Source organism: Perognathus longimembris, chromosome 7 (assembly GCF_023159225.1).
Source record: "Perognathus longimembris pacificus isolate PPM17 chromosome 7, ASM2315922v1, whole genome shotgun sequence".
NCBI lineage: Eukaryota > Metazoa > Chordata > Mammalia > Rodentia > Heteromyidae > Perognathus > Perognathus longimembris.
The window spans coordinates 20,513,553-21,666,985 of record NC_063167.1 but is presented as its reverse complement, the minus strand read 5'-3'; the positions used below and the strand labels follow the sequence as shown (position 1 = coordinate 21,666,985).

Below are 1,153,433 nucleotides of genomic sequence, written 5' to 3'. Positions count from 1 at the left end.
GTTCTCAGAGCCCTGAAGGAAGCCCAGTATGTAACTGATGGTAGTAGCCCCTGTTGAACTTAGCAAGGAGCTGCAACCTGGACAAGCAGGGAGACTTCTTGGCTCCGGTTAGGTTGAGGCTACAGGCAGTGGGAGACAGGGAGTCCATTGCAGTGACTAGAGCAGTGAGCATTTGCTGAGCACCTCATTGAGGGCCTGGAAGCCAGCCAGAGCATCCTGTGCACTTACATCTTCCCTTTACTTACAGGTGAGGAAACTTAAGGCCCAGAGAGGTAGATGCAGGTAAGTGCATGGATTTTCCTATTTCCCACGTCCTCTCCCATAGCAAGAACAGAAATTAATATCCTGACTTGAGAAGATGGAATCCCTGCATTTGAATGCCAAACATGATTCACAGTAGGAAGGGGCAGCTTTGGTGCAGAGCAGGTGGGCCATGACTCACTGTGAGAAGTTTCCAGCAATGCAAGTAGCTCTGCATGAAAACCAAAGGATATTGCTGAGTAACTTTTATTTATTCATTCGTGTGTGTGTGTGTGTGTGTGTGTGTGCGTGCGTGCACATGCACGCGTGCGCGCATGTGCTGGGACTGAAGCTTGAACTCAGGGCCTGGACTCTATGCCTTAGCTCTTTGTGCACAAAGTAGGTGCTCTACCACTCGAGCCATAGCTCTACTTCTGCCTTTTGGGTGGAGATAAGGGTCTCACATACTTTTCTGCCCAGCCTGGGTTCAAATATTGATCTTTAGATCTCATCCTCTTGGGTACCTAGGATTACAGCTAGAGCCACCATTGTCTGGGTAAGTAACTTTGTTAAATTTTTTTTCTAGTCACTTCTAGATCTAGTATATCCTTAGAAAGGATTGTGTGTGTGTGAGAGGAGGGGAAGAGAATTCTGATGTTAAATATATATTTGGGGCAGTTGCATCTATATGGCTTCCTAATGCTCCTCCACAATACCCGGTCTTATATACTCAGAGACGTCCAGAAGGAAACTTGTTTGACTTTCTTAAACCCAGGGGTTTACCACATTTATGTGATTGGCTAACAGTCTTTTCAAGTGACATCTTTCCTAAGCATCCCCATGCCTGTGTGTGATTCCACAGCGTAGGGGCAAGGTGCAGACATCATCCATATTCTTGCTCTGAGAGTGTGCCAGAGAGAGCAGTGACAAGAAAGTCCCACTTAGCCCTCTTGTAATGGTTTTTCTAAATCAGGCAAATAACCTCATCCAAAGGGCTGAGGCGATAAGCACGCAGGAGGGAGACGCCAGAGCTGTGCGGTGCCTGTGCCCGGCTTCACGTGGCCACTGCTTGGCCGCTTCCCCTCCCAGCAAGCCGGTGCTGATACTGCTGTTTTCCTTGGGTGTCTGAATGAATTTTATTTCCATCTCACAATTATGTTTTAAGCCACAGATAAAATTCACATCCACGTTTCACTCGAGATAAACCTAACATCATAAAAGATTAATTCATAGGGGAAAAAAATAGAGGGGGAAAAAAGGCCTTGGCTTAAAGAGACATCAACACTCAAGATGTGTAGAAGAGGATTATTACCGTCATCTGCTCTGCCTTCGACATTAACATGTGGACATTCCCAGAGTGCTCTTTGACTTATAAATGTCTGTGTAGGTGCCACAGCAATGCTCCCAAGGGTATAGCTACAATGTGACCCACAGAGGTCCCTAACCTCTAAGTTCCACCCACCCATTTGGGACCCAATGTGGACTTTTTCCCACAAGGTCTTCCATGACTACTCATACATCACTAAAAGGTTTCTTTTTTTTTTAATGTACAAAAGTCCATTTTATTTCAACAGGATTAGCTTATTTTAAAACTTAGCCAATCAGGGTCAATTGATTATGGGTGTAAAGTTCTGTGGCATCTTTTTTAGTTTAGTAGATTTTACCCAAATCAGCCAATGCCTTCTAAAAATTTTCCTAGAACATGTGCACTAAGAGCAGAAGAAGGTTTATAAAGAAATAAAAATATGCATTAACGTTCTTCTAAGTGGAAATGGGCAGTGCATTTTCATTGGGAAAGGTCAAATTCTATCTCAGTTTTTTTTTTTTAATTTTTATTGTCAAACTGATGTACAGAGAGGTTACAGTTTCGTATGTTAGGCATTGGATACATTTCTTGTACTGTTTGTTACCCCCTCCCTCATTCGCTCCTCTTCCCTCCCCCTTTCCCTTTCCCCCCCATGAGTTGTTCAGTTCATTTACACCAAACAGTTTTGCAAGTATTGCTTTTGTAGTCGTTTGTCTTTTTTTTACCCTGTGTCTCTCGATTTTGGTATTCCCTTTCAGTTTCCTAGTTCTAATACCAGTATACACGGTTTCCAATGTACTCAGATAAGATACAGAGATAGTGTAGGTACACCACAGGAAGGGGATACAAGAAGATCATCAATAATAGAAGCTACAGTTACACATAGCACCTTGAAAGTAGTTACAACAGTGATATAACAATTGTTTCTATAACATGGAGTTCATTTCACTTAGCATCATCTTATGTGTTCATAAAGGTATAGCTGTTGGGCTCTTGTGATCCTCTGTTATGAATTGCCTAAACCTGTGCTAATTATTCCCTATGAGGGATACCATAGAGTCCATGTTTCTTTGGGTCTGGCTTACTTCAATTAGTATAATTTTTTCCAAGTCCTTCCATTTCCTTACAAATGGGGCAATGCCATTCTTTCTGATAGAGACATAAAATTCCATTGTGTATATGTACCACATTTTCCTGATCCATTCGTCTACTGAGGGGCATCTGGGTTGGTTCCATATTCTAGCTTTGACAAATTGTGCTGCGCTGAACATTGTTGTGCTGGTGGCTTTAGTGTGTTCTTGTTTGTAGTCTTTTGGGTAGATGACCAAAAGTGGGGCTGCTGGGTCATAGGGGAGCTCTATGTTTAGCCTTCTGAGGAATCTCCATACCGCTTGCCAGAGTGGCTGAACCAGATTACATTCTCACCAACAATGAAGTAGGGTTCCCTTTTGGCCACATCCCCTCCAACATTGGTTATTTCTTTTGTGGTTGTGTCAGCTAGCTACTCTCACAGTTGTGCTGCATAACAAAACTTGCAAATAAAAACACAACAGCAAATAACAATACACATTTATTTTGGGCTCTTACATCTATGGATCAGTTGAGGGTGGCTGATCTAGGGCTGGAGTTGTTCTAGGTCATGAGTTTGGTCAGGTCTCCTGGTCATGTCTCCTTTTTTCCTGGTGCCAGGAGCCTACCAGGACATGTTCTCTAGGATAAGCATGCCTCTAAAGGTCTAAACTTTGACTTACACACTCTTCCTTCTATCCATGTTCCATTGGCCAAAGCAAGTCTCATGATTCTTGGGATGGAGAAGGCATTTCTCACATGGATGTTGAGGGGAGGGAGTCCATATCTGATGAGCAGTATTGGATAAGCCTCAGAATCTTCACAGTCATGTCTCTGAGGCACACATTTCTTGTATGTCATCCTTAGGAGTTATGTCCCTGATCTGTCAGAGGTGACGACTTTGGAGCTGAGCCTTGCAGCATGTTTCCTCAGATGCCTGTAATAAAATGTAAGGTGCATAGGCAGATGGCTCCACATCATCATGTAGTCTAGCTCTGCTGTGGGTGTCCCTGGCAAACCCCTTATTGCCTCTCAGTGTTGGAGTTTGAGAGAGGAAATTATCCTCCTCTGAGCTAGTTTTAGTTTATGTACTGGAGTTTGGTGGTGAGGAGAATATTGACCTTATAACTTGGTTAATCTGAGAAGAGCTTGGACTGAAAGAAGTTTTCTTCTGCTCCTTTTTCTCTTCTTCTTCCTATCTCTTCTCCCTTCCCCTCCTCTCTGCTCTCTTCTCCTCCCCTCTTCTTCCCAGTTCCTTTCCCTTCCCTCTCTTTCTTCTTTCCCTACCTAACTCATTTCCTTCCTCCCTGCCTCCTTCCCTCCTTCCCTCTTTTCTTTCCTTCCTCTCTTTCCTTCTTTCTCCCTCTTGCTGCCAGTCCAGGTAAAGACCATCCTAAATCTACTCTCCTTCATTCCAAATCCTAATCCTGGTTTTCACTCATTTTTAATGGAGCAAAGCCCCTGGTGTATGGGGTTTCCTCAGCACATGCTCACTGCCTCATAAAGGTGGAGCCTGAAATGGAAGGACTTGGAAACAATTATACTAAGTGAAGTGAGCCAGACCCAAAGAAACATGGACTCTATGGTCTCCCTCATAGGGAATAATTAGCATAGGGTTAGGCAAGTCACAGCAGAGGATCACAAGAGCCCAATAGCTATACCCTTATGAACACCTAAGATGATGCTAATGAACTCCATGTTATGGAAATGATTGTTATATCACTGTTGTAACTACTTTCAACATGCTATGTGTAACCATAGTTTCTATTATTGATGATCTTCTTGTATCCCCTTCCTGTGGTGTACCTGAACTATCTCTGTATCTTATCTGAGTACATTGGAAACCATGTATACTGGTATTAGAACTAGGAAACTGAAAGGGAATAGCAAAATCGAGAGACACAGGATAAAAAGACAAACAACTACAAAAGCAATACTTGCAAAACTGTTTGGTGTAAATGAACTGAACAACTCATGGGGGGGATGAGGGAGGGGGTAACAAACAGTACAAGAAATGTATCCAATGCCTAACGTATAAAACTGTAACCTCTCTGTACATCAGTTTGACAATAAATTTTTTTTTAAAAAGGTGGAGCCTGCCATGTCAGTGGACTTCCATTCATTGTTCAGAGGAATCAGATGACCCCATGCTGCTCTCCCCTCTTCCCTCCAGAGCCAATTTGTTCTGCCTACAGATGGAAGTTACCACAAAGCATGGTGACCAATCAGAGATGACAGATGTGGGTAGACTGAAGTCACTTTTCAGAGTTTGGCAGAAGCTATACAATCAGCTGGGGAAGACACCATTCCTCAAGGTCAAGTTGCTGAATGAGGTAGGGCTGGGGATAGGGACACTGGGGAAAGGAGCTTGCATTTGTTGAGCCACAGTGTCATTATTTACAATGCTACCTCTGATCCTCCAGCAACTAGAGTTCAGTGGTCAGGAGCACAGGCTGAGGGGCCAGCTTCTAGGCTTCTTTCTGTACCAGGCATGTGACTTGGCCTCCGTTTCTTCATCTGTAAGCTGGTGATTATAGAGGATATTAGAACCCAGCACCTTGTATTGTTCTGAGGTTGAAGAGGCCAGTGCAGTGGGCAGCCTCTGAGATAGCTTCCCTTCCTGGAGGTGTCTGAGACTATGTGGAGCACTCTTGAGTGTGGGAGGGCTCATTTCTCATGAAGACAATGTGACAGAACAGTAGGGTGTCACTCCTGAGATTGGCTTACAAGAGACTGGTTTCTATCTTGTTTATCTTCTCCTGCTCTCTTACTTTTTCTGATGGAGGCCAAAAGCACACTGGAATCGCCCAATGGCCCTCTCAGGGAGGAATAAAGGATGGCTTTTGGTCAACAGTCTGTTGGGACCAAGGCCATGGAGCACCAAAATCCTGCCAAAACCCAGTGAGTGAGCTTGGAAGCACATTTCCCTCCAGTATAGCCTTGAAATGACTATAGCCCCCCTGAACTCCCATTCTCCAGCCCCCAGCCCTGAGGGCTCCCAGTCCTGGAGGCTACCTCTGCCTGCCACTGTGCAGCAGAAGACCTTGCTAGTCTTGCTCACATTCCTGACCCATAGAGATTGTGAGGTAATAAGTGCTTATGATTTAGGGGCCCCTAAATTTTAGAGTAATTTTTGAAAGACAGCAGTAGACAAGTAATACAATACGTGCACAAGTCTGAGAGCAGCATGGTAAATCTTCATCAAATATTGGCTATCTTTACTGTTAATAGGATCTTACATTGCTTAATGCTCAGGATATTGTCCTGGAAGTGCAGTGTTAGCTGTTTTTTGTTTGTTTGTTTTTTTACATAGCTCACTGTATAAACATCAAAGTATACTTCCACAAACCTAGATGGTAGGGCCACTATACACCTTGGCTAAGTGATATAGCCTATTGTTATTAGGTTACAAACACAAGCAGCATGTGATGGAATAGCAGTTATACTGCACTGATTCAGTAGTGCACATTTGTGTATCTAGACAGGTCCAAGCAGGTTTGTTTACACAAGTATCCTCCCAAACATGAGATAATACATTGTGCTATGATGTTATGACAGCTCTGATGGCCACGCATGGTTAGTAGGTGACAGAAATCTTCTCACTCTGTTATCATCTTATTGGGACCACTAGCCTATGGTCCACTGTTGAGCCAAATGTTCTTATGTAATATGGTTCTATTTCCCAGATTAGAGGAATGAGGCTTAAAGAGTGGTTCCACAATGCATAGCAGTGTAGGGCCTCTCCCTTTGCTCTAGTGACTCCATAGTCAGTGCTCTCCACCCTCAATGTTGGAAGACTCAGATGCTAGGGAGCAGGAACTTCTGGGAAAGGGAAGGAAAGGTTTACAAGGGAAGCCTTGGAGAGGAGAGTGTTGCTCCCTTCCCCACAAAGTGCAGAGGGCTAGGCCCTGCCTGGGCTGAAGAGAGCCACCCAATCATGGTACTCTACATGGGGGAAGGGTACCAACTCTTGCACCCAGACATAGCTAGGGCCTGGATCTTTCAGCACATAGGAGAACTAACACATGGCTCTCAGTCCCAGGCATCTGTAAGATGATGTGGACCAAAAGATGGAACTCTGGTCTCTTCTTGCCCTCTCTCATTAACTCTAATTGCTCATTAACCAAGACCCTGGGAAAATAGCCACCCAGAGAAGGCCCTGCTGGGCAAAGATAATTTACATTGTTGTCTTATCATGGTGTGAACAGTGATTATGAATCATCTTATCAATGTAGAGGGTGGTCATCACCACTCAGAACAGCATGTCCTGTGAGGGTAGTAACTGCCCAGAACATCCACATTAGGAGCTTTGAGCAACACACAACAGGAAGCCTGTGGAGAGGCATAGGGCATCGCTGCTGAGCTAGGAGGAGCCAGGCAGGTCCAGATGCAGGCTTCACCACACTGACCCCCAGAGAATCAGATGTGTATAAAGAGTCATAGAGATGCCTATAGAAATAGAGATAGGCTCCCAGACAGGCAGCCACACTCAATCATAACTATAGAAACACACCCTCTCTGATGTTCAGTGGAGTGGCTGGGATTGTAGCTCAGAGGCAGAACACCTGCTTGGCATGCATATGATCCTGGTTTTGATCCCAGCACTGATTTAAACAATGCTAAATCACTGTAAAGACAAACATGCTCAAACATAAGGGAGGAACTTTGGTACCTCGCAACTCAAGTTTCCAGGGAGGGGGAAGATTTGCTCTTGCACCACTCAGGATGAAAAAGGGTAGATGGAGTTTTTGTTTTTGTGTCTTCTCACCCATTTCTCCCCAGACAAATGACTCATGTGGCTGGTGAGTTTGGGAGAGCATCTGAACTCAGCCCCTCCTATGGCTTCTTTCTTCTACCCAGTTGCCTGCAGAGGAAAAAAAATAAACATTCTTGTCAGTTCTTTGGTTCTGGGTAACCTCCCAGAGTTGGCTCTGGCTCGTGCCTGGTGTAAATAGTGCCAAATGGCTACATCCATCTAAATCATTGGGGAAGAATCTGCAGACCCATTTGGTTACAGGTCTGAAACCATATCATGTATTTGACTGAGCCTAGTTTAATAGAGCTAACTTTCTGATCTCCATCTTTGTCTCTTGGGATTTATTTCTCTGTTGGCTTCAAACTCAAGATTTTAAAAAAAAGTCTTTGTCCATTTATTTTTTAATTTAATTGTATTGTCAAGGTGATATACAGAGGGGTTACAGTTATATACCTAAGGTAGTGAGTACATTTCTTGTCAAACTTGTTACTTCCTCCTACCTTCCCACCTCCCCAATCCCCCCACCCCAAATTATACAGTTAATTTCCAACATATTGTCTTGTGTGTACCTCTGTTGAATTTTTTCACCTTTTATCCTTTGTCTCACCATTTTGATGTTCCTCTTTCCTTCCCTAATTCAGATAAATTTATATACAATACCCAGGATACCAAAATCAAATACAGTGACAAAAGGAGCTAACCATATGGAAGAAAAACAAAAGAAAAAAAATAATTTCACATAGTACATTAAAAATAACAACAATGAAAAACCTCTTATTTCCATATCTTGGAGTTCATTTCACTTAGCATCATCTTATATGATCATATGTACATAGCAACTGAGCTATTGTGATTTTTCTGCTAGGACTATTCTAAACATATACTAATTATTACCAATGAGGGAGTCTATGTTTTTTTGGATCTGGTTTACTTCACTTCGTATGATTTTTTTCCAAGTCTTTCTATTTCCTTACAAATGGGGCAATGTCATTCTTTCTGATGGAAACCTAGAATTCCATGTGTATATATACCACATTTCTTTGATCCATTCATCTATGGAGAGACTTCTGGGTAGGTTCCCTATTTTAGCTATGGTAAATAATGCTGCAATGAACATGGTTGTGCTGGTTGCCTTAGTATGGCCTTGTTTGTGATCCTTTGGGTAAATGCTCAGAAGTGGGGTTGCTGGATCATAGGTGAGCTCTATGTTTAGCCTTTTGAGTTCCCAGAGTGGTTTAACAAGTTTATACTTCCACTAACAGAGTAGTAGGTTTCCCTTTTGGCCACATCCCTGCCAGCATTTGTTGTTGTTAGTTTTCCTTATAATGGCCATTCTTACTGAAGTGAGATGGAATCTCAATGTTGTTTTGATTTGCATTTCTTTTATGGCCAGAGATGTTGAGCATTTCTTCATGTGTCTATTGGCCATTCTCATTTCCTCTTCAGAGAAGTCTCTTTTTAAGTCTTCAGCCCACTTATTATTGGAGCAGTTGTCTCTTTGAGGATTTGCTTTGGGGAACTTAATTTTTTGAATTCTAAGTATATTTTCAATATGAAGCCCTTGTCTGTTGTATAGGTAGGGAAGATCTTCTCCTAATCTGTGGGCTTTCTGTTTATCTTGCTATCTATTCCTTTGCTATGCAGAAGCTCTGCAGTTCATTGCAATCCCATTTGCCCAACCTTTCTTTGATTTCTTGTGTTTCTGGGTCTTTATTAAGAAAGTTTCAACCTGTGCCATGGAGTTCTAGTGTCAAACTTAAAATTTTTGAATGCCAATAGCAGACATTCCCACAGATAGAAACAGAAACACGGACAGACGTCCATAGATGCAGTACCTAGACACAAACACAGAAAAGATGGTGCATTTGCTCTTCTGAGTTGGGGGGAAATAGTCAAAGAACCATCTTCAGCCCTCACTGAGCATTTGGATCACCTGGGAAGCTTCACAGACAGATACACAGAATCGGGATCTATAGGGTTAAAGCCCAAGCAATGTGGATTGTAACAGGCAGCTTCTCTTTCTCCAACACTCAAAGGTTCACGTCTGCTTTTGCCTCCATGGGGAGCCTAGTGGTCCCCCTGGCCTAACCTATCTACCACAGACCACTCTCTGCCATCACTTGCCTCCCGGTTCAGCTTCACACATCTCTCCATGGGCATTCTGAGCATTCAGCTAGTAGATGCTGGCAGCTGACTAACCAGGCAATTGAAATTGCCTGTGGCTGCTGGTATTTCAATTCATCTAACTCTTCTGATGGACCAGGGAGCTTTATTATAGCTCTTCAAACACTGATCTTGCCGTGCCATGGGCTCCCCAACACACACCGGTGCCTAGGGTATCTTGGTCCCATGTGTTCTGCCTCTTTTTTTCAGTCCTGCCTCCCATGGCATCTCTGTCCAGCCAGCCCCTGGCAGTGCAGGTGCACAGATGCTGAGCAGAGAAGCAGCCCAGCAGATTCTGTTCTTCTCATCGCTCAAGGCACTCTCTTTGTAATGGATGGAGGCCAAATGTCTCCGCTAGCAGCAGAGCTGGCAAGGCCAGCCTGATGGCTGTAAAATAGGGAGGTTCTCTGGCATGGGACCTGGAGCTCTCAGGATCCTTCTCTGCCTTTTGCTTTGCTTTGGAGAAGGCCACTAGCATTCAGACCAGAACTCTTGCTTTCCTGATCTACCCCTTGTCTCTGCCCAGAATTTTCTACTTGTATGCCATAGGACCATCTACCTGGAAGGCTTATCAAGCTGCCCAGGGCTGGACTCTACTTCTACCAGTTTCTGACTGAGTAAAGACAAGGGTGGGGGCTGAGAACTTGCAACAAGTTCCTGGGTGATGCTGCTGCTGCGGGTCCAGGGACCACACCTTGAGAACCATTGCATTTGGATTCTGCTTCTCCTACTCTGAGCCTGGTTGGAACATGTGTGTGTTTCCTGCTGGCATCTGAAGATCCAGGACCCAAGAAGAGGAATTCAGGCGAGTTCAAGAACTAGGACCAAAATTAAGTTTCTTTTGACTTACCTACTTACCCCAGATACTACGCAGAATGCTTGGCTTTCATTATTTTTTTTTGTTAGTCATAGGGCTTGAACTCAGGGCCTGGGTGCTGTCCCAAGGTTGTTCTCTACCACTTTGAGTGATAGCTCTACTTCTAGTTTTCTGGTAGTTCATTAGAGATGAGAGTCTCATGGGCTTTTCTGACTAGGCTGGCTTAGGTCTCAGTCTTCTGAGTAGCTAGGATTACAGGTGTGAGCCACCAGCATCTGGTGGCTTTCATGATCTTAGGGAATCTCCTCAACTGCTCTAGAAAAAATTTACTGTTACTTTCCCCATTATGAAGATGAGGAAACTGAAATAAATACATGACCCAAGCTAGCAGTGTTCTACATAGAACAGAGTTCATACGTAGTCGCTTGGGTCTAGAATCCAAGCCAGTCACGCATTCATACAAACATGTTTAGCACAGTATCAGGCATGGCCTATGTTCCCGACATTTTTTCAGGACCTCCTAATGTGGCAGTGCAGGAGATAGAGCAGGTGGCTGTTCTCACAGAGCTTCAATTCCAGAGGAGGAAAGAGATTCTAGCTAGTATAGGTTCAGAGCCTGTGATTTTAGCCAACTCTTTCCATGTGGCACACAAGGAAGGAAGACTTGACTCTTAATGCAGAGAGAATTTTGGAAAGCGCCTTTGGTGGTGGTGGGGAGTGCAGTGAGTCTGGTCCTCCATGCTGGGCCACACGCATGGGTGGGGCACATGGCTGGAATCATGAAGAGGCAGGGCAGAGCCCCGGGCAAGCCTAGAATTGGAGTGGATACTTGTCAGTCTCCACCTCAAAAGCACTCCACCCCTCAGAGAACTGCTCAGCTCCCTCCACAGGAAAGGGATGTGTTTTCCTTGGGTGTGTTGCCATCTAGTCATGGTAGTTTGGCTCCATCTGAGTAAAGATCTTTTGATCCTCATTACACAGAGAGAAATGGTTTATTGAGCTGGTTCCTCAGATTCATTCACAGGGTGAACAAGCGAAGTAGCTTATTTTAGAGAGCTGCCGTAGCCTGATCTTATACTACTAGTATGGAACTCCTGTGTACACATGGCATGCTAAGCCATCTTCTATTGGTTTCCAGGACCCTCATCATTGCTATCTCCCAACTCTCTCCATCATGTATCAATACAAATCCTCAAGCTCACTGAGCATTGTCAAGTTAGCTCAGTGTCAAGAGTCTTGTGCTTGCAGGCTTCATAAATGTACTGAATTAATCATAAAAATCTTAATTTCTGCACTACCCAGCAAAGTGTCTGACATTTGGGTTTCTGCAAATGACGGATGGATGGATAAATGGATGGATGGATAGATGGATAGGTGGGTGGATGGATGGATAGGTGGGAGGGTGGATTGATGAATGGCTAGATGGATGGATAAGATAGTGCCTGCCCCTTCCCTGCCCCTGCTACCCTCATGCTGCCTCAGCTGCAGACACTAACAGGCTGTCACACATAGGCTCAGGCTCATGACCAGGCCTGGCTGTCTGTGAGCAGCCCGTCACCACCCCGCGACTCTCATTGAGGTATCTGAAGTGACTGTCCTAAGTCACTGCGAGGCCTGAACAATGTTCCCCTCATTATCCATGCAACTTCCTTTTCCCAGCTGTCTGTCAGTCCCCTGAATGGACTGGAGCCTGATTCAAATCCCTGCTTGCTTTTCCAGGACCCTGCCAGTCTGCCCAGATCTTCCCAGCCTCCTGTCACAGGGGCTGCTCCTCCCCCCTAGGGTTCCAGCTGCTGGATGGGTGGAACATCTAGAATCACAATGCCCAAGGTGACTACCACTTTCCTTGATGCACCTATTACATTTATGATATTTTTACCCTCCAGCTCTAGGATGCCACATTCACTTCAGATGCTGGTGTTACAATTGGTGGCCACCCTTTACCTGCCAAGTTAGATCCTTAAGATACCGCTCCGATGAGCCCAACGTCTCTCCTTTCCTCAGAGGCCCACTGAGCTGTGGCTTTCTTTGGTATGGATGTACACAGGTCAAGCTGCCTCTGTTCTTATTTTTAGTTTCTTTCAAGAGGCATTGGAGAGTCTGTTGAGTATCTCAGTTTCTCCTTTGCTCACTTCAAGACCTTGTTGGCCTGCCCATCCGACTCTGTCAGCAGCCTCCTCCCTCTCTGTCTCCTGCTCCTTTCTCCACGTTCCCACTGGGTGCCAGTGGCCTCACTGGGACAATAAGCCATTTCCAACAAAAATCCAATCTTGTCAGCATTGAGTATATTCTAACTAATCTGCTCACAGGTGCCTTTGGCAATCCCGCTGAGAAAGCTTGCTTTAAATATTTTAAGAAGTAGTTAATGTGTTAGCTAACTGCCCAACCATTGGTGTCAAAGTGCCAGGGTTCAAATCCTGGCTCTGCCATTTGCTAGTTGTATATCCTAAGGCAAGGTATTGAACCTCTCTGAGAATTGACTTTCCCTTGAGTAAAGGAGGGATAATAGCAGTACTTGTTCTTAGGGCTTTTGTGAGAGTAAAAGCCAATACACGGAAAAGGCTACACAGAAGATTTAACACATAATGAATGTCTTATAAATGTTCAGTATAATAGTGTGCATGCTAATGGTGACCCAAGACATCGTTACTGAGAACCTACTCTGTACCAGGTCCTGTAGACCAAGGATAGATGAATGGGGTGGTCTTATGAAATGCTGGTGCAAAGGAAGCAAGGCACCACTGTGCACCTTTCCAAGAGAGGATGGGGGAGGGGCACGTGTGTAAATGCAGTACACCGGGGACACAAGGGACCAGGATGGTGTAAACCCACCTGGAGGGTCGCACATAGGGACACTGCCTGCAGTGTGCTGGGACTTGTCAGGTATTGCCTGTCTTCAAGGACTCTCTTAAGTACAAAGTCCCTTGGATTTTGGAGATCAGACAAGAAAGGAAGATGCATCTCTGTTGGAGAGATACTATCTTCCAGGGCTCATGGAGTCATGACCCCAACGTGCCATGGTGCCTCAGGTAGCAGGGCATCCTGACTGGCAGGTCAGGATGGTGATAACCCATGTAGGATTGAGTACACTGAAACTTCTGGGTCAGAGGCCATCTGGTATGTGAGGCTTTGCCACTCCCAGCCTGGGTCCCTTCCTGCAACCAGGTTTTCCTTCAAGGGACACGCATACATCCTTTGCCCTGCTCTGGGATTCCTGACTTCTCTCCCTCTTCTAGACAGATCATTGAAAAGGGCTTTCTTTGGTAACTCTTTGTCTTTTTTCTTGAAGTTTTGGGGATTAGAAGATTTTCTCCTCAGCTGGGAATATGGCCTAATGGCAAGAGTGCTTGCCTCATATACATGAAGCCCTGGGTTCGATTCTCCAGCACCACATATATAGAAAACGGCCAGAAGTGGCTCTGTGACTCAAGTGGCAGAGTGCTAGCCTTGAGCAAAAAGAAGCCAGGGACAGTGCTCAGGCCCTGAGTTCATGGCCCAGGACTGGCCAACAAACAAACAAACAAACAAACAAACAAAAACCAATATTTTCTCCTCAGAATTCAATGGGAAAGTAATAGCTACTGCTTGCCTCTCCATTTTGCTCATACTTTATCCCTTGTCAGGATATGCCTGTTTCTGCCTATTTCCTTTGCCTTCTTTGTGTGTGTGTGTGTGTGTGTGTGTGTGTGTGTGTGTGTGTGTGTGCGCGCACGCATGCGTGCTATTGTGTGGGCTTGAACTCAGGGTCTGGGGGCTGTCCCTTAGTTTTGTTGCTCAAGATTGATGCTCTACCACTTTAGCCACGGCTCCACTTCAAATTCTCTACCTTCTTCAGGCCCCTTCTGTCAACTCTATTGCCACCATACTTCTTGAGTCCTTCAATGGGCTGGCTGCTTTACAAAGAGATATAGAAAGTTCACCATCTTGAAGGTGATTCTAGCCACCCAACAAAGCAATCACAACTATACTGATACTGCTACATCTACTTACACAGAAGGCATAGAATGTTCCACCATCCAAATTAGCTCAGTGCACACAAAGCAAACGTCTCCACAACTAGTCACAAACACTTGAGGACTTCATTATCTCAAAAAATCCCAAAGAGATTCCAAACATCTGGCGGGGATGAGTAAAAGCCTGTAATGGCTCCCTTGTCAGCAAATGAAGCCTGCAGTCTAGAGTATACCACCCTTTCCAGAAGTTCCCTAGTGGAAAGAGGAAGAGAAGAGGGAGGTAGTTTAGAAAGATTGAAAGAGGATTCATTTTGTGAGTGCATGGAGATGAGATCTGTGAGGAGGAGTAAATCAAGAAGGATTGAGATATTGGAGATACTCAAGTGTGTGTTTGTGTGTGTGTGTGTGAGAGAGAGAATCTATCTATATATCTCTATATATGCAGAGCCATGCATCTATCCATCTATCCATCTGTCTGTCTAATCTCTGTATATACAGAGATATCTATCTATCTATCTATCTATCTATCTATCTATCTATCTATCTATCTATCTATCTATTGTCTATCTAAAGGAGCTTTCTCAGCATGGGTAGAGATCAGCTGTGAAGATGGGAAGGGAAGGAAGGCTGCCAGTCTAATAAGCCTCACACATGGTGGGCTCACTGTATCTCAGATACCCTGTCTACAATTCTCCCAGATTGTATCCTTTCATGCCTCAGACCACTACTACCATAGCCTATTTTCCAGGTGAATACTTTGCAGATCGAGGAGGGTAAGTGGCTTCCTCAGGTCTCAGAGCTGAAATGTAACAGGACTTCAGGGCTTACATGTTGTTCTTGTATCCGAAGAGTCATTGCTACTCACATCATTCAGTTCATGCTCATGTCATGCTAGACGCTGTGGTTTGCATGTGCCCACTTATTTGCTCCTTGGTGGCTCTATGAGGGTAAAGATTCAACTGGCACCCCTATTTTGGGTATGATGAGACTTCCCTATGTGATCACATAGCTGGTCAAGAAACGGAACTTGCCCTGGACTCAATGGATGGCCTCTCAAGTCCAACACTTAATCTGGGCTGCTCTACCCTTTCCCTGCACAAAGAGGACATGCTGTTAAAAATGGGATCCAAGGGTGGAGAGATCTCTTCTCCATCCAGGTGGAGGTGATGGAAATGGTGTGGGAGAGGTAGGGAAGGGGCACTGGAGTGGCAAGACTTTGGGGGAGCAGAAGAGTTAAGAAGCACCCACCCTAACCCAAAGCTAAGGGACAAAACAGGGTGGAGAGTGAGGCAGACACAACTGGAATTCATCTAACCATCCCTGCTTTGGGTTTCCTTCAAAGCCCTCAGCAGAGCTCTGAGCAGAAATGACATCCTGGGGCCTGAGCGGGGTGCCCAGCATAGAGCTCTGTGGTCCTGAGTCTCAGATACAGAGCTGGTGAACAGACCAAGGACTCCACATTAGCCTGAGACCCAACTATCATCTAATGTGACACTTAAGAGACTGATAATTCAGAAGAGAGGCTTCTCAAGATATGCCCTTGGAGACAAGGGAATATAGGCAGTGTCACCAAGAGGGAATTTATCTTGTGAACTGGCCACTTACTATCTCAGGGAGTCAGTAGGTATAGGCTCCCCAGTGAGAAGAGGCCCAAGCATTGTGAGACTGAAGTTTAGGGGAACAGAATATTCATGGTCTGTAAAGTTTCTCTCCTCCCTCCCTCCTTTCTGGCAGCCCTAGGGTTTGAACTCAGGGCCTTGTGCGCTCTTGACATGTTTGCTGAGCTGGTAGTCTACCACTTGAGCCATGCTTCGAGTCCAACTTTAGAAGATGATGTCTCATAGACTTTTCTGCCTGGACTGGCTTTGAACCCTGATCCTCTGGATCTCAGCCTCCAGAATATGTTGGGATGAACTGAAGGCAGAACTAACCCTTCAAGAGAAACTCTAATAAGAAAGGTGCCAAATTAGTCAGATAACTACAGAACCTCCTCCCTGGGTCTCACTCTTGTGTCTTGGCTCTTTCTCTAGGGGTGACTCATGACTTGGCTGAATACTCTATAGTCTCTATCACTGGTGACTTTTTTCCCTGGCTTTAGTGTCTCTATGACTCCTGTTCTGGAATCATAAACTAACTCTGGTTCAGAACTGACCTCTTCTTGGCCAGATCTGACCCACCTGTGCTGGGGTCTCAGCGCAACCTTTACACTAGTTACTACACCTTGGACCTTGCTTAGCATCAGTGTCCAGTATCCACAAAGAGCCAGTAAGCTGTGGGGCTTGCAAAGAGGCTTGGGTGAAGTTTGAGCCTGTGAAAGTGTAGGCTGTGTTTTCCTCTCAGTGGTTCCCTGGGTTAGAGCCTCTGTGGTTGGGTGGGGAGGCTGCTCAGCTCTTGTCAGAGGACTTCAGAACTCATCCACACAGCCTTGAAAAGCATCTGTGAGGCGATGGCCAGGGGAAGCCACGCACAGGGTGTCTGAGAGTCTGAGGACTCATTAGAGCATCTTCTTGCTCCGATAAGCTGTTCGTTAAAAGTTCACCTGGAGGGACATTTTTTTATCACACCCATGGAGAATTCCTGTCTCCTGCCAGGAGCGCACACTCTAAAATAAGAATTTTATGGATGGTGTAAATGGCCAACCCATTCCGAGTGTTAGTTATTCCCACCTTACGTAACTGTGCTCTGTGGACCTATAGAAACCCAACCCTTTGTCGACTGCCTGGCAGCCTCAGGAATAATGTTTGGGCAGCAGCAGAGGTTAAACACTGTAATGCCAATAAGAGTAAGAGAACAAGAGGAACGAACACAGCATTTAGAAACACCTGCAATAGTCTAAATTATGAGCCCCCTCCAAAGATTCTGGTCTTGAATGCTGGCACTTAGGAATGTTGCCTTACATGGCAAATGAGACTTTGTAGGTGGGGTTGAGTTAAGGATCCTGAAATGAGGAGATGGTCCTGGATTCTGTGTGGGGGCTAAGTGTAATCATCACAAATGTCCTTACAGAAGGTAGGCAGAGGGAGGCTAGGAGGGAAGAAGATAAGGAGGAGGGATATGGCCACAGGCCAAGGAAGGCTGCCGCCATAAGAAGCTGGGAGAGGAAACTAGCTACATCTCCCCCAGAGCCTCCAGGAAACTAGTCTTCTGACACCTTGATTTTAATCCTACAAGACTGATTTCTGGTCCTCAAGGATTATAAGGGGAAAGAATTCTGCTGTCTTTAAGCTACTGCTTGAGGGTAATCAGTCAAAGCAGGAATAGGGAATGAATGTGTCACCTTATAGACTGGTTCATGCTTTCCCCATCATCCCAGGAGCCAGGTACTATCTGCAGATGGGGACACTGTGAGAGGAGCTGAGTGACTTGCTAACAAGTGTGTACGATAGGGTCTGGCTGTGTCTGGAGCTTGTAGTCTTTACCATGAGCCATGTGCCTGGCAAGTACAGCTCAATAGAGGTGTTAAGGAAAATCAGGTGGAAATGGTAGAAAATGGTACCCCTTCATGGAGGAGCCTCAGGCATGAATGCTGGCTTTATGGAGTCCCCAGAAGGGAAAGTAGAGGCATAGGCGTAATTGCCATAGCTCAGATCTTTCAGGTTAGGAGTTTTAAAGTAGGGGCTATATTGTGGAGTGGATGTAGGAGGAGTTCAGCTTCAAGGGAGGAGAGGAAGTTGATGTGCCAGGAGGATGAGACTGGGGGTAGAGAGACCCTGACTGGAACTTGTCATCCCTCAGAAAGGGAGCAAGCATCAGATTCTCAATGAGTACCTCTGTGTTGACTGAGCCTGTGTTGAAGAGGCTGTTTGTCCTTGGGTGTAGGCTGTATAGGACTTCGTCCTTGAATTCAGATGGGCAGGGTACTTATCATTTAGAGGGGGATTGCTTAGCTGCTGCCTGGGGGGAGAAGAAGGCAGGATCCAGGTCCAAGACCATGGTACAGGAAGAGTTGTCAAGGACTGGGTGGAGTGTTAGGGGGTGGGATGGAAAGTGGTGTTTCTGGTCCTAAAGAAACTGAGGTGCTAGGCCTGGAAACTGAGGGGGAACCCAGCTCAGGCTGAAACCAACCTGCAGGATCTGGGAAAGCCTGTGACTCCTGGGGTTTGCAGATGCTCTGAACTCATCCGATGCCACTAGATGTGCTCAGTGCTGGGCTGACCTCAGCAGCAAGTCTCGCTGCACGTGAGGGTCTAGAGCTGAGGTTGCACGCCAGTCCCCAGCGGTGCTCAGCACCAGCTCTGAGGAGGATGCTGCGGCTGAATGGGTCAGGAGGAAGGGTGGGAGGTGGACGGGCAGGCAGGAGGCCGCTGAGAATGAACACTCAGGGGTCAGCACTCAGGCGAATCCAGAGTGACATTTCTCAGAGCTGCCACATTCTCATCCCTGGGAGATTGGACCCAAACACAAATTTCTCAGACCTCACTCTCTCTACCTGCAGAATTAGAAACTCTAGGGTCCAGGATCCTGAGTCCAGTGTTTGGCCAACTCTGCAGGTAATTGTGCTACTTGCTAAAGTCTAAGACCCACTGGCCCAGCCTTACCAAGTGGGATCACTGACCTACCCTGGAAAGATGGAGGGCTATAACCCAATCCTTAGCACTGCTTTCTTCCTGGCCACACAATGGCAGATTCTCCAAACAAATTCACAGCTAGCTGCACAGCCATGATAGAGCCTCAGCCTAGATGGAGGCTCCTTATTCCTATCAGGGGTGAGAATTCCTATCCGCAGAAACACATCTTCTTCCACTGGGGCTTCTGAATTACACAGGATCATGAGAGGAGTTCAGAGAATCAGATACTAACTAGACCTTGAAATATGTAATTCTCTCCCCTCCCCCCCACTCCCCAGTGAAGGCCTAGTCTTTATTTAAAGAGAAAGCATTTCTGGCTACATTTGGTGGCTCATTTGTAGGAAAACCGGCTAGACCCTGACTTCTGAGAGTCTCGATGATTTAAGACATGTTAATATTAGCTGCTAGTTGAATAACAGGGAGAAAATCTTGACAGATTCATTCTCTTGGGGCCAGGGAGGGGAGGGAGCTCCCAGCTGAGCCAAGAATCTGCAAGTGCTGTGCCTGGCTGATTAATGGCATCAGACCTGTGTGGCTTCTTTAGTGTCCTGCCAGTGGCCTCTAGGAGCCCCACAGCATGGAGCTTGTTTATGTGTAGCGGCTCCTGAGGGTTGAAGACAGGATTCTAGGCACAAGGGAGGAGACAGAAGCAAAAGAACCCATCTTCATCTTCCATCCCCAGCCAAGCTGCAGGCCTGCAGATTCCTGTGCCATGAAAAAATGATGACTTGACTTCATTAAGGCCTTGTCATCTTTCCCCTACTGACAGCTTAGAAAGCACAGCCTTGCCTGAGCAGAACGGGATTCCAGAGGCTACTGGGGGCACAGAAATCACAGAGGGAACTTTCAGGGAGCACAAAATCCTTCTCCTTGTGTTAAGAGCATGCATGTAGCTGAGGCAAATGAAGAGGAGGTGGGGTGGGGAGGAATTCCCTCCCAGTGTCTGTGGGTCCTGGGCACGCACAGCTTCCAAGATGGATTTGGACATGCCCAGCCCAAGAGAAGGCTCCACCTCAGGCCTCTCCCTCCCCCCTGATCTGGGTAGCACCCCGGCTTTCTAAGATGTGACCTGGTCTTACCTGTTTTGACCTGGTTTCTCTGCAGCTCAGGTGGTTCAAGACATCACTAGCCACTGGGTCTCTAGAAGGCTCTTTGGTGGCCACAGCCGTGTACATGATCCCCTTGAGCCCCTCCACCCCCACTACCCCCATGGAAGATGGCCTCAATCTCCCATTTTGTAGAAGCAGAGGCTGGGGTGGAGAAGTTAGAAAATTTGTTCCAGGTGACCCAAAGGCAGGACCACATCTGGGATTTAGGCCTGTGAGGCTCCTGTGGCCTTTAGGTCAAAGAGGTACAGGAGTTCCCAGAGGATCTGAGAGCTTTGGCCTTGAAGGGAGCCCAAGAGAGAACCAGCAGCTGGCCACTGAGCTGGTGAGAGAACGCAGATTTCTGATTCATGGCCTTGGTGATCTCATTCATTTATCCCGAGACATTAAAAAAATAACTATTTTAAAAAATCCCACCTGCTAAAGAGGGCTATTTTAAAACAATGCATACAGTTAAAAATAAATCAAATGCCAAAAGGCTTATTTCAATGAATAAGAGCAGTCCTTGACCTGGTGGTTTTAAACTCTTTTAGGTACTTTTTTCCCCTGGCATTTAGTTTCATTCTTTATCTCCACATTTATGACTGGAAAGTTCTGATTCTTGACTCGTGTGAGGAGAAATTCTCTTCTGGCAGCAAATCCCCCACCTATCCCCAACCCCCACGGTTCCGATGCAAGCCGAACATTGCTTTTAACTCCAGTGAGGGGTCCGAGTTTACTCTGTTTCCTCTGCTTTTATATTTTCTGATTTTCCTTAGAGTTTATAGTTTTCCAGATATTTCATGTGCATGTTGTTTTTCTTATGTGTATCTCTTTGAAGCTTTCAAAATCAGTTAGGTGTATCATCTCCCTGTTTGTCATTTTTACAAACATTCATCGTTCCCTATTTTATTATTTCCTCCTTTTTAATTCCTAGAGAACTTCATCATAAAAAATTATTTCCTCTTTCATTTGAATGGATTATTCTGTAGCCATGTTGTATAGCTCTTCTCCAAAGACTTCATTTGTCCCTGTTTTGGGCTGCATTCACCATTTTAATCTTTAGTCTTTTTTTTTCTTCTTGGATTACCACCACAATTTTGCTGGAGTACATTCTCTAGATATTTTTTCAAAGAAAGGATATATGGAGAGTAATTATTTCCTTTCTATGTGCAAATATTTGTATTGAATCTTGATACAATTTCTAATTTTAATATAAAATTCAAGGAGGAAAATAGTATTTTATTAAAATTGATAGTATTGGGGCTTGGAATATGGCCTAGTGGTAAAGTGCTCGCCTTGTATACATGAAGCCCTGGGTTCGATTCCTCAGCACCACATATATAGAAAAAGCCAGAAGTGGCACTGTGGCTCAAGTGGTAGAGTGCTAGCCTTGAGCAAAAAGAAGCCAGGGACAGTGCTCAGGCCCTGAGTTCAAGCCCCAGAACTGGCCAATAAATAAATAAATAAAATAAAATTGATACTATTGCTTCCTTCTTTCTTTCTGTTCTGGAGAAGTTGAATGTCATTGTGATTATTATTTTTTGCATATCGTCTTTTCTTCTCTTTGAAAGATTTTAAGACCTATTCTTTTCTCCTGGTATTCTGAACACTTATATAAGACCAGAAGAAGATGAAGTCTAGATCCAGGAAATACTTTTGGATCTATTTTTTGATCATGTCTTATTTTCCTTTTCTTCTCTGGTTTTTCTTTGGATTTTTTTTTCTCGGATAGATTTTTGAGCTCTGGGCTGATAATTGGGAGCACGAACCTCTTCTGCCTCACCATCCATCTTTGTGTTTTCCATTTGCTTCCTAATAGATTTTACATTTTTTTGGTGTGTCGGTACTAGGACTTGAAATCAAGACCTGGGTACTGTCCCTTAGCTTTTTTGTCCAGGGATGGTGCTCTACCACTTGAGCCACACCTCCACTTCATTTTTTGTTGGTTAATTGGAGTTAAGAGACTCATGGGCTTTCTTGCCTGGGCTGGCTTTGAACTGTGATCCTTAGAGTACAGCCTCCTGAGTAGCTAGATTACAGGCATGAGCTACCTGATAATAGATTTCATCTTTATCCTCCAGACCTTGCATTAAGTTGTATTTTGCCTCCAATTCCTAATTTCTTATGGCTCTTTCTGGTTCTCTATTGTTTCTTTTTTGTAAGTCTTATTTTTCTTTAATGGATCAATATCTTCTCCAAAGCTCTGAAAGTGATACTCTGGCATTACTTTTTTTTCTTCTGAATTCTACATTATCACTATTTTCTTTTTGTGATTCTTTTCTTGTTTTGACATTGATGATGGATAATGATGATTTATTTTATTCTTCCTACTTTATGCTATTCTTCCTCCTTTTCCCCTCCTTTTCGAGAGTGTCTAGCAATCTTTTGTTGTTCATTCACAAAATAGGTACTCACTATAGAGCTGAAGCCTCTGTGTATGGAGTTGGGACAGGAAGAATTACCATTATCAGCTGATGGCTGCCTGTTGAAATCGATTGTGGGTATACCTGAGTCAAGAGGAATATGATTAATGCATTGAAGTGACAATGTCCACAGCTACTGATGCAGAAAGATGCATACAGTATATTGTTGAGAAGAGGAGGAGCAGATCTCAAAACAGCAGGGGGAGTTAATTCCTACTTTTGTCAGATAGCTGGGTGTAAGTTCCAACCAGCCTAGGAGAACACATTCCCACAAACACCATAGATTAGTTATCAAGGCTGTCAAGCCAGAGGCAGAGACTCCTTCAAAGGGCCATTTGGTCATTTCTGAGAGTCCCTCAGGGCACTGCTGACCTACTCAGCAGAAGGAGGTCCAACTCAGCCAATCTCTTTACCACAGTGACCTGGGGAGACCTGGATGTCTCAGTACTGTTGAGATCAGGGGGAGGAAGGCAGCTGTGTTCCTGAAACTCCTTCCAAAGCTTGCTTACCCCAACCTGGCTTGCTTTCTTGGGGTCTTTTTCTGCTGGCAGTGGCTGATGGTACAAATGCTCATTTCTTCTTCAGTGAGCTGGGCAGACTCTTCCTAATGGCCTCCTAGCAGACAGAGGCATCCAGGACAATAGCTTAGCAGCCATCCATGCCTCCAGCGCAGAGAGAGAGAGAGAGAGAAAGAGAGAGAGAGAGAGAGTCATTTGCTTAACGTTTTGTGACCAAGAGCCCATTCAAACAGTTTTCCCCAAAATAAATAAGCTACTCCTAAGGCCATGTCTGTCTCTATTCCTATCAGGCCAAAAAATATTTTATATCAAGGTTAAAGAACAAAAGCCTACTGAATGTACGAAATGGTAGCTAGACATTTATACACACACGTGCATACATTCATATATGAAATAGCTGACCCCATGTTAAAACAAAAGAGTAGCTATTTCAAAGTAGTGGGACAAAGAGTAATATTTTTCCCCTTGATTTTCTTTTGCCTTATCAGCTTGTCCTATAAGAAACATGTGTTATTTGTAAGAACAAAGATTGAAAGAAAGCATGATAAGCCTGTGTTCCTTTAACCAGATCTTGAGCACAGATGCTTTGTGTGACTATGTAGCCTGCCTCTTGCTGACCTCATGACCGGAGGGCATCTGCTGCCCCTCCATCCCCCAGCAACCTTCTTCGCTGGGGATTTCTGTCCCTTATCCCATCCCAGCAAATGTGAATGCAATCTCAAAGTGGACCCATATCAGCAGCTATTCTCATAACTAGGGAGGCAAAGGCTTGCCAAGAAGGCAGTGGCATTTTCTGGCAGCACCATAGATTTGCCTCCCTTCCTACCTGCACCCCTTCTGAGGACTAAGGAGAAGACCCCAGAGGGGATCAAGGCTGGGGGTTATGAAGAAAGTTGCAGTAGAGGTGGTTGATGTGCTGGGTAGTGACTCAGGTGTGACTTGAGAGGGACTGGAGGCAAAGCCAGATGTGAGAGGATGGCAGGACCTGGGGCATCAGAGTCAGGCAGATCCCACGTGGCTTCTGTTGAGAGGTTGAAAACTCAAGAGGAGGTGAGGTCCAAGGATGAAGCTGGAAAGGTTGCGATCCTTGTGCTGGCCTCATCTCTGAGACCCTTTGCGGTAGCTCAGGAAGGTGCAGCCTAGCCCGATCACTTGGTGCCTTGGGGCCTTGAACACTGTGATCTCAGCCCTGCAAAGTGTAGTTGAGGGCAGCTGGTTTCTAGAGTGGTCTTGATCTTGGCTTTCTGTGAGGTGGGCAGAGCTTAGCTCCAGGGATCTGGTGGACTGTGGCCACCAGTGGTCTTGTGTTGGACTCATAGGCAGGTCCACCTTGACTTCACAATGCCTGGGCCATCTGGGGTCTCTCTTCTACCTGGCAATGGGTATGTGGTTTGGGAACTGAAGTGCAGGATCTTTGTGGATCCAATCAACTGTCTGCTTTAAATTCAGTTCATCTGTTGCTCCATACCTTTTGGGTCATACATGAGAGGTGTTGGGGTGGTAGGAACAGATGAAATATCTAGCTGTAGGGAATTATCTTAGTCCCAGTTCTATAGAGAATATTCTGGAGATGCACAAAGAATAGAAGGCTTGAGTTTATTTGGCTAACAGTTCTGTAGGCTGGGACTGGGGGAGCCCATGGAGTCCCTGAGCATGGTGCTGTCACAGGTGGAGTCCTTCTTGCTGACCCACAGCATACAACAGGGCATCACACATAAGGCCAGAAAAAATGTGCCTGCTCAGATCAACTTTCCTCTACTTATAAAGCCACTGGTGTTATCCTGGGGTGTGTGTGGGGGGTCTAACTGGTGACCTCATCTAATTCTACTTCCTTTCAGAGGGTGCCTTCTCAAAAGCCCTTACTATATCCACTGGGGAATGAGGTTTCTGACGTACGAATTTGGAAGGACACATTCAAACCATACAGGGATCCTGAAAGCTGGTTGGGATTGGTTCCTTGAGGCAGAACCTCATTATAATCTGGGGTGTTGATTCAATGTCCATCACCCAAGACAGAGTAAGGTTAGGGTTCTGGGACTTGGGCCACAAGGCAGGGGTTCCGGGAATAGCACCTGTTCAGTAGAATTCCAAGGCAGTGCTGGTCCTACCGACAGCTTGAAGGGGCAGAATGATCTAGAAGGAGATGCCCGTCTGAGGGCTTGGATCTGATTTAGTGAGGCAGGAGTCTCCCAGGCTTCCTGTGTCTCAAGATTAAGGCATTAAGAGTGATTCCAAGCTGGGTGTTGTGGCACATACCTGCTATCCCAGCACTTGGAAGGTAGAGGCAGAGGTCAACCTAAGCTACATCATGATCTCCAGACCAGCCTGAGCTACAGAACAAGACTCTGTCTCAAGTAAAACAAAGGAGAAGGGAGCAGAATTCCATTTCTATGGACCAGGCAGAATGGAGCCACTTATTGAGTACTTTACCACATGCCAGGCACGGTTGGGGGGTGGTGGGGCTTGTGCACATTAACTCAAGCAGTACCACACTGGCCTCCTGGGAGAGGGAGTGCCAAGGTCTTGCTTAACAAGTGAGGAAATGGCTTAGAGATGCCAAATAAAATGATTTCAGAGTCACTAGCAATGAATAGTCAGCCAATCATGGTTCTCAAAGAACCTCCTCCCATCTTTCCCTCTCCCTCTCTCCTTTATTTTTGCTCCCTTTTACTACCTCAGGACTGAGGAAGCTGATATGGAGCCACTTTGTGGTAGTAAACACCATTGGTGTTCCAACTGAACTCCCCCTGCATGTATTTTCCCATTTTCTTCTCTAAGTGCTGACTGTACCTACCAGAATTCTCTACCTGAAGTCTGCCAGGCCTGAGGGTTAACACCCCTAGCCCACAGGAACAGCTCTCACTCAGTTGCTGGAAGGAAATGAGCAGGTGAATCCCCACTTCTTGCCCTCAGGTGTGACAACTCTGTGTTTTCTGTAAGTCTCCTAGAGGCTCCCTGTGGCCAATCACCCACATCACTGGCTTCCTTTCCTCACCTAATTTTCTCCCTACTTTTTCGCTTGGAATTAAGTCACTTCTGCAGAAATCCATCCCTCTGTCCGGGTCTGGTTTGGGGTGGGAGCGGGGAGCCCAACCCCACTGTCTTCTCTTCACTCAGCTCCACATCAGGACTTCTGGGGCCACACCTGCCACAGTTGGCCTCTTTCTTTTCAGGATCACTTTCTGGTGGTGTGGAAAGGTGGAGGAGACAGTTTTCTGGGGGACCTGTCAGCTCTAATTCTGAGCTGAAAGGAACAAGGGAACATTATGCTGTCAGAGAGAGCGGCTGCTTTTACTCCTCACAAGCAGCTCAGCAGCCCCTTCTTGGCTATCTCTGGGGAGTCCCAGGGGTGGGGGTGGGGTCCATGAGAGATGCGCCAAGATGGAGGTGCAAATGGTTTGTTCTGCCATTGTCATTGGGGAACCACAGGCTGTCTCTCTAATTTGATGGAGAGCCTGGGTTGACAAAGCCCAGAAGGAACGGAGTCTGCCTTCCTCTTCTGATTTTAACTAGCACTGTGGAATAGTAAAGAAAGGGATAGACTGCAAATTGGATTTGCTTAATTACTCGGAGACTCAGTTTTCTCATCTTAAATGTGGGGAGAACAGCCCACCTGAGGGCATTGTGTGAATGCCTGGAACTATCCTGTACACAGAGCACTTGGTGGCTTGGGAGATGGTTAAACAAGGTTATCGGCGTATCTGGTAGACACCAGTATATCTTCTGGGTCAGCTGGCTTGGGATAGGTATGAGGAGCATGAGAGGAAGCCTGTGGAATTAAGATCACTGCTCTTTTGAAGTGCTATAATTTCTCTGCATTTCAAAGTAGCACCTAGATCCCTCATGCTTCCATGTGATCTTTGCTAGCAAGACCAAAACAAAAGGGTGATGTTGCATTGTGAACTCTTGGCATGATTAGCCAACTAGTAGGAGCTTTAGGTCATTGTGGATGTGCTACAGACATTGTGGTGGGACTCCATAGTTTCCTTTCTCTTTCTTTATTGCCTTGTTCTACACATGGACTCCTACCATGATGTGCTGTCTCACCACAGGGCCCAAAGCAATGGGACCACCTGACCATCAGCTGAAGCCCCTAAAACTGCATGAAATGTTCAGTAAGTCAGAACTCTCAAGTATTTACCTGGATGAATCCATGTGATCCTCAGGCCCCTCTGCTCATCTCCTCCAGCTGATGGAGGAAAGCTCGTCCTGTTCCCAGGGGTGGAGACAGAGGACTCTTACAACCCTCAGCTTCCTGGAAACCCGTTCTGGTCCAGCATTCCCATTGAACTTGGACTCGTGGGACCAGATGGGCCCTCTTCTTTGCAGTCTTGGGGATAACCATCTAGCTTGAGTTTTAAAACAGATGGTGTGACACTCCACCAGTCCCAAAGCACTTTCTGACTCCCTTCTCCAAATCCAGCCAGAAACAGCTACATTTCTAATGGTTTCTGTTAATAAAGACTGTGCATCTATGTGGATATACAGGTGACCTCCCACTTAAAATGGCCAACTTGGGACTTTGGGGGCATTACAATAGTGAAAGTGTGATGTTCATTCTGAGGAAACAGTGCCTTGAATTTTCTTTTCCTGAGCTAGGAATGTGTGTTCTTCTTTCATGGCATGCTGGGCAGCAGCTGTGAGCCACAGCTCCTGGCCAGCCATGCAGTTATGAGATTAAACAAGCAGTACTCTACAGAGTGCTGTGTGGCTAAGCTAGGATGCTCAGCAGGTTGGGGGCATTCAATGCCTTTTCAACATACTATATTTTGTGTGTAGGATGAACTTGCAGAGACAGCCTCATCATGCAGCCAGGAATATCTGTGCACATCTCTAGGTCAACTCAATAGTCTGGATCCCTGAATGTTTGCATAAAACAAAGCCCCAGTGAATAGAGGGATACTGTGTTCAAGACTACCCAAGACATACGGAAAGGCAGGCAGACAGACAGACGGACAGATGGGGTGAGAGAGAGATAGATAGATAGAGAGAGAGAGAGAGAGGCTGAGAAGGTAGGGAGGTTCTTTGAGGCCCATGGCAGGCTGACTGTTGATTTGTAGTAGCTTTGAAATTATTTTGTTTGGCATCTCTACACTGCTTTCCTATTGTTAAATGAGGCCCTGACATTGCTTCTCTGGGCAGCTGGTATGGGATTGCCTGAGTTTATGTACATCAAACTCTCCCAGCTCTGAGCCTGGAAGGCTGACTGGTATAGATAATAAGAGGTTTTGCATTCTCAGTTCCATTTGGGCCTGTACAAGAAGAAAAACCAGTAGGAGATGGCGGGAAGTTGGAGAGTGAGGGCAGGTACTAGTTCCTACCTCTCTCCTATGGGACCATTGCAGTTGGCTGATGCCCTTGATAGAAAACCATAGCTCTTTCTGCCTCTCAATTTCTGAATCTGTCTCCCTTCCCTTTTCCCTACAGGCTAAGGGTCCTTCAGCATCCTTTGTGGCCTCCCTATAGCTTTCCTGTCTCTTTTTGAACAATGCCTTGCTAAACTCCTCTTTACCTAAGTTGAATGTGCTACCTGTTTCCCACTGGGACCCTGACTGGTACATGTAACCCCGGTATTCTGACTGTTGGAGAATCTTAGCTACAAGACTAAACTTTGAAACCCCATGAGGATATTGTTTCTTCTAGAATATTCTTCACAAAGAGATCACAATTCCTGGACCCCAGCATGTAAGATGGTATAGAAATTAGAGCCTAACTACATACTTGATAAGATTACATCTTTGCCATTCCTTAACTATTCAAAGCCTTCATAAAAGGGCATTGATTTTTCTCCCCTCTGTATTCATATTTTCTTCGTGTAGATGTCAGTTTTCAGAAACAGACACTACTGGAGCTCTAGAACGTGGAAACAGGATACTCTTCCTGGCATTTTTATGATACTTAACAAAATGAATGGTTCTCTGTGAGAATTTTTAATCGATTTTATTTACTTTCTTGCATGACCATATGAAAAGCCCCCCTTTCAAGGTTTTTCTTCTTCTTCTTCTTCTCCCTTTTTAAACCAGAATTGCTGGGAGCTATCCCGAGGGCCTGAAATCCAGCCGGAGGATGCTTCTGAAATTGCTATCTTTCTTTTTTAAAATGTAACTTTTCTTTTTTTAAAAAAAATCAATAAGCCCATTGTGATATCTTCGCTGGAGATTATAGATCAGTTTTTCTTTAATAAATATTAGCGTTTGCTTCGGAATACCTCCGAAGGCTGTTTTGATGTTGGGATGACATGAGCCTTGATGGGTTCTGATCCTGGGCTTCTGCGAAGCGCTGGCAGACATGGGTTGGAAGCCCGGGGCAGGGCATTCAGGGTGGATTTGTGGCGTGGTGGCTCCCTGCCCCTCTCCCCCTTGCACATAGACACATCCTACCACGGGCGGCAATGGCCCCAGTGCCTCAAACCAGGGATGGTGTGGCCAAGACTGTGGCATTTTTTTGCTGCCATGATGGCTCATGGTGGCTCACACATATTACTTTGTGGTCACCTCTGTCCTTTCCCTCAGTGTTTCTCTCCTGTGAAACTGCAGGAGCACTTGAGGACTTACTGGCAGGTGGATTCCAAGAATTCTGGTGTCTGGCTGGGACACAGTCTTGCACAGCAACGTCTGTCCTTCCCTGCCTTATTCCTGAGTGTTTTTGCGTTGGCTGATCCTGGCTCCAGGGGGCACTATTCAAGGCTGTGGAACTAAAGGGCCTCTTCCTGCACTCCTTACTAGGTAGTCTCCACCAGGCCTCGATTTCCCCATTTGTATCCTGAGGGGCAGGATGTCACAATTCCATCCCTTGAGGTGTGCTTTTAGAAGGTTAAGGCTGGGGAGTTGTAGAGCTCATGGGACACAGGGTGGACTCAGTGAGTGCTTCCCACCTCTATTGTTGGCACTCATTTCCCATATAGATCTTTGTTTCTGAATGTGCTGGTACTACATAGAGCTTGAACTCAGGGCCTGGGCACTGTTCCTCAGTAGTTTCCACTCAAGGCTGGTGCTCTACCACCTGAGCCACAGCTTTACTTCCAGCTTTGTGCTAGCTAACTGGAGAGAAGTGTTTCATAGACTTTTTTTTTACCTTGGCTGGTTTCAACCTAGGGTTCTTCAGATCTTAACCTTCTGAATAGCTAGGATTAGTGCCATATTTTTAATAAAAAAAATACCTAACGTGTAAGCACTTAAGATTCTGTGTCTTTCTACACTAAAAAAATGTAAAGCCCAGTCTTTTTTTGGTGATGTATTCATCTGTTTGCCAGCTCATTGTTCTTGGAAAGGACTATCCCTTATTCAAATAGTATGTCCTGCTTTCTGCTGTTAAAATGATGCTTCCTTCATGAAATCATACTTTTAAAAAAATCCTTACTTGACAAAAAAAAAAAAAAAGTTAGCTTCCCTGTTTCTCAACTCTCATTTGAAGGGCTAAGAGCTTTGGCCTGGAAAATTTCACAGGAAGTGTGATGGGATTGGACAGGATAGGGGTGACCCCAGATTGTTGCATGCAATGGCTGTTCTTACTGGAATCCAGCAGCCCCATGCAGCCTTGGCTGGACTGCTGACTTGGGCATCTGGGGATATGGTCAACAGTTGTAGAATGTGCCATTCGCAGCGCAAGGGAGAAAGGGAAGCAGCCAGCCTCTCTGCATCCAGCATTCCACCTGTATTTATTGAGCAGTGACTCTTTGTTGAATCCCTGTTCTGGAGCCCCCCCCCCCCGACCGCCCTCATGAACACAACAGACAAATTCTCTGCTCCATGAAGTTCACCTGCAAGGTTTAGAGTCTGAACCTCCAACGGCCCTGGTGAGGTTGGTATGAAGCCTCCATTTTTTGATGTGAGGCCTGGAACAGGGAGATGGTCACCAGCAGCAGCTCAGGCTTAAGGGCCTGATCTGCTTCCAAAGTTTTGCTCTTCCCAGTGAGCCAGGTTCTTCCCAGCCAGCATGCCATCAGGACTCACTGCCTCTCATTGAGTGAGGACAGGTTGGTTTTGGAGCTGACCTGTGTTGTGCAATTTACCCTCCCAAGCTGTTGTAAGAGTGGAACCTGGGCCCTGACAGGTGGCTCATCCTCCATCATTTAAACCAGGAACATCTGGGCCCCTACCACGGTGTACCTCTGACAGCAGAGTGACCTTGAGACCATCTCTTTCCTCCTTGTCTTCACTATGGTGCCAACAACCTGGTAGAGCTGAGCTCATTGCCTGGCCAATATAGTTGCTCAATAAATGTTAGTTGAATTGGAATCTGAAAAATTGAGGCACAGGCAGTGAGCCTAATTCCTGAGACTGCAGACTTCATTTGGCTCATCGATTTGCCTTTAAGCAATTGATTTTATATGCCAGGGCACACATCAGGATGGAGCTGGAACCCAATTTAGCAAGCCTGTTTTATGGGATGTGGATGTGATCTGTGATTGAAATCAGGAGTGTTTCCTCTTGGGGTGGCAGAAGAGCTCTCTATATGCGCAGCTCTGCACACACACACACACACACACACACACACACACCTGTGGGTTGTAGCTCAGTGCCAACCACATTGGCACTTTGGTGCCAGGCAGCCCCTCCCACCTCTTCTTTGAGGCCAGCAAAGTCTTGGAAGCACAGGGGATGGCTTGAGAAAGCTGGAGGCACCAAGCACCTCCTTATTTCTGCAATTCTTCCACAGCCTGATTCTCTCTGAGAGCTGGGTACCTGCAATGACCAAGGGGCAGCAGTATGGGACAGAGCAACTTTTCTGACCCCCAAATTCTTGTGCATGGCCATGTGCATGGCAGTGGTGGTGCTAATGAAAGGGAAGACTGCCTTCCTTCCTAGTGGGGAAGAAGAGGAAAAGCAGGACAGAAGAGAGGAGACCTAAAGGCACTCTGCAGGACTGTGTCTGTCCCTCAGGGAAGGGGCCAAGGCAAGGTGTAAGTGTCTCGAATGAACTATCAAGCCAGTGAGGTGGAGGGGGGTTGTCAGAAGTAGTGGTCAGAAGCTGAGATTAAGAGGAGTAGGCTAAAGGGGTAACATTGTCCAAAAAGTAGTGTACTTATTACCTGACTTATGTAACTGTAACCGCTCTGTTCATCTCCTTTATAATAATTTTTTTAAAAAAAGGAAGAGACTAGGCTAGATCATGAGGGAGTCAGGCTCTTCTGAGTCCTGGTTCCTCTCTGTCCCTGATCAGAAAGCAGGACAAAGGTCCAGACACTACTTGGGCACAGGTCAGACTGTGCACGGAGGCCATGCAGGCGTGGGAGGAGGCTCTGAGCCCCAGGGCCAAGGCCTCTTGCAGCCCTGTGCAAGTGGAGTTGTCTTTGGATACCAATGCACAAAGCCTACCGTGCCTCACGCTGGCTGGGCGCAGGAGGTGCACTGTGACAGTCCCTGACACCCACACTGCGGGAGGGTTCAGCAGGCCCAGGGGCTGGTAGACTTCTCTTTATCTCCTGATAGTGGCCATGACAAGATAAGAATCTGGTCTTTGGGGGGCCCAGCAGGAGGGCCCCCTCCTCATTGAGCTTGAACACGGCAGCCATTACCCAGATTATTCAGGCAGAAGCCCCACAAAGGAGCTGCTGAGATGTGGACAATGTGAGCGGAGGCTTCTTTGTAAAGAAGCTTCTCTTCTCCACTGCAGAGCCTATTGTGTTGAAATGACTTCAGCCAGGCTCAACTAGTACTTTGCTGTAACCCCAGGACTCACAGGTGCCCCAGCCTTCCCGATCCTCCCACTGTGGGACTGTAGAACTGAGTTAAAACTGAGCAGATTAATAAATAGATCGCCATCTTTGTGCTATACAATAAAGAGCATTCCAGAGCAATCCACTCTCCTCGTGACAAAGCACCAACATCTGGGGGGAGAGGATCAGCTAGAACCACAGGAGGTGCTGGGCACCTTGAACTCACTTCTCCAGGATAGGCTCATTTTGCCAGTCCCCGCCCTCCCTTTGCTGACCATCAGCCACCTCTATGACCTGACCCTGAAACAGAGACAGCCAGTTTGTGCTGACCAGCCAGGATCCTGTGAGTTCCACCAGCTGTGAGGCCTGAACGTGCTCTGTCTGTGTCTTCCTGGACATGAATGCAACATGTACACCTCTATCTGTGCCACTGAACTGCACTGGCCCTTCTCCTGCCCCTGGCAGTATCTTTGCATGCCCAATGCACCTGGACACATCTAGAATTATGTCAGCTCAAAGCACTTTTCTCTTTTGGGTGGTGAAGGGGGCAGCTGCAGGTGACTCCTCTCTGCCCCTGTCAAACCTTCCTTATGGTTATAATCATTACATTGGAGCAGGAAGCAGGGCTCTGGGCTTTGAAATCACAGGTTCCAAGCATGGAATCTTGGGCTGATGACAGTGGGGCTAATCCTGCATCCACCTGCATGTGGGGGTGTCACTCAGGTAGGGATGGGGCTCAGGCCTCTGTGGGCAGAGTCTACCAGAGGCAGCTCTCTGAGTCCAAAGATAACTGAAATCCATGTACCTGTAATTCTAGCTACTCAGGAGGTGGAGAACTGAGGATCACAGTTTGAAGCCAGCCTGAGTAGGACAATCCATCAGACTCTTATCTCTAATTAACCAGTCCAAAAAAAAGGGCCAGAAGTGGAGCTGTGGCTCAAATGGTAGAGTACCAGCCTTGAGCAAAAAAACCTTAAGAATAGTGTCCAGGCCTTGAGTTTAAGCCTCAGTACCAACACACACACACACACACATGCACACACACACACACACACACACACACACACACACACACATCAAACAGACCAACAATGATGGTGGTGGGAGAAATCTGACAGCATGCTTTGTCTCGTGATTATGAAAGTATAAGGCTGAGGACCATACTCAGGATTTCAGCAACCCAATGCTGACCTCATGGCACAGCCCCACGACGCAGAAGTGTCAGTCATCTCACACTCTCCCTCCTGCTTATAACTCGACAGACTGCGTTGGTTGGGTTTTTCTCCAGTCCTCCTCTTGCTTGCTAATTCTGGAGGTGTCCATTTTCTAGCACCAAAATACAAATCCCTTTACCAGCATGATCAAATTTAACTCAATATGACAATCACTAGCTCAATGCAGGCGTTTCATCTCCAAACCATGAGTTCTCCTAAGAAATTGATTTGAAAGCAGGTTGTGTCTTCGGAGCTGGATGCTCAGCTTGCACATAGGCGTGTCACTCCCGTGTGACCTCCCTCTGTGGCACAGCCAGCAGAATACAAAAACAGGACAGGGCGTGCAGCTGCGGGAGGACATGTTCCAAGGGGTCAGCTCTTCCAGTCTTTGGGTCACCTGAATCTCTGTCCCTGCTGCTTTCTACCTTCTGATTTCCATCCCAGATTCTGGTCTCCCAGGCCTGCATTTACATCTGTGCTGGCCCCGCAGAGGTTTCTCCCAATCCTCATTTTTCTCTCTCTCTCGGTCTCTCGGTCTCTCGGTCTCTCTCTCTCTCTCTCTCTCTCTCTCTCAGAATTCAGCTTTTCTCTATTCTTGGCTTTGTACACTCTTGGTTTTGGGGTATTCTCTCAGGTCACCGGTGAGAAGCTCCAAATTCATTGTGCATTTACTATCAGGACAGAACTGCTCAGATGCTCCCCAACAAGAGCTGCTGACAACCCTTTGCTTACCTCTCTAGTGGCTCTTTTGAGCCACGGTGGCAGTGCATAGGTTTGGAAGGTAAGTCTGACTTTCAACACAGGCCACACCTTCTTGTTGCCTTGGTTGAGCACTTAGAACTTTATCCTTCCTTCTGAGGGCCCTTGAGAAATTCCGTGCCTAACAGATGGCCTATTCCTCGCTATTAGCTCTGGAATCCCTTTGGTTTTTTACACCAGGTGTTATGGACAGCTTACTGGTTTTGTCTACGCAGCATTCCTTTCACCCCTGCTCATGGCTATCTTGAGAGAACCATATCCTCAGCGATCGACACATAACTGAAATGAACATAGACGCTTAAAACAATCATTTAAAAATAACCGATGATGCTACAGATTTGTTGGACTCAGCAAAGTTGTTCTTCTTGAGGCTTAGGTGGGAAGAGACGGTCCAGGGCCTCACTCACACAGATGGGAATTGGTTCTAGCTGTCAGCTGGGAGCTCAGCTATGGCTCTATCCACCACCCTTGCCCATGTGACCCCTCTGTGTGGCTTGGGCTTCTCAGAGCCTAGTGTTTGGGTTCCAGAAGGGCACATTCCAAGTATATGAAGCAGAAACTATAGATTTCTCAAACACAGCTTTGGTAGTAGGAATGCACTCATCGGTGCAGTCTAATAGTGAAAATGAGTCATCAACCAGCCAGGTTCAAAGGGAGGAACATTTCAATGGTGAGCTTCTGATATATTCTACCTTGCTTAATGGAAGGCTTACCAAAGAATTTCAGGGCCCTTTATGAGGCTGCTGCTGTCTTAGTCCATTTTATGTTGCAATAGCGGACTTCTTGAAGAAGAATAACTTATAAAGAGCAAGGATTTATTTCTTACAGTTCTGAAATCTAGGAAGGCCAAAGTCAAGGGATGTGTAGCTGTCCACGCTCTTCTCGCTATGTCATCTCACAGTGCGATGTGGACTGGCATGAGAGAATGTGTGAGTCCATGGTCTTCTTGCTATGTCATTCCAGAGATGTAGACTGGCATGAGAGAATGTGTGGGTCCATGGTCTTCTCACTGTGATCCCACAGTGTGATGTGGACTGGCATGAGAGAATGTGTGAGTCCTCGGTGTTCTCGCTGTGTCATCCCACAGATGTGTACTGCCATGAGAGAACGTGTGAGTCCACGGTCATCTGGCTATGTCACCCACAGTGCAATATGGACTGGCATGAGAGAACCTGTGAGACAGTGAGAAGGGAAGGTGGTGAACTCGCCTGCTTTTTAGGACTCCATTCCCACAGTAACCAGCCCACTTCTGATGTAGCGGCCTTTAATCCATCCCCCAGGGCAAAGTCCTGCTGACCTAATTACCTCTCAACACTATGGATTAAGTGTCTAGCATATGCAATTTGAGGGATGCATTCAAACCACTAGCATTGAACACCCCAACTATGGAAAACTTCCTGGGAAGCCACCAAACAGAACTCGAGCCCCCTGATCTCAGATATGGCTAACTGGACAATCAAATTTTCTGTCCCAATTCTTGCCTCCACAGGCTCCCCCACCCCAACCCCACCACTGGCAATAGGCCCAAGAGTAAGCTCCATGACCCAAGGTTCATTTATTACTCAGCCCCTCAACAAATAAACATATGGATTCCAACTAGGAGTCGGGGCTACAACCTGAGCAAGTCCAATAAGTTCCTGGCCTGATTGGAGCATATTGACTGGTCCTGTCCATTTATAAAAGCATCACGCTTGTGACTGCTTGGAGAATCGATAGAGGGGGCTTCCTTGGAGACAAGGAGGCCAGTGAAGAGGCCTTGGTCATGGTCTGAAGGAAAGATGTTGGCTTGGACTATGGTCTGAGCATGGAAAGCAGGGAGAAGTGGGATAGACTTGATGACTGTGTGATGGAAGGGACAAGGTAAGATGAGGAAGATGGACAGGGGGTTCAGACTGGCTTCTGGTCCACAAAAGATCACACTTCTCACGGGAACATATGCCAGGAACTAGGGGCTCCCTGCCTGGAGAGCATATGTGAGTGTGTATTTCAGGCTTTGCTGTCCAATTCCTACAGGACTACTGCCAGGCTATCAATTCTGGTCAGAGGCACACAGTTGCTGTCCCATGAGAGGCCCCTGGATCTGCTAATCCCAAGCCTCTCCCAACAGAAAGTAGCTGACCAAGAAAATGAAAATTAAGTTACTTTTTTTTGTCAGCCAGGGGCTTGAACTAGGTGCAGTCCCTGAGTTCTTTTGCTCAAGGATACTGTTGTACCATTTTGAGCTGTAGCTCCCCTTCCGGGTTTTGAGTGGCTAATTGGAGATAAGATTCTCGCAGGGACTTTTCTGCCTGGGCTGGCTTCTCAGATATCAGCCTCCTAGGTAGCTAGGATTACAGGTATGAGCCACCAGCACCTGGCAGGAGTTACATATTAGAGTCTAAGAATCACAGAGGTTTTAGAAGAGGGAGTGCAAAAATACAGCCACTATAACAGGAGTTGCCACTTATGAAGCCAACCATAAGTCACTTTATTTGATTTCTACTGTTCCCCCTTAGTGTTACTCTCTCCATTTCACGGATAAGGAATGGAGGTTTGAAGAGTTAAGTGACTTGTCCACAGTCATAAAATTTGCCCAAGATTATAGACAAGAACATGCCAATATCCAGAAAACACCTGGGTCTTTTTGATGTGTAAAGCTTGAGCCGATGGCCTGTCCATTCCCTGTCTGCCAGCGCTGACCACAGAGGCTCCACAGGGACTTCTGTTATACCATCTTCCCCTTGGCCCCATCAGCCACAGGTAGAATGGCCCCAAACCAAATCAACTCTACATCTTGGCTTCTTTGAGATTTATCAAACAGAGAAAGATCACAGATATGGAAATTATGTTAACCACAGTCCTAGCATCATAGCTCATTATCATTAAAAAGTCTGCACAGGGTCCTCCTTTGTTTTATGAGCTGTCCTACTTTATCCAGGGCTCTCATTCCTTCTCTCCTAGGTACCCACTCCAGTGTGGGTGATCTATGGTTCTGTATCCTCATGGATCCTTGTTAAAATCTAATGTTGTTTTGTGGTGCGTATGTGTTTTTAATTTACATGAATGCTATTGTGCTATAAATCTTGTTCTGCTTATTTTTTTCTTTCTCTGCACCAGGTTTTTAGGATCTATTTCTGTTGTTCTTTACAAGCTAGTTCGTAACTTTAAATGCACCCTCCTCCTATCTTCTTCCTATCTTTTCCCCTAGTCTTCAGTTAATGAGCAACCGCATTCAGCTGATCATTCTAGTCCGTGTCCCTAATGAATCTGCTTAGGATCATCGGCTCTGGGCTCTGTATCCAGGAGAGACTTGGATTTCCCAGATCATAGACTTTATGCAAACATAATTTTACTACAGATTTCCCTAACATTTCCCAGAATGCCAATTTATTTTGTCATTACCAAAGGATTCCCACCTCTCTCTCTCCCTCTCTCTCTTTCTCTTTAACAATTGAAGATTATGCAATACTTGAAGATCCATTGGCATACAAAATATGAGGTTGAAAGGTTACAGGGCTGGACCAGTCACCTGACCCCAGACAATAGTTTCTTGGTTACTGGCAGCAAAATCGTGTATAAACCTATCTGCCCTATGGCATCTGTGAATCTCCCTCTGTCTTGACTTACCCAACTCTGTTTAGTCAGAGCCTTCCTCAGTACTGGGTGGTGGCAATTAGGACTAGTTGAGCTGTTTTTGCTGTTCTTATGTGTAGCATGGGTTTATCCAGTGTTTCTTCCAGGCCTTGCAAAGTTGGCAGCTGGTGTAGCTGGGCTTCTTCCTTGCTTCTAGTGCCAATCTTTGGAGTCACCAACTATCCTAGTCCTCTCCATCTCAGCTCCTTACTCCTCCCTACCCCTTATGTACCATCTAAGCTAGGTGGAAATTCCAGCATGCTCTCTTCTCTGAGATATGTCCTTATTTGCAGGAGTAGGGGAGTTGATGAGATGAGACTTGGTTTACGTTCCTCACTCAAGTAGAAAGGTGTTTCCCTATTTGGAGACGATGGTACTCCCTTACCTTCTGCCTTCCCACAATGGAAAGTATAAACATTCCTTGGCTTCCCAACATTGGCTTTCCTCCACCCTATTGATGAGCAAGCTCCAATGGGTAATAGAAAGGTGGAATAAATCCCTTGTGTTTCAGAATTAGACAAAAGATCTGACCTGAGGTCGACAGGAGATCCTTGAGAAGTAACTCAGTTCTGATGGATGTTTCTCCATCTGAGGGCAACATATCACCAACTCTCAGCATCGTGTGGCAAGTATTATTGAGCCTCTGTTGCGTTTGGTCATCTGGGATTGGCAGGTGTAGGATGGACTTAGGTCTTAGGCTCACATATACATCTGTGGCTTGCTAGGGTTTGGCTGATGTTGGCTAGGCTCTGCTGGTGGTAGTTAGCTTCCCCCACCTCCCAATCTCCTCCTGGTGCTAATGGACCAGCCCAGGCAGGTTGTCCCATGGTAATGGCAAGGTACTAGACAACCAGCCCAAGCATGCACATGCATGCTTTCCAGAGCTTGGGAGTTACATAGCTTGGAATGAATTCCAAACCCTCACATAGTTGGCTATGTGAATGATGAGTATTTTGCAGTGATAAGAACTTGGAGCCTTCTCACTTTCCCCTGGAGACTGTGAAAGTAAACTTTCCTCCCCCTTTGGAAGGGTACATCACATCTTGTCAGATCTCACATGTGAGTTTCTGACCTACAACTACTGGCCTTTAAAACACACATTACATCTGTGTTTGAAAGATGCTTGGAGAGCTGGGGTTGTGACAAGCGATACTCAGTGGCTTCTCCAAAGACCATCAGTGCAAGCAGCAATAGGACCACACCTTGTGGGCTCAGAGCTGATCCCTGGAGGCTCAGGTACCCATAGCCTCCATCAAGGGACCTGATGGTTATGGTGGACATCCCCTCTGCTGGAGTCATTGCTACAAAAGGCACACCTCCATCTCAAGGAGGCTTTCTGTCCTGCTGGATGTGCACTTCCATCCTAAGCAGGCAATTAGACTTTACTAACTTTGTGGTTTGCTCACTATGCAGCTAGCATACCTCATTCATCAAGTGTGTTCCTGTGAACTTTGCTCTCTTTATCCTCCCCATCTTCAAGCATTGTGAATCTAAGAAAAAAGTGAAATCATACTCTGATTATCTACTTTTTTTGGTAACTATACAGACAGTGGTCACATGGTATTTATCATGATTTCACTGGTCTAACAAGTCACACAGTGAAAGGAATGGAGATAGACAGTGGAGGGGGAAGAAATAGGGACGATCAATGTGTTCTACTTGGAAAATGGAGGCCTACTTGTACTCCCTTTACCATGAGTGACTTTTCTTTTCCCTTACTAAAGAATTTCCAGCCAAGGAAACAACACCAACAAACATATGATTCTTCTCATAATTTGCCTTGAGGCATCAATATATAAGCCAGGTGATCAGCTTGACTTCTTTGCATCTTATGGAAGACAGCCAGAAGACATACTAGACACTTGACAAGGAAAGGCTGAAGAATTCCACAATCTGGGAGAAATGACCAACAAAAGGATGATTGTCTGTGGAAACCTGCCCAAATCACTCCTCCAAGGCAGCCTGGTGGGCTCTTCTCCCAGCCAGGGAGGGCTGCTGTCAGTCAATGGATTGTCTGCAAAGGTGGGGAGTGTGGCACAGTGTCAGGTCCTCAGGAGTATTACTTTTCAGCATCACCTGAGTGCCAGCCACAGAGGTGTACATAGGCCAATGAAACGGATGCCATAAGGATTCCTGTTTCAAGGACAAAGCAACAACTCCATGCAATAGATTGGGGGATCAGAATCCAGCTCATCAAGTTGGAAATCAGCTTTAGCCCTAAGTCCAATAGAAAGCAAAAGTGGCTGCAGGTCCATGACAAAGGACAGTGAGAAAGGCTGAAGTTTGTGACCCCGTGCATACCTGCAGCTTTGCCTCCCCAGGTGTAAGGAATAGAGCAGCAATGACTCCCAGATTCGGGGTGACTCTGAGCATTTATCCAGACTTAGCTCCCACTAGCTGAGGAGAGAATTTTGTTCTTCGGTGGCGGGGGGCGGGGGGCAGATAAATACTACAGAAGAATGCAGCCGGAATCCTGCACACCTGAGTGAGCGCCTCCTCTTCCTTCTTCCCTTTCTGGGTTGGGGTGGGAGTGGGAACAATGTGGGCAGTCCTCAGGCCTGCTAAGGCCAGTGTAGTTTATCCATGGTCCCAGTGGCCCTATCCCTCACCCATAACAACTGCTCAGGAGCCAGCTCCTTGGAAATTTTACGGGTGATAAGGACATATGAACCAGAACAAGTTTGACTCTTTGACCCTCCATTGAACTGGCAACAGGAGAAGTGAAATCAATTCCGGTAGCCTGAGCAGCAGGAATAAGGCAGGCTAGAGTAACGGGAAGCTGTCAAGGCCACTTTCTCACCTGCACAACGGGGAAGAGGAAGAAAAACAAGCCAATAACAACACAATGATTGTATATTGATGCCTGCTACCAGGCAGTCCCTGGGCCGAATAATTGGATGCAGGGCTCCATAAGATTGTTGAAGCTGGGGCACACGTGTAGACATATACATACAGTACCCATGATGAGAGAAAAGTACTGTCTGAGCCCAAAGAAGGCAAGACAAGCCAGCTGGATCTGGAAGTCCATACCCACCAGAATGAGCCAGGTTATGCTGCAGTAACAAGCAGTCCCCAAATCTTCATGATGGAAAGATTGCCTTCACCATTGTGGGATGGCAGAAGGAGATGCTCTGCATTATGATTTCTACTGTGAGAATTTCCACTGCCATCTGGATTGTTGCTGTCTTCCATGCCAGAAGCAAAGATAATTCTAGAAAGCCCTGCATGGGCAAGCCAGACGCTCAGGCTCGGAACTGCTAAGTATCACTCCTCCCTACGATTCATTAGCCAGATCTTTCTACACGATTCTAACACAGCAGCCCTGGCAATGCCATCCCACTGTGTCCTGGCATGTGGGGAAAATGAAAAGTCAGGTGACCAGCACGCAAGACTGCCTCAGAAGGGAGAGGCTTCCTAAGGAGGAGAAACTTGGAGTGGGATTTGCAGAGACATAGGCAGTGAAACAGAGAAAAGGAAAGGACCGCCCAGATACAGAGGCTTCATGGTACATGTCAGGTGCCATCCCAAAGCCCTGTGAACAACTTCAGAGTCCAGGGTGGTGGTGGTGGGGGATATGGCGGCTGCAGTGGGAAACTTTCTGTGGCTCTGGCTTGGGATCTTGGTGTCTGCCCTCCAGCAAGATGCAGGTAGCAAGCAGCTCTGAGCAAGTGCAGTGCTGGGAATGCTTAAAAGGGAAATACCCGGAGGATTTGGGGAGAGCTATATTGGGCACTAGGCTTTCCCAGGCAGAGGCCTGTAGTCAGCTGGCCTCAGCCTTCATTGTCTTTTGCTTCTCTGGATAATGCTTTTTATAACTCTGTAATACCCAGTGCTCACTTTTAGTTTAAAGATTCAAGAAACCCGCTGTTGTGATGAGGGTACCGTTTGGGATGGTTGAGGTGAATGAAGTCATGACTTTTGTGGTGCCTTGGGTGCATCATACATGAAAGACATCACCTGTGCCAAGAATTCAGGAGCTCCTAGGTATCCCAGAGGCCTTTCTTGGGTCCTGGTTAGAACTGTGCCTCCTGGGTAGCTGAACAACCGAAAGAGGACAATAATAGGATGTTGTGATGAGATTTCTGAGGACAGATGTCTCTGGAGTAACGAACAGCTGGATTCTCAGGTTCCCAGCTTGCTAGATAATTCCTTTTTGTTCAAGTAAAAGGTGGAGGCTAAGTGGAGAGGAACTGTGGAGTTGCCATATGGGAAGGGCTCTGCCTAAAATATCTTTGTCCAAGTTGAGTCTTTGGTGCAATGTTGGAAGGAAAAGACCCAGGGGCTTCACAGACGATGCCTTCTGTGAGGGAGAACTCCCCACCACCTCTCTTCTGATCACTCAGATAGAAGAGGACCTTAGCTCCCCTTCCAATAAGGGTGAGTGTTGGAGCAAGCACTCTTAGTTTCCTTCTTTCCTGCATCTGTGTGCTCACCCGCTCTGGGAACAGGAATGTCGATGACCTTGACATTCAGCTGCCATGTTCCTGGGGAGCAGGCTTTCATATCTGTAGCCTCTCTTTCATTCCACAGTCCCTCATACAGACACAGCTTGTGTCAAAGAGGCAGACCCCTCTTGCGTCTCCAGGCTACAGTCATGACTGCAGTATTGCCCCTCAAGGGATGCTATCTTTGCTCCGGAATCCAATGGAGAAGTAAAGTTTGACTGGTGATGTGATTCTGGCTATCTTCATTTCATGAGGCCCAGAATAGGACACTCTACTTTGGCCTCAGGTCCAAGCTACCTTCTCCAATGTTCCTACTGTGAGGGCACCCTCAATGAAGTGAATCCACTGGCTCCCTGTTTATGTCCCTCTTCTAGGATTCAGAGGGAGGAAGAACAAGTGCTTTTGACTACCAGCATGTAGCACTAATATCTCTTGAGACCTGCAGGTGATAGACTTTCTTTCTTTTCTCTTTTGGCCTCATGAACCCTGCCCATGATTATGGAAAGAGAATCCCAGGATTGGGGACAAGAAACATCAGATTTTCATTTTAGAGTAAATTGTTTCTGGCAGAGCATGATGGATGAATTGGGGGAGAAGCATTCAAAATGGGGGCCCAGTAAGAAGACTGTGGTAAGAAGTGAAGTCAGAGTTGATATCTGGGGTCCATCAAGGCACAAAGAAGAAAACAGGATGAGCAGGAGAAGGATTTAAATGCTTTTGTTTGGCAGGAATTGGCCTCCAGGGTTGTGGACCTGCCTGCAGGGCAGACTCTCAGGAAGGACCGGCTTGCACGATGGGGTATGGATGAATCTGCTGTCCACAGGTCCATGTTTATCTTCCAGGAGGCAAGCCTCAGTTCTGCCCTGAAGACCTGTGAACTAGTCGAATTGAGCCTTCCCCGGGTGATCTCAGGTGGTCCCTCTTACTCAGAGTCAACTGATTATGGACTGGAATCACATCCACAGAATATTTCACAGTAACCCCATAGAAGCATCTGACTAATGCTGAGTTGACTCCTAAGGTTTCTTCTTCATGTTCCAGAGCACCTGATATTTCATGGTGGGACTCCCTGGAAAGGCTCTTAGCACTGCCTGTGGTAGCCATGTGACAATTGCAAGTGCCAGCTGGCTGGGTCTCCATCTCTGCCCAGGGGAACGAGGAGCCTGAATGGCAAAGTGTGACCTTCTCAGTACAGTCCTACCTGGAGGACCACGGGAGAACTTTGATGGCTTCCAGGTAGATACCCAAAGACTTCAGCCCCCTTTATGTCTCTGGTATAACAGGGGATGTCCTGTATGTATTAGGACTCAATGACTTACCCATCAGTGTCAGCACAGGTGTAAAACATTAACAGCCGTAATAGGTGTACTGGAGTACCCCTATTTCTGATAGCTTGTAGGTCTAAATAACTTCACTGATGTGACTGGCATTCCTCATTGTTTGATCAGCTAATAGGCTAGGTCCTAGCAACATAAGAACCAAAGACAACTTTCAAATGCACCAGCTCTAGAAAGTTATGTGCAGCTATTTCAAGAGTGTGGTAGAAATGACATTTATGCGACTTGTTTCCTACATAATCTCAGAAAACGCCCACTTGTCTTCTCACATCGAACTGAAATGTTCTTTCCTTGGTGAAGGCTGCCCTAATGTCCCCAGGCCTGGTGTATTATCTTTATCCTGGGATGACCACTGATGACAGACGCTCAAACACAGACTCAGCCATTTGCTGCCTGGCTCTGTCACCCACCATGCATCCCTCATTTGCATCTGTCTCCCCCAGGATTCTCCTGGCATCCATGCTCCTGTATCTCCATGAATTTGGGGCCTCATTCCCTTTGGTGAGTGGGGTGAAGGGAGTCTGGAAACTTGCACCCTTCATTGCCTTCTGTGTCCTGTCTCTGAGGATGGAGCCCCTGGGCCACCTCAGGTATTTTTTTTTATTACAATATTAACAGTAACTTACATTTATAGATCCACTGCCTTCTATGTTGAATTCCCTTTCCTGAGAACTTGGCATATATTAACTTACACAACCAGCCCTCATAACTCATAGACACCATTGTTGCTCCCATTGTACAGATGGTAAAATTTAGACTGAAGGACTAACTCAAAGTCATATGGGTTGGTAAGTGACTGAGTAGTTTATATATTTAGGTTCACCCAACTCAGAGCCATTGTCTTTAAGTGTTACCCTCTATTGCCTTGCCTTGATAAAATAGCCTATTTCACTCTACGCTTTGTCTCCCGGGCACACACATACACATACACACACACACACATACACACACACACACACACACTCACACACACAAGAACTATAGAGGGAAGGAAAGGGAGCACACATGCATAGAGAGAGAACAAGAGAGAGCTATGTTATTATTATTGGTTGGGATTTGTGTAACCTGAGCTTTGTGATCTGGGCTCCAAAGTCCTCTCAAATGACCAGTCCAGCCCAGATAATTCTGCAATTGGTCCCTTATCGCCTGTTCTCCTGTCTCTCCATCCATCAGTCTCCCAAGGAGTTAGTGAATTGGATAAGTATGGAAGCCAAGTTCGCAATGACCTATGACATTTGGTCCAGCCTGCTCTTCTCTTTTATCTCTCTGTCCTGTCTTGGCCCGTGTTTCTGTGTCCTTGCTGGTCTGTGGACTCCTGGTCTGTGAAACTGCATCTTATTCATCTTCCTTTCCTTAGATCCTGATTCATAGGGAGGAATGAAAGAGTTCACGAATCTGTGGCATTAGTGGAAGCCCTTCTGAGGAACGGGAAGGAAATGGGGCCAGTGGGAAAACTTAAGGGGATTTGCCAGAGCTGGCTGAGAATAGATTGGAGAGTAGTTTAAAAAAATCTTTTGTTTCACTGAAAACCAGGACTTACCAAGCTGAGGAACTGATGTCAGGGGTGTGGTTCTGCCTGGAGTCCATGGAGCTATGTGACACCTGCCTCTGCCCAAGGCTATATACCAGGTTTCTCTGACATTGACACCTACTAAAATTCACTGTTATGAATGACAGAGATACAAACAGTAGCACCTTCAATGGTTGGAGGAAGAAAAAGGGAGAAGAAGACTGAGGGTAAGAAGGAAGAAAAGAGGCAAAAAGAAGAGAAAAAAACAAAACCATGAAAGGGAGAGAATATTTCTTAGAGGGACTTAACAGGCTCCCTGGCTGGGATGTTGCAACCAACAGCCATAGGTTAGCATGTTCTAATCACATCTCCATCATCTGTCTCTACCATCTCTGCTTTGCCTCCTGTACAGTGGGCCTGTACTGTTAGCTCTGCCTTGGAAAAGGTCTGAGGTATGAGCTCAAGAGCATAATGATTCCATTCCCAAAAATGTTATGAATCTTGTCGTTTTGCCAAATTTGAGAAAGCTTTGCAACTGAGATGGAGAAAGAGTTATTCACAGACCTCCAGGGGCCTGCAGAAGACAAGGGGGTGGCATACATCTCGTGGTTTTAGAAGCCATTGAGAGAGGGACCCCAACTGAACCCCAACTCCTAGGGACCTGCATACAAGGATGAACATCATCTCTCATCAGAAGCAGAGCTTTGAAAGAAAGCACAACTTGAAGAGAAACGAGTATATTTGTGGGTCTGATAAATTATTGTGTATCCCAAAAGAACTATTGTTTAGCTTTTCAATATCTATTTTTTGGATCCTATTGGAAAATCAAACAGAGTGTTTGAAAACACCAGAGTACACAGCACATGCTCCATGAATCCTCAAGAATTGACACTGTCAGACAGCATGCAGAAGTTGGAGGATGTCATTGTGTGGGGGGTAGGGGTAGGAGGTGGGGGATGGCGGGCGAACATGGAGCGAGAAAGGAAGGTCACCTGGGCGATTAGCCGAGTTTTGGTCTCTCAGATACCAGGATGCTCTCTGGAGCACATGATGAGAACCTGTGGCCTGGAGGCAGGATGCTACCCTGATGAAACTCCTGCTGTAGTTCCTCAAGACCTCAGCTGAGACAAGGACCTCGTACAGTCATGGATGCAGGTGGATTTCCTTACACCTGTGCATGGCTGGATAAGCACTAAGACACAACGGTCCAGCCAGCCATTAGGGGCAAATCAGAAAGGACCCAGGAAGAAGGGCAGCCAGGGATGTTTTTGGAAATCACAAAGAGGTGTCCATGTGAGCTGTGACATTTGAAGATCCAGATGTCATTTGTCCAAATCCACCTGAAGCAGAAAGACTCTGTGTATCCTCTAGATTCAAAACAATGCTTGTGAGGTGAGGACTAGCACTCTCCACACAGGCCTGCAATGCTGGGGGCCACCACCCACTCACCCCCTGCAAGGTCAGTGTTACTCCAGCTCCCCTCTTCTTTCCCAGTGCAGGAGGAAACACAATGAAAATGAAATGAAATGTCAAATTAAAAAAACAAAAAACCAACAACACAAAAAATCTTAGGAATCACTGCAATTTGCCAAGGAGCCAGAATGCAATTAGCATCCACTTAACAGAAAAGGAGTCAGCTCTGTGGGCCTGGCGTGGCCTCTCTTTGATGAAGCCGAGGACTCCATTTCTGCAGTTCTGTTTGCTTTCTGCTCCTCCCCATAATGGCCAGACCACAGTGGCACACGGGAAGCCAGTGAGGTCGGTTTATGATTGACATGGCCGGGTCTATGAGGGTCTTCATGGAGGAGAGGCAGAAGCTGAGAGCCTGTATGTGAATTTATATTTAAAAAGGGGAGTGGGGGATGAGAGCCCTGGCCTGGGGTCTTCTGGCCTGCTAACCAAACAGCACTTTTCTTAACCTCAGCATTCTAGGTCACAGAGCTTGGGGGGTGGGGGGAGAGGCAAGCAATCAATCAGTGCTGATGGTAAATAATAATGGAGTTAACTTGGTTTCTGGATGAGGCCCTCAGGGAAGAGGGAAAATTATAGTTTCGTAGGCAGGTTCCCAGTGGCCTTTAAATTGTTTTTTTTCCATAGCATCGGCTCTGTGACATTTGTCTGTAGCTGCTGTTGCATGCTGTGCCTCTCCCCCTGCCTTTCCTTGATCTCGGGGTCTGCACTGGGGGCTATCCCTGGAGCCCCCATACCTTCTCTGATTGCTTCTGAGAGAAGTTTGGCAGCCCCCAGTGTGACCTCTGATCTGCGGTGTAGGGGGAGGTATGCCAATGGGCCTGTTGCAGCTGCCTTTTCTAAGCTCACTAAAAGACACAAAACTGCTTCTTGAAACTGGATGACCTGAGGACAAGACCCAAACACAGTTTTTTCTTGGCGCCCTTTCTTCCTTTAAAATGTACATGGCGAGGGTCCTTTTTCTGTTGCCAGCAGGCAGATGAGATCTCTGTCTCAGGCAGGACCCATCATTTTTCTCCAGGCTTTTTGGGAATAAGAAAGAGCTCTGGTCACTTTAAACTATAAATGTGGTCTCAATTGAGTAATTGAAATGTTCTTGTGGTAGTTAAGAATACTCTCAACTTGTTTTGCCACCAGCTGAAAGAGATCTTTTACTGGTGATGATGAGGAAGCCTTTGTCTCAGTTCTGACCCTGGGATCTCTCCTTTTCCAGCTGTGCTGGAAATTTCTGAGGCTTCTAATTCTTGTCAGAGCCTGTGGCCCAGGAGGAGAGGGTGGGCAGGGGCTGTAGGGGTCTCTGGGATGCTGATATGGGTTGGTGGGCTGACACTTTGGAGCTGGCCTTTATTTGGCCCGGTACAGACTCACTTGCCTCATGTTTGCCTTCGTTTCTGGCACACCACAGAAACATCTTGCTGGAGTCCTTCTGCTCAGGTCTGGTTGGTCCCCTGGCAAGATGGAAATGGCTGCAAGATAGCGTGTCCACCTAGCAAGGAAGAGAGAGGCCTTCTGGAATCTGTCTCATCAGAGTGGTGGCTTCCATCTCAGCCACTCCTTTGAGCTTGTTGACACAATCTTGTCTGAGAAATTACGTGGTGTGTGTGTGTGTGTGTTTGTGAAGTCAGTTTGACTTTAGTTCTTTGCTTTGTGACTTGTAATCAAAAGACTCAATGGCACCTTCCATTCCCTAGGCTTTCTCTGGGCCCGACAATCAAATCCCCCTTGGGTCATCATTCTTGACGTGATTACTTCTTCTGCTGCCATGTCCAATGTTTTAGGAGTAGTATCCTCTCCCCGCCAACCCTCCTTGCTAAGTCCCCATCAACAATTCCATCTTCCAAGGTCTTAAGGTACTAGGATACAATTTTGTTGAAAGCTTTCATGATCATACTGGGCATGGTGGCACACACCTGTCATCCCAGCACTTGGGAAGTAGATATAGGATTGCAAGTTCCAGACCAGCCTGAGGTACATGGTAAGTCTTTGTCACAAAAATAACCGAACAAATATTTCAAGGTCACCATTTGAACTTTTTTTACTGGAAGCTATTTTAGACTTACAAAATGAGATAGAACAGATCCTTCTCCTGGCCCCCCACCCCTTCCAGTGTAATGACTATATTTGTTCTGTGGTAGAACTTTCTTCTCTCTCCCTCAGGGAAATGAGTCCTCTTAATTTGTTGGCTTCTTCTGGGCATCATTTTTTGTCTTGTCACCTCTTTTTTTTTTTTGCTTCTAAACAACATGTGACATTGCCTTGAGTCTGTTATATAAATGGCATCATATTGTATTTTGTCTAACTTGTTTTCTTTGCTGCTTCTCAGAACCTTCCAGACTACCTAAGGTGGCTTTGGGTTTATGCGGTGTTGCGATGTATAAATTTCTGTCTTCCTCTATGGTATAGCACAGGCCTTTTTTTGGAAGAACAACGGCTGCTGGTCTGAAGATTAATGAAATAATATCATAAAGCACACATATAAGAACTTTCAGTACATTCTCCTGGAAGTGGAATTGTTGAGTTGTAGGGCATGGGTGCCATTAGCTCCATGAGAAGTTGGCAAATTGTTCTCAAAAGTCAATGGGGGTTTGCTTATGTCGTGAGTGTCATTTAGATGTGCTACAGGACACAAATACTACTCTTGGCTTTCATCTGTCTTAACTGCTCCTGGTATTTATAGAGTCGACACAAAGACTATGTGGGTAAGTATGGAATAAAACACCAATTATCTCTCAAAGTGTCCACTTCAAATCTCAGGCACCTATTATACATTTCACCTTACATTGGTCAAAGGACTTTGTAGATCTGATTAAGGACCTTGAGATGAGAATTATCTTGGATTATCTGGATGAGCTCAATGTCATCACTAGGGTCTTTCTAAGAGAGAGGAGGCAGAGAAGGCCTGCGTGGCCACAGAAATAGAGGCAGAAGAGATGTCAGGAGACAACGGAAGAATGGAAGAGGGTTTTACAAGTAAGAAAAGGCAGAGAAATAGATTCTCTCCCAGAGCTTCCAGCAGTAACAGGGCCCTCCTAATCCATTTTTAGGCTTCTGATCTCTAGTGTAAGAAAATGAATCTGTGCTGTTGTAAGCCGCTAGGTTTGTGCTTATCTGTAATGGTGACAGTAGGAAACCAAGAACAATATAGCAAGTAAGGCCACCTTGGAACAAAAGGATGGTGGTAAAGCTTGTCTCTGGTGACCCTGCACACCCACGATGGGGCCTGACATTACAGACTCTTTTAGTTTAATCAGACTGGGAACAAAACTGGCCATCTTTTTTTGTGTCTATGTGTGTGCCCATTCTGGGGCTTGAACTCAGGACCTGGGAGCTAGCCCTTAGCCTTTTCCACTCCAGGTTAGAGCACTACTACTTCTGGGTTTTTGGTAGGTGGGTAATTGGAGATAAGAGTCTCATGGACTCTCCTGCCTAGGCTGGTGTCAAACCATAATCCTCAGATCTCAGCCTCCTGAATAGCTAGGATGACAGGCGTGAGCCATTGGTGCCTGGCCCAAACTGGCCATCTTATCCACAGCAAAAGTTGCTTTCCCACAGCACTGTAGGTTGGGGATCTAAGGTCAAGGTCCAGCAGACATAGTGTTCACTGGAGGCCCACTCTCTCAGATGGTGTGATGGCCTCTCATGGTAGAAAGACCAAGGCAGATTTCTGTGACTCTGTCCCTTATAGACAAGGAGGTCCACTGCTCCTCCTTCCTGACTTGATCCCCTCTCAGAATCACCTCCTGTCGTCAGGCTAGGGACCAGGATTGCCACATATAACTTGGGGGGGACATAAACATTCATGCCTTAGAATAGACATTTAGCAAATGCTTAGTCCTTTCAGATTCTTCCACCTTAATCCACCCCTAGTGCTGCCCTCTCAGCCTACCCTACAGAGATCATCAAAGGGGAAGCCTCCTGATACAAGTTTTAATTTAGAGCATCTAGAAGGTTTCTTAAGTGCTGTAATGAAACAAAATCACTTTTAGCATGTTTCAGGACTGCTTGAGGGGCCTTTATATGCATCTCATTTAAGACTCCCAATAATCCAAGGAGATGATGATAATTATAATATCAACAATGATCTTCATATCAATTGCATGGAGCAATCAATATTAATTATAAGTGATTAATTATTTGTGTGATTGATAAAATTAATATAAATTATATTACTACCAATTATGTTAATATAATCACTATAGTTAGTATCACATTAATTATTGCTTATCTGATATAACTGATATCAACACTAATACAATATCAATTGATATAATTGATATCAACAGTATTATCAATGGTCATAACAATTCTTTTTTTTTTTTTGGCCAGTCCTGGGGCTTGGACTCAGGGCCTGAGCACTGTCCCTGGCTTCTTCTTGCTCAAGGCTAGCACTCTGCCACTTGAGCCACAGCGCCACTTCTGGCCATTTTCTGTATATGTGGTGCTGGGGAATCGAACCTAGGGCCTCATGTATACAAGGCAAGCACTCTTGCCACTAGGCCATATCCCCAGCCCCCTGGTCATAACAATTCTTTATGGCAGAGACCCTATTGTTCATTCCAGGTTTCTTTGGAAGGATAGTTTACACAGGTATATAGTTGTATCCTTTTTATTGATAAGGACATCAAGGAAGCATAAGTGACTCATCCAAACCTACAGAGCCACACATCATAGTACAAAGTTTGTAACCCAAGCTGGGTGCTGATGACTCACGCCTGTCATCCTCGCTACTGAGAAGGCTGAGAGCTGAGAATCAAGGTTTGAAGTCAGCCAGGGAAGCAAAGTTCATGAGACTCTTATCTCCTATAAACTACCAAAAAGCCAAAAAATGGGGCTGTGGTTCAAGTGGTTAAATGCTAGCCTTGAGCAAAAGAAGCTCAGGGACAATGCCCAGGCCCTGAGTTAAAGCCTCAGTACCAGCATAAACATAAAAAAAAATGTAACCCAGACACACGTGGTCTTAGTTTATTTTTTTCTAGACACAGTGTTCTAAGAGAATGGCTATACCTGGAGTTCCAGCTATTTTTCTTCCCTTTGTAGCCCACAGCCCTAGTCCTCTTTTTCCTGGCGATGCCAGGAAATGCCAGGCAATGTCTGTGAGTGCCGTCCCTGATCCCAAAGGTGCTCATGCTCTGTGTTCACCTGATACATTTGCTGAGAGAGTAACATTCACCCATAGTTAATATCACATGCTGACAGGACACTCCAGACCATGGAGGACCCTTCCCCAGCCCCCACTCTCCCACATATATTCTCCCTTCCATCTGCCAATGACAACCTTTGGCTTAGAAGCAACTGTCAGAAGATGTGTAAGGGAACTGTTGTGGGTTGCTACCAGCATGTTCTTAAGTGTGTGTGTGTGTGTGTGTGTGTGTGTGTGTGTGCACGCATGCATGTGTGCAGGAATACATGTGCATGTGTGCATGTGCTATGTGAAAATGTCAGAGTTTGGCTGCTATGTGAATCCCTTCACAGTAGCTGGCTTAGATCAAACATCTAAGCATGGAGACCTCTGCAGTCTCTGATTCACTGATGCACCCTGGAGCCAGAAGTTTTGTGTTTTTTTTCTTCAAATTTTTATTATCAAACTGATGTACAGAGAGGTTATAGTTTCATACGTTAGGCATTGAATACATTTCTTGTACTGTTTGTTACCTTGTCCCTCATACCCCCCTCCCTCCTCCCCCTTTCCCTTTCCCCCCCTGAGGTGTTCAGTTCACTTACACCAAACAGTTTTGCAAGTATTGCTTTTGTAGTTGTTTGTCTTTTTTTACCCTGTGTCTCTCAATTTTGGTATTCCCTTTCAATTTCCTAGTTCCAATACCAGTATACACGGTTCCAATATACTCAGATAAGATTACAGAGATAGTGTAGGTACAACCACAGGGAGGTGATACAAGAACATCATCAATAATAGAAGCTACAGATACACATGGGACATTGAAAGTAGTTACAACTGTGATATAACAATTGTTTCCATAACATGGAGCTCATTTCACTTAGCATCATCTTATGTGTTCATAAGGGTAGAGCTATTGGGCCTTGTGATGCTCTGCTATGACGTGCCTAAACCTGTACTAATTATTCCCAATAAGGGAGACCATAGAGTCCATGTTTCTTTGGGTTGGAGCCAGAAGTTTGTGCATGTGTGAAGAGACTCTGCTGCCCATTTTCCCAGCAAGGACAGTTTTGTGGGCCATAAAAACTTCCTATCTCTGCTTCGCAAGTTGTGGCAGTGGTAACTCCATTTGCCTACTTGCCATTAAAGGGGATCACATAACTAAGCACAGGGCGATGGAAGATGGGCAGAAGTAAAAATGAATGACTTCAAGGTCAACTCTAGTGGAAGATGAACTGTCTTTCTTGGATGTGACTCTGTTTTTCTCTTCCTGAAATCTGAGCTTGGCTTCATGCTCATTAGCCTTAACTGTCTTCATTACCCAAGTGGGAAATAAACTTCTACTTTGCTTAAGCCACTTCCTCGTGAGGTGTTTTTGTGATAGCAACTACAAGTTTTACTGTAATTAATACAGCTACATGCAACACTGCACCAGGACCAAGTATTAAGGCAGTAAGAATGAAAATTATTTGTGAAACATACACTTTGGTTTTTATTTTTGACCCCTTAGATCACAAATTGGAACATATCCTCCATCTTCACCAATGGGGTTTAAACTTAAAGTCTTACACTCAGGCTTTCACTCATGATTGTCATTCTACCACTTGAGCCATGCCTCCAGTTCAGCACTTTGCCATTTAATTGGAGTCTCAAGGGCTGGAGACTCCAGCCTGGGCTGGCTTCGAACCATGATTCTCCAGGTTTTAAACCCCTGAGTAGATAGGAGTATAGGGTTCACGTGAATGCCTACTTCCCACCTTCCCTTTTGACCCTGTAGTAAAATTTCATCCTTATTTGGTCTTAATTGGTCTTCATTTCTAGAGTTAGATCATGAGATAGGAATGATTAACATTGAAGGACACCTTAATGCTATCAGAAAATCCAGCGTGACCAGAGTTTTCTCTTCCCACATCAAAAGGTGCTGCCGACATGATGCTGCTCTTGATGAAGATTGACATTCAGGGACTTTATGATATGAAAAAAAGAAAGTCTTATAATATACAAGTTTTTCTGCCTGCCTCTTAGATAGAATTAGATTTACCTGCGTGTAGTGTCTATATGAAACAATTCAGCATCAACAGCAGTAGCGGGTAGCCAATAGCTCAGCTGCTGGGAAGGAAGTACACTCTGAATGCAGTAGGCCAGGGAGCTCCCAACCCATCTGGTTCTCTTCAGGTGCTATCTTGCCTTGGGGCAGGGAGCTGGACACAGAGATTTAATGAGATTGCTTTGAACAAAGAGATAGGTGTCCCCAGAGAGACAGAAGTAGTTCCTTGCATGTAATTATTTTATCTCCTCTTATTCTCTCCAAAAATTTCTCAAAGTATGTATTATTTTATTCCTTAAAAAATCTTTTTACTTAGACTTAATGCCTTAATAGGTATTTTACCACAAATCCTTGCAGTGAAGATTTCCCATTATTCATCATTTATATATTATCTTCGGAAACTCATTTATTAAATGTTCATTGTGCACATTTGGCATAGAAAAAGTCATTCATATTCCATCATTCTGCCTCAACAACTACCTTTATTCCAGCACAATTCCTTTCACCTTTGTTCAAATGGATATGTTTTTCCTTCTTCGTAATTCTGTTAAACATACTAGTTGATATCTAACCATTTTTTACTTAAAGTTTTTATTACTGAAATCTTTCCAGAGAGCTATGTATTTGCAACGATAGTATTTTACTTCACAGTAATGTATTTTACTCTCTGTAATGGGGAGAATAAAGTCTGCATCTCAGAGTCTTTGAGCTGTTTGCGTAGACATGTGGTGCTTAGGCCGAGGGCTGACAGAGCACAGGATTGGCTGGTAGGGTGGTTACGGACCTCAAATTCCTGCCGCACGGGGTTCACCTTCCTTTCTTCCTAGTTATATGTACTTGGGAGGAGTTACTGAACTTCTTAGGGCCAATGCCCTCAGCTAGACAGTGAGGATAGTAGCAATTTCTACCTGGCACAGGTGTGCTGTAAGAATGAAGCAAATATCTCCTATGCTAATTGCTTTCCCCTGTATTTTTTTTTTAAATTCTTCTCCAAACCACTTGGTATTTGTCAAAGTCTGAGAACCAGTCTTTTCAAGTGATTAAGTTTTGTGTCTTATTGGATTATCTAACAAATAATGATGAATGGACAAAAAGATCATCTAGTTGATCGTTTATTTGCTCATTTGAAAAGTGATGTATTGTTTAGAATGGTCATTAAGACTACAGTTAGGGTTTTCTGTGCAATGGATAATATTTTTGGTAGAAAAATGGATATTTCTGTTCCCTTCTTAAACATTATTAACATAAGGAGTAGGTTGCATTGTTTATTTCCCTGTTGACACGCTTGTGTTGTTTCTCACTTAACTATTGAAGCAATATGTATTTGTTCTGAATTAAGTTGACTAACTTAGATTTCTGTAATGTTTCTATTTTTGAACTAGCATACATTAATAATATAAAAGAGTTGGCAGTGGCCATGTAGGTTTATTTCTAGATTTTCTGTGTCACCCGTCTTTGAATTTAATTTTTTTCCCTCCAGTACCATGTGATCTTTCCATGGTTACTGTTTTTGATCAGGATTGTCTTTGATATTCAGGATCTTCTATGCTTCCATATGAATATGGGAATTAAGTTTTCTATTCCTATAACGAATGACATTGAGATTTTGGTAGCTGGTGCACTGAATCTGTAGATTTCCCTTAGTAGTAGGGCTATTTTCACAATATTAATTCTGCTGATCCATGAACATGGGAGGGCTTTCCATCTTCTGATGGCTTCTGCAATTTCTTTCCTCAAGGTTTCCTAGTTTTCATTATAAAGGTATACCTAGTTACTTTTTAACATCTACTGTAAATGTAGATGCTTCCCTAATTTGTTCTCAGTGAATTCATTTTTGGTGTATAGAAAAGCTGTTGATTTTTTTTTCTGTGTTGATTTTGTAGCCTGCTGCATTGCTAAAAGTGTTTAGCAGATCGAGGAGGATTTTCTTTTGATGGAATCTTTAGTGTTTTAACTGTAGGACCCTATCATCTGTAAACAGGAATAATTTGACTTCTTTCTCTGTTGGAATTCATTTTATTTCATTATCTTGTCTTTTGCTCTGGCTGGGAATTCCAGTACTATGAAGAATAAGAGCTGAGAGAATGGACACATTTGTTTTATTCCTGATTTCAGAGGAAGTAGTTTCAGTTCCTCCTTCTCCCCCGCACGCACACCCTCCTGCTACCTACTTTATATAATGTGGCTTGGCACAATCTTTCTATTCCTAGTTTCTTCTGAGCTTTTATTATGAAAGGATGTTTAGCATTGTCAAAAGCTTTATCTGTACCAATTGAGATGGTCATGTCCTTGATTCGATTCATGCGCTATGCCATTATTTATTGATTTGTTTCTGAACTCTGTGGCACAAGAGTCTGTGTATTATCATTCATTTGGTATTCTTTTCCTTTTCATTTCCTGTGGCTCTTTGTTCCAGTTGTCTTTTTCGAGAGTCCACCTGAAATCTCTGCACATACATTAAAGGGCAGGTATATCCATCAGGATTCCCCACAGAGAAAGAACCAGTGGGACATAATATAGTTGGATAGATGGATGGATGGACAGATGGACAGACAGACAAATAGATATAGATAGGCAGACAGACAGACAGATATAGAGTAGGAGATTTAGCATAAAATTTGCTTGATTAAGGAGATTAAACAAGTCCCCAATCTGCCAGTGTGCAACTGGAAAACCATGAAAGCCAAAGGTATAGTTTCAATCCAAGCCCAAATGCCTCAGAGCCTGGGAAGCAAGTGATATAAGTTCCTACCTGAGCACAAAGGTTGCAGAGCCAGCTGTGTTGATGTATCAGAGTTGGAGACACTGGAGGTCCCAGCTCAGCTGATGCACAGAGAGTAAATTCTCCCTTTTCTCCACATTCTTTACTATGGTATTTTGTGAGTCAGGCTCTTATTACGTTGTCCAAGCTGGCCTGAAACTTGCAATCCTCCTTTCATAGCCTGTCATGCAGCTGGGACTACAGATGTATAGGGCCTTTCTCCACCTATTTTGCTCTATGGGGGCCTTCAGTGGATTGGGGAATGCCCACCATAATAGTGAGAGTGTATCTGCCTTACTCAGACCACAGATTCATAGGCTGATCTGTTCCAGAACACCCTTCCAGACATGCTCAGGAATAAAGTTTTATCAGCCTTGGAGTATCCCTCACCCCCGTCAAGTTGACACATAAAATTAACAGCCATGGTAGGAAAGTCTAGATATGATTCTAGGGCACAAAGTTGTATGAACATTCCAGTCAGCAAATGGACAAGCACCAGATGGCGAAGTGAGAACCATGTCTACTAACTCCCAGGCAAGTCTAGCAGCAAGTTCTAGTTTAAAGAATTGAGTGCCCTAGAGGCAAGGGCTGGGCTATAGACCTGGACCTACAGGACCTATAACCATGACAAACATATAAATCCTAGGGTTTTTCCTGCAGTAGGGAATTGATGGGGGGATGCTGAGATTAAGTAGCTTTCCAAGTACTCTGAACTCAGGAGACTTTTTGAACTCTTGAGTTCCCTGTGACTCTGCCCCTGACCATGACCCCCTTTAGGCCCCTGATCACCTCAGCCTCCATTGGGCCATGCCTTCAGTCTCCTGACTCTCCTTAGCTCACCATGGCGTCCCTCTTCAACTCTCCATTAGAGTTGATCTGGTTTGTTGAGATGGTTTTTCTGCTCTTTCTTTACTCTACTACCCTCATGGCTCAGTTTCCTAACAGTATTAAGTGTATTTGAAGCTGCAAGGGTTTTTTTTGAGACATGTATCCTGTCGTAGTTGCTGGCTTTCTAATAAAGATTCCCGATTCAACCTCTCAAAAACAAAACAAAACAAAAAACAGAATTGAATGTATCTTGAACATTTTACTGCTTATTTGCTTACTTTTTGAAAGTTAGTCTTAGCATTTCTACCAGGAGTATTATTTTGCTAATCTTCTGCTTAAAAAGAGCTCTTTAAGATTTTTATTAGCTGACATTGATTGTACAAGGGGACTTTCATTTTGATACTCCCACAAAAGCATACAACGCATCCCCTACATCAACCTTCCCCCTCCATCACACATTCTTCCCCTCACTCTCCCATCTTGGAACAGTTTTTAACAGATTTCATTGTTTTATATTTGCATACAAAGTGCATCGACCCTATCCAACCTTATTCACTCTCTTGGTTTGCTCACTGGTATTCATCTCCCCAACAGTAGAACTCAGAACTCACTGTCTTCTTCCTTCCTTCCTTCCTTCCTTCCTTCCTTCCTTCCTTCCTTCCTTCCTTCCTTCCTTCCTTCCTTCCTTCCCCTTCCTCCTTCCCTCCTTTTCTTCTTTCATTTCTTCCTTTCCTTCTCTCTCTCTCTCTGCCCCCTCTCTTTTCTTTCTCTCTCTCCTTTTCCTTCTTCTCCCTTCTCTTTTGTTTTTGCTATATACTAAATTTGTACCAAGGGGTTCCACCACAGTATCTATATTATATTTTAATCAGAATAACCCTCTTTATTACAAGGAGCTCTTAACTGTGATTCTGTGGCAAGGACAGCCTTTAGATGGATCTGCTCACACACTAACAACTCTGTGTCTAGTCCCAGGCCACAATGTAGGGCTCTGTCAAGTATTCCACTTCACCCCACAAACTTAGTAACTGTTAGCTCAGTTAGGAATTTGATTGTTATTGGTGTATAAATAAGTAAAATAAGCAGCATTAACAACTGTTAAGATCTCTCAGAATGGCATGTGTTACACCAATTGTGCCTGATACAAATATGTTCAAACCTCCTTTATTTTGCTAAAAAAAAAAATCAAACTGCTCCTGGTGTATTCCTTTTTTTCTCTAAACACAAGGCTGATTTTGTTAACTGATAATGTATTTTAATACTTTCTACCTGCATTCAAGTGTGATGGTGGCATAGACTTTGCAGGTTTTTGTTGTTTTTTTTTAAATCATATGTTAGGCTATGTATTATACTTGTAGACTAATATGGACACCCAGAAATTCCTTGCTTTGAAACAATTTATAGCACAGGGGAATCTTATTTGTATCTGGAATAATTAGCAGCATGTTTTGGTAGACATTGTAAGTACTGAATTTAATACTCTTTTTTATTTTATTTTCTTTTGCATGCGCCAAATTCCAGATACCATTTTCTTTCTTTTAGTTTTGTTTTGTATTATGTGGAACTGGGGTTTAGAGCAAAAAGCCTCCTGCTTACTAGACCAATGCTCTACCACTTGAGTTACATACTCTGTTTTTTTGCTTTAGTTATTGTTCAGATAAGGTCTCATGTTTTTTTCCCAGGGCCAGCCTTAGACCATAGTCTTCCTACTTCCTGCATAGCTGGGATTATATTCATGTACCACCATGTCCTGCTTGTTTTTTGAAATAGAGTAGAGTTAACCTCTTCTGACTGTGTTGAACTTAAGCTGTGATTCTTGTATCCCCACTTCCCAAGTAGTTGAAGTTGCCAGCGTGAACCACTACTCTGGGTTCTAGTATGCCATGTTTTCAAAAGACTCTTTCCCGATTTATTGAGGTTTCAGTCTATCTGACATAATATACCTTGATAACCTAAAATTATTTTCTAGTAGTGGTAATAACTGATTTTTAAGTTGATTAATTTTTTTTCCTTACGATGCCAGGGATTGGACCTTGTGCATGCTAGGCAAATGCTCTATCATTTAGCTGCATCCACACCTCTGAATTTTATTTTATTATTACCTTTACTAACTCAGGATTCTGAGTTTGAATCTTGATTTTCTTCCCCCAAGGCCCATGTGTTATAGGTGTACTGCTGTGGTGGCACTTAGGGAGGTGATAGAGCCCCTGGAAGGAGATAGAGGCCTTGGAAAATGGGACATTAAAGGAGGTTCTGGAGTCACTTGAAGATATTTCTGAAAGAGGACTGTGGAAACCCAGCCCTTCCTCTCTTTCCTTCCCTTCCTGGCCATGAGGCTGAGCCACATGCTCTTGCTCGTGGCATGTTACCTTGGTTGTTTGACCTCTGATACAATGGCGTCTGCTGATTACCTCTGTAACTATGTGTAAATCAATTATCTCAAAACATTTTGTTACCACAATAGACCAACACTGTTTTTGTATTTTGTCATGTACTTATTTTTTCTTCCTTTCTTTCTTATTTCCTTGTGTTTTTTGATTGCCATCATCCTTGCTAATGATTTCCTTTTGCCCATGTGACATGACCTATTTTTCCTTAGCCACAGCTTTTGGCTGACACAAGCATAGCTCTTCCAAAAGGTAGGATTAACCATTAGATTCTTGCTGGAAAATGCAACTCAAAGACCCGATGTGTGTAATTGTTAACTGTGGGGAGCCAAGCTGTAAGGGTAGAGTGCATGAGGACCAAGTTGATTATCATCAGCAAGTCCTTAGGTCAGTAGAAATTAAGAAGGAGCTGCCCAAGAGAAGGGTGGGGAAAGCCAAGAATGTGCAGAGACAAGGGACCACGGATCCCAGAAATGGAGACAGAGATATGGCTACCTTTTGTTCTTCCAGTTCCTAGGAGGTCTGACTACACTTCTACTTGTGTATTCCCATGGAGGATTCCATCTATTTTTATGTCACTCCTATTTCCTCCTTAACCCAGAGCTTCTGTTTCAGGTGACTAAGGATATTTTAAAGCATGATACTTATTTGACTTATTTTAATAGAAGAAATTAAAATCACTAAGAGGCCAAATGGATATAGACCCATTGTTTCTCCTGTTAATTACTCAGAAGGACTCTTGAGTTCCTGATAATTGTTGCTTTGCCTGTTTTCTGCTTTTCTTGGCAACTAAGACGGAAACAGTTTATGTTTTGTTGGTTTTGGTAGGTTTTCCTGGTGGTACTCAGGTTTGAACTCAAGCACTAAGGTCCTAGGTAGACCTTAGTTACTGGGCAGGCATTCTAACACTTGATTCATATCCCATTCCTTTACCTTTCATTCTCTTTGAATATGATCTTGCTTTTTATCCACAGATGGCCTCCAGATTTGATATTCTCCTACCTAAAGCCTTCTTGTAGCAGGAATAACAGGAACCCTTTTTTTGCCAATCATTTTCTGTTGAAATAAGGCTTATTAACTTTTTGCTCAGGTTGACTTCAAACCACAATCCTCTAGATTCCAGACTCCTAAGTAGTTAGGATTCTAGGAATGAGCCATGGATACTGAGGTAGGGCAAGTTTATTGAATGGTGTCTTAAATATTTCCTAAATAGTTAAACTTCTTCTTCTCTTCTTCAATCTTACTTCATTCTCTGAATTATAAATCCAGATTAGGTAAAAATAAAATCTCTCTATGAATATATATCTACCTAGGGAAAGAAAAATTGGAGGAAAGTAGGCAAAAATCTTCTGTTTATGGTTCTAATTTTCTTATTTGTGCTTCCATTTCCTGTAAATGGTGAGAGTACATTAGCCTCAGATAAATGCAGTTAGATGATACTAAAATATAACAATTAATCTCTGAGTCTGACTTTGCTATAGAACAGTTATTTTTAACATATAGTAGTTTTGTTTCCATTGATTTCCACATTTGCAGAAAACAATTACTCATTTATAAGCTGTAGGATGCTTTTTCTTCTAAGCTTACATTACTAATAGAGCATTACTCATCTGCCCTCCAAACTTGGGGGAAATTGGGTCATCCTACTTGCCACTGTCCACTCTACACCTGCTGCCCTGGCTTGTTCTGGCCCGTCTAGTCCAGGCACAGGGTTGGTAGTTGAATTGACATGGGTACATTTGTTCACTCATTGCTTCCCATATGAGCTGGGAAGTTTGCCTGGAGAAGTCTTAGGATCTGATGATAAAACACAGAACAGGATGCCACAGGTGTGCCCGAGCTGGCCTGGAGTCGATATTTGGATGGGGAGACATGGAAACAGGACATGGTGTAATGGGTAAGAATAACATCTACCCAGAAACAATGGTAAGTGATGTTGACAAAGATGAGGCTTTTGGAAGAGCATTTTTGCAGTGGCCATGTTTACAACGAGGCCTGAAACTATAGAGATTTTCCCCACAGTAGAATGTGGGTATGCAGATCATAATGCAGAAACAAGCCTAAGTATCTGAAAGACACAGACAGTCAGTGTGGTTGGGGCTGAGTGATAAGTGGAGGCACAGTGAGAGGTGAGTGTAGAGAGGTTGGGGGAAGGGCTGCTAATAAGCTGCAAGCAGGAGGCAGATGTGTGGATATTCTTAATGGTTTGAGAGAGAGCTATGAGAGAATTTTAAACAGGGAGGTGATGTAATTTGTTTTTGTGTATTTGAAAGATAGCCCAAACTGGGTGCCAGTGGTTCACACCTGTAATCCTTCCTACTCAGGAGGCTGAGATGTAGAGGATTGAGGTTCACTAGCCTGGTTAGAAAAGTACAAGGGACTTCATTTCCAACTAACCAGCAATAATCCAGACTTGCAATATGTCTCAAAAGTGGTAGAGCACAGCTGAGCAAGAAAGCCAAGCAAGCATGAGGCCTTGAGTTCAAGCTCTAGTACTGAAAGAATAAAAAAGACCCAAAGACTACTGCTCTGGGTAGAGCAGTTGTACTTTTTTCCCCCCATTCCTTCTGCTCAATACAACTACTCCTGGTGTACTATGTGTAAAACATGCCTTTCTACTCTGAAAGGTAGAGAGGCAGGCTGGCAGGGGCCTTGGCACCTGAGGCACAATACACCCACGAGTCCTGTATTATTTTGTGTATTTTTAATTTATAACCTCATATATTCCAAATGTGGCTTCGAAGCTGGCAGAAACTTAGAAACAAGTTATGAACTTTTCTACCACCACTATAACGACAAAAACACAAAATAAGAGCTAATTAAAGTTTACCCTCTCTAGCCAAAAGACCAGAAAGTGGGCAAGATAACAAAATGGAAAGCTTATAGACAATAGCCAGGCACAGTGACTCAAGCCCATAATCCCAGCCACGTAAGAGGTAGAGATCAGGAGAGCTGTGGTGAGAGGCTAGCCTAGGAAAACAGCAAGATCTCATCTCAATAAATAAGCTGAGTGTGGTGGTCCATACCAGTTATCCTAGATAAGAGGTTATTCCAATTATATCTAGGTATATTCAACTATATACCTGTTATCTCATCTATGGAGAGGATGAGGAATATATACATATATATATATATACACATACATACATATATACACACATATATATCTTAAGTAGTTGTGCAAAGGGATTACAATTCAACATGTCAGTTTATAAGTACAATGCATCTTGATTCATATCCTCTCTTTCATCAATCCCCCTGATCCATCACTCTCAATCTAATCCCTTCCTTCAATTTTCCTAGTTTCATAGGCTATGCACTGAATATTATGACTGTATTCTGCCCTCCCTACACCCCTGGTCCCTTCCTCTGTTCTTTTGAGAGCAAGGCCATGGATCTTCATTGAGCCCTGGCAACAAAGCAAGACCCTACTTGGAAAATAACTAAAGCAAAAACAAAAAGTGGTAGAGGCATAGCTTGAGTGGTGGAGAACCTGCCTAACAAGCATGAGGATCTACAACTTCAGGACTTGAAAAAATAAAGGAAGAAAGAAAAATTACCACCCACCTCAGAAATGTCACAGAAAAGGCCATGGATCCCCTCCCCCCACCAATGGCAGCAAGCCTTCCACCATTGCCAGTCTGGGATAGGTGTCCTAATTTTCCCTGTCTGCTGTCAGGAAAGGCAATGTCTGGAATGAGGTAGGGACTCGTCCTTGAGTCCCTGTGTGGAAATGATTTGAGGAACCAGGACATCCACCTCCATCTGGTGGTAAGCAGACCCCATACTTGTCCCCACTGAGGCCTGCTGAGACCCAGGATCTTACCACCTCTCAGAATTCAGTGGGGCAGCATCTTTCTGGACATGTTGGTGGAGCTCACAGTGAAGCAGTAAGAACACATTGCTACCCCTCTCTAACCAGACTCCCAATGTTCCTGGTAATAAGCAGGAGCCAATAGAGGACTTCAAGTTTTATACTCCCACCTGGAAACAAGATTGCTCCAACCCACTTTCTCTGGCAAACTAGTTTCAGGGGAAGCTAACTAAGAGATTTAAATAAATTCCCTAGCATCATATCCCAAATGTTTGGGTTTTTATACAAAATTTCTTGTCATCTCACAAACCAGGAAACATTCCAAATGAATACAGAAAAAACAATGAGTAAATGCTAACACTGGAAGGACAGAAAGAGTAGAATAATCGGGCTAAAATTTAAAAGATGCTATCTTAAAAAATACTTCAGGAAGTGATTATGAACATACTTTAAACAAACAAAAAATAGAAATCCTCAGCAAAGAAACAGAAGGTATGAAGTAGAACCAGATGGAAAATTTAGAAGTAAAACATGCAATAAACAGAATTGGGAGAAATCAGTGACCTGACAGGCAGAACAATAGAAATTCCCACTCTGAATGGCAGAAGGTAGATTAAAAATAAACAGGCAGAGCCTTGGAGACCTATGGGTTGACAACATTTATGTCACTAGGGAAGAAGAGAAAGGACAGCAATGGAAAGTTCAAAGAAATAAATGACTAAAAATGTCCAAATTTGGAAAAGACATAAATGTTCAGATTCAAGAGACTGAAAACAAAACCCCAAACCAGATAAACTCAGAGAAACTCACACGAAGACATTATGCTCAAAGTTCTGAAAACAGAAAAACATGGGAAGCAGTGAGAGAAAAATGACACCTTTGATGGATGGGAAGGACAATTCATATAACGGGATTTTTTTCAGCAGAAACCAGAGAGACTAGAAGGAAGACGCATAGTGTTTTTCAGGTGTTAAAAGCATAGAACTGTCAGTCCAGATTCTAAGTGAACTGCCTTCAGAAATGAATAGGAAATCAAGAAATAGTCTGATAAAGAAAACATTGGAGAACTTACCACCAACCATTGCATCCTAAAAGAACTGGGTAAGGGGTTCTCGAAACAGAAAGGAAATCATAAAAAGAGGGGAAATGGAAACATCCAAAAGAAAAAAAATAGTGTAGTAGAAAATAAGAGTAAATACAAAGGACTTTCTGTCTCCTTCTGACTTTCCCAAGCTAACAGATGAAGCAAAAACATATAACACCCTTGAATATGGTTCCAAATGTACATAGAAGAAATGCTTAAAGAGATAATTTAAATGATAAGATAGATTGTAAAGTGCCATAAAGAGAGATTAGTCTTCGACATGACATTTAACTTACACTGATGAAATGAAGATATCAATACAGTACATTATATGCAGCCATAATGTAGATCTATACTGATTTGTAGAATTCCTACAAAGCTTTACAAAGAGATATATTCAGCAACACAAATATGTCAAAAATAATTCTAAACAACCTTCAAGTAATTAATAGACAAGAAACAGACAACAAAAATGAAAATGAAATATTACAAACAAATACAAAATGGCTGTATCTAAGTCCTCAAAGATAATCAACTACATTAAATGTAAATGGTTTAAATATCCCAATTAAAAGAGAAGGACTTAGCAGAATGAATCCAAAATTATGGTTCAACCATTTGCTTTCTATACAAAAAAAATTTCCATAACAACATGGGAAAGTTGAATAAAAGAAAGATGTTTACAAAAGGGTCTATCATTCAAACATTAAGCAAAGCAAAACAGGGTGTTGGTGATGTTAATATCAAATAGAGTAGGCTCAGAGTAAAGGGAATTAACAAAGATATGAGCATCATATAGTGATTATGTCCCTTGCCAGGAAATAGCACACATGAAATATATATGCACAAAATAAAAGAGCTAAAAGAAGTGTATGAAGGAAAAGTAACATAACCAAAACAAGAAACAGAAAAATCTGTAATTATGATTGGACCTTCAACAATCTTCTCAATAAGAGATAGAATCATCAGATGGGAATATCAATACGAACATAGAAAACTCAACAGAACTATCAAACAATGGGATCAAATTGACATAGAACACTCCATCTAAGAATGGCAGAGTGTTCATAAATAACATTAAGTGTTCATCATTAACAAGATATGCAATATCCTGGGTACTGAAACAAACTTCATCAAAGTTCAAAAAACGGAAACCACACAGGATGTGTTCTTTGACAACAGTGGGCTCAAACTATATAAATCATTAACAGAGAGACAGAAGTCTCCAAAAGAGAAAAGCTTGAAGTCAATAATCTTGGCTCTTTTTTCTCATCAATCTAAACAAAGAATAGCAGAATGGACTCAAAGCAAGCAGAAGGAGGAAGGAATGAAGATCAGAAATCAATGAACTTGAGAAGAGAAAAGGAGTATAGAAAGTCAACGAGAAAAAAAAATCCTTAAAAATCAACAGACCAGTAGCAAGATTGACATTGTCTACCATGACACAGAATATTTATATTGAGAATGAAACAAAGGTTATCACGACCAACCCTATAGTTATCAAAGGGAGCCAAACACTTTGAGCTGTTCTGTGTTACTTCCCAGTCACAACAACTTGACAGTTTACACAAAATGGCTCAATTCTTTGAAAAACACAAGGTCCCATAACTCACTCAAGATTAAGCATATAATTTGAAAAGACCTATGGATATAAGAGAATTGAATTACTTCCACAAAACAATATTAATAATTTTGATAGTATTGATAAGTAACTTCTAAAGAAATCTTGAGGTTTAGATGATATTATTGGACAATCCTACCAGACACTTAAAGAAAGTATATCAATTCTGCCAAATCTCTTCCAGAAAACAGAAGAGGGAACACTTCTCAATTCATTTTAGGAAGCTTTTATTAACCTGATACTAAAACTAGACAAAGAGATTTTTTAAAAAAACAACACTACAGATGAATATTCCCCATGAATAGAGGCACAAAAATCCTTAACAAAACATTAACAAATAGAATCCAGTAATGTTAGATTTTTCCTCATAATGATTATGTGTTATTTTTGTTAGATTTATTATTAAGCACTTCATTTGGGGGGACTGCTAATATAATTTTATTGTGCTTTAAATACAATATTCTAATTTTTCAGTGCTAGTATGTAGTCAACTTATATTATTCTTTTAACCTGCAATCTTACCATAGTTGAAGAGTTTTTGTTTTGTTCCTTTGGAATTTTGTCTGCAAACAAAGACAGTTTAATTTTTTCCTTCCTAAATCTTCATGTATTTTATTTCCTTTCAGTGTCTGATCCCACAAGCTAAGACTTACTTACAATGAGTAAGGGTGCTGAAGAAGAAATGCTTCACTTGTTATAAACCATTTAGTTTCTCATACGTAAGAGTAATTTTAACTACAGACTTTTCATAGATGTTCCTTATCAAGTTGAGGAAGTTTCTCTTTATTCCTAGTATGCTGAGCTTTCTGGATGACTGAGTGTTGATTTTTGTCAAATACTTCTGCATTTATTGACTTGATCATTATTTTTCTAGTGTTGGATTGGCTCATATACATAAAAGATTGTTATGTGTATTTGAAGAATGGACCTCTCTATCTTGAAGTAATATCTCTGATATTTTTTTCTTCTGAAGTCTTTTATATGAAATAATTGAGGTTCTTTCAGTGTTTATGTGATTTATGTTAGTATGACATCCGCTCCCCCCAAATTTCTTTCTTTTTTGTTCTCTGGCTTCTCTCCAGACTTTCTTTCTGTCTTCGATGTTCTGCAGTTTGACTATGACATGTCTTGATGGATTTTGTGATATTTGCTCTGCTTGCTGTTCTCACAACTCCCCGTATCTGTGAGTTGTCATTGTTTAGATCTTTCAAACAGCTGCTATTAATTTTTTTAAACTCTTAGTCCATACTTCAGTATTCATTGCGTTCTCCTCTTTTCTCACTGATATTTTCATTGCCTGCGTTTTATATCTCTGTAATTGCTTCAGCTCTTGATACTTCAGTTTGTCTAATTCTTATTTTTCTTTTTTGCATTTTGATTTGAAGAGCTTTTGTTGTCTCTCCGCAAGCTCATGGATTCTGTTCACCTGTGTCTAGAGGTCCTGGGGACTTTGCTCTATGACTTCAGGCCTTGGGGATACATATGAGCCTGCCGGATAGCTTGGGAGGGCTTGGGACACACGGAAGCCCTAACATAAATGCATATGAAGAGCAGAGAAGCAGCAGCAGAAGACTAGGTAGAGACCATGTACTTGCCAAGCTAGATCAACCTGGCAGCCACCAGAATGGTGGGTGGGGGATCAGTGCATGATGATTTAGAAAGTGGGAAAGAAGTACAAAGGAAGGAGCATTCTAAAATGCTTCCTTCAGAATGAGAATGCAATCCTTAGTTTGTATGCTTTGTGATTTTCTCTTTCATCCATACAGTCATGTGCTGCTGAGTGATAGAGGTTTGAGCGAGGAAATTCATCATCAAGTGACTGTGACAGGGGGCCAACAGCATAATGTGCTTACACAAAACAAGACGGCCACCAGGTCCCTAGGCAACATCTTCCTGTGGGACAGGTAGTCGGTACCTGTTGAGCAAAACGCCCTTGTGTGTTCTGGGACTGCTTTCTTACACACTACACATTTCCACATTTCCATCTGAACTTTTTTTTTTTTTTTAATTTTCCCAGTCCTAAGACTTGAACTCAAGGCCTGGCTGCTGTCCCTAAGCCTCTTTGTGCTCAAGACTAGCGCTCTACTTGAGCCACAGGGGCCACTTCTGGCTTTTTTTTTCTTAGTAATTTAATGGAGATAAGAGTCTCATGGAATTAGGAAATTCAAAGGGAATACCAAAATTGAGAGACAAAGGGTAAAATAAGAGAAACAACAACAAAAGCAATACTTGCAAAACTGTTTGGTGTAAGTGAACTGAACACCGCAGGGGGAGAAAGGGGGAGGGAGGAGGGGGGTATGAGGGACAAGGTAACAAACAGTACAAGAAAAGTATCCAATGCCTAACGTATGAAACTGTAACCTCTCTGTACATCAGTTTTATAATAAAAACTTTAAAAAAAAAAAAGAGTCTCATGGACTTTCCTGCCTGGGCTGGCTTTGAACTACAATCCTCAGACCTCAACTTCCCAAGTGGCTAGGATGACAGGAATGAGCCACCAGCACCCAACCTGAGTCAATTTTATTCTCAAATATGAAGTTAATACAGGATGATTGATAAAAGATATATAAAAAATCTACATAATCCATCTGGTACTGTTAGATATTTATTTTTCACCTTTCACTGTTAGTATTTTTTTATTTTAATTAATACGTTTTATGCTAGTACTGGTACTTGAACACAGGGTCTAGGCTCAGTGCCTTAGGTTTTTTTACTCAAAGTTGGTATTCTACCACTTGAGCCATAGCTTCATTTCAGGAGTTTTGCTGGTTAACTGGAGATAAGAATCTCATGAGCTATTCTGCCCAGTCTGGCTTTGAACCATGATCCTCAGATCTCAATCACCTTGAGTAGCTAGGCTTTTAGGGTGTGAGCCACCAGCTTTTCACTGGTATATAAACACTTACTGCAATGTTTAATTCTTTTTAACTGAATGCACACATCCTTACTAATTTCTTTGAGACGCTTTCCGAGATGCACATAAAGGGTTTGCATGGCCTGGAGGATTCTCATATGCGTTTATAAATCACTTTCCAAATTATTCTCCTAGCAGCAGTTTATAAATACCCTGTCCACAGTACCCTCACTTAAGTTTTATCTACTCACCACAGAGTATAATCTTGGTGTTGAATCTTTTCCAGGTTGATAGGAAGACAATGTTATCTCATTGTTTTAATTTGGTATTCTTTGACTATAAGTGGAGGTTGAACATTTCCTTGACAGTATTGATCGACTCTTCCCAAGTCATTACTCAAGTCACAGTTCACCCGGGCTGGCATGGAGGCACTGCTAGTAGAGGGGCAAGGTTGTGGGTTGTTGCAAGTAACCAACCCCCCACCCCCACAACAACACATTATTGAAAGGACTGGGAATAGAAAAGCCATGCTCAGGTATAATTGGATTCAAAGGATCTCACCAGGACTTTGGTTCTTGCTGTTGTCCCCAGTTCACCTTTACTTTCCACTGTAGGTTTTGTTTTTGTGTTGCCTCCATGGTGACAGACACGCCAGAGGTACTCCTGCCCTGTCCCAGGATTCATAGCGAGTGGGTCAGGGGATCCTTTTGGTCCTGAGGCTAAACAGCCAGCCCAAAACCAAGCACAGTACCTAGAGAGTGTGGGTTCTCCTGGGCTTAGGCTATGCAGTATAGTCCTGGGCCTAAGAGGTAGAGTCAGCCACATCTGAAACAGATGACCTAAGACAAGAGGTGCAGGTGAGCTCAGCTGAACACAGAGAGGTTATTGTCACTGAGGCACAAATATGCAAAAATATCCACCAAAGAAACAAATAACCCTTCTCTCTCTCCACCCATTCATCAAAGACCTTTTCTAATACGGATAGCCCTTGGGTGATGTGGGCAGAGAGTCACAGACTAGCTTTATCTTCAGTGTAACGCTGTGTTGTACGTATTGGCTGAATTCTGCACACAGCAATACAGAATGAGCAAGAAACCGTGGTGGCGCTGGATCAGGGGGAGGGGGATGCTGTCCAGATGTTTTTAGCCATAGGCTCACTCATCAATGAGTTCCTAGTTTCTAAAGGAGGCAGAAACAAGCCATTATCATTCTAGGTAGAGGTGAGATCCAAATACAGGTCAAGTGAACTGTGGATATGAGACCCAAGCAGAGTGGAGGAAGGGCACTGGAGGGAGGTTCTATAGGGGCAGCTCTGGGCCTGAACTCCACACTCTGGGCTTGTTTTCCATCGGTAGGGAGGGTGGTAATGAAATAAATCCCCCAGGCCACAACCCTCAGCACACAGTCTCCAAACCCTTTCGCACACAGCTCTGTGCAAATGATGACTTGTAAATTATAGGCAATTAATTGCATCATTTATATTCCCTGCAGATTCAAGCCGGCTCTGCTCTCAGCCTCTTAAAAGCAACCATCCCCGGCCACATTCCTTCCCCGATGGCAGATGCCACTTCTTTCAGTTAGTTAAGCTCCTTTGGCCAGGATGCCAGGGCCTAACTGCCCTGCAGGCCCATGCCTCACCATGTTCACCAGGAGTGGCAGAAAGGTGCATCAGGCTGGCCCCAGCTGTGTTTGGTCTGATTCCAATTGGGAGAGACTTGTTAGTAAACAGCCTTCCTAATAGTTACCATTTTTAATTTCTCCAGAAATATTGGCAGGGGAAGTCCCTGAAGAAGAAAAATGAGCCTGGAGAGATGGTTTGCTGACACAAGGTACACTCATGCTCAGAGCCAAGCCAGATTGCCGGAGCAAGGGCTGCTCTATTCATTCCATCCCCCCAAACCCCATCAATAACCCACTAACAATAACAAATTGCTACATGACACCCTCACCGTGTGGTTGGGAATAAGCACCTGATGAGGTTTTGCAATAAATTCAGCACCATGTCTTTCTCTTCCTATTTCAGCATGTGCTAATATTTATAGTTTCCACCTTGTGCCAGGCACCTAGCGAAGAGAACAGGAAAGTCCCTTCTCATGTCGTAGTGAATTCCATGGAGAGTAGGGACAGAAGAGCCAAAGCAGCTCTCCAGTTTGGAGCCTGGGAGGATTCAGGAAGGAAGGGAAACAGGGTAATGGGAAAGAAGGGGGTTGGCAGGGGCTCTAGCCTAGTGAATGTTTGCCTTAGTCCTTTTTCCTGTTGCTATACCAAAATATCCTAGGTTGGGTACTTTATAATGAAAAAAGAGGTTTATTTTGGATGGTGGTTTTGGAGCATAGTGCCAGCATCTCTTTGGTCTCAGGAGGGGCTGTGTGCTGCTCTGTGCATGGCAGGGACGTAGGGGGGCATCAGGTTCATGGAGAAGGAACATGTGTACCAAATGGTGGGTAAGAGGAGGCCAGCCCCCTTTGAAATCACACCCACCCTCTCTTAGCTCACCCATTTCTCTGGAGAAAGATGTTAATCCATTCAGGAGTGTGGAGTCCCCAAGGCCCCTTCGAGCTGCCACCACCTCTCCACATGTTGGTGCCTTTGCCTTTATGTGGGTCTGGGAGGGGACAAACCATGTTCACACCACAGCATCAATTGAAGATGACCTCTTTGGGGGTACTGGCAATGGAGTCTGACTCTTGAATGGTCAAGATGAATCCATCAGAAGAAATGCTAGGAGAGAATATTCTAGAAAGTGGAGGCAAGACAGGGGTGATGGAGGGGAAGAGGGGCCCATGGAGCTGAATTATGGTGAACTGGGGGGAAGGGTGGGGAGGTATCTGTGTGTTTCCTTAGCCCCCCTCTCCTGCCTCAAGCTCCCGTGCTTAGCCCTGACCCCAACCTGGTCCAATTCTCCTGACTTCTCTCTGTTGCTGCCTCATTTGTAACTCCCAAATTCACAGACTTCCGGGAGTCCAAGATATTGTGGGATTTTTTTTTTTTTTTTTTTTTTTTTTTTTTTAGTTTGGCTCTTGGCGAAGAGCCAGTGCTATTTCCATCTTGTGTGGAAAATATAGAATTACCGTGAATTATATTGAAAAATTAGATTCATTCACTGCTGTGATAATTTATCTCCCAATCTGTCTCAGAGAGTTAGCAGCTGGTGAGAAAATAAAATGTAATTTAGGCAAAAAAAAATCACTTTTAATCTCTGTCTGGCAGGGAGAGCGGCTATTAAGTGAGCTTACTCTGTGCCAATCAGGTGGTTTTCTTTAGTGCACCCTCAAATGAAAATGGAGACTAATGGGTAGCTTGCTGTCCTAGGATGGTCCTGGACAACCATTGAGTGAGGAGTCAGCTTCACTTATGGGTCTGGGCTCCTGAGCTCTTGTTCTACTTGCTCCTGTGAAAACTTAGAGTGCTGGGGCTTCCGTGGGGGTCGCTGCCTTGAGGAAGGAGAAACAGACCCCTGTTGGAGCCTCATGGCTGGTAGGTGTTTAAAATAGTCCCTCCCATTGGTAATGAGGGCCATTTCCCTCTCCAGAGTGCCTGAAATTGTCCTGACATCACTGGATGAGTCACAACACTGAGCTAATCTGTTGGGCCCAGAGTCAGGTCCACAGCTCCCTGCAGGGGTGAGTCAGCCTCTCACATCAGCAGGCTCCATGGGGAGACCATGTAGGAGCAGCAGGTTTTAGGTGTGGACCTGTGGTGTCCCAAAGTAGGAATGCAGGCTTCTCCTCTCCTCCCCACAAGGGGAGCACAGGGGTTAAGGTGGCCACCTGTGTCCTGCCGAATGAATGCTCTGGGGTTGGGGGGGGGGTGGGAACAAGGTGGAGGGGACATGTGGATCTCTTTCTGTCATTTCTGGCTTAGAGTCCTGCCTCTCTGGGAGAACTCAAGCATGGTCCAGGGAGACTATCCAGACTGGAATCAGGAGGCTAAAGAGGAGTATTTTGTCCTGCTATGCCATAGGACTACAGACTACATAATTTAAAAGGAAAAAATATACTTATTACACATCAGTCTGGAGACTTCGTAGGTCCAGGTCAAAGGACTGCATCTTACTAGGGAAGATCTTGATGAATCTTAGCATTCTGGAGGAGGGGTGGGGGGCTTAGAACCCACTCCTTCTGCTCACAACTGACCAAACCCCTCCACCACAGCCTTGATCCACGCAAGAGGGAATGTGGGGAACTCACAGGGTCTCGACTTGTAATTCCATGACAAGGGCAATTGGGTTTTGACATGGGTGTCCACCACAGCTGGAGCTTCTCCATTTGCTCACGGTGCCACCTTGGAGAATTCTCTTCCCCTCTGTTCACTACAGCTGTCCCCTCTACAAAGCCAGGAGGAGCGTGGGCAAAACCGGCAGGGTCCCTTCAACTCACAGTCCATTACTATGTGAATGTGTGACTGCACCCATGTGTGCTCAGCCCCATTCTGAGTGTACCATGTAGAGCAGAGGCCCCACATCTAAGTCTGATCCTTCCTGTAACCCTGGCTCAAAGGACTATGTCTCAGGTGACTCAGGGGATGAACACTAGGGTTTCAGATTGGGGAGTATGCAGAACAGAGGGGAGTGTGATTCTCTATTGGTGGCCCCCTCATGGGACATCTGACAGAATGGCATTCAGGGTTGGCAGTTTCTCACAGCAAACTGTGGGTTCCCTCGGAACAGCTAGTTGAAGAGCATTCACAGTGATGCCCCCTGGGGGAGAAATCACCTGGCCCACCATGTGTCACTTGAGGATGAAGGCCTCATCTAGTCCCCTGAAGATCTCATTGAGTTCTCAAACATGACCTCTCAGGTCAGGAAATAAGAAGGTAGTGCTTGATGTAAGTTTGGTTTGAACTTCCTGGAAAAGCCAGAGCTCTCATTAAAAATTCTAACTGCCTTACTTCCACCTCGGGTCAGGTTAAAATTCCCAATGGTACCGAGCAGACTCTGCTGCAATACTGGAAGAAAAGCTGGTAGAAATGTAAGAGGAATTTTGAAAGATGGAGGCAGATTGGTCCAAAGAGATAGGCTGACCATAGGCTAAAGAATGAGGGTATCTATTCCCTCCCTCAACATCCCTTTGCTGAGCAATTTCTCTGTGCCGTGCTCTGCCCTCTGTATCTGGGAACACAAAGGAGAGCAGGGGAAGGACCTGATCTCTATTTTCATGAAGATGATATTCCAGACAAAGACAGAAAACCAACAAATACACACATAAGACATTCTCCAGTAAGAAAAGCTGTGAGATACAAAGAAGAGATGGACTGGGCAGCCTGAGTGCCTCTTTGGGTGCTTAGCAAAGTTTTTGAGGGGGAGGTGAGCTTTGAGCTATTGCCTGGGCAGCAACAAGGAGCCACCTTTATGAAGAGGACTAACAGGAGGACTTTGAAGAAAGGTTCTGTACAGGAGCAGCCTGGCCTGCACCCAGCGTATGGTGTGGAGTTTGGGGGCCCTCTGAAAGGCACTGGTAAAACCCCATGATAGTCACAATTACCCCCAACCCCTCTAAAGGAAGGCCTAAGATGTCGGTGGGCTGTAGGCATGTCAGGAACACACAGGATGAGGAAACTGGCTGGGGCTCAGAGCCCCAGGGATATGTTCCTAGCTGGGTGAGAGGAAGCAAGAGCCACCTTCCCAGCAGGTCATCTCTCTTAGGCATAGGGTGCTCTGAAGTACCTCTCCTCCTCTAGCTGTCTTCTTCTAAACTTCTAGGTCATTAGATCGCCCAGTATACCGACAATAAACCCAGTATTTCCTCTTCTTCCTTAGGCATAAACCCAACACATTTCAACTGGGGGAAGGGAGTGGGGAGGGCTCCTCTGACCATCTAGTTCAGCCAGACTGATGTCAGCTCTCAATGTGGAGTAAAATCAAAATTTTCTCCTAGGAAGGTGAATGAACCTTTCAAACAGTTTTCATCATAGGCATCGATTAACACCTTCCCAAATCACCAAATGACCGAAAGAAGCAGGAGATTATTTTAGACAATCTGTAAGTGTCCTCATAAGTTTGAGTCATTGCATCCATGAACATGAAGTAGCTCACCATCCACGAAGGCATAGAGGAAGGGCAACTTAGGGCTAGGAGACCATAGGCTGGTGACTGTGGGAGCCGGGGTGGTAGGTTGTCTCCACGCTTGAGGGCACTGTAGTCCAGATAAAGTCTGAGAGTCCATCAATATCCTATCAATAGGGGATTAAAATAGTACCTCCTTCAGAGTATTGCAAAACATAAAAAAGAGATAACAACGTGTGAACAACACTTAGCACAATGTCAGGCACACAAGGAACAGTGCAGACTAGACTCCTGAGAAAGGAAGAAATGGGCACAAGGCACACAGCTGCCTAATGGAGAGATTAGGATGCATGCAGAGCTAGCCAGGCTTCAAAAAGAGAAAATCGAAAGCACATTTGGGAAATTCTCCTTCATTTCAAAGGAGAAAGAGGAGATGAAAATAATAAGGAATAAAAGAGAGAAGAGGCATAAATCACAAGGCCACTAAATGCAAGACAGATACCGAAAGTCGAAGAGTTGAAAGTAGAATAAATGAAATTGAATGCACTGTTTTTAACTGGACAACCTATTCTCCAACACATGTTCCTTTTTCTGTGAGTTGAGAAGAAAGAGGAGAAACAGGAAAGCAGACTAGCTGAGCTAAGTCTGGTGGTGGGTGGCTATCCACCCTGCCAGCAGGAGGCAGAGGCCATCTTGGATACATAGTGAGACCTTGTCTTGAAACAAACAACCAAAAACAGACCAACAAATGTAAACATCAGGTTTTTTTTTTTTTTTTTTTTAGTATTTTAGTGATAAGACAACAGGTTTACCAAAAGTAATGAGAAAATAGAAGAGCTTAATTACAAAGGAAGAAAATCAGATCTCTCCACAAAACCATACAGCAGAGGAACAAGGAGCCAAGGGAAAGGGAAGGTATGATGGGGAATTTTGCTTGTCATTCCTGATCTGCCTTCTGGGACTGGCAGGAGAGAGGTTTGCTGTTCTTGGGAGGACGCTGGGAGGCAGGGGCTCTTTCCCAGGGGCTGTGATGAAACAGTTCACTTGAAGGTAGAGCCCAGTGCTTAAAGAATGGATTATACATAGAGTTCAAGGGTACCGATGCCACAAACATAAAGAACTGTAAAATAAACTCTGAGAAGACGGTAAAGATAAAGGATTATTGCTAATGCAGTTTCATAAAGTGGAACTACTTTCTTTTGGTAAAAAAAACAACAACCTTAAAATAAGTTAATAGAAACTCAAAACTAATAACCTATATTCCTTTTTTCAAACTGCGAAAAATAGGAATAATGAAAGAAGCAAAAGTTTACAAGATATCTCCTGCTTGGCAAGGTAGTGTTGGTTAAGGTTTCTTTGCTGACAGGGAAGGGGGAAGATGTGGCTCTTTTTATAAATTATTATTATCATACATCAGTTGTATAGGGAAGGGTTTTATTGTGAATAATTCTACACATGCATACAGTATGCCCTGTTCAAGATCAAACTCTTCTCCCCTGTGACTGTCCCTCATCCCTACTCCATTTCCTAAAACAAATTCAGCAAGTTCAACAGTTCTATTTTTATATATGCAGATAAACTACTCCAACTATATTCTTCCTCTATGACTTTTTTTTTTTTTTTTTTTTTTTTTGGCCAGTCGTGGGCCTTGGACTCAGGGCCTGAGCACTGTCCCTGGCTTCTTCCCGCTCAAGGCTAGCACTCTGCCACTTGAGCCACAGCGCTGCTTCTGGCCGTTTTCTGTATATGTGGTGCTGGGGAATCGAACCTAGGGCCCCGTGTATCCGAGGCAGGCACTCTTGCCACTAGGCTATATCCCCAGCCCCCTCTATGACTTTTGTTTTCTCTCCTTCTGCTAAGGCCTATCCCCAATACAGCCTCTTACTTTCCTATCATTCATTTTTTAGTGCGTATTAATTATACCAAGAGATTTCAACTTGGTATTTCACACATGTGTATATTATCTGTATATTTGTGTGTGTGTGTGTGTGTGTGTGACACAGAACTAGGCCTAGAACTCAGCATCTGAGCACTGTCCCTTAGTTTTTTGTGCTCAAGGCTGGTGCTGTACCATTTGAGTTATATCACTACTTCTGGCTTTTTGGTGGTTAATCTTATAGGCTTTCCTGCCTACGCAGGTTTCAAGCCTGGGATCTTCAGAACTCAGCAAGCATCCCAAGTAGCTAGAATTACGGATGTGAGCTATTAGTTTCTGGTATGTATATAACTATATATAGGCTTAGATATAGTTGTATATCTTATATCTATAACTATATTATATATATATATATTGCCAGAATAACCTTCTGTATTGCTTTCTCTTTCCCTGCCCCTAATCCCCTGTTGGCCAATAGTTTTCACTGAGATTTCTTATGTTATCTTCATACATAGTTGAATGGAATTTGAATTTTTTTATTTGAAAACAATTCTCTAGACAAAAACAGGACGCAGACTTCAAATTCTTCCAGCAAAAAGAAAAGAGAAAATGTATTTCCATAGAGCAAAAACAAGTAGAACAATGTAAATATACTAGGTAAGCACAAAAACAAAAGCCTAATAGAATAACAAGACCGCTAGTTTTCCACAGTGACCCCAGGTGTGAATGAGCCAAGCTTTCTCGCTACAATTCAATGACTCTCAATTAAATGATGAATTCTAATTCATCCAGATCTATATCGTAGAAAAGTCCAACTCTTGCTTTAGAACATAAAGTGCATTAATGTTAAAATATACCATGCTCTCTACAGGAAAGTCTCAACACTCTAAAAGAGTCAATGTAGTTCTAATTAATTCATAAATAAAACATAATTCTAATAAGAATTCAAATAGATTTTTTTAGAAACTAGGCAAAATCATTTTTTAAGTTTTCATAGAAGAATAAAGCATGGGAGAAATCAAAATGAGAGTTAAGGCATAGCATAGAGGAAGCACATTTTAATATCAAAATATTTTAAAGGTGTGTTCTAAGGGAGAATAGTATGGATGAAAAAGGAAGGTATGATTTTGCTTTTCTAGAAACTTCCAGAACATGCCACATATAGAAGGTAGTATCTATTGCTAGTGGGTGAAGTACACGTTACTGATTTATGAAAATAACTTGCCAATGTTAGGACTAATAAGATTGAATCACTATGTCATAGTCATATCTAAATCATCATAGGGTGGGTTCAAATGCAAAATGTAAAATGCAAAATTATTAAAGCAGCTAAATTCAAATAAAGGTCAAAGAAGAATAAAGTCTTGCTTTATCTCTGGGTGTAGAGAAAAGATCCCCCTCCCCCTGCACAAACAAAAGCAAAACAGAAAAAAAATGTAGGATTTGACCGTGCTACATACTAGAAAAGTGAACATTTCTTTCCATAATTCAAGTTTCAAGCAGAACATTATTATTATTAGCATACCCTTGTTGTATGGGCGGGATGGGGTAGGGGGGGAGTATCACATACATACACTGGAATCAGATTCACACACAAGGCTGATGATTGTCTGTGTAGAAACTAATACCAAATCAGGAGAAAAGTAAACAGTCAAGAGGAAAATCTGGGCAAAAACACACAAACTCCACAGGTTTCTATTTGACCTTTGCACTTACTATTATGAATTATAAACAAAGAAACACAAACCAGTTGACATATAAAAACATTTAGCCTTATTAGTAGACAAATATATTCCCACTCAAACAATATATCCCTCAAATAAAAATATCCTATAACCTATACCATTACCCAGAGGCTCCATGAACCAAGCCCTTCTACTTCAGTCTCTTAAAAATGATCAGTCTTGAGTGTAGGGATCCCATCTTTAGCAATTCATTATAGGCAATGCTGAGGGATTTCTACTAAGATTTAGCTGCCAAGATGATCTTTCTACCATTTTAATAACAGGTCAAAAATCGATGGTAATAAGTAAATCTAAAGTTTATTTATTGAGCACATAAAACGGCCAGGCTCCCTGCCCAACCTTGTGCATGCATTAGCTCAATTTATCCTCAAATAGCCATGTGAGACACATCTCATCATAATCTTTATTTTACAGATGCCGAGATAGAGGACAAACAACTCAGAGGCCCAGCAGAGGAGCGCGGTAGTATCTCCTATGCAGCTAGAACAACATGAATGTTAGAAAGCCAGGCAGAGCCTTTCTCAGAGAATGTAGAAACATCCCTGGTGGTTCTTAGCACATGTGCAAGAGTGAGTGACAGCACAGGGTACCAAATATGTGGGACTGAGAGAGAAACAAATATGGTACATAAATATTTCCCTAGGGGAAAAAGTGTGGGGGTGGGGTAGGGGGGAGAGATTGAGAAATAGACAGAGACGGAAATAGAGAGAAATAGACATAGATAGAGCATCAGAAAGAGAAATAGAGAAATAAAAACAGAGAAAGAGAAATATATCCCAAGAAGAGAGAGAATGTTGTTAGGGCTGTTAATAGTGTTTTTTCTCTTTCTAGGTAATAGAATGATGGTAATCTTAATTTTCTTCTATCTATCATCCTTTGTTTTCAAGTTTTCTTCAGTGAATATTGCACTTTTAGAAGGAAACAGATAATAACAAATATAAGAGATAAAATGAAAGAGGAGAAATAACTGTTGTCACATTCAAATAAAGAAGGATTGTTCACCTACTTATAGTTGAGCCTTAATGGCTTATCTAGGAGTCATTGCTAGAGTTGTTAAGGTTCTCAAAGCTACCCGATCCTAGAAAAATTTAGAAAACAACAATAACACACACACACACACACACACACACACACACACACACTCAGGATAACTTATTTACCTGGGAATAATTCCACTTTTTGCTCTAGCGAGACTCCAACCTAAAGCACTTTTCTTTGCATCACTAAGTCCTCCCTCTGATGAAGGATATTGTTTGGTGGTCAAAGCCTCCTGGCACTCTTCACTAAATACATACACCCCGGAGCGCCTGCTTGTATATAGACTTGTTGGGGAGCCTCCCTACTCCACAGTGTCTAGATAAAAGTGAACAATCCCCACTTCATTGTTTCCTGAATGTCTACCAATGACTAATTTTGCTAGTAGGAAAAAAAACCCCTCTCTGCTCCTGTTCCTGATCTGTTCATTGCAGTAAGATGATTTGGGCTGCAGAGACAGGCCCAAGTATAAAAAGTGTCATGGTGTCTGTCTGCTCTGGCTTTGGGGAATGCAGCCATGACCACAGGTGGAACTGTCACAGCTACTTCCAAGGCCAAGGGCACAATAGGAAAGGGGAATTCCAAAAGGGCAGAACCTTGAGAATTCCACAGCAAGGGGAGAAGGGAGCTCCATGTGAGAGAACTAGGAGGCCAAGCAATGGAGCAGAGCAAAGAACCCGACCGGTGGTCGTACACCTGCATAGATTTCTGTTTGACCTTTGTACTTATTCATTCAAACATTCCAAAATGTCCATTGAACCCTTGAAATGTGCCTGGTGTTGAGAATACAAGAATAAGCAATAACAGCTTAGGTCCCTACTTGGATGCAGGTGGACAGTGTGATGGAATAAGATATGTAATAAACATGTAAACTAACATGCCAATAAGCAAATAAAATGAGACCATTTTCAGAGAGGAAGGGACCAGTGCTGGGAGAGAATAACTCAGTACTAAGATGGGAAATAGCTTGTAGATGAGTTTTCTAGGGGGGTCAGGGAAGTCCACACCAGGAAACAATGGAGAATGAAATGCTCAGCTCCCAAGGTAAATGGCACATGACTTCCTTGTTTTCCTGAGCCTGGACACACCAATCCACAAAGCCCACTTCCTCCATGAAGTCTCCCCTGGTGTTCTCAACTCATGCCACTGTCCCTTATACAGCGACTCTACATATGCTGTCAACTGATCCTCTCAATTACGCGTGCGCACATGTGCGTGACACCACTCACTATACATGCATGTCCTACTTCCCATGGGACTCCAGAGGAAAGCTAGGGGTGCATCCTGCAGTCCATCTACCACTCAGGGATCTGAGTGTTTTTCTTCCTCCTTTCTTGGCCTTGCTTACCTAATGGATTTACCCAGCTCTCCCACACATGCCTTGTGCTTTTCCCTTCCCAAGCCCTCTCCTCTTCCTCCATTCCTTGTTCTCACAACATCTCAGCACTTGTTTCTGTCAGGGTCACCATGTGTACTGAGCAGTGTGTGCTCAGCACAGAGCTCAGGATGAATGGAAGCTGAGCCATGCTGTCAGTACTCAGATCATCTGCACAGAGGTGGCTTCCCCCAGGGAAGGAATGCCTTTGCTTTAGTCATGTGCCCATCCCTGGACCATTGGCGGTGTGCCCAGATTTGCATGGATGGTGTGATCTTTCCAAGGGCGTCTTAGGTTCCAACTCAGCCAGTATTTTCCCCAACCACCTTCTTCCAGAAAGAGCCACAGGGACCACAAACCCACAGTCACCTCTCTTCTGAATCCCAGCACAGTTCATCTGCATAGCTCACCTCCCCTTACCTGCACTACCCAGGGTGACTACCTCCCAAAAGTGAGTTTGGCCACCCCACATGCACCTCGAGTGTGCCATGCCCAAGACTATGTGTCAGGCCTTAGTGCATTGCATGGAGAAACAATCACACAGACCACAGAGACCTTAAACCTGCTGCGTGTGTCTGTGGATGAAGTTTTCCCTATGGCTCTGCCCCTCAAGGTGGTTTCTGTGAACTGGGCTGCAATCCTCTGGACCTGCCCCTACATGGATGGTGTCCGGAGCGCTGGGGAATGAGTGCACCCCTGCCTTGAGTGGGAGCAGTGAGGAAGCTCACGAGTGGTTCTCATGTACATCCGTGCTTCAAAGGGACAACTGTCTTAACCCCAGGGGAAAAAGCACTATAATGCTGGGCCTACAACTGGGTCCCCAGAGGTCATGGGGACAGTGAGTCCTTGTATCTCCCAGCACACACCTGCAGTCTTCAGTCCTTGCAAAGAACCAAGAGTGGTCTGAAGGCCATTTCCAAGCTATATCCCAACTTAAATAAAAGCTCAGTCCAGAAAGCCAAACAGCATGGAGAATGATCATGTGACAAATGAGGGGTAGATCATAAATACATAACAAGGAGATGATAGGTGGACGAGCTCGCTGGCTATTGAGCTGGACAGATGGAGAGATGATGTGACACACGTATGTTTGCAACTGTATAAAATTACCTTTCAACTAGTCACAGAGATTGTCCCTAGGGAAAAGAGCTTTTAGGTTAGGGTAGAGGGGAGAAAGGTTTCCCCACAGGCCCTGTATAATTTTTAACAATGTGCAAGTATCATGTTTAAGTAAAAATAATAATTTAAGTAAAAAATAATTCCTATTTATCCCATATTATTCCTTATATGAAAAGAACTGTGTGTCCAGTACTTTTTTATGTAGCCTTTCTCTGTGTTCACAATCTTAAGAGAGATGTTAAAGATCCTTACATCTTATTATTAAGAAAACAAAATGGAGCTAAGCAAAGCAGTTGGCCTAAGTTCACTCCAGTAATGAGAGAGGAGGGGACCAAACACGGGCAGCCCAACTTCAGTGGCCACACTCCTGACCAGCAGGCCACACTGGCCCACAGGCCTCTAACAATCCTAGATTCGCCTTTGTACATCTGTACCTTGACCCTGGCTAGATGCATGGAATTCCTGATGCAAAGGTTGCCGTCTCTCGCCTTAGCCGTGGCTCCATCACCATTCATAGCGCAACCCAGTGTGGAGTATATCAATGAATGAAGCAGCCAGTCACTTGGTGAAGCAGTTCTTTGGAAAGATCATCAAAATGGACAAATCTGACAGCTGAGACGAGTTGGGTGAGGGCAGTAGTGGGGTTTACCTTCTGTTAAAATGCTGATCTTGAAGAGTCTTAGGAAATGAAGGAATGAAGAGGTCAGTGTGACTAGAGACTTGGATGAGATGGTCAGAGATGTGGCTGGAGGAGGAGGAGGTGGGCCCCAGCTCATACAAGACTTTACAAATGTGTCCAGAGAGCCAGCAGCAGCGATGGTGGAATGTTTGCAGGGTAGTGACCTTCCTCTCTGGGCAGCAGTGGTGTGAGTTGTTGCCACAGGGACGCCATCTTGCTGGAAGGCGACTTCCAGTACTGAGCCAGGGAACAACTCTATCCCTACAGGCAAGTGAGGAGCCTGAGACAGTGGCCCTGTGCCTGCAGAGGGTCCTGGGGTGGAACACCCTCAGATTTCCCCATTGTACACTTAGCAGTAGCCCCCAGCCTCTGTCCCCTCCTCCTTCCTGGTGGGTCTTGGCTGGGGATGTGCCTCCTGCTGGCGTGTTAGCCTTTCAGTCCTGGGGATTCTGAGTGATGGAAGCAGCAGTGCTAGGAGCCCAGGTGACATTAGCAGCCAGCCCAGATGGCTCAGTGACCAACAGTCTCCTGAGCCACTCCTGAGCCACTGGGCCAGCCAGACTGAGGCCAAGGTCATGAAGACAAAGCTAACGGAGGCACACAGCCTCCCAGGGAGGAGACAGACTCGATGAAACACATCAGCTTCCTGTGGCAAGTTGCATTAAACACTGTGCTGGCCTCAGCTCTCAGCCCAAACACTGAGCAATTCTCAAGGTCACCTGGCCATGCCAGAGGTCAGAGTCCAGCCCAACAACTGACTATTTTCAATGACCTGGAGGGGATCAAGGACAGATGGGAGACATAGAGGACTCAATTCAGTTCCTCACCAGATCTGCAAAAATGTCCCAGGCTTAGAAGGACATGGTCTCTGCTTCTGGGAGTGAAATTCATATGAATCAACAGATCTGAGAGTGAACATTAGCAGTGCAAGGTGAGCTCCTAACACAGATGGGTCACAGGTGCAATGACAATGCAGGCAGGCAGTGCTCCTGGTGGGGGGTGGGGAAGGGGGCATGTGAGGGGAGTCATCAACAGATTAAGAGGGCAAAACACAGAAGAAAGCGTTTCATCTGGACCTTGAAGGATGAGTAGGGCTTGGAGGAGACAATGGGAAGGGAAAGAATATTCTAGAAGCAAAGACAGACAGGAGCACAGGATCTGAGTACAGGAACTCAGGAGCCAGAGTACCTAACTTGGAACCCTAGCCACTTGCTACCTACATGAGCCTGGATTCATTACTTATTCTTTATATGCCCATTTCTGCATCTGTAAGTAAAATAGTAACTGCTTGACCTCTATAGGTCGATGGAGATTTTCAAACCAGACACACAATGTTCTCAGGAGAAGGTCTGGCCATTGCAGCACACTGGAAGCATTAGCCATTGTTCTGTTACTAGCATTGTTGTCTGTGTCCAGCTGCCCAGTGTAGACCAGGTGAGGCTGCAGTGAGTGAGAGGGAAGGAGGAGCCAGAGCCAGAGACCAAGTGGTGGGCCACTGAGATCCCAGCCCTTCTCTTCCATGGGCAATCTTCACAAGCAGAAGACCAGAGGCACAGTTGAGGTGGGGTTACATGTGGCCATGTTCAAGACCCATGGAAGCCTCCGATGCTGGGCCCCAGCTTCAATCCATGCTCTGGCCATTTGTCAGGCCCAGTCTGTTCTCTGCCTTGGTGGCTAGGGCCCGAGAGAGACAGCAGATGGAGTTCTTCCAATGGGACAAGCTATAAGGGCAAGTCAGACAGTTTGGGGACCTGGAGTACAAAGGAGGAGACTGGATGGGGTGAAGACTTGCCTCCAATTGACAGCTGGTCAATAAAGGAAATCTGGACCCCAAAGGGAAGGATGGATTTGGGATCCAACTGGCAAGTAGAGCATCACAGGGAACTAGTGTCACTGAAGTGGAAGTCTGGGATGTGGAACTAGAACCTTTGGAGGAGACACTAGCAAATAATTGATTGGACACCCGGACTCCAGTCAGTTGTCAGAAGTCCGGCATGTGCTTCTGACTAATATTATAAAAGCAGAAGACAACGCCTTTCTTCCCACATTCTGTCCTTTTAATCTCCACTTTCTCACTTCTTGAGGAGAATCTTTAAGGGAGAGTTCATAGTTTGAGTTGGTAATACTTTTTTTTTTCTGGTAGTAGGGATTGAACTTAGGACTTTATGTTTACTAGAATCGCAGGCATTCTACCACTTGAACTACTTGCACACAGTCTTTTTGCTGGTAGTATTTTCCACATAAGATCTTGAGTTTTTCTCATAGACATTGGACCTTCATCCTCCTCCTAAGGCCTCCAGTATAGCTAGGGCCACAGATGCATGCCACCATGCCTGGCTTATTGATTGAGATGAGGTCTTATCTTTCTTTGTCCACACTGGTCTCATTCAAACAGTGATCTTCCTTGATCTCTGCCTAATTGGGATTATAGTTGTTAATTGCCATGCCTGGCCTGGCTACTCCTTTCTACCAAAGTCCTCTCTGGTCACTTCCAGGCTTCCAAATTTTGTCATTTTTGCTAGCATAATAAGGACAGTGTAATTGTTAAAGCTCAAAGCTACATTAAAGGGAACTTTTGCTTTTTCCAGTGGGGCCCTGTGTCAGGGTGGTTGGGGCAGGAAGTTATGGAATTGCTTCTTTCCTTCTTTCTTCTATCTGCCCCATTCCTATCAGGTTACCCTTGACCCCTCTGAGGGGGAGGGAGAGATAGAGAGAGGGAGGAAGAGAGAGGGGGAGAGGGGGAGAGAGGGAGAAATGGAGAGAGAGAGAGATCATAAGAGAGAGACTGCGAGAGAGAGAGACCACAAGAGAGAGCATGAGGCCTGACTGGACTGAGTTCTCTCAGGCTTGAGTGATGTTCAATGCTAACTCAAGGACCTTTCTTGAGAAAATTTATATTGAAGATGGTTCCAGGCCAGTTTCCTCCTGGGTCCATTTGATTTGTGGGGAACCTGCCACCCACTGCAGTCTACTCTATTGCCAGAGAAGAGCAGACTGGCCTCTCTCTTCTTTACCCCACAGCTGAACCTTCACTTCTTGCTCCAGGTGAAAAACAGACCCCAATGTATTGTCACTCCAATTTCCTAGGCACACAGATCAAGCTCTCTGGAGGTCCTCTCAAGGTTCCCTCCCTGTGGTTGGGGGCCACATGGAATACTGACAGCTTTCTCCAAACAAATCACCCCAGTCCTTCACCCTCTAACTGTTCTGACCCTTTGTGATGGGTGTTGAGCTGAAACTCTCAAAATTGATTTGGTCCACTCCTTTCCATGCAAGTCTTGCTTAGATGGGCAAATATGCCACCGCTCTCCCTTATAGACTGAAAGTTCCTCGGACTAAGGATCATCTGGCGTTCTCAGATACTGAACTGCATTAGCCATTTAGTTGCTAAATAACTCCGGTAGGCACAATAATGGCCCATGAAATGTTCATGACTACAGGACCTATGAAAAAGTTAGGTTCCGGCTGATCTATTGATTTTGGAAAGTGGGGTGGTGGTATTATCCTGGGTTTTCTGATATAATCACAGGGACCCTTAGAAGTGGAAGAAGGATGCAGAAGATGAGAGTCAGAGAAATTTTGATGATGTTATAATGTTAGCTTTGGAGATGGGAAGTGGCCACAAGCCAAGGAAATGCAGCCTCTAGAGCTAGAAAATGCAAGGAAATGGGATTCTCCCCTACAGCCTGCAGAAAGAAACAACCCTGTTGACAGTTCACTCTATTCTAATGGGACTACTTAGGATTCTACAGAGAACTGATGTAATCAGTGCTCCATATGCATTGCTTGGCTGATGAAATTATCTTGATTCGGCTGGCTGCTTGCTGACTATGGAATCCAAGTGAAGGAAAGGTCACAATACCATATTGGGCTGTGAAATGCTGGACGTTCTCTTTTCCCATCCTGTAGTGACAGGATATTCAAGCCAGTTGTACTCTTAGGTTTCTCCCCAGACAGCAATGGATTAACAGTGCCTCTTCCTGGATTACAAACTCTTCTCTTCCTGTAGACCACTCCCTTCTGAAGTTTTGTAACTTTTCCAAAGTATAAAGGTAATACATATCTGGTACTGGTGGCTCATACCTGTAGTTTTTAGCTACTCAAGAGGTTGAGATCTGAGGATCACAGTTTGAAGGCAGCTCAAGTAGCTCAGTCCATGAGATTCTTCTCTCCAATTAATCAGAAAAAGCAGGAAGTGGAGCTGTGACTACAGTGATACAATGTCAGCCTTGAGTGGAAAATCTAAAGGACAGCATCCAGGCCCTGAGTTCCAGCCCAGTACACCCCACTATGCACACACAGAAGTAATACACCTGCTCATTATTTTCCCCTTGCAAAACCCGATGAATATTTTAACATGAAAATGGAAATTTCCTTTCACTTCACCCTGTACTTCTCATCTTCAGAGGGAAAATGACTGCTCTTCCTATGGGTTCTTTCACAACGGTCCCTAGATATCCAACAGCACACATTTCAATATTAACTTGTACACACACATACACACAAACTATTTTGACACACAAAAAAACCATTCTGCAGGAATAGTTTTACAATGGCTTTGGTCAGGTAATAATGAACCCTGGGTAAGTCTTCTCAGACATATACTTTGCTACTTTAAATTGTTGTGTAATAGTCCACTGTAACCCAAGGTTTATATAACCCCTGCCATAGTGGTGTTTAGAGGGTTCTGTGTACAAGCTAATAAACTCTTTAGTACTTAGTTTAACAGGTATTTTACAACTTCTAAAGATCCTGAGTACTCATTTTTGGACTTTCTACCCCATATCACATAAAACATGTAAATACACCCACATTTCACATCAAAGATAAGTTTTGCTATAAAAATTGAAAGGGTTTTTTTTTATGATTTTGCTTTTGAAATAATTTGGCTCTAGGTAACTTATTTAATTCACAATTGACTACAATTTCTCAGTAATCATCTTGCAAGCGTGGGAATTCTCTCAGAGAGAGAGAGACACTTTAACCAGCACATTATTGTGAAGTGTACTAAATTTGTGGACACTAAACTTAACAACTAATGAATGTGACAGAATGCTACGCTTTGTAGACATTTAACTAAACACTTAACTAAATTTGGATTGTGTTGCTTTTTCTCCTCTCTCTTTATCTTGGAGTCAATAGTTTTCGTTTTCCATTCTTGGGTTTTTCTTTGTAATCCCTAGAGACAATGACTAGAGTACCCAAGAAGTGAGAAGTTTCTGCCCACTGCCCTTGCTGGACACCTGGAATCCCTCCCTCTTGAGGTAGGTGAGTGGGAGAGAGGAGTGTGTCCAGCACTGGCCTGGACAGGAAGCTCACTGGGATACCAGGCTGGGTGTTTCCCAAGGCAATCTGAGGAGCAGACCAGGGTGAGACCATGAAGACTGCCCAGAGTCACAACTAAGGATCATTTCCCAAGGTGGAGCTTTCATGAAGCATAGGAGTGAGGTGCCCCACTCCCAATGCCTCCTCTGCACCTTCCAAGACCATCTCTCAGGGCTGTTACATTGTTTGGTGTTGTACAGAGGGTTTCTCTTGTTTCTTTCCAAGGGCAGCCATGTCTGAAAGGTTTGGAGCTCTTGACAGCTACACACACACACACACACACACACACACACACACACACACACACACACAGAGCTGACTGTAAAATCAGAGCAGGCAAGAGAGACTGGTGCAGAACTGACTCTGGGGTGTCACCACCAGGAGATAAATTTTCCCCATCTGCATTGCTACATGTGAAATGTCGGGCTGATCAGAGCTGCAAGTGCTCAGGAGGGAAGGGTGATGTAATGACAGAGACAATTTAGCATCTCATTTAATTTTCTTACCCAAAAAAATGAACATTTTTTAGAAGATTGACTTTCTCCACGGAAATTCTTCTGTAATGTAAGCACTTGCTCAGTGATGGGCTATTATAAATGCTTATGATCATGAGGATGCGATTTCTATAACATCAGATGCTGTTATTACTTTGAATGAAGCCACTGTGAGGACAATTTCAGGTCCCACAAGCATCTCTTAGCTTTAAGAAGTCTCCGTGGAGCAGAGCACAATTGTTTCCATAGCTCAGCAACACAAACAGTCAAAAAGCTTGGGGCAGAGTCCTCAGGTGGAGGCTGGGATTGGAGGCTGGGGAGAACTGAGGATGCTCTGTGGCCCAGGAAATGCTACAAAGAGGTCTCACCTTGACTTTTGTACCACACCACCTGGGATAGGATGGAACTCCTCATTTGAGGCCCACACAGTATTCTCCAAGCTCAGTTCTTACAGAATGGACCAGCGTGCTCTCAATTATTATCTTATTGCTCTCGACATCCCCCAATGTCTGTCATCTACACTGTCCTCTCTTACAGGAGAGAATATGATGGCCCTTGGTTTCTATTATAGTCTTTCTTCTCAGTAAAAGCACTCTGACTTTTAGAAGATATTACCGTCCCATGAAAAGACTGCTTTTCCCAGCCTACCTCATAGCAATGAACAGCTGTAAAAGTTAAGTTCTAGTCAGAAGATGGATGCAAAAATGTTGTGTAAGACTTCAGAGATACGTCCTTTAAATGATGAAGATAACACCCTTTCCCTTTTTCCTACCTTCCTGCTTCACCCAGAATGCAGCAGATGTGAAAGCTGGAGCTCCGGCAGCCATCTTGGGCTGCAAGATGACCTTGACAATGGAAGTCATGTGGTAAAGCCAATGGAAGTTGTGTGGTAAAGCCAATGGAGTCTTTCTCCTCTCGTGACATGGGGGAACCTCCATCTCAGCTTTTTAAAGCCACTTTCATTTTTGGAGTCTGTTTGTTAAATATAGTTGAACATTGTGCCAAGATACACCTGTTGGTGAAGGTCCTCCTCCAGAAGCATCTAGAAGTTACGTAGCACCAGCTCTCCATGGAAAGTGCTTTCTTCCTGTTACTAGACAGAATTTTGTGGGAACCAAGGAACATTGACTACTAGATAAGGCACTCTGCTAGGACCTTTCCCTTCCCACAGCTCCCAAAGACCATCCCTTTTTCATACACCTCCACCCATTCTTTCCTCAGGGTGACACATTTCTCTGTGGGCTTCTTAGCTTTCTTTCCAAATAGATCCCTGGTGAGCCAGCCCCAATCCTGTCCCTGATCAGCCCTAGACTTCTACTGCACTCTCACCTCTGTGTAATACATACAGTACCTGCCTGGTTCCTGGTTCCTGATCAAGGAATGCCTTGTTGAAAAGGCTAAGAGAAGGCTAGATTGCTGGTGGACAGGATGGTCTTTTCATCCACTGGGCTCTCCAGGTAGAGTCCTTGTGGCTTAGTGTAAAGTGTGGCTGTGTGTGGTGTTCTCTCTTCTATAGGTATGCACTGCCACTCTTTAGTCCTCCATACTTTTTTTTTTTTTTTTTTTTTTTGCCAGTCCTGGGCCTTGGACTCAGGGCCTGAGCACTGTCCCTGGCTTCTTCCCGCTCAAGGCTAGCACTCTGCCACTTGAGCCACAGCGCCGCTTCTGGCCGTTTTTCTGTATATGTGGTGCCGGGGAATCGAACCTAGGGCCTCGTGTATCCGAGGCAGGCACTCTTGCCGCTAGGCTATATCCCCAGCCCCTCTCCATACTTTTTAGTTGTGACTGTGGTAATTATTTCTTCAACAGGTGGCTCCTCCTTGCCCCCACCACCTTCATGAGAGGAGCACAGCCTTCTACCCTACTTGCTTTGACTCATAGAACATGGTTACCAACATCCACATTTTGAGATCAGATGCCTGAAGAACCACAGCACATTTCTGCTTCCCCTTCTGGAAGCATCCAGCCTGCAGTGACAGCAGAATTAAGCTTGTGGAGTTGTTTCTCCAGTTGACTTGGAGATGGATGTGCTGTCTAGATCTGAAGGACCTGTAGGTCCCCAGTGGAGTGGACCTACAGTTGTGGACATGAATGCTCACTGTTTCAAATGAGTAACATTTTGAGGTGATTTGGGGTAGTGTTACTTCAGTATATAAAAAAAGCAAACAACATTTCCTATAGCATCCTATAGCATCTCTAAGACCTAGGGTGAGACTCAGCAATCCACAAGGTAATAAATTTGGACCAGTGGATGTGGGCAGATGGGGCTCCAGCCCATCCTTTGGTATCCTCTGACTCCTGATTTTTTTTGCCATCTGACTCATTGCTGGATCCATCTAAGACCCACAGTGGTCACAGTCTCACTAGTGGTAGATTCTTTACAATGCATCCCCCAGTAGATGGCCAGGGATGTTTTCCCAGTTGTTCTTCACTGAACATTTTCTGATGATTTCAGCCTCATGTTAGCATCCCCTATGTCTCTCTCTGAGACTGTGTCCATTTCTTAACGTTCAACACCCTCTACAAGCTAATCCCTGCTAGGCTCTGCAGGTCCCAGGACTCTTCAGTTCCCAGAAGGTCCCATGCTCTGCCCTTCCCTGTCTCCACACCAGTGAACAAAATGGGCATCGCTTTCCCTGCCCCTCCCCCTCTACCTCCCAGTTGAATCATCCATGGGCCTTGGTCCTATTGGTGGTTGTTAGTTCTCTCTTTCTATTTCTTCATGGCTTGGATGTCCTTCTGCTCTTTCCTGATGTGTGACTGGCTCAAGGTGACAGTGACATGATTGATGAAAAGATACCAACAGCCACAAAGAGAAGGAAATGAGCTCTTTTAATAAAAAGCAAAAGGACCCAGCTACATGCAGACAGCCTCTCAAGACAAAAGTGTAGCAGCAGGCTAGGTGTTAATTAGGATAGGGTTTTGCTGCTATAATAGAGACACCTAAATTCCTCATGCATCCTCCAGAAACCAGCTCAAGCCTTACCTCCTCTATCCTTCCTTGTTCTTCTTCCATGACTGAGGTCTAACTGTTACCCAGGCTCCCAAGGGGCCCATACAGCATACCATCTTTTCCAGGTTCAAGAGCCATCCTGGGATCATAGGGAGTGGGGAGCAGATAACCTGTCACATGCTTTTTAAACTTTCCTGGCACATAGTGCCTGGCCTCTTGCTGGTGTTCAGCACTTCTTGATGAGCATGGGGTTGCCTGAGCTGGACACAGAAATGGTAGCAACACACACACACACACACACACACACACACACACACACACACACACACACACACACCCCTGGTTGAGGTATGCCAAATGGATGTCTGGTGCTTGCCATGGGTTTAGAATTTTTCCCTCAAAGCATCTCCCTGTCTCTAGGCTTCTCGTCATAATACAGCCAGAGCAATTGTCAGCAGCAGAGCTGGCCTAGAATCCCCCAAGAGCCCTGTTGCCCCAAGGCTGAGGACTGGGCCCTCCTGTGTGCTTTACAAGGATGGCTGCCATACTTAGCAAATCAAAGTAGAGTACACTCAATTAAATTTGTAAGTGTCGGTAAAGGTCAAATAATTCTTCAACATAAATATATCCCCACACGGTGTATGGAATGTACTCAGAAAAACTAACAGAGGTTTAACTGAAATTCAAACTAGGTCTTTGGAATTTTTTTGTACTTCCTATCTGCATTTCGAAATTCTTATTAGCTTTAAGTAGTTGTACAAAGGAGTTGCCATTCATCACAGCCATTGATGAATACAGTGCATCTGGATCCGTGTCACCTTTTTCAACATCCTCAACCCACAGTTCTTTATTCCCTTCACCTTTCTTAATTTTGTAGGATATATATTGAAACATCTTTTGCCATTTAACAAAAGTTTATGTATATACTGCATCTTGATGTGCATTCAACATTTTCATCCCTGTTCAACCCATTCCCTTCCCTTATTTTTCTTAACTTTGTGGTATAAACAACGAATCCTTGACAAAAATATGGTGCACTTCACAGATTTGTGTGTCATCCTTGTGCAGGGATCATGCTAATCTCTGTATTGTTCCTTTTTCGTATATGTGCAGCCAAAGTGAGCACTGTTTTTTTTTAAAAATATCTTTTGTGCATCAAACAATCATAATCTTTTTTAAATTGTCTTATATTAATTGTCTTATTCATACATAGAATAAGGAAATCACACCATTTCCAGGAAAACGGATGGAACTGAAGATCCTCCCTGTAAGTGAAATAAGCCAGACTCAGAAAGACAAATGAGCACATGGTCCTTTTCATCAAGAGAAGGTTGATTTTTCACAAAGACATGGAGGTATTTTGAATTGTGTGTGTTCCCAAAGACCTTTTACCTCTGCCCTGCTTTCCTCCACAGCCTCTCTGTTGCCATGCCTCCACCTCTTTCCTTTTCCTCCTCCCTGCAGACTCGGTTGTGGGGCTTCCATGAGGGGTGGATGAACTGACTCAGGCCTAGCGCCGAGCACAGTCGTGATTCTCAGGGAGACATGGAAGGTGAGGTGCACTGGTATTGTTCCTGCTGGCCCTTACTGCCCTACCTTGCAATCTGAGTGCCCCTCCAGAGTCCATTGTAACCAAAGGCTTATTTGGCACCATGGTGTCTGCTTTCATCAGGCCTGTATGCCCATGCAAGTGACTTTTCTGGCTCCCAAAGTCCTCCTTGGATCTGTGGAGTGTCAGTAAGATGCGACTGGGCAGAACTGGGAGAAAATTACCTACATGGTACTTCCTGTGCTTACCAGAGGGTACTGTGCATAGCTGGAGCGCAGCAGGTGTGACTTTTCTTCCTCTCTACCCCCCAGTGGGGTAACTAGCTCCTTCAGAGGCAATGAGAAAAGGTTGGCAGCCTGTAACCAGGATACCTGGTCAGTGTGCATAAAGCAATGTATTTCCGTTTCAGAGCAGAATCAGGAAGTCCCCCACTTTAAAAGATGAGAAGGGAAAAAATGTAGAAGCAAGTAAGGCCATGTCTAGAGACTTGAGAGAGAGGAAAAAAAGGGGCTGGAAGCAGTGGATCAATCATCAAGGTGAGAACTTAAAAGACGATTGATTTCCCCACCTTGATGTCTGCCTTTCAAGGGCCTTGTTGGGTTCCTCCCGGGAAATCAAACCTTGAAGCTTGTCTGCCACCGGCTCTGTTTCCAGAGCTTTGAGCAGGTAGCAAATATCTGTGTCCTTGGAGATCAGCACTGTGACCTTGGGGCCACCCCTTGCCCTTTCCCCCTGTAGTCCAGAGGGTGTCCAGAGTGTTAGAGGCATCACACCCAACTCCAACCCAGCTGTGCTGTGTGTGGCTTTAGTTGAGCCAGTTCACATGCTTGCACGACAATTGCCAAGGACCAAACCAGGAGAGTGTATCAAGGATCAGGTGGATGGGTTCAGAATGAGCTGGATGACCAGATAAGATTTGTTTGGAGAACATGTTATGTCAGAACAGGAGAGACAATGTTTTCCAGCATGGAGCTCAATGATAAGCAAGGGAAGAGAGATGGGGCCAGGAACAAAGTGGAGAGGAGTTGAGCAGGTGGGATGGCTCAGTGTGTCTGCTGAGTCTGGATTGCCTATGTGGGAAAATCTGGTTCACAGGGCTGGGGTCAAGGTCAAGCACTATAACTCTAACACAGGCAGATAGAAAGCTCCATCCCATAGGATTTAACAAATAGACCGGGATGGACAAGGAACATAAACGAGGCAAAGGGAAAAATAATCAAGTTGAAATTTCTCTTCCCTGGCAAGCACATCACTGCCTCCATCTTCCATTTTGCACCTGTCCCTGTTTCTTATCTGAGGGTCCTGTCTTGGGTAGGGGTGGGGGTGGGGCATCTCCTGACACCAGCTGTAGGGAACTGCCTCATAACCATGGGGTCTTAATCAGGGTCTACCACCACAGTCTACAGAATGACTGGTCATGATCCACACAGGACTCCCTCTGATTTAACTGTGTGTGTGTGTGTGTGTGTGTGTGTGTGTGTGTGTGTGCCTTGCTTTTCCATCCCCCACTGTAGGTATCCACAATGAATTGTATAGAAAAGCCTCGAGTGGGTCTGTATCGTTGGAAATAATAAGGATCGTTCTAATCTACATAAGGAAGACCATGTGAAGACACCTGGACATCTTTCTTGTCTTTCCACTGATGGTTCATGCTGTTGTGTGGACACCTAGTGTCCTGGCTTCCTTTGCCTGATGGGGTCACCTCCATCACCTCGCACAAGTTGTGTGGTGACCCGTATGTTGTGGTGCTTGCCTCGGTGGAAAGGTACACCCATTTCTTTGAGGGACTGGAGGGTTCTTGAGACACTTCTTAGGCTGGCTTTGTAGTGTGACTGTCACAACCTTTATTCCACCAGTCCATGTCTCAGTACCATTCGATCCTTGGAGCCCCATCCCCTGCTGCCACCCCCATCCTGGGCACTCCCTAATTCAAGAAAGATAAATGTTCCTTAAAAAACACCTAACCCAACTCTACATTTTACAGACTAGGACATTGGGGCTAAGAGAAAGTGGCTCACGTTCACAGAGCTTACACTGCCTTCAGTAGGGGAGCCTGGGTTTCTGGATTATTATTTGTAGTATTATTAGTGCTGGTACTGGGGCTTGAACTCAGGGCTTCCCACTCTTGCATGGCTTCTTCACTGATGTTTGGTGCTCTACCACTTAAGTCGCAGCTTCACCTCACTTTCAAGCTTTTGGGTTGTTAATTGGGGAATAGATTCTTATGGTCTTGTCTACACAGTTTGTGTTGTGAGCCTCAGATCTCTGCCTTTTGAGTAGCAAGGATTACAGGTGTGTGCCACCAGCGCTGGGTCCATGTCTGAGTCTCTTGATAAATCAAATCTTTTCACTCTCATCTGAGGTTAGAGTTTCCTCCCATTTTACAGAAGTGGGAAAGAGAGATTCAGAGATATGAAGTAATAAACATGGGGCTACAATGAAGAATGAGAAAAGGGGGGATTTGTTACTCTTTTGTTCCTGAAATTGCCTTCCTCCTGAACATGGATTTTATCTATGGAGTGAGTGAGGGGGCTGGAGGTGCAGCCCTGTAGTAGAATGCTTGCCCAGCATATGCGAGGTCCTGGGTTTTATCTTGCCATATTGAGAGGAAAAAAAAACATATAGACTTGATCAAGATTCATTTAACACCTAACTGCACAGGTTTAACCAATACCCCCTTGTACAACTATTTGAAGATAAAAATCATAGAGCATTAACAATAGAGTAAGAGAGAGGTGGACACTAACACCAGAGACCATGGGGTGGAGGCTAGGCTCCCCACATCACTGCATGGCGCAAAGCAGCTTGGGCTGGGAGGGTCCATACCCCTGTGTACCCGTGCTCCCCAGTTGTCTCCCACCACCTCTGAGCTCAGAGGGATCTCATGAGCCTTTCAACAGCCTGATTTTTCTGAGGCTTCAGCTCTGCCATAGTGCATTTAGAACCAAGGTTGTTTCCATGTAATTGTCAATTATTCCGATGGATCAAAGTTGTTTTCAGGAAACCCGAGGCTAAATGTTAAGTCAGCTTAAAGCTTATAAAATTGTTTGGGGACAATTATAATGTAAACAAGCTGGCTCTTTAATCCATTGAAAATGAAGCCATTGCATTTTTCATGGGGTTTTCATCTCCTGCTTCCCTCTTTCTCTCCCTCCTCTCCTCCAGGACATCATGCCCACACTGAAAAGACATAGTGATGTTGAGATAGCATCTCTGGGGTCCTCCAGAGTCCTCTTCCATCAGGCCAGTCCTTGAGGCACACCCTGAGGGGTCCCCAGTATTACATAAAGAAAGGGACTCTCCATTTGGACCTAGGCTACTAGATGCTCACGTTTCTGCATACTTAGACTGAATCTCTTTCAAGTTTTTCCAGCAAAAGCCACCAGGAAACTGGTCTCCTTCATAGGCTGTCTGTTGCCCTGCTCTGTGTGCTCTTGCATAAAGAACAGCCACTCCTCACCTCTACACCTCCATCTCTAGCAGCTCTGCCTTCTACCCTGACATTACAGGCAAGTGGGCGGTTCTAACCTCATTAAGTTCCCAAAGCCATCCGATGGATGTGGCTTCATGCTGCTTTCCTTTGCCGGCCTCTTCCTCCTCCTCTTCCTCCTCCTTTCCTCCTTTCCTCCCTTTCCATCATAGCCACCCACTCCTCCTTTTCCTTCTCATCCCTCTTCTTCCTCCTTCTTTCTTTGCCTTTCTCCTCTATCTCTTCTTTTCAAGCTATACCACAGCAAAGACTTGTTAAAAGGAATCAGAGATTCTCTCTGGATCAGCTTTGGCTCTTTCTATTAGAATTCACAATAAAGAAATGAAAACTCCCCATCCAGCATTTCTGAGAAAAATGTAGAGTCTAATGATTAAGAGCATGGGCCCTCCTCAAAACCATGAAAACCTTGATACGTGTATGAAGTTGGATAAGTTACTTAATTGCTCTATGCTGGGGTTGTCCAGCCAACTAAATGGGGGTCCTAATATTAACCCCCCAATAGGCATATTTGCAGGACTTCCATGTGTGAGATGCCAAGACAATGCGTGGCTCATGGAAGGTGGGAGAGAGGTATTTGCAATGATGAGTGGAAGATGAAGAGGAGGAGGATACGTGCAAATTGGCTGGCTGGGTGGTTGTTTTTGTATCATCTTTTCCTCTTCATCCCTCAGAGATCTGTTCATGTGCTCCCCCTCCCCAACACACAAAGAAAGCCAACACTAAATAATTTCTTAGAAAGTAGCTGTCTTACAATTCACAATAGCCAAAATTTGGAAACAACCCAGATGCCCCTCCACAGATGAATGGATCCAAAAAATATGGTACTTATACACAATGGAATACTACATAGCGATTAGGAATGGTGAAATATTGTTATTCGCAGGGAAATGGTCAGATCTCGAACAAATAATGTTGAGTGAGACAAGCCTAGAACACAGAAAACAAAGGGGCATGATCTCCCTGATATATGACTGTTAACAAAGGGAGATGGAGAGACAGTAGAGACCAAGTCTGTGAACACTGTATATGTGCTTGATACATTGTATATTGCATATGGGTCTACCTGACCTAGACAAGGGATGGAAAAACAGGTTGTAAGATATCACAAGAAATGTACACACTGCCCTACTATGTAACTGCACCCTCTTTGCACAACACCTTGTAAAAAAAATTTTATCTTCAATTAATAATAATAAAAATTAAAAAAAAAAAAGAAAGTAGCTGTCTTTCCAATGAGGTCAGTGATGGACAGATATTCTGGAGCCCACTAGCAGACATCTGATAGAGGGCTGTTGCGAAGTTGATTGGGGCTTTGCCTTGTTAGGAGAAAGAATTAGCATCCTTACCACCCCAGAGGTTCTAGTCTCTCGCTCCTCAAAATATGGCCCCAGGATAACAACAGGAGCGTCCCCTGGAAGTTTCTTCAGTGTGTTAGAATCTGAAGGTTTCCCCAAGCCCACCTAATGAGAATCTGCATTTTGAAAGGCTCCCTGGGAGATTCCAGTGCACAGTTTAGGCTGCAAAGCAATCTTCTAGTCCAGGGGCAGGATGCTGTATTCAACAGACCCATTTTTCTGGCCCACTGGACTGTCCATACTCTGTAGACCAGAACTATGTTTGCTGTATCTCTCCTGGGTCCTTAGTATTTAGCCTCATTCCTGTCACATCACAAGTACATGTACAAGCCGTGCAGTAGATTGAAGAAAATAAGGGGAAAGATGACCACAGGACTCAGAAGCTCACACTGCCTGCCTTGGGGTCTCCAGTAAATAATGCTGAAATGTCCCAGCAGGATACAAAATGGGCCAAAGAGACAAATACCTACCGGGCACCTAATTTGCTATCAAGATTGAACAGGACTGGTTTGAAAGTCCTGAACTTCTAGTTTTGTGCAGGGGCTGACCCTGTGTCCCCTGGCGGACCCTGCTGTCATCCTCAAGGAGAGCAGACCAGTGTGCTATGACTGCTGTAATGGGCCTATGTGAGTCTTGCTCCCCTTCTGGGCACTTAACGTCCTGCCCTTGCAGGCATTAGGCATCCATTTCTGGCTGGAGACAATGGCTTAGAGAACTTACTCTCTTGAAGCTTTGAAACTATGAGTGACAGTTGCCTGTTCCCAGACAAATCATGGCCACACAATCACTTTTGCAAGGTTTTTTTGGTTTGTTTTGTGTTTTTGTTTAAAGATATCCTGTGTGTCATTCATCTGAGGCAAGGGATGTCAAACATGCAGAGTTTGCTTGCCTGTGTTCTTCCTCCTCTTGCAGTCATACCTGTTTCCCTCTCAGTGTTTACATTAACCTTTCCAGTCAAAAGATGATGCTGAAAGAGTTCAGGCAATTTGTGACAGTGCCAAGCCTTTTTCAGATCTATGCGCAGCTCAGAGAGACCCTGCTTACCAGGGCTGTCTGTATTTCTTTCCTTGCCTGTCCCTCCTTTGTGATTACACAACTACAGAGGATCCTTTAAGAATGGCAGAGGGGGTAAGGTGTCCATAATTTCATGTCAAACAGACCAGAACTTTGGTCCCAGTGAGTGAGAGGCAGACTGGCAAGGGAGCGTTGTTGTGGGCATGAGAAAATCCAGTTCCCCCATGCTTGGGAGATGCCCCGTGAATCTTCTCCCCCTTACTTTTTACATTCTACCTTCAGGCCTATCCATATTGCCTCAACCTAAAGGGTTACTATTGTATCTTTGCCTATATAGATGGTAAGTAGGGCAGACCTGGCAGTTGACTACTCTTGGTATCTGTTCCCACTGCTTTCTTCTTCACAGTGGACCCATGCTTCATGGGCCTCCCCAGCCTGGCAGGGTGCCTTGGGGAAAGCAAGCGCAGCCTTGTTATGGGTGTGTCCTGAATCTCGAATAATTGTGGTCATCCCCATTCCCCATCCTCGTGACTGGGATCCTTGCCAGCCAGCAAGCTGCAGGGGATGTCTGCAAGGTTGTTTCTGGGAGAGATTTACTTGCTCTTAAAAGGAGACCCAGAGAAGAGAAGGTATTATCTTTTGTCAATGTCAACAGGTCTGGGTATGATGCCTGGAAATGGCTATGGCTCCAGGGAGAACTGAACTGAAGACAAAGCCAAGACATTCTGGATGGCAGAGAGGAAATATAAAAAGATCCTAGGTCCTCGATGACATCTATGGCCTCTGAATTAATCAACCTTGGAGCTGTCCTGCCTCTTGACTGGTTATAATATGAGATAATAAATCTTCTTATTGTCTGGGGCTGTCGAGTCGAGTTTGCCGCAGCTGAAAGCAAAAGAGCAAAATGTGTGATTAGATATAGACATCTGGGGAGGAGAGATGCTGTGCCCATCTCTATATGATTGTTCTGAAGAGGAGCCCAACCCTCGGAGTCAAGCTTTATGATACACACACACACACACACACACACACACACACACACACACACACTCTTCAGGAACACATACATACACATACACATATATATCCAATAAAGCTTAAATGATAAGGACCCAGTTTTGTTCAGATCTGGGAAATGAAACAATACCAGGTGGGATTGGGTGAGAACAAACCAATTAAGCTGTGGTGTTTATTAGTATGTGGTCCCTGAGCATAGAGCCTAATTGGTGCACATTTGTCTAGGAGAGGACTTCTGAAGCCATAATTCTGTTGTTAAAGCGAAAACTCATCATTTTGGTGCTAAATGGTCCTTCTGTTCAGAGCTCATTATGTAATACAAGAGCTAGGCCATGCCTGATATATAAAGCTCATGGGAGGAAGAGAAAGAAGATAGCATCAAGCCTGTTGGGTTGAGCCTTGTCCATGCCAGCCTACGGTGTCCTCAGAGGTCACCCTCATACCCACTCCTCTTCTCTAACCAAACAGAAGCCAAGACCTTAAATCTCATCCCAGGTGGAGCTACCCTAGAAACAGACTTCAGGAGGGACATTTGCATACAAGGCATTTATTGGGCAGAGGTAGAGGCATGGGGGCGGGACTCTAGGATGGAAATTTGCTTACAGGGAGTTTATTGGGCAGAGGTAGAGGCATGAAGGAGGGTGTGGTCCAAAAATAAAAGAAAAAGCAAGGAAGTGGGGATTGAGTAGGGGCAGGAGACTGAAGCATGATTATAGTAGTTTTGACTGAGACCACAGCAGATCCTACAGGCAGCTCTGGAGCTGGAATGACCCTTCAATGCTGTCCTGAATTACAATAAGAGGGCTGAGCCTTTGGCTCTATTCAGAGACCAGTGTGTGTGTGTGTGTGTGTGTGTGTGTGTGTGTGTGTGTGTGTGTGTGTGTGTGTGTGTGTAGATTGTCTGTGGAGTGGCTTCTTGATTCTTGCCTGGAGGAAGGCAAATGCCAGAGGACACAGAGAGCCATTAATAGTTAACAGCTGACCATGGAGGGCATATGAACCTAGTCTGAAGGGGGCTCTGCATTTCTCGCTCCAGCATCCATGCTGCATCTGATGGAACTTTTAGGAAATGTTGAGCAGAAATGCTCCCTTATGCCCTCTCTGTGCCCAGCACCTCCCAGCGCCAGAGCACTCGCTGTAAATACTGTTGGATAAACAGGAATTGAAGATAGTGATACCACCCACGCAAAGGTGAAAGTGTCAGCTCCTGCTGTCTCCAGCCCACCATCCCATCCAGACAAAGCCCTGCCACCTCCAGAGCCAGCCACACATGGTTTAAAACACACAGACCTGCTTCAGATAAGGGTAGATGGAGGGACATGGAGCTGGAAGGGCTTGTTAGCTGGGAGAAGTGGACTGGTTACCTCACTTATGTAACTGTAACCCCTCTGTACACCACCTTTACAACACAAAAAAAAAATAAGTGGTAGCTGTTACAGTATGGCTTTCTAGCAAAAGTAAATAAAATGTTATGTATTGATTGGTTGATTGTGGTTAAAGTATCAAAATTATTTTAAAAAGGTCATCATAAATAATTCAAACAGATTAGAGGATGTTCACATAAACTAAGGATGGTTAATTAATCCTTCTTTCCTTTTCTTCCTTTTTATTTTGTATCCATCCCAGGGCTTGAACTCAGAGCCTGGGCACTGTCTGAGTTTTTTGTTCAAGGTTAATGCCCTACCATTTGAGCCACAGCTCTACTTCTGACTTTTTTTGTGGTTAATCAGAGATAAGAGTCTGGAAGACTTCCCTGCCTGTGCTAGCTTTGAATCAAGTTTCTCCAATCCCAGCCTCCTGAGTAGCTAGGATTACAGTCACGAGCCACTGGCTTCCAGCGTGGGTAAGCCTTTCTAAATGTTCCTAAGTATCTAAGCATTTCTAAGCAAAAACAATAAAGGAAAAGATTGATGAATTTGATTACTTAAAAATAAAATCTTCACTGGGTCAAAAGAAAAAACCCATAAGCAAAATTAAGAGGCAAATGATGCACTGGGGAAAAAATACTAAACATATATTATAGACAAAAGCTTGATACATATGGTGAGCTCTCAGAAGTCAAAAAAGGAGAGATAAGTACCCCCATAAAAATGGCAATTGACATAAATAGGCAATTCACTAAAGAAAAATTACAAATGGACAATAACCATAGGAAGAAACATTCAGTCTTACTAGAAACAAAGGATATGCAAATTAAATCAGCCCTGGTGTGAGGACTTGGGTTTCTTGAGCCTGCTGGGGGAATCGCAGATTGGTGACACCCTTATTCAGAGGGCAATCTGCTCATATCTCTCAAAGGCCTTAAAAATGTCTGCTCTTGACTCAGCAATTTCCCTATGAGGGACTTATCTCAGTGATTAAAGCCAATCCATGGGCAAAATACTTATGCACAAGTGGATTCAGTGCAGCATTTATTAATATTAATGGAAATTGGAAATAATCTGCATATCCAACCATAGGTAGTTGGTAAAACAGATTATGGAACATCCATAATATGAGATGCAATAGCACTATTAAGTTGAAATTATTGGAGAATATTTACTAACATATAGAAATGTGTGCAATATTGCTGGGTGAAAAAATAAAAGCAGGCCAGGAAACAATATAGCTAGCATTCTTTGTGTGTAGTATGTATGTGCATTATGTATATGTGTGTATGCATACATACTATAAACATGAGTTTTCTAAACCTTCATTTTATTTTCTACTTAGGAGTAGATTTCTAAGTCCTTTGTGAGTTTTGTTTCGTGTACTCTCCACATTCTCTAAATTAAACAAGAATTATTTTTTATATTTAGAAACGTCATGAACAAAATAATTAGATTAGGGGGCTGGGGATATAGCCTAGCGGCAAGAGTGCCTGCCTCGGATACACGAGGCCCTAGGTTCGATTCCCCAGCACCACATATACAGAAAACGGCCAGAAGCGGCGCTGTGGCTCAAGTGGCAGAGTGCTAGCCTTGAGCGGGAAGAAGCCAGGGACAGTGCTCAGGCCCTGAGTCCAAGGCCCACGACTGGCAAAAAAAATAAAAAAATAAAAAAATAATTAGATTTGGTAGAATAGATAATAATAGGTATACAGGTTAGTATTAAAGTAGTGGGACTTGGCTCCCAGCTCCAAGGTGACTCACGCCCTTGGAAGTGGAGGACTGAGAGATAAGCTCACTGAACACCACTGAGAACAGGCTGGGTGAAATGATTGCTAGGATGAGGTCAGCTGTTGTGTGAGGCAGGATGTCTCCCAGTACCTCCATGACTAGGTAAGGACTGACAATGAGCTGACCAAAGGTATGAATGAGCAGCATAATTAATAATCCTGCCTCTACTCTCTCCCCTCCTAGACAGCATTCACTGCACATGGGCTGGGGCCAGCAGGATGCTCTTGTCACCCAGGCAACCTCATTCTGAGCAGGGGTTGTAGCACCATGGAGGCCAACTTCTACCTCGGTTTCTTTCCCATTGCCCATCCTTCCCTCTGGCACTTGCATAAATTTTTTTCTCCAGAGAATTTATGTCCATGTTGAGGTAGAACGAGATTTGGAAGTACTGTTTGAAGATATTTCATACTAACCTTAGTTCCCAGGCACAGTTTCATGGTTTTCCTAAGGGTCCCAAACATAGGCTGAATTGATTTAGCCTTACTGCTGGTGACACTGCAATTAAGTTTGAGTGGGTAAGTGGATAGATGGACAGATGGAGAGGTGGAGGATGGGTGTATAGTCTCATGGGTGGGTGAAGGGATGGAAGCAGGAAAGACAGATGAAAGAATGAATGGGTTGTGGGTGGAAGGCAGGGAGGAAGATGGATGGAAAGATGAATGATGGATGGTGGATAGAGGGATGATGTAAGAATGATGGATGGAAGGATAGATGATAGGTAAATGGATGATGGGTGAATGGATAGGTGGAAGGAAAAATGGATGGATGAAAGGAAGGACAAATGGATGGAAAGATGGATGGGTGGATGAAAGGGAAGATGAATGAACAAATGGATGAGTGGGTAGAAGGAAAGATGGATGAATATTAAGTCTTGTCTAAAAGCAGTTAGTGAGACAGATGCTAGATGGTCTACAAATTGCAAAGTAACATTGACAGTAAAGACAGAAATGGTCTCTATCTACACTCACTCACCTTCCCAACTTCCCATGTATCTTTATCCTTTTCTTCAAGACTGAGGAACTCTCCTCACCCCTCCACCCCCACCCCCAGCTCTAGGAGGGCCCATGCTCTGTCTCTCTCTATGGAGAAACCATGGAAATGGGAACACATGTGAATTTACTTGTTTTTATTCCCATGTAAATAGAAGACCCCCAAAGGCAAGATTCTATCTTAACATCTTCCATTGCAGGTTAAAGAAAGCCCACAATAAACTTTAGTAAAAGGCGATTTGTGGCTCTAGTAACAATGAAAATCTAGGTGCGATTTGATGTGAGCGCTCAAGCCATTTCACTATGAGTGAAATTATTTTTCTTTCTGTCTCATATTTTTTCCTCCAGGTTTTCTCCATTTTCAGACAGGTATTTTCCTTAGGTAGCAGGAGGATTGCAGCAGCTCCAGCAATAACACTCTTTCTACTTCAAGCCCAGCCAAGGAAGCATCCCAGATCCACACCACCACACCAAGAAAAGTTGCCTTATTACATCTACAAGTTCTGATAGACCTCATGTTCACCCCTAATCCAGTCACTGTGGATAAATGAAGACTTGGTCCCCTGATAGGCTGAATTTTGGACTAGGCAAGGGAATGGTTTCTCAGAGAGCAGTGTAACCATACATCTGCTGATAGTCATTCCATGCTTAGGGACACTCTGGCCCTCTGACAGGCTTCCAGCCCAACCTGGAGCCTTCCTTTAGGCCCTTTAGTCCCAAACCCCTTGCAGCTTTGCTGGCCAGGGCCTCACTTCCTATCCCATCATCCCCCAAGCCTCTCTCCAGGTTGGCTTTGGTTTCCTGTGTCTTGGTGTTCTGGACTGAGATCACCAAGGGCCTCTGTGGCTCTTCCCCACCCCTTGCTTTTTCGGATCAGCTTTTCAGATGTCAACTCTGGGCTTGACTCTGGGCTTGATCTAAGTTCACTGTGCCTCTCTCTGGCACCAAGTTGGACCACTGGCTCGGGTAGAATCTCTGTCCTAAATCCCACCCTGGCAGCACCCTCACAGCAGAAGGCGATGGAATTGGTGTTAAGCAGGGATTGAGAATATCTGATACAAAGCACACACAGGACCTCCACAGAGCTACAGGCCCAGCTCTGTAGACCAGAGGCCCCACTGGGCACGAGAATGAATACCAGGCTACAGTATGGCCTGCAAGATCACTACACAAGAGTCAGATTGGTTTCACCAATGTGCACCTCTGCGTACCATTGTGCTTTCTACCAGAGGTGTTGCCATTGCTCGATGAATGATAAGCCTATGTGTATTATGCCAGGCCTACATTCACTTATTTACACAGTTAGTCCATGTCACACCTTATGAGAGAAGTTCTGCTGTGGTCCTCATTTTCTCCGAAAGAAATGAAGTCACAAGGAGACTGAGTTACGTGGCCAAGACCCTACAGCCGACAAGAAGTGGGACTGGGGGGCTGGGGATATAGCCTAGTGGCAAGAGTGCCTGCCTCGGATACACGAGGCCCTAGGTTCGATTCCCCAGCACCACATATACAGAAAACGGCCAGAAGCGGCGCTGTGGCTCAAGTGGCAGAGTGCTAGCCTTGAGCGGGAAGAAGCCAGGGACAGTGCTCAGGCCCTGAGTCCAAGGCCCAGGACTGGCCAAAAAAAAAAAAAAACAAGAAGTGGGACTGGTATTTCAACTGGATCTCAGGTGAGTAAGCATATACACTTTCCATTTCCCAAAGCATGGATGAGCCAACAAAGGATCAGACAAGTTGGACAAGAGCATGATTAGGTGAGGGTGCAGAGAAAGGAAATGCTGAAGAAATCTATATCTTTTGCAGCAACTGTCTGCTACCTGGACTTTGAGAGAGTTCTTTCACTTCCTTGTGAGCACCGACTGGATGTCCATTTCACAGGCCAGTTACGGTGCAGCTCAGAGAAACTCAGTCAGCTGACTGCAGTAGCACACAGGCTTTGGCCATCATGGTTAGGCCCATGAAAATCTAGGCCTGTGGCTGCTGCTGCTGCTGGTTCAGGGATTCAACTTGCCTAACCATGGGGTTACCTCCAGTGAACCAGGGTGGTTCAGAAGAGGAGGCACCCTCTGCTCTTCTCCACCCAGCCCTGCATTTCCTTCCCACCACACCTACTGGCCCTCACTTGCTGGGAATTACGTTAGGAAAATAAAAATGAAATGAGCACTGCTTTGCTAGCCCATCCCTGGGGACGCTGACTTACACGGGCCTGATGCTGTTGATGATGTTCTATTGATTTCCCCTCTAATTGCTGCAACTGGATCTATATTCATTTTCTGTCTCAAACTTCTCTTTTGTTGGTTCAATCAGCTAAATGAAGGGCCCATTTTTCCTCCCCTCCTGTCCTGAAAAGCCAAAGAAGCTTCAGATGAAGAGCTCTTGTCACAAGCCAGTGAGGTCAGTAGACAGGGGATGGAGAGGATTAGAATTTGATGATCTCCTCTTAACACTTGGCAAAGAATGCAGCTGGTTAAGAAAGTCCTGGGAGATAGGTTCAGCTGACAAGAAGGGGAAAGAGGCCACTTGGAATCCCCAAATCAGCAGTATGTTCATGTATTCAGCACCTTTATCAAGCGTTGTCCATAGACCAGACTCCATAGTAGAGTCTAGATATATTATTCAGCGTGATCCACCTACAAGTCCTATTCTCTCAGAATTAAGTGGACACAAATTAATCAAATGAGCTCATAGATAAAGATATAATCTGTTTGATGCAAATGCCAAGGTCAACTTCAGGAACTATAGAAAGGAACTTCAGGTTGGAAAACAGAATCACACAAAAGTCACTTTTATTTTCTTATTCCCGTGAAGTTTCTTTTGCAGTTCCATGCAACTGAAGATGTTCAATGAAGAGAACCAAGTAAGAAGGGAAATTTCCCATCTGTACAACACTTCATGCCTTTCTTCCAGGCACACCCTGGATGGAGGAGACAGAACGAGGCATGTGGAACTCTTGAGGTCAGCTAGGCAGGAGGTGTTATTTTTTTTAAATACAAATTAAAATAGTGTAGCCTGTATGCTTTCAGAGATGGGAAAGACAGAGGCAAAATCTAGCAAGGAGTGGGGAGGGATAAGAAGACTTAACAGAAGCATGACAGCTCTTCTGTATCTTCTTGGGACTCTGCCTTTCAACAAACCCTGTGCAGTATAAAGCAGGAGACACTGGCAGTTCATTGGCAATGAGTCTGATTCCACAAGGGCCCAACTTGTGGGGGCCATGTTGGGAAGCTAAATGCAGCAGTCAGTGTACCTACTTGCACAGGTCCTGGGAGCAGGGCCAACTGTGTACACAATTAAGCCTCTTCCTTTTTGATCTGCTTCTAATCTTTGGCCCTCAATATTCAAGAGCCATTGGATATTGTTCAGTTTATACTCTTGGAATCCATTTTCTCTTTCCAGCTCAGCCCACTGCCAGTAATTACCTTTTTTTCCCTCCCTCTACTGATCCCTCCAGGTGAGTGTGAGGTAGACCCAGGCATTGTTCAAGATAGACAAAACTGTACTGTAATCATAAATCATCTCTAAAGCGTACATGGAGGTAGCTGGGCACCAGTGGCTCATACTTGTAATCCTAGCAACTCAGGAGGCTAAGATCTAAGGATCCCATTTTGAAGCCAACCCTGACAGAAAAATCCCTGAGACTCTTGTATCCAATTAATCAGCAAAAAGCCAGAAGTATAAGTACCCACACACATGTGTATATGTGTGCCTGCATGCACACAGCAAGCACACACACACACACACACACACACACACACTTGTTTCTTACCCATGCAAAACTGTAAGAAGTTCAGTGGCACTCAAGACTAATTTATTTTTATCAGTACCTTAGGGTCCTGTTGGTATTCCTTGGGGAATCTGACATTCTACTACATGGTTTGCCATGCTGGGGAAAAATATTTGAACAGTGACTCAGGAGCTTTGGCCTGTACCCTTCCCAAAGTGGCATGCATTGTGTCTGCTCTTGACCTTGACTAGACTTGGTAACATAGTTCTACCAAACTCTGAAGTTCCTCAGGAAGAAGAGAAGAACAAGATATTTATAAGTCCTCATCGTGTCTACACAGTGTATGCAGCCTCTGAATGGGTCTGTTTATAGGCATTCTTTTCTGGGGCCCGAAACTTTCAACCCACTATATCTAGCTGCTCATTTTTCACCCCTATTCCCATGTTGCAAACATAGTTCACTGCTGATGACACCATCTCTACTTCTCAGCCAGCATCTGGTAAGCTGTGATTCAAGATTATGACTATCTTCCACTGGAACACTTCCACCTCGTCTCCTACATTGGGCCACCTCAGTCAGAAAATCCATTGTCCTCAAAACATTGTTTTTCTTGTTCAGATGATGTTAAGACATACAATAAAGGCAGAATGGTTCCTGTGCATTGGTTAAGGGTATAGTATTTGCTGTGATGCATGTATAGGTCTAACCCTCAACTCTTGATACTTAATCTTTGATAACCTTGGACAAATGGCTTTGACTTTCACCTTGCACATCTGTGAAATGGGAAATGCAATAATACTCAAGTGAAGTAGTTGTACTTCCAAATGAGCTAATGCAGTTAGTAAGGGCTCAATAAGAAGTTGCTGCTATTAGTATTATTATTGATTCCTAGGAGTCAATATATCTAATCACGGGCCTGGTAGCATGTTTCAGACTCAATGCTAAAGATGTTGAAAGAAGAGAGAGGGAAAGGGACAGCAACAAGAGAGCTGAGTTTTCTGCAGGCTCTGAATGAGATGCTGGGTGATTAAGTTGCCAAGAAAAGTGAGAATGGCACAGCTATTGAAGGCATGCATCTCAAGAGCTGGGTTGGAGAGTCCTTGGATATAAAGAAGAGGATATAGAGATGTAGGTAGAACCTCTTTTCCTTACTCTACATCCTTAAAATTAGGCTCATTCCCCAACAGTGTCTGAATTAAATATTTCCATGCCTGGAAAATACGCAGTAAAGACCTAGGCTGAATGCTTATGTTCAGTAGATAATAATAATCAGTATTATGATCATATGATAATTATGATGATCATTCTACTCCAACAATTGGCGCATTGATGTAGAAAACCATAACAAGGCAGTTATCTCTGAAGGTTCTTATTCTATGAATTGTCTATACATCTGGAGAATGCTAGGACACTGTTCACAAGCAAAACCTCCCTGCAAGAGTATGGGTATCAAACTAAGAAATAGATTGCTCCAGACCTTGAGAAAATGCTTGCACAGAAAGGGGGCTGGGTAAGAACATAGTGACAGTGACAAGGTGTATTGAATGTCTTGTCCTGTCCCATGCTTATCATTAACAATCTCCAGACCTCACAGCTGTCGAACAAAGGAGGATCTTATTCTCTCCATGTTGCAGAGGAAGAGAATTAAACCTGAAAGAATAAACTTGAAAAGGATACAAGAAACCTGACCCACTTACTGTGAGGATTAGAAGCACCTATCAAGAGCACAAAGTAATTCTAGGCACAACAATGACAGAGAAGGCTCCAGGAAACAACAAGCATGCATCTGTCTCAGGAAGGTGTGTAAGGGTGAATGTGACACAGGAGTCTGTCAGCTGGAGTTGAAGATAGAAGAGTTGTGTGCAGTACTCTCACAGGTACAGGAAGAGGGTGGAAAAACAAAGACGGGAACAGGCAGAAGAGAGGTAGCATGAAACACACCACCTCTTTTCCAAAGAGAGGAATCTCAGACCCTTCTATGATGCCGACTGAAGCTGCTGTACCCCAGCTCCATCACTGCCAGTTAGGTCTATGCAAGCTTTTGGCCTGAGATCTAAAGATTGCCTAGATCTTTGACTTCCTGTTTTCCCTAAGCTTCTTTGGCAGCCAACCAATTCCAGAAGTCCGTGTGGATAAGCCATGGTGGGATGGCTCCCATCTCCTCAGAACCTATCAAGCCATCCTCGTGTGTCCTTCCAGGGCCCAGGGCTGAGATCCTGTCTATCACTCATAGGCACTGCCCTCTATTCTTGCCCAAGTGAATGAGTTCAGTGGGTGGGGCCCTGGCACTAGCTCATAACATAGGCTCTACAGTGTGCGGTGCCATCTCCTTCCTCTCAGACTCTGAGCATTTGACTTCTAGTGACATATTCATGGGACCACAAGGAAGACCTTTGCGAGAATATCAGGTGCACTAACACACACACACACACACACACACACACACACACACACACACACAGAGCTCAAGGTTTGCTGGAAATAGCCACCTGTCAGATAGACTTTCTGGAAGTCTCCTCATAAAAAATACTTTGTCTTGTCTCTGAAAGGTCAGTCAAGTGTATTTTATTTTAATTTGGATTAAATTTCCTTAAAACACAAATCTTTTTTTTTGAAGGCTGGCCATTATTAGCATTCAGGCGAAGTCTGTGAAAGGTGAGGGAACCTTCTGGAGCCAAACAAGCGAAGTAGCAAAGCCAATGATAAGAGTTTGAAGTTGGACAGCGCAAAGCTGGTTTGGGATGGGTGGGGGGGTGGGTCGGGGGGAGTATGTCCATCACACGGTCAGGACCGTGGAGAGTTCCTCTCCTGGTGTTCAGTAATTTCAGAGCAATTGCTAGTTCTGCTCCATCCCCACAGGCACCTTGCCTGAGCCCTTCAGTTCTCTCATGTCCCTCATTAGATAATGAAACTTTTGTCCCTGAGGGCAAGGGAAGGCCTTGCTTCTGGACCTTAAGGACAGCACCCAGGCCCTAAGTTAAGGCCCAGGACTGGCAAAAAATAAAAAGAAATATAGGACTTACTTTACAAGCAAATTTCAGCAGCACAAAAGCATTCAATATGACTTCAAAGTCTGTGTCTCCTGCAAGTTCATATTGTCCACTATGGATCTCTGTTCTACACATTTCTACTGGCCTCCTACTGACGAAAGTGTAAGCTTATAGATGTCCTCTCCTCTGTGGGAACTTGGCCTTGTCGGTCCTGCTGTCAATAAACTTTGCTCTACGTGACTTTGTCTATGGTCTGTGGTTCTTCTGGAACAATTTTCCTTTCAGAAAGTAGGCGGAACGGTGTTGGTGCTAGATTGAGTCTCACTGTTTGAAAAAGGGGACTGCTATAGGAAGACAAGGCAGGAGAGTTGGACTGTAGAAACTGTTGACATACAAGGCAGACATCAGCTTGCATCTCTCCTGTCTAAAGATGCTATGAGGACTCTGATATACACACAACCTCAGGAGTATACGTAATAGAGCTCTCTGAGAAAGGATTTCAGAGATCTTGAATCTTACTTCAACCCATTAGATTCTTGCCAGAGGACGGGCATCAGATGGCTTCTCTTCTCCTTTCTTTTCGTGTGTGTGTGTGTGTGTGTGTGTGTGTGTGTGTGTGTGTGTGTGTGTGTCCTGGAGCTTGAACTCAGGATCCTGAGCATTGTCCTTGAGCCATTTTGCTAAAGGCTTTACCCATTTAAGCTACAGCTCCACTTCTGGCCTTTCGGTGGCTAGTTGGAGATAAGAGTCTCACAGACCTTCTGGCCCTGGCTGGCTTTGAACTATGATCCTCAGATCTCAGCCTCTTGAGTAGCTAGGATTACAGATGTGTACAATTGGCAGCTGGCAGCTTTTCCTTTCTATGCACACAAAAGATCATGTGGTGCCCCGGACATTGCTAAACAAGGTTACCTCATCCTAGGACAAACTTCCTCATTTTATGTACATATGAATGCCATTCCTTTGTTCCCTTTACCAAAAGGAGACCATCCCCTATTTGTCTACAGGTTTTTTTTTTTTTTTTTTTTTTGGCCAGTCCTGGGCCTTGGACTCAGGGCCTAAGCACTGTCCCTGGCTTCTTCCCGCTCAAGGCTAGCACTCTGCCACTTGAGCCACAGCGCCGCTTCTGGCCGTTTTCTGTATATGTGGTGCTGGGGAATCGAACCTAGGGCCTCGGGTATACCGAGGCAGGCACTCTTGCCCCTAGGCTATATCCCCAGGCCTGTCTACAGGTTTTCTTTCTGCTCTATTCATGGTTACATAGCACACATGTCTCCTCATGTCAGTGCGAAAGACCTAGCACTTTTTCTAATAGGGGAATGGTGATCTACTCACTTACTGCCCTATAATTTTTTTGTCAGCTTCCTGTTGATAGATATTTACATTATCCCCCATTTCTTTCTTTCTCTCCCTTTACTCTTACAAGCAATACCATTACAAATGTCCTCATATATCGCTTCTCACTTTGCACTAATATTTTTGTACAAAGGGGAATTGCTGTGTCAACAGACATGTAATCAGTCAGTATTAATGATCTAGCCAGATGGCATGTGAAGCAGAAGAGATTCATTTTAAGATGAGGGTGGGGGCATAATGGCTGGCAAGTGGTCCTGAGGGGTGAGAACAATGCTGACCCGAGAATCTGTACCTCAGCAGGATAAGCAGTCTCAGCCTGAGAGGATGTGGGGGTGGCAGTACCCTCTGGGGAGATCTCATTATCAGTTAAGGTGGGAGGTAGGAGGAGGTTTCTGGGTACAGGCTGAGCAGGTAGACGGGTCAGTCTGCCATAGAATGGGAAGGGGTTGGGAGTGAGAGGAGCTCTGAGGCTGGATCAAGGCTCAGACTGCAATATGGGAGAACAAGGGCAGGAGAAGACTGAGGCTGGTGAAGTGGGAGGAGCTTTCAAGATGAATGGCAGGGGTGTGAGGCTGGAGAATCTTTTGTCCTTGAAGGTCCCCTGAAACGTAATGACACTTGCCAAATATGGCTGTCATGTGAGGTTTGTTTTAGGTTTGTGTCCCTGAGAACAGAGCCTGAGGGATTTGCATGTGTGTGCTTTGCTAAGAAGGGCTTTCAGGAACACCTGCAAGGGATAGAAGGGAGTCAGAAATGGAAGAAGAGAGAACCAAGCAAGCCTGACCTGACCCAAGGGAGTACTCTGGGAAGTAAATCACACAGCAGAGCGAGGGGTTCAGTAAGACCAAAAAGCCAGGTATGAATACACTGATTCCTGTTGTTATTGAGTACAACCTACTATGTCAAGGGTTACTGCCCAAGGGAGAAATCTTGAGAAGATCACAGTCATAGGCTACCAGCTATAGTATCTGCTGTCATAGCAGCTCAGAGGCAGGTGCCTTGCCAGGCAAAGGATCCCAGAAAAGCCCCAGTGGTGACCATAACATGGTTCAAAGAGAAACTTAGGAGCCTGTAAGTAAGGACACCTCTACTGTTGTGCAAATAAGACATGGGATGAGGTCGGGACTATGGGGTCCAAGAAACTTTGCTCCTCAGAAGAACAGCAAGAGTGTCAGTGTGTGGGAAGACTCCAGATCTTTCAGGTGAATCAGTTTCCAAGACCTGAGTTGACACCGGGAAGGAACAGTAATTTTTTTGAAGGAGAGGATGTTCTGAGAACCAATAGGATCGGATAGAGGATGCTGGGAATCACCACTGCTTCAAGGTTAGTGGGAAATGAGTCCAAGGACTTCCTGGTACCTAGGAAGTGTCGTGTGAAGTGCAGCAAAGCCAGGGCTGTGCATGTTCCTCTTCACCTTTCTCCCTATTCCACCTCCAACTACAGGCACACCCCCACCTCTGCTGGCGTCCTGGAAAAGCTTGGACAACCTCACATGTCTACTTTGACACAGTGCTCCTGCTGCCAGCTTCACTACCAAGGTTGACTTCTGGCGGGGGTAGAGGGGTCTCACACTTACACTTGGCTTTTTCACTCAAGACTGGCACTCTACTACTTGACTCACACCTCCACTTCTGGCTTTTTTTTTCTGGAGATAAGAGTCCCATGGACTTTTCTGCCTGGGCTGGATTAGAACCACAATCCTCATCATATTGCATACTCCTGAGTAACTAGATTACAAGTGTGAGCAACCATCTCTTGGCCCAAGATTGACTTCTTGGATATAAATGTTGGCTGGTTCTATTTATTGCTCAGCAAATACCCATTCCCACTTTTTTCTCTGTCCACTGAACCTTTGTTTGGTTCAGAGAAACAGTATTGCTCAAGCCTTGTAGATAAAACATGCCAATTCAGGTAAAGCGGGCCTTTGAACATTGTAAACCAAATGTACCCACTGTTTCTGGAAAAGTTTCTACTTCCTTGACAAAAGGGGGAATGAAGGATTGGGTTGACTCTACCTCCTTTTCTTTTCCTTTCTTGTCCTGCTTGGAGCTTGAGAACCATGTCCAGAGTTGTAACCATCATACTGTGGTCGTGAAACCAAATGAAGGGTAAGATCCCAGAGGATATTCAAGTGGTAGATGCCATCTCTGACTTCATCCAGTTGCTGAGCCAGACATCTCGACCTCTGGGTACCTTGTGTGGTGCCTCGTATTTGTTTAAACCATTTTAAAATTAATTCATTTATTGTCAAAGTGATATATAGAGGGGTTACAGTTTCATACATAATGCAGTGAGTACATTTCTTATCAAACTTGTTACCTCCTCCCTCATTCTTCTCCCTCCTTCCTTTTCCCTCATTTCTCTCCCCTCCCCCGAGTTGTACAATTGGACTACAAAATATAGTTCTGTAAGTATTACTGTTGCATTGTTTCACATTTTGCCCTTTGCCTCTCCATTTTGATGTTCCTCTTAGTTCCAACAAACATATATACAATATCCAGGGTACCAAAATCAGCAACAATGACATCAGGGATAAAACCCTGGGGAAGAAAGACAAAAGAAAATAGCATAATTTCACATGGTGCATTGAAAATAACAACAAAAGTGGTACCAAGCATTCTGTTACTTACAGCTGAATGTATTCCTAAGCAACATGGGATTCTGTGGGGGTCCAGCCTGAGCTCTCCATGCCTCTATGAACACGGCTGTGACAACCTGAGAGAGGCCTATGCCACCTGCTCCATCCTGGTCCCATGGTCCTGTCCACATTCTCATCCGGGGGGCGGAGGGGGGGGACGAGAAAGGCAAATCTTTTGCCATCAGTCATAAATAAGGAACAGGTATGGCAGACCGGCAGACCAGCAGACTCAGGAAGCAAATGTGTGGAAAGATTCTGAGAGCGAGAGAGCAAGAGAAACCTTTTAATGGATTGTGTTTAGGTCCATAGGCAAAAGCCAGCATAGACATTTGTAAACCCATGATAATAATGACAATGATTTTAATATATGACTTACAACTGCCATTTATTGAGCACTCACTATACATTCTGTGATTCCTACTCATTATTTCATTTGCACAGCCACTTAACAGCATGAGGAGAACTGTAATCATATTTCACATGAAAATACGGTGGCTCCATGGACTCCCTAAGATCACACCAGTCACGAAGGGATGGGACTAGGAGACATGCCCAACCTGTCTGGACTCAGGTGGTTTTTAACATCAGTAGGGCAGGGAATCAATATGGTACAGGGGACATCCTGGGAGATAAAATTCAAATAGAGACAAGAAAAGGATGTGTATAGCCCTGCCTTTGTACATTTCACCTGCACATTCTCCAGAGGCCATGGACAAGCCTTCCATGGGTCCTGGAGCAATGACTGAGTCTCAATTCCTGACATGAGCACCAGTCTTTCATCTTGGTTCTCACAACAGCCGTTTCTCCACAAAGCAACCATTCCTCTTGTGTGCCCACATTAGGCCTTGGCAAGCTGGTTACATGAAGGAGCCTAAATCCACCCCTGTGCTGGCATTCTTATTGTTCATGGGAACCAGTAGTCTTGTCCCCACCCTATGGCTTGCACAAGAGATCCTCCCACACATGGCTCAAGTCCATTTGGTTCCAGCTAGGGATGACCAGAGGAAGACAGAAAGATGTCTACCACCAAGATTTCCCAGCAATCTTCCTCTCCTGCCAATGACAAGAGGGATTTTTTTTTCCGTTTTTTTTTTTTTTTTTTTTTTAGTTTTGTGATACCCTCCCACATGTTCCTGATAAATACCCCTTTTGCTTACATTAGTCAACAAACCTTAACTAAAATGACTCTAAACAATAAGTTCCCTTCATGCATACAAAACATGACATGATTGATGAGTGTTCGTTTTGCATGTAATGTTATAGAGATTGCACAAAGGAAGTCAGTCAGAATTGTTCTTCTGCTGCCATCCCAGTCATGTCCCTTTCTTCTCTCTGTGCCTCGAGGCACTGGCTCACACTATCACCAGAATGCCCTTCTTGTGGCAGCCATCTTGGGGTAGATGGCACGTTCTCATGACACTCATGTCTGAGAACCACATGGGATTCAGTGGCTGAATCTAAGCTGCTTGAGTTGGATTTTTCTAGTCCAGTTCAATAAGTCAGGGATCAGTCTCTGAGTCAAGCAGGATCTTCTATGTATCTGGAATTCTGGACCAGAAAGACACCCTTCCTTGGATTTCCTTCAAAGAACCAGGATGCTCCCAGTGTTCTCTTTTATTTAAACTAGGCAGTGAATTTCTGCTACTGACAGCCCATAAGCTTGTTTCACATATTCCCATGTCTCTGCTGCTTCTTTGGGAGAGCTGTGCTCCATTTTCTGGAACCCATCTCTGACTCACTATCCCCTGTCAGGCATCTTGTATGTTTAGATTTTTCTCAAGGAAAGAAACAGCCTTGTGTACTCTGGTGTTCCCAACAGTAATCTTAGTGCCTGAAACATAATAACTGTTTATTAAATCCTTCTTGATTGACTGATTAAGCAAATGAATGAATGAACAATTAGAGATAAATTGGAGATAGACTTGTAAAGGGTTAAATCTATTGTGAGCTCTTTTCTCTCTCTCTCTTTCTCTGTCTGTGTGTGTATACACTGCAGGAGACTCTCAGTAGCATGCCAGCTCAGCTGGGCTCACACCTTCAACACAACGAACTCCACAAGCTCTCAGAAACCCTTTGTCCCAGAGAAACACAGCTTCACTGCCTGTTGCTTGGAATGAAAGATCCTGAGATGTGGACTAGAGAATCCCTTGATTGTACAAAGATTTCCTGTTTCCAGAGGCTTCATGTGGCAGATGCCTGGCATCCTCTTGACCCCTGGCTGTCTGGAGCAAGTCCCTGGAGAAGAGGAGGACAGCCTCTGCCTGGACAAGAAAACCCACAGAGATCACCAGATAGCGTATCCCAGCTGGTCTCCTGGCCACAAGAATTTCATCCTGACAGGCTCTAAGTATCTCCTGGCTCCAGCTCAGCACTGAAATTTAAAGACTCTTTGCAAGCCAGTGGCTCACACCTGTAATCCTAGCTATTCATATCTGAGATCTGAGAATCACAGTTCGAAGCCAGACTCAGAAGAAAAGTGTATGAGACTCTGATCTCCAATTGACTAGCAAAAAGCCAGAAGTAGAAGTATGGCTCAAGTGGTAGAGTACTAGCCTAGAATGGAAAAGCTAGGTACTGATTCAAGCCTCAGTATCAGCACACACACACACACACACACACACACACACACACACACACACACACGCACACACACACACACACAGAGAAAGAGAGAGAGACAGACAGACAGAGACAGAGACAGAGAGACACTATGGTCATGTAGGCCAATATGGAACTCCTAGCAGAGTAAGGATTTCCAGAATGACTACTACACAAGGACTGTAACTCAGACATACATTGCTGCTGTGAAGCTGAGCAAAGCCATACACTAGAAAACATACCATCTGAGAAGCTGAGCCACAAAGCCAGCAGGTAGATTTTAGAGGAGTTTGCAGCACCTACAACAAAAGTTCAATCTGAGACTTGGGTGTGGTGGCACATACCTGCAATCCTAGCACTCAGGAGGCAGATAGGAGAATCATTAGTTTGAGGTCAGCCTGGGGCACATAGCTTTTCTTTCTGTCTCCAAAAACAAACAGTGCAATCTGCCCCAGTGGTTATGTCATTTGGACAATGGATTAGGAAGGCAGACTGCCTAGAAGGAAAACTTCTCTGAACCAAGAACTCAGGCAAAAGATGGCTGATAATTTATGGCACCATTATGGTGATAGACTTAACAATAATCACAGCTAAATGCCAGACTCAGTTTCAAGTACCCCAGATGTGTTATCTCATTCAATCCCCATAATGAACTTACGAGATCGATGCATCTATTATCCCTAGATTCCAGAAATAAAAACAATCTTGGATGTTACTTAACTTGTCTATATTCACCCAGTTAGCAGTTGGGATTCCAGGTGCCTGACATCAAGGCTTTCATGCCAAGCCTCCAGGCCACAGATACTTCTCTGACACCCTGGGTCCTTTCCTGACTCTAATCCTTTGCCTATGTGGTTGTCTCTGCCTGGGACACTCTCACTAATGAATAATAACAGTGCAGTAACACAAAGGTCTTTACCAAGCTTCTGGTGCCACAGAGCTCAGATCTCAGTATGAACTAGGATGTAGACCTATCAGTACAACTCAGAAGAATGAAAAAATAGACAAAGCTTGGGTAAATGGATCTTACTTTCACCCTCATGGAGCTACTTAGTGGAATTAAGGAAGAGGATTTGGGGAGAGAGGAAAAGAAGACATGGCCATTTTAAGTTATCCAAAGTTACACAAGAAATAGAAAATGTTATTTTTGTGGTCCAGGGCAAGTGGAAGTCGATCTGTAGTTGCTATGTGGCCAGGACTCAATTTCTAGTTATCAAAACGATTTCCTTTTCCTGCTCAGCATATGGCTGGATGACATGTCCCAGCTTCCCTTGTAGCTAGGTGTGATCATGTGATAAAATTTTGGCCAATGGCATAAAGGTAGGCAAGCTGGCCACTCCTACACCTGGCTCGATGATCCTCTTATGTATGATGCAGTGGTTCTCCTTTTGTATCTTTTAACAGTGAACTCCAAGGAAGGCTTGGGTTGAAACCATGAAAAGAATAGCCTGGAGTTCCAATATTCCTTTATGGGAAGGCCACTCTCCAGACACCTGTGTTGGACTTCACATAACACTTTCATTTTTTTAAGCCACTAAAACATGGAGGGGGACGGGGTTATAGCCTCAATTATCTAATAGCTTTGCAGGGAAAAGAACACAGACAAGCAAGCCCACTGTAAATGCAGAGAGGAGCCCATGAGTGAAATTGCTAATTCAAGTCAGATGGTAATAAATCCCACTTTTAGATATTCTCCTACATTCTGGAGTAGCCAATCTAGCAATAAACCTTCCTCCATGTGCTGAACTCCTATGACAAGCAGAAGAGTCTGGGAGGTGCTAGACAATGAAAGACCACTACTTGCCTCCAGAAGCTTTTAAGGGGCAACAGATGTTTCCATGGAATGAGATTCTGGACCATAATGGTCCAGAACCACACATTTCATTAACCCCCTCATATCTTAGCAGTAGTAGTTCTGGAGTTACACAGATAAGGACAGAACTTCAGAACTATATAGAACTTAAAAGACTTGGTTGTTCTCATGTCTTCCCAAGTCAAATCATAGCAAGAGAGGGTCCCATGAATAACTTATATTATAAAACTCTATCTACCTCCAAAGTTCTTCTCCTGGCCAGCCCAACACTGTCAGCCATGACAAAGGACTGGGGAAAGGTAGGTTCCTTTATCTGTTTGTCAAGCAAAAGCTCATTGAGAACTCTTTAAGTGTGCCAGTCCTCAACTAGAGCAGTGGAGAAAACAGATGTGTAGAGGTCAGAGATTTCTCTGCAGAAATAATACTTGAGCAAGTATGTGAATGGAATGAATTATGTGGGCATTGAGTAAAAGACTTCTAGGGAGAGAGAATGGCAAATGCTTGCTTATATACTCAAGGACCAACAAGAAAGTGACATGGCTAGAACAGAGTCAGTGCTAGTGCTGAGCTCCAGGGCTAGTGGGAACCTTTGGAGACCATTGCTAAGCCTTTGGCTCCTTATTGGAATATTGAGATGAAGTGGGAGATGAAGGGAGGATGGTTTGTAGTAGAAGACTGACATGACCCAGAGTATATTTTTAAAGGATCAAAGTCCCACCGAGCTGCTGTGTTAAGCTTCAAAGTAGGAGTGGAAACAGAAGACCAATTAGATGGCTACAAAAATAAACTAGGCAAGAGAAGACATCCTTGGCTAGTGCACCAGTGTCTGTGGTTGTAAGTAGTCCTATTCTAGCCCAATTTTGGAGAAGAGCCAACAGGATTTGCTGGCAGATTGAATATGGAGAGCTAAAGAAGGGTTGAGATAATTCCAAGATTTGGGGCTTGAGCAGCTGGAAGAATAAATCTGTCATGTTCTGAGGTAGATAGGAGCTAGGGTAGGGTTAACTCTCAGGAGTCCAATTGTGGATACTCTAGGTTAGAGATGCCTGCTAGATAGCCTAAAAGAAATGTTCAATAAAAGTTGAACTTTAAAGCCGTGCAACTCTGCCTTTGTGTTCAGTTTCACTAAGTGCTTGTAACAATTCCCTCTTAAATCTCATTGGATGCAATTTAGGCATCCCTATCAAAATTTGAAATGTGTTCCCCATCTTTGCTTAGTAAACATTTGTGTTGCCACACACACACAACAAGAAATGTTCAATAAGCCATCAGATGTGTGGCTGCTCAGGGGAAACATCTGGGTTGAAGACATACACATGGGAGCCATTAGCCCAGACATGTCATTTAAAGCTGTAAGACCACCTAAGACAGCCTAGTTCAGACAGAAAAGAAGAAGAAAAAAAAGGATGAAAATGAGTAGAGTCGCAATTCAACATCGGGAGCCAAGAAATCCAAGAAGGAACCCCAAGAGAGGAGGTAAAGAAGTGCCCACACAGCATGGAGAGGACCAGAAGCTAGGAGAAGAAGGGGCTTCAGGAAAGAGGGACAAGGAATGTGTCAACTGCTGTGGACAGGCTGAGGGCATGGCATGAGAACTGACCACTGCTGACCCTGGCAGGAGCTGTTTCATGAAGCAGGAGGAACGGAAGCTGATTGAGGGGGTTCAAGGGAATGGAGGTGAAGATGGAGACAGAACAACACTTCTGAGAGTCTTTGCTGTGGCGGGGAGTGGAAGGATGGAACAGGAAGGGGAAGGAGTGTGACTAAGAGACTGGACTGTTTTCATGATGATATTTGGGTGCTTATGGAATGGTCCTGTGGAGAAGAGAGCTGTCCTAGTGGAAATAGAGGAGGTGATTTCAAAATGAAGGATGTTCTTGTGGGGTGAGAAAGGAGGAGATCTAGGGTATAATTTGAGGGGCAGGACATTGCAGGACACATGCAGAACACCCAGGCAGCTCTATAGACTGTTAGCCTTGGTAGCCTATGAAAGAAGGAAGAAGGAGCTATGAAATCGTGATTGGACATATGCATAGAGAATATGAGGCAGGGGTATGCAGGTTAATTATCAGGCTTCACTAAAGGTTGGGAGACATAATGGAAAAGTTTTCTTCCAGCTGCATGTCATTGTCATTGAACAGGGAGCTGGGTTAAAACACATAATCATGACCCCGGAGGCCAACTTGTCTGAAAACAGAGCTCCCCCATGCCATATTTACCTGGGGTTGTTCCCAATGAACAGCCTCTGTGCCTTTGCAATCTTGTGAACTTTAATCACAGCAGCAGTGGCCATCATTGTTTACCAAGTTCCTCTCTAACCAAAGATCTTATTAAACTTCATGTTGACCTTGTAAGGCACATGCTCTTAATCTCCCTGTTTTTCTGATGAAAATGCCAAGACAAGAGAGATTGAGGTTATGTGTCCAAGACCACAGGTAACCAGCGACAAAGCCATCGCGGCATGAAAACAGCCCAGAAGCTCCACTATGAAGTTTTATTTTCCAATATCAATCCCAGAGGGTCCACTGTCACTGTCTACACTACCCGGACAGCCAGACTGCCTTCATGCTTGGCAAACGGGAGTGGGAGACCGAACACCTCCATTCCTAAACATCCTCATGATTAGCAGTGTTATCACTCAACATAGTATCCACATATACCCTCAAATATGTGCATTTTAACCTGGCCCTGGTGAATCACGCCTGTCATCCTAGCTACTCAGGAGGCTGAGATCCGAGGACTGAGGCTGAAAAACAACCTGTGAAGGAAAGTCTGTGAGAGCCATCAGGGAAGCTGTGGCTTAAGCGGTAGAGCACCAGCTTTGAGTATAAAAAGCTAAGGGATGGTGCCCAGCCATGAGTTAATGCCCTAGTAGTGGCATTATAAAAACTGCATCTTGGTATGTCAGAGGTAGGCGTCTCACCTACTACTTTTCTCTATGAGGATCCAGGGAAACAGTCTTGTTGATCTAAGCAGAAACAGGAGAGAAGAGCTCCGGCTAAGCAACTTAAGAATCAATGTATGGGGCTGGGGATATAGCCTAGTGGCAAGAGTGGCTGCCTCGGATACACGAGGCCCTAGGTTCGATTCCCCAGCACCACATATACAGAAAACAGCCAGAAGCGGCGCTGTGGCTCAAGTGGCAGAGTGCTAGCCTTGAGCGGGAAGAAGCCAGGGACAGTGCTCAGGCCCTGAGTCCAAGGCCCAGGACTGGCCAAAAAAAAAAAAAGAATAAATGTATGACACCCCCCACCCCCAAGTTGCCTTTGGTTATCTCAGTCCCTGTGCTGGGTAAACCCTCATCCACTGAGCAACACCCGCAACCACTGTTCTACCAGTGGCTTGAGTCCAGCTGAAGCTATGCCATCACAGCTACGTACCATGATGGGGTTGATTCCATCCACTATGACAAAGCACCAAATGTGTCCATTTTGCTTTTGGCTTACTATTGAGGAGACATTGACCCACAAGGCCCTATAGGGGGCACTAGTCAACCCGTGAGGGAGATCTTCATGGCAATGCCCTGGGTAGGCAACGTTCACAGACCCCAGAACTAAGGTAACCATGCAGTTGGATGAGTCAGGGAGAAATGTTGCTGCCCAGAATGGACTGTTCATTCCCTGAGGGCTTGAGGGGTCTCCTGGGGGAAGACGACAGTGGACATTCTTGATGTTCAAATAGCTGTCTGTTCTCCACCATCCCCAGGAGGTCTCTGTCCCTAGCAGTGCTGCTCTTGGACCCTAGTCAATGAGAACAGGGCAGGGAGTCCTGCCCTTGGTGTTCTAGGCCCTCCACCCATCCACTACTGCTGTGGCCCAAGATGCAAGCCTGGGCACTCGCCTTCCATCTTCCAGCTGCTATGTAGGAGGAGGGGAGGCAACCCCCGAGATGGATTCCCACTCTCCCGCAACTCTGGCTTCATGGGACCAGAGAATTGTAAGAAGCAGAGACACGAAGAAGAAATTGTTGGGGCTCACAGGGAACAAAGGCCTCATTTGGTGGTGGGATAGGGGGTAGGGGAGCATCAAGAGCAGTTGTTATAATTTTGGGGGCTCTCTGGGAAGCACGGAGGGGGAGCCTCAGTGACACCAGCCTAGAGCCCGACATGAACAGGCGCAGAAGCTCTCAGGGCTAAATTTAAGGTCTGGCACACAGTAGTGTGCCTCATACTCCTTTATGAGGGCCCAGTACAAATAAACTGAGTCTATCAGGATCAAGAAAGGGCTAAGTGCAAACTCAACAGGCCAACAGACTTTTATTTCGGGGATCAAAGCCTGCGAGGGAGGACGAGGTCTTCCAGCCAAACTGAAGAGACAATGGCACCACAATGGAGGTCTCCTTTAATTAGGCAGCAAGTGAAGTTAGGCGGGGCAGGGGTCAGGGTAGTAAGTCATGGGAGGGGGCAGGGTGGGAACAGGGGAAGGGGCTCTTTGTGCAGAGATCGAATCTTATCTTGGGTTATAGAAAAGAGGGTTTTTGTTGTTGTTTCTTTACAGGAAAGGGGGTTTTGACTGCAACTATTTTTAGCAGACATGTAGTTTGACTCTCAGTTACCAGGTTGTCTCTTTTACAGTTGTAGGGTATGTCTAGTAGGGGAAGGGGACAGGAGATGATTCAGCAAGGTCTGCAGCCAGGGCTGGATAGGGGGAAGGCAAATATCTTTAGTTTCGGTCATTCTTCCATCACTTAGAGTGGATGCCTTTTAAAAACACTGTTGTATGTTTGTGTGCCAGTATTGGGGCTTGAACTCAGGCCCTGGGGTTCCCCCTTAGCTTATTTTTTTGCACACAGGCTGGTACTCTACCACTTGAGTCACATCTCCAATTGTGGCCTTTTAGTGGTTAACTGGAGGTAAGAGTCCTGTGGACTTTTCTTCTTGGGCTGGCTTCCAACTTGGATCCTCAGATCTCAGCCTCCTGAGTAGCTAGGATTGCAGGTGTGAGTCATGGGCGCCCAGCTAAATAGCAAACTTCACCATGGAGACATTAGAAAAGCCAGGAAGACAGGAGGAAATGTCTTGTAATATCACTCCCTGAAAATAAAGCTTGTCCCACTTTGCCTCTCTCCACACAGAAACACCGTTTCCACAGATGGCTGTGTGGGAACCTCCCTTTCTACCTGACAATGCATCATGCACAGCCTTCAGTGTTGGCACACAGAGTGCTCTATCATTCTTAATGACTTCATCACAATCCTTTGGGTCGATATTCTAAAATTCATTTAAACAATCCCCTACTGTTGTATATTTATGCAGCTTTCAATTTTTCCTATTAGACACCAGGCCACAGAGCATATTTCTGAACCTATGGTTTGTGCCCTGGAGGAACTTACAGTATAAATATGTGAGAGGGGAAAATTCTGTAGCTTTCGTATATGACAGGTAAAAATAATAGTTGTTCTTTTTAAAAATAACAATAAAAGCCACTTTTATTAAGAATTATATTTGGGCCAGGTACTGTGCTCAGGGTTTGAAGTTTATTTATCGTTTGATCCTTTTCAACAATGTTTGCAAGGTTGGTGGTATGATTCCTATTTCAATGTTGCAAAAGAGGAATTGGAAGCCTAGACCAAGGAAATGATTTGCCCAAGATCACATGACAAATAGGTGAAAGAGTCACAAATCAACTAGATCTGAGGACTTCAACGTTCACTCTGGAAAGCCAGACTCTATTTTCTCCTCATAGTTACATGGAACTTGGAATTCCAGGAGTTTAGCCACAGATCTAACCTGTGTCAGGTACAGGCTTAAGTCATAAAACAGCACTTCCACTTCTGGGTGGAAATTGATGAATTCTTTCTCCTCCTATAAGTACAATTTTTTTTTCAGGTCCTGGGGCTCGAACTCTGGGTGCTGCCCCTTGGGTCCTTTGCTCAGGGCTATTGCTCTATCACTTGAGCCACAGCACCATTTCCAGCTTTTTCTGAGGAGTTTATTGGAGATAAGAGTCTCACAGGCTTTTCTGCCCAGGCTGGCTTTGAACTGTGCTCCTCAGATGTCAGCCTCCTGAGTAGCTAGGATTATAGGTGTGTGCCACCAGCATCCAGCAAGTACAGTTCTTTGCAAGATGAAAGCCTGGCTTCCTAACTGCACAACTAATGCTGGATGGCCCCTGGGACTTGCTTTACCCATGCAGTGGGGCAGATGGGATGTTGTGCCAGTCCTGAACTTAGGCCTCTACAGGCCCCTCAGCCTCTGCCCTCTGTCTGGGACAGGTACTACGTGAGGACAAGGCCAGGACAATTTTCCAGAGGATGAATGATGTGTGGTCAGTCCTACAGAGGTTGACTGACTGACGGGCGTCTGAAGAGAGGGCAAGGGGCTTTGGTATGGCAGGAAAGGCTATGTATTGGAGCTGAACAAGTTGAAGTTTGCCAGTGACGAAGTGGATGTCAATCAGAGACCAGCCAGGACCATCCACTGAATTGCAGAAAGCTATTTGTTTTCAGTGTTTTTTGTCTTAAGCCTGCAAGTCGTGGTGTGGTCCATGTCATGGGAGTCCTGTGCCTGGGTGGGTTGTAGGTGAGTGATGCAGTTGGATGCTAAGAGGCTCTGGAAGTGGGGATTGGGAGCCACAATCTGGGAAGGCGTCATCAAAGAGGCGGCAGCTTGTGTGGCTACAGGGTGAGCAATAAATAGCCAAGTTTCCTGAAGCAGAACGGGAACGTGGATCTGCATGCACAATTAGATGAACCGCACAGCCAGTGCAGAGTGTCTCTCAAGTCTGAATTAAGCAGAAGCCTCCCTCTGGCCAGAGCGACAGCTAGATGTCATTTACACACCAATGCAAAAATAAAAAATAAAATAAAATAAAACACCTGGCAGATTCCTTGTCAGCTTCTCTTAGGTCTGCCCCGAGGGCTGCTGCAGAGATAAGCAGGTGATGGTCTCCCTTTCAAGTGGAGAATTAGAATTCAAGTCTTGGGCCATAGGAAGCTGTGGCTCCTTCTCCCTCCTCCCTTCCCCCTGATTGAGGCTCAGCTCTGAGGTGTTCTACTGGTGACAATATCCTAAAGGAACAATGATTTCTGAATCCTGCCCCCAACATGTTTTGCAAGGTGTGCAGTGTTTTCCAGCAACTCTTTGCAGGTTACTAGTAGAAGTGCCCTTAGCACTGATGAAAGAATTTAGTGCAACCTGGGCCAGTGCATCTTTTACTCCTTCCTTCTCTCATTCATTAATTCCCCATCATCTCCAGGCCCACTGCTTGTCTAAGATGCACTTGAGCAGCTAGCTCACGGCCCTGCCAGGAAGGAAGGCAGACACACGCAAAGGCTTGAAATCCATAAAATCCCATGTTGCTACTCCCTTTTTCTTTGCTTCTTTCCCTATTTGCTCAAAAATGGATCTCTGGCTGGGTGCAAGTGGCTCTTGCCTGTAATCCTAGCTACTTAGGGGGATGAGATCTGAGGATTGCAGTTCTTAGCCAGGCAAGGCAGGAAAATCCATGAGGCTCTTACCTCCAATGAACTATCAAAAAGCCAGAAGTGGAGCTGTGGTTCAAGTGGTAGAGCACCTGCTAAGCAAAAAAGTAAGAGACAGTGCTCAAGCCCTCATACTTGAAATCTATGCCTAGTCTGAGCTTAAGCTGAGTGATAAAGCTGCATGGAAAGTGAGCAGAGTTCGGAGGGAGGAAGGCAGACAGGAGGAAGGTGGGAGCTGCATTGTTGGAGGATTTACAGATCAGTTAGAGGAGCCTAGTCTTCATTCTGAGGAAAATGTAGACTCCTTGAAAACCTTTAACCAAGCGTGACTCAATCAAGGCTGTCTTTTCGAAAGAGCCAACTGGTGGTCTCCACTTCAGCAAGGTAATTCTGCAGGAATCCAGCAAGAGGCTGGGGGTGCAGTGTCTCACTGGCACAGGGAAGAGCCATAGTGAAGTGGTTTAACGCAGGAGCTTGAAAGTCAACCTCTAGGGCTCCGAGCCTGCCTGGCTCACTTACCCAGTGGACAACCTCACACAATCTACTTAACCTCCCTGCACCTGGTTTTCTTCATCAGTAAACTTGGGCCATCACAGCAACTACCTGGTAGTAGTCCAGTGAATGAAATGCAATGATTCGTGTAAAGCACTTAGAACCTGGTACATGGAAAATACGCTGTAATTACCCATTATTTGTATTAAATCCATCAGATCTGTTGGTGATTGGATATGGACAGTCAATTAGAGGCTGAGTCTAGAGTTGGCTTCTACAGGGCTGGCTGGGAGGATGTCTGAAGCAAGAAAAATGAGGGTATTGAAAAAAAAAGTTGCCACTTGTCCAGAATGGAGGGGGTGCTTGCTAGGCACACAGGACTGAGTTCCACCACTGGCGTCTCCAAGGACTTCAGCTAATGCTATCTTTGTTTTGCGTTAGCAGACTGGATTCTTGCCCAAGACTAACAATAACAAAGGGGACCAGTGGAGACTCAGTCAGACCCATTTATTCTCTTTGAAACTCACCATAAGTTTGCAAGACAGATATATAACAGTCTCTGTTTTCTGAAGATGCCTGTGGCTCAGGACATTGGTCAGGAGAGATGGAGCCAAAGGGGGAAATAGCTGGCCCTCAAGTCCAGTCCTCTTCCCTTGACCCCAAGTTACTACCATTGTTTGAATCTTCTTGGGCTTTCCAAAGTCTAGGTGATGGCTCAGAGCCCTAGAGCCTCAGGGAAGCTACCAGATCAGATCCTCCAGTCTTCCAGGAGTAGGAAGGGTGGAGAAGGATGGATAGAATGCTGGTGTTCTAGCTTTGCTGGAGTTTGCATAGGAGGAAGTCAATGCCTTGGAAAGCCCTTTGCTGCAGCGCAGGTCTCTCTGCCTACAGGTAGGGGAGAAAGGGAGAGATCTAAGTAGGCAATCATTGTTTGTAGAGTGACCCAAAGCAGATAAAAGAGGAAGCACCACTGTATATCAGATGCCATGTTAATCTTCTCATCAAGGTAATCAATATCATTTTTCCTTTCTTGAGCCACAGCTCCACTTGTGGCTTTCTGCTGGGCTCATTGGAGATAAATCTCATGGACTTTCCTGCCCGGGCTGGTTTCAACATATGATCCTCAGATCTCAGACCCTGGAGTAGCTAGGATTATAGGCAAAAACTGCCCCATTCCTGGCTCATTTCCATTTTTTTTTTCTATGAGAACACAGAGAGAGAAGTCAAGTACTGGGATTCTTAATTGCTCTGTGGAGGCAATCTTGTCTGCCAGGGAGGAAAGAAGGAGCCGGAATAAGGAGTTAGGAAAGCCTCTGCTTACTCAGCATGTGTTTTCTTACTCACCCAAGTAAGTGTCTACATTTAATTAGTGCTTTTGCGAGGATGACTGGGTAAATTAAGTACTCTTAAAGGGGCTCCATGGAGCAGTAGGAGGGGGAAGGAGCTTGCTTCTTCCTCAGACTTAATGTGTATCTGTCCCTAGCCTGTAATAGGTATAGTAACTAATAAAGAAGGAATGTTTAAACAGGACATTCTGACTACCAGGAAATGTGGTCAGTACCTTGTATATGATTTCATTTCACAACCAAGACGACCCTCTGAGTTAGGCTTATTTAACACCATCCTATTCTCTGTCTGAGAAACCTGAGTCTCAGACAAGTTGAGTGACTCCCTTCTCCAAACTCACACATCTGTTTGGTGCAGAATCCATTCCACGATTTCTTAGCTTGCCAATTCATATGATTTTATTTTGGAGGAAAATTTGTTACCAGTTAGACAACTATGGAGTGGCCATGGCTCTGGGTCCATGAAAGAGGCCAAAGGGTGGGCCCTAAGGCTGATTTCCAATAGAAGCCTGGAACATTCCTGATTGGACATCAGAAAAGCCCATGGTCTCAGAACCTTACATCACACCCAGAGTCAGATGGAGAGTGATAGGACAAGCCTTGTGCTGGGAAAGACCTAAGAGTCTCATTGTACCACATCAGAGCCCTTAGACTTTATAGTTTAAAAAAATTTACTTGGTTTGAGCTCGGATTCCCAATCTGTCAAACACAATCAACAATAGTAAGGATTATTCTGATCACTATTGCTTGGTACCAAACATCCCCAAACTCAATACAATGCAGCTTAATACAACTTGGTAGATCAGACACGTGGAAAAAGCTAGGCGGGGCAGATCCAATGTGGGAGGTTCCTGTGATTGTCATCTGAGGCTGCTCCCATCTGAGGGGTCCACTGAGTAGAGATCCTGGATGGACAGCCATAGAGTCAGCTGGTACCATGGCGCCCAGAGAGCTGCTCTACGGAAGAGCTTGCCCATGGCTTCTTAGCCGAGAAGTCTTGAGGTCTGACCTCTAACTCGGATCTCCAAAAGAGAACTTCCTGTCTAACAAGGGGACACTGCACGCTTGTTGAGAGAGCCTCAGCAATCAGCCAATCACTTCCTTTGTGCTCTGTTGATTAGACTGAGTCCCAAGACAGCCAGGTTCAGGGGGAAGATGATTAAACTGTGCTTCTAAACAGGGGGTGAAGCTAGCTGTAGGAGACCATGTTGGGCAATGACAGTGTGGTGGTCACCATTAGAAATGCACTTCACTAGCCCTGTCTTATCATCTTATTCACAGACTGGAAAGCGTCCTGTGCCTGGTCAAGGTTAGCTATTGTTATAGGATGTGACTTGTCTGGGAGATAGATGTCTTTCCAAAAAAAATCAGATTGGTGGAAAAGGTTGAGGAAAGAGTAAAGAGTGTTATTGGTAATGGAAGGCTGGTAGTATTGGCTCACTGGCAATAACAAAGAAAGTAAGATTTCCCCAAAGAGCAGAACCACTTGGCCGTTTAACTAGTGAATGTTCATTAGTGGATGGACCCTGAGAAGTAGAGGGCAGGGAGTAAGGGGTCAGACTTCTGGAAAAGGAGAAAAGTGGCTTCCCAGGTTGGTGCTACTGAAGGGCCCAAAGTCTTATTAACCAAAGGGAGCTATGATCGTAGGGCCAGGGATGTGGAGATAACAGCAAGGATGAGGCTGGATGAGGCTGAAGGAGAGGAAGGAAGCATCCTGTACTTCCGTGGTACGAGAAGAGAAGCCTAAAAGGACACGGAACTATTGTGCAACTCAAGTATGGAGCACAGTGCATGAAGGTTGGATGGCCTTGGTGCCCCATCTGGACTGGTCTCCCCCAAAGCAAAGAAGTTGGCCAAGCAAAATTCACAGTTTCTGAAGACAGAGAATAAATCTGTAGGCGTTTCCCTTTCCATTCCCCAGAACTTTTCCTAATTCAGGGCTGCTCAAGAGGAGGTGAAGTATATCTGAGCAACAGCTTCCCCATTCTTAAAGGATGTAATCAGGGACTGAAGGGGGTTTGCTCCTGAGGGTCAGGTTCCCACAAAGGTGACTGCCTGAAGCTGGTTTCCCCTAGTGTCAACCCTTTGAGATGATTTTTCCAGGCACTATTTCTTCTGTGAAGATACATGTTTGTGTTTACCAATGTCAGAACATAAAAATGTCGTTATCTAATGTCCTGTTGCTACCAAGAAAGAGTGTGATTTATTGTCTTCCCCTTGAGGTGAGCTCTGCTGAGGCCAGACATCACCAGACTTATAGGTCAGGCTGCTCCCACTGAGCGGTCCTGTCTTCCCATCACACTCTTACAAACTTAAGAGAACACAGTCCACATGTATCACACACACACACACACACACACACACACACACACACACACAGGCAAACACACACACACCTGAACGAATCCTCAGAGGGTACATGCATCCACACATGCTCTCATGGGTGGTGATGTGGTAAAACACACTGGCATCTAAGCATGAAACTCCTGCCAAGAAATGGCTCAGACCCTCTTCAGAAACAAAAGGGAAACCTACCTACCTCTTGGGGTAAGTGGCTTACAAAAATATTAACTGTCATTGCTGTCCTTGTCCATGCCTTCTGCAATGTGATACTGTATCTCCTCTCATCCAGCAGTGGGCTCAAACTTCTCATGCCTCGAATCCCAGCTGGGTATTGTGACTTGTTCTGGCCGATAGACAGTGACAGAGATGTCAGTACATCAATCCACAGCTGAACTCTTCACGAGACCTTAAGCCTTCTCCTTCCATCTCCAGGAAATATGCTCCATGGTCATGTGAATAGGTCCAGGCTATCTGATTGAAGGATGAAAAAAAAAAAATCACATGGTCAGTGATTAACCAGACTGGCTGAGCCCTTCCTAGACCAGCAGTCCTCGCCAAACAGAAGAACTATGAATGAATCCATCTGTAAGCACTCTAGCCCCACCCAGACCTAAAGAGCTGCCTAGCCAATCCATGGATTCAGGAACAATAGTCAATGGTTGTTATTTAATGTCACTATGTGTAAGAAACCTTATTACCTTAGAAGTACTACTGGATACTCTTCCTTATGTGAAGAGTTAAATCTGGCTCTTTACTAAGGAGTAATGTGTCCACAAAAGTCAGTCATCTGTGGCACATGCCTGTAATCCTAGCTAGTCAGGAGGAAGACATGGGAGGATCATGATACAAGATCAAAACCTGGCAAAGCTAGTGTGAGTTCTATCTGAAAAACAAACTGAAATGGGTCTCTAGATGTATCTCAGTATCTAGATGTATCTCAGTACAGTGCTTATCTAGTAAACAAGAGGCTTTGAGTTCAAACCCCGAGAGCGCTGCTGTGGAAGCAAAAAGGACTAGCTTGTTATCCTGACTCCATGTGACCTTGGACAGGTCACATGACATCCCTGGCCCTTGGATCCTTTTTGTGGCATTTGAAAGAACAACTTAAGCTACTTTCGGACTTTTCAGCTCCTGCTGCACATTCTGAGGTCCTGTGATTCTTAGTCTTTGCTACTTTGATTTATAAAGCAGAAAGGTAATCCATGACTCACTCTGTCAGGCAGGATTATCGAGAAGGGTGAAGTACTATTTCCTCGATGACACCTTTGCCATCACAGGCTCTTTCAAGAACACAAGTGTCTATGTTCAGGGAACAAAAACCATGGGAGCCTTGGCTGGTTTTCAGCCACACATGTGAATGCACAGATCTTCAGCTAATATTAGAAGCTGGGATGGAATGGGTGACACAGCTGCTTTGAGGTCTTTCCTTGTTCTGAACACACAAAGGTAAGTATAGTTGTGGAACGGGAAGAAGTTCTTCCTGTTTCCTGTAGATGATTTAAATTGAGTTCTATTAACTAGTTTAAAACTTAAAGATAGAATCTCAGGAGTGCCCAGCCAGGCATTTGGCTGACGATGGCTGTCAGAGACTGAGAAGATAACATTGGTGCATCAGGAGAAGTGCTTCCATGAGAAGTCCCCCATACCATGTCCAGCAGATCAAAGTCAACCCAAAGCCAGGGAAAGTCAAGGGCAAAGGCCATGTACCACAGTTAGTACTATGCTAGCATACAACAGGATGGAGAAAGGAAGGAAATTTTTTTTGCCAGTTGTGGGGCTTGAACTCTGGACCTGGCCACTGTCCCTGAACTCTTCAGCTCAACACTAGCACTACCGCTTAAGCCACAGCACCACTTCCAGTTTTCTGGTAGTTTATTGGAGATAAGGGTCTCATGGATTTTCCTGCATGGGCTGGCTTTAATCTGCTATCCTCAGATCTCAGCCTCCTGAGTAGCTAGGATTACTGGTGTGAGCCACCAGCGCCAGGCCAGGAAGGAAGCTTTTTAAATAGAAAGATTTTAGAAAATAAATGAAATACTCTCAGGATTTGGGGGGGGGGGGGTAAGGAAGGCTGAAAATCACAGGAAACATCCAATTAATAATTAAAGAGGATTCATTGGATCACAGAACTGAGAAATGCCCTGGATAAGACTGTTTCAGGCATGGCTTGAAGCAGGACTGGAAACAATACCAGCAGGGCTATTTTGTCTATCTCTGATGTCCCCAGTGTGCTGGCTTTAGCAAATTCTGCCTTGTGGGTCGGGGGGGGGGGGTCAAAGAACAAGTCACAAGGCTATTGGTAGGTTTTCCATCCTGGTTCATCTAGCAGAATGAGGACTTCTCACAACTGTTTTCTAGAAGGTCTGGATCTGACTCTTTGGGGTTCAATGTGGTCATGTGATCATCCTTAAACTAATCCCAGCTCCTAAAGTTCTGCTAGAAACTGGTTTGCTTTGGCTAATTAAGCCTATACAAGAACTAACCCCATTCAAGTTTAGGGTAGGGAAAAGAGAGCTCTCCAAAGGGAACTCAAGACTCTTGTCTTAAAATACCAGAGAGTGGGTCCAATATGTGTTGGAGTTGTGGGAGTGCCCACAGGATCTCAATTCACTATAGGCAGCGATGGATAGAAATATGGCATATGCATACAGAGACTTCTATACGAAAGTCTGAGAATTTTCTGAAAGCAAAACGGACAAATATCTAGGAAAGAAATGTGAACTAAAATCAGGCAAATCATGGGCAGTGATGAAGAAAGCAGGCTTCTTGAAAAGCTCTTCTACTGGAGTCCTATGGTTTAGGGTATCTGGAAAGATCCACCAGCCCAACTTTGGGCTACAGTTTGGGTATAGTTAGGGAGTATAACTAAAACTGTAAAACCAGTCAACTGAAACCAGTGTTGCCCTGGACTAAGACTCAGATTAGAGATAAAAAAAATCTTGGAAAAGTTGGTCTGGGAATATGGCCTAGTAGCAAGAGTGCTTGCCTCGTATGCATGAAGTCCTAAGTTCGATTCCTCAGCACCACATATATAGAAAAGGCCAGAAGTGGCGCTGTAGCTCAAGTTGGCAGAGTGCTAGCCTTGAGCAAAAAGAAGCCAGGGACAGTGCTCAGGCCCTGAGTCCAAGCCCGAGGACTGGCAAAAAGAAAAAAGAAAAAAATTCTTGGAAAAGAAACTGGTTGGCTTTTTAGGATATCAAAACATTTTGAGACACATCAAGCTCTAATTCTTTTATATATTACAAATACTTCAAATGTAGCCTGCAAAGAAAGTCATATTTAACGCTCAAATTACTGTAGCTCCAAGCTCCTACCTGCAGTGTTTATAAAACAAGATCACAGTCTTCTCTACAACTCTGTCACACTGTCACCTAAGCCCAAAGCAGTAGGCTGTCCCTCAATCCCAAGGTATCTCTCCATAAAACAATTCAATCATCTGACTTTAAGCCTCTCACCAGTGAGGCTCAAACCTGCCATCTGAAACTAGGCAGAAGTAGATTATCAGGGCATCTCTTAGAACAATCTCTTCTATCTCTCCCTTGTAGCTAGACTCCAATGAAGAGCCACCCTCCTCCCATAGCTCCTCAATAGATACAAACAGATATATGTGAGGGATAATGTATTCATTTGATTAACATTTATGAATGTGTGATATACATGTGGAAATTACAGCTCACAAAGATGAGAGAAAAATTAAAGATAATGTATGCATACATGTGTATAAATGCACACACAGTTTTAAACTATCTAGATGAAAATTAATCAATGTGATTAATCACATCAGCAGCTACATAAGAAAAGGCATTGGTCAATAGATACAAAACAGCCTTTGACAAACTCCAATGTCCATTCAAAATAAAAATTCTCAGTAAATGACAAAAAGTGATGAGTTTCCTCAACTTGATGAAAATATCAATTGAAAAACTTACAACTACATACTTCATGGTGAGAAATGAGGTGCTCTGCTAATATCAGAAATAACTCAAGGATGCGCTTCCCTTAATATTTTTCCTGAATGTCCCATACGGTGAAATGAGACATGTATCTATATTTCCCACAGTTCTTGGAGTTGGGGGTTCAAGAGCCAGGCAGATATGGTAAGATCCTGAGCTACTCTTATTTTATTCCAGTTATGATAGTTACTTGCATATCTCTAACATGCTTTAATAAAATAAAATTCAATCTCTGTCTATATTACTTTTAAAAACTCCTCTTCCTTTTTCCTCCTTTTAAGATTTTTTTTTTTCTTGAACTCTGGGCCTGGGCCCTGTCCTGAGCTCTTCAGCTCTACTATTTGAGCCACAGTGCCACTTCCAGATTTCTGGTAGTTAATTGGAGATAAAAGTCTTACAGACTTTCCTGCCTGGGCTGGCTTTGAATCACAGTCCTCAGATCTCAGTCTCCTGAGTAGCTAGGATTACAGGAATGAGCCACTGGTACCCAGCTCTTCTGAGGATTTTGGTTTTTTCTTAATTGTTATTGTAAAGGTGATTTACAGAGGTGTTATATAAGTAAGGTATTGAGTACATTTCTTTTTTTTTTTTCTTTTGCCAGTCCTGGGCCTTGGACTCAGGGCCTGAGTACTGTCCCTGGCTTCTTTTTGCTCAAGGCTAGCACTCTACCACTTGAGCCACAGCACTACTTCTGGCCTTTTCTATATATGTGGTGCTGGGGAATCGAACCCAGGGCTTCATGTATACAAGGCAAACACTCTTGCCACTAAGCCATATTCCCAGTATCACCTCTTCCCTCATCTTTCCCCCCAGCATTTCCTTCCTGACCTTCCCCCAAGCTGTATAATTCATGTCTTGTGAGTACCACTGCTGTCTTTGTTCACCCTTGGTCTCACCATTTCTGTGCTTTCCCTCCCCTTCCCCTAAACAGATTAACTTACATACAAGACAAGGTATATAAAGCAAAGGTGCAGAAAGCAAAACTAGAGATAAAAAATGGGGGGGGGGGGCAAAATACCATGAAACCTCTTGTTTCTATTTCTTGGAGTTCAATTCAGTAAACATTGTTTTATATGATCATATGCCTATAACTACTAAGCCTTTGTGATCCTCTCCTAAGAATATCCTCCTTGGTCTCATTGTATGATTGTCTAGAGTCCTGAATAATTTATCATGTCCAATGTATTTTATTTACTTGTAGATTTATAGGTACTTTCTACTTAAAACAAATGAAGGAAACCATGCAATTTGTGTTTCTTTGGGTATGGCTTACTTTGCTTAAGATAATTCTTCTTCTGAGAAGTATCTCTTTAAGTCTTTAGCTCATTTATTAATTGGTAGTTGTTTCCTTGAGGGTTTATTTTGGGGGATTTAATTTTTTGACTGAGCTACATTTCTAAGATGATTCTTTATTTCTATCTTCCAGAAGAAAAGAATGTTGTATCACTGCTCAGTAGAAAGAATGAAAGAAACAAAGGGGAAGATCTCTATCTCTCTATCTTTCTCCTATCTCTCTCTTCTGTCTCTTCTATCTCTCCTCTCTCTCCAAAGCTTTTTTTTTTTTTTTTTTTTGGCCAGTCCTGGGCCTTGGACTCCGGGCCTGAGCACTGTCCCTGGCTTCTTCCCGCTCAAGGCTAGCACTCCGCCACTTGAGCCACAGCGCCGCTTCTGGCCGTTTTCTGTATATGTGGTGCTGGGGAATCGAACCTAGGGCCTCGTGTATCCGAGGCAGGCACTCTTGCCACTAGGCTATATCCCCAGCCCCTCTCCAAAGCTTTTTAAAGGGCCTAATCCATCTGCCATCACCATTTCATTTCACTGGCTATTAAGTCTCAGCACATGGATTTTAGAAGATACATACTCAAAACATAGCAAAATGAGATACAAATAAAATCTATACAGATTGTAAAAGAACGTATAAAATTTTATTTGCAGATGACATGATTGGTGATATAGGAAATCCAAAAGAATTAACAATAACAAAAATAATAATCCCCCAAATCTTTTAGAATAAATAGCAAGGGTAGGGTACAAGGCTAACATATAAAAGACAATTGATTTTTTATATACCAAAATTAAAAAAATTGTAATTTGAAATGAGAAATTACCATTTGAATCAATATCTCTAGAAGGAGACATTAAGGCATAAATGGACAAAATATATATAAGATCTATATTATGGAAACTACAGGTCTCCAAAAAGAAAACAAACACAATGAAATCTGTGTTTATACAGAAAGGCCTAGAGTAGCTCACATAATGTTGAGAGAAGAATAAAGTTAGGAGAATCACACTGCCCAGCTTCAACACTGATTACAAGCTACAATAATCAAGACAATGTAGTATTTATGAAATAATAGACAAACAGATCACTGGAACAGAATAGAGAGACTAGAAGTTGACCCACACAAAATCAACTGATCTTGGACAATGGGAAAAAGACAATTCAATGGAGAAAAGACAAATAGAGCAGGAACAATTGGACATTCACATGCCAAAACATTAATCTAGATGGAGGCTTTACATCTTCCACAAAAATAGTAACTCAAAATGAATTAAAGACTTAAATGTGAAGTTCAAAACTATGAAATTCCTGGAATATAACATAGGAGATTGAGACAAGTAAAATACATGTATTAGAATCTCCAAGGTAACCAGTATAAAAAGAATATATTAAAAAGCCAAAGAAGTAATCAAAATAGAATGCTAAAAGTACTCAATTAATTAAGACAGACAAAAAAGAACCTAATAGAAGAACAAAAAAAAAAAACACACAACAACAACGTGAAAGGGTGTCAGGTGCTAGCGGCACATATAGGTAATTCTAGCTACTTTGGAGGCTGAGATCTGAGGATCACAGTTGATAGAATGATAGGGAGCCTTATGGTGGGTGTTCTAGAAGGCAGAAAGAAAGAAGTAGTATTGTTAAAGTATTTGGACAAATATTGGTTGAAAAGTCCCCAAGTTTAGCTAAAGACAACAACCTATATCCCAACCAGGATAAGAAAAAAAAAGCCATGCTGGGTGCACAGCCAAATTAAACTTTCGTAAACTTCAGTGAGTCTTGCATACAGCCAGAGAGGAAAGTACACATTTCCTAAGAGGGACCACCAGTTTGGACCACCACAGACTCCTCATCGGCAACTATGGAGTCCACAAGGAAGTAGTACAGTACAGTAGTACATGAGGTGAAAGAAAGAATTATCAAAGAGTTCACACTTTCTGGCAAGATTATGCCTCAGGTTTCAAGGGGAAAATAAACACATGATTGGATTCAATAAAACTAGTCACTATGTTTATAAATGTTTATAAATTGGAAAAATGAAATTCTTCAAACAGAGAGGAAATAAAGCAAAAGGAATCTTGAGTTGGGCCTGGTGGTTTATGACTGTGGGCCAGATTGACTCTGTAGGCTGAGGTCAGGAGGTTTGTGGTTGAAAAGCTTGTTGCAGTGGCATGCATTGTCATCCCAGCTACACAGGAAACATAAATTCAAGGATTATAGTTCAGGGCAGACTGGGAAAAAAAAAGAAAAAAAGCCAACAAGACCTTATTCCAAAATTAAAAGGAGTGGGGCATTGCTCAAGCAATAGAGCACCTGCCTAAAGGCACAAAGCACACACACACGAAGGAAGGAAGGAAGGAAGGAAGGAAGGAAGGAAGGAAGGAAGGAAGGAAGGAAGGAAGGAAGGAAGGAAGGAAGGAAGGAAAGAAGGAAGGAAGGAAGGAAGGAAGGAAAGAAGGAAATCTTGGAAGTAAAGAACATGGAAGGAAAGAATTATGGATACATAAGACAATATATACTTTTCATCCCCTGTTTTATAAGCCATATTTTATTATTGAAGCAAAAATTGCAATGCCATCTGATACTGAAGATAACGATGAAAACCAAGAAAGTAAGCCGAGCATTATAGCTCAGGCCTATAATCCCAGATACTCAACAGGCTGACAGCAGAAGGATCATGGTTCAAGGTCTGCCTCAGCAAAAAGTTAGACCCCAACCCAGTTTACAAAAGTTGGGCGTGGTGGCACACATCTATCATCGTAGCTACATGGGAGGCATAAATAGAAAGGTTACAGTCCAGGCTCTTCCAGGAAGAAGAAGAAGGAGGAGAAAGAAGAGGAGAAGGAGGAAGAAGAAGAGGAGGAGAAGAGGAAGAGGAGGAGGAGGAGGAGGAGGAGGAGGAGGAGGAGGAGAAGGAGGAGGAAGAGGAGGAGGAGGCTCAAAGTGGTGGGGTGTAACCCTTGAGAAAAAGCTCAGGAACAGCACCCAGGCCCTGAGTTCAAGCCCCAGACCGACAAAAAAAATGTTCTATGTCTCACAGTATCAAACAAATAATATCTCAAAAAATAACTGGAGAAAAGCAAAACACACACACACACACACACACACACACACACACACACACACACAGAACTAGAGGTATTGCTCAAGTGGTAGAGTACCTGACTACCAAGAGCAAGGACTTGAGTTCAAACTCCAGAACTTCCCCCCAAATATGTAGGGTACTGGTGGCTCACACCTGTAATCCTAGCTACATAGGAGGCTGAAATCTGAGGATTGCCATTCGAAGCCAGCCCAGGCAGGAAAGTTCATGAGACTCTTATCTTTAGCCACTAGAAAACTGAATGTTGTGTTGTGGTTCAAAGTGGCAGAGTGTAAGCCTTGAGAGAAAAACAAAAGAGCTCAGGGGCAGCACTCAGACCCCAAGTTCAAGCCCTACCACGGGAAACAAAAAATAAGAGGATCAAGGGATCTAAGCAGAATCTATGTTTGCACATTTCACTCCAAGTGGTCAAATGTTGATAGCAATATGCTAAATTACATAGATATGTTATAGTACCCCCAACAAATAACTAAGAAATTTCTGTAAAGGGATACATCTAAATGTACAACAGGGAATCCTAAAAACCAATATGTAAGAAAACAAACAAACAAACTTTCAGCAGAAAAGATAGCTTTGCTGGGAAATCTGGCTATCCACATGCCAAAAGAAAACAAAACAAAACAAAAGCCCAAAACAATAGAATAATACAGACACAGATATTACACCTTTCACAAAAATTAACTCAAGATGGATCATAAACCTCATTGTAAAATGTCAAACTACAAAACTCCTAGGAGATAAGAGGAAATTTAGACAACCTAGCATTTGGCAATGTTTTGTTGTTGTTGTTTTAGATACAGTGTAAAAACAGCAGCCACGCAAGAAATAATTGATAAGCCAGAATGTATTGAATTTAGTTTTTTTTTCTATTCTGTGAACAATACTGTCAAGAGAATAAAAAGAGAAGCCACCAACAGAGAAAATATTTGCAAAAGACATATCTGATAAAAGGCTATTATTCAAAATACACAGAGCACTTGTAATCCTCAACAATAAGCAAACCAACAACCCAATTAAAAGATAGGGCAAAGGTTTGAATAGACACCTTACCAAATGTAGATGGAAAAATAAGCATATAAAAAGATGTTCTAAGCTGGGTGCTGATGGCTCTTGCCTGGAATCCTAGCTACACAGGAGACTGAGATCTGAGGATCACAGTTTGGAGCCAGCCCAGGCTGAAAAGTCCCTGTGAGACTCTTAACCTCCAATTAACCAGCAGAAAACCGGAAGTGATGATGTGGTTCAAAGTGGTGTGCTACCCTTGAGCAAAAGAGCTCAGGGACAGCACCCATGCCCTGAGTTCAAGCCCCAGACAGACCAAAAAAAAAAAAAATTCTACATCTCTATGTATCAAACAAAATGCAAAGTAAAACAACCATGGAGTCTTGTCATGGTGGCTTAAACAGGAGGATCCAGAGTTCCAGGCCAGCTTGAGTTAGGCACTATTAGCCCAGCCTGAGCCTCATAATGAAACCCTGTCTTGGAAAACCAAATAGCAGCAATAACAAGAAGGGACACCAGTATGCATGTATCCAGATGGCCAGCACTCAAACACTGACACCACTAAATTCTGGTGGAGTTATGGAGCAACAGGAACTCTTGCTCATTGCTGGAAGGAATGCATTATACCATTGCCTTTTTTGGAAGATGACTCAGCATATTCTTACAAAATAAACCATACTATTACTGTCAGCTTCCTTAGTATTTACCCAGTAAAGGTAAACACATGTACCCATGAGCTGGGTGCTGCCGGCTCATGCATATAATCCTAGCTACTTAGGAGGCTGAGATCTGAGGATTGCAGCTCAAAGCCAGCTTGGGTAGGAAAGTCTGTGAAATTCTTATCTCCAATTAGCCAGCAGAAATACCAGAAGTGGAGGTGTGGCTCAAGCAGTAAAGTGCCAGCCTTGAGCAAAAATGCAAAGGGACGGAACCAAGGCCCCAAGTTCATGCCCCAGTATAGGCAAAAAGGCTAAACATAGAGCACCCCTATGACCCAGAAGCCCCACTCTTGGGCATCTACCCAAAATATTACAAACAAAAACACACTAAAGCCACCAGCACAGCAATGTTCATGGCAGCACAATTTGTCGTTGCCAAAATATGGAATCAACCCAGATGCCCCTCAGTAGACCAATGGATCAGGAAAATGTGGTACATATACACAATGGAATTTTATGCCTCTATTAGAAAGAATGACCTTGCCCCATTTGTAAGGAAATGGAAGGACCTGGAAAAAATTATACTAAGTGAAGTGAGCCAGACCCAAAGAAACTTATTCCTCATAGGGAAGAATTAGCACAGGTTTAGGCTAGTCACAGCAGAGGATCACAAGAGCCCAATAGCTATGTCCTTATGGACACATAAGATGACGTTAAGTGAAATGAACTCCATGTTATGGAAACGAGTGTTACATCACTGTTGTAATTACTTTCAACATGCCATGTGAAATGGTAGTTTTTTGTTGGTGTTGATCCTCTTGTATCCCCTTCCTGTGGTTGTCCCCATGCTATCACTATATCTCATCTGAGTACCCTGAATACTGTATATACTAGTATTAGAACTAGAGAAGGAAAAGAGAATATCAAAATCGAGAGATAAAGGATAAAAAGACAAATGACTCCAAAAGCAATACTTGCAAAACCATTTGGTGTAAACCAATGAACAATTTGTGGGGAAGAGGGGAAGGGGGAGGGGGAAGCGGGAAATGAGGGAGGAGGTAATAAATTGTACAATAAATGTACCCACTGCCTTATGTATGAAACTGTAACCCCTCTGTATATCACTTTGACAATAAATAAGTAATTATTTTAAAAAGTCTATTATCTTACTTATGTAACGGCAACCCTCTGTACCTCACCTTTGTAACAAAATTAAATAAATAAATAAATAAATAAAGCATATGCTCAATGAAAAAAGTTTGTCACCACATTATCATTATTATTATCTGCCAAAATATTATGTGCCAAAATGAAGAAGTAACAGGATGTCCATCTGAGTAGACTGGATAAGTCATCTGTGGCCCATGGCAATGGAATATTATTCAGGGCTACAAAGAAATGAGCTATCAAGCCATGAAGAGGAATGGGAATAAATGCATGTGACTAAGCAAAAGAAGCCAATCTGAAAGACTCCATACTGTATGATTCCAATGATTCTGGGGGTTCTGGGAAAAGCAAAACCAGGTGAACAATACAAGGCCTGGCAGCACATTCCGAGAATCCTAATACTCAAGAAGCTGAAGCAGGAGGATAGAACACTTGAGGCCAGCCTAAGTTAGATAGAGATTGTGCCTCAATAGAAAGAAGAAAGAAAAAGGAAGGAGGGGAGGAAGGAGGGAGGAAAAGAGGAAGAGAAAACAGAAAGAGCCTTGGTTTCAAAGAGTTTTGTCAGGGGAGGTGGATGCATCAGTAGAGCACTGGGAATTTTCGGGGCAATGAATCCTGGGATAGGACTGCCATGATGGAAACATGTCTGACATCTGTCTGGGCTTTTAGGATGTACTACAACTGAGAGCGAGGCCTAAAGAACACTGTGGAATCTGAATGACTATCACATGTCAGTGTGGGTCCCTCAAGTAGAGCAGGTGCATCACTCTGGCAGGAGATAGTGGAGAAGCCATGGAAACAAGAGAAGTGGATGGAAAGCGTGCAGTTTTTCAGGTTTGCCATGAGTCTACAATTGCTCTCAAAACCAACTCTATGTTTTCAGGATAACAGAGGAGCACTACGTGCTGTGTGAGTAGAGGTGATTTTATGCACGTGAATTGACAACTTTAAGAGAAACGAGTCAAGGCTTCCAAAATAACACACCACCAAAACTCAACCAAGATGAAACAGATGATCTGAATAGTCTAGAAACCATCAAGGAAATGGAATCCATAAAACCCGAAAAAGGCAATAGCCAAGCCCAGATGGTTTCACTAGAGAATTGAAGCAACATTTAAAGAAAAAATTGAAAACCAGCTTTCTGCAATCTCATCCATCCAGAGAAAAAGAGGAGAATAGTCAGAATGGCGGCCCTGGGACCTGTGAAGGTGTTGTTTCACATGGTAAAATTATTTTTATTAAGAAGGTGGAAATAGGGACATTCTCTTGGATTATACAAGTGTTTTCAGCATGATTGCAAGAAGATTGGGGTTTGGGAAATGTGTAGATTCCACAGGTTTATGTCTTTAGCACATTTAAGGAGTTTTAAGCCACTATCTCAACAGTATTCTTCTGGTAAGACTTCCTCCTCTCTTTCAGGGACATTAATGACATAGATGTTAGACAGTTCCCTATTTCTCCACAGGTGCCTAGGGCTCTGTTTAGTTTTCTTCCAATCTATTCTCCTTTTGTTGTTCAGACTGGATACATTTTATTATTCTTTCCTTATAAATGAAAGAGAAGAGCTGCAGGGTCATATTCAGATGCCAAGAGGATGGCTTTAAACGTGGAGGATGGAGCCAAAAAATGCAGGTGGGCTACTAGAAGCTCCTACAATGATGTCCAGAAGGAACATAGCTCTGGCGAAAGCCTGATTTGAGTTCAGTGAATCCCACTGTAGACTTCTGACCACTCCTCCACCGTGAAATGTAAATATTTGTTGCTTTCTCGTTCCCTTTTTTTTTTTTTTAGCTACTAAATTTGTGGTCATCTGTTATACTAGTAATGGAAAGCTAATGGCAATGAGAGCTATATAACAGAACACACTTCTCTATTAATTTTGGAGGACCAGTATTATTCTGATCTAAAAAACTAGACAAAATGGTACAAGCCATCTTAGACTAATGCCTTTCATAAATTTAAACACAATTTGAAATCCAGTATTGTAATATCTCCCATGTTGCTCTTTTTTGCACAGGATTACATTTGCTATATGGTGTTCTTTTTCCTTCCATATTAATGTTTGGATTGATTTTTCTATTTTTTGAAAAATAACATTGAGGTTTTGATGGGCATTGCATTGCACTGAATCTGTAGAAAACTTTCAGTAGTATGACCATTTTCATGATCTTAAATTTGCTTGTCTGTGAGCAGGGGAGGCCTTTCCATCTTCTGGTGTCTTCTTCAATTGCTCTCATGAGGATTTTCTAGTTTTCATTGTGGGGGGGGGGAGTCTTTCACACTTTTAGTTAAGTTTTTAGGTAGGTATTCTATTTTGTTTTTCAAGGCTTTTCTGAGTGGAATTCGTTTCCTGATTTCTGTATCAGACTGATTGCTGGGATATAGAAAAGCTACTAATTTTTTTTCTTGATTGTTTATTTTATACCCTCCTACATTGCTGAAAGCAGTTATCAGATCTAAGAGTTTTTGGTGTTACAAAAAAGAGCATGGTCCTAGCACAAAAAAAAATATGTAAAAACCAATGAAATAGAAGACTCAAAGGTAAAAATCATACAACTCTACTTAAAAACTTCTTAAAAATCACACAGCTAGTCATTTGATTTTGACAAAGAAGTCAAGCAACACTGGAGAGAAGACAACCCTTTCAATGACTGATGCTCAGAAAACTGGCTATTCCCATGAAGAAAATAAAACTGGACCCCCTTCTCTCACTCTGTACAAAAGTCAACTCCAAATGGGTCAAAAATGTAAAGGTAAGATCTGAAACTACTGCAAAGAAACATAAAGAAAACTGTGATTCCATTCCACCGAAGCCAGAATGGCTATTACAGAGAAAACAAACAATAATAAATGCTGGTGAGGATGTAGAGGAAAAGAAACCCTCATCCACTGATGGCAGGAATGTGAACAAATGCACCTGCTCTGAAAACCAGTGCAAAGATTCCTCTGGAAAAAAAAAATAGATCTAACTTATGACCCTACAGTGCTTGGACATATATATGAAGGAGTGTAAATCAATGTATAAAGAGATAGCTGTGTTCATAATACACAAGTGTTAGAATCCATTAAAAAGTGGTCTATAACTAATGAATTGATACACAAATTAAGGTGCACATACCTACTGGAATATTACTATGAAGTATTACTCAGCCATGAAGAAAAATGTAAGTATTTTATTTGTAGGAAAATGGGTAGATCATCAAGTTGAGTAAGATAAGCCATACTCAAAATGCCAAATATTACCTTTTGCTCATGATTAATATATATATAATATGTATACCATATACACGTATATAACATATATGTATGTATGTATGTATATTACTGTGGCATTGTTTGGAGGATAAAGTGAGGGAAGAGGAGAAAGGAGAATTATGGAGGATGAATTAAATCAAAACACAGTGTCTATATATGAAGATGGCTTTAAAGAAACCTCACCAAAAGCTATGAACAATAGGGAGTTGGGGGGATGGGGAAGGAGAGAGCACTAAGATGAGGTTAATTTGACTAAATTAAGAATAAATAAATGAATTTCAACATGAAAATACACAAGAGACATTAGCAAGCTAACCATCACAATGTGTAAATATAATTACATTTGAATTATATTAACACAATGTTCTATAACCAAATGAGACTAGTTTCAGGTACATCCAAGTGGCTTGAAATTCAAAACCCCACCAGCATAACTCAGTATCTCTCACAAACTAAAAGACAAAAATAAAAAATCAGAGGGTCATATCAATTGATGCAGACAAAATGAGGGAAATCTCTAGAAATGAAGAAATGGGGAAATGACTTCAACTTGATGAAAGCACTATCAGTCCACAGATAACATCATATTTAATAGTGAAAGATCCCAACTCTCACTACTCTTAGTAAACAAAATCAGAAGTTCTAGTGATAGCAACAAGGCAAGAAAAAAGAAATTGCAAGCATGCAAACTGGAAAGGAAGCAATGTAGCAGATCTTTTTAAAGATGATATGAAGGAACACTTTATGTGAAAATCTACCCCCAAACCCTTCTAGAGTTAATAAATGAGTTCAACCAAGTTTGAGGATACAAGATCAAAGAGCAATTGCATTTATATATACTAATGTATACACAGAGGAACATATGTGTAGTCATAAAAATTAAAAACTAAATATCTTTCATAAGAACTCCAAAGTAAACACTAAGATAGAAAGCCAAACAAGCATATACAGAAACGGTATGATAAAAATTAAGAAGAAACATACTATGTTCATGAAATAGCTTCTCACCTTGTTCCGTAGGTTTAATGGAATGCCTATAAAATTCCTGAAAGATTGTTTTTAAAGAAATACAGTCTTGTTTAAAGTGATAGGGCCCTAAAACAGTAAAAACACTGGATAAAAGTATAGTAGAAAAAATTACTGAGTATTAAATGATTACGTAATCTGAAGGAAAAAAGTGAAAGAATAGAGAAATAGGTATTTAAAAATGAAAACTGAACTCAATAGTAGATCCTTGCAAATATGTCAATGACTTCTTTCTTTCTTTCTCTCACTTTTTTTACAAAGGTGAAAGTACCTTTGACAGAAGGAAACAGGCTTTGCAGGAAATAGTGCTGGATTTTCTAGTTCTTCATAGTCAAGAAAATTAATTGCAACCTATGACTTACATCTTAAATAAAAAGTGACTCAAGGTGGAATGAAGAACTGTAGAAAAAACCTTTGGGGTCTAGGGCTAGGGAAATAGTTCTCATAGTTAATACCCAAAACATGATCCATAAAAGAAAAGATTTGATCCTTTGAATCTCTTTTATCTTTGAAATAAAAATTTTAAACTTTCACTCTGTGGGAGACAGTGTGGAAAAGATGAAAATACAAGAAAAGGGAATATTTGCCAATCACCACCTACCCTGCATGGAGACTATTATTGTCTGGAATGTAGAAAGAATTTTAAAAATACAACAGTAAAAAATATATATATTAAAATAAAATCCAGGTGGATGGAGGAAGGAAAAAGGATGAACAGAAGGATTAGAAAAAGGGAACAGAGGAATAAATATAATCAAGGCACATTATATGCATGTGTGGACATGCCATAATGACATCCTTTACTCTTTACAATTCAGTATATACATGTCAATAAAGACCCAGTAAGAAAGTGAGAAAAGACATGATTAGGTAGTTCATCATTGAGGAGATCCTGATGGGAAATGACAGGTGACAAGATCTTGAACATGGCAGATGCAAATCAAAACCGCATGAGATATCACTGAACAACTATCAGAATGGCTAATGTTTTTCTTTTTTCTTCTGTCATCCATTTCTGTTTTATTATTGCAAAGATGATGTACAGAGGGGTTACAGTTACATAAGGAAATGAGTACAATTCTTGTTGAACATTGTTACCTTCTCCCTCATTTTCTCCCGCTACCCATTCCCCCAGAGTCCCCTCCCCCCACCCAAAGTTGTGAAGTTCATTTTAATATTTTTAAAACAGAGAGAACAAAGTGCTGGCAAATATGCAAAGAAACTGGGTCGCCCATACATTGCCATGGAGAAGGTAAAACAGTGCTGGCACTCTGGAAAATAGAGACAGCTTCTCCAAAAATGAGACACTCAATTACCATAAATCCAGTAATAGCACTCTTGGGCATTTATCCCAGAGAAATGAAAATTTATGATCACACAAAAGCCTCTACATGAGTGTTCCTAGCACTTTTATTTGTCATAGTAAAAACTGAAGTCAGCTTAGATGTCCTTCAGTAGATGACTGGTGAAAGAATTGTGATACTATGTTGGGGTCCAGCCTTTGGACTTGACGGGGGATGGGCATTGGGAGAGCTCCCGAGACGCTGCCCTTCCCCCAGCCCTGGGGAATGCGGAAGCAGGCCACAATTCTCTGGGTCCGGAACCAGAAGAACCGGCTTTGCGAACAGCCCATGCGCCCCCAGTCTTCCCCTGGCCTGGAGCTTTCTGAGTGACGTTAGCTCATGAGGGGGTCATATGACAAGCTGGTAGCCTATCATCAGAGTCCTGGCCGATCGCTTTCTCTCATCCCCTCCTACCATATTAGTCCTTGCCCCCTGCCTTAATAAATCAGATTCGCTCTCGAAGCATCTCTGAGGTCTGCATACGCCTGGCTTTCTTCACGGGTAAGGAGGGAGACAAAGAGATCTCCTTCGGCTGCTTGCACCTGTGGTCTTTCCTGGGCCCCCCCATTCCACCCTGGCCTTACCTGCGGGTCGGGTGACCAGGGGAGAGGGTGAGAAAGGGAGCTGTTAGAAGCATAGCTGAGCCTTGATCTCCACGCCAGGGGAGGCGACCCGAGCCCGACAATACCCAGGCCTGTGGAAGGCGCATGCCCAGAAAACTAGAAAAAAACAAGTAGTACAGGCATCAACTTGGATGAGTCTGGAGGGAAATATGATGAGAGAAGAAAGCAAATCATAGAAACTACACGTTGTATGATCCCATAATGTGACATTTCGGTCATGGCAAAGTTTTAGAAATGGAAAACAGATCAGTGTTGGTCAGCATTTTGAAAGGGAAGGTGAGGGGCCTGGGAGAGAAGGAAGGAGAGGTGTTGCCTGGGCTGTGATGGCAGATACACAAACCAATCTGGGAGTGGGTGGGGGGCATGTGGAATGCTCATACATGCATATACACGTGGGTACAAAGGAACAGAAAAGCTGAATATGACTAGTGAATGGCATCAGGCTCACTGTCCTAGCTGTGAGGTTTATGTTATAATTTTGCAAAATGTTACCATTAGGGAAAGCTAGTTTAAAAAATAGGAGGGAGTTAGTTCTCTTATCCTTTTTGTCTTCTTTCTTTTAATTTTCTTAAAGCCACTTTACCTAGGTATACCTGACATAGAAAAATCTGTTACATATTTTATGTTTACAAGTTGGAAAGTTTAGAGGTAAATACACACTTAAGAGTACTGTGTACCACCGCCATTGAGCTCATAAACAGATCTACAATCTCCTCTAGATTCCTCCTGCTCCTTTGTTACTGTTCTTGTTATTTTGGTGGTCAGAAGATTAAACAGAATATCTACCCTCTTGGCCAACTGACAGTACACAATAAAGGCTGTTAGCTAGAGGCATGCTGTATATTAGATCTCCAGAATTTATTTTACACCTGTAAACTCTTGTATTCCTTAACGTTATTATAGTTGCATTCAAATCTGTTTCAATTAAAATTTTTATTAAAAGTGAATATATAAAAGCACACAAGCCCATATTCATAAAAATACTAAGTACATATGAATGTTGGGAAAGCCTCATCTCCCCTCCCCTCTATTTTTAGAAAGGAATAAAAAATAATGCTCTAGCTAGCTTCTGTCTGTAAGATATAAATTTATACAAAGACATAAATTGTTTTAAAGTATTTTTTAAAAAGGGAACAATTTTCCCTGCATTAAAAACATTTTTGAAAGGTGAAATGACAATATAAATATCAGACAAAACAGACTTGAAAAGGAGTTATTACCAGAGACTTTTTTAAAAAATCAAAGGATTAAAGTGTCACTACTTTCTCAAACATAATGAACACAAATTGCTATGGTTTGAGCAGGTCCCCCAAAAGTGTATGTGTTAGAAATGTAATCTCTAATGTTAACGTGGATTGAGAAGCAGACTGTAGAAGAGCTAAAACAGGTCTTGAGGTCCCTGGCTACATGAATGGGTACATGTCATCATCAAGTGAATGGGTCAGTGATCTTGAGAGTGGGTTTATTATGAAGGTGAACTCCCCTGCTCTCTCTGTCTCTCCTGGGGGGCGTCACTTCTTATTTATGTCATTTTCTGGTACTATTTGAAGTCCTTGTCAAATGCCAGGACAACGCTTTCAAAGTATTCGTCCTCTAGAACTATGAGCCAAAAAACAAACAAACAAAAAACTAGCATTGTTTGTAAATTGCCAAGTCTATGGCATTTTATCATTGCAGCAGAAAATGGACTAAGAGACAAATACACGGGCACCTAATAACTGAGTTTCAAAATACAAGAAGGTGAAATCGATGCCATTAAAGGAAGAAATAGAATACACATGTATATATAATTACAGTTGTCTCTCAGTATTTGATAGACTCACTACTTTTTTTAAATTATTACAATTTTAAAGGATCTGAATTATACTGCCAACTTCATTTACTTCATATGACAGAAAAAACCCAGGCTTTTATGGAAGGGGCCACATGGAATGTTCATGCAGACCGATAATGCATTGGACCAAATAATAGGTCTCTGTAAAATTTTCAAATATTTAATTGTTACCAAGTTATAGTAATATTCCAGTGGAACAGAATACAACACCAGGAAATGAACCCATAGACTGATACCCATCTAATATTTGATAGGGAAGCCAAAACCTAGGCTGGAAGAAAGATAGCCTCTTCAACAAATGATGCTGGCAAATCTGGATATCCATGTACAGAAAACTAAAACTAGATTCTCATATATCATCTTGCCAGCAGCATCAATTCAAAAGGGATCAAAGGATCAAAGACCTCAATGTATGACTGGAAACCATGAAATTATTACAAGAAGAGGTAGGGAAAACATTAGGGCTCCTAAGCACAGACTGAAATTTTCTAAGGAAAAATCCAGAATCACAACAAATCAAAGAAAGACTTGATAAATGGAATTGCATCAAACTTAAAATTTTCTGCACAGCAGTGGACATAGCTAATAAGCTAAACAGAAAGCCCACAGAATGGGAGATTTTTACCAGCTATGTGTCAGACAAGAGCCTAATAACCAGAATGTACTTGAGCTAAAAAAAAAAACAACAAAAAACCATCAAAATATAAACTCCCAAAGAAACAACCCACTTAATAAATGGGCAAATGACTTAAAGAAAAGACTTCTTAGGAGAAAAAATGGCCAATAGACACATGAAGAAATGCTCAAAATCTCTGGCCATAAGGAAATGCAAATTAAAACAACACTAAGAGGACTCGCGGCAGGCCCGCTTATGCTGTCCCCCCGCCCCCCACCGCCGTTGTCTTGCCGAGTGGCTAACCCATCATCATGGGGAAGAGGGACAACCGCGTGGCCTGCATGAATCCAATAGCAATGGCCAGATCAAGGGGGCCAATCCAGTCTTCGGGGCCCACGATCCAGGATTATCTAAATCGACCAAGACCTACCTGGGAGGAAGTAAAAGAACAACTAGAAAAGAAAAAGAAAGGCTCCAAGGCTTTGGCTGAATTTGAAGAAAAAATGAATGAGAACTGGAAGAAAGAGCTAGAAAAACACAGGGAGAAATTATTAAGTGGAAATGAGAGCTCATCTAAAAAAAGACAAAGAAAGAAAAAAGAAAAGAAGAAAGCTGGTAGGTGTTCATCTTCTTCTTCATCAAGCTCTGATTCTTCCAGCAGTTCTTCAGACTCTGTAGATGAGGATAAGAAACAAGCAAAAAGGAGAAAGAAAAAGAAGAACCGTTCACATAAATCTTCTGAAAGCTCTATGTCAGAAACTGAGTCAGACAGTAAGGATAGTTTTAAAAAGAAAAAGAAATCAAAGGATGTGACTGAGAAAGAAAAGGACACTAAAGGACTTGGCAGGAAAAGAAAGATGTATCCTGAAGATAAACCCTTATCATCTGGGTCCTTGTCAGAATCAGATTATGCTGAGGAGGTACGAGCAAAAAAGAAGAAAAGCAGCGAAGAACGAGAAAGAACAACAGAAAAGGCAAAAAAAGAAAAAGAAGCATAAGAAACACAGCAAGAAGAAGAAAAAGAAGCTGCTAGTTCAAGTCCTGATTCGTCATAACGTTTAGAAAAACCAAGATTCCCTTAAAGAAAGTGCAATGTCTAAGAAAATCTCAACTGTGAAAATTATGATATATTTACTAAAATGCATGAAATTTCTTGTTTCTAAAATTATTTCTGGACTCTACAGTAGCCATTCAGATGCTGCTGTATGGAAGGCCATGATTGCTGCCTGCTTTTTGAGCATCTACTTTCTCCTCTGTGCTTGATAACTCTGGGAGATACTACACTGCAGTCATGCTAGTGGTTAAGACATTTGGGGATTAAAGCTAATACTTTTGACTAGATGTATCTATGGATAAATAGAAACTGAATCTAGATGCATCTTTAAGATGCAATCAGAAATGACCAGATGATTCTAGTTAAAATTTTTGAAGTAGGAATTACATTAGTTCAGAAATCCTTACTGTGTAGACAAGTGTATTTTAATTTTTTTCTCCCTGTATACTTTTATTTACCTAGGAAGGAACTTTTAAGGCGGGAGGGTGGTTTGCTAACTAGCTAGCAGAATAGCATGCCTTTGATCCTCACACATCCTGTTTTTGTGGACACAGCAGCCATGCTTCCTGGGGAGTTTAGAGCTGGGTACCAGCAGTCTTGTCCTTTACTGAGCTTAGTGACATCCTTGGATTTTGTGTGCTGCATTGAGTGAGCCAGAGATATGAAGCCCTTTGCAGCATGAGAAAACCCCTAAAGCTCGGGAAATTACCTCCACCTCAATAATAACTGAATGTTTTTTAGCATTAGAATGTGTTATGTTGTTTGAATTTTGACTACACTTTGACTTTGGAGAGGAATAGTTTCAAATAGACACTGGTACTTTTGGAAATTGGTAGTTGAAGATCTAAAATGCATGTTTTATACTGTTAAGTTTTAACCAGTCAAGAAAATTTTATGTAACCAGTGATTGTTAACTTTATTTTTTGTATGAACTTTGTTTAGGTTGCAATGTTTAGCTTTAGTTAACTCCTTACTCTTGCTGTCTTACATTCATAACTATTTTAATGGCACATTTGCCAAGATATTTAGCATGTAAAAAGCAGGGATTTGATTTTTTTTTAACAGCTTCATATTGAAGCTGAGACCATACACAAGTTGAGTGCAGGCTTGATATGCTGTATCTTGTTATATAAAACTGTTGCCAGAATCTTAGTAAATACATTTTAAAAGTTAAAAAAAAACCACTAAGATCCCACCTCAACCCAGTTAGAAAGGCCACTATCAAGAAAACCAACAACAATAGGGGCTGGTGAGGATATGGCCCTAGGGGAACTCTATTACACTGTTGAGGGGCGGGGAGTAAACTTATTCAGCCACTCTGGGAAGGTCCTCAAAAATCTAAACATAAAAATACCCTATGACCTAGCAATTCTACTCCTGGGAATTTACTAAATAGAACACAAACAGCTTACAGTAAAGCCGTCAGCACAACCATGTTCATTGCAGCCCTACTTGCCATAGACATCATATGGAATCAGCCCAGATGCCCCTCAATGGATGGACGGGTCAAGAAAATATAGTATATGTACACATGATATTGTATCATTCTTGGGGAAAAAAATTTATACCAAGTGAAGTAAGCCAGACCCAGAGAAACAAGCAAAGGTTTCATGTTTTCCCTCATTTGTGGTAGATAGAATGTACCTATGAATCTGTAAGTAAACACTCTGAATGCTTTGTGGTTACAAATGAAGTAGCTGACCTATAATAGACTCTATGGAAAGCTCAACTGAATCTTTTAGAAAGACTAGGTCAAAGCCCAACAAAATCAGCACCTGGAAATGGGTACATGCAAAAAGAGGAGTGAAACTAAAGGGAGAGGGGTACACGATGAAGGGGGGGAAGGAGGGCAGAGAACGCAGTCAAGAGTCCATTGTATATACCACAAAATTAAGAAAAGTGAGGGGAGGGTGGGTGGAAGTAAGGTGCAAATGTTTAAGAGAGTGACATATATCAATATACATTGTATTCATAAACTGTTAGACATTGTTATACAATATACATTGTATTCATAAACTGTTAATTAGTATCTCCTTTGTACAACGAAAACAGTTTTATAAAAATACAACTAAAATTTTTAAATACAATAAAGACATAGCAATATTAAGATATTCAGAAAATCCATAAATATTCCAAACTAATGCAGCCTCAATGTATCCATAGGTCCATGATGAAATCACAAAGGAAACTTAGAAAACCAGTTCACGATGGATGACAATAAAAACATGATGCTGTGCTTTGCCACTTAAGCAGTGCTTCAAGGGACAGTTCTGTTTTAAGTGCTTATATTTCAAAAGATAGAGGGGGAAAGTCACTTACCAATGTCCCTGAAGAAGATATAAAAGCAGTGCCACGTTGGAGTAAGCTAGAGTGAGCACACCCCATGCTGCCTGCTCTCCTTGAACGTTGCTGGTTGAGGGCCCAGCAACAAGCAGACTGGAGTAGGAGGAGGACACACAAGACCACCAGATCGGCAATGAACTCACCAGATCCTTTTCTCTTTCATCATTCTGAGATCCAATCTAAACCCAAAACCTACAAGTGAGCCCTGTGGTGAAAATAAAATAAGAGCTCCAAAAAAAAGTCTCTTAGTTCTAACTAAAAGAGGGGAGGAGGGAAACTTCTAGTTGTCAGAGAGTACTCAGAGAGCACTGATTTAGTCTGAAGAAGGTAGAGGAAAATTCCACTGCTTCCCTTCTCCTCCATTCCATCTTTCCTTGGTTCAGGTCAGCCCGGATGCTGGGGCAATCACAGTCACATGTAACAGAATGGTCTAATTAAAGCGCAGACTGGCTGGCCAGAGGATGGAAAAGGCCTGCTCCAGAGGACCAGGAAGGATTTGAGAGAGAGAGAGAGAGAGAGAGAGAGAGAGAGAGAGAGAGAGAGAGAGAGAGAGAGAGAGAGAGAGAGAGAGAGAGAGAGAACAGAGCTAAATAAAGAAATCTCATAAAACAGTTTTTAACTCTTGGGTTTACCAACGAGTTATACTCAGATGAATATAATCCTACTCTACTGATTCACAACTGAGAAATGAAGACCTAGACCAATTCCTGATCCAACACTATCCCCTAGGGGATCATAGGTAGAGGAGTGAGTCAATAACATTGCAAAAGGAAGCAGAACTAACATTTAACAACCCACAGAAAGTCACAGTGAGGCGGAAGTTTGGTTGCCCGCTAAAACAATATGGCAGCTGCAGTGGGAGTAAAGAAGACTCCACATTACATAACACGGTGTCCAAAATGGCCAGAGGGCAACCCAAAACTTTCTCATGATAAAACTCAACTCCTTTGGTGAAAGGCAACTGGCAGATGCCAGCAATGAGATGACACCATATGGGAATTGCCTGACAAAGATGCAAAAAAGCAACATACAGGTGCTCCATCAGACCATGTAAGCATCCTTGAAACAAGTGGAAAAAAATTTAAGCCACAGACAACCATGCTTGAAAATGTCCAAATTTGACAAAAGCCCTACATATAGATTCAATAAATTCAGTGAATCACAACTACAATAAAATTACTACATCCACGATTCTAATACCTTCTGGCCAAACAAGTGAAAAAAACTACAGTGGGGCACAGGTGGCTCATGTCTATAATCCCCATTACTTGGGATGTGAGGGGAAGGATTGTTGTTCTGAGCCAGAACAGGTTAAAAAAAATAGTTTGCAAAGTTCCATCTCAACACTAAAAGTTGAGCATGGTAGTGAACACCTATCATCCCAGCTATGGTGTAAATAGAGTATTGTGCTCCAGGATAGGCAAAAAATGAGACTCTGTCTCAAAAATAATAAAGCTGAAAGGGCTGGAGGTGTGGTTCAAGCCTAGCAAGCATTAAGGCCTGTGTTCAAATCCCACTACCAGAAAGGAAGGAAGGAGGGAAGAAGGAAGGAAGAGAGGGAAGGAGGGATGGAGGGAAAAGAGAAGAGAAATAAGAAGAAAAGTCAAAGACAGAACTCTTGGCAGCACCCAGTGGAGAATGCTACGTTATTATAAAGCAACATGGTTTGGATGGCTATGGATCTATCTTAACAAAAACCATGGAGCCATTTTTAGGTATCAGAATGATAAGAAAATTTGTTGCCAATAACCTTCTCTAAAAACATTGCTGAAAGACATTTTTAAGAAGCATGGAAACAATGCCTGATGGAAACATGGTACATCCAAAGTGAAGGCAGAGCAACAGGAATGACAAATATGTCCTTTCTTCTTAGGTTCTTGTCTTTATATTTGACAACTAAAAGACAAAAATTACAACACTGCACAGTGGGATTTTGTATGTAAATAAAACACATAAAATCATTATAGGCCCTCAAGTGAGTGGTAGCCTTGAGCAAAAAATGTTCAGGGACAGCATCCAGGCCCTGAGTTCAAGCCCCATGAACCACCAAAAGAAGGAAAGAAAGATCATTATAAAATAAAAGGAGAAGAATTCAAAGGTTGCTCCCCTAAAGCAAGAATAGTCTCTAAAAAATAATTAAATTGAATGGCTTACACTACATGGCTTAAGGATTTTCTATGAAGTGATAGTAAACAAGCCAAGTATGGTGTTAGAAGAAGAAAAGACAAAATAATTATTTGGATCTAAAGTCCAGAAAATAACTTCTACCTTATGGTTGTTAATTTTTCAATAAAAGGTCCCAAAGAAAGTGTTGTTTTATAGCAGTGACATAAACAAAATGACAGAGTAAAGGGTTCCAAGCTTTCCTCTCCCCCACCCTCTGAGAACAGCAGAGCAGATTCCTGAGTACTCTGAGAAACAGCATCGAAAGGGCTCCTCAGTGGATAGGAGAGGGCAGGAGGGGAGAAAGATGAACGTAAAGGCGGTATATTGGAATTCTAGTTTAGAGAGCAGAAGGAGGAAAGAATGAACATTGGACAGATGCACGGGACATGTGGGATGACATCAGGCAACCAATATACTCATTGTAAGTGTTCCAGAAGGAGAGAAAGAGAGAGAGAAAGGGAGAAAGGGTATTTGAAGAACGAGTTCCAAACTCGCCAAATTGGATGGAAGATGCAATGCTACCAATCCAGGAGGTCAACAGACTCCATGCAGGAAAGAAGTAAGGAAGCTCTGCAAGGAGACACGCTGTGGCCACATCATCAGCACAGAGATCTTGGACCAACCTCGAGTGGTTCTGCAGACAATCCATTTATCACCAGGAAGTACAAAGGCCAGTGGCAAGGGATAGCATATTGAAAGCGTTGAAAGAAAAATATCAAAGAAGAAAGGGTTTTTGCTTTGGGTTTTTATTGGGGGTGTGGGTTGTTTTGTTTCATTTTTTGGTAGGTACCAAGACTTTTAACTCAGGGCCTTGTGCTCTTGTGGGGCCACTTGTTCAGCTGGTGTTCTCCTCAACTTCCAATGTGCCTGTCTTTTGCTGTTTTTGTTGTTGTTTGGAGGATTTCAATGGAGCTGGATCAAAGAACAATGATCATCCAGATCTCAGCCTCTGAGTAGCTAGGGTTATGAAGTATGAGCCACTGGTGCCCAGATTAAGGAAGAATTCTGTATCTGACCAAACTGTCCTTCAAAAACGAAGGAGAAATTTGGTTTCAGTAACAGATGACATCAAGGAAGGGGATAAAAATAAGGCTATAGAGGATTTAAACAACATTGTAAACTCATTAGACTGCACACACACACACACACACACACACACACACACACACAATGGAGCATGCATATATATGGAGATACATACAGAAACACACACATAAACATGAGCATATACACACACGAGCATGTGTGCTCATCAACGCACATGTGCGTTCGCACGCACGCGCGCGCACACACACGTGCATACATTAACTACCAAAAGGCCGAAAGTGGAGCTGTGGCTCAGTAGAGTGCTGTCCTTAGGCAAAGAAACTCATGGATGGTACCCAGGTCCTAAGTTCAAATCCTAGGACCAGTAGCCCCCTAAAAAGGGGGGAAGGCAACAATAAGTAAAAACAAATGCAGAAGAGAACAAATAGAATCACTGAAAACATGTTACATGTTTTTAAAAGATCAGCAAAGCAGACAAACCTTTAGCTGGACCAACAAAGAAAAAAAAAAAAGAAAGACATTAACAAACTCCTGAAAGAAGAAATGAGAATAGAGCTAATGATGCCAACCTTCTATATAGAAGAAAATGACAAAACAGATGTTCTATGTCAATGTTCAGCACAGAATGGACAAAATATGGAATATGCATACATGCATATGCAATGGAATATTATTCACTCATAAAAAGGAATGGAATTCTGGTTGATGCTGCATTAGGGATGAGCCATGATAATAAAATAAGAGGGAAACATATGAAATGTCCATTATGAAACATCACAGAGGAATAAAATCTATCAAAGGTTACCAGGCCTGAGTCAAGAGGTATCAGGATGGGGACTTATGTCTTAATGTTTGAATAATTTCTGCTATAAAAATGATAAAAATGTTTTAGAACTAGACACTAATAATTGTTGATCCAGATAGTCAATGTAATTAATTCTACTGAGCTGGATAGTTAAAAGTCACTGGGCTGGGAATGTGGCTTAGTGGTAGAGGGCTTACCTAGCATGCATGAAGCCGGGGGTTTGATTCCTCAACACCACATACACAGAAAAGGCCAGAAGTGGCATTGTGGCTCAAGAGGCCAGAGACAGTGCTCAGGTCCTGAGTCTCAAGCCTCAAGACTGGCAAAAAAAGTCACCAATGGGGGTAACATGGTCCAAGAAATGTACTCATTACCTGATTTATGTAACTGTGGCCCCCTCTGTACATCACCTGTACAATAACAATAGAATGTATTTATTTAAAAAGTCAATAATGTGGCAAATTTAATGTTACAGATAGTAGATGATAGACAGACAGACAGATTTTCCATGGTAAGAAAGGAACATCATCCAAAAATTTATGCTAGGAAAATTAGATGACCACAAGGAAGAAATGAAGTTCAAATCCTAATTCACACTGTATATAAAAATCAATTCAGGATGTGCAGACAGACATAAAAGTAACCTGAAACAGTAAAGCTTCATAGGGGGGAAAATTGCATAAAATGTTGTAATCTTGGGTCATCAAAGTCCTTTCAGGGCTGGCATAGAAAGCAATAGCTATAAAATCGAAAATTGATAAATTAGATTTCATCAAAATTTAAATCTCCTGCTCATGAAGAGACAATCATCAAGAAAATGAATGGGCAATCCAAAGTATGAGAGAAAACATTCTCCCACCATACATCTTACAAAGACTTGTATCCAGGACATAGAAAGAACTACAACTCTCAAATAAACCAGACAAACAACCCAATAAATATCTAGTGTAAGCACTTGAGAAGAGGCCTGGGCGTATCAGAGAGAGACAAAGGAACAGATATGAATGGTCAGAAAGCAGGTGAAAAAGTTTTCAACCTTATTAGTTGTCAGGAAATGCAAATCAAAACCACCAGAAGTAGCATTATGACCCATTAGAACAGAAAAAAAAAAACCAACAAGATTGAAAACAGTATTATTAAAAGTGTGAACAACCAGAATGGTCATCTGATGTTAGTGGCTGTAAAATGACACATTACTTTAGGAAGTGTGTGGCAGTTTCTTTTAAAGTTAAGTCTGGAACTTTCCCGAGACTTGGTAATTCTAGTTCTAAACACTTGCTCATGAAAAACACGAAAGCAAATATCTATTCAAAAAGTTGTTGTCATGGGGGTGGGAGGGAACAACTGGGACAGAGCGAGGGAAGGGGTCACATTGTCCAAAAAGAAATGTACTCATTGCCTGAAGTATGTAACTGTAACCCCTCTGTACATCACCTTTGTGATCACAACTAGAATTATTTTTTTTTAAGTTGTATTCCAAGAAAAATAAAAACAAATACCTACTCAAAAATTGTTGTGGCACATTGAGATTCCATCTCACCCAAGTAAGAATGTCATATATCAAGAAAATTAATAATAACAATTGTTGGAGGGGATGTGGCCAAAAGGGAACCCTACTTCATTGTTGGTGGGAATGTAAACTGGTTCAGCCACTCTGGCAAGCAGTATGGAGATTCCTCAGAAGCTAAATATAGAACTCCCCTATGACCCAGCAGCCCCACTTTTGGGTATCTATCCAAAAGACCACAAACAAAATCACAGTAATGCCACCAGCACAACAATGTTCATCGCAGCACAATTTGTCATAGCTAGAATCTGGAACCAACCCAGATGCCCCTCAGTAGACGAATGGATCAGGAAAATGTGGTACATATACACAATGGAATTTTATGCCTCTATCAGAAAGAATGACATTGTTCCATTTGTAAGGAAATGGAAGGACTTGGAAAAAGTTATACTAAGTGAAGTGAGCCAGACCCAAAGAAACATGGACTCTATGGTCTCCCTTATTGAGAGTAATTAGTACAGGTTTAGGCAAGTCACAGCAGAGCATTACAAGGCCCAATAGCTATACCCTTATGAACACATAAGATGATGCTAAGTGAAATGAACTCCATGTTATGGAAACAATTGTTATATCACAGTTGTAACTACTTTCAACGTCCTATGTGTATCTGTAGCTTCTATTATTGATGATGTTCTTGTATCACATTCCTGTGGTTGTACCTACACTATCTCTGTAATCTTATCTGAGTATATTGGAAACCGTATTTACTGGTATTGGAAGTAGGAAATTCAAAGAGAATACCAAATTTGAGAGACACAGGGTAAAAAAGAGAAACAACTACAAAAGCAATACTTGCAAAACTGTTTGGTGTAAGTGAACTGAACACCTGGGGGGGGGAGGGAAAAGGGGGGAGGGAGGGGGGTATGAGGGACAAGGTAACAAACAGTACAAGAAATGTATCCAATGCCTAACGTATGAAACTGTAACCTCTCTGTACATCAGTTTGATAATAAAAATTTGAAAAAAATTGTTGTGGCAAATTTAATCCTAACAAACATACAAAAAAGTGACCCAACCCAGGGGTGCATTAGTATGCAAATGGTTTAAAATGTGAGATCCATTCATACAGTGGGATACTAGTCCATGATAAGAAAGATTCTTAAAGAGATATGCAAAAACATGGATACACATCATAGCTACTGAGAGATACAAGATTTGATACCACAGTCAACCCATGTATAGTGAAGTTCTACGTAGAAATGGCAACACACATCAGGTTTGCCTTCAGTTGTGGGCAGGGCTCTGAAAGGGCACATAAGGGAACACACCCAATGGGAATGTGGCCTGGGTTATATCTAAACATTTGTCCAAACTATATACCTTATAGGTGTGTGTTTTAATATGCATAAGTTATATTTTAAATGAGGAACTATTTAAATACATGCAAATGATATAAAATAAGAAGAAGCCAGTCTCTGTATAGTGAAGAAAATTGAGACACAGAGCAGGGTCAATGCAACCTGATTTCAGCAGAATTCTCATTCTGATTTGAGGAGGTTATAGGACCGTGGGCACAGAGTAGAAGGAGGCAGAGTGAGAAAAACATTGAGGAGGTCAGAGCCAGGCCACACAGGCCAACTTAAGCCAGGGTAAGGAATGGTCACTTACAAACAACAACAACAACAACAACAACAACAAAAGGATAGTGAGAATAAAGGATTTTAAGCTGGAAAACTCCACAATCAGTTGTGGCTTTTAGAAGATGACTATAGTAGCAGCTGTGTAGGAAATAAATTGAGAAAGCCAAGAGCCAAATCGGACAAACTAGAAAAAGGCCAGGGCAGTTTTCTTATGAAAAGACAACTGGGACAGTCTGTAGTGGAAGGAAGAAGGCCATCATTTGAAGACGTTTAAGAGATGGAGAGTTGAGTTGAACTTGCTACCTGACAAGTGTGGGAAATGGATTCGGGGTGGGGGGGGAGGAAGAGACAGAGAGAGAGAGAGAGAGATGCTGACATGGTAGCCAGAGTTCTGACTTGAGAAATGGAGGGAAGGGTGGTACCATTTGGGAAAAGGTGAGAAAACTGGGAGAAGTCAGGATGTTGGGGGAGAGAGGAGCCTGGGACAAGGTCAGTTGAGAATTGATGGAGAGGCCACTGAGGCAGGTGGATTTTAATAAGTGCAAGGACAGTTGGGTGGGTGGGGGTATAAATTAGGGATCATCCGCCTCTGGTGGCATTTAGAGCTCTGGAAAAGGATGCAAGGACAATGCTGAGAGATCAGATGTGCCAAGCTGAGTCCTGGAATGGCACAGGAGATGACAGAAAGGGTGGGTAGAAAGGGGGCCCTGTAAGGGGACAGAGGTGGTTAGAGCCCAGGGAAATTTGACGGTGTTGTCATGGAGACTGTTGGAGGATGGAATTATGGGTTCTGTGAAATAAAGCTGAAAGTCAAGGAGGGATAAAATGAGGCAGAAATGCGTCCACAGGATTTAGTAACAAGGCAGTTGCTGGTAACTTGATAAATCAGTCGCTGTTGGAGAAGGGCAGCTGAGGTACAGATTGCTCCGAGTGAAGGAATAGCCGCAAGTGACAGCATGGCGTCTCTTTTTAGACACTTTGCTATGAAAAGACCCAAGGAAATGGATGCATGGGAGATTGGCAAGAAAGAGGGCACTTGAAGCAGGCCTCTTCCAGAGTGGGGAATAAGCGTTTGAACAACTGGGCCTCCAAGTGGTGCGTTCTCGGGGAGCTAGACTGATACCCCCTCGGGCAGTCTCCATGAAGACAAGGATCCACTTCAAGGCAGAACAAGAACACCTTTGATATGTGATGTGGGCCAAGGGCTGGGATTCAGGCCAGAAGACAATGGTTGAGCTCATCCATCATTGGAGGTGATCACAAGAGGTGCCTGAGACAAGATCCAGCCCCAAAGAACATATCCCAGATGACTCACTTCTCCCAGCTAAGCTCCACCACCTGGTGTTCAGGACTTCCCAAAGGAGCACCGCCAGCCAGCTGAGGACCAAAGCCTTCAACCCACGAGCCAGGGGGGAGACATTTCATATCCAAACCATAACACTGCCTGTTCTCTGCCTCCCTCCCAATCCGAATTGCATCCATAACAGAAAACATAGGATACTTGTCTTTGTGGGACTGGTTTATCTTTCTTAACACAGTGATCTCATTCCTTCCATTTCCAGGCAAGTGATGTGATTTTCTTCTTCCTGTGACTGGATAAAATTCCATTATGGCTAGGTGCCAGTGGCTCACACTTACAATCCTCACTGCTCAGAAGGCTGAGCCTTGAGGATTGAACTTCAACATCAGGCCAGGCAGGAAAGGCTAAGACTCTTATCTCCAAGGAAGCAGCAAAAAGCTGCAAAAGGCTATGGCTCAAGTGATAGATTACCAGTTTAATGTGAAAAAGCTAAGAGAGAGAGAGAGAGCTCCCAGGCCCTGAGTTCAAGCTCCCCAGTACCAGTACAAATAAAAACTCTTCAGTATGTATCTATATTGCATTTTCTTTCTCCATTTACCCATTGATAGGCATCCAGACTGATGGCTTTTAAAAAGGATAGAGGTGGTGCAAAAGCTGTCAGACTTGAAGAATTGGGAAATACAATAAAAAAATACAGACTTTGGGTTTTTTTTTTCCCCTCTTAAATTGACTTTGCTTTCTGCAACTGCATTCATTGCATTTTTTTGTTATGTCTAACTTTTTTCTTCCTGTAAAATTTAGTGTTTTCTGTAAGTAAGATCTTGTCATCACCAAATAGCAACCACTGAACTTTTTTTTCTGTTCTATTTGGTCTCCTTTTATTTCTTTTTCTGCTCTGATTGCGACGGGAACAATGCTGTAGTGAATAGAAGTGGAAAAGCTAGATGTGCGTGCCTCGTCTGCAGCTTAGAGGAGAGAGTCTTCATTTCCACCACTGAGTATAATGTGGGCTTATCTCTATGGCCCTTCATGCTTTCTATCCCTAACTTGTTGAATTTATTTTTAAAATGGAAGGTTGTTGGATTTTGTCTAATGGTTTTTCTGTATCTCATCAGACAATCAGGTGAGTTTTTGTCCTTCATTGTATTTATGTAAAGTATTACATGTATTGATTTGCATATGTTAAAGCATCCTTGTATCCCAGGGATAAATCCCACTTGATGGCAGTCAGTAATCCTTTTCATCAGTGGTTGAATTAGCATTTTGAATTTTCCCATGTGCCTGATTGGCTACTATCTTATTGAAGATTTATTTATTTATTTAGCATCACTGGAAACTGGACTCAGGTCTCTCTACCACTGGAACCATGCCCTTGGCCTCATTTTCTGCCTTGGTTATTTTCAACAGAGTCTCTCTTTCTGCATAGCAGGCCTGGGCTGTTTTTCTCCTAATTGTTCTTCTCTGTGTTGTAATGACAGGCACACACTACTGCATCCAGGATTCTCAAGAACTTCTTTTGGTCCTGGAGGCTTTGAACTCCTATCCTCCAATCTCTGCCTCTCAAGAAATTAGGAATATAGATTTAAGCCAACAGACCTTTCTCTTGATGAATTTCTTTCTGTTTCCATTTCCTTGAATTCATCTCATTAGGTATTATTTAAATGATTAGAGGCACACAGGCATTGAGCCTTTGTGTACCTGCCCTAAGAATATCCTCCTTTGGTCTTGCTGTCTGTGAATGCCTGGATTGATGAAGATTTTTGGATCCATATTCATCAAGGATATTGGTCCTTAAGTTTTATTTCTTGAGATGTCCTAATGTGGCTTTGTATCCAGTATTGTCGGTCTCATATAAAGACTTCAAAAGTATTTCTTCTTTTTCAACTGTTTGGAGGAGCTTGTAAAGGATTTGTTGAAATGTGTGGTAGAATTCAGAGGTGGTAGAGCTGGATGCTTAAGTGGTAGAGTGCCCATATAGCAAACCCTGCGTTCAAACCACAGTATTGCCAAATAACAACAACAACAACAACAATATAAAGTATAAGGCCATAGCTTCTTGGCTATTTCTTTTATGGTAGATTTTTTTTATTACTGATTCAGTCTCCTTGTTCATAATTGGTTCACTCAGACTTCATGATTCTACCTAAATTCCTTACTTCAGTCTAGGCATTTATCCATTTCTTCTAGGTTATCTAATTTTGGCCACTTAGTGGTTTATAATATTCCCTTATGATCCTTTTATGGTTTGGGCTGTCATGTCTTTTCTTTCATTTCTGATTTTATGTATTTGAGTCTTATCTTAGACAAGCTAAGGATTCTATCTACTTATCTTTTCAAGAAATCACCTCATTTTTGTTGATTCATTTGTTTTGCTTTCAGTCTCTTTCATTTGGTTTTGCTCAGATCTTTATTATTTCATTACTTCTGTTGACATTGAGCTTAGTTTGTTCTTTTTTCCCTTTCTTTCCTTGAAGCATAACATTAAGCTATTTATTTGAAAACTTTGATGTAGGCATTCATTTTTCTAAACGTTTTTCTTAGAGCAGTTTTTTCCACATCCCATAAGTTCTATTGTGTTGTGTATTCATTTTAAGCCATCTCAAGATATTTTTTAATTTCTTCAAATTTCCAAAAAAGAAATCAAAAGAATAAGTCCATGTACCATAGCTATAAATAATGTAAAATGCTTAGGAATAAATTTAAACAAGGAGGTATGCCAAAAAACATAAACTGTTAATAAAAGAAACTGAAGACACAAATAAATGCAAAGATATTTTGTGTTAATGAATTGGAAGAATTAATGCTGTTAATATATCCATACTACCTAAAGCAATCTGTAGATTTATTGCAATACGTATCAAAATTCCAATGTCATTTTTGCTTTAGAAGTAGACAAGGCAATCATAAATTCATAGGAGCCACAAGAAACAACAACAAAAAATTGCCAAGGCAATTATGAGCCAAAAAGAATGAAGCTAGGTGTATCACACTGCCTAATTGAAAACTACACAACAAGGCAATGGTAATTAAAACATCATTATGGTGATATAAAAGTAAATTTATCAACTAATGGAACAGAATAGAGAGCCCAGACATGTACACATGGCTGATCGAGCTTTGACTAAGTCAGAAAGTTCACACACTAGAAATAAGGCATCTCTTCAAGAAAGGCTGCTGGGGAAACCAGAAATCTATGTGTTACAGAAAAGTAGAAATGAACCAATACCTCATGCTCTATACAAAAATAACTCAGAATAGATAAAAGAGTCAACGACATAAAACTGCAAAACTACTAGAAGAAAATATACAGAGCAGTCTACACTGCACTGGCATAGGCACTGATTTTTTTTTTTTTTTAGATTTGATCCCAAAGAACAAAAGCAAAAGTAGGTAAATGAGATTAAATCCAAATAGCTTCTTTATAATAAAGGAAATATCAGAGTGAAGAGATAACCTATGAATCTGGAGAAAATATTTGCAGACCGCAGACCTAGTAAAGAGTTAATATTGAGAATATGTAAAGAATTCATCTCTCTAGAAAGAAAACAAATGTTCTCATGTTAAAATGGGCAGGAACTTAAATAGTCTTCTTTCTTGAAAGAAGACATACAAATGGCCAAAATTCATGTGAAATTCTGTGCATAGCAACACTGTTCATTAGGGAAATGCAAATTCAAGCCACACTGAGACTTCATCTCTCACTTGGCAGAATGGCTATGATTTTAAAAAATAGTGGAAGATAACAAGTGTTGGTAAAGATGTGGAGCAAGTCAACCCTCAAACACCATTGGTAGAAATCAACCATTCACGTTACATACAATATATGATCATTTACTGATGCACCACTGTATCAAAAACAGCATTACCATAGGATCCAGCAATCCCACTTCTGGACCTACCGGAGTGATTATGTTAAAGAGATCCACTTTCCCATACCCTCACATTACTATTCGTGAGATATAGACTGAACTTATCAACAGATAAAGAAAAACTGTTACACATATATCATAGGATACAATTTGGTCCTTAAAAGGCCAGAAAATCTGTCATTTATGACAACATAGTTGGAATTTGAAAATTGAAGTAGGCAGAGAAAGATCAATGTATACATGCTCGCATTTATACTTAGAATCTGAAACAATCAAACTCAAAGAACCAGAGGATAGATGGTAATTACAGAGGCATGGCTGGAGGGAGTACAGCATTACTAGGCACAGGTTTTAATGACTCCGTATGACAAGAGGAATAAGATCTCTTTACTTCAAGATCTATTATGCAGCATAAACATAATAAATATAATAAATGTGCATTTAAAAATCACCACATATTTAAAATGTTCTCACCATAAAAAAAGTATTTTAGGTGCTGGGTATATCATTTTCTTTATTTATTTGTTCTACATTATATTCATTATAGCATAGTTTCTTTTTTTATCTCACAAATACATATCAGTTTACAACTTCTTTATGGTACTGGGGATTGAACTCAAGGTCTTCTGCTTGCTAGGCAAGCTCTACCACTTGAGTTATGCACTAAGTCCTAATTTTTTAATTTATAATTTAAAAATAAAAATATTCAAAAGTAAAAAGAAAGCTGGGTGCCAGTGGCTCACACCTGTAATCCTAGCAACTCAAGAGGTTGAGATCTGAGAAGCATGGTTTGAAATCAACCTGAGTAGGAAAGTCTGTGAGACTCTTCTCTCCAATTAACCACCAACAAGCTGACAATAGAGCTATGACTCAAATGGTAGAGGTGCCAGCCCTGAGCAAAAAAGTTAAAGGACAGCACCCAGATTCTGAGTTCAAGCCCTGGGACAAGCAAAACAAACTTAATTTTAAAATAAACTAAATATAGATTGCAACTGGGAAGGCTCCCCAATTATGATATTCCTATCCACATTGAATTTAAGTGAGATATTGTGGGATGAAGCTAAGGTTGGAAAGAAGTTGGCCAAGAGCAGGAATCTACACCGGTTGTCTGGATCCCAGCCTTACAGAATCGTGTGTGTGTGTGTGTGTGTATGTGTGTGTGTGTGTGTTCCATCTATTTTAAGATGGCGTTCAGTCTGTCCCTTCTCCAAAATGGTAACTCTCTCATTGTCTACTGCCCATGTGGGACATTTTCACCACATTAAATGAGCGGCTAGACGAACCACATTTACCCAGTGGTACGATGGGGCTGCCTGCAAAATGACAGCTGACTCTGCAATTGAACTTTCCAATCCATTTGTCAATTTGTTCCTGGTGAGCGGTGCCCCCAAGAGCTCCCTGCCAGCTTCCTGTCCATTTTCCCAAGGACGGCTTGAAGTGGAAGGATCACATTGTGGTGTCTGGTACCTCTATGGGTCTCACCCACCCAAAGGATCCAATTAAACTGCCCGGGGTTGAGATGGCCCCTTATTTCATTCACATAAAGGCCAGGTGATTCCTCCCTTCAGATATGCACACAAATTGCTTAAAATGGAAAGTCAGCTGTGTGCAGTGGCTTAAACAAATCCTACATGATACATTTAACCAAAATAAGCATGTGCAAATGCAGAAATCTGCGTTTGGAGCTGGAACATCTGAAGGACAGGATGTGCCTGCACATTTAGTACATTATACTCTGTGGAATGAGCCAGGCACTTTACTAAGATGATGCATTGCTAAAAACTGTCTAGAAACAGAAATCTGAACCTGAGCCAAGGACAGGCTCCCTCGGCAGCCACGAACACACACCTTAAAGCAAATGGGTTGAATTGGAATGAGCTTAATCATTCAGACTCCACGAGGAAATTCATTTCTAGGAGGAAAGAAAAATTGGGATTTTCTTTTTTTAGAAACTGCATATGTGAAACTATCTGGACATCTCAAGTTAAATAATGGTAAAAAAAAAAAAGATAGTGTAAATCATCCTATTTTCATTCATTCAAGCAGAAATGGTATAAACCTATCTTATCTCCTGTCCTATGCTGGGTACGGAGGTGTAGAAACAACAGGACTCTATTTCCTAACAATCTCCAAGTCTAGGAGAAGACAGCCAGCCACAGACTTCATCAAATTTGTGAGAAGATGGCCCAGATTAGATCCTGATTCCTGATCTGTAGAGTCAGGAGCAGAAGGCAGACTGCACCCAGCTTTGCAAAGTTTTACTGCACAAAGCACTTCAGGGTGGGAGGGGGGTGTTGGAGAAGGATTATTTCACACATAGATTCGCTATTTTTAAGGAGTGGATAAAGTTCTGATTAACACAAAGGAATTTCATTTAAAAGCCTTCCTGATTCAGAGAGATCAGTCATGATGCATTTTTCTCAATCAATAGATATTACACTATGCATTTGAGGGCCCAGGAGTGCTGCCACCCATTTTTTCTAATATGGGTGTGAGACCAGTATTCCCAAGGGTAATCTCCATCCCTCCTGAGCATGCATGACCAGAGATTTTTTCTTTTCTTTTCTTTTCTTTTTCAAATTTTTATTATCAAACTGATGTACAGAGAGGTTACAGCTTCATATGTTAGGCATTGGATACATTTCTTGTACTGTTTGTTACCTTGTCCCTTCCCCCCTCCCTTCTCCCACTTTCCCTTTCCCCCCTGAGGTGTTCAGTTCACTTACACCAAATAGTTTTGCAAGTATTGCTTTTGTAGTTGTTTGTCTTTTTTACCCTGTGTCTCTCAATTTTGGTATTCCCTTTCAATTTCCTACTGCTAATACCAGTATACATGGTTTCCAGTATACTCAGATAAGATTACAGAGATAGTGTAGGTACAACCACAAGAAGGTGATTCAAGAACATCATCAATAATAGAAGCTACAGATACAGATGGGATGTTGAAAGTAGTTACAACTGTGATATAACAATCGTTTCCATAACATCGAGTTCATTTCACTTAACATCATCTTATGTGATCATAAGGGTATAGCTTTTGGGCCCTTGTGATGCTCTGCTATGACTTGCCTAAACGTGTACTAATTATTCCCAATAAGGGAGACCATAGAGTCCATGTTTCTTTGGGTCTGGCTCACTTCACTTAGTATAATTTTTTCCAAGTCCTTCCATTTCCTTACAAATGGGGCAATGTCATTCTTTCTGATAGAGGCATAAAATTCCATTGTGTATATGTACCACATTTTCCTGATCCATTCGTCTACTGAGGGGCATCTGGGTTGGTTCCAGATTCTAGCTATGACAAATTGTGCTGCGATGAACATTGTTGTGCTGGTGGCATTACTGTGATTTTGTTTGTGGTCTTTTGGATAGATACCCAAAAGTGGGGCTGCTGGGTCATAGGGGAGTTCTATATTTAGCCTTCTGAGGAACGGAGATTTTTTCTTATCCAAGGTCTGCCTGCCCACCCGTCATTCCTCCCTGTACCCATGAAATAACTTCTTCCTTTTCAATTAAGACTTTTGTTAGCATGCATTCATTTTACAAGAGGAATTTCATTGTGATGTATCCACACATGTGTTCAATATATGCCCTTCACACCAGTCTTTCTTATTTACCCTTCTTAAAACAATTTCAACAGGTTTCATTGTATTGTTTTCGTCTAATCATATTCACTACCATGCAATCTCTTCATTGACCTTCCTCCTGCTGATACCCTTTTCCCAGCAGAGCCTGTTTTACTGGCCCATCATTTATTTTTAGCGCATAATAATTGGATTAGAGCATTTCACCATGGTATATTACATGTGCATATGTTATATTTTATTTAACCAGAATGTTGATCTCTAGTTCTTTCTTCTTCCCCATCTCTTAGTCTCTACTCATTAACCTCCTTCTTTGAGATTCCCAGGGCCATCTTCATATATAGATGCAATGAAATTCAATGTTATTCATTTTCTATCTCTATCTTTCTCTCCTCATAGATCTAAGCAGTCCTATACTTACAACTGAGTTTTATGTGTGTATATGTATATGCTTGTCTTTAGATTCCAGAAATGAGTGAAAACATGGTATCTGGTATTTTGAGTTTGGCTCATCTCATTCAATATAATAATCTCCAGTCCCATCCACTTGCCTGAAAAATGACATAATTTCATATTCCTTGATAGATATGAGTATATATACATATATGTGTATGTATGTTAGTGTGTGTATGTATGTATATGTGTGACTGTATCCATATATAGTCATCAGTGTTGAGCACATTGACTGATTCCACCATCTGGCTACTGTGAACAGAGCTGTGATTAGCAAGGCTACACAGGTGTCTTATGTTACCTTTTTGATATTTTCAACTCTCCCTCTATGGTGACTTCCCTGGTTATCATATGAAGAGAGTCTTTGGAGACAAAGGAAGATGCAAAGATAAGTCTGGGGTGAGACATGATGAAGGCTTGGACTCCCTATAGAGGTGCAAGTGGAGGGGGAAAGATTGATTCAGGATATATTGGAAATTGGAACTGATAGAATTTGGTGGTAAATTTCATGGAGAAGAATGAGAAAAATGGGACAATCAAGAATATTCTTCAAAATGTGGCTTGAGTGATTGAGTAGGTGTCGGTTTCACTTACTGAGCAGTGATGATGAGCACGGATGGGGCCTTACCGCCCTGCCTCTACTGACCATGGGCCTGCCTCTACTGACCACCTCTCTGCCTCTACTGACCTTGGGCCTGCCTCTGCTGACCACCTTGCATCTACTGCTCTTTATGAGTCACGATTTGTTAGAAGAATAAGAGTTTGGAGGGCTTGATAGGAAGTAAAGGGAGAAAAGTATCCACATACAGCAAAGAACAAGGAGCCCGGCCTATAAAAAGCATTGGAAAAGTTATCTCCTTATAGATGAGCTTGAAAATTTACCTTGCTGATCCATGACACCAACCTTTATTTTTCTGTGTCTATCACCTCTTCTTCCTTTATTCCTTTCCCTATTCAGCCCCAAAACCACTTCATATCACCTCAACCGCTCTGTCTTACCTGTACCCCTGCCTCAATATTCCCCCAGTACAGCTTCTGGCAAAATGTCAAATTTGGATAAATCAAATTATCACTCATCTCTGGCTGCTAAGCCCTGCTGGAAATCCACACAGGTTGGTGTCAGTATCAATCACTGGTGTCACTCTGAATTTATGGTCTCTGATTTCAAATGTACCCCACGACTGCCTGATAATCCGTCTCCATTTCCCTTGTCAGCTCTCTCTCATTCTTTACAGTGACTCCTGTAGGATTTTACCCTCTTTTAATTCCTACTTTTCTTCTTTCTAAGGTGGTGAATTCACTGTATCCACAGACACAACAGAAGATACCAGAAAGGGAAGCTTCCTCGCAGTACCTCCTATAACCCCAATCTCTTAAACTGCCCTTTTGTACCTCTCTCCAGTTCCATGTCTCTTCTGTTCACAAGTCAAACTTCAGCCTAGAGCCTATTCCTTCCTACTTGCATAGAATATTCTAGTTCTTCTCTCTCTTCCTTATATTGCTCAGCCACTCCTCTCTCAGCAGCTTTCACAATGGCATTGAAACTTGCTTAGATTTCCCTGTTCTAAACCAAACCAGACAACACTCAAAGCAAACGTATTCTCTCCACTCCTCCTAAAACATATCTCTTCTGTCTTCTCTGGCAGGTATTCTGACAATCACCATGTTTTGTCTCCAGTGCTCAGCGGCCTCCTCTTCACAAGCCACCATTGTCTTGCTCTCATCATGATCCTGCTTTCACTCGGATCACCACTACCTTCCCTGTGGAGCTCAGTACTTATCCTTCCGTCACCACGTCCCCTAGTGCTCAGAAACCCAGGTGCTGTTAACCACGTCACCCTCGAGAAACTCTTAGATTGGCTTCTGTGATATCCTATATTTGTGATTTTTCCCATACTTCTTAGTCTCCTATTTTTAGACTTCTGCTTGACCTTGAATGGCAGAGTTGTAAATGTGCTGGGCTCTTTGCTCCCTTCCTTCTATAACCTGATCTTAGACAGGTTTTATGGTAGACTATTTCTCAAAAATGGCCCCAAGACTATGTTACTCTTCCTTCTATCTGTACTTCTAGAATGTAACTTTGCAATTCCTCCTTTTGGGAGGTGAGGCACATTTATCCACATCTTGCATCTGGACTACACTGGACTTGCTTTGGGAAGTAGAATAGAGCAAAGCAACTTGGTACCTATTCCTAGTCAGAGCCTCTCCACTGTAGAAGAAAACCCAGCCTAGCTTCCTTAATATTGAAAGTACTGCCATCCAGTCCCCTACCCTAGCCCACAGGCAACCAAACAATGGGTGAGTGAGACCATCAGAGACCTCCCAGTCTCAGTGAGTCCACCAGCTGACCACTTGGACACGTGAAGAAAACGATCTGAGCCATCTGGCCCAGTTCAGAGAACCTATAAACATATGAGCAGTAATATACAGCTGCTTTAAGCCACTAATTTTAGGATGATTTGCTTTGCTGCAAAGGCTATTACACTTTTACTCCATCTTAGGCTCTTAGTGGCTGTCTTTACATTGCTGGTTTCCTAGACTACATGTCTAGCATAGATTTGATTTCTTAAAGCTAATATCACATTGATATTTACCTACTTGGAAGTAGCACCTATTCTTCAGAGGTGGTTTAAAAGCAGTGCTACATGTGTATCTCTTCACTTCTCAACCATCTTGTGTTGATTTTTTTTTTAATCACCCTCTTTTTTGTGTGCCAGTACTGAGGTGTGAATTCAGGGCCTGGGTGTTGTCCCTGAGCTTTTTTGCTCAAGGGCGGCACCCTACCATGTAAGCCACAGTTCCACTTCTAGCTTTTTGATAGTTAATTGGAGAGAAGAGTTTCATGGATTTTCTTGCCTGGGTTGGCTTCAAACTACAATTCTCAGATCTCAGCCTTCCGAATAACTAGGATTACAGGCGTGAACCACTGGTGGTGCCCCGCTCATTTTCCTTTTTTTTTACAGAGGAAAAGAACTGTGGCAAAGAAAAAGTAATGCCAGAACCATAACTGCCCAGAAGAAATGGGGGAATCTGGGTTTGAACCCAGCTTTTTCAGACTCCACATCCTGTTTAGTCACCCTGATAACGACTCCCACCCCATGACTTGCAGTTCCGAGTAAATACTATGTTTTCACATCTCTAATTTTACTCATGTGACTTTTCTTCGTGATATGTACTATCCTTCTGCTCGCCCTAGCTAACTCCTACTCACCCTTTGCAGTTTGGCTTGGGTATTACTGCCTTGAGAAGTTCCTCTTATGTCCCTCCCTTCCTTCATGGGAAGGATCTCTCTGATACCCCTAACATCTTCTACAGACTTCTACCCCCCCCAACCCTGTGACCACACACTGTAATGAGGTCTCCCTCCCTAGACTGTGAACCAAGGGCTCTGGTACTGTGTTCATTTCACCCTGACAAGCACTATAGTCCAACATAATCTAAAAAAGAGTATTTGCTGAAATATCACCGTAGCATAGCCCAAGGTCAGATAAATAGAACCCGAGTACCCAAATGGGCTCAAATCACCAGCTACCCATGTAGAAATGAAATTTTCAGTGTATTTGGCAATTTCCAAGGCAGTGAGTCTTCAAATGAACTTTTCACAGACAGTTTGCAAAGCCATTCGCCCTATACTCCAATACATAGGCTGACTGCACTCCCAGGTCTGGGGAGAGACCATTCGAGGTCACAGGGGTTCAGCTCTCCTTCATTGCATCTGTGCACATTTTTCTAGTGAACACAGACTTTAAAACATGCTAGAAATGAGAAATGGAAGGATGGAACTGCTTGCCTTGGCCATAACTCAGGCTGTGTAAGATTCAAGTGGTTTCAAAAGGTGCCTGCCTTTGGGAATGCAAGGCAGCCCTGTGTGGGATGCAAGGGGCTTTCCCAGGACTCCCATCTCAGAATCGGCTACCATTCCACTGGAGAGAGAAGGCCAACACAGAGTCCTGGGCCACTGGCTTCAGGTCAGCCACCTTTGGTGTGGTGAGATATTGATGAAGAAGGCCGCCTTAGGGGAAGGAATGTCTTTGGAGAATACAATCTAAGGTTCCAGAAAATGTCCCAAGAACTTTTTTTTAATGACAAAGTATGCTGGGGAGCAAACACTAATACAACATCTAACCTGTCCTGAAAATATTTTGAAAGGCTTCTTAGAAAAACATCAGGGAATCTTTATCCATCTTTTTTTTTTTAAAAAGAAATGTCTCTAAGATCTTGAATATAAAATGAAGAGCACCAAGTAAGAGGTGTTAGTTTGACTGTGAGTGGAGGTGTTTGCATTGTAGAATGACTTAATATTAATTTTGAAATGTAAATACAGTTGGATGTAAATATGACAAGAATTAATAGATGCTCGACAAAAATTCCCAATTCCTCTTCTTGGGTGCCTAACCATACTACATCTCCCAGCCTCCCTTGCAGTTCTAGGCTGCGGAACTAGATTGTAACCATTGCAAGTAAAAGGAAGCAAGTGAATTGCTTCCAGGCTCATCCCTTTAAAAGTCTCTTAGATAGACTTGCAGAATGAGACAAGTTCTGAAGGTGGGTGGCAGTAGCAGGTGCACACCAGTATGAATGTGCTTGATGCCCTTGAATTGTGCCACTTGAATGTTAAGTATATTTCATCATTTATATAAATCCCATATATGCTTCTCTTTCCTTCCAGAGGGCTGAAATGAAGATAATACCAAATCTATCTTGGAAGCTCTGGAAATGTTGACCATGGCATTCTCTACGAACATAGTTACAATGACAGGAAGTACATCTCGGTTGTATCTAAGCCATTATACTTACTAGAGTTTACATCCATTATCTATTACTTAGTGGAATCTGTATTAATTATCTATTATTGCATAATACATTGCCCTAAGTCTTAGTGTCTTCAACCTGCATTTATCATCTCACGGATTGTATGGGTCAGGAACCCAGGTGTGGCTTAACTTGGTCCTTTACTTCAAGGTCTTTGTCAAGTAGCAATTAAGGTGTTAGTCAGGACTACAATTATCCAAGGCTTGATTGAGGAAGGAAGTAACTACTTCCAATGCTCAAGAGATTATTGGCAAGAGTAGTTTCTCATAGGCTATCTGCCACAGCAGTCCTTAGTTTCCAGCTACACAGGCCTCTCCATAGAGGAACTCACACATGGCAGCCAGCTTCATCACAGCAAGCTAGCAGAAGTCCGGGTGCCTGCAGGGGCAGGATGGAGCTCACGCTCTTGATAACTGAACCTCAGACCTTCCTTCTTTTTTTGGCACATTCAATTAATTAGGAACAAGTCACTCACTGGGTCTCATCTACACTCAAAGTCTAATATGCATGTTAAAAGAGAGAGAGAGAGAGAGAGAATAAATTACATGAGTAGGAAAGCTAGGAGATAGGATCCTTGGAAGCTCCAAAGTCAATTTGTTACAGCAGCTATCCTTCCTTAACCATTTTGATAAGCTGAATGAAGCAGCTTTCGGCTTTGGTGCTGGTAAAGTTTGGTGTTTTTGTTTATTTGTTTTGTAGATTGTGGGGCTTGAACTCCAAGCCTAGGTGCTGTCCCTGAGCTCTTTTGCTCAAGGCTGGCACCCTATCACTTTGAGCCATAGTTCTACTTCTGGTTTTCTGATGGCTAATTGGACTTAACAGCCTCATGGACTTTCCTGCCCAGGCTGGCTTTGAACCACTATCTTCAGATCTCAGCCTCCTGAGCAGCTAGGATTACAAGCATGAGCCACCAGTGTCAAACAGTAAACACTTTCTTTAACCTTGCCTTATGAATCCTGTCTGTGGCTGGTAACCAAGGCAGGAATCCCCAGTCTTGGGTTATTTGTAACTGAAAATTTAGAGATGATATTCCAAAGAGTATCCCACACCTGCATCTTGATGGCAACTGATCAATTCCAAGACGAAGTAGAGAACTCATTTCCCTTTAGCAACAAATGTGTTCACCTGTTTCCCCAGTGACTAAAAGCCACAGCAGCAAGATGGGTCCCCCACAGTGGTTGCTTTGCTATCCTGTTCCTTAAGGGCTCTGACCACTTCCTGGTACTTCTGAAGGTGAAAGAAGAATACAAAGCCTGAACTGGAAAGGGCTGTCCTGACAGCTGTCAGATGCAGCGATTGCTATGTATGTAACTCAACTCAATTGCTCATCTGGCAAAGCCCCATTCCTCTCCAGATGTTGCGTCGAAGCACTGCTGGAATTACTGCTTTCAGCCCCTTCTCATCACCCTAATTAAGCCAAAATAATAAGGCAACATGTTAGACACGACGATCAAGTTTTAATTAGACTTTGATAAACCCAATGTGAGTTTGGTCTCCTCAGGTGCATCCTTTCTGATGAGCAATGAGGCTGGTGAATCACAAGATGGTTTTGGTATAAATAGCAAGTGTGGTCTCAAGTTTACTTGTGTGAGGAGGCCAGGGCCTGGGGATCTGTGTAACCCCAAGAATCTTTTACATGTCGGGAGCACCTTAAAGCTTGCAAAGTCTTTTCAGGCCGTGGCTGCATGGAGTGTGTGAGCTGGGGCTGATTTGGCAGCAAGCATGCAAGCCCAGATGGTGCGAAGAGGGAGAAGCTAACATTTAGTCAGTTCCTAAGACATGCCAGGCACGGTGCTAGAAGCATCATCTTCAGGATAGATGTCAAATGCCTCATCAAAAGTCTCAGTACTTAAAAGGTGTCAGAACGAAAACTCCCACCTAGGTCTGTTCACTTCCTTTATAGGGTTCTCTTCAGCACTTCGTGGGGGTGATCTCCCAAAGCCACCCTGAAAGACGACTGCCACAGTACCACAGAACGGAAGCTGAGAGTTCCTCTCCAAGTAGACTCCACCTCCTCACTATACCAATGGGGAGTTGGAGGCACAGAAAGGTGAAGGGGTGCGTCCGGATCATACTGATTTGGTGATAGAACAAGGAAAATAAACTTAATCTCAAATTGACTTACTGGCTTAGTGGGTTTCCATGCATTAAGAAAGGACATGAGGTGGAGGGAGAGAGAGAGAGAGAGGGAGAGAGAGAGAGAGAGAGAGAGAGAGAGGACATCAAAACCATAGAGAACAGGAGAGACAGATGAAAGAGCAAGGGACAGAAAAGATAGGACAAAGAGAGAACATATAAGACATGGGAGATTGGGAGTGGCAGAGCTTAAAGTTGAAATGGTGGGATTAAAATTTAAACAGTATATCATGTAAGACTTTACATGACAAAGAAAACTTCCAGGAGGTCAAGGTTGTCATTCATCCACTTCTCGATTCTTTGAGATTTTAGTGAACACACCCTGGATCCAATCTTTTGCTGGAGGTAGGAAGTTAGGTCAATTTAACCCAGCCACCATCTCTGCTGAGTTCCCAGAACACTGCTGTGGTATGAGCTACTTCTCCCTAACACAAGACATTCCTTGAGTTCACAGCTAGCCACCTGGCTCCAAAGCTACTGGTCATTTCTACATCATACAAAACATCTGGATATTAAAGGGAAAAATGCTGTAGCTACATAGTGGCTATCTGGCCAGAGGTGAGAAGGTAGAAAATCCTTCTCGCATTGGACAACAGCTGTCTTAACTGCAGGAACCTTCCTGTCCTCTCACTCTTGGTACGCAAATCCTCCTAGAAAATGCTCTACCTAACCCTTACCCCTTCATAATTCTCATCGAACCCCATCATCGAAGCCCTGCTTTGAAACCCACAGGTGTCAAGTAGCTACACTGTAAGCTAAAGAGTCTGTGGCCTCCTGCATCTATTCCAGTCTCCTAAGTGGAATCTATAGACCCCAGAACATTTATTCTCTCCCTCCTCTAATTGGTTGAGGTAGCATTCTAGAGATGAGTGCTTTCTGTCAGGGGGGGTCCTCATATTAAGCTTTGTGGAAACAAAAATCCTTTGCAGTTGGAAAGAATTTTACAATTGACAAGGCACTTTTATACCCATCAGATCATTTATTTGAATTCTACAAAATGCTAGGTCATTGCAAAATTTTGTTTGTCTAGCCTCCACTCTTAGGAGTGAAAGATTTATCTAACATTGCACAGTTATTGAAGCATAACTCAATGTCCAGTATTCTTTCTAGAACCCCAAGCTGGCTGGAACTTGGTTCCAAGCCATATGGATAAAACAGAGGTGACCCCAAGTTGCATACAAGTTATCAGCATGAAACCTGGGGAGGAATGGAGTGGAGCATTTTTCCAACTTCAATGTGTACCGTTACCACCTGAGCAACTGGTCAAAAATGCATATTCTGAGTCCATGACTGAGTCCTAATACAGACACCAAAGTTCTGAATTCGGAAGTTCTTTGAGGCAGTGTGGATACAGCCAACCTCAGATTGCAAATTGAACAATGAAGGGAGAGTGCAAATTTATGTTTTGTGATGTCAGATCTGACAGAGCTCAGATTTCAGCACTAGCTGGGCTCTGGTGGCTCGCACCTGTAATCTTAGCTACTCAGGAGTCCGAGATCCAAGGATCTTGGTTTAAAGCCAGTCCAAGTAGAAAAGTATGTGATAGTCCAGTTAGCCAGCAAAATGTCGGAGGTGGAACTGTAGATCAAGCAGTAGAGCACCAGCCTTGAGGGAAAAAGCCAAATGAGAGAATGAGGCCCTGAGTTCAAGCCCCAGTACTGCACACACCATACATACATAAGAAGACTGTCTCGTAGGTTCTGCAAGGTGCAGTCTGCACCAAGACAGACGGGTACCAACAGGAGTCAGCCTCCATCCACACAGTGACCCTCCATAAAGCTACCACCACCAAGGACAAAGGGCACTATTTTTCTCATTTATACAAAGGTACCATATGGACCAGTGGGGGCCTTTACACTACCCATCATCCTTCACTACCGCCTGTGGTCTAATGTTGATCATCCTCTGGACAGCTTAAGATGATCACCAAGCTCCTGTCTCTGCTTGTCTCTCCCATTGCTCTTGTTCTTGAGGCTGTTCTGATGCAGACCTGACTTCCTCAGACCACAGTGGCGCACCCCCATTCACAGACTCGTGATGGGGTTCTCATTCATTGCATTCAGTCAAGAGCAAATACTTATGGGTGGCTTCTGTGTACTGGGCACAGTTCCAAGCACTGCTGTGGCAAACAAACAAACAAATAAACAAAAACAGCCCTTGACCTGGGCAGCTGATATTCAAAAGAGGATGTGATATTGTATAAATAGGATAAAGACAGAGAATGCATGGAAGGAGAGGGGAAGGGAGAGGGGGGAAGATTAGAGGGAGGGAGGGCAAAAGAGAGAAAAGGCAGAGGAGGAGGAGGAATAGTAGGAGGAGGAGGAATAGTTGGAAGAGGAGGGAGAAGGGGGAAGGGAGAAAGGAGAAAGAAGACAAAGGAGAAGGAGAAAGAGAGAGAAAGAAAGAGAGGGAGGGAAGGAAGGAAGGAAGGAAGGAAGAAAGAGAGAGAAAGGTACCAAGAGTTATGAGAGAGAGAGAGAAAGAGAGAGAGAGAGAGAGAGAGAGAGAGAGAGAGAGAGAGAGAGAGAGAGAGAGAGAGAGAAATACCAAGAGTTATTTTGGCTAACATTAACTGTTTAGGATTTAGAAGCTGATATTCCCAGTTATCTTTAACAAGCCCACTCAGTTCAATGCAATATGAAATAGCTCTTTTGAAAACTCAAACCTAGAGGAATCCAGCTAATGGCATGCGACATGGACAGGTGAGTGAGTGGGGCAGGAGGTGGAGAACCACAACTGGGCAGAGGAAGAGCCTTTGTAACCGTGTTGGAACAACAACTGCATGGTTCATGGCTCAGGGGAACCACTGCCACCTGAGCAGCAAGGGATAGAGAGAAGCTGGGGGAAGCTCTCTGGGTTCTGCTCCAAGCATGGGAGATAAGGCAGCAGCCCTGCACTGTGGCTCTTGCTGCTGCTGTACCTATACCCCACATCCTTGGCCCCAGTTTGAAAGGGTTGGTGTATTATTTAACTTATTCAACAAAGTCAGCAAATATTTCTTGAGCCTCTACCATGTGGAAGACACCATTTTGTGCTCCATTCCTGGGCCTGTAACTGTGAGCAACATTCTCTAGCCTTGTGGGACTTACACTCCCTGTGGTAAAAGATGTAGCTACACATTGCTCTGAGACCCACATGGAGCTAGAAATATGATAGGGACACCGCTCAGTGGAGCCTCTTTCTTTTTAGATATGCAAGATGGCAAGGAAGGAGGGATTCATTCTGACAGTCCAGAGAGACGGGCAGTGACTTACACACAAATGATTCTTCAAGTTGATGAATACTCTGGTTTACCAGATGTCAGTCCACTGAAGGCACTAGAAGTTTGGTCCCCAGGGTGGTGGTGGGGAGCAAGAAGGAATCTTTAAGAGCTGAAGTCTAGGGAAAGGTGGTTGGGTTATGGGGCATGGGGCATCATCCTTCAAAGGGACCAATAGGTACCCATCTCTCTGGTGTACATGCTGGCTTTCCTCAGAGATCTGTTTCCTGCTTCCCCACCAGGTTGTGATCTAGCAGGGGCATGGGTGGGCCTACACAAGAGGCTGAACAACGGAACCACCTGATCTTGAATGATTTGTCTTTATGAAGTACCCTGTGTCAGATGCTGTGTTAAGGCCACCCAAAAATGGACTAATACTGAGACCCTTTAAAAAAAATCAAGAACATGAAGCTGGTTGGTCATAAGCCAATGTAAAGCAGAGAGAAGAGACAGCCCTAGGAGGGAAAAATTTGTGAGACTGAGCTCCTGAGGGAGCCAGAATTGACCTTGCCCTGAAATACGCATAAATTCTGGAGAGGAAAAGGGAATGGGATGGGGGACTTGGCCCTGCTTATATTTCACATGTATAAAAGAAAAGCATTCTGCCCAAATTGTACTTGCCCTTCAAGACCCAGATTAGCAAAGAGCACCTGCTTTTACAAGATCACCCTGGAAAAATGTAATAGCCATGTCCTCCTTCCTTCCAATTACTGGCTTTCCAGCACCCAGCTTAGGGTTTCCTGTGCCCATCACAGAGCCTGGGTCACGGCAAGTGCTCAATAAGTACGTGCTGAGTGACAGGGTGTATGTAGGTATGTATGATAGGATAATGCCCACCTGGGTATGGTTTTATCTCGGATCAGCTCATTGGTTCCCAGGGCCAGGCATTTGGGTGTGGGTAGCCAACAGGAAAGGGCTGAGACTGATTAATTAGTCTCTCTTTTCTCTTGATGGCATCCAGGCTGTGGTCTTGTACATAATAAAAGTTCAATAAATGTATGCTGAATGAAAGAAGATAAGCTTTGACCAGAAATATGAGTCCAAGGGTTCAGTTTTTCCCATGAAACTTTAATGCCAGAAAGGATTTCTGCATATGAAATTCACCCTTCTCTGCTCACCTTTACATAATTCAAGCAGCATGGGGTCCTTGGGGGATTTCTTTGGACATTAAGTTCTCTCTCAACAGTCTGAGAATTGAACAGCTGCACTTAAGCAATTACGATCGATTTGTCATTACGACGGGGATATGGGAAGTGGAGGGAGGAAAGGCCTGGAGATAAGAGATGGAGATGCAGAAGACCCCAGAGACAGAGGGACCCAGGAGCCAAGAGTCACAGAGATGGGGAAGGGTGGAGGTCTGAGGCACAGGAAGTTTGGAGAAATCATATTGCAGGACAAACCCATGAATAAACCCAGAGACACGGGGAGGGCTTCTAAGCTGATGCCTGATTTACCTATTCCCTCCTCCAACACTATCTCATTTGTGCCCCTCAACATGAGTTTTGACAAGCGCATCTCAACAAGGAGAGTGGGAAGGAGAATAGGTCAGAGAGGCTGTCTTTGTTTTGCAGTGAAAACCCAGGAGATGAGGAGGGAAGGCATCAAGGAGTTCTTTGAAGACAGGAGCCCCCCAGGGAGTTGTCAGGAGAATAAGAGATGACTCAGGAAAGGTTTATAGACTCCCCCACCCTCAGCTTCCAGAAACATCTGCATTGATCACTTGGAGGTCTAGGGTGAGATACTTCAGGGGAAGCATAGAGGGAGAAGAAACCCTTCACACAGGCCCACTTCATAGTGAGTTAGTGGTGTTGATTCCTCTTGAGAATAAAGACACCTGGGGCTGGAGATGTGGAGGAGCAGAGCAACATTTTACTTTCACCCCACTGTGACCTGGGCAACATCCCACCCCTGATTTCTCAAAACTATAGAACAGCCACTCTCAAAAACAAGTTCCAGGGTTCTCATTTAGGTAGAGTGAATTGCTACCACTCTCAAAGATATGACTTGGAACTTGCCAATGCAGACATAATTGAGAGAAGCATGTTAAGACTAAGAGTAAAATGTGAGGATTTCCCAAAGATCTTTCTGTAGGAATGGGCCCAAAAGGCCAACAGCACAGCACAGTACCCAAGCCAGGTGGTTTGGGAAGTACTGTGCCTTGAAGGTCTCCAAGGGCAGTTTCCCAACATACACGTCTTCCTCCCGTAGCAAAGGACAAGGGCTCAGCCAGTGACCCTTCCTCCTTATACCTTTGTTGGACTCCTCACCTTGGCAGCTAAAGTCACTAAAGTTAGGGAAACATGGCTAAAGCCCACGTAAATACATATATAGTTGATATATCTTCCTGACTAGACTGTGAATCCCCTGAGACCCAGAACAGCATCTGATTTCTTTCTCAAGTATTCCTGGTGTGGCATAACAGACTCAGTACATAGCTATCTGTTCATTTCTGTGGGTTTTCTTTATAACCTAAGGGTTTCCAAGTGTAGGTAAGCACTGAATCCTTTCAACTAAGACACCAGAGAAAATCCCAAGCTGGGCATTCTCTGTCAAGAAGTTGGTTGTGAGCACCCTGCTTTTCAAACTTGAATGAAGACCTCTGTCTAGACACTCTTTTCTCTCCCTGGGAAACTCAGGCAAATTGTGGGGGCAATTCAATCGCCATATCTGCAGGATTTAGGAAGGAGGGGAAACAAAAGAACTGGTTTAAAGTCTACTGGGGAAAATGAACATGGGATATTAGCTAGGGGAAAAATGTATTAAGACAAAGTTTAAAAGAAAGGATAAAGAAAAATAATGAGACTTGCCAGACACAATAAGAATCTATAATATTTATAACTGTTTGGAACTGAGAGACATCAGACAAATAAATAAAAATAGATTCCAGATAGAAATCCCAGAACCCACTGGAATTTCGCATAGAATGAATGTGACATTTCAAATCAGTTAGACAAAAAGGATTACTCAGTAAATTGTGTTGAGACAAGATACTAGCCCTCTGGAAAAAGCAAGACTGGACTTTTGTCTTCTCATCTCACACTAAAGCCAATTCCAGGTGGAGTGAGGATTTCGACACACACACACACACACACACACACACACACACACACACAAAGTCGTGAAAGTGCTGGAAAGAAATACAAAGTATTTGAGTGTGTGTGTGATGATCACGAAGGAGAGACAGCCTTTCTAAGCAAGACACAAAACCAGACTGGGAAAGGAAAGAATTGAGTCACTGGAGTAGAAAAATTAACTTTTCTCCACTTCAAAGGGTACTATAAATAAACTCAAAAGTCAACAAAGACAGTGGGAAAAGGTATCTGTAACACATATGACAAAGGCCTAGTTTACTTAGTATGTGAAAAGCTTTTATAGATCGATAAGAAAATGGCAAATAACACAACAGGAGGGGTGGAAAAGCAAACCCGCCAAACAGAACCAACACACAGACAACTCAAAGAAAGACTTGCAGAGGACTATTTCTATTTTTTTAAAATATTTAAATCACCTTCTTTTGTGTGATGAAGGAGGTGTGCATTTTAAACAAGCTTGATTTCACCTAGGAGACTGACAACACTCAGAGCTTTGACAGGACTCCATGGAAGCAGAGGGCAGGAAATTGGAGCCCTAGTGCGATTTCATGGACACCCCTAGCTACAGGCCTTTTGCTGGAGCACTTGGCAACATCTGTCAGATGCCAAGGGGAGAGCAGATGCTCAGTGAGTGAAATCTGTGCTCCTACAGTGCTTGAGCAGAGCCAGCGCTCTCCCCCAGTCCCTCAGGCACCAAGTTCACCCATCCTCAGCCACCTGCCAGTGTCCTGAGTACCTCTTGGACTCCCATGATCCCTGATTTCCTTCCATGCCACATCAGCCTGGACCTCTGCCTCCTCATTCGTTACCTTAATCCTTACCCTTTGGATGACAAATAATGTGGCTGTGAATAGCTTTACTAAGTGTTTTCTTGGTTAAGAGAGGGAATAAGCTGAGAAACCAGACTGTAGCTGGCCAGTCTTCCCTCTGAACATGGAGAATGCAGCCCATGGCCCAGAAGAGGTTTGAAGGAAGCAAGGCAGGTATTACATGAGTGTAAATGGATCATGGCAGCCATCGCACAAACTAGTGACTCATATAACTAGCCACCACGTTGTGGATTCTCCAGCCTCATACCTAAGGAAATGGATGTAGCCCACCAGAAGGTAGAGGCACAATGGAGTCACTCCATCATGGAAACCAATGTCTGAAAGGTAAGGAGCCAGGAGGACAGTCTGATGGATGGTCTATTTTGCTTTTGTGCTAGTTCTGTGGCTTGAACTCAGGGTCTGGGTGCTATCTTGAAGGTTTTTTGCTTTTATGGCTAGCACTCTACCACTTGAGCCACAGCTCTACTTTTGGCTGTTTGCTGGTTACTTGGAGCTAAGAATCTCATGGATTTTTCCCTGCCTGGGCTGGCTCTGCACAGCAATCCTCAGATCTCAGCCTCAGATCTCAGCTGGGATTACAGGTGTGAGCCACCAGTGCCCAGCTGGTAGGTCTTTTGATGAGCATGCCGCAGGAGAGTGACCATGAGGGTTAAGCCCTGGACTGGTTTCCTCATGACTGCAGGAGTAGATTTTTGGGGCAGTATGTGTATCCTTGGGTAGCCTCTATCCTTCACACAAGCTCTGCATAAATAGTCACTACATTTCCTTTGTATCTGTCTGCCATTCCTTCCACAAAGGAACCTTGTACTCCTTCTCCCCAAAGAAATACTAAAACGGCATATACATTTTCACTCCACAATCTGTCTTCTGGGAACTTAGCTTTCAGATATGCTCACGTACATGCAGAAGCCGTGTAAGATTACAGGATTGGTAGTAATCGTGAAAGACGGGAAAATAATTTAAATGTCAATCAACAGAGAGCTCGTTAGATAAATTACAGAACATCCTGCAATGGAAAATTAGGCAGCCATGAAAAGAAGTACGACAGCTGATACAGCCTCATCAAAGAGATATTAATTTTTTAAAAAGCAAGGTACCAAGTGTTTCAACATTGATGCCTAAAAAGGATAATGTATGCATGGACTATTTCCAGAAGAAAAAAAGAAAAGAAAACTGGCAATACAAAAGGTATATAGTCGTTAGGATCTCTCTCTCTCTCTCCCTCTCTCTCTCTCTTTCTCTCTCTCCTGCTGTAGAGTTCCAACCTAAGTCTAAAGGAGGGAAGTTCCATTCCCTGAAGTGTGAGGCTGTTCCCATGCGCACCTCCTTCCAACCCAATGGTCCACAGAACAGAGCCGGGCTCTTGTTGAGGTTTGCCTTTCGAAATAGGCTTGGCCATCCTGGCCCTCAGCAAAGATGTGAGGTGAGGCTGCTCTTTCCTGGCTGGGCCACCAACAGCCGCCTGCCACTTTGCACACAGAAGGCCAGAACCCATCCCCAGAATGGATGCCCCCATCACCAGTTGCTCTCAACGTGGGGAAACTTATCCTTACCTGGAACCTGAGGTGTGCCTCCTAGGGGAGCACTGGCTTTCAGAGTCCTCAGAACTGTGCCTGGATGATGAGCTCTGCTGGGGGCCGGGAGAGGGAGGGACCACACACTATCCCTTGCGCCATAAACTCTGACTCTGGATGCCTTCGAGCTGCCCCCTCGAGTCCTGTGTGCTGCTTGCCTGGACTTCAGAACACTCAATCCCCAGCACTTGTGGCCTGCTGGACCACCTCAGGGCTCCACACACAAGGGCTGCAGGGTTGAGTGTGTGCAGAGCTTGGAGCACTGTCCCCTGGGGTAGGGTCGTATGCCTGGTGTCACGGGAGGGACTGTCTTCTGGCCCCTGCTACCACCAGTGCTGCTCATTTGTAGATCACAGATTGCTGACTACTGTCTCAGACAGGGTGCTCTTTCTTCCTTCCCATCTGGCCTCCTGCTCAGCATCTTCACAAGAGCACTCACCCCTACAACTAGCAGGAGTAACACCTACTGTGTGCTAGACACAGAGGTAGCTTTGATTTCTACTGTGTGCTGGGCACTGTAGTTTCCTTGACTACTACTGTAGGTTGGACTGGTAATGTTTGGATAATATTTTTATAACATTTTACTATATATTGGACAGATAATATTTTGATAACTACTTACACTGGGGGCCGTGGTGACTTTGATACCTACTGTGTGTTGGGCACAGTGGCAGCCTTGACACCAACTGTGTGTTGTACCTGTTGATAACTTTGATACCTACTGTGTGCTTGGCATGGTGGTAACCTTGATCCCTACTGTGTGCTGGCAGGTGCCTTGCCACGTCTTTGTGTTGAGTACAGAGGTATTCCAGTCCATTGGTAGTACTGTTGCATGCAGGGTGGTCTGGTAGTTTTCCGAATTTCTCAGAGTGAATTTAGTAGTTAGCATATAGATCTCGGTTGGCAAAACTCCCAGAGAGCTGAGGGCTAGAAAGATAGATTGACTTCATTTCAGGAGAGGCCAAGAGATCTGAGATTGCATGTGAATGCTGATAGACTAGGTGCCAAGATATAGCCCGTGAGTCCTAAGTGGGATTTGGGTGCTCCACATGTATACTGTGGGTCAGAGGCGGGACCAAGAAGCCCAGGTGTTACCATGGCATCCAAGAACCTGTCTCTCTCCTGTCCTGAACTCTGCCCTGTTCACTTCTTCCCACTCAACCCTAGCTTAGACCACGATTATAATTTTTTAAAATCCCTCAGAATCTCTAGGGCAGATTCCTTTGGTCAGATACTCCGTAGTAATGGTGCCAGTAGTTGCTGTGCCCCTGGGACGAGAGCCTGGGCATGTCGTCAGTGATTACTGGGCAGTGCATTTAGCAGAACATCTCTTGCCAGGGGTCACCTTCTCCCCTTTCTCTCCTATGCTAATCTATACTGCCAGCGCTGATCCAGGCTTCCTGGGAAAAGATGGCTCCACACAGTCCCTTGCCTGCACAAGATACATGGCAAATTCTAATACAGTTCAACAGCTCCTATCCCGTGAGACCCCCTGTGGTGTGAATAAACGCATGAGCCTCTGGCTGCAAATCTTAGTCCCAAGCCAGTCACTTTTAACTTCTCCATGGCTTAGTTTTCACTGGTCCAAGAAGAGGGAGAGGGAGGGCTGTGTCTATTTTACAGGGTTGTTGTGAAGATTAACTGAATTAATATATCTCAAAGTGCTTGAGACAGTGCCTGGAATAGCCTAGGTATTCATCAACTATTAGCTAGCATCACTACAGCTAACAGTGATAGACTGTAGACTTAGCCCCAGCCTTTTCCTCTGCTGTCTTAATTCTCTCTCATTGCTCCAAGAAGGTGCTATCATCTTGCTGATACGGAAACCGGGTCTTGCAAAGGCAAAGATACTTGATGTCTAAGGAATGCTACAGTCGAGATATGGAGCCAGGAATTCAGGCCCAGAAATCACAATGACTCTAACCATTGGATTAAACTGCCTCTCTGAAGCAGCCTCCTTGGATGAGTTTGCTAGAAGCTTCCTTGGACAGACATTTCCTCAGAAAGAAGGAATCTTGCTGAGCATCCCCTTCAGAAATGCAAATGATCCATTTATTATGCCTAGAAGGCTACCTGGGCCCAGGTGCCTGCAAGGGTGGCCCATGGCTCAGATGAGTGGGCTCTATGTGTGTAGGAAAGTCAGGATGGAAGGAATAATAGTCAACACTGACCTAGCACTGAGTTACACACTTTACTCTCATTTAAGCTTCAAACAGCTCTATGATCTTATTTCGTAGATTATGCGACACTGGGATATGGACAAGTAATTTGCCTAGGATCACACAGCTAGGAAGTAGCCAAAGCAGGATTTGAACCCCAGATGGTTTAGCTCCAGGGACGGTGTTCTGGCCTAAATTGCAGAAGCTGGCTGGCCTGGCACATTTCTGCAAAGCGCATGCTCACTGAGGGCTGAGGAATGGCTCCCAGGATTGCCTGCCCTTCAACAAAGAACCTCAGCATCCAAAGGGGACATGTACTTGGAGCTTCTCAGGAGGTACAGCATGCAGGTCAGCCCACACATCAGGCTGGAAGCTGCAGGGAAGAGGCTGCCCCAGCCAGGTAAGAGCAGCATGCCTAGAAGCCAGGGAGACTGCGCTATGGATTCAGATTTAGGGCCTGCAGAGCAGCAGTTCCCTCCCCAGGCATTGGCCTGCTTGTCTGTCAGTTAAGGTGATCAGTTTGGGTGAAGTCAACTCTAAAGTTCTTTTGTTCCTATCTTCTCTGTTCTGTCAAGAGTATTATGGTCCATTCTGGGACAAGGGACCTTGTAATGAGCTGATCTGAGACTGACACATCACAGAGGGTCAGGACTAGTATTTTCTCTCAGGAGGGCCCTTGCTCAGCTTGCTCGGCACAGAAAACGTGACTGACATGGGCAGATGTGAAGAGGAGCTTCTTGAACCAAGAGGCAGAATGAACCCTATGCACCCTCCCCGCCCAGAGCTTGAGCCAGTGGCTGGAAAAAGGCCAGAGCTTAGCTGTACTTGAGAGACTGAGTAAAATAAGTTGTTATAAGAAAGAGGGCCCTTCTCATCTTCCCCCTGAGCTCAGAGTGAACACAGCTTAGTCCATCCATTCATTGATGAGTCAATGAATATTTACTAAGCACCTACAATGAATCTGACATGGGGCTAGAAACAATTAAGTCAAAGATGGATAAGACACCATTCTGGTCCTGTAGCTCTGTGGTAGAGCATTTGTATGGCATATGTGAGGCCCTAGGTTCAACTACCAGTACAATAAATAATCCATGCCAGAGGTGGTGGCTCATACCTATAATCTTAGCTACTCAGGAGGCTGAGATCTGAGGATCGTGGTTCAAAGGCAGCTGGGCAGGAAAGTCTATGAGAATCTTATCTCCAGCTAACTAATTTTAAAAAAAAGCCAGAAGTGAAGCTATGACTCAAATGGCAGCTCATTAGTCTTGAGCACAAAAGCTCAGGGATAGTGCCCAGGCCCTGAATTCAAACCCCAAGACTAGCACAAAAGGGAAAGAAAGAAAGAAAGAAGAAAGAAAGAAAGAAAGAAAGAAAGAAAGAAAGAAAGAAAGAAAGAAAGAAAGAAAGAAAGAAGAAGAAAGAAGAAGAAAGAAAGAAAGAAAGAAAGAAAAGAAAGAAAGAAAGGAAGGAAGGAAGGAAGGAAGGAGGAAGGAAGGAAGGAAGGAAGGAAGGAAAGAAAGAAAGAAAGAAAGAAAGGAGAAAGAGGGTAAATAAAGGTAATCAATCTACTTTGTTGTGGCATTTTGGCAGATCATGGACTACTTAAAGCTTCTTAATCTTTGAAGGCTTCAGAGAAGTGAGAATGTCTGTCTTGACCTCCATACATCCATCCTATTGGCCCCACACTCACGGACCTGAGCAGGGGCTGGTAGGTAGAGATGGAGAGATGGTGGATAAATCCAGGGACACAGAGAGGAGACACAGCTAGTAAGGATGTAGAGAGACCGCAGACAGAGCTAGTGTCAAGTGAAGCCAGTCATGTGATAGAATCCGAGGGCTAAGAGAGTATCCACAGACCTTCCCCATCCCTTCAAGCTCCAATGACAGAATGACTGTAGAAAACTATAACTGAAATGCAGGGTGGGAAGTGGGAGAGAGCAAGACCCAAAGTCAGGTCTTGCATGGAATTCCAAGAGAAAATGAAGACAGAGCACATGCGTGGCCACGGCGGCCGGTGGGAGGTGGGCTGGGGACACCGGCAACACGTGGAACACTCACAGTCCCTTGGGAATTACAAGGAATTAGGGAGGACAGAATAGGCAGGGAAACAAAACAAGCCAGGCAGAAATCTCATCTCCAGCAAAGATCTCTGCCTGTGACCTGCCAAGCCCAGCCAAGCCTAGCCAAGCAGAGTTGTAATCCACTTTGTCGTTGTTGCTTGATGCTTCCAGAATAAACCTCTTGCTCTTGTTGGTGTAAAGTCCTCTGGACGAGAGGTGCCCCATCTCCATCCACTCTTCCATTAATGTGAGGACAGAGCATAGGGCCTTCTTCTCACTACAGTCAAGGGCCCTTGGAACATGTTGCAGGCGTATCACCCAAACACTCCAACGGTCGCCGTCTTCGTTAGCCAGGAGGACAAGAAAGGGCATTTTGGAGAGTTTGCATCAACTTCCAAAGTCAAAAGTTAACTAGTGGCTGGAATTCAGACCCTAGCACATCTAGAATTTGAATCACTTGAACAATGTCACTCCTTGGATGCTTGTGCTAGCTTGGCATCGGCTGTAACCCCACAGAGGCTTCTTGTTTTATGGCCTTTTATGTGGCATTTCCGTAACCACAACAACCACACTTCTTGGTGCTTGGTGGGATCAGTTCTGATGTCTATGTCTCTCTCTCTCTCCTCTCTCTTTCTCCCTCCCTCCCTCCCTCCTTTTATCCCTCCCTCCCTCTCTGGATCATGAGCTCCAGGAAGCTGAAATGCATTTCCACCTTCACTCTGGCTTTCTCCATATGGCAACTGGTACCCTAAGGCATTGATTCTTAATGCCAATCTCCTCCTCTGGTATGACTTTCTCCCAAGCTTTGCAATGTCCTCACTCACGTTTCAGCCCACCCACAGCTCTGCCAACTAACCACCCCAGAAGCAGGCTGGCCGGATCTGCTACCACGTGGACTGCCTGCCCTTGCCAGGATCTATCCCTAAGTATCTGGTGATGATGTCACAGACCTCGTCCACATTTAGTACAGCTTTCCCCCGCCACAGAAAATCATCTTTCTCCAAAACAGGTTCTGCCAGCTGAGATTTTCTGTCCTCAAATGGTCTAGCCAGCGATGTCTGAAAACCTGCCTCTAAGTTAACTGGAAGCGGCTGCTATGCGCGCTATGTCTGGCTCACAGATCTGGAAGTTCAGCAGACTGGTCACCATAATCCACAAGAGAAGCCAAAACCTCCCCCCACCCCCCAAATTGGGCACATCCCCCAAGGAGCCCAGGCATTTGGGCCTTTAGCAAATGTCACTGCAAGCCCTGGCTTAACCATTTCTTGTCTTTTCTTCATAACTTGACGGCAGCTTCTTAAAGTGAAGCTCATATGATGTGTCCAGAATAGCTAATTGAACCCATAATTGGAGGAAAGGAGAAGGGAACTCTCATTTATCAAACGCCTACTTTGAAAAGGGCACTTGAGGGCTACTGTGGCTGAATTGAGGACTCCACCTCACCCCAATTCATATGTCAAAGCCCCAAGCCCTAATAGGATGGTGTGAAGCCAAAGCCTTTGAAGTTATTTGAAGTTAATTAGGGTTATGTGAGGTCATGGAGGTGGGCCCTGAGGGTAGGATTAGTGTCTTTACTAGAGGAATCGCTAGAGAGCACTCTTGTGCTTGTGCTCAATCTCACTTTCTCTCATACACACATACATACATGCACACGTGTATGTGTGTATGCGCGCACACACACACGCACACACACACACACGATTGTATGAGGTAGTGGCCACCTACAGGCCAAGAGAACAAACAGAAGTCAGTCTAAATGAAGTTTATCTTGATCTCAGACTTCTCACCCTGCAGAACTATGAGAAGTAAATGCTATCTATGTCACCCAGTCGTTTGCATTTTGTCGCCCAGACTAAGACAGGGCATTCTGTCTTTGAACTTTCCAAGGACATCATGAGCTATTGGGGAGAACAGCTCTGGTACTTGCACCACACCAATTGCCCTTGTTTCTCAGTTTAGTTTGGGGTCTCCCTTCAGGTTGGGTGAGTCTCTTCTAATGATAGGACCTAAGCTCTATAGTTGAGCTATCTGGGTTCAAATCTCAGTACTATTACCTTTTGAGTAGCTTTTGAAAAGTTGCTTTAACCTGTCTGTAGCCTAGAAATGGCACCTGTTACTAGAGATTTCTGTATCGTGCTAAGCTGTGTTAAGTATGTGGAAAGGCATCCGTCATCAATAAGGGTTACTTTTACTGTTGTTGTTGTTGCTATGAGCTATAAAAGGGGACTCTCCTTGTTGCTTCTTGAAAGGCAAAAGTACACTCCTTGATAGACATATGAGGGCAGAGCTGGTGACAAGGAAATCGGCCTCATTTCTTCTACCTTAAAGTTGACCGTAATGTGATTTGATGTCTGCAGCTGCCATGTTGGGGTTTTGAGACAATACCCTAAGGACAACACAAACATGCTTGTGTGGCAAAGATAAAGCTTGGAGCAAGCCTACCTCAGAATTTTTCCTTATGTGAGGTGCGGCCAGCCACTTTATGCTATGATTTGCTCCATTGTAACAATGAGGAAACTGAGACGGGGCAGCGCAAGGGGTGGAGTGGGGAGAGAAGACTAGATGGCAGACCTAGGATTCAACCCTACAGAAGGTAGACACCGAGGATTCAAACCCACAGCCCAGATTCTTCCCGTGGAACCATCAGAGCTGGAGAGTTCTGAGACAAGAGCATGTGGCTTGAAGAGGAGGTGAATGAGGGGTGCACTGTGCCCGACTCCGCACTTCCTCGGGAAGAGGTGTGCAGAGCAGGTGCCTGCCTGCCTCCAGCTCCTCAGCTGTCAATAAAAAAACCCCAGCCTGGCTGGAGCAAGCTGCAGATTCATGCAAATTCAGGGCCTATATTTAGCAGTAATTTAGCTGTCATCAGTCAGAGAAAGAAGAAAAAGCCCTCCCCAGTGTAATGCTTATTCATATCGACTACCTACTCCTCGGGTGCCTTCTAAATCCAAAGGGATGTGGCTCCAAGTGATGGTGGCACCCAGCAGGCTTGGCTGGCTTGGATTATTCAAACCCCCCCCCCCAGGGCAGAGATAATGGGACAATGGTCTGAGTACACAGGAAAGGAGGGCTCATTTTTCACTGATGATAAAGGAGAGAAATGGAGAAAGATGAGTCAACAGAGGAGATCTAATAAAATCCTGAGGTAAGACAAATGCCAATGAGTCAGAGGATGTCAGAGCTGGAAGGGTCTCAGAAATCAAGCATCCCCCTCTCTAGGGAAACTGAGGCCAGGGAAGGACGTCATCAGAATAACAGCTCTCATCATGATCATTAACTGGCTCTCACTCTCTGTGCCAGGCACAGGCTTGTGGTGATCGGATCCTGCCAGTACTGGCACAAGAGCCGAATGACTGTCCCCATGTTATGGGTCAAACACTGCAGACATAAGAGATTCAGTTGCTCACCCCCAAAGTGATGGAGCCAGGAAGTGAGCCGTCTATCCCACCCCACGCCAGCTGCCCAAAGCCATTATTAACACTATGGGCTTACCAACAATATCACCATTTAATACGCGTCAGAGTTGAACTGGACCTTGGCCGGACCAATTCCTGGTGCATTCTTTTTTCTCTTGTATCTCCCCATCCTTCAAGGTGGACACAGGTGATATCTGTTGAGAAAGGAAAGGAGTGATGGGAGAAGGGGGAGGGAGGGAGTTTGTGCTAGAGATGGCTGGAGCCCTTTGTTAAAGAATGGTTACTAGGATGCCTCTGAGGCTAGGAAGTGGGACTGCTGGGAAGGGGAGGGATACAAATCTAGGCATGATGGGAGAGGGGGGGGATCTTCAGCCACCATGAGGACATTCAGGAGGTGGAGACCCCTGGATGTAGAAAGGATGAGGTTAATTCTGTCTACTCCCGCAAAAAAAAAAAAAAAAAAAAAAAAAATCTGCTCTTTTGCCTAAAGTGGACCACACATCTCTACTCAAGGACCTGTCCACCCTCATCCCAGGAGAAAGGAACAATCCAAGAAGGAAGTGATATTCAGTCAACTGTCACCTAACAACGGCTAGTCCAGAAGTCGCTGGGGCCTGCCCTTAGCCCACCTAACCACAGACCTGGACAACACTCAGGCTCCATCTGAGTTGGTATTACGCTCATTCCGTTCAGACCCTCACCAAGTGAGAAACCTTCTCTCTGAGAAGGGGCTGTTGGATATTTATATCATTCATGAGTCTTACAAAATCATCAATACTGCAGATGAAAGAGAGAGAGAGCAAGGAAGGAAGGAAGGAAGGAAGGAAGGAAGGAAGGAAGGAAGGAAGGAAGGAAGGAAGGAAGGAAGGAAGGAAGGAAGGAAGGAAAGAAAGAAGGAAGGAAAGAAGGAAGGAGACAGCAATATAAAACAAGTCTGTCACTGTGAGTGAAGGCCCTAGTGGGAAGGGGAATGGAGAGGATGAAGGAAGGTGAATGTGGTTAAAATACTTGATATACAGGTAAAACTGAAACAATGAAATGGTTGAAATAGTTTTGGAAGAGGGGAGGGGGAATAGGTAAAGGAAGGGAGAGGTGAGTCTGATCCAGGTACATCGTGCACATATGTACATTGTTGCTAATAAATAAATAAATAAATAAATAAATAAATAAATAAATAAATGTGAGTTGGGCCCCTGTGGCTCATGCCTGCAATCCTAGCTACTCAGCAAGCTGGGATCTGAGGTCACAGTTCAAAACAAGCCCAGGGAAGGAAAGCCCATGAGGTTCTTATCTCCAATAAACTGTACTCAGAAAAAGCCAGAAGTGGTGCTGTGGCTCAAGTGGTAGAGCATTAGCCTTGAGAAAGAGAAGCTCAGGGACCATCCCCAGGCCCTGAGTCAAACCCCAGGACCAGCATTAGTGATGATGATGGTGACAATGACAACGATGGTGATGATGTCTCTCCCTCACGGCCTTGGTGTAAGAATAAAGAGTCAGTGTATGTACAGTGTTCAGTATTGGTGCCTGATCCCATCAGAGCTCTGCCTTAGCTATTGTGATTACTTTTGTTAGTGCTTCTGAGATGCTCTTATCTGCCAGAGCAAATCTGTGGAACCCTCCCCTCTGTAAACCCACAGAAGTTATACCACCTCCAGCAGGCTACAGACCCAGCTGGCCAGTGACTCAGTCGATGGCTAAACCATACCCCCCAAACCTCTCGATAACTGCATTTATCTGAATGATAATAGAGAAAAGATCTCCTGCTTTGTCCTTAGACTGCTCAGGCATCTGAAAACCAGCTGGCTTCACTTGGGATATTTGGGCTCAGGGTGACTCTGCCTGTTCCTCTTCCACTGGCACCCCCTTCTCCCATCCCCCCAGGCTGTTACCACATCTTATTACCCACCCCTTGTCTCCTGCTTCTCACCTGGCCAGCAACTGTCCCATCCCTCCCCTGTCCCAGAAGTTTCAACCATCTCATGCAGCTTCACAGTCAGCACTTTGTATCTCAAGCAGCCAGGAAGAGAAATTGCCACAAATAACTGCACTAATGGAGGAAATGGAAAGAGGGAGACGGATGTCCCCAGCTCGAGAGCAAGCTGGTAGCACAGGCTCGCTGAAGGCTCCTGGATAGCTGTTGGTGTGAGAGTCTGCCTGTAATGTCAGTCTCAGGAAAAGTATCTCTGTTCCCAGAGCTGCCTGAGAGGACATCCTGTCCATTCTCTGGCCCTTAAAAAATAAAAAAGCCAGCTTCACTTTCCTCTTTTCCAAGCCCTTCACCTGGGCACCGGGGCTCAGAAAGCATGGTGTCGCTCCTTGGTGGTTTGCAGCCTGGGGATGCTGGGGATGGCAGCATCAGCGTGGGAAAATGTGTAAGATGGCCAGCTCTCAGCACCCCACATCTACCTTGAGCTCCCAAAGAAGATTCCGCAAGTTGGTTGTCATATCTGGCAGGGAATTGGGCAGCAAGTTGAGGCCTGGGGCCCTCCAGACTCATCAATACTTCCCCAATTTTCCTCACTATGGGAACCACTAGGGAGCTTCCCACAATCCCGGTGGCCAGCCCCAAGTCCAGCTCAATTAAATCAGAGTCCCTCAGGGTGGGAATCAGAATTTCAATGTTTCCCTGGGTAATTCTTGACATACATTGAGAGCTGCAGATCATTAACCTAAATATTTAATAGGCAAATCCACAAACACCCACTTTCCAATAGGACTGCACTTAGCAAAAGCCATAAAGACGTTTCACCTCAGCGCAGCAGAAGGGATGTGAGGTTGATGCTGTACTGAGGAGATGGCTTCCTGGGTCTGTTTTACTAAGGAACCAATAAAGGTATGGAGTTGTTAAGGAGCCTGATCGAAGTCAGAAGCAACGCTGCCAGAAGGCCACCTGTATAAGTTCTAACCTAGGGTCTCAGGCTAGACCCTGAGTCTGGAGCTACATCACAACACCACAGTTCACATAAAACATGGGGACCAGGTCTGTCTCAACAAAAGCAGTTATTTTAAGTCGACTTCAGCTCTTGCGGGTGACATCATCAGGTGACAGACCTCGAGCACAGAAATCAAGATGAGAAATCAAGGCCAAGTTCACACTCCAGCCAGACACAAAAGAGGCATTGGTCTACTCTAGCAAGGGGAGAAAGGACAGTGCAGCCACAGGGCGTGGCATAGTATACTTGCTCTAAGGAACATCAAAATCCATCACCTCTGGTGAGTACCTAGAAAGTCAAACCTTTGTTTGTTTCTTTCTTTCTTTTTAATGACTACAAGTGTACCTTCTGACCCTGGTTCCTCATTCACTGAGTTTCTTTTTAACAATAGTCTTGACTCTCCTCTGTCTGACCCTAAAGCTGAGACACGCAGCTCCACTCTTGAAGATTAAGGATTAGGAAAAAATAGAAAGAAGCAAAGGGCTTCTGCATAAGGATATTCAGCCAAGCATCAGTACTGAATTTAAACTCCTTTAAATACAACTACTTAAATTTTTGAAACCACAATAAAATACAATAAAAAGCACCACTTAAACAATAGAAAGGAACAAGGTGGCAAAATAGTAATTACAATGACATGTCTACCCTCTCTTGGGTGTTTCCTGTGTCCTTGAAACAGGATGCCATGCTAAGCACTTTATAGGTCCCCTTCCTTCCTTCATTCCTTTGTTCGTTCCTTCGTTCCTCCCTCTCTCCCTCCCTCCCTCTCTCCGTCCCTCTCTCCCTCTCTCCCTTCCTTCCTTCCTTCCTTCTTTACTCCCTCCCTCCCTCATTCCTTCCCTCCTTCCCTCTCTGAGAAGGAGCTTTTGGATATTTATATCATTTGTGAGTCTTACAAAATCATTAATGTGGCAGAAAGAAAGGAAGAGAGGAAGGAAGGAAGGAAGGAAGGAAGGAAGGAAGGAAGGAAGGAAGGAAAAAGAAAGAAAAGAAACGAAGGAGGTTAATGAAGCACATGGAAGACAGAGCTCAAGGGGCTCATAAAGTTGAGATTAGCCTAGAGAAGTCATGCCTTGTTATTACAGCTACAGGAGAAACTAAAGTAGGAACATCAGAGCCCAGTCTGTGAGATAGTACCTCAAAAATAAGGCAAAAGGGGCTGGAGGCACGGCTTTGGTGATGAATGTCTGCCTAGTAAATGTGAGGCCCTGACTTTAAGCCTCAGTCACAGACACACACACACACACACACACACACACACACACAGGTCAATGCAGTTCCCATGGGACCAGATCAGGTGCCAAGAAGGTGGATTGTTAGAAATCAAGTTTGCCCTTGATGCCCACACTTGTGTTTGCTTTTCTGCCATGTTAGGAAGTAGCACAAGACCCTCAGCAGAAGCCAAACAGCTGTCAATGTTCTGCTCTGGCATTTTCTCAGTCTCTTGAAATGTAAGCCCAAATAAACCCACTTTCTTCATAAACTACCCAGTCTTCGGCAGTTTTATAGCAACAGAAAATAGACTGACAAGTGCCTATGATGAATTAAAGCAGGAAAGAAATATGCAAAAGTAGAAATGACGGCAGTGCTCTAATGCTGGGATCATGTGAGACGATCGTCAAGTTTCTCCAGTGTTATTTCGTGACTTTTTCATTAATAAAACAAATCAATCTTCTTCTCCAAATGCCTACATCCGCACAATGTCAAGCACGTGGGCGGAAGGTAAAAATGCGCCATCCGTCAGCATCGTGCGTCTCCTCGCTCAGCATCGACATCTGGGAAATCTAAATGAGCCACACAACTGAATTTTTCATGCTTCACTGAGGGCTGGGGAGTGGGGGGGGGGGGGACAGATCTCTCAGAATAGCTGGTGAACTTCGTGGAAAAGCCATGCTCGGTGGCGATGCTGTGCAAAGCAGGGCTCTGGGAGAAAAATTTGGAGAGGGCGCTGCTAGTCTCCCAAACAAAGCAGGTCTCAGACACTTCCTTGGGTGGCCATAGCTGCCTCACATCCTGAGGAGTAGATATTTCACTGATGACATGTTGGGGTTGTGTGATAGGTGCCTACAGCCATGCCTACCAGGCCCCAGTTCTGAAGACATGGGAACCCTGAGACCCGTTTCTACCCCTCTGAAGAAACAGCGATCGTATTGATGTTCTTCAAGAGCCTCGGCAGGTACAGCCTCAGAACTCCCAGCATTCCCCCTGCCCCCTTACCCTGAAGTCCTTCCTCAGAGGTTGACACAGTAGCACAATGTGACTACCCCACCAAGACCTCTGCTTGGTCTAGGCAGAAAGTTCTACACACTGAAGAAACAACCAGAATTCCTAATGAGAGTGTAAACCTGAGGGGAGAGAAGAAAGAGAGAAGGAGAAGGAGCAAGAAGAGGGGAGGGGAGAGGAGAGTAAGGCGGGGGAGTAAGGACAGTGGGTCAAATGGAAGCGCGAAGATAATCTGAGAAAAAACTGTGTTCCTGCAGGCACCATGTCAGAGTACTGGACATCCTTTGCATCTGGAGGTGGTTGAGTCGCCCTACATGGACTCAGACCTTAGACAGTTCCAAGCTATCCTCTAGGCTTGAGTCCCACAGTGAAGCTATTCTGGGGTACTTTATTTTGAGTCATTTCTATGCCCCAGCATCCGGTAGAAGGATGAGAAGGTCTTCCCAGGGAGCTGATGTCACAGACCAAAGCCACAAACGAAGAAGGCGAAGGTGACCATGGGTTCTGCAGGCACTCTTCCAGGATGAATTGGTTGGACCAGCAGTTGATAATTGATAATTGGTAGTGGTGACTCTGGTCTACTGTTGTGACTAGAGAGAGAAGCCCCCAAGGATGGGGGCAGTGGGCTGTGCAATACAATTCCACCTTCAGAAGCAGGAAGCAGCTGGGCTCGGCCCTTGGGCTGTAGTCCGTGGCTTGCTGGCTCTAAACTGCGCAAGCTGCTTGTAACGGATCCACATGTACCTCAAGAAAGTTGTAGCCACTGCTAGTTCACGTGGGTCGTGGCACTGGAAGCTTTTGCTGGGGAAGCAATGGCAGTCGTCCTTGTTTTCATCAATTAGCTACTGTCCCATGCTTTGGCCCAAACATCTGAAAGCTCCTGAATTTCAGGGACATGCTCATGATGAGGTGATAGGGGGGTGATGGAGGACCGGCTCCAGAGTCCTGACTGTTCTCATCACTTCTCTGCCTGCTGGGGAGAAACGGCTTTCCTAAGGTGTGGGAAGACCTTTCAGCCACTATTTCAAGAAAACAAAACACCATCTGTGAAAGCAAGAACTTATTTTCTGACTCCACTCGTCCTTAAACAAAGCTGGCTCACAACAAAGCCGATTTTCTTATAATGCCGTCACTTCTGCATGGTACCCACACTTTGTCTCAGGCTTCCTGACAAATCTCTGGGTCCCGGTAGACAAGAATCCCCACTTGAGTATCCTAGGTTTCCATGGACCATGGGCCACACACTTGTTCTTCCCTCAGCCTTTCCCATTGTCACCTGCAAGCCCAAGTCCAAGGGATCACCACCCACCCAGACCTCACACAAGCAGTCCATCACCAAGTCTGACCAGTCCAATCTCAGATTTGTGTTGCCTATACCTCCATGGCTCATTCTAAAGCATCAGCATGGTCAGCCCTTCTCTCCCAGCAGCTTCCCCCGTGATCTCTCTGCTCCTCTTATCTTCCTCCATTGTCTCTGCATCCATCATCTGGAGTGATCTGTGTGTATGTGATGTGGTATGTGTGTGCGTGTGCATGCGTGTGTTTGTGCACACACGCTACTTGAACTAAGGGCCTACGATCTGTCTCTAAACCTTTTCACTCAAGGCTAGTGCTCTACCACTTAAGCTGCGGCACTTAAGCTGGCTTCTTGGGGGTTAATTGGAGATAAGAGTCTTAAGGACTTTCCTGCCTTGACTGACCTGAACCGCAATTCTCAGATTTCAGCCTCCTGATTGGAGCTAGGATTATAGGCAAAAGCCTTCAACACCTGGCTGAGGTGATCCTGTTTTAAAACAGAAATGGGCGGGTAGGCTCAACCTCTGCATAAGATCCTCCCTTAGCTCCCCATCGCTTGAAGAACATAGCTAGTATACTGTGTGGCTTCCATGAGATCTGGAACAGGTTGATCTTCTCTTCTCCAGCCCCATCCTGCAGCACCCTCCTTAGTCATGTGAATATAGCAAGGCTGCCCCAACCTCCTGGTCTCTCTGCTTGCAGTCCTCTCTGTGTGAAGTGACCCCCACCCTCAGTACTTTGTGTAGTCAAGTTACTTAACCTGACTGGGGTCTCAGTTCAAGTGCAACCATCTCCTAGAGTCACTGTGTCTTAAACACACCCTACACTATTCCTGTGCCCTCCAGGCACTTTTCTTAGTCTGAAGTGTGCTTCTCTTCCATTTGTTTGGATGTTCTTATATTTGTTATTGCCTCTCTCCTCTCCTGCCCTTCCACCCCAGAACCCAACAAATGTATCTGCTCTACTATGACTTCTCCACTATCTAAAAAGATACATGACACAAAATCTGAGTTGAATAAGTGATTGTAAATGGAATGAGCACCCTCACCCCACAATTCATGGGGGAAAGCCACAGATCCTTTTGTGCTCCTCCTTGCCCAGGACACGTGGCCCACACTTCCAGCTCACAGGAGAAAAGGAACACTTGCTTATAGGAGTCAGGGTAGGACTGTGGAAACACAATGAGATTGGATCTCTTAGCAAATCATTATGTAGAAACCCTGCAGCCTAGCGCTGCTCCATCTGAGCACAGTGTCATACTACTGATGCCCACAACTTCTGCATCTCATGGAACTGAAACTTTCACCCGCTGAGCAGCAGCTCCTCTCTCCCCACCCCTCTCTTCTCCCCTTCCTCCAGCTCTGGGCAACTACCACTCTCCTTTCTGTCTCTATACATTTGAGTATGTTAGGCGGTTCATGTCAGTGGAGTTATGCAACACGTGTGCTTCTGTGACTGGCTGATTTCACTCAACATAATGTCCTTAGAACTCATCTGTGTTGTCTCAAATGGCAGGGTTTAAGAAGGGAATCCTTCTGAACTATGTGGGGAGCCCACACTGACTGTGGCTCCCAGATTAGCTCAGGAGGCAGATGAGTGAGAACGTGGGAAACACAAGGGCCAGGACAGCAGTGATTACCATTGGCCTCATGACCCCTGACTCTGGGTCTCTCAAAGGCCTGCTCTGAGAGACAATCAGCAACAGCCACTTTATGGTTATTGTCAAAACCCAATGTGAGAAGCCAGGCACTGGTAGCTCACATCTATTACTAGCTACTCAGGAGGATGAGCTCTGAGGATTGCAGTTCAAAGTCAACCCAGGCAAGAAAGTCCCTGGCACTCTTATCCCCAATTAACCACCAGAAAACCAGAAGTGATTCTATGGCTCAAAGCACTTGAGCAAAAGAGTTTAGGGCCAGCACCCAGGCCCTGAGTTCAAGCCCCATGACCCTCCCTCTGCCCCCCAACAAAAAGTCTAGTGTCAGGACACCCATAAAGGTAATTTGTTACAGAGGAAACCCAGAAACTTTGGGTGGTAATGGCTGTGAGGGGTGCTTCCTTTTTGAGCATGTTGACCAATGCCACTTAAAAGGAAGACCGCTAAAGATTCTAGAACAGACACTCTGTGAAACAGAGACTGCTTTACCACTGCTTAGTCCCCAGAGTCTAAAACAGTGACTGAGACACAGCAGACCCCCAGCACTCCCGAGTATTTAACCACAGAAAGTCCCAGGTTCTTATCCCTTATTAGTCAAGTATGACAGAGATAGAAATCAGGAAAATTAGCCTGGATTAACACTCTGAAATCCTCTGGCTTAGTTTCAACTACACAAATAAACCAACAGAAGAGCAGAAAAATCAACATGTGACTTGAGTATGGGATGGTGAGGTATCTTGGAACTGTTTGGGAATTAACTACAGGATTTAGCGCCTAGGAACTTTGTTCTTCTGAACTGTTATTTTACCCCTTTCTCATCTCTTTCCTATTTGGATTAAATATATTTCCCAGTGGCAAGCCTTCCACAGTACTTTTCTCCCATGCTTCACTTACCCCAGACAGACTCTGGGATTAGCTTGGGCAATCCGTTCTGTTCCAGTGAGGGAGCTCTTCATTTGGTCTGATGAACGTGGAAACACAAGTAAATTACTTGCTCTGAGTCTGTCATTCTCTGCCAATTGTGATGGGGATCAGCCTCCAGCCTCGCCACCTCCCAGCCCTGGTGCCCACGACTGATGGGAGCAAGGCCTCTCCAAATTGGTTCAGTTCCAAAAGCCGCCGATCTTTTGCTAGATCGGTCCTCAAAGCAGAGTAATCAGTTATCATGTGAGTATCTAGACAGAGTCCAAAGTACACATGAATGGCTACCACTGGCTAGCAGTGAATCTGGGCTTTTGTGTGTGTGTGAGAGATTCAATAGATAAATAGACTTAAGAAGGAGGATCTTAGAAGCCACTGGTCCCAGCCTTGTCTTAAGCAGCCCTCAGTTTGAATGTCATCTAAGGTATTTCTCCTGAAAGGAAAACTTGTCTCACCCCACCTTTTTATTTTTTCTTCATCAATGGTGGGGCTTGAACTCAGTCAGGGCCTAGGTGGTGTTGTCGCCAAGCTCTTTTTGCTCAAGGCTAGTGCTCTGCCACTTTGAGCTGCAGAGCCACTTCTGGTTTTCTGGTCATTTATTGGATATCAGAGTCTCACAGACTTTTCTGCCTGGGCTGACTTTGAACCATGAACCTCAGATCTCAGCCTCCTGTGTTGCTAGTATTAGAGGTGGGAACCACTGGCACCAAGCACCCAGCACCCCACTGTTTTGAGGGTCTTGGCTTCTTTGTCCTTCAAGATTTCACATGCTTACTTCCTGGAAGTACCTGCTCTGAAAAAGACTGATGCTGGATGTGGTACCTGACTGTCAAGTGCACCTGACAAGATGTGGCTTCACTCATCCATGGTGTCATCTGGCCACATTTCTACTGCTTATTTACTAAATGTTTATTATGTTCTCGATGTTTCCATTTGTCCTTATGCAAAAACTTCCCTCCAGAACAATGTAGAAGATATTCCTTTTTTCCAGACTCAGCTACCCAAGGGCTTTGGGAGCCAGATTGATGAGTACCCCCAAAGACCCTGGGAATGGTCTTGTGTGGGTCTCTGACATCATTCACCTCTTGAACATTCCCTAATGGCGTGCATCCTTGTTAGCACTCATTGTTCGTGTTTAAGATGGTGATAGAGGAAAAGAAAGGGATTCTTGGACAAACTGGACCTGGACTTCAGTTCTAGCTCCAAATAAGGTTAATTCCGTAAATGTCAGCTTCCTTATTGGTAAAGTTAGTGTATGAATTCAATATTGCTGTGTTGCCTTACAGAGGTAATAAACAAGGTCATATGTGTAGCCACACATTGTAAACTCCTCGATAAATACCAGCTCTCTTTAAGAATCCCCACACAGACTCACAATACACATATAATTATGCAGCAAGAAAGCTAGCAGAGGTACAAGCATGCAAGAGGAGGTTAGCAGTCTCTCTAGAGGATACTGGAAAAGCAGGACTTGTTTTAGGAAAGAAATATGCATGTGCCCAGGATCACCAAGTCCTGTGACATGGCTTTCTGTGGACAGGATAGTTCTAGTTGGAAATAGGAAGGTATTTTCTTTGTTGCATCTTCATATTTCAGTTTCTTACCATTTCTAGGAGTTTTGTTATCAGACATCCATCTCACAGACACAGAAAACAAGACCTAATCATTCTAGTTTCATTCTTGCTTGCTGAAGCTCCAAGGGATAGAAAATGGCGAGCTGTGAACTCATGCTGCATTTTCTTGCAACAGCTTTCTGTCTCTCTCATCTGTTGTCTCAGATTATTTGGCTTGTGATTAGCCTAACATGATCAAGAGCCTGACTCTACCCCTATGCACTTTTTAACTTAGAAGTGACCATTAATTATCAGTATTGCACAGCCCAGACTTGGGGTTCTGTGCTGGAATAAGAGGTTCTTGTTTGCTGCTAGGAACATGATGAGAAGTAGAAGATATGAGATTAGACACTGTGGTTGTTTCTGTGAGATTTTTCTTGCCTTCTGGCAATTCTTCATAATAAAATAGAAGAGAGGCAGTATTTTCCAATGTTGAAACAGGAATATATTAACATGTGGGCAAGTCCAAATAAATATCAGCTGTACAAATAATAATATCTAATTTGAGATATTGAAGAAAACAACTAAGTCTTTAGTCAGGAAGAAAATATTTGTAGTTGTCTTCTGTGAATTGCTTGGGTGAAAAGCATACACTTTTATTTATTCTGTTAAACATGGATAGTAAAAATCCCTGAGGTAACATTAATATAACAAGAGTAAAATGTGTTATTTCCATATTACTTGAAGGATAATAAATAAGTTTAAGGAGAAAAACCAATCAATCTAAAGAAGGCAAAAATATGGTCTTTGAGCAGAGGAAAGGACAATGCCAACATGAAGCACAAAAAATAAAATGGTAGAATGAAGTCCAACTCTGCAAGCAATCCCAATAAATATAAAGTGAATAAATTTCCCAATTAAAATAAAAGGGTTGTAAAAGCAGGTCATTTCTATTATAAATATGGCAGGAAGTAATAGAAGGAAGCAAGCAGACTGAAGTATGAGATTGGAAAAGATATGTCAATCAGATACCAACAAAGGTTGACATGTCCTTATTAGTATTATCTGATCAAGAGGACTTTAAGGCACAAAGCCTTATCAGAGATAAGAACAATCACTACAAATTGATAAGTTTTGTTCCCTACAAAGATTTAACAGTTCTAAAGTTGCATGCGTGTAATGATATTACTTCAAAATAAATCAGACATGAACAGATAAAATCACAAGGAGAAACTGATAAATCTATGTTCATAACGGGAGGTTTAAAATATTCTCTGAGTGAATAATGTATTTGATGTAGAAACACATTAGATGAAAATATTCTACAAAATTAAGAGAATGGAAGGAAGGGGTGGGGTTGAGAGAGATGGAGGAGAATGATGGAAGGGATGACATTGATCAACAGACACTGTATTCATAAACTGCTTTGTTGAATGGCAACTCCCCATACAACTACTTATAATCATCATCATCATCTTCACTTCAAAGGGAATATATTTACACGTGTGTGTGTGTGTGTGTGTGACATAGTAGGCATTGAAACCAGGCCCTTGCACACTGAATATAAAATTTAAAGGATTGAGCTAGTCAGGTGTAATGCCCATGTCTGTAATCCCAGCTACTTGAAAGATAGAGATTGGGAGGATCATGAATTCCATAGGAAAAAAGCTGCAACTAATACCTCACCACAATCAATAAGACAGTGGAGATAGCACGTACTTGTAATCCAATCTATGTAGTAGACCATAGGCAAGAGGATCGCTATTCAAGGTGGACTCCCAGCAAAAATTCAAGACCTCATCTGAAAAAGAACTAAAGCAAAAAAGGACATGTCTTAAGTGGTAGATGACCTGCCTAGCAAGCATGAGGCCCTGAGTTCAAACCTAAATATCACCCTAAGAAAACCAAGTATGATCTAATTGAACTACTAAACAGCAGTAACTAAAGGATAGCAGTTGTTCTCATGTTAATGTAGAATATGAAGTAAAGTCTGAACAAATTTCCAATAATTTATTATGTAGACTACATGTAATTTAGATAGCAATAACATATGAGTAACTATAAAAAAAACTATTTGAAAATTAAAAATCAGCCTTACACGTAGTTTGTATGTTAGGAAAAAAGAATGTAATGGGAAATAGAAAATGCTTAAAATTAAACAATATCAAAACACAACACTGAGCCCAAGAAGAGGTAACATTGTCCAAAAAGAAGTGTATTCATTACCTGATTTATGAAATGGCAACTCCTCTGTATATCACCTTTGTAATAACATTTTTTAAAGAAATATTTATAAAAAAACACAAAAACTACTGGGCACTGGTGGCTCATACCCGTAATCCTAGCTACTCAGGAGGCTGAGATTTGAGGATCATGGTTCAAAGCCAGCCCAGGCAGAAAAGTCCATGTGACTCTTCTCTCCAATTAACAAGGAAACTGCAAGTAGAGCTGTGGCTCAAAGTGGTAGAGCACTAGTCTTGAGCAAAAGAGCTCAGAGACAGTGCCCAGGCTCAGAGGTCAAGCCCCAGGACCAACAAAAACAACAACTACAACAACAACAACAAAAAAACTCCAGAAAAACACAAAAACTGAGATTCAGCTAAAATGATAATATGGGTAAATGTTTAGACTCAACTACCCATACTTGCAAAGAAAATTTCAACTTAATGAGCTAATTTTGTGCCAAACTAGAAGTAGGAAACAATGGAATAAACCCAATGACAGTAAAGGAAGGAACTAAGAAAAAGAACAAAGTTGTTAAAATTAGAAATATGGCCAGTAGGAGATCCCACACAACCATCTGTAAATACAAAAAGACAAAACTAATTGTCAAATGTCTGATAAGAGTTTTAGACAAATACTAAAATATTGGCTACATGAAATGGGACACGGTAAAACTATACAATAAAAAGATGGTAATTTCCAGCCGGGTGCCAGTGGCTCACAGCTGTAAACCTAGCTACTCAGAAGACTGAGTTCTCAGGATGGCTGTTCAAAACCAGCCCAGGCAAGAAAGTTTATGTGACTGTTATCTCCAATTAACCACCAGAAAACCAGAAGTGGTGCTTTGGCTCAAGTGGTAGAGCACTGGCCTTGAGCTGAAGCACTCAGAGACAGTGCCAAGGCCCAAAGTTCAAGCCCCGTGACTGACCATAAAAAACAAAAAATATGATAATTTTCAGTAAACGTTTAGTAAAATTGAAAACTTTCTCTTGTGTGTGTGCTAGCTCTGGGGATTGACTGCAGGGCCTGGATGCTGTTCATGAGCCTTGTGTTCATGGAGAATGTTCTACCACTTGAGCCACAGCTCCACTTCGGGTTTATTTTTGGTGTTTAATTGGAGATAAGAGTCTCACAGACTTTGCTGCCTGAACTGGCTTTGAGCCACGATCCTCAAATCTAGCCTCCTGAGTAGCTAGGATTACAGGTGTGAGTCACCAGCACCTGGCTGAGAACATTCTAAATGTAAGAGGTCCTTTAGAAATGCTGAGGCCTATCAAAAACAAAATAGAACATATAGATAATTTTATAACAATGAAAGAAACAGAGTCACAATTGCATAGGAAATTTTTAATATTAAGAGTATTTTAATGGGATAGAAAATATTTAAAATTATATAGAAAATACAGAGTTCCTGACATGTTACAGCAAAGATATAATAGACAAGGCATTTCAAGATGACACAAATTTTAACTGAGTACCAATGGCTCATGCTTGTAATTCTGGGTACTCAGAAAACTGAGAGCTAGGATATGAGGATTGAGGTTCACAGTCAGCCTGAAAAGAGAAAAAAAATCCTCAAGATTCTTATCACCAGTTCATCAAATGGAAGAGATGTGACTCAAGTGGTAGATCACCAGCCTTGAGTGAAAAAGTCAAGTTAAAGCACACAGTCCTGAGTTTAAACCCCAGTACCAGCACACACAAACACACCTGCATGCACACATACAGGCACACACACACACACAGAAAAGGTGTGTTCACAGTGTCAGGAGCTGAGAGGAAGGTTTGTAAGAAGTAGTGCTTCACCCTAGACTTGGAAGGATGGTAAGACAGGAGAAAGGTGGGGGAGGGGTACATCTAACCTGAACATGGGCAGCACTGGCTCTTACTGTTTAAGTATTTCCATGAGTCAATTTAAAAAAACAAAACAGAAAAATCCACTAGAATAAAAGTAGACAAAAGATGTGAAAAGTCAGATATAACAAAGATGTAGAAATAAAAGGAAGAGTGGATAAAAAATATGGTATATATACAGAATGAAATTTTACTCATCCATTAGAAAGAGTGATATTGCATCATTTGCAAAGAAATTGAAGATCTGGAAGAAAATATGTAAAATGAAGTAAGTCAGGCCCAGAGAGACCGAGATTATATGATTTCCCTCATATGTAGGGCTGGAATTGGCTTATAAATATATAAGTAAATACCACAGGTGGTATGTAAATATGCATACATGTATTCATTGCAATACAGTAGATGTAGGGGGAAACTCAAACAATGTAATTCCTTTGAAAGGCAAATTCATGGTTCAACAAAATGAGCACCAGGAAACTGGTTCTTGAAAGTGATGGGATGAGACTAGGGGGAGGGAAGTAGACAAATGAAGAGAAAAAGGGGGGAAGGCAGTCAAAAATTCAATATATATCCTACAATGTTTAAGGAAAGTGAGGGAAGGGGGTGAGTTGGAAGGTATGGGTAAGAATGTTGAAAGGGGTGACATCCATCAAGACTCATTGTATTCATAAACTGCTTTGTCGAATGTCAACTCTTTTGTACAATGACTCAAAGATAAGAAAAATATTTTTAAAACTTAAAATTTAAAAAGACTAGTGTAAAAGAGAAATGCTTAGTTTCAAAAGAATTAGGTAAAAAATCTATTTAGACTCACAATGAGGTGAATCATCAGGTTATTTGTTTGACATCTCTCTGATTTTCATTGTAGGCACTCATGGCTAGGAACTTCCCCTTTAGCACCAGTTTGGACATGCCCAGAGATTCTAGTACACGACATAGAGACCAACATATAGAAAACCCAGAAATAAACCCAGGCAGATACAGTCATCTGATTTTCAACAACGATGTCAAAGCATAGATTAAAAGAGAGCCTCTCCACAAGCATTAATGGGCAAACTGGGTAGCCACATGTAGAGTAAAAATGGAGTCACTATGTCTCATCTTATACAAGAAGACCTTTATATAAGACCTGAAGCTATGAGACTACTGGATGAAAATATAGGAGAAACAGTTTAAGGCCTAGGTATAGACCATGGCTTTCTTAATCTGACTTTAAAAAGTTAGGAAATAATAAGAACTGACAGGAATTGCATCAAATTTTAAAGTTCCACTCCAGGAGGTACTACATTGGCTCGTGCCTGTAATCCTTACTACTTAGGATGCTGAGACCTGGAAAATTGTGGCTCAAAGTTAACTTAAATAGAAAAATCTGAGACTCCAATTCACCAGCAAAACACCAGACTAGAGGTGTGGCTCAAGTGGTACCAGCCATGAGCACCAGCCATGAGCAAGAAAGCCCAGCAAATGCAATATATATGTGCACATACATATATATGTGCACATACATACATACATAAAGATAATAATAATTACCAGAGAGTGAGTGAAGACACAGCCTATAGAATGGGAGAAAAATCTTTGCCAACTATTCATCCAACAAGATTACTAACCAGAATGTAGAAAGAACATCAAAAGAACAAACAATCCAATCGATAAATGGGCAAATGAACTGAACAGACTGTTCTTAAACGAAGAAATACAAAAGATCAATAAAGACATGGAAAAAAGGTATTCAGCATCTTCAGTCATCAGGGAAATGCAAATCACCATTATATTGAAATCGTACCTCCTCTCAGAACGGCTGTCAGCAAGAAAGAAACAATGCTGATGCAGATATGGAGAACAGGGAATATTTACTCATCGTGAGCGGGAACAGAAATTAATCCAGCCACAATAGCAATCAGTGCGGAGGTTCCCCAAAAATCTAATTCATCTGGGCACAGGTGGCTCACACCTGTAATTCTAACTATTCAGGAGACTGAGGTCTGAAACTAGAGGTTTGAAGCCAGCCTGGGCAGGAAGGTCCATGAGATTCTTACCTCCAATTAACCACCAAAAGCCATAAGTGGAGCTGTGACTCAAGTGGTAGAGCACTAATCTTGAGCACAGAAGATCAGGAACAGCTCCCAGGCCCTGAGTTCAAGCCCCAGGACCAGTGCACATGTGCACATGCACACACACACACACACACACACACACACACACACACACACACATTAATTCACTTATCCCACTTTTGCATATAAACCTGAGGGAATCAAAGTCAGCATCCAATAAAGACACCTGCACTTGTGTGTATTGCAGCACTATTAACAATAGTCAAGTCATAGAATGAGTCTCTGTGTCCATCAACAGAATGCATAAAGAAAATGTAGTCTCTATACACACTGGACATTGTTTGACCATGAAGAAGAAAGAAATCACTTTGCAGGAAAATGGATGAGACTAGAGATCATTAAGCCAAAAAAGCTGAAGAAATTCTTCATCCACCCTCCAGTGACAGACATTGGTGAGCCTGCAGCAGGAGTTGAATCTTACCAACTAAAAGAATAACTTGCTGTCTCGGGCCTGATCACTTTCTGGTACTGATCCTGGAAGCGTGTCAACCAGATTTCCTGCCAACTGACTTTCCCAGGCTTTCTCCTAAATGAGATAGGTTCCGTTTTTCCAGGCGAGTCCAAAAGTCCAGTCTCAGCATGAAACAGCTATAGAAGATATATACCACTGTGCTGGACCGAAGTGCTTTAAGTGGGAAAAGAAGAATGACAGGTGATTATCAGAAATTATTATTTTTTGAACAAATATTGCTGTTAAGGAATTGGAAGACTTGGGGAAAATTATGTTGAGTGAAGTAAACCAGACCCAGAAAAACAAAGATTGCATGTTTTCTCTCATTTGTGGTAGATAGAATGTACCTATAAATCTATAAACACTTTGGGTGGTATGTAAGTGGTTACAAATGAATTAACTGTAATATAATAGACTCTAATAAGAGCTCAAATAGTATAATTGATTTCTTTTCTTTTTAGAATGTCAAAACCCAACAAAATCAGCAAGAGAGGGTAGAGCCAAAAGGTGAGGGGTAGACAAATGCAAGAGGGAAGGAGGGGGGAGAATGCAGTCAAGAACTCATTATATAAGCAACCAAATCAAGGAAAGGAAGGGAAGGGGTATGTTGAAGGGGGGTGAAAGTGTTGAAGGGGTGACACAGACCAAGGTGAACTGTATTCATAAGCTGTTTTGTTAAATGGCACCTGTTTTGTACAACTACTTATAGATAATACAAAAATTCTAAAGAAAAACAAATATCAAAACACCAGACCCAAAAGTTAAAACCAGGATGTAAAAACTGAAAAAGCAGATAAGAACATAGCTCCTTTTAAATGTAAATAGTAAGACCAGGAGTCTCTAGAGAGGCTATCTAAATCTGCCTTCTGAGAACTCTTCATGAATGAGTAGAGACCCAAAGGATGGAAGGACTTGTTTGGCAAAAGAAAGTCCTGCAGGTTACCTGGGCTTGGGGTAGGCCTTACTCATTTTTACCCACCCCAAACCACAGTCAAAGAATCAGACTAGAGTAACATAACCAGGTGTATTCACTCGCATTAGAAAGTGTAACCACTACAGATAAGAACCACTGTTTTGAGTCTTTACCTTCCCTTTCGTACAGAGGGGGCCAAAACTGTTTCTCCCTTGTCTAACTCTGTTTTACTAAAAAACATTGAAAAACTTGAAAATCATTTTAAAAAGTAAGTGTTGGAAAAGGCACTTGCACGAGGGCAGTTCAAAGGGAAACGGAGCTAAGTCCTAAACAAAACCAAAACCTAATAGGAGAGAATTCTATTCAATTTTGTGACTTCAGAAGTCACAATGTCCTTGATTAGCAATCTGACTTCTAGGACCTCTGGGAAGAGATCCAGTCCCTTTGGTTCTGTCTGCATTTGTCCTCCGTATTACTTGTTAATTTTCACTTGTTAGCTATGTAGGGAAGAGCATTGTTTTTCTAAGACAGTTTTATTTCTCAGTATAACTACAACAACAAAAAGAACAGAAATCCTGTGTATTCAGTAGTAAATAGGTCACTTGAAGAGTCACATTTTGTATAAAAGTATACAAATAATGGCTTTAAATTCTGATTTTTTTTTCAGAATAAAAACAGTTGCCTTGGTGAAACTTGATGGTGTCATGTGACCTAGCTGTAGGACAGTTCCATGTCAGCACTGGTGCCCAATGTCTGGCCACTGTCTAGGACTTCATGTCAGCACTGGTGCCCAATGTCTGGCCACTGTCTAGGACTTCATGTCAGCACCAATGCCCAATGTCTGGCCGCTGACTAGAGAGCAAGTGTCCACCAGCATGGAGTCTGTATTTTGGTGCCTTGTACACTGCAACTAGTGGGCCAAGGAGTTGACACAAAGGAAGTGTGGTACTGTTTCTAAAAGTCACCAATGGAGAAGGACAGATATCAGTATAGCTTAAGATCTTACTACACTCTTGTTTTGTAGACAGACAAATGGCAAACCTTATAAATTTAGTATTTAGTAGAATTTAGAATGTCCTCATTTGTGATTAGGAGGAGGGGGGCGGAGGAGGAAGAGGAGGAGGAGGAGGAAGAGGAGACAGATGGTGTACGTTATAAATTCTTTAGTATTTAGTAGAATTTAGAATGTCCTCAATCATTTGTGATGAGGAGGAAGAGGAGGAGGAGGAGGGGAGGAGGAGGAGGGGGAGGAGGAGGGGAGGAGGAGGAGGGGGGAGGAGGGGGAGGAGGAGAAGGAGGACGGTGTCAGATGCCGGCTGCTCATACCTACAATCCTAGTTGCTCAGGAAGCTGGGATCCAGAGAAATCTGTTTCCAAGGCAAAAAAATACCATAACAGCCAGAAAGAAAGCACAATGGGGAGTATGGCCCAAGTGATAAAGCACCAGCTAAGCATGCAAGCCAAGAAAGCATGAGGTCCTGAGGTCAAGCCCATGTACCAGAAAAATAAATAATAACAACAACAATAATAATGAAGATGATAAATGTAAATGGGGGGTCTATTTGAAGGGAATTCAGTGATACAGAAGAGAGGGAAAGGAAAGAATATTGAAAGGTAAAGAGGATTAAAGTTATGTATGTATCTAATTTATATATTACGCTATATCTATAGATACATAGAGATATCTATAGATATAAATATAGATAGATGTCTGTGGGGCACACCTGCCTGGACGCCTTGCATCATTAGGACGCAGTTCTAGCTGGCGCTGCCTCTTCTCCAGCCCTGGGGCCGCGTGGCTGCTAGTCCTGCCTCCTGCCTCAGACCACATGTGCACCAAGATGGCTGCAGGTGATGAACCAAGAGGCGTCCTGAGGCCGTGATGTAGATGTAGGCTGCCCCTTAGGGAGGTTCCTTGGAGCTCCACCCTGATAGACAGGTCAGGCATCAAATCCCAGCCCCTAGGTAGGTGCACGTACCCCTCCCCTTCCGCCGCCCCCCAACCCGTGTAAAAGAACAGATCATTTCCTGAATAAACTAGTTGGCTCCACCTGCTCCCAGGCTGCCTGTCTGTCCTCTGTGGAGAGGGGGGCTGGGTGGTGGTCTGTCAGCCCCCTTATCCTCTTCCTGGACCCGTCTGCATGGGGTGTGCTTTCCCGTCTCTCCTGCAGGACAGGGGAGCATGGGAGGCTAAAAACCCCCGACAGATATCTATATCTATACATAGATAGATAGATAGGTAGATAGATAGACAGACAGACAGACAGACAGACAGATAGATAGATAGATAGATAGAGCACATAGGAAGCCCGTCAAACACTATCCAGAAAAGGAGAGGAAGATGAGAGAAAAATAAAGGAGATAAAGTTGTTCAGAATATCCTGTGCTCGTGTATAGAATTATCTTAATGAACCTCCATATCATTAATGGATGCAAATTCAAAAGTTTAAAATAAAACATACATTTTATGCAAAAAGGGCCTTTAATGTAAGACAACCAAAGTGTTGCTGATCTCCATAAAGAGAATTATAACAGTTTTTACTTTTCTGCTGTTAAACGTTCCCTGAGAACAACTTCTTCCTATTTTTTTTTTAAGAAAGGAAAGCATCTCCCCAGCTAAACATCTGCACTCACAAATTACTGGGCCCACCTTCCCTCCAGCAGAAAATGATCGCGCTGAGTCCTGGGCTACCTTGCCACAGGGATGGCAGCGAAGGCTTCTTTCATTTCTGTCTGAAACAACACCGGCAGCATGGTTCACATCCACACTTCCAGCAACGTTCTGTTCATGGAGATGTATATGTTCTCAAAGACTACGAGGGCATCTCTCTAACAAGCTCCGTCCTTTCTGAGGCCTTGTCACAAACAGTCCTTCACATTCAGATCCCCACCGTCCATGTAGAAGGCCAGCCCGCACCATCGCTGGAATGCCATAGACCATGAATTATTTAAAACCATCTTAAGAACTCACAAGAGCATGTTGTGTATCCCAAGGCAAACACTTAAAAAGTAAACAAAGAGAGAAGGACAGTAATACAGTGTGAAATAAAGTGAGTTATTAAAAACAAGAACATGTGGAGGAGTAGGAGAAAAAAAGAAAGAGGAATGGAAAGGAGGAGGACAAAAATAAGAAAAAGAAAAGGGGGTCTGGGGATATGGGCCTAGTGGCAAGAGTGCTTGCCTCATATACATGAGGCCCTGGGTTCGATTCCCCAGCACCACATATACAGAAAATGGCCAGAAGTGGCGCTGAGTGCTAGCCTTGAGCAAGAAGAAGCCAGGGACAGTGCTCAGGCCCTGAGGCCAAGCCCCAGGACTGGCCAAAAAAAAAAAAGAAAAAGAAAAGGAAGAAGTGGAGGAAGAAGAGGAAATGACAATGAGGAGGGAAGGAAAAGAAGGAGGAGGAGGAAGTGGAAGAGATGGGAGGTGGGAAAGATAAAGAACAGAGGGGATAAGTAGAAAGCAAATGATAAGGTTGTAAATTTAAACTCCACCCTACTGATGATTATATTATGCATGAATACTCTAAGCACTCTAATTAAGACAGAGATTGTCAGTACGTGTTTACAAATCCAGCTCAACATATTCTGTCTAGAAGAAAAAAACATATATTTTAGCTGGTCATGGAGGCACATGCTTATAATCCCAGCACGTAGGAGGCAGAGGAAGGAGGGTCATGAGTTTGAGGCCAGAACGGACTACATAGTGAAGGCTTAACTCAAACAAAACAGAACAACAAAATGAAAAACACATTTTAAATATAATGTCATAGATACGTTAAAGAACAATGGGAAGACAGGTGGTAGGTGGTGACTGCAATCCTAGATACATGGGAGGCTAAAATGGGAGAATCGTGGACTGATCCTATCTCAAGCATACATGGGAGACCCCTTCTCAACCAACACTTGAGCACCTGTGACAGGGGCTTCTCATATCCACTATATGGGAGGCTGAGGTCAGGATGATCTCAGTTCCAAGCTGGCTCAGGCACAAAAGTCTAACCAGACTCCATCTCAGTGGAAGAAGCTGAGCATGGTGTTGTGTGCCTGTCACCCCAGCTATGATAGAAAGCCTGAAATAGATGGGGTGAGAAGGTGCAGGCCCAGGTCAGGTGTCAAAAATAAACCGTCCGGGCTGGGGATATGGCCTAGTGGCAAGAGTGCCTGCCTCATATACATGAGGCCCTGGGTTTGATTCCCCAGCACCACATATACAGAAAATGGCCAGAAGTGGTGCTATGGCTTAAGTGGCAGAGTGCTGGCCTTGAGCAAAAAGAAGCCAGGGACAGTGCTCAGGCCCTGAGTTCAAGCCCCAGGACTGGCCAAAAAATAAATAAATAAATAAATAAATAAATAAATAAATAAATAAATAAACTGTCCTGAAAGCTTGGCTGGAGGAGTGGCTGCTAGAGGGCCAGCCTCACAAGCACAGACTCTGAACTCTAGTCATTAGAAAAGAAACCTTGGGACCGTCCAATTAAATTCAACTAATGTAGGTTTGGCATAATAAAACATGTGATGTGTATTAAAAAAAAGGGGGAGGAGGAGACAGAGAAACACACCCAAGCACTGTTCATTAGGAAGCCTGATGAAATTCTTATGTTGACATGAGACAATGTCAGCCACAGTACAAAAGAAACGAAAGAGAATCATTTCATAGAAGTGAAAGTTTCGTTAGTCAGAAACAGGGAGCACTCAAGTAAGTGTGTGCATCCCCAGTAACAGAATTTCAGAATACTAAATGTGACAGGGGAGAAGAGAGACCACAGTTATCATCATCACCATCATCATTAATTTAATAACGAATGAAATTAATAACAGAAAATGGACTGAATATTAAGAAAATTACTATCTTTTTAAAAGTCACACAATACTAGTAATGGCAATAGGCCATGAATGTAAAAGGGGAATTTTCTAGAAAGGATGAGTGGAAGGGGGGAAGAGGACTAAGGAAGTGACATAAATCCATAGGTATATGTATAACCTATATAAATGTGGGTTTCAGCGTAATGAAAACCACCAAATGCTGTTTGAAAAAGGTGAAGGGGAGTGATGGGGACATTTTGTAGGGGCTGAGTTTGTTCCTGTATGCTTATATGGACTCATCACAATAAAGACTCCCCCCCCCACACACACACACTATAAATGTATGTTAACTCGAGTAAAATAAGATAGGAATGTCAATAAGAACAAAATCATCTCAATTTTGCAAATCACACACAACTTAGCTCAAAGATTCTGTAGTGAGGAAGTGTGATGGAAAAATAGAGAAGCACAACTAACCAGCGTCAAGGAGTCTAGAGGGGTCATCAGTACTTCCTCCACAGTGGGACTAGGGATGACTGTGTTCAACAGACACTCATCTTAGACAAAACGGGTGAAATCGTTGTAAGACAAAAGCTACTAAGAGCTCATTCAGAAAGAAACAAGGAATGTGTATGGTCCTCTACCTATTAAGGAAATTGAATTCTTTTTTCTATAATTGAGATCTCCAAGTTGAATGAGAAAAGTCAAGCTCAGAAAGACAACTCTCTCATGTGGTTGCTCATATGTAGAATCTAGATTTCAAATAATAATGACATGACAGTAAAGGAGGTCTGACTGGGAGGTACTAGAGAGAAAGTGGAGGAAGGTGTAGGGTAAGGAGGTAAACACGAATGAAGTGCATTACACATGCATATGAAAATTAAATAATGAAACCCCAAACCACCGTTTTTTAAAAGGAGGAAGGGAGACTAAGAAGAGTAATAGAGGGGTGAATTTGATCAAAGTACATTCTATGAATTATATGATACTACCACAGCAAAGCCCCTTGCTACAATTAATTGATACTAATATAAACAGATAAACCTTCTTCATGAAGAAACACATGGTCCAGAAAGCTATGCTTAGTGAAGTCTGTAAAATATTTAAAAGAAAAGAAAAATATTGGTTTCATAAAACATCTTTCAAAAGATAGAATAGGAGGGAACATCCCCCCCCAAATTTTATGAGAGCAGAATTACTATGATATTAAAGCCAGACAAAGCCATGACAAGAAAAGCCATCCACAGGCTAAATATCCTTTGTGAATACAGGCACAAAATCCTTAACAGAATATTAGCAAATGGAATATGGTAGTATTTAAAAAAAAGAAAGAAAAGATAATGCATCTTTACTAATTGGGAAAGAAATATTAGTTTAACCTTCGGAAATCAATCAATGTAATTCAGTATAGTAGCAGAACAAAAGAGAAGTCTATAATTGCGTCAATAGAGACTGGAAAAGTATTCAAAACCTATTCATGGTATAATCTCTCAGCAAAGTAGGAATAAAAGAGAACTTTTGCAACATGATAATGGATATCTAAAAAAAAAAAAAGAAAGAAAGAAGGCCCGACTAAGGCTAGCATTACATTTAGTGATAAAAGGATAAATGCTCTGCCCTGAAATTCAGAACAGGACAAAGATGTCCACAACACAACACATCAGCTCCTCTGTTCCACATTGTACTCTGTGTCCCTGGCAGTACAGAACGACAAGACAAAGCTATAAAAGGTATAAGCTGACATGATCTCTATGGAGAAAACCTGAAACCATGGACAAAGGAAAAGAAACTGGTACTAATAAGCGAGTTGAGGAAGGTCAGTATACAGAATAGATTGCACTCTACAAACTGCTTGTATTTAACCGAGATAAGACAACCATGCCATTTACAATCCATCACCAACATGAAATACTTTTGGATACATTTAATGAAGCATGTAACAATCCTGTATAACAAAAACTACAAAAATAGAAGAAGAACTAATAAACAAAGAGAGGCATGGTGCTTAGAAACCGGGATGCCATACTTTGCTTAACTCGTCTGGAGAGATTCAAGGCCTCACAGTCAATAGCACTGGAGCACTTTTATGTAGAAATTGAAAAGATGATTCTAAAATTTACACAGAAGTGCAAAGAAACTGGAGTTGTAGAGAATATTTTCTAAACAAGAGAACAGTCCTGGTGCTGGTGGCTCACACCTGTAATTCTCAGGAGGCTGAGATCTGAGGATCATGGTTCGAAGCCAGCCAGGGCAGGGAAGTCCAAGAGCCAATTACCTCGAATTAAACACCAAATATAGGCAGAAGTTGAGCTATGGCTCAGGTGGTAGAACACCAACCTTGAAAAAAACAGCTCAGAGACCTGAGTTCTAGCCTCAGGACCAGCACACACACACACACACACACACACACACACACACACACACCTCAAAATCTACAATAGTGCCAAGTGTTCAAGTGAAAAGAAGAATTGCACTTCTCACTTTAAATCAAAGGCCAAAAATAATTTAGACTTAGGAAGGAAGACCTGTCAAAAAAAAAAAAGCCAAGACAAGCCAAAAGCGAGGTCCCATGACCTTCTGAATTGCTGCTATGGAGAAAGTTTTAGAGATCTGGAGAGATGGTTAAACCAGCCACACCATCCCCTTAAGCAAGCTGCTCCAGAGCAAATCCCTCACTCTCTTTAATTCTAGAATGGCTGGGAGATGAGAATGTGGCCATTTGAATGTGCTAGGGCAGTGGCCCCAGCATATTGCACCCATCTTCCCAAGACAGCCGGTACAGAGGTTACAGGACTCGAGATTCTCAGTGTAGGCAAATGGCCTTGTAGTATAAAAGTGTGACATGTCATACTTTTGTAGCAACAGGCAAGAACTGACAGCCTGTCTTTAAGGCTTCAGAGTCTCTCTCTCCTTAGGGACTAATGCAACTGGTATCTTGGAACTGGAGTCAGGGCCCTCTTACCTCCTACCCTTAGGGATGAGACACAGTCTGCACTACTTGTGCTGTGAAAGTAGGAGAACCAATCCTGAAGGTTGAGTGTATCTCTGGATAGTGTGGTTACTGGAGACCTAATCCTTAGGAAGAGAATACTGGAAAACATCACTGCTCACTGACCATGCCTGTGGGTCACCCAAGAGCTCTGGTGGAGACAGGCAGTGAAATGAATGAGGTTTTCATGCTGCAAGCACATGGTCCATCTTGTGCCTCATAGATAAAGGAGTAATGTTGACTTTCATGTCTTCTTATTGAATAAATCCATTTTGTAAGGCTACAGTGGTCGTGCACAGTCCTTTGTCCACGACATGAATGGAAATCCTTCTGGAAAGACCTTGTCATTCTCGGTGCATGATAAGCATGTGTCATGGGATGGACATCAAAATATCAACATGAATAAGCAATCTGGAGCAAGGCACAGTGGTTGAAGCCTGTAGCCCCAATCCATTTGGGAGGTAGAGATAGGGGAATGGCAGTTTGAAGCCAGCCTGTGCATAAAAGTTCATGAGACTCCATCGCAATGGCTAGGGGAAGCACAATGGCTGAGCATAGTAGTTCACGCCTGTCATCTCAGTTACAAAAGGAAGCACAAGTAGGAAAATCAAAGCACAGGCCAGCTAAGCACAAAGTGAGGCCCTGCCTTAAAAATAAGTGGGGTGAACAGAGGCTGGAGCAATGGGTCAAATGGTAAAGTGCCTACTTAGCAAGTGTGAGGCTCTGACTTCAATCCCCAATGTTGCCAAAACCAAAAAAATCCCACAAAAACCCAACAGATTTGGAAGAAGTTGATTCCGACTTCTGCAGAAGGGCTTCAGAACTTGAGAGGAGGAAGTAACTTTAGGTATGGTGGAAACAGCAAGAGAGTGGATAGAGGTAGAGACAGATGGTGTGGCTGACTTACCGTGACCGTGGAATGAAGTTTGGACAGGTAAGCTCCATATGAATGACTTGCGAAAGTGATTTCCTGATCTAGGATCTCCCCTTGATGGGGATGTTGTGAGCATTGTCGACATAGTGAGGCATGGCATGGGATAGAATTGACTTCAATTCTGAAGTCTGTCCTGAGAGGAAGGGTCCCTCCCTGTGGCAAACTTTATTGCTGTCTTATTTAAGAGCTAGCCAAAGCCACACCAATATTCACCTGTCAGCAGCCATGAACACAGAGGCGAGACTCTCCCCAGCAGAAGGAATCTGACTGCCTTCCAAAACACACAAACACATCCTTTTACCAGTCCGGTAAGTGAGCAGTCCAACTCAGGTCTCACTGGGCTGAAGTTCAAGTACCAGCCTCCCTTTAGAGGGTCTCGGGGAGGATCTGTTTTCTGTGCCTTTTCCAACACCTAGGGCTTACCCACCATCCTTGGCTTGGTGGATCCTCCTTCCATCTCCAAGTTCATCACATCCTTCTCACATTGCTCGGCACTAACTTCTACTCTGCCCAACTCTTCTATTTTTAAGGATGCCATGACTACGTGGGTTCTCCCTATACAATTTAGGGTAACCCCCCTGTTCAAAGATCAGGACGGACCAAGAGGATAGTATCTACTTATAATCCCAGCAACTGGGGAAATGGAGAATGCAAAACGTGGAGATGGGCAAAATGTTATCAAACCTTCCTCTGCCCCTATCTTTACAAACAGGCCAGGAGTGATGGCATACACCTGTAATCCTAGCTACACAGGAGACATAGGTAGAAGGCTCATAGTCAGAAGGTAACCCCAAGGAAAAAGTATAAGACCAAAACCAAAAGAAGTCTAAGAGTGTGCATTCAGTGATGGAGCACCTGCCTAGCAAGCACGAAAGAAACCCTGAATTCAAGCCCTAGTACCACTAAAACAAACAAAAAACACCAAACAAACCCAAAGATCAAAGATATCAGCATGCAGAATTCCATCTACTTCCCCTTTCCTGTGCTGTCTGCTATACTCCCCTATGTGGTGGCATCAAGGTAGTCCCATGAGAAAATGATACTTTTTTCAATAAATTGTGCTTGTACAACTGAGGAAACATATGGAAAAATGAATCTTCATCATAACCTTTCCCTACCCACAAAAATTATCTTGCAGAGAATTGTCTATCTAAATATGTAACCTTAAACTACAAAACACGTAGAAAATAGTTATGACCTAAAGAAAGACAAAGATATCTCAGAAACACACACACACCAAAAAACCATAAAAGAATATAGTAAATTGCTCTCATTTTCTCTCTCTCATTCTCTCTCTTTCTCTCTCTCTCCATACATACACACACACACACACACACTATATATGTGTGTGTGTGTGTGTGTGTGTGTATAAACATGAAAGTGCTTTTCTCTTTGAAAGATGCTATTTTTAAAAATAGAAAGACCAGTCTCAGACTAGGAGAAAGTGTTCAGATTCATGTGCCCAATAAAAGATTTATTTCCAAAATGTAGAAATATTTTTTATAATTCTAGAACAAAGAAATTTTTAAAGCCAAGTGAAAAGTGAGCAATCAAAATAGTTGAACAGATACTTTGCGAAAAGATGTTACATGAACAAAATATAAATACACCCATGAGAAAAGACTTTGTTCCCTAAATCCTCAGGAAGAGGGAGATGAATGTAACAAGGAGATACCTGTATGCCTGTAATACTAAGTGGAATGGCTCAAATTACCAGTTGATAATAGAAAGCATTGGCAACGATATGAAACAACAGGAGTTCTCATTGATTGTGAAGAGAATTTAAAAATGGTACAAGCACATTGGGCAATACCTTGGAAATTTCTCATAGTGCTAAACTTCACTTCCCTTACAAACCAGGAATTCTATTTCCAGCTACCTACTTAAGAGACATGAACAAACTTGTCCACACAGAGGTTGGCACTTATATACTCATTGCTGCCCTTAGCTAAAAGCAAAACCATAATTCCATTTCAAGAAAACTGCAGCCTATTTATATAATAGAATATTACCCAGTGGTGAAAAGGAATGATTACTAAGCACATTGGCATGAATGAATCTGATTTCAAAAACAAGTCACAGACTGAACACCTCCGTGGGGGGGGGGGGAGGGGGGAGGGAAAGGGGGAGGAGGGAGGGGGGTATGAGGGACAAGGTAACAAACTGTACAAGAAATGTACCCAGTGCCTAACGTATGAAACTGTAACCTTTCTGTACATCAGTTTGATAATAAAAATTTGGAAAAGGAAAAAACAAGTCACAGACAGACCAAAGCCAATATGTAAAATGTACAATCATTTGTGTTTGTAGATGTGGAGAAACTAAAAGGAGAACTAAGACAATGGCAAACATATATGCAAGATCATGGGGCTGGGGGAGGAGTTACTGGGAGTGTTAAGAAAGAATATGAGGCTGGCAGGATATGGTGGTTCTCACTGATAATCCCAGCTACCCAAGAGGGGGATCAGGAGGATCAAGGTTCAAAACCAGCCTAGGCAAAAGATCTTGAGATTCTATTTCAACCAATAAAAGTTGAGTATATGTCATGTGTCCTGTGCCTATCATCCCCAGCTACCTGGAAACTGTAACTAAGATGATCGCAGTTCAGGCTAGCCTGGGCATAAATACAAGACTGAACTCCCCAAACGAATAGGAGTATGATTAAAGTGGTAGAGCACCTGCCTAGCAAGCACAAGGCCCTGAGTACAAACCCCTGTCACATTTTTTAAGAGAAATATGGCTCTGCTGTACAAAACACAGGAGGCATCAAAGGCGTAAACAGAGGTTGGAGGTGTAGCTCAAGTGGTAGAATGCTTGCCTAGAAAACAGGAGGTCCTGAGTTCAAACTCTAGTACTGCCAAGAAAACAAACAAAGACAAGGGCATTCACAATACTCTATTTCTTGGGCTGTATCATGATAGGTATACATGTTTATCTTCCTTTTTATAAGCACTCAGCATGATTATTTCATATGAATATAATATTTAGACATTTTTAACCCCACAGCATTTCAAAATGGAACCAGGATTCGAACCTAGACCTCTTGATCTCTGAGACACTCTATTTTCATGACTATGAACAAGAAGGGGCAAGCAAGTTTTTCCCCCTGGCTGAAGCTGAACGTTCAGGGACATGGATGGTACCATGGCTGACAGGGACACAGCCTTCGCCATAATTGACTCCATCTTTCTCTTCTTCACTCTACCACATAGTACTTCTCTTATGGGGATATTGGGCTGCAGATTAGCCCACATATAGGTTGATTTAGGTCACCGGAGGGGATTTCTCTTTCCTGGTAATGGTGGTAGGCAGCAAGTGCTGGCTGCCAGCATCTGTTCATTGTATCCTGGGCAGGCGGGACCTCAGGGTTAAGGACTCCACTAGAGGAGGAATGACTTTTGGGCTCCCTTTCCTAACCATTGCAAGGTAGAAAGCTGCTTGATACAAAAGGAGGGGGATGCCAGGCTCCAGTGGCTCACATCTGTAATCCTAATTCCTCAGGAGACTGAGAGCTGAGGATCTCAATTCCAAACCAGCCCAGGCAGGAAAATCCATGAGACACTGATCTCCAATAAATAACTCAGAAAAAGGCCAAAAGTGGTACTGTGGATCAAGTGGTAGAGTGTTAGCCATGAATAAAAACAAGCCCAGAGACAGTGCCCAGGCCCTGAGTTCAATCCCTAGGACCAGTATGAAGAAAGAAAGAAGGAAAGAAAGGAAGGAAGGAAGAAAAAAGGAAGGAAGGAAGGAAAAGGCTCTTAAGATTCCCTGGAAAGACGGCCTCTGAATCACCCACCCTCCTCATTGATGTGGAAAGCCTACCCTTAGTTCCTCCCCAAGGACTATATCAAGACGCACACTCTTTACTTTCCACAACCTGCAGGTCCTCTCCTCAGTAGCACATAAAATCTGTTTAGAGACTCTTCCTTCATTCACTTGCAACCGCTCAACATTTAGTAAGTGCCTACCAATCACACTGTCTTACTGGTTGCTGTGTAAGGATGATTAATCAATCAGGGTAGTTTTGCATAAGATGCTTTTAGAGAGAGAACAATACATACACAGACATAGACATACACAGGCAATGTAGACAGTGCCATTGCCATTGCCATTGACATCTTACTGCAACCCATTAGCTTCTTGCCCTGTGAGTATTACAGAGAAGCATCAGAAAGAGGCAGGGCTACAGAAAAGAGATAAAGATCTACACTCCCAGAAGGTGTGGCAGGCCCAGGTATTCTCTGAAGAAACAAAAGGAGAGTGGCATGGCTGGAGCTTGGATCTAGATGCAAAGTGATGTTCTGAGCATTTCTTTTTTTTTTTTTTTTTGCCAGTCCTGGGCCTTGGACTCCGGGCCTGAGCACTGTCCCTGGCTTCTTCCCGCTCAAGGCTACCACTCCGCCACTTGAGCCACAGCACCGCTTCTGGCCGTTTTCTGTATATGTGGTGCTGGGGAATCGAACCTAGGGCCTCGTGTATCCGAGGCAGGCACTCTTGCCACTAGGCTATATCCCCAGCCCTGTTCTGAGCATTTCTGTAGGTGTGCTGGGGGCATGGCACACAAGAAGTGCCAAGTTGATATTCTAGGTCAATTATTCTCAGCCTCTAAATTCCCAAAGACCTTCCTGGGTTCATGAAGTCATTAAAAAAAAAAAAAGTCCTCAAATACTTATGTGCATTGAGCATTTCCCACTGAATGAATAACTATTGCATAGATAGCCTACTATTATTTTTAGTGTAAATAAATATTTAAATGGTTTTTAAAATTCAGAGGCATTTCACAACCATAGTAAGTGTGTGTGTGTGTGTGTGTGTGTGTGTGTGTGTGTGTGGTATCATGCATTTTTCCCAGCTGACAGTTAACTGAATGCCTGGCTGATATCATGGTAAGGTTCAGGTTCAGCATCTGGAAATGGTTGGAATGTTAAAGTCAAGGGAAGTGAGCGTCCTCGCAATTGAAGTCTGGACATTCATGTGGGTGGTGAGAAAATGGGGTAATTATGAGTAGGATCAGGACAGTCATGTTTCTGTTCAGCAAAGGTCACATTGGCCACGAGGGGCCAGGATGAATTACAGGAGGAAGAGCCACCAGCCTGGAGACTCCTGTGGTGATGGGACAGAAGAGAGAGTCAGGCTGAACTGACAGGTGGCAGTTTCCATAGGAAGAACAGGCAGCACAGTCAGGAGGCTGGGCATGTGTGTAGCTCAGTGGTAGATCACTTGCCTGGCGCACACAAGGCCCTGGGCCCCACTCCCAGCAGCATAAGAAAACTTAAAAAAGTAAAGCTGATGAAAGCTTGTAGCCAATTATTTATAGGAGATGAAGAAGACAAGGGGACGGAAATTGGTGACTCTGGGCCTCTTGCTGTGACGGGTGCTGAGAGGTTTTGTGAAGGCTATCTGCAGTCAGCTCCTGCCATCACACTGCCATGCTGGCTGCCACTTCTGGAGATGGCCTGGACTCTTGCATTCACCCAAGGGAGGAATAGGAGGTAAAAGGAATAAAGTCAAAGATATAGCTCCTGATGGCACAAGTGACTCAGTACAAGTTATAGGCTTATCTATCGACTGTTATGTGCTCCTGGCAGCCATTACTGCTGTACTGGGACTAGGAGGGTAGTTTTGATACCAGAGCTTTGGTAAAACCACATGCACAAGGTCTCACAGCTGGGAAACGGTAGGGAAAGGATTCTAGTAATGATAACCTCTAACACTTAGGGAGCACTCGCTAGATGTCAGTTCATAACATACAAATTCACCTCTGACACCTCTGAGAAAGGCGGGTAGTTAACATGCCTAATGAGAAAAGTGGGGTCTGTGGTACCTAAATAACCTTACCTTAATGTAAGGAATGAGATCCCAGCCACCTAGCACCAAAGGCTGTCCTCCTAGCTGCCATCCAGTACCCCATGTCTACCCCATCCAGCTCCAGAGACTGTGTGGATACTAAGCCACACCTCCCTGACACCGGAGGGAGTGAAGGGAGATGGCAAAGACAGCCCAAGCCTGAGCAGAGGAAGGCCAGGTGCCATGGGTGGCTTGCATGGGGCTTCTTTGCTCAACAAGGTAGACCTGTGTAGGCCTCTGGGTCCAGAAGGCCTGGGCTGATGATAAGCAGCAGCAGAACTGGTGACTCCACTTTTCTCTGGACCAGAGGCAAGTGAGGGACTGAGGGGATACAGAATCCCACTTGGGCTGAGGCGGAGGCAGGGAGGAGTCAGGAAACCCTGGTGAAGCTCGTTGGGATTCCACAGAGGCCCTTTTACAAGAAGAGTCAGGCTTTCTGGGCCTTGTGAAATTGATTTTATTCTCATGTCTTAAGTTTGTGCCAGGATGTTATTTCTCAGTTGAATTCCTTTGACTACTTCTATTTTCAAATTACACTCTCATCTTCCTCCTGTAGCTGTGCATTCATTCCCACTTGCAAACAGGCTCTGCAAGCAGACAAGCCTTGTTTCCTGTAGGCTAAACATGCTGTCGGCCTCTTGGCCAAGACCCAGAAAAAGAAAACTCTTCCGTCTCCGGCAACCTGTGTTAAGTCAGACCTCTTTCCCTTAACCAGTCAAACCAAGCTTTGTTTTCCTTAATTTTCTTTCACCTCATTAGTTCTTCACCCCAGAGTCCTGACTTCTTTCTTTTCTAGGTACTGTTGGAATTCAAAGATACCAAACTTTAATTATTCCAAGAGCTCTTAGCTTTGCTTCTTACCTTTGCCCTCAGCTACCAGGTGCTATCTAAACTTCAATGCCCCTGGACAAGGCTCTGACCTACTTTGGACTACTCCTCACTTCCCCCCAGGCTCTGAGCAAGTTCCTTCTGATAAAGGTTGCCTCTGGAACAAGGAGAAGGAAAGAAAGGGGAATTCACATTTACTGAGGCCCAATTCTGTATCCTGTAAAATGCTGTGAATTTTCCAATTTAATACTCATATTTTCTAGGTGCCCAACATCCATGCGAAGTGCTTTTTGGAAGCAATATTAAACTAGATCTATCCTGGTTCAAAAACAACTAAAAAAATTCAGAAGCCAAGTGTTGGCGGCTGGAGTCAGTAACTCTACTCAGGAGGCTGAGATCTGAGGATCAAGGTTTGAAGCCAGCCCAGGCAAGAAACTGTGAGACTCTTATTTCCAGTTAACCACCAAAAAGCTGGAAGTGGAGCTGTGACTCAAATAGCATTTTTTTCAAAGCTCCTTTTCTGTAGAGCTTCATTGTTAAATACATTTATTTCTAACACAGCCATAAATGAAAAGCTTATAATACTTGCCATAAATAGGAGGGAGTCTTCTTTTTTTCTTAAACAGAGAAAACAAAACCATGTTATTAAAATCATGCTAGAGACTATAGCCTGTTAACACAAACAAAAACAAAAAACAAAACAAAACAAAAAAACACCCTGAGGTTATGGCCCTGTTCTCTTTGTTAAAAAGAGAAATTATCAAGCCTTAGGGAGGTGTAAAGACATCCTAACACCAAATGCAGCCTTTCTACCTGATGTAATCAGAAGGCCTAAGAAAGAATTGAAAAGGAAATTGCTTTCTCACTGTGTGATTCAATGTGATGTGATATCATATTCATAAAGCATAGAGAAGTCATTGTCCAGGCCACTCACAGCTCACTGGCCTACCACTGGTGCTACCTGGTCAACACTTCAAAGAACGCTCTTTCAGAGTGTTTGAACTTGGTCAAAGTTGTTGAACAAATGGCCAAAGACAAGGAAACCGAGGACTAGTTGGTTATGAAAGAGGATGGAGCCAAACAGCTAGCACATTTTATCAAGAGATGTTTTTTCTTTGTCCAATACACCTTTCAAGTGAAAGCTGAAATCATCTAGATTATCTCTTTATCTCCCCACTGGTCTGCACTCCTTTGTGTCAGTCAGCTCTAGTGCTTCTCAGCTGCTGTCAGACTTTGCCTTGCCACCAAAACTTTGTCATCAAGAATGACCCCCCACCTTCAACCCAGCTTGATCTCTATCCTGACTGCTCCTTGTTCGTCCATCCCCTTCACTGGGATGATTTCCCTAGCATGCAGTTGTTTCTACCTCTTAACTGGGTTCCTGTTCACTGCAATCAGCATCGCATCCTTCATCTCAGCTACCTCTCTTTTAGACCACCACAACCTCCTCCTAGCATCATCCTGCTTTCCCTATGTTCTGATTTCCCAGTCCGTGGATAGAATTGTGTGTGTGTGTGTGTCTGTCTGTCTATCTGTATCTATGCATTTTTGCTTATATCATTCTTTCCAATCAGATTAAAAGCTCCTTGGGAGGAGGTAAAGGGCCTCTGTTATTCACTGATATAGCCTCAATGGATAGCCCGGGACTGGCACTCCTTGATGTCTGTTAAAAAGCATAAATGAATATTTTCATAAAGTGAATAATGTCCTTAATGTCTAAATTTGGCTAAGAGGAAAATGTGTTGCCTTAGAAGTAGAGAAATTGTAAGTTAAGCATTAAGTGTGTTTGGTAAGAGGTTTGGTAGTGGATAAGGTTTAATTATGTGGCTAAAATATGTTTAGGGATGATTGGTGTTTTATGCTCAGCTGGTGGAAATAAAAAAATTTTAAGCTAGGCAATTCAAGAAAACATGAAGAGTTTGTTAAGTCATGGAAGAAAGAGGTGAGATAATTCAAGGGCACTCCTTCTGGAGACCACAAGGGAAGGTGAGCAATGGATCTTGAATTCCAAATACAACACAATAGGATTCCACAAAGACTGAATCATGTGGCCACAGTTCCCTTGCCCTGTTGCTCCTGCTAATTATGTCAGATATGGACACCCACCTGTAAGCAGGGCCAATATAAAACTGACTAAGCTACCTCAACTCAGACAGGAACTGAGTGGAACAAGGAAAGGTCCTAGAAGAGGTGAAAATGAGAGTCCCATGGAAATGACACTCGGGGGAGACTGGTGAAACAGCACGCTGAGCCTTGTGCTTGAGAATATCTTGAACAAGTAGACCTTGTTGCATGCTTCTCCAGCAAACACGTGGCAGCCTATGACGATCAAGTAAGGATTTGTGATTCTACATTTCCTCCCCTGTTCTGCTCACCACCATGGCTGCCTGAGGGAGAACACTCACAGAGAGAAGGCAAGAGAAATGTCCGTAGTCTCCATGAGATTTTCTTCCCATTACATTAACAAGGCCAATGGGATCAGACATGTAGATACGTTAAGCTCTCACAGCATTGGTGTGTGTGTGTGTGTGTGTGTGTGTGTGTGTGTGTGTGCGTGCGATCAGTACATAATCCCAAAACTTCCAAGTTAGATAACTCTTTGATAGTGGGTCTGTCAAAAAATGTCAACCAGAGAGTAAGTCTAAACATTAGCACAAAAACAGTGCCTAACCAAGTAAGCCAGAGTAATGCCAGAACCAATTTATAACAGCGTACAAAAGTCAAACTGTTGCCAGGCACTGGTGGCTTAAGCCTGTAATCCTAGCTACTCCAGAGACTGAGATCTAAGGATGTGACTCAAAGCCAGCCTGGTCAGGAAAGTCCATGAGACTATCATCTCTAATTAACCATCAAAAAGTCAGAAGTGGAGCTATGGCTCAAATGGTAGAACACTAGCCTTAAGGGGGAATTTAAAAAAAACTCAGGAACAGCACCCATGCCCTGAGTTCAAGCCCCAGGATGGACACAGATACACACACACACACACACACACACACACACACACACACAATCAATCAATCAATCAATTGTTACATCTTCCAGGATTTTGTGTACTGGTTATTATTGCTGAGAATGAACTCATCACATCCTAATGGTTCTAAAACTGACTATCTTCTGTGGCCGTGAGGTGATTTCCACCTGTCTCTCTATGGGAAGAGGCCACACAGCTTTTCCCTGTGGCCCTGAGGTGATTTCCACCTACATATCTCTATGGGAAGAGGCCACACAGATCTTCCCACTCAGTGTCCAATGATGCCAGACTTGTCACACTGGTATCAAGAAGCCAGCCAAGGTGGCATTTGTATCATGGAAATCCAAAAACACCAGAAATGAAGACCTGATTTATTGTTTTGTTGATTGTCTAGACTTCAGAAAGGGTTGGAGAAAAGGTTAATAATGCAGATTAAAATTAGCAGCTTGTCATGACCATGAATGTTATCTGGTGAATGGCACAAAAATAGAGGAAATAGTCTTTCAGCATCAGTCATCTAGAATGTTTGGACTGCCTATTTTCCCCATCGGCTTCCATACACTGGCGACAGATACAAGACAATGGCAAAAATATCAATGACAGTTCTCAGGATAATCACTTGAATACAATAATGTGTCAATGCACTGTGATGTGTATTTCATAATTTACCAGCTGTATGCACAATATCCTTTTTACCAGTGACATTTTAACACATGTAGATACAAATGTACAGTATAGGTCTGTTTTTGAGAGTTTTGGTAAACATTGACCAGCACTCTCTACCTGATTTCCTCTCATACAAAAAGCAGGGTCTGAGCATAAGAGGTTACTGGGCTCTCATCAAACACATGAATAATTTTATTTTTAAAAATGTATCAGTAAAAGGAAGCTGTATTTCATGATGCTCTAAGATGATCAAGAAGAGGGGAATTTCACTGTTTAACCCTGGACCTTTAGGAGACACTGAGAATGGGAATAATAAGCATCTTAGTTTTGTTAGGCCCTGGTAGCTCACACCTGTAATCCTAGCTACTCGGGAGGGTAAAAGGTCTAGAGGATCACAGTTTGAAACCAGTCTGGTCAGAGAAGTCTCTGAAACTCCATCTCCAAAAGAACCAGCAAAAAGGAGCCTGGAGGTCTGACCCAAGTAGTGGAGTGCCAGCCAAAAACATGCATGCAAAGTTAGCTTGAGCCCTGATTTCAAACACAAAGCAAGAATTGATTTTTTTAATTTTTCTGTGAGGAAAACAAGGGTTTCAGCATTACCTGTTGTTCCTCAACCTTAGAAATATTTGAACTAGATAACTCTTCATTGTGAGGCACTGCCCTGCCTATTGCAGGCTACTTAACAGCATTCCTGACCTCTTCCCAGTAGATGCCAGTAGCACCTGCCAGTTGTGGCAACCAAATGTACATGAAGACATTACCTCAAGAGATCAAAATTATCCCTACTTAAAAATTACTGGGTCAAACTGCTAATATCATATTAAATGGAGAGAAACTTAAGTCATTCCCCCTAAAATCAGGAACAAGACAAGGATGCCCACTCTCCCCACTTCTGTTCAACATAGTGCTGGAATCCCTAGCCATAGCAATAAGGCAAGAGGAGGACATCAAAGGGATCCACATCGGCAAGGAAGAAATCAAGTTATCCCTATTCGCAGACGACATGATCTTGTATCTGAAGGACCCAAAAAACTCAGTACCCAAACTCCTACACCTAATAAACCAATTTGGCAAAGTAGCAGGATACAAAATCAACCCACAAAAGTCAGCAGCTTTTCTGTACACCAGCAATAGACAAACAGAAAAGGAAATTATGGAAACAATTCCATTTACAGTAGCCAAAAAAAGAATAAAGTACCTAGGGATCAACTTAACCAAGGACGTGACGGACCTATTCAATGAAAACTACAAAAATCTAATAAGGGAAATCAAAGAAGATACAAGGAGATGGAAAGACCTCCCATGCTCATGGGTAGGCAGAATCAATATAGTGAAAATGGCCATATTGCCCAAATTGTTATACAAATTCAATGCAATACCTATCAAAATCCCAGCCACATTCTTCACTGAAATAGAGAAACCAATCCATAAATTCATATGGAACAGCAAAAAACCTAGAATAGCCAAAGCAATTCTAGGCAAAAAAAGCAATGCAGGAGGTATCACAATACCTGACTTCAAGATCTACTACAAGGCCATCATAACAAAAACAGCATGGTATTGGTATAAAAACAGATCGGAAGACCAATGGATTAGAACTGAAGACCCAGAAATAAAACCGCACTCTTACAGCCAACTGATATTCGACAAAGGAGCTAAAGATATACAATGGAATAAACATAGCCTCTTCAACTACTGGTGCTGGGAGAACTGGGCAGCCATATGCAGAAAACTCAAAGTAGACCCAAGCCTATCACCATGCACCAAGATCAACTCAAAATGGATCAAGGACCTCAACATCAGACCTGAATCCTTGAAACTACTGAAGGACAGAGTAGGAAAGACACTAGAACTTATAGGCACAGGAAGGAACTTCCTGAATAGAGTCCCAGGGGCACAACAAATAGGAGAAAGACTCGACAAATGGGACTACTACAAATTAAAAAGTTTCTGCACAGCTAAGGACATAGCCACCAAAATAGAAAGACAGCCAACGATATGGGAAAGGATATTTACCAGCACAGCAACAGACAAAGGCCTGATATCGGTCATCTACAGAGAACTCAAAAAACTAAGCCCCTCCAAGCCCAATAAACCTATTAGGAAATGGGCAAAAGAGCTAAAGAGAGACTTCACAAGAGAAGATATAAAAATGGCAAAGAAACATATGAGGAAATGCTCAACATCCCTGCTAGTAAAGGAAATGCAAATAAAAACAACCCTGAGATACCACCTCACCCCAGTTAGAATGGCCTATACTCTGAACTCAGGAAACAACAAATGCTGGAGGGGCTGTGGGGAAAGAGGAACCCTTCTCCATTGTTGGTGGGAGTGCAAATTAGTACAACCACTTTGGAGAACAGTATGGAGGTTTCTCAAAAAGCTCAATATAGACCTACCCTATGACCCAGCCATACCACTCCTAGGCATCTATCCTAAACAGCAAAATCCAAGATATCAAAAAGGCATTTGTACTACCATGTTTATCGCGGCACAATTCACAATAGCTAAAATATGGAAACAACCCAGATGCCCCTCCACAGACGAATGGATCCAAAAAATATGGTACTTATACAGAATGGAATACTACATAGCGATTAGGAATGGTGAAATATTGTTATTTGCAGGGAAATGGTCAGAACTCGAACAAATAATGTTGAGTGAGACAAGCCTAGAACACAGAAAACAAAGGGACATGATCTCCCTGATATATGACTGTTAACAAAGGGAGACGGAGAGACAGTAGAGACCAAGTCTGTGAATACTGTATATGTTCTTGATACATTGTATATTGCATATATGTCAACCTGACCTAGACAAGGGATAGAAAAACAGGTTGTAAGATATCATAAGAAATGTACACACTGCCCTACTATGTAACTGCACCCTCTTTGCACAACACCTTGTAAAAAAATTTATGTCCAATTAATAAAAATAAATAAATAAATAAAAATTAAAAAAAAATTACTGGGTCAGATGAACCATTGCTTCAGTTCTGGTCAACCCAGCTGTCTGTAGAGGTGCTGTTCCAAGCAGCCTGACCACTAAGTCAACAGAGCAAGAGGCCTCCTCTCAGAGCTGCCATTCTCCTGCCTTGATGACCCACTTTGCAAATGTCTTCCACCAGAGTGTGAGCTCAGTGAGAATAGAAATGGAGTCTTATTTATCTGTGAGATGCCAGCTCATTAGGGCAAGGTCCTCTGACTGGTACAAAGGTTCTCAGTAAATAGGTTCTACTCACTTCACTCTACCACACCACCATACAGGTTGAGCACACTGCCTGCCCATCCTCCCTGTCCCAGGTCCCCTGCACCTCAGCCAGCCTGAACATCCTTGTGTCTCTTTCACTTTGAGGCCTTTCTTAATGTTGCTCCTTGAGTGCATTCATTTATGAAAAGACACTAGAAATTCTGCAGCCTAAAATGGCACCAATCTATTATCTGACAACCTGTAGACCTATGCTTTCCAATCTGCAGATTGGAAATTCAGGAATCCTGTAGCAGGATTCTGTGCTCAGGGTCTTTCCAATCAAACCTCAAGGAGGTGACTGACCCTGGTCTCATCTGTAGCTCAAGGTCATCTTCACAGCTCATTTAGGATGTTGGAAGGATCCAGATCTTTGTGACTGTTGAATTGGATCATGCTTGGCTCAGGGAGAAGCCTTGTAATGGGAAATCCATGTTCAAAGCCAGAGATAAAGAATTTCCCACACATCAAATACTTCCCATGCTTTTAATCTGTTTTGAGTTTCTTTCTGCATGGAAGCCCTTGTCTCTCTGAAGGATGCATGTGATTTTGCCATAGGGTGTTTCATGTAATACAGTCAAATTAGAGGAGTGATATACCACTATACCTATAGATTCCTCCTCTACCTTAAGAGGGAGGGATCCTTAGGGATCATGTTAGAATTTTATCTACTGCTCTTCTACTCTTACAATCCACATTTAATTTCATTATCCTAGCTTTCCTGTCTTTTAGATAGCAGGTGTTACAACTTCAAAATGGTATAGTTTACTCTTATTGTTTCTGGAAGCAGTACATCATGCTTTATGTATAGTCATGCATCTATTTATGTGTGTATGTGTGTGTGTGTGTGTGTGTCTTTACTAATATCAGGGCTCGAACTCAGGGCCTGGGCACTGTTCCTGAGCTTTTTTGTTCAATGCTAATACTCTACCACTTGAGCCATAGCTCCATTTCCAGCTTTTTTGGTGCCTATTTGGAGATAAGAATCCCACAAACTTTCCTGTGGGAGTTAGCTTCGAACCAGGATCCTCAGATCTCAGCTTCTCTAGTAGGTAGAGTTATAGGCATGCGCCACTGGGGCCTGACATGTATTTCCTTTTCATAACAGCCTTATGAAGTTAGTTGTTACACTTAAAGAGTTTTCTCTGCCTAGCACTCTTCCCTCAGATAATCTTCATGATCATTCCTTAACTGTTTTCTGGTCTCCATTCAAATGTCCCCTTCACAGAGAAGCCTTCCCTGATGGCCCTATCTAAGCATGGCTCACAGTGGAATGTTAACTAATGAATTCAGAAGGGATAAAGATGCAATCTCAAAATTACCACTTAGCAATCATTGTATTAGTAATTTTTTGAGATGAGAATCACCAACAGATGCTAAAATTGTCAGGTGAGTTTGTTGAGTAATGAAAGAATTATTTGGGCTCAAAGCATTCTCCCTTCCCTCCACCCCCAGTAGTACTTACTCACTATAAATGAGAAAAACAGTGGCTTTATGCTAGAAAAAGCCAGAAAACATCACCTTAAATAAATGGTCAGAGTTAATATCACCAGTAATAGTTCAAAGCCCCTTCTTGGGCTTGCTAATACCATGTTCTGATAAGGACCTATCTTTTCACCCATTTCCCTGTCACATCAGATAGGACACATTGAGAGGTCACTCTACAAAATAACTAGTCTGCGCTTTTCAAAAACTCAAGGTTATGAAAGCCAGAAAGCTGAGCAACTATTCCAGATTAGAGATTAAAGAGACATGAAAACAGAATGGAACGTGTGATCCCAGATAGATCTTGGACCAGGGGCAAAAAGGCTTCTCTTGTACTTTCTTTTCACTTTTGAATAAAGGACTTTATTGCTAGAATAGTTAACATTTCAGTAAGGTTTGTAGGTTGGCCAATAATAGTAACACTAATTTTCTGATTGGTAGAACATCAAATATGCAAGTGTGTATTAATTGTACAAAATAATTTTATATTAGGATTCATATCCAGGATACATAAAAATTTAAAAAGAATTGAACAATAAAATAATCTAATAAATAAATGGGCAAATGAATACTTTTCAAATGATGATATTCAAATGGCAATACACTTATGAAAAAAATGTTTAAAATCTTTAGCCTGTCTGGAAAATGTGATTTGAAACTTCATTAAGATTTCACTCAGGTCAGAATGGCTGGATCAGGAAAACAGGACTAGGCAAATCCAAAGAGTAGAAGCATTCTCTGTCTGACTCTGTGAATGAGAAGAGCCAAGGTATCAAAGGAAAGACTATGTTCATAAAGGCAAAACTGAGGAAGAACACCCAGATGCACCAGAAAAACAGGACAGTTGAGATGCATGGTGAAACAGAAAGGGGACAGAGTGAATCAGTAAATCATTTGCAGCTCCAGCCCCAGTGACTCTGAGGGGGAAGAGAACCTGAAGCCTTCGGGGCTTAGATGTGGGCAAACTGAGAATTCAAAGTAGCAATCAGCACTCTGGCAGTGAAGCTCCTGGAAGTTGGCAACCATGCCTTCCTTGGCTACAGTAAGACCTAGTGCCTAAGGATTGCTACAGAAACAACACTGAGTGCTCAACATCTAGGAACTACATGGTGGCTTTGCCAGCCAGGGCTGAAAGCTCCAAGCATAAGACCCAGGGCTGAAACCATACCCTCCAGGGTCAGCCTCCCTCAGGGTGACAAACTGCTAGGCAGAGTCTGAAAGAACTGAGTCCTGCCAATAGAATATCTGAGTCCCTCAGCTCCACGACCATGCAGAATTCAGTTACTTGTCCCTCCCACTATCAGGCACATAAGAAGGATACTGTAATAACCCATGCGCTGTCCCCAAGGGGCATAAATAAAGGGACCTGTGCTGCGAGTGGATAAGCTCATGGGTTAAGTGTGTTGGGTGGCCAGCAATGGCTTCTAGAATACAAAGGAAGGGAGCTTCCAGGATAGAAGCAGCACAGAAAAGGATGACTGACCCTTGACCAGCCCCCATCCTCAATTTACGTAGAATACCTGAACATGCGAAAAATCTTGGCTCCTAAACTATCCCTCAGTCTAGTGAGGAGTATCTACAATGCAAATCTCAGACTATACAATCCTGCCTAAAGATTGTGAACACCAACTGCAAGACTATTGGTGAGCCATGCATCCAGCCAACAAACTGGCTTCCGATGTGTAAATCTCAACACAGGAGCATAAGAAGTAGAAAAGGGGGAACAGCATGACCATTCCAAAGGTCAGCAACCTCACCATAATATGCACTAAGGCTATGAAGAAGAAAGCCCAGACATAGAGCTCTAAAGTATGATTGTATAAAATAATTGATGAAATGAAAGAGGGCATGTATGAAAAGCTGAATAAATTCAAAGAGAATATAAATAAATAGCCAAACAAAGTGAGGAAGACAATGAAGGGTATAAAAGGAGAATTCAATAAAGATACAAATATCCTGACAAGGAATCAAATCGAGGCCAGAATATCAAGGCTTGAGGGCAAGGCAGATGTATGAAAGCAGCCAAATGAAAAAATAAGAAAATTACGAAGTATGAATGTGCAGTGCAATACCTCTGCAACACTGTTAAAAGACCAAACTTAAAATCATGGGCAGAGAAGAAGAAGAAGAGGCACAGTGAAAGGGACAGACAACATAGTCAATAAAATGACCAGCAAGACTATGAACAAAAATTATATATTCACCTCAGTTGTGATGGTGGGGGTGAATTTGTTCAAAGTCAAATTTGTGGGAATATCACAATGAAAACCACTCCTATTATAAATGTATGCTACCTCAAAAAAAAGTAACAGAAGGGGTAATTTGACCAAGGATATTATATGTAAGTATGGAAATATCACGAAAGCCTCTTGTACAAGTAAGATATGCTAATAAAAATAAAGAAGGGATGTTGATTAATTTTTAAAAAGGAAAATAAACAACAAAAAATGCTAGGGAGGGCGAAAGGGAAAAAGATTCTTATACTCTTGATGAGAATGTAAATAAGTGTAGCTGTCACCTAATGCAAGTGAAGGCTTGTAAAGTGTCCCTCTGAAAGTAGGAACTCTTCACTTAGGGTCCTTGACTTTAATCACAGAGTAAGAATCTCTGCACAAGTCACAAACTAGGCAGAGCTTTATTGAGTAAATAAGCACGCAGGCAAGCAGACAAAGAACAGAGACACCCGCTAGCACAGAGTGTGGGTGCTCTAGAAGAGACAGAGAGAGACACACAGCTCTTTGGCCTCAGAGGTAAAGGCAGGGAGTCTGACTTCAAAGTTATGCAAAGATAGGTGTTCTATCTTTGCTCTAATTACTCTTAGTGCTACGGTCTCTGAGTTCCTGAAAGTTTTGGACATTTCTTTCCAGGTAAGAATGCATCTTGCTATAAGGTGTTTATCCTTGAGATAAGAAAGCTTCCCATTGTCTGCATTTTAGGTAGGAGGTTGCTTAAGTTTGAGGGGAGCATTTTTCTCAGGAAGGCATACATCTTGACAGACAAATGTGAATTCTTGGGGTGAGAAATGCATCTCTCATGAAGGAATGCATCCTGTTGTCTCTCTTTAAAGCAAATATAGTGCTCCTGTGTTTCTAAATACCATGTTTCTGAGTTGTCTTCACCAGGCCCCATTTTCCTCAATTTATCCTGCCTCATTTCCCCCTAAACGACTTTGATCCATTAATCTTAAGAGAAGTAGATGAATGAATATCTCCTGTGTTTGCTGTAAGCTTACCATACCTCATTTTTCCTGGTCTATCCGACCTCATTTTCCCCTAAAATGACTTTGTTCCCTTAACCTTGAGGGATGTAGATGGATGAATATTTCCTATATTAGCCTTTAAGCTTGAGTTTTTAAATTCCTGGCAGTTGTTTACCATGCCTCACTTTCCCTAGTTTATCCTGCCTCACAGCCACTATGGAAATCAGTATGGAGGCTCCTCAAAAGCCTATAACATTGCTGGTTATATACCCAAAGAAATAAGAGGTTGCATACAATAAAGTTACTCAACCTGTATCTTTATTATAGTATCATTCACAATAGTCAGTAAAGGGAGTCAGCATAGGTGCTCATCAATGAATGAATGAAGAAATATGGCATATCCACATAATGGAGTATTAATCAGCCACTAAGAAGAATAAAACCATGTCATCTGTAGGAATGGGGATGGAATAGGAAGTCATCCTGCTATGTGAAATAAGTTCACAAAGACCAATATCATGAGGTTTCTCTCCTACACAAAATCTAAAACTTTCTGATTTTCATAATCACATTGATTGTGCTAAGAAAATGTGTTTGCTCTTAGGAAATACATACTGAAGTATTTAGAGGTGAAGAAGAAGTATCTCAGCAACTTGCTGGCAACTGGCTCAGAAAATAATAATGCAAAAGAAATAACGATAAATAGAGGGGAAAAAAGATAAATTGGGGTATCTGAGACAAAGCTATAGGGAAGCTCTTTATCTGAAGGTTAATTCCTCACACTTTCTGATCTCAACTCAAACATCATTCATTCATTATCACAGTATTCATTTCCTTAATGAAGTTAGGAACTTGGTTCATCGCTGATGCCTCACAGTGTCTTCCATACTACCTGTCACGTAGAAGATGCTCAAGAAATATGTGCTAAGAAAAATACCTCCACTTCAGAAAAGAGACCAAGGAAATATTTTAGGTGGTAGAATCAAGCTTTGAATAGCCAGGTTTTAGATCAGTACTTGGTATGTTCTACTGGCTCAGTTTTCCCATTGAACTCCATAGATTGCACCCATTCATCAAGAGGCAACTGTGTTTAACGCTTCTGATGTGACTCTGAGCAACTTCCAGCCCTGGGATTTATGCTTTGGGTGCTTGTCTTCCCTTGAATGGGTGCTAGACCTTGTATCTCCTCACATCTAACATGTAGAATACAGTAAAGGTGATATGATACCACTCAGGTTAGTTACAAAAGACCGTCACTTGTATTTTACTAGTAGACTCTTGCTGGCACTTTTGCTTGCTTGCTTTCTTGCTCATTACCATGTGTGTGAGTTGTTCTATGGAGAGACCCACATGATAAGGAATCAAGCGAGGCCTAGAGTCAATGACACGTAAAGAACTGAATCCTACCAACAAGCATGAGAAGTTCTTTTGGAAGCTGATCTTCCCAAGTCAGCTTTCTGACAAGACTGTAACCCCAGTGGACACTTGGATTGCAGCCTGTTGAGGCCCAAGATTGGAGGACCCAGCTAAGCCATACCCACATTCCTAACCTACAGAAACTAGGATAATAAATGCTCTTGTCTTAGTTCACTATATCTGGGAGCAACTTGTTATGCAGTAATGGTTAATTAATACTACAATTCTCTATCTGCACAGCACCTATGGTGTCCTGCAGCAGGAGAAAGAAACACTGTGTGTGTGTGTGTGTGTGTGTGTGTGTGTGTGTGTGTGTGTGAGAGAGAGAGAGAGAGAGAGAGAGTATGTGTGTATTTGTGTGTCCTACTCTCCCCACCACCCATACCACAAACTTACTGGGCACAGACTGATTTGCCTGCCTTTCTTAAATTATTATCATGAAACAGTGACTATCTCATACATGAAGGTCAGTTATTGTTTGTTAAAAAATGTTTGAGGAATCTCTTATTAGAAGCCAATTGTGATCTTGGACAGCAATAGTTCATGCCTACAATCCTAGCTACTCAGGAGGCTGAGATCTATGGTCACGGGTTGAAGCCAGCTCAGGCGTCACCAACAAAAAGTCAAGTGGAGGTGTGGTTCAAGTGGTAGAATACCAACCTTGAGTGAAAAGCTAAGGGACAGTATTCAGGCTTGAACCCATCAAGCCCCAGTAGCAGCACACACAAAAAAGTCAATTATGATCAGGATTATACAATCACCTATGAATTTAGTCAGTCCTATGGACTTAGTACAGTTGTTGAATTTGCAAAGCTCAGAAGCAAAACTTAAACTGTGAATATTTTACCATGGTGCTGTTCCACCATGAGTTCCTATTTAGGTAGCCATCTAGTCTCCTGGAAAATATTCCTAGCCTAGCATCCTCAGCATTGTAATTTCTGGCGATAGTATTTATAACTCTAAACAACACAAGAGGATGACTCGACCTGCCCATCCACCTGTTCTAATTAATATACTTTTAAACCTTTCAAGGAAAACCAATTCTCCTCCTTCCTTTACACCATACAAAGATTTAGCCATAAAATTTCAGCTTAGAGTAATCACATCTTGAATCAATGGCTTCCTTTTTTGAGGTGCTTTTTTAAAAAATCCCTCTAACATGTTCATTTTAATTTTAAAAATGCTATTTTAAATGGTAGGGAGCCTTTTAATTCTCCTCTCTGGGTTATAAAAAAATAATAGATAGGCAAAAATGTGTTATTAAAGCTATTTTTCTTGGCGTTCTGGTAATTTAATAAACTGCTGAAGCTAAACCTTAAGATTTTATGATGCAGCAAGAAGAAGACTTGTCTGTTGATTAATAGCTTCTGATAGTCCCTCACCCAATCCACCTCCCTCCTGGGGTGATTTCTGAAGGACATGGGCCATTTCTGAAGAATGAAGATCACTGGGGCAAATATTGCATGAAGATATCTTGTTCAAGGGATTTCTAACTTCAGGAACACATATACAGTGAATTCACTAATATGGGGTGGGGGGTTGGTCACTAATACTTTTGACATCTTCAAAGCATTTCACCAATCTTAAAATGTTTCCCTATCAGACTGGGGGTATGACTCAAGCAGTAGAGTGCCTGTCTCCCAAGTGTGAGGCCCTGAAACCCCAGTATCATTTTAAAAAAATAAGTAAAAAATAAATAAATAAAAACACAGTTTCCACATCAAGCTCATTGAAGGGCACCTTACTCTGTTCAGCCTACGATAACAAAAGAGAGTACACTCCATAGTTTAAAAAGAAACAGAAATCCATTTCACACAGTTCTGAAGATTGGGAAAACCAAGGCTCAAGTGTGGGTCAGTAGGCTTCATTCCACTTCCTGGACCTCTTCTCTTGGCTTGTAGGCTCCCTCCATCTTGCTTTATGCCCACAAGACCTTTTCTATGGGAAAGAGAGCATGCTGTCCAGGGTCCCTTCTTATGAAGACACTAATCGTGTCATGACAACCCCACTGCCATGACTTTACCCAGCCATAATCACCTCTCAAAGGCCCATCTCCAAATGCTCGGTATAGCTGTCTACTTAGGCATATTGGGAGACCACTAATATTCAGTCCATACCAGAGGGTGTTCTGGGTACTCAGCTGTTCCTTGGCTTCACATCTCCCCCTAGTGATCCTGGAATTCTACAAACCATGTCTGCTTCACCTGCTGGTTTCTACTTCGCTTCTGGTAACAAGGGGCTCAGAGCTGATGACAGAAGAGGGATCGTTTATTCTTCTTTGGCTCCAATTCTGATCAAAACCACCTAGCAATGACATTTTCTTCTAACAGCTGCCATGATATCCAGTTTGCTATTTTCCAAACACTTTCCAGAACAGCCACACCAGAGTTTCCTTTGCTTATCAGTCCTAGGAGGCCAAAGCTGTGGATTACTACTGCATAAAGCCGAACAGCCCTCCTCCCCAGATCCAGACATCTGAGGTTCGGCTCTCTCTAACTTCTTGCTCTGGCCTTCTAAATGGTGCTTCAGCCCCCTTTCTTTGAGTGGTAGCTGCTGCCTGTAGTTTCTATTACCCCTGCCTTTTCAGTTTTTCTAATATAATGTTAACAATTATTTATATTAAATTCTTTCTGCTAAAATAACTAAAGTCACTTCTGTCTCGTGCCTTGAACCCTGACTGATTGTGGGAACTGGGCCCTATTCATTTCCCAGAAAAAATTAATCCTGGAAAATACAGAGAGACCATGGTGTATTCTCTGGGACTGTTTCTCTCTTTGAAAAGTGAAGTAATGGTAACTGTGTTTCCTTTATGAGACTCACTTTACTAAGCCAATTTCCCACCTCTTTGGCAGCATCTGGGAGGTACCATTTCAACAAAGAAAACCTTTCCTATTAAGTCTTTCTTCTTTCAGCTAGTTAGCTCTGTAAAGGCAGAAGATATGATTGTCCATCTGCGCAATTCAGTACTTCAGTCTGATGAAAGGAGGGAGGGATATTCAATACATGAATACTACACAATCCAATGAATAAATACAAAAATGGATGGATGGATAGAAGCATGGATGAGTAGGTGGATGAGTGGATGCAGGGAGGGTAAGAGGGAGAGATAGATGGATAGATGGATGGATGGATGGATGGATGGATGTTACCTGTTCTTGACAGAACAACTGGTAGTGAGAGGAAGAAGGCTTTTTTGAAAAATGTAATTTCTTCGTTTTCTAAAATGTCATTAGTGTTAGGTCAGCTATGTGTAAAAGAAATCCGCAGTAACTGTGACTTTTAGTAGGAATCCATGTTCTTCTCATATAAACAAAGTCCAGACGCTCCAGGGCTTATCTATCACCTCCCAAACCAAGGGGGTTCTAAAAGGCTCATCTTCAATCCCATTACTCCACTAACCTCACGGTGAAACTTCCACCTGCATAAATCTCATGCAGCGCACTGCCCACATTCCATTTGGCCAGAAGTCAGTCACATATTTTGGTCGGCCATGTGTCAAGCTGAAAGTGGGATTCTATTACCAAGGAGAAAATGGAAAATGCATATTTCACACCAGCAAGCAAACCCTGTCATACCAAGGAAAAACTAACAGAGAACTGGAGTGCTCTCCCCAGAAAGCGAGCTTTGGAAAAGTCCTGAGGGAGGAGCTCAAAGGCTGAGAGTCAACTTCCTTGCTTCAGGCAACCATCCTTTCTCCCTGGAAGGGTCCACTGACAATTCCCCCAGTCCCCAGCCTCTGCCTTCTACTTCCCACAACTACAGCTTAACACTGGAAGTAAGAATTTTCAGTCTTACTCATCTAAAGACGCAAGAACCATTAACTGCGTGACGCTCCAACAGATCTCCCTCATTAGAGACTGGGTTACTAGAAACAGGGGAAAATACGAGTGAGAATATTGAGCTTGAGTCACTCACCCTAGAAGTTAAATAAGATGCTGCACCCTGGTTTGTGCCTCTGAACCAAATATACATCTCTACAGGGCTAGATAATAACGGTGATGGATGCTCCATGGTGGCTGATGCTTAGTAGCTCTTACCATTTTATGAAGAATTGCGAGAACCCACAAAAAACACACTGTTCCTCCACTTTGTTGCTTAAAACACATCCAGGCTATCACATCATTTTAATGTTTGCACACAAAGTTTTCCTGAGAAAGGAGATTGAAGGCACTGATGAGGGGGGCTTACACCTCAAAAATCAGTAGTGGGAGGATTTGATGCAGAATCCATGATGGTTAAAAAAAAAATGTTTAGGGGCTGGGGATATAGCCTAGTGGCAAGAGTGCCTGCCTCGGATACACGAGGCCCTAGGTTCGATTCCCCAGCACCACATATACAGAAAACGGCCAGAAGCGGCGCTGTGGCTCAAGTGGCAGAGTGCTAGCCTTGAGCGGGAAGAAGCCAGGGACAGTGCTCAGGCCCTGAGTCCAAGGCCCAGGACTGGCCAAAAAAAAAAAAAAAAAAAAAAATGTTTAAAGGCCAGATGCTGGTGGCTCACACTATTGAGGAAGCTTAGATCTGTGGATTGTGGTTCAAAGTCAGTCCAGGCAGGAAAATCTGTGCGACTCTTATTCTAATTAACTACCAAAAAGTCGGAAGTAGAGCTGCAGTTGAAGTGGTAAAGCACTAACTCTGAGGAAAAAAGGCTCAAGGACAGTACCCAGACGCTGAGTTCAAGTCCCAGTACCAGCACACACACACAAAAGAGGACTGTGAAGTTCCACTTTGCTGCCCCTCTGAACTGTGATTTGGGTGACGCTAGTACTTATTCTCATGGCTCTCAGCGTGTCCCTTCATTGACCTCAGTACCTTCCATCCTAACAATGACTTCCTGACTGTGCTTTAAAATTCTTGGGGCAGGCACTTTGCTCACTGCTTATCTCAAAGAAAAAGTTTTCAGCAAATCCGGGCTGAATTTTCTGAAGAGGGGTGGGGTTGATTGGAAGGAACCCAGACAGGAGGTGCGGTAGGCAATCCCTCTTAGACTTTACCACCCTGAATCAGGAACAGCACACGGTGCTTCTTTCCATGACTCCTGTTTCTGTGCTTTTCCTGGAGAGAGGTAGGGAGAGCAATGTATTCGAAAGGTGTTGACTAATCCAAACCAGACCCTTCTTTAGGTGAAATTTCCACTCAAGAACTTTTATTTTCCCCTCAATTTTTTTTATTAGCATCCACCCATTGCAGAGATCAATTCATTGTCCATATGTGAATTGCAGTACCTAGATAGGTCTCCAAAATTCATAATGGTTTTTAGAATTGGATTCTCACGTTGTCCTCAAGAATCCGATTCTCCCTTATTCTTTTTTTTTTTTTTTTTGGCCAGTCCTGGGCCTTGGACTCAGGGCCTGAGCACTGTCCCTGGCTTCTTCCCGCTCAAGGCTAGCACTCTGCCACTTGAGCCACAGCGCCGCTTCTGGCCGTTTTCTGTATATGTGGTGCTGGGGAATCGAACTTAGGGCCTCGTGTATCCGAGGCAGGCACTCTTGCCACTAGGCTATATCCCCAGCCCCCCGATTCTCCCTTATTCTTGGCACAAGGGCTTGGGCACTTGAAGCCTGGGCTCTGTTCAGCAAATTATTTTGACTGTATGCCAAGCATCCTACTAGCTGGTGTCCTTACATGCAATTTCTTTCTTTAAACACATTTTTATTAAAGCACTGCACACATGTAGTGCATGTAAGTTGAATAGTGCTAAATAGTGCTAAAAGTCTCAACGGTGAGGCAGCAATCCCAGTGCCTCTCTCCTCCGCCAGCCCCTCATGCCTCCCATGGTGACCCCTGGAAGCCCACTCCCCTCTTTATGCTGGCATTAACTGCAGACTTCTGATGATGTGAGCTGCACTGTCTATTTTAGATATTACTTCAGCTCTATTCATCTTCTCCTTCCACCCCCATCCTCCTTCCCATTAGAGTGAATATCACTATTTCTGCTTAAATCCATATTTGGATCTCTTACTATTATGACCACTTAATATTGTTCACTGCCAGGTTAATAATGATTGTTTTAATTTTTATTTGAAGTTATAGCTGAATCTCCCTACTTCATCACCAAACACCATGAAGCAATTTTCCAGAATCAACTCTGAATTTTTTTAACTCTTTTTCTTTCCTCCTGCACCATCCAGACACACACACCCCTCCCCAGACACACATCTTTCTAGAAGTCACTAAGCTGAACTGGTTGCAAAGCCTCTCTGTGGAGGATGTGCTGTGCGACTTTGAGATAAGACCTTCTTTTCCCCTCAACCCAGGGACTCTAAGCCTCCTAAGCCTCCCTTCATGCACCGGGTTCTTCTTATGTCTTGAGTAGACTTTTGTCTTAATGGGGCATAGACACCCTCCCTTAGCTATTGTAGAGTTGATATACAGAAGGGTTACAGTTACATGAATCAGATGAGTAATGAGTACAGTTCTTTTTGAACCATGGTTCCCCTTACATTGCTCTCCCCTGGTTTTTCTTCCTGTCCCCACCCACAAGATGTACAGTTTATGTTCCACATAGTGTCAAGTGAGTATCACAGTTGTATTTGTTCATCTTTGTTCCACCTTTTATGTATCCTCCCTTATCCTACCAAATACAAACAAAAGGAAAGCAAACACAACAATGGCAACTAAAAATATCTCCTTTCCTTTTCTTGGAATTCATTTCATAGAATATTATTTTATATTATCATTTGTACATAGCTTATGTGTATCCTCTGGCTTCAGTATGTGAATGACTAGAGTCATACAATTTATCAACGTTTGATTCTTTTATCTTCTATAATATGTTCTATGTCCTTTTGTCTCCTTTTCATGAGCTCTCTCTGATGTTAGCTTCCAACTCATCCACTAAAAAAAAAAGTATATCAATCATCACTGATTGGGTTTAATATCCCAAACTCTTTTCTTGTTTTTATAGGAGTCTTCACAATTTTTTGGTCAGTTGTGGGGCTTGAACTCGGGGCCTGGGCACTGTCCCTGAGCCTCACTGTGCTCAGGCTAGCACTCTACCACTTGAGCCACAGCTCCACTTCTGGTTTTTGAGTGATTAGTTGGAGATAAGTCTCGCGAAGACTTTTCTGCCCAGATTGGCTTTGAACCACAATCTTCAGCTCTCAGCCTCCTGAGTAGCTAGGTTTACAGGTGTGAGCCACTGGTGCCCACCTGATCTTTACTTCTTAAATGTCATATCGTCTCCTATCTTGGAGTGTCACTTGGTCTTTATTCTTCTACTTTTTCTTCCTTGTTGGAGACTTCCCATTCCTACTATCAGCAGCTTCTAAATGTTGGTAGGAAACTCGTTGCAATGATTCCTACTCCCTGTAGACTGACCAAGCCTCCTGACTTTATGAACCCATGATAGGAGCTACCTACTACATCGGTTCTTACTTGTCTCTCTTCAGCTCACCTTCCATATTATCCAACACCTGGAACCTCCCACTTCTTGAGCTCTTTGGGGCTCTGCAGAGAAACAGGACTTGCTCCTTTTTTTAAAAAAGGAAACAATCAGCCTTAGACTTCCCCCTCCCTCATTTCCTGGAGTTCGTTTTGATAAATGTTATTTTATATGATCAGATGCACATAAGCCTTGCTAAGAGGATCCTCCTTTGGTTTCACTGTATGTGAATGTCTAGATGACTTACTTCTTGTGTCTCTTTCAACCTGGTCTGTTCCGTTCTTTCATGCATTTCTGCCTAGTGTACATGATGGGATGGCTGACCCAGCCTACTTTCCTTGAGGATGGAATTTGTATAGGTTTTCTCATTCTCCTTCTTATTTGGGAGCAAGTTTCAAGAGAGAAAGGACAGAAACATCTTTATTTCACAATCTTAAAACCTCAAGTCTAGTAGACACTAAGCCTATATTGTTACCTTATCTTTTAATTCTCACAACTCTCACCACGAGCTTTAGTAAAACTCGGGTTCTAAGAGGTTAGGTTCTCTGCCAAGGTCAAGACTAGAAAGTGAGTAAGAAGCCAGATCTGGCAAAGGGTACACCCATTCTTGATTTTTACTCTGCCTCCACACAGAGATCAGAGGAGAATGGAAATCTACAGTCAAGCTTGGGTCAGTACCAAGAAATAAAAATTGAGGATAACAAAGCCTATCAAGGAGAAACAAGGAAACCTAGAAGTAAAGGTGAATAAATGACACAGAGAACTCCAAAGAGATCATGGAGATGGGGAAATGGCATTAGTTCTCGGGAATTTGGGATAGATACTGGTTTTCAGAGATCCAGGAAGAACAACTGGGAGACCAATGATGTCATACCTTGAGGTGAAGGCAAATGCTCTTATGGGCACCAGGCTTAACCCCAGTGTCTTCTTGGACAAGGGCTACTCAAGTTTCCCAGGCCTGGTTCTCTCTACTAGAGTCAGCTTCAAGGTGACCACAGTATTGGTAAAAATAGAAGATTAGAACTGACAGCATTGGCCCATTCAAGACGGGCATCATTCATCATTTTAGGCCCAAGAATACATCTTTACATTTTAAAATCTGTGAAGGATTTTATTAGAGTATGTTAAAGGAGAGCATGTGACATTCACTTCAAAGACTAGCTCTGGTCAGTAATAGATACCTAAAGCAACCCAGAGAGAATGACTCTGTGGCTTTATCTAGGCTCAGAGAAATAGAATGTTCAGTGATCAGCAATGCCTGGCTATAAGAATAGACTAAGAGAGTTAAAAAGCATGGGCTGTCACATTATTTTTCTGTCATAAAGAAGATTGAATTTATGTCATCTCCAGGAAAAGGTATGGAACTAGAGATTATTGAGTTAAGAAAAAAAAAACAGGCTCAATAAAACAAGTTTCCTCATATTTCATCTTGTAGGTAGAATCTAGATTTTTTTTTAATGGCATGAACTTAATAGGAGTCTTATGGGGAGGGGACCAGCAGAAGAGGGAAAGCAGGAAAAGAGTGTTGAACATGATCAAAGTGTAAAATGTCAAGTATAAAACTCATTTTTTAAACTTTTTATATAATTTTTTAAAGAGAACATGTACTATCCACGGATTCCTATAGTCTTGTCTTCCCAGATGTGGTCTCCATGAATGTGACCAGGATGCTCTCAATTGGGTCAGAACTGGACAAGAGAGATCTGAGGGAGCGTTCTTAGGTGCAGTGCTGAGACTAACCTCCAGGAGGGCATTGGGATTCCATAGTGGATAGAGCCTGTCACCATCAAGATTTACTTTGAAACTGTGTTCTAGGTCAATATTTCCCCAGCTTGTGGTTCAAGAGACTCTCTCCATAAAATACTCCCACTTGGGAAGAACATAGTGGGGTGCACATGCCTGAGTGGGATTTTGAGAAAAGAGGAGATGACCCCAGGTGAATGAGATAAGCCCTCACATGTAGGAAACCTCACACTTCGGTTCCCTCTAGGAACCATAGCAGCATTCTGAAGGCTCCACACTACACTCTTCTCATGGCGTGAGGCAGCATCGAATCTCCTGGGGAAGATATTTGGTAAAGATTATACAGATCATGCTGGATGCTAGTGGCTCACCCCTGTAATCTGCACTACTCAGTAGGCTGAGATCTGAGGGTTGCCAGCCTGGGCAGGAAAGTCCCCTTGAGACTCTTATCTCCAATTAACCACCAAAAAACCGAAAGTGGTGATGAGGCTCATAGTGGTAAAGTGCTAGCCTTGAGTGAAAGAGCTCAGGGATAGCACCCAGGCCCTTGAATTCAAGCTTCACAACTGACAAAATACAAATTATACAGATCGTACCCAAAATAAACAGGCACACACACCATTTCAAGCAGCTCATAGTTTTATCATAAAATACAAACTTTCTAAAATTGTCTTACTTCTATTTTACCAACAACAACAAAAATAAAAATCACTCATGCTAGCTAAATACAGGTGCACATGTGGTCCAAAAGTATGACTAAGAAGGTGTGCTTTTGGTTTGTGCTATGTGTTGAGGGGGTTGTGCGTGAGTGTTGGTCAATAGATGATTCTGGTCTTGCTGTTTTCTGTCTTGGACTTTGGTTGGAACCTTGGCTTTCCAAACTTCATACCAAGTGGTTTCAGAATCCAGAATTCCAGTGCCCTTTGCCCTGCTCCAAAGGCTTTAGAGGTGGGGAGGGAAAAAGAGAAGGAAATCTAAAAATTGATGCCATTCCCGCTGGAGGAAAAATAGGGGCTGTTCATCAGGGGCCCGCCGGATGTCGAGCCAAACCTAGAAAAGAAAGAATATAAATGCTGTGATGAAATTGCAGATGTTATTGGAGAGATTTGAAGAGAGTAATATATTAATTTTGTGGCTGTCAGAGACTGTGAGGACCATGATAAGCTTGGAGGCTAGAAGCATCAGTGTAATAAGGAAGATTCAGCTCTGGGAAAATAATATTAGAAAATGACACAATTAGAGAACAATAAAGAGCTGCTTCTGTCATTAACTGGGATCAGGAAGAGTTTCTCCCCCACTTTCCACTGTACCCCACTCGGAGCTTGTAAGGATTATTTCTACAGAGCTCATGCAAGCTCTATGCCTAAAAACAGGAAGTTTCTAGACCTGAGCATCTTTCCTGTATGCCCGTGACCTCCCTACCTGCATGACACAACCAAGTATGCTCCCACAAAGTCCCTCAACATCAGAGAATAAAGGGGCAGGTCCTAGGATTTGATTTTTAGAGTCCAGACAATCCCAGAGCAACATCTTCACTTATCAGCATCCCCCTATATCAGGTCCTTCGTTTCAAAGCATCTGAGATGTGACCTCATGCCTGGGGCTTTGTTAGACGTTCAGGAAAGGCTGAGCCATCTGGATGTGAGCCTCTGCTTCCAAGAGCAGAAATACATACCACCACCTCCCTGCTCTTTCTCTTGGCACACTCCTATTCATGCTTCAAAACAGAGCCCCCTCCCAGACCATCTCCTCTTTGAAGCCTTCCCTGGTCTCTCCAGACAGACAGTGGACTCGCACTTCTGGGATCTGATTGGAATTCCTTTGCCCATCTGCTAGGAAACTTTGAATGGAGCAAAGCTCAATATAAATCACAACAGCGCAAACAGCTAAATTTAGTCTAATCCACAGATTCTCAACTTCTTTGCAGTTGGGAAGATTCACATGCAAGTCCTTCTCTTATAAATGAACAAAATAAACACTTAGAGGTGGTGGTGGCAGGCACTGGTGGCTCCTGCCTGTGATCCTAACTACTCAGCAGAATGAGAACTGAGATTGTAAATCCAAGCCAGCTGGACAGTCCACGAGATTCTTAACTCCAACTAGCCACCAAAAAGCTAGAAACGGAATTATGGCTCAAGTGGTAGAGTGCTAGTCCTGAGCAAGAATAGCTAAAGGAGCTGGCTGGGAGGGAGAGAACAAGGAAGGGGAAAGAAAGGCACAAGAAACAGACTACTGCATTAACTTGATCCTCAACTGGTAACTGTAGCTGTGGCTCGCTGCTAGCCCTTTCCCGCAACTGATAGCCTCTGCTGACTCTTCATCCTCCTCTCTGGCTCACCTCAGACTCCTTCCTCCAAGCTTCAGTCTCCAGGCCACGCCCACTTTCCTCTCAAGAGACCAGGCCTCCAGCCTCCACTCAGGTGCTTCTTAGCACCTGACTGATGAGAGCTCAGGTCTGCTCTTCCTCCCAAGGCTGGAGGGGCAGCATGGGATGGGGCCTTGCTGCCTGTGGGTGGCTCCTCTAGGTCTCTCTGCAGCCTCATTTAGTGACACCTCTAGGAAGGTAATAAGCTCTTATGCAGAACTCCTCTACCCCCAGGCCCCAGGCTCACCTCCAGACTATACCTTCTCTCCTGTTTCTCTCTCCTCTGCCCAGCACACCAATTGTTGGGTCCCCAGGCTTAGCACCCAGAAGCTTTGCATAATCCAACTCCACCTTTCCCTTTCCAATCCTATGTTCCACCTTTCTCAGGCACAAATCTAATATTCCAACCCAAGCCTCCAGCTGCCCTGCACCCTCACACCTGGGGGAAGGGGGCTTCCTCCCAGACTACTCCTTCATCCTGCTCACTTTGTGAGCGCGCGCGCACACACACACAGGTGCACATCCATATGCATGCCTGTAGATGCACAGGCACACACATGTGCACACATACCACCTGTAAGGCTCTGCCTCTGGCCTTGGGCCACCTTGATGGCCCTCTATTTTGCCTGGACACTAATATCATTGTGTTTGTGTCTCCTTTGTTCATGGTCTCTGAAGGGAGAGTGAAGGGGGCAGGGTGTCCTAGTCATCTCAACATCCCCTGGGGGCTGAATTCAAATTAATTCCATGGATTAACAAAGCACTTTCCAGGGTACTGGGTGTATCACACCTCCCTGTGATCTATAAAATGTAGACAGATAGGGAGAGAGGGAAGGGTGGGAAGAAGGAAAGAGTAGGGGGGAGCCATAAAAGGATTTGTGGATATTATGTTCAAATAACACTATCGACCACCTTCCGGAACATTCCCCATGCACCCTAGGAAATTAAATGATCTGAGAATTCCAACAGTTAAGAAATCTGTTTGTCTTTTGTGTCTCACAGTTTCTCCCAAACCAATCTAACTACAGAAACCTCTTCCTCACGTTGTTTGCCCAGTTTTAAGTAGGTGTTCAGGAACAGGCTGGATGATTCTGGGGACATGGGGTGGGTGTCACCTTGAAGGATCTGAAGGGATCTCCAAAAGGGGCCTCCCAGACCCCAGGCCCTGTTCACCTCTTCACCAGGTGATGAGATGGGCAGGTGGGCAGGACAAGAAGCAATGTCAGGTTGGGGGGGAGGGGGAGTTGCTTCTAGTTCTAGAAACTGAACTTCTCAACCTGGTGCACACATTGGGCCTGGCAGCCTCCGATCCATGGAGCTGACATAGCATTATCAAAATTAGTTGAGGATTTGCTGGGTGGCAGTAAGTGGCTACTTATTGTATTAAAGTAAACACAAATTCGGTACTCAACAGCAGACAAAATTTGAGCAGAATTTTCAGCTGAAATATTGAGTTTCTGTTGCCTTTTTTTCCTGCTAAGCCTTCAGAGGGTACCAGGAAATGAGTCAGTCTCTCTCTCTCTCTCTCTCTCTCTCTCTCTCTCTGTCTCTCTGTCTCTCTCTCTCTCTCTCTCTCTCTCTCTCTCTCTCTCTCTCTCTCTCTCTCTTTTGCTGTTGGAGGGGGAGCTTTGGTGGAAAAGCGTGCTCTGATAAGCACTGGAATGCTATTGGAAGATCAAGCTTAGCCAGAACTCAGGAGGTAGCCAGTGGCCTTGGGAGCCAGAAGACTGCCTGGCCATGTCTTGTAGTACAGCAAGCAAGTAGGTAATGTGTCTGCCATGCTCTATACTTGCCACTGCCCATGGAGTGGGTTATCCCTTGCTTCTGATTGGATACTTGGTGGTCTACTGTCAAGACTATGGGACTGCAGCCTCAACAGACTTTCAAATGGGGTCTCCCGGTCCCTGGGAGCCACATAGCCTCTGGCCACAGGGACAAGACCTCCCCGCATCACAGCCATGGGATACACATACCAAGAGAGGCTCTGCAAGGCACCCCACCTCCAACACCTCCCTGCCCTCCCTGACTGTAAATTAGGCTTTCCGGGGTGGGCTGAGGACTTACCCATATCCCTGGGGGAAGAGGTACTGTGGTCCATCTCCTGCCAAAGGGTTAGGGTCTCGGGGATTGGTGGACAGCTTCTGTGGTGTCCTCTGAGGATAGGGATAATTGGGCTGCACAAAGGGGATATAGCTCAGCAGAGGGGTGTACGAAGAGCGGAAAATCTGCTGGCCCATCTGTTGTGGGTTGTATGGCGTCATCTGAAAGTCAAGAGAGGAGGTGGGCGGGGGGAGAGGTCATTGTTCCCCAGCCTTGATCCCAGCCCCTGCTACCACTTCTATGCCCCTGTGTCCCAAGCCACCCCGAGGTACACAGAAGATAATCTGTTCATATTGAAAAGGTCCAGGAAATAACTTGGGTAGTGGTAAGCCTGACGAGTTAAAATAATTGACCCGAGCCTCAGTTTCCCCACTTGTAAAATGGGAAGACAGAGCAGAGAATATGTGTGTGTGTGTGTGTGTGTGTGTGTGTATGCTGAGTCAGTTGATAGAGACAAAGACAGCAATAGAGACAAGAGAGACCAAAAAAAGCAATTAAATATAATTTCCCTTCCCTGACTCCCCATCTTTGGGTCAATAACTCTACTCAAAGCTGCTTGATCATTTTTAAGGCTTTTAGTATCCTCTTCCCTTCCCTCCCCCAAAGTGTGGCTGCAGTTTATACAACTCTGGCTTCCATCTCAGTATCTTAACAGAGTCCAAGTCTAAGACAGCTCTGCCCAGTGGAGATTCCAGAAGTGGCTAGAAGTGTTCTGTATCTGAGCTACTTAATACAGCGTACATGACTACTGGATACTTGAAATCTGCGTGGATGAGTGACTGAATTACAAACTTTATTGTAATTTATTTAAATTTAAGTAGCCACACGTAGTTAGTGGCTAGAATGTTGGACCATAGAGGGGCTAAGACAGGACTGAGTTGGGTTTCTGAAACCATCTGGAGCAAACTCACACAAAGAATTATTCCAGCCAGCGCCCTCTGGAATCTAGGCCCTCTTCAGGTGCGTGCCTTTATCTACACAGAGAGGATGCAGGGCTTGGCCAAACTGGACACAAAACACCAAAAACCCCAGAGAATGGGCCTGCCTGGAGCCCGTGGAAGGGACATGAGTGGGAGATCACCTCCCAGGACAGACCCTGTATGTGGCCTGTGGTGAAAAATATCCCTGCTCTCACTTGGCAGAGTGGCTCATGCCTATAATCCTAACTACTCAGAAGGCTGAGATCTAAGGATCAATGTTCAAAGCCAGCCTAACTCAGGAAAGTCTGTGAGACTGTTATCTCCAATTAAACACCAAAAAGCCAGAAGTAGAGCTGTGACTCAAGTGGTAGAGCACTAGCCTTGAGCAATAAAGGTCAGGGACAGTGCCCAGGGCCCTAAGTTCAAGCCGCAGGACCAACACACACAATAATAATAATAATACCCTTGGTCTCCTTGGTGGGAGGAAGTATCTGGCCCTAGTTGAACCTGGATCCGAAGAAGCCAGTCTTAGAGCTCATACAAGCTGTGTTAGAAATGTCGCCATGATTCCATGACAGTGATTAAAGCCCTCAAACAGATCTTTGTGGACTGTTCTGGAATCATCTCCAGATATGCTCTCCTCTCACTAGGCAGCACAACACTGTGCCTGGAATTCTGACTTTACACAGATAAGTTTACACACGTAGATACCACTGGAAGAATATATGAAATCCAGTAAACAGTAATGGCCTCTGAGTTATCTTTTTATTGTTGTGTTCTTATACAACTTATTCTGAAATATACATCCATGCACCCATACATGCACATGCACACACACACACATGCACACACCTGCATAATTGCCTAAAGCTCCTGCATCTTCAGCCCAGGCTCAAAGGGAGGCACATGAGGAACAGACATGAGCCTGATGCTCAACCTATCTCTGCCAACCCATAGAGCCATGTGCCAGAACTAAAGCTATGCCATTCTAAGTCCCTTCAATATTCAGGCTCATTGTTGCCACAGCAAACCCTAACTTGCCCACGAATCTCCTGACTGAGCAAGTTGATCTCTCTGAGTCTCAGTTACCTCATCTATGACCCGCCTCATAGGAGTAGGTAGATAATTCAAGGTCTGGCACACTGTGAGGACTCCGTTAAGTGCCAGCTGTTGCCATGAGGTGGGTAGGGACATGGGTTTGTGTTTCTGCACCGTGTTGACGTGGAAGAGGGAGGGAAGCACGTGTGCACTAGAGCCAACCATGATAGGCCATGATAGGCCAGCGGTTGACCAGTTGCCCAGGAACAGAGACAGAGGAAGAGAAGATGTGTTACCTACTCACCTGTCGGGAGTAGCACCCCAGCTGGGGATGCATGGCTTGCTGGTAAGGCAATCTTGCCGGCAGCTGTGGGTACAGGCCCTGAGGAGGAAGGGAGAGAGGTTTGGCACTGCAGGGCAAGGGCTCCCAGTTGGAGAGCAGCTGCCAGGCAGCTCGGCCTCCAGCTCACACATTTGAATCTGCACGTGGGCTTGAGTTCCTTGTCACATCCCCTGGATGGCTGGCCAGAGACATGAGATGCCTGAGGCTGGGTCAGGTGGCTGCAGCTCAACTCAGCCCACATGGAGAAGAGCTCTTCAGTAGCCTTTTGGGTCTTTAGGGGAAACTTTTGGAGCTTATCTCAGTGATAACCAGATCAACCTGTGACTGGGTACCAAGCAAAACTTGGGCAAATCACTTCGCCTCTCTGTGCCTTGTTTTTCCTCCTCCACCCAAGTGTGTGGAGAGCACCATGTTTTCCCTATTGCCATCTACACATCTTTTCTAAATGACTTTCTCTGGAGGCCTCCCGGTGTGCGTGCTTTCTGCCATGCCTGAGTATACGTGCACGTGTGCTGACATCTGTCTGTGCAGCTGCGTGTGTGTCTGTGTACAGATGTGCAGCTGTGCTGACACGTGTGTTTACCCGTGTCTCTGCTGCTGCGCTGGGGTGAGGAGAAGTGACTGGATACATCTGAAGAGCTGGGAATGGTACAGCACACAGTAAGGTCTCTGTAAATGTTACATCTGTCCATCATCACCTCCCACTAGCACCACCTTGAAAAGGCTCTCTGACAGCTTGGGCCTCACTCTGTCTTCGGGGGGCAGGAGCAACCTTGAGTCCATACACGGACATAAGATGCACATATAGAGGAACTGCCACAGTGAGTAGGCTAGCCTGGGACAAATCCAGCCTCAGGTTCCATCACCTCCTGCCAATCCAGGGTCCCTCCAGGTGAGATTCAAGTCCCAAAGCCACCCTCTTAACCCAGGACCTCTTCCCAGTCTGCACCCCAAAGGCTGCTGCTGCGAAGGGCCCTGCGTGTGCCCATTATCAAGGCCCTGAGGTTGACATTGTGCTCATGATGACTGTCTCCGCTGTGGGGGGATCCTCATGAAAGACTCAGCCCCCTCCCCACCCAGCTTTCCCAGTGTCTCCTTTCCATGTCCCCCAGAGAGTACATCCTCCAGGGCCACTCCTGCTTTCTGCTTCTCTGCCCCTCCCACCATCAACCCTTGCCTGAAACCAGCCTCTGGCCTCCAAATCCAGAGCCCAAGGCAGCCGCACTCACCACCATGGCCCAGTGGGTCCCTGTGACCCTACCTGGCCCTGAACTGGGTGGAGACATCCTGCAGAGGGTGTGACTTAACCCTTTTTTAGCCCCTAGGGAGCTCCAAGGCCGCTGGGCAGGTTGCCAAGGGCCTCGTCCTCGGGTGGCTCCTTTGGGCCCTACTAGCACTCAACCTGCCCCCTTCTCCAGGAGATGGAAGGGTGGGCAGGCCTCCACCCTACCTGGAGCCTGTGGAGAAGCAGCTGGGTTCATTGGTACGAGCAACACTGGCCAACAAAGGCATGTTTCTAGGTGTTCAAACTTCATTGTGGAAAATCATGAGCACAGATAAATAAAACACCAGCAAGTCTCTGCTGGAGGTCACGGCCTTTTCCTACAAGCCTCCCCTTAATCGGGACTGTCTTTATGCCACGCAGCCTAAAAGCTACAGCCAAGGTGTTGGGGGCTTGGCCTTCTCCTTCTCTGAGTCCCTGTGGTCTGTCCAGGGCTCTGAGAAAGTCGAATTTGGGACCTCATCTTTATTCCTGTGGCCAAGTAGAGAAGAGATTAGGATAGATGAGCCCCTGCTGCTCCTTTCTGCCTCCCACCCCTCAAGGTCTCCTGAGTTCCCCAGTCCCTTTTCCTTTGGAAGACCAGGGATGCATTGTTATTATTATTTTTAATCTGTATCACATTTTAGAGTTTAGAGCAACCTTTCCCCACCACAAGCTCAGTTAATCTTTACAACAAATCAATCTATGCTGCTCTTGCTGGTGCTGCTGCTGTAGTTATGATGAGTCCACCTCACAAACAGAGCAGTTAATTCACTTGCCCAAGGCCACACAGCTTGAAGGAAGCAGAGTCCCAGTGTATTGATCCCCAAATCTGTCTTTCTCACATTATCTCAGGGCCCTTGATTAGCTCCCATGAAGCCAGGGAAAACTTTGTGAGGAATGAGAGACTCTAAGAAGGTGAACTTTGCTGCCTTTCTTATTGCCTGGAAGAGTTAACCCTTTTCAGTTGGCTTTGTTTGAGTCAGTTCAGTGCCTCAACTGGCTAGCAGAAAAACAGCGAGGACTCACCGCCAGGGCCCTTTCGCCAGTCCTGCCAGCAAAACTGTGGCCCATCATCATAACCAGCCCCGTGATGCAAACCCTGCCAGCCCCGAAAGCCGGGGACCACCCTCAGGCTGTGGTAGGTGCAGAGCTAAGGTTTTAAGCTACTTACATGAACAAGTAAATGAGTAAGAAGAAATAACTGAGCCCATGAGGAGGTGAGTAAGTGGAGGGTAAGCAAGTGCAGAATTGCAAGGGTATCTGCATATCAGCAGGGTCCAAGAATCAATGAGGGGGACACTTTTCTCAAGGTACCATTACTAATAGGAAACTTTTTCCACTTCACTTTCACCTTAGGTCACCTTTCACTGCTGTCTCTCATCTAGGTTATGGGGTGTGTATGGTAACTGAGGAGAGTAGGTACCACTTCTCTTTAGTAAATAAGCTCCTGAACTGTTGCTAAGCTCCTTCAAGATTCAATATCAAAGCCTGAAGCTCAGTGTTTGTTTGTTTATGCCAGTGATGGTGCTTGATCCCAGGGCCTGGGTGCTGTGCCTGAGCTCTTTTGCTGAAGGCTAGCACCCTACCACTTTGAGCCACAGCTCCACTTTTGGTTTATGAGTGGTTAATTGGAGATAACAGTCTCATGGGGACTTTTCTGTCCCAACTGGCTTCAAATGACAATCCTCATATCTCAGTAGTTAGTACTGAGTAGTTAGGATTACACGCCTAAGCCTCTGGTGCCCAGCTTTTTACTTTTTATTTTGTTGTTGTTCTAGGATTTGAACTCAGAGCTTCATGTTTACTAGGCAAGTGCTGTAGTGCTGAGCCTTGCCTCCAACCCCTGAGCTTCTTTGCCACAGCACCACTTCTGGCTTTTTTCTGAGTAATTTGTTGGAGATAAAAGTCTCATGGATTTCTGCCCAGGCTGGCTTCAAACCATGATCCTCAGATCTCAGCTTCCTGAGTAGCTAGGATTACAGAGGTGAGCCCCCGGCACCCAGCTTTATTGTAGGCTTTTTGCTGTAGCTAGGATGACAGATGTGCACCATTGCACCTAGTTATGAGTTTACCAGAGGGGTCTTTCAAACTGTCTACCCTGGCTGGCCGTAACTGTTGCCAAGTACTTGGGATTATAGATATGAGCCGTCAGTGCCCAATTTGGAATCTTTATACTGAGGACAGAGGATCCCCTTCTGTGGACTACATCTAAGCCATAAAGTTGTCACTGCGTCGTAAAGAAATAAATGACACAGGCCACCGAGGGGAAGTGCAAAGGAAAGAGACAAGAAGGAAGACAGATTGAATACTGAGCATATTTCCTTCCATTTTCTCTTCCCAGGATTTGCAGGTTCTGGCTGGGACAACAGAAGCCAAAGTCTTGGATGGATAGGTCCAGCCACATTCTTAGGTGACTAGGTTTGTTTTTTTTTTGCCAGTCCTGGGGCTTGAACTCAGGGCCTGAGCACTGTCCCTGGCTTCTTTTTGCTCAAGGCTAGCACTCTACCACTTAAGCCACAGGGCCACTACCAGCCACATTCTTACACCTCCCCATACAACTTCCTGATGCTCCAGAGAAGAGCAGGGAGGGGAGCCCAGTACTGAGAAATCTTAGAATTCTGAGCTCTACCTAAAGGGACCAGATACGTTATTGGATTGGACAAGGGCTTCAACTAGAGTGGACATTGATTTGATTGCCCCCTCCTACTACAGAGTGGGCCGCAGCTCTTAAGGGATATTAAGCTAAATGGACAAAATAAAGAAACTACATTTTCCCTGCATAAGTAAGTTCTGTCAGGAAAGTATCAAACGCTGTTACAAGTCCTGCGCCTCTGTTTGTGTCTGACCGCTAATTCCCCTTCAGCTAGGAGCTCAAGTCCAAGACAATATGAAAAAAAACAACACCAAAACCCATTAGCAGATAGAAGGTAAGAGAGCCTGGCCTGGCACTGGTGACTTGCATCTGCCATTTTAGCACCTGTAATCTTAGCTTCTCTTATCAGCAGGCTGAGATCGGAGGTTCATGGTTCAAAGCCAGCCCTGGCAGAAAAGTCTATGAGACTCTTCATCTCCAATTCACAAGCAAAAAGCCAGAAGTGAAGGTGTAGCTCAAGTGGTAGAACACTCCCTTGAGCAAAGAAGCCAAACAAGAGCACGAGGACCCTAGGTCAAGCCCAGCACTGGTACAAAAAAATAATAATAATTATGGCAGTAATAATAGGAGGCAGCCTGGCTATAGTTTAAAGGTGGAATATGGTCATCACTTGTCATGCAAATGAAGTCCCTAGGGAGTGGAAGAGGGTGCCATTAATAGGGACAAAAGACCTGGGCTGGGACTGGCCCATCGAGTTTCAAAGCACATTGCAGCAAACAGGTGGGAAGCAAGGACTGGGCCATCTTCCTCATCTGGGAGCCTGAAGCTGGAGCACTGGACCAGCCAAGGCTCTCAAAAGAGCTGTGTAATCACCAGCCTGGTGTGAACTGGAGTTCAGGTAGTATGTATGCTTGAGGGTGGGCCTACCAAAGGGTTGGATCTGGTGGGATCGCAATGAAAGCCTAATGGACACACTCACAAGTTGATAGTGCTCGACTGTCATTCCCATGATGCCTCTGGACTTAGGACTGGAGTTCAGTTCAAGCAGAGTCCAAAGGCTCCTGCCAGCCACACCTCCTCCTGCTCCTTTTCCTCTAGTAGAACCCCCAAGATGGCCACAAGGGGAGCCAGAGCCTGCTCGGCTCACTCACCTGGTACTGCGGGAAGGTGGAGTGGTTTGTGAACATCGGTGCAGGTGGGCAATTCAGGTTGAGCCAGAGTGGCTGGTTCAATGTTGTTGAGGTCAAGGCTGTGGCAAAGCGTGGGGTGAACACATTCCCTGTGTATTTCAGGTTGTTCTTGTCAGCAACTGGTACAGGTGGGTTCACTGCAAGCCACAGGAGAGGGACGGTGACTCAGTGACAGGGGCAGCAAGATGCCACACCAGCCCAGGAAGTCATATTCTCAAGGGGTCAGGTCTTTTAGGCTCCAAGAGGACCTTCAAAGTCCAGGTGAACTAATGGCTACAGAAAACTATCATTAGTTCACACCTTGCCATCATTAATTCACACCTTCCAAAGAGCTGGACATTCCAGCCTGGTCTGCTCAGATACTCTCCTGGAATGAGATCATTCCACCGGGGATACAATTAACTCAATGCTAGGGCTGCATCCCCCCCTGAGTAACAAAACCAAGTTCCTCCAAGGGTTTTAGAAAAATCTACCTTTATGCCAATAAGAGCTATCTATGCCATTGGAGTTCACTCTTATCAAATGTTCCCACCAGGGCTATTCACTTGACAGTATTGGGAAACCTGCCATCATATTCTTTCAGTATGGGAATGATTTTCTTTTATATTTTTGAGACAGGTCTTGCTCTGTAACACAGCTGACCTCTGCAATGACTGGCCTCAAACTCATGACCCTCAGGTCTCTACCCTCCGAGTGCCAGCATGGCAGGTGTGAACCACACCATGCTTAGCGATCATTTTCTTTTGTTGTTGGTGGTTTTTTTTTAAGTATTTTTATTATTTTTAACTAGTTGTACAAAGGAGTTGCCATTCAACAAAGAAGTTTATGAATACAGTGTGTCTTGATCAATATCACCCTTTTCAAACATACATTGTAGGATATATGCATTGATTTTTTTCCACCACTTAACAAAGTAGTTTAAGAACACAATGTATCTTGATCTGGAAGGGAGGGAGAAAATGTTGAAGGGGACACACAGATCAAGAGACAGTCATTTTCTTAAACCTTTTAAAACATGAAATTGTTTAGTGTGGAGTAGCTCAAAATTAGTCTAAAAGTAATAGTAGGTCAAGTTGTTTGTGGAAATGAATCTTGAGTTCTCTTCCTTTATTGGATGTTTATACATTCATGGAATCAGAGATAGGTCCTCAGCTTCCTCCATATTTGCATATTTCACCTTTTGGGAGGGGTTGTTTATGGAACTGAGTTTTGAGCATTGCACAAGTGCCAGAGAGAAAATAGGGACATGAATAATGTCAATGTAATAATATTCTAAGGCATAGGCTTTTCTTTGGTTTGTTTGGACAACCTGAGAAATAATCATATATTCTGAGTCAGGGTGTGTGCCATATTGACCGCTGACAACAAATGACTCCTGAACATCAGCTACTTTCCCAATAAAAGACACAGAGAAGAAATCATTTGTCCCCATATCAGGGATTTAAAACTCCTGACAGCCAAGGAAAGGCAGTGACTTCCCCCATGAAGAAGACAGTGTCACCTCTGGGCCAGTGAGGAAGCTTGGGGTCCCTTTCCTTCCCTACAGCCCCTTCCTGGGTGGGGTCCACTTACATTTCAGCTCCAGTCCGTCCACCTCTACTTTGCTTGAGTTCTTAGTGGCCCCAAAGAACTCATAGAGCAGGTTCTTCTCAGCTGGCCACGCAGGCTTCTTGGTGGGCAGGAGCATGGGTGTGGTGCCCACCGGGTCACTGCGACTTTCCTCACTGCCATTATCCTTCCGGCTGTGAGGCCACTGGCTGAGAAAGAGGTTCTCTTGACCCTTGGTTGGCTCCTTGGTTGTAGGGTTCCATTCTAGAGCAGGAGAGAAACTGAGTCAATGACTCTGGAAGCCGACATGTTGGAATGCAAGGAGCCCTTTGAATGCTGCTCTGTGGCTAAGGCGCAGACCAGACCAGGGAGAACTCAAACTCAGCTAGATGCAACCCCTCTCTGCAAGGCCCTTCTCCTCATCACTGACCACACTAGCCTTCCTGTCTCATGCTTCCATTCATCCATCTTCATCTTCTTTCCTCCCTCCATTCATCCACAGCCCTGGCTGGGGACATCAGGATGACTTGAACCTAGTTTTTGACATCACAGAGCACATGGCTTAGTAGGGAGACCCATGTCCCTCACAGTCTCTACCTCTGTGGTGTTGTTCATGGGCAATTCAACTCTCCCGTGAGTGCCAGGCCATGCCCTGAGAGTTGGAGACACAGCAATGAGTCAGAGCCAGACACTGCCCTGCAGGGGCTCACAACAAGGAAGAAGAGAGAGACAGGCCCAGAAATAGCTCCAGGATAAGGCAGATGGGCACTGAGAGGTGACAGAAGGGATGAAATGGGAGAAGGCACTGGCTGAGATGACTTCTTGTGTTACCACTTCATCCTGGAGGAAGTAGGGTTCTAGCAAGGCCTGGCACACAGGAGTGTTAGGGGGAAGGCACCACAAGCCTGGGCAACTACAGACAGCATCAAAGAGACAAGTTGTGTCACGAAAAATGACTGCAGTATACCCAAGGGACACAATGGTGCCAGACTCAGGCCTTACTCTAAATAGACTTGAATGTTCCACCCACCTGCACAAGGACACTGCACTGCTGTGGGCCACCTTAGCAAACTTTCACCACAGAACCTCCTAGCATGGGAGCTTTTATCTTAAAACTCTACATGTGTAACCAAAAGGCACAGTGCCTTTGTGCATCTGATCATATGAAATAATATTTATCAAAATGAGCTCCAGAGAATGAAATCAAGAAGCTTTTTTTTGTCTTGTTTGCTGTTTTTGTTTTCTTTCCTCTTTGTTCTGTTTGTTCATTTATCTGTCTTTGGGAGTGTAAGGGGAGGCACGGAAATGGAGGGACAAATGGTGAACAAATGCAGCAGTGGTACTGACTAGACACTATGTTGAAAATGAACTACACAACTTATGAGTGGAGTTGGGAAGGAAAAATCTGGGAGAGAGTGAAGGAATGTGTGACATTGTCCAAAAGGAAGTGTACTCTTTACCTGACTTATGTAACTATAAGCCCTCTGCACATTACTTTTATTATAACAATTTTTTAAAAACTAAAAAAAATCCCTCTGCATACGTGTGTGCACCTGCATGAAAGTAGATGTGTGTGCGTGCATGTGTGTGCACGTATGCATGCATGCAACAATAGATGGAAAACAGTCTGAGAAAATAATTACATCTGTAGTACTCTAATCGACTCCTGTCATTATTTTCAAAGCAATACAGAACAACAACTATTTACATAACATTTACATCAAATGAGGAATCATAAATAATTTGGAGATGAGGGGAGAGTTATATGCTACTTTTTAAATAAGAGATTTGAGCTTCTTTGGGTTTTGGTGTCAGGGAGAGGGGATCCCATAACTAGGATATGAAGAGACAACTATCTATGTATGTGTGTGCATGTGCGTGTGTGTGTGTGTGTGTGTGTGTGTGTGTGTGTGTGAACCAGGGAAGGGGGTCTTGCCCTCTCAGCCTCCTCCTCTCCTTCCCTAGCCTGCTGGTCTCTGAAGGTTTCCACAGAGCTTGGCTGGAAACCCACCTTCTTCCTCCTGGACTAATTGCATCTGTGTAGCTGATGGCTGCATGGTAAGGCTGCACCAGAGGACTCGTGTGTCAGTGTCACATGGGGAGCAGACATGATCCCCTTAGCTCTTGGACCCCCAACCCAGTAATCTTGAGGCTTTACTGTGCCAGACTAGACCTGCTCTCCTAGTACCAGCCCAGCAAAGGGAAGAGCCCCTCCAGCCTGGGCCAGTTTAGAAGACAATGACATTTTTAGCAAAACTTCTCCCTGGAGTCTCTTCCAAGAGTTTCTCTGTTGCTGAGTTTAGCCCCCAGCTAAGTGTGCTGAATTAACATACCCACTAATAATAGACTTTCCCCAGAGACCGATATACCTGTAGCCTCACACACATACCTACAACCCCTTAAAACATCTACACACCACACACACACACACACACACACACACACACTCCTCCTTGTATTACCTATGCCTTACACCTTCACAGCCTTACACATGACAGACACATGCACCCACATACACAGACACCTATGTAAGGAAACTCCTGTCCTTTCTTTTAAATTTTGCATACTTTGCTTCTGTTTGTTTGTAGAAAATTCATTTAGACCCTAAAGCTGACCCTTCCCTAACTCTAATGCTAACCTGAAATAGAAAACTAAGCCTAACCCTAACCCTCATGACCCATGAATGCTCTCTGGACAACAAATATAGCTATTTTCTTTCATCCTATCCTGGATCCAACGGATTCTTCTTGAAATACATTGGGATTTTAAGGATTATCTGATGCATTTTGTAACCTTAAGCATAAACAGCCCTAAAGGCAATCAGAAACCAAACCCCCAAAATGCCAAAGAGTAAAAGTAAGGAAACTCCAGTATGCTCTTCTTTTTTTTATTTCATGTGTGTTTTGCTTCTACTTATTAGTAGAACATTCATTTTGTCCCTAAATCTGACCCTTCCCTAAACCTAACCCTAACCTGAACTTGAAAACTAATACTAACCCTAACCCTCATGACCCATGAATTCTGTCAAGAAAACAAATATACCTGTTTTCTTTCATCCTACCCTGAATACAAATGATTCTTGTTCAAATAGCTTGTGATTTTAGGGAATATCTGATCCATTTCGTAACCCTAAGCGTAAACGGTCCTAAACACAATCAGAAATCAAGCTCCCCTTGGCACACCTTTGCCCACATATTCGTACATAAAGACACCCAAAAAATGATGGGCAGCATGAGTGAACAGTATAACACCAATCACCATAGCCATCAGCAAAGAGCATGAGCAGTTCCTCCAGGAGGAGGGGGCAGGAGGAGGGGGGGTGGGGGAAGAGAAGGGTAAAGGTCCTGGGGAGGGGCTCAGCCCCCTCCTACCTACAGTCCCATATCCTAAGGCTCTTTGTGCCCCTCCAGCACTGCTCAACCCTGAGTCCAGCCTGCTGGCCTAGCCTTGGTTGCAATTCCCTGAGCTTGCTTCAATGCTCCAGAATTCAGATGGTCTCCAGGATGACCTTGCTCTTGTGCTCTCCAGGCACCCATGATGCCTACAGCCCTGGAGTGATTCTTCCTTTGATTCACATGAAGATGATTTATTCATCTAGGGACTGCCAGCTATGAGAAGATGTCACTGCTGTCAGTCTGCCTTCTTGGGGGCCACCTGGGCTGGCTAGATCAGAGCAAAATACAGAATCTCTTGGAGAGGGTATGTGTGTACACAGTTGGAGGAGATGCCTAGATTTCCAGGAGGTTGTGCCCCTCCACTAGAGAGTGGAAAGGCAATTTTCTACATCCCTGACATCCCAGAGAACAAATCTAAGGACCAATAAGTATTGAACCAATGCCTGGGTAACTTCCACATCCACGTCTTTGCCCCAGAGAGAGAAAAGACCTTGTTGTTAGGGCAGGCACCTCCAATGGAAGCCAGATGGCCCCAGCTTCCAACCCAGTTTGTCTCCTGAACATCTTGAGAGCCCATCCCCTCTCCTGCCTGGTCCCCCCGGCCCCACTCACCCATTAAATGGTGGCCTTCCCCAGCAGGGTCAGTCTTGGAGCAGATCTTGGCAAACACAGGAAGCTGCCTCTTCTGAGAAGGAAGCTCAGAGAGCTTGTCAGGGGATGCTGGAGGGGGTGGGGGCGGCAGCAGCAGAAATGGGCCCAGTCCTGCAGCCTCCCGGGGTCCCGAGCTACTGAACATGTTGTTCTTTAGGAAGTCCTTGATGACCTTTGTCTCCTCCAGTACCATCTTGTTGTCTGGGGTTTTGGACACTGCAGTGGACTTCAGTGGGAATTGGGCCAGGAGCTTGCTGATCTCGGTGTTGGTGGCACTCAGGCTGTGGCTCTGGTCTTTGGTCCCCTTGGTACTACTCTTGACCTTGGTGGCACGCAGGATGCCGGTGACGGTAGACATAGCAGAATCCTGCCGGCTGCCAATGACAGCCACGGCCACCTTCTGTTCCTGATGCTTGTCACCTCCTGTAGTCACGGAGGCTGCTGGGCGCTGGCTGCTGCTGCTGCTGCTGCTGCCGCTGTTTCCACTGCTACTGGCTACCAGAGGAGGGGCAAAAAGGCTGGGGGCCGGCTCTCTGGTCCCCTGGGGGGTGCCACTGCATGCTTCTCGCTCCCTGGAGCTCTCCTGGAGCAGGATGAGGTGTTCTTTGGTGAGACTCAGGAACTCCTGTTCCACCAGCAGGGAGATTTCATCCTTGCCACTGCCCAGTTCCAGAGCTCTGCAAACAGGTCAAAGACAAAGCAGCCTAAGTGCTAGCTCTGCCCTGGGACATAGGGCCCCAGGAAGGCATGGATTTGCACCACCTGAAGAAAATATATTTATTTCCTGGTGTGTGTGAGAGAGACCTGTTGCTCTCTCAAGAAAGGAAACAGACACTAAATGTGCCCCAAGGGTGCAATGCCACCTGAGGGGCCCGGGAGTGTGGGGGAGGGGAGAGAAGGGCATGGAGAATGTTCCTCCCTTCCTGTTACTCAGGCTTGGGATCTGAAGCAGGAAAAGACTAGAGAGGTGGCTCACTGGGGAAGTTTCAATTCAGAACTAAGGGATCCAAATTGAATCAACAGCTCAATGCATAGAATCCAGGGTACCAGCCTGGGGCTGAGCCCCAGCTAGGCCCTGGGAGCTGGTACAGCACAGCACCCCCTTGCACATTGGTGGGGTGGACAGCTAAGCTCCCATGCTAGCTGTGTCTCTTACTCTCTCTGGCACTGTGTGCCCTTGGACAAGTTGCTCAATATCCCATGCCACCTGGTATAACCCTGGAAACACAAAGTCTTTCAGATAGTATCTGCCATAGAGCCAGGGTAATGTAAGGGTTAACTCTTATGCTGTAGACAGCCTGACTGGACCCCTGAACCCCTCGATTCCACAGTGGGGATGCAGTGGGTCCTGGTACAGCCTGTGACCTGTAGCTTTTGGCTTCAGAGCACAGGTAGAAATGGTAGCTGAGTGGTCCCTGCACTAGTTCCTAAGATATTCCCTCAGCTAACCACTACCCTGTGCTGCCCATCAGAGCCTGGACTTCCAGTGGGACCTTGCTGGCCAGCAGCAGATGAAACCCCTGCCATCCCGCCTAACTGCCAACATTCCAGCAAGGGTCACCATCTTCCTTGGCATTCCCAGGGAATGAGGGCCACTCCACTTCTAACTTTCAACTAGCCCTCCTCAGCTGTGGGAGTTAAAGTGGTCTCCACCTGCAGCATTCAGAAAACTTGCTGGCCTGCTCCAGTGAACATTCTAGGAGGTGAAGCAGTGAAAAAGATGATTGGGGGGGTGGGGGTCGGGGAGGACTTGAGTGGAGCTTGGCTACTCCAGAGCAGGCTCTGCAATGGGGAAGACCAGGCCAGGACAACCCTCTCAGAGGGCACAAGGGGCCCCCAAAACAGTGCCCACGGGGCCCTTTCTTTCAAGCATTGCTGGTTATATATAAGCACGCATGTGCATGCATGCACACAGTCATACACACATGTGCTTGATACACTCATGTCAAGAACCAGGTGGGCACATGGCCTGTGTCATCACATACAGAATTGGGCCCAGGCTCTAGTCTCGAGGCCTGGATCCTTTAGTTTCTGCATCCTGCTGAGATCCACAGGTCCTGGGGCAAGAACTGAGGGAAGAGCTGTGCACCCAAAGACACATGAGGTGTGTGATTCCCTGTAACTCTTAAAGCTCAGCTCTGCAAATGCCCTCCCAAGACTTGAGACAGAGAGCAATGGTAGAAGCAACACAGGCTCCAGTCACACAGACCTGGCTTCAGACACAGGTTCCTCATAGTCCTGTGCTGTACGGTGTGAGTATGATGCCCGTCAGCCCACCTCCTGGGAGGGCCAGGAGAATGTGGTGAGGGGCCTGGTCGACAACAGCGCTGAGTGCTTGCAGTGTGGGCTGAGCCTGCCAAGCTCCTGTGAGGCCAGCAGGGCTGTGTGCAAGGCCAGGCCACCTCTTCTCTCGCCTTCCCCTCGCTTTCTTCTCTCCCTCGTCCCTGCCCATCCCTCTCTCCTTTCCCCTCTTCTCCCTCTCCTCTTCTCTCTCACTTTATTCCCTTCCTTCTGCCTCTTTTTCCATGTCTAGACTTAAGACTATAAATAGGCCCACTCTTGTGGCTGTGCCCTTGGGAACAATCAGAATAAAGAGGTTGCCAATCCGTGGCCCCCAATTTCTGATCTTCTTCACCTCCTTCTCCTCCTGCACAAAGGAGACAGGTGAGTCTCAAGTCTCAGGCATGGGACATTCGAAAGACTTGTTTTCTGCCTCCCCTCTTCACCCTCAATGCCTTACAAAGCAAGCTGTTATGTCAGGAGCTTTTCTGAATCCTAAAGACTCTCTAGAATGATGTTAATTTTCAAAATCTTGATGATGATATTGTGATTCCATTTAAACAACAACAGCAACAGAAAAAGGGAGTCCTTATCTTTCAGAGCCCCATGCTAGAGTATTTACAGATCAAATTATATCTGGAGTTTCCTTTTAAATTAATCCAGCAGGAGGAGGAAAAAGAAAGGGGCCTGACAGAAGGAATAAAGGTAGGGCTACATGAGATCCACTCTTCTTGTGTTGGCTTAGTTTCTGTCAGTGCTGTCACTGTTGTGTGTGTGTTTAGATAAAAACATTGCACACATACTTACAAAAAGCTCATCACAGAATCCATTAAAGGAGCACAAGCCTGGCACACAGCAAGCGGGAAAATGTTCATGGTGTAGCTCCCTCCTAGAATGCTATTATCAGGAGTAAGATCTGTAATGGTGTACCCCTAGAGGCCTTGGCATGAGCTCCACCCCACCCCCACCCCCACCTGCCTGCTATTGGCACCTGGCAAAATGCAGAAGACACCTTTTCTATTTCTACCCACAGCCCTGTAGTATCTGAGGAAACACCCATGTTGCTCCTGGTTGCTACCTCCCCAACTCACGAGGAATCTTGGGGAACCAACTTCCAGACCTTGTGCCCTCCCAATCATTATCCTCTGCACGTGCTACAGGGGCCCTTGAGGATCTTAGGAAGTTGGCATTTCTAGACAGTTCAGCACCTGTGCCAGCAGCAGAGCCGCCCAGCTGGCTCTGAGCCCTACACAACCTCTCAAGGGCCATACTGGACAACCTCTGTGTTGATTCCACCACCAAGTCAGAGGGTGGAGCCAGGCATCCACACTCTCCATATCTGATCCTCTCCATGCCCTTGGGCATTGCAGAGAGTCAACACAAATGGGAAGAGTGACCCAGACAGGCCTCCAGTCTTGTCACCACGCTGACAAGGAAGAGGCTGTTGTGGGGATGGGGCTGGCCCTGCTGCCTTACTCACTCTTCTCACCTGCCCCAGCCCAAGCATCCTTTCTGGGAGTTATCCAGTGACGTCCCCTGGCGCCTCCACTAGGCTTCATTCCTCCATCTAAATGCAATCAGGGACATTTCTGCTCCCATCCTGTGCCTCCAACCCTGTGAAGATCATCACGGTGGATCCTGAGCCTGTCCTGTCATCCATGGCATTAGCTGTCCCTGACAGCTTTGTGTCAGCTGCATGTCTGATGAGCTTGTCTGCCGAGGCTTTTGCCAATTTGCAGATAGAAATGTTGAACAGGAAAGAGTCTGAGGCAGGACCATGGGGACTCTGCTGGAGACTCCCCCCGCCCTCACCAGCCTGATCATAATCCTGGATCAACACTTGGTGGGGAATAAATCAGCCCAGTGCTACCACTCCTTCTCCTCCACTATGCACGTGAGAGCCGGGAGTCACGCACCTTGCCGCAATCAAGATTCACGCATTCACGCTTGGTTTAGAAGCCCCTGACCTTACATCTACCCACCTCACTCACCCCTCCCTTCCACCCCCAAGAAAGTCAGATTTGCTCATTCTTATTTGTTCTAGAAAACTACGTGCCCACAGAGCTAAGACACGCTCAGAACTCAGATCCTACTTAAAACCCTCTCGTAGAATCTCATTACACATGGGATAAAAATCCAAACTCCTGATGATCCCCCAAAGACTTCACACATTGGCCCTGTCTCCCTCTTCTTCCAGAGACAACCTGTCTTTTATTATCTACCCCTTGAAAAGCCAAGTTCATTCCAGCCTCAGGGCCTTTGCATTTTCCATTGAATGTCCTTCTAGTCCCCTACTCCTTCCATATATAGCCGATTATTCTTGGACTATCTCCTTCCCCTCCTCCTTCCTGCCTCAGGTCAGGCGTTCTATTCTCAATGCACCCTTTGCAGCTGCATTTTTAATACACCCCCCCTCCACTTACTAGGCACACTCCACCCCATCAACCTGTGTATTTCCTTCCTAGTGCTTACCACTATCGTATTCCTCCTCTCTCCATCTTTATACCCCCACAACATCCACTCCACAAAGGGAGACTCTTGCCTGGTTCACTCCAGAGGTCTCTAAGCCTAAGGCAGTGTTTGGCTCATAACTCTAGCTCAATAAGTACTTGTTGAATAAAAGAGTGAGTGAGCTTGTTTGCTTTTGCCCTCATCCATCTCTCAAAGTTCTTTGTTCCTTTGTACACATTCCTATTCCTTATTTGGAAGAATGCCCTAGCTTTTTCCACTGCTTTCTGCCTGCCTGGCCACGGTACCACCTCTGACCGGGCATCTGATTGGATGACCTTAACCATCCTGTTTGGTCTGGTCCTAAGAACTCTCAAGCTCTACAAGGTGGTACCCGGTCAGACCCAAGGCAGAATGCACACTAACTCTGACTGGCCCCGTGATTCACACCAAGATCTCTCATGCCCCCCTACAACTTTGCTGAGTTCCATGTTCCCCCTGTATTTTCTGGAACCCACCTTTTATTTATTTTTTCCTAGAGAAGTTTTGCTAGGTCTGACACTTCTCTTGTGCTTTCTGCTTTCTCCTTTGGGTTTATTTTTAAAAATAAAAATCTATCAGACTCTATCCAGTCCAGTAAATCATTCAGTCAGGGCAACCAAACTCTTGATTCCTCACCAAGGAAGCAAGTCAGAATGTGTGCCCACAGAATGCGTGGCTCCACTTCTTTGGCCTTGCCTACCCCCAAAAATGATAGATGTCTGATTGTGGCTCTGTACTCAGATACATGGCATTATTTCTGCATTTGTAGTGTACTGAGTTGTGTGAAAATAAAGGCTATTGACTGGCTGGCACCCCTTCCCAGAATAATGACTAAGCAAGCATGTTGTTCGTTCCCCCAGCAGCAGTTCTGTGTACATGATAACACAGAGAAAAGATGAAAACTGCTATTCATCTGAGCCAAACAACAGGGGGAAAAAAATGCAAGCAGAAAAATTGTGAGTGCTAGAGGAGAGCACTGACACAAAGCATTTTCTTCCAGCGATGGCGTCTTTACACCAGCCACAAACACAGTATCCAGATCGGGTGCTCAGGATAGAAGCAGGTAGAAAGCACTAGAGTCACACAGAGTTGGGTTCTGATGGTGGCCCGCCTGTCTGCAGGTGAGATTTTTGACTTCTTTATGCCTCCACTGGGGCAGGACGACAAAGCAGCGTTGTGGAGAGGTCAGTGCCCCAAGAGAAGCAGAACCTAGAATCAAATCCCTACTGTTTCACGCAGGCCAGGCCTTTAGCAAGCAGTCTAAGTCTCAAGTCCCATTTCACAAAAATAATAAATTCATCACTTATTATTGGCTAACTAAGAAGCCAGCCACTATGCTAAGCACTTCTCCTAGGAAGCCCTCATTAATCCCCAGGCATCCCCAATGGGGTCCTGTGATAAACTCATTAAAGATCCTCCACTTTATCATGCTTTCCAGTACCTGCACCCTTTCATAGTTGCCTCCATTCTTGGTTCAGTAAGACATCAGATGGTTCCAATGTGCTTAGGCACCAGGGCTTAATCTCTTTATTTCTCTTGGGACTAAGAACCTGTAGGTGAACAGGCCCAGCTAGCCTGCTACATGATGACATACCAGGTAGAGGAAGAGGGAGCCACAGTTGGCTACAGTTGGCAAACCTACCAGCTAAAGGCAGACCCACAATTAAGAGCGCCAGCCCAGGTCAGCCAAGCACAGTTTACCTCAGAAGAAGCACCCAGCTGAACCCAGTCTGAATTACTTCACTGTAGGCACGAGGGCTAGGGACACAGCTGTAGTTTTCAGCCATGAAGTTTCGTGGCATTTTGTTATAAGTCAAACACTCACTGACACAAATGAAGAGACAATCATCCCAGTTTTAAACATGAAGAAGCCATGGACAGAGAAGTTAGGTGATTTTTTTCCCAAGGCCACAGAATGAAGAAGGGATGAAAAACAATGAACTGATGACTCAGGATGCTCCTGACTTGGAAACCAAGAGCAAAATGCTGTGCGGGACAGTACCAAGGACATAGACCTAAATGAGGACAAGAGGAGCCTCATTGAAGCCTAACTGGTCATAAGCATTACACCAGGTGAAGGATTCTAGAGGGTTCTGGACACAGGGAACAGCATGAACAAAGATTATGGATGAGAAAGAGAGCTAAATGGAAGTGGGGGTAGCATGCCAAAGGAAAGTGGCATGGCACAAGGTAAGATAAGACATAAAGGTAGTGTCAGAATCTTCCAGGCCTTAGAGGTGATGCTAAACAAATTTATTCCAAAGGCCTAGTTGAGATCCAAGTAAGGAGGTTATCAAGCTCTGGTTTTCATGCATGTGGAGCTACGGGTGGCGGCGGGGGGCGGGGGGGGATGATGGGAGGGGAGGAGAAAGAGCCACCACAACCTGTGATGACATTGCTAGGTGCCAGGGATTACACCTGCCACGTGTCCTCACTACAACCACTAGAGGTGAGGAAGATCAGGAAAGTTAAAAGCACTTTTCAAGTTCACTGGAGAGAACCAGGATTGGGGCCCAGGTTCATGTGGCTCTCAGTCCTCTCAACCCTAAATCTGAGGGAGGACAAGCCAGTGACTGGACATGCTGCTGTGGAGGGCGGAGGAGGGGCAGACAAGGAGAGCCCCTTCTAGAGGGGGCAGAGACTCTGGTGTCCAGCTGCATCATCCTCAGGGGCGTGCTACACTGGCCTCTGGCAGAGGCTGGTGTGTGATTCTGGGTCTTTCACCCAGGGTGGTGGAAAGGGAGGCAGCCTCTGTTGTTTTGTCAAGGATGCCTTGTGTCTCCTTCTACCTTCCCTGAGCTCCAGATCCAGGAATTACTATACTTCCCCATACAGTATATCCCACAGCAAAAATTCACACACATACATACACCATACATACATACATACACACACACACCAATACATACACCACATACATATACACACCACATGCATACAAACACACACACACACACCCCACATTCACTCCATGCATTCATGTACACATAACATACCACAGCAATCTACATTCACCATAGCTATGAACACACATGCCATGATTGCACACACCCCTGCACACTCATGTGCACATACCAGTGCACGTACAGGCCCATGCACTTACACAATCCACCATAGCCTTCTTGCTAGAAAAGCCACCAGGAAGGAATGCAAACAGGGAGAGCAGGTCAACTCCATCTGTCTCTCTCTCATCGCTTCCAGGCCTGGACCACTTCTCTCAGTCTGGGGATTCCGGGGGAGGGGGGCAGGGAGCATGTCAGTTGAGAAAGGGGGCACATTCAGCAGTCACTTAAGTAGCCTGTGTCCAAAAGATGCTCAGACTGGCATCTGTGGGTTGGGACATCTTTGGTCAGGGGGAGGGGCTTAGAAAAACATCAGCCTCCCCACCCCCAGCCCTCCTCTACTTTCCTGGTCTCAGTGAGGATTAAGTAAGAAGATGAATGTAAAAGCGCTTGGTAAATTGTAAGGCGCCCTATGCAAATGTTAGAGGCTCTGACTAGGAAAGCCAGAGAACCAGGCCTAGCTGCAGGCTTTGGAGTCCTGCTGACCCAGTTCACAGCCTGGAGGAGCCCCATTCACTAAGGTGTGAAGTCAGGGAAGGTCTCTGAGGTCTTGGCCTCTTCATCTGCTAAATGAGGATGAAATGTTGACACCCTCCCCAGCTCAAAGAAGACAACCTTGAGAAACCTTCCCACTCCCAGAACACCAGGCCTATTCATCTCACTTCCCAGCAAAGGCCATCACACAGAGCAGACTCTGTGTCTCTGGTATACACTTGGAGCTCAGTAAAGGTCAGGCTCCTCCCTCCTTCCCTCCCTCTCTCTCTTCCTCCTTCCTCTCCCTCCTTCCCTCCCTCCCTTCCTCCCTTCCTTTCCTTCCTTCCCTGCTTTACTTTGCAAACACTTCTTTGGCAGAGCTGGAGCCTATCCTTGCCTTATAAGCCTAGGGTTCCTCTTCTTTGACCACTCTCTAAAGTAGGGAATTTGTATCCATGTGCATCAAGAGTGGGTCTGGGTGCTTATTGCAAATACAGATTCCCGGGGCTTCCTTGGAGAAAAGGCAATTTTGTGTTTAGAATGAGGAATCCGACAGGTAATCCGACAGGTATCCTTTCTCCACCTGCCTGCCCTCCCCCAGCTCCCACACCTCCTGGTTGTGCACTCAGGACACACCGTGGTACCTGGGGATCTCCCTCCCGCTGCTTTGCAGCAATTCTCTGCCAGTCAGTGAGACAGCCAGGGAGGGTACAGCAGCCTTAGAGAGCACAGTGGTGCGTAGACACCTTGCCTATTCCTACAGCATCTCCCTGAGCCTCCCTCCAGGGAGGGGAGCAGACCCGTGAGATGGGCCATGGACGGTGTGTGTGGTGAGGGGCGGGGGGGGGGGGGGCGGAGGGAAATGAAGGATTCAGTGAGCTGGGGAATGAGACAGGAAATACTGGGGAATAAATACAGCAATAAAGGAGCTTCAGCTGGGAGATACAGAGTGATTCTTATTGTTCAAATTATCTTTAAAACTTTTCATTTGAATCTGTTTAATAAGGGAAGGCTTACCCTAAGGAAGAGGTATTTTTTTTTAATGTGACTTGGGAGCTGAATTGGAAAGAACGTTGCAACAAAGATATTAAAACGGGGATTAAACCAAACCACTGGTGGCCCATCTCTGTGGACTCCCACAACCTGCGACACAGCTCCTGAAACTATAAAATTAAATTACAAAGGGGGACACGGGAAGTGGGATGTTAATCACGGTTCATCTTCCTGGCCGGGCTCATGGCTCTTGATGCTAAGCAGAATATACTGAAGGGCTCCTGGTGTCCAGGAGAACTCAGGCCTTGAAGTGCCGAAGAGTTCCCATTCCAGCTCTGCGCCCTCTCAGCTGAATAACCCCAGGCAAGTCATTTAACCTCTCTGAGCCTTACCTTACTATCTACAGAATGGGAGTACTACTGGACAACTACTAGAAAGGATTGCAAAGACCATGAAACAAGGCAAAAAATTGAAATACAGAACTTAGTACATCAAGTTGCTCAAGTTGTACTAAGGTAGAAGGAGACACAAACCCTGCCACATCTTGGTTTATTGATATTCTACCTCCACATCCCTCACTGTTTCCTCTGATTACTGTGGTCCTTTGCTCTGGGCCTCACTTGGGGTGGCATTATAATGGCTCATCCAGCATTTGTGTCCTCACACACTTGTACACACACACACACACACACACATATACATACACACGACAGTCATGGAGTTCTGGGAACTTGAATGGATACAGGGGAGACAAAGTTGAGTGAGATTTAGGCTTGGGCCTTGGGGAGCTCATGGTGACGTGGAAGAGGAGGTGTTATTGCCACAAGATGGAATGTAGTATGAGCCATGTGACCACCATCCCATCAGAAGTTCCATGTCAGAACTATGTGGACAGCTGTGTTTGGGGGGACTGTGGACAATGGACAGCATAACCACAGCTTTCAACCTGACTCTTCTACTTCATCATGCTGTACAAAGAACCACTGTGAGACCCTCAGAGCCAGGCAAGTGTTTGTCTCATGATGTCTTCTGCTTTCTCTCATGGGAGAATATGAGCAATGAAAACAAACCATTATAGTCTCTCTTGGCACCCAAGAGACTTAAAGCAAAATGTTGTCCTCACTTGAGTTATGTGTCCCTCAGCTTGATACATAATGTCTCCTCTCCCCACAGCATTCTTGTCCTGCCATTTTTATCCTTCAGAATAACAATGATGATGGTAATTATGATGGTGGTGGTAGTGGTGATGATGGTGGTGACCAAGATGATGTTACTGATGGGGATTTGATGATGATAGTGACAGTAACTATGGTAATGCTGTTGTTGTTGGTGGTGGTGGTAATAGTGATGATAGCAATGGCAGTAATGGTAAAAATTATGACTGTGGAGTCTTTATCTACTCCAGGTGCTGTGTAAACATAATATACATTATTTCATTAATAAAGAAACCTTTTAAGATAGTCAAGTTATATTAGATACCTTAAAACTCCCAGGAAAAGAGCTATCACTTTACTTCTATTAAAAAGAGGATAGTAGTAGGCACCTATAGTCTTTTTTTTTTCACCTATAGTCTTAATACTCAGGAGGACAAGGAGGGACGATCACTTGAGTCCATGAGTTTGACACCAGCCTGGGTAGCCAGACCCTCCATTAGAAGGAAGGCAGGCAGGCAGGAAGGCAGGAAGGAAGGAAGGAAAGAAAGAAGGAAGGAAGGAAGAATGGAGAATAAAGGAGAAAAAGAAAAGGGGTGAAGGAAGAGAAGAAGAAGAAAAAGGAAGAAAAGGACTTGGGACATAGTAGTTCAGTTGTACTTATCTACCATGAACAAGTTCCTGGGCTTGATCTCTAACACTGGAAGGAGGAGGAGGAAGAGGAAAAGGGGGCATAGGAAAAGAGGAGGAGGAGGAGGAAGTAGAAAGAAATGTTGAGTGTGACAAGCAGTGAAGACTCCAAAGGACAAGAACGTATTCTAGGTCTTTAAGGGTGGGTAAGAGCTTGATTGTCAGAGGGATGATGAGAGGGATATTCCTTCTGAAGTGAGGTAATCTGAACGGAGGCAAGGCCATGCACTCTTGCTAACAGAGTATGCAGCACAGCAAGATGTGCATCTAAAGGTCAAGTTGGGGCCACCATGGAGAGACCCTGGAGGGTCTGGCCACCCAGTCTGAGCAGCATTATTGTTGTGCCTCAGAGGATGGAGCTGGTGAAAGGTGGGAAACACCCTAGACCCAAATGCACAGGATGAGATGGGAAAAGGGAAGGAAAAGGAGGAGGAGGCAAGGGATCGAAGGGTGATGTTTAGGGGCACTGGAGGAGGGAAGGACGAACATCCATGAGCTTCTGCCTGGCAGTACTATGCCTACTTCACTTTCAATTCACTTGAGAACTAAAGACAAGGATGCCTTGCTGTCAGGATGATGGGACACTAAATCCCACACCAGGGACTCAAGGGAAGGGGGTATTTGTTTAAGCTCAAGGTCTCAGAGCAAAGGATTTGAATCTGCAGCCTAAGGGAATCTCTGCAATTGTTTTCAAAAGATGGAGACATGCGGAAGAAAGGGGGTACCTCTGGCTCTCAAAGAGGTATCTGACTCTCCCAAGGGGAGAAGACGCTGTCCTGGAGAATATATATATTCAGTACTAGTTTCTGCTCTGGAACATTGGCCCAAGTTTCCATGTATGGGTCTTGCTCCTTTCACTTATGCTTTGAAAATAATGATAAAAAAGAAGATGTGTATCTTAAGCAAGTCTTCCAGAAAAGCAAGCTTCATCCCGTTGTTTCATGGCTTGAGAGAGCAATTCATGCAAAGCAGCACCTTGGGGTCCGGAGTCTCATTGGCTTCACCTGTGGGTGAAGTGGCTCGCAGGCCTGTGGGATGGGAGCCAGCCACAAGGATCCACCAAAGTAAGTGAAATGCCACGTAGCACACACTTCTTCCTTCCCCAAAGCTGCCCATCAAGAAATCCTTTCTGGGGCTGGGGATATAGCCTAGCGGCAAGAGTGCCTGCCTCGGATACACGAGGCCCTAGGTTCGATTCCCCAGCACCACATATACAGAAAACGGCCAGAAGCGGCACTGTGGCTCAAGTGGCAGAGTGCTAGCCTTGAGCGGGAAGAAGCCAGGGACAGTGCTCAGGCCCTGAGTCCAAGGCCCAGGACTGGCCAAAAAAAAAAAAAAAAAAAAAAAGAAATCCTTTCTGCATTTGCTTTTTTCTTTGTTTGGCCTTTCTGAAGATGTACTCCTGCTACTAAGTCTTGGATTGGAAAGATGGTCACCAAAGTCTTTTGACTCTGCAAACCACAAAAAACACTTTGTCTGATACAAGTAGATTGGATGGTACCAATTACTCCACAAGGACCTGGAAGCAGTTACACAAGCTGACCACACCCAGCTAGACTAGCCGCCATCCCTCCTACTTGACCTTTCCTGGGGCTGTTGGACTCGTTCCATAGGCACCTCTTCTCTTTTCTTAAGAGCTAGCTCAGGGGAAACTTTCACCTCAAGAAGTCTTCAGAACTATTAGGAATCCTGGCACCCTCTGCTCCCAAGGGACTGTGCCTACCTCTTCCTTCACACTCACAGTGCAAGGCGGGGGGGGGGGGGGGGAGCGGATCTTAGCTTTAGCCTCTAGCTTTCTTCCCTGCCCATTTTGAGATAAATTCCTAAGTCTCGATCTCAAGCAAGGCACGACCCACAGGATGATTCCGCAGCAACTGCTTTTTATTCTATTATTATCTTGTGCGGCTGGCTGCCTGAAGCTCCTCGAAGGAAGACAGAGGCTGTCTCCATCTTTCCATCACACTATTTTATTTTCCAAATATTGTTGGGCAAATAGCAGGTGCAAATAAATGTTATAAATGTTGGTTTCATGTCCTGTTTTTGGATGAATCTCTGTTGCGCCCCACTCAGTAATTGGGAGTCCTTAGAAGAAAAAGCTTCAGTCTTATCCATCTCTGTGATACTGGAACTCAGTACCTTCTGCACTCCAGAGGGTAACCCTAAGTATTTGTTGAAGGAATCCAAAAATGGAAGAATTAACAAATGCCCCTCCTTAATCTGAGCACTGGAGCTAACAGACAATCCCCAACCCCCCCTTCTGACACTGTGAAGCCTTAGTGATGAAGGAGATGAATGACTATGGAGTCCTTGAAATGAGCCTGCAAAATATCTTTGCCACAGTTCTCCAATCCCAAATTTCAGACTGATTAAGAAATAACTGAGCAAAATTCTGGACTTTCATTGGCTCTCAAAAGAACCACCCACATTTTACCAAGATGTTTTTCTCCTACTTCTTCCTCTCCTCTATAAATGGGCACCAGCATTCACTCAGGAGCTGAAAAACCTGGGTTCTACCTGGATGTCTGTTTGTGTGTCCCAAGCCATTGTGGGTCCTCGGGCTCCTCTCTGACTGTCTCCATTTTTGCTGAGCCACAGCTCAGCCCCCACCACCTAAAGGCCTCCGCCAAAAGTTCCTAACATCCACCCATGAGCCATCTCGGCACAGAGGCTTGCTGCATCTCTACAAAAGAGTAGACTTAGCAGTGTTATGCTCCCTTCTGCAAAATCTCTGCAGGTATACTACTACTTGTCCAATAAAGTACAGAAGTGCCCCACATCCCTAACACTTTGCCTGCTACCCTCTGATGTCACCTTACACCGTACATCCATCTCTTAGTTCCTCCAGGCTGCCCTTTCAAAGCTCATTTTTTCCTCAAGGTCTTTGCCTTGCTCTCCATCTTGCCTGGGTGTCCTTCCTAGGCTCTGAACCTGACCATCTCACCATCTCTTTCTTAGCATCCAAGACTCCCACAAAGTATCTGAAATGGCCCTCCAAGAGAACTCTCACAATTATGTTATTGTGTTTTATTTCCAGCATTGCTATCTGAAATTATGTCATTTATTTTTATGTGTTTATCCTTATTGTTTCCAACAAAAATACTAGTTATTGCATTCTGAAGTTATCAGTCTTTATATATTATGTATATTATTTATATTATGATTATTAACTTATTTTCTCTTGCCTTATCTGATTCACAGATCTCTTCTCCTAATTTCTTTCTCTTTCCCTTTTTCGTTCTTTCTTTCTCCCTTCCTTCCTTTCCTTCTTTTCTTCCTTCCTTCCTTCCTTCCTTCCTTCTTCCTTCCTTCTTTCTTTCTTTCTTTCTTTCTTTCTTTCTTTCTTTCTTTCTTTCTTTCTTTCTTTCTTTCTTTCTTTCTTTCTTTCGTTGTTGTTCGTAGGCTTGAACTCAGGGCCTGGATGCGCTCCACTTTTGATCAAGGCCAGCACCCTACCACTTTTGAGCCACAACACCACTTCCTGTTTTCTGGTGGTTAATTGGAGATAAAAAGTCTCACAGACTTTCCTGCCCAGGCTGGCTTTGAACAGCAATCCTTAGATCTTAGCCTCCTGAGTAGCTAGAATTACAGGTATGAGCCACTGGCACCTCCTGACCCTCCTAACTTTTGGTACAGTGTCACGCACATGATAGAGGCTTAGTGAATATTTCAATCAATGAACTCCAAATGTGTCCATAGAGCAAAGTCAGCATGAAAGGAAAAGTGAATGTGGTATTAAAGGCCACTAACAGGAACTCAGGATGTAGGCAGCGAGGATCTAGTTGGCACATACTGGATGGTGCCTGGATTACTGAACTTGGTTCTGGGAACCCTGATGTCACAAAGACGAGCAACACAGGCAGGAAAACAACCAAGTTGGCATGTGAAGGGTAACTCAGAAAAACAGGCATTTAGCTTGTAGAGACAAGAAATCCTAGGATGTGATTGCCATCTCTTACCACCTAAAGAGCTATTGAGAGGAGAGGATAGATTTGTTTTGGAGCCCCGAAGGGCAGAATCCGATCAATGAGTATTAGTTTGATAGAGACAGACTTCAGTTACGGGAAGAAAATGACCTTATGAGAGAGTTCAGAATGAGGGTCAGTGCTACCTTGGGAGATGATATCTCCTTATCTAAGAACACATGTGGGGGCTGGGCATGTGGCTTAGTGGTAGAGTGTTTGCCTAGAATGCATGAAGCCCTGGGTTCAATTCCTTGGCACCACTTAAACCAAAAATAGATAAAATTAATAACTTTTTTTTTTTTTTTTTTTTGGACAGTCCTGGGCCTTGGACTCAGGGCCTGAGCACCATCCCTGGCTTCTTCCCACTCAAAGCCAGCACACTGCTACCTGAGCCACAGCGCCCCTTCTGGCCGTTTTCCATATACGTGGTGCTGAGGAATCGAACCCGAGAGCTTCATGTGTAGGAGGCAAGCACTCTTGCCACTAGGCCACATTCCCAGCCCAATAACATTTTTAAAACTATATAAAAAAAGAATCTATGCATGTAACACCCACTTGGCAAGGATCCAAGTGGCAGAAAATGGCTTAAGAGACTGCTATCAAATGAGATGTCTGGGGTTTTATGACATATAGTGATATGGTCAAGAAAAAAATCTGGATAGCAAGAATTCTAGAACTTACGTGGCTACCCCATTAGAAGAAGACATAACCAAAACCAAGTCTATCAATTAAATAGCAGAAAGACTTGTGGGCCCAGAAACATCACACGCTTATGTGTACACATGTATATACACACACATACACGCACACAACCACACACACACACACACACACACACACACACGCATACACTGTGGACAGCTCCCTGGACTGAAATCTACATCTGATCACAGTGAACAGGGAACTACCAAATGGTATGACTCTCCCAAAACACCAGTATCACATCATGGCTAAGATTGTCCTGGGTTTCATTTCTGAAACTTGACTACCTCCCTAAAGGATTTCAGACAAAGAAAGAAAGAAAAGAACCCCTCCCCCTCTCCCCGGGGGGGGGGGGACCCTTAGTTGCCTCTTCTGTTAAAAAAAGAGAGAGAGAGAGTTTTATTTAACAATTGGGGAAGGGAGCCACTGAAACCAGAACAGTACAACTGAATAATTATTAAAATGTAGTGCTAGGCACACAGATGGTCACTGTATTTGATAGGCTGTAAGTCTTATGTCACAAAAAGTTTAAAAAGCAGAAATAAAGGATAAGGAGTTTAAAATAGTTCCTATCTCATGTGAAAATTAGAAAATTATACAGCTGAAAGAAATGATTATAAGGAATTTTGACAAATCCTAATTGCTACCAGCACTGTTTATCACATTTAGTGACCAACAACCCTGTGAAATGCGGTTACCATTTCCATTTGGCAGACAAGACACAGGCTCAGATAAACAGCTACAGCCTATTCAGCTGGCACAGGGCTGCAGAAGCCAGAGTTCTCTAACTTTACCTGCCCAGACTTTTTTTTTTTATTCCAGTAGCTCATTGCGTTCTACATGTTGATGTTTACACCATAACAATGCCTCCCCCGCCCCCATGTAAGTTCATAACTTCCAGCTCTTTTCTCAGTAGCACAATTCTTTACAAACATTGCCTTACTTAGAACTCCAGTTAGTAAAATGGATAAAAAGCTGAACAGCTCTGGCTGAAGTGGGGATCAAGGCCTAGCACTCAGCCTACTTGACTCCAATGGAGCAGCTTCTGAAGCACCCTAGGGTCTATGGAGCATGGGTGAGCCCCAAGATCCAAGCCAACAGCAGTGAGGATGACAATGACAACAATGCCTGAAGTCTATGTGCGGCATAGCAAGGGTGGCCTCTTCTATCTAATACATCTTTCACTTCCTTGTCTCCCATCACATTTGATCCTCATTATCAACTCTGAGGTGGCGGAGGCCAAGCACATCATCCTCAATTTGCAGATGAGGAAATCAAGGCCAAATGGAGTGAATCAACTGGCCAGAGGTGCGCCAGTTCAACTTTCGGCCAAGTGCAGACTGGAAGTAGACTCTGTCTCCATTAATTCAGTGTGACCTGGCAGACAGGGTACCATCTACTGGAAATGGCTACTGACCTTTGGTCCACAAAGTGGACAATCAGCTTTTTGGCCAATGAGAGCTGAGTCCAGCACCAAGGTCCCTTTGCCAAGGCCCTTGTCCCAGAGCAGATGGCAATGGGCGGGGGAGAAGAGCTCAGTGCCACCAAAAGGCCTGACAGCAGGGATTTGGCTGTAGGCAGATCATTCTTGTCTGGGCTATGTCATGCTGAGTACAGGGCCAGGGAGAAAGGGATAGCCATAGTGCTTTTTTCCTTTACCTATACCAAGTGAAAAGGCTTGCAAAGGGATAGCAGGGAGTATAAGACAGGAGTGAGCAGGTGTACTTTGCTTCTCTTCTTAGCTGTTTGCCTAGGTATCCTGGAAGCAGAGGCAAGTTGATAAATGCTGCTGTTCAGAGAATCTCTGAACTGAGCTGGAGCATGTGTTGGAGTCGACAAGACTTAATTATCACTTAGCCTCTAATGAACACTTAATTATTAACACTTAATCCATCTGTAAAATGGGGACAGTAATACCTGCTTCATGGCGACTCCAGGAAGACTAGTTAACATGTGCAGGCCACTCTGAAGAGAAAGGCTCAACAGTGGCACTCATAACCCAAGCTGATTTCTTTCCCTTTCCTAACATGGTTGATCCTTTCTTCCTCCCTGTTCCTTCCTCTCTTTGCAAATATCCAACCCCAAGAATATCTCTGAAACTTTTACCCTAGTGGAGAAACACTTTGCTCTCCGTTTCCCAGACAGGGGAATTTCCCATCCAGGAAAGTGGCTATTTACAACCCTCTTCCCGCACTTTAATTTTCTATTATGTCCTCTGAATATGTCAATGCCTTCCCAGTAAATATTTTGATGTGCGCTCTTGCAGTCGCTTCTGTGGAGGCTGAATGGGACAGCTGGCTCCCTGTATTAGGAAATTCCAGATGTGGTTTAAAACCAGCAGGCTCATCTGTGCGGATGCCTGACTGCTGCGTGGGAGAGAGGAAGGATCTTCTAGTTGCCTCTGGGGAGAGTTATGAGCCATCTAGCTCTCAGCTTTGACTAGGATGTCTTATCCAGAACTTCAGCATCACTTCTGGGGGTTGCCTATGCATTTAGCTCCCTCAGTGAGCCAACGCAGGGACGGTCTGTTATGCCACCCTGGCAGGGACCTTCATTTGGGGGACCTTCAGGAACTTGGTCAGCCCTATAAAGACTTAGCCACAGGACTATAGGAGTGGAGGGAATGTATTCAACATTTAGAGTTGAACCAGGTTGAACATTCCCCCAGAAGGTCAGAGTTCAACTCCTCCCCTCCTCCCTTGCTGCCAACCCGATGGAGGGGGTACTTACTCTTCTTGGAAGCTGAGCTCATGGTCTCTTGGAGTTCCAACAACCATGGGAGCAGAGAGCTGCTCCATGGCAGTCCTGGGCTGTAGGGTCTCAGGCAAGCCCTGAACCCTCTTCCAGATTTCATGGCAAGTCTTGTCTAGGCTGTCTTGGGGTGTGTCCTGGTGGATCCAGACATATCTGGGGAATGGGCCCAGGGCCGAAGGGCGCTTGGACACCAGGGCCGAAGAAGAAGGGAGTCCATTCCCACTGGCCATCCTTCTTTCTTTCTGGAAGCCCCTCTGTCCACCCAGGACTGGAAGACAGAGGGACCATCCACCACCCCTCATTCACCAGGAAGGGAGGTGAGGATGGGGCCCCGGGAAGAGCGGATCAGTTCTGTCTGGCCGTTCCTCCAGCCAGGCCGTTCTGTTCAGAGGCCTTTGGTTTGTGTGGGGGTGGTGGACGGAGGGTAGCCTTCTTTGGGGCTTGTTTTGCTGGGTTTGGATTTGCTCTTCCCTAACTTTTGCCCTCCTCCCCTTCCCCCTTAGAAGATATTTAAAAGTCAACAAAAACCAGTAGCTTAGTAACCGTGGAACCCCTCGGAGCTCAGGAACCAGGTGCCTGGGCGGGCAGAATGACATCTGGGAACAGCTGGAGGGGGAGGATGGGCTCTCCCCACAGAAGCTGGCGGGCCCCCCTTGCGACACCCCGTGATCGACTGTGGTGCCCGGGGCTCAGCCCATTCTTGCCCAGCAAGCCATACAGAGGGCAGGGTGGAGGGCCTGGCACCATGCTAGGCTCCGTGGGAGCGGGAGCCTGCCATGAAGGTTCTCCAGCTCGGACTTTCCTGGGACCCCCACCCCCACCTTCCTGAGCACACCGAGAGCTAAGGGCTCCCTACAACCCCTAGGTCCTGGCTTTTGTTTCCCCTCGCTGCCCACTTCTATCTCTTTCTCCTAAGGCTGCTTGGCTGCTCAGCCTTCCGGGGAGACAGTCTCCAACCTGCCACGGGGTGGGCCACCCTGGGCCACCCTACTGGCCTGAGGCCCCCCCTCTACCCAGAAGACACCCGCCCCTCCCCCCCGCGGGGCTGCGATGGGCACCCCTGTGGGTCCCAACCCTTAAAAGGGCTCTGGAGGGCCAGGCAAGGCAGTTCGTAGGCCAATGGCTCCCAGCCCCTTGCGGTCCGTCGAGCTCTGGAGTTCTTTCTGTAGGTTCAAACGCAACGGCTCCGTGTGCGTGCGCTGCGCGGGCCGGCGCAGGGCCTGTGGGGGTGGGGTGGGGTCGGGCTCCGCACGCAGGGCCCCCAGGGGCTCTCCACCGCAAGATGGACATTGACTGAGACGTCACCCTGCCCTCTACACCGGCCTCGGGGCCTGCCAGGGTGGAGGGGCCCCAAACCCTGGGTCTGTCAGCTTTTATTACTAACTGCTCTTCTGGAAGGAGCTCTGGACTTGGTGCCAAGAACTGGGCCCATATTCAGTCCTATTCAAGCTCTTGAAATTAAGACCAGCTTCTCAAACCGTCCTACACGATGGGCGGAAACTGAGTTTCAAAGTCACAAAGGGTTATCCCAAGGCCCACCAGGAAGTGGGAGCGTGAGATTCAAACCCCAGGGCTCTAGGCACTAGACCTCTGCCCTTGGCCACTAGGCTGACCCTGGCTCTGGGCCTCACTTGGTCCTGGGGTAGGGACAGGGAGGTAGAAGTGCTGAGAGGGAGAAAAGCTCCTTCAGGCCTTTTTTTTTTTTAATGTGATAGTACTGAAGCTTGAACTCAGGGTCTTACACTCTTGCTTTGCTTATTTTGCTCAAGGCTGGCACTATCACATGAGCCACAGCCTCGACTTCCTGCTTTTTGCTGGTTAATTAGAGATAAGAATCTTCAGCTTCAAACCCTGATCCTTAAACCTCCACTTCCTGAGTAGCTAGGAATTACAAGCATGAGCCACAATGCCCCACCTGCTCAGCGGCTCCATTAGTTCTTTACCTGTTCTCCATCAGTTCTTTACCTGTTCTCCTGAAGTTGCTCCTTTGAATTGAGAGCTGCCACAAAAACCTCTGCCCCAGCTGCCTGACTTCTAAGCCAGCGGTTGTTCTTCCCCACCTGGGAAGAGCCTCCAAAAGGCAGAGCAAGATGAGAGAAGAGTGAAGGCTGATAGGAGAAGATGGCAGTCTGGAGAAGTCTGCAGGGTTGATCCTGCATTGAATTCTAGCGGTGTGAACCTGACATCTGCTTTTCCATCCCCCAAGACCCATGGGGCCCTGCTTGTGTGCTGGGTGAGTTACTTTCTGGACACTGGAGAAGCAAGAAGGGTGAACAAAATGGGCACAGTCATATTCCAATGGAGGAGGGTCAATTGCTAACTAGTAAGGCAAGAAGCTATAATGATGGATGAAATAAAGGCTCTGGTAGAAAATACCTAACAAAGCTAAGCAATGGAGAGGGGAGGGCAGGCACCATTAGATGGTGTTCTAGGAAGGACTCGAGATGGATTGGATGGATGAGAGAAAACTCTCTTCTGAAAAATGATGATAACATTACTGGCACCCCGTCGGTACTCAATAAATATTTGTTGGATGAATGGATGGTATACGGTATATACTGTGTCTGGCATACAGTAGGTGCCTAATACATAGCCTTGCTCTTTACAGACTAGGTGAGTTCCTGGAAATGTTGACTCTGAGTTTTGAAATCTGAGCTTCATTCTTTCATTTTCATTATAACATTGAAGATGTGCTCCTTTGGGGAAAATTCTGAGGACCTAGACTGAATAAAATTATAGTTAAGAATGTAGAAAAACCTTTTAAGATAGTGTATTTAAAGGAAAAGTGATCATTTCTGATGAAATATTAATAGTTCTGAAAATGTCACTCTGTGTTTGTGCTGCTTGGCATTTGGTTGGCTAACACCCATGCTTAATGCAGAGCACCAACAACCCTGCATTGCCCAGGCCACAGGATACAGGAAAGCCAGCCAGCTCTCTCTCTCTCTCTCTCTCTCTCTCTCTCTCTCTCTCTCTCCCTCGCTCTCGCTCTCGCTCTCTCTCCCCCCACCCCCGCTCTCTCTCAGGAAACTACCAAGCAGGGGCTAAATCAAAAAGGATTGAAAAAAAAGGGAAATATAGCAGGGACAGGGGAAAAGGATAGAGATAATGTTTTAATATGCAAAAAGAAATGATTCTGCATAAACATTACTGCTTAGAAACTGTACAGAGTTATATCCAATATGGTAACCACTAGCCACATAGTGTTGTTTGAATTTTACTTGTGTGTATGTGTGTGTGTGTGTGTGTGTTTGTGTGTGTGTGTGTGTGCCAGTACTGGGGCTTGAACTTAGGGGTCTAAGCTCTGTCCCTTAGCTCTTCTGCTCAAGGCTGGGGCTCTCCTAGAGCTCCATTTCCAGCCTTTTGGTTGTTAACTGGAGATAAGAATCTCATGGACATTCCTAACCAGACTGGCTTTGACCTTCAGATCTCAGCCTCCTGAGTAGCTAGGGTTATAGATGTGAGCCACCAGCACCTGGTATTTAACCTGTATTTTAACATTAGGAATCCAAGTCTTCACCTATACCAGCCTCATGGTGCTTTAGAGTCAAGTGTGCCTCATGGTTATCATTTTGGACAGCATAGAGAACATTTCTATTATTGCAAAACACATGAACTCTAGAATCAGGCAATCTGAGTTCAAAGTCAGAGTTCAGTAGTTATTATGTACCTTGTATTTCCCCCCTTAGGTCTGTCAAAACAAAGTACCACAGATCATGGGTTAAAACATAGATGGATATTTCCTCACATGTCTAGAAGCTATAAGATCAGGGTGCTGGCAGGATGGGTTTCATTCTGAGGACCTGATGTATAGGTGATTCTCTTATCCCTTTGTCCTCACAGTGTCTCTCAGTGAATGTCCTTGTTCTAATCTCATCTCCAAAGAAAACCTTAATTCCAAATGCCGCTGCGTTCTGAGGGCCAGAGTGAGGACTTTAACCTATGAATTCTGGGAGGGTTCAATCCAATGCATAAAATGCTTGGTTTCTTCATCAGTAAAATAAGATGATGATAAAGAATACTGACTTTGTAGTACTGTCCTAGTTATATTACTAAGTAATTGCTTAACACATAGTAGTTGGTAGAATAACACCTGGCCCAGCAGAAGCACATAACCCTGCAGTATATTGGTTTGCTTGTTGATTGCATTGAAATGTATGCCCTTAGAATTTCTAAGCCAGAACTTTTGTTGGCAGGGGAGAGGAGGGGAGAAAACTTTAGCTATACTGGGGAAATTGTTCCTTTGCAGACTACTTTTGTGTGTGTGTGTGTGTGTGTGTGTGTGTTGGTCTTGGTATGAGGCTTGAACTCAGGGCCTGGGCACTGTCCCTGAGCTCTTTTGCTCAAGGCGCTAGCATTTTGAGCCACAGGTCCACTTCTTGTTTTTGAGTGGTTAGTTGGAAATACGAGTCTCACAGAGACCTTTCTGCTCAGGCTAGATTGGAACTCTGATTCTCAGATCTCAGCATCCTGAGTAGCTAGGATTACAGGAATGAGCCACCAGTACCCAGCATCTGTTTTGAGCATCTCTTGGGCAAAGCAAAGGGACTAGAGATGAGTAAGTCCACTAGCCTAGACAGAGATACAACCTCATGAAGATTTTGCATAAACCTTACTACTTAGGAACTATGAAGTTACTTTTAATATGGTAGCCACAAGCCAGCACATGATGTTGTTTTAATTTTAATTTGAACTGAACAGGTGTAGCACAGACTGAGTTTATTCCAGTCTCCTTTCACCATGCATGAGGTTACATTCATGTTGCGCAGATATCTATGCACTCAGAACTACTGGATAGAGCTACAAAGAAGACAGGCTTGGTCTTTGCTTTTTTTTTTTTTTCTTTTGGAGCCTGAAGTGAGGTGGTTAATAGCCACAGATGCTATTTTATCTAAGAATTATTTTTAGCTTGAAAGGGTTCTTAAATTCCCCCTTACTACCCACCCATATAACCCTGGGCGGGTTTTTCAACCTCTTTATGCTTCAGTTAGCTCCTCTACAAAACAGAGATAATAAAAATACTGACCTCAGAGAGTTGTTTTGTGACAATTGAGATAATGCATGTAAAGAGCTTAGAAGGTAGTCTGGCACATACTATGTCACCTATCATTTTGGAGGATTCTAAGGTTTGGTTTTTTGTTGTGTTTTTTTTTCTTCTCCATTTCTGTGTGGAACCAGGAAAGCCTCAGAGGAAGTGACATTCCCTACCAATCTTACAGCCAAAGACTATCATCTGCCTCCTATCCTTGCCACAATAAGGACAAGTTGAAAAACCTAGGGAAGTGGGCACACCCTGGACTCTAAGAATCTTAATTAGACTGAGTGTGATATTGGTGCATGCATGTAATCCCAGCACTGGAGAGGTGAAGGCTGGATGATCATGAGTTTGAGGCCAGCCTGAGCAACACAATGAGTTTTAGACCATCCTGGGCCCACAGAGGGCTCCTATCTCAACTGCCCTCTCCCTTCAAGAACAAATCTTAATAGGGGGGGGGGGGTGAGGGGGTGTAACAGGGTAGAGTTCTTTGCTAGCATAAGCAAGGTCTTGGGTTGGATTCCTAGCCCTGAAGATGAAGAATCCAGAGAAAAAGCTTACAGGAAGCTTGGTAGGAGACTGAGACTTTGAGGTCACTCTGGGTTACACAGTGAAACCCTGTCTCAATAATAAATAAACAAGCCAAGTGCTGGTGGCTCACACCTGTAATCTTAGCCACACAGGAGGCTGAGAACTGAGAATTGTGGTTCAAAGCCAGCCTGGGCAGGAAAGGCCATGAGACTCTTATCTCCAATTAATGATAGGAAAAAGCCAGAAGTGGTGCTGTAACTCAAGTGGCAGAGTGCTGGCTTTGAGTGGAAGAAGCTCAGGGACAGCACCCAGACCCAGAGTTCAAGCCCCAGGACCAGCAAAATTATAAATTAAAATATAAATAAATAATAAATACAAACATCAAAATCATTATAGGCCTCAAACTGGCTTACTCTATAGGCTTTATTTCTCAACTGGATGTATTTTGTTAAAGACACCCATCTCTCACAATAAATATAACTTTCCAGCTAGACAACAAAATTACAAGGATTTTAGCTGTTTTGTTTTGAAAGCTTTTGGCTATAATTTATTTAACTTATGATCAGTTATGATTGCTCACCAAACTTGGTGCCTACTAGGGAAATCTTATTCAATGAGAAAATTCCAACCTACAAATCGTGATCAAATGTAATGAAATTTTTATGACTACTAAATTCCACAGTTAATGAAGTTGACATAATGTTACACTTTGCATTTAATTAAATATTTACTGATTTCAATGTTACAGTTTTCTTTCTTTGTATGGCAGGGCTACTAATGAAAATGTTCAGACTGCAACATTTTTGTAGGCCCAGAAAAACTACAGAGAAGATTCTCGCTTTTATTTCTAAGAAGAAGAGCTTGCCTAATGGGTCAGGCTGCCCAGAGGTGAGGTCTCCATATTAGATTAACTCTCAGACACATTCTTCTTTTCTTTCCTCCTTCTTCTTTTCCATTTTTCTTTTCTTTCCTCCTCCTCTTCCTCTCTTTCCTCTTCTCTTCCTCTCCTTCTCCTTTTGGCCTTATGCTCTCCCTTGGCTTTTACACTCAAAGCTGGTGCCCTGCCACTTGAGCCATGCTTCCACTTCCTGCTTTTTTGCTGGAGATAAAACAAACTTTCCTGCTGGGGCTAGCTTTAAGCCATGACCTCAGCCTCTTGAGTAGCTAGGACTATAGGAGTGAGCCACCCAGCACCTGGCTCAGGAAAATTTAAGGAACAATGAGAGCTGGAGAAGGAGGAAGTTACTCCATGTTTCATGGGAATGGCTTCTCCAGATGTTGTCTTAGCAACAGGGCTGCAAAGAAGCCAGCTATCTCCAAGGCTTTGAAAAGGAGCTTCCAGTGCTATAGAAGCAATGGTGTGACTCAGTGGTATCTCTCTCCTGGCAATATCATCAACAATGTCTTGTCATTTCTGGGGGTGGAGGTTAGCTCTTGTTATTATCTCTTTGCTTGCTCACACAGGAAGGAGCTCTCAATCCAGTGCCCAGCTCGTGTTGTTCTCTCAGTGAAAGAAACATTATCAGCTGTTATTATTATAGCAACCTTGTAGTGTAAAAATGGCTGCCTAAGAGTTCCCCACCTAAAGCTGGGGTACAGGGAGGCCAAAGTTAACAGAGGAAAAGAAGATGGCTTGCAGAGGTAGCTCAAGAAGGCAGTAATAAAGCCAGAATTTAGTTGGCCTGCCCCCTCCTGCTTTGGTCTTTCTGTCAGATCCCAGTTATGATACGTATTTCAGGGATTCCTGAAAAGGCCTTTTATGGGATCCTTGTCAACTAGAAGCTTGGTATTTTGTCCTTCTTTACTTGACTTTCATGTTGAGCCACCGGTCATCAAGATGCATGTACTTAAGACCTCTACTAGCTTACTGCTGAGTTGATTTGAGGCAGCTTTCAGATTAAAACGTACAAAATATGGCACTGAAGAATAAAGCTAGAATAGACTGCCTCTTAAAAAGGCAGAAAGAGTTGCTACTTTCAGGTACCTGAATTGGTCAGATCACATAGAGGTAATAAGGTAATAAAACTGGGTATCCTTATTTGTCAGCTAAAGCAAAAATGGAAACACGTCGGGTGGCAGAGTTTTTATTTTCTGACAGCAGAAAATACACATCTTCATCTGCAGAGACAAAATGTTTCCTGGAAATAACCCCAAGCATGAATTTATCATGAGTCCTTGTACAAAGGACACTGAGTGACATAGTGGGCAATATATTTAATTCTGTTTTCATAAAAGACAGAAATGCCATTAAGTTGGTCAGTTTCTCACATCGGGGTTCTCTGAAGACAGGGAGCATAACGTTAAATCATAACTCAGTGAGGGCATTTCTTCAAAGAACTCAGATAATGAAGTTGAGAGGAGAGATACCTTTGGGTCCATTCCACAAGCATTACTGAGAAACTACTGAAGCATCCATTCACTCAGTCACCCATTCATTTCTCCACTCATCCATCCATCCATCCATCCACCTATTCATCCATCCACCCATTCATCCATCTGTCCACCCGTTCATCCATCCATCTATCCACCATTCACTCACCTACCTAATCCATCTGTCCATCTGTCCATCAGGTCCATCTATCTGACAGAGATTACTTGTAAGAACTGATACTGTGTTGACTTTTGAAGGAAAAATTAGTAAAAGCTCAGACACAGGAAGAGAACAAGAGCATTCCAGGCAGAGAAAATCACAACTTTGAGGAAAGGGTGAGAGAAAGCAGACTCCTTGCAGGAGCGCGAGAGCCTCAGATATTCAGGAGGAGACAAACTTGAGCCTGACCAGAAAGCAAAGCAACAATGGAGGTTCTTGTAGGGAGGGTCAAGTAGGAGCTCTGGATTTCACTCTGTAGGCCATGCAGACAGACCTAGGAAGGCAGAGGAGCACTGTGAAGTCAGACTGGTGTTTTAAAAAAGGGTGTCAAAGAGGAAGATATATTGGAAGAACAGAGGTGGTACATGTTGCTCAGCTGTTTAAGTGACCTGGGGTTAGTGCTTAGGATCTGAGAGTGTTTAGGGTCTGAGAACTGAGTGGGAAGGGAGCACTGGATGTACCCCCAAGGTTTCTGGCTCAATAACCTGGGTAGATATGGAAATATTTTCCTGGTGAGATGAGGAAAGGAACAGAGACTAGATGGGATGGATTGCTCCATTCTGAACAGGCTAGAAGGGAGGGAGGGCTTTGTAGGTCAGCCAGAAATAGAGACTGCTGGGCACAGTGGAGACAGTGGGGACTCAGGCAAGTTTTTGGCTTCCTTAAGAGCTGTCAGTCTACTAGATAGGAGAGCATGAGAAAGCTGACAACTACAGAGCCCAGAGAGCCATAGAACAGAAGTTGGTTGCTCCCTTGTGTCCTTCCTCTTTGCCCTGGGCTCCTGCAGATTCCTCCCTCACCCATCAGCCTGCTCTGTGCTTTCTTTCTGGAAAGTGCTACTTCTCACCTGCTTCTCTCTATCCTGAGCTGCTTGTTTCCATCACACCCTTCTAATATAATTGTGCTTTGCCATTTAAATCTTCTCAATAAGCCATTGACATCCTCCAAGGACCACTAGTAATGTCTTATTTTTTATATTACTCTTCTCAGCATCCATGTTTGTGGCATGAATGAATGAATGAACAAAGAGTTAATGAATGACTGCACAGAGTACCATGGGGAAAATGAGGAAAGATGCATAAGGGCATTGCTAGCTGCTACAACAACCTTCCAATGTCTCAAAGGTAGCATTGCCAATGGGAATTTCTCCTGTACTGGTCTTGTGCTGGTGTTTCTGATTGGTGGGTGACTTTCCTGCCTATGGGGACTTGGAGACTTAGGCTTCTTCCATCTGGTGGCTCTGCTATCCCTAATTTCTTGGTATCCAGTCCTCTCTTGTTTCCATTCCTGGCTAGACCCTTGTCTCAGACTATACTCAACTGCAAAGGTGGTTGGGAGAGGTAGCCCTGATAAGGCACTCACTTCTCAATGACAGCTCATCACTATTGAATAGTTCTTTGAGGTGGAGGGAACTTCCCTATGCAATGGGGACTGTATAGCAGTAATCCTAGCCTCTGTTTCCAGTTGTCCCTGGGGAGGCAAAAATCATCCTCAGTTGAGAATATCTGGTCTCTCACATGGAAAGGACATTGGTATTTGTGATATCCATTATGGGCTTTCAGGCTGAAAGGCCCACCTAACTCTGGAGGGAGTGTGTGTGGTGGTGGGGGGGGGGGATTTAGGGAAGGCTACCTGAGGGAGGTGTGACTCTGAGAGATGGGGTGGGAAGTATTATTGTAGGCAGAGGAAGTAGTAGGAAAGTACATACCATAACCACCTGGGGAAACTTCCAGGAGAGATAATGTTCTGGGATGATCTCTTTCTTGTGGTTTACGGTCTTGGCACACAGAAGAAAAGATGGTCCTGTCTGGTTACTGGTGTGAGCTCTGTCCCTTTCCTTGTTTCTCTTGCAAGATTTTTGCACTGGAAGAGTGGTGCTGGCTGTGGCCCTGTCCACTTTCATTTCTGATTGTAGAGGTCTACAGGCTTACCTTGGTGACTCCTGGTTTGTTCCTCTATGAACTGCTCTGTCATCTGTCCTTGGGAAGAAAATCACTGTCATCACTTCAGTGATAACTTCCTTGGAGACCCCGAGCTTGGGCTGATCATACTCCCAATTAGAAATCCTCACTCCCAGCTCAGATTCCAGGCTTTCCTTCTAAGCCCCACTTGGGGGCTCTAGCCCTTCTCTGCAGTCCAGTTTGCCCCCAGCATCCATCTTTGCCATCACAGGGCTGAAGAAACCCATTTGTGCTCTCTCTCTCTCTCTCTCTCTCTCTCTCTCTCTCTCTCTCTCTCTCTCTTTCTCTCTGCTTCAGAGGGTTCTTGGTTCTTTGATTTTCTTCCTGGGTCAGAATGAAAATTTTAGGGCATTGAATCTACAGTCCTTACTTGAATCAGGCTGAATTCTCCAGAGCATCAGGCTTTATTTTCTTTCTAAAACAAACTCTGATCTTATCTAGATATTAGGCTTATCTTGGCAAGTCACTACACTGCATTGGGCTTTTTTTTTTTTTTTTGCAATGTGATCTTGTGAAGAGACCTCAACCCATGGTTGCCTATTATTGCTCATCTAGAGAAGGGAAGAAGAAGGGAGCTGGCTCTGGGGGCTAGGCTGAGAGTCACAGTCTCCTAGGCTGTACTGGGGGAGCATGACAGGGGGCTTAGACCTCTCTAACTCTTGCTTCTCGATTGGCCTGCAGCCATTCCCAGGGTCACAGCTCTGCCTTTGCCCACATCACTGAAACTGTTGGAGTTTAGACTACTAAAGTAGCCTCCCAGTGGCTATCATTTTTTTTCCTTTTGCTATTCCTTATCTTCCTTTCCATTCTCCATAAAGAAGCCAGAGAACATGCCACACGTATCACTTGGCTCCATTGCCTAGGAAAGAAAATACACTTTTAAAAATTGCTTTTGTGCTTGGTACAGGGGCTTGAACTCAGGGCTTGGGAGCTATCCCTTAGCTTTTTTCACTCAAGGCTTACATTCTACCTCTGGCTTTTTGATGATTAATTGGAGGTAAAAGTCTTAGGGACTTTCTTGTCCAGGCTGGCTTCAAGCCTGGATCCCCAGATCTCAGCCTCCTGAGATGATAGGCATCAACCACTGGTGCCTGGCAAAAATACACTTCTTAGACCAGTGCTATGTCCCTCTTCCCAGAGTATCTGCTGCTAAGGCAGTCTTGCTATCCACAGCCCTGACAGGGCCTTATGCATACACTTACTACAAATGACCACTAAGATATCTTGGGCCCCAACAGATAGTTTTCTACTTTGTATATTCTGTCTTACATCTGCTCATTTTTCTCTTTCTTTCCAATTAAGAGCTGAGTTGTACCTCTCCCCCAAATTCATATATTGAAGTCCTAATCCTCTGTGCCCTTAGTCTGAGACTGTATTTAGAGAGATAATCTTTAAAGAAGTCATTAAGTTAAAATGAGACCATTAGGAGGGACCCTAGTCCAAAATGATTGGTATCCTTTAAGAAGAGGACATTAGGAAACGGATCTGTGTATAAATTACATGAAGATAGCTAACTCTAAGCTTAAGGAAACAATGGGTGTGTATTGCGCGTACATGCATACACACACACATACACAAATACTAGGGCTTCAACTCAGCGCCTCTAGTTCTTGCTTCTTTTAACTAATCTCTGCCATTTGAGCCGTATCTCCACCTTCTGTTTTTTGTTGGTTAAGTGGAGAGAAGACTTTCAAAGATTTGTCTGCCCAGGCTGGCTTCAAATCATGATCCTTAGCTCTCAACCTCCTGAGGAGTTAGGATTACAGGTGTGAGCCATGGATACCAGACAGGAACCAACTTTATGGACACCTTAGTTGGGAACTTCTAAAACTGTGGAGGAATATATGTCCGTCATGTAAGCCACCAGGTCCGTGGCACTTGGTTGTGGCAGTCCTAACAAACTAACCCATTCTCCATTTCCCACTGTCTCAGAATAAAAACCCCACCCTCCTCCCCATCCCCCATGAGACTCTAACAGCTGGAACACTGGCCTCAGCCCCTCCATTATCTCCTAAGCATTTCTCCCTTGCTCACCTTGATTTGGCACCACTACTCTTTTCCACCCCAAGCCCTTCCCCGTTTAAGGCCTTGTTCTCTGTATCTACCAAGGCCTTTTTAAATAATCTTGCAGGGCCGTCCTGCTTCATTTTAGATCCCACCTTCAAGGTCACCTCATCAAAGGTCTTCCCAGAATATCCTGTTAAGTCAGTCTCATACCCTCTCATTGCATATGAACTTTTCCTTCATTAACATCCTTAATTAGATATTTATGCATTTTTTTACTTAATGCCTGCCTTCATGAAGTCAAGGACTGTTCACTACACTGTACTACTTATCTAGCAAAGCACCTGGACACATAATGATGCTCAATAAATATTTATTGAATACATGAATCTTCACCTGGTTTAAGTCTTAATCTGGGGTGTCAGGGTCCAGCTCAAATCCTACTTGTCTCCTTAAATTGGCCTTCTGATCCCCTTAAGTGCAAAAAAAAAAAAAAGGCTTAGTGTCTTGCTATATGGCTCTATGTAGAATGCTATGGTGTTTATGGTTGTTTTGGGGAGGTGGGTTTCATCTCTGCCCAACCTCCTTTCTTCCTGAATCAGGCCTGCACACTGCTTCTCTGTATGGCTCACGACACAGCTCAGCTGAGCTCAGCGCCTAGAGCACAGGAGGGGGTCAGAAACCGTGCGTGGACCCAAATAGATCAGAGGGAGAACCAGTGGTGGAGAATGTGAGGAACTGGGTCGTTTGCAGGTATGAAAAGGGCGCCCCTGCCCTCCACATCCCCTAGGAAGAAGGATGACAAACACTCCTTTTTGCCAAGGAGGGTATTAGGGTAAACCTCATCTGCCACTTGTACTCACAGAGCAGATTTCTGGGTAGGGGAAGATCCACTGGCTTCCAGCCGTAGAATTATAGATTCTCTTCTGCCCAGCTGTGTGCTGCATAGAGGGCCTGGGCATCACTGCTAGTTCCCGGAGGGAGAACCCGACCCTCAAGAGAGGGGGGAGGTCCAAGGTTAGGAGCCTGGAGCCCACCCCCACCAAGCAGGCAGGCCCAAGCAACAGCCCCTTAGGCCAACACCCACTCTTGGCTGCACTCCCTCCCCTCCAGGGCTGGTGGGCAGGCCTGGCCGGTGGCAGGGGGCTGAGCTGTCTTTCAGGGCCTGGGGCTGGACAATGGGAAGAAAAAGCCCCCTCCCCACTGCCCCAGCAATATAAAGCGGGCCTTTCACCGAGGCTTTCTGGCTGCTTGGGTAGGTTCTTGGCACCCAGCTAGGCGGTGTTGGGAGGGGCGTGAAAGCAAATGTGTTGGGGGTGGGGATGGGGCCTGCATTTCTAAGGAGTCTCGCCTGCCCGGGGGCCACCGGGGCTAGCGGCCTCCCCCAGCTGTGAGATGAGCTCATGCTGGGAAACCGGAACATCTTGGGGTGGGGAGGAGGGAGCCAGACCCGCAGCGCAGCCTAGCACGCGGCCAAAGTGAGGGCCTGGAGAGCAAGTTTGGAGTAGAGGATGGAGACGGGGTCCACTCCTCTGGCCCTGCCCCCACCCCTCCAAGCTATGTCGCCACCCTTAAACCCCAGTGCCACCCTTGCCCCTCAGCGCGTCCCTCCGGATAAATTCCCAAGGACCTCCGGCCCACCTGGGTCTCCCTTCCCCCCACCAACCCAGGTTCGCCACCCCCAAAGTCTCTCTTCGCCCTTCCAATGGGGAAATATCCCGGTCCCGTCGCCCCGCTTCAGTCCGTGGAGCATTTTGAAGATGCCCGAGCTCGGATTCTGGCCAAGTCGCGAGGCGGCTCTCCGGGTCCCCAAAGCACCTTTTCTGGGTGCCCCTGGAGAAGGGGGTGCGAGCGCCCCTGCGCAGGTGCCGTTCCGCCGCGCGCTCCAGCCGGCAGCCGGGGCCTCCTCCGCGGGCCTGGCAGCTCGCAGTCCCTCCCGCGTCCCCCTCTTCCCCCAGCGTCTCTCCGCGCTGCCCGAGAGTTTGGCGTAGACAGCGCAGGAGCCATCGTGACTGGCGGAGGAGCCGAGCGAGGGAAGAGACCAGACAGAGACAGCAGTCGAGTCGGGGTGGGGGATGGGGTGGGGACCTGGGCCGAGCCCTTGGGGCCTGGAAGCAGTGGCTGCCAGGGAGGTGGGGGGGGGGGCGGGGGGAAAGGCTCAGATCTTCGGGGGAAACTCGCATGATTTTGGAGCCTAGGGTGGGAGAGGATGGAGGAGAGAGGATCAGAGGGTCTGGTTATTTAATTTGAGGATAAATTGTACAAGTAACTCACGCACAGCCCTCCCACCAACCTCATTCCTCACCCCCCAGCCCCGCGCACAGCGTCTCTTCTCCATCCAGTGAAATTTGTCTTAAGCTGGGTTAGGACCCCCAGGGTTCAAGGAACAGGTGCCCTCCCCTCCCCGCCCCCCCAGATTCTTGACCTCTCCAGGAATGAGGTAAGAGGGGCTATGATGTATGGGGGCTCTTAGGCGCCACCCCCAGCCCAAGGTTGCAAGTTCAAAGCCACCACTACCACCACACCACCACCACCACCTATAATCAGTTCCGAAAAGCCACGACTTGGAGAGGAAATCTCTCTCTCTCTCGTTCTCTCTCTCTCTCTCTCCAGTATTTCGTTTTCCAAACGTGGAAGAGGCATGTGTGTATGTGTGCGAGTGTATATGAGTGCGTGCGCATGTGTGTGTCAACTGTGCGTGTGTTTGTGTGTGCATGGGGTGGGGTGAGGGTTGTATTATTCATGGTGATCTTATAAGAAAACCCGAGGACTGAACTTAAGAGAAGAAACCGGTCAATTGTAAAACAAACAGGAATAAACAACCCTTTAGATGTAATTTGTGGTTTATCTGGAGGTGGAGGTGGCGCTGAAGAGGAGCCCCCCCTCACCCCAATATTTTTTCCCTTGGCTTACACCTCCACCCCCAGCATTTGGAGCGGCGGAGAAGCGGCTCCGGAGTGATTAATCCGGGGATAATTCACCCCCCCCCGCCCCCCGGCGCGAACCCCGCGAAGCGGGATTGGAGCGAGTCATTTCCGAGCGCGCAGCGCGCCTCTCCCCGGCCGGGCGGACACTTGGTTCATTCCAGCCGCAGAAGCTCAGGGCTCCCGCGTACCGGGATTTTTTTTCCGAGCAAGGAAAAAAAAAAAAAAAAAAAAGCACCAGAGCTCTCCTGACCTCCTTTCTCCTCGGCGGCGAGCGGAGCCTCTCCCTCGGGCTGCCGGCCGCGCCATGCCGCGCTCGCGGGGACGGGAGCTGGGGCGCTGCGGCTGCCCCGCGGGGAGGGCTCTCGGCGAAGCCGGGATTTCGGCACTCGTGCCGGGCGCGGGGACCCGCCGGGGCCGCCCTACACCGCCGCCGCCGCCGCCGCCGCTGCTGCTGCTACTGGGCTGGGGGCTGCTGAGCGCTTCGGTCGCCGCGGGTAAGTCCGGCCGTGCCGGGGAGCCGGGGAGCCGGCGGCCGCCGCGCGCCCCACCCGAGCCCCGAGCCCACCCAGCTCCGACGCGGTCCCAGTCCCTTCCCCCGCCCCCACCCCCTAGTTGCCAACCCTCCTCATCCTCGCTCGTGTCTGCCTGGATCTGCCACCCCAGCCCCCGCCTCCACCACGTCCTCGCCCCCCACCCTCCTGGCTCTCCCCAACCCCAGCCGCAACTTGGCCGGATCTGGCCGGTGTGAGGGGCCTGGGAGGCTGACATCCTCGCCCGGGGTTGCGGGGCGTCTGGACCCGGGCTTCAGTTCCTCCTGCCTCCGAGCCCCCAAGGTGCCCGGCTTTTTCCCCGATAAACTTTCCGGGAGCCCTACTCCCCCAGCTCCCCATTCTGGTTGGCATGCCCGTCCTGGGGGCTGGCGCGGAGCGGCGCGCCCCCTCGGCGTATCCGCGTCTGCGGGGGTCTGTCCTCCCCTGCCCCCGCCCATTTTCTCCCTCGGAAGCCCTGGCCCCCCTCCGGAGCTGCCGGGAGACTGCGGCCGTCACCCTCCTCCTCAAGTGTTCCCCCGCCCTCCGCGCTCCGAACTGGGGGCGGGAGGGGCGGGAGGAGGCGCAGGTGGGCGCGCGCGCCCAGGTCTGGGGTCCGGAGCAATCTTTGCAGGAGGGCACAGGTGGGGCTGGAGAGGGTGGGAGGACTGGGGGCCAGGGTTGTGCCCTGGGGCGGAGGAGGGAGTGTCGCCGCCAGGCTCTCAAGCCGCCACCTTCCTCTCGGTTCCCACTCCGCGCCAAAGTGCCCTTTCCCGCGCCCTGCTGCAGCCGAGCGCCCGGGCTGCGGCAGCGGTGGCGCGGGTGGCGGGACCCGCTCCGGGCAATCGAGGCCAGGAGGACGGCAGACATGGTGGGCTCGGAGAGTCCCGGAACTTCCCGTCGTGTGGCTGCAGAGTACAGATCGCGAGGAAGGCTACTGGCCTCAACTGGTTCCCTAACCAGTTTAATGACAGCACCCTTCGTGCCTTAGCTCTAGCCACAGCCTAGAAAGTTCCGTGTGCCCAGGTGCAGACGGATCCAAACCGGTGTCCAGAGCCGCATTTTCGTTTAGCCAAAGGCTGACACTCACTAGGGAAGAAAATTCCAAACTCCTGCTGCCCTAGCCTGGACCCGGCCTTAGCACAGTGCTGGCTGTGTTGTTGATTGATTCATTTTTTTAGAAGGCTTGGCCTCGGCCACCCCAAGAGCCCCAATGGCCCTTCTTGGAAAGTGTACCCCTTCTCTGGCTAGACAGTGAGTGGTGAGCTTTCGGGCCCACTGTGGGTTGTAGCATCTTGTGAGCTGGTCACCCCAGAGTGTGCAGCATCCTCGTTAGGCGCGGAATGTTGGGGTTCCAGATCAGGAAGGGCGCCCCACGCCAGCTCTTGTCTCTCTCATCCCTTACTTGACCGGACTTTCTCAGGTTCTCCTAGGAGTCATAGCCACTGACACCCAGAGAGGGGCGCCCTTGGAGCGCTCGCTCGCCAGGCAGCTCCAGCCTCCCGCACACCCACACCCACCCAGAGGCTGCCTGAGCCATGCTCAATGCTGCTGGGAACCCAGACTTGCCACATGGTGGGTGGGGAGCCCCTCCTCCCCCACTGTTCACTATAAAGTCAGGCCTTGTGGAGGGTTAACTAGGTGAGGGCCCTTTTTCCTGCCTTAGCTAGCTGAAGAACTGGTCTAGATGTAATTTTTTTTTTGGGGTGGTGGGGGGGCTAGGATTTGTCCCTGCTCCCTGAGTAGGTAGCATGTCCCTAGGGAGAGAAAAGGCCATCTCACTGCCTGCCTGCTCAATGGTGCCTGAATCCTGCCTTGTAGAGAGAGCCACAGGCCTATAGCTCTTCGGTGGGTAGTGTGTGTGTGTGTGTGTGTGTGAGAAAGAGAGAGAGAGAGAGAGAGCGAGAGAGAGAGAGAGAGAGAGCACTGAGAAGGGGTGGTGGCTCCCCAACAGGTCCTGCTCAACCTTCCAGTACCTTCATTTCTTTGAAAATCTTTACTGCATTTAGATTTGCTATCTGGCCTTACAGACAGAGGGATGTAGAAAGGTGACAAGAGATCCTCAGGACAGTACTTGAGGGTATATGTGCATGGGGGAAGGGAGCACATTTATTCTGTACTCGCTTCATGAGCTGTCTGGCTTCCTTGCTTAGGTGCCCACTGGCTAGGATGAATATGAGGATTTGGTAGGGGAACCTCCTCGCTCACCTTTGCCTGCTGTCTTCAACTCCTTCCTGCCATGCCTCACACATTTCCTTGTAACAGGTTTCTCCTTGGCCTGTAAGTAGGAACATCTTACTGTGAAAAGAGCCAAAGGAGACTTCTTGGCTTTCCTGACCTCTTGTGGCCACCAGCCCATCCCTGATAGTGTCAGCTCTCCTCAAAGGGGTCTTCTCCCACCTTTCTACTGCCAGTCACTCCTGCAGTCTGGCTTCTGTTCTCAGGACTGTGCTGAAACCTTCTAGAAGATATTACAAGTGACCATCTTCCTTGCTAAATCCATTGTGCTTTCCTTGTTCTTTTCTTCTTCTTCCTTTCTATAGCTTTGGACACTTTGGACCACTCCTTGTATGATTTCCCTTCCTTACTCTTTGGGGACACTCTATTTCACAGATGTCCCCTCATCTCTAGAGTGAGCTTCCTCAGCCTCTACATCCAGCACTTACTTGCTCTACTGAAGCAGGGTGTCTTCAGCATTCTTTTCCCTGCCCTTCTCTCTACTCTCTGGGTGAGCTCATCCCTGCCCATCCTTCGACTCTCTGAAGTTCCCTGAGAGATCTGTCCTGCCAAGATGTCACCTAATAAACGTCTCTTGGCTTCCTAGTCTATGGAAACTCTGGATCCAGACAGCGCATATATCTGGCTGGCTCTGGACATCTTACCTCCCTTTCAAAGCAAACGTATTGGCTTCTCCCCTCCAGGGTTCTCCAGTTCCCCAGCCCAGAACCTCAGGAGAAAACCTCAGGTCTTTCCTCATCAGGTAGCCACCAAGGTCTGAAGTTTTCTACCTTCAGTTATTCTCAAGCAGAGCTACTTTTGTTTGAATCAAGAGGCTCTGAGCATTGAACAACATCCCATTAATAAGTTATTTCAAATAGAAGCAATTAACCTGTGAGAATAAGGAATTCCAACGAAGTTCTGATTTTTTTTCTCCCCATGCAACCACCCACCTTCATGGCTTACAAAATAAAATCAAGCATCTCATTAATGCTTACAGAAATGTCTCTTGTCAGCTGAGGGCATGCTTGTAGACTGGCTCTTGGAGATGGAGAACCACCTGTGCCCATGATCTAGTATAGCACAAATGGAATGGCATGGGAGGTATTTTGTTCATCTACCTCATCTATTCAACATTTAGCTCCCTGAAGGCAGGGTCAAGGCTTGATTTCTCTTGTATCTCCTGAGGACCTCTCATGGAGTTGGTGTTTGATGAACAGCTATTAGTTTGTTCATGGATATTTGTCCAGGGACTAATAAAACTAAATCGCCAGCTGGTTTGCAGCGGTAACATGATAATAGGGATATCAGTGCCCAGTTAACCTCCTTCCCACCATGGAATGGCACAGATAGGTAAGACAGCTCTCTAGGTTCTAGAACCAATGCAACAGGTCCTTGGCACTTTTGCTTCTCAACACGGACATGCCAAGGAAAGGCATTTAATTGCTCTTATTGTCTTATTGAAGGGAGGCTGGACTTGGACTCCTGGGCAGAGGGACTGGGGTCTTAGACACTACCACGCTTATGTTTGTCCAGATGAGTCCAGCAAGTGGCTTCATCAGCACCACTGTGATTAGTGGTGTCTGTCCTGCTAACTCCATCCTCACTGCAACACCCACAGGGGCAGGCAATCTGTTCAGCAGAGTCCCAGGCTCCTTATTGGAGCCCTAGCTGACATAGTGACCTCTCTAAGTCACAGGCTCCCCATCTGCACAGGGACAGTAATCCCTGTCTTTGGGGAGGATTCTAAGTCCTAAGTACAGCAGCCCTGTGCCATTCCTGCCTTGTGGAATGTGTCCATTCAATAGAGGATGGGGGCTGAACCACATCCCTGGGGACAGAGGAGTCCACCCGTGCTCAGAAGGCTGTCTGAGCACCCAGGGGAGTGGCACTCATAGCTATAGCTCACTGAGAGCTCACTGGTGAGGTCTTCAGCTCTTGTATGGATTGTCCTGGTCCTCACTGCCACCCAAGGTGGCTGGTAGTGTTGTTCCCATGTGACAGACTAGGAAATAGGTCTGGAGGGGCATCTAGCTCTGGATCTAGATCTACTTGACTTCAGAGCCCTTCCTTGTGACCACCCTGCTATGGACTTCTCAGGGGACTCAGCATGTGTCACCTCCTTAGAATTCTGCCCTGTGCCCATTTGCTCTGTGAAGTCTGGAGTTTGAACTTCTAATCCTCAAGCAGCTATTGCCCATTTGCCTTTCCCTGTGGGATCTCTTGACTCACTGTGTTACATTATTGTAGCACTTTGCCTTCCTTCCCAGGACTCCTGAACTTTTGGATGGTTTTCTTCTCACCTGAGCTGTGAGATTTCCAGAAGATAGAAAGGCGTTGCCTGGTGCTGGTGGCTCACGCCTGTCATCTTACCTACTCAGGAGGCTGAGAGCTGAGGATATCAGGTCAAAGCCAGCTCAAGCAGGAAAGTCCTTGAGACTTCTTTTCAATTATCCAGGAAAAAAAAGCTGCAAGTAGAGCTGTGGTTGAAGTAGTAGAGCACCAGCCTTGAGCAGATAAAAGCTTAAGGATGGTGCCTAGGCCCTGATAAGTACTGGTGTATGTGTACACACACACACACACACACACACACACACACACACACACACACACACGTCCTCATCAGCCTTTCGTTACACATGGCATGGACCTTAACATGCTGAGCCTCCCCCCTTTAATAGCATTGGGTCATTTCCTCGTGGAGAGGCTGGCACAAGCCACCACTACCACAGTGGCTCCAGTTCATGTCCAAAGTTAGCACCAGGCACTGGTCCTACTGTAGAGCTAGTGCAGTGGCCACACCAATCAGAACCTAATAAATGGGAACTCCCCCTTTCAGAGAGCCTCCTCTGTTGGATTGCTGCCTTTTCCTGTTCTACCTGTTTGTTTTGGAATCGTTGGAAAATTTCAAACTGAATTGATCTTCAAGGGGATGGATAACTCTATCCTTGAAAAATATCAACCTGATAAGAAACTTTCATGATACTGAAAATAATGTATGGTGTAGTTAAATTACTGAGCACACCAAATAACTTGTAGAAATTTATCTGAGACTCTCCTGTGTGGTCTAGAGCAGCAAATAAGAGCTCAGATTGCTGCTCAAATAGCTTTTCCCCTCAGCTACTGTCTCGTTTATACTCAATTAAGTGCAATTATAATCTAGAAACTTCCCAAAAGAAATTGTGTCCGGCTTCTAGGTTTCCAAATAGAAAATAGAGTAAGCCCCATTATTAAGTAGCTACATCTATGTATTGATTGGAAAGTAAGCAAGTGTGACGGTTGTAACTTTAAAGGGAGAAAGCAGAGACTCTTAAATTTTGACCACTGGAAATACAAGTGTATCATCAGCACATGTGAAGGCATTTGATTGATGGCCCTTTCTGAGATGAGCCAGTGTGGTAGAGTTGACTCAGGTCTCGGGAGGTTTGTTCTTGGGTTGTTGCCTGCTTCCCACCCTCCCCCACCCACTTACTGCCTACTTATTGCTTCCTTCCTGCCACACTCTTTCAGGAGTGGGTGCAGGTTGGTGGCAATGTAGCGTCTGACACATTGCTTGACAATAAGGGAGTTCAGTGGTTTCTTCTTAACCCATATTAAATATTTCCTAGCATGAAAATAACTATTTCTATGGATAACACCTTCCCTCCCCTCTCAAGGATCTTGTTGTCTCATCTTCCTGGCGCTTGTTGTTTGCAATATAGGAAGACTAACCCCTGGAGTGGCCAGGATGAAGGCAAACTTCCATATGGCCCAAGAGTCAGGAAGTCAAGTCTTCCAGCCTTCATCTGACCTGTCACAACCTATGTGACCCCTAGTGAATCATCTCTTCTCTCTTCCTGGCTCTCCAGTTCCAAATATAAAATGGGAAAATAATACCTCTCTTGTCCATATCTCAAGGGACATGGAAACCCTTTCATCAATAAAACAGAAAAAAAAGCTAAGAGTTATTAGAATAGGGCCTCAAAGGTTACTAGTAGGAGATTCTGCCCTGTGGCCAGGCTGACATGGCTTTTCAAAGAACAGGGAGCCCACACCTCTGCCCACAACCTGCCTGCCCAGGGTTCAGGGCTCAGGGGAGCAGATGAGAGAGGGTGGACTTGTGGTCATCCACCCCTGATCCATCTTTAGCCACTAGTGGCCTGTGTGACAGATTATCAAAAGAGGAAAGAGAAGAGAAAGCAGTCTCCATCCACAGCTTATCAGAGATCTTGCTGTATCACAACACTACAAGTTCAGTCTGCGTAGGTCACTCTTTGAGCTTCTCTCTCTCTCTCTCTCTGTCTCTCTGTGTCGTACACACACACACACACACACACACACACACACACACACACACACACACACACACACCTGTCCTGGGGACAAGATCTAAACTGAGGGGTTTAACAGGATGAAATTCCCCTCACACTCCAAGACCACAGGGCTTTGCTCCAGAAACATGGTCAGAGGAAAACATTACATATATCATTTTCTCCAGTCATGTGGGATGCACAGTTAATATTTTGTGTTTTCTCTAACCTTCCCCCTTCCCTGTGCCCCACCCCCAATCTCAGTAGCATAACACTAAGTGACTCTTACTGTTACTATATCACCCTTTATGATTACCTATCTGTGAAAAATCTTTGTTGTTGTTGTTGGTTGTTTGTGAGGCTTGAAGTGAGGGCCTGAGTGCTGTCCCTGTGCTGTTTGGCTCAAGTCTAGTGCTCTACCACTTTGAGCCACAGCTCCACTTCCAGTTTTCTGGTAGTTCATTGGAGATAAGAGTCTCATGGGCTTTCTTGCCCAGGGTGGCTTCAAACCCTGATCTTCAGATCTCAGCTTCCAGAGTAGCTAGGATTACAGGCGTGAGTTACCAGCATCTGGCGAGGAGCCTGTCTTATTTCACACTTTTCCTCCTTCTATCCGTAGTCCAAAAGCTAGTGTCATCCTTCTCCACTCTGATATCTTTGATGGACGTCTTTTTTATTTTTTCTGTGCCAGGACTTGGGCTTGAACTTTAACCTCACACCCTTACTTGGCTTTTTCGACTCAAAGCTGGTGCTCTACACTTGAGTCACACTTCCACTCTGGCTTTTTTTTTTCTCACTAATTGTAGATCAGATCCTCTCAGATTTGTCTTCCCAGGCTGGCTTTGAACCTTGATTCTCAGATTTCAGCCTTTTGAGTAGATATTATTACATGTGTGAGCCACCAGCACCTGGCTGTGTCTTGATATATTTGTTGATTCTTATAAAGTATGATGGGTCTTTTTTATTGCGTGTGTCTTTTTAATAGCTGTCAATGACATTGTCATTAGTTTCCTACTTTATTTAGTCATCTCCATATTTTAAAGGTTCAGTTATGTTCCTTGAATTTATCCAGCCTGGGGTTTCTCATTACTGTTCTGCATTAAGAGTTAGACATCTGTCATCTTTTATGCATTGAAGTTCCCCTGGGAACAGACCCCTGACTTGTTGGCTCAGTCTTGTTACAAGTTCTGAAGTATATTCTGGCACCTTTTCCTAGGACCCTGTCTGGCCTATACAAAGGGAGAACTGGGATCCCTGAGTTAATCAGTTAGTTTTCTATATTTTGCCATGTAGCTTTCTAGAACACTAGACCCATTCTTAGTTCCACTTAGTACTCACACTGTCTTTCCATAGCCTCATACCTAATATTACCCGTCTTTCTAATTTGTCCATTCTTACCAGTTTAAAGTGATTTCTTATTGTTTAAATGCGCATTGCTCTGATGACTTATAAGATTATACACTCATTCATTGTGTTTCTCTTCATGTGAATTGCTTATCCCATGTTCTTTGCTCCTTTTTAGACTGGGTTCTTAATTTTAAAACCTTTGGCTTGGCCAGCCACCAAGGGCTCACACCTATAATCGTAGCTACTCATAAGCCCAGGCTTATTTTCCAGATATTGCCCTTTGCCTGTTTGAGAGGATACAAATAACATCTCTTCGTCTTTCATGTGTCTGTTTTGATTATAGTGTCTTTCTCTGGGTAGTTTTGATGTAGTCAGACAGAACCATCAGTACTTTACAGAAGGCAGAAGCTGAGAACTATGAGGGTGCTGATAAGTCAGTTGGCAGGCGAGTTTCCTGGCCCATCGGAGACCACTCTGTTGCAGGGCTACTGTCCATATGTAAGCCTTGGAAGAGTCTATTGCCTTCCTGCCCACCCCAGGAAAAATCCTAATTCCTATAGAAGGTCTCTCTTCTGCCTCAAGCTCTTAAGTTTGACTGAAGGCCCCAGTTAAAGCACAAAAAAGTGAACCAATGGATCTTACCCTTAGAGAATGTGAGGGACTTCTCAACCTTCAGTGGATATTTATTGAGGACCTGTGTTGTACCTGAGCTCTCAGAGGCATTGGGAACAGAGATGAGTTTCAGTGATGCATGGACAGCAGAGTGCCAACCTACACACGTTCTTAGCATTGTTAATCACAGGTCCAACAGGTAAAGTCAGGCAGCAGGAAATATCCCCACACTGGGAGCTCAAGTTCGAGTGCTGCCACATGGAATGTGGAAACATTTGAGCAGTGGGGTGGTAGGTAGGTTGGCTTGGTGGCGACTTCTGTCTGAGAAGGAACAGGAACGAGGAGGGAAGGTGAGCCTTGGTGTGAGAACTTGGAGCTTCATGGGGAGAGGTAAGCTAGGAGGTGTTCAGGGGGTCTTATTCCTTTCATATTTTTCTGGCTCATCCTCCAGCTTTGTGGACTGGATGGAACTATCCGTACAACTCGTGGATCTGAGATCACAGAGCAGCGCAGCCTTGGTTTGAGCATGACAAGGCTTTCATCGTGAGAGAGAATGGAAGTTGAGAGCCTCCTCTGTGGAGCTTGGTGGCATGCATGGGTGGTTCCAGCATATTCAGGAGGCCAGGGAAGAGGCACCCTGAGTTTGAAGGCAGTTTGGGTGACATAGCATGCCCCTGTGTCAACAACAACAAACAATTAGAGAAGCAATCTGCTAGGTTGACTCAATAGGTCATTTCATCATCCATCTGTGGCGAGACCTGTGGTAGTCTACCTTGTCTCAGGCAGGGGCGCCTACCTACAGTTTGGCCTTTTAGCCTGTCTCCTTTCTCCTTCCTTCTCTGCAAGCTCTTCTTATTCCTTTCTGGTCTTTCCTCTTCCCTTAGACACCAAGATTCCTCACTGCCCATTCCTCATTCCTCTTCCCCACTCTGCCTCTTCCCTTACAGCCTCTTCCCAAATTTGACATTGCTGCCTCCATCCCACCTTACCCATGACCCTCTCTTCCATTGGGCTTTCCTTTAACCCAGTCGCTCTGCCACCTAGAAGCGTTTTAAGGCCTTTGCCTGTTTGCATCTATGTAGGATCAGAGGGCTGGTTCACCAGGACCTGAACTGACAACTTAGGACAGCAGCCCTGAACAAATACCATTTAAATACCATTTAAAGTCGTCTTCCCTCTGCCCAAGGTGGTTGTCAGCAACCAAAGGCCTGGGAACTCTAAGCAAAGATGGTGGTGGGGCTTCATTCAGCAGGTTCACAACCTGGGTAGGAAGACTTAGAGGGAACACGGCAGCAAGCGTGTGTGTGTGTGTGTGTGTGTGTGTGTGTGTGTGTGTGTGTGTTTTGTGTTTTCTTCCCCCTGGCATTGTTACCTTCACTTTGGACACTGCCATTTATGGAACACCCCTGTCTATGCTAAGAGCTTCCCATCCTTCTACACCTTACAATCCTCCAATGAATTCTTCATTTGTGGTTCATGTTGCCCTTAGGGAAACAAGGGCTTAAGTCACACGGCTTGGGAGGGGAAGGTCTGGACTCAAACCTCCTCTGATTCCAAAGCTCACAGGTGTAGTCATCCAGGCTTTTAGTTAAAGTAACCATGTCTGGGCCCTCCACTAACCTTCTGAGCTGGAGGGTCCAGGAGCAGGGGCGGGACCTGTGTCTTCTAAGTCCTCCCTGCTCTTGCCCACCTCCCATCAGTGTAGGAACCTCTCAGGCACATAATTTCCCAGCACCAAAGGTGAAGCTCACTGGAAATGATTCCCCCCTCCATCCACTGTTTACTTTCTGATGACCCTATCCCGGGTGCATAGAGGAAGGAAGTGAGTCCTGAGTGGCTTTGGGGCTAAGGTTGTTCCTCTACCTGTCAGCTCACATCTGGCTGCTATTTGGAGCACCCTTCCTCACTTCCCCTTTCCATTATTATCAGCCTTCAGGACCTGTCCTGCCTCCCCCTTCCCCCCCAGGCTGTGCCTCAGAAGTGGCTACTAGGGTGACAATTTGTGTTGTGACAATAGACAGACCTCCCCAGAGAAGACTGGGCAAGCAGGATCATTCCTAAACTGCTTCACACACTTCACAAAAGGCCTGGGAATGAGGGTCTTCCCACAGAGACATCTTGGAGCTACTGAAGTACCAAGTCTCTCTTCCAGTCTGGATTTGTTATGTGATAACTCAGGACACTTCTGTATACCGATTCCCATGATTTGAGATTTAATACTCACTGAAGAGCAGACACAAAGCACCAACATGCCATTTTGCCATTTTCCTTTGGCCTGCTGGTGGTTAAGAATGCAAGAGGCAAACAGGCAGAGGCATGTCAGCCAGCCTGGGGGCCACAGGCCTCCAAGAGGAAGCTGGGGGTGGGGGGTGGGGAGTAGCTAAATACCCAGGCTCTAGCTTTTCTCTTGTTCTTGGCTAGGACAGGACCCAGACCCAGAAAAGGGAGCCACCAGGGTAGCAGGGCCCCGGCCCAGTGACAGTCATTTAGAATCTATAGTCCTAGTGAGGAGCCAGGGACTCAGCAGGGAAACTGAGGCAAATGGCCAGTTATGCAAATAGGGATACTAAAGCAGGAAGCACAGAGACAGTAGGAGGTCCAGGGTGGCATCTATTCATCCATTCATCCATCTATCCATCCATCCATTGGCTTAATTCTTCAGAAAGTGAAGTAAGGAGGACTAATAAATAGTACTTGGGGACAAGGGTTTCATGGACAGATGAGTTTTGGAAATACTGGCTGGACCCTGGTTTTCAGTCTGGCCCAGGGTGTCTCCAAAAAGCTTCTTAGAAATGCAGCTTCCCAAGCCTTGGCCCTCTCTGTATGGAATTAGATCTGTATTTTAACAAGGCCTGCCTACCATGATTTAGATGGCTGAGAGAGTAGGTGAGCATGAGCCTGCATGCTCTTTGAGCACAAATGTGGAGAAAAGGCCAGGTGGGGGCAAATCTTGGCTCTAGCTTATTCCCAGCCTCGGTTGCTATGTCCATGAAATAGAGCCATGCCCTATCCTTGCAGCCAGGCCCAGACATGCAAAGCTGCCAGGGCTCACCAGCCCCTTTGTCCCCATGAAGTGTTTGTGCCTCAGTGAAGGAGGCAGTGTGGCCTTGGTGTCTAAGAGCCGTCCCTGGAACCTACAACAGGCAATCCTTTAGCCATCTCTTTTAGCCCATGAACAGGTTTACTTGATCTTAAAAATAGACCACCAACACCCCTTCCCTAACTCTGCACCCTGTTCTGGCTCTCACCCTGTCTCTCTCCTTCCTATCCCAGCCCTGCTTCCTGTGAGGGTGTCTGCCAAGTCATTTCTCAGTGCCTGTCATCTGCCTTCCACCCTCCCCACCCCAGGGGAAGTGCTGTAGCCTAGGGCACCACATGACTTCCTATTTACCAACTCCCAGCGGCTCTCTTGGCTTCTGGACCTTCTCAGGTCTGGCCACAGCCTGCCTCTTGACCTTCTGCCTGTCCTTCCTCTTGCCTGCCCCAAGAGGCCTCTGAAGCAGCTTACGGCTCCTTCCCACTTAAACTTTCCTCGCATAATGGTTCTGCTTCATCTCTTGCTGCAGCCACCCCCTTCTCATTTTTTATTTATTTATTTTTAGCCCTCTCCTTTTATTCTCCACTCATTCCTGTGACTTTCATACCACTGTCCAAGTGCTGATAGTGTCTATATTAGGTGTCCAAGGAAAATGAGGACCCTTGAGCCCCAAGACCTAAGTACCCCACAGATGGTTCACATTCTAGCATGCCCCGCAGCTTCCCAAGCAGGACTTGAGACTCATCCTTGACTTCCTCCCTCCTCGTTCCCCTTCCATCCACCGCACCTGTGGATGTGACCTCCCCAGTAGCCCCCCAGGTTTTGCTGCTTTGCTGGTGCAACCAGGGGGTGGAATTCCTCCTCCACCCTCTCTCCTAGAAAGCCATAGCACTGTGAGATCCCATGTCTGTCGTCTTCTAGTTGCTCTCTGTGACATCAGGAAGGTATAGGGGAGGCACTTTGGGTTGGAAAACTTGGGGGCACCACAAGAGCAATGAGAAGCTGGTGCCTCTTGAAGAAATGGCAAAGAAACAGAAGGTCTTAGGTTAAGAGTAGCCTTGGAAGACAGGCTACGAACACTCCCTGTTGTAGAAGGCTCTGAGTGGCTGGGGGGGGGGGGTAAGTATGAAGAGTGATATAGCCAGATGGATTTATTTAATAATAGCTGGTCACATGCTCCATGCCCCCCCCCAAAAGGTCTGTTGGTGCATTGTGTTGGAGAACAGGGTTCCCTAAGAAATGGATGCTGCTGCTGCCTCTTCCTCCTCCTCCTCCTCCTCCTCCCTCCATCCCATTCCATCTCCTAAATCTTAGGAACTGTGCACTTGGAACTTCTGCAGACTTGGGATAGGATTGGTCTCCAGTGTATTCCCAGTATGTGCTTTTCCAGGCAGCCCTCAGCATGAGAAGGACAGACTTCTCCCTCCCTCCCCTAGCAGGTACAGGTAGAATGGAACTGAGGGAATCTACCCTCCTGAGCATGTGCAGAAGGAAAGGCGGCCCCTGTCTGTGAGCTGAGGTTGACATGAGCTTGAGGGCCCCTCCTGCTCCTGACACGACCAAGTTGTTCATGGCTATGGTTCTCCTGTGTCCACATACTACACCCCCCCCCCACAAGAGTACTCTGCTTCAAGCACTCTTTCCTGCAGACTGCATTTATTATGGTTTACATGGATGAATCAAGATTCTTATGAATCTCTCCCCTCCATTCTTGTCCCTGTGTTTTCATACCCATCAGCACAGAGCAGCTTTCTTCCCCAATCCCACCTACCTTGCAACATTACAGGGGGAGTCTCTGCCGAAGGGTGGGCATGAGGTTCATCAGAACTCCCAGAGGGTCACCAGGTTTGTTAGAGGCAGCTGGCGGGCCAAGGTAGGTCCAGGCAAGGAAGAGCTGCATAGACAGTCAGTCAGGAGGCTGTCCTTTCATTCTTTCCACATCCCTGCTGTCCCCATACTGAGTCCAGCACCCTCCCACTGCCTCTGTGGTCTCTGCCTCTATCCCTTGTACATCTTCTGACTTGAGGCAGTGAATCTCTCCCTTCCCTCCCATGGATGGTTCTGTTCTTTGGCCCTGGAAAAGGTACCTTCTTGGCAGAGGTGAGGTGAGGGGCTGTGGAGAAGTGCTATCCCCTTTATCTAAGATGAGGCTACCCCATTCATCCTGCCCAATGGACTTCAATTCCTCTTTTAAGCAGCAAGCATTCTTGCCAAGGGGCTAAAGTTTCTCATGCAGTCAAGCAGAGGGGTGGGGGAAACCAACATCCCGTAATTGTCTTCCTCCTGGGGTCCCCAGAGGGACATGGCTCAGTCCCACCAATCAGAATGGACAGAGGGCAGTGTGACCTCACTGCTTGGGATTTGTTCCAGCCCAAAGCAGACACTTGGCATTTATTTGTCCTGTGCATTTTGATCGTGGGTAAATGCAGGTTCTGTGAGGCTCTTTGCAACATTGAAAATAGTTCCCAAACTCTCATTACTGCCTTAGAAGACCCACAGGGGTCTGGGAACACCAATCTTGTTTAATTTCTCTTCACCTTCCTCTCAACCAGGCCTTTCTTCCCCCTCTTAAGTTTGGGACTGAGTGAGTAAAAACACAAGAAGAGTCAAATGAAAAGATGGAAACATCAGCTTTCTCACTGATAAAGTTGATTAGACATGTGGTTACCTTATCTTCTTAATGCGTTATTCTTGCCCAGTGCTTGTTGCTCACACTTGTAAGAGGCTGAGAAGGAAGGATTGTGATTCAAAGCCAGCATGGACAGAAAAGTCCTTGAGATTCTTATCTCAAATTTAACCAGCAAAAAAGCTGGAAGTAGAGGTGTATGTAGTTCAAGTGGTAGAACATCATTCTTCAGTGAAAAAGCCAGTCGAGGTCCTGAGTTCAAGCCCTAGTATCAGTGGGCAGACACAAACACACACACAAGCACAGACACAGACACAGACACACACACAGACACACACACACACACAAGCACAGACACAGACAGACACACAGACAGACACACACACAGACACACACACAGACACATGCAAGCTCGCACCTCTTGTTCCCCAGTGAAGATGATCTCCTCAGGCTTTGCTTCTGGGACAAGGGCTGCTAGGTGAGTCCCAGGAAGGGAGAAGCAGACTGGGCCTGAGTTTCACCCAGATTTCTGGCTCCCAAACTCTGTTAGGGCAAGTCAGTCTTCCTCCAGGCTGGGGAGAAAGTAGAGGATGTGTGTGCAACTAGGACTCTGTCCTCTGGGACTGCAGTGGAAATCTCTGATATTACAGATGGGTATGAATCCAAGCACACAAGTAGCCACAGGGTATCTGGGGAGGGAGGAGAGGGAGAGGGCCCCCATTCACCTCCCAGTCTGGAGGGTCCTCACAGCCCGTATCTAGACTAAGAGGCGATGTTGACTAAGACGTTGATCATCTGGCTCACTTATCTCTGTGACATGTTGAAATAAGAAAATAAATTGATCATTTTTCTTCTTCCCTTCATTGTCCCCGGAAGAGTAGCTGGAGTGGGTGCTTCATCCAGGTGAATTGTGAGAGAACAGGACCACTGTTTCACAGGCGCTAGTGTTGGAGTCAGACCTGATTCGCCTTGGTTAGCTCCTTGATAGAAACTGATGTTGGATTCGAGCCAGGCACCATACATTTGCTTTGCAGATGAAGGGCCGAAATTGAGTGGAGTCACAGGTCCAATGCAAAAAGAGCCAGCAGGGGGAGGACAGGGAAAGTGACTAGCATAAGACAGAGCCATGCCAAGGCTTTTCCTTCCTTCCTGGCCTCCCTCCCTCCCTTCTTTCCCTTTTTCTCCTTTCTGTGCATTCAGCCGTCCATGCCCCCACTTAGCCAGGTTTTATGGAGCTCATACTTTGTGCCAGGGACTGTGCTGAGTTCTGGGCTCTATAGACAGTGGATGGTTTATGGTTATCTGTTCTCCACCCCTAAGTTTTTGTTCATTTCAGTATATCACCTCTGGGTGGACAGACAATAAAACAGGTAATTAAATTCAGTGCAATGAGCATTGCAATGCAGCCTAATACGAGACTAGGAGGGGGGTTGTGGGAGCAGAGAGAAAAAGCAAGAAGCTGGACTGGGATCAGGAATGACTTCCTGAGGGTGGCTGCGTTCCTGAGACCTGGAATCCTGGCAGAGAAGTTAGTTGGGCCAAGAAGAGCATGACCAAGGCTTCTTTCTCTGGCAGCTGTTGTTGCTCATGACTCTGAAAGCTGCTGCTTTGGGATGAGCATGTGCTGGGACCTGTGGGGTGCCTATTCCATTTTAACTGCTGCCATGCCAAATGTCTACTCTCCAGTATCCCGTGAAAGGATCTCCAGACCTTGCTGGGGGAGGAGGCTGTGGAGTCACTCCCACATTATAGACATAGGGAAGAGAGATAGCACTGGGATGGTTGCTACTACCCATGCAGAGCCTCTGAATGGTGTCTCTACAGTTTTTTCCACCACAGCACACAGCTGGGGCACCCAGCTTTGGGGCGGGTCACACACTGTTTCTGTAAGAATGCCACCGTGTGTCGTTTTCTTCATGGACAGAGTTCCTTCTGTACATGCTCTGTTCAGCATTTTGTATACACCACTGAATGTGAGGGTTACAGCAGGACTTCAGGATAGGTTTCATGATCATCCCCACTTGGCAGATAGGTGAGTTGAGGCTCAGTGATGCTCAATAATGGCTGAAAGTCCCACTGGCTAGATGGGTGTTGTAATAACACCCACAGCAGCCTGCTTCTGGGCAGAGACCCATTCTCTTCTTCCTAATGAAGTGTTACCCAAGGCAAATGGAGAGATATGGTCATACTACCCTATGAATGTTCCTGTCATTTCTCAGGCTTACTTTCTTCACCTGTTATTGCTGGGTTCATTCATATTCTGGTGCTGAGCCCTGTGTACACTAGGCATTAAGTGCTCTAGGCAATAAGCCCTCAGTCTCCCTCATCGTAGGGAAGGGAGAGACATTCTTGCCTGCCTTGAGCAGAGATGGTGGTAGGTTCACAGGACCTCGCAAAGACCAATTCTACTGGACTTGTGTTGTGCTGGCAGCTCAACACTTGAGGGCTGCCATCTCCCAAAGGGCCGGAAGCTGTCTTGAAGGAGACTGAGGGGGACCCCAAGAACAATCACTTCTGGGCCTCAGCTTCAAGGACAAGCTGACTAAGCCACTTGTGCAAATCCTTGGTCTATCGGATGTGTCATGACATCGGCTCACAGCCCCCAGATGGGGAAAGACAAGTCTGAGGGACTGTGAGAACAGGATGACCCCTTGTCTCTTCCCTGAAGGCCACAGCAGCAAAGGGAAGGCTCAGAGACACTGCTCATGGGCTTCATGACTCAGGCACTTAGCAAACATCACCGGCATGGCTCTGTGCAAGTGACTGAGGTGAACAGAATGGTTTGTGCCTGGAGGAACTCATCTCCTGAGGTGGGGTGGTGGTGGTGGTGGTGGTGGTGGTGGTGGTGGTGGTGGTGTGTGTGTGATGCACATGGAGGTGGTCATTGTATAGTGCAGGGCCCAGAACCCAGGCACTGCCCTACCCCCACCTCTTTCTCTCTGTCCTCTCTTCACATGAGCAAATCCCCCTAGCTCTGCTGCTTTCAGAATAAATCTGGATTCCCCCAACCCCTGACTCTCCCTGTACCATGTGCCATATCTCTGGAGTCTTTGGCACCATTGCTTACCTAAATCCCCACAGGAGTCCTCCCCCATGGTCCTCTTTTGCCTCTTGCCATTTTTGTTCCATCCTTGGGGCTGGAGAGCTTCCAACACCTTCAGGCAGATACCCTTCCTCGGCTCCAAAGTGGCTCCTGTCACCTTTGAGTAAGCCAGAGTCCCCCCTTGTTCTCAACCCTGGCTTTCTTCCTGACCTCACCCCCTATGACTTGTCCCAGCTCCCTTGGCATTCTCCAAGTGATTCCCTGCCATTGCTGTCTCATAGAATTAGGGTTCGTTGTCCCCAAGTAACCACAGGACTCAGCCATTGCTCTCCTCTCCTCTGTTTCTCTGCGGAAGTTACCTCCTCTGGCAGGCTTGCCACGTGCCTTATCAGCAGTAACTCCCTCCTTCACTATTTCTCGGTGGAGTCAGGGTCTAGTTATATAGCCCAGGCCAGCCTTGAACTCACCATCCTCTTGCCTCTATCTTCAGAGTACTGAGATTACAGGGGTGAGTCACCACCTTTGCTTCTCCTTTTAACTTTTAGAAAATCATATATACATTTCTTTCTCATTTACCGTCTTTCCCTTCAAGTCAGTCCCACAAGATCAATGGAACTTGTCTGTGTTATTCTCTGGTGGGCCCAACTTCTCTCATAGTGTCTTTCACATAGTAGTAGAATATTTATGGGATGTTGAATGAAGGAAGAAAGAGAACCAAGATTCCTGGAAGTACTGATGATAGAACAGCAAGCCCGTGTGTGTGTGTGTGTGTGTGTGTGTGTGTGTGTGTGTGTGTGTGTGTGTGACAAAGAGAGACAGAGACAGAGAGAGACAGAGAGTCATTGTTGAAGGCAGAACTTTAGAAATGGAACTTCAGAGTGTAGGGGGTTAAAGGAGTGGAAGGTTCCCCAAGAGCCTGCTGTTTACAAGAATAGATAAAGAGTCTCATTGGCTCAAACTGTACCTGTGTGTGTTGTGCTGGAGCCCAGGATATGAGGGGGACAGTGAGGAGAAGGAAGAGGAAGAGGAAAAGAAGGAGGACGAGGAGGAGGAGGAGGAAGAGGAGGAGGAGGAGGGGAAGAATATGGGCACTTATTGGGAAGTGATATTCAGGACCCAGCCGCAACAAAACCTTGTGAGTCACCACTGGAGGTGGCTGATACATCCTCACCAAGGGCTTCAGGAATCATGTGGGGTGTCCTCAGAAGCTGGGGTAACAGACTAGGCTCGCATCCCAGCCCTGCCCAGTACTAGCCTGTGTGAGAGACCTCATGTCTCTTTAGGCCTCCATTCCTTGACTCTAATCCCTAATTCACGAAGTCTTTGTACTGATGCAGCTAGATGATGTGCACAAAGCACTTACCTAGCTCTGGCCTGGTCCTTGCTGACGGTTGCCAAGGTGACGGGGCCTGCTGAATTCAGTGGGATCAGTGACATTGGGAGGAAACTTGTTTCCTGAGCTCTTGGTGCAGCAGCAGTTGGTCTCCACCCTCGCCTTCAGAGGGCCCTGGCACTGCTCAGGGACATGCACTCAGCCTCCTGCCTTCCTCCAGGCTCTCCAGCAGCCACACTTCTTCCTGCTTGCTTCTGGGCTTTTGCATGTACTGATTCTTCTGTCTGGAGGATTCTTGTCCCTTTTTACTTCATTCACCATGGCTCATCCTCTCCTTAGACAAGCCCTGTAGGACCACCCTGGCCCCCCTCCACAAGTCTAGATCATCCTTGTTGGCTTGAGACCCTTGCCATATGTCAGTTGATGATTACACTTGGATCAAGGTCCTCAGTCTACTATTGTAGATGTCCCTCCCTAGACTATAAGCTTCAGGAGGGCATGGGCCATGTCTGGCTTTGCTCAATCATCCTATCTCTGGGCAACAGACAGTCCTTGCCAAATAATAGGTGCTTAGTCAATATGAAGAGTGACTCAGGGCTGCGTGACCTTGCCACTTCCTGTCCCTTCCAGACAAGACTGGCAGGACAAGAGGGGCCACCTTGGCCATGAACCTTGCAGCAGTGGGAGCGATGCCAACTCACTCGTGCTTTAGAACAACAACAGTGATAAATAACAGGTACTTAGAGCTCCAGTCACTATGCTAAGTACTCCGTAGACATGACTTCATTTAGCTGAACTGTCATTATTATTGAGTGGGGAAAAGCAAGATGCTGAGAGGTGTATGTAATATGATCTAATTTTAAAAAGATAAACAACACAGAAGGCCCTACTAGATATGTAAATGTGGAGTATGGAAATTTATGTTTGCATACGGTTTTATGAGCGAGAATAAAAATACGGAAAACTGCAAAGTAGACTTTAATTTGGGCACCTAGGAGTGTGTGTATTGGTTAGTGGGAAGTGTGGGTGAAGGAGGTAGGAGAGATAGAAAGCCAAATGTAAAGAGGAAAAATCAACAGCAAAATTGCATGGAAGTCCTCATTTGCATGAGGTCATGCTTAGGCTTTCATATAAGAGTATATATATATGAGTGTGCATGTAGAGAGACATATAGAAATTGTTCCAGAATAAATAGACTCCTGCTGAGATGAGCACTCTCATACATTGCCTGTAGGAGTCTAAATTGTTACAAACTTTCCAGAAAGTAACTTGGCAATGTGTTATCAACAGCCCTTGAAATCATCTCTTTGGATCCAATATTTCATTTCAAAGAATTTACCCTAAAGAAATAAACCAGAGGTACAGTTAACCATTTATATATAAGTCACAGAGCATCTTTTATGTAGAGGGAAAAATAAAAAAAATTAAATAGCCACCTGTGAGAAGAAGACCAATTAAACAAACTGTGACATCAAAAAATAAGGTCCAGGTATGGCGACTCACATCTGTAATCCCAACAGTTTGGGAGGTAGAGATAGGAGGATTGTGGTTTGAGACCAGAATGGACAAAAGATTAGACAGGTAGAGATTGAAAGGTTGCTGTCTAAGGCTGGCCCCAGGAAAAGCATCAGACCCTATCGGATAAACTAAAAGCAAAGGGCTAGAGATGTGGCTCAAATGGTAGAGCACTGGCCTAGCAAGCATGAAGTCCTGAGTTCAAACCCCAGGTACTTCTAATGAATGAATCAATGAATGAAGGAATGAAGTCTGTGACTGTCCTGTTGCTGGAGGTGTTCTTACTGGGCAGGAAAGGTAAGTTGGCCACAAACACCAGCAAATAAGGGAAGCAGGAATTTACCCTCTTTATTGTTCGCCAAGACTTAAGGATCCTGTCTCACCACTAAGCTTGTGGTCAAGGTACATCTGTGGTCCAGTTCCATCTTAGAGGAAAACTTATCAGTCCAGAGCACAAGGACCAAGAGGCCCCAAACTCCTGAATTCTTGAGTGGGGATCTGCTCCCTCTGCTGTATAGAAGGACAACCTGAGGCTGGAGTCCCCTCTTTTTAATAAAATAACATGTAGAGAACCTTCAACCAGCACCTCACACCCAAATAGCACTTAGTAAATAATTTATAATCCACATGATCTCTTTTTTTCTTGGTCAGCAAATTAGGAAAATGGAGTGCTTCCTTGCTTCCATTTTTATTTTCATCTCCCTGGAAGTTATCTTCCTTATAACAGTTTGTTGGAGTCAGATCTGGGTTTAGAGTCTGGAACTTTCTCAGTTGCTATGTGATGACAGATCAATTACTTAACCTCTCTGTTTTCCCCTCTGTGCTTTCCCTCTGAGCCTTTTGTTTTGCCTAAGGGAAAGAATTAAGAGTGAAGATGGAATTGGATGTCTGGTGGAAACGACTCACTATGGCCCCTCCCTAGTTGCATGTGTGACACGTTAGGTCTCATGTTAGTCTTCCCAATTGGAAGGAGCATTCTTTGGTTGACGTTGTGCTGAGTGGTATTGATTGTGAGTGGTTACAGGACTGGTGGTGCCAACATAGACTAGGGAGACAACTGTGCCAGAGGCGTAGGCATCGGGGACAGGACTTCACTCTAAGCTCGGAAGAAGAGACTGTCTACCTCAGTTGAGGATGGACACTGGAGGTTACAGACTGCTTTTGAGTCTGATGCCTCCCCCCACCCCACTCCCAAGCCTTATTGGTACCTAGAGGTCTCCGCTGCTCAGGTGAGAGTCTGTGTGCAAAGAAGAGGAATGTGGAGTTATAAAAATTATTTTAAGTAGTTGTACATAGGAGTTGCTACTCAACAATGCAGTTTATGGATACAATGCATCTTGATCAATGTCACGCCTTTGATTATTCTCCTCCATCCCTTCCAACCCCACCCCTTCCCATATTTTTATTGTTACAGGATATGCATTGAATCTTATGACCGCATTCTCCCCACTCCACCCCTTTCTTTGCTCTTCATTTGATAGAGTGCTCAGATAGGTTTTATGTGAAAAGAGCCCAGTGGGCCTTGAAGAACTGACAGTATTTCAACCACTTTCCTTTGTTTTTGTTTTGGTACTGGTACTGGGGCTTGAACGCAGGGTCTAAGCATTGTGCCTTTTGCTTATGGATGGCACTCTACCACTTGAGCTCCATTGCTAACTTTTTGGTGGTTGGAGAGAAGAGTTCCATGGACTTCTCTGCCATGGGCTGGCTTTGAACTATGATTCTCAGATCTTAGCCTTCTGAGTAGCTAGGATTATAGGATGAGCCACTGGCACCCAGAGTATTTTTATATAGTCATTAGACCTTGGTGTTTCTGGTCTGACCACCCTCAGTGGCATAATCAAGTTTGAGTTATAAAGTAGGATGAAGAGATGTGATTGCTGAATGGATGGCTGGGCAGGTTGGTGGGTAGATGGATGGTAGGGAGGGTGGTGGATAAGCAGACAACCAGATGGGATCGATAGAGTTGGGGCAGATGAGTACTGTAGATGGATGGCTGTGATATAGGGGATAGTTTAATGCCTGGACAACTGGAATGAGAGGATGTGGCTGGCTGAGGGGTTAGGAAAATGGAAGGTTAGATGGGATAGGCTGGGGGTGGGGGGGTGCATGGAATCGATTTATAAATGGAAACACAAGTGAAGGGTGAATGGACAGATGGCAGAGAAGCTTGAGGAGATGAAATGTGATGGTCATTAATGGAGAGATGAATGCAGTGGACAATGAATAGATTCATGGGGAAGACACACAGGTGTTGGAACAAATAGGATAGGACCCATGAATAGGAGGATGAAAGGATGATTGGATAATAGATGGGTCAGGCTTTTTTTTTTTTTAATACATTGCTCAAGCAAACCTATTCGAAGACTGGCTAGTCTAAAGTGGTAAGGCTGAAGTAGAGGGAAATCATTACCTCTTTAAAGGGACTTCCTAGGGCTAGGAGCCCGGATTCATGTGTATCATTCTCTTAGCAATTCCCATGATAGTAGTGGAAATTTGGTACACCAGTTGGAGAACAGCAACCCAGCCCATGTGCACATCTGCACATCGCTCAGTGAAAACAGACTTGTTTATTCCAATGCACAAGCTCAGTCTGCTGGCCCTGAGAGGTAAGTACAGGATGTGACCACACTGGGCGCATGCATGAGGTATGTTGTAATTCATGGAGACCACCTCTGGAACCAAGTGAGACACCACAGTGGCCAAGTCCTGTACCACTTACTTTCTATTGTAGTAACAGAACATTACTTTGGCCCAGGATTACAGAGATTTCATTCCATGCTCCCATTGCTGTGGCCCTCTATGTGGCAGAGCAGCATGCTGGGGAGGATTTGTGGAGCAGAGCTGCACACTTCCTAGCGGCCAGGAAATGGGAGAGAAGAGAGAGAGAGAGAGAGAGAGAGAGAGAGAGAGAGAGAGAGAGAGAGAGAGAGAGAGAGAGCACATTCAGTTATGAATCCATCAATATATCTCATGCATGGTCCAGTCACCTCTCAAGACTTCACATCTGAACACCGATGTGATGGGAACAAAGACCTCAACACATGGCTTTTGGGGGTACATTTCAGATCCAAACCATATCAGGTCCACAGCACACTCGACGGGGTGGGCTAAGTGAACACTGAATTAAACTGGGGGACTCGGGGGCTCTGGCCTTGTTAGATGAGTTTTGTGTATGTGAGGAAGATTTTCCTCTGTGAAATGATGAACTTCTTTTGGAAGCCACCAATTTGGTGGGATGGCATTTTGTTTTCCTTCACCAAAGTCACATGGGTGTCTGGAGATGGCACATGAAGGTCTCCAAGGAACCCCTTGGGCTGAACAGCTTCCAGGTTGAGTTGCCCAAATGGCCTGAATTTCCTCCCCTCCCAGCCATGTGTCAATCTCTTACTTGCTCTTTCTCTTTCCTGTAAGTTTAATTAGTTATAACTACTTTTTAATTACTATAAAAGTGATACATGCTCAGGGCAAAAATTCAGATAGCAAAGAAGAGCAGATGGTGAAAAAAGAAATCCTGTCTTTCCCCCACCCCCGCTGATCCCCAGTCCTACTTATTAATAGCTCCTTCTGGATTACTCCAGAAGATTTCAGAATGTGCATGAAAGTAGAATTATAACAGTCTTCCCATGTCACCAAATAGGATCATTTTAGATATGTCATGCATACTGTTCTGTAACATGATTTTTGTCTCAGTACAGTGTCTCATATATCTGGATTATATATATACACACACATATACATATATATATAGATACATATATGTTTTCTCTGCTGTCCCCCTCCTCCTGCTCTCCTCCCTCTTTGCATCTTCTTTTATTTCTTCCTTTCTTTCTCTCTTTTTCTTTGTTTTCTTCTCCTCCCTTCCCTTCCTGCTTTTTGTTCATTCATTCATTCGTTTGTTCATTCCTCCCTCCCTCTCTGTCTCTCCCTGCTTTTTTCCTTCCTTCCTTCCTTCCTTCCTTCCTTCCTTCCTTCCTTCCTTCCTTCCTCCCTCCCTCCCTCCCTCCCTCCCTCCCTCCCTTCCTCTCTCCCTCCCTCCCTCCCTCCCTCCCTCCCTCCCTCTCTGTCTCTGTCTCTGTCTCTCTCTTCTTTCTTTTTCTGCTTATTTCTTTCAGGGCTAGCATTCTGGGCACTTCCAGCTTTTGGTAGCTAATTGGACATAAGAGTCTCACAGACCTTCCTGCCTGGGCTGGTTTTGAACTGCAATCCTCTGATCTTAACCTCCCAAGTAGCTAGGATTACAGGCATGAGCCATCCGCATCTGGCTTACTTTTCTTTTTTAAGAAGGGTTTTGTTGTATAACCAGATTTGTCTCTTGTCTCAAACTTATGGTTCTCCTTCCTCAGCTTCCCAAGTGCTGGGATTACAGACATGTACAACTATACCCAGCTTCAATTCATCTCATTCTTTCTAATGGCTACACAGTATTCATAAACTACCATAAACTAGGCAATCTGTTCTTTATTATTTATTTTCTAGTTTCTGGCTACCCCCAAACAAATAATCGTGTATGTACCCATGCAGTTGCAAGATAGGGAACATGGCTATACAATGGATTTGTTGCCTCAGAGGTGTGTGCATTTATGCTGATGAGCAGGCCACAGTGCATTAATTTGTACACTGACTGTTGTAATTGAGAGTGTACAGCAGAGCCTCCACCAAGAGCTTCAGGTTCAGTAGATCTGGGATTGGGTAGATCTTCAGTGGACTAGGGGTTGGATCTGAAAATCTCTCTTCTCTCTTTCCCTCCCCTTCTCTTCCTTCCCTTTGAATTTGCATTTCTAACCCCTTCTAAGGGGATCTGACTTGTGAGCTTAAGAAGCAGTGTTTTAGATTTTTTAAGCAATGTTTTAGAAGCTTGCCAATCAGATAAGCATCAGAAAGGCGATTGCATTGTTGTGTTTCTTTAATTATAATGGATTCTGAGCATCTACTTGCCATGAAGTAGCTCTACAGCTTGAGCCATTTTGCTCGCATTATCTTTTCAACTGGGTCTGGAATTTATGCCAAGGCCAGGTTGGACTGTAATTCTCCTACTTGTGCTTCCTGTATAGCTGGGATGACAGGCACAAACCACCACATCCACCTTTTTTATTGGTTGAAATGAGGGCTTGGGAACTTTTGCCTGGGCTGGCTTTGAACTAGAATCTTCTCAGTCTTCTGCATAGCCAGGACTATAGGCATGAGCTACTGTATCTAACGTGTGTGTGTGTGTGTGTGTGTGTGTGTGTGTGTGTGTGTGTTTTAATTGGTGTCCCTTTTCCTGAAAAATTGCTCGAGTATCTTGATTTTTTCATGTTTATTTATAAGAATTTTTTGCATCTGAAAGACATACTATCTGTAGTAGTTTGGGAAACCTTTTTCTCACTTTAGTTGTTGCCTCTAGACACTGTGGCATCTATTTTACTATATATATGTATATGTATATAGATAAAGATAGAGATAGAGATATTTACACAATCACTTTTTTCATTGCTTGGCTTTCCAGTTTTGTGTCATACAAAAAGATCTTTATTTACTTTAAGATTACATAAGAGTCAATAATGACAGTGTCTTGATATTTTTTGTTTTCTTTGTGTCAGTATTGTGGCTTGAAGTCAGGACCCTGGGTAGTGTCCCTTAGCATTTTTGTTTAAGGCTAGTGTTCTATTACTTGAGCAAAGGCTATACTTCCAGCCTTTTGCTGGTTAACTGGAGACTCTTACAGATTTTTCTGCCCAGGCTGGCTTTGAATTGTGATCCTCAGCTCTGTTTCCTGAGTAGCTAGGATTATGGGCATGAGCCACTGGCACCTTGCTTGATACTGTGTGTGTGTGTGTGTGTGTGTGTGTGTGTGTGTGTGTGTGTGTGTGTGTTGAAATAGAGTGGCACATGTTACTATGGCAATAGAGTAATTACTTAATTTAAGATGAAAATATGAAGTTTTCACGTTTCTAAATTAACCCGAAGGAATCTCTGCAGCCTCTTTATCCCTTGGGCCTATAAAAGAGAAAAATAAATTTCCATTTGACATTTCCTCCTCTTCAGGCTATGGCTGTGAGGAGTGGAGATTTTACAAAGAAGAGCTTGAAGTTTGAGGGCAGAGTATGTCAAAGTATAGAGGCTGATGAGACCCATGGATGCCTGGGCAGGGTGGATGCCAGGGAGGAATGGTGGAGGCCCCAGGCCTGAGGCAGCCTGACCAGCAGAGGTTCTCTGGACCCTTCATGCAAAGTCTGGCTGTTCAGCTACTCAGAATTTCTTTGTCACAGTCTTTGTTTCCTAGCCTGTGATCTCTGAGCTGCAAGGCTTCCCTTTGAGCAGGAGACCTGGCCAGGCCTAGGAATGGTGTGGAACAAGTTCTTCAACATGCACCAAGACTGTAGACTGTGAGAATCCATGAGCAAGCAGACCTTGCTTGCCCATCGCTCACACCATGTCAGTTTCAGATCAGATCTTATTGAGGTCTCACTTGGTACTTCTGTTGGCCAGCTCTCCACCTGGGCAGGTTATTTAAGCTCTCTGCCCCTCCCGTTTCCTCATTTGGAAAGCAGAGATATAGTGGACCTTGTCTCCCAGGGTAACTGGAAAGGTAAAATGAGGACAGATGCCTGAAAGGACCTGGCAGAGGGCAGGTACTTAGTAACGAACAGAAGTGGGCCTTGAGGCCCAGGGAAGTGGGAGAAGTAAGGGTAGGTGAATATTTTCAACCTTCTCCTTCCTTTGGCCTGGGCCTTCCTGCTTCCCCTGGTCTCACTTGCTGGGCAGTCATCTGACTCATGCATTCCTCACTCCGAACACACAGGTTAAGAACATCTGATTCTAATCTCACCTTAACACCACCCTCCTTCATTTCATCTCCCACTTTCCTCCTCCCTCTTCTCCAGAGGGCTCGACCTTGCTGTGACCCTGAGCACCAGATCAGCTCCCCTCTCCAGACACAGCTGTCTGCCATTGTCTCTGCCCGGAATACTCTCCCTCTAGATCTTCCCAATGCTCACTCTTGGTCTGTGGGGCTCCACCCAATGAGGTCATCGCCACACCTCCTCTATAGCACTGGTCACAGGGCTTATTCTATTTGCCTATTATTTACTTGTTTATGTCTGTCCCCCTCATTAGAAAATAAGCTGCCAGAGGAGGACAAGGACGGGAGTTGCACCACCTAGGACAGCCTTGATACACACTTTGCACCCCATAAATATTTATCACTTGTGTGAAGGAAAGGCACAGGGGTTGGTAGAAAGAGAATGGGTGGTAATTAGTGTTTATTGAGCTCCCTAGAGCCTGGAGTTTCGCATCATAATCTTCTTTAATCTTCCCAGCATGCCTGTGAGGGAGGGTGTGTCATGCTTTCCTTAAAGAGGGGGGCACCACAGCTCAGAGATGGTGGCTTGGCTGCCCAAGGTCACACAGCCAGCAAGTGGGGCTGAGTGGGGCTGTGAATTCAGGTATGTGGGACTCTGTAGACCTATCTTGATCTTCTACCCTGCTGTGCTGGGGCATGCTCTTAAGAGGGTGTGTGTGTGTGTGTGTGTGTGTGTGTGTGTGTGTGTGTGTGTGTGTGTGTCTGCATGCCAATCCTTTGCTTTCAGGAACATCTTACTAGCCTAGATCTCAGCCCCATTTCTCTGGCCCTAGAGGTCAGTCTTGCTGTTGTCTGAACTGATAGAATTTGGGGTCTTGACCCCTCCCAGACTGCACTCCAGGTTCTCTATAGGGTCCAAGATGGGTCTAGGCTTTCCTGGGAACAAAAGCTAGATTTACCCCCTCTTCCCTGCTCCTTACCCCAGGGCTGCTTGTTCTGGTCTTCAAGTGGCTTTCAGAGGACCCAGAATTAGAGCCTGAGTCTATGCATGGAAACGAGGCCTGGTCACAGCTGGGAATTGACAAAGCTGGCAGCTGGTCGACCCTGCTGGAGGAGGTAGGGGCTGGATGGCTATGCTGTGTACATAGGGCAGACATGGAGTCGGGGAGCAGTGGAGGCCCATGGCTGAGGAGGAGGAAGGGGCCACTTCTTACCAGTAACTACAGCCAAGGGCAGGCTGAGATGCAGGGAAATCCAGGGCAGAAGGCACAAGACCAGAGTGGGATGGACATGGCAGGGCCCAGTCATGAAGGGTCTTTTCCCTTCCCTTCCCTTCCCTTCCCTTCCCTTCCCTTCCCTTCCCTTCCCTTCCCTTCCCTTCCCTTCCCTTCCCTTCCCTTCCCTTCCCTTCCCCCCCTTTCCTTTCCCTTCCCTTCCTCTTTCTTTTTCCCCTTCATCAGTCCTGTCCCCGCCCCTCCCCTCCCTTTCTCCTCTCTACCTACCTACCAGGGAAGCTGTCTTGCTGGCAGGGATGCCTCTGACAGCTGGATGGAGTCCCATGTTCTTCCCCCTCCCTGCAGTAGAATGGGTCTTTCCACTTTCCCTCTCTCTCTCTTGCCTCAGTGTCCAGCTGTTGTTGCCAGGGAGTGAGCGCCCAAGACTCTCATGATGGTAAATGCTGACCCGGGGCAGGAGCCTCCGCCTGCCCTGTGTCCCCGGGATCCTGGGTGAACAGTGAACGGGCAGGTGTCATGCTGGGCGCTCTATGAGTCAAGACTTTTCGTCACTGATAAGTGGAACATTAAGGAGGAGAAATTTTGTTTTGGCCCATGGTTCCAGAGATTTCAGCCCAAGGGGCAGCTGGCTCCATTGCACTGGGCCTGGGCTGTGGCAGAACACCAGGATGGGAGGAGTGTGTGGCCCCGCTCCTGGGAAGCAGAGAATACTAGGCAGGGCTGAGGCACCTTTCCTGTAACCTGCTCCCTCCAGCTAGGACCTCATCCTGCTTTCTGCTGTTTCCCAAACACAGTCATGATCTGAATCATACAACAATGTGCAACTCCATTGATGATGGCAAAGCCGCATGGCCAGTCATTCACGATGCTTGGATCTAATAGCTGGGACCAAGTTTTCCAGCACATGAACCTCTTTGGGGAAGCACTTCATATCCACATCACAATAGTTCCCCATGACCTTGAATGCCACAGCTGTGACCCTCCTATAACCTTGGCCCTAGGGAGTCTCAGTGGATTTCCTGGGTTCCACCTCACCTGGGGGAAGGGCAGATGGTCTAGGCCTGAGAAAAGGACTTGGGTTAAATTTGGAGGTAGGCCTGGAAACACCAGTTGAGGAGTAAGGGCAGCAAGAGCTTCAGGAAAGGTTTGTTCGAAGCAGGTTATGATTGTGGACAACTTGAGGGGATGTGGACCAGAGCCTGGGGTAGGGTGGACTCGTGGCCTTCCTGTGTCTGTAGTGATGTGTGTGGGGATTTATGTGGAGCTAGAAAAGAGTGCCAACCCCCTCCACCCTCTGAAAGTCACAGGGTGGTGGGCCATGCATGGGATTAGTCAGGAGCCCTCCCAGGGGTCCCTGAAAATCCCTTGAACAACCTCTCCTGGAGCCTGGACAGAAACACCACGATGTGGCTATTCCAGGGCCAAGTGTGGCGGTCCAACCTTAGGAGATGTCCTTCCGGTAGGAGTAGGGTGGGGAAAGAATTTGTCTCTGGTTGGATCCATGGAGGTGTGTAGGCAGCAGGGGCCTGGAGTGCCTCCGGTTAGTATAATTAGGTTCCCCCTGCTGACAGTTCCCACCATGCTCTCAATTGGATGTGACATTCTTATTAAATAACCTCACCAGTAACTAGTAATAATAACACAGCCTTTATTCTTGACCTAAATTATTGGATGCTATTTTAGTGAGCAGCAATGGTGCCACAGGCTTCTACCGAAAGGCCCACCAGATCATACACTCATACCCACACCCACACACGTACACATACATGCTCACACATGCCTCGCTGAGGCTGATGGGACCTGTGTGTACCACAGAACATACATGAAGGTGGCACTTAAATCTTCAGAGTGGGAGCCTTGGGTGCTGGATGGTTGGGCAAGGTTATATGGCTGGGCCTAGCCTTTTCAGTCTGGGTGTTGCCCAAATTAAGGATTGACTCCTAAGTATCTCTCTGTCCCTTTCTCTCCCTGCCTCAATTTTCTGTGCATTGGTACCTGCCTTCTTCTGTCACTTTTGTTTCTTTCCCGTCCATTCCTATGGTGAAATTTTATTTCCCTTCCAACACCCAATGCAGTATCAACTCTGTAAGAAGCCATCCCTGCTTCCGCCTTTCTGGGGTTAGCCACTCTGAGTTGTCTCTTGCTGTTTTGGGTCAGGTCTGGCTCTGTATTCTAATTGTGTTGGCTGATACAAGGTGGTCAAGGGCCAGGACTGGGTTCTGATCATTTTTGAGAACATACCTACTCATGGGCTGGGGATAAGGCCTAATGGCAAGAGTGCCTGCCTCATATACATGAGGCCCTGGGTTCGATTCCCCAGCACCACATATACAGAAAACAGCCAGAAGTGGTGCTGTGGCTTAAGTGGCAGAGTGCTAGCTAGCTTTGAGCAAAAAGAAGCCAGGGACAGTGCTCAGGCCCTGAGTCCAAGGCCCAGGACTGGCCAAAAAACAAACAAACAAGGCCTAATGGCAAGAGAACATACCTACTCATTCCCATTGTAATGCTCCCTGGGTGTTTTCTGCTTGGAATTAGATATGGGTTTGTGGGAAGGGGCCATTGCTAGCAATGAGTCTTGAGGTAGGTGGTGGTGGACTTTTTCACTGAAATGAAATGCTTCCAAGTCCCTTACTTTGTTTTTGTTTTTATTTTTCATTGTGACACACACACACACACACACACACACACACACACATACACACAAAATGTGAGACACTCTCTCTTACAGAACAAATAGAACTGTGACTTTGGTTTCACAATTTACCTGGCTGATTCTGTCTGCTTTTGACAGTTCTGTCGTGTTCCTGACAGTTACAATTTGGTTTCTCTCTGGGACCTTGGGATGATAAGTTGGAATGCCAACCTTGCATTGATCCATGGGGGAGCACATGGCCCCAGATTGTTTCTCCCCAAGCTATGCCTAGGAATCAGGAGTTCTGAACAAGCCAGGGAGAGGAGAGTGGGAAGAAAATCTTCCCCATGCGAGAGTTTGCGTGCGTGAGTGCCAGGGCCATCTGACCCAGGTGATGAGCGATGGTATGAGCAGTGCTTGATTGGGGTCCCCAGGCCCCGCATCTACTCAGTTCCCCAGAGCAAAAGTAGACAGGAGCCTTTGTCTTCCTGTGCCTTCTGTCCTCTTCTTCTTCCTCAGTCCATGCACAACCCCAAACATGCTGCTTCCGACCAATATAACTTCCAAAGCACAGGGGACATGGCTGATTTCTTTCAAGATACTCAACATTCAGGCCTGGTACACAGGACTGGGCATACGTGTGTATGTGTGTGTCTGTGTGTGTGAGTCTGTGTGTGTGAATATGTATGTGTATTGCCTGTATGGTGAATGAATGGATAGATAATTTGATGGAGAATGGGTGAAAGGATGGACAGATGGGGGATGGAGGAATAGGTTGAATGGATGAGTAGATGAAAGGATGGATGAATGGATGATAGATGAATGGATAAAGATGAACAGATGGGTGAATGAATAAAGGATGAACAGATGGATAGATGGATGATAGAGGAGAAAGAGGAAGAGTCAAAGGGAGACAGAGGAGAGGGGAAAGGAAGGGAAGATAGGGGAAGGGAAGAGAAGGAAAGGGAAGATAAGCTTGGTAGTGACAGAAACTATGCTCCTAGCTTTCAACTTTAGCACCCTACCCTCAACCCTTCTGCCATTTGGGCTGGACCCTTGTGGAGCTTTGGCTGTGCATGTGGAATGTTTAGCAGAATCTACCTACCAGTTACTGGCAGTGTGCCCCCCCCCCTCGCCATGCCACTCCAAGTTGTGACAATCAAAAATATCAGCAGACACTGCCAAATGTTCCCTGGGAGCAAATTCACTTCCCCAGTTGAGAAGAGTGGTTGTACTAGACTGGAAGGGGGTGATAACTCTCTACCAGATGGAAAGGAAAGTGAGAAGTGGAAGGCAGGAAGCAGAAAAGACAGCAGAGTTCCTTCCAGCTGCCCAAATCTTAACTGTCTTACATCCTGGGATCAGGGTGGGCTCCCAGTATCCCTCAGTAGCCGTAGTGACATCTGGGCAGTGCAAGGGACGTTGAGGAAGGACACAGTAACTGGGCGAGGACTGCCAGGCCCCCACACAATGACTTTTCTTGCATGTGAGTTAGCATGCACCGGGGGACCCTCTTCATGTTGGCACTGGGCATTGGCCATGCTGTTGCTGAGATCGCATTGCCAGCTTCCCAGGTGCCACCGTGTTGAGAAGCAGCCCCCATGGGCAAGGCTTGCTGGCAGGATCACCTGGAAGTGTTTAAATCCACTGAACCTCTGGTGAGAAGCTCTGACCTAGGATATTTCTAAAAACTGGGAAAATCCGAAGACCTTTCGGCCCAACAGGAGTGTTTATTGGTCTCAGTACGCTTAAGGAAAAGCAGTTACATCAGCCTGGCATCCTCCATATCCTTTTGCTCAGCCAAAAGGGAGCAGGGATAGTGACAGCATAGGGGCTATGCCTTCTTTGTCCCTGAGCTTCAGAAGTTGGTCTAGCTACTCTCACCAGCTCAATGAGAAGACGTCTGCCAGGCTGGGCCTGGTGAGTCATGCATGTAATTCCAGCTGCTTGGAAGGCAGAATTAGGAGGATCACAGTCTGAGGCTGGCCTGGGCAAGGTGCATGCGAATCTTTCTGAAAAAAAAAAAAAAAAAAACTAAAAATGAAAAGGGCTGGGGACATGGCTCAAATGGTAGAGCACTTGCCTAGTAGGTACAACCAGGTTCAAACTCTAATACTCTCCTCTTTTTTTATTTTTTATTGTAATTTATTTATTAATTAAACAAATTTTTTTTGACAAAGTGTTGTGCAAAAAGGGTATAGTTACATAGTAGGGCAGTGTGTAATTTCTTGTGATATCTTACACCCTGTTTTTCTTTCCCTTCCCTAGGTCAGGTAGACATATATACAATACACAATATACCAAGAACATATACAGTAGCCACGTGGCCTACGCCAAAGAAAATTCGCCTAGGGCTTTAAATGTAATGTCGACATTAGACAATATGTCGACAGTAGTCTTATATGAACGTACATACATAGCTTTTGAGCTATTGTATTCCACTGAGAGGTCAATTTTTGACCTTTATATGTTGAGTAGTTGTTTGATTTTAGTTACATAATGTTGGGTCGCTGACCCAATCCTGTGGGAAATACCATTTGACAAGCAGTTTTTGGTTTCACAGACCTGGTCTCTACTGTCTCTCCGTCACCCCATCTTAACAGTCATATATCAGGGAGATCATGCCCCTTTGTTTTCTGTGTTCTAGGCTTGTCTCGCTCAACATTATTTGTTCAAGTTCTGACCATTTCCCTGTGAATAACAATATTTCACCATTCCTAATCACTATGTAGTATTCCATTGTGTATAGGTACCATATTTTTTGGGTCCATTCATCTGTGGAGGGGCATCTGGGTTGATTCCATATTTTGGCTATTGTGAATTGTGCAGCGATAAACATAGAAGTACAAATGTCTTTTTGATATCTTGGGACCTGCTGTTCAGGATAGATGCCTAGGAGTGATATGGCTGGGTCATAGGGAAGGTCTATGTTGAGCTTTTTGAGAAACCTCCATAATGTTCCCCAAAGTACTCCCACCAACAATGGAGAAGGGTTCCTCTTTCCTCACACCCCCTCCAGCATTTGTTGTTGCCTGAATACTCTCCTCTTAATCTTCTTACAGTACTGCTCCTCTTAGTCTGCTATCTTCCTCCTTCTCTTCTTTTCTGTCTGTACCAAGAAGGCTTAAAGAATGCAGAAAAGAAGCCCAGACACCCCCTCCCATCATCACATTTACCCATCCACCCAGCAATATTCCTCTATAGGCCACTCTCAACAACTAGGCAGAAATCAAACAGATTCCTGTCCTCAGGGAGTCTGCAGACAATGAGTGGATAAACAAGTAAACATATAATGCAGTGGTGGGTTGTAATAATTGCTTGGGTAAACAAATGCAGAGAGAGAGAGAGAGAGAGAGAGAGAAGAGAGGGAGGGAGAAAGAGTGTGCTTGGAAAAGCTTCCCTGAGTGAATGAAAAGAGGAAACAAGTGCCCCCTCCCCAACTGCTAGTTGGAAGAAGTAAAATTAAAACCACTAGCTGACTCTTTTCCTTTACACTACTCATCTTGCCCTCTGTCTATATCTTACTCAAAATCCCAAGCTCTTCTCTCGCTTATGGTGGCATATATAAAAAAAATGTACTGTTCTAACTATGAAATATGCTGGACAGTTTTGTCAAATTTGTTGTCCACAGATCTCAAGAACATCTTTATCTTCAGGACTGAGACACAACTCATGTGGACCACCTCCCCTGTCTGTCATTCCAGTGCCCCTTGACCACCACATTACTTCTCTAATTCCTCAAGTCTATTTGAGATAGCTCCTGTCAGGGGAACCATGCAGTATTGTCTTCTGTGACTGGTCTGTGGCACTTAGCATAATGTTCTCAAGGCTTATGCATGCAGTAGCTATGAAAGGATCCCTTTGTTTTTAAAAGAGAGAGAAAGCATGCCATTGTGTGTACACACCACATTTTCTCTCCAGTCACACAACAGTGGACATTAATGATCCCTTCACTTCTTACCCATTGTGAATAATACTGCAGCAAACATTGGTATGCAGATAATCTCCTCTAGATCTTCTTTTCAATATATAACCAGAATTAGGTTTGCAATTCTAGCTAAAAAAAATTAAAGAAACCACCATACCATTCTTCAGAGCAGCTGTGTCTTGTTATATCCTAACTGGTACGCCAGGATCCCGATTTCTCCACTTCCCCATCAACATTCGTTGTTGTCTGTGTTTTGGATAATGGCCATCCTGAATAGTTACCAGAGGACATCTCATCGTAGTTTTGATTTGAGTTTCCTTGATGATTACTAATAAGAAGTACCAATTCATTTGCATGTTGGTCATTTGTACATCTTCTTTGGAAAAATGTCTATTCAATAAGCAGGAGGATGAAGGATGGTGCGTTGGGTGGGGTCTGGGGGATCAAAGGGACTTGGGGCAGATGAATGGCAAAAGGAAAGGTGGATGAATACAGTCATTATAGTCAGTGTACAATTGTGAAAATGTAGCCATGTAACTTAGGTGTATGGATGGGGCTGGGAGGGATGGTGGAGAATGATGGAAGGGGTGATATTGATCAAGATGCAGTGTACTCAAATTGATCCGTTGAATTGAAACCTCTTTGTACAGCTACTTAAAGATAATTCTTACAATATCTATTCAAGTCCTTTGCTCATTTTTAAAATCTATTGTAAAAGTATTTTTGTTATTGAGTTGTAGATCTTTATATATTCTGGACACCAATTCTTTATCAGACCTTCGCTCTTTTCTTTGGATGTGCAGGTTTTAAGCTTGATGTAGTTCCTTCTGCCTAGTGTGCCTCTGTTGTCTGTTCTTACAGTTTTTATATCCAAGAACTTATTGCCAGACAGAATGTCAGGAAGCTTTTCTGGTGATTTCTTCCAGGAGTTTTAAAATTATATGTTCTACCTTTGAATTTTTAATCCATTTGGAGTTAAATTTTTTTGTATATGTCAGGGCAAGGGTCCAACTAAGTTATTTTGTATGTGAATATCCAGGTTTGCCAATATCATTTGCTGGAGAAATGACACCTTCTCTATTGTGTGACATTGATGTCCTTGTCAAAGGCCATTAGAACATGCATATATATATATATATATATATATATATATATGAGTTCATTCCTAGGCGCTGTTCTGTTCAGTGGTCTCTATTCCATGTCCTCCTCAATTTCAGTATTATAGCATTTTGATAATTGTAACTTGGCCATTCATTCTGAAATCAATAAGTGTGAGGTTTGGTTTTGTTTTGCGCCCCCCCCCCATTGTTTTGGTTATTCAAGATCATTCCATATAAATATGGGATTAGTTTTTTCCTATTTCTGGTAACTATGCCATTGAGATTTGGATATAGATTGCTTTGAATCTATAGATTGCTTTCGGTGATCTATAACATTAAGTCTTTTTTTTTTTCTTGATGATCCTGCGCTTGAATTCAAGGCCTGGGCACAGTCTCTGAACTATTTTGCTCAAGCCCAGTGCTCTACCACTTGAGTTACAGCTTTACTTGTGATTTTTTTGGTGGTTAATTGGAGAGAAGAGTCTTATGGACTTTCCTGTTTAGGCTAATTTTGAACCTCCATACTCAGTTTTCTGAGTACCTAGGATTATAGTCACGAGCCACCAACTCCGAGTTTTATAGTATGGGTCTTAACATTAAGACTTAACATTCAGTCTTCCCATTTATGAAGATAGGTTCCTTTCCATCTACTATTTTAATTTACCTTAGCAATATTTTATAGTTTCCAGTGTTCAAGCTTCTTGCTTTCTTCATTATGTTTATTTATCAGTATTTCATTCTTTTGATGCTAATGTAAGGTTTTCTTAATTCTCTTTTCAGCTTGTCCATATACAAAAACAACTGATTTTGTTTGTTGATATTTGTGTCCAGCAATCTTGCTAGGTTTGTTTAGGTCTAACTGTGTGTGTGTGTGTGTGTGTGTGTGTGTGTGTGTGTGTGTGTGTGTGTGTGTGTGTGTGTGTGTGTGATCTGTAGGGCTTTCTACATAGGTCATGTTATCTGCAAATAGAATTACTGTTATTTTTCTTGCTTTTCTGATTTGGATGACTTTTATTTCTTTCCTTGTCATCTGGGTAGGACTTCCAAGCTGATAATCAATGAGGTGGTGGGAGAGGACATAGATGGCTCATTCCTGGTCTTAACAGGTCAGTTTTCTCCACTGAATGTGATGTTAGGTGTGGTCTTTCCACATGCAGTTTTATATTGATTGATATGTTATATTGAGATTGAGTTTCATATGGTGAACCGTCTTTGCATTCCAAGAGTAAATCCTATTTGGTGGTGGTAATTAATCCTTTCAATGTATTGTGGAAGTTGAGTCACTAGAATTCTGTTTAGGAAGATTAGCCTGTAGTTTTCTTTCCTTACAGTGTCTTTGCCTAATTTGGGTACCAGACTAATGCTATCTTCATAAGATGACTTTGGAAGTGTTCCTTCCAGTTTTTTTTGGAGGAGTTTGAAAAGGATTACGGTTAATTCTTCTTTAAATGTTTGGTAGAATTCTCTGGTGAAGCCATCTGGTCGTGAGCTTTTCCTTTTTTTGGGGTTTTTGATTAGTGATTCAATCTCTTTACCAGTTGTAAACCTATTCCAACTTTTTATTTCTTCATAAGTTGGTCTTGATTGTGTGTTTCTGGCAACATCCATTTCTTCTACGTTATCCAATTTGGGGCTTGTAACTATTCATAGTAGTTTCCTGTGATCCTTTTAATTTATAAAGCAACCTGCTGTAACATTTTGTCTTTTACTGATGATTTTTACTTGAGTCTTCTCTCAGCAAATCTAGTTAACAGCTTGTTATTTGTGTTGATCTTTTATAAAACAATTCTTAGTTTTGTTGATGCTATTATTTTTCTGTCTCTGTCACCTTGGTTCCTGCTTTAATCTTTATCTTGTTTCTTTCCTTTTAATTCTGGAGTTATTTCATGCTTCTTTTTCTATGTCTTTGAAATGAAAGGTTAATTTGTAGATTGTTAGTTGAGATCTTAAAAAAAATACGCACAAAACTGTCTTAGGCTTCTTTCCTAAAAAAGCTTTTGCTGTATTCTATACATTTTTATGTGTTGTGTTTCATTTCACTTGTCTCAAGATATTTTTAAATTTCCCTTGGACTTTCATCTTTGAACTTTTTTTTCTCCCAGGAGTATGGTGTTCACTTGTAAATGTGTGAATTTTCCAGTTTTTTTGTATTAATTTCTAGTTTCATTCTATTGTCATTGGAAATGATTTCAGTATTCTTGAACTATTTGAGACTTGTTTTGTGGTCTAACGTGTGATCTGGCCCAAAAATGTTGTGCTCATGCTTGAGGAGAAAAAATATGTGTGCTGAGGTTGTTGGATGAAGTGTTCCATATATGTCTACTAGGTCTATTTGGTCTTTAGTGTTGTTTAGATCCTCTTTTTCCTTATTGATCTCCTGTCCACTTGATCTATCCATTATTGAAAGGGCAGTATTGAAGTCTCTTCTCGTTGTGCTAGTGTCTGTTTTTCCTCTCAGTTCCTCTAAGTGGTTGCTTCATGTATTTGGAGGCACTGATGGGAGGCTCTCTCTCTCTCTCTCATATAAAATGTTCTAACATTCTAGTTGAATTGACCCTCATCATATTATATTAAATCTTTCTTTGTCTCTCACCACAGTTTTTTTTTTTTTTTTTTTTTTTTTTTTTTTTTTTTTTTTTTTTGCCAGTCCTGGGCCTTGGACTCAGGGCCTGAGCACTGTCCCTGGCTTCTTCCCGCTCAAGGCTAGCACTCTGCCACTTGAGCCACAGTGCCGCTTCTGGCCGTTTTTCTGTATATGTGGTGCTGGGGAATCGAACCTAGGGCCTCATGTATCCGAGGCAGGCACTCTTGCCACTAGGCTATCTCCCCAGCCCATCACCACAGTTTTTGATGTAACATCTAGTTATAAATACAGTCACCTGACTCTCCTCCATTCCATTGCAATGGATTATCTTTGTGTGTCCTTTCACTTTCAGCTCATGTATGTTCTTGTATCTAACATGAGTCTCTTACAGAGGACATGTAATTTGATCTTGTATTTCAATCTAGCTAGCCATTCTACATTGATTCTTGAGTCAATCCATTGGTATTGAAAGCAATTATTGGTGAAAAGTATTTATTACTATCCTTTTGGTAAATGTTTTCTACATATGTCTTACAGGTATTTCTCCTTCTGTTCCTCTCTTGCTGCCTTCTTTGTGTTTTGCTGTGACAGGCTTTGATTCCCTTTTTTACATTTTCTTTTGTGTATCTTCTATAGGTGTTTTCTTTACAATTAATTAAAGCATCTTGTAACAGTCTTTTCAGCAGAGAACAATTGTCCACCATATACAAAAACACTACTTCTTTGTACTTTCTGTTATTGATGGCACATATGTTGTACCAGTGAGCATCATTTCACATGATTAAACACTATACCAGAATGAAAAGATAATTATTACAATTTACAGAATGAAAACCTATTATTACCGTCTTACAAGATTCCATGTTTACTTATTTATCTTTACAGAGAGCTCTGTGCTTTTTCTGTGTGCCATGTTGCTGGCATGTGTCCTTTCAACTTGAAGGACTGTCTTTAGTGGTTCTTCATGTAGCTCTCCCTCAGTATTGGGTTATCTGGGAAGGTCTATTCTTCTTCACTTTTGAAGGACAGTTTTACCTGATAAAATATTTTTCCTTGAAAAAAATTTCCCCTTCAGTACTTTGAACATATCATTTCACTTTCCCAGGGTCTATAATGTTTCTGCCTAGAAATTTGCTGTTAATATTATGGAATCTCCCTAGTCCATGACAAATCACTTTTACTTGGCTTTAAAGATCCTTGATTTTGTATCTGTTTCCCTCTTTAGGTGTGGGAATTTTTCCTCCCTTATTTCCTCAACTAAGATCTCTGTTCATCTCTGTGTCTATCTGTCTGTCTATGGATTCCTATGATGTATATTTGACTGTTGAATGGTTTCCTTAAAGTCTCTTAGGCTTTATTGACTCTTAGGCCCATTTTCCATGTGTTGTCTCTGGCTTGATAATTTCACAGATCTACCTCTGAGTTAATAGATTCTCCTCTTTGATCCAGTCTGATGCTGAATCCCTCTCATGAATTTTTAAACTTAGTTACCATGTTTTTCAGCTCCAGAATTTCTGTGGGTTGCTTTTTATAGTTTCTGTCTTTTCATTGGTCTTTATTGTGTTCATGTATCATCTTTCTGATTGCGTTTCCTTCTCTGTCTATGTGCTCTTGTAGAATATGAGTTCCCTTAAGGTGATTATTTTGCATTCTTTGATAATTCATGGATCTCTTAGAGTTTCTTTAAGGTTAGTTTCTGGAGAACTATTAAGTTCCTTTAATTGAACCATTCTCTCTCTCTCTCTCTCTCTCTCTCTCTCTCACACACACACACACACATACACACACACAGAATATAACTTTAAAAGAAAATCTCTTCTGTGCTGAGTTGTATCATCTTCCCCTGTCCTTCTTCTGGGGATGGAAAGAAGACAGGGCTGTAATACAGTCATGTCCAGCTAAAGAAACATTTTTAGTTCCTTTCAATACATGTAGCATTTGGCTAGCCTTGTCATTCCCTCCTCCCTCTCTTTCTTTCTCCCTTCCCTCTCATCCTCCTTTGCTTGCTTCCTCCTTTCCTTCTTCCTTTCTTTTCTCTCTTCCTTCCTTCTGCCCTTTTTCCTTCCTTTCTTCCTTCCTCCCTTCTTCCCTTCTACTCCCTTCTCTTCCTTCTTCTCTTCCTTTCCCCATCCTTCATCCCAGTACAGTGGTAGAGCATGTATGTTAAGATTCCAGTCTCAGCTGGGCACTGGTGGCTCACACCTGGAATCCTAGCTGCTCTAGAAGCTAAGTTCTGAGGATCACAGTTTGAAACCAGCCCAGGCAGGAAAGTCCATGAAACTCTTATTTACAAATAATCACAGAAAAAGCCAAAAGTGGAGCTGTGGCTCAAGTGGTAGAGCACTAGCCTTGCACAAAAGGAGCTCAGGGTCAGCACACAGGCCCAGAGTTCAAGCCTCAGGGCTGGCATAAACAAACAAACAAACAAACAAAAAACTAAAACAACAGAAAACTCAATCTCAAGATTTAGACAAGACCTATGTTTGAACCTCAGCTTTGTCAACTGTTGGTATATGTGTGGATTTTGGTGTTATTTATCTTATCTCAAACTTCATTGATTAAATAGAGTCAACCATAATATCTTCTTCTTTGTGACAGCACAATGTTTAGAGGAAATGATGTGAGGCACAGGATTCAGCATTATGTGGAGCACACAGTCAGGGCTTGACAAATAATGTCTGAGATTTCTTCACTTCCTGATTACTAGCCTGTGTGTCCTCTATTGGGCCTTGAGGATGGAGTGGCAGAAGAGGCAGGCTGTGCTGGGGTACATCAAGGATGTACCCCAGTGGACGATAGATGGCTGTGGGAGCCATGGGCAGGTATACCCACGTTTCCTCCCTTCTCAGTCATAATTCCACTGTGTGCTGGGCGGGGCCTTTCTATTCTAAACTGTTTTCAGATAAAGCCACACCAAGTGGGTTGGCTATCTATGTTTTTAGGGAGTTGGCTTCCTATGCGTTGTGCTTTATGTCTGTACACTGGATTGCGGATTATGCACTGGATTTGTTTATTCATCCAACAGTTGCTTACTGAATGCCTCCAAGTGCCAGGCACTGTTCTAGGGGTTGGGGATGCATCCGTGAATGTAATGAAAACATTGATCTTGTAAAGGGCAATGTATGGATGGAGGATGGACAGGATAGATAGCAGAAGGAAGCAAACGCAATATGTAAGCAAATCACCCAGGGCACCATAGGGAGATGTAGGATATTGAATAAAGAAAAACTAGAGTGGGAAGAGGGCATTGGAGGGTCCAGGGATGGGTTGGGGCTGGTTGGATATTTTATGGAGGGTAGTCAGGTGGACCTCACAGATAGCAATGCTGAGCAAGGCTTGAAAGGAAGAAGAATCTTCCATATGTAGGAGAAAGAACTTGTAGGAAGAAGAGAAAACACACCCAAAGGCCTTAGGGAGAGAGCACTACCAACCTGTTGGGGCAGAGTCAAGAGGCACATGTGGCTGGGGGGAGCAGTGAGTAAGACAGGGGAGCTCTGGGAGGACAGAGTCTATGTCCTTCCTGTGGCTAACATGTGGCAGAAGCACAGCACATGTCCACACTGGATGATGCATCTTTGTTGGCGTCTACAGTGGTCTGAGCTGAGTCAGGGCAGGACTGACCCCGTAGCTAATTAGCTTGAGCTCTCCCTTTTGATAGGGGCAATTTTCAGATCAGGGACAGAGCTCATATGAAATTCAAATGAGCAGTTGGGGGCACAGAGACACAAAGCTCTTCCCTTGGCTTGCGGAAAAAAGAGCAACACATCTGCTAAAGCCAGGGAAAAACAGAGTGAAATTTCAGATGACCTTTGAATGCTTTCATTTAAAGGAATGTCTAGGCTGAGCTTGAGCCCCGTGGATGCTGCGAATGCCTCTGTGAGTAGACCTTTTGGATTCCCAACAGATGTTCAGTCCGAAGCTGCTGGAAGAATGGGGCTGGACCTTCATGGAGGTGGATGAGGCTGTGCCCAGCTGCTGGTGACCACATGTCATGTCCTCCTTGACTCTGGCCATCACATGTTTGATTTGAGACCCCTTATCCTTCATCCCCAGAAAGCTAGCCTCCTCCTGCCCGCCTCTCTGCCATTGACTTCTGTGGTTTCAGGAGCAGATACATCTTATGAATGCACCTCTGAGGGACTGCCATCTTCTCTCACTCCTATCCCACAGGCTTCCTGAGCCAGACCACTGCAGTGGCTCAGTCAGGAGGAACACTGCCTTCTGGACTTTGGTGGTTCAGTACCATGGACAGGGCCCCAGTTCTAAGTAGGCTCCCACCAGTCACTGCAATCAGCTAGCCACTTAGAAGAGCTCTGTGGAAGTGGCTTTGAGAGCTCCATTTTATAGATGGAAAGGTGGGGACCTTAGGTAACCGAAGGGCATGTTACATAACAAAGAACTCAGGTACCATGTTAGGGTTTTTACCATTTTAAAATTAACTTTCAGATGTGTCTTGCATGAGGGCATAGGCCTTGGAATGGCTTATTTCTTCAGGGATGAGGCCACTTCCTCTAAATGTGTGTACCAGCCAAAAGAGTATCTACGAGTTTTTAGTGGATATAAAGAAACAAATGAGAAATCCAAAATAAATAAATAAAGTTGCAGGTGACATCTGCACATGTAAACATATTTATTCAACAAATATAAACTGAGCATCCATGAAATGCCAACCCCTGTACTGGGATTTAGTAGTGAATCAAGTGTGCTTTCACATACTTTGTATAATTCATGTCTGTTTGCCAAGTCATTATTAGGTTTTGTTTCATTTCTGCCTCCAGGAAATCCAATGGACACAGCTTCCCCATATGCTTTCCCTCTGGATGCTACACCACATCCTGCCACGGTGAGCTCGAGCCCCAGACGGCAGGCCATAGGAACAAAGCCTAGGAGTTCAAGCTGAGATCACTGATACTTGAGGAAAGGGATGCCTGAGAAAGTTCTTGGCTGTATGAGAGGGCTCTAGAAGGAGCCTCAGCTTCCTATGCTGCACAGCACAAGCCATCTATTCACCCCTCACCCATTCCTCCCTCCATCCCTTGTTCCTTCTGTCTATTCCTCCATTCACTTTCCCTTCCCTCCCTCTATTTGCCTCCCACCTATCCATCTCCCTCTATATCCATTCATTTCTTCTTTCCATCCATCTCTCCATCCATTCCTCCTTTCCTTAATCCTTCCATCTCTCTATCTTTCCATCCATCTATGTATCTATTCCTCCTTCCTTTACCATCCATCCATCCTTCCTTCCCTCCATCCACACTTAGACATTCATTTCTTCCTCCCTTCTTCTGCCCTTCTCTCTCTCCTTCCATCACTCTTCCCCATTCCTTTCCTACCTTCATTCATCTCATTTTTCTACCTGGAAAATAGGAAGAATAATAGTACCTGTCTAATACAATTATGGGAGTGAAGTGGATTCATTATATACAGAGTACACAGGAAAACAGCTTTGGGCACAGAAAAAAAAGGTTTTTATCTGATATTAGTTTGTAAGTCTATGAGGGCACTTAGTACCTAGGACTCAGTGGGTGACCAGTAATATGTGTGTGTGTGTGTGTGTGTGTGTGTGTGTGTGTGTGTGTGTACTGAGGCTTGAACTCAAGGCCTAGGCTAGCTCTATTACTTGAAACAAAGATGCATTTTTTGGTGGTTAATTGAAGATAAGAGTCTGATGGACTGTCTTATCTGGCCTGGCTTCAAAACATGATCCTCAGATCTCAACATCCTGAAAAGCTAGGAGTACAAGCATGAATTACTGGCACCCAGCTAACCAGTACTATTTTTTAATTGACTAACTAAATGAGCCAAACATTTTCTCAGCCTTGAACTTTCAAATATCATCCCTTCTACTCAGCCACTCTCCTATGAACCAAAGTCACAGCTCTGACATCTTCTCATATAGGGAAAATTCAATCATATTTCCGTTTTCATTCTGTAAAACCTAGCTAGGAACAGGCCTACCAGTTTGGCGGAAATAAGCTCTTCATGTTCTTCATTTATACCTGGACCCCTTCTCTTGATTTCAGTCCAGCACTGTAGCACAACTTGACAGCATCTGCCACCAGCAAAGCAAAGATGCCTGTGCTGGTCTAGGACTCCCTATCAACACAATGAACCACCCCTGGCTGTTGTTGACTCGAGATGATGAAAAATGAGCTGCATTGGTATTGCCAGGCAGGGAAAATCATATTTGGTCCACGGTGGTGGTTTCTGTGTTAAGCATGTCCAAGAGAATCTGAGAGCCTGAAGGTAGAATTAGGAAGCAGAGCAGCATGAGTTTATTCCCACAGAGCAATTGGCTGTGGTACTGGGACAGGCTTACTATCTTGCCATGCATTGTTTTCTGCCTTTGTCTCCTGCATGGGAAGCTTGGGAAGAAGGAGAACCTGTTTAGTTTCTGCGTCCCTGCGGCACCGTAACTGTGCTAAGCTCTTTTCAGTAAATCCAAGGCTGAGTGACTTGTGGCGCTGGGTGCAGTGTGAACCCAGGGCCGGGGCTTTGAGACTGTCTCCTCAGCTGGATCGTGAAGTCCTTGCTTCCAGGCAGAGGGAGGGGTGGCCGGATTGGGAAACCTCAGTTTTGCTTTCTGAGAGAAGTGGATTTGGACCCTGGCTCTCCCACTGCTATTTGGTTAACCTTGTGATACTATACTTCAAGCTCTAGTGTCTTTACTTGTACGTTGATGGGGTATGGAAGCATGGCCTTATCCAAGCTATTACAACTGTCCAAGGGATGATGCCAATGAAGCACCTGGAGAAATGTTGCTCTTTTCTTTTTCAGGCCACCATCAAAACATCCATGTTTCTAGATTGGTTGGTTTATGTTCTGTTGGCCTAAGATCTCTCAATGTTGTTGTCTGCTTGAGCCATTTGTCAAGAGAAGATGGTAAGATGGTCTGGGATTGGGTGTCTTTGATACTTCACTGTCAACTTTTTATTTTTTGGTAGTGCTTGGATTTGAACTCAGGACCTTATATTTGTTGGGCAAGTGTTTTATTTCCTGGGCCACTCTTCTAACTTTTTTCCTCTAGTCATTTTTCAGATAGAGTCTCACTTTTTTTTTTGGTCACAGGCCAACATTGAACCACAATCCTACCTAGGCCTCCCCAAGTATCTGGGGTTACAGACTTGTGCCACCATTCACAGCCCCTCCACTCTGAACTTCTTGAGGATGCAGCCATATTCTACCCAATTCACGTCTTCCTATCTCCCCAACCCCGACTCTAGTATTTCCATCCCCAATATACACACAAAACCTTGAACTCCACATCCCTTCCCTCAGACTTGCTGAATGGTAGATTGCATTTAGTTCAGATCTCTGGGATTTTCTTTGGATTCAAGGGAGAGCCTAACATGGCTGGGGAATATCACACCTTTATTTGAAACTTAGTATTTCTATCAATCATGAATTTAGGCCACAAAGCACATTAATATTAGGAACCTGTGCATTTGATGCTGAGAAGATCACAGATTTACATAGGTTATTATCGATGTTATAACCATCTCTACATAGCACTTATGTTTCCAACTCTGCTATTTAGATGACCTGTTGGTAGATCTTGGTAATAGTACATGGATGGAGGAAAACCTATATTACTCTTTATGGTGAATATTCAAAATATTTTGAAAACAGTATTTCATTGTACTTGGTTTCCTTTGTAATTCGATGTATTTTGTTCTATACATTTAATGACATTATTTGCCTGGAATCACCAGGCTGCCAGCAGGGCTATGTACCACAAAGGTGAAGAAACTTTGGCTTGTAAATCCTCTGACATAAGTGAAAAAAGTGGGAGGTTAGGTTCTTATGGATGTTATTCTAGAGTGTTTCTTACTTCCTATGAACTAAACCAATGGTTCCATCTGGGGTGATGCTACTGGCATCCAGTGATAAAGGCCAGGGGCACAGGTAACTGTCCTACCTGCACAGTGCAGGCCCACTACAAAGACTTGCTGTTATTAAAATGTCCATCATGCTGAGTGCTGGTGGCTTACACCAGTAATTCTAGCACCTCAGAAGGCTGAGATATAAGGATTCTGGTTCAAAACCAGCCCAGGCAGACAAATCTGTAAGGCTCATATGGGAGAGAGTCAGTCAGCCTTGAGCAAAAAGCCAAGCAAGAACATGAAGCTTTGAGTTCAAGCTCCAGTACTGGTATATGTGCGCAGATTTGGCTATTGGGGAGTCATGCACCATATTTAGAACTTGCAGCTTTAGGCTCTATTGAAGAATTAAGCAAGAGGAACACATTGCCTTTGTTTCCTTGAAAGGTGCCAGTTGGGAGAAAAGAGGCCTGAAATTTGGTGCATGGCTCCTGGCCATGGGGAGATGAGGGCGGGGAGAGAATTGAAGGGGAAGAAGGAGTGGCATAATGCATCCATCTGCCTGGGGCACCAAGAGACATGCAGGTGAGGTGCTGTGTAGACTATGAATTTGGAGCAGTGAGTTAAGACTCTCCAGGTAGAGATAGAGAAGGACATTCCAGGCAAAGGGCCCAGCACTTACGAAGACGTGGGCCTGGAGCATTCATGTGTGAGGTACAGAGGGGGGCATTAAGTGGAGGCTCAGGGCCAGCATCTCTCAGAACAGAGTTCTTGGTCCTTTTTTAAGGGCATTGTAGACATTGGTGGTACTTTTTGAGCCTGCCCCTGCCATCTGCAGACAGATGTGCCACCTGGTGGCTTGTGTAGCAGTGGGCCAGAGGCTAGTCACAGACTAGCCAGGGATGCCCCTCGTGGCAGGTAATACACCTCCAACATCTGTTGCTCTCCTCTGTGTTTCTTCTTCTTCAGGAAGTCTCATTACTTGCATGGCTTTGACAAATCTATCTCTCCAAATACCAGGGCTCCCAAATACCAGTCAACAGCCTTAATTGCCTTCTGGCCATCTTCATCTGAATGGCCCACTGGCATTGCCAACTAAATTTATCCAAAATTGACCTTATCAATCAATAAATATTTGCAGAATTGAATTGAATTTTCCTGCCAAATTTCTCAAAAAGAGTTATCTCCTCGCAAATGATCATTATTTGTAGACAACATGACTGTGTACCTAAAGCGCTCAAGGGAATCAACTTGAGAAATCTTCAGAATTAATAAGAGTTCAGAAACCTGGTTGGATGTGAGATGAATATATAAAAATCAATAGGGTGTTCTGTACATCAGCAATAACCAGTTTGGAAAAAGTAACGGGAAAGATGTACCAGGGCAACAACAACAACAAAAATGCATGAAGTATCTGGAAATAATAACTTTAACAAAGATGAGATGAAAACCTGTATAAGGAATGGCATAAATCTTTACCTAACGATTAGCTGGTATGTATTGATCACTTATAACATGTCAAGTATAATGTGTGGAACAGTTAGCAGACACTACCATGTTAATCCATACAGCATCCTAGAAGTGGACATTCGTTTAAAGACATTGAAACTAAGGTTTAAAATGTTTAAATACATAGGGTAGGGGGTGTGACTCAAATGGTAGAGCAATCATCTGGCACATGTGAGATCTTGGGTTTAATTCCCCAGTATCACCACCACTACCACCAACAAAAAAGTATCGAAATGAATAGCTGGCAAAGTATCAAGTGGCAAACTTGAAATTTGAGCCCAAGACTTTTGCTTTCAAGACAGTTTGCTTCTGAAGCCATTTCTCAAACAAGCCATTAAACATACAAACAAATGATGGTGATGGGTGTTTTCTGAATGTTAAGATTGTTTTGTTTTACTTAGCTATTAATTTTTTTAAAGTACCAAATGTTTCCTAAGGGCAAGACTTGTGCTAGGTACTGGAGAGAAAAAAAATCTAGAGAAAGTATTAAGGGCTCTCCTTGTGTGCATATGCCATTGTACAATGTCACTAGTGGTAATATTCACAAGCAATGATGAGCTAACAATGAGAGATACTTAAGCTTGTCTTGGGAAATCTGGGAGGGCTTTCTGGAGGTACCAATGACTCTTTAGTACAAAATGAGCTTGGTGAAGGAGCAATCCCACACAGAGTGCTAGTGGACATGAAATATGCATGTGTTTATTCCACCTTCTCCTGTATATGTCTATACAGGGCTAGGGGCAGGGTTGAGAGGGTAAAGACACAACAAATCATATCCTTGATCTTATAAAGTGTTTGTGAGCACCTGTGCTATGGCCAAAGATAAGGCTGGTGCTTGGACCATAGAGAGGTTTCACCTAGGGTGATGTGGGTAGAAATGTGATACTGCCTCAGCCCTTAGAAGTGAGGGAGCAAGTCACAGAGCTATTGGAGGAAGAGTTTTCTGGATTGAAGGGCCAGCAAGTGCTGGGTTGCCAGGGTAGGTAAATGATGGGCTTAAGGAACATGCAGGACACAGAATAGCTGGATCTCAGGGATGAGGGTTGGAGGCAAGAGAGGAGACAGACAGACAGTGCTGGTACACCCACTTAGGAGTCTGGGGTCACAGGAAGGAATTTGACTTCCCGTTTGTAAGATGAGAAGCCAAGCGATCTTTGTTTGAAGGGATTTTCCTAATGGAAATAAAGGGAAAATAGTGCCCAAGAAAAGAGAGATAAATGTGGCTGCCTGTGAAAGCCAAACATTTTAATCTACATGTAGAATTTAAACCACACTAAAAGCATACAACCAGGCAGAAAACAATATCAGCAACAACTATGATAAATGATTTTTTTAAAAAAACAGTTGATTCTATAAAGACTGAGTACACATCAACAATAAACCAGTAAGACCTGAGAGGAGATTTGAATACACAAAATTTAGAGACTCCTGCACATCAAACTTAGTAAAATTAAAAGTCTCAACCAACCACAAAACATACATGTAGCACAAGGATGTACATGAGGATTTGCATATAGCATGCATAATAGATGAGTATGTAAATCACCAAGACAAAAATACCACCATGAAAAATGAGCCAGAGATTTCATCAGATAGATAGTTCCCAAAAGGAAGGATTAAAATTATTGAGAAAAGTTGAAAGATGTGGAATCTGAGTCCCAAAGAAATGCCAGCTGAAATATGATAGCAGTTATTTTGCACCTATTGGGCAGGAAAAGGTTTCTTAATAACATAATTCAAAATGCTGGTGAAACTGAGTTGAGGTAGATGTTTCAGACCTGGCTATTAAGAGAGGAATTGGCCCATGTTTTCTAGCAAGTATTTTGGTGACTTAGAACCAGTCACAGAGGTGGTTCATACCTGTTGATTTTATAGCCTGCACATTGGACAGTCTGTCCTAAGGAAGTCACTCAAGAAACAAATGAAAAACCACCCCAAAGAGTCTCATTTGTTGGGGTTGTTCTTGAGCTTTGGCCTTGGTCTTGCTTGGCAGCCCCATTGACCAGAGGCCAAAGACAGAGCAGACTCTTCTAGGTGATGGGAGAGAAAGGCCAGATGCCCCTTTGACAGAAGTCAGCAGTAGCATTTCCATGCATGAGGCAGATCACTAGTGACTAGAAATGAGAGACAGGCAGCAATTTTCTTCTTTTTTTTTGCAGAAGGAAAAATGGACAAGTTTTTATTTATTCAGAGGCTCATTTCCAAGAGGCAGCAATTTTCTTGAAAGAAGTACCTTTTTCATAGACACGAAAGTATGTCTGGACATTTCAGAATGAGTACTCATATTTCATTCCGGAGGAGCTGTGCTGGGTTGTAACTCTCACCTCACTAGTATCATTGACTGTAGGGAGATTTCCAAACCATCGCCAATGAAGGCCTACCACAGAAGTCAAGCCAGACTAATACAGCACTAGCCATGAGGAAGCAAAGCAGGACATGGCTACTGCATAAGTGAACATTGGTTCCAGTCTCTGGCCACAGAAATATGTTTACCACCAGCCAGCATCCTGTCACAGTCCTCGCTACAGATCCAGATCTTATTTACAGCAGAGTAATAAAAAATAAATAAAAAAGAACCCAGAAACAATTTAACTGTTTGACAATAGGAAAATGGTTGAATAAATTCCAGTGTAACCATACATTGGGATGTCATACATTCTTCCAAAAGGCTGCTTATGAACAGATTTGCTATCTTGGGGGAAAACTCTTATTACACTGTTTACTGAATTGTTGCAAAAAGAAAACCAAGAAATGACCTGAATAGCCGTCCACAGAGGAGTGGTAGAATAGATTGAGATACATTCATGGCAGGGAATACCACACATTTATAGAAAAAGTAGTTAAATCACTGTCCACTGACCTGGAAGGTATCATCTCCAATGCATTGTTCAGTAGGAAAACAAGTTGAAGAGAAATAAGCTAAACTGCAATCTCATTTTTAAAACAAAATAATGAAAATCCACCCAGATTGTGTCCATATGTTTGCATGAGAGGCGAGAATATAGAGGAGGGGATTACAAGCCTGGACATTCACTTCAATAACTTCGTATTGAGTGTCAAAAACAGAGATGAAAATAAACTTATCTTCATATGAGCATTGCATATGTGAATATCTATGTGTATGCCAGTGCATACTGCCTTTTAAATAATTTACCGCCAAAAGAACACCCCCCCATTACATATGCAGTATTTTCTGAATATTGTGAAATATGCATGGAAACATAAAAAGAAAGAGAAGATATTAATAGTAGTTACCTCTGGAAGGAAAAGATTACAGTCATTTTCTTCTTTTTAAAAATCTTGCCTATATTTTCCAAATTTTCTACAATGAACAAAATATATGCAATGTTTTTTTTAAAGATATAAATGGGCTTGCATCATCTCACAACTCAATTCTGTCTCTTCCTCTTACAATCTGTCCACTGTCCACCTTGTTATCCTCCTTTGCTAAAACTGATGTATCTATCTTCTCAGCAAGTATTTACTGGATTGAGGATATGGGGGATGCAATGGGCCAGGACAGAGCTATTATTCTCTATGCTGCTTCTTCCAGAGGGACCATTTAGATATCAGACCAAGCTATCTCTTTTAAGACTTTCATCGTAAGTCTCTCATTGTTCACCACCTTGAGCTACCTTCTCCTGTATGAACTGCCCTCTGGGTCTCTTCATCTATTCTGTCTGGCCTCTATTATGTCCCCTTCCCTGTCCCCTTCCCTGGGAAATATTCCCAGGAGTTGTATATTGAGCCCTTTTGCCTCTTTATCTATAGCAGGAAGATTCCAAATGTGAATCTCCAGGGCTGGGCATGTCTGAGTTGAGGCGGCTATCCAGGGGTGCTGGGGATATTCATCTCAACCATGTCCACAGAATGAAAGAGTATGGCCCTGAAGTGGCAGCTTCTATGGGGTCCATACTGCAGAATCACTGTGGACCCCCTTAGCATAGGGTTGCCCCGTGAGTGGATCAACTAGTCTGTAGTCCAGGCTCCTGGTTTTCCAAAGAGTCTGACCTACAGAAATTAATAGATGAATGAATGAGTGACAAGATATAATGACATCACCAAGCAGCCTTTTAGGTCGAGGAGCCCAGTAGATCTAGTGCCTGTGCTGGTGAAGAGGAGTTCAGGAAACTACCTGAGACTCTCAAGAAAGTTGTAGAAATGAAAGTTTTAATTCACTATTATTGTGGTTGATTAGTTTTCTGGTTCCTGGTCACTTATAATATCTACTGTGAACTCACTTGCTCAGGCCCTCCCTGTTCAGGTTTGCTGCTATAGGCTCTGTTCTGTTTCTTATTGCTAGAAACATTTTTTTCTATATTCAGGATGTCACATTTCTGCCTAACGTTTGTATATGCCTTTTGATTTGGTGTCTTGTTTTTGTATAAAACCATCATCATCATCATTATATTATTATTATTATTATTATTATTATTATTATTATTATTATACCAGTCCTGGGGCTTGAACTCAGAGCCTGGGCTCTGTCCCTGAGCCTCTCTGTGCTCAAGACTAGTGCTCTATCACTTGAGCCACAGCACCACTTCTGGCTTTTTCTGTCTATGTGGTACTAAGGAATTGAATCATGCATGCTAAGCAAGCACTCTACCACTGAGCCACTTTCCCAGTCCTCAAACCATGAATCTTATAATATCTTCCACACAAAAAGAAAACCAGAGCTGGTTGCCAGGCTCATGCCTGTAATCATAGCCATTCAGGAGGCTGAGATCTGAGGACTGAGATTCAAAGCCATCTAGGAAGGAAAGTTTATGAGACTCTTATCTCCAGTTAACTACCAGAAAACCAGAAGTGGCACTGCAGCTCAAAGTGATAGAATGCTAGCTTTAAGCAAAAAATAAAATAAAAAAGGCTCAGGGACAGCACCTAGGTCCTGAGTTCAAGCCCTACAACTGACCAAAAAGAAAGAGAGAAAGAAAGAAAGAAAGAAAGAAAGAAAGAAAGAAAGAAAGAAAGAAAGAAAGAAAGGAAGGAAGGAAGGAAGGAAGGAAGGAAGGAAGGAAGGAAGGAAGGAAGGAAGGAAGGAAGGGAGAGAGAAAGAAAGAAAGGAAATCAGAAAACCACAGTCAGATAAATTTTTCACCTGTATTGTTTTCTAATTATTTTTTTACAACTTTTAAGAAACATGTAGCATCCAGGTGTCAGTGGCTCGTGCCTGTAATCCTAGCAACTCAGGAGGCTGAGATCTGAAGATTGTGGTTCAAAGCCAGCCAGGGCAGGAAAGTCTGTGAGAAGTAGAACTGTGGCTCAAGTGGTCAAGCCCCAGGACTGGCAAAAAAAAAAAAAGAAAATCTAGCTCCTGATTCCATCTGGAATGTATTTTGGAATATACATTTCCCTAAACAGTTAATTCAGTAACCCTGCAAAAAATCTTGATAAAAAATACCATGTTCTATGTATTTCATATTTTCTGTATATTAGTTCCATTTCCCCTCTGGGGCTAACCCCCACACCATTTTAATTTCTTATTAATGATGCTTTTTCGTATCTGCTAGGATGCAAATACTAAATTTATTACCTTAAAAATGTATTGTCCATGGTAACCTATTTTTCCAGTATCATCTTACCAAATTTAAAACAAATCATTGAGCTTTTGATTAGAATTTCATAAGCTTATAAATTAACTTTTCAATAACTTTCCAAGAGGTTAATATTATAAATTAACCTTCCAGTAGTTAGGCCTTTCTACTCAAGATTACACTGCATTTCTTCAATTACTCAGATTAAAAAAATCTCTTGGTAAAAGTTATTTTCATGCAGGGCCTGCAAATGTCTTTCTTTGTTTCCCTCCCTCCCTCCCTACATTTTTCCTTCCCTCTCTCCCTCCCTCCCTTCCTCTCCTTTCCTTCTGGTGCTGGGGATGGACTTCAGGACCTTGTGCATGCTAGGCATGTGCTCTATCACTTAATTACATCCATAGCCTGACTACATACTTCTTATCAAGTTTATTTTCTATGTATTCTATACATATGCATTAACCATAACAAGAACTTGATTCCTAAACTTTTATCAGTTGTGAGCATGTAGTAAAGTTACTATTTTTGTATATCCCTTTGTTTTACTGAAATCTCTTGTTCTATTAGATTTATAATGGATTCTTCTGTGGTCTCTATGGGTATATTAATGTATAATCTGCAAACCATATTTTTTGCTGCTTCTTTTCTCATTTCTTCTTCTTGTACCTCATAGATTATCTCATGATGAAGACACAGAGTCCTAGTTAGGGTGGGGACATTTGGCGGTATCTTTTGTCTTATTCCTGATCTTAACCTGATGTTTCACAGAAACAACCATGTGTGGTGTTTTGTTTCAAAATGGATGCTTTGCTGGGGATGTAGTTCAGTGCTGGGCACTAGTCCAGCATGCACAAGGTTCTAGGTTCAACCTTCAGTATCACAAGATGTGTGTGTGTGTGTGTGTGTGTGTGTGTGTGTGTGTGTGTATGTGTGTCACTGTAGCTTGAACCCAGGGCCTGGGCACTGTCCTGAGCTTTTGCTACTCAAGGCTCATGCTCTACCACTTGAGCCACAGCTCCATTTTTAACTTATTGGTGGCTAATTGGAGATAAGACTCTCATAGACATTTCTGCTTTGTTGGGCTTTGAACCTCAGTCCTTAGATTTCAGACTCCCAAGTAGCCAAGATCACAAGTGTGAGCCACCAGTGCCTGGCACATTAAAAAAAAAAAAAAAAGAATAGAATAGATAGCTTAGCATGGAAAGGAAATCGTCTTTTCCTTAGTCCTTGGATGCTTATTTTAATCAGAGTTACATGACTAATTTTATTAAAATGTCTCTTTAACATTTATTCAGAAGCCCTTAACTTTTTTCCTCCTTTAATGGGACACTTTGTATTAAGAGATTTCTTCATAGTAAAGTCATTTGGAGATTAAGTGTCCTTTGTCAGTTAATCTCTAAAGTGGCTTTAAAAAAAATTAGTGTTGAGTTAATTTATCAGCATGACGATGAGGACAGTGGGCTGCTTATGTTAAATCTCCCCTCTGAGTCCCAGTGACTTGGGTCTCTCGTTCCTTCATTTCGCTCTGCCTTTCTTCTGTGTCTATTAATGGAGAGGTTATTAATTGTATCTACCATATATGGCTGTTGTGAGCATTAAACCAACAGAGAACTGTTTCCTGATTCTCATTTTGTATTATCAGGAAACTGGCACTCGAATGATGGAGGGAGGAGGTTAAGGGGAAGGGGGGTAGACAAATGAGGAGAGGAAGTGAGGGGGAAGGCAGTCATCATAGTCAATGCGTATTCTATAAAATTAAGAAAATCAAGGGGAGGGTTTGGCTTGGGAGGGATGGGGGAGAGTGATGAGAGGGGCAACATCAATCAAGATGCGTTTTACTCATAAACTGATCTGTTGAATGTAACTTCTTGCATGCCTATGTAAAGATTAAAAAAATAATAATACAACTTAAAAAGACCCAGCAGGGGCGAAGGTCTAAGTAGACACAGGGTGACATTAAATGGTCACAAACTTACTATGTGCCAGCTACAGATTTTTGGGACAGATTCAAAGATGGTGAACTGGCCTGGGCCCTGTGCTAATACAGCTTGCAGACTGGAGAGAAGATGCTTCTCAGGCCATTCTTGGGGCACGGAAGCATACTTCTATGCTATATGCTACCATAGAGGGCCAGACTAGAATGATAGCATGTAACAGGAGCCTCCCAAGGAGGTAGGGAAGTGTGTTCTTGCAGCAGAAACAGCACATGCAAAGGCCCCATGGCTATGTAGTAAGTCTGAAGCAGGTACCAAGGAGTGAGAAAACCAATGCTGGAGTATATGTAGGGAGAGATCACTAAGGGACCAAGCATGTGGAGATTCTCAAAGTCTGGAAGCTTTTGTTTTTGTTTGTTTCCTTGTTGAGACATCAGTTACCGTTGAAAGGCTGGGGCAGATGGTACCATGGAGAGGGCCTGATCTGATATCTGGTTTGGAAAGATAATCTCTGAATGCATTGTGATGAAGGGGGAGGCAAGGCTGAGTTGGCAGTTGTGATGGGAGTCCTGGGAAGAGTGTGCTGTGGGCTAGGGGAGGTGAGACGGAGACAGGCTGACCTTAGCCATGGGCCTATGAAGGAGAGGAAGGCATCACTTCTGGTGAGTGGTATTACCCACTAAATGGGAGCTTCTGCCTAGGGCAATGCAGTGCAAGCAGATTCCATTTTCTGAGAGAGGAAGCCACAGAAGAGGACAGAGTAGTTGGGGACATCACCAGCCTGGTCATCCCAAAGGCAGGTTTGGGCCTGGAGCACAGGGTGGGGGTGCAGGGGATGGGGAGGTGGCATCTGGCCTGGCCCGCTCAGTAATGTTGGCAACCCACAGTGTGAGGTCCTCTCAATAGAGAGAGGCAGTAAGGTCCTGCCTCAGAGCCCAGGGGGGAAAGCAGCCGGAAGGGAGAAGGATATGGAGGAAGGAAAACAGCCTGGCTGCTCCAAGTGTGATGCCCAGGCCCATGGGTCATCGCGTCACTAGGTGGAAGCGCAGGCTCATTGGCCCTTCCCACTTGCCTGCAACTCAAATCTCCACTGGTGCCGGATCTGCAGGTGGCTTGCATAGTATAGCTGGGAAGCAGTTGAGCAACAGTATCAGCAGCAGCGGAAGGCCAGTACCATGAAGTAAAGCTGGGTGCTGGTGGCTCATGCCTATAATCTTAGCTACTCGGGAGACTGAGAGGATGGTGACCTGAAACCAGCCAGAGCAGGGAAGTTTGTGAGACATTTATCTCCAATTAACCACTAAAAAAGCCAAAAGTAGAGCTGTGGCTACACACACACACATCCATATACACACACGTGTGCATATGTGTATGTGTGTGTGTACATTATCCACTTTGCCTGTGGATAAGCTCACCAGTTCTTCAGAGGCAGGGCAACCAGCACAGTTAGCAAATAGATGGGAAGTGAGGGCATGGAGACAGAAAGTATAGACAGATTGTGTTGTCTATAAATCTGGCTATGGAGGAGAGAGAGAGACAGGCTGGAGGGAGAGGAGGAGTAGAGTGGGGATTTGTTTTCTGAATGATAAAATCTGGAGCACAAAATGAGAAAGTCCCTGGATGGCAGAGAGAAGAGATGATAGAGTCTGGTGTTGTTTTTTGTGGGTTTGTGTTTTGTTTTTTTTTTTGTTGTTTTGGATAGACAAGAACTCTGTCTGCCACTTGATCTTAGCCCCTCACCCCTTTGCTTCTATCTTGTTTGTGAGCTTGAGTCTCACTGCTATCTTTGCTGAATTGGCCTTGAATCTTAAGTCTTCTGCTTGTGTACTTCCTGAGTAGCAGAAATGACAGGCACACACCACCATGCCTTTCTAAGAGATATGGGCAGTCAGGGGTTTCGCTTAGATGGAGTAGGTGGCTACTGGGTAGAAGGAACTGGATGGCATGGGACAGGCTAGAAGGATTTGTGGTTGGGAAGAGAAGGGAAGCCCCACTGATGGCTGGGTGGGAGGCAAGGACGTGACTGAGGGTCAGTGGGGCATGGATGGGGAAGGCTTGAACTGATCCTCTGGCACTTAGTGCAGTATCTGTGTGCAACCTGGTGGTTGCTTCTTTGTTAAGCTCTCTGAGCTTCGACTTTCCATCTTTCAGAGTTGTTGTGACACAGTTTGCTACGTGGGCACAGGCCATGCGAGTTGCCTGTCTTTCCTCCTTTGGTGCCTACTACAGAGAATCCCCCTAAGGGATCCATTGGGGAGAGTGTGTTACCAATTCCCTAACACATTTTTCCCTTATCCAGGAGCTTCTAAAACTCCTCCAACCCCTTCTGAACTGCCTCCTTTCTGTCTTACAGGCCAGAACTGCACGTTTCAACTACAAGGCCCCAATGGGACGGTGGAGAGCCCTGGGTTCCCATATGGTTACCCCAATTACGCCAACTGCACGTGGACCATTACTGCCGAGGACCAGCACAGGGTCCAGCTCGTGTTCCAGTCCTTCGCCCTAGAAGAGGACTTTGATGTCCTGTCAGTGTTTGATGGCCCACCCCAGCCAGAGAACCTGCGAACAAGGTACTGCACCCTCCCCACCCTCCTCCTGGAAACATTTGGGCCCTGAGACAAGTTGCCTGAGAGCCAGAACTCAGCACTGATTTCTGTTTCATGAGACCCCCACTTCAACTCTTCTGCTTGCTCTTGGTTTCTCTCTCTCTCTCTCTCTCTCCCCCCCCCCCCTCTCTCTCTCTCTCTCTCTCTCTCTCCTCTCATTCTTATTCTCTTTTTCCTCTTGATATAGAGTCTCTCTATATATTCCAGGGTAGCTGGATCTTGCTATATAGCTCAAGCTGGCCTGGGGCTGGCAGTCTTCTTGTCACAGTCTTCCAAGGGTTGGGATTACAGGTGTGTGCCACCATGTCCAGCTGCTCTGCGTTCTTTTTTTTTCTTCTTTTTTCTTTTTTTTAAATTTTTTATTATAAAACTGATGTACAGAGAGGTTACAGTTTCATACGTTAGGCATTGGATACATTTCTTGTACTGTTTGTTACCTTGTCCCTCATACCTCCCTCCCTCCTCCCCCTTTCCCCCCCTGAGGTGTTCAGTTCGCTTACACCATACAGTTTTGCAAGTATTGCTTTTGTTGTTTTTTCTCTTAATTTACCCTTTGTCTCTCAATTTTGGTATTCCCTCTCAATTTCCTAATTCTAATACCAGTATACACGGTTTCCAATATACTCAGATAAGATTACAGAGATAGTGTAGATACAACCCAAGAAGGTGATACAAGAACATCATCAACAGTATAAACTACAGATACACATGGGATGTTGAAAGTAGTTACAACTGTGATACAACAATCATTTCCATAAAATGGAGTTCATTTCACTTAGCATCATCTTATGTGATCATAAGGGTATAGCTATTGGGCTCTTGTGATCCTCTGCTGTGGCTTGCCTAATCCTGTGCTTATTATTCCCAATAAGGGAGACCATAGAGTCCATGTTTCTTTGGGTCTGGCTCACTTCACTTAGTATAATTTTTTCCAAGTCCTTCCATTTCCTTATGCTCTGCGTTCTTTCAGGTTCTTCTTGGAAGAATCCCATAGGCAGGATTTGGGAAGTTTAAGTGGAGAACGTAAAGGGGTTAGAGAGTGGTCCTAGGTTTTCTACTGAAACTGATCTTGAATGCACAGATATGTCAGTGCATCGGTTGGTGTATATTCTGAGCATGTGCAGAAATATTTATTTATCTCCCCCACCCCTTGCATTCAACAGGCATGGGAGTTGTTGGAAGTCTGATAGGGGTGGTAGCGGAACTGTCTTGCACCATCTATCTAGAAGTATGGGCACTTCATTGGAATATTTTTACATTTGAGTCTCTTTGGCTGTGCTATGCAAGTGGGAGTTTGGGAAACCCCCCATCAAACCTGATCACAGTTTCTGGAAGAGAAAGCTCTAGAGGGGTGCAGTTCAGTACCCCTCAGCTATTTCTCAAAACTGGAAATTCACAGTCAGTGAGGACTGAGGTGGGAAGTTCAGCCTTTGTAGGAAAGGCAAAGGTGAAGCCCCATCAGGGTATCTCTCCTGGAGGCCTGTCATGCTCCGCGAGGAGCTTTGCCCCTCTCCTGCCAGCAGGGCTCTTTGAGAAGCCAGTTGGCAAACAGCTTACCAGCCAGGTCCTGGGGAGTCTGAGGTATTAACTGCACCCAAAGGCGGGCTGCATTCATGAATCCTCTCCACCAAGCTTTGTTTAAGGTGCTTCGGTGCCCCAGGCTCCTGGAGCAGGTTCATACCATGTGTACAGGAGAGCGCCAGCCCTCTTCTCTCCCTCCCAGCCCTCTTGTGCCAGTGCAGGGGGAAGGCCAGTAGCAGAGTGAGTAGTTCCTCCTGACACAAGATTGCTTACCCAGCTGCCATTGGCATTTGGGGGAGCGTGGGACAAGTAGATGTTCAATGAAACCTGGTGAAGGGGACTAGCATCTTATTCCCTCCTTCACTGAGCACCTGTTGTATCCTGATGCTGGCCTGAGTGCTAGAACATGACACAAACTCTGTTCCCATGGAGTTTTCGTGGGAATGTCACACAGGTCAGAGCATCAGAGAGTGGTTCACAGAGTTGGGTTTTGCAGGATGGTCAGGGGATGGTTCTTATGGCATGGTATTAGGACACATAGCTGAATCTCTAATATGATAGTCTGTCTGCTGGCATCTGAGGAAAGATCTCAGGCTGCACCTACAGGAGATGTAATGGCCTCTGAGAGAGTGGTCCAGCCACAGCACAGAAGAGGAGGCTTGTGCCTAGACTCTGGGCTGTGCCTGCCTAGGTTGTCCTGACTGAGATCTTTATGAAGTAGTAAAAGGCATGGCCAGTCAGTCAAGAGGCTGGGCTGGAAAGTGAGCCTCCTGTCTCTTCACACCCACAGATGGGGAGGATAGGCCAAGAATCATTGGGGCATGCTGTCCCAGGAGGTATGGGGTACTGTTCCTTTGGGATCTGGATCCCTTGGGTGTTTGTAAATGTTTTCCATGTCCTGAGATAACTCAAGTTTTCTCCTGAGCCATGAGTCAGTGTGTGCCTGCATGCCTGTCAGAAAATCACTCATGGTGCCGAGACCATCCTGTGTTAAGAACCTAGGTCACTGTGACTTTCTTTACATTATCTGGGCTGGCTTCTGTGCCTTGTGGGTTTCTTTTCTTTTCTCTTCATTTGTCTTGCCAGAATTTCACCTATTTTATTGGTCTTTTAAAAGTTCCAGTGTCCCGGTTATCAATTTTATTCCTTTTCCATTATCTAATGTATTGATTTTTTTTTTTTTGCTTTTTATCTGTCTCCATTTTTCCCCTCCCACTTACCTTAAGCTGAGGTTACTTTTCTGTGGATTTTGTGAATTGAATTAGTTCCATTATTTCTTGTTTGATATTAAAAACACAAAGAGCCATTTTCCCCTAAGTACAAACTTTGATCATATCCCATAAATGTTGATGGATAGCTGTTATTTCAAAAAGAGCTTCTAATTTGCAATTTTGTTCTTTCGTTTTACTCTGGGATATTTTTTCCCTTCACATTTTCAAGTAAAATTTGTTTATACTTAAGAAATTATTACATATCTAATTTTATTGTATTATGATCAGAATATGATTTCTACTTAGGAGAAGGGATTGGCTTCCCTCCCTTTGTGTAAGATAAGTTTTTGGAAAAGGTTCTGTGAGGATTTAGTAAAGAACACAGTGTATGGCTGAAGGGTGAGAAATTCACATCTCTAGGAGCATGCAAGTTTTCCAAATTTCTTCTCTAAAATATTTGTTGGATAAGCTCTATAGAGAATCTCACATTTTCACTGAAGTTTCAGTCCATTTCATCTATTAGCTCTAAGTTTTAATTTTATGTATTTGGATGCTGGAGATTTAGCATATGAATATTTTTTAAAACTTAAATCTTCACAGGGTGTCTTATATTTTTCCAAAGTGGAAAGTCTCTAGGCTGCCATGATTATTGCTTTAAATTAGATGTTAATATTGATTTTTAAAAAAATTTCTTTTAGGTTTGTATTCATTGGGACTATCTGCCAATTTTTCTATTTTTAATGTATCTATGTTATTGTTTTAGGAGTAGCTTCTATTACAATGTATATGCATTGTATATCCTAGTGGAATCCTTACTCTTTCTTTATTTTTTATTTGCTTAATTTTTGGTGGTCCTGGGGTTTGAATTCAGGGCCTTCTGCTTGTTAGGCAGGTGCTCTACCACTTGAGCCATACCTCTTAGCACTTTTTTGGTACCAACACTGGGGCTTACACTTAGGGCCTCCTGCTCTCATTTTTACTTATAGCTAGCCTCTGCCACTTGAGCCATACTTCTGCCTCCAGGCTTTTGCTGGTTAATGGGAGATAAGAATCTCTCAGATTTGTCTGTCTGGGCTGGCTCTGAACCATAATCTTCAGACCTCAGCCTCTTGGGTAGCTGTCGTATAGGGGTGAGCCTCTGATTCCTTCCAGCACTATTTGGCACTGTTTTTTTTTTGTTGTTGTTGTTGGTGGTGGTGGTGGTGGTGGTCATGGGGCTTGAACCCTGGGCCTGAGCACTGTCCCTGAGCTCTTCAGCTCAATGTTAGCACTCTACCACTTGAGCCTCAGTGCCACTTCCAGTTTCCTGGTGGTTAATTGGAGATAAGAATCTCACGAACTTTCCTGCCTGGGCTGGCTTTGAACCTCAATCCTCCGATTTCAGCCTCCTGAGTATATAGGATTATAGGCATGAGCCACCGGTGCCCAGCTGGTTATTTTTAAAAAAAATAATTTTATTGTTATTATTAAGGTAATGAGCGTATGTCCTCTTTTGGACAATGTCACCCCTTCCTTTACTTTCCCTCTCCTATCCCTGTCCACAAGTTACTTTTGAGATAGTATCTTGCTTCTTGCACCATTCATGACCCACTGGGTACTTGCCACAAAGCTAGGATGACAGACTTGGGCCACTACTTCCAGCTCTTGGTAGAAAATTAATCTCCAGAACTTTTTGTTGTTGTTGTTGCTGCCCAAGCTGGCCTCTAGCATTACAGCCTTCCCTATCTCAGACACCCAAATAGCTAGGATTACAGGGATGAGCCACCAGCGCCCAGCCAGAATCTTTGTTCTTTAACAGGGAAGAATAGCCCACTCACCTTTCTCCAGTGATAACTGATAGGTTTGCTCTTCTGTGATATTTAATGCTTTCTATTTTTAAGTTTCCACACTGTTACTTGCTTTTCTCCTATCTTCAAATGCAATTTTTCTTTGCCTTTTCCCCTCATGGTTTTTGTTCTACTCGTGGTTAAAGTAACTGCTGTAGGACATATTTTAAGCTCTATTTGTCTGTCAGCATCCTGCTTAACAAACATTTTTCTTATTTGAGCCTTATAGGATCTGTGTTTTGTGCCAATTCTTATGTGTTTTGTAGCATGTAGGGTGGGTTTCTAAAGTTGATGTAAATATCCCATCTCTGCACACATTGGGTCATTTAATGAGAATCTTCAGGCAAGGTGGAGAAGGAGTACTATGTCTTGGCTTTCTAACCAGAGCTGGAAATTTCTCTCATGAAGCTTTTTTTTTTTCGTATTCATTTTTATGACATTGGGAATAGAATTATTGTTTAAATTTTAGCTCTTGGCTGTCATTGCTAATAGGTATAAGTGCAACTGATTTCTGTGCATTGACCTTGTATCTCCTATCCTATGACCTTGATGGATTCATTCTCAGGTCAGATACTTTGCTTATATCTGTTAACAGAAACAGTTGTCATTCTTCCTTTTCAGTGTGGATCCCTTGTATTTCCCCTCTGCCTGATTTTCACTGTCCAGCACCTCTGGTACAATATTGGATTGAAATGGTTGCTGGTGAACATGAAATTTTTGTGTCACTCCAGATTGTAAGAGGGGCATAGTTACTTTTTTCCCCCCAATATAAAGTGTGATATTGGCTGTAGGTGTTTTGTAGCCACTCTTCTAATAAAGCTCTTGTAAACAGAGGGTGTGGCATGATTTGCAGCAATCTGGAAAAAGCATTGGAGTAGGGACTGGACAGATGACCAGCAGGCTAGTCACAAGACAGTGGTAGCTTAGACCAGAACAAGGAAAAACAGAGAAGGTGTAGTTTCATATCCTGTTAGTGGAAAGAGCAGCCTCCAGAGTCAGGTTGGGATTTATGGGGACTGTAAAAAGGAATAGGAGAAAGGAAGAGTGAAGGAATTACCGACCTCACAGTGTCTAGCTGAGAAACAGAAAGAAGACCAGATTAGCCTGCAGTGAATTCTAGTCTCTAGTAAAGTGTGTCTTGCCAGCTGAGCAGGAATTGATGGCCCTGAATTTTTACTTTTTCCACCTAGTAGGTCACCTCATACAATATCATTTTGTGAGACAGTAGGATGCAATGAAGACAGACCTAGATTTATACCTAGTGTGGAAGGTTCTATATCCATCCATCTATCTATCCATCCATCATCATCATCGTCACCGTCATTATTACTAGTTGTGCTGTTGGGGATCAAACCCAAGACCTTGAACATGCTAGACAAACATTCGACCAGTGAGTTTCCTCATCTTTAGATATGTGGCTTTGCAATGTGTACAGTGAATTCCATGCATGTCTATAACGTGTGTGTGAAATGTATATGTGTGTGCTGTAGGTGTGTGCGATGTATCACCTGTGTGTGTAATATGTATGCATCCAATGTACCAGTGCATTTGTGATCCCATGATGGTCCTCTTCCCCTGCTTCTCCCAGGCAGTGAAGAAGGACCACCAAGAGGCCGACTGCAGGCTTCACTCTGCCTGCCTCACCTGGGGACTTTCTGTATTTACTGTCTGAAACTTACCAGGCTGTGCGCTCACTGTATTCCTAATGTACCTCTCTTTACTCCCCTTCCTTTCAACGCTGGTCTTCTCTTTATTCAGGGATGCTGATGAGTTGCCTCCAACCCTTTAACACCCTCTCTGCTTTTCCAGCAGCTCACTCCTGGGTTTCACTCACTAGAGAGCTTCTCCCTATCTTAGGCCTACATTCTTAGGCCGAGAGGCAGAGTCCATCTTGCTACTACATGTTTACCAGAGGAGAACCATGTGGTGAGGTACACATAATCCTGCAAGTGCAAGTTCCAGCCCCTTTCCTGCTGGGGGCCACTTCCTTCTTGTCCTTAGTGTCCTGGGAATGGAGTGGCTCTGTCAATATCTACCTTATTGGTTGGTAGGGGAGGGTGCAATTAAACAATATTCATACACTGACTTGAATTTTGGTAGGAACCAAAGGAATATGTATGTTAGAAAAGAAGTAGAAAACACGCATAAGCAAAAAGACAAAGGCATTTGGTGTTTCCTAAGTCATGAAGCAATGCAGTGTTTCTCAGCTGAAGGCAGTCTTGTGTCTTGTCCTGTGCCCTGGGACATTCAGCAATGTGGGGGGACACCTTTGGGTGAACTCTGCATCACATGTTGCAGGTTGAGGTCAAGGATACTTTGCAGCTACCTACGTCTGCCAGGAGCAAAGATCGACCTCTGAAGGCAGTCATGCTGGTTCTGGGGAATCCTGAGGAGGTGGGTTGCAAGGGCCAAGGCTGTGACCTCCGAACATACTGGGGTTCTTGTTCTCCTTCTGTGTAAGCAACCCTGGGAAAGTGAGCCCACACATCCGAGTCTCTGTGTCCTCCTCTAAAGAATGGGTGCATCCCAGGGAATCTGTACATTAACAGCCACACCTGGCGTCCCTGATGAAGAGGTGCTAGGAAGCACCCTTGTGCACAGCTTGTGCTATCCGCAGATGCCATTCATCTCCCGAAGCCTCCCTCGCTCCACCAGAAGTTCATAGCCATCTCCTTGAAAGCATCTCCCATTTCATCTAGAGCTATTCACAGGCAGCCACATCCCGAGGTGCCAGAAGGCAGCGTCTGGCTGCTTGAAATTAAATTTACAATAGAGGCTGATCCGATTCTCCTTGTAATGGATCAGGGTGGGAAACAGGGGGTAGAAGCTGGTCCTAAAGGCTGGGGAGAGGCTGTAGGAGTTTAGAAATTAGCAGGAAAAGAACAAAGCGCCTTCCAGATAATGCAATGTCAGCCCTGCCTGGATGAATTACTGAAATAATCCTTGCATCCCTGCCTTTTTTTTTTTTCGGGGTGGGGGGGCTACAATTAGATGGCCTTCCTGAGCTGGCAAACCTCCCATTACATTGCAGTTTAATGTGGAATGACGTTTTCAAATAGAGCACGAGCAAACACAATCTGTGGAGATGCTGCTAATAAACTGCCTCACTCTGAAGTCAGAGGGTTTATAGCATGCTGGTGATGACTGCCCCAGTTAAGCATAGCTAAACATCCCTTCATTTCGACATTTGGTCTCTGGTATGGAAGGCACTATGACTCGTTTGCTCTGTTACTGACAATGCGTTCCACCATCAGCCTGAGGTAGAATGGAACTTCAGTCCTTCAGAGCTGGTTATAGATTTTACTCAACTGGCATTAGGCACCTGTTTGGAAGTTGTAAAGGTCTGCAAATTTGCCAGATTTACTGTCTCCTTATGAATATGTATCACAGACAAGGCCCCCAAAGGACCTGCTGATGGATGGATTTCTTTAAAAGAAAGAAAAAAAAAAAAAACCACAAACGTGTGCTTTGCACATCAGTATGGTTGTCCTTGGTGAGTCTTTTTCCCAGAGTCCTTTGGGAATGAGGTGGGCAAGAGGTGGCTGGGGATGAGGAAGAAGTCTTTGTTTAGGACTGAACAGAGAGGACGTTGGAGAGACGTGAAGACATCATGAGATCCCACCTGTTGTGGGCTGGTCACATTTGTTGAGTCACTCAATGTAGCACTTTGACATTTCTTGAATGTGTACCAAGCGTGCCAGGAGTTGGAGATACACCACTTAGCAATGGAGCATCTGCCTTCAAGGAACTTGCAGTGTCTTGGGGGAGGAAGATGAATAATCAGGCAGACGGAGGAAGATGCTAAATGCTGCAATGAGGGAAGCTGGTCTGGTCTGAGGGTGCAGGTGTTTGTGGATGCTCATCTGTGGGTTAGGGGTGCCTCCTTCCGGCCATCCCTTGGCTTGGTTACATCTTTCTCATTCTTCACATCTCAACTCGTTTGTCATGTCCTCAACCCAGGGAATCCTGCTGGGACACCCTTCTCCCACTTTGTCTAATTACCCACCCCCTACCAGTTCCAATGGCCATGCATCTATTGTTTGAGGTTTTAGGTGTGTGTGTGAATATTTAATGTATGTCTGTCTCCCTCACAAGACTCTGACCTCTGTAACTACAGGCATTCTTTTCCTTTCCTTCTCCTTTGTGGGTCCTAACATGGTGCCTGGCACATAATAGGTGCGCTTAGCAAATATTTATAGAGTGAATGGATGAATACTTTCCTCTACCTTTTTCTTTTTCCCTTTCCCTTTCCTTGTGCCAGTACTATGAACTCAAGGCCTGGGCACTATCCCTTACCTTTTTATTCTCAAGGCTGACAGACTACCACTTAAACAGCAGCTTTACTTTGGGTTTTTTTGGTAGTTAATTGGAGATCAGTGTCTCAAGATCTTTCCTGCCTAGGCTGGCTTTGAACCAGTCTTCAGATCTCAGCCTGAGTAGCTAGATTTCAGGCAAGCTACAGGTGCCCAGCTGGATGAATGCTCTCTGGAGGAAGGACTCCTCAGCAGACATGGAGGGAGGAGGGAGGAGAGTGTTTCAAGCTAAGAAGATAGTATATACACAGATCCAGGCAAAAGCTAGAGAGAGGTGAGGTGGAACTGAACCCTGAATTTCCCAGGGACCTGACTCCCACCACCCCTCCCAGGATACCTTAGATGATTTGTTTGCATTGCATACATTCCTTCAAAACTAATTCATCCTAGCCAGGTGCTGGTGGCTCCTGCCTGTAATTCTAGCTACTCAGAAGGCTGAGATCTGAGGATCGAGGTTTAAAGCCAGCCCTGGAAGGAAAGTCCATGGGACTCTATTTTTTTTTTTGCATTTATTTTTTTTCCTTTATTGTCAAAGTGAAGTACAGAGGGGTTACAGTTTCATATGTAAAGCAGTGAGTACATTTCTTGTTCAACTTGTTACCTCCTCCCTCATTTCCCCTGCCTACCCCCCCCCATAAGTTGCACAGTTGGTTTACAAGCAAGTATTGCTTTTGGAATCATTTGTCTTTTTATCCTTTGTCTCTTGATTTTGATATTACCTTTTCCTTCCCTAGTTCTAATACATGTATATCAGTATCCAGGGTACTCAGATGAGATGCAGTGATAGCGGAGGGACAACCACAGGAAGGGAATACAAGAGAAACAAAAATAAGCTACAGTTTCACATGGCATGTTGAAAATAATTACAACAATGGTATAACACTTGTTTCCATAACATGGAGTTCATTTCACTTAGCATCATCTTATGTGTTCATAAGGGCATAGCTACTGGGCTATTGTGATCTTCTGCTATGACTAGCCTAAACCTGTACTAATTATTTCCAATTAACCACCAAAAACCTGGACATGGAGCTGTGGCTCAAGTGGTAGGGAGGTAGCCTTGAGCAAAAAAAGAAACAAGAGAGCACCCAGACCCTGACTTCAAGCCCCAGGACCAGAACACACAGACACACAGACACAGACACACAGACACACAGACACACAGACACACAGACACACAGACACACACACACACACACACACACACACACACACACTATTTCTAAGCACTCTCTCCCAAATAGTAAAAGTACTAGGGTCTCCTGAAGTGCAGCAGTGTTTAGAGCCAGCCTCCCAGGCCTCCTTCGCCAGGCCTTGCCCCTGGTCCCAGCCACTCCCTGGAGGTAACTACTGCTGACAGTTTGGTGGGTGTCCAATTTCTTCTTAAATAAAGATTTATTAAACTGCCCATGAGGCTTATTGGGACATCCATCAGGCCTTTAAAAATTGTTCTGATGAATTAAGTGTAAACTAATTAGAAACATGGATTCAATTACCCTTGGAACACACAAGGGTTTAATAATTAATAGGAAGAGGGCTTGAGGCCAAAGACATTATGGATTTTATCAAGCCCCTAACATCGGTAAAGTAAATATGTTTGATTCACCTAAATGCTGGAAAATTTGCATGTAGAGGCAAACCTGTTGGTGGGCTGTGTCAATGACCAGGGTGCTTTGTGTTCTGTGTGTGTGTGTGTGTGTGTGCGTGTGTGTGTGTGTTGGTATTTGGGCTTGAACTCAGGGCTTCATACTCTTACTTGGCTTTTTCCACTCAAGGCTGAGGCTCTACCACTTGAGCCATCCCTCCGCTTCTGGCTTTTTGCTAATTATTTGGAGAGAAGTCTGTGGATTTTGCTGCCCGGAGCTAGCTTTGACCGTGATCCTCCAATCTCAGCTACGTGCCTAGGTAACCAGGGAAATTGTTGAATAAAGAGGCAGATATGGGGCTGAGAGTCTAAAATCTGTCAGATGATGCTCAATAGAGCTTCCCAGGATGGGGGTGAGAGCCACCAGTCACAGTGAGCTTTCTTCCTGTTCGTTCACCTGGTGAACCTTGGAGGGTGTCCTCAGAGAGGTTACTAGTCCACGTTGTAGACCCAGAGCATCTGGGAAGCCAAGGAGACATTGTAGAACTTCTGGGAGGAATGCTCAGTTTATCCCTTAAACTGTGAACTCTGGCCTTTGTGGTGGTGGTTGTAGTTATTGATCCTAAGATATAAGCTCAGGGACCTATGCCTGTTAGAGAGAAATGTCCTACCACTTGAGTACTCCTGCAGCCATGCTTTCCACTAGTTATTTGAGAATAAAGTCTTGCTTTCTTGCCTAGGTGAATGTCTGAGATGTGATCCTGCTACTTTAGACTTCTTGTCATTGGTGAGATGACAGGTATAAGCCACTGTGTCCAGCTTCCTGCCAGGGAGTAAGGACTGTTCTGCCAAAGCTTGTCCAGCACTGTAATTCTCCCAGCCTCAGCTTCCCAAGTAGCTATAGCTCAGATTACAGGTATCAGTCACCAGCACAGGGCTAACTCTGTCCATTTAGATGGACTTAAAGTCTTGGGATTAGACTAACTGCTTACCTGTGCTGTGCCATATGCTTTATGTACTATAACTCACTTAATACTTAGCAGTTTTTCCTGGAAGTAAGAATTACCACCTCTATTTTTACCTCCAAGACTCAAAAAAGGCTGCATACCTTGTGGCACCTTCCTTCAAACTCCCAGATCTGCTCAACACCTAAGTTCTTGCAGGCTGACTGACGAGGGTTGATGAGGAGGAAATGGGGTCTGTCAGGGTTAGGGCTCTGGAAACCAACTGCCGAAATCTGGGGGAGCACCATGTGTTCCATCACCCACTGCCAAGGGTGTGTCTGGGTGGACATGGTGGGGGAGGGGGTAGCAGCAGGCAATTTACACAGCCAGGTGGGCAGCCATGTCGGGGGCCTGGGCAGTCTCTCCATTCCACAGTAGGGTCCTTGTAGTTCAAGGTCAAAGGCAATTTTGATGGCAAAGTCACACCTTGATCATTAGCCAAGTTTGTTACTTAATAGCGGCCAGATTTTAAGGGCATGTGGAGCCTAAAGTACAGGCCAAAAAAAACCCTGTGCTGCCCACGTCCTGCCTCTCTCTCAGTTGGCCCTGTGCATGTCATCAAGTTGGTCACAAATTCACCATCACTCCAGGATGGAGTTGGCCACCCCTTTGTGTTCATCTGCCCCTTTTTCCGCAAATAGCTCTCCATTGCACCTTGTCCGAGATAGGATGGTGGGCCCTTATTCCCAACTCTTATTTTCTGACTGTATCAGCAACTGGTGTGCAAATTGGTGTAACCTTAGGAAGCCAAGGAAATTCTCAGGATAAAAGCAGGTTTGGACCTGTAATTGATTCTAGCCTTCCCTCTGTTTCTTTGTTAGCAGATATGGTACCCAAGTAAACACCTTCCTCAAGTACTAAGGTCTTCATTCTCTTAAAATAAATGGAAGAGGCTGGGCACTGGAGGCTCATGCCTGCAATCCTAACTACTCAGGAGGCTGATCTGAGGATAGTGGTTCAAAGCCAGCCTGGGCAGGAAGGTCTGTGAAACTCTTATCTCCAATTAACCACCAGAAAACTGGAAGTGGCACTGTGGCTCAAGTGGTAGAGTGAAGAGCTCAGGGACAGTGCCCAGGCCCAGAGTTCAAGCCCTAAGACTGATAAGATAAATTAACAGATAAATAAATGGAAGAGAAAATCACATTTCAATGTTTAAGTGGATAAAGAACCCAATTAGTTACACTCTCAGACAGATCTGAGCTACTATAAGATGAAGTATGGGACCAAAGGTCAGGATGGGGACCAGAACACCTGGGTTTCATTTTGTAGTCTTCATCCAGTGTTGCTTGTTCTCAGGGCTGAATACTCATGACTTAGAAAATGAAGACTGCAATCTAGAGGAACCCCATGGCTTCTTCCAGTCCTGAAATTGTGGGACTGAATAATGACAGAGGTGTGTGAAGAGGGAATATAAAGTACCTTTGACCTGGGATTATTTCTGCCCTATCTAGGTGCTGCTCTGGGCTCCCTGAACAATAATACTGTTTGTCTTTGGCACAAGCCTTCGATTTCCCTTGGCACAAACAATGTAGCAGAGAAAGAGAACTGTTCACCATCCATCTGCTTCCTCCTCCTCAGTGTAGACTTGTCAGTTGGAAACAGCCGCCCAGCCTGGGACCCAGATTTTCCAGCCCTGCTTGCATCTAGGTGGGTCTGAGGAAGTTAGTGGTCAGTAGGAAGCAGGCAGAGATGATGTGCACCCCTTCTGAACCCAGCACAGGCCAGGCTTCCTCCCACTGCCAGGAGCAGCCTGGATGCTGGGATGACAGTAGCATGGAGCCCACTTTGCCCAACCGTTGGGGATTGGTTGAGATTTCCATAAAGTAGAAATATGCTCATCTACCAACTAAGACCTTTAGGAGCCCAACATTTGTACATCGCTGTAGGTAGTAATTCCTTAGTCATGGATGCTCTGGGCCTTAGCATTTATACTCTCATTTCAGAGCTCAGAGGAAAGTAAGGTTTCTGGACAGCAGAGGCCATTAGCTTAACAGAACTAACACTTGGCCTTGTTCATTTTAGGGGAAACAAAGCTCCAAAGTGTCTAGCCATTTTGCCTAAACTGTAGCTCATTAAACTGTAAGGTGTGATCTCATTGATTTATTTGTTCTTGATGATACTGGGCCTTGAACTCAGGACCTCACACTTGCTAGGCAAGTGTTCTACCACTTGATCTATGCCTCCAGTAACCTTTTGCTTTTAGATTTTTTTTTTTTTAAGATAGCTTCTCATACTTTTGCCTTGTCTGGCCTTAGATTGAGATCCTCTGATTTCTGCCTCTCAAGCAACTGGGACTTACGGGTCAGTGCCATCTTATCTGACCTGGCTTTTATATATACATAATATATATATAATATATATGTATATATATACATAGTATATATCATATATTATATATATTATATATATTTTTAACTTTTGAGATAGGAGCTCACAATGTAGCCTAGGTTAGCTTCAAACTCCTTATCCCCTCTCCTTGGCCTCCTGCATACTTGGGCTTACAGGCATACAGCATCACACCTGGCTTAGGTGTGATTTTTCTTTTTTTTTGCTGGGACCAGGTTATGTCTAGTTGCCACGACATTTATCATGGTTCTTTATTCTCCTCTTCTGTGGCATTTTCTCGGGCTTGCTGCCAATGACCTTGACTGTCCTAAGTTATACTTGTTGGGAATCTTGTAGAACCACTTTTACTTACAATTTTCTGATGTTTTCACCATGGTTTATCTTGGGTAATACTTTTTGAGGACAGTAAGTGAGAGAGAGACAGACCATATTTTTATCACACGAAGGGCACCTAGTGTCAGCCTGCCTTGTCCCTGTTGATGCTGACCTTGGTTATCTGGCTTCTTTCTCCAGCAAAGCCATCCCCCCTGGGCCCATACTGTGCTCTTGGGAAGGAAACACTGTGTTCTGATTGGCTCACACTTAAGAAACGAGGAGTTAGGTTTCATCTCCCTGGGGACAGAGTCTTCACATGAATTATTTGGGATGCTTCTGCCTGAGAGATTTGTCTGTGCTCCTCCATTTATTAATTTATTCAATCATTTATTGATGTCAGTGTAGGCTTATGATATTTATTTTATCCTTTGGATGGGTAGCAGTGCCACCACGTTTATTTTGTGGCTCACATTGTCAGAAGCCATTTCAGCTGGGTCCAGGGACTTCTGTACTGCCCCATTGTTGTCCTTTGTGTTATTCATGCCATCATTTTTGTTGTGATGACCACTTCATCATTCCTTGGCACTACAAGATACTACAGGTATGTCTTCTGTATCTATAGTGCCAGGCCTCAAATTAGCCGTTGTTGAGAGAGCTGTGGTTTCTTTTGTTGAAGAATGGGGTGAGAAACCAAGAAATGGGTGTCAGATGTGCTTGTTGTGGTTGAGATGTCATTGCGGAGAAATACATACAAGCATAGTAACCAATATATCAAAGCATATCTATGTATGTTTCTCTGTGTGTCAACTTGTGCCCTCAAGAAGACAAATATGACTTCAGACAGGTTGAAGTTTTCAACACTACTTCAGTACCACTCAGGCCATTCTTCTATTTCTGTAGGTCTGCAACCTATTCTAACCATAGGAGTGGCTCCCACTGCTCACCAACCATGACCAGTGTGCACATGGTTAGTTAGATAACTGTAAGTCCATGCTCATGTGGGAAAGCACTGTACAGCCTGGACTCCAGAACTCACATAGGGTTTCCTTATCTTGTGATCTTTTACAGCCCATGGCTTTTCACTACTCTCTCCACTTCTTTCAGTGAGGTGTAATACAGCTGTAGTACACATAGGTTTTTGCTAGTCTGCATTTCATCTCAGGATCCCAAGGTATCCTTAATGATTTTTTTTAAAGCATTACAAACATAAAGATTCAATTTATGTACTTTAAGGTGCCACCAGTTGTGTGGGTGTATATATGGGGGTGGGGTGCAGGACTTAAGCTCAGGACCTCATACTTACCAGAAGATTATCTACTGCTTGAGCCATACCTCCAGCCCATTTTGCTCTGGTTATTTTTTAGATAGTCTCACTTTTTGCCTGGTCTACACAACAATCTTTCTACTTATACCATGACTGGGATGATAGGTTTGAGCTCAGGACCTCATATTTTTGAGACAGGTGGTCTACCATGTGAGCCACACCCCTATCCCTCTTCTTTTTTATTTTATTTTTCAGATAGGGTCTTGTGTTTTTGCCTAGGGCTAGCCTCAGACCATAATCTTCCTACCTATGTCTCTCTCTCTTTCTCTCTCTCTCTCTCTCTCTCTCTCTCTCTCTCTATATATATATATATATATATATATATATGGCTTATTGATTGAGATGAGGGTCTTAATAATTCTATTTCTGGGCTGACCTTGTGATCCAGAACTCATAAGTCTTGAACTTTGTCAAGGTCATTGGCAGGTGCGATAGTGAAGAAACAGAGTGCTTGCTGACCAGATTTCATATGTGCAAGGATGGTTTGACACTTGGCACAGAGACAGATAAAGATAGATAGAGATTGAGATGAGAGGAAAGAAAACCACTACTGACTTCTCAGACTCCACCTTTATGTGTCTACTACTGAGTACACTCCTCTCAGCTCTCCTAGACACCATAGTTTCTTTCTTGCAACAATGCAAGAAAGTAAATTATCTCGTATATATGTCCAGTTTTGTAGAGGGGGGAAACAGGTTCTGAATGGCTCCATAGACCAGTGCTAATAAACAATAAGTTAGACTAAGTTCTCAGCATTGGAACCTGGCTGAGTCAGTGTCCTGTTGTGGTAGACAAGAGAAATGCCCTTGGTATGAATGAGTGTCCATCTCCTTTAGTGGGCAGCAGTGTAGGGAGAGAGAGAGAGGGGGAGAGTTTGTCAGAGATAGGATTCCTCCCCTACAGCTTCCCTCCATCTTGGAAGTAACTTGAACTTGGGCAGGAAAGAAGACTAGAATAGCCATCTCTCTCTGCTGTGCTTTTTCTCAAATGTAAGCTAGGTGAAGGCCTTAAATTATTTGTAAAGCCCCAAAGGAGTGGGCTCCTTCTATTTTAGAGTATGTAGAAGAGTAAAGATTTTCTTTAATTAGATAGTGCCGGATAGATTTAATTAAAGCTTCAAACCTGCAATTTTCTTTGTTTGATTGATCATTTGTGCTGATTGCCTGGAGTAATTATGAAGGGAGTAGATGGGGTTGTCAAAGTCTGAGTGAGATAAGCAGCAGATTGAGTTGACTCTTGGGTACTCAGTTGTCAGAGTGGTCCTGAAAAGGTTTAAATTGTACCAATGTTTGTTGGCTGGTCAAATGACAAGTAAGGTGTCTAAATTACCCTAGCAGTGTCTAAATCATGATTCTAGCTGAGGTGCCTCTGTAGAAAAGTTCCCTTTCTCCGCCTTTCTCCAAATGTAATCAAGACGCCCCTGAGACCAGGCAGTGTCTAGTTATTTTTGTCTTTCTTTTATGAAATAATTGAAGCACATTGTTGAGAACGTCTCCTGTGTCTGAGATTTTCTAGCCTTTCTGCTGGAAGGTGCAGGAGAGAAAGACAGCCTTTCCTAATCTCAGTGAGGACGGAGGGGATAGGGGAAGAGCTTTGCAAAAAGACAGTCCTGGGTTTGAATCTTACCCCTGCCAGCTCTCAGCATGTGTGTAAGTGCCCCTGAACTACACTTCTAGGTTTGCCAAAGAGGAGGAGGAGATGCTGCGAATGGTGTGCATTCTGCATGGCCTGTGGTATGTTCTTGCTGAGCATTGGTCCCTTCTCCCTCCTGTGCTTTGCTGCCTTGATGGTCACCACCACCAGGAAAATGACTACTGTCATGATCCCAAACCTTAACCCACTGCTTAGTAAACAGTGGCTCTCCACATTCTTGTTCAGAGAATGAATGAATGAATGAATCAATGAATGAATGTGTTCTGTATATTTAAGTCCTTACAAACAGATGTCACCAGCACAGGGTAGAAGACAAAGCTGGGAAGGGTGGCCACATGCTCAAAGCCCCATGGGACACAGTCTGAGCAGTGTCCCATGGGTCGTTGGAAAGCATGGCTGAGAACCTGATCCCTTGCATCAGAGCATCTCAATGTCTTCTGCAACCCAGAGAAAACATGTTTAGGAAAGAAAACAAGTTGAGAATGGTGTGTGCATGATGTAGGTGGTACAGGAGCATACCACAGGTGAACAAGACAAGGAAGAAATACAGCTGCATGCTAAGTAACACAGGAATGAGGGTGGCTTCTATCCTTTAACCTTCTGTATTTGAATTTTTTGGGGGGTAACTTGGTGTTGCTGTTTTTACAATAAGAGTACATTTTCAACCAATTCAAAGTGAAATGTAAAGAAAGGGACAGCCAAGAATGGCCAGGATGAAACTGGACTTAGTTGAGATTGCAAGGTGGATGTGGAAGGTCTTCGGAGGATGTCCTTGGAGGAAGAAAACTCAGGGAAAATGAGGCTTGCTGTCCTAGGCCTGGAGAGAGGCCATAGAAGCTGCCATGGGATAGAGGTTGTGAAATGGGCCTACCATGGTATCTAACTTCAAGTCCTTTCACATGTTTGTGTTTCTCCCTGCCTGGAGAGGCATTGTCTTCCTGCCTCTGGGGTGGTCCCCCTCTGGGTCACATCTCCATCCACCTGAGGGTGGGGTTGTATCTGAACATCAGCAATCCTTTTGAAAAAAAAGAAAGTCTTCTGAATGACTAGTCATTTGGTCTTTATTTTTCATTTAAATTTTCAATTGTTATTATAAAGGTGATGAACATGGGGGTTTAAACATAGTGTCTAGTGAATGAAACTGCTGCATTTGCTCACCCTTTGTCCCTCCATTTGGTTTCTAAATTCACTTTATTCTGAAACTTTAAACCTTATTGAAGGACGTAGTTTGTTGTTGTTTTTTTTAAATTAATTTATGGCCTTACTGGGGCCTGAAGTTAGGACCTCTGTTCTTGCTTGGCTTTTCCACTCGACTGGTGGGGCTGGGGATATGGCCTAGTGGCAAGAGTGCTTGCCTCGTATACATGAGGCCCTGGGTTCGATTCCTCAGCACCACGCATACAGAAAATGGCCAGAAGTGGCGCTGTGGCTCAAGTGGCAGAGTGCTAGCCTTGAGCATAAAAGAAGCCAGGGACAGTGCTCAGGCCCTGAGTTCACGGCCTAGGACTGGCCAAAAAAAAAGACTGGTATTCCACTACTGGTCCACATTTCCATTTCTAGCTTTTTGCTGATGAATTGGAGATAAGTTTCTCATGGACTTTCATGCCTAGACTGGCTTTGAACCAAGATCCTCAGACATCAGCCTCCTGAGTAACTAGGATTACTGGCTTACTGGCGTGAGCCATCGGCGCCTGACAGAGGTGATTCCTTTGTGTTGAGTATAAGGCACATTGGGTTTTCTAAGGCTGGCAGACTGGTCTAGGTGGTTCTTCTCATCCTTAGGCACACAGGAAAACCATCTGTGAACCTGGGAACATCCACTTGGACTCTGTAGACCCAAGGGAGCCTAAGGGTCTACATTTCCAGTGTGGTCCCTAGTGATTCCAAGGCTTCAGGTTTGTGGCCCTCTCAGGCTGTTCTCTGACATACTTCTAGCAGCCTCTGGGGTCTCTGGCTCCCCAGAATGACAGGATATTGTCAGCTGCTGTTCAAGCTCTTAGCATATCCTTCAGCAGTCTGTGACGTGGAAAGGAGCCAGATCAGGATGCAAACCTACCACTACCACCTTCGGGCAAGACCAAAGAAGCATGTTCTGAAATGCTAGAGCTAAGCATTCATGGCTCAGTGTATATTTGTACCCATGTCTGTTTATCATTTGCAAATAATGCTCTGTTGTCTTAATCCTACTTTGATGGCTAATGATGTGTGTTTCATTCCGATCAAGCATGAGATTGGAGTAAACATGTATTTCCCAACATCTCCTCCTGTGTTCAGCATTCAGGGCCGTGAGTCACTGCAAGCAATCACGTGGGAGCGAGCAAGGCTGTTCCTGGAGCCCATCTCCCCATGCTAGCCTTCCCTTTTCCATTGCTCCTGGTGTGGGCGAACAAGTTCATCCTCCCAGAGTGTGACTTTTCCTCTGTGAATCAGTGAGGGTGTGACGGCCCCGCCAATACCATTGATCTCCATCCCTCTCCCAGCAGAGCTGTCTCACTATCATTTCCAGGAATTTGTGATGTTTCTCATGTGATTGTGAAGTATTTGTCTTGACCATGCCATTTCTGCTCAGCCAATGACAGCTGCATCACTCCTGGAGACCTCAAGCCCATCCTGTTAGGAAGACCCAGGCTTACCAGACAGTGGTCTAGAGATTGGCATCGGGGGCCCAACATCCAGGCTCTGCAGAGATGTCAGCCATGCCCAGCTACCTAGGCAGATCTAAGCCCCAGTGAGAGAAAGGGAGTTATGTCGGGGAATGGTTTCTAACAGATGGTTCTGGACTCTTTCACTACCCAAGCCCTTGGAAATGTGCACCCAGCCCAAGCCTGAAAGAGCCTGCTACTTGGCATTGTGGTTACTGTGTGTATCCAGCATTAAACTGTTCCTTGACAGCAGCAAAAGATAGAGAAGGAGAGAGTTGTGGGATCTGATTGCCAGAACTGGGTGCAGGAAGGAAAAGGAGAGGAGGGAGAGGGACATGGCAGGAGCATCCTCTTATGAAAAAGTCTTAGGTGTGCATTTCTCTAGCCAGATTTGTAGGCTTGATCTATGGACTTGATGGTGGTTTTCAGACAGAGCCTAAAGACCAATGGAAGCAGGGCAGAGCTGAAAACTTCCAGCCAGGTCAAAATGGAGTTCCTACAGGTTGCACCTGGCTGTCCTCCTGGGATGGCACTCACACCAGGGCCTCAGGCTTAATTATCCTGCCCTGGTGCCCCACTGCTGCTCCCTGTGCCCTCTCCACCTTCCTTGCTCCAGGTGCCCCCGAGTCTTCAATACTTCCAGCTCCCATGTGTGCCCTCACATATGGCTGCAGAGGGACTTCCTGGCTTGGACCATTCACATTGGAGCTGCTGTCAGGAGGTACATGGTAGTCTTATTCTTAGGTGTGTGTATGCTACCTACACCTCTGGATGTCAAGGACCTGCATTCCATGGAGATAATCATAGCTGAAGGGTTGAGGGTTTATTTTTAGGCTTGGTCCAAATGCTGCTTCCTAAACTGCCACTGCAGAGCCAAGGGCCTGGTGGGTGCTTGCTTGGTCTTGTTCTGAGCTGACATCAGCTTTCTGGTCAAGGGCTCTCTTAGGATATTCTCTGTCTGGCTGGATTTAGATTTGACAAGGTCAAGAAGTGAAGGGTATGAAAAGCCATAATAATTTTGCTTGACTTGCGACCCACGAGGAGGCCAGCATGGTACCTATATGGGGGGGGGTGTCTCCTCCTACCTGGTATCCTGTGATGGGGGACCCCATCCACAGATCTCATACTCAGATGTGGGAGTCGTAAAGCAAGACCCCTCAGGCAGCCATGACCAGTTGGAAAGCGAGGACGAAGCTGGGGTCATGCACATGGATGGCGTCATGCACATGGATGGCGGCGACAGTCACTGGCTACTCTGTGTCAGAATGCCTGTGTGTGGCAGAGATGCTGCAGTTCTAGTCACTTAGAGTGCTGGGTGCTCCCTTTCGCTCTGTAGTGATGGTTTAGTTACCAGGCACTGTTCCAACCATCACCCATATGTTTACCCTTTAAGTCTAAAGAACCCCATGGAAGATGTGTTTCCATAGTACAGATGGGGGAAGCTGAGGTGCAAGGAGATGAAACACCCTGTAAAAGGTGGTGCTGGGATTTGAATTCAGGCAGGGGAAGCCCTAGGTTTCCTCTTAACACCAAGGTGGCAGGTACAGAAGCCCCACCAAGTATATTCATGAGCCTCCAGTGTCTCTGCTGGAGTGAGTGGAGGCCTGCCATCAGGCCTTTGCATGTCGCTTGGCCACTGCTGGCTTCTGGGCCTTTGCGCAGCTTTTGTGTCAGGGATGGGGGGATGTTTTCCACATAGTAGGACCCTAGTAATATCCTCCATCCACTGCAGGAATCTAGATATTTTCAGACATTGGGTGTGAGGCACCAAGGCTTGTAAGAGTCAGGAAAACAGGAATCAGGGGGTCTCTCCCACACCTATGGGATCATGGCCTCTTATGCAATGATGCTGGTGGGTGGAGCCTTGTGCATCCCAGCTTCCTGGCAGAGCGAGGGTAAGGGTGGAAGATATACACAGGAACCTCAATGCCACAGAGCAGCCCAGTCTGGGAACCATGAATGCAGGGGCCCTACAGAGAGAGGACAGGACAGTGACTGCTGTCCAGGCCTTCCCAGCCTTTTCATCTTTTTCTATGTATTAAAAAAAAAAAGGATTCAGGGCACTTCTGTTACTCCATTTTCACCAAGAATCAATTGAAAAGATGAAAAATATGGCATCTGGAGGGTTTAAAATTAGATTTTTTAACAAAATACAAAGTGGAAGAGGGAAGGGGAAAAAAATAGAAACAGGGAGCCCCATGACTTGCACAAATCCTAGAGTTGTTGCTGGGGAGCTGAGCAGTGTGGTTGCGGATGAGAAGGAGTTCTGGGATGAGTGGTGGGGGGGGGCGGTCAGCAGGAGCAGGGAGCAGCCTCCTCAGAGCTGACTCCTCTACCAGGTTCCCACTTCCTCCTCCTTCTCTTCCTCCTCCTCCACATCCTTGGCTTCCCAGGCTTCTTCCTTCCCTTCCTTTTGACATGTTCCTGTTATATAAATATGTTCTAATTATAGAAAACTTGGAAAATGCAGACTATTATAATGGAGAATTTAAAAGAAATCAGCTGTAATGTTGCCACCCAGAGAGAATCTCAGTTACCCCACCCCCACCCCCTGCACACTTAGACATGGATCTTACTTACGTTGGATCTTAATATATATATATAAAGTCCCTTGGTCCTTGGATCCTGGCTGTAGAGTCCCTTCTTCTGCAGATCCTCTTCCCAGCATGCTCATGCTCAGGTTACACTCCCTCTCCTTCCCTCTGTGACCTCCCTCCCAGATCCATTGTTGTGGCTTTCCTGCCCTCCTCTTCCCTCCTACATCTCATCAGTGTGGTCAGACCCACCCCTGCCATGGCTTTAGCAAGCCCAGTGGTGGTCAGGGAAGATGACCAGGTGAGGTCCCTAAGGGGTGGGCACTGCAGTAAGCTCAGGTGAGATGAACCAGTAAGATGGTCCAGGGGAATTTAAAAGCAGGAGCTGCCAGTTAGGATCTGGGATGAGTGGCAGTAACTGCAGTGTAAGCTTCTATTGCTTGTCTTCATTCATTCATTCATTTATTCATTCATTCCCTACACATGCATGAACCGGGCCAGATGTTGAGGACTAGCTTATAATGTACTAAGTATATGGAGCCATGATCACTCTACAGGGGTGAACAAGGCCCTGGGAAACAGGGGAATCAAAATACACAAATTCCCAGCTTTCCCAAGCTCAGCTTATAGAAGCTGATGTGCATAAGCCAACAATGAGGCAAGCCAAATGATTCCTGCATTTGATAAGCTGCCTACAGGAAATAAACAGAAAAGAGTAGTGCTGGTCTGAACACTCAGGTTGTCTGTGTGTTTATGGACAGACTGCAAGAATTAAAGGGGGAGAGCTGAGAGGAGAAGAGGGGCCCGGGAAGAAGCACATGACAGGGACATGGTGGCTTATTCTAGGCATGCAAAGGTACCATGGAAGGTCCCATGAGTCCCTACCCCATCTGTCCCAGCCATCAGGATAAAGCCACTGTGTGTACCCCAAAGCTCCTTGTCTTCTCATGACATCTTTGATGATGGTGTCCTTTTCCACATGTAGCCATGATCTGATAGCTGTAGTGGTACTGAGCACTTGAGCCAGGACTTGAGGGAGACTTGAATCTGGCAAGGTAGAGTCAGGCACAGGGCTGTGGCTACCAGCTATTTCTCTGTGTCCTTCCAAGCCTCCTCCTTGCTTCTGTCCCTGGGGATGTAGTGGCTAACTCAGTCTCCAGATTGGCAGGGACTTCAGATAGGGAGGGGTGGGACTAGGGCTAGGTTCTATGGAATGTTCATCAACCAGTACCCAAGGGGCCCAAGACTCTAAAGGCTGATTAGGCTGGAGCCTCTCCCAGTGCCAGAGGCATGTTGAGACCTGTGAGCACAGCATCCAGGGCTTCCAGCTGGTTCAAATGCTGCATGTCTGGCAGGGAGAGGAAGGAACAGAATGCAATTCAGGGCCCGGGTACAGGGAGATGACTGGAGCCTCAGACAAGGCAAGATGAGCTACACTAAAGTCTAGTTGAGTGCTAGGAGCCAGGGCTGGCCAGTACTTGTGACCTCCCAGATGACAGGCACTGAGAAAGTTCTAGCTGGGAGCCTGGCTCCCCCTCACCCAGCCACCTCAATAGACAGTGAGCCCTTTACACCTTTTCAGTCTGATGTCACAGCCTTGAGCATGGCAGCCTGACAACTTTCCTTGCCTTGACTGCAGGCCTCAGCTTCATTTTTCTTTGTAAGTTTTGTTTGTTTATGGAAATACAGAGAATTTGTTTACTGTTTATTATCATGGTGTCCATTTCTTGCTCTTGGGCCCACAGCCTGCTATGCACTTTCCCTACATACTGTGTCACACCGCTCTGACCGTATGCCCATTGTGCAGATGAGAAGACAGGGATCAGAGAGAGCATGTGACCTGTCCAATGTCACACAGTGTGAAGGGCCTGGCCAAGGGTCTGCTTGATTGAAGTGTGTGTGCTCTCAGCTCCAATCAGCTCCTGTGTGACCCAGGAGACTGGGGAGGGGCCCCTCTGCTCCCCTCTCCAGAACTGTCCTATGTAAAATGACATCTTGAAGGTAGTGCCTTCTCTTCTCTCCTAGCCCACCTGGCTTTACTTCTGCCCATGCCCTCCCTGGTCCCTTCTCTGCTTCCAGAACTGGGAGTGCAAGTCTCCTGGACACTCTGGGTTCAAGGCAGAAGTCAGAAGCTACTTTAGCCAATGTCATTGCCAGCCCAGAGCATGGCGCACTCCCGGCCCCCCTCCCTGCCATCCCCAGCTTGCCTGCCAGCGCTCAGATGTGTGGTGCTATAAAAAGCCAAATAGTAATATGCAAATCGCCCTGATTATTTATGGCCAAGTTAGTAAATAAGCCAGGGAGACAAGGTGGGTTGCTGTTTTTACCAGCTCTGCACTGCTGGCAGGAAGATCGACTGTAAGCAGAGTCAGGGAGTGAATGGCACTGGATCCCAGGGTTTAATAAACACAGCCTAATTGTCAGGCACAGGAGACAAGCAAGCCACGGAGGTGGTGGCAGGGAGTAATGAGAAGCAGCCACCAGGAGGAAGGGTGCAGGGGCTGGGGGTGGGGCAGAGTTGTTAGTTGAGCCTTGTTTCTGCCCACCCCTCTGGGCCCCACCTCTGAGCTGCTGGTTGGGAGGGGGCGGGGCCCCATCACAAATCAATAGAATGGCCTGTAGTGTTGCCATGGATCCTGCCAATGTGCCCGGCATCCATCGCTCAGTCTGAAGCTGCTCACGAGCAAAGGACAGAAAGCAGTGTGTCAGAAGGGAACAATGGGAGGCTCGGCTTTGCTTTTGGATGTAGAAGGGAGATGGGAAGCTTCCTGACAGCCATTGGACCTGGAACTGGCCTCAGCCCTTGAGAGTCCAGTGGAGAGTTCAGGACCGTGGGCCCCTGGTACAAGAGCTGGAAGAGAGCAAGGCAGCAAGCCCAGTGGGGCACAATTAGTAAAGCCCTGCTAAGCATTTGTCTTCCCCTCCCAACCCATTCTCTCACCTGCTCAGCTATTTATGGAAGCACAGAGGAGACCCATGAACCCCAGAGCACTGGGAACTCGCAAAGGAAGCACAAAGGAAGGGAGATTGTGGATGAATAGCACAGCCCAGAGCTCTCCACCAGCAGAACTCTGAGGTGTTCATTCTTCAGGACTGCCAGCATTCCCCAGTGGGACCCGGTCCCTTTCTTCTCAGTGGCATCTCCAGGGACCAGGGCCCTGCTCCGGCCGCCTCTTCTCTGTCTCACATCCCCTCTTCTCACCATGCTTCTTGAATTCAGCTCCCCTATAACATCTCCTGTACTCAAATCCTCCACCAAGGTCATGTTGTACACCCAGCCCAGGTGACTGTAGCTACCAACGGATTAACACTTTGATAGAAATAATTGTAACTACCATGTGAGCATTTATTATGTGTTAGGATTAAGTCATTGGATTGTAGATAGATATATTTCTCTCTTATTCCCATTCTCCTCCTTCTCATCTTCCTCCCTCTCCTCCTCCTTTTCTTCCTCTTCCCCCTCCTCCTTCCTCTTCTCCTCCTCCTTTGCCTCCTCTTTCCTTCTTCTTTTATCTTATTGTCATTCATAGAGCTTGAACTCAGGGCCTGGGTGCTGACCCTGAGCTCTTTGGCTTAAGGCTAGTGTTCTACCACTTTCAGCCACAGCATTACTTCCTTTTTCATGGTGGTTAATTGGAAATAAGAGTGTCATGGACTTTGCTGCCCAGGCTGGCTTTGAAACACAAACCTTAGATCTCAGCCTCCTGAGTAGCTAAGTTTATAGGTGTAAGCCACTAGCACCTGGCTCTTTCTTTTTCTTTTATCTTCCATTTTGTGTTGATCCTGGGGCTTGAACTTAAGGCCTTGTGTTCTTGATTAGCTTTGTTTCTGCTCAAGGCTGGTGTTCTATCATTTGAGCCATACCTCTACTTCTAGCTTTTTGCTTTTAATTGTAGATAAGAGTTTCACTGGACTCTTCTGCCCAGGCTGGCTTCTAACCTCAGTCCTCCTCAGACCAGAGCCTCCAGAGTAGGTAGGATTATAGGTGTGAGCCACTAGTGCCTAAGATTTGTAGTTAAAAAAAATGATTTTGAAAAAATAAAAACATCAAGGAGTTCCCTCAGCCATGAAGAGAGACTAGGGACATTGGAACCCCAGGAAGTTGTCCCAAGTGGTTTCAGTACTTTCTCAAACAAACCACACAGAGCCAACCATGAGCTCTCAGGTTTGGGAGCTTCTTCCTGTTTGAATTTAGGCTGTAAGGACCAGAAACTTGCTTTCATCTTTAAAGCAAGTCCTCTTGGTTATTATTGAAGAGAGCTTGTAGATTTGGCTCTGGGCCATCGAAGGGACCCTCCTGGATGGAGTGTCACCATTATTTCCAGGTAAGTGATGAGAAACTGTAACCCTCAGTGCAGTGTGGTATCCTGGCTCAGACCCTGGACCAAAAACAAAAACAAAAGGCTATTTGTACAAGAAATAGGAAAGGTGGCATCTAGATAAAGTTTAGATTTTAGTTAACAGTAAAATATAGGCACTAATGTCTTAGTTTTGACAAACACACCATAATAAATGCAGGGTGTTAATAACCTCAGGAGAAATTGGGTGAAGAAAGTATAGGGAATTCTTTTCTGGTAGCTTTCCTATCAATCTAAAATTATTCCAGCATTAGGGGTTTATTTAAAAACGAGGAGGCAGGACTTAGCTCAGTTGTAGGTCGCTGTAGCCTTCTTCCCAGGTGACACCTATGCATGGTCATTGAGCCATAATAAATAGGTCTGTGACGATATCCACCTCTCCTGCCCTTTTCGTGTGTTTATGGATGCCCTATGGCCCCCTCTTCCTGCGTTTCCCACAGGGTAACTCTTTAATCACCACACCCATAGACTTAATCTAGAGGACTTATTTTAAAGACTGATAAGAGCAAACTTTTGACCCATAGGTCTTAGACCCAAACTGGCAAAGTAGCTTCCAAACAGTGTATCATTAGATGTTCTTGTGTTTCGAACTGTCCACACTCTACTCCATTAATATGTATAGTTACAATGTGTAAAGTGAAATGAAAAGGAGCTCTACCACATGCCACTCCGTAGTTATACAATTTTAAAAAAAGGAGTAAGATGCTAATGTATGTTGTAGAGATCCACTTGATCAAAAGATTCATCACAAGCTGTCCTGAGATACTATGGCTTACTCCATTTTAAAAGTTTATGTACAGGCGGGTACTGGTCACTTAAGCCTGTAATCCTGGCTACTCAGGAGACTGAGATCTGAGGATCATGGTTCAAAGCCAGCCTAGGCAGCAAAGTCTGTGAGACTCTTATCTCCAATTTAACTACCAAAGTGGAGGTGTGGGTCAAGTGGTAGAGTGCCGGCTTGAGCAAAAAAGCTAAAGAACAGCGCCTATGATCTGAGTTAAAGCCTCAGTACCAACACACACACACACACACACACACACACACACACACACACACACACACACAGACCCCCGTCCACCCCCAAACACGCACGCGTTCAAGTACTGAAGTTGTATTTTTATTGGCTTTCTCAGAAATCTCTGGAGCAAGGTGGACATAGTTGTTCCAGGAACAAGGGCAGAAAGAGGGCTTCCTGGGCAGCCAAGCTCTGTGAAAAATGGCCTGTGTTAACTCTCTGTATTCCGTCCTTCCTGGGAACTTCCTTGAAGGAAGTGGCCCATCTGATTCAGAGTTATGGTGACCTTCCTTCCTTCCTTCCTTCCTTCCTTCCTTCCTTCCTTCCTTCCTTCCTTCCTTCCTTCCTTCCTTTCTTCCTTTCTTCCTTCCTTCCCTCTTCCCTCCCTCCCTCCCTCCCTCCCTCCCTCCCTCCCTCCCTTCCTTCCTTCCTTCCTTCCTTCCTTCCTTCCTTCCTTCCTTCCTTCCTTCCTTCTTTGCTTCCTTTCTTTTCCTCAGACAAGCTACCTAGCAAATTGTCCTTCACTTATATCCTTATAATTGTTCTTGCTGATTAATGATGTCACTTAAGGTATCAATTATTATCCTGCCAAGAGAATGAATATTGGGCTGAAACAAACACCCATGAACTTGCTTATTCTATTAAAAAATAAAATAACGAGAGGTGATTAATGGTGTGTGCCCTGAGAGAAGCTGCAGGAAGGGATGGGCAGAAGAGAAAGGCAAATAGGAGTGTATTCCAATTAGGAGATACAAAAAGCATTTGTTTAAAAGTAGCTCTCCATTTGACCCTCAAAGCCACTTCTTGAGAGATCCGTCTGACCTTAGTGTCTCCATTTGTTCCTTAACCCTGGTACCCAGTTTCAGTCTACTTTACTGCTATGGAATGAGTTACCATGTTCCTCTAATTACCAAAACCAACACACTCTTGGTCCTCTCACTTGTCCCCTCCAAAGTGTCTTCTGCCTTTGGCCATATTCCTGAAGCATTGTTTTTTATCTTCTTTGGCACTCAACTCCTCATTCATTCATTCATTTTCGAGTATAATTGTTGAACAACTGTTATGTGTCAGGCACTATGTGAGACAATGCATGTGCTAAGGAGAAGGACAATATCCTCATTTCAATGTAGCTTACACTCAAGCAAGGTAAGATAAATACAGATAAGTACATACTAATAAGTTGTATTCACCAGGGTTCTCCAGAGAAACAGAACCAGTAGGAAGTTTGTTGGAAGGTTATTATCTCTTGTGGTCATGAACATAGAGCAGTGCCAGATCTGCAACAGGTAAGCTACAGACCCAGAAGGGCTGATGGTGTCACATTCCAGTCTGAGCATGCACAGGAAGGCCAGAGGGAAGACCAGCATCTTCAGCAGAAGATGGGCAGACAGTGAATTCTCCCTGACTCAGCCTTTTGTTCTTGTTAGGCCTTTAGTGATTAGATGAGGCCCACCCACACGAGACGTGCAATTTGCTTTACTCTGTCTACTGGTTCAGATAGCATTCTCACAGACACCAATGTCTGGGTACCTCATGCCATGTCAGGTTGGCACATAAAATTAATCATCACAAGCCCATCCTTTGTTAACTTGGCGCACATACACATCTCCTTAATATATACCTTAACTTCTAATCAATGACAATAACAGATTTTCAATTATATAGGACATGATGGAAGTATCCTGTGTACAATCAAAGATGAACCCACTCCTTCCACCCAGAAGGAGATGAGGACTTGAGTGGTGCTGACTATTCTCTTCACTGTCCCCCAGTTGAAATGCGGTGATGGAGAACTAACTGGACTTATATACTAAAGCATAAAGCCCTTTCATCTTATGTTCCATGGCAAGAGAGATAAAGGGACAAGAAAAAAAAATAAACAGATACATTGGTGTAATGGATGTATATATGTCTCATTCAACATCTATGTACATGAATGCAAACATTTATTCGAGAACACGTGATAATCACAATCTTCATTTGTGGAACTAATTAGATGGTCATAGCTGGTATTTGTACCTAACTCTTCTCCACCCTGTATGACCTTGCCTTCTGCTGGTTCTTTACTGGTAGGGCAACCCATTACTATTCCTGTAGGTTCTGGGCCATGAGTGGCCCTGCTTGGATTGGATTGCTGTGCATTTTTTAGTGGTCTCAATCACAGAGCATGGTGAAACCAAGAGATATCGGAGGAATCTCCTTTCTTCCAGAATCACTCTTCTCACCTCTGCTGTGCAGCAGTCCACGTTCCCCTGAGTGGTTAGGATCATCCATCATGGCTAACACAGTCCCTCCATTTTTTGTCTGCTGATTCAAGGGTATTAGAGGACAAAGTGGCAGGGTAACAGCCTTTCCTTCAGGTCAGGGGAATAGCTCATGGTGGAAACAGTCTTCCTTTTTGGAACTGAGAGCTATAGGCCCACTGAGCCTAACGCCCTGAGGAACAGGAAGCAAAAATGTTGTCCCTGGGTCTCTAGAGGTTGTGATGAATTAAATCATTCCTATTTCCACTCTTTGAATCTTGGCTACAGGAGACACAACACTACATCCTGCACTGATGGTCAGCATGTTCATTCCGTCTTCTGGAGAGCCCTGCCCAAGCCCTGAGAGGTTGAATCTCATTGTCACTGAGATTTCAGAGGTCATTTCATTATCTTTACAAGGCAGCTCCTTTAGATGGCAGGAAACATAGTAAGACTATAAACTCCAATAACAGAGGACCCCCCCCTTGCTCCTCCTAGCAAGTTCTTTGATCAGAAGCAGTGTTGTGTGGAATACCCTCACAATAGACAAGGCATTCTGTAAGTCGTTCTGTAAGGGGCAGGGGTAGTTTTGGAAGAAGAGTTTCATGCAAGGAAGGCAAATCAGTGTGTCTATTTCAGTAACAACCATACATTTTCCTTGCCGTGATGGAATTGGTCCAATAGAATCCATCCGACCACCCCAGGTTGTGGTGCACTGCTATTAGGGACCCCACTTCTGGTACCAGAATCTGTCTTCTACTGATGTCTTGCTACTGAAATAAAAGGCCATAAACAGAGTGACTTAAATAATGGAAGCTTACTTTCTCATGGTTCTGGGAGCTGGAAGTCCAAGAGAATAGGGAAGTCTCTTATTACCACAAGAACCCCACCCTGGTGATTTCACCTGACTCAAGTTGCTTCCCAAAGGCCCACCTCCAAATACTGTTAATATGTGAGTAAAACCTCAACCTATGAACCTGTGGGCAAGACTGGGAGGCATGGCCAGGGAAGCTTGCTGTGGTATTGGAGTCTCCATCATGTTCACATGGCCATCCTTAAATCTTGCCACTTCCTGTGTAGGGTTTTGTGCCTTTGTCTGTGTCATCTCACGCTGCAGAACTGGGGTAGGATCTTGGGGGCTAGGTAAGTCCCTGCTTTGCAGGGTATGACGCTGGAAGTAATCCAAAAGATGGAACCTCAGGGAGCCAAACTCTGCTAAATCCTAGCTGACCTATCTCTTTCTAATCCTGAGGGTCCTCCGGCAGAAAGGCAGAATTAAGCCCTGGGATGCAAAGCAGAGTTATAGGTTCAGGAACAGATTCAGGAGGTAGAGTCGGAGTGCCCTCGAGTCACCTGAGATGGTCACCTCCAGTGACCATCTGTCTCAGTGCCCCATGGCTCTGCCTTCTGTGGCTACAAGAGAAGCCCATAGGCAAAGCCTCTTCTGTGTTAACTGTGGATGGTTGTCTGTTGTTTGAATACAGCTCAAGCTGAACCTCTGTTGATGCCATGGCCTGGAGTGGCAAGCTGTGTCCACACTGTATAGCTATGGACTCAGGATGCCCTGGAAACCCAGACAGAACAGATATGGGGAGCCCCTCTTGTTCACAGGAAGGCTTCACAGTCATTCCCCAAGGCCAAAGTTCAGCAGGCTCCAGTTTGTCTGATTCCTGGAGAATGGAGAGTTGGGAGACTGGTGCCTGGCTATGCTGGGGGCCCAGTTCTGCTTGCAAAAATGCATCCAAGAAGCATTTCTGCTCCATCATAAAACCAGGACCTGAGCCTCCTCCACTTCATCCCCTGCACCTGTGGTGGCTGTCTAGCAGTGGATGGTCGGTCATGATGGCTGTCATTGAGCCGGGCACAGCTGCTGCTTGTAGCGTGGCATTAAGTGCCATCTTGAACACAGAGAGCCCATCATTTCAGACCAAATGCAAGGGTCAGATTGGGCCAGATGGGAGAGCATCAGGATACAGGAGCAGGTAAGGGGTGGACCAGCGCACTCTCTCTGCACAGCCCCCTTACCCTCTCGCAGATATTTTTATCGTCTTACACATCCCTAAGATGCCACGTGCTTCCTTTCCAGGTGGCTAAGAACAAACATTTCCTGGAATGGAGGACCCCAAGGAAGATGTTACTAGCAGTTCTTTAGTGTTTGGACTATTTGTGACCCTCTCCCTCTACCCCACCCGCCGCCCCCCCACCCCCAGCAATGTGTGCCCAGTACATAAGGGAGAAAATGTCAACACTCCACTAGACACTTTCACTCCCTAGCCTAGTAGTTCTCTGTAGTTCTCAGCTGTACCATGAGGCCTTCTGAGTTGGGACAAGCTTTCTGATAGCAAACAATGCACTTCTGTTCCCAGGTGAGTGATTTCTGGGGGCCTGACTGGGAGGAGGTAGGTTGGAAGTGCCAGGCTGTGTGAAGATCATGGCAGCCCCTCCTGCTCCATGGAACTCGGTGCTCCCATCTCTGTCATGGGCAACCAAACCATCCTCCGTTCTTGACACTCTTATGAAGGAAGAATAACATCTGCATCTGCTCAAAAGCTGATCACCCCCTTCCCCCCCTGCAAAAAACCCCAAACTCCATCCTCTCTCTTGGGGAGGCCAGTAATTAAGCAGTCATGGCAAATAAGCGGAGGACGAGCAGCTGGTTGTAGCCATTTGTTCTCCTGTCATTGGTTGGGGAAATAATTCCATAAATTACATGGGAAACTGGGTCTGCTCTTCCCTCCCCCCGTGCCTTCCCATTGAATTGAAATGACCTTCCAATCCTAGCATGCCCCCCGCCCTTGAGTGATCACCCCCTAGCATCTGTCCTTTGAGATCAGCTCAGCCTCGCGAGGTCATATTTCCCAAGCACTTCTCTGTGGCTGCACTTTCTGTGTGAGTTATAGTTGTGTCTTCAGCAATATTAACATTAATTGTGAACTCCTAGGTGTGCTTAGGCCCATTGCCAATGTCAGGGTTAGGTCAGTGAATCCAATAGAGAAAAAATCCTGCGTTTATGGAGTTCACTTTCTAGGGAGTGCAGGAAGGTGGACTTAGTAAGTGCAGATGAATCATACAGAATTATCAGATGGTGAGGATATCATGGAGAAAATACAGGGCAGGAGCAGGAAGTGGGATGAGAAGAAAAGAAAGTTGCAGAAGTAAATACAGCGATCATCAAAAACCTGGAGAGGATGAAGGAACAAGCCATACCCACTTAGGTGAGAGAAGAAATTGCTAGAGAAAGCTAGAGAGGCACATTTATGAAGACTTTGGCTTTCATCCCAAATCAAGTGGTTTCCCTTTAGAAGGCTTCTTGCATCAAGAAATGATGACAGGCCTCTGTATTGAGAATGGAGATGGATGAGTGGAGGGGAGAAGTAGGGATGTAGGGAGTAAGGCTTTTGCCATAACAGGCAGGGGGTAGAAGTAGCCCAGTTGAGTATGGCAGGAATGGAGGGGCTGAGAAATGTCTGCATTTCTGGGTACTCTTATGTAAATGCCTCCTTTATGAGGACTGAACTTTCTGAAGGGAAAGTCTATGTCTTGTAAATTTCTCTCCTCAGAACCAAGCATTGTTACGTGCCATTTCATAGGGTGCACAATTAATATTTGTTGCATGGTTGATCATGTGCAAGGATCTCTAAATGTTTCCAGTGGGAATGAGTCAGTCCTGAGTCTCATTTTTGAACTTCTTATATCCTGGAGCAATCATGGGTAGCATTAAACTTCCCAAGTGGAAATCATAAGGAAGTGTGTTTGTGTTAATGTAGTTTTGAACTTGATGTCACCAACTGTGGTCATTCCCCTTACTGTAGGATTTCTCAGGGCTTTTAATACATTAATGCAAAAATGCTCCGAATTACTTAGTTCAGGGAGCTGCTGTAATATTTCCAAAGTGTTCAGTGGGTAAGGGAAGACCCTACGTATTGACTCCATTTACTCGTTAGAGTCAAATAGTTGAAAAGGTATTGATACCCTCACAACAGTGTAGTGGTGGAAATATAAAACACAAATGAAAATAAATCAAACAGGAAAATCCTCCCAATTTCTTTCTGAACCACAGCCACTTGCTCGTGGCTGGGCACTGATGAACCACCAGCCTTGGCATCAGATCCTACACAGCTCCCCTCCTGCTCTGATCCAGGCCCCAAGTCCCCAGCTCGGGAGGGAGAGGATGTGAGCTGATGGAACGTGGCCCCTGCTTGGAACTGTGAACTCCCTCAAATCAAGTAGTTCAATGTTTCTAAGAGAAAGGGTAATGACTCAAGGTCAGTTGGACACACCCATGTCCCACCTTATCAGTGCATGGTGACACCCTGAAACATGGGAACCATGGTGCTATTCCTTATGGAGCATTCCCCCAAATAACCCATCTGTTTTCTCTGGCAAATCTTCTCACCCCACACAGTGTGGTGTGCAGTGCGGCCTGGAAGCTGCTGGGTAGAGTAAGGCAGGGTTGAGGCAGGCTCTGAGGAAGAAGGGAGGACTTCTCCTATTGCAGAGCCAGAAGCTGCAGTTCCATGGGAAGCACCTCTGGGTCCTGACCGCAAAGTGTGTACGCTTTTTTAGAACATTTGCATTCTGCACATGCTCACTGCTGCCCTATTTTTAGACCTCGGCAGGTGGGCCTGCTCCATCTCTAGATCTTGCTTCTGAAGCTAGCACACGTCCTAGAAGGTGTATGTGGAGATTCAGGTGCTAGCGCTGCTCCCGCTCCCGACCAACCATATTTGGATTAGTTATGGCTGCTTCTGAAGGAAAAAAAAAGGTGTATTGGTACAGGTAAGAGAGGATTTTACAGAGCTGCTAGTAGCTACTAGCTTCTTGGGGATAGGCTGGGGCATGTGAGAGAAGAATTCTGGATGTCAGTTTTGTTTTTCTTCCAGCAAGTATTCAGGGTAATGCCAAATTATCCTCAGAAATGGAAATTATTACAAGGATCTTCAGTTCTTTCCACATGAGACCTTCCCCCCACCCCACTCTCCCTCCCTCTTCCCCTTCTTTTCCCCCTTCTGCCACTGGAGCCATACCTTCATTTTTTAAATTCTCTTTATCACAGTAACTTTATCTAGGACAACCTTGGCCCACCACCCTCCTACTTCCACCTCCTGAATAGCTGACACTACAAGCATACACCACCACACCCAGCTTGAAAGAACCATCTCTTCAGACTTGGGGGTCACTTGAGATTTCAGAGGTTCCAAATTCAACAGTAGCAACAATCTGATGGACAACGTAGCAGATGAGCCTGAGCTCTGGGACCTGCTTTCTGAAGGCATACCGTTTCCCTAACCAGGGTTCCACAGAACCCCCATCCTCAGGCTGCTATGAGAATAAGACATTTTAGTCCCAGAAAGATGCAAACCTCCCAGTTTTAGAAGCTCTTGATGGCATGCAAATTGCCAGAGAGGACGTGCATCTCTAGGGGTGTATGTGTACGTCTGTGCATTGTGTGTGATTATGACTAATGTCCATCAATTACCTGCAAATTACTACATGATGCCTGTAATGATAGTTCTGTTTTTAGCTTAATGGTTTATGCATCTAACTAGTAGCTGCTGTCTGGAAAGGGGCTGCCTGCAAATCAAAACACTATTTCCCAAGCCTGTCAAGGGTGACAAATGTTGCTTACATTTGCTCTTTTATTCCCAAGGTCAATTGACATGCATATATATATATATATATATATAATGCATATAATATATATATCATCACTGTTTGGTGTGCTACGAGCCTTAAATAAGAATCATTTAATAAAGACCCAATTTGCTGTATTACTGTTTATTCCTGGATACTTCTGTGTCAGCAGGGCCCATTAAGGTCCAAGAGTGAAGATATATGTGGGCCACTCTCCCACCTAGACCTTTGTGGCATATCTCTAGGTCTCCACAAAGGAGGAGAGGCATCTGTGGGTGAGTCTGGTTTTCAGGACATCCCCAACCTCAGTGATCCCCCTCTGTGTCTCCTTGTCGCTATCCCCGAGTAACAGAACACAGACAGTGGAAAACACCGCTCCACACTCTGTGCCTTGACTCACCGTATTCTTCACCAGCACCACAGGCTCGGAAGGGCTTTGCAGGTTCTCCGCTTAGAGGAGTTGTGATGGATGATGGTGGTGACTCAGGACTGCTGTGGCAAGAGGAAGGAAGGATTCAAGCAAAGATGCTCAGGCTGCTGAGTCTCCCTTCCAGAAGCAGCACCCTTCCCAGCCTCCCAGCCACCTTCCCCATCCTTTTAGCCAAAGCCAGGTCACTGCCTGAGCTCTTCAGGAAAGGGAAGTCGCTTCACTTCCTAGTCTGGAAGGAAAGCTTGGAAATGCATGGGCTCGTGCTCAGCACTGTTATACACGGCAGCCTCTGAAATCAGGGCAGGCTATGGAGTCAGTACCGCATAGCTCTAGAAATCATGTTGAGGCATGGTGATAAGATTGGAATGACGAGAGAGCGTTCATAGACAACTCCTAAGATTTGTGGAGGGGACGTGGAAAAAAAAAATAAATCAGTCTGAAAAGGGAACAGCATGTGCAAAGACCCTGGGGCCAGGGCAGGACAATTTGAAGGAGCTGAAGGCAGTAGTTTTAAAAGAAGGAACAGACAAAGAGGCAGGAAAGAATATTGTCTTGCTGATACTATTTAATGCACGGACACATCACAATACAAAGGGGACTTTTAAAGTCAGTTTTCTTGTTTTCAATTCACAATAGGAAATGCTGCCCCATACTGTCCATACTAAGGAGTGGTCATTCTTCTTGTTCTTGAGATGCCCACAGATGCCCACAGAAGATGCTGGGGAGGGGGGAGAGAACCAGGCAGGAGGTGGGTGGGAAGTGAAAGAGCTGTCATGCAGGTTGTGTTGGGGATTCCGGCCTTGAGACTTGGAACTGTGGTCAAGCTGGACATGGATTCTGAACAGTGAGAGTCCTAGACACCTCCATTCTCAGTTTTCTGGATTAATCTGGGCCAGAGGTCAGAAGCAAAGAAGTCTCTTGAGGAAGTGGGAGAGAAAATAAGCCTGGAAAAGCAGATAAGTGCTGGTGTCCAGGTGTGGTCATGCTACCGATGTGCAGAATGCTCTTACGCACACTGCAGTGATTGGGGCGTTCACACCACCATTGTTTTATCCCATTCTGCAGCTGTTACAAAACCCCTGACCCCTTTCAGTGGGTGGGTAGTTCGACTTGTCAGATAAAGTAAGGGGAAGTCTGGAAGTCATACTTGCTTATTTCAATGCTCCACACGCTAGCTCCCCTGTCTGCATGGTCAGCAGCCTGTGCCTAAAACCGATCTGAGATGTGATGAGTGGGAAGTGGAAGAAGGGGAAAGATGCTTTAAGTATCCAGATGTGAGTTTCAAATTCCCCACCCCCAGCTTTAGCACCTCTGAGGACTCTTCATGGAGGAATTGTCTCCCAAGCCTAGGAAGCAGGGGAACAGTGGCAAGTGTATCTGCTTAGAGAAAATGCATAGCAAGCTGCAATTCTGTATATTGCAAGTGATAAAACAGTAATTGTTTGTTGACAGTGTACATTAGCTATTCACAGCTAGTGTCAATAAATAGCACAAGAAGCTAGGGTTAAGGAATCTGTAATGTTAGGGTTTAAATTTCGTGCAACTATGGTTGGAGGAATAAAGCTCCGTGGGAGGAATCCATTCCCAGAGTTGCTGTTGAAGGCTCTTCCCAGACTGAGTCTAGATATGGCAACCTGACTCCCTTACCCCAGGCCATCTGAAAGATCAGGGCCCAATAGAGAGGCTGGTCCCATTTAGGATAAATTTCTCTGTCCTTGGAGGGTCCATTGAGGTGCCACATGCAGATTTAGGGGTGAAAGAAGTGGGTACTTGGGTCAATTGACAAGAATCCACAGGACAGGCGAGTAGAGCACTGAGCCCCGTGTGAAGGTTCTTGTGGTCAGTACTGGTGGTCCGTGCTGTGGATGGGAAATGACAGGGAGCAGTGTGGGAGGCACTTGGAGCAAGGGGCCTGGTAACAGCCAGCTTTGAGCTCAAAGCACAGGCCACGGAAAGAGACTGACTTCAGGTCAGATGGAATGAAGGGTGGGATGCTGTTCAGTAGATAGGTCATATGAACCACCTGTATAATGTTTTTAACTTTTAATTTTGACATAATTATAGATTCACAGGAAATTGCAAAGATAGTATAGAAAGGTCCTGTCTGTCTACTGTTCACCCTCTCCTCTGCTGGTTTCACTTCAGCCTAACTCTAGTACAATAGGAAAACCAGGATGTAGACACTGAGTGTGTGTATATGTCTTTCTCTGTGTGTATGTGTGCATACACACCTCTGTGTCATTTTGTCACATGTAGACCTACTGCAATTGGTACTACAGAGCTGTTCTTCATTACAAGGCATAAGCCTTATTACCACCCTCCCCTTCATTAAACTGTCATCCACTTCTCCTCACTCTACCCTAAACCCCTGGCAACCACAAAGCTGTTTTCCACCTTACTCTTCTGTCATTTCAGAAACTAGTCCCCCCCACCCCTTCTTTCAGAATAATGCCCTTGTCATGTACCCAAGTTGTTGTGTATTATCAATCACTCATTCCTTCTCATGTCTGAGTAACCTTCTGTGCTGGGCTGTGTTCTTTTTTCTTTCTTTTTGTTTTTTCATCCACCTGTTGTAGGACATTTGGATTGTTTCTGGATTTGGGTTAGATTTTGGCACCTATGTATGTTTTTGTATATGTAGGATACTTTCGAGTGTGCATGAATATAATAATTTCTAAGCTATAGAATTATTGTCTTTGATTTAAAAAATATGGAATGGCTAAGCAGTTTTCAGAGTGACTGTATGGTTTTTCCATTCTTTCCATTGGGTTTTGAGAGGCCCAGTTGTTCTAAACCATCAAAAATGATTGCTCTTGTCACCATTTTATTGTAGTTCCTCAGATGGGGATGACTCAATACTTCACAGGGGTCTTCATCTTGCATTTCCATAGTGACTGGTAATACTAGGCATCTCTCCCTGAGAAAATTTTATTTCTATTCTTAGTACTTGAAATGTGCTTTTCTTTTTCTTGGCATGGATAGGTACTTTTTTTTTTCATCAACTTGATTACTCTCAGCCTTTGTTTAAACAGTTAAACTGGCTAATTTTCAACTATTGAACCAGCCTTGCATTCTTAAACTGAACTCCACTTGATCATGATGAATAGTCATTCTTACATGCTGCAGGATTCTCTTTGTTCAGGATTTTTGTGTTTATGTTCATGTAGGATGTCAACCTTGGTTTTCTTTATTTGCACTATCTTTGACTTAGATATATGGGTGTTTGGGGCCTCATGATATTATTTTAGGAGCAGTTTTTTCAAGAGCTGGGTCAAGGAGAATGGGTGATAATTCTTTATACATTTGGTAGAATTCTCTACTAAAACCTTCTGGCTATGGATATTTTTCTTTTTCAAAACATCTGTTTTAGTTAGCATATATTAACAGTACAAGGGGATTTTATTGCACTAATTCCATAGACATGTACTTTGAACAAATTTACCCCCTCTATTGTATAATTTCTGAATGCTCCTCTCTTCTCCAGTTTACACTTTCCTCTATCTTTTTACAGCTTCTTTTTGTCACCCATACATACCTTTAATTTCCATATAGTTAAATCAGTCAGTATTTAAGGCTTCTGGGGTATCTTGCTATATCAAGTCTTTTGTGATAAATTTCAAAAGATAGAAACCTAACTCAAACTAGCTTGGGAACAAACAAAAGGGGGAAAAAAAAGAAGAGAAATTCAAGAATGTTCACTTATGTCACTGGGATTTAAAGAGATACATTTCTGTGCATGGCTGGATCAAAGATCTCAGAAATCTATCATCCCTATCCCAGTGCTCAGCTTTTGTTTATATCTATGTTGCTATCTTGTGTTCTAAGGCAGCTAGGCTCTGTGGGGCAGTAAAGAGATTGTTTCTGGTCCAAGCTTCCACTTTAATGATTAAATTCCCCAAATGAAAGACTTTCAATATCAGATCCCATGGAAGGATACAGAAGGATGACCCTGCTTGGGTTGTGTGCCCTCTCACCTCTTCTTATTCCTGGATCTGATCCAGAAAAATGAGGGATAATGTTCTCTGATCCATCATGTATGTCTTTTGTGGCTGATAGGCATGGGACTTAACAGAATTATATCATGGACAGCTCCCTAGAGGAATGGCAGGCAGGAAGGAGCAAAAGAAGTCCTGAACAGGTCACACTTAGAAAAGCTTTCCCTGCAGGATCTAGCTATACCATGCCAAGACATGTATCCAAAGGAATGCAAGAAGACATTCAGTCAAGATACAAGCACGGCTATGTGTATAGAGCACTATGGACAGTAGCCAGAATATGGAATTGACCTTGGTGTCCATCAGCTGATGAGTGGATTAAAGACAATTTGATACACACACATACACACACACACACACACACACACACACAAACACACATAGTATGGAGTATTATTATTCAGTCATAAAGATCCTCCTACCTCAGCCTCTTAAGTGCAGGGATTATAGATATGTAGCACAAACCTGGCCAGTGTTATATTTTAACCCTAAAAGAACCTAGAGAAATGAGTGAGTCTAAAATCATAGCATAGACTTCACAATCCCTGTTTGTGTTTCTCATATAAATTCCAGAAAGGAAACACAAACTTTTTTTTTCAGTTCCGGAGTTTGGACTCGGGGCCTGAGCACTGTCCCTGGCTTCTTTTTCGCTCAAGGCTAGCACTCTGCCATTTGAGCCACAGTGCCAGTTCCTGCCTTTTCTGTTTATGTGGTGCTGAGAAATGGAACCCAGGGCTTCATGCATGCTAGGCAAGCACTCTGCCACTAAGCCATATTCCCAGCTGGAAACACAAACATTTTAATTTTAAAAGCATGAGCAGCACAATCCCGTGTGTATGAAATTATTTCATTGAGAATGATTCCATGCACTGATCTGTCTGTCTCACCTTGTATGTCAACTGCCAGGAGTGATTATTTCTAGATAGTGTTGCATTTTTTGCTTTCTTCTTCTTAAGCTAATAAACACTTATTATTTTTTTTAAAAGCCTGCAGTCTTTCTTTGCACAGAATAAATTCTGTAGTTGGAAGCATGTACATTTTGCTTCTCAGAGTTGGATAAATTTCCCTCAGTCTGTGAACAAATACTGCTTTGTGGTAGTTAGCAATTGTAAATGCATGGTGAATTCTACCCAGAGCCTCAGAGGACCTCAGACAGAAAGGGAGAGGACAGGAAAAGAAATCAGAAGAGGAGAAAAGAGAAGAGATGCAAGCAAACCCACCAGACAGGACTGAATCTCAGGGAAAAGACCATGGCCTTGGGGAGTCACCCCTTCATATGTCTGTGTCAGAAGGCTGCTTGTGTCTGTCACATCTGCTGAGTGTCACGTTGCCTTTGAAGCCCCAGCCTGTGCTGCTGCCATTTGGCTTTGTTTCTATTCCTCCCTGTGTTAGTCAGCTTGCCATTATTATAACATAATGCTTGAGCTAATCAATTTAAAGAGAAAAAAGGTTTATTTGGGGCTCATAGTTTTGTACATTTCAGTCTGAAATCTATTGTTGCTGGTGTGTGTGTGTGTGTGCTCACACTGGGCTTGAACTCAGTACCTCGTGTTCTCACTTGGCTTTTTTTCTTCAAGGCTGGTTCTTTACCATTCAATCCATATCTTTGCTTCTGGCTTTTTGGTGGTTACTTGGAGATAAGAGTCTCCAGGATTGGTCTGCTTGCACTGGCTGGCTTGATCCTCAATCCCAGGCTCCTGAGTAGCTATGATTATAGGTGTGAGCTGCTGATGCCTGGCAAATGTTTGTTGCCATTGCTTTGGAGCTGGTGGCAAGGCAGCACATCATGACTGAGAATGCACAGTGTAGCAAGCTGCTCCCAGTATAGCAGCCAGGAAGCAAACTGGGAGAGAGTGGGGATGGGGTGGGAGGAGGCGAGTCACAGTGGTGCCTAGCTTGTGTGAGGCCCTGACTTCGACCCCATGTATCACAAAGAGCAAGAGAGAGAAGCTAGGTTCCCAGTGCCTATTCCAAGTGTCCCACCAATGACCTCAACTTCCTCACACTAAGCCACACACTGCAAGGTCCTACAGCTTCCTAATGGCATCACCCTGAGGACCAAGCCCTCAACAGACACTGAGCTTTTGGGGGATATCCAAATGGTAACACTCCTTGTTCTTAGATCAGCCCTGCACATCCAGAAGATGCTCAATGAGTGCAGAGGGATGTGCAGTTTCCTGACTGGTGCCTCTTTCTGTTTCAGGCTCACTGGCTTTCAGCTGCCAGCCACCATCGTCAGTGCCGCCACCATCCTGTCCCTGCGCCTCATCAGCGACTACGCAGTCAGCGCCCAGGGCTTTCACGCCAGCTATGAAGGTAGGTGCCTCTCACCTCAGCCACATGGGTCTGTGTGTGATGTGTCACTGCCACGGGCAGGGTTCTGCAGACTCTGAAGCTCCCACCTGTCCCTCACAAAGCTGCTTAGGAACCAAAATATCAGTCCCATGGTGCCCTGGCAGCCTTCCCACAGACAGAGAATTAAAAGAGGGAGCTCAGGATCACCCGGGAACATCTGCTTCTCTATCTCCTCTCACTGGACTTCATTGTGCTTTTTATTTACTAATTTTAAAATTCTTTTTAAAGTCTTACATTGAACTTTGCTGTATGAGGTAGCCTAAGTCAAAGAAATAAAACTGGCGGCTGGAACTCCAAGAAATATGGAGACGTCAGATAGTCAGTTTTAGATCGTTGAGAGGAAGACCAGGCAATTTTTCCTTAATAGCATGGATTAAGGTTCTTGTGGTTTGATCCAGGAAGCTAATTTCCACTTCCCTCAGTCTGTTTAAATATGGTGCTAGAATTCAAATGAACACTAATATCTTCAGATTATACACTCCTATTATTATTAACTTTATTAAGTTAGTTCATAAGGTGGTACTTCTAGATCTCTGTCATTTCCCTGGGAGAAATTTACATCTCATTAATAGGTAATTATGCTGCTCTTGGCTAAGACCTACACTGCTATTTTGTGTTGAGATTGTTAATAGGCATATTTTAAGACTGTTAATGATAATTAATAACAGTAATGACATAACACCCTGGTGAAGCCATGCCAATTAAATGAAAGCATTCTTTGCTGTGCCTTTGTTTAAGAACTTGAAAGAGTAAGTGATGTTTTCTTTAATGATGCTGTAGCAACACAGAAATAGACACTCCCTGCGTCTTGGCCAGAGAATCTCACACAGATTAGTGAATCCTACCTTTTTGTTGTCCTGGGGCTTGAACTCAGGGCCTTGTGCTTGCTCAACTGACCCTCTATCACTTGAGACACACTTCCAGTCTGGCATTTTGATGATTCTTTTGGAGAAGGAATCTTGTGGGATTTTCTGTCTGAACTGGTTTCAGACTATGATCTTGTAGATCTTAGACCCCTTGAACAGTGAGGATTATAGCACAAACCACTGGTTGTCTGATTTCCGCTATTTTTTTTTTAACCTAAGATTCCTTTACCTGAAGGCTCCTGACAAAAGCCTTTTGCCTTCCAAGTGAGGATTCCTGAATTGGACTGATTTTGTTTTATAAAATGATCCACCAGCCCCAGAACAAGTATGTGACCCTGGTCATTCTGGCTAAATGTCTCCAGGTAGGAGCTACGGGCTCCTTCAGAAGCTTCTTCAAATCTCCACTGGACATAGCTCTGAGGACACAGTGTTTGGGGTAGTGGGGATCAAGTCAGCAACACTAGAGGAAGTACCTGCAGAGACCCTGGGAGCAATGGATCTAGGGATCTCTGCTGGGCCCTAGATCCTTGTGATACCATGTTTAGCACTTGTAGATTTTTTTTTTTTTTTTTGCCAGTCCTGGGCCTTGGACTCAGGGCCTGAGCACTGTTCCTGGCTTCTTCCCGCTCAAGGCTAGCACTCTGCCACCTGAGCCACAGCGCCCCTTCTGGCTGTTTTCCATATATGTGGTGCTGGGGAATCAAACTGAGAGCTTCATGTGTAGGAGGCAAGCACTCTTGCCACTAGGCCATATTCCCAGCCCCAGCACTTGTAGATCTTTATCTGAGGCCCAGACTATCATGAGACATCAGGAAACCACCTGTGCCATTTATCCAGACTACACTGCCCCCAGCCTATAGGTCAACAATGCCAAGCCCTTCCACCCAGAGCAGACATGACAGCACATTCACACCTCCTTTTGGAGGTTCTATCTGTAATTGGTGAACAGGTTCTCTGGGCATCTGGAGATCCATAAGCTTCCTACTTAGAGACCAAATTCCCCAAATCTGTGTTATCTTGTTACACAGAGGCCAGCTAACTTGGGTCCCCTGGCCAGATTTCATCAGTAGCTTGTTGTTGTCAATAAAGTTTTATTGAAATACAGTCATGTCATTTTGCTTATATGGAGTCTGTGGGAGTTGTGCACAGGGTTGACTGTGTGGCCTGTCAATCTGAAACCTATGTACCTTCCAGCCTCTTACTAAGCCCTGATCTATAGCATTCTTTCCAGTATAATAACCATTAAGTCATTATCCCCCAAAAGACTGCTTGCATTTAAATTAATTAAAATGAAATAAAAATCTAAACCCAGGTTTTATTTTTGTCACAGTAGAGTCCCAGCAGGTGTCTGATGGCCTCATGTAGCTCAAGGAGACTGTGTTGGCCAGCAGAAGTCTATCCCTGCAGAAGATGTGTGGGATAGAACTGAGCTGGAAGCCTCCATCAGAGTCGCATTAGGGCCTGTGGGGTAAAAATGTCACAAAACATTAGAGGCAAACTAGAGTCCTACCCACTTCTGGGCCACTTTGAAGTAGAGGAAGAAAGGAAGAGAGGGAAGGAGGGAAGGAAGGAGGGAAGGAAAGAAAGAAGATGGGGTTTGCTGTGAATATGTCCATAGGATATGTCTCCAGCTCACTCTATCACAGAGCCTTTGAACTAGAGATCAAGTCACTACAACTTTGATGCTGGATTGGTACACAGGAGTTTCCAGGGCCTGTAGCTGACTGTGTGTCTGAAGGGAGATGCCTACCCTCTCTGGAGAACAGATGAAATCCCATAGTCAAAAATACTCTGATAACTTGGCTTAAGGGAGGAAGGCCAGCCACTGCGTCCACTGTGCAGTCCGCCATAGACTTCCGTGCTGATGGCAAGCAGGCAGACAGAAAGACAGGATTCAGAGGAGAAGGACCCCACTGCCAGCTAGCTTGTATAGTCTATTTGCTATATCCCCAGCTCCGTTTCAAAATGGCATCAGGGCACAGCTCCTGGTTGCTCTCATTGGCTGGCATCCCTGAATGTCTGCCATCAAAGTAAGCTTGATCCTCCTCCACCTTCATCCAGAATGTGAAAAGTGCAGATAAGGAACTGAACTGAATGGCTGTAAGGACTTAGGAGAAAGGTGAAAGCAGGCGGAGAGTGTCAGCTCAGGGCTGCTGCTTAAGCAAAGATCAAAAGGCCAGTTGTCAAACCCTGAGTTGCAAGAAGATGCTGGATTTGTAATCCCCGGGGGCTCTGAATGAGTGTGGGCTGCAGCTGCTGGACCTGAGGGAAGGGGATCAACGTATATTAAGCACTGAGTGTATGCCAGGCGCTTTACATACATTATCACCCCTAATCCCTCATGACAACCCTGAGGACGGATCTTGCTATCTCATCTTACAGATGTACTGGCCCAGCCTCTGGAGAGGCTTGGGCCCAGCTTAAGGTGACTTGATGGCCAGGAATTTGAACAAGGCTTTTCTGGCACACAAGGGTCTCCTCTGCTCTGTACTTTGATCCCACAAAGCTCCTTGGGGGAGGCAAGGCCAGAGACTCCATTTTGCAGACTAGAGCAAAGTCAGAGAGGACACGGAAAGTGTGCTGTGGACTCTGGGTCCCTCCAGACACGACTCCAGAGCTTCTCAGCCTGCGGAACCAGACAAGAGACAGCACGCCCACTTCATTTAACTTTGAGATGTTAAAAATTGGAGTAGGTTTTAGGATAAGTATGTCCCAAATACTACTACTGACTGAAACATACATATATATATATATATATATGTTCTGAAATTCAAATTTAACTGAACATACTGTATTTTTATTAGTGAGATCTAGCAATCTCTCTGTCTCTCTCTTTTGTGCTAGTACTTGGGTTTGAACTCAGGGCCTGGGTGCTGCTACTCCCGAGCTTTTTACTCCTCAAGGCTAGCATTCGAATGTTTGAGTCACAACTTCACCTCCATCCTTTTGTTGATTCATTGGAAATAAGAGTCTCATGGACTTTCCTGCCCAGGTTGGGTTTGTACCTCCATCCTCAGATCTCAGCCTCCTGAGTAGCTGGATTACAGGTGTGAGCCACCAGTGCCTAACTTGCAGTATCATTTTTAGCAGAGTCTAAAAGTAGGTTCCAGGAGCATTCCCTCCTCTTCCTCCTCCTGACTCCCAGGTCTGCCTGCATCTTCCCTTACCCCTACTCTACCCTGCCCTGATCTGCCCTTTCTGCCCAGAGGGCTGTCTGTCCAGCCTCCCATCTGCCCCTGCAGTGGCTATACATATCAACACTTCTGCACACCCACCCACACATACATACAGACACAGGTGCACAGGTACTTGAGATTATTCAATACATGAATTTTTATAATCTGTTTAATGAGGTCAGTGTTTCCTCATGTTATTAAAAGTAGCCCTGGTTTTTGTCCTTTCTAGTGAATACCAGTGAAGGACCCATTGTGGTTAGAACATACCATAATTACTTAAGCAGTCACCTTCTGTGGACATTTAGATAAAGAACACCCTTGTTCCTCCATTTTAAGCCCTCATCTAATTACCTTCTTAAAATAAATTCTTGGAAGTGCAATTGCTGGGTCAAAGAGTGTACAGATTTTTACATTCTGATATGGAATTCCAGAGTGCCTTCAGAAAGGTTATACGAATTCACACTTTCAGCCACAATGCAAGAAGAACTCAGGCCTTTCTCCCCTCCCACTTGCCTACCTTACAGGTTGGGAGAGTTTTAAATCAGCTTCATTGATGGAAATAGGTGGAAAATGAAATCTCATTTGTAGTTACAATTTGCATCTCTTTGATTCCAGCAAAGGTGGAGCGCCTGTCACCATTTACTGGCCATTTGTAGATCATTTTGTAAATTGCCTGCCTCAATTTTCTGCCTGCTTTTTATTTTTTCTATCAGGCTGTTAGTTATTTTTCTTACCGTCTCTGTAAATGGGGTTTTGCATATTCAAAATATTAATGTGATGGGTTTCTGTTTGATGTGCTGGTAGTTTTCATTTTTATGCCACTAATTGTAAATTTTAATTTAAAAATGCCTTTTTTTTCTTTTATGACATCTACTTTTAGGGCCATGCCAAGATCAGACAAAATATTCACAGAGATGTCCATCTTCTTATTTTTCATTTCATTTTTAGTTCATTTTAGTTCATGTGTTCAGTCTCTCTGGAGTCGGGTTGCTGTGTTTGTCTTGGCATCTAGGACTCTCCTTCAGTCCAGAACGCCTATGTTGGTTAAGGCCCACTGTATCATTGTCTTCCCTAGCTTGACTCTGAGTGTCTCCCTGAGTGTCTTCCCCCTCAGTGCAGGTTGGGCATTATCTTTCCACCTTCCAACTCCCCAAGGTTGGATGAGATTGTTTGTGTTTATCCTAAGATGATCCTCGTGTAAACAACAATGCTAGCACAGCAGAAATATCAATTAGGTAAAAAAAAAAATCTCTGCAGAGTTAAGTCCTAATCTTGGTGGCAACTTTGCATTTCAGTAGCACAAATCTCCTGTCATTTGCTCCTGAGAAGGCAAACCCATTTTAGAGGGCTGATTCTTAGTCATGTAGATCCATTTTATAGTCTAGATTAACCCCAGTCCTTACACCAAAAATAATTTCATTGCTTATATAAGTCACACCATGGACTTGGTAACTCACTATCTAAATATAGAAGGCTTTCTTAACAAATTGGATCTATCACTTATTATTTATAAGTAGAATCTAGAAGACTGATAGATGCTCAGTTTTGCAAAATCTCTGCTAGCCTAAGGAGAGAGGTGGCACAACACAGCTTTATGAGCTCAGGCACTGAGTAAAGACACCCGAAAGGACATCCTATCTTGTCTCATAGTGGGGTGGCTTTGGGCAAGTCATTCCATGTATCCATGTCCTTACCTAGTACTTGTAAAATCCCAAGAAATAGAATCTGGGTGGAGTGTCTCTAATCTGAGAATCTAGAATGCTTGCAAATGGGAAGCCTTTTGAACACTAACTTGATCCAAGCCATAATTATCTTCATGGAAAAACTCAGACACATTAAGGGGTTTGCATCAAATTATCAACAGGTTTTATGTATAAATGTATAGGAAATAGAAGTGGATTTTGTGTTTAGATTTGTATCCCATCCTTGAGATCCCTCTAGGTCAATGCAGATATCTCAAACTGGGGGTTAGAGGGAACTCAGGAGTCTGAAACAGTTCTGATCTCAAGCATTTGAGAGATGGGACACTCAGCCTGGAATCACTTCCTAGGGCTGTGATGGAGATTGAGGGAGGGAAACACACAAGTCATGTGACAAAGCTTTGCTCAGGACCTAGAAAATTGTCAGTGCTTGACAAATGTCAGCTAATTAATTAAGTCTCTCTCATCCTAACCTTTCTTCCCTGGGATTCTTGCAGGTGATGAAAAAAAATATGTCAACTCCATAGGTCACAGTCCCAACTCCGTCTGAGCTTGCACAAACTCTCCATCCAGCTGTTCATGGCATGTTTGGTCTTAGAGATTGTGTGTGTGTGTGTGTGTGTGTGTGTGTGAGCTTGGGGGAAAAGGAGCAGGTGTCTGCCTCTGGGACCTCCAGCTCTGCCCAGAGTGTGCCTACTATCTAGGAATGGAGTCAGAATCTGCTATCTGGAGCCACAAAGAGAAAAACCAGGAACTTGTGAGCTGAAGCACACACACATGCATGCATGCATGCATGCACACACATATACCTTTTGCATATAATTAGAGAGTTCACAGACTCCCTGTAGACCCCTGCTCCACTCCATGAACCCCAGTGCACCCAAAAACCTGAGCCCAAAGAGGCCAACAGCACACATACAGCTGGTGATGGACACTGTTGTTCATTCATTGAGCTAGTATTAATTGAGTGCCTGGTACATACAGTTCTTAAGTTTTCATTCAAGCCTCAATTTCTATTTTTTTTTGTAATTTATTTATTAATTAAACAAAAATTTTTTGACAAGGTGTTGTGCCAAAAGGGTATAGTTACATAGTAGGGCAGTGTGTACATTTCTTATGATATCTTACACCCTGTTTTTCTTTCCCTTCCCTAGGTCAGGTAGACATATATACAATATACAATATACCAAGAACATATACAGTAGCCACGTGGCCTACGCCAAAGAAAATTCGCCTAGGGCTTTAAATGTAATGTCGACATTAGACAATATGTCGACAGTAGTCTTATATGAACGTACATACATAGCTTTTGAGCTATTGTATTCCACTGAGAGGTCAATTTTTGACCTATGTATGTTGAGTAGTTGTTTGGTTTTAGTTATATAATGTTGGGTCACTGACCCAATCCTGTGGGAAATACCATTTGACAAGCAGTTTTTGGTTTCACAGACCTGGTCTCTACTGTCTCTCCGTCACCCCATCTTAACAGTCATATATCAGGGAGATCATGCCCCTTTGTTTTCTGTGTTCTAGGCTTGTCTCGCTCAACATTATTTGTTCAAGTTCTGACCATTTCCCTGTGAATAACAATATTTCACCATTCCTAATCGCTATGTAGTATTCCATTGTGTATAGGTACCATATTTTTTGGGTCCATTCATCTGTGGACGGGCATCTGGGCTGATTCCATATTTTGGCTATTGTGAATTGTGCAGCGATAAACATGGAAGTGCAAATGTCTTTTTGATATCTTGGGACCTGCTGTTCAGGATAGATGCCTAGGAGTGGTATGGCTGGGTCATAGGGTAGGTCTATATTGAGCTTTTTGAGAAACCTCCATACTGTTCTCCAACGTGGTTGTACTAATTTGTTCTCCCACCAACAATGGAGAAGGGTTCCTCTTTCCCCGCACCCCCTCCAGCATTTGTTGTTTCAAGCCTCAATTTCATAGTCATAGTTTCCACCCTCTGTCTCTCTCCATCTCCCTGTGCAAAGAGGAACAGGGAGGAAGCTGAGGGCAGTGACAAGAGGTCTGATCACTGCCTACCTGGGAAAAGGGGACAGAGTTGAAAGTGGCACCCAACACATTAGAGCCCTGAGCTACTCCTGGTCCGCCTATAATTAGAACGCTCATTCTCCTCTCCAGGCCTCAGCCTCTCAGATAATTTCCTCATTCGGAATAAGTCCCCCAATTCCAGGGACATTATACCAGCATCTCAAAATTGGGCTAATGGAAGCACTTTTTGGTAATCCATGTATATACGTTCTGCATATGCAATCCAGACCACTCAGGGCCAGAACAGTGCATCTGCTGAGGCCTCCTGTATTAGGGCACGAGGTGATGAATGTCCATTTCCTCTGCCCAGGGTGCTTCCTGAGAGAACGTGCTCTGTTTCCCATGGCTCTGCCTCGTGAGTTGGTGAACATTCATTTTAATCAGGACCGTGGAGTAGCAAATTAATACATCGAGATGTGACATTTGAGACAAATTGGGTAGCACTTCTCAATAAGTGGGGAACCGGGATGATTTTCATATCACGTCCTCAATAATCCTACAAATAGTTCATCACCCATGCTGTTAGTTTCCCTCAGGAGGCAGGGTGCCTCAGTTCTAAGAGGACGGATTGCCAAACTCCCATGTCCCCATCCCATGCCATGTGTCAGAAGTGGTGCCAGGAAGGGGAGACATTTTCACATGGTTGGCTTTAGCATATAACTTTAGTCTTTTGCCGCATTCACTCATTCATTCATTTATTCTATAAGTTCCTGAATGCCTGCCCCAGCTGGCCCCCATGGTGGGCCTTAGACCTCTCCTTCTAGGAGCCCTGGGCATGCTGGGGAGGATTGAGAACAACAGCATACAACTCAGATATGTGACTCTGACATGTAGCTCTCCACAGTGGCATGACTTTCCCTTGCACTAGCCGTGAGACCAGGGGCAAGTCTCACCACCTCTTAGCACTGAGCTATGTAAGACAGAAATAGGTAAGTTGTGATAGGGTTGCAAGAATGGTTTCGTTAACACCAGTTCTGTGGAGCCTCCCAGGGAGAAGACTGGGCTCATACCTGGGTGGTGTCTGGAGATCAAGTTCAAGGCCTCCTCTGTCCCTGCTGTGGGACCATGGGCAAAGCACAGTACCTCTCGGTTCCTCCTGTGGGAAATGAGATGACTCCCGCTTCCCTTCCTGTGATTGTGAGCATCCGTGCTCAGCTGTAGAAAGTATCTGCCATGATGATAAGACACAGGGTAGGCATTTGGTAAGAGGGAGCTATGATACCAGGACTGGGGTGTTATGTAGGGATACAAAAAATCCCTTTCCATGGCCCATACCTTTGAACAAGGCCTATGGCTCTTCAACAGCAAGACTGTCACTTGCGTTTTGTTTCCTTTGCCACTGTGTTACCCTAATCCAGAGATTAGCATTCAGGGACTTGGCTGCAAGTATAACCCATCTTTGCCTCTCCTACCTGGATCCTGATGAGTCTACCCACAGTCAGTCATTGTGCAAATTAGCCCACGTGGCCCTCCTGAGGGGACGCTGCCCCCATGAGTCCTTGGCTCGGTGGATGGAATAGGTTGGGTGTTATTCCTTGTCTCCTCTCTGCTTGGGCACACATTTACAGCATTCAACCTGAGCTGTTGTCCCTGGTGACTTTGCTCCAGAGCTTTCTCTGGGGTCTGGAGTCTTTCTGAAAATTTGGGACAATCAGGGTAGAAGGACTTCAGAGAACTTCCATTTAAAACCTCCTAATTGCTTCTGAATGGAGCCCAAACTCCTCACATGGGTCTTAGCAAGAGCCCTCGGTTCTAGCTTCTCCTGCACCTCTTCTTGCCTAGCCACACCGGACTGGTCCTGGAATATACCACATCCTGTATCACCACATGTTCTTCAGACACACCGAGTCCAGTTCATAACCAGCCCCCACCCCTAACTCTTCTAATCTCTTAGCAAGCTGATCCAGAAAGTTGTCCTGCTGCACAGCTCCCCACCTCCCCATCACCCTATCACATTCTCTCTCTATTCCCAGATCTCCTCTCTCTACCCTGGGGCTTCTAGACAGTGGGGTTCTCTGTAGCGCACTCTGAGTCTGGGGAAGAATTGACTCCTCCCAACTTAGCGAGTTAGCAGCAAGTCTGACTTTGAACAAGTCATCCTGCCTCTTCTAACCCCCTTGTCACAAAGAACAGCAACAATAATAAGCCCTGCCTCAGGAATAGTTATCAGGAAAAGACAGGCAACAGGTGTGGGTGCACCTCATAGCATCCTGACATGGACATAAAATAGCGACCGTGTGAATTACTAGGATGTGCCAGCCCAGGGTCTTCCATACAGTTGATATTTTTTTTCAAATTTTTATTATCAAACTGATGTACAGAGAGGTTACATTTTCATATGTTAGGCTTTGGATACATGTGGGCTCTCTCTCTCGACTTCCCCTCGCTTGTGGGGGGAAGGGGCTTGTCCACCCCTTCCTGGGTGGTCCATTATCGCTCACGCAGGAGCGATGGCCAGGGGTAGCCTCGGTGGCATGTGGTCGCAGGGTGCCCCAAAGCCGCCAAGAATGACACGGACGCGTGGGTCCCTGGAGAAAACCTCTAGGGCTTCTGTTTATTCAAATGAGGAGCCTCCCAGATATACTCCAAAGGCGGGCACAAGAGAGAGGCCCCTGATTGGTCCCAAGGGGCTGTCCCTCAAGTGATGTCAGACTTCCTTCTCTTCCTGTTAAAGACAGGAAGGGGAGGGACAGGCTGAGGTCAGCTGTGGCCCCTTAAAGGTGCAGCTGACCCCAACAGATACATTTCTTGTACTGTTTGTTACCTTGCCCCTCATACCCCCCTCCCTCTACCCTTTTCCCTCCCCCCCCCCCGTGAGGTGTTCAGTTCACTTTCACCAAACAGTTTTGCAAGTATTGCTTTTGTAGTTATTTGTCTTTTTTTACCCTGTGTCTCTCAATTTTGGTATTCCCTTTCAATTTCCTACTTCTAATACCAGTATACACGGTTTCCAATATACTCAGATAAGATTACAGAGATAGTGTAGGTACAACCACTAGAAGGTGATACAAGAACATCATCAATAATAGAAGCTACAGATACACATGGGACGTTGAAAGTAGTTACACATACAGTTGATATTTAATGATGGTTTCCTCAGCCAGTGCTAGTGGCTCATGCTTGTAATCCTAACTACTCAGGAGGAGGAGACCTGAGGACTGCCAGCTCAGACAGGAAAGTCTGTGAGACTCTTACATCCAATTAACCATCAAAAAAAAAAAGTAGAACTGAGACTTGAGTGCTAGAGTGTTAACCTTGAGCAAAACAAGAAAAAAAAAACAAAAAAGAATGAGAGAGCCCTGAATTATAAAGACACAAGGGGACTGGGGGAGAAAGAAAAGAAAGAAAGGAGCAAAGAAAGAAGGAAAGAAATGAATTACTGCTTCAGGATACAAATGGACACATGCTTATCTCACCCAACCTAAAGATCCAGACAGGAGAGAGCTCTGCCAACGAACCTGGCACCATCTCCCACCTGTAGTTGATGTGCCACTAAGGCAGAACAAATTCGCTAGTTGGTAGACATATCCCAAATTCAGAGAGATTAAACGTGGAAAGGCTTGCACCCTGGAGCCAAGGGATTATAACAAGTGCATAACTGCTCTTGGTCCCCTCCCCAGTGTCCATATGGGGGGGGGGGCTCAGTATCCTGATCTTTTCCTAGGGCTGGAGCACTGGTAGTCAGGCCACCTCCTGTTCAGCATTCAGGTGGCAGCTCTGGGCCGTGCGATCGCCTCTAATTTATCCTCCCAGCTCCCAGTCTCATTACTTCTCAATTTCCTGCATTGAACTCTCTTTAACACCTATTAGCAGAGGTCTTTTCTGATAAACGCCCTTTACAGGGGATGCAGCAGGGGGATCCTCTCTCCCATTCCTGTGCCCAAGACAGGGGACTAGAGAACCCCAAACGTAGCTCGCTCTGTCACCACTACCAGCCCTGCCCATAATGGCCCCGCTGAGTGGGGACCCAGATATGATTTTTTCCAGGAGGGGAGGAAGTCAGCCTTCTACCAATGTTCTGGTAGGGGCGGTGGCAGGTGATACTCTTCTGTCTCCTTTTCCTGTGATGGGCTTGGACCAGGTGACCCCATCAGAGCATCCTTCACGGACCCAGCCCTAGAGGTCGAGGGGACCTGTGTCTTTCTATCACCTCCTCCTTAGGGTGACATCTCCCAGCTTATGAGCACAGAGCCCTGCACCACAAAGGCGTGTGACCATCACATGCTGGTTTTTCAGTCCCTCTCTTTGTCAATGCTGATTGGCTACTGTTCTAGATTATTATTTTTTTTCACCAGACTTCCCCTTCATTAGTGTGGAAAATTGAAGGTTGAACTTGCTGACATTGCGTTTTTAACAGCAGGAGAGAAAAATCTCCCTGTGATTTAGCAGTGGACGGATCCCAACTCTATACCTACATATGATCCTCCCAGGAGCTGGGCCTTGGTTCCTCACTGTAAAGACAAGGCAGCTGAGGCCCAAAGAAAGGAGTCATCTTGCTTGAGGACATCCTATACACTTGGAAAATGGGTTTGGTTCCATGGTTCCCAATCACTCCACCATCTCTGGTCTGACCCACTGATTCAGCCATCTCACCCATACCACCCCACAGAACGGTCCCAGTAGCGCAAGGCTGGCACACTTCTCAGGGCTTGTGGTCCTCACTCTTGGTCTTGCTGTGGTGGTGTTGCTGTCCCGGGGTCCCTGTGCAGGATGATTCTCCAGCTCTGTGTCCCTCCCTTCCTCCCTCCCTCCCTCCCTCCCTCCCTCCCTCCCTCCCTCCCTCCCTCCCTCCCTCCCTTCCCTCCCTCCCTCCCTCCCTTTCCTCCTTCCTTCCTTCCTTCCTTCCTTCCTTCCTTCCTTCCTTCCTTCCTTCCTTCCTCCCTTCCTCCCTTCCTCCATCCCTCCTTCCCTCCCTCCCTCCTTCCTTTCCTTCCTCCCTTCCTTCCTCCCTCCCTCTTTCCTTCCTTCTTTCTGCTTCCTATTTATCCCTCCTTCCCACCAGATCTTTATCCAGCCTTTTTTTGGGAGTACTGATTAGGCTTTATAAGGGAGAGTTCATCTTGTGAGGTGGGGAGGAAATGGCAGGGGAGAGAAAAATGTTAAGACAGGCCACATTCCAGCCTTGAGGCCTCCTTAGATTCAGTGTCCCTTGTGTGTGCACCGGTTTTCCCAATATCCCCACAGCTCTGCCCCTCCTCTCATCCAAGTCTCTAACGGTCTCTAATCAGGAAGCTTATTTCCAACCACATCGTGGGCCTCCCTGTCAATCGACCTCCCTTCCCCCCTCTGATCACACATCTCACACGGCCTGAGCATGAGCTTCCTGTGGTCATGGCCCCATCTTTTGTGAGCTCTCTGCTGCTTCCCCAGCTCTTTCTGCCGGGTCTGGACCACATTTGAAGATCAGTCAATAGTTGGTGAATGAAGGAAGGGGAAGAACCCCCACAAAGTGGTAAGCGAGATGCTCAGAGGTTTTGAACTAGAGGAAATAGAGTTAGCACATCAAGACACAGGAAAGCCACTTGGTCTCTTGAGTTAACCAAGTCATTCAAACAAACCAAAAGGCTCTTTATCCTCATTAAATTCACCCCCCAACTTGAGAGATTGTGGACAGTTGCAGAGCAGTGGCTACATTTGCCACTGCTGGTGACACTATAAATGAGTCCCTGGGGAATCTAACTTGACAATATATATCAAGATTCATAAAATGCTCCTGTCGTTTGACCCAGTAATTCCCCTCCTGGGAATGGATCCTACAGAAATAATTCAACAGAAGAAGAAAGTTATATGCATGAGAGTGTTGATTTCAGCATTATTTATAATGATGAAAAATTGGGAACTGTAAAAATGTCCAACAATAGGGGAATGATGGGGAAAATGATGGTGCATCTACCTAATGGATTTATGTAGCCATTTAAAATGATAATGGCATTATTTAGTAATACAGAAAAGATGTTTATGATATTATTTTCAGTGGAGAAAAAAGCAGAATGTAAAGTTGTTGCCCTTATTACCAGCATGCAAAGTGGGTCTTGTATGGGATAGAGACTGGTGGAAATAAAAATGGGAAGTAGTTGACCCGGGAGAGTGGGTGAATTTTTGAGTTCCTCTTTGGGGTGGTTGTCATGGAACTGGTGTGATGAATATTAAGAAGGAGAAAACGCAAAATCAAAGTCTAAAGCCAATATCAATGACGTCCTAACTTGGACAAAAATTACATGAATGTTTCATCTGTCTGTGCTCAGAGCACCGGAAGTCACAGGGCTCCATAAACAAAAGCGTAGACTCCAGTTGTGAGAAGGGGAAGGCATTCAGAGGAAGGAAACCCATATCATAATCCCTAAGAAGCCCCTAATCGGTAGCTTGGTGTTTTCTGAGGGCCCTGAATTATGTTTCCAGCACAAGATCCAAAGTCAAGGATAATGGGGAACAGTGGGGAGAGTGAGGGGGCTGAATAAGGGATGAATAAGAGAAGTCATGACCACATCAGATACAGTCGAAGAACCTGTAAGTGACTGAGGTTCATCACATGGAAACTGAACACTGCCCAATGGAATGATGTTAGAGACAAGGGAATTTCAAACAAGAATCTGGAGTGTTACCTAACTTAGTGATCATCCCTGGGAGTAGGCTGCCTTGTAATGATTTCCCTGTCTCTGGAGGCAACCAAGTCAGGTGTGGATTGGTCAAGTCTAACAGAGATGCTGTTGGCTTCTATCTTACACCAGTTTTGTGTCCTGGATTTCATCAAAGTTATTCCATCTCAAAGTTATAACATGGTTTTAAGATGTGCTATAACTTTTATGCACTACTAAGAAAGAGAAAACTCTTCCAATTAAATGATAGCATAGTCTCAGATGTCAGACTCATGCTGGTTTCTGAGCGGTGTGAGGTGAAGGCATCAGTGAATACTGTAATCCTACAGCCCTGGGGTGGGGTGGGTATGTGGAGTGGGGCCCAGTCTATAGGCTACACAAGGCACAGCTTCCAGCCTTCCCACAAAGCAGAAAAAGAAAACAAAGACAGATGCGATCTATTTCTGCACATTTGTAAATCAGAGAGCAAACAAATCTGTATTTTAACTACATGCAAATTAAATATATATAATTATAATCTAGTGTTTTTTTTTTTTTGTGTGTGTGTGTATTTGTAAGTATGCACACATGATGGGAAGGAGGCAGGGTAAGGAGTCAAATGCAGTGAACTTCTGAAAGACAGAGTGGAACTCCAAGGACCAGTGTGTATGTAGGTCGTGGGCGCCATTAGCTCAAGCCTGGGATCCCAGTATAGGCACATGGTTCCTTTCCTTTGGAGGGGTTCTCTGGATAAAGCTGGGATGAGCTGCAAGTCTTTGGCCCCTGAGGCCTCCCACAGTCCACAACAAGGTCTTGGAGCCATTGGTTAGAAGGACCTGTGGTACCATGCTTTTTGTCCATAGCTTCTGTTCTTTCCACTGACTTCGATTCCAGAGTTCTTGCTCATCTCTAGCATCAGCCCAGGCTCTGCCCATCAGGCCCTAGGAACCAGCAGACCACTGGGACCCAGGCTGAGCCTGGCTCCCTCCTACCCTCCTGTTCTGTGTTCCTAGCATCCTTGGAAACTACAGCCACCTTTGGGAATCAGGAAGCTGTAGACGCCTAGGAAGGCACAGCGGCCTTGCTTGAGAACCTACTTTCATTGGGCCCCAGACCAGAGCCCTTCACCTGGCCAGTGTCCCCCATCCTCCTGGAGGCAGGGGCATCAGGAGCAGCCTGGGCCATGAGAGGAGCTCTATTTTGGAACCACATAGATCTCTGATGACTGTGCTCTTCTCTGTGTTCCCTGGGGAGTGCCCTGTGGTAGCACAAAGCCTCTGTGTCTCAGCTGTGACACAGGCCATGACAGGGCTGTGGGCAGCTTTCTCCCTGAGCTCCCCATCCCTCCTTTCTGTGGCACACAGATTCCTCACATTACCCCACCCCATGTCAAAAAGAGGATGACTGGGGAAGCTGACTTCTCTCCCTGAGGGGTGTCTGGGTAGAAAAGACACTTGCCTGCTGCACTGCAGGGCCCTGCTCAGACGCACACATGACAGGGGGTATTGCCTTTTGGAAGAGGTTTCCTGGGACAGAGTCTCTTTCACAGCTTCTCATACCATCCAATCAAGCACACATTAGACGAAGGGTCCCCCAACACTATGAAGGTTGTGCAAACCTCGTTTTTCTTGTCAATGTGCCCATCCATCCATCAGCCTTGATCCCAACAGGGACTTGGTTCAGAACAGGGGCTGGGATCCCCCAGAGAGATGGGGGGCTTGGACAAGAGCAGAAGCTGAGGAGGGAGAGAAGTGGCAAGTCCCAGGTGGATTTGAAGATAGAGCTCTGGGAAGTAGCTGGCAGATGGAATGGGGTGGTGGGGAGAAGTCAAGGAGAGCTCTGTGGATGTGGGCAGGAGCTGCCTGTGGGCAGGGAAGCTGGGGTGGAGACAGCCTAGTCCACACGGTGAGGTGCCAGAGGGGCTGGGGTAGAGGTGGTGGAAGGGGAAAGTGATACTCTTTAAGTCAGAGCATCCAGACAAGTGGATTGTAGTTTTGCAGCAGTGGTATTGGTGTCTTTTTTTTTTTCTTTTTGCCAGTCCTGTGGCTTGAACTCAGGGCCTGAACACTGTCTCTGAGCTTCTTTTTGCTCAGGGCTAGCACTCTACCACTGGAGGGACAGCACCACTTCTGCCCTTTTCTGTTTATATGGTGGGGAGGAATTGAACCTAGCTAGGCAAGCACTCTATCCCACTAAGCCACATTCCCAGCCTGACATTGGTGTCTTGATCCCAAGAGATAGAAAAGAAAGTTTGTCCCTGTGTCCCAGGCTTTGACATTCAGACAGGGCCCTTCACCTGCCACACCTCTGTTATTCCAGAGGTCCAAGAGGGGCAGGGTATCCACAGAGCTAAGGGTCAAAGACATCTTCCCGGAGCAAGTGCTAGCTGAGCTGGAATGCAGTGAATGCCAGCCAATTGGGGATGCCAGGTCTCAGGGTCCCTGAGTTCTTGCACGTGGCCCTGGGAGAAGCATGGAAGGCCCAGGGAGCTGGGGCACAGCCTCGGCGCTCTGCTTGTGGCAGCTGGGGAGCAGCACAGAGGTTCACTGTTGCTTGCTCAGGAGTAGAGCATATTTCTGCCTGGTGGACCACTATTTCTCCATGGCAGAGAACTCTGGGCTTAAAAATGTGTAACAGGTGTGACCGTGAAATCACATATCTGCTTTTAAAGCAGCGTTTCCCCTAAAGCTGGAGTCCCCTCCTTGTGGCTTTGCACAGAGCCCCAACCCTAAGCCAGCTTGCTAGTGAATAATGAGCAAACGGGTCACTTCCCTTTGGCATTCGGCTTCTTTGTAAAGGGTAGTTGTTGGTTGAGGTCTTGGGGACACTTTATAAATGGGGCAAGTGGGAAAGCATGGGCCAGGCCGGGGTACAGATAACTGCAGACAAGCTCAGGGAAAGGAACCCCATCTCATTTGTCCCAGTTCCCTAGTATATGTAATGAAAGGACCTGTTTTGCATTAGGAGATAGGGCAGCAGCTTTGTTTATCTAATTGTGTGTCTTTAAAGGAGAATCATTCATGTATTCATTCAACAAATATTTACTGAGTACAGTTTGAAATGCTAGGTTTAAAGATTAGTACATAAAACAGTGATATAAAATAATCTAGCCTTTGGGATAGGCTTGGTGGCTCATACCTGTAATCCTAGCTACTCAGGAGTCTTGAGGTGCAAGACTAGCAGCTGGGGCAAAAAGTTATCAAGACCTTTTCTCAAGGAATGTACAGACTACATTTGGAGGTAGGCTCAACAAAATCATAAGAACTTATTGAAAAAATAAATAAAACCAAAAGGGCTGGAGGCATAGCTCAAGTCCTAGAGTCATCTAGCAAGCAAGAGGCCTTGAGTTCAAAATCCCAGACACACACACACACACACACACACACACACACACACACACACACACGGAGCCTACATTGATTGCTGGGAGCAATATCAGGTGAGCTGAGGGAGTACAGTGTGCCCAGTACAGATACTGATGCATAGAAAGCAAGCCAGAAACTGAGGAGGCTGATCAGGTGCATCTGGGTTGGGGACATTGCAACTTTAGATTCTATAGTTGGACATCACCCTGAAAGAATGAGAAATTTCTGTGAGGTGAAGTACTGAGTAAGCCACGAAGATGTGTCGAAGAGCAGTATTCCAGACAAGTGACTGGCATTGTACAAAGGCCCTGCAGTATGTAAGCCCCACGTGCTTGGCCAACCAGATGTCAGGGTGTCAGGAGGGGATGGGTGGAGGTGCCATACTCAGATGTCATTCCCAGAGGCCACAGGGTCAGGTAAGCTGGCCCTGATAGACCATTTTACAGTTGAAAGTAAACCTCAGCCCATACGGCCCTAATTCTCACTTTGTTCAAATGGGGAAACTGACCCCAAGCAGGGCAATTATTCTGTCTGTGGTCTCGATCCAGGGGGAAGGAAGCATGAACCTGGTGCCACTCTTTTCCCATCCCACTGGGCTGATAGCTCTGATGCCAGACCTGGTGATGCCACTATTAGGTCTAGAAGTTACCAGTGTTAACTTCGTGTGTGTGTGTGTGTGTGTGTGTGTGTGTGTGTGTATGTGGCCAGTACTGGAGCTTGAGCTCAGGGCCTGAGTGCTATCCTTTAAAGGCTTTTACACTCAAGGCTAGCCCTCTACCACTTACACCACAGCTCTGCTCATGGCTTTCTTAGGCTTTCTTATTGGCTCACAGGTGCTAAGAGTCTCACAGATGGTCCTGTTTAGGCTGGCTTTGAATCGTGATCGTCTAAGCAGTGTGTCCAACTGCTTAGATCTTCTGTTGAATAGGATAGGACAATAATAAAGGCCTGTGCCAGACCCCTCCAGACTGCCTTCAGAGGTTCAGATGTCCTTCTACTTGACCTGGGTCCGTTTCTTAGCACTCAAGCCTAGCACGGTTCTCCATGTTGATGAAGGGCAACAAGGCATGGCTAAAGAGTTGGGATGTGGGGTGGGGAAAGTTTGGTTCAAGTCCTAGGCAAGCCTCTCACTAGGTGGAGGGACATGGAGGCTGCTGCCAGTACCCGCTGTGCCCTCTTCCATGGTGGAGAGGTTAAAGGAGAGGTCTTGTGAGACGACAGGTACTAAAATGCAAAGTTCTGAGCACAGAGGTGCCTGCCTACGCCCACTAGAGCTGGAACCAGCAGCAAATTTTAGAATCCAGATTTGCTTTAGGTGCTTTATAAAGCTGTCATTTGTTAGTCTAAGATCTCCAACTTTTTCAAAGAATCATACAATTGATACTCACCTATAGCTTAACAAGCAGACTTGAGTATGCCTGTGTGTGTGTGTGTGTGTGTGTGTGTGTGTGTGTGTGTGTGTCTGTCTGTCTGTCTGTGTGTCTGTACTCTATCCTGGGGCTTAAACTCAGGGCCCAGGTGCTCTATTACTTGAGCCACAGCCCCACAACTGGCTTTTTGGTGATTACTTGGAAATACAAATCTCATGAACTTTCCTGCCCAGGTTGGTTTCAAACTGTGATCCTCAGATCCCAGCCTCTTGAGTAGCTAGGTGCTTGTCTCATTTCAAGACCATGTCTTGATTACATTCTACTGATTACTGATTCATTACTGATTACATTCTATAGTCATGGAGGAACAAGGGAAGAGAAAATTAGAAAGGAGAAAATTAGAGTCATCTGTTATCTGACCCCCTAATATATGACCACAATTAATGTATTCTTCCAGGCATATATGTGTATATGTAAAATGAGAAATACACATAACACTTTGGTACACATATATATACTATTTATATTGCTCTAATTATTTACATAATCCCTTGTGATTAAAAGTTAGTTTGTTTCTACTTTTTTCCTGCTGATAAATAATGCAGGAATGAAAAACTCTAATCCATAAATCACTGGTTTGCATCTGATTATTTCCTCAGAATAAGCCTACAAGAGCAGAATGGTTTCTAACACGCTTAGTGTGTGGTTCCAAGTTGCTCTCCAGAAAGATTTATGTTTTTACCAGCAGTGTATGCCATTTCCTCACACTCTGCCTGGCACTGAATTTGAGGGGTAAATGGCTCATGGATGGGTCAAGGAAGTGGGGCTTGAGGGGTTGGATGCTTCCCAGGCTCTTTGGCAATGTCTACCACAGTCTTGTCTTGCTGAAGATGTTGCCGGTTGGCAGAGGGGATGGTACCAGGAAGGGGTACATGATTTGTATTTGCCCTCGGGAGGAGGGCTGCATAGGCCTGCATAGATCCCGGTAGATTAGAGATCTTAGCACCTGCATAGATCCCACCAGATTACAGATCTTGGCTCCCAGAGGGGTAGGGGCCATGCATAGGACTCATTCATCAGAGCTTGGCATGAAAGCTTGCATTGGCCACAGGCCCCAGATGGGCCAAATAGAGGAAGCAAGAGAATTCCTGAAAGATGAGGTTGCTAGGAATGTTTTGAATTCCTCTTTCTCCCCCTACCAAGCCTCCATCTTACAGCTTGATGCTGCCTGTTTCCACTTCAGAGGTGACCCCATAAAACATCTACTTCAAAAGTGGGCACCTGACCGCCACTCTCCAGGAAGTAGATCTGCCATCCTCCCTCAGCCCTTGGGCCTAGGGAGAGAAGGTCTCCCTGGGTGGATGGCATGGGCTTCGGCCTGAGCATGTTCTGTTTCTCTAGACTCAGAGATTTCTCTATCTCAAGTCTAATTAGCCTCCCTATTGAGAGATCATTTTTTCTAAATGGGAACTCGGCTTCTGGTTTCTCGTGTCAGTATGGAGAGCCATTGATGGAAAGCTGAGGGGGACAGAGTCTCTGCAGCCTTGCTGTGTCCACTGTCTGCAGCGGTAATTGGCAAAATGACCACAGAATGGCAGCAGGCCCTGGATTGCCCCACTCAGCTCGGAGAGGTCGCTGCTGAGGAGGAGGCGGGGGAGAGAGCAGGGAGGACTGTTGAGTCCAGAGCTTGTTACAGACCCTGGCTCAGAATAACATCAAGTTCCCAGGTAGGGGAGACAGTTGGAAATAATCCATGGGGTGGGCCAGGGAGAGCTGGAACAGGAAGGCCTGGACACTACCTTAGACGACCTCTTCCTACAAAGGGCCCTGGGGAAACCCCATTTCTCCTTGATCCCAAAATGTGCTTCCTGCCCTCCTGCATTCCACCTACTGGTTTAACCCTTCTGAAGTCAAAACACATCTGACAGTCCGCAAACCAAGCTCTCGAGCTGTGTTTTCCTGTTTTTTCTCCTTCCAAAAAGGCTCTAATTAAATTGACAGTGTGTGTCATTATCGATGGCAGGCTTGAATCAAAGAAATATGGTAGACATTCAAAGAAAGAGGCTGGCAAAGAAACCCTTGATTACTAGATAACGCCATGGCTCCGTGTGCTGGAGAGGGAGCTGGCTGGGGCCCAGAGGAAATGCCTTTAGGCTGCTCCCATGGTGATGTTGGTGGTGCCCTGGAGAACTTGGGCAGAAGGGGGAATCTGTTGGCTTAGTTCCAGGGGAGTTCAAAAGATAGATGGTGTTAAGAACAGTTGAATCCAGTGTTGCTGGGACCTCGTTCATCACTTGGCCTTGCCTTTTCTCCTTCACGTGCCAACAAGATGGTCTGGAGAGTTCTAGGGTGATCGATCCTGGGGAAAGAATGCTGGGAGTGTATTCTGCCAACATCATGTCAGAAAGCATGCTAAAAGTCATATTGGTTACATTTGGATCTTATGTCCCACCTCACTTGTCACCACAGTGGGTGGGGGGTGGATGTCATGTGATCAAAAGTCAGGGAAGTTCTGGTGCCAGTGGGTGGCTCACACCTATAATCCTGGCTCCTCAGGATGCTGAGATCTGAAGATCATGGCTGGAAGCCAGCCCAGGCAGGAAAGTCCATGAGACTCTTATCTTCAGTACATTATTTAGAAAGAGCAGGAAGTGGTGCTGTGGCTCAAGTGGTAGAGCTCTAGCCTTGAGCAAAAGAAACTCAGGGACAGAGCCCAGGCCCTGAGTTCAAGCCCCACAACCAACAAGTAAAAACAACAACAACAACAAAAACAGTCAGGGAAGATCTTGGGATTTGATTGACATATTATGGAGAACCAAACCCCAGAGGGTAGAGAAGCATTGAGAAGACAAATGTTGGGCAGATAAATGCAAGAGCTCTCTACTCTTGGATGCCTCTGACGGGCCAAAAGCCAGAGTTCTTCCATGGAAAGCTCAGTCAGAGGTTTGATTCTTACCATTTCTGCTCTGAGGATCAAGAGAGCTGACCTGGAATAGGGAACTGGAGTGACTCAGGAGAGGTACACCCTGCTCTGGAGTCTGTTTCTGGGCATTTTCCCACAGGCGGCACATAAGGGTCTACAGAGGAGATCCAAACGCAAGGGATGTAGGACAGATGGCATCCACCTGTGAAGATAACATGAGGGGCCAGGCACCCCACTGCCCAACCAATAAATGATAGCTGTCATTACCCATTTGGGATTAACACCTGCGGTTCTGGCACAATGTGGGTGCAGGCCGGGTTTGTGCTGTGGGGATTATTTATTCCTTACCTTGTAAAACAAGTGACCAAACTAAGTTACCGTGGAGGAGAAATCTTATCTCATGGAAATCAAAAGCTGCCAGTTTGCTACCATGAAGCAAGAGCTTCATGTTTGGGGAGAGGAGTCAGATTCTGTGGGTAAGACCCCAAAGGGGTGTGGGGGATACAATTCCCACACATCTTAGCTTTGCCTTTAGAGCAGTTTTTCAGTCCCTTAAGTACCTGGGACTTGGGCAACTCAGGAGAAAGAGAGGAGGAAGATGGAGGTGGAGAAGGAAAGGGGGTGTTGGTGTGGAAAGCCAGGGGAATCCTCTTTGACTCTGATTTCTCTACCTTTTCTGGCTCCAGAAAGAGCCCTAAGAGGCAACATTTCTACACAGTGGTTTCGGTTGCATTGGGAAGGCTAATCTACCTGGCTAGTCCCTCCAGACAAAGGGCGGCCCATTTCCCGCTGGCCTTCCACTTATGGGTCACTGATTTACACACTGAAAATAACTTCCCTTTTCATTTTCTGAGTTAGGAAATGTAACAAGAACTCATTTATGTGGAGATGCTCTCTTAGCAGTTTGGAACGGCTACTAAAAAAAAATCAGCATGCATGTGCATCTGCAGATTAAGCCCTTGGTTAATTATTTGTTTAATAACAGCTCAGCCTCCCAACAGTTGAAGACCTAAAGACAACAATCAGTAGCTCTTCCCCAAAGAACGGGGCTGGGGGTGGGGGGATTTAAATTCATGCACTGTGTAGAAGGCAGCATGCAAATCACTTGTAATTAGCATGCAATGAGACTTGGTGTCCACTCTGAATATTAACAGGAATTAAACTCTGGCATTGTCCTGGCACTTTACTATCATTATTTCATTTGTTCCTCACAGCTATATTCTTTAAAGCAGGTACTGTAAATTATTATTATCCATGTTTGGGGAAACTGAGGCACAGGGTGGTTAACTGATGGTAATATGGAGCTCAAATTTTCAGAGCTGATGTTGAATACATAAGCTAGAGCCTTCTGGTAGAGAGCTACCTCATCAGCATGTTAAAAGGAAATGGTGGTTTTCAGTCTTTTAAAAATAATTCATGTCCATTATAAAGCAATACAGTAAAAAATATGTAAATACAAAACGCTTTACAATCATAAAACACTCAAACAACCCAAGAATGATGCCTGCCTAACATTTTGAGAAAGCAACCTATATCTCAGGAAGAAAACTTGCCAAGGAGATGGCTGAAAAGACTTTAGCCAGGTGCAGTGGCTCACACCTGTAATCCTAGCTACTCAGAGGCTGAGATCTGAAGATCACAGTTAGAAACCACCCAGAGCAGAAAAGCCTCCTGGAGACTCTTATCTCCAGTAAACTACTCAAGAAAGCCAGAAGTGGTGCTGAGACTCAAGTGGTAAAACAATAGCCTTGAGCACAAAGAGTTTTCTGCTCAGGGGTAGCAGCCAGGACTGGCCAAAAAAACCCAACAAGACTTTTACAGAAAAATGGCTTTGGGCCTGGCTTCCCTTTTGTATTTCCTTTTGAAAGATTTATTTAATTTTAATAGAGGAAAATTAAAAGTATCGTTGCCAGGCGCCAGTAGCTCACATCTAATATACTAGCTACTCAAGAGGCTTAGATCTCAGAATCAAGGTTCGAAGCCTGACCTGGCAAGAAAGTCTATAGAGTCTTATTTCCAATTAGCCATCAAAAAGCTGGAAATAGAGCTGTGGCTCAAGTGGTAGAATGGTAGCCTTGTTCACAATAGCTCAGGGACATCACCCAGGCTCCAGAGTTCAAGCCCCAGGACCAGCGTGCATGCACACACACACACACATTTTAGGAACTAATGTCTGTTTATGCAAAGCTTAATGACACTTTATCTTTTTTATGCTGGTCCTGGTTCTTGAACTAAGGACCTCATGTTCTCTCTTGGGTTTTATTGCTGAAGACTGGTGCTCTACTACTAAACCCTATCTCTGCTTCTACTTTTTACTGGCTAATTGGAGATAAGAGTCTCTCGAATTTGAATGCTCAGGATGGCTTTGACTTTGATCCTCAGAACTCAGCCTCCTTTATGGCACCTGACACCTGGCTCCTAAAATGTACTCCTAAAGTGAAGTGCAAAGTTTTAAGAACACATTTACAGGTCACAGTAATCATCAGCATCATTGTAAAATTTATTAGTACCCTGAAAGATACATTCATATTGTTTACATTTCTTTAATCTGCTTTTCCTGGTTTAAATTAAGATTTTTTTTTAAATTTTGCAAGATCTGTAACTTTATTCTGCTCCATGCAGACAACTTCTCAGCTGCATAATCTGTTTCATATTTAATGGGATTTAACACTCGCCACCCATCTTCTCACCACCTATTTTGCATTCTGGAGTTTGTATTCTCATTGATCTCTTCTTTCACTGAAGTTTACTGTCAAGTGCTTTTTACAAGAAAGGCTCATGGGTGTTGTATTCCTTGAATTCCTACATGCTCAAGAGTGTCTGCCTATTGTCTAGATACTGATGTGACAACTTCATGGAGTGTACATTTCTAAAGCTGTGATTTTCTTCAGAGCTTGAATGAATTGATCTGTGTAAGGCCAACTACAATCATCTCTCTTGTTTCTCTTCTTTTTTTTTTCTTTTGCCTGTTTGGATTTCTCTAAGCTTCATTCTTTTTTCCCTGAAGTTTAATAACTTCATGAGACTGTATTATAAAAATAACCTGCTATGTATACGTGTTTTCAGAGACCTTCTGTGTGATCTTGAGATTCAGCTTTCTGTACTTCATGGGTATTTTCCTTGATTATAACTTTCTATATTTCTGTTTCTCTGTGGATGTGTTGGATCTCTTTGGTCAACATTCCATACCTCTGATTTTGCCACTATCATGTTTAATATATATCTGTTCTTTACTACTATTTATTTTTCTCAAGCTTCCCTGCCAAGTTCTCGATCTGAGTTTTCAGATTTGTTTCACTGCTTCTCTTCTTCCTCCTCCTCTTTTCCTTCTGCCCTGAACTCCTCCACTCCCTCCTTTCCTCCTTTCCCTCTTCCTTCTCCTCCCTAAGATGACCTTTTTTACTTTCCCCTATTCTATCTGCTCATTTTTCATTTGTTTTGTTTATCTTTCTCTTTTTAAGTCCTCAGCATTCTCCTTTGAATTACTTTTTTTTTCATTTTAAACGATCATTTCTGAGACTAGAGAACTGATTTTTAAAATTCATCTTTTTTTAATTCTTCCTTCTGAGGTCTAAGTTTTTTTTTTGTTTTGTTTTGTTTTTTGGCCAGTCGTGGGCCTTGGACTCAGGGCCTGAGCACTGTCCCTGGCTTCTTCCCGCTCAAGGCTAGCACTCTGCCACTTGAGCCACAGCGCCGCTTCTGGCCGTTTTCTGTATATGTGGTGCTGGGGAATCGAACCTAGGGCCTCGTGTATCCGAGGCAGGCACTCTTGCCACTAGGCTATATCCCCAGCCCATTCTGAGGTCTAAGTTTTCCATGGCCTTTTACTTTATCCATTCTTCTTTTCCTATTTTGCTTATTTGTTTTGTCATTTTTCTACTGGCTTGTTCCCTGTTAATTTTCTGTCTCACCCTCCCCCGTCCCCCAGATTGAATTATTTGCTAACGAATAGAGAGTGCCAAACTCTGGAGCCAGAGAGGATTAGGAACTGAACTGTTCAATGGTGCATATCAGGGTCTGTGGTCCAGACATCCCGCCACTGAACCCAGTGCTATTTTCCCTGTGCTAAAGCTGCTCTGTGTGGTGGTTTGATGGCCTCTCTCTACAGCTTTCCCAGGCAGGGCCCAAGGTAGTCAGGAGAAGGCAGTGTGGTCTGTCTTGTAGCCTCAGCGTTTTTGGTTGTGCTGAAGAGGCCTCTCCTGGATATTCCAGTGTTTCCATAGCTGGTCTGTGTTTCCAAGTCTTGTCACCCATTCACGGAAGTTCGCGGAAGGTCTTGCAGAGGCAGAGATGCTTCATTTAGAGACATCTGCATCTGCTATGTAGGCATCAGTGTATCTTTGCACTGTCAACACCTCTCCTCGTTTAGGCCCACTTTGCATCATTTTGACAAATAGACCTGATGGCTTGTGGTTGGGACCATGCCCTGGTTCCACTGAAGCTTCAGCTGGCACTCCTTTGCATTTCTATTCTTATGGTTTTGGTCTTTGAATATTAGAAATGAGAAATGTAAATGCCTTTACATGACATCGTTAAAAAGAAATATTTTCCCTGTCATTATTGGGTAATGGCTACATAGAATTCTAGGATGAAAATCTAATGACATTTAATTTATTAACATTCTCTCTTGAAAGATATTTGTCTTGTTTCCTCCTCCTCCTCCTCCTCCTCCTCCTCCTCCTCCTCCTCCTCCTCCTCCTCCTCCTCCTCATCCTCCTCCTCCTCCTCCTCCTCCTCCTCCTCTGTCCTAGCCAGTTGCAGGTGGCTCACACCTATTATTCTAGCTTCTCAGGAGACTGAGCGCTGACGATCACGCTTTGAAACTAGCCTGGGCACACAGATCCCTGAGAGTTATTTTCAATTACCCATCAAAAAGCTGGAAGTGGAGGTGTGGCTCAAGTAGTAGAGCACCAGCCTCAAGTTTTAAAAAGGCTAAGGAACAGGGCCCAGGTCCTGAGTTCAAGCCCCAGCATTGGCATAAAAGGAAAACAAAAAGAATCTCATTTTTAGCAGACCTGGGAATGCATAATTGGCCTCCAGATGCCTGCAGTGAAGCCGTGTAGCTGCCAGAGGCCTGCATTTCTGTTCATCTCTGGAAGACCTTTCCTGCTGTCCATCTCCAATTTGCTGCCTCCCCCTCTGCCTCCACATTCTTGGAGCTTTAGCCCCATCTCAGAGGGATTAGTTGTAAGAGGATTTCGGCACAGCTTTTCTCTTGGATTCACACAAAAGGACTGAGATAAGTCTTGGCTTATGGGGCCTTAATGGGCCATTAGGGGAAACTGGAACATCTGGGGCCAGCTGTAGCCAGAGGGCAGCATTGAGGATGCTGGTTGTGCTCAGGAGGGCCTTCCAAAGCCTTTCTTCAATGTCCTCATTAAGACAGACTCCAGGAGTCTGGGCTGTTTATGCCACTCAGATATTTGGACTTCCTGAAACAGTGGATCAGTTCTTTGGTGAGGGGGGGCAATCTACACATAAATAATTAAGTACCGAGTATGTACAAGGAGCCAGATTGATGGGCCTGTGACCAGTGTAATTGTATAGGACTTGTGCCTGGGAGAACCTGAGCCTGGCTGAATACTCCCTTGGTTGGTTTCTTGAAATTCTTGGGCAAATGGGATGGCACACACCTCGTGCGTTACAGCACTCCACAGGCTCAGGCAGACAGATCATGAATTCAAAGCCAGCCTCATCTAAGACAGTTTTCAGCTACACTGAGACCGCGCCTCCATAAAATGAAATCCAACGCAAACCGTTCTTCACTATGTTTGAACAAGGGGCTTGCGTTTTTCATTTAGGGCTGGATGCGTGTGATACAACTTGGTCCTCCTTGAGCCCGACATAGCCCTGAGATCGTTCACCTGCAGCCAGCAGAGACCAACATAGGAAGAAGCAGAGAAACAGAGCTAGGCTGGCTGACAGGTTGGAAGTCAGCAAACCCACAGCCGGAAGTGGGTAGCTTGGCTATCCTCTGGGCCTGAAGTCACTTCTGCAAACTGGCCATTCTGCAGGCTAATGGTCTGGGAGGTGGTGTGTGTGAGGAGGGTGTTGTCCCAGGGCTACATGCCCCTCTTACCTTCTGGACTGCAGCCAGATAACAGATGCTTCTAGAAAAGAGAATGTCCATTAGGGTTGCACTCCATTTTCCTTCCACAACCAGTCCTATTGTGGAGGTCAAGGAGTTCAAATGACTATGCAGAGAGGGTTCTTCCCCCCTTCCCCAAGTTCCCTCCTAGCTTAGGCTGGAAGGCAGCCCCTTTCCCTCTCCACACCTCTCTCTAGCTTTTCTTTCTCTGTTTTATTAGCTACACACACACAAAAAGATTTTTATTACTCAAATGAGCTCTCAGCACGTCTGCTAATACATTCTTAATGGGTTTTAAGACTTAAAAGCAGCAGCTCGGATCACCATTTGCCTGCTCAGCAAGAATTTGCCTGGCAGGAGGCAGGACCAGAGAGGGAGGAAGGCAGGGGACAGAAGCTACCTCTGTTGGCCAGACCTACCATGCAAATGAGCTGGGATGCAGTCCCAACATATTAAATGGATCAGAGCAGTTTCTCATTCACATGTGCAAATTAGATTAATCAGCCTAGACTCAGAAAGAGGAGAATAATAACGCAGTTACTAAGGATACACAGGCACCCACAGGGACATGCAAGAGCCTTACCTGTACTGGGATCATCTTGGGGCTATGGGTCATGACCTGGCTTCTCCCACTAGGTCCAAACCTGCCAGGTGATTTCTGCCTCCCTAGCCTTCTGAGCCCTTCCTGTGGAGCACAGCCAGCTCAGGTTATTTCCAGAGCACCAAGGAGAAAGGAAACCAGCTCTCAGGGTTCCTCCTCGGTCCTCTGTTGCCTAGGTCTGAGCCTGCCTGACCCACAGGCCAGGCTTCAAGGAGGAGCTGTATGGGCTAAGGGTTGGGAGCATAGCACCTGGCTCTGATGAATTGCCAGGGCCATTCCACTGTGCATGACCTTGGGGGAAGTGACTCGACCTTCTACAAATCCTAATCAAGACTCTTAAAAAGGTTGTTTTTCTTGAGGCTGGTGGCCCACTGGAGAGGCTGGGATCTGAGGAACGTGGTTCTAAGCCAGGCCAGGCAGTAAAGTCTATAAGACTCTTATCTCCAGTTACCCAGCTAAAAGCTAGCAATGGAGCTATGGATTCAAATGGCACAGCGCTAGTTTTAAGCAAAAAAAAACCTCAGGGACTGTGCCCAGTCCTGGTACCCCCCCCCCCCAGGTTATTTTGTGGAGTGAATGAGGTAATAGATGTAGTGCTGAATACAGTGAATGTGTTTCTCTTCCCGTGCATGGAATCAGTTGCAGTTTTCTTTCCATCAATTTGAAGAGCTGATTCCACAACTTCTGTCATTGGATCAGCCCTTCCCAGCCTCCCAAGGAGCTGCCTTCCCTTCCAGCCTTTGCAAGCTCCTCCCTCTCCCTCCTGGGGCTTGGCTTCTCCCTCTCTTTTGCCCACCTCTCTGTAGCCCCAGGTTTATTCAGCCCTCCCTGCTGCCAAAACATTCTGCTTGCACCCTGCATGTTGTACCCTGACAGCTGATAAACACAGAGTCTGCACACCTGTGCCAGGACCTGGAGGCAAAGAGGGCTTCCTGGAGCAGCCAGGGCAGAGAGGCTGAAAGCTCCACAGGGTGAGGCTCTTTCATCTTCCTTCTCCTCCAGTACTTCAGAGTTGTTGTGAGCTCCATTTCAGCAGGCACCAGATGTCCTGGACTGGGAGAGCAGGTAGAGCCAGAGGGCAGGGCCATGATGAGGAGAGGTGGAGTTTTATATCTTCCCGTGTTTATCAGTCATTTGTATTTCTGTTCCTATGGATTTCCTGTTTGTATCCTTTGCCTGAGTCATTCATTTTAAATTTCTTTTCCCTTTTTCAGTCATTGCAGGAGCTGCATCTACTATTAGGGAACCATCCATTGTTTGCCTTTTCTTTCAGTTAGCTGCTCGTCTTTCCTCTGTCAATTGCATCCCCCCCCCCACCACCATAATTGTCCAGTTGACCTCAGTGAGGTTAGCACCTGCTCAGAGATGTTGGGGTCCCACCTGAGCTAACACTTGTTGGATGATCAACAGCTAAATCTCTGGGAGCCTCTTCACTGAAGGTTCTCAAATATGAACATGACTGGACTTGCAGTTGGTGGAGTATTGCAAGAAATCGTTTCCTTCCCCAAATGAGGAGAGAACAGAGACAGTATGAATACCCATAACTTCACTGTAGCTGGGAACTGAGTCTGAGCAAAGTTGTTACCAAATTATCCTGGTGTGCATGTAGGGGGTTGGAGGGTCATTTCTATATTTTCCTTCCTTCCTTTCTTCCTTCCTTCCTTCCTTCCTTCCTTCCTTCCTTCCTTCCTTCCTTCCTTCCTTCCCTCCTTCCTTCCTTCTTTCCTCCCTTCCTTCTTCCCTCCCTCCCTCCTTCCTTCCCTCCCTCCCTTCCTTCCTTCCTTCCTTCCTTCCTCCCCTCCCTCCCTCCTTCCTTTCCTCCCTTTCTTCCTTCCTTCCTTTCTTCCTCCCTCCCTCCCTCCTTTCCTTTTTTCCCTTCCCTCCCTCCCTCTCTCCCTCGAGTGCTTCCTTCCTTCCTTCCTTCCTTCCTTCCTTCCTTCCTTCCTTCCTTCCTTCCTTCCCTCCCTCTCTCCCTCCCTCCCTCCTGCCTACCCACCCTCCCTCTCTCCCTTCTTTCCTTCCTTCCTTCCTTAGTCCAGTATTGGGGCTTGAACTCAGGGCCTCACACTCTTGGTTAGTGTTTTCACTCAAGGCTGGTGCTCCACCATTTGAGCCGCCACAGGACCTACAGCTCCATTTCTGGCTTTTTGGTGATTAACTGGCAATAAGAGTCTCATGGACTTTTCTGCCCAGACTAACTTCCAACCTTGATCCTCAGATATCAAAGTAGCTAGGATTACAGACATAACCTACCAGACCCTGGCTTTTCCATTTCTTGAAAGCCAAGCTGGACTTGAGCGCTCTTTAGGACTCTACATACACCACTTATAGATAGGAGGCCAAGCAGTGTTTTGGTTCTAAGTTGTTGGGAGGGAGTGAAGTCCTTCGGGAGTAGATCTGGTGCCCCAGAGCAAAGCTCAGGAACCACCAGGCTCTGTCTGAATATGAGGGGCAGCTTTGGAGAGTGGGGACATGTAGTGCTCCTGCAGCGGTGGGTTGAAGTGGATGATTCACCCTAGAAACAGCAGTACCCTTACATGCTGAGAATATGGGGCAGCCATTGTGTGAGAGACAAAGAGCACGGAAGTCCAAGGATGAACCTTGTGGGACTCACTGTGCCTGGACCTGCATCACTGAGAAACTTATTTACTGGACACCTGATGGAAACCCTGAAAACCAGCTGGTCTATGGATAAGGCCAATTAGATGAGATTCCCGGGCCCATCTAGGTTGGAAAAGTGGAAAATGACTTCAGGGAACTGATTCCACAATGACAGGCATCTTAACTAACAACTAACCAAAGTTCTTCCTTTGGGCGAGTGTTTATAGAACGTCTCCCATATGTCAGGTACTGTGTTAGGCTATAGGAATACAATGTAAAGCATAAGCAGGTACAATCCTTCCCTTTCTGGATCTTAAGGAAATGAGACTCAGATATTCATCAAGAACTAATAAGCCCATGTAAAGTTCAGCTGTGGCAAGGGCGACCTACAAGCAGCCTGTGGTGCTGTGCACCTGAGATTGGGGAGGCTGTGCTCACTGAGCTGACCCTAGAGGGAAGGGCCTCACCAGGAGAGCAGGGCAGCCATCCCACTCAGTGAACTGCATGTACCGACCCACCCTTTCTTCTGTACCCTTCTTCCTGCTTAGTGGTTAGCGGCCCTTCTCTCTAACTCCTACAGCACACTCTAGGCCCAGTGGTTATCTAGGTCCTATTTAAACTACCCCCCTGAGTCCCTGGAATCTAACCCCCTTTTTAGGTTTGCCTCCCTTCCTCTCCCTTACCTGTTTATCTCTCCCCCAGGTCCCACTAATAGTACCAAAGCTAAGAGATTATCTTCTAGTGTTCCTCTTCACAGCTTCCCATATCCTGGAGTCAAGGAATAGTCTTTGCCCATTGACAGAAGCTTTAGTCATACAACCTAGTTGTTATTTGGCTAAGCAACCCACATGGAAGATGGATGTGAGCCAGACACTGAGGAGGACATGAGATTTAGGAGGGGGAAGATGTTACGCTACCTTGGAGCTATATATGGAGGAATGGGATAGGGTTTGTATTGAGGAGCTGGGCAGAGGAGGCAATGGAAAATAGGCAGAGAAGCTGTGCTGGGTATTGCTAAATGATACAGGGGTGTGGGGCCGGGGAACTACCAGAGAAGTGTTTGTTTCACATGATGGGAGGAAGGAACATGGATGCACTTGGAGGGCCACAGGCAAGGGAAGGGCTGTGTCTTTCAAGCTGTTTGATGAGAACCAGAGCAAAGCAAGTTGGTGGCTGAAGGACATAGAAGTGGCTCAGGAAAGAAGTGAGGAGGGGCAGAAGAAAGGAAAGGGAGGGGAAGAGAGAAGTTTTCAGGTTTACAGTTTGATCATTTTTTTTTTCCCCACTAGGTCCCTTCCCTCTGTTCCCCTCCCTTCCCTTCCCTTCTTATACTGAGGATTCAAATCAAGGCCTCATGCTTGGTTTGCCTATGGCCAAGACTCTACTACTAGAGTCATACTCTCAGTCCTTCTAGATCTTTCTTCTATATTTATACCAACATACGTATACCACGATAGAGATGCAAAGACACAGACACAGGCATGTGTAAAGATATAAAAAGATATCACTGCACATCTATACACACATAGGATATTACAAAACAAGTTGTTCTGAAACCTGCCCATTTTATTCACACCTTATGCCCTTAACGCCATTTGTATATTTGTATTCCTTATTGGTGGCCTTATAGATTTCTGTGCATGAGTCATTGAGTGTTCTTGAGGGACAATGAAATGACTTTCTGTTAAGAGAAACATTGACATGTGCTCATTCAACATCCTAGGTGAGAACCTATGGAATGGACAGTGTGCAGGCCCTAATTTTGATATTCCTAAGTAATCCTAACCTGAAAACTGTCCTAATTTATATTCCCACCGACCATCTAGGTTGATTCCTCTTTCCTTCTCCTGACCCTGGATTTTATCAGGCTTTTCCATTTCTGACAGTCTGATTGTCAAATAATGCTTCCTCATTGTTATTTTGATTTGCATTTTCCTGATCATTAATAAGGTGCATCTTTTCATATGCTTATCCTCTGGGTTTTGTTTTTTTCTGAGTGAATTACCTCCTCCTATCTCCTGCCAATTTTTTCCCTGCTTGTTTATTTGCTTTATTCTTATTGACTTAGAGCTCTTAATATATTCCCAGTATCTCTGTCCTGTCTACTTTTTCTTCTGCTCTGAAACTTGCATTAGTAACCTTGGTTTGAGGCCCATTTTGGAATAAAAAAATAGAGTCTGCAAGATATGTTATTTTATTTTACTTTTTATTTCTTGTGCCAATACTGGGGCTTGAACTTAGGGCCTCATGCCCTTGCTTGGCTTTTTCTTTCAAGGCTAGGGCTCTAACACTCAAGCAACAGCTCCACTTCTGGGTTTTTGTTGGTTAGTTGGAGATAAGAGTTGTATGGACTTTAAAGCCCAGGCTGGCTTTGAACTGTGATGCAAGGATCTTGGGCTTCTGTGTAGCTAGGATTACAGGTGTGAGCCACCAGTACCTGTCCTGAAAGATATATTTTTAATACTCACACAGGGTCCTTCTCACTAGAGCTATTTTCTGACTGACTGTTTTTTCCACCACTCAGTATTCCTCCTCCCACCAGTTGGACCTCACCCTTCTCTGGCTCCCACTTGCAGCCAGTGTGTGGTGGGCAGATTTTTTTTTAATTCAAATTTTTATTATCAAACTGATGTACAGAGAGGTTACAGTTTCATACGTTAGGCATTGGATACATTTCTTGTACTGTTTGTTACCTTGTCCCTCATACCCCCCTCCCTCCCCCCCTTGCCCTCCCCCCCCCCCACCGGAGGTGTTCAGTTCACTTACACCAAACAGTTTTGCAAGTATTGCTTTTGTAGTTGTTTCTCTTTTTTTACCCTGTGTCTCTCAAATTTGGTATTCCCTTTGAATTTCCTACTTCCAATACCGGTAAACAGGTTTAGGCAAGTCATAGCAGAGCATCACAAGGCCCAATAGCTATACCCTTATGAACACATAAGATGATGCTAAGTGAAATGAACTCCATGTTATGGAAACAATTGTTATATCACAGTTGTAACTACTTTCAACGTCCTATGTGTATCTGTAGCTTCTATTATTGATGATGTTCTTGTATCACCTTCCTGTGGTTGTACCTACACTATCTCTGGTGGGCAGATTTTGTATGATTGAGTCTACTCCAGATTGTGCTCAGCTTTCCCAGGCTGAAGAACTGCAGAGCTGGAGAAGGAGCTGCATGGTGGTGGCTTTTGCCTGGTTCCACCCCATGACTTCCATCTCTCTTCTCTCTTCCAGTGTGTGAACTTCAAGATGGACTGCTCACAATTCAAGTTCACTAACAATGTGTTGCTCCCAATCAGCAGGTTTCAAACTGTGTTCTCTGGAGCCCTAAAACTTCAAGACTGTGTGACAGGGTCATCTGGAATAGGGCTGCCTGAGTTTGCAATTGGACATATAGAATACTCAGCTCAGTTTGGATTTCAAATAAATGATGAATTGTTTTGCTTTGTTTTGTTCTAAGTGTGTCCACAATAATATTTTGATGTAAGTATGGCTCCTTGTGATAGTTACTCATAGTACAAAATGGATTCATTTCTTCTATTTGGCCACCCGAACCTGGGAGAGATGGGGGGAAAACTGAGGGCAAAGTCCACGGGGGCTCAGGGAGGCCTACCTCTTGTCTCTATCATCTGGTGACACTTTTCAATATACTAGGTTTGTTGATTTCAGGTTTTCAGGTGCAAAGTGGTCTAGTGGCTTGGTAGTGCGAGGATTTGGATGTATAGATATATGGCTGATGGTTTGTCCCAAGAGATCTGTGTATGTGAGAGGCCTCTGTCCTCTCTGTCCTCTCTGTGCTTCTTGCCATGTTGGGAACTGAAGACCCAGAGTAGCAAAGCAATGAAGAGGTAGCTGCATGGTAACTGGGAAGGGTGAGGAGGCAGATGGAGAGAGAGTAATGTTTGTTTCTGACAAGACTCTCATCACCTTAAATGGAGTGAATCCACATTAATTCAAATTAAATAACTATCTAATTGGCTCTAACCCCCATCCTCAGGAGTGAGTTCACAGATCACATAAGGATCTTTGGCTCTCTGACTACACATATCTTACATTACTATACATTCAGCTCTTTTTCTGGCTATCTACTTAAAATTTATTTTATTTTTACTTTTAAAAGTAATCTTCATTGGTATTATAAGGGTGATGTACAGAGGGATTACAGTTACGTAAGTCAATAAAGAGTATATTTCTTTTTGGACAGTATTATCTCTTCCCACTCTCTCTCTGAGTTTTCCCCTCCCACCCTCGACTCACAAGTTGTATAGTTCATTTTCCACATAGTTTATTTTTTTGGCACCTTTCTCAAGATAAAACTAAAGTACAATCAAATATAGTCAGGTGTACAATTTGATGCATTCTGGCAAGTTTACACATCCACCTATTGGTCCACCACAATAAAAATGTGAGTATACCTTCTCCTTCAAACTTTCTTTTAGTCTTCCTCTCTGACCTCAGGCAAGTGGCCTCCTGTCACATTGCCTTAGATTTGTCTCATAGAGTTTACCACCATGGAATCATGTAGTACTGTCAAACATGTGTACTCATTTGGGTTGCTTTCGAGATTGCTAATTTTTATGATTGCAACATCCTCAACGACCAAGGAATGGATGATGCATTTAGCCATTCATCTGTTGGTGGAAATTTGGGTTGTTGCAAGTTCTGCACTATTAAAGATAAAGTGACTGTGAAGGGAGTGTTTGCATGGTCACATGATTCCATTTCTTTGGCATGAATCACTAGGAATTAAATTGTATTAGGTCATGTGATAAATATATGGTTATACTTTATTCACAGCAGAGCAAACCCCAAACTGCTTGAATGTTTACCAAGTGGCTATTCCATTTGATATGTCTGCCCACAATGTATACTGGCTGCACCTTTTCCAGAACCAGATGTCCTCAGTGATTTGAATTTTTCCCATTGTAATGGGTATACAGTTGTGTCTCCTTGTGGTTTTAATTGACATTTGTCTCATGGCCACTGGTCGCTGACCATGGTTTTCTTGTTTGTTTGTTTTTTTGGTCATGTGGATGATGTCTGTTCAGATTTTCTGCCCTTATTTTAGCAGATATTTATCTTCTTTTCAGTGAGTTGTGAATATATAATGTGTGTGTGTGTGTGTGTGTGTGTGTGTGTGTGTGTAAGGGAGAGAGAGGAATCTACTTCTAAAAGATAAGAAATGTACTCACTGCCTTACATATGAAACTGTAACTCCTTTGTACTTCACTTTGACAATAAAGAAAAAAACAAAAGTTTTCTATTTCAGCTTGCACATACACTTATCCATATGATCCACTTTGAGTTAATATTTATATACAGACTGAAGTGAGCATTATGGGCCATTTTGCTCCATAGAAATAGCAAGCTTTCCAGCAGCATTGACTGAGAAGTCTATTCGATCACGTTCTGATTAAGAGGCAAGGTGGCTGATTCCCAGCTGCTCCTTTCATTTATTTTTGCAGCTAGTTTTTTTTCTTCAGTCTACAGATATTCGTCGGGTTTCTGCTGTGTTGGGTGTTTTTGAAGAGGTGGGCTTCAGCAATGAAGAAGATAGCAAATTCCCACTCTGACCGAGGCTAGCTGCAAGAGACAGTGGACAAATAACAAATGATACATAGGAACCATGGACTATGATTCCGTCTTGGAACTATGAAGGTGGTTCGGTCTTCAAAGGAAGGGACTCTGCCTTGGTTCTTCTGTTTGCAACTTGAGTGGGCCTGGCAGGCACTGTTGGAAATGAAAGAAGCAGGGCACTGGAAGCAGATGGTACAGGATCTCCCTTAAGAAGATCAAAAGGAACCATAAAGGCTGAATTTAGAAGCTCATGCTAGGCACCAGTGGCTCACGCCTGTAATCCTAGCTACTCAGGAGGCTGAGATCTGAGGACCATGGTTCAAGTCAGTTTAGGCAGGAATGCCTGTGAAGCTGGAAGCAGAGCTGTGGCTCAAATGGTAGAGCAGCACCAGCATTGAAAAAATAAGAAAAAGTAAAGGACAGTGCCCAGGCCCTGAGTTTGAACCCCAACATTGGCATTAAAAAAAAAAAAAAGGAGGTTTGCTGAATGCTGATTTCCAGGCCTGGGATTCTAGTTGTAGGGATGGGAGCGTCTTGGGGAGATAAGAAAGACTAACAAAACCATAACCAAAACCAATCCAGTTTAACCAAAAATAACAGTCATAGGCCAGGTGTTGAGGAAAAATAAGGCCAGGGTGTGTTGCTCAATGGTGGAATATTTGCCTAGTATTCTTGAGGCCCTGGGTTTCCAGCCCCAGCACCATTTAAAAAAAAAAAAACAACAACAAACAAACCAGAGCATCAGAACATGCCAGGGTGGGGTGAAGAGGGTGGCACTTTGGAGAAAGCAGTGTTTGAGTAGATACCTGAAGGACAAGAGGCAGTAAGGCCCTGGGGTTTCTGTACGTGGGCACTGAGGGCAAAGGCCTCATCTCCAGCTGGTCTCCAGTTAGCCTAGCTATCCCCCTACATATCACATCACACACACACGCACACACACACATACACATGCGCATGCACACGCCTCTGCAGAGCCCATGTTCCCACAGATATCAGGAGGTCAGGCCCCCTCGGTGCTCTGGCTGCTCTGGTCACTGCTCACAAAGCTACTTCTGTCTTCCAGCAGGGACTTTGCTGCGAGTGGTTGGGAATGACTTCTGCAGATTTGATTCAATTCCTCCATTCATTTCTTTCGATCAAAGGCCATGTATTAAACCCACTAAGTGTGGTTGGCACTGCGCTGGACCCTGGTGAGGCAGAGATGAAGGAGCGAGCAGGCCTGAGCTACTGTCTCTTCAGGGGCCAGGGCCAGAGGAGGCTTAAATGCACTGAGTACTCCGAGCTTTGTGCTCTGCAGGCTGGGGAGCTCCACCAAATGGCCAAGCAGTGACTGCTCTGGCTGTGGTATGGCAGCTGGATTGCGGGGAGGGGGATGAGGGAGTGGGGAATGGGATGGGGCAAATAAGGCTAAGCCTAGGACAGGACAGGCAAAGTTCAGTGTAGGTGATCTCCGTTTGCTTGGCAAGAGACATAGAGTGGAGGATCCCAGTCCTAGGCCTCTCCCAAGAGACCTTTCCTGAAAAATAACCAAAGCAAAGAAATGATCTAGGGAGGGTGTTAGGCAGTAAAATCCCTGTCTAGCAAAGGCAAGGCCCTGAGTGTAATTGCCAGCTCTGCCAACACAAACTACAACAACAACAAAACCGTAAGCCAGGAAAGATAGGATATAGTTGTAAATTAAAGCAGTAGACATAAGGAAGGGGTAGGAGAAAGATTTTTGATTGGTTCCTGGTCCGTGATTTGAACAAAGGGGCCAGTGGTTCCATTTGTTTCTTCTTTAGGGGACACAGGAGGAAGAGCGGGGGCTGAGCGGATGAGAGGCTAGGTAGGATGATGAGGAAGTCTTTTGTGGTCATGTTGTGGGGAAGGCTTTCTTGGACTTAGGACTGAGTTGCACTTGAAGGTCATCAAGGAGGTCTAGGGTGGAGGGTCAATATGGGGAGTCATCTACAGTGGTCAGGGTAGATGCCAGAGGTGGATCAGCTCCTTCTGGGAGGTAGCTAACCACATGCTTGCTCTGTGCCAGGCATATGGCCAAATACGCAGTATACTGCTTAAGGTATTTGCTCGCAATGCCCAACTCCCTGGGTTCTGATCTAGCATGTCCACTTCTCAGCAAGGTGAGCCCAAGCGAGTCACTGTACATGTCTGTGTCTCTGTTCTGTTGCCTATAAAATTATAATAATAATTAATTGCCTTGTAGGGACAGTATGACTATTGAATTACTATAATGTGTATCACTTAGTGTAATGTTTATATACATATGTATATATATATATACTACTTAATACAGTGTTATACTATGTGATCAATGAATGTTAATTACAATATCCTTTTTAATTCTGCTAAAATAGTGATTATTATTACCATTTTACACATAGGGGGATTACTCAAGGTCAGAGATTTGGGGAATGGAAGAGTTAGCATGTGGTCAATGGTGTGTGTGTTCTCAGACTGTCCTCCATGACTGTCCTCCATTATGGCAAAGGCCTGTGCTCTCATTGGCTTCTGTGGTCATGGGGGTTCCCATGCTTGTCTGAGTCTATGTCACAGCTGTGTCATCCACTACCGCCTACCACCAGTGTTTTTCCATCTCCTGCCTAGAGCTGGGGGCACCTGCCTGACCAGCTGGCAGGTCTTCTGCATGCATGAGCAAGACACTGCCTTTCTTAGCTTCTGCAAGAGGGTCCTACCCAAATGTATCTGAATCTAGATCCTTCCTTCTCTGTCAGGAAGCCTGCCACTAGATCCATCCTTCCTCAGGGAACCCTTAGTTCTGGTATACACACAGCCTGAGACAACCTTGTGACATTTCTTGCTATGATATTCCCAAACCTCCTGTGCAAGAAGGAGTCAGGAGCTATGTGTATGTCCCCTGCTTTGGTCTCAAGGCAGAGAAAGAAAAAGGCTTCGCATCAGTGCTGATGGAAGTCAGTATACCATGGCCAGTGCCCTGTGTTATACTCTAGGTGCCCCATTTGGAAAAAGAGAGTTAGAGCCCTCGTTGAAAGAGCATGCATGATAGCTTCAGACTGAAGCCAAGAGAGCAGACTTAGAAACAAAGTACAGTGAGAGGCAGAGGTTGTGATGGGCTGGGTTAAGGGTAGACTGAGTCACGGTCCAGGAGGGTGACAGGAAGGCAGTAAGCCTAGGACAGGGCATTAGGAGCAGGTAGACCTGTACAAGAAGCCAGGCTCAATCAAACACGATGCCCTCTCTGAGCCATCAGAAGATGGGTGTGACATTGGTGCCTCCCTCCCAAGGCTGGTGTGAGCACTATGCTATACTCTGGCTGTACCTGTTCTCTTCCCTCATCCCTGCCTCTCCACAGAGGGCCGTTCCTATGAGGGCCAGCCTGCAGAAGCACTGGGAAGGCAAGGAAGGACATGGACTGAGAGTGCAGAGGGAGAGGAAGCGTTGCTGGTGGCCTTAGACACCAGGGCTAAGCGAAGGGCCCCAGGATGGAGTGATTAGTGGACAGAAGATAAAGAGGAAGGAGACTGGGATGCGTCGTAGGCAGTGCTAATGTGAATAAAGCATCAGCCACCTCTGACCTTGTGGATGATGGAGCTGCCAGACCCACTGGTGGAATGTAAGTTCCAGGCTACTAAGTAGGGATCACAGGCCAGATCCGGGGTGCAGCCTGGATAACAGGGATTGGAGCTGCCTGACCCTTCCCAAGACCCTAGGAATTAGCTGGAGCCCCTGTGTTCTCCAGGGCAATGGGCACTATGGAGGCTCTCAACTGTTGTGTGCATTGGGAGCTTGAACAAGAGCTAGTTTTGCTGGGCAGTGCCCTGCAAACCCTGATCTCCAACTAAGGTCAAACAAAGGCACAAGATCTGCTGAGGACTATGGGCCTCCTATATGCATCATCCCACTTAATTTTCCCTGAAATATAGAGCATCCCTTTTTATCCAGAACCATGCAATTCAAGACTAGCTAGGTCCTTTGCAAGAGTCCCAGCCCCAACACCAGTGTCCCAAGGCCTGGCTACTGACAGTGGGTATCAGGAAAAGGTCATAATGATGGCTGTCCCCAGGCTGCAGGTCACATGTTCTATCTACTGAGCTGCCTACTCGGAAAAAAAGACAGCACCCAGACTCACGCACACCCACTAAGATACTGTCAATAATAATAATAATAGCCTTATAAGGCTCTGGCTAAATGCCAAGCATTGCTCTGAGCCAAAGCACAAAGCGGTCAAGGAATTAACCTAGGGCCACACAGCTTGTTAGTAACAGAGCTGGGCTTTGGACCCAGGTGCTCAACATTGTAGTCTGTGATGCCCAGACCCAGCTGCCCAAGCTCCCAAAGGTACACAACCACACAAAACCCACACCAGCTATTCCAGTGATGCCAGCAAAATGACTCCCATCTTTCCTCTTCTTCCCCTCTATGCTCTTGAAATGCATTTAGTTGCTGCTAGCTAAAAGCTCTGTGTAAAACCAGAAAGACTCTCTTGTGGCCACCAGGATCCTCTCTCCAGTGGATTGGCCTTCCCACCACTCTTTCTGCTAGCAGGGTTGGAAATAAGACTGGGAAGTCTGGAGCCTGTTGTTCCCTTGACTACTGCAGCCTAGTGGGGCAGGAGGTGGGGGGGGGGGTTCAAGGGGCAGGGCTCTTCTCAGTAGCCCCAGCTGTTGTGGATAGTAGCCAGCATCATGGCTACTTTATCTCTGTCCCATTCATTGTGAAAGGCCATGGGAAATTCTGGTGGAAATAGATCAAAGAGACCTGTGGTTTCTATACCATCATCTTCCCATAGTGTCTCCTCCCCCATGCCAAACCCAGTCAGGGAGGGACCCAGGGAGAGGCACAGCCAGCCCAGCATCTTATCCAGAGGGCTAAGGGTATGGGATGTTCACAGGAAATCCCAGGAGAAGTGAGCAGCAACACAGGAAACTAACAGAAAAGTGCCTACCTGGGATGCATAGAGGAAAGGGGGAGACGCAAGGATGGAGTCTAGGAGCCTTGCACCTCTGTAAGGAGTGTGGCCCTGTGAGCATGGGCAGGTTGCGATGGGTGCCCCCTTGCTCCCAGCTCCACGACTCACTGGCTGTGTGGTGTTGGGCAAGTTGTTTGACTTTCTGTGCTTGGCGTTCCAAGGGCTTGCCTCTCAGGGTTAGGAGAGGATTAGTGAGTCAATCTCGTGAGAAAACCCAGCGCAGCACCCGGCAGAGCGTGAGCATGCAGTGTGTGTTGGCTGTGGGGGTGAGGGGGTCAGCGTGGGAGGGAGAAGCAGAGGGACGGTGCTGGGGGTCGATGGGGCCCCCACAGAGCTGAGGAGCATGCGTGCTCTGGTCACTGAGTCTGGAGACTGTGCATGAGTTAAACCTTCTGGAGGAGGTCGGCTTTGGTGTCACCATCTTAACAAGTGAGCCTCAGAGCAGCCCACCCACGCCCAGCACCATATTACAGCACAGCCAGAGACCTGGTTAAGGCATGGCCTCCGTGATGGAACTCCAGCATTCCAACGGTAAGGGGGATTGTGTTGAGGAGCAAGGGGACCTTTGAGGTGGCGACACCACCACTTCTAACTTGGGTCAGGGCTGAGTGCTGCGCAGCTCCGCCCTGAGCCTGGAGGGTGCGCCACCCAGTCCCCCAGCTCAGATGGTGTCAGGCAGGCAGAAGAGTCTCTGGCTCATATCCAGCTGCAGAAGCCATATTGAAATCAAATGGGAAGAAGACCAGGTTCCAGGGATCCCTGGATGGAACTGAGACCCTCTTTCACCAGCTCCTCCGTGGGGATCCTTCAGCCTTGTCACCGTCCCCAGCTATCTCCTGGTCCCTGTCCTGTGCCTGACTCTGTACCCTAGTCACAGCTCCTGTGCAGGCTGGGGAAGCTGAACACAAAGCCTGGGCTCACTGGAGACCCAGGAGCCCCCGATTAGTGCCCATCCTGAGCACGCTGTACAGGTGGAGCCAGTGTGTTCCATGCCGTGAGATGCCAACCCGTGGCTCGGCATCAAAGGACAGAGAATGATCAGCTAGCCGCTTTTGAAAGAGTAGCAAAATGAACCGTGCGAAGATATAGCTTTTAATTTAAACTATCGTGCCCTCTGCCTCCTGATGTCAGGAGGGATCTTGAGTGACATTTGTGGAACTGCGAGGGTGAGCGTGTGAGGTCAAGTGTCCTCATTAGCCATGCTTGGAGGCAGCCGTAGAAGGAGGAGGTAGAGGGGGCCCTGCTCCCCCCTCCCTCACAGCCGCCATCCTCCCATTGGGAGAACAAGCAGAACTCAAGTTCAGTTTGGCAACTCAGAGGCAGGGCCAGGGAGAGAGCAGTCATGGGTGGCCCAGTGGCACTCCAGGAATAATCCAAAGAGGCCATGTTGGGGCTGGGGATATGGCCTAGTGCTTGCCTTGTATACATGAAGCCCTGGGTTCGATTCCCCAGCACCACATATATAGAAAATGGCCAGAAGTGGTGCTGTGGCTCAAGTTGGCAGAGTGCTAGCCTTGAGCAAAAAGAAGCCAGGGACAGTGCTCAATCCCTAAGTCCAAGGCCCAGGACTGGCCAAAAAACCAAAACAAAGAGGCCACGTTGGCTTCCAAAACTGCTTTCCCACTGGGGAGGGGGGGCACAGGTGGCACAGTGCATAGTCTTTCTGTGGCTCCATCTCTGTTCAAAGCAAACCAGATCTTGGTTGTCCAGAATGGAAGGAATTCAGATGGCCAAATGTTGGGTAGGATTCCCTAACCAAAGGACTGGGGAAAGTCTGTGTAGCCATGTGCATATGTATGTGCATGCGTGTGTGTGTGTGTGTGTGTGTGTGTGTGTGTGTGTGTGTGTAAGGGCGAACACTTGGAAAGGGTCAATAAACCTAGTGAATGATTTCAACAATCTCAAAAGGGTCCATTCAATCATCCTAAACACATTTCTTAAGTAATTACCCTGTATCATGTGTTGTTTTAGATGCTGGGGAATTGAGCAGCGAACAAAAGAGAGTCTGTTTATATTTCATTCCTGGGGAAAGTAGGTACTTATCAAGCACAGTAGTACTAGACTCGGTGGTTCCATGTGCTCTGGAGAACAAAGCTTGCCAGGGACACAGAGAGAGTAGTAGACAGAAGTGCTGTTGAGGCTCTGAAGCCACCAGGAGCCCTGGGCAAGGATTGCGCCCAGGTCCCCACCATAGCTTGCAGAACAGGGCTGGGTGGGAATCGCATGTCTGCAGAGGGTGAGCCTTCTGTGTTGTGGGACTGGATGCTGGAGAGGGATGCAGTACCCTCTCCTGGCCCAGCCCCAGGGAAAGCTGGGAGCTTGAAGCCCTGGGGAAGCTGAGTAGAGCTTGGAGCAGCAGCAAACACCTGGTCCAGCCTGGCTGAGCTGAGTCCATATGCACTCCCTTCTCCTTGGAGGAGTCCCATGACATCAAATGGGTGGCTTCAGTGTCTCTCCACCTCGGTTTCCTCATCAGAAAAGCAAAGAGTGTCAGAGAACCTTCTGGAGCTTCCTCCGGGACTCAACAGGTTACAACACCCAAAGCACAGCATCTGGGACCAGGGCAGTTTGTTTTGCTCAGACCTGTCCCAGGCTCAGTGCTTGGCTCCAGGAAGCATTTCCAGAAGAAAGGCAGGGTGAGCAAAGGGCAGGAGAGATCCCTCCTACCTGCTGAGTTATCCATTTTGGAAGCCACGTGAGATTTGCACAGCCCCACGTGACACCACACTCACACAGCTCTGGCGGCTGCCTGCTATAAAGCCATCGCCTACACCAGGTGCTGTGAGCCTCTGCATTTGTGTACTTGAGCCTTTGATATACAGGGAATGTTTGCCAAGGGAGAAAAATGTTATTGGACGTTGTTTTGGTGTGGTTGGGAAGATTACTTCTTGATGAAAACACACACAAAGAAAGACTTACAAGCTGCCCTTAAGGTAGGCAAATGAATGATGTGTGTTCACTACACCTGAGCCGTTGCTCAGGGCTGTCCGCTCCGTGCGCTACCGCAGGGCTGGAGAAGAGAGGCTGCCACTCCACCACTTGCCTGAGCAGAGGGCGAGCCTGGTGAAAACCACAGCGATGCTCTTCTATGCTTCCTCTTACAAAATGTGCAACCTTTTTTCCCGAATTCTAGTACATCCCCTTCCCCAAACTAAAAGGGCATTGTTTGATACAGAAACCCAGGGCTCCTACCCCTGATGGAGCGTAATAGGGGCTCAGGTCAGTCCCATTTGGGATCCCTGTGTCCTTAGCCAGGCCCTGAGTCTGAAGGGCAGCATGTAGGGGTGGTCCTCCGAGGCCTCTCTTGCTCCAGTGAGTTCCCAGTGTGGAAGAAGCAGGTGAGAAGAGAATACACTTCCTTTCCATGGCCACCTCCACCCACTGGAGGAACCTTGTCTGACTCATGCCAGGGAGCCCCCTGGGCCTGCAGAACCCAGGTAGTTTGGAGTGAGTAGTAATTTCCGGAATGAACAGTGGATATGGAGAAACAAGTTAGCCCTTCAGTCAAGTCATCTTCTTCTTGGTCCTCTACTCCCTTGCAGGAAGCACCTTTGCCTTGCCATTGGGCAGGGGTGTCCCTTCTTATGAGCCTCACTGCCTCCTCTTAATCTTCCTTCCTGCTGAGAGGTCATCTGTTGATGATGTCAGGGACCTGGGCAATAAGCCTGGAGTATCCTCAGGCAGGAAGTGAGGGCAGAATGGGGACTAGTAGGGCTGGGTTCTGGCTAGATTGGTGTCTATCTGAATGAGGAGAGGCTTAGGGGAAGACACCACCTATGTCAGAGTACATAGCTGGGCCATGGGGTTTGATGATGAGTTTGGTTTGCGCTGTGCAACCTTAGTGGATGTTTTACCCTCCCTGAATCTCAGCTTTCTTAGAGCCTGAAAGGGAGAAGCTTGAATGACGACTCAGTCTATGCCCAAGAGTCTCATTCTGTGGCTTGGTGCCTCGGTCTGTGTGGCACTTGGAGTAGCATCAGTAGGCAGGTCAGCAGCTCTCTCACAGTTCATGTCATGCATGTCTATTTTTTCTTGCTGCTGTACAAATGTGGTTGCTAAAGACAAAGTAGATGTATTCATTTAAAGTTCTGGATGCTAGGTCCAAAACCACTCTCACTGGATTAAGGCTTTGTTTTCTTTCTGCTGACACTGGGGTCTTGTGCTTGCTATGCTGGTGCTCCACCATTTGAGCCATGCCCCCCTCCCTCTATTCTTCCCCTCACCTTTTCTTTCATCCAAGCAATAGCTAGGCCCAGCTCTGTTTAGCTTCTGAGATCAGATAAGATCCTGCATACCCAGTTTCTTCCCCTTTCTCAAGCCCTGCCCATTCCTGTCCTGATTTCTCTCCAGAGCCCCAGAGAGACCCTACCTGTAGCCAAGACCTTTGTCCTTTCCCGAGCCACTCTCCCTGACCAGGGCAACCCTAAGGGGTCATCAGACCTAAGAATGGAACCTCTCCTAAGTAGGCACGCCCATGGCCAGTGATGGGAATCAACATTATTAGCATGTGTCTCCTGGGTGGGGAGATATAGTAAGATGTCTGCTTCCCACCCTTTCCTCATACAGAGTGAGGCCCAGCCCCATCCTAGCAGAGTCTACCCTGCTCCATCCCCTCCTCTCTCCTTGGCTCTCTCCTTGCACATCTTAGAGGACTAGAGTTTGCCGGCTTCTCCCCAGCATACTCAGGGATAAGGAGCTCAGAAGTGGGGGGATCAGGGGAAGTTTAGCTTCCTCCCCCACCTCACAGGGTAGATGCTCACCCATCCTGCTGAGGGCATGGAATGTACCCCAGTTGGCCTTTTCAAGGCTTCTAGAGAAGGCCAGAGAGCAACCAGCCTCCAGATTTCTTGGCTCCATGGGAAAACTGCAGCTCCAGTTTCATTTCCCAAGCATGTGATTCCCAGAGTGTTCTGGAAGCCGGTGGCAGTGATTTCACCCATGCACCTCGCAGGAAAGAACAGGGAAGTTTGGGTGTCTGGCATCACACAAAAGCTGAAGCCATAGGGGCTGAGGAGGAAGGCCCATGCTGGGCCCTTCTCCCCAGGACTCTGCAGATGCTCTGGCCTCTGAGAAGTTGGAGGAAGATGGCTGTGAGCATCCAAAAGCAGGCCACTTCTGCCGCCTTGGGAACTTGAGGTCACCACCCGTGTGGCCCAGAGGGAACCTCCAGGGAAGACAGGCTGGCGTTCCTCCACAGCTTGTCAAACCTCAAGTCCTGTTCTCCTCTCGGGAAGGTGTCCTTGGCTGTGTTCCTCCTTCCTGCCAGACTCCTGCAGACACCTCAGGGTCGGCATCATGATGATGATAATGTCTCTGATAATGATTGTGGCTCTCATTTGTGGAGTGGAGAAGCTGTACCAGGCACTGTGCTGAGCTCTTCCCAATTAATCCTCCCAGCAGCCCGATTATTATCATCCTTATTTTTACTGATGAGGAAACTGAGGCTGGAGGAATTAAGCAGCAATGCAGATGGTTGGCTCAGGAGGGAGGCAGCATGAGAAACAGAGCATGCAATTGGTCTTTAAATAGATCTGCATTAGGATCCAGTTTTGCCAGCCACCATTAGAGTAACCTGGCCAATCACTTCCTTGCTGTGACTCTCAGGGGAGCTGGGAAGATGGGTGGCCTTTGTGGTCCCCGTCTCTAGTTCCACTGGGCCTCAGGCAGTTCCTGCTAGCTGGGGCACTCCACTGAGGAAACTACCTCCCATTGGGGGAAGGCACAGGCTGCCAGGTGGGGCTGTTCTGTTGCCTGTAATCCTAGCTTCTCAGAAAGATGAGCTATATAAGGATCATAGCCAGCCCAGGCAGAAAAGTCTTTGAGTGAGAATCTGTCTCCAATTAACCAGCTAGAACAAACACCGGACTAGAGATGTGGCTCAGGTGGTAGAGGGCCAGCCACCAACACACAAGCAGAGAGAAAGCATGAGGCCCTGAGTTCAAGTCCCAGAACTGACATAACACACAGATAGCTACAGGCACTTTACCTGTGGAATGGGCTCCATAGCTCCCCCTAGCTCCAGCTGCTAGACCTTTCCCCACTGTTCTCAACCTCCTTTCCTTTCTAGCTGTCTGTCACTCAGGTGTCTACACCTCTCACTGAGCAATCCCTGCCCTGGATGAAACGCTTGCCGCCATGACTCCATAAGTCATCTTTTTCTTGTTGGCAAACATTCACAAATCAGAGTGTCCAGCATATTCAGCATCCCCTCCTTAATTCATCCACAGCTCTCTCCTCAAGCTCAATCTATTCATTCCTTTTGTTGGCATTTTTCACTTGCTTTTCTCTTCCATTACCACCCCAGGCAGTTAGGTCTATTTTACAAGATGATTTTTTTAATCTTTTTCACAATAAAAAGAAAGCTTTTCCTCCCTATGTACACAATCACCGCCCTCTCCATGAACCAGACATGTGGAAGATCAGCTAGATTTCTTCACTGACCAGACGCCTCTGCCATGTGCTAGCCTACAAACAGGAAGCTTCAGTACACTTGGAAATGGTGATCTGACCAGAGGTTATCTCCATGTAGACTTGGCCTTGGAGAATTTATACCTATCAGAGTAGAGATTGTCCACATTTGCTGCTAGGCATGTGCAGAAGTGATCAGGACTGGTGGACAATTGCAATGGAGAAGGCTGTGCTAATGTGCTGGCTGGAGTCTGGGGTATGCACCAGTGACCCAGGCTAGACTTCTTGGGGGATGCATGGATCCCACGTAGATTTACTGTCCTGTAAGATTCAGACCTTGTACCATGCCTTCCCAGGATCCATCTGTGACTTTTCATTGTTGCCCCAGAGCAGCTGAGCTACTTCCTCCAAGTCTATGCCCCTTCCATAATGCCATGGCTGTTGAACTCAGTAATTTCCTGTTGATCCTTCCTGTTACTTCCTGTCTGCATATCCTATTATACCATGAGCTCCCTGAGGCAGGGACTGGCCCCTAGCCCCATCACTCATTCTGTTGCTCTGTGGTTCATAGAAATGGTATCCTCTTCATATCACATTCACTCTATGGATGGACAATCTGTGCAGTCCCCCAGGCACCAGTGACCCTATGCATGGTCTCAGGCTCTGCTGCCACCATCTTGAAATACCTAAGCACATTTGGGCCTACATTTAACTCTGAAGTTGGCAATGCAAATTAAGGAGCCATACCCTCCTGTGGCTCCGAAATCTCTGGAGAGAATGGGCAGCTGCTGGGCCTACATGTGTAATGTCAGCATGACATTGGGTGAGCGGTGCTGGAAACAAGCACCACAGTTACACTGGCTTAGACACAAGGGTATCTTTCACCATCACCTCAGGAGAAGCCTGCTTGCCCCACAAGGGCCTGTCAGCAAGGACGGTAGACCTGCACCTAGAGGTGGGGTTTATGGTGCTGAGCATGCCATGTGTTTATTCCCTGGCGTAATCTCAGAGCCAGACGGAGATGAAGTCAGGAATGACAGGCTCTGATGGGGCAGCACAAATGAGGGAGGCTGTAGCACCGTAAGGCCAAGCTCTTCATCAGGACTCACCCTGAGAGGAACTCTGTGGGAAGCAGGAAGAGGACGAGGGAAAGCAGAATTGCATGCACATCCATCTGGGAGACTGCACCAGGCTCCTCGCACTTTACCCAGGGGAAAGGTGCCTGTGGCATAGAGCAAGAACGAGCAGAGTTGGTGTCAGTGCCCAAGCCAAATGACCCTCTGCCTCTGTACTTTGGAGCCATAAAGATGACTCCCAAGGGCTCTCCACGTAACACTTGTCTCAAGGCTTAGTGATTTATATGCGAGCTCTCCGTGGATCCTTCTCCATTCTGTGATGGAGTGTCTCCATTTAATGAAGGAGGAAAGGGAGAGCAGAGACCCAATGATTGGCCTTCAGTTACTCACGAGAAAGAGGCAAACCAAAGAAATAACCCAGGTCTTTCCAATGCTAAAGCTGAGCTCTGGGGCCAGGACTGAGGAGAGTTGCAAGAGGCTGGGTGAAGATGAGACAGTGAGTCCCATAGTGTGTCAAAGGATGTCAGGGGCCAAGGGCCAGTTTCTTGTTTTCCTTCTCTTGTCCTTTCTTTGTATTATGGGGGTTTGAACTTAGGCCCCTGTGCTTGCTAGGCAAGTGCTCTACCACCTGAGCCACAACCTAGCTCCTTTCACTTTAGTTATTTTTCAGAGGAAGTCTCACCTATTTGCTGGGCTGCCTCAGACAGTAATTTTTCCTCCTTGTACCACCACATAACTGTTATTACCAGAGTGAATCTCCACAGTTGGTTTGTTCTCAAGATAAGATTTCCCTAACTTTTTACCTGGGCTGGGACCCTCCTATCTCCACCTCCCAAGTAGCTTGGGTTACAGATATGTGCCATACATTCAACATTTCTTTTTTCACCCAGTGATCACCTCCTTGGTGGGGGGGGGGGGCGGGGAGAGGGTGCCACATGCCAGGCATCTGTACACTGAGGACTAAGTGCAGAGATTCAAAGTTGAGAATTCCATCCTGTGAAAGTAGAACTCCAGCTGCAGAGTGGGAACTGAAGGGCAGGACCAATACTGTTTTGTCACATTGACAGACCGGACTTAGTTTCCAGTTGACTCTCGCCGGGAATGGGAGAGAAGGGCAGGAGATGAATTTAGAAATCCTGCCCTAAGGTTGTCTGGGCTAACCTGGAGACCAGAACAGGGTCAGCAGAAGTGCTTTCTACCAGCCCCACCCGCCATGGGCATGCTCTCTGGATCCCTGCCTCCCTCACTGGACCCACAGTTGCCTTCCAACTAGACATGTCCCCCATTGATGTGTTCTTCCCAAAGATGCCATATGCAAAGACTTATAAGACATGCATGCAGAGCCTGCTGCAGAGAGCTCCTGTTAGCTCCAAAGAGGCTCAGAGTTTCCCGCAGAGCTCACACATGCTGGCCAGCATGAATCCTGGCCACAGGAGGTACGTGCTGCCTCTGCCCACCCCTCAACCTCCTCCTGCAACATTACCTAGAGATCTGAACCCCTACCTCCCAGGACCAATGCCTGATCCATGGCCTCTTGTGATAACTCCTCTTATTTGATAGCTCAGAGTGATCAAACAAATTGGAATCATTAGAAAGAATGGTCTGATCCTGTCTGCATATGTCAGACCAGCTCCCAAAGATTCTGTGTGTTGAGTAATTGATGGATGCCAGAGGCAGGGCAGACATGGGATTTCTCATACCTCATGACCAAGGGGAAGCAGTGTTCAGTAGAGGACCTGAGGCTGAGATGCACCCTGGCTCACTTTCAGTTGGGTGCCTGTGTCAATGGTCAGAGGACGGCTGGGGAAGCTGAGGCATGCATGCCGTTACCATGCACCGTGGAGAGGGCCACGACACTGTGTACCAGGCAGGCAGACATCTTGTCAGCATCAGTTGCCTACTGCTGTGTAAGGAACAGTCACTATCTGAAGGCACATGCATCATCTCCCTGCCTCTGTCGGTTGGAAATCTACTGGCCTGGCTGAGTTCTGTACCTGGGTTATCACTGGAGCTGGGGACTTGCCAGTGCAGTGGGGTTCTGTCTCTCACTCACAGAGCTGTCAAATCAGGTGGCCTGCTTCACCCATGTCAGCAGTAGAGCCCTGCTGCTTCCCATCCCTGACTTCCAAGCCCTTGGGGCTCCACTGACTAGGTCAGGCCCACCAGGGACCATTTCCCTTTCCGTTAACCAATCCGGAGGCTGAATTACATCTGCAAACACCCTCTTTGACTTTGCCATGTAACTACCTGATCAGGAGAGGGCCATCCATCCATCATGCCTGGCCCACACCTGCAGGGAAGGACTAGGGTACTGGCAAGGCTCTTGGGGGACTGTCTGACAATTCCACATTATTACACTAAGGATGGATATTCGCTCACTTAATGCTCAGAACAATCCTATGAGAGGTGCAATATTGTCACTCTCATTTACAAGTGAGGAAACTGAGGAGGAGAGAAGGGGAATCAGGAAGCCCAGTGCTCTTATCAGTCCAGCCCTGTGGAGCCAGGATCCCTGTGGTAGTGAGGGAAGGGGGAGGGGTGAGGAGGCCACCAAAGTTCTCACTGCTCTTTCCCAAAGTGTTGCTATGGAAACCCTGCATGAAGCATCACTTAAAGAGCTGTTTGATTATTTTTCAGGGTGGCGTCCGCAGGCACACAGTGGCAGCACAAACCTCACACACGGAGGCTGAGTTAAGAGGTCAAACGGTGGGGGCACGAGGCAGGAGATGTGGAGATGCATTGATAAATGAATGTGCTCAATGGCAGGACCAGGGGCTTGGCTGATGTCCCTGGTACAGGAAGCCCAGACGGGAGCAATGCAGGTTCTGACAGCGGCTGTGCCAGCAGACTTCAGTGGTGGTGGCTGCCAATGCTGCCCTGCCTTGCCCTGCCCTTCCCCCTGACTCTCATATCAGCCGACTTGGGCAGGGGTGGGGGGGGGGGCTCATTCTGGTCAGAGAGTGGAATCGGATGCCCTGGGAAGCTAAGCCTGGACACACAGACCTTTAAGTCTCCAATCCCACTCACCCATACCCCCACCTCCCTGACTTCCAGCTCCTGTGGAGGCACAGACAGGGTGGGACACCCAGGATCTTGTCCCAGGTCTTAATGCTTGAGCTGGCCTTCCAGGTGGGTGGAGGGTAGTCCAGGGTAATGATTGGAATGACCCAGTGGTTAGAATAACTGCTATCTGCTAAGCCAAGCTCCGCTGTGGAGATAGCTGCACCCACATTATATCTAATTGCTATTTGTGGCTTCATTCAGCCAACATTTGTGAGTGACTCTGGACAGTCCTGATATACTCAAAGGATAGGCTCTCTAACTGTATCGAGCTTATCAGCTGTATACCAGCTAGACAGTAGATGAAAGGGGGGGAAATAGCCAACTGTGGAAAGTATACCCAAAGAATTAAAAATAGAATGGCTGCACAGAGCTGCAGGGATCTCGTGTGTGTGTGTGTATGTGTGTGTGTGTGTGTGTGTGTGTGTGTGTGTGTGTGTGTATGGGGGGGCCTGCCTGAGAGGTAAGAAGTAAGTAGCTACAGGAATGGAAGCTTGAACAATTAGTGCAAAAGCCGTAGGGTAGGCATTGCCTTGGACAGTAGCAGTGTGAAGGGCTCCTATAGTTGCAGCATAGTGAGAGACAAATCCAGAAGGCACCCACAGAGGCTGACCATGAAGACTCTGTAGGCCTAGGTAAGGACATGATTTTATTTGACGGGCCCTGAGGAGCCTGGCATGTTTTTAACCATTGGCTACTGTTCAGAGAACAACTTTATGGGCATGAGCATGAGTGTGTGGGGGGTGTGGAGTGAGGGGGAATGGTCCAGAACACAGGGCCCTGTAGATACAGGGTGAAGGACAGTCAGGGGAGTGAAGGGTGGAGGTTGTGCCAGAAGCACAGGCGTCAAAGAGGAGTATGTGTTTGCAGGTATGGTGAGCATGGTTATCTGATGGGTTGGGGATGGGGATGGGAAGAATAGGATTCTCGAATAGTCTAGGCTTGGGATCTGAGCAGGTCAATAGAGATTCTACCCTCAGAGGCATTGCGAGGTATGTCATTCTCTGTGTTGCATAGTTTAAATGGCCGCTCCTGATGAGCCTCCACCTGCTTTAACCAGAGCCACCCTCAGAGATGTGAGGCCCGTTGAAGGAAGCCAAGCACCAAAGGTCAGATGCCATGAGTGTCACTCGTGGGGTTCAGGAGAAGTCAGTTCAGGACACGGGAGGCAGAAGGATGGTTGCCATGGCTGGGGATGGGGGAGCAGTGAGCGTGGGGTGGACACAAAGTTTCAGTCTCACAAGAGGAAGGGGCAGAGCGGTATGGCCATGCATTGTCACTGGACTGCACCCCCAAGCAACCCAGATGCAACATTTTATGTCAGATGCATTTTACCATGATTAAGCCAAACAAACACAAACCCAGGATCCCAGAAATGGTCAGAGACCAAGCCAGAGCAGAGATGATGGGCTGGGCAAAATCAGGCTTGGTTGAATTGCAATATGGCCCTGGCTGTGAACCCATGGGGGTCTCACTACCATAGTGAGGAGGAGCCTGCCTCGGACATTGGTGTGATTAGCCAGGAAGGACACCAACTCCCAAAGCCAGTTTAATGGAGATCCAACCCCAGAACTTAGTTTTGTCACAGTGTCAACCTATTATAAAGCAGCCCCTTAGGAAGACACCCACGGCAATGGCAATAATGATAATGACAGGCAAGGACACTTTCAGCTCTCACACAGTGATGTGTGTGCCAATGCTGTGCACGTCTGTCATTTTCTCAGTCTTCACTGTAGTTGACAGTGCAGGTACATCTAATGCCCACCCTCGTACAGATGTGAAGACTGAGGCAGTGGAATGAGAAGAAGCTCCTGCCAGCCTGCCCACATGCATGTGGAGTTGAAGAAAAGCATGGTGTGTTTGTTTCCAGAGCCTCGATGCCTTTCTAGCAATGGCCCAGGTTAAATAAGGAGACTAATTAAGGAGACGGAACAGCGCTTGCTCCTCGGGGTTCTATATTTTGGGGCCAACTTAAAGGGACACGGGGTAATTATTTCCTAGAGTACGCATCCTCAGCCTGGGCTCCAGGATGCTCTGCACTCAGCTTCCTGCATGCTGGCTGACACCACGTTTGCTTGGCGACAAGTCACAACAAAGCAAGGCACACTTCCGCCCCGCCCCACTCCCGAGGCACCTCACTGGGCAAAATAAGATAAAAACAAAATCAAGCTGAGCTTCTTAATTCACATCCCATCTCCGGCAGGCAGACTCCTTGATGATGAATAATTCTGGAATTGGAGATGAGGCGGGTGGAGGAGGATGGGGAGCTGGCAGCATGGCAGAAAAGCCTGGTTCCCCTGGGATCGTCCTTGTCCTCCGTGGGGCAAGTGAGGCAGAGTCCAGCCATGTGTGGGAGGAATTGTCTTCATTACCTCCTCCTTCTCCTTCCCCTTTCCAAACTTACCATTTCTTTTCATCCTGGTAAAATACACACAATGAAAATTACCATCTTTGCCATTTTGAAGGGTGCAAGTCCAGTGTCAAGACATATGTGTCTGTGAAAGTCTGGCCACGATCCATTTCTAGAATGTTCTATATCTTCCCCAACTGAAACTCTGAACCCACTAACCCTACCCCCACCCCACCCTGGGCAATCTCCCATTTGTCCTTTTTGCATGGGTCAGCATTTTACAGCTACATGGTACTTTCTGAATCTATGGTCTTGACAGCCTTAGGGACCAATCCCATGTGCAAGAAATCATCTGTGATCTCCCTTTGTGGCAGGTTTAGACTCAGCCCATGTGGTTTCCTGTGATGGAATGTCACTCCTTTTTAAGGCTGAACGCCATTGTGTTGTGAGGCTAGAGCACATTTCTTTATCTCTCCATAGGTACTTGCTTGCTTCTGCCTTTTGACTTTGTGAATAGCAGTGCTCCATAGTACATCAATCTTTTGCTCAGGCTTGACCATGAAAAAAATATATGTACATACATATATATACATACACACATATACATACTGTGGGTTATGCAGGTGGCTCAGACTCATCAGTGTTCTCCCCACACACAGGACTGCCACATGCCCAGAATACTCCCATATCCCTTTACTGGCCTCCTCTGGTCTCACCTGGTCCCTACAGGTTTCCCTAGCAACCCTACATTTTCCAGCACTGAAGGGCCGTGGTGGGCAGTGGTTGGAATTATGGTGGTATCATTAGTGCTTGGCTTTCTCCACTGTAAATCTGGGACCGATCTAACACTATGCTCCAGAGCTGGGAACAGGTAGCAGAATGGGACCCTTGCTCCACACCAAGCATCCTGCAGGTTCTTTGCTGGGATAGATTAAACCTCACTACTCCCCTAGGAGGTAGTTGCATTGTCCCTCTTTACGGATGAGTAGGCTTGTTTCTGGGCCTCACCAGTATCTGTGCTGCTAGGACTCTGATTCTGGGCTTCTACTTAGCACCAAAAGGCATCCAACCAATGAGAGTCATCTACTATATTTTGGACATGGTCTTCACTGGCTCCTGGGTCGATAGAATCAATCCAACTTCCTCAGGGAGCAGAGTCAGCTTTAAAGGCAAGGGCCTCATTTGGCATAGATGTTCTGAGCTTCCTGTATTCTAGCCCTTTGGTCCCACAGCCCTGGCCAGGTCTGTGGCTCTCAGGGGTAGAGGTGGATCTGGTGCAGCGATAAGATTGAATTTGGACCACAGGTAGCAGGTGATAAAGTTAAGAGCCCCCTGTGGAAGAGGCTGAAGGTTGTGAGACCTGGAGCTGAGGTCAGAAGGGGGGTGTGGCCTGGGACTTCATCTTCAGACAGTAGCCCACGACACTAGTGACCTAGAAAAGAGCAGCATGGGATAGGACCTTGTGTGCTCTTGAGCTCAAGCCAGCTCCTCTACCTGGAATGCCATCCTCTCTCTGCCAAATCCATACCAATACCTCTTCCAGGAATCTGTTTTGCATCCATGCCTGCAGTTGTGAGCCATGGCTGGAGAGCCATGTATTTCGGGGCAGCTGAGGAAGGAGCAGGAGGGAACAGGAGAGTCTATGCAAAACAACTCCCAGACTCTGTCCTGTACCTCCTTGGTCAGGTTGGACATCTGGTGAGTTGATCTAGGAAGGGTAGTTCAAAGTCACTTGAATAAGCCCTTGCTTGAATTAATAAAAGCAGTGATAGGTCCACACAATCCAGGGCAGAGACAGCCGCCCTGTTCCAGCCCAGAGGCCATCTGCTGTCCTCAGCTACTGCCCAGCTTGTCCTGCTCCAGGTCCTCCTGCAACTGGCCTGACATCTTCCTGGGGAGGTCCAGGGACTTCGATATCATCATACACCACATTCATTGAGCCCTTTTTGGGTGCCAGGCACTGAGACCAGAACTTTTTCCTGGTGTGTTCTCCTTAACTTTCTCAACACCTTTTTGAGCTGGGCACAGGAATTGTCTGCATTTTATCGGGGAGAAGGCTAAGATGCAGAGAGGTACCTTGCCATGCTATTTATGTAACAGTCAGATTTTTGGCTTTGCTTTCTGAAGCCCAGTCTTTCAGCATAACCCAAAGTAGCCTGGAACTCATTGTGTAGCCCAGGCTGACCACAGCTTTACACCACAGCCTCCTGACTGCTGGGATTACAGGCATAAGTCACCATGTTTGTGAGTGTAGGCGAGTGAGTAACACTAGCCCATAGGGTATTCTGTTTATATAAAGAGATGTTTGTGAAAAGGGCTTATGAATCCATAGAGGCTGTGTAGAAATGGGCCAGTCTCTTGAGATATAAACGCAGGTTGTATATCTGCATGTGTGGAGGGTAAACTTGTAATATCTGTTGTCAAGTGTGGGGATTCGGGGGCTGTGTGTGTATTGCTGTGGTGTGGCGCAATGGTAGAACATGTGCTGGTAACACACACACACACACACACACACACACACACACACACAGCTGTGTCTACATGCATCCCATACCAGCCCAGTTTTATATGTACACATTTCTATATGCAATAGTGAATGAGTGTATGTATATGTATGTGCATGTGTGTGTGTGTGTGTGTGTGTGTGTGAAGGCGCCACTCTGCACACGGCACATAAGAAGAAGTACATTTAAGGTCGTCTTGGGTTTGTGACATAAGGTGCCTCCCCCTGGGTGTTGCCCTCCTGTTTCCCACCCTGTGGCCCTGACGGCTGGGCCAGGTGGGCTCCCCCGACTCTAGGGTCTCCCCCAAACCCTTGCTGAAGTGTCTAGACTCCAGAGATGAGTAAAAATGAAATGGATGAGCAAAAGGCTGGAATATTCTTTCCTCTCTTCTGACTGTCAGACTGAAAAATGGTCCCCTGGCCCCATGCTCGGTCTGATGAATGGTCCTGTGAGCAGCGAAACCTCAACGTCAATGTCTTAGCAACAATGACAGCCTCATGTCTCCCCATCTGATGTGGGGGATGGAGACTGGGTTCCTACCCTAGTTCCTGGCCACCCCACTATCTGATTTTCAGTTTCCTCATCTATACCATGGGCAGAGTCTCTGCCTTGCTGTCGTCATTACTTTCAGAGGAGACAGGTTAACTATAAAGTTATTCACAGACGTGGTTGGTAAGTGCTGCTGCTGGTGGTCATGAAGAAGGTAGAGACGGTGGTTTGCAGGTGACCCTCTGGGGATTCCAGTGCATCCCAGTGGTAAACCACTATCCTTTGAAGTCACTCCTTCCCCCGTCCTTTGCAAAAGGTACTAGAAACAAGTGGGTTATAAGGGTCAGAAGCCAGGCTTCTTGGTTTAGACCATCTGTCTAACTCTTCCTGGGGCCAGATATCCAATGTCTTTGGCCTGATGTGTTCTTCCTGTGGGTTCAAGTCCAGCCATCTCTGGCCTCAAAGGAGCCGTGGCCACAAGGCGTGCCAGGGTTTTTGAGGTCTGGACAGGGACCCAAGTGGAAGAAATGGGGTTCTGGGCTCTATTGTCCAAGAAGCTGGAGCTGGTGGGTGGGGCATGGCCGCAGGCATCCCAGTTTTCCTGGACCTGAGCTTCCTGGCCCTAGTAGCTATTGTGGGAAAGAGGACTGGGATCTGGACCTTGATAGTTTGCTCTGCAGCCTGGCCCAGAGCAGGGCTTTCCATTAGGAGGTTAAGGAGAAACTCAGACCAATTATGCAGCCTAGAGGTCTTCCCTGGTCAGGATGACCTACTCAGCAGATAGCTTTGCAAAGGCAGAGTTCCAGGGCCCCACCCACAGGACCCTCCTTCTGGTCAGATTCAGAGCCTCTTCCAGCTCCTTTGTGGCTGAGGCTGATGACTTCACTCTGCAGCAGGGTAGGGGTGGCAGTGGGGGTGGAGGTGACTGTGCAGCCTGAAAGAGAGAGGGACACTCGGAAGGTGGCCAGAGCACTGGCAGAAGGCAGGGGTGCAATCACATAGCTCAAACACTCCCTGGATATCGAGGCTCATGCCTAACAAAGGCACTGAGGTCCATCCCCAGCTCCAAGCCTCACCCTCGGCCCTGCTCTGCCTCCCTCTCTGTCTATCAGTGCAGCACTAGTTTTAGCTGCTCCTCTGTCTGGGAGAAGAAATGAAATAGACAAATCCAGATGATGTGCTAGGCAGAGGGCCTGGGTGTATTAAAGCCCAGGAGGTAGCTGCTGTGGTTACTGTCCTACTTCTAACCGCGTTAGCCTTCTGCTCTCCGGATTCTACTCTCTATTTGGCAAAATGGCATTTGTAATTGCAACCTAAAGAATGGCAATGAGGCTATAAATCATTCACCTGAGATAAAAACATGAGTGAGTAGCACCGCCGCTGGAGGTCCGCTGCTGTTTTTATAAATAAAGTCCCAAGGAATATACACATGTGTTGCCATCTGCCAGTCTCCCTGCAGGAAAGAAGCTGCGGGGACAGAAGCTGTGTTTGTAACTGGCCCTTTGTAGGAACGTCTCCCCATCCCCCAGCACTGTGTCATGACTTATACTCACACATGTTCACACACACAGACACATGCACGTATACATAGGCATGCACATGCACACATGCATGTCTATTCACACATGTACACCCATACACATGTGCGCACACACATATACACACATAGGCACACAAGCATGCATGCATATATATGCACATACATATACCTACATGCCAGTATACTTAGTATACACATATTATACATTTGCACATATATACATATGCATACATATTTCCACGTGCATTCATATACATTTTATGACTTGTGCATATTTTTATGTGCATATACATATATTCTCAATACATTCCAGTTTCCAACTGGACCTTCTGGTCTCACCCGGAAATAAGTCAATGGCTAGTTATTTCAGGAATACCACTTTGTTCCTGGAGGCCTCCGAGATATGAAAAGATGCACTAAAGAAGCAAGGAGCGGGCTGGGGATATGGCCTAGTGGCAAGAGAGCTTGCCTCGTATACATGAGGCCCTGGGTTCCATTCCCCAGCACCACATATACAGAAAACGGCCAGAAGTGGCGCTGTGGCTCAAGTGGCAGAGTGCTAGCCTTGAGCAAAAGGAAGCCAGGGACAGTGCTCAGGCCCTGAGTCCAAGGCCCAGGACTGGCCAAAAAAAAAAAAAAAAGAAGCAAGGAGGCTCCGCTGCTGTTTGTTTGGAACCCATAGTGTTGTAAATGAATGAGTGAACAAATGTATGTATGAATAAGGGTATATGACAAGTACAGGAACTGAAGTACAAGTAAAATCCCAGTATAACTTCCCAAGAGGAGCCCCAGGCTCCAAGCACTTCAAATGTGGAAGTGTGAGACTGCCGTGTTAAGGACATGCAGAGTGAGCTGCCTCATTAGTGGACCAGGAGGATCACTTCCTGACAATGTCAGTCATATTCCTCACATCCTGGCAAGCTGTGTCCTCACGGAGGAGGTGACATTTCACTGTAACCTGGGTGGATGACTAGGCATTTGCCAGAGGGAGAATCTGAGAGCAAGCCAGGGGTTCATGGGGAACCTGTGGTTTGTACAGTAAAACAGGCAGAAGAGAATCGGCAAATACTACCAGATTACTTGAGCCTAAGCCTTCATTTTCCCTGACGGCAATGGGGAGGTTTTCCCAGTGTGCTTTCCTTTCTTTTGTGTTTTTTTAAATCAGTCATTCTAATAATTACTGTTTCTCATTTGAGTTGCTCAAAAGGCCAGGCAGAGGGCCTGCATTTGCCTGTCTTCCTTGGTATGCACATAAGCATACCAAGTAATTAATATAAATTACTAGATTAATTGAAGATAGTAAACTTTATATTAGAATATATCATATGTATTATAAAGCATATACTTAGGTAGTGTTAAATTTATAGGTAATATATATCAAATGTATAATACAATTTAAGAAAAAATCCCTCCAGAGAGGGGCAGAGAAGAATCAGAGACAGCAAGTTCAGTTGGCAGTTTAGGAATGGAAATGTGTGCAAAATGCTTAAGGGTGAGGATGTTGCAGAGTAAGTTTGTAACACATTATATATAAATTTTTTTTGTGCTAGTATTAGGGGTTGGGGTCTGGGAATATGGCCCAAGAATGCTTGCCTTATACACATGAAGCCCTAGGTTCGAATCCTCAGCACTACATAAATAGAAAATGGCCAGAAGTGGCGCTGTGGCTCAAGTGGCAGAGTGCTGCCTTGAGCAGAAGGAATCCAGGGACAGTGCTCAGGCCCTGAGTTCAAGGCCCAGGACTGGCAAAAAAAATTATAATAGTACTAGGGTTTGAACTCAGTGCCTCTTGCTCTCACTTGGCTTTTTTACCCAAGGCTAGCGCTTTATCACTTGATCCACACCTCCGCTTCTAGCTTTTTACTGGTTCACTGGAGAGGAGAGTCTCATGGGCTTGGCTGCTTGGGCTGGTTTCAAATCCTGATTCTCAGATCGCTGCTTCCTGAGAAGCTACAATGACAGATATGAGCCGCTGGTGCCCAGCTCGAAGAAGTTAAATTGAAAAAGTCAAATGACTGAGGACAAAAAGATTGTAAAAGTAGAGCCAGGGCTTGTGTGGTGGTTTAAATGCTTCTCTTAGCCCCACCCACTCACTCCCAGTCACGTCCTTCAACATATGTGTGCTTATGCCAGAGTTTTGCACACATGCACACACACAGCTCAGTTTCTTCCTCAGAGGGGCTGTAGGAAGACCAGCTCCTTTCTCCTGAATCCTTCTCATGTCTCCTGCCACTTGGCATCCATCATATGGCCACAGAGATGAATGGAGTTCCTTGATGGAAGATAAGAAGTCAAAACATATGGAGGGTGCTTGTCCAGAGAGTGTAAACGACTCTTCATTATAATACAGGAACCAAAGTCTCAAATTAAAAATAACACAAGGCCTGATGTAGCTGCACTCCAGCCACAGAGGAGAGTCATTGTCATACAATCACGGAAACTGTTATGTTGATTGGCACGAGCTGGGCTTTGTAGAAGGGACAAAATTCCCCACAGCTAATCTACAATGGAATTGTTCACTGTCAGGCACAGCTTTAATAATATCGTTCTGGGCTGCGTTGGATGTAAATATCCTCTCTTCATTTTGTAAGCAATCAAAGGGAAGCTTTATAGACAGGAGAGCATGAACGGTTATAATATTGCCACTGAAAAACACATGGACAAAACAAAAAAATTAATAAAAGAAGACTGTGCCTTAGAAAGGCTTTGCTTTGTGGCTTATCTCCAATCTCCCATGTCTGTCTGGCCAGTTGCTCATTAGATACACAACAAAAGGGCACACTTGAAATGTTACCCTTGATGTTTATTCAAAAAGTACAGGGCTGCCCAAATGGACTATTAAGTATGGACAATCAGATAACTGCCCTCTGTCTCATCGCTGTCCCAGAAGGACACAGGAAGGAAGAGAATTTTCTTTTATAAAACACCTACTGTGTGCATGGGTGCTTTGCCTTTGTCAGAAGGAATGTCACCTTCAAGCAAATTACTGATTGGTGAAGCTAGAAAAACTCCAGCCCTGCTTTTGCCATTCCCTAACCTGGCCTGGAAGGAAGCAAGGTACTTAAATTCTCTGTCCCCTAGTTACCTGCAAAAATGAGGTTGGTAGGCAGGTACACACACAGCATGCATGCGCACATGCATGTACACACACACACACACAAACCCTGGAGGGTGTTTGGGGTGGGGGGCATTAAGTAAAATAAACATTTAGCTAGCCCACAACCAGAAACTTACCAAACACTCAAATAGTATACATCTAAATCTCCACAGAAGCTCTGTTTAATAGATTGAATTGTGTCCCCCACCACCCCAAATTATGTGGAAAACGGAGTCCCCACTACCCAACACTACCTGTGTTGGAAGTATGGTCTTTGTGGGTGATCACATCACAATGAGGAGGATGGAATGTTCCCTAGCTAACAGACAGGTGGCCTTATAGGAAGGGAAAGCATGGGCACTAACATGCAGCAGAACAGCTCACTTTGGGCAGCGGGAGAGGCATACCCAGCATCTGTACAGCACCAGCAAGTGCCAGTAGAAGTAGGCCATCAGAAGTAGGAAGGGAAGAGGAAGGATGGCCTGCAGGCTGCCATAGTTTTTCATCTTTCAGAATCATCTGCAAAAGCTAGACAATAGGTTTTTGCTCGTTGCGACAGCAGCCCTAGCAAATGAATATACCCCTTACAGGAAGAATGAGAGAGAGTCTCTGCTTCCAGAGAAAAGCATTCAATCCCAGAGAAGGAGAGTTTACACCTAAAGTTCATCCAGCCATAACTTGTCAAACCAGGCTTTGAACCCAGGTTTTTTCTGAGCCCCAGGCCTGCCTGCCCTCGATTCCCTAGAGGGCCTCTCAGAATCAGAGCTTGAGATACAAAACCACGATGGTGGTGGGAATGGGTTCCATTCATTTATATCCGGTCCCAGGAGAGTCCCCAGGTCAGAGGGGTCTGATTATAACAGCTCATTAAGTAAAGAGTAGTAAGCATTTGAGAGTTGACTTTTTAAGAAGAATCGACTTTTATTTATAGTGACGTTCCAGTCATTAATTTCAAAGGAAGAAAAGCCCCAAAGCAGAAGCAGGTTCATTAAAAATTTGACATTAGTAATTTAATTAAAGTAGGTCTTTGCATCTTGTTGCGGAAAATGAAACGTTAGTTCTACACTAGTTCCCAGCCCATTTCCCTTGTTGGTTCTCTCCCCTCACCTGGGCTTGTATTCTTCTCCAAATGTTTACTTGACTTACCCCCAGCACACGTGTATGCACGCATGCGCGTGCACACACACACACACACACGCCCGCGCGCGCGCACACACACACACACACACACACTGCTTCTACTATAGGTAGGCAGCAGAGGATGATGGGGAATGCCAAGCCAGCCTGGACCAGGGGGTCATGCGAAATGCTAAGCTTGGACAGCGGATGGGATGATGGAAGAGAATTCTCTCATGGGATCATCTCACATGTCAGAGATAGAGAATAGAGAAGGAAGAGCTCTTTGGTCCTCAAGATTACCCAATAAAAATACAAGCCTGGAAGACAGGGACCCACACTGCCATTTCATACCTATGTTCCCAGCATCGTAGACCCACAATGGATTTTGTGTTGTACAAAGAAATTAACCAATGATTGAATGATTGTATAAACAAGGGAGGCTCCATGTCTTCTCCAGGATCCATCTGTGAATCACCTAGGACTGACTTCATGGCCACGTGGTCCATGAAACAGGAAACTCCGTTGAGGAAACACAGGCTCTCAAGGGTCATGTGACTCCAAGCCATGCAAAATGAGACCACACCTGGCTTCAGACTCTAATGGGGATGCCTTCAAAGCCAATCAGAAAGGGAGGACGAGGATGGAGCATGATGGCTCTTCCGAAGGCTCTGAGATCACCAGGGCCAGAAGAGAGGGTCCCGGCCAAGGGCACCAGCACACCATGGGCAGGAAGAGGGTCCTTCAAAGAGTTTGGGAGACCCATCATTGTTCCTCATCATTGTTACCCCATCCTCTCAATCTGGCTCCCTGGTTGCCTACATTATCTCTAGCCTCGGGCCTTTGCACATACTATGTTCTCTTTTTGCCTCTCTCCAGACTAGGAACTTAGGGTCACCTGCATTGTTCCCAGTGATAGCCTGGCTTTATCTATCCTCACAAACCTTTGAGGAAGGTGCTGCTGTGATTCCTATCTGAGGCACAGAGAGGTTAAGAAATGTGCCCAAGGTTCTCGCCTAGAGTGAGCCATTGGGTGAGGGTGGGAAGGGGGTAGGGAGGGGCATCTGCACTCCTCTCCATCTCTGAGAGGCCTTCATGAGCTATGGTTGGCTAGCCTCACAGAGTAGTCCTTGAACAGTACCTGAGTGTGGCTGGAAGCCACTCCTGATCAAGGCCCTGAGGGAGCTGCCCTGGAATGGTGGATCCATGACCTGTGGGACACAGAAAGTGCCAATGCTGAGGACAAAGTCAGGGACAACAGGAGCTGGGTGAGGGGCAGCAGGTGCTATGTAGGCCCAGAAGGTCTATGTGTCTCCTACAAGCCCCCTGCCCCTATGGATGGAGCTTAGGGTGCTCTTGAGTATCCCCAGGGATCTAGAAAGGATGGTCCCCTGTGGCTGACCCATTGTTCTGGCTCTGCATTGTGTTCTCCAGCTCCAAATTTCCCCTTTAAAGCAGGTCAGGCTGAGGCTCTGGTCCTCCTTGTGCCTGTTGTTCCTGCACCAGCCACCCCATCAACTCCCCTGAGCCACAGGAGCCCCTGCCACTGGGCACAGCACATGTGGCAGGAAGGTCACCGAGTTTACTGAGCAACTACTCTATGGTGTAGTTAGGGTCCCATTTGCAGAGTCAGAAGCAAAGGCAATTATGCCTAAGGAATTGGAGCGCTCCTGGGGAGGGGGGCGCTGCCCTTAGGTCAGGATGGACCTAACTCACACCCAAGGCCACACATTAGATAAAGGAGGGGAACTAGCTGCCTGATCACAGATCTCTCACGTGGCTCCTCCTTACCCTCTGACCACTTGCATGTTTCCGGTTGTCTGAGAATGGGCAGTCTTGAGGGATGTCTGCCCACGTCCGGCAGCCCAGGGTACAGAAGACATAAAACCCTAACAGCGTAACTGATCTGAGGTGCTGGTGGGATGTGGGGGTGCCCATCCTGCAGCCCAGCTCACCTGTCCCCCTCTGCCTCCCTCTCCTCACAGTTCTCCCCAGCCACACGTGCGGGAACCCCGGGAGGCTGCCCAACGGCATCCAGCAGGGTGCCACCTTCAACCTGGGTGACAAAGTCCGCTACAGCTGCAACCCCGGCTTCTTCCTGGAGGGCCACGCCGTGCTCACCTGCCATGCTGGCTTCGAGAACAGCGCCACGTGGGACTTCCCCCTGCCCTCCTGCAGAGGTAGGCAGCCAGAGATGATCTCATGGGGGGGGGGGGAATAGAAGCCGGGAGGGGTGCTGAGGCTTCCTGAGAGATCCCTCTACCCAGAGAAGCTGAATTTGAGGGAGCCCTGGAGGGTCCTTATTTCTAACTCAGCATCTGCCTCTGCAGCTGATACTGGCATCAAGAATGACCAGGCTGAAAAACTTTAAAAAAAAAAAAAAAAAAAGAATGACCAGGCTGGTCAGATGGGACACTGACACCTTCTTTGCACCGCCCACAGCAGGTGGGCTTCCTCACCCTCTCCCCACCCACTCCAAGGACGTGACCCTTAGGGGTGTGACCTTCCAAAGGCAGTGGCATGAGGGTGACAGGATGACAGACTAGGCGGAATGGTCCAGGCTGCGAAACACAGACAACAGTTCTCCCAGTAGGACTGGGAGTATCACGTCCCGTGTTCTAGGCAGAACTAAAAACATGGGTGCAATCCCAGGGTGGGCTGTCCTGGGAAGGGAGGGGGGGGGTCCTGCCCTTCAGAGGCCCCCGGCTAACAGGTTGAATCAACTCCACCTCCCACAGTGAGATTCCTCTCCAGTCTTCATGTCCCCGGAACCTCCAACTCACAGCCCCACGCCACCCCCCTGGCTCTGCTCTGCCACCTTCACTTGGGAGCTCGGTCCAGTTTTCTCTGCCTAGCGGAGCAGAATCTTGAAGGTGTTTGCACTCAGCACCCGGTTTGCAGGACGTGGCGGTGTAAGGACTTGACCTCAGGACAGTGGGAGAGACTTGGAATGAAGGCAGGAGCAATCATGAGGGACAGCCTTTCGGCTCCTTCTTCTGGAAGCTTCTATCTGGTTCTGCCCTGAAGGCTGTAGCTCCTCCTAAGAATACATTGCCCCCTCCTCCTCCACTTCCTCCCCCTCCCCTCCAACTTTCTCCTCCCCCTTCTCTTTCTCTTCTTCAAAGCGGTAAAGGTACCTGGAGGCCCTTTGCCAGATCTGATCACATCCTCACAGTCCAGTGTCTGGATGTCCTGCTATGGTGAGCAAGAACAAGGTGGGGGTGAGGCCCCTCAGGCCTGGGTTCACATCAATCCACAGGTGTGGATGGCTCCTGCCTTGATGATAACACTTTTCCTTCTCCTAGCTGACTTGTCTCCCTCTTCCTCCCCTTAAATTCTGGACAGCAGCCTTGGCCTCTATTATGGGAACTTTTTTCCTCAGTGGTACTGGGGTTTGAACTCAAGGCCTAGGCACTGTCCTTAGCATGTTTTACTCAAGGCTGATGCTCTGTCACTTGAGTCAGAGCTCCACTTCCAGCTTTTTGCTAGTTACTTAGACATAAGGCTTTCACAGACTTTCCTTCCCCAGGCTGGCTTTGAACTGGGATCCTCAGATCCCATCCCCCTGAGTAGCTAGGATTACAGCGGTGAGCTGCCCACACCCAGCTGACTCATGTGTCTTCTGGACTCTCCTCTGTGTGACTTATTGTCCTAAGCATCTAGTTTCTAGCTTAGGACAGTTGAGTCCTAAGGACTCCTGAGGAGACTGAACTCTACTAATCCCCTCACCCTGTGCTTCAGACTTGGCCAATTTCTAAACCCTAACTCTTCCCAGTTTTCCTCAAGCCTCTGCTGCCTGCCTCAGCTCCTAGAGGTGCACCGCCACCCAAGGTAGTCAAGCGGGGCTCAGTGGGTAATATTGATCTCTCCCGAACCTTATGCCTGTGGGCCAGGTCCTGTCATAATCACTTCTCTGGGGGCCCTGGTGATGTCTGGGCCCCATAGCTGCCTCACTGCAGGGATTGTGTGGAGAGTCATCCTCCAGCTCCCAACAACTCCAATCCATCCTACCCCACAGGCGGGAACTTGGAGCCACAGATCTGACAATATCACCCATCGCTTAGGATCTCATTGGAGGCTCTTCATCCCTGACAGGGTCAAGCTCTGCCTCCTTAGCGTGGAGCACAGGCTCTTCCAAAAAGACTCCCAGACTGCCAGACTAGCCTTTCTACTGTCATTCCATCTCCTCTGAAGTAGCTCCCCACCTGAGCACACAGCGGGCCGGGCAGGTCAAGTCTTGCTCTCAGAAGGGCTTCTGGGAGGCTCCCTGCCGCCTAGGGAGGGGAGGGGGGAACTCAGATGTGCTTCAGCTCAAAGGCTGGGAGAAAATACAGTCGCTTTCTTTTGACCTCCCAGGGCCTCCCCCACTCCCATCCCTTCAGGTCCATTTCTCTATTCTAATTAGCCACCGCTTCAGGAGTATCCTGACAAGCATCCTCAACAGCAGAGCCCGGCTTGTCCAAAAATGACTTTCCAAAATTTGTCCTTACAAGACCCAGCCACCCTGAGGCCAAGGGTGCTCACCAAATGCCCAGTCTGTGCCAGGAGCTGTGGCCCTGCCAGAGTGCAAGGTTCACATTCAGGAGAGAGACAGAGAGCCCTCTCAGCCTTTCTTTCTCTAGTATAGAACTCTCCAGGGCTGACCTCATCTGCCGGGCAGCCATCCATAAATATTTGCTGGATGAACAGCTGCCTGGGTGGATCTAATTTGTCACCAGCATTCAACAGGCACGCAACCTGACACGGAACTTTCTGGTCCGGATTACCACCTGTACTACTGCTCTGAGTGACCCCAATCTCTTTAAATTCAGGGCTCCTCAAGCCAATTGGAGGACTATGTGTATCTTCTCCATCCAGGAGATGCTAGTTACTGGCTAAATGGGGTAGAGGGAGCAGCTGGGTTGGGAGCAGAATGGGTACGAGGCTGACTCTCACGGAGGCCCAGGCCAAGGATGCTGCTCATGGCAGCTTGGTTGAACTGGCCAAGACAGGGGTCGAGGCCTGTGACCTCCCTTTGTTTTCTCAGTCTGGGCACACTTTTTGAAGGCAGTCCCGGGGTAATGCTGGGATTTGTGCAATCTCTTTGACCCACACGATGAAGACGGCAGGTATTGTAGCAGCTGGCCTTTGACTTATGGGCGACATTGGCCTCAGATCATGGGAGGCCTTGGGAGGAAGGAAGGAAAGAAGGAATTCAGATACACTGGAGGGCTAGGAAGCAGGTGGTGGAGAGAAAACTGGCCTTGGAGAGTCAAGCCAAACACTGCCTGCTGTCACCAGACCTGGGGGAACTGGCACACAGTCTACAGAAGCTGAGATGGCACGTGCGGACTCGCCACTCTGGGGAGAGGAATCTGCGGAATGTGTGGCAGGGGGTATGCTGGGCACTGGTGGTAGCTGGAGTAATACACAGGCCCTGCTTCTGCACCACATGTGCCAGCACAGAGCAGAGTGGCCACCAGCATGCCGCTACATCTCTCTGAGTTTTAAATCTAGATCTTAAAGTAAGCAGCCTTCCAGGGCTGATTGCTTACTCATTCATTCACCCAGTGAGCCAACAGCTTTCTGAGTGACTCCCGTGCCCAGCCAGTCATGGATTCAATTCTTGCTTACCGACTGCCTATTGTGTGCCAGATATTGGCCTAGCTACAGAGAGCTGTAGTGAAGATCCAGCCAGACCAGACCCCACCGTCTCCTGGACCTTCTCAGCTAGCAGTCAGGACATGGAAAAGTGCTGAAAATCAAATACATAAATCTCAGGTGGAGCTAGGAGTTAGGAAGGAAAGCAAGAGGCAGCACTGCTTTAGATGGAGCATCGGGAATGGCTGTCCACAGAGGTGACAAGTGACTGAGTTTAAGTGATCTCAGCCTCCTGAGTAGCTAGGATGACAGATGTGAGCCACTGGTGCTCAGCTTGAATCCCACGGTTTTCAAGCATGCTAAGCAGCTGCCTCTATAGACTCCTGAGTAGCTAGGATTACAGGCATGCATCCCCACACCAACACTCATTTCTTAACTTGATGAAGCAGTGTCTTTGATAAAGCCAAGGATGAAGGTGTGGAGCCCAAAGCCTTAGAAGAATGGGGTGAGCAGTTGGGACATTTCCTGAGTTTCCAGCATGGACAGGCACACGAGCCATGCAGAAGAGAAAGAGCACAACATTGAGGCACCAGGACCCTGGCTTGCTTGGTGTTGCAAGATGGCAGCCTCTTCCTCAGACCCCTGAATGTTTCCATTTCCTCTGAGATTGAGAGTCCAGAGCTGGAAAAACGTGGGCAGAAGTCCACTGCTGAGGATCTTAAGTATACAAGGTGGCATGCTGGAGGTGGCCTGGAATGGAGAAATCTCTCACAAACATTCCTTCATTCCTCCCAGAAACGCCTGCCATTGTAGAGTTAACAGATGGTTGCAGAGACCCAGGGACAGTTTTCTAAAATTATGGTTAATTGGAGAGACTTTAGTAGAACCCAAAGCCAGTCATAAATAAAGCCATAAAAGTTGAAAAGGCAACTATCAGCATAACGCCCTGCTCCAGAATGCACAGAGCCCATGCAGGCCCGTAGTCAGAGAAGGAACAGTGCCGATGAATATTTTAGGCCTGTGGTGTCAGCTGAAGGTTATATTTTATGACTCCAAAGTTGTAATCATGAAATATGATGCCTTGTTTAAAGTGTGAGGAAAATCTCCAAATGGCTTTTACGGCATCTTTAATCAAAGGGGATGGTGCTGGAGGAGTGAGGGGGTCTAGGGAGCTCCAGATGATGTCTTTGCAGTAGACCAGAGGCTCTGCCCACTGGCGAAAAGTTTCAGCACCATCCAGGAGTCACTGAGTAACAGTGTACAGTTTGGAAGTGTGACAATGGCTCAACCAAGCACTGTCAAACAAGGAGGCCTTGTCATGGTAGGCAGGAGACTGCATCTAGACTACATCTCTACCTCTAGTGACACACAACTGCAACTGGCTCAGCTACTCCCTGTGTGACCCTGAGAACATATGTTAAAGTGCTACTTATTGAATGCCTGCTGTATACCTAGAAAGGTGCTAGGTACTTATTAGATGCATGTTGTATACCCAGAAATATGCTAGGTATTTATTGAAGCTAAAATGATGCTAGATGTTTGTTACATGGCTGCTGTATACCTAGAAAGGAGCTAGGTACTTTTTGAATGGTACTAGAGACAGAGCAGACATTGCCCCTGCTCTCATGGAGTTTGCTGTCTAGAAAGGAAATAAATGAAGTATGGAAAGTAATTATGGGAGCATGAATGCATGGGATGGGGAGATGCTTCTGGAAAGATCCTCAAGGAAGTGACACTTAGACAGGAGCCTAAAGGCTGATGGGGGAGCCAAGCAGGCCCCATGAGGAAGAGAAGATGATTCCAGAAAGAGAAAAGTGTACTCTTAGAAGCCCTCAAGCAATGTTAGCAACTTGGAAGGCAGAGACTGAAGGATCATAGCTCAAAGGTATCCCTGGACCACCCCCCCCAAAAAAAAAAGTTGGTGAGAGTATTTGTAGGATGTGGACCCTCTAGTATTTCAGTTGCTACTGTCCCATCATCCCTCAGTTCACTAATGTGGGATTCCACAGAGCTCTTTGTCCTGAACAAGGCTTGGTACTTTCTTATCTCTGTGCTCCTGGTTGCACTTTTTCATGAAGAGCCTTTCCTTTTCTTGTGTATCCCAAGAACTCCTATTCATCCTTCAAAACCCAGCTGTAATGATGCCTCCACTGTTCAGCCTTCCCAGGTGGACTCGGTGCTCTAAGCAAATGTCCTGCATTTTATGAATACATTGGCCAAAGACATCGTCCCCTGAAGTGGAGTTTTGGGGTTCAGAATTTCAGGCCCTCTGGCTCTATGAGCTGTGTCACTTTGAGCAAGTGACCGAGTTTGTGTCTTGGTTTCCTCGCCTGTAAACTGAGAACTAGAGTGCTGCAGTATGCATGAGCTGAAACATGTGGAATCCTTAGCAGAGTACCTGGGATGAGAGCTTAGAGTACAGGGCTGGCCCGAAGGCCCCCATGACCGCTGGCTCAGTTGAACACGGACCAGCCTGTGGTCTTCCTCTCTGCATCTCTGAAGCAGCCCATATGGACTAAGGGCACAGAAGGACAGGCCTGGAGAGTGTGGGCAACTTGCAGTGGGGTCACCTGGGGATTGCAGGCACCATGGCTACCCCAAGGCCTGTGGTATTTCAAAACTAGTGCTCTAAAGTACCACACATGAATCAGTGCGTGACCCTTGGATCCTCTTCCTTGAATGAATGTCATGTCTTGGCTTGGATTCAGGCCAGAGCAGCAAGGCTAGGCTAGGTTCCTCTTTAGGGAGCACTTACACAAGGCGACCGTTGGGGAGTCCCAACGGTGCTCAGATGCCATGCTGACAGGCAGAGCACTGTGTCTGAGGGAGCCCAGAGCACAGAGAAGGATTTGGGTCTGGAAACTTCAAGAGACATGTGCTGGGGAAAAGGCAGCATAGGCAGAAGGACAGGGGCAGGAGAGCTGCATGTAGAACTTGGGAGCGAGCTGCCCCATGTAACCTGAGATGCCCGGTGAGAGTTTTTCCCAGGAAGCTGTGTTACCTTTTGGGTTGGTTTGGTTTATCATGCTCTTGCCCTTAAGTTCTGACTGTTAGCTTCTCCTCCCTTGTGGTTATCAAGGAATACTGTGGTGGTGTGGCATGCACTCCCTAGGTCAGGATCCAGTGATGGTCTCGGCTACTCATTTGCTGTGTGAACTAGATTAAATTACTCCATCTTCCTGTGACATGGCATTCTTTTCCCATTAAATGAGAACAGGGGTATGTAAAATTCTCAGTCCAGCAACTGGCTCCCAGGATGGGCTATGGAGGTCTGCCATCATTGTTATTTGCATATTCTGGACCCATGCGCCCACATATCCTATTTCCGGGCCCTTTCTGCTTCTCATGAATGAAGCCCACCATGAGTGGCAGTGTCCCTGAGAACCCAAGCACTCATGTGATCTTGTCTCTGTGCCTGCAGCGGACGACGCCTGCGGTGGGACCCTGAGGGGTCAGAGCGGCATCATCTCCAGCCCACACTTCCCTTCCGAGTATCACAACAACGCCGACTGCACATGGACCATTCTAGCTGAGCTCGGAGACACCATCGCCCTGGTCTTCATCGACTTCCAGCTGGAGGATGGATACGACTTTCTGGAGGTCACAGGGACTGAAGGCTCCTCCCTGTGGTAAGTACACATCTGGCCTTCTTCTGTTTTCCCCCTGGCCTCTTCAGCTTGGGATGCATGGGGTCTCTTCAATGCCAGGACCTGAGCCTCTTTATCATTCCTTATACCTGTACTTGAACCTGTGTCTTATCACAAAGAGCTGTATCTGCCATGTTTTGTAAAGCTGGAGTACATTTTCACAGGGATTTCTGGATCTGATATAAAGCATGTCCTTCCTGAAGAATTTCATGGTGGGTCTTAGATGAGTAACTTAACTTAGGACTAATAATGGTCTCAGGAAGAGGACAGCATATCAGAAAAGCTCCATTTCTGGAAGATCTAGGCAGAGCATCCAACAGAGAGATGAACTGTAGGGGTGATGCTTTTCCCCCTACCAGGCTGTGAGTTGTAGGAAAGCTCGTATCTTAGTATGGAAAGACCATCTTCCTCTTGTCCTGGATTTGTCCCCCCCCCCAAATGGATCTCCTGTGGCCTATTTTATGGACATTTTCAGGTATTATGGACCACAGGAAATGGACAGTTAATGGCTTTTCCAGTCTTGCTTGCTTGGTATCTCCCACACTTGTATCACAGGTTGTACCCAAGCTGAAATGAGTTCTGGAATGTTCAGTTGGGACCAACCTTGCACATGGTGGTGGGTCATTTAGAACATGTTCTTGTGTTCTCATGATTGTAGGTGTGAGCCATCAGTACCCTGCTGTTTGTCGTGTATTCTTAATTGAACATGAACATGCTATTGTGTTGCCACAATGTGGCCATCAGGAGCAAGTGAAAGGTCACGTCCTAGTGTGTACCAGGCAGGGATGGCCATGTTCTCTGCCTCCATTGCTACAGGCTGGCTTGGGCAGGCAGGGCTCTGTGCCCAGGGGTAGAGGGTGGAGGGACATCACTGAGGATTGTGGGTAAAGCAGGGAGTGATGGCTGCAAGAGTGAGGTAAATTTGTTGTCTGGAGGGATGAAGACATGGAAGTCAGGAGATGGGACAGTAAGCTGGGAAAGAGGAGAGGAGGGAGAGGAAAGAAACAGGAGGAGACTCTGCTTGTCTTCTGGGTACATGCTTGTGAACTGATGACATCCCCAGTTGAATGAGACATGGTCCTGGGGAGGGGGTCCTGGTTGGTTGAGGAACTCAGACAAACACATGGCTAGGGCCTGGTGTGGCTCTTTAGGAATGTTGAGATGGGATGGGACACCTGCAAAAGTACTCTCAGATTTGGGACTTCATTACCTGGGGAAAGCAAGTTTCCTCATGCAATTGGAGGTGAGCGGACCCAGGGTTAGCAGACCTGCTATCCAGAGCTCATTTGGGTCATTTACCACTTGGGGAACTCAGGAAGCTAAGATCTTACTCTGGTCCATAGAGCCTGCTGTTCTGTAAGCACTGGCAACTCCAGCTAGGAGTTGGGTTGGCAGTGGGGGACCTTTGCTGATCTGTAATCCTCATGAGCTGCAAAGCCTGCAGTCCTTCACTTTGTGTAAAATATCGATTTTCCAGAGTGCAAATAGAATATCTGTGCTGCTTGGAGGATGTATGGAAAATGTGCAAAGTTAGAATGAGCACCGAAATTTTCAAAGTTTGGTTGTATTCCCTTTTGTCCCCCTTCCTTTGTTTTTTTGTTCTTACTTTTTGGGTTGGCCAAATGTCAAGCTAGCTGGCTATTTATATATTTTGTATTTATATATTTTAACAGTATAAGCTTAGAGTCAACATGTCATCTGTTGTCTCTATGTTTTTGTTGGTGGTGATGGATTTTGTTATGTTTTGTTTTGTAGTACTGAGATTTAAACTCAGGGTCTCATGCTTGTTAGGTAGATGCCCTATCATATCAGTTGACTCATACCACCAGCCCTTTTGTATGCTGCTTATTTAATTATTTTTGCTGAGTATGGCACCTGGACTATAATCTTCCAATTTTAAACTCCTACATAAGCTGAAATGAGGGCTGGGAATATAGCTTAGTGGCAGGAGTGCTTGCCTCGTATACATAAATCTCTGGGTTCGATTCCTCAGTACCACATATATAGAAAATGGCCAGAAGTGGCGCTGTGGCTCAAGTGGCAGAGTGCTAGCCTTGAGCAAAAAGAAGCCAGGGACAGTGCTCAGGCTCTGAGTTCAAGGCAGAGGACTGGCCAAAAAAAAAAAAAAAAAAAGCTGAAATGACAGGAATGTGCTGCCACACCTAGTTACTTTCATTAAGATGGATTCTTGTGAACATTTTTGCCCTGGCTGGCCTAGGCCACAATCCTCCTAATCTCAGCCTCCTACTTAGCTGGATTGACAGGTAGGCACCACCATGTCCAGTTATTGATTAAGAAGCTAGAATTATAGCCTGAGCCACTGTACCTAGCTCAGTCATCTTCTTCTTCTTCTTCTTCTCCTCCTCCTCCTTCTTCTCCTTCTCCTTCTCCTTCTCCTTCTCCTCCTAATTCTTCTTTTGCCAGTCCTGGGACTTGAACTTGGTCTGGGCTCCTGTCCTTGAGCTTCTTTTGCTCAAGGCTAGTACTCTACCACTTGATCCACAGCATAACTTCCAGCCTTTTCTGCATATGTGGTACTGAGGAATCAAACCCAGGGCTTCATGCCTGTTAGGCAAGCACTCTACCACTAAGCCACATTTCCAGCCTTTAGTCATGGTTTACTTGTGCCATTCCTGGTGTTTGAACTCAGGGTTTGGGCACTGTCCTTAAGCTTCTTTTGCTCAAAGCTAGTGCACTACCATTTGAACCACAGATCTACTTGTGGCATTTTTTGGTAGTTTAGTGGAAATAAGAGTCACATAGACTTTCCTCCTGTGGCTGGCTTCAAACCGTAATCCTCAGATCTCAGCCTCCTGAGGATCCAGGATTATAGGTGTGAGCCATTAGCATCCTGCTGTTCCTTGTGTATTTTTAATTGAACATGAACATGCTGTCATTGAACATTTTTGCTATATCATTACAGATGTCTCTAAAATATGATGTATTTGATAGATTAATCATTTATTGAGTGTTTGCTGCCCAAAGGTACCAAGCAGTTCTAATTTTTTTTACCGCTATAAAAAATAATATGAAATAACTAATGTAATTGCATAGATGAAAACAATAAAGCACTAAGAAGTTATGATATTCACTGAGGTCACACAGCCAGGAAGGAGCAGAGGTGGGGTTCTACCCCAGGTTAGTCCCAGTCCAAAGCCTGTCTTCTAGCTGGGACTGCCCGCTGCGGCCTGCTGTGTCTGTGGCTGTGGCTGTGGCTGATTGTCCTTGTGGTGGCATAGCACTTCTTCAGGACACCAAGGCATGGCCTCTTGTAAGATTATTCCCAAGTCTTGGCTTCCCATAAATAGGTACAGCAATCAGTTACCCATAGCAGGCACTGGTGGCACATACCTATAATTGTAGCTACTCAGGAGACTGAGATCTGAGGATCAGGTTCAAAGCCAGCCCAGGCAGAAAAGTCCATGTGACTCTCATCTCCAATTAACCAACAGAAAGGGCCAAAGTAGAGGTGTGGTTCAAATGGTAGAGTGCCAACCTTGAGCAATAAAGCTCATGGCTAGTGCCTAGGTCCTGAGTTCAGTTGCCAGTACTGGCATGCACGCGTGCGCACACATACACACACACAGATCAATAACTGTACGAGCTCCCTCTCCTCCCAATCTTTAGGTCTGTTTGACTCATTTGTTTATCCATGGTCCAAAGCCAAATGGTTTCCTGCAGCTTCTTCCCCACCCCCAGCTATGACTTTGTGCATTGTCCAAACTTCTGGACTGAAACCAATCTGAAAGATATCCCTTTTCCTATTAAGTCACTCAGTAGGACAGGAATCGAGCAGAGGAAATCATTAGGGGAGTCGTTCAGAACTCTTTGCTATAAGATTAAATGATAATTATTTACAGGGCTTCGTGTCACCATTGCCAGGCAGGATGCATTTGTTGTTTTAATTTATACTTGCACAGCAATTATAGATAAACAAACGCGGAGGCTCAGGACGTCTGTGTGGGAGGAATCTGCTCTCTCCTGGCCCCTCTCCGTCATAGATCCTTGGGTTTTTGTGAAAATTCGATGCTGCTGGCTTCTGAGTCTACTGCTTTCATTAGCATGCATTAAGATTTCAGGCTGTTCTCTTGAGTTCTGGGCCAAGGTGTGGAAAGATGGCAAAAAAGATTGTGCTGGAAAAGATGGGTCTGAACAACGGGGCATCACTTACCTAGCAAGAAGACAGTGCCCCCTCCCTCGTGGGGCTGAGCTTCCCACACATTCAGTGGGGGTGGGGCAGGCAATATCCGAACTTCATACTTCCCCTCCCCCAGTGGGAAGTCCACAGTAGAGATTTAATTAGGGGCTCTAGCTGACTTACCTCTCACAGACTAGTGGAGAAATTGTGGGGTTGATAATCTTGTTATTGCCAAGTCAGAATATTTGAAGAACACCTAGCAAGCCCTCAGCACTGTGGTTTCCTAAAACAGGACAGCTCACAGACCAGAGTGTGGCAGGAATTAATTCCTGGGTAACCTTGTGAGGGCTTCATAAAAGATGGGGGACCTGGGGTGGGGGAGTGCATAGAAGCAGTGAAGCACCAGTACCAGGGCCCAGCTGTGCCCCCCATAGCTGTTGTGGACTAGTTCGTCTCTATTCGGGTGGTCTGTACTGGCCTTCAGGAACCCCTTGGGTCAGATTTCAACCAGAAAAGGCTGTCACCATGCCAAGCCCAGTGCCTGCTCTTATGATGTGTTTGGAAATCCCTCAGGTGTACAGTGGACATGTTCTCCCTATCTTTGCTGCTTTGTGTGTGTGACATTGACCATGAGCAGGAGCTGGGCTGGGCTGATCTCGGCAGTAGATTTAGTATTGTTCCCTGATTACATACCCCATCACCGACACATACACACACACACACACACACACACACACACACACACACACTTACTTTTGTCTCCAGTTCACTGAACTCAATTTAGAGGCCAGATTTTTCATACCTGATCCTTGGGGCAGGATGTTTCCTTTGCTCTCACTATCATGAACTCCTGGGCCTTCCCCCTCTCATTAAAGGGAAATGCTCTTACCATGGCTACTGTTCATGAGGTCCTAGAGGTTTTCAGAGGACTAGGGCTGGGGCACAGTGAAGACTCTCCTAATTCTGGGTCTGCATCCCTGAAGGATGTCAGGCCACGTTGAAATTAGTGACAGGGTCTATAGCCATACCACCCTGAACGCGCCCAATCTCGTCTGAAATGAGTGACAGGGACAGCCAGCCCATGGCTGGTGAAGTCACTGAAGGAAAGACAAGCGAGAAACCTCTAGACCCAACTTCCTTCCGCATCGTGGCTTCTTGTTATTTTTCTTTTATTTCTGGATTTTAAGACAGGGTCTCATTATGTAGCTTAGGCTGGCCTAAGACTCACTGTGTGATCCAAGCTGGCCTTGAACTGGTGGCCTTCCTGCCTCAGGCTTCTGAGTGCTGAGATTATAGGTGTTATGTCAGATAGTGACCTCAAATTACAGATCCATCTTGTTAGTGGTTGTGCTATCTGGGGATTTTCAGTAACCCCTCTAAGCCTCAGTTTCCACACCTGAAAATGGGATTGGTTATACAAGCTATAGAGCACGGTGAGAGTGCCTATAAGGACACTGCTACCGGGCTCCTTGGAGGTGCAAAATTCCTGAGATGGGGACTGGAGTCGAGGCATCACTCTGGGGGAAGGGGAAGATGGGGAATACTAACAGCCCAGAGCCTGTACCTGGGGCCACCGAGGCCATCCCTAGCCTCTAAGCCCTCTGGACCTTCCCTCTTTCCTTCTCCTCCCACCCCAGTGGTGGTTTCCTTCTAGAGCAGGGAGGAGAGGCAGAGCTGGGGCCTGGCCCGAGCTCACAACTGAAGCCAGGTTTGTCCTGAGGGTAGAGGAGATGCCAAATACTGGAAGATGTTTGTGTGGTATCCATGATGGGAGAGCCCCACACTCCTCCCTGTGTGTCCAGTTCCCAGAGGGTCCCGGACCATCCCTCATGTCCCATTGTGACTCTGACCTGGCCTCTTAGGGGACTCTGTAACCTGGCCTCTTAGGGAATTCCCAGCCTCTGTGCCTTGCCCCCTCCACCAGACTTCTAGTTCCCTTCTGAACAGTTGGGCCCTGCCTGCTCATTCTGTATTTCCATATGTGCATGTCACGAACTTCCTTCTCCAAACGTGGGAAGAGTAGGAGAGCAGAGAGCTCACATCAGCGTTCAGAGGAGGAGCTGCTTCAAGCAGCCAGAATCAAGCAGAGGTGGGAGACTCTCCCTTTCCCCCACCCCAGGTGGAGGCCCTATCTGAGCTCAGCCACAGAGCAGGGACCATTTTGGTCTAAGAAACGAGGGACAATGAGGGAGGACATTATCTTAGGGATGCTGATGGGCTCTGAGAGGACAGGACATGGTCCTGGGAATTCTCTGGGGAAGACACTCCCTGGATGCACCCACCAGAGCCTCTGAGCCTTGACTAGCCTTTCCTCTGCCTAAGAAGAAGCAATCTGAGTCTATCTCCCCGCGCTTCCCACGTCCTGGCCCGGGGCCGCTCGGCGGACTGGGCTGGTTTCCCTGGAAAGCAGATTGGACCGACTCTGGGTTTCCCTCCCCGCCTCCCTCAGCCCTCCGCTTCCTACCTGAGAGCTTTGAGGGAGCCCCTAAACTTTGTTCTCCTTTGTGTTTGCTTTCGTTTCTTTTGGTCGGGACACAAAGCTTCCATCTACTTCACAGACAGTCCCTTTGAACCTCCTGCCAGCCACCTTCTTTCTCCCATGGAAAGATCTTGTTTTAATTATTAGGCATTTTACACATGGAATTTGAGCCGATCAGAGCTATTTGATCTCAGGCACTTTTAACTAAATATTGCATTCAGGGGCCGTTAGACACAAATGGAGTCAGAATGAGAATGTTATGTCATGGTCAGGGGCAGGGGGTGTCTGTTAATTACCTACAGTCACTTATTTGAACATCTATGTATATTGTATCACACCACTGCTTTAGATTCTTTATACTCATGGTTACTTTCCCCCTGTTTATTTCCATCATCATTGATTTAGACTTTTCTACTAACCAGGCTTTCCTCGGTGCCAGGAGACAAAGACACAGCCCGGGGTCCTAAGGAGTTATTTATTCACTACACAAAAGTTTGTGTAATAGCCATGCACTCACCAGACCCCGCAGCTTAGAGTCAGGGCCAGGAGGAGAATATTATTAAATGTTTTACCATATCATATACTAGGTACTTTTCTACGAGGTATAAATGAGTTTCCCCAGGGGCTGAAGAGAGATATATATAATAGCCAGAATCCCTTCAATTAGAGAAATGGAAATCTACCTCTAGGTCAGTCAAGCCGATAAGGGAGAATGCTGGTTTCTGTAACAGAAAAGTCTAGTAGTCAGCTTCAGGTACTGCTGGATCAAGCTATGCACCTAACATGCTCTCCCTCTCTTCCTAGGCTTTGCTTTATTCTCAGCCAGGCTGTCCCCACGAGCTAGCAAAAGTAATTTCCATTAGCCCACCTGGTCTAGGGACAGAAAAGGAGCATCTCTCTTGAGGGTTCTAACAAAAGCCCTCAGCTGACCCAAAATTAGACCAGTCATGTGCCCACCCCTCTACACTTTGAAGCCAGAGGGGCTCCCATTAGCTACATTCAGGTCACATGACTTCCAACCTCATTTGGATCTTATGCTGGGAGTGAAGTAAGGTGGTCGGTCCAACAAAGACAACCTCGGGCTTTTGAAGAGAAATAAGATTGTCCTCCCATCTTCCTGACACATGGAGGAATCCTGTGGAGGACCCAGAGAAATGAGCTCCCCATTTTGCCTCCCCATAATAGGACCTGTATGTTGAACTGGAGCCAGGAGTTATTTCCATCAGCAAAGAGCAGGAAGGAGCCCTGGTATGCTTGGGGCTTTGCGAGTGAGAAGCAGAGGGATGAGGTAGGAAGGGCAGGCCAGCAATGAGCATAGGAGAGTTTGGGCCAGAGAGATCTTTGCCCCATATTCATGGTCAATGGCAGTTATGGAAAGCTGTTGATGGTTTCAACGAGGAAGGAAAACAATCAGTCTGAATTTTAATGGTGTTAAGCTCAAAGGCCCAGAAAGCAGCCATAAAACATGTTGGCCACCCTTCAGATAAGAGGGGATCCAACCTTGAGCTCTAGCTGGCATGGAAGAAAATAAAACATGTTTCAGGTACACAGTCGGCTAGACCTGAGCTCCATAGGAAGGAAGGTGGAGGAAGGGGTGAGATTTGGGACAAAGCCTACCATGCTGGCTGGGTGGCCACAGAGGACTGTGTGCTAAACAAAGCAGCACAGGAAGGAGCTGGGCTGGACCAGTGCGGGGGTGGTGGCAGGCACTGGCCTCTGGAGTACAAAGTAAGCAATGAAGGAAGAGAAACAAAAGGAAAGGAGGCTGGATCAGGGACCAAAGGGACCCTGTTTACTGCTATACAGCCTTTGGAATAAGACTGGTGAGGGTGGTGGGTGAATTCAGTAGCTCCTTCTGCCAGGCTCCATGTCAGAGGACGCTGGGAGTGATGAGTGGCCTGCTCATCTTTTGCCTCCTGGTCTCCATCTCTACCTTCAGTACCCACATCTCTCCATCCTAGGTTGTTTTTGATTTTTTGTTCCCTGACCAGGAAACGAATCCATCCTAGTTTTGTTTTACCCAGAAAAACTACTTGGGCTCTTTCTTCCCTCACCCCCAGTGGCCCTTGTCCTGGGAACCCAATGATAGAAAAAGAGACATACAAGGCCTGTGAGACTTCATGGGACTTGTCCCATTTTGAAATTATCCCAAACATATGGCTCTGGTGGCACACACTTGCCATACTAGCTACTCAGGAGGTTAAGATCCAAAAGATCATATTTTGAGGCCAGCTTGGGCAGAAAAGTCCACTAGATTCCATCTCTAAACTGTCAGCCAAAAGCAGAGCCGGAGGCATGAATCAGGAGGGAGAAGGCCAATGAGTAAGCAGGCCAAGAGAGTATAAGGCCCACAGTACTGCAAAAAATAAAATAAAATATAAAACACATATCTAAGATGTGCCATAAGGAAATGAAGAGAATGAGGACTACGACCCCCTTATAAGATAAACTGAGGGAGACACCACTGGGGGGATGGAATTTCAGCTGCCTGTGGAGAAGGAATTGAGATGAAGTATTGCAGGCCCAAAAGCAGAAAGATCCTTCAGCCCTCTACCTACTTCCCTTCATGCCTGGAAGGGCACTGGCCTGGCATCTGTCCTGTGAACTTTCACCTGCTTTGCAAGGGCAAGATCCTGAACTGGCAAAGAGGCTTCAAGGGCTGAGAATGCTGAGCGTAGCTTGCCAGAGCCAGTCAAGCCAGAGCAGGCCTCTCCCAGCTGCCACCCAGAGCCTGCTCCCTAATGCCTCCCTACTGCTCTCCCAGCTGCGACCTGCCAGGGAGATGTGCAGCTCTCATCCCCTCGGTGCCACCTTGCACCAAGAAACCCATGTCTTCCTATGGAGCCCATGAAATTGCATCCATTGTAGCCATCAATAACCAGCCCTTTACAATCTCATCTCCCATATCTCTCTGAGTTGGAAATAGCATTACAAGCTCTGTAGCCAGGCCCCCATAGGAGAATATCAGTGCCCCAGGCATGCTGCTGGCATGCAGCACCTTCAGGGGCCAGGCCTGGACTCCTGGACTTGCTGTGGATTGACAGCCTGGCCTCCTGGCTTCAGTAGGTGACAGCTTATTTCCAGAAAGAGAACTGGAGCTGGGAGTTGCTGGATGCAAGGGGCTGCTGTCTGCCACAGGCTCTGCTGAAGTTGGAGGTTGGGTAGTTCTGTGCTTGGAAAACCAAGGGCCAGTGGCTGACCGCCAGCAACAGGTTTGTACTGAGTACCTGGCCTGCAAGAAGCCAGTGCCAGCGCTGTGAAGGGCGCAGACAAGCAGACAAGATGCTGTCTTCCGCCTCTCCTGAGGACCTGCCAGGTGCCTGCCCGCACAGCTAAGACAGATGGAAAGAATTGTTCTGGGCTCTTTCAGAAGCCCTGCATCCTGGCAAGCCCTGTCTTCCGGAACAGTGTTGATTTGTTCAAAACAGTCAAGGTCTCTGTTTTCTTATTTGGCCACAAATGTTTGTTGTCTGGGCTCCTGGCTTTGCTTGCACAGTATTTCACGCAGGTTTTGCTTGCATCTGTCTCTGGCTAGCTCTTCCAATTCCGAGGACTGACCCATGGCCTAGCTTCTCTTTCTGAGACATACTCTTTCCCTTCCTTCCTTCCTTCCTTCTTTCCTTCCTTCCTTCCTTCCTTCCTTCCTTCCTTCTTTCCTTCCTTCCTTCCTTCCTTCCTTCCTTCCTTCCTTCCTTCCTTCCTTCCTTCCTTCCTTCCTTCCTTCCTTCCTTCCTTCCTTCCTTCCTTCCTTCCTTCCCAGTATTGAGGCTTGAACTCAGAGCCTGGCTGCTGTCTCTTAGTGTTTTTTGCTCAAGGCTGGCACTGTACCACTTGAGCCACAGCTCCACTTCTGGCTTTTTAGTTGCTAATTGGAGATGAATCCCATAGACTTTCCTGCCTGAGCTGGTTTTGAACCATGGTCCTCACATCTCAACCTCCTGAGTAGCTAAAGTGTCTTTTCCTTGTGCAGTGGTAGGATTGTGACACTTACCAACTCACCAGGAATGCAGGATTCACACAGGAAACTCTATTATTTGAAGGTCTGTTGGAATTAGCAAAACTATCCCTGTTGACTGCAGCAGTCTGGGTCACTGGGTAGGGAGAGGACTAGATTAGACTGAAGGAATCAGGGAGAGAGGCCTCCTGGAAGATGAAAACCTCCAGTGCCCCTGAACATTGCTCAGCTCTGCATCTAGAAGAGTAGTCATGTAATTATTTCATATCTTCTCTGCCCATCTATTAATCTACTTTCCTTTTTACTTTTCTACCCCCTCCCCAGCCTTTTCCTGAACCCATTCCCTTTAAGATCAATAGCAGAGAACAGCCCCATCCCACTCCAAACACCAACACTTTCTATTCTACCTCAAGAAGGTATTTTGAGAGCTTACGTTAAAACACTTGAGTGATACTTATTTTATATAGGTTATGTTCTTCCTGTGGAGCCCTCCTTTCTCTATCTGCAAACTCCTCTTTCTTCTTCTTGGATCTCCTTGCAAATTCTTCCTTCTTTTTTATTTCTCTCTGTTCTTAGTGCCCAGGACATTCTCCCTGGGCCATGTTTACCTGTCCTATGGTTTCAGATATCACGTTTGTTTTCACTTTCAACACTGCTTCTATTGCTCAGCCTCTCACTGAGCACCAAACTTAACCACCAACCATCTGGAAGACATCCTCACCTTGATGCACCCCAATATCTCTCAACTCTGCTTATAACTGACCACTGAAAATGCCCAGAAGTTTGTTTCTGTTCTTAGTTTATGGTACCATCCTCCACCTACTTATCCCCAAACCTGGAAGTCATCTGATTCACCTCAGTCTCACCAGTCACATTCAATTAATTACAAAGTTCTCCTGATGTCTTCCTATTCTTACTGCCACTCCCTGGGTTCCAGCCCATCATCTTTCCTTCTTTGTGGGTTTTAATAGCCTCCTGACTGATCTCCCAGCCTCTTGGCACTTGTCAATTCATTCTCCCCATGGTCTACCAGAAAGGCTTAATTAAAATGCAGCTCTGACAAGCTAAGCCCCAGGCGAAAGCTTTCAATCATCTTCTGTTGTCTAACAGAATAAAATTTAAGCCCTTGATCAGACATGTAAGACCCCTCTGCAGCTAACCCTTCCCTACCAATGCAATCTCACGTCTGGCCACTTGCTTCTCTTGAATTTCATTAATCCTAAAACTCAATGGTGTCCCACCACAAAGGAATATTTCTTGCTCATGTTAAATGTCCACTGTGGGCCAGTGGGTTGTGATTCCACAAAGTTATGCTGTTAGGTATCCAGGATCATGGGCTGTTACCACCGAATGGTTGCTTCACCTGGAGTATGACCTACTCCAGTGCTGTGGCAGCGAGAATCTAACATAGGATTATCCACAACCCAAGCCTGACATGGTCGTTTTCACACCCAATTTAAATACCATTGGCCAGAAATTGACATCTGGTCCAGACTAGCTGCAAGGGATCCAGGAAATGTGAATGAATAGATGAAAGGTTTGGAGAGTGAACTTTTCTACCACACTTCCATCTAACAGATTAGAAGTTTCCTTGTCCCTTAAGTTTCCTGATTAAACCCATCTTCTCCTTCTTCCATTCCTTCTTTTCCTGTCTTTTGACTGCCTCTAACAGAATACAGGCATGTTGTAGTATCTTCAGCCTAAAACACAACACTCACAAAGTCCTCCATTTCTCCACCCCATTCAGCTGCCACCCCACTGTCTCAGCTATACCAAGTAGTGAGACAATTCTCATATTTTTTATTTTGTTTGGTCAGTACTGGGGTTTGAACTCAAGGCCTCTCCCTTGCTAGGCAGGAACTCTACCACTTGAACCCCACTCCTAGCCCTTATTTTTTAAAATTACTTTTCAGGGTGGACCTTGCATTTTTTGCTCAGGGTAGATCCCTGACTGGAATCCTCCCACTGATATTCCCACATACAGCTGACACCATAGATGTGCAGTACCATGCTGGCCCCACTATTGATTGAAATGGCAGTTTCACTGTCTTTTTGCCTGGACTGGTCTCAAACTTACATCCTCCTTATCCCCACCTCCCAAGTAGCTAGAGTTTTAGATATGAACCACATTGCCCAACTAGTAATTCTCTGTTTTTTCTATATCTCTCCAACTTTTCCATTCAAACTGACTTTACTTACTGATTTCCAGGTGATAAGATCCAATGTTAATTCTCCATTCTCATTTGCAGTGCTTCTTGTCATCACATGACATTGGTCAGATGTCCCTTTCCTATCTCCCCACTGTTCAACCTCTCTGTTAAGCCTTTCCATTTGGACTGCTATGGCTGGGGTATCCTAAGACTCTCCTTTCATCTATCTTCCTTCTTTCTACTTAGCCCAACCCATCACAGGTTGTTTTTCAGTATCATCTATATGCCAGTAGCTCTCAGTTGAAACTTTTAACCTGATAGATCTTCTGGGCTCCACCTATATGGACAGGAATCTCAGATGAATATATCCAAAGCAAACTTAGGTGTTTTTTTCAATGTGGCAAATTATAATGTAAACTTACATCATTTTAATGATTTTTATGTATATGATTTAGAGGAACTGAGTACATTGGACACTTAATGGTAGCTAGAACTGCTGTCTATCTCTGCCTCCTTGGCACCTTCCCAAAGGGAAACTCCACATCCATCCAATAGGACTATTGGACATGCTTTCTGTTTCAGCTAGGCTCCCCCTGCGAGTGGGGCCATGCAGGATGTATTCTTTGGTGTTGGCTTATCTCTCTTAGCTCAGTTTTCTAGGTTCATGCATATTGTATGTAGCACATGTTCGAATTTCATTTCCTTTAAGTCAGACTAACATACCATTGCATGTGTGTGTGACTGTGTGTGTTTGTCCATTGGTTGGGCTGTTTCTGTTCAGCTTGGACTTCTCACCCTTCCCCAGTGTAATCCCTTCCTGTCTCACCTTTCTCTACCACGTCCCACAACTGTCTGTTCTCAGGAGAGGTTATTTCTGCTCATTCCCTACCACCATCATCTTTTAGGTTGCTTAATAGCTGGTACCTCTGTCTCCCTCTCCTGTAATCCATTTTCCATGTAACAATGACAACAACTTAATGTTTGTAAATCAAATCATAGCCTTTCTTATTGAAGGTTACTAACAGCTTCCTATCACACTGAAAGCAAAATCCTACTGTTTTCTCTCCAACTTCCCTCCTATGTCCACCCTAGCCAACCCCTCCCCATCCCACAGCCTCACCACATTCCTTCTGCCCTGGACTGGCTGATTGGAGACCCTCCCTCAGCTCTAGTGGCTGAAGTTGTTCCTTCAAGATCTTCAAATACTCTTACTTCAAAGCGGAAGGAAGGGAGAGAGGCAGGAAGGAAGGCACGAAGGGAGGGAGAAGACAAAGAAGGACCTGGCTGTTTTGAAATGAGTGCCATTTCCATTTCTCCTTCCAAAAAAAGGCTTTTTTCATCTAGGCAGTCTATAGCAGCCCCTCCCTCTTTTTTTTACAGCATCTTTTATTTTAGGCATTTGTCAATATTTTATATTTTCTTGCTTCCCTGTGTTTTTGTCTTTTTTTCCCCATGCTGTTCCCCTCTAAGACCAGTTCCTGCAAAACCATAATTTTAAAAAAAAACCAAAAACAAAAAACACCCAGCCCCAGGCCTGGCCCTTAGTAGATGGCCAGGGTGGATTTGTTTGGAGAATAGATCTGCTCCTGCCTGGCTGGTAACAATGTCCTGTGGCTAATTGCAAAGGTTACATGGAACCCCTCCACCAAGTATTTTAAGTAATAACCTTCCTGGGGACATTTGCAAATTAGCACTGACTCTTGCTGATTACTCCTTCTAAACTCAGTCTGATTAATAATTAATCAGCCAACTGCTTGGCCAGAGAAGGCTGATCAGCACTAGGAAAGATCTTCAATTATGCAAGTCACTTGGCCAGCCTTAAAAAAAAAGAGCAAGAGCTCAGCGGTGGATGGGACTGGAGAGGTCTGATTGCAAGGTGAGTGTGAGGGAGGAAAGGCTTCCCGGTTGTTTGTTTTTCCTTTTTGTCTCTTCCCCCCACCCTTCCTTCTTTTGACTAAGAAATCAATTAGACCCCAACTTGCCATCTCAGAGAGAGACAGAGCACTGAAATAGAAATGTGTTAAATACTGTTTTCTCTTTTGTTCCTTCCTTTTCAAAAGAGTTTGGGGCTGGGAGGCAGAGGTTAAAATTAGCCAGTTTGCTAAGCAAATGCCTGTCTGGCACCTGATGTCAACTTCTGCCACCAGGCTAGCTTTAGCTCTTCTCTTTCTTCCTCAAAGATGTGGTGGGCACAGGTCACAGCACCTGGCCAGGGTTGGGCAGAACTCACTCATCAGCAACCTGTCCCATCAGGAACTCTGCCAGTGCAAACAGGAAGACTGCCCAGGAAGACAGATGGAGAGGAATGTGGGGTGAAGGGGTAGCTCATCATCAGTTATGAACTTGGTGACCCTCTTTTCGCCTGCATCCTCAGGACAGCCTCCCACCCCTGGCCTGTGTGGCTTCATCTCGTCTACATCCTTTTCTGGTCACTGGTGATATACCAAAGGGAGACTTGGAGAAAGCAGGCTGGCTAATGTTGATCTCTGGGCAGAAAGGATTTGGTGTAACTCCTGGTTGTCACTAGAGCCACCAGAAAGATGAGGTGACACCCCAGCCACCTATGCTAGAATGTCCAGGGGTGGCATCAGACAGCAGTTTATTTATTCCACAGTAGAGCTCCATGAGCTAAGAGAATGTCGGAGACTTTGAGGGAAAAAATAATGAAGGTATCAGAGTGACATAGGAAATGGGCTGGGGTAGTGGTGGTAATTGTCATCCCAGAAATCAAGGGACATCAGTCTGTTAAATGACAGAGAGCAGGTTCAGGGAGGATAGGGGCCCAGAAACAGCAATCCCTAAGGATCCTAGAATTGATCTGTCTCTGTCATACCTTCCCTTTACAAACACCTGTAATGCCAGCACTTGGGAAGGCGGAGTCAGGAGGATCTCAAGTTTGAGGCCAGCCTGGGTGGCATAGTGAGACCTTAACACAAACAAAACAAAAAATGACTCCTTAGACCCATCATCTTGCTCAGGAGATTTGCCCACAAGGCGTTTTACACCACAGTGTTAGGTTTTTAAAGTAGGTAGCCGGTAAAGGAGAACGCCACCCGGTATTCAGGCAGGAGAGAAAGTTTATTACCGAACTGCTGGCCTGTGGCCAAGATGATCCATGGCCGGAGAGAGGGGAGAGAGAGAGAGAGAGCGACCCCCACCCAGCCCTGCTTTATTTAGGGCAGGGGCAAGGGGTGTGGCCAGGTGGATTAGGAGGTGACCTCAGGGAAAGGGGAGGTAACTGCCTCCAGGTCTGCTGGTTACCCAGGTAACTGGGTGGAGACTTAATGAGGTGGGGCATCTGCATGTAGCCCTCAGGGAGAGGACCTAACACACAGATCCTTAGGGCTGAATATGGGTTTGGTAACAGTTTGTACACAGGGTTTGGCTGAGCACATCTATTACTTAAAATGAAAGCAGTGTGTTGTCCATTCATTTCACAATTTTGCCTCTCAATTCCGTGCTGGTTTCTGGATGAGTCTTGGTAGTGGTGTTGTGGAGCCAGGATATCTCAGCCCTTCAAAGGGCCATAAAAGTTTGGTCTCCCACTTGTTTCTTCCCTGAAATCTTGAAATGTGAGACATCTCTGTCTACAGTGGTATCCGCTGCTGGGTGCTTTGTTTTCTTGCTTGTTTTACATATCTTCCTTTCAACATGAACTCCTTATGAGCATGGATCCATCTTATGTCTGACTCCTCAGTGCTCAGTGAAAATCCTGGCTTGGACAGGTGTGAAGATTTGCTCCCTGGCCAAACGTCAGTGGGTTATGCCTATACTCCTAGCTTACTTGGGGATTAAGATCAGGAGGATGGCAGTTCAGGGCCATCTTGGGCAAACGTTCACAAAGCCCTTCTCAAACAGTAGCTGGACACAATGGCACATGCCTGTCATCTAAGCTACAAGGGAGGCTCAGATTAAGAGGAACAAGGTTACAGGACAGCTGGGACCAAAAAAAAATTGCAACTTGAATGGAAGAAGCTGAGTGTAGTGGTGGTGGTGTAACTGTCATCCCAGCTACCAAGAGAAGGATAAAACAGGAAGATCATAGGTGAGGTGTATGTAGCTGGGAAAGACCTTATCTCTAAAAAAAAAAAAAAAAGGTGCAGAAGAGGCTGAGGATGTCGCTCCTCTAACAAGTTTGAGGCCCTGAGTTCAGTCCCCACTTTGGAAAGAATGAAAAAAAGGAATGAGGGAGGAAGGGAGGGAGGGAGGGAGGGAGGAAGAAGAAAGGAAGAACTAGAGCACAGAGGGTGAGAAGAAAGAGATGGAGGTATGGTAGGATTCAGAGCCCAGAGCATGGGGCTCCATGCCCAGCTCAGAGGCTTACTATCTGTGTGACACTTCACAGATGTGTTCATCTTTCACTCTCAACTTTGCCACTTGTAAAAGAGGGACAATGGTTCATTCTTTCCTAAGAGTGAATGAGAAAATGCACATGAATCCTTAGCCCAGAGTCTAGTGCAGGGTAGCCTCACCCTTGATGCGCAGTAAAGCAGGAGGAAGGCAGACAGGTAGAGGTAGCGAGTGGCACCAAAGCCTGTTCCCATGGCAAAGAGTAACCCTAGGAAACCGCTAGCCTGGGATTCTGTGGAAGGAACTGAATAGAAAGCCCTACCCTGGAGGGGAAGATGGGTGAAATGGAAGCTGAGCCTCTGGAGGTTCTGTTTTTTCATCTGCAAGATGGGTGTGCTGGTAGCTAACTTAGATGGCAGAATGGCATGGTGACCACTTGGCCAGACAAGGAGGAGGGCCATCCCATATAGGTGCGGGCCTCAGTTCATTCTACAGCAGTAGAGACCAGCATGCGTGCTTATAGGTAATACATATGATTGTGTCTATTAATGGTTTACATTATGATGTTTTAGGTTGCATGTGAGTGAGTGAGTGAGTGTGTGTGTGTGTGTGTGTGTGTGTGTGTGGCTATGGTGAAACCAACTGAGCTGTCCATCATCTCATGCAGCAAGCCATCTCCCCTCCCTGCAGCCCCACAGACAAGGCAGGAAATTGATCGTCCCACAATCTCAGCTACCTGTGGAGTCTCCGAAACAAGACCTATGTATAGAATCCACAAGATAGGGAATAATCAGTGGTTGTCGGCCTAGAGCTGTGGGAACCAGGAGCTCTAGGGCCAAGGAAACAAAGTGGCAAACACAGAAGATGAGGAAGTTGAAACCTGATATACAGAGTGAGAACTGTGGCTAATAATAGGTGTTGATTTATCTTGATGGTGGTTCTGTTGCTGAAGAGCTCTGAGCCCTGGCCACAAAAGCCCAGGCCACATGGCTTTTCCCTTTGGTGGAGTTGAGATGGGACTTCGGAAAAGATAGAGAGATGTTAAGATCTCAGATCTGTGTGTGTGTGTGTGTGTGTGTGTGTGTGTGTGTGTGTGTGTGTGTGTATGAGAGAGAGACAGAGACAGAGAGACAAAGAGTCCGCAGATCATTTTTGTTGTGTTTTTCAAATCATTTCCCAGGCCAGCCTGGACAACAATCCCATCCTAGTTTTACTTTCCATGTAGCTGGGATGATAGTCTATATCACCATGCCCAGCTTTTCATTGATTGAGATCAGGTCTAGTATTTTTCCCCCAAGGGTGGTCCTTGAACTATGATCCTCCTCATCTGTACCTACTACGTAGCTAGGATTATAGGCATGCACAATGATACCTGGCTCTGATTCTTCTTCCTCTTTTTTTTTTTTTTTTTCCCTTCCTAGTCTAACTCCAAAAAAGGCAGCCTGGAGTATGGTCTTCCAAATCAGTGTTGGGCCTGTGTACCAACTGTATTGCCAACTATTGTCTTGGCCTCAGTGAAATTGACCTCTCAGGGCTTTACATAGACTGACAAGAAATCATTTGGCCCAGATGAATTTGGGCAGGCCAAGCCTGCTCGTGTCCTTCCTCTGACCATGTCCCAGCAGCACCTGGAAGGCCTTCTTCCTCTAGCTCCTCCCCACCCGCAGCCTACCACAGCCTCTGCTCCAAGTCCCGGGTGTTCTAGGTCTCCACCTTGGCAACTGATGCTTCAAGATGGCTGCTTCAAGCCAGTGCAGGGTGGAGGGCCACAGCTGCCCCTAGGCTTGGCAGCTGTGCCATCCCATGGCCATTTAGAGGTGCTGTGGAAGGCGTGTGGGAAAGCCAGGGCCTCCAGCAGCAGCTTTGTCTCTCCTGCTGAGCAGGAGCCCCATTTCGGACTTCCTTTGTACCAGTGTCAGGAAGTAGTGGTGTCCTCTGGAGCCTCCTGGCTGGGACTGCAGACTTGATGCCCTGACACTTGCCAGCTGTTCAGGTATCACCACAGTACCACCCTTCCTCTGGAGCAGACGATTTTCTAGAATCAGAAGCATCTAAAAGAGAAAAAGAAAATACAAGTACTAGTTGTGGAGCATCTGCCCACTATGCACTAGGCGTTCCTGCTGATTGCTGTCTGTGCAAGGAGGAGATTCAAGTAGGGCATGTGTCCACGGCCACACACAGTTTCCAAGGTGCAGGTGGAACCCCTCTTTGCCTCTCAGGCTATTTATTTCTCTTTTGGTCCCGCCTGGATCTTGAAGGCCAAGGGAGACTTTGGATTTCTTGAAAGGATATTCCTAAGTTTGTGTTCTCAGCATCTGCATTTGCTAGACTGGTGCTTTGCCCCTTGAGTCACACCTCAGCCCCCTTTTAGCTTTTGTGTTTGTATTATTAAAGGGTCTTGCACTTTTTTCCCAGGACTAACCTCAGTCTGTATGCCTCCTCCCTATACCTCCCACATAGCTGGGATTACAGGATTATGCCACCATGCTCAGCTTGTTTATTGAAAAAGGGTCTTGCTAACTTTTTGCCCATGCTGTTCTGGAACCACAAATCCACCTGATCTGTACCTCCTGAGAAGCTGGTATTATAAGCATGAGGTACCACGTCTGACTAGGCCTCAGCTTTGTTGCCCTTGTGTGGCTTTGTCCATGGAATGTGGATAGCTGAGCTCCTTGAGGCCTTGTCAGCTTCATGCTGCCCACTCCCTAGAAGCCGCCCCATCCAATGCATGACAGCCTGCCATCAGCCCTCCCCCACAGGAGAGCCCTTTCACTGCAGACAAATGGCCCACGTCATTTAGCAGCATCCTTTTCCTTGCAGGTCTGTGGCCTGAGTTTTCCAAGTAACCCATTTCATTCAGTGTGGTCTTTGTGGTGCTATAAGGGTCCCCAAGCAATGATGGCCCAGCCTTTGCCCTCCCTGGTCAGGAAGAGTGGCCTACTTCCTGACTTTTGTTTGCAACTCTCATGATGACAGGAGTCTGTCAAAGCGACACTGTGACACTGGTCACATGAGGCAAAGTGTCCTCAGGCCTCCTTTTGAGCTGAGGATGACGCCTTGGGTGCTGACCAACACCTCCCTTTCAATGAGTTACCAATGCTGCCTGCATTCTTGCTAGGTAATGCAGTGCCCTTCCCAGCTTGCCTGAGATCCTCCCTCCCCTGTCCAAGCCCCACCCAAGCCCCACCCAGGCCCAAACACAGTCTCCGCCTCTTGGGCCCCGCCCCTAGCCTTCCTCATGGCCACACCCCGCCCACCCAGGCCCCGCCTTCTGCTGCTGCCTCAGCCAGTAATTACCTTCACCAGGAAGTTGACAGGTCTCTGGTGACTTCTAGCCCAGTTGGAAAAGATTCATTATTCTGTATCTGGAAATAACCAATCCGTCAGCAAAGGGGCTGAGATAACACCAGCGTAAAACTTCACCATTCAGTGGAATTAATTAGGATTCCTTATTAAAGATCCAATTAGGCAAAAGGGCATTTTTATCTGTGATAGTCAGCTGCTCTTATTTTTCTAAAGCTAGAATTCCAAGTTTGAGGGTTTTATTTTTCTTTCTTTCTCTCTCTCTTTTTTTTTTTAAAGAGGAGAGGAGCAGGGCCGTGAGTTGCTGCAGAATCATTCGCTCTCCTCATGTCAGTTACATCTTCATCAGGAAGTGAAAATAGATTTTCTCATTCAATTTGCAATGCTTTATCTCTTCCCAGTCTTGGTAATGAGTCCATTCGGATCCTTTCAGCAAGAGCTACAGCCCAGGTGGGGTTTTGAGGGAGTAGGTGGTTGGTTAGGAGGAGAGCAACCTGATTCAGAGGGCTGGCAGGAAATGCCAGCTAGACCACCCATTGTCCCTGTGACCTTCACCTTCCCCTGACTCCATTTCTTCCTATCCAGAGCTGTCTCCCAGAACCAGGGTTAGGATTAAGAGTAAATTGGTAAACTGGGCACTCACTGCTGGCTCACAGCTACAATCCTAGCTACTCAGGAGGCTGAGATCCGAGAATCGTCATTCAAAACCAGCCGGGACAGGAAAGTCCATGAGACTCTTATCTCCAATAAATTACTGGGGGGGGGGGGGGAATGAAGTGGGTGCTATGGCTAAAAGTGGTAGAGCACTATCCTTGAGCAAAGTAGAGTTCAGGGACAGCGTCTAGGCCCTGCAGTTCAAACCCCACAATCAACCAAAAAAAGAAGGGAAGAGTAAGTGGGTAGACATTGCGAAGGTGTTTCAGAGGTGATGAGCACCAGAACCTACCCTGAGGAGCCTGTGTTACCTCACTTCCCAGCCCTGCTGTGTTGGATGACCTAGTTGCTTTCTGAACCTTGTTATTCTCCTCTGTAAACTGGGAGGGAAATCCCACCTTCACAGCCTTGGGAGGGTTCCTGGTAGAATGTGACCTCAACTTGTATCATCTTTTCTTCAAAGAAGGTACGTGAGGCCCCCTGGGGAGAGTTCTCCCTGGGCTCCACCCCTTGGTACCCTCTATTTCACATGATGCTCCTCTCCTTTCTACTTGTTTTGGCTCCCTGTTGCTTGTGACTCAGTTTACCACACAATAGAGCCACGTATTACCACCTTTTCTCACCATCATTTGACCTCAACTCTTTCTTTCAGAGCCCCTACCCCTACTCCCCGTGTCCCCGCCTTTCCTCCTGCTGTCTCTCTGCTCTTACCTCCTCCTTCCCTTTGTCCTGTAGCCACTGGCCGCCTCGTTGTTCTCACCTCAAGGCCTTTGCACGTAGGCTATCTTCCCCCCATCTGGAAGGTTCCTTTCTTCAATATTCACATACCATCCTCTGGCCTTTTGAAGCTGCCACTTGTAAAGCCACTTTCTCCTCCAAGTCTTGCCTGAGCATGTTGATGCTGATGAGTGCTTCTTCGGAGTTTTAGTGTCTGATTCTTCCCCACTGGATGCCACCACTGGGTTGCAGTGGTGATGAGCACCAAGGGGCTCGGAACTGAGGTTCCTCGCCCCTTTCCTCAGTCCCCGGAGCTCTGTTGCTGGATAGCCATCACCCTCCCTCTCCAGAGGGGAGGAAACTGGGCATGAGGAGGTAGCAGGAGCCTTCACAGGTGGCCCAGGGACCTGTCTGTGTCTCGAGAGTAACTGGGCTGGGTGATTTTAAGCAGTTGCCAAGGTGGGATGGTTAGGATGTTGTGGCTCCATATGGTTTGCTTTGGGTCTCGGGGTGTGACCTCGCCTGGAAGTCAGGTCCCCCAGTTTCTCTGAGGCCCCCCAAGATATGGCCATACTCAGGACACATGTGGCATAGAAACAACATGTTTTGCAAGAAGAGAACGCAGTCTGCTCTGAGAACCAAGGCCTGCTTTTCTCCCTGGCTCCCCTCCCTTGCCTCCTCCTGCTCGCCCCCTCCCCCTGCCAATTCCCCCATCAAATAATTCCCGATAATGAAGTTAGGATGATTCATTGGGTTTCTGATGAGCGTGAATTCATCATCAAAATCTGCATATTTCAATCCCCTGATAGGTGCTCGGATTCCTAACCTGATTAATATGTACAGTGCTTTATCCTGGGACTTCACAAGAGCAAAGCCAGCCTGGTTTTCAGGCCTGCATGGCTTCCCGCATCTGGGGTTCTGGAAGGGCGGGAGATGCTGCTGGCTGGGGGCCATGTTGGGAGGAGTGAAGGGACTCCTCAGGGACTAGGGCCAGGTGTCTGGGGGCCCAGCTGAAAGAGGAAGTGAGGTTCAATGATCCCCCAAAACCACAGCTTCGGGCTCCCCTATCTTGTAAGCCTGAGGATCTGGCTGCAAAGTGTTCTACAGCCACTACCCCAAAAGTTGTGGGGGCTTGAAACAGCCCACATCCTGCATCCTGCATCCGGGAGCCTGGATGACAACCTGTTGGACAACACCACCTGGGCTGGGTTCTTACACCAGTACCCACCCTCCCTTCCCCGAGAGATAGGAGGCTGGACAAGCAGCCCCATGCCTCCTTCCAAGCCCCAGCCCCTAGGACTGGCCCCACAGCTGCCATTTTATCTGAGGCTCCCACAGTCTAGCACCCAGCCCCTCTAAACCTCTGTCACCTCACACTGTTCATCCTTCTCTCCATCCAACAGTGTGCTTGGCCCTCACTGGACCAGCTTGGCTTGTACTTCCCTGGACTGAGACTACTGCCACCCAGACCCCACTCAGACCCAAGCTGCCTCCTCTCATCCCTGACCCCTGTGTGTGTGCTCGTACAATAGTTCACCACACCCTCTGCACACACCACACACATACCAACATTACATGCTCAATACCCATCCACTGTCCACGACACCACACACAGATACACACACACCATGCTACATACATAAACATATACCGACACACTACACATCATATCACAATATCCCACTCGCCAAACCACACACACTTCACGTACCAGACCATGCCATACTACATACCTTTCTCACAACGTGTGCCACATACTCACCACGTCCATACACATAGCAGACACCACACAGACTGCCCAATCATGGTTTACACCACCCACCATACACATGCCACCACAATACACACAACACCACATGCATACAACATATACCACACCACAAACACGTGCCACATTCATGCCATACACATATATATACCACATGACACACCATCCACACTACACAAAAACTACACACAGCAGGAGCTCTGGCTGTGATTTCACCAGAGGCTGTTTGCTTTGAGGACTTAGGTGAGGACTTAAATACTCTGTGCCTCTACTTCCTTACCTTTTCTTCTTTTATTCCTTTCTTGCTTCTTCTCTTTCTTCCTTCCTTCCTCCCTTCCTTTCTTTCTCTTTCTTTCTTTCTTCCTTTCTTGACTTCCTTCCTTCCTTCCTTCCTTCCTTCCTTCCTTCCTTCCTTCCTTCCTTCCTTCCTTCCTTCCTTCTTTCCTTCCTTCAGTTGTAGTGCTTGAACTCAGGGCCTGAGTACTGTTCCTGAGTTCTTTTTTGCTCAGGATGAATGCTCTACCATTTTAAGCCACAGTGCCCCTTCTGGTTTTCTGGTGGTTATTGGATATAAGAGTCTCATGGACTTTCCTGCCTGGGCTAGCTTCGAGCTATGATCCTCAAATCTCAGCCTCCTGAGTAGCTAGGATTACAGGTGTGAGCCACCCTCACCTGGCTATTTCTTTACCTTTTAAACAGAGCTCCCAGCAATAATAGTTTACCCTTGTGCTGGTGGGAATTTCCACCTGGCCCCGAGCAGCGTGCTTGTCCCACCCCCCACTATGCGGTGCCTCCCAGTCACAAATCTTTGTCCTTGGAGGACAGCCCTGATCCAAATGGCCAGTGTCCACCCTGTTCTTCCCATGTGGAAAGTGGAGACCCAAAGAAGTGGTTTGGGGAGTAAAACCTACCTGCCTTCTCCACAGAACTATCTGCAGCATCATGTACAAAGTGGCCTGGCACAGGAATGCAGGGGCCCATAGCAGGCAGTAAGCGGCCCACAAAGGGATGCCAGGCAGGGCCCTGGTACCACCTGCTGCAGGTGTGAGCGTGTGGAAGAGCAGCATGCAGGTGAACTGACAGCCCTAACCCTCGTCACCATGGTGGTACCCAGTTCTCTGCTTGGGACCCCGAGGAGGAGCATCCTCCCTTAGCCTTGAGACCTGTAGATATGGGCAGAACCACAGCAATCTACTCTGAGGAGCAGGGACAAAGGACAGTGAGGATCTACTATCAGGGAGCCCCACTAAACAAGGGGCTCTAAACCCCTTTCCCATTGCCGCTGTCAGACAGCAGCTCCCTTCAAGAGGAGGCAGTGGAGATGCCACATGAGGGTATATTTGGCTCTCCTGCCAGCATCAAGGCTGCTCCATGGCCTGCCCGCTCCTTTAGCTGTCAGCCATTGAGGTTTGGAAATAATCAAAGGTATGAAACCTATTTTGTAAAGTCACAGAATGGTGGGTTCTGTAGATTTAAGGAAAACACACACGTGTACAGGTGTATCTGTACACACACACACACTCACACACACCAATCATCACTGGAAGGGGAGTCTGCTGTCAACATTCATGTATTTTAAATAAGTTTGTATTTAGGGGGCTGTGGATGGGGTGAAGTCAGGCTCCTTCTCATGGTGAATGTCGCAAAGAGCTCATGTATAGCTAAGTGGCTTTATTTAGACACACCCCAGCATTTCCTGTGTCACTTTCTAGAAGCACCATAAAAAAAAAAAAGTTTCAGAACTAAGCTTGGCAAGAAAGGAAATGATGCTTTTTTGCTTGCTACCACCATGAGAGCTCCTCCATGCCCTCCTGTCCCGGCCCTCCCCTCTCCTCCTCTGCCTCGAAGGCCAGTCCAAAAGCCCATCACCCACACTCTGATAAAACCCACTTCCACGGGCCAATCTAAGCAAATGACTGACCTCCCTGTCTGCAAAGTAGGCACCGTAGGGTCCCAAGGGATGCTGAAGAGCCAAGTGATACATACTAAGTACTCAACGAAGCCACTCCCCCTCCTTCCTTTCTCCTAAGTAACTCTAGTTTACTGTCTTTATTCTCTTTCATTTTCTCTTGTCCCAAGCCCAGCTGGGACCCAGATGGTTCAATGGGTGTGGGGGTCATGTGAATGGAGAACATGAGGGATCCACTCACAAGCACAACAAAGCATCATCAGTTGATTGCTCACATACTACAATGCTGGGAACATCCCATTCATCATTTTTAATGGGATAAGGTGAACTTTTCCATTGGACTCTGCTCTCATTTGCATTTAGTTTTCTCCTTCTGCAAATGCTCTCTAGTTAATGCCTTGGGTTGCCAAACCCCCACTTTCTCCTCCCAAACCACCTGCCCAAGCCTCTGCATGAAAGGGGGAAAGAACAATTATTTTATCAAATTAGGATTCCAGCCAAAGAACAGAAACAGAACTTTAAAAGAACGAAGGGTTTTCAATTTTTATTTTAATTCCATTATAACTACTAAGGCCTGGTCATCAAAGAAAACTGAGGAAATAGGGAAATACCAGACAATTAAAGTCTCTGTGCATCTACCTTGTCTGCACTTCCTTCCTATTTTTCTAGGCACGCCTTTGGCTTGTTTTTACTTTAAACAGCTCTGTTCATTTGTGTGTGTGTGTGTGTGTGTGTGTGTGTGTGTGTGTGTGTCTATTCTTGCTGTTTACAAAAGGAATCCATGCTCATTGTGAAAAATTCAAAACATGCCCAAGAATACAGAATAAAATTTTTTGTGATGTTCTGTTTTGTCAACTTTCTGCTCTAAATTCCCCATCGTCCTCAGAGACCAGCATCATTACAAAGTTGGTAGATAGACCTGTTTTCTTGTGCATGTATATACATGCAAAGATGGACAGGTGGTGTGCGCATATTTCATTATACAGCTGGCTCTTGTTCTCTTAAATGTGGACAGTTTTGTGTGTGTGTGTGCATGTGTGTGTGTGTGCTGTGTGTGTGTGGGTATGTGGGTGTACACACTTCTGTATCAGTGTGGTTAGAAATCACCTGGCCTTAATGCAGTTTTTCACCATTTCAGGCTCCTGCAGTTAACACCACCGTGCATTTATATCTATCTTGGTTGTGCACTGAGGCATTTATAGGAGAGCTTTCTTAAAGTGGAATTTTTGGGTCAAAGTATATGTTATGCTTAAATTTAGATTCTGCCAAAATGTACTCCCAAAACAAGGATGAATTTAATTTTCTGTCAGCTCTGTTTGAGACTGGCTATTTCCCATCCTCCTTCCAAAAGCCATGTTTGTTATTTTTATGCATCTCAGCCAGTGAACAGAAACCCAACATTTACCCTGGTACATTTGTACTCATCTGTCATCTCAGCTACTTGAGAATCTGACATGGGAGGACCACTTTAGTCCAGGAGTTTGCCCAGCCTGGGCAACATAGTCAGTGAGACTCAATCTTCTAAATGGAAATGAAATAGCACCTCTTGGTTTCCATTCCTCCAACTTGTAATGTGGCTACGTTTGTTCATAGTCTTTATCCTTCCTCTATTGGGCTCTCTCTCTCTCTCTCTCTCTCTCTCTCTCTCTCTCTCTCTCTCTCTCTCTCTCTCTCTTATTGACTTGTAAGAACTCTTTAAATATCTGAAATATTGTACATTACACGAAATAGTTCTCATTCAGTAACTTGTCTTCATCACATTGTCTGGCTCATTGCAGAAGTTTTAAGTTTGTGTGCTCCATAGCCGGTGCTGGATTGCTGTTCAAAACCAGCCTGGGGCAGAAAAGTCCATGAGATGCTTATCTCCAATAAACTACTCAGAAAAGGCCAGAAGTGGCACTGCGGCTGAGTGGTGGACACTAGCCTTGAGCAAAAAGAAGCTCAGAAACAGCACACAAGTCCTGAGTACAGACCCCAGAAACAGCACCAACAAAAGAAAAAAAAGCTTGTGTGCTCCAATCACCCCATCTCCTTAATTTGATCAAATAAAACTCCCGAGTTTTCTATCAGCCAGGAAGACCTCCCCACTTAGAAATTGCTATACTAGTCTTCATTTCTTACAGAATTATTAGAGTTTCATATTTTATACTGGACTTTTTTTTTTACATGTGTGTGTTCTGGTACTAGGATTGAACTCAGGGCCCTAGTGCTTTCCCTTAGCTTTTTTTTCATGCAAGACTGGCACTCTACCACCCGGCCATAGTTCCACTTCCACCATTTTGCCGTTTCATTGGAGATAACTGTTTCTCAGCTTTGTCTGCCTGGGCTGGCTTTGAATTGGGATCCTCAGGTCTCAGCCTCCTGAGTTGCAAGGATTATAGGTGTGAGCTTCCAGTGCCTGCTTACACTCAAGTTTTTAATCTGTTTCAATGATAGTTTTGGGTGCAAACACAATAGATCTAGGTTTATTTTAGTTCCACATATTGAATCATCCCCAACTCTGTCTTTTCTGATTTGCAATAGCCCTAGTATTAAAAAGCCAAGTCCCAGGGCTGGGGATATGGCCTAGTGGCAAGAGTGCTTGCCTCGTATACATGAAGCCCTGGGTTCCATTCCTCAGCACCACATATATAGAAAAAGCCAGAAGTGGCGCTGTGGCTCAAGTGGTAGAGTGCTAGCCTTGAGCAAAAAGAAGCCAGGGACAGTGCTCAGGCCCTGAGTCCAAGCCCCAGGACTGGCCAAAAAAAAAAAAAAAACAACCAAGTCCCCATTGCTGCTTGACTGCACTGGGAGGACTGCTGTCTTCCACTTCATTCCTCTATTATTGTACCGTAATGGTGTCATTTGTACTTCATCATAGCTTTATAGTAAGTTTTATTTTCTGGTGGGAAAAGCTTTCCTCCCTATTACTATTTTTAAAACATTTTATTGGCAATTCTTATGCATTTGCTTTTCCAAATGAATTTGAGAACCAGTTTTTCAGATTTCCTTCCAGAGAAATTTCATTGTGATATGGGTTGGCTTTTCACTGGATTTGAAGAACAGTTGGAAAGCACTGACATATGTACAACACTGAATGTCTCTCATTTTTCAGGTCTTCTTTTTTAAAAATGTTCCTTAGTAAAAAGAAATTTATTGTTTCTGTTACACAAACCTGGTCAATTTCTTGTTAGGTTTGTTTATTTCGTTATTTTGCCAACCTATCATCTTACTGAATGTTCTACTCATAGTTCTAAAGTAGATTGTTTTAGATTTTCTAGGCTGGACAATCATTAGCTACAAGTAATGCTTTTGCTTCTTCCTTTCCATTATTTGTGCTCTTAGGGCTGGGAATGTGGCTTAGTGATAGAGTGCTTGCCTAGCATGTATGAGGCCCTGGGTTGGATTCCTCAGCACCACATAAACAGAAAAAGCACCAGAAGTGGTGCTGTGGCTAGAGTGCTAGCCTTGAGCAAAAGCCACCAGGGATAGTACTCAGGCCCTGAGTTCAAGCCCCAGGACTGGAAAAAAGAAAAGAAAAAAAGAAAACCATTGTTTGTGCTCTTTTCCCTGTTTTGTTTTTGTTCATTTCGTTTTGACTTCCCCCATGGTTAATGTTTCCAGACTGTGTTAGAGACAGGTAACAGGTTTGGCAGTGTCAGGATTTCTACCTGTGAGATACATCAAGGCAAGCACAGATCTAACTAAATTTGATATTCCTCAACCACAGAAATAGCAGGCCACCTAGAGCTGTTTTCACTCTCATTTTCAACAAAATTGAAAAAGCACACATTTTTATGTTATACAGTACTATTTTTGGAGAATAATCTAGAGTGATCCAGGTGCTGCTTGCTCACACCTGTAATCCTAGCTATTCAGGAACCTGAGATCTGAAGATCATAGCTCCAAGCCAGCCCAGGCAGGCAAATCCAAGACTCTTACTTCCAATTAACTGACACAATGTCAGAAGTGCAAGTGTTGCTCAGGTGGTAGAATGCCAGCCTTGAGGGAAAAAGCCAAGTGAGAATGGGAGGCCCTGAGTTCAAGCCCTGGTACCAGCACAATAAAAATAATCATAATAATAATAATGAATAAATAGTTTTGAGTGCTTTGGAATAGGTTGTTAGAGCTTGACAGGGTAGCTCCAGAAATAGAAAACAGATACAGACCTGAGTATCATCCGCTGGAGGCTGACTGCCCTGTCTGCAGGGTGGGGAATGTAGTGTTGTACTTTAACATTCACATGTCCACTAACTAGGTGTGTCACAGTTTACTTAACTCTTTCTGTGTGGATAGACATGAAGACTATATCCAGTTGTTTCTGTTATAATTAATAGGGCCCTTGAAGAATGTTTTTCCTGGGTAACACTTTTTTTTTGGAATTTATGATTATTTCTTTTAGGAGCAATTCCCAGAATGGATTTTTTTTTTTAAGACTCTTGATTCTTTTCTCTCTCTCTCTCTTTTTTTTTTTTTTTTTTTTTGTCAGATTGCTTCCTAAAAGCTTTCGATCATTTGGTACCAGTACTGGCAGTATGTGAATGTCTACAGAAATGGGACTTTTAAAATTAAAGATTGTGAAATATGCCACAGGGGAAAGAAAACAAACCTGGGAGTCAGGGCATTGGGCTTAAATTTTGGTCCATCCAGTGAAATGTGAGTCATTACAAAAAAACAAACCAACCCAAAAACCTTTCTGGGCATGCATAGCTCACATTGATAATCCTAGGCACTCAGGAGGCTGATATCTGAGGATCAAAGTTCAAAACCAGCCCAGGCAGGAACGTGAGACTCTTAGCTCTAGTTAACCACCCAAAAGCCAGAAGTGGAGCTGGTAGAGTGCCAGCTCAAGCAAGACAGACAACTGAGAGCTGGAGGCACTGTATTCAAGCCCCAGTATAGGCTCAAAAAGTAGCAGCTCACTGAGTCTCAGTTTCCTTATCTGTAAAGCATAAAGACAGTTTGTTTTTTGTCCAGCAAACTGAAGGCTGAATGGGCACATCCTGGTGACACCCTTGGCACAAACCAGCTACAAACCTACAGGAGTCCCATTCCCTTTATTTGGACCATTTCCAAAGGCTTTTTTTTTTTTTTTTTTTCCCTAATCAGCCCAAGTGAAAAACATGCTACAGCTAGAAATGACTTCTGTCCCCATGCTGAGGCCTGTCAGCCAAGGAGAAGCCCTTTCCTGTGGTTTGCTGCTGGCGCTGCCTGGAAACCCAGAGGCCTGCCATGTGGAAAGATGGCCCACGGAATGCCAGCCACGGTCCACATTGCATACAGCCCACGCAGATGCTGTGAACGGACCTCTGCTCTGTGCCTGAGGGGGTGAGCAGCTGGCCCAGCTTCCTCAGGGACAATCATGGCCAGGGACTCCAGAGAGACCATCGGCTTCTTCCTTATATGTCAGCTAGCTTCTTTCTCCCAGGGACATTGAGTGGAGCAGGACAGGTGTCACCTGCGCTCACATCCTGGCTACCAAATTCTGCTAGCTCCCCCTCCTAAAGAGCTTTACCTTTTTCGCCCTTTCTATACCAACAGGCCACTGTTCTTGCCTGGTCACACTACTTCCCCACTGAAACCCCTACACCAGGGCTCCTGGCCCCAGTGGGTGACATCTAAATGGTTAGCTTGGCGTCGCAGGTCACCCACTTCCTGCCATTCCCACTCATGCATTTATTTGTGCAAAAAGTATTTTGGAGGCTAGGAACACCTGTAATCCTAGTTACTCAGGAGGCTAAGATCTGAGGATCATGATTTGAAGCCAACTTGTACAGGAAAGTCCATGAGACTCTTATTTCCAAAGAGCAAAGAGCTAGAGTTGTGACTCAATAGTAGAGCAACCCCTAGAGGGAAAAAGCCAAGTAAGGACTAGAGGCCCTGAGTTCAAGCTCCTGTACTGCCACAATTCCCCCCCAACTCCTCCCCCCCCCCAGAATTTTGCATTTAGGCATCAAGAACCAGTTCCTAAGCAAGATATAGGAGGCATCCTTATGCTGGGTCTTTAGCTAGCCAACCCAGGACAAGGTGGTATTTGCTGCACTTTGTGGAGCAAATCAGGCTGTACCAACTAAGCACTTGATATGTGCTCTCTTGATATGATCTCTTGATATGATCTTTCTTAACCCTTCCCATAGTCCTCTGAGCAGTGGTTATGTCCATTCCACTCTTACAGATGAGGAATCCCTGGTTGTTACCACAGCCTGCCCAGGGTTTGCTCTGCTAGGAAGAATATAGCAGTGGCTTTGGCCACAGGAGCCCATGTTTTCAGCCAATCATCAGTCCCAAATTGTCTGAGACTACCTAGACTAAACTGGTGGTGTGTTAGCTTTCCATCACTGGGACAAAATTCCTGAGGAAAACAAAGCAATAAAAGATTCATTTTGCCTCATAGTTTCATGGGTCTTGGTCCATGGCCCCCTTGTTTTTTATGTACGGTGAGGCAGAACATCATGATAGGGGGTGAATAGTAGAGTAAAGCTGCTTACCACATGACAGCCAGGAAGCAGAGGGATGGAGAAAAGAAAGGGCCCTCAAGGGTTGCCCACACCCAGGACCTACTTCCTCTACCCAGGCCCTGTATCCTTTAGTTTTCTCCACCAGTTTCCAACCAGTTTTCTGCTTCAGTTTCCAACCAGCAGTTGGGGATCAAGCCTTCAACACAAGAGCCTTTGGAAGAACATTCCAGAACAGCTTACTAGGGACTATGATGAAAACTGGCAAAATATTTTTCTGAGAGCTCCAGGGCCAGCCCAAAGATGTCTGTCTTTCCCCCAGCTTTCAGCATCTCCATCCCTCCCTGGGTTATTTATGATTTCCCAGCAGGGGCCTCTGGCTTGCTCTCTGGACCTTTTATGGCCATCCTTCCCCGGGTGTGTGGTACATACTCGATAACTACACTGAATTAAGTTGGATTGGACTGAACCAAATTGAATTGCGAAGCAGATATTCTCAAGCAGTGGCTGGAATTTAAGTTCATTGTTGTCCTAATCATCTTGTAGTAGATAAGCTTGCTTCCCCTTGTAAGTCTGGCTGAGCACTTAGGTTTTGAGGATAGTGTATCTTAAGGGGTTTCTGTCCAGCCTGGGTAACTTTTCCTGCATACATCATAGGAAACAGATCTGAATCATGTGTGTTCTTTGATGTCATTTTCTGATACGTCCTAGAAGTAAAAACAATCCCAGTTTAGCAGTCATTTCTACTACTTAGATCACTGGGCAAATTACTTAACCTCCCTGGGTCTTGAGTCCTTCATATGTGTCTTGCATGAGAAGTAGAATATAAAGTGCTATACATTAGGTATAATGTAGGGTAAGAGAGCAGAGATTTGGGCAAAAGCTATATTAGTTGTTCTTCTTTTCCTTTTCCATCCTCCCAGTCAGTGAACTTGGAGCATTCACCAAAAAGAAAAATGGAGACAAAGTATGGTCTTCAAAGGGACCAAAGCCTCCTTGGTCAGACCAGAGCCCTGGAAAAAGGAGGAGGGGGGAGGATTTCCAGGTTCTATATCCAGAAAAATAGTCAAAAGACAGTGGAAACTGAGAAGGAATGAGCCCGGAGATGTACTAGAAACCAGGTTATTTGTGTTTTATTCTGGGAGCAATAGGAAGCTATTGAAAGCCTAGAATGGCCGATAAGTCCCACTACCTCATGCTACAGAACAGGGTGAAGGGATGGGTGCAGGCACAGATGGCAGCTGCTCATGGTAGTGCAAGGCCAGTGAAAAGCAATGAAGTTGGAATTGACATGGGCAGCATCTGTGATGGTGAGAAAGGGGCAACTTATGAGACTCAGCATCGTTGGTTAGCCTCTAGTGAGAGGTAGCCTCTAGCCAAAGTGTCAAAGGAGAGGATGAATAAAGATGGCTACCAGGTTAGCTCTGAGTGGATAAAGTGGTAGAGGTGACAAAGGGAGTGATAGCAGGTCGAGCTGCAGATGTCCACAGGCCAGCAAGGGTGCACTGATGTAGCAATCTCAGTTTGGGGGAGTGGTTGAGCTTGTATATAGAGACCTGGAAATCTGTTAGCATAAAATTAGGGCAAGAAGCAAGCCAACTAGGAGACAACAGGCCAAGTGAGCAGACAGGAGGACTGAGGATGCATGGGGCCAATATGAGGGGCTTCCTGAAAGGAGCTGATGTCACATGTGTTGGGGAAAGGCCTGGGTTTCTGCTTTATCTTTTACCTTCCTTGCACTTACTTCCTGGTTTACTTACCAGTCTACAAGACTATATACCATGATCCCTTGCCATGATCCTCTTTTCCCTCTCCTACCCCAAGGCCTGATCCTGTCCTTCAGGTTCTGTTGAAGTTGTTTCTAGAATACTTCAAGACCTGGTGGACATGGACCTTTCCAAGGGCTCTCTGGTTACACACTCGTGATTCCATAAAAACCAGAAGCCTGAGACTCAACCAAAGAGTGAAACACCCTAAAAATTAGGCCTCATTCCAAAGCTCAGGGGATCTGATGGGCCCTTGACTGTTGATGCTCTCCAAGTGTTTAGAAGAGAAGCATATAATTGTTGAGGTCTTCTGACTTCTTGGCACCAAGGGTGCTGACTGGAGAGCTAAGCAAAAAGAACTCTCTAGACTTCACTTTCACAGAATGTAAGTCAGTACATTAGTGAAATGTCCCATCTGCATTTTACTCACCTACCAAAGTTTATCTTGATATAAAATTTGAGAAATTCTGACTTAGAAAGATGTCATTGTGAGGATCCCCAAGATCTAGCCACCACATACCATTTAACAAATTATGGACATTTCCTCACTACCCTGAAATATGGTTCAGGAAATGAGACTCTGAGATGTTTAGCAACTTTCTTGCAGAGACATAGCTGGTTTCTAGCTGAGTTAGAATTGAAACCCCAGATCTGTCTGACATTGATACATCAACATGTCACCTGCTGATTGGAAAATGGCACCTGCTTTCAGGTAGCAGTCTCTATCCTATGGAAGATTTAGAAAATTGGAATACCAAAACAATGGTTTAGCTGTAAAAGTCAAATCTTGACTCAATAGAATAGAATAGAATAGAATAGAATAGAATAGAATAGAATAGAATAGAATAGAATAGAAAAGGAGCAGATTGGCTTTCTGGAGAAGGGGACCAGTCTAGAGAGTTCAGTAAGGTTTGCACATGCCATGAGGTTAGCTAGTAAGTTCAAAGTATGAAGACTGAGAAAACCATGGATCTTGAATCATTTTTTTTAACTTATGAGATAATTGAGAAAACATGTGACTGCTGAGAGATGGGTACTTCTGATGTCCTTTAGGGCTGATTGGAGCATATGTCCACAGTTGACCTCTTTAGCAAAGCCAGGGTGTTAATGGGGAATCCTTGAACCAAATTATAGAAGAGCAGATGAGCTTTTTACCTGTGCTCTTCCCGCTGATGCCAGTCCAGTGCTCAAGTCTACAAAGGCAATGCAGTCAAGAGATAGGGACGGGTTTCATCTTTGAAGCAGTTTCATTAGGCCATCCATCTTTCCCTCAGCCAATTTCAGACCTCCAGACTCAATTACCTGTGGCTATCCCACTCCCTATCTCCTTTCCATGGTTCTGCCCGACCCTGTAGGTCCCAGTGCCCACACTGGCTTCCCAGCCCACTACTCACAGATGTTTAAACTTTGATGAGTCATTTAACCTCTTTGAGTTGCATGCCCTGTTGGTGGGATTGTAAATTGGCACAACCTTTTCAGTAGGTAATTTCTCAGAGCTGATTAAAACGTAAAAGGCACATACCACTGTTCAGGATTTATATAAAGGAAGTAGTGAGAGGCTAGTGGAAAATGATATGTACAAGGATTTCCACTGTGGTGTTATTTATTACAGGGGGAGAAAGGAAACAGTCTCCATCCAACATTAATGGTTCCATAAAGTGTAGTGCATACGGTTGATGAAATATGTGGCCGTTAAGATGATAATTTCAAATAATATTCAAATAAATTGGAAAATGCTTAATATATATAGTGAAAAACTCAACACATAAAAGTGAATCTATAGCATAAACTCAAAAGTTTTACACACATACATATAATAGTTATAAAAAGGAAGAAAGTTAAGAAAAAAATGTTAGCGCCCGAAGCTATGAATAGAGATTATTAATGTGCTTTTACTTTCTGGTCATTTGTATTTTCTGTAAGTTTAACAACAAGACTATATTACTTTCAGGGTCCAGGAAAATCAGTACAAGTTAAAATGTACTTCACGTGTGTGTGTGTGTGTGTGTGTGTGTGTGTGTGTGTGTGTGTGTGTGGCAGGGCAGGGGGTGGGGGGGTGCCAGGGATAGAATCCAGGGCTTCAAGTATACTGAGTACATGTTCAACCACTGAGCCAAACCCCAACAACTTAAAATGGATTTGGATAGTGCTATCACTCACGGATGAATCACACATTTCCTAGCAGAGGACTTTCAAAATCTGATCTCGTCCTAACCAAGTACCTGAATCCTCTTCCATCTTCTCCAGTACCACCATCTCCCCACACCAATCCCATGTGCCTTGCCTACGCCACCCAAGCTACTCACTGCTCCAGAAACACATCATAGCTGTTCACATTACTATGTCTTTATCCTTCCTGCCTTCTCCATCCAGTATGAGCTTCTTGGCATTTTTCGAAATCCAATTCAAGCATCTCCACCTCTTCCTAGGCCGCCATCACCATGTCTGTCTGTCACTTCCATTTCCCTTTTCCCAACACCTTGTGTGAACCCCAGGCAGGAAAGACTAACTCTTTGTGAGTGAGGAAAGGGCACACCAACTAACATCTTGGAGAGTGAATAATTTGTAAGCAACACAAAAGATATAGACAAACCGCAATTCTGAAATGACTTTCCAGCTAGTAAGCTCTGGTACCTATTTCTCTTTTAATCCCATCTCACTGCATTTTTGTTTTGCATATGGATACAGATCTTTACCCCTAGCCAGTAAGGGTGTAGAAGGCAGAAGTTGAGCCTTGTTGGTTTGCAATATTCAGTACATACTGGGCCTCGTAAATACATTTTTGTCCCAAGGATGAAATCTGAAAGCTCCAGTACAGTAATTACTTCCTCTTTGTCTTCATAAATGGAGAAAAGAATATATTCTTTATTTCCCTTTGCTACTAGAGCTTGAACTCAGGAACTTGCAATCTCACTTGGCTTTTTCCCTTAAGGCTGCTGCTTTAACTCTTGAGCCGCAACTCTACTTCCTGCTTTTTGGTTGTTAATTCAAGATAGGAGTCTCATGGACTGCCTGGGCTGGCTTTGAACCTCTATCAGCCTCCTGAGTACGTTAGGATTACAGTGTGAGTCTCCAGTATTCAGCCCAAGAGAAGGGGACATGTTATTGTTATTATCACTGGTTTCAAGTACAGACCCAGTGATGTGGATAACATTTACACATAGCCTGTGGAGTTGAATCAAATTAAATTGTTTATCTAATAGTTATTAAGATGTTATTCTCTCCAACACTGGGGCTTTCCTTGAGTTAAGAATCCTGCTGGGGCTGGGAATATGGCCTAGTGGTAGAGCACTCGCCTCCTATCCATGAAGCCCTGGGTTTGATTCCCCAGCACTACATTATAGAAAACAGCCAGAAGTGGCGCTGTGGCTCAAGTGGCAGAGTGCTAGCCTTGAGCAAAAAGAAGCCAGGGACAGTGCTCAGGCCCTGAGCCCAAGGCCCAGGACTGGCAAAAAAAAAAAAATCCTGCCACTCTGAGCTTTGCTTCTTCTTTAAACAACATGCCATAGTTTCAGAATGATGCCTTTGAAATAACTCCTATCTGAGTAACATTCCTCTTGGATTCATAAAATCTTTATGGCAGCTTTTCCTCATCTCACTGGCTTGGAGCAGGAAAGGAGAGCCAGAAAACTGAACTAGGAGAGGAGAGTGTAGCCTCTCCTCATATGTGGGTCACACATTTAATGTAAATAGGTTTTAAAATGCAAATCCAATATACTGACTACTCATTATGGCAAGAAAACTCTGGCTCTGTCCAAAGTGCTGAATTTGTGAGTTTAGATCGTTTAATCTCTGATTAAAGAGTGGGTGGTATGAAAATGTGTTCATTTGGGTTGCAGGTCTGAATGGATTAAAAGATCCAGTAATAGCCATACTAGTGATAAGAAAACAAATGCTGTCAGAAATAAAGCAGCAGCTTATTAATGCTTCCCACAGAGAGACAGACAGGCAGGCAGGCAGGCAGAGAAACAGACAGACAGACAGACAGAAAGTTTGAGTAGTTTGTAGAGTTGTACTTTGAACCCAAGCATGCAAAAGATACTTAGGATCCATGCATTCAATAGGCACACTTTTTTTTCTTAGTTTCTACAACATAATAGAAATAGTAAGACATTAAATTAGATAAATCATTACCTTTGGTGTTCACGAGATCACAACTAATGCTTGCGCAGTCACTGACCAGCTGTTGACCTTGACAATTTACTTAACCTTCCAAGCCTCTGATTTCTCATTTTAAATTTTAGGATAATAGGATCTCTCGTGGAGATTAAATAAGATAATGCCCACAAAGCACTTTGCATAGAACTTAACCTTATCATAAGCTCTCAGTGGATGTTACATATCAGCCTTAGGTGTGATACACTGGGCCCAATGCTTTATGTCTGTTGCTTCATTTATTCTGTCTCCTTTATCCCAGTTGTGTTGAGTAGGTCTTAATATCCCTTTTCCATGGGAAAAGAAAATGTGGCTCACAACGATAAGGTTAGGTAACTTGTCTAAGTAAGCTTAGTCAGTAGAATATACAGCATCTGCAACCAGTCCTTTCCTTCCTCTAAAGCCAATTCTTTAGATTGCAGGGCAGCTGGTTAGAGCAGGAGTTGAAGACAGAGCAACTCTCCATATTCACTATCTAAGGAAGTAAGCCAAAGGCTACCCTTCTCTGGGCTGGCATATTGAGAAGTCGAAATCTAAGCAGACAAAGAGGATAAATCCCAAACCCGGAGAGAATGAACCCAGGCCCAGCCACCCACAGAGTTTCCCTAGTCTCAGTGCCCAAGACTCGACACACACCAGTTCATCTCAGGTTGCAACTCCGGTGAGGTGCTCAGTCACCAAGGCTATAGGGACTCTGGGGATTGTGTCCCCTGCTACCTTAGATAAGGATGAAGGACAGCAGCCTATTTGCAGATTTCACTTGGGGCTCTTGAATTGCTGGCTGGAGACTCATTGGTACTGGAATATGGCAGGTTGACTTGAAAATGTGCTTAAGAAAAGCTGTCACCCACAAGGTCATGGTCTCACACACTATCTTTGGGGTCCCCCCTCCCCTACCCCTCGACAGCCGAGCAAATGCTTTGATTATGCTTGTGTCCCACAGAGCAAGGGAAGAGGGGTTCTGAATTAGTGACAGCCCATTGCTACCTGGGTGGTAACATAAGAATGTGCTTTTTCTTTTGGTCCAAGAGCTTTGACTCATTCCTTCAGAGGGGAACACACACACGCACACATACACACACACACACACACACTTTGCTTTTGCTCCCTTTGGGAAACATAGGGCTACAAAGCCAAACCTTTTCTCCTAAAGCTATCCCATAAGCAGTGCAGCTATTTGGATCCCCCTTGATTGAAATTGGAAAGGTCACATCTCAATAGTGTCTGTGGGGCTTGCTTTTCCCATTTGTGACAATCCTGTGCTGTCCCGGGCCTCTCTAAGGTGCCCTTCCAGCTCTGACCTTCCATGAGTCTTTCAAACAGAGAGTTTGGCCAGCCATCAAGCAGGTAAGTGGATCAATGAGGGCCGTTCATCGAATTGTGCTGCTCCCTGGGCATCTGTCTATGTCTTCAGCCTAAGCCGCCACTGTCAGATCGATATAGGAGCAGATGGCTGTGCTGTGTCCTAACAATGGCTCCTTGGCAGGGACTTGGCCTCAGCCCTTCTCAGTCAAGCAGGGGAGGTCAGGGGCAATTGTGCCCAACACACCGGCCGCTCCTGGGAGGTCCATGTTGGCTTCTGATACAAGTCAGCAGGGTTCTGTGGAATAGCCCATGTGCTGGTCTCCCTGTCTGCCCCATCTTGTGCACAATAAGCCAGTTTACAGGGGCTGGGGCTGGCCTCATCTGCTGATGCTGAAGGGAAGGCATGTTGTATGTGAGAAAATGAAGCACAAGTTCCAGATTACTAGTGCCTCAGTGCCATAAAGCAGTGTTCTTGTGGAATAGCTCATGGCTTTGCAATTGGAGTGTGTGTGGGGGGGGCTGTACATGGGACAAAAAGTTCTGGGGATCAGTTCTTGGGTCCCACATGGGCTATTTGTCTTCTCTGTGTACATGTTCCTGAGTGTTCACTCCAGTCTTTCGCTCTTCCTGACCTTCTAGCTTTAGCAGCTCAACAACTGACCCCATTTCTACACCTTTTATTCAAATTACTGAGAGAGAATGTGATTGGCTCTACTCATTAGTCCCCTGTCCACTCCTTGTCCAATCAGCTGCTGCGAGGGAGGAACAAGTTCAGCAGATACAAGCATAGGGACCTGAGCCCATCCTCTGGGTGATGGGAGAGGGGAGCAGAACAGTCCCTGGAAGAGGGTCTAGCAAATACCTTGAGGCTTCCCTACTACATCTGGTTTCTCTCAGGAGGTAACAAAGGGGGAATTTTTTTTTCATCCACATCCCTGAGCTAAACAAAACGATGCAATTTAAGGGTCTAGCTCTCTGTGAAGAGAACTTGAGTGTAATCTTAGGGTGTCCTCACCACTTCAGTGCTGTCTGGCTGGCTTTCACAGTCTGGAAAAGGGAGCTTGGTAAATACCAAGGATTACTGTGATTATAACTAGTCCTCTAAGTAGCCGAATTCCCCAGATTCTCAAGGCTTGTAATACCTTGGGATTTAGAGATATAATTAAGGCCAGATGAGCCTCAGAGAGGCTGATGGTGATGATCTGGGATTGCATGGAACAGCAGAGAGATTTGCAATCCTAAAGACCTCCGTTACTGGGGCCACTGGGCCTAGGAGTCCTGGCCTTCCTTTCTCCCAGAACTTGGGATGCAGCCTATGAACCCACTCCACAGGTTAACAATGCTGAGTCAGCCTCGGGCAGTGAGCCGTGGCCATGCTGAACAGCTCTGTGCTGTTGCACGACTGGAGGAAGCCCTCCAAGTCTGACCTATTTCCTCTTGGCAGCCATTTGCCTTCTGCCCACAACATCAGTCTTGCCAAAAGAAGGCTAAGCTGCAACCTCAAGCCATCCCCCACCCCCACCCCATCCAATTTTTTCCCCATTTTCCAATGTTTTTTCTCTCTCTTTAGTACTTACTGAGAAGTGTAGAAATTCCAGTAAAGCAATCCAATGTTTTACTTGATCTATTGACTGTAGCAACCTGAATCTATATTATCTGTCGTGCCAAGAATGTTTTGACCTTCTAAGGAAATGAATGTGCTCCAAACCAGCACCAGGCAAGCAGCTTAGACTGACCCATAGGCAGAAGTCTGGGGCTTGGAGAGTTCCAGAGCATTAAATCGCCATCAAAACAACTGGAGTCTTAAAGCGCATGAGTTAGAGCAACACGAGAAGGAAAGGAGCCCCATGGTTTCTGTATGAGATGGCGGAGGGTGGAGCTGGAGCCAGAATGCCTGTTTGATAGCTGTGTGACCTCAGACAAGTTTCTCAACTTCTCTGGGCCCCTGCCTTCTCATCAGCAAGCCAGAATCTGCCTCATGGGATTGCTGTGTCAGATGCTCTAGTAGCTATGAGGTACTTAGAACCATGCTTGAGACATAGTAAGTATTGAGTAGGATCTCTTTCCCAATTTCTACTATCATTGCTCGTTTTATCTCAATAATGAAGAAAAATTCAATCACTGCTATTGCATAAATTGCCTGAAGCTACATGGCTAATAAGCAATAGAAACAGATTCCTAAGGAGATCTCTGACTTCACACGCCATGTGTTTTTTCATTTCATTCCCAAGAACCACACGCCATGGTGGAGAGCCTGGCTTCCCATTGTCACTGGCATCCTCATTCACTAGGCTCCTGCTGGTTTCTTGGTACCCACTGGAGTCTCAGCACTTCCTAGCCCTGAGAACATGGGCACATTGTTTCATCTCTGTGAGCCTCAGCTTTACATCTGCAAACTGACATGAGCAAGTGAGAAAAAGAACAGCAGCCCTTGATCGCTGGAGGCTGGCCCTGCGCTTGTAGGACTCAGTCCCAGAAACTGGCCCACCATCTACACAGAGACCTTGGGTTTCTTCTAATGACTTTAAAATAATTCACAGTGTCAACAACAGACAAGGCCACTCCATGACCATGATGGATTAAGACAATTACAAGACCCACAGCCACATCTTGTCTGATTTCCGCCAAAAAAATGTGAGAATTCTTGAAGTACAGCCCCAGCTCTACTTATGTTTTAATCTCCCACCTTCTAAATACCCTAAGTGCTAATGCTCCTGGCAGCATTCAACCCAAGACAGAGAGCTCTACTTCCTCTAATCCAGGTTTTTCTAGAACCTTCTCCCTAAGATCCTGCAGTTCCTCGCATTCTCCTTCACTCCTGACAGTCAGTAAGCCCAATTTCACTAAACTACAGGCAGATTCCTGGTGGTCGTTGTCTGGGACCGAGGGATTTAAGTGTGCCAGATACTTAGAAAATGTGTTGGCCCATAGTGCCCAGTTAATAGCTTTGTATTTATTACTGGGGGGGGGGGGGGGAAAGTCCCTCACCTTTTAGCAGAGCTGAAGAATTCCCATGAACTAACCAACCAGCTCCTTCATGTCTGAAGTCTACACTGACGACCCCTTATGGCAACTCTGGGTACTGCGGCACTCCCCTTCTGCATTCTACATTCTTCACACCTGTAGGCCTCACACAGATGGAAATCTCTTTCATCCAGGATATTTTGGGTACTGTATTTGGGGCTCCTATGGGAGGGAGGGGCATCCTCTTGACGGGACCAGGTTAGCAGTAGAGAAACAATCAAGCCCTAGCAAACTCCTTTTTGCTCCTGGGCAGAGGAGACGCTCTGCAGATGGAGATTTCCCTCATTCTCCTTGCCAGGGCTGTGTGGGCCAGAAGATCCTGGCCAGATTCTTCCACACAAATGTATTCGCAGCTGCAGCAGTGAAGGGCAGCCCCGGGGACCGCAGCATTCTTCCATGCCCACTGTCGCTAATTGCAAGATAATGCATTAAAAATACAGAGCCGCATCTGTTCGTTTTACCGTGGGTATTGGGGGAATTTGTGTGGTTTATAATGACAGGGTATGGGAAGAGGAAAATGCTGCTTTCTGCCTATGAGCCAGAAGCGCCGCTGCTGCTGTGAGCAGGGGGGCTGGAGGTGTAGATTCAGCTGCACGCACACTTTCTTGGCACCATCCAGGCTCTTATGCAGAGGCACCAGGGGTAGTTTCAGGGTTTCCCCCCACCCCTGGAAATAACCAACTCCATAATGTGCCTGGGAGACCTTGTGGTCCCATTCTGTTGTTTGTGGAGAGTTTCTAGGAAAAAGAGGGACTGGCACTTCTCGGACAGGAAGAGCCAACCACCTTTTGTGACCTAGCCGTTCACTTTCCAGCAAGCATGAGCTGAGTGCCTAACCTGGTGTTTAAACTCCTCATCTGTAGAATGTTTTTATTTAACCTTGATACCCAAAGGGCATGTAGCAGAGTGACAAACAAATTGCCTAGCAGGGATGAAGACCTAGGTTCCATCCTCAGCACAGAAAGTGCAAAACATAACAAAGTATCTAGCGCATTGGATTTTTTTTTAATTAAGATAATTACATAAAATTGCCTCAATGTTTACTAGGTGTAGGCATTCAATGAAAGTTTGCTGTCATTTTACTCTATGATGAGTTGTATTGGCTTTTGGGTGACCAATAACTCAAGACCCTTGCTGTCCTCCACCAGCCAGGGAGACAGACAATAGCTATAGTGCACTGTATGCTGAAGTGGCTATGTATGGACTTACATAGCTGTTGTGGGAGACAGAGTGGGTAGGACGATCATAGAGGACTTCCTGGTGGATGTAATACCTGATCTGAGTCCAGTGGGACAAATATAAGTTTCCCAGACCTAAAAGGTAATATGATCCTGGCTGGACATAGCATCTGCAAAGGCCCTGTGGGAGCTTTTGGAGGAAGACATGCTTGGTTGTGTTTCTGGGGGATTTATAGTATAGTAGGTCCTTGGTGTAAAGATATTAGGATATTTGGGTCACAAATTACTCCAAAAGTTAGTGGTTTGAAAAAAAGATGTACTATCTCAGATGTTGTCTTTGTTAGGTGTGGTTTAGCCAGGTTCTCAACTTAGGACTTCATGTAAGGCTGAAATCCAGGTTAGCTACTAAGGGCTGTGTTTGTTTCAAAGCCCACCTGGATGGAAGATGGCTTCCACACAGATCCACCTGGCGTGGTTGTTTGCAGGTTTCAGCTCCTCAGTGCTGGTTCTCAGTTATAGCTCCTATTCCTTTCCATAGGGCAGCTTTTGTTAGGACTGGTTGCTTTATTAGAGCAAACCAAAGGCAGAACAAGACAGAAGTCACAGCTTTTGGTAACTTGCTGTCAAAGGTCACATGGGGCTCTTGCTGTAATTCTAGTGACCCAGCAGGGTGAGATCTGAGAATCCTGAGGCTCAATCTCCACTTAAGCAGCAAAAAGCTGGAAGTGGAAGTATAGCTTCAATGATCAAGTGCCAGCCTTGAGTGAAAAAGCTAAGGTAGATCACTGGGCCCTGAGTTCAAGTCCCAGTGCTGGCAGACACACACACACACACACACACACACACACACACACACACACACACACACACGAATGGAAATATATGAAACGAATATTGCCACATTCAACTCATCAAAAGTCAATTAGAATGTCCAGCCCAAATTAAAGGAAAGGAGGTTTCATGAGGCAGGAGTCATGTAGAGTCTTCTTTTTTTTCAATTTAAAGTTGTTTATTTTTATTTATTTTTTATTTTTATTGTCAAACTGATGTACAGAGAGGTTACAGTTTCATACATTAGGCATTGGATACATTTCTTGTACTGTTTGTTACCTCCTCCCTCATTCCTCCCTCCCCCCTCCCCCTTTCCCTTCCCCGCCATGAGGTGTTCAGTTCACTTACACCAAACAGTTTTGCAAGTATTGCTTTTGTAGTCATTTGTCTTTTTTACCCTGTCTCTCTCGATTTTGGTATTTCCTTTCAGTTTCCTAGTTCTAATACCAGTATACACGGTTTCCAATGTACTCAGGTAAGATACAGAGTTAGTGCAGGTACACCACAGGAAGGGGATACAAGAAGATCATTGATAATAGAAGCTACGGTTACACATAGCACGTTGAAAGTAATTACAACAGTGATATAACAATCGTTTCTATAACATGGAGTCCATTTCACTTAGCATCATCTTATGTGTTCATAAATAGCTATTGGGCTTTTGTGATCCTCTGCTATGACTTGCCTAAACCTGTACTAATTATTCCCTATGAGGGAGACCATAGAGTCCATGTTTCTGTGGGTCTTGCTCACTTAGTATAATTTTTTCCAAGTCCTTCCATTTCCTTATGAATGGGGCAATGACATTCTTTCTGATAGAGGCATAAAATTCCATTGTGTATATGTACCACATTTTCCTGATCCATTCGTCTACTGAGGGGCATCTGGGTTGGTTCCAGATTCTAGCTATGACAAATTGTGCTGCGATGAACATTGTTGTGCTGCTGGAGTCTTCTGACCCTGCTACTACAATCTTCACTCAGACACTCATGATTCATGTTCCTTCCACATACAAAAATGCAGTCACTACTTTTCATGGTCTCCAAATGTAGTACCCCATGATGGGTAATAAGAACTGAAAGGCTAGACTCACCATCTAAATCATGGATAGCTGCACCTGAGGTTCAGGGCTATAGTTCCTTAAGTACAGGCTCTAGATGGCTGTTACTCTGGATTTCATGACTTGGAAAACTAAAGAGATAAATGGTCTCTCGTGTCCAGTATCCACTGGTGAGTTAGGTATAGGGTTAATGGTGGTAGGCATGCTTACTCATAATGGTGGGAGGAGTACAGCAGGTGCAAAGGACCCACTGGTCCATAGCCATCTTGAAACCCATCCAGAAAAAGTTTCTTGACTAGGTTTTAACAGCTAGAAGTAATTCTACATGAGTCTTAGCTCTCCCCTGTATGGTTGGTTCCTTGTTCTGTGTCGCCCTTTCTTTTTCATAAAAGATAGCATGTGTTTGAAGCTGACATGATTCTTTAATCTGTGTCCTGAAAAGAAGTTTTGGAGTCCCAGTGGGTTCTTTAAATTTGTGTACTATCTCTGTCCCTTCTAGTTCCAGCTATCGCCTTACAATCATAGTTTTCGCAAAAATCATCATGGCCTTCTGTAAGCCATATTTTGATTCCCTTGGTCCTCAAAAGCTACATCCACAATTTTGTTTGACCAGAACTTTCTCAACCTGGGCCTTCTGCTAAGATGGCCAAGAGCTGGCCTTGAGCTCCCACAGCCACTGTTGTTGGATGGAGAAAACCTGTGAGGATCATGGATCTCTGTAAGGGTCTCCATGCTTAGATCCTTCTGAGTCTTAGCCACGGGCCACACAGTCCCATCCCCAGCTTTGTCTCAAATTCTCCATTGACAGAGAAAAGCCTTTTCTAACATTACCATCTATTCCTGTCTTGGAATGTAGAATTTGCAGGACTGATGAGTTCCCATCCCTTTTCTGGTGGGCAGTGTTGCCTGTCTTCTTATATAAGTCAACACTTTTAATTGAACTTTTCTGCAGCCCCATCACAGTATATTAGGCAAATGTTCTCCCTTACCATATAACCTCAGACAACAGTGTCACTCAGCTTTTTGCCTCTACATAGCAAGGGTCAATCCCCTCCCTCCAGTTTGTAGTAATATGTTCTCCACATTCTTTGAGCCCCCACCAGCAGGAGATCCAAATTCAGCTTTCTATCAACAATGCCATGGAGGGAATGGAGATTCTTCTAGCCATCTCTTCAAAGTACCCCCAGCCTCTGCCCAATACCTGACTCCAAAGCAGTCTCTCACCTTTAAGTATAAATCACAGAGCTATTCCTCTCTCAAACCAAAATCTGCACTCCAACTACTCCCAATTTCCAAGGAATTTTTTGTCAAGAATCAGTGACCTGAGCAATATTTATAAATTTGTATGTGTCAGGAATCAGAAACATCTTAGCTATGTCTTCTACGAGGCTGTAGAACATTTGTTCCCCTGGCCTGTGGGAACCTCAAGGCTCACCTGGGGAGCGATCCAATTCCAAGCGTACTACTTTCACTTCCCGGCACCATTCAGTTCCTTGCAGACTGTTAGACGTTGAGCCAAAGTTCCTACTGATTGTTGTTGGCAGGAAGCCATCCTCTGTCCCTTGTCACATGAGCCTCTCCATAGGGTAGCTTTCAACATGTCACTTTGCTTCAAGCAAGTGAGAGAAAAGAGCCAGGGAGAGTCACAAGATTTCATACTATAATATTAAAAGTGACATGGCAACTTTTTCCTTGTTCTGTTCATTAGTATTGAGTCTCCAGGTCCAGCCTATGTTCAAGGGGGTGGGATAGCACAAAGATATAAATATGGGGAGGTAGAAGCCACTGGAACATTTCCAGTGCTCAGAGACAGTACAACTGGCGAGTCCTCAATGGCCCGATTATGTCATGCAAGACACCCACCCATAGGTGATGGGCAGCTACTGGAACAGCTCATTGAAGAAGGGAAGAATTTTCAACTCAAGCAGCTGGAACACTGGGGAGATTAGAGGGTCATGCTTGGGAGAGCTAGGGTTAAGCAACTGGCTCAGGGGAGGCTACCGTAACAGTACATTCATTGTGTTCCTGGTAATCCACCCTTGAAGACGCTTTGTGTTTGTCCTGTTTAAAACTTCCTGTTTTTAAAACATTTCACCTTCTTTAAAACATCCTCCAGAGGGCTAGGCATTTGGCACACAGCAGGCTTTATTTACAACAGTGTTCCTGGCATTACACTTACCCTATCATGCCTGAAGTGTAGGTATTGCTGGTGGAAGTGTCACATGACAGGACAAAGAGGAACCAGTGTCTTTGTGACCTCATCCTGATGACCTCACCTATCCATGGTCCTGAGCTGTAGTCTTACACAAGCCTGGGAACTGAACCTTATGGTCCTCCAAACAATTGATGTTTTAGTAGAGGATAAAACCCAATGATAAGACCCCAGTGTATTTGTGCGGCCACGTGCCAATACACTGTTTTTCATCTAAGGCTCATTTGTATGTTGGGATCTGAGGGGAAACCTAATAAATAAAAATCTACTTATTTCCCTCTCTGGTGCAGAATCAATTGGCAGATATAGGAGGGAGCCAGATAACCTTTATTACTGATTGAACTGATTAGGAGAATACCTGAGTACAAACTAGTGACAGAGGGCGATGCAGATTGAACCAAACATGGCCAGCTCCTCCCAGGCTCCCAATAGCTATGGCAGCCTTCTCCACAGTGTGAATGAAGAGCTGAGGAAAGGCGGGAGATTCTATTGTGGTCCTGGGACTGTCCGCACCAACATCATCTTTGTATTTTGAGCTGGAAATTAAATGCCCAATTCCTAGTTCAAGGCATGTGTGAAGGCATCCATCTGAGTGCTACAGGCATCCTAATGCAGGTGTAAGTTAGAAGCACTAGTCTGGGGGGGGGGAGGATAACCCCATATGGACTTAAGAGGTCCCAAAGGAAGTGTCTCCCAGGCACATCCAGCCACTCAAGGGCTCCGCTTCCTGGAAAAATGAATCACACCAAGAGAAATGCCATAGCGTTCACATCAGATTTTAGCCTCTAGCCTTCCCAACCAGGCCAACTACCAGCACCTAGGTATCTGCTTCACAGGGGGCAACCCATGGGTTTGATGTCCTCCTGCCTGGCCTTTCTCCTGCAGTCCACTCAGTAGTGACATCCTCTTACTGGCCCTTGGCAATCTCTGAAGACTAGAATGGCCAATAACAAGATCTCAAAGATGGGCTGGTGCTGGTGGCTCACGCCTGTAACCCTAGCTACTCAGGAGGCTAAGATCTGAGAATCATAGCTCAAAGCCAGGAAAGCCCATAAGACTCATCTGCAATTAACCACCAGAAGACCAGAAGTGCCACTGTGGCCCAAAGTGGTCGAGCACTAGCCTTGAGAAAAAGAGCTAAGGAGCAGTGCCCAGGCCGAGTTCAAGACCCATGACTCACCAAAGAAAAACGAAAACAAAAATAGTTCAGAGATGGAAGCACATGCACCCCCATACTTCTATAACATCTGTGGCTTCCCACCACATTGGATTTTAAAATAATCTCTTTGCCATGACCTGCATGTTTCAACCCCATCCTATACTTCCAGTCAGTCTGGTCTCTACTATGACACCTGCTTTATGCTCCCACCTCAGGACCTTGGCACTTGCTGCCCAACTGCTTAGAGGACTCTAACACCTCAGCAAGCATGGCTTCTACTCATCTTTTAATCACCAGATGTCATCCGACGGCGTACCTCTGACAGCCCACTTCAAGTGACCCACACCCTGCCTGTCATTGTGTATCTCATCACCCTGGTTTATTGTCTTCCAAGCATTTGACACTATCAGAAATGGTCTGGCGTATTTGTTTGACTTATTTGTCTGTCTCCTCTTTAGCGCCAGAACAGCAAGTGGTATGTTGCAGGAATAGGATTTATATAAATATTGGTTAAATGAATGAATAATGTTAATGACTACATGAACACAGAAGAGAACGATTGAGTAGAGGATGATGGGCACAAAGGTTCTACCCCCACACTTTACCAAGGACAGGGCACCTGGGCCCAGCTAGTGGAGTCTGGGAGGCTGGTGTCACACTGGATTTCCTGCCTGCTTTTTCTCTTACCCACTAAGTGGATCTGGATTCCCCCTGCTCCACCTCCTACCTCCCTGCTTCCCTCTCCCTCTACTCTCTATGCTGTGGTCATTAGAAGCCAGCATCCTTACACCCTCCTGTGGTGTCTTTCATAAAACCTTGTTAATAGAGTTGGTTTTCCCCACGGGCCCTGCACACTGTTGTCAAAACTCTTGACTTAGACACCCACATTCATGTAATTAATCACAGGGGAAACCAGAAAGGGATGTCAAGAGGGCGGGGACCCAGCTGTGCGGGGGCCTCCCCACACTTGGGGGCCTGCTGTCCCCCAAACGCGCACTACCCACCACTGGGGCTAGAAAGAAGCCCTACTGAAGCCACTACAGGGTGGCACTGTTGGAGCCTAATTAGAAAGAGAGTGGGGAGAGAGGAACCACCACCTTTTAAGAATAGATAACAAAGGAAGATAAATTAAATAGGTAGTACAGAGGCTTGAGAGAGAAACAAGACTGAAGACAGTCTCTTCTAGAATTATAAAGCTGGCAAATATTTATCAGTGTATTGCTGTATAACAAATTACTACAACCTTAATAACTTACAACAGTATACCATACCTTCATAGGCTTTCAAAACGTCCACATTTAGCCCTATATGGATACAGTTTGAAGGCTGGGGATCCAGTAACAGCTTCCCTAGATGCATTACTTGAAGCCTCACAAGACTATGATCTTTGGTAGCTGAGTCTGAGTTCTCATCTGGTGGTTCATCAGGGAAAGATCCATGATCCAATGTGCCATTGCCACAGCCTCCAGTGCCTTGTGGTTGTGGGAAGGAGAGCTTTCCATTTGGGCTGCTGGTTGGTCTGAGGCCCCCTTCAGCCACTGGACCTTTCCCACAGGTCCTCACCACATGGATATTCCAAAATAGGCTCATCCCACAGTAAGAACACTCTAGTGAAAGTTGGCCAACAAATTGGGGTATTGTATGGAATTACATGACCACCCTGCCTCCTTAGCTTTGCTTAGACCCAAGTGACCAATTTTGCCCATATTTAGCAGGAGACTAGACAACGAAGTAAAGCCCAAGAGGATGGATCATAGAATAGCCACCCTAGAATGTGTCCCCAGATGTTTGAGACTGTCAAATACTTTTGCATGGGTCCCTACAAGTACCTGTAAAACAGGCATGGTGCATATTGAGGCTCAGAGGAATAAGGACTTGCCCAAGGCCTTACTGATAAAAGCTCTAAACCACCTTAGAGGCTAAGCAGGGAGAGCAAGGGCCTATGGGAGGCAGGGGAACAGGGAAAAAAGAAGAGGAAGGGGAGGAGGAGGTGGAAGGAGAGGGAGGAGACCATGGCTCCTTATGAGCCAGCAAGACTAAGGAAATGAGTGTGGGTTGCATTTCTGAGAGAGAAAACGGAGGGCACTTAAGTCTGATGATCTCTGTTTTCTCAGTGAAGCAGAAAATGAGGGCCTCTCTTGAGAGGATGGAGGATGGACTGAAGCAGAATCAGAGCCAAGCTAGAATTAGCCGGCTGTGGGATCTTGCCAGCGTGAGGAAGAGGTTGCCACATATCATGTGCCTGCTTCCTCTGTGAAGATTTGAGGGACAGGTTTGGTGGGTGGATCCACTCCTTCCCTATATTTTGTGTGTTCATGTTCACCCCTGTGGCTACTGTGTGATTTATGCCAAATCACCTCTGTCATTAGAGGAAAGCTCTTACAGAGCAGAAACCTAGCAATAGGCCCTGTTGTGCCTCCCCCCATCCCTAGCAGAGGGCCTGGTTCTTGGGGAATCCTCCAGAAACAGCCTGAGTCTAGACCCAAATTTCTAACTCCACTATACTAACCTCTCATTCCCCAAAATGCATACAGTTCCAGAAGACTTATTCAGATTTCAAATGGGAAAGTTTGGGGGCAGAACATCAGTTTAGCATTTTGGCCCCATCTTTTTTACATCCAAAGGCTGTAAGAATTTCACAACACTCCATTTCATTTGGTCTTGATTATTGTCTGTGGACAGAATTTATCAAACCTTCCCCGGTAAAATATGAAACACGTGGGCTCAACTCTGACAAAACCTCCAGGAGAAAGGATGCCAAGGGACTCTTAACAAGGCTACGAGAAGGCAAATGGCAGCCCTAGGAGAATGAGTACTACATAAGATCTCTGATGGGACCAGCACGGGTCACATGAACCAATCACTTATCTGAACCAATCATTGTAGCCAGGGAAATTGTCCTATGAAGCCTTGATCACAAAAGGGTCAGGCTGGTATGTTAGGTAGGTGACCTACAGAAAAATAACTAGGTGGGGGGTCCAAACCTACCTTGTTAAGACTTGGAATTTTAGCTGGCTCAGAGTAGCTAGTTCAATAGCTGACACTACAGAAATCCTGAGTCCTGTAGGTCCAGCTGACCTCTTGTTTCAGAGCCAACCAGGTTGAATTCCTCTTGGTTTCTTCTCTATTGGGTCTGGTCATGAGAGCTTGAAGCAACCCACCCACCAGGCCCTCCACCCTCACCACAGCTAGGCCTAGGACATGAGCTAAAAAGGATCCTCCAACCCAGATGACCACTTAACAAGCAGGTATTCTGATCTCCTAGACAACCCCCCCCCCAATATTTTTCACACCTCTGCTCTCATCCCTTTGGGATCCCACTGCCCCTTTTTTTTTTCTCAAAGCCTTCTTCCCCAGGGCTATCACTCCTCCAGGCCCAACCTCTCTACCAACCTCTCACTTCCCCAGTGCAGTGATGCACTGCTCTAAAGTCATGCACAAAGCAAGAGCCAAGTAATACGGTTCAATGGCATTTTATTATTTTCAAACCGGATCCTCTCGCTTGTTGGGCTCAGTTCTGCCACGCTGGTTCCTGGCTGACTGCCGGAAGCTTCTCTTCCTGCCATGGTGTTGTTGGCGGTAGGTGTTAAGGTCCTCGAAGTACTTTGATCGTAGGACAGCAGCTCGCTGCTCATAGGGCTGCTTGTCCACCTCTGTTTTCGTGGACCACATCTTCCCTGTAGCCTTTGCCACCTGCACCACTGACCAGCCAGGATTCTCCTTCTTCAGTTGGGCATAGTGGTCTTGGGAGAAGATTAGGAATGATGATGGAGGCCTTCTAGGTGCCTGGGGATCTCTCTTTCTCCGTTTTTTCTTCTTGCCAATGTAATTCATCATCTCCTCCTGATATCGGGCTTTGTCAAGCTTGGCCAGGGCTTCATACTTGGCCTTTTCATGCTTTGAGATGGATCTCCATTTTTCTGAACACTTTCTAGAAAACTCCTTAAAGCCAAGGTAGGTATTAGGCTGCTGTTCCTTGAATTTGTTTCTGTAATTCAGAAAAAAGTGGATGTAAGATGAGACATTCACCTTTGGCCTTAGCTGGATTTCTTTTCCCATGTTCATAAAATCATGGTTTTTTTTTCTGGCTTCAGTAACTTGGACAGCAAAGACTTCTGTCCCCACACCCCAGGAGCAATCTAGAAGGTGCTCTGCTTGCTGTGAAATTTTCTCCCTACTGATCTGCAGGCTGGCAGTGCCTTTTATGTGGTAGTAACATTATTGGGTCAGAGAAGGGAAATTGTGACATTACCCACAAACTGACCAATCCTGGTTAGCCTCTATGGTAATTTGCATATGGGGCTCTGATTGGTTGGTTACTATTAAGTCAGTTTCTGTCTCTTAGGGAAGATGGTGGTTTTATCCTAAGAAAGCTATAGAAGCAGCTGCTTTTCCTGGGAATAATCCCCCTGGGGGCTTCCTGGAGGCAGTGAGCTCCCTCCCCCCTCCCCCAGCTTTGGGGGCTTTAAATCCCTCCAATGTAACAACAAGGGTCCTGCTTTCTTTGCAGTCAAGATTGTCAAGATGCTGCCTCACCCCCTCCAAACAGGCTGGAAATAATGATTATGAGGAGGTGGATAGCTCCGGAGCTGTCATGATAAAATGTGAAGTCTTTCTGTTTGCCTTGAACAGTGGCAACTCATACTGTACAAAGGGTTTAGTAGTAACTCTAAAAATAATCAGCTGTGACAGCTGTGACTCGGTTCCTGTCAGGACAAAGTTGTCTAATTTAAAACCAGAGCACTTGGGCTACAAGTCTCAACCCTTCATTTCTCAGGAAGACATTTGAGAGAAAAGTGGGAAGAGAAACTGGGTTTTTCTTAATTACACCGGGTCTATTAAAATGTAAGGGTTTCTTTCTGAAAGGGCCCCCACTTCTTAGGGTTAGAGCCTGGAACTCTAACCATGATACTCCAGCCAGTTGGCTTTTGGCTTTTTGTGGAAGCAGTTCCAAATAGTTCCAATTGGAGGGGAAAGCTGAGAAAAGTCTCATCTGTAGGCCTTTGAACCCTGCAATGAGCTTGCTTGTGCACAATTGGATTTAATACAACTCAGTGGCTGATGGCATCAACACATGTATACAACTAGAAAACTGGATTTCATTAAAGAGGAACAAATCCAAGCCTGGTATGAGGGTACAAGCCAATAATCCCAGTACTCAGATGGCCACGGCAAGAGATCCGTGAGGTTCAAGGCTATCCAGGGATACAGAGCATGGCCCTAACTCAGAAAAAACAATACAAAGTAACAAGTTCAAGGTCAAACAGCTACCAACAGGTGGGACTGTGAATTTTGAAAGCTGAGTGCCTGACTTGATGTTTGGTCCTGCTCACAGGTTGCCTTGGGGTTGGGGGAAGCCTTGGGGGAGCTGGGAGGTTAGATGTATGAGCTCAAGGAAATATCTGGAATCATATCATGCCCCAGCTCCTTCTTGGGGCTCTTAAGACTGGCATCAATTTTTGGCCTTTATGAACAGTATAAACTGATTATAGTTTCCAATCCGGAATTCTAGCCCCAGTTCTGCCATAGGGTGGTTGTGCTAGGCAGACCACACCCCTCCTCCTCATGAGACTGTGTCTGGGCTGAGCCTCCAATAGGTGCTGTGCTGTAGTTTTGTGGTCGGTAAGGTATCAGAGGCCAATAGAGAATATCTTTGTGTGTGCATGTGTCTGTGTGGCTGGGTTGGAGGTCCTGGCTAATGGAAACAGGTTCATTTGAACATTTTCCAGCCTATGAAGCTTTCTTCACTCTGGTTCTTTATCCCAAAGGACTGAAGGTTGGATTGCTCATGTGTTCTCTTGTGCTGGGAGCACCATGCTATGGTGGACATTTACCAGCCTCTGAAGCTTTCTTCACTTTTGGCTCTTACAGTGGACAGCTGGATTACAGCTGGATTACCTTCAGTGTGTTGACATGGGCTGGGTTACTGGGCATAGTTTCTGCCTGAAGATCAAAAGTCAGGACTTGAGGAAGATCTTTAGGTAGAGTCTGTACCCCCTAAATCACAGACACAGTGTGTCCAGTTTGCTTGTGCCCCTGTGCATAATCTTTCTGCCCCTCTAATGAGGGTTCCATAACTGTCATGAAAGTGGCATACAGAGGAGGAGGAAGAGGAAGAAGGACGTTAGAAAAGTTATGGCGGCCTATTGGTGTTTGTGCCAAACTACCAGCCTGAAGAGATGATCAGGAGGATGCCTTTGTCAGGTATATTTTGTACACCTGGCTTCCATCAGAGATGTATGCTGGTGTCAGTTTGCCCTTCTAGTTTCCTTTTGTGACCCTATCTTACTTAGGTATGCCGGTGGAAGCTGACCCATATAGGCTCCCTGAAAAATCCCATCCTCTTCTGTCTGGGCTTATGACAGTTCTCTTCCTGGCTCTACTTCCCTATGTTCTGTAACCTTCCTGCGCCCTGCCCCCACCTTTGCAGATGACCTCTTTATTGAATATTTCTCAAATTATTCTGATTTGAGTTGCTATCTGTTTCATGCTGAGGCACTGACTAGAGTACCTTGCTGTGTCAGTCTGAAGCAGAAGGGGATCAAGCCTCTGGAGACCCATCTGTGTGAAGTCATATACCCTGGAGTGGCTTGCATGAGCAGTATCTGCTCAGACGAGGACATGGCAGGACACATGGCCTAGAAAAAGGCATCTCCTCACCTCTAGGCAGAGGCATTGGGCTAGAGGGCCAGATAGTAAATATTTTAGGTTTCCTGTCCTCAGGGATTCTTTTGTGGCTATTCAGCTCTGCCACTGTAGTTCCAAACCAGTTAGATAAAAGGTAAACACACAACTATAGCTGTGTGTCAATAAAACTTTATTTATAAAACCGAGTTACAGGTTGTGGTTCCTGAATCTGTGAATCTTGGTCTAGAGAGATGAGTTTCGTGCTTTTGAACATGGTGATCACAACCTACATTAAGACATCTTATATTATGGCTCATTTCCATACATATAGCCAAGGTTAATATTTACCTAATGATTAATATGTTCTGGCCTCTAAGAACATTGTGTGTTTTATTAATTCAGATCATGTAATCCTTGTGATAATCCTATTTGAGTGTACTTTACTCCCAATGTAAGACATAGCTGAGAGAAGTCACAGAAAGAAGCTAGGCAAGTTCCCCTGGAACTCTTGTAGATTCAGAAAGCCTTTTCCCATAGTGGCAGCATGGAAGATGACCAGAGTAAAAACTACTGGCACACTCCTTCCCACTACAGAGCAGGCAGGAGTTGGAGATAAGGAAAGGATAGAAGAGTTGTCTTTACACTGGAGGGAACCAACAAAATGAAGTGACCAGCCACAGTAACTGGCCATGATAGCATCACACATTCTCTTTCTATGATGCCATAATAAGGGCATCTCACCTCTCCATGTCGTTCTTCTTACTCCTAGCCCTAGTCCTGAGAAAGCACCTAGACAAACTTGTAATTGGTACTTTGTAAGTCTCAACCTGTGGAGAGAACTCAAAGATGGACCAGACTGCAGGAGACAAATGAGCCTTGAAAGCCACATGAGATAGAGGTGCTAAATTGGGCTTCCCAAAAGGCACATGAAAATTCTGAATTAACTTCCACATGGTTAATAGAACTGTGCCAATGTTGAATCTTGGTTCTGATGTATGTTCCTTAGTTATATAAGACAGATTGGTTATGGGGCAGCTAAGTGAGGGGTATATGTGTAATTTTGGTACTGTCTTTGCAAGTCTCTTATTTTAAAATACACAGTTTTGCCAGGTGTGATGGCACAACCTGTAATTCTAGTTATAGTGGAGATGGAGATATGTAAATTGAATTTCAAAGGCAGTGGGAGAGGCAGCAAGGGAGGATAAGCAAGATCCTATGTCTTAAAAAACAGAAAACAACTAGGTGTGGTTATCTGTTATCCCAGCTACTCATGGAGGCTGGACTCAGGCAAAAGTGAGACCCTGTCGCAAAAGAAAAATAGAAAGGGCTATAACCAAGTGATAGACGACCCCTGAGTTTGAATTATAGCACTTCAAAAAAACAAAGGGATGATACAAAGTTGTGGTTGTTTTTTTAAAAATTTCCAGCTAATAGTACTGTGCATGCAGGAATCCAGGACCAGATTTTACCCTTAACATAGTGCTGTAGGGTGATTTCTCATATTGGAGATTATGCTGGAATGATCTAAACTTTGAGAAATACCAGCGTTCAGGCCACCACAAGAGCAAGAGCCAGAGCACCTGTCATGGGCATTTGATCCATGCTTCAAGCAGCCTCGAGTCCTCCTTACCCCTACCCCACAAGCAAGATATCTGTGATAAAAACAATGGCCCTCTAGTGAGGCCTCTAATATGGAGGTCAGATCTGGCCAGCGCCATCATTGGCTGTTGAGGGGTGTCATATTAACTCCATCTCAGATTAGAGAGCAGAAGCCAACTCCATCTTCGCTAAGACCTCTCCCACCCTACCCAGGGACATTCCCCTTGGCTGTGATAAGATTGCGTAAAAACTGCTTGACCATCTGAGTAGTGGAACGCTCAAGGTTAAACCTGTGCCCTCCCATGAGTAGGCTATCCACCTGCATCATGTGAGCCCCACCAAGTCACCAAGTCTGTGTGCCAAGTCTGAAAAAAAAAAATGATAGGTTGGTTCAAACAGTTGCTATGAGGCAGATTGTAACTCCATTGGCCACCTGTGTATGGCCTGGCATGCTCTGTAAGTGTTATAACCTCATTGGCCACCTATGTGTGGCAAGCTTGACCATGTATTTGCCTTTATAACTTGACCCCAAGCATGGCCTGGGGCACACTGTCCCAGCTTCAAAGTCTGGGTCGTGACCCTGGCCAGCCTGCTTTTTATGGTTGTGGTTCCAGCTCCCGAGTCTGACCCTGGCTGGTCAGTATACTTTTTACTTCCCCAATAAATCCATCTTTTTGCTTGATACTGTCTCTGAGTGGTGGACTCTTGGAGGGATGGGGGATTCCCCCCCCCCACATCAGACCCCATTACATTGTGGTCCCCTCCTCGAAGGGACCCCATTACAAGGCCCACATCCTGAGCCCTGCAACCTGTGATGTCCCCTGACAAAAGAGACTTTACAGGGGAGATGACCCTGGATTATCTAAATGGACTGCATGCTATCACCTGGTCCTTAGATGAACAAGGCAAAGGTATCAGAGAGTCATAATAGATGGGAGGAGTCAGGCACAGCAACTCACACCTGTAATCCCCAGTAATGAGAAGGCAGAGAAAGGGATATGATCAGTTGGAAGCCAGCCAGGCAAAAAGTTAGCAAGCCCCCCCCCCCTCCAATCTCAAGAATAATCTAAAAGTGGTGGTGGATGACTGTGATCCCAGATAAGGGGGCATTGGGAGGATTTCATCTCAAGGTCTACTCTAGGCAAAATTATGAGACCCTGCATGAAAAGCAGCTAAAGCAAAAAAAAAAAAAAAAAAGATGGGGATAGGGCTCCAAGTAGTAGGGCCCTGCATTCAAACCTCAGTACCACAAAGAGAGAAATAGAGAGAGAGAGAGAGAGAGAGAGAGAGAGAGAGAGAGAGAGAGAGAGAGAGAGAGAGAAACAGAGACTGGGAGATGCAACACCGCTGGCTTTGAAGACAGACACAGCCAACAAATGAAAATGGCCATGAGAAGCTGGGAAAGGCACACAAGAGTTCTGTAGAGGCCCTTCCACCATCTTGAACTTGGACTAGTAAACTGTCCACAATTCTTACCTCCAGAAGTGCATGCCAATAGATTCGTGTCAATTAAGCCATTAAAGTGGCAGTAATTTGATAAAGTAGCTGCCGGAAAGTAGTGCGGGTCTCTCCTGTTCACCTAGGGGTTGGAAGCTCTCTATTCTTGACCTTGCCTGTGTGGATAAAGAGGACAAGTCTATGCCACCATTGATTGCATTCAATGAGGAGGCAGAGAGCAAGATTGACTGTTTCCCACATTCTTCCTCACTTGCTCACTCATTGTCACAAATTCCCTCTTTTGGTGAGCAGTTCATTCACTCATATTCTTATTTCATTCTCTCACATTTCCGACAACAGCCATGGAGTTGGGGCTCCACTGTGCAGGTCAGGATAGCTCCTTCCCCAGTGGACAGTAACAGCAGTGTTGGAGGGGTGGCTGTGTCCTCAGGAGCAGCTGACTTCTACTGCACACCTGCTGAAGAGGCCAGCCGAGGAGGGGAGGGCAGGCCACAGGCAGCCAGATGTAGGCTTTTGGCCTTGACCTCAGGCTAGGAACTGATACTCAGATGAAACTAATAGTTCAGGAAATTATGACAATGTAGGCGTATTAGAGGGGAGGAGATTATTTTATCCAAGGCCACTTAGCTTCTAACACAGGTTTGTTTCACTGCTTAGTCTATGGGCTTACTGATTGATTACCCTTTCCCTTGACAAGATCCAGGGAGAGAAAGATGCTAAGAAGGAATAGGCCAAGTACTTCAGGAATTACTAGGTGGAAGGAATATAAATTGTCTAAATCTAAATGTTTAAAGAGATTTTGTACCTGGACAGGTAGCTAAGGTCTTTAATCCTAGCTACTTCAGAGGCAGAGATCTGAGTGTCCATTCAAAGCCAGCCTAAGGCAAGGAAGTCCCTAAAACTCTTATCTCCAACTAACCACCAAAAAAACTGAAGTAGAACTGAGATTTAAGTGGTAAAGTCCTACCCTGGAGCAAAAAAAATTAAGGGAAAACACCTAGGTCTGGAGTTCCAGCCCCAGTAGCAGCACAAATAACTAAACAAACAAACGCAATAATACATACATACATAATAAAGGGATTTGAGCAGGTTTTCTCATCTTGTTGATTTCACTCCTATGGATTTGATTAGTTTATCTCCTGGACCTGGGATGCTCAACTCTAGCAGAGGACTGATAGGAATGACCTTAGAACATTATCAGCTATGCAGATGCCATAGCCTAGGTTCACTCCTAACAGCAGAGTCTGACCAGTGCACCCAGCAGGATGGTCTAGTGAACAGGAAATGGAACATGACGGGAAAGGTATAATTGTGGTAAGGGGCAGGCAAACCTGGTTAGAGGATGGAACAAATCTAGAAGACCAGCTTTGGGTGTAATTATGTACTTTATCTGGATACCCCTCTCAGGCCTTGACAGGCCTGGATTATTTGGATCCAACTGAAATAATTTAGTCTATCACTCGATCCTTCTATCAAATGCTGGTTCTTACAACCACAGTGGGTATCTCTAGCACCCTCCATCCCTTTGAACATATTCTTATAAAAGCTGTTCCCAATCCAGTCATGAGGTCCTCCTGAGGACCAAGCCCTTGGCTGGTTGGCTGGGGAGTGGCTACATCCCCCAGCTGCACCAAAGTTCTCCCACGGGCTTTTTTATTTTTTTTCAATTAGAACCAAAGTAAAAGACCTTTGTGTTCCCATGAGTGAGGAAACCAAGATGGAGAATCAGGGAGCTATGAAGGCTGGCTGTGGTTCAGCAGAGAGCAGATGCCATTTGCAGAAGAGAGCATGAGACCAACAGACCGCATAGGAGAAACAGAGAAAAAGAGGTTGTGACAATTGGGGTCCTGGTTCTGTGCCACTTGCAACCCTATTCTTCCTATGGTTTGGCTATAGTACCACTAATTTCTTCTCCATTACAGGCTGATTTAATTTGGGTTTCTGCTACCTAAAACCAAAAATGTAAGACATTAATCCAGATATGAAGGGGGCAAGTAATGTGAGGATATAGGAGCTCTCCCCCATTGCTTAGTTTTCTCTTTTTCCTTCCTCTCTGTCTAGTGGCTCTGAAATACTGGTGGCTGCCTCCTTGGTTTGCCATTCTGATTCAGCATGCATAGCACTGGTACATCATGGCCCTCACAGTACTGGAGAATGTTCTAGGTACCCATCATGTGCCAAGCACTGCACTGGCAGCATCTGTGTTTACCATCTAACTGAAACCTCTAGGAGATGGGTGCTGGCTGCTATTTGGGTGCTTCCCAGAGCAGGTCTGTTACTTTCCAAAGGGATCCAGTGAGCTAGGACAAGGTGCTACTGAGCCTTGAGGCCATCAAGAAGCTGTTTCATCACAAGAGCTTCACCTTTAACACCCACAGTTAGCATGTATCCATGAGACTGTGGTATAGAGTGAAGCTGCCTAAGGTAGGTCACACAAGGCCAGTGGGTGGGACAGGTGGGCTCAGAGTCCCATTCTGTGACTCCAGAACCCTTGCTGGCCTCAGTGTATATGAAGCATTTTACTGTCCCCCACCCTGCATCCTCCAGGGAGGCTCAGTCACTCACCTAGCCGCATGGGCCACAGAGTGGGCAGCTCAGACTCTCAAAGGCAGTTAGGTGGCAAGCAATTATGGCATGATCAGCCCCTTGTAAGCCATCTGCAAAACATTTCTTCTACATTGGAGGTACTGTTCAATACAGGAAGTAGCTGCAAGGCATGGCACTCTCCCTAAAAGGGGAAGTCCCTTCTCTGAGTGACAGTGTCAGTGAAGGAGGAAGATGGGCAAGGCTGAGTGAGGCCAGGAGGACAATATAGCCGCTACTGTAGCTGGTATGCTGCAGTGTCCTGTCCTTCCACCCAGCACTGGCCTGTCTACAAAACAAATACAGATTTCTTAGTTACCTAGAAAACCTACCCCAGGCTGCTCTGAGAACTGCTTAATCTCTTTTTTCTCTGGAAGGAGGGCTTCAGGTACTGGTAAAATCTCACCTCTGTCATCGCAGACCTACACAAAAGAGGAAATAGCTTACATATCTGAAGCACCTACTGTGCACCAGACATAGTCCAATATACATTATACACATGGCACACAGCTGTTCAGAGCAATTCCATCACACAGCTGAGGAAACTAAGGCTTAGAAGTTATACCACATGTCCAACTCACATACATAATAAACAGTGGAGCCTGGAGGCAAATACAGAATTGTGTGTTTTCCCTTAAATCCTTAACCTTTTTAACTGCTGCCTCTGTAGAGTAACAAGACAGATAATGAGCCATACAGGAGCATCTCTACATAGGCAGAGACCTGACCCAGTCAGGGGAAGGACTGTTAGAATATGAAGTTACTGTGGCCACCAGGCTCTGAAAGCCTGCACCCCTAGCCCATGCTATGTGTATGTGGTAGGGCAGGGTGCTTTGACATCCGAGGGCCTGGAGGCTGACATCCTGGATCTCAGGTCTAACTCATAGCAATAGACACTTGGGCTGGGGGCAGGGCCCAGCCTGTGGAGGGCCTAGAAGCTGGCCAGGACAGAACGTGCCCTGACACCCTGTCCGAAACAGGCTAGGGGTGTACTAAGGCACAGGACAAGATGGAAGTGTGAAAAGGGTGAGTGGAGAGACAAGCAAGGAGTTGCCAGGCCTGAGAGGTCTCAAGCAGCTCTTCTCTCCATCCTACAACCTCAGTCCAGGGGCTTGTCCGCTGATTGGCTCAGTTTAGGTCACATGGCAATCCTGAACCAATCAGCTGTGTCCTGTGGATCACCTGATACACATGGCTGCCCCTTTTAGAGCTGTCGGTTGGAGGAGGGAGGCTACCCTTCAGAGGACTTTTAAGTGCTCCAAAAAGAGTGGAACTAACTGAATTAGGTTTGAAGACAAAAAAAAAAAAAAAAAGACAGAGCCGGGAAGCCCTCACAAGGTTCCTGGAGGTCTGCCACAAGTCCAGTGACCCTGAGGTTGGCACACGGCACCAGTTCCCATCTTTAGACCCTGCCTAGGTTGCCACTTCCGCGTCCGGGTCATCTCCCTCAGGCCGGAAGCACTTCTGTCAGCCATTGTGGCTCAGCACTGCACCTGGCATGGAGGCAAGCCGACACTCACACGACCTGGAGACTTTCTCAGTGTACCACCTCGGCCACATGCAAGACCCAGCAGCAAGGAAGTCTTCGTCCCTGTGGCAGGCACCGCCAGTGCCCTGTCCTTCCGTGCTCCAGCCGGACACCCATCCGCCAAAGAACCACGCACATGGACGAAGAACCTTTACCCGGCATGGTTTGCGGGGATTCCTGGAGTTCACAATTAACTGAGCAGGGAAGAACGCTGGTGGTTTGTCGACTTATTGACTTGCCTCTGGAAAAATGGGAGCATTTGCTCAACGTTGATTACAGACCTTTCTGCGGCCGCCGTGGGTGGGTCTTTATTTGAGGAGTCCCCAAGGTAGGGACCTGTAGCTTTAAAGTGAGTAGGCTCAGCCATGCCCAGGGACAAGGAGGAAGGAAGCACATGTCTTCCTGACTGAGTTGGCAGTGCCCTGAGAAAATAGAATGCAGCAGGCATGTGTGCTGTGCTGTGTACCCTCTGCTCCCTCATTCATTCCTGCACCCAGCCAGTTATTGCTTCTGCTAATGAGTAAGGTTTCCCCTGTGTCAGGCACTCTGCAAGGCACCAAAGGAGAAAGGATGAAGAGGAAAGAGGCAGCAGCTGTGAGCAAGTGTATGAGGCAGGCCCTGAGCATTGCACATAAGAGAAGCAAGCTAGGGGGAGTCAGGGACGGAGTCACCTGAAGGATGAGAGGAGGGAACTAGAAAAAGGGTGAAGTAACTGCAGGTAAACAGGTAGATTTCATCATGGATACCAGTTTTTCATTATTTTTCAAACAGAGAGGCACTGCTAGGAATCACACACAATGGGGTATTAGACCTAGAAGAACCTGAAGTCATTCTTCAGTGTAGGATTGGAAGATTAATCAGTTTCTCCCTGAACTCCCAATTGTGGAGGGAATATAATTAGAAAAGCAACGGGGTAAAGGACTACTGTTGGTTCATTTTGCACTGATTTATTTATTTGCTTATTTTTTGGTGTTCATACAGGCGCTTGAACTCAGGGCATCACACTCTTGCTTGGCTTTCTCTGCCCAAAACTCACACTTTACCATTTGAGCCACACCTCTGCTTCCAGCTTTTTGCTGATTAATTGGAGAGTCTTCGGGAATTTATATGCCAGGGCTGGCTTCAAATCTTGATCTTCAGATTTCAGCCTCCTTACTAGTGAGGATTACAGGCGTGAGCCACCAGTGCCTGGCTTACTTTGTTTCTTCACCCATTCACAAAGCAGGTTTAATGAAAGTGTCCTGAAGCCTCTACAACAGCTCCTTGTGGCCTCTGGACCACCCTGTCTGTCACCCATGACCTCATGGCCAACAGGCCTGCTCCCATCCCCCAGCGCAGCGCTGGTACACTTCAGCTCTCTCCAGCTGAGTCTTGCACTTTCAGAGAATCAGTTGAGTTTGTTGCCAATTCTCCCCAGTGCCAGTCATACTTGTTATTGTAATTATGTGATTTAAATTAAACATCACATAAACTGATGAAATATGAGTGTGAAAGGGAACACAGCCGCAGCTTATGGAAGCTCAATTGAATGCTTTGGAATGGCTCCACGAAGGAGAGTTTTCTAAAAAGAATCATTTTCTATATATTAGGTGTGAGTGAAATAGAGCACTGGACCCCACTGGGTAGGGTCCCTGAGACAGAAGGCCTAGGATGAATATCACTAGTGCCTAGTGCAGAGAATTGCTGAGTTAGCTGCCTGGATGGCCTGCTGGTAGCAAACCTGAAACTGGTGAATGACACTATTGTGTAATTTACATAAGATAAACAGTACAGGGACTAGTCAGAGGAAGGGCCTTGGCCTAGCTTTAAATTGCCAATTAAGTGGATGCTTAAATATTTTATAATGTAATGAAATGTTTAAGTTATGTGTGTGTCCTTTTTATGATTCCCTACTTAGAAATTAAGTTCTCATTTATTAACTAACTGCATCCTCTGTGTGAGACTTCTTTGATGGGGCAGCAAACTTTGTTCTGGAAAGTGCCAAAAAATAAATACTTCTGGCTTTATCGGGCATTATTTCTGGCATAAAAACAACTCTCTCACTGTATTAGGAGCAGGCGCAGACAGTATGTAAAAATGAATGGTTGAGCTTATTTGTGGCCTGGTAAAGCTTTGTTTAGAGAAACATGCTTTGAGGCATGATGTGCCAACCTCCTGGACTGTGGCATTGATGTGTCCTGTACCTTAGGCACGGTGCTGAGTAGCTGGAAGTACAGAATCATAGAATCTCCCATCCCAGATCACATGAAACTGGCCTTCTAGGTGGGGAGATGTCCACACCAAAAGATCATTCTAGGAATGGGCATCAGGATACATACCTATAATTTGAGATATGCAGGAGGCAGAGATCAAGAGGATCAGAGTTCAAGGCCAGTCCAGAAAACAGTTACCAAGACTTCCTCTTAATCAGCAAGCCAAGCCTGGTGGTTCAAACATTTGGTTCTAGCTATGCAGGGAGGATAATTGGTAAAATGACTGAGATCCAAGGCTAGCTCTGGGGGAAAAAAAACAACAACAATCTGAAAAATAAGTAAAGCAAGAAGAACTTGTGAAATGTGGCTCACGGGGCACAGCACCTGTCTAGAAAAACATGTTATGATTTGATGTGCTCAGGACAACATCAGGTATGTGTCCAGCTTATAAAAAGGATAGGTTAGGAAAGAGAGGGGGAAGACAGAAGACAACTGTGTAGGTTTCTAGGTCAAAGGAACCAGAGGCACAAAGCCATGACAGCCTGTTGTGTCTTAGGACAGAGAATCCTCTCTGGAGCTGTCACCAGGAGGAAGACATTTAAAGTCTGTACTGTATTCTGGAACCCACCAGTTTGCCACTCAGGGTTAGATTTCCAACAAGGCAGCAAACAATCCAGTCTCCTCAGGGTGGAAGATGGATGGGAGGCACCGGATGAGTCAAAAGGCCATCTCTGTGGGCCCAGCGAAAAATGACAAGGTCATGACTTGGCCACACCTGGCCATGAAGTGAAGGAGAGGGCCGAAGATGGTAGCAGTGGGCCTGGGTATCTGGGGAAACGTGAGGGTGATGTAGTGAAGGGGTGCTAACCAGCAGGAGGGGTCAGGGAAGAAGTCCTTCAGCTTGTTCACAGTAACTGGACCCTTAGATGCCAGGCAGGTAGAAGTGGCCCAGGCCTCTCAGAGCCACCTACATCATGCAGAGGGCGATGGCAGACATGGGAGAAATCCCTGGTGGGATGGGCATGTGATCTCTTTTCAAAAAATAAGGCTGGCGCAATCCAATTTCTAGACAGACTAGCACTTGTTACTGGCACTTATCCTGTTTTGGAAAATATGAAAATATGAAATGTGGGAGTGTCTGTGTGTTGAACTCAGGGACTTGTCTCTTGCTTGGCTTTTTTGCTCAAGGCTGGCTCTGAACCACTTGAACTACTACTCTTCCAGCCTTCTGATGGCTAATTGGAGATAAGAATCTCTCAGATTTTTCTGCTGGGGCTGCCTTTGAACTGGCATCTGTGGATCTCAGCCTGTAGAGTAGCTAGGATTATAGCTGTGAGCCACCAGTGCCAGATTGTTGTGTGATTGTCTTGAGCTAATGAGTCCTAGGAGTTTAGCAAATGGAAAGGAACTTGTGGGAAGCACTTGTTATGAGTTTGGGTGTGAAGGCCCAGCCAAGCAGCAACTTTGGGGATAATAGGTGAGAGACAAAGCTCAGCCTCCCACACACAGGTTCCTGGGTGCCTTTTGGCATCATTGACCAAGACATTTCTAGGCTTTCCATAGTTGCATCATGTCAGTGTGTCTTCTCCATCCCCCCGTGGCAGGTGTGAGTGGCAGACATTGGGAGTTGAAGTAGAGATAGGATGACACATTCTTCCAGTATCCCACACTATCCCAAGCCAGCCTTGGAGATGGAGGGATGGTCTGTGCTCAGGGATAGAGTAGAGAAAAAGCATCTACTCTGCTCACAGCTGGGCTGTGCACAAAGCATGCTGTGGAGCTCCTGCCTGTCCTCAGCACTCAACAAGCCCCTTTCCATGGAGTGTGCTTGGTGAGCAGCTGAGTGAAGGTCCCTGAGGATGCTGGAATCAAAACCAACTTCTCTTTCCCTCTGCCAGTCAGGCAGCTAATCCCTTGAAATCATTGTCATGATGGTGGTGGGGTGTCTTTGGGAACCCCAACATCCTGACTGCACAGAAGTTTCTAGGAAGAAATTTTCTCTGAGATGGCTGTACTGAGCTCTTCTATTACCAAGAGAAAGGTACAGAGCTTTCTGCAGAGGAACTCAAAGCCACTTTTCCCACAGTCAACTACATGCATTAAAGGGAGTGATTTTTTTCTTGTTCTCCTCAAGCCAGATTCCATTAATGAAGCCCCATTTAACAGAAGTCAATTTACCAAAAAGAAAAAAAAATTGAGTGTAATTGCTTAAATACATTTTATGTTGCAGTACAAGCAGCAATTTACTGGGCAAACTTGGAATTCCCTAGGCCCCCCTAGAGTGAAGTTAATGTGGACATAAAGGTTTGGAGGGGAGACTCTCTCTTTGTGTTCCTCTCCTTTAATTATGATTCTGAGAGGGAGTAAAATTAAAGAAGATCCTGGGGGGAGGGGGGAGGGAGGAACAGAAACAAGAATTCAGTCCAGCCTGCACCACTACCTTCCTTCATGCTTACATGGATTGATAGTGTAACTCAGTGACTCTGGATGGTATGGCAGAGGTTTGAATCTCACCTCTGTCATTTAGGAGCTGTGTGACCTTGAGTAAATGTCCTTACCTCTCTGTGTAGCCAGTTAACTCAATGAAAAAGGGCATAAAGAGCAAACTGTACAATGGCAGAAGAAGCACAGAACAATGTGCTTACAGTATGCATAAGCTCTTATATGATGTGTGTGTGCATGCGTGTGTGCCTGCATGTGTGCATTCAGGATGAAAAGGCAGACCAAGAAGGCTCCACTGTAAGAATGATAAAGAGAGAAGAAGGAGCAAGCGAGTTGGAGGTTTTTCTTAAGACCTGTACATTATGGCAAGGTCTTTTACCCTGAGGAACAGAGCCATTGAGGGTTTGTTTCGTTTTGCTTTTAATTGGCTCTTGTAAGGTATAAACTTACATAAAACTGACCATTGTAAATGCACAGTTCTTTGAGCTTGGACACACATATCCATCCCATATAGTTAATCTCTCATTTAAGGTGGAACATTGCTGTTAAGTATGGTAGTGTATGCCTCTAATCCCAGCTATGCAGGAGGCAGAGCTAGGAGGACCCCAACCTGAGGTCAGATGGGCAAAAAGCCTGGGACTATCTGAAACAAGACAAAGAATGGGTTGGAGGTGTGGCTCAAGTGGCAGAGCACCAGCCTAGTAAGTGTGAGGCCCTGATTTCAAATCCAAGTGCCACCAAAACGTTTTTTTTTGTTGTTTTTTTTTTAAGAAAAAGAAAAGATAGGGAACATTTTTATCATCCCCTTTTTCTTCCCAGCCAGACATTTCCCACTTCCCGGCGCCACTCCAGCAGTGGTACCCAGGCCTCTGCTCCCCGTTGCACTCATAGTGCATAGCCTGGGGCTTATCACAGGGCTTACATGGCTGGATGGTTTGTTCCATTATTAAAGGGATTAGATGAGGAGCTCTTCATGCAGGACCCTGATTCTTAGACAGATCCAAGGAAACTCTGAATACCATCCAGGGGTCTGGAGTCCTTATTCTCCACCAAATAAAGAATTTAATGCAGAAAAAGTGGGAATAGAGGCAAAGTTTGAGTTTGAAAGTCAGAGTCAGGTGTCAGGGGCACTAAGGAAAGCCTCTTAGCTCCTAAGGTAGAAGTCCCTGGCTAGGACTCCCACTGGGAGGGCCACATTGTGCCCTATGATGTTCTCTCCACCTGCTTTGTGGGGGTGGGGTGGGGGAGGAGGAGGAGGAGGAGGAGGAGGAAGAGGAGGAGGAGAAGGAGGAGGAGGGGGAGGAGGAGGAGGAGGAGGGGGAGGAGGGGGAGGAGGAGGAGGAGGAGGGGGAGGAGGGGAGGAGGAGGAGGAGGAGGAGGAGGAGGAGGAGGAGGAGGAGGAGGAGGAGGAAGAGGAGGGAAAAACTTCTTGGTAAGGACAGAAGACTGGACATCAGTAGCCCATTGTAAGGTAAAAACTCACTTTTGGGTGAGTTTCAGCTATTGTGGCTTTTGGTTGGGTCACTATGTACCTCCTCACGCCAAGGGGAAGAGCACCTGTCTCTTGCAATGCTCTGCCCCAAGGTCATCAGGGGGCTTTGCTTCTGTCAAAGCTGTTATTTGTTTCCCAGAGTTTTCAGGAAGAGGAAGGGGCATTGTCTCCATGGGCCACTCTTCCTCTCTTATCTGCCTACTCATTCTCAAACACTCAACTTACGGCCCCTGGGGAGGTGCAGAGCCCTGTATTTTGGAGCCAGGAAAGGGAACATGGCAGGATTCCTAGAAGGGCTGAAGGTGAGGGAGAAACCACAGCAATCAATTCCTCCCTCTGACTTCCAGTTGCCATCTTGATCATTAACCTCACCCTGCTCCTGAGACCCTGTCCTCTCCTCTTATTCCATTTTGCAGTGAGAAATTTTGGTTCTGAATTATTCAGGTAAATTCTCCCTCCTTCTACTTTCTTATGTAAATAGCCTGCAAGCTTTGTCACTAAACTGGAATTGAATTGGCCTGCAGGAAAAAAAAAAAAAAGCCCACAATACCATTTGAGGCTCTTTAGAAAACTTAAGTGACTCACCCCTTAATAAACTATCTTAACTGGGAGTTGGTGAAATACAGTAATTAGTTTCTGTAATAGTTCTTTCAGAGTAGAGCAGTCTGGGTTATATGCCTAGAGTTTTCTTTGTGTCAGCATTTTCATTAGAGTAGAAATTCCATGTTGCAGGGTATAAAGCTCCTTGGTTGAATCTTTTGTTTAATACATATTTATGAAGACCCACTGTGCTGGACCTCCCATATATTGCCCTCCCCGTCCTCCCTCCTTGCCCACTCCTTCCAGCCCCATGCCTTGGGAAACCTAACCTTTAAGGAAGTATCAGAATCTCTTTATTTCTAGCTTCCAATTGGATAAATCAACATGGACACCCATAAGAGATTGGAGGAGGAGGAAAAGTTAATTAGTTTTGGATATTCATTCCTTGCTCCCTCTTGGTTAGTTTTTCACAAACAAGCTGTGACATTGGCCATGCAGATTATACATTCTAGGATCTCTTCTTCAGGAGGGTGAGTGTTCACAGGTCACGTGCCCTCCTGTTACCAGCCTGTCCCTGGTGCTGTCCTCCAGAGCCTGCGAACATCCCCAAGAGCTTGCTTTGCCGGGCACCGTGGGAGGGTCAGCCATGGATTTTTATCTCGGTGACTCCTTGCAGCCTTCCAGAGGAAAGGTGGCTCTTGAGCACATTTGTAGTAAGGTCGCTGAGTCACAGAGGGCTGAGGTGACTTCTCCTGAGGATGCGCAGTCAATCCCTCCAGCCCCTACACTTCCTCAATTCTCGCCCAAGGATGGTCATATCTGGATGGCTGCATTGTATTTGGGGCAAATCCCTTAGTTGCACTGGGAAGAAAGTTGTATGTGATGTGTTAATAGGTGCCAAATTCTGAGCCTGCTCCCTCATTTCTTCCTGTGGACACAGCACTGGTGCCCTTCTCATTCTTAGAATAAGTCACAGAACTAACTTATAGTTTAACGAAGTAAGTACAAGAAAGCTAAAACACTTGGTGGGTGGGGTGCCGAAGGGAGGAGAGATGGATGGAGAGAGGATGGATGAGCGAATACAGTCTCATAATATTCAATGTGCATCTGTGAAAATGGAACCAGGGAACTGGAGGGGACGAGGTTGGGAAAGATGGGGGAGAATGATGAAAGGGGTGACAAGGACCAAGAGGCACTGTACTTATCAAGAGATTTGTTGAACTGACACACCACTGTACAACTATTTGAAGATAAGAATAATTTTATATAATTGAAATAAATGAGTCACAGGTCTGAGGTGACAGTGAGGAGACCTGTGTCTTCAAAGCTGAGTAGAAAGGCTTTCCTGGGACAGCAATACTCCTGGGGCTGCCTGGAGGTACCCAAATAAGGCAGGAGAAAAGGTGATGGGTGAGAATGTTCCAGAAAGATGAGGCAAAAAACAAGCCAAAGGACAGAGTCTGCAGAACTTAGCCCCTCCTCTCTCATGTCACCATAGGTGACATGAGGTCTTATCACAGCTCTAGGACCCCTGAACAATTGGAAGGGCCCTGGGGCAGCACAGCCCTGGCTTTTGCCCCTGGCCTGAGCAGGAGCTGAGCATACCATGGAGTGGGGAGACTACTGCATGTCCAGGTGCCTGTCTGCCAGACACCGCTCCCTGACCTGTCTGTCTGCTGTCTCCACAGGTTCACTGGAGCCAGCCTCCCAGCCCCCGTGATCAGCAGTAAAAACTGGCTGAGGCTGCACTTCACATCGGACGGCAACCATCGGCAGCGTGGATTCAGTGCTCAGTATCAAGGTAGGCAGGTCCTGGGGTGAAGACTTCCTCTGCCAGAGGCAGAGGCAGCACTGGGTGGTGCAGAGTGGGGTTATCTGTGTAGCGCTGGAGCACCCTTGCCTTTAGCCTGCTCTAGTTTGCAGACTCCCAGATCTTCACCTCTGAATCTCTGCACCTGCTTGTGGGGTCCTTTGTTCCACACAGCCTGGACTGTCCCCTTGTCAGACAAGCTTAATTATAATAGGACTTTGGAAGCACCTTCCAGGGACCAGACCCACTGCTTGCCATTTGATAAACAGTGTTTCCTGTTACCTCAAGAATTACCCATGAGGTAGTTTGCCCACTACCCCCACTTTGTAGACAAGGAAGCTGAGGCTAAGCGAAGTGAAGCCTGCTTCCATTGCTCCCTGCACTGCCTGCTTTTGAGCCAGAGCCACCCTCCCACCTGCCACCTCGCCCTGCAAATCTAGGGAGCCACTTTTCAGTCTGTCTACAGCAGGAGTACTCCACAGATCCAGGCAAAATCACATTAGAGAGCCTCCTGCTTGCCATGCTCAGATCCAGAAGAGCTGTCTAGTGGCCAGAGATAGATCAGCAGGCCCAGATGGCATTAGCAGCGTGTTGAGCTGGGATTTGAACCCTGGTATTGTTAGTATTGCTTTGATTATGATTATCCCCAGGGACACCCCAGGGAAGAACCCACCTGTAAGGAAGGAGAAGTTCTCCATCACCTTCCTTTCCACCTTGAGTTTATTCTAAGTACTCAAAATTTATAAACACAGAGGCTGGCCTCATAATGTGCTCATTAACTCTTTTAACCATTACCAATCACAAATGGATGTTCATTTTAATAGATTCCACAATGCACTTATTTTGTGTTCCTATTAAATCCAAGGCCCTATACGAGGCCCTGGGGCTTTAAGGCCAGGTACCAGCGAGCTCCTCCTGGAGGCAGCTCAGCCCCTCCCCTAGGCCTCTGGGGCCCAGCTCTGTGGCTGGAATCCAACACATCGGTTGCAGTGAGGGCAGAGGCATTATCTCAAAACCCAGACCTCTTCTGACTCTCATTCACCTAGCCTAGCATAGTAGGACACCTTAGAGAAAGCTAAACAATAAGCAAGAAACCCACTCAGTCTAGTGTGTTCACAAAGCCTGGCCCAAGAGGGTCGGTGACAACATCTTGCTTCCCCTGCGCTGGGCCTTTGGATGCCCGGAGTACCTGTCTCAATCTTGATGCTGTGTTTCACAGAAGAGAAAATCAGGGCTGAATGTTATAATTTCTTCTGATTAAATAAACGCCAGCTGTGTCTAATACTCTTAGTTCTGAGGACCCATTTGTCATTGTAATAGGTTATGGTTTGATGCCAGGCAATAGCAACAGGAACACAGACCAGGCAGTCTCTAGATCACACATGGGCTGGACCCCTACTGTGTGCCAGGCTCTGTCCATTTTCCCTGTGTCCATTGTTCTCTCCATTCTCCCCACAACACAGTTAAAGGTGGGCTTTTGGTCTCATTTTTTCAGCTGAGCTCAGAGAGGTTGTGTAAATAGCCCAAGATCACACAGCTCATCAGTGATGAAATGTGAATTCATCCACAAGCCCATGTAAGTTTCTCTGTAAAATTACAGGGGCTTTCTTTTCTCATGGTGCTTGGGGTATTTTCCATTTCCTATTTGACCAATTAATCTGTTTGTTTTGTTAATCTCACCTGCCGTTCTATACACACACACACACACACGTTTATAATAATACATGCATATCTTATACATATCATTAAATATTATTACATATTATATAATGCATAATACATTCATATGTATATGTATATAGTACTAATATATTATGGAATATATAATATTAAATTGCTTATTTTATGTTCTACATTTCAATAGGTAATATGTTATATATTCCTATATATCTTATAGATTATATGATATATCTTATAAAGATATATGACACACTATATAATATATATCTTCTAGAATATAAAATGTGATTTATAACATTTAATGTTATATATCTTACAGGAATATAATATAAAATATATAGTAACCCATATTTCAGGGGCTGGCTAGGTTGTGGACACTTGACATTTGGGGCTTTGTGCCATCCTAACTGCAATTATGAGAAGCAGTCATATTGTTGACCCCGTTTTACAGGAGAGCGGAGAAAGAGGAGGCCACAGGCCTAGGTGGCATTAGCAGTGTGTTGAGCTGGGATTTGAACCCTGGTGTTGTTAGTATGGCTCCAAACTGCCTTATTAATGTCAGTGTGTCAATACATCCCCAGGGCTGTACTTCTAGTGTTTTCCAGACAGGGTACATGGTGTAAAAATACCTGGAAGACTCCAGGAAGCTGGGTTCTTCCACCCCAGCACTGTGAATGTGGTGGGCTGCTCACACACCCTTCATCACTTTAGATGAAGGGACAGTTTCCAGGGTTGGGGGGTTAATGGAACTCACAGAGACAAGGAGGTGCTCTGCCCCCAGGGACTAACAGCAGGGTGGCTGGCCCTCACCCACCCTCAGACTTAAAGGGTGCTGTGGGGTATCTAGATCCAGGAAGAGGGGTCCCTGGCAGACCTGCAAAGCTATTGCCAACCCACTGTGGATGGGGGAAGGGACAGAAAATCAGCAGCTAGTGTGCGATGAAGGGACCCAGGGGTCAGTAACCTGAACCCCACCCCCACCAGTCTGCTGTGCTTCCTATCTCCTACCCAACCAGAAGCCAGAACCCTGGCCCTTGGGAGCCCAGCTGGAGTTACCAAGGGCTCCCTCGCCCGCCCGTCATGCACGGAGGTCAGACCGGTGAGGCACAGAACAGGACAAAGAAGTCTGAAGAATGTACCCAGTGAGGCAGAAGAGTAATCGGCCTAGGATTGGTTTCACTAGTGCTCAGCCTTTGGCCATGAGACTCCAGTGATTTATGACCCTTCACAGCTCATAATTACCAATCCCTAATTGTATTGATGGATAGTGTTTTCCCTCTGGGTAACAGAAACCAAAGTTGTTTGTTGTTTTGTTTTGTTTTTTAAGCATAAGTAGCCCACAACATGTTCCATTTCATTCTTATGTTAGTCCAATGGGGGCTGTCTGTATTCCGGTGCACACCATTCAATGGAAGGCCTGAGCTCGGGCCAGAGGGAGTCAGTCATTGAATTCTGTGTAACAGCGTGACCAGTGCCGTGTCCTACTCAAACGTGCCATGGTCCCTCTGTGACACAGCTAAAGAGGGGCAGACTAAACTGACCAACTTCTACACAGCCTGATAAGAGCTAGAGTTGGGACCTGATTAAGAGTCTTAGGACTAGAGATAAAGGAGCAGTTAGTTTTGCTAGAGAGACTTAAGGAAAGCCAAAAGCAGAAGAGAAAAGAAAAAAGCTGGGCACTGTGTCTCATACTGTAATCCTGAAGATTGAGTTTCAGAGCCAGCTGGGGAAGGAAAGCCTGTGACACTCTTATCCCTACTTAATCATCAAAAAGGTGAAAGTGGCACCGTGGCTTAAGTGTTAGGATACCAGCCTTGAATGAACAAAGTCAAGAGAAAGCACTAGGCCCTGAGTTCAAAGCCCAGTACCAACAGACAGAAAGATAGCTAGACAGAGAAAGGGAAGGGAAAGGAAAGAGGGAGGGAGGGAGAAAGGGAGGGAAGGAAGGAAGGAAGGAAGGGAGGAAGGGAGGAAGGGAGGAAGGGAGAGAGGAAGGGAGGAAAAACAGTGACTTCAAGGTGAGTATCAATAAGATGTCAGACAGTCAATACGACAGATCGTTCCAGGTAGAGAGAAGAAGGCAATATCTTCATTTAAGGAACCACAAATATTTATATATGTGTGGATGGCAGCCCAAATCTAACCCTCACCTGTTTTTGAAAAGCCCTCAAGTTTAGGGGTGAGGTTCACATTTTTAAACAGTTGAAAGAGGAAACAAATCAAAAGAAACATAATATTTCATAGCACACATAAAATTATATGGAATTCAGATTGCAGTGTCAAGGTAAAAGATTTATTGAAGCACAGTTATGTCATTCACTCAGGCATGGTCTGTAGATGCTTTGGCTGTTACCAGGCAGAGGGTATTGATCTGTGGCAGGGTGGGGCCTTCAAGCCTTTTTGGTTCACTACCAGAAGCTTCATAGAAAGTTTGCCAATCATAGGTGAGCCTGAAAGCTAGAGTACAAACATGCAATGAGAGCTCAGGCTACAAAGTGAGGAGCAATCAGGTAGAGACATCCTATTATAATAAAACCCAGGTTATAATGTTAGATTGGCTCCTACCAGTCACAAAGAGAGAAGTTTTGAGCAAGACAAGCCATGATCAGATTTCCATTTTAGAAAGATCTCTGTTCAAGAATGGAGATAGAACAGTTAGGAGTCTGAGAAGTTAATGACAAGGGCAGAGTTCAGATGGGAGGCTGCAGATCTTCTGTAAGAGGGGACAGACCCGAAGAGATTTCCATGGATACTGCACTGCACTCTGGGAGGGTCAGAGAGGAGGAGGTAAAGTGGTAAGAGATGAAACTCAGCTTTCCAGCTTGAGTTAAGTGCATTAAAAAAACAAGACACTATTAACCAAGTTGGTCTGGGGCAGAGACAGTTGGGGGTGAATTTTGTTTCGATTCTGGGCTCTCTCCCAGTATAAGGTAGCCAGGCAAAGAATGAAAGGAAGACTATTCCAGGTGGAGAGAAGAGCATAGCACAGGTAACTAGAACCGGGAACTCATGGATGGCTCTGGAGATTCCCTTCCAAAGTTGTTAATGAAGGCAAAATACTGTCCCAAGAATTTGAGAGTGCTGTTCCATGCCATGCCCCCTCTACCACACAAAAGCCCTTCTCTTTAAGAATTTCAGTGGTCCCAGGTTTTACTACGACTAACAAAGAAGCAGCATCCAGCTAATCACTTCTAACAAGGTTAGTTGGGGTGATGGTGCTTTTTCTTCCAACCATATTCAAGAAATCTTCAGCTTTTGCATAATTTTGTCAATGATCAGTAATCCTTTCGCACCTACCTTCTTAGCAAAGGTTAGGGCCAGAAGTTGGCATGTTCTTTTAATTACATCCATACAAAGGATTTTCCCTGCATTGACTGGTGCCGTGAATCTAGGGATGCAATACACCAAGACAGATGATATCTTTATCCAACAGCAGGTGATATAGCATTTGATTTATCTGTGGCTACTTCTTTCCATTCCCTTCCATGTCACTTGGCCCATCAGTCTTCAATACAGTCACTGCATCTGAAATCTGGCCAGATGTTCATTAAGTTCCCTTTGTCAAAGACAGCATGGTGGCATCTAGCTGCTCAGTGATTTCATTCAAAATGTTTTTCAGCTTGATTTTTGTTATCTTCTCCTTAAAGAGCATGTTGTCATTTTTGGTCTCAATAACCTCTCCAACTTTGCCTTCAGGATTTAGGGCCCAGGTCTCTTCCAAATACCATTTCATCAGCATCCGTAGCTTTGTCTGTCCATTTCCCTTTCCTCTTTCCTTCCTTCTTCCCTTCCTCCTATCCTTCCAGCCTGCCTGCCTCCCTCCTTCCCTCCCTCCCTCCCTCCCTTCTTCCCTCCTTCCCTCCCTCCCTCCCTTCCTCTCTTCCTTCCTTCCTTTGGGACAGAGTCTCACTATGCTCATTATGTTGCCCAGGCTGGCCTCAAACTCACAATTCCCGTGCCTCCACTTCCAAGTTCTGGAATTATAGGCATGTACCACCACCTTCAGCCTGTGTTTTCTTTTTGGTTGCTGTTGTTTTCTTTTTACCTCACCATAATCTGGAGCTTTTCACTGGTATAACCTGAAACCCAAATTTTATTCTATTCAAAATGAAAGGAGTAAGAACATTTCCAATAATCATGAGCAAAGACTTTCAGTGGCCACTGGCAATTTCCAAAGAAAGCCCTGGGAGCCTTGAGCATCGCCTCTCTGAACTGTGGATGTGTTACCTAAAGACTAAGTCGATCTCCGTGGCATCAATTTTGAATTCATCATTCAATGCTTTCCGGTCCTTTACTGCGTGCTTTCCAACTTCTGGGCTGATAACAGATATGACATTCTTGATTCCTCCATCTCATTTGCAGACACTGAGCTGTAACAGATTTAGGTGGCTCCCTAAGCTTAGTAATCACAGTGCTGGCATGCACCGCTACCCCTTTGCTGGTTTCCACTGGATAAACACCTTTGCTGATCTTCCCAAGGCCTTCCATAGGGTAGCTGAGCACAGCAGCTGGTGGTGCTGGCGATCCTCAGCCTCTTCAAATCTGGTGCTGGTAGTTTCATATTTATCCTGTGAGCTGGTTGACCCAGCTACAGATACATCGCTTCTTTTTTTGTTTCATTTATTTATTGTTAAAGTGATGTGCAGAGGGTTTACAGTTTCATACATAAAGCAGTGAGTACATTTCTTATCCAACTTGTTACCTCCTCCCTCATTTCCCCCCACATCCTCTCTCCCTACTTCCCTCTACCCCCATGAGTTGTACAGTTGGTTTACACCATATAGTTTTATAAATATTGCTATTGTATTGGTTTGTCTTTTTATCCTTTGTCTCTCCATTTTGGTATTCCCTTTCCCTTCCCTAGTTCCAATACATGTATATACAATATCCAGGGTATTAAAATCAGTTACAGTGATATCAGGGGTAAAACCATGGGAAAGAAAGACAAAAGGGAAAGGGCATAATTTCACATATGTTTAAAATAACAACGTTAAACACTTGTTTCCATAACTTGGAGTGCATTTCGCTTATCATCATCTTACGTGTTCATATGGACACAGCTATTGAGCTATTATAATCCTCTGCTAGGGCTATCCTAGATGTGTACTAATTGTTCCCAATGAGGGAAACTACCTGTTGTTACTTTTCATTTTGGCTACTGTACCTATAAGGCCCAGACCTGGAAGCATTAGGTGTCAGGCACCTGCAGCAGATTTCACACCTCTAGCATACATCTGAATGAGTTAGGGAGCCAGTGTTCTGGACACTAGCATCATCTGATAAAGTACTGTGGGTGGTGACAATGGATCAGAAGGGTATGTGGCCACAGTAGGAGGTTAAGCCTCAACAGCAGAGAGCAAGAGGCAGCATGTTGTATATGTGTACAGTGGCTTGTCAAGGGTGAGCACAATAGTAGATTAGATTTCAGGTTTTGTAAGATCACCTTCTACAACATTTGAGAGGACTGATGAGAAAGGATAGAACAAAAGCCAAACACGAAAAGATGAGTTTAGAGTAAACACTGAAAAAAAGAATACATGTTGGGAAGTTTTCTAAGGGTGAATGAGTTGGGCCTGGGGAAGAGGTAGGTGGGCAGGCAGGGAGGGGTGGATGGGGTGGGGAAGAGCAAGATGGATGGGAAGAGGGAATGACAGTGGTCAGTGTTCAGCATCCTGGAAGGCCTTGCCCTCAATGGAGGGAAGTCTGAATCTACTTAGATGAAAAGCAGCCACAGGGTATTTCCAACTCTCGACTCCCACATGCCTGGGAACAGGTTAGGTTTCCCTCTCCCCTAACAGATCCTTGTCTCCAGTTAGCTCATCCCGATAACTCACGCTGCAGACTAGAGAGCCATTTGTATTGCCAGATTCTTCTAGCTAAATGTGTACCATGTGTCCCGCTAACCTTTACAACAGCGGGGGAAATGTCTTGTAATTAACCAGAATATAAAGGATGAATGGAGCAGCCTGGCAGTCTCCTGTAGTCATTATCATTCGGGGGAGATGAATGTACCTAGTAAGATTTCCATCAGGCAGTTAAAGCCAGCAAGCTTCTCTTGGGAGTCCTGACTTTGTTCACCTCCAGGGAAAAAGCATGGATGCATGTGCATTTGACTTGTATTTTGTATGTGAATGTTTGTAACTGTGTCTTCACATGTTTACAAGTGCATGCAGTCTTGTGAGGGTGCTTGTTGTAGACATCAGTATGCACACATGAAATGTCTTCTGCAACCTTGGGTGCTGAAACCTGCATCTCTGGATGTTGGAGGTGCTATTTGGGGAGGTGCTGCACATCTTAGAATGAAATGAACACTTGAGGACTGAATTGAAGGAAGTAGATAACCAGGGATGCATCTTCACAAAGGCATGAATGTGATTATGTGCATTATACATGTACATATTTATTTGTGCATTAGATAAATGAGGCCCACTACACTGATAGCTACTGAATCCTCTTCGGGGCAGATAGGCACTCTATGAATGAATGAGTGAATGAATCCTGGAAATTCTCTTCATTCTTAATATTGAGTCTGTATGATAGGATTCACCATCCTTTTTGTCCAGGACTACATTATTAGACTCTGGAGATCCAGAGAGACACCTGACCTGTACTCTGACCCTTGGACCTCATCCACTTGGATCTGCCAAGCTGCTTCTTTAGTGATTTTTGGCTGTCACTTGTTATGCCATGTTCCATGCTCGCTCAGCACTCACCTAGGCTGACTGTTCAAAAACTTCTATACAATCCAGGAGTGCCAGCTTCCTTGGGATTGCTTGCAAACTGAGACCCTAGCTTTTGGAGATGGTTTCTTGCTTCGTTTTATTTTCTTTTCTTGAGTGGGTAATCAGTGATGCTTTGTTTTGTTTTGTTTTCAGTTTTTTTAAAAAAACTTATCTTTAGCTGAGCACTTGTGACTCACATCTATAATTCTAGATACTATAATTCTAGCTATGTCTGTAATACTAGCTGCTCTGGCTGAGATCTGAGGATCCTGGCTCAAGCCCAGCTCAGACAGGAAAGTATGTGGGACTCTTATCTCTAATTAAGCAGCAAAAAGCCAGAAGTGGAGTTATGTATAAAGGAGTTTCAATTCAACTTGGCAGTTTATGAGTTTAATGTCTCTTGATCAATGTCAGTGCTTCTATTATTTTCCTGAAAATCTGTCCCAACCCCACCCATTCCCTCAAATTACTTGGTTCCATTTTACCTATGTACATTGACTATTATGACTGTAGTCTCCATCCTTCTTTTTTCCATTTGTCTGCTCCACCTCATCTCCATAAGTCTTACCCCTTCTGGAAAAGCATGTTTCAGCTTCTTGGTATTCATTTTATTAAACCATAAATAAGTTGTTCAAAGGGACAACTTTAAACAACTCTCCTGCATGTACCATACTAGTTAGTATATGGCCTTTTGTGTGTTTTGTATATGTTTATAATAATTTAGATCTAACTTTCATATATGAGAGAAAACATGTGCACTTTCTCTCTGAGCCTGACTTATTCCAAAAAGTATTTTTTTCTAAGTCTATACATTTCCCTGAAAATGACATACTAATTCTTCCTGATGGATGAATAAAATTCTTTTTTATGTGTATATGTGTATGTATAGGTGGCTAGAGTGTATATGTATAGCACATTTCCTTATGCATCTTTTCTAGATCTGCTTTTCTTCTTTTTTTCAACTTAAAGGAAGGAAAGATATTTTTGCTCATGATTTCAGAGATATTTAATCTAAATTTCTATTACACTGGACCAGAGGTGAGGCAGAGCGTATGGTGACTGGGAAATGTGGGGGAGGAAACAGCTCATTTTGGGTATTGGAAAGAGGAGAGGAATAGCCAGAAGTGCTCAGGGCCCTTCATGGGCTACCCCAATGTCCCATTCCTTCCAACGAGGACCCACCTTGTACTTTCTACTTCCCTACCACTGGTCCATAGTCCATTCACATTTTGAATCCATCAACTGGTTAAACCATGGATTAAGTCAGAATCCTCATAATCTAATAATCTCTGAAAACTTCCTCAGAGACATACTAGAGGTATTTTTCACTAACCCTTGAGGCATATCTCAATCCAACTAAATTGGCAATCATGATTAAGCATGTCCAATCCTTGCAACTTGAAATCCAAACACAAAACATACTTAGTCTCCAAATAAAGAATATAATTTAATCCACCTAACATGATAAAACTCTTATTAGTATAACTGAAAATAAAATTCCTTCCCCAGAGTCTCAACTGTAGACAAGTTCTTTGCCACAGTGTAACACAAATGGCCTCAACTGGGTCCAGTTTCCAATACAGTCCTTATGCTCATCTGACATCTCGTCACTATCCACATTCCTATCAGAATTCAGGTCTTTTAGCCCTTACCACAACTGCCCATAACACCATTCTGAGCTTGCTCTTGTTTGCTTCCCCAAACTCTTCTAGACCCTTCCTACAAACCAAAGATCCTGAATGACATTGTCCACCTGTGATTCCACCCCTTTGGCACTAGTTTTCTGTGGTAGTCAGACTTGTCACTTAACAAAATAACTTATAAGGGGACCTTATTATTTTGACTCATAGTTTCAGAGGTTCCAAGTCCATGGTCAACTGATTCCTTTGCTGTGGGACTGAGGTGAGGCTGACCATGATGGTGGGGAGCATGTAGTGGAGCAGAGCTGGTCACCCCATGATGGACAAGAAGTACAGTGAAAGAGATACAGGAAGAAGGAGCTGAGGCAAGGCAGAGCCCCCAAAGATGCATCTCTGGTGATCTACTTCCTCCAACTCAGTCCTCAAGTGTCCACTTCTTCCTAAGATTTGCAGCACCTCCCAAAATAACACTACCACTATCCAGAGGTCTAGGCTTCAGCACCTGACATTGCAGAAGATACTTCATATTCAAACCACAACCCTGACTCATTCATTCATCAGCTCCTCCCAGGTGTGATGGAGGAGGCCCCACCTCCCCAGAGCCTAGGTCTGGGACAGCTAAGTCACACTCTTAGAGAGTATGTTGATAATATGAGCTCTTGGGGAGGCCCAAGAGCTACAACCCCCACATTTGCCAGGCTGATGTGATGAAGACAAAATCCGCATCCATGAATTGTAATCTGTATGTGGTGATCTCTGAGACCTGGGTCAAAAATGCAAAATCTCACAAAGATGGTATAAATTAGGGTCCCCCATAAGCTTTCCACCTGTAAAGTTCATGTCACCTTGTCACCTTGGCAAACTTCCTCCTGAAAGAGGGAAAAAAAAAATAGATGTTTGTTGGGGTTTTTTGCCCCTCCTGGCTCGGACTCTTACTTCTTCCTTTCCACTCTCCCTTTCACGCCCTCTCCCCTAGTCATTTGATCTGCAAATAAGCTAGAGTGGAACGGGGGAGATAGCTCCGACCTGGCGCGCACCTGATCTGCAGCAGATATGTGCTCGCCTCCTTACGCTAGAAGTCTGGCGTACATATGCAACGGGGCTGGCTTCTTAGAGCGAACTAACTTTATTAAGAGAAGGACAAGGGGAGATGATTCCGAGGGAGGGGTTTGGCCAGGATGTTGATAGGCTGAAAGGTATCACCTGACCCCCAAGGGCTAAAGTCACTGGAGCGTGCCGAACCAGGGCGGGGTTGGTAGGCACCAGGCTGGCTAGCGTGGGCTGGGTTGGGGGCTGTTTGCCCAACCGGTTCCTCTGGATTCCAATCCAGAGGGGGTAGCAGGGCCGCATTCCCCAGGGCTGGGGGAGATGCATCAAGCCCCTTCCATCAAGGGGAAAGATGAATCCCAACATCTTCCTCTTTTATATTTTTTTTTTCGAACAGCAGGAGGCGCCCTACTTGAGAGCGTGCCGTGTCTTAGGTTGCCCCCCCCCAAGAGGAGTCTTACCTGTCTTGGGCTAACGCCCTAGCTCTTCAGGCTGACCTTCCTGCCCGGCTGGCGGGCCCGATGAGAGGCCTTGGAGAGAGTGGGATTAGCACTCGAAAGAAAGCCCTTATAATTTTCTCTCATGCCAGCGGACCTCAGTAAGCAGCAGGTCCTAGGGGCCGAGTGACGAGCCTCATGGGGTTCCTATATGGCTAGAAGGCCAAAGGCCGCTTGGTACCTAGACATCTCTGGCCCATCGCTTACAATAAGAGACCCAATGTAAACATAATGTAAATGGGAGCATAAAGCAGACATGAGCAACTGTAACACATGAGCAATTACAACACAGGCACAAGGCAATGGAGGGTCTCTTATCTGGGTCAGTCCATGGAAAACAGAGGAATTCTGGTCCAGTCTGGTGTCGCTCAAGGTAGCGCAGATGGCTCTTCCTTCCCTCGATGGTGAGGTAGAGGGGCAGGTTCAGGTCCTGGCGATGTGGCAGCCAGGATGCTGGTAACATAACAACTGAGGTTAGTAAACACTTCAGATGTTACTTCCAGCTTGGACAGGGTTATGATATCCTCAGAACTAAAAGCAGCCAGTGGATATTAGGCATCAAAGCTACAGTTAGACAGTCCACATTAGGGAAGGATAAGTGAAGTCAAAGGACTTGGAAATCAGAAGTATTCCTTTTGGGTTCTTTTTGTTTTGTTTTGTTTTGTTTTGCCAGTCCTGGGGCTTGAACTCAGGGCCTGAGCACTGTCCCTGGCTTCTTTTTCCTCAAGGCTAGCACTCTGCCACTTGAGCCACAGTGCCACTTCTGGCCGCTTTCTATATATGTGGTGCTGGGGAATTGAACCCAGGGCTTCATATATAGGAGGCAAGCACTCTTGCCACTAGGCCATATTCCCAGCCCCTCCTTTTGGGTTCTTGAAAGGAGCAAAACTTTTACCTCAGTGTGACTTAGAAGAGGGAAAGAGCTCTTGTGATTGTCCACAGACTCCAGGAAACCTGAAGTAGCATGCTCCCTGAGAAGGCATCCATGGTGCTCTGGTCCTATCCTCACTCCCTCCACCAATGGACACCCAAAGTGAAGATGAGACTGTGATGACTGACTCTACCTCTACTATTTGTCTAGGAGCCATCTCCAGTGGGCTGCACCTGGCCACAAAGACACCACACACACACACACACACACACACACACACACACACACACACACTCACACACTGACATTTTCTCCCTTGGGCTCAGAGACAGGGGCCCAAATGATTTTCACTGTGCTGACATTGCTCTGCTTTTTTCAAAGATGGTTGAGTCAGGGATTTTTCTCCCCCTGTCATACCATATTAACTAGGTTTGAATAATGCATGTTTCCCTACTAATGACCTCTGTTTGATAATGCATCCACGTTAGTGTTCATTGGAAATTTTCCTGCTGGATACACACAGAGAGCAATGCACATTTATAAAGGTTTAAATGCACGTTGGGAGGCTGGGACTCTGTGGTGGGAACTGAATCTTATCCGACATTTGTTGTAGACTTTTCAGGAGGACATACCCTTTAGATTTAGCTGAAGTGCAGGGGGGGAGGGGGAGGAGTCTAGTTGACCCCTGTATATCTGATCACTGTGAGCATTGGTTTTAGGATTGTTACATCACCAATCCTAGTACAGAGCAAGCCCCTAAGCTATCAGAGCCTGTACCTGAATAGACAGATACTGGGGGAGATTAAGAGTGCCCCAGAATTACTTGTGGAGGACGACACTAAAGATGCTTAGGCTCAGTGACAAGACAGCTGCTGTTGGGCTGTGTGCCTCACAACCAATCACCTGAGCCATTCTGAGCCCCAATTTTGTTTTCTTTGAGTAGATAAAATGACTACTATCAGAGCTGTTTAAAGTTTAAGGCTTACTGTGTATGAACAGGCTGTCTTCTAGGCATTGAGGTTACAGCTGTTTCTTAAACTCTGGCCTTCATGGAGCTTACCTCACAATGTTGGGTGATGAAAACAACCCAGTAAATCCGATCATGTGTAAGGAAATTGGGGAGATGAAACAAGGAGGGCTCTGCAGAGCTGAGAACTAGGGCTGCTCTATAAATGCTTCTTCAGAGAAGACCTTAGTGAGGAAATAGGGTTTGCACAATAACTTCATGAGGAAAAAAGCAGCAAGCCATTGTGGGACAAAAGAATTGTAGGGAATGGGCAGGCCAAGATAGATGGCTGGCATAATGCAGGAATGTCAGGGAGGCATGTAGGGCTGGAAAAGAGTGAGCAAGATGAAGGGAAGGGCCGGAAGGGTCTCAGGGTGAGAACAGATTGTCTCAGGCCACTTCACATTCTAGCTTTTACTCTAGGAGTGAGGACTTGCTGATGATGAGATCTGAGCAGAAATGTATTATGGTCTGATTTATGTTTTAACAGGTTCTCTTTGCCCCTGTGCCCCCTATTGTAACAAGGTGAGACATTCTAGGTATTTGAATCTGGAAGTGTTAAGAAGTGGTTGCATTTGGGATATATTTGGTAGGATTTACTGAGATATCTTGCATGGGTAGGAGAGATTTAAGTTAGAATTTACAAAGTACTCAGGACCTGGCATATAGGATGTACCACGTGGTTTTCAAACCTTTAGACATGTCAAAGATCTCCAAATCTCTAATGGACAAGCCCAAGGTCAAATGATGGGAAAATATATGCCAACTCTATAGTGAGAATAACTATAAAATTCATATCACAAAGGGTGTGGATACAGAGAAGGGTAGCAAGTTAGGTTTGTAAACCAGCTTACCACACCCTATCAGAGCTGACTCAGAAATGGGGCAGGCCGGAATCCACAGAGGAATGTAAATGCAGAAGTTGGATTGTGACTTAGTCAGCTCTCCCATTACTATAACAAATACCTGAGATAAATCAACTTTAAAAGATGAAAGGCTTATTATGGTTTGCCATTTCAGGAGTATCAACCTATGGTTCATCAGCTCTGCTGCTCTGGGCCTGTGGCATCATGGTACATCATGGTAGGAGGACATGGCACCCAGGAAGCAAAAGGAGAGATAGGATGGATCCAGGATCCCACTTTCCCTTTCAAGGACATGCTTTCAATGATCCAACATCCTTCCTCTAGGCTCTACCTGTAAAAGAATTAATCACCTACCAAGTAGAACCACAGGGGCTGGGGACCAAGCTCTTAACACAGAACCTTTGGGTCCATCTTTGATCCAAACTGCAAGGCTTCAAATGTAGATAATCATGAGGTGTTCTTCAAGCATCATGCTCAACTCAGTAGTTCCAGTGGCAAAATCTCAGGCATCTGGGAGAAGACAGTCTTTGCTGCCTCCCCCAGAAGGCTGCCCTCCATGACTGCTCTTCCTCCATGTCTGACACCTTGCTACCCTTGATATGTCCCTGCCCAAAGAAGCTTCTAGTTTTCATCCCCCTCATGGAATATCCCAAACCAGGAAAGAGGGCCTTCCTCCAGGGATCTCAGCCATAATCATGGATGACAACTGAGACTATTTCCTCTTGCCTCCTATCTAGTCAAGAAGCAAATTGAGCTGAAGTCTCGAGGTGTGAAACTGATGCCCAGCAAAGACAACAACCAGAAGACATCTGTGTGTAAGTGTTGGCCCACTGGGCCTCTTGCTCAGGTCAGACCCACTGGCTCTGTGACCACAGGGAGGCCAGCTCATGCTGGGGGACTTCCTTCACCCCTGCTTCCCTCTGTCTTGGACTCCACATATGGACACACTGGCCTGGCAGCCACCAAGCAGCCCTGGGCTTGTCCTTTGCTGTCTCCTCCTCCCCCCATTTCCCTCCTTCCTTGTTCTCCCTCACCTCCTATTGACTGCAGTCCAGGGAGTCATTACTACTACATTTCTCTTTGTTGTTTTTTTTTTCCTTTTGAATCACTTTCACCTGCTAAGACAGCCTTCTTTCTGGCTCCTTTTCTCAGAGTAATAACTTTGGGCTGGGACCTGGGGTGGGGGTTGTGGGCTGCAGGGCCCTAATTCCAGGTCCCAACATTTGATTGGAAGGGAAGAAAGGAAAAAGCCTAGTAACCTCCTCCAAAAGGATTCAGGGATGGTGGTCCTGTCTCTCAGGGGTGGGGTGGGATGGGGAGGGATGGGGAAATGCTGGGAGCATCTTGCCTGGGCATGGGAAGATTATGTCTTGGAGAACATGTTTCTGCTAACTGTGTTTGGAAGAGTAAGAGGGACCATGGAATATGGTTTGGAATGTTGACGTCCTGTGAGAGCTGTGCTGCAGGGGTCTGGAGTGAGAGCACAAGAGGTGGGTAGGGAATGTCTGGGTCCCCCAGGAGGCTGGTCTTGCAAATAGAGGAGACTGGAGGTCTCCCTGATTTTCCTTCCACAAGTGAGTACCGGGAACTTTCCTGGTCCCCCAGACAATTGCCCTTCTGGTTTTCCTTCCTTTCCTCCACTGCTTCTCCTGTCTACTTCCTCCCTCTACTTTCCCCCTCCCATGGTCCCTCTCCTTTCTTCGCCCATTTCCTTTTCCTCTGTTTCTCTTTCTGTCCCTACCTGGGTCCCTACACTCTACCATACCTCCCTGCACTCACTTGTCTTCAGTTGCTAGAAGTACTTTCTAAGAAGAGACAATGGCCATGGGGTCCCCAAGCTCTTTGCTCATGGGTCAGAAGAACAGGCTTCAGGCAGAGGCATTGGAGGTTTGTCCCTGACTGTAATGAGCCTAAGAGTGGGGACATGCTCTGGTCTTTCAAGTCCTTTGAGTTCAGGGATTGTCACTGATTCTTGTCTACAGCTGAGGGACTCAGCATCTCTCGTGGCCTTGGCCTATGGGGACCGGATGACAGAAGACAGCTGGGAGGCCTAGCTTGACTGAGGGCAAAGCTGTAGGTGAGCCCAAGGCTAGCCTGGGAATATGCAGAGAGGACTCCATTGTGACCGGACCCTCATAATCTTTCTTTCTGTAGCCACAGAGAAAGATGAATGGGAACAAGCCTGGCTTCATTTCAGACCTTGCCGGGAAGCCACAGGCTAACTTCTGTGCTTGAAAAGACCAAGAATTTACCAAAGTTGTATCCTACCTCAGATAGCTTTGTTATTCAGACCCTCAAAGTCTCAGTTTTGACTTCTGTAGAATCGGGAAGTCCTAGCCTGTCTTCCTCCTAAGGATGCTGCTGGATGTAGGAAGGGCCATCCTGACCTAGGATTTCCAGAGGACTGACAAATAGTTGAAAAACATCATGTAATTTTTGGTATGCATTTTTCTGGATAGAAAGTCCATGATGTTTGTTACCTACTCAATGATGCCCAAAACACTCCCACAAAGGATGAAGAAGCCCTATTGTAAGGAAATAATGGAAACCCTTTTTCTCCCAACAAGGTATTGATTGATCTGCATTATAAGTTTTCTTCAGGAAGGGGTAGGTATGACTTCAGCTAACCAGAGGCAGGAAGTCCAATGCTAGATATCTGAGTTTTTTTGTTGTGCTCACATCCCCTGAGGACAGCTGTCCTGGACTCGAGGGGAAGAGTGGACCTTGTCAGTTGCCTCTACTGGATGGTCCATGCAGACCATGGATCTGTGGCCATAGCTTCTGGTCCTCCATCTGTCTGTGCCTCCCTTCACTTTGGGTGCAAGGCCTTACCTTTCTGGGTATGCCACACCTTGCCATAAGGGACCTCCTGGGGCAGGGTAGGGATTACTCTCTGCTCTCATCTCCAAGTAGCCAACAGCATGCCAATGCTCTGGACATGAGCATCTAGTTTTAAATGCTATAAGGGGAAAAGAAGAGGAACCCTTCCTTCTGTAATTCTAAAGTATCCTCTGGGATTGAAGCTTGCTTGTTTCCTAGGATATTCGAAGGTCCTCTTGGGACTCCCATTGCCTGCCCAGGGAAAGTGGAGTGGCCTGGTATGAGCTGTGTCACCACTGGGCTTGTGATTTTGTGAAGGGTGGGTGCCTGAGACTTGCAGACAGGTGCATGCTCATTGCATAAAGGGAAACAGTGGGTCTGTTCTCAGTGCCAGTGGCTGGCTCACCTGGTGGGCATTGCCATGTTCCTGCCCTCTGACCCAGCCTCAACATTATCAATCAGCTGTCTGCTCTACCTGCTTCCTGGGTGGTGTTGGTACTGAATGAAAGGGCCAGAGAGAGCTGTGGAAAATGTTGTATATTCTTACCATTGTTTGGGAAAGGAGCTGGGTGGTTCCCACATGGGTGGTCTGCAGGGAGTTTGGGTTGGTTAAGTAAATAGGAACTGGGGAGGGTATTGGGGGTGGAGAGAATCGGCTGGGAAGTCCACAGTGAGAGTGGACCATCAAGGCCACATGGAAGGCTGGCCTATCAACAGAGAAACCAGAAAGGACAATTCAGGACCATCTTCTCTACCTTCTTAGCACAACTTCCTATCTGGAGAGATGGTCCATGGTTCCCATGTCCCTGGGTATTCTGGTGACCCCATTTACCTTCTTCCTTCCTTTACTTCCCAAACACCAAAGCTCCTGGGAAGCAGAAGCTTGCTCTGCTTTGGTAATGTCACTTCCATCTGGGGATGTCTACCCTGAAGGTCTCTGGCTTGGTGGGAATGGTGGCTTTGTTACATTAAGGATGTGAAAACTTTGGACACAAAGGCTTGGCAAGGAAGGGTAAGGGGAAAAGATCCAGTGGGAGTGACCTGCTTTAACCTGGCAGTGGGAAGGGTTGGAAAAAGCAAGGCTACCCAGGAGGCCTTGCACACATTGCCATACAATCAACAGGATACCTGTTGTCTGGTTTGAGCATGCACTCTACCTAAACCCTCAGGTTCCCTTGGCCAGCCATAACGTAGGCTACCAGAAGTTTGAAACAGGTCTACACTTGGCCTCTACCTATAGACGTGAGCTTCAGACTCAGCGAATCTAAAATGGAACTGTCTACCCTCCCTACACCATCAACCATTGCATCCTCTCTGGGCCACAGGCCTAGGACGTCCCCTGTGCTCCTAGTGGCCTAATCTTCCACAAGCCCTGGTGGTTCTCTTTTCCATGTTCATGCCTATCTCCTAGCTTTCTACTACTAGGCTTCCTTGACCTGAACCATTGCAGAACTTCCTAGCTGTCCTCACTGAGGAACCTCACCCTCTAAGCCTCACCAGCCCTTCTGCCACTCAGAACTCTCCAATGACTCTCTGTGGTGTTCAGGATCAGACTCAACCCCCTTCATATTGTGTCTGATCTCTGAAACCTCATCTTCCAGTTTCCTTATCACTCCTACTCTGGCCATGGCCACACACTGAGAAACCCCCAAGTTCTGTTTCTGTGTCTCCATCTCACTTTTCATCTGCCTTTGTCACTCTGTTCCCATGTGCCCAGATCCTACCTCTTCAGAAGCTCTGCATCAAGTGCTATCTCCTCCCAGCCCTTTCATACTTCTTCCAACAGCATAGGAGGAGTCTTCCTCTAAGCTTCTCTGTAGCACTATCCTTCATCACTTCCCTTCCATGATCCTTTCCATGTTTCATTCCTTCCCTGAGGACAGTGGTCCCATCTAACTACCCTTGATATCTCCCATGGTTTCCAAAAGAAGGCATTGTATGCAATAGGTGCTCAATGAATACTTGTTTTGTGCCCATGTGAAGAATGCATATGAGAGAGAGAGAGAGAGAGAGAGAGAGAGAGAGAGAGAGAGAGAGAGAGAGAGAGAGAGAATGGGTGGTGGAGCACTTAGCTCATTATGGGGCATAGAATGGAAGGAGAGGAATGTTTGAGAATTGTTGTTGCAGATGCCGTGTAAGCCCTCATCCAGATTTTGCTATTGGGATCATGGGATTGGTGAGTCCTTGAATGGAACTCTAGACAGGCTATCTCCCTAGCCTCAGCTCCTGGCTACCCTCCAAGCCAGGAATCTAGAGATGTGAAGGATTGATTCTATTAGCAGGAGCATCTGAGAACAATGGCCAGGCAGGGAGTGGAAGACCTGCCCTCTTCACTGCATGTGTGTATCCGCCGCTCCTAAACAAAGCTCTGCTCTGGCCTAGACAACTATGCGCGTGGTGTTTATAAACAGGATTCTGCTATTGTCGGGTGTGAGTGTACCATACCACCTGCCAGAGCCACCAAAGGCGCCATCTTTGCTCAGTGCCCTTGGCCAGTGGCGTTGGGTGGAGTGTGGAAGGTGTGCTCCAGTTACTGCTTATTCTGACTTGACAAGTGTCTGATGGGAAGAGAGTCTTCAAAAGAAATAACTGCATTTGTGTTAAAGTCCCTGCTTTGAACTTCAAACCGCAGCTTTCTTTTACATTCTTTACTGTTTTCTGATCATGCATCCACCTTTTATTTAACTTTCTTTGAGTCATCTCTCCATTCAGGATTGGGGTTGGAGGGGCTCATCTCATGTACAGTCTCCACCCCCAAGTCTGAAGCACAGGGTGAGGAGGTCACCAGGGGCTGTGGACAGTATACCACTGGCCACTGGTATGAGAAGAGGAATGAGGGTCGACATGGGGTGGGGCAGCCTCACTGAATTTCATTTGGAATTTTTTTGTTCAAATTCAAAGGAATTTGTCAAGAGCTACTCCCCACCTTGCATACTTAGGCAAGCCCAGTCCAGTAGACTCTAGCCACCACACCAAGTCCCAGTGGAGCAGGGCCTCATTCCGTCTCTGCCTCCACCTCCCACCCTGAGACACTGTACTGGCTGGTGTCTTCCTGTGACTATCCATCATTGTATGTGCTGTCTTTTTGCCTTGTAGTAACTCAGGTTGGTGTGTCCCAAGGACATAATATGTGTCCAGACCCTGGCATACCTGAAAGGGGCAAAAGACTAGGCACAGATTTCAGGTAAGATCCATGTGAGAACTTTTTCTGATTGCAACAAGGGTGGGGTGGCCTAGTTGGGGGGAGAACAGGGACTGGACTTTTTGATGGGGTATGATGTGCATGGTATGGAGACAGGAAGTGGCCCTGGTTGGGAAAGAGCTGTGGCTTCTGATAGTGTCTCCTGGCCCAGTGCTTGAAAAGATGCCTATACCATATCTGAGGGTGGAGGTCTACTGAAAAATTCAGTGTTACCCAGGAAGCCAGGAAGCCTGTATAGCCAGGGATAAAAGGGATGCTGTTCCCAGTAATGACATGCTAGCAGGCAGCTCCCTCCTGCAGTCATCTAGGAGCCCTTGGACCCTGGAAGACAGTGGGTTTTGCAAAGTTTCAAACTCTCAAGGCAACTCCCCATAATCCTCCATTTTTGCATCATTTATGGATATCATTTACCCACTGTTCACTGCCCTAATTGACACTTATCTTTAAGAATTGCTATTTGCTCACAATGTCACCTTTTAACTCAATCCAAAAACCATTAGTGGTCCAAAGAAAAGAGCAGATGAAGAGCAGATGCTCTATGAAGAGCATCTACGGATGCTCTGAATTCCCATGGAGATTTTAAATGCTGAGCAGTGAGCAGCGATGAAAGGTCAGAAGGAGAAATAATCATCCCCATGGGGCTAGTCTGAGGAACCAGGAAGGACTTGGGGGCAGTCAGGGCTTGGCAAGTCCAAAGCTGAGGCTCACAGACATCCCTTGTCTCCCAGGTTAGGATCCAGCGTCCAGTTTACCTGCAATGAGGGCTACGACCTACAAGGGTCCAAGCGAATCACCTGTATGAAAGTGAGCGACATGTTTGCGGCCTGGAGCGACCACAGGCCTGTCTGCAGAGGTAAGGGTGCCCCAGGGAAGGGCTGGGCATGCAGATCAAAGCCTGTTCCTATAACCTGTAGCCAGGACTCCCATCCAAGCTGACTCACGTTGCTCCCTCATTGCGCCTCAGCCCTCAGTTCCTGTGTTGATTGACTAACATTGATTTGACATGTTCTCTACATAAAGGCCTTGACTAGGATGAAACACACAGGTGGAGACTTTGATTCTGCCCAGCATGGACTCCACAGTCCCATAGGAAAGGCATTCATGAAATAGGTTACTAATTCATTGCACAAAGACATTATAGGTCTCTAAATAGGAAAGGGAACCACCCTTTATACTGTCACCTTGAATCCCTCCTCTAGAACACACACACACACACACACACACACACGTATGTATATAGTGTATATAAATATATACATATATACATATATGTGTGTATATAAATCTATATCTATGTATCTATGATCAATAGGTAGAGAGAGAGAGAGAGAGAGAGAGAGAGAGAGAGAGAGATCTTGAAATAATTGGAGATAGGAGATAAGAGTCTTTTCTGCCTGGGCTGGCTTCAAACCGTATTCCTCCAATCTCAGCCTCTTGAGTAGGATTTCAGGCATGAGCTATTGGTACCTGGTTGCCCTTTTTCTTTCCCCACACTTTACAGTGGCATGGACCAAGAGGTTAAAGACATCTCTATGGGTTTATTCCAACCTCATACTTGGGCATTTTGTTCTCATGGGCCCTGTCACTCACATTCCCAGGTAGCATGTAAACCAAAAATAAACTGGGCTTACACACACACACACACACACACACACACACACACACACACACACACACACACACACCAGGACAATTAGAAAGCAGAGCCTAAGTGTTCTTCTTCCTTGAGGCCAGACTACAACTGCTTCTGCAGCTGCTTCAGTAGAGAATTCCCTTTCCCATTCCCTGGACATCAGCAAAGAGACACCCCCAAGCACTAGGCTGTTAGATGGCCTTACAAAGCTAAAGAAGGTATCTCATCTACTCTAAAGTTACATTCTGGATCCTTCCAACCTAAGCAGATTCCTTGCCTTCCTCTAAACACATGCAGTAGGATGAAATTCATGCAGAGGAAAAGCAGTTCAGGAAAGAAGACAGATCATTACTGTTTTATTGACAACTGTACTATGTTAGAGCTGGAACTTGCTCCCTTTTAAAAAATAAACCTATAGAGAATCTGGAATTCCAGAGCATTATGAAAATTTCATTCAAATAAGCTTTAGATTTATTTGTCTTCAAGTCAGTTTTGAGGTAGCCATGATTTGTGGTTTATGAGGAATCTTACATTTCTGTTCATGTTAACAGCATTATTCAAGGATTCTACATAGCAAATGTGTGTGTGCCTGTGTGTGTGTGTGTGTGTGTGTGTGTGTGTGTGTTAAGCAAACAAGCAAACAAAAGAATTCTTTTATTTATTATTCTGAGCAGTTGGGCACAGCATTTATTCTCCCTGGACCTATTTTCTTGCCTAAAAATGTAGTTAATTCTCATTTTCAATATGAAGATTATATGCAGTTGTGGAGATGTAAACATTTTATGAATTGACAAGTATTAGAAGGAAGAAAGATGTCTTGGAATTAGAATATTAGTTGTGTAGGGTGAGGACTTTGTTTCAATCATACTTAGAACAGGGCCTGACACACAGTAGATGCTTTAATAGTGTGTTGAATGCATGATTAAATGAATGAATAATTGAAGAGCATACCACTTTGAGCCAAGCCACCAACATTGTAGAGAAACATAGAATTATCCAGTCTGAGGACAAAGAGACCCTTGGTGAATCTGTCCTTTCAAAATTCCTTCCCAGGGGCTGGGAATATGGCCTAGTGGCAAGAGTGCTTGCCTCCCATACATGAAGCCCTGGGTTCGATTCCCCAGCACCACATATATAGAAAATGGCCAGAAGTGGCGCTGTGGCTCAAGTGGCAGAGTGCTGGCCTTGAGCAAAAAGAAGCCAGGGACAGTGCTCAGGCCCTGAGTTCAAGGCAGAGGACTGGCAAAAAAAAAAAAAAAAATCCTTCCCAGAAGCAAGAACAGTGCCATTAGGCAGTGGTGGGAATCTGATCCCACTCATCAAGACCTTTTCTTCCTTTGAAGAACTTGCTTTTAGTAATGGTCGCTGTTAACATGAACATGCCTATGATGAAGTACTGTGGTATTTTGGAAGGAAGTCCATCATTGAATAGTATGCTCTTCTTTTTCTCTAATAATATGTTGCATGGCTTACTCAAACTATCTCCAAGTAAACTTGACCCACTAGACTGAATTCTCTGCTACATTTTCACAAAGCACTGGGCTAAGTTTATTTTGTATCTATTACCATAGTCTATCCTCTGCAACTGTGAAAAAGGATGAGGATGGGAGAATCACAGTTCAAATACAGCCATCCTCATGTTTTAGACAAGTATCTATCTTTAGGTCAGTTTCTTCTCTGGATCTCCGTCCTCTCTGTTTTCTCCTCTGCTAAATTGAAGTGACACAAGGACACTCCTTCAAGACACCATTTTGGGAACCAGAGGAGCCAGTGAACTTGAAAGTGACCCAGCCCTGTAGAAGTGGTATTCATGTACCTGTGATGCTGCCCTCCATGCTGTTCAGCTTAACCTGCTACACATGTGGAACCTAGCTTAAGCCATAGAGCAAAACACAGCTTCTGGAGGCAGTGGGTTCTCCCAGAAACCAGTCTTGTGCAATGCTGTTGCAATCCTATGGCTTGGAAATCACATAGACTGATCTGGATCACAGTTCTGCCACTTATTAGCTGGCTGGCCCAGGAAGGCTTCTGATCTTTTCTAGACACCAGGGCCTTGGCCTTGTTTGTGAAAGGAGAAAACAAAGCCCGCTCTGCATGCTGATGTGTTATGTAAATAGTCATATTGCAGGTGGACAGTACCACCTCAGGCACAGGCACAGGCACCCACTGGTGGATGTGGGCTCTCAGCACAGCGTGGCCCTTCTGCCCTCCATCCTTCTGTTGTTGCTCCATTCCCACAAGCCCCTGTGAGGCAGATGGACAAAGGCCAGGGCTCCCAGTTGGACTTGGCTCATCTGTCCTGAGCTTCCCTACAAGCTGAGGGCTGAGACTCTACTAAATTCAAAGGTCCCTTCATTTTGGCAGCCTTTAAGGTTTTTCTTTTAGAATGTTTTGTTTTTAATTAATTAGAATCTGTCTTCTAATTGCAATTTTTAGAGAGCTTAGGCAGACCCCCATTTAAGAAATAAAAAGGACAAAAGTCTTTCAATTATAAGTCGCTTTACTGAGAGGCAGGTTACCAAAAGATCACCTTCTAAAAAGCATTTGGCCACCATACATAGTGGTATTATTTTCCCTCTAATGCATTTAAAATATGATTTGGTTTTAAATATTCATTTTTTTCCACACAATTAATTCTCCTAAAACATGAGGCCTGGCAAATAAGAGGTTCTCAATAAATGTTTGAAGGCCACCTGAATGAATCAGAAATTGGAATGAATGGATATGAAACTGCGCCCTCAGTTTGGAATATAAAATTAGATATGCATGGCCCTTCCTTTTCTTGATCTCCCACCAGAAGAAATAAGCTTCCAACACGACCACATTTGGTGATGCAGAGCACTGAAAAACTTACTCTGTTACAGCCCTGGGCAGAGGCTGCATGGTACAATGCAGGTTTTCCTATGGTGTCCAATGCTTGCAAATCTTTTGCACAAGCTTGGTCAGTAAAATAACACAAGTGGAGCTTCTCTGATTGAAGTAGGAGAAAGAGATTTTGGTTCCTCTTCTCCTTCCCTCATCACTCACCTCCTTCACTGGTAACCTTGGGTTTTGGGTTCACCATTGGCAAACCACTGGTTTAATGAAGAGGACAAAAACCAGCCCCACATAAGGTATTTGCAGATACTTGTTCACAAAGTCAGTAATTCACACAAACCCATATAATACTGTCTTTCTGCTTTGTAGTTAAGCGTATGTGCATGTGGTATTGTCATCTAGAAGAAACTCCTTTCTGTTGGAAGACTTGGGGCTCTGAGATCTAAGTTCAAGTTCTACCTTTGGTATTAACAAACCATAGGACACAGAATCAATAATTGAAAAACTCTGAATCATTCCTGCCTGTGACATGAAAACATGACAGAAACCTGGCTGGTGAAATCCTAAGACCAGTATAGGTGATTGTTTTCCTTCTTGGTGGCCTTCACCAGGTTGACATCCTATTCTTTCCCCCTAAAAGCTATTGTTGTCTATGTTTTATTTTTCTCTCTCTTCTCTTCTGCCCTCTCTTGTCCTCTTCTCCCCTTTCTTCCCTTTCTTCTCATCCCCTCTTCTCTCATTTTTTCTTTCCTCCCCTCCTCTCCTCGTGTATCTCTTCTCCTCTCCCCTCCCCTCCATTCCCATCCCTTCCTCTCTCTTTTCTCCTCCTTGCCTCTTTCTTCTGTGCCATCTTTTCTGTCTACTTGGTGGAGATGACACGCTAATGGCACTGAAATACATGACCCATAGCTCCACCCCCAATAAGTCCCTAAGTCCCTTACCTACATATGCTAATGACAGGTCTCCCATTTATTAAGCTATTTGTTCTCATCTGAAGCATTACACTAAGTGCTTCCATATTCATACTTTCTTAGGAAACATGAAATAATGTTTCCTATTGAGCTGAAACTTCAGTCATCTTCAAGGCAGCTTATTAGAGGAAAAGGAAGTTACTTGGGAAGAATTTGCCAGAAAGTGCCCACACTCATGAGCCTTAGTGTCTAAGTTGGATAAAGACAGAACTTGTAGGGACTGAGGAGTAGTGAGTCCACCATATGGATACCAACATTTAATCTTAGTAGATTGAATATGCATTCTGGGCTTCAACAAGCCTTTGTGGAAAGAAGTATTGGAGCAGGGGGGTGGGGGAGAGGGTTGGGGGGCAAGAATGTCCACTGCAGAGTGGCCTGGGGCAAAAGGGACAGGTTTCTTTAGAGGCAAGAATTGGAGCCAAGAGGTTCTAGAGATGTTGCAGTGACAAGTAAGTTTGTTCATCTTAGCATGAGTGGTAGGAGAGTGGTTCCAGAGGACCCTGGACTGGGAACTAGGGAGGTCAGTTGTAAGAGAAGCAAGAGGAGGCAGCCTGCATTGCAATAAAAATGATTTGGGGAGAAGCTAGAAGACAGGAGGTGCTTGCATGCCTCTAACACATGGAGCATTCCCTTCTTTGGTACCGAGCTGCTTCGTTGCCAGAACTGGCTGTGCATCCACAGATGTTTGGGACACAGTCTCCTGTGCCATGGCCCAGTCCTGACCACAGGAAGAGTGGGAATCCTTGCAGAACCTAGACATAGAAGGACTCAGAACCCAGACATAGAAGGACTCTCCTGAAAGCTCTCTAGGAGTCTCTGATGGGAAAGGACAGATAGAGAAACTCAGAGAGGCATATATGTATTCATTCATTCATACAAGGTCTGAGCATCTCCCATGTTCTCAGCATATGTGGGTTGCAGCCAAGAGCTCTCCATCTGTTGATGGGATTCCAGGAGCCGACTGCTGGGAAGGTAGGAGTGTAAAAAAGTCCCCCTGTCTTCAGAACCCTTTTTCTTGCCCAGACAGCAGTAGAAAAAAAATGTAGCTAACGCTCCACTCAGAACCTATTTTAAGGCACTCTGGGCTAACTATCTGCAGATTGTAATATTTTAATTAAATCCTTCCAAGCCCTTAAAGTGGTAAATGCCTTTTTGACCTGTTCTCTCTAATTACCTTTACCATGTCTCAGCAGACTACAAATACCATCTAATTCTTGGAAACAAGTTCAGGATAAGTTGAATCTGAAGCTGAGGGTTTTGGCCACAAAATCTTAACTTTCTAGAATCTGGAATGTCGAGCTGGTGGAGATTTGTAAGGACTCTGCAGGGCTAGGATTCTGGGTCCGCAGGTTCTCTTTGCAAAGGTGGATGGAACCATGGTTTGGGGTTTGAAATCATATCCTCATTTTTTTAAAATAATGTTAGTCTTCAATCCGAGGGAAAGGCATATCCAAAGAAGCTCCTGAAAACACTTTCCTTTGCCTTGAGAGAAATCTTGGGCCCAGCGAACAGGAGTGAAGATAGCATTGAGCCTAGGTCCCCTTTTGTTGAATACTGACACTGTCCTAAGCTTTGGACTGATTCTAGCAATCCATTATTTCATAAAATTCCATCATCACCAAACCCCATTGAGGTACTACCACTCTCACTACTTGTCAGATGAAGAATAGTATCTGAGATGTTTTCCCACAAACACTAGGTTGATTTAAATCCAGAAGACTAAGTTGCTAAGTCTCAAGCCCAGGCTCTTCTCTCCTTAACCCTGCCACACTCCCTGAGGGCCTAGGTAGACCAAGTATGTTCTATGACTCTGCAATCCTGAGTTTCTCAGCACAGAATTAGGAGAGCAACCAGGTGATATGAGGTGAGTTAGAGGGCATGTCAAAACTCCATTCAATCAGTACATTCCATCAATGCTGGAGCTCAGAATAGGGGAGGGAAAGGACCTGAGGGTTGAGGACAGTGTTGAGCCACGACAATGATCCTCTCTTAAAAGGTAGTCAGTCAGCAAACACGAGAAGAGAGAACAATTCGGAGCCATAGCCCCTTGTAAATAACTCTGTGGCACACTTGCCCTGCTTGGTCATGAATAGCCTTGGGCTTGTCTCCTGCTCTGGCCTGGACACTTCAGGTAAATGAAGCCCAGACATTTTTCTCTCCTCATGTTCTGGCTGGACCATGTTAGTCACTTAATAAGTATTGGAATGAATGAATGAGTGTAGGAACAAGTGCCTGAAGTAAGAAGAGTTTCTTTATGTCCAGGAGCTGTGAAGCCTGCTCGCCAGACCTCCCCAGACAGGGCTCTTGGGGGAAGGTTTGCCGTGGCTCTGTCCCCAAGTAGAGAGTAGCTTCCAAGGCATTAGGGTCCATCAGCAGAAACTAGGTTTGACATGCATTTCATTTTATATACTTAGGCCCGTTGGGTTTGCTTACTCTTTCTTTACTGTTAGGTACTTGGCCTACTATTAGGATAAATTGCCATGTGGCCAGCGACAGGAGGCTCATGGAGCCCTTTATTAAAAGAACTGCTCACTAACATTGAAGAATGAAGTAGCTAGGACAGGAACAGGCGTTCTTTAAAGGAAGCAAATACCTAGACACAATGTAGTACCTTAACTGTGATCAATCACTACTTAATCTAATTAGTTTAGAAGCTATTTTAAAGAGCTTAATTAGATTAAGCTGTGATTGATAACACTTTATATCTACTTGAGTAGAGCACCTCTTCTAATTCACCTTAAGTCTTCATGTTTCCAGTCAAAAGCCTGTTTCAGGCATGAGCAGCTTGTGGGGAAGGATGTGGGAAACACTAGAATAGCACAGCATCATCCTGGTTGCCAGTACTGGGCTGAGTTGGAAGCCTTAGTGGTTTTCTTGGGCCCAAGCATTTGGGAATCCCACAGGGTGGCTTTGACAAGGTCATTCTAAGATTCTCTGTAAGGAAGCTTGTAAGCTATAGAGGAAGGGATTGAAGGCTGGCAGGACTGAGGAAAGGGGTCAGGCTTCTGGGCTGGCAGGTAGAGTACAAACAGAGGAGCACGTGCAGGTGAGCAGAGCAAGGAACAGACTGCTTAGCTGGTCTGTAGGCACCTGAGACCCACCTAGTGGTAAGGCAGGGGTGAAGACAGCTGCTTGCTTGCAATGGAGTTGGAAGTGTGAGGATAGAGTTGTGGATATGGGGAGTGGGGCATGGCTTAAGGGATTTCTTAGCCCTCTGTGGAAACTCGCCACAGGACATCAAGGCAGGGTGTTGAGACCTGCCTGCTCTGTCCCTGTGCACCAGGCACTGTGATTCCCACTGAGCATGCTGGGAGCTGTAGGGGAAGGAAGAAGGTGGCAGGTCACTTCCTGCAGTGAGGCTGAATACATTCTCTCTCCTGTGGGTTTAGAGAAGAGACGGGAATGGGAACCAGAGATGTTCTAAACTAAATGACATGTCTTGTCTCCTCTCTGTAGCTCGAATGTGTGATGCCCACCTTCGAGGCCCCTCAGGCATCATCACCTCCCCTAATTTCCCCATTCAGTATGACAACAATGCACATTGTGTGTGGATCATCACAGCGCTCAACCCTGCCAAGGTAAGCTTGGACAGCCGGGGAGGGTGCCAGGGGCAGTTGATGGCAATTGGTCTACGAAGTATTTCAAACCCAGAACCTGGTACTGGGCAGCTTCTGTGCAGATCATTCCTATTAAATTGTTTTTATTAAAAGTAAACAAATAAAAAGCATATTTATAAAATATTAGCAAGGTATAGTAGTAGTGCCAATAAACACCTGCCTACCTGTGAAAAGGAAAAAAGGAAACATAGTGATCTCAGTGATGCATGTGCCTTCCATTCTGTGTGCAATCCAAGGTAACAACCGCCACTGGTGCACTTCCACTTTCCATTTACCTGCATATCCCTAAACATGCGTGGGTTGGTATGCACGTATTTGGGTCTCATATAAATGCAATCATGTTGTATGTACTCCATTCTCAATCAACTTCACTCAGAATTTATCTGTGGTGTGTGTAGTTTTACACTCTATGTGTATCTCTTTAACATCTTTATTTCTTGTTTAGTTTTTTTGTTTCTGTATCTTTTGTTTTCACTTTCAAATTTGACAGCAAGATCCACAACAACCTGTTTGAATCTTCATCTTTAATTATATCGAAACTACAAATCCACTGGAGAGCATACATCTTTAAGATACTTAGTCTTCTACTCCGTGATTGTCGTATACCTCTCTGCTTCCGTAGAGCTTCATTCATGGCTTGGATAAGCTTCTACAATTTTTTTTCTCTATTACAGATTTCATGTATGTTTACTTTTAAATATCATATATGTCTTATTGCTATTATAAGTCCTATCTTTTTAACTATGTCTCCTACTTGTTTCTTGATGATACTTAGAGATATGATTGATTTTGTATTTTTATTTATATATTTTTTTCAATTTTTATCTGAATTTTTTATCTATATAGACAGCTATTGGCCTCAAAGAATGATGGTTTTGTTCCTTCCTTTCTTGTACCTTTCGTCTTTCACTTTCTTACCTTACTCTTGAGTATTGAGCCTGTAGTATGGTCAAATCACCGATGGTGGGCATCTTTTTATTATGCGCTGTCACTGAGCTGCCTCCTCAGCCCTGGTATGAGTATTTTTTCAGTTTCCATCATTGCTTCATTTTTCATCCATTAATGGTTTAGAAATGCATACAAGTTTCCAAACAATGAATTTCTCTTCCTTTCTGTTTGTAATTATAAAGCTTATAGTTGCACAGCTTTTACCTTGATAGTTTGGTGGAATTATTCAGCAAAACTGCCTTACTCTGGTGTTTTCTTTGTTGGAAGACTTAGACTATATACTTAATAAATGTAATGACTAAAGGATAGTTTAGGGCATTTGAAAATTGACTTGAGTACATTTTACTACCTTTTCACAATTATTGGGAATAAAGTTGTGTATACTATTCCAGATTTATGATTCCCATTATTAGTGTGTTTCTTTTTCCTTTTTAATTTCTTATTTGTATCATTTTTACATTAGTATTGTCAGAATTTACACATTTGTTAGTCTTTTTGATGAACTAGTTTTAATTTTGATTTTGTTACTGTTCCTTTTAATACAATTATTTTCTTAACTTCTGCTTTTTCCTTCTGTGTTATTTGTGTTTACTCTGTTTTTCTTCCTCTAACATCTTAATTTTCATGCTCACTCCATTATTTTTAATCCTATTTAAACAGTTCCTCTGAGAACTACCTTGGCTAAACTTCTCAACCTTTTCTTCATGCTTACAAGGTTTGGACTCAGAAAGGCACTTTACTACTTGATCCAGGCCACCAGCCCTTTTTTGAATGTTATTTCTTTCTAAAGATTTCACATTTATTCCCTGGCTAGCCTGGACTATGATATTCCTTCGTAGACTTTCCAAATAGCTGAGATAATAGGCATGCACCACTACACCCAGGTTTGTTTGATTTGTTGAGATGAATTCAAATCATGAATTTGAACCACGATCCTCCTGTTCTCAGTTCCCTGAGTAAAACACCATACCCAGTCCTACAGACTTTTATATATAGTATTCCTACTATTTTTTTCTCCTAAATTTTACTTATGTTTTTAAAAATATAATATCTTTTCAGGACTGAGATTCATACTCTATAGTCCTGGGGTGAATATTTTTTCAATTTCCACTCCTGCTTCATCTTTCAGCCATGAGTGGTTTAGAAGTACATATGAGTTTCCCCACAATGAATTTCTCTACCTTTCTGTTAGTGATATTAGGGAACCCTGTTTATATTTGTATAGATAGTAATTTATTGAAATGTTCTTTTTTGAGCAGAAATGGTCATTTTCACCTATATTTTATATATACTTGAAAAAATAGTGTATTTTGTAGCTTTGTGTAAATATATGTAGTATACATGTAGACACATGTCCACCATATATATTAACTTGTTAAGTATGTTTATGTCTTTTACATGTTCACTGATTTTTGTCTTCTTTATCTACTTCAGAGGGAGGAGTATTAAAACCTACAATTATGACGGCACATTTGTCTGTTAGTCTGTGGAAGTTCTGTTGATTCTTTTTTTTTTTTTTTTTTTTTTGGCCAGTCCTGGGGCTTGAACTCAGGGCCTGAGCACTGTCCCTGGCTTCTTTTTGCTCAAGGCTAGCACTCTGCCACTTGAGCCACAGCGCCACTTCTGGCCGTTTTCTGTATATGTGGTGCTGGGGAATCGAGCCCAAGGCCTCATGTATACAAGGCAAGCACTCTTGCCACTAGGCCATATCCCCAGCCCCTGTTGATTCTTAAATATGTATTTTGAGACTCTTATTAGGACATATAAGTTGAAAAGTATATATTTTCCTGGTATACCAGCTGGTCCTTTTTTTGATCTATGGTAATATTTTTCACATTAAAAGTTTTCTCCAAGTAGCTGCTACATTCATTTCTTGTGGTCCTTAATAAATCTTTGTTATTCTCTTACTATGAACCTTTTGTTTCCTTATGCTTTATATGTGCTTCCTGCATGGCTGAATGACTTTGTTGTTGTTTTTTATTGGTTTTGTGTGTGTGTGTGTGTGTGTGTGTGTGCGCGCACGTGCACCTCTACTGATACTAGGGCTTGAACTCAGAGCTTTGTGCTGGCTTGAGATTTTTACTCAAAGCTGGTTCTTTGCTCCTTGAACCACACGTCCACTTCTGGCTTTTTTTTTTTATGGTTAATTGGAGATGAGAATACTATGTCCTTCTTTTCTTGTGCTGCCTTCAAACCTCAATCCTCAGATCTCAGCTTCCTTAATAGATAGGATTACAAATGTGAGACACCAGCAACTGGTATGGCTAGATTTTTTAAAAATCCAATTTAACGATCTTACATCTTCACTAGAGAACTCAGCATATCTAAGCAATACAGTTATTTCTCTTCTTTTAGGGTTACAATAAAATATCCTAGAAATATTAATATGAATAAGTCAATATTAATTTTGTGTTTTCCTGAAAATTCAGGGATTTTTACACACCATGACTTTAATTTTCCACTATCCTATGAGATATGTGTGTTAGTATGTATGCATGCATATGTGTATGTTTTTCATGTTACTGCACTTTTCACAAATTTTTGTTTTGTTTAATGAAGCTAATGTCTGTTCAGTCACATATTTTACCAGTTGTTTTTTTTTATCTGCCATTTTTTCTTCCATATGTGTCCTGCTCCTGGGCATAACCTTATTGCTCAAAGTGCATGATTTTATTTTACTTTTTTTTTGCTGTTGATGGCAAAATTTCTCAACTTCCTCACTTCTCATTGCTTAAAGCTCCCCCCACCACCCTCTCTATTCTTGAAAGAACACCAGTATTCCCTGGACATTTGACTGGGTTGATGGCAATGTTCTCTGCACATGGAGATGTTGTTCCAACGTCTTCCAGCTCCCACTGTCTCTGTCAGGTTGTTGTTAGTCCTTGTGCGATGTCTGATTGCCTTCCCACTCTATTCCTTGCCCTTTATATTCTGCAGTTTCAGTAACAGGTCTAGGTGTAGGGTTTTTCATTTTTTGTTTTTTGTTTTTTTAATTCATTCTGCTTAAATTTATTAAGTTTCTCAAATGTATCAGTGGTGACTTTCATCAGCTTGTAAAAATGTTTAGCCATTCATTCTGCTGCTTTTCCATTATTTTTTCTCTTCTCCCAGAAATCTAATCTTTCTCATCTTGTCTTTTATGTTTCTTAGTTTGTCTCATGTTTTCTCTCCCCCCCACCATTCACTTATTCTGTATTCAGCTACATCTAACCTTTGTTAAATTTATTTGCTGATGATTTTAATTTCAAATGTAACTTTTCAAATGTAACTTTTCATCCTAAGCCCTACTTTGTTCTTTCTCAACTGCCCGTGGTCATTTTTGTAGTCTCTTTCTCTTTACCTATATATCTTTAATTTAGATATTTACTTAATTTCTTGATTATATAAAACATGATTTTCCATTTTGAGTTAATACCAGTATCTGAAGTCTTCACAAGTATGATTCTGTGGTCTGTTTTTCCCTTTCATGGTTCCCAACGAGATGTTCTTGTCTTTGCTGTATAATTTTTTACTTTGGTGTGTCTTTGATCATTAACTGTGGGGATTTTAGACACCTGGGTAAAAAGTGGTAGAGATGGTAGTTTCTTCCAGAGAAAACATGCATTTGCTTCTGCCTTGTGCTGGACCAGTGTCAGCCAAACTTTCTCAGACTAAATTCTCAGTGTAAAGATTTTAAATTACCCAATGACATGAAGGCCTGAACCCCTATGGATACCCACTTCTGGTACAGAGCCTCAGCAGAAGTTCTGTGTTTCCCCCTCACTTGTAAGATCCACCTTGCTCAGCCTCTAAGCCCATCCATAGAGTAGCAATGGCAATGGGAGGTAAAAGGCAGACAGGTTGCCTTCCAGCTCATACCTACCCTGCTTTATTCAGGGATGTCTTACTAAAGTCCTGTCATTTGGCTCCTTTTCCCTTTTCCACCAGGGAGACACAGACAGCTTTAGGCTTTCAGTTACAGAGCTTTATATTCTGGACTCTGAATATTTTTTATTACATTAATTTTCCCAGACTTCTGTAACAAAATATCAGCCAGTGTTTGGCATAAACAATAGACATGTATTTACTTCCCCAGTTCTGGTGGCTAGAAGTCATGATCAAGATGCTAGCAAGTTGGGTTTCTGGTGAGGGCTGTTGTCCTGACTTCAGATGGCCACCTGCTCTCTGTGTCCTCCCATGACCTTTCTGTGTGCTCGGGGCACCCAGAGAGTTCTCCTGCGGCTCCCCCTCAACTCATGGTCTTCTGGCCACTCTCATTAGGGCCCAGACCCTTGACCTCATTTAACCTTAACGATCTCCCTCCAAATGGAATCATCAGTCCACTCAGGCTGCAGCATAGGAATTCGAGGGAGAAATAATGCAGTCCATAGCACTACTTGGTTTAAAAAAATAGCCTTTTTATTTTTAAATTGTACCTAATTCAAAATCCTTTGGTTCAAGTGCCTGAGGCCACAGTTCAGGAAACTGCTCAGCACAGCATTTTACAAAGGACTTTATTTGCATTGTATAAAACTTACAAAACTGTTTTTTTGGTCACATCATCATTCGTACAGGGGGTATGGAGGGTAGGCCAGAAGAAAGACTGACTAGCATAAACTTATTAAATTATGAACCTGAGGGCTCTAACTTGAAATTTTCAGATGCTTGTCTCCCCTTCCTTTGTACTTGAATATATGGTGCACAAGGGAGTGTACTCCAGTCCTGAGAATTTTCTGAAGAACAATTTGATAGATTCCCACAGGTCTATACTTGTCCAATGTGTGGTCAGTGATTCCATATTGGCACCAGTCCACAAGTGCTATGTGCCACACAGCCTAGGCTTTAGAGCTGGTCCTGCTGATGGGCACACCGCGAGATGCAGAAGCCTATCCCCACATCTTTGTACATCCTTGGAGTGGGGTTTCAGGAAATTCTTGCACAGCCCAGATGGTCTCAGAGAGCCTCATCCTGACAGAGTCATGAGAAAAGCCAAGAAATACTCATAGGAGAAGGTGAGAGCTTGTAAGCTGTGACCAAGTCTAGGTCAAAAGCACAAAAGCTTCCACTTGTATACAGTGAGGGAGCAGATTCTGAGATCCTAACTCATTTCAGGTGACTGGTCCACAGGAGAGAAACAAGTGAGTTGTGTCTCACCTGATTTGACCCTAGGGTATCTCCTTCAGCAAAAAAGCAGAGTCTCTCTAAGATCAGTGTTTATGAGATGAATGTTCATTGGTTCACAGACTGTAAATGCAGCCTAACTTGGTTCTCTGACTGCATATACAATCCTCCTCACAGGGAGGAGCTCAGAGGAGTGAAGACAGGCCTATAAATCAAACTAAAGTACCAACAAGGCGTAATGAGCATGTAGGGAAAACCCACTAACCGCAAGGCCAAGGGAGTTTTTCATAAGAGGTAATAGAGCAGGAACTTGAAGGGTGAGTAGGCTTGGAAACCAGTATCTCAAAGTAGATGCACATGCAAAGGCACTGAGGTTTGGGACAGCCTCTTAAGAACTGTAAAGAATTTAATATGACCAGACCAAAGTCAAGCCAGAAAGGTAATAAGCAATATCCAGATTATGATGAGCCTGTGTGCTTGGCAAAGTCAATTGAATTCTGTGTTGGAACAGAAGATATTAAGACTAACATTTTGACTGTTAATAATAACAATCATGGTTTTTACAGTATGTCTCCCTCCTATGCCAAGCACTGTGCTAATCCCTCTGGACAAAATGGCTTGATTTCCTCCTCTTAGTAGCACAGTGGATTAGATTCTAACAGCCCAGTTTGATGGATAAAGATCCAATTGGTGGATAGGTGTAAGCTTAGAAAGAACTTTAGCACAGAAATACTAAGTGGTGAGGCTGTGATTCAAACCCAGTCTCCATAGCTCTGATGCCCCCACACTTAGGACTATGCCGTACTGTGCTGCTAGATCAACCCGAGCCTCAGAGACAGGAAACGCTAGGCTGGGAAGGGTAAAGGTCATGCTGTCTTCTGAAAGCAAGGTCTTCAATTTTTAAAAGATGGCCCTGGGGATCAACACCAGATAGCAGATTGAAGCACTCACTCCAGCAGGAAATCTGTGGCCATCAACCAGGGCTTTGGAGATGTGGAGGAGGAGATAGATGAGAGTTCAGGGTCAGGATGGGATGTGGTGGCTCAGTGTGTGTCAACTGAGGAAGGAAAAGGGTCTTATTCAACACTCTGTCAAGTGACTTCATGATGCCTGGCATATTGTACACACTTAGTGTATCTTTGTTCAGTAAGCCAGTGGGTGATGGCTCAGTCCTTTCCATATTGACTTTTAAAAAAGGAAAGAGGTGGGGCTGGGGATATAGCCTAGTGGCAAGAGTGCCTGCCTCGGATACACTAGGCCCTAGGTTCGATTCCCCAGCACCACATATACAGAAAACGGCCAGAAGCGGCGCTGTGGCTCAAGTGGCAGAGTGCTAGCCTTGAGCGGGAAGAAGCCAGGGACAGTGCTCAGGCCCTGAGTCCAAGGCCCAGGACTGGCAAAAAAAAAAAAAAAAAAGGAAAGAGGTGGACTTTAAAAAGAGGAAAATATGAGCCAGGTGCGGGTGGCTCAAACCTATAATCCTAGCTACTCAGGAGGCTGAGATCTGAGGACCATGGTTCAAAGCCAGCCCAAGCAAGAAAGTCCGTGAGACTCTAATTAACCACCCCCCCAAATCCAGAAGTATAGCTGTGACTCAAGTGGTAGAGCACTAGCCTTGTGCAACAAAGCTCAAGGGCAGCATCCAGGCCCTGAGTTCAAGGCCCAGTACTGGTGTCCACATATCCCCCCACACACACACAAGATACCAGCAGGAATGGAGCACCCATGGTCTCTGTGGGTCCTCTTGTGGGAACAAGAACGTAGTCATACCAGGGAGGCAGGAGAAGGGTATATCTCTACTCAATAAACCAGGAGCAAACAAAAACAACTGGTCCATCCTCCTGGATGCTCTGTAAACTCATGGAAAAGAGAAAATAAACCAAGTGGGGTGAGCCTCCTCCAAGTGGAGCCTCTGCCTTCAACCTTGACTGTACTATTATAGGGCGTTGCCCACCTCTCCTTGGGCATTTGGGCTGTCTTAGCTCTTACAACACTTACATTGGCATGAAGGTTATATCTGCCTACATGGCAGCCCCCAAATCTGTCTGATCATCAGAAATGCCTGGGAGCTGAAGACAGGTTTCCAAGCCTTAACTTCTTTTTGGACTCCTGTCTTGGACCCTTCATCTTAAATAGCACCTAAATGGTTCTGATTAGCCAAGCTGTGGCCCCAGAAAAGCATGGGGGACCACCCACCTCTTGTTCATAGACACACTAGGCCCTTTCAGATCTCTGTGGGGGGAGAGGGTGCATGCTGCCCTCTACACTTTTCATTCTCCAGGGAAGTTTCTATCCACCCTGGAAGATACAGCCGTTCTTACAGCCACTCTTCTGAGCAGCCTTTGGTCCCCACCAAATCTTAGTCCTTGATCTGTTCTACAGTATTCTGACAGCACCTTCTCTCTGGGTACCCGTCACATTGGGCAGTGTTTAGCATCTGTTTCCCTTTGAGCACCCAAGACATGTGGCTTTGCATTCATTTCTGCCAGTGCTCAGCAGAGGAGAAGATCCACAGAGGCTTTCATGTGTCAATCATGGATGGAGGAAGACCTCCTGGATGTGTCTCCACCCACATAGGGCTGGAGTCCCCACCCCCATCCCCACCCAGGATCTGGGGTCTCCTCCCATTGGAGTCATTCAGCTCAGTCTCCCAAGGAAGGCAAGTCAGATGATGCTTCTGGGGTCAAAAGGGAAACCCAGACCTGTATCATCCCCCCACCTGTACTCATCCATTGTTTATTTGTAGCTCCTCAGTATCAACTCTACACCTAGGATCCAAAACAGGAAAGCCAATCCACCTTTGAAAGAAAAAAAGAAAAAAACAAAAGAAAGACAGAATGAAAGAAAGTGAGAATGAGGATGAGAGGGAGGGAGGATGGAGATGGCATGGAAAGAGGGAGAAAAGAAAGCTCTCTCTATGAAATTCAAAGATAACAATGTTGTAAGTTACTCACTGCTTGCCACTCTACCCTCTATAGATTCGCAGGAATAAGAAAACACTCTCCAGCCAAGAGATTACTGGCTGGTGCCAATGTCAGGAACACATTTGTTGGTCCACCGGTTTACTTGCTTAGTCATTCCACAAACATTCACACTCAGGCCTCTCCATTCTGGCCCCCTCCGCACACACACAGCCTCCACGGATTCCTTTCCTTTATACAGTTACCTCCATGTCACATCACAGGATGCCATACTTCCACCCCAAGAAGTGCCTAGGTCCTACTATCCCTGCAAACCCTTCCTTGTTTCTGGGACATGCCCTGCGGCTTCCTAGCCAGGATTGTGCTTGTCCTCCTCATGTCTGCCCCATCCCTGAGCATCCTGTCTCACCAGTCATCGCACTACCTTGTGTTCTGTATACCCACATCCCCACTTCCTACTGTGACTCCTCCAGAGTAAGGCCTCTGAGAATGGCAGCCATGTTATGGACCCCCGTCTCCCGACACACACACACACACACACACACACACACACACACACAGCCTGGCACTTGGCAAATGTATACTATTGAGTGGATTGCTGAATGAAGGAATGTCTAAGCCAGTCACTGAATGAGGCAATGGCTGAACGGAAGGACTCACTGCTCTCAAGATCACCAAACTTAATGAGGTCATGGCTGAAGTTCCAGTAAATTCCTAGCTCTTGGGAGAAGGTGCTGGAGGCCTCTCTCCTCAGACCCCGAAAGATTCAGTCTTCAACTCAGCACCCCCAGAGCCTCATTCTGCAGTCCTGCTGTGGATAATGGGTGAGGGTACACCCTCCTGGCCTTTGGCAGACTGAGGATGGACAGAGGAGGCCAACCACATCAGGAAGCTGTTGTACAAAGGCACTTACTACATAAAAAACAGACTCAGTCTGGATTACCTTCTCTGTCCCTCCCCACAGAAAATTCCCTGAGCTGTATGATCTCTGGCAGCTCACCCAAACCCCAGACATAGGCTGGCAGGGCATAGAGGCCTGTCCTTTTGCTCCCCAGGGACTTGAGTACATCCTCCATGGTCCAACTCCATCCTAGGTGATTCTTAGGGTAGATAGCTGTGTACTGAAGGGCCTGGTTTCCAGCCACCCCTCCCCCACCCACTCTTTGCCAAGAATATAGACTCCAACTCCTGCCCTTGGACCTCGCACCAGCTCCCACCTTGTCTCTCTGCCTCCAGTCTTCCCTTCCTGCTGAGTCATAGCTGCCTATGAACTTGACCATGATGTACAGGCCGCCGGCTCTCACTGTGTGGCCCCTATGCAGCCCACCTTCCCCTCCCTGCCCCAGCTGTCCTTCCTGTTCCCTTTTCCACTGGCTCAGCACTATGGGAACCCAGCCCACACCTTTGGCAACACTTCCAGGCCCAGTGCACCCACCTCCTTCATGCACCTTCCTTCCATCATTCTTCTCTCTGAGCAGCCCCAGCACTCACCACCTGCATTGTGTCCTTGGCATTCCGACGCTGCACTGAGTTGTCAGGCCATAACTTACGGGAAGCAGCTCACTCCATGCTTGGCACACATGGCAGGTGCTCTGTAATTGTGCCCTGGGTGATGGGTCTGTTTATTCATTTATCAAATGGGTTGAAGTTGGGTGTCTGAGCTGTATACAAATGTGCCTCTATGACCATACCTATTTCTCAGGCCGCTGTTTCTCCTGCTGCAGAAGGTGCTTTGTGAGTGTGATTGATCTGCACGTTAATTAATGAGTCATTACAGGATCCTGTCCTTAAACAATGGCCAATGCAGGAGGAAGAAGAAAGTATGGGCAGCAGTACCTTGTGCTAGGAACCATCCGGAAGCTGCAGCAGCTCTGTATGCATTGAGCACCCTTCTGGGCATAATGAACCCCTACATTACAGCCAGTGCTTTGAAGCGTGGTTCACATCCATGGCAGTTCTATCCAGTGATGCGTGTCATTTTATGGCTCTGAGTTCTGCCCTTCAAAGCAGTATTTACCCATTACAAGCCTAATAATCATGCACTCCCTTTTTGGAGATGGTTTGGTGAGTGGTGTCCTCGGCCCTAGGTCTGTGGAGAAGGGGCTGATGCGGTGACCATATGCAGTCAGGGCCTCTCCTCCTCACAGAGCTCAACCTCTTCCTACAGAGGAGGATCTGTGTTGGGCACACAGTCACTAGGCACTTGCTGGGATCCAGCCACAGGGGTGGTAGAAGGTCTGAGCTGCGAGGTCACAGTCTTCCTGCCTGTGGTCCTAAGGCCTTGCTGGGATGATCTGATAGTAACAAAGCCAGGCCTCTGGCTACCTGGGCGAGAGCCATTCTGCCACTTGTCTGTGAGAGCCTAGGCAAGCTACCTCACATCTCTGAGCCTGGGCTATCCAGCTTGTAGAATGTAGGTAATCATAGTACCTGATTGTAGTAAATTTTATATGAGTTGATGTGTGGAAGGAACTCAGTCTCATTGAAGGTATCTATAATGAAGAAATCTTACAGAGGTCATCCAAGACTATGATGAAGGGCCTCAAAGGATGTCCTAGCCCAGGAGATAGCAAACTATGGCCTCTGGGCTAAATCTAGCTCATTGATTTATTTTGTAAATAAAGTTTTATTGAAACACGAATTTGGCTATTCTGGGAATCAGGAAATTTTCTCTTGCTGTACAGTGTCTGGCATGTGCCTGGCCCACGATAGACATCAGTGGTACAGTGAAGCAGTGAGACTGGGTCCAACCCTCTGGGACCTCATGGTATAGTAGAGGAACAAGTGAACAGATGGATCATAGCACCACAGAGGAGGTGAAGGTGCTGGGTGGGGAGCACCTTCCTCAAGATGGGGAGCACCTTCTTCAACAGCTGGTCAGCAAACATAGGCGCAAAGGAGCCTGCAGCTGAGAGGAATTTGCCAGGGAACCATAGTGAAAGGGGTAGACCTGAACAAATCCTGGTGGATGACTGGGTCACCATGATGAGGATACTAGGGGCTCAGTGGGAAGCAGGGAGGTTGATGGGAAACAGATGTGGAGGTCCCCACCTTGTGTGTCAGGCTAGGACCTGAGACACATACATGGCTGGGCCGTGGATAGTAAATGATTGAACAAGTGGTCCCATTAGCCAACAGAGGACTTTGTGGATGGAAGGGCTAAGGAATCCCCACCCACCATGGGCAATTAAGTTCTATCCTGTCCTTACTAACCCAGCCCAGACTCTCTACTGCACACCCACATTTATAGACAGTTAAATTCCTACTCTATCTTATTATCCCAGGCCAGACTCTGCCTGCTAAAGATCAACACCCTCTCTGGTCATACCCTTGCAAGAGCCCAGTAATTGATCTCATGGTTCTCTGCCATTCCTCAGTGTGTATGCTTCTAAAGAAGAATTCTCCTATCAAGCCTTTTGTATAATTCTCCCATAATTCTCAGTTGTCTGTAGGGCAGAGCTCAAAACCCCTACTATGGCAGACATCCTTTCATAATTTGACTCCTCCTACTTTTCTCCTATCTCCCTTACCCCCTCAGCTTCTCACTCACTTAAATAACTCTGGATTCACTAGAATTCTGTGGGGCAAGTCACACTTCTCCATAGTCCTGTTGTTTCCTCCCCCTGAACTGCTTCTTCCCCCACATACACTGAACTCTGTTCATGTCACCTTCCACACTAAGCCTGGGCTCTGTTTCCTCCAGGATGCTCCTTGACCTTTCTCCAGTCAGTGAGCTGTCTCCTTCCTCCTACGTACCTATACACTTTCTGAAGGGCTCCCGATATTCTGTCTGGAGTTGTTTCTCTCTGTGCATTGCAGGCTCGTGCAGTGGGGCTCTGCAGACAGGGTACCAGGCTCACAGATGTAGATGGGGCCAGTTTGCTGACATACCCAAAGGTACCTTTGGGGTGACACCTTGCTGGCATCCAGGCTGGGTGCTAGGCTTTTTTATTGGGAGAGAGAAATCTGAAGAAATCATCAGTCACAAATATGTAGTATCCATGAGAATTTGCCATTCCTTGGAGGTGTGGATTAGAAAGCCTCCCTATTAGGGAAGTGAAAGTTTCATAAGACTACCATGGTCAAATAAGAGACCAAATAACACATTAGGAGTGAGTGTCTATGTGTCCATCCTTCATAAATAGTACCATTCACTGCACAGTTTCCCAAGCCAGAAACCTACAAGTTATCCCAAATAGTCACTCCTACCCCTCCAAACCCTCACATCCATCCAGCCACAAAGCCCTGAATGCCTTGAGGAACTGACCTCCTCCATCCCACTGCTGCTCCTCATTGCTCACCTGGGCTTTGCAGAGCCCCGATTCTGCCTCACCCTCACCTCATGGCTGCCAGTCAGTTGCTTGTCATCAGCCAGCCCAATGCTTTTGTCTCCTTCAGGGTAGAAGCCTAGTTCTTTCAGAGGATGGGCATGTGGCCTTTCCTCTCAAGTTTAGCTCTACATGAACTGCTCTAGCTCTGGGCCTTGAAAGTCACCTCCTTGAACTACAGGCCTAGCCATGCCATTCCCCAGAGAAAGGCAATTGGCTGGCATGCGTATTTGTCAACCTACCATCAATAGACCCCAAACAATTTGTTCTGGAATGGTCAGTCTTTGTATACCCAAGTCTTTCCAGAACATAAGCTCCCTCTCTCAGTTGTCTACTTTGGTCTGATAGAGTCTCCAGAGTCTCCAGAATTCCCTCAGGTGCCACCATCATGAGTGATATCACCTCCTTCTCTACCACAGGCTTCTTTGGACTCCACACCCCCACTGTTACATCTGTCACCTGACTTTGTGATTCTCTCATTGGTTTCTCAGATCCTCCTTCTCATCTAAGGCAAGGACAGTGTCCAGATCACTGTGAAAACACTAGCCCTTAGCCTGGCAAATAGCAGATGCCTCGTTGATATTAAGGCAAATTTAGAGGGAAAATTCTTGTCAAAAATCACCTTCCAAATACATTCATCTCTTCAGCAAATACACCAACATAAAGAGTAGAATAAAAACAAGAGTATATGAGAGGAGAGGCTAGCAGAACTTCCTGCCAGTCCCTGAAGGAAAAAAAAAAAGTTGAGATTCCACACATAGCCTGAAATTGCCAACCAAGCCCTGTGCATTAAAGCATGAAGGAAGACTCCAATCATATTTCAACTGGACAGATGTGTCTCTGGTGTTGCAGTGATGACCACTGCATATGCCATGAGCATCTTCAGAGATATCCAGGGTCCCAAAGATTGTGTGACTTGGAGAGAAATAGCTCACCCTCATGCAGGGGGGCACAGGAATGGCCAGTTTGTGTAGGATGGGGTCATCACTGACACCAGGCCTCAAGACATAGTCAGGAACATTTCTACCCTTCTATAGATCTCTGGAGACTTCTGTACTGTCCCTATTAGCCCCTAATGCTGTCCTCTCCTCCCCAGGTAATCAAGCTGGCCTTTGAAGAGTTTGATTTGGAGAGGGGCTATGACACCCTAACGGTCGGCGATGGTGGACAGGATGGGGACCAGAAGACAGTTCTCTACATGTAAGTGAAGCATTATGTATGTGTGCTCTAGAGGCTGGGACGGGACAAGGACCTTGGGTGGGGGAGTACCAAGTCCTGCCTGGACCCTAGACCACATGCCACAAAAATAGTGCCCTGTAGCTTCTTGGTTATAGCAAAACCTCCTTCACCAATCTCCACTCCAGCCAAGGGGAACAGAGCCCAGGGCCAGATCCTCTGAGAACTCAAATGAAAAGTGAACAGACTGAGCCGTCCTTTAGGGCAGGACACATGGCGGCTCAGTGCTCATGCCTGGAACTTCCCCCTTGTCTGTCTGCTTCTGTGCCCACCCTGCTTCTTACACATGTGGTATGCAAGGCCACATTCTGGCACTCTGACCTTCCCCTGAGACCAGGAAAGGGCTATGCTAACCTTCCCACATGGCCAGAATCAGCCAAGATGTTGATGGCCTCAGAGACTTCATGAATGTACAGGCGTAGTATTCTTAGCTGAGAATGGCCAGTCTGATGATGTTGTCTTTCTACTGTGGGATTTCTCTGCATTGGGCCTTTGCTCATGCAGGCAGGACTCTAAATCCCTCTCTCCCATCAGCCTGACAGGTACATCCGTCCCAGATCTCATTGTCAGCACCAATCACCAAATGTGGCTGCTCTTCCAGACAGATGGCAGTGGCAGCTCCCTGGGATTCAAGGCCTCCTATGAAGGTAACTGCTCAGAGACTTGGAGTTTGGAGTCACAGACTCTGGGTTCAAATCTTGGCTCAGCCTTGTATTGGTCTCCTCTTCTTAGACACATTATTCAACTTATCTGGGCTCTGCTCCTTTGGTCAGTGGGTTGAGGATTATCTGGGATGAATCTATTGAAATCTTGGCTACTCAGTTTCATATGCATGCATCAGTTCCTTCCTCAATTCATACCTGGTTCACGTAGTCTTTTGAGAAGCCCCATAACATTTCTCAGCCTCACTACTAAGGACAGACATATACCCTTATTGGTGGATTAGGGAGGATGCAGGCTAGGGGCTTCCCCTCTTGGGAAGGGGACTCAAAGAAACTGCGAATTCAGGGCCCAAAAGGTGTTCCTACCATTTCCCTGCAAGAACTTCCAAACCTGTTGATCAATATCCACCAGCAAAAAAGGAAGAAGCCATTCCATGAGTATTTGTTAAGCCCTTCTTATATACCAAACACTACAATATACCAGATCTACTATATGCCTTGCTCCAAGTGGCTTCTGCTCTCAAGTGAGAAAGAGAAAACAAATGAGTGTTAAAGCAAGATGGCAGCCCACTGGGAGCACATGGCAGGAAGCAGACACCCTTTATCAAGGAAATTAGTAATAATAAGTCTTTAAGACTACAGACCACTAGAGAGACACAGAGGGCAGGAAAAGGAAGTTATGTCTTCAGGGAGGCTCACACTGGTAGATTGAAGCTTCCTCCTGTACTAAAACCTATGCTGTTTCCAAATTGAGCATACAGGAAATACTGGTACTGCCCTGACAAGCAACCCAAACTAGTTTAAAACAACAAATATTGGTTCTTACATGGTTTAGAGGCTGTCAGTGTGACATCCAGGTATCAGTAAGGCATGCCTATTCTGAGCATCTTTCACCAGAAGTCTCATTTCTGGTGATGGCTGGCAATCCTGATCTCCCTTAGCTTATAGCTGTGTCTCTCCATTCTCTTTGTTAACACAAACATACCTGATTTCTTTCTTCTCTCTTATTCTAAGGGCACTAGCCTACTTCATCTTAACTTGATTATGTTTGCAAAGACTATTTCCAAATGAAGTCCTATTTATAGATACCTGGAGGTAGGATTTCAGCATACCTTTTGGAGAGGAGAGACACACAATTCAGTACATGACAGGAGGCTAGCTCATATGTGCTACACTAATAGTATCATATCATGATGTCTCCCAGGGTAAAGATGGCAGTTTTATTGTTCTGAGAGAGGGGAGCCTGTGTATATGAGGCAGATCAGGAGACAGAGAACTTGGTAGGTGATGAATCCAGTCCTGTCAGTTTCCAACTCCTCGGCAGGCCATGTAACCTTTCTGGACTCTGTTTCTTCATCTGCAAAAGGGAGAAAATGCAACCTTCATCTCAGAGAAATCTGTAAAGACTGTTAGAAACATGCAAGAATGAGAACTGTTGACAAGTGCATGCCCAAGGCAGCGAGTGACTGAGCATGTAGTTCCTTCTGTGAATGGGCTGTCCTGCTACCTAAAGTTCCACCTGAGCAGCTCTGGGGCTATGGAAAGAGCCCCAGACAGGAAGTCATCAATCCTTATTTCAGATCTAACTTTGTCACTCACTATTTTGGTAATGGGAATGGATTTGGGTGAAAAATTTTAAGAGTCCTCCTATTTCTGAAAATCTACGAATGTTCATTCAGCAACAAATGTTCGCAGACATGGAGAGGGATGATGGGTGTCAGCCACTTGCCCTTAATTGGTCCATTTTGCCCAGTGGTTTTAATAGGACACAAACAGCTTGAGCCTGAACAACATGACCATGCCAGTCAGCAGGCAATGCGGACAAGCCTAGAAGTGGGGAGGGGGGAAACTATTAACTAAATTAATAGGATACAATGAAGTGAGAAGAAATGTTTTGAAAGGGGGTGGGGGGATTAGCTGCCAGTATTTACTCCTAGGAATTTGTGGTGTTTTATTCTCCCTGATCAGGCATCAGAGAACAGCTTAAACATGGGGGTCTTGGTGTGGGATAGAGGAGGAGAGGATTGAAACTAATCCCTGTGAGGAATACTTGCAAGCCCCAGATGTTTACTTGAGGGAGAGGTGGACTCAGGAGACTGAGTTGCATCCATGTATTTGAAGGGTTGTCGCATGGGAGATAGGAATCAGATTTATTTGGTGTGATTCTTGTCAGTAAACAAAGGGAATGACATTTCATGGAAACCTACTGTGTGCCCAAAGCTTTCTACTTGTCATTTCAGGGTTTGCAAGTAATGTTATGAAAGCCCCTAGGGGCTCCCATAAGATGGGGTGAGAGATGCCCAGCAAGAAAGGCACTGGCTTTGCATCTATTTATTTTCCTTTCTTCCTTTGGGCTCCTCATAACATTTATTTACGTGTGTGTGTGTGTGTGTGTGTGTGTGTGTGTGTGTGTGTGTGTGTGTTTATATGCTGGTCCTGGGCTTGAACTCAGAGCCTAGACACTGTCCCTTAGCTTTTACATTCAAGACTAGTATTCAAGCACTTGAACTACAGTTCTGTGGTTAATCAGTTTAAGAGTCTTAGGAATTTTCCTGCTAAGGCTGACTTCAAATTATTATCCTCAGATCTCAGCCTCCTGGTTAGCTAGGATTATAGATGTGAGCCACTAGCACCTGGCTATAAGTCTTCTTTAAGGAGAAGATTTGTATGTAAACACTGATTTGAAAACTATCACTTAATCTCACACAATTTGTCATCTGTATGAAGACTGCTATTTTCTAGCTGAGAATATGAACTACAAAAGGGTAAAGTCACCTGCCTGAGGTCAGTGGGAATTGGTTGAGTTAGGATTTGATCTCATGTCTCTCTGACTTCAAAACCTATGATTGTTTCTCTATTACCCCCACCCTAAATTGGGATCCTCCTCAAATTATAGAATTTTAATTCCTTAAAAGATCTTTGTTGCTGGGGACTTTGTAGCTGGGTACAGGCTCATGCCTGTAATCCTAGCTACTCAGGAGGCTGAGATCTGAGGATTGCGGTTCAAAACCAGCCCAGGCAGGAAAGTGCATGAGACTCTTATCTCCAATTAGCCACCAGAAAACTCGAAGTGGCACTGTGGCCCAAGTGGTAGAGTGCTAGCCTTGAGCTAAGAGCTCAGGGACAGCGCCCAGGTTCAAGCCCCATGACCAACCAAAAATAATAAATAAACAAACAAAAAATATGTTTGTAAAGCCAAATGTTTACCCCCATCTAGTGTACCATTATTATGCTTAAGCCTGGATACCATGTCATTAGATATTAGAGTTTCTGTTCATTAATTCATTTGTCTGTTTCACTCAGCCAGTGTTGATTTAACATTTGTTATGTGACTGATGCTATGTGGAATGCAGAGATTGTTATAACGAGCAACCTAGATGTGGTCTAAACACACCCACTGGGTGATGCTGTCACAAACTAGTGTCAGCAGGACTTCTTGGACTGGTGACAAATTAGGAAGGACAGTCTAAGTGCTCAGAGACCTCACTAATCCTCATGACTGTGTCAGGGTCTGTACACATGGGCAGCAGGTTCCATAAAGATGAAACAGACTCTGGGATTGAACCAGACCTTGTGAATGCCAGCACGGGCCCAGCTGCATGGCCTTGGGCAAGTCACATGGTCTCCCTGAGCCTGCTTCCCACTCACAACACAGAGATAATAATGCCAGCCCAGCAGGGTTATTATGCCAAGGAGATGGGATGGCAGGAAGCGGCTTAACCCTGCCTGGTACTATGAGGGAGCTTTCCCCTGGGAGGCCATCAGTGTTGCGCTTTACCTTGAACCTTCCAGTCCTTCAGGCCAGGCTAGGGTCTGCGCACTGTGGCCCCTGCTGGCTGGCACTGACAGGCCCAGGTTTTAGATCTCTCCCTCAAAGCAGCAGTTCCAGCAGGGCCTTGCCTCCCCAGGGAAGCTGAGAAATAGGATGGTTCCATGTGCTGCATGTAAGGTAGGTAGGCTGTGTTAGTCAGACTTTTTTTTTTTCCCCCTGACAAAGTAACTGACAGACAACTTAAGGGAAAAGGGATTTATTTAGGCTGAGTGTTTCCGAGGTTACCTTTCATGTTTGCATTGATTCTGGGTCTTCGGTGAGGTGGAGCATTGTGGCAGGGGGAGCTTGTGGCAGAGGCGCAGGCAAGAGAGACAGGAAGTCTCTCAGCAAAGGGTAAGATCCGTCCAAGCACTCACTCCAGCCACCTACTTCTTCCAACTAAGCCCCATGCCCAAAGCTTCCAGCACCTCCTAGAATAAGTTTCCAGCCTCTCCTAGAATAATTTCACTCATGGGGACTATGCCTTCCACACATGAGCCTTTGTTCAAACACTTCATTTCCATATTCCAGTAGTGAACATGGCAGGAGGCAGAACCCTGCTCACAGAAAGCTGTCAGATGGCATAATGCCTTTGAACCTTGTTTAGTGAGAGGATTCTGGGGGATGGGGTTTAAATCAAGAGGTTTGTCCTGGACTGGGCACTGAATTGGTGGCTCATGCCTGTAATCCTAGATACTCCAGATCTGTGACCTGAGGACTGCAGTTCAAAGCCAGCTTGACAGAGAGTTTGTGCCTTATCTCCAGTTAGCTAGCAAAAAGCTTAAAGTGGATTTGTGGCTCAAATGGTCCAGCTCCAGCTTTGAGCAAAAAACCCAAGCAAGAACATTTGGCCTTGAGATCTGAGTTCAAGCCCCACTGTCAGGACAAAAAGAAAAGAAATCCTCCTTTTTCTTCTAGTCTCACCAATCTTAACTTTTGATAGGAGGAGTGAGACATACTAGTACTCTGTCATAGTGGTAGGAAGTCACTACTTCTGTCAAAAGGCATTGGGTTGAGTCTCCTCGACTCTCCTTTGACCTCCACATCCTGGTCCTCAGCCCCCTCCATCTACCCCTTTATCCTTTTTGCATGGCTCCTTACTGTCCCTTCTTAGGATCTGTCCTCAGCATTCAGTCCTCCTTTCTAATGCCTTCCAAAGTTGGTCATATCTACTCCCACTTTGACCTGAACCCTAGAAACTTGCACATCTGTTTCCCTCCTCATCATTTCTGTCTACTGTTCCTCATATTCACAGCCTCCCCTCAGGTGCTTCAAACTATTCTCGCAGCCTTGGCCCCATAACTACTTCATTTAAACGACAGACCATGCATGTTTTCTCTCAATTCTGGAGACTCAAAATGTACTATCAAAGTCTTGATCATTATAGTATCCAACAAAGGCTCTCTTCCTGGCTTCTGACCCACCACCTTCTCACCATGTCCTGGTGTGACCTTTCTCTGGAGAATTCACAAGCTCTCAAATGTTTCTTCTTACAAATGTATAAATACTACTCAATTAGGGCCCCATTCTTCTGACTTCATTTAACCTTAATTGCATCAATAGAACTCCATCTCCAAATACAACTGTATTCAGGCTTAAAGGCCTCCATATACAATTTGATCAGAGGGACACAAACATCCAGTTTGTATAACCACCCAAAACTAAGGTCATAAATCTATACCTACTTCCACACTGTATGCCACATATGAACATATAGAACTGCCATCCACCCCAACACAAGCCCCCATCTTCACCTCCTCGTTTCTCTCTCCTCACTCTGATGGGCAGCCAGATCCCATCAGTGCCCCCTCTCATCACTGTGATGAAGCCCTCCCTCATCCTCTCCATCCTCCATGCTGACAGCACAGCCTGCCTTCCCAGCCTCCCCATCTGCCACATGGCACACAATGATCTTCCCAGAATCCAACTCTGTCACCATGTTCTTCTACTGAAAAAAATATAAAAAAAAGAAAGGACAAAAGGAAACCAGAGTCAAACAACAACTTGTCATTGGCTCTGGTATAAGCTACAAAAGCTTCCCGTAACATCCCAAGTTGTCAGGGGTAATAATTCCAAACCAAAGTCTGACTCTAATGATTCTACTCAAGGCTGAGTGTGTTCATTGTTCCACTGCTATATACCTGGCCCCAGCTTGGTATAAGCAGCATAACAGCCATGCTCTCAGAAAAGCTTTGCACACTTAAAGTGCAGTGACTTTTTTATACAGGTACATTCAGGCACCTTCTTCAGCTCCTTTTGGCCCACTTTACCACTGCCTGGTACTCAGATCAAAGAGTCTGTCTATGTCCTCTGGCATTCCCATAGTCTTTGGAGTTGGACGAATGCAATTCATATTCAGACTCTTCCATGGGCCCCTGCAAACCAGCCGCTCCTCCTGGATGAGCCTAAGTTTCCTTACCATGAATGAAGTCTGGTGACCAGTCAGCTTCCTGGCTCTTGAGGACTTAGTGTGCTGAAATGCCCTGCATGAGGTCTGAGAGTTAGAAGAGACAGTGTTGCAAGTTTGCTCCTTTCCCTTGCCTCCCCAAGGCCTGCAGCTCTTCTGACTACACCACTGCACCTGCTTCAATATTACCTCTGCCTCTATCTTGGCCCCACATTGAGTCCAGGTCCTTGCAGTTCCACAAGTGATAGGTATCTTGGCTCAGCAACGATAGGCTATAGAATGTAGGTGTTCCATAGGATGATCTGAGACATTTAAAGGCAGAAGTTCCATCTCTATCACTTCCCATCTTGTAGGCCTGCCTGGTCCCCTGGTTTCTATCCCATCCACCCTACTGTGGGCAAAGTGATACTACTTGGGGGGCAGGCTGATGCTTGGACAGAACCACCCCTCTCCCTCATGGAGAGCCTGAGCCCCTGAGAGAAAAATGGTGACATTTACTTCCTAGAAATTCTTCCTGTTCTGCTAGAAGAGACAAGGTAGGGAAGGAGACTCGGGATCTGTCAATATCTGAGTCCTCTGAGCCTAGAAACTCAGTCTCCTTCCATGGGGGCGGCCAGCTGTGGGAAGTGCATTCATAGTTGCAATTGCTTTGCTTCCCAGTAGAACAAGAAATATTTAAGGAACAGGCAATTAGCACTTACCAGAAACATTATAAAATTACACACAACTTGCTAACAAGTTTTCACATCAATCTGGATGTCTCCTTGCTTCCCAACTGGAGGCTGGAATCTGGCAGCCTGATGCTCAATCTTGGAGGCTGGCCCAGGGGAGGAAGGAGCAGGGAGCCTGTCCCTGCAATACGGAGGAGCGGGGCTATAGAGGATGCAGGAAGGATGCCCCACAGCCCAGGGTCTCATGTTAGAAATGAAGTCATCCGTTGACTCAACACTTTGTAAGGCTCTATGATGTGTTGCTGGCACTGCTCAGGACACTGGGGCTCTAAAGACTGTCTCTGTCTTCACCTAATTCGTAGTCTGTGTTCGTCGGCATTGAGTAAGAGATAGAAGATGGAGAAATAGAAAGGAGTGGCAGCTAACCTTGCTGGGGGGCACCAGGGATGGGTCTTTAGAGGGGCTGATGTTGACAAGTGAGATTTACTTGAAGGATGAAAAGGTGGCTTTCAGACACCTCTGAGTGGAGGGACAGGTTGGTTCAGAAAGCTGACACACAGATAAGGATGATGCTAAAATCTCCATAGGAATAAATTGCAAAAGCAAGGCTTGTCCCCTACCAGCACTGTCCATGTCTCTTTTCTCTAGATGATAACTCTGGCGGTGGGCACAGGACAGCCTCCTGAAAGAAGGGGAATTGTACCAGGCTCGAAAAGGGATCCGGGGCAGCAAGCCAGCACCATTGACTACATTCTCTTCTGTACATTGCCTCTCACGCCAGACCTTAAGCCCATAGCCATTTTCAGCTTCTCATCTTCTATTTTCAGGATACCTCTACTTTTTTGTCTAGTTCTCAAAAGCTGAGCAGCCCAACAATTCTAGCTCTGGCCAAGAAGAACACAAAAGAGATTGCTAAGATACTCACTGAGTTTCTGTGATACCTTAAAACAATGTGCAAGCACTGGGAGCTAAGGCTTAGCTAAAGTAAAGCAGATTTTACCAGAAAACCCAGACCCTGGGGCCTGGGAGGCTTCATAGCAGAGGATGATGATGCACTGTAGTTTGGCAGGATATAATTTGCCAACAGGAGAGACTCTAAATTCATGGCTCTTTGCAAGCAGTGAGCTCCAGCTTGGAAGCTGAGGCAGACAGCTTAGAAGCAACCTAATATTCTGCTCTTCCATATACATTATTTTTTCCCAGCCTCCTTCAGCCAGTAACAGACCAAGGAGAATGGAGAAGGAAAGAGGTAGGGAGGAAAGCACCTCCTCCCCACTTTCTCCTTCTACACCTCCTTCCCAGCCATGACGGTCATGCGTCTCTGAGCATGCACATGCATGGCCTCTCACTTCCCTGTGCCTTTCCCAAGGAAAAGCTGGGTAGAATGTGATTCTAAGGAATTCCAGAAGATCTACCCAGGGTACAATCCTGGTATACATCCAAGATTCCCTGGTCACTGACTAGGAGTTTGTGCTCACTGAACAGCAGGTCTTGGGTACTTAGTATACACAAAGGACTGGGCTGGGTTTCTAACGATGCAGACAGAATAAGAGATGGGCCTTGGGCTTGGAGGGGCTGGTGCCCTAAGCTTTGTGCTTAAAGCTTAGCACTCGTTCTTCATGGTCTTCCTCATTGTATCTCTTTTCACCATCCTCACAGTGAACATATAATTCTCCTCTAGGCACTGTGCTCACATCCTCTGATCACCTTTCCTCCATCTCTCTTTCCATTCATTCCTCCCTTCCATCCTCTCCTCCTTCTGCTCCCTCCAGCACCTCCTAGATGCCCACTCTGCAATCTGCACTCACCAGAAGCTGGGATACAGACATTTCACACTCTGTCCTCAAGAAACTTGATATTTGCCAGGGAGGAATACATGCCCCAGCGTACAGCACCCCAGCTGTAGCAGGAGTATCCAAGGCGGGGCCAGAACAAGAGAAAGGAGCTCAGGCGTCTGCCTGGTGACTCCAGGGAGGACTTAGATTGGGACACCTTATGCTGACACTGAAAGATGATTCCTTGTCTGGCAGATGAGCATAGGGTGTTCATTTCAGAAATAGCCAAGGAAAGCCGGCAGGGCTCTTCAAACAACAGTGACAATAATAGCAACTAGAAAATATCACCTTGCTAGTGGTTCTACACCATGTGCTAGACATTTTGGCAATCACCTTATGTACATAATCCTCACAACCATTCTGGAAGGACATTGTAATCATTTTTATTTTACAGATGACAGAAATAGGAAAGAATCAGCATGTGCCTCAGGTCTATCACTTGGTGCCGGGTCCAGACTCTAACCTCACAGTCCTTGTTCATCACCATTTCCCTGCTTGGCCTCCCTGAAGAACGCTCAGCTTTGTGATGTGCAAATCTCACATGGCCAAAGATGAGACTGGGGTGGGGAGGGTCCCAGCATGCTGAGGAGTTAGGGTTTCAGCTGTGGGTTTTCAGAAGCCATGGAGGAGAGACTTCTGAGTCATCTTGTGCTGCTTCATAGAATACAAAATAGAGGGAAGAAGAAGGAGCCTCCAAGTGGCTACTTCCACCCAGTTGGGAAATGGTAACCTCAGATAGAGAGGAGAGTTAGAGCATAGAGGAGGCTGATATGTTTAAAGCAAAGGGCCAGTTTCAGATGGAGAGCAGGAACAGCAGGAAAGGGAAGAATCTGAACTGATTCCCAGGTTTCAGTTTCAGACACCCTCCATGAAGCCTGCCCAGTGCTTCTAGCTGGAGGCTAGAGCTGCCTCCCTTGCTGTCCCTCAGACCTTATCATCAGTGCTACACTTCCTCCAGTCCTCTCATCATTAGCACTGGATTCATGTTCATAGCCACTGTCTGTCCATTCTCCAGTCAAGGCTCGTGTTTAGTGTGGCATTTGGCACAATTTCTGTGCAGTAAATATTAGCTGAACTCATGCATTCAACTGAATACTCTGTGTGTTCTGGGCAAGGTAGTAGGTGATCTACATTATTTAATCCATGCTTGATTCCTTAGAGCTTGCCTCCTGGAGCTAGCTGGGCACTCAGCTTATACCTGATGTCCAATCAGATGGTAAACTCCAGGAGGGCAATTTTTGCCCTTTCCCTGCTGCAATAACCCCAATGTTTAGGTCACTAAGCAGTAGAATACTGGTGAAGGAATAGATGAATTGTTACAAGGGGCGGTCAGCCCTATGGAGGGAAAGAATGGAGCACCAAGAGAGAAGGTCAATGGGTGATCTCTAAGATGAGGAGTCAGTGAACGTGTATCAGTAGATGGGTGGTGTAAGATCCAGTCTGTTGGGTGGAAAGTCCACCACATGAAAGGGGAGAAGAGGAGGCTCTAGCTTGAGCTGACACAGAAGTAAAGGAGTAATGAAGACTCACTGCCTGGAAAGGCAGCCCGGGTTTGGACTGCTGTCTCCTTCCAAGTGTTTCTTCTCCTCTTGGAGAACATCAAAGAGCCAGTGAACCTATAGACACATGATGCAGTTCCTTCTGGACAGAGCTTGTCATAAAAGAGGATTCCAGTTTAGTGTTAAAAATTGAAGAATTGAAAAAAAAAACAGAACATGATAAATTATACAGGACTCTAGGCATTCATACTCAGTGAGACCAAAGGAAGATATTCTTAGGGGAGGAACACAAAGGCACAGTGCCTATATGTTCCTGTGATCACAGAAAATAATGTTTATCAGAATGAACTCCAGAAAATGGAAACAAGGTATTGTTTTCCTTCATTGTTATTTTTGTTTTCTTTTATTTTGGCTTGCTTGTTTATTTATCTGCCTTTGGGAGGAGAAGGGAGGGCACTGAAATAGAAGGACAGAGGGTGGACAAATGTGGCAGTGGTACTCACTAGTCAGTCTGGTGGAAATGGACTATACAATTTGTGGAGTGGGGATGGGAGGAGAAAACTGGGTGAGAGCAAGGCAATGGGGTGATATTATCCAAAAAGAAATGCACTCTTTACCTGACTTACATAACTCCAACCCTTCTGAATGTCACCTTTATAATAACAATTTCCAACATTTTTCTTGAAAACTAAAAAACTTGGGAAGACCCAGAACATGACCATAGAAGGGTTCAGATAAAGGAGTCCAGAAGAGAAAGCAAACATGGCAGCTCCTGAATCTGCCATGTTTGGTAGAGTCCCTTTGTGAGGTGAGGTGCCTCACAAGCAGAAGTCTCCTGCTTCCTAGCTTGCCTTTTGGTAGGCAAAAGAAGGGGCACACTTACAATGTAGAATTACATTAAATGAGGTAATAGGAAATTACAAGAGTGATTTTTCTCCATGTCAAAATTCCATCTATCTTCTTGGAATTCTGACAATTCACCCTTGGTCTGAACTTGACCTTGAGAGCCAAATGACAAGGGCCTTTGGAGCAGGGTATTGAATCACAGGAAGCCCTCTTCAGAAAGGTAGAGGTCAGAATCCCTGTTTTCTCCCCAGAACTGGTGATAGGTTTAAAGGAAAGGCCCATGCCCGGACAAGGGAAAGCAAAGGACAGAGCCAGCAACGATCCTCTTTGCCTTCCTACCAATAACTCCCCAACTCTTACCCAACCCTGCTCTGTTTTTCCTCTCCCAACATCTATAACCAGGACTTCTTTGCAAGGCAGCCCTACCTCCCTTGAGGTTACCATTACCAAGCTCATTTTTCTCTACACCAGATAAACTTCATGCTGCACAGATGGCTCACAAGCTTCTTCACTGCTCATCCACCTGAGTGACCTTCTCCTTTGACCTTGCTCTGCTTCCCAGCTCCCTGTTTTCTACCCTTCCTCATCACTATCACTGGTCCCTTCCTCTCTACTCCAAGTGCTGCCATGGCCTAATAGTCTTATCAGTCCTTGACCATCTCACTTCCTTTCAGAGCTGTCCACTCTGGCCTCTGGACAATCCTCTAGTACATCTGAAATCTCAAGATCATACTTCCTGCCCTGGGGCCCTTGGCTTCTCAAGTCTTTCACATGTCACCTCTGCCTGCTTCTGTGGACTCTCAATTGCTCCATAATCTCCTTTCCTTCAGCTACCATTCAACCAAACTTTGAGCAAGAGCTTCAGATCTTTGCCTATTGCCTTTTGTGTCTCCAAACTCAGCCTCATTCCCAGTCACCTCTTCGTACACTTCCTGTGGGGCAGGAAGTCCCTAGATGCTGCTGGAATAAGGCACACAGCCTAGCAAGGTAGGCCCTCACCCTCACCCTCAGTGGGCCCACTAGTGTGCATGCCATCCATCTGGTTCATCTTCTCATCTCCAGAATGACTACTGTAGACATTTGTGTCATTGTCAAATCCTTATCCCCAGGACTGCCCCCCACCCACACTTTGTTCCCAGGGACCATGACCTCTTGCTTCATCTCCTGCCATCCTGCCAGAAAGCTCACGGCATCCACCCCTCCCATGTTTGCTTCTATCAGAGGAGCAGGAGAATCCATCCTAGTTGCTAAGGCCAGTTCTTCAACACGCGTAGGGTTCCACCTCCTGCCTTCTCTGGATGTTCATGCTGACCTTCTCTATTTCTCTTCCAGTACTTAAGTTGACTATGTAATCATCTCTCTCCCTCCTCTCTTTCTTCTTTTCCCCATTTTCATCTCCTTTACCTCTCTCTCTGTTCTTCTTTAGCCTTCAAACCTGGTCAAGCTTCCACCTTAAAAACTATTTTTTAACCACTACACCCACAAGGCTATATCCCTTCATGAGTTGCTGCCTAATTTTTCTCTTTTCTTTCAAGGCCAGGAAATCTTTTCATTGAATATCATCTGTTCTTCCCATGCCATCTTTGAAGCCCTTCTCTCATTGGGTAGTGGCCCTATCAAGACATTCAAATCTATTCCTCTCTGCATCACAGTTGGCTTCCTTTGGCTACTCTGCTTTTCAAAGCCTACTAACCACCTACTCAAAGTTCATCCTCTCCCAAGCTTCTTTGCCCCTGGACCACTCAGGATTTTAGTCCACCATTGCTGCTCCCCGTTAACATCCCTAACCATCTATTCTGGGCCCATAACTCTTCCCACAGTTCTTAGGTAGTCTCCTCTCATGGATTCTTTTATCATTTATACTTTCTCCTAGTTTCTATTTTTTTATACTGGAATTCTGCCCTGGATTTAAAACCCATGTAGCCTCTTTCAACTTGAAAATACCACAAGGAGATACAAAAAACCAACCAACTAAACAAACAACAACAACAAAAAGAACAACTCAGCATGCCCTAGTGAAGACTCTTCATCAGGCCTGTAGTTTTGTCTCAGGAGAGCAGACCTCAGTACCCATACCTGGCCCCCAAACATGGCAGGCCTCTGCTCTTCCCTTCTTCCTCACTTCTAGTAGAGCCAATGGCTTCTTTCTAAAGCAAGTCTCTCATACCTTCCTACCTCTCTCCATGCTCATTGCCCAAGCCGAGGGTAGGGCAACATCAGAGCATCTCCCCGATGCTACTGTGAATTTCCCAGTCATGTAGAGACTTCACAGAGGCAAGACCTGCATCTGCCCCAGTCTCCTCTGAAATCCAAGTGCCAAGCACAGAGGTCTGCTCTGAGCAGACACTCCAGTGTTGCTGAGGGGATGAAAGCTCTCCTGGCCTCCAGCTGGCTGTCTCCAGACCACTCTTCAGACTATGTGGTCACTGTGACCTTTCTCACATGGAGAATTTAAACATTAGCTGAGTGGAACTCTTTACTGACTCTAATACACACCATCTAAAGTCTAGTTTCCTTAGCATCCCCATTAGGGCCTTTTCCAGGCCCATCGTTCATCGCCTTGTAGAAATCACACATACTTATAGAGAACAATGTGTGTGGCATGAGAGTACAAAGCCATGGAGTTGGGAGAGGTGGGGAAGAATTATGGAAAGGGTGACATTTATCAAGATGCATTATGCTCATAAACCCACATGTTGAACTGAAATACCTCTGTACAACTACTTAAAGATGATTTTTCAAAAAGGAGCCACCGAAACTTCACAACCCGAGTTTAGCTTCCTAATCCACTATTTCTAAGTTCTGTGGCCTTAGATGATTGTGTAATGCCTCTGTACTTTAGTTTTCCTCACCTTTAAACAGGGAAAATAGTACCTAGCCCTCAGTGACCAAAAGATGAAGTGAGTCAGTACACATAAAGGGATCACCGTAGATAACAGGAAACCTTAGGTCTGGCTCCTGCCACCTGGAAGCAGGACCCAGCTCTGTCTTCTGAGGCCAGGTCTTCACTGCCTGCAGTGACAGTCCTGGCTTCCCAGGAACCTGAACGGTGGAGAGCATGTTTGGGGCAGTGGGAGTGGCAGCCTCTGCTTGCTTCCCTAGGTCCACTTGTCACAAAGCCTGGAGCTCTGGGGCCACCTTCCCTGGCTTCCCCCACCCACCTTACCTAAGCATGCACAAAGCCAACTTTAGAAGACAGCTTAGATATGATCTCAGGGAGGAAGGGTAGAGGGTGAGGCCAGGGGACGTGTAACGGGCAGGTGAACTCACCTGTATATAAGATTCCTTGGATCTGGTGCATAGTCATACAGATCTACATACTCAAGGACCCTTCATATTTGACTTTGATCTCTTTCTCTCCCTCCTTTTCTCCCTCCCCCCTTCTCTCTCTATTTTATCCCTCTCTCTCATACACACACACACACACACACACACACCCCTAGACGCAAAATGCCTTGCTCGTCCCCCTCTCCTAGGACTAGAGGTGCTGATTTTGGAGTAACCTGAATATGACAATCAGGAGCCTTGCCCATGTAACAGAGCCTGGGGCTACCCTGATCAGCTCACAGGCATGCTACCATTGAGGCAAGAAGACTTTGCAGAATCACCTGTCTAGGTTACACACAGTGACTTCCAGGGCCCTTTCTTCTGACAATCTAAAACCATCCACAGAAAAGTCTGGGTCCCATTGGCTTCAGAATCCTGTGCAGAATCTGTAAAAGTCTGACATACTCTGCTAATGCCTCCAGGTCCCTGTCTCCTACATGTCAGGACTCTCAAGGTCACTTTACCACCTTCCTCCTTCATGACTTCCTGTCCCTCCCACAGAATGCTTTCCTCCCAGGACAGAGCACCATCTTCATTTCATGGTAGCTATGGGAGTGACTCTGGAGGAACTCCAAGGACATAGCCAGGGCACACTCCTTCTGGGTCCTGACAGACACTCCCATGAGGCGCCTATCACACAGGACTGACTCCACTGTCACCTAGAACACACTTTAAAAGTATAGTCACTGGGGCAGGGCAGGGGTGGGGTGGGGTGTGGTGGGCAGCGATGGCTCATACCTGTAATCCTACTTAGAGGACTGAGATCTGAGGATCTTGATTCAAAACCATCCTGGGCAAAGTCCCTGAGATTCTTATCTCCAATTAACCACCAAAAAGCCAGAAGTGGAGCTGTGGTCCAATTGATAGAGCACTAGCCTTGAGCAAAAAATGCTCAGGGACCACACTCAGACCCTGAGTTCAAGCCCCAGGATCAGCACCACAAAAAAAAACAAAAACAAAAATATACTTAGTCATTTATGTCATTTTACTTGCTACCATTGAATTGAATGGGATGCAATTTCTTTTTAAAAGCCTTCCTGAAACAGTGCATCTTTGTCAGAAGGCAGCCAGTATTGATTCCTATGTAATCTCTGGTTAGTGACAAAGACTACTGCCGTGTCTGTGTTTGCCTTAGCAATGGACTATACTTAACATCCACGTCAGGCAAGAAGCCTCCAAACTTTGGAACTTGTTAGCACCTGGGACCAGTTAACCTATGAAATATGTAGACTCACCCCTCTTCCCACAGTGAAAATACTCCAGCATCTAGAGCCCTCTATTTGGACAGAGTGACAAACCTGTGGCATCCAAAGACTTAGCACAGTGTGCAAACAGGACCCTTGTCCTTGGACACACATTGTCTCCCCATGTGGCTCTGAGCAGTGACTGGTGGAGGGAGGGTAGTGTGGGTGGAGCAGCTTTGAGAGAGGAACAAAGTCATTTTTGTCTCCGTTTTCTTGTCTTCCTTGTCTTTCAGAGATCGAGCAGGGCAGTTGCGGTGACCCTGGCATACCTGCCTATGGCCGGCGGGAAGGTTCCCGCTTTCACCACGGTGACACACTCAAGTTTGAATGCCAGCCCGCCTTTGAGCTGGTGGGGCAGAAGGCAATCACATGCCAAAAGAATAACCAGTGGTCGGCTAAGAAGCCAGTCTGTGTGTGTAAGTGAGCGGAGGTGGCTGCTGCAGAGCTCCCCCTAGAGGAGAGGCAAGCTGGTTTCCTTGGGACACTCAGTGAAGGGTGCCCATAGCTCCCACTCCGCTTGTTTCTCCTGTTCCTCCGAAGGTGGCTGGCTGGGTCTCCATTTCTGTCAGTAACATAGTAGACTGCAGCATTGATGGTTGCTTTTGACTTTGGGGGATCTTCTTTGGTGTCATCTTACTCTCCCTGGTGATCTTTAAGGGAAAGGAAGACAGACACCTGGCCATGCATGAACCCAGATCCACATGAGCCTCTCCTCCCTGGTGACCACCACTGACCATGTGGGGTTGGAGGGACTGGCAGGTCTATGTAAGATGGTAGTCTCTGGGTGGCTCCAGGAAGGGCTTTGAGGACATAACATTTCCCATGCTTGCTGCCTTGTGTATGTGATTCAGGAAGGAATGAGGGCTCTGGCTCTTTCAGAAGGAGGTCGGAGTTGAGTCTCTTGCATTGAGACAGTGATGGAAGCTCATCATCCTTCCTCTTGGACAAACCGGCCATACTTTGCCGCACACAGGATACTGGGGGTCTTAAGTCATGGAGGGAGGGGAAGGAATATGAAGGACTTGTGGATGGTAAGGGACAGCCAGGCATGTCCTTTGTTGGTACATCCAAAGTGGTAGCTTCTCTGGTCTCTCATCTGTTCTACTGATCCATGCCACCCAACCTTCTCTAGTTCATTCCTTGTGTTCCTTTTAGGGAAGGGTAGGTAGCCCATCCCTCTGATCCTTTACCTCTCTCAGTGGGCAGCTCAGGCTTTCTGAGTTCCATATGCCACAGGGAGGTAGAGTCTAATGGATGGTCAGCACCTCTTTGAGGATGAATGAGAGTGGGTGGATGATTGGCCATTTGGGTTATACCACAGTGCTTATGCTTCTCAACCAACAACAACAAAAATGACTGTCTGGCAGACCATTTTTCATGACTTGTTAGTTTATTTATGTTAAGATTCTTCAGAGGTCTAAAGATCAAATCACTCTTAGATGCACATGGAACTAATCACCCTTGTTAAAACAAAAATGCCCAAATGCATGGTATCTGTTTACCTCCCTTCTCCTCCCTCCTCCCTCCTCCCTCCCCTGTCCCCTTGTAGTTGAAGAACTGGGAATTTCTCTGGCAGTGTTAGCCCCACAGCATGCTGGAAGCAGCAGGTATGGAAAGATCATCAGAGTTAGCAGGGCAGCTCAAGGCCAGCAAGAAAAAAGGTCCTGGGCACTGGTGAGCTCACGAATTCAGGCAGATGTAAGCAGGACAAAAGCTCTGGAGTTGCTGGCTGGAGTCAGTGCACAAGGAGGCAAAAGTCTAGATGATTGGAGCCTCAGGGACCATCTTCTGCTAAAATCCATCCAGATGAAACAAAAGCCTAGAAGAGGGCCAAGCAAGGCTCTAGGGTAGAGAGCCAGGAAGCTAGCCAAGTACTCAGGACTAGGACAAGGTTCCCAGTTCTCACAAACTGGGAGATGTGGTAGCAGGCAGGATGTCACCTGGGGGTGGGGGGGGGGTAGAATCTCTCAAACACTTCAAGAATTCATGGGGCTGGGGATATAGCCTAGTGGCAAGAGAGCCTGCCTCGGATACACGAGGCCCTAGGTTCAATTCCCCAGCACCACATATACAGAAAACGGCCAGAAGGGGCGCTGTGGCTCAAGTGGCAGAGTGCTAGCCTTGAGCGGGAAGAAGCCAGGGACAGTGCTCAGGCCCTGAGTCCAAGGCCCAGGACTGGCCAAAAAAAAAAAAAAAAAAAGAATTCACTCACTTTCAGCCACTTAGGAGTCATTTTAGATTATTTTTTCTAAAGTCTTCACCAAGGGCAAGAGACCTTGAAGTACTGCGCAACAGGTTCTTCCATATTAGAAGCAGAGCTGGCAGACTCCAAAAAGCTAAGCAACACTCACACATAGCCGAGAGAGAAGATGACAGAGCTGTCCCTGCAAGTGTGGACTGGTGTTTTCTGTGGTTTCAGACAGGACCAGGGACCTAAGGCTTGTTTATCAGAACTGTGAAGCAGGTATTCTGAGGATGGTGGCATGTTGAGTTTTCTAGACAATTCTGGGATAAAGAGGAGGATGGTACTCCAGGCACCTCCATCACTCAACAGTGTCTGCCCGCTTGTGTGTAACAGAAAACACAGCCTGAGGCTGAGACACACTGGCTTCAGTGGAGGAGACGGGACGGCCAACTGTCCCTGTGCCTCTGAACCACACAGCAAGGTCACATGTTTGCCTCGTGAGTAAGAAGGACCACCATCGGTCTTCTCTCTGTTTAGTACCCAACCCCTAACCAACACTCATACCCTCAGAAGTCCTGGGCTCTGGCCTCCAGTTGCTTGCCATCTGACTGGTAGTTAGGGGATGGTGATAAGAAAGCTTGGATACCCTGAGTTAAGTTGGAACTCAACATGTGGAGACCCTGATTCTTGTTTCTATGTTGGCTTTCAGGCTGCAGTCAGGATGTGTCTCCTGGATACTGGCTTCCTGATCAATCCAACAGGGTCAAACTCCCATTTTGATGCTAAATCTCTATGATCATATTTACAGTAAAAGATAACCATCAGCAGTAGCCCCTACATTTTCTGCACAAAGGGTGCATGGAAACTGCTTCATAAAGTGGGTCATTACAGAGCCGGTCATACTTTGATTTAGAGACACTTCTGCTCCTAACTCTGGATCAAAAAGAAAGAAAAAAATCATACTGCCTGATCAATAGAAAAGAAAACGCACCTGTAAAGGTCTATGAAACTACAAAAAAGTAAGGCTGTCTCTGTGTATGGTAGAGCGTTCATAAGTGTACACATGAACACTTTTAGCAAAAGCTGACATAAAGGGCCTGATTTTCCCCATATCGATCACAATAAACATTAGTATTTAATATAAATATTAATTAGCAAAAAATTACTGTTCTCTCCTTAGGAGTTAAAAGGGAGTGGAGAAATTATGTCGGTAGCTCAGATGTCTTTGGAACAATTGCCCAAAGAAGTATGAAGCAGTCCATTGTTCTTTTTCTTGAAACGTTTTCTTCAAAACAGCATCTTACTAGGGAATTGCCCTGCCGAGACCACACAAGTATACTCTTCCTTCATGTTTCCAAACATTCTCTGCAGTAAGCAGTGCCTTCAGAATCATTTCGCTAGCTTTTGAGCTGCCCTCACAGGGGTAGACAGTCTTTTTTCCATCTAGGTTTTCAGGGAGATGAGGTGTCTCACAGTTCAGAGCATTTTAAAAGAAAAGATGAAGCCAACCTTTCCCTCCTACCTTCCCCCTCCCCAGTCCTTCTTGTTTAATCCTCATCTTCAGAGACAAGTGCTCAGAATCAGTTGGAAGTAGTTCTACTCTCTATCCATTCATGATACTTGTGAGCATCTACTTTGTACTAAGCCTCAGGATTTGGACTCTGAGACGTTCTGTCTCTGGCTTAAGAAATTTGCTCAGCCTGGCTATTCCTGAGGAGAGAACTCTGGCCATATTGCATGTGTTCTTACCTTCCTTCCAGAATCTCTGCTTGTTTTACCTATTGCTTTACCAAAGAATGATGAGCCACTCCCACACATCCTCACCCAGCCCCATTCCTCCCCCATAGAACTGCGATGAGAAAGGAGATACAAATAAGACTGAGAGTGGTTTGTTCAATCTTTGATGCTTTGCTGACAGGCCAGCAGAGTGCTTCACACTTCATAAGGAAACCAATTATCAGTCCATTAGCAGCCACTTTCAGAAGAAGCTTCAAAACTGCCTTTGCCAGAGATGTGCCAGAACCACACAAAAGCTTGCTTCCCTCCGCCATTTTGTAAAACCCCATAAGAAGGTGTGAATCCTAATTGCTCCAGCCTTAATATTTATGGCATAGGTGTGAAACGAGAAGGCAAACCCTTCTAGGACCTACACAGTTTGAGTTACAGTTGAGCTGCTGAATCTCAAAAGGTCACAGGACAGAGAACGTGGTCCTTGGATGCTTAGAGAAGTCACAAAAAGCTCAAGCTAGGCTTTCAAGAGTTGGGAAGTAAAGGAAGTGACCCAAGTAGCAATGTTGTTAGAAATGGCTCTCTTATTATCCTCCTGTTCCTTTCCTTTGGCTTCTTCCCCATCTCCACTGACTCCCACTCTGGAAGAACACATACATGTGGACACACACACACACACACACACACACACACACACACACACAGAATCCTAGAAAAAGATGGGTTGAGTCAAAGGTCATCAGGGACTGTTCTCTCCCATGTACCATTATTAGAGTGTAGGGCTTATCAGTATCTGTACTGTGGATATTTGGGGCTCCGATAATTCTTAGTGTGGTGCCATCCTGGACATTGCAGGATGATTTAGCACCAACCCTGTCTTCTACCCACTAATTGCCAGTAGCACCCACCCTACATACCAGCTGTAACCACCCAGAACACCCCCTGGCTTTTCCAGATATTGTCTGGAGAACTTGTCTTCTCTAACATGAAGACCCCCATTGATTTGCAGTGTGAGGCTGTGATTAAAGCCTTATCATTGTACTGGTGTAGGGGTCCAGGACAAGAGGTGATGCTTATATTTTTTTCACACTTTTATGTCATTGGGAAGATAGGAATACTCCCCGCAACTTTGCAGACTATTTGTAGATAAAAATTAAACTAAAGACAAAAAAATTTTAGATGTTGAACTCAAGGAGTTAAAGGCTCAAAGTTGAGCTGTGTATGGACAGCAACAACTTCAACCTCAGTTCCCACTCCAAGCCTGTGCTTTTTCCACTGTACCCAATATCTAGGATCCAGAGACTCACCTGGAGAAGCCAAGACAAGGAGTTCCTAGGACAAAAATACTAGGCCAGAGTTCAGAAGCACACTGTTGGCTGGGCTACTCTAGGAAGTCATGAAGGTTGACAGGAATTAAGTGGATTCATGAAATATAGCCCCGACACTTCATGGAATGATGTTGTGTACCCATGTGCAACCTATGGGAAAGGACTTTCTCCTAGTCCTTACTCTTTATTTTTATTCTACCCAACCACTTACCTATCCATCTTGATTTTATAAGCAACTGCTATGTATAGTGTCAGAAGCACAAGAGAGGTATAACTCTTCTTATTCAAATTCTAAACTAGAGGATCCCAGTAACAACCCTGCTCAGGGTAGATGGTGATCTGTTTAATACCATGTCCGCATTATGTGCCCTAACACCAGATCAAGTAGTATGTGAAGCTCAGTGGCCAAAACTCAGTACAGGCTCTTGGTATGGTTTTGTATTTTCTTTTTAAATTTTATTGCTATTGTACAAAGAGATTACAATTCCATAAGTGAGGTTATGAGCACAGTGCATCTTTATCAGTGTTACCTCTTCCATCATTCTCACCCAATTCTTCCCTCCCATCCCTACCCTCAAGTTGCATATTTCAATTTTAATATACTGTACATTTAATATAATGGTCCAGAATTTTCAGTGTTTAAATAAGTTAACAATCTAAGTAAACTTTGAAAGTTAAAATTCGCTTAACCTCCCTCCCTTTAATGAAAACTGATTTCAAATTTGTCTGTTTTTTGTTGTTGTTGTTGTTTTAGATTCTTACCCGTCTATACACATCTCTCATGTGGGTTTAGTCAATGTGAGCATACCATTTTGCATGCTGAGCTCATATTGTGTGTGTATCATACTGTGTTGCTACATGTCTTTCATATTTTCCTTAAGATTGATGGAATATTTTGTCTAGTGAATGAAGTATGACTTATTCAACCAATCATGTTCATATATTTTATGTAGGCTGTAATGAACCTCATCATGCATATGGCTTCTCATCCTCTTGCTTCTCCTTCTTCCTTTATTTTTCTCCTCTCTCTCTCTCTCTCTCTCTCTCTCTCTCTCTCTCTCTCTCTCTCTCTCATGCTCTTACTCTTTGTGGCAGTACCAGGGCTTGAACTCAGGGCCTTGGGCCTTGAGCTTTTTCTCAAGGCTTGTACTCTTAACAGTTGAGCCATATCTCCAGTTCTAACTTGCTGGTTATTTGGAGATCAAAATCTCACAGACTTTTCTGCCCAGGCTGGCATGATCCTCGGATCTCAGCTAATATTACAGATGTAAACTACCAGTGCCCTGACCTTCTTCTCTTAAATAATTCCTGTAGATAAATTTCCAGGTATAAGGTTCATAGGCCAGAGGGGGGGACATTTTTATAACTCTTGGTGTGTACTGTTACATTGCTAACCTCTCTCCCCAAAATGTTATACCCATAACAAAATATTATGCCCATAATACCAATAGCAAAAAAAAGCTGTGAGGTTAAGAATAATATGTCCTAAATGCATGACCTTCCCTTCTAGAAACATGTTGTGTGTCCTCTATTTTCATCAGCTTTCCCTTTTTTACTGATAACTACATTGTGAGTGTCTTCATATAAATGAAACGATTATCGGCTTCACTAAACCTCAAGTGTTTGTGTGGCCTTTGAAAACATGCTAATTTAATAAGTGTAAGTTGAACTTCTCTCTACAGCACACCCCTTCCGACTGTGGGAAAGTGACCAAAGTAATAAGGACTGTGAATCCAGAGATGAGTGAATACAGGTCTTGACCCCCAAGGAGCTCCCTCCATGGGACACAGGCACAATTACATGAATGGAAGTGAGCCCTTGGGGGTGACAATTTAGTTTTCCATTGGAAGTCCCAGGGCTGCTGATTCCCTAGGTTCTTCCATGTGGCACAAACTTTCTGCTTGCGTGCGTGCACACGTGTGTGCGTGCATGTGTGTGCATGCTTATGTGTGTGTGTGTGTGTGTGTAGTGGGTATCGCAGTAGGCTCTGAGCAGTCTCTGCTCACTGAGCACAGACTAGACATCATGCTTGTTAGGTCAGATGGCCTGAAAGTGGGAGGATAGCATTGGAATCATGTTGTAACCAAGCAAACATCAGAAGTAGGATCTGAGAGGTGCATGGGGTGTGGGCCTATGCTGAAGGGAGATGTCCTGTGGATATGGGGATGCACAGGAACTCACACACATGTGCTGCCAGTCTCAATGCCTGGGTTTGCTGTGGTTTTCTAAGGAACTGGTTATGGCTGTAGAGTAAGTCTGGGGAGTACTATGGACAGCCATGGACTGAAGCATGCCTTTGTTGAGCCAACAGTTAAGAAAGAGGTATCAAGAAGGGCACTGGAATTTCCGTCACAGGATACTGGACTAGAGCTTCTGTCCTGACCTGGCCTGTCAGCCTGGGTCTAACCCTTTCGAGCAGAGGCATGCAATTCCCATAAGGTGACTGTGACTAACAGAGTATTGGTATTTTCTGTTCTAATTCTGTTCTTTCTGTTAAGTGTCTAGAAATGCTTTTTTTAAATATCTGCATTTTTTCACTCTTGTAGTCCCCTTTTTTAATCTTGCTATTTTGCATTGCACAGTTGGGATTTTTTTCACATTCTTATTTAGATAAATCGCTCAATATTTGTGGTTTCTTTTCAGAGCTGACAAAGTTGTCATTCTGCCACAAGTCTGAGAAACAATGTGTTCTATTTTTAGTTGTTTGTTGGTAATTTGATTTTTTAAACTATAGTTTGTTAATCCTTCTGGAGTTGATTTAGATAAATGTGTCTGATGGTCCACCTCTTAGGCACTTTTCCAACACAATTTACTAAGTGATCCACAACCCTTGTGATGTGAGGGGAAATGGACAATTTCATCACGTTTTAAATCCTCAGATGTAGTTAAGGCTAGGTCTCTAGTAACCACTTTATTTTTCTGCTCCGTGTCTGTCTTAGTGCTGGGATTGAATAATTTTAATTGTTGTTTTACAATATACTCTAATACCTAGCAGAGCTGGAGATAACTCCTTCTTGCCTTAATTATTTTCTCTTTCAGAATATTCATTGTTAGTCTCATCTGTTTGTTGTTCAAGATTCATTTTAGAATCATTTTGTTAGAGTAAAAAGAAAAAAAACCCATTGGGATTTTGTGTGTGCATGCCTATTAAACTATAAATTAACTTGAAGAAAATAGGCAGCCTTCCCATAGAGACACGTGCCAGGTCTCTCTCTGGCTTCCCTTAACTTTCATTTCTCTAACTAGAACAGCTCTGTGTTTTCTTCAAAGGGGTCACCTACGTGGCTTGTTACCTGTTCTCTTAAATAGGTAGGAGCTTTTTATCACTTCCCAGCCTACCTCGACCCTCATGGCCCCTCACATACACAAAGCATGCCCTGCTTTTCCCCTCTCTCTGTGGCCCAAAACTGGAATTCCCTATAAATGTATAATCCCAGATTTTCCCATTTCAGACATCCTAATAGCTAGAGTTCTCAGAAATTGCCATTTTACAGATGTTCCAAGCCAGGATTGGAAGCTGTGAGGGTCTGAAAGTGTCACCTTCAGTTGAGTGGTGGGGACAGTTAGTGAATGGGGACAGGGCTGTGTGAACTTCCTCTATTGCATGTAAAGTGCTCCTCATTTCTCTAGGCTTCCTTCAACATTCCATTGACCACAGAGGGTCCCAGGAAACAAGCCAGGTGATTGAAGGGTCCCAGATCTCTCTCCTATATAGATTCCTTCTATTACTTCATCTTCAAAAACCTGGACACATAGTCTATCACTTTGCTAGTGATGTACTCTGAAGGGCCACTGTCTTAGCAGAGTTCCTGGGAGTAGCCGGAAGTAGGGAGGACTATCTGCATCCATGCTGGAGTGTGGGAATGATAGTTAAGGCTGGGGAACATCCTGGCAATGCAGGAGCAGCCTGGGAAGGGCAAGCCAGAGCTGAGAGAGTGCAGAACTGGGGGAACTGACCCTGGGTGTAGAGATGGCTCACAAAGCATTCTGCCAGCATTGCCTATCAGAATGCCCAAGGATGTAGAGTCAACACTGGTCCTACCAGGCCAGGGTGAGTGACACACACCATGTATTACCCTTCTGATTACCCTTCTGAGGCTTATATTTGATGTGGAGGGGGACTTCTGGGTTAAGTTCTCACATGTAGGATCTTCCTTGCCAGGGGCAGGGTGTATGTGTGCAGTCTCTAGACACCAGCCAGAGGCCACAGTTACAGAAATAACTTCCCTTTATAGCAGGGATGCAATTATAAACCAAGAAGCAGCTCAGAAGCCTGGTCCCTGGCCAGGGCTTGTATGAGGAAGGATTAACAGGAGGGAAGGGCTCTTACACTCAGAGGGCTCCAGCCAAGGCCAGTAGATGCTGACTCAGTGCAACCACACTCACCCTGGAATGCACTGGACTGCACTTAGGTTCTGCCAAGAGAACTGGGCCTATGGAATACAGGTGTTCCATGTGCTGCCCAGGGTCAGATCACTCCAGGGCAGAGAGGAGACTGCTCACCAAGAACAGTCCCAGCACATTTCCTATCAAGAGGCCATAGGAAATAGGCGCAATGCTTCCCATTCAGCCAGTATACATCCGGGAGTTGCCTGCTACGTTTATGTCTAATCAAGCAAATACTTTGTGGGGTTAGTTGGTGTCTTGGGTAACTCCCCTTAGTCTAAAATGGACCCAAATCCAGCTTGCCATGAGCATCATTTACAGGCATTTTAAAATGCAAAATTCCTGGCCTTGTTCCCAGAAATTCCAATTTAGTCAGCCTAGGATAGGGTCCAGGAACTGTAGTTCTAAAGCCTTCCTGGGTGACCTAGATGTTAGACCAGATTTCTAAATGACTAGCATGTAATACCTACTGTGTGCTAGCTGTTTTGGGGAGTTTTATGACATTCCTCAGGGGTTTGGTCCTTTGACAAGGCGGCTTCCCATGGGACTTGGAGCTATAATACATGAAGTGATATATTATGGTCCTATGTTGCTGCCATGAGGCTGGCCAGGCCAAAGCTGCACAAACCTGGTTACTCCGATGATTGTAGTCTCCTGGGACTGCCAGGATATTGACCTCCATGTTGAAATCCCAGCAAGAAACAGGATGAATGATCCAGTACTTTAACATTGCATCTTGATGTTATGATTGCATGCTTTCATTTCATTTAAATGTTACACACTGTGGTTGGCAGGAACTAAGGAGCACTGGACATTTTGCTCGGCACTGGTTGAGTATCAGGGATGGTTCTCCTGTGGTTCTGACTCCCCAGGAGCTCATAGTCTAGTAAGTGACATAAACACACTTTTATGACAAAGTACTCTCTGAAATATTACAGTAATAGATGTAGTCACCAAGTACGATAAGAGAGGAGGAAAAAATGGTTTGGCAGACTTTTCAGAAGTCTTCTTGGAGGATTATGGCATGGGTGAAATCTCAGTCCAATTCAATCCAGGAATCTATCAAGAACCAAACTGAGAACATGGCTGAATCTTATGTCCAGTCCACAGGCCATCCTCTACAGCCAAGAGCTCTGACCCGAAGGAATATGAGGTCCACAGCCACTGGCATGCAATGGGAGTTGGGAAAACTGGCTCAGCTTGGGGAATGGAGACCTGCAGTGACATGTCTGTCTTTCTCACTTCTGCTTCTGGGTTTCAAATCAAGCTGGCAGGTGCTGTTTGTTGTTTGTTGTTGTTGTTGTTTGTTTTTCTCTACCATGCCCAAACCTCTGGATGTGCCTGCTCCCCAGGCTCTCAGTGTTTGACTCGGAGAGCTATTGAGATAGACCCAGAGCTTCACCCTGTAGGTCTGTTCTCCTGGTGGCTACACTAGGAACTGGAGTTTGAAGTTCCTCCAGGGCCCCCTTCTCCATTCTTTGGATCCCTTGGTGAAATTTCTATCTTCACCTGGATTTTATGGGTGTCCTTGGGGCCTCGTGGTTCTGGGGAAAGTGCTCTTCACCTTCACCTTCAGGAGGAGTCTTTGGTTATTCGTCTTGGGTTGATGATTCTTCCTCCAGTCGTTAAGTACACAGGCAACCTTATGGTACTTAGGGGCGGGGCTTCAGGAATGGGGCTTCTGGCCCTGGGCTTCCTTATTAATCAGACCAGTTGTTCCCAAAGTCTTGAAGGTCCTTCCTTCAGGCAATGTAGGTGTACACACCTCTACGTTATGACAGATTCTCCTGGAGGAAAGTCCACACAGATTCGTTGTGATTGTGCTTGTATCTTTCTGAAATCGTCAGTAGGTGATGGTAGTTCTAGGCGTGACTGGGCAGCAAGGCTGATTCTATAGTGTCAGTGAATGAACTCTGATGAAACTGCTTTGGGAAACAGCAAACTCTGGGATAGAACAAAGCTCAGGGAAATGGACAGACCCTGGGACCCAAAACCCCAGTGACTGGGCCTGTAGCCCTCAGAGTACCTTCTGGGCCATTGGAGACATAGGCTACACCCTTTCTTGAGTTCCTCTGGGCTGAGGGGAAGGCTTGGGCTCTTGGATGTCATCACATAAAGGTCATTTTCTCCCCCACCTAATACCTGGGTATTAGTTGAAGCTAAGCCCAATAGAACAGAGAGGCTGCCTGGGGTCTGACCCTCTGACAACAATAGAACCCTCCAAGTGTCCCTCAAGGGTCTTAGGGGCTAACCGGGCACAGGCAAGCAGGACCTGACAAGGGTAAGAAGTACTTGTAAGTGGCCTTTTCTGGGGACATGGAAAGAGCAGGTGATTGAATGATGATCTGGTACCCAATGTCTTCCTCAGCATCCCTCAGTGAAACTCAAGACTGATAAAAAAAAAAAAAAAAAAAGAAATCCACCCCTCCGGTTCAGAGCTAATCTGCACCAGGAATCATTTGCCACTGACAGAGTATCTGTTCTGCCCATATCACAGTTAGCAACTGAGCAGTTGATGGGTTCTGTCAGCATCTTCTGGGGTTAGCGTTGGCTGTTCAACCATTGAAGAGAAGAGAATAGAGGACTGGAGAGCAAACCGTGTGCACTGCAGGTTGTGCTATGAGATGATGAGGGGACACCTCTCTTGCTGCCTTAGTTGGCCAGTTGTGCCTAGGGGGGAACCATTGAACAGCATGAGTGTGGAGATGCAGCCCTCAGCAACAATCCTGGGATACTGTATTAAACTCAGTAGAAACAGAATTCATCCTCCCAGGCCCAGTGCTGTACTCGATGTCTTGCAAGCTTCTTCATACTGGCTCTTTACCACAGAATTGTAGTTTAGATGTTATTAGTCCAGCCTTAATGCATGTGAAGAGATTCATTTAAAAAACAAACACATATCTCAAGCTCTGTGCTCGACATAGGTTCATGCCTGTTGTAATCCTAGTGACTAAGGAGGCTGAGATCTGAGGATTGCAATTTGAAGCTAGCATGGACAGAAAAGTCCGCGAGACCCTTGTCTTCAATTAATGAGTCAAAAGCCAGAAGTGGAGGTGTGGCTCAAGAGGTAGAACACCATCCTTGAGCGATAAAGCCCAGTGGCAGCATGAAGGTCTCAGTTCAAGCTCTAGTATTATTAAAACACACACACACACACACACTCATACACACACACACATTTCCCCCTCCCTCCATCAAAGTGAAACATATTAGGTCTCCCATTGGCTCCAGCTCTAGGATTAGATTGGCTATGTGTATTTTCCAAAGAACATGTGGCCTGTTTTCAAGGTAAAGGCTGAGCTTGGGAGCGTTGACTCAGCTACTTACCATGCCCTGTGCCACAGAATGCCAGGACCTGACCTGTGAGCTGGTGGCATGAGAACTCCACCAGCAGCTGAAGAGCACGCAGGAACCTGGTTCTGCTCCTGGCCCTGAAGTGGTCCTAGGAACTGAGACAAGCACTAAGAACGGCCGGGTGGGCTTCATCCCATAGATGTGCTATGAATCAGCCCCAGCTGTAGGATTATTCCAGGCTGTGGGTAGGGCATTCAGAGTTGGTACTGATAGGTAGGTGGATGATATATACCAAAGGCCTAGCAAGACTCTAAAGAGACCAGGGCCCAGCCATAGGAGGCAAGAGCTCATCAATTGTTGCACCCCCATCATTGAGCCCCTCAGTATAGGGCTCCAGTTCCTGCGGGGATTGGGTGGCAAGTCAGGAAGTTGCAGCAGTAGAAGCTACTCCCATGGATAAAGTTCACTAGTCAGTGCCTCTTGTTCCAGGTTTGTTATTACCAGTGCTGCCTTTCATTTGCAAATGTGCAGGCTTGAATAGTATATGGCAACCCTCACCAAGGCCCAATAGAAGTCATAGCAATCCAGGGACTGAGCCTCAGCTGAGGGACTGGGGTGATAAGGGAGATCCTGAGTAAAATGTCTGTGAGTCTGTGTATGACTAACCCCTCCTCTCTCTCCCTCATCCCACACCACCCTTCCACATTGCTCTTCCCTACCTAAGTGCCTTGGCACTTAGAGTTGACCATGTTAGAATGCCCCTCACAATGCCACTCCTCACCCACCATCTCTTAACTGCCACCTTATCCAGAAGAGCAGTCCTGCACTTTCTCCTTTTTTCATACTCCCTTTCGTAAGTGTGTTAGTCAGTGTTCACTGCAACATCAACAGGCCCCCTGGCTCAGTGGCTTGTACCAACCAATGTTCCCCGCCAGGCAGCACATAGCATCTCATTCTGGAACTCAGGCTGGAAGTTCTCATGCTGCTTTCATGACCAGAGGCAAATGCAAAGGGCACAGAGCCACGCCCCCTCACAGTCCATGGTTGAAAGCTAATGCAAGCCAAATACCCAGGTCAGTGAGATAGGGAAGAGGGCGCCCCCTGGAGGGATGTATGGACAAGCCAGGGAGGGAGCCAGTGCAGTCTGTCACCATAAGTAATATTTATTATGTTGTTAGTTGTCTGACGCTTACTGGTGGGGCAGTTACAATACCATTAGAATTAGTGGGGTTTTTGTTTTGTCTGGGCTTTTGGAGGTATTGGGGTTTGAACTCACGTACTTAGGTACTCAAGTACTAGGCAGGTACTTACTACCATTTGAGCCATGCTCTCGTCTGTTTGCTTTCCTTATTTTTCAAATAACAGTTCATGTTTGTGCCTAGAACCACCCTGGACAGGGATTCTTCCTATTTGCACTTCTCAATTAGCTGGGGTGACTGGCTTTTATTTGTTGAAATGGACACTCATGAACTTTTTGCTCATACCACAACCCTCCCTACCTCTCAAGTAGGTAGGATTACAGGAATGCACCACTGCATCCAGCAGTATTAGTGTTATATAGACAAGCCAGTTTGACCACTGATGGCTTCTCTGCCACGAGGTAGTATTCTTGGGCCCTCAAGCTGGTAGCATGGAAGTTGAGGGTGCGGTGGGGACTGGCTGAGGTAAGGCTACTATCCAGTGCCCAGGACTACAGGTAGGAAGGATGACAGTATACCACCACTCACCAACAAGAAAACATTCTGGAGAAAAAGAAAATAGCCCAGACAATAAAACAGACATGGGTCTGCTTTGCGCATTAGCAGAGCTGCAAGGAGCTAATCTAAACTGAATATGGGGTCTGCTGGGAGGAAGGGACCCATACAAAGGGCCTAAGGTTGATGAGAGATGTGTCTCCTTTCAAGAATCTAGCCTTTCATTGTGTGCTTCGGAGAATCTGCAATGAGTTTCACATAACAGAATAGAACAAATATTTGTGATGGATGAAAAGGACCCTCCATCTTGTGCCAACATGGAGGATGGGTTCAGAAGGATGGAAAGGTAGAGAGGGCCTCAGCTTCATAGAGGTGTGACAAGATTATGTATGCTTGAAGGATGAGTCCATAGAAGTCATTGCTGATTGGCTGGGGGAGGGGGAGGGGCTACAGTGTGTTGTTTAATGTATTTCATCATTCATGGAATGTGGAGTGAGGATGCTTTGGGAAAATAGAGTTCAATTTGGGCCACGTACAGGTAAACTGCCCAGGGGATCTGCAGTAGAAATGTTGAGCTGACAGCTTTGGATCAATTCTGGAATGTGGCAGGAGGTTGGGGCTCTTAGCATTTGTTAGCTAGACAATGGCATAATGGAGGAGAGAGTGGGAGGTGGGGAGAGGGCCCCGAGCTGTCCATTCCCTTCCCAAGTGATGTCAAGGCTGAGCTACTTCTTCATTCTGAGGAACGTTCTAGGTCCTAGAATTTCAGGAAAAGGACCAGTAGTTCAGTTTGGAACACGTTTCATTTAATTTGTTGTGATGAAATCCGGACTGCTTCCTGTAATCTGAAATCACCTTTGCCATCGTTGCCAGCTCATCATGTTGTCTTTATTCCACTGATGACTATATTCTGCCATATTGGGTTCCTTTGCCCCTCCCATACACCAACCTCATTCCTACCCAGGGCCTTTGTACTTCTCTTTCTTTCCACCTGCTGTGATCTTTCTTAGGGTGGCTGGCTCCTTATTATCAGGCCTCAGTTCAGAGCACACAGTCTCAGACAAGCTATCTCTGACGGCTGCCCACCGCTACTCCATTCACTCCTTTTTCCTGTCTTGGTCACCTAGAAGATAAACTTTACAGAGGCTAGGGACTTGCTTATCCTTAAGAGCTGCAGACCCCATCCACAGAACAATAAGTGGCCCGTGGCAGGTCCCCCATCGCTCCATCAAAACTCAGGCCAGGTGGAGACCATTCTGAGACCATTGCCCATACAATGGGGAGAAAGGTCTGCCTTAGAGATGAATGTTTAGAAGGCACAGTGAGGGGGGTGGGGGGGTTGCGGAAATCCTAGTGAGGCATCATGTAAGATGTCAATTCTGGAAGGGAGGCCTCCAGGGTTCAAAAATGCCAGTCGGGTAGATAAGAAAAGCTTTACAGGAGCCAGGGAGAGACAGCCCAAGCTGGAGCAGTGCTCACAGAAGACAGACAGGCCCTGTCTCTGCCATGGAGGGAGAGAGCAGCTGTTCAACACTCTACTGATGTGGCTCATCACATCAGTGCCCAAATCCTACCTGGCCAAGATGTGGGGATTGAACAGCAGAAACTTGAGCACAATTCATGGCTTCTGGATCAGATGAGATCCATTGAGCACTACTGAGCACTCAAGACTCATAGCCAACATGTCCCTCTGCCCTTCATGATAGCTTTGTGGTCCATTTTTAGAAAATGTCTCCAGTGGTCTCAGAACTGAGGCTGAAGGCAATCTTATTTATGATCAAGGTGACCCCTGCCAGGTACTAGCCTCACCCATGAAATGTAGCCCTTTGAGAACCTTGGAGCCAGCAAAGTTCCCTGATAACCTCCCCCAAGCTCCAGTGCCACACGAGGTATCCAGGTAATGGGAGGTGGAAATGAACATACACTGGGGCTGAACAGAGCAGGGCACAAGAAATGTGAGGTTGGGTTGTAAGGCAGGTGTCTGCTTCCAGCTCTGTGGTCATTAATCAGCAGAGCTGCTTCCACTGGCCGATCCAGAGAGGATTCACTCCCTTCTGCTTGGGTGAGCATCACTGGAACAAACCACCCAAGCAGGAAAATTGGCTCTGCTCTAACTTCATGGTCCCCAATCTCCACCAAGCCTGCGATGGTGCTTGGCAATCGAATTGTGTTTCTCCAGACTGTTTTACACTTCTTCATAGATACTGTTCCAAGCTTTCTCCACTATCCCCAAGCCCATCCCTGCCTTCTCCCTGCACTTGAGAATGACCCTGCCTTCCACCTCCACTCAACTTCCAGACTCTTGAGACACTGAGGTTACAGACACATGCTTCCCGCCCCCCCATCCTTCCCTCCTTTTATTTGTTTTTTACCAGTCCTGGGGCTTGGACTCAGGCCCTGAGCACTGTCTCTGGCTTCTTTTTGCTCAAGGCTGGCACTCTACCACTTGAGCCACAGTGCCACTTCCGGCCTTTTCTGTTTATATGGTACTGAGGAATCAAACGCAGGGCTTCATGCATGCATGGCAAGTCCTCTACCGCTAATTCACATTCCTAGCCCTCCTTCCCTCTTTTTTTAATAAAGATACAATCTATCTTTTTGTGCATGTGTATTCCAGTACTAAGGCTTGAACTTGGGCCCTCAAGCTTTTTTTTCATACAAAGCTGGTACTCCACCACTTGAACTACATCTCTAACTTCCAGCCTTTTGCTGGGTAATTGGAAATAAGAGTCTCCTGGGCTGGCTGGCTTCAAACCTCAGTCCTCAAATCTCAGTCTCCTAGCAGGTAAGAGTACAGGTATGAGCCACTAGCACCTGGCTTAGGATCAATCTTCTCTCCTATCAAAAGCCCATCACAGTAGATTATACATCAAAAAATATTAATGAGCCCACATTTAGGCATAAGGCCAAGGGACCTTCAAACACTTCTACAATGATCATAGAAACTCTTAAATTGCATTCAATATGTATTTGAAATATGCATTTCATAAACAGTACTTACCTTCATTGCCTATAATGAGCTCAGATATTGTTCTGACAAGATAATCTTGATCTTCCTTTAGTTCGGGAGTTGTTTTGTTCTGTTTTTTAACATTCAGCTCATGACTTACCATGTCAATGTTATGACCAATCACCAAGGACTTTTTTTGTTAATGATTTTCCCTCACCTCTCACTTTTTGTGTTAGTCAGCTTTCCACCACTGTATCAAATACCTAAGATAATCAACTTAAGTAGGAAAAGCCTTCTGCTGGCAACTCACATCTCAAACCCTCACTACTCAGGAGGCTGAAATTGCCCAGACAGAAATGTCTGGGAGAATCTTACTTCAGCAAAAAGATGAAAGTGGAGATATGCCTCAAGTGGTAGAGCATCAGCTATGAGCAAGAAAACTAAGCAAGAGGGTTAGACCCTGAGTTCAAGCCCAAGCACTGGGCACAAAAAGAAAACAGGCAGAAAAAAAAAAGAGAAAAAAAGGAGGAATCTAGTCTGGTTGGCAGGCCACTGGCTCTGGGTTTGTGCCAAGGCAGCACATCTGGGCAGGTTCATGAGGAAGAAGGAAACTGCTCACTTCATAGCCAGGAAGTCAGAGATTGAGTGAAAGGAAAGGACAGAGTCTTGAGGACCGTGCCTCCAGTGACAAGGCCCCATCTCTCAAGGTTCTACCCCTCTCAGTTCCTACAGAACCGGCCCCGTAAGCTTGGGTCTTTGGGAGTATCCACTGAAGACCCCATCCATCCTCAAGCCAGGCATTAGTGGTGTATATCTATTATCTAGTTACTTAGGAGGCTGGGATCTGACGATCCCATTTGAGGCCAGCCTGGGCAGAAAAGTCCATGAGACTCTTATCTCCAATTAACCAGCAAAAGAAAAAGCTAGACATGGAGATATGCCTCAAGTAGTAGAGAACCACCCTTGAGCAAAAAAGGCTAAGGGAGAGCATCCAGGTCCTGAGTTCAAGCCTCAGTACTGGCAAAAAAAAGAAGAAGAAGAAGAAGAACCCATCCCCCTGCCTCCTCAGCCGCCCCTCTCCTCTGCCAGTTTCTTCCAGTCAACATTTACTTTCTCAGTCCCCTCTCACCTGAAGGAAAGACTCTCATATACTAGGCAAGATATTAGATACCCTCTCTCACATCTACAATCTCTATCTGTCTTGTGCACATTCCTCCCTTCCAAGACTCACTATCCCACTCTGCTCCAAACTCGTGCATAACAAACCTCTAACACTGATCAGCCTCTTTTGTCTGTTTGGGCTTGTTTTTTTGTTTTTGTTTTTGTGCCAGTATGGGGGCTTGAACTCAGGGCCTGAGTGCTCTCCCTTAGCTTTCTTGCTGAAGGTTAGTGTTCTACCACTTGAGCCAGACCTCCATTTCTGGCTTTTTAGAGGCTAAGAGATAAAAGTCTCATAGCCTTTCCTGCCCATCTGGCTTTGAACTGTGCGCGTTAAAGTTCCATGCTGTTTGTTTTTCTTTGCCAATTCAATAGCGCTCTCATTTTACATTTGTTTTCTATAATAATATTATCCAATTATTTCAGATCTTCATTGGCTAAGTCTTCATTGCACATTCTTGTGCTAGCGGCCTCTTCAGTATCCTTGGCCAATATTTTTATTTTGAATGTTTCTCTTTATTGAATTGTGATTCTCTATACTCAAAGTTTAGTAAATATTCAACTGCAATAACTTCCTCTCCATTTGTTCCTCACTGTTAAGCTTCATTTATGGTGATTTCACCGAGTTTCTTTTCCCCTATTTCTTTAGTTTAAACTATTGTTTCCCTTATGATTTCCAATTTGGTAAAACACTAAGAAATTCTTCCCCTGCCTAAAATTATACAAACCATCCCTATATTTCTTGTAGAACTGTGGTACATAGAATGAAGTATAAAGTTGCTAGGCATTAGTCTTAGCATCTTGAATGAATTAAACAATCTTTACTTTTATTATTTGAAAATTTTCTTTCATCATGTATTAAACTCAAAGACTCCATGAGTGTTTTTATTCAGACCCATGAAGCTCTCATTTGAAACCAGTATAATTCAGTTGTTAATGTTGCAACTAGGATGCCTTAGCATATTGTATTCCATACGTGCATTGCAAGCCTTCCCTTCACTGGTTGGAAATGGATGTCATGATTGGCAACTTGGACTCTGGAATCAACCTGCACTGGGTTCAATACCCAGCCTACCAAAAAGACTGTGAGACTGTGGGAAGCTATTTGAACTCTCGGACTCAGTTTCTGCATCTGCAAAATGGGTTGTTAATTGCATTTGCCTCAGAGATTGCTGTGGCATTAATAAGCTAGTCATGTGTGTGTGTGTATGTGTGTGTGTAAGAGAGAGAGAAAGAGAGAAAGAGAGAAAGAGAAAGAGAGAGAGAGAAAAAGAGATTATATTTGTACTGAATTTGATTGGCTAATATTTGTATATAGGATTGTTATTCACACTGTAGGTGTGTCCATGTATGAACAGTGGATATGAATGTGTGTATAATATAGTCTCTACTTATGGGAATATTTGTATCAAGATTAATTTAAGTAGGACAGATATTGTAAGTTTGTTTAAGATTTTAAAACACTGGTCATGGGGGCATGAGGGACAAGGCAACAAACAGTACAAGAAATGTATCCAACGCCCAACGTATGATACTGTAACCTCTCTGTACGTCAGTTTGAAAATAAAAATTTGAGAAAAAAAAAAAAAAAAAGAATAAAATAAATGCGTAAATAAAAAAAAAAAAAAATAAAACACTGGTCATGAAATGATCCTACTTTCTAGTTGCCTCAAGAACATGCCTTCACACTAATTTATTAGTATGTTCTCCATATTATTCTTTTGATCTTTTATAGATTTTTTTTTTCCCAGAGCTGAGGACAGAACTCAGGGCCTTGCACTCACCAGGCAGGCACTCTTCCACTGAGCTAAATCCCCAGCCCCTCCATATTATTCTTTTATAATTACATTATTGCCGTGTGTGTGTGTGTGTGTGTGTGTGTGTGTGTGTGTGTATATACGCATGCACATGTATGCTGCTTCTGGGGTTTGAACTCAGAGCCTCTCTTGCTTTCTCTCTCTTTCTCTCTCTCTCTCTCTCTCTCTCTCTCTCTCTCTCTCTCTCTCTCTCTCTCTCTCTCTCTCTCTCTGTCTCACTCAGCTTTCTTGCTCTACAACTTAACAACTTGAGCTAAACCTCCAGTCTAGCTTTTAATTAAAGATGGAGTCTCCCAGACTTTAGTGTGTGGGATGGCTTTGAACCACCATTCTCTACATCTTAGCCTGCTGAGTAGTTTAAAACTAGCCTGAGTCCCCAGCACCCAGGAAGGTGATGGGAGGGGATATATAGAGATATAGATATATGTATGTATACATATGCAGTAATAAGACATTTTTATTTCTTGAGTAGACCAATCAGAAATTTCTTTTTCATTTATCTTTTTCAAAGCCAGCTGTGCTTTTCTTCCTTTATTGCTCTTGAATTTCTTCTCCCTTCTCTTCTGATTTTAGTTTAGTTGTTATCTTTATAATTTTTTCAGTATAAACACTGACTTCATTTTTCTCTTTATTATATAACAATGAATCAGGCCATACATTTTCCCCTTTCTGCAGCTTTGGCCTAGTATCTTCATCCTCATAAGTAGTCTACATTGACTCTTTTTTTTTCCTCTTTACATTTAGGATTGTACTTAAGAATGAATGAATTTTCATGTGATTGGGAATTTTTTCTTCCTTTTTTAAAAATTTTTGGTCATTCACAGGGTTTGAACTCAGGGTTGTAGCACTGTCCCTGAGCTTTTTTGCCTACGACTAGTGCTCTACTACCTTGAACTACAGCTGCACTTCTGCTTTTCTGCTGTTTAATTGGAGACAATATTCTCATGGACTTTCCTGCCCTGGCTGGCTTTGAACTGCAATCCTCAGCCCTCAGTCTTCTGAGAGACTAAATTTACAGGTGTGAGCCAGTGGTGCCTGGCTTTTTCATTCTTTAATTATTATTCCTATCTCATTATTCCTATGAGCACAAAATGCAGCCCAATAGTTTTGCTTTGTCTTTTTTTTTTCAGCATTCCAGTATACAGAAGACGCATTCCTAATTTAAAGGCCATAGAGTTTAATAGAACACTATAACTATTCATAGTATCATCAGAATTCTCTTCACCTTTGTTTACTTTTGAACTTGAGACTATATATATATATATATATATCATTTTGTCTGTGTCTATGTTTGGGGCTCACAGGACCAGAACTGTTTGTCATTCACATTGTAGATCCCGTCTTTGGCTCTTGGATTTAGGATTGTCAGCGTTAGTAAAGACCCCTTTCTTTTTGTCAGGCACCCAGCCATTAAATTAGCATTTTGAAATCAGTGAAGCAAAAAAAAACAAACATGCTACAAGAGTTTTTCAACATCCCCTTTTATTTTCTACTTAAGATCATATTATAGTCATATTATGCAGAGTAATTGCACACCCACTTGTTAATGAGCTTTCCACCTTTATCATTTCCCAAACGTCTGAGTCAGGCGAGAGCCTTCTGACTTAGAGCTTTATCCAAGGTCAAGACTCACCAGCACGGTCTAATAACTACTTTTGGATGGGGAGATACCTGATCTCCCCTTTGTCTAAGCAGGATGACTGACAAGGAAATGATCCAATCGGAAGTCTTTTCTGTTGTTTCTTATTTGAGACACTGAGAAACCAGCTCTTCCTGATCACTAGTAGAGATCAAGGTTTGTTATCTTCTGGACTATCTTTGCATTTTATATTATATTGGGTATATAATTTGTGTATATAATCTTCCAGAGAAAGAGAGATTATACATGTATGGATCTTTTTTTTTTCTTCTCCTGTCCTCAGAGGGACAGGGCTGGGTTACTTCTTGAGATGGAAGTCAAGGCCTTATAAGGATAGATTCTTACTCTCATGGTATCATCTTCTCAGCTCCCATCTCTTTACAAGCACAAAAAGAAATGTCTGGGTAACTGTCCAGCAGGCTGGACTTAGCAGGTTGGCCTGATAAAAGAAGCATTGATCAGGGTGCATTGCACTCAGAAACTGCTATGTTGAATGACAACTCCTTTGTAAAACTAACTTAAAGATCATGAAAATAGATTTAAAAATAATAATAAAGCATACCCTGCAATGTCTAATGTTAACTTGAAAACTAGATTTTGTTGTGGTCATAACCATTTGCTCCCAGCAGTTCTTAAACCCTGACTGCAAATTATGATCAGCCAGGAAACTGTTAGAACCTCCACCAATCAAGTAGGAAAGTTGGGGGTGTGGGTGCTGAGGAATCTATTCAATCACTTTGTTTTAGCATGTATCCTGTCAAATAGGGAGTTTTGTTTTATTAAGAGGTTAACCTGTATCCATTTATTGTTTTAAATTACATTTGGGTTTTGTTTTTTTAATGCTTCTTACTTTAAAGTGTTCCTCTTTGAATTTCCTTGTCTTTTTTCTCCCTTTGAATTCTATTTTTTTTTCTAAATTGACTGCTTTGCTGTTTCCCCTTTTGGTAATTTTGAAGATAAGCTACTTCGTATTCTATTACTAATTACACATAACATCTTTAAATACATGCTCCTAACCTATATTTCTCTAATTAACCACAGAAACTATAAAACAGAATCTCTTGCAAAATGAAGGCATTAGCATATCACCTTGCTCCAACTTCACTGTTTCTCTCATCTGATCTTGAATATTTCACCCTAGGGTTTGGGTGGGCTTCATATCATATGCTTTGTATTCCAAGGAATATTTGTTCATTTACTTTACATTTTTGAACCACCTTTATAGTAAATCCATGACTATAGTGGTGTATTTGCTTGATGCTGACTTCTTTCGTGTGTGTGTGTGTGTGTGTGTGTGTGTGTGTGTGTGTGTGTGTGTCCATGCCAGGCTTAAATTCAGAGCCTGGGCACTGTTCCTTTTTCCTTTTCTTATTTGCTCAAGCCTGTAACTCTACCACTTCAACCACAGCTCCACTTCTAGCCTTTTGCTGGTTCATGGGCAATATGAGTCTCATGAACTTTTCTTCACTGGCTTGCTTCAAACCGCAATCTTCAGATCTTACTCTCTGGAGTATTTGGGATTACAGGTGTGAGCCACTGGCATCTAGCATTAACTTCTTTTATTTCTTATTCACCACATTTTTCCTATCCCTAAGGTCTTCATTTTGATTAATCTCTAGGTTGGGAGAAAACATTCAAGGGGAACTTTATGAATATGTGACTATTCTGGATTGGTATTTTTTAGTCTTTGATACTTAAGAGGAGCTTTTTGTTGTCTTTGCTTTTGAAGGACGTGACTGGATCACACCCTTTTCTGCTTTAAGTTATTCAGGACCACATATCGATTTCATCTAAGAGAAATGTTTTGAGGATCACACTATACTATTTCCCCCTGGTTTCCAGACTGTCACAAATCTATTTTTATAGCTGTTGACCAATTCTGGTGCTTGAGGTTTGGAATAGGATGGGGTGGTGAGGCCCACATTCCCATGTCACCATATTTTCAGATGGTTTCTAATGCTAGAAATTCATTGATTTCTTCACAAGTATTGCTTGGGTACCTATAATGTGCTATATATTGTGGGAGCCATTAGAAGTTCAAGGGCATTGAACAGACAAGGTTTCTTCTCCCCTGGATATCTGTATGTGTGTTGGAAAGAGGAGGTCCTGGCCATAAACAAAGAAACAAATGAACAAGGTAATTGTAGAGATAAATGAAGTTACCATCAAGATCCAAAATAGTTCCCCAGTGGAAAGGCTATGAAGAACCCACAATAAAATAATAGAGTGATAGAGGTGAGAGGGGGGAGGGATCAGCTGTTGTTAAAGTTCTCTGAAGCAAACCAGTTTATTCCCATGCTTAGTGTCCCTAACCTTCTTTCCTCTGAAACTATAGCCATTAATCTTTGTCTGTAGTCCAACTTGGAGTAGTATAATAGGTCACATGATTTGCCTCTTTCTGTCTTGAAGGTCACTGTCTCTGGGCATAGTTCTCATGATGCTCCCACCTGGGCTACCACAAAGCTGGAGACAAGTTGCATGTGTCTCTGTGTGGACATCCACTTCTAGTCTAATTCAGTGCTCATGGAATACTTGAGGTAGACAGGCAGAGTGCCAGGACTTCATGAACTTTGTTGTTGGACTTAGATCCAATGGACGGTATTATTGCCAGGTGGCTGTGAACTTGGTCACTGGGGTGGAACTGCTTGGATTTGTATTTGTCACTACATTTATCAGCTAGGTGACCCTGACAAGTTCCTGAACTTCTTTATACCTCTGTGTTTTCAGTCTTTCAGTGAAGTTAATGGTTCCCAGCTCGTAGTGTTATTGTGACAACTGAACTGTGTAAATGATAAGAGTGGTTGGAGTGGTATCTGTGCTGAGCAAACCCTCAATAGTATATACCAGTCACTGCTGGTGTGTGTGTGTGTATGTGTGTGTGTGTGTGTGTGTGTGTCTTCACACTCCAGCACTATGAACTCAGGCTCTTGTGTTCTGGCTTGGCTTTTCTGCTCAAGGTCAGCACTCGTATCACTTAAGCCACACCTCCACTTCCAGCTTTGTACTGGGTAATTGAAAAGAGTCTTATGGATTTGTCTGTCCAGGCTGGCTTCAAACCATGATCCTCATAGCTCAGCCTCCTAAGTAGCTAAGATACAGTCCTGAGCCACCAGCTTCAGGCCCATTCACTACTACTGACTTGATCTTATATTGTCTAAAAGCTTTTCCATATCCTTCCCTCTCCCTGGCTCAATTTCTTACTGTACTTAACAAAGACAGGTATTGCAAGGCTGAGATAGATCTGTGTATGTGTTAGAGATTGGGCTTACTTTGCTGACTTTGCTGAATGGGTTTTCAGGAGCAGGCTGGGAAAAGAAACACCTCCTTTGAAAAAGAGAGCCCAAGTCAGGGTTGCAGAGGGACCAAAGGCAGGACCAGGAAGAAATTCCTCACAAGGAGTCTCCTCAGTCTTTATTTTGTATGCTCTCTTTTTTCCCTTTGGCAAACATGACTTCACTATGATTTTTCATCTTACTTTCATTGTAATTAGTAAGCCAAGTGTTATATTCACTTAAGTACCAATATTATTAGCACCCAATATAAATAAAAATGTTAAGAAGAGATTTAAATGATTATACATATGCGTTTTAACCTCCTTCAGACTTTTATGTGTTTTTAAACAAAATATTGACAATACGCCCAGAGCATTTTTGCAATCACAAAAAGAAAATATCACTGCATTTTGAAAAGTATAATATTCAGAAGCCTTCTACCCTAACACCATTTTTATTTGGGGGCTCAAGACCAATCTTTATCCATATACACACAAGTATTTAATAGCTCTCATCAAAAGTACACATATAATTTTACGATCTCCTGTTTTACTTAAAATGATCATGAACACCCTCTCCACAGGGTCATATTTATCATTTTAATGGTACTATTGTCCTATACCACATTAATAGCTGTAATTCACCTCACTTTATACAGCTGATGTAGAAGTTGTTGGCACTTTTTTCCCCTCCATAACAGAATTATGTCACTCTCATTGTCTTTGTTCATGTGGCTGTTTTTTAGTTAGTTCCTAGTGGTTACAAATTCAGGGATTTGAGTAGTTCTGGGGCTCCTCGTAAGAACTCAAGACACTCCTTTCCAGAAGGGCTACATCTGCCTCACTCTGTAACTAGTGCTTAATACACAAGTTCCTACAAAGCTGCAAAACTATTGAGGTTTATCTTTTTCTAACGACATGGACTGTGTTTTCAAATTAATTCTCTTTTCTTTCATATGAATCCTCTGGGCATTTTTTTTATCATCTTGGTGATAATCCTGTAGAATTATAAAAGCTTCAACTCAATATTGACAGCTTCCTGTTCATAGATGTTGCAATTGTTTGGTTTACATGCTATTACTTTCCTTTTTTTTAGTTTCGGTTTTGAATGTATTGGTTTGTTTGGTTGGTTTACAGCAGTTTTCTGGCTTCACTCTCCTGTTAGAGTGTGTTAGCGATTGGCATGAAAATGGTTTAAAATGAAGGCTTTTGGAAGAGTAGAGTTTTAGGGGGGAATAGGGGACAGATCACCCTGTCACCGCCCTTACCCACGTTATTCAGAAGATTTCATCTATGAAAGACAGGGCTCATGTGGCACTTCAGCCTCCTCATGTCTATTGTGGCCTGAAGTTGTCAGTATCCCCATGGCTCCTCATCATTCCCCATCAGAGACCTCTAAAGAATTGGGCTTGGAATACCTCCACTAGGAGATTGCCACCAATGAGTTACTAAGCAAACCCTGGCCTGCTGCAAACAAAGCTGGAAGGCAGAGGGACTGTGCCTCTTCACTTAAGCTTGAACAGTGTGTTTTCCCCAAACACCAGGGACCAAGCAGGTAGAGATTGCCTAGCACAAATGTATTAGAAGGGAATAAAAGTGTAAAAGCAACCCAACTCCTCCATGTCTTTTATCTGCCAAAAAGACCTTTCCAGCACTATACACAGCATGGATCTTAGTATTCCCACCCGTCCCAACTAGATCTCAGAACCCAGCCAGTCCAGCCCAATCTTGGTGACCCCCTTTCTTCTTACTGCTTTATAGTTAAGAAAGCATTCCCTATGCCAGCCCTTAGTGGCCCTCGTAGAATGCCGGGGCCACTAACTGACCTCCATTGCTTTTCTCTTGCAGTTTCCTGCTTCTTCAACTTCACCAGCCCCTCTGGGATTGTCCTGTCTCCCAACTACCCAGAAGATTATGGCAACCACCTCCACTGTGTCTGGCTCATCCTAGCTCGACCTGAGAGTCGCATCCATCTAGCTTTCAATGACATTGATGTGGAGCCTCAGTTTGATTTTCTGGTCATCAAAGATGGAGCTACTGCCGAGGCCCCGGTCCTGGGTACCTTCTCTGGAAACCAGCTCCCCTCATCCATCACAAGCAGTGGCCATGTGGCCCGCCTCGAGTTCCAGACTGACCACTCCACAGGGAAGAGAGGATTCAACATCACTTTTACCAGTGAGTGCTCCCTCTGCTTCAGTGTCCACCTATGAACTTGATCAGCACACTCCCATGGAGGACGATCAGTGTGGGTGGGCTGGTGTCGAGGGCAATGTTGGATTATAGGGCCAAGCACAAAGCCCCTAGCACATAATGAACCAGTCAGTGTAAGTCATGAAGTGTTGCTCTCTGGCCTGGCTGCTCCTATCTGTGATGTCACTCTATGAGTGTCCTACTTCCGTGGATATTCATCATAGGTGATTGTGGACGTTCTATAAGTAGTCGAGAACCTCATTTCCTAGCCTCTCTTCCTCTTCCTGCAAGAAGCATGAAGGGTCCAAAGGAAGAAAGCTTCTGACATTCTCTCCTTAGCTCCTGATGTACTCCCTCTCTGATATACTCCCCCATTCCCTGGAACACTACTGCCTCTCACCTCTGGTGTTCCTGACCAAACGTCTGCTTTGCTAAGACCACATTCTCCTGATCAAGTAGAAGCAGAGGTTGAGAGCAATATCCCCAGGGAAGATTGCAGCTGACTTCCTGAACATTTTCTCTCTATTCATCTCATGACCCAAGTCTGTTAGTTGTCATCTCTCATCTCTGTCTTGGGCTCCTCCTGTAGACACAACAGTGACTCCTTTCATTTCTCTATTGCAGTAGGCATGGGGAGCAGGAGGAGACTGGACAGGCAGAAGCTTGGAGACTGGGCACAACAAGCCTCCTGCTGAACTTAGTCATAATCAATGGGGCCAAAGCTAGATCTCCTGAGCAGTTACTAAGTGCTTCCCTAGAGACTGCTTAAAAAATCCAAAGACCCAATTTAGGCTCTAACTCACAACCAGGGAAACAAGGAGAGAGTTCTTCCTCTGATACTTTCAACAGAACTGCTGCTCCTGACCCTGCCCTTGTTATAAGGGGCTTGCCTCCCTGTCCAAGTTGTCCCTGGAGCTCAGTTGAACTAAAGACTTTGATGCTATGTAATCAGCCATTTGGGACCCCAGGTTCCAAGAAAACACTCAGGCTAAGGCTCCAGTCCCAACACCACCCTTCTTTAGGATACCATACTTAGCTGGACATAATCAACCTTCCCAGAGTATCATGTCTTTGGGTGGGGGCGGGGGGCTCCTGACTTTTATCATCCAAGGACAGAAGGAAGTGGAGACTGGCTCTGCTTTTCCCAATCATCTCAGTCTAGCATAGAGGGTTCTGGTTTGTAGTTCTCTGTTCTCATACTTGTTTTCCATGAGATCTGAGCACTGGGAAGAAGTAAGGGATTGATTGCCCATCTTTTTATCCTCTGTATTCATCCAATGGCCTGGTTTGGGTAGTAAGGATCAGGGAGTACTTATCAGATGGAAAGATCATGAATACTGGCTACATGCTCTTTCTTACCCAGGGGAAAAGATGAGAATGTGGGGAAGATGGAGACCGGGGAAGCCCTCACTCATCCAGGATGGTGAAGCCTGAGAAATAACCGAGGGACAAAATGAATGCTTGTAGTGTCCAAGGAAAATGAGATCCTAGGAAGCCCCTTCTGTCCAAAAAGGAGCAAATCCTGAGTCCTTGGGAGAAAGAAATGGCCCAGGTTAGCCCAGAGGGCTGGGTCAACTTGAATGTCATCCGCTCTCCCTGGCTTTGTAAATGTCAAATACTCTACAAGAAGCAGGATATACCAAGGAAGTGATGTAACTACCACCTCGATCCCCTTCCCAGATACAATCCTTGCCAGCATTTGGCAGCACAATCACAGAGAGCAGATGTTTTTCTCTGCATTTATGCATATAGACAGCTGGATGGAGAAGGAAGAATACTTTTTTAAAAATCTGGGCCGTATCTGAGACCTGCTAATCAGAACCACTAGGGGAATGAGCAACCAGGGGCTGCATTCTTACAGTAGAGGTGACAGGTTCAAAGGCAACCAGTGAACACCACATTCTTGAATAGGTGTTTGGGAGATACTATGGGAAGGAAGTTAAATTTCCTCCCCTATGTCAATGGCTAATCCTCCGGGCTGAGCTCCATTTTGCCCAGTGCAGGAAAGCTCACCTTCCCCACCCCCACCCCCCACAGTATGTGTTTCCTGCATGTAACATGAAATCTATTGGCTGTAACAAGGATCAGTAATTCGTTCCCACTTTTGGAAACTCCTGGGCGCAAAACTAATCACTGTTGCATACAAAGCTCAATTGGACAATGATGACAGTGGCTTCTGTTTTCTGAGCACCTACTGTGTGCCAGTCACTGTGCAGGGCACTCTTCTAACATCAGTGCTTTAGCCTCACAGTGAAACTTCATCTGCCAAGACCTGTCCAAGAAATGGATCTTGGAGAAAGTGCACAGGTAGAAAGTGAACAAAGCGTAAGTCCTGTGTAGTAAAATCATGTTCTGATGTACCTGAGCTAACATGAAAAACATGTAGTCCACTGCCTAGTTTATAAATATCCATCAGAATGAAGAATAACAAGTCCCTGTTAGAGCAGAGGATAGGAACAAACATGTATTCCTGCTGTGTACCTGTATGCATGTGTGTGACTGGTAGAGTTTGAATAGGAAAGCCCTAGGCTCCTGGACTCCAAGCAGCACTTTTCTTCCCATACCACCCCTAAGCGCCAGGGCACCTTCGTGGTCACAGTTCCTAATGGAGAAGGGGTGGGAGACTGAGTCGGGACTGCCTTTGACTTTGCAGTGTGGAATGGGTGTGAGGACTCAGCCCTACAAAGTCATCCCAAAAGTCTGCACATCAGAGACCCATCGCCACCTGCCATGGGAGGATCACAGCTGCGCAGGCCACTGGCCTTTGGCAAAACCCGGCAGCCTCCAGGGCCACTCTGTGCCTGGGTCCCTGTCACAAGTGAATGTCAGAGGATGGTAAATCCATCTCTTTCAAATGACACATGCCCAGCCAACCATGGAACCTAGTCTCCTGGGGCAAGTCACCATCCTCAGAACAGCAGGGACAGACCTAGGGCCTGGCTTCAGAGACATTTCACAGGAGAATGGCATGGTGTGTCAGGTGGAGGAAGGCTGGAAGTGTGTGTGGCAGCCATGGTATAGGAAGGGGCCTTTCTGTGTGAGGAAGAGGAGAAAGAAAGGAATTCGTCCTCACAGCATATATAATCATCTCTAGGGTACAGCATCTGACATTTATTCCCTTCACATTCTTATCCATTTCCTTTCCATCTCAGGACAAGCCTGCAAGTGAAGTCAGGAAACCAGGCTCAGTGAGAATACCATAGGCTGTCTACTACCATATCCTAATAAGAAACAAATCCCCAGTGAAATCGCTTTTCCCTCTTTCCTCACCATACCATCAGTCCTTCTGGGCAGAGAGAGAAGCAGCCCTGACAAGAGGCAGGGAATGAAGAGAATGTCTTCAGACAGGGTTAATTCTAGGGCACCTCCTTCACGATGCTTAGTGTCCATTAGTGTCACAGGACTGAGAGGCAGCTCCCCTACAGCACAAACGATCCCATCATTGTCAGAAGTTAGGGAAGCACGGAATAGATTTGACATTGAAGATCCAGGTCTGTTCTTTAGCCACATTAAGCCTCAGTTTCTTCATTTGTAATGTTATCGGCATAGTAGAATAATGCTCTGATGTACATGAGCTAAAGAAGAAAAACATTTAGCTCACTGCCTAGTTTATAAACACTCACGGGAATGAAGTACCGGGGATAGGCCAGAACTCAGCTTAGCAAGCCCGTTTCATAACCACAGAAGCCTATCAGCTGGAACCCTGACATCCTGTGCTCCAGCATGGAAGTTCTTGGAGGAACTTGGGGATGTGGTGGAGGTCTGGGGCTGACCATCATAAAGAAGCTTATTTTCCTTGGGGTTCCATCTTCGTGCCAGCTCTTTCTAATTGTATTTGTGCCCATCCACACAGCCTTCCGTCACAATGAGTGCCCAGATCCTGGTGTTCCAGTCAATGGCAAACGGTTTGGTGACAGCCTGCAACTAGGCAGCTCCATCTCCTTCCTGTGTGACGAAGGCTTCCTTGGCACACAGGGCTCAGAGACCATCACCTGTGTGCTGAAGGAGGGCAGCGTGGTCTGGAACAGTGCTGTGTTGCGCTGTGAAGGTATGTGGCCAGGGGCCCTGGAGGGTTGCTCCGGAGAGGCTGCAGAGCCAAATCAAGAGGCCTGAATCACAGTGGTCTATTTCAGCATCCACTTCCTCTGAGGCCCAAGGCCACCTCTCACATTGGAACAATGGGGCTTAGCTGGAAATGCTGCACCTCAATTTGAATCATAACCTGGGACTTTTTTCTTCTCCTGGGAGCTCTCCATATTACAGCCATGAGGAGCCCCATTTCCAGCTTCCGGTGAGGGGAAGAAGGAGGAGCCTGCCATCCCACACAAACTGGCAGTGCTTTGAATTCCCCAGTCTCTCAGGCTGCCGGTCACTCTTTCCTCCTCCATGTGCTCATTTCCCCAGCTCCCTGGGCTCTCTTCCTTTTCCAGCTCTGTGCCCTGGTTAAATGCTAACTTGATATCCTTGTGGTTACTCTCTGGGTGACACAGGGCAGAGCAGCTGGAAGAAACATGGCTCACCGCAAGGGCTGGGCTCATTACAGCATCTGCTCAGACTGCCTCGCCTCACGGGGCAGTTCTAAGTCAACTTCAGAGATCAGCTGTCTGTGCCAGCAGACCGCAGGCACTTCAAGGGCAGATGGCACCTCCTGAGGGCAGGGATCATGTCCCATGTGTGTGCCAAGCCCGGTGCCTGGCACCGTTATTGAGTTATTGAGTCAGGACTCAATAACTACTTGGTAGTGATGGATAAATAATGCATATCCCAAAGGCCCTTGGAGTGACAGTGACCAAGAGGATAGGGCCTGTGGGTCTCACCTTTTGGAAGCCAAGTCTCGTCTCATGTCCAGATGCCTCTCTACATACTCAATCCCCAAGCCTGACCAGCCTGACCACAAGTAGGAGATCTCAAAGAGAGCATTAAAGTGCTTAAAGAGGAGCCCTTAAAGAGGGTATTGCCCCTGAGCTGGTGGTTGGGTCCGTGGGAAAATAGAGAGCGAGAGCCCAGACCACACGAGACATGGCTGGGATCCAGGTGACTGTTGGACCTCTTGGGTTTGGGTTTTTTTTCCTTAAAAAAAATAAAATAAATAGCAGGGGTAGTAATAAGCAGAGTGTATATTTTTTAAAAAGTGCTCACAAATGTGAACTGTGGTCCCACTACTGGATGGGCTCCATGTCTCACCTAGCACAGTGCTTGACACTAGGTTGATGATGTGACCAGACATTACTGGTTGATCAGTCACTGAGTGAATGATAAGTGAATGAATGCCTGTAACTAGGTTAGAACCTTCCTAATGAGAAACATGTCAGGGCACGCTCTTCCAAGCCCCAGCACTCATCAGACATCTGGTACTCTGCACCTCACACCTCACCAGCCAGGTCACCCTGGGCCAACAACGGGCCACAGTTAAATGCAGGTAACTTGTGGTACCTCCTAGCAGGATCGATAGAAGCATGCATGACAACTGGAGTAGTACCTGCCAGGGAGGTAGCATTAAAGTAACCATTTCTTCATTGGACCAATTAGATCATTATTTATTCCACTTTGGGGGTGACACTGTATACTTGGGGAAAAGTAGGCATCAAAATAAGAGATGGCCCTGATGGACCCAGGAGCAAGTCTGGTCCGTTTTCCCAGAGTGATGGCCATTCCTGATCGCGTGGTTTGTGGGATCTGGGGAACAGCGCGTGAAAGTGGCAGAGTGAGGCCAAAGACCAGTCCTGAAGCCTCTGGTAACCTGCCTTCTTTGACCCCCTTTCCTTCCTTTGACTCAAGCCCTGGGAGGTCCCTGCTTTGTGGTCAGCATCTTTGTCCTTTCCATCTTGTCTGGTTTTGTTTTTGATTAAGTATCCCCACCTTGTGGACAATTAAATACAGAAGCTAATGGTCTTTTAGAAAATCTTTTAATATATGATAAGAGCCACTTGCGCTTCGAGAGGCAGTAATAGGACATGAGAGAAAATGGCTTCTCCTAAATTTAGAAAGAAAGAGGATGATTGGGTGGATGGAAAGCAGGGGTGGACATTCTTAAAGAGCCAGAGAATAAATATTCCCAACCTTGTGGCCACAGGCTGCTTTCTCCTAGCAGTGGCCTGAGACTGCATGTAAGTAACCAGGTTGGGTTTGGCCCATGGGCAGTAGTTTGATGATCATGGATCTGGAGCACAGAGGACATGAGGGATCCATGTGGTTAAGATCTGAAGTTTCCTAAGAAAGACTTTCCAGCAGTAATGGTCAGCCCCTAGCTAGGAGTGTCTGGTTATTGATCACTCTCATCTCTTCCTTGACTTTCTTTAAGGAAGAATCAAGTAACTGTACTCAACAGCAAGTGTTTCACAAGTATCACCTCATTTAACCTTGCACCAGAGAATCAGCTAGAGTTATTGTCCTCACTGGAGCCCAGATGGGCAAGTCACCTGCCAGTGACCTACCAACCCTCTGCCTGCTCAGGCTCTTTGCCGTTTGTACCTAGTGGATCCAGAATTCACACACAGACCCTTGGCAACTGTACTAATGAATTTTTAAATTATATCACTGGAGAGAATATAATGTCAGATATGTTTATGAAAGCCTTAAAAGCACCCACAAATAAGAATGAAAGTGAAGTTTCTACTTTCTACATCCCAGTAGAAAAAGCAAAGGGAAACATTGCTTATCACAAAAGACAAAGAAGATAGGGCACCACATGGCAGAAATTGAGAGCATAAAACAAAATGACAGCAGTGAGACAAATGAATCAGTTATGATAATAAAGGTAATTAAAATCTCTATAAAAAGAAAAATACCAAGTTTAGAAAAAATATTCTACTCACAAGAAATGCATTAAAAAAAAAGTAGTGTGTTTTCATGTTTGTTTTTTTTAAAGGGATGCTCAGACTTGTAAAAGTTGCGGGCAGTATACACAAGTGTGATAAAGTTCAGCGTGAAAATACTCATTTCCTGGTCCCATTCCCCGGAGGAAAATGATTTAAAACTTTTGGTGGTGACTAATCCCAGTATTGGAAAGCAGCAGGATTGTGATGTCAAGGCCAGCCTGGACTACATAGCAAGACTTTGTTTCAACAACAACAAACAAAAAGCACTTGGTATAAATGTATCCACATAGTTGTCTCTGTATGTGTTTTTAATCAGGTAGTAAAGGAAAAAAGTCAACTCACCTCAGTCTCTGTAGAACTCTAAGTGGTGATTGAAGCCCATGTTTTGCCTTGGCCAGCCAGGACTTCTATCCTCTTGTTTATATCTCCCACAGAGCTGAGGTTTTGGGCTTGCACCACCACATCCAGCATACTTGCTGAAATGAAGATCTCACTAACTTTTTGCCCAGGCTGGTCTTGAACCAAGATCCTACTCATCTCCACCTTTTCCTAAGTAGGTGGGATTACAAGCATGAACCCAGTCTACCCAGCCTACCCTAACTTTTTTTTTTTAATGGAAAGCTTCAAAATTCTACCAAAACAGATAGGACAGAATAACGAGCCCCCAAACACCTCTCTCTCAGCTAGATCTGTGAATCCATGGCCTCTGCTTCTCCTTCCATCACCACCCTGGTTGCTCTGGGATAAATTTCAGACATAATATTACATTCGTCCAAAAGAAAATAAAGAAGTCTGATACATTTTAATATGTATTTCTAACAGATAAAAAGGAACCCTTTAAAGCAAAATGATATCAAGGGAAAGAAACTGGGTGTGGTGACACTTGCCTTTCACCCCACCCTTAATGGAATCCCTCCAACAGGTGGATCACCGTCCAGGCATGCACTTGTACAGAAATGAGACCCTATCTCAGTGTGTCTCAGCAGTGTGCCTGCCTAGTAAGCATTAAGCCTTTAGTTCAATCCTCAGTATCACAAAAGAAAAAACCACAACCACAGTTCTGTTATCTTAAAAATTAAAAAGTAATTACTTATCATAATCAAGTGTTCTCTCTTGTATCTGTGCTTTTGAAAGTGAAATATGCCATTAGAGTGGACAGACAGATCTCAAGTCTTTTTCTAACCCATGGGTGTCCAACGTACCTCCTATGATTTTTTTTTTAACTTAAGAAGACAGATCATTCATTTTGAGGAATCTCTTATTTTCTGAATTTTGTTGATTACTTCCCTGAGAGATAGTTTGGCATGATGGCCTTTCTCTTATATTTCCTCTAATTGGCTGTAAGCTCTAAAAACTTAACACAACTTGGGTTCCATAATCTAACTAGAATATTTAATAGGCAGAGCCTGTGTCTCCATCAGAGCTACATAAAGTCTCATTGCCTCTCTTTTGAGGATGTTGGGAGCTATTGATGTTCACAGTACAGAGACATTTTAGTTTCTTCTTTTATGAGCTGGGATTGTTAAAAGGAAAGTGTCTTCATCAAATATTTGGTTATTCTGAGGCACAGTTCATAAAGGAAAGATGGGAGAAATAACTTCATTATTTTCCTTTACTTACAAGTTTTCATATGAGCAAGCTTACTCGCTAACATCTTTCTTTTTTTTTTTTTGTTGCCAGTCCTGGGGCATAGACTCAGAGCCTGAGCACTGTCCCTGGCTTCTTTTTGCTCAAGGCTAGCACTCTACCTCTTGAGCCACAGCACCACTTCCGGCTTTTTTCTACATATGTGGTGCTGAGGAATTTAACACAGGGCTTCATGTATATGAGGCGAGCGCTTTACCACTAGGCCATATTCCCAGCCCATCCCTAACACCTTTCAAAGTTGAATCTTTTCAAATATTATTACAGTCCAAGTGGATTTAAAACTATTTTATGTATTTAAATCTATTGCAGTTATGAGTCTAACTGATGCTTCATTGTCTTACTGGCTAGCAGGAACTCTTTTTTATTTTATTTTATTTATTTATTTGTTTGCTTGTTTATTTATTTATTTATTTTGCCAGTCCTGGGGCTTGGACTCAGGGCCTGAGCCCTGTCCCTGGCTTCTTTTTGTTCAAGGCTAGCGCTCTGCCACTTGAGCCACAGTGCCACTTCTGGCCATTTACTGTATATGTGGTGCTGGGGGATTGAACCCAGGGCTTCATGTATGGGCGGCAAGCACTCTTGCCACTAGGCCATATTCCTAGCCCCATTCTTTTTTATTTTTTTTAATTTAAATTTTATTGTCAAAGTGATATACAGAGGGCTTACAGTTACATAAGTTAAGTAATGAGTGCATTTCTTTTTTAACAGTCTTACCCTCTCCCTCATTGTCTCCCACTGTTCTCCAACTCCCCTCCCCCCAAGTTGTAAAGAGCCTTTTGAGAATTGCCCACAATTTTTCACGTCTTACCTTGAGCCAGCTGTTAGTCTGAAGAGCTCTAGTTCCGTTTAGTGGAAAATGATGTTTAGGATCTGGACACTGGATGCTAATTTTTGTTTCTAAGCTTTTTCAGTGAAGATAGCTAGAAAATGCTTCTTTAAAAAAAACACATTGTGACTTCATTTCATTTTCTTTAGTCTTGCTGATAATCATATCTCTATTTGCTTGCAAGTTCCAAAACACCATCATAAATTCCTGTATCATAACTTATACCCCCATAGCCTCAGCTTAGAGTAGGATACCAGCACCTCAGCATGGTGAATGAAAATAGTCCCAACTTTCATCGTCACCATAATTGTCCGTTCTTTTTATCCAGATTGGCTATCTGACTACTGTGTGTTAAAAAAAAAAAAAATCTCGGGCTGGGGATATAGCCTAGTGGCAAGAGTGCCTGCCTCGGATACACGAGGCCCTAGGTTCGATTCCCCAGCACCACATATACAGAAAACGGCCAGAAGCGGCGCTGTGGCTCAAGTGGCAGAGTGCTAGCCTTGAGCGGGAAGAAGCCAGGGACAGTGCTCAGGCCCTGAGTCCAAGGCCCAGGACTGGCCAAAAAAAAAACAAAACAAAAAAAAATCTCTTCAGCTACTCTCTGTCTGACTATGCTTGTGCCAATATGCTATTATATTCATCTTGGGATGGAGAAAATGCATATCAAATTTAACCTCCCTTTTTAATTATGTAAAACATTGACACAGTTTCAACCCTGTCCCTTCCTACTTCCTGTGGAATCCTCCTTGCTTTGGTTTACCTTTGCACTGATTGGTGATCAAAGTGATTATTAATGCTTTAATATTAATTTAACCTCAGATAGTAACTCTTATGCAGAATCAGACTTTGCCCACAATACTCTACTTGGCTTTCATTCACCCAGTAACATATTCAGGAGACTGGTCCACAACTCTGTTCCTTGCATTTGTTTTATAGCTGCATAAACAGCCCATTTGGTTGGTTGCCTGAGTTAATTTAGTTGGGCTCTTATTACCTAACACGTGCACTATTTACGCTCTTTTGCGAGTACAAATGATGCAGCCTTGTATTGCCTTTTACAAATATATATGTGTGCTTTTTGCACATATTTTGCTAAGATATCTTTGGAATAGAGTGCTAGAAATAGAATTGCTGCATCAGGGAGTAAATATGATTTTTTTGCTGAATATTACCAGATTGCTCTCCACAGGGGCTATGATATTTTGCATTTCCACCAGCAAGGTTCACAATTCCTAATTTCTTATACCCCACATATGTCATCAGGTATTGGGCTGTGCCTAGCTAATAATTTTTGAGATCTATGTTTTTCTTATTAAAAATGAAGCTAGGCATCTCTTCAAGTATTCAAGAGACATTGCATTTAGGAATCCTTCCTCCATTTCCTGCCAGGCAGATACCACGCTGAATAGCAAGATAAACAACAGAGAGGAAGGACTGGATGGATAGAGAGGCCAGCTTCTAATCACTGAACTCAAGAAGTGGTTTACTAGCTAAAATGACAAGACAGGCAAACAGAGAAAGAACACAAAGTGGTGACCCCTAAAGGTGGGCACCAAGTTTCCCTCTCTGAAGATCCTGAATGGGCCCTCACAGAGTAGAGTATAGCTGTTTGATCTATAATTTCCTAGAAATTGAATGAGGAGAATCTAGGCTGGTGCTGACCTGGAGCCTGGAGCCTAGGAAGAGCAGAGCCCTTGCCGGCTGCTCATAGCACCTGCATACGAGCATGGGGGAACATAGTCATAGGCACATCTCTGTCCACTACCAAGGTCTGAAAAGTGCAGGGAAGATGGAGAGAGAAGCAACAGGCCGATCAATACAATGATGGGTAGGTTTTTTGAAAACTGGGGTTACCCTTGAAGTGACAGTGTGCATATGTAATTTATTTCTCAATGTTTGATATAGGCACTATGTAATTACTTTAGTTTCTCTAAGCTTCCATTCACAGAAAATAGGGTAATAATCCCCTTCCACAAACTGAGGGTAATAATACATGCACCTTTTAGTGATAGAGTTGTCACAAGGACAATCCACCTTAAGTCCTGATACCTACTAAGCTCTTCGTGCACTGAGCTCATTACTACCTGCCATGACTGCAATATGTTGTGCACTGCAGAGGGATTTAGCAGCAGAAGTCTTGAGGTTAAGTCTCAGATTTAATTTCCTTAGCTCAGTGTCCCTGATCTGGTGTCTTAACCTGCTTGGCCTTAATTTTCTCTTCTGCAAAATGGAGATAATCACTTCACAAGCATGTGAATTTAAGCAATGCCTGTGAAGCAACTAGCAAAGTAAGCCATTAGTATGAGTTGACTGTTTCTACATTATGATTATGATTACTGTTATCTTCTCTGCTTATTAAACTACCTAGTACAATTTGATATTAAGAATGCTTGCCAACTATTTCAGATATTTCCAGAACAAAATTCAGAGGCAAGGGGTGGGGTACCTTTGGCTATATTTTATGAAACTAGCAAAATATATCTGGAGAGATCTGAGAGTTTCCAAAAAGAGTGTTATGTAGCTTCTTTACACCCTTCTTAATCCTATTCAGGTGTTAGGCTTTTGGTTTGTTTGGTTGTTTGATTGGTTGGATGGTTGTTTGTTTGGTTGGTTATTTGGGGTTTTTTTGGTTGGTTGGTTTGTTGGATTGGTTGTGATATCTGGTAACACTACAGTTAGAGACAGATTCCTTTAGACCTTAGCTTGAAATCCCTGGTTCTCTTCTGTCTTTCTTGCCTGAATCCAGGCTCTATGACTCGCAAACCCTTACCGAGTTACATAAGCTTCAGCTTTGTTAGGAGATGTTAACAGTGCTGCCCTCACAAGGCTGTTTGCTCTATGAGGAGTGAACATGACGCCTTGACATGGAGTGAGTGTCCAGCCAATGGCAGTGGCCATGTCTGTGGCAAACAGCCTTAGTGAAGGTTGGTACCATCATCCTCATCCTCAGTCTTGGGCTGGGTTAGGCTATTAACAAACAACACTCAAATGTTAATGGCTTATAACAGGATTACAGAACACTCAAGCTACATATTTACCACAGGCCACTGGGAATCTGTTCCTCGGAGTCAGGTCCAGGTGGTTGGCAGTCCTATCTTGCAACCTGTTTCCAAGGTGGCTGAGACAAAAAGAGAAAAATCTGCCTCTTAGTGTTTCCACACAGACACAATGTGCATCACATCTGCTCCCATCATATCGGCCAAAGCAACCACATAGCCTTGCACGGCTCCAAAAGGGGTAGACAGTGAAACCCACCATGTGTCCAGAGTTACCTGCTGTGGGCTGTATTCATGCATCCTCTCATTTATTCACCCAACCAGTAATGGCAGAAGGACCACTGTGTGCTAAGCACTAAATGTTGGGGTTCTGAGTTGTGGACGACAAGATGATGCAGAGCACAAAGTCTGCAGTCCTGAGCTGAGCAGAGTTCTAGTTACTTACTTCCCAATGTGGATGGGAGGAGCTGAGGCCTCTGCCTCAGGCCTGACTATTGAGTGAGGAATAAAGAAAATGCCATTGTGACCCAAATATTAGCTTCATTTCAGCCCTGGCAGCGTGACAAAAGGGCTTTGTTTAAAGGCTCCTTTTCATTTCTCCCCGCTAGCCTTTAATAAACCTCCAAATGATGTAACTAGACAGATCCATAAAGGTCCCAACAGACAAAACTCACAGCTTATATAGTTGATGTAATTTTCCATAAAAACAAAACACTCCTTGTTGGCCGACACATTTTATAAAGAGAATTTTTATTTGTTTGTTCATTCATTTGTCCCCCAAGAAAGCTATTTTTCTCTCTCTCTTTCTCTCTTTGTCCCCCAGCTCCCTGCGGTGGTCATCTGACCTCACCCAGTGGGACCATCCTTTCTCCGGGCTGGCCTGGCTTCTACAAGGATGCCCTGAGCTGTGCCTGGGTGATTGAAGCGCAGCCAGGCTATCCCATCAAAATCACCTTTGACAGGTTCTGGGAACCACAGCCTTGGGGGAGGGGGTGGGGGGTGGGGGCGAAGGAGAGGTAAGGGGAAAGATCAGCTGTGAGGCTGAACTACCAGCATGGTGGAGACACCAGAGGGACTTTCCCTGAGCTGGATGATACTCAGAGAAAAGCTTTGCCCTTGGGCTTGATTTTGGGGGGTGGGGGGAGGGCATAACTGCCAAAGGGAAGAGAAGGCCAGAGTATAACCTGAAAGGCCAGAGCCCTTCCTTTACCAAGAGGGAAATAAAGATGGATACCATTAGATATTGAAGCCAGACACAGCATCAAAGGATGGTAACCTAGAGCTTCCCAACATGGGAAGGCAATCTCTCTGACCTGTCCCAGATGATGCCCATGGGCCCCAAAGCCACGCCCACACTGCTAATAGCCCGCAGTGAGGAAGTAGCTACCCAAATACAGGCATGAACTTTCTCCACCTAAAGCAATCACCACCTAGACTCACTGTCAGGAAACTTTTCTGTGAAGGGCCAAGCAGTGAGTATTCTAGAAAGTTTCTTCTTTGTGAATCTCTGTTGTCTATTCTTTATTGCTTTTTTTTCTTTGAACATCCCTTCACAATAATGTAAAAGCTATTTTAGCTCTCCAGGCCATAGGCCAGAGTTGTCCCTAAGACCTTTCATCTGTTGGTCCTGGGCCTACCACCTTCCACCTTCTGATTGCCAAAAGGCTAATCATTTGCCTCTAGATCTTCACAGCCTAGGATGTGGAAATGGTTGGGAAGTTTGCATTGGGTAGTGGAAGTTGGAAGACCTTAGCAAAGAAGGCCCTTCCAGAACATGAGAAAATATGTGCAAATTATATTAAAAGATCCCAACCTGCCAAAATCTGGTTGTCTAAATCCCAGGGTCAGACAGGGCAGAGCTTTTAGCATTATTAAATCAGTAAGCCTCAGATTTCTCAAGAAGTCTTCATTTTACGTAATTTGACAGATTTAAAACTGAGGTCAACTATGACACCCTGGAAGTGCGAGATGGACGGACGTACTCAGCACCCTTGATTGGGGTTTACCATGGGACCCAGGTCCCCCAGTTCCTCATCAGCACCAGCAACTACCTCTACCTCCTCTTCTCTACAGACAAGAGTCACTCAGACATTGGCTTTCAGCTCCGCTACGAAAGTGAGTCTGGGTGGGGAAGATGTAAGGGGGTGGATGACAAGATTGACCCAATGGGTGAGACCTGGGATTATTCTCCTCCACAGGCACCTACTCAGGTCCATCTGGGCTTTTCTTAGACTATGCCTTTCAGAAGGCACCCTTGGCTTTCAACATCCCTCAGGGATTATGGGAACTAACAGTTGTTCATGATCTTTATACTAGGCCCCATATGCACACCGCTGTATGCAGGTGGCTAGAGTGCTGGGTGCTTAGAGACAGAGTATTTGGCTGGCTATGAACCCTCTCCTCATCTCCTCATATCCATTGCCTCCATTTAAAGAACCAGTGTCACTTGAGTTCTTTGCAGGTTGAAACAGAAAGTTCAGGTTGAACACACCGCAAGGATACGGTTGTTTTCTTACTCGTGTTTGCATTCCTAAGCCTTAGCTTAGGGCCTTAGCTACAGTGGACAGTCATCAAATGTTTATCCAGTGAATGAACCAATGAGCAAATGGTTCTGCCAGCTTGTTTAAGAGATAGGTCTTCAAATAACCTCTCTGCAAATACCAACAGCCACGTTTCATGAGTCAGTATCTGGCGACTTCAACCTTTGTAAATCCAGGCCCTCTTCTCCATCTCTTTGTCTTTGTAACAGTGCATGTTGTCAATGCTAACTGTGGCCTCTCTTTTGCAGCTATAACACTGCAGTCAGACCACTGCCTGGATCCAGGGATCCCTGTCAATGGGCAGCGTCATGGGAATGACTTCTACGTGGGTGCACTGGTAACATTCAGCTGTGACTCAGGCTACACACTAAGTGACTCGGAGCCCCTGGAATGTGAGCCCAACTTCCAGTGGAGCCGGGCCCTGCCCAGCTGTGAAGGTGAGACATGCCAAGGGTGGGGGGTATTGGGGGGGGGGAAGGAACACATACCTTTCCTGCTATGAAAAACCAGGCACTGGAATGGACTCCAGTTCCTTCTCAGGCCCCTCAGTGAGAATGGGCTTTTGAGAGGATCCTGGGGGAAACTCCCTGGGCCACTCAGGTCTCTCACTCTCCTTTTCACTCCTCCTGTAGCACTGTGTGGTGGCTTCATTCAAGGCTCCACCGGTACCATCTTGTCACCAGGGTTCCCTGACTTCTACCCCAACAACTTGAACTGCACCTGGATTATCGAAACATCACATGGCAAGGGTGAGTGTTTACATCAATGGCTGATACTGGGAAGTAGCCCCAAGTTCCCAGGTCAAGGTGACCTCCACTGAGATTTCCCCATATCATAACATGTGAGTACAGTCTGAATTTTTCTCATCAGCATGAAAATTTACAGAATTAGATCTCATTATTTTGAATCATACAACGCATTTGATAACTATTATCCAGTATGTAAACTATCCTGCTGAAAGAGATCTTAACTGGCTACCAACCATCAAATCCCCTCAAAGTCGCCTCCCACAAGATGGCAGCACACCCTTCATCTAAACACTGGTGGGAATATGACCAACCCATTCCATGAATGAGACTTCTTTCCTCATCATAGTCTATTGGGTAGATGTCCTTGTGCCATTCCCTGGAGGAACATAGGACACTGCTGCTCCCTCTTCATGCTCACTTTTATTTTTTTTATTATTATTATTTTTGTTTTTTGGCCAGTCCTGGGGCTTGGACTCAGAGCCTGAGCATTGTCCCTGGCTTTTTGCTCAAGGATAGCACTCTGCCACTTGAGCCACAGCACCACTTCTGGCCGTTTTCTGTATATGTGGTGCTGGGGAATTGAACCCAGGGCCTCATGTATACGAGGCAAGCACTCTAGCCACTAGGCCATGTCCCCAGCCCCTCACTTTTATTTTTTGAGACAAGGTCTGTACTGTAGCCCAGGCTGGCCTTGAACTTATGATCCCTCAGCCTCCTGGCTTCCAGGATTACAGGCATGCGCCACCACACTAGCCTACCTTTGGTTGTATATAACTTTACTCTTCCTGAGATGATGTACATTCATATTCCTCACTAGCCTACCCTGTTGCCTCAGTTTCCCTCATATGAGCATTAGTTAATAAACACTTTCAGCCAACATTTAATATTTATTAAATATCTCCACATGGCAAACACTGTGGCTAGAGATATGTAGGAACCAAGTAGATATGGACTCTGCTCTCAGAAGCTTATTCCAAAGTTCTGTTAGAGTCATAGTGCTTCCCTCATACACCAGAGGTTGTGATCATCTATGCTGGGGATGGAAACTAGGCCTCTGAGTTTAAGAGCACTTCATCAATAATTCTGATGCATGCCTTTAATGAAGAACCACCAGCCTAGAAAAAATACACAGAAGAGCCCAAAGAAAATATTAAGATGGAAGAATAATCCCCCCACCCCGATATTTAAATGTTGTTAATGGGCTAAATGACGTGAATAGTGTTATTTGAGTACAGTAGTGGGGAGAGGGGAGTACCAGAAAGGTCTAGAAAGTGATGCTTTCATGTGTATGCATGTGTGTTCTCACATAACTATACTAAGGTAAGTGGGAGACAGACTTCAGCATGTGATTAAAGCATCATTTCAGATCCATTGAAGAGATGAAGGATTCTTTCATAAATGGTGGTTTCGCCATATGAAAGCAGCTTAAACCCCAATCCATTCCCCTATACCTTCCACCACATAAAGCCCTAGAAACATATGGATCTTTACTCTCTGCTGGGAATATGCCTTTAAGAATAACACCCAGAGCAGATCCACGAGGCAAAGGCTACTAAATTCCATTGAACATAAAACCTGAATAGAATTACGTTTTCACAAATCCATAAATGTGCAAAGTCAAATAGTAAATAGACCCACCAAATATTTGCAATACATGTAATTGACTAAAGATTACCAACCTGATGTGGAAAAAGCTCTTAAAATATCTCTGAGAGAAATACGCCTGGCCCATTGGCCTGCCATGTGAGCAGAGCTGTAAACTAACGCTTCATAATTGCAATACAAATTGAAAAAGCATCAACCCCACCAATAATTAAAGAGAGGCAATTTCAGCCAGTAATGAAATACCATTTCCCTTTTTATATCCTCAAAGAAAATCATAACACCAGCAGGGAGAGGGTGGTCACTGCTGACCTGGTGTGAAGTGGTTTTCTAGAGAGTGGTTTGAGGATAGGAATCCGAAGCCTTCCAAGGACTGCCTCCAGACCCAACAATTCCCCTTACTAGAATTTTCCTAAAGACAGTAAGCCAAACTCTATATCAAGCTGCAGCTGCCCAGACGAGCCCTAAGCTATTTATTTATTGTACTGGAAAACTAGGGACAAGTCAACTATCCATCCATAAGGAAATGTCAAATAAACATATGGTCCAGTTAAGAGAACCAAGTACGAGGCAGCTACCTAAAATGATTCACAAGAAAAGAATATTTGCACACCCACGGGGGTGGTTGCATTAAATTGTTAAGGAATAAAGTTTGCCCAAAGAATAAATATGTCCTGTGTGTAAAACATGAACAAGAACATTTACTGGGGCTGGGGATATAGCCTAGTGGCAAGAGTGCCTGCCTCGGATACACGAGGCCCTAGGTTCGATTCCCCAGCACCACATATACAGAAAATGGCCAGAAGCGGCGCTGTGGCTCAAGTGGCAGAGTGCTAGCCTTGAGCGGGAAGAAGCCAGGGACAGTGCTCAGGCCCTGAGTCCAAGGCCCAGGACTGGCAAAAAAAAAAAAAAAAAAAGAAAAAAAAAAAAAAAAAGAACATTTACGCAGAAACAGCCAACAGGCTCTGAAAAGACCTACCCTGAAATGGTATTTAGCCCTCATCCCATAGACTCATCTTTTGTCCTTGAAAATGTTTTGAGAAGTCTGTATTACCTATAAAATGTATTATTGATATTAAAATAATATCAGGCTAGATGGCCTGGAGCTTCTTGGGGCCAGGAAAGACAGGAGCCTTTGGGTAACAGTGCAGCCCTCATGGTTCCTATAGCAACAACCTCTGGTCATGATTTTTTGTGTCTGGTCACCTGTGGTTATAGGGGGCATTTGTCTTAGTCTGGAAGTCAGTGCTGATCATCAGGTGCTTAACAAATCTTATGTAGTACCTGCACTTGGAAGCCTAACACTCAGTGGTAGAGACAGCCTGAATCCTGATCTCCATGTAGCTGGGTTGGTGTATGACAGAGCAGATGGAAGCTTCTAGAAAATGAAGCCCAGCCCTGGGGAGTTAGATGGGCATCCTGGGGTTGAAGTATAAACTTATCCTCAAGGGTGCACAGGAATTGGCCAGGATAGAAGATGCCTGGGTACAAAATGGATCAGAGGTCATGGGTGAATGGCAAGTCACTTCTTTTCTTAGAAGCATGCAAATGCATCCTGGAACTCTTAGCCTAGAGCCTCAAAGTAGAAACTAGCCTGTGGAGGCTACAGCCCTAGTTTACCTTTCTCAACTTCATATTAAGCCCTCCCAATAGAGTTCTGGCTGCATAATCTTCTTTCGGGCCCTGAAACTTGCCAAGCTTTCCTTCCTCTCAGGGTTGGCACAAGGTATAAATTGTCTCTAGAACTCTTCTCCCCATGCCAGGAGAGGGATGGTGACTCCAGCTCTCCTTGTTTGGCTAGCCCTTTGTTCTTCCTCTCCTGAGCCTCTTCTCCGAGCATCTTGGCCGGGTTCACACCCGCAGTCTCCCACAGCACCCTTTGCCTCCTAACTCTAGACTGGATAGAACTGGATAGAACTGGATAGAACTTGCTTCTTCATCCACCTCCCCAGAAGATTTGGGCTCTGATAGACAAGTCTCTTGGGTCACATAGTTCCCCCAGTTCCTTGCCCCTCTGCCTGCTTCACAAGGAACCCCACAGGGTGTGTGTGTGTGTGTGTGTGTGTGTGTGTGTGTGTGTGTGTGTGTGTGTGTGTGTGTGTGTTGAGTTAATGTGTGTGTGTGTGTGTGTGTGTGTGTGTGTTGAGTTAAATTGAATCGAACCTAGACCCTTCTTCTTTAGACTACCAAGTAGGTTGTTACCAAACAGGCAGATGCCTTGCTGGGGAAACAAAGCTTTATGAAATTCAGAATTGCTCAGCTTGCCTCATGCCAAGGGGATAAGCATTCCAAGCATCCAGAGAATGTGTTCTGGCAGAGACTCCAGGTCTGATGTCCCTTAGCCTACAAGGCTATCTGGGGATCAGGTGATCTGGGCAGAGAACACCGATTGGTAGTTGCCAGGAGTGCCTGGGTGCTTTGTATATGTTGTCCCGGCTGTCTCACTACATGCCACCTATAAAGTGACCCTGTGATCCACATATAGCAGCTAAAGAAACAGGAGCACAGGGATACCACGCAGCTTTAGCTACCACCCTGGGGCTGGTAGACAGGTGTTTGATTCCTGTCTTTTCTGTTCCATGAGGTATTGATATCACCCCATGATTCAGCATGGTTCACTCCAGGGTATGCATCCATCACACCAAATCTGGATTCATACCCCATCATGGGGCCTCTCTGTTTGTGTGACAATGTCTTCATTTTCTCACAACGGACAAAAAAGCCCAAAGCAATCAGCACAGCTGGGAAACCCAGGGGTTTCATCTCAGTTGTTTGCTTCTCCTTAGAATCACAGCCAAATGTTTACTCCTTGGGAAAGGCTGTATTTGCATGCTAGAAGAACAGAGTGCAAAGCTGGTGTTTAATCAACTTGTTTCCCCCACCTGCTACTATGTCTAACCACCCTCCACCCAAGGAGGGCAATAAAGACACATCAGACATGGATAAATTAGTGAGTGGATGTGAAGCAGCGTCACAGGTTTAGCTGTAAATCTCACCTTTAAATGCTAATGACCACAGGAAGTGCCCATCTCCGAATGGACCTTTGGGTGAGGGACAGTCTAAGTTCCTCTACTAGGATTAGCCATGCTCTCCTAGCACTGACCAGTGTTGGCCAGCCTAACGTGTTTGTGCAGAGTCTGGCTGGGCAGCTTCAACCATCTCCCCACCCCAACCAAACCCTCTGATCGCTTGGCAGGTGTGTTCTTTACTTTCCACACCTTCCACCTGGAGAGTGGTCACGACTACCTCCTCATCACCGAGAATGGCAGCTTCACCCAGCCCCTGAGGCAGCTGACTGGCTCCAGGCTGCCAGCTCCCATCAGTGCCGGGCTCTATGGCAACTTCACCGCTCAGGTCCGCTTTGTGTCCGATTTCTCTATGTCATATGAAGGATTCAACATCACCTTCTCAGGTAAGGAGTGTCAAGGCTCCCTGGGGAGAAGGGATCATGGACCCATTCTGTCTCTCCCTCTCACTTTGTTGCCAGTCTCTGGTCTTCCTAGCAGATGTTTACTTTACCACTCCAGCTGGTAGAATGTTCTCAGGGTTGCCAGAAGAGGTATTTGGCTTAGACACAAGGATGAACTAACTTATAATGATCTTGGAAAATGTGAGCAGGTTCACTGGGGGAAACTCCTCTGTTTCAGGATTATTCTGAACACCAACCACAGAGCTGGTTGAACCCTTCCTGCCCTGCTGACTTCAAATTCTCCTAATTCACAACCTCAGCAATCACAAAAGAAAGACAATTAACAGATCAGAATGTCTTAGTCTCATTTTGGGTCTTCATCATCAATGTTAATTTCATAATAATAGATATTTATCATGGTGTTTAGGGAGTCTGAAAAGAAAGTGCTTTCTTTGGCATTCAGGGAAGAAAAGGGGTTTTTGATCCTCTAATATTGAGCCCTCAGCTGCTCTTGTCCCAAGTTGTCTCCAGGCCTCCTGCCACCTGGCCATTGGCAGGATGGAGATATCGATAAATCTTTTTAGGATGGAGAAGAGAAATCTGGCCTCCAGGCACTGGAACATGGCCCAGCTAAGTCCTCACTGGCCCTCCATGCGCAGAGCCACCTGCCAAGTGTCTTGGACAGGCCTAGCCATTGAGACACAAGGAGACAGTGAACCTTGACTATTTAAAAAAGACACTTCTCCTAATCACATAGTCTGGGACACTGCATCCAAAAGGGAGATGCCTACTTCCATGCTGTCACTGAAGGCACCAGGCGGGTCCCTGGCCCAACAATGCCACCCCACCATGTTCAGCATCTGCCTCAAAGCCAGTGCCCCTTCAAGGGATCCATTTGGAGTCGTTTTCCCAGTGTGAGCTGCCCACGGCCCAAGGCCAGTCAGAGACTGGCTTTCTAAAGCTAGCTGATTGGATTGAGCCAATTCCATGCCCAGAGAGAAAGAGTGGGAGACACTGCCAGTTCCAAAGCATGAGGCTCAAATGGGGATACAGGGACAGGGAAGGGAAGTTGCTGAGGCCTATGAAACCTCAGAAATCTTCTCTGGGGGTCTTCCTTATAGATGCTCTACTCAGGCAAGTAGAAAATACAAGGCTCAAAAATACCAAGGGCACAGAACAGCCTACCTGGCCCTTCCTGTGCCAGTGTGCCATGCATTGTCTGTACCCCTGTCAGTCCTTGCCTCTGACCCTGTTTCCCCTGGACATTTGGCCTGTGCCTTCTCACTTCCTCTCTACATCCTCCCAAGATGTCCCTGAGCCCCATCCCTCCCTCCAATGTGAACCCTACACTTCCTCTGTCTTTGCAGAGTACGACTTGGAGCCCTGTGAGGAGCCCGAGGTCCCAGCCTACAGCATCCGAAAGGGCTTACAGTTCGGTGTGGGCGACACCTTGACCTTCTCCTGCTTCCCCGGGTACCGTCTGGAGGGCACTGCCCGCATCACGTGCCTGGGGGGCAGACGGCGCCTGTGGAGCTCGCCTCTGCCAAGGTGTGTTGGTAGGTGGTCACGTGCTTTCATTTTGCTTCACTTAACGGGGTGGGCCAAAATTTAGTCAAGCGATGCAAGGAGGTGGACTACACATGGCCAAGAGGCAGAGGGGTTGGGGTTTGAGAGCAGGCATAGTCCATGCTCACCTGTGGTGGGACTTCTCCAGGATAGGAAGGGATGGGGCCATCCCGTAGCTGAGCCTGACCTTTGTAAAGAGCCCTCCTGTGGGCTCTGAAACAAAACTGACCTGGAGACTTGCACCTCCCCTCCCCTTAACATGCAGGCCCCTGGTGCAAGGGGCACAGAAATTTAGCTGAGCTACCAACTGGACCTACTGCAGGGAGGTCCTCAGCCTAAAGAGGTCCAGAGCAGTGGAAGTAACTGGGGGCCTTAGATCCTGATGGGAGCACTTGCTTGAAGAACCCTTAAGAAGAATGTCCAGCCAGTTGAGAAGCAAGAGAAGGAGGAGGCAGGCTCATTCACAAAGCATCCATCACACAGGCTGGGATGTAGCTCAGAGACAAAAGTGCTTGCCTAGCAAGTGCAACATCCTAGGTTTGATTCCCAGTACCAAAAAAAGAAAAGACAAAAAAAAATAGCTACCCCCCCCCACAAAAAAGTGAACAAAACAAGGACTTTCCACTCAGAGTGCACATTCTCATTCTGTTAGGGGAGACAGAAGCCTCAAACACAGATAGGTGCCATGTCCCTTAATGTTGTACAGAGAAAAATCAAGTCATCTTAGAAAACACTGGAGATTACATCCAGTTCTTGGAAGGTAGTGATTAGAAGGATCTCAATGGAAGCCAATCTTGGCGGCAAGTTAGTGAGACCTACATCTCAACCAAGAAGACAGGTGTGATGACACATGCCTATGCTGCTAGCTACTTAGGAGACACAGGTAGTCCAAGGTTGGCCCTAAGCAAAAAACATAAGACTCTATCTGAAAAGTAATAGAGCAACATGGGCCTAGGGTGGTGACTCAAGTAGTAGAGAACTTACCTCACTGGCTAGAGGCCCTGAGTTCAAACCTCAGCACCTCAAAAACGTGTTGGAGATGAGATTACTCTTTTTGAGGAGTGGACAAGAAAGGCGTGTCTGGTGGGTTGTATTTTAGTCAAGTGTGTGGAGGGACTGAACAAGAAGGAGCGGAGGGGCAAGCCCCAGCAGTGAGGCTGCTTGGTCTCTAAAGAAAGACTTGGAGGCTAGATGGAGCCGGTGAACGGAAAACAGGAGGGGCTGGGGCAAGTAGAAAGGTGCTAGATTAGGGCTTGGCAGCCCTGCCTGCATCCTTGCTAGCATCCTACAGAAGGCTAATCAGAGCTCAGGGCCCGGAGGGTATGGAAGAAGTAGTATGCTATCCCTGGGAGCAGAGACAATTGCTGACTGTCCCTTGCAGGCCTGGATGAAAGACTGCCTGAATTAGTGATGTACTTACAGTGTTCACTGAATGTGAGCTATGACATAAAGCCCATCGGTTACATAACACAGATCAAAGCAGCCCTGCAGTGATTGTGACAGCCCATGGGGGCCAGGGAGGTCACTCAGCGGAAGTTTGCCTGGGAGCCATCCCTGGCACCGGCCTTACCTAGGACAACTAACTCTATGGAACCCTAGGCTCTACAGAGAACCACTAAACAGGCTGCCAAAATGGGCTAAGCCCCTGAGCAGCAACATGGGTCAAAGGACAAGTTTCTCCATTGCCCATCACTGACCATTCGGGTCACCAAATCTCTCAGCTTTCCATTTACAAAGACAGTAATATCTAACTGACGGGCCGTATTCTACATGAAACAACCTATATCACCATAAGCCATTGGGTACCAAATATTTACCATCATTTCTCTAATAACCTTTTTATCATTTATTCATGGGTAACTGTCATTTTGTTGGTAACATTTTATTTTATAATCACAGAGAGGAAACCTTATATCTGCAGGCAAGTGTTCTGCCACTTGAATCACATCCCCAGATCTTTTTTTCTCTAGTTTATTTTTCAGACAAGGAGGCTAGCCTGCAGCTACCATCCTGTGATCTCCGCTTCCTTATAGCTGGGCTTATGGGCATGCACCTTGGTACCCAGCTTATATTTTTTGTCTCACTAGCATTTGCTAGGCTGGCCTGGAACTGTGATCCTCCCATCCCTGCCTCCCACTTAGCTAGGATTGCTGGCATGCATTCCCGTGCTCTTCTCAGAGTTTCATTTTTAATTCAATTAAATAACCTCAAAGTTTATTCTTTCTCTTATACCTACCCCCCAGGAAGCTCTCACCAGATCTGAGCTGGCATACTCAGACACATGGAACTGACCCTGGGTAAAGAGCCAATGGCTCCTCAGGCCTCTGGGAAAACACAGTTGGGTGAGGTAGTTCAAGGGAATTTTTTCTTGAATGGGTTCTCCAAGCCCACAGATGCATACATAGACGACAGCTCCTGCTTCATTGATCGCATTACACAAACCATCCTTTCGCTCATTATTCCAATTACTGTTTGTTCATGACACCTCACAATATTTTCATTATTACATTTGTCTTCTGTTTCACATGTTATTAATAACGCACAGCAATTATAATCACCTCTAATTACTGCCAGCCCTGCTACAGAGGCTCATGCTGGATCGAGTGCAGGAATGCCCACTTGGGGTGCTCCCAGCTAGAGCCTGCCCACCCAGTAGATGTCAATTGAAGGATTTGGCTACCCAGCACTACCAGGAACACTCCTAGCCCTGGGCTCCAGTGCATGGTGTGACTACAGATAGGGAGGGAGGGGATGGTGACAGCTCTGACCTCAAGGACCCTCTGATTTTGATGCGAACGAGACAATTCTTACCCTGAGGGACCCCAGTCTATAGCAAGAGCCATGGTCCCATCCCTGGGGGCTCTGGGGTGATAGAGAAGATCTAGCCCTCTGCCTTGGGAGCCCCAGACTGACAGCTCCTGCCCTCAGTGCGACCTCCTCTGACAGGGGTGACAGAAGTCACAGATGGTTGAATGAGCAGCAGTACTTGCCAGTGCATATGACTGCTTGTTTCTCGGGAACATTTATTTGTTTCCATTTACGCTTGTGTTTGGCTTCTCGGTACATCTGCTCACCTCCCCTGTTACTCTGGAAACTCTCCCAGGAGCAAAATGACATGGCCCTCCACCTGCTCCACCTTCCCTGCTACCTAGGACCAAGACCCTGGCAGGAAGTCAGGTCCTTGGCCACTGGCCAGGGATTGGCCACCTCTGAAGCTATCAGCCTAGGTCCCTTCCTCAGAAAGATGTTGATCATGGGGGCAAGATGGGAAGGCAGAGACAAGCAACACAGTGATTATGCAGGAAGCCAGGCCCAGGAAACCTGTCCAAAAATATGCCAAATCCCCATGTTTAAAGGAAGCCAACTTTCAGGAGGACAGAGGGTAAGAGGCATCAGGAGCAGGGAGGGCACTGAGCCCCGAGTAGCTGAAGTAATGTGCCTGGCTTTCTGCCAGTCTCAGAGCATAGGCAGCTAGGGTTCCCAGTGGAAGCAAGCAAGCTGCAACGATTCGCCTGTGATCGGTGGGAAAAGGGAGGAGGAATACCACTGGTCGGGGGCCTACTATGTGCTAACCACTCTGCCATTGTCACCCACATCTCACATGAGATTTCATGCCTTCACTCTCCCCAGTCTTGTGAGGGTGCTCTGACCGGATAGAAGCAGATGAGGAAACCAAGGTCCAGAGAGTTGATGTAACTTGTCTATCTGCCTCCGGGGTCTGTACTCCTCTCACTGCACCATTTGCCTAGATGGAGGAGAGGTCTGTGATCCAGAGATAGAAGGGCAGTGCTTCAGAACTGCTCATGTGGTGTCGTGATACCCTCAGCGAGCCCTGTGAGCCCCCCACCTTCATTGAGGGATCTCAGCAGATGCACATACTTCAGAAACAAAGCCACTGAAATCATCAGCCACTGCCCCCAGGATGCCATTAACCACTGGCCCTTCAGTGCTCTGCCTCCAGCTCAGTCTATTCACCCAAGTGGATGGATTGCTTTGTGAATCACTTCTATTTAAAGTACTCAGGGCTCCCTCTCGCCATCAAGCTTACTAAGCAAGAGCTGTGTGCAGTTGTAGGAAACAGCAGCGGGGCCTGAGTGGGACAGGACTCATTAAAAAGTAGGGACTCAGCCCATTATGTTGGCTCAATAATTCTAGATACTTGGGTATAGGCGATCCAGGGATGATGGTTCAAAGCCACTCCTGGCATGAAAGTTTGTGAGGGTCAGTCTCAGTCATTGGCTGGACATGGTAGCACGTGCCTCTCATTCCAAGCTAATGGGGAAGCACAATGGTTGCATGCAGTGGTTCACATCTGTATCCCAGACACAAAGGGAAGCACAAGTAAGGGGATCATAGCCCAGGAAAGCCAAAACATAAAACATGATCCTGGCCTGAAAATAACCACTGCAAAAGGGACTGGCTTATTGGCTCAAGCGGTAGAGCACCTGCTTAGCAAGTGTGAGGCTCTGAGTTCAAACCCCAGTACTGGAGGTGGAAAAGCGGTATGAACTCAAGGGTGAGACATGTGTGGTCACCATCTTCAAAGGACTAGGAGCAACTGTGGAGACAAGAAAACCTACAAGTGTATAGCAATGTCTGTGGGGAGTGCATCTCTGCTGCTGACATGCTCCCAGCTTAAAGTAACTAAGATTGGAAACAATGGTCTGGACCTCAGGGTCCTTCCAGCCAAGGAGTGTGCCTAGAATAAGGACACTGGGTGATTTGGAGAAATCTGACTTGCTTCCATCCACTGCAGAGATTCCAGACATGTTCCAAGCTCCCCATATGTCCAGACAAATAATGAGTCTGCCATCTGGCCTTGTGTTTACATCCTTCTGGAACCTAATTATTTTTAGGACTGTGCATCTTCTGAGGCCAGTGTGTGCCATATTCATCCATTCATTCATTTGGCAAATGTTTATTTTACAGACGATCTTGGCTAAGCTTTGGAAATTCATAGATAATGTCAAGCATGGCCTGAGTCCTCAAGTAGCTCACAGTTTGGGTGGGGGAAGACAGGAAGGTAACAATCCAGGTACAGTGTGTCAGGTGCCCTGCCAATGTGGCAGAGGAAACATGGAGGGCCTTCACAATTAAGGACTTAAGGAAGTCTATTGTAGGGTCTCTGGGCATGTACTATTACCAACCCTGTCTAAAGCAGGTGCTGGGGGTGTGGGTGTTGGAGAGACAGAGGTGTGACAAGCTCCGAAGGATGCCAGTAGAGCTGAGGAGGTAGAGACCGAACAAAATTCAAGGAACATGACATACCTGCTATAAATCACAGCATGGAGACAATGGGAGTTAATGACTAATTCTGAAGGAGGGAAACAGATTTCTGGAGAGGGTGGGATTTCATTGATCAGTGCAACAGGTTTTGGATGAGATGATGTGAAAACCTTCTCAGTGCCTCAGCGCCCTAAACTTCAGGCCCAAGGAAGTGGTGTTCTCAGCCTCTCCTCTTTGGTAACTGAGAGACTTGGTGTAAATGGTTTAAAGAGAGTGCTTCTGTGTAAACTAGGGGTGATAATTGTATCTGCCTCACAGGATTGTGTGAGCATAGCTGAAATGGTGTTTTTGGTGTTTTGTTGTTTGTTTGTTTTTTTTAAAAGGATCTATCTTGGTACTTTGTATAGAAGGCTTAGCAAATATTATTCAGTCTTGTCCCCTACTAGTTTCCCTCTTTGGATACTGAAAGGAATCCTCCCTCCTCACTTGGCTGCCCCTTCCTTGGCCATTTCCATTGCTATAATATCATACCAACAGATTTGCAACCAACTTCTTTCTAACACAGTGAAGCTAGTGGGTTAGTTTCTGCTTCTGCAGAAAGAGAGAGAGAAAGAGAGAGAGAGAGAGGAGAGGAGAGAAGGAGAGAGAGAGATGGGAAAACCAGGCAGAAGTATATGTTTTTAGAAGTTGATGGGCAGTCCTAGAGACAGACAGGCAGATGGACACATAGGCAGGCAAACAAACCTGGAGGTTCTCTAGAGCTATGAGATCTTGCCTTCATGCAGCTCATGTAGGTTAATCTGTGGTTCTCTTGATTCTCTTTCCAGCTGAGTGTGGGAATTCAGTCACGGGCACCCAGGGTACTCTGCTGTCCCCAAACTTTCCTGTGAACTACAATAACAATCATGAATGCATCTACTCCATCCAGACCCAGCCAGGGAAGGGGATTCAGCTCAGAGCCAAGGCTTTCGAGCTCTCAGACGGAGATGTCCTCAAGGTAAAGTGGACAGACTGCATAGAGCATGTATGTTGCCACGTGCAAAAGTGTGCCTACTCATTTGTTTATCCCTGGGTAAATAATCCAAGCTTTCTCCTTCCTTCCTGAGTTTCAAGATGGTGTCTTCAGTCACATGTAAGAAAATGAAGACCAAACTAGATTTGGGGGATCCGGGTCTAAGAACATAGTGTTAGAGTTTGCTTAGGGGCTATCTGCTCTGTAGGTTGACTTCATAATCAAAAACAATGTTGATTAGTGCAGCTGGTAGATCAGGATTCACATTATGAACTGTGACCTCCAACTTGGATAATGAACATCTCATAGGATAGGTGTGTATGTATGTGAGTACATGTGTGTGTATGTGTGTGTGTGTGTGCAGCTGTGTGTTTGTGGATGTACTTATATATGTACATCGTAGATGTAGATACTTTTTTTTTGCCGGTCCCCAGTCTTGAACTTAGGGCTAAGCTTATTTGTGCTCAAGGCTAGTGCTCTACCACTTGAGCCACAGTGCCACTTCCAGCTTTTTCTAAGTAGTTTATTGGGGATAAAAGTCTCATGGACTTTCCTGCCCTGGCTGGCTTTGGACTGGGATCCTCAGATCTCAGCCTCCTGAGTAGCTAGGATTACAGGTATGAGCCACTGGCACCTGGCTATAGTTACTTTTATGTGCACATTTTCACATATTGAATCTGCATATGTATCAGGTCTGGAGGATCTGTGTCTGTGTATACTTAATGTCAGCATGTTTCTTCTGTGTGCATTTGTTCCTGTTTTGAGAATATAGCAGTGTCAGTATATCACGATAGTAGTCTGTGGGTGCCAGTGGAACACAAGAAAGTGTTCAGATTGGTATTAGGGCCAGGTGCCAGTGGTTCATGTCTGTAATCCTAGCTATTTGGGAGGCTGAGATTGGGAAGACACGGTTTGAAGCCAACCCAGTTATACACATAAGACCTCTTCTTGAAAAATAGATGGATATAGCAGCTTACACCTGTCATTTTAGTTACGTGGTAAGCTGAGATCAGGATGACCGTGTTTCTAGGCCAGTTCAGGCATAAAAGTCTGTAAGACTCTAGCTCAATGAAAGAAGCTAGGCATGGGGGTGAACAACTGCCATCCCAACTACAAGGGAAAGTCTAAGATAGGTGTGTCATGGTCCAGATTTGTGACAAGACAGGGAATCAGACCCTGTCTCAGAAGTGGGAGGCCCTGAGTTCAAACCCATTATCACCAAAAAAAAAAAAAAGAAGAAGATTAAGGAAAAGAAATGATAGGAACTGGATGGTGGTGAGGGTTCTAGAGATGGAGTTGTTAAAACCTTGAGTTTATACATATCTAAAATTGCTTTTGTGTGTGATTAAGTGTCTAAGCTTTCTGTGGTCTTTATTTTGGACCCAGGAAATTCCTGTTTTCTTGCATGTGTTACCTCTGATCTGTTCCTTATCCTGGTAACTGCATATTTCCCAAAAACTGTTACAGATACACTCACACATGGGAGAGCTTGTTCCCCATCACTGTCTGATTTCTTTTACTCCCTGCCAGGGATCCTTGCTAGGACTCTGACACAGCAAGACAGGAGGGGCCTTAAAATATAAAAGTATAGAAAGACAACTCCCATCTCAGGATGGCGAATGGAATACACACCTAGAACTACATCCTCCACAGGTTCCCATGAGAATGACTCTAAGAACATAAAGACAGAGGGTTGTGGCCTCAGTCCTAGAAATTAGGCAAGGACATCTTTCACATACAACTTAAAGGCAGTTCTGCCACATAAAATATTTAAGAAAGCACTGGAATAGAGAAGATCCTAATCAAACCACAATTCACAGAAGTGAAGTAAAGTCTTGCCAGAGTAAGTGCCAGAAACCTTAAGGAAAACCTCCCTGTAAACTCACCCACCATGTAGAGGATATCCTGTATCATTGTTGGGGACAAGATCCCAATCCTTCTCTCACCTTGGAACACATACTGAACCCGAGAGAGCACACAGAGTCACAATATTCAGGTCATCTGCCTTTTGTTGATGTTCAGAGAAAGCAAGGTACTGCCATGGTTGATGGCTATCACAAGTGGTCAGGCTCATTCGAGAAAAGGTTCTATGATCTCCACCACCACCCCCTTCAGAAATGCTCCTGCTTGTTCTCCTTAGAGATTAGGGGATGCTTACATTCTCCATTTCTCTTCTCCCTCCTTGATGGTGTAGCTACAAGGAAATTAACCAGATATATATGAATATCTAGTAAATCAAAAGATTTACCTGAGTAATCAGAGCTAATTGTCCCCCTGTATACAATGAAGAACAGAAATATTCTTTAAAAGCTCCTAATTTGTATTTTCTTAACAGGATTTGAAAGAATATTATATTTATGGGACAAAAATAGGCAGTAATGAAAACAGAGCAATATGAGCTGAGGAAAGATGAATGGAGACAAAGAACATGATCACCCAATTAAAAACTGGGATGGAGGCAATTAAGATAAGGTGGTAAACCAGAGAAAAATGAAATCAGGTCATTATAGGATCCATTACAGAACTTCTCCCACATCTCACAAGGAAATGAAAAGGAGTTTTATATTAATAAAATGTACAATCAATCTACAATAAAGCTTTATGTGCCAAATAACATAGCATGAATAAATTAAATGCAAACTTCTAGAAATGTAAAAGAATTTAATAAAGTTACAGTTATTGTAGAATATTTTAATATATCTGTTAGTCTCTGACATACCACCTAGGTTAAAAATAAATAAGGATTTGAGTAGCTCAAACAGTATGACACAATACAAAGAAAGAAAGTAGAAGAAAGGTACTTGTAAAAATAAGGGCAGAAATGACTGGGGGAGAAAGGCTATGTCCATTATTGAAAAAAAAAAAAGCTGGTGTTTTGAAAAGTAACTAATGTAATAGATAAAGCTGATAGGACTGATCAAGGAATAAACAACAAATGTAGAATAATGAGAATGAAAAATGAGGTGTGCTCATGGATATAATAAAGATTGTTAAAATAAGAAATATGTACAAAAACCAGGAAGTTGGGCTGGGGACATGGCCTAGTGGCAAGAGTGCCTGCCTCATATACATGAGGCCCTGGGTTCGATTCCCCAGCACCACATATACAGAAAATGGCCAGAAGTGGCGCTGTGGCTCAAGTGGCAGAGTGCTAGCCTTGAGCAAAAAGAAGCCAGGGACAGTGGTCAGGCCCTGAGTCCAAGGCCCAGGACTGGCAAAAAAAAAAAAAAAAAAAAAAAAAACAGGAAATTAAGAAATCTGAGAGTTCAAATTCAATAGAAATTTTTTAATTAATTTATTTATTGTCAAAGTGATGTACAGAGGGGTTAAGTCTCATATGTAAGGCAGTGACTACATTTCTTATCCAACTTGTTACCTCCTCCCTCATTTTTCTCCTACTTTCCCCTTCCCCATTTTCTTCCCCACCCCCCCCATGAGTTGTACAGTTGGTTTACAGCATGTAGTTTTGTAAGTATTGCCGTTGCATTTACAGATTTTAAAATGCTCACCTACACCAGGCACAGTGGGTCAAACCCATAATCCTAGCTGCTCAGGAGGCAGAGATGAAAGGCTCTTGGTTTGAGGGCAGCCTAAACAAAGAGTTCACAAGACACCAGTTCAACCAGTGGATTGGCATGGTGGTATGTGCCTGTTATCCCAGCTATGAGTAAAGCACAAAATAGGAAGGTCACAGTCCAGGCCCAGCCTGGACTTTTGTTTAAAACAAAATGCTGTCTTAAAAAATAAAAAATGCAGAAAGGGAAAGGCTGTTGGTATGGCATGAATTTTTAAGAGTGCTGCTCTAACAAACAAGAGATCCTAAATTTGTACCTCAGTACCACACAAAAAAGCGAGAATGAATTTAAAAATGAAAAGGAAATCTGAAAAAAAAAAACAGGTCTTATGTTAAAAATTACAGTTCTACTATATCATCTCTCAGAAGCCCCAGGCTTAGATTATTTTACAGGTAAACTTTAACAAAATTTCAAGGAACCATTAATCTCTGAAGTAATCAAACCATTCCACAAAAGAATAAATCATGATCCTTCTCCCAACTCATGTTTTTCATGAGTACAAGCATGCATGTTGAAAAGTGGAATGGTGGTGTGCAGAGACCGTGGGAATAGAGAGATTGGGGAAGTGACAGGTGTGCTACAAAGCCCCAGTCAGACAGGAGGAAAGGGTTCTTATCTTTGGGATGTATTGAACAACCTGGTTTATGTGGTAAGCAATACAGTAATAGATTGAATATCTCTAAGTCACACTCCAAAAAAGGAGTGATGATTCAGGTGATGAATATGTTCAGGTACTTGATTTCATTTTCACCACCTTGTTTTTGTAAATCATAACATCACTTCATAGCCCATAAATTTATGCAAAGATAGTCTGTCAATTTATCATTTAAAAAATTTAAAAAAAAAACAGAAGCCAGAAACTATGAAGCTGGTATTAAGCTCACATACCTGAAAATGCAGGATCTGGTATCAGATTGAATCTAGGTAAGGGTTAGAGACAAAAGTAACCAAGCAGGCCCAATGCCAGGAATGTAAGGATGTGTCAACAGAACAGATCACAGTGTTATTTTCTAGATACTGCATGGATCAAAACTCTTCAACTATTGGCAATTTCATGTGACCCAATCTAATATTCTGTGAGCAGATTAGAAGAAATAAACACATGATCCTGCTTAATACATCCCAAAACACCAAGGGAAGAAATCCAATATCTACTCTTGACTTTTAAAAAGACCTTCAACATGGTACTTTAGCAGCAAAACTTCCAGAAGATTTCCAGTCAGTTCCAGAATACAGCCATCCCCAGTAATATTTGGCATTGTACTAATGATCCAAACCATTACAGTTATTCCCCAAAAATGAAAAAGATAAAAACAAACCATAAAAATTAGAAAGGAATATGGAAAATTGCCTCATTTATTTAAAAAAAATACAAGCAATTCAACTAATAAGCTATCAGAACCAATAAGACAATTCAGCAAAGCAGCTGGTGTTTCCTATAACCAATTAAAGCATGTAATCAGGAGGAAAAAAAACAACAACCTCATTCATAATAGAAATGAAAACTGTAAACTATCCAGAACTATGTTCCCCAACATGTGGATAGTCTTTACTGAGAAAATTATAAGACTTTATTTTGAAGACAATATAAAATAAATGTCGGGAAATGTCATGCTCATTGATGAACAGATAATAGGAGCCAGCAATACACAGAAGAGGAGGGAATTGTTGATAAACATGCAATTACTACAGCTCAACCTCAGAGGTAATCATGGGAATGCAAATTAGAATGAGATACTATTAGGCCTCCGTCAAACTGGAAAAAAAAAATCGGAATGCCAGAGAATACCAAGTGTTGGCGAGGATATAAAAATGATGAAAACTGTTGCCCCTTGCTTCTGGGAGTGCCAATTAATATCCCTCCTCGGAGAACAACCTGACACTATCTAACAAAGTTGAAGCTGCAGCCAGCTCCAGTTCTAGCTGCTCATTCCAGTGAAACTCAAAATACTTGTATGCGAAGAATGTTTGTGGCAGTGGCGCCCATGTTGTTTGTCACTGAGTGTGGAAAGTTCTTCACTTTAGCATGCTCATTCCGAAACCATCCACTTTGCTGATCTGTCTTGTTAGATGTAACAGATTGTCTGGACTTCCTTAGACATACGCTGATAGCCATAGCCTGTGAGGGATAAATGTATACGAAGGCCTAAGTCCCAATATGAAAATAGCAAGAAGTAGAGCATGTGACTGAGAAACACAAACGACAGCTTGATTAAATGGAGCCAGACATCATGAATATGGATTGGAGGAGGTAATATCACACAGGTGCAGGTTTTTCGCAAATCAATCCATACATTTAACGTAACTCAATCCAAATGACAGGGAGATATTTTCTTTGGGGAGGTTTGGCTTTATTTTTTTTAATTTGATAAAAAAAATTATTTAGTTTTATCTAGAAAGTAAATGTGAGAGAACATATTCTTCAAAGACAAAGGGAGGCTTTTACTACAGCATATTTAAATATACTATAAAGCTGTAGTCAATAAGATAGTGTAAATCAGGCGCAAGAATTCACAAATTAGACCAATACAGTAGAATAGAAGGTTTGTAAATAGAACCAAGTTTATATGATTGTGCATGAATTATATCTGGGATTAAGATGGATTTAAGTTTGGTGACAGGTAAATATTTACAAACAGGATTTGTTGGATGACTAATCAACCAAATGCAAAAATAGATTCTAGAGGGAATTTATTTACAAGAAAACACTGGTTTTCTTATCATACACATACCAAGTGTATGACAATATGGATGGTGGTGGGTCAGTTCTTATATTCTGGGTTGGATTCATTTTATGGTGGGATTTTCTACAGCTAATTTTGGTTTTGGGGTGTGTTATATGTGTGAGTGTGAGTGTGTGTGTGTGTGTGTGTTTGGCAGTATTCAGGGTTAGAACTCAGGACCTCATGCTTGGTAGACTGGCTTGGTATTGCGGAGCCATGCCTCCAGTCCTGTCTTTCACTGCATATTTCTAGGATAGGGTCTCCTTTCCTGCCTGGACACATGCCTGAGATTGAATCTGTCTACTTTGTTGACTTCTATTGTCACTGGGATTACAGACTCACACCTCCTTGTCCAGCTTCTCTCCATGGAGACAGAATCTCTCAGACTTTCCTGTCGGGGATGGCTGTGCCTTTAAGAGGACAGCTGGCTTTAGTCCCGCCTCCTTCCGGCTTTAACCGGAAGAGAAGTCCCCGCCCCTGGGGGCGAACACGTGCGTGCCATCATGGCGGCAGAGCCCCCAGAGACCTGGCTCTTGAGAGGGCTGTGGTCGCTGCCCATAGAGGGAGTTCCATGACATCACGTGAGGGACAGCCCATTCAGCCAATCGTTAATATTCAATTAGTCCCTCCTCTTCCTGCCCGCCATTACCTTTATAAATCCCTCCCGAATTAAAGATTCTTTTGACACTGGCGCAACACCCAGACTGGCTCCTCGAGGCCTTTTTCCTGCGTCAGCTCCAGACACGTGAGGGAGGGGGGGGGCGGCAGGGGGCTTTACTTCCTCTGCAGTCGGGCCGGGTAAGGTTGAGTGTCTTTCACAATTTGGGATTGGGCATCTCCTCGGGAGAAGCGGGGAGAGGGGTCTAGAACCCCAACACTTTCCTGCTGGGGTTGGCCTAGTACCTTGATCCACAGAATTTCAGCCAGCCATGTATCCTGGGATGATAGTTGCATGCCAATGCACCCAGCTGTGAGTTAAACGGTCTCACAAACTTTTCTGCCCAGGTTAGCCTCAGGCCAGGATCCTCTCATTCTAAGTCTCCCAAGTAGCTAAGGTGACAGATGTGAGCCACCATCTGCCTCCTATAGATATTTATTCATTCATTCGTTTATTCATTTAGTGCTGGCACTGGGACTTGAACTCAGCATCTCCCATTCTCACTTGGCTTTTTCACTCAAGGCTAATATTCTACTACTTGAGCCACACCTTTACTTACAGATTTTTCTTGGCTAGTTGGAGATCAGAGTCTCACAGATTTTCCTGTCCAAGCTGGCTTCATATCACAATCTTCAGGTCTCAGCCTCCTGAGTACATAGGCTTGCAGACTTGAGCTACAGATATTTAAATGCTGTTGTGGAAAAACATATTTAATGCCTTGAAAAATAAATTGATTATGTTGAGTGAAAGAGCAGATTGCTCTATAATATCTATAATTTGATTGTGTTTTTGTAAAAATATATGAAATAAATCTATGTTAAAGAAATTCCTAGAACAAAACCTGGAAAAACTGACACCAAAATGCAATGAAATACTAATCAAAGTTGCTTTTCCTTTTCCTTGTACTTTTCTATTTTATAAGTTTTTCTGCAATTAGTATTTTATTGCAGTGATAGACATAACATTCTTATTCTTAACAAACTAGGATGAAGAGGGAAATCCTGTGCCCATTATATTTTATTTATTAAAAATAACTTCTTAATACCATCATATACTCAATGAGTGTTCAAAGTTCCCATTGTCTTGTGAATGATATAGTTTTTAAAGTTAGTGTTTATTTGAACCAAGCTCCAAATAAAGTCCTCACATGGGATTTTCTTATCTCATATTCTTGTGAACTAGAAGATTTCCCCTTCATCTTTTCTCCCCATGTGATTTATTTGTTGAGGAAGTCTATCCATTTGTTCAGTGGAATTTTCCACATACTGGATATCCAGGGTATTATTTCATATGCTCTTTCAGTTCTCTATGATTCTTTGTGATGGAAATTGTATCTAGAGGCTTGATCTGATCAGGTTTGATTTGTTTTGACAAGGTAATTCCATCACTTTGATCTCTCTTCCATTAAGAAGACTAGGACTTCTAGCTTTCCTTCTTATTATGATATAGTAACTGTTGATGACTAACAGCTTGAGCCACTAATTTCAATGTATGTCTTCATGAGAACTGTATATATATATGTATATGTATATATATATATATATACACATATATGTAACAATTGGGATACAATAACTTATAAACTTTGAACTGGTGTGATCTCAGGATGGATCCCCAGGATTCTGTCAGTCACTAACATAAAACAACAGTGCACAGGGTATGGAAACAGATTGGAGGCCCTTAGAAACCCAAACAACTCTCTGTATTCTACAGCACTGTTAGCTTGAAGGATGGCTCCTTTCGCAAGGCTTTGCTTCATAAATAGTAGGATGGAAATATTGTTCCAATTTGCTGGCAGCTGGCACCACATTGTGTGCCATGCACAAATATTCATCACCCACCCATAGATCCCGTCTTTGATATTTACCAAAACACTAGGGGGTCTCTCACTCAATCACAACTTCTGTTGTTATTTGTACAATTATCTGCAAAGGAGCAGCAACCTCGAAACCTGGGGAGTTCAGTTCATTATTCTGATGACTGTTGACTTTGCTGGTGCTCAGAAGTTCAGAGGACAGATGGGAATCAGAGAGGCCAGATGCCTGCGAGATTCCACCCTTGGCAAACCCAGCAGGCCCTAGCTGGAGCCCTCATTACAAGGGAAAAAGGGGTAGAATCCTTCATTACAGGGGGCTGGGAGAGAAAGTCTCCATGACATGCCAATCACTTTAACTCCATGATCCAGGGATCATATCCAGCAAAGTGGTCAAGAGAGGCCACTGCCAACGGTTGGGTAAAGTCAGATGGGAGAATGACTGTCTCATGTCCTGGAAGGACAGAACTGTGTGGTTTGGCAATACTGAGGTGTTGAATGCTTTCAGACTGTCTGTCTGCAGAAACAGATGGCTTGGGAAGTCAGGCAGCCCCACTGGGCCCCCCCAGGCTGACAGAGAGTGAGCTGATGGCATGTGGGAGTGGAGGGAACAGAAGCAGACCTCCACTGGAAAGGTTAGAACAGCAACGAGTTCCCAAAGATGAGATTTGCATTAGATTGGTTGGGCACAGAGCTGACAGCCACAGGGACCGAGATAACTTGCACAGCTTGACTTCACGGGGCCATCTCACATGCATCTGAGGACCAGCTGCCCCTCTGACCACTGTCCCTAGTGCTAAGGACTAGGGATATGGGCTAGGGGGTGAGAATTATTTGAAATACGGCCTTGCTGATGACACTGGTTTGGGGTCCCCTGTGTCTAGGTCTACGACGGAAGCAACAATTCCGCCCGTCTGCTGGGGATCTTCAGCCGCACTGAGATGCTGGGGGTGACTTTGAACAGCACATCCAGCACACTGTGGCTCGACTTTGTCACGGATGCTGAAAATACCAGCATGGGCTTTGAACTGCACTTCTCCAGTAAGTTCACCTCTGAAATCCCTAACACAAGAAAATTGACTTTCCCATTTTATTATTATTATTTACTCAGTTTTCTTAGTTTCTTTCTTTTTCTTGGTGTTTGATAATGATAATAATTGTCATTGCTTTATTTTTCACTTGAATTTTATCATTGCAGACTGTTCCCAAGTACAAACAGTTGATACAGTTGACAATAGTACATTTTGTTATGCCACAATCTTGTCTCTTTTTTTTTCAAATTTTTATTGTAAAGGTGATATACAGAGGAGTTACAGTTACATAAATTGGGCATTGAGTACATTTCTTTTTTAACAGTGTTACCCTCCCTCATTTTCTGCCAGACTTTTCCCTCCCAACCCCGCTTCCTCCCAAGTTGTATAATTCATTTCCAACACAGTGGTCTAGAGAGTATCACTGCTGCATTCGTTTACCCTTTGTCCCACCATTTCTGTGCTTCCCCTTTCCCTCCCCAAATCAGATAAACTTACATTTAAGACACAAAGTACAGAAATCAAAAACAGCAACAAAAGGGGAAAAGCAGAAAGAAAGAAAAAAGAACCACAAAAAGTAAAGTTAAAAGCCTCTGTTGCAGCTATTTCTATTTTTTTCTTGTTTTGGTTTTGTATACCTTTTTTCTTGTATATAAGTTTATCTGATCCATGGAAGGGAAGGGGAATCATAGTAACAACAGGACAAAGGATAAACGAATGCAACAATAATGCTCACTAGACTGTATGTTGGAAATGAACTTTACAACTTAATAGGGAGGGGAAAATGGGAGACATGAAGGAGGGATAACTGTTCAAAAAGAAATGTACTCATTACCAGACTTATGTAACTGTAACCCCACCCTCCTGTTCATCACCTTTACAGTAAACTAAGAAAAATTTAATTGTTTCCATTTCTTGGAGTTTATTTCAATAAGCATCATTTTATGTGATCATAGGCACATAGCTGTTGAGCCTTTGTGATCCTCTCCTAAGAATATCCTCCTTTGGTCTCACTGTGTTAGTTTTTAGAGCCCTGTTGAATCCATCATAGTTTTATTAGTTTCTTTGTCCACTGGACACAAGGAGTGTGCTCTTGTGGACCCCCTTTAAAATCTAAGGAATGGATCAACAAAATGCATTATGTTTATACAACAGAGTATTATTTGGCCATAAAATAATATGACACAGGCTTCTGTATAAGTGAGCCTTCAACATTCCACTGAGTTAGTGACAAAGGCCACACACTATATGACTCTGTTTTTAGCAACTTCCCAGAGTAAGCAAATAAAGACAAAAGACAAATTGGCTGAGAAAATGAGGGGGAAATGCAAATTAATTCTTTCTAACAAAAGTATTCTAGAACTGACTAGCTGCCCATCTCCATGATAGACAAGAGGCACTAAATTGTACACTTTACATGGATGAGTGATGGTATATGAAGTTATGTCACAGTGAATCTGATGAAAGCAGAAAAGCCCAGTGGTACCTCCGGGATCAGGCTGGCAGAGGATTTGGGCCTGTTTCAGGGGCAGATCAGTGCAAGGGGATTAAGTAGATTCACATTTGAGTTGCATTTCTATTATCTGAAAATAGTGTGAGTTTGGAACAATTTATTTAACCTCTCCAGGTCAGGTCTCTCAGTTGTGGACTGTCAATAATTATACCTACTTGTAAGATCCCTCTGAATAACAAATGGGAAGGAATATATGTGAAATCCCATATTGCGAGACCTCTTGGTAGCTCTGTTTCTTCCTCCAGCTTTTTCAACACAGTATGGCTACCCTGGACGTAATGGAGCTTTTGAATATAGTTTGAAAGTGCCTTGTCCATAATACCCAATTCTATCCCAGTATCTCAGCGAGCAGAATGGAAGAAACAGCTACAGCCAGCAAATTGCTATGACATCCACAAAATAAATTGAAAATCTTGAGTCTGACAATCATTTGTCTAAAGCAGCTGGAGAAGGAATGCTGGCCCAGGACACCGGACCTAAGGATATGGGTTGGGATGAAGAGGCAGCTTAGCTTCTGCCAGCTTGGTTTCTACCCACTCTTCCTCTATCCTCTCTCTTCCAGGTTTTGAGCTCATCAAATGTGAAGACCCAGGAACCCCACAGTTTGGCTACAAGGTTCACGATGAAGGTCATTTTGCAGGAAGCTCTGTGTCCTTTAGCTGTGACCCTGGCTACAATCTCCGGGGCAGTGAAGAGCTGCTGTGTCTGAGTGGGGAGAGAAGGACGTGGGACCGGCCACTGCCCACCTGTGTAGGTAGGATGCCTCTTGCTCTGCAAGAGACTCCCCACCATCTCCCCTAACTTTAGCTTCAGTCCTGATCTCATTAGGGATATCCAGAGCCGGGAGCCATCTCCCGGGACTGGATTCTTCTGTGAACTGGCATCATGGCTCAGTGTCCCCCCAAACATACACTTTTCTTCACTTGCTCTCTCTCACACCTCATTGCACCTGTGGCAGTGGAGTCAGGCAGTGGCTTGCCATTGTCATACATTTAGCAGGGGGCCTCAAGTTGAAGCAAAGGCAGTAGAGAAGTGGTAGGGGAATCTGTTACAAAGAAAGAAGTGGGATTTTCACCTAGGTTCTGAGAATTCCTATGACATCAATGATCAAAGAAATCTCCATCTCACTGGGGTGCTCAGATTCCCTATGTGTGAAATGGACTTGTGTTTCCTCTTTGGTGGGAAGTGTTGGAAGAAAGAGTGAGATAAGAAATTAACATCAAGCTTACTGTCGAATAAGAACACAGTAATGAGGCTGGGGATATGGCCTAGTGGCAAGAGTGCTTGCCTCGTATACAGGAGGCCCTGGGTTCAATTCCCCAGTACCACATATACAGAAAACGGCGCTGTGGCTCAAGTGGCAGAGTGCTAGCCTTGAGCAAAAAGAAGCCAGGGACAGTGCTCAGGCCCTGAGTCCAAGCCCCAGGACTGGCCAGAAAAAAAAAAAGAATACAGTAATGAACCTTCTTAAACCTACATCTAAAATGTGAACAGAGGGTGTCTGGAGGCCTGATGCACACATCACAAGACAGGATCCAGTGGCCCCAGCTAGAAGCACCAAATAGGCAAAATCGCTCATACTATTGGTCCTCCTCCCAGCCAGTCCAATCCCCATGGAACTGCTCTGTTCTGTTTCCCCAACACCAGCCTTGACCCCCTTCACTCCCAACACATACACACCCCCAACAGCCCACTCCAAGATGTCTGTGAGGCATTGGCTGCTCTTATTAAAATAAAACATCCATGGGACAAACACTTAAGTATATCCCACATGCCAGAAAGGATAAATGTGTATGTAGGCGTATGGAAGCAGAGAAAAACAAAAGGAAAGAAAATCAATCCCTGCCTTGCAGAGCCCGTACCCTAGCAAGAATATACGAATTGCCACACCAGGTGATCATTGTTATACAAGATAAGCATTGCCAAAAGATCTGTGTGCAAGCCAGGCACTGTGGCTCACGCCTGTAATCCAGGCTGAGATGGGTAGATTGTGGATTGAAGCAAGCCCAGGTTGAAAAGTTCATGAAAACCCTTATTCCTAACTATGCAGCAAAAAGCCAAAAGTAAAGATGTGGTTCAAGCGGTAGAACATTAACCTTGAGCAAAAAAAGCCAAACAAGAGCTCAAGGCCCTGAGTTGAAGCCCTCAGTACCAGCATATACACATGCACTCACTGTCAGTGGTATGAGGAGGATTTGCATAAGAAGTAGTATTTCCTCTGAGATTGGAAGGGTGACAAGGATTCATTCACAGGAGGGACAAAGTAGGGAGGTAGATGAGATAGAAAGGTTGGTGGATAGCATTGGTTCTATTCTCCAGGATGAATATATTTTAAGTAGATTATCAATACACTGCAGGACAGAATCTCAAAGACAAGATTTTGAGCCTGAAAATAGACCAGAATAGTGGCCTATGAGTGGCTTCTCAGGCCATCTTTTCCTTTTGTCCTTGAGATTGACCCAGTGTGTGGACATGTCTCTTCCTTCTTTCCCTCCATCCCTGGTTAGATTCCTTCATTCATGTACCAAGCACAAGGAATTCAGAGAACTCCCAGGCCAGCCAGCAAGATACATATATAACAGTATGTATAACAGATAACAGTGAAATTAATAAGCTAGTAAGAAGAGCAAGTGTAAAGGGCGATGATGACCCATCTTATAATTATTTGCTTTGGATTCACTGTAAGATTGATTCCTTTGCCTATTACACAGCCTAGTTGGACTGGACTTGGAGGACCCCATTCAAGCAGGGGTGGGAAGACTATGCTATGGGACTTAGCAGCCTTCCCCATTGACACCTGTTGGGTCCACCACTTCTAGGGGACCGAGGTTATGTGTTTGGAGTGATGTGGGCATATTTTCACACATGGCATGATGGGAGAGACCTCACTGTGTTCTACAGATGTGACTTCACAGATGAGTAGACCCTGTAACCAAACCCAGCAGACCAAGGAAAGTCGAATCTTAACAGTGTCACTGCTGGTGAATCTGCTTCAGGCTGGCCCATTCAGCCCCTCCTGTCATTTGCCTGTCCTCAGATAAAGTGATAAGTGATTCAGTGGAGAAAGTGTCTCAGGAGGTACTGTCCTGTGTGAAACATAGAAGGAAGCTCTGGTGAGGACAAGAACGGTGTTCTGCCACTTCCCTGCCCTATTCGTAGGGCCAGACCAGCTTTCTCCCAACTGTAGCTCTTTCTATCCTCCATCTCCTACCACAGGCCCATTCACTCACCCTAGCACAGTATTATTATTACTATTACTATTATTCAATTTCTACCAGCTATGTGAAGGTTCTAGTTTCTCCACATCCTCCCTGTAGTTGCTATTTTATTACAGATACATCCTTTCCCCTTACAGCCATCCTAGTGGGTGTGAGATGGAGTCTCACTGTGATTTTGATTTGCATTTCCCGAATGACAAATGCTATTAGGCATCTTTTCACACATATATTGGCCATTCATATGTGTTCTTTGAAGAAATATCTATTCACATCCCTTGCCTGTTTTTTAATTGGATCCTTTTATTGGTGAGGAGGGAGGGTTTGGTTTAGGTTCTGAATATGAGTCTCATACAGGGACCTTCTTTTATTTTAATTTCATTTAATTTAATTTTTTCTGAACTCCAGAAAGTTGTACAAAGCAGTTACAATTTAATGTGTCCATCTAAGTGTCCAGTGCTTCCTGCTCAGAATCACCCCCTTCATCCTTCTCTCCCTAGGCTCATTTCTTATTTCCCACTTCCTTTATCACATACATACATTGAGCATTTTTTGCTATATTTGTCCCATTTCCTTTTTCATTCATCCATCCCCCCCATCCCCATACCTGCCCATCTTTACAATATCATTTCAGCTTCTCATATTTATTTTGTTAAATTGTCTCTTATTTGTTCAAAAGATTTACTCTTTGACGTTTCACTTCTGTGTATATTGTACTTTAGTCAGCTAAATCATGTATAAAGGTATATGCCTCTACCTGTGATTATATGAGAAGCTGTATGTGGGGGTCTAAGATCCACATATGAATGGGAGCCTACACTTCCCTTTCTTTCTGGGCCTGTTTTATTTCAATCAGCATATCTTCCAGATCTACCCACACAGTTCACAGTAGTCAGATCATGAAGACATCCCACATAGCCCACAACAATGGATCAAAACAAGGTGACCCATACACATTACATATATATCATTAGGTAAGGATCACATATGACATATGCATATATATATCACATATACAGAGTGGAGTTGTATGCAACCAGCAAGGACTTTCTTATAAGCTGACTTAGCCATCTGGAATGATGGAGAAGGACTTGGGGCCATCAGCACAAAGTGACCGCCAGGCCCTGGGAGACCCAATCAAGCTCACTCTTTTGGGGTTTCTTGCAGCGGAGTGTGGAGGAACACTGAGAGGAGAGCTTTCAGGGCAGGTGCTGTCACCAGGCTATCCAGCTCCCTATGAACACAATCTCAACTGCATCTGGACCATCGAAGCAGATGCCGGCTGCACCATTGGGTAAGTGGCTGTGCCAGCAAAGTAAACATCACCAATTGTCAAGGAAAACCATCATCAGCACCATCACCAGGTCCCCCTTAGCTGATGCCTGACCCTCACTGCCACCCTTTACCACCCTTGGAGGCCACTGAGGTCAACGGTGCCTTCCATGACCCCAGTTGTGGGATGGGTTCCATGGAAAACCTAGCCAGGCCCATCTCTCCCCCATGAGTTTATGTTCCTGGGCCAGAGACATTACCATCTAGGTAAACTGAGTCCCAGCAGAGCAGCTGTGGGCATGAGCTTGAAGCTGTATAGCCGGATTTGAATCCCAGCCCTCCTATTTACTGTTGGCAGGACTTTGGGAAGGCCCTTATCCCCTGTGAGTTTCATCATCTCTCTCTGGAGAGTGTGGGTCTTAAGAGAAGGCGCTGATTTAGAGGGTATATGTAATGAGCTCAACACAACCCTGGGAAACTAGTGACAGTTCCAGAACTGTCATGCAGTTCCTGAGTTTCAGTAGGGTCACTTAGAGTTCTATCCCCCAGGCTGGTTGCTCCCTTTCTCAAGTCAATTCCCTCATCTCCAAAATTAGGACAAAATACTTGTAAAATGAGGATTTAACACTTATCTGTTAAGCTGTGAAATAGGTAAATAACAAAAGCCCAGTGGTGTCTGCTGTTCTCCCTCAAAGCACAGCTTCCCTTTCATACAAGAGCCTGAAGAGCCTGAATGGAGTTCCAGAGTGCCTGGGAAGAAAGGCATAAACTCCTTTCCACTTCTGGAGTGCAAGGGCCTATCTCATTCCATTTCACAATACCCAAGTGATGACCATTATAAATGGACATTATTGTTATCATTTTATACATGAGAAAACTTGCTGCTGAAAGACTGGGTCTTGAGCTGTGACTGGTCTGATGACTTTGGGACTTAGGAGCAGGTTGAGGTGGCAGTATGAATGGGGATGTGAAAGGAGGCTTGAATATGGAAACCAGAGATGAAGCAATACAACTGGAGTGTGAGATACATGTGGGTAAGGAATAAATAAGACACAGCCAAAGAGCATTCTTAAGAAGCGTTGGTCCACCAGGAATTAGCATTGCAGAGAGCTAATGGGAAGAAGACCATCAGGGGTGATCCAGGAATGAACTGCTGAGAATTTGGACTGAAGGCGGGGTGGGCCAAGAAAAGAAGCACTATTGTGGGCTGGGAGAGATGCCTGACCTTGAAAGTTCTCAGTGAAGAACTGGCTGAATGAGCACTGGCCAGGAGTTACAAAACATCAACATTCCTGTGTTTGTTAAGACTTAAATCCAGGGAGCGTTTGCTGTATCCAAATTTTGGAGGTAGACCTTGTATAAAATGAGGTCAACCTTGCTCAGAGGGACTTTGCATTGCTGGAGGACAAGTTAGTTAAGTATCCGCTCTTGACCTGCACGCTGCTGGTGGGATGACCAACCATTATAAGCGCACTTGATTCACTCACCTCTGAGGAAGATATGGTTCTCTACATCTTATCTGGCTCCCAAGGATGCCATCATACAGTGAAAGATGGACGTCTTTTCTGGCTCCCAGGGACACCATGACCTACCACCTCAACCTTTGCCACCATCTTTCTTCAATGACATTCTGGTAATGCCATGATGATGGTGACACCTGTGTCCACACTCTTGGCCTAGTTCTATGCCTTGGTTCTTCCCTGTACCTGGAATGATCTCCTCCCTCCAAAGGCTTATGTTTAAAATTTCCTCATTTCTCAAAGTCAAGTGCAAATGTCAGCTTACTTGCCAGGCCTTCTCCCATCTCCTCCTAGGAGTCATTCCCCCCTCCTCCAACTCTCATTTCCTGTGGTTTATATTTCTTTTAAGACCTAATCCTTTTTCTCTTTATTTATGCTCCTGCCTCCCCTCCTCTCCAGTGATCTGTGCCTGATTCTCCTCTTTTCAAGCCTTCTCTCTCTCAGTTCCCTGGGCTCAACAAATGTCAAGTATTCAATGAATGAATGAGGTAGCTCTGTGACTACAGACTCTGTGGTAGTCCCTCAGTGAAAACTGAATGAGCAATAATGATTTGAGCACATTGACTCTTTCACTTTAGATGGTGCCTATGCAAAGCATAAAAGTTTTCCCACTTTCCTAAATTGGAACATCATTCATTCATTCCCTCATGTAGCAGATCTCTGTTAACTTACTTCATGCTATTACATAAGTGAAGAAGGTCCACTCACTGATCACAAAGATTAACTGCATCTGTGTATAGAACTTAAGAAGCAAAGAGAATGAGAAGACAGATCAGAAGACCAGAGAAGTCATATTGGCAAAAGTGACCACATTGTTCTAAGGGATGGCCTCCTGGCCAGCTAGCCAAAGAAGAGGGTTGATGGGAGGTGAGGGCTTCCCAGCGAAAGAGGTGAGACAGTATGGATAGCTTCAAGGAGCTGGACCATTACCTGTGCAATGGTGGGTGTCACCAGCCTTGGGATGTGGAGCTGGTGGAGCAGGTGTGGCCAGAGCTGAAAGGGCCTGGGGACAGTGAACTGCATCTGGCATCTCCTCACTCTTGTAACCCCTGCCAGCTTAGTAGAGAATGGACTGAGTGGACAAGCCTGGGTCTGTCTCTAGGGCTTCAGGATGAGGTGGGTGAGCTGACCCAGGAATGGAGGTAGAGATGGAGAAGGGACTGACTCGGAGGACATGTACATGACCATATCAACTGAACCCACCCTCCTTAGCAAATATGGAAATGGGGGTTTTCTTACGTGAAATATACAGAAAAGTTGAAAAATGGCAGCCAAGCATGCACACCTGCCACCAAACAGGATGTTGTTAATATTGTTGACATCTGTGCCTTCTCTCTTTTTACTCCCTTCATTTTTCCTTTTGGCTGAGATATGGGTGAGTACGTTGCCAGCATCAATATACTTGATTGCTAATCCTTTGGTCAGCATCCTACAAAGAGATGGGCAGAGCCCCATTAGCATCCCAAAGAGGCACAGCAAGCAGCATTTGTCCAGGGAATGAGGCTTCTAGGCTGGTGAAGAGGAGTACAGACCTCAGGGCAACTGGCATGAAGAAAACCTGAGAAATCAGCGGGCAGGAATGATGATGTCTTCATTTATGAAAACAGCCAGCAAGGGGCAGGGGCACAGGAGGCTCAGATCAAAGCAAACACTACCCTCTCCAACAGAGGGACACAGGGAATCATAGGTGTGCCAGAGATGTGTGTAAGGAGATAGGAGACAGAATGTGAAGGCAGCATCCGTCTTCTCTTGAGGGGCTCCTTGTAGCCTCAGGCAGAGGTCTTCTGGCTGCATTAAGAGCTGAACATGGAGATGGAGGCCTGAGATGCTTGTCCTTCCTCATTAGTTCCCACCCACCCTCCCACCCTATGCAGCCTGCATGTGTGCACCCATGTGCTGTGTCTGCCATATCCCCTTCCTCATCCCTCCTTCCCATCCCTCGCCTCTGCTCCCTCCTTCCCCTTGTTTTGCTTTCTCTCCTGTTTTCTTTTTATTCCTTCCTCCCTTTCTCCTTCTCTCCCTTCTTTCATCTTTTTTCTTCTGTCCTGTCTAGGCCCCTCCTTCCTGTCCCCCTCCCCCCTCCTTTTTCTCCTTCTCTTCCTCACCTTACTTCATTTAAACAACTAGCAGAAAGTTAAGAAAACTAATAATTATATGGACGTGAAAATGACACTCTTGTGTTGAGTCCTTAGGTGTTTTCTTTTCCATTGGGACTATATTTATAAATTTTTTCTGTACAAAGCTAGATGCTCATTTTTGAAAATCCTAAATGCAGCAATAAAGTAAATAAGCCATAAATCCTAAATTCCCACTACTGGTTTCTGTATCCTTACCCCTCTATACATAGCCATTGATATCTATTTATTCTTTTAGGCATTTTCTATGCCGATATAGACCAAAGGCAAATTCACTAAACACTGATGGTAAAACAAGACCATCTCAATGACTGGCTCAGTGACTGGCTTTTTGTTTTCCTACTTAATCATACATCATCATCTTATTGTGAAAATGTATATAGATCTGCCTCATCCTGTCTGAGAGCTGTAGAACTCTGGAGCACAGAGCCATAATCGACTTAACTGCTCCTCTATTGATAAAGTGAAGGTTTTTCACACTTTTTTTTTTACCCTATTGGACATCCTTATTCATGTGTCTTCAGATACCCAGTGATTTTCTTAAGGCACATTCTTAGATGGCAAATTTTGGCACATGTCCTCAAATTCCCCTCTAGAAATTGCAGCAAGATACACATCCACCAACAGCCCATGGGAAGGCAGGCTGCCCACACAGCAGTGCTGTATGATGCCTTGCCTTTCCATCTTTACCAACTTGATGAGGAGTAGGACATTTAGAAGCCCTTGCGGTTTCCAGTTTGTTGTATTTTTCTTTCCAGTACTTTGTCCTTTTCACTTGGCGTTCACCTGAGCTCATTTCTAAACAGTTCAACATCTCAGTTTTAGATTTCTTTGAAATCCAAGAGTGTCTTAGATTTCCTTTGTTTCAACACTGAAGATTGGACTTTGGGCTTTGTACTTACTGAGCAAGTGCTCTACCACTTGAGCCATACCCTAATGCTACTGCCTTTAGTTTTTCAGATAGGGCCTCACAATTTTGCCCAGAGCTGGCCTTAAACAATATCGTCCTATTTCTGCCTTCTGAATATCTGATATTACAAGATGAACCACCGAGCACAGCCCCAAGCATTTTTTCCCCATAGATTAGAATGACAAGTGTGTACCACTGCACCCAGCAATGGATTGAGAAACAGTCTCAAGAACTTTTCTGCCCAAGCTGGTCTTGAACCACTATCTGCCTAGTCTTAGTCTCCCAACAAAAAGAACTTTTTAAAAGTTCAACCTAAGTGGTTGTATATTTTTCATGACCTTTTTCATTTTACTCTATTGTTCCTGTTTAACTATTTCAATTTTCCTTTAGTTGGTCTTCCATGTACTTAAGAATATGCAAGGAGGACCTACATTTCTCTTGTATCCAGTGTAGCATGCCTTCCCTTCAAACAAAACATTATGCTTCTTACTGCATCCTCTTATCCTTTCATTCTCCTGCTGTTGGGTGATATATCTGGCTTTGTGGTATTGTTGTTGTTGTTGTTGGTTTTCTTCTCTCTCTCCTATTGTGTTCTGCTGCTGGTCTAGGATTTTCCTTAATTATGTCTTCAACAGTAATGATCCTGGGATGTGCCTCTTCCTTCTCTTAGAAACCTTGTGTTCATTTGTGTTTCAGGGGGAAATATGCCCTTTGTGTTTTCCCATTGATATGAGAACCTCCCTTTGTTTTTACTGGTATATTTCCCTAAAGCTCTCTGAGGACACTAGGTTTTGTTTCCCAATGCCACATGTTTGTCAACTACACATTGTAGTTGGGTCATTTAATGATTCTGTCAGATTCTTTACATTTTGTGAGCTTTATTGCTCATTTAGCATCAAATCAGAGCTAAAATCTGGGCTCAGATTCCAGGCTACCTGGGTTGGCTTTGTAATAAGGGAAGCTCGTTTTGTGCTTCTGTCTCAGTTCTCAGGTCTGTGCAATGGTGATTAAAGGCAGTGAATGCTGTAAGATCCCTGTGTGGGTAACCAGGTTCACAGATATAAAGTACTTACCATGGTGGCCAACCCTGGGAGCTGGCAAGATGGTTGTTTGTGTTACCCAGGCAGGACATCACCTGAGCACAGCAGTCTGTAAGTCCCCCCCTAAGAGTCACAGGTAGGGGTTCTGTGCTGTGGGTGAGAATAGGTGTACAAGATGAAAGCAGACATGTAGAATCAGGCCAGCCCATGAGTGGCATAGATAGGACAAGACTTCCAGGACCCTCTTTCTCACCATGCCCTGCCCAAAATAATCACTGCAGGTATTCCAGGGGGACTTTTCACCTCAACAAGTTGAGCAAGGATAGCCCCTCTCAGGAGACTGCAAGAGAAGCAATGAGTGGCTGACAGAACCTGGACAGTGCCCTCTTAGGTGTGGACCAGGCTGGAGAGTGAGTACTTCCTGGTGTCACTGGCAAAACCTTTCCCTGGGACCCATGTGACCTCTTTAGCCTTTGACAGGTGCTCTTTCCTGAAGACCAAGAATGAGATGGGCAAGTGAAAGAGCTCCATCAAGGCCTAACAGCTCATACTAGGATCACAGTAGTGATACCACAGATGCCATTAAATCTGAAGACTGTACATGATATAAAGAAAGCTCATCCTATATGGTTGGGACCTCAGCTCTGTCCCCAGTGCACAGTTAGAGCTTTCCTGCTTATGACGACTGGTCTAGCTCAAATGAAGATTTCAGAAGAAAAGGAGGTCAAGCTTTTGGCTCTTGATCTTGCCCCTCTACCTAGCATTTATCAAATATATCAGTTGTACTCAGGTTCTAGACCAATGTTACTGTCCCATATTGTAGATGAGATCACTGAGGCCTGAAACAATTGCCTGGCAACTTGGATTCTGAAACCACTCATTGCTCTTTCACCATGGTTCCACTGAGCACAGTAAGCCTTCGATGTCTCCTCTGCACCAGGGACCATGTGGTATTGCATGGTGGGAAATGCAGAGAATAGAATGAAGCCAGCCTCTGTCTTCAGGGGTTCACATTCTAGTGGGGACCATGTCAAAGAAGCAGGTAGCTCCAAGCCAGGCAGAAGCTGTGGGTGCCAGCCACTGTGGGTATCAGCAACCAAAGAGGGAGGAAGGAAGTCCTGCCTGGAGCTGCCTGCAAGTTTGCAACTGGGGGATAACCGGCCCACAAATAGAAATCACCAGATGTGCTGAGTTGCATGTGAGAGAAAATGTTGCATGAATATGGACAAAGGGTGGAGGGAAGGGGGAGTGTCTCACAGAAGGCTAAGGACCAGTATGAGAACTTGGATTGACTTTCTTAGTGTAACCCGAGCCATCAGGACATTCTGAAGACAGTAACAGCATGCAATTCCAGTAAAAAATAAAAAGGAAGAAAAAAAAACCTGGAGCATTTTCTCCCCCAGGCATTCTGCCAGACACTGAGGGCATAAATATAAATAAGAAACAGTCATTTCCCTTGAAGGTCTCAAAATTACAGAAAGAAATTATATCATCGAGGAATGGAAATAGAAAAACTGACTAAAGCTGGCTTCACAGATGGAGATTCGTTTTTCTCCTGAAATAAGAATTGAAAGGTTCCATCCTGACCTGGCAGAATTCCCCTTGCTCTACCATCCTGAGACTCTCATCCTTACCATTACTCCAATGGCTTCTGCATCTCCAGAAATTATATCCATGTTCTAGTCTAAAAGAAGAGGAGAGAAGAAGGTGCACAGGAGCTGTCTCCTGTGAGGGTTTGTAGTTATTTGGGAAGAGCTATTATCCTTTGAGATACCTTTCTACATTGCATCAGAACTTGCCATGTCTGGCTAAGGCAAAGTGAGAAATCAATCTTAGTTTTGTTTTTACAGTTTTTATAGGAGAGACAGATGAGAAGCTTGGAAATGGAGTACAGCTCAGGCACTCTACAGTATCTGCTTCTGGTACTAACATAGTGTGATAGATGCTATAAGAGAAGAATGCACAAAACAAATGGAGGAGTGTGGTGATGATGGTTGTGATGATTGTAGGTGACAAACAGGTGGATGTGAGAGGAGAAGTGCTGCTCTACCTGTGCTTTAAAGAAGGTAGAGGGAACGGCCTCTTGGGCTTGCAAAAAAAGAAGATGGAACTAGGTGCCGTTCTCTCATGCTTGTATCCCTAGCTACACAGGAGGCTGAAATCTGAGCATCTCAGTGTGAAGCCAGCAGACAAATCCGTGAGACTCCTGTCTCTAATTAACCAGTAGAAAGCTAGAAGTGGAGCTGTAGCTTAAGTGGTAGAGTACCAGCTTGTGTGTAAAAGCCAAACAAGAGCACAAGGCCCCAAGGTCAAGCCTCAGAATCAACACAAAAAATAAAAGAGTGAATGGAAAGAATATACACATCATGTCTGCAAGAGCTCACAGTCTGAGGTGACAGCGGTGGCAAGGCAGGGAGAAAAACAAGGGAGGGGCCGATAGAGCCACTGAAGGCCCCTGGTTACATGCGAAAGAGCAGAGTTTCCTACACACAGCTTCTGTTGGGACTTGGAGCCACAGATGGCTGTATTAGAGGAGCAAGCTGAGAACACAGAAGACACATTCCTCTACAGGTGTACCCTCTCTGCAGAGCTTAGGGATACATGGAGGACAGAGAACTGCTTGCTCTCGGACTCTTAATTTCTCCTTCTAAACCCTGTGTAGGAATAAGCCACCTGTATGGCTAATTGTTCTTCTTTGTTGATTTTTCACTGTAGGGAGAGTTTATGATTAAGGCAGAGGGCAGGCTGGAAGATACATTCTTTTTTTTTTTTTTTTGCCAGTCCTGGGCCTTGGACTCAGGGCCTGAGCACTGTCCCTGGCTTCTTCCCACTCAAGGCTAGCACTCTGCCGCTTGAGCCACAGCACCACTTCTGGCCGTTTTCTGTATATGTGGTGCTGGGGAATCAAACCTAGGGCCTCGTGTATCCGAGGCAGGCACTCTTGCCACTAGGCCATATCCCCAGCCCAGGAAGATACATTCTTGGTTCTTATCACAGTGCAGTGGGATTGCAGAGAAAAGGGGCCTGGTTCTGATTCACCAGCTCCCCTGCCTAGTGGAGATTGTCAGCCCCGAAGGACATCAGACAAGAAAAAAACACCTGGCTGTGCCTCGGCCTCAAGTCCCCTACTGCAATTTCACGTTAGTTAGAGGGCAGCAGCTCCCCGCAGTGGTCAGTCTGCCTCTTTCTATCTAGCAAGTGAGCAGCTGGCCCCAAGGAGGTACATCATACCAGAAGTAAAGCTTGTGTTCACAGCTCTTGCCAGAAATCCTGGCCTCAGGTTCAGTGACTTGCAGGAGGTTTATTTTTAAGCAGCAACCCTAAGTTAAACTTTAAACAGAGGAGGTCCATGTACTTGCACTGCATGAGCTTAGCTCCTGAAGGGACTGCACCGCTGAGCACGGGCAGCAGCTGTGCCTCTGTCCATGTTAAGGTCTCAGAAAAGCAGGGAACAGCTGAAAGGAGATGGAAAGTTGTTTTGAAGGAGAGAGGTAGATGGCCTGGTAAGTGTAAATGTGGCTTTACAGGTTGCTGTGCTCTCTGGCAGTTTAGTTTTTCTATGGATAACCTCTAAAAGAGAAACACACTACTTCAAATTGTCCAAGTATGATAATCCATTCAAGCTGCACTGGATTTTTGAATTGGCCAGAATTCATCCATTTGACTGCCAGCTTTCCATCCTAGGAGTGAATTCCAAGAGCTCTTAGGAAGAGAGTAAGCAGCTCTGCCAAAGAAATGTCCACGCCTTATTGACTGACTGGCTCAGTACAAATCTCCCTGTGAGATGAGATAATAATAATAATAATAATTGTAATAGTAATAATAATAATAACACAAACTTCTGATATGATTCATAAAGCACAGAATTCATAAGAATAAGAAGTATTTTATTAATAGAAAAATACTTTTTCTGGAAAGGTTTATAATAGAAGAAAATTTGAAGGGCTACATACATAATACTATGACTAAGTATAATGACTAAGTATAAGAAATAAGGATGGTAAGTAGATGGATGGTGAGCAGTAGGGAAAACTCTAGAGATAGAAAGTTTGGGATGGAGACTGATAAGGAATATGAAGAAAGTAATTCCCCAGTCACAATTGAAATCCACAATAGCAGTGTTTGCCTTGTGAGAAATATAAAACATTGGACTAGGAGACAAACTAGAGAGTGTGAGACTGCAGACAGGTGTGGAGGTAATGAAAGAAAAGTAGCCACATAGGGAAGGCTAAGCCACAACCAAGGCAGCATAAGGAAAAATAGCAATAAATACTCCTGTCTTATAGTTCTGAAAACTGGGAGGTCCAAGACCAAGGTGCTGGAAGATTTGTCATCTGGTAGAGGCCTGTTCCTCATGGAGAAGACCTGTTAGTTGTCTTCTCGTTATGAAGGCAAGCAAGCTCTCTCAGGCTTCTTTTATGAGGGCACCAATCACATTTGTGAGGGCCCCACCCTCACGATACAGTCCCCTCCGCAACACTCCACCTCCTAACATCAACTTGGATCTCAACGAATGAATTTTGAATGAGACACAAACATTCAGTCCACCACACAGGTCTTCCTCCTAGATCCCAGTGACCAAAACATTTTTTACAGATGCCCCTAATTATAGGACGGTCAGGTCTGCAAGGAAGAATAGATACGTGTTGGACACACAGCATGTCTCTTCATCCAAGAACAAACATCAGTTCCGATAAGTACCAATTATTTCTGTCTAATTATCCCTACTGTGCAAGGCAAGAAGAAATGGGGGAGCAGAGGCAGCCTCTGGAGCAGGCCAGTGTCGCAGGCACATAGGATAGGCGGGAAATAGGAGCACCCAGAACTGAGAAGGGCTACAGTTGGAAGCATAGCTGAGGGATTAGCAAAGAACGAAGGCCAAGTTGGTGAGTAGAGCACAAGCTGAGTTATCAAGCAGAGAATGAGCCAATGGAGCAGGCAGATAAGTGGGCAACCCAGGATACCCCTGAGACGTTAGCACTCACAAATAGGAAGCCCCTGTTGCTAATGTGGGTCCACTATTGACCAAGCTGTGGGCTGAGAAGCAACTGTGGGGCTGCACATAAGACGTCCATATTGCAAGGTATGAATTGGCTAAAGAAAAGAACAATCTACTAAGTAGATCAACAAAATAGTAACCATAAAAGGTTGGGACAGGGGCTGGGGATATGGCCTAGTGGCAAGAGAGCTTGCCTTATATACCTGAAGCCCTGGGTTCAATTCCCCAGGACCACATATACAGAAAACGGCCAGAAGTGGCACTGTGGCTCAAGTGGCAGAGTGCTAGCCTTGAGCAAAAAGAAGCCAGGGACAGTGCTCAGGCCCTGAGTCCAAGCCCCAGGACTGGCAACAATAACAACAACAACAACAAAAAGGTTGGGACAAAGGAATAGAATATGAACACACAAACACACATAAATAGGAATTGGGATCACACTATTGCTTTTATTTAAAAGGAAAAAAAAGAAAGGACAACATTCTCAGCAAAAAAAAAAAAATACTATTAACAAGGAGATTCTTTCATGTGATAAAATACATATGCCACAATAATGCTAACAGTCATGAATCCTTATGCACCAAATAACCTAATGAGAAAACATAAAGCAAAACTGTCAGAAATTGAGCAGAAATTGGCAATCATTATGGAAACTTCAACACATCTTTCTTAGTAAAGATTTTTTTTTAAAAAAGATACAACTGGCATTTGTTTCAGATGATTTCTTTCCATTGGCAGATTTTTATGCTGTTTATCAAGCTCGGTAGGAGGTGGTTTATGTGTGGTTTCATTTACAATAATCCTTTTAGCAACTGAGCTTTTTTTTTTAACAAAGGAGTAAACTGAGGCTCTGCAAGGGTATCTAGCTAGATATTTTCTCTTATGGGTAAAGTTCCTTTCAAGGTCAAAGATATGTTTTTTCCTTGCAGAATTCTTGACACATATAGGGCAGAATCTGCCTTTTTACATAGCCTCAGTCCACACATTGGACACTTAAAATCTTGAGAATGTTAGACTTTTTCAGTCATTTGAAGACCAGTTTTGTTGTGTTGTGTTGTGTTGTTTCTGATGGTGGTGCTGGGATTTTAACTAATTCAGACTCTACCTCTTAACTAATTCAGACTCTACCTCTTGAGCCTTGCTCCAGGTTTTGTTTTGTTTTTTTTTTTTTGCTTTGTTTTTCAGATAAGGTCTTGCGTTTTTGCCGTAGACTACCTTCAGATCCTTCTACCTTTGCCTCCCACATAGCTGGGATGACAGACACTACCCCCAGCTTGTTGACTGTGTTTGGGTCCCTGTAATATTTTACCCAAGCTGGCCTTAAACATCAATCCTATATCTGCCTCATTCCCAACTACCTGGGATTACAGCCATGAGCCAGCTTCTGAAGGCCAGTTTTGTTCTACTTTCAAAAAATAACCAAAGGGGAAAAAAATTTAGTCTTTTTATATATTTTTAATTCCAGCTGGCCCTAGAAGAAAACAGCCTCGTATGTAACTCTAGACACCAATGCTAGCTTTGGGCCTTGGGTTGACTTCTCACTTGCTCTTTGGATTGCATGATGCTTTAATTATTATTGTCTACCATTATGTTCATGGTTTAATTGTTGGTTTGTACTCAGCGGCTCAGAGGGGGGCATTTTATAGAACAAGTATTATTTCCTTATTGTCATTCTCAATGTCACTGAGGATAATTTAAGCTGCATTCTCATCTAAGGACAGGAGTGATTTCTGACCCCCCTCCCTCCAGCAACAGCTGCTCGCTCTCGTGCCATCTTCCCCGATGGGACGACCCACCTTGGGGATGCGGGTGCATGCAGGGTCCACTGGGCTCACACTGCGGTGACAGTTGCTTGGAAGCGCCCAGAGCCCAAGTCAAAAGACAAGCGAAATCAACATGTCAGGATGCCGCTCGTTTTTGTTTTCTCCTCTTTTCTCATTTTGGCATGTCTAGGAGGTGCGCTGTGTCCAAAACATGCCCAGTGTGTTCGGGTTTCCTTCAGACTGCAAGCCCATGGGGCAGTGGAATCCAGGGCCTCCCCAGCTGCTGAGACTTTGTCGCCAACCAGGATCTCTTCCTTGTATTGCATCCAGCCTCACCAGCAGGCCACAGTGGAGTGTTCGTGGTAGGAAAGGCAGTGAGGACCAGCTGAGCACATCCTCAATCAGGTCCTGCCATAAGGGGGCTGTGTGGAAGGTGTGACTCGAAACACACTGAGGAAAAAGAGTGTGGTGATCTCAGACTTGAATAGGGACGACCCCACTGCACCCCTTCCCTGCCAGAGACACAGGCTGCAGCCAGCTGTGAATAAAGACCCAGTCCCAGTAGATTAAGCCAAGCCTAGAGTGAACCCTAGGAAGGAAAAAGAGAGGACCAGGGACCCAGTGGGACAGTTCCCTGACCTGGAATATTCCTTAGGGTCAGACTACTCATTACAGCAGCCTGGGTTGCAGCCAAGCAAATCAGACAGCAGACTTAGGACAAGACACTCCTTGGGTGGGAGCATACCCCTTCTTCCCTGCCTTCAGCCTTGCCCAATACTACCAGGGTCCTTAATTACTCCACAGCCTACATGGTACTCCATTCCCTGCCACTGGCCTGCCCACCATGTGTGTTGTACCCTTTACTGCCCTCCTTTCTCCTCCAGGACCCCTCTGCATCTCCTCCCTGGTCATCCTCCCTGCCACTGTGTCCAGAGCTCCATTCTCCATGTGCATGTCACTCTGCCACTCACTGGTGAGCTTGTCCAAGCTTCAGATCACACCTTTGGCACTTGGTATTTGCCCTCTGAAGGGCTAGTATTGTCCTGATTGTGCCCATCTCTGGCCTTCCCATGCCCTTGCACACCTAGTTTCTCCACCACATCCCCTCCCTCCTCCCACTCCCCACCCACTACTCCCATCTGGATGCATTCTGTGCTTCTCTGACTCAGCCTTGCTCATCCCTCAGCCCAAATTGGAGCCCCTCATGCATACCATTACCACTGTCCAATCCCACTATATTTAGAGACAGAAACAGGCCATCCTCCTGAGTGTACAAGCTGCCTGTACATAGTGCCTGAAGATTTTGGATTGATCATGTGAACATCAGAACCTGATGAGTGGGTGCAGAGGCCCTGCAGGGCTTTATCCACAGGGGGAGATGCTAATTACCAAATGCCCAGTTTCTCCTGGATTTCTAGGCCACAGTTAGCTATGGCCCAGAGTCTGTGGGCCAAGTCTTATCTCTCTGGTAGTTTCAGTCTCCAAAGAGACCACTGGAACATCCAAGGGGCTGGATGTGGGTTGGAAAGAGAGACATCAATCAGTACCTGCAGAGAAATAGGGAGTCTTCCTAAGTATAGAGGATTTATTCCTATTGCCTCTTGCAAATTGGTATGTACTTAGCAATGACTGTGAGTGAATTGGGCTGAACTGTAGGATCCCTGAGAACTGTGCACCATTCATTTATTCAGCAATTCAACCAGAAATCGTTCACCAAGGGTGAGTGTGGACCAGGCCCCAAGTGCTGAGTACTAGCGATGTAGAGATGAGTGAGAGGCAGGCAGGATGGTGAAGGAACTCAGCAGGACAGATGGCTCAGTGGATCAAGGATGCAGTGGGGCTCATGGAGGAAGCAGCTCACTGGCCAGGGGTGTGGGAGGTGCTGAGGAGCCCGCATCAGTGCTCCCATTAGTCAGGCGGTGTTCGTTTACTGGGGCTGCTGTAACACACTGAATGACTGAAAGCAACCAAAATTAGGATGCTCATCATTGTAGAGTTTAAAATCAAGGGGTCTAGAGGACATACACTCTGAAACTCAAAAATCTGTGTCATGCCCTGCCTGGCTCCTGCTGAATACTGACAGTGCTTGGCGTTCCTTGGTTTGTAGGCACATCACTCCAAGCTCTGCCTCCGTCCTCCCCCAATCTCCTCTGGGTCTTTGTGTCCATATCTCCTTCTCCTCTTATAAACATATGGGTTTAGACAACTGGATCCTTGTCCTGGATCCTTCATTATCATAAGCATGATTACATTGGCACAGATCCTATTTCTAAACAAAGTCACATTCTCACGTCTGCCAATAGCAGGCATTAGGACTTGAATATGTCTTTTTGGAGGATCACAGCTCAGCACCACCACTACAGGTGATGTGGGAGCATTGCTGGGGGGAGGGGAGGGAGTCTCTAAGCAGACAGGAGACCCCCCCAAAGCAAAAAATAATAATAATAAGGAAATGCATCTAGGGTGAGGGGAACAGAAGAAAGCAACATAAGCCCTCATGAGGAACCTGGTGTGTACCCTAGGAAGTCTCACTTTTTTTTTTTTTTTTTTTTTTTTTTTTTGCCAGTCCTGGGGCTTAGACTCAGGGCCTGAGCACTGTCCCTGGCTTCTTTATGCTCAAGGTTAGCACTCTGCCACTTGAGCCATAGCGCCACTTCTGGCCATTTTCTATATATGTGGTCCTGGGGAATCTAACCCAGGGCTTCATGTATACGAGGCCCCGGAAGTCTCACTTTCTGTGGAAGAGAGGGAGAGGAACTGAGTCAGATGTGAGGCTCCTCAACCCTGGAGGAGCTGGAAATGATGGAGCAAGCCTGGTCCCAAGAAGGCTGGTTTCCCTTTTTATACATCTATGTAAGATATCTGCTCTCTTACCATCTTCCTGTTTCTCAATTTCTTCGTGCTTTTCTTCCTTCAAAACTGCTTTGAAGACACCCCCTCCTGGAAGCCCCCCTGTGCCTCTCTGAATTAGGAGATGATGTGAAGGAAAGTCCTGAGGTCCCAGGTAGACATGGTTTGATCCCCGGCTCCTTATTGTCTGCTCCCCATCCTGTTGCCTGTGTCAACCCTTTGGAAATTCACTTCTGCCTTGGCAAAATGGCAAAAATAGACTCTAGATTGTAGGGTTTTCACAGGGACATTAAGCAACATACGCAAGTCCGTTGCCCGTAGGAGACTGTCAACAAAAGTGTGGCTTTGTCTCTCCCCCGGTTATTTCCATAGCACTGTATTTATCCACGCTTTCAGCACCCACTGCACCGATTACCATATTTTGTGCATCTCCTTCAATAAGCAGCAGCAGCCTCCCGGGCAGAGACGGAGCTGTGCACATTCCAGCGGCTCTCAGTACAAAGCCTGGTGTACAAATGTACCCTGTTGCTCTTCCGGTGAGATTGGCCTGTGTTATGTCTATAGCCCAGACATGCCAGGAACCAGAGATCAGAAGGAAAGGCTGTCTCCCCACCTCATCAGTACCTCCCCACCTGGGCATGGTGCGGGTAGGGCCCTCGAATCTCAGGGTTCTCAGTCTCCCCAAACCCAAAGGAAGTCCCACTATCCACTTGCAGGTGAGCTGCTCTGGCAAACCCCAATGTTTGTTTGGGCCTGGAATTATCTCTATTGATTGGAACTTCTAATTAGCATTTATAGACTTCGATTTCTATAAGATGAGAAAAGTATTCGGTACTTAGACTCTAGGCAAAGCTGGTTTGACAAAGTCAGTCCTGGCTGATGTCCTGGTGTGCCCCAGTGAACCCTTCTGCTTCCACCCTTGCCGGCATCTGACTGTCTCTGTATAACCAGAATAGCTCTACAATACAAATCAGACCCCATCAGGCCTCAACAAATAGATCTCCAGCAACTTCCAGTAATCTGTAGAATAAAATCTAAACTTCTCTTCTGACCCACAGAGTCCCAGCAAGCCTGGCTTCTGCAGGCCCACTCTTGACCCGGCTGCTGCCCTGTAGATGGGCAACCCTGCCTCCCCCCTCTTACCCTGCCTGCTGTGCCATGGTGGCTCCCCAGGAGCCTGTCATTCTACTTAAAGGTCACCTGATGGGGAGGTCTTTCCCAGCCACTATTCCAAATGTGGTATTACTCCATCTGAGCACCCTGCTGTCTCCCCAGCCTGCTGGCCACAGCTGACCCCCCCTCTTTGTGGTCTCTGTGTGCAGGGCCAGTCACCCATCTATAGAAACTCCTGGGAAGGCACTCTGCCTGTATTCTCCATTGTATCTCAGCAACCAACATGTAGAAAGTGTTTAAATAAGTGCTGCAAAAGTTCAGAACTGGAGTTCCTATCTTTTTAGTTGTGTGGATGCCTTATTGGTGCACACAGAATATCCCATTCTTCCTTTCCCTTCCTCCTCCCTCCTCCTGCTCTTCCTCTCCCCTCCTCCTACTCCTCCCTCTTCTCCCCTCCTCTCAGCCTTATCAATGAGAAGACTTTTGAGTCTGCGATTATCAGCTTTACTAAGCTGAATTCAGTGAACCAGATCTTTAATTCATGGTCTTGCATCTTTGTAGGAGACACATGTTAACTATGAATCGGGGGGAGCCTCCTTTTCCAGTCATGCCTGGCTCTCTCAGCCAGAGCCACCGCCTCCTTCTCCCCTTCCCCCTCCCTTCCTTACTCCTCTCTTTCTTCCTTTCCTCCTCCTTCTCAAACTCTTCCTCCTTCTTTTCCTTCTCCTCTTCTTCCTCCTTCTCCTGGAGGGGAAATCTGAAGTCTGGCCTGGATTATAATGATAGAGCGATGATTCTGGCTCTCTCTAGCTAGCCTTCAACTTTGGGCAAGTTACTCAAGCTGTCTTAGTATTCTTAGTTTAAAAGATGGGGATAGAATGTAAACTAGTACAACCACTCTGCACAGCAGTCTGGACATTCACACACACACACACACACACACACACACACACACACACACAAAAACTAAACATAAATCTTCCCTATGACCCAGCTATATCACTCCTGGGCATCTACCCAAAATGTCACAAGCCAGGATACCATAAAGCCTCTTGCACATCCATGTTCATTGCTAGACTGTTCACAATAGCCAAGTTGTAGAAACAGCCCAGATGCCCTAAAATAGATGAGTGGATCCAAAAAATGTGGTACCTATACACAATAGAATTTTACACAGCCATTAAAAAGAATAATATTATGTCATTTGCAGGGAAATGGATGGACTTAGAATAAATCATGTATGCGAAGTAAGCCAACTCAGAGAGACAAATGGTGCATATTTTCTCTCATGTGCAGAAACTAGATCTAAAATACACTGGGACATAATAAATTATACACGGCTCTAGGCAGCTATACAAAGTGAGTCCAAAAGAGGATACTCTCAGAAGAGGAACAGAAGGGCACAATGCCCATGCTCCTCTGATCCTATGAAATAATACTTAATTTAGGAAATGGAAACAAGAGGTTTTCTTTCTCTTTTTTTGCTGTTTTTGTTTTCTTTTCTTTATGTTTTGTTTGTTTATATGTCTTCGGGAATGTAAGAGGAGGCACAGAAATAGAGGGACAAAGGGTGAACAAATTCAGCAATGGTACTTACTGGACACTATGTTGAAGACAAACTATACAACTTGTGCGTGGGGATGAGAGAGAAAAACAAGGGAGAGAACGAGGGAAGAGGTGACATTGACCAAAAAGAAATGCACTGTTTATCTGACTTATGTAACTATAACCCTCTTTACACATCCTTTATAATAACAATAAGATATAAAAATAAATAAGGACATTTTAAAAATAAAATAAAAAGCACACACACACACAAAAAAGAAGAGGTTGATGCTGCACCTAAATAATGATGCTTATAAGTAAAATGGCATACTAGACAGTGATTGTTGTTCAGTTTTTGTTGTTGTTGTGCTGTTGGGGGATGGGTGGATTTTTTGTTTTGTTTCTGGCTTAGTTTCTTGAGACAAGTTCTTGCTAGTTAGCCTAGGCTGGCCTTTAACTCATGATTCTATCTCTGGGATTACAGGTAGGTACCACCATGCCTGGTTTTACAGTGGTTATAGAAACCTATTTTCCTTCATTTTGACTCAGTCTCTACACTCTTGCTTTTCTTGACTTCCTCCCTGGCTGGTTCTGCGGAGAGTTCGATATTCATTCATCACTCATTCATCAAATCAGTCTCTCACCCACTCAGTTGTTTGCACTCAAGATCTTCAGGCCTTCTCAGAAGCCAGTCTTAGCTTGCAGATTACAGAGCCCAGACTTCCCTAGCTCCTCCCAAGGCTCTCATTCTCACTCTGCTCACCATCTAGTCATATCCCCCCTGACATCCCTACTCAAGTATGGAACAACCTCCTTCCTGGCTGCTTTAACTTTCTCTCTGCTTCCTGGTATTGTCTTTTATACCATTTTATACCATACAACCTTCGAGTCTCATTCCCCCTTCTTCCCTATGACCAGTGAAGCCACGACAGTCTTTTTTCTAGAGCAGGTCCAGCCACACAGCACTCTCGGCTGCTGTATGACTGGTTGCTGATTTCACAGTCCACTGAGTGGCAAGAAAAAGTATGGAAGGAAGGGGGCAGCTGGGCATAGCAGAGTTCACTTGACCCTCTGCCTCCTGGGAAACTTCCCCCCTTTTCACTAAAGGGTGGGGCCACAGCCTCACACCAGTCCTCTTGGTATTGGGGTACCTCCTCTATCTATGTCTACCTAGGAAATTCAAGAGGTTCACATACATAAGTAAAAATCAAATTCCATTCATAACAGAACTAAAATTTATAAGCTTACAGACTGTCAAATTTTGCAAATGGCAAAGTTTTAATTTTCTTTATGGCTGTCTAATATTCCATGGTATATATGCACCATATTTTCTTTACTCATTCATCAATTAGGGTACTCAACTGATTCCACAGTTTTTCTAAAATCAGTCTTTATTGTGGGTTGGTACCAGCAGGAGGGAGGTGGGAGAATGAAGAGGATAAATGAGAGGGAATATGATTGATGTACTTTGTATGTGTATATGAAAATAGAACAATGAAACATGAAAATGAAGAAGGAAGAGTGATAGAGAGGGTGAGATTGATGGGGTGTATTGTATGCTTTTGTGTCACAATAAAAACTCCTTGTACAACTGACATATACTGTAAGAATCTTAATAATAAAAAAGAAGTGGGAAAAGACAATCATAAAAAGGAGGAAGCCATAAGATATTGCCAAAACATATAAATTAAGGTATCTACAATGTTCCTGGTGGGAGAAATGAATAACAAAGATTATCAGTTCTTCCTTTTGTTAGTTAATAAATGTATGCAATTCCAATGAAAATCTCAATGGAATTGTTTTAAAACTTAGGAACCATTAAGTTTGATCGTGTGACTTTGAGAACTTAGCTAGGAAATTCTGGGGAAGAGATGGGAAAGGAGCATGCCCTATGAACCTACCATAAGCTGAAGAGTTATGTTCCTGGCTTATAAGAAGCACCATCACAGGCAAAGGAGTGTATGCTAGGGAAGCAAAAAGTCAAAAATAGACCTGGGACCAGGAGGATGCTTTAAACTGGGGGGGACATCTGGACTGCTTAGTTGCGAGCTTGTCTTCATGCCTCAGGTGTGTTCATGAGCCCCATCTGAACTGCCCAGCCATCCTAAGCCTGGAGTTACCATAGTAACAAGGCCTGGTCCCACACTCAGAATTGATGCTAGCCGGGTGCCTGTAGCTCATGCCTGTAATCCTACCTACTCAGGAGACTGAGATCTGAGGATCGTGATTCAAAGCCAGCCGGGGCAAGAAAGTCCATAAGACTTTTATCTCCAGTTAATCACAGAAAAATCCAGAAGTGGCTCTGTGGCTCAAGTGGTAGCCTTAAGCAAAAAAGATCTCAGAGACAGTGCCCAGGGCCAGAATTCAAGCCCAGGACCAGAAAAAAAAAAAAAAAAAAAAAGGAAGGGTGGGGGGATGGGTATGCTCTAGCTGGGAAGAGCATATCCACATATAAATAACTAAGGACACACTGACAGCTGCTAGGGAGGCGACTTCAGATACGTGTTGGGATGAGTGAATGTCGGCTTGGAAAAACAATGACTGTCAACCTCAGGAAATAGAAAGAACCTTCAAACTCTGGGGAAACTGTGAGTTTGGGCTTTTCCTCATTTGCAGGTAGAAGGAAAAGACTCGCTTAGACATAACCTGACCCTTTATATCTTTAAAGGAAAAGATCAACATATTTGATTACATAAAATGAATAACTTCTATACCAGAACAGATACCATAAACAAAACTTAAAAGGAAAAACAAATCAGACACTGGAAGTAAATAGAAGCATTGAAATATATATCATGTCGAAGAGGAATCAATGTAGGCAAAGATAACAAATAAAATTTGTAATGTGTAGATAGAATTTTAAAAGACCAATAACTCAATTAGGACGGATAAAGGATATACAGAGATAAAAATGTCTAATGAATATGTGTGAAGATTTCCAACATTATGTAAAATTCTAAGTTATCTAAATCCAAACTCCCAGTGAGATTCCACTTTAGTCTAGCAGATGGGAGAGGATTTTAACATAGAATATATTTACAACCATATAATAGCTGGCACTGGAGAGGGGGAATTTAGAGAAAATTGCGAAATCAATACTGTTTGGTGGGGATATAAAGCTATACAATCATCATTTAAGAGAACAGATTGGCAGTATTTATCAGGAAAACAAAACCTTAAATTAATACCCTTCCACTCCCCTAAAACAACTGTTTCATCCAGACGCTGGTAGCTTAATGCCTGTAATCCTAGCAATTCAGGAGGCTGAAATCTGAGGATCATGGCTTGAAGCCATCTGAGCAGAAAAGTCTACACAGCCTGGGGATTTAACTCAGCAGAAGAGCACCTGCCTGGCAAGCGCAAAGCCCCAAGCTCAGTCCTCAGCTCTGGGGGGGGGGGGGCGGGGGGGAACGATAAAAGACCAAAATAATAACCAGATTAAAAATCAGGGCTGGAGGCATGGTTCAAGTGGTAGAACACCAGCTAAGCAAGCAATCTAAGCAAGAGTGTGAGGCTTTAATTTCAATCCCGAGTACAGGCATGCGCACATGCGCGTTCACAAACACACACAAAAAATATTTCTACTAGTCAATTCAACAGCAGAACTGTGCAAAGCAACATATAGATGGAACATTACTTGCTATTTTTCCTTAAAATCTTTTTCTTTTAAATTTTTCTTTTTCTGTGTGTGTGTGTGTGTGTGTGACAGAGAGTATGCGTGTGCACATGCATGCATACACTTGTACTGGGGCTTGAACTTGGGGTCTTGCATTGTTCCTTAGCTTTATTTGTTCAAAGCTAGTTCTCTATCACTACAGTCTCAGCTGTACTTTGGGCTTTTTTTGTAGTGGTGGTTAAGTGGAGATATAAGTCTCGTGGACTTTCCTGACTGGGCTGCCTTCAAATCACAGTCCTCAGATCTCAGCCTCCTGAGTAGCTAAGATTACAGGCATGAGTCACTGTCACCCAGCTACTCCTTCCAATTTAATGGGAAATAAAATGACCATTCCTGCAGCGAAAATTAAGGAGATGTAATACTCTATGATAGAGTATTAAGCATAGACAAGAAGTTACCTAAACTACAACCCCCATGTTGCAGGGACAATATATGCATGGGCATATTGAGAAAAGTCTGGAAGGATACACATTAAACCTACTATTAAACGAAAAATTCCGGAGAATAGATGGATGCTTGTATGCAAGAGGAAGACTTTCCCATTTTCAGCACATGTACTGTTGTTTTCCTTTGCATGCATCTCTGTTTTATATTTTAAAAAGAAATGTTTGCAAACCAAGCATAATAAATGAATTGAATCCTGAAACAGAGAAAGGCCATCAATGGAAAACTGTGAAATGCACAGCAAGTCTGGAGTTCAAGTTCATAGTCATGCTCCAGGGTTGCTTTCTTAGTTGTGGCAAAAGTGTCCATGAGAGAATGGCATGAAGGATCTATAGGAGTTCTCTCTCTTTGCTGATTTGCTGTAAGTCAAAATTAATTCCATTTTTTAATGATTAATAAAGCCAGATATAGTGGCTCATGCCTGTATAATCAGTTACTCGGGAGGCTGAGATCTAATGAGCATGGTTCAAGGCCAGCCCAGGCAGGGATGTCTGTGAGAATGGTATATCCAATTAACCACCAAAAATCCAGGGTATATGACTCAAGTGATAGAGTACTATCCTTGACCAAAAAAATCTAAGGGTCAGAGCTCAAGCCCTGAGTTCAAGCCCCAATACTGACACAAAACAAACCAAAAAAAAGTGATTAATAGAATCACCTAGGCTTGTAGCCAAAGTACCCTTAACCAGGAAGAACTTAGGTTACCACTGATCTTGCTCAAAGAACTTTATGTGTGGCTTACAGGTCCCCCCACACACACACCCCAACTCATCTCCTGCCCCCCAATATATACATAAAGTCTCCTATGTAGCCTGCTCAGGTTTGCAGTGATTTCTGAACCCTAGCCTGAATCCCAAATTCTCTTTGGGATCCTCAGATACAGGTTCATCCCTGCCCTGCTGAGCTGGTCTAGTTTCTTAGAGATCCCACACTCCCCTTGCCCCCTGCCTCTTTTAAAAAAAAAAAAAAAAGATGAAGCAGTGTCACTGTGGCTCAAAGGGGTAGAGCACTAGCCTTGAGCTGAAGAGCTCAGGGACAGTGCCCAGGCCCAGAGTTCAAACCCCCGGACCAACAAAACAACAACAATTAAGAAAAATGAACTACATATATGTTTGTTTGTTTTTCTCAACCTAGTCCCCTTGCAATGTAGAATAAGAGCAATTTAGGCTCCCAGGCTTGCTCTGGGCCCTGGAGTCTGAACATATGAACATGGAGTAGATAATAAATAGAGGCACACTATCTGCTCCCCCCCTTTGTCCTTGTCCCACTGCTAGTGGCCTCAGTGGGAGGAGCTGGTGAGTAGGGAGCGTAAGGCCTCTCCCAGACACAGCCTCCCTGCCATCCTCGAGTCTTCCCAGGCTTAGGGCCTCCCCCCACCAACATCCCTAGAAAGAAGGATCTGAGTCTGTCATGACCACCTGCCTCTTCTCTCCATCCAGGCTTCACTTCCTGGTGTTTGACACGGAGGAGGTTCACGACGTGCTGCGTATTTGGGATGGGCCTGTGGAGAGTGGGGTTCTGCTGAAGGAGCTGAGTGGCCCCATGCTGCCCAAGGACCTGCACAGCACCTTCAACTCTGTCGTTCTGCAGTTCAGCACAGACTTCTTCACCAGCAAGCAGGGCTTTGCCATTCAGTTCTCAGGTGTGTGCGCCATGAGCCCCGTCACGTAACCTCAGCCTCCCCCATCCCTTCCTTCCCACCTTCTCTCCATCCACGTGAAGGCGATTTATTAAGCGTCTGCTGTGTACCTGGCTCATGGTTAGCATTTGCTCAAATATCTGTGCTGAATTTACTCAGGTGGGGAAAGTGGGCGAATTGAGATACTTTGTACATAAACTGAGTATGTGGGCAGAGAAATTCAGGCTTTGGCAGTCACCAGAGGGCATCAAGGGAGATATTCCAGAAAAGATGTTGTCCAAGTTCAGACCTGAAGGATGAGTAGAGGTCAAGCAGTGACGGTCATCTGTCATGTAGAATGGCCCCCTGAGCTGGACCTCGGAGAATCTGTGGACTCTTATTGGATGGAAGGGAGGGAAAGGACATTGTAGGTGCAAAGAACAATATAGGATCAGATCACTGTGGCCTCTGAGGCCAAAACCCAGGGGATGCCAGGGTTTCTGTAGGGCTCAGAGCTGTTCCTCTAAGCCATGCACTCTGCCTCTTCACTTAGTCACAGTAAAGACTCGAAGGCAAACGTGAGTAATTTAAATTCAATTAATTATGCGCTGCAGTCACCAATTATGGAGGAGCATGACAAAGAGCTAGTGAAAATGAGCAACACTCAACCATCCAAGTCCCAATATTGGGTCATTTTTATGATGGGCCCTGCCACTCGCAGGCACACATCATCTCATCGTCTCTGAGTGGCTCTTCCGCGGCTCCTCTCCGGAACAAGTGACTCTGCCTTGGTTTCTGCCGGTGTTTATTATACGGCAGCTGTCTTTGTTACCATCATTGCCTTACACCAGTAGGGGTGGGGAGGAAGGTTTCCATGGTGATTCCGAGCAAGGCCTGTGTGGCACCCATGTCGTGGCTTTGCTCCCACACTCCCTCCCAGTTGTTGCAGTGAGGCTGGGATTGCAAGTCCTGCTTCCAGTTCTTCTGTGCATCTCTTCTCTTCTTGATGGAGCTGAGCCTTTAGACTGTGTGGGCAGAGGAGAGGCTCCATTATCATAATCCTTCACATATTTGGCCCTCAGTCGCCCTGAGTTCTGCATCCCTGGCTCCACCCAAACCCCAGCTTGAAAATATTTGGGGGGAAAAAATTCATCTGCACTCAACATGGACAGACCTCTTTTCTTGTGATTGTGCCAAATCAATATAGTGGAACAAATATTTACATAGCGTTTACATTGCCTGAGGTGTCATAATCTAGAGATGGTGTAAAGCACACAGGAGGTTGTATGTAGGTTATATGTAAATACCATGCCATTTTCTGTAAGAGATTGCAGAATGCGTCAATTCTGGTATTCTTTGAAGACAGAGGAAGCCACTTGGAACCAATCCCTCCAAAATACTGTGGGACAGTCATACTTATTAACCTGTCCACTTGACACAGGTGTAAGCTTCCAGTCTAGCATTTCTAGTCTCTTCTCAGATCTCTGAGACAATTATTAATTGGTATTGCAAGAAAACAATGCTGGCAGGATCGAGTAACATTGAAAGGATTAGTCAGCCGATCTAAAGAAAGTATCATCTGTAATATGTGGCCTATGAGAACACTGGGTGTTTTAACGTTTGTATATCCCAAACGTGTCTGGTAGGTCACATTTTCCCAAACAGATTTGTCCATGGATGACTCTTTTGAAGTTGTCTCTGGGGACCAGCATTTCATGGCATATCCATTGGAAATTTCTGGGATAAGTAATAGAAGGGTCCTTGAAGAAGAAAGTCGGGATGCTGAAGAGATTCTCCAGCACTCTCTGGGGAAACGAGAATTATAAATAATTAAAACACACATGGATTTTCCCTAACTATGCCCAAGCAGCTGAGGGTGGCTTAAAACACCATGGTACTGACAAATCTCCCAGATACACATACACACAGATTTGCATTATCTAGCCTCCCCACGTTCTCAGTGCAGCTATGCGGGACAGCCACCCGTGACAGTCCTCTCCCCAGGCTGTTCCCTGGTTCAGGCTGTTTTCTTATGCATTGCCCAGCTCTCAGAAGTCTGATTCATCCTTCAAGGTTCATCTCAGATGCCACCACCTCCTACTCTTCCCATTCAGGATAAATTGCCACTGCCTTCCATATCTTGAGCAGGTAGATCCTTCTCTCCTGTCTCAGAGCTGCCCTCCTTGCTTCTGCCTCTGAACACTATGTTAGGGCCGTAGTAGGCCTCCCAGATATCCTGCAGTGCCTGCACTTAGCAGGTGCTCACCTCTCCCCAGTGAGCCAAGGGTCACAGAAACATACCAATAGATGGTTCTCCCTAATACCAGGGCTTCCTTCAGCAAGCTGTGCTGAGCACCGCCTCATCCCATGGAGAGTCCAGTGGTCACAGCTACCAGGCCTGGGCTCCAGGAAAGCTGTAACAACCTGGCTTGGTATTCTGGGCTTCACCGAGGTGTGGGAAAGGTCACCTTCCCTGTTGCTGTCATTGGTTAGCAAATACTAGGACTACTCTGGGGAAGGGCGAATGGCTTACCCCATGTTAACTTTATAGTGTGTGTTTGACAGGGGATTGTGCTGAAATGCCAGAGACGATTAGCTTGGGCTTGGCTTTATTAAGTAAACATGACTGTGTAACATCTAACATCCGGGCTGTAGCACGTGGATCTACCCTTTCCAGAGGAGGCTTTGCCAAACAGCTCAAATTCAGGAACATCCAAGAGAGAAAATGAGAATTTTTTAAAAGGTGAGCAGAAAGCATAATGATACCCATCTAGACCCTGGCTGTACACTCCCCCCCTATATCATCTCTTAGAATTTTTATAAAAACCTGAAGGTATGGACACCATTATTAATCTGTGCTGCAGATGTGGGCTCTGAGCTTTCTCATACGGGGTCATCTAGTTAATAAGTAGTAAAGCCTGGATCAAAACCCACATGTCTGATTCCCAAACCCAGCTCTTAATCATTGCACCTGGTTGCTTCCCGTATAAATAATCCTTCCACATATGCTCAGAACACGGAGCTCCTTCTCTTGTAAGGAATCATTTCCCCGTGAACACAGTGCACTGTAAAGCTAGAGGGGCAAGCTAAGTGTGTTTCTAATTGGAAAGGAAAGAAAATTGATTCTTCCTTGGCTTTATACATAAATTCAGTGAGTGTCAAATGCTGATGATTCGTTCATTCATTCATTTGTTCAGCAAATATTTACTGAGCTCTATTGTGTGCTTGAGTACTGCTCTAAGCCCCAGGGATAGAGCTGGGAGTAAAACAGCCAAGGTTTCTGTTCTCATAGATAAACCAAGCGACGTACAAGAAAGGGGCAAACAAATTAGCAGGATTACTACAGAATGTTCTGTGAAGAGACGCAGGCAGGGTAATCTGATCAGATTTATGAGAAGGGGTTAAGGGATGGGTCCAGAAGAAGGTCATCCAGGGGTCCTGTCTTAGCAGGTGATATTGGATTGAAAATTGAATGCCAGGCAAGTATAAAGGTCCTGAAGGAAGGAAGAAAAGGAGAGCCGAGCCTGTGGGGCTAGAAGATGACTTTACAAGTGGAACATAATGATAGTGCATGTTGATGGTATTAATGAATGATGTGGGATGAAAGCAAAGGATAGGTTATTAAAGCATGATCTCAAAAGAAGAGGATCTGAGATATATATAGATATATATGTATCTTAGATTATATTATATGTACACCATATATGTACATATATATGTGTGTATACACATACTAGAGTTATCATCAAAGATTAGATAGGCCAGGCACAGGTGCCTCATGCCTATAATCCTAGCTACTCAAGAGGCTGAGATCTGAGGGTGGTGGTTCAAAGCCAGCCCAAGCAAGAAAAGTCTGTGTGATTCTTACCTCCAATTAACCAGCAAACAAAACCATGAAGAGGAGATGCAGCACAAATGGTAGGGTTCCAAGCTTGAGGGGGAAAAAAAAAAGCCAGTGAGAGCAGAAAGCCCTAAATTCAAGCCTTGGTACTGATACAAAACAAACAAAAAAGTTAGATGGTCCCCCAGGGTTTATGAGCCATATGATCTCTGTTTTAACAACTGGTTTCTGCTGCACCAACATGCAGACAGCCACCAACATCATGTAAACAAATGAGTGGGCCCATGTTCCAATAAAGCTTTATTTGTAGGAAGCAAGCATATAGTCAGATTCGGCTGTGGGGCCATCATCTATCATGAGCTACCTTGGGTATAACTGAGGATAAGGATTTGTTAGACTCCAGACTGGTCTACACTGCCCTCGATCTCACCATTGGTAAGGTATTCTCCATGGAAGTCCTCTTGTAGCAAGCAAAAGGAGGTGCCTTTCCCCCTGGATGTCTGAAGGGCATAGCATGCACAAAAATCTCTTGGAGGCCGGGTGTTCTTGCTTAAAAGCTAATGTGACTTTCACATTCTGTGCCAGAATAAGTTCTACAGATGGTTTCAACATAAAAGTGGTTATTCTCAAGTTTTCAGAGGAAAAAAACCTGGCCCTCTGGGCATGACTTCTTTCTTGGTCTCCAGGATCTCCTGCCCCTGGGGTCTGCCAGCCCACAGCATGGGAGTGGTGGTGTGCTTTGGGCTCTGAGGCAGTGAATATTATTGCACTGGCCTTTGTTCAGTATCTAAGAATTCTGTCTCTGGATTTTCTTAGGCCATCTCCTCTCAAACTCCCTTTGTCCATTCGTTCATTGTTTCATTCATCTGTTCTCCCTTCAGCTGTTCAAATGGGGCTTTATTTATTGCTTTGTTTGTTTGGGTATTATTTTGTTTGTTAGATACATTCCTACTGTGCTTTTTGTCCAAGACAAATATTGGACCATGACTTACCTTTTTCACATCCAAAGTAGCTGGGATTACAGATGTGAATGGAGCCTCACTAACTTTGTTTTCCTGGGCCACCCATGGTGCTGTGATCTTCCCAATGGTTACTCCTGAGTACCTGGAATTACAAGCTTAAACCTCAGTATTTGCTTTTAAAACATCTGCTCCGTTTTAGACTCAATTAGGTTCTAGACCACAAACACCTCCTAAATTCCCAAGCTGGTTTTTTTTTTCCATCTCACTACTTATGTTAGTTTTGAACTCTGCTGTGCCACTTGCTACAAATATCTGATTTTTCTTTGAATGTGGTTTTGTGTCTAATGGGTTTTTTGGTTGTCTGCCTGCAAGACAGAACGTGTGGTCTCAGCCAGCCTCATCAAACTCCCTGCAGCTCATACATAACACTGCTCAGCAGCTTCTGACAACCCAAACACCCACTCCTGTGGAATAAAGCCCTTCTGATGGAATCCATGATACTTAGACTTCCTTTTCTTGTTCAACCCTCATACCCATAGTATTAGTTACATTATATAGAATTGACTGTGCCACAATGCAGTGTTAGAAAACTGAACTCAATTTGGTCATAACAGTACCATCATGCTTCATTCACAGTGTGTGTGTCTCGTGACAGGGGGCTGCTGGGCGCGGATGACCCTGGTAGAACAGCAGGAGAGATGTGAGCATGAGTGTCTGGTGTTGTACAAGCAGGGACAATAATGGTGGTGAGGCTGGTGACTGATGACAATGATGGGGAGGAGATGGTGGTCACAGCCGTGGCATTGGCGGTGGTGGTCAGCAAGGGAGATGAGCTGGGAACCTTGTTGACTAGGAGACACTGAGGCAGCCCTGGTCCTTCTGTTTTCTTGTGGCAGTGTCCACAGCAACATCCTGCAATGACCCTGGGGTTCCACAGAATGGGAGCCGAAGCGGCAACAGCTGGGAAGCCGGCGACTCCACAGTGTTCCAGTGTGATCCTGGCTACGCATTGCAGGGCAGCGCTGAGATCAGCTGCGTGAAGATCGAGAACAGATTCTTCTGGCAGCCTAGCCCACCCACGTGCATAGGTAAGAAATGGAATAGCTGGAAGTTGCAGAAAACCCAAATTTCCCCTTTTGAGCGTGCAACACACACACAACCAATGCTTCACCTGTTAAAATGGTTTCCAAGCCAGGCAGTCTGTCCCCCCTTCTTTGTCTAGGTTGCAAGGCATTTGATGGGTCACCTTGAGCAGTAAGGTCAACAGGTTCTGAAATGGTCATGAGGGCAGCCCTGACAGGGTTCCTACAGGCTCCTGCAAAGGGAAAGATACTCCTTTCAAGGGAGTTTGGGTTTCATGAGATCTGTCTTCAGACTTCTCCATAGGGCAAATGAAAAAACAAAATCAGAGGCTCTGAAACTTGTTCCGGGGGCTGTAGCTTGTAAAGGGCCAGAGCCCCTATTCCTGCCCCCTAATTACCCGAGAGGGAGAGGAGGAAAGAACTTGAAAGGAGAGGGGGACAGGGAAGAGGAGAGAGATAGAAGCACACGTGGCAGGTGCTTTCCTTCCACGCTCAGGTGAAGAGATGAAGGCTTTTGTCTCCCGAGTTAATGATGGGCGCTGGGATAGAAGAGAATGAGCAGCCATGAGGCCTGGCCATGTGCCTGCTAACCCCACACTCCCCCACCAGGAAGTGATGTTCACTTAGATCACCTCATTTTGCTTTTTCCCTGTAACGCTGAATTTAGCATCACTCCCTCGTCTACATGGCGGAAACCGAAATAGATAAATTTGGATATCTTGCCCCAAATGGCAGAGCTAGGATCCAGCAGAGCCAAGATTCACACCCACACCAGCCTGAATGCAAAACGCCTGGCTTCCCCCCCTCCTGTGCGGCCTCCCCTGCTGCAGGAGGGCTCAAGCACTTCCGGAAACCTCCCCCAGCCATGCGCACCCTGGAGATGGCCCTGTGCCTCTGCCCATGCAGGCTCTGAGGGAGGTGCCATCCAGATGGTGAAGAGGGGCCTTGGCCTATCAAGACTCTGAGGCCTGGCACTGAAAGCAAGAGCCTTGGTGGGGACAGGGCTGGCTGGGTTTAGAAAGCAGAGCACAGCAAGGGTTCATGGCAGGAGGTGGAGACTTGACCCCAGAACCAGCTTTCCAGCATAGTGTGTCGTGCTAGAATAGAGCATGGAGTATGAGTGCAGACAGATTTAAGGTATGGGTAGTGCCTTTGGGGAGGTTGCTTTAACTCTGAGCCTCAGTTTTGTCACTGCTGAGGCTAAATACATTCCCTTATGGCATTTTAAGTGGAGAAATACTGATTTCTCTCCCTTTCTTCCTTCCCTCCCTTATTTGATTCTGATTTCAACAAGGGGGAGGGAGGGAGGACTCCCTTCCCTTCCCTGAGCCAGAATTCCATGTTGGTGGAGGGAATTCCAGTGAAGACTGGGAGAAACGGTAGCCTTTTTAGGGTCACCAGTGTATCCAGCTATGGGTCTCGTACATTATCTTTCAGAAAGTCAGGTGGTGAGGCGAGCCCATCCAGGAGTAGGGGGGGCCTCCTGGTGCTGAGCTGATGAGAGCTGTAAATGTGTAGCGAGCAGGGCGGCAAGGTTAATTCAGCTTTCACTGCTCGTTCTACATGCGGCTTGGGGAAGTGTTCCTCAGGCAACAGAATAAATATCTTTGCCTCCTCTCACAGACAGACTGGAAATCTCAGTGACAAGTCCCTAATGTCCAGCTCACTGGCATTCTGCCACAGCGGGGGCTAGTTGGCCTTGATGGCCTTCATTAAAGGAGGAAGTAAGGAGAGAAAACAAACCTTTATTGAGCGTCATCCCCTGATACGTGCTGAGCTAGGAATGATCACAGTGGAATTACTGTGTGAACTCAGAGCTCAGGCTCTGGGTTCCAGTCCAGCTTCCTCACAGCCAGACAGCTGTGTGGCCTTATGTATATTAACCTCCCTGGACCTTCATTTCCTTACCTGTAATAGGGTACCAATCTCATAGGGTTGCTTTTGAGTATTAAGCAAGATAATATTTCATAAAACTCTCAGAACCATGACTGTTTCCTAATACACACTGTATGTTAGATGCTTTGTTGTTATCACTATTCTTTTATTCTAGCAATGAGAAAGTAGAGGCTCAGAAATGGAAGAGAGCTTGCCCAAAGTCACACAGTTTTGGTGTGTGTGTGTGTGTGTGTGTGTGTGTGTGTGTGTGTGTGTGTGTGTGTGTGTCTAAGAATTTGAATGCAGTGTGTGGATTCCAAATCTATGTTCCTTTCACAACTCTTGCTCCTCTGTACTCCCTGCCCATTTCTTGGACATCTGGAGTGACTAGCAGCTGGTGCTCATCCCATCTGCCCACAGAGTTTTAGGAGCGCACTCATGCCCCTCATCAGTCTCTGAACATCAGGAAATCCTGTTAGCAGTGCAGCCCAGAAGTCCCCTTTCCAGATCTCAGTCACAGCCGTCCAAGGCAGAAGAAGCTCAGACAGGGTCCTAAGAGGAAGCAGATGCCTGAGTATCTGACACCAGGGACAGTGTGGTACAGCTCTGTATCAGAGCATGGGCCAGCAGAAGAGTAGTGAGCAATTTGAGAAGCAAAGATTCGCCCCATCAGACACAATCTTGACAGGAAAACCCAAGAACTTACAAAGGGAGGTGGAGATTATAATCCATGCCCAGAATGGAGGCTTTGTGGAGCTCCTTGGGGAAGATTCCAGGAGCCTCTGGTGGGACACAGGTTCCCAGCAATCCCTGACCACATCAGATTTGTTTCTAGGCTGGTGGGAGCCAGGCCACTGTCTGTGACTGGACCTCACTGTCTGGATTTGTGGTCCTGACCATTCAGGCTGCTGTCTGTCCCGTGCTCTAATGAGGACTCAGTGGAAACCTGTGGGTGGAGGCAGGGAGCCCTGGCCCTGCCTAGCCCTCACTCTGGGGCCCTGCTGGGTCCTCACTTGGGAACTCTTAGAGGTGACTCCACACTCTCCAGAGCGGGAAGGGGACAGGCTTTAGAGCCAGGTGCTGTGGGCTTGATTCTTAGAGCAGAGGGCCAAGTTATTTCACTTCAGTGGGCCTCAGTTTCCCCCTTTATAATCCAGAAGAATGATCCACAGCTCCCTGATTTGTTGGTGAGAGGGCAGTTCTAAAAAAAAAAAAAAAAAAAAAAAAAAAGGTCATGTGTTGCACCTGACATGTGACAGACACCTGTCTGAGTGCTTCTATATTCACTGTGGGCCCCTCAGTGCTGAGCTTTGACATGCTGGGGTTGGATGGCCTGCCCTGCCCTTTTGAGAGACCCTGTTGTGGCTGACCCAATCCTTTAAGCCTGTTTTGAGCAAAAGCCACAGCATGCAGCCATCGAGCTCAGCTTGGCAATAAGCAAGTGATTGCCCTTTACTTTGGTGCATGGACACACACACACTTTGGCTCCCACTTTGCTGCCTCCCTGTCTGGCTCCCTGGCCTCTGTTGGGCCCACAGTTCTCTAACTCCACTGCCAACCCCACTGGTGCCCTGTGGTTTCCAGACAGAGATCTATGTGAACTCTTGACTATCCTTTCCTGTTCACAACCCTACACACTTCCTAGCACCCTGTCTGTTCAACTTCCCATCACGTTACAGCAGCAGCCCCAGCTAGTGAGCGTCTGAGGAGGCTTCTGCAGGCCCTAGACAAGTAGCTTTCTGGATCACCAGTCCCCCTTGCCCCTACCCACCTGCTGGGGAAGCCTGTCCTTCCCAGGAGAGGGCCACCACTGAGGAATCCTCAGGGATTCTAGCATCCCTGTCCTTCTCAGGTGCAAACACAGTCTTGGGTGTTGGAGGGCATCTGAGCTCCAGGCACATGCCAAGAGCACTGGCAGTGGAGAAGGCAAGCCACACTGGGTGGGCAATTGCTTTCTGCATCTGGCTGCATCCATACATGGGACTTTCAGTAAATGCCCACAAATCTCACCTGGAACCAGGACGCAAGGCAGTGGGAGGATGTCTATGTCTGAAAGACTGGTGGCGCCATGTTGATCACATCCTCCAGCAGTCCTACATCCACCCCACAGAGAGAATATGGACTCTTTTCACCATAGAAAAAAAGACATGAGAGCCCAAAAGAGTTAGGTAATTTCCTTAAGGTCACACAACCTAGATGAGACAGAGCTAGCCAGGAGTTTTTTTTTTGTTTGTTTTTTACTATTTTGGTGGTGGTGTTGTTTTTTAAGTAATAACTTACTGAGGTGAAATGCACATCACATAAAATTGTTCATCTTAAAGTAAAAACAGTTCAGTGGCATTTGGTAGATTCTGAAATACATCACCACCCTACTTCCAGAACATTTCCATCACCCCCAAGTAAGGCTCTATCTTCCCTTCCTCCCCTCAGCCTAGGCTGTCAGGTCCCGTCCCTTTCCAGTACCTATGACAGTGTGGCCTGGTGACGGGGACCGCTCACTCTCCCCTTCCTTTCTCCTCAGCTCCTTGTGGGGGAGACCTGACGGGACCATCTGGAGTCATCTTGTCACCAAACTACCCAGAGCCCTACCCACCAGGCAAGGAATGTGACTGGAAAGTGACTGTGTCTGCAGACTACGTCATCGCCCTGGTATTTAACATGTATGTACCTTTCCCCGGGTGGGAGATGGAGGGGTCAGAGCAGCCAGGGGGTGGAAGACCTGGTTCCCCAGGTGAGTATATACAGGTCTCTGGGCAGCATTCTCAGTTCCCTAGGAGATGAACAACTTGAGAGGGAGAAGACAGACAGATGGAAAGCAGCCGTCGCTGCCCATCTCCTCCTTGCTAGGCACCAGTGTTTCTGAACATATCATCTTTTGCAATTCTTGTAGTAATTCATAAAGTAGCTGATATTATTCTTTTGTTGCCTTGGGAGGTACTGAGACTGAGAAAGGAGGCCCTTGCTGGGACCCCCTGTGCTCCCCTTCTGCACTCCACAGTGCCCTGCCCTCCATCTTCCTCCCTGAAACATGATGGGACTCAGGTCCCCCATGTCCTTTCCACCTCTCCCCTGCACTCTCTTCTTCTTCCTCGCCCTCAGCCACAAGAATCTGGCTTCTGCCTCCATGGGTCTTCTGGAAACTTCTCTGATAAAAGACATCAGTGAACTTCCCATATGGAAGTGTCCTTGTCTTAGCCAACTTCACCCCTTGACCATGCCCACTGTCTTTACGCTGGGTTTTCTTTCTTTTTTCTTTCTTTCTTTTCTTTTTTTTTTTTTTTTGCTCCCCTCTGTGGCTCTTGGGAAGTTCTCCCCCAGTTACTCTGTCCTTTTCTGTGACTTCCTGTCCATCTTACCTTGCCCCTCTTCCTCTACCAAGCTTTGCTATGGTGCCTTCTTCTCACCTTCCTCCCTCCTCTTCCAAGACATTGCATGCCTCATGGCTTGAAGGTGGAATGTCACACCTGAGCCGCAGGTCCAGTGGTGCCAGCACCACAGATGGGGCATGCAGAGAGCCAAGCCTGGCCTGCTCCCCCTGGCAAGCTCCCTTCTGAACCCAAGGAGTGGCACCATTGTTCCTCCGCATTACCTCCTGCTGCCCTTGGCTTCCCAGGCCTCTCCTTTCCTTCCCTCTCCCCAGCTCCTTGCTTTGAGACCCTACTATTTGCCTTTTCTCCCACAAGGACTGCCCTAATCTCCACAGGAGTCCCTCTGCCCCATCTTGCCTTCCATGCCATTCTCTTAGGTAGCTAGCTTTCAGAGGGACCCTGTCTCTCAAAAATGTTGAAATAACCACCCCATGTTCTATTTGAACATCCTGTAACAATAGCATCCAGCAATTTTAAAAAATACATGTATTCAGTGGATTAACTACTTACATGAGCAACAACATGAGTAAGTCTTCAGAATAGTATATGGTAGTGTGAAAGAGGCCAGATACAAAAAAGGTACAGAAGTACACAGAACTTCTGTGACACTTTAACTTTAGCATAACTACTCCATTGGGAAGACAGCCGATCAATGGCGGCTTCTGGGAGTGGGTAAAATAGACCCATTAGGGGAGCTGGGAACTTTCCGAGTGGTAGGGATGGTCTAGGTCTTGGTAGACATTCCAGTTTAAGAGCAAAGAAACAAATCTTTACTTCTAAAAAAAATTGGATACTCTGTCTTGTCTATAAATAAGTCTGAACTTTAAGGTTGATTCCCAGTGATCTGGCCTTTGCCCTATCCTCCAGGTAGCCCTCCCCATCCTCCGCTGTGAGCTCCAGTTAGACAGAACTCCTGACCTTTTTCCCCAGGGCCCCATAGACTCTGCTGTGCCCTGTGACCTTGCTGCTGCTTCTGCCTTCCAGTGCCTTCCTTTTTCTCTTCTCCTCCCTCCACCAAGGGACTTCTCATCTCCCAGGATAAGCTCACACTAGTCCTCCATGGAAACTTGAAAGTCACATTCCTCAAGGCATAGTGTTCCTGTTCTGTGTCATAGAGACCTTCTGTTCTACTCTGTGGTCTGTCTATCTGTCATTTCCTATGGCACCATCACTTTCTGGAAGGCAGGCTGGTGTTTGATATGTCCCCCTGTGCTGGGTACCCTAGTGCCTGGCATTTTGCAAGGAGTCATAAAGAATCAGATGACTAAGGAAGATAGGAACCAGACAGGGGCAGTTAATTAAGAAGTGGTGAAGCCATAATTTGTAACCATCACAAACTCACTCCAGAACACTTCCCTGAACACTTTGGAAAGAGCATGTGGGAAAAGGCTGAAGTTCAAGAGGTCAAGAAGACCAGTTCACCCAGCAGTGTGGGGTGACTCTGCAGCTACTATGCCTGAGACGAGAGGGTAGTATGTAGGGAGGTGTACATCTGCCTTCCACCCCACCCCCACTATCTCCCTTATCCCCTTTGTCTTAGACATGCAGTGCCCCCTCTCTTCACCATATGCTTTAGATAAAGAGTAGAAGGACCATTTTAGTCTCATTCCATCCAAGTGGAGTATCTGAGAAGCCCGCCCATGGCTGGACCTGAATGAATTTGCATCCGAAACCTGTTTTCTGCCAACTCGTTTACTTTTCTATTATTTTCATCAGTGCACACTTGATTGGTATCAATTGCCTTTGTTGGATATATGCTTAAGAGCAGAATTGCTGCATCAGAGAGCCAGGCTCATGCCCAGAGTGAGCAGATGCAGTAAGAACAGTGCCAAAGTGGTCCAGCCAGTGTACAGGCCCACCAGTGGGGCACCAAGGCCCCAGGGGCTCTGCCTTCTTGCCCATGCTTGGCCTTTTCCACCATGCTTGCTCTAGTGAATTTATCCAGTGGGATAAATTATATTCATGAACTCTAATACTCAATTTGCTAAACTAAGATTGTTTTTAGGATAGAGTCCTCCTGACACACACACACACACACACACACACACACACACACACACACACACACACACAAGGTCAGGCTAGCTGAGAAAAAGGCAGAGAGAACTGGTGTGAAGAGTGAGGCAGTGGTCGATCCTAGAAGAATCTAGCTAGCTATGATTGGAGGGATGAAGTTAAGGCCCTTTGTGATGCCTTGCCACTTCCTGCCTGAGGATAGATTCCTGGACAGCTCATTCCTCTTAGAAAGGGAGAAAAGGAGATGCCAGTGAGCATGAGATGAAAGGGACTTGGGCTCTAGACCTGTCCTGGTTGGGCCCTCCCTGCCTGGAGTTAGCAGCTCATCTTACCTCCTGTGTAAGGAAGACCTGAGGTTTTCAGCCCCAGATGTTGGAACACCAATTCTGGAACCTGCTTTCTTTGACCCAAATCCACTTTTGCCTGACTAAAGGGAGGATAAAATCACAGGGCTTTATCCTTTCTTTCCCTCTGCCACCCATTCTTTAGAGGTTGGGTACAAACAGGATGATGGGATTACTCCCATCCTTGAATTGAGCCTAAGACCCCAGTACAAGCCTCTATTTGACCTCGTTGGGTGGGGGTGGGATGTTTTTGTTCCCCAGCTTTAACTTGGAGCCTGGCTATGACTTCCTCCATATCTACGATGGACGGGACTCTCTCAGCCCTCTCATAGGGAGCTTTTATGGCTCCCAGCTCCCAGCCCGTATTGAAAGCAGCAGCAACAGCCTCTTCCTCGCATTCCGTAGCGACGCGTCTGTGAGCAATGCCGGCTTCGTCATTGACTACACAGGTAAGGTCCCACCACCACCTATCCCAGATTCCCATGAGCAGGTCCAGCCAGGCCCAGCAGAGGGGAGAACTGGTGCCAGCCGAGGGGGAGCCTACACCAACCTGGCACTGCTACCCATCTAGGACCTGAGCTTCCCACAGTTCTCCAGCTGGCTTTTTCTTTTGCCCATATGCCCCAGGACCACAATGGAAGGGGGATAGGATTCTTTTTTTGCACCTACCTTGACTTCCATTGTTGCTTCTCTTTTCTTTCTTTTTAAATATTGATCTTGGAGCTTGAATTCGGGACTTTGTACTCTCACCTTTCTTACTCATGGCTGGTGTTCTACCACACCAGGAGCCACACCTCCAGCCTGACATTTTGCTGGTTAATTGGAGATGGAGCCTTGCAGGTCTTTGCTGCCGGGGCTGGTTTCGAATAACAAGCCTCCCGGTCTCAGCCTCTTGAGTAGCAAGGATTACAGCCATGAGTGCTCAGCTTCAACCATTTCATAAAGATGCTAAATAGCTTAGATTTTCTTATCACATTGACTCAGATTAGCCATTGAAGAACTAAAGCAGCCTCAGATAATGAGTAAACGAATGGGCATGGCCATGTGCCAATAAGAACTCACACAAAAATGAGTGGTGACCCCCGCCCTGGCCAAGTGCAGATTGCCGGCTTCACCGCATTAAAAGTTGGTGTTCCCCCTTTGGCAGTTGTGTGACCTTGGGCAGGTTGCTCAATCTCCATAACCTCCAGTTCCTTATCTGCGAAATGATGCTGGGAAAAACCATGCCTCCCAGAATGGTGGCAAAGATCAATGAGCCTGTGCACTGGCGTCTTTGGTACGCTGCCTGCCATATAGCAAGCTTTCTGTGATAGTCAAACATTATTAATAATAGTGAGAGAGTTCCAGGCTCCCCAGCACTCTACCTTCTTCTACTCTATTATTCTCTCTCTGACCTTTTCTTCTTCCTTCATTATCACAGACCCCATTATCCAAATCTGAGCTCCCTGTCTTGCTTGATTTGTGTGCTTGGCAAGTCATTATCTCCCAGACCATCAACGACAAAATGGGGGCAATAAAAATTATGACACAGAAAGTTAAGATTCAGATATTTTTACATACATATTTTATAGATGTATGCACATATATATGTATATATCTCTATATGTATGTATGAGAGAGATTAGTATAATACATGGCATGTACTAAATAGATACTCTGGAGATGATAGATTTTTGTTATTGGGACTATAATCTAAGGTCAAAGGCCCCTTCAGCCTGTGTGTATAAATGAGCTCACATTACCAATTAAAATTAAAAATTCTCTGGCTCAGGCTTCCCACTTGCATAATGGAAGGCCTCAGCCACCTTCTAAAATGTCCCTTAATTAAAGATTTCTGGCAACCTCTGGGAATATCTGCTGTGAGTTCACAAATAATGCTAATCATGGTAATAGCTTAGTTGGTGTTTACCAGCTGCCAGCACTGTCCTGCACATCTCCTATTTATCCACTCATTGAGCCCCTTAGAGCTGTCTTCTTTTTGTCCAGGACAGTTTTAGAAGATGTTTTCTATACAAAATACAAGCTGAACTGAGTGCCAGTAATTCTAGCTACTTACAGGGCTCAGATCTGAGGATCATGGTTCAAAGCCAGCCCAGGCAGGAAAGTCTGTGAGACTCTTATCTCCAGTGAACCACCAGAAAACCAGAAGTAGAGCTGTGGGTCAAAGTGGTAGGGTGCAAGCCTTGAGCAAAAAGATCTCAGAGACAATGTCCAGGTCCTAAATTCAAGTCCCATAACCAGTTGAAAAAAACAACAACAGGCTTTTCCTGCAAAAACCAGTTTTGCTTATAGTCTTCTTGCCTATAGTCTCCACAGAGATGGCCTGAGAAATGGATATTTTGCTAACCTCTCTTTCTCCAGGCATCTGCCAAGTAGACAGCTCTTCTACCCAACCTGTTCTCCATATGCCAATGTATCAGGATACACAGAATCAGACATTCTGAGATTCCACCTAGAGGCCTCCCTTAGACCCAGCCTAGGACTGCCATTGCTTCACCCACCACCAATCCACTCTACATCCTCCTAGTGCATAAACCTTGACAAGCTTCAGCTCTTGTTAGTCCCCCACACAAATGTCCAAGGACAGTGAGAAGACATCACACAAGTGTGGCACTTAGGACCACTACCCGTGATTATCCTTAAACCCTGGCCAAATCCCAGCAATCATTGAGCTGCCTGACATGACTCATCTGGGTTCTTCTCCTTGGTAGACTCCAAAATTTCACTCCAAAGGTCACCATCATCATTCTTGTCCTTATATGCTGACTTTATCTCACCTCCTTGGAGACCATAAGCTCCTGGGTGGAAACTTCCTCAGCTTCCTCCCCAGCCACTTGTTCACGGCCAACTGGTTGTGAACCCCCAGGTCTTCTCTGCTGAAATGCATGGGCTGAGAATCATACCTCCAAGTGCTCTTTCCCTGTGATATGCCTTCCACCTTCAGTGATCCAAGCTGTATTCTAGATGGTTCATCAAAACCCAGACCAAAGAATAAGATCTTCCCACCTGCATTCTGTGCCAGCCAAGCCACTAAGGGAAGGCCAGTAGATGGAGAGCAGAAAGGGGTAGCACAGCCTTCCTCATTAGGTCTGTGATGTAAGTACCAAGATAAATGTGTGGATTTTAGTGGAGGACTATGGTGATCATCTTGAGCTGCCTTGCCTGTCTCTCTTCCCAGACCCCAAACCTCCTGGTGTTCGGCACCCTCAGCTCTCTCCCTGGGCCTCTGGTCTAATAGCTCATGTGGTAGAACCCATGAACCTCTGCCTTCTCTGTGGCTTCTCCCTGCCCCTGGATTCTTGGAATGGGTCTACACTGCTCTCAAATCTCAGAGCCATGAAGATCTTCTATGCTCAGTATATTATATGTTGGCCCTATCATTGTTTACACTAAGAAATGAGACAAGCTACCTGACTTCACTGTGCAGCAGCTTTGTTATCTCAGAGAAGGGACAGCAATGCTAAAGGAAGTTGGTATGAGGATCACTCACTAGGCCCAGCATCAAACAAGAGTGCTCAGTTCCAGGGGGTCCCAGGAACATACACTCATCCATCTCAAAGCCACTCTCCTGTCTTATTAGAGTATTTCATTTGCTGGGTCCTTCTTTGGAAAGGAAAGGGGCATAGGCCCCTCTTCCTGGGGCTAGCCTTGTGAAACACAGTACACTTGTCTTTTCTGCTTACTGAAGAGGTAGGACATGAGCATGTTTTGTACATGTATATGTATATACATGTATATGTATAAGTGGGAATACTGATGATGTAGAATGGGAGCATGTTTTGTACATGTATATGTATAAGTGGGAATATTTGGGGGGGATGTGTTTGTGTGTGTGTGTATGTGTGTGTGTGTGTGTGTGTGTGTGTGTATGTGTCCAGACACTACCATCTGCCAGTCTACAGAATTTCGAGAAGGTTCAGCACAGAGAAAATGGTCACACTCAGTCTAGGTCCTTAGGAAGGGATGAAGCAGCCTCTCCCACCCAGGAGCCACCTATGTCTTCTTGATACCTGTGTCTTCCAGGGAGATCTAGGGGCTGCCAGTACAGATGGTCTGGGGCTCCTGTAGGATGCAGCTTTGGGACTCCTGCTTTGGGAGGTAAGGGGTGTTCACAAGAGCCCCCACATGGAGACATGTTGCCCAAGTCAGCTGGGCTGAGCACCATGGAAACCACTCTGCCTCAAGACAGTGAGATCCAGAGTCCTTTCCGAATCCTGCCAACTTCCCAACCAGGAAGCAGGAACATTTTGCTCTAATCTAAGGAACTATTTTCATTTCAATCAAATCAATTCACTCAGATAGACTTAAGGAAAAAAAGAAATGTTAAAAAAAAAAAGAAAGAAAAGGTGTGGTGCTATGGTTCAAGTGGTAGAACTCCAACTCCAGCCTTGAGCAAAAGAAGCTCAGGGACAGCGCCCAGGCCATGAGTTCAAGACCCAAGACTGACAAAAAAGCACAAAAAAAAAACAACAAAAAAAGACCCAGTGCCCCCCACACACACATACCAAAAAATAAAAATAAAAAAGGTAGCCATGAAAAAAAAAGGAAGGATAATTTATTCTAAAACTACAAGAAACCAGGAGTAGTGGCACATACCTTTAATCTCAGCTACTTGGTTGTGGAGATAGAACTATAGTCCGAGGCTAAAGCACAAGACCCTCTCTGAAAGATATCTCAAAGCAAAAGGACTGAGGACATGGATCAAGCGGTAGAGTGCTTGCCTGGTGAATATGAGATCCTGATTTCAATCCTAATACTGAAAAACAAAATAAAACCAACAACAACAAAAATAGAAACCTTTTGAAAATAACCTTCGATAGAAAGGGGACTTTATCGCTTCATGCCCATAGCATGAAACATAAACTCCCAGGGCCCAGGTCAGGATGGAGGGCCGACCATGGAGATCACTATCCCCAGCACAGGACTCATCTCCTCCCTGCTCCTTTCTGAGTATTTGCTGTGTCCCCTCCCTGCAGGTCAGCCTGCCTTGTTTCTTTACCTTCCTAGAATAACATGTCTGCCTCAATCCCAACCTGTCCAGGGGACCCCCCTGGACAGCATCATGTATAGGGGAGGAGGGCCACTCAGGCATTGCTCTTTACTTGTCATCAGTGGGTGGTAAATGAGCACCTAGAATGTGCCAGACAGCAATATATCAGCTGAGAAGGACGCAAGGAACCAAAGTCCCCTGCGTCCATGGACTTTGCCTCCTGGTAACAATGAGGCTGCCAGACACTTGCACAGAAGCATGGTGAAGACACAGAAAATTGTGAGGCAATGTGGGGTGGGAGTGAGGGGGCCTGAGGAAATAAATTAGATGACTCTGTTCAGTTGCTTTGGATGGTAGCTCTGGTGTCTTGAGTTCTAGAGAATTCTGAATGTAATTGTATCATGATGGGTGTCCGTCAAACCATTGTTCTAAGATGTTCAAGATCCTCAGTTCTTTTTGCACAACACCTTGTCAAAAAAACTTGTGTTCAATTAATAAGTAAATTAAATTTTAAAAAAAGATCCTCATTTCTGAGGGACTATACTCAGTGGGAGAGAAACAAAGTGGGAACAGGGGAGATGACCACTCCAAATGAGCCCCAGGAATGCTTACTGTCTTTCTCCTGGCTTTCTCCTGACTGGTAGCTCCAGCAGGGCAGGCTAGGATGTGCGTGCATGTGTGGGGACCATGTATGTATTCATCCAGCCAGTGCTTGGGGAGCTCCTGCTTCATGCCACACCCTGTGTGCAAGATGGGGTGCTCCCCACCCAGTACACCTCACACTGATGGAACAACACAGACACACCAGCGTTAGGAAAGAGAACAGTGTTCTACTCTGAGAAAGAAAAGTGCAGCACTCATTCAGAATGGCAGTTGGTAAAGGTCTTGGTGAGCAGGGGCCATTTAAACAGGCCCTTGAAGGTTTAGGAAAAGCCCTCTGTGCAGAAGTGGGATGGGAGACTTGAAACAAGGGAAGGTCACGGTGAATCAGCTTTTAGCAGAGCACACTAAAAGACATCTGATGGCCAGGCGCAGAGGCTCACACCTGTAATCCTAGCTGCTCGGGAGGCTGAGATCCAAGGATCATGGTCTGAAGTCAGCCCAGGCAGGAAAGTCTCTGAGACTCTTTATCTCCAATTAACCACCCCAAAACCGGAAGTGGAACTGTGGCTCAAAGTGATAGAGCACTAGCCTTGAGCAAAATAGAAGCTCAGGGACAGTGTTCAGGTGCTGAGTTCAAGCCCCACCACTACCACCACCAACAAAGTCTGCTTTTATTTCATATCTTTGCATGAATTGCTGTAGGTGCTGTCACCAAATCTCCACACTCCCCCACCCAGCCTCACTCTCCACTGCCACGGGTCTCCCGTCACAGATTCATGTGAGAATACCTTCTCTTTTGCCTATTTTTTTTAAGTAGCACGTTTGTGGGGTAAAGGTGCTACCATCCCCGGAAGTACCTCCATCAGCCATTGGAGAGAAATAGAAAGTCATGGAATATCTATGCCAGGTCTGGCAGACACCCTGTGGAAGTGCAGGAAGTGGATGCTCCACGTGGGCTCTGTCCCTACTGCTTAGCTGTGTTGTTCAAATGCTAAAGCAGACACAGACAAGGCGCAAACAAGCAGACATTGCTATGTTCCAAGTAAAACTTTATTTGCAGGAGCAAGCAGCCAGTGACCAGTGGACTCAATTCCGCCAAACCCTATGAAGATCATATATTCCCTATGAAGATCACAACACATGTAATAGTCTGCAGTCTGGCTGTGTGTGTGAAGATGAGTGTGAGCGTGTGTTGTGGGGAGGAGGAGAGGATATGTGTGGGGTTGAGAGTGTGTGTGTGCGCATGCGCGTGCACATACCAGGTCTTGGGCCTCTTCCCACAGCAATATTCAGTTACTTGCTATCTTTTTTAAAAGGCTGCCTGTCTCCACTGCTGGCTCTAATCCAGCCTTTCTAACCAGTTCCTTGGCGGTTGAATGGGCTGTTGTTTTCAGTTACAAGATGTGGAAATGGACCAGAGAAAAGATGATTCTCTTAATATTCCACTGTGGAGGGCTTAGATTTTATTTATCATTATCATCATGATGTAGTCATTTGGCTTTATCAATCCCAGCTGAGCTCTGGTTTGGCTGACTGAAGGCTTAGTTTTGGTCTTAATTCAATTTTTGCACATGTGCACACACATGTGTTGCGTGTGTATGTGTGTGCATGCATGTGTGCAAATTCAGGGGCTTGAACTCAGGGCCTTGCACTCTCCTTCAACTTTCTTGCTCACAACTGGCATTCTGCCATTTGGAGATAGAGTCTCATGGACTTTCCTGCTCAGAATGGCTTTGAACATCATACCTACCTCTGGATCTCTACCTCCTGAGTAGCTAAGATTACAGATGGGAGCCACCAGCACTCAGGTTTATTCTGTCTCTTAAATGGTTTGGAAGACACTCTTAGCTTCTCTGGTCACCTGAAGCTAAACACACCAGACCCTGCATGCCCCAGAGGGTGTTGTGAGGTAACAGATTGGGAAGTGCCTGCAAAATGACAAGGCGGTTTCCATAGAAGGCACTGCCACGGCTGTCCACATTGCCATCGCCGGTAGTGCACTATGCTTGGAATGATAGGCCTGTCCCTCTGAAATGTGAGCAAATAGGCAATAGAGTTGGTGGCTGGAATCATCAAGGTGACTATTGGTTTTCCAAGCCCCAAAGTGTTCAGCCAAACAACTCAGCAGCCACTTATTACACCTGTGTCATATGCCAAATACAGCTGACCCTGGTGGCAAGTTCTGTGCAAGCTGCTGGGGTGATGATGAGAGGACTGGATGGCTGTCCCCGCCCTGCAGGACTCTGGAACCCACTGGAGAGAAAGGACTTGCCTAGCCTACCAAGACACCATGATAGCTGCTATCATCAGGGAGAGAAAGAGAGTCTGCTGGAGAGAAGGTGGTGTTGGAAAGTATAGGACTTTGCCACACAGAGAAAAAAGAAGATGGCATCTAAATTCTAGGCTAGCCATTCCTCACTGGGAGCCAGCGCCAGTGTAACAGCTTACCCCAAAGCACAGGCACTTGAGCAAAGTGGAAGTAAGAGAAATCTGAAGGATGATATAAGGGCCTGGTGGCATAGCTCTACTTAGGCCGTGTGTGTGTGTGTGTGTGTGTGTGTGTGTGTGTGTGTGTGTGTGTGTCTTTTTTTGCTCATGCTAGACCATGGAGCTCCATCCTCAAGGTTACTTCAGGATCCAAGATGGCAACTGGGGCTCCAGACATCACACTTGAGTTCTAGGTTGCAGGAAGGAAAAAGGAAGGGAAGAAAGAAGAACCAATGAGCTCTCAGCTGTGTCATTTTATGTAGCCTTTCTAGAAGTTTCATATAAATCTATTAAAGATACATATGGAGGGTCTACCAAATGCCAGAGTTCAGAATACAATGCACAATAAAACAAAACCACCCTCCTAGAACCTACATGGTAGTAGAAAGAGGTAGAAAAAAAAGTAAATATATAGTGATGAGAATATTAACTGCCAGGAAGCACAAGGTGAATACAGGAGAAAGGAATATCAAGGGATTTAAAATAGCTGTTCAGGAAGGGGGTAACAGTGCTGGAAGCACCAAACTGAGTCCTAAAGGGGGTGAGAGAGGGGTCCATTCACATGGGGGGGCGCTCTGTACACAGAGGCTAATGTGTGTGGAGCCACGTCAGCAAAGGCATGACAGGAGGTGGTCAGAGGGGAGGATGGGCGCAGTACCAGCGAGGCCTTGTAGGCCAGGAAGGACTGTGACTCCTCTAAAGGACATGGAAGATTGCTAGACTGCTTTCCGCAGACCAGATCTGACTGTGTTTATGTCTCCTAGACCAGACTGGTTGCCCAAGAGGCCACAAAATGCAGCCTTCACCGGTACCTTGAAGCTCTGGCTCAAATGCGGCCTGCACTTATTTCATAGGGTGAAGCCGGTGAAGGATATTAGGTGCCATGGGTAATTCTCACAAGCTCTTTGAATTTGGCACTCAGTTACTTAATTGCTCTGAACTTGAAGTTTTGGTCCAGTAGGAGTTTACGAAAGGGACAGAGGAAACGATCCAGAGTGAACGTTTGTGGCATCTTACTGTTGACCCAGGAGTAAACATTGGTTTTCTGGCTAGAGACACACTTTTGGGGAGAGAACACATCTAATACAAGGGTCAGGGCTATGTACCACTCACCACAGCTTCCTTGAGTGCTTGGTGAGTGACAGCCCCCTGGGTCCACTAGAGTTCCAGTGCAGGGATACCCCATCTATGCCCCATGCCTCTCCACAGGGACACCTATAGAGAGCAGGGTGATCAGAAAAGCTCAAAGCAAGAGACGCTGGATAGGATGATAGACTCTGGGTGTCCAATCCCCACCAGCAGGCTGATTGGCAGCTAAGTGACAGCCTCAAGCAGCAGCTGCCACCTGTAGCAGTGTACAAGGTTTCCAGGTGACAGCAACTGCCCTCAGCAAAATTCCTCCTGAGCTATTATTCATCTCAGAACTCTGATCCTTCCTATTCCTGCTCTTTGCTTGTTAGCTCAGCCTTCTGCAAGGGCTGCCAGCCACTGTGTGAGCCCAAATTCTCTAATCCTCTCTGTGGCCGCTCACCCCACACATACATACAACATAGCCACCAGGATACCAACCAAAGCCTGAGACTGATGGCATGTCTCTGTACATGTGACTACCACCAGCGTCCTGCCACAAAGTAGACCTGCTGGTGGCCTCACTGTCAGTGATCTTGGAACAGGAGGACCAATGAAAGTCAATAAAGGGTAGAAGCAAGCATTGGCTCCCAGGGGCTGCCCGTATTTCCCAGATGATGGGGAATGCGGCTCTAGGGTGTCCTCCAGATGCCTGGTACTCCTAGTGCTCGGACACTGTTGGGCAGGGTGGTGGCCAATGCAGAGGGCCGTCTACAAGGGTGGGGAGATAGTTCGAAACATCCATAGCCTGCCTGATTGGAAAGATGGAAAAGTACTGTGGCTCAGACCCACTCTAAGAATGCTGTGCCCATTGTGAAAGCCCTGGAAACTGTACTGGAGCCTCCAGCTTCTCAAGAGTTGGGAGAACCTAACCTTGTGTCAGGAATGGGTTTCATCACCGCTTCCCTGCACTGGAACTCAGTACCCAGTGATGCACACAAAAAGGGTATGACTGTACCTGCCCAGCAGATGTAGCTGTACCTGCGGCCTCCAGAAGCAGAAAGCACCCACTTTTGCCTCCCAGCTGGAAGCTTGCCATGCCAAGGGAGGGGCAGCGACAAGCAGGGCCATGGGCTGTGTTGTGGGCTTGGATGGTGGCTTCCTGCAGACCAAACAACTCTGCTTCCCCTAGGAGAGCCAAGGCCACCCCTCTCTTCCTCTGCCTGTCATGGCAAGAAGGAAGAAGACTTCTACACCTCCTCCCAATCTTAAACTTCCAGCCAAGGATATAGATGTGTCCAGTTCAGAGGGAACAGGACCAGGAACTCTGAGTCTCCATGGGATTCCCATAGAAATAAGCTACTAACGAGCTCTTCCCCATGTCTGTGTATCTGCCTATCCATCTTTGCAGAAAACCCAAGGGAGTCATGTTTTGACCCTGGTTCCATCAAGAATGGAACCCGAGTAGGGTCCGACCTGAAGCTGGGCTCTTCTATCACCTACTACTGCCACGCTGGCTACGAGGTTGAGGGCACCTCCACCCTGAGCTGCATCCTGGGGCCTGACGGGAAGCCAGTGTGGAACAACCCACGACCGCTCTGCACAGGTGGGGGAGGGGTCGTGGGGAGGGCCACCTGCAGGTGGGGCTACTGGCCAGGGGGAGGGGAAGTGGGATGTTGTTCTCAAAGGTGACTCAAGCACTGCACTGCAAGCAGGGCCTGGGGAGTGTGGGTTAGCTGTGACGGGAGCCACCACACACAGGGAGTGGCAGTCCCTGTTGTGTGTCATCTCTTAGCGTAGCCTGCCCTCTCCTGCTCAGGTAGATGCTCGTGTCCTCAGTGGAGGCCTGCAGATATGCCTCTCCAGGAACATACACCAGGAGGAGGGGGTCAGGAGTGGTCCTGGGCTTGCTCCTGCAGCGGGGGGGGGGGGGGTCACTGAGGGGGGCAGCTCTGCAAAGGAAGGGGGCTTTCTCCAGTAGGCCTGGACAAGAGAGGCGGGAATGAGTGTCAGAATCTCAGGAGCATAGAGAACCCCCCCCAAAAAATTTATAAACATGGTGATCCCAGCAAATTAACAGGAGGCTGAAACACAGGCCCAAGCCTCGAGAAAGTTAGCATTCGCTATGGGAACTAGAGGCTGGAGGAAAAAATGTCACCACTACCTTCCCAGGTGTCTACCAGCCAAGGGGCAGCAGACAATTTCTAGGCCCACAGGAAAGCAGAAAAAGCTGTGCTCTCAAAGACACATGCCAGTGTTTAGTTACAAGGCAAAGGCTGGCAGGTGCCCAGGAAGGCCCTGTCCAGGCTAGGAATGGATGGATCTCATTGGACAGGGCCCAGCAGTGACCTGACTCCCTTCTCCACACTCCTAACTGCGCAGCTCCGGCAGCCCCGCCAGGCCCAGAGGCTCAGATGGTGAACAGATATTAACCAATTCAAGGCCACCTGACTCCTCTCTGGCTTCTCTTTCAGCCCCCTGTGGAGGACAGTATGTGGGTTCTGATGGAGTGGTCTTGTCTCCCAACTACCCCCAGAACTACACCAGCGGACAGTCCTGCCTGTACTTTGTCACCGTGCCCAAGGACTATGGTATGGGGTTTTTGTCTTTGTTATTCCTGACTCTTCCTCCTCATTCCAAAGTTCCATCTTCCCAGGCTCTTCCTGGTTGTCCACTGGCACCGTGAGAAGGGGCAGAACAGCCTCCCAAGCAGGACAGCCGAGTGCAGGCGCTCCCATGCAGGCAGCAGGAGACGTTCTTGCCACAAGAGGGAAGAGAGGCACACGTGGGATGGAGGGTAGCAAGGGTGAGATCCAGGGATGCTGTGACCCCAGGAGCTGGTGGCCTGGGAATAAGTGGTTGTGGGGAGGGATGGAGATGGAGCTGAAGTGAAGGTGTGGGAGAAGAGAGGGATGGGGAATGCATCACTCCAGTGTCTCCTCTGAGAACACAGCTTGTCCAGCAGCAACAGCTGAGGGGAGCCAGCTACTGCCCTGAGAACGCAGAGAAACCACCAGATCCCAAGAGAGCCAGGCAGAAAGACACAGAATTTGATCACCTACTTGGCAGTGGGGTTGTTCAAGAGTCCTGCCAGCCCTAGAAGCTGGTGACCGGGTGACCAGCCGGCTGCTTTTCTTCCAGGGGCTCCTAACAATTGTTTCAAAACATGATTAGTGTTGACAGTGGTGAAGGACCACAGGGTGCCCTGGCCATCTGGCAGAACCAGCTACCTGTGTCCAAAGATAGGCTGGGACGAGCCCTGGACAGGGCCTGATGTTTGAGTCATGTAGCCAACATTTAGTAGCCACCCACCAGGGCCATGAGCTCTGCTGGGTCCTGGGGCCCCTGAGATGTGAGGCACACTCCTGTTCCTGCCTCTCCCACAAACCCACAGCTTCCTCTGGTTGCCCCCATCCCAGCCCAGGGTCTGCAGATGCACAGCCCCTCTCCATGCTTCCACCCGCCCTCCCCTGAACCTTCCACCCTGACACCACCAAATTGTCTCTCCTCCACAGTGGTGTTTGGTCAGTTTGCCTTCTTCCACACGGCCCTCAACGACGTGGTGGAGGTGCATGATGGCCACAGCCAGCACGCTCGACTCCTCAGCTCACTCTCCGGCTCCCACACAGGTACCAGGGCCGCGTCAGCACGGGATGGGTGGCGGGGGGTGTGATATGCTGATATCTCTACAACACAACACCATGTATAAAAGGAGACTTCTCCCCATGGTTGTAGCATGCTCCTTTGGTTTACATTCAGACCCAACCTGTGTGTGTGTGTGTGTGTGTGTGTGTGTGTGTGTGTGTGTGTGTGTGTGTGTGTGTGTTGGTCCTGGGGCTTGAACACAGGACTTGGATGCTGTCCCTGAGCTCTTTCACTCAAGGCTATTGCTCTATCACTTGAGCCACAGCTCTACTTCTAGCTTTTTGTTGATTAATTGGAGATAAGAATCTCATGATCTTGGCTTCTCAGGCAGGCAGGCAGGCTTCAAACTTCCATCCTCGGATCTCAGCCTCCTGAGTAGCTAGAATTGTAAGTGTGAGCCACCAGTGCCCAGCTTTTTATTTTTTTTTATTGTAAGCATGTTACATTTTCATTTTCTCTGTGGAAAATTTAAGGGCAAGAAATAATCATTGTAATGGAGAGTTTAAATTAAAAACCACCCAGTAAGAACTACTAATAAAGTGTAATGTATCTCCTTCCAATCTTTATGTCTACTTAGGTTTAATCTTTTATGTATTTTATTGAATACATGATACATATTTTTATGAAAATATTCAGTATGAACTTTTCTCTGCCATTATATTTTTCTTGTATAATAGGATGTTTAAATGCTACTTAGTTGCACTCATACATTTATTTAAGATTGATGTAATGAATTCCCTATTGTTGAACATTTAGATGGTTTCTATATAGTCATTCACTGTATCATACATACATCTCTATACATATCTCTAACTGCAACCTTGGACTCTAGAAGCATAATGGCCAAGTTAGATTTGTGAGATTGTTAAAGCTTTTTATACAGATTGTTAAATACCCCTTGAGACAGATCTTGCTGTTTTGTTCACCAAGAGCTAGGAAGTGGGCAAGCTATCTTTTCACAAGAACTAGGTAATGCATATATTTTAAGAAGCAGCTAGGCTCTGGTGGCCCACACTTGTAATCCCAGCTACTCAGGAGACTAAGATCTGAAGATCATGGTGTAAAGTACATGCAGGCAGTCAAATTCATGAGACTCTTATCTCCCATTTACCACCACAAAGCTGGAAGTAGAGTGTGACTCAAGTTATAGAGCACCAGCCTGGAGTAAAAAAGCTAAATGACAGTACCCAGGTCCTAAATTCAAGCTAATTTTTTGTTTTTTGTGGTTTTTTTTGGCCAGTCCTGGGCCTTGGACTCAGGGCCTGAGCACCTTCCCTGGCTTCTTCCTGCTCAAGGCTAGCACTCTGCCACTTGAGCCACAGCGCCCCTTCTGGCCGTTTTCCATGTATGTGGTGCTGGGGAATCGAACCGAGAGCTTCATGTGTAGGAGGCAAGCACTCTTGCCACTAGGCCATATTCCCAGCCCCCATCAAGCTAATTTTTTTTTAAATCATCAATTTGCAAAGTAAAAATGGTTATCTCATTTTCTAATTTGCCCTTTTGATGACCCATTAGGTGGTAACCTTTTGATAATGTGTTTCTTGGTCCATGCATTTTTTTTTATAAACTTGTGTCTATTTCTCTTAAGACCCATGTTACTATAAGCAATAGTAATAAAAAGCTTTCTGTCTATATTAGATACTATAAAATGCCCTCTCCTCTAGTTTGTTATTTGCCATTTAATTTTCTTCAGGGTTTGCTTTAATGTCAGAAAAATCAAATTTCCCCTGGTACCAAAATCTATCTTATGATTTTTTATAGTTTTCTCCTTTGATTTATGCTGATCAAATAAATATTGCTCTGTTTTCTCTTTTTTAGTTTTTTTTTTACCATAATACCTTTGGAATTTATTTTGATTTATTATTTGATACAGATACTAACCAATTCCAGCCATTCATTTGTCCTAATAGACTTTGCAAAGTGATAGATTTACATATACTAAGTTTAGATGACAGTCCAGGTCTTTTCCTAGACTTTTTGTTTATTTGTTTTGTTTTTTGTTGCCAGTCCTGGGGCATGGACTCAGGGCCTGAGCACTGTCCCTGGCTTCTTTTTGCTTAAGGCTAGCACTCTACCTCTTGAGCCACAGCGCCACTTCTGGCTTTTTTCTACATATGTGGTGCTGAGGACTCGAACCCAGGGCTTCATGTATACAAGGCAAGCACTTTCCCACTAGGTCCTATTCCCAGCCCTCCTAGACTTTTTAATCTGTTTTCTCCAAGTGTATCTTGCATGAGTTTTAGTTAGTCTAATACTATAGTCATATTTAATGTTATATTAATTTTTAGGCTTGCAGTCTGTCAGTTCCCACAGTCATTCTTGATTTTGATTTTTGGCTATTTACTGCTTTACTTTTATATCCATATAAAATCTTGAACAGATGGGCTGGGAATATGGCCTAGTGGTAGAGTGCTTGCCTTGCATACATGAAGCCCTAGGTTCAATTCCTCAGCACCACATATATAGAAAAAGCCAGAAGGGGTGCTGTGGCTCAAGTCGTAAAGTGCTAGCCTTGAGCAAAAAGAAGCCAGAGACAGTGCTCATGCCCTGAGTTCAAGGCCCAGGACTGGCAAAACAACAACAACAACGACAACAACAATATATATATATATATATATATATATATATATATAGAGAGAGAGAGAGAGAGAGAGAGAGAGAGAGAGAGAGAGAGAGCGCAATTTTGTCATGTTAAAAATACATTGAGGGGCTGGGAATATGGCCTAGTGGTAAGAGTGCTTGACTCGTATACATGAAGCCCTGGGTTCGATTCCCCAGCACCACATATATAGAAAATGGCCAGAAGTGGCGCTGTGGCTCTAGTGGCAGAGTGCTAGCCTTGAGCAAAAGGAAGCCAGGGACAGTGCTCAGGCCCTGAGTCCAAGGCCCAGGACTGGCAAAAAAAAAAAAAAACATTGAAATTTCAACTGTAATATCTTAGAACTTATATATTCAACTGGAGAGAACTCACATGTATATATTAACACTTCTTTCCACCCAGGAATGTGGTGTGTCTCTTTGTAGCCGTTGAGAAGGAGCTCTCATTCCATTGAAGCAGTATTCATTTTTATTGACTTTATTCCTTCATGTTTCATGCAGACTTTTGTGGTAGTTTTGTTTTTTGCTTTATTATAAATGAGTATCGTAACACACAAACAAAAGTACACACAGACACGCATGCATTCACGCACATGCACGTGCATGTGCATGCACACACATGTGCATGCACCCTCTCATTTTATTTTCTGGCTGTTCTGTGTTAGTAAATTCCAAGACATTTTTGGTGTACTCATTTTGCAAAGGCAGTGAACCCTCACCAACAATGGTAACTTGGCCTCCAGGCAAGAAGCAATGCTATTTGCAAATAAATTTACTTCATTATTTTATTCCCTTCTCTTCAGTGGTTTCCCTTTACATCTTTACATGGCTACTGGTCTGTTTAGGTACATTATTTTAATCTAAATGTTGCTATGTGGTCTCTTACCAAGAAACTCATTCCAGAATTTAAGTTAGGACATACAATTTCTGTAATATACTATGTTGATACTGTACTGCAATAGAGGTTGCACCTCCTGCTTTTCTAATGTTTAATGTTGTAAACATAGCTCTCAATTTTTCTCAGCTTTACCAGAGATTTTAAGAGGTATTGTTTGTTAGTATTTTCTAATTAAATTCTGATTTTTTAAATTTCTTCATTTCTCCATTCCTTTGTGTCTTCAAATGACTTTGATCTTTCTGCTCTAACTTCACAAACTGGGAGCTTTGTTATTCATTTTCCCTGTGTATAAGAGCATGTTTGTAGCAATGTATGAAGTTTGAGCTTCATGCCATAGTAGGCTTTGATATGTGCTGTTTTTTGAAGTGGCCCATGCTATTCTTTTTACCTAAGGTGGTTAAGAATGTCACTCCCCACACACAAGAACTCCAATTTTGTCCTTATTGCATTAATTTTAAATTCATCTTATATTCATTCACCATATGGTTAGAGACTATTGTCTATAAGGTTTCTGCTTTGCTATTCTCATTTACACCTCAAAATGTACCAAGGACATTGCTTCTTTGAAAATTGTGTGAGTGTTTGAGCAGAATGTATGCTCTCTGTAATAGAAGCCAGCTAGTAAGAAGGGACATGCTCTGGCTTTATAGTCCCACTGGCTGGACTCATCTTTTTTCACTCCTTTGCTGGATTCCAGGGTGACTGTGGGCACAGTTCTTAACCTCTCTGAGCTCCAGTTTCCTCATCTGGAAACTCAGAGAATAAGAGTTCTCCCTTCTAGAGTTATTGGTAGGAGTAAATGAACTTTGAAGTAGCTATTTGATCAATTTTACTCAATTTGGTTATTCAAATTCCCATCTATTAGGGATTCTTCCTAAATAATATTTCAGTACTACTGTCTATACGTATACTCCAGCAAGGGTATAAATAAGGCTAAGGTGGTTTCCGAAACTGTGTGTGTATGTATATATGTGTGCATAGATAGACAGATAGATAGCTAGACCAACAGATGCATGTATACAGAAGTACAAGTACAGGTACATGCTCTATAGATTAAAAAATAGGTATATATGGTGTATCCATATATAAATATGGGTTTATAAGACAAACAGAAAGGAAAGGGGAATGAGGAAAGTAGTTAGGAAGGAAGGAAGTCTTTGAAGATTTTTGCCTATTCTTTGTTGTAATTCACATAAAAATATTTTCTTTGGCTTCTCAGAATACTCTCTTCCCTTAAAACTTAGAGATCAGCTAGTGACTCTCTCCAATAATCCTAGCTACTCAGGAGGCTGAGATCTGAGGATCACTAGTTTGAAGCCAGCCCAGGCAGGAAATTCCATAAGACTCTTTATCTCCAATTCACTACTCAAAAAAGCCAGAAGTGGCTCTGTGGCTCAAGTGGTAGAGCGCTAACCTTGAGCAAAAGAAGTTCAGGGACAGCACCCAGGCCCAAAGTTCAAGTCCCAGGACTGGCACCCAAGAAAAAAAAATTTCTGATCATTCCTTATGTCCAGTGATTTTGTTCTCTGCTTTTCTCTGGCGAGAGAGGCATGCAGGGGCTCTGTGAGGAGTACTAAAATGATCTGTGCATCTGTCAGCCCAAATGATGGGAGGTCAGGAGAGTGACTCTTCACTGTGCTCAGCTCCATTGAGAGGAGGAGCTGGGGAGAGCAGTGGTAATGAAACGGGCTTTGCATTCCTGAATTTCTTTTTGCTTTGATATCCAGAAGTTACCTGGGGTACTATCTCCCAACCAGGATCAGCCATCTGGACCACATGTAAATCCAGCTGTGCCCCAGCATCCTATAGCTAGCTGGTAGCAATATGTGCCTATTCCCAGGAACATCAGTATACCTACCAGTGGCTCCTTGGTGGGTCTAAACTCCAGCCTCCCCACTCCCCAGGAGCACACAGCCTCCCCCTCTTCATCCTTACATTTCTTCTGAGGATGAAATCTGCATCCACTCTCAGGGCCATGTCACTCCTGACCACCATACCCTCCCTGGGCTTCCACAGGCAGGTGACAGTGCACAGGATGGGCTTCATGGCTGTGGGTGCAATTGGTGCTCTCTTCCCCTCATCTTCCTTACACCATGCAGACCTTCTCCTATACCTTCTGCTGCAAAGGCTCCCTGCCTCCTCCAGCTCCCCCTGCCCATCCAGGTTTCCCTCCAGTTGCTGTGTTCTTGCTTAGATGCCTGAGACAATCCAACGTAGTTATTACCAGCATGCCCTTTTTCTCCCAAAGGGCTCCTCCTGTAAGAGCACTAAATTACAATGCATTCTGCTTACTGTCATTTTTCCCAGGAAGCCAAGGCAAGGGCAGTTTCTCTCTCCAGTGATTGCACCACCCTCCTTCCCCCAAATGGATGCATTTTATTAATGCATTTTTCATCAAATATTGGCTTTCCAACCTAAGTAGACCACAAGTCTGTGTGGTGATGGCCCTTCTCTCCATTCCCGGGGGTCAGCATATCTGGAGCAGCTCCTTTTTTTCCAGAAGGTCAGGTGATCTTCCAGTCTTGCGCTGTAAAATGTAAGTGCTGAACCCTACCACATCAACCTCACGGTGGTCACAGGTCTGGAGAAGACCTTGGATGCAAAGCCCTCTGTAGACTTGAAACTGTAAAAATGTGATGTGTCCAGGCATATGGAAGGAAGGAATCACTATCTGGGCATTGGCTGGCTGTCCTTCCCAGCCAGGGTTTTATCTTTGGGGCCTGACTACTGGTCTCACTATCCCCTCTTTACCCCTTTACTTGGCAGGAGAGTCATTGCCCCTGGCCACCTCCAATCAAGTTCTCATTAAGTTCAGTGCCAAAGGCCAAGCACCAGCCCGAGGCTTCCATTTTGTCTACCAAGGTATGTGGGATGTGGATACTGGAGGCTCAAAGGCCAGCTCAGTTCTTCAGTGATTCCATGACCCAGGAAACCAGGCACCTTTGGCCTCTCATCTAAGTCTCTTTTTCAAGATGATTTGAGGGTGATTGCTCCTACATGGGAAAACACAACAGATATTCTAGATTGAATGAGGAAGGTATTCGATACAGGAAGCAAATTCCTCCTCTATTCCTCCTTACTCTACCCTGACCATCCATCATCATCTGATACAGTCCATGTGACAGCCAGGGACGCCCACCTGCTCTTAAATGGATTATTTTTCTCATGGAGTTTAGTTTTGTCTGCAAAGCACAATAAAGATTGCCTTTTAAAAAAAAAAGGATAAGTGAACATCAGCTACTGCATGTCTTGGAGCCCCAGTTTGCTAATATATTAACTAAGAGTACCACTCATACATCATTGATAGGATTAACAGAATACAGAGTCATTGGTACCAAGCAGATTATCTTTATTCCCATTCTTTATTGACCCAGAAAGGCAAAGACTTGTAGCATCATGGTATCTACCTGCAGGCTCCAACCTCCCCTATCCTCTTATTCCATTATGCAAGAGAACAGCCATATTGTTTGGGCCCAGGTTCCAAGAATTGTGTATCTAACTACACACAGGAAAATGGCTGGGCCTTGTCCTGCAGAGCATGACTCCTACCCTGAGAGAAAGTGCTCTGCCTTCCCAAGGGGCTGGGACTGCCTTTGTTTCAGTCCTGTCCCATGTATCCCTGGGCCAGTGTTTCCAGGGGTGAGGCCTGCCCTCAGTGCCCTTGTCCTCTGCAGCGGTTCCCCGAACCAGTGCCACACAGTGCAGCTCGGTGCCGGAACCTCGCTATGGCAAAAGGCTGGGCAGTGACTTCTCCGTGGGGGCCATCGTTCGTTTCGAATGCAACTCCGGCTATGCCCTGCAGGGGTCCCCAGAAATCGAATGCCTCCCTGTGCCTGGGGCACTGGCCCAGTGGAATGTCTCAGCACCAACTTGTGTGGGTGAGAACCTGGACTACCAGGACGAGGGGAGGGAGGAAAAGAGGGAGGGAGGGAGGCCTGCAAGCAGGAGAGGCAAGCAGTCACCATACTTGGCCCGCAGGTATAAAGCAGCTCCTCCCAGCCCATGATGTCCCTTTAAGGCCAAGTTGCTCATCTATCTAGCTAAATGTGGTGGAGATAGGGAGGGCTGCATGTTACAGGAGGAGCTGGGGCCCAGGTCCCTGAGGGATGATTGATGGGACAAGTCATGGAGGATCCCAAGAACAGAAGGTGGGGGCCCTGCCTGAAGAAGCAAGCACAGCAGTGGCTAGGATCCTAGGGGAAGAATCTGGGGAGGCTTTCATGAAGAAACCACAAAGACATGCAGGAGGAGCCTCTGACCATAGCTGTGTTTCCTCCCAGTGCCCTGTGGCGGCAACCTCACCGAGCGCAGGGGTACCATCCTGTCCCCTGGCTTCCCAGAGACCTACCTCAACAGCCTCAACTGTGTGTGGAAGATCATGGTGCCTGAAGGGGCTGGCATCCAGGTAGGAGCAAAGAGGCACCTCAGGTAAATGGCTGCCCACAGGTGCTAGCTGTTGCCTGAACTCTGATCCAGGAGGAGACACGCAAGCCCTGCCTCTGCCCCCATGGCTAAGATGAGGCCTCCTAGGTGTGGACTACCAGGAACCCACCTGGGGCCGCACACAGGCAGCCTGGGCTGTGGAAGCTTAACTCGGGCAAGGGGGGGGGGGTGCAAAACTGGTATTCAGGAATAAAAGCTAAGTGCAGGGAGGTGCAGAAGAGAACCCAGGGCCACCAGGCCAACAGAGAGCAAGCTGAACCTGAGCTGGACACACATGACCTGTGGGGAATGGGTTGCTGGCTCCTTGCTATAGCATATCTCACATAGTGGAGCCAAAAGTGAAACCCAAAGAATACTCCAGAGGTGAAGGCCAGCTGGACTGAAGCATATCTGCTTCCAATTTCAGTTCCCCATTCTCTACCTTGCAAAATAGCCAACTGTCTTATGATGACTTATTTCACACCTGTCTTTCCCCCTAGACTGAATTTGTTGGGGGTAAATACTGCATCTAACTTAATAGGAAGAATCTAGCGGGATATTGGGGCTCAGAGTTGGTGCTTGATAAGTTAAATAAACAATGAGAAGGGAGGGAGAGAGACTCCAACCATTCAGTGCATTTCCCTTCCCAGATCCAAGTCATCAGTTTTGTCACAGAGCAGAACTGGGACTCCCTGGAAGTGTTCGATGGGGCAGACAACACTGTGACCATGCTCGGGAGCTTCTCAGGTAAGCCAGGGCATCCTGGTCAAGACCATCATCACCACCATCATCATGATCAACATACCATTTATATGCCATAAACTCAGCATTTTTAAGTATGTGCTCCAGTAGGTTTTTACTTTATCCACAAGATTACTACTGACCGGTTGCAGAACTATTTTATTACTTTGAAAAGAAATCAAGTACTGAGCTGGGGATATAGCCTAGTGGCAAGAGTGCCTGCCTCGGATACACGAGGCCCTAGGTTCGATTCCCCAGCACCACATATACAGAAAACGGCCAGAAGCGGCGCTGTGGCTCAAGTGGCAGAGTGCTAGCCTTGAGCAGGAAGAAGCCAGGGACAGTGCTCAGGCCCTGAGTCCAAGGCCCACTGGCCAAAAAAAAAAAAAAAAAAAAAAAAAAAGAAATCAAGTACTACCAGATACCCATGGCTCGTGCCTGAAATCCTAGCAACTCAGAAGGCTGAGGTGTGAAAATTATGATTCATAGTCACTCTGGTCTGCTACATGATGCACACTTCCATTTTGGATTTTTTTTTAACAACTTGAGGTATGGCTCAAGTAGCAGAGCACCAGCCTTGAGCAAAAAAAAAAAGCCAAGTGTGAGCCAAGTGAGGCCCCGAACTCATGCCCTGGTACTCTCTCTCTCTCTCTCTCACACACACACACACACACACACACACACACACACAGAAACCAAGTACCCCTTGTCACGCACTATTCTTCCCTGTACTCGCCCAACCTTGTGTGTCTAGCTTGTTTCATTTGATGTCTCATCTTCAAAGTTCACAGAGTAGTTTGGATAGTACTTATTTTGTTGATCCAGTCATCGATTGAGCATTTGAATTGCTTCCAGTTTGAAGCTATTATGATGAAAGCTAGTATAAGCAGTCATGTACAAGTATTTGTGTAGCATCTGTTGTCAGTTCTCTTGGATATATATCTAGAAATGGAAGTACCATATGATCACTGTTTAACTTTTTTTTAAGAGCCACCAAACTGTTTTCCAAAGTGACTATGCCACTGCCCATTCAGTGATGGGCTTCTGCCTGACTGTGGTGTTTTGCTCAGTGGCCAAACCAATCAGCTGAATCTGCTAGTCCCAGACTCCATATTGCTGAGATATAAACAGGAGTCATGTACTCCCAAACAAACTGTCTACACTACTGGGTTACCCAGATAATTATGCATGTCAGCGTCATTTGGAAGATGGCTGCAAGTGAACCAAACTCACAGACTCCCTGAGAAGCACATCCTCTGGCTGGCAAAAGGCTCTGGCACTGTTCATCTTTCAGGAAACAGTTTGGATTCTCTACTACTATGGCCATTGGAGTCCTGACACCCTAAAGGGTCTCATTTGTCATTAAGTGAGTTTGATAATTGGGGGCACTTGGGGACCCTAGGAAGAGAATGTTAGTAAGCATCAGAAACAAGAAGAATGGGGAGGAGCTGGAGTTTAGGTCATGCCTAAACAACCTCTGGTTTCCTTGCCCAGGAACAACTGTGCCTGCCCTTCTGAACAGTACCTCCAACCAGCTCTACCTTCACTTCTATTCGGACATCAGTGTGTCTGCTGCGGGCTTCCACTTGGAGTACAAAAGTGAGAATATGGGTCTCAGGGCTGGGCAGTGTTCTGAGAGGAAATGGGTGGCCACTGCTGCCCACTCTGAGCAGGGCTGTCCTAGTCTGTGTATTCTCCATCCCACTCAACCCAGAGAAGGATGGTAGTAAGGCTTAGCATGGCTCTGAAACCCCCTCAAACCTGTATAGCCAGCAAGTATGGGAGATCCAGGTCCTCCCAGTGTCAAACCTACGTGCCGCCTGTGTGTTCCCATTGTGTCCACTTTAAAAACAGGATTGGGCTTGATCTTTGGCTTCAGCCCCAGGATATAATTTGGGTTGTATGAAAATGTGGTTGGTCTCCCTCTCGAGTTTTCCAAGCTGGCCTTTCAGATCCCTGATTCAGTGGTGCAGTTGTCTTCAGAGTTCCTTCTCTCTTTGGTGATTGCATTCCTCATCTACAAGATTCTTTCCTCCAGTCTCACTCCTGTACTTCCTGATTTGCAACCAGAGTGGCCATGACTAAACAGAAAGATGTATGGATGTGCATCTTCTGGGGCATAAAGAGGTTTCTGAGGATACTGCCTCCATTGTGTGACTTCTTGCCCCACTTCCCTCTTCCACTGGGGGGCAGAAAGGTATAGGTGGCAGTGACATCTTGTCACAGGTGCTGGGTTTTGCTCTGCTTGGGTAGGCCCATCCCTTCCAAATCTGCCAGAGAGAGGTAGACGTATGAGAGCCATGTCACAACATTACAGCTGCTTTTGTGGATATTTCAGATGACAGACAATGATTCAAAATAGGAGATGGTGACTTTTACCTGGGGAGGATGGAGAAGCAAAGGTCACAAAGGGGCAGTGAGTTCCTACAAAGTTCTATGTCTGTGTTAAATAATCACAGAGCAAAGGTGAATCAGACTGCCCTCACAAGCACAATGCTTAGGAGGAAAGATGGGCATAGAAACAGTTATATTAGTGAAACATGATGTGTGAAAGAAATTGAGAGGAAGGAAGCCACACTTAGACAATTATAGCCTTGCAGAAGGGGATGCCTGAGTCATGCTTAGAATGAGAAACCAGAAGGACAGGAAGACAAAGTTGGCTCAATTGTCTGTGACAACATAAGCCAATGCAGAAGGAAGGCTCCAATGGTGGCACAGGCCCTAGGGGGTCATCACTGGTTGTCATATAGATGCCCATCTGGGTCTTCTAAAGGAAGGAACTTTATCCAGGTAGTTGAAGGAAGACCAAATGGTCCCCAGGATGTTCACCACCTAAATATCTGAACTGTGCTTGGTAGGACAGACCTAGGACATCTTGAAGCAAAAAACCCTGAGGGGTAGAAGGTAGCACAGGATCCTCCAAGACCTTCTTGCCCATGGTTGTCTAGGGTTTTGATACCTAGTGGAGTGAAATAACCCTGAATTTCTTGAATAATTCGCATTTTTCCCTTTACTCTCTCTTCTTGGTTCTCTCCAGATTTGTTTCCTTATCCAACACTTTAACTTGAGTCCTTAAGTGTTCTATAGAATCATTGTTGTTCTTTCTTCTCCCAAAGTTGTTATCTTCCTTCCTTAAATCTTATTCTTCTAAGGCCTCATTCCTAGGAACAACTCCCTCCCTCTTTCCCTATTTTTCTTGTCCATGGGAGCTGTTGGATCTCATGTCCTGTCCCCTTGTAATGGGAAGAGCTGGGGAAAAGTATGAGCCCTAGGGGTATTTGGAGACTGAAGTTACAAGATTCTGTGGTTATGTTTTATTGATAATCTACAGAGGGTTTGAAAGGTGGAAAAGGCTGTTGTTGTAGAGGCCCATTAGTTCCTGGAAGTATGCAGCGAAGTCACATCTACTACTGTGATTCATACTTAATTTTTATTTAATTGAAATTGAAATGGAACAATAACTTTCAAAAGTAATAAATTATATATGATATTAAATAATTTCCCTTCATTGAAAGCATGGCTTAAATAAATAAAACCAAGAGGCACAGAATACGAGAAAGTAAAATGGGCTTTTGTCAGTCTTCTCCATTTTACTTGCTTTGGCTTCATCTTCCCCCCTGTTCTGCTTTTCCTCCCACTACATTCTTGTTCCCTCTTCCTCCTTCTCCCTTCTTCCCCCTCCCTCTCCATCTGTTCACCATCTTTCTAGTGATAGGCATCACATAACAAAGTTATGGCCACCCAACTAAATACTGAGGGTCATTTAGTGAGAAAAAGGCCAGGAGAGAGCTAAGGCGAGGTACTTTAGATGTGATCTGATGATGATTTTAATCCTGGTCTCGGTATCTTTTGTCTTAGCTACTGAGGTTTTGGACATAGACCCTAAGAGGCTTAATTCCCAAATATCATATTCACATCTTAATTCCCAAAAATCATATTCACATATTCACAAAAACTTCCTGGGGAGGTTGAGAGGTGATTTCTGAAAGGATATCAATGTCCAGTGTTTCGGTAGGGTTTGGGCTAGGCAAGTGGAAGCCTCAGTTAAAATGTAGTACAAACATACTTACCCCGGATAGCACCATGTGGAATTGTGTACTTTGTAATTTCATTCTGAGTCTCATCTCTGAATATGGCATCTGAACTCAGTTATTGCACAAGAAGGTGGACTGTTGTTGGTTGGCCAGTGCTTTCTTATTTGGTTTTCCCATGGGTGCCTGTCCCCTTGCAGGCTCTGGGCATACATGGGCTTCCCAGGGAGCCAGTATCCCTCAAGAGACCCACTGGAAGGCAGATGCCCCCTCTCAAACTCCTAGGGTCTTACAGATACCCAGTTTGGAGCCATTCACACAGATGGTGGACTCCTCCACCCTCCACTCCTGCTGCCCCTAGTAGAGAAGTACACTTTTGAGTTGGTAGACAACTCAGGGTTTGGCCACACACTTGCTTCCTCTTATGTCTTCTGGCCTTTGCTCCTGGAGAAGTGCACAGCACATGCAGACTGCTAACACAGAGAGTTTTTGTTCATGCATCTTAAGTGTACACATGGGGCTGAGGAGAAGCACAAGTCCCTATACAGGAGACATGGTACTCCTGTTTGCTGTAGGAGTCACTAGGGTGAAGGAGACTTCAGGAGGGGAGGCAGGGAAAGCAGGGGATGGGGGTAAGGCATGAGCTACTGTGGCCCTAGGGTTTGGCCTCCTTGTTGGCAGACTTGGAGTCAGATTGAGCTGCGCCTCAAATCCTGCTCAATAGCACATGGCTGGACCACTCTTGGCCTGTGTCTTCACCAATGGTGTAAGAGTTAAGACCTGCTTTAAGGGACCAAGTTGAGGCATGTGACCCACTAACGGTGCCTTGCTAAAGGGACATACTCAGTGGCTACTGCTTCTTCAAAGATGATGTGAGCAGCATCAAGGGAGGAGGGAGCAGAGGAGGAAGAGGAGGAGGAAGACATTAAGATAGATGCAGTAGCAAAGCAGTGTGTACAAGGCCATGTAACAAGGACTGGATGAATTTGAAAAGCCAAGAAGGAAGAGTAAAGGAGAGCTTGAGAACTCATGGAGGTGATTTTGAAAACAGATATAGACAAGATTGTAAACGTCCTTGGTTTCTGAGTGGCAGGCCACAAGAGCCCATGTCACATTACTAAGCAAGGAAGACCACAATTCAAAGAAATGTTAACAGACATCCATTTCCTGTGAGGCTAGGTGGACTGTTACAGCTGTGATTTAGGGCAGAGGACAACAGGAGTCTGGCCTAGGTCTGACAGTGAATAAGGGCCAGCACTGAACATGGGAAGTGAAGTACTAGTGAAGATCCATCCATCCCGCTCCCAGAATGGAGCTGGCCTAGCCTTGAAAACAACAGAGAAAAAGACAGCAAAGAGTCTTATCCATTGGCAGACTTGTCTCAGGAGGCTCTGTCCCAGAGAGGGAGACTTGAAATGAGATCTGAGCACCATGGAGGTGCCCAACCTATATCTACTCCTTGCCCTTCTTGCCTTCCTGTAGCCTCCCTCCCAAGGTTTAAGCCAGCAGGAACTGTCTCCTTAGAGCAAGGAAGAGGAAAGGAAGTTGGGAGCCAGTGTCAGAGTGATATCCAAAGAACTCTGTCTAAGGCCCGTGGATCTACTGGCTTTCAGCCCAGTAGATGGCAGGGCACTCAGTCTCTATGATGACACACCTCTGCACCAGGGAGTTTGGGTTGGATAACCAGTCTATGTCTTGCAGGCACTCTGATTTCTTGTGGGCACTGTAAGGTACAGAGGTTGGGAGGCACTGGCCTGGATGTTTCCCTGCCCTCCCCTCCGTGAGGAGCATCCTCGGGCTTCCTGCCACCTTGATCTTCCAGGCTTCTCTAGTCTCTTTGCCTTCTGTCTCTGTCTTGTCCAGCTGTGGGCCTAAGCAGTTGTCCTGAACCCGCTGTGCCCAGTAATGGGGTGAAGACTGGTGAACGCTACTTGGTGAATGATGTGGTCTCTTTCCAGTGTGAGCCAGGATATGCTCTGCAGGTACCCGCTCCCCTCAGCCAAACCCCCAGGATGGGAGTCAGGTGCCCGCCTCCCCCCCCCCCATCCCACCAGATATGATTGGCCAACCTTGCACAACCAGCAGAGCTGCAGTCACCAAGGAACAGGGAGCAGCCGTCAGTTCCCCCCGGGACCGTTAGCCCCTCCTGGAGCTATTCATGCAGAAGACAAACTTTGCTAGGTTTAACAATTTGGCATGAGACAGCTTCAGATATGTTCCTGCAAAGTTGAGTTTGATTGGACTTCAGGAAATTTTAATTTTCCTTTGAAGCCCACGAGGGAATTTAGTAATTAAAGGAATCTCACCAGCGAACCTGTAGTAATGAGAATTCTTTAGGAATGGTTGTGAATAATTGTCCTTCCTCAAAATCTCTTTCCCTCTGCCTGAACTCATATTCCACAGTGGATCTATATCTCTTTGTAGGTCTTGTTCCTTAACACAAGACCCCAGAATAAGCTCTCATTCTGAATTAGACACTTAACTGTGTTCATGCGGGCCACTAGCTCACCCTGGCTCCTGTATCTATAGGGCCACGCCCACATCTCCTGCATGCCCGGTACAGTACGGCGATGGAACTACCCTCCTCCACTCTGTATTGGTAAGAGAGTCCAGACTTTTCAGCCCATGTAAAACCATTCTCAATGGGATGTGAGCTCAGAGGCATGTTGTAGAGTTCAAGTTCAACTTTCAGAAGGAAGCTTGAGGTTCTAAATTTGCTCTAAGTCAGTAGTTTCAGACAGAAGAGACACAGGTGGTCACACTGCTCTATTCTGGTGTACTTACAAGTCATCATCCCTGAAGCCTGCCTAAAGCTTGCCTGAAGACTGGCACTCCCTCCCCTTCTACCATTCCCTGGGCCCCCATGGCTGGCCAGTCCCTTTCTGCTCATATGGTCTTTACTGATAAAATGGGACTTGATGTCATCAGCTAACTAGCTTCCATGGAGCCCAAGCCCTGTATTCTGAGACAGATGGCCCCAGACCCTCCCAATGTGATTGAGTGACACTCATAGAGTCTCATGGTTGTCTCATATCAGATGATCTCATTTTTGAAGGAGGGTTCCTGGTGAGCCTAACCTACCCACCACTCTGCCCTGTGGAACATGTCTGGATCCCATTTCTGATACCAAATTAAAAAGACATATTTGGAAAAGAGCATGGTGCCTGGCACAGACACTGAATGCCAGTCCTTTCCTTCCTCTGTCCTTTGCTGCAGTCCTGGAAGCATTGACTGGAAAGTCCAGATAGGACTGACCAGTAATGATCAGACTGCTGTTGGAACAGACCTGTTCGTGCTAAAGGCATTGACCTAGGAAGGGCCTGCTCAAGGTAGAGAGTTCATAACTTGTGGACTCCTGGGCATCTTAGGGTATGCTTTCCTTCTCAATTCATATTATTAATTTGGCGATTGTGTGACCTTTTCTTGGAGAGATTTTTAAATTTCACAAAGGAGTTTGTGACTCAAGGAAAAGTTTAATACTAGTGCCCTGGGAGGGCTTATGAGCATAAGCATTCATCTACATTCTCCTCAATCTTGTTCTAACGCCATCGCATCTCATTGTCGTAGCACAGTGTGGGGGAGCCGTGGAAGAGATGGAGGGGGTGATCCTGAGCCCCGGCTTTCCAGGCAACTATCCCAGTAATATGGACTGCTCGTGGAAGATCGCACTGCCAGTGGGCTTTGGTAAGACCTCCAACCTCCTCAGGAGACAAGCCCGGGCCCCCAAATTGAAATAGCCATCTTCCTAACCTCAATATCCCCTCGGTCAAGTCCATTTAGCACTCTGCTCCCCCATTCCTCATTTGGTGACATCTGCACAGTTCTGAGATCAATTGAGAATGGCAGAGATAAACGTATAAGGGGAAAGAAAACCTCTTAAGGGTTGCCATTATTATCATTTGAGGAGTGAACCAAAATCCAGGGATGTGAAATAGGAAATTACCCGGGGATGTTTTTAAAAAGGAAAAAGAAATCTATTTTACTGAGACTGGACCTCAAGTTGTGCTTTTAACTCCCCATCCGATTTATCATCCTAATTAAATTGAGCCAAGGTCAATATGAAATTGAGTTTGCACTCTTCAAAGGCACATTCTACTGGCCTAGAGATTGGGAAAGGTTTGGAGATGAAGGAGGTTGAGATGGAGCTCGGTGTGGGAGGGTTGGATATGAAGGACATTAATTTAGGTACAAAATATAATTTCTGGTGATTCCTGAATGGTGCCCTGGGAGTGTAATTTATATCCAGATAACTGGTGTCGAAAGGATAAAGGATTTGAGCTGATAGGAAACCAATGGGATTTATGCAGAAGTTGTTTTGTTGGTCATTGCTCTACCCCTGGGACAAAAATGTCTCATGGGGATTACTCTTTTAAAGCATGTTATCAGTGTACATTAATTAATAATGATGGCTTTCCTTGTGACATTTCATTCATGTATGTATTGTACTTTGATCATAATCTCCCCTGTGACCTTTTCTTATCCCCTTCTCTCTTCTTCCAATATTCTTCTTCCCAGGGGAGGTTGTTCTTACATAGATCTGGGACCTCCCAGTCTACAAGCACAGAGTGTGCCTCCAAATTAGAGAAAGCTTCCTAACTGGACTAGAGAAAAACTGGAGTCTTCTACCCATAATACTGTTCTGGAGGAAACTGGTCACAAAATGACCAGTAGCCATGGGAGACTCCAGATTTTGAGATGTTGAGGAAGGAGCCCATTTTGCTTTTATATTCACAGTTGGAGTGGACAAACCTCATAGGACAGAGGACCAGAGTTTAACTGGGAAGACTGTTCCCTGTGAATCCTTATGTCGAAGTCACCAGAACTCTTCTTAAGTGTTTATTTAGACCCATCAGGTTCAGTCACATACATCATCCTATTGCTGTTAATAGTTTCTAACCTGCCCCTGCATGTACATACCACTGCCACTAGGTGGCAGTCAGCATTTCACCAGTACAGGAGGATGTGTGCTCTGAGAACACAATGCTCAGCTCCACAGGTGCTGAGTACGAAAATATCTGTGCAGGAGGTGTAGCTCAAGTGATAGGCTGCCTATCTATGCCAAGCAAAAGGGATTCGAAAACAATCTGCATGTTTATTAGAAGGAGGGTGGTTTGTGTGGTTGGGTAATTCTTACAATGCAATTACTTAATTTGTCATCAAAATGAATGGAACAAAGCAGGAGACGGAAGATCCTGAACATTATATGCCAAGTCTTTATTTTTTACATAATTAGATACAATAACAATTGCACGTATGTGATCATTCTAGCAAATTAGAAAGTACAGGTGCACAGATTTTAAAAGTCAAAATCCATCTAAAATCTCATCGTGCAAAAACAATCAGAAATATCTCAGTCCTCTGCCATTAAACGGTGGTGCTTTTAAGGACAGGAACCTACTAACCCTGTTTCTCCTAGGCCGCACCTCCCATAGCCTTAATGCAAGTCGCATACTCAGTAGACACATCACTAAATGAATTAAGGTTCTTCCAATGGTTTTTTTAAAAAACACAAATACTAGAATTAGATCCTATATGCTAGTTTACAGTCTTCTTTTTCACAATTAACACTACTATGGACAGTCTCCTGTGCTTGGTAAATAGATTTTTTTCAGTAACATTTTCCATTGTCATCCAATTTTTAAAAGTCGAATTAGTAAACATATATTGATGTTTCTACCTCCTTTCTACAAAGCTCACATAAATGTGTACATCTTTCAGAGGTTATGTAAACCAAGCCTGGAGCCACATGACTGTAATCCCAGCTAAAAGAGAAGGAGGCAGGAGGATCTCTAGCTCGAGGCCAACCTGGGGAAAGTTAGCAAGACCCTATCTCAAAAACAAAATAAATGCAAAGGGACCCAGAGCCTAGCTGAAGTTGTGGAATACTCGCTTAGCATGTGTAAGGCCCTGTGTTCATTTCCAAGTACCACCAAGAAGGGTTGCTAGATCTTGGTACACCCACTAAGACCTCAAAGTATAAATTTCAGTTTCTTTCCCAATAGGACAAGTGAGATAATGTATAATTCTAGGCCTTGTGTCTCAAAATCCCCTTAAGTATTCTAGAAAAATACCAGTATTGACAGTCATGTCTTTTTATTAAGAGTCAGGGTTGCTATATTTTAGTAAAAAGTCTACTTCCATGGAACTGTCTTTATGTTGATATTAGACTAGACATATGACTCGCAAATTAAGTCACATGTTGACCCTGAACTTCACTTTCAATCAAATAAAGTAGACTCAGGATACAGCTTGAAAATGAGTGGTGCCTGTGCTTTTGAATGAGTAATAGACTCTCTGGTTCTGCTTGGAGGCCAAAGAAAGGACTAGACCCATTTCCCAAGGCTTGTCCTGGGACCCCTGATTGTGTGGGAAGTTAGTGGGGGGGGGGTGGTAGGGGGACTCTGGGCTCTGGTAGGAGATGCTTTTGGGGGGCAGCTGACTTGGCTTTGGGGACTGTCTGCCTCTGTCCTGCTCCCAGGAGCTCACATCCAGTTCCTGAACTTCTCCACCGAGCCCAACCATGACTTCATAGAAATCCGGAATGGCCCCTACGAGACCAGCCGCATGATGGGCAGATTCAGCGGGAGTGAGCTGCCAGGCTCCCTCCTTTCCACATCCCACGAAACCACCGTGTATTTCCACAGCGACCACTCCCAGAACCGGCCAGGATTTAAGCTGGAGTACCAGGGTAAGGACAGGAGTACCCTGCCGGCTTCCCTTGCCTTCTCCACAACCACCCAACTCCCCAGCCTTCCACATTCAACAGGCTAAGCAGCAGAGAGCAGAACTGTCTGCGGGCATTCTTTTGGCCACATGCATTTTTTCTGGGCCCTGGATCTCACTACCCCTTTTGTGGTGGGCTCCATAGCACCCAATGAGGCTTCAAGGATCAAGACCCAATAACCGACAGTTCCCCTTGGCTGAGTTGCCCATCTGTGTCTTCTCAGGCATTTCTTTTCTTTTTTTTTTTTTTTTTTGCCAGTCCTGGGCCTTGAACTTAGGGCCTGAGCACTGTCCCTGGCTTCTTTTTGCACTCTACTACTTAAGCCACAGTGCCACTTCTGGCTTTTTCTATATATGTGGTGCTGAGGAATCAAACCCAGGGCTTCATGTATACGTGGCAAGCACTCTTGCCACTGGGCCATATTCCCAGCCCATCTCGGGCATTTCTGACTGTCCAATCCACCACTTCCCAATGGGCTTTAAGAAGCTGAAATTACTGCGGCGGCCACCAATGGCTCACACTCCTGGCTACTCAGGAGGCCGAGATCTAAAGGTCATGGTTCAAAGCCAGGGCAGACAGGAAAGTATGAAACTCTTATTTCCAGTTAACCAATACAAAAAAAAAAAAAAAACTGGTAGTGGAGCTGTGTGGTTCAAATGGTAGGGTGCCAGCCTCAAGTGAAAAAGCTATGGGAGAGTGCCCAGGCCCTGAGTTCAAGCCTCAGTACTGGTACGTACACACACCAAAAACAAAAAAGGAACGAAAGAAAAAAAATGCCGAACTGCTACTGTCCATCAGGACAAGTGACGGAGCAACAGGATGCTGGCTTCAGTTTCAGACCTAAGAGTGCCCAAGTCTTGCAGAATGAAACGTGTTTTCTTGTATGGGGACCAGCCATGCTTACAGAGGCTCCACTTCCAGAAGGGCTCCATGAGACAGCAGCCTCTCCCCCACACTCTGCTTCCGGCATCCTCTCCCTGAAACTCCATCTGCTCTGTGTGCGGGGCCCTCAGTCCTGTGACAGTGGGAATAGTGCCTGACCTGCACGGCTGTACGTGGTAGCCCTGAGTAGGTCCAGCTTCTCCTCTAGATGCTTCCCTAGTGTGACTCAGTCTCCCATAGACATCCTACTTTTGTCAAAAAGTTGATGCCCACTACTCAGGGTTCGTTTCTGCCCTCAGGCCCCAGCCTCTCCCCTTTAGCTTCTTCCAAAGCTATGAAAGTAGTCTTGGCCACAAGAGGGATCCAGCCTTCCTCACAGAATGAAATTTCTCTCTTTGAAAAGCTTCTATTAGACGATTCGCATAAGCAACATCCACCACCTCTCATCAAAGCTACTCCAGCTTTTTTTTGGGGGGGGAGTGAGAGTGGGAGGGTGCTAGTAGTAGTGCTTGAACTCAGGGCTTAGCTTTTACATGCAAAGCTGGCACTGGAACCACTGAGCCACAGCTGCACGTCCAGCTTTTTTGGTAGTTGATTGGTGAGTCTCATGGACTTCTCTGCCTGGCCTAGCTCTGAACTGTGATCCTCAGATCTCAGCCTCCTGAGTAGCTAGGATTACAGGCATGAGCCACCAGCACCTGGCTACCCCAGCTTTTAACACACACCCTCTTCAGACCCCTCACCTTCTTTGAGCATACATAATTCCCATCAAGGCTTTCCTTAACAGCCTAGCCCATCCCATCAGAAGCCTTCCTGGGCATCAAGTTCCTTGCCTCCACCACGACTTCATAGCCAAAACCCTCTCTAGAAACAGAACCACATCTCTCCAACCCCACCCCCCATGACTGCTCAGTTATTGGCACCCCCAATTACCTCAGTGATTTCTAGAAAAACCTACCAGGCCTGAGAATCCCCTCTTATAGTACCAAATGGAAACATAGCCACCATCACAGAATAGGTACCTAAAAAATATTAGCTTGGCAGCCATTGCTGTTTATACTGTTACCCTGCATGATAAACACATCCACTCCTGTGGAATATTCATGCCATTTCAGCTGCTCCCATGGAAATTTTCCACTGTAGAAATGGTTCACCTCCTCCTACCACTGATTGTCCATGTAAAATAGATCCAATTACCACCATAAAGAATATTCTTGGTCCCGTGGACCCAATTAGTAGCAGGCCTTGCTCTGTGGCACATGCTCAGTCAGCCCTTCAGTGACCTCAGGCACTCCGAGGAAAACACCTTGAGTCAGCCCACATATTGTCATGGGAAGGGCGTTCGTGCTCTTTGGAGGGACTGGTTTGTGTGACAGTCACACATTCCTTCTAGCCACACCAGTCCCTCTGGAAAATGCCTGTCTTTGCTGCAGGTTTGGCTTGCTCCCACCAAATTTCTTCTTTATAGGTTCTAATTTTGCAGAATTGGAAAGACTCCACTCACTGTAGTCTGAGTTTGTGATCTTGTCATTGCTCAATGACACAAACGAGACCAACAACAGGGACCAGGAAGGCACAGACTCCAACACCTGGCCTCAAATAGGTGCTCAATCAATAACAGTTCCACCTAACTAATTATTCCTTGAGGCTTCTTTTCCTTAGGCAATACTAATAAGAAATTGTGATTAATGTTTTTCCCATGAGCCAGTACTGTACAGAGAGCCAAGCTGGTGCCCTTCTACTTCCTCCTTACCATAATCACTTTATAATAACAAAACAGGGGCATAGAGAAGCTGAAGAACTTACCCAAAGCCAACAACAAGTAAAGGATCAAGTTCTGTCTGTGTCTCAAATCTAGCATATCACCAGCTGTGATACTTTGCTAATGTGTTTAGGGAAAGAAAATGTATCTGGTAGGAATAATGTGACCTTTTTCTTCTGATCTTTTCCAGCTTATGAACTTCAAGAGTGCCCAGACCCAGAGCCCTTTGCCAATGGCATCGTGAGAGGAGCTGGCTATAATGTTGGACAATCAGTGACCTTCGAGTGCCTTTCAGGATATCAACTAATTGGCCACCCTGTCCTCACATGTCAGCATGGCACCAATCGGAACTGGGACCATCCCCTTCCCAGGTGTGAAGGTATGTACCTCCCTCATCCCTGGTGGTCCTTCCTACAGTGGTAATAAAGACAGACCCCAAGCAGCCCCACATTCTTCCTGCCTGCTCCATGGGGTCACCAGTGCTGGAGATCAAGGAAAACTTCATTCACCCTCTTTCCACCTGAGTGTGAAAAGCCTAGTCATGGAGAAGATCCAGACAGTAGAGTACTGAGCAAGCCCTGTGAAGGCCAGGGAATGACATACCCAGCCCTTAGAAAAATCTAGATTGATGGGATAGATGTGGTGTTCTGAAAGTGTCAATCATGGCACCTTTCCAAAGGGAGAAGAAAATGTTGCCTCTTACTGAGAAGTCTCTGGCTCCCTTCTTTTCCACCATTGTTATTCTCTCCCTCCCACATGAATCTGAAGAGAGCTAAGTAGCTAACACACTTTCATGGGACTTCTTCGTTAGTAGAAGCAGGTGGGAGATGACCCAGAAGCTATGCTGCCTCTACCCTCACATGTGCCTCTTGGTTCTGCTTCCTCTCATTTTTCACTCTACCAGCCCAGCGTTTTGCTGGAGGAGATGCTGGAATTTGAAACAAGAATGACCTGGGAACCATCATTACACAGGAGAAAGCTCCCTGGCTCTGAGATTAGCTGACCCCTCCTTCCCTGCACCACTTGTCTTTCTGAGCTTCAGTGTCTCCCTTAGTAAAATGAGACATTTCATGAGATTACACTGACTGAACACTCAGTTTTCCCTCTCCATAGAGGAAAAGGCCTTATTCCCAGCCCTGATGAGCTGTCCTAGAGTTAGGATATAAGATCATTATTTCTAAAAGTATCAACCCCCCAATTATTCAGATTTTTACAGCTATCCTGAGCATAGTCAATCATCCTGCGATTGTTCTGTAACCACGTTATGGGGTAACCTTCACTGTGGATCTTGTTGCCTTGATTCCCTTCTGATTTCATTTGTTTATCTGTTTATAGAGTGTGGGAGAGAGAAAAGAGTTCTTTCTGTCTGCTGTCTGAGCCAGAAGTTCCTCTCCCTCCTGGGAAAGCTTCTTTGCTTAGTGCCTTTGGCACTGTATCTGCTTGCTTTTCCAGCCGTGTATACCAGCTTTTATAGTCCTCTCTTCTTTGCCCCTTAAGTATTGTTCTTTGGAGTTTTATTCTTGACTGTCTCCTTGCTCTCATCTGCTCCTACATCCCATCTTTATCTGCACACCACATTTACTTTCTGAGAAGGACACCTGTATGTCCAGTTGTTTATTAAATATCTTCACTTATTTCCCAACAGATTGAAAATTGAACGTAGTGGCTTTCTGTCATTACACTGAAATCCTGTCTCGTAATGAGCATGCCTAGTTGCCTAGGCCTTCAGCCCTCAGCTTGGGAACGCTTCCCTTCCCTGATCTCCCAGATTCACCGAGGCCTGCTCTCTACATCCTAATTATAGCGTGTGCATATGTATTACAACATGCACAGTATGAAGTCGTAGAGTATAGTATTATATACATCTGCCTTTTTCTATCCTCGGTCTCTACCTTAATCCAGGCCACTGCTTAGATGTGCATTCTACTTTTCTGACTTCATTCTTCACCAAGCTAAGTCACACACAGCCTTACTGTCCTCTGCGCCCACCAGGGAGGCAGTGAGCCTTCCAGACCACCAGCATCTCCTGATACTCGCCTACTTAGAAGCCAGCAAGGCATCCCCTTCTCCCCTGGGGCAAACTCCAGGCCCCTAATATGGCACAGACTAGTGCCTACTTATCTCCATTCAGATGTCATGTTTCATTTTCCCATATGCCATATTTTTCTTGCCACTGGTTCTTCCACACACACTGTCCCTTCCTCATATGGCATTCCCCTGTCCCACCTTGACTACTTAGGCTTGCACATATGGAACCAATATGTACAGCTGGGGACAGAGAACACATAGCGGCTCCATCATCTCCAACCTGCTTCTGCCTTAAGGAGAGCGGTCATTTAGATCTCTCCCATCCACTGTGAATTCCAGCTGGAACCCTTCTCAGTTGCCCTGGGTCCAGTTAAATTACCCCTTCAAATGTCCCCTGTGGCATTCCCTGACAACGACAGGTGCCATCCTGTGCTATAGATGTTCTTGGCTGTGGCCCAGTGGGCTGGTGGTCCCATAGGGCCAAAATTGGGCATCCTACTTCCCAGGCTTCTTCTGGCACTCAGTGGATAGTTGCCGCATGTGGAAAGACAGCCTCTTTGAGGACATATTTGCATTTATGGGAACCCTTTGCTTTGCGAGATGAGGAAGACAAGCAGAGAGAATCGTTGATTGATCATCTGATTGACTGTTTGATTGATTGAAGTCCTACAGATCAAACTCGGGGCCTCATGCATATTAGGCAAGCATTCTGCCACTGAGATAAATTCCCAGCCTCAGGCAGAACATTTGACACATGTCATTTCACTAATTGCCACCACAGTCCCATGAGGGAATACTTTTAATCCTATTTTACAAGCAAGGAACCATTGACTAAGAGAGCTTCAACTACTTGTTTTAATTCATCTGGTCAATAAGTGCTTTTGCTGTGATTTTAACCCAATCTTAGCTTCATTTCAGAAATCCTCACCAGAAAAGAAAATGGACCAATGCCTAACATATGAAACTGTAACCTCTCTGTACATCAGTTTTATAATAAAAACTTTAAAAAAAAAAAAAGAAAAGAAAATGGAAAGGATAGATAGAAATTTCTGAGCTCCTCCAAGCAGAAATACTATAGCTCCAATCTAATGTCCACTCCTCCCATTCCCAGGAGAGGAGAGGGAATAGCTCCTCTGTGTCCTTCTGAAGGGAAAGGGCAGGCTGGGGGCAAGACACTTCCAGAGGGGCCTACACTGATAGCACAGAGCCAGGCAGAGCATGGTATGTGAGGCTGGTGGAACAGCCCCTCAGCCCCCCATCCCCCCTGGTCTCCTGGCAGGAGGAGGGCTGCTAGAGCTGGAGTTCTGTTAGGAAGTCCTCGGAACCCTCAGGTAGGTGCGGTCTCAGCACTCACATATTGTGTTCTCTCCCTCACAGTCCCCTGTGGTGGGAACATCACTTCCCCAAATGGCACCGTGTACTCCCCAGGGTACCCCAGTCCATATTCCAGCTCCCAGGACTGTGTCTGGCTGATCACTGTGCCCATTGGTCATGGGGTCCACCTCAACCTCAGCCTGCTGCAGACGGAACCCTCTGGAGACTTCATCACTGTCTGGTAGGACCAGGTGCCACATTCACAGCCAATGAAAGTACTAAGGGGTGTGTGCATGGGAATATGTTGGCATCAGAGGCTTTCCTTAATATTTCAAGAGTTCAAACCAACATTCTGCACAGATGTAACCAAGCTACCTAGACTAGTGGAAGAGGCTTGGGATGGAGTTGTGTGAAATCCCTTGAGTTACCTCCTGAGCCAATGCTGTCCATAAGAGCCCTCTACACTGATGGAAATGTTCTATGGCCATGCTATCCAGTATGGAAGTGCCCAGACACATGCTCCTAAGCACATGGATGTGACTATAGTCACTAAGGAGCTGATTTTTAAATTTAACTTCAGTGAACTCAAGTGTGAAAAGCCACATGTAGCTAGTGGCTACTGAACTGGACAACTCAACATAGATAGGTAGGTAGGTAGGTAGATAGACATACATAGATAGATAGATAGATAGATAGATAGATAGATAGATAGATAGATATAGATCTTTAAATGGGTCTAAAAATCTATAGATAGATCTAATGCTATAAATACGTATAGATAAATCTATCGCTAAATAGAGTCCAAAAAAATCCTTTCCCCAGAAAAGCAATATCGGTGTGTCTTTTTGCTTGAGGGATAAGGAAATGGAGCTGGCTCAGAGAGTAGCAAGAGATGCCCATCCCAGTTCCCCAGCCCAGCCCCAGGGCTACTTCACACTGAGAAGACCTGCAGTAGGACCTGCAGCTCTGCTCCACGGTGCCTGCAACGCCTCAGAACCTACTGGGGACTGGAGGGTGGGCTGATGAAGAACCAGGAGGATGAGGATTTTGTGCAAATGAACTTTATGAATGTCATCAACTCTGTCTGGAGACTGAGCAGAGGAATGGAGGGTGTGGATCAGGGCATAGGGAAAAGAGCTTGGGTGCAAGATGAGTCCCACCCACACTCTCTAGGTCTCTCTCAAGGCCACTGTGGACCCTGGGAGAGCAAGCAGTTGGGATGACCCATGACAGGCCAGGACCTTCTTTCCTGTATGCAGGGATGGGCCACAGCAGACATCCCCACAGCTTGGAGTCTTCACCCGGAGTTTGGCCAGGAAAACCGTGCACAGCTCCACCAACCAGGTCCTGCTCAAGTTCCACCAGGATGCGGCCACTGGCGGGATCTTCGCCCTTGCCTTCTCCGGTCAGTATGGAAGCTTGGCCTGGTGGGGAGGGGACCTCAGACTCTCAGGTCAAGGCTGAACATGACTCCTGGCTCTGCCATTCACGACTTTGAGTGAGCTGCATGGCCTTTCTGAGACTCAGTGTCCCCAGTTATGAGAAGTAAGTGGGCTAGCCTGTGACAGCTGCCTGCACCGAGCTCTCTTCATCTGTGAAAATTCCCTTCCTACACACACTAGTAGTGCACAGAGGCGCAAGAGAGTGACCCTGGGCACCAGACCCAACTTTCCAAAGTCCACTCACTCAGACCAATTCACAAGCCAAGTCCTGTATAGTTACTGCACTTCTAAAAGACAGAACCCCTCTGCAGGGCCCAGCCCCTCTTCTCACTTCATGTGGGGTGTTTTTGTGCATAAAGGGAAGCAGAATGCTTTCAAGTAGCATAAGCATGAAAGGTTCAGTAGATTTGCCCTTACTTGCAGCCTCTTTTCTTCTAAGAGCTCAGAGTGAGGCTGGGTGCTGGCAGTTGACTATTGTAATCCTGTCTACTCAGGAAGCTGAGATCTGAGGATCAAGGCTCAAAGCCAGCCAGGGAAGAAAAGTTTATTAGATTCTTATCTCCAATTAATCACCAAAAAGCTGGAAGTATAGCCTTGGGCAAAAGAAAAAAGCCAAGTGAGAGGGCAAGGCTCTAAGTTCAAGCCCCAGTACCAATATAAAAAAAGATGGAAAATACCAAGAGTCCAGAGTTAGTTATGAACTAATTATTAGTTATTTTCTCATGTGTATAGCAGGAAGCCCATCATAGAAAATCTACAGGCTTTGCACTCTATGGAATGTAGCCCAGGTTTATAATCTGTATTCATTTGAACTGGAATCAGGAAAGCTGAGTTAATTCCTCTCTTCAATTTGGACCAGGTTTGTGTGACCATTCCCCCTCCTGAGCTGACTCCTCCAGGCTTTCACCTGTACTTTCACCTATGACTTGTGTGAGGTTCTGGGTGGATATGATTACTACCACCCTCCTCTTACAAATGAGGCAGAGGAAGGTTCCAGATATAATAACAGGAGATGGCACCAGGTCCTTGATTTCTGCAGCGGTGTCTCTGCTGTCACTGCAGTGTGAGTGCATGAAGGAGAGAGGTAACAGGGCTGGAAATGTGAACATTTTCACCCCTAAAGCCTAAGCCTATGATTGAGGCAGGGGTAGGGAAACTGAGGAAGAGAGGCATGAACATGTCAGCCTCTCCTCACCACTCTCAGGAGCTACAGCCCAGGGTGAGCACGCCATGGAGATGAGGCTCTGCCTTCTAGTCAATTTCAGTGCCCACGCCAGTCCTGAAGGACATGCTTCAGCCCCAGGCTTGGAAGTAAATTCATTTTAAGTCTCCCTGACTTTCCCCCAGAGTGATAGTGTGGGGTTCAGAGTAACAACCATGGGTTCTCCTCGTGGCTCTATCCCACATGAGCTGGATGACCTTAGATCTTCCTTTTCATCCTCAGGGACCAAATTCATTATCCACTAAGGAAGAATAATATCAGTTCCTAACCTCATAGGGTTAAATAAAATAATGCATGGAAATCCTTAGCTCGAGGCAAAGGTATAAAGAGTGCTAATAAATGGCAGCTGTATTAGTTCTCACCGCTCTGGTTATTAGATATTGACAGCCCAGGGTGACATTGCCCTAGTGCTTTGCCGGCTCTCTGGCTCCTGTTCTGGAGCTGTCCATGCCAGCACCAGGGGAAACAGGCCCAGCACCTCCAGGCCATCCTTGTTCCTGACTTCTCTGTCGCCCAAAGTACACTTGTTCCATGGAGCTCTGCCCTTCCTTCTCTCTGATGACACTCAAGGCTCTTGCTCTGTTCTAAATATCCCCCTGCTATTTCTATAATGAAGTCTAAGCTGCAGAGTTACTGTATGAGGTAGTGGGACCCTTTGGGCAGTGATGATATCATGAGGGCTGAGCCCCCTTGGATGGCCTTATAGGAGTGGCCTGAGAGAGTTCTTCTGTCCCTTGTACTATGTCAGAACACAGTGAAAAGACAATGAACCAGTAAGGAGGCCCTCACCAGACCAAATCTGCCAACACTACTGTCTGGGACTTCTCAGCCTGCAGAACTGAAAAAAAAGGATTTTCTGTTGTTTAAACTTCCTGGTGTATGGTAATTCATTATAGCAATTTAAGCAGACTAAGAAAGTCCCTAAAAGCCAGCTCAGATGAGAGTCCAAAGCCTCATAGACCAGAGGACTATGCAGGGGCCTGGGGCAAAAGTGGAGCTACTGCGGGGTCCAGGCTCTGGGCTCATGGGGGGCAGGCTGAGCAAGTGACAGAGGCCCATTCCATGCCGCAGGGAACCTTTTACCAGCCATGGAGTATTGCAAAGATTTTCAAGGTGTGTATGGTCAAGAAAGAATAGTAAAATGAATGCTGTTGCTGAGCCTAAGGTAAAGGACACAGAAGTTTTTGAAGCTCCTGGTTTATTCTTCATTCTTTTCCCTTTTTGTTTCTAAACCATTCATTTTCTTTATGATTGTATGGCCTATGTATTTCTCCAGAAATATGTGTTGTTCAATTTTGTACTGATATTTCCATCATACAAATGGAATAACTTCCATATGTATATTTTCTATCATAACAAAATGTCCAAGTCTGGGTTATACATAAAGAAAGGAGGCTTATTTAGCTCATAGTTCAGAAACTATAAGTCCCTAACAGGCCGCTGCACCTGTTGGCCTCAGGTGAGAGCCTCACAATAGCAGGAGTATGTGTGTGGATAACAACACTTGACCAGACAGGAAGCCAGAGGGATTTGGCAGGGAGTGGGGGTGGGGCAGGCAGACTCATTGTTTATATAACAACTCACTCTCCAGAGAACTAACTGGGATCCTGTGGGAACTATGATTCCATCCCTGCCTCTTCAAGCCCCACAGTCTCCCAGCATCACACACTAATGATCAGGCTTCCAGCACGCGAGCTTTGAGAAGCAGAGCACATCCAGCCATACCATAGATTCTCTGGTGACTTTTTTTTTTCTTCTGTCCGTCATGGGGCATGAATTCAGGACCTGGGATGCTGTCCCAGAGCTCTTTTGCTCAAAGCTAGTACTCTACCACCTTGAGCCACAGCTTCATTTCTGGTTTTCTGGTGGTTAATTAGAGATAAAAGTCTCACGGGGATTTTTCATCCCAGACTTGTTTTGAACTGTGATCCTCAGATCCCAGCCACCTGAGTAGCTAGGATTACAGGCGTGAGCCACCAGCACGCAGCTGTTAACTTCGCTTTTCTCATTTGAAAACTTAACTTTTGACATTAAGTTGATGCATATATCTGTACTTTATTTTACTTTTCCACAGTATATAGCATTCCACTGGATGAAAAATACAGTAGATTAATCTATGGCTAATGAGCATTTTGTCATTTTATTTCAAACAATAGGAACATTGTTGTGTAGTCCTTTATGCTAAACACATACAAGACTTTCTCTAGAGCCTAAGTTCAGCAGGAATTGTAAGGTTGTGTTAACACACCAAAAATCACCAGGAAGTGCAGAACTTATCTTCCAAAGTGATTATAACCATTTCCACTCTTCCTAAGAAAATGCTCCTGTTATTCTCCATCCTTGCAAACACTTGGTTTTATCGGGGTTTTGAATTTTAACCAATCTGGTGCATTGATGAAATGCATTTCCTGCTTATGACAATTCATTGAGTATTTGTGCTTCCAGTTCTGTAAGATGCCTGCTCCCCACGGAACTTCCTTCCTCCGAAGACAGTGACAGTGAGGAAATAGACAGATACGACTTCTGCCATTGATAATAAGGTCCAAGAAAGTACACTTGGGCTCTTTCCAATCGGACATTCTGTGTTTCCACATAAATGAGTGAGAAGTATTAGAGAATGGAATACTTGACTCAGCTTAAACCACCTCCTTTACAATAGTAACAGGAGAAAAGAATAACGTGAGGGTGGAGAACCCTGGAGCATGCCATTTAATCAGAGGGTCACAGCAGGCATCAGACTTGTAGCCAAGCAGTGGCAATGGGAACAACCCAGCAACTTTTCATGACAGTTCAGCCAACCAAGAAGAGACAGACAAACCTCAAGTAAGGGGCATACTATAAATTCACTGCATGTGATTGAGAAAAGTGTAAAAGCATGAAGGTCAAGAAAAGACTTTGAACTGCTCAGACTAAAGGAGTCCTGAGGATGAATGCACAAGTGTCTGAGCAGGAGCCCCTGCTGCTGGGGGCTTTATTGATGTGAGCAGAGAAATACATGGGATGCGAGGATTTGAGGGCAGAGTCCTGTTCATTTCCTGATGTTCGCACTTGGTTGTGACTAGGAAGTAGAATATGCTCATTTAGGAAAAATATTTTGGCGGGGTTGTAGGATATTGTGTTGGCTACTTACCTCCAGAGAGTTTATGGGAGGAAAAAGGGTTTTTGTACTATGCTCCCAACTTTTCCTCTACCTTAGTTTTTATTTATAAGAAGAGCTAGATAAGAAATAAGATGGGGGTTGGGGGCTGGGAATGTGGCTTAGTGGTAGAGTGCTTGCCTAGCATGCATGAAGTCCTGGGCTTGATTCCTCAGTACCTCAGAAACAGAAAAAACAGGGAGTGGCACTGTGGCTCAAGTGGTAAGAGTGTTAGCCTTGAGCAAAAGAAGCTCAGGGACAGTGCCCAATCCCTGAGTTCAAGCCCCAGGACTGGCAAAAAAGAAGAAGAAGAAGGAGGAGGAGGAGGAGGAGGAGGAGGAGGAGGAGGAGGAGGAGGAGGAGGAGGAGGAGGAGGAGGAGGAGGAGGAGGAGGAGGGGGAGGAGGAGGAGGGGGAAGAGGAGGAGGAGGAGGAGGAGGAGGAGGAGGAGGAGGAGGAGGAGGAGGAGGAGGAGGAGGAGGAGGAGATCTGTTTTAGGACAATTTAAGTTGGCAGAAAAGTCAACACAGAGCAGAATCCACACTGAAGAAACATCTTAGAGAAATGGAGAGCAGCCTCTAAAGAAGCTGGTAGCAGCAGCAGCCTCAGAGGGGGAAGAGAAGGAGGAGGAAGAATGGTGATGAGACAATCCAGTGAATGAAAAACCAACACACACAGAAAAACTTATTAACAAGAGCCAAATGGATGGAAGAGAACCACAATATTTTGAAGACAAAAGACAACCTTATACATACACAACTTTGTACATAGGATCAGCTCTTTGACTATATGAAAAGATACTGAGGGTGGAAATATTTGCAAATTATAAAGGTAGAAGGGTAGGAGAAACCCAGGAGAGCCCAAGCTGAGAACCTGCAAAGAAACCAAACTCAGGCCATTCTCAAACCAAATTGCATGTATATTAGATGGCAGAACACAAGGGAGTGACTTGTGTAGAGGTGTCAGAGCAAGAAAACATCGGGCCTTTTGTGTGGGAAAGGACAAGGCTGTCTTTTGCCTAGATTCAGGAGCTTAAAGACAGCCACCCTAGTTCCATCTCAACTTGTCACTCAAGGAAATATTACCCAAGGAGGGATGAACCAAGAACCCCAAGTAGAGAAGATAACGTAAAAGTAAAAAAAGTAGTGATACCAATGAAGCACTAAATGAAGACTTGAAAATGCAAATGCAAATTTGAGGCAGACTGAAAATACCATAATTTTTTATTATCGTCTTATTTTCTAAACTTGAAATGGTTGTACAAGGGATTATAATTGAGCATGTCCATTTATGTGTCCAGTAACCCCTCCCATCACTCTCCTCATCCTACCTGTTCTCAACCCCCAAATTCATTTCATATTTCTCATGCCCTTTGTCACATATGTGCATTGAGTGTTTTTGCTATATTTATCCTATTCCCTTTTACATGCATGCACCCCTCTCCCATTAGCCCCCCTCCATTCCACTTTGTTCAGCTTCCTGATAATCATTTTCTTAAACTTTCTGTTAAATTTTTAAATGGTTATTCCATGGAGTTTCCCTTCTGCATACACTGTACTGTAGTCAACTTGATCTCTCATGTATATGTTATATGTATGTATATGTATGTATATATATATATATGCATGTGTGTGTTTACACAGAAAGTTGTATTTTGAATCTAAGATCCACATGAGAAAAAACTTGTGACCTTTGTTTTTCTAGGCCTAGCTTACTTCATTCAGTATCATATTTTCTAGACCCATCCATTTTTGCTGCAAATAATATAATAACTGTAACTCTTATAGTGTTAAAACAAATAATTTTATACTAACAAATGCCAAAGTAGATTCTGAGAATGGAATCAGTACCTACTATTCATGTTCTGACTTTGATGCCAATAAATTAGGATGTCAGGTAGACCCTAATAGATCATAGACAGAACTCTGTGCTTCTAAATGACTAGAAGAAGAGAATCAAGTAAAATAGAACCCTAATGTAAGAGGTAGACAACATTGGAACTGGTTAAGGGGAAAGATGCAAACAGCACAAAGTAAGGTAAAACCTTAAAATTTAATTATGAAAAATGCAAGTTTACTAAGGTCCAATTTCCTAATCTAGAAAGAAAACACTCTTAGATATGGCTAAGTAGAATTCTATTTTTTTCTATACTAGTTCCTTAGCTAAGACAAAAATGACATATTTAAAAAAAAATAAAAGTATGGTGCACTTGGGAATCTGTGGCAAATCCCAAGCTCAAGGCTAGCCTGAGGTACATAATGATACCTTTTCTCAGACCCCTCTGTACTTCACTTTGACAATAAAGTTTAAAAAAAAATGAATGAACTGAATGGATGGTCAGTGATAAATTCAACAAACATAAATAGCAATAATAATCTAAGAAAAACACACAATCAAAGCAAAAAGCATCCAATGCAAACGTGAATTATTTTTATCAGAGACAATTACTGTAACCCACAGTAATTTTCTTTGTGGTGATATGGGGCTTGAACTCAAGGTCTGGGTATTGTCCTTTAGCTTTTTCACTCAAGGCTAGCACTCTATCACTCAAGCCACACACCTCCCTTTCCAACTTTTTTTGGTGGTTAATTGGAGATAAGAGTCTCATAGACTTTCTGGCCTGAGTTGGCTTTGACCCATGATCCTCAGAGCTCAGCCTCCAGAGTCACTAATCCTGAGTAGCTAGGATTACGGGCATGAGTCACCCAGAGCCACCTGGTTACCAGCAGTAATTTTCTATGTGGTGAAGTACGTGTACCATTGTACAGTCCAGTAGAATGATATACAATCAAATCACCATGTAATCATCACCTCTAGATTGTTTCTCATCTTGTAAAACTAAAGCTCTGTTCTTCCTTCCTTCAACCCTGACACCAGCCCATCTGACTTCTGCCTCGATGACTCTGACAGTCATAGCTATCTCCTGGGAGAGGAGTTATAGTGTCTGTCCATTTGTGTTATCTTATTTCACATCGAATGATGTCTTCAGGATTCATCCATGTTGTCCCACATCTCAGGATTTCCTTCATTTTTAAGTCTGAAAACATGCCATGCACACCACATTTTTATTTTTCTGTCCACCCACCGATGAACTTGGATTGCATCCCTCATTGGCTATCGTAATCAAAGCTTTTAAGAATGTGAGTGTATTCTGTACAATTACATTTTTCTAAGAATTTGAACTCAGGGCTTTGCGCTCGCTGAGCTTGCTTGCTCCCAGCTGGCACTCTATCACTTGAACCACACCTTTCCTTCCAGCTTTTTGCTAACTCAGATGAGTCTCATGAATTTGTCTGTTTGGGCTGGCTCCGAACACCAATCCAAACAATAACCATAAAATCCAAAATACTCAGGCTGTGCATAAGTGCAGGGTTTTTTTAATTGATTTTTTTCTTTTTTAGAAAAGTTAAGCGTGCCTTAAGAAGTTTTAAAGATAAATATCAGGATGAGGTTGTTTTGTTGATTCTTACATCTTTAGCACCAACCACAGCACTGACCCAGGGTGAGATCTCAATAGCTAGTCAGTCATTCAGTAAATTAGATGCAAGAATGATGGCTCTCAGTGTTAGAACTGTTGTCTATTGATGGCATCTGTTGGAACATTTTTCCTGCACAGGAAAATGGAAGCATGCCTCAAGTTTAGACACTGTCTTCCTGGTTTATGTGAAATCAAGATGGAATGTACTTGACTACCTCAAGAGGGTTTCTTAAGTCTTAATACTTCACAAAGCTTACATCTCTCTCAATGTCACACTTGTCAGCTGACACATCTATATAAAAAATTGCAAGTTATATCCTCCAAACATAAGACAACACTTAAAAGAAAACTATTCACTGGACAATTCTTCGATTACATTTCAGTCACAGTGAGTAAAATATCAGAATCCCACTGGCACATTTGGTAAGGCGCTCCCACTCCTAGCGGGGCTGCGTATATCTCCAATGCTCCTGGTTCTCAGCGGTGGTGTGCTGTTCATGCCAATGGAACTGGTCTGATCATATTCCACTGTGGCTTTCCCTGTTAGCCCTTGTTTCTTCCTACAGGAAAATCCTTAACAACATAAGACTCTTGGAAATCCTAAAGCTTTGATATTGTACACAATGCACTGAATGTATGATATGGGATGCAGAGTATTGTGTAATACACCAAGCTATGGTCTTATGATAGCCATTTGTTGGAAAATAGTAAACTAATGTTTTAGGTGGTCAACTTCTAGCATAATAGTTTGCTGTATTGATAGGTATTTATTGTTTTAATTTCATTTTTTATATACAATACAGCATGATCTTTGCCCACTTAAGATATGAGGGAGGAAATGGCCCTGTGGCTCAAGTAGTAGAGCACTGCTAGCTTTGAGCTGAAAAGCTCAGGGACAGCTCCCAGGCCCAGAGTTCAAGCCCCACAACTGACAAAAAATTATAGATATATATATGTATATATATACATATATTATATATATTAAGGAAATATATAGTAAAGAAAGGGGTCCTATTTAACATTTGATGTTAGGAAAGAAATGCCTGCATTTAAAAAAAATCATTCACTTTAATTGCTCCAAGTGTTTTAAAAATAATAGAAAAAAGTATTAAAAATTACAAATGTACAGATACATGGGTCATAGTTTTGTAACTGTTTAACACTAGCATCTGTGAAATCACTTCATTTGATTAAATCCTATGAAGTCATTCCAATCTCATAATGGTGAGGAAACTTTATCATGTAAGGAAAATTCGCCCAATATAGTATTAGATGGTAAAGACCCATACCATGTATATAATATATGGTGCAAATTTAGTAAGAAAAAAACACATATGCAAGGAACAAATACTCTTTAAGAGCTTGTAGTAAACAGGTTATACCAGGAGTCATCTCTGAGAAGACAATGGATGAGTTTAATTATCTTCCTACTGTTTCCATAGAAAATCCCGAGCTTTTTAATCCCAGTGTATTTACACATATCTTCAAAACTGCATGGTTTTTTTTGTTGTTGTTGTTGTTTTGTTTTGTTTTTGTGAACAAGGCTTAAACACAGAGCCTTGTGTTTGTTCAGCTTGGCTGGTGCTCAACCATTTGAACCATGCCTCCAGTCCAACATTTTGCTGATGAATTGGAAATGGAGTCTCATAAGCTTTTCTGCCCAACCTGGCTTCCAACTATGATCTTCCTGGCTTCAGCCTCCTCGGTAGCTAGGAAGGATTCCTGGCATGAGCCACCTTTTTTTTTTCTTTTTTTCTTTTTTTTTCACAGAAGCCACACACAGGACATAGATACTGAGTAGGGGGAAGAATACAGGTCATGGGAACAGCCAGACCTGGGTTGAAATCCTACTTGTGCTTCTCAATTCCTGTGTTATCTTGGGGAAATAACTTTACCTTTCTGAGCCTCACTTGCTCACAAGCAGGAAAGAATGCTTCCCCAGGGGTCGGCTGAGTGTTTCTGAGGGGACATAAAGGAGACCTCCCCCAGTGCTAGCGACTGCCATTGACTGCTTCATAAATGCTCCTTTTTTTATTACTAATTTTATAATGCAGGCCTTGGTTTTGGGTTCAAAACCATACCAAAAAATAAAGAAGGATGACAGAAGATAAGCAAAATAATATTTGGGCAAATTTGCCCTGTGTGCAGATAAATACTCCTTAATACACATCCTCTGGGTGAAGGAATGTAAAATGATCCAATGCATGACTAGATCTTCAAGAATGATGCTCTTTGCCCTGACTCACACATCTTTCCATCTTTTCAGCTTATCCACTCACCAAATGCCCTCCTCCTACCATCTTCCCCAATGCCGAAGTAGTCACTGAGAACGAAGAATTCAACATTGGTATGCACCATCTCCAAACCAGCAGGGACCCAGGGGCAGAGCTGGGGGGGTAAGAGGGGCCAGGCAACAGGGCTCATCCCACTTCCTGTGTGCACAGAGAGACAAAGGCTCTTGCAGGGAGTTGACACTGTGCTCCAAATACTCCCCTTCGTCCTTCCAGCCAGTCCTTACTAAGAGGAGTTGGGATAGAAGCTCTCCACTGTGTGTTGTTTTTTTTTAAAGAAATAAGTCCATGTAAGATAGAATAAAATATCTTCGAATATGAAAACATTCTCAGGCAAGGCCAAGCTGCAGGAAGAAGCAGCTGCCTGGGCCATTGATTGGAGTTGAGCTTGTTACTGAACAAAACATGATCTGCCATTGGTTATCTTGCCTGGAAGTGGGTTCAAAAACATGCTAAGTGGATTCAAAATACTAATATTAAGTAGCCCCATCTCACTGCCCCAGAGAATACCCATGTTGATCTCTCCTGACAGGTGACATCGTGCGCTACAGGTGCCTACCTGGCTTTACCTTAGTGGGGAATGAAATCCTGACCTGCAAACTTGGAACCTATCTGCAGTTCGAAGGCCCACCCCCCATTTGTGAAGGTAATTATTCGAGGCCATGTCTTGCTGGGGCCTGGACTTCCTCCCAAACCAAGCCCTGGATCTGTGCATCTTTCTGTTAGCTCAGTCCGTACCCCAGAGAGAGGTCCATGTGATGAATGAGCAAAGAATATGGATAAATGAGCGCCCCTCTCTGATTTCTGGGACTGAGAAGTGGCTACAATGGCCACATTTGTTCCTGTCTTCCTTTTTCTTTACGTGGATGTTCCCTGAATTGCACATTGCTAAGCATGGGCAAGAGGAAGTTCTGGGATATCAGGGGAAGGTCACTCACACACCACCCTTTCCCTGCTGGGGTGAAGGTAAACCACCAGGGACCAGAGACGGTAATTGTCTTCTCCCATTGTGTTGCCTTGGCAGAAGGTGAAATCACTTTTAACTAGCTGTCCCAGCTGAAATCTCCATTCACTAGGCAATCAACCCTGGGCAAGGTACCTGATTGTCTCCCCAGTAAAATGAGGATAATGGCAGACTTGTACCATGGAGTTATCGTGAGGATTGGTAGGTTGGTAACACGAAGCATTTTAGGATGACATCTGCCCTGGTAACTGCTCATATTGGCTGTGATTACTCTATTACCGTTACTGTCTACTACTTGGTTACCCACAAATCCATAGGGTGACAGATCAATGGAGTGACAGGTTACTCTCTCCCACCCCTTGGGAAGCAGGAAGAAGAGCCTGCTGTTTATCCAAAAATCCCATGTGTGCTGTTTTCTGCTTATTTTATAGATAGCTCTTTTGGATTTGGGGGGATCTTGCTGTTGTGTGTGTTATGTACCGACCCCATCTATCTCAAAGCCAGGTGGCAGTACCCATTTCTGAGTAAGGAAATGATTTACACCAGCTCGTCTGTCTGGGGTCCCAGCAACACTGCAGCATTGACACAGGAATAGATATGGCCCCATGTGGGGAGCAAGAGAATGATAGATGTGGCACATAATATGAATGTACTCAAATCCTGGTTTCCAGTGGTCATCTTCTGCACCAGGAAGAAGCCAATGTGTTGGCTCTGGTTCCATCCCCACTCCATATGTCTGGTGTCTCTTTCTTTCTCCCAGTGCACTGCCCAACAAATGAGCTTCTGACAGACTCCACCGGCGTCATCCTGAGCCAGAGCTACCCTGGAAGCTACCCCCAGTTCCAGACCTGCTCTTGGCTGGTGAAGGTGGAGCCAGACTACAACATCTCCCTGACGGTGGAATACTTCCTCAGTGAGAAGCAGTATGATGAGTTTGAGATCTTTGATGGTAAGTCAAAAGACGGTGTGGTCTTTTGACCACAGACTTGCACAGACTTGCTCCAGACCCTTGCAGTTCTGCACTGCAGTTTTCCTATCAGGGCTTGCCAGCAGCTCCATGCTGTGCCTTGCTCTAACATGGAAACCCCAAACCAGGGCATCTGGTGGGTTCTACAGAAGCTGCTTGCTTAGCATCTGGACCTACACAGGGCCCTTTGTCACTCCAGCCCTCCCTCAACGCCAGCGCTTCTGACCATCCATTGATGAATACATCAGAGCAGTATTCCCAGTCGAAGAAAGTGCTGCCTCCAAAACCCCAGGAGACTGTCAAGCACCATGCTTCTCTTGGGTGATAGGAAGCAAAGGGTGCATCCATTTGCTCCTTAATTTGGAGACAATGTCTCAGCACACCCCAAGCCACTGCACCTTAGAAATTTCACTGTAAACTTCACAGAATTTATCTCTTACCCTCTGGAGCATAGGAGCCTTGCAGAGACATCTGTACTAATTGTCACTAATGGCTCATCAGATCCAATTAATATGGTATCTCCACTACAGTGAACCAGTATGCTCCATTCTGTAGGATGTTCAGATGGTCCATCCCTTCATAGTATGTTATGACAAAAAGCAGGAAAATGAACATAGCCATGGGACAGAACCATGAATAGGTACTGCAATGGCTTCTGACCTTCCTTACTGATGGGTTTGGAAAAAAAACACATTGTCAGATTCGTGGTTGCCTTCCAGGAAGCCATGAGAATGGAATCTGCTCTGAGGAAGGTACCACACCCAGCACAAATGCCACCACTAGCTTGCTACCTGGTTAAATGTACATGTGGAGTAGAACTGGGAAGGGCTCTGTTAGATGCCATCATCTCCGCTCATAATCACTCTCCAATCAACAACCACCACGGTGATTTTGGGCCCCCCCAGGAATCAGCATCGATCCACACTCTGAATCAAGCATCTCTCATGTGTTTAGACATTCTCATTTCAACAGTATTCAGCCATCTCAGTAAATATTGGTGGGGCTTTTGAGGAAGAACTAGATGAATCACTACTATCTACAATTGCTCTCTTTTTTTTTTTTTTGGCACCATTTTGCCTTTCCTATAGCGTAAGTGTTCTAGAATAGGAAGGGAAGCCTGGCCCTGCCCTCAAAGTGGAGAAGGGATCCTGACTTTCTGCAGGGGTTGACTTCCTTCCTCACCTGGTTAGCCATCTGTTTCACTCACATCTTTTTGCACTCCCTTCCATCTAGTTATCCCTTAGGAATCCCACGTCCAGCTGGGCTCTGGTGGCTCATGTCTGCAATCCTAGCTACTCGGGAGGCTGAGATCTAAGGGTCACAGTTAAAAGCCAACCCCGGTCAGAAATGCCTGTAAGACTGTTACCTCTAATAAATTGCCAAAACAGCTGGAAGTAGAGCTGTGACTCAAGTGGTAGAGCACTAGCCTTGAGCAAAAGAAGCTTAGGGACAGTGCCCATGCCATGAGTTCAAGCTCAGGATTGGCGGAAGGAAAGAAGGAAGGAAGGAAGGAAGGAAGGAAGGAAGGAAGGAAGGAAGGAAGGAAGGAAGGAAGGAAGGTAGGAAGGAAATCCCATATCTTACAAGCTATTTCCATAGATCCTGCAGGCCAGGCCCTCCTAGCTGGAAGAGTCTAGATAGAATCCTGTCAACTCCATATCTTCTCCCATCCATTTCAGCCCACAGAGGGCAGCATCACCCAGTGCTTGCTCCTCACCAAAATGCTCTTCATGGCTTACTTTATTAAGTGAGGACCTCAGGCCCAGTGAGGAATATAGTCAGCCTGCAGGGTTTCTGCTGCCAAGACAGACCTGTGGGAGCATGAACATGCCTCTTCCTGAGCCTCTCCCCCCGATACGTCACCACAGCATTTTTGGTGGTCCCACTTTACTAAATGTAGCTCACCATTCTCCCAAGCCTCTAAGAGCTGTCTCAACAGCAGGTAAGAACCTTCACTTACGGCCTCCTCCCCGGGCAGAAATCCTAGGTTGTGGATGTTCCAACTCTGTGTTGTCTGGACCTTGAACCAAACTCTCTCAGGCTGTAATCCCAGTCATTTAGCTTGGAAAAAAGGCATAGAGAAGCCTTTCTCCTTGGGCCTTGGGAAAGGATATGGAGCACTCTGATATTAATGTTTGTGAAACCTGACTCTCGGATGACTTTTCTGCTATCTGTTCCTTCAGTGGATATTTTTGTCCATATGGAGGACATCAAGCAGTTTTTTTAGCATGTGCACAAGAAGTAGGGTGGTCAAGTGACAGAATTTCCCATTTTCGGAAACCAGCTTTTCCATCCACCAGCTGCTTGACCCCAGCCAAGTCCCAAAACAGCAAGTCATCTTGCCTGCCAACTTCTATAGGTGGGCAGGGACTTCCTGGAGCAGAGCTGTAGATGGGGCTCAAGAGGAGAGAGCCCTTCTGCAATGCGGAGATGCCAAGCATCGCCCAGCCGCTGAATCTCATGTCTATACCTGTGGTTCTCTGTAGAGCCAGGATGGCCTATACCACCATGTCCTTCTTGCTCCAGGTCCTTCAGGACAAAGTCCTCTGCTGAAAGCCCTCAGTGGAAATTACTCAGCCCCCCTGGTTGTCACCAGCACCGGCAACTCTGTGTACCTGCGCTGGTCATCTGACCATGCCTACAATCGGAAGGGCTTTAAGATTCGGTATTCAGGTGAGTAAGCCATGGGGATTCATGAGAAAGGCCTTGGCCCCCAAATCTCTAAGATGCTTCCCCAGAACATTCCCATAAGCCATGGTCTGTCTCCTCATCAAGGTGGCATGCTTTTGTGTGGGGGCTGGGGGCTTCTTCCTCTAAATCTGTATCCCTATGACTGAGTAGCCTCTGACATTTTCCATTTTCCTCCCTCCCTCATTCTTCTGCTTCTCTCATGTTCTTCCCTCTCTTCCCCCCCCCCCCGCCAGCCTTTGTCTCCAAGATAGTTTATGATCTAATAAATAATGCCTATGGGGATCCTGTCTGCTTAGAAATTTAGAAAACATTAATGCAAATTTCTTAACTGAAGAACCCTATGACAGCTAATCTCTTAACTGGCTGATGTTAAACACATAGTGAACATTGGGCTCTTTTCAAACCAGAGACCTCTCTGCTGCTCTGCAAGTCAGATCTTTTCTGGTTTGTAGTTGTTGTTGCTATTCATTTGACATATAATAGATACGTATATTTGTGGGGAACTATGTGATATTTTTGTACATATATACAGTGTATAATGGTCTAATCAGGGAAATTTGTATATCACCTCATATAGCTCTCATTTCTTTGGGTTGAGAACAATCAAAATTGAATTTTCTTAATAGCTGATAGATATCCTGTTAACCACAGGCATTCTCTTGTGCTGTAGAACTCCAGAACTTTATGCTCTTGCCTTTTTCTGTACCATATAACTGACCTCTTTCTATCCCTTCCCCACTCCCACACTCGCCTCAAGCTCTGGAAACTCCTACCATATGCTCTACTGCTATAAAATCACTTTTGTCAGCTTGCACATAGGAGTGAGGACATGTGGCATTTGTCTTTCTGTGCTTGGCTGATTGCTCTTCATATAATGTCTTCCATTTCTACCCACATTGCTATGAATGACTGGATTGCAATCTTTTCTTTTACAATGCATATCTTATAGTCAGAGTCAGATCAAAGGCCAGGCCTCAGAGACAGCCAACCCATCTATAAGAAGGCACAAAAGTGTCTCTGGGAATGTGATGAGAAATGGTGGAAAAATTGAGTTTATTGGAACCCCCATCATCTCCATGTTGGAGGAAAACATGACAAGCTGCTCAATGGCCACGTGGAAAGGCAGTGGGTCCAATGAGCTGCAGGCTTCATAGCAGCACTGAGTATCTGGAACCTATGTAGAGTTCCACCATGCACCAGTGATCCTTTGGCAGTCTCCCTGCCTGAGTTTGGCCTGCCTTCCAAACAAGTGTTGGACACATTCTTTAACAAGATTAGTGGGAGCTGGTTTGGTGGTTCACACCTATAATCCTAGCTACTCATGAGGCTGAGATCCAGAAGATCATATGTTCACAGAGCCCAGGTCAAAAAAAAAGTCCCTAACGCTCCATCCCTCCCCACTCCCAAAAAAGAGCCTCAGCATAAAGCCAAGCTGGGTACATGGTTTAAATTGTAGAATGCCAGCCAAGCAAGCAAGTCAATTGCCTATGAAGTCCTGCGTTCAAATCCTAGTACTACACAAGAAAGAATATTGGTTTGGAGCTAGGCATGGTACATACAACTGTAATCCCAACTACTATGGAGGCAGAAATAGGAAGATTTTTACTCAAGGCCAGCCCAGGCAAAGGCCTGAGCCTCTATCTGAAAAACAAACTGAAAGAAAAATGCCTAGGATGTGGCTCAAGTTTTAGAGTACTTCCCTAGCAAAGCTAAAGGCCCCAAATTAAGTCCCTAGTATCACAAAAAGGGGGGAGGAGGAGAAGGGAGGGATGGAGGGAGGGAAGAGAAGAATGCTAGTTGGAAGACAAGGTAGCACTTGATAATTGGACATCCTTCCCAACTAATATTCTGAGCATTCCTGGCAGGGTTTGTGATGTGGGTTCTCTTGGGCTAGGGTTTTTGTCTATTTCCGTCTTTGTTAATTTCCCAGCATTTAGAACAGCAGCTGGCACTTTTTGTACACTTGAGATCTATTTATTGGACAAATGAATGAAATACATGGAAGCCATCCATTGAGGAGAAATGAGCTCTGGGAAATGTAGAGAAATAGATGTCCTGGATTCCCACAGGGTCTCCTACACAACAGAGAGAAAAATAACAACCATTTATTGAACACTAAATGTCCTGGGCTGTGCTAGAAGCTGTATAAACATGGTCATTTTTAAATTGTTCCAACACCTATGATGTAGTTACAGTATTACAGGTCCAATTCAGTGATCTGTAATAAGTTCAGAAACAGGGCAGCTCTACAGTCAACATCTTTTGGGAACCAAGGCATTGGGTTTCTTTCCAAGGACACCTAGATGCTGAAGGAGTTTGAACACTGGAACTGAGCCACACAACCTGGCCTGTCTTCAAGCCATAAAAAGGACCCAGAAAGCAGTTTTCTCTGCTTTCAACTTTGTGCTGTTGTTATTTTGGCTTCACTTAACTGGCTGTCTTTCAGTGTGGACCACTCAGACCTTGCTAAAGAGCAGTGGCAGGGACAAGAAAATGTAGGTAGGAGAAAGGACAGGGGCCAGCAGATAAGAAGATGTCTGTCCTCATACTTGTATCTGTTTTTCAGCTTCTTACTGCAGCCTGCCCAGGGCTCCACTCCATGGCTTCATTCTGGGTCAGACAAGCACCCAGCCCGGAGGCTCCATCCACTTTGGTTGTAATGCAGGATACCGCTTGGTGGGACACAGCATGGCCATTTGCACCCGGCACCCCCAGGGCTACCATCTGTGGAGTGAGGCCATTCCCCTCTGTCAAGGTAAGACACAGAAGGGAAGTGAGTTTCAAGGTGGTTCTGATCCAGTGCACATCCTGAGCCCTGGTCAGGACCAGTCACTTCAAATGGAGGGTTCTGTGGGTTTGCTAATGAGTTCATTTCTTTTTTAAAAAAATTATTGTCAAGGTGATGTATAGAGGGGTTACCGTTACATACAGAAGGTAGTGAGTACACTTCTTGTCATAGGTGTTATCCCCTCCCTCATTTTTACCTTCCTCCTTCCAACTCTCCTCCAGTTATACAGTTAATTTCCAATGTATTGTCTTGTGAGTATCACTGTTGCATTGGTTCACCCTTTATCCTTTGTCTCACCATTTTGATGTTTCCCTTCCCTTCCTTAATTCAGATAAACATATATACAATAGCCAGGGTACCAAAATCAAACACAGTGACAACAGGAGCGAAGCCATAGGAAAGAAAAATGAAAGAAAAAAGAAATAAATTCACTTAGTCCATTAAAAATAACAACAACAATGAAAAACCTCTTGATTCCGTATCTTGGAGTTCATTTTGCTTAGCTTCATCTTATATGATCATACGTACATAGCTGTTGAGCCATTGAGATCCTCTGCTAGGACTATCCTAGACCTATACTAATATGACCAATGAGGAAAACCATGAAATCTATGTTTCTCTGGGTCTGGCTCACTTCACTTAATATGATTTTTTCCAAGTCTTTCCATTTCCTTATGAATGAGGTGATGTCATTCTTTCTGATGGAAGCATAGAACCAACCCAGATGCCCCTCAGTAGATGAGTGGATCAAGAAAATGTGGTATATATAAACAATGGAATTCTGTGCTTCCATCAGAGAGAATTCATAACTTTCAGCAGACATTTATTAAGGATCTGTAGCTTCTCCAGCCCTGGGGATTACATATGAAGAGAAGTTTTTACTTTCAGAGCCAATGGAAAATGTGTGCATACAGAAATGCAAAATGGCAAGGAAAGACTGTAACTGGAGTAGAAGTAGTATTGGAGAGCTCCAAAGTAAAGAGGGTCCCACCTTCTTCATAACCAGTTACAGAGGGCTCCTAGAAAGGGCACAGAACGGCCTAGGCTTCTTCGAATTACTGAGTAAACACTTGCAATTTTTCATGCATATTCAGATTAGAAATCTGAGGGAAGAATATATAAATATTGTAAAAGAAAGGAGTGAAAAGGAATTGTAATCTAGTTATGTAAGAGTACTAGCATTAACATTGCAGAACATTTCTTTTGTTAACATCTTTCATGTCATTGTCATTAGTGTCATGGTCGCATGGGACTGTGGGGAAAACTGACATCTACCCAAGTATCACCTTTGTGTAGGTCGCCTAGAATTCTGTATTCTTTGCTTTAGGAATATCAACATTTACTTTCTTAGATATAAAATAATATTTATCAGAATGAACTCCAAGAAACATAAGTAAGAATTGTTTTCCTTTGATGCTGGTTTGGTTTTCTTTACCTTTTGTCTTGTTTGCGATTTTGTTTGAGAGAGGGTAAATGGGTCACTGAAAGGGTGGGACAAAGGGTGAACAAACGCAGCAATGGTACTCACTAGACACTGTGTTGAAAATGAACTATGCAACTTGTGGGTAGAGGTGAGAGGGAAAAACTGGGAGAAAGCAAGGGAAGAGGTGACATTGTTCAAAAAGAAATGTACTCAGTTGACTGAACCGAGGCCTCCATAATGCAGCCACATCCACTTTAGCTTTCGGAACAGAGCCCTGATTTGTCAATGGTGGCATCTTCTCACCTGCGCTCACACAAATCTGCAAACAGAGATGCTTTTAAGGTTGTATACTATCTTATTTAAATGATACTAGTTTCCTCAAGCTATTTTTTTACTGTTTTAATAAGAATTCTTAGAGTAAGCATATATATGTATATATGTGTGTATACATATACACACACACTTTTGCTATTCTCTGTATAACATTCTGTGTAAGTACATGAATAAATTATACTCATAGCTCACAAAAAATAGAAATGTACTTATTACCTGACTTATGTAACTGTAACCCCTCTGTACATCACCTTTACAATAACAATTAAAAATGTTAAAAAAAATAACAAATTTCTAGAAATGAGACTGTGGGATTATCACATATACAATTTTTTAGTTTTATTCCCTGGTTTAGAACCCAGGGCCTTGAGGTGCTGGGCTTGCTTGCTCACAGGTGGTGCTCTACTACTTGAGCCACCCCTGTAGCCCAGCACTTAGCTGGTTAATTAGAGATCTAGTCTTACAGAATTTTTTTTTGATCCTTATGCTGGCTTCAAACATGATCCTCCAGGTCTCAGCTTCTGAGTAGCTGGGATTATAGGCGTGAAGCACTGGCTTGGCAAAATTTACAGCTTTTAATATCTATTGCTCTCTAGAAATATCCTCATTTCTTCTTTTACCATTAACACTTAGTGTTAACTTTTTTCCCACAGTCTCAACATTATGTACTACATTGAAAAAAAGAAGAAAAAGAGGAATAAAAATGCCAATTATAGGCTGTCTGATTTTATTTTTCTTGGTTTCCAGTGTAGTGAAAGTCCTTTTTAATGACATCAGTCATCTCTGTGACCCTCACAACCTTGTGGTTTCTCAAAACAAAACAAAAAAAAAGAAACAGTGTGTCATCAATATTCTATTGTAAATCACAAGCCAGGGTCACAGAAAATGATCATAAATGGCATTTGGCTTCTATTGCTGTGTGTCTAACCTTATCAAACCTGGACAAGGCTCTCCAGAGCTTCAGTAGGAAGCAAGCCTCTCGTCCTCATACTGCTCATGTCGGCCCCATTCCTCCCTCCGAGGCCTTTGGTCTCAGCCATTCCCTCTACATTCTCTGGAATCCTGGTTTCATGGCCAATAACCATATGCCCTCACTTACCACACAGCAGGATCATCTCACTCCCTGGGGACTGAGGCTCTCCTGAGAGCACATGTGCCATGACCTTGTGATAGCTCTCCAACTATGGAAAAGCAAGTATGGTCTGTAAGTGTTCATTGCTTTCAAAGACCACACAGTGCACCCTTACCTAAATAATGTGTATTCCTCCTATAAAAACACAAAGTCAAGCTGGGTGCTGATGGCTTACCCTGTAATCCTAGCTACTCAGGAGACTGAGATCTGAGGATCACGGTTCAAAGTCAAACGAGGTGGGAAAGTCTGTGATACTCTTATCCCCAGTAAACTACCAAAAAGTTGGAAGTGGAGCTGTAACACATGTGGTAGAGTGCCAGCCTTGAGCAAAAACCCTTAAGGACAGCACCCAGACGCTGAGTTCAAACCCCAGAACCAGAACAAAAAATAAGTAAACACACACACACACACACACACACACACACACAATCAAACTTCTGCACACATTTCTCTCCTATTCTTTGTACTCATGAGTTAGTATTATCTTTTTTATATCTATATCCCATATCTTGTCATTTCTTGGATCCAGCCTTCTTTTTGATGGAGAACAGCCTCAAGTAAGTTTCTCAGAAAAGATCCATGAAGTAAATTTTCTGAGTCTATAAATGTACGAAAATGTCATTCGTTTTGCCCTCACTCATGCTTGGTGAGTTGACAAGATAAAATTCTAGGTTATATATCATTTCACTCAGCAGTTTAAAGGCTTTGCTCCATTTTCTTCAAACACCCAGTATCACAGAAAGGCTCATCCTTCATGGCAATGACACATCTTTTTCTCTCTCTGGGGACTTGTGGGAATCTCTGTCTCTCTTTGGACTTCTGAAATTCCAACCAAGAGTGGTTCATTTTGTATCTCATTGGCTCCCTTTTGATCTGAAAACTTGTGTCTTTCTTCAGCCCTAGAGAATTTTCATTTATAATTACCCCATCCCATCTGCTTTCTCTGTTCTTCATCTCTGAAACTCTGAACAGTTAGATCTTCTGGACTGGCCCTCTATTTTCAGTCTTCACCCTGGGTTGTTTTTCTATATTCTTGAAATTTTCCTTTTACTTTTAATCAATATGTATTTGAGAAAACTTTTTAATTTTAAAGAGCTATTCCTTGTTCTCTTTTTAGCTGTGCTTTTTCAAAGCAATGTGTTCTTATTTAGCGCATCCCAAATGTCACCTTGACCGTACCAAATAAAAAGGTCTCATTTTAAAGATCTGTTTCCTATGTTAGATGTTTCTTATGGGGATGTTCCCCCTATTATTTACTCTCTGTCTCATTCATACTACATCTTTTCTTCCTATGTATGGTAACCTTTAATTGTTCTTATTTAAAAGTAATAGGTTGATTGTTTTTAGGGGGCAAGTGTGAGTTACCCCTTGTTATTTTATGTAAATATCTTTGTCCAGTAGGTCTTTCCCATGAGTAAGTTGAATGGAGGCCAGTGTCAGAAGTTCATGCTGGTAATCTCAGCTACCTGGAGGCAGAGATCAGGAGGATCACAGCCTACACAGAAAGTTTGTAAGACATAACTGGGACTGCATGCCTGTAATTCCAGCTATATAGAAAGCATTAACGAGGAGAATCACAGGGCAAACAAACCTTGGCTTAAATGTAAGACACTAACAGGCAGAAGGGACAGCTTTTAGGCTGAGAGACCTTAAATCCTAGGATTAAAAGACAACAACACCCATCATAGCATCCTTAGCTCCTTCAGAGGAATTCTAGATCCTCCCATTTATAGTAGAGAGAGAAAATCTTCATTTTCTTTGGAGAGTAGATACTTAAAAGTCTCTACACTCTACTTGTGTGAAAGATGGAAGAGTCTCACCCTGCGACTCTCTCCCAGGTATTTTGAGTTGTAGCCTTTTTTTTGCTTCATCCAATCCATCAACACACTCAGTCTTCGTTCCAGCTTCAGATTTGTCTGTGTTTAAATCTCTTCTGGTGGTCTTTCCATTTTCTTTCTTTTTTTTTTTTTGGTTGCTTTTCCATTTTATTGGCTTTTACTATAATTTCATGGGTACCTTAGGGGGAAAGGAAAGCTCACAGCTTGTTCTCAGAATACAATCTTGAACCTAAAACGCTTAGAACATCCTTTCTTCTTTTCTAGCTCTTTCCTGCGGCCTTCCTGATGCCCCCAAGAATGGAATCGTGTTTGGCAAAGAGTACACAGTGGGGACCAAGGCTGTATACAGCTGCAATGATGGCTACCATCTCCAGGCAGGTGCTGAGACCACCACAGAGTGTTTGGATACAGGCCTGTGGAGCAACCGCAACGTCCCCCCTCAGTGTGTCCGTGAGTCCTGGGGTGGCAGAAGTGGTACAAGCAGGGGGCGGGTAAGCAGCTGGAATGTGTCCTGCAAGGAGGGAAAAGCATGTTCACGAAGGTTATGGGACTTGGGAAGGGAGAGGGGCGGGTAGTGGTGTCAGGCAGCTTGAGTCTCCATGGAGAGTTACTCTCAACGGCATGGATAGACCATTGTACCCTGAGATGCTTCCATTAACCATGCTGGAGAAATGTGTACATGAAATGTGACCCTGGATCCCAAGACTGGGAATTGACAACTTTCAAACCATAGTTACCAGTCGGAGGCACCTTTGGGTCATCTTTAGAACAATGATACAACTTTTCGTTCTTGTTTGGACTACACTGTGTTTTCTTTTAAAAGTTCTTAGCCAGGCACCAATAGCTCACACCTATAATTCTAACTGCTCAGGAGGCTGAGATCCAGAGGATTATAGCTCAAATCCAGTCAAGCAGAACCATCCAAGAGGCTCCATCTCTAAAATAACCAGCAAAGATCAGGCTGGGGGCATGGCTCAAGTGGTAGAATGCCAGACAAAGGCAAAAAGCCTTAAGTTCAAACCTTAATGCAGACCAAAAATAAAAGCATTTTTAATCCTTTTTGGGTTCATAGTGTGATGAACCAGACAGGTCTATCTGATAAATATCTATCTGTTTAATCCCACATCTAAAAATCACCATTGACTGAGTATCATCTGCCTCCATTTTTGTTGATTATTTTTTGCAGATCTGTGCTCCCTAGTTTGCTAAACCCACTCCCCCCAATCATCGTTTTCATTGTTTACCAAACCTACCTAGGGACTGAAGCCTCTTATCATGGTTACTGCATTAGACCCTTCCAGTTCCTAGCCCAGGACTCTTGGAATGTCATCCGTAAGTTCACAGTCTTCCTTCCTTCTTGCTCCCCCAGCCGTCACCTGCCCGGATGTCAGCAGCATCAGCGTGGAGCATGGCCGGTGGAGGCTTATCTTTGAGACCCAGTACCAGTTCCAGGCCCAGCTGATGCTCATCTGTGACCCTGGCTACTACTACACTGGCCAAAGGGTTATCCGCTGTCAGGCCAATGGCAGGTGGAGCCTTGGAGACTCCATGCCCACCTGCCAAAGTAAGCCCGGGAGGGGCGAGTGGGCACATCAGCATGCACGGTGCAGCCTATCCGAACTAGGTTACATATGGGGTGAAGCACAGAGAAAGAGAAGAGGGCTCTCTCCAGGAATTGTAGGCTATCTCTTTTTGGACACTTGCTGAGAATTGGGAGATTAGAAAATGCCTATTCCTTGAACAAAGTGCTTCTTTGCATCTTTTAATCTCATTAAGAAATTGCCTTTTAATAAGTTATCCAGGTCAGCATGCACTGATGTATTTATTTGGTCCCAATTATATGTTAGATACTATTCGGGTACAGAGAAAAGATGGTGGCTCCTGCCTGCAGAGAGCTTACAGTCTATTGGAGAAAGAGATAAAGAAGGAATTCCCTTATGGTGTGTGATGATGAGACTTTGAAGAGGGGTGGACAGGAAGAATGAGGTCAGCACTGCAGACAAGCCCCTGTGTCTGTCTGCCTCTCTTCCACTATCAACTGTTTTATCTTTGGTTCTTTGATATAGTCTGAAAGCTCAGGGTTCCCAGAAAGCAAGCCAGAGACAGAGGTTCACTAGAGAGTGGGCCTGGGATCACAACCTGCAGAAGAAAATAGAAGCCTTGGGCCCCATAGGTGGAATTTCACAGTGTGTTACAGAGAGTAGCAGTCACCAGTGTGGTACGGCCCATGGCAATGTAGCCCCACTGGTCAGGCCTCAACTAACAGATCACTCAGAGGCCATCCTATGGTCTGTTGAGAACTGAAGCTGCCACTCAGGCTCAGCTATATAGGGCAAGATTGTTGGCATTGGCTGCCCTTGGCACTGGGGAGCATGTCTAAAACCATTGGAGATTTTTAGAAGGCATACACAGCTGGACTTTACCTCCAGAGATTGTGGATCATGCATCTCAGGAAGAGCCTGGGTTCTGGGGACCCCTGGGCTGAAATAGTCACAGTTCACATTGTCATACTAAGTTCCAGGAGCTCCAGGTTAAGCAGACCTTCTTTTATTACTATTTCTGCTCATCAGAAGCAGCCCATGGCCTCCTCTTGGGCTGGCTTACTGAGTATTTCCTGATCCTTGCAGTTATCTCCTGTGGAGAGCTCCCCGTGCCCCCCAGTGGACACCGCATCGGGACATTGTCTGTCTACGGGGCAACCGCCATCTTCTCCTGCAATTCTGGATACACACTGGTGGGCTCCAGGGTGCGGGAGTGCATGGCCAATGGGCTCTGGAGTGGCTCTGAAGTCCGCTGCCTTGGTGAGTACCCACCCTAGGACCCTCCTGCATGCCTTCAAACAGTAGCCTGTATCTACTCTTAAAAAGTTCTTACTCCAGGCACCAACTATCAGACACCCACCATGACTACAACCCAGAACCAGCTTCTCTTAGGGCATCCAAAATACTAAGACTTTCAAGTCTGAGGAGACAAACCTCTGAGAGGTTCTCATTATCTTAAGAATGACCAGAATTGACCCTGGCACCAATGGGTGCAACTCCGGCCTCCATCTTACAGAGACACAATCCCATAATGCATTTCAAATACTCTTTATAGTATAGTAGATGATTCTTTTAAGCTGGGTATTGGTGGCTCATACCTATAAATCTTAGCTTCTCAGGAGGCTGAGATCTGAGATTCAAAGCCAACCTGGGAAGAATACACCATGAGACACTTATCTCCAATTAGCCACCAAAGAGCCAGAAGTTTAGCTGTGATTTAAGTGATAGAGCACTAGCCTTAAGCAAAGAAGTTAAGGGGTAGGGCCCCAGGACCTGAGCTAAAGCCCCAATACCTGCACACCACACACACACACACACACACACACACACACACACACACACACCCCACACAAAATTATTTTAAATATGCATATATGATAGATGTCAATTATATATATATGTTATATATATTGATACACATCAATTTGTGTAATTTTTATAGATGCTGGTCAAATTTGCTTACTATAGATGCAATTGGCATTCACCTATACTAAGTAAATAACAGAAGCCTATAAGACAGTCTAACTCCCAGGGACAAAGTTTTACTTTCTTCAATGACTGATGCCCTCCTTTCCTTGGTCTTAGATTCTCTCTCCTCTTTGAAGCAGCAGCCTGATACTGACATTTCGTAGATGTGGTCTCCTGCCTGGGACCTCTCAAATCTAGAGTGTCTTAGCTGCACAAACCCAATAGAACAGATTGAGTGTTCTGCCCCTGGAGACCAATGCTACCCACCTAGGTCTCGGGCTTTTATTAAGGACACAGTCATAGAAGGAGGTCAGGAGCAAAGGACTACTAGGAATAGACCCTACCCAAATCATTTAGCAAAAACATTTACCGTAGTAAAGTAATTATGAGCTGGTATCAGTGGCTCACATCTGTAATCCTAACTACTTCAAAGGCTAAGATTATTGGGATAGAGAATAAAGGCTATCCCAGACAGAAAAAAAACACCTGAGAGACCCCTTCTCAGCCAAGAGCAGGACATGGTGGCGCACAGCTGTTACTCTAGGTACTAAGAAGTCTAACATAGGTAAATCCTGCCCCAGTGCACATGCAGTCAGGAAGCAAGTCCATGTCTGAAAAATAATCAAATATAATCAAATAATCAAAAATAACCAGCTCTGGAGGCATGGGGCAGCAGTAAGAGTACCTGCTTAGCAAAGCTCACAAAGTCTTGAATTCAAACTCTAGTACTACCAACAAAAAAAGGACGAATTTACATGGTTGTTCTTAGTACAAGTAAATTTTGATGGTTTTAAGTAGAGCATGATGCTTCCTATGAAATAGATATGCAGAACACTACTTGATTTGAAAAAGAAAGCAGTAGTTCCTGTGCTAGTTCTCTATCACTGTGAGAAAATACTTCAGACTATCAACTCACACACACACAAAAAGGTTTATTTTGGCTCCCAGTATCAGAGTTTTCAGTCCACAATCACTTGTCCCCATTATCTTTATGCCTATAGAGAGGTAGTATACCATGAACGAGCATGGAGCATTGAAGCCAAGAAGCAAATAGAGAGACAGAAAGTGGCCAAGGTTCCAGTGTTCCCTTTAAGAGAACACCCCCATGACCTCACTTCCTCCCACTAGGCCCCACCCCCTAAAAGTCCCACAACCTCCTCTTAGTACCACAGACTGGGGAAACAAGCTTTTAACTCATGGACCTTTGGAGAATTTATCCAAACCCCAGAAATCCCAGAGACCAGGAACAGTTATAACTCCCTACTTGCATACAAAGAAACTGAAAGTCAGAAGGGATGGCCAGTTGAGATGCAGTTTTGGGACTGGAGGTTGCTAAATCCTCAACACCATTTCTCCATTTATAAGATTCCTGAAGTCACTCCTAGATCACTACACTGAGGGAACATGGGGAAATGACAGATGCTGGAGGGGAGGGGCAGAGGGGACTTGGTCCTTTTCCCTCTGTCTATATCTCTTCCTGTTCTGACCAAGCTCTTTACCTCATTTTCTAGAAGCTCCTCCTGATTTGCTTTTTCCTCCCTTTCTCCATCTTTCTCCACCAAAGCTGGACACTGTGGGACTCCTGAGCCCATTGTTAATGGACACATCAACGGGGAGAACTACAACTACCGGGGCAGTGTGGTATACCAATGCAACGCTGGCTTCCGCCTCATCGGCATGTCTGTGCGCATCTGCCAGCAAGACCATCACTGGTCGGGCAAGACTCCTTTCTGTGTGCGTAAGTATGTCATCCACTCTCCTTAGTTGTGGGCTCAGCTCCAACATGGACTTTCTCCCTCTTGATTATGTTAGCTAGGGGTTTTGTATATTTGTTCATTTTTGTGGGGGGAGATGAAATAGTTACACCTGTTATTTTCAGGTCTCTACATCATTCATTACTGCTCTACAATTTATTATTTCCTTCCTTAGGGTTTCTTCTGTTTTACTTTTCTGTCCACTTTCTAGATTTTTGGATTGAGTAATTAATCTACCTATTTCCATTCATACTGATTTTTATAGATATATGTATTAGAAAGCATGAAATTTCTTCTGGCCAATGGTTTTAATTGTGTCTCATATTTCTAAAAATAAATATTTATTATTTATCAGAATGTCTATAGTTTTGATATCGTTTCCCTTCCACTTATGATATTTTTAATAGAAGGGTCTTTTTTAAAATTTCTAGGCAGAAGGGCCTTTTTGATACTTTGTATTATTTCCAACTTAATAGCATTGAATTCAATATTTCTACTTCATGAAATTTACTAATGATTTTTTTACCTAAAATTTAATTTGACCAATTAGCATGAATGTCCCATGTGCACCTGAAAACCAGGGATGGATGGATGGATAGACAGATAGATAGATTCATAAGATATGTGATTTATAAATCATGTTGCTTAAGTCCTTCATATTCTTACTTATCTTTTTCCCCATGTGACTTTGTTCCCAAAGATGTGTTTAAAGTTTCTTATCAGTGTGTTTCTATTTTTTCTTTGCATGTCTGTAGGTTCTAATGTATAAAGGCAGTTGCTATGTTCTTGGTGCACAGATATTCAAAAGTACTGTATCTCCATTGCAAATTGTCACTTTTAGCTTTGAAAGATGTCATCCTCATCATTTTTAGCTTTCCAACTTGAACAGTACTTTCTTGGTATTAAGCTTACAACTCCTACTCCCATCTTTTTCCTCTCATACCTTCAACCATCTGTTTAATGATGGATGAATTTCTTAAATTAAGTATGACTCTTATGTGCAGTAATAGATTTGGCATTACCTTATGAGCCAACTTGGAAATCTTCCTATTGGTAGGTTAAACTCATTTACATGCATTGACAGGTCTCACATGTTCAATCTTAATTATGTCATGTTTTATCTAATTATGTATAAAATGTTTATGGTATATCTTCCTATAACATGCTTTCATTGCCTTTTTATTATTGTATATTAATTGGACAAAGATATTTTATTGTGATATTACCACACCTATGTATAATATATCTTATCAAATTCACCATATCCTTTACTCTTTCTTATCCCCCACTTTTTTCTTTACCAGTTTCATTATGCTACTTTCTTTTTTTTTTTTTGCCAGTCCTGGGCCTTGGACTCAGGGCCTGAGCACTGTCCCTGGCTTCCTTTTTGCTCAAGGCTAGCGCTCTGCCACTTGAGCCACAGCGCCACTTCTGGCCGTTTTCTGTATATGTGGTGCTGGGGAATCGAACCCAGGGCCTCATGTATACGAGGCAGGCACTCTTGCCACTAGGCCATATCCCCAGCCCCTCATTATGCTACTTTCACACTTGTATATATAATATAATGTGTTCCTGTTCAGTCCTCATAATCCTGTCCTTTCCTCCTCACAGTCCCCCCCCCTTTTTTTTTTTTTTTGGCAATTCAGGGGTTTGAACTCAGGGACTCAACCCTTACTAGGCAGGTGCTCTACTGCTGGCTCACACCTCTATCCTTACTTTTGGCTGGTTATTTTTGAGATAGGTTCTGACTTCCTGCCCAAGTGCAAGCGTGACCCTGCTTTTCTCATTTAGGGTTCCTGTCATTGCTGAGATGACGGGCACATGCTACTGCATCGAGCTTCCCTCTGTTGAAATAGTCTTAAGACTTTTCTGCCCCAGCTGTGCTGAGACTGGCTTTCCTGAAACTGAAACCCTTTCAATCTCAGCCTCTCACACAGCTTGGGATATTGACATGAACCATTGTGCTCAGCTATGGATTAAGAATGGAACTCACAAACTTTTCTGCTCAAACTGGCCTCAAACTGCAATCCAAACTCAGCCTCTTAAGTAACCAATATTACATTCATAAATATGTGCCCTGACACATAACTTATAAAAGTCCCCATTTTTCAATCATGTTATTCTATTTTAGGTCTCAATTCTACATGTCATATACATGAAATATATCATATTCTACAATGTCATATCCATGTAATATTTATCCCCTCAGGTTTGTCTTATCTCACTGTGCATGATCTCCACTTCCATCCATTTTCTTGCAAATTAGATTTCATCCTTCTTTTGTTCTTAATAAATTTAAATTTTATTATAAAGGTGATGTACAGAAGGGTTACAGTTACATAACTAAGGTAATGAGTACATTTCTTTTTAAACATTGTTACCCCCTTCCTTATTTCCTTCTTTATTGCTGAACACTCCATTCTGTATGTACACCCCATTTTCTTTATCCATTCATCTGTTTTGAGGCACCTAGGCTGAATCCATAGCTTGTTTGTTGTGGATAGTACTGCAATAAACATGGGTGTATGAGTACATCTATTATATGTTGACTTACGTTCCTTTATCCAAAGGATATATGTCCAACTGTGATATACAAGATAATGTGGTAACCCTATTTTCAGGCATTTTTTGAAAAATGTACCTACTTATTTCCATGCTAACTTCACTAATTTACATTCTTTTACATCCTTGCCAGGATTTGCTTTTTTTTTTTCTTGATGGTAGTCTCTGACTGAGGTAACAAACTCTAGGTATCAGCCTGGGTTTGGTAGCTTCTGTATCCCAGCATTCTGGGAGATAGAGATTAGAAAGATTATTCTTTGCTTAGGCAAAAAGTTGGTGGAAGCCTATTTATCTCAATCAATAAGGCAGGTGTGATAGTGCATGCCTTCAATTCCAGCTATGTGAGATGCTATAGATAGAAGGATTGCAGTCCACAGTTAGTCCAGTCATAAATATAAAAAGATCCTACCTGAAAATTAACTAAAGCAAAAGAGAGAGGAGGTGACTCTGTAATTATTTTGATTTACATTTCCTTTATGACCACGAGTGTTGAACATGTATTCATGAGATTATTTGCCATTTGTTGTACTCCTTTCAAGAACTGTCTACTTCTTTTGCTTTTTAATTTTTTTAGTTCTTTATATAGTCTAGGTATTAGTACTTTGCCCACTGTTTAGTTGGCACAGGTTTTCTCCCATTCTGTAGGTTGTCTTTTCATTCTAGTAACTATTTCCTTTTCTATGCAAAAGCTTTTTAATTTGATGCAATACTGCTTTTCAATCCTTGTTATTGTTTCCTGAGCAATTAGAGTCCTATTCAGACTCTATCTTCAAATATGGCTCTATCTTCAAACGTTTTGCCTGTGTTTTTTTCAGATGAGAGACAGAGGAATATAGTTCCAGTCTTCTGTTAGTTTTCATAACACTATTTGTTAGAGACCTTTGCCCAACATGTAGTCTCTTGTAATCCCTAGTTTACTAAATATATGTGTGGATGTGTGTGTGTGTATATATATGTAGTTTATATGTGTTGATGGTAGGACCAATCAATAATCAATTTTGCCTTCACCTTAGAATATTCCCTTATTTGTATAGTAGAAGCCACTAGTATGGAAGCCTCTACTAGCCACAGGAGGTCTAGAGTCTTTGGGTCAGGCAGGTTCCCACTTGCTGCACAAGTCACCAAACTCTGCCCCCAGAGGCAGCAAGAATCCAAGCCTAGGGTGTTCCTCCAAAGCATTGGAATAGCAGAGCATTGAAGTCTGCAGTGACAGTAAAGAACTGAGAGACTCAGGCACTTATCCTACCAGTCTCAGTGCTTTTAGACCCAACCTAGCAATTCACCATTCTGTGGGAAGGAGGAAGTTAGGGGAGATCACGACATCCCTAGGCCCTGTACTCAGAACTCTCAACCCAGCTGGTAGCAGACACCTGCAGCCAGCATGCAACTCCAGGCCAAGCATTCTACCAGCCAGGGACTCAGCCTACTGTGTCCTATTGATCCTTAGACAATGGGACTTTCTCTAACCAGGGAGGGCAGGACCACTTACTGTTGTGCTCTTTATTCTCTAAGCCCATAACTGCTCAAGTCTTCTTGGCAGGTCCACATAAAAACTTTTCCCTCTCCACAACTGTTTCTTGTGACACACTGTACCAAAGTGTGCCATCACCTACTAAACTGCGATTCTTGAGTAGCTTTGTCTTAGATCATAAGTCTCTTGCTCAAGAGAGCACCTTTCTGTAACCCTCTAAGTTATAGAAAGCAAAAATCTTCTTTGTCTGATGCCATTCTACCGCACATGGGAAGTCACTGTTGCACCAAATCTATGCACTGGGCTTAAGGCTGACAGGAGGCATGTACTGTCTTCTAGCTTACTTTGCAGTGGTGTGTCAATTTCCCCTTCCTACGAGGAAGCCTATGCTAAAACTACAGACAGTTTCTTACTTTACCATTCTATTTCTCTATGCTTTTAGGTTGTCTTGTACCTATTTAAGTATGTCCAGTGCTCTGTGTTTTGAATGTAGTCCCTCCTTTGTTACTCTTGGCTTTTCATTCATGGAGCCATAATGCCCACCTGTAGCTTTTGTGTGTGTGCACATACACACACACACACACACACACACTCACACATGCACACACATATTCAGGGCCTTAGCTTTTTCACCCCAGTCTGATGTTACCAGTTAAGCCACAGCTCTACTTCCAGTTTTTTGCTAGTTAATTGGAGATAAGAGTCTCACAGGCTTTCCTGCCTGGCCTGGTTTCAAATCATGAACCTCAGTTCTCAGCCTCCTACACAGTTAAGATTACAGGCATGAGCCACTAGCTCTGGGGCTTGACTCTGCCTTTTTTCAAACATTTCTTTTGGCATTTAAAGCTTGGATCTTTTTCTTTTCACTTACTTTTATACTTGTAACACTGTAATGCCATATGCCCCCTGTTTCATTATTTAACCTTTTATTTCTAGTTTATCAATATTTAATAACATTCTTTGACTTTCACATATTGGCCAGACCACAATCCAGGAGCTTATTGAATGCTCTTTTACCCTTTCTCTTCCCCTTCCATTTTTAGTTGCAATATTTCTGCTTTGTCAGGACATGAGACATTTATTATCATAGTGTTTCCATATTATGCTTCTGTCCTTTTCCCTCACCTTTACCCTCCTAAATTTACACTTCAATATAACAAACATTCACAAATGTCGAAGTTTTCTCAATTATCTTTTAGTAGAGTCAGGATCAGTCTTTAATAGATTCTTCAGTAAGATCCTAATGTACCCCAATTTCTTGCTAGAGCACTTGCCTAACATGCTCAACAGCCTAGGTTTTAGTAGCCAGCACCACAAAATAAAAACCTGGAAGGACAACAGAATTGGATATAAAATCCTCAGGTCACAATTATTGCTGTAATTCTCTAAGGCACTCCTTTCATTTTATTTTGCTTTGTGTGTCTTCTTGTTTGGTCTCAGTATTATACCTATTTTGGGTGTGCAGTATAATGTTTGTATGTATACATGCAGCATAGTGAAATGGTTATAACCATCAAGCAAATGAACATATCCATCTTCTCACATACTTAGTAAGTTATTTGGTAGTTATCCAGAGTTCTTGGTTATTTTTTCTTGTTTTTTTCCCAAGAGCCTAATATTTTTACTGTCATGTGCCTCAGAGTTGACTTTTCTGAGACCATTTCCCAATATTCTGTGGATATTTGAATATGCAGACCTTTTCAGTGTTTTATTTCTAAAAAACGTTTCTCCTGTTGTAATTCTGTATTAATCCTGGTCCACTGTGCTTGGATTTTATGCTTGTTCCTCTGCTTCCAAGTAATTTAAAGTTTGTAGCATTCTCTGTTTTCTAGCTATCCTGCAGACTTGGGGGTAGGGGTACTTGTGTTTGTTCTTATTAATTCTCATTTTGGGGATTTAGGTGATCATTATCCTTGGCTGCCTAGAAGTAATTTGGAAAATTATTCACTTTTTAAAGTTCCCTGGTGAGAGCCTTTATGTAAAATGCAAGGATTTGTTCTTAATTTTTATAACATGGATTTTTATTTTGTAATTCTTTGTCGTCTACATTTGATCTTTCATATGCAAGTTAGGGCAATAAAATAATGAGCCTTTTGTGTAGCAATGGGTGAAACATGGTCTTAGTGACTTGTTAAGTATTAGGTTTATAGAAGCAAGATCCATCTGTAGCCATTCTTTTAGATGTGTCTTTAAGAAAAACACACATTTATTTCCAGTTGAGGACACAGATTCAAATGCTTTCAGCAAATTGTCACATCAAGATATTTGTGTGTAAATAGTGTGGGATACTGGGGCCTCGCTTAATGATGCTCAACTTGAGGCCTGGGCTGTAATAATGATCAGTGCAGCCCAGAGTTGGGCCTTTAGGTTTGGGTCTGGATTGCCACCTGGGTTCACATCCCAGCACAGTGTGCAGTCATTCACATGACTCTTATGACTGCAGATAAGTTGCCTTCTATTAATCTTCATTCCCTCATCTCTGAAAAGCAGGAACCTCAGAGACTGCTGTGAATTTTTGCTGAAGGCTAGCACTCTGCCACTTGAGCCACAGTGCCACTTCTGGCCATTTTCTATATATGTGGTGCTGAGGAATCGAACCCAGGGCTATGAAGCAAGCACTCTTGCCACTAGGCCATATTCCCAGCCCTGCTGCGATTTTTAAATGAATTAATACATGTCAGTGGTTGAAATGGTACTGGTGTTATACTGGTGACAGTGCTGATACTGTGATGATGATGATGATGATGGTGGTGGTGGTGGTGATGGTGGTGATGATGATGATGATGATGATGATGATGATGATGATGGTGGTGATGGTGATGATGATGATGATGATGATGATGATGATGATGATGATGCAAACAAGACCACAACAATGTCAGGAATTATCTACCACTTGTCCCACCACAGAACCCATTATCCCTGTGCCAAGCCCCACTCTGTCCTGGAGCACAGATTTTGTGTGTGGGGTGGAAAAGAAGGCAGAAGTAAGAGAATAGGTTTCATGTTTCCTCTATGCTGATAATTCACTCCCATCACACATAAATTCAAGGTTCCTAGTATCAACCCAAATCACACTCTCCCAGCTCTCCTCTGCACTTCCTCTACCAGCTCTCATGACCTGTCTCCACTCAGCTGCTTTATGCCTTTATCTTCTATAGACTCACAGTCCACCACCTTATTTGTAGTGTAAACACACAGCTAAAAAGCTATAAGGATGTCCGCATGCAGGGAAGCATGTTTCAGAACTCCAGGGAACCAATTAGAAATAGAGCTCCATGAACAAGTCTCCTTAAATCTCTGAAAGTCTGTTTGCCCATGGAGAAAAGGATGGTACCACCCTTGGAGAGAGAGGGATCAAATATATTAATGCCTATAAACCTGAACCATGGAATGATCTCAGTCTCTTATATTGCAAAGGTGATAGTATCTATCAGATAACAAAACCTCCGACTTCCTGCTTTCCTACCCACACTTCCATCCTGTCTGCATTCTCCCTTGTCCTCTCCTCCTCTCCCTTCAGTAGTGGAAGAAGCTCACTCCTAGCCCAGGTGAATTTCCATCTCTCCTTCCTCCTCAGTGAGCTCAGTCTAGTTTTACTTCTTTCTATTCTGCTTCCCCAACCTTTGTGCAGGTTCCGTGGGCCTATAAGACTTAGTCAACACATTCTTCCTTAGCACCTTCCAGGAGCCAGGCATTGTGCTGGATGTTGTAAATAAACATTAATTGAATGTGCCATGATCTCATCCTTAGGAAATTTAGGTCCAACGTGTCTGTGTGCTCAAGCTCCAGTTAAGTGCTCAAGCCTAAGCAACACCACTACTTTTCTCCTAGGGATTCCTTGTCCTCCACTTTGCAGCTGGTTTTATTCCCAGCAAAAGTAGGCTGATTGTGTGTGTATGCGTGCGTGCACGTACACAGGCTTATTCTAAGAAATCAGCCATGCAGCTGTAGAGGCAGCCAAGTACAGAATCAGCAAATAGATTTGGGGAGGGATGTGTCTTGGAGCCCCAGCAGAGAATTGCTATTCAAAGTTGAAGGCTATCTTCTGGCAGAAGCCTGTCTTTCTCCTCCAGTGAAGTCCTATCTGTGAAACCCATCAACTCATTGTGTAAGGCCCACCCATTATGTAAGGTGATCTCTTTTACTCAGCCTCTGAATGTAAATGTTAACCTCATCTTTAAAATACCTTCAGCACAATGTGGAGAATATGCATGACCATATATCTAGGTACCATGACCTACCCCCATTGATATAAAATTAGCCATGACACAGCTGTGCTGCTTGAAAAAGCTACCCATTCACATTCTTCCTACCTTTTCCCTATATTAGAAGCAAAAAAACCACTATAGAGTTCTTTCTTTATTACTTCTTTTCTGCAACCAGAAATGACCTGCCCAGCAACAGAAGCCCTCGTACTGGGCATGGTGCACCATCCTGGGGACCCTGCTGCCCAGGAGTAGCAGGACAAGATCTGGGAGTGATCAGAGAGCAACCTCAGGACCCAGAGAGCATAAGAAACTAGTGTTTGGGCAGGTGCTCCTGTGGCTTCTTGGACAGAGCCCATGTCCTGGGATTGTAAGGCAGATAGTGAGCTAGATCTGCATCTCAGCAGATTCCCAGTCACCAGTGATCCCAATGATGGACACTCTTCTGTATTCCTCTTACTTGACCTCCTGGGGAATTTAACATGAGGTGGTACTGTGTCCTGGCATTGGTGGCTACTGCCCATACTGCCAAGCTTTGCTAGATTATGTATTACCCCTCCTCAAGTCCTTTTGCATACTTTTACCTACCCATATTTAAAAAGGTGGCACCCCAAAGGTGGTCATCCCCAGAAATTCTTCTCTAACTTTCCATGAGTGCTTTGTAACCTTTAGTGGTATGGTGTAGTGTCGGGCTCACTCTCCACATCCCCACCTTTTTCCCCGGGGAGACGCCAAGCAAGCCCCAAATTGTGAGGGACAGTCGGCTCTGCTTCCCCCGCCAGCAGGAGAGGCAAAGCATGACCCTATCAGGCTAAGCTGAGCTGAGGTAGGATGCCAAAGATCCCCGGTCCCAATCCCTCTCATGTTTAAGAGCAGACACCAGACATGAAGATCTCGGGCAGCTGGTCCGGTTGACTACCAGCCTCAAAGGATTTTATTCAAGGGAGGGGTTTATATAACAGTAATGGCGGGCAGGAAAAGGAGGGACTAACTGGGTATTAATGATTGGCTAGTGAACTGTCCATCACGGTGATGTCACGGAACTTCCTCTATGGGCGGAGACCACAGCCCCCCAAGGACCGGGTCTCTGGGGTCTCCATTGCCATTACACAGGTGGCCGAGAGGGAAGGTGGGGCTGGTTTGCTTCTCTTCCGGCAGAACCCGGAAGATGGGAGTGGCTAACTTTCACACTGCCCCAGGGTTGGAGGAAAGGCAGCGTCTCAGGACCGCCCTTTCCCCCTCAATGCCCAGCTGAATCCCCAACAGTGTAGCTCATGACCCTTTGCCAATCTGGTGGAAGTGAAGGATCTTCAGCTGGCTGCCTGTACTAAATCCCATGTGTGTAATAACACTGTGAAGCTTATCCTCATTCTCCCACCAACCACATAGACATGGCCAAGACCTACTCTCTCTGGAGACCCAGTTCTGATGTCATGTCAAGGAGAAGAGGATGAATCTGCAAGGTATGTAATAATCACAAGGCTTACCTATCTTCTCTTTTGGTTACAGCAATTACCTGTGGGCACCCAGGCAACCCTCTCAATGGCCTCACCCAGGGCAACCAGTTCAATCTCAACGATGTGGTCAAGTTTGTTTGCAACCCTGGGTACATATCTGAGGGGGCTGCTAGGTCCCAGTGCCTGGCCAGTGGGCAGTGGAGTGACGCACTGCCCACCTGCAGAAGTGAGTTGCCTTTCTTGTTTCCCTTCTTTCCTCACTACCTCTGACATCTATGCTAATATAACCCAGGAGTGAAGGCCAGTGAGTTCAGTCCTGATGGTAGTCCCATTCAGACAAGGAACTCACAGATGACAACTTTCTCCAACTCCTAATTACACAGCTGTGTAAAATTTCAACATGAATTACATAAGAAAGTCAAAACTTAATTTTATCTTTCAAGACTTGCTTATATTTCATGGAACAAACTATTTATCGTTGTAAAGTCCCATTAATTTTATTTCTTTTCTTAATACAGAAGTTTTATTTTCACATATAAACAAGCAATCTAGAAGCAGTACTGTTTCTGTAGCTGCTCAATGAGGTCTAGAGAAACATCTTGGTGATTCCCCCATGGCTGCAAAACAGCTGAAGCTCCTTTGTAATGACATTAGATAGAGCCCAATGCTCGAGGAAAATGTGAAAGCAGCAGAACTGGAATTAAAAAGTAAAAAAGCAGAGTAGTCCAAGAATTAAGATTAAAGGGACATGAAGGAAATCAAAGCTTCAAGAGCTAGACCGCGGAGAAGATATTCTGGCCTCATTTGGATTACTTAGGAAGAAACTTCTAAAGCTTCTAAAGGCTTTTTATGACAATGCAGTCAGAGGCTTGTCAAAGGAAAGACTACTAGATAAAGCCTTATCAAAGAAAAAAGGGCACCTTCCTGGCTCACTCCATTCTGAATGTAAGACTCCAGTAAGAAAATGAGCACACAAGTGTTTTGAAAGCCAAAACATTTATTATAGGTTATGGTTCATATTGTCATTATGCTAAAATTATGCTCTGATTTTTTTTAAATAAAACTGCTTTGGAAACACTTAGACATTTTAAAATCAATTGTATTTCCCAGGACATTTATTGTTCCCTGAAATATGCATAAAAGTGATTCAACCCATTTCCAAAAGACACCAGCTGCCATTCAAGTCAGTTCAAAGGTGTCACTTTTACAGTGGACAAGCTTGCTGTGTGAGCTACACTGGGCCAGGGACCAGGTATATAGAGCTGAAATGTTTGTACCTTCCATGAATGCAAGTATAGGAAGAAATCACAGTCCCAACTGGCAGTCAGCAAGGGCACTAAAGATGGCAGAGCTAGCCAGTCCATCCAGCCTTTCTAAGGATAAATGAGCCACTTGACCAGGTGACTGAGGTGGACAGAAGCCTGCACTTTCCAACCCCGACCCAAACCCACAATGCCTATAGACAGGACCTCCCTTGTAAACTACTTTTGGAGGATTTTCTGGGCTAAGAATGCCTGTCAGGACTTCTGAATTTTCATTTGAAACCTGAATAAAATCCTCCCACCCAAGTTTCTATCTCTAGTTATCCCATTCTCTTGCAGTCATCAACTGTACAGATCCTGGGCACCAGGACAACAGTGTCCGCCAAGTCCATGCCAGTGGCCCACACAGGTTCAGCTTTGGAACCACTGTGTCCTACCAGTGCAACCATGGCTTCTATCTCTTGGGCACCCCAGTGCTCAGCTGCCAGGGAGATGGCACCTGGGACCGACCCCGCCCACAGTGTCTCTGTGAGTAGATGCATCTGCTTGGAGTGACTGGCAAGGTGTGACCTGTCACATCATACCTGTGTGACCTGCACACATGCATGTGCATGTGTGTGTATGAGTGTATGCATGCTGAGGAGTCCCCATGGCATTAGCCCTGGCTGCTTCTTGGCCACAAAGACCCTTTTCAAGAACTGCTAAGTAGCTCCTCACCGATTCATGTGCTCACTTCCTGGCTAGAGGCTGATCCCTTTCCTCTCTCCACTGTTGCCACTAACCTCTTCAGCCTTCAGAGGTCCCTAACTTTAGAAGGAAGCTACCTACCAGGCGCCTTCTCCTCATTTAATTGCTTCCAGGCTTTTGTTATTGTTTTTCTTAGTGTTCTGTCTACAATTATTTCTTTTTTCTTTCATTCTCCCCCCCTTTGGTTTACCCCCTGTTGTCACTGTTTTTTTTTTTTGGTACCCTTTGTGTTGTATATAAATTTATCTGATTTGTGGATGGGAAGGGGAATCACAGAAATGGTGAGACAAAGGACAAAGGGTGAACCAATGCAACAATGATACTCACGAGTCACTTTGCTAGAAATGAACTTTACAACTTGGGGTGGGGGTGGGAGGACCCAGGGGAGGAAGGCAAGAGAAAACAAGAGAGAGAAACACTGTTTGAAAAGAAATGTACTCATTACCTTACTTATGTAACTGTAACCCCTCTCTATAGCACCTTTACAATAAAAGAAAGACAATATCCAAACCCCCTTTCCTTTGGGAAATTGAAGAAGAAATGCCCAGCTCTGAGGGCAGACTAGCCTGAATGCAAGCTGTAGATTTTACCATTTAACAAGCTGTGTGGTTTGGGAGAACTTTGCTCCCCTTCCAGATCTGTGGTTCCTTCAGCTATGAAAACAGTGATCACATTTAATTCTATAAAGGATTAAATGGTAAAGATCTGCACAAATGGCTCATTTGTTATCTGGTACATAAAAGCTATTTCATAAGTAGTTAACTGCATCAGTTATTGTTAGGAAAAGTTATGGGGACCACATGGAATGAAAGGAAGTTTGAAGAGGTGCTCAGGACCAGGGCATCTACTGGTAGTCTCTCACACAGCCTTATGGAAAGACCTACTATGTGCTGAGCAGGAATTACTCTTCACTAGGCTGATTTGGAAATTGTGCCGTGAGGTGGGCAGGTGCCCTCTGCTGGTGAAGATTTATGCTCCAATAGAAACCCAGGGTTTCCCTTCTTTCCTGCCCCCATGACAAGGAGCCTAGCATGTGCAAAGTGGTGACAGTTCATCCCTGTGGAGTTGCTGAGACATTTGCCCTTCCTCACAGTGGTGTCCTGCGGCCATCCGGGATCCCCACCTCATTCCCAGATGTCTGGAGACAGTTTTACCGTAGGGGCAGTGGTGCGTTACAGCTGTACCGGCAAGCGGACTCTGGTGGGAAATGCCACTCGAATGTGTGGGCTGGATGGACACTGGACGGGCTCCCTTCCCCACTGCTCAGGTATGGAGCATGGTATCAGGGAGGGCTTCTGGTGGAACTCTGGCTGGAGTTCCCCCTAGATGGGGAAGGATCATGCCTTTGGGATTCTTATTCCATCTCTCACAGGTAGGGAGCTCTCAACTGGACATCAGTCCTTGTGGTCTGAACCCAGTTCCTCCCCTGGCTGAGCTCATACAGCTAGCCCATACAGCCAAGAGATTGCAAAATTAGGAAAGGCACAGCTTTGTGAGGCAACCTGTGGCCACAACTATATCTAGACACTTGGCTCTATGCATGCCTGTTGACAGGCCCACTGCTCTATTCTTTTATGTTTGATACTCCTGGGCCTCAGACGCTTGCCTTCTTTCCCCTAGTGCCTCCCCAACTTGTCTTATGTTCTGGCTGCTGGGTAGGGATACAGTCTTCTTCCCCATTGCCCAAAGATACCAGACCCCTGACTTTTCCTATTAGTAAATTCATTTCTCTACTAATTTCTGTAAAGACACTGGCATGCTAACAAAATAACAAATGTGAGGAACTGTTAAGGCTCCAGTGTCCATATTATCCAACACAGAGCTCCATCCACAATGTCATTTAACAGAAAAACAATTGAAAGGGAATTATGCCACCAATAACAGAAAAACAACAGATCAAACAATGAGCACTCACTGCTTTGTCTTCTTTGAGGTAAGCCTGTCTGGCTTGAGGAAGGGACCCCCCCCCCCCACACCCGGGAACATCACCCTCAAGAGAACAGCCACTCGTGTTACTTGAGGCTCCACAGGGAGGCCACTTTGATATTGAAAATTAACATGGCATTGGTGGCTCACACCTGTAATCCTATCTACTCAGGAGGCTGAGATCCAGAGGATCACAGTTCAAAACCAGCCTAGGCAGATGACCATAAGACTCCATCCCCAAAATAACCAGCAAAAAGTCAAGCTAGGGCACTGGTGGCTCACACCTATAATCCTAGCTACTCGGGAGGCTTATATCTTGAGGATCACGATTCAAAGCCAGCCTGGGCAGGAGAGTCCATGAGACTCTTGTCTCCAGCTGACCACCAGAAAACCAGAAGTGGAGCTATGGCCTAAGGTGGTAGAGTACTGGCCTTGAGCACAAAAGCTCAGGGATAGCATCTAGGCCCTGAGTTCAAGTTCCATGACCAACCAAGAAAAAAGCCATGCTAGAGATGTGGCTCACATGGTAGTGTTCCAATAAAACAAGTATGTGAGACTCTGAGGTCAAGCACCTATACCAGCCAAAAAAAAGCAAACTAGCCCCTAGCCTCACTCATGCCAGTCCCCTTCTTCACATAAGATGTCCAGCTGTTCTTGCAGTATGACTTTGCTAGGTAAGTTCTCACCGGGTTTAGAAGACTGTCTGAATGCTGGGCCAGATGCTCATTTAGGTCTTTCCAGAAAGGAGAGAGTCCCAAAGCCACTGTTTAAGGGGGCAGTTGCTTTCTCAGGACAATCCCAGACATGCCATTCTATATAACTCCTAGGTCTTGGGCCTCTTGCCCCTGCTAGTCTCATTAATCACCTAAGTGAACAGGTCTACAGAAGAGCCATGAAGATTCCTTTTGCTTGAACAGAGGGAGCCCTGTGAAATAGATATTTTTTCCTTTGGGCCTTATGGAGGAAATGAAGCAGGGAGTGCACAGCAGCACCTGGGTGTCCACAGAGCGCGTGCCAGCAGGAAAGGGAAATAGCATTCTGAAGAGGAAAGGGGCCCAGGACACATTCGTGTACTCTTCCCTCTGAATTCTTCTCTGAGCTGTTAGGTTACCAGGGTTCTTAAAGTTTATGCAGTCTGTCTGGGAGATCTTCTTCTCTGTGGAAAGGAAATTGAAGAGTAGTAGGTTGGAAAGAAACCAGAAGAAAACTTCTAGTACTTTTTGTCCATTAGTGTATAAGATCAGCCATATGGCCATTCTTCTGACACCCCCCCTCCCAGCATGAAACTTAAAGACTCTTCTATCCCCAAATATAATCTCCCTTCACTTGAATTGTGCTGGAAAAATATTGCAAAGACAATTATTGACTGGAATAGAGAACTAACAGTAAACCTTCCAAACCCTGTTGAGGGAGCTGTTGTTATTTTGTGACCTCCTAAGTGATGGTCTAGAATGTGGAGAGTCTTCCTTGACATCCAAAGTCCCTTAAGAGAGACTAGAAGCCAGAGGTCACCTTGGGAGCATGAGAATGCAAGGAACCTTGAGGAGGAAGTAGTATTCATTCACTAAGGGACATGCATTCCCCTTTTCAATCTCTGATCTGGAATAGTCCATGGAATACTTAGTGTCTTATCTTCTGTATGTCCATCAGAGATGATAGGCACTTAGGAGACCAGAATCATAAACGGAGCCTTCCTACAGATCAGTGGGGGCACAATGAGAATGAGTCCTCTAATGTTAAAGCTAAAAAATGAATGAGCCTTAAATGCCTTAGAAAAGAAAAATAGGCCATCAAGAAATAGCGCTAGGTATGGACCCATGGACAAAATAGATTTAGTTCCTTCTTTCCTTAAATTTCACCCAGCTTGTCTTTTACAATATCATCTCCTGTTACTCCTTAAGTTCTGAGTCCAATTTTTGAGCTTCAGTCTGTGCAAGTAGAACCAGGTAATGTATTACAAAAGTGCTGGAGTCCTTGAGCCTTCAGCCCCTGGACCATGATGGACATTTCAGGAGTTTGAGCCACACTTCAGGAAGTTTACTGTCCCTGTCCCCAGCCTAGTCACCTTCGTTGATGTAAAGAACTGCCATCTGCAGGCTGGGGGTGTGGCTCACATGGAGTGCTTGCCTAGCAAGTCCATGCCCTGGGATCAATCCTCAACACTGCTTCCCCTTCGTGACAGCCCCATCTTTCTCTCTCCCAGTCCTCTGCTCCCTCTCTACCACGCACAAGCCAGGGTTTATTTGCTGCTTCTCCACAGGAACCAGCACAGGTGCTTGTGGGGACCCTGGGATCCCAGCCCATGGCATCCGACTGGGAGACAGCTTTGCCACAGGCAGTCTGATGCGTTTCAGCTGTGAAGCTGGCCATGTGCTCCGTGGATCATCAGAACGCACGTGCCAAGCCAATGGCTCCTGGAGTGGCTTGCAGCCTGAGTGTGGAGGTAATGTATGTGATCATTCTGCTTCTCCCCTTTGCCCCACCCTAGTGTCCTCATCCTCCTCCCACTCCAGTCTCCAAGAACCTGTTCTCACAGAAAAACGTCATCCATGCCCCCCCCCAACTCTTGGTTTGGTGGGGAGTGAATACTAACATATAACTTGTGTTCATTTCCATCAGTCATCCACAGATGACATATTCCTACCTCACCTAATAAGGAAAGGAACCAGAAAGACTGAATTGAGCCCATTAATTCATACGTTTCTCATATAATTTCATTTAACCACTATGTGTTAAATGGTATAGTTTGTGCTGAAGATGCATTGGTGAAGGAGACAGACACCCTACTATGGTCTAAAAGCTTGTGTCGTATGCTCCTCCCACAGTTCATTTGGTAAAATCCAGTCACCAAGGTGATAGGGGATGGTATTAGGAGGTGGGACCTTTGGGAGGTGATCAGGTGATCAGAGCCCTTGAGAATGGGATTAGTGCCCTTATACAAGGCTAGTTTACTGAGCTCCTTTCCCCCTGTCATGTGAGGACCCTGCAAGGAGGCAGCATCCACGAACCAGAAAGCACAGTCTCACCAGCACCAACTCTGCAGTCCTTCATACTGGACTTCCCAGCCTGCAGAACTGTGAGAGTAAACGTTTGTCGTTTATATGCCACTCAGTCTTTGGTATTAGACAGGCTAGAGCAGGCAACCTGTCCAGTCAGAGCTTACTGTCCAAGGGAAGGGACCATTAAACCAACGTTCAAAATACCAAAGGAAATACAAATGGAGTATTTAAAGAATGCTTTAAAAGTAATCTGGGCCTTCATTGGTATTTTGTAAGGCTGCACCAATAAGAGAAACTGTAGGAGGTAACAAAGAGTACAAGAAATGTACCCAAGGCCTAATGTATGAAACTGTAACCTCTCTGTACATCACTTTGACAATAAATAAGAAAAAAATAATGAAGATGACTCATAACAAAAAAAAAGAGAAACTGTATTTGTCTGTACACTTATAAATGTCTAGAGGGAAGGGTCTGTTTTTAAAAATCTCTCTCCAGAGTCAACTTTTTGTGGCTGGTCCCCAAATCTCTCTTTGAAAAGTAAAGCCCATGTAACACTCTCTCAGTCAGGTGTCATTTATTAAATATTTTTATCTTCAGATAGTTGTACAAAGGAGTTACAATTAAACATGGTTATGCACACGGTGCATCTTCACCAGAGTTACCCCTTCCATCATTCTTATCCCCTCCCAATTGCCTCATCCCCACCAATCACATCAAGTTTCCCACTTCCTTTTCCATATGCATACATTGAGTATCAGGACTGTATTCATTCACCATTACTGTTTCCATTTGTCCACATTCCTCCCATTATGCCCCCAGAATATGTTTCAACTTCCTGATATTCATTTTGTCAAACTTTAATCATCAAAGGGGTCACATCACATACTTTATATATACATACCTTATATAGCTATATATACATATTTTAGTCAGTATATATATATATATGACCTTGTGTATATTTATATGGAAGGTTATATTTGGGGTCTAAGATCCACATATGAGAGAAAACATGTATTAAGTTGGTGATTTAATAGCCCAGAGAACAATTTCAATTGACTGAAAAAGCAGAATTTGACTATGGATAGAACCTAAGGACAAAAAGAACTACAAAGATTCCTTAAACTCTTTTCAGCAATCATATTGTTAGTAACAATATGAGTAACAATATTGACATTACTATGCTGAAAGTATTAAATGTGCAATATCATATGGGTAGAAATAAATACAAATTATTTACTGCCATTAAGGACCAAGATTTTCAGCATCAAGGAGCTCTAACCTACAAACCTAGAAATTATGGGGCGGGGAATATGGCCTAGTGGTAGAGTTCTTGCCTCACATATATGAAGCCCTGGGTTCAATTCCTCAGCACCACATATATAGAAAAAGCCAGAAGTGGTGCTGTGGCCCACGTGGTAGACTGCTAGTTCTGACCAAAAAGAAGCCAAGGACAGTGCTCAGGCCCTGAGTTCAAGCCCCACGACTGGCAAAAAAAAAAGAAAAAAAGAAAGAAAGAAATTAAAGGAAAATCTAATCCTAAATTTGAGTTGGTGAAATCAACATAAACACTTAATGTGTTTGCAATTTAAAAAGTTATTTTCCCTAGCTCTCTGCTTTCTAAAAGTCTAGAAAGGATGACTACTCAGAATGGATGACCAATATGAACCCTTGATGTTCAGATTGTGGTCTCCAACTCCATTCTCCATTCAAAGAAATCAGGTTCTTTGGAGAAATGGCTGACTGACTCCAGGGCTGAGGCATGGAATAGACAAGATAAGCAGAGATTCTAGTACCCCTACAGCAGGGAATCCACCAAAGATAACTGGAGTCATGTGGAAGGAAGTCAGGAACCAGCTTGAAGGGGCTCCCACTCACCAAAGATGGGAAAAGAATGGTAATGGATGGTAACATGGTAAGTGAGTCTAAGTCAGTGAGTCCAATATGTAAACTCATTGGTCACCTTTGGAACTTGCTATGAATTCATTACCCTTATGTCTAATTTTTTTTAAGGAAAGGGAAAGAGTCAAGCATTATCTAGCCTTCCTGCATGAATTGCATTTAGGGAAAGAAAACACAGTTGATGATGAGAAATTTCCTCAATTCTAGCTAAAACAAAAAGAATGATAGAATTGGACTATCACTGTTTTCTAATACAGAACCTGGCCAGTTGTAGGGATCTGATGAATCCCTATGTCGGGGGGATCCGAACTCCCTTCTCCCCCAATCTTCCAGGGGAGAATGTGTTGGGCCTCTGAGGACCCTTTCCCCTTCATCTCCCGGGGAAATGCCCGAGCCATTACCAGACTGCTCTAAGCTGGAGTGGGATGCCGAAATCCTTTCCTCAGCTCCCCATGTGTCAGGGACCGCAGGACAAAGATAACGGGGAGACGCTGTGATGGTTGGATGAGTCTCAAAATCTTTAATAGGGAAAGACACTTATATAGAGGAAATGGCGGGAAAGAAAGGGGGCTGGCCAAAGGGCCAGTCATAGGCTAAAGACCATGTCCATCAGGTGATGTCATGAAACTTCCTTTGTGGGCGGGACAACCCCATCATGGTGGCATGCACGTGTTCGTCCCCCAGGGGTGGGGGGCTTCTTTTCCGGTTGAGGCCCCACCAAGGCCAAAATAGTCCCCAACAGCCAGTGATCATCAATTATTGCTAAAACCATGAAGTGAGAACTTAATGGGATTTTTATAATACCAGAATAGGTGGGTGAGCCTGCCACCACTGGTCAGCCTCAACCTCACGAAGCAGAAAACAGAGATTCTGTGCCTTCTGATACAATGCAATAAGAAAGACACCCATCCACCTAAAGCAGCCATGCCAAAAGTAGTATATGATGACAGGAATGACAGGTCACCAAGAAACAAATTCCACAATACCTCACTGATACAAAATCCAGAAGATGGGAGCTCTACAGTACACATGCCCTGGTTTCTGTAATGAATAAATTACAGGAGACGAAACCATAATCCCTGAATTCAAAGTCTTAGAGACACACGAACCAAATGTCACAGCATTATTTGGATCCTGATTGGAATAAATCAACTACCCAAAAAATTATGATAATTGAGAAACATTAAACATTCTTGGAATATTTGATGGCAAGAAAAAATTGTGTAAAATCACAGATGTGTTAATAAAAGTCTTTTCCCAAATAACAAGCAAAAACCCTATTATTTAGAATTTTTCTAACTCAGGCCATCCATGGTGGTACATGCCTATAATCACAGTTACATAGTAAGGGTAGGTGGTAGAATTGTTGTTGGTTCAAAGCAGAAGTACTAGACCCTGCCTAAAAAGTAAACTAAAAGCACTAAAGGCTAGGGTCATAGATCGAGCACTTGACACAAGGGAGAGTACTTGCTTAGCAAGCACAAGGCCCCAGTATTCCCCTTTGTCCACCCCCCAAAAAGATAATAATGAAAATAGTTTTAATTGTTCTGGTAAATAATACGCTCTTTGGCTTCCTAGTGATCTCTTGTGGGAACCCCGGGACTCCAAGCAATGCCCGCGTTGTGTTCAGTGACGGCCTGGTTTTCTCCAGCTCCATCGTCTATGAGTGTCGGGAAGGCTACTATGCCACAGGCCTGCTCAGCCGACACTGCTCTGTCAATGGCACCTGGACAGGCAGCGACCCAGAGTGCACAGGTGAGAGCCAGGTCGTCTTGGCACTGAGACAAATGGTGACTCAGGAAATTGGCCCCACCTTGCAGGCTGTCCACAGGAGACTGGAGGACATGCAGGCCCTAAATACAATTCATACAAATGCCTGTGCTCTTGACACAGGTGCACTGAGCTAAGTGCTCAATTTCATGTGCATGTGTTGTTGGAGTCTCACCACACCTCCACAAAGAAGCTACTAGTGACCTATTTTATGTCTGACACTCAGAGAGGTTGAGAAATGTATGTTGGCCATGCCCCAGGACCTAACTGTTTCCTTGGGCTTTTTCTTTTAGGGCAAAATTCCAGGGCTCAGAAGGACTGCTTTTTGTTGTTGTTGTTGTTGTTTATTTTTATGGGACTTTGGTTGTTTTCCCATTGTAAAGTCGCCACCACCTACCACCCATTACTTCCTCTCTTCCTTGGGCCCTTTCCCATCCCAGCCTCATCCCTGTGAGCGATGAGGGAAGTCTCAAGCTCCCCTGTCTTACTCTCCTCAAGAATACCTACACCCTTTCCCTTGGGAAGCCAGGCCCTGTGGGGCATGGATGGAGGGACTATGTACTAGCTAAGATGATTGAATATGACATCCTCCTCCTTTTAAAGCCCAGTAAGTGAATTCAAGATTTATCTACAATCCCTTGTCAAGTTTGCTTTTGTTCTGAAACCATAGCTTACCTAATCCATCCTTGCTTGATATCATAACAGAGATGAGACTATTGCATAGCTTATAACACGGTGCTTCTGGGCTGATGAGTCTACTATAGAGGTGATAACATTGTCTTCTGTGGTCCAATAACACATCTTAGGCATTTCAGTCTAGACTTCCACTGGACCTCATTTAGCAACCAAGTCCTGTAGGTACTTATCTCAGTGGGATGTGTTTGAGTAAGGGTGTTCTTCATACTTTAGCTCAGGTTCTGGGGTGCTTAAGAATGGTATCAGTAAGGATATTGGAACTATGAGGAGAGAGAGGCAGGAAGCACTGACTTTAGAATGGTCAGTCCCAGTGGGGGTCAGTGAGGACCTCCCTGATCCGAAGGTTTTCTTCCTTGGGTGGGTATGGGGAGCAATAGACGTGGCATTGGAGTGCTGAGGAGAAGTGGGGCCCAGCTGTGAGTGAACAATGTTGCATCTCTCTTACCGCAGTCATCAACTGCGGTGACCCTGGGATTCCAGCCAATGGTGTCCGGCTGGGCAGCGACTTCAGGTACAACAAAACAGTGACATTTCAGTGTGTTCCTGGCTACACGATGGAATCACACAGGGTGTCTGTGCTGAGCTGCACCAAGGACAGGACATGGAATGGAACCAAGCCAGTCTGCAAAGGTGCGTGTGAGGGTTGAAGGTGTAGACAGAGAGCTAAAGAAGACATGGACATGGACATGGACATGGACAATGGACATAAGAGGGGGTGACAAGGGCAAACCCTGATGTCCTACCAGAAGTGTGCAGGGTGAGGATCAGTCCTGAAGAGGGAGTTGGAAGGTACTAAGGAAGGGCCTTGACCTCGAGCATCAAAGGGGGCCATGGCAAGAGAGGATGGGGTTTCCACACTTGAGAGGGCTTGTTGTAAATAAGGTGCAAGTTATCTATCACTTCTCGGCCTTTTGGCTAAGATCAAGTATAGTATCTGTTCTTACCAGTTTAATAAATAAGGTGCAAAACAGATCAGCACTGCCACAGTAAGAGGTTCTTTTTGGTTCTGCCTACTTAGCTCAAGGTAGGCAGTAGTAGGCATCGCCCAGGATGGTTTCTCCAGAACTCTGAGGTCTGATCTTGTCTCTCCCCTCCCCAGCTATCATGTGCAAGCCCCCTCAGCTGGTCCCCAATGGGAAAGTGGTGGGTTCTGACTTCATGTGGGGCTCGAGCGTGACTTACGCCTGCCTAGAGGGATACCAGCTGTCCTTACCTGCGGTGCTCACCTGTGAGGGAAATGGATCCTGGACCGGAGAGCTGCCTCAGTGCTTCCGTAAGTGGCTTGCAAGGGCTTTGGGTACACCATGGCTCCTTCCTTTCCTCCTCGAGGCTCTGCTGCTGGAAAGCCCAGAATAAGTAGATCTCAACCCAAATCAGGGAAGAGCTTCCTCAAGACACTGGTAAAGAAAGAAGTTGAAAGGGAGATGATGAGCACACCTTAACTGAACCCTGGTTTTAGACACTATTTGGGGTCCAGGGAAGGAGATGAAGGCAGAGATAGGAAGGGGTTTCTTGAGCTGATGGTTAACCGACTCTGAGGACATTCAGTGCTATAAAAGTCTGTCTTCTTGTGGGAAAGAGTTCTAGGGCCTGTGGTTTCTGGTGAGAAAACTATGTTACCACCTGGCCCAGGTGTGTTCTGATGAGCCCAAGTCCATTCCAGAGCTGGTTTCATGCTGAGGTTCTCAGAGAAGCAAGATGGAGAATGGGATTCTGGAAGGTTGTCTCAGTGCTCATGGTTTGGACAGACAGTAGGACCTATTTTTTCCTTTCTGCTTGGCATTTATATTAGTCTGTAGAAAACTGCCTACACACTCCTGATATTGTTTAGGTACCTCTGTAAATTTGCTCCAATTTCGGAACTTCAGCAGGGATTAGAACCACCTGCTCAAAAGTAGGCACAGGCAAGTGGTTCATGTTAACACCTCTTGAGTCAGGATTGGCTGGATGCAGCAATCTTGCTTTTCCTCTTTAGAAGTAGGTGGATTGCTTTTTAAACAAATAATTGTGTGGGGTGAGGATGTGGCTCCGTAATAGAAAGCAGGCTGAGCATGTATGAGGTCCCAGGTTCTTGCCCAGCACACATGGACATGACATGCACACGTGAAATGAGTTTTGGTCATTGTAAAAAGAAAATTGTCTAGGCACAGATGGCTCATGCCTGTAATCCTAGCTACATAGGAGACTGAGATTTGAGGGTTGTAGTTTGAAATCAGCCTTGTCAGGAAAGTCCGTGAATCTATTACTTCCAATTAATCAGGAAAAAGCTGAAAGTGGAACTGTAGCTCAAGTGGTAGAGTGCCAGCCTTCAATGGCAAAGCTAAGGGATAGTGCTAGGCCTTGAGTTCAAGGTCCAGTATAGCACAAAATATTGTACCATATTATGTAAAGTACAAAGGGAAAATAAGACTTTCCGAAGATCACCATGGTGATGCTTTGCACTCTGCCTCCTCGTGGATCATGATGCATTTTTGCATGTCTAGCCACATATATGCAGGTTTTTACAAATGACACTAGATTGTCCTGCACGGGGTATTGCATGATGGGTATTTGCAAGATGGGTAATGCATGGGGTATTGCATTGACAGACCACCAACCCTTCTTCATCAACTGGGTCTCATCAACATGCATTGTCCCATGCATCGCCATTTATAATGGCTTTAAAGAATGTCCTTGTTGTATATCCCACACTTGGTTTATCCTTCTCCTATTGGGGATGAGTTTAGTTTGTCCCCAATGTAATTGTGTTAAAATCATCTCTGTCACAAATATTCTTGAAATGGCATACTTCTCTCCCGTGGTTAAGAGAATGTTGGGCAGTAGGCAGCAAGTCTGCATTTCTTGACATATGCTCTCCCATTGCCTGAAAAGTGTCCCAACCTCAGCCTACCTGATAGCTCATGCGTGTAATTCTAGCTACTCAGGAAGCTGAGATCCGGAGGATCCCAGTTCAAAGCTAATCTGCCCCCATCAAAAAAAAAAAAAAATCTGAGACTTTTCTACAGATCCAATCTCCACTTGGTAGAATATCTGCTGTGAGGAAGAAGGCTGAGCAAGAATGAAAGGCCCTAGTTCAGACCTGGTACTAGCACCAAAAAAAAAAAGAAAAGGCTCAATTTACAATCTCCCCTGCGGCTCTGAGGATGTGTCCTGATTCACACCCTCATCAACAATGGATTCTGGGGGCTGGGGATATGGCCTAGTGGCAAAGGGTGCTTGCCTCGTATACATGTAGGCCCTGGGTTCGATTCCCCAGCACCCCATATACAGAAAATGGCCAGAAGTGGCGCTGTGGCTCAAGTGGCCGAGTGCTAGCTTTGAGCAAGAAGAAGCCAGGGACAGTGCTCAGGCCCTGAGTCCAAGCCCCAGGACTGGCCAAAAAAAATGGATTCTGACAATTTTTTTAAAAATATCTGTAAGTCTGACAAGTTTCAAGAGATAGCTCATTATTTAATAACTGGCCTCCATTGCTAATTAGAATGGTTGCCAGCCTTTGTTCTGAGTCACCCCTTTCTGGATGTGGTTATTTCTAATCAGCTTGGCTTTAAACTGACTTTGAATCAGTCACCTAGAGTCCCAGCTTTCAGGATGTGGGCTTCAGGTCCACCTGCACCGAATCTCAGGACCCTGTGTCCCTGTGTATGTATGCACACACACACACACACACACACACACACGTGCGCGCGCGCACACACACAATGATTGTAGTGTTATCTGAGGGGGCTTTGCTTTTGGTAGTGATTTTTTTTCCATGCCAATCCTGGGACTTGAACTCAGGGCTTAGGCGCTGCCCTTGAGATTTTTTTGCTCAAGACTAGTGCTCTACCACTTGAGCCACAGTGCCACTTCTGGCTTTTTGGTGCTTATTTAGAGAAAAGAATCTCATGGACTTTCCTGCCAGGTCTGGCTTCGCATTTTAATCTTCAGTTCTCAGCCTCTTGAGTAGCTAGGATTATGGGCATGAGTCACCAGTGCCTGATTGATACTGAATTTTTAATGATACTCTGTGATGTGAACTTGACCAGAATGTCAGTGGCACTCTTTTGAAAGAGAATTGACAGCACATATCAAGAGTGGAGCCTTTGAAGATAGTTAGTCCACTCCTAGAAAATTCCCTTAAGAGAATAACTCAAGTATCCCAGGTGGACCGGTGCTTCCTGCACATTGGTGTACTGTGCTACATCTGTTCTCCCAGGGACTTGGGAGGCAAAGATGGAGAGGTTAAGGTTTCAGGCAGGCCCAGGCCAAAAAAATAAATGTCAAGACCTCGATCTCAGCCAACAAGCTGATTATAGTGATATCAACTTGTAATTCTAGCTACAAAGGAGATGTAGGCAAAAAGATAGTAGCCTGAGATTGGCACCAGACAATATCATGAGATTCTATTTTTAAAATAACATAAACTCTGTGTGTGTGTGTGTGTGTGTGTATGTGTGTGTGTATGTGTGTGTGTATGTGGTGTGTTGGCTTAAGCCTATGATCCTAGTTATTTGGGAGGCAAAGATGGGAGGATCATAGTTAGAGGCCAGCCTGGGCATAGAAGTTCATCAAATTCCTTCTCTATCATCCCAGCAACAAAGACAAAGAACCAAGGCAGGGGTGGGAGGGTGAACGACTGGATTCAAGCAGTCAAGCAGGACACTCTGTTCTCCCTTCTTCTTCCAGCTGTGTTCTGCGGAGATCCTGGTGTTCCTCCCCGTGGGAGGAGAGAGGACCGAGGCTTCTCCTACAGGTCATCTGTGTCCTACTCCTGCCATCCCCCTCTGGTGCTGGTGGGCTCTCCACGGAGGTTTTGCCAGTCTGATGGGACCTGGAGCGGCACACAGCCCAGCTGCATAGGTGAGAGGGTACCTGATGCAAAGTATCCCAGATGGTGGCAGCCTGGTGGTGGGCCCAAGAGACTAGCTTTCCTTGCCTGTCTTGGGTGGTCTCATCTGCACCGGGAATGAGGCCTCCCTGAGCTAACGTCTCAGGATCCCTGAGACAGGAGGGGATCTGGGAAGGCTGAGGAACCAGGAAGTGGGTGTTCCCTTCCCTAGGCCTGACTTTCCGTGTGGGAGGAGGTGATGAGAGAGCAGGAACCACATGATCTGCTTCTTTGTTTTGTTCCTCCAGATCCCACGCTGACCATGTGTGCGGACCCTGGCATGCCACAGTTCGGGATACAGAACAATTCCCAGGGCTACCAGGTAAGGAGAACCTCAGTGCTCCCACCTCTTCCAGTCACTCTCAGTGCCGGGACTCAGGGTCCTTCCTGGGGGCAGCACAAGAGGAGGTCAACCTAGAAATGACTTCACAGAACCATGCTCCACTGGTGCTCCGTTCAGAGCCAGGAAGGCACCACCATCTGCCAACGCCAGCAAAGCTGATGAGGGAGATTGTGATCTGCCTTGAAGGCTGCCCAGCAGGCCCAGAGAGGCAACAGCAAGGGCATAGTGGGGTGTCAGGTCCACCAACTGGCCATCCTGTCAGGATGCACACATTTCTCAGAATGAGCCTTCTTGGGCAGCCTGGATGGGACACTCTGAGCCATCAAGGAAGCAGAACCTGGAATGTTCTCTGGGCAGAAAGATGAGCTAGAGCCCCAGAAGAGATCAGGGACTAACCTGCAAGTGGCAGGCTAGAACTAGTCACATGATGTCATGACTCCTCAGTCTACACTCACTCAGCACATGGCTACAACAGGAACATAGGGAGAAGGATCTGCGGGTGACAAGACCATCGTCACTTCTGAGAGCCTGTGATCAGTGTGGTGTGAAGTGGGGTGGGGGGGGTTGCTCTTTTAGGAAGGGCAGTTAAGGAAGAGCCCCTCTAAAGGTAGCATTTGAACTGTGGCCTCCACAACAAGAATGACCAGTCCTATATAGAGCAGGACTGCATTCCTGGTCTGCAGGAGAGGAGAGGAACACTAAGCTAGGTGTGAAGACACCTCGCTGTGGCTGGTGAGTGTGCACATTCACACTCTCAAAGGCCCAGAAGTTTTACTCCTCAAACCTACCCCAGAGACAGTCTTGCAATGCTACCAAGAACAAGAAACATCTGTGGTGGAGTCTCAGATGATCATACAGCTGTGAAAACGAATGAACGTGAGCTACCACCGTTGCCATTCTGTTGAATGACGAAAGTGAGATAAAGACTGAAAACACAAGAAAAAAAATGTGCTAGCTTGTTTAGAGAAGAATGGAGCATGGGTGTGGTTAGATATTTTTCTATCAAGGCGAGAAAATTAAGAACACAACATGTCAGGCGATGGTTACTCTGGAGACACAGAGGAGCTGAGGGACGGGGCAGGGAAGGATGCACAGATGCTACGGCCCCGGCCCACATTCCTGCGCTGAAGTTGCTCCACTTAACAAGCTCATTTTATTATTACTCTTGCTATCTCTATTGTTCATATGTTTCTTACATGCCTCAGAGCATCACATGATAATTTTTTACAAAGAGGAAAGCACGGGCCAGGTCACACAGGGCCTTGAGGCCAGAGGAAATAGTTCAGATTGTATTTCCAATGTCATTTGTCGGCAACTCAGTTCAATTCAGCATTTGAAATACAATTCTGGCTGTGTGGAGTTGAGAATGGTGGTTAAGAAAGGAAACTCTAAGACAAGTAAGACACTGTTGTTGTGACTTGGGCAGAAGAGGCCATCATCTCCAAAACCAGCCAGCAAAAAGCCAAACTGGAGGCATGGCTCAAGTGGTAGAGCACCAGCTAAGCAAGCAAACTCAGTGAGCATGAGGCCCTGAATTCAAACCCTGGTATGGGGAACCTATAGCCTTGGCAAAGAAAGAGACACACAGTGATCATTCAATTTTACACACCTTTTTCACATTTTATAAAATGCTCCAGGGCTGGGAATATGGCCTAGTGGTAAAGTACTCGCCTCATACCCATGAAGGCCTGGGTTCAATTCCTCAGCACCACATATATAGAAAAAAGCCGGAAGTGGCGCTGTGGTTCAAGTGGTAGAGTGCTAGCCTTGAGCAAAAAGAAGCCAGGGACAAGTGCCTCAGGCCCTGAGTTCAAGCCCCAGGACTGGCAAAAAAATAATAAAATAAAATAAAATAAAAAAGATAAAATGTTCCAGCCCACTGTTGCATTTGAGTGGCACAGCATGCCAGAGTAATTGTCATGTGCACGTGCACACACACACACACACACACACACCCCTCTCACACCTGGGAAGACAGTGGTTTAGGGTTTCATTCGCAGTGTAATGCATCGAATAAGGACACTGATGTAGCTCCAGGGTCAAGTGCTACATTGGCCATCCACTGACCCAGAGGATCAGTAAGATTTATCCAGCCAGAGAAGACTGGTGCTGCTGGCAGAGGCAATGGCGTGGGTTGGGGTTGGGTCATGAGAAGTAAGTGGCTGTGTGACCAGCCTGAGGGTAGAAAGCAATGACACCGCTGTTTCCTCCCACAGGTTGGGAGCACGGTGCTCTTCCGCTGTCAGAAAGGTTACCTGCTTCAGGGCTCCACCACCAGGACCTGCCTCCCCAACCTGACCTGGAGCGGGACGCCGCCAGACTGTGTCCGTGAGTGTGGGCTTCACCCCAGACTCATATCCCCGTATCCCCCTGCTCCAGGGCTGCTATCGCAGGGAGCTCCCACTTTCCCATCCCACACAAAGCTGACCTCTTTGTACCAATGCCTGGAGCCTCGCTGACCATGTCTCCACACAAAAGCTTTTTTTTTTTTTTAATTTGAGGGTGATCCCTAGGTCTTGGCAGCAGAATCTAAGCAAATAGCAGGTGTCAGCCATGATGACTCCCTCTTCCTCAGATAAGCTCACCATACCTGACCAAGCCAGAAGCTACATGGGTTCCTCTCTAGAGACCTCATGCTTGTGGTTAGAGGCATGGGGTGGGGAAGGGGGATGCTGGGCCTGGAAGGATCTAGAAGGGGAAGGAGGGAGATTTCCACGTAAGAACAGGAGAGGGGAAGAAATGATCCCCTGAGGGCTCAGCTCCCTCAGGTCCTGCAATGCCTTCCCTCTTCCCCAGCCCACCACTGCAAGCAGCCAGAGACGCCAACACATGCCAACGTCGGAGCCCTGGACTTGCCCTCCATGGGCTACACGCTCATCTACTCCTGCCAAGAGGGCTTCTCCCTGAAGGGCGGCTCGGAGCACCGCACCTGCAAAGCAGACGGCAGCTGGACAGGCAAACCGCCCATCTGCCTGGGTGAGTGAGCACATCGGGTGGGCCGCTCCAGAGCAGATACCGGAGGGAAACTGGGCTCGAGCTGAAAAAGAAAAGGAAAGTGAGAAACCAGGCTTCTCAGTGGAGGCCATGTTCTCCAATTCTCGTGGGCAGCTGTGTCTCCAGGAGATCAAACCCTAGCAGTCTAAGAAGACCCCACGATGGAGTCATTGGTTTTCTCTTGCCTTGTCTGCCTGACATTAGGCACACTCTCGTGGGAGTGCACTTCCTGAGAGAAGCTCAGCCTGGTCTTGCAGTCAGGCAGGGTATATTAGAACCTTGATAGGACATGATGATGTCCCAGACCTCCCTCTCTCTCTCTTTCCATTCTTTCCAACTGATATATAAGACCTGCACCTGCATCTAGGATGCTGCGTGGCATCCTAACACGTGTACACACCGTATAACCATCGAATCAGGGCAAGGGCCTGCCTCCTCACAGTGGGCATTACCTCTCCATCTTCATCACCTGCTGCTTCTCTGTTCATTGTGCGTTGATCATTGGAGGTCACAGCTCTGCCCTTGAAGGAGCTGAGACAGGGTGAAGACAATGGTGTTACCAGCTGGAGCAGTCCCCTAGAGGAATCAAGAGGTGCTCTGAATGATGGGGAGTGAGGAGGAAGGGCATGAAGAACAGGAGAGGAGACCTCGGGGGAGGCTTCCTGGAGAAGGTGACGTCCAGATGGAGGTCCTGAGTCCTCTCCTCGGGGTGCAGGCATTGTTCTAGCCCTTTGCTAACTCACTTAATCCTTATGGTCAGATTGTGAGGAAGGAGACATAGAGAGGTTGAGAAACATGCTGGGAAAGGAAAAGAGCTGATAAGTCTAATTTTTTTTAGGGCCCTTGCTTTTAACTGCTTTCCATCCAGCCCCAGGATCAGAGCTCAGATGTAGTGTCATTCATTGTTGTACTTTCATTGTGTGAGTTGTCATAAATTTTCTTTATACAGTTGCATTTTGTTTTAATTTTTAATGATAGTTTTAAGCTTTAAGTGACACATCAGTGCATATTTATGGGCTCAGCACAACAGTGTATTGATCAAATCAGCTTAATTAGCAATTAGCTCTTCAAACATTTAGTGTTTGTTTTTGTTTTGTTTTAAGTTGCTAGGTTTGGGGGGGGGGCTTGTTTTGTTTTGTTTTGAGACAGGATCTCACCATGTAGCCCTGGCTGGCCTCATGATCCTCCTGCCTTAGCCTCCCACGTGCTGGGATTATAGGCATGCACCACCATACCTAGCTCACCACTTACCATGTCCATGTGCTTTCTATATATGGTAGTGACCTAAGGATCCTTTTTAAAGTACACCTAGCTATTCATTTTTTTATTGTGGCAAAATGCACATATTAGAATAGTTTAGGTGTACAAGTCAGTACAGAATCAAGAGAACAAGTCAGAGAACTTTTTCATCATCCAGAAAAGAAACTTGGTACCTATTAAATAAAAGCTCCTCATTTCTCCCTTGCCTTAGCCTGTGCTAACCTCTTTTACTCTCTCTGTCTCTAGGACGTTACATGTTCTAAGTACCTTGAGTTAGTAGCACCATACAATATTTGTCCCTTTGTGTCAGGCTTGTTTTATGTGGCCTTATGTTCTTGACTCATACTGAATCTTGCTCCAGCCCCAGGCCCCCTGTACCAGCTCCATGTTTTTAGCAAAAATTAGAATTCCATTCCATATTTATGACTGAATAGTATTCCAGCATGTTTATCCCTTCAACTGTTGGTAGACATTTGGGTTGTTTGCACTTTGGGGTTGTGGCGACCATCCATGGACATGGGGGGTTTTAATTCTCTTGGGTATATGTAGGAATAAAGCTATAATCCTATATATAACAATTTGAGGAGCTCTGCCTCACTGCCTGCGCCATTTTACAATCTTCCCGGCAAAGCCTCAGGCTCCAAACTCCTCCACATCCTCACCTACCCTTGTTATTATCAGTCTTTTGTACCACGGTATACAGCACTGTGGAGTACAGTGCTACCTCATGGTTTGCTCAACCTTTTTACCCAATTACTTTTTAATTGACAAATATTGATACACCATACAAATATCACTTGGTATACAGGATAATGTTTTAATTTATGTCAACACTGGCTAAATATTCATTGTCTAACATAATTAACACTTTATAGTGAGAACACTTCAGATCTACCCTCTTAGCAAGTTTCTACTACCCCTCACATTGTAATCAGTCACACTCACCATCACTGCCAATAAATGATGAGTTGACTCCTCCCGTCTAACTAAAATGTAGTACCTTTCTCCAACGTCTCCCTAACTCAGCCCTCTCCCTGCCCAGTGCTGGCAACACCAGAGGCTGCTTCTCTCAGCATAATTGTTTTAGCGTCCACTGTAACGATACTACTATTTGTCCTTCTGTGCCTGACTTACTTCACTTAATAGAATGTCTTCATGCTGTCAAGACAGAACTTTTGTCTTTGTAAGGACTAAATAGTGTTCCACAGTGGGGAAAGAAGTGCACAGAAATGATAGTCTAATCAGTTGATTCCCTATCTTGGCTCCTGTGAATGAGGTTGTAGTACACATAGGAACGCAGGCAGCACCCCAGCATACCAATTCCTATTCCTTTGTGTGTTTTTCCAGAAGTGGGATTTTTCTGGTTCATGATAGTTTCTTCATTTTTAGGTTTTCTCCTGGCCACTTCAAGATTATGGTTGCTCTGGTTAATTGTTGGATGTAGTAATGATTATATTGACAAGTGTATCCAAGCACATTGTTCAGTTCTGTTTCAAGGGGCGTAGCTGCTGTCGCTGATTTTCTTTGTAATTCTTACTCCTTTTTTCTCAGTCAGATGGGTCGCTACAATCACCAGGCAGTCATTTCACTCCGGTCCACCTCCTGCTCTGATCTCAGAGCCCATTGACGCTCTGTTGGCCAGCATTTTTCAGTGTGAACCAGAGGCTGACTCTGTTTTCTCCCTTGTGTTCTCTTTCCCCAGCAGAGGTTCGGCCCAGTGGGAGACCCATCAACACTGCCCGGGAGCCTCCGCTCACTCAAGCCTCAGGTAGGTATTGTCCATGATTGTGGGCTCAAGAAATTGGAATTGACTCTACTGCCTAGTTAACCAGAACCATGCAGATAGGACAGCTGAGTACCCAATGGGAAAACCTGGAACCTTCCATAGATGAGCATCCAATAGATGTCCCCACCCAGCTCCTAATCCAGGAAGACTTGTGGAGGGATAACACCTACCTATAGGAAGCAGAAACCTCATCCAGAAGAGAGAAGGGCCACACCTCCCCAAAATCCTCCAGAAATTGTGGGTGGCCATGGCCCCTCCTGCCACAGGCCCACCAGACAGTGGTCACACAAACACAGAGGCCCAGGTGCTGTCCAGTTGCTCCCTGTAAGTGGTTACTTCTTTGAGAAAGGTATTGTGTCTTCCACTGTTACTCTAGAACTGGACACAGAAGGACAAATTACTCTGATATATAAAATTATTACAGAATATCACATCACTTGGGGACATTATACTTTGATTTAGCATGTGTGTTGGTCAGTTTTCCATTACCATAACAAGTACCTGAGATAATCACATTATGAAGAGAAAAGGTCTATTTTGGCTCTCAGTTCTGAATGTTGGTCCATGACTAGTTGGCCCTGATACTTCTGGGCTGGTGGCATAGCAGTACATCATGGAGGAATTATACAGTAGACGAAGCCTGTCCACCTCATAACCAGGAAGAGAAAGGGGCTAGGGCCCACGGTCCCCTTTAGTAACATGCCCCAAACCCTAAAACCTCCCTCTCTACTCCAATTCTTAAGCTTTCTGCTGCCTCCCAATAGTGCCATACTAGGGATGAAGCTTTTGGAAAACATTCAAACAATAGCCGTACATAGACATCTCAAACTCAGTTCTGGTGCCTTTTTGGTCCCTGACCAGCTGTGACTTTGGGCAAAACAAGCTTCACCGTAAGCTTCAGTTTGCTTTTGGAAAAATTTGGATCAAAATTCTTGCCTTCGAGAATTATTCCAGGACAAATAAGAACTTTAGTAGCTGTCAATCACCAAGGACTTTTATGCCCTCCACACTGAGCATCGTGCACCTTACAACACTCTGTCATTGGAGCCCTGGGGTGACCCTAAGAGACAGGTGGGAGGGTCCCACTTTTAGAACAACAGGTATGGCCAGTACAGGCAGCAAGTTAGGTAAGTGACAGAGCTGGGATGGAATCTACACTGTCTCACAGACTCACATTTTATTGTCTTGCTAGCACACTATTTCCCATCAGTATTCCTCCTTCCCCTCTGTCTTATAAACTCTTTCTCTCCTTTCCTCTCTTCTCATTTCTCCTCTCCCTTCCTTATAGTTCCCTTTCTCCTCTTTTCTTTTTTACATTTATAATTAACCTATAATAAATGTCCCTATGGGTTATAATATGAAGTTATTATAGGCATATGTTTCTGTGTTGCAGATTAGCTAAGTGAAGCTAACTGACATCCATTAACTCACTGTTATTGTCTCAGGACAACATTTAAGATACACGCTTTTAGCAATTTTGAAATATTATGTTATTATTACCCACCATCATCCTGATGTACAATCAGTCACTAAAACTTTTTTCTCCTGTCCAGCAGAAATGTTAAACTCTTCACATTTTAGCCTGCTCCTAGAAGTAAGATTGTGTTATCTTTCTGTCCCTGGCTTATTTCACTTACCATAATGTCATACCAATTTATCCTTCTTGTCACAAATGTAGGATATTCACCATTGTATATACATACCACATTTTCTGTATCCATTGACCTGTTGGTGGAAACTTTGGTTGTTCCCATAATTTGACTATTGTGACTAGTACTACAGTGAACATGAACCCATAGACATCTCATCACCCACCTGCTCTGAGACACAAAAGGATCACAAGAGGTCCAGGGTGCTCTACCATTCTTCACCACAAGTTAAGACACTGGGAATGGAAACTGCTTTCCATGAGGGAGCTGGGACCTGACATCAAGTGGCCCTAACTCACCTACAACACACAAAGTCCCTCTCACATATGGTTCTCCACTTCTCTAGTTCCAGGGGATGTTTTTGCCAAAAACTCCCTATGGAAAGGAGCCTATGAGTACCAGGGGAAGAAGCAGCCAGCCATGCTCAGAGTGACCGGCTTCCAGGTGGCCAACAGCAAAGTCAACGCCACCATGATCGATCACAGTGGTGTGGAGCTGCACCTGGCTGGTAAGGAGGAGGCGGGGCCCAGGAAAGCAGGGCAGGTGATACAGTCAATGGGTGCACCTCTTTGTAAGCGTGAGTCTCTTGTCATCGTGATGTCACAGTCCATCAGGACGTTGCAACTCATGATGGCATGGGCCATCATGATGTCATCTGTCATGTGTTGTGATTTCATATCATGGGAGACCCAGACCAGTTCATTGACCACAAGGAGGAAGAGAGGTGTATATTCATTGCTGTTTCCATGGGGGAAAAACGCCACCAAGGACTAATGGGACATATTAGATGACAAACGTGAAAAGTCAAATATACAAAGAAATACCTATACATATATATACATATATATAGTCAAATTATATTTGCTAGTTAAAATATGCCAATTTGGGGAAATTTTACACATTACAATGCATTTAAATTACAGCTCTAGTTTCTAAAAGAAAAAAATGTACTCATACTCATATGAAAGAAAATGAAGTATTTGCACCAAACATTAAGAGTAGCTATTTTAGTACATTTTACAATTGTACTCACTTGAGTGATACCATTATTATTGCTTAGTAGCAAATCAGGGGAGATTCTTTTTTTATACATCTCTATACTTTTCAAATTTCAGGTATTATTGGAAAAACTGACTTCTCTGGAAAATAAGTGTTTCGGCTTGTTTTGAGTAGATGGCTAGATAAATGAACGCATAGTGAGAAATCACAGCCCTGGATATGAGGCCCACTCATTCACGCACAAAGTACTCATGCTGCTGCAGGAGGCATAAGCACTGACAAGCACCTGTGCGCATGCCCCCATACCTTCCTGCACCAGCCAAACTGTAAACAGACCTGTGCATTAGCAAACAGACCAAAAGACACAAAACTGTGCTGTCCCAGGTGCGTGCATGAACAAGTCTCTGCCCAGTATTGCAGTTATGAACATGTCCATGCACATTCTTGCCTAGATTCTCATTCAGCCCACCGAACTCACGCATAACTCTTGACTTACCTATTCACCAGTGGACAGGACAGTTTCTACCAACATTTGAAATTCTCTTCAGGTACAACAATTGGATTTGGAGATTATTTTTGCAGCTCTTTCAAGAATACCCCTCTACCTTTTTTCCTTACTCAGGACATTACAAGAAAGAAGATTTCCATCTCCTGCTCCAGGTCTACCAGATTACAGGGCCGGTGGAGATCTTTGTGAATAAGTTCAAAGATGATCACTGGGCTCTAGATGGGCATGTAAGTTCAGTAACTTGAATTCCAGTATGCCCTGCCCTATCTCCAGTTCCCAGAACGCTGACAGGCAAGAGAAAGCAAAGGGTGTGGCAACTCCCAGGATCTTATAGAAGCCTGGAGGAGGTTCTCAGGAGGAGCACCTGCTCTGCTAATGAACTGGCAGAGGAAAAGATAAAAAGAGCCCAAAGACTCAGAGTCAAGAGGTCTACCATGTCTGAAAGAGATGAATATGTTCTGCCGTTAGGACAGGAAGCAGGGCTTAAAGGTCATGGCTGTGAGAGCAAGTCCAAGGGTAGAGGTCATGATCCTGTAGTGGGGACTGGGAGAAGAAAATGAATCCCAAATGTTACCTCAGCCATCTACTCATGTTTGAGGAGAACTGTTGGGGATTTTGTACAACTTGGGAGACCAGGAGGAAGGAGAGGCATTGGGCCTCCTTGCATTCCCTCTGGGATAGGTACTACCTTCTAGGGCATCCTTGGGGTGGAAGCCATCCCTGAGGCTGCTCCTCTGCCCATCACTTCCCATCACATAGGTGTTGGAGCTGAGCATGGTCTCACCCAGCATATCCTCAGCATCCCTGGCTGGGATTGCCAGCGCTAGACAAGGAGGGATAGAGGACAGCTAGAGGCCATGATAAGTCAAAGTAGCAGAGAGCTGAGGAGTCATGGAGCTCATGGTGATAGGAGTTGCTGGAAGAACACTGGGGCTGAGCCAGATTTGCTTTACAAACCCATTAGAGGAACAACGCAGCTTTTCTAGAGGACTGGCATGCAGTTAGTTCCGTGCTATGCCTGAGGCTATCTAGGGACCCTTATATTTACCCAGCCATCAGCCAGCCCCAGCAGGGGCTAAGCAGGAGCAAGTGATTCCAGCATGCCAGAAGGGTGGCCAGATACGAGAGGACAAGTGTCAGCACTGGGACCTGAAGCTAAGGAAGCAGGCCAAGGGCAAAATGAGTGGGGAACTGGGGAGCCAGAAGCAGCTGGGGTCACTGCCTAGGACAATGGGCCACCATCGGAGGCCCTTCCACAGCTAGCCAGAGCCTGGGAGAGGGCAAAGGTGAACACATGGACAGAGGGCATCCCCAGGGATGGGGCACGGGTTCTAGTACCTTCCAACCACATGCTTCAGCAGCTAACACCACAGGACACGTTGGAGCATCAGTGAGGCTCAGAGGACCAGCGAGAGTAATGTCTCCAGCTACGCTATAAAGCCAACAGCTAGACGACTTCTGTGGAACATGCTGGGTCTGCTCTGCACCTTTGAATCCTGGCTTTGGGTGCTCCACGATGCTCCAAGATCGCTTTCATCACAGTAATTAAAACTCATGTAGCTAAGGTCTGTGGATGATGAGTTCTGAGCTTTACCTGGAGGAGTTCATTCAATCCTCAGCGCAACCTTAGGACATAGATACCAACAAGTGTCCTGATTGATAAGTGAGAAACTGAGGCACAGACACTTGAGTGATTTGACTACAGAAAAGCACATCTCTTTTCCTTAGCTTGCCAGGTTCCCTGCCCTGCTCTGTTAGTCTTGCTGTGCCCTCACCTGAGTGTGAGTGGAGAGACAAATATGTCTGTGTGTCAGAGCAGGGGGTCAGTGGGCAATACCAGCCCACCTGTGATTGTATCTGTGGTCTGGTCTGGTATGGTATGGTATAGCCTGGCCAGCCAGAGTTCTAGATCTTTCTGAATACCCTTGTTCTTGGTCTGTCTGCTCCCTCCAAACAGGTCTCCTCAGAATCCTCCGGAGGCACCTTCATCTACCAAGGCTCCGTCAAGGGCCAAGGCTTCGGGCAGTTCGGCTTTCAAAGACTTGGTAACTAAACAGTGTCCCCCACAAGTGTGAGCTGACAGGGCGGGAGAGAAGTGGCAGGGTTCATACCTGCCAGAGACCATGCCCAGGACACCTCTGAGGTTCTGGAAAATGCTCTCACACCTGTACCTAGCATGCCTCACCTTTGCCAGCCCTTAAATTGACCTCCTGGCCATCAGGTACCTCAGGCATCAGCCCTGCCTGGAGGAACCCAGCCAGATCTGAGGCGTCCACACATGGGCCCTCTGCATAAGCTCCTCCTTAGCTCAGTCCCGGAAAGCCGCCGTGGCTCCCATGTCAGATGAGAAACCTGGGCACCAAGAAGACATGCCTCCTTCACTCCTCCCTGGCTCTGTGACCCTGCATGCCAGCTCATCTAAGCCCAGCACAGACTGATGCCAGGAGGGGCCTGGCCTGAAGAGCAGTGAAGGGAGAAACAGTAGTCAGAAGTCCCGGAGAAAGAGTTCGGTAGTTCCGGCCCTGTCACCTCCTGCCCCCATTTCTCCTAGCTCACTGTGCTAAGTAGAATCTACCTCCCCGTGGTGCCCGCCCTCTCAGCTCCTTCCCACAGTTGCCTGGCTGGAGCAGGACAGGGCTCCTGCATGCAGCAGCCCTGCAAACATTGGGAGATGGACCCCTGCCCCTGCCGAGCTGGGGACAGATCAGAAAGTGAGGTTCTTGTTCAGGCTCCACAGCCAATGCCCTGTCCCTCCCTGAGGTGGACACTCAGAGGGATGCGTGAATGCCACTATGGACATCTGAGCCTCACAGGGGACAAGGGGTCGATTCACACACCCCACACCAGCCCCCAGCCAGAACAGCTCCGCCTTGTCCTCTGATACAAAGTCTCATCTGATTAAAAAGGCTTCTGACCAGAAGTGTAGACAGTTCTATAAAGCTATATTTTTGTCATTGTCTAGGACTTGACTGCAGGGCTTCATGCTCTCTCTCAGCTTTTTCACTTAGGTCTAGTGTTCTGCCACTTGACCCACACCTTTACTTCTGGCTTCTTGATAGTTGGAGATAAGACTCTCAGGAACTTTTCTTCTCAGGGTCTTCAAACCTTGATCCTCAGATCCCAATCTCCTGAGTAGCTAGGGGTTATAAGTGTGAGCCACCAGCAGCTGGGTTAAAGCTGCATTCTTTCAAGATCTTACTCAGAGACATGGTTTCAGGTCTCCCTGAAGACTGTCTTTTCTTGGACTTGACACCTCCGGACACAATCTGAACAGCACCGGGGGGAATGGCAGGGCCCTTCCTGAGGGACTGTATGAGCTGTGTGTGCGTGGTTGGCGGGCGGCTGGGATCGGAGCACCAGGCTCCAGGCACAGGCCTCTGCCCTGTGGTGACATTTCCTAGGAGTGTTCAGTGGAGCAGAGTGGCCGCTGGGGACTGTGGCATCAGACAGCATCTCTGTGACTTGTTTCATTCTGGGACTTTGCAGACCTCAGGTTGCTGGAGTCAGACCCTGAGTCCATCGGCCGCCACTTTGCTTCCAATAGCAGCTCCGTGGCCGCTGCCATCCTGGTGCCTTTCATTGCCCTCATCATCGCAGGCTTCGTGCTCTACCTGTACAAGCACAGGTACCAAGAGGGCCCAGCAGGGCAGGGAGGGCAGCAGGCATGCGCAGGGCCCTATGCCCACCCCAGCCCCACCTGGGAGGTGTAAAGAAGAAAGAGCTTCCTCTTCTTTGCCCTCTTTGCCTCATCTCTCTCCCCTCCCTTCTCTTCTCTCGTCTAGCCGTCTCTCTTCTCTTCTCCCTTCTTCTTTCCTCCTTCCTTCTCCACTACCTTCCTCTTCTTTCCTTTCCCCTCCTGTCCTCTCCTCTCCTGCTGTTCTCTCCTCTCTCCTCCCATTCCCTCTTCTCCTGTTTTCCTTCTCCCCCTTTGGACCTCTATTACTCAGCATCTATCAGTCAAGTTGTCTGTTGGTTTTTGCCAGGAGAAGACCCAAAGTCCCATTCAATGGCTATGCAGGCCATGAGAACACCAACGTGCGAGCCACCTTTGAGAACCCCATGTACGATCGCAACATCCAGCCCACAGACATCATGGCCAGCGAGGCGGAGTTCACAGTCAGCACAGTGTGTACTGCGGTATAGCCCCCGGGCCTGGCTGCCACCGCCACCGCCACCGAGAGCCCCGCCTTCAGCAGCTGGTGAGATGGGGCCAGGGGCTGGGGGTTGGGTGGGAGGCAGGCAGGGACCTGTGCATGCACACAGACCCCCACACAGCTCAGGCACAAAAAGAAGCACTGAGCACTGACCCCCTTGTGTCCTCATCCCACCTGGGCCATAGGTCCTGTTAGCACCTTCACAGCAGATGGGAAAAAAGAGTCCAGAAAAATGAACACCCTTGACCAAGATCACCTAGCTTAGAAGCAGCGGGCCCCCAGGCAAGGAAAGACTACGGACAGAAACATGGATGTTCTGTGCCTGTCATCCCTACCTACCCGCCCCCCCTCACTCTAGGGAGACTAAAAACCTTCTCTGTAGATGGAGCTGTCACCTGCCCTAGTTCTATTTTTCTCCTGCATGCTTTAGCCTGGCCATTTTCCCTGGCCTCCTTCGGTCCATGCCCTTCCCTGCCCCCTCCTCTCTTCTCACAATTCCTCTGTGGCCTGTGTGTTTGTAGCTCCCCATGGGGCAGGAAGGAGCTCCCCTGAGCACAGTGCCCAGTGCCCATCTTCGTCTGTCTCTCTGCCTGTGTTTGCCACTGCTGGACTGGGGCCCTTGCCCGCTGCCACCTGCGCCTGCCACCCTGGAGAGGACTCCCTCCATGCCCTGGCTTGGGGCAGTAAAGGAAGAGGAGGGGCTGCAGACAGAGGAACAAGTTTATGGATTTAAGATAGCAGAGCAACTGATGGAAGTGTGTGTGTGTGTGTGTGTGTGTGTGTGTGTGTGTGCATACACATGTATGTGCGGGCCTGAGCACGCACACACCTCTCCTTCATCTGTGTTCTATGATAGAAAAGAGACTTTCTAAAAAGAAAAAGTGTGTGTGTGTGTGTGTGTGTGTGTGTGTGCGTGCATGTGTGTGCCCTGTGCCCTGCTCCCCATAAACACAAAAAAAGAGATGAAGCAGGGAGGAGCCCATCAGCTCTAAAACCAACCTTTCCCTGTCCCATGTCTCATGGGGGTCAGTGCCATCTGCACAGGAAGACAAGCCTGCCCTGGCACCCAAAACATGATGGCCTCCTCTTGCTGAGGTTCTCCTCTGTGCCTGACACTTCACATGGATTATTTCTAGTCTGTAAAACACCACCAAAGCTGGGTTTGTTGTTCCTGTTTTATAAATGAGGAAACAAAGGCCCAGGAAGGTAGAGACATGAGCCACGAAGTAAGAATGGAGTGAGAATGCAGACCCAAATCCCTCTCACCCCAAAGTCCACCTGCTGCCAGGAACCTAGGTCTGGAAGGGAGAGCAGAGGCAGGGAGATGGGGGAGACCCTCCAGTAGCACTGTGGCTAGGTCTGGCGGGACACGCTGGGGAGGCCGGGTCCAGTCTGGGTTCTGCTCACTCCACCTGGACAGCGTCAGGACAGAGGCCCAGCATGCCCAGCCTCCTGTAATCGGTGCTGCCCCTGGGCTCCCAGAAGCTTCTGGCCATAGCCAACAAAAGGCGTGGCAGCTCCCAATGCAAAAGAACTGAGCAAATGAACCTCTCTCTCTCTCACTGATGGACGTCAGGACAGGCTAGAGTAAGTGTAGGCATCAGTTTCTAGCAGGTTGTCAGGGAGTTCCACAATGGCCGAAGTCCACTCCTGCTTCTGTGAACCTCTTCCCGGATGCAGCATCCCCGGGCCAGGTGGGAGAGGACCAGTCCAGACACCCCCTCACACTCAGCCCTTTCCATCGGTGGAAAGGCAGGACGCCCTGCCGCCTCTCCCCCTCCCACACGCAGACCTCTCAGCGGCTCCTCCTGCAGCCTCACCCCTTCCGCTCCAGTGTGAGAGGCCCCGGGAGCACTGGAGACGAGCCTCACACCCAGCACTCGGCCGTGCACAGCCCTCTCCCACTCCTGGCGTCTCCTCTCCACTTCTAGAGGCTTCTTGAAAGGGGAGCAGGACCAGATGAGACCTCCCACCTGCCATTCACACCATCTCCCCACCACCGCCATCCCCCCACAAAAAAAAAGTAAAACAAAAACAAAAAAAATCTTTTGTACAGAGATATATTTTTATTATACGAAGTTTGTACAGTACCAAAAAAAAAGGAGAAAGAAAAACAGGTGTAAATTTTTTTTCATTATTGTAGGTAAATGGTAGTGGAAGCCTTTTTTTGTAAATGTAATAAAATGTATAAATACAGTTTTCAGAAAACATGAGACGCTGTAAATATGTAATGTATACACCTTCTTGGCTTGTCTGCAGTATATACATTTAATTTATCTGTCTCTGTATATGAGGGCTCCCCCTGGGGTTCTGCATTATGGTACTTTCCTGAATTTGAAAGCAATTTTAAATTTTTTGAATTCAAATAAAATATAAATTTTTGCATTGGTTTTTCTTACATTTTTATGACTTCCATGGCTAAGGGGCAGATCTTGTTGGGGAAAAGGAGAAAAGACTTATTCTTGGATAGAGTCAAAAATGTGGAACTATCTTCTTTCTTCTTGTTTTGTTTTGTTTTTTTTCCCCTGAGATAAGGTCTAGCTATGTATCCCAGGCTGGCCTGGAACTCATCAGCCTCCTGAGTGCTGGGCCTACAGGAGCGCACTACACACGCAGCTTAGAAGTCCCCTCTTATCTACACCACGTCACCACTGCTACGTGTAGAATGCTCAACAAAGATAGTAGATATGCCCAATACAAAATTAACTCAGAATGGGTCAAGACCTAAACAGAAGACCTGAAACTATAAAACTCTTAGAAGAAAACACAAGGAGGGCATGACACTATCAAACTTTAAATAAACTTCTATGCACCAAAGAACTCAGTTAACAAGATGACAGGCAAGCTATAGGGGGAAGGGAGGATAGGGGGGACACATTTGCAAGTCAAATTAATTGATATTCAGGAATAAATACATAAAATATTTAGGATGTATAAAGAGATTCTAGAAAAGACTTGAACAGTTGTTTCTCCAAAGGAAACATAAATGGCAAACATGGGCTGGGAATGTGGTTTAGTGGTAGAGTGCTTGCCTACCATATACAAAGCCCTGGGTTCGATTCCTCAGTACCACATAAACAGAAAAACCGAAAGTGGTGCTGTGGCTCAAGTGATAGAATGCTAGCCCTGAGCCAAAAGAAGCCAGGGGCAGTGCTCAGGCCCTGAGTTCAAGTCCCAAGACTGGCAAAAAAAAAGGAAGGAAGGAAAGGAAGGAAGGAAGGAAGGAAGGAAGGAAGGAAGGAAGGAAGGAAGGAAGGAAGGAAGGAAAAGAACAAGAGAGAGAGAGAAGGAAAGGAAAGGAGAAATGGTCAACATGCCCATGCAAAGTTTGCTAAAACAGAAAGTCTGAAGTGATTCTTGAACAGTGACTTCCCACTCCTCCCTCCCCCAGCCTCTGGCAATCTCTGTTCTCCATTCCACTTCCTCTATGCATTTGACTGTTCTGGGGACCTCTCCTAAGTGGCACAGCATTTGTCTCCAAGGAACAGAACGTCCTCAGGGTTAGTTTGTGTTGTAGCACATACAAGAATTATTTTCCTTTTTAATGCTGAGTACTATCTCATTGTAAGTATGTACTACATTTTTTTTAAATTAACTCCTCTCCTAATGGGCATTTGGGTTGTTTCCACCTTTGAGTATTGTGACTAACATTACTATCAACACTGTCATACAAGCATTTTATTTGTTTGTTTATTGCTGATACTGGGACTTGAATACAAAGCCTCAAGTCTTGCTTGGCTTTTTCACTGAAGGTAGGTGTTCTACCACTTGAGCCACTCCTCCACTTTTTGCTAACTAATTAGAGATAGGCATCTTATAGATTTGACTGCCTAAGCTGGCATCGAGTCTGAATCCTAAGATCTCAACTTCCTGAGTAGCTAGGATTACAGGTGTGAGCTACCAGTGCCCAGCTTACATATTTTCACACCCAACTTTCTTGACTCTTTTGGGCATACATTCAGAACTAGATTTGTTGAATCATATGGAAATGCTGTCATTAAGTTGGACTTAGAGATTGGTTGCACTCTAGTGTACTAAATACTCCTGAACTATTCAAGTTAAGATGGTCAGTTTTGTGTCATGTATTTTATTATATGAAACTTTTAAATACTTAGTAGTGGAACCCAAGTCAGCTCAGAATATGAACCTGGGGGTAAGAAAGCTCCTCTCCCTGAGGGGTGGGATTTGGCCTAGATTTTGGAGGTCCATGAGACTCATTGCCACTAAACTACCAAAAAAAAAAAAAGCCAGAAGTGGAACTGTGGCTCAAGTGATAGATCACTAGTCTTGAGCAAAAAAAGCTCAAGGATAGTGCCCAAGCCCTGAGTTCAAGCCCTTGGACTGGCACCAGAAAAAAAAGCCAGAAGCGGAGATGTGGCTCAAATAGTAGGATTCCAGTTTTGGGCAGCAAAAGCTCAGGAGCAATGCCCAAGTCCCATGAGTCCAAGTCTCAGGACCAGAATGAGAACAAGCAAAGTATTAGAGCTTAGGCTGAAGAGACCCTGAGACCCCACAGTGGCAGCAGCTAAAGTCAGCCAAATGGGGTGACAGCAAGGGCAATGGGAATGGAGAGGAAAGGATGGCATGATTACATCCTTGGGTGGTTCATCCCACATGTCGCAGCGATTGATTGGATGTAGAAGGAAGGAAGGGGAAAGTCAGGGCTAACTCCTACATGTTTGAGTGACGGGGCTTCCTGGAGAGCAGGATGTGAAGGGTGTGCTGAGTCCCAGAAGAAATGCCACGTAATTCATTAAGCAAACTTGAAGCTGAGGAGAGAAACGAGTGTCTTGATGTGTTGGACTGATGATGGGTGAGGTGGGGTGGGGTGGAGGTAGCCATGAAGTTAGACGGTGATCCTCCTCCTGCGCATGCCTCACTCATCCAGGATGATGGCCAAAAGTGGGATGCAGACCATTGCCAGCTGGGAGAGGAAGTCTTGGGTGAATGCATGGGAATGTTCAGCGAGTGGCAGCTGACAAGATAGGAAGAGGATACAAAGGATACGGATGATGATACAGAACCAGGCCTTTCAAAGGACCCCACAGTGGAGTGATGGTTACAAAAGCAGACTGGAGCCATACTACTGCACCTGCGTTGCCATCCAGGCTTTCTCACTTAACTAGCTCTGAAACAAGTTACCAACCTGATCCTCTCTGACCCCTTTGTAAAAGGGAGGGGCTATCTGTGGCATACCAGGAGTTTTAAAAAGTTGGCTCAAGGCAGGAGCAGTTTCTCAGGGCCTTAGGCGGGATTACCAATAAAATCAGCCTTGAAGGAAGACTTGAGAGACGAGGCAACTCCTGTTACTGGACACTTTCATCTCATTCATCTACAGGTGTCCCTATTTTGAGGACCATAGAGAAGGTTCTGGAGAGGATTGTGGAGTAGTAGTACTGAAGCAGCATGAATAGCAAGGGCTGGGAGGACTGAGTATTCAGTACTCAGGTGGGCACTGTGGGTATTTTGGGGAGTCTGAATTCAGTCTGCAGATGTGTATGAGTGATCTAGAAAGGGGACCAAAATCCATCTTCCCTATTATGGGATTCCACAGAGACCAAGAGCAAATGATCATTGAAAAGTCCTGAGAGTAGGAAACGAGCCTGCTGGTAGTCAACTGCCTGTCTTAATAATTTTCTAGAGCTTTCTGGAAAGTTCTAACCCAGTTGCCAGAAAGCCAAGTTAAACCACTTATTAGTCCTACCTCTGTATTCATTGGATTGTGGGCTTTTGGACAAAATCATGTGAGCCTTGGTTACTTTGTGAACTTGGCATGTCTTCACTGAAACAGTTTGCATAAGTAAACTTCAATGGCAAAAACTCTGGAGAAGACTTTTGAAAATACTGTCAGATAAAGACTAGATTTCGGCTTCTTCTCTGTACTCAGGTTCAGAAACTCCCAGCATCCAAACCCAACTCTATAACCAGTGACATCTTGTATTTGGTTCCCGTGATTACAAAAGGGAGGCTGCTGCCTCCGTTTGCTGCCTGGGCACAGCTAACGTTGAATCAGGCAGCTGGGTCTGTGATGCAGTCAACCAACCTGGATCCCAGGCCGAGCGCTATCACTGGCCTGGGGGCCCTAAGATTCATCTACAATGAATTCATCTACAAATGAATCTACAATGATTCATCTACAAATGAAGCTATGAACAGTATTTTCTAGTTCAAATACCCTAGAATAGGGCCATGAAGAGAAACAACACAAGCCATAAATACAAGCAACAGATAACCTAAATCTAAATTCTTTTGGTAGACACCTTCTAAAAGTAAAAGGAAACACATGACATTAGTTTTAATAATATATTTATTGAACCTAATATAATCAAAATATTTCTAGACTTAGCCAATATTAAAAAATATTCAGATCTTTTTGGCTTTTTTTTTTTTCAGGTAAGTCTTCAGAGTCTGGTATATATTTCACACAGGAAATTTCCAGTCAAATCTGCATTTAGAGGGTTCCACAGGCATACACAGCTAGACTTCCAATTTGGACAGCATAGCCCAAGAATCCTTGATCTTAGTTACCACGGAACCTGGGCGACAGGAAGAGGACGTGGAATCTTGAGATAAGCAGCCCAGCCCTCTGTTTCTTACTTAGGAATCATAAAGAAGCTATCCATTCATTTCCTACTCCATCAATGTTCTTCCACTAGGCCCCACCTTTCCTGGCTGGCTGCCTGTGTCACTCACTCACCCTTCCTACCTTTCAACTATGGCTGCCTCCTCACCCTGCCTATCCCTCTGCTGCTCCTCATCTTCCCTTTTCTGTTTGTGTTCCTCACCCACCTCCTTCCTTCTCCAGCTTGTTCCCATCTCTTCTTTCCTTCCTTAGGCCCCAACCCAGTTCCTTCCTCAAGCTGCCTCAGCCCTTTAATGATCAGGTTTCTCACTCAATCTTCCTCTCCAGACCTTAATACCAAACATGGCTGCCCTGAACTGGTAATCCTCAACACCTAACTGAGGCTCAAGTGCCCCTGACACTCAGATTCCTAGTCCAGCCCAGAACTTCTGGCTAGATGAACACCCAGCTCTTTGACTTGAAAGGCAACACATCCAGTCCAGTCAACAAGCCATCACCCTCAAGCAGGTTTTGCCCCTGGTATTACAGCCTCAATCACACTGCCTTGGCCTTCTCTAGCTGTCTAGAATGAACTTTTTCAGATAATGGACTTCATGTTCCTATCTGGATTGGCCTGCCAGTCTTAGTGAACCCAGGTATTTAGAACTGGTCTTCATACACTTGTATTCTGGCTAAGAGCAAAAGCATGGACAAGGAGGGAGTATGTGGGCTCTATTTTGTCTTCCAAGAAGGTATGCCCTGCAGCTCTAGTCAGTAGTGCAACAGGGTTAGAAAGAAGTGACATGAGACATGCAAACAAGTCCTGCCAGAGTCTCTTCCCTGTCCTGTGATAATGTAGTGCATTACACGGCCTAGTGTAGTACTACGGCCTAGTCATGGATTCTGACTCTTTCAGGAAGACACAGGTTACCTACAGATTCTGAACAAAATCATTAATGCCCTCCCTTCCTCTCTACCAACTCACAATCTGAATTTGAGGACAACCAGTTGCCTAACATACCACTGGACAAGCATAAGGGCCACCATTTACTAGGAGACTTCAACTTTAAGCTACAGTCTCTGAATGTTACCAGGGTGAAATGGGTGATGGAAGGAAAATTCTCAGGGAGATTCTGCAAGCAATTCTCTCCTCCTCAAGTACAACAGGCATCCTGGAATCAAAAGTAAGACTCAGCCCTCTGGGAACACCTGGGTATCTCATCCATCATGATCCTTGTATTTTCTGAGGTTTTAGGTACCTCAGATTTTCTGAGGAAATCCTGAAGACATCATCAAAGTCGATGTGCATGAAATGGGCCAGAAGTCAAGGAGCCATTTGTAATGGGTAAGAAGCAATGGTGCTGAAGCTGAACGCCCATCCATGTCTGAAGCAGCATGAAGAAGAAAGGGGAAGATGCTGCCAGCACAAAGGCCTTGAAGCATTAGGTCCCTATCCTCCTGACAACCCCATGTCAATTACTCCCCTTCCTCCTCTCCTCCAGCCTTCGGTGCAACTAGGGAAGTGCCAGAAGAATCCAAAACAAATTCCCTTTGGGAGGGAGAGGGAGGAAAAATAGTTTGATGTAAGCCATTTGTCGGGTTTTCCATCAAACATGATTTGACTAGCTTTAGGAGATGCACATAATACTACAGGTAAGAGAAAATAATAAAGGAGGGAAACTTTAAAAGGGAAGTCTGATCAATGAGGCGAAGAAAGCACATTGCAAACCAAAGGGACTCTTCAGCTTTAGAATTAGACCCTAAGTTCTAGTGCCTCCTGGAGGCCAGGATTCAACCCATTTTAAATTCAGTCACCAAGAGAAAACCAAACTCACTTACAAAGGTCAAAGTTCCATTAAAAAAAAAAATCGAGAGACAAAGGATAAAAATACAAATAACTCCAAAAGCAATACTTGCAAAACCATTTGGTGTAAACCAACTGAACAACTCATGGGGGGAGAGGGAAAAAGGGAGGGGGGATGAGGGAAGAGGAAACAAACAGTACAAGAAATGTACCCAAGGCCTAACATGAAGCTGTAACCTTTCTGTACATCACTTTGACAATAAATAGAAAAAAAGTAGCTGGCCAAAGCCAATGTCCCTGCAGATAAGCAAGTGTATTCAATTTCCCTGGACAAAGACCTGTTTCTGGGAAACCCCAGGAGCTGGGCTCTCTAGATGTGATCATGATTAAAGCCCAGCCCTATCAGAACTATCCTCTCCTGCCCTGCCTAGAAGCTTTGCAAAGCTTCTCTCACCACTGCCTCCAGGGTGCGCCCTTGAGCCACTTTCTGGTGGTCTTGGCTAACGTAGAAGTTACTCATTTCTCCAAAACACTGAATGATAGCCACGCCATATTCTATGTGGAAAGAGAAAGAAGGTCCCTTACCCCGTGTCATTTTTATCACTTAACATCAAAGTAGGGTTTCCTGAGCCCCAGTGGCTCGTAAGACTTCAGTGACAACAGCAGTCAGCCCCAGGCCTGCAGCGTCTCTTCTGCTTGGGCTCATATGAACCGGTAAGGCCACCCCAAGACCAGACTTGGAGACTCTTGCCTTTTCAATCTCCATTTCTGTGGCTCCCACCCTATAGGGGGTGCAATTATGGGTTATTTCCCTATAAGGAATATGTGAAACTTTAGAAATAAGTATCCTGTAATGGCAATCACAAGCAGCATCTACATGCAAGGAGAATCACTAATGCTTCCCTGAGTTGAAAACCAGTGTCCACTTGTTCAGTGTGTTTGGGCAAAATTATTTCATTAGCTTCTGCCCCTCGTTGTTCTGAGGGCTCTTGGCTTAACCAAGTGGCTCTTAAAGACACTCAGCTTTTACAGTGGGAGAACCTTCTGTATATGGAGAACCCAAGACTCTGGTTCTCTGCCACCTCCTCCTAGCAGATAGGAGACACTAACAGAGGTCAGATAGGAGATCAGATGATTGAGGAAAAGGATGGGAAGAGCTTGTTCACCAGGGTACAAGGTATAGTGAGGAAGGAATGATGGGGTAAGAAAGGAGCAGGCCTTTGCCCTACCTTTAAAACCCTGTACACTTGGGGGTAAGTCTAGATTTGCTGAAACTCAGGGAGGAAAAAAATGATGAAAATATGCCAGCACCAGTGCAGGGAGTATGAGGAGAGCCAGGAGCAAGAGGAGAATGAACTGCCTGTGCCCTATCTGCAGATACCTGTGCTACAGGCAGCTCTGACCCCTTGGAGCAGATTGGAGTAGGGACTTCTGAACGGATGGGGTTGTGGAATGGCCACTGGGAGTAGAGGATCAACACGGAAGTTAGGGGATGGTTCATATGATTCATTTTGACTTCCATTACTGCCTCCAGCCAGACAGAGACAACTTCAGCAGCTGGGGTACTTAGGCTAGTCAGAATTGCTCTGGAAGAGAGGGTAATCCACTGCCTCAAACAGTGACACCCCCGAAAGAATGCTTATTCCAAAGAGCCAAGTAGACAGAAAAGGGGGACTACCTGAGCTCAAGTTTCTTCTTGGCCCATGCTGGCCTTGCTTTCATCACTGAACCTTCAGTTCAGCAGTGACAGGTCACAGGCATGGAGACGTCACTGTGAACAAGAGGCACTGGCACAGTCCCAAGAGCAGGGAAAGTGTGAGTCAAGCCGGAAGAAGGCTACCATGTCACTTCCACACACAGCTCAGCTTGGCTTCCACAGCAAAGATGCTAGAACTCTAGGTGTCAGCAAGGTCAGTGGCCAGCGCACATTTGAGGGGCACCTGCCTCCCCACACAGGCACTTCGCAAGTTGTGTGATAAGCTTGATGCCTCTTTTGACGTTGTACATCGTCCCTTTGTCAGTTGTTCAACTGCTCTGCACACAGCTCATGCCTAGACCTCTCCTCTCCTCTGACCTCAAGCCCAGTATGAAAGCGAACTGTGCTCAGGATGACCATTAGGCACCTTGAACCCAAAATATCCCATACCAAACTTCACAATCCTTTCCCTTTCTGTGCTATTTTCATCTCCTCAGGGCCCCAATTTGTGAATGATATGTGCTCTTCCCAGTCTCCCAAGGTTCAAATCTACTTCTGGAACTGCACAAATGCACCCCTTCCTCTTCAGTGTAACCCCTGCTTTAGTTCAGGCAGTTGCCCTCTAACTGAAACTGTGCCATAGTGTCCTAACAGCAGTGTAATTGGTAACTGAAGCATATCCAAGTTCCAATCAGCTGTGAGATTCTGACAAGACTTGAACCTGTCTCCCTGAGCCTGGCCTTCAAGCTTCACACATGTATGGTCTTACCCAAGTACCTCTCCAGGCTCAGCTCTCATCTGGTGGGCTCGGGTACTTACTTCTTTCCACACTCCCTTTCACGCCCTCTCCCCTAGTCACCCGACCAGCAGATGAAGCTAGGGTGAAGCGGGGGAGCCAGCACCGACCTGCCGCGCATGTGGCCTGGCCAAGAATGTGTACCCGCCTCCTTACCAATAGATGAAGTCAGACATACGCATGTCTCGGGGTCAGCTTCTTAGAGCGAACTAACTTTATTGAAACAAGGACAACGGGAGATGATTCCGAGGGAAGGGGGTTGGCCAGGATGCCAATAGGCTGAAAGGTATCACCTGACCCCCATGAGCTATCGTCACTCGAGAGCGCCGAGCCAGGGCGGGGTTGGTAGGGCGCCGGGCTGGCTAGGCTGGGTTGGGGGCTGGGTGCAAGGGCGGACCCAGAGAGGGCAGCTTGCTTCCGCATTCCCCCAGTGCTTGGGGGAGGGGCGGCAGGCCTAGGGGCCGGATCCCAACACTTATCACTCCCCACCTCCTCCCATTCTACACCCCAATAGTGCAAATAATAATAATAATAATAATACCCATATAGTCCCACCCCTGTACCTTGAACCCATGCTATATCCTACTATCATACTTTTCTGGAACTCCCTTCTCTCCTTGGGACCTCTCCTTTCAGCTCCCATGGTTCTCTTTCATCGTCATCTTACTGTAGTTGCCGACATCGGTTAATTTCAATCTAAGATCCATCCCTCAACCCTAGCCACTTAGAATAAAGTAAGCAAGAAAAGGTAAACTAGCTGTGACCCCAGGTCGGCTGGTTCTAGGGAAAGAAGGTTCTAGAGCAAGGAGAAGTGACCTCATTCCATGGGAGTAACAAAAGTATCCACTGCACCGACTCCCTCATATGTGCACACCAAGTTCTAATCACATCCATTATCTGATAGGTACTTTCCATGGTCAGAAATAATCAGAATATGAATAATGTCCCAGTGTCCAGAGAGATCATGAAAGAGAATTTGCTTCAACATTCCGTGACAGCTCTACTTCCCACTTTTTTGGAAATAAAGAGTCTCCCAGACTTTCCTACCCAGGCTTGCTTTCAACCATGGTCCTCAGCTCTCAGCCTCCCACCAGTGCACAGCTTTTGAGCCACATTTTTAAACCCTTCTAAGGAGCCACTCTGGAGGCTAAAGTGGTAGTGATGCAAAAATCACCCAAGTGAACTAGTCCAACTTGGCCTATGTGAAAAGCTGGTCCAAATGGCCACACTGGGTAAGACCAGGACAAGAGAACTCATGATCAAATGCAGTCATGAAGCTGGCATGTGGAACTTCTCAATAGAGAACCACAGACCAATTCCCTCCACCTCAGTCTTAGTGTCAGAGAGGCCAGGGATGATCCTGAAAGGCTTAAGCTCTGGTCAGCCAAGTATAACAAGAAGCAGAATCCACCTCCAAGAAGAGACTCTTGAAATATCACTGTGTTTTCCCCAATCCCAACCAACCTATCTCTCACTCATATTACCATTAAGATGGACTATCGTATCCATGGCTTTGATAATATCTCGGTCTTGCTCAAATCATTTCACCAATTCTAAACGGCCCAAGTCTTGTCATCTTTAGAAAGCCTCAACTTCCATATTTGTTCAAGGGAGAATTCATGAGCAAATCACTAGGCCACTGGCTCTAGGTTCTCAGCTCTGCCCCCTCTCACTAGGGAGGCTCAGATTTTCCTAAGATATGCCCCTAGAGCAAACTACCCCATAAGAGAACCCCACAGACAGGACAAAGGCCAAGAAACAGTTTGGAATCACTGGTCAGGGTCACTGATTTAATCCCCTACGTCACCAGTATGACTCAAATACTGGTAAAGCTCACATAGGACAACAAATACAAGGACAGTCTGAGGCTGGGGTGGAGGTCTTTATCAGAGAGAAAAAAAATTACACGTGAGAAAAGTGCCGTCAAATCTGGATCCTTACTTAGTATTTGTAATTCCATTCCAAATTACCTAGCAATGATCAAGACTACTTCCCTGGATATAAAATAGAGAAACTAGAAGATTTCTTTCTGGTATGTGGTTTAAAATCTTGGGAAGTGTAAATACACAGGGTTCCTCTTTTGGGAGGGGGGGTGGGGAGGAAATCCCCTATGATGTTTTCCTTCCTGTATGGATTCTCCGGTGAGCGCTGAAGTGGGAGCTGTTGTTGAACTCTTTGCCACACTCCGTGCACTTGTAGGGTTTCTCCCCCGTGTGGATTCTCTGGTGAATAATTAGACTAGAGCTCTGGTTAAAGCATTTCCCACACTCCCGGCACTTGTACGGCTTCTCTCCCGTATGAATCCTCTGGTGAGTGATGAGGTTAGAGCGGTCCCGGAAGAACTTCCCACACTCGAGGCATTTGTAGGGCTTCTCCCCCGTGTGTACTCTGCAGTGCGTGACGAGCTTGGAACGCTCGCTGAAGCACTTCCCGCAGTCCGCACACTTGTATGGCTTCTCCCCAGTGTGGGTGCGCTGATGGTTGGCCAGCGTGGAGCTCTTACTGAAGCTTTTCCCACACTCGGCACACTCAAATGGTCTCTCTCCACTGTGGATTCTTTGGTGGCTGATAAGGGCAGAGCTCTTTGAGAAACATCTCCCACATTCAAAGCACGCATACAGTTTATCCCCTGAGTTGGTACTGTGGGGTCTGGGAGAGCTCCAGTTCACACCGATGCTCTGAAGTTGCTCGGCAATCTCCCCTGTGGAATTCTGCCGTGGAACATTAAAAGATGGACTTGGTTCAAAGCCCTCTCCAGGCTTACGAGACTGGTTGGGACTTCCTCCCAAGTGTATCCTCTGATGTTTCAGGAGGTTGGAACTCTGGTTAAAGCTTTTCCAACACTTGCCACACTGATAGGGCTTCTCCCCTGTGTGGATTCTCTGGTGGGTGATGAGATTAGAGTGGTCGCTGAAGCTTTTCCCACATTCGAGGCATATGTAAGGCTTCTCTCCAGTGTGGATTCGTTGATGGGTATTGAGGTTAGAGCGGTCACGAAAGCTTTTTCCACACGGCAGGCATGTGTAGGGCTTCTCACCGGTGTGAGCCCGCTGGTGGGCGAGGAAGTGGGAGCTCCGGCTGAAGCTTTTCACACATGTGTCACATTTGTAAGGTTTCTCCGTGAGGTACAGGCCTTGGTGGTCAATGAGTTTCTCTAAGTCCTCTTCAGAAGAACATTCATCCCACTGTTCCTGTGGAAGACTGCTCCACTCCCCTGCAGCTTCGTGTTCATTTTCACTGTCTGCCTCCCAACCAGGAGCCTGACACACAGCTTCAGTACTACATTTTGCTAAGGCTCCAGGCAAATCCTCAAAAATGTCCTGCTCTGAAATCTGATCTTCATCCTTCAACTCAAACCCTGGAAGAGTAGACAGAATACAGTTTTGTTCATTCATTAATTATCCCTTCTATAGCTATCTGTATCTTGTGTCATGTCGATCTGATTAATGTGAACTTATCTTATAGCTCACATTTGTGAGCTATAATGTGACTACCATGAAATTTATCAAGTTTCAGTCCATATACATGTTTCTACACCTGCAAAGCTCCGCAACACAGTCTGGAACATGATGACCTAAACTAAGAAACCCACAAGGCCCAGACCAAGAAGCTGGCTACTCAGTATCCCTGGCTAATTACCCTATCTCAGTATTCAATAATAAACACCCTCTTCCTTCTTCTAGTAATTCAGTAGTCCTTGTGTCATACAAGACTAAGTTCTGTAATTGTCCACAGATGTAATCCATACTAAGTAGAAACAACCAGGCAACTAGAGATTATGTGAGAAAGCCCATACCCTTTTCCTATTTAATCCCATTTTTTTCTTGTAGCTCAGAGACAAAAGATAAGGCACCTGATTTACCTATATTTACATGTCGGCACATCTGTATACTCCCCATGGCTCTAGGCTTACCTGCATCCGGAGTTTGGGGGCACGGGGTTGAAGGTGTGATGACATCTCCATCTGCCAACTCACCCCAGGCCTCCGGGTCATCAGCCTCAATATGGTTCTGCCCAGACCCAGGGGCCCTGACAGTTTCCAGGGCCCTGACAGAAGTCCGAGCCCTCATTAACAAGTCCAGCTCTTCATAGAAGGGGCAGGTCCCCGGTGGTTGGCTGCTCTTGGCTTTCCGGTAACTTCGAAGGAGGTTTTTGAATCGGTAGCGACATTGCTCCAGTGTCCGCAAGAAGCCTAGCGCACAAAGTCGTTCAGCAATGGCCCGGTACACCTGACTGTTCTGGTGACAGGTACGAAGCTTTTCAGAGAATGGAGACTCACTAAGAATTGCCAGAAAAACCTTGGTCTCCTCATAGCCCCAGTGCACACCTGCTGTCGGGAGGGAAGAATTCAGAGGTGTGAGATTTTGGATATCTCTGGGTTATTAAGGGCCAACGCCACCTGCCCTTTTAAGTATCTAGAACACAAGCATCTCTGAAACTGTCTAGGTACCTTAGGACCACAAACTTGATTCTCAGGAGTCTGCTAGAAAAGTCAGCAAGAGCATCCTTTTTTTTTTTTTTTTTTTTTGCCAGTCCTAGGCCGTGAACTCAGGGGCTGAGCACTGTCCCTGGCTTCTTTTTTGCTCAAGGCTAGCACTCTGCCACTTGAGCCACAGCGCCACTTCTGGCCATTTTCTGTATATGTGGTGCTGAGGAATCGAACCCAGGGCCTCATGTATATGAAGCAAGCACTCTTGCCACTAGGCCATATCTCCAGCCCAGCAAGAGCATCTTATACCACCTGTTCCAAGATGTACTATTAACACTTTGAGTCTTCCTGAAGGGGAAGACTTGGGTGGCCATAATCTATCAATTGCACCAAGTGAGCCCACTCACTTGGCTTCCAATGGTTGGTAACTGGGATCCATGAGATTCTCCCTATATCTATTTTAATATGTATCTTCTTTTTTGTTAATTCTCCCTTTAATAATACTGAGAAGCCTATGCAACGGAGTCCAACTGACGATGCCTTTTCCCCTCTTGTGAAGGAATGAAAAGATCTAATCTCCCATTGGGTTTCAACTTAGTCTTTCTAAAGAATTAAACTATTTGAGCTCCCCACGGAGTCTATTAGACTTTAGTTAATTCATTTATAAGTGCCTGCATACCACCCAATGTGTTTACTTATAGATTTATAGGTACATCCAAGCTACTATAAATGAAGGAAACTGTGATAGATGAATGTTGGGGGAGGAGGGAAGAAGGCAGTCAAAAATTCATTGTATATACCACAAAATTAAGAAAAATAAGGGAAAGGGTAAGTCAAAGGGGGTGAAAATGTTGAAGAGTGTGACAGATCAAAATGCACTGTATATAAAATGCCTTGTTAAATGGCAGAACAAAATATATATCCTACAAAATTAAGAAAAGTGAGGGAAGGGTTGGGTTGAGAAGGATGGGTAAAAACGCTGATCAATGGATGACTTTGATCAATACACCCTCTACTGATAAACTGCTTTGTTAAATGGCAGCTCCTTTGTACAACTACTTAAAGGTGATAAAGATATTTTAAAAAGGAAAGCAAGCAAGAAAAGAAAGAAGAGAAGGAGGTCTAAGCTGAGTTCCTAGGCAGGTAAGTGAAGCAGCCCAGGGAGGCAGCACTGGGGAGAGAAACAATGTGAACCTGGCAGGAACCCTTGTGTGTCTTTCAATCAGATGCTTCAGTGTCTCGTCTTTACTGGGACATTGACTATCAAGGTGACACTGTCTTGGTTTCTTCTCTATCTATTTGGAATTTTACTTGCTGTCTTTCATCAAATTTGCCATCTGTGAAATCACAGGCTGATAGGCTCACATATACTAAGAGAAACATTCCCATGGAAACTGTAACGCCCATGGTTATTCTCACACAAACTGGGGCACATTGAAAACTACTGGGGTCTTGCCATAAAGTCTGTTGAAGTTTTAAAAGTGTTTGCTGCTATAACTAAGAAGACTTGGGCAAAGAGATTTCATCATGGGAGAACAAAGTGAGGGTCTGAGGATGGCCTAAGGAACTTAGCATTCCTCTAGTGGTATCAATCCAGACTTCTCATCTGTGTTTAACCTCAGGAACAATAGCCTGGCTAGTAAAGAGGGCTAGAACTGGTATCTGCTTAATCCCCATGTTCTTACCAATACGACTGTGGAGCAGAGATGGACCCCCTGCAATCCTGGACCCCTGGGCAGACTCCTCGGTGGCTAGGCCAGCACTATCACAGTCTTCTATTGCTTCCTCCGTCTCCCAGCCCCCTTCCTCCTGCTCATCCAGTTCAGCATCACTGTCCCCGAGCCTGGGAAGTGTCACAACCTCTCCTGAGCTATCTGCAGCTCTCATGGCTGTCCGAGCCCTCACCAGGGCCTCCAACTCCTCATAAAAGGGACAGGTCCCTGGCGGGTGGCTACTCTTGGCTTTCCGGTAGTTCCTTAGGAGGTTTTTGACCCTGTAGCGACACTGCTCCAGTGTGCGCAGGAAACCCCGGGCCCTCAGACGTTCCGCAATGGCCCGGTATACCTGGCGGTTCTGATGACAAGTCCGGAGCTTTTCAGAAAAAGGAGATTCACTCAAAATTGCCAGGAAAGTCTTGGTCTCCTCATAGCCCCAGTGAACACCGGACACCTTTATGTCATCCACATCGCCTTGGCCTTGTTCTTCCCAGGTCCTCGAGTCCCTCCAGGCCATTGCCTGAGCTGATTTCATTTGCTCACTATGTAAGCTGTAATCTGCAGTGTTCCTTTTCCCAGAATTCATCAGGCTTAGACTCCAAAACTCTTGTCCTTGCTCTGGCTGGGCATTGACTCTTGGTTTTGAAACAAGAGCTCCTACACAAAAGGAAGAAGAGAAATGACTAAGTAGAAATGATCTGTTAAACATTGTCCAAAATCTTCCAAAGCTGACATCCCTTCCTTTAGCAAGGCCAAATGAACGACTCTCCTTGAAGAGGAGTAACAACACCATCCAACCAGCACAGGAAATGACTGTTTGCTTTGATCATTTGCTTTGTTGTTGTGATGTTGTTGTTTGTTATGTGCCAAAGAGTGACCATTATTGACTCACATAAAACTCATGACATAAATCAGCCCAATCAGACTGAATTCCAGTAGGTGTGTGCATGTGTGTCCGTGTGTGCATGTTTCTCTCTTACCAGCAAACTCATGACCTCTATTGACACTGCCATCTTTCTTCTGACCTTCATACAAACAGGCCTTTACCTGTGGCAAAGTGCTAGACATGATGGCAGCAGTACTCAGCAGCAGCACCCAAGCACATGATGGGAGAAAACATACTGTGCCAGGCACCAGTGACTCATGAATGTAATCCCAGCTTCTCAGGAGGTTGAGATCTGAGGGTGGCAATTTGAAGCTAGCCTGAGCAAGTCTGTGAGATGATTATCTTCAATTACCCACCAAAAAGCTAGAAGGTGAGCTGTGGTTCAAGTGCTAGTATACTAGCCTTGGTGAAAAAAGCTAAGGTATAGCGCCCAGTCCCTGAGTTAAAGCCACAGTACCAGCATTAAGACAAAAGAAAGAAAAAGATTCCTACCATCAAGGAAGCAGTCAAGTCAACAAACTTCTATGATCTAACCTTACCATGTCCTGTCACAGGCATCTTGTACTCCACCCCATTCATGTGTTTAACTCCCCTCCCAGTAACCCCAGATTCCTAGGCAGAGAGCTCACTAGTGCTTAGCTTCTCATGAAGGTGTGCTGCAGAAAAAAGGAGTCTGTGCTGGTCATATGGGCTTCAGGTATTTCAAGGCCTATTCTACTTATTTCTCATTACAGTTTCATACATTGGACTCGTAGGCTTCGTTTGCTTGAGTCTGCCCCAGAGAGGCAGGTCTCTTTGACAGAAAGACTGGGTTTCTGAGGCAGCAGGCTAGGCCCAGCTCCTGGCTCAGGGTAAATGTACTGAGGTGAAGACAGTCAGGAGCCCAGAGAGGCCCAGCTTAAGGGAGTAGCACACAACTCTTTGGGAACTGAGTGTGCCAGAATCAGGCCATCTTGGGCCCTGGGGAAGGGTATGCTTTCCTTACCCAAATGCACGCTGTTCTCACAGTCATTTGCTGGGGAGTCCTGGCAGAGCAGCTTGTCAGTATGATTGACTGAGTCCAAGGCTTCCTATGACATGCGCAAAAGAAGGCCCTTAAGCATTATGGATCATTGAAACAGCTTGGGAGTCTGTCCTATCAGGCCCCAGGAGAGATGAGTGTAAGACTATCACACTGTATCAAGACCACAGAAAGGTCCCACAGACTGGGCTGGGGCCACAGCTAACACTCTGGAATTTACATTCTTTTGCTGGGAAGAGGCTAGGGGAAGAGGAAGACACTGGAAGGCAAGGGCACCATAAGAGTCATGACAGGCCAGATGCTGGTGCCTCATGCCTAGGTACTCAAGAGGCTAAGATCTGAAGGATGGCAGTGCAAGACCAGTGAGACTGCCAGAAAAGTCCATGAGACTCTACTTCCAAAATAACCACCAAAAAGCCAGGCTGGGAGCACGGCTCGAGTGCCAGCCATGAGGAAGCAATCTGAGCAATTGCCAAGGCCCTGAATTCAAGCTCTGCTATGGGCAAAAAGAAAGAATGATAGGAAGGAAAGAACAAGCAGCAGCTCACCTGTGACTCAGCCATCACCTCCCAGTCTTCAATGCTTCCCATCTTTGAAACAGTAGGGACTCGAGGAGTGAGGACAGCTTAAAAAAGAAAAGAAAACCTCTGGACCCCAAGATCTGACTCTGAAAACCACTCCCTTCTGAACTCCACCTTTTCAAAAATGATGCTTAGATCATGCTGAGGTTACTCCCATGCCAGCACAGACTTCCTCTTACACGTTCCTTCTAGAACATGGAGCGCCTAAGCTGTCCTTTATGTGCCATGCGTGAGATGAGAGCCCTGAACTCCTATAACCTCCACTTACCCCATTACTGACTTCAAGCTGCAGTGAGCTCACTGGCACTATCAGGAGCTTCCTCCTCTTTCACAACACTTCCTTACTTTATTTGTCAGGAAGTATGTCCAACAGACATTATCCCTTGCATTGAATCTGCACATCCTTCCTCTCCTGTGTGCACTTCCTTACCTCCAACCCTCTCTCTGGCTTCATCTCCATGTTGCCTGATGTTTGGTACTTACCACTCTCCTTCAAGGGCCAAGGCGCCATCTTGATATGTAGATCTCTGGGACAGTCAGAGCCTGTACTTTCCATAGACTGCTTCTGGGGAGGTGTCTCAGGCCACTCATCTGCAGGCTGCAGCTGGAAACTCTGAAATTCTTGCATTGCCTTTAAAGATCGGGTCTCCTCTGCACACAACTCCAGTTCCTGCACAGAGGGTCAAAATTCCAAAGGTCAGTTCAATAAAGGCCCATCCACTTCAGTAACACAGTATGACTATGATCCAGAAGTTTCTGAAAGGCTCTGTAAGACTCAAAGAAAGCTTCAAGTCACCAGACTGATATCAGAATATAGGCCAGCATTTTTCTGCCAAATGATTACTGTTTTGTTCAACTCTGGGAAGTTATACAAGTGCTTCCAAAAGGTTGCCACTATCTGGGAGCTGGGAGCTCACACCTGTAATCCAAAGCTCCTCAGGAGGCTGAGAACTGAAGATCACAAATTGAAGCCAGTCCAGGCAGTAAAGTCCCTGAGATTTTTATCTCCAATTAACCAGCAAAAAGCCAGTATGTATTATAAGTGGTAGAGTGCCATACTTGTATGAAAAAGCCAAGCCAAATGAGAACATGAGGCCCTGAGTTCAAGCTCTCCCTCTACCAAAAAAAACGCTGCTACTGTTCAAAACATTTCTGATTCATAAAATGATAAGTTATGTAAAGTTTTGTGGCACTGAAAAGTAATTTATAAACATACAAATAAGTTGCTTGGCTCTGGGGTAGTTATAACTTAGAGGCACTGTGTGACCAGCTGTGGTGACTATCTTTATTCTCAACCTCAACTCCTTCAACCACCACCATCCCTATGCAAACACTCTGATGTATGGATGATCACTGATGACAAAGAAAAAGGATACCCAAGTAACAATGAAGGATCCAAAAGTCAATAGGGCCAACGTTTCTGGTTTCTCAACCTAGATGCCCCACTATAGATGAGTGGATCCAAAAACTGTGGCACCTATATAGAATTTAATTTTACATAGCCATTAGAAAGAAAATAATGTCATTTGCAGGGAAAGGGATAGAACTTGAGAGATAAATGGCGCATGTTCTCCCTGATATGTGGGGCATGGTAGTTCATTCCCATGATTCCAGATTTTAGGGAAATAAGGATTTAGGCCAGCCTGGGAAAAGTAGAAGATTCTATCTAAGAAATAACTAAAGCAAAAGGATTAAGGATGTAGCTCAAGTGGTAGTACTTGCCTACCTACCAAGCAAGGCCCTGGGTGCCTCAGTACCACCAAAACAAAACAAAAAAGATGAAAGAAGCTACATTAATTTCAGACATAACACACTTCAGAGTATGAAAAATCACCAGGGATAAAGAGTGGCACAAAATGGTATAAAATGATGATACAAGGGTCAATACTCCAAGATGGCAAATAATCCTCAATATATGTAAGTAAGCATGACAAGTACTCTTAATCCTTAATGTACCTAACAATAGAGGAGGATAAATTGGGGAAGAACTAAGAGGAATGTAAGAAAAAAAGACCAATCCACTGTTACAGTCAGAGACATAACTCCCTCTAGACAGAACTAGGAGCCGTAAAACTAGCAAAGATACAGTTGAACTGTTGAACAGGATTGTGAGATCTAACTGAAACCTATAAAGTACTTTCTCTAATGATAGCAGAATACACATTCTTTTCAGCTCACATTTGTCAAGATAGACTAATTTTAGTCCATAAAATATACCTTAACAGATTTAAAATAAGAAAATCATATGATGTGTATTCTTGGATCACACGGGAATTAAACTAGAAATTAGTAACAGAAAGCTAGCTGGAAAACCCCAACATACTTGAAGATTAAACAACATACTTCTAAATAACATATGAGCTAAAGAAGAAATCTCAAGAGAAATTTAAAAGTATTTTGAAGTAAGTGAAGATGAAAATAAAACTTATAAAAATATGTGAAAGCATTGCTTTGAGGAAATCTTGTATCATTTAATAGGTATGTGAGAAGAGAGGAAAGATGTAACATCAATACTCTAAGCTTCCACCTGAAAAGATGAAAAAAATAAGAGTAAATTAAATCCAAAGGAAGAAAAAGAGAAAGAAACAATAAAAACTGGAGCAGACATCAATGAAATTGAAAACAGGAAATCAATAGAGAAAATTTATAAAAACAAAAGCTGGTTTCTTTGAGAGGATCAATAACACAGAATGGCCTCTAGTCAAACTAAGAAAATAAAGATAGAAGAGAAATTACTCCTCAGAAATGAAAGCAAGGCCAGTACTACAAATCCCATGGAAACTAAAGGATAATAAAGGAATATGAGCAAGTCTTTACTGACACATTTGATAACCAGGTTGGAAAAAACAGAACTTGACATTCACAATCTGCCAAAACTCACATAAGAAACAAACAATGTCAATAAGCTTATATCTCCTATCTGAAAAACTAAATCTGTAATAACCTTCTGAAACAGAAATAAACATAGACAGGTTCACTGGTGAATTCTACCAAATTTTTAAGGCAGAAATTACATTACTTCTCTATAGTCTCTTCCAGAAGAGAGAGGCAGAGAGAATATTTCCATAATTATTCTAAGAGGCAGCATTAACCTCATACCAAAATCAAAGACCTCACAAGAAAAATACAGATTAATCTAAGTGTAGAAACTCAACAAAATATTAATTAGCAAGTCAAATTCAATAACTATAAAAAATTATATACTATAACCACGTAGGATTTACTCCATCTATACTAGGCCAGCTCAATTTTGAATATCAATTAATAATAATATTTTAACATCAATAGGCTAAAAAAGTAAAGTTACATGCTTATATCAATAGAAACAAAATCACTTGACAATCTCATGATTTCAGTTCAAAGCCAGCCCAGGCAGGAAACTCCATGATTTTGTCGCTGATGTTTTTCCAGTGGGTTAACAAACAGAGGTAATTAACTTGTCCATATTTATATAGCTAAGTGGTAGAGCTGAGAAAAAGGAAGTATGGAATTATGTATTATTTATTCACAGTTTTGGCCATTTGCAAGAAGCCCTAGAGACGTTTGATATAATATAACCTTGATATGACACAAGAATTTTAAATCCTACCTCAGAGCTGCCCTATGTAGGCAGTTCCTTTAGTTGACTGTGGTTTGACCATAACCTTCAATTAAACGTAAACTCTCCACTTATTATAGTCGCAAATCCTTATGACATCATACTTAATCCTGTTTTGTTGAGGAACATAATAGGTTTGGAAATTTATGGCCTAAAAATGGCAGAGGCTTTCTGTACATGTAGTTACTATCAAAATCCTAGCACATTTTTTTGTGACTATTGACAAACTGATTCTAAAGTTTATATGGAGAGGCAGAAGACCCAGTATAACTAACACAGTATTGAAGGAGAAGAACAAATTCCAAAGACTAACAGTGCATGACTTCAAAAATAACAATAAAGCTACAGTGACCAAGGTGGTACAAGATTGGTGAAAGAATAAACTGAAGTGAGTGGGAAAGAACAGTGCCCCAGAAATAGACACACATAAATAGAGTGAACTGGACTATGAGAGAAGAGCAAAGCAGGACAGTGAAGCAATAGTAGCATGGTCAAAATGGTGCCAGAACTGGGCATCTACTGCAAAAGAAGACAAGTCTAGATGAACACTTAGGTCTTTCATAAAAATTAATTCAAATTGGACTAAAGACCTAAATAACAAAGGGCAAAACCATTTTTTAAAAAACCCTTAAAAGATAATGGAAGGGAACACTTAGAAGGCCTTAGATATGGTGACTGGCTCTTTGCACAAAGGAACAATCTACAAAAAAATAAATAAATATTAAGCTATCTTTTAAAATTAAAAATTGCTCTATAAAAGATTCTGTCTAGAGAACAAAGATGAAGAAAATATTTTCAAAAGATTCAACTGACAAAGAATCACTATCTAAAACACACAAGGAAATTTTAATTGAATTTTAACATTTCTAATTGGCCAAAACCCTGGACACATCACCAAAGAAACTATAGAGATGATAAGTAAACATGTGAAGACATGTTCCATATCATTTTTATAAGCAACTTCAAATTAGGGATTGGACACATGGCTCAAGTGGTAGAATGCCAGCCAATAAGTAAAAGTGCCAGCTACTGAGATCTCAGAGAAAAGAAACTTCATATTAAAATGAGCTATTTCTAAGAGCATGTCAAAATCTAAAACCCAACACCAAATGCTACCAAGGATGTAGAATAACCGGAACTCCTAACTTATTGCTGGTGAAAATGCAAAATGGCATGGCCATTTTGAAAGTCAATTTGGCAGCTTCTTACAAAGCTAAGCATACCTTTACTATTGGATCCTGCAATTATGCTTCTTAGTTTTTACCCAAATGAAATGCAAATGTGTGTCTACACAAAAACCTCACAATGGCTTCATGCATAACTACCAAAACTTAAGACACAACCAAGATGGCTTCCAATAAGTGAATGGATAAATAAACCATGGCACATCTAGACAACAAAATATTATTCAACAACAAAAAAGCAAAAACAAATGAGCTAACAAGTTATGAAATATCACAGAGAAACCTTAAGATGTATTACCAAGTAAAAGAAGCCAACTGAAAAAAAATAAAAAGCTACAAATGGTGTGATTCCAACTATGTGCCATTCTATAAAAGACAAAACTATGAAGATGGGAGATGTATCAGTGGTCCCAGGGGTTAGAGAAGAAGAATGCTAGGTAGGTAGAATACACAGAATTTTAGGGCATCAAAGCTGTTCTGTAAAGCACTATAATAGTGGATACATATCATTTCCAATTTGCCAAAACCCACAGGATATACAACACCAAGAGTGAGCATTAGTATAAACTACAGACTTGGGATGATTGTGGTGTGTCAATGTATAATCACTGATGGCACGAAATGTGCCACCCTAGTGGGGAACACTGATAATGATGGAGCCTGGAGAGGGGCCATGGTCAATGTGAACTCTATCACTTGTTTGAGTTTGCTATGAACCTAATACTACTCTAAAAATAATAAAGTCTATTTATTTAAAAACTTATCTGCATACTTTATGAAGAGTGGGACTTGGCAAATAGTGGTGAAAAAGGGTTTTTTTTTTAAGCTAAAAAACATACAATAGAAGAATCTATGAAAGATTACTTTGGGGAAATTTTCTCAGAAGCCACTTAACCCTAAATGAAGGCACCCTTTTGCTAGGTGATGGATGTTCACTTTGAGGAACATAATATATTCCACTCCCTGGCTAACATGTGGAAACATTTTAACTGCAGAGAAAATAATTTGGTCATGTGCCTTGCAACTCAAGACCAAAAACTATGATATACCTGTCTGAAAAAAGGAAAGCTCCATTCTTAAAAATCTATTTGTTCCAAAATTTTTGAACATTCAGAAGGTAAATAAGTTAAAAACTGAATTTTTTAAATAGAAAAGTGGAAAAGATTCTATTGCCTTATTTTTTTCTCAATTTTAGACACAGTTCAACTTTTGATGCACCCAGAGGGGCCCAATTTGAAAGTCTTTGGTCTACTCCAACCTTCTCACTTTAGACATAAAGACTCAGAAAGAACTTAATTTAAGTCAAGGCTCATCCTCTTCGTCTCAAGTTCTTCCCCTTCCAGCTCTGAAGTCCTAAGGCTTCCAACTGTTTCTTCACTGTTACAGATCAATAGCTAGTTTCTTCAAAAAGAAATAATATGGGGGTTGGGAAGTATATTCTAAAAAGGTACATTCCCTCAGACTCAGTTCTCCAACTTTAATTATTATTCTCTGTAAAGGAAAGCATTAACCTTAACCTTTTCTTGTCACAAACTCACATCTGTGTACAGGCTTACTATGTAAATGTACAGAAAGCACCTACCATTTGCAAGTCATAAATTTTCAAACCTATTATGTTTGTCAACAAAACAGGACTAGGTATGATTTCATAAGGATTTATGACTATAACAAATGGAGAGTGGCAGAGTTAAGTTTAGTTGAAGATTATGGATCAAACCATAGCCAGCTAAAGGAACTGCCTACATACAGCAGCGCTGAGGCAGGATTTAAAATTCTCCAAGTCATATCAAGATTATATTATATTAAATGTCTCTAGGGTTCCTTGCAAATGATCAAAACTGTGAATAAATAATACATAATTCCACACTTCCTTTTTCTCAGCTCTACCACTTAGCTATATAAATATGGACAAGTTAGTTACCTCTGTTTTGTTGATCCACTAGAAAAACATCAATGACAACAGTACCTATCTTTTTGATTGCTGGGTTGTTTAGAGGAAGGATACATATATTTAAAAACTCAGAACTAGCTAAAGGCATGGCTCAACTAGAAGAGCACCTGCCTAATAAGTGTAAGGCTCTAAGTTCAATCTCCAGCATCATCAAAAAAAAAAAAAAAAGCTTTAGAACAGTGTCTGAAACAAACACACAATGAGCACTCACAAAATGTTAGTTTACGCTACACCTGGGTTTCATGAACTCAGCAATACATTTCCATGGTTTGCAGAAAGGTATCTATATCTGCAGTGGAAAAGACAATGACTTTGAAACCTAAGGATCAGGATTTAGATTGTGGTCCACTCAGATGAATTACCTTTGTGAGCCATCTGACTTTTGGGACCCTAATCTATGAAATAAGGATGGTAATGTTATTCTTTTCTACTTTCACTACTGCCACAAACATCCAAAGAGACCAAGTAGGCAGACCAACTGTGTTAAATATAAAGCATAACACATTAACCACATTGAGTAGGGTAGTAGGAGGCAGTTTATGTTAGTGGTTAGGTGGCAGTCTCTACAGTCAAACTACCTGATTTCAAATCGTGGCTCTTCCATCTGGGAGTTGTGTGTGACCTTGAGCAAATTGACTATCTGTTCTTTTGCCTGTTTCCTCATTGGTAAAAACTAAGATAACAGTATTTACTCTTATAAAAATTGCTCACAGGATTAAATAAATGAACACATGTCAAGTAATTGGAACAGTACCTGCTAGAAAGCAGTGCTAAGTCAACATCATTTGTTCAGTAAACACTCTTAGCAATATTGTGACTTAGTGCAATTATTAGCCTAATCATAGCCCTGTTGTCTTGCCTGGCTGGCATTTTAGAGAATGAACTTTTTGCCTCACCCACTGTCCGGCAGCCTCAGCCTCTCGGTGCCAATCCTCCACCAGGGCCACCGCTTCCTCCCCGCTCCCGGGGTGGCGTGCCTGCACCCAGGTCTGCATATCCCTGGGTAAGATGGCCAGGAACTGCTCCAGCACCAGCAACTCCAGGATCTGCTCTTTGACGCGGATCTCAGGCCTCAGCCAATGACAGCACAGCGCCCAGAGCTGGCTGAAGGCTTCGTGGGGTCCGGCTGCATCTCTGTATTGAAATTGCCTGAAGCGCTGTCGGGAGGCTTCAGGACCAAGGCCAGGGTTTTGGGCCCTCTCTTGGGATTTAGATTCTGATCCCCAGGAATCCTCCTCCAGCTTCACAATCAAGAGGTCTTCAGGCTCTGGAGGGGGAAGGGCCTGGACCTCGGATTCCAGGGCCACAGCCATCCTTGGGCCCAGATGTCTCACTTCAGCTGGGCTGTCCTCATCTGGTAGCTTCCTTCATCGATGATGTGTCCTTCAAGGGGGTCATGAGAAGGGTACTATGAAGGCAAAGATACAAAGGACGGAGTGAGCAGGGGGAGTCCATGCATATCACTTTCCTCACTTCCGCCATACCTTCTCTCACTTTTGCAAGGCACAGGGTGCTGAGAGATGCCCCTTTCCTATAGGCAGGAAGTTTGACCATGATCTGCAAGCAAAGCCAGCAACCAGCTCCCTTGGGAGGACAGCAAAGTGTTACAAGCTTGAGTTATGTCTAACCTTAGCCTAGAACTCTGGGTCAAAGCATGAAAGCAACTTCCTGTTTATGTTTCAGTTACCAGACCATGTGTCACCTCCTTGACATACCTTATCCCTGTTCACCAAATATGCCTCCCAGATCATCTGTTCCCAAAGTAGCTGGAACATACGTCTTGAGATATGAGTTCTCCCACATTATTGAAATTACCTTTTCCTACATCTGACAGCCTCATTAGGCTGTATTCATAGGGCCAGTATTCAATTCTGTATACCTAATATCTAATATAGTATCCAGTAAATCACAGGCTCATTAAAAAGTTTTGTTACCTTTTATTCAAACCATAAATTGGGCATGGTAAAAGCCTGATGGGCTACTACTGGGAGAGGTCTATATTTATTAAAGAACTGCTCATGATTTTTTAAACCACAACCTTTCTGAGGCACTCGTCCAAACACATTTCTGTCTCTTTTTTGCACAACAACTAATTTACCAGTCATTCACTCACATTGTACTAGGAGCTAAATATCCAACAATAGCTAGGCAGACAGTCCCTGCCTTCATGAAAGCTTTAGTCTAGTGAGAGACAATAATAAGCAGAGACTTTTGGGTTCCTTCATAGAAAACATCACAACTACCAGGCAAGCAGTAATACCACCAAGCCCAAAGCCAAGACTCTCCTATAACTGGTATTTTCTTCTCAGAAGACCAGAAAATCCCTAAAGTTAGTCTCAAATAGAAATCAGAAAGCTGAAAGGACTATATATTAAAATTTTTCCCACTCCTTTCTTAGACAACTATGGATAACAGCCTATTGGTCAATGTAGCGGGTCAAGAACTAGACAACAGCAATCCTCAGTCCTGAAACTATCAGGAATATCCAGGCCTCACTAGGAGGAGAAAGAATAGCCATTGAGGGCCAGATGCTCTACATTCATGGTCTCACCAGATGGCAATTCTCACCAAGCAAGCCAATGGTATGCCATTAGGGCTGAGCTGCATTCCACTGACCTACAACCTCTGCTATATTCCAAGACCAGGAAGAGAGAAATAGCATAATTGAAATAGTGCATCCAGTGCAATTCACCACATCTGTTCCAGCATGACCATGTGGAGATGATACCCATGACTGTGCCACTCCCCAGTCTGGTTTGAGTTCCCTCAAGCCTTTCTTTCTGTTGAGGATTTCCACGCACTGATTTTTGTCTAATGTGATTTTTCTCATCTTCTGTGTTCATGTTAGAATGTATCTGACAAGGATTGACTCCACTGTATTCTCAACTAATAACATTTCATACCTCAGTTCTACAAAGAAGATTCTTTGAAGGTTACACAACCAGCAAGGGGTAGAGTTAGCTAGGATCTAGGCCCAGGTTCATTTCCTTACATTGCTTTTGCTTTTTTTTTTTAAAACCATATCACATACCTCCTCCTGTGTATGGTAGTCATTCAAATATCTGAAAATACAATATTGGAAGCAGTTGCCTAGGTAGGCTGAGCTTATAGCCAAATCCTACCCAGTAATTGCTTTGATTAGAGTAGAACAATGGGGCACAAGAACAAGAATCAGTGGCTACCAGTTGTATGGCTCTAGGGGGCCTGACGATGCAAATTAGTAAATGAGTAAAGTGGGTGGGGACTGTGACTAACTATAAGTGCTTGGGGAAACCTGGGCCCAGACTGTTCCTAGACTGTCCAATTTTACCAAGAGAAGCTAGACCTCTGGGTTTTAAGTGTTGGCAACCAACTAAAAATGGTTTCAAACACCATGAAGAGTAAAGCACAATGACAGACTTTATTCAACAGGGGCCATGACTTTGCAACCTTTTAGCCATGTGACCTCAAAGTATCTTCTAACATCCAGGAACTTAGAAAAAGTGCACACCCCCCAAGTGATGAGGACAAGATGCTGACCGACATCAAAATCAAGATCACTTTAAATATAGGGAAGCTAAGAAGTATCATGGTACATTGTATATTGTATATATGTCTACCTGACCTAGAGAAGGGATAGAAAAACAGGACGTAAGATATCACAAGAAATGTACACACTGCCCTACTATGTAACTGTACCCTTTTTGCACAACACCTTGTAAAAAAATTTTGTGTTCAATTAATAAACAAATTTTTTTAAAAAAAGAAGTATCATGGGCCCTGGGGTACTGACTATGAATGAGGAGATGAAGAGGTTGCCTCCTCATGAACTGCAATGAGAAGAAAAAGGTTCTCCCCAGGACCAGGAGAAAGGCCAAGACTGGTCTGTGACTTCCGAACAGAATCAGGAAGCTCTCAAAGGCTGTCAGTCCCCCTTGGCTGATGACCTCACTTGAGGTCGTAAACCTTAGGGATATCAAATAGGTTTCATTTAGAGCCCCAATCTCAATCAATTGAACTTGGCTGCCTAAAGTATAGTAGCATGCTTACTAATATGACTCCCAAATTGTCTGTTTTGGACAAAGCAGAAGTGGCAGCATACACTCCAAGTATTTGTCACCTCCTGTCTTGCCATCTCCATCAGTCTCAGCTTCAATTAAGTTCAAATATCTTGGCTAGTCTGATACTCTAGACCTTTCATGAACATCCTTTCCAGCCCGATCCTCATAAACCCCCTATGCTTCAGGGTTGTCAAGGGTTTCTCTTCCATCAGACAGCCAAGAAAGACAGAAAAGTAGTTTGTGGCCCCGGAAATCGAAGACAATCTAAAGTCTGGTATAATAAAGTTTAACCTGATCCTCTCTATTGACACTTTCACCCAGTATCTACTGACAGAGTAACAGGTGAGTTGGTTCTTGAAGAAAGAGTGGCTCTCTAGACAAAGAATGGGAAGATGGATCTTCTAAGCAGAGAGAACACCATACACAATGGTAGGAAACCAAATGGCCTTCCCAAGAAATAAAAAAAAAAAAACAACACTTGACAGCCCTGATGAGATAAATGAAGAGCAGGCTGCGAAGGGAGTTTATGAAGTATGAGGTTTGATGTTTAAACTTAATCTAACATGTGATGAGAGCAGGAGGTGTGGAGGGTTTAAGTAGATCACACTGGCAACAATGTATTTGACCACTGCAGAGGCAGAAGGGAAAAGATGAACAGTTCTGCAAAAACTTTTCCCACAAAGGGGGCAGATTCAAGACATATTAGGACGAGTAAAAGATGTGATGACCGGTGAGTGTGGAAGAATGCGAAAGGAATCAGGTGGTGTAAGTAGGTAAAGTGGATGACAGCGCCATTCACTCCCACCAGGAATAAGGGAAGAGGCGCAGGTTTAAGGCAGAGGACGACAGTCCAGCCTGGCAGGTTCTAATAGAGAGGTACCAACCAGCAGAGAGGATAACGAAGTAAATGGTCTAGGCGGGCAGATGGAGAATGGAATGCTATTTTGTACCATCGGGCTTCCATCTCTGGCCCTCTTTTCTTCACGTGCCAGGGCCCCCAGATGCCCTCCCTTCCCTCGGTGTTCTCTCTCTCTCTCTCTCTCTACACACACACACACACACACACACACACACGAGGTGACTCCCCACCCCTCGGTGTTCTCTCTCTCTACACACACACACACACACACACACACACACACACACACACACACACGAGGTGACTCCCCACCTCCCCAAACCTGCCTGTGCCTCTTCACCTACAGGCTTTTCTAAGGACACTCCTCAGTCCCGGGGCCTCGGACTCCCTCCTCATCCCCGACCCCTCCATGACCCTGCCCATCCCCTGACCGCCCCTCACCCTCCACCCGGACATTGAAACTGCTTTTCTCCTCTCACATTCCCCAGCCCCCCGGGAACAGACGCCACCACCGCCTAAGCCTCCCACCCCTGCCTGCGTCTGGGATGCCCCCGCCCCGCCAACCCGGACTCACCCACCGAGACACCCACTTCACAACCGGGCGGAAGTGCTCCCGGGCTCGCGCGGGGGATGCTGGGAGGCCGAGTCCCGACGAGGCCACCCCGGGCATCTAGCTTCCTAGACCACAACTCCCAGAAGGCACCGCGGGAGAACCGGTGGGTGGCTCCCTCCTCTGCCGCCTTTCAAATGTCCTCAGCCAATAGGCATGTGTTCTTTTCATGGATTCTAGCACCGGAACAAATTGGAACAGGGTCAATGCCTGGGGGCGGAACCTGATGGCTTCTTGCCATTTCTATTGGCTCTGTGGTAATGACATCCTCCAGGTGGGCGGGCACTAGAGCAAAATGGGCGGGACTCATTGAAGACTCCCCTCCTCTCCCTCCAACCGCGCCCCAAGGGGTCAAAGCAGAAATTAATAAGTAATCATGAAAACGCGGGTGACTAGGGATAACCACACAATCAGGAGAGAATTGGACAATCTGAGGTTCAGTTTCCAGCTTTGGATGAATTCTGAACGATGCCTGCTAACCTGTAAAACGAGATCCACAGCAAAGCACCATGTCACAGGTTTATGTTAGACAATGCAGCTACTAATGCAAGGAGAATATTAGCCATTATTATGTAAATCGGTTTTTACAGTGCTTGACATTTCGTAGGTGTTGGAAGAATGTTAATCATTATTACAGAATATATCTGTAATGATATAATACATACTGCCTTTGTACCATTGTGAATATTTTGAGGTGTGAGCAGTCTTCCATGGAGTTAAAAATGTGGCTTCTGTAGTCAGATATGGATCCAAATCCCCACCCGGCTGCTTTTCTGTGTGGCCTTGCACTGCTTTTGTCTTTTTTGCACCTGCAAAAACCAGATATAACAGCACCTACATGGCAATGTGTTATAAGGATTAAATGAGATGATGTGGGTAAAACATGGTCCCTGGAGCTGAGCTGCTTATGTCTAAAACGTTTCACTTTCAAGCTCACTAGCTAAAACAGCTAGTGAGTGGCACAAAGATATGAAACCTTGCACGTATTTCTAAACCTCTTCATACTTCAATGTCCTCATCTAGAAAGTGGGAATTTAAAAAAAAAATCTCTGACAGAGTTGTTGATAGGAATAAATGGGAGAAAGTCAATCAAGAGCCTGGCATGTGTCTGACCCACGCAGTTCAGCTGTGATTCATATTAATGGCTATGAGACAGACAAATTGAAATTATCTAGCAGGAGATGGTAGGGGCTAGTATTAAAAACAGGAGAATTCTGTATCTTAGTTTTAATAATTGATCTCAAAATTCCTTGTCTGTGAATTATGCTCTGACTTGTTTATAGTAATATGTCATGTAATTTTACTCAGTACAGTACATATAATGGCAATCTGTTAGTACTCATTATTAAAGCCTCACAACAGCTTTATGTGGTTGGTATTGCTGTCCCCAATTTACAAAGAGGGAATAGGAGTTTATAGAGATAAATTGACCGGCTCAAGATCATATAAGCAATAAGTACTAAGGCTGGAACTTGAATCCTCTGGCTAAGTTCTAAGACATTGTGTAAAAGTGATCATAGGCAGAATGTGGGAAGAACTTTGTGGGTAGACTATGCCACGACATGGATATGTGAGAGATGCCTGGGAGAATGTCAAGATCTAAACCTGGAAAGGCAGCTATGCAGGAGGAACTGAAATTGGCTATGATGATATATACCTAAAGAGAAAGACACCATTAGAACACAAGAGGGCGCCCCTTACCCTAAATCCAGTGCCGAATTTTTCTGTGGTTTGTCTTAGCTTTTGTCTAATTCTAGCCTAGTGTTTTATGGAAGAGGAAAACTAAGGAAGTCCCTAACAGGCCAAGTGCTCTGTTCAGTATCATGCAGAAATAAACAACAGAGCCTAAACTAGACCTGTATTCTCTCTGGTTCCACACCCATCAGAATTTGTAAATATTTGATACCTTTTGGCTCTCAGAACCCTCTTTTAGCTGGGCTAGCACTGGGCTCCAAATACGCAAGATGACTCAATACTGGTCGCTGCCTCCAGGGCCTGATCTCCAAATTTTTTCCAATCAAACACTCTTATGAGTAATACATTCTGGAGCACACCCTTCCAGCCTGTATGCATTGACATAAATGTAATAATAGCTAACCCTCATTGAATATTTATAATGCAATATTGGGTCCTACTCTCAGTGCTTCAACCATATTAACCCATTCGATCCTCATGAAATCCTCTGAGAATGTGTGTAATGGTCTCACGTCTTACAGAATACCAACAAGAAACTGAGGTACAGAGAAGTTCAGTAGCATACCAAAGTCAGTCATGTGGCTAAAAAGCAGGCAGTTTAGCTTATGAATAAGGTGGCTGAAAGAAGGAAAGAAAGAAAGAAAGAAAGAAAGAGAGAGAGAAAGGAAGGAAGGAAGGAAGGAAGGAAGGAAGGAAGGAAGGAAGGAAGGAAGGAAGGAAGGAAGGAAGGCATTTCATGGATTTAGAATTTTCTGGAGGATTTGGAGATCCTGAGATCTGATCACATATCACATGTCCACCTGCCACCTCCCAAGTTTTCTTTTTCAGCCTCCACAGTCTCCCAAAGCCTGGCTGGTTCACAAATTCAGCTTTTGTTGTTCCAAGTGGGCCATTGCCCTCTCAGGCAGCTTTGCCATTTCAGTGAACATCATAGACAGGACATGCGGTCACTAACCCATCCTATAACTGCCTCTATTTTCATGAGGTCCACATACAGTGCTCCCAGCTGGAGGCATTAATGACTCCCAGGATTAACCATCTTCAGCTATCTGTTGAATCCCAGATTCAATATGTCCAGGTCCAAGCATCCCCAGAGGATGAACCGTACACACAATCTGGAAAGATGTGAGCTAGCTAATTCACATCCTGGAGGCATCTATACTTAACCAGCCATGGTAAACAGGAGGTCATTGGACACCCAAGTTGCCATCTAGCCATCGGCCCAAGAAGTCAGTTGCTCTGGAGAATCTCAAAGGTAATTGGGAAGTTAGAAGAGGTGGTGCTTTGAAGAAGTTATGAAGTTATCCAGGTCCCAAAGAGCTCCTCAGAGGAATAGAGTAAGGTGCAGATTTATTCCCAGGTCCTTGTTTGTGCCCAACAAGGTTGAAGAATGCATCCTGGGGCAGAACAGAAACTGAAGGCAGAGATCTTCCATATTCTGAGATACAGGTTCCAAGGTCTGTATCAGGTTGGCCACTAGTTGGAACCAATCTGGCTTGTGGTCAGAGGAAGGAACAGGAGCAAATCAAGCAACATTAAGAGTCTACCCATCTCCACTCCACTGTGGTCCATAGAAAAGCAGGATAAGAGCCTCTCTCAGTTGCCTTCTCTCACAGCAGTGACAGGATTTACATCCATCAGCGTATCCAAGAGGGCCAGGAGTAGGGTCAGAAGGCCACAGTGCTTCCAACTACAGAACTGCCAGGGGACTGAGTGGGCCAGTGGGACCCGACTGAGGTTCCGAGGAGGATCAGGGAAAGAAAGAAGTACACTCGTGCCAAGCAAGGGCCCGGATCTCATTTCTCTGTTGGAAAAGTCCAAGCAGTGTTTCCAGGCACAAGAGGTGGGGCTGATCAGCCAGGATTTTCACTCAGCCATTACTGTGGGCAGGACATTTCACTTCTCAGAGCTTCAGAATGCTCATCTGTAGAAGCATACTGACCCCTGTTTTATAAGATAGCTGCAGAGAAGGATTTTCATCACTTCCTTTACTACTTCCTTCTCTGGTTCCTAATAGAAAAGAGTTCTTAAGTAAATTGTTTTAAGCTCACAGATGTCAGCAAAACAATGCATCAAAACAGTGCCATTGTGTGCATCTTGTAATATTCCACGGAGAAAATTCCAGAAAGCCTCAGTTTCAGCTTTACCCGTGGGGGCTGGGAGTGGAGAGGGCTCCATTCTTGCCCTTCTGGGATGGAGCAAGAAAAGAAAATCTCCTCAGCCTTGACCTTGACATGAACTACCAGGATGGAGCTGGGACCCGAGGGAGAAAAAGAAAAGAGCTTTATGATTATCTCAATGCAGTAACCCATTCAGTGCAAGTCAACATCTGTTCATGATTTTGAAAAATAATAAACCAACAGAGAGGAGAAAAATTGCTTGACTTTAAAAGGCCTATCTATCCCAGATCTACAACAAATATAATTCTAAATGCATTCAATCGGAGCCAGGAATGAGAAAAGTATTGTTTCTGTTCAGTATCATAATGGAGACAGTCACGGAGATGGGGATTGGGGCTCATGTACTGCCTGAGAAGTTTAATCAGCAGGGAGCTCCAGTTGTGGAGGGCATGCTGGTGATGCCCCCTCCCTTTCACCAAAAGTAACCCCTTTTGCCTGTGGATGCAGTGGAGATGATGGAGATGGAGACGGAGACCACTGAGGCCAAACCAGGTGGTTGCTTGATTCCTCCAGCCTCCTGCATGATGGTTACTTCTGAAAGTGCAGGCAGAGACTAGAAGGCAGAGAGCCAGCCAGATGCCCTCCATCCCCCACCAAACCAGTGGTGTTTCCTACCCCACACTCCAATTCACTCGGCAGACATAGATCACTGTGGATGGTGGCCTCTGGGTGCACAACCTGGGGTTGGGGAACAGCTTTGGAATGAGCAGGAATCATACTGATGGTCAGGCAGCAAAGCCCTGGAGCCAGCAGCAGCTTTGCGTATGTGAAGAAGGGAAATACAGCCCTAATGTTGGCAATAATCTCTTAACCAGACCCATTCTCAATCTGCAGAGTGGGAGTTGAGAACAACTCTATTAGACTGCAGATAGAATCAAACCCCTTCCCCAGTCCGATGGGTTCAGATATTAGAAGAACCAGGAAGAAGCTTCTTCTATTTTTACTATATTTTTAGTACTATTTTTTACTTTTATTTTAATTTGGGGCTTTTACTTCATTTTTAGTGCCAGTGTTAGGAGCTTAAACTCAGAGCAAGGGTGCTCTCCCTTAGCTTTTTGACTCAAGGTTGATACCCTACCACTTGAGCCATAGCTCTCCTCTCAGCTTTTGGATAGGTAATTGGAGATACGAGTCTGGCAGACTTTTCTGCCTTGGATAGCTTCAAACTGTGATCCTCGGATCTCAGCCTCCTGAGAGGCTCTCCTGGTGGGTAGGTGTTATCCCTTTGACCTTCTTTCTTATTTCTACTTGGTTAGCAGGCCCACCTGCTTCCTGTGGTGAAATGCTATCCTTGGAGCTAACCACACTACATCCTGTCATCCCTACTAAATTCATTTAGCTCATTTGTCTTATTTAAATGGCAGTTTCCTACCACACTGCTTCTCAGGGTGACAATACTCCTGTCCCTAATGCCTTCTCAAAGGGGACGGGTCCATTCTGGACATTTAGGGGGTAGGAGACACAGTGTATACAGAAGCATTCTCAATATTCCAACCTCCCTTCTATTTTACATCAAGGGATTTATAGTACCTTAACTTTGCTTAGTGTACTGTGCTTAGTCTAACATTCAGTCAACCAACTTCAAACAATTAGAACTCTCTAGCTAATTGAAACAGTCTTTTGAAACAGGAATCTGTAGTGAACACATTCATATCAATAAATGCAGTGCAATCTAACATCGTGTTATTTCTTCCTTGGACACTTCATTCTAGGTGACTGGAAGTTTGATTGTTTCACCAATTTCACGTGTTTGTGCACATTCACGTGTGTGCACGTGTGTGTGTTGGTACCAGGGCTTGAACTAAGGGCTTTAAATGTTCTTGCCTGGCTTTTTTGCTCAAGCCTGGCACTCTACCACTTGAGTAACACCTCCATTTCTGGCTTTTGCTGGTTAATTGGAGGCAGTCTCTGGGATTTGTCTAACTAGGCTGGCTTCAAAGCATGATCCTCAGATCTCAGAAGGGATTATAGATGTCAGTAGCTGAGATTATAGCTGTGAGCCACCAGCACCCGGCACCATTATCTTCTTGATTTGCCACAGTCCCCTTACTTACAGCTGGATTTTTCACTGCCTTTGGTGCCAATGGGCCCATAGTCCCAATTCTCAGACTTTCCTCCTCTTTTCATGAGGAATAGTTGTCAACAAACTATTCTTTGAACAAATCTCTGCATCAGTTGGGGATTAATTATGTGTGGGAAAATTGACCTCTAGCTGATTACTGGTAAAAAAGGATCCATATTAAAAAAAAAAAAAAAAGCATTTGGGTTAGCACATGGAGCCCTCAGGGAAATTGAGAGCCAGACCTTGTGGCCACACTGCAGAATTGGTCCAGTGGGGGTAGCACTCTGCTACTGCTGAGATTATCCTATCTGGCCAGGCTCCTAGAAATTAAACACAGGAGCTGCTGCCAGGTATAGCTGGCTGTTTTCTGCTCTCTCTCTGCTCCTTTACCAAAGAGGGATTCTGCTTTCTCCCTACTTTGTGTGTGTGTGTGTGTGTGTGTGTGTGTGTGTATGCGCGCACATGCACGCACACACACACGGGCACACACATGCCACTAGGGGACTTGAACTCAGGATCTAGGTACTGTCCCTGAGTTTTTGTGCTTAAGGCTAGCACTCTATTACTTGAGCCACAGCTCCAGCTTTTTGGTGATTAATTGGATATGAGTCTTATGAACTTTCCTGCCTTGGGCTGGCTTCGAGCCATGATCTTCAGATCCCAGCCTCCCAAGTAGCAGGTGTGAACCACTGGTGCCTGGCTTCCTTCCTACATTTTGAAGTCATACTATATGATTCAAATTGCACCTGGTGGCTTAATATTAGTCCATGGGTCTGCACTACAGCTCAAGAGACATTGAGAGGGCAAGTCTTTGTCATTTTCATCTTCTCTGGAGAGAAAAACACTCTACTTTCCTATGGGTAAGTGAACCCACTCCCTCTGAAAAGAAACACAGGAAACGTGAATGCTATAGAGCCAAAGAAATGATAAATACTCATTATCTTCAAGTTCATGATGCACAGCTGGAACTGTGTGGCTGGACTGTGTGGTTAGGGAGAATGCTTTTTATACACTTTTGACTTTATTTTTCCGTGTAAAGGAACTCCTACAAGCACAATAGAGCTGATTTTCACCTCCTTTGGAAGGAAGTAAGGCCTTAAATTGATGAGTTTGAGAGAGATATGGGAGTGTGTGGTGTTGACTTCCTCTTTCCTTTCCCTTTGGGAGTACATATTTCAACCTGCTCCTCCAGGTTCCAGGTTTTGTAAGGACGTATCTCACATGGAGAAATCTCCATATTCCATTTTTGTCAGCAGCTCCAAGCCAGTTTCCAGTGTGAACTTTTGACATGTTTTCCCATCCTTAGTCAAGGATAGAAGAGGAGCCTCTTTAATGCCTTCCCCCAACATTTATTAGTGTTGCACAGGTAAATATAGCAGTCTCTACCTTTGGGGAGTTCCTAGTCTAGTGGGAGCGGGGAAACATACAGATTATTAAAATACAACATGATGCTCAGCTCTGTGTCTGGCTGGCCCCCTCCCTGACAAGATATAGAGCATTCAGTAAAGAATTTAAGTTGTAACTGTAACATCTCTGTACATCACCTTTATAATAACAATAATTTTTTTAACAAAACAAAGAATGGACTACAAATAGCAACAACCACAAAAAAGAATGCAAACTGTCAACTTTACCTTTTGGCTCTTACTTATGTGAGGTAAGAAGATGCAATCTTCAGTCAAACAGAAAGGAAGAAAATACTAGAACTGCCTCCATTGCCCTATGTTATGGTAGCCAGGAAATGAACTTGCTTTCCCCTACTTTAGTGGGAGGACATGAGGGGGAAGGAGGTGTTTGATGGAAAGTGTTACAGGGTTTGAGGGAGGGGGATCCCTGTTCCTCCAAGAGACACTCAGAGACGGTCTCAAGCAAAAATATGGATTTATTGGGGAAGCAAAAAGCAAACTGACCAGCCAGGGACACAGCACAGACTCGGGAGCTGAACTGCGACAGTGAAAAGTGGGCTGATTGGCCAGGGACACAGTGCTGCCACGGTGACCCTGAGCAGTCCTCAAACTGGGGTTTATAAAGGTAAAAGCATAGCACAGATGTAGGGGGTTGATGCAGGGGATAAAATAAGCAACAAACAAATCAAGCAAGCATGGCACAGATATAGGAGGTTGACACAGGGGGTAAAGCAAGCAAACAAGTTAAGCAAGCCATTTACAGAAGCAGAATTTTGGGGTCAGGTTGACCTATTCTACTCCCCCCAACATTTCCTACCATGTTTGCCTAGTCAAGATGGAGTCAGCTGTACTCCCTACAACAGAAAGTTCTTTGGGATTCCTGCCCAAATCTCTTTCCTTTCCCCAGTCATCTTTCACAGATTGCAGAGAGTTATGGACTGATCCAGAAAGGCCTTCAGAGTTACCTAGACCCATACTTTTCTGTGTTCATCAGATTTGTGTCATTGTGACAAAATACCTGAGAAAGTCAACTTCAAAGAGTGAAGATTTATTTTGGCTCATGTTTTCAGAGATTTCAATCCATAGCTATTTAGCCTTGCTTTTCCTGGTCCTGTAATGAGACAGAGAGACAGACAGACCGACAGACAGACAGAGGCAAGGGACAAGATATAGCCCCCAAAAGCACAGCTCCATAGACACACTCCCTTAACTTAGATCCCACCTCCTATGTTTCCATCACCTCCCAATAGCCAATCAAACTGTGAGCCCATCACTGATGAAGTCAGAGCCTTCATAATTCAATCACTTCCTCAAAGCCCCACCTCTGAACATCACAGCATTGGAGACCAATGCTTTAGGGGATATTCCAGGTCCAAATAATAGCACTTTTCCAACCTTCTCTGTTCAAACTCATCTCCATACATGTGTTGTTACAATAGGTGTTTCTTGGTCTGAAATTCTGCCCATCTGCAAGAGATTGTTGCTTCTGTGTTTGAGGAAACTCTCCCCATCCCCCTTTCTGTCTGTCTCCATCCCTGTCATTGATTAATTTTCACCATAGAACTCATTATCTTATTCCATATTTACTTTTAAAAATTGTCTGCTTTCTCCCACTAGAATTAAATTCTACAGTAATGGATTTTCTGTGTTTTTGTTCAGAGTGCACATGCAAAATATAAGCACTATTTTTGCTAACTGTGAGTTAATGCTATAAAGCAAAACAAAAAAATGGATGGGTTTGCACATGGGTCTCCATTTCAGGAACTTGTTGCTTGAGACAAAACAATTCTTCCAGGCCATTGGAAGGTTTTGCTTTCCTACCCTATTTGCTTAGTAGATAAAATGACTACACAAAACAAAGCAAAACACTTTGAAGTACTGCCAACAATGAACAGACAGACCATCACTTAGTAATATTATAAAAACATACTAGAATGCAAGGCCAAATCATTACATGAGAATAAAGAGGGTCATGGAAGGAAAACTTGACAGAAGAGCAGTTTTACTTTTCATTTATTCATCTCACGGATGATAGCTTACTGTGTACAGCATGTTAGGCAGCTTAGAGTAATCACTGAACAAAAGATAGACAATCCTTTAGATTGTAGAGTTTAATTATAATGGGAAGAAGTAAAGGAGACATAGAATAAAATCAGTAATCTAGGGAGGAAATGAAACAAGGGTGGAGATGGAAAACAAAGGTAAGGAAAGAGATTTAGTTCTGTTTTGTTTTGACAATTATGGGGCTTGAACTCGGGGCCTGGACATTATCCCTAGGCTCAAGACTAGAGTTTTACCACTTTGAACCACAGCACCACTTCTAGTTCTCTGGTGGTTAACTGGAGATAAGTCTCACAGACTTTCCTGCCCCAGCTGGCTTCCAACTGTGATCCTCAGATCTCAGCCTCTTGAGTAGCTACAATTACATGTGTGAGTCATTGGCTCCTAGTTAAATCATGTAATGTACTAGACCAAGGGAGTACTTGTGTGTGTGTGTGTGTGTGTGTGCAAATGTATGTATATTCCCTGTGTGACATGTGTGTATATATACACATAGGTATGTTGTGTTTAGACCTACTTTTATCCCTTAGTGTCCATGTGACCTTAGCAAGTCACCTTTAGAATGTAGAAATAATCAGGCCTATTTCCTTGGGTAGGGGTTTTAAATCATGCCTAGAATTTGCTTAACACTCTCCCTAATTAACCATGCCTTCTGTGGGGCTGGGAAATGCGCCTTAGTGGTAGAGTGCTTGTTTAGTATGCATGAAGCCCTGGGTTTGATTCCTCAGTACCACATAAACAGAAAAAGTCAGAAGTGGCATTGTGGCTCAAGTGGTACAGTGCAAGCTTTGAGCAAAGAAAGCTCAGAGACAGAGTCCAGGCCCTGAGTTCAAGCCCCAGGACTGGCAAAAAACAACAACAACACATGATTTCTAATTCCTCTCCTTTGACATGTGAGCAGACTTCAAAGACCTGCTACTAATAAGAATGAAAGAAAAGCAGTGCAATAAGACTTCCAAAATTTAGTTAGCCAAACCTCTACCTGGCTGTCATTCTGAGGATACCCACCCTGGGTGCCCAGCCACTGTCCTGTGGAAAGGTCCAGGCCACAAGGAGAGGGCATCTGTAGGTTCCAGCTACACCCTGGCTAAGGCTTCAACCTCCATTACCAGACTTGCAAGTTTCAGAGCCTTCCGATAAGTCCAGCTATCCCTGCTAATGTTGAATGGAGCAGACATGAGCTGTTCCTGCCAGGCCCTACCCAAATAAGTCTGTGAGTAAAATGAATGTCATTTGGGGTTGGTGTGATGGGTGGAACTCTGGTGGGGGAGGGAGGGAGGAAGAGGGTTTACAATACATTTGCACCCAGAAAATCCATTTATAAAAACAGATCCTTTGTCAATAGGCATCCCCAGCTATTTGGCCAGTGACTGACCAAAATCTTCCTGAAGCTGGGCATGTGCATCTATAGACCTAACACTTGGGGAAGCTGAAGCAGGAGAATTGGGAGTTTCGGACTAGCCTGGACTGCATTGTGAGACCCTGTTTCAGAAAAGTAAAAGATCTTCCAGGAGAGCATGTCATCTCCAGGGAGTCATCCACCAGGACACCTTGAAGTAATGGTCATCTGACCCTGGCCTCCGCTCAAACCCAGTCTTCCACCAAATCCTCGTGTTCATCCCTTGCAAGGCATGCTATATCCAACTTGATTTCTGCTTTTTCTCATATTAGTCCTTCTGTGTGAACTACCTATTCTTCTCTGGATCCAGGAGTCTGGATTTCCAATGACCTCCTTTCCAGTATTCAGGGGCTTCCTTCTTCTTCTCTGATCTAAGGCAGGACCCAAGACCTTCCTGTGAAAAGAGCTTCTTCCCACTTCCTTAAACCTGGAGGTCTGGACCACTTCCCACAAATATGCAGAGTGAGGTAATCTTGAGCTATGAAATCTGAGAAGATGAGAAAGAAAGTCAGAGGGTCGCCACCTCAAGCTGATAACCCCAGCAGCTGTTGAAGAAGGGAGAGAGAAGAATCATGGTGCATTTGTACACGTTATTTTGAGTTATTATATCATCTCTAGCCCCACATCCAAATAAAGTGACCTCACCAAGTTTTTACTGGTTCTTAAGGCATATCTAACTTACATTTTTTGTTGTTGTTGTTTTTTAAGTCTCTTCTCACAGTGTCCCTGCCATTTTGCTGACCCCGTGGTCCTTCCACCCTCCTCTGAGGAGCTTAATCCCTCCTTCCAAGACCAGTTTCATATAGCTCCTCCTGCCAGGCACAGTTTTTGCCTGCAGGTACCCAAAACCATACTTCCAGGGCATGGGACAATGGATACATGGCCTGGCCAGTCCAGCTGCAGCTTCCAGAGGTACTGTTCCATCACATGCATCCCCAGCCCAGGTTGATGTGCAATGGAAAGAAGCAGAAAGGGAGAGATGGACTCTGAATTCATTTGCTAAGAGTGCTATAACCAAGCACGGCCTTAAAGCAGTGACTTAGACAACAGAAGTCATGGGCTCCATTCTGGAGGTATGAGATCAGGATGTGGGCAGGGATGCTCCCTTTGATGTTTGTGAGGAAGAGTGAGCCCCTCTTCTTGGCTTATGCATTGCTATCCTCTCAGGAATTCTTCACATTATCTTCCACTATGTGGGCTATCTATGACTAAATTCTCCTTTTTTATAAGAGTATCAGTCAGAAAACCAGACGCCAGTAGTTCCCACCTGTAATCCTAGATACTCAGGAGGCTGAGATTTGAGGGTCACTGTTGGAAGTCAAGCCTAGGCAGGAAGGTTTGTGAGACTCTTATCTGCCATTAAACACAAAAATATCCAAAAGTGGATCTATGGATGAAGTGGTAGAGCACTAACCTTGAGCACGAAAGCTCAAAGGACAGCACCCAGCCCTGAGTTCAAGCCTTAAGACCAACACCAAAGCAAAACAAAACAGAATACCAGTCATGCCATCTCTTGCACATCTGCCTTGATGTCACACCAGGCAGGTGACATCACTTTCAACATTGGCTCTCTGGGGTCAAGTGCTCACATGCACTACTTATCCCTAATCTGTGTTTTGCTGGGACTTGTGCCTGCTACCAACTTGATCAACACCTCAGCCCTGATCCTAGGCCTTGCCTTTTATTCTAAAGAGGACATAGAAACAAACCTCCCTCTATTGTGTTCTGCATCCTTGAGAGGGAACCACAGCAAGATGCCTAAATATCATTCAGAGAATGTTTTCCCCCTTTTCAACAAACAAATGGAGTACGGTAATTCACCCTGTAATACTCTAGGTAAGAAATGCATGTGGGAGGATTAGGACTTAAGGCAGGCCCTGTGCAAAAATGTGAGACCTTGTCTGAAAATAACTCAAGTTGGAAGTATGGCTCAAATGGTAGAACACCTACTTACCTTGTTTATACCTTAAACACAGATCCCAGACATAGCTCCTGTTCCTTTCTCAGAAGCTTCCTCTTCAGCAACCTTTTAAATCAGAATGAAGACATTTCTCCTTAGTGATAAGTTCTTCTGCTCTCAGCTACTGTCAGCTTCACAGACAGAATCCAGACATTTAGGTACAAATACTGCGTCTGTAGTGTGTGTGTGTGCGCACATGTGTGCGTGTGCGCGTGCCTGTGCACGCATGCAAAGTAGAATCACATATATGCTTCCTGTGTTAAAGTTATTTTCTATTTTTTCCCACTCTGCTCAGGGCACCAGGTGGATGACCTCTTAGCCAATAGGAACATTGGCATGAAGAGAGGAGACTCTGGTAAGGCATGCATTCCTGACTCCCTGACTCTCAGCCCTTATCAGTGGTCCTTTCCATAAAGGCTTCTCTGACTTGAGGCAATTGCTCTTCTCAGATCTTCAGAGTTGGAGATAACCCAAGATCAGAACTATCTCTTGTGGTTTCCCTAATCCCTGCTCACACCTTTTCAAAGATCTTTCATTCAGCCTTTCCCAAATTGGCCATTGTGAACCCATCAACTGAGTTCTGATAGGATCCTGGGTCCCTAAAAAAGTAATTCAGGTATCCCTTTAAATGTCACTGGCTTATAACTATAAATGAAATAATAATATAATATAGATGTTGATATTTCAACCCCACACCTACTGTGAACACCTGTTGTATCATGGTTCCTAAGGAGAACGAAATTGTTACCTAAAACATGTCTCTTTACCCTCAGTGCCTATGGCGGAGCCTGGTGTGCCCCCCCCCCCACCACCACGTGACAGATCAATGACATTAGTCCTCTTCCTGGATACAATTCTCCAATGGCTCTGAAATGGCCTCAGAATAAAGCCTTACATCCAATGCAACCTTGCAGGATCCAGGCCTTGTCCACTCTGTGCTTGGTTCTATTACTGTATCTCTCCCTTCACATTCAGCCATATCAAATCACTTCCAGGTAAACAAATAAGCTACCTTTCTCATGCTTGTAGGCTTTTCAAACATGCTTCATCTATGTGACTGTCATCAAAAAAGCTTAAGAAGCAAGGATGAGGATGGTGGAGATGGTAAGAATACCACTTTGCATGTACTTTGCATATATTTTGCGTGATTTGCATACATTGGCATGTGTTTTACATGTTATTCCTGACCTCATAATAGTGATATAAGGTAAATCTGCTCTTTCTATCTTACAGTTGAGAAAGCTTCTGAAATTAAGTAACTTGCTTCAGATCATTCCAGGAGGAAGTGTCAAAGTAAGGATCTATTCCACTAAAAGAAAAAGAAAAAGAAAGAAATAGCAACAACAGGGGCTCGGGATATGGCCTAGTGGCAAGAGTGCTTGCCTCGGTATACATGAGGCCCTGGGTTCAATTCCCCAGCACCACATATATAGAAAACAGCCAGAAATGGCATTGTGGCTCAAGTGGCAGAGTGCTAGCTTTGAACAAAAAGAAGCCAGGGACAGTTCTCAGGCCCTGAGTCCAAGTCCCAGGACTGGCCAAAAAATAAATAAATAAATAACAACAACAACCAAAGCAAAGGGGAAAAAACAGCCTCTTTAAGCCCTACTCTCTCTTTGCCACTTTTTAGAATTCAGCCTCTAGAGACATCCAGACTCATATTTAAATGTGAGACTTCACCACTCAACCTTTTAAGCCTGTGTTTCCTCATCTGCAAAACAAATTAGAGGGGCTGGGAAAATGGCTTAGCAGTAGAGTGCTTGCCTTGCATGCATGAAGCATTGGGTTTGATTCCTCAGCACCACATAAATAAAAAAAGCTGGAAGTGGTACTGTGGCTCAAGTGGTAGAGTGCTAGCCTTGAGCCAAAAGAAGCCAGGGACAGTGCTCAGGCCCTGAGTCCAAGACCAAGGATTGCCCCCCCCCAAAAAAAGAAAAAAGGTAAAGACAACCTTGGGAGGTTGCTGTGAGATTAAAATGAAACCATGGGCCAGGAGCTGGCAGCTCATGCCTGTAATCCTATCTACTCAGGAGACTGAAATCTAAGAACCATGGTACAAAGTCAGCCAGGACAGTAAAGTCCCCGAGACTTTAGGTCCAATCACTCAAAATCCAGAAGTGGTACTATGGCTCAAAGTGGTAGAACATTAGCCTTGAACAAAAGAGCTCAGGGACAGTGCCCAGTTCCTAAGTTCAAGCCCCATCACTGATTAAAAAGAAAAAATAAATCATGGAATTATGGCTATAAAGTGTTTGACATGTGCCTAGCTTGTTGCGTGGGATGAAAGTAGATGTTCTTCATTTGCTGTCATTACTTCTACTCGTGCATATAGCTGTCTTTCCTTTGCCCTGTCCAAGAGAGCTCTGTGTCTTGTCATAGACACAGTCCGAGAGCTGCTTCTCTACAGACCTCCAGGGGCCAGGCCTGCAGGAGTCTGTGGGGCAGGCAGAGGAATAGCCTGTGATTGATCCCCAGTTAGAGCTGGGCAGGTCTTGTCTTCTTTGGCTAGGGCCTCAGGAAACAGGATGCTGCCTGATTTATGTCCCCATTGCACCAGGGTTGACCTGGAGGCCTCTGTACGTGTACTAGCATCAGACAAGGCCATAAAACAGAATTGGTGCAGCAGGTTTGTTCCTTCAGAGCCATCCTCTACACTCAGCATCCATCTTAGGTCAGGGCCCTGCAGGACGCTCCCTGGGAAATGGTGTGTATGGCCGCCCTGTGTGGTCACTCTGCTGGGAGTTCAGGATCAGATCAGAACATTGTGTTCCCGTGTTTCAGTGACTATCTACTTGTAAGCATTCCCCAGTCCACCTCCTTCTAGCCTCAGTCCCAGCTGCCCAGCAGCTTGCTAGACACTTCCTCCCACATTCTCCACAGTTCCAACTCATCGTCTTCCCCAGTGTCTCCCCTTAGCTCCACACAGATCTGAGGAATCTGCTTCCTTGTGGCGGGACCCAGCATCTTTATATCCTTCCTTTGCAAGTTGACCATTCCCCAAATCCCAGTGTGTCTCCTGAGGTAAACTGGAAACTCCTGGAATTACAGGGGCTATAGGTACTGAAGTTAAGTGGTGTCCACCCCATCTGACTTACTCATAGGAAGGGATTTCTATCAAGAAAAAAGACATGTAACAGGACCTAGAATTGATAATGGTGCTGGTCCTAAGAAGAGAAATGCAATATGGACCTTTAGTGTCTTGAGAATCCAAGCACTCGCTTCTATTTTCTCACTTCAGATTAACTAGCTCTTTCCTTTTCCTAATCTGCACGGTGAGAAGTGTCCTCTGCTGACAGTGCTTGCATTTATATCACTTCCATTCAAGAAACAGCCAGAGAAGGTAGAAAGCTTTCAGGGGCATGGAGACAAGATATGATTGACTCCGCTTGAGTCAGGTGCCCATCCTAACCCATCATTGGTGGTCTGAAGTGAAGGAGAGAACCACAGGTGTATTAGGTTGTTCTTCTCTCTGCTCTGGCAGTGCAGGAGGGAGGTGAGGCCATTCCCCAAATTACATTACAATTTCCCTTATGGACCAGTTCCATAGGCAGAAGAACTACCCGGTCAGGTTTAGTCATAGCAATGATCCCATTTCTATGGTACCAAATTTCCCCTGTGGGTTAGACTCTCATTGCTGTGACAAATACCTGAGAGAAACAACTTAAAAAAGGAAAGATTTATTCTTAGCTCATAGTTTTGGAGATTTTAGTCCTTGCGCCCTTGGGTCCGTTGATTCTGGGTATCAGATAGGACTATAACAGCAGGATCATGTGGTGGGAGCAGGAAGCCTCTCCTCTCAAAGCAGGCAGGAAGCAGGAAGAAAGGGGCCAGAGACATTCAAAGACATAAACCTCCCAAATAAATTCCTGCTAGGTAGGTCAGTAGGTCCCCAACCCCTACACATGTGAGCCTCTGGGGAACATTTTACATTCAAACCACAACAGCATTATAAAACTTTACATGTACTATATCATTAATCTTTATACCAAACCTGTAAACTAGGTACTATTATTCACATGTGTGCGCACACGCGTGTGCACACACGCGTTCCTCCTAGGGCTTGAATTCTGGACCTAAGTGTTATCCCTGAGCTTTTCCTCAAGGATAGAGCTCTATTACATGAGCCACAGCTTCACTTATGGCTTTTTTTTGGTAGTTTATTGGAGATAAGAGCCTCACAGGCTTTCTTGTCTAGGTTGGCTTGAACTGTGATCCTCATATCTCAGCTCCTGAGTAGCTAGGATTACAGGCATGAGCCACTAGCACTAGGCATCTATTCACTTTTATAGGTAAGATTTAGAGACACAGGAATGTTAAGAAATTTACCCAAAGCCAAGTGCCGGTGGTTCATGCCTATAATCCTAGCTACCCAGGAGGCTGAGATCTGAGGATCATGGTTCTACACCAGCCTAGGCAGGAAAGTGTATGACACTCTTATCTCCAATTAGCTACCAAAAAGCTGGAAGTAAAGCTGTGGCTCAAGTGGTAGAGCCCTAGCCTTGAGTAAAAAATGGTAGTGCTCAGGCCCTGACTTAAAAATGCCAATACAAAAAGAAACTTGAAAAGGAAGGAAGGGAGGGAGGGAGGGAGGGAAGGAGGGAGGGAGGGAGGGAGGGAGGGAAGAAGGAAGGAAGGAAGGAAGGAAGGAAGGAAGGAAGGAAGGAAGGAAGGAAGGAAGGAAGGAAGGAAGGAAGGAAGGCACAAGGAGAAGGAAAGGGAAGGGAAGAGGAGGGAAGAGGAGGGGAGGGGAGGGGAAGGGAGGAGAGGGAAGAAAACTCACTGAGCTGCTAGTACAACCTTTGCAAGTCTAAGCAGTCTCATTCCAGTCACTGTATCACACTGCTTCTCAAGATGTCAGAAGTCATCCCAAACTGGTAGAATCCAAATCCCTGGGGAAGGGCCTAGGGAATCATCACTTTCACAATTTCATAAGTCATTCTGATGCACAGCCAGAAATTAGACCTAAAACTGCCAATCTAAAACTCAGCAGCAAGCCTGAGGCCATGTGGTTAGAACAAGGCTGTTTCCAGGATTTTAAAGTTTATCTGATTATATGAACATAAGGCCTGCTGAATAATGTTAACTGATTGTATCCTTTTCACAAGGGAGAAACTCAAATCAAGATCAGTTACAAAAAGAAGCCACCACTAGGGATCTTCAAGCAGAAGACCTGCTCAGGAGACTTGCAGATGAGACATTTTCTCAATGGACTCCAGCTTGCAGGCCCCCATCCTGGGGAGAGTCAGGACTGATGGTACCTGCCCTAGTTCCTGGACTTTGATCTCCCATCTGACCTCCTCCTCACCCCTGCTCTGATCTGACACCTCCTGCTGGGTTGACCTCATCTCTGACCCCAGTCTGCCCCAGTTTTCAGCCTCACTGCTCTGGGCTGATATCTCACATCACATCATGACAGCTTGAGACAGGACAATATTTGTATCAGCCAACCATATAAGGATCAAATGCCATCTCTTCTAATGATGCAATGACAAATGGAATATTCATTTCAACAGAACTATGTGTAACCCTGAGATTGGAATTAGGGTATCTTAAACCAACTCAACACTCTCCCAAATCACAAGACGTTGACACAGTAAGACTGAAATAGCCATTGGCACTAACTGGAGCCCATGCTTCCATTTTGGGGGGAAAGCAATGTTTTTTGAGGACAAATTCTATGAGGCTTTTGTATTAACATTGGAGGCAAAAAGAAAATCATTATCTCTGCCCTCAAAGAGTTTTCTAATGCTTAATTCTGCTGCTATATCCAGAAATAATGTTTCTAAGATTAGACAATTAGCTGTACCAAAAAGAAGAAAAGCTACCGTACTGAAGGGATATTTCTAGCTTTTTTCCAAGGCTCCAATGTCTTTCAAATGGAAATGTGGGGAAGCTTGGAGACATTAGTGCTGCCTCTGAACAGTTTTTAAAAGCTTGCACCAGCGTTTCAGGCCCAAGATGATGGGCAGCCTTCTTAGTAGGGCTCAGGATTGGAGTTCATGACAGTCTCTTAAATTCATGGCTATCTTCTAAACTGACATGTGCTCTTAGACAACTCACACCAACTCTCTGGACCAGAGTGTCCTCAGAGCATGTCTCTTCCCTCTGAATGTCCAGTACCTCAGAGTGCTTGATCAATGTTTGTGGAGTAGATGAAGAGCTCTCGAGAGTCCTTCTCAATTCTGGTATTGTAAGTCTGTAATCTTGAGACCTTTTGAGGGAAATACTGAACTAGCTAAGAAGAAAGAGATTAGTCCCATTCCCGAGGGACCCTTGGTCTCATCCCATCTTGTTAGTATCATCTGTCACCTTCTCTTTCTTTTTCATTATTTCCTTCCTTCCTTCCTTCCTTCCTCCCTCCCCCCCTCCCTCTGTCCCTCCCTCCCTCTCTTCCCTCTCTCCTCTCTACTTTATCCCAAATATATTACTGTGGGTTGAATTGGATCTCCCCAAAAGACGTATTCAACTTCTAGCTCCACGTTACCTGTAACTGTGATCTTATTTGAAAATAAGTTTTTTGTAAACAAGGTCTTGGACAACACACTAAGATGAGCTTGTACTGTGTTTGTCTGGGCCTTAATCCAATAATCGATGCCTTTATGAGAAGGAGATTTGGACACATATACACAAGAGAACACCATGAGACAACAAAGGCAGATTGGAGTGATGTGCCCACAAATCAAGGGTTGTCAGAAATTTCTAGCCATCACCAGAGGCTAGAAGACACATAGGACAGGTTGTCTCTCTGAGCACCCAAGATTTCAGAAGCCGTGATTTTCAGACTTCTGGCCTCCTGAGTTGTAATAGAATGCATCTGTGTTATTTGAAGGTACTTAGCTTGTGGCATCTTGTGGCAGCCATAGGAAATGAATGTACCTATACAAGGCCATTATTTGGAAATCACCACACTGATGCTTATTAACAGAGCCCTAGAGAGCTCCAGTAGCCTTGATATCTCTCCAACTGAACTCTGAAGATGAGTCATCTAGTCTATTGTGGGTTGCTGAAATCTAGAAGCCTGACTCCCCAAGGGAGAAGGGAAGGAAGCCTTACACAGTATAATTTAGCAAGAGAATGCTAGAAGGTGAGGAGGAGGGCTGTCAGCTGATTTCCTTCCCACCAGGGACAGGTCAAGAAATAAGATTTCATCATTATAAAAAGATGTCATAGTCACTTATTTTCAGCCATTTAATAAATATACACCATTCATTTATGATGCTGGGCACTGGTGGGAAAGAGTGTATAGATGGATGGGGAAGAATGTTAAATAAATATTCCTTGAGTTCTAAGAGACATGCTGGAGTTAGAAGCATAATGGGTAGTAGCATGGAGTTGGGAGTCAGTCCTCTGCCACTGATCACCACTGCCATCTTGGACAAGCGTCTTCATCTCCCTGGGCCTTTCTTAGACTTAATGTGAGGGTTGAGTATACGATCATTATTGGAGAGAAAAGCTGTTTCCTAGAAGGAGCTCAATAGAAGTGAAAGCTGACTTAGCAGAAGGACTTCTGCCCATCTCCAGCTCTCACCACTTGCTAGAACATTCCCAAAGGTGGGGAGCAGGGGAACAAGTTAATCTCATTTTACAAATAATGAAGCTGTAGCTCAGAGATGCAAAGTATCTAGGCCAAGTTCACACACACAGGCTCCCAAGCACCTCTTGTGGATAATGTCCATCTGCAAGTCAGAGGGAAAAAAAGCAAAAGGGGAGCATAAGTTTGGGACAGGACCTAAGGCATTCTACTGAAAGCTGTAGATACCCTTGTAGAAAGTACGTTTACTGAACTTTGTGTTTTTGTTTAATTGTCAATGCATCACTGATGATTACTATAGGGAGTTCTAAGCACTTTGTGTTTATAATTCATTTGATCCTAATAAGAGCCTATAAGATGGACACTATTTGTCTCATTTTTATAGATATGGAAATTAAGGCACAAAGAGGTTAAGAAACTCCCCAAGTGTCACGCAGATGATTGAGTCATGGAGTCAGGATTCACATCTGGCTCTTTGGCTTCAAAGGTGGCTCCAAAGATAAATGCTCTTTACTACTCCATCCTGCCATACCTCGGGGTGAGGAGACAACAGAGTATCCCCATTGAGAGAGACAGGGCTGGACTAACACATCCACTCACAAGTGACTCGGTGCTATTGCTGTCGTAAGACTATGTGTAATTTGACCCTCTAGAGTAAAGGGCAGGATGGGGGCTGTAGAGCTCTGAAACTCTGAGTCAACAGCCTCTCATCCCTGGCCCACTTCCTGAAAACTCTTTGCATCTCAGTTTTGTAAGCCTTTGAGTACAAAAAGCTCATTTCCTGCAGTCAGGAAAGACGGGACAAGTTCCTGAAGACAGCTCATCTCCCTCATTAAGGCACTCATAAAAATGTTGCAGAAAGGCTGACTTATGGCTCCCCTGTTTGTCAAGATCCATCCCCCTCTACAAGGAGCCACTTTGGTAATTTGGTGCTAGGAGATGTGCAAAAGAAACCAGCTCCTTTGAGTCCTGGAATTATTTATGGTCCCAAGAAGAGAGAATGTCATTTGGAAAGTTAACAAGCCTTCACCAGCACATCAGACTGTTTAATGTGCCACAAGGTATGAAGAAAGCTGTAGAGTGCCAACACCAGCCAGGAAGCCTTAAGAAATCCCATACACATGGGCTGTTTTGAGGAAAGCTCCAGGAACAGGATGACAACAGCCAACAACTATGGGGGCTTGTCTTGTGCCAGGCCTGCTGTACTGCTTTGGGGGACAGGGGGCTATACTAAAGTTTGATCTCAGGGCTTGCTGGGCAGGTGCTGTACCACTTAGGCTATGCTCCCAGTCCTGTACTAAATGTTTTTGTGTTTGTGTGTGTGCCTTAATTCATTTAATGCCCACAACATTCCTATCCCATTTTAACTTTCTCTGGAGCACACACAACTGAGTGTCGAAGTCAATATTTTTGTTTTTTTTTGTTTTTTACCAGTCCTGGGGCTTGAACTCAGGGCCTGAGCACTGTCCCTGGTTTCTTTTTCTCAAGGCTAGCACTCTACCACTTAAGCCACAGCACCACTTCCAGCTTTTTCTATATATGTGGTGCTAAGGAATCAAACCCAGGGCTTCATGTATATGAGGCGAGCACTTTACCACTAGGCCATATTCCCAGCCCCAAAGTCAGTATTTTAATGTAAGCTTTCCTCTACATTTGTGCTTTTAAGCACCAAATGGTTAAGTTTTGATAGAAATTCCGTTTTAAGTACATATAGTAAGATAAAATGTATTTACTCTCAAAATGACCTGTGATAATCCCTCAAAGTGCCTAAGAAATTGTAGAGTATATTTTATTTGAGGTAGGGGGCTCAGTCTAGTAAGTCATATATATAGTAATTAAAAGTAGGAGGACCACTGAGCTAAACACATGCATATGCAGATATTCATGCTTTATAAATTAATTACTCTGATTTGATAGGTAAACTATCAAATCTGCAGGAGTGAAAATGAACACATACAATTCTAGAGTGCTTCTGCTAAGCTGACTGTTCTCTTTTAATATTATCCCCTACAACCAACAGATGCCACATGTCCTATGATATATTTGCTGTAGGATTAAGAGGTAACTTTCTTGAAAGAAAGTTCTACTAGACAAAAGGTTCTAATACCCAAATCTAAATTAAATGAGCCTGGTACAGTGAAACTCCATCTTTGGAGCCAGGAAGACCTGGATTTGAACCCTAAATCTGTTTACTTATTGGTGTGTAATTTACCAAAGCCTCTGTGTCTCGATTTGTAAAATGGTCACAGCAAATACTAGTATGTTGATTGGGAACACTGAATTTAAACACTTCTGAAGTAGTGAGCTATTAGTATGTGTATATATATATTATAGTAATTAAACACTTAGCTCTTTGTAACTGCTTGGCCTAAAGCAGGTTATCTCCCTCTCTGAGCATCATTTCTCCTCTTGGTAATGAGAGTACACAGTGTTCTGCACGCTAAGTTCAAAAGCCATTATAAGAAAAAGAAAAGCACTGCAGATTGTTAGGATTGTCTCAACTACTGGTATACCTGGAATTGTGAGAAGGTGTTGGAGGACCCCTGCTGGAGAAAAATAACTCAGAAGGATCTAGGGCTGAAGTCCAGAAATGGGCTTAGATCTCCTTCCTTCCGTGCTGTTGTGTGACTTCTGAGCCACCACTTCCCCACTGTCAAGTGATGCTAATAGTTACAGATATCATAGGGTTCCCTCAAGAATCACAGTCTACAGAAAGTGTTAAGAACATGATTTTGTTTTACGCCATGAGTGCGTGCAGACTCCGAACCTCCCAGGCGGAGTCAAATTCAGCCGTGTGCTGTCACCACACAAAGCTCAGGTAGGAGAGATGCTCCTGGGGGAGCCAATGGGCTTCAATGCCTCCCCACTCCCCCCACCCCCCCACCCCCGTACCCGTCTAGACGTTGCCATGGCTACCGGTTCAGGCCCGGAGCAGTATGGGGGCGTGTTCAGCCCAATCTCCGCCTTCCAAGAGTAACCATTGGCGGAAGCGGACACGTGACGCGCCCCGCTATGCTAATATATGGTAATCGACCCCTACGCCCCTCCTCCCCGGGCCTCGTCCGAGTAGCCAGCAGGGTGTGCGGCGCGGAGCCGAGGGGGCGGGCTGAGGGGCGGCCCCCGGGAGAGAGCGGCCAGGTGGAGGAGGAGCAGCGCGGAGGCGACCGCAGGTAACGGGCGGGCGGACCGGCGGGCGCGTGCGCGCTGGGGCCGGCTGGCGGACCGACGGCGGCGCGTGCGGGGAGACACCCGGCGCCGCTCTGCCGGCTTAACCCTTTGGGCACCTAGCTGTCACGGCGCGGCCCGGCGCGGCGGCTGGCGTCAGGCCGGGCCGCGCGGGAGGCCGGAGCGGTGCGGTGGGCACGGGCAGGCGCCCGAGGACCCAGCGCCACCACCAAGAGCGAGGCTGAGCTTTGAGGCCCTGACTTGCGGGCGGCTGCGGGAGACCGGCGGGAGACGCCGCGGTCGCGGGCTTTGCTTTCAGTGGGGAGGCGCGGGTGGCACCCCCGCCCTGGGCTCACGGAGCCCCGCCGCCGCCACTCGGTCCGGGGGCCGGACGCGCGGCCTGCGTCTCTTCTGCGGTCCTGTCCCGCGGAGTGCGGGGAGCCTGGGGCCTAAGCACGGCGCCCCCTCCTCAGCCGAGGCCTGACAGCCCCGCCGCCGCCGCCGCTTGCGACCCCGAGTCAAGCCGGGGGAGGGGGTTGGGATTGCGGGGAGCGAGTGGCGCTGCCCGGGGGCGGGGGCGGGGAGCACCCAGCCGAGCAAACGGTGGTTGTCGGTGCTGGAAGGACGACCCCCTAAAGGAAAGGGAGACCCCAAGGTTTGAGAAGGAGGGATGGCTGAGGAAGCCACGGGCCCCTTGTTTTGTCTGCTGGATGGTGATGATGACCTTACGCCCCTGAGAAAAGGTCACTGCTGGACACCTGGATCGGATCTGTCATGTACAGAGGAAGCGCCTGTTTAACGTGAGTTTCTAACAGATTTCTTATAAAGCGAGATTTAAACCCATCTTCCTCCCCCACACCCCCTCCTTAGGTCTGCTACCGAAGTGTTGGCTTTTAATTAGTCCCCTCCCCCCACTTCACTAAAACTAGCGGCGGCTTTAGACTCGCAATGTAATTTAGCGGTTCTCTAACAATGGTTAGCGTAGGAGATGAGCCATTAATATTAAGCTTGCCCTGGGAGGTTTAGTGTATAGGGAAAAGGCTTCTAACACCAGTGGGAATGAAAAGCCAATATGTTCCAGTTATATCCATAGGCTTTCCTTCTTAGGTCTAAAGCTATTTCTTCAAAAAACAAGGAGAAATGTGGATATACATGAAAAGTGCCAAGAACCAACCAAATGTTTTGTGTGGTTTGTTGTTTTTGTTTGTGTTTTTTTTTTTGCAAATGAAGTGTAGATTAGGCTTCCACGTCTTTTATCATGGCAACAGCAAACACGGGGTATGCCAGACACTATGTCTTTAAAATGAATAAGAGAACATTAGCCTGTGCCCTCTAGGAAGTAGTGGGAGAGATGAAATTATTGGTGTAAGTGACAACAGCCTAATGGATATATATATAATATATACATACATACATATATATGGGGGGAGAGAAAGGTGGGGGAGAGAGAGAGAGAGATTTGGAAACACAGAAGAGGGAGCAATTCATTGTCTAGAACAGTACAAGCTTTCCAGAGAACACATTTAAACAGTGTACCTTGCAAGGAAGGTTGGAAGGACAGGATCACCAAAGCAAAAGGATCCAGACATTTAAAAAGAATAATATCCCTAGGGAATAGCTTTATATTACCTCCATGGCTTTTCCCCCCTTTCTTTGTGACATAGCTTTCCAAAAGTTACATTACCTATATTCCTATGACCATTTTAAGTAGTATTTTCCTTCTGATGGTTGTTTTCTCTCCCATATTTTACACATCCCTTTTTCTGATCTTCGTATCCCTCTTTTTCCATGTAAGAGTCCCATAACCAGAAGTAGAAAAGGGGCCTGAAAACTGGGCACAATATTTTAATACTAGTGGTTGCATCCTAGGGGGGGGGCAAATCTAAACCATAGAAAAATGAAAAGTGCAGGTCAGAGCCAGGAACTATGCTGAAGAGACATGAGCAACAAGATGAGAACAAGATGAGAAGGATCTGCTTAAGAGGATTGGACTATGTGGTGGATCAGGGGAAGCAGTTAGAGAGCATGAGTCATGGTAGGAGGATAAAAACCACTCTCATGTTGTGCCAGCTGTATTGGATAGCGTTGACAGCCTCCAGAAACTGTGCAGGGAAGGACAGCACCATCTCCTCCATAGAAAACTTCCAATGCCTCCTCCTATTGGTGCTCTCTCCCACCTAAAATCCTATTCTCTTGATCCTAATTTCTGCCCATGATTTGCTTCCATAAGGTTTCTTCTTACTGAGGTCTTAGGTACCAGAGCAGAGAAAACCCTGTTTTGCTGCCTTAGCATCTATCTTCAAAACTATAAATAGTTCATTTTACCTCACAGGCAGTCAAATAGCCAGCCTATTTTTATTTCCTGGTCATTTGGAAGGTGGCTATATTTGCCACTGCACTACCAACTCAACTTCCTGGTCATTGGTAATAGCACAGGATGGGCCCACAAGTGGAAAGGTAGGCCTCATCCCAGAATTCACCTAATGTTTAAATCAGATCTTTTAGCTTTATGGAGAAGTGAAATGTTAAGTATCTTGAGGCAATATTGGAACTTTTCAGTGGATATACCCTGTGTTTGGAAGTATGTGCATATATGGGGGGGAGGGGTTAGTGCTCAAAAGAAGGCCCTTAAGGTGTCTTCGTTGGAAAAGGTACTAATAAAAGCTATATGGTTAGGAAGGTTCACCAGTGTCTTCTTCAGTTTCTTTCCTCAGTTTTATAGTTTTTCTTACAAAACTCTTCCACCTCCTTGGTTAGGTTTATTCTGATTTTTTAGGATAGGCACTCATAGTTATAAATTTCTCTCTTAATTGCCTTTGCTGTATAGCAAAGGTCTGATAAGTTGTGTTTTTATTTTCATTTGATTCTATGAAATTTTAAATTTCCTTCCTAATTTTTTAAGTTACAGACTAATAGTTCAACAGTTTATTGTTCAATCTCCATGTATTTGTGTAGTTTGTATTGTTTCTCTTGCTATTGATTTTTATTTTCATTCTGATCTGGTAAGGCACAAGAAATAATTTCCATTTTTGTTATTTGTTAATACTTTATGACCTAAAATGTGACCTATTTGGGAAAAAGTTCCATGGGCTTCTGAGAACAATATGTACTCTGCAGATGTCAGATGTGATATGTTATTGATATTTATTAAATCCATTTGCTCTATACTGTAGTTTAACTGACGTTTGTTGATTTGTATAGCTGATCAATCAATAAGAATAGATATTAAAAGCCACCTACTATCTGGGTTTATCTGTCCCTTTATGTACAGTATTTGTTTCATGAATTTGAGTACATCAACATTCTGTACACATATTTATAATCACCCTACTTTCTTGATTAGTTGTTCCCTTTATGAATATATAGTGACCTTCTTTGTCTCTTCAAGTCTCTACTGACTTGAAGTCTAATTTATTAGATAAGGATTTAGCTACTTCTGTTTGCTTTCAGATGCCATTTGTTTGGAATATTCTGTTCCTTTTTTTTTTTCCTTTAAATATCTGCATGTCTTCATAAATGAGTTGTATTTCTTGTAGACAGTACCAGCTGTGTCTTGTTGTTTTAATCCCTTCAGCCATTGGGCACCTTTTAATTGAAGAGTTAGGACCATTTACATTTAAGATAATTATGGAGAGGAATGAACTAACTTCTCCTTTCTTTATAAGAGGTTTCCTGAGTTAATAATACTTGGTTATTTCTCACTTTTTATTTGTCCATCAGTTGTTGTTTTTAGTGAGATTTCCTAAATTCTTTTGCTGTGTCTGTTTTTCTTCTTCTTCTGTGTATAGTATTTCTTTAAGTATTTTCTTTAATGCTGACTTAGTGGTCATGAATTGTTTTATTTCATGCTTATCATAGAAGACCTTTGTTTCTCCTTTGATTTTAAGTAATTTGAATTGAGAGAGAGGAGGGATGGGGGGGAGAGAGAGTGTCTTGTTTGGCAGCTATTTGTTTCAGAGCTTAAAATGCATCATCAGTCCATGCTTTCCTGACCTTTTAAGGTTTCAGCTCAGAGGTGTGCTGCCCTGCTAATAGGATTGCCTTAGAAAGGAACTTGTCACTTATCTGTTGTAGTTTTCAGTATTCTTTCTTTGTTGTGTGCACTTGGCATTTTAACTATTTTATGGTATAGAGAGGCTCTGCTGGTCATATATGTTTGGGCTTTTAAATACCTCATGTACTTGGATGCCCATTTTCCCCCTTAATTTGGTGAAATTTTTTCTATAATTTCATTAAATATGTTTTCTATGCCTTTAGGATGTATCTCAATGCCCTCTTCCACACAACAGATTTCTAGGTTTGATTTCTTAATTATGTTTAGGAGGTCTTGGGTTTGTGGTCATGACTGCTTTTCTTTTTGTTCATTGGCTTCTGAATGTTAATTCATTAGCCTGTCTTCAATCTTGCTCTTAGTCTAGTCTATTGGTACTTTCGATTGAGTTTTTTATTTGATTTTCATTTCCAAGGTTTCCATTTGATTTTGTTTTTATTTTCAGAATCTCTTTACTGAGTTTCTCATCCAAATTGTTGAATTTTAAAAATCTGGGTCTTTAATTTGACTTCACCCTCTTTGAGGTCATTGATCAGTTTGTAAACTAGATGTTTTCTTTGGCATTTTAACCATTTCAATGTCTTTTGAGAATCAAGAACGTTTGGAAGATTCATGTTGCATGTGTGTGTGGTGTGTTTACATATAATCCTTGTGTTTCTAAGTTACAATTTAGACATCTGTTGGGATAGATCTTTCTTCAGTTTTATTGGGGACATGGTTTCTGGTATACTAAGTAGGGACTAGTACACAGTTGTCAGCGTCAGGGCTACATTTACATTTTCTTTGTGACCCAAGAACCACTGCTGGCACCCTCAAAACCTTTTTCAGCCTGCTGTCTGAGAAAGTTCCCACTCACTCACTCTATCCAAGTTTTGGGGTGTCACTTGACTGTGTCAGAGTCTGGGAGAAGCAAAAATCACCGCAATCTGCATTGGATGGGGAGAATGGAGGCAGTCTGGCACTCTGTCTGCCTGTCTCTGTGCCTTAAGATCCTTCCCAGTAAGGTAGTAGGCTAAAGAAATAAAGTGATCCACTAGACCTGGGCTTAGATTGTTATCAGTCCTGCCCAATAGCAAGACATATGCAGCAGGGAGGCAACTCCAGAGACCATGACTTAGGCTCCAAGTTCTGAGTCTTCACAATAATCACAGGCAAAAGATTCCCCTCCTGACACAAGAAGCTTGTAGCCATTGATCACCCAACCCAACCCAACCCAAACTCCCTGCTGAGGGTTGGACAGTCCATGTCCAGCCCTCCCCTCTTTCCACAACTGCATCTGTGGCTGTCTCCCAGCTACACACTTTGGCAGAATATCTCCAGGCTTTGGAATGTCTCCCCAGATCTGGAGTATTACAAGCCAGGGCGCTATCACACTTTTACCCCCAAACTATATATGCCCAACAGCTTTGAACCACAGCACCCTGTCTACCATAACTATCTGGATTGCCCTATGTTCTTCTCTTACCTTTGTAGTTTATGCCATTCCTTTATCTACTCACATGGATCATCAAAAACCTTAGTTTTAAAAAAGTGATTTCCCTCCTTCCTGGCTTTATAGTCATTTGGAACTGACAACAAATTAATTTTTTCTTGTTTTTGTTTCTTCAGTTATTGCTCCTTCCAAAACAATTTTTCTCACCTCCTTTATCTTCCCCCCTCCCCTCTTCTATCTAAGCAATAATCCAACTAAATACGAACCAAGCCTTACACCAGGCAACTTAGATTACCTTGTGGAAGGAATCAGACAACTCCGAGCTTATGTTGTCTCTGCCTATTACCTAGGTTCTTCCCATTTAGTGTTATTGTTCTTATTTTCTAATCCAAATGTGGGCAAAATACATGTCATTGAAGATAGGAAGAGACTTCTGGTGTGCTGTAGGCATTTGTCACAAAGCAAAATTTGGACAGCTGGATATTCTCCACAGTGTCCTTTCAGTAGTGCTAGGTTCTCCATAGGCACTGTGGTAGTTGTCTATTGCTGTGTAACAAATCCCTTCAGAATTAGTCTTAAACATTATTCTATCTTGAAGACTCAGTTCTGGCATCACTTCTAAGAATCATTTCCAAGCTTGTTTTAATTAATATCCTTTCTCTCCGGTCTTCCTTCTTACTGTGACATATCTTAGCACTTAGCACTTAGTTGTAATTTCTAGGACTATATCTTTTTCACACCCATAACTTCAATTTCTAAAACTATGCTTTGAACATATTAGATCTTCAATAAACGGTTTTGAATGCACTGAAGAATAATTCCTACTTTTATATACTTTCACTCTGTTCTTCAGAAAAGTTAGGTATTCTACATTGTTTCTAGGCATACTACACTGTTTCTACGTTAAATACAACTCTTCATCTCCCCATTGATAGGTGTGTATATTATAGTTATTGGAGATAAAAGTGTGAAGTATTTCTTATGTCAAAAACTATTTGAAGCCTTAAATTTGACAATGCCTTTTCCTGTAAGCCTATCTATGTAGGAAACAGAGATTGAGAAGATCACAGACCAAAGCCACTCCCAGCAAAAAATTCACCATAACCCCATCTCAACCAATAAAAGCTGGTAAGAATACATAAGAACATCAAGCCAGGTGCTGGTGGCTTAGTCCAGTAATCCTAGCTACTCAGGAGGCTAAGATCTAAGGATCATGGTTCAAAGCTACCCTGGGCAGGAAATTCCATGAGACTCTTATCTTAGAAAGGAATGGAAGTGGCTCTATAGCTCAAGAAGTGGCGCACTAGCCTTGAGAAACATAATCTCAGGGACAGCATCCAAGCCCTGATTTCAAGCCCCAGGACTGGCACACAAAATAGAACATCGTAGTCCAGGATGACCCAGGCATAAGTATGACTTTAGTAGTAGAGTACTTGACTAGCAAGTGCAAGGTCTTGAGTTTAAACCCCTGAACTACCAAAAATAAATAAATAAAGAGAGAGAGAGAAAGAAAGAAAGAAAGAAAGAAAGAAAGAAAGAAAGAAAGAAAGAAAGAAAGAAAGAGAACTCTAGTGAGGACTTCTTAATCTCTGTAATTCCCTGCACCATCCTTAGTAAAGTTTGGCCCTAAAAGTCATATGGTGTTAAAATCAACATTGGTTCATTATTCACATATTCAACTTTATACTTCATGAAGTCATAGTCTGTATCAAGTTTACTTAGTGCTGCAGCCCTAGTACCGTGAACTAATAGCTGCTTAATAAATATGGGTGAATAAATTAATGAAACTCCACTATTGATAACTCATTCCCCATAGGGTCATCTAGTTCCTGACCTCTGATCACTTAGAGCCTTAAGTTTGATCTCACAATTTCACATGGCCTGGATTTTCCATCTTGGTTCTTGACTCCTCTCACCTAGGGCTTTGTCAAAGCTTCCTTGTTTACATAGAACTACGGTACCAATTTGTCTCATTGTCATCCTAGTGAATAATATTGTTCATATTCCCGTAGGAAAATATTCTTTTGTCTACACCCAGAAATATCTACCATCCATATTAAATCTACTTTGAAATATTTCAACTAAGGAGAATTACATTTAAATTTCTAAATAAAGTGAGTTTTAGACAGAAACCAGAGTCTACAATTTTTGTGAGTCTATTAGACTGATTGACTTGTAAGCTTCAGCAATTCAATATACATTAATTTTTGTACCAACCTGTGAATCAAAGGAAAGGAGGGAATTGAGAGAGTGCGTAAATATGGTTGCCAGGGCAACTTCTTCTGACAGAAGAGAGAACCTCACAGGAATTTATACAGGCCCCAAGAAGCAATGTAACCTGATCTTCCTCTGTTCTTTCTGCAGAGGGAAGAAGATGTGAAAACACAGACACAGATAAAGGAGGCTTGAGCATCTCAAAAGATTTGAGGAGTATACTATTCAGAGCAAATGATGGCTATCCTAAGTAGAGTTCCTTTTGAGGAACCATCTGTAAATTCAGACAGAGCCTTTGTGATTCCATTTCTGATATATATTACTTGAGTTTAACAATTATTAGCCCTTTCTAAGTAGCCCATTGCCCCAAAAGCAAGATGATTGTATAAGAGCTTCTTGACAGCTTGAAGATAATTGTATTATGCCTAGCAGACATCCCATGAATTTTGCTCAGCTTGTCTTTTTGAGTAAAGAGTGCTATAGACTTAATTAAATATTGAATGTTTTAAAGTATTGTTTCTGTAGAAAAAGCATAGCACAAGTATATTTTATGGTATATTTCTGTTTTTTGTTATCATTTCAGAGAAAAACCTAGCTAATTGATTCATCCAGCCTTATCTCAAGGTATATATGTTCATCTAGTGATAGTGTCATATTTTTCTGTAGGTATAAAACCAGTGAAGGGTAAATTTATCATCTTGATAGCTGAAATACACAAGCACCATCCTTATTTTAGTTATAAATGATGGTTTGGGGTCCTACAATCTTGAATAAGTGATGTGATTGAAATATGGAACACTGTCCCATATCTGAAGACTGCCCTTCAGTGTCTTCTTTCCTTTTCTTCTCCTTTTTCCTTTGTGCTTAGTTATGAATAAAGCTTGCATTCATTTTGTGTGTGTGTGTGTGTAACTTTAATCCTTTGTACTTTAAGGCACTGGGGTTGTTTTCTTTTGTTTTGTGCCTGAGAGCTTTCACTGACCTACAGGGAGGCAGGAGAGGGTGATGTTAAACAGCCCAGGAGCCAGAATGCTCAGGTTCCAGCCTTGCCTCTGCCATTTTTCAATTGTGATCTCCATTCTCTTCAACTTTCTGTCTGTGCTCCCATTTTCTTCTGTATGCTAAGGATAATCCTAGATCCTTCATCAATGAATTATAGAAATAAAAACACTTGGGAGAGAGCAAGGGAAGAGGTGACATTCTTCAAAAAGAAATGTACTTATTACCTGACTTTGGTAACTGTAAACACCTCTGTACATCACCTTTAAAATAACAATTAAAAAGAATTACAGAAATAGATGGGTTAACTCAGTAAGGTACATAGTAAGCCATGTCTATGGTTTACCTTTTATTTCCTGAGATCTCCTAGATAGTAGAGTTTCTTCTCTTGAAAATAGAGAAAGTAGAGATGTATAGAGGCATAATAACTTCCCTAGAGTTGTACAGTAGTAAGTTTGGTCTCATATTGTTCTCATCTTTAACTTAGCACTGATATTTTCCATTCTACTTTGCAAAAGAGCAAGAGAGAAAAAGAGGGGGAAACTTGGCTTTGGGAGCATTTTGAAATAGAAATTACTTCTCAGAAGATACCAAAACACCTGAAAATGAAACGTTTTTCTCAAAGTGGAAAATGTGAAAAATGGTTGAGGGTGTGGAATTTGTTATTTTGGTCAGATTTATGGAATATACATCATAAAACTTTGTCTCTGATCATGATGATCCTTGGAGGGCAGTATCATAGCTGCCAACTGTGACAAAACCTATTTACAAGGAAAAACTAACCACATCTCTCACTGACTTTTAGCATCCTCCTGTGTCTCTTTTCACCTGAGAATTTAAACTTTGTTTGTTTGTTTTTTTCAGTTTCACAATCTTCATTTATTCAGCAAGCATTTTCAAAGCTTCCTTCCCTACTCAAGTAGCAGAGTAAAGAAAGATAGCTAGAACCTAATCTTAGTACTCTAGATGTATCTTAAGAGAGGCAGACATGAAACCCTTCACTATGGTACTATAAGTAGTACTCTAGTGGGAGTATGACCAAAGGATCTTGAAAGCCTAGAGGAAGGAGCCCTTAACTCTGCTTAGAAACATTAGGAATGTTTTTCTGAAGAGATTGATGTTTGAGATGCCAACTAAGGGTAAGTCAGGCCTTTTCAGGTAGAGAGGAAGCAGTGTATGCACAGGTAGGGTTCTAAGGTAAAGACTACATATGGCAAGCCCAAACAATCCAACATGGCAATAGAATATTGAGTAGGTTAGTCACAGAACAAGGTATCAAATCCCAAAGGCTTAGTTTACCATACTAAGAAATTTGGACTTCTGTGGTAGAGGCCATAGGGCTATTCTAGTTCATGAAGAGGAATACAATCAAATTTGCTTTTAGGAAGATCAGCATTGTGGAGCATGGTATGGATAAAAGTAAGACTAGAGAGAGAATCACAGTTAAGAAAGGAACTTCTAAGTCAACTTGTGACCATGTAGGTCTTTGTCTCTAACACAGAAAAGAAATTCACGATGAGACACAGGTAAGAGACTAGCAGAATTTTATTTAGCAATCAAGAAGAAAGTGAAAGATATACTCCAAAGACAGGGTGGGCATTAAGAGGACCATAATAAGTAGCCTTTTAACATTAGAGATATTAACACTGGGCAAAGTAGGGCAGGGAGTTTTGGTTAAACATTCCTTTAGATAAGAGTTCCCTTGTTCTGAGAACATTTTAGTCATTCTAGTTGCTACAAGGTTTTGACATTATCAGTTCTGCCTAGACACATCAGATCTTGGTTAATTTTACTAAATTTGAGTTACTGTTATATAGATGGTTTTTTTTCTTTCACAAACATGTCGGCAATCAAAGGAGTATTTTATTGAACATTTTTTCTCAAGTATTTCTCTTCAAGACAGACTTGTTTAGTAACTAGGGCATATTAATCATTCTGGCAAGGTCACCGTGTTGTTTTTCTATTGTATGCTTCAGCTTAGTAGGGGAGTAGATGAATAAAAGAAAAATTTATGCCCATGCTCCTGGTCAAGTTATGTGTTAATACAGTACTTGTTTCTGGCTTATAGCTACTGGTTCCCATGCCTTCTGGTCCCTAATCTATGTTGCTTCAGTGGCGTGATTGTCTAGCATGAACAAGGCCCTAGTTCAAACCCCAGAATGGAGGGGAAAAAACTCTCTCATAAGACATGGCTTTGAGCTGGTTGCTGATAGCTAAGACCTGGCTGCTCAGGAGGCTGATATCTGAGGATCACAGTTAAAAGCCAGCCCAAACAAAAAAGACCATGAGACTCTGAATCATTTCCAATTAACTTCCAAAAAGCTGAAAGTAGAGGTATAGAGGTATAACTCAAGTGGTTGAGTGCCAGCCTTGAACGAAAAAGTCAAAAGCATGAGGCCCTGAGTTCAAACTCCAGTACTGTCCCCCTCAAAGACATGGATTCTGAATAGTTAAAAAGTAGATCTGTATTTAAAGAAGTATAGTATATCTAGATAAATCAAAACAGGATTTAAGGAATTTATAGCTTTCCCATATGGCATGTGATTAGAGACTAATTCATTATTACAGGATTGTAGGAGATTGAAGACAAATTTCAGAATAAGGCTAAGACAGATCAGTTATGTGTATTGAAGATCCTGGCTGCTCGAAGTTGTAACCAGTTACTGAGTCCATGCTGTAAACCCATTAACCGCCCAACAGTCTACTTAAATTCTTTGTTAGTGATCTTCAGTGTTTAAATGTTTGCATTTGATGCCTCATCCCAGTTTTCAAATAGGAAGTCAAGCACTCAAACATTGAGATAAAGATTGAAACTAAAGCAAGATCAGACACATTAAATGCTAGAGAAGTTTAACCGCAGCAATCTCACTAAACGATTGACAATTTGACACCAGAATTAACATTTCTCTCCATGTTCTTGCTGACTACACTGAAAATAGGTGAGGCTAATTGTAATAACCTCTTTTTGAGCCAAGATACATGGAATGAAAAACTACATTATTAGCCTTTTGTGTATATGTAGTATATGATGTGTGATTTGTGGTGTGTATTTGTGTACTTGTGTGTGAGAGCAAGAGATGTACAAGTATGTATGCAAGTATGTTAGATATTTCAAGTTAGATATTTCAATCTTTATATCAACTCAATAAATTCAGTTTTTAGGTGTATATATTAGATATTTAATGGAAAAACTGAGATCCAGAGATACGAAGTGATGTGTTTAAGTTTTTCTTCCACACTATGCTATCTCTTACAATGCCACACAGCGTTAACCTCACTGGCACCATAATTTAGCTGGCAGTAGACCATGAGTACAACCTTGGGTCACTCACTTTGCAGTCATGCTCTCTGGGCCACAGAGGCATTGTTAGACAACACTGGATAAATAATCATCATTTCCTTCATTAGAAAAGTAGCTTCATTAACTATATACTGCAGCCGGTCAAAGCAATAATCAAATAGTGAAACCAGCTGTATAGGCCAATTTAACTGAAAAAGTTAAATCAGCTATTAAGCTAAAAGTTAACTTAACTGTTGCATACCCAACACCATATCACCCCACCCCCTGCAACTTCACCAGCATATGTTCTTAGTTTTTTCATGGTTGCCATTCTGACTGGGTTGAACTGGAATCTCAGTGGTTTTTCATTCACATTTTCTTTATAGCTAAGGATGTTGAACTTTGCTTCCTGTACTTAGTTGCCATTTATACTTCTCTTTTAATAACTGTCTGTTCAGTTCATTTGCAAATTTATTAATTGAATTATTTGATCTTTTAGCATTTAATTTTTGTAGCTCTTCTAATACTCTGGATCTATCCAGAATATTTAAATCTGATGAATAGCTGGCAAAAGTTTTCTATCATTCAGTGGATTTTCTCCTTATTCCTGTGATTATTTCCTTTGCTATGCACAAGTTTTTACCTTGGACACAGTCCCATTTCTTAATTCTTAATAACCCTGTTCAAGAAAGTTGTTACCCATGCCTATACCATCAAGTGCTTTCTCTGTTTTTGTTGTTGTTTGTTTTTTTGTAGTAGTTCCAGAGTTTCAGATCTTCTAGTAAGATCTGTGGTCATTTTGATGGATTTTTTAAAAAAAAATTATTGTTAGGTTGGAATGTGGCTCAGTGGCAAAGCACTTGCCTAGCAAGTGCAATGTCCTGGGTTCAATCCCCATATCAAAAAAGAAGACAAAAATCTATTGTTATTATTAAGGTGTGTATAGAGGAGTTACAATTTCATAATTCAGGTAATACACACATTTCTCCTTTGGACAATGTCACCATTTTCTTTAACTTCCCCCACTTTCTCCCTCTCATCCTTGTACATAAATTGCATAGTTCATTTTTTTATTGATTTCTGTACGGTGAGAGATATAGATATAGTTTTAGTCTCCTACATGTGGATGTCCAGTTTTTCCAACATCATTTGTTGAAGATGCTATCTTTCCTCCCTTGTGTGTTTTTGGCTTCTTTGTCAAAGTCAGAAGGCTATAGCTATGTAAGTTTATTTCTGGAATGTCCAGTATATCCCATTGTTCTACATGTCTGTTTTTGTGCCACTATAATTTTTGTTACTATGGCTCTGTAGTATATTGTGAAATCATATATTATGATTCAGTATTATTTTTTTCCTCAGGATTTCTCTGACTATTCTGGGTATTTTGTGCTTTCATAAATCTTAGGCTTTTTTTTCTATTACTGTAAAAAATGGTATTGGCCTTTTGGTGAGGATGGCCATTTTCATAATAGTAACTCTGCCAGTACATAAGCATTGGAGGTATTTCTGTCTTCTGGTGTCTACAGTCTTATAATTTTATTGTATAGGTCTTTCATTTTCTTAGATTTATTCCAGATATTGAATTTTTGAGAATATTGTGACTGAGATTATTTTTGGGGTTTCTTTTTCAGCACATTTAATATTGGTGTATAGAGAGGCTACTGATTTTTGTATGTTAATTTTGTATCCTCCTATTTTGCCAAAAGTATTTATCAGTTCTCTGAATTTCTTGGTGGAATCTTTAGGGGTAGAATTAAATCATCAGCAAATAGAGATAATTTTTCATCCTTTCCTCTGTAACCTTATTTCCTTCCTGCACTATACTGAATAAGAGTGGTGAGAAAAACACTCTTCTCTCACTCCTAATGTTAGAGGAAATTATTTCAGATTTTAGTTTAATAAAAACTGAACTATTTAGTAGGATGTTGGCTATAGGTTTGTTATACATAGTCTTTATTGTGTTGACGTATATTCATTGTATTCCTTGTTTCTTCAGGAGAATTTACCATAAAAGGATTTTGAATTTTGTCAGAGGCTTTTTCTGATTGCTGAGTACAATCATCTCTAGGTTGGCTGTTCTTTTTTTCCAGGGCTTAAAACACATCATGCTTTCCTTGTTTTAAAGTTTTTGTTGAGAAATGTGCTTTCATTCTGAAGTGACTTCATTATATGTGAGTTTAGTTTCCACTACCCCTCCTCCTCCTCCTCCTCCTCCTCCTCCTCCTCCTCCTCCTCCTCCTCCTCCTCCTCCTCCTCCCTCCTCCCTCCTCCCTCCTCCCTCCTCCCTCCTCCTCCTCCTCCTCCTCCTCCTCCTTCTCTTCCTCCTCCTCCTCCTCCTCCTCCTCCTCCTCCTCCTCCTCCTCCTCCTCCTCCTCCTCTTCCTCCTCCTCCTCCACCACCACCACCACCTCATCTATGTTCATGATTCAGAGGTTTGGTCTTTTAATGGTATACCAGAGGTCTTGCATGTTACATTTGTAATTCTTTATTTTTTTCTTTATCTGAATGTTATAGTACATCTATCTACCTTGTCTACAAAGCCCTGAGGTTCTGTCCTCAATTTGATCCATTCTACTTAAGGAGGCTTCCAACTATGATTTTTATTTGACTTATTGAGCTTTTTACTTTCAGAATTTTATTTTTTCCCATAATTTCAGTGTTTATTGAATTCTTCTCTTCCTACACTGCCTTTTTTAATTTCATTCAGTGCTTGTGTTCTCTTAGTATTCATTCAGGCACTTATTTTTGTTATCTTCAATTTGTCTACTTTTATAATTTTTAAAATTCTGTGAGATTTTATACACTTTGATATTATAGAATTGTTGGGTGTTGGAGGATTTGTGCTGCCTAGTTTATTTTTTTCATATTTGTTGTGATTTTTGCATTGAGACCTATGCAGCTGAGGCCAAACCACTGATTGGAAGTTTTCATTAACTATAGTCTTTGAGTTGAAGTACTCTCAATGTTTCGGCAGGATGGTGTAGTGATAGGATTGTGGTGCTATTTTTCACCATATGCTGGGGGTATGGTTCAGTTAACTATGCAAGTATTTTTCCAGGCTTAATTCTGTAGCCCTCCTCAGTTCAAGGTAAAAACTATATGGAGTCTCTTATAGAGGATAAGTTATCCATTTCTGGGCTGTTTCCACTATAATAACTTCCCTTATTTGTGTACTGGAAGCCACTCTTCATGTTAGAAGATTCACAGCCTATGGAATAAGCAGGTTCCCACTTGGGCCACACAACCCCCAAGTCATGATCCCAGGGACAACAAACATCCAAACCTGTAGTATCCCACAAACACTTTCTGCACTTCGGGGAGACAGAGCACTAATTTTGGCACTATCAAAACAAGAACTGAGAGAGTGTGGCCCTCTGCCTGCTGGTCCCAGTATTTTCAGACCCTTTCTCCATAGGAGAATAAGCTGTGGAAATCACATGGTTTGGAGGGCCTGGCCTCGGGGGTTCTCAGTCTCATCTGGCAGTAAACCCTGGCCAAGATGCAATCCTCAGGAGCTTTTAGATATAGTCCATCAGTTCTCCCACTGGGAGGAGTAGGCTGTTAAAATCATGTTATTTGAAAGGCCTGAGTACAAGGTTTTCTGTCCCACCTAGAAGCAAATACACATTGGGGTGCAGTTCCCACAAGTAGGACTTGACCAGCAGTTCACTTCCCTGAATGAGGAAGAAGGCTGGGGAAAGCAACTGACTCAGAGGATTCTAGGCTCAGAGTTTTCAGACCATCCTGGCAGAAAAGCCAGAACTTGGTACTTAGCTAAGTATTACACCAGCCATGGGATTGGTGGTTACTTTTTCTGTAACCCTCAGGCAGTGGAAACACAGAGCCGCTGCTGATGGTGCGCTTCACTGCCTGACCTTCGTGCTGTTTAATCTTTTCAGAAGGACCACACTAGACCTTCCCCTATTCCACAATTTCTTCTTGTTGTTATCTCCCACCCAGACACTGTGGCAGGGTTTTCCTGAGTCTTGCTTATTTCTTGTTTCCAAGTTCCAGAGTAGCAATAGGCTCCCTCTCAAGGTGAAGCCTTGCTATTGCTTTCTAAGAGAGGACTAACAAAATCTCCTTTTTGCCAAGGCTAGCCTATCACCTTAGAGCAGTCAATCTTGCCAAATATGACACTAGGTTTAAGGCTTGCAGGGAGTGTGGTATTTTCCTGCATCTAGAATTGCCAGCCTGTCCACTAGAGCCATCTGGTTTGCCTTGTGATTATATCTTTACCTCCTGCCACCCCCATCTCAGGGATCTGGTGTTAGAACTTGGGACTGTTTAAATTTTCTCTTTGCCTTTCTTTCTCTCTGTAGTTTTAGCTGTTCTGATACCTGTTTTGTGATTCCAATGCTCTTCTCTTTCTGCCTTCAGAATGTAGTCTCTCTCTTGTTAACTGTCTCTTCTTGTTCACAGGGTCAAAACAGAGGATGTTTCTAATCTATCATTCTGCACACACCCTTAAGCTTCCTTCTTTGTTAATACAGTGATTTATATTGACCTTCCTACCTTCTTTTTTTCTTTCTTTCTTCCTTCTTTCCTTTCTTTTTGGTCAGTGTTAGAGATTGAATCTAGGACCTTATGCATGATAGGCAAGTGCTCTATTACTGAGCTACATCCTTAAGCCCTTGGCTATTTGGTGACAGAATCTCACTACAAAGTGAACTCAGGCTGTGAACTTGTTATGTAGTCCAGGCTGGCCAACAGTTTACAATCCTCCTGCCTCCTCCAACTAAAACCTGAATGCTGAGATTTCTGGTATGTGCCACTACACCTGGTTAATTTTTCAAACTTTTCTATATATAAAAAAATGAAATAGATAAATTTCAATATACTTTTCTGTGCATTTCTTGAGAACTGTCAGGACCTTAAGATAGTAAAAACTCTCTGCTTATTCTGTAGTTGTTTCTCAGCTACACAAACAATATGTTGAAGACATAAATATCAACAATGATAGACCTTCTGAGAATGAAACAAATGATGAGACTTTCTAACTAATTATTTCAATATAAAAATATTTAAATAAAAAGTGAAATATCAGGAATATATAGTTTTACAATAGTTTTATGATTACTCTCTCATAATTCACAAAAAAGTAATTTTAATTCTTTTGAGACCTTTCTTTTTAAGGAAGTGAGAATAGTGAGTAATGAAGCTGGATAGGTACTAAATACTTGCTGAAATACAATTCATTCCATATTTATAGAAATTTTGGAGTAGTAATCATAATAAGCAGAAAGTCTTAGGCAATAAAAAGTCTTAGTTCTTTATCAGAGAATAAATAAAACAAGGGCTCTTATTATTGGTGTCTTGATTTATCATACTTGCTATTCAGTTATGATCATAATACAATTGATGTTCATTCTCTTTCTAGAGTGGTATTTGTTATTTGTTACTAGGTATCGCCAGGCCTGTTTTATTATTGTGGCTGGTATTTTTGTGAAGAAAGAATTTTTAAATCAGTGTTTAAATATATTAAGAATAATTCATCCCCCCATTGCCAGTTCCAGCCCTTCAAATGGAAATAGTACTCAGGGGGACATGAGCTGATTGAGTCTTCCATTAGGCTTATTTGCTTAGCCCTTGATCCCTAAAGGCTTAGTAGTCTGCCTTTGCCTTAACAAACCCTTTGTGCAAACAGAATTGAATCAAGTAGAGAGTGAGTAAGTGTGACTGGAAAGCAGCCTTGGAGTCTCGCTATGCTTCTCATGTGTGAAGCTGAACTGCCCACCCTTCTCTGCATACACAGCCTGTGGGGTCAAATCAAAGTAGATGCTCTCATCAGCTCTTTTACAGGATTGGCCTTTTCAGCTTCCAGAAGCAGCATGACCTTCTCCATTCAGCGGCTTTCTTAGCCCATTCTTTAGCTCCATCTCTTGCGTTCCCATGGAGTGAGACGTGGGCTCCTTCTGCACATGCTCCCTGAGAGAGTCATTCACAAAGACAATCTTCTGTAAGAGAGATCAGCAAAACCTGCTGAGAAAAGAAAAGAAGAGGAGTTGTGCCAAGCAGAGGGGTATAGCAAACCATATTCAACATGACTTCAGTGCAGAAATCCCACAGGGTTTTATACAAATTAAGCTGGTATGTTTTTCCTGGAAATTCCATTCCAGCTCATTCCAGGCATTTATTTTTCTCTTAATGGAGTGGGGGCAGGTTTGATTCTTTCTAGGTGACAAGCCATTCAGGAGCAGAGGCAATTAAACCTCCTTGACCAGCACTATACAAAACAACTAAATATACAACAGACTTTCTAGTCTATACTTCATGTGTAATGACATAGTTTTCCCTTGGGGAATTCTTTTGAAATATATTTCTTTAGTTTAGGTGAGGAAATAATGTAAGGCCATAAGGATGGTTTAAAATGGAGACTTTTTTAATCCAGAAAATCACATATTATTCATTTGGCATTCTACTACTACACGGGTAAATATCTGGTTTTCAGAAATCCATTCAGTTCAGTAAATATATATTGTGAGCCACCTATACAGTCATGAGTGAATGCTACTGCTTATCATGAGTGGTCAAAAAGCTGTGTATGGACCAAGTGGGACAGAGAATGAATATAAAGGTCTCTGCTAATCAATGTTAAATGCATGGATTGGACCCCAGGAGGATTTGTGTGAAGTAGCTGATGCCATATATTAGATGTAAAGGAACTAGTTTTGTTTTCAGATACTTGGTGGGGAGAAGGTGGGGGAGGCTTGGAGGCATAGCTCAGTTGGTAGAGCACTAGACAATGAGTGAAAGCATTAGGTACCAAATTTGAGACCCAGCCTCAGACAGAAAAAAAGAATAGAAGACTTGGGAAAGAAATGGGCAAAGCCAAATAAAACTTATTACAGCACCCAAAGTTAACAGTATTACCACTTTGTTTTAAATACTTCTAGCCTTATAAGTTTATGAGTATTTATTTGTTTTGTTGTTTTTTTGTTTGAGATAGGGTTTCACTATGTAGCCCAGGCTGGCCTTGAACTATGTAGCTCAGACTGATCCTTAAACTCTGGATCCTCTTACCTTAGCCTCTAAGAGCTGAGATTAGAGGCCATGAGCTACCACATTTGGCTATGAGAATATACATAATTTTTACAAAAAATTCTTAAACTCTTTCATAAGCTACTTTTCTCACCTTACAGTTGACACTTTGTATCATTAAAATATGATCCATTATTACACAAAAGTATAATTGCTAATCCTCTACTGATGGTACTTTTTTTTTCAACACTATGTTTTGAACTCAGATTCTAGCACTTAGTAGGCATGTGCTCTGTTAATTGAATCAAACTTCCAGCTACTTTTTGTATTGGTTGTTTTCAAGACAGGATCTCACTTTATGCCTGAACCAACCTGGACAGTGATCCTCCTATTTGCGTTTGTTTTTGTCACTGGGATGACAGGCATGCACCACCATGCCCTAATCATTGGTGAAGATGGTGTCTCATGAAATTTTTTTTGTTATCACTAGCCTGCCTGAATTGTCCCCCAGTCTCTGCCCCATAAGTAGTTAGAATAGAAAGTTTGAGCCATCATTCTTGGCTGGGACTTAACTTCTTAATCTTATCTGAATGTTTTATCCATCCAACTAAAGTTTTCTGAGCATCCATAGCTTTTTTTTTTTTTAATTTTTTTGAGGTGAGCTCTCACAATGTTGCCCAAGTCTAGAACTTCTGAGGTCAAGCAATCCTCCTGTCTACTTAGGAGTAGCTGTAACTAGAGAGATATGCTATAATCCTCCATGGTTACTACTTAAATTCATAAACATAAAATTGCACTTGGGAGACTGAGGCATGAGAATCAGTTTAGGCCAGCCTACGCTATATAGTTTCAACTGACTCCCAAAAGAAACCAAAAAGCACAGCAGCCAAAATTAACAACTCAGAGAACATATTTATGGGCAGATAATGTATAACTGAGGAAAGAATGTGGAAATGGGCCTGAAAAAGTTATTGTGAAGGTATCATAACAGATAAAATGATAGAATATACTGAGCACCAGTAGTTCATGCCTGTAACCTTAGATACTTGGAAAGCTAAGAGCAGGAAGATTATAGTTTGAAGCCAGCCTAAGCAAGTCTGTAAGAATCTGGCATGTGGTACATACCTGTCATTTCAGCTATGGCAGAAAGAGAAAACTGGGAGAATCACAGTCTTTGCACATAATTGGGCAATAAGCTCAAAAAATGACAATTCACAACATTGGCTGGAGGCATGGCTCAATGGTATAGCACCTGCCTAACAAACAAGGCCTGAATTCAAACCCCAGTAATACCAACCCCCCCCCAAAAAAGATAGCATATATACAAAATAGGGAAAGAGACATAAAAGTAGAGTGCTAAAATCCAACATACTTTCAATGAAAGTCCCAGAAAGTGAGGAAAAAAAGTTGTTTTCAAAGAGATAATGGCTTACAAATTGTTATACAAATTCAATGCAATCCCTATCAAAATCCCAGTCACATTCTTCACTGAAATAGAGAAAGCAATCCATAAATTCATATGGGACAGCAAAAGACCTAGAATAGCCAAAGCAATTCTAGGCAAAAAAAGCAATGCAGGAGGCATCACAATACCAGACTTCAAGCTCTACTATAGGGCCATCATAACAAAAACAGCCTGGTATTGGTATAAAAACAGACCGGAAGACCAATGGATCAGAATTGAAGACCCAGAAATAAAACCACACTTTTACAGTCAGCTGATATTTGACAAAGGAGCTAAAGACATACAATGGAATAAGCATAGCCTCTTTAACTACTGGTGCTGGGAGAACTGGGCAGCCATATGCAGAAAACCCAAAGTAGACCCAAGCCTATCACCATGCACTAAGATCAACTCAAAATGGATCATGGACCTCAATATCAGACCTGAATCCTTGAAACTACTGAAGGACAGAGTAGGAAAGACGCTAGAACTTATAGGCACAGGAAGGAACTTCCTGAATATAGTCCCAGGGGCACAAGAAATAGGGGAGAGACTCGACAAATGGGACTACTACAAATTAAAAAGTTTCTGCACAGCTAAGGACATAGCCACCAAAATAGAAAGACAGCCAACCATATGGGAAAGGATCTTCACCAGCACAGCAACAGACAAAGGCCTAATATCTGTCATCTACAGGGAACTCAAAAAACTAAGCCCCTCCAAGCCCAATAAACCAATTAGGAAATGGGCAAAGGAGCTAAAGAGAGACTTCACAAGAGAAGAGATAAAAATGGCAAAGAAACATATGAGGAAATGTTCAACATCCCTGGTAGTAAAGGAAATGCAAATAAAAACAACCCTGAGATACTACCTCACTCCAGTTAGAATGGCCTATACTCTGAACTCAGGCAACAACAAATGCTGGAGGGGGTGCGGGGAAAGAGGAACCCTTCTCTATTGTTGGTGGGAGTGCAAATTAGTACAACCACTTTGGAGAACAGTATGGAGGTTTCTCAAAAAGCTCAATATAGACCTACCCTATGACCCTAGGACCCAGCCATACCACTCCTAGGCATCTATCCTGAACAACAGGTCCCAAGATATCAAAAAGACATTTGTACTTCCATGTTTATCGCTGCACAATTCACAATAGCCAAAATATGGAAACAACCCAGATGCCCCTCCACAGATGAATGGATCCAAAAAATATGGTACCTATACACAATGGAATACTACATAGCGATTAGGAAGGGTGAAATATTGTTATTCGCAGGGAAATTGTCAGAATTTGAACAAATAATGTTGAGCGAGACAAGCCTAGAACACAGAAAACAAAGGGGCATGATCTCCCTGATATATGACTGTTAAGATGGGGTGACGGAGAGACAGTAGAGACCAGGTCTGTGAAACCAAAAACTGCTTGTCAAATGGTATTTCCCACAGGATTGGGTCAGCGACATTATGTAACTAAAACCAAACAACTACTCAACATATAAAGACCAAAAATTGACCTCTCAGTGGAATACAACAGCTCAAAAGCTATGTATGTACGTATAAGACTATTGTTGGCATATTGTCTAATGTCAACATTACATTTAAAGTCCTAGGCGAATTTTCTTTGGCGTAGGCCATGTGGCTACTGTATATGTTCTTGGTACATTGGGTATTGTATATATGTCTGCCTGACCTAGGGAAGGGAAAGAAAAACAGGGTGTAAGATTATCACAAGAAATGTACACACTGCCCTACTATGTAACTGTACCCTTTTTGCACAACACCTTATCAAAAAATTTTGTTTAATTAATAAATAAATTTTAAAAAAAGAAATAGCAAGCAATCTAAATGCTCACTAATTAAATGACTACAAGAAATTGTGGAACTTAAAATCAGCAGAATACTATTCAGCCACTTAAAAAGAATAAAATCATTTCATCCTTCACCCATACTGTCACAGAATTTGAGATCATTATGTTAAGTGAAATGATCCAGACACAGAAATAAAAATTGCACACAATCTCACTTATATGTGAAAGTCAAAAAAGTTATCTCCCAGAAGAATAGAATGGTGGTAGACAGGCATGGTCCCTAAAACTTGTAATCCTAGCTATTTGGGGGGGTAGAGATAGGAGAATCAAAGTTCGAAGCCAGCAGAGGCAAAAGAAGTTTGTAAGATGCCATCTCAAGCAGGGATGTGATCCCAAGGCACAGGGAAAGAGTAGAAGGATCACAGGCCAGGCTGGAGCGCAGAATAGAATGCAGTTATCAGAGATTGGGAAGAGTAAGAGGGACAGATGACAAAAAGTTGATCAATATTATGTTACAGCAAGAAAGTTCTGGTGTACTATTATCATTATACAAGGTGACTACAGATAACAATTATGTACTTTACATTTCAAAGAGCCAGAAGAAAGTGTTCTGAATGTTATCATAATAAAGAAATGAAGTTTTAGGAGTCCAGTGTGCTTAACCTGATCTACATATCATACAATGTACTCAAGTATTAAAACCTCCGACTCTGGGGCTGGGGATATAGCCTAGTGGCAAGAGTGCCTGCCTCGGATACACGAGGCCCTAGGTTCGATTCCCCAGCACCACATATACAGAAAACAGCCAGAAGCGACGCTGTGGCTCAAGTGGCAGAGTGCTAGCCTTGAGCGGGAAAAAGCCAGGGACAGTGCTCAGGCCCTGAGTTCAAGCCCCAACTGGCAACAACAACAACAACAACAAAATGACACTACTGACATTATGTTGAAAATGGACTGTACAGTTTGTGGGTGGGGAGAGAGCGAGGGAAGGGGTAACACTGTCCATAAAGAAATGTACTCTAGGGGCTGGGGATATGGCCTAGTGGCTAGAGTGCCTGCCTTGTATTCATGAGGCCCTGGTTCAATTCCCCAGCACCACATATACAGAAAATGGCCAGAAGTGGTGCTGAGGCTCAAGTGGCAGAGTGCTAGCCTTGAGCAAAAAGAAGCCAGGGACAGTGCTCAGGCCCTGAGTCCAAGCCCCAGGACTGGCCAAAAAAAAAAACAAAAAAAAAAAACTTGAAAGAAGAGGAGGAGGACAAGGATGAAGAAGAGAAAAGAAGGAGATAGAAAAAAGGGCAAGGGACATGGTAGAGTGCTTGCCTAAGTGTGCTTAAAGACCCCGGTTCAATCCCCAGTACCACCAGTAAGTAAAATCATCATCATAGCCATCATCATTGCCATTGTCAACAAGCAGTAAACTTAGGGATAACTTCTTGTTAGCAGCCACAGAAGCCAGAATACCAAGGATTTCATAGTGCTCTTTTCAAGTTGTTTTATAAGAAGACCTTCTGTCAATGGTTGGATGGAGCCAAAATCTAGCCAGAATTGCCAGAATCTGTGCCTATCTCTGAGCTGTTTCTGGCCAGGGGAAAGGTTCGTTTTTCTAATTTCCATTTGCCAAGCTATATATGCCAGTAGACAAGCACCTGTTCATGGAATGTACTCCATTTTGATTTATATAACATCATCAGAGGAACTAGCAGTGCTTTGCAGTAACATCAGAGTGTCTCAGTTTTGAAGTTATGCATTCTTTTTCTTCTTCCCGTAAGTGGACATAGGTAGAAGGAAATTTGATCTCAGATGGGTAATACAGAAGGAAAATTGAAGGCACTTAATGACAAAAGCAGAGGGTTTGCTGCTATTATATTACATGTAAATGGACTGTATAAAATCTATTGCTTTGTCATACAGAAGAGACACTTAAAATAAAAACCAATGATTTCCAACTAGAGGGAATGAATTTTGCCCCAAGGAGTATTTAACAGTCTCTGCACATATTTTTTGATTGTTGTGAGTAGGCTGAAATTTATTGTAAGCTGAAATATACAAGACTGCCCTCAACACAAAGAATTAATCTGGCCCTAATGTTAATAGTGATACAATTGAGAAACTGACATACGCAAGCAAAAACATTGAAAATGAAAAGGAAGCTATTCCATGAAAATGCATATCAAAAGCCAGCCAATACTGCTACATTAACTACAGACAAAATTACATTGCATCAGAAAGTACTTCTTCAAATAAAACAGTAAATAACTATATAAATGTAATAAAATTGTGTCAAGTACAAAAAGCAAAAACTTTAGCTCTCCAAGGAAAAAGACAAATTCACTATTAAGGTTTTGTGTTTGCATATGTCCTTCAGCATCAGATATTACCAACTGTTCAAAAAAAAAAAACGAAAGCCATACATTGTGGCACATACCTTTAATCCCAGAACCTTGGGCTCTGAAGCAGGAGGATTTAGAGTTCAATACCAGCTTGGGATACATAGCAAGACCCTATATTAAAACAGAACCAAAACAAAAATATTTAAAATGTAAATAATATAGATACCATAGATAAAATATAGATATAATATAAATATAGAGATAATAATATAGCATTGTAGAAAACTATACCTTACAGCTACAGAATATATATATCTTGAAGCATACATGAAACATTTATAAAAATTGGCCATATACTGAACCATAGTGCTATTCTTAACAAATTTCACAGAATTAAATTTGTAAGTAAAAGCCATATATATAGTGGCACATGTTACCAACTACTCACGAGGGAGAGGTAAGAAGATCACCAGTTTGAAGCTAGCCCAGGCAAAGTTAGTGAGACTCTATCTCAAAAAGCAAATACAGGTCTATGTGTATGTCTGAAAAATATTTTCTAGTAACAAAATGCCCTTTAAAAAAGATATTTTAAATTGCATTTCTAACCAGCCAGTTTGAAGTATATTATCCGTTTCATATCAGCCTTGGGTATTATCAGATTTCTAGATGTTTGCCAATCTTAGAGGTGTTATTTTGATTTGCTTCTCTTAGATTGAACATCTTTTATAAGTATAATGGGTTTTTTTTCAGATGATGATGGATTGCTTATGCTTACCTTTTGCCTTGATACATCAATTTGTAGAAGCATAATTACTATGAAGTACAGTAATATATACTGAATTAGTTATTCACTTGATATTATTTTATAAATATTTTAGATTTCTTCTCCCCTTCAGTGTCTCCTGTGCATTTTGCCTATGATGTCCTAAGGTCAGTCTGTGACTTCTGCTCCTTTGCTCTCTCCTGTCGTGTGTTCCTTCCTTCAGTAGCACTAGGTTCTTTGCAAGTTCAGTGACTGGTACAGGTGCCTTGTTTCCAAGATGGGTGGGAATGGGAGAGATGGAAGGAATTACAAAAGGGCTGACATTGATTAAGGTGCATTGTACTCATAACTGACATGTTGAATTAAAACCCCTCTGTACAACTACTTAAAGACAATTTTAAAAATTAAAATAAGAACAAAGGAGTGAATGAGGCACAGTCATAGGACATAAACCACCCATTGGGTCATGTGAAGTCTGAAAAACAAGAACTGCTGGCTAGAAGCAAACAGACCCCTGGTGTATCTCTAAACCAGTCATGCTTATTAGGCCAGTTAACGGCAAATAAAAAGACCTGCTTGTATGTGTGGTATCTGCCAGGGAAATTTACAGCCACTAACAGCTTTTTGGTAGCCATCCACCTGCAGTTGTGACTCCTTGAGTTTTCTAGACAGGGACAGTGATGAGAAAAAAGTAACCAACACAGCCCTCATGGCTCTTGTGAGCTCAGTGCCGACAATAAGAAGACTAACTCCTTTCATGGGAACCTGCTCTGGGCCCACTCTCCAGAGGTTCCTCACATAGCTCCTCACTCCTCACACACCTCAGTGTGGTGTGACACCTTGTCCCAGGTCACCCTGGCAGTACAGAACACAAGCTCAGTGCTGTCTTGCTGCCGTCTGTGATAGCATTACTCCTGTCTTGTCTTGTGTATATTTCCATTGTGTTTATACTGTTGTCAACATTCATGAAGGCAGAAGAGATGTCTCCCCCCTACTCTCTAAGCAGCTCTAGGGAAGCTGTCTGGGGCAGCTGCACTTGCCTGAAGTTAAATCTGGGCGGGAAGCTGCCTGTCAACTGCATCTGCTGCTGTAACACAGTCCTAGGAGTCTGTGCCTCCTATCCCAATGTCCTGGCAAAATGGGTGGGGCAAATACCATTGGAATGTGAATTCCAGAGACCAGGAATGCCTTCAACCACTGCTACCCCAAGGACTGGACACCATTGCCACATGATAGATGTGCATCACCACCTTCTGAGTGGCCCATTGTCCAGACAGAGAAGGAGCAGCCTTTCCCTGAGGTTTTTCCCATCACTTGCTTTGTGCCAAGAATACTGTGATATTGAAACGTAGGCATTTTTAAAAATAGAAAATGAAGAAAAAATAGAAAATAAAGAAAAGAAGAAACAAGAAAATTGTGCATTTTGGGAATATATCCTCCCAGCTAAGCTACACATGAAATAACATGTACTTAACAAAAATAGGATTATATTGTCACATTGTTTGTAACGTCTTACTACCCTTCTATTTTTACTGGTTATTCCAAGTCTAATAAAAGCCAGTAGAGGTTAGTAGCTGAAGGCTCATACCTGTAATCCTAGCTACTCAGGAGGTTGAGATCTGATTATTGCAGTTCAAAGCCAGCGCAGACAAACAAATCTATGAAATCTCTAGTTAACTAGTAAAAAGCTGGAAGTGGAGGAGTGGCTCAAGTGGTAGCGCATTCGTATGAGCAAGCGTAAAAGACTGTGTGAGTGTGTATATGTCCCCCAGTACTGGGGGGTGTGTGTGTGCACACACACATACACACACACACTAGACAAAAGCCCAGTCCCTCATTTACATTGATTTGGATGGGTAGAGGCAGGGTCTAAAGTGTACTTATGCTTCTTAATATAATTAAAATTTTTCACAGCAGTTTACACACTAATAAGAAAATGGCTCACTGTGCTGAGGCCTGACCAGAATCTCACTGAGCCTCAGAATCTCCCCACAGTGCATCCAGGGTTCAGGCTTCCAGACTGGGGAGAAATAGGCAGTCATAAGTAGAGCAAGTGATGGGTTGTCAGGGCTAGATGGGCTTGCCTTCTCAATTGCCATCCATGGCACTCATTAAAATCATTTTCAACTAACTCTTGTATATATTTTACATGCACAGAAAACAAAATGTAAAAGATACGAAAGACACACAGTGAAAAACCCCCGTTCCTCCCACTCTGTCTCCTAACTGCCAAATTCCTCACTGCCAAACACCATCTCTGTGAGCATCACTGACAGCAGTTTCTTGTGTGGCCTTGTGAGAAGCATCCTGAGTTCAAAGGGCAGAAGGTCATAGAGGTGATCAAAGGTTTTCCTTCATCACTTCAGTAACCTGTGCTGAAGTCCTCTGAGTAAGCAGGTCTCCTAACCCCCACCAGTATCCCCAAGGAAACGGAGTCTCCGAAGGCCTGACTAAAGCCCCACCACTGAGACCACCTGAAAAAAAAAGAGAGCAGAGCATGCATGTTGCTGGAAAAATAGCCCCGGGCTGGATGAGCACCCTGAATCTGGACCAGTGCTGGAGTCAGGATTCTGAAAGCTTCATGTTGGCACTGCCATGCCTGACCACAGACAAGTTACCTGGCCTTCCTGAGGCTTGGCTTCTGACCAAGTAATCACCAAAATCCCTTCCTCGATTCAATTTCTTGCTTAATTAAGAGAATCACCCCAAACTGCCTCTCCAGCTTCCATGTGTGTGAGTCCCTGGGATAGCAGATCTGGGTGGGGCCAAGATTCTGCTCCTATGGATTCCATCCTGCTGCTCACAGGGCCTCCACTGCAATAGCACAGACTGGGGCTCATCCTGGGAACTAAGCATCTGGGAGCTTGGAACAATGTCTACTTCAGCCATGCAGCTGCCTCTGAAGGCCCATGGCTCTCCTCCTCACATTCCTGTTTGGCCTCTCAAATCCCTGTGATGCTGCTGCTGCTGCTGTAAATTCGGTGAGCTCTGTTGTGTGCCAGGCCCTGTGTTAAGTGCTTTGCATACACACCTCCACCCCCTGGCCTACAGATTGTGGGGCTACAGCTTAGAGCATTAATGCATGTAAAGTTATGAAGCTGTAAGACACCAGGCTCCAGCACAGACCACCTAATTCCAGACTCCTCATCCTAACACCAAACCAGAGCATAAGGACCCTCTCCCCTCCAGCCTTAGAGGAGAACTCCTCAGAGAATGCTATAGCAGGTGCTCTTGTGTCTGGGGAAGGAAGGAGAACTGCCTTCTTCAGCTCAAGTATCTCCAAGGAATGCATCTCAGCTGGCATAGCCCCATCTGCCTCAAATTTTCTAAATCACTGGATTCTGGCTGCAGCTATATCCATTAGGGGGTAGGAGGGCTTCCTGTATGAGTCTCCTTTCCCTTCACAAGAGGGTTCCTTGGCCATGAACAGCACTTAGATGGTGTCATGGGAAGGCCATGGGCCTTAACAGGCCACATCTATTTTCATTTACCTTCTGAAGGGAGATTAGGAAGAAAATTCAATTTTCCCTAATGCTTCCCCCCCAAATGGCTAATTTATATGCTAATTAGCAAGATAGGGATCGATGAAACTGGTAATCAATATGCTGTCCAAGACACCAGTAATGAAATTCATTTAGAGATGGGCTGCGGGTGGAACTGAAGCAGTTATGCAGAATAAATGGACAGCGTGGGGAGGGGACCTGGGCTCCATACTGCTTGTGACTGCACTTCTTCCCTAGTCTCCTTCACTCCCCACCCCATTAAAATTACTTCCATTCAAACACTCTGTGGCACTGCACACCAGCCTCTGCGTCTCCTGCCTTGTCCCTGTGGATTTGTGGAAAATTGCAGTCTGAGAAGACCCAGGGTGTCGCCCTAGAGGAGAACTGGGCTGAACATGAGTGAATATGTACTTTACTCACATCTGCTGAGGTGTGCTTAAGGGTTTGTTGTTGTCGCATTTAATCAGAGAACAGTATAATAATTATTGCCTAGATTTTTCAGATGTGTCAGATGTTTGTGTCCTTTGTAAGTCCAGTGTGAAGTGAGCCAGCCTAACTAGGAAGTCTTGTTTCAACCTGCATACTGATTGCAGGACTTGGATGGGTGATAATGGCAGTCATCTCTGGAGCTTTACGAGCATAATGGTATTTATTCACTTCACACTTCCAACTAAGATGATTGAAACTTGTCTTTTTCTCCCAATGAGTGCTTATTAGGATCATCCAAGGAGATTTCATAATTTTTATGAAGACATTTAAACATACCAAAACACTGGGTTATGCCACGGATATTACATGTATCTGTCAAGACATATTTTACAACCAACATTTTACCAGACTTAACTGATCATGTAGCTATCTAACTGCCCATCCTTACACCACTCACCAGTAAGTTGTAGGTATCAGTGTGCCTCACCACTAAAGACAGCAGCATGACTACCATTACTAGAGTTCAGTGTCTATTTTTTTTTCTGGTGTAGTGTTTGTGTTCAATGAGAGACACACATTTGAATGTTCAGGTTTTATAGGAAATTAAGTATATCATAAAGAGTAAAATGGTGGTACTAGAGCCTGGTAATTAGGAGGGACAGTGAGACAGATATGGGTTGCTTAATAAGTCCAAAAGTAGCCCTGGGTGGGAGAGGCAAATCACAGCTGTCATCCTCGCTACCTGGCAGATGGAGATTGGGAGGATCCTGTTTTGTTGGAATTATTTATCTATTTTAAAAATCTTTATTGAACAAAAGGATTACAGTTACATAAGTCAGGAAAAGAGTACATTTCCTTTTGGACAATGTCACTCCTTCCCTTGCTCTCTCCCGGGTTTTCTCTACCATCCCACCCACAAGTTATATAGTTCATTTTCAACATAGTGTCCAGTGAGAACCATTGCTGCATGTTTTTATCCTTTCTCCCTCCATTTCTGTTTTTTGCTTTATTTATTTAAATTTCATTTTACTTTTTGAGTTAACATACATTTGTAGTATGATGAGGTTTCCTTGTTATATTTACATATTGAAAAAATATATTCCTTCCACTATATTCCCGTCTCTCCCCTCCTTCTTTCCGCTCTTTTCAATTATACTATGTTCATTAAGCTTTATTCACTATGCTATATTTATATGTGTGGTTATGCATATATACATATAGATAGATAGATCCTCTTCGCCCTTTGATATCCCTCCTTGGTCACCTCCCATGACCACCTCCTAGACAGCCCTCGTTCACACTCATCTTCCATTACCACCACCATCACCACCACCACCACCACCATCATCATCATCATTTTATGTCTGTACTCCACAAATGAGTGAAAACGTGTGATATTTGGCTTTTTGCTTCTCTTGCTCAACATGATAATCTCCAGTTCCATCCATTTTCCCGAACATGACATAATCTCATTTTATTTACAGTATATATGTGCCATCTCTGTTTTACCCATTTATTGGTTGGGTACCTTGGCTGATTCCACCATTTGGTTATTGTGAACAGATCTACAATAAGCAGGGACATATTGATTTGCTGTCCTTCAAACATATGCCCAAGAGTGGTAGGTACAGCAGGGTCATAAGGTAGGTCCATTTTCAGTGTTTTGAGAAGCTCCCATACGTATTTCCATAGCAGTTACACTAGTTTATGTTTCCACCAGCAGTATATGAGGGTTCCTTTTCCTCTGCATCTTCACTAGCATGTGTTATTTGTTTTCTTGATGATTGCCATTCTGACTGAGATGAGATGGAATCTGTTTTGTTTTGATTTGCACTTCTTTTATGGCTAAGGATATTGAGTATTTCTTCATGCATTTATTCGCTATTTATATTTCTTTTTCTGACAATTGTCTGTTCAAAGATCACAATTTGAGGTCAACCCAGACAAAAAAGGTACTGATATGTCCTGGGCAAAAACACAAGACTTACCTGAAAAATGACTAAAATTAAAATGACAAGGTGTAGTTCAAGTGGTAGAGTACCTGACTAGCAAGCATGAGGCTCTTGAGTTCAAACTCAAGTACCACAAAAGAAAGTATAAAAACATAGATAAGGTTAAGTTCTAGTGTTTCATAGTTTAGTAGGGTGACTATAGTTAATCATTTATTGCATTATTTCAAAATAGCTAAAAGAAATTTTGGAATATTCAAACAGAGATAGTAATTATTTGAGGTGACAGATATGAAAATTACCCTGATTTGATCATTATACACTGTATACATGTATCAAATATCACACTGTCATGCAGGGCACTGGATGGCTCACGTCTGTAATCCTAGCTACTCAGGATCTGAGAATGGCAGTTTGCTGCCACCTGGACATACAATCCTCAAGACTCTTATCTCCAGTTAACCAGCAAAATGCTAGAACTGCAAGAGTGACTCTAATGGCAGATTGCCAGCTGTGAGCAAAAAGGCAAATGAGAGTATGAGGCCCTGAGTTCAAGCCCAAGTACTGGCACGCACGTATAGACACACACACACACACACACACACACACACACACACACACACTCACTCCCATAAATATCTGCAATTATAATCTATCAATTAGATTTTCTTAAAAAGTAAATCACCAGCAACTTTTCCAAAGTAGTCATGTGGTTCTTGAGAAGCTTTTAGGAAATTCTGCTACTTGTAAAAAATAAAGAAAGAATAGGAAATGAAGAAAGAGAGAGAGAAAGAGGTTTCAGTTGGTGGGGAGTGGGGGCCAGGAATGTATTTCTGATTTGCTTACCTGCTGGCTCTGGTGTAGAGCTCAGCTGAGCACCAGAGGACCAACATTTAACTCCACTAAAAGACATTCAGGTTCCTACAATAAATACAAAGAAGCTTTTTTTGTTGTTGTTGTTGTTTTAACGCTGAAAAGTAGTTTTCTGTTGCTAGTCCCCTTTTCCCTTTAGTTGCACTGTTATAATACCTTGGAAGCAAGGCACCTGTGGCTCATGCCTATAATCCTAGCTGAGATCTGAGGGTTGCAGTTCAAAGCCAGCCCAGGCAGGAAAGCCCGTGAGACTTTATTGCTTTGTTTTTATTTTTTTATTATAAAGGTGATGTACAGAGGAGTTACAGTTACATAAGTCAGGTAATGAGTACATTTTTTTTTTTGGACAATGTCCCATGAGGCTCTTATCTCCAATTAACACCAAAAAACAGGTAGTGGAGTTGTAACTCAAGTGGTAGAGCCACTAGCCTTACACACAAAAACTCAGGGTCAGTGCCCAGGCCCTGAGTTCAGGTCCCAGAACTGGCACCAAAAAATATGACGATGATGATGATGATGATGATGATGATAATGATAATGTGGTGGTGGTGTCAGGAAATTTGGTAACAGTACAAGGTTTGAGAGTAAAAAGCTTGTGTTTTAATCAGTTTGATACTTTCTATTAGTTTGAGCAAGCTACTCAGCAGATTCCTCCCTGTAAAATTGAGGTTCTCCTGTGTTTACCAAGGTTATAAGGCAAAAGTGCCTGAAAGAGTTTCAGCAGAAATTCACTAGAAGACTCCAGTGGGAATAGGGTTCATCCAGTCCCCACCCCCAGTCTAGTGAGGTTCTCCAGTTCTGCTTTCGGAACAAAGGCAGATTGACAGCCCTTTTCTTCGGTTCCAAATGTGGCTCTGGATGGTGAGGCTGTGATGTCAGAGGTTGGAGAGCTGTTACCACCTTCATATTATGACTGGAGTATAATTATGGCTTGTAAAGGCTACAAATCAGTAGACTAGAGATTTTTGCATTGGATTTCCATTTCAGAGGGTGACTTGGGCTGCACTAACAACTCACTGCCCCATACAACCAGTTTCACACCTTTCCAAGACAGCTAGCTAGAGCTAGGCAGCTTGGGTGTTAGAGCCCTGGAGAGAGCTCCCCAGCACCATCCTTGTCTTCCTTGGCTCTGTAGCCCTGAGCACCCATCCAACAACAGCAAGCAAATCACCTCACTGCAATGTGATCCCTGTCCTGTCATCTGAAGCCTCCCACCCCCCTGACATCCAGGACACAGGCTTGGAGACAGTCTGTGTGCCCCCTTCCTTGTGATCCCTGAGCCTCACAGAGTTGGTGTTTGTGGCTCCCACCTGACAATGTTGTACATTAAGCAGTACTTGTTGGAAGTGGGGAAAAAAGTCTCTTTAAGGAATCTTGTGGGTAGAATGGCCTCTTTTATTGTTCAACCATTTAAATGAAGATTTGCCAATTAGCACCAGGAAGAATGCAGTTGTACATAATAGGTTTTCCCCTGTGAGATCGGCCATAGCCGGCTCTGAAATCAGGGGTGAAGTGCCAGGCTTTAGCTCTTTTCCCAACAAGAGGGCTTAGAAAGATTCCCCTCCATGCCCTAGGCACAACTTGCAACACTGTCTGATTGGAAGATAGCAGCATTTTCAGAGTATCCGAAGTTGCTCTGGGCCCAGCATATCAGCACAGAGATCTAGGGTAAGGATAGTTGCTTATAAACCTCCAAGTTTTTCTCCTCTCTGAATGTCTCTGGAACCTGCAAGTTTATAAGAGGGTACTGGGCAGAGCAACCAGAGAATGAGATCAGATGGCTTGCTCTTGAAAGCATGTGCCTGGTTTCAATAGTCCCCTTTTGGGTTGGTTGTATTCTATAATGTGTCCCCTGAGAAGACAGACTAAGCAGCCTGTGTTACCCTGCAATTTCTCCAAACTATTTGCATGAAATACTGCAGACAAAAAGCCCAGTCCCTGATTGGCTGTTGCTAGGTAACAACATAATCATTAGGAAATTAGGCTGTTCTCTTTTTTTTCCAACCCAGAGTATGTGTGTGATTGCAGTGTTGTGCAGGAAGAGAGAGGGAGTGGAACAAAGAGAGATAAATGGGATGGTCTTGAAGGCGGGGACGTCACAGCCACAAACCTGCAACCCACGGTAGGACAATCTGCTTTGGGTTGGGCTCTTTACTCAGTCAAGCCAATATTGATACATTTTTCTTTCTTTCTTTCTTTCTTTTTTTTTTTTTTGTAAGAACAACAAAAGCTGGCAGGGGCCTGTAGACAACAGGAAAAGAAGCTACAGAAGCAACTTTGACATTTGAAGTGGTTTTTAGAAGCAGAAGGTAGTGTTGAATATATGGAATGTGAGAGCGAAAAAGGGTGTGTGTCTGGATAATGTGTATAGGCAAATAAGAATCCATTAGCATGGCTGGTGAGGTGCCTGCAGAGAATGGAAGGAGAGAACGTGCATGTGGATGAAGCAGGTGGCAGAAAGCATCATGCTATACATGTGGATGGAAGCCCCATTAGCTGAAGTTTAGAACTCAGTTTTAACTCCACCAGTGTATAGGCATGTGGTCTTCCAGTTATTCAGCCAGGCAGTCCTCAGCCTGCCCTTCTGCCAAGTTGGACTTTGCAGGTAGATAAAGACATGTGTGTGCATGTGTGCATATATGTGCACACACAGCCAAAGCACTTAATTCATTTTCAACATTTTGTCCAAGAATAACAGCATGTAGAGCCCTGACAAGTGTACAGCCACACTTGGATGCTTCCACTGGGTGATGAATGGCCATAACAACACCGAGCCCTTTCCTCTCCCTGCATGCTAACCCCAGGTGACTATCCTGCCTCCCACTGTTCTTGTCTTTTCCTCCTTGCAGGTTTAAGGTCCCTAGCAACGACCTGTCCCTTACACCAGCCCTCCATTGCCATTCTACATACTTCATTGGCTTGCTACAACCCCAAGCAAGCTAATTGCCTTTTGCCATTCATTGTCTGCCAGATTAATGACTCCTCCTGGGCCAGAGCCGCCTCTGAGCTTTTCTTTCCCTTTATTCTCCCCTGCTCAACCTCTCGAGGTTGAGCTCCACATTTGAGGTTTTTTTAAGCGGTTAAATTTACATGCTAAAATAGAAGCACTGACTTTTTTTTTTTTTTGCCTGCTAAGAGGAGATAGATAATCCCAGGCATAATGCAGAGAGGAGCATTTTGTAGGAGTAAAAATATGCAAATATATGAGGAGCAAGACAGGATGAGTGCCAACAACCCAGACTCAGAAGAGAAGATCCTCCCAAGCACACCCCCCACAAAGACTTGCTGCTCCAGTAGATGAGGCTAGTAAGATTCAACTGCCCTAGAAAGAGAAGTTGCCTCTAGTTTACAGGGACTAAAAGCCCCTTCTAAGCACAGGTACGAGTGGGATGAACCTGGAACTCTGCAAACACTTTTGTCTCCACCAGTGGCTCAGTTCTCAATTGTTCATCCCAGCTTTTGTAATACATTAAAACAAAGAACAATCTCAGTTTTCGGCACTGGGCCAGTAGCATCAGAAATCTCCAAGTGGGACTCAGCAGTCTTTCAACAAACTCTCCATGATATATGATAAAGTTTGGGAAATCCTGGGAGCCTGTGCATTTTTTGTTGTTGTTCTAGCCCTGGGGCTTGAACTCAGGGCCTGGGCATGGTGCTGTCCCTGAACATTTTTGCTCATGGCTAGCACTCTACCAGTTGACCCAGAGCTCCACATCCAGCTTTTTGATAGTTAATTGGAGATAAAAGTCTCACAGACTCTCCTGCCTAGGTTGGATCCTCAGATTTCAGCCTCCTGAGTAGCTAGGATCACAGGCATGAGCCACCAGCACCTGGGAATTCTTTTTAAAAGGTTGACCACTCCCAAAATCTCTGCTCTGAGAATAAACATGTAATGTCCACCTAGAATATTCCCTCCTCATTTCCCAAGTCCTGATGAAGCCAATTTTAAAGACATGCCCCAATTGAATTTTAGCTGATTCAAATGAAAGTTATCGGCTTACAATTCATTATACTTGTTGGGCTGGAAAACTAGGGCCCAAACTGTAATGTTTGAACAAGCTAAGAACAGTATTTACTATTTAGAATGAGAAGAGAGTGAGAGACTATAGTCTGCAAAGCCGTCTGCAAAGCCTAAATTATAAAGTTTCTGACCCTGTCCAGAAAAGTGGCCTAGGCTGAAATAAAATACTAGCAATTCTGCCTCTTGTTATATTTATTATGTACTCCTTTGATTTCTCCTTAAGCATGGAGTCCATATCTGAATCTTTTTTTTTCCATTTCATTCAGTACTAAGCACATAGCCAGAATTCAGAAAATACAGACAGGATGGAAGCTAGTGGTTGTTGGGTGCGCTAGCAGGGTGAATGGCAAGTGTTCCGGGGACCCAGAAGTCAGCTTTCCTACCTTGCCCCACCTAAGAGGTAAGAAGGTTTCCTCCACCTTAAACAGAAGATGAACATCAAGAGGTTCATACTAATGAAACTTTTTTCTTTTCTTTAAACAATAAAATGATTTTTAAGCAGTTAAGAGCTGTTCTGCAACTTAAAAAACAGGGATAGCATTTATAACACTCATAAAGGGAAGACTTAACATAAAAGCTTAAATTTTCAAGTGGATTACTGATGCACAATAAAAGATTTGCATGGAATCATACTGTACCTGCATTTAAAGAACCTTCTAGAACAGGTGTATGAATTACACCTGCCATGAGGTGACCCAACTCCGCCTGGGTAGCTTGCCAACATAGAGTGGCCTTGTTAGGAAGCTGCCCATCCTACTTCTTCATAGTACCACCCATTTGCTAGTGTGTACTTGTTTCTATGAAGTTCAAATCTATGTCCTCATAATATCCACCTTTTAGTTCTCAGCCTACCTATTTGGTTACCTACATTTATAAATGTGAGAAACAAGAAGAGTAGAGTTATACTTGACTGAAAACAATGGATTGTTGAAAAGGACCTACCCACTTTGATGAGGACTAGGGAAAACATCCCTTGCCAATCATAAAGAATGATTTAGAAATACTATATGCTAAAAGCCAATAGGTGTGCTAAGAGAGGAGAGCAAAATTATGAGTATGAAATGAAGTAGGACATTCCAGGTATAACAGGAAGCAAAGGGCGGTTGTCACTGTAGATCAGAGGCTAACCACAGACAGGCAGTATGTTTGTGCTAGAAAGGAATGTTAATTGCAACCAAAGGCTGGTATTTGGGACAAATGAGGAGGAGGCCCAAAGATAGGCCTGGGGGGACTCTGGAAGTGCTCTGTGATTCCACAGTTATGAACTAGCTGCTTTGTCAGGTTGCTAGGACAGAAGCAGAAAAGGAGAAAGCCTTATAGACATGGCTGAGTCCTCTAACTAGCTGGCTAGACCAAAGCATAGAGGTTAGGTAGTGGAGAAAGGAGGCTCAAAGTTCAAGTTACATAACTGTCTGAAGTGTATATACAATCATCACAATCCAGACACCCTGAGAGCTGATAAATCAATCATTGCATGAAAAAGTAGCCTAAGAAGGTTTACTGAAATTCACTCTGGATTTCTCTGCATTTCTAAAGCACTTGTGCTAAACAGAGCTTGAAACTGTGTAGGAAATGTAATCTGGAAATAGCACTTTCTAACTGGCTTCCAGTCTCCCACTCTCCACCCAACTTCCATTCTTCCCAACACATGTGCATGAATGAGCACACGTATGTGAGACCCCCTCACATACATGACTTATGTCTACTCCATTTTTCATCTCTTCCAATTTCACTTGGAGACAAAGTGTTTCTTTTCCCCCCTTTTTTCTCTTCTTTAAAAAGAAAATATGTAGGATTTGAAAATGCAGCTCTTTGGCATCTGGTGGAAAGCTTATATCCATGCCAGGATGCGAGTGTTTAGTCATTTTCAAGGATCAGAAGCCCACATGTTTGAGTGTTCCTTCTCTATGTCACTTGAGGTGGTAAAAACTTGAACACTAGCAGTAGATCCAGACTGGTCTAGTGGACACTGCTTAGTAGCTTCATGATCTTGATCAAGTTACTTTGTCTCTCAGAACTTGTCTTTTCACCTATACTTATTACTATGAAGCAATGCTAACAAGCAGAGAGGTTGCTTTTAACTGTGCTATGTGTGGTGCCTGGGTTTTGCTTGCCTGTTCTCTTTCTCCACTGTTTTACAAGTAAGGAAACTATGACCTGTGACAGTCAAGTAATCTGTCCAAGGTCTCCCATCTGAGGCAGAGGCAAGAATCTAAAAAGCTTTCTCTGACTTGTCTGCTCTTGTCTGCTTCTCCTCTTCACACTGCCTTCCTAACACTGCTTAGCACATGAAGGGCCTTCAGGTCTTCTCTCCAGACCACTGTGGGACTCTTGTTTTGTTTTGTATTGCTCTTGAATTAAATGATGACTGTGTGAGCAGTGCTAATGCAGCCAACCTTATGTATAGATAGTGTAGATACTGTGTGTGTGTGTGTGTGTGTTTGTGTGTATGATCAGGAAAGGCCTACAATAGTAGACATGCACCACTGTGGTTCCTGTATGATTTTCTGGGTCCAGGAAGTACCTGGGATAGTTGTAGTTCATAAATTTGCCTTGGACTAATCTTGTTGCTTAAGATGTGTTTTGTGAATCATTTGTATTAGACAGAAGGCTATAGGAACCAAGTTAAATCCATAAGAACCCACTAGCCCCAAGTGGCCTAGGCTGAAATAAAATACTAGCAATTCTGCCTCTGGTGCATGGACTTGCTATCTTGGCTTCAGATCCTATGCCTGCCCCTAGCTAGCTTGTGGCCTCTGATAAGTTAGCGGGGTCTCCATGAACTTCACTTTTTTATGGGAAAAATGATCCCCGTGTCAGGGAATAAATGAATCATGCATACCAAAGTTCTTGTCCCTGAGCTAGCTTGTGGCCTCTGATAAGTTAGCGGGGTCTCCATGAACTTCACTTTTTTATGGGAAAAATGATCCCCGTGTCAGGGAATAAATGAATCATGCATACCAAAGTTCTTGTCCCTGAGCAAAAACACAGTAGGTGTACTATCAAGTGTGTTATTTACCAGTACCAGACCTTAGGATGGTAGCCCCGTAAGGGGTAAAAGGTTATCCACAATCCAAGTAAGTCTTTATGACAAGAAGTCACTTGCTTCTTTAAACCCTTATTCCCCTAATCTCCTCATAGAGGATGGAAAGGAAACTATGCACACACTCTTTAAGAAGCTCTGCGGGGGAGGAGCATGATTTTAGGAGGACAGGGCACCCTACAACATAATCTCTGCTTCTCCAAGACACTCTAAACCTTAGCCTTCAGAAAAGTCAACAAGCTCCTTAGCCCCAAATACTACAGAATGTCAAGTGATACCTCCAGGAAACTTAAGACCTGAATCACAGCTCAGAAAAGGGTAGAACAGGAGAAGGAAGAAATGAGAGAGCTACTCAAAAATATCTAGAGAAAGCTCTAGGGTCTTGAACAATTATTCTGATTCTATTATTCTGAAAGCTAGACGTCCCTGTTTCTCACAATCCTTGTACTGCTTAATCATGCCTATCAAGAAGTAGCAGAGGTCGAAAGACTAACCAACCCCAGGTTGCCCATCAGGCCAGTCTAAGGACAAGTTGGAATAGCAAAAAGGCAAGTTCTAGAAATAGAAGTGTGGGGGTATTGTATGTATTGGTACACACAGATGCATGCTTTGGATTTATTTAGTATGGAGAGATTTTTATAGTGGCCTTTTTATAGCCTTGGCTATGGAAATTTCTATGTATAAATCCCCCCCTCCAATAAAGAAGAAAGAATGTATTGAGATCAGATCAGAAAGAATTTATTTTGTCATTAGAAACAAGAAAGATTTTTCTAATTTGAGGTTGTTGAAGTAAATTATAGTTTCTTTTTAAGAGACAATAATCTTTTGTACTAACCTACCAGTCTGTACCTGAGCTGTGATGGATGTTTTAATACATCATTTTACCTACTCTTCTTTAAACTTATTTTTTAAATATTTTTGTTATTATAACAGTGATGCACAGAAGGGTTACAGTTTCATAAGTCAGATAATGAGTATATTTCTTCCCTCTACATCTACTCATTAAAACAAATCAATGAGGGGCTGGGAATATGGCCTAGTGTTAAAAGTGCTCGCCTCATATACAGGAAGCCCTGGGTTCGATTCCCCAGCACCACATATATAGAAAAGGCTAGAAGTGGCGCTGTGATTCAGGTGGCAGAGTGCTAGCCTTGAGCCAAAAATAAGCCAGGGACAGTGCTCAGGCCCTGAGTCCAAGCCCCAGAACTGGCAAAAAAAAAAAAAAAATCAATGAGATCTACTGCTGTTCTGTCCTTTTTATACAGGAGGAAAATGAGGCAGTCAGAGGTTAAGTACCTTGACCAATGTAGCACTTACATGTGTTATGCCCTAATAATGCTCAATTGTTTTCATTGTACTTACCTTTACCAGATGTTTTCTCATATCCCTCTGTCTTGGTTCATTTTTGCAGGAGCTCTGTGAGGTAGGAGGTAGGATATTATCATCTCTGTCAGTATAGAGGAGTGATTGGGTCTAGAACCCAGGCTTCCTAGCCAGGAACTCCAGCATATGCCATTCACAGTAACCAAGTGCCATTACCCATCACTTCTTTCCTTTCATTTTTTTCTCTCACCTCTTTGCTAAATCAAAATTTATATGTGTTGGTCCTACATATTGAGCATAGAAATCTGGACCCACAAACTTGAATAAAGGTATTACTCATGATCTATTAAGAGTTTCAGTGAGGGGCTGGGGATATAGCCTAGTGGCAAGAGTGCCTGCCTCGGATACACGAGGCCCTAGGTTCGATTCCCCAGCACCACATATACAGAAAACGGCCAGAAGCGGCGCTGTGGCTCAAGTGGCGGAGTGCTAGCCTTGAGCGGGAAGAAGCCAGGGACAGTGCTCAGGCCCGGAGTCCAAGGCCCAGGACTGGCCAAAAAAAAAAAAAAAAAAAAAAAGAGTTTCAGTGAACATGGTCATGCTAGTGGCTTTACTGTAACCATAGATGCCCTTCAATGGAAAAATGGGTCAAGAAAACCTGGTACATATATACAATGGGATTTTACTTATCTGTTAGAAAGAATGGAATTGTACCATTCATAAGGAAATGGAAAGAATTGGAAAAATTATATTAAATGACATAAGTCAGTCCCAGAGAAACAAAGGTTGCATGGTTTTCCTCATCTGTGGTAGCTAGAATTTGCCTATAAATCTGTAAGTAAACGTGTTGGGTGGTATGCAAGTGGTTCCAATTATATTAACAGAAATAAGGTTCAAAATAAGTTCTCGAGGGAGAACTCAAATAATGTAATTCCTTAGAAAGACAAAGTCAAAGCCTATCAAAATGAGCAACAGGAAATGGGTACTTGCAAGAGGTGGGAGATGGGGGGTTGAGTCCAGGGGAATGGGGTAGACAATTGAAGGAGAGAAGTCAAGTATTCATTGTATATACTACAAAATTAAGTAGGGAAGGTGTTGATAGAAGGGGGGCTGAAATTATTGAAAGCGGTGACACTGATCAAGATGTACTGTACTCATAAACTGCTTTGTTAAATGCATCTCCTTACTATTTAAAACAAAACAGTTTCAAAGGTATTTTCTCAGATAACATAACATGACATTTCCACAGGGTGTCAGAATCTTACACAAGGGTTCTTTTTTTTTCTTCAAATTTATTTATTTTTTTAAAAATCCAGACTGGGGGCTGGGGATATGGCCTAGTGACAAGAGTGCTTGCCTCGTATACATGAAGCCCTGGGTTCAATTCCCCAGCACCACATATACAGAAAACAGCCAGAAGTGGCGCTGTGGCTCAAGTGGCAGAGTGCTAGCCTTGAGCAAAAAGAAGCCAGGGACCGTGCTCAAGCCCTGAGTCCAAGCCCCAGGACTGGCCAAAAAAAAAAAAAAAAAAAATCCAGACTGGATCAAAAGAACAATCATCAAGGATGTAGGTGCCAGACACAGGCCAAGAGAATAGCTAGAAAAGTATGCCTTGGGAACATTCAGAACTTCATTACTACCTTAGTTTTAAAAGCTATAACCTAACATAAATAGCTTAGTTTTCCATTGACCTAGCTTCAGCACCTACAAACGTGGCATAGCTAGCTGGCTTTGCCTTGCAAGGCCTCAGTTGAAGGACCATTTACATTTCATTTTCATTACAGTATCACTTTTGGCCAACTGAAAGGATCTCAACCGCCATATGGTCTCATGCATGCTAGGTACATGGCATAGCAGACTACCTTCATTCTGTGTGAAATGTTTTCACCTCTTGAAAATAAGGCCACTTCAGCAAAAACTGATCATTATAGTGATCAAAAAGTTGTCTCCCTACCCCTTTACATACTTAAAAATGACAGGCTAGCGACAAAACATTGGGAACTTTCTACTGTTGCATTTATCACTCATTAATGATTGGTTAGCTAATTAACACTAAATTTACATTAAGGAAATTATATATAGAATACTGCAAAAGCACAGTAAAAAGACTGAAGTTCGGGGCAAGGGTTCTTGTCAGGAATAAGGTCTGCTGGCAATGCTTCTAGCTCTATTCATTCTTCACTTCACAGGCACTGTTGTTGGCCAGGCACAGTGTTGGGGATAAATATCTATTTGGTAGTCTGAAAATAATTGTTACTGCCTGGTGAGGACAATCAACTGCCCTGCTGCAGTATAAAAGGTGAGAAGGAGGCACCAAACCCAGGCTGGAATACAAAAAGGAAGATTCTGGAAAAGTGGATATGGCTGAAAGGCACAGGATGAGCAGGTTCTGGCCAAGGAGATGGGAAAGGGATGCCAAGAGTGGCCCATGCAGAGGAAAGGGTCTGGGAAAAGACACAATGTCTAGTATGACTGACTCTGGACCCTGGTGCAAGGGGGCATCGTAGTACATGATGGCGGTCTGAGAGCTGCCTGTACCCCTCCTTGCCACATGCAGGCATTTAGGGTTGTCAACAGGAAGAAATTTTGGTACTTTCCATCCCTGACTTCTCGTCCCCTAACTACCTTACATACGACTGCTGTTCTTCATCTCCCATGAAGTTGATAACACCACTCTTGATGCAAAAACTTTAGACTTTATGTGTATTTGAATTCCCCATGTGTCTGACACTGAACCCCATTTCCAGAATTTCTGCTTCATTTGGTCTGAAGTAGGGTCGGAAAATTGGCATTTTTGAAGTGTTGCCAAAGGACCCCATTTTGCTGCCCCCTGCCTAGAAGCATGCCAAGCCGTTATGTTAACAAGGCTGCTTTTTATGTATTCACACGTTTTCTTTCTAATTTCATTGGACCTTTTTCAGCTAGTGAGATTTAGTAGTAGGCAATATAATTTAGTATATTCTCGAGCTGCCATAACCAAATACCACAAACTGGGTGGTTTGAAACAACAGAAATGTATTGTCTCACTACTCTGGAGACTTGAACTCCAAAACCCAGATGTCAACTGGGCTGATCTTCTGAAGTCCTTCCCTAACTCTTCCTATCTTCTAGTGGCCCTGAGGGTCTTGGGTGTATGGTAGCAGAGTTCTAATCTTTGCCTGTGTCTTCACAAAGCTTTTTTCCTCACATATCCCTGTCTCTTCACATGGCCTTTCACAAAGCCACCATTAGAATTGGAAGAGGGTCTATAGGAGATTCAAGATATGTATTGCTCTGCCATAGAATAACAAATTGGTGTATAAGTCAAAACAAACATCCTCATGCCTCAAATCCCTCTGTTTCCTCTCTATATTCTTCAACGAAGAAGTACCAGCTTGAAATATAAGTACTTGATATAACCTGCTTTTTATAAGTTATGAAGAAAGCAATATTGTTTCAGAAAACAGTTATATGAATTTTACATTGTTGTGCTTTTCAATGAAATCCTCTTCTGATTGCTAGGACTTAAATGATCTGCTCTAACTTCACATCTTTCACTTGTGTCTTTGTTGACCTTCATTTATTTACTCCAGTTTCTAGAGACACTGAAGTGATAGAAGGATAGGGAACAGGACATTTTGAGGAGGAGGTTGAAGCCGAGTCCATTTAGCATGTATTGGTGTGTCTTTCTGCCCACACTGCAAAGGCACAGTTTAATTAGTGTGAACAAGTACTCACATTCAGTGATGTGAGTGGAAATCTTTGCTGACACTCCCTCAGTCCAGGGAGTCAAACCTTGTCTCTGACTACCTTCTAATTCAGAGAGAGAAGCAGCCAAAGAGCAACCCCTTCATCTGTGTTTTCGAACTCTATACACAAGCCCAGGATGGCCTAACTCCAGCAGGAGCTATTGTAGGGCTGACTAGACCTCTCATTTCCTGTCAGGCCCTGATTCCATTAGAAAACCCTCACTCCGACTGACCCCAGGGCTTTAGGGTAGGTTTGGAGAACTCTGTTTTCAGTATCATTACCCTTGCTTGCTTGGAACTCTGTCACAGCTGTAATCCACAGCAAATGGATTTCCCTGACCCTGGGGACAAAGGCCTAGTGTTTTCTAGACTTGGCGGCTCCTGCAAGGACAGACCATCAGCATTTCTCCAGCTGCTAGTCTTAGGCCTGTGGGCAACAGAGACCGGTAATATAATCACTCTCCAAGCCAGTTACAGTCAGCACATCATTCAAAGTGGTCCCTTGTGGTTGGGAGGGGAGAACTGGCTGAAATAGGAATGACAGTCGTGCAGAGCCTGGCCTCATACAAAACCACACAGTGAGTTGGAGCCCAGAGAAAACCAGACTTCTAGTTCTGGCTGTTGGCCATTAGTGACTGACTGTGGTTCACAGTGGGAATGTGCAGTGGGAATGGGTGGCCTTGGGGGGAAGAAACAAGGCACTCCTTAGAAGGAAGAGAGGGAAGAGTACAAGAAGAAAATAAAAGGCAATTGGAGAGGTAGGTAAAGTGAAGACGGTACAAGGTTAAGAATTCATAGTTGTGAATGTGGGAAGCCAGCAGGCAGGACATGAGGAGGGTCCACCGTCACCTCTGTAGCTGTCACTGAAACGTCAGGAAGCCTCCTTTACTTCCGACTAGTCTGAGCTGTGAGACAGTAGGAAGTGGAAGTAGGGAAAACATAAAAAAAAAAAAAAAAAAAAAAAAACTTTCCTGAAAGTTGAACTGTGGAAGAAGTTCAGAAGCTAATATAAGTGGTCCACGCTTCCTTATTTAAGTCAGTTCCAGACTGCAGTTTCCTTCCACTAGAAGACCAATGAGATCTGGGATCTGTCATTTGGTTTCTCACGACAATATCTAGCTCTCTGAAGCTGGCAGGCTTTCTGGGGATGCTTCCCATGGTAGTAGAGAAGAGTCAAAAGAGAGCCATGTCACCTTGAATAAATCACTCCACAAAACTGGGCCTGCTTTTTATTTTTTCTGGACTTAGGGCTTGAACTTCAGGGCCTCAAGCTCTTACTCTGCTTTTTACACTCACAGCTGGCACTCTACCACTTGAGCCTCTCCTCCATTCCTGCATTTTGATGATTAATTGAAAGTGGAGTCTCTTAGTCTTTTCTTGCTAGTTTGGCCTCAAACCTTGATCCTCAGATTTCAGCGTTGTGAGTAGTTAGGATTCCAGATGTGACCCCATGATGCCTGGCTGGGCCTCTGTTTTTGCACAGGAAAAACAAGAGATATTTTATTTCTTTTTATCATATTTTATTGTATTGCAACACTAAGGATTGAATTTAGGAACTTGCTCTTGCTAGGCAAGCACTCTATCACTTTAGAACAGCTCCTCTTTTCCTTGTTTAATTTCAGGGTGTCCCCTACTTATGGTTCCTTCACTTCTTTTTGCCTTTCTAGCAGAAGGAGCAGGTCATAGGCTTTAGAATTAGACAGGCCTGATTTCAAATCTCACCTGGTGAACCCAGGCTGGCCTTTGTGGCAAGTGTGTCTCCAAGCCTTAATCTGCAAGTGACCCCAAGAAGGCTGTTTAGAAAGCTGGTACATACATATATAGTCATGCCTTGGTATCTGCAGGACATTGATTCCAGGACTCCACCCCCACCTTCCTGACACCAATATTTAAGATCAAATCCCTTACATAAAATAGTATGGTAGTTCCATATAACGTACACACACTCAATATATTTTAAGTAGTCTCAAGATTAGTTATACTACCCAGTGCCATGTAAATTCTATATAAGTAGTTGTAACTCTGTATTCTTTTTTTTTCCTTTTTCTGGTCATAGGGGTTGAACGTGGGACCCTGAGCTCTATTTTCTCAAGGCTAGCACTCTACTATTTTGAGCCACAGCACCACTTCCAATTTTCTGGTGGTTAATTGAAGATAAGAGTTTCATGGACTTTCTTTCCCCAGCTTGGCTTTGAACCATGGTCTCAGGTCTCAGCCTCCTCAGTAGCTAGGATTATAGGTGTGAGCCACCAGCATGTGGCTTACTCTGTATTCTTTAGACACTTAACACACACACACACACACACACACACACACACACACACAAACTTCCATGTACATTCAGTACAGATAAAAAATTCCTGGAATTTCCATTCAAGGCTGATTGAGTTCATGAATGCAGAACTTCAGTATATGGATGTATATTCTCCAACATGCATTCTCTAAACATTTCTCTCCTCCTTCTTCCCTTCTAGCATCCACCTGCTCTCCTGCCACCTGAGTGCCCTGACTGTGCCACCCTGTAGGCCATGGAGAATGAGCTGCCAGTCCCGCATACATCCAGCAGTGCCAGTGTGACCAGCGGTGCCAGTGGGTCTGGCAGTAGCAATGGCTGTAGCAGTAGCAGCAGTGGTAGCAGTGGCCGCCCCACAGGGCCCCAGATTTCTGTGTACAGTGGGATTCCTGACCGGCAGACTGTGCAGGTAAGGTCCCAATTGAGACAGAACCATACTGCTTCATCACCTACAGAGAGTGCCAAGAAGAAGTGTTACCTTGGTCTAGTGAAATAACCCTGAAGGCTCCAGATGGGAAGAGGGATTGAGTCACTGGCATGTGTGTGCATAGTTAGAGGAGGGGAAATAATGCAAGATAGTTCCAGTCAAGGAAGTTGGAGGAAGGGAAAATAGATATATTGAAGGCCATGAGAGAGGAAAAAAAAACCACAAACCTTTTCTCCGTGATGGTGTGAATCCAAGAATGTTTTGAGAGAACATGTGTTTGCAAAAGGCTGGAGGACTCTGCCCTGGCTGTACTCTGTACACTGGTAGAAGCACTGGGGCTCCTCCTGATTCCACTCACTGACGCCCCTGTTAAGGAGATGTCACAGAGTCTTAGCTGCTGCTGGGGATGTCACTTTCAGGAGTCTAAGGAAAATAAGCTTAGATGAGGCAGCAATGGTGAAAAGGAATGGAGTTCATATAAACAGGATCAAAGTACACTGAAAAGGAGAGGAATGAGAGACACTTACACAAGCACTGGGACACCAAGACTATAGAAGATCTGTGACCTTAGCTTTCACGGAATCCCAAGTCTGAGCCCAGAGCTTTCACTGGGAGCTGCCTAAAAATCATACTGAGTTGGGGAGATCTTGACCAGAGGCTCAATTGTGGGACAAAGCCCAGGTCCAGGAGCAGTCTTGGGCCAGAGATTCCATATAGTTAAAGACAAGTTGGCTGGAGCCTGGCCAGGGCCAGTACAGGGCATTAGCTGGGAAGAAATGGCAGGAGAAAGGTCTGTGTCTAAGCCTCATATGTAAAAGGGGTCTCAGGGCTATGGAAGGTACTCACTTTCCTTTGTTCCTGGTTGACAGGAGATTTGAGAACAGCCTTCTATTATTTTCTAGAGACTGCTGCTCAGCCAGAGGTGGGAATATCTGGCCCATGGACCAAACAAGGCCTGAGAAATCTTTGGTATATGACAGGACAAGCATGTTCTCTTCTTGTCAGCAGCCCACAGCCATCTGTCTATATTGGTAATTTTGGATAGCTCAAGTGATGTTATAGATATTCAAATGGCACTTGGCAGGAAGAAAGCTGCCCATCTCTGAAAGCAGTAAGGCCAGAAAAAGAGAGAAGGAGAGAGAGAGGGAGAGAGAGGCTACAAAGAGGGAGCAAAGAAAAGAAAAGGGTAGGGAGAGAAAAAGTCAAAGGGAAATGTGCCAGTCCTGAGTCATAGGCATACCCTGCGAGACAAAGGTGACCTGAGGCTGATATGAACTCTCTGGAAGCTCTGGGCAGGACCTGAGGAGTGGTACCAGGCCACCTTTGAAGCCCTGCCTTCCGGAGAGGCAGCTGCCTTCCCATGAATCTGAATTCATCTGGCTCCTGCCGAATGTGGAACAGGCTGACTTGGAACTTCTTCCCAGCCCATTTCTTCACTTTGCCTTGTGAACTTCATCCTCATTTAATGCTGCACCTCATTTGAGGTGGGGGTGCCACCCAAGCCTGGCCTAGGAACCTCTGCCTCCCTGAGAGTAGGTCGGGATGGTGGGATGCTAATGACTGATTAAAAGTGAACATGTCAGGGAGGAGCCAAAGGCAGATGTAAGACAGACAACATAAACAGCTTGTACACAGCTCTCTCCCCTGCCCTTGGAGAGAGGGATGGGTTACGGTGAGGTCTTTCTCCGACCAGTTGATGAGCTGGTGTTAACAAGGGATGACCAGAGGGGCGTTCCATGCAGCGGGTTGATGCCCAGGCACACTGTCACCCTTCTCAGGTGATCCAGCAGGCCCTGCACAGGCAGCCCAGCACAGCCGCCCAGTACCTGCAGCAGATGTATGCCGCCCAGCAGCAGCACCTCATGCTACAGACAGCAGCCCTGCAGCAGCAGCACCTCAGCAGTGCACAGCTCCAGAGCCTGGCAGCCGTACAGCAGGTGAGCCACGGAAGACCCTGGCACTGAGGCTCCTTTCAAGGAATCTGAGCAAGAAGGGCAGTAAGCAGGCCCTGCCTCAAGCTTCCCGCCAGAACTCCTGTCATGGAGGCATGGCTGTCAGCACATCCTTTACTCCAGGACGACACTGCTAGTGAGTGGGGCAGCTGCAGTTCTCACCAGCTGGCCCAGGGAGGAAGAGCTAAGGGAGCCCCTTTTACTACATCCCATGCTGTAGGGCAGGGACAGCTACCCCAAGGAGATGCTCACAAAAGGGCATGCCTGCTCACCTGTCCACCTGCCCAGCTTGCCTCTCTTCTGTGAGGACACATTTATTATTCTTTCACCCATTCATTCAACAAGATGTTTGATGTGCCTTCTGTGGACCTTGTCTCCTTGAAAGATCACAAGTAAACAGGAACTGAAATAGACAAAGAAGCAAGTTATATTTAAATGTCTATGATAAGCCCTGTGACAAAAGAACAGCTTGCTATGACCAAGGGACAAGGAGGACAGCCCTACTCTGGGTGGTCAGGGAAGCACAGTCTGCTAGGGTCTCCTTGAAGCTAATGCTTGGAAGCTGAGAAGAAGCTGGCCAAAGGGACAGCTGACTGGACACACCAGACAGCATGTGCACAAAATTCAGCATGGCACCATGGGCCATGCGGGTGGGGTGGAGAGCTGGGAGAACTGGGGAGTGCCGGGCAGTAGTGATAGCAAGCTTGATATTGGTGCTTGCCTGCTTAGCGACCTTCTGGTAAGGCATGGTTATCTCTGCTTTTAAGAGGAGAGGCTGGGCCCTTGCCCAAGACCATGTGGAAGAGTCAGGCAAGTCTGGGCTTCAGTAGCTGATTTCCTGACCACTGTCCAATGCTCCCAGGAAGCTAAGGACTCAAGAATGACTGGGGACAGAGGAGGGGAGGCTAGAGCACTTGTGACCAGAGTTTGTTCTTTCCCAGGCAAGCTTGGTGGCCAACAGACAAGGGAGCACTTCTGGCAGCAGTGTGTCTGCACAGGCCCCAGCTCAATCATCTTCGGTGAGTAATGGGTGTGAGTGGCAGGCAGAGGCCACAGCTCTGCCTCTTCCCAAGATGCCTGTGACTTCTGGACCCCAATCTGGGGAATCCTTAGCCATAGGACCATAGATGAAATATGTTGTTCTTGCCAGAAAAAAAAAAGTGAGCCTCTGTCTAGGCCTTATATTAGCACCCTGTCATCTTTGCAAGGTTAAGGTGCTCTTGCTAGCCAGCGTCTTTCAACATCAGGTCTTCCCTGAAGTTCGGCACCTAGGCTAGAGATGGGGCAGTGCTCAGGGAAACTCCTAAGCCCAAGAACCAGGGTACTGCATAAACCAAGCAACAGAGAGAGTGAGGGCAAGATATGGATGAGGAACAGTCATAGTGGTGCAGAACTGTAATCCTGGCACTTGGGAAACTGAAAGCAGGAAGGTCAGGAGTTCAAGAGTAGCCTGGGCTACATAATGAGTTCTAGATCAGCCTGAGCTACATAGTCTTAAAAAAAAAAGAAAGACATAGGGACACCATTCACCAAGAGCCTCCCATTTCTTATTCCTCATGTCTCTTTCACCAGATCAACCTGGCAGCCTCCCCAGCAGCAGCCCAGCTCATCAACCGGGCTCAGAGCGTCAACTCGGCCACAGCCTCTGGTCTTGCCCAACAAGCTGTGCTTTTGGGCAACACATCTTCTCCAGCTCTGACTGCAAGCCAAGCACAAATGTATCTCAGGGCACAGATGGTGAGTACCCACAGCCTGGGCTGTGTCTCCTGGGCTAGGGGGACACAAACAGACAAGGTGGAAGACAGATGTTAGTGACGGGAAGGAAGTTACTGAGGGCCAGGAGAAGCTGCAAGTGGGTGGAATAAAGCAGGGTGGGCCTGGAAGGCCGAGGGGGAGCATGGCATGGTCTCCAGAACTACAGGAAGGATGGAGTTTTAATCTGAGACTGAGAAAGTCACCCAGGATGCCTCCCTTCCCTGTCTTCCTAAAGTGAAACAGAATTGTTTCTTAATAAGATACCACTCCTCAGAATTAACTAAGATGGAAGTACCTGAGCCATGCCCAAAAGTTCTCAGCTACTCACACTGTGAGATGATGAGCAGACAGACAGGTAATGCACAAGTAATGCACAGAAATAGGATTTTTTTTTCCTCCCAGAGACTCTCCCTGAATGTCCATTCAAGGACTGGCCACCTCTAGCTCAGGGGCCAAAAGTGCACCACCACCCCTGGGGGTGGAGCTCCAGAGCCTGCTGTTTGCTGCCGCCTCCACTGCCCTCCCCACTGGGCCCCTTTCTTCCCAGAGTTTGGTAAGCTTCTTTGAGCTGAATAGACCCAGGCAGTGACCACCATGCTTGAGTTTCTCCTGTGTCTCTGATCTTGAGGGATCCAGGGGACTTTAGGAGCCTAACAGGCATCTAATATTCAGGAGATGTCTTGGGCACTAGCAGCAGTCTCCAGGAAGCAATAATACACCACTAGGGGGCTCCAGCCAGGGTCAAATCTCATATTTAATGCACTGAAGTTACTTCTGCTCCTCAACACACCATCTCAGAGTACAGTCCTGCCCCTGCTTTGCTCTGGTGGCCAGAACTTGGTGCTTGGTGCTTTCCTTGTCAGCTCTGAGCTCATCATTTAAGACACATCCGCTGTCAGGGATACAACATAAAACTGACTTCTGTTTCCCAACCCTGCCTCCACTTTACTGATCCCATATCTTACTCTGTGCCCCCACTGGGGTCCTAATGCCTGTCTGCTGCCCCACAAGATACACATGCACAGAGGAGCAAGCCTCTGTGCATCAGCACAGCGCTGTAGGGAAAGCGCAGTCCAAGATGCCAGCAGACTCCAGGCCATCTGCCTCCTCTGCTATTGCAGCCTCTTGGTGCCTTGAATCAAACTTTGACCAGAAAGTAGCCAAATAGCATCTCTGATTTGATTCTTATGGATAGTCTTGTTTCAACCCAGCCCAGTGGTCAAGGCTAGAAAATGGTTGTCCAGTATCTGCCCAAGGACCCCAGGATGCTCAGAAGATTAGTGACTTCAGTGAATGTTGGAAACACAGACCCCTCTAGGATGAGCCTCTCCTAGAAGGTCCAAAGCCCCAGAGCAGCTCTTTTCCCCCACCTCTGTATCCTGTCACTGCCCAGCTTGAGTCAGTGAGCTACAAACCCCCTGAGACTCTCCCCAGCCCCCAGGCCTCCTGCCCTTTCTTGCCTCCTGTTCCACTTGCCTAGCCACCCTTATATCTACTCCCTGGCTCAACTGTTCTGCCCTGTGGCTGAGCCCACATTGGGCAGGTAAAAGGCGCCTCGTTTCCTGTGATTCCAGGCCCAGCCAGGTAACCTGGTGCAGGTAGCTAGGAGCCTAGGCGGCACTGTTCCTTTGTCCCCTCAGCTCATCTTCACGCCCACGGCCACCGTCGCTACCGTGCAGCCTGAGCTCGGCACTGGCTCCCCCGCCCGGCCCCCTACCCCTGCCCAGGTGAGGACGACCCCATGCTGGTGGGAGGGTAGGGGGGTGGGCAGCACTGTAGAGGGGTGGGATGCTGGGATTGGGCAGTTCTGAAGAAGCTCCAGGTCTGTGCAAAGGCTGAGCTCTTGTAGGGAAGCGGGTGAGCAGTGTGTCCAGGCACTCTTTCATGCCCATCCAGAGAGCCTCAGCCACTCTTGACTTCATTTTGGTCCCTTAAGTGGAGTAAAGGAGACAGAGGGCAGTGCACAGATGCCTTCAAACCTTGCACTACTCCACCCCACCCCCAAGTAACTCACTTTGTTGTTGCTGCTTTGCCAGTGGAATATCCCTCAGGTTACACAGCTAAGAGTGGGGAAACGGGCACCTAAGAACGAGGATGAGTATTGAGCTCTTGCCTTTAGTCCGTAGCACATGGCTGCTATTGCAACTGTGAGCATCCTGTGGCAGCTGAGATGAGACTTTCTCATTTTTATCTCCCACACCAGCTCCACAACAGAGACCTAGGAGGTTTGCGGAGGGTGATCAGTTTTGCACAGCCCTTGTGTGTCCAGCAGAGGGCGCCAGGGACCGTGCTGAGTAAGCGTGTCTGTCAGCCTTGTGCTGGGAACAAGCTAATCCTCTACCTGATGGCCTTTGCTGGTCAGTTAACTTTCACTTTTCCACGGCCTTTTCCAGCATGGGAAGTGCCATGCTTCACTGTGCCTTGGAATTACCTGAGTGATATATATATCTCCAATCCTGATAGTTTAGAGGTGGAGGTAGAGGGAGGAGTCATGGAAAGGAGAGAGATCCTACCCTCCCTTACCTCTGGGTACCAGTAACTTCTCAGAATTCAGTTCCTTCTGCTGGTAGATCTGATTGCTAGTGACCTTTTTTGTCCTCTTTAGAAACTGTATCTGCTCTTGATTCCTCATTCAGCCCCTAACTGGCTCTCTTTCTCTCTTTCTGATTTTACAACCCACTATCCTGTTTGGCCATTCCTGGATCTATCCCTTACTCTTCCTGTCTTAGTTGTGTGTTGACATTACTCCTACCTCATTCTCTGGACTCCCATAGACCCCTCTTTTCCAGGTACAGAATCTGACCCTTCGAACACAGCAGACACCAGCTACAGCAGCCTCGGGCCCTACCCCTACTCAGCCTGTTCTGCCCAACTTGGCCCTGAAACCCACCCCTGGCAGTAGCCAGCCTCTGCCTGCCCCTTCGCAGGGCAGAAACACTGCTCAGGCTTCCCCTACAGGTGCTAAACCTGGCATAACTGACAGTGTGATGGAGCCACTCAAGAAAGGGGATGGCAACAGCAGCCTGCCAGATAGCATGGACAGCAGGGCTGGGCTCAGCCGGACGGTTCCCGCTGTAGCAACTCACCCCCTCATTGCACCAGGTAAGAACTCCAGAAAGTACCAGCCATGTCTCCTCCTCTACCAGTCGTGGTGGTGGTGGTGGGGGGGGAGTGTTGGAGCTTAAACTCAGAATCTTGTGTTCTCACTTGGCCTTTTTGCTCAAAGCTCACTCCCTACCACTTGAGCCATACCTTCACTTTTTTTTCAAGTTAATTGGAGATGAGAGTCTGGAGGATTTGTCTGCCTAGTCTGGCTCCAAACTGCAATTCTCACATCTCAGCCTCATGAGTGAGTAGGCAGGATTTTAGGCTTGCGCCACCAGAGCCTGGCTCCCTCTCCCAGTCTTGTGCTTACCAGCTCCTGATCCTGCTTCATGCTTCCAGTGTAATCTTACAAGACGAAGTCACATGAGTAGGAATCAGTGAGTCCTTCTTTGTAATGGGCATGGTGATAGATTTGGAGCACTGGATCGTAGCTCTTAATTCCAAGTGAGCAGAGATTGGCAGGTAGACTGTTTTGAAGCTTCCTAGTAGGCAGGGAAAGGGACAGGAGTTAGCCAGGAAAGTGTGACAACCACCCAGGGAGTTGGGAAGTGGCACATTAATTTTTCCTCACTCAGCAGATACTTGTTGACCATGTTTGCCAGTGGTGTTGCCACTTCTGAGTGTACAGATGGCAGTGAGATGAAGATGGGCAATCTGGGTGGAAAGACAGGAGTAGTGCAGCATGGTCTTCTCAAAGCTGCACTTTACTTAAGCTTTGAGCACTGTGAGCACAGAGCCATCTGACCTTGAAGAGAGGAACCACACAAGCCTGCCTGTGAAGGCAACACTTGAGGATTTTTTTTTAAAAGAATAAATCCAGCTGATTAGTTCTGGGGTAAATTCTGCAAAGAGGATGATTCAGTATTCCTGGCTAGACTTCTTCCTCCCTGCTAAACGTTTCCCAGCACTACCTAGTATAGGCAATCTTTAGTGGAAAAGTCTGCTAAGATCCCTAGAAGCCAGACTTACCAGTCTGCAGAATAAGACAAAGTTCTGTTATTCCAGAGAAACAAATATAGTGGTAAACCGTATGATTTGTATGATTTGATATTAAAAAGTGAATTACTCTGGTCTCATCCTCAGGGAAAGCACTGGCCCTCATCTAGACCATTTTATAGCTCAGTAAAACTGTATGTGTCTGTCTGTCTGTCTGTGTCTATGTCTGTGTGTGTGTTTGCTAAAGAACCTACTATATGTTCTTCACTAGACTTAATCCAGAGTGGTTGGGGATAAAGGTATAGCTCAATGGTAGAACATTTATTTGACTAGCATACAAGAGGCTCTGGGTTCAATCCCCGGTACCAGGAAAAAAGAAAAGAATAGGAAAAAATGGTCAAAGTATGATTTCTTACTTGAAAGAGTATATGGGCAAAAGGAGGGAGCCAGATATACAAACAAATCAATTGAATTTTGTAATACTATTGTAGGTACAATAGACATAGATGGCTAACTCTCCCACATAGGATAATTCAGAGTTATCTTTCAAAGAAAGTGTCACTTGAGTCTTTTTTTAAAAAATATTGTTGGACAGTGAAACCCAGGCTAACCTTGAACCTTGTGGTCCTTCTCGTGCCTTCATTTCCCAAGGGCTGGGATTACAGGAGTATACCACTTCAGAGTTTGGAACTTAAATCTTAATAAGGAAAGGCAGGAGGCAAAGTATGAAAAGGCAAAAGGAAGCACAGATTGAGCATGTGGCACTAAATTGGAGGAAAATGGAGCTAAAGTCATTTATGTACCTTGTTGAGATATCAGAAATCACTGGGACAAAGGGTCTGTCGCTGCCTTTCAGTCGTCACTGCTGAGCTGGAGTTGGAAAAGTTCCTCACTGTCTGGCATTGGTTTCTCCATGGACGGGGCCAGCCTCTGCCTTTTATGGACAAAGAAGCTGAGGCTCAGAAGAGTAAAAGTATGGAATCACACAATGTGTTCAGAGCAACTCAGGACAGAGCTAGGACCCAAAAACTACATTCCCTCTATGTTCTCCCAAACCACAAACCCTGGAACAATATCAGGATTCAAGACTTCCTGAGATCCCCATTGCTGCTCAGGCCAAAGCTTGGCTTCTTTGTAAATCTATGCCAACCCCTTAAATCCTACAGATGGCTCAAAACAAAGATGTTCTTGGGTTCCTCTTGAGGCTGCTCAGATCTCTGGGGTCTCAAGAAAATTTAACAGAGAGAGAGGACCACCGCTTAGTCTATCTATCATGTACAAGATAATATAGCAGGCACTTCTAAACCTTTGAAAAAGCCCTACAAAATAGGTGTTTTATCCATTTTACAGATGGAAAAACTAAGGCTCAGGGAGGTTCCCCAAGAACTCACTACACAGGACCTTCAAGGTCACCCAGGTGGCAGAACTGGAATCCAGCTCCACCCCTGCCATAGTGAGCTCCTGCATCTTTCACCATCCAGCCATATGTAGCTCTCAGATCTTACAAGGATAGGGGTTTCTGTTGCCTTTCTTGTTTCCAACCCAGAGTTCAAAGAACATGGTGCTTCTAAAGGCTGTTTGGGTTTCTAGAGCCAGATGGTGAGTTCTCTGCTCTTGAGCCTTAGGTTTGAGGTCCAAGGGCATAGGTGTGGCCTGTGACTAGCTGTATTGTAGACAATGCAGTGCAAAGACCATTAGCCCCACAGAGCATTCTGTGGGGCAGCTGTAAGCTGAGTAGGACAAAGACCCTCTACACAGAGACACAGATCAGTGGGTCTTGCATTGTTCCTGCCTCCCACCGTTGGTCCTATTCTTCCTTTCTCTCCCACTCCTTCCTCCTCTCTGAAAGCCCTGACTCCCACCTCCCAATTGGAAGGCAACTGGGGGAAGCATAGGAGCGCAGATCCCCTCAATGCCTCTGAACAAAGAGACTGAAATAATTCTTGCAGCCTGATGGGGGGACAGCCGGGAGCAGCACCTGTCCTGGGCTGCACAGTTCCCCAGGCAGAGGTGACTTCTGGCCTTCTGCCCAGCTAGCCCACTGTGAATGAACCATGGGAGGGAGGGGAGCCTGAGAGAGCAGAAAAGCAAAAGGGGGAGGGGGAGGGAGGAAGGGAAGGAAAGAGAGAGAGAGAGAGAGAGAGAGAGCGCCAGAGCGCTAGCTATCACCCAGCAGCAGCAAAGAGGCTAGAGTTCTGTTTTCATTTGTCATGGGTTTATTTGTTTTTGGGGTGTTTTTTTTTTTAGCTGGCTTGCTGACTGCCTCCAGGGAAATTAGACAGGGGAGAATTCTGGGGTACTGGGGGAAGTGTGGCAGAAAGAAATTTGACATCCTAGGGGTATTTCCTCCCAAAGAGGCAAACCCTCTTAGTCCCAGCTGGGACCGCTCCCACTGACAGCTGTTTGGGGGCAAAGCCCCTCCCCCATGGCAAGCTCCCTGCTGTTCCTGCTCCTGTCACCTTGGCAACCGGCTTCTTTAGGCTCTGCAAATAGAAAAGGTCCCTTATGCCCTGAAAGGGGTGGCGGGGTGGGGGAGGGGAGCCAAGGGAGAGTGCCCAAGAGGGTTGTGCTGTGGAGAAGGCAAAAGGTCTGGCCTTGCCCTTCTTGAGGACAGGAGGACTGGCCCACGGAGAGCAGAAGAAGGGCAGGCAGCAAGGGTCCTAGGGCCTGGCCTCTAGGGAAGCTGAGTCCTAAGGGAGCTGGGCCACAGCTCCAACTAGGAGGCTTGGTTCTTGAAGTCCTCCTTCTAGACGATAACCTCCTGGCTTTGGGTGACACTCAGACCCACAGGTGAGGAGAAAGTTGCTGACTGGGAGGGGGATGCTGTGATAAGATAGAGTTGTCAGGGTCACGGAAAATCCTGGCCCCTTTCTCCCTATGGATTGTGCCTACAGATGCCAGACCTTTGTTCGGTATCCTCAGCCCGCCTCAGGTCTCAGCTGAAGGGAGAATTTCTGTTGGGCAGGCCTGCCACATAGCTGCTTTGTTTTTACCACAGAGGGTGTTGTGTGTGTGTGTGATAGGCTGGACAATGTGGTGCTTGCTGGTTCTGGAATTCTTGAGTTCCTTATTTCCTTCCCAAGGCAGCCACCAAACTGTGGGGTAGACACAATTTTACTTAGAAAATCCAGTAAATAGCAAGACATACAGGTGGGCCTGTTATCTAGCTGGGAAACAAAACCTTATCAATGTTGATGCTAAAATCATGAAACTAGCCAGAAAGTCATTTCAACTAGCCACGGTAGGACAAAATTTAGATTACAAAGAATATCTTCTATTCAGGAGGAAAAAATAACCATAACACATACGTTACCAGTGTACACGGTTTATAGTTTGCCTAGCATCCTTCACTGCCTCTGTGTGTGTGTATGTATACACAAGTATACATATGTCTGTGTGTATCTGTGTCTTTGTGTGTAAGAAAGGGAAAGCTGGCTATGACATACAAAGATCCCTTATTGAACATTCTATCTTTCTGGAAGTTCTTCACCTTAGGTTTCATTATACTTCCAGTTGTTGCCAGCCAATAGTAATAATTACCAGTTAATGACCAACCTACATATCTCATTCAAACCTAACAGTGATTATTCCAGTCCACAAATGAAGAAGATACAGCTCACAATGAATAACTAGTTGTTGCCCCAAATAATATTTTATTCTATCTCTTCAACTGCTCGGTTCAGCTCAACAAATATTTACTTAGCACCTATTTTGTGCCGCCTAGTATTATGTGCCACCCATGCTTTTCACCATGGAGGTTATAAAGATGAACAACAAAACTGGGCGCCAGTGGCTCAGGTCTATAATCTTAGCTACTCGAGAAGATAAGATCTGAGGATCAAGTATTGTCAAATCCGAGTGACTCTTATTTCCAATTAACCAGCAAAAAAACTGGAACTGGAAGCTTAACTCAAATGGTAGAGTCAGTGGGAAGTGAAAAGGCCAAGCAAGAGTACAAGGCCCTGTGTTCAAGCCCCAGTACTAGCACAAAAATTAATTAAAATACAGAAATATAGGGGCTGGGGATATAGCCTAGTGGCAAGAGTGCCTGCCTCGGATACATGAGGCCCTAGGTTCGATTCCCCAGCACCACATATACAGAAAACGGCCAGAAGCAGCGCTGTGGCTCAAGTGGCAGAGTGCTAGCCTTGAGCGGGAAGAAGCCAGGGACAGTGCTCAGGCCCTGAGTCCAAGGCCCAAGACTGCCCCCCCCCCAAAAAAAATACAGAAATATAAACAAGAACTGAAAGGCTACTAGGGGTGGAAATTTGAGTTATGCTTTGAAAATTAGCCCATTTCAAGAGTGTAACAGGAAGATTGTGTGAGCCAGCCCTGGGAAGCCTCAGAGCCCAGTGGCCATGTGTGCATGTAACCATCTGTGTGTCTTTTTTTTTTTTTTTTTTTTGGCCAGTCCTGGGCCTTGGACTCAGGGCCTGAGCACTGTCCCTGGCTTCTTCCCACTCAAGGCTAGCACTCTGCCACTTGAGCCACAGCGCCGCTTCTGGCCGTTTTCTGTATTTGTGGTGCTGGGGAATCGAACCTAGGGCCTCGTGTATCCGAGGCAGGCACTCTTGCCACTAGGCTATATCCCCAGCCCCCCATCTGTGTGTCTTAATACGACCTGCTCCTACTGTCCTTTCCCTTGCCCCAACTGCCCCTGGCTGTGGATATCCTGTATGCTGTGCCCTGGTGTTCCACCCTAACAGGAAGCTTATCTGTTCCCACCTCTCTGCCTTCCAAAGGCTTCTCAGTAGGTGCCCATCGCTGTTCTCTACTCCTCTCCCTACAGATTTGCAGCTTCTAGAAGATATTCCTACCTGAATATCACCCTGCCTGTGTACAAACTTTCCTCACCTGCAGAGTTTATGAAGAACATAGAAAACAAAAACTCAGAAGTCTTTCCATCTACCTTTCCCAGGTTCTGATTTCTGTCCGCAACTATAAGTCCTCCTGGAGCCTGGTTTACAAGCTCAGAGGCCTTTACAAGGGAGGAGGTAGGGTTATAGTAGGTAAAGTAGGACTTCAATGTAAGACATAGTTTTGGACCCCAGTTTCATCATTTACAGTTTAATGCCCATGATCAAGTTACTTACTCTCTATAAACCTCAGTTTCCTCATTTATAAGGCAGTTTCCCATTTGCCATAGGCCATAAACATGAATGAGAGGCTTCCAGAAAAGGCCAGTAGAAAAAGCTTACAACCAATGTTCAATCTCTTTCCCTCTTCATCTCCCTCCCTTCGAATCACCACTCAACTTCTCACGGGTTGGTCACCAGGTTAAGATGACCCATCCTCTACTGGCTTCTTACTTTGCTCAAGGATGGCTGACAAATTGAGGCTTGGCTTACCTTTAGGTCATAGCTACTAGCTAGAACCATCTCCCTGTAGACTGCTACTCCCTTCCTGCCCAGAAGTCTTCACTATGTATTTCTTCACTGGTCAATAAGGGCCCAATTGATGGCTGCTGATGGGCTGACTTTCTGCCTGAGTGGAATCTTCAAGACTCCTCCCACACTCCCATCACATCTCCCTGATTGCTATGGCTTCCTCAGGCAGACCCATCGCTAGAGCCAAGCGAATAGTCTCCAGTCTCTTCTTCCACTTCACCCCTATGTGACTGACTTGGTCTATACCTTTTGTCTCCGGCATTCTGCCATTCTACACCCTTTCAATTATCTGTCCTTTAAGATTACTGCCATAGTTCTCAATAATCTTCAACAAACACTTGTGGACTTATTGTATCCATTTGTGCTTGCTGATGTGTTATTCACTCAGCCATTAGCATTTGGGGGCATTTGGCATAGGCATCATGCCTGGTCCATCAAATAAATTCAATTTTCCCTTAACTTTATGCACTGTGGAAGTCATTTGGAAATTACTCAGTTCTTGGTTGTAAAAAGGGGACACTGCTCAACTGTCTCATAGGCTTAGTGTTAAAAATAAACAAAAATTATAAGAATTATTTGAGAAGTTCAAAGCATAAAAATTGTAGGCAGTAATTTAAGAATAGCTACCGTTTGCTGAGTATCTACTAGGTGCCAAGCTCTGTGCAAATGCTAGTCTGTGTGTCTGTCTCTGTCTCTCTCTCTCTCTCTCTCTATCTCTGTATTGGGGTTTGGACTTAAGATCTCATAGTTGGCTAGGCATGTGCTCTACCACTGAGTCACATCCCCCAGCCCTTTTCTTCTGGTTATATTTGAGATAAGGTCTCGCTTCCTGTCCAGGCACGTGCCTGAACTGAGATCAGCCTATTTTAGGCTTCTCATTGTAGCCAGGATGGCAGGCACATGCCACTGTGCTGTGTCCAGCTATTGGTCAAGAAGGGATCTTGTGAGCTTTTCTGCCTGGGTTGGCTTCAAAACATGGTTCTTCTTATCTCAACCTTCCATGTAGCTAGGATTACAGGTGTGAGCCACCTTCGTTTGCCTACCAGTTTCCTTTCTAATGTTCGAAACTTCTTAGCAAGGAACCATGCACACAGTGAATTTGACTGCCAAGCAGGTCCAAAGATGTTGAGGTTTCTGTGGCTCACTACTGAGTACCTTTGCAGTTGACATGCCTAGTTTCCTAACCTGGCACCCTTTTAAGGGGAAACTCCCCTTAGCAATCCATCACCTCTCAGATTACTGCTCTCCCTAAGCCTGGAGAGCACTCATCCCAAAAAATTCATGTGGGGTTGCATGAGGCCTATCTAAAACAATGTCCTTGTCTCTGTCCGTGAGTGAGTGGTACTCTGACCTTTGGAGTCAACTTCAACCTCAGTTGTTCCTGAAGCCTGATCACACAAGGCATCCTGGGAAATGAATAGCACACGAAACATGTTGCCACAAATTACATGCTCCCTAAAAGTGCTTCCTCTTCTGACTCCCTGCCTGCAGACACTCTAGACATGCTTTGCATGTCCTTGAGTGTACCACAGGATTTATGCCTCTAAGCCTTCCCATATGCCATTACCTTTGTCATCGTCCTAAGTATGAGTCATGTTAAACATCCTCTGGGAAGCCCTCTCTGCCCTCCTTCCAAAGCCAAATCCTCTTTCCTGGGTTCTCAATGTCCTGTGCTTATCTCCTATCACAACATTTACCAAACTGTGCTGAGAGTCTCCATCTGCCATCTGTCTCTTTTTACTAGACTGTACTCTATTATAGGGAGTGTGTTTTAGCCAGCACCAAGTGGATAGTAGGGACTTAGTACATGCTTGTTAAGTGAATGAATGGCTGTATATGTTCATTTAGATTTCTAAATCTAGAAAACTAGTAGTAGTTAGTAAAAGGATAAGTCACGTATTTCCACAAATCCTCTTAGGCAACTCTAAACTCTATAGTCTATTAAACTAGACTCATAGAAAAATGAGAGTAAGCCAGGCATGGCTCATTCCCATAACCCTATCTGCTCAGGAAGCTGAAACCTGGAGGATTGCAGTTCAAAGCCAGCCTAGGAAAAAAAATTTCATGAGACTCCTCCACTGAACCAGCCAAAAGCCAAGCTAGAGATGTGGCTCAAGTATTAAAGCACCAGAAAGCAAGCTAAGAAAGAATGTGAGGCCTTGAAGTAGTAAGACCAACAAAACAGAAAAACAAGGCATAAACAAGTCTGTAACCTCTGAATGGGATATTTAGGACTTTCACAAGCTCTGGTTCAGTCATCCAAGCAATTGTGCAGAGTAGGTTGTTTCCTGCACATCTGAAGCCTTGAGATCAATAGAGACATTTGATTGATAAATCCTGGCAGTGGATTGGTTGGGGAAGGCAGTGCCAGTGATTCCTTATAGTCAACCCTCTTTCCTGGGAAGCCTTAATTCTCTAGCTTCTATCAACAAACTAATTTGGAAGCGGTGTTTTCGCTCTTCCAGTTCTAGGGAGGCCATTCAAGATTTGAGCACCAGCTAGGAGGTTGGACATTGTAGAGTCTCCTTTAAGTAAGACCCTGATCTGCAGAAGCCCTGGCCTGCCCCTCCTCTGTTCCCAAGTAGAAAGGGCTGATTAGGCCTCCCAAAGTTGTGGTTGAAGCTCATGAAAACAACCCTTAGTGTTTCTTAGAAACTGTAAACTTTCCATTGTGTGTAGAGAGTGAAGCTACTGGTCCTTGGGTAAAAATAAAAAGGTCCATATAGACTTCTTGCATTAATATTTCACAAATTGATACACTCTGTTTTAGTTGTAGGAGGGAGAGGCATGTCCTCCTCTGGTACCATTGCTTCTGTGGGAAACGTCCATCCTCACTGCCCCCAACAAAGAAGGTTACAGAATAGGTGAGGGAGAGTTTTCTAGATTATGGGGGGGAAGGATAAAACTGAGATTTTTTTGTTCATTTTTTTGATGAGGTATGGGGATAGCATGCTCAGTTTATGCCTAAAATAAAAATGTAAAAATGCCTGAAGTATTTTGTGGGTATAAGTGTATTGTGAGTGCACTTGTATATGTCTGGCAATTAAATCTGTCTTCTGAAGAAAAAAAAACTAATGAAAGTACATCTTTTCAATTAAATACTAATAAGACATATCTATGACTCAAAATACACAATCCATTTGAAAAGATGGACATATGCACATAAAAGTGTTTCTATTTCACCAGAGGCCAGTGACTGACAATCCTAGCTACTCAGAAGGCTGAGACCAGGATTGTTCGAGCCAGTCTGGAAGACAAGCCTAAGACTCTTATCATGAATTAACCAGCAAAAAGACAGAATTAGAACTGGCTCAAGTTGTAGAACACCAGCTGTAAACAAAAAAAAACAGAGCTTGAAAAACAGATAGAAAGAACATGAGGCCTTGAGTTCAAGCTCAATACAATACACATACATTTCAAAAATAATTTTGTCTCATTTATCTAAGACATTTCTAATTGTAAGGTATGCCATTATTTTTTCTTGCCCGTATCAATGTTTAAACCCTGTGCCTCTTGCTCTTGCTCAGCTTTCTTGCTCACATTTGGTACTTTACCACTTGAGTCATACTTCCAGCCTTGCTTTTCACTGATTTACTGGAGATGCTATCTTGTGGACTTTTCTGCTTGGGCTGACTTTGAACCATGACCTTCTAGGTCTCAGCCTACTGAGTATCCACTGGTGCTCAGCCTAGCTACATGAGTATTTCATTAAGACAAAGAAAGACACTGCTCATCAGTCTGGCATCAACTGTAACATGCAACTCAATTCCAACGATGCTAAAATGGGGGAGGATAGATAGTAGTCACTCTTAAAGAATCAGCTAATAGGGCTGGGGATATAGCCTAGTGGCAAGAGTGCCTGCCTCGGATACATGAGGCCCTAGGTTCGGTTCCCCAGCACCACATATACAGAAAACGGCCAGAAGCGGCGCTGTGGCTCAAGTGGCAGAGTGCTAGCCTTGAGCGGGAAGAAGCCAGGGACAGTGCTCAGGCCCTGAGTCCAAGGCCCAGGACTGGCCAAAAAGAATCAGCTAATAAATGAAATATGTTTCTAATAGTGCAGTGTTATAACACAAATGGAACAGATGAGACAAACAGGACCTCTGGGATAACAGCCAAAGCTAAGGATTAAGTTTGGCCCTGAGGAACTTTGTCTGACCCAATGACCTTTAAACTTTGGGTCACTGGAGCAGAAGGAGACATTCAGCAAGTGGAAGCACTAAAACCAAGGCCCAAAAGGGACAAAAGGACATGCAGTTTTATGGAAAATTGAGCAGACTCGTTAGCTAGGGTGGGCTGAAGCTTAATGCAGGAAGGATGGGAGCATAGGGGCTTCAATGTGCTAGATTATTGGAAAGATTAAGAGTCGTCTGGGGGCTACATCATCACCATGGACATCCAATAAATAAGAGTCCCACCATGCCATCATTCAACAATGCTGCTTTGAGCACTAAATCCAAGGTACTTTGAAGGATGCAAATGAATCACATAAAATGTGCCTACTAGAAGAGATGTATCATTTACTGAAACAACTAATAGACAGGTGCCATCCTTACCTCCATTTTAAAGATGATAACCCTGGGGTCCAGAGAGATTAAGTAACTTTCTTAGTGTCAAACAACGGGTAAGCAGCAGAGTGAGGATTCCAATCCATGCATTTTGACTCTGGAGCTCTTACTACTGGGTGCACTGCTTCTCTGAGGGCCATGCAACACAGAGATACCTTAGTGACAGGTCAAAGAAAGGAAGTGTCCTGGTGGCTTTACAGGTCAAGGATGACTGGATCTGTGGTGTTCTAATTGATGTCTATACAGAGGATGGTAAAGACTACTTGGTTAAAGAGATTATAAAAAACTCAAAGACTAGTTTATAGTTAAGGAAATTCTGAATTTCTGTTAGAGGCTTTGGACAACTGGATCTATGTACTAGATTACGCCACAGTATCCATAGAATAGATTATAGCAGGAAGAAACTGGGTCAGAAAGATCATTTCAAATGGTGTTATAATACCAATACAAAAAGAAAACAAATAGATTCTCTTTTTGTTTCCTTTTGGTAGTGCTAGAGTTTAAACTCAGGGCCTGGCACTTGAACAAAAAGATTTCTGATCCAGGATAATGCTGGAGTTATATAATGGTTTTTTGCTTTTTATTAACCTCAAAAAGTTGATGACTACTCCCCCCCCAAATACATGCACTCATTTAAACCTGCATTTTCAGCTTGGATGTATGGTGGCATCATTTGTCCCTAGCTTTCCATGAGCAGCACATGTTGGGGAGAGAATGGGATAGAAGGAGAAGCACAGGAATAGAGGGCCAGGAAGTCAATAGTTCCCTTTCCAGGTATTTTTGGTGTGTTAGCATTCCATCACTGTAATAAGTCAGTGAAAAAAAAATCAGTTTGTCAGGAAAAAGGTTTATTTGGGCTCAAAACTTTGGACTCCCTATAATTGTTTGGCCTTGTTCCTATAGTGAAACGGCACATCATATAGAAGCACTTGGCAGAGCAAAAAAAATAAAATTTTAAAGAAAGGCTTACCTCATACTCAGGAAACAAAATGATCTAAAGTCCTCCCACTAGGTCCCACCTCCTAAAAGTTCCACCATCTCCCCAAAGCTCCACCCTGGAAGCCCAGCCTTCAACACATTAGCCTTTGGAACATACGTAAGACCCAAACTATCAGTGTTGGAGAAAGAGAAACATGTGTTACACCTAACTGTAATTATTTTGAAACAGGGTTGCAAATGTAGCCCAGGCTGGCCTCAAATTCACCATTCTCTTGCTTTAGTTTCCTAAATGCTGGAAGTACAAACATCTATTACAACTTCCCCTCTCTGTGCTCTTTATACACTAGAGATTTACTGCTTTTTCCCTCTTTAGTCTTTTTCCTACTTTAAATCCTGAAGTTTAGAACTATTTTGCTACTGTAGCAAAATATTATACAGCTCTAGAGCTATAAGGGTTATCCTACAGTCCAGACCTCTTACTTCCACTGAAAACACTCTGAAGCTCTGAGAAGGAAGAATACCTTGTCTCTAGCCACATGGTCAGCAGGTGGTAGGGCATGGCCCTTGATCCTCTTAACTTCCTGATGACTCTCAGCTCTCATCACAGATGGGCAGTCCCTGGACACTGCGTTTCCAGTGATTATGCCTCTCAATTGTATATCATCTTGGCAGCTAGAGTCTCACAGGGTCCTGTATTATGTCTGCGACATCTCTCAGATAACTTATCAAGAGTTGTCTTAAATTGTCTAATTGTGAAATCTGCCTGGTGAACAAATCTTTATTGACTGCTCCAAGCTATCTGATGTGAAATTAGGAGACAGAACTTAGAATGGCTTCAGGGTCCATTTATAGTTATCAAATGCCTCCTCGCCACTTCCAGGGAGACTCTACCATTACCTTAAACCCAACCCATTTAATGTCAATGAAATCATTTCAGTCAACCCATATCAATGACCAAGTTTCCCAATTCCATCATTCAGTGTCATCCAGACTAACACCCGATGGGCCTTCTGTATTCTGATTACAGCAGTCGGCTTGAAGGACCATTTTGCTTTTCTTATCGAGTGCTTCTTCGTTCTGTTCTTTCCAATGCTCTTTGGATTCTGACTGGAATCTCATGTTGGGCTGTGATGAGACATCTGGAAACTTGTGTGTAAATAGATAAAATTTAAGGAAGAATGTACCTCTCCTAACTCACTTTGAAATTGTACGTGTAGCATCAGGCATCTTTTAAAAACATTAGCTTGATTATAACAATAAAGTAAATAAAATAATAATTTTTTTTTTGGCCAGTCCTGGGACTTGGACTCAGGGCCTGAGCACTGTCCCTGGCTTCTTTTTGCTCAAGGCTAGCACTCTACCACTTGAGCCACAGAGCCACTTCTGGCCGTTTTCTGTATAGGTGGTGCTGGGGAATTGAACCCAGGGCCTCATGTATACGAGGCAAGCACTCTTGCCACTAGGCCATATCCCCAGCCCCAGTAATTTATTAATGTTAAGCTAAATTGAGTGAAAATTAACTGAGCTGAAAAATGGGTTAATTTATGATATGGAAACCATATCTCTGTAATAATGTTAAAAAATGAATAAAAGTGATAATGGTGTAATATATACACCAACCTCAAGACCATAAGCATTCCAAATTTATCTGGTGCTTGTAATGAGACAGTCCAATAGTGTGGCATATAAATAAATTCCCTTTAGTGATCCAATAAAAATAACCAGTTTTAGATCACTGCAAAAATAAAAGTTAGCTTGAGACCCAAAATTGCTTTTATCCTTCTTTGGTAGCTGGAAGGAAGGAAGGAAGGAATCAGCATCCAGCTAAGGACCTTTGTGTTTTTGCATGGCATTGCAGACTTTGTAGAGGATGGCATCTGAACAGGTCAGATTTCACTGAGCTTTCCTCAGTCTGAGATTACTTGGGCATCACTAGACATATATGTAGTAAGGACTACACACACGTCATGAAATAGATGCTTAAGGAATTCCTAAAAACTACAAGAAGCCTGACTTCAAAGAGTCAGCCTGGTTAGAATGGAAGAAAAGCTAGCAACACATGGGAACAAAGAAAGTCCAGATCAGGACTAGGCATTAGATTAAGTTCTGAGTAAAGATATATGGTATCTGACCACAAGAGATTGCTGATCTGGAAGGTAAGATACATAGGAAACAGCAAATCCAACCACAAGAAACATTTTGACAGAGGTAAGCCCAGATCCCTTAAGAACCAAAACTAAGATCAAAATAATTTATAGTAATAGCTAGAAATGATAGAGCATGGCTGTCTGCCCAGCTAGGACATTATGTCATTTTTCTCTCATTTTACTCTCAAGTGTTTTCCTTTTCATTTCATCCTTACACCAACTTTCTGAGCAGAAGTTATCATCATTATTTCCAGTTTTTAGTTCTTAGAAAGCTGAGATAAGTGAAATAGCTGATCTCAGGTTCTGCCCCCCACCTCCTTTTTTTTTTTTTTTTTTTTTTTTTTTTTTCTCAATTGGTAGTTCAGCAATGATCTGCCTCATGCTGGCTTCGAGGACTGCTGTGTCCATTGACTCTTCCTGTAGGTGGCCTCACCTGAGCAGAGCCAAAGGTGTGCATCAGGACTGTTCATGCAAAGCTGGACAGGGCAGTTGGGGGCAGTGCGATTTTGCAGGCATGAGAGAGAGAGAGAGAGAGAGAGAGAGAGAGAGAGAGAGAGAGAGAGAGAGAGAGAGAGAGAGAGACATGCATACTTAGAATCATCCAGCGCTTCTCTGAACAGCTGGAATGGCCAAATGTTCCTCGAGGAGGTTAGTTTGGAATTAGGCTTTGAGAGGACCGCCCAAACAGCCCAGCATTTGGCATAGGAGGAGAGCAGGAAAGAGGGTGCTGAGCCCTGGCACTGACCCTGCCAGACCGCAGGTGAAATCTGGAAGAGACAAAAGGAGACCTGAGTTTGGGAAGTAGTTTCTATTTGGGTCTGGGAAGGACATGGCAGATGAGGTCCCACTATGCTGTCTAACCTGGGTTTTCCCCCTGCAGCATATGCTCAACTGCAGCCGCACCAACTCCTCCCACAGCCGTCAGCAAAGCACCTGCAGCCCCACTTCGTGATCCAGCCACAGGCACAGCAACCACAGCAGCAGCTGCTGCAGCCCCAACCGTCCCGGCCTGTGCCCCAAGCCCAGCCCCAACTTGCCTCAGTTCCCCCAAGTCTGGCCCCACAGGCCAGCTCAGAAGCCCATGCCATGCCACTAGGCCCAGCTGCACCCACCCTGCCACTTCAGTGTCCCACTGCCCATCTGCACAAGCCTGGCAGCAGTCAGCAATGCCACCTTTCCACACCAGATGCTGGATCTCAGAATGGACATCCTGAGGGCATGTCCCATACCTCTCAACGCAGGCTGCATCACACCTCAGCCGTCATCTTACAACTACAGCCTGCTTCACCAGTGGTGAGTAAGCCAACCCCCATGGGCAGAGAGCAGTAGAGCCACAACTGAGGCAGTCCTGCAGCCACAATTTAGGTGTTTCTTTCTCAGTGGGATGAGTGTTGAAGTCACCACTGGGTATCCCACGGGAGAGGAGGATAGGGTTCTGCCAAACTCAGTGATGAGTGAATCATATAAAGTTCTTGCTTTCTTTCCACATTCCACAGACTCTACGGTAGTGCCCTTGAACAAAGAGGTGATTTATGACAAGCCCAATCTCTCTGTGTCCCTTGCAGCCCCACCAGTCTGGCCCTGATGACTGGAAAGAAGCCGGAACAGGGGAGAAGAGCATACCCGAGGCTCGGCCAGGCCCATCCCCACACCAGCAAGCCATTGTTACTGCCATGTCTGGCATGCCTGTACCCAAGAGCCCCAACATCCAGCAGTCCCCAGCTCACGGTATGAAGCTATGCAGCACAGCAGGGCCCTTGGGGGAGGGGAGGAGCTGGCTCCCTTGCTATCCCCTGACACATTTCACTTTGGTGTCTAGAATGGGAGGGTAAACACAGCAAGATAGTAAGGAATCTGGGTTGCGGAAAGCAGGAGGGAAGTAAGGAAATGAGCTAAAGGAAGGGGACATGGAAGAGATAAGAGTAAAAGGGTAGAGAAAGCAGAGCTGAAAGTTCTTGAGTACTTTCCGAGGCCCACAAGCCACTGAGATAGGATATACATGCAAATGTGTGTGCCAAGTTGAGAGCAGAGGCAGTACTCAGTTGTGGTGCTTTTCTTCACTGTGAGAGGGCATTCTTGAAATTGGAAATATTGAAAGAAAAGTTCCATATCTCAAAAATAAGGAGAATTCCTCAGAGGAGCCAGAAGGGGACTCAGAACTAGCCCAGCTCACAGAAAGCATCTCTGAGAGAACTATGCTCAATTCTGGGGTTCCCATCTGCCTGTGAGTTACAAGTGGACTTCTCCATGGCTTACGTTTGTGGAGACTGCTGGACCACTCCACCCTGGTGGGAGAGTCACAGCAGTATCTCCGCTCTCCGCAGTGATCCATTTGCTTCCCTTCCCTTCCATGCCAGTCTGCACAGCAATCTTGGCTCAAATCTAAGTGACATTCTGAGCCACAGGCCACCAGCAGTGCAGGAAGGCAGTTTCCATCATGATAGAAGTATATGCTGCCACTGGGGGTGGGCAAGGAAAGAGAAAAGGAATTTGGAAATTGAAAGAGAAATGAGACAAGGTAGAGCAATGTCCTGCTGTTCTATAAGGGATGGATGGGGAATGGACTGAGGCAAAGGAGACTAGACAAACTTAAAGATAGAAAGAAAGTCATCCATTTGTCTTTGTACTCTTGCAGTGATAAAGGCTCACCATTTTGAAAAGCAGCTTAAGGGCTGGGGTGTCAGAAGGTACTTGCCTGGCGTGTATGGGGCCCTGGGTTCAATCCCTAGCACTGCAAGAGAGGAAAAAAAGAAAAGCAGACCATTTCATGTGAAATTGGTCATCAGAAAGTTGCTCTGCTAATTAAGCAAAACCTTCTAATATTCTAGAATTTGGCCACCATTGGTCATGATTCTGTCTTGTGAAATGTAACAGAGTCTGCCTCGTAAATACTCTGTAGACAGTTGTCATGTCTCTAGCATCTCTTTCCCATAACAGGAGAAAGACAGATAGACAGACACAGACACAACAGACAGCCACCTTCTATGCTAAAGAAAGGCCTTTCTTCATTGTGGAGGGAGCTGGCATAACAAAAGCCACATTCCCATCATTTTGACCAGGCTTGTCTATACACATTCTACCTTTTCACTAATTCTCCTATGGTGTGACCCTTCAAATTAATCACCTTAATTCAAAATATAAAAAGCTATTAATGTTTATAAGGCAGGAGTGTTTCCTAGATCCATAGGAAGTAGAAAGGAGGAACTGAAAATTTGTTGAACACTATTATGTGTGGAGCACTACTCTATATCCTTACGCATGATCTCGATAGGTAAGTATTATTCCCATCATCCGTAGAGGGAACAAAAGCCTGGGGAAGCTCCAGGTCACACAGTTATGAAAGGGCAGAGTCCTGGCTTCGCTCTGGCCCCTATTGTAACCACTTCTGTTCCCATACCTCAACACACTTCTGTACTTATCACCCCACATAATTCTTCTAGCCCATGGGAATGGTGCTCTGGGTTCCCAGAGTACTGTGTCAACTTAATTCCAAAGTACTAGGTTTAGTTTTGATGTGGGAATTTCTTTTTACATGAACTGCTACCTTGTTCAGTCTTCTCATTCTCAAACTTGTACAATTTATATGTTAATCAAAATACAATTGCTTATATCTGCTAGATGTTATCTTATGAATTTAGACCCTAGTTCCAGCCTAAGAAGAAATGGTAAATAGCTAACATTCATCAAACTCTGTCAGGCTTTACGTGTATTTCTCCAGTTACTCCTGACAATAACCATCTAAGGTAGGAACTTTGAATACCCACTTTAAAGATGAGCGTATAAGGCACAGAGACAATAAGAAGTGAGACAGGAATCTCTTATGTCTGTTATCTACCTCTTATATCTGTTACTCATTATACTAACTCCTCTGCTCAACGTGGACACTCCCTCACTTACACAGTATATTTTCCTCAACATCCTTTGTTCAAATGTTGTTTTCCAACCACACCTGAGTGAACTGTCATACGCCTTCTATTTCCTATCTTGCCCAGAAAGCCATCAAAATCTTCCTGCAATTTAGTCAAGGTGGTCAACATAGAGCAAACACCCTGCTCCTGAGGTCCTATCTCTTGAGAGAAGTCACTTTGCAGTGGAAATAATTGCTAGGCACTGGAGACGTAACTGGCCATGTGTTCTGTATATATGTTTTGAATGCCAACTCTATGCAAAGCACCCTGGGGCAGGAGCTAATTATAGAGAGAAATAAGGTCTGTACCTACCTTCAAGGAGATTACAGTCTCCCGAGAAAGATGAAAACCATGCAGGAAACTATAAGAAAAGCTACAATGTGATGAATGCCATAGGTGGATCTTTGGTAGTGCTTTACAAAAGGAAATGTCACTGTCAAGTGGAGATTACTGGAATAGATTTCTAGGAGGAAGCAGCACAAAGCCCCAGGGCTACATCCATCAACTTGCCAGTGTTTCTCATCTTACAAGATAATGATGATTTCAGTGATCAGGGCAGTCCTGTTACAGGATAGATGAAAATGCTACAAGAGTCAAATTTTGATGTTCAAAGTGAAGTTCATTCATGTACACTCTGTGGCTACTTTCATACCCTAGTGTTTGGGGCAGATATCATGTGACTGGTAAGATCTAAGGTAGTTTCCGATCCCTTAGAGAAAAAGTTCACTAGCTGCTGTTCTTGAGTCTGACAGTGAAGGCTAGGTAGGAGCTGGCGGTGCATAGCTGGGGACCCAGCATTACAAACAGGGCAGTAGAAGCCAAGTGCATAGCTGCAAGTGCAGGCAGGTTGGGGAGTGGAGAGAACGCCAGGATTCTATCCCTGTTAGCTTATTTTAAAACAGATCGTAAGTGTAAGAAATGCAGAGGCAGAGAGGGTAGGGGATGTGAATATTAACAAAAAGGAGATTTGAAAACATGGGAAATACCAAAGAGGGAGGGGAGAGGAAAGAGAACGTAAACGTTCAGGAAATAGCAAATAAAGGTAAGACTTAGAAACACAAAGGGTTGAAGGTGGTCCCGAGAAACAGAGAGGAAACTAGAGAATGAATGCCAAAACAAGCGAGAATGAGTGCGGAGAAAAGCAAGGAATGGGGAGATGCTGGAGAGAGAGGTCATGGGGGAGGCGGGAATAGGGGTTCCCAGTGGTCTGCAAATCGGCTCCTGGGGGAGAGAACTGCGCCACATCCCGTGGACCCCACGCCTCCCAGCGTGTTCCTTGCTAGAACAACTCAGGTTAAACCGGTGTGTTTGGGGGGAAAAAAACAAAACAAAACCCAACCTTTATTGGGCTCCCACTGGGCGCCAGGCACTGCTGGCAATTTGTAGGTCAGTTAACCCTCCCATTAAAACTAACGGGTGGGGATTACGCCCTTTATGGAGGTAGGATAGGACGGGTCCCTCCGGTCATTACTTCACCTCTGAGCCTCTGTTCCCAGTGGGGAGGATAATGACCCCTTGGAGGGCTGCTGTGGGCAGTGCCGAGAGGGTGCCCTGACACACACTAACCCTCAATTACTGGGGGTCGTCATTACGAGGCGAGGCGAGCCCCGGAGGCCCCAGCTAGCGAGGCGCCGAGGCCAGCGTCACCGGAGCCCGCCGGCGGAGATGGTGCGGGCCAGGCCGACCGCGCTCGCCCGGGGAGTCGGCGCCCCGCGCCCCCGCCGCGCCTTCCGGAGGCCGCGGGGCGGGGCCCCGGCGCACAAAGGAAGCGCGCGGCCCGCGTCCGCCGCCCGCTCCGCCCCGCCGCCGGCCCGGCCCCGCCCTCGCCCCGCCCCGGCGGAGGCGGCCCGGGAGCCGTCCCGGACGCGCCGCATTGTCTCCGCGGCGCTGCAGCCCTTGAGCGCCTGCCGCGCGCGCAGCCCGGCCGCCGCCCGCGCCCCCGCCCGGCCTCGCGCCCCCGCCCGGGCCAGCGCCCCCGTCGCCCTTTGTCGAGGCCGGCCAGGCCGCTGCGGTCGGATGCGCCGCGGCAGCCCCGGGCCCCGGCTCGGAGGCTCCCGGCCGAGAGGAGGCGGCCCGCCCGGGCCCGGGACCCCTTGCGAGGCGGCGCCGGGCCGAGGGGCTGCGTAGGCCCCGCCCGGCCAGGCCCAGCCGGGCCCTGGACAGGTCAGTGCCGGGGCGGGGGAGGGGTGCTCTCCGGAGGGCCGGGGCCGCGCAGGAAGCCGGGCGCCGCCCTCCAGGCCGCGCGCGGCGGCCTAGTCGGCTGCCAGGCGGTGCCAGCCGCGGCGCTCGCCCTCTGGGCGCCGGGGAGGTGCCCGGGAGCCGCCGCCATCTCCCGAGAGCCGCCGCGCCTCCGTGCGCCCTCGTCCCCTCACGCCCCCGCCCCGCGCGGCGCGGCGCCGTAAGGCCGCCCGTGAGCGCGGCCTCCGGACCGGCGGCCCCCGAGACGGCACCGCCGGCATCCGCCGCGCTTCCCGCGGAGCAGACGTTCCCTGTGCCCTCGCTAGAGTTTTGTTCTTGATCTAGTTCAGCCTTTGGAGACTTTTATTGGCTGGAAGGAGACAAGCCGTTCTGGGCTCGTCCCCTACCGTTTTTAGAAGAGCGTTTTCCCTTCTTGCCAAATGTGGGTATGCTGCATTTATTGGTTCTTTAAGTCGGACTCCACAGCGTGAGAGATCATTGCCCTAGGCCTGAATTCCAACTGGTGGGGAAGCCACAGTCTGAATTCCCAAGCCCCTGCCTCCCACCCACGTTGTGGGATGCTGCTTCGTGCCACTGAGACCCTCCCTCCACCCTACCCCCACCCTTGCTGGCTGGACAGATTTTTACTAACGTACTTTCAGTTCTGATCCACACTCCTTACCACTGCAAACTACAAAGTTTACCTGATTGTGCCATCTACAGAGCATCTTTTCTTTTTCCTCCTTAACAAATCAATGACAGCTTTCTCCCTCTGATTTTTCCCATCCTTGATCCTTAATCCCCTCCATTAGCATATTGGGCTCAGCGGATTCCTTGTGAAATAAACTACCAACCTAAATCCACCATATGTCCCAAAGTTTTCTAGGACAACTTCAACTTAAGTGATTCTGGCCCACTGTCTTTAAAAGCCCAAGTGTCTCAATTTGGGGTTAAAAAAAATAATTTCACTTTCACTGGACCAGACCCCCGCTGTCCTGGCCTTTTCCAGCCCTTTGACCTGGGAGCATACTGAGTAATCCAATTATCATTCACCTGGGATTTTCCTTCCCCTCCTGAGTCAACCCAAATGTTGGAACTGCCAGGATTTCTAGGTCAGCATGAGCCCTTAGAGGCCAAGGAAGCAAAGAAATTCCTTCTCTTTTCTGTATTTCTGCACCCTCTGCTCCTGCCTCATCTCTCTTCCCCTGCACAGGACAGTAGACCTGTGTGGCTGTGCTTGACGATTAGGATTTAGGTTTGGATTACAGGAGATGTTGAGCTTCATTCACTATTCTGACTCTAGAATTTGTCTACGTTGGACATGGGGCCTGAACTCAGGGCCTGGAGGCCTGTCCTAGAGCTGTTTTTTGCTCAAGGCTAGTAGTGCTCTGCAACTTTGAGCCATAGTGCCACTTCTGGTTTTCAGGTGGTTAATTGAAGATAAAGAATCTCATGGACTTTCCTGCCTGGCTGGCTTTGAACTGTGATCCTCAGCTCTTAGCCTCCTGACTAACTAGGATTACCAGCATGAGCCACCAGTGCTTGGCTTAGAATTTTTGTCTTGAATGTTAATATACTGGCCCAGCAAAGCAAGAGTGTTTCATTCAGTTAGATGTAGCAAACTTTCGTTACCTACTGTTTTAGGTAAAGCACTGTCCTAAGCCCAGTGGAGAATTTCATACAAGCAGTAGTAGTAGTGGGTGTGGGTGTGGGGAGGTGTATACATGCACGGCATGCGTGCTGGTCCTGGGGCTTGAACCCTGGGTCTGGGTGTGAGCTTTTTGCTCAGGCTAGTGACCTACCATTTGAGCCACAGCTCCTTTTCTGACTTTTTTGGTAGTTAATTGGAGATAAGGGGGTCTCACGGGCGAAATTTTCTGCCCTGGCTGGCTTTGAACCAGGATCCTGAGATCTCAGCCCTCTGAGTAGGATTACAGGCGTGAACCACTGGCACCTGGCCATAAAAGTAATTTTAACAGATATCCTCCAACATCTGAATTGTTTGGGAATATTCACATGTGAGTCAGCTTATAAACCCTGTTAATATCTGCACCTAAATTTCAGCCCTCTGCAAGGTGGGACAAGGGGGAGCTTGATCCACAGAGGGTCTGGTAGATAAGGAGTGGTGCTCTTTTGGCATCTGCCCTTTCCAGGCACTATCACATGAGATCTGCTTCTGCCCCACCAAAGTCTGTTTCTAGGCTTGTCTTTACTTCCTGAGAAGAAAACTGCAACCTTCTTCCTTCTGCTGCAGTAAGAGTCCTTTGGTCATTGCCTCTGCATTCTCTGTATTCTTTGGAGGCACAACAGAAGGAGTTGCTCTGTTCTTCAGCCTGTCTTTGGCTTTCTAGTCTATGCTGACTGACCCTGAGGTTCCTTTTCCTGCTAGCCAGACCCCTTCCCCCAGCCCTGACCCTGTGCCTGTTAACTTGCCTTGGCTTAGTCCAGAATCCACTCTTTTTTCAGACCACATCCTTTTTCCTGGCTTACTCATTTCCTGTTTCAGACCCTTTAGTCCTGATCTTTCAAGAGGGAGGAGAATAAATGAAGAGTCAATTGGTAGCTCTTATAAGACTGTTCTTGTCTCTAGTATTACATATTCTTACAAAGGTAGTATTTTCAAGGAAACATACACACAAAGGAAAAATAATTACTGTCTCCAAATTAGGAATTTCTGTGTGCTCAAGAATTCCTTTTATCGCTGTATTTCTCTGTTTGAAGGTACAAAGAGGAAGTCTTAACTGCCTTATAATCTTCCTCTAGGTCTCTGTGCTCCCTTGGGTTCCTGTGCTCCTGTGGGCCTCATGCTAGATATTCAGTACCCATTTGTCCAATAAAGCTCACCTAACTCCCATGAGTCCTTTTCTTCCAGCTATCATGGATTAATAAACTAAAACGAAATGAATGTTAAAATCCAGGGAATAAGATGGTGGTTCCAGTTCTGGTCCTACTGCTTTAGTATGAAATCACCAAGGGCCCTTTTCCTGCCTCAAGTGGGTGCAAGTTACATTAAAGTTCTCCCCACTGTCCAGTATTTAAACTCCAGACATGTCATACTCACTAAAATATATATATACATACATATATATATATATATATATAGTGAAGGTATGCCTACAGGAGGTGAGAGCAGGAATGTAAGAATAAGTGATTTTCCTAAGTGATGATTCCTGCTTTCATTTCCTTGGCTTTGTGCCATTTTGAAGTTGAAATGAAAATGGTTTTTCCATGGTTAGGAAGCTCTTGTGTACTGTGTCTGAGCCGTCTGTCTGTCCCTCCCCATCTCTCCATTGGGCCCCTTTCCTATGCAAAAGCAAAGTGAGGACTGCTGTTACTTAGTCAACTCTGTGAGGCTATGTATCAGTGGCCCTCTCTTTGGAACTTAGACTCAAAGCTGGACTACCTTCAAGGTAGAAGTCTGAACATGGTTAGATTTATGTTTGAAATGTTTGTGTGGCACAGTTAATACTATACCACGAATCACCATTTGAATATGTTTTCTGTATTTTTAATGTGCTCTTTAAGATAACTTTATAAATCAAATAGGTGTAGGCTTCATATTAAGCACTGGCATTTAAATTTTTTCATTTTGAATTACTAGCTACATCAAAACACTGATTTGATATTTGTAAAGATAATTCAGAGGCAGTCATCCTTCATTCTGCTTTGCATCATGGATATTTGGGAAATCGTTAGGAAAATAACAATCATTTGCCTATGCCAGACAGTGCCCTTAGAAATCTGGAATTTTTTCCCTTTTAGTAATGAAAGTAGGGTGTAACTGACATGCTCAAGAAATGAGCTGTTTTATAATTAACCAAGAGCTATGAAGGTAGTGGCTTAGCAGGAAACATGGCACATTGCAATAATAAAGTCTAACTGTGGGATTCATTGTAAGGCTATCTAGGCCAACATAGTATTAGTTACTCTTCCCCTTCCAAGCTATTTATAGATAGTAGAAAAAGACGTGCTTCTCTATCTTTTCAATTTCTAAGTAGTATTTAATTCAGCTTGGCACCAAAGAAAAGAACATTCTTTCTACATCTGCTAAAGAAATGACTGCAGTAATCACAGATTGCCAGTGTTCTGAGATGAATCCAGATGTTGAGGAGAGTCGCAGTTTGATATTTTTACATCAAGTCAAGCAAATGTCTGTTTCCAGGATGGTTTATTAGCAGTGAAGTTTATTGTCATTTCTGTTAGGAAGAGTTGACTGTTAGATGCCATGCCGTCACTAAGTCCTCTGAAGTAAATTAAGAGAACCAGGCTGATGCCTTACATTTGGAACTATTGGCAAGAAAATGAAATTTCATGACCACTAAGTTATTTTTAAAGCTCCTGCTGCATGGCTATTATATCTTAAATACTGTGTAATTATTTCTAGTTACTGATATCTTTAGTATATTTGAAGACATCCAGATGTGGCCCAAAGCAACACAGCTATATTAAGGCATTGGAAACAACTGAAGCAAGTCACACTTTCAGTTAAAATAAAATAGAGTTGGGAAGCATCATGGCTCAAGTGTTCGAATGCCTGCCTAACCTACACCCCAGTACCACCAAAAAGAAAAAAAAAATGCTTAAAGTATTGGGTTATAGCTCAATGACAGACCACTAGCCTAGCATATAGAACAGCCTTGTCAAAACAGTTACTTAAAAAAAAAAAAAGTCAAATCTACTTTTCCAGGCCTTCTGTAATCTGTGTTAATTTGTCCGTTGACTGGTAGCAAATGGGGTGACTGAAAGCTTAGACAATGATCACATGAAGAAAGGGGTAACAAAACAGTCAGAGGATTGGTTTGCAAGGTGAGTATCATCTGGGTCAGACAGCTGAGACTTGGTGCCCTTCCTCCCTCTCTACACCCCTCACTCACCCCCAGCACCATTTACCTAATACATAGTGGTGATCCTATGGTTGGTAATAAGAAAAAAATGGGGCTAGGAATATGGCCTAGTGGTAAAGTGCTTGCCTCATATACATGAAGCCCTGGGTTCGATTCTTCAGAACCACACTACAATACTGAAAAGCCAAAACAAAAAAACCATCAAGAAAAAAACAGGTCGTTCTTCCTTGTTATCAGCCTAAAAATAATTAGGACAGTTACTAAACATTTCTGGATTTCTTTTTGTAAACTGTCAGAAATTCATATTCATCTTCCGTGAATTTATCTTTAGCCTTGTAAACTGATTTCATTTTGCATGCTAAATCACCAGCTGATAGTACAAGTTCCATAAACTTACTCTTTCCTTGGTACCAAGTAGTTCCTCTTTTTATTTGTCTTAAAGTCACCTCATTCTTTCTTGTTTCTGGGGTTCTTCTGCCCTGTCTACTTGGTGACACCAAGACCCTTTATGAAAGCTTTGCATAGAAAGGTAATCTAGTGTTTATCTTGTCCTTTGGGTCAATACCTGTGGCTGAAGCACAGAAGCATTTCTGTTGTCTTGCAGACTTTGTCAGAGTCCTGAAACCTGATCTCAAGATGACACCTTGAGTAGACCAAAATCTTGAGCCAATGCTTCCATTTGGGCTCTGGCTGGAAAAGGCCAGCCTCAGTGAGAGTGAGGTGAGGGCTGCTTCCACTTTGTTGTGCTCCATGATCTTATGTAATCATTTCACTACAGCCAGTATAGGTAAGGAGATTGAGGCCCAGAGTAACTTACTACCATGACAAGCTGAGATTTAAGCCTAGGGTTTTTCTGATCCCATGTAGCACTGCCTCAAGTATTCAGGACCAGCATTTCATATAGATAAACTAATACTAACTGTAACCTTGCCGGACCCCTTGTTCTTATGGGTAGAGAAACTGAAACTGAGCAGGTACTAAGTGATTGAAGCCCACAGGTCATCGTGGATGGAGCCAGAATATGACCCAAATCTGACTTCTGCAGCCCATGTTCTTCCCACATTGCAGTTCTTTGCAGTTCCTGAGATTGGTATCTCTGAAGAGCTTCTCCCCTGTTGCTGTTAGAAATCAGCATCTGCCAGAGCACTGTGATGTGAAACTACCTGGGAGCCCTGGGCTTGGCATTAGATACTGGCATCTATTGCCAGTGCTAAGCAGAACTCTGGTGAGGCCTTGAGATCCTGTATCCAGGGCTAGCTGTCATTCCTGGTACACTGACCTGTTTAAAGTCACCCTGTGGTCCTGCAGAGGACCTTCATCACATTTTGGGTACTCAGCCTGTAGGCCAGAAGCAGTTGCCTTGTGTGGAAAGCCTACATGAAGCAGCACAGGGGAAGGCAGCTGGCTGTTCACTCCATTGATTTCTTCCCTCGACTGGAGGTGGCAGCTTGGAAAGTCATTCAACTGTTTATAATTCAGCTTATGTACAGTTGAGCTGGGGATTGTGGGTGAGTCAGTAGGGCCCTCTTTGCCTATGTCCTATGAGACAGCATGAAAGCTGTATGGTAATAGCTGCCAGCAAGGGAGGAGCCAGCCTCCCCAAGAGGCACCTTAGCCAGAAGTACTCAGCCCTGATGCCTAAGACTGCAGAAGCATGCTTGTTCTCCAGCCCTGCTAATGCAGACTTGACATAGTCGTCTACAGTGACACTAAGGGCACCTAGCTCAATGGCTCTCTGGATCTGCCAACAAGGAAGGTGGGTGTAGATCCAGGGCCTCACCTCATGCTTGGAAAGCTTACCACTGTGCTGGGCAGAATGCCTCCAGGGATCAACCTGTGACTTTTCTTCCTTTCTCTCTGGAGAGGTTCTTCAGAGCAGCTGCTGCTGTTGGCAGTGCTGAGGGAGGTGCTCCAAGGCTAATTGTGGTGCCTGTGTCCTCCCGGCAAAGAAGCCTTACAAGTCTAACAGCTCTGTCCTTAGCAGAATTGAAAAGGATGTAACATTTGGCACTGATTCTTGGGTTCCTTCTGGTCCTCACAGGACCCCAGGGTTGAGAGAGACCTGCAAATTTCCAACCACTAGGAATTCCTTTGGTGTATATTTCAGAAGATACTATCTTCCAAATTGCATTCAGTGTCTCCTTCATTCTAAAGTGCAACCTTATAGCATGTACAGTTCACATGAGAGATGCAAGTGTAGAGCATAAGTTTAGTCTTTAAAAATTGGTGGGGAAAGAAACCTGGCATGTTTGGCCCTATTGAAGGCACATGTGCTATTTCTTTTTAGGTGTCTTGAAATACTGAACCTAGGTTGTAGGTTCTGATTAGCTATTCTCATGAATGCTTTTCTTCCTGGCCCAGGAATCCTATTTGGAAATCGGTCCTCTAAGTCATAGTCCTTCCCAACCTGAAAGCCCTAGACTACCATGGCTTCCCCTTGTCCCAGGGTGTAGTTTCCCCTTTCTCCCAGCTTTTTCCAGGTACCCTCATGCAGTTCCATGACCAGTCAAAGCTCAGCCCTCCCTCACTGCTCCACTTGGGCTGCCTGCCCAGGGAAATCTAAAGCCCAGGAGGGTTCTTTTCCTGACTGCCTTTGTGACCTGGGATGAAGCCCAAGTTGCTTTTCCCCTCACCCCCCCACCCCCCCCCCAAAAAAATGAGCTTAGAGTTGGGCCCTTCTGACTACAATCCTGGGCAGTCTAGACCCCATCATGCCTACTCCCACCCTTTTGTGGTACTTACCAAGAATTGGTTCACTTCTAGGTGTGAATGACTACATGCTACACTTGCATTTTTTTAAAAAAGATTGTTATCCAAATGACTAACTGATAGACTCTGAGGTCTGTTATGGCTTCTATACTGCTCCCTTATCCCATGTACTTTTCCTGCCCAATCCTGGGAACGGGAAGGATATCAGTAAATTGGTACTTTAGAAATATTGAGAGCCCCACTTTCAGATATGACTAAAGAGTTTGTAAAGGGTGATACCTAGATACTTGCCTTCCACTCACTGTCCTGCAGGACAGCCAACTGCTAGGACCAGGTACACTTTAAACTGGCTATCATCTCCTGGATGTCAGGCATCACTTAGCAGTCCTACTCAGAGTCTGTGGAACAGGTTTTTTAGGACCCCTGTTGTCCCTGCTTTGGCCACCCTGTCCCTCACTTGGCCTGCAAGTTGAGACACAGCCAACCTCAGTGCCAGGAGCCTGGTGAGTCTTCTTTCTTAGGTGGCTTTGTTAATCAGAAAAGAAAAATCCATCTTATCATCATGTTCCTTTTTTTTTTTTTTTTTAAACTAGCTCTGTCTTGCAGGCAATCAAGAATAGTTAGATGTCTTAAATGAAAACACTCCCTTCTCACATCTAGAGAAAATGGAAGTTGGCCATTGACCTGGGGTGGAAGTAGAAACATGGCATGTTGTTTGTGTCATTTGTTTACTCCACAGTCAAAGCAAACAGCACTAGACATCTGAGTTGCCCCTGGCAAATACAGTAAGTACTAAGCCACATTCCCCATTAACGGATGGTATGTGTCCTATCTGGGCTTGTAAAGAACATCAGAATTGGTTCCACAGTGGTCAGATTTTGCATATAGCTGGACCAGCTTGACCTATATCTTCTACTGGCTGGGGCTCTCAGACTCTGTGGAAGCCTACCAAGGGTCCTGATGGCAGGCCACTTTTCTAGGCATCTCCCTGCTTCAGCCTTTAGAGTTTATTCTGCTGCGCCAAGTTCTTGGATCTGACATACATAACTCCAGATACTGTATCTGGGGCTACCCTCCAGCCTTCAGGGTCAGATTTTGTGCTGTATTACCCCTCTGCTGAGGAAACCTTTACTCAGGAAGAAGTGGACCAAAGAATACTTATTATTTTAGTTAGGTCCTCAGAATTGCCACTCCTGTAGAAAGACACAAACCAAGCCTCTTTCAAATCATCCATTATAGCTTCAGAAAGCAATTCACAAATCTCTGTGCCAAGTTCTTGTTTTGATGCTTGAGAAACCTGAACTCTATGTTAATGGTGGAGGCTTACATCTGTGGGTTCTTTGTATTCTGATTTAACCAAGTATCTGTCATATCTTAGACACCAAGTCAGCCCCTAGAGGCATAAAGGTGACTGAGTATATTACAGCCGTCTGCTCTGCTTAGCAGAGGTAACCAGCTCCAAGGCAGATAGTTTCACAGATGGGAGCATAGAGAAGACCATGGAGTGGTACTTCTTTTTTTATCCTGCAGGCTGTTTCTGCCCGAACCTATGAATAAAGGCCAGAATTGGGGAGCAACCTAAAGGTTGAACATGTGTTTGGTGAACACTCCCTAGCAGGTGTACTGTTTTGTTCTGACCCAAATACCCGACCCTTTGTGGTCAGCTGCAGTTAAAGGCAAGTTAATGTGGCTTACCTTCCTCTTCTGTCCCTCCAGCTAAGCATGTTCTCCCCCCACTGTTCAGGTACCCAACTGTGAGAGGCATTTGAGACCTGTGGGAATCCCCCCTGCACTCCCAGTCTGGAGAGAATGGTCTAGAGAATTAAGTAAGGAATGGAATTCCAGACAGAGTATTTCTTTGTCTCTTTTCTCTGGCCTCGGGGCCTGCAGGGCAAGTTTCTGCAGGTTTCACTGTTTAAGCTGCTTTCCCCCAAGCTGGCAGAAAAGCAGTCTGGGAGACTGGGAGAGCAGATAAAATTAATCTCAATGTGCTGAGCTTGGCAGGGGGTGAGACTTTAGTTATTCCAGAAATAGCCCAGACTCCTTTGTTAATAAAGCAGATGATGAGCTCTTGGCCCTTAAGACAACTGTAAAGCAAAACAACCACCAACCTTTATTTCAGAGCAGCTTCCCTCTACCCATTGGATTCCTCCTGTAATCTGCCCCAGGATTATAATGGACTGAAGCTTCTAATGTTGGGAGGAAAAGGTTTATTAGTTTGTCCTCTGTCTTAAATTCCTTTTTTTTAAAAACTCAGATTCCAAAAGGTCTCTGCTTCCCAGAGGTAAACACTGAGTTGGTAGTAGCCTTACAACTGGTACCGACATATTGAAAGAATCCAATCTCAAGACACAGGCTCCTTGTCTTACAAGGTGCATTAACAGGCACAGGAGAGATGAGGAGAAGCATGGGGTATGAGAGGCCTAAAGGCCCCCAGAGGGGACAGGATCATCAGGAAGTGCTTGGTGATGAGTGCCCGTGAAAGGCAAGGGTGATCCTAGAATTCAGAGGAGAATGGATTAATTCCATTTTAGTTCTGTTAATACTAGAGGCATTATACACCAAACCAGGGGAATTACTTTCCTCTACCTGTGTGACTCTTTAAAGCAAACACCTGGAGATTGGCATACACTTGTTACCCATGTACTAGAGAGGTGTAGTCACTAAAAGTGAGACTAGGCAATTTAGCAACACCCTTCCTTAAGATAAGTAAATACTAAAACAAAATGAGCCAAGTGCCAGTGACTCAACTGAAATCCTGATTACTCAGAAGGCAACCAAGTTCTGAGACTGTTTTCCAGTTAGCCACCAAAAAGCTGGAAGTGGAGTTATGGCTCATTTGGTACAGCACTGTCTTTGAGAGAAAAAAACTAAGGGACAATGCCTAGACCCTGAGTAGAAGCCCCAGCCAGTACTGGCACACACACACACACACGCGCGTGCGCGCGCACACACACACACACACACACACGCCAACTAGATCTCTAGATGATTAGTAATGACTGGATACCTGACAGAATATAGTCAAAGAAGGTGTAGGATGACTGAACTCTCGCAGTTCTCCACAAGTAGTTGAAAGGGTAGAAGTGGCCCCATTCCTGACCCCTGGAGCATTGCTTGGGCATTTCCAGGAGGTTAGCACTGCCTGCCCTGCTGCTCATAGCACCACAGAAAGGTAGGTGTTTAAATCCTCATTTTGCAGCCTGGTGAAATAGAGATCAAGACATGCCATAATTCTCTCTGATAGAAAGCAGTCTCTAATTCAGGTTAAAGTCTGCATTTTGGCACCAGTCTCTGTGGTCCTAAGAAACAGAACCAGGATGAATGGGATGAAATTAACAGGAAGACAGATTTAGTTCATTATAAGGAATGATTGTATTATTTGAGGTAACAACAAAGTACTTTGTTGGTAGTGAGTTCCCACATTACTAGAAGCATTCAAATGCTAGAAAATCACTCTAGAGAACGTTCAGTGGTAAGAGTGAAGTGGACTGTAGAAGTATGCATTTGCTTCTATGCATATTTAAAATAGAAAAAGGCAGAGGAAAATATCACATAAATTAGGCTTATATGTTTACAACTTAAAAAGAGAAAAAGGTGGTTTTACTGACAACCCTTCTGGCTATTCATATATTAGACTTTTCTCAGTCCTCTAAATTCCTTTACTGTTGAGCAAGATTCATTCCAAAAGGGGGATTTTTTTTGTACAGAAAACTCAAAGCTATTCAAACTTTTTTCAAATGAATATATAGATATTTAAGGGAAATTTTCTAACTGCTGATGTACTTTTGTGTCAAGATATTTTCACAAATCATCTTTATCCATACCTGAAGAGTAATATCTGCTCAGCTCTGAAGTTGATACGTGATTGAATTCCAGAGGAATAAATAGTATAGACATTTGTTTTACCAGTGCTTTCTCATTAAAAAAAAATTGGTCCAAAGCAGGCACTGGTGGCTCACACAGGAGGCTGAGATCTGAGGATTGCAGTTCATAGCCAGCCCAGGCAGGAAAATCTGTGAGACTCTTATCTCCAATTAACCACCAAAACACTAGAAATGGTGCTGTGGTTCAAAGTGGTAGAACACCAGCTATAAGCACAAAAGCTCAAGGACAGCATCCAGGTCCTGAGTTCAAGCTATTGGATTGTGTGTGTGTGTGCGCATACACACATACGTATACACACACAGATTGGTCTGGGTTTTGATCCCTAGGATTAGTAGTTTGAAAATGAACTGACAGGACAAAGGCATGCCACGTGGCCCAGTTATGAACCTCATGCACTGTGAATTCTTTTGGTAGTGGTTTCTATTTTGTCAGTTTTTTTTGTTTTGTTTTGTGTATGTGCTGAGTCAATTCCACTGAGCAGCCCCTCCTACTCTGTTTTACACAGGTTATTTTTAAAATAAGGTCTTGCCCTCCATATGGGCAATTTACTGACCAGTCTATCCTGGTACTATGATCCTCCCAGTCTCAGCCTCCCATGTAGCTTGGGATGACAGACACACTGCTGTGCCCAACTGTGGGTAAAGAAGTGACCTCTTGAACTAGTCCCACCAGGGCTGGCCTCAAACTGCAGTCCTTCCATTCTCACCTTCCAAGTAGCTAGGCTTTCAGGCATGAGTCACCAGTATCTAGCCCTCTGCTGGTGGATTCCTAACCATGAAGTAAGAACATCTTCATAAAAATTTTTAAGGGGCTGGGAATGAGGCTTAGCGGTAGAGTGCTTGCCTTGCATGCATGAAGCCCTGGGTTTGATTCCTTAGCACCACATATATAGAAAAAGCCAAAAGTGGCACTGTGGCTCAAGAAGTAGAGTGCTAGCCTTGAGCAAAAAGCCAAGGACAGTGCTTAGGCCCTGAGTTCAAGCCCCACGACTGGCAAAAAAAAAAGTCCCACTTTAAAGTTACTTCCACCCGCTGGGTGCTTGGTGGTAATAGAGAACAGCTGTAGGAGGCAAGTGGGGAGAGTTAACAAAAGTGAGGCAAGGAGGCCTTGTTTGTCTAAGGCAATGTGGTCCTCCTGTGAGGCTTTTGGATGGGAAGGAGAGAGGGCCTCTTCACACTTTCTGGAGCACTGCTGTGTCTTAGATAGAAAGGAAGCAGGCCTGAGGAGAAATATATAGGAAGTTTGTCAACAGAGAGGGAGGGTCAGCTTTGGCACTGGGCAAGAGCTTTGATGGAGGGCACAGGACAGTAGAGGCAGCACAGTCACCACACAGCCCAGCAACTTGGGTGATGGAGGAGGAAAATGGCTGTTTCAGTTTCATGACCCCAGATGAAAAGCTGGATAATCCAGGTCATGTGGTGGTGTTCCCTGGTGATTCGACCCCTAATTTCCCTTGCTGTGTAATTTATGGGTTCAGTGCTTTGACATTTCAGTAGGCTCTTAAAATGCAACCCTCCAAAGAAAATTGTAGAAGTTCACTTAACCACTGTCCTCCCTTTATGTTGCTGGACTTCTCATCCTGATTTTAGATGTTACCATCATGCTATTTTTACCCTCAGAGTGCAAGTTGTTTTATTTGCCCCAATCAATATTGTCCAAGGCCTTGCCTCCTCCAAGCCAAGGTTCTTGTCTCTAACTTGTCCATCGCACAGTGGGGGAAGTTTAGAAACTGCTAGCTGATTAGCACAACTGCTTGCACTCATGTGTGGTACATGTCCACTAGAACTACGTTTGAAGTAGGTCGTGGAGGGAGGGACTGCTTGTGGTGTGGTGTCCTTGCTTTTCTCTCCAGTCCTGGCCTCTGTTCTGATCCCCACTGCTTTGTTTCCTACTCTCCCCTGTGCAGAGACAGGGCAGGGCATTGTTCATGCACTGACCGACCTCAGCAGCCCCGGCATGACCTCAGGGAACGGAAACTCTGCCTCCAGCATCACCGGCACTGCCCCCCAGAATGGTGAGAATAAACCACCACAGGCCATTGTGAAACCCCAAATCCTGACGCATGTTATCGAAGGGTTTGTGATCCAGGAGGGGGCGGAGCCTTTCCCGGTACGGACTACTTCTTTTCCCCTCTCTTTTTTTTAAAGTATATTTTGGATGTATATTAGAATATTTTTACATATCCATGTAAATTTTCTGAAAATGTGAAATTTGCTCTTTCTTTGCTAATCCTCCAAAGAGTGTCAGAACCATTTCTTTCTAGGATTAAGTGTCTCCAAAGTCCTGTGATCAGGAATAATTGGCAAGACCTATTAGGTAGAGGGGAGTTACTTCACCTTGGGGTGTTTAGTGAGAGTCTGTAGACCTTGGAGAGAATTAGACGTCATCAGTTTTGGTGTCAAAACCTTGAATGGCAAAACTTTAGTCAGAGAGCAAAAGGAACCTGCTTATTAGCACAGAGTTCTCAAGATGTATCAGAAACAAAAATAGGGCACAGCCTTGAAAGGGTGAATAAGACTAGGCTGGGGGGGGGGGGGTGGCATTCAGAAAGAGGATCATGAGAGGTCTCCAAGCATTAGAACCAAAAGAGTCCAGATGCTTTTATTAGAGCATAGCACCCAGAGCTGGTTCTGTGCAGTATGTTGCCAGGACAGGTAGTTTGTTCTATAAGTATGCAGAACCTAGAGTCAGTATGCACTAGCCTCGTACATGAATTATCGGGCTATTAGAGATGCCATCTTCCTGGATGCCATCTGCCTTTGCTCATTCTTTGGATCCACGGGTGCTTTGAGTAGACCGCAAAGGACTGGATTGACTTAAGACAGGTGAACTGCCTTCTAAAATGTCAAAAGACCAAATGGGTTCTTGTCTTCTTCTGTAGAGGTTGACCAAGGTCAGTGATAAATCCACAAAAACACCTTAGCTCTAAGAAGTTAGGTCCTCCCTGATCTCCTGGAGAAACACTGGGAACTAACTGGTCTCCTAGGTGTATGTAACTGAATATCACACTAGCATCTCCCTAGAGTTGAACACTTCTGAGCTGGTCACTAGGCTACCCAAACAAAGGGGAGGACTAACGGGGTGAACAAGCCAGCCTGAGATACTGGCAACCACAGGACATGGCTACAAGAGATTAGCTTCTTCATGTGCTCCCTGGTGGCTGCTTGGGTGAGGCAGTGGTAAGGTGGAGAATAAGAACTCAGAAATACACTCAAATGTACGGACTTAGCTGTGCCCTACCTAGTGCTATATGAGCACTGGGCCTGTCACTTGATCTGGTACTGTAAGAAACTTCATCTCTGCCCTGGAAGAATAGATACTCTCCTGACCATCCCAGTCAACCCCTGGTTCTAGACCAAAGCCATTCCTGTACTTTGGTGCCTACTGCTTCTTGCCCGTGAGCTAGACAATAGGATCAGGCCTTTCGTGGGGCACTGTGGCTGATGATATGGGGCGGGGGGACTTCAGAAGGATCTGGCATCTGCCTGGCTGCTTTTTAACCTGTAATTGTGATGAGGCTGCACAGCAAGGATTGTTCTGCCTTAACCCTCCTGGCCTCCATGTCACTTGTCCTCTAGGTGGGACGCTCGTCCCTGCTGGTGGGGAATCTAAAGAAGAAGTATGCCCAGGGGTTCTTGGCTGAGAAGCTTCCGCAGCAGGACCATACCACCACCACTGACTCAGAGATGGAGGAGCCCTACCTGCAAGGTAGGTTACCTTAGCCAAGTCAGGCCTTTTGAGTTGACAGGAAAGGAAGGCCCACATTCCCCCTTTCTCATTATCCATGAGGGACTCTGAGCAAGGATTCCTGTACACTGAGCGTTGCCACAGTCCCTTTGTCCCTAGAGAACAGGGGACCATTTGTCCCCTGCTTTTCCAGCCCTCCTCCCGCTAACCATCGTCTTAAGAGTTGTACTTCTACCTATGACATGCATTAGCAAGTCCCTGGAGCAGATGTGAGGACAGCCTCAGGCAGGCAGGCTCACCGTCCTTTGGCTGCCTCAGAAGCCTGTACTTGGGATGGGCTGGGCCTGGGGTGCAGCACTGACCACACAAAGGCTATACTTGGCACATGTGAGCTTTTGCTTCACCCAAGCTCATGAAGTAGGGTACTCATTCTGCACACCTGTGTGGTGCCTTAGGCTCGCAACACTCAAAAGAAAACAGCTGTCTAATTTACCAGATGCCCTTGGGAACCTTCCAACCAGGAAGCACTGCCCTTCTAAAAACCAGTGGTGAGAGCACGTTAGTGTGTTTCTAACAGCCCCACTGTGTGTCACACCCATGGGAACATGAGGGGGAGTCAGGCCAGGTACAGGGGCCTGTGTTGGAGATGTCACAGGCCTGCAGGCATTCCTCCTCTACACTGAACATTTCCATTACTTTCCAGAATCCAAAGAGGAGGGTACTCCCCTCAAACTCAAATGTGAGCTCTGTGGCCGGGTGGACTTTGCCTACAAATTCAAGCGCTCCAAGCGCTTCTGTTCCATGGCTTGTGCAAAGAGGTGAGTGGCCTCAGCCCTGCTACCCTGTACACTCAGGATTTCACCTTGGAAACCTGCTTTTACATGCCCCCCCCCCCCCCCGGTAACTGTTTACCTGGGAGGCATAGGTAGGGTTTATTCAGATGCCTGTTTCCTTAACCTGCCTGATGTAGCATTGCATCCTTGACATAGTGAGCCTGGGAAACCAGATCCCTGGGGCAGAGGGGAGCAGCCTGGAGGAAGGAAGCAGCCCTCTACTGAGCGTCCTCCTGGGCACTCCTGGCACCTGTTCTTTGCCTGCTACCTCCTTAGGTCAGCACTGCAACCAGAGACATTGCCTAGAACTGCAGCACTAGGTACCATGTCCCCTTGATGACCTAGTGTACAGGACTGGTGGGCATAATAATAACCACTGTGGTTTATTGCGAACCTGCTACATACCTAGTATTATGCTAGTCAGTTGGTATGCCCTGTCTCATCTTCAAAATAACTGTGGGGCAGCTTTACTTCCATCTCAATTGTGTTTACTGTTGTCTGCTTTGTAGAGGTTGGAAAATGAAGATAACAGTCATTCTGAATATCATAGCTAGTGAGTTACAGATTTGAGAATTTAGACTTTTCTGAACCTAAAGCTATATAATCTTTCTGTCAAAGTAGCAGTGATTGAGCTTGAAGTCCAAAGCCCCCAAAAGTAATTAATGTCTGGGTCTCAGGCCGAGGTACCCTGCCTGCCTTGCTAGAGTTCCTGTCCTCAGCCCTCAGCCCCTCAGGTTATGCTAGGGGTAGGCAGGGCCCCTTAGCCAAGCTTCTTCACCTGGCTTGTCCTGCTGGTCAGTGAACAGATGTATCCTGGCACAGGTAGTTAAGAGTAGCATGCTCCAGGTGGTTGTGTCATACATTAGTGACAGTACCTCATGTCACTGCGACACCATCCTTACGTGGTGGCCCAGAATTGCCAACCAGTAGTGCATGATGGAATCAGGATTCAAACCAACGGGTAGTTCAAATTTTGCCTAAGAGCTTGGCCGCCCTTATTCTGACTAGCACCCAGGAGCCTCTGATGACTCTGACTTCCCACTTCCTTGCTCTCACAGGTACAATGTGGGATGCACCAAACGAGTGGGACTTTTCCACTCAGACCGGAGCAAGCTGCAGAAGGCAGGAGCCACAACCCACAACCGCCGTCGGGCTAGCAAGGCCAGTCTGCCACCACTTACCAAGGATACCAAGAAGCAGGTGAGAGGTCCAATTCCTCCAAGTGCCTACCGTCCTCCCTTCTGACCTGACCCGGTCATCCTGTTCCCTTCCAGCACCTCAGTATTGCACACTCCACACTGTCTCATGGATGAAGCCTTCCTGTGTCCCATAGTAGGTCCCCTACAAAGTACCTTGCCTCTCTAGTGGCCTTGCCCAGAGCCATCCCCATCATGCACTTGAGCCCTGTCCTTGACGTCTGGGCCAGGCCAGGGAGATGGGACCTCCCCAACAGCCCTGTGAAGACAAGCTGCTCAGGTTACCCCATTTCACATGGAGGGCTGGGTGAGATGGCAGCTTGCACATTTTGCCCTGTAACCATTTTGCTTCATGGACACTGGAGCACTGAATTTTGGATCCTGGGCATTTATTTGTCCATTCAGTAGATTTTAGTCCCAGTTCCATGCCAGGAACTTTTGTTAGGCATTAAGGCTCTAAGGACATAGTCCTAATGGAACTCAGAGTCCTGTGTGACCTTTCTTAATCTTATGCTCAGTTCTACTTGTGGTGATGGTTGTCTTAAACCTCTCTAAGCAACTGATGAGAAGAAGCACAAGAAGTTCAAAATGTTCTGGGTGTTCATAGATCCACAGAGCCCAGACATAAAAGGTCACATCTAAAAGACAAGGTAGACATTCAGATTCCTGCAGGACAGCGTAAAGCATGGGGCAGTACTCGGGACAGTTCGGGTTCAGAGATGGGACAGCAGACCGATGCTGTTTGATCCAGGAATCCAGGATGCCGTGGTGGACTAAGCAGAAAAGGAGGACTATTTCACCTGCCTTTGCCCCCCAGAGCTGCCAGCAATGGTTTGTTCCCCTTCTGAGGAAAGCTGTTTCTTTCTGCTCCCAGTCAACAGGCACTGTACCCCTTTCAGTTACTACTGCCTTGCAGCTGACACACAGCCAGGAAGACTCCAGTCGTTGCTCAGATAACTCAAGCTATGAGGAACCCTTGTCACCCATCTCGGCCAGCTCCTCCACCTCACGTCGCCGGCAAGGCCCACGGGATCTGGAGCTCCCCGACATGCACATGCGGGACCTGGTGGGCATGGGGCACCACTTCCTCCCAAGTGAGCCTACCAAGTGGAATGTGGAGGACGTCTACGAATTCATCCGCTCCCTGCCAGGTAAAGGCCGGCCTGGAGCAGCAAGGCCTGGGCAGGAAGGAGTGACGCAAGTAGGTCAAGATAATAACTCAGGTTCTGGAAGTAGGAGGCAGAAATTAAGAACACAAGGCTTCTGCCTAGGAGAGGCTTATATTCTAGCCCAGAACAAAACTGAGTAATAGTCTATGGCTATAATGTAAAATAGCTACTGACAGGGTGTTTTATGCAAAAGGCAGACCCTCACTGGGGCAGGGTGAGTATCAGGTGGGAGCGTAGGACATAAAAACTAAAAAAGGTTAAACAGTCACACTGGCCAAAGGGCAGGTGCCCATGGGAGCAGCTGCAGCAGGGGCAGAAGGCACAGAATGCCGTGCAGCCGTTGCCCTTAGGACAGAGATCAAGTGTGTCACACCTGCAAGGCAGATCTTACAGAACTCCAAGATGTTCCCAAAGGGAACATCTTCAAAGCCTCTCTTCTGCCTATCCAGGCAGAGACGGCAGCCACAAGTCTGCTACTCAGGAGTGGAGGATGCTCTAGAGATTGGGAGCAGACTTAAGAAGCCACATAGAACTGGATTCAAATCCCTGCATTGAAACTTAACACAGTGTGTGTTAAGTCATCCAGATTTGTCATAGTGTGGTTACTTTAGATAAGGAATTTGGAAGGGGTAGCTATGCCTCAGCGTCTGTTTTGAGGTTTCAGCCAAGGTGGTCTGCGACTAGGGGCCCCCAAGGTGCCTCACTCACATGATTTGCAGGAAGGGGCTTTCTGTTAGCAGAGTCCTTGGTCTTTCTCCACACAGGCCTCTTCAGAGCTACTTGAGTATTCTTATGAGAAACATGGCGGCTGGTTTGCCGTGTGAAGAAATCCTAAAGGGCAAGGCCCTGTGCTTATTATGACCTAGCCTCTGACGTCATTTACTGTCACTTCCATGCAGATCAGCCCTGAGCAGGGGGCAAGTTCACTGGGAAACAGTAATGTGAATCATTGGAGATGGGCTGCCATAGTTTACCCCAGCTGCAGTAGTTTACCACGTTCCTTCCTCATACACAACACCCTTCCCTCCTGTCAGTCCATAGGGTTTTCTCATTGCATGGCAGCATCAGGGTCTTCGTCTAACTCAGGCTTATGTAGGTCTCTGACTGGAAACCCAAGGACTAGAGACAGGTTGTCTGCTTCCTGCCACAGACCCAGTGTATAACTAAATAAGCAAAGGATGACCTTTATCAGTGTGCTTATTGAAAAGGCAAAGCAGGGAGTACAAGAGTCTGTGCAATGTTGTAGCACCTATACTGGCAGTCCCTTGGTGGGCCTTAAAGCTGGGCTGATTTTTGCTCATTCTTGGTTGGCCTTTCCAAATCATCCTTCCTTGTCCTTATGTCCTTACTTAATTTTACTTGTGACCCTTTTAGTCCTGCCTAGCAGCATTTCAATATAATCCTCTTAAAATCCTTGTAGACTGTGAACCTCATTTCAGTTAGTGGACAAATTGTCTTCCATGTAAGCCTTTCTCTGTGTTGGAGTTCTTCTGGAGTACCTAGGGTTTTTGAGGGCCCTGCTTGTTGAGCAGTCTGTGAGGCTTACCTGGAGACTCCTTGGGCTCCTTGCAACAACCAATCTTCTCTTTTTTTTTTCCAGGGCCTCACACTTGCTAAGCAAGTGCTCTACTAAAGCCATGGCCCCCAATACGTGTTGCTTTCTTTTTTTTTTTTTTTTTTAAGATTTTTGCCCAAGATCAGCCTTAGACTACAGCTATCCTACCTATAGCAGTGAGCACAAACCTGCCCCCACTACACCCAGATTGTTGAGATGAGGGGCTCACTAACTTACCATGATCCTCCATGTAACCTCATGGGATTATACTATGCTCAGCATCATGGGGTTGTAAGAAAACATCAATCATACCCTTGACTTCATGTGCATATACTGAGTTTTCTTGAGTGTTTTGGTGTTTGATCTTGGCCTAGAAACTATTTCATAATTTCAGCAGTGTTTGCCATCTGGAGATGCCAGGAGCTCCAGAGCCAGTGAATACTGGCTCCCTGTGACAAACAGCTTTGCCTTATCTTCCTCCTCCCTTTCTTACTATGAACAGCAACACCATCAGAACTCTTCCTGAAAAATCTCTTTAAACTAGGGCTTTTCTGTTTGTTAGGTACATTAAATCTTGCATGTTATCACCAATGATGTTGCCACATTTTTTATGTCATAATAGGAAATTGAATTTCCGTTTCTTAAGACCTCAATTAGTAGTTTCTTCTCTCCCATGTCTCCCTAGCAGTTTCCTCTGTAGCCATCAGACTTGTGCTCAGGGTCTCATGACACCTTAGATATAGGTACTCCTCAACCTTTTCCAGTTGTTACCCTGGCCAATTCCCAGGCCACACCCACGCATTTAAAGGTTTTAACCCTCTCCAGAGTACCAAAATCTGTACTGGTTGTCTTTCACTGTGATAGCACTTACTCCAAAACATAGTGGCTTTAAACAATACTTAGCAGTGCTGCAGGCTGCGCGTGTGCAGAGCTTGGCTACGCGGCTCTGGCTGGGGCTCTTGGGGCTCCCGGGGTGTCAGCCAGGATGGCAGTCTTGTGAAGGCTTGGAGCCTAAGGATCTGCTTCCCAGCACTCATATGGCAAGTGGGGCTGGCTTCTAGTCAAGGGCCATGCTGCCTCCCAGGCCCTCCCCAGAGAGCCAAGCTTTCTTACCTAGTGCTTTGCTGCCTTCACAATAAGCTGTCTAAGCCCATGCCAGTGGCTCCCACCTGTAATCCTAGCTTCTCAGGAGGCTGAGATCTGAGGGTGGTGGTTAAAAGCTAACCCCAGGGCAGAAACATACATGAGACTCTTACCTCCAATTAACCACTAAAGAATGAGGAGCAGAGCTGTGGATCAAGTGACAGAGAGCTGGCTTAGCGCAAATAAGCTCAGGGACAGCACCCAAGCTCTGAGGTCAAGCCCCAAGACAGCCACCAAAAAAAAAAAAAAGAAAGAAAAAAGTCTATAAGGTAAGTTATCCTACCTTCCCTGATCCAGCCTAGGAATCACCTGCTGACACTTGGGGAACTCCTAACTGGTCGCCCCTGTCAGTGCATTTGGTGGCGCGGAGGTCTGAACAAAGGCAAGCCTGAGGAGGCAGGGATCCTGGCTCCCTCCACAGAGTCACTTAGCCTTGTAGGCTTCAAGATACCGTCCTCAAGGGCTGGGGATATAGCCTAGTGGCAAGAGTGGCAAGAGTGCCTGCCTCGGATACACGAGGCCCTAGGTTCGATTCCCCAGCACCACATATACAGAAAAAACGGCCAGAAGCGGCGCTGTGGCTCAAGTGGCAGAGTGCTAGCCTTGAGCGGGAAGAAGCCAGGGACAGTGCTCAGGCCCTGAGTCCAAGGCCCACGACTGGCCAAAAAAAAAAAGATACCGTCCTCAAGGTTCAGTTCTGAGCATTAGAATGGAAATACACCCCAGTAGGGGCTGCTGTGAGTGAATGCTTGGCTCTCACTAGCGCTGTCTTTGGTGTTCCCTCCCTCTCAGGCTGTCAGGAAATTGCTGAGGAGTTCCGTGCCCAGGAGATTGACGGGCAAGCTCTGCTGTTGCTCAAGGAGGACCACCTGATGAGCGCCATGAACATCAAGCTGGGGCCTGCTCTGAAGATCTATGCCCGCATCAGCATGCTTAAGGACTCTTAGGGCCAGCAGGGCAGCAGGGTTCTGGCCTAGAGCTCCTCTCCACTGAGCACAGCCAGATAGACATTCCTGAGGGGCCCGGAGGCGCGGCCAGCCAGAGGGAGGGGGCTCTCCCTAGGGGCACAGCTGGTGAGGAGGTCTGGGTACCTCCTCAATGGCTCTCAGGGGCCTTTCATTTCTGTGGGAGGGGTAGAGAGGTAGGTGGCACAGAAGATGGGGCTTTATGCTTGTAAATATTGATAGCACTGGCTTCCTCCAAAGTCCCAATACTCTAGCCCAGCTCTCTTCCCTTCCCTCCGTCCCCCGTTTTCCAGGGGATTATGGTCAGGGCTTCCCAACCTGTGTTGGGTTACTTCCAAGGGCAGCCAGCAGGCCTGCATAGAGGTCTCACAGCCCTTGCCTTCCTTCCTCCTGCTTTCTCCAGGCCTGGGTGGCCTTCCGTTGCCAGTTTCTCCCACTTCAGCCTGTCCGTGCAGCAGTGGGTTCCCCCACCCGCTGCCCCTCTGCAGGCGGAGAGAGAGAAGCTGGCCCCAGTTTGGCCATGCCTGCCGGCACAGACGCCTTAACGCTGTGTGTATGTATGACTGTGTGACTGTGTGGGGCCTGGACTGACATGAGCTGCCCTCTGGCACCTCCAGGTGTTTTGTAGCAAACAGCCACTTAGTGCTTTGTCCTGGACTCCTCTCGGCCTGAGGATGGGGAATAGAAAAGGGCAGCCTTGAAAAGGGCAAGATCAGAAAGGTGGAGATGGGATGGCCAGGAGGTCTCAGAAAGCCCTCCTCGCATGGTAACACCCCCAGTGCCCTGTTGTCTCCAACAGCACAGAGCAAGCTGTGCTGAGCTGAGGCACACAGCTCAAGGGCCACTCCAGGGTCACCTGGCGACTTACCCTGGCAGTCCCATGGTAGGCCAGAGCACTGAAGGCGGGGGACAGCTTGGAGGCACTGGGTGGGAAAGCACCCTTTGGCCCTGCTCCCACACTTCTTTGCTTGTAACAAAACTTATACAGCTGCTACAGCTAACAGGCAGGGCAGGAAGGGCGAGGGCCTGCCTCCGACTTGCCCTGTCCACACCACTCCTAGGGAAAGTCCAACTCTCCCCAGGAGAGGTGGGCACCTTTCTCAGCTCACTCTATTCCTCACCCACACCCCCAGGCAGGGTTGGAAATGAAGGACTTTTTTAAGCTTTTGTTTGTTTTTTAAAAATAAAACCTGTAAAATCTTGCTCTTGGGTGCCTCTCTTGTGTACAGATGGCTACCTCCATCCAAATGGCTACTGTTTGCTCATAAGGAAAAAGGCTGGACCTGGGTAAGGGGAGGGAGACTGCCTTAGCCCTAGCCCTGCTTGACAGGTGATCAAAAGCCCCATCAGCCCTGAGCTGGTCCAGACCTGGATGCTCCCACCCTCCAGCATTGCCTTTGGACACCACTGCCATGTCCAGAGCCCTTGAGACATCTGGCCTTCCCTGAGCACTTTGCATGTCTTTTATGATTAGGACAAAGGTGACAGCTAAGGCTTGCATAGAAGAGGATTATTCCAGACCCAGGCAGTATGAGCAAGGTCAGAACACAGTGCAGCAGCGCCAATGATTGGGTTAGCTGCCCTGGTCAGAGGAGGTATGCAGTGGCTGGGGCAGGCTGACCCCATGCCTTTGAGCCAGCCAGGTGTTAATGAGGAGTGGGGGATCTCCACCTACATAACCACAAGGTAAAAGAGAACCCTGATGAGGTTTTCACTTAAGGAGCTTGAGGCCCAGCCCCCACAGTCTTGGTTGATGCAACCTCTAAAGGAGGATTAGGCATTATAAACTTTTAAGAATAGCCAGAACTGGTGGTGTCTTAACTTCTGTAATCCTAGCAATTTAGGAGGCTGTGATCTGAAGATCGCGGTTCAAAGCCAACCCCAACAGTAAAAGTCCATGAGACTTCTATTGCCAATAAACAAGTCAGACAAAGGCAGAAGTGACCCAAAAGGAGCTCAGGGACAGCACCAGGTCCAGAGCTCAAGCCCCAGGACTGCCCAAAACTACCCACCAACTGGAGGAGGAAAAAATACGGTGGGACTACAGCTTGTTTAAGTCTGGTGGTGCAAAAGGCAGGGAATGCCAGGAAGTAGGACCCCCAGTAGGATTTGCCCGGGCACAGTACTGGAGCTTCCCCTTCCTACCCAACACACACCCTGTAGGGAGAGAGTTCACCTGCCTCTTCCCTTGGGGCTCAGTAACACAGGGCCTGTGCACAGGCCTCACTGGCCTGAGCGCTCCAAACCTCTCATTCTTCCCTTCATAGTAGGAAAAATGAAAACCAGGCCCCAGTTGAGTTTGCTTTTATGTGGCGAATCAGGGTACTGATGTGGTCGGGTGGGTACTGTGGTTCTTCAGATGCTGCAGGTTTGAAAGGTGTTCATCTTAGTTACACTTTAACTTTACACACACTTGTAAGCCTTTGACCTTGGCCCACTGTATTAAAATACATTTCCTAGTGCTGAAAATATATATGTACACATTTAAAATTATAGGCATGTATGTGTACAAAATAGGCCTAAGTTATATGTCTTTATCAAAAGCATGTGAGAATCATTGTGACTTTCAATTCTCTGTTCATGCTTTTACAATCGTGGTCACCAAGCTCTCACTTCTTGGACCTCTAATGGGACACACCATGCACTTCTGTTGTTTTTGTTTTGTTTGAATTTTATTGTAAAAGTGATATGCAGAGGGGTTACAGTTTACATGAGTACATATTTTAAAGTGTTACCACCACCAGTGTAAGCATCACAACCATCCCACAGCCCTGTCCTTATCTGACACTCCCCTGCATGATGGGTACATGGTACCCCACTTTGCTGAGGTGGGAGAAGGTGCCACAGGAAGTGAACTAACTGCCCGGGGTCATGTGGCCCAGTACCCTTGGCTTCACCTGGGGCTGTGACAAAAACTATGCTTTTCTTGGACCAGAGCGGCCCACTGCCACCCTGCCCACACCCAAGAACTGGACACTGCAGGAGCTCCTGAATCCCTGGTGGGGAAAGAAGTTAGTAGGTAAAACTCAAGTTCCTAGACAACGCCACTGGCCTTATCAAATCCACCCTCTTCTAGCTGGTCATCCCCCGAAGGCTTTTCAGTTGAGAACCCAAACCGGAGCCAATTTCCTCAGTTCAGCACTGCCCACAAAGCGAGTCCCCGTGGATCATCCATCGCGGATGGCTTCTGTGGGTGTGGTTCCTGGAACTGAGGATCTGGGAGGAGCCATTTTTCCAGCCGCTGTTCCAGGAGCAAGTCTTTGCTTCCCAGGCTCTGAGTTGGGGAAGTTGAAGACTTGTCTCACCGCCTCGCTGGCATCTCACTATGGCTATCAAGGAGGGACTCAGGTCAGACGGGAAACCGCCAGATGGGAGGTGGAGGTAGAAAGGGAACCCGGGGAATCAGCTGAGCCACAGTCCTGCCTGGGAGGAGGAGGTTCCCAGAAGTTGGTCGTGGGAGAGATGGCTGGGTCAGAGCAGGGTAGTGTCCCGGGAGGCCAGGAGTGGGGTGAGGCAGACAGCAACCACCAGAGGGGACGAAAATGGAGAGGGTGGAGCCGAGGTCAGGATGGGCTTCAGAATCCACCTTCCGGAGGAGCTGGGGTGAGGAGGTCCTAGGGCAGCTCCTGACCCAGGCATGTAGAGGAGTGGGTCAGCAGGCACCTCCGCGGGTAAGGACTCCAGACGGGGCCAGGGGGTGGGTCCCGGCCCACCCCAGCACCCCTCCCCCAGCACCCCTCCTAGCCTAGCGGGCTGAGTCTCCGGGCCAGCTCTCCCAGGCTGGGGAGGTAAGCCTGAGATAAGCCAGGCAGCTCTTGCCCCACCTGCTTGGTGGGGGAGGGACTGGCTAAGGTGGCCGGGACAGGTGCTAAGGCACAGAGAGGCCTTTACCCCGGGAGCGTGGCCGTCTTGCCAGCTTCTAGTCACACTACCTGGACCCACCCAGGGGTCTGGGACCCAGAATGGCACCGCCGCAGCCAACCTCCAAGGAGTGCGCCGGGGTTGGAAACAGGAGGCCACCCGGAGCGGCCAGGGACCCTTGTGAGAGAAGCCCAGGCTTGGACTAGGCCGGGTCCCGTGGAGTCTGTGCCACCGTCGAGGTCCCACTCCACCGCCGGCCCCGCTTACCAGCCGTGTGACCCCATTCTGAGCAGCCCGCTCCATGTTCCCAAGGTGAAAACCCCAGCTCCGGCCCCTGGGATATGGTCAGCTTTTATCAAGACTAGAGCCAAGTGTTTGCTTAGTGTCCACTGTTAATAAGTAAGGACTTACTCCGCAAAGGTGGACCGGTTTGGGAAAGAAAGCAAAGATAAAGCATTCGTCCATGGCGTCATTGACTTCTTGAGATAATGAATGATGATTGATACCCCCAGTGATAGGGCAGGCTCTGGGATCTGGCGCCAAGACTACACACTGATAAACTCTTGGAAAGGAACAGTCACCTTGTAGTTTGGCAAGGGCTAGAGGGAAGATTTGTTGAGGGGACAGAGGGGCATACTGGGGAGGGCAGGAGGTGAGAATTAAAGAATGATTAGCAGATGATGGAAAAAACCTGGAGAAAGATGGAGAGACACTAAGCTACAGGAAGCTTAGAAAACTTCATGGTGGGTGGGAGGTGAACGATTGGGGGATGGGGCAGAGTATGAGGAACTTACCGGGAAGGCAGTGTCACAAGAGCACAGGGGGAGGGGCTGGATGGGAATGGGAAGTATTGGCCACCAAAGTGTGAGGCATTGTGTGTTTGTGTGTATAGTGTGAGTGATCTGTGTGGTGTGGGTGTTTTGTGTGTCTGGTGTATAGATGTGGTTTGTGTGGTGTGCATGTGCATATATGAAACGTGTGTGTGGTGTGTGATGGTATGTGGTTTGTGTATCGAGTGCATGTGTGTTGTGTGGTATATTGTTTGTATGATGTGTGTTGTATGTATGTGTGGTGTGTATGGTGTGTGTGTGTCCAGTAGCTGGGCTGTAAGGGAAGTCACAGAGAGGCACCTGAGGGTGTTTGACATAAGGGAGGAAGCAGCCACAGAAAGGTGTTTGAAGTCACTGGCAGGTCAACTTGTCACACGAAGACTTCAGTTACAGTTAAGTAGTTATGCAGTTAGGTAGTTATCTGCGGCTGGTGCCCTGACTTTGAGCTCATCTTCCTCCCTCCTGGCCGCCCTGTGCAGGCTCAGTTGTCCACTCTGAGTGCTTTTGGATACTTTTTTTTTAATAAATAAAAATGTAATTCCTCTGACCCTTAAGATGAACTGAGAGGCCCCCAGGCCTGGCATGCAGATGCCCTGCCTCTGCTCCTGCAGCATTACAGGGCCACCTGCGTACCAATTTCGTAGGATATACATCGGATTCTTGACTGCATTCTCCCCTTCTCCTCTTAATTTGTCAACCCCTTTCCTCTTGACCCCATCCCACCCCTTTCAGATACCCACCTCCTGGTATCTTTTGCTGAATTTTGATTTTGCCTTTCCTAAGGATTTACAGTATTTGAATTCTCCCTTGTATCTACCATATTTCAGTTAATATGTTTGTATACACTTGCATACCACCCAACATATTTACTTAGAAGTTTATAAGATATCTCTAGTTTCCACATATAAGGGAAAACGTATCTTTTGTCTCTCTGGGCTTGGCTTACTTTACTTTTTTAAAAATTGTTATTAAGGTGTTGTATAGAGGAGTTACTCTTTCATAAATCAGATGGATGAGTCCAAATTCTTTTTAGACAATGTCACGCCGCTATACTTCTTTTAACTTTTAAAAAAATTTTAGTTATTATAAAAATGATATAGAGGGCTTACAGTTTACACCTCTTTTTAAAAGTAGAGCTCACTGGGTACTGGTGGCTCATACTTGTAATTCTAGCTATTCAGGAAACTGAGATCAGAGGATCATGGTTCAAAGCCAGTCAGGGCAGGAAAATCTGTGAGACTCTTCTCTAATTAACCACCAGAAAACTGAAAGTGGAGCTACCTTTGAGCACAAAAGCTCAGGGACAAAGCTCAGGCCCTGAGTTCAAGCCCTATGACTGACCAAAAACAAATGCTCATTTTATAAGCAAAGCCTGCCACCTTGTCCTAATTTGAATGTCTTTGGTTACTGGTGATGGTGGGTGAACATTTTTCCATACATTTGCCTACTAGAAGAGCTCCTTCCTTGAGGATTTACCTGTTGGTGCGATGCAGACACTGTTAAAGGAGTCTGTGAGATGGCTCTGCAGCCTGAGTGGGGGGAGTCCCAGGAGTCCGGGAGAGAGAGGTGCAAGCCTGGGTCACCATGGAGGCTGCTACAGGAAGAATGGGAAGGGCAGAGGCAAGGAGGCCACCCCAACCCAACCTGGGGACTGACCCTGTGGTGGGTGCAGGAGAGGGAGGGGCCTGGCTGGATGTGGGTTCTGGCTTGATCAGGTGAATAAGTGATACTCTGGGCTGGGAGGGGCCAGGGGCCAGGAAGTAGGCCATGCACACCTATGTAGCAGACTGCTGCAAGGCTGTCCTCAGAGCTTGTCCTAGACACACGTGGTGCAGAGCAGTTGGGTGGCAATAAAGAAAGGCTGAGGTAGGATTGTTGGATGCCTTCTTCAGAGACCTGGAGAGGCAGTCTGGCAGATTTGTAGGGGATGGAAGGCTGAAGTTTTAGCAAGTGACTACAGTGTTCAACGTGCCCAAGTCCAGGACAGCCCTCTGCAGATGGCATTTGGTAAGATGGAGGGTTACAAGGCCATTTTACAGGAGAGGAGACTGGCATGCAGCAGACCCAGCCTTGCTCAAGGGCAGAGAACTAATAAGTGGTGGAGCTGGGGTTCAAACCTGGGGACCAGGTCCCAGTGTTTGTGCTCCTTACTTACCCTGGGTCTCCAGAAACATTTTCAGTATTTGACTCCTTCCTGAAAGAGAAACTAATCATGGGCACATTCCAGCATCCACCTCCTCTAACCAGGACTGAACTGTGGGGAAGAAAGTCCAGCTCAGACTGGACTGGACTGGAAGAGATGTGATCTTTGGCCATAGCCAGCCTAGGAACTCATCTCTAAGTCCTAGCCAGCTCTTTACTTCTAGCCACTGAGTCATAAATTCCTGTGTCCAAGAAGAGGACACCCCTAGCCAATGTCAGTCTTGCCCCGACCTAGACTAAGTGCCCCAACCCCAAATAATATTCCTGTCCTCCAAGCCTGTCCAGGCCATGCCTGCAAAACTCGCCTGAGGAAAGGGTCAATGGGTGCTCCTCACACAACCCTAGTCAGGTAGAAAAGGCTCTCCAACCCATGGTGTATGAGGTGACTGGGGAAAAGGATGGGAGATTCTCTTCTTATTTCCGCTTTCTTCTCTTCCCTCCCCGTCCCCCTCTTTTCTTTTTATTCTCTCTCTCTTTTTTTTTTTTTTTTTGGTGTCAGTTGTGGGGCTTGAACTCAGGGCCTGGGCACTCACTGTCCCTGAGCCTCTCTGTGCTCAAGGCTAGTGTTCTACCACTTGAGCCACAGCGCCACTTCCAGTTTTTGAATGCTTGAGTGTCATAGGAACTTTCCTGCCTGGGCTGGCTTTGAACCACTATCCTCAGATCTCAGCCTCCTGAGTAGCTAGGGTTACCCTCCCCACCTCGTTTTTAAAGAAAATTTGGTAGAGCTTTATTGAGGAAGCAACCAGACAAGCAGAAAGGCAAAGGCACAATCTAACAGAGTATGGGTGCTCTCAAGGGAGAGACACAGAACTCTTTGTTTGACATTGGGGTGTTTATATGATATGATAAAGGCAGGGTCTGACTTAAAGTTATAGAATAGCTGTTTACTTTTGCTCTTAATCATTCTTCTTAAAGTTTTTGTATTGTTATAAAGCAGTATACAGAGGGGTTACTATTTCACAAGTCAGCATATTTCTTTTTTATTGAGTATATTTCTTTTTTATTGTTTTTTATTTTTGCTGATTTTTTTATTGTAAAGGTGATATATGGAGGGGCGAGAGTTACATAAGTAATGAGTACATTCCTTTTTCAACAGTGTTACCTCTTCTTTTCCCTCCCAACCTCCTTCCTCTACAAGTTGTATAGTTCACTTTCAACATAGCATCATGTGAGTGCCACTGCTGCTTTTGTTCCTCCATTTCTGTGCTCCCCCTTGCCCTCTCCAAGACAGATAAACTTACATACAAGACAAAAGGTACAGAAATTAAAAAAACAAAGGAGACAAAACAAACAAAAGCAATATAAAAAAACTCTTGTTCCCATTTCTTGGAGTTCATTCAATAAATATCATTTTATATGATCATTTGCACACCGCTATTGAGCTTTTGTGATCCTCTCCTAAGAATATCCTCCTCTGGTCTCTGTGTGAATGTCTACAGTCCCGTAGAATTTATCATGTCTAAGTGTACTTTTTTGTATTTCTTCCTTCTTTCTTCTTATTTTCTTCTCTTCCTCTTCCTTCATCCCTTCTTCCTCTTCTTTCTTCTCTTTCCTCCCTTTCTTCCTCTTCTTCTGCTCCTCCTTCTTCCCTCTTCCTCACCCCCTCCTCCTTTTTCTTCTCCTCCTCTTTTTCTGGAAACTAAAGCTCAGCAGGCATGCACTCTACCACTGAGTCACACTCTAATCGTTTTGCTTGTAGCTTGATTGTCAGATAAGGTCTCAACCTTTCCCCAGACCGTCCTTGGACCTCAATCCTCATACCTCTGCCACTCAAGTAGCTGCTGGGGTTACAGGCATGAGCTACCATGCCCAACTCAGGTGGGAGGTTCTCTAAGTAATGAGATGAGGCTTGGCAACTGTATAGTTCATCAGTAGAGAGCTTACTTGGTATGTATGAGTCCCCACATTTTGTAGTCCAGCACTGGGGAGTGGGGGGAGAGCTTTTCAGTTCAGATGGAATATATTACCTCAAAGATCAGTAAACCTACAAGGTGCCAAACAACATGTCCACTGTGCTATCTGTGGTGACATAAAAGAGGAGAGTGCTGGCTACTGAATTTGTATGCACTTGCCTATAGTCCTCCTCTGGAAAGATACAGAAGAAATTGGTAACCCTGGCAACCTCCATGCAGAGGACCAGGAAGGACTCTGACTCATCCATACTGAAACACCAATCAATATAAGGAAGCATTAAAATCAGACAGTGAGGGCTGGGAATATGGCCTAGTGGTAGAGTGCTTTGCCTTGTATACATGAAGTCCTGGATTCGATTCCTCAGCACCACATACACAGAAAAAGCTGGAAGTGGCGTTGAGGCTCAGGTGGTAGAGTGCTAGCCTTGAGCAAAAAGAAGTCAAGGACAGTGCTCAATTCCCCAGGAGTGCTCAAAGCCCCAGGATTGGCAAAAAACAAAACAAAAACATCAATGTGTGCAAGTATATAAATGAGTTGCTGATGCCCTTTCCCCCAGGGCAAAGAAGAGAATCTTCTGGCGGCTGATGCTACCTGCAGGCCTCTTAACCCTGTACCTGTATGGGTTACCTATGGTCAGGTACCACCCTTTTCCCCAGCACCTGTGGTGGGACTGCCAAGGCCCTGGGATGGAGGGTGGGGGTGGGCTCCTGCTCCTGAGAGGGTGGCATGCCCCTTACTGCTGTCCTGCCCCACAGGTATCTGGAAACCTTCATCCCCATGGGTGTCTGCCCTTCAGCCATAATGCCCCTGCTGAAAGACAACTTCACAGGTATCCTGCATCCCTGGTAAGGAGCTACCGTCCCGCCCACTCAGAATGGCCACACACCTACAAAGCTATGCCCAGGCCCCTGCCCTCCTCTCGTCCCTACTTTGGTGTTCCATTCACCAACCTCAGAGGTCCCATCAATCACAATCCTCTGTCTGGAGCTAGAAGCTTTTAAGGGCAGGGAAAGGTGGGCTGTGTCCCTAAAGCCCCGCACTGGGGAGGTGACAATGTGCACGCGTTGAGTAGGTGGGTGAACGCAACTATGCTCCCATTCCTGCCCTGGCCAGGGCCCGGCCTGAAGTCCTGACCTGTACCTCCTGGGGGGCTCCCATTATTTGGGATGGCACTTTTGACCCTGATGCAGCCCAGCAAGAGGCTAGAAGGCAGAACCTCACCATTGGGCTAACTGTCTTTGCTGTAGGCAGGTAAGGCCTGGCAAGGGAGGGAGTGGGATGGGGGTGCATGTGTGTCAGGATGTCTTCAGCCTTGCTCCTCTGCCATGAGGTCCCAAAGTGCAGCGAGGAGCCGCACCCAGATCATCTCCCTTTTCCTCCTCCCTGGATACCAACACACATGGCTAGGTGCTCAGAACAATGTCCTGGGACCCTGCCTAGGAGTTAGAGCTGGTCTACATGGAGACACTGGGTTTGTGGTGAGGAAATGATGAGTGAATGGGGAGAAGAAAGAAGAGCAATAGAAGGAGTGAGGCACCTGACAGAGGTCAGTGGCTCAGTTTCAGAATCACAGCCTGCTGGAGAAGAAGAGAGAAGAGGAGTGACAGACGGGGTAACTGAGGAGTGGCAAAGTCACCAGATAAGAGCATCTGGAGAATCCCCACTTGAGGGGAGTACAGGAATCAGGTGACACACACCAGGGCCTCACAGTGTAGTCTGGAGCTGGAATACAGATGACACATCAGGAGTATCCACAGAAGCAAGAGAGTGAGCAGGGTGTGGAGCAGAATCGCTGTGGAAGGATGTTAGAGAAGGAAGGAACAGATGTCCAGGTATTGCATAGACTTGCAGGTATGGAGAAAGAACCAGGATGGATGAAAAAGACATGGAAAAGGTACTGTCCTCTCACTGTAGATGGGAGGGGGTCCAAGACATGTGCACCTTTCAAAAATTATACAAAGTGGGTGCTTCCTGGCTGAGGGTGGCAACCAGACCCCCAGGTTCTAAGACACAAAGAGGTCAAACCCAGAGAAATAAAGGAAGCATTTCTAGTGCAAGATGTGAGTTACCCTTCCAGGAACTGACAGCCTAAATAAAACTAGGCAAAGACTTCTGTTATCAGGTACTACAGACAACTGCTCAGGGATCTTCTACCTCTGTCCTCTACACTCTAGAAGGCAGAGAAAGAAAGCCTGTGTGGCCACTAAGACAAGATGGTAAACAGAACCTAGGGCTGATCCATGGAGCAGGTGAGCAGAACTGTGTACCACTTAGGACCTTGGCCTCTCCATTAAGGAGGCTGAGCAGAGTGCCCTGGCACTAGTCCTAAGGCACAGCACTCTGGCACTAATTCCAGAGTATGAGGAACTGAAATTCTAGGATCTGGAAGTCCTAGTTCCCAGGATGTTGAGACTTCCAAGATGTCTGATTCCAGTTTCCAACCTGTTTACCAAGGATAGAGCTAGAGCAAGTGAAGACTTAGGTTCCAATGTCAAGCTAGGCTCACATCCTAGTTCTACCATGTACCAATTGTATACACTTGTACAAATTACTAACTCTAGCACTCATTTTATTTATTGTGGTATCAAAGATCAAACCCAGGAACTTGTGCATAGTAAGCAAGCACTCTACCACTAGAGCCAACCCTCTATAGTCTTGGACTTTTGAAAAGAGATAATACTCACTGACTTAGAAGTGTTTGCCATTTGATAAATATTTTAAAATATATTTGGTATTATTACTATTATTTTCAACAAGATATCTCCAGTTATCTAGGGATACTAAATGCACAGTATTACAAGTACCCTTGCTATCTCTGTCAGGAATGGCCACAAAGTCAGTGACTTAAGACAACAGATTATTCCTGTAGCTCATGATTTATGAGCAGAGGATTCAGACAGGGGCTCACTTGGGGAAACATTCCTCACTTCTACTAAATGTTTGGTTCTCAACTGGGACCCTTCACATGGTCTCTCTACGACACTGCTTGGGCTTCCTCCCATCATGGCAGCATCAAGAGCTGAACCTGTTAAAGGGTTCGAGGGAGAAGATTCCATGTCCCTCCAAGAATCCACCACTCAAAGGCAGTCTCAAGCAAAAAGTGAACTGACCAGCCAGGGATGCAGCACAGGCTCAAGAGCTAAAACTGCGACCATAAAAAAGCGGGCTGACCAGCCAGGGACACAGTGCAGACTTGGGAGCTGCTACTGTAACTCCGAGCAGGCCTCAAATTGGTGTTTATAAAGGTAAAAGTGTAGCACGGATGTAGGAGGTTGACACGGGGTAAAGCAAGCAACAAACAAGTTAAGCCATTTACAGAAGCAGAATTTTTGGGGTCAGGTTGACCTAATAATCAAGATGGAGTCAGCTCTACTCCCCCCAACATTTCCTACTATGTTTCCCTAGTCAAGATGGAGTCAGCTGTACTCCCTACAACAAACCCTCTGACACAGAGTGCAAAAGAAGTAGACCCAAGTAAGGGAAGGGGTGGGTTGGGTGAGAATGTTAAAGGGAGTGACATTGATCAAGATGCACTGCATTCAGAACTGCTTTGTTTATACACTACTTAAAAGATGAAAAGAGGTAGACGCGGCCAGTCCCTTGAGATCAACCCATCCTTACTTCTTGGTAGCAGTCAGGGAAAACCATGGTCACAGAAGGAACACAGCAGCACTCCCGCGGCTTCAGAGCAAACAACTTGGGGCAGACTCACCTCCAAGGCTGGAAGGGTGGGGGATGGGAGGGAGTGGAGGACGGGAGGGAGCGGGGCGGCCAGCCCACGAGGGCTATGGTGAGCCCCTTCCTTCCCCGGCCCGTAGGTACTTGGAGAAGTACCTGATGCGTTTCCTGGAGTCAGCGGAGCAGCATTTCATGGTGGGCCAGAGCGTGGCGTACTACGTGTTTACCGAGCGACCGGAAGCCGTGCCCCACGTGACCCTGGGCCCCGGCCGGCGGCTGCGAGTAGAGCACGTGACGCAGGAGCTGCGCTGGCAGGACGTGTCCATGGCGCGCATGCGCACGCTGCACAAGGCGCTGGGCGGGCGCCTGGGCCGCGAGGCGCACTTCGTGTTCTGCATGGACGTGGACCAGCACTTCAGCGGCCCCTTCGGGCCGGAGACCCTGGCCGACTTGGTGGCGCAACTGCACGCCTGGCACTACCACTGGCCGCGCTGGCTCCTGCCCTACGAGCGCGACCTTCGGTCGGAGGCAGCGCTGTCGTCGGAGCAGGGCGACTTCTACTACCACGCGGCCGTGTTCGGGGGCAGCGTGGCGGCGCTGCGCGGGCTGACGGCCCACTGCACGCGCAGCCAGCGGCGGGACCGCGCGCGCGGCCTCGAGGCGCGCTGGCACGACGAGAGCCACCTCAACAAGTTCTTCTGGCTGCACAAACCCACCAAGGTGCTGTCCCCGGAGTTCTGCTGGGCCCCCAATATCGGACGGCGGCCCGAGATCCGCAGTCCGCGCCTCCTCTGGGCGCCCAAGGAGTACTCGCTTGTGCGGGACTAGCTCCCTCCTCCTCGCCCGGCCACTGGGGCCTGTGGAGTGGGATGGCAGGAGGAAGAGACCTTGAAGCCTCTTGGATTCCCTTCTGGAAGCTATGCGACACTTTGGTTGGCAGAGACAGAGTGGGATGTGGGGAGAGCCGTAACCCTCCCATGTGCCCTTCCACACTTTCGGCTGTGACTACAGGCCACTGCAGCAGGGCTAGGCCAGTCAACCCGTGGACATTTCACCTCTGACCTTAAGGAATTCGGTAGATGCCTCTAGACGTGATTTTTTAACCCCCACCCCACTCCTTTTTAAGTACAGGGACACTGAGGCACAAAGAAAGAGGACCAACACCGGCCTGACCCAGGGATGTAATGAAGTCCTTGTGATAGATACCAGCAGCTGGAGAGCCAGCACTGACCGTCACCTCTGAATGTGAGCCACCAAAGGAGGAACACACCTGGTCAATACTGGCACTTGAACTTAGGGCCTGGGCATGCTCCTTGAGCTTGTTTGCTCAAGACTAGCAACATCTTTACTTCTTCTAGCTTTTGGGTAGTTAATTGGAGATAAGAGTTTCATGGAAGCCAGACACTGGTGGCTCACGCCTGTAATCCTAACTACTCAGGAAACAGATCTGAGGATTGCAGTTCGAAGCCAGCCCAGACAGGAGAGCCCATGAGACTCCTATCTCCAGTTTACCACCAGAAAGTAAGAAGTGGTGCTGTGGCTCCAAGTGAAGGAAGCAGAGTGCTAGCCTTGAGCAGAAAAACCCAGGTACAGCACTCAGGCTCTGAGTTCAAGCCCCACGACCAAAACTTTTTTTAGAAAAAAGTTTCAGGGACTCTTTTTACCCTAGCTGACATCAAGCCATGATTCTCAGATCTCAGCCTCAGCTCGAATTATACGTGTTAACCACCGGTGCCAAGCTCAGGTTTTTTTTAGTTTCTCTTCCTCCTTACTTTGCAATATTCTGTGACTCTAATAACCCCTGGGCCACTGAAGAGCTGACCACAAGTTAGTATGATCTGGATGTAAATAAACTCATCCCTCTTGTAAGTTGTGTAAGGAGGAGTCTCTCACCTAGGCGGGTCTCCCATGTAAAACAGTAGTGCCAGCGGCCTCTCCACGAGAGTGCCATGATGTGCCAGAAACATACCTTGTCCTCTCCCTGTTTGACCCTTTTCTTGCAAGCTCATGAGTACATGGGATTCACCAAAGAACAGTGGTTTCCAGATTGACGGGAATGAATGGCATGAGCAGAAGTTTCCTGGGCTTTGGGCAGCCATATGCTACTGATGGAGATCTTCCCAAGGAAGGAGAAAGGTCCCAGGAAGTTGCAGGGTTGAATGGGGTGGGCAGCCTCTTGGGAATAGTTCCTTCCTGTGGAGCACAGGACCTAAGGAAGGGACACAGGTCACAGAGGTATCTGGATCTGAGGCAGATCTGCAAGGGAGGAAAACTTTCTACAGTGGCTTCCATGGCCATGCCCTCTGTCCTCAGCACCTGTCCACAGGGACAGAGTGTCCAATACTCCTCAAGGGAACAGATAAGAATCAGATGCAATCTCCTGAGCCCCACTGGTACATGCAAAATCTACTGTCCAGGACTGGGAATATGGCCTAGTGGTAAAGTGCTTGCCCTCATATACATGAAGCCCTGGGTTCGATTCCTCAGCACCACATACATAGAAAAAAGCCAGAAGTGGCACTGTGGCTCAAGAGGTAGAGTGCTAACCTTGAGCAAAAAGAAGCCAGGGACCAGTGCTCAGGCCCTGAGTTCACGCCCCAGAACTGGCAACAAAACAAATAAAAAAATTACTATCCAAGTGCTCCCCTCTGCCATGATAACTCACTTGCTGTCCCAGAAATTCCTGCACAGCTTCAGCTGTCTTGGATCATTGATCATAAAGAATGTCCACATTAGGTAAGCCAAATGATAGCAGGGATGATGTGTTCATGTTGGGGATACTCGTGCTATGTGTGCATTTGACTTGTATTAATTCACATCCAGCCTGTAAATTGGCTACTGTTATTTATCTCACTTTACATAAGAAGAAATCGCACAAGAGGTTAAGTGACTACCCTAACATTACACTCCTGGCAACTTGAATTCTTGCATGCCAGAATGAACAGGGAATTAAATGTGCCAGAAGATGTAGACTGTAAGTCAGGAACTGAAGTTTCTGTGTTTGTGTTTTTTGCCTCATTCGTTCCCTCATTTGTTCTCCTGCCTGTTTAGATCTGGCCCAACACAGCCATTCTTTCCCACCACTAACTGGTAAATCTATAGGATCTACCAATTCAAGTGCTGTCTGCCAGCTTGTTCTTGATTCATAGAGTAAAGAATCTAAGGAGGCAGCTTTATCTAACGCTGTGACTTGTTCCTCAGAGCACGAGAAAATCTCTGCCTTTGCCACTTTCTGGGATGTACATAAGCCAGGATACCCATTACCCAACACCGGCTGCATCTGTAGAGTCACAAGTGTCCATCTCTGGACAATCAATTGTGCTGGAATGGAGTCATGTGATACAAACATGGCTGCCAGACTCCGTTCCTTTCTGGTATAGCAGGTACCAAAGATTAGTTAAGAAACCTGTGGGGCTGGGGATATAGCCTAGTGGCAAGAGTGCCTGCCTCGGATACACGAGGCCCTAGGTTCGATTCCCCAGCACCACATATACAGAAAACGGCCAGAAGCGGCGCTGTGGCTCAAGTGGCAGAGTGCTAGCCTTGAGCGGGAAGAAGCCAGGGACAGTGCTCAGGCCCTGAGTCCAAGGCCCAGGACTGGCCAAAAAAAAAAAGAAACCTGTGAGGTTGCTGAAAACAGGCTGGTTCTGTGCTTATGTCACTCTGTTCCACCACTGTAATGGTAACACACTGTGATGGGTTGAATATGAAGTGGCCTCCAGCTGGTAGGTCCAATCATTGAGAGGTGAGTAGACCATGAAGACACTTGATTTCATTCATGAATTAATCCACTGATGGATTTCTACTTTGGCGGTGGCATTATTGGGAGAAGTAGGTCCCAGGGAATGTGCCTTTGAATGGGTAACTTGTCCTCAGCCCTTCCCTCTCTGCTACCCAGATGTAGTGAGTTGAGTACCTTTGCTCCTCTATAGCCCTCCCTCTATGATGTTCTGCCTCACCACAGACCTAGAGATGATGGAGCCAGCCACTGGACAGTAACGTGTAAGAGTGTGAGCCCCAATCAATCTCATCTCCTTTAAGCTGTCTCTTTTTGGTAGTTGTCACAGAGATGGAAAATCTAGCACAGAATTGGCACCAGAAGTGGGGTCATGGCTGTGACCACTGACCACGTAGTTCCGAAGCCTTTGGAATTGGCTTATGGCTGGAATTTGGGAAAGTATGAAGGACTTTGATTGGGTACATGTACAGATGTATGGAAATAACACAACGAAAACCCCCTTTTTACTACCAATATATGCTAACAAAAAATGAGGAAAGATAGTAAACCAAATGTTTTCCACTGGGATTAGGAAATGTGCCCCGAGAAGTTCTGAAGAACCAGCATTGCAGGCTTAAGGGAGTAAAGGTACAAGTTTCTTTAAAAGACTGCTTTACAAAAACAGCTCATTCCTGTAGTTCTAGCTACTCTGGAGGCCGAGATCTGAGAATAGCGGTTCAAAGCCATCCCGGGCAGGAATACACTACTCAGAAAAAGCTTAAAGTGGTGCTGTGGCTCAAGTGGTAGAGTGCTAGCCTTGAGCACAAAGAGGCTCAGGGACAGAGCCCAAGCCTTGAGTTCAAGTCCCAGCACCAGAAAAGAGGAGGAGGAGGAAGAGAGCTTTGGGGTACTCTGCTCACATAGGGCCATCTAGGAAAGTGTTTTCTTGGGTTCAGTCATCCAAACACTCAGAAACCATTGCCACCCTGCTCAGGGTTTGGCTGCTGCCCCAGCTGGTGACAGATCTTACTGCCACCCACATGATGCTAGTTTTGTAGGCAGGCAGAACACGCACGTTATGAGACTATGGAGGCTCCCACCTAGATTTCAAAGGAAAGCCTGGGTTGGAGTCTGGAGGCAGCCCCTGGGAGGGCAATGGGAAAGGCTGTAACAGTGAGCTGAAGATGCAGTGGAGACCCTAAGAAGTTAGAGAAGCCCAGGAACATGGCACTTCTACCAAGGAAAGCTGTAGGCAGGGAGCAAAGCCAGTCCAAGAGAGAGGACATGTAGCTTGGGGTGGGGGTGGGGAGGGGGGTGGGGAAAGGTCACGCGCAGTGCTGCTCAGGCCCTTCAGACCCTCCTGGGAGCCACATGTGTGGCAGATGCTGGCCAGAAGAGTATAGTGTTTAATGTCTGCCCTCCTGGGGTTTGGTCTAGCTTTGATGTGATCCTTTTTTGTTAGTCTCCTGTTCTCCCTTTTGGAATGGGAATGTTTACTCTATGCCACTGGATCTTTGAAGATGTCACTCTTTTTTTCTTCATTTTTATAGGCAGTTGCAGAGACTCTGAGCTTAAACATTTGAATAACCTTGGAACCACTGAGACTTTGGAGACTTTTTTTTCTTTTTAATCAGTTGCAAGGCTTGTTGAACTCAGGGCCTGGGCATTTTCCATGAACCTCTGTGTTCAAGGGTAGTGCCCTACCACTTGAGCCACAGTGCCACTTGTTTTTGAGTGGTTAATTGGAAATTAGTTTCACAGGGACTTTTCTGCCTGAGCTGGCTTCAAGCCAAGATCCTCAGATCTCAGCCTCCTGAGCAGCTAGGATTATAGGTGTGAGCCACTGACACCCAGCCTTGGGGGACTCAAGAGGTAGTCCTGAATGCATTTTGCATCTTGAGATAGACAGGAGCCAGAGTGGAATGTGGGCCTGTGTGGTTTGAACATGAAATGTTTCATTGTGCTGAAGGTTGTTTCCCCAGCTGGTGGTGCTCATTTGGGAGCTGGTGGAAAGGTAATGATGTGGAGCCTAGCTGGAGGAAGTAGGCCCCTGGAGGCGGGCCTTTTGCAGGGCATACCCTGTCCTCTTCCTGTCTTTCTGCTTCCTGGCCACCATGAGGCGAGCAGCCTCCATAAAACATTTACCACCTGATGTCCAGGCTCAGCTCACCTCAGTCTCAAAGTGACAAGACCCAGGGACCGTGGACCAAACCTTCCCAAATCATGAGCCCAAATCATAATTTAAATAATTTCTTACTTTAAATTTCTCTCAGGTATTTGTTGCAGCATCAGAAGTCTGACTGATACACTCTGGTTCCATTAGGGAGGTGTGCTTCAGAAAAGGGCTTTGCTCTATTCAAGTAGGCAGAACCAGGAAGACCCCATGAGTCCTTTGCTGAAGGACCAGATGGCTGCTGGAAGCCTCAGTGCTGAGGCCAGAGACGACCCCACAGGTGTCTAAAAAGGGTGGTGACTCCAAGCAGAGCCAGAGAGAGGTAGATTCCCACCTTTTGATTCCTGAAGCTGGTTCCACCACCGCCCATTGCATACTTCAATAAACCCTCATTATGTTGGACTGCCTATCACTTCCAGGCAAGCCTTGACACACGAGCACTGTGCGGGATCCAAGTCCCCAGTGATGAGCTGCACGTTGAGTTGTGGCTGAGCTAGCTCCGTCCTCCATGTCACTTCCACAGGCCCAAGCCCTGGATAAACTGGGGAGGAAGAGGAAACAAACTCCCACATTACCTCCTTGGACAAATGGCTCACTGACACCCGCCAACACACATTGCAATTCTTTGGGTCCAACCTCCTGCACTAGAACAGTTTCCACAAACCAAGTACTCCTGACAGCCCCCCAGAGGATGAGGTGCTCCTCAGGAAAGGGGGAAGTGAGACTCACGGGGGGGAGGTGGGGGGGGGGTCAGGAGTCAAAAGCCTGGTAAGTGCACGGTCCTGAGCAAAAGGTCTTAGTTGGCTCCCTCCTTCCACAGGGCCTTGAGGCATTCAGCAAAGGACTTGACCCACAGCAAGCGACCGCTCTCGTTTTCTTCTCAAGTCTGGGGTGGAGCCAGAGAGAGACCCAGGAAAGGTGCCCCGCCTTGCACTTGCACACAGCACGGCACACAGCACAGCACGGCACACGCCACCACCGCCACCCAGGTGCAGGTACAGTTTATTCTTCACAACAGAGAAATACAAAGAGCAGAGGGTTGGAATCCTTTTGTTTCTTGCCCCCTAGAGTCTTCTTCCCCCACAGTTGAGTTCTGTCTGGCTCCCCACTCCCATTTTTAAATAGAATACAAACATCTCTCCTGAAGTGTCTGAGGGGCACCTGGCCTCGCCTCCCTGCCACCAAGATGCAAACTGAGAAGCCAACAAATGGTTTTCTCTTTTTTAATAAGGTATCTAGTTCTAAATATGGTGGCCTGGAGGTCCCATAGAAAAAAGCAAAGGGGGTGTTAACAGTATTATAACAGCATATTTACAGGGTAGTAACATGCGGACAAAAAGCTACAATACTGAGTATCAGACGACGCAAGTCAAACAAAGGGACAGGGGTGGGGATGGGGGAGGAGAGACCCCCCCTTGGGAAAAGAAACCCCAGGAAACGTTAAACTGGTAAATCAATGGCGAGTTAAGGCTTAAAAAGTGTATAAAAATAACACGGTTAATATTCAAAACGGAACTCCAGATACAGAATATATAGATGAGTTTCTGTCTAGCTTTCTTTTTTTTTTTTTTTCCCGGGGGGATATGGAGGGGCTTCTCTGGGCTCTGTACATGGTTCCTATATACACGGACACGCATGGCTTTCAGATTGGGGTGTGTCTGTGGGGGGCGCGGGGCAGGGTCTGCTCTGGAGCTGGCACCCTCCTCTCCAAGGATCCTTCCCTGCTGAGGGGCCTGAGCCTGGGCTGGGGATCCCCCTCCCGTGCCCCCTTCCCTGGGCACTGTCCCCATCTGGAGAAAATTCTGGAAGGGGGTCAAGTCCCAGCTCCACTTCTTCCCCATGCCCCTGCCCAGAGTCTGGGGTGGCGGGAGAGGTAGCCGATTGGTTTCCTGGCCAGCACCGAGGTAGACTGGGGTGATCTTCAGGGCAGCAGGGGTGGGGCCAGGTCTTAACCAGGCCGCCTACCCCATTCCCCTGGGCCCGCCACCTACCCATCACTGCACCCTTTGGTCCTGTGGATCTCCCGGCCCCTCTCCTCTCCTCTCTCCGCCTCCTGAAGCCTGGACAGCCCTGGCAGCAGCCATATCTTCTGCTCGGTGAAGCCCAGGCACAAGTCGGAAGATTCAAACTGGGCACCCAGGGCTGAAGGGCTCACTCCAGCTGCCTCCTGCCCCCTCCCACCCGGGGGTCCCCTTTATAGTCCAGAACCCCAGGCCCGAGCCTCCTCTCTAGACCCAAGGCCACGGCCGGAGAAGGCTCCACACTGCCCTCTGGTTCTCTGCACCCATCTGTCCGAGTCATTTCATTTCTAGGTCTTAGCAGCACCAACGTCCTGGCCAATAAATATCTTTTTTGTTATTAAAAAAAAAAACCTTAAAAAAACAGTGAAGCAAGTGAAGGGTGGGGAACAAAAGAAACCCAACAGACAGGTTCAAAGTGCTCTGAGATCCTCTTTGGATGCCACCAAAACAGTCCAGAGTCTTGCGGTTGGCCTGGCTGTCCAGGCGCTAGACCACGCAGGGCTTCTGCAGACCAAGCGTTCTGGCCGGTTGGGAAGAGAGCGCGGCAGTTCCTGGTGGGCCCCTGCGGAAGTCAGGGCCTGGTGCTGCCTGGGTCTGTGTCTGCCAGTAGGCCGGGCGGTGCCGCCAGTGGGCTCAGATGAGGGAGATTCGCACCGGGATGCCGGGGGACTCCGTCCTCTGGGGTGAATGATGGCTCACCAAGTGCTCCACCACCGTGTGTTTGGACATGTGCTTCATCAGGTAGGTCTCCTGCGGGCAGGGGCGAGATGCAGAGCCTGTCACCACTGTGAGCTGCAGTTCCCGAAGCCGTCCCTAGAGGGCGCCATTGCAGGTAGGCCCGCTGGGGGGTGGCAGCCCAGCACCCCAGCCAGGGTGAGTGCTGGTGGCTTTCTGGGAGCCTGAGCACGCAGAGTGCTGGCCGAGGGGTTAATGGGCACTAAGTTTCCCTCGGCAGGTAGGGCAGCCCTTTCATCAAGTGCTGTGGGTAGTGAGGTGTCCTGGCTCTGGTTCCCAGGGAGGGTAAGGCAGCAGGCCCACGCTTGAGCCTACCTTTCATTTTCTCTCCTTTTGTGTCAGTACTAGGAATTGAACTCCAAGTCTCACACTCTTGCTTGTCCTCATTACTCAAGGCTGGCACTCTACCACTGAAGACATACTTTCACTCCCAGCTTTTTGCCGGATAGTTGGAGATAAAAGTTTCACATACTTTCCTGCCCAGGCTGGCTTCGAACACTGATCTTCAGATCTCAGATTCCTGAGTAGCTATGATTATAGGTGTGAGCTAGCAGTGCCTATTTAGTTCTGACATTTCTTAGTAGGAGGACCTTAATCAATCTTCTCTACTCTCTAAGCCTGTTCCTCCAGTTACTGGGGATGGGGAAGGGTTGCTATGGTGATGCAGATAAAGCCCCAAGCATGCAGTCAGGGCTGAGGAGACCTCTCCTTCTCCAGTCCCTACATTCTATCCCTGGTGGTGGAGGAAGTTCTGGCCTCTTCCCTCCCTCCCTTGACCCTAACAGAGCACCCATTCCCCTGCGGTAACAGTCTCCGTGGGCAAGGAGGTGACTCCTGCTAAGCACACATGGCAGAGTGCTATACATGACGCCAGCATACTCAGCAGCGTATCCAAGCATACGATAAAGATATATTGTGCCAGGCACCAGTGGCTCACAGCCGCAATCCTAGCTACTCAGGAGGCTGATCTCAGGGTCTCGGTTTGAAGCCAGCTCAGGCAAGAAAGTCTGTAAGACTCTTATCTCCAATTAACCACCCAGAAAAGCCAGAAGTGGAGCGGGTGGTACTTCAAGCCCCTGTACACACACACACACACACACACACACACACACACACACACACGTATAGATCTTGATTAAGAAATAATGCTGTAATAAAATATGGCATTTGGGCTGGGACGTAGCTCAATGGCAAAGCACTTGCCTATCAAGGGCTGTGCTGGGTTTGATCCCTAGTACCAAAAAAGGAAAAGACAAAAACAAAAATATATGATATTCAAGAGACAAATGACAATATCTGTGCTGACTGGTCATTTTATGGTAATAAACTTTGGTTAATTATTTTAAGGGATTATAAAGGTAATATAGACATGAGAGAGAGAGAGAGAGAGAGAGAGAGAGAGAGAGAGAGAGAGAGAGAGAGAGAGAGAGAGAGAGAGAGCGCACATGCGCCAGGGGCCGGTGGCTCACACCTGTAATTCTAGCTACTCAGGAGGCTGAGATCTGAGGATGGTGGTTTAAAGTCAGCCTGGGCAGGAAAATCCATGAGACTCCTATCTCCAATTAACCACCAGAAAACCAGAAGAGGCGCTGTGGCTCAAAGTGGTAGAGTGCCAGCCTTGAGCAGAAGAGCTCAGGGATAGTGCCCAAGCCCTGAGTTCAAGACCCATGACTGACAAACAAAAAAAGAGTTCTTTAAAGATAAAGTTTTTATAAATAAAATACTGGAAAGTCTGTGTTTACCTTCAAACAACAGATATGAAGACAGGAAGGACTGGTTGATGGAGACGGGGTACAGGGTTGAAGCAGGACCAAGTGGGGATTCCCCCACTTGGGGCCCTTGTCCTGCAGGTCTGTCTTCTGTCTCTTCTCTCTCCTCCCCCTCACATATTTAGCACTACAGAAGCAGCAGTCATGGGTAGCATGTGTCAAGCGTGGTGGATGACCTTGCTATGACCCACACTCCTCTCTGGCTAGCAAGAAACTTTTCAACCATCTCCTGACATCACCTCCCTGTGGCTTCCTGTTCCACCTGGAAAAACATCCAGCCTCCCTAACAGGGCCCCAGGCCCCACACATCCAATTTACTCTCAGTTCCTGCTACACACCGTGTTTGTTTGTTCCACTTCAGGGTTTTGCATTCACTACTCCCTCTTGGAAGATCTCTGTCCCTCCCTGTCCTCCTTCAAGGGTTCTACCAAACTGCCCTACTTCACTTGGGGTCTGGAATGTTCGTCAGAGACCTACATGCTAAAGGCAAGGTCCCTAGGCCCTGACACTATTAGGAGGTGGTGGGAACGAAATTGGGCCATTAAGTGGTAAGCCTCTGAAGGAGATACTGGGATCTCCAACTTCTTCTGCTTCCCGTTTATTTCTAGACGCCATGAGGTGAGCAGCTCACTCTACCTCCTCACCCAGCCATCATGTACTTCTCATCACAGGCTCCAAAGCAACAGGGCCAACTAATCATGGACTGACCTCTAACACTGTCAGCCAAAATAAACCTTTCCTCTCTTTAAGTTGACTATCCCAAGTATTTTCTCATAGGAAAGCACATGTTGCTTCCTTGAGTGGTCTTATCTAGATCCTCCCCAGTTCCGCTTTGTCTTTCCTACTGTCTCTAAAAACATTTTTATCCCCTTTAGAGCAGTGATGTTCAGTTGGAGTCTTGCTGCCTAGGGGATATCTGGCGATGTGTAGAGACACTCCTGTAGTCACAGGATAGGGAAAGAGATACTGCTTGGCACCTAGGGTCTAAAGGCCTTGGATGGCATTTATCCTAAATGCCCTGTGACAAAAAGGAAGTCACTGCACGAGCCAAGGCCTATCCGGCACTCCTCAGCCACCCAGCAATCACGTGCGTTGCTCTATGTGAGCCGTGAGAAAGCAGAGGTACAGGAATCTCCAGTTATATAAGGACTATTAACCAGAATATTCCAAGAAACCAGGTGCATACACACAGATGACTCACCTGTGTGCACAAATGCCCTAATTTTGAAATTTTTCCTACCTAAGGACAAGGGCTGGATATGATCTATAATCTTCTCTTTCTGAGGAAGGGGGTCTCTGGGCCATGTCACGGCGCCCCCTTGTGTCCATGATGGAAATTACAGCTTCCCCACAGCAGGAAGACCCTCCTCCTCTGTTGCTTTGGAGAGCATGGGACAGGCCAGTCTCTCTCTGCTTTGAGGACTCAGGGCCTCAGGAGTCCGGACTAAGGTGGGCAGGAGCTTGGGAACTTGGCCTGCACCAGCCAAACAGGGAAGTAGTGAGCTTCTTTCTAGAAGCAAAGCCTTGGCTTTGCCACACCAGTGATCACGAGGAATCACATCCTGCTCCGGCCTCAGTTTCTCTGTTAGGAAGCGGGGAGTCAGGGGAAGTGGCTGCACACTCACCGAGGTGTAGGCCCGCCCACACATGCTGCAGCAGTAGGCCTTGGCGTGCTTGATGGCATGGGCTGAGAGGTGGATCTGCAGGGAGGCTGAGTCTGAGTAGGCCCGGTAGCAGTTGGGACACTTGTAGGGCTTGTCCTTGTTGTGCTGGCGCTGGTGAGACTGTGGGGGCACGGCAGGGGGCTGTGAGGCATACCCCCTCCTTGTGCTCCCAGGCGTGGGGGGCAGGGAGGCAGGCAGGTACTCACCTGGAGGTTGGAGAGCTGAGTGAAAGCCTTCTCGCAGCCAGGATGTGGGCACTTGTAGGGTCTGTCTCCTGTGTGGATTCTGCAATGGCAGCCCAGTGAGGAGGTTCCTGACACACACCCTGACAAGTGCTCCAAGCCCCAGGCCTGTGGTACCCCAATCCTTTCCGTCCCCACTCTATCCAGCACACCCAGCAGCTCAGAGTGAGCCCCACGCAGGAGCCCCTCAAAGGCTACTCCCTCCTTCTCTGGCTTCCTCTGCCAATTAGACCAGAGCCTCCCTGCTGCCCAGGGCTGCACCAAACTCCCACCAGCGCCCCCTCAGACCCATGCCTAGGCCTTACCACTGGGCTTGCAGGAGTGCACTCTGCCCCTCTCCCAAAACCCCACTGGGGCAGACCCCCACTGAAGAACACAATGCACAGCATTGGTGGGGCCTTCCCCACCCACACGTCCCCTTCCAAAGGAGATGGCTCCCCTGACCTGACTGACTCCTATTTCTTCTTTCTCCTTGTCAAGGCCATGGGCATGATGGGAATGTGGTTATCCCATGGACAGAGAGATGGTAGGACAGTGTGGTCCTAAGGCTCATCCCCTCTGTGTCCTGGCTGCCCCCATTCCTGGGTTCTTATCCTGGACCCGCTATAGGTGAGTGGCTTTGGGCAAATCAACGAGCCTCCATTTCCTCATCTGAAAAATGGGCATCTTACCAGAGTTGTGAAGATTGCATTGGATAATACACCTAAGGGGCTAAACCTAGTAGTGTTGGCACAGTCTGCATTAGCATCAATAAACACTTGTTAGTATTGTTCATTCCATCAGCATTTATTCCATCCAGTATCTCTGTGCCAGGCACTGTGCTAACACTTGGAAACCATCAGTGAGCCAAACAGACAAAAACCACTGCATGAAGTAAGAAAAGAAGCTACAAATAGAAGGCAGAAATGCTGTGGGAGGGGACAAGGCGAGGGAGACTGTGAGTGCAGGAGTGTGATGGGCTGACCTCATGGGGAAGGTAACGACAGCTTGTGCTTGCCCAGCAGCTCGGGATGGAGCAGTGAAGTCTATGAGTGGCATGAGGAGCCTGGCATGTGGCGGTGGATGGCCCTTCCCAGATGCCATACCCAGACCTTTGGGGCTAACTCCCAGCCTGTCCCCAGTCACCAGGCCTGGCAAATCTGGGCAACAATATGCCAGCTGGGCCTGAACCATCTGCCTAAGATGGTGATGAGCATCCAGAATTGACCAATCAACGTCCTCTTTTCTGCCTATGCCCGCCCATCACACCTAGACCTGGTTTGCTCCACCCATCGACCAATTCATTCAAGAAACTTATGGCTCCTTGGCTGGGCCCCCGTGCCTTATACGCGGGGACCCAGGGCTCCCAGCTGTCAAAGAGCACAAAGCATTGGCTGCTGTGGTAAACACGGACAGTCAGATTCCTCCATGTGCTGTCCGAGGCCCTCATCCGGTGGTCTGGCCTCACCTCTTGAGCACTCCGCACCTGGCCTGTCGGACAGCCATTTCTGTCTGCAACCACATCCAAGTATTCTCCCCCTGCGCTGTGCCCTGGCTGCACCCCACTCCTCTGCCTACCAGACTCACATCAGCTCATCCTTCCTGGTCATCACAGAGCAGGGGTTGGAGAGCTTCCCCTGTGCTGACCCGCCCCTTCCCGTCCCTGGGCTCCCCAGAACCCACGCCGCCCACCATTCTCAGGCTTCTCTCCTAGATGGTGAGGCTACATCCATGGCAGGGGCAGGAGCAAAGCCCGGGGCTGGTCCACACTGCACTGATGCCTTCCACCTGAAGCCAAGCCAGGCCACGCAACCCCTATCCACCTGCATGCATGTGGGGCTCACAGGTGTGGGACGGCGTCCCAGGGCCCCGAAGAGCCTGAAGTGGGCCATGAGCTGCTCCTGCTGATGTCAGCTTCTCTTCCATTTCAGCCCATCCTCATGCACTCCAGGATGTGGGGTTCATAGTTGGCAGCAGGCAGCAGGAGGGCTAAGGGTTCGTCTGATACGCTATGACAGCCTCCTGTCTCCTCTCAGCACACACAAGTGCTTCCTCCCGCCTGCCCTGAGCCCAGCCTTCCCAGCCTCTTCCCATCCACAAGTCTGGTGTCCTGAGCTCTTCTCTCCTGCGAGCCCTTTCTCCAGGCTGTTCCCCCACCACCAGACACACTGTTCCCTCATCTAACACCCGCTGAGCCCACAGTTCTGTGCTCAGTACGAAAGCCCCTTCCCTAGACAACCTTCCTTGACCCCACCAGGCCAGGCCAGACCCCTGCAGACCCCCACCCCCACCCCCTCAAGCACATCCTGCCCAGCAGGCTCACTACTGGCACTTATCCTGTCAGCCTCTGGTCACTGTTGACTTAGCTGCCTCCGTGAGAGCAAGCTGTCCTTTGATCTCACTCACGCCACCTCCCCAGGTCCTGGCTCGGCCTCAGTCCGCAATAAATAACTGCACGAAGGAAAGCGAGTTTGTCCCAGTCACTGACGGCAGAAATCAGCTCCACAAAACCAGTTTCCAGTGCTAAGATGCATTTCACGAACATTTGTGGACTGACTGGCTGACAGTCCCTTCCGAGGGACCCTCTTGTCCACCAAACTGCCCCTCCAGCTCCTCTCATCCAACCACCTGTACCAACCATCCGGCCCCATTCAGGGGCTCTCTGCTCAGCATCTCCCTGACTTCCGCCACAGGGGCAGCCACAGGGGTGGGCCACTGCTCGGCCACCACTACTGCATTTCTCATTTCCAGAGGAGTCCCAAGCCCCTTTCCATTCTGTTCCTAGTTTCTAAAGGCCAGTCCTAGGTCAGCGCTCACCCAGCCAGGCATCTCATGCTCAGCCACACGCCCCCCAGCAGGCCTCTGAGCCTCTGCTAATGCTGTTCCCACTGCCGGGAGTGCCTCCTCCTCCTGACGCTCCGCGTCGTCCTTCCCTCATGGACTGCACTTCCACCTTCTCCCCTCACTGTGGGATCCCCTCTGGGTCAGGGTTTCAGGGAGCCCTTGGATGAATGAAGGGGCGGGCTGCTTCACATTGGATCTATGCTCTCAGTTCTCCCATTAGAATCTGCTTCCCACTACAGGAGCATCCAGCCCTGACTCCATTCAGCCGGGGGCCCCCCACATCTGTGATGACGGGAAGCTCTCCTGTGTCCCAGGCGGTCCTTGTGTTCTTGCAGCATGGGAAAGACAAGTGGAAAGTGGTGTTTCTCCCCCCCACTCCCAATGCTCTTCCACACCAAGGCTTCTCTGTCGCCCAAGTTCCCACCCCCACCCCCCTCCTGCCTACTGCTCCTGTGCCGTCCTTGGATGCCACCTCTGTCCCCTCTTAGTTGGTGACCTTGGCCAAGTGACCTTGCCTTCCTCATCTCTAAAATGGGGATAATGATCAAGACTGTAAGAAGTGTGAGGACTAAGTGACTCTACCTCAGGGCGTTCAAAAAGTATTTTCCAGTACATTTGTAATACCTTAATTTATATTTGAGATAGATTATTTCTGTATAACAACAAAAAGAGGATTTATTCAGTGCTTAAATGAAGTGATTAAAGACTCATTAGATCTAACCACTGTTATTATTCACATTATTATATGTATGACAATAACTGTTATAGCAGTCCCCTTTTATTTCTCGAATGTTCACATGTACTACTGAATGCCTTCAGCCACCTTATGCTCTGTAACAAAAACAATGCGGATGTAGTGACAGATCTTGAAGTGACTCTTCTCTATGACATCTCTCAATTTCAGTATTTCTCAGGAAGAAACACAAATTCAGGCTGTGGTATGGATTACTGATACCCTGTATATTCAAGCACCTGTGGGATAATCAGGCTCTGAAGAGCTCTCTAAGAAGGAATGGCTGCCATCATTTTTATCACCACCACTGTCATCAGACTTGAGAAGTCTGCAGTGTTCTCTGCTGTTGTCATTATAGGCACACACACAACCTAAACAGCCAGTGAAAGAAACTCAAAGCACCCTGAAGAAAAACAAACCAACAAATGCAGCATCACTCTGTCTGGCACTCAGTTCCACAAATAGATTAAGAAAACAAAAACCCTGAGCCCTTTCCTATAATTTACTCTCTACTGAAGCAACTTCATCCCTGGCATCCTAAACCATGGTATCTGTAGACACGGGACCACTTGACACATCCACTAACTGTGTGAGACCATTGCCACATTCCAGTGTGAGCAGGTGACAGCAGAAAATGTCTTCTTTTCTCTCTAAACCACGTGGTGTTGTCTGGACTTGGCAGACCCGAACTTTTCCTCTATGCATGCCTTCCTTCCATGACAAAGATTCTCCCATGATGCAATGGGTTCTCCCAACATGCACTGGGTTCCCCCTTGCCACTAAGAATACACTCAACAGTGTTGCAGGCACTCAGTTACTATCTCTAGCTATGGACTGGCTCACTGTCTCTCCTGCTCCACCCTGTCTTGACCAGGGCTGGTTCATGCCTTGGACATGGCATTGTGTCACCCCCCTCATTAGTGGTAGTACCACTTGGAAGATGGATTTGATTAACTATACGATCTAATTGTCTCATCTGGTTCTCTGCCAAGGAGAGAAAACCAGAACTAGTCTCTGTCAAACAGCAGAGGAGAGAAAGCAGAATCTTGTTGCTTGCATAGGCTTGGATTTTTGTTTGTTGGTCCAAATGATACTGGGTCTAGGGGGCATGTGGGACACCCAGGTCTTTGCCACTGAGTTAGGACACATTGCCCTAATTATGTGTGTCAGAGCCTCAGGAATCATAACGTTCTCTTCCAGATGTTGGTAGAATACTCTTATATTGTTTGTTTGGTTTCCTGCCATTGCATAAAAGAGGGGAGGGAGTAGAGAGAGGGAGGGAAGGAAAAACAGGGAGAGAAGGAGAGATGGGGAGAGGGGAGGGAGGAGGAAAAAACAAACAAACCATGTCTGAGGAATGGAGACGGGAGGAGCAATCTCTGGGCCTAGGAACATTCTGGCAGAATACTTTTCCCTTCAGGAGATTAAAGATTTTTTTAAATGATATTTTTAAAGTCTACTACTGAAAAACACCAAGAGAGTCCATAATCATTATGATTACTTGGCACTGTGTCTATTTCCAACCCGATTAATGCTCCTTTCTTGCCTTCTTGCCAGCTGCGTGCAGTGCCTTTCTCAAAGCCAACCCTAGTTAGCACAAGACAATTACCAAGGTGTCTTTTATAGGCGAGCACGCATGGACTTCCCAGATGCCCAATGGAGCGCACCCGAGATGTGACCGCCTCGCTTTAGAAAATGAGGGATGCTCAGGGTTGCTGAACTGTTCCATCATCTCCCTAACTTTAATTACCCCAGTGTTAAAGCGACCACAGTCCCGTGAAGCTTGCAGTATAAAAAAGGTGAGAGATTGATCTGGGTAGCTCACATCTGTAATCTTAACTATTCAGGAGGCTGAGATCTGAGGATTGCGGTACAAAACCAATCTCAGGGCAGGAACATCCATGAGACTCTTATCTCCACTAAACTAAAAGTGGAGCTGTTACTCGAGTGGTAGAGTGCTAGCCTTGAACAAAAGACGCTCAGAGACAGCACCCAGGCCCTGAGCTCAAGCCCCAGGACCAGCATGCACACGCGTGCACGCATACACACACGCACACACACAACAAATCAAAAAAGAACCGCTTAGTCTCCCAATATTAATTATATACACATGTAAGATAAATACATACTTAAGTACGTTCATATGGGTATCTCACAAAAGTCTATTTTTGTGCATTTTGAAAATGAACACAAAAATACTATTTTAATGTACAGAGACTGAAAAATAAGTATCTGGGGGAAAAACCCTCCTTAAAAATATTGTCTCCTGCTAGACACTGGTGGCTCACGCCTGTAACCCTAGCTACTCAGGAGGCTGAGATCTAAGCTAGGAAGAGAAAGAAAGTCCCTGAGACTCTTTATCTCCAATCAACCACCAAAAAGCTATAAGTGGAGCTGTGGCTCATGTGGTAGAGTGTTAAGTTGAGCAAAAAAAAGCCCAGGGAAGCACCCAGGACCGGGAAAGAGAAAAAAATGTACGTATGTATGTATGTATGTATGATGTATGGATGTATGTATATGTATGTCTCCAGCTGAGATACCGCTCAGCCATATAAGTACCTGGGTTTAATCCTCAGCAATGCAAAAAAGCCAGAACAAAATTTATCTCTAGATTTCAATTATTCTCATTTATCAGTTAAACTTTATGAGATACATTAAAAGACTGAAAACCAGACAATACCCTATTTAATATGATATGCTTGTAATCTGAGAAATGGATCATACACTAAACCTGGAAAGGGGGTTCTTCTTTCCTTTATTCTGATACTGCTGATGATTGTAATAAATTAGCCACAGTCATTCAAGGTTTGTCTTTTTGTTTTTTGTTTTTTTGGCCAGTCCTAAGGCTTGGACTCAGGGCTGGAGCACTGTCCCTGGGTTCTTTTTGCTCAAGGCTAGCACGCTATCTCTTGAGCCACAGCGCCACTTCCGGCTTTTTCTGTTTATGTGGTGCGGAGGAATTGAACCCAGGGCTTCATGCATGCAAGGCAAGCACTCTACTGCTAAGCCACATTCCTAGCCCCATCATTCAGTTTTATCTACAGGTCTCTCCTGACCTCACATCTGCCTTAAGGCCTTTACTTTGAGCCATAGATGAAACAGTAAGTTTTCAGAAAGAAGGGCAAGACAATGATGGCCTCAGAGTGGGCTGGGCCTTCCTGGTTGCAGGCCCTCCAGGAGGAGACTGATGGGGTCAAGCTTAGAGACTGACAGCACATCACAGCCTGGACCACACAGGAGGCCATGGCAGACTGTAGAGGCAGACAACTAAGCAAAGGCCAGCTCCAGGTGTCAGAGCAGCAGCAATCATCACCCAGGATGGGACCAAAGTTTCTTCACTACAAGACGCTGTTCCATTTTCCAAAGGGCATAGGAGAAAACCCTTTGGTCTGTCTCCAATCCTCAGTTTATAGGAGGCTATATTTAAGGAAATGAAAAACACTTATTCCTTCAACAACATCTTATTCCAAATAGCCCTTCAGAATTCAGGAAAGGGTGGGGGAAAAAGGAGCTACGAATACTTAACATATGCTGGGTGCTGATGGCTCATGCCTACAATCCTAGCTACTCCAGAGGGTGAGAGTTGAGGATTATAGTTCAAAGCCAGCCCAGATAGAAAAGTCCATGAGACTCCCATCTCCAATGGATCACCAAAAAGCTTGAAGTGGAGGTGTGCCTTAAATGGCAGAGCACGAACGTTGAGCAAAAAAGCCAAGGGAGGATGAGAGGCACTGAGTTCAAAACCAGTACCACCACAATAAATAAAAAGTGTAAATGTACATTAATAAATTATTAAAGAAAATTAAAAATCATAAACCATATATATGGCCTTGTCTAAAAATTAACGCACAATAATTGCTAAATAAAAACATTCACAGTGCCTTCCATGGGGCCCTCTGCACATCCATTAGTTTTATAAACAGACTCAATAAGAATCTGTCCTTCCTAATAGGATATAATTGGGCAAATCAAATTTGTAATCATGATTGTGCCAGAAATGACACATTTAAAGACAAATCTCATTCAATTAAGCACAACAAGCCTGATAAGATGGCACTTCGTATGGGAGAATGAGGCTTCCCAGACCTCCAGCCAACAATGGGACCTGCTCCAGACCTGTAGAATCTCAGCCTTGAAGGTGGTTTAAAAAAAAAAAATCAACTTTTGCTTTTCTGGAAGCACTGACAAACCAGAAGATTCTTCAGAAAGAGGGACCTACCTGTACTGAAGCACCAACTGGCAGAAGTGAAAGAAACACACACACACACACACACACACAGAGCCAAAGTTTTGGTCCAAGGCTTTAAAGAATCAGTCTCCTGATACACGCGGGAGCCTTTGTGTCGCATCACGTGCTGCAATTCTCAACCAACATTGTATATATATGGACACATATAACACTGTCCAAACTAAAAATAAACAAAGCAATCTTAGAAAATTGTGGACAAAAAGTTATGAGGTCAAACCCATGCCTTAGAAAGCCAGAAATAAGAAAGGAGACAGATAGTATCTACCCTGTGGCATTCTGCTTTCTATTAAACCTACCTACTATTAGGCCCCAAGTCAGAGAAACAACCAAGGTAAGCCAATTTAACCCTAGGATAAAGGACGCAAAGACAATGGAATGAATGACAACTAACAACCACAACAACATGCAGTCCTTCTGTAGAGTATCCATCCCTCCAAAGGTCGGTCCATATGTTCCCAACTCCACAGCAACACTTTCCCTCCCTGACCTTGCTGTTAGAGACGATACCCCTGAGAGCATCCCCTCCCAACAGAGGGACTGAAATCTTAGAAACCTTTGGTTTGCTTCTTTAAATACCTAGGGTACTTTTATTGGTGCAGTCTTTCTGATGTCCACACTCTCTTGCACAACATTTTCTTCCCATAAAGCATTTCTTTCTTTAAGTCTTCTTTTCCCACACTCAGCTAGCCCTAAGGCCCCCATGGGTGGCGGATTTGTCTGTTTTGTTCCTGGCTGTCCCCCGAGCACCTGGAAGATGTCTGGCATTGCGTGGGGGCTCTGTAAACATTTGTGGAATGGATGGTCTTCTGTGCTGGGGCAGTAAGCTAGCTCTGCTCGCTCCATGAATTTTTAACAAATGCCCAAATGCTCATCTGTGTACACACAGGGGACACAGAAACATAGGACACTGAGCCCAAGCGATGAAGAGCTCCCAACAGGTGGCCATGGCAGTGACAGCACAGTGGCTCATGCGTGTAATCCCAGCTATGTGGGAGGCACAGATGGAGAGGATCACCGTTGAAGGCTAACCCAGGCAAAAAGCTAGCAAGGTCCCCATCTCAATAAATAAGCTAACTGTGGTGGTATGCAACTGTAATTCCAACTATGGAAAAGGCATAGGTAGGAAGACTGCAGTGTGAGGCAAACATGAGAAACTCCTACTAGAAAAAAAAAAAAAGATTTTTAAGGGCTGGGGGTGTGATTGAAATGGTATAGCAACTGCCTAGTAAACGGGAGGCTCTGAGTCTAACCTTCAGTGTTGAAAAAGAGAGAGAGATCCCAACACATTGGGGAAAGTGGACAACACACAGGAAGTACGTGACACCGTCCACCACTCCTGTGATGGGACCCACAGGGCCTGTGGGCACACAGAGCCAGGCCCCACTCCCCCCAGCGAGGACCAGAAGCTGGCTGAGTCAGCATCCACTCTATTTCCTCAGGTGAAGGACAAAGCAGGTACCAAGACCCAGGGCAGAGAAGGCTGGTCGAGTGGTGAGAGACGAGGTCAGCAAGCTTGGCAAGGCCCGGGTCACACACAGCCTTGAGGAGGTTCCCCGGAGGGCAACAGGCCCCTAGAAGTCTCTGCCCCTCCTTGCTCTATGCACTGGGCCACAGCGGCTGGGCTCCAGGCCCGGCACCTACCTGGTGTGCTGCTGGAGGTGGGAGAGCTGGCGGAAGGACTTATCACAGTAGGAGCAGTGGTAGGGTTTGACGCCCAGGTGGATGCGCAGGTGCTGGGCCAGGTAGGAGGCGTTGGCAAAAGACTTGGAGCAGTGCGGGCACTTGTGGGGCTTGGCCTCTGTGTGCGACTTGGAGTGGATTTGCATCTCAGACTTGGTGAAAAAGGTCAGCGGGCACACCTTACACCTGCAGGACAAGAGGCAGGGTGGTGCCTGAGAGGAACCCCCAGACTCTAGTGTGTATCTCCGGGGCAGGGAGGGTCTTCCATATCAGGCATACCCTGTCCATGGGTCAGATCTTGTTTGCAAAGGAACCCAGGCAGCTCTGGGGGGGCGGGGAGGGGAGCAGGGACAGCCAAGCACTGTCAGCTTGGGGGATACCCAAAGCTCCCTGGTCCTCCCTCTTAGGGAAGGGAAACTCCAAGGTCCCGGGGAAGCTGCCCCATGACCATGCCACGGTGCCCAGCAAGGAGGCTCTCATGCTCATAATCCCCACCTGGCTGCAGTTTCAACAAATACAAACACCCCATCCCTCTCCTCTGGGCCTGCATGTCCAAAAAGTTAGCTCAGAATGCCCGGCCCAGGCCTTAGCATGATTTAAACACCCTCCAGACAACTCTAACCTGGTCAGGGCGCTGTTTATAAAGGCGGGAGGAAACAGAGTGGATACCAGCCCATGCTCCACCTCTTCTACATGGCCTGGGGGTGGGGTGTGGCGGGGGGGGGGGGCAGGGGAGAAGAGTCCCACGCCGCTGAACTGTAGCCCTTACTCTCAGGCCCCGCAGTCCCTTTCCAGCCCTGGGCAAGCCTCTACCCCAAGTCTGCCCAGACCCCATCCCAAGGAGACCCCCACCTGTACGTCTTGCCCTCCTTGGCGGTCTCTCCTGAGGCCAGGATGGGGTAGGGGACAACAAGGACAGGGGGACCCCCCGGGTTCTCCGCCTTGATCTTTTTGCGGCCGCGTTCAGACTTGGGGGGGCCAAGCAGGCCGTGGCCCTGGATTGTCTTGATGGAGTCCAGGAGGGGGGGGCTGGTGATCCCTGAGATGAGGGTGGGGGAGGAGGCGATGAGGCGGCTCTGGCTGGTGGTGGTGGGTGTGGACGGGGTGCTGGTACCCGTGCCGGTGCCGGTGCCGGTGCCTGTGCCCGTGCCGTTGCCGGTGCTTGACTCGGATGTACTTACAGCCGGTGTCCGGGAGGAGAGCCCCAGACCTGGGAAGACAGAGATGGGGGATTGGGAGAGGGAAGGTACAGGGGTCCACCTGTGAGACTTAGGTCAGTGGTGCCTCTCTGAACTTCTTCCTAGTCATGAATTACTACTCCAGGGGAATTAAGAGCTGGTGTAAGTGTAAACTGTCATAAAGAACTCAGACTGAACTGAGTTAGAAAAAGGAAGAACTTTATGGACTGTCCCTATCGTTCAGAGTCCCTGGCTCTGGGTTCCATCCTCAGCACCTCAGACAAAACAAGAGGCACTTTTGAAAATAGTTCCAACCACAGAAAAAAGTTCGAGATGTCAAGGTGCTCACTGCTCCTTTATTTGTAACAGCAAAAATGGAATGTTCAGGAAAAAAAACAGAGATATCCAACATTACTGAAGCACTCAGTAAATAGTGAGCAATTGCACGCAGGCGTGTGTACACATTCAGGGACCCATCAGAAGAAGGACATATCAGCTCCCTCTAGGGAAGGCAGGTTTTCATGCTTGGTCTATCTGCTTCTATGTTATTTGAATCTTTTACCTGGTGAATTCATCCATTTTTTACATCTGTGATTGAACGACAAAATAAAAGAAATTAAAAAGAAAACATTTTTAAAATTCGTAACAATACAGGGCTATTTTTTCTCCTTGAAGTTTGTCTGCAATTTCTAAATGTTTCCCTAATAACCGCACTACTGCCTTTACAATAAAAGTGGAAGACTGTGATTCTGACAGAATGGGAAGAAGGAAATGAAGAAGCTAGCTCAGAGCTAGCCCTCCCCACTGCACAAGCTCAGCAAAATGAGACACACACACACACACACACACACCCCGAAGAAGAAAATGTAGAAAAGGAAAGAAATAAATCAAAGGTTCTCTAAAATTCTAGGTGAGGGGTTGGAAAGGAGTGATTTTTTTCCCATAGCTCTTTTTTTCCCCCTTCAATTTTCCCTTAATATGCTTATATTGCTTTTTTAATATTACTTTTATAATGAAAAAAATAAATTTAATAAAATCCTAACAGGAGATGTGCAGAGTGCGGCTGGGGCTATGGGAGGCTCTCCAGCCCCACAGTTCCGGGCGGCTCTGAAAAGGAAGCAGAGAGGGAGAGAGGCACTTGGCTGGTGGTGGGGTGAGCACAGGAGGAGCCTCACCTCACTGCCTCCTCATGAAGAGGGTGTCAGAGACCCCAGCCCCTGACGTTTCCAGGGCATCTCCTGAGCTCCAGCCTCAACCTACCCAGGACCAAACTCCCCCTCTTCCCATAAGCTTACACCCCAGTATCACCTCCTCGTGATGGTACTGCCGGAGTATCTCCATCCCTATATCCTGTCCAGCACCAGGCCCTGTCCACTCTTCTTTCTTACGGTTTCTCAGCTATGTCCCCATCTCTGGGTCCCCTGCCCATGGTGTAGCCTACCCAATCACCCTTTCCTAAAGGTTTCTGCATTTCTATGCTACAACTGCTTGCATCTTGCAGTCAGATTATGATTTCTAAAGCCAAATCTGAACAGTTCACTCCCCAACTTAAAATCCTCCCATGGCTCTCTCCTGACCCAGGGCGAAGACCCAGGGCGAAGTCCAAACCGACTGGCATAAGGTATCTGCTGCCTGCTGCCTCTCAGACTTGGCAGCACTGGGTACAGAAAAGATATTAAAGACTCGGACCTGGAGATCAGTGCTGGTGGCTCACACCTGGAATCCTACTTAGCAGAGGATTGCAGCTCAAAGCCAGCCCAGACAGAAAAAAGCCCATGAGACTCTTACCTCCAATCAGCAAAAGGCTGGATGTGGAGGTGTGACTTAAGTGTAGAGCTCCAGCCTTGAGTGACAAAAAGCCAAGTGAGAGGACAAGGCCTTGAGTTCAAGCTCTAGTACTGGCGCGTGCATACAAACACACACACACACACACACACACACACGACTTAGACTGCTGCCCTTCGTTTTTACTAGCCAAGAAACCTTAGTTTCACATACACAGCTTTACAGCTTCTGCAGAATCAGTTTCCGTGTTGGTTGGATAGTGACATTAGAGTGGAACAATCATATGAAATTACACCACTGTCACTGTAAATCAAACATAGTCTGTTTTTCAACCTATACCCTCACTTCCCGGGGCTACTGGGAATCGTGACCTGGATACATCTTGCTAATATGTTCTGTTAACTGCCACCATCACTCCTCACGTTTCATCCTCCCCAACCCAGACAGCCTGTCACTGACTTTCTACAGGATTCTCCCCTCCCAGCTGCTATTTCCTGGCTTGCTCCCCTTCCCCAGTTTCTCCTCAACCTTTCTTTGCATTTTGTCACCTCCAAGGAAGTCTTCTCTCAACCCCTAAATCTGGTCAAGCATCTTCACTGGGATTCTTAATGTTGACTTGGCTTTCCTACTAAAACAGTCTCCACCCCATCTCCTGGGGACAATGACCTGCCTGCCTCCTGTCCATTGGAGTTAGAGAGTCCTCCAGTCCAGGGTCAGAAGAAATCTGTCCATAGTCGCATGAGCACCTCCACTCCAACCTTCCGTCTCTACAATCCTAGCCCTGACAGCTCTACCCTCACCAAGTCCCCACCCAGACTAACCCCTTCCCCATTCACCCCTTCTCTGCTCAGCTCTCCCCAGTCTCATCCATTTCCCAGGCCACACCTATCTCTGAAAGTAGCCCCATGCAGCCCCACCCACTTTAGGCCCCGCCCACTCCATCCCACCCACCCTCTAGGCTCCGCCATCCACTCTACCAGGTCTATAGGCCTCAGTTCCACCTACCAGTGAGGCTTGGCCCACTCTCCCCACCTACTCGGCTCCAGCCACCTACCTGTGACCGTGCTTGTGGCCGGCCGCGCATGCAGCGCCACATCAGGCTGCGGTACTGACTGCGGATGCAGCCCGGGCACCTGCTGCAGCTTGGGCAGCGACATCACAGCCTGGCTGCTCTCGGCAGGCGCCGGTGGCACTAGCAGGGGCTGCTGGGATGAGGCTGACGTGGGCGGCAGGTGGGGCGGCCGGATCTTCTCTGCCATCAGCTGCTCCTTGATCTTGTTAATCAGAACCAGGTTGTCCAGCTGCGGGAATGAAGACCACAGGCTGAGGGGCTTGGGCCACACAACGGCCTGTCCAAAATGCCTTGTCCCTCATCCTGTATGCAACCCAAACCCCCAAAACCCCAGGCAACGGGAAGCAGCTCCAAAGGGGAGGGGAGGGGAGGGGGCTGGAAAGGCAATGTCAGTCTTACCTGGCTGGGCATGGTGGGAGGAGGGGGCCAGAAGTAGGGGTTGTTAAAGCGAGGCTCAGCCATCCTGCAGGGAGAGAGTGACTGTCACAAGGAAGTTGCCATCAGCTGTACTCAGGTCAGGGCCAGTGTCTGGGATCCCCTGCCCCATGGGACAACAGGGCCCACTAGGCCCAAGGAATCACATCTTCATGCTGAAATGTCTGGAATTCACTCTGTCCCTCCGTGGACCCTGGAAGGCAAAGATCCAGACCAGCATGCCTGGCGCTACCCCCACCATGGGTGCGGACAGACTCATCTCCTAGAAAGGCTCCAGGCTGCAGAGCCAACCCCACGTGCCCATGGATTCCAGAGTCCATCCCCCCACAGCCTGAAGACAAATGGGGTAGGAGTGGGGGGACCTGACTTTGTAAATGTCCACAGAGCAGATCCCAATCCCTGCCCTTCTGCCCCCAATCCCATTTGCTTGAGTAAAGATATCCTCATCAGAAAGACACAGCCTTTCCCAAGGACAGGTCAAGAGGACAATGATTCCTGCCCTCCACTCAAATGGTACTGCTGGAATGTTCAAGAAATAGGATCTGGCCAGCAAAGTGTGCATCAAAAAGCTGTGCTCAGGAGGGCTGGGATAGCCTGAGGCTGGGGAAGTTTTGTTTTGTTTTGCCAGTCCTGGGCCTTGAACTCAGGGCCTGAGCACTGTCCCTGGCTTCTTTTTCTCAAGGCTAGCACTCTACCACTTGAGCCACAGTGCTACTTCTGGCTTTTTCTACATATGCTGAGAAATGGAACCCAGGGCTTCATGTATACGAGCCGAGCACTTTACCACCAGACCATATTCCCAGCCCCTAACTTTGAAGTTCCTTAGTAAAAGTGTTGACAAGTGGCTTTGGTCCTCACCACGGGCAAGATCCATGGCAAACCCTTTATAGCCGGGGCAAGATAAAGAAAGGATGGGCCTTCTGGACTACCTCAGTCCCCCAGAGGTGTTAGTCTTCTGTGACACTAGCATAAGTCAGGAATTGACTTAGAGGGTTTGTGCCCTCTACTGAGTTTCTCTTAACTCTCTTATAAAAATACTTATCTATCTGATATGGTTACTTGTATGGATTTGTTTACTTGGGAGGGAAAACCAAAAATGGTCTCATTTCCTGTTCTTAGGAGCCTGAGAAGTCTTTAGTAGGACTGCAGGCATAGAAGAGTCTCTCAGTAAAGACAATCTAATCTGAATGCAAATCATCTCTTGGTGATTTTTTTTCCTTGAGAAGTGAAGAGAGGGGAAGGAAGCGACTTGCCCAATACCACAGCACCAGAGTTCCAGGGTCAAGATGAAAACCAGATTTGCCCAAGCTAATTCCTCTGGGGAGCTTGCTCTGCAAACCCCAGTCCTTGGTAGAATACCTACCCACATGCAAATAGCCCAGTGCCCATATGCAAAAGTCCTTCATCTCTCTGCCAGCCTGGAGCTACTTTGGTCTGACCCAGGCTAAGCCAGAGGTCCAAGGATCCTCCCTTGGGGGCAGCTGGGCAACCCTGACCCTCCGTCAGCCCCCAACTCTGGCCATCCAAATACCAAGAAGCCAGGATGCCCTTCCAGCTACCCATCCAAAGTCAATCCCCTTCCCCAACCCCCCCCCCCCATCCCCTTATAGCCTCAGAATCTCAAGAATCGCTTCCTGCCTGGAGTTCTCCCTGACTGCTCCAAACTCCTGGGACTTCTTTTCTCATTTCCTAGAAAAACCTCAGAACAGGAATAACAGCGGAGAGGCTCCTAGTTACCAAACGCCCACCTTGTGTGAACAAGCACAGTGACACTGTAGGGCAGGCACTCGTCTTTATAGCTGAGGAAACTACAGTTCTGAGAAGTGACCTGCTCCAGGTCACCCAACAGGGAGGCAGACAGCTGAGACTTCACCATGAGCTGCCTGACTCAACGTGCAGTGCATCAGTGCCTTAGCTGTTCAGGGCAGGACAACCCGTCTTGACTGCAGGCATAGGGATATGCCCAGCCTCGGAATGGCATGGTCATGACCCCATGGATAGGCACAAGGTAGGGCCCAAAGGAGTCTGGGAGTTGGGGTACACTTGTCCGATTCACCTGTGTATCCCCAGCATACAGGCTCAGTGCAAACTGAGTGACAAAATGAAGGAGTACGAATTCAAATTATTGTAAAGCCAACCCTACACACAGCCCCACACACTATCTAGATACTCAGTGTACAAAGCTCTTCAGAATTCTGGCAGAGTGGCAAGAAGGGGAGGAATTTTACCCCGTTCCACAGAGGGCCACGCTAGGCCAGCAGGACAGAGGCACTTTAGGCCGCATGGAAGGGAAGCAGGAAGCCAAGCTGCGCTGCAGCAACATCAACTCTCCCAGCTCCATTTATGTGCTCTGTAAAATGAGGTGAACAAACTTCCCTTCCCTATTCCTGCCCTGGCCAGATTCTCTGCCTGCTGTACCAGGCTGCTCCTCAAGACAGGTCTGGGGAAATCATCCTCTCCTCATCTTCTCCAACGTGATGCTAAGTTCAAGAACCCGACAGTCAGGGCTCAGCATCCTCTGCCACTTATCAAAGACCTGGACATGCAGGGCCTACCCCTTGCCCTCGCTGGGCATCCAAGCCCAGGGACCAGGGTGGTAAGACCTGGGGGGGGGGGGGAATCCAGGTAAGAAAAGCTCTGGGAATGTGCAGCTCAGGGGAGCCCTGAAGCAGAGGGCACCCAGGGTTAGGGAAGCCTCGGTGTGGGTAGGGCTGGGGTTAGGGCATTGTTGTATGACGGGCAGAAAAGACAGGCTAGCAGTTGGCAGGGCAGGTGGACGAGGTGGTGCCATGAGCCCCAGGCCTAGGTCAGACTCCTGCAATGAAGCTAACCAGCTATCATTTTGTCATTCTTGTTCTAAAAGGAGAAAACGTTGGATGGGTGGATGAATAATACATTCCTAGAGCTGCTTGAAAAATAGTTTCCTGCCAGCAGCCAGTCTGTCTGCCCATCCGTCCATCCATCCACCCTTCTATCCTTCCATCCCAGATACATCTTCTGGGCCACACCAGGAACCAGGGCTGGTGAGCCTGAGGCAAGCACCCTTCTTTCCTAAGCTGAGCAGAAGCAGTAGACAATGAGTGCACTTCTACAAGGAGCTCCCACCATGGGCCCCACTCCCCACCAGCCACCTGCCCTGGCCAGAGCTGATGGACCACCTTCCCTCGTGTCCTCCTTGCCTGCTCTGCCACCTGGGCCCTTATGTGCACAAGACGCCTTGGGACAGGAAGGAGACGCTCTTCTCCACAGGCAGTTCAGCTCCTGGACACCTCTGTGACTTTACTAGCCAAGCCTGAGCCTCTACCTCCCGCCCAAACCCCTTCCTGGGGTTCAGGCCCAGCTTTCCACCCACTGCCCCTCCCTCTAGCTGTTTCACAGCTGCTCAACTTCAGCAGGTCTGTTCTGGCCATGGATTTCATCTTTGGGGTACCTCTTCTCATCACCGCACTTCTGAGCAGGACATCCCATCTGCCTAGCTACTCCTGCCATAGACTCATGACCCACAGAGACCCACAGCACATACACCCCCCCCCCATCTACTCCCAGACATCCACAAGAGCCGTTTCTAGGACCTCCCTAACCCATACACTCCTCTAGGTGCCAGTCCAAGACATGGCACCTTGTCTTACCAGGGAGCACCCGGCTTTCTTTGGGGTTCAACATGCCTTGGGTTCAAATCCTGGTTACAACTCACCAGCCGTGTGATCTTGGGCAGGTCACATACTGTGCCGCCCAAGTTAGGGATTAGCAGTCAGAATGTGGGCCAGAGCCCTCCTGGAAAGGGCACGTTCCTGCCTTGGGTCTTAAAGAGTGAGTGGAAGTTAGGCAGGCACAGACAAAATGTAGACATTTCGGCAGAAGCAAGGGCTTGAGCAGAGGCCACCGGTGAGAATATGGGTGTGAGGGGAGCCCAAGCTCTGGGAGCCCAGTGGGAGATAGGAGATAAGGCTGGGCAGGCAACCAGGCCTGGCCACACTCAGGGGTGGATTGACCCGAGGCCTGGGTGGGAGCCTGGACGTGCAGCAGGGTGATTGGTGGAAAGACCCTTCCTGTGTGCACCTGTGCAGAGTGCTTTGGAGAGGCCAACAGGGGCAGCAGGGGGACCCTGTGCAGAGGCCGGTCTGGAGAAGGGAGGTGAGGGGCAGGGGCCTGGAGAAGGGAGGTGAGGAGCAGGGGTCTGGGGAAGGGAGGGGAGGGGCAGGGGCCTGGAGAAGGGCTGTGAGGGGCAGGGGCCTGGTGACCTGGTAGAGCTGAAGGCCCAGGACATGTGCAGGCTGCCTCCACAGGCTACTAGGAAGTTTCTGGACATCGACTTGGACAAACACAGTCACGGAGACATGCAGACAGACAGCATCAAACCCCACACAGGACAGACACAGACCTCTGGCCACAGCATGGCCCAGTAGGGACCCAAATGCCACGAGCAGGAAGTATCAGGAGGGTTGAGCGCATCTCCCCAGGGCACCCCAAGGGTGGCTGGGAGGGGCACTCGGATGCTTCGATCCCCCAAAGAACAAACCCCTCATCGACAGATCGCAACCTGGAATGCCAGGCTCCTTACCTAGAGGGTCCTTTCCCACTTGGTGAACTTCTACTCATCCTTCAAGACCCAGCTCAAGTGTTCCCTCTTCTACGGAGCCTTCCCTGAACCCCCAGTCAGCCACTTCCTCTGTGTTCCCAACAGCACCTTGTATATGGGAATAATAACAACAATAACAATAAAATGTCGGCTATGTGCTGAGTACATCAGGACCCAAGTTACTGAATCTTCCCAATGGCCCTGTGATGCGCACTTAAACAGAAGAGACGACTCAGAAAGGTCAACCCGCATGCCCGAAGTCACATGGCTATTACGTGAGGGAGTCACGACACCCCTTGGACCCAGCCCCACAGAGCCGAGTGGTCTCTGTTTCCACAGCACCTTGGTATCTTTCCCCACCACACTGCAAACTCTTCCCAGGTGGGTCCGGTGCTCATTCACCTGGCCTAGCATCTGGGCTAGGAACTGTGGGGCTGGGAACTGTGACAAGAGAATTTACAGCAATGAATTTAATGCTACAACAGACCCTGTGTACAGATGGGAGAGGAAACCGAGGTCCAAAGAGGCTACACAATTCGCCTGAGGTTGCAAAGCTCAGTCTGGAAAGACAGTCTCTGAAGCCGGCCAACCGACACCAAAGGAGCACGCACTGAGGGAAGAAGAGGCACTGCCAGGTGCCAGGCTCTGCCAACAGGGGGAGGCTCAGGAGGGACACAAGGAGGGCAGGCAGCTGGGCCACAGTGGGTTACAAGGAGCTATATCCACTGCCACCACAGCCCCCACACAGGACGAGCAGTTAGGCAACCGTGCCCCGCCCCTCCACAAACCCCAGCCCAGCCCACAGACTTAGAAGCTCGGGATCTGCCCAGGCCCAGAGGCCACATGGGACCCAGCTCCCAACAAAGCAAGTGAGAGAGAGCAGGACCCACGCCATCGGGACACTGTGATTACAAGAGGCAAAAATAAAAACCTGCGTCAGAAAGGCAAAACTGCGGGGAACCACACCCCGGGGGAAGGAGGGACAGGCATGGGGAGTGGCAAGGACCGGTTGGGATTTGTGTCTTTGTTTCTCTGACTTCCAAAATGCTCAGTAATGTCATTCAGTTGCTTTTATAAGGAAAACAATACATTTAGTCTTTTTTTTTTTTTGCCAGTCCTGGGCCTTGGACTCAGGGCCTGAGCACTGTCCCTGGCTTCTTTTTGCTCAAGGCTAGCACTCTGCCACTTGAGCCACAGCGCCGCTTCTGGCCGTTTTCTGTATATGTGGTGCTGGGGAATCGAACCTAGGGCCTCGTGTATCCGAGGCAGGCACTCTTGCCACTAGGCTATATCCCCAGCCCAATACATTTAGTCTTGAAAGTTGAAAGGAAATGGTTGGTAGCCCAAGGGGCACAGCTGCAGGGGCTGGAAGCAGAAAACACGGGCAGGTCTGAGCCGGCTGTCAGCGGACAGCGGGCACCGGCCGGCCCCTCGGTGCCAGGCCCCCACAGCCCCATCCTCCAGGGTGGGGAGTGGGCGGGTGTCAGGAAAGGCAGTCTGCACTTCGAACTTGATTACAATTCCATAGGCTTGGAGCAAAGAGGGTCTCAGCGACGCCAAGGGTCTCCACATGCCCCGCTCCATTCTTCTACCGTAGTGACCGGGTTCTACGGTATCCATCAGATCACCTTCCCCTGTCTGGAACCTCCCACGGCTCCCTACTGTGCTGCAGGCCCAGTCTGGACTCAGACCCCAGCAGACTGGGCTGTCCTCTTCGGCCTCATTGCTCGTCCTATCTTACATCTTGCCCAGCCAGACTGGAGTCTCCCTGCCTTCTGGCCCTCCACTTGCCTTCTTGTTTATTCACCTTCCAACAGGCCAAGTGCCCTCCCTGGGGCCCTCTGTCCTCTCTAGTTCACTGGTTAATTTTAACTCCAGCTCCCAGCCTGACTTTCCAGCACACTTCCTCCAGGAAGCTTTATTTTCCTCTGGGCTCTCACTTTCCACCATCAGAGCACTGCTTACTCTCTTTTCTGTCTCATCCATCTTTGCTGCTGGCATGTGCTCTCAGCTGAGGAAGAGGGAAGGATTGTGGCTGAGTCCTCTACCTTATAAGCCCTACACGGTATCTAATAGGCATTTGAATGAATGTATCAATGAATGAGTACAGACATGCATGCATGCTAAGGTGGGAGGAATGGGAAGTGTTGGTGTGGATAGCAAAAAGCCCCCCCCCCCGCCCCGCTTCCAAGTCACCTCCATCCTCTTTGGCATTATGGTTGCCCCTGCATTCGTTGTTCTGTATTTCCTACACTCTCTTCCTGCTTGATCTGAGGGTCTATGTGTGTTCTGTAAGGCCTTAGAAACATGCCCCCGGACCTCGAAAGGACTGAACAGTTAGCAGTCAATGGCTTTGCTTCCCTAGCAGTGAAAGTTAAAGGAGTCTCACCTGTCAAAAGAGCAAAAAGAAATAAAAAGCTAACACCCAATCCCAGCGAGGGTATGGTGAAATTAGCATGTCCACAGATTATGGCTGAAGAGTGTAAGTTGGAACACTTACTTCTGGGGGAAAAAAATCTGACCATAATGTGTTAAGAGCTCTACAAATGTTCACAGACTTCCTGGCTACCAATCTCATTCTTGGTCATCCATCTCTAGGAAATAACCCCAAGACAGACAAAGCTACACTCACAAAACAGTTTGCTTCAGTATTTTTATGATAGCAAAAAGCTGGAATAGCCAAAATTGCAAGCAACAGGGAGATGGCTTTGTAAATCATGTTCACCAGTGACACGGTCTACAGGTGCTGATAACCGCTAGTGCCACTGGCACTGCCCGAGACTCATTTCACGCTCACTCAACCTGTCAGAGGCACAGCACACAGATGAGGGAGCTTGCCTCAAGTCAAGCGGTGAGTATGGAATTCAAATCCAGACTGCTGTGTTCCAGAATCCAGGCACCCCACTCTGTCATGGGTCCATTAAACAGAAGGACTAAAAACACCTTGCATGAGCTGGGCACTGTAGCTCACACCTGTAATCCCAGCTACACAGGATGCTGAGACCCGGAAGATCACAGTTCAAAGCCAGCCCAAGCAGAAAAGTCTGCCAAGACTCCTTCTCTAATGAACTAACAGAACATTAGCTGTGAGTAGAAAAAGCAGATGGAGTGAGACCCTGAGTTTAAGCCCCCTATAACAACACACATACACAAAATAAAAGCACTTTGCATACTGGGAGAGGTGATGTATGATTTGTTATCAGTCTTAGCACTTGGGAGGCTGTGGCAAGAAGACTGGGAATTTGAGGCCAACCTGGGCTACAAAGCAAGACACTTCTCAAAAAATACCCTTCAGTCATTTAGAAATACAATAGCCGGAGGAGGAATTTTTTTTTAAAGAGACAGATGGCCAGGCGCTAGTGGCTGAATGAGCCACTCACTACTCAGGATGCTGAGATCCAGTGGACTACAGCTCAAAGGCAGTAAAATGCCACACTGGCAAAATATGGCTGAAGTGGCAGAGGGCTAGCAGAGCAAGCAAGCCAAGTAAGTAAGTGCATGGCCTTGAATTCAAGCCTGGTACCTGCAAAAATTAGATGTATAAATAGGCTAGTGGTAATCTATATAAAAACTGGATGCCAAGAGAAAGGAGGGTTAGAAAATACCCAGATCTAACAGTGGGGAATGTACTTATCATCCTTCTATTTCATGACTTTTCTGCAGGGTGTCTGTCTACAGGACTGTTCCAAGGAAATTTTTAAATAAAACTAAAGCTTCATCAAGCTTTGGCAGAGCAACATGCCCCAGCCCCCAGCCCTTAAATCCTGCACATAACAGCAGGGAAGGGTCTCAGGAAGAGACAAGGCTTGCTGAAAAGTCTCTCAGGATCACAAGCCCTGAGCCCCAAGCCCAGCCAGGGCAGCTGTCAGGAAAAGACTTCTTCCCACCCTATTCAAAACCTTCCCCTTGGGCTGGGAATATGGCCTAATGGCAAGAGTGCTTGCCTCCTATACATGAAGCCCTGGGTTCAATTCCCCAGCACCACATATATAGAAAACGGCCAGAAGTGGGTGGTGCTGTGGCTCAAGTGTCAAGAGTGCTAGCCTTGAGCAAAAAGAAGCCAAGGACAATGCTTAGGCCCTGAGTCCAAGGCCCAGGACTGGTAAAAAAAAAAAAAAAAAAACTCAAAAGAATCTCTGGGCTGCAGTAGCAGCTCCTCAGCACGACACCCAAGATCTTCATCAGGAAGACCCAGCTAGCCACACACATTGGTATTCGCTGTGCCTGTCCTCCAGCCACTGTGCACTGTGCCACCTGCAGGCCTCCCAAACAGTGTGCCAGCTGGAGCTGCCCATGGGGGGGGGGGTTTCACATCACCCAGCTAGAACCCTGCTACTGAGTCTCAGTGCCAGTGTCACCCCATTGGCTGAAAGGCTAGTCTGTTGGTCCAGTATCCCAAGTAAGCCATGAGCTCTGCAAGGACAGGGCTTGGGTTTAGTTCTTAATTATGCTCCCCAAGGCCCCACTGAGCCCCACGGTCCAGCCTGCTCTTCCTCCACTCCTCCACACAGAGATTCTAATCTTTCTGTTACACCCCGGCCCCCATGCCCTTGCATTCTCCCTACCTAAACAATGCACCTCTAAGTATGCTGTCGCCCACGGCAGCCCACAAGGACAGGGCCACCACTTCAGCCCAAGCCAAGCACTGAGCACAGGGAAGGGGCTCTAGTCTCAATAAGTCCCAGAGAGAAGCCCCAGGAGGAAGATTTGCCCTCCAGGAGAGCGAAAAGGTGGGGAGAGCATTCCCGGCAGAGGGGCAGCGTGCACACACTGCCTGCTTCCTGGAAGAGGAAGTAGAAGGAACTCTGTGTGCAAAGGCCTTCAGGCAGTAGGGTACACCAGTGGGTTTGGTCTGGGGTGGGTATAGTGCAGGAATGTATAGGGGAGGCAGGGGCTGGTGGCTGGAGCGTTTCATACTGACAAGGCAGGAGTTCCAGGCCTCATGCTTAGATGAAAGTAGGGCGGGGGTGGGGGCCATGGGCAAAGTTTGTGACAGGACAGGTCCTCATGGGACCAAGAGGATAGCCTGTAGAGGACCAGTAGGAGGTGGTACGAGAAGGTGAGGTTTCCTATCATCTGGACTCCTTGAACCCGGTGCTTAAAGTCGCCTCCCACAGCCCCTCTGCCTTCCCCCACTCCATTCAACCTAGTTTCAGCTGCTGCCCCACCCCCCACCCCCTACCCCCCTACCTCCCACCCCCAAGACCCTAGCCAGGCCAGCTTAAGAAACTGGCTCCTGGGAACTTCCTGTGAGGCACAAGGCTCCCGAGGGTCCTGGATCCAATTAGGCCGGGTTTCCGCAGCCCTGCGGGGCTGGGAAGGGCTGTTTTCATTGCAATGGTGAAGCAGATCACAGGAGGGGTGTTATCCACCACTGCCTGGGCCTGTCTCATGAGAACCACTGTTCTTCCCCTCCCTGGCCCTCCCTTGACCCTTCCACTCTCCAGTCTTTCACATTCGGGGACCCCCCAGCCCCACAGAGACAGCCAGCAGCAATCTAAGCTGAGAGAAAATGTCCTACAGACTATGGACCCAGGCCCCTCTCCTCCTCCAGCTCCTCTGGGAACCCCTAGCTCCCATACCAGCAGGGAACGATGATAAAGATGGCAGGTGACCAAGTACTTCCCCCGTCAGGCACCTCAGATGCTTAGTGGGCATTTCTCAGACCCCTGCCCAGATAGATACAGAAGCTGCCTAGAAAATAGATGGGCTGCTAAGTGGCTTCTTATGGAGCCCACACCCAGGACACCTAAGGAGCCCTCACCCCAAGTTCCTTCCCCATTACCTTCTCCACCCAATTCCAAAAGGCTCCCCTCCCTGTTTCTATGGTAACCTCTTCCTGGTTTGGGGTCAGGAATGAACCTCAGAGCAGTTCTAATCTTCCCAAGGTCATGCACTGGTGAGGGCCAAGGGAGTGGAACTTTCTGGCAAGTCCACTTCCTCTCTGAGCCTCAGTTCCCTCATCTAAGAAATAAATAAATCCCAGCCTGAGTCCCCAGGCCCTCACAGTTGTGGTGTGGTGACTTGGAGAGTATGGATTGTGAAGCGGGATGGCCCAGGCATGGGGCTCACTGCTCTCATCTGTAAACCGTGGTGATCCTGGGGCCTGCGCAAGGTTGCGGTGCAGCTCACCATGACTGATGAGTGACGAGAGGCTCTAAGACGGTGCCTGCCGCAGAAGGAATCCTTGAGTGCGAGCGAGCCTTGGCAGGTTCTCTACTAAGATGCCCGGGTACCATTCCCAACAGTCTGAAAGACGGAGTCAAAATCTACCCAGCCCACCTCATCCTGCTACCTGGAGCTGCACAGCTCTCAGGGGCTCTCCGGACCCCTGTGGGCTATTCTGCCAACGATGGAGCTCTATCTTAAAACCAGAAAGCCAACTGCTGAGCTGGAGCTCTGGCCTATCCTCCAGAAGCCTCCAGGACAGATCCCAGGGGCCCTGAGCAGGAGCCCCCTCTGACCACGTAGTATCTCGGAGCCCCAGGCAGGCTGCAACAGCTGCAGGGTAGGTCAGGTGGGCTCAGGCTGGAGTAGAGGCCAACAGGTAGAGCAGAGTGGGCCATAAGCAGAGCAAGGCAGCCAGGGAAGGGCTGGCTGGGCAGCGAGGAGCCAGGAGGGCTGGGTGACCACAGCGGGAGAGGGGAGCAGGCCAGAAAAGATCCATCACAAGCTCTGCCCTCTCCTCTATGCCCCATCATTCACACCCTCCCCATGGCTGTGTGACCACCTTCTCTGTGTTCCCAGATGGCCCACCTCAGGACAGGAGCACCCTTCACCCAGGCAATGGCTGGTCTCTGGTCACAGCTCAGTTCACCTCCTCCCGGCAGTCCTCCCTCTTCCCTGTCACTACAGTCTAACCACCAAGTGACAGAGAAGTCCTTCCAGAAGGTATTTCTTCTCCAATGCTCACCAAAACCTGCAAGGGCAGAGCCATGTACCCATGGTTACCTTTTGTGTAGCATCTGCCTCCCCAGCCTGGGAAGGACTAGGTCAGTGTTCTTCACACTGTTCCCTACAGGGGCCCAGGATCTGGGGTATAGGAAACAAATGCCACTTGACGGAATGCAGATGAGCCCTGGAAAAGAACTACCTGCCACGCCCACCTCATCAGTCTAAAAGGTTCCAGCAGCGTGTGAGTATAAAAGGGGGTGCCAGAAGGATTCTGCACAAGGCCCAGGATAAGAGGCTGCATTCTCACCATTGCAAACAAGCATCTATACCACATGTGCCTACACGTAAAAGCATGTGTGCATGAGCATGTGTGATCCTGTGAGCGGCAAGGTATGTACACGTTCCTTTGTGGTGTGTGTGTGGTGTATGGACACACACTCCAGCAGAAAGGCCTTCCATCTGCCTGGCTCCTGGTAGCCCAGGTCAGGTCATGCAACAGCTGAATGTGTGCTGAAGCGTGTTAGGGTGTACATACCCCAGCCCAGTAGCCCCCCCACAGAAACCCAGAGCCTAGCCAGCTAAATTGTCCTCTCAGGAATCTAAAGCCTTTATCCAAAGCTCAGAAAAAGACCCAGATGGTGGGGATTACTCCCAAGGTCATCCTTGGGAGTAAGGCAGATAGAATGCAGGACCACCCCAGCCCTTCACACCTTCCATATTCACTACCCAGTCTGCAAAGCACAGCTCCAGTCCTGAGCTCCAGAAAGCCATCCCAACTACCATAGCCCCAACCCACCTCAACCACGGCCAGTTTGCTAAATGTCACTCAAGGGCCAGGGCTGCCCTAGTGTCCAGAAATGCTGTCATGCAGCCTGTTGGCACCTGGGGAGTGAAAGCCCACCAGGTAAAGCCTTGGGGAAGTAACAAGTGACCCCTGGGACAAGGCCCATTTTTCCCCTTTCCCTCCCCCCATTTCCCTGATGGGTAAAAAAGAGGCTTGATCTGAGTCAACTTCTAACAGTGCATGGGTTTAGACTTCCAAGGTTATGGAAACAAACGTCATGAGATACAGACCTTACTGGGAGAGCTATGCATGTCTCCTCTCCCCAGGTACATCAAAAGCTGCTCCAAAGAGCCCAGAGAAGTGCCAGTGTGCTACTATAGAGACACCAGGAGATGCCAAGGGTTCCAGAAGTCTCTGCGCAAAGTCCGTTCACACATTGAACACTGTATACCCTGGATAACTGACACAGGGAGCTCCCAGCCCAGGTGGGAGAAAGAAGCTAGGGATTGCCATAAAACCACAAGAGCAAAGCACTGGGACATCAGAATGCTAACATCCCCTCCCAGGTCTTATTCACTGGGGTGCTGCAACCACTGACACTCCCTAAAGAAGAAACTCTTTCTCCCCAGGGCGTGAACTATCTGACCAAAGGCAGCTGGGGGTATAGGGAGGAACAGATTTAATGAGAGGGGAAGTTCTAGAAGAGATCAGAGGCCTCTCTCTCAGGATGTACAAAGGGGTTCCTGCACCATGCAGGGATCCTAGAGAGACCCAGAGTACCACTGGATTCCAGTCCCAACAACAGCCCTGGCGGTTAAGTCTCCAGAGCTCTCCTGGGCTCAGTTTCTCATCTGTAAAACGGGGGTCAGAACAATGGAGATTAGATACTTCCATACTGATAAAGAGATAGGATAGGGTCTGACACAAATGAGCACTCTGTCACTAAATAAATGAGGCAGTGGAGTCTACTTTGTAATATCCTGAATTGAAGATCAGATGATGCTAACCCTTGAGGTTCTGAGACAGGAAGAGACTGGGATTCTTAGATTCCGAGATTTAATTATCTCATTATTTCCTAACACCAATCCTCATCTCCCCAGGGAAGGTGACAGACCTCAGTGGAACTTCATCTCCCAGGTACTGCCAAGCCACAGAGCCCCCTGGACCCCCTGCCCCCGCCCCAAGCCTGGCTTTACCTCTGCTGAAGGCTCAGCCACACCTTGCTCAAGGATGGCATAAGCTCAATGTGTAGCCAGCCAGAAGTGCACAAAACCAAACAAATGAGGTATCAGATACTAAGAGCCCCAAAAGCAGGCCGAAGGGCTCATGTGACGGAGGGTGACAGCCGGAAGCTGTTATAGAGCAGGGAAGCCCCATGGAGAAGGTAGCGTTCAAATGGTGTGAGCAGATTTCAGGAACCATATTCCAAGTGAGGGAACGTGCAAAGGCCCTGTACACAGACTTCTGTAAACACAAGGTGCAGAAGGAAGCCAGAGTGGCTGAAGGGAGAGAGATTGAGGGGCAGGTCAGGGGAGCTGAGGCTGAAAAGTAGGCAGGGTTTGGGGAGACCACAAAGGGCCTACAGCAAGAAAGAAATTTGGATTTTTTTTTCTAAATGTCAAAAAAAAAGGGGGGGGGGAAGAGTTTCAGCAGAGGAACAACAAGACAAAGCAGGGGTCAGGGTTCCCAGTTCTTCTGGCCTTCTGAAAGTACCACCTTGGTTCACGAAGTCAAGGCAGGCCTGGCAAGGGAATCAACAATCCTTAGACTTCATTGTGTATATCGAGTTCCTACCACACGGCTCACAAAGGCTCAGATACATCAGATATTGTGGGTCAGTCTCCCCACGAGAGATTTACAAATAAGGAAAAGGAGGCTCAGAAGAGGTAAGGAAGTACTCAACTGTCACAGGGTCTATGGAACTTCTATTCTCCAAGAGACCTTCCTTGAGGTCTGATAGGCCAGTGAATACCAACTACCCTTACTGGTGAGCCTGGGGCCTCTGCTCTTCTGGTTGGCTCTTAGAGCCTTCACAGGACTACACTTGCATCTCACTCTGTCCAACAAGGGCTGGGTGAGTCCAGGACTAGATGGTTGGTTGGAAGGATGGATGGATGGATAGATGGATGGACAGACAAAAAGACCCCTGAAATAACTAATCACTAAATTAATGAATGGATGACAGAGGAATAGGTAAATGATTTAGCAACAAATGAATGAGTAAACTAACGAAAAACAATGGAGAAAGGCAGGGTCCAGGGAAGGGTCAGGGTCAGGCTAACTTCAGACCCAGGCTGCACTTCACCCATACCTCAGCTTCCTCTCTCCATCTGGGATCAGCTTACCTCCATTCCTCAAGACTGTAGGCAGCTTGTTCTTCAGCCCTTTGGCTGAGCCCTGTGTCATAACCAAGCATAGCCCGTATCCCCCAGCCTTCCCCTCCCATCGCCCCCCCCCCGCAACTGGGTGCTCCCCTGCCCCTGACTCCCCCAGAGGACACAGGAGACCGGGGCTCCAGGCCTAGGTGGGAGGAGCAGCACTGGGTGACTTCCAGCTAGTGGCTTGCCCTCTCTGAGACCTCCCAGGGCCTTTCCATCTCTCACATTCTTTGGGGTGGGAGATGGGCTCTGGATCTTTACACAGTCACTGAGGTCGGCAGAAGAATTTGAAAGGAAGACAAAAAAAAACAACAGATGTGAGCAGAGTCCTGCCCATGAGCACCAAAGCCCACCTAGGAAAAGCCCACACAAGGAGTCTAACAGCCCACGGCCCAGTGGCTCTGCCACTGCCCACCCTCTCCAAGCCTCAGTTTCTTAAATTCTATAATGGGCCCAACTGTCCCCACCTTAATATTTCACTCCAACTGAGTTTTGAGGGGAGCCTGACTTGACAACAACCATGAACCACACAGGGCAAACTGTGAAGCCTGCTTCCCTGGAGGATAACAAGAACAAGGGTCAGGGGAGTGAGGGAGACATACTGTTCTGTCTCCATCCAGTTCTGTCCAAAGCAAGCCTTCCAGGTGTCAGAGCTCCCAATGAGAACAGTGGAGAGCCCGGCCCCAGGCACCTGGAATTTGGGTCCTACACTCAGTCCTCCTCCTATCTGGTAATATAACTCTGGGCAAGTCATTTCTTTGTTCCTCAGTTTCTCCCCCTGAAATCTAGCTGCCTTGGTACCCTCTGACCCAGGCATGCCTTGTTCTGCAGCTCTGAACCCTTAAGCTCCAGCTTTCGACCCTTAAATGTCCTTAGGATGTTCACAGAGCCTGAGGGAGTCAGGATACAGATCACCAGTGAGACTGAGGGGTTCACATGTGTTCAGAGCAGAGTGCAGGAGGGACAGACACTTTCCCAACAAGGGAAAGGCCTGACCCAACCCCACATCTCCTCAGAGCACAGGCCACCCCAGATTTTGAGGGCCTGGCTTTTAGATCATTTGTAGCCCATAGAGCCAGCAGGTCCTGACCTGTCCAGCCTCAGGACAGGAACTCAACCCAAGTCCAAACTGTCTCCAACTCAGGGGCCTCTGGGGTGTCAGGGCAAGGGTGGCAGAAAGGGGTATGCCAGAATGCATGGGAGGAGCCCACTGCCTGAGGGGTCTAACCAACCACCACTCCTTCCAGATGCCACCCCCGAGGGCCAAGAGCACCCAAAGTCGGAATGGGGTTCCCTGGCTGCAATGAGCCCAACACTCCACTTGTCCCCAGGGTGTGGGGGATCACACACACACACACACACACACACACACACACACACACACACCCCAACTCACTAAGGACAAAATTCCCGCCTACCTAGGGGTCCTGACCACCCATGAAGGGGCAAGGCCCACCCCCTGTTCCTGAAGGTTCCACACATGCTCCAGGGCAGGGTGGTGTGAGGGCAGGATTCTTTCTTCAAGCCAGGGGTCTTAGCTGGAAACCCTGGATCCCTTCCGAGTCCCTAGCGCCGGCCCTCCTCCCCCCCAATCTGGAAATATAGTTCCTTGCAATGCCACTTCTACCGAGCCCCTTCCAAAACGCTCTCCGTTCCCCCCAAAGCTCCCATCCCCAGACCCTCCCTCCCCCGCGCGGCACTGAGGAAGCCGGCAGTTAACTCCCCCCCCCCAACCCCTGCAAAGGCGGAGAGCTTGGGGGTGGGGGGGTGGTGAAGTGGGCCCCCAAGATCCTTTCGCGGGCCTCTCACCGCCTTCTTTAAAAAAAAAAAAAAAAAAAAGGCTTAAAAAAAAAAAAACTTTCAGAGTTAACTTTAAATTCCCATCCCTCCCCCCGAGATCGGCCGGCAGCTCTCCCCCCCCCTTTTTTTTCCTTTAAAGTGCAATTGCATTGTGTCTCACCTCCCCGAAATGGCTCGAAGCTCTCGCCAAAGAAAAGGGGGAAAAAAAGCCAACCCTTCGAGTGCCCCCTCTGCCTCCAGCCGCCTCTCCCACATTCTCAGACAGTTTTATTAAAATTTTCAGACAAAAGAAAAACAAAAATGGCAGCCTGGCTTATTTTTAAAACAGGACAGGGACGCCATATTCTGCAGATCTGCAAAAAAACGGAGAAATCCGGCCCTGGCCGCTCCACCGGGCCGGCTGCGAAGTGCGCGAACCGCGCCGTTTGCAATCCGTTTATTTGCATTAAGCCCCATGAATCATTGTTTACCGGAGAATTGCAGCAGGTTTGAATAGCCCGGCTTAAGAAAACACACGCACTCACACACACACGCACACACACACACTCGCACACCCGCCGCACACACCCGCCGGAGACACACTTCCGAGCCGGCCCTCCCGCGCGCCCCCGCCCCCGCCCCGGCCCCGGCCCCGGCTCCAGACACCGGCGGCCCCCGGGGCCCTCGGAGCGCCCCGGCCCGTGCTGACAGCGCCCGCGTCCGGCCTGGTCCCCGCCCGCAACTCGGCGCAACTTTCCCGCGGGCGGGCGCCGCTCTCCCCTCCCCGCGCGCCCCGGGCCCGCACGGACCTGGCTGTGCTGGCGGCGCTCCGGGACGTGGCCGCAGCCCCGCGCCCGGCGGCCCGAGCAGGGCCGGGCTTGGGGCTCCGGACTCCGGGCTCCGGCTCGGTGCGGAGCCGCGCGCAAACCTTCCGGGTCGCCTGCTGTTCACTTCTGGGTTCTGCAAGCGCCGAGGCGGCGGCGGCGGCGGCGGCGGCGGCGGGAGGCGGCGGCGGCGGCGGGAGGCCGGGTCTGCAGCGCCGCGGGGCCCCCCGTGCGCTCGGCGAAGCCCCCGCGCCGGGCTCCTGGGGGTGGGGTGGGGGGATGGGGGGCCGCGTCGGGGCCCCCCCGCCTCTCCGCTGCGCAGCCCGCCCGGCCCCCGGGGCTCCGGCGAGTGGGCAGCGCCGGGCGCTGGCGACTGTGGGCGCGCGGGGAGGGGACGGGAGGGAGGGGAAGGGGCGGCGGGCGGGGCGGGCGCACGCTGGGGGGCCCCCCGCTCGGGCCCCGGGGCCTCGTCTCGCGCTCGCCGCCGCCGCCGCCTGGCAAAGTTGCGCGGCGCCCCCCTCCCCGCGCCGCCCCGCACCGCCCCGCGCCGCGCCGGAGGCTGAGCCACAAAGGAACTCCTCGCCACCCCCCCCCTCCCCGGCTCGCCCGAGCCGCGTGGGGAGGGCACCGGCGCCCGGCCCTAGGACAGCCCCTTCCCCAGCGCGGGGGTTCCCGGGGCCCCGGCGGCCGCGGCCATTGTCCCGCCCAGGCTCCGCCGCCTCCGCTCCCGGGTGATGGCGGGTCGGGCCTGGCGCTTCACCACCCCGACCCCGCGCGCTGCGAGGCTGCCTGGGGAAAGGAGGGGGGGGTCCTCTCCCGAAGACCGTAGGCTGGAGGGGACCCCCTCACACCTGATCACAAACGAGCGAGCTCAACATCCAAGCTGAGATCCTTTTTTTTTTTTTTTTCTTTAAAGACAAGGGCATGGGGGTGGGAGTCGAAGTTTGCACAGGCCAGGCCACTTCCTGGCTCTAGGCCCGAACCCCAACGGCGGGGCGGCCGGCGGCTGGCAGCGGCTCCTCCCGAAGTCTATCAGAGGTGGCACCGGCTGTCCCTCCGCTCCAGACCTCAGAGCCATCTGTGTGACTCCTCCTCCCGCCTCGCCCTCCCCAGCCAATCAGTCACCAAGTCCTTCTGATTCGGCCTCCTGGGCTGTGTCACTTTGCAAACTTCACTTCTACCTGAGGACGCCGTGGCGCCCGGCTCCTTTCGCCAGGCTGGGGTTTCCAGGCACCCTTGGTGGCCCATCCAGCCTCTAGGCCAGGATGAATGGAGGCTGGCCCTGCCCTCAGGGAGCACTATGAAACAACCATTTCTCCTCCACACAGCAGGTTTCAATTCTGCAAATGTTTACTGAGGACCTACTAAACACCCAACTACACTGGCTAGCTTGGCTTCCAGCACAGCCATGAACAAGATGCACGGTCCTCAGGGAGCTACATACACACTGCTGGGGGAAACTGGAGGATGGGACCCATAGAGGCTGTTTGCCCTCCAGCCCCAAGCACAGTGCCTGGCACAGGGCAGAGACAACAATAAGAACATGGGGCATGAATTCTTTGAAATGATAAGTCATCTTATGGTCAGAGAAGAGGCCAGTCTTTTTTCCCCACAGAGGCAAGAGTGGTCTTCTGAAGGTCTCTCTGGGATGAGCCAGGGGAAGAAGAAAGGAAGGCCTCCCCTTCTCTCAGAAATAAGAATGGCAAAAGTACCAACCCATTGTTAAGAAGTTCCTGGAGATAGCGCACCAATAAATGGGGAAGAGATAAATCTTCTTGCAGAAGATTTCCAAATAACTTGTCTAGATACCCAGGGAGAGGACCTTAGCCCCTACTCCTTATGTGTGTTCTGGGTTGTGACTTCTAAAGAGCATAGTACTACTTCAAAGAATGGGGAAAGAGTAACTGTTGTGGAGAAACCAGACAACTACCACCTCAACCAAGTGACCAAAGCCAAATCAACAAACATGAGTCGTGTTGACAGTACATACACTCCATATTGTGTGATTAAAAGTGACACTACTTACCAATAACCCATAGCCCTAGACTTGCCATGAGAAAAAATGTCAAACTCCACTAACACAATGTCTGACAGAATACCTTTCTAGGACCTCTCAAGACCATCAAGATCAGCAAAAACAAGAAACTGTCTCAGCACAAAGGAGCCCGAGGAGCCATGACCACTGAATGTCAACTACTGTCCAGCTGAGCATTGGAGGCTCCCACCTGTGATCCTAGCTACTCAGGAGGCTGAGGTCAGAGGATTGCAATTCAAAGCCAGCCCAAGCAGGAAAGCCAGTGAACCTCTTGTTTCCAATTAGCCACCAACAAGCCAGAAGTGGGACTGTGGCTCGAGTGGTAGAGCACTAGCCTTGAGCCAAAAAAAAAAAAAAGCTCAGGGACAACGCCCAGACCCTAAGTTAAAACCTCAGGACCTGCACCAAAAAAAAAAAATTTTAGTAAATAAATAAGGACTGTCCAAGTTGACATACTACAACATAGAAAAGGTAATATTAAGGAAATAAATGTTAGTTATTAATTATGTGTCAATAAAAGCATCCATCAATACTTGTAACGCTAACACGCAGTACACTAACACCAGTAGTACCAACTGTGGAAGCTGTAAAACTGGTGAGAATGCATAGAGGGGAACCTTCCACTGTACTTCCTCAATTTTTCTTTCAGTCTAAAAATAGCCTGAGAAAATCTACAAAATAGACTATCCTGTAAAAATGTACTAACCATGGAATTACTACAAGATCCAACAGCATAATGCTCAGCACAGCTAATATTCTTAGGGCCTCAAAAGTTCTGTCACCATCCTTATCTTCCAGTACCTGAGAGTTTAGGACAGGAAACCGAGGAGAGAGAATCCTGTTAAGGCCTTGACAACTGCGCTTGAGCTTTTGGAAAGGACTTGTTGGAGAAGAGTCCATCTCTGCCCACCAGCCTCCTCTCTAGCCACCTAGAAGGCTATATAGGAGCCAGCTAAAGTGAGCTACCATCTCAGATCTTGCCATCTCCCCTCTATAAGGAAGCCTGCAACAGCCTCCCTTGCTCTGTGTGTGTGTGTGTGTGTGTGTGTGTGTGTGTGTGTGTGTGTGCCAGTACTGGGTTAATTGGAGATAAGAATCCAGTGGACTTTTCTGCCCCAGCTGGCTTTGAACCATGATCCTCATATCTCCTGAGTTGCTACAGTTATAGTTGTGAAGCACCAGTTCCTAGCCATCTCTTACTCTTTTACCTCACTTTCTCTGATCACCTTCGACTCATCCTGTAGGTCTTAGCTTGGACAGTCTCTTTAAAAGCCTTCCAGGACCTTCCATGATACTGTGAAGTAGTGTGGTATAAGGTACAAGAAGCAATGGACAGTTGCAGCTCTCGGCCACCTGCATCCACACTCCTCTCCCCCAAATTCAGCCATGCCAAGTACCTCCCTGTCCATGAACTCCCAATCTCTGCTCAGGCTCCTCCCTTATCCTGAGGGTCTCCATGTTTTTTCTCCTATCTCTTCTGTGTGGCAAACACCTCTTCCTCACAGCTCAACCCAAACATCACCTCCTTTGTGGAGCAATTCTAGACCCTCTGCATGGACCAAGGTGTTTTCCTCTGGTTCCCCAGATGTCTGTGGCCCTCTGGCCCTATAACTGGCAAGTACTTACTATAGTGATCAAAATAAAGGTTCACTGAGATAAAATGGCAGCAAGCCCACACTCATTCTTTCCACTTCTGCAGCTCTTCCTTACACTCTTCTACAAAGCACTCCATGGCTGACTACCTTCTCAGTTCTCTAACTTTCTTTTACAGTCTACCCGCTAACAATATTCTAACTACTGTGCAAAGAATTCAGCTCGACCCTGCTACTAACTGGTCTAACACTACAGTAAGAACTCTAGACCTCAGGGGTATTCACCACCACAGCCCAACGTCCCAGGCTCTTCTCTTCTCCAAGTTACAGCCCAGAGGAGAGTGGTGAGGACATTTTCACCCAGTCCTTGTGAGGGTAGCAGCTGAATTCATGTGAATGTGAAACCTAGTTTCTCTGCCTCTCCTTTCCACTTTCCTGGGGAGTGGGGCAGAAAAGGAAAAACTTGTACTGCTTTCTCTACAGAATCACTTTGGCCCCCTGGGGAGCAGAGGTATCCAGGGAACTTTAGATAAACTGTCATCGTTCACAAGCTGCTGCTCTATATGATAAAATGTTAGGCAGGTATTGTGGCCTACGAGTCACTATAGGGGCCCTTGCCCATTCTTAAATAAAATTGTTTCCCCCTTGGTCTCTGCTTCCAGACATCTAAGTGTCCTGCAAGTTAATGAAGGGCTTTTTTTGTTTCCTTCAGCCCCAGGGTCCTTGCAATCAGTTCTCCAAATGTACCTCCTGCACCTGATTGCACCCACAGTCTCTGCCCCTTCACCTGAGGAGCTCCTACTCATCCACACTGTTGTTGTCCTGAGCTGCATTGAGAGGCTGGTCTTCCAGCACCTTTAGGATGCTCTCAAAACTGCATGGGCCTCTACTCTTTTTGCACAATTACCCCAGCTGCACTCTGCATTCAGACCTCTAAGAGTTTAACTTGACTTCAGATGATAACTTTAATACATTTGCAAATTTTTGAGGGCAAAGAGAATCAGGGGAAACCCTGAAGAGCCATGGGCAAGAGATGGGGATGTTGAAGAACAAGGATATTAAGCTGGATTCTAGTGGCTCACACCCATGATCATAGCTACTGAGGAGGCTGAGATCTGAGGATCCTGCTTTAAAGGCAGCCCAGACAGACAAATCTAAGAGACTCAGCTCCAATTAGCAGAAATACTCATTATGCCACTTTCTTCCCTTCATCTTGTTATGCTACAACCTCCATCTGTTTCCTTGGACCTTTAGTAAAATGAACTGCATGCTGTGTTAGGTTGGCATTGGGTGGCTTGGACTGAGCAGAGAGAGAGAGAGAGAGAAAAAGGGAAGAGGTGTGCTGAGATCACAAAGTTGGAGCTAGAAGTGACCAAGACTTTGAATATCACTAGAATTTGAACTAATCTTGAGGACACCATTGGATTTCCACAGTACATGATATGGAAAAATCCATCCAACTGTTACCCGATGTGAAAGGGTTGGGAGCTTAAGTTCTAAGCAGGAAGAATCCAGCGTCAATCATAGCAACATCTGTAATAGGCAGTAAGAACCAGATGCCAGCCTTATTCAGCAGCTTCCAGGTCTACAATTCAGCTTAATATTTTTCTGGCCAGTGGGTACAGCCTCTGCTTTAGTCACCTCTTGTGTCTCTGCCATCAGTAGTGAGCTGGGGATAGTGCTGAGGAAGGGTAGCAGGGGAAAGGGCAAGACGGTAGAGACAAACCAGCAGCAAGTAAGAACCTCTACCCGGCAGGGTAGGACATGTGGCTGCAGGTCCCGTCTCTGTTAAATCTCTAAGCAAGCCACGGCAGGTCATATTGCACCTCTGACATTCACATTTCTTCATCTGAGAAGTGGACCAATGGGCCAGGTGTGATGACATACACCTGTAATCCTAGCTATTCTGGAGGTAGAGACAAAAGGATTGTAAATTCAAGGGCATCCCAGACAAGAAGATCACAAGGCTCTCTCTCCAAACAAAGTAGAATTAAAGCAGAAGGACTGGGGGTGTGTTTTGGTGGTACCACATCTACCCAGCATGCATGAGTCCCAAGGTTCAATCCCCAGTGTTGGGAAGAAACAAACATGCTGACCATATTGGAGACAAGTTGTGAAGCAAGAGGTTCAGGAACTTGGGGGTCAGGCACATTCAGGATTCAAATCTTGCATTTTCCACAGACTTGAGGCCTCTGGGGAACTTGGTGTTCTTGTTGAGCATGAGTTGGTAAACCTTGCTGCTTGAGGATTAGAAGAACTCTACAATACCACTTGCCAAAGCTTTGCTGTAAAATAGGTGGTTGATGGGTTTCATGTGTTTAGGATCTCCCCACAGAGAAGGGAGGTGGCCAAACAGTGCCCAAGACATGGCCCTCTTTCCTAGGGGACCTAAGGAGCTCTTGGGTGTGGAAGGGCTATGCCATCCAACACATCACCTTTGGAGGGTGAGACTGGGGGCAGAATCCACTTGCATCCCTCCCCTCAGCTGGGCCAAATTTTCTTTTGGCACAAACGGATCTGCACCCAGCTACCTTTTATGGTGAGCCTGGGGCTGCCAGAGGAAAAGGGCAGAAGTGCTATAATGAAAGGGCAGACAATTACTTTCCCTTATAATTACCATTTGCAGTAATTAAATGATAATCGCCTTTTGTAGCCCTGAGAACTTAAAGCGGCCCACTTCATCACATCTGGTCCCCTTCTCTCCTGCCAGGAATAGAATGCCCACAGGGAGAGGATGGGGGGATTGAGGTCCAGAGGAAAAAGGCCTGTCACCCTAAATCACATGCAAATCAGGATGCCAGTTAGAGAAGAGCTCTTAGAAATGATTCAGACTGGCAGACTGCTGGGATCCTGTGTGCAAGGTGCTAGGTTCACTACTTACTCTTCTCTCCAGGCCTCAGTTTCCCCATCCATACAATGAGATGGAACCAACACTTGACTGTCCTAAGTCCTGTCATTCTAGACTTTATTCTACTCATTCTTCATCACTGGTAATACTCATTGCCCACTTTAGGGCACAGGAGACAAAATTCTATCTTAGGCTAATAAGTACACAGAAAAGGGGGATTTCTTCCATGAAAAGGGTTGAACAAAGCTTTGTAAACAGTAGAGGGACTATAGTAGGGACCTGGAAAGTCCCCCAAAGGCCCGTGTGTAAAGAACTGGCCTCCATCCACTGTGGCACTCTTGGGAACCTGTAGAAAGTTAAAGAAGTGGAGCCTGCTGGGAGGCTTTCCGGCTATGGGAGGGTGTGGTCTGGAAGGGAATATTGGCCCACCAACCCCCAGCCCTCTCTCTTTTTCTCCACATCCTGTCCATAAAGTAAAAAAGTTTTGTTCTGCCATATGCTTCCACCATGATGAGCTGCCTCACCACAGGCTCAAAGGCAAGGACCAACCTAACCATGAATTGAAACCTACAGGTCTGTTCATTGACTTATGTCATGTACCAACAGCTTCCCCAGCCAGCATTTCTGAGCTTCTGCCACCTGAGCCCATCTGAATCAGGTGACTTCTCTTGAACTAACCATCTGCAGCGCAGCCAATAGAGTAGCTTCTCCAATGTCCTCTGGCCATTTCAGGGATTAAGGAAGAGAAGAGGTCATGTCCAGAGAAAATAGGGGTCGCTAGGCAGGCAATATCATACTCATTCTCTAAAACAAAGGCCTTGCACATGGCCTTCAGAACCTTGAGGGAAAGTACCATAAACACCAAAGTGACACATCAGACATCAGAAGTGCAGAAATACCCAGGCTTGTCCAGGAAGAGCAGGAGAGCAGAGCATCCAAGACAGACTTGGCTTCAGACCACAGTGCTCTGAGCTGGGCACTCCATATTGTGGAAGGACCCACTCTGCATGCTCTGCCATGCAGACAAGCTGCTCCAGGCTTTGCCACGGCCTGAGCCCAATGTCTCACAAGTAGAGATGGATTGGTGCAGTAGCCCAGGCCCCTTTCCCCTGTCAACAGTAACATCTTTCCTTCCTTGGACATGACTCTGGTCAGTACTAGCAGGTCATAGAACCCAGGACAGACCAATCACAGTTCTTTTGCTGGTATTTCCGTGGGAGCCACCCACAATCATGCCCCCAACAAAGCCATCTGAGAGAAGAGAGGTGGGAGAGCAGTTCCCTGCCTGGTCCCAGCCCGAGTTCACCCTAACCACAGATAAGGTCAGCTATGGTTAGGTTTGGCCAATCGAATTTCCCCTTGGGCAGATATAGTCATTTCCTAAGGCTGTCATAATGAATGACCACAAACTTGGTGACTTTAAACAGTAGGGATTTATTTTCTCACAGCTCTGGAGGCAGAAACCCACAATCCTCCTTTGAACTGGTCCGAGCCACCTCCTATACTCTTTCCTTCCTAGCCTCCACCAGTTCTGGTGGGTACAGAGCTCTGACCTTTGTTTTCAACATCATGTGACCTTCTTTTCTTCCTTCCTCTTACGGATGGTTGTTATTGGAAATCTAGAATTAAGAAATCTAGAATGATTTCATCTCAAGATTCATTATATATACAAAGATGCTTCTACAAAATAAGTTTATGTATACAAGTTCTCAGAGGTGGGGCTAGTATAACATCTTTTTGTGTGGTTTTGTTTTTTTGCCAGTCCTGGGGCTTGAACTCAGGGCCTGAGCACTGTCCCTGGCTTCTTTTTGCTCAAGGCTAGCACTCTACTACTTGAGCCACAGCACCACTTCCAGCTTTTTCTATATATGTAGTGCTGAGGAATCAAACCCAGGGCTTCATGTATACCAGATGAGCACTTTACCACTAGGCCATATTCCCAGCCCTAGTATGGATGGGGTGGATAGCACCTATGCCACTGTAGCAAGCCTGCGTGCTTCACTGTCAAAATGGCTTCAGAGGCTCAGCATCACACACCACTGGGTCCAGTTTGTGTTTGGGAGTCATTGGGGTAAGGGGAGATATATTTTTTTCATTTTGAAATAATTTAAATTTTATAGAAAAGTGGAAAGTACAATATAAAGAACACACAGTTATCATTTACTCAGGTTCACATTGGGCTTCATTCACTCTAGCTCTACCAAAATATGTATTTTTCACACGTAACAAATTCGTGTGGAAGCATCGTGCCCCTATCCCACTGAAGATTTTGGAGAATATTTTCTAAGACAACAGTGATTTCTTAAGAGACTGTGGCTCAAGTGGTGGAGACCAGAGATGGAGTCCAGGCCCTATGTTCAAGTCCCAGGGACCCCCACACCATATACAAAAGAAACAAAAAAATATAATTACTAAAAACAAGAGATTGAACACCATGCCAATTCTGTTATCTAATCCATTGTCTAATCAACCTGTTGAAATTTTGTCGTTGATCACTCTGTTTTCGAGTCCAGGATCCAATCCTGAGTGTCATGTTACATTGAATTGTCATCTGTGTTGTCTCCTTTAATCTGAAACAATTCTTAAGCTTTTCACTTTCTTTCCCAACCTCAACGTTTTTTGAAGATTCTATTCTATTGTAAAATGTCTTTCAGTTTCTATTTGTTCGTTGTTTCCTCATAATCAGAATTAGATTATACATTTCTGGGGGGTGGGGGAATGTGACAGAAGGTGGTATCTGTCTCAGTGGTTTGTCTAGACACCCCAAACTCTTCCTTCCTTCCTTCTTTCCTTTCCTTTTCTCCCTTCCTCCCTCCCTCCCTCCCTTCCTCCCTCCCCCCTCCCTTCCTCCCTCCCCCCCTCTTTCTTTCTTTTGGCAGTACTAGAGTTTGAACTCAGGACCTTGAGCTTCCCAGGCCGGCATTCTATCATTAGATCATGCCTCCTGCCCATTTTTTGCACTAGTTCTTTTTGAGATATGGTCTCACTACCTGCCCAGGCTCATACATGGACCATGAGCCACCTATTTTAAACTTCACATTGTGGCTGGGATGATGGGCACACAACACTACACCCAATTATCTGTTAATAAGAAGACTCATGAACTTTTCTGCCTGAGCTAGCCTTGAACCACAACCTCTCAACCTCTCAACCTTCCTCTCAGCCTATCAGGTAATTAAGATTATAAGAGGGAGCCACTTCTTTTTTCTTTTTTTGGTCCTTCATGTGGCTTGAACTCAGGGCCTGTACAGGAATACTGTTCCTGTACTTTTTCACTCAAAACTAGCTCTCTACCACTTGACCCACACACAGCTCCACTTCCAGTTTTCTGCTAGTTAATTGGAGATAAGAATTTCACTGACTAATTGGAGATACGAGTCTCACAGACCTTCCTGCCCAAGCTGGCTTCAAACAAATCCTCATACCACAGCCTCCTGAGTAGCTAGGATTATAGGTGTGAGCCACTGGCACCTGGTTTGTCCTGGAGCTTTTTAGCTCTAGGCTAGCACTTTACCACTTGAGCCACAGCTCCACTTATTTTTCTGGTTAATTAGAGATATGAGTCTCACAGACTTTCCTGCCCAAGCTGGCTTAAACAAGATCCTCAGATCTCAGCCTCCTTTGTAGCTAGAATTACAGGTGTGAGTCACCTTCTCTGGTGGCTTTATTTCTTTTGAATTGACATGGATTCAAATTTTTACAGTAAATAAAATTCTGCTAAAATTTAGTCACTACCCATCACCTGGGAGACTGAGGTAGGAGGATGTGTAAGTTCAAAACCAGTCTGAACTACAGAGCCTCAAAAATACATAAATAAGTGAGTAAATAACTAAATGAATAAATAATTCTGAAATAAAACATAGTCACAAAAATATATCAACTCCTGCTGTATGTGGTTAAAAAGGTGTTCCTTTAAAAAAAAAAAAAGAATCCCCTGTTTTCCCATTTTACAGAATCAGACAAAATAGCTGAATATTGTCCTAATTTGCTCCATTGTCTTTGAAGAGTACCCAATGCTTGATAAAGATGATCGTGACATTGAGCCATTTCCCCTTTGTTTCTTCTGGAAACACCACACTAACATTTTCTGTTGCTTCCATGGCTCTTGTCTTTGGTATTTGATTATCTTTTGCTGTGTAAATGTTCATTTCCTCACCCAGTGTTGTTGCAGTGTTAATGAACTTCATAATTTCTGCATAACAACCTTCAAGGGGCAATTGGAAAACTGGATTTTTTACTGCACAGAAAGCAGGGCTGGTTCTGGCTAGTCCTGAATATTTTTGTGTCTGATTGACCTCTCCTGAAGTTTCATATTTGAAAAAGAAAAAGACGACTCAGTGGGGGTAAAATTGTCATGTATAGTCGAGAGCAAAATCTGAACAGATCGCCCTCCAGATCACACAGCACTTCAAATGCTGAGGTTAACTTTGCCAACGCCATCTCTACTACACGCACAGCTTCGTGTGGAGACATCATTTTGTCTGCAAAAGTCTTTTCACTCTTAGACCTTTATGCTGCAGCATTTCCTATCAGTGAAGTGAGACTGAAAAGAATGAGTACATTTGAGTACATTTGTCTCAAGTTCTCCAAAGTGTCACACATAGGGGAAAACTCTAGGTAGTCACACAAAATGTCAGAAACTAACGGGGGTTGTGTTTGGGGCCGTAGTTCTGCTATGCTTGTTATTTTAAGTCTCCTTGCTCATTAGACACCGGAGTCTGTAACAAAGGGGCTAGAGACATAGACTGCCACAGTTACCTTGACTGACAGAGCCCTGATGAAGCCAGGCATAGGTGGCTCACACCTGTCCTCCTAGCTATGCAGGGGGTGGAAATCTGAGGATCATGGTTCAAAGGCAGCCTGGGAAGGAAAGTCCATGAGGCTCTTATCTCCAATTAAGTACCCCAAAAAGCAGGAAGTAGAGCTGTGGCTCATGTGGTAGAGGGCCAGACTTGAATGAAGATACTAAGGGACAGTGCCTAGGACCTGAGTTCAAGTCCCAGTACCAACACACAACACATACACACACACACACACACACACACACACACACACACACACAAAAGCAAACAGATGAAGTTACTCGGAAAATACATTTGCACGGTTCACATATGCCACAGCCTACTTGTATACCTAGGAATTCTCCAAATAAACTTGCACTTTAAACTCATTATTTATCCCTTTAAAATTAAACTTTTCTAGTCAAGTGCTGGTGCCTCATGCATGTAATCATAGCTATTCAGGAGGCTCAGATCTAAGGATCAATGGTTCAAAGCTAGCCTAGACAGATAAATCTGAGAGACCCAAATTAACTGCCAAAAAGCCAGAAGCAGAGGTGTGGCTTAATTGGTAGAACATCATCTTTGAACAAACAAGCAAACAAAAAAAGACTAAGCAAGAGCATGAGGCCCTGAGTTCAAGCCCCAGTACTAGCACATCTCTTTTCTGTGTATTCATAACTAGTAGCCAAGGTGAGACAGAGGTGGGAGAGATCCCTCACTGTACTGTACCAGCCTCTCCTTATGTAGTCCTTTTATGTCCCAGATGTTTTATTAAGTTTTTAATAGACATTGTTAATGTTCAGACTCAACCCACAATCCATGACAGGGAAAGGTATCATACAATCATTTTGAGAGGGTGATTTATTTTGAGACAGTCTTCTATGCAGTCTATGTGACCTCAAACTTTTTTTTTAAGTTCCTGGGGCTTGAACTCAGAGCTTTATGCTTGCTCAGCTAACTGGTGCTCTACCACTGGAGCCATACCTCCAGCCCAGCTTTTTGCCAGTTATTTTGGAGTTAAGAGTATAACAAACCCTTCTATTCAAGCTTGCTTCAAACCAAGATCCTGTGGATCTCAGCCTTCTGAGTAGCTAGGATTACAGTGTGAACTACCAACACCCAACTGGCCTCAAATTCTTGAACTTCCTGCCTGACCCTCCCCAATGCCGGCATGACAGGAGGGCACCACACATAGCGGGTTTTTGTTTTCAATAAACAAAATAGACTCTTCTAGAAAAGAAAGTATGAGTTAATCTTGCATTGTAAAGAGAAATATTGTTTTGTGTGGACTTATGCTTTGCATTTGTGTCTGAACTGGATCACGGTGTAAAATACCTTTCTTACTGTGGGCTTCAGCTTTTGTCCTAATTCATGACTCTCTCCTGGCAACCTAATGAAGGAAGTATTCCTTTAAGCTCCATCCTGCAGATAGGGGAGGGGAAGCCCTCTCGGCATGACATCACTGACCAGGCTGCACAGTTAGGAAGTGGTACAGCATTTGTGCCCCACAGTCTCACCCTCAGATCTGCCTTGAGCTCCTTCTAATGCATCCGTGGCTTCCTTTGGCCTTAAACTGCTACAAGTTGGCTGTCTATGTCACGCAAACCCAAGAATCTCAAAATGTTCGATGAAGGAGAGACTATGGACAGGACTGACAAAAATTCTCTGCTTTACTGAACTTAAATCAGGATCCTGAATCTCCTTGTTGGGTCTAGCTGCACATTTTTTCACAAATAAAGTGTCACAGAATTTTGCTGTCCATTTAGAAAGAACTCTCTGTCCTTGATATTGGATCATCTTTGGTACCAAATTTGTTCTCCATCATTCACTATCTCTCAGGTGATATCTGACCATCTTGGTCCATGTTCAGCAGGACTCCTTTTACATCCATTTAGCCAGGAACTCCCTTCTTCACCATGTTTCCTTTTTGACATTTTTCTAGCCACCGAGTTTACATTCCCACTTGCCCTTGTTGTATTTGGAACTGAGTCCAATCTCTTTCCCCCATTGCAGTTCCTCTTGCAGTGGTCCATACCTACTCTGACGGTCCTGAATGATGTCTACCTCATCATCCTTTAATTCAATGATACTCTTACTATTGGATTGCCCTTTTTTCCCCTTCCTTCCTTCCTTTAGTTTTTACTTTTCATTTTTAGTTTATTTTTGCCTGTGCTGGTACCAGGGCTTGAACTCAGGACATTGTGCAGTCACTTGGCTTTCTTACTCGTGGCTGGTACTCTATCTACCACTTGAGCCACACCTCCAGTCCAGCATTTTGCTGGTTAATTGGAGATGGAATCTCTGTGGATGTTTCTGCCTGGGGCTGGCTTTGAACCTTGATGCTTCAGGTCTCAGCCTCCTGAATACCTAGGATTACAGGCAGGAGCCCACAATCCAGCAAACTCTTCAACAAGGCCATGAATATGGAGGGAGGAGGGAGGTTCTAGACTAGGCTAGGCTCACGCTGGAGCATGCCGGAGATCTTCCAGAGGAAATCACACCTTTCCAGGTCTCTGTTTCTTCTTCCTGGAAAATGAAGGTGGCAATGATGTTTCTCTTGCAGATGACCTAGGAAAGTCTCACTTCTGTCTCTGGGCCTGAGTCCCTTGAAGAGGGCAGGGAAGAGATGGCACTTGCAGAGGCATGGAGAAAACATGGAGCAGAGGAAGGAGAGACCAGCTAAGTGGGACTGAGGATAGGAAGCCAGGCCAGGACAAGTATCATGGCACCTCAAAGACCAGACCTGGAGGGTGAACAGTTTTCATTAACCATAGAGAATTTATGGTAGGTTCTAAAACAGGAAAATTCCCCTGTGTCCTAAGGTACACACAAGCATTACGATCAGAAAAATGGAGTCAAGTATCTCAAAACTGTGACCCAAGCCTGGGGTGGGAGAGTGAGGAAGCCCAATGTCTGACCTTAGCAGAGGCCTCCAGTGTTCCCAGGGCTGCACAGCAGGCTCTGTACTGAGCAGGAAGCCAGGAGCTGCTCGGAGGGCAGGCAGCTGTGAGGCCTCCTCTGGGAACCCACACTTTGATCTCCCTGGCAGCCAGGAGTCTTGCTTCCTGTATCCCAGAATGCCTGCTCTGGAAGGGACCTAAGAGGTCATGAAGACCATGAAGTCCAGCACCATTGGACAGATGGGCCCAGTGGAACCCTGGGATGCACAGGTCATGGTCAAGGTCACACAGAGATCCAGTGGACAAGTCAGAACCAGAATCAGGGACACAGTACTGCTTTCTGTGGACCCTGCTTTCTCCTGCTTCCTCTCACTCAGCCAGGGAGCTTCGGGGGCCAGCTCCTCCCACCTCTCTGCTGTGGGGGGTCAGCTTCCTGCCAAAGCCCAGTGAGTTCAAAGGCCCTTGGATAGTGGGGGATCTGGACAGTACAAGCCGAGGAGGGGGTCTTTAAATCACAAAAGCTACTTTATCCTTTGAGATTTTAAGTGGACAGAAGCCAATATCCTAACATTCTTTCTTCTGATGTAGCCCTTGGCAAAAATTATGACAGGGAGGGGGTGGGGTGGGAGGAAACTTCAAGTATCTGAGCGCCTGCTATATGCTGGGCTCTGTGCCAGGTGAATCTTTCATAGACATAACAATCATTGGTGGGAGGTATTGGTTTCCTCATTTTACAGATTAGGAAATGGAGGTGAAGCAACTTACTCCTGGTCACACAGCTAGGATTTGAGTTCAAGGTTGTCTGACTCAAGAGCCTAAACAACAGTGGATTTGGGGTGCCTTCAGAGTCCATGGGATTGTACACTGAATACGCTTGCATTTCACCATCCAATGCCACCAGCAAACGTTAGCCAAACACTTTGAATTTAGAAATAAGACAGCTATCTTTCTAAGTATTTTTATGTGCAGGAACCTAGCTATTCCTCCTCACAATTGTACGAGGGGGAACTTATGAAATATCTTCGTTTTATATGAGGTGAGAGTGAGGCACAGAGAAGTAGAACACATTGCCGTCCTACAGTCACAGTAATGAATGAAAAGCTGGCATGCGTAGGAGGGGATGGTACCATTAACGCCTAAGAAGTGATTTGGGAATCAGAAGAGCGGCTTACTAGTAATGTACTTGCCCCTCTCCCCTATGCCTAAGCCTTGAGTTCCATCCTCAGCACTGGAAATGGACAGTGAATGGTCCTTGGTCAAGCAGAAGGGAAGTAAGACTGTCCTGAGGGTAGTGGGCACGCTGTGCAAAGGACACACCAAGGGTTGATAGGAAAGTCAGCCTGTCTGGAGCTGGCAGAGGTGAGGTGTATGGAACTGGGAGATTGGAAACTGGAGAAGGTAGAAAGGATTATGAATCCTAGAGGTCACCAAGTGCCAGATTGGATGATTTGAGTTTTATCTACAAGAAGGGAGCCTCCAGGTGTATCTCTAGACAAGCCTCGTAACCTGCCGGCACTTCAGCTTCCTTCTCAATATGTTGGGTATTCAAAAGGACCTGTTTTGCATACTTGTAGTCATAGAGCAGAAGAAATAAGGCTATGTATTTGTGATAGGAATTTCACAAATGTTAGTTTCCAGCCTCCACCCGCCCTCCCCCCCTCCCCCTCCCTGAAATGAGGAAACCAAAACACTGAATTGCAGCTGAACAACTAGATAAGTTCAACAGGAGTCATGGGCTCCCGGTGTGACAGTCAGGAGGCTTGGAGCAAGAAGGCTCAAAAAGCCCAACGAAAAGTGATTTCAGTCAGAAGGAATTTGTTTTCTCCTATGATAACAAGGACGGGAAATTGGAGGAATTGGAGGAGGGGTTCACTAGTCAGGGACTCAGTGAGGTCTTCAGAGAAGCCAGCCTCCTTCGCATGCGGACAGTGTCTTGCCTCCTGCTCACAAGACAGAAAGAACAGTGTTTTCCATTATTTGCAGCCATGGCACTATGCAGGGAAGAAGGCATCCTTAACTCATGCATCTTTGAAGGGAACTAGCCTTTACTGGATGCCTCCTTATCAGATTTCTCCTGAGGTCTCATTCATTGGCCAGGAGAGGATCACAGGTCTTTCACAAAACTAACACTTGGCAAGAAGAAGAATATTGCAGTGATTGGCTTAAACAAACCAAAGAAGGGGACCATCCTTTGAGTGTGTAGCCTCTGAGGAGCAAGCCCCCAAAACAAAACAAGAACCAAAAACACCAAGCTTTTCCTTAGGAAAGGAATTCATATGGTGTTCGTACATGTTGGCAGTGTTCATACACATGCCAATCATTCTGATCTGTAAATTAGTAGAAACATTATGGAAACAGTATGGGGTTTCCTCAAAAAAAAAAAAAAACTAGAAACAGAACTACCACACAACCCAGCAGTTCCCCTATGGGTAAATCTCCAAAATAATTGAAGTTAGTATGTTGCGGAGACTTCTGCACTCACATGCTTATGCAACACTATTTATACCAGACAAGATAGGGGATCTGCCTATCTGTCCATGGACAGACAAACAAAGAAAGAAGATCTGATACCTATCCACAACCAAGTACTATTCAGCCATGAAAATAATGAAATTCTGTTGTTTGCAGTAATGTGGATCAAAGTAGAGGGCACAATGTTAAAAGAATTAAGTCAGACCCAGGAAGACAAATGTCACATGCTCTCCTTTGTGAATGGAAACTCAGAGGAGAAGGGACTAGAATCCTGGTTACCAGAGCCTGGGAGGGGTTTGGAGGAGGGATGGGTGGAGAGAGGAAGCTCAGTGGGTACCAGGATGCACTTTTGATGAGTGGAATAACCTCTGATTGTTTGCAGCACCCTAGGATAAATATGACTGACACCAATTCATGGAAGATTTCAAATTCCCTAGTAGAAAAGATTTTGAACATTGCCAGCACAAAGAAATGAGAGCTGTCTGACAGGCCAGACACGCCAATCATTCTGATCTCATCGTTACGTAGTATATACATGAATTAAAATTTCACTCTGTGTCACAGTATGATGGACAATTAAAAATAAAGGCCTTTTTTTCTTAGCTAAATAAAAAGGCCATTCCTTAAGGAAAGAAGGGGAAGTAGGTGTGTGTAGGCCATCAGCATTTATCTGTGCATCTAAGCAAGCAGCCCAACATCATCTGTTAGGCTTCAGGCAGCAAAGGTGACTCAAGGTCTCACCTGCTTGGCCCTCAAGCCAAGATGCTAACTTGCATCTATGGCCCCTGAGTTCAAACAGAGGCAGAGTCCAAGACCCTCAGGCTTAGAAGCTGTGTTCAGTGGGACAAAGGGACCTGGGTGGGGTATGTGCCTGATGCCCCTAAGTCCAGCTCAGAATCTCTAAAGAAAGCTATTATTCCCTTATTCAATCCACATATACTTTGTGGCAAGAACATGCTGATAAGCAAAACTCCACCTGCATCTTGCCCACACAGAGCTTGCCGTGGAGTTGGGGAGATAGCCCATCAGTCACATAAGTGTCGGCAGAATGACTGTCGCGGTCAGCCGTGGACTGGCAAGTATGGGGCACTGTGGGAGGAGACATGAGGAGATATCTCAGACAGGAAAGTAGAGGACTTCCAGGATTGAAGGAGTGTCATTTGGTGTCCAGTCCCCTCTTGGCTGGGTGACTTTGCAGAGATGATTTGTTGGACATCTCCATGCCTTGGTCTTCATTTAAAATGTATTCATCAAGATTGTTGGGTAGGGGCTGGGGATATAGCCTAGTGGCAAGAGTGCCTGCCTCGGATACACGAGGCCCTAGGTTCGATTCCCCAGCACCACATATACAGAAAACGGCCAGAAGCGGCGCTGTGGCTCAAGTGGCAGAGTGCTAGCCTTGAGCGGGAAGAAGCCAGGGACAGTGCTCAGGCCCTGAGTCCAAGGCCCAGGACTGGCCAAAAAAAAAAAAAAAAAAGATTGTTGGGGAAAACTAAATCGATGCTGTGGATACTCAACTGTCCATTTTGGAGTAACTGTGGTAGCAAGAAACCTCAGGTGATCAGCAATCCGAAGGAGGATAGCACAGCAGTTACAGCTCCTGAGTCAAGCCAGAACTTGTGTTGAGGCTCAGCTCTACCTCTTTCTGAGGGTCATTGAACAACTTCCCCACCCTGAGGCCTAATCCTCCCAGGTGTATAATGGAGCCCACAGCAATGACGGTTCTTGTAAAGGTTAAATAGATCATGCATTTAAAGCTCTTAGCAGTAGAGCCTGATGCATAATGGGCTCAATGAATGTTGGTGAAAGTTATTATTATTACTACTGTTCTTTTGAAATTAATTATAAAACTTGACATGAAAAATGTGGTTGAGTTGAGATATTCGGTTTAGTGATTGCTATATTATTATTTTTTCTTGTGGATCTCTTAATAATAAAGGTATTGGTCATGGCAATGTATGTACAGCTCTAAAACCTCAGCATCTCTGAGTATCCCTGAGCTTCGATTACATCTAAATCCTAGCGCCGCCCCCCCCCCCGCGCCCCCAAATGCTGGTCTTCCTATTTTTTATCACTGCTAGCATCATCAGCATCACACCTTGAGAAGCAGCCATTGTTGAGATAAACAAAGCAAAACCCAGCCAGCTGCAGGCAGGCAGGCAGGCAGCGGCCGTTTCCTGCATGCCTCCAGCTCCCATCCGTGGATAACCAATCACAAGCCTCAGTATGCAAATGGAGTTCTCTAATTGACCCATCAAGCTCTATGCAGAGCAGTTATGAAAACAGGCTCAGGAGAGGAATGTCTGCACATGAAACTCAGCACTGGGCCCAAGCCAATGACTGTGTTTAGTGACGCCCAGCTGTAATTATTAGAGTTACATTTCCTCCATCAACCGCTGTAAGCTGGAGAGAGCCAGGCTAGCTTTGCTGTCCCTTCCCTTTGGAAACCCATGCAAACTTCTTTAAGTTACTGTATTATTACTGGGCCTGTTTCAGAGGACAGCCAGGAGGGTTATCTGAGTTCATCTACAGAATGTTCTTGAAATGGTGCCTGGTATAGCATAAGTGCTCAGTAACCAACAACAACAGTGAGCACTTACTGAGAAACTTCCAAGTTCACATTCAGATTCAATCCTCCCTGCTTGCCATAAGGTGGATAAGAATACTATTCCCATTTTACAAGTGAGGAAACTGAGGCACTAAATACTAAACAGGACTGACCTCCTGGCTCAGAAGTAGGGAATTTTCTTAGTTTGCATGAAGTCCTGGGTTTCATCCTCAGCACCACAAGAAAGGAAAGAAGGAAGGAAGGAAGGAAGGAAGGAAGGAAGGAAGGAAGGAAGGAAGGAAGGAAGGAAGGAAGGAAGGAAGGAAGGAAGGAAGGAAGGAAGGAAGGAAGGAAGGAAGGAAGGAAAATTAAGAACAAAGGAAGAAGGAAAGAAAGAAGAAGAAAGTTAAATAACATGCTTAACATTTTACAATAAATGGAACTATGAGCTGTTCCTGTTATGTGTCAAACTAGGGCATGAATCTGATGATTGAGTAAAGTCACAGCCATACATAGAAACATCATAGCTGAGAGGTGGGAGTGGTTCAGTGTTAAAGTGCTTGCCTAACGTGCCTGAGGCCCTGGGTTCCATCCCAGTGCCATAAAGAACAAGAAAAGAGACAGATAATAGTTTGAATCATGGTAACTTATTTCTAACTGGCAGGGATATGGTTGGACTTCTCCCCCCCGCCCTTTTTTTTTTGTCAGTGTTGGGTCCTGCACTCAGGGCCTGAGCATTGTCCCTTAGCTCAAGGCTAGTGCTCTACCACTTTGAGCCACGGCTCTCCTTCCAGTTTTCAGTTAACTGGAGTTAAGACTCTCCCAGACTTTCCTGCCCAGGCTGGCATTGAGCCACAATCCTCAGATCTCAGCCTCCAGAGTAGTTAGGATAATAGGCGTGAACCACCAGAGCCCATGCTCACGCCCCTTTATTTTTCCAGTCACTTGTGTCTTACATTAGCAATATGTATTGGGAACCATAAAACTGAAACTGTTTCTTGTTTTTTAGTGGTACTGGGGTTTGAACTCAGGGCCTTATGCTTCCCAAATAAGCACTCTACCACTGGAGCCACATCGTTAAATAATGATTACTCACAGTTGTCCAGGGAAGAGGGAAGGTCTGAATGAGGACATTGGCTAGGGTGTGAAGGGTGACAGGGCTGATGAAATAAAAATGACTTTGTAACGAGGGGAGGGGGGAATGGAGACAGCTGCTTGGGATCTGTTTGCTCCACAGGTAATTACTATTGTGCCTTCTGGTACTCTGGACTTTGTTCTCGGAACCAGGGCTGTACAAGCAAGACAAGTCCATCCACGAGCTGAGAAAAACCATTCCTTCTGGAAGGAATGGCAGTGACAAAGGCTGTGTTGGTGAGAGCATCTTCCCAGAGGAGTGAAGAGGGCCAAGGGGCTGGAAAGAAGGTGGAACAGGGGTGACCCTGAATCTCTCACAACGTGGACTGGATCTGAGGGAGACAGAAAGCCAGTGATGGCTTCCACTTTGGCCTTCCTCTTGAAAGGGTCATTGAGGCTGCCATGTGAGACTTAGACACAGGCGGAAGCAGAGGAGACAGGTTGCAGTCATCCTGGGTTGATGACGAGGCTTTCTAAGTGGTAGACTCAGGCCAAGCAGTGACTGGATTCCACAAGTACTTGCAGTAAAGCCTGACTCATGTGAATGGTCCAGAAAAGGAGTCCAGGGAAAGTCAAGTGTTGGGGCCCATACAGTAGGGAGAATGGGAAAACCAAGGGGGGTTTTCCCAACAAGAGGAAGATGCCCCAGAGCCAGGCAAACCAGAGGTGGCTGTTGTCTCTGTTGAGTCTGAGGTCCCTTTCAGGTGTCCATAGAGATAGATAAAGTAGAAGGTGGGTTCAAAGGAAAGATGAGGACCAGAATCATCAAAGCACAGATCACACTGAAAGGCCACATAGCAAAGAAGGTTTAGAAGTGAGCTGAGGTGAGCTTTCAAGGGAAAAGAGGGGCCCTGGGCTTCAGGCTGGACTTCTGGCAGGATGGCCTTTCATCCCCAGACATAGCAGGAAGAACAGGTATTGAGAGGAAGATGGTGTGTGTGTGTGTGTGTGTGTGTGTGTGTGTGTGTGTGTACATATTGACAAGTCGAAAATGGGTTTAGGTATCAGAGAGAGAGAGACAAGGAATGGCCTGGCACCTGTACACGACCAAAGCAGAATGGGAGGAGGCAACCGAAGTGTTTATATTAAATAAATGCAAATTCACACACACTGAAGCTCTTTCCTCAAGTCCTGGAGGAGTCAAGACAAATAGAGTGTCAATGTAGGTGTTCCAGGAACTACTGCAGAAATTTGAACCACAGGAGAGATCTTCAGCTATTTGTGATGTGAAAGGAATGTCCTCAGAGAAGAACTGAGCAGGAGTGGGGGAAGGGGGAGGGGGGAAGCAGGGTCTTGCTCTCCCCAGTCTTCTCCAAGGCACCCAAGGAATCCCCAGAGCTGGGAAGGGATCAGGTGGGCCTGACTTTTTTCACTAAACATGTTTCCACAGTTTATCCATGTCGAAGCATGTATTTGCATCATTCTTTTCTTGAATAAATAATATTTCATTGTGGGCTCTATCACATTTTGATTAACCTTTCATCAGCTGAAGGACATTTAGATTTTTTTAAAGTATTTTGACTCACGGATGATTCTGGCTATGAATACTCAGGTACAGCCTTTTCTTTTTCTTTTCTTTCTCTCTCTCTCTCTCTCTCTCTCTCTCTCTCTCTCTCTCTCTCTCTCTCTCTCCCTCGATCCTGGGGCATTAACTCAGAAGGCTAGCTCTCTACCACTTGAGTCACAGTGCCACTTCCGGCTTTTTCTATGTATGTGGTGCTAAGGAATCCAACCCATGACTTCATGTATGTGAGGCAAGCACTCTACCACTAGGCCATATTCCCAACCCCTCCCTGAGCTCTTTTGTTCAAAGCTAGTACTCTATCACTTTGAGCCACACCTCCACTTATGGTAATTGGAGATAAGAGTCTCACAGGGACTTTTCTGCCCAGGCTGGCTTCAAACCATGATCCTGAGATCTCAGCCTCCTGAGTAGCTAGGATTTTAGGTATGAGCCACTGGCACCCGGCTGTCGGGTACCAGTTTTATGACTAAATTTTTAAGCCTTCATTGATTGATAGGTGGGTGTTATAGTTTACATATGAAATGCCACCTCCTCCCACAGGTTTGTGTGTTGAATGCTTGGTCCTGAATTGATGGTGCTATTTTGGAAGGTGGTGGAAACTTTAGGAGGTGGAGCCTACCAGGAGGAAGCAGGTCACTGGAGATAAGACTTTGAGGGCTATCTCTGGACAGGATTTGGACATGTTTTAATTCTTTCATCTTCATCAAGCCACTCAGTATCTCTGAGCTTCATCAGCAAACTAAGATGACTAAAATATCACTGGCTAGGTAGTGATTAGTGAGTTCAAGGACGTGAAATGACTTTTTAAATGATAAACTAAGAGATATTTTATATGAGATCCTCAGATTGCCCACCCATGGAACCATGATTTCAGTCAGGTGTCCAACAGACTTCTGTGGATGTTGGCCACTGTTCAATAAGACAGAAGGGGGTCTGAAACAAAGCAGCACAGATAACAGGTGCAGGGGAAGAAACAATTCCTCTTTAGCAAGAGTATCAGCTTGTCAAGTGTGATAAAACATGAAAATGGCCAACGAATTTATGAATCATTCTTAAGGCAGCACTAGAGAAGTCTGGCCTCTGGATGGCTTCCATGCAGATATTAAATGTCTTTATTTTTCAAGTCATTTGTAGTTTGGTTCCCTGAAACTTGTACTTGATAACCTATACACTATCTATCTCTTATTATCCTTTACCTATCCTTTTTATCTATCTGTCCATCTATCCATCCATCCAATCTACTAACTCTCTCTGTCTCTGTCTCTCTCTGTCTCTACCTACCTATCTATCTATGTCTATCTATCTAACTGTCTATTGGGGCTTGAACTCAGGACCTTGCTTGGCTTTTTCTACTCAAGGTTGACACACTCTACCATATGAACTGCACTTCTATTTCTGGATTTTTGCAGATTAATTGGAGATATAAGTCATTAATATTTTCTTCCCTTTCTGGCTTTGAACCATGATCCTCAGATCTCAGCTTCCCAAGTACTTAGGATTATAGACATGAGCCACCAGTGCCTAGCTAATTTTAAATACATTTTTGAATGAATCAATGACATTGATAGGTTTACAGTTAAGCCACAGGAGACCAGCTAAGGCAGTATAAAGAAATAAAGTTTATAGCATTTCAGAAGGTAATGATATATAGAGAAGAGAGATGAGGAACGTGAGACAGAATATGTCACATTACTCCTCTCTGAAATGATGACATTTGAGAAAAGACTTGAAAACGATGAGGACATGATAAATAAACACGGGTATCTGCGAGAAGAATGAGATACAGAAGAAAGAGCCTATAATGGGAACAGATCTGGAATGTTCAGGGAACAAAGAAGCCAGTATGACCAAAACTGAATGAAGGGAAGAACTGAAGAAGATATGGTCACAGTAAGAATGGACATAGAACTCTAGGTTGAAATTCTCATATTTTATGAGGTTATCACTTATTCCATTTTTCTTTTTTCCATGGTTTCTGTGGGAAAGTCTACCATTCCCATTGTAGCTAATTTGAAGATAATGGCTTTTTTCCTTCTTGCTTCTTTTAACATTTTTCTCTATTGTCTTTGGTTTTCAGATATCTTCAGATGCTAAGTTTTGCTTTTACATGTACCAAAATATAAATTTCTTTGTTGTTTTTTTTCTGTATGGAGTTCATAATTTATCGTGCATCCAATGATTTGTTGTCTTTCTTCACTTCTGGAAACTCTCAACCATTATCTCTTCAATTATTTTCCTGTTTTCTCTTTCCTTTCACTTGTACAGTCCCATTACACATAATTTAAACATTTCCACTGTGTTTCATTTAAGTGTACAGAAAGAGAAGGATTTGTGAACTGTTTAGGTAGGATTTACAAAACTTGTTGCTAGACTAGATATGGGGATAGTGGGTAGAGAACAGGGCTTGAGCAATAGAGTGGTTGTTGGAGCCATTTAACAAGCTCTGGGAGGATAGAAAAGGTATGGGTTTAAGGGATAAAAGGCACAAGTTTCATTTTGAAGCCATTACCTGCCACATGAGTGGCAATGATTTGAAGTCTCTTGGTTGCAAGTGTCAAACCAGCCTGAAATGAAAAGTTGCTGGCTGACACTTTTGGTTTGAAACTAAAGACTCCAGGGCAGCTGGATCCAGGTGCTATTCCTGTCTTGCTGTCTCTTTCTGTCTCCTCCTTCCTATGTCCTCCTCTTCTTCTTCCTCCCCTTTTTCTTCTTTCTCCTCTTTGTTGGGGCAGTTTAATCTTGGAGCCATTTCAGTTTATACCCACACACAGACAGAGGAAACTATCTACAGTAGAAGAACAGGCAGCCAACCTACAGCCTATCCACTGTGTTCTACTGGCCCCACTCACACAGCATCTATAATTGGGATCTGGAATGTCCACCAAAAGTTCCTGTGGTGAAGGAATCATCCCTAGCTTGACACTATTGGGAGGTTGTGGAAACTTCAAGAGGTAGGGTTGTGATAGGCTTTTAGGACATTGGGAGAATGCCCTTGACAGGGATTGTGGGAGCAAAGTCTTTTCCTCTACTTTTTTTTTTTTTGCTTCCTAACCATGAGGTTTTGTTCTGCCATGAGTTCCCACTATAATATGCTACCTCACCACAGGCTCAAACCAGAGGGGCCTAAAACTTCTCATACTGTTGTTGTGCCAAGTTGCAAGACCACCCCCAAGAAGACCACCGAGATTCAGACACTCCGAAATGCAAAAGCAAGGCAAGGCTTTATTTAACGAGCTGCCAACTCGGGCCTCGTCCTACCCACCGACACAGCGGAGGTTAGGAGGAAGCCCCGAGCTGTGATTACACAGGGCTTATAAAGGCAAAGAACAAGGTTACAACAATCAGCTGTGCAAGCAAGATTAGAACACAGGTACAAATCTGATTGGCTCAGGGTTCGATTCTAAAATGGGGTTCACGTGGTGGGGCCTGACTTCAAAGTCTGGCACCTCATTTCCCCCTTTTTCTTTTTGGTACCTTGGGAGCCAATCATGGCTCCATTCTGTCCATTTCAATGGCTTGCATGTCTAGGGGATGATATAGAGGTAAGGCATGGGCCAGTAGGACCCAATGTAGTAACCAAAGGGCCTGTCACCATTTCTTACAAGAATATTCTCTGTACCTCTGTTTTGCATGCCTCTAGTTTATCCTGCCTCATCTTCACAAAAACAACTCTGGTCCCTTGATTTTAAAGGGGGGCTGATGGGTGAAGATCATCCATCTTCTGTAATTTCTTCAGGCTGACTCAGGGGCGTTGACCTTACCTAGCCAGGAACCTATAACCTTAGTCTCAGTCTAACTTTCTTTTCTTGAGGCGAAGGCAAAGCGGCTGAGTTGGGTGCTTGGAGACCTCCCATATTCCATCACGGTAGTTGTCATCCAGGGCAAAGGGGTCAGCTGGCCTGGCGTGGAAGCAATGAACCCAAGTGGCGATGCCATCTAGGGTCCCTTCCACCGTGGTTCTTAGGATTTCAGTCCCCTGGTCTGAATAAATGGGGGGTAGGGACAGAAGCAGAATCATATCTTTTAGAGTCCAATTCATTTTCTCTACCTGTCCTGCACTCTGGGGTCTATAAGCACAATGCAATTTCCAATCCGTCCCCAGTGCTGCAGCTATTCCCTGACTTACTTTTGAGACGAAAGCCTGTCCGTTGTCTGACCCAATGGTGGATGGGAAGCCATACCTGGGTAGGATTTCTTCCAGGATCTTCTTAGCCACTACATTCGCAGTCTCATGCTTTGTTGGATAGGCTTCAACCCATCCTGAAAAGGTGTCTACAAAAACTAGCAAATATTTGTAATTTCTGTGAAATCTACTTCCCAATACACACCTGGCCTATTCCCACAGAGGTGAGCTCCTTTAGTAATCTGTTGATTGGGGGCATTGGCAAGCTGACAGGTCTTGCAATTTTTAACAATATACTTTTGCAGGCCTTTAACAGATCTCAATAAGGACACAATCTCAGGTCTACAAGCTTTCTTTCCTAAACAGATGTATCAGCTTAACATTCTTACTGCCAATCAGAGCTTTTGAGTAAATGCGGGGGGGGGGGGGGTGAGATTTTAATCTATTCTCTCATTTGACAAACTTCCCCTTACTAACCACTATCACAGATGACTGGCAAATTCCTGCCCAGTAGACAGACATGGGCATTGGAAAGGCATGCTTATGAACTATTCTTCTAGGACTTCCCGGCTTTAACTTTTGAAAGGCCAACAGTAGTGACTCTAGGATCTGACACCATCTCTGCCATCCAAGCAGTGGCTTACTGCCTCTGGATGCTCCATCACTTTTGTCCCAGGAGGAGTGACTTTCGACTTGGACTCAGGGCCTGAGTGCTGTCCCTCAGCTCTCCAGCTCAAGACTAGCACCGTACCACTTTTGAGCTCCACACTACTCCATTCCCAGCACTCTGCTGGCTGATTAGAGACAAGCCTCTCACAGGGACCTTTCTTTGCCCGGGCTGGCTTCGAACCGCAGATTCAGATCAATGAGTCTTATAAGGGGCCACTTTACTCCAATTATAAGCAACAAGGTGGTCCACACAGAAGTAGTTTTTAAGCATGCTCTCTTACCTGGAACTTATTAAGGGTCAGTATTAGATCTTGACAAACTTGTAGGAATCACCTGTGCTTCTCTGTGGGCCTGCTGGAAACTGTTACAAAAAAACCTACAAAGAAGCTGGAATGGCAATTAAACATTTTGGTAGCCATAATTCTCCTTTTCTCACTTTGCAATAATTATTTAGGACAATTTTACTTCCAAATTTCTTCCAAAAGGCTACAAAAACAAAACAATTAATACAAAAGGAGGAAAACACACAGGCCTAAGAAAAGCTACGAGTTGGAGATCTCCCAAGCTGGCCCACAACCTCCTACAAGGGTGCAGAAGGAATGGACCCGAGTTGGCCCACAACCTCCTGTAAGAAGGAGTGGACCCGAGTTGCGAGTTGGAGATCTCCCAAGTTGGCCCACAACCTCCTACAAGGGTGCAGAAGGAATGGACCCGAGTTGGCCCACAACCTCCTGTAAGAAGGAGTGGACCCGAGTTGGCCCACAACCTCCTGCAAGGGTGCAGAAGGAGTGGACCCGAGTTGGCCCACAACCTCCTGCCAGATAAGCAGAAGGAGCAGACCCAAGTACAAGGTGGGCGGGTTGAGTCTCGTTTAGGAGGCCCTCCTGGTCATTTCCAGCTAAAAACCAAACTGACTCACGCCCTACAAGTATAAGCAAAAGCAAAACAGACAGACAAGACAAATGAACATTGCTGTTTTCTTACCTTCGGAGTCTGGGATCTCGGGGTCTCTGGGGCTATCCCGGACGAGCCCCCAAATGTTGTGCCAAGTTGCAAGACCACCCCCAAGAAGACCACCGAGATTCAGACACTCCGAAATGCAAAAGCAAGGCAAGGCTTTATTTAACGAGCTGCCAACTCGGGCCTCGTCCTACCCACCGACACAGCGGAGGTTAGGAGGAAGCCCCGAGCTGTGATTACACAGGGCTTATAAAGGCAAAGAACAAGGTTACAACAATCAGCTGTGCAAGCAAGATTAGAACACAGGTACAAATCTGATTGGCTCAGGGTTCGATTCTAAAATGGGGTTCACGTGGTGGGGCCTGACTTCAAAGTCTGGCACCTCACTGTAATGTCAAAACAACCTTTTTCTCATTATAAAGCTGTTAAATTCAGGAATTTGTAACAGTAATGGTGAGATTTTCTGTCCATTTGTTTGTCCCTCTAAGAACAGGCTGGACATATCTTAAGGCAAAGACATGTATCTTAGTCTTTCTGAATCCCCAGACTAAAGAAATGAAAGATGAACACACTTTGGCATCAGCCGGTGAATACCTCGCTCTGACATTCAGTAGCCACCTGGCCCTGGACTTATTTCTCTACATCTATAAGCTAGTGGTTAAAAATAAACATTGGATGGATTGTGAAAATTATAGCAGAGCCTGATGAGAAATGTCTGGTAGTTTAGTCACTCTGTGTTTTGATCATTGAGAAATGGCTAAGGCTGTAGCAACCCTGTAGGCTAATCTAGACCAGTGAATGGAGAGATAGGAGCTGGGTGGAACCTAACAGCTTGCACAGGGGTGCCTGGTGCTCCAGTGCTGTTTCCTTGGCCAGCACCACCCTAAACTTGGCTCTGGCCCAAGCCTGTTTGATGGGGGCCCTCCCCAGGATCCCCACCCACAGCCAGGACAGGCCTCAGCCTGTAGCCCCACTCCTCTGCCTGGGGCTGGGGTTTGCTAAAACCACATACATTCCTGTGGGATTGATAAGATTCTAGAAGTCCCACCCATCACCCACTGCCTATCTGGAGCTAGAGAAGAGAGGAGCACCCATCTTTCCCTTCCATACCACAAGCCAATTGCTAATACCACCTCCATATATACCCCACCCATAGCACTGCTTTTAGGGACCCCAAAGAGTCCCTGACACCCTCCTTCTCTTGACTGTGCCCTATCTGGGGGCCCTTCACCATGTACCCCACCACATGTCAACAGTTTCATCCCCCGCCCCCATGAAACACACAGATTAAAAGAACTTTGCCTAGATTACATGCCATCAGGAAAATTGTGGTTTGAGGGATCTAATGGTGGTTAAGGTATCCAGCACCCTCTGTGTTTCTTCACCTTCATGATGGCCCCATGGTCTCTGGGTGCCTGGGACCCTAGGCTAGAAATTACTGAGGCTGTTGGACAGAAAGGGAAATGGAGGGCCAGAGCAAAAGAGTCTTTCTCTAGATCACAGTCAGACCCCAGATGTTACAGAGCAGGACAGGCCTCTGACCTGTCTTGGGCTTTTCCTGGGCAGAAAATACTTCCCTGCTCACATAGGTACTTTCTCATGAGTACAGTCCATTGATAACTGGGGAAGGGGGAGGGGCAGGGAGGGCATGTCCCATTAAGGCAGTTCTTAGTCCCTAGTATCAGCCTCAGGGCTGTGCCCTGGTTCCTCACTGTGACCTGAGGTAGGCTCCTTAACCTCTCAGTTTCTGTATCCTAATCTATCCACTGGAGACTGATCAGGAATAAAGATTCAATGAAATAACACTTATGCACAGATGACCAGGAGGCCAGGCCTAAAGGAATCAGTCACTGTTGTTGCCATTACTATCAACATAAGCCAAGGGTCTTGCCTTGGTCCTAGGACCAAGCTGAAGATTAAGGGAACATGGAAACATCTGCCTCCTTTCCCCACTGTGGAGCCCTAGGACCTCACTCCTCTTACTTGCTGGCCCTCCTTTCCCCAGAACCCATAACTCAGGACCTGGACCCAGCCCTCTCCTGCTTCTCCTACTACTGACTGGGTGACTCATCTTCCTCCAGGCCATAGTTGTGCCCATCAGAAAGACATTTTTCCAGTTTCCCCTCCTGAGCCAATGAAGAGCTCCTCAGACCCTGCCTTGCTCCCAGCCTAATGGAGGGGTGAGGGTCTCTGAGCCTGAGAAAAGGGCTCCCCTTTGTCCTTCTCTGCAGAGTTGGTGGTGGTGGTGGGGGGAACAATAACATAGGAGAGTAGAGAATAATCTCCTCCCTGGCTTGAGTAGGCTGGAGCCATTCTGATCCCTGGGCAGAGACAGAGCCAGGCTTCACAGGCATTAGAGTGGGGAAAGAGCAGGCAAGGCCCTGACCTGCTCCTGCAGGGAGAACCCCGGAAGTCCTTCTAGCACCTCACACCAGAACAGTGCAGGCACAACCCATCTCCTCCAAGACAAAGCTGAATCTCCTGGCTGTCCCCTGGGTCCTTCAGGCAGAAAACCAGAGCTAATCAGCTCCTGGTGCCAGCTTTTGCAGCCTGAGCACAGAATGTCTGCCACCAACCCTCTCCCAACCCTCAGGTTTTCCCTACTCCCGGGCTGGGCCCTTATTGACCTTCTCCCCTATACTCTCCTGTCCTAGAACTGAGAAGTAATGCAAGCTGGTGGGCTTAGGCAGGGGAAGGAGGCCCACCCACCACCCACCACCCACCACAACAGGTAAAGCAGTGCCTCTTTCTGCTCGGTGGATAAAGGAGTTGGATGAAGACCAAGCACGGGCGCACCCTCACTGAGCACCCTCCTAGGCTAGTAGGCAACATTCCTGGGCCCACCTACCCTCATCATATAACAGGCCCACTGTACAGATGAGGAAACTGACTTCACCGCCTGTTCTCTTCTCTATTCAGAGCAGTACTCTCTAGAGACTGGTGAGTAAGTAGGGTGTGGAATAAACCGTGTAGGGGGTTCTTGAGATTTCTTGAAAAACACTGTGTAAGGCTCTCATCTCATTTGTATATGAATGGGTGTGTGTGTGCATGTGTGTTCAGCACCTGAGTAGGTGTGTGTATATCCACAGGGAAAATGAACCTTGCTCACTGCTGCCCTCCACTGACCAGAGGCAGAAACTGCTTCAGTCTCTTCACAAGGAATGGCATTGCTTAACTCCAGTGAAACCAGATGGTCTAAAGTTAAATCCTTAACATGCAAAGAGCTCTTAAAAAGCAACAAGAAACAAAGTTTGGCCATTATAAATAAATCAGAAAAGGTTTTGGTGTACAAATATTTGTAAAGACATAAAGGTTTGGGTATATAAGTCTCCGTAAAGACATAGTCTTTTATTTCTTATGGGTATTTAGGAATAGGATACCTATGGTAGCTATTCATGTAGTCTTTTATGATATTACTGGACAATTTTTCAAAGCTGTACCTTTGACATACCCACCGGAAATGAAAGGAAGATTAAGTTGCTCCTCATTCTCGCCAGCACTTGCTAGTGGTCTGAGACACATTATTTCATTGTGGTTTTATTTTAATTTGCATCTTACTGAAGACAAAACTTTTTTTTTTACAGCCTTGGAGTTTGAACTCGAGCCAGCCCTTTAAAACTCTTTCTATATACTAACATGCTACTGATGTGCATTGTTTGTGTGTGTGCTAGTCCTGGGACTTAAACTCCAGTCCTGGGAGCTATCCCTGAACTTTTTTGCTCAAGGCTAGCTCTCTACCACTTGATCCACTGCTCCATATCCAGGGTTTGTTTGTTTTTTTGGGGGGGTGGGGGGTGGGGGGTTGGTGGTTAGTTGGAGATAAGAGTCTCAGGGCTACCTGGGCTGGCTTCAAACTGCAATCCTTGGATCTCAATCTCCTGAGTAGCTAGGGTTATAGACATGAGCCACCATATATATATTTGGTGAAATGAACATGAGCATTTTAAAAAAATTATATTTTCATTTATTTTTAAGTAGTTGTGCAAAGGAGTTGCCATTCCACAAAGCAAACATATTTTGACCATTGGTGGGAATCGTGGGTTTCCCTATCATTGAATGTTAGAGTGCTTCACAGTAACCCCCCTCTTGAATTATTTGTTTCAAGCTGTTCACTGTCCTGATTAACATGAAGTCCTATGTCCTTTCGCCCTTGGCCATCCCTTATGCAGTGAATCTACACTGTAAGTACTACCTTCCACCACTTGTCACCTATGGCCATCTTGGAATGCTAGTACTTGTGCTCCAGTAACTTGTTTTACTTCATAATGGCTCCAAAGCTCAAGTTTTTCTCAAAATACAGTGTTATCACTGTTCCATATTATCATTGTTGTTGTTGTTGTTTTTTTTTTTTTTTTTTTTTTGCCAGTCCTGGGCCTTGGACTCAGGGCCTGAGCACTGTCCCTGGCTTCTTTTTGCTCAAGGCTAGCACTCTGCCACTTGAGCCACAGCGCCGCTTCTGGCCGTTTTCTGCATATGTGGTGCTGGGGAATCGAACCTAGGGCCTCGTGTATCCGAGGCAGGCACTCTTGCCACTAGGCTATATCCCCAGCCCCTATCATTGTTGTTGATAATCTCTTATCGTACTTTATTTATAGGTCATCACAGGTATGTATGTAAAAGAAAACAGTAAGAATAGCTTCCAGGGCTAAAGACATACAATGGAATAAACATAGCCTCTTCAACTACTGGTGCTGGGAGAACTGGGCAGCCATATGCAGAAAACTCAAAATAGACCCAAGTCTATCACCATGCACCAAGATCAACTCAAAATGGATCAAGGACCTCAACATCAGACCTGAATCCTTGAAACTACTGAAGGACAGAGTAGGAAAGACACTAGAACTTATAGGCACAGGAAGGAACTTCCTGAATAGAGTCCCAGGGGCACAACAAATAGGAGAAAGACTCGACAAATGAGACTACTACAAATTAAAAAGTTTCTGCACAGCTAAGGACATAGCCACCAAAATAGAAAGACAGCCAACCATATGGGAAAGGATATTTACCAGCACAGCAACAGACAAAGGCCTGATATCGGTCATCTACAGAGAACTCAAAAAACTAAGCCCCTCCAAGCCCAATAAACCTATTAGGAAATGGGCAAAAGAGCTAAAGAGAGACTTCACAAGAGAAGATATAAAAATGGCAAAGAAACATATGAGGAAATGCTCAACATCCCTGCTAGTAAAGGAAATGCAAATAAAAACAACCCTGAGATACCACCTCACCCCAGTTAGAATGGCCTATACTCTGAACTCAGGAAACAACAAATGCTGGAGGGGCTGTGGGGAAAGAGGAACCCTTCTCCATTGTTGGTGGGAGTGCAAATTAGTACAACCACTTTGGAGAACAGTATGGAGGTTTCTCAAAAAGCTCAATATAGACCTACCCTATGACCCAGCCATACCACTCCTGGGCATCTATCCTAAACAGCAAAATCCAAGATATCAAAAAGGCATTTGTACTTCCATGTTTATCGCGGCACAATTCACAATAGCTAAAATATGGAAACAACCCAGATGCCCCTCCACAGACGAATGGATCCAAAAAATATGGTACTTATACACAATGGAATACTACATAGCGATTAGGAATGGTGAAATACTGTTATTCGCAGGGAAATGGACAGAACTCGAACAAATAATGTTGAATGAGACAAGCCTAGAACACAGAAAACAAAGGGGCATAATCTCCCTGATATATGACTGTTAAGAAAGGGAGACGGAGAGACAGTAGAGACCAAGTCTGTGAATACTGTATATGTTCTTGATACATTGTATATTGCATATATGTCAACCTGACCTAGACAAGGGATAGAAAAACAGGTCATAAGATATCATAAGAAATGTACACACTGCCCTACTATGTAACTGCACACTCTTTGCACAACACCTTGTAAAAAAAATTTATGTCCAATTAATAAAAAAAAAAGAATAGCTTCCAGGGCCATTGATGGTTTCAGACATCTGAGAGTTTCAAGCATCTCCTATGCATAAGGGGGACTTACTGAATCATTTAAGGAGACAAGATTTCCTACACCAGGTATTCACTGGTGGCTCATGCCTGTAATCCTAGCTACTCAGGAGGATGAGATTTGAGGATCTCAGTTTGAAGCCATTTCAAGCTTTGAAAATACAAATATTTGTATTTTCTCCCACTCTGTGGCTTATATTTTTATTTTCTAGTAATATCTGTCAAATAATCGTTATAATGGAAATTTTAATGAGATCCTGTTTATCAATTTTTTTAATTGTGCTTTGCACCCAATCCTTCTCTTTGTTGATATATCCAAGAAATCTTTGCCTAACTCAAGGCCCATATGATTTTTTTCTAGGAGTTTTATATGTTCACATTTCCATTTACATTTATGATTTATTTTGATTTGTAGCTCAAGCTTTGTTTGGGTTTTGGCTTTGCCTATGCATATCTATTTGTTCCAATACTATTTGTTGAAAAGATGATCCTTTTTCAACTGAATTGCCTTCACACCTTTGTCAACAACCAATTGACCTAATCAGTCTATATCTGTTTGTGAACTCTCCACTCTTTGGATGTATTTCCCTACCCTGATGTCAAGACCACGGGGCTTTGATGTCTGTAAGTTATGTTAACATTTGAAGTCCAGTAGCATAAGTTCTTCCACTTTCTCCTTTTTCAAAGGATTTTTTTTTTGCTTTTCTGAGTACTCTATACATTTTTAGAGTTTTCTTGTTCATTTTCACACTCAAACTTAGAAATCCTGCTAAGGTTTTCATTGGATTATGTTGATTTACAGATGAATCTTGGGAGCATTGATACCTTAGCAGCATTGAGTCCTTAAGGACTTACTTTTGTTTTATGAAGGTCTCTCTCTATAGCCCAACATTCCCAAGTGTGGCTGCATATGAATCTTCTAGTCTCATTTGTTTGGCTCTTCTTCAATGCATCTCAGCAATGTTTTGTTCAATGTGATGTTCAGTATCTAAGACTTTTTTGTCAGAATAATCTCCAAGTATTTCCAATATATTTATGCTATTGTAAGTGATGTGTTGTATTTCAATTTCTGATGGTTGCTAGCATACACATGTATAGTAGATTCTTGCATATTGACCTTTTATCTTGAAGCCTTACTTATTATTAGTTCTAGTGGCACCAGCAAGAATCCCGAGAAAAACGTTGAATGAAAAGAGCAGGTATGGACATCCTTGCCTTGATTCTGGTCTTAAGGGAAAGAATCAGCGTCTCACCAAGAGGAGTAATATAAGCTGTAGGGTTCTCCATAGTTACTCTTCGAAGCTGAAGAAGACACTGATTAAACAGGAAGACATCATGTGTTCGTGGATTAAACATCATAGTTCATGGATTAGAATAATTAACACTGCTAGAATGTCCATACTACTCAAAGCAATACATGAAGGCAACACAATTTCTATCAAAATTTCAAAGACATTCTTCACAAAAACATGACAATCAGTTTTTAAAAAGATATGGAATTATAAGAGACCCAGGATAGCCAGAATAAGCCTAAGAAAGAAAACAAAGTTGGAAGCACTATACTTCCATATGTTAAATTAGATCCCAAGGCTTTATCATCAGAAAACCTGGTATTGTCATAAAAACAGACAATTACAACAGGATAGACAGATTGGAAGCAAACCTGAAAACATTATATAATCAACTGTCTATTTTCAACAAGTACATTAAGAAGCACAGTGGACCCAAGTGCTGGAGGCTCATGCCTGCAATCCTAGCTACTTAAGAGGCTGAGATCTGAGGATAGTTTGAAGACAACCCAGGCAGGACAGTTCATGAGACTTATCTCCAATTAACAAGCAAAATGCTGAATGTAGAGGTATGGCCCAAGTGACAGAGCATCAAAAAGTCAGGCAAGAATGCAAGGCCCTGAGTTCAAGCCCCTGAGTTCAAGAAGAGAAGGAAGAAGAGGAGGAGGAGGAAGCACAATAAGGGAAAGAATGCCTCTTGAATAAGCAGTACTGGGGCAACTAGATTTCTACACACACAAAAAAAAACTCGGACCCTTATTTTATACCATGACAAAAAAAAAAAAACCTCAAAATGGTAAGAGCTAAATAAAAGACCTGAAATCCTGAAATTCCTAAAAGTTCTTTGACCTTGAAGTTGACAAGGGTCTTTCAGATTTCACAACAAAAGCTCAGGTTATAAAAGCAAACATAAACACATAGAACTAAGTCAAACTAAGAAGCTTCTGCACACAAAGGAACATATCAAGGATATAAAAAAAAAAGGCAGCCTATGGATTGTCAATATCCAAACTACATCAAGAACCCACACAATAGCTGAAAAACAAAACTCCCAATTTAAATTTTTTAAGGATTTTTCACAGGCATTTCTTTTTTAAAAAATGCCTTACATGTATATGAAAAGGTGCTCTATGTCAGTAATCATCAGGAAAATGCAAATTGAAACCCACAGCGAGATAGCAGCTCACACCTGTGAGGATGGCTATTATCAAAAACACAAGCCAGAACAAATGTTGGCCAAGTATGGAGAAAAGAGAGCCCTTGTATAGTATTGGGTGGTATGTGTGCAAATGTAAATTAGTGCAGCTGTGGAAGAAAGCAGTGTTTTGTTTCCTACAGAAATAAAAAAATTGGATATATATACATACATTTGTGTGTATATATATGTGCGTATATATATGTATGTATATATATATATATTCATATGTATGTGACCCAGCAAACCTCCTTCTGGGGAAATTATGGCCTAGTAATTAGATTTCAAAAGCAATGAAATCATCAACTCATAAAAGATCTCTGCATCCCCATGTTGGGGCCTAGCATGGAAGGGGACAGTGTGACCCTAGCCCCTCTCCTTTGTCTATTGCTTAGTTCTTGGCTCTGGTGTGAATGGACTTGCTACCATGATGCTTGCCTGACCAGAGGCCCTGAAGCAATAGTTAACGGTCTATGGACTGAAACCTCAGAAGTCATGAGCCAAAATAAATCTAGGCTTATTTATTTATTTATTTTTTGTATGCCAGTCCTGGGGCTTGAACTAAGGACCTGAATACTGTCTTTTAGCTTTTTCCCCTCAAAAACAGTGTTCTACCACATGAGCCACAGCTCTACTTCTGGTTGTTGTTTTCCTTTGCTGGTTAATTGGAGATAAGAGTCTTGTGGGCTTTCTTGCCTAGGCTGGCTTTGCTCCTGAGTAGCTAGGATTACAGGCATGAGGCACCAATGCCAGGCTAACTTGAGCCTCGTTAAGCTAATTTTCTCATGTAACCCCTCCTCCCAGTGATTGAAATCTGACTAACATACTTATAAACAGTATTTCCCAACTTCTTTATGCTAGAAATAGCTCAGTATGTTGGGGCGTCATGTAGGTCATATAATGACACCAACTGGAAAGGAACTCAGCAAGGCAAGATTTACTCCTGCAGAAGGGTGTGCTATGAGCCAAAAATCTGGTAAGACAGGCACACAGAGCAGGCAGGCTGCTCCCTTTTCATCCCTAACCCAGCAGGCCTGCCCCTCTGCTCCCATTGGCTGAGTTCAGGTTCACAATCTGCAAAAAGCATGTGTCTTAATGAACAGGATGCAATTAAAGCTCAAGAGACTTCTAACAGGAGGTTTTAAAGGGCAGCAGAGAAAAGGATGTAACTAAAAATAATTAACAAGGGCCAAAACACCTGGCCAAAGCAGGACCTTTTCAGAAAAAGAATCCCCCCCTCATAGCATTCATGGAAAAGAAGCAATATACTCTGATAGAAAGATGCTTTTTTCACATTTACTCATCTGGTGATTTTATTTTTAATTTAGATGTTAGACATTGTATACATTTTGCTGGGTGTGGGATAGTTTTCTGATTCTTATGAATATTCTTTAGTTTTTATCTAAATGTAGCTAAATTACTCAAAAATAACTTGATCCTTTGAGGTCTAGCTGTCAACATCTTAGGCAGGACTAGCACAGCAATCAGCTTAATTTTTCCAGTTCCTTAAATAGAGCACTCTCCCTAGGGCACAAGAAACCAATTATTCCCCCATTATGGTTGGTCCTTGGCTGTAGGTAAAAACTCTTTTGAGAGTTTTCCTTTCAACTTTTGGGCAATTCCTTTTGGACTGGACCCATTCCTGTTGGTCACCCCTCAGCACTGTGGAGCAGTCTCCAGTCTGGCTCTCTGTCATGCAGACTACAGCCTTTTTTTTTGTCTGTCGTGGGGCTTGAACTCTGGGCCTGGGTGTTATCCCTGAGCTTTTCAGCTCAAGGCTAGTGCTCTAGCACTTGAGCCACAGCACCAGTTTTCTGGTGGTTTATGGGGGATAAGAGTCTCATGGACTTTTCTGCCTGGGCTGGCTTTGAACTATGATCCTCAGACCTCAGCCTCCTGAGTAGCTAGGATTACCAGTGTGAGCCACTGGCGCCCTGCAACTGTAGCCTTCTTGGACTTGTAACCCTGTCTCCTCATTTCAGGAAGCCATCTGGGGATCAGCCGGAGCTGGTCTTCGCTGCACTGTGGCCTGGGAACCGTCCTTGGGTAGTAAGCCGGTACAATTGTAAAGCTCACCTTGCTTGTCTCCCATATCACTGACCTTTGCTGCAGAATGTCCAATGCCTCAAGAATCCTTTCATATAGTTTGACCAATTCAGTTTGTCTGTTACTGTTACTGCTCCAGATTAAATGGTTATTGTTATTCCATTTTGCCTGGAAGATAATTCCTATCCTTATGAATTTAGTTTCTTCTCCCTTTCCTTCTCCTCCTCTTCCTCCTTCACCTCTTTCTCCATCATCTTATTTGGTGATATTGGGATTTGAACTCAGACCTCTCACTTGCTAGGCAGGTGATATACCACTTGAGCCACATCTGTAGCCCATTGTTCCATTAGTTATTTCTCAAGTAAAGTCTCACTGCTTTTTTTTGGGGGGGGGGGCAGCATCAAGTCTTGGATCACAATTCTTTTACCTCAGTTCCCCACATAGCTACTAGGATTGTAGTAACTTTCCACCGTACCTGACCTGTGAGTTTAATTTCTTCTTGTTAAAGTTCATCCTTTATACATTCGTTGAGCAAAGGTGAAAGAGAATAACATTTAAGTGTATACTGAGCATAAATTTTTAGTTAAAAAACTAGCAAACTCTGAATCTTTGTATATCTGAAATTTTTATTTAAATTCACACTGGATAGCTAAGATTGTAATTTTTTTAATTTCCTAAAACTATTAGAACAATGACCTCTATTGTTGCTGATAAAAAAAATAACTCAAACAGATTATCAGTTTAAGAGGACAATGCTTCCTTTTTGGTAGGTTTTCAGATTTTATTCATTATCTTAACTGTTCTATAATTCCTCTACCACATATCTAGAAATAGAAGTCTTATCCTACTCAGAACTCAGTGTCTTTTTACGTTTTCGGGCTCGTTTTCCTTCACTTACAGAAAGTTCTTTACCATTTTTTTTCTAGTGTTGGCCTTTCTTATCTTCTTCTCCCAAAGCTGCCAGTCTAAATACTAATCTAGTATAAATGTCGGAATCCCTCAATTTTCCCTCTGTAAGGTTTTGTTTATCTTTCATATTTTCCATTCCTCTATAATATTAACTAGTATTTACTGAACACTTACTTTGTGCCAAGAATTATAAACTCACTTAATCCTCAGAGCAACATCCTGAGGTAATATATCCCCACTGAGATGCAGTGAGATTGAAAAACACAGCTAAGACCTTAGGACTGTGACTTACAGAGTTGAGATTGTGTTTCAGCCTTGGGGCTGCAGAACATAGGCTATGCATTTATACTGTCCTCTGTAATGCTCCCTTTATATTTCCTTCTATGCTGCATTCTATCTCTTCCAATTTGTGTTTGCTAACTCTCTTTCCAGCTGGGTCTAATCTACTCTTCAAAACATATACAAGATATCCTTTTGCTTTGTTCTGGTTTGCAGTGCTAGGAATTAAACCAAAGGCTTTGTATGTTCTACTGAGTTTTTGTTGTTGTTGGCTACATTGAACTCAGTGCCTGGGCTCTGTCTCTGAGCCCTTTTGCTCAAGGCTAGCACTCTGCCACTTCGAGCCACAGCATGGTGTTTGAGGGATTAATTGGAGGTTAGAGTCTCACAGGGACTTTTCCGCCCTGGCTGGCTTTGAACTACAATCCTCAGATCTCAGCCTCTTGAGTAGCTAGTATTACAGATGTGAGCCACTGGCACCCAGCTCTATGGACTTTTTAATACTTCACTTCTATTTCTATTTGGTGCTTTTTCCCCCATAGGCTTTTTTGTCTTATGTCCTAATTTTCCCTCTAAAACATACTTACATTCAAGTTTTTCATATTGGTTTATTGTCCTAATTTTAAGTATATGTACCCCTCTTAGATCTCTTTTTTAGGAAAGAACTTGTCATTCAGCCATGAGGCATACAACGAGGTAGTAACCTCAAGATGTCTGAGCCCTGTTGTTGTATAGGGGCCATACTCTTCTTCCACAATCTCTAAGCAATGTCAGGGCATACAGGAGTGCTAGTGTTGCTATTGTCATTGTTTTTCAACATGAGGATCTTCTAATAGGCAACCTCTTTCCTGTAGTTCTCCAAGACTCTGTCAGATCTGCATTCCCCTGTAAGGCTCTCTCCTTGCCCTACATGGTTTCCTCCTCTCTTTAGCTTCTGTGGATATTACTCCTCAACAAACCTCTTGCACCCTCAACTCCACCTCTGCCTTTACTTTCTGGAAGACTCAAGAAATAGGGCATACAACTTGTCCAAGTTGTTTCACTTTCTGCCTTTCTTTCATATAGCTCTTCTTGCTATTCTTTGTAAAGTTGGTACTGTACGATTATATGTACTAGGAGTTGCTTTTAAGGCAAAAAAAAATTCATGTGTCCTGCTCTGTGAAGGAGTACCATGGATCGTTTCACAAGAAGTTCCACGGGTTTAATCAGTTCCAAGACAAATTTTGTGTCTATTTCTTGGCTAAGGTTCCCCCAGCCACCACTTCTACCATGCTATAATGATACACACCCACCCTGGTTCAACTTCAAGCTGTGATCATAACTGTTCCCAGCTTGCTCTTCCCCACCTATGGCTTTACAGATATACATACATACTGTGCTGGTACTGGGGCTTGAACTCAGACCCAGGTGCTATCCCTTAGCTTTTTTTTTTTTTTTTGCTCAAGGTTAGCATTCTACCACTTGAGCCACAGCTCCACTTCTGATTTTCTGGTGGTTAATTGGAGATAAGAGTCTCACAGACTTTCCTACCCAGGTTGGCTTTGATCCAAGATCCTCAGATCTCAGCCTCCTGAGTAGCTAGGATTACAGGTGTGAGCCATCCATGCCTAGCAAGCTTATATATATTGAAATATATTACTACCTTTTGTTCTGCATTTCTAAATATTTAGAGTAAGAGATGCAAAGGGCTTCTGTTCACTTTGTAATACCCATACCTTCTGAAAACAAACCCAGGAATCCACTCTAAACATGTATAATGTGTATGTGCATATCTGATTTAAACATTTCATAACATATGCTCATATCAAAGCATCATATAAACCCTATAATATGTAAAATTTTAATGCTTTTGTGCACTAGTTAAAATTTTAATTTGTGGATTATATATATATATATAATTTTGGGAGGCAGTACTAGGGCTTGAACTCAGAGCCTCACATTCACTAGTCTAGTGCTCTACTACTTGAATCACGCTTTCAGTGCAGCCCAGCTGGCTGATTGCAGATGGAATCTCATAAACCTTCTTGTCCCTGATGGCCTCAAACCACAGTCATCTGGATCCAAGGCTCCTGAATAGCAAGGATTATAGGCATGAGCCACTAGCTACCTCCCTACCTACACACATATATACACACACATATAAAATACCCAACTGTATTGTATCTTTTATTGTCTTATCTATTTTTTTAACTTTACATTTTGAAATGATTGTAAACTCACAGAAACTTTCAGAGAAATTCCGTTACTCTGTTACCATGGTTTTTCCTTAATCAGGAACTTGCTCTTTAAGAAAGTAATTGGGTGGTGTTTGTAAGTTGTGGCTGCCATGATCAAATTCCCACCAATATCCCTTGGGTCTTCCCACCATCTGGTGTATCTACCTTTAACCAATGGCTCTCAGCTTCCTCACCTCTCAGACAGGTTATTTTTGAAGTACATTTTGCACATTATCACAGACTTCCCTTGCCTTAATAGCCAATCTGGCAACTGGCTTATAGTGCACTCTTCTTGTTCTCAATAGTGTATATTAATTGCACCAAGAGGCTTTATTGTGGTATTTCTGTACATACAGGTAATGTCCTTGGATCGCATTCATCCCAATGGCACATGACTACTGGCTGTGATCTTTACTATCTTCACTTCCTGCTTCCTTTCCAGTGTAACTGATACTTTGTGAATAAGATGCTTTAACTCAGAGTCAGCTTCTGCTGTCCTAAGATAAAACAGCTTATGTTAGAAATGGCCTTGGAAAGCAGATCACTAGGATGGATTCTAGAATTACATAACTTGCTAGCCAGTGGCAGCTAGATCCCATTGCTGGTAGTCCATACCATGTTGTAGGAGCCCCATTATAAGGACTTTCACTTGTAATGAACTGGAGCTGGGGTGGGGGGCTCAGACACAAGGATAAAGGCATACCATGGTTTATGTGTCTCTCCAGTATCTGTGGGATGTGGAAGCAATGGCAATTAGGAACTGGTAGAGTTTGTTCCTTGTGCTAAAGGAAGGAAAATTACAGGGCCAGCCCAGGTAACTACTAAATTAGGGAATGGCCTAAAAGAAAACCCACATGATGACATTTTTTTTGGCTCCTGCAGCTGGAGGGCAGAGAGGGCTGAAAATCAGGTCCATGATCTAATGATAAGGGTGACAGAAACATCCCATTTCCTTTGCTACAGAGCCACTAGGCTTCCCCTCCCTTTTCTGGAGGCGGTGCAGAGGTTTCATCGAAGCATGTACCTTACAAGATGATACTTGTCTTCCTCAAGACCTGTCTGGATCTCCTCTGTGACGGTAGGCCAGTCAGTGGGGCCAAGACTCAGGATGGTACCACTGAGGAAACACTACCTCCACTTGGAAAAACAGGATTTCTTTTTTGCTAAAAGAACTGCAGAACCTGCCTAATAAGAACCAATAGAAAACTGAAGGACCTGTCTGGGAATGGATACTGAGGGTGATGGGTGGGACAGGAATAGAACATAAGAATGCAGAAGAGGGGCTGGGGATATAGCCTAGTGGCAAGAGTGCCTGCCTCGGATACATGAGGCCCTAGGTTCGATTCCCCAGCACCACATATACAGAAAACGGCCAGAAGCTGCGCTGTGGCTCAAGTGGCAGAGTGCTAGCCTTGAGCGGGAAGAAGCCAGGGACAGTGCTCAGGCCCTGAGTCCAAGGCCCAAGACTGGCCAAAAAAAAAAAAAAAAAGAATGCAGAAGAGGAGAGTTTCTTGAGGAGGAGGCACTGTCCTGAACCTCTGCTTTTACCATCCTGGCAAGAGCTCCCGGAGCTGAGATGGTTTGGGGAAACTTGAGAGAAAAGATGATTAGAATCTATTAGAGATAGAAACCACCGCACTAGCAGATATATATATATATATATATATATATGGCTTATATAATGCATATATAGCATGTTATATATTATATGTAATATATAATGCATATATATATATATATATATATATATATATATATATATATAGCTTATAATCCTAGGTACCCAGGAGGCTGAGATCTGAGGATCGTGGTTCAAACCCATCCTGAGCTGGAAACTTCATGAAACTCTTATCCAATTAACCATAAAAAAAATTGGAAGTGGAGCTGCAGCTCATGTGGTAGAGTGCCAGTCTTGAGCATATAAGCTAAGGGAGAGCTCCCAGGATCTCAATCCAAGCCCCACCACTGGCACGCACGCACACACACACACACACACCAAAAAAAAGTAATCACAACACTAATTTAAATGAAGAATCTAATGTAAGTTACAGTTAAGCAGATATCAAGTTATGAAAGGCAGAGAGTGCTAAATTATTACACAGGAAGCAAGGATGGAAACGGGTACCAGGCCAAGCTGATGAAACAAGGTGAGAGCACCACATTATTAAATTTAGAAGCTTAGAGGAGGAGTTCAAAGAAGCTGAAACTCAAGTCTCCATGGGAGGATGCCAACATGTTGGAAACTGGTGCTACAATGTGTTGGGAAAACTGCAAACTGGGTTCAGCTACTGCCAAGGGAAGGCACTGCTGATGCCAGAGGAAAGATGAGTTGCTAGGGCGACACGCACAGGAACAGGAAGCCAATAGGAAGAAACAAGTCCTTCCGGATGCAGTCCTTGTGGGCTTTCTCTGTACTCCTTGATGGTGAGGCATGGCAGGAAGAAACTGCAATTGATGAATGCAGTTTTCTAGGTCTCTCCTCCAGCAGAACACAATGCAGTTACACAGGGCTAGAAGTGTGCTAAGAGGCAATCGCTTCGCTGCCTGAAAGACCTATTCAAATAAATGTTGAAGAAATGCATTAACCACCACACTAAAGCAAGCTATGGGAAGGGTCAGAGAGATAGACCTGCTAGAAGAAATTCATAAGAGGAAGCAGCAGCTGTGTATGCCCCATAACTATAGGATAAAGAATGGGCGCTGGCATTCTTGAGCAGCAGAATGGTGGCCATCCCTTCTAAGCTAAGTGAACAGTCGGGGAGATTGCTATGAAACTGGATTCCTTGGTGTCTGTAATGCTAGCAATGGGATTCCAAAACCACAGAAGCAAGGTAGAAACACTTACCCATCAGAAGCAAGGTAGATGGAATTACCACAATGGATAGAAAAATCATGAAGCCCAGCAGGGGCCTCACCTATGGGTGTTCTAAGGGTGAGATCAATGGATAATCGACAAGAGTATTGATTACTATAACTAAAATGGACCAAAAGCAGGTGATCTGAAGGCTGACAGAGCCATCACCATTTCCCATGTGAATCCTCAGATCCAGAGCCTATTGTTTGAAAGAAAAATAGTTCCTTTGGGAAAAGGGTCCCACATGCTACATGGTCAGTATATCCAGAATCCATTCTCCCAGTCTTTTTCCTTTGCCTTTGGCAAGCCTTTGCAGAGACTCCCAAGATTCTGAAGTAAAGGGATTCCAGTGTAGCAGAGAACCATTCAGCATTAAAAGGAATGCCTAGCATTAGTTCTAATAGAAACTGAGCAGCGGGCCATAGCAGATGAGCTGACCATGTGACCAACACTCCTTATAGTGTATCGTGTCCTTTCAATTCTACTGAGCCACACAGTCAGACAGGTGCAAGAACAACCCATTATAGACTAGACATGGAACAATCAGAATTAGGCCTAAGCAGAGTCAGAGGTTGGAAACTACACAATCAGTCCCATAACCCCCATGTAGTCATTTCTGTTTACACCATAGTCTCTTCTTCAGTTAACACCTGTTAACTTATGAGGAATTTCTTGTGACCAGCTCTCAGAAAACACTGGGGCATAGCTCATAGACAAGGTTAGCACAATAGGTTGGTGGATGGTAAAAATACATACACTTACTGCACTACAGCCTCACATAGGGGATATGAAGAATAATGATAGAGATTTTTTCAGGAGGCTGTACCTTAAACCATATATTGAATTATCAATGTGGTGCAGAAAGAGAACTAGTGTAGGTCAAGGATGTCTGTGTAGTGGTGCATGGTTTAGCCAGTTGCTTAGGGACTTGCAAAGAGCAATACTGAATAACTGCAGTTAAGGAAGTCTGGGGAAGAAGCATGGGGACTGATCTCTGAAAGAAGACACAAGATGGGTAGAATGGTGTCCCAATTTATTGTCTACCATACAGTGCCCCAGGTAGAGCAGGCATTGAACAACCAGGCAGATGGGAGAACTCATCCAATGGGAATGGGTTTACCTCTCTCTTCAGCCACCCCCAAGCATGAAGGATTGGCCCATGAACCATGGTAACAAGGATGGGAGCCATGTAGAGGGTGCCAGATGTAAGCTGAAAAAGTTGAGCAAGAGCACAAGGCTCTGAGCTCAAGCCCCAGTACTGGCACGTGCATACACACATTCTAAAGACCACAAGCTCCCTTTTATCAAGGCTGACCTAGATATTACTACCACTAAGTACTTAGTCTGTCTGAGCAGAGCCTGAAGCCAAGTTCTTGACTTCATGGTATAGCAGCAGCCCTCAAGGGGAGCAGTCAGTCACCTGGTATAGGTTAATTGCATTGGCTTCAAGTGCTCTGGCTCTTCTAGGTCTTCATGGATTGACAGAGAATGGACTTCTCTGCCTACAGTGCCTTGGATAACACTGCTACATGAGCATTCCCACAGGGTACTACTTACCACCATGCAATGCCCCATAACACAACCATGAAGGAAACAGGTACAAGACTATTAATTGTTCATGGGTCCTATAAACTATATCCACCAGAAGCTTCCATTGTGAGAACATGCTGAAAGAACCACTTGAAGATGGGGATACCACTTGAAGATGGGGCTAAGGCATCAAGCAGAAGATACAGGGCTGAGAAGTTGTCCTTAATGTATTTATGGTACTTGATCACATAGTGCATGTGCTTAATCCCTGATAGGTAGACTATATAGGTCGGGGAACTAAGAAGTCACTCATATTACTTTTTTTTTGGCCAGTCCTGGGGCTTGGACTCAGGGCCTGAGCACTGTCCCTGGCTTCTTCTTGCTCAAGGCTAGCACTCTGCCACTTGAGCCACAGCGCCACTTCTGGCCATTTTCTGTATATGTGGTGCTGGGGAATCAAACCTAGGGCCTCATGTATACAAGGCAAGCACTCTAGCCACTAGGCCATATCCCCAGCCCACTCATATTACTTTTTTAAATTATTATTATTACTACTTTTATTGCCAGTCCTGGGGCTTGAACTCTGGGCCTGGGCACTGTCACTGAGCTTCTTTTGCTCAAGGCTAGCACGCTACCACTTGAGGCACAGCGCCATTTTCAGCTTTTTCTGAGTATTTTATAGGAGATAAGAGTCTCACAGGCTTTCCTGCCCAGGCTTGCTTCGAACCACAATCCTCAGAGCTCAGCCTCCTAAGTAGCTAGGATTAGTACAAGGATGAGCCACTGGCGCCCAGTTTGTCTTACCTTTTTAAAAATACTAATTTATCTGGGTTGCTCTCTTTTAGCTTTCTCACTCAAGGCTAGCACTCTCCCACTTGGGTCATAGCTCTACTTCCAGCTTTTTGGTAGTTAATTGGAGATAAGAGTCTCATGGACTTTTCTGGCCAGGGTGGCTTCAAATCATAATCCCCAGCCTCCTGAGCAACTAACATTGCAGGCCTCCCCTCACCTTATTCCTAGTGACTTACTTGGTAAACTGATCCTTCCTATCTCCAAAGCTTTAGGCTCTGTTAGACAAAAGATTAAGACTGCTTTCCAGAGGACAGGGAGAAAATACCTGTATCAGAGGATCGAATAATGGTTTTATGAAACCTAAAATTAGATCCGCCTCTTAGCAATTTGAGACTCTTCGTGCCAGTAAACCAGCAGGCAAAGAAAGGAATCTCTGCAATGGCAGGTTAGATAACCCCTGCTGCCCCAGGTGAGGGATGTCATGCATGGAAGATAGAGGAGGAAGATAGTGAGATGATGAGTTAGTCTACGAATTTCAGCAGTGGGGGCTTGTTCTACAATACAAAATCTTCCTAGTGTCTTTCCTCCCTTCTCTTCAATGCACCCAGCTCTGGTTTATTTTCTTTACTTGTTTGCTTATTGGTGCCAGTACTAGTGTTTGAACTCAGGGCCTGGGTGCTATTCCTTTATTCACTCAAGCCTAGTGTTCTATCACGTGAACCATAGCCCCACTTCCAACTTTTTGTTAGCTAATTGGAGATGAGAGTCTCACAGATAATTTCCCGTGTGCACTTTTCTGCCCGAGCTGGCTTCAAACTATGATCCTCATAGCTCAGCCTTCTGAGTAGCTAGGATTTTAAGTGTGAGCCACCAGAACCCAGCTCTTCTTCTTTTAATAAATTGTGACTAGCCACCACCTTAGAGACCATAAACTGACTGTGGGTGTCAGCAAGTGCAAGGGGGAACTGTGACAAGACTTCCAACTGCCAGCCTCCATCGGCATGATGGCTGAGAGAGCTCCCCAGAACGAGAGACAGCTGACCATACACATGACAGTTCACAAGTCCAGAATAATTTAACACCACTAGGAAGTTGCCTAAGCACTCCAGGATGGTGAATAAAACCCCAAGCTTCTGTGCCTTTGTCGTGGGATAATTCCCAAGTCAGTGTCTTGTGCATTTCCCAGAGTTCCCCTGCAGGATAAATCCTGCTTAGTTGTCCTCCATGATACACATGGCCCCTTCCCTCATCACTGACTTCCCTGTTCAGGTTATTTCTCATGTACTTCTCAAACAAAAACTCCTCACTGGAGTCCTTTACTCTGTCAGCTCATGGGAGAACCCATGCTAAAGACTTGTGCTTCAAGGACTGTGTCTTAAGAAGTGGCAGATTAGAAGTGAACTCATTTCTATTTTTAAAATGTTCTCCCTCAATCTGGGCACCTATGGCTCATGCCTGCAATCCTTGCTGCTCCAGAAGCTGAGATCTGAGGACAGAGGTTCAGCTCAAGTAGTAGAGTGCTATCATTGAATGAGAAAGCTAAAGGACAGTTCTGGTCCTCAGTTCAAGCCCTGGTATCAGCACAAAATCTCCCTCCATCTCTCTTTCCCTTCCTCTCCATTCTCCCATATGTGTGTGTGCCTCAATTATGTGTGATAAAGATAAAGATCAGTAGGAATGTTAATAATAGTTCTTTCTCCTCTCTCTTCCTCCCCCATTCTGTGTGTGTGTGTGTGTGTGTGTGTGTGTGTGTGTGTGTGTGTCTAAATTATGTGAGGTAAAAGTCTGTAAAGATAAAATACAAATGTTAATAACAGTTCTTTCTGGTTGGTGGAATCATGAATATTTAAAATTTCCTCTAGTTTGTTTTTAGACAGCAGCCACTGTGCATGAGAAGCTTTTTTTAATTAGCAATTAGGAGATTATTAATGAGCTTGGTGGACTGATGGGCTGACGCACGCAGAGGATGTGCCGCTGAATAGTTTAGGAAGTCTGACTAGATAGAGGCTAGCGAGGAATGGGTGGTAGTAAAGATGGGGGAAACTATAAAATACCATTTTTAGAGAATCTTGAGCATGTTTATAGGTGATGGAAATGCAGCCAATAATAGCAAAGGAGACAAGAATACAGAGCTGCCAACAGAGATAACTGCAGGAGTCGGCTCCCAGAGGAGGGAATTAGACCAGGGCCCAGAAGGAGGAACTGGTTTTGAACAGAAGGCCAGCTTCATTCTCTGAAGGGGAAAGGAGGGAGGATGAATGGAGTGAGAAGTGCATCTACTTCAAGCGTTTGTTTATTTTACACTCTGCCTCATTTCAGGGGGACTTGCAGGGTTTCCATAGATACCCTGATAGCTTGAAGGGGATTGGAAGTGGAGAAGTCCCTAGAGAGGCTCTACTTCCTTCTCTGCATGGGAGGCTGGGAGGCAGAGGTCTCCTACTAAGAAGCAGCAGGGTGTCTCCCTCAGTGAGAGGAGTCCAGCTGAAGGTTTAGGATGCTAGAGAGGAATTGAGAGAGGGAGCCCTACTGAAGCATTTCTAAAGACTCCAGGATTGGGGGGATAGCTAAGATTGGATCCAGGCATGGGCCTCACAACTGGGGATCCTTTTCCTGAAGCTTGGGGTAAAGAAGCAATGACACTGTGGCTGTAGGTAGATCTCTTCCCTGCTCTCAAGCTGCCATTGCCTTAGGGGGGAAGTGGGGAGAAGAACATCCAGTCAGGGAAGCCTTTGTGAGGATTTGATGAAATAATGACATTGAAGACTTGATTCAATACCTGCCCCAGAATAGCTAGGCAGACACTGTCATCTTCTTGGTCTTCCTGCTTCAAGTGGGCCTGAGCTGATGTTTCCCAGGTGCTGGTATCAGTATTGGTGAGTGCTGCTACACAAAACCACCTTAAATAGAGTAGACCCCATGATTCATGATGGTTATGAGCCATAAAGTCCGGGCAAAAACTGAATTAACAAATACTGAGTCATTACCTCAAGAGGAAATAGAGTCAAGTTCCTGCAAGTCTCTGGTCATATTTTTAGCAACGGATCAATGTATATCTTTGTTTTATTTGTGTTTCTGTTCAAAAACATTTCAATTAGCATATAACAGTCATTCATTAGTCGCCTTAGGAGCCCAGAGAATTACCAAAACCAAAATCCTTTAATATAAAAAACACCACAATAATTTGCATTTAACGTCTGCATATCTTCTTATAGACTTTAAACCATTTCTGGATGACTTATGATACCTAGTAAATGTAAATGCTATGCAAAGAGTGGCACCATATTTTAGGGGGAAATGACAAGAACAAGTGTTCATGTTCATTCAGTACAGATGCATTGTCTTTTCAAATATTTTTGATCTGTAGTTGGTTGAATCTGTATATTCAGAAGCCATGGTTATAGAGGGCCAATATAATGTTGAACATTAATGTCTGAAGAAAGGTTACCAAATGTACATTTTTTTTTCCTCTCAAAGGCACATCACAACCTTCTTGAATTTAGGTTCTAGGCAGTGGGCTTGGGATCATTTTAAATAGCAAACTCACTGAGGGGGGGGAGAGAGAGAGAATGAGAGAGAGAAATGTGGCAATGAGTAGGTCACATAAAAGATGCTTGTTTATACATGAGAGCTGAAACAAGCAGGCTAAGCTTCTCCTGGCCCCACGGCCGGTGGGAAGAGACTTAGGGGCCACTCTATTTGCACCTCTGCCCACAAGTACTTCCACAATCAGCTGCCAAAGTATCACAAATATTGATTGGAAGGTTCCAAATAAAATTTAAGACTAGATGAATGTGTGGCTTTAGCTCAAGACTCAGAAACCAATCCCCTTCATAAAAGCATAGTTGAGTTTATAAATCTCGAGCCATAACTCATGAAAATCAACTATGTTTGAATACTTCTGATTACAAAATTAATATAATCAGCAGGTAACCTGAGGAGATGGATGAGGTTAGGAGAGATTGGGAGAATAATGAAAGGGATGGAATGATCAAGATGTATTGTACTCATAAACTGGACATGTTGAATTGAAACCCCTTTGTAGAACACTTTAGTGATCATTTTTTAAAACTACATAAATGAAAATGAATAAATAAAATGAAAAGAACAAAAATATAATAAGTAGCAGGATACCAATGGCTCATGCCTATAATACTAGCTACTCAGGAGGCTGAGATCTTGGGATGGCAGTTTGAAGCCAGCTTGGCAGAAAAGTCACTGTGAGTATAAGAAATGTATCCAATGCCTAACGTATGAAACTGTAACCTCTTTGTACATCAGTTTGACAAAATTTTTTTAAAAGTCACTGTGAGACTCTTATCACCAATAAGCCACTCAAAAACAGGATGCACTATGGCTCAAGTGGTAGACTGTTAGCCTTGGGCACAAAGAGGCTCAGATACAGTGCCCAGGCCCTCAGTTCAAGCCTCACAACCAACCAAAAAATATATTCGTATATGTGTATACATAAGCAGAGATACATTAAGTAAAAAAGTCCCTTAACAATTCCAACCCACAGATGAATATGATTAGAATTTCTATGTGGTTCTGAAGAATCATTATTATGCAAATAATGCCTTGTTTGTAAATCATGCCCAGGTCTGTGTGTCTTTGTGTGCCCATATATATTTAGGCCTTTCTGTTTTAGTTTTTTCTTTCATTCAGCAGTTCCAAAAACGTTCCTTTAAAAACATCCTGATGTTATTTCTTGCATATGAGTGGAAGCAGGTGGCTTGTGCCACAGTCAGAATTCTAAGTCTTAGTTCAGACCATTGATTCCCATTCATGTCAGTGGGATGCAACTCCACATTCAGAAGCCCAGTATTTTTTTCCCTTTTCTTTTCTCTGTCAGCCCTTTTGAAGCTGAGTTCCCTGACATATCAGTGTTCCAACTCAAGTGGAGAGGAAATGGAGCATGGGAGAGCAAAAGTCCACTGCCTTAGGCCTATTTCTATTTCTGATCTATCGAAAAGAGTTAGCTAGTCACAAAGCCCTACTCTGTTGTAAGAGAAGCTGGGAACTTCAGTCTCTAGCAGTCTCTTCCAATAAAATAGGAGGAAGACTCTCAGTGCGCCACTGGTAATTTCCAACTCATCTCCATTCCCTGAGCCTCAGTCAATTTCCTCTAAAAAGTGGAATGATATTTACTAGTTAAGACTGCTTTGGGACTCAGATATCAATAATATATGTGACAACACTCAGCACCCCCTACTGTCCTGATATCAAGAATCTCTCATCGTTCATCCTTCTAGACTGCAAGCTATTTAACAGTAAGGTGCATTGTTTGTTCCGTTCACTCAATTCGCTCACTCGAGGCCTGTCTGGAGTCATTATCAGCAAATACATGTTTTACCTATCATCATGCATTTCATCATTTCACTTCAAATGCCCTGTTTAAAAGTGGGGGGGGGGAAGGAGATATTTGTCAACAAATCAGTTTGGATTCTTGGATTGTAAAGTGACAGTCTGCCACTACCAAATTTGCTTGAGCAATAAGATGAACCATATCATATATCCACAAAGCCAGGAGATCTACATCAAAGCAATAGTTCTTCTTTCCTAGGAAGAGCTGGTGGACCCCCCTCCACCAAACACCAGCCCCCAGGGAACTACCTTCATCCTCAGACTGGGGTCAAGATGGTTTCTGCAACTCCATGCACAGAGACCATTTCCAGAAGTCTCCTCTCCCTCTAGTCTTCCTCTCAGCTTTTCAAGACAGTTGTCCAAATCATCACTGGCAGGAAGGATACAACCACTGTAATCTACTTGGGCCAAACAGAACTCACTTCTGGAGCTTGGGTTAGGATCAGTTTTCCCTTGGTCACATGGGTAAAGGGACCACCACAAAATCAAGACTGTGAGTGCAAGATAAAAAGTTGAAGAACAGCTGCTGCCTGAGCAATCAACCTGCTTTTAGCAATGATGGGGACATACGTACCACAGAGGATTAAATTTACAGCTTCCTTAAATTGCACTTCAATAAAATTTAAGTCTGCTAAAGACATTGCTGGAGAAAGCAGAAACTGGGGACCCTTTTCAATGCCTCATCTCCCTCAAGCTCATCTCCAATCCCTTACTAAATTCCATAGGGCTTTCTGTGCTTGGTGGAGAGAAGATAAGGGATTTCTAAGCAGACAAGGGTGTGTGTGTGTGTGTGTGTGTGTGTGTGTGTGTGTGTGTGTGTGTGTGTGTGTGCGCTCGCGCACAAAGCCATAGAAGTATAAAGGGAAAGAGTACCTTGAGTAAAGTGTGAGTCATTCTGTACTGTTGGGGGCAGGGTGAGGAAGGGGATTTTGAGCTCCTGTGTTTAATCCTCTAGCCTTCTCTCCTGCTCTGTTTCCAGTAGGCACTATGACAAAGTGATCTCCCTGTCCAGTCTTTCCTTCCTCCAGCAATCCAGGGTTTTGCTGCTATAACTCAACTGTATATCTGCTGGATGTCCAACAGTAGACATAGCCAGACCTTTGAGCCAGGGTCCCTGCCTTCACTTTGCTGACGACTTAACAAGCATCTCCAACGTTTTATGAAAATCCAGCCAAATCATATCTCTTTATGAAAGCCTAACACCTTCGAGGAATTCTTTACTATGCCCTCTACGCCCTCCTTCCCACCCAAGCTCCTTCCCCATCCCACTCCAATGGTACAGAATGGCTGGCATTTCCCTCAAGGTGCTCTTCTTTTTCATATCTTTGGTTTTTACAGGTGCACATGTGTGTGTGCACACACATCTGCTTAGAAAACCCTTACTTCCTCTTTATCTGCTACAGAATATAAAGCCTCTCCTTACTCTTTCTCCCTCTCTCCTGCTCTAGTACGTACACACACACACACACAAATGTGGCATTTCCTGAGTGGAGGAGGGAACTCCTTGGAGTCAGACATCAGTGAAGACTCTCCCATCTTACTCTCTCCCATCTCTCCCCCCATGTACTCCTTAAGAAAGCAAAGAGGAAACAGAACCCTAGAGTTTAGGCGGGTAAGGGCCTTGGGTTTGCTCTGGGCAAAGAACCTTTCTCCAGTTTCATCGTTATGATCCATGTAAAAAAAAAAAAAGTATCCTCTATTCAGGTGACATGTTCTTGATTGTTTTAATAAGGGACATTATTTCTCCCACGTCTTCAAGCCGACGATCCGGAGGGACGCGCCTCATTCTTTGTCCTCTCACATTAGCAGCCTCCTCCTCCCCTCCCCCTGCCGCGGGGACCCCAAGCAAGACCTGGATGCTCCCTCCGTGCCTGAAGAACAGCTGGGAGCTGGAGAACGGCGGGGGCGGGGCGGGCCTGGAGGCCCCGCCTCTCCCCCCCTCCTCTCCCCCTCCCGCCGCGGGGGCGGAGTCGCTGCGGCACCGCCCACGGGGGCGGGGAGGGAGCCGAGGCGGCCAGCAGCTCGGCTCGGCTGGTTCCGGGTTGAGAGGCTGCGCTGGACCGAAGCGGTGGCCGCGGAGCCGGCGTGGGTAAGGGGCCGCGCCAGGCCGGGATCTGTGGCGGGGATCAGGCAGCCGAGCGCGCCAGCACCCTCCTCCTCTGCCCGGCACGGCCGCGGTACAACTCGCTCTGGCCTCCTCCTCCCCCAGAATTTCCCATCTTCAGCTTTCCCCCCTCCCCCAACTGCCCCCGCCGGGAGATTGCAAACCCCCTATGTCCTCCGCCCCCTTCCTGGGTCTCCTTTTCCCAGCACCCATCCCTGCGGACTGTCCTGTTCTCTGAAGCCTTCTCGCCAGGAGCATCTACCCTCAGACACCTTCGGCCTGTCCCCTCCGGCACCCATCGCTCTGGGGCACCCACTACCACGAGACCGCCCTCCCGGGCTCGCATCTCGGGGGGTCTCCACCCCGCGCCCCGTCCTCGTATCCTCTCCTCCCCGGGCTGTATCCCACTCCCTCTCTGGTAGCTGCAGCCCGTGTCGCCACGGGCCCGGCCCCCGCTCGGCTCCCCGGGTGCCGCCCCCGGCCGCGCCGCGCTCGGCTCGCCGCTCCCCGGCCTCTCGGGTCCCCCAACCCGCCGCCCCCGGCGCCATGGCCTGCAGCCTCAAGGACGAGCTGCTGTGCTCCATCTGCCTGAGCATCTACCAGGACCCGGTGAGCCTGGGCTGCGAGCACTACTTCTGCCGCCGCTGCATCACGGAGCACTGGGTGCGGCAGGAGGCTCAGGGCGCTCGCGACTGCCCCGAGTGCCGGCGCACGTTCGCGGAGCCCGCGCTCGCGCCCAGCCTGAAGCTGGCCAACATCGTGGAGCGCTACAGCGCCTTCCCGCTGGACGCCATCCTCAGCGCGCGCCGCGCCGCGCGGCCCTGCCAGGCGCACGACAAGGTCAAGCTCTTCTGCCTCACCGACCGCGCGCTGCTCTGCTTCTTCTGCGACGAGCCCGCGCTGCACGAGCAGCACCAGGTTACCGGCATAGACGATGCCTTCGAGGAGCTGCAGGTGCGGGGACCGGGCCGGGGGCGGGGCTGCACGGGGGCGGGGCTGCCCCGGGGGCGGGGCCGCCGGCAGGGTCAAGGACCTATCAAGCTTAGTGCGAGGAGGGGCGTGGCCGTGGTGAGGGGCGGGACCGTGCGGACGGGGGGCGTGGCCGTGCCGGCGGGGGCGGGGACTTAGGCGGTCTGAGACTGTGAGGTGATGGGAGCCTGGCCCTCCACCGGCCAGGACGGTGGAGACTGATGATATCAGAGCTGGATCAGTTACTGGCTAAGGTCGGGTTAGGGACATCAGAGCTGGGCTAGGGCAGAGACACTGTCAGGCTAGTTTACAAGGAGCTAAGTGGTGTAGCAGAGCTCTGGCAGGTTTGGGGACAGGGTGGGGTGGGTGGGGTGGGACTTGGTCAGGTGTGCCTTGGGACCCAGAGGGAAGTCAGGAGTGATTATATTGGACCGGTAAGAGTTAAGTCCTTAAGAGAAGGGTTAGAGTTTAGGATCAGCCAACTACTAACACAGAAGGTCTGGGTACCAAAGATTAGCCCAAGATGTCTAAGGATTAAGACAGGGGTGGAGTCATCCATCCATAACAAGAACCACTTGGATTTAAATTAGAGGCTGAGAGTGCATCAAAGACTTGAAGATTCAAGACTTGGAGGATAAGGCCCAATGGTTATTTGAGAGGTGGAGGATAAATATCTAGGAGTCTCCAGGGCCTTTTCATTCTTGAGTGAGAAGAGAAACCTGACTGCCACTCTAGTTGCGTTGTCCTGGGGTCCTAGACCTGCATTAGGCACTGTCTGTAACTCAGCCACGTGTCATGTAAACTATGATTCTTGTCATAGTCAGGACTTTCATGAGACCAATCTGGCTTGAGCCTGCTACTCCAGATGCCTAGCATATTGGTAAGGGCTGGGACAATATTTGTTCCTATTTGTTCTCTCTCCTCCCAGGAGAGCTCATGTGTCCCCACCCCCACCCCCTAATGCTCAGCCCCACCTGTCTCACCTGAGATGGAGGCCTGCTTTGGTATATCCTTTGGGCTTGGCTGGGTGGTGGTAGAGAAACCGGCTTCCCCTCTGGGGAGGACATGTTCCTGAGTAGGGTTCAAGCCTTCCTCATCCCCATCTGCCTCTGCATCCTAGTGGCTTGTGGGAAAGCAGAACTCATTAGCTCTTGATGCACTGGGAATGAGGCTGCATCCATCCTCACACACTCCACCTCTCCTGGAAGCTGGCAACTTCTGGAGTCTAAGCTAGAGCCTCAGTCCTGGAAAATGACAGACTCAGAGCTGACAAGGCCTTGGAGATCATCTGGTGCAACATTTACTTGACAGATGGGGAAACGGCAGGAGGGAGGAAGGATAGGCCCAGGGCCTTGAAGCCAGAGGAAGCCAGACACTCAGCTGGAGTCTCCAGATACCTTACCTAGCAGTTAGCCTAGAGCTTTTGCATTTCTTTTCAACCCAGGAGGCAGCAAAGTGGGAAGACTAAGAGCTCTGGCTTTGAGCTCAAAAAGCTCTATCCTGGCTGTGCCATTTACTTGCTGTTTGACCTTAGAAAAATGACTTGCTGTCTCCCAGCCTCAGATTCTTTAATGATAGCATTAGTCCTTACTGGAGTTGGGATTAAATGAGTACTCAGTACTGAATCTAGCACATTGGTGATTCAGGAAATGATAGCGATAGCATGTTACATCATACTCTGAGCTGACATTTGGGAGCAGGTAATTTGTTAGAAAGATTTCAGAAAGATCAGTAGCATCCTTGGCCTCTACCAACTTAGTACCAGTAGCAGTACTCTTCCCTCCAAGTTACAACCAACCAATATCTCCAGATATAGACATATGTTTTCTGGGGTCAAATTTGCTCCTGGTCAAGAACCTCCACTAGTAAAAGCCCACTGGACTTCCAGATTCAGCTCAGTGTCACTTCTCTGTGCAGCTTCTTGCCTTCCTTTCTCTACCATGCATACTTGCTCTGTACTGCAGATTCTAGGGGTCTCATCCTGGTATGCCACATGTCCTTGGTCAAGCCAGTGATCTTTACTAAACCTCTCACTGTCATCTCTAACACTAGGCTAAGTGACCTTCCTGGGAAGGAGATCATAAGTCAGATGTGTCTGGAATTGTGCCTGGTTTAAAAAATATAGTTATTCCAGAAGTGGAGTTGTGGCTCAAGTGGTAGAACACACTCATGAGTGTAAAAGCCAAGCAAGAATGTGAGACCCTGAGTTCAAGTCCAAGTACACACACACACACACACACACACACACACACACACAATTCTCATGAAAAAATTGGCATAGGGAGTGGAGAAATATAACGTGAAAGTTAAAATTCCCCCATACTCCTACCATGGTTATAGTTACTATATGTTTGTGTAGAAGTTGCATGTAACATGTGTGTATTAGTGTCTTCCTCCCTGCTCCCATTGGTGCTGAACCCACAGAGCAAAGGGGAGGGAGAGGCACTATCTCCAAAGGGTTTGGGGTTTCTTTACCTATACTCTGAAGCCTGGGGCTGTACTGAGAGCTTTTCTTGCATTATCATGTTGGACCTTCACAGCACCTGCTGGGTAAGTTTGCTGTTATGTCTTCCTTCTGTACATGAGGAAACAGGCTTCAAGGTGCTAAGGGATTTGTTTGGTCTTTCTGCTGGTGAATGACAGGGCCAAGACTTGAGCTCCATCTGCTAAGCCATATAGGACCTCTGCACAGTCCTCAAGGGATTGGGAGTGGAGATTTGCCTCCTACCATCCTGCCTGTCTTTGTCTTGAGCATTCAGTACAACATCAGACTAGGAACACAGCCTGTTAGTACCAGCTGACACCCCAAGGGCAGGTGGCTGGGATGTCATCCTTGTCAGACGTGGCATCCGGTTCTCTGGCCATCTCAGGTTCCTGACCCCTGGAGAGGGGATCCAATTCGTCTCAGCCACCCCCTCCAGGCCTCATGTGACCACTGGAGCCTTTCCCAAGGCCTCTTTCATGCCAACAAATGCAGCAAGGGACAGGTCTTGGATAGGAGCCCTGACAAGCTAGGCACAATGATCCAGAAAGCCCAAGGCAGCCCAAGAAGAAAGAGCAGATTTGGGAGCGGTGGGATTCAAATCTTGGCTGTAGATTCTCCCAGGCATGTGGAAGATTCAGCCTTGTCCTCTCTCTTTTCCCCAACCAGAGAAATGGGAGCCAGAGAGGACTGCGCATTTGCTGTGTAGAGAGGGAGAGGCAGCTGCTGTCTTTCCCAAGAGATGACAAGTGCGAGGGCACTCACGGGCAGGTGAGGGAGGCAGCCAGGTTCTCTGAATCTTGGGAAGTGGCCACTGCTGTCACTTTAGTCAGGAGAGGACAAAGTCTATGAACACACAAAAGTCTCATGGAGTGAGGATGGCCGGAGGGTAGGGGCAGACCTAGAGCTGGCTCTTGACATCTCCCCCTCCCTCTTTGCAGGCATCTGGGTAGCCAGGCCAGGAATGCCCAGTTTGGCCAGGTTGATCGTAGGTTACAGATTAGAAAGTGGGGTTTGAAGTCGGGGACCTCAACATGATTATTTTCTAGGAATAAAATGACCTGGTGACAATGACCCAATAATAGCTCTAATAGCTATATAAGGCACTTAACTATATGTCAGGTGCTGAGTGATAGGCATTTTTTTTTTTTTTTTGCCAGTCCTGGGCCTTGGACTCAGGGCCTGAGCACTGTCCCTGGCTTCTTTTTGCTCAGGGCTAGCACTCTGCCACTTGAGCCACAGCGCCACTTCTGGCCATTTTCTGTATATGTGGTGCTGGGGAATCGAACCCAGGGCCTCATGTATATGAGGCAAGCTCTCTTGCCACTAGGCCATATTCCCAGCCCATGATAGGCATTTTTAAATCCTTGGAACAGCCCCTGTCCTCTGAGATGGATGAGGATTAGCACCATTCACTCAGATGAAGACCTGAGGCTGGCTGATCTACTCTAGAAGAGCTGGGATCTACTGGTTTTGTCTAACTCTTCCTCCTCTTCAGCTCTCTAATGTCTCAGGGCATCAGAAAGGGGAGTCATCTGGTTGACCCTCTGCGTGTATTACAAATGGGGAGATTGACTCATCAAGTTATGCACCCACTCAGTCCAAGTTGATTTCACAGCATTATCACCGGCTCCTGACCCCGAGCTCTTACCTGAGAAGACAATGGTGATAGGCAGGGAAGATTTTGAGAAGGGCTCTGTCTTGGATTCAGAGATTCACTTAAGAATTCTTCCCAGCTGGAGTGCAAGCCCTAGTACTGGAACAAAAATAAAAGAGTAATGCTGGAAAAAAAATAGTTCTTCCCACCCATACTTTTGTGTCTGCTAAGGGCCAGTTCTGTGTTAGACCTAGTGCAGAGCTGTGTGACACTGGTCCCAAGGGATTCTGGGAGTCAGATCCTACACTGGTAGATTGCTGGAACCATGGTGTGCACAACCAAAGCCCAAGGGGGTGCACTGGGTGCTTCTGTAAAGGGCAGAAAGTGTGACCATATCCACAACATCCGTGTGCATTTCCCCCCTTGTGCCCACTCTGTGATAGAGGTTTCACTGCTTTGTTTCACAAATAAGAAAATAGGTTCTACCAGGTGCCAGTGGCTTAAGCCTGAATCCTAACTCCCCAGGAAGCTGAGATCTGAGGATCACAGTTCAAAACCAGTGCAGGCAGGAAAATCCATGAGACTCTTATCTCTAGTTAACTACAAAAACCTGGAAGTGGAACTGTCTTCAAGTAGTAAAGTGCTAGCCTTGAGCACAAAAGCTCAGGGACAGTGCCCAGGCCTGGAGTTAAGGCTCCAGGACCGGGCTGGGAATATGGCTTAGTGGTAAAGTGCTTGCCTCATATACATGAAGCCCTGAGTTCAATTCCTCAGCACCACATATATAGAAAAAGCTGGAAGTAGTGCTGTGGCTCAAGTGATAGAGTGCTAGCCTTGAGCAAAAAAAGAAGCCAGGGACAGGGCTCAGGCCCTGAGTTCAAGCTCCAGGACTGGCAAAAAAAAAAAAAAAAAAAAAAAAACAAAAGTTCCAGGACTGGTCTTACCAAAATAAAAGCAGATAGTGGAGGTCCTGGGGCAAAGGGACAGCTGGCATCACTAGGGACGGGGATTGTGCAGTTCCACAGGATCCAGAGACACAGCAGAAGACAAGAGGTGATAGGAAAAGTTCACTTCACCATGTGAGGATTCCTGACATTACAGCCCAAGGGGCTCTATCATCATTTGATAGGTAAGAGCTAGATCTGGAGGTAGAAGACCTGATTGCTTAAGATGAGGCAGCCAGAATTCAAACCCACATGTTCTGATCCAGAGTTCATGCTATCTCCATTGCGATAAGAAAAGTCTCTAAAGCCAGAGCTGAGCCATCTTCCTCAGCAGCTTTGACCCCCTGGGCCAGGAAGAAGAGTGGACTCATAGTAGGGAAGTCCTCGCCTTGGCCTTGGGAACAGTTGAGTCCTGGCTTTTGGTCACTGCCCAGTCCTCAAACTGATGGGAATGGCAGGGCCTTGAAACTGACAAATCTGTGTAACTGTATGTTCACTGTGCTGTGTCCCCTCACAGTCCCTTCATTCTGTCCTCACCCAGCCCTGATGGGACCAGCTCTTCCCTGCTGGTTCTCAGGGCCTCCGCCACCTCTACCTCAGCCTAGTTAATCCCAGTTGGCCTTTCCAGCTAGTCATTCCACCCACCTGTCTCATACCTGGCTCTGGCAATCCCCAGCCCCTCCACTTCCTGCCCAACCAGTCTTCCCTACCTGAAACGGCCAGGCCCATGCTGGAGACTGAAGGAGCCCTGCCATCTGCCTTCCCCATCTTTCCATTGGAACAAAGCTCATCCTCATGCATTCCCAGTTCACAGGCTTGATTCGCATATAGTTAGGATGCCAGTGACAACAGCTTAGATAGATTGTGCACACAGGGTCAAGGAGTAAGTCATCTGATAGTCACAGCCCTTTGGAACTAGTGCTGTTGCAGCCTCAATATGTGGGGAAACTGAGGTCAGGGGTGTCACAAGCATGACCCACTGGCGATAGCTACATCAGTTTCTAGGTAGACTACCTCCCATGAGAATTCTGCTTTCTCTCAATATCTGAGTTTCTGCCTTCTCAACAAACTCTTCAAATCCCAGGGTGACCATCACCAAGCCTGATGCCCCGTGAGTGCTCAGAAACCATTGCTGTGTTGAGTTGACAGAGAGGCTGGGTAATTTTCAACATGGTGTTAGGGTCACTCACAGTTTTGCCTCTGTCTCTTTTGAGCTGTGTGGCCTCAGGCAGGCAAGCTGCCTAACTTCCCTGATCCTTAATTCCTCCTCCCATGAGATTGCTGGATTGTTGTCAGAACTAGATGATGAGAGGCCTATGAAATTCAAACCCATAAACCATGTCCACCTCTATCCAGCCCCTCTGATCCGGAGCCTCTGCCATGGCTGCGCATACAGAGTCCTGCCTCTGGATTAGCTCTGTCACTTAGGAGTTGATCAACAGGTTTCTGTTTCCTGTCCAGCCCCAATTCTGGGAGTAGACTTTCCGGTTTATTCTATACTGGTGAGCTGCGTGGCCATAGGCCAATTACTCCCTTTCCTTGGACTTCTCTTTCCTGTCCTGGCAATTGGAAGGCTGAACAGATGGTCCCTCCTGTTCTTCCTGCTCTTGCCATCTGAGGAGGTAGGGAGGGGCCCCCTGGACACACATTATTTCAGGAACCTCATACACATCAAGACCACCAGATCTTCCAGGTACCTGTGTATGCCAGGCTTCTGTGTCCTGAGAGTCTAAACACTTCCTATGTCCTGTTTCAACTCTAAAATGAAGTAGTATACCTTTTACAGGCAAGGGACTAGGCAGAGAGAGGTTAGGTGACATCCTGGGGACACAGTAGGTAGCAGAGCTAGCCATAGCCTAACCCAAGTCTGTCTGACCCAGTCTAGAAGGAGACCTGTGGGTAAAGGGTGATGCAGAAGAACACAGATTGCCTCCTAAACCCTGACCTGTGAGAGTGGCTTGCTAGGTTTTTTCCTATCTTAGCTGATTGTCATTACTGGCCCCCCAACCCTTGCAGAGGGGAGCTTGGACCCGGCCCTGCCTGCCTCCTCCAAAGGCAGGTTCACTCTGCCAGAGCAGGAGGTCGGGCTGTGCCTGGCCCTGTCCTAGGTACTAAGAGTGTGAAAATCTCTCAGACCTGGTCCCTACCCTTCTAAGCCCAGGTCCTTCCTAGTAGAGGAAATTGACAAGTAATCTTGAAATTAAAATGAACGTGTCCCACAGCAGTGCAAGATGGGCCTTGTGTACATAGGGGTAACTCATGGAGACTGGGAGATTGGCAGCATGGGGAGTCGAGGAAATGGAGCCTCCGTGGGAGGAGGCTTTTAGTCTACGTCTTAATATAGGTGAATCCCACAGGAGAAAATATGCATGTGAGCATGTGAGCACAGTGCACAGGCCAGAGGTGACCACTACAAGACAGTGCTATCCAATAGAACTTTCTGGAACATTGGGATCTGCATCTGTACTGACTGGGTAGCTGCTAGTTCCTGGTGGCTATTGAGCACTTAAAATTAGGTCACTACAACTGAGGAACTAAGCTTTCTATTTGACTTCATTTTAAGTAATTGCAATTTAAATAGCCAAATGGGTTCTTGGCAGCCCTATTGGACAGTGCAGATCTGGATTAAGAGAGGAGACTAGCAGAGGCTGGGACAGGTGGGAAAAGATCTTGACTGCTGCTCTACAGCCTTGGTGCCCTTCTCCCAAACAGTGGAAACTCTGCAGAAGGGCACCAGGGTTGGGGGCAAAGCCTTTACACATTTGTTACTCCAGCTGCTTTGCCAGTGGCTTAGAGCAGCAGGGAGAAGGCAAAGGCAGGAAGGAGGCTGCACCACAGTCCAGAAAAGGTATGAAAACTGAACCAGGAGACGTCGTGTAGAGAAGAGATCACATTTCAAACAAGATGGCTGCTTGAGCTGACATGGGGTGGGATGTGTGAAGGATGAGTCCCTGATTCTGGCTTGGATGGTATTGGTGGTCCACAGTGGTGGAGAGCATGTCTCCTCAGTGAGGAGGCACAGGTCTGGGGTTTGCTAACACCGTCCAGACATTCACTTCCTGTGTCTATGTTCATGTCTTTCTCCTCAGCTCATGCACACAGCATGGCATTGTGGGTAGGGGCTTGTCCGTTATCCCTCTTCCCATCTCTGACACAGTGCTATGCGGGCCCAAGGAGGCCTCAGCACATTTTATGGAGTGAGTGAATGGGGGTTCTGATGCTCCCTGGGTCCTAGAGGGACAGGCCAGTCCTCTCCTTCACCAAGTCTAACATTAGGTCCCTTTGGTGCCAGAGCAGTGTGAGGCATAGTAGCCTCTGGAACTGTTTCTCAGAATTCCTGACCAGCTGTCTGGTTGGCTGGGCCGTATAGCAACTCACGGGAACCCCGAATGGGGATTGTAGTACTTGGCTCACCTCAGCTATCTGCTCTCAGTCAGATGGAGTGTCCCAGGCTTCACAGACTCAAGGCTGCTGGGCAGCTGGCGAACAGTCATTCTGCACTCAGCCAAGAGAAAGAGAGAGAGATCTGTGAGAACTGACCTGACAAGTAGCTGGATCCACGTGGATAGCATTCTCTCTCATAGGAAACAAGTCCATAGGAGATCTGGGATGTAGCATGCCGGCTCTCCTGAACCAGCTCCTGAGAGCTTCTTGTACCCATCTCTTCCTGACTCTGCACCCAGTGACTTCACACTTGACACACTGAGATTGATTTGGCAGGAGCATCGACACCATAGAAATTGGTAAACACTATCCTGCCTGGCCCCCTCTCCCTCCCTCCTGTTTTCTCCCTTTCCCTCCCTCTTCTTTTTCCCTCACCTTCTATTTCTCTCCCTACCTCTCTCCCTTTTTTCTCTTTCTCCTTCTTTCCTTCATTGTCTCTTTACTTCCTTCTCTACCTCCTCCTCCTTCTTTTTGCCCAGAGAGCCAGATTTCTACATATCACGGAGCATAGCAATGGCTGGCTGCCCCATAGTCCTCAGATTCCTTCTATTCTTCTGGCTTGTGACATCCAGATTTACAGTTGCCTCATGATCTAAGATGGCTGCTAGAGTCCCAGGCATGATGCCTTCCTTCCCCCAAATCAGGATGATAGCCTAGCTTAGAGCTTCAGAGGCCCTAAGGAATGAACACAAACTGAGGGCTGAGAGCCGTGCCTGGCCCAGGTGCCTGCTTAGGGAATGAGAGGGATGAGTCTAGCCATGGGCTACGGTGCATTCTGCATCAATCAGAGGTCTAAGCGGAGAACCAGTGATGATGGGCAGCGTGGGGTAGTGTGTGTGTGCAGAGGTTGTGTTGGAGTTGGAGCAGCCAAAAGCTAGAAGAGCCAGAGAGGAGACTGTTGCAAAAGTCAGAATGAAAGTGAAAACGGATCCTAGAAATGAACTGGAGAGAACTTGGTGGTTGAACTGTAGGGAGAAGTGGTGATGTGGATAGAAGCGGGCTGGGGAATGCTCCGCCGATGAGCAGGGCTGGGATCTCTGTCTGCAGAATCCCAGGTCAGGTGTGGCCTGTCCCCTCTGCTGACCTGTATGTGTTTTCAGAGGGAACTGAAGGAGCAGCTTCAGGCCCTACAGGACAGCGAACGGGAGCACACCGAGGCACTGCAGCTGCTCAAGCGCCAGCTGGCTGAGACCAAGGTGAGCTGAGCCGGGTGGCTGGCAGGGCTTCGAGGGGAGGGGCCATCTGGGAAGGAGAGGGGCGTGACCATGAACCCACCTGGAGACCTGACTTCCCTGCACGGGAAGAACTGGCATGGGAGAACTATGCCAAAGATCTTATATGAAAATAAAGGGCGAGACCCACCTCAGGATGAGGGAAGGCGAGGATTTGATTTCGATGAGTCTGTTTCTCCCAGGTTTGGATGGGAGGTGAGGTGGGGTCAGGAACTGTTTGGAAACCTGAAGGGCTTTTTTTTCTCCCCTTACTAAGCACAGCATTGCCCAAAGATCCAACTGTGCACACGTTCTCTGCAAGCCAGCCCTCTTCTGCATAGGCCGTAGAGATAACAGACTCGGAAAAGCAGGGCAAGACCTTGCAGTATCTTGGCTACCATGATGGGGAGGGGGACCTTTTCCCTTAAACTGTGGATTTTAATCTGGCCACTAATTTGTGTGACTTTGACTGCCTAATTTTCTGGGCCCTCAGTTTTCCTTCTGTATAGTGGAGACTGACGCAATCCAAGGCTGGATGGAGCCTAGGGGGTGGGGGGGGGGGCCTCTTGTAACAGAGGAACTACACATAGTGTAGAGAGCGTGGAGAGCAATTGGCTGGCTCCACTAGAAGCAGCTGGAGCAGAGCTGGGGACCTCCAGCCCCCAGAGGTCATCATAGGCCCTGGAGAAGCCATTGGAAACCCAGATCTGTGTCCCAGCGTGACCACCAACCCACTGTGAGGTCTCAGGGAGGTCATCCCACACATTTCTTTAGAGAACATTCCAGAGAGCCTTCGGGCAGGACCCTCAGTGGGCAACCAATGAGAACCAGGCAGAGGACTATAGCTTTATTGTGGCTCACAGCCTCGGTTTCCCTGTCTGTCTGGTAACTTTTCACCTCTCTGGAGATGAGGAATAACCTGTGAATGCGCAGGGATCTGCAGGGCTGTTCTCCACCCCACCCCTAGCAGCATTTGCTTCTCTTTCCCACTCCCACATTTTTGTTTTTCTCCACTGACCTCCTCCTGCCCTGCTTTCCTGTCCATCTGTCTGCCTCTGGGGGGTCTTGTGGGGCTGCCTCCCCCTCCCATTTCCCCCAGCCCTGCTTCCTGTCTGGACCAGTGTATTTATACAAGAAATGCTGATGGAGGTTTTGAGGCCATATTTCACCTGGGGCCTCACTGGTTTTTCCTGTGGCGCCTGCCCTCCAGTGGCGGGGCTTGGGGGCCTGTCTGGGCCCCCTCCTCTGGTTCTTATGTTTTCTTTGGTTGGCCCTGAAGGTGTCATGTTCTTGGCAGTGTTTTTTCTAAAAGAGCCACCCCAGACTCCATATGTTGCAAGGATGTGGTAGGCCAGGCTGCTGGCTTTTTTTTTTTTTTTTCAGCCAAGGCACCAAAAAGAGGGTTTGGGGCAGGGTAGCTGTAGCCTAGAAAGTATTTACCAGATTGAGCTTTTCTCTGTGCGGAGAACTGTGTTTTCCCTTTATTTTCACCTCCACAACAATGTTACCTTCATGACAGCACAGAGTCTAAGAGTCTACCACTTGAGACACACCTCCACTTCTGCCCTTTTTGCTGGTTAAGTCTCACAGATACTGACCCCCATCCCAGCCCCAGGTTGGCTTTGTATCTGGATCCTGAGATCTCAAGTCCCCTGAATAGCTAAGATTGCAAACTTGAGCCACTGGTGCCCACCTTGGAACTGTTCTTTTGCTGTTGTTGGGTGTGGGGCTTGAACTTGGGGCCTGGGTGCTGTCACTGAGCTCTTCTGCTCATTCCTAGTGCTCTACCACTTTGAGCCACAGCACCGTGTCCAGTTTCTGGTGGCTAATTGGAGGTAAGAGTCTCACAGACTCTCCCTGCCTGGCCTGGCTTTGAACTGAGATCTTCAGATCTTAGCCTCCTGAGTAGCTAGGATTACACAGGCATAAGCCACCAATGCCTGGCTCTTGAAACTGTTCTCATCCCAATTTTATCAGCAAGGAAACTGAGGCAATGAGATTGACAGAACAGCATGAGACATGAGTAGTAAGCGGCAAAATAAGAGGATTTCCAGACAGGTGCCAGTGGCTGACTTCAAACCACACTCATCAGATCTCAGCCTCTTGAGTAGCTAGGATTGCAGGCGTGAGCCACTGATATACTAGGTACTGGGCTGAGTGCTTTATACTTATCTTATTTAATCCTAACTACCCACTGAAATATATTTAACAGCTACATTTTTACAAATGAGTTAACAATCAGTTAAGAGCTATGCACTGTGATCCTCAGATCTCAACCTCCTAAGTAGCTAGGATTACAGGCATATGCCACCAGCACCCGGCTCTTGGAACTGTTCTTATCCCAGTTTTATCATCAAGGACACAGTGTTACTCAAAACCCTTCCTCCTCCTCTCCTTGACCACTCAGCAGCTTCTGATCAACAGCCCTGTGTCAGGGCCTGGGATGAGCCTGGGGTACAGGGCTGAGGAAGATGCCCAGGAGGGGCTGGTCAATACAGGAAGAGTGTATTAAGACAGGTTCTGGGAACATCTTAACTTCCCTGAAGGCAACTCAGGAGGGAGCTTCAAACTGAGTTTTAGATGAGGAAATGGCCCCCAAGATGGGGGCAAACCAAAATTTTCCATCTGCAAGGGGTGGCCAGTAGATGAACGCTGCTTCAGCGTAGGCTAGGAGGAGCCAGACTGGTGCTATGGGGCCTGGGGGCCTGTGGAGGGCAATTTCAGAGTGTGGGGAAGGGGGGCAGACCCCCATCCTCCCGGTCAGCAGTGGCCTCAGCCCTCCCTGGGTGAGGGGCCCTGGGAGGCTGTGGCTGCCTGGCTGTCTCTCCCCGGCCTCTCCTCCACCCCCTCTTTGTCTGCTTGGCCGGCTGGGTGGGCATGCGCAGGGAGGCTGGCCCTCTGCCAGCAGCTTTTCCTGCAGGCCAGCAGCCACCACGGGAGGGAACAGGCCCTAATTGAGCCTTTGTGGAGCCTCCTGCAGAGCTCTGGGCACTGAACACAGTGGGGTGTCTGACTCCGTGAACTGCCAGCCAGAATCCTGCAAAGTGAAATTGCAGAGGCAGGCCCCACATGCTGCTGTATCCCGTGTCCTGCCTCTCAGCTTTCCTTAGGCTGTTCCCTCTGCCTGTCATCCACCCGCAGGGGACACTGTCCACCCTCCTAGATGTCCTGCTCAGAGCCATGAAGACTCCCTGGGGATGTTAGAATCCATCCCTTTGCTCGTTCTCCACACCAGGGACCATGTCACCGGATGGACACCCCCTCACTTTGTCCTCAGCACACCCCTGCCTTGTCCTTTTTTTTTTTTTTTTCCTTCAGATCTGAGACCAGAACTCAAACTTGGTACCTGACATTTTTAATCATTGGCTAGTGCTCTACCAACTGAGCCACACCTCCAGCCCCTGCCATGTCATTTCTGCTGCCCATTTCGCAGATATGAAAATAAGAGTTCATAGTGTGCCAGCACTGAGCAGAAAAAGAGACAGTGCCCAGACCCTGATTTCCAAGACCCAGTACTGGCACACATACACACATGCGTGCACGTACACATGTGCCTGCACACACACACACACACACACACACACACACACACACACACACACACACCATTCTATCCCTAAACTGAATGCGTCTTCTCTCTGCCTCTCCCCTCCTCCGCTGAGCCTCCCAGGGCAGTGTCTACCATCTCTGCCTCCACAGCCTTCTTGTCTCTCCTGCACCATTTCACTCATTTCCTAACGGATGACATAGAACTCTATGCTGCCCCTACCATGCTAGTCCTTTCTCACCAGTTGCTTGTGACTCATGTGTCTTCCCCACCCTCCCTCTGCCGATTGAGGCTCTTGGCTTCCTGCTATCAACTGGGGACTAACATAGTGGGGTTCATGCTAAGCCTCACTTGTGCCTGTGTCCCATGCCATAACCCCTGGTGATTGCTCCTCCTCCTCCCCCCCCAGTCTTCCACTAAGAGCCTGCGGACCACCATTGGTGAGGCCTTCGAGCGCCTGCACCGGCTGTTGCGAGAGCGGCAGAAGGCCATGCTGGAGGAACTGGAGGCTGACACAGCCCGCACGCTGACTGACATTGAGCAGAAGGTCCAGCGATACAGCCAGCAGCTACGGAAGGTGCAGGAGGGCGCCCAGATTCTGCAGGAGCGGCTGGCTGAAACGGACCGGCACACCTTTCTGGCAGGCGTGGCCTCCCTGTCTGAGCGGTAAGTGCCACCTTCTGCCTCTCCCAGCCCATGGGAAGAAATTGGGGTGCGGGAAGTTGGGGTTTGTCAGTAGAGAATCCATTTATTCATACCTTCATTAATCATTTATGGGATATCTGCTATGAGCCAGAATCTGGGCTGAAGGTTTTATTTATTTATATTCTTCTATATATAATGTATGCTGTTGGTATTATATAGGATAAATGATTTGATTATATTTACAATCTTATAGTTTATTATGTGTGTTATATTACTTACAATTAAGTTGATGTATTATTCTATAATAATAAAATAATATATAATAATAGAATAATATCAATGTGTTAGGATAACCATCTTAGTGGTAGTTACTGCTGTCAACCCCATTTCATGCATGTGGAGCTTCGAGATGCCACATCAGGAAGCCAAGGCCCTTTAACAAGGTGATTGAACAGGAATCAAACCCAGATTTTACACACACACACACCTGCCTTTAATATAAATTAAACACAAAACAACAGCCTTAGTTATTAGTTTGTTGGAATCAACACTAATCACCACTACTGTGGGCCTGGTGTTGGCCATAAGCCAAGCCCTGTGCTAAGCACTCAGGTATATTACACCATGGAATCCTTACAACGAGCCTGGAGGGCAGATGCTAGTCTAGGACCCACTTGAAAGAGGAGAAGACTGAGGGTAATGGCTGGTAGGGTCAGAAGTGGTACCAGCAGACACTGGCGTCTGAGTCTGTGGATGTGTCACTAGTGACCTCACCCTTTGTCAGCTGCCCCCAAGATAGCCCCCCACTGTGGGGAGAGTGGGGGAGGAATCCAATCCTCAATGAACTCCGCTGTCCTTTCAGACTCAAAGGGAAAATCCATGAGACCAACCTGACATACGAAGACTTCCCGACCTCTAAATACACAGGCCCGCTGCAGTACACCATCTGGAAGTCTCTGTTCCAGGACATCCACCCAGGTGAGGAATTCCTTGCTGTCCCTAAGAGGACCCAGAAAGATGTACGAATTATTAGGGGCTGGTCAGGATAGGCAAGGTGAGGATGTGAGCAAAGTGCCTTGCTGTGCCCCAGGGTCTGTTCTGGACACCCACACAATCCCCCTGCCCAGCAAATCCCATCCCATGAGACAGATTCCATTAGACCACCGATTCCCCAGGTAGAAGTATAGATGCTTCTCCATGGAGACCAGCTGAGGTTGGGGGACAAGTGGGGAGGTTCTGAGAGGCTCGCTGGCTTCCTGAGGTCACACAGCAGTCAGAGTTCTTCCACCTCTCTGGACTCATTTTCACTCTATAGACAGTAGAAAGAGAACCCCTTAGAGGAGTCAAAGGGGACAAGCCAGTAGATTCTTACAGTCCATTGGGTCAAGACAATGACAAAGGACTTGCATGTGCCATGGAAATCCAGAGGGGGAAGTAGAAGCTGAAAGCAGGACAAGGGTGGGCCAGGGAAGCTCAGAATAGTTGATGCTTGAACTAGGGGCTGGAAACTTGACGTATGGGTCTTGGGATGGGGCATGGACGACCCCAAGATTTTCATAGTTGAGCTTTGAGAAGAATAGCAAGAGCCTGTGACAATCATGGAGGGCACAAGTGCTAAGCCACAGAGCTGAGGTGCCCCCTAGGTGCCAGGCCTCTTCTGTGACTGATGTGAAAGGAAGTCTCTAGTTCCAGAACCCGTTCTGAGCCCTCATTGACAAAGGGAGCAAGGCTGGGGAAGGGTCCATTTCCTGGCAGACTGGGTGGTAGTTCTAGGCTGTTGTCCAGGATAGACTGCTGGGTGTTCCCATCCAGTGGGATGAGGGCCACACGTGGGAAAGCAGCAGTAAGCCAGGGAGGCAGAAATCCCAGGCTCCCCTTTTCTCCTCAGCCCTGGACCCCAGGAACACCCCCTTCCCGCTCCCCACCCCCCCGCTACACCTCAATAAGCAGATAGTCTAGGAGCTCTCTGACTTAGTTGCCACCTGCTTCATCCTAGTCCAGAGAGGCATTCTAGGTACCTCAGCCTGGCATTCAAAGTCTTCTAAGACCTAGGACTTGCTAACCTCTCATTCTCCCTCTGTATCACACTCACCGCACTGAGCCATCTTAAGGTTATAAGTGGGCTGTAATCTTCTCCCAAGCTTTTGTATGTTCTGTTCCTTTTGCCTGGAGCCCTCTCCACCATCTTCAGTCTTACTGGCTAATTCTTACTCAACTTTGTCTTTTAGGGTTTTTTGGTGGTGGTGGTGGTGGTGGTGTGTGTGTGTTTGCACATGCGCATGTGCATGCTACTGATCTGAGAGATTGAATTTAGGGCTTGAGCACTGTCCCTTAGCTTTTTCACTCAAGGCTGGTGCTCAACTATTTGAGACACAGCTCCAGCTGGGAATACGGCCTACTGGTAAAGTGCTCGCCTCATATACATGAAGCCCTGGGTTCGATTCCTCAGCACCACATAAAAAGAAATAGTCAGAAGCGGTGATGTGGCTCAAGTGGTAGAGTGCTATCCTTGAGCAAAAAGAAGCCAGGGACAGTGTGCAGGCCTTGAGTTCAAGCACGAGGACTGGCAAAAAAAACAAAACAAAGAAAAGAGATGCAGCTCTACTTCCAGCTCTTTGTTTGGAGAAAAGAGTCTCACAGACTTTCCTGCTCAGGTTGGTTTCAAAATATGATCCTTGGGGCTGGGGATGTGGCTTAGTGGTAGAGTATTTGCCTAGCATACATGAAGCCCTGGGTTCAATTCCTCAGCACCACATAAACGGAAAAAGCTGGAAGTGGCGGGGTGGCTCAAGTGGTAGAGTGCTAGCCTTGAGCAAAAGGAAGCCAGGGACCAGGGCTAAGGCCCTGAGTTCAAGCCTCAGGACTGGCAAAAAAAAAAAAAAAAAAAAAAGTGATCCTCAGATCTTAGTCTTCTGAGTAGCTAGGATTATAGGTGTGCGTCTTTGGTGTCCAGATGTCTTTTAGTTTTTAATCATCTCCCCTGGGAAGTTTTTCTGGATTTTGGGACTCGCTATTTTGTCATTGTCTGTCTGTCTGTCCTTCTCTCTGGTTCTCTGCCTCTCTCTCTGAACTGTGAGCTCTAAGGGGTTATCAGGAACTGGGTCTGACTCAGCCAGCACAAGTACAGTCAAGGTTTGTTGAAGAATGAAGAGTAGGTCCAAGTCCTGCCTCTGCTCTGGAACAGTGCCTAATGTGGAATAGATGCTCAACGAATGCCTCAGCAACTCTCCACCTCAGCACCAGGGCCCTTGGAGCCTTTGAGGACACTGTACTGAGCACAGTGGGGTGCCTCTTGCCACATTTCACCAAATCCAAGTGTCTTAACATCCCCAAATATCCCTTGGGAAGCAAAACTGAGACGCTGCATAGGGTATGCCCCAAACACCCTGCTCAGAGCAGAGGCCCCTACAACATGGGATTGCTGTGGCTGGCTGGCTGGGCCCCTTCCTTTGTCTGTGGGGCCTGTAAAGTCACTCTGGCTCCTCTGCCAGCACCAGATGGGAGGGGGTCCCCTGGGACCCATCGCGTGGCTTCTAACAGCTTCCTGTCCCCTCCCCCCACAGCTCAAGCTTCCTACTGGATTGCTTGTGGGCCCCACTGAGCACCTGTCCTGTTCTCCATCATCACGACCCCCCTCCCACCTACACGCCCTCCCTCCTCCCACTGCCATCCCTCTGCCTACCTGGCCTGATTACCCAGCTCAGACACAAATCCCTGCCAGTGGGCCAGGCGGCCCATTGTCCCAAGGACACCTGACACTGCTTCACTGCCACTCCTCCCCCTGCCCATCTGGATCCAATCATGGCTGACTCCCAGTGGATTCTTGGCCTGCCCTACTGATCCAAGGCAAAGTGCCCCAGGCCCAGCCTCAGTTTCCTCATCTGTACAAACAGGGATAGTCATGTGTATTTCCCAGGTTAGGGAATGGAAACTTAAATGAGTTTTTAAGCTCGTGATAATAATCCTGTAACTGAGTAAGCACTTGCTAGGGGTTGTTATTTACCGAACCATTGGCTATTCCCCTAATCTTGCTGAACAGGCTTTCTGCAACCACAGGATGGACAGAATATGATGTGAGAAGACTTAGCTCGGGTTCCAATTTGGTCCTCAGTTCACGGAGAACCTTGAGCAAATCACTGAACCCAGAGAGCCTCAGTTTCTCCTTCTAAAAAGAAAATGAGGTCATTTGTGCCCCCCAGGATTGCCATGGTGGTCCTCCTCCCTAGGGGGCTGCAAAGTTGTATGATGCCTATTCCTGCCGTGCAGCTGAGGCCTGAGAAGGTAGAAGGCCTCAGGGAATAGACTTTGGGAAGGCCTGGGGAGAGAAGAGAGCTGCACACTTCCTGTCCAGTCGGGCGCCTGCTGTCCCTGCCCCCACTGTCCTTGAGAACAAAGAAACACAAGCCACTAGCTGCCAAGTAGGGCTACTGGGTTGTGCCCTGGGAGGGCTTTTTCTGCTGCCTGGGTGGTGGTTGGGACAGAGAAACACACACATCCTAAAGTCCCTGCAGCCTTTATTCTTTCTGAATGCCTTGTGGTTTCAGAGAGGCTTCAAGAAAGGACATCCCTGGAGAGCAGACAGGCCCACCTCACACCGGACCTTTGTGTTTATGAATTCAGAGCCCCACAACCTGGAAGGGAGCTCTGACCTAGAAAATGATGAGCCCAGGGGACTGCTTTGCTTTCCAAAGGTCAATTGCGTCTCCTGAGGGTGAACGCTGGGCTCTGGGGACTGGCTTCACTCTCTCAGGTCTGAAGGTTGTTATTCTTGCCAGACTTAGAGAGGATATGAGAAACTGGACCCTCTGATAATAATGAGGTAGGAAGTCAGGTCCCAGACTCACCCTTTAGGTTGTAAAAGGTCCCTGGAAGCCAGGCTACACCCTGTCTTATTAAGAATACCAGGCCCCATTCCTTAGGAGTTCCCTGGGGAATCAGGCACCATCCAGAGATGGCCCTGCCCTGCTTCACTTGTAGGACTGGTAGCATCAGGTTCTTCTGTTTACCTTCTAGACTTTTCCTCACTGGTCAGTGGGCTCCAGAAGTGGCCCATACTACCCTACAGTGGTTTAGGAGTCCAAGGCTTGTCTTCATGCCCTCTTGCCAGTCTCCCCCTGGTCCTTCCATCCTAAACCTCAAGGTCCGTGTGTAGTACTGTCCTGGGGGATACAGAGTTCACAACCTCCCCAGCACTGATAACTGCTGCAGCTTTCGCCCTTCTCCCTCTGCTTGCAGACACATGGCACTCCCCTAGGGCTACCCCCATCTCCGCCTGATTAGGGGCTCCTCTCCATGACTTTTCTCTCTCACACATACACACACACACACACACACACACACACACACACACACACACACACACAAAAATCCCACTCTTTCTCCTCACCCATTGGAATTTCCCACAATGCCCTGGGCCAGGAGCCTTCTGACGCTCCCTCAAATGCACAGTGAGTCCACAGGCAGATCATCCACGGACTCACTGTCTTTTTCTTCAAGCTCCTTCTTTCACTTCTCTTTATTCCCAGGGCTGGCTGTACGCATACAGCCCTCTGAGTTCCAACAGCAGTAGAAAAAAGTGTGACATGCAAGGCTAACTTTGCTACTCTTGACAAGAAAAGACACATCTATCTGTCATCAGCTTGTTAGTGGATGTAGGAACAGAGGGACAAGTCAGGCTACTCACTTGCTACTCACAGTTGCAACTCATTTTGGGACAGTTCACCATACAGGTATTTCAGAGCAAAGTCCCAGCCTGTGTCCTCGTATCCCCACTCCCACAGGTAAGAAAGAACAGAGAGCAGATGCAGAGGTCCTTCACCCTGAGGACCTGTGGCACAATCCCTTCAACCCACTTCTCCCCTCTGTCTTGCTCAGGGCTGGAAATGGCCACCCCAGGGTGCATATATTGAATCCCAGGATTCCCTCTGCTGCTCTGGCTGGTAATCAGAATGAAGAGAAAGAGTAAACAGAGATCTTGATAAGGGTTCTTGAGATTTTGAGATCAGACCTGTTAAGCCAGAATGGCTAGCCCATAGGCAGGTGACCCAGCATAAAGGGGTCAATTTATGTTAGTGAGCATTTCTGGAGGCCTGCCCCCTGCAGGCTGTGTGCTGGCCAATGGACACATGCAGCCTTGCTGACTTCCACAATGCTTGCACTCCTGGTGCAAATGAGGTAAGAGGTAAGCACAAGAGATGATGCCCATGCCAAGAAAGGGGCAAGACAAAGAAAGCTCAGGAATTCAGGGAACATGCCTGCTGGGCAGCACAGACCCTTTGAATCGAGCCTTCTGGGGTAATCATGATAGCAGAGAGTAGTAGGGGGACAGTGTGCCCAAAGGCTTTGGGGCCTGGGTGGGGTGGGGCTGGTAGAGGGCACTGGGGCCAGATTGCCTGTGGCTCTGCCAGGTGTTAGCTGACCTGAGATGAGTCATGTATCCGTCACTGTGTTTCAATTGGAAGAGTTGACTGGGAATTAGTGAGTTTCAGCTCTTCCAGACACACTGTACTGTATACTTGTCATTACAAAGAACTTGTAATGTCTCAAAGATAAAACCTTTGCACAAAGCATATGTATATAGTTACATGTATATCTATATACATGTATGTGCTGTAACAATAAAAAGGATAAATAGAAGGAAATGATTATTTTTAAGATTGTCTGTCATTGTGTAGAAACACACAGAACCACCCTGGAAAATTTAACAGTGTTGCCAGGTGTTCATGTTGTAGGTCAAACACTATTTTACTCTTGTACCACCCACAGGGATGTGGTCTCACTTACACAGATGTTGACTTGGGAGATGTGTTTACCATAAAGGCAGACAATCTTTAATGAAATTGCAAACCAAAACAAAACAAAAACTTTAGCCTTCTTCCAGTATAGTAGTTACATTGCAGATAGTGTATATTAAAACTGAAAAGTTATTTCACATTTATACATGAAATGGAATTAGGTTATAGTTTCAGGTCATTATAAGTAAGCTTTCATACATGTGATGTTTGGACATCTCTGGTGAGCTGGACGGTGAGCTAGTCCTTCCTTCAGTAGGACTGTCCTGTGCATTCTCACACAGGGTCTTCTGTATCCCTCGGTCCCATCTGTGTCAAGAGTAAACCTAAATACCCTCGCAAACTTCCAAATCAACCTCTAGGGGTCAGCTGCACCCAGATAATCTTTACGCTCTCTCCCAGCTCTGAAATTCCAGAGTTTCAGACCTTTCATATCTGTAGAAAGGCCACTCTGTGCCTTCTCCAGGCATCACCAGTTACCAGGCAGTCAGGTTCCTGCTTGCCTGCAGCTGAGTGTAAAGCTAGCAGACTGCAATCAGTACCCTCTCCATTTTACAGAGTGGGAAGATGAGACCTAGAGGGGTCAGGCTTCTATCCAGGGTCACATAGCATCTCAGAGACCTTCATTGGAGCATGAGCCACAACCCTTTCCCGGAGGAGGCACTATAGCCTTCTCTCTCCTGATCTGTCCATTCTCCATACCCTGCAGTGCCTGCTGCCCTGACCCTGGATCCAGGCACTGCCCACCAGCGCCTGATCCTGTCTGATGACTGCACCATCGTGGCTTATGGGAACCTACACCCACAGCCGCTGCAGGACTCACCAAAGCGCTTCGACGTGGAGGTATCGGTGCTTGGTTCTGAAGCCTTCAGTAGTGGTGTTCACTACTGGGAGGTGGTGGTGGCGGAGAAGACCCAATGGGTGATCGGGCTGGCACACGAGGCTGCCAGCCGCAAGGGCAGCATCCAGATCCAGCCAAGCCGTGGCTTCTACTGTATCGTCATGCATGACGGCAACCAGTACAGCGCCTGCACGGAGCCCTGGACACGGCTCAATGTCCGGGACAAGCTTGACAAGGTGGGTGTCTTCCTGGACTATGACCAGGGCCTGCTCATCTTCTACAATGCCGATGACATGTCCTGGCTCTACACCTTCCGTGAGAAGTTCCCCGGGAAGCTCTGCTCCTACTTCAGCCCCGGCCAGAGCCACGCCAATGGCAAGAATGTCCAGCCATTGCGGATCAACACTGTACGCATCTAGTCCAGGCTCAGGAGGAGGGCCACAGCCTCATGAGGCCACTACCACCAGCAAGCACCCTTCCTAGCAGATGTGAGGCCTGGACTCGAGCCACCACGGCCACTCTGAGACCTCAAGCTGGTAATTCATCCTCCAGCTGCCTTGTCCTGTCCTGTGACATGGAGATTGTGTTCCATGATTCTTAAATTCTCTCAGCAATGATGTTTTGTTGTCCTGACCTTGGCATGGCCTCTCAGGGCAGCCTCTGCCCACCCTCATCCCCATCCCCTCAAGGCCTGGGGACTCCTTCCCTCTACCTCCCTTCTGTTGAGCTGCCCTTGGCCTTGGGATGTTTATTGGAAGTGGCCAATAGTTGGCAGCCTAAAAGACATATAAAATCCTCTCATGCTCATGGCCTAAAACATGACCCTGACTAAGTCTTGACCTCAGACCACAGTGGACATGGGCAGTAGCTGGCCCTAGGGTTGCTTAAGAACCACCTTCTACCTACCTTGTACGAAGAGCTTGTGGTTTCTCCTTTTCATGGTCTGCAAGTCAGAGATGACAGTGCTGTCTCTGGAAGGCACCCAGTAGTTGAGCCCACATATTAAGTTATTGTGTCACTTTCCTGTCCACTGCCTAAAGGCAGAGAAGGGCTCCCCAGAGGCTGAAGTAGAGCCCATTAACTAAAGACACCTGAAGGACATGCCATCACTGATTGGTCACTGTCCCCAGAAGCTCTGGACCAGCCAGGCCTCGGTGACCTGCTAGGATGCAGAGAGGCCACTAGGAGCGGTTGTTGGAGGATCTGAGGAACCGTTTTCAGCCTTGGCATCTCTCTTGCTTAGAATCCTGCTGCAAAAACAAGAGCCACTTTAGCTGGCTTAATTAGACAAGGATTTCTATCAGCCCCCTGGTGGCTTGCAAAATTATTCAACAGGCTGAATGAGCAGTCCTTACTGAAGTGAATGTCCAGAACAATCCCCAGCTGCCAGATTTACCATGTCTATCATGACCAGGAAAGCTGCCCCCATTTGTGGAAAGCCCCTGACCGGAGACATTTGCTCCTACTGCCACTGTCCGCACCAGCAAGTGGTTGTTCTGAGGCCTGCCTGCCTTTCTCCACTTATCTCAGGTCCCAAACACCTATCTGCAGGGGATTCTGTTGATGAAAATTTCCATCAGAACACCACTGTGCGCTGCAAAGGATTCTGGGAAATGTAGTTTTCTTTCCAACCTCAGCCATACTAAAACATGTAGCCGTTGAACCAAGTCCATCTGTACCTTTTGTCACAGCATCCAGTCATGAAGAACAGGATCCACCTGTGGCCTTGGCTTTGAAGCAGCACATCCTGGAGATGTACTGCTGTAACTGGAGATACCTGAAGGACATGTATCACAGAATGATCAAAGTCCTCGGCAGCTTCTAGACAAGGACTATCATCAGCCAGGCATTGGGGATGTTCTAGGATGCAGACAGGCTGGCAACTATAGGTGGAAAGCCAAAAGTGAGCCTGCAAGATCAAGCCAAAATGTCTCACCCTTGGCCTAATCCTGGGGCTTCAGTTCTGTGCTTGGGTGCCTGAACAAACCCATCTGAAAAGAGCCAGAATAGCTGAACTTGACTCTCACTACTGCCGCACACTGGGGCCTTCTATGAGCAAGAGGGCCCCATCCCACCCCCTCAACTCCCAGAAACTGGGCCACCTCCAGCAGTATTTTTATTTATACATTGCCCATTTTGTGAGTTATGGTCAATTTTTATTAAAGTTATAGGATGCCAGTAGTCAGTTCCATTATTCTGATAAATACAGAGGTCCAACTGCCTGTTCCATCCCAGGCAAGTAGCCAGTCTCTGGGCAATCCTACTGAGGAAATCCCATAATGCTTCTAACTAACCTTTGAGTATGGCTCCAGTGATAGCTACCAGAACTGTAATCCCCTGAGCTTCAAAATGGAGCTTAAACCAGCCATCATGGAACTGTGTGATTGTGAGTCAAATCTCAATTTTGGGTCAAGCTTCATGTGTTCCTATGGTCCTCAGGGTAGATTCATGATGACCCTAAGTGATCTTGAGCAGGTCTCTTTACCTCACTGGGTTCCAATCTCCCTGTGTTTATTGAGAGAACTTAAGAGATCTACCTGACTTGAGTGTCAGGATTCTAATACCAATGGTCCAAGACTTTGTATTTCTAATGTTGGGTCCCACAGCTTGGACTGCCTAGTCCCGAATAAGACCAGTATCTTTGAGTACTTTTCTCTGGACTGACAGTAAAGACAAAAAGCAACAGGTTAAGGCCCGTTCGTGCCACAATGTTGATCTCAGGGGCTCTTGGAAACAGTCCTTCCTTCTAGCCAGAGACTCCATCCTGGGAGGCTGACCGTTCATACCTGGGCTCTCCTTCCTCCCCTCCTTCCTGGGTCCAGGCTCAGTTTACCCCCTTCTCCAGCTAATTCCTCTTACTTCATGACTACTCACTGCCACTGAGGTCAGTTGCAAAGGTTCACAATAGGTTTCAATGCATAGGGCTTCCAGGGAGTGAAGAAAAGAGCAGGGTACTGACCGAGGTGCTGAATGAATGGATCCTAACTGCCTAACGGGATATGCTTATTTCTTATTAGGGAACCAATGCTTTTACCCAGATACTCTGGAATCTTAAGCCACATAAAGGAAAGCAGCAATAGAAACCAGAGAGCAGGAAGAAAGGCAAGGTGATACTAGCCAGACACTCAACTGCCCAAAATACCAGAATAGCAAGACTGAAAAACGTTTTTGTTCTGAAGTGTGCTCCCTTGCGTATTTGTGAAAATTATGTGTTTTTCATCTCAATACAAAATACAACAGTGCTCTGTCTGCTCTCAAATTTCCATAAGTTCTTATTTCTGGCTACTCGAAAATATCTTCTCTTCCTGGAAGTCAGGTGAAGTAAGGGAAGGTTGACATTTTGGCCCTGAGTCACAGGGGCTCCCTATCCTGATGCCACACAAAGGTAGCCTAACATGGGTGCTGGAATCAGAGGCATAAAGCCCCAGGTCCTGGTGAGCCTCCCCTCCAAAACACAGGGCCTCAGTGTGACCAACTCTGGATACTAAAGCAGCTTGGGTGATTGACAGGTCCCTTAGATTAGACAAAGACTTATCCCAACCTGCTCTACCAGTTCTTAAGTTACTTCACATCTAAGCTTCAATTTTCTAATTTGTAAATAGAAATCATTTTAATGATTACCATGTACCAGGAACTTTTGAGTGTTTTATGTATGGATTTGTTTTTTAATTTTTTGTTTATGTGGTAATAAGGAATCTAACCTAAGGCCTCATGCATGCTAGGCAAGCACTCTACCACTAACTCACAATCCCAGCCTGTAAGTATGTTAAAACAACAACAACACTTAATCCTTACAATAGTATAAGATAGATTTTATTCCGTTTTACAGAAGCAGAAACTGGCAGAGAGGATAATGTGATGGGATAATAATGGCAAAACCAGATTCCATCAGAGACACTGAAAGGTTGGAATCCAGTAAGTGAACTCCACAGGCCTGCAATCCCAGTGTTAGAAACAGCTCAGGATGTTGGGGTGTCATGTAGGAATAGGGACACCAGCTCCAAAGCAACTTGGTAAGGCAAACTTGACTTCTGCAGGGGGGTGTGCCATCATCCAAAACTCTGGCAAGCAAACACACAGAGGAGGCAGGCTGCTCCTTTTTTTAATCCTAAACCCAGGAGGCCCAGCCACTAGCTCCCATGGCTGAGCTCAGGTTCACAATCTGCAAAAGGATTGGGCTGAATTAACAGGATTTAACTAAAATTAAAGGCACTTTTAAAATGATGTCTTAGAGTGCACAAAGAAAAAGAATGCAACCAAAATATTATTAACGAGGGCCAAGCCAACTGGTCAAAGCGTGAACTTTTCAGAAAAACAATTCTCACAAAATTAACAGAAAGAAAGCAAACTACTTTGATAGAAAAGACACCCCCCCTTTTTTTTCAAACTAGCTAGGCAGAGATGTAAAGATCATAGTTGGAGGTTAGCATGGAGGGGAAAAAAGTTAGCAAGACCCTACCTCAAAAAACAAGCCTGGTATAACACTAGAGACAGGGCGGAGGTGGAAGTAGGATGGTTGTCCGGGCCAACCCCTAAAGTGAAACCCTTACCTGAAAAAACAGACTACTGGAAAAATGGGGAGGGGGGAAGAACTAGGGGGGGGGGGTCTGTGCCTTAAGTTTGATAATGTTTCCAGGCCCTAAATTCAAACTCCAGAAATGGAAGGAAAAAAAAAAAAAAAGATCCGGAGTGGATGAGATGAAACAACGCACCAGTAGGGTGAAGGCAGGGCAGGACAGTAGGTACATTATTTTAAAATGCCAAACATCTTGTCAGTGGAGCTCATTCAAAGCCTCGCTTTTCGGCTGTCTGAAAGATGTCATCTCTCGAGTATGAAACGACAGCCAAAGAAGAGAGCGGAGACGACTGTCCACACACCCACCCTGCTTTCCGGTTAAGGAAAGTGCTACCTTTCCAACCGAAGCGGAAGTCGCTGACAGACCAGAATCTACTTCCGGCATAACCAGGGCCTTCCTAAAGGCGGTGGATTCCGGGTCTCCCGTCCCGGGTTGACCCCTTTCCCGTAGGAGCTCCGCCTTCAGAGAAGGTTCCGCTTCCCATTGGCGAAGTTTCCCGCTGGAGTCGGAGCTGCGCCTCTATACCTTTCAACCAATGGCTTCCACCGGGGTTTTTTATACTTAGGTCGGTTCCTCCTCCCGGCAGGCAGAGAAAGCGCAAGCCCCTGTGGCGGCTTGGGATGCGGAAGTGACGTCACGAATCCGGAAGCCGACGGAGTTAGAGGCCGTGAGTGGAGCTGCGAGCGACTACAAGGCGCGCAATCATGGTTCCGTCAGGCGGTAGTTAAGGAGCATCGTTTCCATTCCTGACAGTCTTTATATTCGAATGAGAAAGTTGAGGGTCCTGAGCAGGAGGAAGTAGGGGTGCTCGGCTAGAGGAGTCCCTCCGCAAGCCTCAGAAATATCCCAGATCCACGGATGGAGCAAACAAATTCCATAGAGGGACGTCCAGCCGGCCCAATGGGACTCGGCCAGGCTGGGTGGCCAGGCTTAGCAAATAAAATGCCGACTCTAGCCGGGCGCCGGAGGCGCACGCCTATCATCTAGCCACTCAGGAGGCTGAGAGCTGAGAATCGCGGCTCAAAGCAGGCGCATCTCCAGTTAACCACTAGAAAGCCCGAAGTGGTGCTGTGGCCCAAAGTGATAGAACTAACCTTGAGCGAAAAAGCTCAGGGACAGTGCTCCAGGCCCCACAACCGACAAAAAAAAAAAAAGACCCAGCGAATGCTGAACTTCATAATGTTTCAATATCAAGAATATCCCAGGGGCTGGGAATATGGCCTAGTGGCAAGAGTGCTTGCCTCGTATACATGAGGCCCTAGCCACAAATACAGAAAATGGCCAGAAGTGGCGCTGTGGCCCAAGTGGTGGCAGAGTTGTTAGCCTTGAGCAAAAAAGAAGCCAGGGACAGTGCTCAGGCCCTGAGTTCAGGGCCTAGGACTGGCAAAAAAAGAAAAAAGAATATCCCAAATATTGCACAAGATAGAAATAGAAACTATCCCATTTGCCTGAGCAGAAATTTAACTGGGTGTACCATATTATTTTAATCTGGCAATCTGACCCCAAGGTCACCCAGAGTTGAGGGTATCTTATATGCATGTATGTCCCTGGGCATAGGCTAGCTGACTAAATGTCTTGAGCTGAGTTCTTCCCAATTGTAACCCTGAGGTCTTTGGCAACCCTCCTCCCAGCTCATTCCAGCGGTCACTGCACACACTGAGGAGTATTCAAGAGTTAAGCCAAGGGGCTAAGTGATTCCTTCCTGGGGATTTGGGGCTACCTTCCATCCTGTTAAGACTAATTCGAGATACTGAGGAAGTGCAATATGAGAAAAGAGTAGGCAAAGATCTCAGGCAATTTAGCTTTTATTGGCATCTCAGTGGGATTCAGCTAGAGGGTTTATGGCAGATGACTGAGACAGGACTGATTCATGTTTCAAAACATGAATCCTGACTACTACAAATTAAAAAGTTTCTGCACAGCTAAGGACATAGCCACCAAAATAGAAAGACAGCCAACCATATGGGAAAGGATCTTTACCAGCACAGCAACAGACAAAGGCCTAATATCTGTCATCTACAGAGAACTCAAAAAACTAAGCCCCTCCAAGCCCAGAAAACCAATTAGGAAATGGGCAAAGGAGCTAAAGAGAGACTTCACAAGAGAAGAAATAAAAATGGCAAAGAGGGGCTGGGAATATGGCCTAGTGGCAAGAGTGCTTGCCTCCTACACATGAAGCTCTCGGTTCGATTCCCCAGCACCACATATATGGAAAACGGCCAGAAGGGGCGCTGTGGCCCAGGTGGCAGAGTGCTAGCCTTGAGCGGGAAGAAGCCAGGGATGGTGCTCAGGCCCTGAGTCCAAGGCCCAGGACTGGCAAAAAAAAAAAGGCAAAGAAACATATGAGGAAATGTCCAACATCCCTGGTAGTAAAGGAAATGCAAATAAAAACAACCCTGAGATACCACCTCACTCCAGTTAGAATGGCCTATACTCTGAACTCAGGCAACAACAAATGCTGGAGGGGGTGCGGGGAAAGAGGAACCCTTCTCCATTGTTGGTGGGAGTACAAATTAGTACAACCACGTTAGAGAACAGTATGGAGGTTTCTCAAAAAGCTCAATATAGACCTACCCTGTGACCCAGCCATACCACTCCTAGGCATCTATCCTGAACAGCAGGTCCGAAGATATCAAAAAGACATTTGTACTTCCATGTTTATCGCTGCACAATACACAATAGCCAAAATATGGAATCAACCCAGATGCCCCTCCACAGATGAAGGGATCCAAAAAATATGGTACCTATACACAATGGAATACTACATAGCGATTAGGAATGGTGAAATATTGTTATTCGCAGGGAAATGGTCAGAACTTGAACAAATAATGTTGAGCGAGACAAGCCTAGAACACAGAAAACAAAGGGGCATGATCTCCCTGATATATGACTGTTAAGAAGGGGGGAGACAGTAGAGACCAGGTCTGTGAAACCCAAAAACTGCTTGTCAAATGGTATTTCCCACAGAATTGGGGCAGTGACCCAACATTATGTAACTAAAACTCAACATATAAAGGTCAAAAATTGACCTCTCAGTGGAATACAATAGCTCAAAAGCTACGTATGTACGTTCATATAAGACTACTGTCGACATATTGTCTAATGTCGACATTACATTTAAAGCCCTAGGCGAATTTTCTTGGGCGTAGGCCACGTGGCTACTGTATATGTTCTTGGTACATTGGGTATTGTATATATGTCTACCTGACCTAGAGAAGGGATAGAAAAACAGGGCGTAAGATATCACAAGAAATGTACACACTGCCCTACTATGTAACTGTACCCTTTTTGCACAACACCTTGTCAAAAAATTTGTGTTTAATTAATAAATAAATTACAAAAAAAAGAAGAAACGTGGCTGCAGTCTTGAGTTACAAAACAAAAAACAAAAAAACATGAATCCTCTCTGACCCCTAACAGGTAATTTTGCACAAACTTAGCTGCTCATCTCAGATGCCAGAGGAAAAGAGTTTAAAATTCCACAAAGGGATGAAAGAATCCTTGTGCTACTGCCTGCTCTTGGGCCCTTGGCAGCTGAAATGAGCTGTCATGGGCAGGTAGACTTCTTGAAGGTGGGATAGGAAAGTGATTCCTGCTCAGAGTCACCATCTTCCTCCTGAGCAGGAGCAGACAGAGAGGACAACTCATCCCTTCTGACCTCCATCCGACTCCTTGGCTAGGCCTACCTCTCCCAGTCTGGGGGGTAAAGGAAAAACATGACACCATCAGGCCTCCTCCCTCCTCTTGAATGCTCTTTTGGTCATTTTCCTAAAGGTCTTGTCATGCTTGTGTTTCAGAAGTGTATAGTGGGCTGGGGATATGGCCTAGTGGCAAGAGTGCTTGCCTCATATACATGAAGCCCTGGGTTCAATTCCCTAGCACCACATATATATAGAAAATGGCCAGAAGTGGTGCTGTGGCTCAAATGGCAGAGTGCTAGCCTTGAGCAAAAAGAAGCCAGGGACAGTGCCCAGGCCCTGAGTCCAAGCCCCAGGACTGGCAACCAAAAAAAAAAAAAAAAAAAGAATTTTGGGGCTGGGGATATGGCCTAGTGGCAAGAGTGCTTGCCTCATATAATTGAGGCCCTGGGTTCAATTCCCCAGCACCACATATACAGAAAATGGCCAGAAGTGGCGCTGTGGCTCAAGTGGCAGAGTGCTAGTTTTGAGCAAAAAGAAGCCAGGGACAGTGCTCAGGCCCTGAGTCCAAGCCCCAGGACTGGCCAAAAACAAACAAACAAACAAAAAAACACCAAACAAACAAAAAGAAGTGTATAGTGCTCCATATTCCTCCAAATTGTCTCGTTCAAGCTCTCAATGACTCCTGCCCTGTATGTTCTTTGAAGATTCATCCCTGCATCACCAGTCTCTACCACAGGCCTGGCCCCAGTAAGAAATAAGTATCCAAGGAATGACTTTCCAGTGTCATTTATGAAGCACCTAATGAAATATTAGATACTGGTTTGAGTGCTTTAAACCCATCTTATTTAATTCTAACTACCCACTACTGGAGGAAATTGAGCCGCCACATTTTACAAATGAGTTAACAATTGATTAAGAGCTATGTTTCTTTATTTGGCATATACTTTTGAGCACCTGCTCTGTTTGGGTGATGATACAGAAGTGAAAAAATAAATAGGGTTCCTGCTGCCAAGGAGCTTACATTCTAGACAGGATGACAGATGATACACAGACAAATGTGAGTAGTAGTGATAGGTACTGTGAAAGGAAAGCCAGTTAAGGGGGGAAAAAAAACTTGGAAGTGGGGTTTTCTCACAGATGATCCAGGAAAACATTGCCTGAGGAAAATATTTGAGCAGAAGGACATAAATGAAGTGAGGGAGCCCCATAGGAAAGACTGTTCCCAAGTGAAGGGACAGTAAATGCAAACCCAGCAGTGGGATGTGGGGAATGGAGAGGAGGTCAGTGTGGCCAGAACTCGTGAAGGGGGCAGAGTGGGAGTCAGAGGTAGTTTGGTGAGGACTTTGTCATTCTTGGTAAAATGGAGTCACAGGAGTGACAGATCTGGCTGCTGAATGAGGGTGGACTGGGAAGGGGGAGAAAGGACAAGCCCTGAGAAGGAAAAACCGAGTGCCTGTCTGGAGCAAATAAGTCACATCAAGATTCTGTACATACCTTTCTCAGAAAAGCAAATTTTATATCCTCACAGCAAAGAGCACATGAAACACAAGAAAGGATCAGTGAGAGGGATCTGTTGAAGCTCCAGGTCAAGCTACTTGTCACTTCAAAAGTTGCAGAAGGCCCTCAAGCCCACAGCAAAGCATTGAGTTACTCCTGCAACTTGTCAGCAGTTATCAGTTCCAAAAGAAAACCCAATGTTTGGCCCCATTTCCACCACCAAGAAGAAGTAAGAGGAGGGTGGAGGGGGTGGGGGAAGAAGAAGAAGAAGAAAACAGCTGGACTCAGCTGCTTGGAAGACATTTCAGAAACAGGTTCACAGGCAGAGCCCTGGGACCAGTATGGGAAGATTTGGACAGCATGGCACTGGGTGGGTACCAAAGAGACAAGGGACCTCTTTGTGTGCTGAGTCTCCTGATGTCCTGAGTACAAAAACGAGGCCCAGCCTTGCAAATGGAGATGTTGCTCTTGGCAAGCACCTAGTTTCCACTGAACACATGGCGCATGGCCTCATTTGATGGCCTCAACTCCATGTGCAGGCCAAAGGATGGGATGAGAGAGTGAAGCAGGGTGGCCAAGCCTGCCCTAAAAAAAAAAAACCCGAAAATGATTGCAGTGAAATGTCCAGAATAGGCAAATCCATAGAGATGGAAAGTGGGGGTGTGCTGCCAGGGGCTGAGGACAGGGAAAACAGAGTGACAGCGGATCGGTAAGGAGCTTCCTCGGGGAGTTTCAGACATAGAATTAGTAGTTGTGATAGTTACACAACTGAATACAAAGAAGACCATTCATGTTATACTTCAAAAGGGCTAGATATTTATGCCACTTGAGTTATATCTCATTTTTTCACTTAAAATATAAAAAATCACTGGGTTCCAGTGGCTTGAGCCTATTAATCCTGCCACTCAAGAGCCTGAGATCTGAGGATAGTGATTCAGAGCCAGTCAGGGCTGACTAATCTAAGAGACTCCGTCTCCAGATAATCATCAAAAGGCCAGAACTGAAAGTGTGGTTCCAAAGATACAGAACAAACAGTGAGTGGAAAAAGACAGGCAAGAACAAAAGACCCTGAGTTCAAGCCTCAGTACCAGCACAAAAAGCAAAATAAGTAGATAAAAGAATGAACATCTTTAGGGTCCCCCTACAGCAGCCGAGGGAAATCTAAAATCTGATATCCTTTGCTCAGCAGCTCACACACTCTGGGTTCATAGCTTGGAACCGCAGCTGTATGAAAGAGCCTTTGTCTGAGGACTGCCAGAGTGAGGCAGTGCCCGCCGGCACTGGACACAACAAACTCTAGGGCAGGCCTCATTCTAGCATTCACTCCCTGAGAGAGCCAAACCAACCACAGTGTGTTGGCATTACTCTACTGAAAGGGTACAGGGCTTACTAAAACCTCACAGAAAAAAAAAGAATAATGGGAGAAGGGGTGTATATTTCAGTGGTAGAGTGCTTGCTTGGCATGCACAAGGTCCAGCACTGCAAAACAAAAAAGTAAACTACGTGGACTCCACCCACTTTGATCCACAGCTGTATCAAGTAATCCATTTATTTTCTTTGCTCTGAGCCAGACTTCAGGTGGAGTGTTGGATCCCAACAGAGGCCGTAATCTAGGCCTGAGCCCATGAAAAGCTGCTGCTCTGACCCCGGCCTTGCCCCCAACATCTCACCCTTCCTCATGAAACCAGGCATGGAGGCCTATGAAGATGACAGAGGAGAATCAGAAGAGGTGGGTACCAGAGGAGATGCCACCCTGCAGCCAGGGCTCGGAACATGGCAGGACTGAAGTGGAAGGGCAGGGGTTCATCCACGGTGACTAGGGAAGTTTCTTCCCAGATCTGGCCCTGATTGCTTTGCAAATGGAACGTCCAGATTCCACTGGAATATTTTTTTTTACAAAAAACAACTAAATATTTATTTGCTTTCTATTTACAAAGGTGGGAAGGAGACTTAAGGGAGACCCCCAAGAACACCCCCACACCTGGCTGACCAGGCCCTTTGCGCTGCAGAGAAGGTAGACACGGATGGAAGGGACAGGATTTATGTTGCATACTTGAACTACAGCGAGTGTAAGACTGGTCCTATTTACAGGGCAGAAACACTACAGGTGGAGTGTGGGAGCAACAGAGCAGGCACCAGAGTCCTGGCCAGAGGATGCCCGCTCACGGCCTTCCCTACCTCTCCCAGAGGCATCTCCGCGGCCCCACTGGGGTTCGGGGGTGGGGGAAGCAGGGCCGCTCACATGATGCTCGCTGGGGTGAAGGCAGGGCCCACACACAAGGTGTCTGTGATTTCCCAGCCGCAGGATAGAGGCTTGCACACGCCCTCGGCGTCCTGGTCTTCTTCTGTGGGCAGCAGCTGCCCTCGAAGCGCTTCCCTGGGGGCAAGAGACATGTGTAGTCCTGGCCCCATCGAGCATGGGCTCACCTCAGCCTCAATCCAAGGGTAGAGGCGAGGGAGGCCTGATGACCTGACCCCACTGCCCTACACTTACTGTGCACTTTCCATGCGTCTAATTACATCTTCCCCCACGCCCAGTGAACCCCTGTCGGGGAAGCATGACCTCCTCTCCAACTGGAGAGGAATCTGAGGATCAGGAACGACCAGCCATGCAGCGCCATACTCCCACAGGTGGCAGAACTAGGATTCCAACTTTCACACACACCCCCCACCAGTCTCCATCCCCCAGGTCACAGAGCTGCCACCTGACCAGCCACCTCTGTCTTTTCTTTAAAAAAAAAATTGTAAAGATGATGTACAGAGGGGTTAGTTAGTTACTTAAGTCAGTGTCACTCCCACTCCTTTATTCTCATAGTTTTTCCCTTCCCATCTCACCTACCTCCCCCCCAAGTTGTATAGTTCATTTCAAACATAGTGTCTAGTGACTATCACTGCTGAATTGTCTATCCTTGTCCTGCTTAAGGCACCCAGTAATGACAGTGTGGTCTTTCCAGGTGTAACTCTCCAAACAGCCCTTGCTTCCCACCACCCAGCCCTTCACTGGGCCTCCAAGGCCTTGCCTGCCACCTCTTCTCTGGTCCTGGCCAACCTGCATTAATGCCTTGGAGGAAATACACCAGGACTTCTGCCAGGACTCCCTGCCCACCCCTCCCACCTACCCCTGCTCACTGCCCCCACCTCTCGGGGAACTGACCTGGGCCTTGCAGATTGCCACAACCCCGCCCAGTTCAGCGTCACCCACAACAGAGCTATGTACTTCTCACTCATGGCCACATCCAGGTGCCTAGCACAGAGCTCACCTAGAGCCAGCAGCCAGGGGCTCCCAGGTGAACGGGATTGCAGAGCAGCAGAGTCTCAGTCCCCAGGCTTCCCTATTACCCCACCCCCAACTTCACAGCAAGGCCTCCTTACCAGGCTACTCGGGACATGGCATAGGTGATGCGGCAGGCCTGGGCCCCCCTGAGGAGGGACCCTGTGCCTATGGTGTAGGCGCCCATGTTGTCGAAGACTAGCCAGTCCCCTACTTGTAGTTGTGGCAGCCACAGGCCCTCAGCCACACAGTCATGGCCGTCAGCTGCCGGGCCCCACAGGCTGCTGCTATACAGGGGCTGCTCTGCAGCTGGTTTCTATGGGAGACAAAGATAGTATCAGCCCTCCTGGGCATACCACAGCCTGAGCACTTCCTCCCCCAAATGCCTTCCATGGCTCCCATAGCCATCAGGATAAAGACCGCACGCCCTCTTAGACTGGTATTTAAGGCCCTCTCCATTTCTCCAGACTTGGGGCTCCCTGCACTTAGAAGCCGTGATATCTGATCTCACACCCAGGTTCCAGCAGTTGCTAGCTGTGTGACCTTGAACAAGATCATTGTTCTTTGCCTCGGTTTTCTCATCCATAAAGTAGAAATGATAAATAGTACCTACTAGATATTCACAGGGCTACTGAGAAGATAGGTAAGTTCTATATGGAGAACATTCATTTCTTAGTTTTCAGTTAAACAGTTAAGGAAGATAAATCATGCTTTATAATCATGCAGATATAAAATGTATATATGCCAAAGCTTTTAGTGAATCCATCAGTAAAGCAAACAGTAAGATGTTACAACTGGTTCAAAGGAAAATTGGGGAAAAAAAAAGCCCACACATATATAGGTCATTAAGAAACGTAAAATAAATTTGCTTAATAGACGTAAATTTTCAAATCTGTTCAATGTCCATAGGGCAATAATCAACTGTCCCAAAAGATAAAATTTGCATTTCTATGGAAGTAAATTATCTGCCTTACCATAAGTATTATGTATGTTACGACAACATAAAATAATTCAGAGACAATAAAAGATAGAGACCCCATGAAATCAGATATTCTGGACAAGGTCCAGCCTTCCACTGAAGCCAAACATAATATTTTCATCCATTCATCAAGGTTTTCTATAAAATTTCCCTCCAAATAATGTAAAATGGACAACTCCCTGTAATACAGAAAATCTGATGGAAGGAAATGAAGAAGAGAAAAATAAATGTAGCAACTGAATAGATTATAAGAACTGTTTTTCTTTCTTTCTTTTTTGCCAGTCCTGGGACTTGGACTCAGGGGCTGAGCACTGTCCCTCTGCCACTTGAGCCACAGTGCTGCTTCTGGCCTTTTCTGTATATGTGGTGCTGAGGAACCAAACCCAGGGCTTCATGTATAGGAGGCAAGCACTCTTGCCACTAGGCCATATTCCCAGCCCTGTTTTTCTTTCAATTTTTCTTAAGTGACTACCATATCTGCAGACAAAATCTGTGGTATGATCATTTCCATATAACCCAGAAGTCAGTGCAGTTAGTAATAGTGAGGCCTCCCCCACCCCGCCCCACCCCCACCCCCCCAGCCCCGGGTCCTAGAGGAGAGGACAGCACTGAAGGACAAGATGCTCCCATCCCCACCCCACTTTCAGGGCAGTCTCACTCCAGTTACTCTTGCTGCTCTGAGCTCTCCAGTAACAACTGCTTCCCCTCCCCCCAACCCTTCCCCTTCAAAGCCCCAGACTGTTCCCTGAGACCCCAGATCTGCCACTTCTTATTTTTCCTGTAGGTCGCAGAAGAGATAGGCCCTGGAAAGCTTTCCTAAAGCCCCACACTGTCCAAGCTTTAGCTCTATCACATTTCCTATAGTTAATAATGAGACAGTTGTGAAGAATCTGGTTTGGCCTATCTTTCTTGACAGATGCCAAACTCTTACAAGCCCAGGGATGGCATCAGTACAGGTTTTCCCCAACTCTTGTGGGCTTGGCAGTCCTGCACAAAGTAGATGCTCACTGTAATAGTTTTTGTGTGGGTATTGGGGCTTGAACTCGGGGCTTCATGTTCTTGCTCAGCTTGCCTATTCACAACTGGTGCTCTACCACTTGAGCCATGCCTCCACTTCCAGAATACTGCTGACTATTTGAAGATAAAAGTCTCCCAGGATTCGTCTGCTCAGGCTGGCTTCAAACACTGATCCTCAGATCAGCCTCCTGAGTAGCTGAGGTTTAATGGTATGAGCTACCAGTGTCTTGCTCACTGCAATATTTTTAAAAGGATAAATGAGGAGAATGAGAAAGAAAAGAAAAAATATACTAATAGAAGCCATAGAGAAGTCTGGAAGGAGGCAGTAAAGACCAATGGAGAAAAAAAAGAAAAGTCATTTTGACACCTTAGCGGGTCCAGGAATGAATAAAATTAAGGGAAAAATATGTCTCAGCTTCTCTAAGCACAAATAACACACATCGTTGAAAGCAGTTAATAAGAAATCAGTCCTATTTGTAAAGAAAAACATGCATGCGTTATTCAACTCGAGTGAAGCCAAAGGCAGTGGTAAGAAGCTGTAATCCTACCTATTCAAGAAGCTAAGAGTAAGAGGACTGTGGTTCAAAGCCAGCCCAGGCAAAAAGTTCAGGAGACTCTGAATTTGTGAAATAAATATTCCAAAGCATATGACAAGATGATAAAGCCTCAGCCTTGTTTACAAGTCTGACAGCTGAAGGCAAATAGACAAGATGCCTAGCTTTCTGGCCATTGGGCCCCTCTATGAGCAGGGTCAGGGGTTCCTCATTTATTTATTTTTATTTTTTATTTTTGGCCAGTCCTGGGCCTTGGACTCACGGCCTAAGCCAGCACTAACACAGCTACTTTGCTTGGAGGCCCCAAATGGGACTATTTCCCCAGAAGAAATAAGGTCAAACACTAAAACCATGCAGGACCTGATACATGTCCTCGTGAATCCCCCAGCTTCTAAATATAAATCAATAATTCCTAATAAATTTTGCACACATAAGGCATGCAAGAATATTTTCAAAGAAAAACAATGTGATGAACAGGCAACATAAAAAGTGGAGGAGTAATATAGAACAAAAACTTATGGCTAAAATCTCATTTAGGAAGCTAGGTTCTTGTGGCACATGTCTGCAATCCGAGCTACTCAGGAGGCTGAGATCTGAGAACTGTGGTTTGAAGCCAGACTGGGGAGGAAATTCATTGAGACTCTAATTTCCAATTAACAATGAAAAAGCTAGGCTCTGAGTTTAAGCCTCAGTACTGACACCAAAAAAAAGAGTAAGTTTGGAGATATGGCTCAGTGGTAGAGTGCCTGCCTAGCAAGCACGAGGAGGCCCTGAGTTCAGACCCCAGTACTATGCTAACAAAAGAAAGAGAGAGAAGGAGGGAGGGAAGGAGGGAAGAAAGAGAGAAAGGAAGGAAGGAAAGAAGGGAGGAAGGAGAAGAATGGAGAAGAAAAAAGAAAGGTAGGTGTAGGCCCTTGAAAATAACTCTTACAGAGATTTTTTTAAATCATAGTAACTGCAGTATAATCTTGAGTAGAAAGGCCTAACTACTGAAATTTAATTTATAAAATTAACATCTTGGAAAACAATATGCATTATAACACTTGATGGTGTGTGTGTGAGAAAGAAAGCGAGCGAGAGAGAGAGGAGAGAGAGAGAGGGGAGAGAGAGAGAGAGAGAGAGAGAGAGAGAGAGAGAGAGAGAGAGAGAGAGAGAGAGAGAGAGAGAGTATGTCCTGGGGCTTGAACTCAGAGCCTGGGCACTGTCTCTCAGCTTTAGTGCTTAAGCCTAGCACTGCACTACTTGAGCCACATCTCCACTTCTGGCTTTTTGGTGGTTAAGTGGAGATAAGAGTCTCATGGACTTTGCTGCCTGGGCTGGCTTTGAACTGCAATCTTCAGACTTCAACCTCCTGAGTGGCTAGGATTACAGGTATGAGCCACCAGCACCCAGATTGTAGCATTTTTTTAAAGAAGAAATCAAGATAAGTTTTCATAAGAGTTATGTCCTAACAGTGAGATAAGTGAATTTTTAATTTTATTGTTTGTGCTAAATTTTCTCCAGTAAACATTCTATTTTCTTAACAAGAAACACATAGGTAAAGCATACGTAATTTACAACCTGAATAACACAAGTGAGACAAATTTCTTTTTCTTTTTCTTTCTTTTTACCAGTTCTGGGGCTTGGACTCAGGGCCTGAGCACTGTCCCTGGCTTCTTTTTGCTCAAGGCTAACACTCTGTCACTTGAGCCACAGCGCCACTTCTGGCCATTTTCTGTATATGTGGTGCTGGGGAATTGAACCCAGGGCTTCATGTTTATGAGGCAAGCACTCTTTGCCACTAGGCCATATCTCCAGCCCCGAGACAAATTTCTTTACAATTAAGTTACTCAGTGTACAGTTAGAGGCAAATAGTAGGATCACAAATAAATAACAGAATCACAAAGCTAGAATAATAAACCAACAGATTGAAAAAACCTGTATCAAACATCACATTAAACATACATGCAAATGCAAGCCCTTGCATGCTCTTCTTTGTTAAAAAACAAAACAAAACAAAACACTTTCAGACTTCTCAAATGAAAAGAACAGGTAATATAAAAAGACACTGACATTAAAGCAAACAAAATAACCAAAAAATGCTTTGGTTTACCAAAGACGTGTGTCATGCTAAATATGACCTTTCAGATACATTGTCCAGCAAGAAAAGATCACAGTAGACATTGCCTGTGAGCTTATTGTGAAATGGGTACACATGGTTACAGTACAAATTAGACTGGGAAAATAAGTTGGAAATATCTGGTAATATTTCAAGGACTCATATGAAAATAGTTTTTTAAATGAATACATTCATTCTGCCATGCAGAATAAGCCATCCAGGTAGGGAGATTAGCAAAGAACCCACTAGTGATATTCATGGGGATACCCATGAAAGATTACTAAGAATAATATGAAATAACGAGAGCAATCCATGCTTAAATGCTCGATGATACAGCAATTTTATAGGAAGGTGGTAGGCCTATAGGAAAGAAGTTAAGAGCTTTCTCTGGCACCAGACAGATAATCAGAGATGACTAAGCCATGAGCCTTAGTCCCCAGGGGCTCACAGTCTGTAGTTAAGAAGCATTACCTGCTATTAAGTATGTGACTTTAAACAAGATACCTCACCTTTGTGAGCACAGTTTTCTCAGTCTAAAATAATCCACAGTATCTACTTTAAAGAACTTTGTCAAATGTGAAAAGAGTAACTGCCATGCCCAGGGCTTAGCATAAGTACCGGCTACCATAAGTACACCCTGACATTAGCCTTCACATATGTGTGTTGGGAAACAAAAGCCCTACCTGGGCATGCTGACAGAAAATGGAATGTGATGTGGAAAGACTTCCATCAGGGCAGAGGGTTGGGTTCAAAAGTTCCCTAGAGTTTTTAAGTTACTTACATAGTTTGTGTGTATCTGCATCAATACTGGAGCTTTAACTTAGGGCCTTGCACCTTTGCTTGGCCTTTTTACTCAAGGCTGGTATTCTATCCCCTTAAGCCATACCTCTACTTCCAGAATTGGGCTGGTTAACTAGAGATAAGTGTCTCATGGACTTTTCTGCGCAGGCTGGCTTTGAAATAGGATCCTCAGATCTCAGCCTTAGGAGTAGCTAGGATTAAAGGCACCAGCCAGGCACCAGAAATGGCACAAGCCTGTAGTCTCAGCTATTCAGGAAAATGAACAGCTCACTTGAGCCTTAGAAGTTCAAAGCCAACTTGTACAAGACCATAGCAACACCCCATCTCTGTCTGCAATGTGGAGAATAAAGGCTAGGGTATCAGGGCACTCTAGAAGAACAAGGTGAGATCAACCATCTTAGAAAACAGGCATTATCTCATAAAGCTGGACATTCACATGGTGTATGCCCTGCCATTCCAGTCCTTGCTCATATGCCCCAGGGGTAAGAGCAATAACTCAGAGTAAGACCTACCTGTGACGCTAGCTTATGTCAGAAACATTTGTAGAAAGATTAAAGTTGAAGACTGACCTGAGCAAAAAGCATGAAACCCCACGTGAAAAATAACTAAAGCAGTGGGAAAGCACTTTTAACTGGAGAGAGGCTAATTGCTAAGATTTTTAACTTGATAATAGAAGTGTAATATCTTTCAAACCCTCTTATCATTTAGAGATACTTGCTAAAATATATTATTAAGAATAATTGAAAGCTGTGTGCCAGTGACTCACCTGTAGTCCTAGCTACTCAGGAGGTTGAGATCTGAGAATTGAAGTTCAAGGCCAGCCTGAGCAGGAAAATCTGTGAGACTTTTATCTCCAATTAACTACCCAAAGAAAAACTAAGGCCAGAAGTGGATCTGTGGCTCAAGTGGTAGAGTACCAGCCTTGAGCAAAAAAGTTCAGGAACAACACCCAGGCAAGTGCAAGCCACAGAACTGACACACACAATAATAATAATTGGGTGAACATGTGTTATTGAGGGGTGAGATCAAGAGGAAGGGGGAAGACAAATGTAGACAGGAAGGGTGGACGAATGCAGTCATAATATTTAAGGTGCATATGTGAAAATGGAACCAGATATCTGAGGAGATGGGTAGGGTTATGAGTGATGAGGGAAAAAAAGAAGGGCTGACATTAATCCAGATGCACTGTACTCAAAATGACATGTTGAAGTGAAGCCCCTGTGTATAGCTACTTAAAGACAATAAAAACTAATTTAAAATAATTGGGTAGTATTTGTTCTATACTTTCTTCATGAAAGTTGTAGCTTTTGAACTAAGCATACAAACATTCTCTCCAGTAGAACTGTATTTCTAAGACATCAACTATTTCTTCTACTACTATTTATAGCCTAGGCACAGTATTTTGCATATTGAAAGGATTCAAATATTTGTTGACTTTTTTTTCTTTTCCTTTTTTTTTTTTTTTGCCAGTCCTGGGGCTTGAACTCAGGGCCTAAGCACTGTCCCTAGCTTCTTTTTGCTCAAGGCTAGCACTCTACCACTTGAGCCACAGCACCACTTCCGGCTTTTTTCTGTGTATGTGGTGCTGAGGAATCAAACCCAGGGCTTCATGTATGCTAGGCAAACACTCTACCACTAGGCCATATTCCCAGATTCCTAACCCTCTTTTCCTTTCTTTCATCCTTCTTTTTCTCCTTCCTTTGTGTGTGTGTGTGTGTGTGTGTGTGTGTGTGTGTGTGTGTGTGTGTGTGTGTCCTAGAGCTTGAATTCAGGGCCTGGGGCACTGTCCCTCAGCTTTTGTGCCCAAGGCTAGTGCTTTACCACTTGAGCCACAGCTCCATTTCTTCAACTTTTTTTTTCAGAGAAAAAAGTAAACAACACCAAATGAGACCAAGCATAGTGCAATGATGAGAAGTAAACCTTTAGCCAAGGATTGTATGTAATGCAACTGTGTATGTGTGCATGTGTATGTGCACACGCACACCAGTCCTGAGGCTTGAAGTCAGGGCCTGAGCATTGTCCCTGAGTTGGGTTGTTGTGGTGGGTTTTGTTTTGTTTTTCTTTTTCTTTCTTTTTTTTTTTTTTTTTTTTTTTTTGGTGCTCAAGGCTAGCACTTGAGCTACAGCCCCACTTCTGGCTTTCTGGTGTCTAATTGGAGATATGAGTCTCACAGACTTCCCTGCCCAGGTTGGCTTTGAGCTTTAATCTTCCTATCTCAGGCTCCTGAGTAGCTAGGATTACAGGTATGAGCAATGGGTGCCCAGCTAATGCAACTTTTTATGCCACAGATCCCAAATCAAAGTCCTTAGGAAGGAAGAACAGACCCCAACGCTGCTGTAGCCACTGCTGTGAGTGTTTGACAGCCCAAAGGAGGAAATTGAGGCAGGTCACCCACAGGAGGCATAGCACAGACCACAAGGAATAGGAACATCTTTCCTGGTACCCCACTTAGGACGGCCATCTAGAGATTGGTTAAAACAAAGCCCCTGGAAGATTGGGGCACTAGTGGGTTGGGGCAGTGGGGCGTGGGGACTACTCTCTACTCTTCTGAGCAGCTAATGCAAGGAATAGAGGGTGGGTCAGAGATGGCATCAAACAGGAAGAGGGTGACTAGAGGTGGAGAGCTGCCTGCTCTGCCACCTGGGCTTGGCTGGCCAAGGCCAGTCCAGTCCCTTTTTTGGTGTGGTGCACTTTGCTGGATGGAAGCTATGAAAAGAATGCAGCCACCAGGGTATAGTGTCTCTGAGTAGAAAACTCTAAATTCCTTAGCACATCTGGGAAATTCCCTCAAACATGGAATCCTATTGAACTAGGGAATGAGGACCCACCACGTTGATGCATAGTATCTAGGCCTCTAGAAGAGGGAGCAGGACCTCCGCCCCCTGCCTGTACAGAAATGAGGGGCAGGAAGAGTTCCCAGGAGAAGCTGACTTCAAAGACCCAGAGCTATGAAAATACCACAACATGGCCAAATTTTCCCTCATAGAGTCCCACTGAAGCCACTGGAGACCAGGGATGTTTTGTTGATCTTGTTCCCCTGTTAATATGAAAAACCCACCACAGATGAACTTTCTTTTTACTTCTAGGAATTTACCCCCAGGGCAGTAACCAAAATTGTCTGTCCAGACAGACTCACAAGCTCAAAACAAGAAACCAAATGGCCAACCACTAGGGTCAGATTGGTTAAAATACTATGTAGCAATGGAAAAGCATGCTGTGAAAGATTAATGGCACGCAAATAATTATACCCCATATAACTAAAAAAGCAGATTTCAGAACAGTATGATCCCAACTTTAGGAAAGCAAAGTACAATGAATTTTCTAAAAGAATGAAAAGAAATACAATGTTCAACCTTGTTGTCTTTTTCTTTTTTTGAAAGGATCTTTTGAAAAGAGCCTAGTCGTTTTTCTTTTTTTGTTAGAAAGATCTTTTTTTGAAAGGAGCCTGCCTAGACTGGCCTCAAATACAAGACAAGGTCCCCATGCCTCAGCCTCCTGAGTGCAGAGATTAAGGCATGCACCACACCTAGACTCTTTTTGTCATTTTTTTTCTACTTCTTCAGGGAAGATTAACCCAGGATTAAACCCAGGGTCTCATGCATGTCAGGCAAGCACTCTACCACTGAATTACATATATATATATATATATATATATATATATATATGTATATTCAACCTTATATCTAATTTTTTAAATAAAACTATGTGGTTTGGTGTGTACCTGGTGTTAGAATGCTTGCCTAGTATGCCAAGGCCTTAGGTTTTGTTCCTGGGAAAAGAATAAATAAATAGAATGAGATATACACACAAATGATGTTATTGAAAGGCACACACACTATGAAGAGAGACCCATAAGGGTAGACTCACCTTTTGCAAGATGGGGATAGGGCAGATGTTGTCAAACAGGACTGAGTTGAAGATCCCATACACGCCCTCATCAAGGTGGTACACAACTGTCTTGGGGGTGGAGCCACTTTCCTCTGCAGGGAAGGGAGGGGACAGGGGGAGTATAAGCAGAAAGTGAGGGGCCAGGGAGTAGGGGGCTGAAACCATGGTGGCTCTGCAAGAGCACTAGAGCAGCCTCTTTCTCACCAATGGCCATCATGGTGACAAGGGTTCACTGCCACCATGGGAATACTGTCCTTTGCAGCTGAGCCTCTCTGCTAGAACACACTTTGCTATCTGTACCTGAGCCCCTAGGGGCTCCAGCAAAGGCAGAAGAGCAGGAATGACCACACTCAAGTCTCCAAAAAGGAAGCACTCAACAGGAAAGTAGATGCTATGAAATGAGAAGCCACAGTTCCTGGCTCCTGGCTGGGCTAGACAGGACAATCTCCCAAGTCTATACAGATAACCAGAAGAAAGTCAACAAGTGCACCCACATGCACACACATACACACATGCGCATACACACAACATTCTAACTGGAGACCACCACCTCTCTACACAAATATAATATCCTTCCTCTCTCTTTCCCTCTCTCTTTCAGCGAAGATCAGATTATGACACCTGCCACTCACAAGCTTCCTGGAGCAGATCTACCTGGAGCAGGCAAGGAGGAACACTGATGTTGGCAGCATGGGCCCGCAAGCTCTGAGTCAGCCTGCCCTGAACTTTACTCTTTATCAGTTGTATGACCTTGAGTTGGTGACTCAACCTCTCTCTACCTATATTCTGTCATCTTCAAAATGGACTTAAACAAATAAAAGTTGTCATTAATGATTTTTATGAGGGGGTGAAAAAGGATGAGCATGAGTCTGAACTTCACAGATAGGGAGTCAAATGCAAGCTTCACCTCTGATTGGCTATGAATCATTTCACTTGTATTCCTTCTGACTCTGTTTCCCCAACTGTCAAATGGGGTCAAAAGAGTATCTCATCTCCCTAATGTTGTTTTGATCTCAATCTGCACAAAATTTGAACACACCTAGGGAAAAAAATGTTAAATATGTGTTTAAGGATGAGAAGAAAAGACAATACATCTCCCTCCAGCAAGCCCCCTTTTCCAGATTTCCCCAACCTGCCAATGCATCCCAAACCAGACGCTGCTCAGTACCCCCTACCCTGTTGCTAGGGCAGAATAGGGGTCTCACTGCCCACCAAGCACCTACCTTCCTTGCTGGGCTGGTCTAGGAGAATCTCCTTCTTGGCGATGATGCTGACAGCCACGGTGAAGGCGGAGGTCACATAGTAGCGTCCCAGCTCGGCAAGGATGTCCACTCCGCAGCCCTCAGGGAAGTATAGGTCCAAAGCTGAATTGATCACAGAACCAATCTGGTGGGGTGGGGAATAATGGTGTGCTTGAAATGTGGGGCTTCTGCTGCAGACTTGCTACTGATCCAAGTCTACCTATCTAACTCCTGGGAGTTGTTCTGATTTCAGGAAGAATTTGGCAGCTGCTAAGGCCCACCTAGTAACTGGGGACAGCTAGCCAGGAAGGTAGAAGGGAGACAGGGCTTGGTGGACACCCTCCTCAACACCCCACAATGGGAAGGGGCACTTACTTGGAGACCAGACTCCAGAAGCCATGATGTGGATCTTTCTTTCACAAATAACCAGTTAAGAATATATTATAGAAAAAAATTAAAATAAAGATAAATAAAAAGATAAATGGCCCTGATTCTATTATCCTGATGAATCTAAGCATTGTGGACTTTTTATAGTAGTTCCATTAATTATTTCTATCCATAATCTACACACACAATTTTTATTATAAACATGATGGGGCCGTGAGTATATTCTTTTGTCGTGTGTGTGTGTGTGTGTGTGTGTGTGTGTGTGTGTGTGTGTGTGCCAGCTTGAATTCGTCAAATTCAGAGCCTGGGCACTGCTTCTTAGCTTTTTTTTCTCAAGGCTGGTGCTCTACCACTTGAGCTGCAACTCCTCTTCTGGCTTTTTGGCAGTTAATTGAAGATAAGAGTCTCATGGTCTTCCTGCCTGGGCTGGCTTTGAACAGTGATCCTCAGATTTTAGCCTCCTGAGTAGCTAGAATTACAGGCGTGAGCCAATAACAAGAAGCTAATGACTTAGATCCTTCCCTGAATGATCTCAGATGGTCAGTTCCTAAATGAGTAGATTTTAGAAGCAGCCTGTTTCTAAGGAGCAGTGCCCCTAGTGGTTAGAGTGGGGACTGCTATTCCACATTTTTCTTGCCCTCATCTCACAGGTGGGTTTCCCTTTCTCTGTCAGCTTTCTCACCAGCCTGTCAGAGGGTGAACAGACATGCTTGGGTCTTCAAGGAGCATTGTCACATGTCCATATTTTAGTTATGCCTCAAATAATCTGGTTAAGTTCATGATTTAGCTTCCATGAGTTCCAGAGTTTGCTCAGCGATAGAAACAGGATTAATGAGTGATCACACAATTCAGGTAGAGCCTATGATCATTCTATGCCCCCCTCCCCCCAACCACTCCCACTCCCCACCCAAAGAGCCCAGCAAGAGGCTCCAGCCCAGGATTACCTCTTCGAGTCTCACTTTGGCTCCCTCTATGCCAGGGAAGCCACCACCAAGGTCCAGAATGTGCATCGTGTGGCCCAGCTCAGCACCCATTTGAAACACGAGCCGGGCGTCTGCGATGGACTGAGCATAGGCCTGAGGGTCAGGACAGCCACTGCCAACGTGAAAACTGGGAAGGGAGGAAGAGCCTGAGCTTACATGCAGAGCCCTAGGTGCCACCACCTCAGCTCTGAGTAGATGCATGGGACAATGTGCCCATGTTACAGATACAGTGACTGAGGCCTGAGGAGTGGACAGGAGGCACTTGGTGCTCCTTCCATCTCTTAATGCTTCCCTGAGAGAGAAACCTCTGGAAGGAGAGCCAGGGCACCAAGGTATCCAGATTTGGATGTACCTGTCAATGTGTGGCCTGGACAAACTACTCAAGCCTGACCTCTACAGGTCTCCCCATCAATTGAGCAAGGATGAGTGCCTGCAGCACACACAGGTGGTGGAATGATGGGAATGAGACTCTCCGCACGGTGTGGGAAGTAATAATGAATAAATGAATAATGACTAAATTAAATAAATGAAGCCATATAACTGATCATTGTTATTCCATATCCCCAAAAAGAAAAATAAAGGCAGTTCCAGGGCCTGGCTGCACAACAGCCTATAGGCTGGTTAAACTCCCTCTAGGCCTGGTGCATGGGTGGGAACTTCCCAGGACAAGACCTTCTGGACTGTGGGGCTCGGGCAGTGGAACATCTATAAACCTCCTTTCCAAAGACAGGAATTTCCCAACTAGCAGAATTCTAGGCCTGAATGTTTGGGGAAAGTCTTACGTGGCCTAATTCCTGGGAAAGAGACAGTAGGGGTGGCGTAGGTAGAGGTGGGGGAAGGGGACTCCCAGCGCACACCTCACACCCACCACCTCCATGTGGCTCTTCTTGGCATTTTCAAGCAGGTGTCTGCAGGATTTCAGTGGCGCCCCAAACTTCAAGCTCAGGCAGCTCAGGGAGTGGGAGTCATCAGTAGCAATGCACAGAACCATCCTGAGGAGACACAGTGCATGGCAGAGGGTGAGGCCCACCTATCCCATCCCAGCCACATCTCCTGGGAAACCAGGACTGTGAACCCCATGGGGTCCTACTGGGCACACAGAAATCCTGCTCCCTCCTCTACCTGTACATCAATCAATCTCTGAGTCCCATTCAACCCAGTCTCTAAACAACCCAGGACCCATTCCCACAGCCCCTGACCACTCCAGCCTCATCTGCTCTCCTCTGGACAGATCCAATCCTCCAAACTGGTGCCACACCAAGCAGTTTTCAAACTCACGTTGGATGAAGGGAACCAAAACCTCATAGTGAACCCCAATAGAATGATGGAAGCTGCTATGAATGAGCCAGGTAGCCCACCACACAACCTACCCTTGCCCTAGTCCCTTCCCTTGATCCCCAGGGTGCCAAGGAGCCAGTAAAAGCCACAGCTCAAGCAAGATGGCCAGTCTTGGACCTTTCCAGAATCTATTTGCTCCAGGTCCCTGCTCCATGGCCAGTGTGTCATTCATTGTGTCCCTTCCCCATAGTGCACGCATACACTTACAACACACATACACATACAGAGCACACAGCAAATTTCTGTTTATCTCTCTGATGCCCCCTGATGTTCCTAACATCCATGCATCTGCTTCTACAGCTTTCCATTTATGCCCTTCCCCACGTTGCATTCGTCCCTCACGTCCCTCACTCCTCCCGCCCTCACCCAGTATCCTTGCCTGCCTCCCCCACCCCATGAGTAGTATCTTGGCTTACTTGGCACTGGGGTGGCTCCTAACCACCTTTGCCAGCTCCATCTCATTGTCGAAACTCAGCAGCTGCACCCCATGCTCGGCAGCATACCTGATCTGCGCGATTTGCTTACAGGGGCTGGTGTAGATGATCTTACTGGCAGGGACACCAATACGCTGGACCAACTCCATCTCTGCCTGTGAGGTCCCAAAGAACAGTGGTAAGGAGGCACCGGGGCCTGTTGGCCCATGGAGTTCAATGAAGCACAAATGAGGGGCAAAGTCTTAAATGCTCATGGGGAGGCCCATAATAAGTGGGTAGCCCTGGACAACAGCAGATCCAGGCTGGGAATGTAGCTCAGTGGTAGAGTGCTTGCCTAGCATGCATGAAACCCTGGGCTCCATTTCTTAGCACCACATAAACAGAAAAAGCCAGAAGTGGTGCTGTGGCTCAAGTGGTAGAGTTCTAGCCTTAAGCAAAAAAGAGCTCAGGGACAGTGCCCAGGTCCTGAGTTCAAGCCCCAGGACTGGAAAAAAAAAAAAAAGACAGCAGATTCACAACCATTAGAATCTTACCATGACCCACCATTCTCTGATGAGCTACGTACAGACACATGGGGAGTGCAATGCATAATTCTAAGGCACCAACTCACAGCCAATATGGGGCAAATAGACATTTCTTGGCAGTAAAACCTCTCATTCTAACACTGTATGCCAGAGGTTGACACCTGTAATCCTAGCTACTTGAGAGGTTGAGATTGTTGGGAAAGCAATTCTAGGCCTAACTGGGCAGGGGTAAAAAAATCTATTAGATCTCCTTCTCAACAAAGAGCCAGGCAAGGTGGAGGGTGCCTATTATCCTAGCTACCTATATTAGGAAGTCTAGTGCAGGTGGATTGCACCCAGGTACAATCCAATACAAATAGCCAGCAAAAAAATCAGGGCTGGTGGCATGGCTTAGCAGTTAGAGCACCTGAGTAGAAAGCATGAGTCCCCAAGTTCAAACCCCAATAAGTCAAAAAAATCTCATTCTAACAAAATCATTACATTTGTTATTAGGTACCTTTTTTAAAGCTACCTACTATCCTATCTACTCAGAAGGCTGAGATCTAAGAATCACAGTTTGAAGCCATCCCAGGCTGAAAAATCTGTAAGATTCTTATCTCCACTAAACTACCAAAAAAGCTGGAAGTACAGCTAGGAGCACTAGCTTTAATCAAAAAGAAGCTCAGAGACAATGCCCAGGCCCTGAATTCAAGCCCCAGGACTGACACACACAGATGAAAAAAAAAAGTATGAAAGAAAAGAAAAAGAAAACGTGGCATATCTAGGCATAACAGGGGCTAAGTTTATCTCGCTGGAGTTCAAGGGCCAGCTCAGGCCCACAGCAAGCTCAAGGCCAGCCCAAACGATGTGTACAATCCTGTCTCAAAAACAGAAAAAATAAACAGTAAAGCAAAAACTGGCCAGGTGCTGATGGCTCAGGCCTGTAATTCTAACAACCCAGGAGCCTGAGATCTGAGAATCTCAGTTCAAAGCCAGCTAGGGCAGGAAAGTCTGTGAGACTCTTATCTCCAATTAACCACCAGAAAACTGGAAGCAACGCTGTGGCTCAAGTGGTAGAGTACTGGCCTTGAGCTAAAGGGCTTAGGGACAACACCTAGGCCCAGAGTTCAAGCCCCACAAACAACAAAAAAGAAGGAAGGAAAGAAAGCAGGAAAGAAGGAAGGAAGGATGAAGAAAATGAAAGGAAAGAAAAGGAAGGGCTAGGAATGTGGCTTAGTGTTCGCCTAGCATGCATGAAGTCCTAGGCTCAATTCCTCAATACCACATAAACAGAAAATGCCATGGCAATGTGGCTCAAGTGGTAGAGTGCTAGCCTTGAGGGAAAATAGCTCAGGGTCAGTGCCAAGACCGAGTTCAAGCCCCAGGACTGGAAAAAAAGAAAAAGAGGGAGAGGGAGAGGGAGAGGGAGAGGGAGAGGGAGAGAGACAGAGACAGAGAGAGAGAGAGAGAGAGAGAGAGAGAGAGAGAGAGAGAGAGAGAGCACTCTAAGTAAAAGGGCTGGGCACTGTGATTCATATTTCTAACCCCAGTTACTTGGGAGATGTAAATCAGAAGGATCACAGTTCAAGGCCAGCCCGTGAAGAATTAGCAAGCCCCTATCTCAACCAATAAGCTGAGAATAATGATATGCACTTGTGATCCCAACTATGTGGGAGGTATACTAGGAGGATGGCTGTCCACTCTAGCCTGAGCAAAAAGGAGACCCTATTTGAAAAAGAAGTAAAGCACAAAGGATGTGGACTACTGTTCAAGTGGTAGGGTGCCTGCCTGGCAAATGTGAAGCTCTGTACTCAAACCCCACAACAGAGAGGGGGGGAGGGAGGGAGGAAGAAAAGAGAAGATGAGGAAGGAAGGAAGGAAGGAAAAGAAAGGTAGTACATACACACAATGGAATATTGTTTCACCTTGAAAAAGAAGGAAGTTCTGTCATCTGTGACAACATGAACAAATCTAGAGGAATATTAAATTAAGCAAAATAAGATGTGCACAGAAAGACCAACACTGCCTGATCTCATATACAGAATCTACAAAGTCAAACTCATAGAAGCAGAGTAGACAGTTGTTGCCAAGTTAGGGGAGGTGGAGTCATGGGGAGAGGTGGGTCAAAGAACACACAGTTCCAGCTGGAAGGAATAAGTTTAGGACTGCTCTTGACATGATGACAATAGATAATAGCAGAGTACTACATATTTTGGAATTGCTAAAAGAAGGGATCTTAGGTGTTCTCATCACAAAAATACAAAGTATGTGAGTTAATTCATGTATCAATTGATTTAGCCACTCTGAAATGTACACATATGTCAAAACATCATGTGTGAGCTGAGCATTGGTGGTTCATGACTGTAATCCTAGCTACTCAGGAGGCTGAGCTCTAAGGATCATGGTTTGAAGCCAGCCTGGGCAGTAAAGTCTGTGAGACTCTTCTCTCCAATAAACTACTTGGAAAAAGCAGGAAGTAGTGCTGTGGCTCAAGTGGTACAACACTAGCCAAAGAAGCTCAGGGATAGTACCCAGGCCCAGAGTTCAAACCCCAGGACCAGAAAAGGAGGGAAAACACACACACCACCACCACCACCACCACCAAACATCATGTGCAGATCATAAATATATAACTATGATTAACTTACTAGGTAAATAAATCGCAATGTTATTTGGTATACTTGAAAGTCTACAACAAAATCAAGAGTTTTTCTGCCACAGGTCACTCAGTTCCAAAGGTCTGTGCTGAGTAAGTCCATGCAGCCTTCTCCCCATGGCTTCCTCTTTCTCCTCATCTTTCTAGTGTTGTTTTTGTCTTGCTCTGTTTTGTTTCTGTGCTGGTAGTAGGGCTTGAACTGAGGGCCTCATGCTCTCTCTTAGTTTTTTGGCTCAAAGCTGGTACACTACCACTTGAGTCATACCTCCACCTCCAACATTTTGGTGGTTCACTAGAGATAACAGGCTTTCCTGCCTGGGCTGGCTTCCACCTGAGATCCTCAGATCTCAGCCTCCTGAGTAGATGTGAGACACTAGCATCTGGTTTATTTGTGATGCCTAGGATGAACCCAGGGCCTCATGCATGCTAGGCAGATGCTCTACCCCTGAGCTCCACTCCTAGCCCCTCCTCACTTATAGGACATGGTGCAGCTTGATTGCTGCATTGATAAGGCCACAGATAATGAGGGGTAGGGGAACAGTCACAGGAAGTTCCTCAATGTGATGCTAGAGAAAATTTTCTCTACAGGGCCCAAGTTAATGCTGCACATATTTTGCAAGCCATTCAGTCTCTGCCACGACTACCTGCCATAGTGGCGTGAAAGCAACCCCAGACGTGCCAAAGTGACTGTGCAGGGCTAGGACAGACAGGACAAATCAGGGGAATACTGGATTTGCAACCTATTGAAACGGGTACAAGATGTGTTCTACAGAAAAAGAAACATGCTAAGGCTATGAAGCAAGTAATTGGCAAAACCAACTTTCATACTCAAGTCTGACTCGCCACAAATAAGGGGAAGAATCGGGGAAGAGCCAGTTTTGAAACATGGTGGGAGACAGAAGAGCCTTTCGTAGCCATCCTAAGACTAATTTGGATTTGGTAACTTTTCAGCACCAGGTATTTATGTGCATTGTTTTATAATTCCTGTAAGTATTAACTGGCCACATTTCACAGAGGAAACAGCTGATTTGGGTCTGCTGACTGTGATGACAGTCAATGAGCAGCTCAAGGGACACACATGCCCATCTCAGGTTGGCCGTGAAGCTCACTTCCCAGAGGTAAATGTGCCCCCACCCAGAGTCTGTGTGGTTGGGCAAATGTGTTTTTACACAAAGTGAGTGAAAAGAGCAATGAGGGCACCGTGAAGCTGTGACTGAGCCTTGATGAGTAAATAAGCATGCCATTCAAGGAAGGCATGCTATGTGTCAGCCTTTGCACAGAAATTACATCTACACTCTCATTCAATCCTCATAATAATCGTGTGAAGAAGAGAGAAGCTGAGACTCAAGAGAGGTTGAGTGCCTGTCCAAAGTTACACAGCTTCCAGTGGTATCACTGGGAAAGTAACTGTCAGACCTCAGCAACCTCTGGAAGGTCCCTTTTGATCATCTATTGACATGGATGATGCAAACAAGGGAAGAAAGCAGCCAGGGTCTTGGCCCCCACAGTGTTTCAGCTGCAGGGAATACTAGCAGTCACAATGGGACTCTGATCCATGGCAGAATGACAAGCAGTCAAAAGTATGAAGGGAAGGTGCGTGATGCAGTGTGACAAAATGATGGACAGGGAGACCTAGATGTAAATGGAGGTGGGGGAAAGACAGCCACTGTGGGGGTCAGAACTTGAATGCAAGCTGCATAAAAGGCTTCAGTGGGCCAAGAGGAAAGGAAAGGCTGCTTTCAGCAGAGGGACCTTCCGAGGCCAGCAGGACAGAGAATGCTGGAGCAGCCTGAGCAAGGTAAGTGCAATGGAGAAGAGGAGGTCAGATGAGGGTGGGCAGAGCCACCAACAAACGAGGAAGGCTGCATGTAGACCTCTACCTTGAATGTGGTGGAAGAAGAGTGTAAGGATTTCAACAAGGGAAATGATGTGGAGGCACCAGTGGCTCGTGCCTGTGAACCTAGATACTCAGGAGACTGAGATCTGAGGATTGAAGTTTGAAGCTAGATGAGGAAGGAAAGTCCATGAGATTCTTATCTCCAATTAACCATCAAAAAGCCAGACGTAGAGGAGGTGTGGTTCAAGTGATAGCACACACCTTGAGCAAAAAGCTAAAGGCTAGCACTGAAGTCCTGAGTTCAAGCCCCAGTATCAGCATGGAGGGGAGGGGGGCAGTGAAGGACATGGTCATGAAATGACATGGTTTAAATGCTTATCATCTAACCACCCAAGAAGGAACCTGTGGGGATTCTGGGGAGACTGGTTAGTGGCTGTCACGGTCATTCAGGAGAGATGACAGAGCCCCTCTGAAAAGGTATTCTGGAGGCTGGCTGGAAAGCAGGGTGATGGACTGCAAGTGGCAATGAGAGGTGAGGATGAGAGGGATCCACCTCCTCCTGGTAGATCCGGGCCCTCACGATGGGCAAGCAGGGAGATCACCCCGGTGCCAGGTGCCCGCAGGTGTCAAGCCAGCAGGTGGGATATATTGATGATGTTTAAATGGATGAAAAAGTGACATTCCCTAATGGAGTAAGAGTTTACAAGGGGTGGGGGTGGGGCTGAGACAAACCCAGGGGAATGCTGAGACAGCAGATCTCCCTGGACAGGAGGGGAGAGGTGAAGAATAAGAGAAGACATTACAGATGTGATCATGACATCCTTGGGCATCCAAAGTGCCAGCAGCAGGCAGGGGGCGGGGGGTAAGGGGTAGGCAGTCTGTACCAGTGTTCACTCTCATCTTAGGTGTTATTTAAGTCTTTAAAACTGGGAGTGTGTTTTATTATTGAGTAGTTAGAAAAGAATGCCCAGCTGAATGTTGATGAGAGAGATAAAGAAGACCAAAGCAGATGGCCACCGGTAGCTCACACCTGTAATCCTAGCTACTCATTAGGCTGAGATCTGAGGATCTCAGTTCAAAGCCAGCCTGGGTAGGAAAGTCCGTGAAACTCTTATCCCCAATTAACCACCAGAAAACCAGAAGTGATGCTGTGCTTAAGTGGTAGAACACTAGCCTTGAGCTGAAGAGCTCAGGGTCAGCGCCCAGGCCCAAAGATCAAAACCCACAACCAACAAAAAAAAAAAAAAAAAGGAGAAGAAGGAGGAGGAGGAGGAGGAGGAGGAGGAGGAGGGGGAGGAGGGGGAGGAGGGGGAGGAGGGGGAGGAGGGGGAGAAAGGGGAGGAGGGGGAGGAGGGGGGAGGAGGAGGAGGAGGAGGAGGAGGAGGAGGAGGAGGAGGAGGAGGAGGAGGAGGAGGAGGAGGAGGAGGAGGAGGAGGAGGAGGAGAAGGAGAAGGAGAAGGAGGAGAAGGAGAAAGTATGTCCTTCAGTCCAGGTCCAAATCCATCCACATGGGCAGAGCTCCAAAACTTGCTGAGCTTAAAGTTATTGTGGAACATGATGTACCCCAGGAATGCCTTTTATGCTTTGTTATAAAATCACATGATATTATAAATGCTTCTCTGGACCTTTTGTGTATTTTGAAGTGCTATATACCTACCAAACCTGTCCTTTATGAGTATCTGTGGAGATATAAAGCTGGTGTCTCATTTTCTCTTTGGGTAAATGAATCGATGTATTAGTTGAGAAGTTGACAATTACTCTTGGACATGAAGTGCTTGTTGGATTCTAGAGGTCCCTGGGTACTTTTGATTAGAGGAAATTCTTTGGAGGAGTAAGCCTGGAAGCAGAGAAGCAGCAGCCAAGGAAAGGCAGGCAAACAGAAACAACTCTGCTGAGTTTGGTCACAAGGAGGGAGCAAGTGTTTGGACTACAGGCAGATGTTGTTATCCAGGGAAGTTTGTTGTTGTGGTGGTTGTTTTAATGGGACAAGGCTGAGGAGCCCCAGGCAAGGAGCAGGAGGTGGAGGTGGGTGAAACAGGTGACACAAGTTACTTAGGGAAAAGGTTTGGAAAGCCAGTATCCCTTTATCAAGCTACAGACTGTGTCCCTGGCCTTGGAGCCTGTCCAATGGGTGTCTATACCTCCATTAGTCCTAGGTCAAGCCAAGCCCTTTGGTCAACATCCAGAAAGCCGTGGTACCATTATGCATGACCAACCACTAAAACTGGCCACAAGAGGGCAGCCATACCCCATTAGAAAAAGTTCTAATTCGTGTACCTGGGGATAGAGCTCATTGGGAAAGCATTTGCCTAGCATACAGGAAGCCCTGGGTTCAATCTCCAACACAGAGGTAGTAACTGCACCAAAGAGTCCACATAACCCCACCCCAGGGATGTCGCTTAGGCCTCTTCTTGCTCTTGGTGAAACATGAGGGCAAGGTGTCCATCATTGGACAAGTGCCAACTCAGCCACATCCTCCCTGAGGATCTTGGAAAGGACAACAGTCATTGAGGCTTAGAGGACCACATTGGTAAATTCAGGCTGCCACCACCCCTGCCTTTCCTTCTAGATTCAATGCATCTTCCCATGACTATTGTTTGAATCCCCGTAATGACCTCATGAGGTTGTTGCGAGAATAAAGTGAGATCATGCACTGAAAAGGCTTGGCAAAGTGCCTGACCAAGCAACTGTAGTCAACCAACAGTAGAAGCTTCGACTATCTTCAATGACTTCTGTGCCCTTGGACCCACATGACTGTGCCCTTGGGGAGCCAGTCCCTGAGACTAGAGGGCGAGCCACTCTGCAGTTTCCAGAAGAGGATACTAGTCAGTGGGGTTTGGTCCTATCTTTTACTCCTAGCCCAAGGGGACAAAGGATGCTGTCCCTTCTAACTCTGCAGGGAACCCCACCAGGCTGTGAGAGGCAGCAGAAGAGGTCAAAGCTCTGGCTTTGCACAGTCTCCTCTGAATGCATCATAGATTTTTCATGCAGGATACACATGACACAAGTTGTATGAAAGCCAGGGACAGAAGAAGAGATTCATCAAACATAAACAGCAAAGAGCAAAAGCATTCGGTCCTTGGTAAAGGTTAGCCTACTCATCCTGAGCATCTTACCTTATATACACGTGTCCCTCGCCTGGAATTGCTCCAGCCCTGTCTTCCTTCCCTGGCTAGCTCTGTTCCAGGAATCCTTTCTAGAGCTTTCCTCAAAACCTCTAGCCATACCATCAACTTGGGAGTTAAAGGGGGTTTGTGAGTCAGGCATTGATTGCTCACACCTGTAATCCTAGCTACTCAGGATGCTGAGATCTGAGGATCGCCGTTCAAATCCAGCCCGGGCAGGAAAGTCCATGTGAGACTCTCATCTCCAATTAACCACCAGAAAACTGGAAGTGGCGCTGTGGCTCAAGTAGTAGAGCACTAGCCTTGAGCTGAGGAGCACAGGGACAGCTCCCAGGCCGAGTTCAAGCCCCAGGACCAACAAGCTGCGAAGAGAACGATGGCAGCGCCAGTGTCACAAACCACTGCCCAGAGACGTGCTTCCACTTCAGGCCTCTGCATTCTCTAGTCCCCCTATGTGGCAGGCTCATCCTTATTTCTCCACCTGACCTGACCTCCCTCTTCCTTTGGGTCTGTAGTTAAGTCTGGCAAGCCTTCCAAGACCACACTGCCATTCAGCACTCCCTGCTTCCCATCTGTAATACTTAACATTTTCATTGTCTGTTATTTTTTAGAATACCAGCTCCATGAACGAAAGACTTCTTAAAATTGGTTTTATTCTGGCCTATATTCTCACCTACTATATGTTTGGCAGGAGTATTTGCTTAGTAACTATTTGCTGAATGAATAAATGAGATATGTCCAAAGCTGTGCCTTGAGGAAACTTTTTTTTTATCTAGTAAGGACAGAAGGAAAGTAGATGAACCATGTATTCCACTCAAGGTCTGCCTGGCTCCAAAGCAGTCCCTCCCCAAAGCACAGCCAACTACCATACTCTAGGTTCAATGACTTCTAGGGAACAATACATAAACAAAGCCAACAAAAGCCAGCAGGAGGACATTAATTTCTAGCTAGTAGCTGGAATCAAGTTAGAATTTGCAGCAACAACAGCAACAGAACTAGAATTGTACAAGGATTACTTAAGAAAAATGCACTCACAGGTTGATTATATAAAATAAAACCAACAATATGGAAGTATTTTTGTTTTGTTTTAATTAGAATAACATATATAGTTCTATGCTAGTACACTTTAAAGCCTCCAACTGAATTTTTTAAAAAGAAAAAAATTTAAAACCTCTACTTTAAAAACTGACCGTCTATTCAGGGATACATAAGGATCCAATTTGGAACTTCAAGGCTGACAAATTCTACAGGCATTTCCTCGGCCCTCCCCCCTGCAGCCTCCTCTTGGGTGGGTGGCCTTCCTAAAGGGCAGTGGCCTACAGCAGGTCACTCCTGCTCCCCAGAATCCACCCACAGCAACAAGGCCACACTGGGCAGGCCTCGACGGTCAGGGCACAGGTGGGGTTGGAGGCTCACCTTGTTAGCACAGCTGAAGCCCAGCCCCAGCTCAGCCAGGACCTTCAGCACACCCAGGCTGCTGTTGCACTTGACAGCGTAAAAGGGCCGGACTCGAGGCAGGCACTTCAGAAAGCAGAAATGCTTCCTCACTACAGCACCCAGGTCAGCCACGAAGAAGGCAGCAACCTTATCCTACACAAGAGGCATATGGATGTGAGACCCCCCTCCCCATACCAGCTCCCTTCCTACACATGCTGCCTCCCGCCTCCCCCAGTGCAGCTCTAGCCACAAGAAACTACCCTGTTGTCACTGGGTGGGGGGAGGGTGTTCCCCAAGCATACAGGATGGAAGGTAAACTCCTCAGCTTATAGTCCATCTCCATCAATGCAGCCAAAACTCATACTGTACCACATTCTCACCTCTAAGCTTTCTCTGCTGAATTGGGGAAATCCCAATCTACCTTCAAATTTCAGCTCAAATGCTTCTTCCCCAAGCCCATAAGACAATCTGTTATGAAGGTTCTCAGGACTGTTGCTTTTTCTTTTTCTTTTTTGTCGGTTGTAGGGCTTGAACTCAGAGCCTGAGTGCTGTCCTTGAGCATCTTTGTGCTCAAGGCTATTGCTCTTTCACTTGAGCCACAGTGCCACTTCTGCTTTTGCTCTACCGCTTGAGCCACAGTGCCACTTCTGGTTTTTGAGTGGCTAATTGGTGCTAAGAGTCTCTCGGAGACTTTTCCACCCAGGCTGGCGCTGAACTGTGATCCTCAGATCTCAGCCTCCTGAGTAGCTAGAATTGTAGGCATGAGCCACCAGCACCCAGCTGACTGTTGAATTTTTGCTTTCAAAGCACAATAGAATAGTACACATGTCTCCTCCAAGAAAGGGTCAGTTTAAGGAAGGCAGAAGCTATGGTCCACAACCCACTGACATTTACATACAAGTGCTTGTCCCACTGCCAGGGTGGTCAACTGAGCATCACAGAGTGGCTGACAGCTGAGTGTGAATGAGGAGGTGAGTGAGACCATGTTCCCCAAACCTCCCTGTTTCACACATCACATTTTTACTGATTCCCATTGGTGCCCGATGTGGTGCTCAGGGACAGTGATGACCAGAGAGACATCTAGCTCCAATGGGGCTTGGGTATGGAGGGACATGAACACTTAACTAATTAAAGTCCCTTCAATAAATGCTAAGTTTCAGCTTCTGTAAAAGGTATTAGGCACCGTGGAAAAAGAAAACAGAAAACTTCCTTGGGGCAGCCAGGAAGCTGCAACAAGGATGGGAAAGTAATGAACACTAGGAATAGGTGAAGGAGAGAAGGTAGCAGAAGGATGCTCCAGACTGAGGGAATAGCCCCAGGCAAAGGCATGTGAATTAAGGGCATCTCATCACCAGGAAATATGAATGGATCAGGAAATGGGGCTGCTGTGGACTTGATGATGTAGACTTGATCCTGTAGCATTGGGGAACTGCCAAGGACTTCTGATTTTGAGAAGGGCTAGGCATGATACAGTTGGAGGGAGTGGAATGAAACTGAGGTCAGAGGGCCCATAGGGAGACGGGAACTGGGCTATAAAGATAAGTTCTACATGAGCTGCCTGAAGGGTTATTTAAGGAAGCGGACTTCAGAGAGCTGGGTGATGCCTAGAGGTGAGGTGGAAGGGGAGGGAGGGAGAGAACACAGATTTCTGGACTGCAAGGCTGGAGGTTGTTCATCAAGGCAGCAAACACAGGATGGATCTGGGGGCAAGGTTCAGGAAGTGGAGATAAAACTAGCCCCTCTCTTGCAAACTGCAAAGATTGCATGTTACATAAGTGAGTGTGTAAGACAAAGGCCTTTTTTTCCAGAGGAGAGGTTAGGTCCCCATCCCCACTTCCCAGCTCCTCACCGCGGTGGCCTGGGAGGCCCCCAGAGTGAGCTCCTCCAGCAGGTCTCGGGTGCTGAAGCCCTCTTCCACCATTACAAAGTCCGATTCACTCAGGTAGCCTGCCATGCCGACCAGGAGCCACTGGCTGGATGGAGCCCCCGCAGCAACTGCCGCCTCAGCCGCCTTAGAAAGTATGCAACACACTGTGGGTGGGGGAGAGGAGGCTGAGAGGGAGGGCCCTTTACGGGTAGGCTCATCTCCCTAGATCAGGGCTCCAATTCTGCCAGGCACAATCCCCAGCACAAACTTGGGGGTGGGGGTGGGGGGAGAGTAGGTTCATTGGGAAGAGTGGGGATGGTCAGGAAGCTTGGATTCCGCAATGGGACTGTGTGTCTCCCACCGTGTCATGCCGGCCAGAGCTCAGTTGCTCCATCTGTAAAAGGGATGGACGGATTTGGCGCTCCTTTCCAGTTCTAAAATTCTGGGTTGGAAAGGAAAGGTCTAAAGAACGGAGGAGGAAATCTGAGAAAAACTAGGTGTGCAAGTTTCCAGGATGCCCTGGTCCTGGCCACGCCCACCTGAAGAGGGCGCCGGTGGCCCAGCCCAGGGGTTCGAGAGCGCTCTCCGCAGCGTGACTCCTGGGGTGGGGGGTGGGGGGGGCTCAGTTTCCTGCTTGGTAAACGATCGGTCCCGACGTGCTATATCATTCTAAGCGTGCATGGGGGGTGGGGGTGGGGTCTCCACACAGCGGGTGGGGTCCGCGGGATCCCGGGCAAGGACTGAAAGCCGGGGTTCTATCCGGGTAACCCCCCTCGAGTGCAGGGCGAAAGTCCCGCCCCGCCCCTCCCCCGAACCCCCTTACCAAGCCCCGTCCTCCTTCGCGGGGGCCAGAGCCAGGCGCGCTGCTAGGGGGGGTCGCCGGTGACCTCGAAACTTGTGCAACACCCCGAGGAGGAGTGGCAGTTGCGGAGCCGAGGCCCCTGCTGAGAGGAGGCAAAAGGGGCCCCGAGGACCGGTCAGCACCGGAACCCCGGGAGCTCGCTGCCCGGGGTTCCCCGAGCCACTCCCTGCACTCGCCTTAAAACGCATTTACACGGCTTCGGCCCATAGGTCTCCCCAGCGAGTGAACCGGATCCTCGGCGCCTCCGCTCGCTCGCTCCCCCCGCCTCCGGCCCCGCGGCCTGCGCCCCGCGCGCCCAGCAGCCACCGACCCCACGCCCCGCCTTCCGCCCGCGGCCCGCTTATATAAGCCCCGCCCAGGCCCCGCCCCTCGTCCTCAGACCCCGCCTCCGCCCGCCCCGTATCCCTGACAACCGGGTGCCGCCAGCCCATTGGTCGATTCGGACATAAAGCCTTGAGTGGTGCCGGCCAGCTCGGCAAACCTGCGCCACAGACCACGACGATGACCTCTCAGCTGCATGGATGCCCACGCCGGGAAATGGGGAACTGCGGGGCCGTCACCTACGAGTTCCCAGCGTGTGCGTAGATGGAAACCTTCGATCCTGCATCTCGGGTCTTGGAGAGTGAGCAAGAAGGCCATTCTGGGAGTCCGGGAAAGCTCTTCTGTCACTGGCCGAACTCTCTTGGCCTGGTGAAGTATTTGCTCATCCCTTGAAGACCAAGTCAGATGTCATCTTGTATTGTTTTCTAATGAGACTATTTATTTTCATTCATACTCCAGCTCTTGGGGGTTCAGAGAGTCTTTTGGTGAGTTTCTAGCCTCAGGAAGATCCTTCTACCCCTTACCCTCCTAATCAGACAAATTCACTGTCGTTAAGTAAAATATGTCTCCCCCAAGAGGCTTTCTCTGACTTCTTCGACCCAAAGCATTTCTCTCTTCAATGCCAACAAACTCCTGCTCATCCAGCACAGCCCAATATAGCCTTGCCTCTTCTCTTAGGCCTTCCATAACTGTTCAAGGCCCACGAGACAATGTAACTCGTAGTACTTATGCCTGGACATCTTACTCACTGGAGTCTTTCTCTACTTGTAGCTAAGGTTCCTGAGGTTTTTCCACTTGTCATGATGACACTTCTTGGCTCCTCTGTAAACTCCAAAGACAGGGATGAAAGCCTATCTCCTTATAACACAAGATCCTGGGCTATCTGAAAGTGCAAAGAAACTTTTTTTTTCAAAAGCCAGGTGTGGTGGTACCCATCTGTAATGCCAGCACTCAAGAGGATGAGTCAGAAAGGTCTCGAACTGGAGAATACTTGGGCTACCTAGCAAGGCCATCTCAAAAAAAACAAAAAAAAAAAAAAAACAAAAAACTGGGACTGGTGGCTCATGTCTGTAATCCTAGCTACTCAGAAGGCTGAGATTTGAGGACTGAAGTTCAAAGTCAGCCTGGGCAGGCAGGTCCATGGGACTCCAATTAACCACCACAAAGCTGGAAATTGAAATTGAGTTAGGGCTCAAGCGGTACAGCACTGGCCTTTAGTGCAAAAACTCAGAGACAGCACCTATGCCCTGAGTTCAAGCCCCAGGACTGGCACGCGCGCGCGCGCACACACACGCATCTGGAACATCTATTCAAGAGTAGTTAATGCCAGGTGCTGGTGGCTCACACCTATAATGCTAGCTACTCAGGAGTCTGATAATGTTTTGAAGCCAGCAGGGCAGGAAAGTCTGTGAGACTCTTAGCTCCAATAAACTACTCTGAAAAATCCCGAAGTGGTGCTGTGGATCAAATGATAGAATGCTAGCTTTGAGCCAAAGAAGCTCAGGGACAGCACCCAGGCCCAGAATTCAAGCTCCAGATCTGGAGGAAAGGAAGGAAGGAAGGGAGGGAGGGAGGGAGGGAGGGAGGGAGGGAGGGAGGAAAGGAAGGAGGGAGAAAGGGAGGGCAGAAGGGAGGAAGGAAGGAAGGAAGGAAAGAGAAAAAGAGAAAGAAAGAAAGAATGAAAGAAAGAAAGAAAGAAAGAAAGAAAGAAAGAAAGAAAGAAAGAAAGAAGGAAAAGGAAGGAAGGAAGGAAGGAAGGAAGGAAGGAAGGAAACAGGCAAAACATTCTTGGAAAAGAAGAAATGAGCCAGGGGTGTGGCTCAGTGGTAGAGGAGAAAAGAACAAGAGGGGAAGGGAGAGGAAGAAAGATGAGAACAAAAGAAAAACAGATTTTCTCTACTAGATAGCACAAAAAGATATTTAGAGTATAGTCTTTAAAATAGCACCAGTGGTATCAAAGCAACAATGGTTCATGCCTCTAATCCTAGCTATATAAAGAGGATACAGAGGCCAATATCTACAGGATCATGACTCAAAGCTGGCTTGGACAGGAAAGGCTCTGTCTCCAATTAACCAGAAAAATGCTAGGCTAGAGACATGTCTCAAGTGGTAAAGTGCCAGTTAAGCAAACTGAGTGAGTACAAATCCCTAAGTTCTACCCTGATATAAGAAGGAAAACCATGACATTTGAGCAAGAAGAGATACCAATTATGTAACTGTACCCTCTTTGCACAACACCTTGTCAATAAAATTTAATTTAAAAAAGAAGAGAGCAGTAGAACAGGACATTATGGAATAAGTGTAATATTTCCCACTTGGCAGGTTTGTTAAGATGGAAAGAAAATGGTTGAGTGTGTGGTGTGTGTGTGTATGTCTGCACATGCGTGTGCACACTAATATGAGGAATTGAACTTGGGGCCTCTTGCTCTTGTTTGGCTTTTTCCACTCAAGGCCAGAGCTATACCACTTAAGCCACACTTCTATTTCCAGTATTTACTGGTTAATTGAAGATAAGAGTCGCACAGACTTTTTCTGCCCAGGCTGGCTTTGAGATAGGATCCTCAGATCTCAGCCTCTTGAGTAGCTAGGATAACAGGAGTTACCCACCAGTGCCTAGCTATTTAAAGATTTTCATATAAATATATAGATATACAATAGCAAGCACTCAGGCATATTAGCAATTACTTTTTTTTTTTTTTTTTTGGCCAGTCGTGGGCCTTGGACTCAGGGCCTGAGCACTGTCCCTGGCTTCTTCCCGCTCAAGGCTAGCACTCTGCCACTTGAGCCACAGCACCGCTTCTGTATATGTGGTGCTGGGGAATCGAACCTAGGGCCTCGTGTATCCGAGGCAGGCACTCTTGCCACTAGGCTATATCCCCAGCCCCTAGCAATTACTTTTAAGCAGATAGCATAGTGTCAGGAATAGCCTAATGTTTGCTAGATGGTGTCTCTTATAATTAGTGGCCTTCATTCTTTACATGTGGGTAGCTCCAACCTCCAAAAGTCCTAAGGCTGCCAGGTATGGGGACTTACTTCTGTAATCCTAGCACTGCAGAGGCTGAGACAGGAGGATGGTGAGTTCCAGGCCAAACCAACTACCTTGCAAATCACAGCTTCTGGCTTCTATGACTTCAGGGCCTCCAGTCACTGATGCCCTCAGGAGTTTGCAGTACTGACTGAATGCTTTTCTATGAGTTCATCCCGGGTCTTCCCTTGAAGTCCAGCCACTACTTTGGCCTCCTGCTGTTTTCTCATTGGTCCTTTCTTTGTTCTGGCTTTATGCCCTGTTCCCAGGGCACATCTCACTGGCATTTAGTTGGCAGACAAAAATTACTGGTCATTGCTCATTAGGTGTATAAACAAGATAAAAGATTGAGCCCACATTTTCTTATCTGTAAAATGGGACTGGGAAAAATGTCTTTCTTGCAGAGTTGGCAATCATTTGTTTGGAAACATCCATCCAGCATGCTTCTCAGAAAGTGTTTATTTACTTCTCTGTCTACCTCTCCCTGTGGAATAAATGTCATACTAATTCTAAACTGGGTATACTGACTTTATTATTGTTGCTGTTCATTGGAGGCAGAGTCTCACAATATATCCCAGGCTAACCTGGAACTTGAGATCCTCTTGATTCCACGTGCTGGGGTTATAGGCATGCACCATCATACTTGGTTGATATACCGTACTGACATTTAAAAGGAGGAGCTAATCTTTCCTACTGAGGCAGAGACTTCCAGTCACCACATGGATCCACTCGTCCTTGCTTTTGTAGTATTTTAACCTTGTAGAGGGGAGAGGAACAGGGATACACTCAGCTAAAGCCTACATCTTCCACTTGCCTTTCAGGTAGATGTAGCCATGTACCAATGTCTTCTCTATATGAAAAGAAGTGTTTGGTAGCAGTAGGGGTTGAATTGTGTCCTATCTCCCCTTGCAAAACCAAAGGAGGGGATTCTAAGGCCCAGAAATACCAAGTGTTTGCCCAAGATCACACAGCATGTAAGTGACAGAGCCTAAACTCAAAACAGGGCTTTGTTAACTAGGGTCCTCTTAATAGAACCCAGCACCCCAACTCCTGGAACCTTAGTAAGGTATCTGTCTCCAACACATGGGCAGGCAGCCAGGGGGCCCATCTGTGCAGGAACCAAGGAAACAAAGTCCAAGTATGTTGACTGAATAGGAGTTATCTTTATGGCTTTCTCTTGGGCAAATATGCTCAGATGCCAAACCCTGTAGTTAGGGATTTTTGTTTTGTTTTGTTTTGTGCCAATACTGGGGCTTGAACTCAGGCTTGGGTGCTGTCCCTTAGCCTTTTTCACTTAAAGCTGTTGATCTACCATTTGAGCCACAGCTCCCATATCTGGAATTTTTTAGTGGTTAATTGGAGATAAAAATCTCATGGACTTTCCTGTCCAGGCTGAGTTTGAACTTCAGTCCTCAGATCTCAGCCTCCTGAGTAGCTAGGATTACAGGTATGAGTCACCAGCACCTGGAAGGATTTATTTTCATTCTCTTGGGGGCTACAGACAAATGTGAAACACAGCAACAGCGTGTGACAAAATTCACACACCTTTCCTCCAACTAGACCTGAGTCACTTGTAACAACTGTTGATAAACACATACACACGCCAACACACAAAAGCCACTCAGCTGAAAATACTTCCTGCCCTACTATCTTTAGACCACCAAAGGACATAGTGGATGAGTCTGCAGGCCGGGGCTCTGCCCTGGTCTCCAAGGGTTCTCAGTCTTTGGCAGGCATCAGAACCACCTAGAAGCTTGCCAAGCAACAGAGCACCAACCCCCACCCCCAAGTTTCTGATTCAGTAGCTCTAGGGGCTGAGAATGTATATTTATGACAAGTTCTACAAATTTGCTGGTGCTCCTGGCCTAGGAACCATATACTTGGAAAAGCCCCCAGTGTAGAAGACCTTGAAATATGGCAGCAAAGAGGTCAAAGCTGTGCAACTAGGGAAGAAGTCATCAGCCAGGCATGGTGGTGCGCACCTGTAGTCCAAGCAATCAGGAAGCTGAGGCAGGAGTAGCGTGAGTTCCAAGCTACTCTGAGATACCTAGACCAGGTCTCACAGGAAGAAAAGTGGAATGGAAGAAAGAAGCAAGAAGGGGTGGGCTGGGGATATGGCCTAGTGGCAAGAGTGCTTGCCTCCTATACATGAGGCCCTGGGTTCAATTCCCCAGCACCACATATATAGAAAATGGCCAGAAGGGGCGCTGTGGCTCAAGTGGCAGAGTGCTAGCCTTAAGCAAAAAGAAGCCAGGGACAGTGCTCAGACCTTGAGTCCAAGGCCCAGGACTGGCCAAAAAAAAAAAAAAGAAGAAGCAAGGAGGGAGGGGAAGGAAGGAATGAAGAAAAGAGGGAGGGAGGGAGGGAGGGAGGGAGGGAGGGAGGGAGGGAGGGAGGGAGGGAGGGAGGGAGGGAGGGAGGGAGGGAGGAAAACCCATTAACCTCCTGCTTCTGGCCCCTCCCTGACGGCAGGCACTATCTTTTCTCCATTTTGGCATCCGACCTATTGAATTTTTTGGTACATTTTTCCCCAGAGATAAAAATTCCAATTGCTAGGTGATTCTTAGATCCCTAAGTACAATATTCACTTGGTCGATTTAACCAAAAGGAAAGGCTCAGGTAATGCTGGGAGCAGTTGTTAAAACTGAACAGTGGTGACTCCCTGGGGATTTGGGTAAAAGCTTTTTTTCATTGCTTGTGCTTTGAGAATTCCGAAACTACAAATTAAGCCATCCTACTTCTTTGCCTCCCTTCCTAACCCACCAATATAAATTATAGGCTTCCTCTTTCATTGCCTTTGTTGCAAAGATAGAAAACACCATTTTCTTGAACCAATACGTTTGTACCCATTTTATGGGAAACAAGCATGTGAAATTACACACACACACACACACACACACACACACACACACACACACACACACACACACCACTCTTACTGTTTCTTGAGAACTTTCCAAGGCCAAAGCTCAGGTTTTGTCTCAATAACACCAAGATATTCAGAGCAAGATTTGTTTCGGGAGCTTTTTCAAAGTCACATCTGCTCAGTTCTCTTTGTGTATATACCCCCAAGCAAGCACCGACATCTGCATTGCTGAGGGCCGCATCTACCAAACAGCAAGCCCATCTCCTGCTTTAGCAACACACAGCTCCACAAGGGCAGAAGACTGAGAACAAGTTTCATGATGTTGGGGTCTTGGATGGAAGGTTCCAGATAGATATGATTAGACTTGGATTGCAACCTTCCTGTGGTTCTAGAGGCTAAGGCTATAAGAAGCCACAATATGATGTCACTTTCCAAAAAAGTGGCCATTTCAGGAATGACCAGACAGTTCTATGGTTGAAGCAGAGAATAGCCCTCACCAGACATTAAACCTGACAGTTCCTTGACATTGGGCTTCCCAGCTTCCAGAAGTAGAAGCAATGAATTTCTGTGGTTTATAAATTAACTAGTCTATCTGGATACTGGTGGCTCATGCCTGTAATCTTTTTTTTTTTGCCAGTCCTGGGCCTTGGACTCAGGGCCTGAGCACTGTCCCTGGCTTCTTCCCGCTCAAGGCTAGCACTCTGCCACCTGAGCCACAGCGCCGCTTCTGGCCGTTTTCTGTATATGTGGTGCTGGGGAATTGAACCTAGGGCCTCGTGTATCCGAGGCAGGCACTCTTGCCACTAGGCTATATCCCCAGCCCTCATGCCTGTAATCTTAGCTAGTCAAAAGGTGAGATCTGAGGATCACAGTTCAAAGTCAGCCCAGGCAGGAAAAACCATGAGACTCTTATCTCCAATTCACCATCAGAAACCAGAGGTAGAGCTGTAGTTCAAAATGATGGAGTGCTAGTCTTGAGCAGAAAAGCTCAGGGACAGTACCAAGGCACTGAGTTCAAGTCCCATGACTGACAGAAACTAATAATTAACTAGTCTAAGATATAGTCATCAAAATGGACTGAATCACTAATCTAATCAGGATGTACATGTCCAACAACCAATATTTCACTGCCTGTCATTTCTATTGGCTTGGGTGGGCTTTTGTTCCTTACAATCTGTCCTTGCTTGACTCTAGCTCAGGGTACAGCCTGAAAAAAAACTTCACAGTGAATCCCATGAATCCACTTCCAATGGATCTCTGGCTTCTAGAAATAAAGTATCCAAGATCCTACTCATCATCTCTTTCCAACATGATTCCTTTCTCATTTCTGAACTCATGCCCAAGCAAGACTCATTCACATCCATTCTGATACCTTTTCTTCCATTCCCTTATCCTCCTTTCCATTTCTTGAATGGTTTTTACATTTGCTCCAATTAGCTAGTGCTTTATAAGAGATCACCCCAAATCTCAGTGGCTTAAAAAAAAATCACTCATAATTGTTTGCAGTACAAATAGTTTTACCAGTCCCTGTTGGGCTGGTTTTTTTCTCTCTCATCTCATTTAGGGTCTGTTATGGTCTAAATATTTGTATACCTTCAATTAACCAGCATTCAAAAGTGGGCCTTGGGAAGTAATTAGGCCCTAAAGGATATGCCTCCCATGAATGAGATTAATGCCCTTAGGTAAAGAAGCTTCAGAGAATGCCCTATTCTTTTGTCCCTGTCACTGTGAGAGGATGCCCAGATGGCACTGTTTATGAGGATTGGGCCCTCACTACATACCAAACGTGCTGGTGCCTTGATCTTGGACTTCCCATCCTCCAGAACTGCAAGAAGTTTGTCCATGGGTTTAGAAATGTACCTAGTCTCAGGCACTTTGTGGTAACAGACTAAGACATTCTTTTGTATGCTAGTAATCTGATGTCAGCTGGGACTAGAGTCATCTAGAAGCTCAATGGTATGACTGGGCCTCTCTGTCGCTCCTTGAACGTCAAGGCTTCCACCTGACCTCACCGCAGAGGAGCTGGCCTTTGTCTATGGTGGAGCAGAGCTCTTGAGAGGTGAAGAGAAGAGCTTGCCAGATCTTAAATCTCCAGTTCAGCACTGGCACAGCATCATTTCCTCTGCATTCTGTTAGTTGTCCTAGATTCCATGAGGGGGCAGGACTACCTGAGACATGAATATAAGGAGACATGGTCTGCTGGCAGCCATATTTGGAGACAAACACCAAATCCATCCACTGTCTATATATCTACTAACCCTACTCTATCTGAGTCATCCATCATCTTTCTGTCTTGCTGTGGCTTCCTGCCAGTCTAGTCCCCACACTGCAACTAGAGTGTTCATAATAAAATAACATCAAGGACCTGGTGGGATGACATTTGTAATTCCAACTCTCAGCAGGCAGAGACAGAAGGAGTATGAGTTTGAGGTCAGCCTGGGCTATACGGGGAGACTTTGTCTAAAAAAGTAAATTTTTTTTAAGGGCTGGGAATGTGGTTTAGTGGTAGAGTGCTTGCCTACCAGGCATGAAGCCCTGGGTTCGATTCCTCAGCACCACATATATAGAAAAAGCTGGAAGTGGTGCAGTGGCACAAGTGGTAAAGTGCTAGCCTTTAGCAAAAGAAGCTCAAGGACAGTGCCCAGGCCCTGAGTTCAAGCCCTAGGACCGGCAAAAACTAAAAACAAAACAAGACAAAAACACTATAAACTAAAAAAATAGAACTCTGTCATGATTTCCCATTTTTCTTGGGACAATCTCAGGTCCTTACAGCCTATGAGACCCTCCATCTGGGACTGTGCTCTGGGGTCACCTGTGCCATCTCCTCATTCTCCTCACTTTCTCCAGCTCTCCTTCAGCTCCGTGAGCCAGCTTGGCCTCTCCTGCAGGTGGGCTCTTGACCACCATCTCTTATCGCCTTCTTGGCTGTGTTCTTGGATATAGTCATCTCTAACTAGCTAGATTTGGGTCTTCAGCCACCCCCTCCTCCAGCTTAGATGTGGTATGACCCCCACATTTACTTTGAGCAGAGAGTGAAAAATGGACAATTCCCCAAAGGAAGAATGGGAGATCTGTTATCTACAGAAGACGGATCCATTCTAGGCAAGAAAAACAACACCAGTGAATCCGTGGATTTTCTTTGCTAACATCCAAACTCTTTTTCATGTTAGGATCTTTGCAGAATTCCTTCTTCTGCCTGGAATGCATTTGTTGAAAAAAATAAGTAAACTAGTAAATACTTTTGTTAAATTAAAAAAAAAACAGGCATAAGTGGATAGTTTTTATTCAGAATCTCTCATGGAGTGGAAGTCAAGATGTTGACAAGCTGCACCCATCCAAGACTTTCTCTACAGTTTGAAGATCCATTTCTAAACTCATTCACATGCCCACTGGCAGGATACCTCAAAGGAGAGTCCTTACAATATGGCCAGCTGGCCCTCCCCAAAATAAATGATCTGAGAAGCAAGAGCCAAAAGTTGCAATAGCTCTTATGGTCTGTTTTCCATTGCTATAGCAAAATACCTGAGGGTGGGTGCTTTTTAAAGAAAAGAGGTTTGTTTAGTTCACAGTTTGGAGACTGAAAGGCCACATAAAGCCCTACTTGTTGGCCTCTGGTGTGAACCTTGTGGTGGGAAGCATTAACAGAAGTATGTGTGTGTGGAGGGAAGACAACAAAGAACAAGACAGGAAGCCTGAGTGATTCAGAGTTCTGGGTTTGCTCTCTTTATACCAACTCCTTAGGAGAATTAACTCACTCCACAAGACCAGCATTAATCCCTTCTGGGAGTGGTGCTCCCATGACCTAATTACTTTGCCCTAGGTTTTCATACCTCAATGTATACTGAGGACCAAGCTTTTAG

At 45.4% G+C, this 1,153,433-nt stretch overlaps 10 protein-coding genes, 2 long non-coding RNA genes, 1 other non-coding gene and 1 pseudogene across 20 annotated transcripts; 7 read left to right on the top strand and 7 right to left on the bottom strand.

Annotated features, from left to right (window-relative positions):
- Positions 1–93,042: 93,042 nt before the first annotated feature.
- Positions 93,043–93,145, bottom strand: LOC125355757. Its single transcript, XR_007211696.1, has one exon. It is a non-coding gene; the product is annotated as a U6 spliceosomal RNA (small nuclear RNA).
- Positions 93,146–151,453: 58,308 nt separating this feature from the next.
- Positions 151,454–152,332, top strand: LOC125354267 (protein FAM133B-like). 2 transcript variants are annotated; one of them, XM_048349870.1, is made up of 2 exons: positions 151,454–151,956; positions 152,008–152,332. In XM_048349870.1, the coding sequence occupies exons 1-2, from the start codon at positions 151,492–151,494 to the stop codon at positions 152,176–152,178; spliced, it is 636 nt and encodes a 211-aa protein (XP_048205827.1). In that variant the 5' UTR covers positions 151,454–151,491; the 3' UTR covers positions 152,179–152,332. The 2 variants fall into 2 exon arrangements, with proteins under 2 accessions (XP_048205827.1, XP_048205826.1); XM_048349869.1 differs by having other exon boundaries at positions 151,454–152,332.
- A 98,579-nt stretch (positions 152,333–250,911) lies between these two features.
- Positions 250,912–286,204, bottom strand: C7H1orf94 (chromosome 7 C1orf94 homolog). The gene is made up of 7 exons (XM_048349868.1): positions 285,879–286,204; positions 267,306–268,021; positions 263,323–263,562; positions 261,712–261,887; positions 256,665–256,742; positions 254,367–254,563; positions 250,912–250,987 (listed from the first exon to the last, which is right to left on the bottom strand). The coding sequence occupies exons 1-7, from the start codon at positions 286,202–286,204 to the stop codon at positions 250,912–250,914; spliced, it is 1,809 nt and encodes a 602-aa protein (XP_048205825.1).
- A 14,921-nt stretch (positions 286,205–301,125) lies between these two features.
- On the top strand, positions 301,126–820,864 carry Csmd2 (CUB and Sushi multiple domains 2). The gene is made up of 70 exons (XM_048350831.1): positions 301,126–301,444; positions 358,910–359,126; positions 401,315–401,427; positions 466,938–467,132; positions 473,954–474,161; positions 544,816–544,928; positions 560,004–560,081; positions 565,183–565,270; positions 566,017–566,141; positions 574,166–574,287; positions 588,720–588,823; positions 589,394–589,506; positions 605,395–605,577; positions 632,460–632,786; positions 636,655–636,849; positions 645,915–646,053; positions 647,019–647,206; positions 647,880–648,068; positions 648,264–648,380; positions 653,179–653,394; positions 654,759–654,947; positions 661,011–661,180; positions 670,849–671,005; positions 673,071–673,262; positions 676,891–677,017; positions 700,427–700,629; positions 706,305–706,496; positions 710,887–711,025; positions 714,355–714,542; positions 724,653–724,847; positions 725,716–725,832; positions 726,757–726,870; positions 733,149–733,244; positions 734,057–734,260; positions 734,663–734,787; positions 735,455–735,551; positions 737,040–737,144; positions 741,440–741,558; positions 742,106–742,175; positions 743,144–743,260; positions 746,055–746,264; positions 749,135–749,323; positions 752,350–752,527; positions 753,546–753,691; positions 763,830–763,910; positions 764,387–764,500; positions 765,579–765,767; positions 768,312–768,458; positions 771,043–771,231; positions 776,255–776,440; positions 777,360–777,554; positions 778,618–778,791; positions 781,064–781,237; positions 791,004–791,177; positions 792,553–792,741; positions 794,054–794,227; positions 797,147–797,329; positions 801,366–801,542; positions 802,704–802,883; positions 803,353–803,526; positions 806,919–807,092; positions 807,369–807,442; positions 809,680–809,791; positions 810,260–810,439; positions 813,420–813,485; positions 815,499–815,660; positions 816,774–816,886; positions 818,617–818,704; positions 820,146–820,284; positions 820,643–820,864. Exons 1-70 carry the CDS (start codon positions 301,255–301,257, stop codon positions 820,800–820,802), a joined length of 10,827 nt encoding a protein of 3,608 aa, XP_048206788.1. The 5' UTR covers positions 301,126–301,254; the 3' UTR covers positions 820,803–820,864.
- Positions 306,569–359,020, bottom strand: LOC125354886. The gene is made up of 3 exons (XR_007211558.1): positions 358,908–359,020; positions 325,630–325,635; positions 306,569–307,109 (listed from the first exon to the last, which is right to left on the bottom strand). It is a non-coding gene; the product is annotated as an uncharacterized LOC125354886 (long non-coding RNA).
- Positions 526,150–526,725, bottom strand: Hmgb4 (high mobility group box 4). The gene has a single exon (XM_048349985.1). The coding sequence runs from the start codon at positions 526,723–526,725 to the stop codon at positions 526,150–526,152; it is 576 nt and encodes a 191-aa protein (XP_048205942.1).
- Positions 803,149–803,300, top strand: LOC125355845 (annotated as a pseudogene).
- Positions 820,865–833,540: 12,676 nt separating the features above from the next.
- Positions 833,541–852,615, bottom strand: Zscan20 (zinc finger and SCAN domain containing 20). Of its 3 annotated transcripts, none has more exons than XM_048350828.1 (8): positions 852,510–852,615; positions 847,933–848,444; positions 840,787–840,973; positions 840,271–840,347; positions 839,687–839,771; positions 837,786–838,472; positions 835,585–836,001; positions 833,541–835,029 (listed from the first exon to the last, which is right to left on the bottom strand). In XM_048350828.1, exons 2-8 carry the CDS (start codon positions 848,347–848,349, stop codon positions 833,780–833,782), a joined length of 3,120 nt encoding a protein of 1,039 aa, XP_048206785.1. In that variant the 5' UTR covers positions 848,350–848,444; positions 852,510–852,615; the 3' UTR covers positions 833,541–833,779. The 3 variants fall into 3 exon arrangements, with proteins under 3 accessions (XP_048206785.1, XP_048206786.1, XP_048206787.1); XM_048350829.1 differs by having other exon boundaries at positions 835,585–835,998; XM_048350830.1 differs by lacking the exons at positions 847,933–848,444; positions 852,510–852,615 and adding an exon at positions 846,259–847,178.
- A 23,971-nt stretch (positions 852,616–876,586) lies between these two features.
- On the top strand, positions 876,587–972,961 carry Phc2 (polyhomeotic homolog 2). 3 transcript variants are annotated; one of them, XM_048350821.1, is made up of 15 exons: positions 876,587–876,804; positions 922,650–922,877; positions 924,674–924,832; positions 925,789–925,866; positions 926,420–926,584; positions 928,243–928,329; positions 929,392–929,704; positions 944,565–944,977; positions 945,250–945,412; positions 963,118–963,320; positions 964,790–964,919; positions 965,602–965,716; positions 966,790–966,931; positions 967,802–968,078; positions 971,587–972,961. In XM_048350821.1, the coding sequence occupies exons 2-15, from the start codon at positions 922,704–922,706 to the stop codon at positions 971,739–971,741; spliced, it is 2,574 nt and encodes an 857-aa protein (XP_048206778.1). In that variant the 5' UTR covers positions 876,587–876,804; positions 922,650–922,703; the 3' UTR covers positions 971,742–972,961. The 3 variants fall into 3 exon arrangements, with proteins under 3 accessions (XP_048206778.1, XP_048206779.1, XP_048206780.1); XM_048350822.1 differs by lacking the exon at positions 876,587–876,804 and adding an exon at positions 908,729–910,182; XM_048350823.1 differs by lacking the exons at positions 876,587–876,804; positions 922,650–922,877; positions 924,674–924,832; ... (4 more) ...; positions 944,565–944,977; positions 945,250–945,412 and adding an exon at positions 949,428–949,755.
- A 2,123-nt stretch (positions 972,962–975,084) lies between these two features.
- On the top strand, positions 975,085–985,075 carry A3galt2 (alpha 1,3-galactosyltransferase 2). The gene is made up of 5 exons (XM_048350826.1): positions 975,085–975,107; positions 981,126–981,206; positions 981,325–981,414; positions 981,683–981,820; positions 984,388–985,075. The coding sequence occupies exons 1-5, from the start codon at positions 975,085–975,087 to the stop codon at positions 985,073–985,075; spliced, it is 1,020 nt and encodes a 339-aa protein (XP_048206783.1).
- Positions 985,076–991,122: 6,047 nt separating this feature from the next.
- Positions 991,123–1,028,644, bottom strand: Znf362 (zinc finger protein 362). Of its 2 annotated transcripts, XM_048350824.1 has the most exons (9): positions 1,027,748–1,028,138; positions 1,015,086–1,015,211; positions 1,010,489–1,010,552; positions 1,010,072–1,010,318; positions 1,006,907–1,007,264; positions 1,006,016–1,006,240; positions 996,534–996,612; positions 996,289–996,447; positions 991,123–992,909 (listed from the first exon to the last, which is right to left on the bottom strand). In XM_048350824.1, the coding sequence occupies exons 2-9, from the start codon at positions 1,015,121–1,015,123 to the stop codon at positions 992,793–992,795; spliced, it is 1,287 nt and encodes a 428-aa protein (XP_048206781.1). In that variant the 5' UTR covers positions 1,015,124–1,015,211; positions 1,027,748–1,028,138; the 3' UTR covers positions 991,123–992,792. The 2 variants fall into 2 exon arrangements, with proteins under 2 accessions (XP_048206781.1, XP_048206782.1); XM_048350825.1 differs by lacking the exons at positions 1,015,086–1,015,211; positions 1,027,748–1,028,138 and adding an exon at positions 1,028,614–1,028,644.
- Positions 1,028,645–1,081,829: 53,185 nt separating this feature from the next.
- Positions 1,081,830–1,106,546, top strand: Trim62 (tripartite motif containing 62). Its single transcript, XM_048350820.1, has 5 exons — positions 1,081,830–1,082,851; positions 1,092,434–1,092,529; positions 1,096,501–1,096,757; positions 1,097,599–1,097,714; positions 1,104,237–1,106,546. Exons 1-5 carry the CDS (start codon positions 1,082,444–1,082,446, stop codon positions 1,104,785–1,104,787), a joined length of 1,428 nt encoding a protein of 475 aa, XP_048206777.1. The 5' UTR covers positions 1,081,830–1,082,443; the 3' UTR covers positions 1,104,788–1,106,546.
- A 5,861-nt stretch (positions 1,106,547–1,112,407) lies between these two features.
- Positions 1,112,408–1,113,337, top strand: LOC125354879. Its single transcript, XR_007211557.1, has 2 exons — positions 1,112,408–1,112,746; positions 1,113,213–1,113,337. It is a non-coding gene; the product is annotated as an uncharacterized LOC125354879 (long non-coding RNA).
- Positions 1,113,338–1,115,969: 2,632 nt separating this feature from the next.
- Azin2 (antizyme inhibitor 2) lies at positions 1,115,970–1,143,692 on the bottom strand. Of its 2 annotated transcripts, none has more exons than XM_048350817.1 (11): positions 1,143,538–1,143,692; positions 1,143,323–1,143,443; positions 1,142,482–1,142,663; positions 1,140,612–1,140,785; positions 1,131,057–1,131,229; positions 1,130,160–1,130,294; positions 1,129,264–1,129,429; positions 1,127,915–1,128,077; positions 1,126,671–1,126,783; positions 1,117,456–1,117,670; positions 1,115,970–1,116,460 (listed from the first exon to the last, which is right to left on the bottom strand). In XM_048350817.1, the coding sequence occupies exons 3-11, from the start codon at positions 1,142,584–1,142,586 to the stop codon at positions 1,116,322–1,116,324; spliced, it is 1,383 nt and encodes a 460-aa protein (XP_048206774.1). In that variant the 5' UTR covers positions 1,142,587–1,142,663; positions 1,143,323–1,143,443; positions 1,143,538–1,143,692; the 3' UTR covers positions 1,115,970–1,116,321. The 2 variants fall into 2 exon arrangements, with proteins under 2 accessions (XP_048206774.1, XP_048206775.1); XM_048350818.1 differs by having other exon boundaries at positions 1,142,482–1,142,643; positions 1,143,538–1,143,666.
- Between the last annotated feature and the right edge of the window lie 9,741 nt (positions 1,143,693–1,153,433).

Excerpts from the sequence above, each read along its gene's own strand:
- LOC125354267 (XM_048349869.1), top strand. The coding sequence starts at position 151,492 with ATGGGGAAGAGGGACAACCGCGTGGCCTGCATGAATCCAATAGCAATG.
- C7H1orf94 (XM_048349868.1), bottom strand. The coding sequence starts at position 286,204 with ATGAGGGGTGGTGGATGGTCCCTCTGTCTTCCAGTCCTGGGTGGACAG. Across the intron at positions 268,022-285,878 it reads GAGCTCAGCTTCCAAGAAGA|AGCTCTGGAACTGGGCAGTG; the intron begins GTAAGTACCCCC and ends ACCTGTTTGCAG. Across the intron at positions 263,563-267,305 it reads GGAAGGCCACCATTTAATGG|AATGGAACCCTACAACCAAG; the intron begins GTGAGTGGGGCC and ends CTCCTGCTCTAG.
- Csmd2 (XM_048350831.1), top strand. The coding sequence starts at position 301,255 with ATGCCGCGCTCGCGGGGACGGGAGCTGGGGCGCTGCGGCTGCCCCGCG. Across the intron at positions 474,162-544,815 it reads ACTGAAGGCTCCTCCCTGTG|GTTCACTGGAGCCAGCCTCC; the intron begins GTAAGTACACAT and ends CTGTCTCCACAG. Across the intron at positions 818,705-820,145 it reads GTTCGGCTTTCAAAGACTTG|ACCTCAGGTTGCTGGAGTCA; the intron begins GTAACTAAACAG and ends GGGACTTTGCAG.
- Hmgb4 (XM_048349985.1), bottom strand. The coding sequence starts at position 526,725 with ATGGGAAAAGAAATCCAGCTAAGGCCAAAGGTGAATGTCTCATCTTAC.
- Zscan20 (XM_048350828.1), bottom strand. The coding sequence starts at position 848,349 with ATGGCTGTGGCCCTGGAATCCGAGGTCCAGGCCCTTCCCCCTCCAGAG. Across the intron at positions 838,473-839,686 it reads TGAGAACAGCGTGCATTTGG|GAGCTCTTGTTTCAAAACCA; the intron begins GTAAGGAAAGCA and ends CCTTTTGTGTAG. Across the intron at positions 835,030-835,584 it reads CCCCCAAACTCCGGATGCAG|GGTTTGAGTTGAAGGATGAA; the intron begins GTAAGCCTAGAG and ends CTACTCTTCCAG.
- Phc2 (XM_048350821.1), top strand. The coding sequence starts at position 922,704 with ATGGAGAATGAGCTGCCAGTCCCGCATACATCCAGCAGTGCCAGTGTG. Across the intron at positions 944,978-945,249 it reads TACAGCCTGCTTCACCAGTG|CCCCACCAGTCTGGCCCTGA; the intron begins GTGAGTAAGCCA and ends TGTCCCTTGCAG. Across the intron at positions 964,920-965,601 it reads GGAGGAGCCCTACCTGCAAG|AATCCAAAGAGGAGGGTACT; the intron begins GTAGGTTACCTT and ends ATTACTTTCCAG.
- A3galt2 (XM_048350826.1), top strand. The coding sequence starts at position 975,085 with ATGGCTATCAAGGAGGGACTCAG. Across the intron at positions 981,415-981,682 it reads ACAGGTATCCTGCATCCCTG|GGCCCGGCCTGAAGTCCTGA; the intron begins GTAAGGAGCTAC and ends TGCCCTGGCCAG. Across the intron at positions 981,821-984,387 it reads ACTGTCTTTGCTGTAGGCAG|GTACTTGGAGAAGTACCTGA; the intron begins GTAAGGCCTGGC and ends CCCGGCCCGTAG.
- Znf362 (XM_048350824.1), bottom strand. The coding sequence starts at position 1,015,123 with ATGAGTAGAAGTTCACCAAGTGGGAAAGGACCCTCTAG. Across the intron at positions 1,007,265-1,010,071 it reads GGCCACAAGCACGGTCACAG|GTCTGGGGCTCTCCTCCCGG; the intron begins GTAGGTGGCTGG and ends CTGTCTTCCCAG. Across the intron at positions 996,613-1,006,015 it reads CACCTCCAGCAGCACACCAG|AATCCACACAGGAGACAGAC; the intron begins GTAGGTGCCGGG and ends CTGCCATTGCAG.
- Trim62 (XM_048350820.1), top strand. The coding sequence starts at position 1,082,444 with ATGGCCTGCAGCCTCAAGGACGAGCTGCTGTGCTCCATCTGCCTGAGC. Across the intron at positions 1,082,852-1,092,433 it reads ATGCCTTCGAGGAGCTGCAG|AGGGAACTGAAGGAGCAGCT; the intron begins GTGCGGGGACCG and ends ATGTGTTTTCAG. Across the intron at positions 1,096,758-1,097,598 it reads GTGGCCTCCCTGTCTGAGCG|ACTCAAAGGGAAAATCCATG; the intron begins GTAAGTGCCACC and ends CTGTCCTTTCAG.
- Azin2 (XM_048350817.1), bottom strand. The coding sequence starts at position 1,142,586 with ATGGCAGGCTACCTGAGTGAATCGGACTTTGTAATGGTGGAAGAGGGC. Across the intron at positions 1,129,430-1,130,159 it reads ATGGAGGTGGTGGGTGTGAG|TTTTCACGTTGGCAGTGGCT; the intron begins GTGTGCGCTGGG and ends CTCCCTTCCCAG. Across the intron at positions 1,116,461-1,117,455 it reads GCCATGTCCCGAGTAGCCTG|GGAAGCGCTTCGAGGGCAGC; the intron begins GTAAGGAGGCCT and ends TCTTGCCCCCAG.